This window comes from Alligator mississippiensis, chromosome 12 (assembly GCF_030867095.1).
Source record: "Alligator mississippiensis isolate rAllMis1 chromosome 12, rAllMis1, whole genome shotgun sequence".
Lineage (NCBI taxonomy): Eukaryota > Metazoa > Chordata > Crocodylia > Alligatoridae > Alligator > Alligator mississippiensis.
Window position 1 is genome coordinate 45507900 of NC_081835.1, and position 1029738 is coordinate 46537637.

The 1029738-nt window shown below is 45.2% G+C and overlaps 6 protein-coding genes, 2 long non-coding RNA genes and 1 other non-coding gene across 25 annotated transcripts; 4 read left to right on the top strand and 5 right to left on the bottom strand.

Annotated features, from left to right (window-relative positions):
• Window positions 1-5279: 5279 nt before the first annotated feature.
• Window positions 5280-669828, top strand: DOCK3 (dedicator of cytokinesis 3). 8 transcript variants are annotated; one of them, XM_059715389.1, is made up of 55 exons: window positions 5280-5702; window positions 64439-64522; window positions 101844-101884; window positions 146427-146482; window positions 191240-191336; window positions 295041-295189; window positions 347560-347644; window positions 357729-357770; window positions 361272-361426; window positions 437131-437212; window positions 445047-445107; window positions 447989-448136; window positions 485306-485394; window positions 497961-498086; window positions 518716-518840; window positions 527874-528036; window positions 528459-528565; window positions 535589-535760; window positions 539577-539674; window positions 541696-541779; window positions 542150-542250; window positions 542948-543029; window positions 550540-550710; window positions 559159-559351; window positions 573707-573834; window positions 575185-575331; window positions 576321-576419; window positions 577407-577501; window positions 578966-579041; window positions 579637-579737; window positions 579917-579975; window positions 584951-585099; window positions 591661-591746; window positions 593815-593841; window positions 593951-594046; window positions 597291-597351; window positions 598020-598113; window positions 600356-600504; window positions 604216-604302; window positions 605771-605875; window positions 619566-619707; window positions 622311-622477; window positions 622937-623023; window positions 623529-623708; window positions 626058-626141; window positions 629020-629136; window positions 632897-633018; window positions 634432-634567; window positions 635163-635310; window positions 637385-637537; window positions 644031-644149; window positions 645915-646002; window positions 661676-661798; window positions 662395-662477; window positions 665076-669828. In XM_059715389.1, exons 1-55 carry the CDS (start codon window positions 5324-5326, stop codon window positions 665580-665582), a joined length of 6705 nt encoding a protein of 2234 aa, XP_059571372.1. In that variant the 5' UTR covers window positions 5280-5323; the 3' UTR covers window positions 665583-669828. The 8 variants fall into 8 exon arrangements, with proteins under 8 accessions (XP_059571372.1, XP_059571373.1, XP_059571375.1 ...); XM_059715390.1 differs by having other exon boundaries at window positions 644049-644149; XM_059715392.1 differs by having other exon boundaries at window positions 635229-635310.
• LOC132244459 (uncharacterized) lies at window positions 486452-565227 on the bottom strand. The gene is made up of 2 exons (XR_009455872.1): window positions 565022-565227; window positions 486452-487773 (listed from the first exon to the last, which is right to left on the bottom strand). It is a non-coding gene; the product is annotated as an uncharacterized LOC132244459 (long non-coding RNA).
• On the bottom strand, window positions 665659-673669 carry LOC132244458 (uncharacterized). The gene is made up of 4 exons (XR_009455871.1): window positions 673389-673669; window positions 669817-669911; window positions 667673-667757; window positions 665659-666788 (listed from the first exon to the last, which is right to left on the bottom strand). It is a non-coding gene; the product is annotated as an uncharacterized LOC132244458 (long non-coding RNA).
• A 293-nt stretch (window positions 673670-673962) lies between these two features.
• Window positions 673963-682134, top strand: MANF (mesencephalic astrocyte derived neurotrophic factor). Its single transcript, XM_006275143.4, has 4 exons — window positions 673963-674097; window positions 676561-676688; window positions 677495-677636; window positions 681696-682134. The coding sequence occupies exons 1-4, from the start codon at window positions 674010-674012 to the stop codon at window positions 681878-681880; spliced, it is 543 nt and encodes a 180-aa protein (XP_006275205.1). The 5' UTR covers window positions 673963-674009; the 3' UTR covers window positions 681881-682134.
• A 693-nt stretch (window positions 682135-682827) lies between these two features.
• On the top strand, window positions 682828-685915 carry RBM15B (RNA binding motif protein 15B). The gene has a single exon (XM_059715398.1). It carries the CDS (start codon window positions 682902-682904, stop codon window positions 685653-685655), a length of 2754 nt encoding a protein of 917 aa, XP_059571381.1. The 5' UTR covers window positions 682828-682901; the 3' UTR covers window positions 685656-685915.
• A 5336-nt stretch (window positions 685916-691251) lies between these two features.
• DCAF1 (DDB1 and CUL4 associated factor 1) lies at window positions 691252-794903 on the bottom strand. 2 transcript variants are annotated; one of them, XM_019475704.2, is made up of 24 exons: window positions 794734-794903; window positions 787160-787271; window positions 779610-779686; window positions 776916-776989; window positions 775766-775891; window positions 767740-767877; window positions 766288-766791; window positions 764678-764779; window positions 762412-762570; window positions 748280-748459; window positions 747394-747603; window positions 746506-746675; window positions 744047-744171; window positions 740605-741865; window positions 739329-739527; window positions 737799-737881; window positions 736393-736477; window positions 730539-730772; window positions 727024-727117; window positions 722787-722891; window positions 721355-721428; window positions 719937-720041; window positions 699078-699333; window positions 691252-692218 (listed from the first exon to the last, which is right to left on the bottom strand). In XM_019475704.2, exons 2-24 carry the CDS (start codon window positions 787267-787269, stop codon window positions 692160-692162), a joined length of 4530 nt encoding a protein of 1509 aa, XP_019331249.1. In that variant the 5' UTR covers window positions 787270-787271; window positions 794734-794903; the 3' UTR covers window positions 691252-692159. The 2 variants fall into 2 exon arrangements, with proteins under 2 accessions (XP_019331249.1, XP_059571380.1); XM_059715397.1 differs by having other exon boundaries at window positions 775778-775891; window positions 794734-794902.
• On the bottom strand, window positions 785701-785890 carry LOC132244567 (U2 spliceosomal RNA). Its single transcript, XR_009456141.1, has one exon. It is a non-coding gene; the product is annotated as a U2 spliceosomal RNA (small nuclear RNA).
• A 70179-nt stretch (window positions 794904-865082) lies between the features above and the next one.
• On the top strand, window positions 865083-965469 carry RAD54L2 (RAD54 like 2). Of its 4 annotated transcripts, XM_059715404.1 has the most exons (24): window positions 865083-865234; window positions 891781-891965; window positions 895409-895485; window positions 898578-898787; window positions 939922-940120; window positions 941551-941690; window positions 942624-942755; window positions 943513-943745; window positions 944495-944677; window positions 944930-945063; window positions 945632-945828; window positions 947303-947645; window positions 949123-949300; window positions 950101-950346; window positions 952636-952754; window positions 953115-953230; window positions 954536-954635; window positions 954996-955201; window positions 957177-957352; window positions 958607-958803; window positions 961842-962038; window positions 962659-962748; window positions 963946-964038; window positions 964301-965469. In XM_059715404.1, the coding sequence occupies exons 4-24, from the start codon at window positions 898634-898636 to the stop codon at window positions 965287-965289; spliced, it is 4422 nt and encodes a 1473-aa protein (XP_059571387.1). In that variant the 5' UTR covers window positions 865083-865234; window positions 891781-891965; window positions 895409-895485; window positions 898578-898633; the 3' UTR covers window positions 965290-965469. The 4 variants fall into 4 exon arrangements, with proteins under 4 accessions (XP_059571387.1, XP_059571386.1, XP_059571385.1 ...); XM_059715403.1 differs by lacking the exon at window positions 895409-895485; XM_059715402.1 differs by lacking the exons at window positions 891781-891965; window positions 895409-895485.
• A 4465-nt stretch (window positions 965470-969934) lies between these two features.
• LOC102570282 (semaphorin-3D) lies at window positions 969935-1018286 on the bottom strand. 6 transcript variants are annotated; one of them, XM_019475806.2, is made up of 19 exons: window positions 1018137-1018281; window positions 1006614-1006742; window positions 997678-997902; window positions 986864-987024; window positions 985316-985378; window positions 984738-984857; window positions 983965-984067; window positions 982812-982940; window positions 980429-980574; window positions 979565-979679; window positions 979230-979299; window positions 978389-978536; window positions 978049-978271; window positions 974627-974715; window positions 973833-973874; window positions 973348-973505; window positions 972819-972883; window positions 972352-972485; window positions 969935-972078 (listed from the first exon to the last, which is right to left on the bottom strand). In XM_019475806.2, exons 2-19 carry the CDS (start codon window positions 1006615-1006617, stop codon window positions 971644-971646), a joined length of 2430 nt encoding a protein of 809 aa, XP_019331351.1. In that variant the 5' UTR covers window positions 1006618-1006742; window positions 1018137-1018281; the 3' UTR covers window positions 969935-971643. The 6 variants fall into 6 exon arrangements, with proteins under 6 accessions (XP_019331351.1, XP_019331353.1, XP_014455589.3 ...); XM_019475808.2 differs by lacking the exon at window positions 1006614-1006742 and adding an exon at window positions 1017812-1017884; XM_014600103.3 differs by lacking the exon at window positions 1006614-1006742 and having other exon boundaries at window positions 978389-978533; window positions 1018188-1018286.
• Between the last annotated feature and the right edge of the window lie 11452 nt (window positions 1018287-1029738).

The window sequence follows — 1029738 nt, forward strand, 5'->3', positions numbered from 1 at the left end:
TAATATTACAATATTCTGTTAATCATTTTTAAAGAAAGAAGGGTTTGAAGAAAAATGCATTTCACAACTATTGAATCATAGAGAAATAGGGCTGGAAGAGACCTACGGAGGTCATCTAGTCCAGCCCCTTGCCTGAGGCAGGATCATCCCTATCCAAACCATCCTATACAATCCATACTCTAAACTCTACGTAAGACTACCATAAACCCTGACACAACATGGACCTATCTCCCTAACCTGCCAGAGGTAAAGCAGGGGAACCATAGCAGCAGATGTCCTGCTTCTATGAAATATTGTCAATATATGCTCAAGAGATTCCAAGTAGATGCCCCCTGCTACTGAGGAAGGCAAAAACCCCAACAGTCCATACAAATTTGACCATGGGGTAAAATTCCTTCCTGGCGACCCTGAGCAGAGGGGTATGACCTGCTAGCCAGGAGCTTCCACCTTTGGTCCTAGTGGGAGCACTGACCTACCCCAAAGTCTGGACTCTTGGCTGTAGCCAACACCCTCTGCTTCTGAGGAAGGCTTAAAAACTCTGTGACACAAGTAGCGGAAAGTGGGAGCAGCGGCAACCAGCAAAGCCCAGAGCATGGGAAATAACCAGAGTAGAACACAGGCATAACTATACCTACACATCATCCCCAACCAGTGGCTGCCCAAACTCTTCTTGAACACCTCCAGTGATGGAGAGTCCACAACTTCCCTATGCGGTCTATTCCACTGCATCACTGTCCTAATAGTTAAGAAGTTTTTCTGAATATCCAATCTAAACTTACTTTACTGCAACTTCAAGACATTGGCCTACATTCTCCTCTCTGCTGCAAGAAAGAAAAGATGTTTTTCTTTTTTATAGCAGCCCTTCATGTATTCGAAGACTGCTATCATGTTCTCTTAAACACCTTTTTTGCAAGATGAACATCCCTAGCTCCTTTAGCCTCTCCTCACATGACCTGCTGTCCAAGCCTTTTATTATATTTGTTGCCCGTCACTGCACCCTAACTTCTTACAGCTTACAGCACTCCAAATGAGGCCTAACCAGTGCTGAGTAGAGAGGCACTAGCACCTCCTGTGTCTTGCATCTAATCCTTCCCTTGGTGCATCGCAAAACCACATTCATCTTTTTTGCAGCTGCTCACACTGCAGATTTCATGGATTTCATAGACATTAGGGCCAGAAGGGACCTCGGAAGATCATCAAGTCCAGCCCCCTGCCCCAGGGGCAGGAAGTCAGCTGGGGTCATAGGATCCCAGCAAGATAAGCATCCAATTTTCTCTTGAAGGTGTTCAAAGTAGGTGCTTGAACCCCTTCCAATGGCAGGCTATTCCAGGCCTTGGGGACTCACTCAGACAGTAAAGAAATTCTTCCTTATGTCCAGCCTGAAATGGTCATAGAGGAGTTTATAACTGTTCGACCTTCTTGTCCCTTGGGGCTCTGGTGAACAAACGTTCCCCCAGATCCTGGTGGACACCCCTTATAAACTTATAGGTGGCCACCAGATCGCCCCTGAGCCTGCGCTTTTCCAGGCTGAAGAGTCCCATAGCTCTCAGGCTGTCGTCGTAAGGTCTGTTTTCTTCACCTCTGATCATGTGCGTGGCTCTTCTCTGGACTTTCTCAAGCTTCTCCACATCCTTTTTGAATTGTGGAGCCCAAAACTGGACTCAGTACTCCAGCTCCGGCCTCACCAAGGCCAAGTACAATGGGAGAATGACATCTTGGGATTTGCTTGAGAAGCATCTATGGATGCAAGCCAGCGTTTTCCTCACTTTACTAGCCGCAGCATCACATTGAAAGCTCATGTTCATCTTGTGGTCAATCATGACCCCCAAGTCCCTTTCATCCATAGTGCTAGCCAGCGTAGCACTGCCGAGCCTATAAGGATGCTGCAGGTTTTTCCTTCTAAGGTGGAGAACCTTGCATTTTTCGGTGTTAAACACCATCAGGTTCTCGTCCGCCCATTTGCTGAGCCTGTCCAGGTCAGCCTGGATTGCCCTCCTGTCCTCAGGTGTGGATGCTTTACCCCAAAGTTTGGTATCATCGGCGAACTTGGCCAGTCCACTTCTGACTCCAATGTCCACATCATTAATGAAGATGTTGAACAGTATAGGCCCAAGGACAGAGTCTTGAGGGACCCCAGTGGTCACAGGGCACCATGACGATTGACTTCCATCAACCACTGCCCTCTGGGTCTGACCGCGGAGCCAGTTCGCCAGCCAGTGGATCGTGGTGGACCCAAGGCTGCAGTTGGCCAGTTTTGCCAAGAGATGATCATGAGATACCAGATCAAAGGCTTTTTTAAAGTTAAGATATACGACATCCATCTCATCTCCCTTGTCCAGGTGATAGGTCACCTGGTCATAAAAGGAAATAAGATTGGTCAAGCAAGACCTATCCGCAACAAACCCGTGCTGGCTGTCCCTCAGGATGTTGCCATCGGCCAGTCTGTTAAGAATGGCCTCTTTGACAATCTTTTCTAAGACCTTCCCTGGGATAGAGGTCAGGCTGATGGGCCTGTAGTTTGCTGGATCCACTTTCCTCCCTTTCTTGAAGATAGGCTCCACATTGGCCAGATGTGTTCTGAGTCTGTAGTCTACCAAGACTTCAAAGTCCTTTTCCATAGTGCTGCCATCCAGCCATGTTACTTATTTTATGTGTGTGTTTTGGATTACTCTCCTGAGGTGTAGTACCTTGCATTTGCCCACATTAAACTTACTTTAATTATCACAGAATCATAAAAAATAGGGTTGGAAGGGACCTCAGGAGGTCATCTAGTCCAGCCCCTGCTCAAAGTAGGACCATCCCTAACTATATAATCCCAGACAAGGTTTTGTGTAGCTGGGTCTTAAAAACCTCCAAGGATGGAGATTCTTCCACCTCACTGGGTAGCCTGTTCCAGTGCTTTACTACCCTCCAAGTGAGAATTTTTTTCCTAATATTTAACCTTAACTTCCCTTGTTGCAACTTGAGACTAATTGAACTTTCTCACAGTAATTTATCCATTAGTGTAAACATGCTTATATTTATTTTCCAGTCTCAGAAAATTACTTGGAAATTTTCATAAAGCTAGTACCCAAGTTAAATGTCTTAGAAGTTCCATTATGAAAAGTCTCAAGGTCGCAAGATGTAAACACTATCTCAACTGATAAAGCAACTATTCATATATGAGGCACATATAAAGAGAACAAACAACATTATTTATTTTCATGTGACCTGAAATATATATTTACATCATAATTAAAATATGTAAATTTAACTTCTGTAACTCCTCTAACATGCTGATGCTTTAAGAGGACATGGACCATAAATATTCCTGTGTTGCCTACTGTGTCACATAAGTATTCTGTAATATACAACCATAAATTTATGGGAACCCATATTTTTTAGTTTGAATCCTATTGTCAGGATGGATGAATTCTGCAAGGACTACTATGAAGCTTTTAGACAATAAAGGCTTTGTCTTCATCTCTACATCCAACATTCTCTTCACTGTTGGGTAGCTTGATGCTATATTGTATATCTGCTTTATATATGCAATCACCTGGAGCTCCAAATAATTTGGCATACTTTAAGAAGAAATCAGAATGTGAATTATTATAGGCGGTGTGGTACATTTCAGAGAATCATAGAAAACTGGGGCTGCAAAGGACCTCAGGAGGTCTTCTAGTACGGCTCCCTACTCTTGGCAGGCTCATTCCTGACTAAACCATCTCAGTCAAGTATCTGTTTAATCTGCTCTTAAAAACATCCAAGGATGGAGTTTTCACAACCTCTCTGGGTAACCTGTTTCAATGCTTAACCACTCTCATAGTAAGAAAATTATTTCTAATATCAAACCTAAATTTCCCTTTCTGTACTTTAAGATCCATGTTTCTTCTCCTGTCCCCTGTGGTCACAGCAACTATGTAGGTTATCTTCATTCTCCATATAACCATCCTTCAGGTATTTGAAGATTTATCAAAACTCCTCTCAGTCTTCTCTTTTCTGAACTAAATAATTCCATTTTTTCAGCTTTTCCTCAGAAGTCATATTTCCCAGATCTCTTATCATTTTGGTTGCTTTGAATTGGATTTTTTTTAATTGGTCCATATCTTTCTTTAAATGTGGGACCCAAAAGTGGACACATTATTCCAAGTGAGGCCTCACTAGTGCCAAATAGAATGGAAGAATCAATTTGTTTGACTTGCAAGTGACATTCCGGTTAATACAGCCCGGTATGCTGTTGGTTTTTTGCAGCAAAGGCACAATGTTGGCTCATATTCAGCTTATGGTCTACTATGACCCCTAGGTCCTTTTCAACAGAAATGCAGCCTAGCCAGTCATTCCCCAGCCTGTATTTGTGTATGTGATTATTCCATCCTAAGTGCAGAACTTTGTACTTGTTCATATTGAATTTGATTTATTTTGGATCATTTTTCTGTTTTTCAAGGCCATGCTAAGCCCCACCCTCCAACGTGCCTGTTTATCTACCTACCTACTATGAAACTATGAATTGTATTACATGAACACAAGATCTAGCTTGATTTAATACTTAACTTTCTTAGGTGAGGTTCACAGAAATAAATGTAAACACTTTCTCCCCAGTCATAAAAGGGATCAGATTTGAATTTAATAATTATTTTTGGTTGTAAGCAAAAACAAATAACCCCCCAATACACATTTAATCTATACACAGATGTAACAACCACGTTTTGCCCCCTGAGCAGCAGCAGAGCTGTGCTGGCAGCTGGCCTGAAGAACGCTACCAACCCATCCATCCCCACAGATTTTTTCTAGAAATAGGACAAGGAAGTGTGTAGGTGGGAGTGGGCAAAGGGGGATATTATTACACCAGGGTTCCTGGGCTTGTGCTTTTCCCTCCCAGGAGCCCCAATCCTGGGAGGTGTTTAATCTTGAGGTTTCAAGGAAAACCAAGGCTACGGCCCTGAACCTCGTGTGGAAGCTCCTGCCTCACCTCAAAGGCTCTTAAACCAGATTGCCAGTGGGATGAATAAAGAAGTGAGGATCCGAAGGTACCGTGTGATGTCTATAAGTCACCACCCCGCGGTGGGGGGGCAGGGGCTGATCCCCAAGGGCTGCCAGCCGCGACAGGCGGCCTGTGCCAGCCACGTGCTCTTCGTGGGGGGTTTGACGGACGCGACGGACAGGTCGGCCGAGGCCCATGACGGGGCGCCTGCGCAGTGGCCGCGCGCGGCTCGCCGTCGCCACGGCGACAGGCTCCAGGCTCCTCCCCCGGGCCCCGCCCCGCTGCCTCGCGCCCGCCTCCCCCCGCAGGGCTCGTGCGGTACGGGCCGCGGGCGCGCGGGAAGGCGGGGAGCGTTGGCGCATGCGCAGGAGGCGGCGGTGGGGGCGGCGGCAGCGCGAGTCCTTCGGCGGCGGTGGCAGGAGGCGGCAGGCGCCGCGGAGCTCCCCAGGCCGTTGGTGGCGGGAGGGCGGGGAGGCGAGAGCTGCCCGATGCGCAGCGTTGAGGCACCGGGGGAGCCCCGCGCCGAGCACCCTGCCGCCCCCGCACCGGCCCCGGCCCGCGGGGCGGCCCTGCCCCTGCCCCTGCCCCGGGGGTGGCGCGGAGCAGCGGCCCCGCCGCCCGCAGGAGAAGCCGCCCCCGCTCCATGAGCGGCGCTCGCCCGCGCCGCTCGGCGACGGGGGGACGGCGGCCAGCGGCGGCAGCATGTGGAGCCCGACCGAGGAGGAGAAATACGGCGTGGGTAGGTCGGATCCCCCGGTGTCCCGCGGCGACCCCAGCTGCGGCGGCGGGAGTGGGAGTGGGAGTGGGGCGGGGGCGGCGCGGGATGGCAGCGGCCGTGTCGCTCGCGGGGGGCGGCGGGAGCGAGTGCGGCAGCGCCCCCGCCCAGCGGCAGGTGCGGGCCGAGCGGCCGGTGCCTCCGCGCGGGGGCAGCGCGGCCTGCGGGCGCCACCTCCCCCTGGGGCCGCGGGCCGGGGCGGGCGGGCGGGCGGCGGCGGCCGGTGCCAGCCCCTCGCTGACAGGGTCGGGAAAGCCCGAGTGTGCGTGTGCGCTTCCTGCGCCCTCGTGCGGAGGGGTCGGGGGGGCGTCCGGGCCCCACGGACAGGGCCAGACTGCTGGAATAATCAGAAAACGAGTCTCTTCGGCCTTAATCTACTTATCCGCACGGTTCCCTCTTCTCCGGCTCGTTTAATCGGCGGTTTAGGATGATCTTGTTTATGTGGATGAGTTGGGAGAGAGAGGGAGCCGCTGCTGCTGCTGGGCCGTCAGGGGGCGCCGGCGACGCACCTGGTGCGAGTCCCGGGCTCCTTCCAGGAAAGGAGACGAGACGCAGCGTAGATGCGCGGTAGAGCCTGGTGCTGGCCCCGGCCGTGGGCATGGTTTTGACACCTGGATGGGAGGGTGGCACAGCTTGTTCTGCTAGCCCAGAGGAGCGAGTGCTGTGCCTTACTTTCCTCTAGCTCAGACTGACTGGGCTGCAGATTGGTAAAGAGAAGGAGGGGGGGAGCAGGTCTTTAGTCGTGTTCAGGGTTGTCATGTTTATACACACATATTACACACGTTCCCATTTTGTGCAAAGCTTACAATGTAGAATAATGTCAGTGAATCTTTTTTTGGGGGAGCACACGGGTCAAAGGCTGTTTTTAGTGGTGAGACTAGATAGCGCAGTTATGTATAATGTACTAAGGAATTATAAGGTGACTATCTCCTTAATGTCAAATTTTGTAGTAAAACATCAATGATGCTGCAGATAAAAGTAGATTGTATATAATTTCTTGTAGTACTGACTATTTATTAGGTTGTTTGACCAAAACCTTACTTACTAATTCTATACAGTAAATGATACCAAACTCCCTAGCACTTTTCTGGTAACAGATATTTCACTTCAGCATACATTTTGCATATGCCAAACACTTGGTGTATTTTTTTTAAGAAACAGTTGTTGATTTGATATCGTCAAATTGAAAGTTGATATTTCTAGGACATGGGGCGGGGGGGGACCTCCCCCCACCTCCCCAACCCTTTTTGACATAGTATGTTGGCAACTGATGGATGCTTAGTTAAATAATTGCCATTTGACCATTTTAAAATAGTCTTTGTGGAATGTAGAAGGACCACTGATGAAATACAACCATGTATTTTCGGGTCATTTGTGACCTTCTGCAATCAATCTATATATATTCTGCATTTATATAGTTGGTTAAGTAAGTTTTTAATTGATTTTATGTATAAAAGGGCAAAGAATTAGTTGTATAAGAAATGCAGTTATGTAAGATGCTTATTTATTCCTAGAGATGCATGGGTTAAATGCAAAAATGTGTGGCTATATATTGGTAAGGCTGCACATTGGAAAAAAACACAATCTTGGAAATGCTGAATTTGGATGTCTATAGGCTATAAGCATTATGTTTAACAGTAGTGTTGTGAAGTACGTGCTTCAGGCACCAGAAGAGCCTAAATCAGTCATCTTGTAATATTACGTGGGATTTGTGTTCTCTTTTTACTCTAAGTGATTTTTCTGATGTTTCTGACATGAAATTTATAAATGTTTTCTATTTATTAAAAAACCCCCAACAACTCATTACTCAGTTCATTTTATTTTATTCAACAAGAACTATAAATTGTGTGGCTCTAGCTAGCACCATGTGAAAGATTTTAGTTTTCTTTCATTGCCTTAACTTTGCTTCAGAATGACAGCAAACACAGGAAAATCACATCTGTAGACCTATTCAATTCTATAACATGGTGGTGATAAAACTAAAAGCTTTTGCCCAGATGGGAAAGTAAATGTTGAGGTACTTGTACATTGTCCTTGCATTCTAGTAAGGAAACATCCCTTTTTAAATTGGACTACCAACATGAAGCTTGATAGGTTTTAATTCTTGGCCCCTTTTGATTTCTTATAACATCACACAGATGTTTCTAAATGAAGTGTATGTGTTCTGCTTTAAGCAAAATATATTACATTGCTTTTTAATTAAACCCGAGGCTGGGAGAATGAAGATGAAATCACTATTTGGACTGTGAAAACAGGGAACATAATGAAACTCCTATAGTTATAGGTGTATTCCTGTAGTAATGGTATTTTCTGTAACCTAGTTACATTCCCCTCCTCATCCCCATCCCTCTAATGTTAGTCTCTCACTTCGGTAATTTGTATTTCCCTACTGGCTTTGTTATCTTTTTGGATTCACAATCCTAAACGTTACTAATAAAATTCAGTCTGCTTCCTTGTTGAGACCTTGTCCCCCCAGTAAGCAACCAGTCCTTGACTTAAAGGGTTTTGATGCTCATTGGCTCAGCTTTTTCCTTGCTCTTGTTTAACTTCAGCTTTCTTGCTATCTGACATACGTACTTGTCCATCTACAAGTTGAGAATATGCAGTTTGCATCTGGGGTTATATACTTATCTCACTATTAGTGGGAATTGGGTTGTTCTGTGAGAGATGTGTCATTCCTTCTTTTACTGGTGTTTGCTCCTATCTTTGGTAAAGGCATGACCTCACTAAATTCAGGTGTCAGGTCCAACTTAAAACAGTAAAGGTTTGCTAATAGGTTGTACTCTACATTTCTACATACTGGATAAGCATGTGATTTGCTTAAATGGGTAACACAATATCCTTTCCAATCTGTTGCCTGTCCCTTACATTGTAACACACTGGGTTATTTGCATTTCAGCTTAATACCTAGTATCTGTCTATTGTGCAACTTAATTGTACTCTGGTTAACTGGATTGTAACTGTAACTGTCTATTTTGTAATTAATTGTACTCTGTTGAACTGTGCCAGAAACAGGGCAGTTGCAGCAGATGTCAAAAGGTTGCTATTTAAAGCCTGGCAAATGACAGGAGCTAGCGAGTTTCCCTGCTGCTCTTTCCCATAATGTTCAAGGTATCTTATAGCAGCCCTGATAATCACTGTTTGAAGCCTTGAGAATGAGGGGAACTAGGCAGTTTCTGGGCTGCCACAGCACTGACAGTGCTGTAAACAATGTTCCTTAAGGATATTGGGCTCTTGGTACTGTAGTATTAGCTGCCCTGCTACCCATTAGCTCCTCCTAATATCCAGGCTTCTAATAGCAGCTCAAAATTGAATACTGGAAACAAGGAATGCTAGTCAGTTTCATAGCTTCTGGTCAGGGTGGATTTGAGTTAAATCAAATAGATTTAAATCATGATTTAAATTACGATTTAAAGCACTGATCAGGAAGCCTCTATTTAATCATTGCTTTCTACAAAAAGTGCGTTCTTGTTGTTTGATATCCTTGATTCATTTCACTTCTTGGAACTTTGCACTTTCATAGAGAGGTAAGGGCTTGACCATGTGTATACAAACTTGCAGAGAGACAAGAGGCTGATGGGTAGGTAGTCAGGTCTGTTATCTCTCATCTCCATATAGTGCTGTTAACAAGCATGTTATCTCTGGGGAAACAAATCCACAGCTTGAGAACTGAAAGTAAGCATCGCAGAGATGCTTAATGGGATCTTTTAGACTGAGCATTGAGTCCCATTGGGTAGAGTGGTTTTCTGTAATCTTTGCTAATCTATAGAGAAGCTTCTGGGAACCCTGTAAGATTGGGCTCCTAACATGGCCAGTTGTGACCTATTTATAAAACTTTTAAAATCTTACATGAATATATTGTCTCAAATAGTATATATTATTTTTAATTATTATATTATTATAATAATGTATTATTATTATATATAGTATATAATTAGAAGTTATAACCCTATTCCACGATTGATGATATTTTTGAGCTTTAATGCATCTTAAGTTAGAACTATCTTTATATAGGTTTATTTTTTTAATAAGTGTCTTTAAACATCAACATTATGATTAAATAAAAAACTGATTTAAAAAAAATCCATTTTAATTTTTTTATTTTTTAATGTTATTTTTATCCATCCTGCTTCTGGTACTACCACTCTGATATTGGTGTGTACTTAATAAGCATTCATTTTTCCATTAAGTTTGAGTTATTGGTAAGTTTGGGTTAGCCTTTTTCAGGACCAGGGCCATTCACTTAAATAGAGTACATGATATAGCTATACTGCTACTATAGATGCAACTTCTGCAGGCCCAGAGTGTTCTGTCATCCACCCCTCTCCCTCCAGGTACAATTTATATTGCTTCCGTGAATGAAATAAATTCTGGCATCAGAGGCACTTTTCTGCTGGTATAAATTGCATCTACACTAGACTTTTACTGGTGTAAATGTATTTAAAACCAACCATTCTTCTGAATACGATAGAAACTGTATTGGTCCACTGCCCAGGCCTTTCAAATGCTCAAAGGAGAATGGATGTTTCAAATTCTCTGCTACCTCAAAGGTTGCTCTTTGTAAGAGGCTGTACATTTCATGCACTTATTGGTTTAGCTACCTTGACCCAAAGTTGATAACTTTACTGGAAAAAAATGAATGTTGATTTGATAACTTTACTGGAAAAAAATGAAGTTTAGAAGTCTTCTCTGAACAGGACTTCTCCCAACCTGTGGGTCTAGAATTTCCTTTGGTCTTTCTCTGCCCTTTTTACCTTTATTTCCAGAGGTAGAGATCTAAGACTAGAAGGTGTGGGTAAGTCTTTTTGCTGACCTGGACATCAGTGCTCCTCTGACAGTCTTGAAGTCTCTATTTTAAAAATGCCCTTCTAGTCATAAAATAAAGAAATCCTCAAAGTTCAGGTATGAACTTTACTATATCACTCATCTCATGGAAAACATACTTTATAGTATTATATTGAATAGATATCAAATGATATTCCTTCATGTAGTCAAAAGGGAATTCCTCTTATATTAAAAGAAGAATTTCAGGAAATTTCCCTCTCTCCACACTGGCTGTCTGTATGGATTCTAACTTGCTCCATTTGTGAACTTCCAAATTCTAAGTCTTTTCCCAAGTAGACTTTCAAATTTTAAAAGACAAGACTTTCAAACTGCTTAAAGATAAGCAGTTCTTTTGGGTGGTATTACCTCCATGGGCATCTTAGTATTCAAACAGGAGTTCAGTTCCTTTATGGATAACACTTCTATCTGGAATGTGTTTTACAATGCAAGAGTGACTGCTTGGGGTGTTCCATGCAGAAATCCACCCCACGTTTTCTGGTTCTAATAGTGCCAGACATTTTATGCAGGGAAGATTGACATGATCATTTGATTTTTATCTGGTTAAGTAAGACTAATGACTAAAGCAGAGCTATATACACTTATTACACATGATTACATTTAAAGTTTGGATCAAAATCCCAAGTTCGCATCCAAAAAACTAGTTCCTATTTCTGTTATCATTAGAGTACTGGTGCAAAGCTTAAATTCTCAAGCAAATCCTCCTTGCCGGTAGTGCTGCCACTGGCAAGGATATTTGAGAACTTGTGGTGCTTGGGCAAAGTACCTGAAGATTGGAAGAGGGCCAATGTGGTGCCTATTTTCAAGAAAGGAAGGAAAGAAGATTCAGGAAACTACAGGCCAATCAGTTTGACCTCAATCCTTGGAAAGATCTTAGAAAAAGTATCAAAGAAACAATTCTTGACAGGCTAACAGAAGGCAACATTCTGAGGGATAGCCAGCATGAGTTTGCTGCAGGTAGGTCTTGCCTGACCAACCGCATTTCCTTCTATGGCCAGGTAATGCATCACCTGGACAAAGGGGAAAGAGGTTGATATCATATATTTGGACTTTGAAAAAGCCTTTGACCTGGTGTCCCATGATGTCCTCATGGAAAAATTGGGTAACTATGGCCTCAACTACCCTACAGTGCAATGGTTGGGGAACTGGCTCCGAGGTTGGACCCAGAGAGTGGTAGCTGATAGAACTGAATCTACATGGCATTGGTGACCAGTGGTATCCCCCAAGGCTCCGTTCTCAGACCTGTACTCTTTAACGTCTTTATAAACAATTTGGACTCTGGTTAGCAAACTGGCTAAATTTGCTGATGACACCAAACTTCAGGGAAGTGTCCATACTTGAGGATAGGCTGGTGATCCAGGTGGACCTTGATAGATTTACAAGGTGGGCAGATGTAAACCTGATGGCATTCAATATGGTGAAATGCAAGGTGATGCACCTCAGGGGGGCGGGGAGGAGGAAACCTGCATCACACTTATAGGCTCAGTTATGATACACTCATAGATTTATAGATTGTAGAGTTGGAAGGGATCAAAATGGATCGTCATGTCTAACCTCCTGCCCCTGGCAGGAAAGAGGACCGAGGTCAGATGACCCCAGCCAGGTGACTATCTAGTGTCCTCTTGAAGACCTCCAAGCTAGGTGATAGCACCAGCTCTCTTGGAAGCCCATTCCAGATCCTGGCCACCCTTACTGTGAAAAATTTCTTCCTAATATCTAACCTAAATCCATTCTCAACTAGTTTACACCCGTTATTCCTAGTCACTCCCTGGGGCACCTTAGTAAACAGTGCTTCCCCTATTCCCTGTTGACCTCCCCTAATAAATTTATAGGCGGCCACAAGATCTCCCCTCAGCCGTCTTTTGTGAAGGCTGAAGAGATTCAGCTCTCTCAACCTCCCCCCGTAGGGTCTATCACGAAGGCCACTAATCATGCAAGTGGCCCTCCTCTGGACTCTCTTGAGATTCCCCGTGTTGCTCTTGAAGTGCGGCGCCCAAAACGGGACACAGTACTCCCAACTGTGGCCTGACCAGTGCCGCATAGAGGGGGAGCATCACCTCCTTTGTTCTATTAGTCATGCACCTGCTAATGCACAACAAGGTGCGATTGGCCTTGTTGATGGCCTCGTTACACTGCCGGCTCATGTTCATCTTGGAGTCAGTTATGACTCCCAAGATCCCTCTCTGCCTTTGAGCTGCTGAGAAGGACACTCCCTAACCTATAGGTGTGCTGGGGGTTCCTCCTTCCCAGGTAGGAATACCTTACATTTCTCTTTATTAAATTGCATCCTATTTCTCTCTGCCCATTGATCCAACCTATCCAGGTCAGCCTGAATCTGCTCCCTGCCCTCCGGTGTACTAATTTTGCCCCATAACTTGGTATCATCAGTGAACTTGGAGAGGGTGCTCTTTACGCTCTCGTCCAAATCACTGATGAAGATATTGAATAATATCGGTCCGAGGACTGAACCCTGCGGGACCCCACTGCCCACCTCCCTCCAGGCTGAGAAGGAACCATCCACCACCGCTCTCTGGCTGCGGTCCCTAAGCCAGTTGGCCACCCACCTGACCATGTAGGTGTCCACTCCACAGTCTGCTAGCTTCCCAATGAGGATAGGGTGCAAAACTGTGTCAAAGGCCTTCCTAAAGTCCAGGAAGATGACATCAGCCTCGGCTCCCGTATCCAGGCAGTGTGTGACCTGGTTATAGAAGGCTACAAGGTTTGTCAGGCAGGATCTACCTTTGACAAACCCGTGCTTGAATGGTTTCCATGAAATCCATGAAACCGCCACTCGCTAGCACCATGGCCAAAAGAGACTTGGGGGTCATGACTGATCACAAGGTGAACGTGAACCACCAATGTGATACCGCAGCTGGCAAAGCAGACAAAACTCTGACTTGCATCTACTGATGCTTCTCGACCAAGACCCAGGATGTCATCCTCCTGCTGTACTCAGCCTTGGTGAGGCCGCATCTGGAGTACTGCATTCAGTTCTTGGTTCCACAACTCAGAAAGGATGTGGAGAAGTTTGAAAGAGTCCAGAGGAGAGCCACGCGTATGATCAGAAAACGAGAGAAACAGGCCTTAGGAAAAGAGGCTGAGAGGCATGGGACTCTTCAGCCTGGAGAAGTGCAGGCTCATGGGAGTCTTGGTGGCAGCCTATAAGTACATAAGGGGTGTGCTTCAGGATCTGGGGGAACGCCTGTTCACTAGAGCACCCGAAGGAATAACAAGGTCCAGTGGTCACAAACTCCTGCAAGACTGTTTTTGGCTGGACATAAGGAAAAACTTCTTTACTGTCCAAACCCTCAAAGCCTTAAATAGACTTCCCTAGAGTTGGTGCAAGCACCTACTCTGGACACTTTTAAGAAACAGTTGGATGCTTACCTTGCTGGGATCCTTTAACCCTAGCTGACTTCCTGTCCCTTGGGCAGGGGGCTGGACCCAATGATTTTATGAGGTCCCTTCTGGTCCTAATGTCTATGAAATCTATGAAAAGGATGTTGTGGAAGCCTCTATAGCAATCAAACAGGCTGTTTTCTTTTTGACCAGTTTCGCAATCAGTATTCTAAGACTTAAAATGTAAACCCAAAGGAACTGTCTTGCTATTCTATAGCATTAGTAATTTTGAGCTCTCCAATGAAAAAGGGATGTATCAATACTATTTATATTTAGGGACCTACTTAATTGGCCGTTTCATGGATTTCATGGAAACCGTTCAATACACAAAATTAACAACAACAACAAACTTAATAAAAATAAAATGATGACTCCTCATTGGGAGACGGTGGTCTCTGCTGCCAGGAGAAGGTGGCGCTGGCTGGTGGGGGTGGCATGAAGGCCAGCAGACAAGATGGCAGCTGCCTCCTTGTTCCTCCTCCTCTCCCCCAAGCCTCTCCACCAATCAGTGCCAAGGGGTGGGGCTGCACAAAGGCCAGCCAGCTATCAAGATGGCAGGCACTGTCTTGTCTCTTCTCCCTCCTGGGGCCTCTTCACCAATCAGTGCCAAGGCATGGGGCCTCCCTGCCGATCAGTGTCGAGGGGTGGGGCTGCCATGAAATGGCCATGGAATTAGAACTTTATGCCATGATCAACCTGCAAAAATTGGTAAGTAGCCCTGCAATTTAGGTAGACCCCTATTTATAATGAACACTTTTTATGACTAATTAAATTTAAAGAGTTTCAACGGTATTTTAGGATTATTTCAAATGGTGCAAACAGTATTTTAGGATTATGTTTAAAACCATTAAAATCTTATTCCATTCTGAGGTTCAGAGACATTAACAATCAAATTACCTTTACCTTTAAAAGTGATTTTTTTTTTTTTGTCTCTCTTGAACATGCTCAGTCTAATTAGCTTGGAGAGGCAAACATATTTTGGATAACTTAATAGCTTATATATTCTAACTGACTTGTGGCCAATATTTCTTCCTTTTTCTGTTCCCATCAAAAATACCCGTAAGCCCATTTCACAGCATAAAGCTACCTTAGATTTATTCATCAATAGCTAACATAATTCAACCCACATTAGTCAGATGGGTATAAAAAGCTTCTTTCATAAGGGAAGCTGTTCTGCTATGGTACTGATGGCTTTGTCTCTCTTGCAGCTGTTACCACTGCTATTGAATACTTGGTTACCAGCTAAATCTATCAAATGGTATCCAGGCAAATAATTTGAAGCTACTTCTGTTCCAGTCAGATTCCAAACTGCATCCAGGATCCTTTGCATATCTTAATCCTAGCTACCTAATCTGGATCTGTTAATATTCAGTAGGTCTAAATCCAGACAACTCATATGCTTCCAGGTCTGTCTTTGATGGGTTTTAACTGTTTCTTAGCTTCTCCTATCATGTGAATGGGCATCTGTCAGGAGAGGAAGCACTGGTCTTGAAGATCTGTAGTTCTGAGGCTACAGTGGTTGGACAGAGGTGGCATAAGGTGACTCAGCATAACTTCTCTGAAGTGATTTCATAAATTGCCATCTCTTTAAAACAAAACATTTTTCTGAACTAAGCAAATGTTGTTTATTTTTGTTTTTAGTTCAGGTAACTAACTCAACAAATATGTCACTGTATAAATGAAGGTCAGCAAATTTCATTTAGCAGCCCCCAAAATATAAATCTGGCAAAATGGGTTATGTCATTTTGTGGAGTATTATCACAGGATATTCTGATCATGATCTTGGTGAAATGCTGAACAGTAAAAATTGTCCATTTCATAAAACCTGAATTTAAAAACCCAACATTTTAAAAATCAAAACAGAGTCCTGTTGTTAAATTATAAACATAATCAAACCTTCACTTTTACATTTCACTTTAATTTTGGTTAGCAAATGAACAAAGGTGTTTTTGACATGACTCCTTTTTTCCACTGATGAGGAAAAAACAAAATAGCTGCTAAACTGACCCTTTTAGAAATAAGGTGTGGAAAAGAGAGGTTTAATCTTAATGCAAAAATGGGGTATTTAAATCTTTATGAGTCTAGACAAATTGAGTAGTCATCACAACAGAAAGATTTGTCTTGGCATTAAGAAAACCTGATGACCTGAATTCATCTTGGATTTGTTTTTGGTATGCAACTGGGACCCTTGTTGAATGGGCTGATAATGTTCAGAACAGTTAATTCCAGCAGATTTAGGACTGGGGATTGGGGAGAGTACTCAGAGGAGTAATTTAAAACCCTTTAGGCTTCAAGAAAATACTTTGGAAACAAAGATGGTTGCCCCTAAGTATGCCACAATAGGTGAACATCCTTTTCCAGAAAGCCCTTCCAAAATTCGTACTTTTGAAATTTCCCATTCAGCTTTATAGATGATTCATATTTGTGGATGGATGTTGTATGAAAAGCATGGATTCTAGTCTGGTTTTGTATTGACAGGTAGTTCCATGAAGAATTCATGGTGCTCCAATAAATTGACATTGCCATAGAATTTAGACAGAAGGTTCAGGGAGGTTTTATAGGCAACAGCCTTTGTCAGATGCTAGATTTGTCATATTTAAAGAGATGCTAGCATATGATGAAGTAGGTTTTTGCCTACAAAAGCTCATGCCTCTCTATTGGGTGCTACTGTGCCCTATTTTCTGACTGATTTCAGACTAACATGTCTAACAGCCTATCTTCTCATGGAATTTAGAGTTTGTTGTTATTTAATTTAGGGGTATTTGCTGCAAGGTAGTCTCCGTGCCTTCCTAGTATGGTTCATTTTGGAAGGATATAAGAAAAAGCCATTAGGGCTCTTACAGCTGTGAATTTTCTTGTAAGAGGTAGACAGCTATTTAAAGAAAAGCAGGCCCATGCGCATGCACTTCCTCACTCTCTCATCCTTGATCTTTTGTGTCCTGTGTGTTCCTTTCTCCTTTAGCCTGACCCTGCTTAAAATGAGCCATGAATTGCTCAAGGATGTGCGGCTTAAAAGAGGTGTCAGTGTGTGTTTACAGAGGGCATGAATAGGGCGGTTTTGCCTTTCTTTTCAGCTGATTCTAAAATGTCTTTGTCAGTGTTGTGGGCTGAGTGTATGCAGTTTAGAATATTGTATGCTCCAGAGTGGATGTGCAGCCTACTTGAAGGGAATCTGCTTCATAGGTTGAATATGTGAATACTTAGATTTTTCAAGAACTGAAAATCTGTCTGCCTTACAACATGATTTTCTTTTTGCCAGCTTCATTGGCTTTAACCTTTGACTTGATAGCAAGAACAAAAATAATTTTCAAGATACAAAGAGAGTAAACATTAGATTATTTTATCTGCAGCTTCTCTTTGTGTAGGGGTTTGGACTTCCATAATTCAGTCAGGGAGGGAGAAAGTGATAGAGGAGAGCCAACAAGAAGTCAGGTGAATCTTCACAGTACAGAGGAGATGGCAGCATGGTCCAGTTATTGCATTAGCCACCTGGCCAGGGACTTCAGAATTTCTGAAGCTCTGCATGTAGATTCTTACTATGAAATAAATACATTTTCTTGTCTGAATTGTTATTTTTTGTTTGACTACTTTTTTTTTTTATATTTGCTCTTCTCTGTATGTGAATCAATTTGCGTGAGAAGAACTGTGTTGGCAAAGTTGCCCTCCATTTTATCAGTTTGTCATCTTGAAAAATAAGTGTCTAGGGTTTTTGAGAGAACCACTAGTTTTGTCATTAAATGATGCTGCTTAATTTGGATTTATAAGTAAAACAGGAGTTGCCATGAATTTCAGATAATTGAAAACTCTCCAAAAAAGAAAAAACCGATTTGTCAAATGGCTTGATCTATTCTGTCAATGAAGTGGTAGTTCAGGGCATGCACGTGGACCTCCTGTGATCTATGACAATGCTTGGGGTTAAGAATATGCTTTCATCTGCCACCACAAATAGGTGGTAATCTTAGCCTATATTGAGGCCTTCCTTTTCTTGCTAGAACTTATCTGTAGTTCTTGACCTATAGTATGCTTGCTTTCATGTTAGACTCCACCTGACCTACAAGGTATTTATGTGCTATTTTATTTGGGATTTTAGTTTTGGGCCATTACAGACTTCTGATATTTTATGTTTAAAAGAATTTCCTTTATCTTTCCTATGGGAGGATTCATTTTTATTAGTTAATGCCTTCAGTATGGAATACAGAATTCTCAGGCAAGAACAGAATTTTCATATTTAGTTATTCACTTCACTGCTGGAAAATAGGAAGTTTCAAAAGACATAATCGGGAGGGGCAATATAAATAGGGCCTTGTTTTCTAGCTTGACTGAGAGCCCTCTAAATTCTGTCTTCCACACTTTAACGCTAAAGTGTGAGCAGCCTAAAGTTGAAATGCTAATTGAAATCTACACCTGGCAAAGATGGAGAAAATTCTCTCTCTCACCTGATATTCTTAAAAGGAAGGCTCAGGTTAGGCTGTTGTAATGACTTCCAACTACGGAGGAGAAGAAAGCTGAGGGTGGAATAGGTTCTGAGACCTGGTCCTAGAACAAGTCAGAAGATAACCAGATGTATGAGCTTGAGAGATCTTTCTAAGAATAAAGAGGCTGCTAGAAAACAACAAGAGGTGACAGCAAAAAATAGAACTACTGAGTCTGTCAGAATGACATACTGGGTGGTATGGCTGTTCAATGAAACAACCTTTTGGAAAGTTCTTTTTTGTGGCTGGTGAGTGCTTCATACATACCAGTAATGATGTCCAAATGTTCTTCATGTGTGAGAAAAATGGACCTACACCCTGCTTTATTGTACACTTTTATCTGCATGTTTCTGTTATTCCATTATTTGCACTTTTATCTGCATGTTTTTCTATAGCTAATATTTGCTATCTTGTCAATTTCATTTCTTTGTTATTCATATATCTTTTTTATCATATAAGCCAAAAAGAAAGAAAGCCAAGAATCCGTTAAAAGAATAGTTCAAAGATTGAGCAGTGCATGGAAAGTGATTTTTGCTGGCAACAAAAAACTGAGTAAGATTTCAAATTATGAAACGTTTTGTAATCTGGAAAATGATTACATATGGCTTTTTATTATTTTATATCAGGCACATTTTACTTTTTCTGAAGAATACGGTTCCTATTATTAACAGCCATATTGAACATATTGAACCATTCATTCAGCATCATATTTCAGAGAAAGAAAACTGATTTGTTACATGTGGGGTTTTCTTATTCATTATGCATGTACACATGGTCAAGTGCAAGGGCATAACTGAGCATAAAATGTGACTGCCTAGCAATTGCTATAATTTTCAATTGCTTTGCAAGCCAGTCTTTAAGAGCTGAAAAACAAGTGTGGAACAACTTGTAGTGCAGTGGAAGTTGCAAGTGCTATGTAAAATACAGAATTAAACCAGATATTATTGTTATTTCTCTTGTGAGATCAGTATTTTGATTTCTGTCTCGTGTTTAATTGTGATATGTAGGATTTCTCATTTCTTTCTTATTACAGAAAAAAATAGCAGGGTAGCTAGTCTCCTAAATGAATGATATCTTTCAGTAATTTTTGAAGTAGATATTCTTCTCCTTTCACTTAAAGATTTACATATGAAGCTATCCAGTATAGATAAATGAATGATATGTAGGAGGACGTTATATCTTACAGTTTGTGTTTTGGCTTGCATGGTTTTTAAGGATGTATTTTGGAAGCAGGTTTCAAAGCAGGGAGTGAAAAGTCGTCGTGTCCCCCCCCCCCGTCTATTTCCCTTTAAGATGCATTTTTTATAACTTTTTTTAAGTAAGGGAGGAAGGGGAAATAAGTGGGGTGCATGTGGACAATGTAATCTTTAAAATGGGGATGATGCTATTGTCAAGTATTTACAGATCTACTCATGAAAATTGTTGTGATGGTGGTGATTGTTATTTTATTTTCATTATTATGATTAAAGAAAAACATTATAGTTAGAACTTCAACTATTGTAGGAGGCACAGATATTGTAGGAAAGCCAGAAAGCTTCTTATCCTTTTATAGTTTCATCAACTTTACCTGGTATGTGGCTGAAAAGTTTATCTGATGGTTGTCTCATTTACTGGATGATTGTTTTGGATGATTTAATATCTCTAGACTTGCTGGCTGTATAGAAGATGCTTGCATGGAGATATCTAATTAGATTTTCAAAACTCTTCCCTCTGGTGGAGAAGCTACAAGCCTGTTTGTGGTGCAGCATGGCTAGAAGCAACCAGCCATTGCAGAAGCCAGGATTTCTTTATATTTACTTTTAGAGAGGGTTGCCTGACTAGTTCCTTTTCTTTGGGATGATCTCTCAGTAACTTCTTGATAAGGCTATATTAGACTCCTATGCTGCACATTTCAGTAAGTCTAGACTTGGAAAACTTGCTGATCTACAATAATAGAAAAACAACAAGTTAGCAGTCTTAAGTATTTTGAGAGATTTGTTGGTCATGGGTAAATAAATAGATATTGTCTCGGACATTCTACAAAAAATCTGACTTGTGGTGGGGGAGTGGGCAGGGTTTTGTTTACATTGTTTTCTTAAAATTAAAGTTATAAGAATATATGATGAACAGAGAGGTAGTTAGCCATGTTAGCTGGAAGTCAGGCAGAAGGCAGAGCAGAATGGCACTTTATAGACTATATCAGAGGGCATAAGCTTTTGTAAGCAGCAGCTTATTTTGTCATCTGTTTTGGTTTTCATTTTCTGTCTGCCTTCCAAGGACAACATTACAAATACCAGTGAAACAAAACCTGTGCAGCACAGCAGATGGCTTATAACTAAGTGCGTGTATCATTGGTTGCATGCAAATTTCTGACAAGCAGAGACAAGGGAGGTGTTCTTCCCCATTAACATAATTTTACTTCTTATTTTTAAGTCTTTTTAAAAAGGTCTTTGTATAAGAATTTAAAAATTGGAGGAAGTTGGAATCAAAATCCGTGTATGCGTATGGGTTTTTTTTTCTTTGTAGGCTATCTTGGAAAACTTTTATGACTATGAATATTAAACACAGAAACAAGAGTGATCAATACAAATATAAAATGGGTGACACCTGGCTGGGTGGCAGTACGCTGGAAATGGACTTCAGAGTCTTGGTAGGTTATAGATTCAATACAAGTCTGCAGTGTGATGCAGTCTCACAAAAGGCAAATGAGGTGTTGGAATGCATCGGTGCAGCAAGACATGGGAGGTGATACTGCCTCTCTACTTGACACTGGTTAGGCCTCATCTGGAGTACTGTGTGTAGTTCTGGGCTCCACATTTTGAAAAGAACATGGAGAAGTTAGGATCCAGAGCAGGGGTGGACAATTATTTCAGCTGAAGGGCCACTTAATGAGTTTTAGTGAGCTGTCAAGGGCCATACATGCACACATTTTTAGGATAGTGTTTCCCAGCCTATGGGTCATGACCCAAAAGCGGGTTGCGAGAATATTTGAAAGGGTCATGGACAGACTTTAAATATTGATCAACAAGCTTTAAAAATGGGTTCGCCTTTAAAGTAGAAAAAATGGGAAACAGTGGCTTTTCCCTTGCAGGCTGGCAGAGTTCCAGCCTGCAAGGGGCTGCTTGGGGCCCCCATGCCCCACAAAACCACCTCTTGCCCCACACACTGGGGAGCTGGGGCCTGGGGGTGGGGGACACTGGGTCAAGTGTGAGGAGGAAAATAATTTTTGTCCTGATAGTTGGCTTTTTTGGTAGCATATATAGAAGCGATTGCATAATAGCTCAAAATAAAGTCTTTGTCTTCTATATATTGTATGTAGGGGGTGCTTGTGCGCCAAGTCCCAGCAGCCAGCCAGGGTGAAGGAAGGGAGAGAGGATACAGGTGGTATATGCAGCAGAGCTTGTCCTGGCAGTGCAGTTGCAGGTGTGGTCCACCTCTTCCTCCCTCATCCAGCTCGTGGCTGCCCCTGCAGTGCTGTGCATTGGGCCAAGCCCTACCTGTTCCCACCCAGGGTGGCCTGTGCCACGTTTCTGTCCATTCCCTCTGGCCCCAGTCAGTGTGCCAGCCACATTCCACTGACTTGGCCACCTGGGCAGACTTGGCTACTGACTTGGCTATGCTTGGCTGCAACTTCTCCCTCCACCTTCCCCCTGCGTGGAGATGCACACTAGGGGCAGGAGGAGGAGGAGCTGCTGGAGGCAGGGAGAGCCAAGAAGCTCCTGGGTAACTGCAGCTGCACTGGGAGCAGCCCCACTGAGAAGCTGTGCATGCTGGTGGGGCTAGGGCTGGCTAGCACGGGTTGGAGCATGATGTGGGGTGCCCCATGTGGGAGTGGGTGGGGCTTGGCCCCATGTGGAACAGTGCGGAGACAGCCGCAGGCAAGATCGAATCAATTGGTGGGTGTAAGGCTATGCACAAGATCCAATCAGTTGGCAGGCCATATCTGGCCCGTGGCCACTATTTTGCCCACCTGGTTTAGAGGTTAGCAATGAAGAGGATAAAGGACTTGGAAAGCAAGTCTTATGAGGAGAGGTTGAAGAAACTATGCATGGTCAGCTTGCAGAAAAGGTGCTTAAGAGGGGACGTGATAGCAGTCTTCAAATACTTGAAGGGCTGCTGGAAAGAAGAGGGAAAATGTGTTTTGTTTTTTTTTTCTCCTGCTGCACAGAGGAGAATGTGGACCAGTGGCTTGAAGTTGCAGTAAAGTAAGTTTGGATTGGATATTTGGAAAAGCTTCTTCACTGTTAGAAAGGTGAGGCAGTGGAATAGACTGCCTAGGGAAGTTGTGGACTTTCCATCACTGGAGGTGTTCAAGCGGAGGTTGGGCAGCCACTGGTTGGGGATGATGTAGGCATCGTTATGCCTGTGTTCTACTCTGGTTATTTCCCATGCTCTGGGCTTTGCTGGTTGCCTCTGCTCCCACTTTCCGCTACTTGTGTCACAGAGTTTTTAAGCCTTCCTCAGAAGCAGAGGGTGTTGTCTACAGCCAAAGCTGGGGACGTTGTCTGGGGTATGTTGGTGCTTCTGCTTTGACCAAAATTGAAGGTTCCTGGCTGGGGGGGTCTTGCCTCTCTGCTTAGAGTCAGATCGATCACCATATTTGGATCCCTGAAGGAATTTTACCTTGTGGTGAGATTGCTGTGAACTGTGGGGGTTTTGGTTTCCTCTGTAGCCTGGGGTGTGGCCCTCTGTTTGGGATCTCTTGAGCATATATTGATGTTTCATAGAAGCAGAGATTTTCTGCCATGGTTCCCCTGCTTCACCTGTGACAGGTTGGGGTGTTAAGGTCTGTGTTGTGTTAGGGTTGACAGTAGTCTGTCTTAGAGTTTAGAGTATAGATCATATAGGATGGTTTGGATAGGGATGATCCTGCATCAGGCCTATTGGACTAGATGACTTCTGTAGGTCTCTTCTAGCCCTGCTTCTCTATGATTCTCTGAACACTAGCCAGATTTATACCTTTTAAGTGCATTTATTTAGCATGGAATTGAACTGGCTCTATTAATGTTGAAGTGTGTGTGTGTGTGTGTGTATGTGTATGTATATTTGTGTATGTATTTATATATCAAGCATATATGAAACTTTGCATGCATTTGTGCCTACTGAATTTTAAAATCTGGCCTCTTAAGTGCAGATTTTAAATATTAGCTCATACTTTATTTTTTTTCCAAATATTTTAGATACCAGTTAGTAACTTGTGGCTTCCATTTTTTTGCCTTTTCAGTGGTACAGGAAAAAGGTAAACCTGGTAACTCAGTGATTGTGGCAACAGTGCCCTCCAGCTTGCCAAAGTGCTCCGGTCGGTCTGTTGCTTAAACTGGAGACAGTGTTGTCACAACCCAAAGCTGTGGTTTTTTGTGTGTGTGCGCTTCGGCACCGCTAAATTATTTTCCCGCCGATTGTAGCTTTCTTTGCACGATAGAGTTCTCTGCTGCGAGAGAGAACTCTGGTGCAATGGGGGATTTCCCACCAAATTACAGCTTCTTTGCAGGGTGCATTTCTTTTGCATACTAGTGATGCACGTTGCAAAGGAGTTCCCGCCATTTGTATTTGGATTCGCGCCACATTATTGGCTACTTCCAAATGTAGGCACACGTGACGGCTAGCTATTGGCTTGCTAGCCGTACAAAAGGCTTGGGTAGCTTCTGCCCAAGTCAGAGGAGGGAGGAAGAGAGAGAGTCTGTGTGAAGATCTCCAAGCGCTGTGGACCCAATGCGCCTCCCCTAAGCAGGCAATAGAACCGAACCTACGGAGCTTTTGCTTCTAGCCTCTCCCCGTCGCCGATCGCAATCCCAGACGTATCCCTTTCCTGTAAACTTCGAACCCGCGGAGCCTAAGCAACTCCGGGGAACCCTTCGAACCCAACCGAACTGGACCCGCGGAGCCTAAACAACTCTGTGGGAGCAATCGAATTTGTCGTGGTCCTCTAGCGAGGATCTAAGCGGAAGCTGTGCCTGGAAACCTGTCCAGCCTACACCACTACCATCTTTGGGTGTAAGTAAACAATCTTTTCAATCAACCACTACGCGTTTGTGACTAACTCTAGCTTGCCGCTGGCTCTCTCCAACCCCGTGTGCCCGGGCTGCTGGCCACAGCCCGCGTGCGCGAAAGACAGGTCGCGGATCGCCACTCCCGACCTGCGCGCGGCAGCGGGAGTGGGGCCCGGCCCGCACAAGTGTAATTGCAAGAGAGCTCTCATCTCAGGGGTGGTTCTGTCATGCAGCTGTGATAATTATTCTGTCATCAACACTGTATGCAGATGGCCTGACTTGAGCAGCATTGTGCTTGATGGTGTTATTTCAGGACGGTTACTCTAGTGTAGTGCTTTTTAAAACTTGATAGTTTTGCGACTTACTCTTTCATCAGTGATTCCTATTTCTTTTTTTTTACCTTTTATATGGGGGAAAAATAGCAACTTACACTTTTTTTCCCTTCCTTTTCCAGTAGTGTCTAGAAGGGGCAAGAATATTGCGGATACTTTCTACTATCATTGGATTAAATGTGGAGGCCTTCTATTACACCTGGATTTTGAAGCCTCCACATTCACTAGCTTGAGCAGCAGTAGCAAATGTTAGAACCAGTAAGTCATAATCATTTCTTCTGATCACTCGCTCCTTGCTCAAACACACTGAATACAGGATAGACAGAACTGCTTAGTAGTGGATACCACACTGGACTGAGTTTCATGAAGAGACTGGTATATTTGGCTCTGCCACTGACCTGTGAGGTGCACTGCTTTAGTTTACCCAACAGTAAAAAAGCCTTGATAATGTTCTCTTACATCTGCTGGAATAGGACACAGTATAAAAGCCAAAAATATCTTGATTAATCTGAAAAGGATTTTGAAGTATTGATAAGAAGCCTGGTAAAATTGTGCACGTTTGGAATGGGAGGGGGGTTCTTTAGCCATAATCTTTTCAGTGTCTCCTTTGTCCCTTGTTCCCTTTTTTCTGGATTCACATGCTTAATGTGTGAGAGAGGAAAGGAGCAGTTCCTATTGTGTTCAGCATACTATTATGAGAAATTAAATATGATTTCAAATATATTACCATGAAGTGAAATGTATTACTGTTGAAGTGCTACTGGAGCATATGAAGTATTATGGAGTACTACTGGAAAACAAGCATTTTCATAAAAGCTTTTGAGGGTTTTTTGTGCTGGTATGGTTTTTAAAGAGTAAGGTAACAATGGATTTGAAGTTTGCTTACATTCATTCTCAGATATTCTTTAGAAGTGAAGAATAAAAAGCTAGGTTAAATTTGTATGGCCTACCTTTTTATAATGGAGTTTTTAAGAAATATAAAATAATTTGCAGTATAGATCTGTTTTAATGAAAAACTTCAAGGCAATTTTAGAAGTGTTTGAGAGTTATTTTGTGCAATTGAGACAATTTTTGATAGCCTGTTTAATAAGTATATTGAAGTGTTTATATAATTTGACTAATTGGCTACTGATTAAATACCTGCAAATTTTTGTAATTATATAGATTTCTTAACTCCGGGAAAATTAAATGTTTTATGGGTGACTACTTGAAGTTTATGAAAGTAGTATACATTTACATAAGTGGGTAATGGGAAAAAGTTTTCCTTTAAGGAGGAAAAAGAACAACTTTGTACCATGCCGAACAGCTACATGAATAATTAGTACCATGTGTTTAAACATTTGTCACTTGAGTTATGGTTAAGTTGCATTCCAAATAGATCTGTTGTTTTCTTTTTTTAAGAAAGAGAATAGTAGTACGAAAGTTTGAAGGTATCTCCATAATTCAGAAAAAGTACACAGCAGTTTTGTATGTTTATAGGTCACGAAACCAAAATTTATAGCATTAGTCTATCATACTATCTAATCTTAATTTTAAATGAGTTGTTTGCTTGGGTTTGGTCAAACCTAATTCTTTTTATCAAAGTGGACATTCTTTTAATTTTTTAGAAAGTAAAAATGATTCTAATATAGCTTTAAAAAAAAAAATTGTATATTTTGGTTACTAGAGGTGCACCAGTATATCGGTGCCATATCAGATCAGCACTGATAAAAGGAAAATTAACATTAGCAGCTATTTTTGGCTGGTGTAGTTGATAATGCCACCGATAAATATAATTTGCCTTCTGGCCAGGGCCCCTGGACTTCGTGTGCATGTGCGCAGCTACATGCATGCATGTGGCCAGGAATGCAGTCAGGCATTGTGGAGAGCAGTGCCTGGCAGGTTAGTTTGTGGAGAGGAAGGGACATGGGGAAGGCAGATCGAGGCCCCCGTGGTGAGGGAGGGAGTGGGGCTGGGGGCGTTGCCCAGTCAGGATGGTGAATGGAACCCAGGGCACGGAGCAGGATGGAGCCGTGGGTGGCTCCCCATTGTTGCGTGCACTCCCCGGGGGTGGCATGGGGGTGCATATGTTCCCCCAGATTTGTGCATGGGGTGGATATGGGCTGCCTGCTGTGGGCTTGGGGCTGTCTGATCTGCTGCCTTTCCCTTGGGTGTCCCATGCTGGCCACGCATCCCCTGCCTGCCTGGTAGCAGTGGGAGTGATGAGCTGTGCCTCCTGCTGCCAGGCATGCAGGGGATGTGAGGCTGACACGGGGCCCCTGGGGTAAAGTCAGCAGAACAGTGAGCCCTGAACCTATCGTAGGCAGCCTGTATCTGCTCTCACTCCACTTGGCTCTGCTCCAGCTAAAAGTGTCCCGACATTTAAAAATGGTGACGGCAGCGCTTTAGTTCAAGTACCCCGCCACCGTTTTTAAGTGCCAGGACACTGATCCCCTGGATGAGCTGCCTGTGGCTCCATCCCACTCCCACTCCCTGCCCCAGCCCCAGGTCCCATTCACTGCCCTAGCTGGGCAGTGCCCCCTGCCCCTGCCTCACACCCTCCCTCACTGTGGGGGCCTCAATCTGCCCTCCCCAGACCTTTTCCCTCCCCCATGCCTCTTCCCCTTCACTGACTTACCTGCAGGATGCTGCTTTCCATGCTGCTTGGCTGCATTCCTGTAAATCGGCTATTGGATCGAGAAAGAGAGCATTCAGAAGCAAGAAAAGTGGCCTTTAAGGTGGTCAGTGAATTAAGAGCATATAAAATAAAATTTTTTAGAGACCTATAAATACAACAATGCATTATTGATCACTACATACCAAGGAATGAAAACCACGTGCTTTCAAATTTTTTGAGTAAGGTTGTGTTTTTGTTGGGTTTTTTTGGGGGGTGGGGGGAGGGGGTTGGCTGTTTTTTTGCTTTTTTGTTTTTTTTTAATACCTCTATTTTGAAAAAGTCTTCAAAATTCACAAGCCCAGTCATCTGAGACAGCCTTTCTATGCTACTCTGGATGAAATGCAATTAAGACCTGTGTCAATCAGTGGTTTTGATATCTTGAAGTCTCTGGATCTTAAGTTGTTCTCAATATTAATAGCATTGGGATGAATGGGGACAACTACTTGGATGATTAGAAATGCTGGAAATCATAATCTCTCAGAATCATTTAATCATAGAGTGTTTTCAAGAGCATATATTGCAGTATTCTTGGAGTCTATCATTAGTAGCGCATACCCTTTATAATTTTCTTGGAATTTTGGTAACCAGTGGAGGAGGAACATATTTTCTGTTTGAGTACCGTGATGGAGGCACTTGAAAGACTTATTAATACTGTAGCTTCTTCTAGTCCAAAATCCATTTGTGACCATAACATTTATAACTACTCTCTACATGGATTTTTGTTGTTGTTGATTTTTCTTTGTTTTTCTTTGGTGACTTCTGTTTTAATCATGATGCCTCTGCAGTCACAATTCCATTGGATGTTCTATTTCCTCTGAATTCTTAATTTTTAAACTTCAAAGCTGTTAATAACAATCAGCATAACACACATCAGTTATTTGCTTGTTTCAGCTGTTCTGTTTTTTGTTACCAGGATGAGACTAGTCTTAATGAAAGTGGCCAAAATCTTTCAATTTAGAAGCTTTGTAGAAACATGACCCCTGTGGCCGGGCACTGTTGGTGCCTGCCACTTCAAGGGCTGAGCCAAGCAGCCAGCAGGTGCTTGATTGCAGTGGCCATTTTAGATCTCTGGCTGCCTATATAAATAGAGCAGTTTGCTGCTGGCAGGGCAGGCAGTAATATTGCCTGGCTGCAAAGCTGAATGCTTTATTTGGAGGTAAGGGCAGAAGCTTAAGGGGATGGTTTGGAGGCTTCTGGTCCTGGGCAAGACCTTAAATTGCACCCTGCTGCGAGTAGGTGGCCTGGTGGGGCTCCCAGTGGTGTCTGACAGATACCACCTGTCCTTCATGAGAGACCATTGTTACTTGGGGGACTGTAGAAAAGGAGTGGGCCACAATGGGCTATGGACTGGATCCAGCCCATGGAGCTGAGATGCTTTGGTGGTGGGAGGTTTTGCCTGCACTAGTGTTGGGTGATGAGTAGTTGTGCCTGTGCTGTCCATTTTCCCTTGCCTCCTTAACTGTAACATGAGGTCAGCTTCTCACTGACCAGCACAAGTATGGGCAAGGCCCTCTGTCACTGAAATATCACCAACGCCCTTGGCCCATGTCAGAGAGTAGTCAGAATGTTCCAGCCCATGACTCAGAAAGGTGGTTGGCTATTTGTGGAGAGGAAAAAGTACCTTGTTTATCTGATAGTATATACTAGTTGCAATAGACTGCTTTCATATCTGGCAGCCTAAAGATGCTGTATTCACATACCTTATCACATCCGAGTCAAATAATCACCAAGGGGACTGTGGGATCAAACAAAGTTGTGGAATTTTATGACATCTTAAAGAATTCCTTACTAGTACAGATACAAAAAATATAGCCAGTATTCACTCTTGTATTTAGTTTTCAAGGGCATGAGGAAAATCTGTAAATCCACCTTTGATTCCAATTAGTTGTTAAACTTTATGGATGATTTGAGCTTTGATGCCGGTTATATTGGGAGAATCTGTTTGTGGAAATCTTGAGGGTAATGTAACCAAACTGGACACAGAGTATTATGAGGAGCTCAGGAGCGAGACTTAAGCTTAATAAAAATGTGCAAAAGCCAGAAATGGGTTCAGATGGTGCTGCTTTGAGTTCTTTATAACTGAGGAGGTTAGACATACAGGAGACTAGGAGAGAGATTTCTTGGATTACAAGGCTGAAAGGTTCTTGTGTTTCCCTATTAAGTAGGGGTGCATCGGTAGAGATTTTCTTGGCCGATACTGATGGTCGATTGTTAATAATCAGCCATATTGGCTGATACCGATCCAATAGCCAATTTACAGGAATGCAGCCTGGTTGCTTGGAGAGCAGCGCCCTGCCAGTAAGTTTTGGAGGGGAGTGGGGGGGGAGGATGGGGAAGGGGCAGAGGAGGCAGATCAAGGCCCCCATGGTGAGGGAGGGACTGGGGCAGGGGCAGGCACTGCCCAGCCACAGGGTGGTGAATGGGACCCCGGGAGCGGGATGGAGCTGCAGGTGACTCATCAAAGGAGCATGGGGTGGGGGTGGGAGGGAGGGCGGCTCCCTGCTGTTGTGCCACCCCTGCAGGAGGTATGGGGGGCATGTGCCTGCCTGGATTTGTGCAGAGGGTGAGGGTGGCTTCCCCACTGCAGGCTGGGGGTCAGGGGCTACACCAGCTTTTTCCCAGTGTGGGGGCTGGGCTGAGGCTGTGCTTCAGGTAGGCAGGGGTGGAGTGGGCTGTGGTAACGCTGGGAGGATTGGCTACAGAGAATTTTGGGGTGGCTATCCTGTAGCCACCCCTCCCAGCACCGTCACTGCCCGCCTTGACCACCACTTGCTTCGAACCCAGCCCTGGCCCAGCCCACCCACCAGCGCAGCCCCTGGTCCCCAGCCTGCAGTGGACAGCTTGCCCTTGCCACGTGCGTAAATCTGTGGAGCACATGCCTGCCATGCCTCCCATGGGGTTGTGCGCAGTGGTGGAGAGCTGCCCTCCCTCCCCAGTCCTTGTGCCCCCTGGATGATTTGCCTGCAGCTCTGTCCTGCTCCTGGGGTTTCATTCACTGCCCTGGCTGGGCAGTGCCTGTCCCTGCTCCACTTGCTTCCTCACCGTGGGGGTCTCTGTCTGCCCTCCATCTTCCTCCCCCCGCCCTTCCCCCCCTCTGCCTCTTCCCCCTGACAGACATACCAGCAGGAGGCTCCTCTCCAGACTGCCCAGTTGCATTCTTGGCCACATGCATGTTGTGGCTACATGCACGCACACAGCGCTTATTGGTGACATTATTGGCTACACAGGCCAAAAAAAAGTTAATTTTCCTTTTCTTGGTGCCAATCCAATATACAACTGATATATCAGTGCAACTTGACTATTAAGATCAAGACTTGGGATAAAACATCTTGGGTAATTGAAGAACATGTCACTTTTTAAAAAATGGGACTTCTGTACCCTTTTTACCTCTGGCTTTTCCATGAAAATTTTGTCTGCTCTGCATACAACCTTCATTGGGCACCAAAATGCTTAGCTATGGCTGTCTGCATCTCTGGTTTGTAAATAGTAGTCAATCATCTCCATAATTCATCTCTTGAGTATTCTTGGAAGTATAGTAAAATATAAGCTTTGATTGGATATAGGGTGTCAACAAATGATAAGTCTACTTGCTTCCTTAAAATCTTGTGCGTCTTATTTTAACTTTTGAAACTAATAGTACCTCAGTAAAATCTTCACCCCTATGTTTAAAGCACTCCGGGAAGGTAGATGATGCAAGTTTGAGCCCTCTTGGTTTGGGGAGGGCATTAAACCTAAATTCCATCCTGGGTGAGTGCTCTGAATTTCATTCCATTTTAATGTTAGGATAAGCACCTCTACCACTTTCTCCATTGCTGTAGGCACTTTTTAAAAGAAAAGTCACCCAGTCTTCCTTATGCAAGGGATAATATAATTTTGATACCTTAATCCAGGAGTGAGTTTTGTGCTGTGAAGTCTCCATGGGCACCTACTGTAGGATTGCAGGTGTGTACATAAGCTTTGGAGAGAGGCAGGGTTTCAGACATACACCTATATTTCATAGTTTCATAGTAGCTAGGGTCAGGAGGGACCTGAACAGATCATCTAGCCAGACCCCCTGCCACAGGCAGGAGTGAATGCTGGGTTCACAAGACCCCAGACAGGTGATCATCCAACCTTCTCTTGAATTTGTCCAAGGTAGGGGTGAGGACCACTTCTCTGGGAAGTTGGTTCCAGATTTTGGCCACCCTAACTGTAAAATACTGCTTTCTGATCTCTAACCTAAACCTATTCTCCATCAGCTTATTACCATTGTTCCTTGTCACCCCAGGTGGTGCTGGGGAGAAAAGGGCTCTACCTATTTGCTGTTGATCCCCCCTGATGAGCTTGTAGGCAGCCACCAGGTCCCCCCTCAGTCTCCTCTCGCTGAGGCTGAACAGGTTCAGGTCCCTCAGTCTCTCCTTGTAGGGCCTGTCCTGCTGCCCTCTCACCAAGCAGGTGGCCCTCCTCTGAACCCTCTCCAGGCTGGCCACATCCCTTTTGAAGTGTGGCGCCCAGTACTGGACGTAGTGCTCCAACTGCGGTCTGACCAAAGTCACATAGAGGGGGAGTATCACCTCTCTGGACCAGCTTGAGATGCACCTTTGGATGCGTGACAAGGTATGGCTGGCCTTGCTGACTGCAGTCTGGCATTGGCAGCTCGTATTCATCTTGGAGTCAATAATGACTCCAAGATCCCTTTCTGCCTCTGTGCTTTCAAGAGGGGAACTCCCCAGCCTGTATGTATGCTGTGGATTCTTTCTCCCAAGGTGTAGCACCCTGCATTTGTCTACATTGAACCCCATCCTGTTCTCGTCTGCCCACTTTTATAGTCTGTCTAAATCTAGTTGCAGCCTCTCTGTCCCTTCAAGTGTGTCCACCTCGCCCCACATCTTAGTGTATCAGCAAACTTGGACAGCATGTTTTCCACCCCCTCGTCCAAGTCGCTGATGCAGATGTTAAACAGTGCGGGCCCGAGGACCAAGCCCTGGGGTACCCCACTGCTCACATCTTGCCAGGTTGAGTACAACCCATACACCACTAACTACTCTCTGGGTGCGCCTCGTCAACCAATTTTTTACCCATCCAACTGTGTAGACATCAATGCCACGGTCGCTTAATTTATTGATGAGGATGGGGTGAGAGTGTGTCAAAGGCCTTCTTAAAGTTTAGAAAGACTATGTCCATGGGGACACCATCATCCAAGGATTTAGTTACTTTGATCTTTCCTATTAATTTAACTTGCTGGCTGTTATGAATTCCATTCCTATGTGCCCAGCCTCTGCTGGTCTGGCCCCTCTGTGTTGTATGGGGAACTTTTAGGAAATGTCTGTACCACAGTGTAGCATACTGTACTTGGAACATTCTTAAGCATGACTTTCTTTTTGATTTGGAATGTACTTATCAGTGGAGCTGCTCTGCAGTGTCTCTGCAGCCTTTCTCAAGACTGCAAGAGCAGCCGCAGGAGATGACTCTGGAGTAACCTCACTGGCTTACTTTAAAGTTTGGAGTATGTGCAAAGGAGGGGGTGTGCCCAGGGATGTTCCAGCTGATATGCATCATTACTTTTCTGTAGACATGCCCACAGGTGCCTTAGGCTGGGCAGGGGATTCCTTTCCTTGTGTGCAACACCATAAATATAACTGGCAATACCAATGTGCTAATTCTTATGTCAATTTTATACTTGGTACCTTGGGAAATTTTCAGGGTATTGTCTGTTTTGCTTTTATAAAATACTAATTTTGATGTCCATGTTTAAAAAATATCCTACTTCATAACCTTGAACTCCAGTACTGTCGAAATTTCATTGAAAATAAATCTATAAATCTTAATTGGAAGAAGAATAGAAAACTTATTTGTGTTTCCTTGAAATTTCCCTTTTGAATAATAAAGTCTATAGACCTAGCTCACCTTGAAGACAAATTAATTATTCAGACTATAGTTAGAATTTGAGAAGCAAGTATTTGGGCTTGTTGCCACTGGGAACCATGTTCCATGTTCTGTGATAAGAGAAATGACTGTGGCGTTTTTTTCCTTCAAGGTGTTGTTAGTGCCATTGGCAACCTGTGTAATTATCAGTACTGCAAAAGTTCTCAACTGGAGGGAAATTCAGAGAGTAGAGTGTTCCCAATTGCCAGTGACTAACATGTCTGCATCTGACCTTAAGCTACTAGTTGGCTGAAGTTTCTCCTTTTTACCTTCAATAAAAGAGAATTTTCAAGTTAATGCAAGTATTTACATATTTTGGAGCACAATTGTATTGCAAAAGGTGGCTGTTGAATCATTAACTATTTAGAACCTTGACTATTTCCAGTGTCTCTTTAGAGGGCTGTAACAAATCCATCTGTGGGGGACTCCCCAGAGTCCCAAGGTTTTTCCCACTGTGTTGCCCATTGTCCAGTGGTTGCTCTGGAATAACTTCTTAGCTCAGCAAGCCTCAGCTCCAATATTTCTATACCAGGCCCTACACCAGTAAAGGGGGATCTTTTCTCCAGGTAACCACCCTGTTTTTGGGTTGAGAAGAAGTTATAGGTCCCCCTTTCTGTGGAAAGAATAGCCTGGAATTTCACTCACCCAGAAATCACTTTTCTCACAGGAAATCAGAAATGAGACAAAAAGCAAAGGATTTATTACACAGAAGGAAAGAATTACACTAGCAAAACTAACAATAGGTTTGGAGACTGAAAAACAAAACAGGTATAGGTTCTTATTCTCTCATCTGGCTGTAGATCAACCCTCCTGAGAGACCTGCCAGTGTTTTGAGAGATCAGCCTTCCTGCTTGATTCTGCCAGTCCTGGCAGCTAGGGTCATTAAAACCCCCCAAAGCCTGAGGTTCAAAGATAGGTATATCCTAGCTAGACCCTAAAAACCACCAAGGCCAACCCCTTCCCTCCCTGCTCCCATCAGCATTATTGTAATGCTGATAAGTCACCAGCATCCTCCAGAAGTTTCTGGACTTCTTGGCTACCTGGCATACCTGTGGCCTGATGGGCCATTACTCTCAGATGCCTTTGCTACAGAGGAGTTGATTTCCCCATTACAGGTAGGCAGTGTCTTGGGACCCAGTTCCTTCTGTTGGGTGTTGCAGGGTGGTATTGTCTTTAAGCATTTATGCCTTGGTCCCCTGGTTGAACTGGATCCAACAAAGACAGCATAACATTATCTATACAGTGATAACAGTAACATAAATAAATACAACATAAAATTGGCTTTCCAGCTGTACCATGCATGCCCTATCAGTACAATAAAACATAGGAACAAATGTTCAAAACACCCCACAAACCCCCAAAACCTAATTAGGGTTGCGACAAGGGCAATTCAGACTACTTTTTTGAAAGAGAAGCATCTCTTCTCCATCCCACCATCCTAGCTATCTCAAGATCTCAGAAAGTATGGGTCAAGGGTTTTATTTGCAAGACTTAGCAAAATCTTCTCTAGCTCAGTCTTCTTCAGGAGTAGTAATTATTTGTTTTCTGGTACACTGGAAAAACAGTTGCTCCAAAATACTGAGAGATTTCTTTAAAGGTGAAGGTGTTTAGCAGCTTCCCAGGTTGTATAGTAAGAGCCGATGAAATATCTTGTCAAGTGTGGTTTATTGGTCTCATGTAGGAAAATATTATGCTTTGGGGGAGGGGGAACAGATGAGATCTTATTTTGGGCTAATGCTTGTAGATGACACTACAGGTCCCTTTGTCTACCTATAATACTTACAGGTATATACAGATATGGCTCATTTTGGAATTTTTTTCTTACTAGTTAGAATAGTGTTTATTTTTCTAGGCATATTAACATTTAGAATTATAATGCTGACTTCATATTCAGTTCTTGGGACAGCAAGAAAAACGGCTAGTGTTCAGGGAAATACTGGTTTGCATTTTTAAGGATCTTGCATTCCCTGTAGAGCAAAGCTAGCACATTAATGATGACTGAATCTTGTGGACAAAAATATCTCTTGGTCAAATGAAACAATGACAGAAGAGAGAACATCATAATTTAATCTTCCCGTTTCTTTGTAAATATTTTTAAACATCCTGCAGGCCCAGAAGGAAAGGCTGCTTCCCTTTCTCTCTCCTTGTTTTCCTCTCCTGCTCCAAGGAGGACGTGCCTCTTCCATACCTTCCTAGACTGCCCCTAGTTGCTGCTGCTCTTTGGCACACTGGGCTTAAACTTCTCTGAGACAGCAATTTTTTTTTTTTATCCCATACCAAGAGGCTGAAGGAAGTGTGTGTAGTGTGACCAGGCCCTAGAGGTGGCTGTTACACCCCCTGGTGGCCAAGCAACTCTTGCCCATTTTGTCTCTTCAAGGTATTCCTCTCTGGCCATGCCTTGATGTATTTTATAATATTTAAGGAGGCTGCTCCAGGCCCTCCTAGTCCTACCCATGCCTTATTTCATATATTTCATAGACATTAGGGCTGGAAGGGACCTCAGAAGGTCATTGAGTCCAGCCCTCTACCCCAGGGGCAGGAAGGCAGCAGGGATCATAGGATCCCAGCAAAATAAACATCCAGATGTCTTTTCAAGGCGTTCAGAGTAGGTGCTTGAACCACCTCCGGCAGCAATCGATTCCAAACCTTGGGGGCTTGGACCGTAAAGAAATTTTTCCTTATGTCCAGCCTGAAACGGTCATGGAGGAGTTTGTGACTGTTCGACCTTGTCATCCCTTGGGGCGCTCTGGTGAACAGACGTTCCCCCAGATGCTGGTAAGCACCCCTGATGAACTTGTATGTGGCTACCAGATCACCCCTGAGCCTGCACTTTTCCAGGCTGAAGAGTCCCGTGGCTCTCAGTCTCTCTTCATAAGGTCTGCTTTCCTGACCTCTGATCATACACGTGGCTCTCCTCTGCACCCTCTCAAGCTTCTCCACATCCTTTTTGAATTGTGGAGCCCAAAACTGGATGCAGTACTCCAGTTGCAGCTTCACCAAGGCCAAGTACAATGGGAGGATGGCATTCTGGGATTTACTTGAGAAGCATCTGTGGATGTAAGCAAGCACTTTGCTTGCTTTACTAGCCGCACTATTGCTTTACTCGCTGCGATTAGGCACAAGCTGCCTTGGATGATAATTATGGCCTGCTTCCTCCCCTATAGCAATGCCCATGTCTCACAGGTGTTACTCTCAAGTCAAATGCCAGCATACATAGGTTTCTGTCCTCTTGGCCTCAGCTCCTGGTTCCTCAGGCTGCAGACTTCTAGCTCCGACCCGCTTGCTCTGGCCCAACTTCTGAGCCTCAGCCTGTTCTCTGCCGTGTCTTTCTCACTTGAGGTGTGCATGCTCTGGCCCCCTCGGCTCTAGCCTGCCCACTGTCTCATGCTCTCTCTGGATGCAGGCCGTCTTGGATCTAGCTTGCTCCCTGTTTCTTGCTCTCTCAGGGCGCATGCTCTGGCCTTCTCAGTTTTTGCCTGCCCCCTGCCTCACTCATGTTCTCCCTTGCCCCTTTGCAGGGCTTGGAACCCTGAGTGTCCCAGACACCCTGGTACATGGCCTCCAGGCCTTCCCTACAGCCATAATCTGGTCCTCGAGGGTTTACATTTTAAACATAAGACAAATGTAAGCAACTGCTTTCAAACTGAAAAGTCTCCAGCACTCTTGGGTCAGTGTCAACCTGCAAGCCATACTTCCTTTTGAACTCTCTCCTCCCAGCTCTCATGGTGGCTTGGGTGCCTGCCAGTATCTCTTGCAGCTCATCTTTCCAAAAAGCTCCTTCCCATCTGACCTGCAGGGCCAGACTGCCCTCCTTGCTCTGGGCACCAGTCTTGTACATCTCTGAACACTGCCCCTTTTGGTCAGGTGGTGGCTCCTCAGCCACCCAGAGGGGTTTTCCCCTTTGCTTAATGGCAAGCATGTCCTCTGCTGTAGCCATGCACAGCAAGCTTAGCCCACTGCACTCTCCAGGCTCTCCAAGCTTAGCCTGCTCCCAGTCAGTGTGATCTACCTGGCCAGTTTCCTTCTAGGTCGCACCAAGATGGTGACCTTGAAAAGTCACAAGAACTAGCTCCAATGAGGCCGTACAACTCCTCCATTTCCTGGTCTGGGTGCATGTCCCAGTTCAATTTTGAACACTTCACCTTGCAGCAAGATGTGGACCAGTTCATTGCACTGGGCCATTGAGGGGACACTCTGCAAGGTGGAAGACAGATGGCTCCTTCTGAATGTGCGATTCTGTGAAGGGGGTTTAGGATGTGGGAGGTTCCGTTCCTGAGGATATGGATGTTTTGTTACTGACTCCGGGCCTGGGAGAGGGGACACGTGTTTGTGTTTTCACCTTTTGTTTTTAAGTTTATTATAATAAAGGTTAAACAATCAAAAAAGGTAGTCTTCTTCCTCTTTCTCTGTTTTAAGGCCTAAGTTATCTTAACATCTATCTTAATTATAAGGATGGTTACTTCATGCACTGACCCATTCAACAGCTGCCATTCTTGGCTGTCACTTTTTGATTCTCATAGTTAATTTTCCCTCTTGATCTAAAATCATGTTGGAGAGTTCCTTCTGCCTTCTACTTCTTTTATCCTTCTTCCTGTTCTCATTAGCAAAAAAAAGGGTGACCAACTATAGGAACAGTAACAAACAACCCTCTTCTATCCAGTAGCTCCTCTGTCTTGCCAGCCTACTGGAGGTTAGTTTTGTTGTTGTTTTGTTTTTTAAGAGTATATAGGTACCTTAAAAGCTTAAAAATCTGGCTCTAGGTATTATAATCTACTGAGTTTCTGGTTGACAATTATGTAGTCACTAAAGTTTAAAAATTAAATGTCTGTGACCCTCTCCACCCACCCCCTCTAAAAATCTTTACTTCCCAAGTGCTACTCAGACCTGAAGAATATAGTTATGTCCGTGATTCTCAACCAGGGTGTGAATCATGATTTACAAGGTAATGGTCACCTAGTTGAAATCTCTAGGTTTCTGTTACAAACATTAGGGTCTTCCTAAGTTCATTGCAATAGAAAATCTGCTCTATTTTTTGTATAGTCCAAAAAAAATGAGTGAAAACTAAAGAAATAAGCATCCCTGAGTTATGTGGTAGAGTTAACAATTTACTTTAGCTGTTACAATTTACTTTAGCTGTTAACTAGCATATTATCTGTGAAAGTTCTTTGGTGTGACAGCATCTTAGGGGTAACCATTACAATTTTTCCTCAGTTTCAGATTGACTGCTTTGACCTGTTTTTTTTAATGCTTGTTTTTGAGAAGTTTTAGCAGTTTTACAGTTCTTTACAAGATATGTATTAAAATGTAAAAAATTGCCTGTAGTTTTAAAGAAAATGTAATGACACAGCCAATTTTTTTTGGATATGGTATTACTATGTCTCAATAGGTTTGTGAGGATTTCCAAACCATTCCAAGAAAAATGTATTGACTCTAAGAAACCACAGCAAGTCTGTTGTTGTTACTAATGTTACATTGGTAAATGTAATGGTATTTTTATGAGATGAATGCTATAATGCACTGATAAATGATAACCAGGTACCTCCCCTGTTCTTTTTCACTGTAAAGATTATTCACATTACAGAAGGAATACATTTTGATCTCACTGAAAAAATGTATAGATCAAGTGAAACTTTTTTTTTTTATTCAGTTGGCGTTAGTTGATGTGAGAGAATTTTATATTGCAATTGATATATCACGAAATGTTTGGTTGTTTTCCTAAATATCAGATTTAGTGCACTTTGCATTTGAGCATATCAGTTTATTTCAAATTTCCAGTTTGCCATGCAAGGATAAATAATGAATGTCAAAACCTTTCGTAACAAAAATTTACCAGTGTAATCTCTGGAACTAAATGACATAATCAAATAGATTGATTTTTTTTTTTTTTTTCAAATAGTAGTAGCCTGAAGAGACTACTTAAATTGATTTAAGAATCCAATCAATAAAATTGTGTAAACTGTTAAGTTTAAGGCATATACCCAGAAAATATATTGGCCATTAGCAAAATTTGTGTTCTTTTTAAAAAAACAAAAACAAAAAACCCCAAAAACTAAAAGAAAAGTTGTAGGCTATTAAAAAGTTTACTACTGTCTTTCTGTTTAAGTGGTATGGTACATAGATTCAGTACTTCTTCATATACTATATAAAACAGCTGTTGGAAGCTATATAATTATCTATACATTCTCTCATTTTTTAAGATACAATTAAAAAAAAAACAAAACTGGAAGTGATGGTATTGAATTTCTTTGGCTTGGTCCAGTGGATTTGATCTTCTCAATTTTGAGAATTCTTTTCAGATGTGCAGCAGCACGTAGACTAAGGAGCGTTTATCCACTGACACACACCACCAATTTTGTTAGTAATTTCCTTGTAAATAACTTTTTTAACTTTACATAAAAAATATTTATAACATAATGAAGCTATGATCTTCATTAAGGCCCCTGGCAAATGTTTCAAATATATAATAGGCTCTGAGGAATTTTATCCTGGATTCCAAAAATTGTATGTTCTGCTATGTTAGACATTCAAGATTCAGTATGGCAGGACATGACGTTTTTGGGATCTGGTTTTAAATTACTTGGATCCCATTATGTGCCCAGAGCTTTAAAGCTTTGCTGAGCAGCCCAGGATTGAGAAACTAGTCCCTAATGCTGGGCTGCATGGCAGCTTTAAACTTGCTGGTACATGAGCCCAGAATTGCCACTCTGGGCTTCCTGCACACTCAAACCTTTTAAAGCCATTCTGGGTAGCTTGGCATCTGGTCCCTGATGCCAGGTTGATTTAATAGACTTCATAGACATTAGTGCTGGAAGGGACCTAGGAAGATCATTGAGTCCAGCCCCTTGCCCCAGGGGCAAGAATTCAGCAGAGATCGTAGGATCCCAGCAAGATAAATATCCAGATGTCTCTTGAAAGCATTCAAAGTATGTGCTTGAACCACCTCTGGCAGCAGGCTATTCCAAACCTTGGGGGCTTGGACAGTAAAGAAGTTCTTCCTTATGTCCAGCCTGAAACGGTCATGGAGGAGTTCGTGACCATTCGACCTTGTCATCCCTTGGGGTGCTCTGGTGAACAGATGTTCCCCCAGATCCTGATGAGCACCCCTGATAAACTTATAGGTGGCTACCAGATCACCCCGGAGCCTGCACTTTTCCAGGCTGAAGAGTCCCATGGCTCTCAGCCTCTCGTCATAAGGTCTTGTTTTCCTGACCTTTCATCATGTGCATGGCTCTCCTCTGCACTCTCAAGTTTCTCCACATCCTTTTTGAATTGTGGAGCCCAAAACTGGATGCAGTACTCCAGCTGCGGCCTCACCAAGGCCGAGTACAAGAGGAAAATGATGTCCTGGGATTTGCTTGAAAAGCATCTATGGATATAAGCCAACATTTTGCTCACTTTACTAGCTGCAGCATCACATTGAAGGCTCATGTTCATCTTGTGGTTAATCATGACCCCCAATTCCCTTTTGCCCATAGTGCTAGGCAGCCTAGCAGTGCTGACCCTATAAGGATGCTGCAGGTTTTTCTTCCCAAGGTGGAGAACCTTGCATTTTTCGGTGTTAAACACCATCAGGTTCTTGTCCGCCCATTTCCTGAGCCTGTCAAGGTCAGCCTGGATCACTCTCCTGTCCTCAGGTGTGGAAGCTTTACCCCAGAGTTTGGTGTCATCAGCGAACTTGGCCAGTCCGCTTCTGATACCAATGTCCACACCATTAATGAAGATGTTGAGTAGTGTTGGCTCATGGACAGAGCCTTGAGGGACCCCACTGGTCACAGCACACCACGACAATTTGTCTTCTGTCAACCACTGGGTCCTACCACGGAGCTATTCCCCAGCCAGTGGATCATGGTGGACCCAAGGCCGCAGTTAGCCAGTTTTGCTAAGATGTGATCATGGGATACCAGACGGAAGGCTTTTTTAAAAGCGAGATGTACGACATCCATCTCCTTTCCCTTGTCCAGGTGATAGGTCACCTGGTCATAAAAGGAAGCAAGTTTGGTCAAGCAAGACCTATCCACAACAAACCCATGCCGGCTGTCCCTCAGGATGTTACCATCGGCCAGTCTGTTAAGAATGGCCTCTTTTTGATAATCTTTTCTAAGACCTTCCCCGGGATAGAGGTCAGGCTGATGGGCCTGTAGTTTGCTGGATCCACTTTCCTCCCTTTCTTGAAGATAGGTGCCACATTGGCCTTCTTCCAGTCTTCCGGCATTTCACCAGAGCGCCAGGAGTTCTCAAAGATCCATGCCAGGGGCTGCGCTATGATGCTAGCCAACTCCTTGAGTACCCTGGGGTGTAAACTATCAGGGCCGACTGACTGGAAGGTATCCAGCCTCTCAAGGTGTTCCTTCATGAGGTCAGCATTGATGGAGGGTAAGGAATCTCCCTCACCTGGGCCTCCCTGTCCCATAATGGGCAGGAGCATCCCATGGGACTGGTGAAAGACTGGCGCAGAGTACCCATTTAGCAAGTTGGCTTTTTCCTGGGCATCAGTTGTCAGTTGTCCCATCTGGTTTAGCAGGGGTCCAATGTTGCCCTTGCTTTTCCTCCGGCTCGCCACGTATCTATAAAAGGACTTTTTATTGTCCTTGATACTTGTAGCTAGTTGGAGTTCCATTGCAGCCTTGGCTTTTCTGGTTTGCTCCCTGCAGTTCCAGACTAGTGCAGAATATTCCTCCTTGGAGGTGCATATGCACTTTCTCAGTTAGCCAGCTCATAGAGAACTGCTCCCTGATTCCAGGTTCCTCATGTACACCTTTAGACTTGCTGGTGCCTTGGGAGCCTAGTATTGGAAACTGACTCCCTGGTGCTGGATTTCCCATGCATCAGGAAATTTAAATGGGCTTGTGGGCAACCCAGCACCAGGGAAGAGCTCCAGAGCATGGTCCCTGGGCACACATTTGAAATAAAGCACAATGCAAACCACCCACTAAGATATTCTACATTAAATGTTTTATCGCATGTAGAACATCTTTGTGGTGGCTGTTTTGCCACTTCTGTTGCATCATAAATGGATTGCATATACAGCATTTTATGATTTATTGCGTGATTCATGTAACATTTGCTAAGAGTCTAAGGTGGCATGCTATAAGGTCTTGATCAAACATTACTTTTTCTATTGACATTGGTTAAGCTGTGAATCAAGTGTAGTATCACTGTTTTTATGCTTTCCTGAATTCTGATTCTCTTTCAGAATCTTTATGTGCATAAAATGAGGTAAAAAATTAAATCTCTGTCTCATAAGATGAAATTCAAGCTTCTATTTATGAATGTCCTGGATTAGTAGGATTTATGGTTAATGTGCCAGCTTGTGAAGTAAAAACTTTACCACAGAAATCTTTTCTGTTTTCCTTGTGAGCAACATGTAGTGATTCCTGTTCTTCTTTAATGCCTCTTTCCCTGCCTAAAATACCTGACCCCTGTGAAGGGAGAGAGAGGGATGAAGAACCCTGGTGCTGCTCCCTCAGACTGCAAGAAGGAAAAGAGAGTTCTTCTGTAGCTGCTTGATAGGTTTGGAAAAGGGGACATAACAAAAGAGTAAAAATGAGATGTGCAGAATGGTAGCTTTTGTGGTTGGGTAGGTCTTGGGGCTAGGGAGATAATTATATGGGGTCATAATTGATGGAAGAATGGGAGATAAACTGATTTGATTTGGCATTAGAACTGGCACAGGTTGAGAGAGCAAAAATGATTTGCAGACTCAAAAAGGTAGAACTGACTGCTGGGCAATATTGCTATTCAGACAACATAAGTGATTACCTTTCTTTTCATATACAGTACCTATTTTATTTTTTGCTGAAATATTTTCATAGTGGCGGCATGATTCAGTAGGAAGAGGCTGTGTTGCTAGGCAGCAGTAGTGTGAGCACTCCACAGATGCCATGTGGAGGGAGAAAGCTGCCTAGTAATAATCAATTGGTGGCACTGTTTCCTGGCTGAGCTATGTATTGAGAAACAGGGAAAGGGAAGCATCTTTGGCTTGTGCAACTGCTGCCTAGCAACTGGCAGTGCTCCCTGGCCAGTCTGGAAATATTGAGCGTTATTTTAATTCTGGTGTAATTTTAATTATCTACTAAAACTGAAGAATAGAAGAAAAATATCAGGTCTACAATTTGCATCTCCTCCAAAAAGGCTTTGCGTAAAAGTCCAAGGGGAGTATTTTTAATATCCTGAGCATTCAAGCAGTGCTCATGAACACTATTAAAACATATTATTTATTTAATCCCTGTTCTTACTTTGTAATGTTAGATTTTGTTATCATGTTTTAAAATGTTTTCATTACAATAGTGACTACAGGCTTCAATAGCCATGTATCACTGAGCTCAATGGGATCCAAGAATACTTTAAAAGAAATTTTCTTTGCCCTGAAAAGGATTGTGTGTGGGTTTTTGGGGTGTTTTTTTTTTGGGGGGGGGGGGGTTGTATTCTGATGGATCCATAGATTTTTACATTGGACTGTACTGTTAATAATGGAATATATATGAAATGTAAAGGTATGCTTACCTGTTGAGCTAACATAAATTAATCTACAAAACTTAATAATTTACTTTCTTCCCCCCCATAGTGTATTTCACTGTGGTTATATGCCTTTGCATAATTCTATTTGTGATATTGAAAACCTTTCCATGTTTGAAATAGGGTCATCAGTTAGTCTCACTTACAGCTCAAATATTGGCCATAAAGCTGACTGTGCAAACTATTTCAGTATTAGTTTTTCACTAGACAGCTTGTAGATTGTTGTATGGTTGAGCCTGTTTTCTAGCTGTAAGGTTTCCCATTCCCATCTGTACTATTGTTATAAGAACATGGGAATTGAAGGGGTACGGATATCTGCCACTACAGGCCACCATGTCCTACAATTAAAGATCTCTTTCTACTCTCTGGTGTTTACTCTGATATATTTATGGATAGCAATATCCCTGTAGTCTTCATTTTTCTAGGTTAAATAAGCCATGCTCCTTTAGTCTCCATCTGCTTGTATGATTAGATCTCTGTTCCCCATAGCATTCTAGTAGCACTGGTCTGCCTCTGTTCCAGTTACCAAGTTTCTTTCTTGGAACCAGAATTTTGCATTGTATTATAATGGCATTAGTAGTCTGTCTCTAGATTCATAGATGTAGATGTTAGGGTCGGAACGGACCTCAATAGATCATTGAGTCTAACCCCCTGCGTAGGCAGGAAAGAGTGCTGGGTCTAGATGACCCCAGCTAGATGCCTATCTAACCTCCTCTTGAAGACCCCCAGGGTAGGGGAGAGCACCACTTCCCTTGAAGCCCCTTCCAGACTTTGGCCACGCTAACTGTGAAGAAGTTCTTCCTAATGTCCAGTCTAAATCTGCTCTCTGCTAGCTTGTGGCCATTATTTCTTGTAACCCCCAGGGGCACCTTGGTGAGTAAAACCTCACCAATTCCCTTCTGGTCCCCCATGATGAACTTATAGGCAGCCACAAGGTTGCCTCTCAACCTTCTCTTGCGGAGGCTGAAGAGGTCCAGGTGCCCCAGTCTCTCCTCATAGGGCTTGGCCTGCAAGCCCTTAACCATACGAGTGGCCCTTCTCTGGACCCTCTCCAGGTTATCCACATCCCTCTTGAAGTGCGGTGCCCAGAATTGCATGCAGTACTCCAACTGCGGTCTGACCAGCGCCAGATAGAGGGGAATTATCGCCTCCTTGTTTCTGTTAGTCATGCATTTGCTGATGCACAATAAAGTGCCATTAGCTTTTCTGATGCCTTCGTCACACTGCCGACTCATGTTCATCTTGGAGTCGACTAGGACTCCAAGATCCCTTTCCACTTCCGTGCCACCAAGCAGGTCATTTCCTAGGCAGTAGGTATGCTGGACATTTTTCCTCCCTAGGTGCAGCACTTTGCATTTCTCCTTGTTGAACTACATTCTGTTGTTTTCTGCCCATATGTCCAACCTGTCCAGGTCTGCTTGTAGTTGTTCCCTGCCCTCCGGTGCGTCCATTTCTCCCCACAGTTTTGTGTCATCTGCAAACTTGGACAGAGTACACTTCACTCCCTCGTTCAAGTCGCTGATGAAGACATTGAAGACTATCGGTCCAAGGACCGAGCCCTGCGGGACCCCATTGCCCACACCCTTCCAGGTCAATACCAACCCATCCACTATGACTCTCTGGGTATGACCCTCTAGCCAATTCACCACCTACTGGACTGTATAGTCATCCAAGTCACAGCCTCTTACCTTATTCACCAGTATGGTGTGGGATACCGTATCGAAGGCCTTCCTGAAGTCTAAGTAAACGACGTCAACCCCTACTCCTGCGTCCAGGTGTTTTGTAACCTGGTCGTAAAAAGAGACTAGATTAGTCGGGCATGACCTACCTGCTACGAACCCGTGCTGGTTTCCCCTCAGCATTATTTTTCCTGCCGGTCTCTTGCAAATGCGAGCCTTGATAATTTTTTCAAAGACTTTGCCAAGAATGGAGGTGAGAGTGACTGGCCTATAGTTGCCCGGGTCCTTCTTCCTCCCCTTCTTGAAAATAGGGACCACATTGGCCCTTTTCCAGTCCTCCGGGACCTGGCCCGTGCGCCATGAGTGTTCAGATATTCCCGCCAGTGGCTGTGCAATGACATCAGCCAGTGCCTTCAGTACCCTTGGATGGAGCTCATCTGGGCCTGCTGACTTAAATGCATCTGCACCATCTCAGGGTCTACGCTTGGTAGTCTGGCGCCTTGCTGCTGCCTCTCTACAATCCCAGTGAGAGACTTGTCTTGCCCCTCGCTTAGGAACACTGAGGCAAAGAACTCATTGAGGAGTTCAGCCTTGTCTCCCCTGTCCATCACCAATTGCTTATACCCATTTAGTAGAGGTCCTATTCCACCCTGGGCCTTCCTTTTACTCCCTATATATCTAAAAAACAATTTTTTGTTATCCTTTACTTGGGATGCCATCCTCAGCTCCATGGTAGCTTTGGCCCGTCTAACTGCCTCCCTACAAGTGCAAGCAGAGGAGGTATACTCCTCTTTAGTAATCTCTCCCCATTTCCACTTTTTATATGCCCCCCTTTTTGCCCCTAGGCTGCTCTGGATTTCTCTGGTCAGTCAAGGAAGCCTCTTGGCCCCTTTCCCCCTTTTTCCCCACATCGGGATAGTCTCCCTCTGTGCCCGAAGGATCATTTCCTTAAGACACAGCCACCCTTCCTGGGCTCCCATCTCTTCAAAACTCTTACTCTTCAGTGCGTCCTTGACTAAACACCCGAGTTCATTGAAATCAGCTTTCCTAAAGTCTAGTACTTTCACCCTACTAGTTACCTTACCCACTTGACGTCTTATGGAAAATTGACGTCTTACGGAAAATCCTCTACTGGAAATCCATTTTCTCATTCATCCTAGAAATACATTGGCAGATCATAAGTGTACTACAGTTGACTAGTATATCTTGTTCTTTCTCTTCCTTTGTTGTTTCCAACTCCTGAGCTCCCACCTTACAGCAGAAATGCCTGTTGTTAGTTCCTCAGTGCATAACTTTGCATTTTGTACTATTGAATTTTGTTCCATCTTTTAGTACTTCAGTTCTCAAGGTCATCCAGTTATTTCTGCATGATATGTTGATTTCATCAGTGCACTTGTCATTTTTTTGCCAAGGCCATTACTGAAAATTTTTAAAGGAGACTGTTCCTTGAGAAACACAACCAGTAACCTTCGTCCAGCCTAAACCTATTCTTTCAACCCCATCTGTTGATGTCTTCTCTTGAGGTGTGCGCCTTACCCACCTTCAGTTTCTCTGCTTCTCATCTTCTCCAGTTTAACTAATACATGCCTGTATGGTACTATACCAGATGCTTTACTGAAGTTCCTTTCTGTAGCCTTGTTACTATTAGCCATCCTATCTTTGCCCCAGTGAACAACATTATTCTCATTTAATATTTTGCCTCAGTTTTTGTTTAAGTTTTTGGGCCATTGCTACATTGTACTTAAACAGTACCCCGTTCTCAGTGGATAGTGGCCCAACTTATTTCCTGCTTGTCTGTTGTTGTTTATGTGACCGAACAAATTTTTTCCTTTTTTTTACTACATTTACCCAAATCCCAAGTGACTGAATGTAAGAGACAGCAAACCAATTTTAGATTCTGTGCATGAAAAATGTATATTTCTGTTAATCAGCATCTTACAAGCCAGCATGCTCTGTTAACCGGCATGCCGGCTTGTAAGATAAAATGAAACCAGAAGTGTCCACTGTGGCGCATTTGGTTTTTCTGAGCCCCTATGGCCCGTGGGCAAAGAAACCTGCACTGCTGAGCCCCCATGGCCTGGGGGCATAATAGGCTGTGTGGGGCCCGCCTCCCTGTCCCATGGGTCTGCAGGCCTTGCGGGAAGGGCAGCGATGCAATGGGAAGGGCAGTGGGACGCCCCAGATGCAGCGGGAGAAGTGGCAGCTTGGGCCGCTCAATTAACTGGCATATTTTGTTATCCGGCATCCCCCATTCCCGGGGGATGCTGGATAACAGAATTTTTACTGTATTTGTTATAATTTTCCATGGATAGAATCTAATTATTACAGCATCATCTTAAATTAATCCCTCCCACTACTGCAGTAGGGAAAGCATTGGTGGGGGGCTGGTGGCAGAAAGGCCAGATGGCAGGGGAGTTAAGTGGTCTGATCCCTGCCCCCCTGTCCTGTGCCTGCACTCATTGATGTACCATGTTGTCATCTTCCACCCCCCAGTCACTTGTCCTGTGTCTGGATCTGTGGGCTCCTGCTCTCTCCCTGTTGCATCTGCCCCCTGCAGCCTCTGCCCTGCCACCACTTACCCTTTGGCTCCTATAGGGCTCCTTCCTTGCTCCAGCTTGGTGCATAGAGCAGGTGGTTACTGTGGCCCCAGTCTGGCCATGCAGCAGTGGGGACAGTGGCAGAAGCCCTGGCCTGGGCCCAGAGCTGCTGCCCCTGGAACAGCCATAGCTGGAGCTGGAGGGTAAATGGCAGTGTAGGGATGGGTGGACAGTGAGGGGAAAGCTGAAGTAGTGTTGGAGGAACAGGCAGCAGAGGGTGTGGGCTGTGGCTCTGACTCCAACTTCAAGCCTGATCTTTGGTTGGGTCTGGAGTTAGAGCCACAGAAGCCATCTTGTACTCAAATGCAGGACAAGGGACTTTTCCCCTCATGGTAAATAGCAGGGGTTTGAATTTGAATCTTGGATTTGAATAAATACAGTATTATTCTTTACAAAGTCTAGCTCAACTCAAGTTTGGGCAGTTCTCTATCTCAGAGAATTAGCACTTCTGCTGATCAGTCCTTTTCTGGTTTTTTTTGTAGGCTCTCTGCTTATTCCTAATTTTTTTTTGTGTTGTAGTTATTCATTCAGCTGTCCCTGGAGCCCTTCCCTTTTAAGCTTTATTTCCTCTTGCTTAGAATTCAAGTTATAAATAGACTTTTGCCCCATTGAAGTAAAGAAATTCTACACTACCTCTATATTCAAGTCCTTGAGCTTTTCACGCCAGTCCACTTTACTTTATTACTTTCCTTTGTTTCTCACAGTTTGTCAACAGTTTATGAGCAGCTAATCTGTAATAGCCTCATTTACCAAAACCAAGTCTCAGTTAGTATCACCTCTGATTGGTTTGACTTTGAAGAAATAATTTCAAATGTCTCCCCCCCCCTCCCCGCCCCCCATGCCTGAAGACAAACGTTTGTCATATTGGGAAATAATTGCCCCACCATGGCATAGTTTATTTTTGTGTACTGCTATATTTTTGGGAAGTGAGTCTCCCATAATGACCCAGGGTCCTGGGTATATTGTTCCTCTAGCTCTAGTAAGGGTAAGAATCAGTTCTTGCCCCAAATTTGTTCCAAAAGAGTTTGACTTTCATATTAATTAATTTGCTTACCACCTCCCCCCTCCCCTGCACTATACTACTATCTACTATGAGGAAAAAACAAATGTTCTTTTTGAGATATTAGGAGAGCAGTATGTCTTTACCAGTAGAAAACAAAATAATTTTGCAGGTCATCAAGAAATTAAATGGCTTTTGGTAAATGGATCCAAGGGAAAGATTGTTCCATCTCATAGACTTTCCCAGTGGCTAGCAAACTGTGTCAAACAGCCAATATTATCAGTAAGTAGACTCTTCCAGTTTATTTTTGGGTGTCATACTAAGAAGGCGTAGGCATCCTGAGAGTTAATATATGTAGAACAGCTACATGGAGGGCCATTTACACTTTATATCTATTATTCCTTATAGACAATTTCAGTATTTTTATTCATACGAACTTCTTTCCATTTCCCAAAGCGCCAGCTCATAGTTAGCCAAATGGTGGGATCAAAGTACATCGATATTTCAAGACAAAAGAAGTGTTACTTACCTTGGAGTAACCAGCAGTTCTTAAATATTCTTAACAAGTAGGTCCCATGACCTATCTAACTGCCTACCTTCCTTCTCTGTATCTTTGAGTAGCTCATAACCATCTGAATTCTTAGTGGTGAAGGAAAAGAGAAGGGGGTTATTGTTGCTTTACATATGTTTTCAAATTGCAGTTGCTGCAAAATAATGATCCCTTGTTTTCAAGGATTTGGATGGATCATGGTGTATGAAGTGCAACAAATCTAGTTTGTGTTTTGATGTTTGATAGGGGTGAGCAATAGAATCTAACACATGACCAACTTTGCATTATATTTTAAATTTTCTTTTATTTGGCAGTTAATTTAAGATCAATGATAATGGGTTGTGTAGTTACTATGCATTAAAGATAGTCATTTTGAATGGTACAGCTTGCTGTCATTTTCCACACTAGTGCACTGTTCAGCATTTAGTCAGAAATGTAGCTCAAAGGCCACACTCTGTCATACAGCTGGGGGTGAGTTAAGGACTAAAGCTTGAAAAGAAAAAAAAATCTAAAATGAAAAGGTGGTAATATGCTTGACCTGTTTACCAATATCGGGGTAAAATTTTGTCCTGTTTAGCTCAATTTGTTTTCATTTGTATTTTCATTCTGAAACTGCCATGTTCCCTTTTACTTATGCTCTTCAAAGATGATCATTACTTTGGGTTGTTCAAATCATTAGGACCAATCTTAACAAGATTAATGTAATGTCCATCACTGGTAAAAGGCTAGACACCCCTATCCCCATATATAAATGGCTTTTTTTGTGTGCAGTTTGCTTATTCACTTATCAAAGAAAGAAATGGTTAACAGTAGAGCATGGAAATAAATAAAGGGGAGGATGAAGGATACATTTCCTGTTTCCCATTTTCTTCAAGAATTCAAATCAAGGCCATTTAAAGTACCATAACTGACAGATTTTCCTGCTCCCATTTGAGTCATCAGTAGCTTTCTCCAGTTGCCCAAAAGCAATTTGCTGAGCCTGGCAGAAGTGCAACACCTTTTTTGTTTGTGAACAGAAACAAGCCAAACCACAGCTCAGAAAAATACCCTAATAAAATACTTCACCAAAAAATACCCTAATAAAATACTTCACAATCCTCAAACTACAGCCCACAAATTAAAGCCTTGTTTTAACAAAACAAGGAGTCACTGATATGAAACAGTTCTGCTCTTCACTTTTTTTTTCCAGGCACATTAACGAATTCCTTTGAGACACCCAATCATTCACTTTACAACTGAAGGCTACTTGGGATCCAGATAGCTAAGAAAGTCATTGTTATGTCTGTCTATATAAAAAATTATCTAATCTGTCTACCTCATGGGCAGACAATGCATACATGTGTACAGTATTCTAATATTATAAAAGCCTAAGTCTGTTTGTCCCTAACGCTTTATTCACACTCTGATTGGCTGACGGAAATAGCCAATCAGAGTGCTCCAAGCATGGGCAGAGGGTGTGGGAGCCAAGGCCAGCAGCGCCTAGTGGCAGGGTTATTTACCTTAGCTCCAAATATCTCCCACAACTTTATGCACAGTATAGTTCATTCTCTGTTTTCACATCCCTCATTATGTCTTCCAGTCCCAGGCACTTTTATCTCATAACCCAAATTTTCCCACTGCTGTCCTCACCATACTATGTGTAGGCCCCAACCTTGTCTCCTCAAGCATGGTCCTAACTCCCCACCAACCCTGTCTTTCAGCAAGTTTTGCCACACCCATGCACCAGCTTTCCTGTAGCCTCTTCTCCAGCATGGGTATGAGCTCTGGGTCACTGTCCTTCCAGAGAACTTTGCAGGTGTTATGCCAGGAACGGTTCTTCTGGGCCTTCTAGGGGCCCTCCAGTACTCAACCTGCAATGACCATTTCCTATCCATGGGTATCCCGGGTATGAAGAAATCCCCCTCTCTCTGCCCTTCACTTTGAATCAAACCAGGTGACCGCTGTGGCAGAAGGCCACCTCTGTCTCTCCCCAATAACTCTGCTGTCTGACAATTTGGTTAATATGGGCCCTGCAGAGGGCAGATATCCCATCTTTTTAGGTAACCTGAGTTGGATACATTCCTGAGGGAGGGGGGAAACTTGCTCCCTCTGCCTGCATGACTAGCATTACATGCCTGGGTGAAGGGCTTACACTCCCTATTGCTCTAAGCAATGCTGACCTGACTGGGAGGGAGCTAGAGACCCTGCCAGTCTACCTGGCAACCGGTGATGCATTTCATATTGGATAGCTGGCAGCCAGCAGGTGCTAGCCTCCATTGGACCAGGTAAATGAGGTCATAAGGTCTATATAAGTTAAGGACTGCCCAGGAGGAAGGGCAGTAGCCAGGATGAAAACAGAGAAAGAAGAGCTGGGCCATCTGAAACTTGCTCTCTCTTGAAACTCATGATCAGTGAACTGCCTGCCTCCAGAGGGAATCTCCACCTGTTTCTGGATGATACTCATGAGTAAGCTATCTGAGATCTAACTAGATATATAGCTTGCAGTAACTCAGATGCATGATCAAAGGCTACCCAGCCACCCTGCTTGCTCTATGGGATTTCTATGATATTGCTCTACCCTGTACCCTATTCCAAACCTACTCCTTGTACCCAATAAAGTTCTCCTTTGGACCTAGCTTGGGAGACTTATTGGGAGATGGGCTAGGTTATGCCTTGGGGTCCCCTTGGTTTGGCTGACTAAGGGAAACCACTATTTGTGCTTCAGACTAAGGAAAGCACCCTAGGTTCTTGAAGTGGGTCAAGTACCCTTGAAGTCTACTCGGCCTGTGTTTCCCAGGGAGCACAGTGCTAGGATCAGGCTAGACCCTGGTGGTGGCATTACTTCCAGGCTAGTGGGTGTGCTCCAGGAAGGGGGTTGGCCAGATGTGAGGTGCCCCCAGGGAGGCATTTGGAGCCTGGAAGGTGATCGGGCACAGTGAGGTGGGTGACTCAGCGTAGGAGCACCCACTACTGGCCTGCCACAATCCCTGTATCCAGTGGTGATGCGTAGGGGATGCACATGCACTCCCTGAGAGCACCGGTGCACCCCCTGACGGCTAGTGTTCCTTGCTTAGGTGATGGGCGGGGGGGCAGGTGGGAGTGCTGGTGCCCCACCCGAGAGTGCTGGCCCAGGAGTGGGGGTGCCAGGAGACACCCCATCGTGTTCCCCCCACCCCTGCTCGCTGACTGGCCACTGATTCAGGAAGCACCAGTTGCCCATGCCTGTATTTCGTGGCTTTCTTGGTACTGGCTGGTCAATCAGATGACCTGGCCAGATAAAATTCCTATGGAGGGAGGGGAACCCTCTCTTTCTCCAGTGGACATTTTGGAAAGCAACAAGCAACGTACCTCCAAGCTCCTGCTTGAATGATTCTCTGCAAGTAAAAACCTGGGAACTAGCCACAAGTCTAGAAATAAGTATAGGCAGTCACGTCTTAAAAGAATCATTGCATCCAATATCTGCAAAGGCTCAACTGACTTTTGTTTGCTCAAAGTGTATTCTGACTTGCTTGTTCTATGCCCCCCTCTCCATCAGTAAAGGTATTGGGTTAAAGTGTGCTTTGTTGTGATTACTGGGGAGAGCCGTGAGGCAGGCCTTTTGCTCCCTTTGCTCAGCCAGTGAAGTTGAGCTTGGCTTTTTATTTTCCTCTGGTACCTGATGCTATCTTTGGATGGTTTGGGCTGAAAGAAGCACCATGAAATATTACTGTTGGCAAAGTACCCCCAAGGTTTGCAGGGTCTGCATGCCCTGGGCTTTGCAGAGCCCTACCAGAGACCAGTGCCCATGTGGTGGCAGTGTTATCCCAGACTTGTGGGTGTTCTCCAGGAAGGGGGCTGGCTGGCTGTAGGCTCATCAGGGGAGACTCCCGAAGCGTGGTTTTGGGCCTGGCACAGTGAGGTGGGTGGCTCTGTGTAGTAGCGCTCCCTACTGTGCCACCACATTGGGAGCATGACTTTTTGAAGGCCACTGCTTCCTTCCTTCTTTGAGCACCTAGCACACCCCACCCTAGTTGCCAAAACAGTTTTTTCAAGGATGCAGCACACAATAGTTCAGCATTTGTACTCCTTAGTAAAGAAAGCTTTTTTGCTTTAGAAAAATAAATTGTTAGTGAGCTAACTTGAACTTTAAACAGAGGTATATGATGTGTATAGAACTTGAGACTCAGCTTGTGCAACCTGGTACTTGTTAGGCAAGTTTCTGGGCTTCTGCCACCCATACCTAAGGAAAAGTTTTTCACTTGGCTTTGCAGATGTGCAGTATGGAGGCCAAAATGATTGTCTGGGCTGGGTACTGCTTGATTATATTCAGAGACACCTTCAGTGCCTTCTGCTGTGCCTGGAGGTGCTCAGAGTCACACTTTGCAGTCATTGGCAGCTGTACAGCTTGTAGTTGAAAAGCTGCTTCCTGATATTCAGAAGTCCTGTGTAGGGCTTTATGAACTATGGGAGGAGTGGATAGGTTGAGTCCCTGATTTAGCAGGACAGGAATGGTCAGACTTTTCACCTCTGTTCTGGGAATTCTATGGGCAGATGCTTCTGACAAGCTCATCCTGGACAGCAGGCTTTAGTTCTTCAGGATTTGGTGTTGTGGACCTTGCTCAACCTCCCGATACTAATGTGTGTTGATTGGTCCTGGTGGTCTCCTGCATCACAAATGAGAAGTATCTTTTGCAGCTACTACACTTCTACCATGGTACATTTGACACATGGTGGCAGTGTGTACGTCCCATCTGTGTGTGTCATGGAATTCAGGAACCCCATACAGGTAAATTTGGCCATGACCTCATGTGGGTTGGAAAGTCAGAGGAATCATGGTGCCATCACCTTTTGGATGGTGCAGTGGACTTCACAGGCAGTTGATCCAACCAGGGATTTGTCCCCTCTAAGATGTTTGGTGATTTGTCTGGATGCTGTTGGGGTTGCCATCTTTCAAATGGCAATTGCCAACCATTTGTTCATGTTTGTAAGCACCTTCGCTTTGGTGGTTTGCCTCTGGAGGGATGAGACTGGCTCTGAGAGAGGTGACTTTACTTAAGGTGAAGTTCTGCTGACGCTGCTTATTATCCAGGGTCCTCAGGGCTATTTGCTTGCATCAGTTGCTGGCTGTGCGCCAACTCAGAAGTGGCAATAGTCTACATGTGGTCCGGAAGAAGACAGTCTTCCATGCTGTTGTTTATTTTCTCCTTGTTTATTTTTGCTCTTTAACTTACAGACTATGGAAGATAGCATGGTGAGGCACCTTTCTGTTGCCAGGTAATTGGGATCTTGAGCTGCCAAACTGCAACACAGCAGCTAGCAGAGGCACTTGACAATAGTGCAGTGCATGACCAGGAAGGTGATCACTGAGCCATGAGATGGAGACCAGAGTTGGTACTTGGCAGTGCTGATGAGTCAGAGACTAGGGTGAGGGGACAATAAGGGTGTCTTTACACATGCTCCAGGGTGAAGGGGGAGGTGCTTTAATTGGAGCCATTAAAAATGTCTAGGGGACGCCTTAACTAAAGCTTGTTCAATTAGCTTTAGTTAAAGTGCCCCTGCCACCATTTTTGAAGCGGGGGGATGCTGAATGCATGTGCTGTGGAGGATTCTGGAGTATATGAAGATGCAACATCCAGCAGACTCCATGTGTTGGAGCAGAATTGTAGCACGTGTATGGGTGCTCTAAATGTCCATTTTCTGCTCCTCATAGGATTGCAATGCACTTGAAACTGACCCAACTTTTCTGTAGTCAAACTAGATTGCCCTGCAATTGCATGAAGCACAGACAAGAGGTCAGGGAGTAGAATGTTGTTAACTTTTTAAACAGGTGTCGAAATGCTTGAGGGGTATATAAGATACCCAAAAAAATCAAAAGGCAGAAAAAATAACTTAGTGTAATAGACTTCAACAGTTTAATTGCTTAGTTGACCCAAAAAGAAAATAAATGAAAATGAGAAGTTATGTGATTATGGTGTAAATATTTTTTCTGCAAGTATACATCTTCACGTGCAAATCTGTTATGCTCATTTTTCCTGTACACCATCAGGAGAAAAACAACAGCTGTGTACTGGCAATCCTTAATTTATACTGGTATGATTAGATATGTAACTTTTCTAAAATGATTAATTCTGAGACCTTGTCTTGTTATGTAACTATTTAGCTGAGTACTCTTGTTTTATTATTTTTATTGTTCTGACTAAACAGAAGTTGTACAGAAACTCTTCAAGTGGTTTTGTAGCTATGTTTCTAACTTTGGTTACAAACTAAATTTGAATCCAAGAAGAAAAAGCTGATGGATGATTGTGCATGTTTGTTTGCTTTTTTTAAGGGAAGAGAAACAGTCACTAAAGCTGTGAATTAAGTTCATGTCCTTTTAATGATAAAATAATAGCTAAGTTTTGTTTTTTAGTGAGTACAATTGAGTAATATTTGGAACCAGTGAAATACTATACATGGTTCATGTAGTTCAGAATTTGGTCATTCATGGGCCCCCTCTGTGCATGCCAGAAACCAGACTCCACATGTGCCCAGCCTGGTTTCTGGCTCTCACTCTGACCTGGGGTATGGGCCCATGGAGAGCATGCTGCCCATCCCACCTCAGAAGTTGGGGCATGGCAAAGTGTGCTGTCAGCACATGGGTTTGCTGCTTTTCCTTGGGGCTGACTGGGACTCTGTTGCCTGTGGAGCATGCTGGTGGTTGTTGCCCCAGTAAGTGCGGGCCTTGGCCCCGAGTCCCTGCTACAATAGTATTTTACACATACAGCCTGAACCTTTTCCCTCCAAAACTGGGCTGTGTATTTTAAGTGGATAAAGCTGTTTTCTCTGCTGGAAAAGAGGCACTCCTGGAAGTGTCATGAATGCCATGCATTTGTCAGGATGGCTGCTATTTGTGTGTGACTCAGAAAGATAAGGATCAGAGTCCCTTGTTAACCCTCTCACAGCCATAACTATTGGCTGAGCACTGGAATTCATGCCTGAAGCAGCAAATGAGATGCTGGTAATATCTTGATGAGACTTGTGGTGTAGAAACAACACTTTATTTACAGGAACTTTGTTAAAAAAACTACTTGCAGTAATGAACTAACACTGTTGCTACTGTCCTTGAAAGGGGCCTAATGTGTGACATAGAATGTCCAGGAAATGCAGAATCCCAGGAGGCAGTCTGCTATAGCAGGTATTTCTTGCTGCCTTATCTGACTGTGCCTTGCGATGTCACACCTCCTGGACACTCTTATGATCCCAGGAGGACTTGATCCGTGTCAAGCAATCAACCATGATTCTGGAAAATCCTTTTTCCTATGTTCTGCCTTCCAGAAACAAAGTGTATCTTTTATTTGGGAATGTGTTGTATGTGAGAAAATATTAATTTCTCTTTATTTAACTTTTTAGATGTAGTAATGTCTTTGGAAGGAAATGTAAAATATATAAGATCTAACACCATTTTAAAAAAGCTTCTACTGTGTTTATTCTGTGCAGTAAAACACAGTGCAGAGCAGGGTTGAGATCCAAATTAGTTTGAAGTAGGCTTACTTGGGCACTGTCCTGTTTTACATAGGCATCTTCCCTCTGAGTACTCTAGAATTCAAGGTGACAGAAGCCTGATATGCAGCCTTGAGTTCAGATGCCTAAGCTCCAAGAAAGGAGCAATACGGCAAAGTGCCAAATTCTTGGGCATTGACATGTCTAAGTTGAGACTCCAACAAAAAACTATTTGGATCTGGCTCCTACAAAATTTTTCCATCAGCCCAGTATCCAGCGTACTTCTATACCATCTTGGTTTGCTTGTCTTTGCAACACCACTATGTTATGCTTCATACATGGATTTGGGAGAGCAAGTAGTGTAGGTCTGGTTATATCAGATTTGTTACTTGAGTTCCATTTAGTGATCATTTTGGTTGCCTCTTTAGGGAATCCGTATCAGGCCAACTTGGTCCATAACATTTTAATTTAAACCTCTGGCTTAATATATTGCATCTAGAATTAGCATTTCTTAACTGACCTTGTTGTTCTCACTGTTTTGTAATGCCATAAAATTTTCTGGAATTTTCAATAAAAAGTTAACTTCAAAACTTTGATATAGATTCCATGGAGATTACTGAGGTAGGTAAGATGTCCAAGGCTAATATGGGCAGCTGTTCAAATTGTGCAAACCCATTTGCCATCTCCTATTGAACTCAATATTAAAGGCACCACTTAAGGAGTTTTAAGCCTGCCAGTTAGTACAGACACAATGTGTGCTGAACTTCTTGCAAGTCCTTATGCCTTGTTAAAGAGCAGTTATCTTATCATTCAGGTTGCTGGCAGACGCAATTAATGGTTGAGAGGCTAATTAGTTTCACTGAAATGAGCCCACTATAAGTGAACTTGCTGAACTTGCCTTGGATGCTATTGTGACAATTCACAAAGTCAGAAAACTTCCTATAGTGTTAGGAAATAGATTCCCTTAGCTGGAAGATGCTATGTAAATATTAAGTATAATTATTTATTCTAAAAGTACCAGGGGGAGGCTCAAGATAGGATTGCAATCTATAATTGCGTATCAGAAATCTGTCTCTCAAAGGACTTTTCTTATCCCTATCATTTGGGTTTATTTCCCTAAGTCAGGGGTGTCAAACATACAGCCTGTGGGCCAGATCTGGCCCATAGGCCCCCATTGTGTGGCCCCTAGTGCTGGCTTTGGGTCTAAATTGATCTGGACCACCACTGCAGGCAAGGTCTGAGCCGCAAGCCGCGTGAGACATCTGTTCCAGCCACTCTGGGATCTGCTTTGTCCAGGGCATCTGTCCCAGCAACTTGACACACATTGCACATGGTGCCTGCTCCAACTGGTCTGAAACCAATACTGTACATGGTACCCACAGGTTCCATATGCCATATGGATAAGGACTAGCTGGAGTAGGCACTTTGTGCAGCATAATCAGCATGGACCAGCTTCCAGGGCTGCAATATGTGACGCAGCTCCTGGAACAGGCACTGTGTGCAGCACAGTCTGGCAGGGATGGGTGTTGCGTATAGTGTGATTCCTGCTGTGGCTGGGTGGACCGTGCCACCTGTGGTGCCCATTCTGGTTGCTCTGGGTTGTGGGTCACATATGGTGCCTGCCCTGGCTTGCAGTGGAGATCCTAGAGTGGCCAGAGCTGTTGTTGTGGACGCTGAATCCATCATGAAGGGTTGAGGGAAAGGAACGTGGACCAGCTCAGTTTTGTCACTCCTGTCCTAAGTTATTGGTCTCTTCCTGAGCCTGATAATGGAACAGGATAAATTTCTGTGGAGTGAAGAAATTTTACAAATGTTATTTTCTTTAAATCAGTTCATGTTTAAGATGCAGAAGCTGTTGAAATGATCATATCCAGGAACAGCTGATCTTGTAGCTCTAATCTAAACTTGAATAATCTAATCTAGTAATGACAGCAAACTCCTTCTTTATTGCTTGCTTTTATCTGTTTCTTAAGAGGGAATACCAGTCAGAGACAAATTAAGGAAAAACATTTGCTTTTCCTTGAGAATGATTGACTTGGCACGATTTAAACTATTGCATAAGTTGGTAAGAGAATTTAACTAATATAACAGTGATGAGAGTGGGCTGGCTAACTTGGTTAACAGTAGTTTTTAAAAGTGAATTTAGTGTCTTTGATAGAGGTGGACCGATATATCAGTCCATATTGGATCGACACTGATAAAAGGAAAATTGACATTACTGGCAATCAGCCTTTTTGGCCAATGTAGCTGATTTAATGTTACCGATTAAATGCAGCATGCATGCACACAGCCGCAGCATGCATGCAGTCAGGAATGCAGCCTGGAAGTTTGGAGAGCAGCGTTTGGCTAGTAAGTCTGTGGGGGAGGGAAGGGCATCGGGGGGGGCAGATTGAGGCCCCCACAGTGAGGGAGGGAAGGGCATCGGGGGGGGCAGATCAAGGCCCCCACAGTGAGGGAGGGACAGGGGCAGGAACAGGCACTGCCCAGCTGGGGTAGGATGGGCATAGGATGGAGCTGCAAGTGGTTCATCTGGGGGGCAGAGAGGGGGGTGGCTCTCACCACTGTGCACACCCCCAGAGAGGTATGGGGGGCATGTGCCCTCCCCGGTTTGTTTGCAGGGTAAGGGTGGGCTGCCCATTGCAGGCTTTGGCCCAGGGGCTGCTCTGGCCTCTTCCTGGCTGGCGGCTGGGCTGGGGCTGCACTCAGGGTGGGTGGTGGTGGTACTGGGAAAGGGACTAAGGGAGGAGCTATGACTAATTTATGGGTAACTGTAGCCCACTGCATAGCCGCCCCTCCCAGTGTCACCGCCACCCGCTCCACCTCGTGCCCGCCTACACCAAGCTCAGCCCTGGCCCAGTCCTGAGAGGAAGAGGCTGGCATGGCCCCTGGTCCTGAGCTTGCAGCAGACAGCCCACCTGTGCACAAATCTGGGGGTCACATGCACCCCCATGCCTCCCCTGGGGGTGTGCACAGCAGTGGGGAGCTGCTTCCCTCCCCACTCCCCCTTACCCACCAGGATGAGCTGCCTGCATCTCTGCCCCAGGCCCTACCCCAACAGGGCAGCATCTGCCCCTGCCCCAGCCTCCTCCTTCCCTCCCTCACTGTGAAGGCTTCCATCTGCCCCTGCCATGTCCTTCCTTTCCTCACATGCCCCTCACCCCTTACTGGCTGGCTGCTGCTCTCCAAGGTGCTGGACTGCATGTCAGCTATTGGATTGATATTGGCCAATATGCCTGGTTAATAATTGGCCATCGGTATTGGCCAAAAAAATCTTTATCGTTTCGCTCCTTTTGAAGATGGTTTGTTGCTGAAGTCATATGTATAGATGTCTTATATGTAGCATGTTTTACATATTTTCTTCTCAGTGTTAATTGACTACAATAATATAAGGTGAATGAAGCTAATTTCTCTGCCTGAAAAATCAGGATATGGAAGAAGAGTTGACTTTTTTTTTTATTATTATTTAGCAATACATAGTAAGGTTAAGCCCTCGTCCTGAATAAGGCTATTGGGTGCCAACATAACGAGTGTAAATGATATTTACTATTTAACTATAGACTCTTTGATGCTGTACGAAACAGAGAAGAAAGATTTATTTGGCATATTTTACTGGCCCAGTTGAATAGTTGGGAGAGATGTTAGACAAGCTTTCTAGCACAAAGTGCCTTAGGTCTGGGAATGAAGCGGGAGCAACCTAAACTAAATACCAGATAAAACAATGGCTATTTCATTCTCTGTGTTTTTGAAAACGGCCACTTAAAGAGGGTGTAAACAATGGAGCTGAGAAAAATTATCAAGCTTCAAATGAAGGGATGTGCAGTTTTTGGCTCATAACAGCCTTTAAAATGAAAGCACAGTTGGATCTGATGTGGCATCCCAACAATTGTGCTTCCTGCCATGCCACATGTGCATGGCAGGAGGCACGATTGTGCAATCCTGCATCAGATCCCATTGCACTATATTGCTGGTGCAACACCTGAACTGGCAAGTAGAAGGCTTGCCTCTCCCCCTGCCTGAAAGCCCTGATAAGCTGCCTGGGCTGTCTTGGCAGGTTGAATGCAACTTGGTTTTTGTTGATTACCTGGGAGTTTGCTTCTTTTGAACTTAATGAAGTTTGGTTGTTTGAAAGCTAGGCGTGTCAAGGCTGGGGATATTTCCATAAAGATCTGGTCCTTTTCAAGTATAAAAATACAGTGTTTTAGCTGAAGAAAGGAACAAAACTATTCAGATAGAGAATGCAATTAAATTTATCAAAGGGCTTCCCTTAGAGCAGCGTTTCCCAGCCAGTGTGCCGTGACACACTGGTGTGCTGTCAGGCACGTCTAGGTGTGCTGCAGCATTTTGGGCTGGAGCCATGCCCCCTGCGTGCTGCTGCTGTGGACACAGACAGATGAGAAGCATGGCTCCAGCCAGGTAGGGGGCGTGGTTCTATTCCAAAATGCCATCCACCTGACCATATGCCACTCCCCTCTCCCCTCCTCCCCCCACTTCCGGTGTGCCGTGGTGCTTTTTTATTTAGGTAAGTGTGCCATGGGGTAAAAAAGGTTGGGAAATACTGCCTTAGAGAATGATGTATGTGACTTTAAGCTTAACTGTTGCTGACTTCATAAAAAGTGTGAAGGGTGAAATAAACTCATCTGTTACAGCCCTTTTAAACATTTTAAAACTACTAGAGTGATGAAGAATCCTTAAGAGGCCTGGTTGCATCTGGAGAAGGATTGTTTTGGTGCAGGAACTTGAAGACAGTAGAAAGTCTGCTTTCCCATGAATCCTTGTAAGCCTGGTTGTAAAGATTATGTTGGAGGTGCAGGTGGGAGAGGAGTGTAATGGGATAGAGCTACAGTACTGTAGGGTTTTGGGGTAATGCTGTGATCTGTAGGACAGTACTAGGAAGCTAATGGAACATAGGCCCGAAGTAATGTGAGAATTACACTTTTTTTTAAATACAGCATTTTGAAAAAACAAAACAAAACACACAAGGTGTCTGGATTGAGAGACATTTTATGTAACAACTCTAGAGGAAAAATACAGAAGTTATCCAGATTATAGCTCATATAGTACATCTGTTGTTATTCCAATCCCTTTAGAATGCACATGCTGAAAATTCAGTTGTAAGTTATAGTATAATACTTTGGAAAAGAGGTGGTGTGTGTGTGTGTGTGCGCGTGCCTAAAAAGAGAACAGCATGCAATACCAATGGCTACAAGTACAATATCAAATTTAGGAATAGAGATGCAGCACTGTATTAAAAATGTAAAAAGAGAACCCAATACCAAGAGTTACAAGTGACAAGTGTTTCTATTTGGGTAACTAAGGGTGTTTATAGATGTGCTGTGGGGGGAGGGGTGCTTAATTAGTGCAGCTGTAAGAGCCACGCTAATTAAAAGCGCCTGGAGTGTCATGTGTATCAGCGTCTCCACTCTGAAAAATGGCGGCGGGGCACTTTGAACTAAAGCTCCCCACCACCATTTGTCAGTGCAAGGGTGCTGATGCATGTGACGCTGGAGTCTGTTGGAGTGTGGTAATCACCATGCTAAAGCAGGCTCAATTAATTGAGTCTGCTGTGATGTACTGGTATTGTAGCACATCAGAGCAGTCTCCCTACACGTGTATGGGAGGTTTGGATAGGAGATTTTAGCTGTATAGGAGGTTTGCCTGGGAGTTTGGATAACAAAGAAGTACTGTAATTTCAGAATGTTTTAACTGGTAAAGTTTGTGATCTGGTTTTTAGATTATAGAAATAACTTCAACAGGAACTTGGGCTGACTCGTGTGAAACCCTGTGTTCTGAACACTTGACCCCTAAAACCACTATATATTTTGTCTACAAAGATCCTTGTGTACCAGGAACATGTAAAAAGTGACTCAGTCAGATGGGAGTATCACGCCCACAGTCTTGAACTTTTATATTAAAGGAAAATCTTCCTTTTAAATTAAAAATAAATAAATAAATGCCCGGACAGGATAAATTATTTCAATCCAAGAACATTGTCCACCAAGGAGTCATCATTTTATCTCATCGTTTTCCATTGTAACTTTTCACAAACGATATGTGTGTGTTTCTAAAGTGCAGATAAGGTATGTTCTTCAAGTATTGAGATCATGTTAAAGTTGATTCTGCAGCAGCTTTCTGTATGATCCATTTTTATAAACAAAACTGTGTCCATAATGACTCTATTTAGACTATGGATGAATATCAGATTCATAAGAATGATCTTTTTTTTTAAATTTGTATGTATAATTTGGTGTTTCCTTTGATATTAATCTTCCTACTATTTTTATCATTATTTATGTCATTATTTCATTATTGTAATTTTAGCAAGTTTTAAGGGTATTTTTAATGCGAGATTTGTACATTTTTGTAAAATGTTCTTAGAGTTGAGGAAAATTATAAATTAAACGCATCATTTAGATCTTCAACTCTAAGCAGTAGATGATGAGAAGGAACTTTCTGACCATGAAGGTGTTCAAACATTGGAACAGGCTATGTAGAGAAGTTGTGGACTCTCCATTCCTAGACATTTTCAAGAGCAAGTTAGACAGATCTGGGATGGTTTACTCAGGGACAGTCCTGTCTTGACTAGGAGGCTGGAATAAATGACCTCCTGAAATCCCTTCCAGTCGTACTTTCATAAGATTAGTCCCGTGATGCTGTCTTATGAATAAGGGAGGTTCTACAAGGTTTCAGAGTAGGAGAGAGTGTGTCCACTTGAGGAAGTACTGGGGCAAGCACCTTTCCAAATTATTAAAGCTGTTACCTTTTCAGTATTTCTAAACAAAACACATATAGTGCTTCATGTGTAACTATGAATTTGTGTGTGTGTGTGTATTTATATTTACATATGCAAGCAGTTTAGGCTTTCTACAGAGAATTAAGTCCACAGACTATGCTAGAGGAGAAATTGTAATTTTGGAGAACAGTTATGTCTATAATCTACCTTCTTTTTATGTTCATTAATGCCCAAGAATAAACAATTCCGGATCTATATTGAATCAGTTCTGTTTCTTCCATTTGACGTGTTGAAAAGAAGTAGGGGTTGTGAAATGAAGTGAATCCTAGTGTACAGCTTGAGTTCATCCAGGGTCAGTGATTAAAAGGATTAAAGGTCTTTAATTTAGAGATGTTTTTCTCTAAGTACTGATCGTTTTAAATGCAATAATGGTGTTCGTTCTGCCCTCTTACCAGAACCTTACAAATCTAAAGTTAGAAGAATTTCATAGAGAGTAATTCTGTGAACAGACATGTAACAGCTATTTTAATGTAAATAACAAGGCTAATATACAAGTCTTTGTCCCCTCCCCTCCAAGAATACAACATGTAACCTTTGTGTATGTTCTCCTTTTTCTAGTGATATGCAGTTTCCGTGCGTCTGTGCCACAGGGCTTAGTCCTGGAACTAGGAGAAACTGTCCAGATCCTGGAAAAATGTGAAGGTTAGTACACTGAATCATAGCATGGGCAGGAGTGCCCAAAGATGAATCTCATTTGCAGCAGAAATATTAAAATATTTTACAGTAGCAGATTTTTATAATTCATTTTAGAACCATGATCCATCAAATCATCAAAATACTTGGATAAAATCTGATCTGACCCAGTTTCTATAGGAAAGACTGGAGCATTATTGGCAGTAATCCAGTCTCATAGCGGGGGGTCAGTGTGTGTGTGAACCATCTGTCCAGAAAAACATTTGAACCCTAAATTTGGGCATCGTATTGCAACCATCTAGCCATGAATTTTCATCATGTAGATTTTTACAACAAATGTCTAATCATATTTGTAGGCTTTTAATCCCCATGCAGTTAAATTGAGCTTACCAATATTGTTTGTTTTCTGTAAATGTTAAAACTCTTATTAATATTCGTTCCGTACTTTAAAGTACATTTTCAGTATATCGGAACAATAATTGCTGTTGCTGTTACCTCTCACTATCTGTGTGTGTGTATGCGTATGTATGTATATGTATATGTGTATATGAAGTTTAACTGAGATCTAATGCTGCCAGCCAAAACTATAATAGAAGCAGGATTTGCACCCTACTATACAGAATAAGCTAATACTTATTCTGTGTATTGTATTTGTAATACCCTTCAGGAGTACTATTTACAATATAAAATGAGAGCACATGTTTCACTAAAGCTCCTAAAATGGAATTACGGATTTGTAATCCAAAATGTCTAGAAAATATTAATCCAGAGTTCCAGTTTCATTGTATTAGATCGGAATTGAAGATCCATATTTCGTAAAATCTTTTGTTTTGTTTCTGTACTTGCTATTATTACTGTTTTGGTCCCTCTGTTCTGAGCATTATTATTGTTACAAATACCTGCTTCTGCATTCTGCTACTGGCCAATTGTTTTTCGTCTTATGCACACAAAAACTCACATTGGGTATGAAGAGACATATATATATAACATGCTCTAAATTCTCTCTCTTTCTGAAGCACTTCTAATTTTTAGCACTTCAGTAGCATACAGATGTACAACTGCCTCAGGTATAGAACCACTGTGAAGTATTTCTGAGTTAAATGACCTTCCTTGGATGAAACAGGATTTTAAAACACTTTGCACGTTATGCCTGTCCATGCTAGGCTCCCTGGACACCCAGGGATGCTTGTAGTCAGCTCCTTACAGGTTTGGCAGTCGAGCTGCTCCCTGCAGCTGGTTTACATGCACACCAGAGCATGGGGAGTTGGATTGGGAAGCCCCCAATTCTCAGCCCACAGCATGAAGCATTGTAGAGCAGGGAACTCCCAGATTGTGTGGCCCATTGGCCGTACATGTGCTGGAGAGTTCAGTGCTGTGGACTGAGGAAATCTCTGATCCTTTGCCTGCTGGCTGTATGCAGGTCAGAGCACAGGAAGCTGTTGATTGCGGAACCCCCCACTCCCCAGATTTCTGCACCATGGATCTGTCATTCCAGCAATGGGGCCTGGCACTAGGGGACAGGAGAGTGACTGGACAGGGACAAACCTGTGCACATCTCTGTGTGCCAAGTGTGAGCATCTCCTCGTACCTCAATTTGTGTTACCCTTCAGAGGATCTTGTGGCAGCCCAGTTGAGAATCACTACCCTAACCTAACCCTCCATTAACTTTCTGTTGAATGGAGCTTTGTAATTCAAAGCTATGATGCGATCACTACAGGGACAATATTACATCTGACGGCTTGGATATTATCTGGCTAAGCACTACTGACACAAACTTTCTGATGGATTAAAAAAGAATCCTCATCTGAGTCAGGAGACCACTTAAAAAGAAGAACTCCTTCTGTTTCCATTTGAAGTACTCCAACATAGTCTTGACCCAGGACACACGCATGCAAACAAGTTATCAGATGATAAATAAGGGTAGGGATTTGCAATGCATCTGCTGCTCTGGTAGCACTTTTAATTGAAGAAAAAAATAGATGTTCCAGGGCTAGGTGTTCCTTTGTTTGCCTTGGATCCTAAAAGCTATGGAATTAGCATGTGTACACATTGCCCTTCCAGTTGGGGTTTGGTAAGTGGCTGCATGTGTAATCTTCCTTGTACTGTAGAAGGGAACTTTTCAGTGCACCCAACTTGCTCAAGAGAGTTTCACTGATCTTTTCATGGTGGCTGGTTGCCATTTTGGGGGTACCACTGAGGTCAAGGGGAGAAGGAATTTAAAAAACAAACTCACAAAAACAACAACAACAAAACTAGTCTGATTAATCAGGCTGGAGCGTGTGTGAGTTTGGTTCTGAGAGGACAGGGTTAAGGAGACTCTAAAATGGACTGTCTTACTGAAAACATTGACTGATCAGGGCTATGTGAGCTCTGGTACCTCCTGGTAGAGAGACAGAGAGAGAGAGAGGGGCATGCATCCTGCTCTTAGTGCATGCAACACAACCACATTGAATCCGTCCAGAGGAGGTGGATTTAATCTTCAGAGAACTGGACTCTCCTAATATGAGGAGTATCTAGAATGGTGAAGCTAGTTAGCAGCTTATTCTCTACCAAGCAGGGATATACAGGCAGTCCTCAGACTTAGGACACAATTGGTTCCTGAGAACCGCGTCCTACAGCATTTCGACTGAACTCAGAACCAATTTTCCCATAGGAAACAATGTTATAAATGGGGGATTGGTTCCTGAACCAAGGCCTGATACCCTATTTTCACTCAAAATAACCCAGAATTTTGTACAGTACTCAATTGATTTATATAAAATAAATAAATGTAGCTCTATTACTTGTCTATATGTATTTATTGATGTATTTATATTGTAAATAGCAATCATTTATTTGGAAGGACTTCTTTGAGGTGACTTTGCTGGACTTCTTGAAGGGTTCTAGGTTGGACTTTTTGAAGAGTTCTTGGCTGGAGTCTTCTCAGAAGTCTTGTCTGCTTTCTTAAAGAAAATGTGCAAGGAAGTTTGGACAGATGTTTCTTTTGCTTGTACATTTCTCTGTAGCAGCTGTACATGCTGGATATGTCCCTATTCACTGATGCACTGCGTTCAGTGTTGGGGTCATGTTCCTCAAACAGGGACATGGCAGCTTCCAAATGTTGAAATGCCTCAGCCAACACTTTTGTTGTCAAGACTTTACGAGGAGGAATTTCTTCAACACTGGGTACAACTTCTTCCTCTGCCACTTTTTGGTGTTCCAATTCAGTGAGGTCCTCATTGGTTTATTCTGCCAGCAACTCATCAACATCTTCTGGTGCAATGTCTAAGTTGAGTTCTTTGCCCATTTCAACAACATTTTTGCTCACCTCTTCAACAGTGTCTTTAAAGCCTTGGAAGTCAGTCACAAACTTAGGACACAATTTTCTCCAAACACCATACCCCTCCCCCACTCCCTCCCTCACCACGGGGACTTTGATCTGCCCACCTCCCCCACCCCTTCCCCCCCTTCTCGACTGACCTACTGGGCGGGGGATTGGGGGTTATGCAGTAGATCCTGGATTGCCTTTTACTTCAAAAAGTGATGTTCACCTTAAAAAGATTGGAGACCACTGTCCTATACCGAGTAAACCACCCATTGGTGTTTGGCCAGCTTGGAGTAGCTGACAGCATTATTGTGGGAGGGACTTTCATAGTGCATCTCATGCCCTGGACTACCTGGCATTTCTGTTGCTCCCACTGGGACCTGCTACTATTAACCATTCTGTAGAATGGATCCATATGTGGACTTTTAACCTAAAGGCCACATTGGCCAGTACCATGAGTTTGTGTTTGAGATTAAATGAAAGCATTGCCACTAGGGTCTGATGGCTGCTGCCCTGAAAATGTGTTGGCCGTAGATGAGCATAGTGCATCTGGGTTGATGTGGAAGTATATTCAAACCATGGCACAGTGTTTCTGGGCCAGGGAAGTCTGTGGCTGCAACTTCATCAGCCACAAGGGCCACTTCTCGGTTACAATGTGGGAAGTTGTGAACCATTGCAGCTGTTTTGGGCATGTTAAGGCCAGCTGGTTGGGTTGGATGCATGACACCAGGTCCTTTAGGAGCTCTATTCTCCCAGGACTGTTGGAGAAAAGAAGCGGCGATCACTAGCATACCCAATACCAAGGCTGAGGGAATGACTAGACTCCCGGTGCTCACTGAGGACCATGTCTTTTAGCCACTGGCCACCTGAATACCCATAAAGAGCTGTTTAGCTGTTTGCTCAGTTGCTGCAGAATGGCCATTTAAGTGTGCTTTTGGGTGTTTCAAGGCATGCTGCAGGCCCTGAGGATGTGTCTGAATACCAGTGACAGGAGTGCAATATCTGTCTGTATCCTGTGCACCATCCAAACTTCTGCCAATTGAAGTGGAATAGCTGATGGTGCATGTGCTGGCAGACCACTTTGCCAAACTCCAAAATGAAGATCATAGGAAAAAAGTGGTAGAAGGGACCTCATGACATCTAGTCCAGTCCCTTACTCAAGGCAGATCTTCCCTGACTAAATTATCCCAGCCAAATGTTTATCTAATCTGCTCTCAAAAACTTCCAAGGATGGAGATTCCACAATTTCTGTAGGTGGCCTGTTCCAATGCTTGACCACCCTCATAGTCAGAAAACTCCTAATCTCCAACCTAAAGTTCCTTTGCTGCAGATTGAGGCCATTGCTCCTAGTCCTGTTCCCTGCTGTCATTAAGAACTCCATCTCCAGCATTCTATAATCCCTCTACAGGTATTTCAAGACAGTTATCAAATTTCCCTTATTTTTCCCTTCTCAGGACTGAATAGCCCTAGTTCTTTAAGCCTTTCTTCATTAGTCTTGTCTCCAAGACCCCTCACTATTTTTGTTGCTCTTTCCACTCTGTCCACATTTTTCTTGAAAACTGGACTCCAGGTCAGCATGGTGGTGCCTAGAGAGGTCTCCTCTTGCATGTGGTTAAACAGTGTCAACCAATTTGAGCTCTGGGGTAGTCATTTCCAATGCTAGAAGGGGTTACTGTAGAAAGGCAGTGATCATACAGTGGGGAGTCAGTGGGCATGGTACATGTGATGACTGGCATGGATGGCAGAGAATGCTTGTGCCAACCTGATTTTGTTGCAAGGGATGGGGTAGTGCTGCATGTGAACATGAATACTGATATGTGTTGCTGTGAAAGAGCCCATGTTTACAAACTGTTTGGGTAGAAGGGCTGGGGGATTTTTGATGGCTTAGAGGGCCAGGTAATTGCATCTTACCAAAACATCACTAGATGCTGATGCCCAGAGAACATGGTTACTGACTGCTGGGCCTAGGGCTGATAGCAAATTTGAAAGCATCCTGTGTCCACACAAACTATGCTTATTGCACAGTGCGTTTTGAGTTGTTCGTGGGGAAACTTGCTGCTGTCAGGGACAGCCTGGGAGTTCTCAGCCTGACTTACTTCTTGAGTCATCCCAATCGTAATCTGTGAGGACTGCATGTCCTTGACCAGGGTGGTGTCAGAGTTCTCATTTGTCCTGGGTGATGCAGGTTGTGCCCATGAAATTCCAGCATACCATCCAACATCATTCACTGCTGAACATGGGATAGTTCCTTGTAGAAGCTGTGTGTAACCCTGTGTGCACTCAAAACATTGTTAGCATCTTGTGCCTTCAAGACCTGCATTTGGAGTGATATTAGGCCCAGTCATAGTCATGTCGGTAGGCTGCCATTTCTGTGGTAATCTATTTGAAGACCACTTAGCTTTGATTGCTTGAATGGAGTGTCCACATGGTTCTCCACCTCACTCCAAATGGCAATGAAATCTGCTACATATATTGCCTGTTCAATTGGCACATAATACTGGGCGTGGACTGAGGGGGGACCATAGTTATAGGAAAATGGATGAATGAAGGTTGGTGAATGTAGGGATGGATGGACAGATTGACATTGGCTCAGTAGATGATGGATGGGTCAGAAGATGTCCCTGGTAGGTGGATGCATCTAGTTTTTTCAGGTGGACCATCAGAAGTGGATGTCTGAATAATCACACACGCGACATCTGTTCATAGTGTGAAGGTTCAGCACTTTTGAGTCAGATAAGGGGAAAAAATATATACTTGGTTTTTCCAGGTTCTGCTTTATCTTGACAGAATTAATCTTTAAACTCTTACCATCTGTAGCTTGTTTTAAGGAATTAATTACATCACTGAAGTTTGAAGCAGCATTAGAGAAGCTTACTCAGTTTGAGGTTGATTAAACAGGATAGGAGAAATCTGAAGACAGGCACACTGAGGGGTAAGCATATCTTATATACAAGGTCATTGTGAATAAACACAGAAAAATCAACACTGCAGTTTTAAAATAAAAGTAACAGAAGGGCAGTATAAATAAAATGTAGTATTACCCACATTTGTACCAAAGAAATTGGTAATTGGCTAAAGATAGTCAGGACAGGTAGTAATTGAAGACTCTTGTCTTGCTTCCCCCCAACCTCTACTTTGGACACTCATTTTATACCTTCTGTCTCCAGTTAGTATGCATGTTTATCATGTCCACACACAACTGAACTCCTAAAATTAAAGTCCCCATTTTCATATTGGTTTGTACTTAATTATGCTTTGATCTTAAATTATCTTGCATATTGTTATATCTATGCTATTGATCTAACCATTTCAGGTCCTGAAATCTTTCTTAAAATATCCCAGACTCTCTTACTGTTCATGCTTCCATTATGTGCTTGGTTTTTTTAAGCACATTTTCTTGAAATTATGTATAAAAAAGTGTTGCTTTGGTTATGTACACGTACCAAGCCTATTCAGGCCCAGGGCCTATTCAGGTAATGACTGAGAGATGTGAATGTGTTGAATGTGCACATGAGAATCTAAGGTTACTTTTTGTTGAATCTACTATTGGCAATGAATACATAGATTTATTTTATGTTTACAGTATATTTTGTACTTGCCAGCCAGTGCTAAGTCACACTTACAGCTGGAATAATTTATTTCTGAATGCTCTTGCACAAATACAATAACCAGTGATGAGGATGGGATGCAACGAGAGGGGCATGCATTAAATCACTGTAAAGAATTGCTTTAACTGTGAGTACTTGAAATCTGTTGGAACCCAAACTGGCAACCAGCCATTATTGGAACACTTAGAGTTTATGGTAGCACCCTGGAAGACTGACCAATATATACAGAGTGCCTAGAGCAGTTTTTTGAAGTAAATTAGATTCCCCCATGGAAACATGTAGCTGCATTACTGAGTTTGATGGGAGGAAAAACATAAGGGTTACTGACTCCTCTGCCAAAAGGGGTAAAATTGGTGCCAGTAGAGTATAATTATAGGTGGCACATCTTAAATTTCTATGTCACTGAAAAAGGGGAAGCTGGTCTGTGAGACTGAGTCATTAAGAGAGATTTCACTGGACTGGAATTCTGTAAAGATATTGCAGGCACTTCAAAGGTCCCCGCAGGAACAGTTAAACACTAGTTAGAAGATGTATTGAATGAGGCCTCAAGAGTGTTCAGGGAAGGCACAGGAAACTTAAAACATATCAAAGCTGGGATAGTAATAGAGGAAAATGCATAGGCCAAGCTTTCTCACAGTCTACATGCCAAGGTAAATGCTAAATTAGGCCACCTGGTAAGAGAAGGCATGTATTCAAAAGATGCAGCACTGATATAATGGTGAGGATTTATTGTGGGCCACTGAGTCAAGAAGAGGTAGCTGAGGCATCCTTCAAGGAGGTGACAAAATTATCCAAAAGCTGTGTGATGGTGCTGATAGGAGACTTCTATTTTCTGGACATCTGGAAGAAATTAACATGATATGATAAAATTCCAGATCCTGAGTCAGGGAAAGCATAAGGTCAGCAAAACTAGGATGCTAGATTTCAAAAAGGTAGTTTTCAAGGAATTAATAGTCATGATGCCATAGGGAAATAAATTGAAGGAGATTAAGTTGCTCAAGACGGCTGGAAGCTTATAAAGGCCACAGTATTGGAAGCCCAACAAGAAACTCTATTGATGACATGATAGAAGTAGAAGAAGAATGGCAAGAGAGCAATGTGGCTGGATAAGGACTTTTTAGGATGCCTCAAATGCAAAAGGATTCATAGATTTCATAGATGTTAGGGCTGGAAGGGACCTCGAAAATCATCAGGTCCAGCCCCCTGCCCCAGGGGCAGGAAGTCAGGTAGGGTCAAAGGATCCCAGCAAGATAAGCATCCAAATGTTTCTTGAATGAGTCCAGAGTAGGTGCTTGTACCACTTCTGGAGGGAGTCTATTCCACGTCTTGGGGGCTCGAACAGTAAAGACGTTTTTTCTTATGTCCAGCTTAAAATGGTCTTGGAGTAGTTTATGACGGTTGGCCCTTGTTTTTCCTTGGGGCACTCTGGTGAACAGATGTTCGCCCAGATCCTGATGTACATCCCTTATGTACTTATAAGCAGCCACCAGGTCACCCCTGAGCCTGAGCTTTTCCAGGCTGAAAAGAACCTTGGCGCTCAGGCTCTCTTCATCAGGCCTGTTCTCTTGCCCTCTGATCATGCATGTGGTTCTCCTCTGGACTCTCTCAAGCTTCTCAACTTCCTTCTTGAATTGTGGAGCCCAGAATTGGATGCAGTACTCCTGCTGCGGCCTCACCAAGGCTGAGTACAGCGGGAGGATGACATCCTGAGATTTACTTGCGAAGCATCGGTAGATGCAAGCCAGAGTTTTGTCCGCTTTGCTGGCTGCGGTATCACATTGGTGGCTCATGTTCATCTTGTGGTCAATCATGACCCCCAAGTCTCTTTCAGCAGTGGTACTAGGAAGCGTAGCACTGCTGAGGCTATAAGCATGCTGCGGGTTTTTTTCCCCCGAGGTGGAGTACCTTACATTTATCAACATTGATCATCATCAGGTTTGTATCTGTCCAGTTACTAAGTTTATCCAAGTCAGCCTGGATCATCATTAGCCTGTCCTCAGGTGTGGATGCTATGCCCCAAAGTTTAGTGTCATCAGCGAATTTAGCCAGTGTGCTTCTGACACCAATATCCACATTGTTGATAAAGATGTTGAAGAGTCCCAGTCCAAGGACAGAACCTTGGGGGACGCCACTGGTCACAGAGTGCTATAATGATTTGCTACCATTGACCACTACTCTCTGGGTCTGACCTCAGAGCCAATTTTCCAGCCATCAGACTGTGGTGTAGCCGAGGCCACAGTTGGCCAATTTTTCCATGAGGAGGTCATGGGGCACCAGATCAAAAATTTTTTTAAAGTCTAGATATATAACATCAATCTCTTCTCCCTTGTCCAGGTGATATGTCACCTGATCATAGAAGGAGTTGAGTTTGGTCGGGCAAGATGTACCTGTGCTGGCTATCCCTCAGGATGTTGCCCTCAGCCAGTTTATCTAGAAGGGTCTCCTTCATAATTTTCTCTAGAATTTTACCGGGGATTGAGGTCAAGCTGATTGGCCTGTAATTTCCGGGATCTACGTTCTGCCCTTTCTTGAAGATGGGTACCACATTGGCCTTCTTCTGGTCTTCAGGTACTTCACCTAAGCGCCACGAGTTTTCAAATATTTTTGCCAATGGTCGAGGTATGACACCTGCCAGCTCCTTGAGTACTTGGGTGTAATCTGTCAGGACCAGCTGACTTGAAGGTGTCTCGCTTCTCAAGGTGATCCTTTACTAGATAAACACCGATGCTGGGTATAAATACACACTTACCTTGGCCATCCCATGTCTTGCTGGGCAGGGCGGTCCCATTGGACTGATGAAAGACCGACGTGAAGTGCACATTAAGCAGATTGGCCTTCTCCTGGGCGTTGGTTATCAGCTGTCCTGTTTGGTTCAGCAGGTGTCTAATGTTACCCTTTCTTCTTTTCCGACTCCCTACATATCTGAAAAAGGACTTTTTGTTATCCTTGATATATGAAGCCAGATAGAGCTCGGTTGCAGCCTTGGCTTTCCTGATCCGCTCCCTGCAGGTACAGACCAGTGCTGAGTACTCCTCTTTGGTGGTACTTTAATCCTTCTGTCCTTTTATAAGTCTCTCTTTTTTGAGGCGTAGGAGAGCCTCAAGTATACAGGGGTTTAGGTTGTAGCTGTGTTAGTCTACGGACATAGACAGACACAGTTCTTTGGGTAAATCTGATATCTTTTATTTGACCAACTATAGTTGGAAAAGGAAAGTATAGACACAGTGGAAAAATGGGCAGGTCATCAAGGAAGCTTAGAAGGAAATAGCAGGCAACAAGGACAAAAATCAGGAAGGCAATAATAATTAAAAACAAACAAACAAAAAACCAAACCAAGCTACACCTCATGAGCAAAGGCACTGAATGAAATTGCCAAGGCCTCTAAGACTTCCTCTGCTATGATGTTCATGAAGTTGTGGGAGCTGTTCAGGGTACCAGAGGAGTGGAAAAGGACCAAAGTAGTGCCTCTCTTTTTTTGCCTTCTCCTGTTTTAAAAAAACAAACAAACAACAACCCCCCAGGCACTGGCAATGTGTAGGGGGTGCATGCGTGTGCATGTGCCCCCCCTGAGCATGGCAGTGCACTCCCTATGAAAAGGCGCTGCCGACACCTGCGGGTGGTCTCCACCCCCCGCCACCTACACCACCAGCGGTGTTGGCGGGCAATCGGTGATCGCCACTGTCCGCTGCTGCCGGCGGCTTCTGTGGGTGGTCACCACCCCTCACTGCTGACAGCACTGGCAGCGTCTGCGGGAACTCCCTGCTTAATGCCACCACACTCCTGCCGCTGTGCTCCTGGTGCCGTCAGCACCTCTGTGCCCTCCCAGCCACCAGGGGCACATGTCACTCATGCCCCCAGGGAGGTACAGACTGGTTAGTCTCACCTCAAAACATGGGAAGTTGCTAGAGCATACCCTAAGGAAGTCCATTTGCAAGCATCTCAGGGAGGAAGGGCTCACCCCAATAATCCAGCAGGGATTTTTTAAAAACAAATCATGTCAAACAGACTTAATCTCCTTCTCTGACAAAGTAACTGCTTGGTTGGCTAAAGAGAATTCTGTTGATATAGTGTATCTGGACTTCAGCAAGGCTTTTGACATGGTCCTACATGTCCTTCTCATAAAAAGTTGGTGAAATGTAGGGTGGACAAAGCTACTGAAAGGTGGATAGATAACTGGCTCAATAGATGTATACATGTCAGGCTAGTGAGAGGTTTTGAGTAGTGTTCCCCAGGGACTGTTCTTAGCCCAGTTCAGTTCAATGTATTTATGATGATTTGGATGCTGTCATAGAAAGTTTCTTGAGCAAGTTTGCAGATGACACAAAACTAGGAAGGACTGTGAACATGGAGGACAGGAGCACAATTCAGAAGGATCCTGACAGAATGAAAAGCTGTGCTTGAGTTAACAGGATTAATTTGAATGCTGACAAATGCAAGGTTCTACACCTTAGGAAGAGTAATAAAAAATACAAATACAAAATGGGTGACACCTGGCTGGGTGGCAGTACCACGAAAGGGGATCTGGGAGTCTTGGTAGACCACGGACTCGATATGAGTCTCAGTGTGATGCAGTTGCGCAAAAGGTGAATGAGGTCTTGAGATGCATCAGTTAGAAGTATTAGGTGCAAGACACAGGAGATGAATAGTGCCTTTCTACTCTGTGCTGGTTAGGTCTTGCCTAGAATATTGTATGCATTTTTGGGGTCCACATTTTAGAGGGGATGTGGAGAAGTTAGAGAGGGTCCAGAGGCAGGTTACAAAAATGATAAAAGGCTTGGAAGGCAAGTCATGTAAGGAGAGGTTGAAGGAACTAGGCATGTTCAGCTGGTGGAAAATGCACTTAAGACATGACATGGTAGCAGTCTTAAAATACTTGAAGGGTTGCCATAAAGTAGAAGGAAAACACCTGTTCTTTCCTGTTTCAGAGAGCAGGACATGCACCAATGGCCTGAAGCTTCAGCAAAGTAAGTTTAGAGTGGACATCAGAAAAAATTTCTTCGCTGTTAGAGCAGTGAGTAGGGATGTATTTAAATCATGGAACTCAGGGCCAAATTTCATGGGCTCACTGCAACCCTACACTCCAATTTCACAGGGAGATCCTGGCTGGGACTCTCATTGCCCCCTGGGTCAGCCTGGCCCCGCTCCCCACCTAACCCTGGCCTGCATGGGGGGAAAAATAAGCCTCCCTGGCCCTATGCAGTGATGGGCCACCACCACCCCACTTTCCTCTGGCTGGGCCAGGCCATGTTTGCCCCCTCCCCCTGGCTCTGACTCTATTCCACCCATTCTGATCCAGCCCCACATAGGCATGGGGATGGGCTGCCACTGCCCCCAGCCCCTGCCCCAGGTCAGCTCCCCTTGGCCCAGCCCCATTCCCCCCACCAGAGTCCAGCCATGCTGCCCCCTTGCCCTGCCTCTGCTCTCCCAGGCCCAGCCTCACTCCCCCCATCCTGTCCCTGTTTCCACTAGGGCTGTGTGAAGCTTCAGGTGCTGATTTGATTTGGAGGGGATTCAGCCCGGTTTGGCGGCTGAATATCTAAATCCGAATAGAATCAGGAGACCAATAAAAAGGTCCAAATCGATTCACAGCAGCTGGTGAGTGTGGGGCTTTAAAAAACATTTTTTTTAAGAGCCAGGATGCTGGGGCCAGGTGGGACAGCCCATGGAGGGGGGTGGGGAGTGGGTAGGGGATGAGGGCTCATGGCAGAGCAGGCCAGGGGGGATTGCTGCCCCCTTGCCACCTGTCAATGAGTGCTGGGCTGTTTTTGTTTTGTTTTGTTTTAAGAGTCAGGGTGCTGGGGCCAGGCGGGGCAGCCATTGACAGGGCTAGGAGAGTGGGTCGGGGATGGGGCCTGTTGGATTCGGAGATTCCACCGATTTGGCAGCCAAATCGATTCAGGGCTGTGATTTTTCGAATCACTGTCTCCTGAATCGGCCGAATCTGAAGGGAATACTAGCCACTTTGTATAGGCCTAGTCTCTACCCTTCATAGCACCCACATATCTTGGGATGGCTCCAGCTGGCCAGGCTCTGTGGCTATAAATCGGAAAAAAACAGGGCTGGGTCTGTCTGTCTGTCTGTCTGTCTGGGCTAAGAGGGTGCATGGGGGCAGCCCTCTCATCCAATCAGCAGCCAGGGCTGAGGACAGCAGCCATCTTGGTTGCTGTGCACAGGTGGGGGAGGAAAACCTTTTATTACATGGAGCCCTGCTTTTTTGTGGGGCTCCTTTTTTGCGGGTTTCTTTGATTTTCATGGAAAATGCCTGAATTTTGCTTTTTCTTCAAAAATTGCAAAATCATGATTTTGGTGCATCCCTAACAGTGTACCAACAATGTTAGGGATCCCTAACAATGTTTGGTACATTCCTAACAATAGGCATATACCTATGCTTAGGTCATTCCATGTTCTTCTGTAGCTATTTCCCATGCTTCTGGGTTTTGCTGGTTGTCATGTGGGGATTTTGACAAGGGTGCACCAGTGCTACTGCTGGGACTTAAACCTGGAGGTTCCTGAATAGAGGGTCTTGCCTTTCTGCTCAGAGTCCGTTAGATTGCCATATTTGGGGTCAGGAAGGAATTTTTTCTTATGGTCAGATTAGTACGGACTGCAAGGGGTTTTGCCTTCCTCTGTAGTGGGGGTTGTGGCCCTTTTCTTGGGATCTCTTGAGTGTTAGAACTTTTACAGCAGCGCGACGTTAATTGATATAGTCTCCCTGCCCCTGCTTTACTTGTGGCAGGTTAGGATGTTACGTCTTATGGATTTGTCAGGGTTGACTGTATAGTTTTATTAATAGGTTAGACAATGAATTTGTGTAGGATGGTTTGGATCAAGATGATTCTGCCTCAGGCAGAGGGTTGAACACGATGAACTCCTGAGGTCCTTTTCAGCCCTACTTCACTATGGGTCTTGTGAAGAGTACCCTGAGTGAGGGGGACACACCTATAGTACAAATTGTTTTTAAAAATGTGGTAAAGATATGTGGAGCTTATGGCAAGGTTGTAGAGCTCATCCAGCCCTGTAGTTTGGATGAGTGTACCTGAGCCAGTCTGTGGGCAGGATCAGGACTAGCCTCTTGCAGAACAGCCTGATACTACTCTTCTTCAGATTTGTCGCTGCAGTAACTTATTTCTGAATGCCCTTGGACAAACGCAACAAACACCATATCTCTGAGACTCATGGGACTTATGGCTTCCCCATTTATCTTACTGCATCCTAAATTCTGCTCTTTATGCAACACCACCTGTCTTTGCAGCTCTATCCAATTCATTTGAAAAGTTGACCTCTCTTGTTAAAGAGTGTCTCAGTGAATCATCCAGCATATCTATCATCCGCTAGCTGGTGAATCTCCCGTTCTGAATCTCAAGGTATGCATCCACCAGAGTACAGATTGTATCCTTGGCTTGCTTCAAAACATGCCAACATTAGAAATCTGTCCCAGTAGGACTGGGGAGCAACTCACTAACTTTTATTATGCATTATGCCCTTGATATGGTGAGTAACTCTGTCAAATTTGGAAGAGCAGTATTTTAATAGCTGGTGCACACCTTTATTCTCAACGGCCACACTGGATATTGTTTGCTAGTCATCTACAGTAATGTCCACATTTCATACTCATAGCAAAAAATAGAATAGATACTTACTCTGTAGTAAGTGTAATTTTTATGTGGTGTTTTACTCTGTGAATCTCATGATCTGTTCTCCATCCAAGCTTTTCAAAGCCCTCAGGAATCTAGGCTTTGAAAAGTGTAGGAAAGGAGTGTCATGGTTGTTCCTCATAGTCTTTTACAGGAATATGAGGCAGCACATGGTTTATGGGCATCCCCAATGGACATTGCTGTTCAAAACTCTGGGATCAATTGGATGAGGTGTGTGTGCATTTACATTGGGATTCATGCTGACTGAAACACATCTAATGAGTGAGTAACTGTGCTTTAAGAAACTGAATATAGTAATTGCAATAGTTATACAGTGTTTCCTCCGGCTTTAAAAGAATCCATACATGCACGTGTTTGACACTGATGTGATAATCCTCATATAATTGTATGGTTTACATTTATTGTAAAGTGAGCAGATTTGTGTACACTCTGTTCATGAACCTCTCTCTTCTGGGACTGTTATTAATATTCAGAATAGTGTAAGCAGCTTTCAAATAGCTAGACTTTTAATTAATTTTTTTTCCAGAATTGCATTAACAGGAGGTTAAGACAAGCATATGGCCTTTCCCCTGAAGTCTTTGGAAAATGCTTTACCTTCATTCTGAGACCTAGTTCTGCTCTTTGGAGATGACCTACTGCATTCATAGATGTTAGGGTCGGAAGGGACCTCAATAGATCATCGAGTCCGACCCCCTGCATAGGCAGGAAAGAGTGCTGGGTCTAGATGACCCCAGCTAGATGGTTATCTAACCTCCTCTTGAAGACCCCCAGGGTAGGGGAGAGCACCACCTCCCTTGGGAGCCTGTTCCAGACCTTGGCCACTCGAACTGTGAAGAAGTTCTTCCTAATGTCCAATCTAAATCTGCTCTCTGCTAGCTTGTGGCCATTGTTTCTTATAACCCCCAGGGGCGCCTTGGTGAATAAATACTCACCAATTCCCTTCTGTGCCCCCGTGATGAACTTATAGGCAGCCACAAGGTCGCCTCTCAACCTTCTCTTGCGGAGGCTGAAAAGGTCCAGTTTCTCTAGTCTCTTGTCGTAGGGCTTGGTCTGCAGGCCCTTAACCATATGAGTGGCCCTTCTCTGGACCCTCTCCAGGTTATCCGCATCCCTCTTGAATTGTGGCGCCCAGGATTGGCATCTGTAGTTGTTGCTGCCTGGTGGCAGTGGCACCGCATGCTGCAGTGGTGGCAGTCCCAAGGTCAGCCTGCGTGTAACTCAGCAAGTAGCCAGACTGAGGCAGAAGAGAAAAAAGAGCAAGGAGGAGATGCTGGCAGACCTGGTTGTGTTGTCTGAGGGGAGAGAATTGACTGCAGAGGAATAATGTATCCAGATGGAGTTTGATCAGAGCTGCCTAGCTGACCTGGTCTGGAGGGGGGACATGCTAGGCCAGGCCTGCTGAGGCCAGCAGTGAAGTTGTTGTTATGGTGGGAGCAGACTATTAAAATACTCATGGAGAGCTGCTGTGTGGAGAGGGAAACTCAATAGTCTCCCACAGCCATCTCCAGCCAGCAGACAGACCATCCACACTGTTCCATTTGGTCCTCCATACCCAAGTCTACCTACTGTAGTCCCAAGTTGCCTCCCCTTGGGCTGTGTTTCATGCCCCATATAATTGTTACCCTGAAGTTGATGTCTTCACTTTGCTATCCTGGCTATTCTGTGAGGAGACCTTGATCCTTTTTCCATAAATACAATCTCAGCCCCTGCTCCCCTCTAGTTGCCCCAAACCTGTCTTTCATGCTTTCATACTTGCTGCCTTCTCTGCACAGCCTCATAGCAGATTCTTCAGTATGGGAGGAAGCTCTAGGTCACAGTCCTCCCAGGAGAATCTGGGATGCTGGGGCAGGAAAAACTCCCTTCAGCTTTGGAAGGGCATGACCTGTACTCATCTAGGTAAAAAAGCACAATGTGGGGCTCCATTCCTTTAATCCTTCTGCATAACTTGCCAGGATGATGTCCTGCTACTTAATCCCCAAAGACCCTTCCTTTCTATGGGGATCTGGTGAGTCTGGCTTTGCATGGCAAGTCTGTTCATTTGCAGTTTTCAAGGTTTGACCCTCTTCCTTGCGCCTACTCCATACTCCTGCCTTGATACTAATTACTTCCTTACTTTCAGTAATGTAGCACTCAGCAGTTAGTTGTTTATAGTGTATAATAAAGACATTTTTTTCAAACAAACAAGTTGTCTGTTAACATACTTGTACTCTGCACAAAGGTGCCTTTCTTACATCCTATCGCCTTATGATTCTGGAAGTAGTTTACCGGGGCCTCAGTCATGAGAATGCTGTGATACTTGTGATGCTCAAGTGCCCTAAGAAGCCTCTGGGGGAAATTGTGGCTGAAAGGAATGTTGGATCCCTGTTAAAAAGCCCCCTAACTGTGTACCACACAATTGGAGGCAGTTTAGCTCGGAGAAGGCTGTATATATGCTGCTTATGTGCTACAAGTGAAAAATGCTTCAAATACAAGCAAAATTTGGAATGTTTTGTATCTTTCCACAGATTCTATTTCTGAGTTTATTTCTAATCATTGTTTGGTCTTAGTCACCATCACTCACCAGCCTCTTGCTGTTGTGCCTTTTCATTCAGCCTTTTTGTGACTTCTGTTTTGTTGGGATATATGACCTTTTGTCTGCTGTCATTTGTGCCTGTCATTTTTTTCTATGGTTATGGTTGTTGCTCCCCATCATAAGGGAGAGAATTAGGAAGGCCAAAGCACAATTTGAGATGCAGTTGGCAAGGTATGTAAAAGGCAATAATCCATAGGTATGTCAACAGTAAGAGGAAGACCAGATATTCCATATGTCCCTTACAGAATGTGGAAGGCAGCCTGGTCACAGATGATACAGAGAAGGCTGAACTATTTATTGCCTTTTTTTACTCCAGTTTTTTCACAAATAGGGGCAGCTACTGGATGATGAGGGCAGTTGACAGCAGAGATAGAGAAGGGAACAAACAGCCTGTACTGTAATGGCAGAACAGGTTAGGGCTTATTAAGAGAAGCTAGATGCTTTCAGGTCAACGGGACTGAATGGGATTCATTTGAGGGTACTGAAGGAGTTGGCTGAGGTAATTTCAGAGCCATTGGCTAGCCTTTTTGAATACTCATGGAGGTCAAGTGAGGTCCCAGATGACTGGAAAATGGCAAATACAGTGTCCATCTGAAGAAAGGGAAGAAGGATCCAGGGAGCTACAGACCTGGCAGCCTGACCTTGTTGGCACTGGATTTATGACCCAGATACCTTGTTCCAAGCAGACCCAAACCCTCAGACCGACCATGACCTTTCCATTCAATAATAGGCTAATTTTTTACTGATACACAGTGATAGCAGATAAGAATACTGCAAACAATTCTATATATATCAGTCCTAGTCCTGTCATCAGAGTCAGGGTACATCTGGCCAGTACACGAGCTTCACTCTGAGGTTCTCTCTTGAATGTCAGATGTCAGCAGCCTGGAGGTTGGAGGCTGAGCCCTCCCTCCTCCCCCCTGCCCATGAGGTGGGTGAGATGGGCTGGTGGTGTGCCCTCTGTCCATGGTGGCCTTGGGTTCCCCTCTCAGGATTTCAGAGCAGCAAAGGGCCCCTTTCTTTTATATTCTTTTCCTCTTGATGACTCTTCATTTCTGGCCATTGCTGATTGGTCTCTGTGTGGATGTCATGCTGTCCATGTTCTGTCCTGTCAGCATACTTCTTTGTTTCACAACCCCATCACATGCACACATCCTAATTTGGGCTTTACCAGTATCCTCCTAATTTGGTCTGTTCCCCCAAAACTGGAAATCCAAAAGGCTCTGCACTTGAGCACTGTGACCTGGTGCCACCTTATCCAATGTTATAGAACAGTGTGGAACATGGCTTCAATTTCCCAGCCTCTGTGCCTGTTTGCTGCTTGGCTGTATCAGACACAGCAGGCCTTGAAGAAACTTTGTCAGAGACAGACTTTTTAGATGAGTTAACACTTGCTATTACCTTGGACCATTGTTTTAATGCACATCTACTTTACCTATAAGCCAGTTCCTAAAAGCTAACCTCTAAATACCATTTTCTAGCCATCAGTACCTGGAAAGATACTTCACTGTGAAGTATCTAGAGGAGATCAAGGTATCAGAAGCAGTCAACATAGAGTCACCCAAGAGCAAGTCATGCCTGACCAATCTGATTTCCTTCTATGATGAAGTAACAGGCTCTGTGGATGAGGGGAGAACAGCGGAAGTGATGCATCTTGATTTTTAGCAAGGCTTTTGACACTCTCTCCCATGACAGTCTCATCAACAAGCTAATGAAATACAGACTAGACAAAAGTACTGCAAGGTGGACATGTAACTTGTCTGGATCATCATATTCCATGAGTAGTGCTCAATGTCCTAGTTGCTAGGAGGTATCAAATGAGGTTCCCTAGGGGTCTGTCTGGGGTCCAGTATTATTCAACATCTTCATTAATGATTTTGATGATGGGATTGAGTTCACGCTTAAAATTGCTGATGACACCAAGTCGGGTGGAATTGCAGATACTCCAGAGGGTAGGGCTAGGATCCATAATGACCTGGATAGACTGGAGAAATTATCTGTAATCAGTGAGATGAGATTCTTCGAGGACAAGTACACAAAATCCTACACTTGGGATGGAATAACTGCATGTACGAATACAGACTGGAGAATGATTGGCTTGGCTGCAGTCCTGTAGGGAAGGACCTGGAGGTTAACAGGGTGTGGACCATAAGCTGAATGTGAGCCAGCAGTGTGCTGCTGTTGCAAGAAAAAAAAAAAGCTAACAGTATCCTGGGTTGTAATAAATGGAGTGTCACCTGCAAATCAAGAGAACTGCTGCTTCTACTCTATTCAGCACTGGTAAGGTGTCGGCTAGAGTACTGTGTCTACTTTTTGGCTCTGCACTTCAAGAAAGATGTGAACAGTTTGGAAAGAGTCCAGCTGAGCTGAGACTTGTGAGGAAATGGTGAGAGCACTAGGATTATTTAGTCTGGAGAAGGGAAGACTGAGGGGGGATTTGATAAGTCTTCAAATACATGAAGTGTGATTTATAGAGAGGATGGAGATGTTTTGTTTTGTTTTTTCTGTGGCTTTAGGGGACAGGACTGGGAGCCGCGGCCTCAAGTTGCATCATGGAAAATTTAGGATGGAGCTTAGGAGGAACTTTTTAACTATGAGGGTAGTTAAGTATTGGAACAAGCTACCTGTAGAAGCTGTGGAATCTTCATTCTTAGAAAGTTTCAAAAGCAGGTTAGACAGTAAGGGTGTGTGAAACGGGCCCTATTCAATTTGGAGTCGGCCTGAATCTGGGACAGTGATTCGATCCGTTGATTCAGATTACTGTCCCTGATTTGATTCAGCTGGATCTGAATCTGACAATTCAATGCTGATTCAGCGAATCAGCGATTCGGACAGAGGCACGGCTTTAAAAGTTTTTTCTACATACCTTGAGGTAGCAGCGGGCCTTGTGATCACTGTGATGCTGGGTCGGATAGAGCGTCCCACCGCAGTGCAGGGGGCTCTCCAGCGGGCTCGGCAAGAAACCCAGAAGTGGACCCAAAGTGCTTACGCTTTTCTGGGTCTGCTGGGGAGCTTGCTGGGGGCCCCCCTGTACCCCTCTGCTCGGTGATCAGCCACAGGTGGGACCCCAGGTGCCCCCCAAACCCAGGAGGCACCAGTTGCCGAGCCGGCAGGACATTGGGGGGGGGGGGCAGCATGCTTCCCGGAGGACCAGGAAGTTCTTCTGGCCCACTTCTGGGTCTGCTGCTGAGTGTGCTGGGGAGTCCCCCACACTTCTGTGGGATGCTGCATCTACCCCAGCACTGCAGCGTTCAGAGACCCTGCTACCTGGAGGTATGTAGAAAAAAACATTTAAAGCTTTATCTACATCTGAATCACCAAATCTCTCTGAATCTATTCAAAGGGTTCCAAATTGATTCGGAGAGATTAAAGGGTCCTCTGATTTGATTCAGAGATTCAGCCACTGAATTGGGTCAAATCTCTACCATATCGATTCAGGGACTGAAGCTCTGCACGGCCCTATTAGACAGACACTTGGTTGGGCCAGTTTAGTCAAGGATGATCCTGCTTTGAGCAGGGGCCTGGATTAGTTTGATGTATGTGGTCCCTTTCAGCCCTACATTCCTGTGATCCTATGATCATTTCTCACTTTTCTCTACCCATGCCTCTCTCACCACTCAAACTCCTGTTCTTGATCCTCTTTTCTTCATCTGTACTGGGGTGGGAGGAGCAAACCTACAGCTGGAAAGCTTCATGCAACTTTTAAAAGCAGCGTCTGAAGAGTAGTAGAGGGGAAAATAATCTTTTCATTTATCTTTCGGCTACTTTTGATTTCTTTCTGTTCTTGCCAATGTAGTGCCCCCTTTAAGGAAAATAAAGAGGACCCAGGGAACTGTAGACTGATTACCCTGACCTCAATACCTGGCCAGTTACTAGAACAAATTATAAGATGTTAGGTTGTAATCAGTGGGAGGAGGAAAGGCTGATCATGAGTAGCTAGCATGGATTTGTGAAGAACAAAGTATACCAAACAAATTTGATATCTTTCAAGGATAAAAAAGGTGTGAAGAAGTTGGAGGGTCCAAAGGTGGGCAACAAAAATAATAAAGGGTTTGGAAGGCAAGTTGTACAAGGGAAAGTTGAGAGAAATATGCATATTTAACTTACAGAAAAGACAACAAGGGAGGGATATGATAGGAGAGACATTTTCTAAGATTTTCCATGTATTCCAGTAAGCCATAGATACCACTTGGCCATTCTCTCTGGAATCCTTGGAATTGCTTTCTATGTGTTGTCTTTCTTAAAATAAGTAAAGAAAGGTTACTTGAATAGTCCGTTAACATTTTTCAGATAAAAATGTACCGTTCAGAGAAACTCTACTGCAGTATTTTCCAGACTGGGGCACGTATCCCTGATGGGAAAGCATGAAAAATTCCTAGGAGTGTGTGTATGCCCACTGTACTTCAGCTGTCATTGCTGCTTCCCTTGCTTTCAGTTTTGCTCAGTATCAATTGATGGTGGGATGGGACTTGGTGGTAATTGACAGAAAGAGAAGTGGTGATTGCTGAAGTTCAGGGGATAAGGGAGTGTCTGACTTTCCTATGGTAGAGTGTAACCCAAGAGGTTTGGGAGACATTACTCTAATACTTTCTGATCTCTGTTGTACAGCCTCTGTTTAATTTTTTTTTATTTAAAAAGCCTCTGTTGGTAGCATCTGTAAATAATATAAAATATGTGGTGGGAATGTATTCTAAAATATGTTCTTAAAAAATAGCAGATAAATAGTAATAGAGTGTCGCAAAGAAGCAACTTAGGTTTGTTCTTTTGGGCTACTTTGAACTGCTTTGTTACTTTTCTTAATACTGGTACTTCTGTGATTTGTCATTTTAATTTTGTCTACATTAAAGGTTTGCAAAATTTTCCATTTTTTGCTAGTACCAGTTCAGATTCACTTGGACCATCAGTCTTGGGAGCCATAGTTCAGGTTGGGTATGGCTGGCATTTTAAATACTGTGTCATCCTAGATGACAAATTTGTTTTAAAATGCTAGTGGCACAAGGCAGCCAGTGACAATATTCCTGGTTTTTAAATGAGATTGAGTGGAAAACTGCTAGAGCCCCTTGCCTGTTCTTTACTTCACCTTGCTTCCTTTTCGGGTATTTTGGAGGAATATAGAGAGAGTAATGTCAATGCTTTTCTTTAGCCAACCAAGTATCAAGTTTCAAGTAATTGTGTAAAGATGTGTTGACTATGCCTACACTGTGCAATGTGGTGCTGTGCAGATCTGAACTAACCAAGGCACTGCCTTGTTAGCACAGTGCTCCATATGGGCTAATTTACTAGCAGCCCACTAAGTTATTCTTAGTGGAGTGCTGCACTAGAGCAGCAATACTTCTGGTACCCAAGCTAGCTGGTTTATAGGTAACATGGGTATCTTATATGGTTCTGCATTGTGAAGAATAGGTGCATCCTTTTACTCATCTTTTGCTTTCTTTACTTATGGATCCATGTAAGGGTTAGGCAGAATAATGCCGTAAATCACTGGCTTTGCTATACTCCAGTGGAGTGTTTAGGAGCTCTTCCATTTATTTCTGTGAGCTCTGGGTTTGTCCTTTTGTAAAGTATATTCCGTGCTTTCTGGAAATGTAAAATAGTCAGAGAAGTAATCAGGATCAGTTAAATTAAAAACACATATGTAAAACTCATGCATTGACTGTTCATGTCTTTGAGTTTAACATGTCTGTCACACTCTGTCAATTTTATGTATCCTGCCTCATTATAATTCCACAGGGGGGTGGCTTTTTCATAGCATTATATGCATACTATCCAATTGCCTGTCAAGAATGATGGGGGGGCAGAGTGGGGAGGGAGCTGGGATGCAGTTCTAACACCTAATGCTCCAGGCTGCTGTTGTTCTGCCTCTTGCAGGGATTGGGGTGGGGGAGCCAAGGCCAGTGCACTTCCCTCATGCTTGGAGCCCTCTGATTGCCTGTTTCCGTCAGCCAGTCAGAGTGCAAATAAAGCGTTATGGACAGACAGGCAGACAGACTTAGGCTTTTATAATATTAGAATGATGATGATATGGTTCTAGTCATGCTTTTTAAGGACTCATTTTTTCCAGGTCATTTATGTTCAGATGCAACTGTGTCATTTGGCCATTATTGTGTTACAGGTGGTTTTTGGGTCAGCCTGTGTGCATGTCACACGCTGAGCACAAGCAAGACGCCCCCCCCCCCCCCCAAATGTCTCCCTGGCTCGGTGATTGGCCGTAGGAGGATCCCGGGTCCCGTTCCCCCCCCCCCCCCCCCCCCCACTCAGGAGGCACCCAGTCACTGAGCTGGGAGGCAGGGGGAATCCCCCAAGTGTTCTGTGGCAGACCCAGAAGTGGATCAGAAGTGCTTCTGGTCCACTTCTGGGTCTGCTGCTGAGTACACTGGAGATGACCCCCCCCCCCCCCCCCGGTGCTCCCATGGGACGCTTCACCCTCCCCACCATCTCAGCCTTCCTGAGTGGACTGGTACTTTGAGGTATGTAGAAAAAACATATATAAAGCTGTGTCTCTGTCCGAATTATTGATGAAGGCTTCCAGTTTGATTAGGAGAGATTAATGGGTCTTCTGATCCGGTTCGGATTTGGAGATTCAGCTACTGAATTGGGCTGAATCTCCTCTGAATCAAATCAGTGACTGAAGCTTTGCACAGCCCTAGTAGTCATGCCTGTTCTAGGAGTGCTTCTTGACCTTATTTTGCCAGTCTGTTTTGCTTCAATTGTTCACGGACAGCTGCACTAAAATTGTTCAGTTTGATTTCAGTTGGCTTACTATTTTTATTTGTTTTTGGTTCATTTAAAAAAATCTTATTCTTGGTGTTCTTGTTTAATTGCATTGGATTTCCATCTTATATTGACTTTTTGAAACACAGAACTTGCTTTACCTATTGTGATTTTTATATCAAATATACAGTTCCCAGTATCACAAATGATGCTGCCTAGATTAGTACATTTATTAACAGTTTTCAAGTCTTCACCTTTTAATGTAGATAAAGTTATCAGTTGTTAAATTATTTTTTACATCTTACCTTTTAATGTATTATTAAACCGATCTTGGCAGAACCTGCAAGACAAACTTTCTTGCATATTTTCACTTGAGTTGAGACAAATACCATTTGTAAAACTTAAGGTCTTCAAACTCTTCATCTATACTTACAATGCTCCCTTTTCCACTGACAGGTTGTTATTTATAACTTAATTGGTAACATTTGCAAGCAAGGTAGGGGACAAGATACAGCGTTGCCTGATGCAAATGTAACATTCAACCATAACTCCTGAATTTCCCTTACTGCACGTTATTCTTTCTGAATTAGATGTCATAATTTGAATGACCTATTCAGGACTCCATTGTTTTTGTATTGTCTGCTGTGTAAGTTGTCAGGTGACTTCTGCAAATCCAAATAGTTCAGGCATGCTGACAGCTATCCTGCATGATTTTGCTGTCGAGTATTATGCAGGATGACAACCTGCGTGCATTCTTTCCTTGCCTATTTATGCCATGTGTGCTCTCAAATGCTTGCATGCTTGCTCTCTTTCTGACCATTTTGTTTGACTTAGGACATGGGCTGCATTTAAGATTATAGATGTGAGGTTTGTTTTGTTATGTTTTGCTTTGTTTTTTAATATCTTTTGGGTATACTTGGTTCTCCAACTGAGTTAAGATGATTCTGATTTTGAACCAACAAAATAAAATCAAGTCTAAGACTATAAAAACAAATGGCATTACCTTTACTCTCACAATTAGTATTTTTTTCAGGAAATAATTTCTTCTATTGTACTAATTGAGTGCACTAGCAGTAACAGATAAATATTTTTTTACTCTTTTGTTTAAGCAATCATTCATGTATCAGCAAAGAAGGACACCTGTCTTTAAAGAAGTTAGATTAAAAAGCCTAATAGATTAGGCTTTTTAATCTTTTTCATACAACTGATTATAAATAATTTTATTTAAATTTGTGCTGGGAAGTTAACAATAGAATGAGAAATACATGAAAAACTTATAAATTAATTATTTATAAATGAAATATTACTAGTACATTGTCGATTCAGGTATAAAATCTTTTTCTTTAACTGTTATTAATACAGTAATGAAGGTAGAGATGGAAAGAGCTACCATTTTGAACATAAGGAATATCCCAGAGCAATTAACAGCAATAATTAATAAGTAACAAAGAAAGGAAACACTTGGAAAATCAGCTTAATTAAATACATTCCAGGTTTTTAAGGGCATTAATTGATATACTCCTTGAATCACAGGCAGTTATTTTGAAAAAACCTAAAACCTCTGAACAGGTTCCTTAGAGGGACATAATAATGGCTTACAAAATATTAAGTGGCGAAGAAAAATTAAACAGTGATGTTTTTATCTTTCTCAATACAAGAATTAGGGGTCATAAAATGGAACTAGTAGGTAGTTAGTTTAAAACTAACAAAAGGAAATGTTTTCACATAGCTTGTAATTGAAGTGTGGAACTTGTTGCCACAGGATGTGGAAGCTGACAGTTTAACCAGATTCTGCAAGGGGTCGGACACATTCTTGGAGGAAAGATGAATCAGTAGCTGTTGAACATGGGAGTTAGGGATACAGCCTCTGAATCGGAACCTCCTAGACTTCAAACGCTGGAGGCTGGATGAAGGAGAGGAACAGGGGAAAAACCCTGGTCCTGCCCTGTTCACTCTTCCCTTCAGGATCCCCTCTCTGCCACTATGTGATATGGGAGGCTGGGTGAGGTGAACCTATGGCAGGGGCATGCAATTATTTTGGGCAGAGGGCCGCTTAGGCTTTGGAGGGCTGCATTGGTAGCCCCGCCCCTTGACAGGTGACCCACTTCCTGGTCACCATCTTGGGACCAATGTCTTGGGACCAATGTCCCAGGGCCAGCACTGGTGGGGCCCAAAGCGGGGTGCAGGCTGACAGGGGTCTGTGGAGCTGGGCTGGGCTGCACCAGCAGGGAGAGTGGGGAGCTGGCCTAGCTCCATAGAGCCCCTGCCAGCTGGGATCCTATACCCCTGCCGCCCTGCCCTGGGCCCTGCTGGTGCTGGCCCCGGGGCACTGGTGTGGGCCCTGTGCTCCTGCTGGCTCCCCGCCCACTCTCACCCAGTGTCCCCCCAGCCCTGTGGTACACACGGGGGGCAGCGCACAGCCCTGACCCCCTGCTTGCCAGCAGGGAAGGATCTGGTGCTGAGTGCAGGGAAAAGTGGTCCCTCACCCACCCCATGGCTGGTGCTCCCAGCTGCAAGCACTCACAGCCCATGTGGGCTATCTGGAGCAGGCACAGGCAGCCCCAGGTGGGCTGCAAGTAGCTGCAGCACAGGGCACCGGCCACAGTGAGCGAGGGGCCACTCTTACCTGCACTCACCACCAGCTTGTAACCTGGCCCCGCTGTCAGCCTGGCAGTGGGGCCTGGTTACAAGGTGGTGCTGAGCGCGGGCGGGGAAGCAGCCCCTCGCCCACACCTTGCCGGTGCCCCATGCTGCAGCCGCTCGCAGCCTCCGTGGTGCTGCCTGTGCCTGCTCCGGATAGCCCCGCACAGGCTACAAGTGCCTGCAGCAGGGAGCGCGGGCCACAGGGCGGGCAATGGGCCGCTTTTCTCCGCACAGGGAAGGAGCCCAGGGAAAAGTGGCCCCTCCCCTGCCCCATGGCCTGCGCTCCTTGCTGCAGTCACTTGAAGTCCGCACAGGCAGCCCCACGCAGGCTGCAAGCAGCTGCAGCATGGGGCCACAGGGCGGGGAAGGGGCCGCTCTCCCCCCCCCCCCCATGCTCCTTCCCTGCCCGACCCCCCCACCCCTTCCCCCCCCTTACCTGCAGTTCTGATGCGGGGCATCTGGAGGTTGAAATGATGAAAATTGTGCTCTCATAAGGACTGGTCATATCTATTTTAATTAGATACTGGCTTCAGTTCTTTAGGTTGAGAACCTGTTTTGATACAGTAGTCTGTCCAGCAGTCTGTACTGTGCATGGAGGAGTTTATTTGGACATCACTGATGTCTCCCTGGTGCATGATGATTTAATTGATATGGGGTACATTCTTCAATGTATTTAAAATGCATCTTTCTTCCTTGGTGTTCAGAACACGGCATGAGGATGCCAGCACATAGAATAATGTGCAAGTAACTATTTATACTGGCACTACCTATTTTGTACAGGCCTAAAACATAAAGCTAAGCATTACCATCCTTTACCTGCCTGTTGAAGTCCCAACAAAAAATTGTCAAAATTGGGGCTCTTCAGATGAGCTTTATTTAAAGCATTCCTGCTGCCATTTTTCAGTATGGGAATGCTGATGCATGTGACACTGGAGTCTGCTCTCATGCATTGTAATTACAGCATGTCAGAGCAGCCTCTCTGCTCACGTATAGATGCCCACTCCTGTTGGAGTGTCTGAGCTTCCTTTCCCCTCCCTCCTCCAGCTTCACCTTCCTGTTCCCCTGGTCCTGGGGATGGGGCAGAGCTGTTTGCCAGGGCCCAGGCATCCCATGCTGACCCAGGTAGGGGGTGGCCTTTGCAGGATGAGGCCCCCAGACAGTCAGAATTGGACAGCCCTAGTTTAGCCTGTCATTTGAAGCAGTTGTCTGGTATGCGGCTGCCACAGTCAAAACTCTAGCTATTAGGAGCCATACAAATGAATTAGATGTTGGATTGTAGGCTGCTGTTTAGGGACCTTGTCAAATAGTTGCATGGCCAACAAGATAGAGATATGAATGTAAGTTGCTGGTATTCCCTATTAGGGGTGTGTGAAACGGGCCCTATTCGATTTGGATTCAGATTTGGCCTTAATCAGGGACAGTGATTTGATTCATTGATTTGGATCACTGTCCTCGATTCAATTCAGCTGAATCCAAATCTGAAGATTCAATGCTGATTCAGAGAATCACCGATTCGGACATAGACGCAGCTTTAAATGTTTTTTCTACATACCTTGAGGTACCAGGCATGGCTCATGAACACTGTGATGCTGGGGAGGATGGAGAATCCCACAGGAGCATGGTGGGGGTGGGGGCCTGCATGCTCAGTGGTGAAACCGGACGTGGACTGGAAGTAGTCCCGGTCCACTTCTGGGTCCACCAGGGAGCATGCAAGGGGCCCCCCTTGGCTCGGTGATCATAGAATCACAGAAGTCGGGTTGGAAGGGACCTTGTAGATCTTCAAGTCCGACCCCCTGCCTGGGCAGGAGGAAAACTGGGCTCAAATGACCCCAGCCAGGTAGGCATTGAGCCACTTCTTAAAGACCCCCAGGGTAGGAGCCAGCACCACTTCCCTTGGAAGTTGGTTCCAGATCCTAGCCGCCCTAACTGTGAAGTAGTTCCTACAGATGTCTAATCTAAACCTACTCTCCAACAACTCGTGGCCATTATTCCTTGTTATCCTAGGGGGCGCTGGGGGAAACAAGGTCTCCCCCAAACCCTTCTGGTCCCCCCCTAGTGAGTTTATAGATGGTCACAAGGTTCCCCCTCAGCCTTCTCTTGTGAAGGCTGAACAGGTTCAGGTCCTGTAGCCTCTCATTGTAGGGTCTGCTCTGCTGTCCCCGGATCATGAGGGTGGCCCTCCTCTGGACCCTCTCAATGTTGTCCACATCCCTCTTGAAGTGGGGTGCCCAGAACTGGACACAGTACTCCAGCTGTGGCCTGACCAGTGTTGCGTAGAGGGGGAGGATCACCTCCTTGGCCCTACTCGAGATGCACCTGTGGATGCACGATAGGGTCTGGTTAGCCCTGCTGACCGTGACCTCGCATTGTCGGCCCATGTTCATCTTGGAGTCAGTGATGACTCCAAGATCCCTTTCTTCCTCCGTGCTCTCAAGAAGGGAGTTTCCCATCTTATAAGTGTGCTGCTGGTTACTACTGCCCAAGTGCAGCACCCTGCACTTGTCCATATTGAAACGCATCCTGTTTTTGTTAGCCCACCCTTGCAACCTATCCAGGTCTTTCTGCAGTCTTTCCCTCCCTACTAGCATGCCCACCTCACCCCAAATTTTGGTATCATCAGCAAATATGAACAGGTTGCTTTTCACCCCATTGTCCAAATCGCTGATAAAGAAATTGAACAGTGCGGGCCCAAGGACCGAGCCCTGGGGGACTCCACTGCCCACTTCCCCCCCAGGTCGAGTATGACCCATCCACCACCACCCTCTGAGTATGACCCTTCAGCCAATTAGCAATCCATCTGACTCTGTAGGCATCGATGCCACAGTCGCCTAGTTATTTAATGAGGATGGGGTGGTCGACAGTGTCAAAGGCCTTGCTGAAATCCAGAAAGACTACATCCACGGGGACACCTGCATCCAATGCTTTTGTGACCTGATTGTAACAGGGAATCAGGTTGGTCTGACATGACCTGCCCCTAATGAAACCGTGCTGGTTTCCCTTGAGCATCATCCCCAATGCCGGCCCATCACAGATGTGCTCCTTGATGATCTTCTCAAAGAGTTTCCCCAGGATTGAGGTAAGACTGATGGGCCTATAGTTGCCCGGGTCCTCCCTTCTTTAAAGATGGGGGGACCACATTGGCCATCTTCCAATCGTCTGGCACCTGGCCCGAGCACCACGAGTGTTCGTAAAGTCGTGCCAAGGGCCTTGCAATAACCCCTGCTAGCTCCCTCAACACCCTGGGATGGAGAGCATCTGGACCTGCTGACTTGAACACATCCAGCCCCTCCAGCAGCACTCTAACTCGGTCTTCCTCAACCTTAGGTCTTGAGGCATTCCCCTCGAGTCCTTCTTGTAACATAGTGGGGGAGTCCTGGTCCCTGCACGAGAAAACGGAGGTGAAGAATTTGTTAAAGAGGTCTGCCTTCTCCTCTGGCGTAACCACCAGACTACCCAGCGCATCTTGCAGGGGCCCCACATTTCCCGCAGTGGGAAAGCTGCAGTGGGAGCCCAGGTACCTCCCCCAGACCCAGGAGGCACCAGTTGCAGGGGGGGAGGGGCGCAGGGGCCCCCAGCACGCTCCCCAGTAGCCCCAGAAGTGTTTCTGGTCCACTTCCGGGTCTGCTGCTGAGTGTGCTGGGGACCCTCCCTCCCCCCCACCCCACGCTTCTGTGAGACACTCTATCTGTCCCAGCATTGCACCATCCACAAGCTGCCTGGTACCTTAAGGTATTTGAAAAAACATTTAAAGCTGTGTCTATGTCCAAATTACCAAATCTTTCTGAATCTCTCCAGATAGATTGAGAGGGTTCTGATTTGATTTGGAGAGATTAAAAGGTCTCCTGATTCTATTCAGATTTGGAGATTTGGCTGCTGAATTGGACCGCATCTCTGCTGAATCGAATCAGCGACTGAAGCTTCTCACAGCAATACAAAAGGTTAAGGTATAGAAATGTATAATTGAGGCGCTTGTAATTTTATGTTTCTCTACAGGGAATACATGAAATAACCATAGAGTTATGATTGATTCATATTAGAGCTAGAGGTCATAAGTGATTTTTAAGCATACCTTAGAATTTTTCATATTTGTTTTCTGCACAGAGTCATTGCCTTTCAATATTTCCAATGAGACTGAAGACGAGCCACCCTCAGGAAAATGATCAACCCCTTTACATTATTAAGAAGGAGAAATATCAGGGGAATGGAAGCATTGGTTGTCTTTGTTAAGAGTAGCTCTTTGCTTTCGTCACATTAGAACAAGAAAGCAGTGACCCTTATAAGACCATTCTTCATGAGTTTCTCTGCAGGTTTAAACTGAAAGAAAATTCTAATTACCAGAAAGTGGGTTGGGCTTGGGAATGGGGATTCTATTGATGCTCAAACATTTATTTAAAAAACTACTATTTTACACATTCTGCTTAAGCGTTACCACCCGCCCTCTTTTTTGTGTTACTGTACAATTATTGAGCTGAGATAATTTTGGAATAAGGTGAGACAAAACAAAAAATTGACACTGTCCATGTCAAGACAGGGCTTGAGAGTTACGAGCTGGGTACTGTGTACTGTGTCTACTCTGCCCATTTATTTGGCCTGGGTCTAGGTGGAGTGGGAGCAAATGGATGGAGTTCTGGGTTGCAGTCCTGGGCTTATTCTGTCTCACATCGATGACCCAGTTGAAGTCTCCTGTTATCACCATTGGCTGGGTACTGGGCATTGCCACAATCACATTTTCCAGGAAGGTGCACCTCCTTGTTTCCTTATTGGCCAGTAACTAAACATTTAGGAAGTCAGATTTCCCTCCCTCTGTTTCAAAGGTGGTTTGTAATAGCATGCCCGCAATAATCTCTGTGCTGTATGGGGTCTCACTTTATCTCCTTTCAGCAGAATAGCCAATCCCACTGGTCTTTTGTCATTTGATCCCAACCATATGAAGTGACCGTGTGGTCAGCATTTTTCAAATAAAGCATAGTTTTTGGAACTGGCCAAGCCACATTCCTTGAGGCAGATAATATCTCTTGTAGCTGCTGCAGGCATAGCTGTATCTTGTCCCATTTCACTTTCTTTAGCAGGCTTCTCACATTTACTAAAGCTATTAAGATTCCCACAATAAAAGCAGTGGGAATGGTGGTGGGGGTGGTGCAGATATAGCCTTCCCTTTTTAATTTCTTTGGCTTTTTAGCCTCTTTGCTTGGACTTAGGGTCAGGTTTTTCCCCAGCTTGCTGGAGTCCCTCTGGGATTTGAATTTGTTTTTCTAGGCAGTGTGGGGTGATGCCAGGGTCCTCTTGCATACTGTCAGTACCCAGTTGTCTGGTCCATTTCTGAGGTTTTTCATGGTTCCCTCTGTTCTGCCTCTATCTCTTTTTCTGAGCTAGAGTTTTCTTCATTGTTTGCATATTAGTCCAAAGCCAAAGGCTCATGATTTATCATCAAGCTCATTAGGCTAGGCCCCAGCAGAGTCAACAGCATTTCAAGCCATTGGTGATCCCATAGCTCAGCACTGCTCAGTATGTGTGTGTACTCCAGATACCTTCCCCTCCCCTTCCCACCTCCCCCACAAAGGTTCCATGTGTCTATTAGCCCCTAACTCATGACTGGAACCAGGCGTCATTATCATGTGTCCTGGGATCTTCCAGAAATTTATATGCAGATGAGGCATAAGGCAACCTGGTCTAGCTTTACTTAATGGGGCACAGGGCCGCACTGATCATATGTGCCAGGATGAGAGGGGATGATAGAGGGATTCTTGGCAAACTGTTTGGGCTCCTTCTCATGATGTTTGCCAGGCATTTAAGGCAGGTGAAGAAACAGGAATCATTGGAAATGGGGAAGAAAGGTGCAGCTTGCCTGTGGGAGTGAAGCAAAAGTAAAAATATATGCAGTGTGGTGGTTCACCATGACTTAGGAGAAAAAGTGCTGAGGGGGACTGCATTCAATGGGCCCTTAGATGGTTTGCACTAACCATTCCTTGTGATAGATTTCTATCAGCATGTTTGCCCCATACGAGCTATATGTTTTATAGTCATGCTCAGTGTTGGCTTTATTTAATCAGCTTCATAGTTGCGTTGAGCGTGTTGAGGGAGCTAGCAGGGGGTTATTGCAGGGCCCTTGGCACGGCTTTACGAGCGCTCATGGTGCTCGGGCCAGGTGCCAGATGATTGGAAGATAGCCAATGTGGCCCCCATCTTTAAGAAAGGGAGGAGGGAGGACCCGGGCAACTATAGGCCCATCAGTCTTACCTCAATCTTGGGGAAACTCTTTGAGAAGATCATCAAGGAGCACATCTGTGATGGGCCGGCATCAGGGGTAATGCTGACGGGCAACCAGCACAGTTTCATTAGGGGCAGGTCATGTCAGACCAACCTGATTGCCTTTTATGATCAGGTCACAAAAGCATTGGATGCAAGTGTCGCTGTGGATGTAGTCTTTCTGGACTTCAGCAAGGCCTTTGACACTGTCTCTCACCCCATCCTCGTTAAAAAAACTAGGTGACTGTGGCATCGATGCCTACACAGTCAGATGGATTGCTAATTGGCTGAAGGGTTGTACTCAGAGGGTGGTGGTGGATGGGTCATACTCGACCTGGGGGGAAGTGGGCAGCGGAGTCCCCCGGGGCTTGGTCCTTGGGCCCGCGCTGTTGAATTTCTTCATCAGCGATTTGGACAACGGGGTGAAAAGCAACCTGTTCAAATTTGCTGATGATACCAAAATTTGGGGTGAGGTGGGCACACTAGCAGGGAGGGAAAGACTGCAGAAAGACCTGGATAGGTTGCAAGGGTGGGCTAACAAAAACAGGATGCGTTTCAATATGGACAAGTGCAGGGTGCTGCACTTGGGCAGTAGTAACCGGCAACACACTTATAAGATGGGAAACTCCCTTCTTGAGAGCATGGAGGCAGAAAGGGATCTTGGAGTTATCATTGACTCCAAAATGAACATGAGCTGACAATGCGAGGTCGCGGTCAGCAGGGCTAACCGGGGTGCATCCACAGGTGCATCGCAAAGTCCGTGGCCCAGCTATATGAGCATTTGTGGTCATCTGGCCAGGTGCCGGGGGATTGGAAACTGGCTAATGTGGTCCCTATTTTCAAGAAGGGGAGGAAGGAGGACCCAAGTAATTATAGGCCTGTAAGCCTCACCTCAGTGACCAGGTAGATCTTGGAGAGAATCATCAAGGAGCAGATGTGTGGGGGGCCTGCAGGGGAGGTCATGCTCAGGGGAAACCAGCATGGGTTCACCAAAGGTAGATCCTGCCTGACCAACCTGATTGCCTTTTATGACCAAGTAACTAAATACTTGGATGATGGTGTCACCATGGACATAGTATTTCTAGACTTTAAGAAGGCCTTTGACACTGTCTCTCACCCCATCCTCATCAATAAATTAAGTGACTGTGGCATTGATGCCTGAACAGTTGGATGGGAAAAAAAATTGGCTGATGGTGTGCACCCAGAGAGTAGTGGTGGATGGGTTGTACTCAGCCTGGCGAGATGCGAGCAGTGGGGTTCCCCAGGGCTCGGTCCTCGGGCCCTCACTGTTTAACATCTTCATCAGCGACTTGGACAAGGGGGTGGAAAGCATGCTGTCCAAGTTTGCTGATGACACTAAGATGTGGGGCAAGGTGGACATACTTGAAGGGAGAGAGAGGCTGCAACTAGATTTAGACAGGCTACAAAAGTGGGCAGACAAGAATAGGATGGGGTTCAATGTAGACAAATGCAGGGTGCTGCACCTTGGGAGAAGGAATCCACAGCACACATACAGGATAGGGAGTTCCCCTCTTGAAAGTACAGAGGCAGAAAGGGATCTCAGGACCTGGTGGCTGCTTACAAACCATTAGGGGAGATCAACAGCAAATAGGTAGAGCTCTTTTCTCCCCAGCACCACCTGGGGTGATGAGGAACAATGGTCATAAGCTGATGGAGAACAGGTTTAGGTTGGAGATCAGAAGGCAATATTTTACAGTTAGGGTGGCCAAAATCTGGAACCAACTTCCCAGGGAAGTGGTCCTTGCCCTTCCCTTGGGCAAATTCAAGAGGAGGTTGGACGATCACCTGTCTGGGGTCTTGTGAACCCAGCATTCATTCCTGCCTGTGGCAGGGGTTCAGGCTAGATGATCTGTTTAGGTCCCTCGTGACCCTAGCTACTATGAAACTATGAAACTAAGTAGGGCCAAGGAGGTAATCCTCCCCCTCTACGCGACACTGGTCAGGCCACAGCTGGAGTACTGTGTCCAGTTCTGGGCACCCCACTTCAAGAGGGATGTGGACAACATTGAGAGGGTCCAGAGGAGGGCCACCCACATGATCCAGGGACAGCAGGGCAGACCCTACAATGAGAGGCTATGGGACCGGAACCTGTTCAGCCTTCATAAGAGAAGGCTGGGGGGGGACCTTGTGGCCGTCTGTAAACTTACTAGGGGGGACCAGAAGGGTTTGGGGGAGACCTTGTTTCCCCCAGTGCCCCCCGGGATAACAAGAAATAATGGCCACAAGTTGTTGGAGGGTAGGTTTAGATTAGACATCCGTAGGAACTACTTCACAGTCAGGGCGGCAAGGATCTGGAACCAACTTCCAAGGGAAGTGGTGCTGGCTCCTACCCTGGGGGTCTTTAAGAAGTGGCTCAATGCCTACATGGCTGGGGTCACTTGAGCCCAGTTTCTCTCCTGCCCAGGCAGGGGGTCGGACTTGAAGATCTACAAGGTCCCTTCCAACCATACTTCTATGATTCTACGATAGTTGGTTTCCATTACAGATCACGTGCTGCATTTAGCAGTTCAAAGATAGACAGTGTATTTAGTGAGGTTTCCTTGTATGCAAATATAAGAAAAGGAGACTTTTTTTCCCCCGTGGTAACTGGGGAGAGGGGGAGGTACAGAGGAACCTCATCTTGTATTAGAGTAAGTACAGTATTATTTAACTTAAGGGTTAAAAAAAAGAGTAATTATCCTGAAATCAAGCACAGGAAAATCAGAATTAAGAGTAGATATAAAAGAAATCCTAACCTAAGTTATGGAGTGTGTTGTTGAAGCATAACATGGCTCCAGGGTGGATTGATTTAAATCAAGTTGATATAAATCATGATTTAAATCAGCAAGCCACACAAGCCCTTCTTTAAAAAAAAAAAAAGAAAAGAAAAAAAAGAAAGGTGTATGTATAGTCATTGGTAGATGCAACAATTAAACTGTTGGTTTACAACTAAATGCATTTTTTACAGTAGATTTAGTACATATATTTCTCAGCTACATAAACTATCTATATACACAAACTGTGTGTGTGTGTGTGCGCGCGCATATAAATAAATAAAAGTTATATAAAATGTATGTGTATGTATGTTTGTGTAGCTAGGAAATATATGTACTAAATCTGCTGTAAAAATGTATTTAGTTGTATACCAACATTTTTAATCGGGGTGTGTGTGTGTGTAAAATCTTAACATATTTGGAGTGTTAGCATACTAAATGTATGATTTCTATAAAAGTGTGAAAGATATATTTCTTATTCACTAGATGATAGAACTTTCTGCTATGATTTTTCCTTTTCCTGCAGTAGCTTGAGCCCAGCATTTGTCCTTTGTGTTGTGCACACTGATTCTCAGTTGCACATGCTGTCAGTTTTGGTTTTTCCTATGTCAGTTTTGGATGCATGCTTGGATTACATAGTGAAATTAATTTTATCTGTAAAAGGCAAGAGAAATCAGGCTCTTGGTGAAGCATATGTAATTTGTGAGGAATGTAATCCAGTCCTTTGTCTTGTACTCCAAGCTATTATTAGAATACTGACTGGAGCTAGCTAGTTCCTCTTGCAACCCTTTAGATATTGTAGCAGGAGACAGGGCTAGGTAGTCCACACTTGCATCCCCAGCCAGGCTTGCTCCCCCCACTCCCTTGTCTGCCAGCTCTCACTGATCCAGCTAGGGAGACAGAGGCGGGGCCAACCCGCCTTTCTGGAGCAGACAGCATGGCCCAGTCCAGCCCAGGGCTCGAAAGCATGCTGGGATGCTGGGGAACTGTGATTTAACTGGAGCCAGGAAGGGGTCTGGGACAGAAGTTTCATAAACTGGTTTGACCCAAATCAGTTAAGTCTGATGCTACATTCAACCAGGCTTATCTTAGACCAATTTAAGCCATTTTGAAACTGGTTTATGTGCACTGACTGAACTTTTGTTCTGTTGTAGGTTTAAACCAGTTTCTGTTCACTTAAACTGGTGTATGTGTAACTTCTGTCCCTAGCCCTGGACACCTGCACGCATAATCCCAGTCTTTTAGTACAGGGGCCCTTGTTTACTCCTCTTATCTAAGTTATTATATCTTTCGGCATTCGTGTTACTATTTGTGGCTTAGCTTGACATAAATACTTTAAATTGCCATGCACCCATACCAGAGAAAATATAATGGGACATTGTTTACACCATGTAAATCCTTTCTACATGTTTGCTTTCTAGACTGTATGTAGTATCTACAGAATGTAGAAATGTCGAAATGTATTTGAATGTATTCTCTTTGATTTTTATTATTTTTTTTTTTGTAAACCTAAAAACTTAGGAAAGTCTTGTATGTGCGCTCACCACAGCTGTCAATAATTGCAAGTATTTTAAAGTGTCTTAGAATGCTAAACTATTTTTATCGCTAATAGGAATAAGCATGAGTATCACATTCTTAATGACCTATTGGTACTGCAGAATAAACATCTTGCAAGAGTTTAGAATCTGTACAAGCTGAATAGGCTATTTCAGAGATGACCTCATCATTTATATACTGTTGCTAGTTACAGTCAAATTATTTTGGTATATAGAAAGGAAATGCCACAATTAAATACACTATATTTTGTTCCGTTTCAGGCTGGTACAGAGGTGTTTCTATTAAGAAGCCCAATGTAAAGGTAAGTGTGAGCCCCATTTTCTATTTTTAAAGATTATTTCAGGGCGATGGTGCTGTACATCCCTGAAAACCCACATTTTTCTTCTCAGTTAAAGTTCTATGTTTTAAAATCTGTTTTAGCATAGGAGGGGGTTGGATTGAATTCCCTGAATTGATAACCATTGTTCTAGTCATCCAACAGTGCAGAGGCCCTCTCCACATTTATGCATGTGGGCTGCATCCGTTTGAATTTTTTTGTCCCACAAAAAAGCCAAAAAAGATCATTATGCCCTTCTTGATTCTGTATTTTTAAGGAAATAAATTGAAAGGAATTCACTTATAAGATATCTGTGTACATATCTATATCTGTGTACCTATTTATATCTATCTTATTTTGATAAAGTGTATTTAAAAAAATATATTTTTAAATGCATCTAAGGGAAAGCAGGGTATTGTATGGTTCTGTATTCAGTGGATTTGTATTTGATTTTGATTTTGATTTAGATTTGATTACTTTTGGTCAATCCCAGTATTTTACTAGGAGGGCTTTGTTTGCTATCAAGTGAATTTTATGTGCATATATATTTAAGGATGTGTGTGTATATATACACAGAGATAAGCTATTCTTTTATGGTTTTAATACATTTTCAAGGTAACTTTAAAATGTATTGAGTAGTAGTCCTTTAAAAGAAATAAAACCTGCATAACGTTAACTCTACTTCGGTTTTAATAAAAAATCTGTACATTTTTAGTATCTCTTCTTATTTGTACATTTTATTGGTAAATCTTCTGTTAGAATTTGTATTCACAATTCTTACACAAGAGCCATTCAAACCTACCACGGTTTCCTAGGTAACCAGCACAGGACTCCAGAAAAAGGCTTCATAAACCAAAAGAAATCCAAGCAGCATTTTTTCCTTTCCCATATTTCTGTATGATTAAAAGGGTACCTGTTGCTAGATTTACTGCCTGTATGGATTACTTCTTTCTGGGTTAGCCATGTAAGATTGTGTGCGCGTGCGTGTGCATGTGCAGGGAGAGAGGGAGAGACCAACTGGTATTTTATTTTAATGGTTTTTTGTATGGGTAATTTATACCTGTATTTAGATGTCATTTGCTACAACAAGGGGAAGGGGGGAATCCTGTTGTGTCCGTATTGAATAAGATCCTTAGATTTTGTTGAAAAATTCTAGGATCGTCTTGCTTTGTATAATGGACCTAAAATCTGTCAGAGGGGTCAGCTGGGGGCCCATTAAAATTTGGGTCAAGTTACAAGCCTCTGAAAATTACAGTTCATTCATGATTGTGAGAGGCTTGTTAAAGGCTATCAGGATTACTGTCTGCATTGAGCATTCTCTATCTGGATATGTTTTATGTCTGCCAATCAGTTTGTACATGTACCATCCCCACAGAGCAGCTTCAGTACGCTCTATCCAAAGACTGCAGGGGCTGTACTTGCTATTCCTGACTCTGTGCACGAGAGAAGAAGGGGAAGGAAACACTGTGGCATCAGAAATAAGTTTAGCAAGATACTGCTTTTTGCTCTCACTGAGTCTCTGCTGGTATCCAAGCAGAGCAGTGTGAAATGTAGAGAAAAAGAAGAATTAGAGATTTATATGTAGAAAGTTGAGGAGCAGGGAGAGATTCAGAAACAAGATGTGGGAAGGGTGGGAGAGAGGAGTAGAAGGAATGATGGGATAAAATTGGAGTTGAAGATGGAGGTGGGAAGATGCACAGACTGGAACAGGGACTATGCCCAGAAGAAGGATGGTGCTAACTTAATGAGTTTCTTGTTTTCTCTTAATTTGTTCATTTGTTTTGTGGTTTCATGCATTATATTGCACAGTGTACAAACCCTTCATTGAGAGAGAATTATTGATTTTTCTCATAAGGTATTCTGTTCTGTTCACCATTGCAGTATCTGAGTGCTTTGTAAACAAATTAATTTATTTTCATAACACTTGTAAGGGTAGGGCTGATATCTCTATTATATTAAAGAGGAATTGAAGCATAGAGAGATTAAGGAAAAAAGATCTATTTAATTGTGGGTGCTGTCATGTTGGGTCATGGGCAGTCAGGTCTGGGGACACTTGGGGATTGAGGTGTTGACCAGGGTCAGGAAGAACAAGAAGAATTCAGGGACAAACTGGGTCATGAAGTCAGGAGGTGAGTCTGAGAACGATGTCTAGCAACAAGTAGAGTCAAGAAGCTGGGAGATCTGGCAGAGAGCAGTCAGAGAGCAAACCAGGTTAAGAAGCTGGGAGATAAAGGAGAGAGTGGAGTTGGAGAGCAATACAGAGGGAACAGCAAAGTGGTCCAGGATGAGGTTAAGTCCTGTTGTCCAGATACTTCCTGTTCTGGATCAGTTGTTTATATGAGGAAAGTGGAGGGTCAGCTGGCCCTGTTTGACTACTCCAGTGACAGGGAGTTAGGCCCTACTGAAGGCTTCAGGCCAGCCCTGCCCACCCTGGTTGACTAGCTACAGCGTAGCAAGTTGAGAAGAGTGGCAGTGCTGATAGGCTGAGGTGCTGTACTTTGAAACTTTGCACATGATAGATGCTTTCTTTGAGACAACCAGAAGTTGATTTTCTAAGTACTTAGCATTATCTAGCACATAAATGCCTGACTTGCTTTGAACTTAAATAGAGATTACTTTATTAAGCTGTGAACAGATGTTGATTTTGTCAAGTAGAAAATATTTTAATGCAGGACTGCCAAGTCAACAAAAGTGTTATGCCAAGTGGTTAGAGCTAGGAGGTGTTACCAGCACCTGTAGTCAGGAGGAAGCCAAAGACCAGCTGGGGTTCATATGCTGAGCCAGAGGGGTTACCAGAAGTAGATGTCAGGACATGAGCCAAGATCAGAATTGGGGTTCTGAAGTTCAAGGACTGGGTATACAGGTAGGAATATGGGAGCAGGTACCAGGGAAGTTGCATGGGCTAGAGATACTTGCAGTCCGAAACCAGTTTGTTGTGCAGCAGCGGGGCCAGGTGCTGCAAGGGCTTCATAAAAGCAGTCCTAGGGCCAATCAGCAGGCTGAGGTTCAGCTTGAGTGTCGCTGACCTAGCTGTCTGGCTGCAGTGCAAAGGCCTTACAAGGACAAAGCACAAGCATATAGGCATCCTTGCCACTTGTCACATGACAGATCCTCCAAACTCTTTGCACAAGAAGACTTGCTAACAGTTTGTCCCACATTATCATGACAGACATCTGTACAATTTTCCAGTAATATTGTCATAGGACTAGTGGACCAGCAGTCCTCCACGCATCCCACAATGCACCAATTTAGTCCCAATTCTGGTCCCTCTGGAACTTTGTCCAACCACTCTGACACTGATTGCAGAACTCTACTGCCTAGAGGTGTTAGGCTGTAGGTGGCTGCCCTCAGGTATTTACTGCCCTGTATGGTGATTTGCCAGCTGTTGTGATCACCACACTCCCAAAACCAGCAGGGGAACACCAACTACTGGGAACCTCCAGGACCCATCAGACTCATCCACGACTTACAAATATAAGTTCCTCCCCCGGTTGGAATCTCTAGAACCCTTCAGATGCATCCAGGACTACTGTACCCCCACACACTAATCCACCCTTCTTCCACTATAGTCCCCCAGTAAGTGCTGCAGCAGCTGAACCAAGGATGGGGTGGTTGCTGTCATCATCTAGGGTGCAAACAAGAATCAGTGGGTCTGTGATCAAGCCATTGAAACAAGATGGTCTGTCAGCAGATTGCCAAGAAAATGGCAGCCTGGAGTCATGACCATGACTGGACCCAGTGGCACTTGAAGTGTAAGGTACTGAGGTAGCAATTCACAGAGACGTGGGATAGCAACCACATCACATGCACACAGGGTTCTATGCACCCACTGTGCAATAATTCTTTCTTGTATCTTCATGGTGAACAACATGGTTGGGTCTAAAAATATTGTGGGACCTGGCAGCCCACACTGCCATCCAGGAGCCAAGGACTCCAAAGCAACTGCAGGTGAGGACACACATCCCCCACAGGCCAGCACAGCAATCTGGGCAATGAGCCAGATTGGAGACTTCCAGTCAGTTCTTCTGTGACTGGCCAGCTGCCAAAGACATGCAAATTTTGAAGTGGACCCAGGCTTGGACAGCAAGGACCTGGAGCTCCCTGATATTACTACCACCCAGTGTTCCTCAGCCGTGTCCCAACTTGGACCCATGTCAAGACAGATCCGGGGGATGGTAAGTGGCAGGTTCTTGTTGTGGATGGTTTAGGGGCACTTAGTTTGGAGAATTGCAGTTTGGGATGGTGCTGGAACTGCTTGGGAAAATACCTCACTATGGCCCACTTCCCTGTCTTCCACTTGTGGGTGTGAGTTGTTAAAAGGCCCCAAGGCAGGGAAAGGAGATGTTTAGTGAAATTAGCATTGGTTTTGGAAGGTGAATCTTTAACCATCACTGTGTGGTCTTTAACCATCCTTTGTTGTGGGTCTCCATTGCAGGACAGATTGTGGCACAGCATGTCCCACAACAAATGGGCATCTATTTATAGCGTTAGTGACTGCCTGTGGAAAGGGAGTAGCCTATCACACAGGAGTTCTGGGGGAGAGGCAGGAATCGCATCTAGTTTTTCAGGGCGGTGATCAACTATCTTAGCCAGTAGAGTCTTTCTTCTCCTACAGTCCCCTGCATTAATCACGGCACATCTTTTAAATGCTGCAACAAATAGGACTGGAAACTTTGTCAATAACTTAGTTTTCTGTACAACCCAGGCTAATTGTCAGAGGAAAAAAATATCCTTTACACTGAATAAAGCAGGGTGCCTGTAGAAAAAATATTACTGGTATGTGATAATATAATTAAATTTATCATCTCGATTTGTGTACACAGGGAGCTGAATTAAGATTGTGCAAGTAACTTTAGTTCTGGCAACCCCTAATTTTGAAGTGCTAGAAATTTTGTTTTAATGTAGGGTGTGTGTATGTGTAATATCCTAGGTCTTTAGAAACTATATAATGAAGAAAACGGAAATTTGTTCATGTGGTATCACTAACATTCACATAGGTCACTAGCAGGGTAGAAACAATTTACCTACCACACAGACCCACATCGCCCTTATGCAAAAAGAATAACTAACTAAAAGAAGTTTTGGATTTCATGCTCTGTTTATGCCAGCTCTAGAGAGGAGCCAGGACAATTTGACAGTATGTTCCACAGGTATTTGCTGACAGTTGGGGAGAGTTGGGAATCTTCAGTGTTATTCCACCCTCTGCAGGGGAAGTATGCTTTAGACTAGAGGACACTATCCATTGCCTGTAAATGTTACCCTGCCATTATCCTTGTTTCTATCTCATCTGTTTCCTTTCTGTTTTTCTTCTCTAATAAGTCCCTGTCTCCACACCTCAAGCATCTTATCCCATTCTTTGTCTCCTTACTCAGCTAGTTCCAGTTTCTACCTTCTGCCTATTTGTCTTACCCTGCCCCACTAGCTCCCAGTTCCAGTCTTCATGCCTGGGCTACTTGTCTAGTGTCACACTGTGGAAAATGAGCAAATTAGTATGTTAACATTGATTTGGGTCTTTACTGCACATCAGCTAGTCTGCAGAAACTATCCACATTCCTAATGTTACCCTCATCCAAGATAGATTTGATTTAAATCACTGGTCAGGAAGCCTAGATTTAATTATTGTTTTCTATAAAAAGTGCATTCTTGTTGCTTGATATAACTTTAATAAATATTATTCACAACTCAGAGATAGATGGAGGTTTCATTTTTAGAAGGTAAACACTATACATTTTAAAGTAGTGATTTATTTTGATATTTTTTCTGATTAATTTTTCAGCGACATCAGAAAACTGAATTATGATTTGGTTATTTTATTTACCAAAACTAATTGAAGCAGATGGTTGTGAAGTCACTGGGGGGTGAACTATCTCCAATTCACTAAATTAATCATGGATATTTTGGGGATATTTTTGTCGCGTATTAGGAGGACAGCAACAACTGTCACAAAACACGACATTTAAATTGTTTTATTTATCTAAAACAACAAGCTTATGTATTTTGGATATTTTTCTTCAACAACAAGCAGCACGTATGATTATTTTAATAAAATAAGCTTCTGTATTTTTTTGAATTACTAACTATTTTAGTTACAAATGTGAAATGTGTTTTTAACAAAAGTAGATTATTTCAGCCAGGTCAGCGTGAGAAACTTAAAATACAAGGTCATGCAGAAAACTCAGTCTTCAACTTCCTCTTCCTGTTATTCATAGACTGGAAAAGAAAGACAAGCTTTCCTACTCTTTCAGTTCCCAAGCGATTTCTTAATTTAGAACGAATGCGTCCAAAGGAAGAAGGCAGACAAGGTTCCTTGGGTGAATCTGGTATTTTTATTAGATCAACCCAAAGGAAGAAAATATTCTTTCTACACCTGCTAGAGAAAACTGAATTATCACTTCAGTAGTCTCTGGATCCAGGTGCTTAAGTGACTTCCACAGGTCACTAGTGTAGCTTTCTTTAAAACTCATCAGCAAACATATATTTCTTGAATGGTTCACCCTTAGCTCTGAAACTTATTATAGTTGGTATTATTCAGGGATGATTGCTGGATGCCCGTGTCATAGCCAACTCCTCTTCTTTCACTGTTAAGGATTGACTCTGGTACTGAGTATTGAGAATATTGGCAAGAAAATGAGCTGGAGATAGTACTTGATCCATTTGTTTTTTTAATGCCTGTAATTTAACTCTGTCATTGCGTATTTCTCTTTTCAAGGTCTCACTCTGTTTCTTCCAAATTTCAACAGCATCAGCAATAAAACAGTGATGTCCCTGCAGTTTGTACAAGGGTTTGGAAATAGGCTTCGGGATAGTCAGCATACATTCTACGTTTTTCTTAGGCCCAACATTGAGAACTTTGGCTCTTATAGTTCTGTCTATTTTGTCGTGATTTTGTTTACAAATTGTCATCAGATTGGGTCAGTTCTCAATATATCACTCAAAACAGTCCGCTATTGAGTTCCGTCACATGTCTTGTGGGAGAGTTAAGTTTGGTTCCTCCTGGTTTCTTCAGAGCAGCTGCTACAAAGTGGTTGTTACAGAATATTTTGCAATTTCAACAACATTAGCCTTCATTTCTGGAGCACTGAAGTCTTTGGCTAAGAGGTGCAAAGCACTGCAGCCATATGTCATTGGTTTGGGGCTTTCTTCACTTTTCTTCTAGATTTCTTCTCATCTTTGATATATGTGCAGCATTGTCTGAGACAAAGCTGTTTACTAGACATTTGAATTTTTTTTACAGTTTGTTAAAGGTTTTACTGCTACGTCTTGCATGTATTCTACTGTGTGTGCATTTGCTGATGTATCAATTGTTTCTGTAAGGTAGATAGTGCCGCCTTCTCTTGTCACATGAGCACATATTACTGGATCATTGTGGACATTGCTCTACCCATCAAGAGTTATGTTAAAATTTTTCCTCTGTAGACTTTTTGCACACTGTTCAACTTCTTTCTCATATGCTTTATCCAGCAATTTGCCGGATATATCTGCTGTCTGGTGGACTGTCTCCTTGTTGAAATGACTGAACTGTGTCAGTAAAATGTGTTGTCAACCATACAGGAAGGAGAGTTTGTTGCATAAACAAACTGAGCAACTTTTTCATCAATTACCAAGAACCATATGCTGGTTCTTATTACCAACTTAATTATGGTTGTTTCTGGATGACGGATTTTTTTTTCTTTTAGCTACAGGTGTTATGCTGTGTGATATACGTTTGACTGGAACACTAGTATCATTTGCAGATAACTCTGTAGACAGTGGTTATGATGTTGAAGATGGATAGTCAGAATCCTTATGTGACGAATGGAGTACTGCTCATTTAGTATTACTCATTGCACTCAGTACTACTTTAGAAGTGAAACTGTAAAAGGAAGACCTGCCTATTTCAGCCATTATTTTATATCATAACTGCTTAAAAAATATGATGGTTGCATTAAGTACCAACTATATTTTTGCTCAAACGTTTTTATGAGAATTCAAGTACTTCAGAAGTCCACCCAAAAGATATGGACAGGGAAGACAGGTAGTCCTTAAGAAAGAAGTATGAAATAAGAAAGTTTACTAACCTGGAGATTCTGCATGTTCAGACATGTTCCATTCATCATCTTCAAAGCAGCTTCCTCCTGAGAAGGAGCACTTCTTATGCTGATGTTTCATTTGGGCAACAAGGGCTTTCATTTCTTTGCACTGTTTGCATTTTGCATGTATGCCTCTTACCCACAGGTAGAGGAACTTCATTCAGATATTCCCAAACCGGGTCTCTTTCATGGCCTGGCAAGCCTGCTTCCGTGATAGGTTTTCCCTTCTACCATACCATTCCCTCACTAGATCTCAAATCAGTGGAGAAGCTATACTCAGAAACTTATCCCTCAAGACTTCTGGAATATTCTGCTCAAAATGTTTATTTTTTGTTTCTACTGTCCCTCCCTCCTTGCATTTATCTTTAGACTCCTCAGTATTGTCCAGATCTACTGCACCCCCAACAATCCTCTATTCATTTAACTTCTTGAAACTTTGCACTTTTAGAGGGAGGCAAAGGCTTGACTGTGTGTACACAAACTTGCAGAGAGACAAGAGGGCAGATGGGTAGGTAATCAGGTCTGTTATCTTTCATCTCCATATAGTGCTGTTAACAAGGATGTTATCTCTGGAGAGACAAATCCACAGTTTGAGAACTGAAACTAAGCATCACAGAGATGCTTAATGGGATCTTCTAGACTGAGCACTGAGTCCCATTGGGTAGAGTGGTTTTCTTTAATCTTTACTAATCTATAGAGGAGCCCCTGGGAACCCCATAAGATTTGGTCCCTAATATAGTCCATGGCCTGTTGTGACCTATTTATAAAACTTTTCTAAAAAGGTTACATGAATATATTGTCTCAAATAGTATATAATTAGAAGTTTTATAATCCTTATTTTATGAAGATATTATTGAGCTTTAACATATCTTAAATTAAAACTATATATAGGTGTGTATTTTTTTAAAAAGCATCTAAAAAATCTGATTTAAATTTTAAAAATTCTGATTTTTTTTTTCCTGTGGGTTTTTAAAATTTATTTAATTTTTTTTTTAATCGTGGTTTTTATTTACCTTGCCCTCATCAGATCAGTTAATCAAGCACAACTTGCCTTTGGGGAATCCAGCTGGCTCTTCCTGATCAACTTGTTCTTCTTTAGGTACTTCACAATAGATTAATTGAGGGCCTGCTCCATGATCTTTTCAGGTATCGAGGTCATGTCAACTGGTCTCTAGTTCCCTGGATCCTCCTCCTTCCCTTTCTTAAAGATGGGCACTATATTTGCTCTTTTCCAGTCCAGGACCTCACCCAACTGGGCTATATCCATCTTGAGCCAAGGAATTGAGCACTGGAAGGCCCTCAGTGCTAGGTGCTATGTAGGAGCTGGTGCCAGTGTGTCCCATAATGGTCCCTGAACCTTTTGTGGAGAAAAGCAAGAGTCATTGGCACTATTATCATGAGCCAACACTGTTAAGAATTGTTGAGTTGTCTCTGTTTTTTCTATCACAACACAGCAATTTGGGAAGGTCAGAGTATCTTCCTCCCAACTCTTAGATCTCTATGGAGATCCTTATCTCCCTCTGTCTCAGAGGTACCCCACTGTATTTTTGTACATTTGCTTTCTCATTTTTCCTTCTTTTTTGTCATCTCCACATTTTTTTCCTCCCAATTCTTTTCTCCCTTTCTCTGCCAGTCTCCTTAGCTTCAGCTTTATCAGCTTTTTCAGTGCTCTTCCATCTTTTCTCTTCGTTAGTTTGTCTTTTTTATGCCACTGCTTTTATCTTCCTGTTGTCTCACCAGTTTTTTTCCCGTTTCTTTCTGTCCCATTCCTCTTTGTCTATTAGTTGTTTACTGCTGGTCTTCTCTTACTTACACATGCACACCTGCATTCCCTTAATTTCACAGGGGCTCTTAGCTGAAGAGGTAGAATTACGTTTTCACCCCAGATATCAGAGTTTCCCTTTTATTTTTTTACCACACGTGCTGCTGGAGGAGAAATACCACTTGGCTTCTGGAGAGGTTTTGTAGATCTTAGTGAAACACCTTTAAAGTAGGGAAACTTTTGAAAAGAAGGACATACGCAGAATACAGAGCAATACACAGTACTAGAAGATATAATTTATCACTCTGAGCCTTTTGGGTAGGGTAGGATATAAATATAATTTTAAAAAATGGTGTGCAAACTTTGCATAAAAATGCATTACTCAAAAAGTAGGTGATCATTTCATTGAAGACATTATCATAACAAATGTGCATTGTTTCTTATCACTTCAATACTTAGTTGTTCAGTCTTAATATTCAGATAGTCCTCAATAGGATGCTTACTTTAGAGTTAAGCATGCCTGAGTCTGTTCCGCAAACCACTTTTGCTGTTCCCTAGACATTAGGCTAACTTCCTCATCCTGGAGAAAAATGTAGTATCGAAAGCATTTTTTACAGTGTAAAGGAGCCATTCTAGTAACCAGGAATCTGCAGAGGTGTATTGGAGTTCTTACCTTCCTTTTCTCCTTGGAACTTCTATGCGGAGGCAAGAAAGGATGTTGGCTCAGAGCCAGCTAGTTAACTTTAAAATTCTTATGCCATAGTGAATCTCTAATTAGCTAGTTAAATTACTTTGTTGCCTGTTTGTTTTGATGAAGTGGTACAAAAGCTGTGAAACAATTGGCAGTATTTGACCAAATATCTCAAAAGTTAGTAGTGCCCAGAAGACAGTGTAGAATTCTGCCATTTTAAGAGCATGGTTAGCAGCATATATTGAACTAGAAGCATTTTTCCCCTGAAAAAACGTTCTGTTTTTCCCCCCATAAGTGCAAAATTTTTACTTTGATCCTAGGCTGTTTGCTGTTATGTCTAGCAAACTTTATAAATGAATGAATTATCTCATGACAACATAAAGCTACATTAGCTCTTCTCATATTATCTTTGCCAGTCCCTTTGATAACAAAAATTCAAATGTCTGAGCAACAGGAAAGTCTGATTATTCAGTTGACTTGTCCTTGGCACATGCTTTTTTAAAAGATGTTTCTGAATTTGGGACATTTTCTGCATTGCTATTTATGAATTAGTAGGAAAGGAATATATAGGTTTGAATAGCAGGGGGAGGGAAGAAGATGTTTCAGTAACTAAATAAAAATGAAAAAAAGTTTAAGAATTTTTGTCTAGTTTAGATGTTGCAGCTGGCAATATTATTGTATGGTAAATGACAGTGCAGTACTTCCTTAATTACAGATTACAGTAAAATGCATAGTGCAGACCTGTCTCATCGTAGATTATTTTTATTAAAAAAACCCAAAAACCTACCAAATAGAAGATGCTTAAGGTGGTAGGCTTTACCAGAACAGCTATTCCTAACTCCAGTTCATCTTTCTGTGTCTGGGGTAGTGGAATGTTGACAGAGCAGCTGAAGGCATAGGCTCCTACAGACATTCAGTTTCTCCTGGGAGAGTTGCTGCTTTCCCAGGAGAAACCATGAGTATACAGATGCTCAGGATTTTTCTCCATGAGCAAAAATGGCTGCTCCAGGAGAAAAACAAGTTGGGATCAATGAGGGTTGAATCACTCCCAGAAGAGTTTCTTTTGAGAGAATAAATGTCTGTATACTTTACCCTCCTAAGGGAATCCATAGCACAGTCTTCCAGCATCCCAAGATGCATTCTGCCTCTCCCCAGAGATGGGGAGTTGCTCCAGCTGGACTCTACTACTTCAGTGAAACCAGAAAAAGAAGATGGTCCCTTCAGAATCCTGCATTGTATTGCAGGGAGACACGGGCTGACTGAGCAGATCTGGGTCAGCCAGTCAGGGCTGCCTTGTGCGCTGCTACCATCTGTCACCAGGGAGGCTGAGGGAGCCTGCAGAGCATGCTGAGATGGGTGCACAGGGACCCCCTGCCTGTGCAGCATCAACACTGCAAGCTCTCTGTTCTTCAGGGGCTCAGCATTCAAATGTTTATCCAGACATCTCTGTGTAATTTTTTCTACCAGGAGAACAAACCCAGGAGAACTCTCCCAGGTCATTTGAACTTGTGTATTCAGCCTTAGTATGGGGCAGGGAGGACTTCAGTAGAGTATTCATTTATTGCAATGCAGCATGGGTTCTGGTGGAGAAGCTGTACGAGATAGAACCAAAGTGTGTCAGAACTAAAGCTATCAACAAACTAGGAGAACAGAGCACAGGAAAGGAATTGGTGATATTCTTAAATGGTGGCCAAATTTGAGTTTTTTGGCCTTTTTTCCTTGTAACTCATTGATCTAAAGGACAGTCAGATTTGCATTTCTAGGAGGAAATGTGTTGATTATTGTTAGGTGGGAACATTTTTTCCTGTCTCGCAAAATTCATGTGGTCTGTATCAGGGAAAAATAGCATATTTATTCAAATTCAAGACCAGGTGTTATCCCTGCATTTAACCTGAGGGGGATAAAGGTCCCTTGTTTTGGATTTGAGTGCAAGGTGGCTAGGGACAGGCAGGTGGTGTGGCTCTGGCTCCAGCCCTGACCCAGGGTCAGAGCTATAGCTGTAGGTGCTGGTGTTGCCTGCTCTTCCACCAACTTTCTTGAGATCTCCTGTAGCCCTGAGCCCCCTATCCCTCACATTTGCCCACATCCCACACCCTCTGCCCCCCACCTGCCCCTTCCACCACTTACCCTTGTTCCATCTATGGCAGGCTCTGGGTCTGCTCTCACCTTGGCATGGAGCATGTTTGCTCTGGTCTCATAGCAGTGGTGGTGGTGTGGTGGCTCTGGTTCCAGGGCCCAGCCCAAGCTGCTGCTGCTGTCACAGCTTTGAGGCAGGTGAGGAATAGAGCAAACACATGTTCCGTGCCCCAGGGTGGGAGAAGGCAGGAGCCTGCCAGAGCAAGTATAAGTGATAGAAAGGAGGTGGGGGACAGTGGTGGTAGAGGAGGGGAAATGGTGGTGGTGGTGGTGAAGAAGCTATGGGGGAGGGCACTGGGATGGGGGAGCTGAGTTTGCAGTGGGGAAGGCATGGAGGGGGTCAAGGTGGCAGGGGGGACAGGCAATGGGCAGGGCAAGGGACAGAAGTCAAGCTGTTTGACCCTTCCCACTGCCTGTTTCACCTGTTGCCTCCCTACCACCTGCCCCCTCTTTCCTGCCCCCCTTCTGCTGCTTTTCCCACTGCATTGGTGGTGGGGTGAATTTAAGACAACCCGCCAACGATTAGATTTTGTACATGGAAGATTAGAACAAATTTGTAAATTTTCCAAGTATAGAATCTAATTATTGGAGGGTTGTTTTAATTTCAGGGTTGTCTTGGATTCAGGTAAATGCAGTTATATGAAGTTTTCATGAGAAATGTGGGGATATCCAATTCACCCCAGTGTAGCTGATGTCTTATTGGTTAGGATATTCAGCAGAGACGTGAGACCCAGGTTTATGTTCCTGTACCTGATGCCCTTAAGAACTCAACTAATCTATTCTGATCACCAGGCTATTGACTGTGAACTGGATTTGAAAGTTTCTATCTACTCTTTTGAAGCTGTTTAGCATTATGTATATATAATATTCAGTTATGATATGAAATTGTATCTATGTAGCAATGAAATGTTAACACTTTTACCTAGTAGACTCGCTTCAGCAGAAAAGATGGGGAGTGCCACCTCGGAATAGTCAATTTGGTTGGTGGTCAGGGCTTTCACTTTGGTTTTGAAAGACTGAGGTTCTTTCACCTTTGCTTCTACACCAGTAGACTGAGCTAATTGCTGTGCCAGTTAGTGTTTTGGGGTATGTTTCTCTGGCTTCTGACTAGACCCTCAGTCTTAGACTTGAGGAACCTTTCTGGATAAACATTTTGTTAAGGCTGATACATTTCATAGAAAAGTTTCAATTTTCACATGTGACATTTTCTGAGAAAAAAGAAAGGGAACTGATCAGGAATTTTTCAGCCTAAGACACTGAGGGTGCCAGTTTCTAGTGCATCTTTGTATAGCTTGTTTTTGTAATACTTGATAAAGGGTATTTTGACTCTGGGAAAACACTGATGTAATGCTGGCTTTGATAGGGCATTTTTCTGTGATATGTAGAGATGGATTATTGTCTTTTCTACTGCAGTGCTAGAGTGTTGTTCAAATGCTTGCTTTTTGTGTATGCCAAGTGGGCAGAGCAGTATGTCAACATTTTTGCCTCCTGTGGAATAAATATGCAGCATGTTTTCTCCTGGGGAGGTGGTCACCCACAGTAGTTTGCATGGTGCGATGATTAACAATTACAGTACAGTAGCTTAAGTGACAATCGAAGCCTTCGCAGAATTCTTATACACTAAAGAAAAAGTAAACGGTAGAATTCCATAGGCTGAAGTATTTCTGTTCACTAGGAGCTGCTTGTATCCTTCCATTACAAACCTCCATCTTCTTGCACATGTTAGCATTACAATATAAATCCCTTTTCCTCTTTGTTCTTTTAAACAAAGTCCTGTAATATTCTCCTGGCAGGGATTCTGTGTGCCTCCACAGCTTCATATCAAAATCCCCACCCCCCTTTACCCTATCCATGCTAGAGGCTTTGTATACTCCTGCCTTTGCCATGGCCTCCATGTGCACTCCCACACCATGGTCCTGCCTTCTCTCTTGTGATGTGGTTCTTTATATGCCCTGTACCAGAGTGTGTCCCCACCCCATATTAAGGGCTATGTGTGTACCCCATTATCTCATACCAGGAGTTCTGTGTCCCCATTTCTTCCTTTCCATGTACCAGGGCACTTAATTCTTTTCTCCTTTTTCCCCATGCCAGAGGCTCTTTTTGCTCCTTATACCAATGTCCCCTGTTCTCCTATTCTGACTTTCCCTTCCATGCTAGAGGCTTTGTGGCTATGTCAACTACTACAGCTCTTAAAAGGAAGTTGAAAACCATGGCTTTAGAAAGTGGTCTTCTCATGAGACGCTTCTCTAGTTTGTGTTCCATGAACCAGGGTTCCACTGATGTAAAAGAGAAGGTGCTTTTGCCATTTTCTCTTAGAGCCCCACACTTACGGAATTTTCCCCATATTTGGTCCAGAACAGCAGAAATTTGTTAACTTTTTAACGCTGGCAAGCATTATACTTAAACCATGATTAATCCATTAATTACATCTTTGGTAAGCTGCCCACACGTTCATGCAATTGTTGGCACGATAAAACAAGGGGTAAGCCACAAAGTTATTACACAAAAATGTATAATAACTTTGTGGCTGATTCCCATCATGCTTGAAACTGAACATGTGGCTGGAATTAGCTGATGGGACCTACCAGCCTCAGGGCCACATCAGAGCCCTTGACTCTGAAGTGGTCCCAAGGTTGGGAGTGCTGAACAGCTCACTGCTGCTCTTAGCCTCAGGGGTTCATTGGAATGACCCTAGGGTGCAGCATGCCTCTGAGACTGGGAGTGGCAGTTAGCTGATTGGGACTCCCAGCCTTGGAGGCACATTGGAGCCCTTAACTGATGTGTGCCCATGGCTGGGACTGCTGATCAGCTTCCTGCCGCTTCAAGCTGGACACACCAGTCACATGGCTTGCTACTTGCTGGTGCAAGGGGAACTCAGGATCATGATCCCAGGATCCCCAGCACCAGTTAAAGGACGTGATTGGGAGCTGTTCCCTAATCCTACAGTCATGCATCCTCCCATGCACAAGTAGTGTGGCAGGAGGCACAATTGTTGGGATTGGGGATCAGATCCCACTGGACCTTTTAATTGAATGTCTGCTGGGGTCTTTCAGAACATCCATCCTTTTTTTTTTCTCTGGCCTACAGAGAGCTTATGAGTAAGGTAAGGTTTAAGGATCCTGGAGGTATCACAGAAGGAATTTAGTGTGTGTGTGCATTCAGGATCCTTACTGTATATCTATCACTAAAAAGCTAAGCAAAAGGAGTAAAATATAAAAGCAAGACAAAAACAGTAGTTTGTTTTTTTTTTGAGAGAGAATATGCTGAAATAGCCTTTCCATTGAAAGCCTACTTTAGGTTGTTTTGCATATATTTTGACATCTTTTATTGCCATATCTTCCTGAGAATTGTACAAGTAGTAAAACTAAATCCAAAAATATTCTTATAGTACATTTTTTCAAACTAAAATTCAGACCAAAATTTTACACTTGTCTCTGCTATCTGCAATCATACCGTGTGCTTTAAGCTGCAATACAGCATGATTGACCTTCATCTCTGTTCTGTGGCCTAGAACATCAAATTTCTAATCAGAGACCAGTGTTTTTACAACATAGTACATAATTCAAATGGAAACAGGAACAGCAATCAGACTCTATTATACAAAGGAGAATAAAAATGATCAGGAGCTGCCATAGTAAATATTAACTTGTTTTGGACAAAAAAATACTTGCTGTTGTTTACATTTAAATTTGAAATTATGTATTCAGTCATCAGTACTTTTACTTAATGGAGTGAGCAATTCTATAACATACATATTTGAAATATTTTGAAGTGGATAAAAGTCTGATAAAAATAGATTCAGAATTTAAAATGCTTTTCTTTTTAAATATATATTTAAAGTCTAAATTTGAAATTATAATAAATATAAAGAACTAAGCATGTTATATATTTACATAATTTAAATAAGGAAAAATGCCAAAATTATGATGAGTAGAATTCTAGGAATGAACTTGAAACTTATAACTTATTGTTACCCTTATTATTTATATTTGCACGTGTAACCCAGGATCTCCCAAGGGTGTGCCTGTCCTCAGTTGGAAGGGATAGATGAGGCAGGTGACAGTGCTGTGGGAGGAACACCTGTGATTTGAGCTCAGGTCCTTCTTTCCTCTATAGAGTCAGTTCCATGCCAATGCTCTTAACTAAATACAGTTTATTAGATTATTATATACATACTGTCCATATCCACTATATACAGGTAAATATCTCGGTAGGTATCACCCAACAAATAAAGGAAAACTTCTGGTAAGTATTTCCAGTGATATCATTCAACAACACTAAGGGTATACAGGTAAGTATTTACAATATGGTAAACCAGGAGCCACCTCCTGGGACTGCTTGTCCTTATGGGCACCCCACCTTGAGGATGGCCTTCTCAACCCTGTACCTTACAGAGGTCTGGCGCAACTGGTGAGTCCTCAGGATGCCCGTGCAAGGTGGAGGGGCAGATACCAAGATGGATGAACCAGGTAAGTTAGGGTCAACAGGTAGTTTACAGTGAACCCAGAGGAACCATTGGCAGAGTACAACCTGGTTAACAAAAAAACAAAACAAAAAAAAAACGGGAGGAGGACGGGGGACAGTTTGAGCAGGTAGCACACTAATGAGGAACCAACTATACAAAAACTAAACCAATTCTATCACAAATTGGACAACATATCCACAATCATGATAACAGTTTTACAAAATATACGGCGCAGCTTTATACGATATGAGGCGTGCCTACCCCTAGATTCCAGTTAACAAGGGGTACCTCCCTTCCTACAGGTCTAACTGGGAGGGGCTTCCTTCGGGGGTGGGGGGGGAGCCTTATTTCCAGAATGCCTCCCCTGCGGGGCCAGATTCTGCTAGCAACTCAGTCCTCTCCGAGGAGTCAGCGACTGGGCCTCAGGGTCCTCTGCTCAGTTAGAAGCCCCCAGTGCTGTCTGCCTCATGCTGAGACCCCTCTCCTGGCCCTGGACCTTTGGGCACAGAGGGTTCTTCTAGCTCTCGGAAGTGGGTGGTAGGGAGGGGGGAATCCAGCCACTGATTGGGGGTTTAAACCCCTCCCCAATCATTCTCAGCCTGCCAGGGCCTTGCCCCCCTCCCCCCCCCCAAGCATAGCTTCCCTGCAGCTGAGGGCTCACTGTAGTGCCCCCCAGCTTCTAGCCTGCAGCACTGCAGGTGTGTGCCTGCATTTCCAGAAACAAAAGGGGGACTGTCTATATACTTGCAAATCAGTTCAGTCTGTGCAGGTTAGATTGACCTGCAAAGATTGAATCAAGGCAGGCTCAAGCTTTTTGAATGTCTGTACCTTCTGTCTGTACTAGCTGCTGACTAGGGCTGTGCAAAGCTTTGGGTGCTGATTTTGATTCAGAGGAGATTTGGCCTGATTTGGTGGCTGAGTCTTCACATCCTAATAGAATCAAGGGACCAATAAAAAGGTCTGAATTGATTCGAAGCTCTCCAAAAATTTGGAAAAGATTTGGATAGTTTTGATTTGGGCAGTCCCTACCTGCTGCAGCAGGGAGCTGGAGCCAGACTCCAGGCCAATAAGTAGGAGGCTGCAGGAAGCAGGAAGGGACCAAGGGGACCCCAGCCCCCCCATTGCTGCCCTGCCTGTCCCAGCTCCCGGTGCTTTAAGAAAAGAAAAAAAGCCCCCACTCACCGGGTGCTACCGAGTGGGGGGTGATCCTCACTGCCCCATGCTGCATGGGGGGGGCTCTTCCATGAGCCCCCTGCTCCCCCAGCCCCCACCATGGCTGCCATGTCCGCCCTAGCTCCGGTCCTTTAAGAAAAAAAAAAACAAAAAACCCTGAACCCCCCTCCCCCCTTCGGCCCCACTGCTCCTGTAGCAGCCTCGGGGTTTGTGGAAGAGCCCCTGACTCAGTGGGGGGCAATGGGGATCGCCTCCTGCCAGACAGGAACTGGTGAGCCTGAGATTTGTTTCTTTTTTTTAAAGGGCTGGAGCTGGGGTGGGTGGGGCAGTCATGGGGGGGATGGGGGAAGGGGGAGGTCAGGGGGCTTGTGCAGAGCCCCCATGCAGTGTGGGGCAGTGGGGGGCAGCAGGGATCACCCCCCATACCGCCCCCCCTCCCCACCCAGCAGCACCCGGTGAGTTGGGGCTTTATTTTTCACAGTGCCAGGAGCTGGAGCAGGCGGGGCAGGTATTGCCGGGCTGGGAGAGCAGGCAGGGGATGGGCCTGTGCGATTTGGAGATGGAGCAGCAGCCAAATCTCCGAATCAGATTCAGCTGAATTGATTCAGGACAATGATTTGAATCACTGAATCAAATCACTGTCCCCCAAATTGACCGAATCTAAAGCGAATACTAGCCGCTTCGCACAGGCCTACTGCTGACCTTCCTGCTCTCTAGCCCTGAACCGTTCCTGATTCTGTGACTACAGACCCTCCCTTCTCTGGCTTCTGCTTCCTGTCCTAGCTCCTGGGAACAGGATAGGCAGGGCAACAGAAGGGAGGAGGTTTCTACCTGTATGGCAGGGGGAAATCTTGCTTGCCTACATCACAGAAGATAGGCTGATTTGCCCATTCTGTGCCTGTAGTCAGGACAAAGGCTGCTGTACTCTTGCTGCCTATGCCGGTGGGGTGTGGGGGGAGAGGGGAGGGGAGCTAGGCTGCTCAGGCTACTGACGCAGGGTGGATGTAGCTGGGAGGCATGTATTGCTCCGAGGGCTGCGGTGAGAGCTGGATTGTTCCTGCTGCCTGCACGGCAGGGGAAAATCTGAATTGCCTCCATAGCAAGAGAGGCTGGTTTGCCTGTGTTGTGGCCAAAAGGGAGGATGCATGTCCCCTGTAGCAGGGTAGAGCCAAGTTGCTTGCACTGCCCACTCAGCCAAGGGGAGAGATTCTGGGGAGGCAGGGGGCACCTGTGTGAACTGTGGCCTTGGAGTCTGTGGCCTGCAAAATGTGCAGCCCCCTGCTATCCAGGAGTTGAACAACCCTATTCTACACTTTTGCTGGCTTCCTTGCAAGGAAGTTTTTAAATTGCTTTTGAGCTTACAGAAAGTGCAATAATTTTTTCCTGTTGAAAGTGATTTTTTGCTCTCTGGGTGTGGAATATGATATGGAGAAACAAGCCATAGATTAAGAACATCCGAGAGTTTGCATGTCTTGTTCATGGTAAAAGGATAGCGGGTCCCAGGCTGACCCCAGTGTGGAAAAGGAGCTTTGGTGTCTGAAAGCTCGGGAACAGCTGGTTTTAAGAAACATTAAGATTTTTCTCCTTTAACCAATTTTCTCCTATAAATTGGAGCCAAATTTAACCAGTTTTCTCCTATAAATTGAAATTTTATTTAAAAATTTTAACTAGTGGTAGTTACTAAGCAGAACTACTGACATGTAAGCTTATTGGCATGTAACAGGGAAATAAATCTACAGGTCTATGAAGCAACTGGTAGATGTCTTTCCAAAAAGGAAATGGCAGTTTTGAGGCTGCTACTGGAATTAACAAGGGGTTTTTTGGTTTTTGTTTTTTTTGTTTGTTTGTTTTGTTTTTGGAGCATTCTTTTATTTCACCTTTTACAGATTAACATGAGTAATTTTAAAACATCAAATGAACTCTTCCAACTATTACTTCTTCACTGAGAATCTTAAACACTTTGCTTTGTAGTCAACTTTTTATCTTGCAGAGATATCTGTTGAAAAATGTGTTGCTGCTTTATTGTTCAGAATGCTTCCTTTTACCTCTTTGAGAGAAGAGATCGTTTTTCTTTTATGATATACCTGTTTTTTACACTTCGCTTGCATACTTAAGCTGAAGATTCTGTTTTACTGTAAAGATCAAGAAAGAACAGTAACGTTAATTAAAATCACAGAAAGTAAATGATGTGTAGGAGTTGGGCCATGTATAATAACAGATTTTATGTGTACAAGCTAAGCAAGTCTGAGAGAGCCCAGAGTATTTAAACATTTTTAAGTCTCCCACTTCCATCTGTCACAAATGTAATGGAGAAATATTTAATGGTAATATCAGGTTTTCTTTATGCACCTGTTTAAGAAAAATGAAGAGCAATATTTCCTGAAGTAATTTAATTACAGTATTTACTCAAAATCAAGGTGAGAACACCCCCCTCTTCCCCCCCCCCCCCCCCTTATTGGACATGGTTGGAAGAAAGCCCCTTGTCATGGACTAGAGTACAAGGCAGAATGGGGGCAGGCAGCTTCTGTCTTTCTAATTGACAGAGAAAGAATTTACCATCCTACTCAGTGAATTGGATCAGTTGGATCCTGATCTTATTCTTGGTTCCTTTCGTACTGCTTTATCCATGCAAGGAGCCAGAAGTCAATATAAAAGGGCAACAAGACATTCCTTCAGTGTGAGGGAATCTCGAGGAAGCTAGAGCCTCAGAATATAATTTACAGTGGCATCTTCTGGAGCACACAGGGGACATGAAGAGTTGTGGCTGGAGTGTGAGAGCTCTGGTGATCTCTGGACAATGTAAAGACTCTTACAGAGCAGCCCTGCTGTCATTAATGCTTAGAGGAAATTGTCCAGAAAATGCCTGTCAGTCAAGGGCATTGTGGTAAGGGTAGCTTTATTGTGATTTAAGGATGCAGTATTCATAAGATCAGCCATTTTTCAATCAGATGACATTATATTGATCTCAGATTAGTCATGGTGAAAGCAACAGGAGCAGAATATTAGCTAGAAGGGTGTGTGATCTTCAGGGAACTAAGCTTTCTGTTTCCCACAGAAAAAAGGGCAAAAAAACATGGGTTTCCCCTTTTAACAGAGAAAGTGGATTTTTCATTTTAATGGAGATACCAGTGGATTTTCCACTTTTGTAAAGAGCTCTCTGCAGGCTGGCTGAGTTCCAGGGAGGTGTGCAGGAAGCCCCACATGGAGGGCTGTCCTAACCCAATAGCATGTGGGCTGGGAGCTGTGCACCATCTGGCTGGGTGGGAAGCCGCACATGGAGGCATGGAGTTGTGCACGGTTGGGCTGCTGCTTGCCTCCATGTGTGGCTTCCCTGTGGAGTGCTGGAAGCCCCATATGGAGGCACGGAGCCAGCCTGACCCGATGATGCGCGGCTCCTGCCTGCAGTGCTGTGATCTGCATGTGCTGGCATGGAACCAGCCTGGTCTGGTTTGAAGGTATGCACCAGCAGGCCCGGCCAGCTCCATGCCAGCACATGCAGGCCCTGTGACTCAGCCAGAGGCACGCACCACCAGTGGCTCTGCCTACTGTGGCCATGAGTGTCTCAAAGGCCTAGTGCTGCTGAGCTGCTGGCAGTGGGGGCTGTGTACTCACAAACCCCACACCAACCCACAAACCCTACATCCCTCACACCCCTTCACAATATCCCCCACACACATCCATAAACCCCACATCCCCCATAAACCCCACATACTCCCATACCCACACCACCGTCCACCCACAAACCCCATATCCCCCACACTTTCACAAATCCCCCCACACACCCCTGACACACATGCCAGCTATACAAAGTACCTGTATATATTTCTAAAGAAGGTTCAAATAGTGTTATATTTAGTTTAATTTGTTTTAAAAAAATTAAAATAAAATGAAATAAATTAATTTAGCATAATTTTGAATTTTTCTGAGCAGAATTTCATATTTTTATATGTATAATTCCTTGGGTGTACAGAGTGGTCTCAGCAAGAGCTCTGATTTTCCATGCTGAAAACCCCCAAATCCAGTGCCAAAATATGTAAGTATTTGGCCTTTCACTTTAATCACTGATTTTGGGGTTTTAATCAGAGACTTTGTGGGGGAGCTGGGGTTATCAGAGAATTTGGGGGGAGGGGGGGTATCAGAGAAAACCAGGGTCCCTGATGATCTTTTAAATTTTAGCTTTAAAAGAAACTTACCTGACTAGAGCTCTGAAACATCAGTGTCAGCTGAGAGAATGGTCAAACCATTCGTTCCAATGAGTAGAGTGGTAGTTGGCCTCTGTGGTGTCCCCTCCCATTGTCTCTCTTCTTTCTGCCGGTCCTTTCATAGCATCCAACAAAGTTCATGCACGCTTCTTTGAACCAGTTAGTTTTAAAGGGTGTAGAAACACGCAACAGTTGAACTAGTCATAAATGTCAGTGATTTGGGAACTGGTTCACAGTTGTGTGAAGTGTTGTGGCTCTGCCACCAGGGAGTGAGTAGGGGGAAGTCCTTGTACCTATGCTTTGGGGTGTTCAGGGGGTAGGTGACCTGTGTCTGCAGGTGTTGTTACATTTCTACTTTCTATTCTCTCCTAAACATGAGTTCAGTAAACTTCAATAGCTTGCAAATAACCAAAGTCTGGTGTATGTTTGCCCAACTTGGGCAGGGGTGGGGGGGCAGGGGAGTGGGGGGGGAGAGGAGTGCTTGAACCTATACTTTTTGGTTCCCAGGGGCTAGAGGGCCATGGGGATAGGCTGCAGTCAAGCTGAGTAGGGAGCAAGGATGCAGCTGGTTGTTAGCAAAATAACCTTTATGGGACAAGCAGTGCACGGGAGCACATCAATAATAAAAAAAAAGGCCTAAAAAGGGAAAATGGGGGGGCAGTAGTGTTCTGGCTGCTGTTGACTGTAGCTTGTGCAGGCATAGCTGTGCTAACTTTAAACTAGCTAGCCCTGGTAATGCTAGCAGTATAGCCAGTTTACCACAGAGTTGAATCCAGACTAGCTATGCCCAGGATAAAAATTATGTTGAAATGAAATTGTGTTTTCATTCAAAGCATTAAATGTGATTTTTTCCTAATAGTTTGTCTCAGAGCTTGTTAACCTTATCTAATATCCCAAAATACATGAGTAGCAGGATTTTTTTTTCAAGCAGATTGGGTTAAAAAGATAAGACTTCAAGTCTCTCCAGTTTGAGAAGTTCTACCTGCTCAAAAGAGTATGCCTCTTCAGTTTAAAGTGCAGAATATGTGAGACTGAATCTTCTACAATGACAGTTCCATTTACTTGCAGCTACTTGAGGCCTCCTTTATTGATTTACTTGTTCGTTTATAGACTGTAGATTAGGCGCAAAGGTTAGCAGAATCTGGATTCTTCTGGATGCTCAGATTCACTGTTACTTCCCTGGGGAACTTGTACGCAGACCCGAGTTGTCTCTCCTTTTCATCTCTGACTAGTGGTTTCCTCTACAGCTAAAAAGAAGAGTCAACCGTATCTGAATTAATGAGGAATACAGAAAAGATATTTGAGATATCAGTAAAAACCCTTGCAAAGCCTGGTCAAGTAGGCCATATAATAATGAGGAGGATAGAAAGTGTACCTAGCCCTTCTCAGTGATAAAACTGCAGGAAAAATTACAACCCTGTCCTGGGTTATTTACTTGTGGACATGGAAGAAACCAGCTGGGATACCATGTGATGAGGTGCTACATTGGCAGTCCCTAAATGGACCACTGGACAACAGTGCAGAAACAATGGCTAAAGAAGAGGTAGAGTTTTTCTACTTCAGTCCCTAAATACCAGTGAGGCTCTTACAGTGGGAGGTCAGCTAACTGTGAATTCCTGGTTTACATGGTTATATCTGGGTAGCCTAGCTAGAGAATATTACACCAAATATGATTTGTCCTGAACTGAATTGGGACCTCATGGAACCAGTGCTGACTGCTTTATGGCCTCTGACAGACCACTGATACCGAGTTATTACACCCAAAATAATTAGCTTCCGTTACAAGGCAGCTTGCTTAATGTACTACATGTTCCAATATTTCAAGCAAATTTTGATTCAATTTGGAGAAGCTTCTGTCTTCCCAAATAGATATATAATGTGGTTGCTGAAAAGTGCTAGGGAAAACATGCTTTTTCTGCAGAAGAGTTATTTTTCTAAACTTTTTTTGCAGCACAGCATTTTCTGACTGTCAACAGCACTGATAAGACACACTTGTCCTCTGAACAATAGTGGTGTCCCATTCAGGTGTGCTGAGGTTAGCCTTCTTTTTAATCTTCAGAATTAATTTGGAAAGATTTGTAATTAACAGTGCCACAGGATTGGTAGGTTTCTACTGGTTCAGCAGCTTCCTGGTTGCTGCTGAACAGTCAGCAGTGCTGCTGTCAGTGCTTCCTGCTGTTTCTTCATGAATGGTTGTTATTGCTGCAGCATATTGTCTGTTGTTGGGATCTTCATTTAATTAATTTTCTTCATATTGTTTCCTTTGTGCAGAAAAGATTTGCTCTACTACACTTGCTACCATGTGTAGCATATCCCTATTGTCTAAACAGCAGGAGATGATTTTTTTCCAACTTCTGTGCCAGGAAAAAAAAAAGGGGGAGTGGGCTGCTTTTTGTTCTGGTTTGGTTTTTTTGGGTTTTTTGAAACAGGTAAAGAGATGTAAAGTATCTTTGTTAAAGCATATGGATTAATAGGTTGCTTTTCAGAAATAAAATTCCAACACAAAATAGGCAAACAGAAACGCATCTTCAGGAAGTGGGGAGATGTGGACACGCCGGAGGGCAGGGAACACCTGCAGGCAGACCTGGATAGGTTGGACAAGTGGGCAGAAAACAACAGGATGCAGTTCAACAAGGAGAAATGCAAAGTGCTGCACCTAGGGAAGAAAAATGTCCAGCACACCTACAGCCTAGGGAATGACCTGCTGGGTGGCACAGAGGTGGAAAGGGATCTTGGAGTCCTAGTGGACTCCAAGATGAACATGAGCCAGCAGTGTGACGAAGCCATCAGAAAAGCCAATGGCACTTTATCGTGCATCAGCAGATGCATGACGAATAGGTCCAGGGAGGTGATACTTCCCCTCTATCGGGCGCTGGTCAGACCGCAGTTGGAGTACTGCATGCAATTCTGGGCGCCGCACTTCAAGAAGGATGCGGATAACCTGGAGAGGGTCCAGAGAAGGGCAACTCGTATGGTCAAGGGCCTGCAGACCAAGCCCTACGAGGAGAGACTAGAGAAACTGGACCTTTTCAGCCTCCGCAAGAGAAGGTTGAGAGGCGACCTTGTGGCTGCCTATAAGTTCATCACGGGGGCACAGAAGGGAATTGGTGAGTATTTATTCACCAAGGCGCCCCCGGGGGTTACAAGAAACAGTGGCCACAAGCTAGCAGAGAGCAGATTTAGATTGGACATTAGGAAGAACTTCTTCACAGTTCGAGTGGCCAAGGTCTGGAACGGGCTCCCAAGGGAGGTGGTGCTCTCCCCTACCCTGGGGGTCTTCAAGAGGAGGTTAGACGAGTATCTAGCTGGGGTCATCTAGACCCAGCACTCTTTCCTGCTTATGCAGGGGATCGGACTTGATGATCTATTAAGGTCCCTTCCAACCCTAACATCTATGAAGTGGAGTAGTTTTCTTCCCACAGCAATTGCCCCTTTCTAGGCGACTGATCTATTTATATCTGCATTCAAAAACAAGGAGCAGTGGTCTTGCTTTCTGTCTTTGAGCTATTCTGGGTCCTATATTCCCCAGCTCCAATTGAATATTGCTTCCCATTGTAGGAAAACTAGACATGCATAGTATCCAACAGGGTACCTACCAGCCATCTCTCCCTCATGTGCTATATCTCCTTTAATCCTCAGCTTCCCTAGAACCTACAAAGTTGTCTCACTGGATATAACCTCATACTTAGGCAAGATTCATTACTGTCTCTGGGAGGGCCAGAATCATATCTCTCTTCTTGGAGCCATCCTCGAATCCTTCTCTTACTCTTTAGTGATGGAGGCCTTCTCAGACAAGTTGAGGGGTAAGTTGTGCTGGCTCCTTCCATGAGTTTATAGTGCTTTGCACAAGTATTTACTTAGGCATGCTTGCTAGATATGCCTTCTGCCATGAACTTATGCAAGCAAAGGGAGTTGCAAACTTTTTTTTGTGCCCCTATCAACATTACAAATCTGCTCTAGCAACTCAGCAGCAATGGCAAGAATGCAGGAGTTGCCCTATTGGAAGGGATCAGTGATCCCTCTGACCCTTATTTTTTTCACATGCAACACATCTTGAAATATGATGCATACTAGGCCTGTGCAAAGCGGCTAGTATTTGCTTTGGATTCGCATTTGGCTGATTTCAAGAGGCAGCGATTCGATTTGGTGATTCAAATCACTTTCCTGATTTGATTCAGCCAAATCTGATTTGGAGATTCGGCTCCTTCTGAATCTCCAAATCAGCCAGGCCAGGCCCACCCCCTGCCCACTCTCCCAGCCCAGCAATGGCTGCTCCGCCTGCCCCAGCTCTCGGTGCTTTAAAAAAAGCCCCAACTCACTGGGTGCTGCTGGGTGGGGGGGTGATACCCTGCTGCCCCGCACTGCCCCAAGCTGTGTGGGGGGCTCTGCACAAGCCCTCCAACCCCCCTGCTCCTTCAGTCCCCCTGCATGGCTGCCCTGTCTGCCATAGCTCCTGCCTTTTAAGACCCCCCCCCCCCCCCCCGAGAAAAACCCCTGGACTCACCGTTCCTGCCAGGTGAGGGGGGCAATCCCCGATGCTCCCCTGCCGCATGGGGGGGCTCTGCACTAGGCCCCCAAAGCCCTGAGGCCACCACAGGAGTTGTGAGTCCCCAGGGCTTTTTTCTCTTTTTTGGGCTTTTTTCTTAAAGGGCTGGAGCTGGGGTGGGCGGGGCAGCCATGGGGGGGGGGCTGGGGGAGTGAGGGGGGTCAGGGGCTCATGGTAGAGACCCTTTTGAAGTGTGGGGCAGCAGGGATCACCCCCCCCCAACCTGGCAGCACCTGGTGAGTGGGGCTTTTTTTTAAAGTACCGGGAGCTGGGGTGGGTGGAGGAGCAGGTGGGGGATAGGGTCTGGCAGGGGTCCCCCAATGGTTCCCTCCCCCACCCCCTACTTACCAGCTCTGAGTCTGGCTGCAGCTCACTGTTGCATGCACCAGGGACTGCCCAAATCATTCAGGCTCTCCGAGTCTTTTCCGAAAATTCGGAGACCTTTGAATCGATTCGAACTTTTTAATTCGTCCTGATTCAATTCAGATTTAGAGATTCGGCCACTGAATCGAGCCAAATCTCCTCTGAATCGAATCACTACCTGAAGCTTTGCTCAGCCCTAATACATACCTTGTCTTTGAAAGGCAGAATGAAGGAAGAAAAGATCTTTCCTTGTAATAAGTAACTGAGTAATTGTTCTTTGCCCTGTGGAGTACTACAGATTTTATTTTTGGTTTCACTGGTAAACTGGAAAATTTACTCTTACGTATTTCTTGCATATTATGTACAGTCTAATTTCCAGCACTAGTTTTTGTATATGAGGAAATATGGTAATCATGCAGTAGGCAGCTTCCCAGAGGGAAAATTTTCCAGCAGCTATAGACTGTCTAATAAAATGAGGGCAATAGATAGATAGAATTATGTCTCTGAAACCTCTGTATTTATATCTGTTGTTCTGAGGCATGTGATGTTCAGATGAGCTTTTGCTTGCAGTCACTCTCGGTGTTCAAGCTGCTTGGGCCTGTGTGCTTCGAGAGGCCATTGCCCTCAAGTGGCCTCCCAGAGCCTGGGTATAATGCAGAAAGAAGACTTAAATTCATGTTCAGCAGCAAAAAGCTCAGAGACGTTTATTGTCACTTGAACTGTATGTTACCTGGTCTGCCTAGCAGTCAGCTCAATCAGTAAAACTGCCCAGGACAAGGTAGCAACTTTGTGTGTTAATTACACATCCACATGTCACTACAAAGAAACAAGTCTTCCAGCACCTCTATGTTAAATACCCAAGGGTGTTGTCAGACCTGCAGTTCTCCGCTCTAACTCATGGCCCTTCACAAAGCACCACAAGTTAAAGTAACCACCCCTCCACCTCCCGACCCAAAAGATGTTCACTGTTCGGCGGGGAGGCGCGGATTGAATTCCATTTTGGAGCTCATCCAGGAGGGAGCTGCCTGTCTGCAGCCTCTTTTCCCTTGAACCAAAGCATGGTACCCTGGGAAGCTTCTTTCTGGGGCACAGTGGAGCCCAAACCTCCATGTTATACTTCCTTGTAGAACAAGAAAGCTGTTTAAAAGAATAACTATGAGGATTCTATCCCTGTTCTACAAGAGATTCCTATCCGTTTATTTCCAAGGAAAAAGATGAAGGGGATCAAGATGTATAATAAGTCACAAAGACATTGAGATTGTTCTAGCCACCTCTTTCTCCATCCAAAAAAACAGTAAAGGGAGAAGACCACCTTCCTAACCCCACTTAATTTTCTGATGGGTCTGATTAAGGGGATTCTTCTTGGAAGTGTTTTAGGATGTAAATGAAAACTGTTTTCCCTTCGAGAACCTAAATCATTACAGTACAGCCAGGGAAGCATTTCTCAGCTTTTCTCCTCTTTTTACCTTCACAAGGCAGCAGGATAGGTATTATTTGGCCCTGGATTCCCCTGCCTACCTTGTTTGAGTTCACTAAGGCAAATCAAAGCAGACAAGACTAGGCCTTAGATGTGTGCTGCTTCCTTCATATCTCTATACGCTCATTCCAATAGGAATTCTCCCTGCATAATGGAGGAAGGGTGGAACTCCTAACTAGTATTAAAGATGTAAATAGTACAGTATTAAAAAGCTGTCTCATACAGGATAGACTCTTTGAGGTAAGAGTGTAACTACCTGATCTGCCATTGCCCAGGGCCAACTAAAACAATGTATTTTCTTGGATACACCATCACCTACAAATAAGATATGCATCTTGTTTATGAAAGGCAGAATGAAAAAAAATCCTTGAAAATATAAATAAGTACAGGCAGTCCTCAGACTTATGACACAATTGGTTCCTGAAAACCAGGTCTGAAGTTGAAACATTGTAACTCGGAACCAATTTTCTCATAAGAAACAATGTTATAAATGGGGGGGATTGGTTCCTGAACCAAGGCCCGATATCCTATTTTCACCAAAAAATACCCCAGAATTTTGTACTTGATCAATTATAGATGAGTGATATTGATACATTATAATCTGCCTGGCAACTGACTCCCCAGCCCAGCCCCTGTCTTCTTTACTTTTCATTCCGTCCAGGAAGAGCACGCAGCAACTGCTGAAACTTCCTTAGCCTGATGAAGGGTTTTTGAACCCAAAAGCTTGCTGAATAACTATTCTCCAACTATTTGGGTTGGTCTAATAAAAGGTATCAAATTCACCCAAGGAACCTTGTCTGCATAGATTAATGTATTTATATTGTAGGTAGCAATCATATTGATTTGGAAGGACTTCTTTGAGGTGATTTTTACTGGACTTTTTGAAGGGCTCTTGGTTGGACTTCTTGAAGGGTTCTTGGCTGGAGTCTTCTCAGGAGTCTTGGCTGCAGGTTTTTCTGGAGTCTTGTCTGCTTTCTTAAAAGAGAGTGTCCAAGGAAGTTTGGACAGATGTTCTCCAGGAGTTGAGCGATGCATCTAACTAAGTTGCTGGCGAGGCATCGCATCGGATCAAGCATTGTAAAGTCGAACTGACATCATAAAGTTGAAACAGGGTGTCAATTTATAAGTGTTGTAAGTGTGAAACGTTGTAAGTCGAGGACTTCCTGTACGGCATATTCCTAGGGAAAACACAGGCAGCTGCATTTGAGGCATGGGGGGAACATTGTGACTGCTCTGTTAACACCCTGTGGCCCTGCTTACACATAAATTAAAGCAGGATAGAAACCAGCTATAGGGTGCTTGGAAATGTAAAAAAACAAACGAACTGGTGTTTCACTTTAAACTCGGCGCGTTCCCATGCTGAGCCCTCCACATACCTAGGAGAGGTAGCATGTTTCTTCAGCTCAGCTTACTTGATGTCTGTAAAGATTGGATGCTTTAGTGGGGCTTTTTTGGTGCTTTTATCTGATAGCTCATTGAATCAGCTTTAGCTGAAAGCACTAACAAACCCCACTGAAGCACCTGATCTTTACAGATGCTGCAGAACCAGACTGAAGTTATGTGGTGCTTCTTCCGGTAAAGTGCGTCTTTCTGGTTTGATTTTGTTTTGTTTTTCAACATCTGCAAGCAATCATAGAGTTGTTACATATTTTCAAATACTAACTTTATAGCTGGCTGGCTTTTTTATAACTGGACTGTCATTTTTATCATGTGGTAATTACTTTGCACATGAGGCTAGTCTGTGTTTATTGTGTAATTAACCAGTTACTTGCATAATATTTATAATGTGTAACCCCAATTTCCAGCAGCTGGCTTTCGGGGAAAAAAGGCACATGTTATATGTGAGAAAATATGGCCTCTCACTTTGCGTTCTCTAGGAAAAATGTAATAGTAGCATAGGGATTTTCTGCCATACCTTTAAGACTGAGAAAGTACTGGGTCAAAGTTCCCAGCTGCTGCTACAGGTTGCAGTATCCTAATAATTGGGCCATCATTCTAGCTGCTGCTATGGGTGTCTATACCTAGTGTGTCTACATTATTGTGCCAAGTTTCTATGGAAGATTGCAGTGCCTCACCAGCACCTCCTTCTCTTCCTGTTGACTGGTAATTATGGAATGATGTTGCCCAGAAATGGAAGAACTTTAAGATTCTAAGGAGCCTTGTAGCCTAACGTATTTCTTTCTATGCAGTCCTTCAAAGTTTTTCTTCTTCCAAGTCATAAAGTCAGAAGCTTCACTACTCAACATTCATTGTGCTGTCATTACCAAAAATAAATGTCCCATTTTCCTGGTATTCAAGGACTCATCACTTAACTGGAAAAGTTTTAGGTTTTTTTAATGTAAAGTGACCTTAATATAGAGACCCTTCACAAGTAAGCAGTTCTAATCAAGCTAATCCTCAGGCTTCCCTCAATGAAAGCTGTTAGGAGACACCAAACCAAAAAGAATGGACAAAAAAATAGGGTGTTACATGTTAAAATAGTTCCCAATGGTCCTCATGCTTTTTACAAACAGTGCTAAGATGGGTGGACAGTACTGTCCCTCTCAGTATGTTGAAATCAGAAAGCTCTGGAGCCCTTCTTAATCTCAAGGATTACAACTGTTTGTTGAAGAAATAAATATTTTTTATTGTGGACAATTAAAAATCCTGCGTTAGCTGCCATTGATATGGGACTCCATAAAAGCAGTAGATTTGTAGCATACCTAAATCTGTATCCCAAATCTATAATCCTACATACGTTTTCTTGGGTTTGCATCAAAATCTAAACAATCTGAGTTTAACTGAACAGTCTTGACCAGAGCCTCTTCATACTTCCTGTTTCCATGAAAAAAATCTACTAACTCAGCATATTCAAGAGCCTAAATACAATCTACTGTCTTGTCAGGAACAAAGATTTCACTTCCACCTGTGTTTCTCAGACATCTTCAAGAGGGACTCAGGCTAGATTTGGCCATTTAGACACTCAAAGGTGAAATTGTTGCTTTGCCTAGCATCATTAGTGCAATAGAAGTAATAAATTTCTCCTAACATAGCTGGCCATTGCTTCCTTGCCAGCAGCAACTCTTTTGCATTTTCTAGAAGTACACAGAATTTTTAAGATCTTATTTACTTCTTAGTGTCATTACATGGCTTCATTTATACCATACATTAAGCTATTTCATTATCTTCCAGCAATTAGAGTGCTTTTTCATTACCAATGGTAATGGTGTCAGATTGCTGGAAGAAATTTTTTTCTGAAACTTAGTGCTGCATCTTCCATAAAGATAAAAATGATACTCAGTCTTCATACTGAAGAGTAACTCCAGGCTTCATAGAGCCGAGGAAATTTCCCTTCCATTCATGTTTTGAATCGGTTCTTATGTTCTTGCCAGTCTGCTAAATTCGACTTAGCTTTTGGTCCCATACACAGTTATGTCCATCAGGCAACCATTAACTAGGCACTGTTTCATAGGGGAACAGATCTCCTGTATAGGTATCCCCATTGTGGGATGTGAGATTCTCTGGTCCAGCTTTCCAGGATAGAAAATTGATGCTGTAACCCATTAAGAATCTCACCAGTAGCTTAAGCATTCCTCTTCCCAGTCTTCCAATCTCTACTTTACATTAATTCTTCAGAGAGTTTGCCACTTAAAGCAAGGGAACTGGGAACCAAAATTTTGCAGTGGAACTTCTTGACCCAGCTCACTTCACTTAAAAAAGCTTCTACTGTGTGTGTAGCAGGAGCCCTGCTGCCCTTTCTCTTTTGCCTCATTCATCCCTTGCAAAGGACCCTTACCGCCTTTCTTTCTCTTCATAATAGGGGAGAAAAGTATTCAAAACTTTAACAAGTTTTGGGTTTAAGTTTTTTCTTCTGAAGGTACCAGGATCCCTCTTACCTCTGACTACTCCCCTCCCCTTAATTTTTTTGACTGATATATAGCTAGTAAAGGAGCTGCCGTACTTTCGAAGGTCCCAGGCAGCCTCAGACCTGTCAGTTGATCATTTGCTTAACTATAGTCCCTTACTCTACTGGAGTGACAGAAGAGATGTCCCAAGACTGCAGCCTGCCTATTGCTGTAGAATGGACCTTTTTGAATGTAGAGCTTCACAATAGCTTCCCATTGCTTTACTCCTCTGCAGTATAAGGATTATGTCATGCATTGTCCAGCTTAAGTTGAACACTAACATATAAACATTAAAAAGTTTAGAATACTGTCAAAATGGAATTTGTAGGTACATAGCTTAATACAGAAGTAAACAGACATGTACTGATCATCAACATTATATTTGAGCCAGGTACCTGCCATTTTTTATACTGGATTGATTATTTTAGTTATGATGATTAATAATTTAGACGTTGATACGAGGCCTGTACAAAAATACATATTCTGTTGCAGGGTGGATTGTTTGAAATCAAGTTGTTTTAAGCCACTGGTTTAAATGAGCAAGCCAAAATCATTGATTTAAATAACTGATTTATATCAATTATCCCATTGTATATTTTGTTTTTTTTAAAAAAAAGATATATTTTCATTGGCTGATATAACAAAACATATCAATTTACAACTAAATACATGTTTTATAATAAATTTGGTACATTTGTTTCCTAGGTGTATGCATGCACATGCATGCACGCACACACACACCCTCTTAACATATTTGGATTGTTAGAAATCCTAGATTTAGCATGCTAGAAAATGTCTGTCTGTCTGTCTGTCTGTCTGTCTGTCTGTCTGTCTGTCTGTCTGTCTGTCTGTCTGTCTGTCTGTCTGTCTGTCTGTCTTATTTACTAGATCAGTGGTGCTTGACCTTTTCCCTTGTGAGCCAGATGTGCAGTGCTTGATCTGAACTGACTGCGGGCTGGATAGTGGTTCTTATCCTGTGCCTGGGGCACAGGATGAGAGTGGGGTAGGGGCAACCTGGCCTGAACGCAGCCTCACAGGGGAGGAAGGGGCTTCACTCAGCCCTGGGGAAGGAGGGATGTAACCTGACGGGGGGGGGGTTGAAGGAGACATGGCTCAGTCCCATTGGGGGGGGGGGGCATGGCTTGGCCTCAGCCAGGCCCAATAGGGGAGGAAGGGGACTTGTACCAGCCTCATGGAGGGGAAGGGGGCATGGCCTATGGAGGGAAAAGGGGGTGTGGCCTGGCCCTGCTGGGAAAATGGGAGCATGGCCTGGCCACAGCTGGGCCCTTTGGGGAAAAAGGGGGTGTGGCCCAGCTTTGTTTGGTGGTGGGGAGGGAAAGAGGGTACAGCCTGGCTCCTACTGGTCACATGGGGCTTGAGACTTGGGAATTTGGAAGGGGGGAGGGTGATTGAAATAATTGCCACTGCTCCGCTGCTGTAGGATTGCCAACCCTCCCAGATTCGCCAGGAGTCTCCCAGAATCAGCGTCGATCTCCCGGCGACTCTTGAAAGCAATCTGGGAGCTTGTGCTGCATTATCGGGGGGAGGGGGTGTGCAGGGCCACTGTCTTTTGAAATACCTTCAGACTCTCCCAGAATAGCTTCAGTCAGAGTTGGCAACCCTACCTTGCTGCCAAATTTTCTAACCTGTGGATATCTTTGCCTGCATTCTGTGTATTTGCTTACACTGAGCAATAAAACTCATTTCAGAAGAGCAGGGTTAATATTAAAAATGTACAATTGACAAATACTCCTACAAACTAGCACATCCAATATATTTTGAAGACAGCATTTTGAAATTCCTAAGTAATCTATCCAAAATAACTAACATTATTGTCATAAATTTATCATTTACTAGCATTGAAATATGTGGCAGGCAATCCGTAAGAATGGTTCAAAAATATTAAGTGTACTTAACCAGTTGTTCCAGATAGCTCAGACATGTCTGCATCACCATCTTAAAAGTTCATTGCCTTCTGAGAAGTAGTTTTCATACTGCTGCTTCATTCAGGCTACCAGGCCTTGCATCTCTTTGTTGCACTGTTTAAATCTTTCTTCCAGATTTTTTAAAACTATCCCTAAATAGTGCCTTTTTTTGTGAACTACAATCATGTCAATGCTTTCCTTCAGTTTCCAGGTGCTGAAATCAAAACTATTCTACGCCCCACAGAATATTGTTCCTCTCTCTAAATTGTCTTGAGCCCAGTGTTGGTCTTTCTTCTCAAAACATCACAGTATAGCAGGGGTCAGCAACCCCTGGTGCATGTGCCAGTGTGTGGCAAACATAGACATTTTGCTTGGTGCCTTGGGCTGCAGGGTAGGGAAAGGGCCAGGGCTGCACTGACACAACAAGGATTTAGGCTCATTGTAGCTTTCCCGCTATTCGCCCAGAAGCACGTGTGCATCCGCTGCCAGCAATGAGCTGAGCCGGGGCTCTGCAGACCTTGATGGAGCTGCTTGTAGCTTTCCTACCACCTGCTGTGAACAGCCTGGTCTCCATGGTGGGTGGCAGGGGCCTGCCAAGAGCCTGGGCTAGCTGTGGCAGGCAGCTGCGAGGCTGCAAGCTGCTGCACTGAGGTCTGCGGAGCCTCAGCCCAGTGTGTTACTGGTGGTGGGTACATGTGCACTTCCAGACAGCTGGCAGAGAAGGGGCTGTGGCTGTGCTGCTACAGCAAGGATGGGGCTTCTTGCAGCCCCTGTTTTGTCTGCCCCTGGAATGACAATCTTACAAGTTGAGGCTGGGGTGCTTTTGGCATTCCAGCCAAAAACATTGCCAACTCCTGCCGTATAACATTATTCTTCAGCAAGCTATTATTGTTTCTTGTCATGCTTGCTTCTATTACTTATTGTTCCCTTTTAATAATTTAATATGTTTTAATTTATTAAATCAATAGACACATATCAGACCACACTGAGGGAGAATGGAGTTATTCTGTACTACAGTTTTTCATATACTACTAGCTGAAACCCACAAAACATTTGCAATTAAATTTTTATTGCGAAAGTATTTCTTTCAATACAGGATTTTTAGTTATCCTTTGACCAAATACTTTAATGGAATCAAAACTTCTCACCCTCAAAAAGGCTACACAAAACTGTCCATCTGTAAACACAAGCTTAGGAATATAAATACATACTTTGTCAAAAGTCTGACCTTGTGACTTGTTTATAGTCTTAGAATAAGAGGGCCCTTGTACGCATGAGGAAATTGCCCCTTTTAGTGGTTTAATTTTCCTTTTTAATGATTTAATTATGTAACAGTGTACACATTCGGTGGTATGTTATATTTAAATTTTGTAACTGTACATGCTTGGCAATGTATTTTGGCTTAAATGACTTTTTTTTAGATAGCAAACTGAAACACATCCCATGTATTTTAGTTTGCTATGTAACAAATTACAGCAATATTCCTCGTGCACAATGGCCCTATCCAGAGAAAGTGGTGGGGCGGGTGCACAGGGTGCTGGAAGCCCAGTCATGCTCTGGGAAGCTCAGGCTTGGCAGAGCTTCCAGGGCCCTGTGCACCATCTCTGCTACCTTCTCCAGCTGTTGGCATACCCAGCTGCCTTCCTGTTGTCTTCGCAGAGCAGCCAGCCCATTCCCGGGCGGTCCCAGGTGGCGGGAAGGTGGTGGGGACAGTGCACAGGGCTCTGGAAGCTCTCCAAGCCCGAGCTTCCCTGAGCACACCTGGGCTTCCAGCGCCCCGTGCACCATTGGATCTGGCAGGTGCTGCCTGCAAGCTGGGGCTGCACCTGCGCAGCTAGCATCCTGCTTGGATGGCCCTAGGGGGTACCACCATCACAGAGGGAAGCACTGCCCCCCCTCCCTTCACCTCAGAAGCTGTGCAACCTAGCGGCAGCTCATACAGCCAGGCCCTGCCAGGGGTGCAGAGGGGGCCTGATCCTTTTTTTTTTGTCTCCCAGAGTCTGCCTGCAGCTAGGGAGCAAGCTGCTGATGGGCTGTACAGTCCCTAAGCTGTGGGGGACCCTGGTATTTCCCTCTAGCAGCGGCACCCAGGCAGCACCTACCTGCTGGCACCCTACCCGGGTGGTCCTGGAGAGCACCACTGCTGCAGAGGGAAGCACCAGGGCACCCTGCAGCTCAGGGCCTGCCTGCAGCTCACCCCGCAGCCACAAGAGGCAGGCAGGCCCTGGGGGAAAAAAAGAATTGGGCCCCTCGCCACTTTTTTTTTTCCCCTGCTGCAGAGCCTGCCCACTCTGCAGTGGGGTGCCCTGGTGCTTCATTTTAATTCTGACTTTCCTGCATATCTGTCTGAAATGCCTCAGGGTCTATAATAATAGTACTCTTATTCTGTCTGTCCAGAGCACTCTGATTGGTTGTTTCAGTAAGCATTGTGACTGGCTGCCAAGATGACCAATTGGATTGCTCTGGACAGACAGAGTAAGCCTATTATTATTATAATTATAGATATTTTAACTTTAAACAGTTACTGTGTAAACATAACCTTCCCCTCCTTCATCTGTCAGTCAGGTTTTATTTCCATGCAATTACTTAAGCATGAACATATATCTCAGAAGATGGTAATGTAGCTAAATTTTATCCAAATTTTGTGAAGCATTTTGTTTTCCTACAATGATGTAAAGTTAAGCTGCTTCAAGTGACCATCTGATAGGACAAAGAGAATAGTTTTATCTAACAAACCAATATATACTGAAAAATAAGTAGCACCTGGAGAAGTCTTTGAATGAAAAACACTTGAAACATTAAGCAGAGGCAAATTCGGTGACAGCTCTAAACTGGATGTAATTGCGTTAGCACCAGTATAATTCATAGCCTGGCTATTCCTTTTTAACAGCGACAGCTCATGTGAACACAGTAATAGCACTGTCTTTTTAACTAGTTGGTAAATTAGTAGTAACAATTAAATCTAGGACAATAAGTGAGATTCCTTGTAAAGCTTATTAGAACACTTCAGGAATCTTCCGTGTAGTTCCCAATTGACTGCACCTCTACTGATGGTGGGTAATTGCATCCCTGTAGAAATCAACATAATTATTTAATATTTTAAGGGATGCTGTTAAATGTAAAACAATGTAATATTTTTACCAGTTGATATTAAATTTTGTTCATAAAGTAATTATAATAGCTGTTTCTTGACAATAATGTGGCTTGTCATTTAATAGAAAAGTATGTAAGCATTAATTTTAATATCAGATTTTGGCCTAAGGGAGCATATTTTTAGCTTTATTTATACAGTGTGGGAAATATCTAAGACATCATACACACTTCTTGCACTTTAATCAACGTTGTCATATAGCAGTGGCTCCCAACCTTTTTTTGCTATGACCCTAAATTTGGTTCACGACACCCACTCCTGCCACCGACTCATTCATGCCCAGTGGTGTCAGCAGAGCCTGGGCCGGGCCTGGATCGTGGGGAGCAGGAGCAGCAGCAGCAAGAGCTGCATGGACTGTGTGCCAGGAGAGCCCCACAGGCGGAAGGGGCGGACCCCCCACAACCCCGATTTGGTTGTGCCCCAAGGTTGGGAACCACTGTCATATAGAATAGCCTGCATATATTACTCAACTACTTTTTGTAAGTTGGCTTTTTCATATTTTGTTATAGCCACTTCTATAAAATATAGTTGTTATAGGTATCAATCTTAAGTGAAATGGCGTTTATTAAGCATTTAGATGATTGAGGGTTTGTGTGGAAAGTAAATCTCTTCATAAATATTTATTCCCAGCTGTTCTGCATAGAGGTTATAGTAAAAGGAAACCAGATGTCCCTTAGGCCAGGGGTCGGCAGACTTCTGCCTGTGTGGGCCAGAGCTTATGATCTAGTTGTTTCTGCATGCTGTAAGTTTCTACCTCTGCATCCCCTTGGAGCAGTCGGCTGCCAGAACAGCCAGCCACTCTGTTGCAAACGTAAACTCAAATGCTGTGGAGCAGCAGACAGCATGGCACAGCTCTGTGAAACCAATTCCCCATGCTAGATTGGAGCTCTAGGCCAGATTGGACTCCCTGCCTTTCGTAGAAAATGTGGTCATTGGTATCTACCAGAAAAACAGTATTTGATTGGTCACACTTTGATACTACTTCAGGGATGCTGGAACATAAGGCTGTGGGACAATTTTATAAAGCTTGAAATGGGATTTGACTGAGCTCGTTTTTGGAGCATCTTTCTTTCATTCCTTCAAAAGACAGACTCTAGAATCTCTGATTTTTGATCCCTGACGTGCCATGGCACTTGGAAAGCACTGGCACTCTGCAATAAAGATGATCTAATTTGTCTTTTCATACAGTCTTTTGGCAACCTTCTTGTGAAAAGGATCTTTATGAAATTAAATGATTATTAATTCAGTAGAGTGCTTGCTAAAGGATTTCCTTAAAATATTAAGAGAAAGCGAATAAACTCTACTGGGTTTTTTCAAGCCTTTATATGACAGCCACTGTTTCAGAGTTTTTTTTATTTTATGGATGATGGCAGAGGGGTTAGATACTAGATGTTCCCTTTGGAGCCCCTTTTGTCAGAATTGCTTTACTAGTCCTTGCAAGGCACTGCTGACATTCTACCCGGAAAATGAGTTTATAATTTCTGTGATGCACTTAGTCTGTGCTAATTGGGAATCTCTGGTTCCTAAGTAATCTTGTTGGCAGATCAGAGCACACAGCATTGTTTGTGCTTTTTTTTCAGGTGGCAGAAGGTCACAGAAAGAGCAGACTGTCTTGAGCTCCACAGAATGTTATTTCAACTAATAAGGTCATTGGCCAGAGAATATAGAGAGCTCAGACTGTAGTAAATTTAGTCTGAGTTAAGAATAGATGGTGTAAGAAGAGAAAAGAGATCAGAATTTGACAGTCAGTTCTGTTTGTTCATCATGCTGTGGTCCGTGGATCCATTTCAGTGTGCTTTTAGTCTGTTTGAGCTGGAAGGCAGAACCAGACCTGTTATTGGAAGCAGGAGAATGGTTTGTCCCTGAACTTCTCTCCAGGTGCTTTTCTAATCTCCATAACAGCAGGCCGATTTTAACCATACCTCCCTGCTGTTGAACTTTTCTAAATTTCATTTTTAATTTTTAACTAAAATTTTAGCTCGGTTATTTGGCTAACTCCCAGCTGTTAACATGGGGAAAATGAAGCCATGTCTTGGAATCGCGTATGAGGCAACAGGGGGTGGGGAGGGGAGCAGGCAGCTTCTGCCTGCCCATCTACTGCCTCTGCACCCCCTGCCTTTCCCCTCCGCAGCCCTCATCCTTCTCCCCCCACTCCCTACACTGTTTCTGACCCATGTCTCTTCCTCCTCCCACCCTGCCACTTAGTCTTATTCTGACGGTTTTCATCCCCATTGCAGCCTAGGGCTTAGAGCACAGCCCCAGCCTGGCCCCATAGCAGCAGTACCAGGTCCACCCCACTGCTATGGATCCAGGCTGGGGCCCTGCTCTGTGCTCTAGCTTGGAGTGGGGACAGAGCCTGCCAGAGTGGGGGGCAGAGGCTGTGGGGGGAGATGGAAGGAAGGGGGTTGGGAGCCTGAGGCATTGTGGGGAGAGATGACCAGGAGCAGGGAGGGGCAGGGGCCTGATGCTGCAGGGGAACAGGTAGAAGGCAAAGGCTGTGGGGAGAAGAGGAGGTGTCAGGCATGAACCGGGGCAACAGAGGGCTGGACGGTCAGCCAAAGGCAAGCTTCTCTAGTGCTTCCCTCCTACCCCCACTGCCTGTTCCCCTATACTGCTTTCCCTATTGCATGGTGGTGGGGACAAAGTTCCTTCCATAATTAGATTCTATACCTGGAAATTATAACAAAATTATAAATTTCCATGTATAGAATCTACTTATGGGGACTGTCTTAAATGCATGGTGTCTTGTATGTGCATAAATATGGTACACTGATCAGTTCCATTTTTGGCAGAAGTCTTTTCAGTGCCTTAGTGCGCTTGTACACGAGCACGGAGGCTGCTCCAACATGCTGTAATTACAGCGTGTCATCTGGAGGATGACAGTTACTGCACTCCAGCAACCTCCTGCATCCTGTGTATCGGCATCCCTGCACTTGAAAATTACCGTGGGGGCACTTGAATTAAAGCCCATTTAACAAGCTTTAGTTCAAGTGCCCCCACTGCCATTTTGAAGCGTGGGGATGCTGATGCATGAGACACTGTGGCACTTTAATTCAAGTGTCTCTCGGAGCTGCTGTAATTAAAGCACCACCCCCCTTTCCCCCTACCCCAGAGCATGCGTAAAAGTGCCCTTAGTATATAGGTGAAGATGAAGTCTACCTAAGATCTTCTCCTGGGCATATACAGCTTTATGAAAGATCCTGAGTCCCATTCTGGAGATATACTGGAAAAGATTGGTTGTCCTAATTCTTTGAAGAAAGGCATTTTTCAGATAAGCATAGGTACAGTTTTCTAGTTTTGGTGACCTGTCCTTTGTAAAGTTAAGGGCCTCAAACTAAATGGAGTTCTAAAGTAATGCAGAAGAGTTATTCTCTTTGAGCCATCAGAGCATGTTGTTAATATCTGGGCTGTTCGGCTGGTGGCCTGTGGGCTGCATCTGCCCCCTCAGGGATTAACCTGTCCCTGGGTTCCTGGTCCAGGTGTGGCTTCTCCCACTGCTCCAGCTGTTGCCAGAATCTCCCAGCTCCCTTTCCCTCTTCCAGGTCCTGCTTTCTGTTGGTCCCCTAGGAATAGGGCAACACAGTCCACAGGGCTGAGGGAGCCTATGGCTGGGCAATTCAGGGAGACCTGGTGCAGGGGTGTTAGCACAATGTGACTGAGGGAGGTGTGCCCGCTGTGTTGCATGGCAGGTCCTTGGCCACTCACAAGTTCACTAACCCTGCAATATATTACTGAGTAGATTGTCAATTGCCAGTGATTTTAAAAAGCTGACTATTGTGGGCCCAAGAGCTCTTGTTTGCTGCCCTGGAATCTTTCAGGCAAGGAGACAGATGTAAGAAGATAGATCACATTTCTTACTGCCACAGAGATTGACAAGGGCGTGGAGCAGGACGAAATCTGTATCTGTTGGCAATCTGATTTTAGATTAGTTGCAAACAGGAGTAAACCCTTTATGAGGTATGAATGAAAGGGATAATTAACTGAACAATTATTTTCCAACTTTCAAACTGTTATACCCTGGACTTTTTACCAGTTGGGTATCAGTCATTCTGTTTGCTACATTGTATACTTTCTAGTCACTGCCTATTCACTGCAGCAAGTTCTTGATTGTCTGCAATTTCATGTCCAAATGTCACCCACTTGATTGTCATGTAGTCTAGAACTCACTCCTTGAGATGGTTTCTCATGTTTGAAGTTGAAGCTAATTGGTAGGTCATACCTTGGAATGAAAAGGAATTTATATTGCAGTTGATCCACTTGTTTTTTCTACATTAATAAAATGGACTTCAGTGGTGAATGTTGAAAAGGAGTGCACTGAAAGGGTACGTCCACACATGCAAGCATGTGTGCTTGCAGCAGCTCAAGTGAAGCGGTGCAAATTTGAGCCAGGGTTTTTTGCCTCAGCACGTGTGCCCAGATGCACACTTTAGTGTAGGGCAAATTATAGGGTTTGCAGGAGGGGAGTAGGAAGTGGGGTGGGGGGATGTGGGGCTCTGTGGGTAGGTGTGGGTGGATTGTGGCAGGACTGGGGAGATCTTCAGCAGGGCCCAGCCCCTGTGCACAACTCACGGATTCCATCCCCCACAGGGCTACAGGCCCCCCAACAGGGGCCACATGGCCCCCTCAGGGGCTACCACCTCTTCCCGCAGGCCCACATGCCCCACCCTGCTTGTTCCCCAGCCCCCCAGATTGCTGCCTTGCCTGGCTGTATCCCTCACCAGCTCCTGCAGGTCTCCCGATGGCTGCCACACCCAGCTCCACTCACTCCCCCAGACCCCCAATGACTGCCCTGCCTGCCTGGTGGGGCAGCCGTTGGGGGAGTGGACTGGGGCTGGTTGGGGCAATGATCTGGGGAGCTTGGGGAGCGTGCGGGGCCGGTGGGGGTCCCCCCCATGGTCCCCTCCCCCATCCTCCAGTCCCCGCCCCACCCCTACTTACAAGCATGGAGCCTGGGTCCAGCTCCTTGCAGCTGGCATGCTACCTGCCCTTCATGGGTAGGAAGCGTGCTTCAGCACCAGGGTGAGGACCAGCCAAAGAGACACTCATGGCTGGCTACCAGAGTATCTCTGTGAAGGACTGAGCCTCTGGTTGCCTCAGGGCATAGTCCGGGACTCTGCCCTGCCTCACTTCTCTCCTCCCCCCCCTCCCCCCCCGGGCCATTTTTTGGGGGGGAGGGCTTGACCCCAGGAGATCCAGGGTTCGAATTTTGCCCCCATTTTTTCATTCCTACATGTGCCTCTTGCTGCGTCTCAAAGGGCTTTGAGACACTCAAAGAAGCATGTGCACACTTGTGTGGATGCACCCAAGATGTATATCCATTTTATGCTTGCATTTTGTACTCAAACGAATTTCAAGAGCAAATCTGAGTATTTGCAGCTCATTGATTCATACTCACTTTTAAAATATGGCTATATGTCTCTGTCATGCCATCACTGTTCACCTGCAGTAAATTAATTTAACAAAGAAACTAGAGGGGTTGGTGAAGTTCATAATCTTTCCAGGTAGTGTACTCAAATTCAGAGTTGTGAAGAAATAGAATGGTAATTACAGTAAAGTTGCAGGGTTTTTTTGTCAGCAGACATAAGAGACTAAATAGAGCGTAACGTAGATTCTTTAAAAGCTTTTTAAAACTCCTTGAAGAGATGTACAGAGCAAAACAAAATGTCACTGACAAGGATATCTCAGTGATATGGAATATATTTCGTGCACAAGCAGTTATGAAGTAGCACTTATTTTTCCCACTTTTCTGCTGACCTACACTAGCAAACTGGGACATGAAGCACTATGAAGTTGGAGAGAAAGATGGTATAAGACAGTCATTGTAGCCCCATATTGCAAATATTTCAGATGGAAAATGTCTTTAATATGAATGGGATGCTCCCTTGAATGAATGTACACATTACATTACTTAAGTGTTTTTGTAATCAGTGCTATTATGTTTTGTGTGAGATGCCAGATTGAGCTGCCATATCCAGATAAAGTGATATAAAGTAGGTTTCCTGTTATCAGACTTCTTACCCTGGCAGCAATATTCTGTACCATTTGTAATCTAGAAATTAATTAGGAAAGTGGACCATTTGCTTTAGAATGTATTGAAAGGGTCAGGAAGGTGATGTAAGGAGGAAAATGATACATTTCAGGGGAGGGTTAGGATGGAAGAAAAGCAAGAAATTTACAATATAGCATTTTCATTCTAATGTTTATAATTCATCTATCAGAGGGACCATAATGGATGTGATAATACTCCTCACAGTTATTTGTATCTGTAATGTAAGTTGTCTTTAAATGATCTGAGCAAACTTCTGCAGAGGGAAGAGTATATGAAAGCATTTTTGGAGTCCAGTATTCTATTTCAAAATTAATTACTCTTAAAATGAGTGTTGCTTTTAAAGTTATAGAGCTCTCCAGTGACTTTCTATGTTATTTTATACCCAAAATACCATCCTCATGACACTTTATTTCAGGAGTAAATTTAAGGTAACTATTTACTCAGTATACTTTCCTGTTCTAAGCTGTATTGAAGTCATCTGATGGTACTATAACTTGAATATTAATTTTAATGAAAATAGCTTTTTATTATTTCAATAAAATAATTGATAGTTGTAAATTTGCCATTATCAAATATTTGCTAATTTTTTTAGAGTCGAAACCCCTAAAGCTATAAATGTATTTTTCTTTTGCAGGGGATCTTTCCTGCCAATTATATTCACCTGAAAAAAGCAATAGTCAGCAACAGAGGGTGAGTATTTTTCTTGATTATTAAGAAACTGTAGTATTTGTATAAAGGAGAACACAGTCCAAGAAACAATTCAGTTGGATTCTTTAAAGTAACAGTATTTACATGTTTTCCTCTTTAATCATTTTTGTGTATGCTGCACTTTTTAAAACTTGAAAATCAAATGTTGCTTTATAGAGGTTGTCCACCATTTATAAAATCTTATGAATTTTTTTCTTTTTAGTATTGCAAAAACAAATATCTGTTTACTCTTCTGGCTGTACACTGTGAGAGTAACTCCATGAATAATAATAATATAATTAGTAATGGACTTTTTAAAGAAACCATTCCCTCCACTGTTTCTTATTTATTCATTTTTTTAAGCATGAATGGGTGAAGTTTTATAAATTGCAATACACCTAGCGGGGTGGGGGAGATAACCCAGAAAAATAGCAAGCACCTCAAATATTCTTATGATGACTTTCAATGACTTTCAGTGGGCTGGGGAGTGGGGGACCCTAAAGGTAAAATTTTCAAAACACTGAAGAAGATTATGACTTGAAATCACATTTTCAAAAGTGACTTAGGCAAGCTTTTTTGAAAAAATTGTGGGGGGGTATGTTTACGTTGAAATTGGAAAATCTCATTAAAACATAGCTAAGCATACTTGTTTTTAGTAGTGAAGATGTAGTGACACAGATTTCAATAAAAGTTTTAGCTGCTTACTTTTGAGTATGGGTGTGTGCTCTGGTTGCTGGCCTGAACTTTTGTGTGTCACTTTGCATTCACTGCTGTTATTATCTGTTCTTGTCCAAAAAAGTCTCCCCATGTAGCATTCATGTCTCCAAATTGCATTACTTGCTCTAAAGCAGGTGTCAAACTCATCTGAGCCCATGGGGATGATCCATCGGCCAGATCAGGCCCATGGCCTGGCTGAGGAGGGCACCATGTATGAGGTGCATATTGGGCCCTGTGTGCAGAACTTGTTTGGCAGGGTGTGGGTCAACTCAGACCCATGGGCAGCACCTGGGCTGGAAGACAGGGTTCTGTGGGCCAGATCTGGTGTGCAGTGCTTAACTTTCATACCCAAACTTTCATGCTCTAAAGCAGTGATTCTCAACTAGGGTGCCATTAGATTTTCTTAATGGTGCCATAGGATGCTGCAAAATAATTGTGCTATTAGGCATACAAGCACCTAAACATGATTCACCAGATAAACCCAAAGATGTCAAATACCATGTTTACTTGCATACCCCACACACATTTCCAAAATTGGGGGGTGTATCTTAAGCAGGGAAGCTGATTTTTCTTTGGAGTATAGAAACAGGAAGAGGCTGTACTTCAATAGCTGCCAAAAATGGCTACCACTTCTTTCTGGCAAAGCTGGCAGCAGGGGCAGCTTTCAGTGTTAACCCTTGCATGGCTATTAGCTAACCAGAGTAGGTTCTCAGTAGTAGCAGATTAGCTGACTCGGCAAGTGAGCTGCTGCATGCCATCTGTAGTACACTGATGAGGCTTGTGGTGTGGAAATATCACTTTATTATTTACAGGAACTTGTACAACGAACTAATTACAGTAAAGAAGTAACAAGTCTTGCTACTGCTCTTGCAGTGGTCTGGAGCCTCACCTTGTTGCTGTCCTAGTATGGGAGGAATCTCGTGCTGCCTCACCCTTACTGACTCCTGGGATGCTAATCTTCCTGGATACTCTGTTTCCAGGAGGATTTACTTTATGGCCCCTGACAGATGTTACACTTAATAGATGAGTAACTGGTTAATCATGTCTTAAGTAGTGACCTGGCTCCATGTTCAATCAAGTAATGGCAAGATAAAACGAGGAATAAGTCTCAAAGTTATTATACAAAATAATAACTTTATGGTTACTTCATATCATGCCTTTAATTGAATATGTGGCCAGTGCTCCCAGCCTTCAGAACATGCTGGAGCTCTTCAAGACTACTGTGTGCTCCAGGGGCTGAGAGCACTTGTCAGCTGATGGGCTCCCAGCCAGGGAATGCATGGTGCACTCCCCCATCTGGGAGCCCCAATCACATGGGGCATGGCAGGAAGCACAATTTTGGGGACTGTGCATCAGATCCCATTGTGCTTTTAATTTAACGTCTGTCAGAGGCCTGTCACACAGTTGGCTATGACTATGGAAAAATATTTTTTGTACATTCTGCCTTGCAAAAACAAGGTGCGCGCGCGCGCGTGTGTGTGTGTGTGTGTCTTATTTGGGAGGGTATGGTATGCAATAAAATATGGTAAGCCTCCATGGTGTCAGAAACATTTTGATCTGTTGTGTTGTTATGACTTCTTTGCAACGGAAGAATTGCTCTTATTTTTCCATAGTCAGAAAATAAGTAAAGGCAAAGAGTTGGCATTTTCGAGGGGTGTTTTGAGTCTCAACAAGAGGTACCCTAAAAATGTTGAGAATCGCTGTTCTAAAGGCATGTATGTCTATGCAGTAAATTTACAAGACTAGGCAAAGATATGCTGCAGCAGTGGTTTTCAAACTGCCTAAAGTCATATCATGTTTATATCACTTCTTCTGCCATGGAACCCCTAGCCCTGTCTCCCAGGCTGTGAGAGTTGATATGGAGCCAGGCAACCCAGCATAGCAGTGGCAGCCACCATTACCCCAGTCTCTTTATGGAACCCCTGATGACCTATTGCATAACCCCAGGGTTTTGTGGAACAAAGTTTGAAAACCACTGTGCTGAAAAATTTGCACAGACTGCTTCCTAAATCAGAAATGTCTGTGCTGGCACTGCGCTTTGGGAAGGCCAGTTAAGAGTGCTGAGCATCTGTGCTAATTAGCCTGTTCACATGCTAATTATCCTCCTGTTATGCTTTATGAATGTAGCTATGCTCTCTCTGGTTAGGAGGCAGCTAATGTGGAGTGGTGTGAAGTGCTTGAGAGAGCTGCTGCTTGGCTTAGTAAATTTACTGTGTAGGCATGGCTTAAATGGCTTTGAGGATGTGCCGATTCTGATGTCTAATCATTAATGCTTAAGCACAGGATTTGAAGTCAGCAAGTGATGTTTAGGAGCTTATCTCCAAAAAAATAAGTCATCTGCTTCACACGGTCAAACCAAACAAATAGAAGGCCCTGATGTTCTACAGCTCCTTTTCTCCAATATTTAGTTAATGTTAACATGTGCCAAGAGACAGTAAGTGAACTAGTAAGTTGTAAAGTGGCTTGCAACTTAACGTGTCAAAGGCATTGAAACATTAAAGACTGAAAAAACTGTGGTGTTAGGAAAAGAACTGAAACTATTCTTGTTACATGTCCCAAAGGAATATCAACATCCAAGGGGAACAGTGAAGTCAATAATCAAACCTGATGTATGTGGACCCAAAACTCCTTGCCTAAAGGAGTTCCTGGCGATTATAACTAAACTACACAGTTAATAATACTGCAGTTAATCATTTCGGAAAGAACTGCTCTAGCACTCTGAAGAACTCTTGCAGATGACAACAAAATAGCAGTACAGAAACACTGTCCAAAACATAGACAGTAAGAACTTAAGTGCCATACTGGGTAAGAACAGTGGTCCATCTAGCCCAGTATCCTGTCTTCAGCAGTAGCAGAAGTGGATACTATACCAGGGGAACATTAAACCAGGTATCTCTAGTGATCTACCCCATTTATTATCCTCCCTGGCATCTACCATCATTGGTTTAGTGATGCCAGAGGAAACATCTCCAGCCATTCTGTTCAACAGTTATTATTAGATCTATCCATTAATCTATCTATTCCCTTTTTGAACTTGACTGTGTTGATTGTCTCTACTACCTCCTGTGGCAATGAATTCTACAGATTAACTGTGCATTGCAGAAAGAAGTACTTTGTACTAGTACTAAAGTTCTAGTAATCTGGGATTTGATGAATAATAGAGGTGCACCTACATATCAGTCACATATAGGATTGGCACAGATAAAAGGAAAATTAACAATATCAACAATAGGCTTTTTGGTTAGTGTAGCCAATAATGTTACCAATAAATGCCGCGTGCATGTGCGTAGCCACAGCATGTACATGGCCAGGAATGCAGCTTGGCATGTTGAAGAGCAGCATCCAGCTGGTAAATTGGAGGGGGGGGGGGGGGCATTTGGTGGGGAGCAGATTGAGGCCCCCAGAGTGAGGGAGGGAGTGGTGCAGGGGCCAGGGGCAGGTGTTACCCAGCCAGGGCAGTGAATGCGACCCCACCAGGAACAAGGTGGAGCCTTGGGCAGCTTGTTCGGGGGGGGGGGCAGTTCCCCGCTGCCGTGCACACCCCTGGGACAGGCATGTGCCACCCCAGATTTGTGCATGGGGTGAGGACTGACTTCTCACCCTGGAGTCGGGGCCAGGGGCTGTGGTGGCCTCTTTCTGGTGGGGGGCTGGGACAGGCAGCAGTGGTGCTGGGAGCTGGGGCTGTGAGTTGGCTATGGGGAATTCTGGGGTGGCTATAGCCCACTCTGTAGCCACCCTTCCCAGTGCTGCCCCTACCCACCCTGAACGTAGTCTCAGCCCAGTTCTCCTCCCCCCCGCCCCCACGCCCCTGGAAGTGGCTGGCACAGCCTCTGGCACCAAGCCTGCAGCAGACAGCCCACCCTTGTCCCGCACACAAATCCGGGTGGCTACATGCCCCCCTGTGTGTCCCCCCAGGGGTTCATGCAGCAGCAGGGAGCCACCCCCTTCCCACACCCTGGACAAGTCACCCCCGGCTCCACCCCACTCCTGGCAGGATTGCATTCACCACCCTGGCTGGACACTGCCTGCCCCTGTCCTACTCCCTTCCTCACCATGGGGACCTCGATCTGCCCCTCCCATGCCCCCTCCCCCCCCACAGGCTTGTCGGGAGGAGGCTGCTCTCCAAGGTGCTGGGCTGTATATCAGCTGTCCACCACTATTGGATCCGTATGGACCAATATGGCTGGTTAATAATTGGCCATTGGTATTGGCCAAAAAAGTCTTTATTGGTGCACCCCTAATGAATAACAGTTTCTTGTTCACACCCTTCATGATTTTTCTTAGATTTTTGTCATATCCCTCCTCAGTCTTCTCCTTTCCAATTTGAAGACTCCTTTCTAGCCTCTCTTGGCATGGCAGCTGTTTCATGATCATTTTGGTTGCCCTTTTTGATACCTTTCCAATTCTAGCATGTCCTTCTTGTGATGTGAAGATCAGAACTGTACACACTATTTAATATGGGGGTGCACCAAAGGTTTCTGTAATGGCACAATAATGTTTTCTGTTTTGTTTTCAATTCCATTCTTAAAGATGGCCAGGATTTTGTTGGTCTTTTTGGTTGCTGCTGTGCATTGCGCTGGCTTTCTTAAAGAGCTGTCTACAGTGATTCTAGTGTCTCTTTCTGGAGTCATAAGAGCTAGTTCAGAACCCAGTATTGTGTACATATAATTGGAAGTTATTTTTCCATATGTGCACTCCTTGAACTTGTTGACATTGAAGTTCATCTGCCAGTTTTTTTGCCCACTCACTTAGCTTGGTGACATCTTTCTGCAGCTCCTCTCCATCCTTTTGGGATTTGACTAATCAGAATAATTTGGTATAGTCTGCAAACTATGAGATTTTACCGTGCACCCCCATTTCCAAATCATTGATGAAAATGTTGAATGAATTTGAGCCAACAGAGATCCCTGCAGGACCACACTTTTGACTTCCTTCCATCCTGAAAATTGACTGTTTAACCCTACCTTTTGCTTCCTATCTTTTAACCAGCTCTCTATCCATGAAAGAACCTTTCCTCCAGTCCTGTGGCAACACAATTTTTTAAAAGCCTTTGGTGAAGGACTTTATTGAAAGGAAAGCTTTTTGTGAAAGTCAAATATATTATGTCAACTAGATCCCTCTTGTCCATATGCCTGTCCATATACCTTCAAAGAACTCCAGCAGATTGGTGAGGCAGGATTTCCCTTTAGAAAAACCATGCTGACTCTTCCGCAGCAGATCATATTTGTCCACATGACTGTTGATTTTGTTGTTTGCTATAGATTCTACCACTTTGCCAAGGGTGGCAGGTGGAATTCATTGGCTTTTAGTTCCCAGAATCAGCTCTGGAGCCCTTTTTAAAGGTGGGTTATGTTGGCAACCTGCCAGTCCTCTAGCATAGAGGCCATTCGTTACAATAGGTTACATAATATTGCCAACAGTTCTGCAATTTCACTTTTGAGTTCCTTCATAACTCTTAGGTGAATGCCATCCAGGCTTGGGGACTTACTAATATTTAATGTTTCCATCTTTTCTATAACTTCTTCTCTTGTCACTTCTGTATGGTCCAATTCTACAGACCCATCTGCTAGGAAGGATTGATTTGGCGTGGGAATTTCCTTAGTATCCTTTGCAATAAAAACACAATGCAAAGAATTCAATCAGCTTCTCTGCTATGGTGTTATCATTCCTGAGTACACCTTTTACACCTTGGTCCTCTAATGGTCCCCCTGATTCTCTTGGTAGCTTCCTGCTTCTGATTTTAAAAGGTTTTTTTATTATTAAGTTTAGCATCTTTTGCTAGATGCTTCTCACATTATTTGGACTGCCTTATTTTGCTTTTACATTTGATCTGCCAGTGTTTGTGAGCTTTCCTATTTTTCTCATTTGCCCTTGAATGTCATTCTTAACTCTGCAAGTAAATCATGCAAGAGTTTCATTGAACATCCGGTATCCTTTTTGATTTGTGATGTACACTTTTCCTCTGCCTCTCAGATGGTATTTTAAACAGCTTCTAAGCTGCCTGCAATCTTGTTTTCATGTCCTCCCTCCCACTAGAATGTTGAATGTGATGGTTACAATCACGATACAGGGTTGTTGGCTCACCAACAGATATTTCTTGAGCCATGTCCCATGCGTTACTCAGGACTAGGTCTAGAATTTTCTTTTCTTGTGGAGAAAACTGAAGACATCTGTTTGCAGCCTCAGTGATTTAAGATGGCTTACATAGGTATGATGCTGCCTTGAGCAAGGTGGGGGGAAGGGAGAATTAGACTTGATGACCTCATGAAGACCTTTTCTACCCTCATATTTTGTGATTCTAAGAGTTGAGCTCTGAGTCTTATTCTGGTGAGCTAATACTGAAGACCAAGTTGACAGAGTTGACTCCTTCAGCATAGAAGAAATGGACTGCCTATGGAACTACACCAACAGCCACAGGTGTTGGCATTGCCTTAGTCAAACACCACTTCATCTGCTGGACCAGTCACAGTGCCAATGCATATTGTGCGATTGACTAGCTGGGCAGTGAATATTGTATTAGTCAAAACCTTTCATGGTACTTGCGGATTTATCTGTAAATCTGTCAGAAGTGGTTGGTTTATTAGAGCGCTTGATTTAATCTCCAGCCAACATCTGTTTTGTCTCAATTTGATGGGCACCAACCTATCTATTTGCCAGGGACCCCAGACAGAACTGTTTCATTCAGAGGGTAAGTCTACACCTCTTTTTTTCTTCTCCCCAGAGCACTGCTTTTTTACCTTCTCAGCAGCTCCTTAAGTCATTACCAAAGTCCTAGCAATGATGGCTGCTTATCTCTATAAATTAGAAATTCAGATAATTCCTTGTCGGGATGATTGACTGGTTCATGGAAAATATGTAAGGCAAATAACCAATTTGGTTAACTTGATCGTCTGTCATCCCCCGCTAGGGCTAAAGGCCCATAAGTAAATACTCGCCTTGAAACACATTCAGGCCATGGAGTTCATCAGAACAATGTTAGATTTTTGGTTATGCAAAAATCTAGAACCCTTGGTTTACAGATGATACCTTTTTATTAGACCAACTGAGAAGTCATTATTTTTTTTGAGATTTCTGGTTAGTAATTTATCATGCTCAGTAAGATCTTTCCCAGCTGACATAGATGCTCAGTGCCAGTAGGACCACATCAACAAGTCCATTCACAAGCTCTGAGCCAGAAGACCATGTACCGAAGGCACCTTTGGTTCCCCTGACCTCAATATTGATTTTGAAAACCTTGGAGCTCATCAGTTATGGACACATAACAAAAGAAAGGACATGCCTCACCCTTAGGGGCCATGTGGTAGCACACGCTTATGTTACATGGAATGTCAGTTTTTACCAGTATATCTGCCCAGCAGATATGAGCCCTTCAAAAGTCCTATCCATATCAAACTGGTGAACAGAATAATGTACAGTATACCATGGAGTCCTCTTCTTTGTGCCTCTTTCCGCCCAGATCTGGGTGATGGATTCCCTTACTTACGTTGATCCTCCGGGGTCCCTTCCAGCCCAAAGGTCTATGAAATCTCAGTCATCTCAGGATTCAAGGATTGCAGGCATTTCAGGAAGTCATACTATATATAAGCCTCTTGGAGTTCAGTGCTGTATGATTAGAATGCAAGGTATTCCTAACCTTGGTTTAGGGTCTCCTAGAAGGGTTTTTACCTTTCACGTGCTGATAGACAGTCTCACTGTGAAGTTTTGTTATTCTGGCAGAAGATGACACATCTTTGGACCTTGGTGTATACTACATCATGTTACGTTAGTAGCTAACCCTGTCACAGTCTACAAAAAAATCCCTGTTAAGTGGATCTGCTAGGATTTGTCAGACTCTCTCAAATAATCCAGGTTCTCTGATTGAATGATTTGGTGACTTGTCTGGTCAACTGGCACCTTCTTTAAAACTTAGTTTCCTTGAAGCAAAGTGTAATTCTTCATTATAATTGCCAGCTTTAGAGCTGGTTGGATGAATTCCATAAAGGACAGGTGAACATTTAAGGTTCAAAATGTCTTTCTTTCTCCCTTTGAGTGCTTCTCTATATGCACAATCCACTCTTGGCATGCTTGTGCTTCAGGCTTAGAGAGGTTTAGCTATAATAGTACTTATGTAGCACACATGTGCCCCACTTTTTCTCATACTCGCTATGGAGGGTGTAAAGCTCCTCAGTTTCCCTCTCCTACCTCTGGTTCTGGATGGACCTTCATATGCTCAGCTTTCAGCTTTACTGCCTCTTTCAAAACCCTTTTATGTTAGTGTGGTAGTTTATAGATGTTAATATTTTGTTCTAGTTTTTTTGTTTTTAAACTATTTTCTGCATGCCTGTAGCCAAGCAGAAAAAGTGTGAGTTGAAATGTGCCAAGCATCTTTTTCCAGAATTAGTAAAGCTTCATTTTTTGCCTAATTTGAAAAGACTTCAGTCTCAAGGTTTCAACATGCTTTCTTCTAGGTCTTTTACCCTGTAGTCTTCCTCTTTTGATGATGAACATGAAAAATGTCTCAAGTACCTAGAATAATATCCCTGGGAAATATGCCTTATATTTTCCCATCACTTTCTGGGCTAAGAAAGACCGTGAAATGAGGCTCCAGGTTCTTGTGCTTGGAAAATTGATACAAACCATCTTGGATTATGGAATCCTAGTGGGTGCAAATACCCAAAAGGCACAAGCTCTCTAGCAAGAAACCCCTTGTCACTGGCACCTGACAACTCATCTTCTGGTGATCCCCAAGTTTAAAGTGAGCCTAAAGATTTTCACCCCTCATTTCTCATCCTTTTCTTGCCCTTCAAGGGCAAAGATTGGAAGAGCCTCAGTGCTGATAAGTCAGCACCTAGGTGTGGATCCAGAGGGGGTGCTTCCACAGGTACTGACTCAAGCTTGTTTAGGGATACCTTCACAGAGCACTGCTTAAGAACCATCTCCAGCACTGGGTCTGTTGCTACTAGCATTTGGTCTACTCTGTTCAGTTTCTTCCTTTGGATCTAAGGGGGACTATGGCTAAAATTGTTCAGATAAGTACTTGCCAAGTTTATTTCCTCCACCTTTGTATCCTACAGGAGTGCAGGACTCCCTCAGGGAGAGATACTGAATGTTGGATATTGTTTTGTGTCTGCCCTTACTGGATCTGATGGCACTAGAGCAGACTTTCCTGGTCATTGGAAAGTAGGGCTGGAAGAAACCTCACAAAGTCATCTAGTCCAGCCCCGGGCTCAAGGCAGGATCATCCCTGACTAAACCATCGCAGACAAATGTCTGTCCGACCTGCTCTTGAAAGCTTCCAAAAGTGGAGTGTCCACAGGTTCCCTAGGTAACCTATTCCAATGTTTGACCATCCTCATAGTCAGAAAGTTCCTCTTACTCTCAAAGCTAAATTTCCTCAGCTGCAGCTTGAGTTAATTGCCCTACTCCTGTCCCCTTTTCACCACAGAGAAAAGCCTATCTCCATTCTCTCTATAATCACCCTTCAGATATTTGAAGGCTGTTATCAAATTCTCTCCTCTCCCCCCCCACCCCCGACTTTCTTGATGTTACTTCTCAGGCCCATAATGATGTCTGTTGCTGTCTGCTGGACTCTTTCCAAGCTATCCATATCCTTCTTGAAGCGTGGCACCCAAAATGGACACCGTCTCCAGGTGAAGCCTCATCAGTGCTGAATAGAGCAAAATAATCACTTCCCTTGATTTGCAAGAGACAGCCACTCTCCTGTGGTGACCCCAACCTACTGTCTTCCCTGTCTTCCCGATTTTGTCTCTGAAGGTTCTTGCTATATTCTGGTAAGCTTCCTTGGTGACCTGCCCATTTTTTTTAATGCCTGTATGCTTTCCTTTTGCATTTGAGGCATCCTAGAAGGTGCTTGTGCAGCCCTATTGATCTCTTACTATTTTTCTTGTACTTTCATCACGTTGGAACAGTTTCTTTTTCGGCTTCTAATACTGTGCCCTTTAGAAGCTCCCAGCCCTCTTTCATGCCTTTTATTATTCAGTCTGTCTTCCCATGGCACCATGCCTGTTAACTCCTTGAGTTGATTGAAATCTGCTGTTTTGAAATCGAGCATCCTAGTTCTGTTGACCTCATGCTTTCCCTGTCTTAGTCTCTTTCTCCATCTTTCATATAGCATCAGATTTCAACTTACAAATCTATGAGCCACTGTCTGGTTTTATTGCTCAATGTGCAGATTCCACCTGCCCCATATGGGCACTTGTAAAGAGCTTTCAATTCAAGTACTATGCTGTTTGTTGGACACTGCATTTACAGAGGGGGCTTTCCAAGATTTTCAACTTGTGAATTGTTGTTTTGAAGTGTCCATATGCAGATCTCAGTCTGTTCAGCTTGACCCACACTTCTCTGTCAAGGTTGTGCCTAGTGGAGGACTCATTTGGTGTTGGTATAAAATGCTATAGGTATTGGTCTCCTCCAATAGTCAGCCCACTGTGTTGCTGTCCATAGGTTTGGTTTAACATTTCTAGTCTCTTCCAAGAGCTGATGGGCTGCATGTATAAATGGTTTATGACTTTTAAGCCTCTTAAGCCTCCATCTATTCAGGTCTTCAGTTAACAGTTGAACAGTTAAATACAGTGTCAAGCTTTTTAGTGTGACAACTTCTGGACCATACAGGAGCCCAGTATTCTACTGGGGCATATACCATTGTGAGTGTGGTGGTTCTGAGCATTTTGAAGTTGGCACCCCATGTTGTCATGGTTTAAACATCTTTAGGCAGCTACACGTGCAGAGACTTTTTTGCTGACCTTCTGAATATGACGTTTATAGGTGAGGGAATGTTTTAATACGACTCCTAGTTTGGTTGGGAGATGCTCATGGGAAAGGATGTGGTTGTCTACTCTTGATATTCAGCATGCTTTTGGCTCAACCGATGATACTGATTTATTGATGTTCAACTTCAAGCACCACTTATGGAGACAGTCAGCAATGAGTTCCATATCAGTACTCAGCATCTTTTTCCACTTCTGTCATGTCAGTTCCTTGAGCTTCTGTGGCATCATTATCGACATACATATATCGCTTAGAAGTATGTAGGAGGTCTGAATGATATACATTGAAAAGTATTAGTGCTAGCACTGACCCTTGGGGGACTCCATTCTTCAGAGTTTGTACTCTGCTTTTTTTCTCTTTAGCAAGTAGTGAGTTTGAGTGATCTGCTGGAGATCATGTTTATGATTAAAGCTCACGGCTTGCAGTCAAGTATCATAGGATGCAGTTTGTATTTGAGGCCTTGGTGCCATACATATATCATAGACGCCTGTAAGGTTGATAAAGATTGTGCGTGTTTTCTGCTTATTTCAAATCCGTTTTTTATGTCAGATGCAAGTAATGTATCTTGGTCAGTGGTACGCCACTTTTTCTGAAAGCTAGCTTGTTCTTTTGTGAGGTGGGGATCAATGATGTTCTCTAGTCTATTTAGGATTATATGCTCCATGAGTTTCCATGTAACACGGAGTAGTGAGATGGGTTGATAGCTTTTTGGATCCTCTGGTGGTTTATTGCATTTCAGGATAATGGCGATCTCAGCTTTTCTCCAGATTTTTGGAAATCTGTTATTTTCTAGACATTTATGTGAATTTCTGAAGCCATCTTTTCATTGCAATTCTGAGCTTGGTAACTAACTCTGGGAATTGCTTATGTGGTCCAGCAGCCTTGCCAGTCTTGATCGCTTTAATAGCTATATTGAACTCATTATCAGAGATGGGAGCAGTTAAATTAAGGTTGACATTAGATGATTTAAGTTGTTTGAGAGTCTGGTGTCTAATCATTTCTGTATTTTGCTTGCTTAGGTTACTGTACTTGTTGTTGCATAGTATTTTCGTAATAGAGTTTGCTGACATGGAGGAATGCCATTTTTTGATGCCTTTGCTTGTAAAGCAGTTAATGATGCACCATGCTTGTCTGCTCAAGTGGGTTATATCCAATCCTTCTATGGTAGTGAGCCATCTCTCCTTGTTCATATGGCTCAAAGTGGTAGCCAGCTGTTCTGTCATTCTTTTTACAGTTGCAGGGTCCTTGCATTGTTTGATAATGTTAAAGAGCTATTCACACTGCTCATCCCATAATAACTTCTATACCCTCTAGGTCTGGGCAAAATATGGCCTGTGAGCTGGATTTGTCCTGTGGAGGGACTTTATCCAGCCTACAGTGGGTCCCTTGGTCCAAACTGGCCCAGGCACCATTCAGCCCATGGCATATCCTGCTGCCCCTGGGCGTACAGTGGGTTTGGGGCGGCTCCATGGCTGGTGATGGCTCTTTCCAGCTGCTACTGCTTCTGGCCCCAGCCCCATGGAGATTGGGCCTGCCCTGTGCCTGCTCTGGACTGCTTGCTCACACTGGGCCGCAGCGTCAGTGGTGGCTGGGCAGAAGCTGCTGCTGAGCACAGTGGAAAAGCAGCTGCCCTCACCTTGTCACTTCTGGCCCTTCTTGCTGCAGCTGCCTGGAGCCCAGGCCCAGGCTGCTCTGTGGCTCCTCTCTGCTGCAGTCACCAATGCTGCCTCCAGGCCACTCAGCGGGGCTGTGGTGGCAATAGAGAGGAGCTGCAGGCAGCCTGGTTGTGGACTCCAGGTGGCTGCAGCAATAAGGTCCTAGCTGATCCGGAGCTGGTCCACTACCAGCCAGGGTGAGTCCACAGCTGGTTTGGGTGAGGGCAGGGCTCAGGCTATGTGCTCAGTTGCTGCTGGGCACTGGTGGTGTGGGAGGGAGATAGTGACTGGCCCACAGCAGCTCCCCAAAACTGCCTATGTAGCCTGCAGGCCCAAATAATTGCCCACCCCTGCTCTAGGTACACAGAGTTTGGCTATTTCAATTAGACAGTTTGTAAATGTACTGTAGCCTTGATTAGTGTTGGTTTCTGATGAATCCTCTAATTGGTTTGCGCTCTCATTGGTCAGCCTTCAGTATTTTTCATAGATTCATAGATGTTAGGGCTGGAAGGAACCTCAATAGATCATCAAGTCCGACCCCCTGCATAGGCAGGAAAGAGTGCTCGATTCAGGTGACCCCAGCCAGATACCTAACTTCCTCTTGAAGACCCCCAGGGTAGGGGAGAGCACTACCTCCCTTGGGAGCCCGTTCCAGACCTTGGCCACTCTAACTGTGAAGAAGTTCTTCCTAATGTCCAGTCTAAATCTGCTCTCTGCTAGCTTATGGCCATTATTTCTTGTGACCCCCAGGGGCACCTTGGTAAGTAGAGCCTCACCAATTCCCTTCTGCACCCCCATGATGAATTTATAGGCAGCCACGAGGTCGCCTGTCAACCTTCTCTTGTGGAGGCTGAAGAGGTCCAGGTGCCCTACTCTCTCTCCTCGTAGGGCTTGGCCTGCAAGCCCTTAACCATACAAGTGGCCCTTGTCTGGACCCTCTCCAAGTTATCCACATCCCTCTTGAAGCGTGGAGCCCAAAAATTTCTGCCAATCTGCCTTCCAAAAGTTCTATCTTGGAGTTGGTCTGGGTGGTATGGGCTGAAAAATCATATTGTCAAGGTTGATGAGTGAGGGTCTGTGCTGAGATGCTGGAGACTTGTCAGGTACTTTTCTTATTGGTATTTTATTTGAGTAACCATTCCACCAGGAAAGATCTTGCTTTGTCTAAATGTTCCAGCATCCAGACTGTGGCTCCTTTGGGTCATATATGAGGGTTATATCTTTCAGACTTGCCCAGAGACAAAGATTGTCCCTGTTGCTACTCTTAACAGAGTACCTCCAGTCTTAATGTTGACAATGGAAGTCACCTACATATAAGGTTGTCTGGCTATAAATAGGCAGGGATGTGATTGACATCTCCGCAGACAGTGGCTTGTATACATTGATGATGATTAGGCCATTTAACTTGGACAGCACTCCATTCTTTTGCATTGTGGGGGTGCATCCACACATGCCTGGACATGCACTTTGGTGTGGAGCAAGTTGTGCCGCTTGGGGCAAAATGTCCCTGCCCAGCTCTTCTCATATCTGCAGCCAGGGGAGGCTAGAGTCTGGTGCCAGCACTTGTGCTGGACCCAGCAGTATAAAAATGTGCTATGGCAAGCAGCTCAGGCCTACTTGCTCTCAGGAGCTTCTGGGGTCCGGCCAATTGGTATCTGGGGATATTAGCCCTTGTGCCAGCTGGACTGCTGAAACAGCCTTAACAGAGAGTTCCTTGCACCCTCTACCCACTGTAGCAGTCTGGCAATGGGGGCTGCTGCCTGGGTATGACCTGTTTCCACCTGCAACAGTATGTGGCCCCAAGGCTGCATGCCTGTCAGACCCAGATGGGGACTGCTCAGCCACAGCAGAGGCATCTGCACCTCTGGGCCAGCTGCCAAAGGGGTGTGGCTACACAGTTGGCCTTTGTGCAGCACTACTGCCATGTGTGCCACTGCCCTGCCATCTGGGAAGCTGTCTCCCAGGAGATGTTCTTAGTGTGGTGGCCTGCTTTGAATTGTCAAACCATGTCCTCCTGGCCCCAAGTGGCCAGGAGGTCAGCCATCTCCAGCTGAGACCTGGGTGCCAGCCCTGAGCAGGCTCCTCTGCCTGGGTCCTGCCACTTGCCTCACTAGCAGGAATTCTGGCGTTCCCTATTTAAAAACTGCAGTATCTCTAATAAAAAAAAAATCCCAAATTCACTTGAAAATACCCCAACATCCATCCATCCATGATATTCCACAATTAAAACAAAAGACCGCTATATATTTATATGGAGCAAGGGAAATCAGTTGGGCAATGTTTTATTGATATATTCAGAGATGTAGGTTTTCCAGAAAATTTAGAATTGGAAAATTTTCCAGTGCCCTAAATAGAGCGTGATCTGATTTAATATATTTACTAAATATAAGTTAAATAAACAAAACTAAACAAGTACCCCCATATTAATTTTATGTCCCAATAGCCACAAGTATTTAAACTGAAATATTTGATTAGGACAAAAATTAAATACAGCATACTTAATGTGATTTAAATGTTATATTCAAACAAATTCAGAGCTTTAAGTGGAAAGAAATTATTTTTATTGGAATATTTGTAAAAATGTAAAGACAATACACAATAGCATGTACTTCCCTGACATTGTTTGTTTAAATTTAAGAAAGAAAACGAAGGCACCGAAAACTGTTGACACACTAATTTTAGCACACCCAAAGATCTGTGCATCATATGCCGTGGTTGTCCACTCATTTACTTCAATAAAGTTTAACTCTCTTCCACTGAGATCATTGTGGCACCTCCAGTTTCAGTGTTACTATCTGTAGAATCACTTGCATGACTTATTAGTTCCATTTCAGAGTCAGATTGAGGCAAATCTGATTCAGAACTGCTTGAACCATGTTCTCTTTCACTAAAGGATGGTTTTACCAATGACTCTATGGGCAACTTATCACACTGCATCTTCTTCACTAATTGTGCTTCTGACTGATTTTCCAGAAGCAAGAGATTTTGAGAAATAGAAACAAGCTTAGCAATGTGTTCGTTTGTTAGTCTATTCCTCTTTTTTGCCTTGATCGAGCTGAAAGCCTTCCAGTTCCATTCACAACATCCCCTTTGGCCAGTACCAGGTCCAGTTCTGTTCACAAGAAGCTGCTGTTGGTGGAATGCTTAGGATCCTTAGAGCAATCCCCTGCAGCCACAGCTCCTGCCAGCAGGTCTTATCCTGTATGGCAGCTGGGCATGCAGGGTGTGTGCTGGGGGGGTGTGGAGTTTGCCTAACATGATGTGGGATGACCAGGGTGAGGGTGAATATATGGCATAGATCTTGTGAGGGAGCACCTTGAGAGACTGGGCGCCCACAAATAAGCTGGTCCAGATAGATTGTAGTAAAACTATTGGTTTAGTTTTTCTTTTGACTCCCCACACATCTGAAGAACTCTTGATTGTCCTTGAATCGTATAGCCAGTTTGAGTATGGTTGCAGCCTTGGCTTTTCTAGTTCACTCCCTACAAGTGCGGACCAGTGTAGAATACTCTGCCTTAGTGGTACTTCCTGTCTTCCATCCTTTATAAGCCTCTCTTTTTAGACGTAGGAGGTCCATGAGTTCCCTGTTGAGCCAAGGGGGTTGCTGAGCCCTTTTTCCACCTTTCATACGGGTTGGGATGGATTTCCCTTGTGCTTCTAGGATCACTTCCTTAAGGAGAAACCACTCATCATGAACTCCCCTCCCTCCCTGTCAAATCTCTCAAGGCCTTGACAACAAGCCTTCTGAGCTTATGAAAGTCAGCTTTCCTAAAGTTGAAGACTACTGCATTGCTGACTGACTTGCCAGCTTTGTGATGGATAGTGAAAGTGATCAACTCGTGGTTACTGTCACCTAGCTTGCCTTCGATTTTTAGGTCACTGACTAGATCATCCCCTTTGGCCAGTACCAGGTCCAGCAGTACCTGACCTCTTGTTGGCCCATAAATTTCTTGAGACAGGTAGAACTCATCCGCACATGTGAGGAAGCTTTGAGACTGTCTGGATTTGGCTGAATGCTCTTCCCATGAGATGTCTGGGTGTTTGAAGTCTCCCATGACAACCATGCACCAAAAGCATGCAGCCTTAGTCAGTTCCTTGGTGAATTCTCAGTCAAGTTCTTGTTCCTGATTTGGAGATCTATAGTAGAATCCTACCATTGTATCCTCTTCAAATGAAAATACATACAATGCATACATACAATGTTTGGGGCCACCCACAACCCCTTCTTCCTCCTGTTCCCCCACTATGGGGCCAGGCCACATCCCTTTCACCCCCACCTGGCCATGCGCACCGTACCCATGTGTGGCTGGTTTAGGGCTGGGCCACACCCCTTTGTCTGCTCATCCCCCCGCAGCCAGGTCATACTCCCTTTCTCCCACTGGGTTGGACCACACCTCCTCCCCCATAGGGTTGGGTCGGGGCTGGACCTAGCCTCTTTCTCCCATGTGGCTGGATTGGGGCCAGGCTTCCCTTTCTAGCTGCCCCCCTCCCCCCCCCCACACACAACCAGATAGGGTGCTGTGCCTGCCCCAGTTGCTGCATTGGGCCCATCAGTTGGATCCTGCCTATCTACCCCACTAGACAAAAACAGCTGAGCACTACTGTGGTAGGTAATGATTGCCATATTCCTTTTATTTCATTGTGTGCTTTGTGCATGTCCACTGGGGATATAAAATGACATTTTATATTGGAAACAGCTTTAACATTACAAAGCAGAAATGTCTTGTTGCTCATTCAAGTACAGGTAACTGCCCTTCCAGTAATGTATAACATCATTTGGGACTACTGTAGTGGATATTATCAGTGCATACTATGTAGGTCTCCTGTTAGCCTTTCTAAACACGCAGTTTCTTTGCTACTGGGTCATGTGGATCTGAGATGCATCCTTCAAGATGAAAGTTCCATGAAAGTAGGATAAATGTATTTATTTAACTGTCCACTGCACCTCATTCATCCCTTCCAGCTCTCACTCCTTTCCCTACGCTCAAAAAGCCTTGTCTACCAGAGGTACAAACAGAATTGTTCACCTGGCCCATGTAGCTCAAAGCCCTACTTGAGAGTGAAAGATCTTTCTCAGGTCTAAGAAAAGGGCAGGACTTGGAGAGAGAGAAACTGAAAACTTGCAGAGAAGAGCCTTTCTATGACTAGGGAGCTGATAAACAATGTTTTGCAGGTTCATATATTGTAAGGGGCTGGAAGGGAAGTCCAATGGCTGGGGAATTGGCTTCAGGGCCACACGATCATTGGGTCCAGCCCTGCTGCACTAGGCAGGAAAGACAACTGGGGTCAGGTGACACCAGCGAGGTGACTGTCCAGTCTCCTCTGGGAGATTTCCTGGGTAGGTGATTGCACCACCTCGGGAGGAAGTTTATTCCACCATCTGGACACCCTCACTATGAAGAAGTTTTTCCTAGTGTTAAGCCTGAAACGGTCTTCCAGGAGTTTGTGACCATTACTCCTGGTTTTCCCCAAGGGTGCCTTGGTGAATAGTTGTTTGCTGAGCCCTGATGTAGCGGTAAGCTGCTACCAAGTCCCCTCTCAACCTTCTCTTTTTTAGGCTGAAGAGACCAAAGTCCTTCAGCCTTTCCTTGTATGGCTTGCCATGCAAGTCTCTTATCATACAGGTGGCTCTTCTCTGAACTCTCTCAAGCTTTTCCACATCCTTGTTGAAGTGCAGCGTCCAAAACTGGATGCAGTACTCCAGCTGCAGTCTCACCAATGTTCAGTAAAGCGGAAGAATCACTTCCTTGGTTTGGTTGAAGCATGCCAGAGTATTGTTTGCCCTACTGACTACAGTGTTGCACTGATGGGCATATTCATAAGTCTGTTATCCCTAGGTCCCTTTCAGTTGCGGTGCTAGTCAGTTTGATGCCACTGAGCCTGTAAGTATGTTGGGGATTGTTCATCCCCAGATGGAGCATTTAACACTTCTCAATGTTGAACTTCATCTGGTTCCGATCTGCCCAACTTGCCAGCCTGTCTAGGTCTGCCTGTATCTGTAGCCTATCTTCAGGTGTGCTCCCCCATAGTTTGGTGTCGTTCACAAACTTGGCAATTAAGCTCTTTACCCTAACATCTAAATCATTGATAAAGATGTTGAAAATTGTTGGACCAAGCATGGAACCCTGAGGGACACCGCTGGCCACTTCTCACCAGGACTACACGACTCTCTGGGTCCTACCCTGCAGCCCACTTCCTGCCCACCTAACTGTCAAACAGTTAAGCCCACAATCCTCCAGTTTTCCCGTGAGAACATCATGGGATACCAGATCAAAGGCCTTTTGACCCATACCTGTAGGAAATGAACCAGGAAAGCCAAGGCTGCAACTGAACTCCACCTGACTACATGTATCAAGGACAATAAAAAGTCATTTTTTAGATACGTGAGGAGTTGGAAGAAAAGCAAAAGTAACATTGGACCCCTGCTAAACCAAATGGGACAACTGACAACCAACACCCAGGAAAAAGCTAACCTGCTTAATTGGTACTTTGCATTGTTTTTCATCAACCCAAAGGGAGTGCCCTGCCTAGCAAGACACGGGACGGCCAGGGTGAGGGTGAACTTATACCCAGCATCAGTGTAGACCTTGTAAAGGAACACCTTGAGAAGCTGGACACCTTCAAGTCAGTGGGTCCTAAAAGATTGCACCCCAAAGTACTTAAGGAACTGGCAGGAGTCATAGCTTAGCCACTGGCAAAGATTTTAGAAAACTCCTGGCGCTCAGGTGAAGTACCTGAAGGTTGGAAGAAGTCCAGTGTGATGCCTGTCTTCAAGAAAGGGAGGAAAGTAGATCCAGGGAACTACAGGCCAATCAGCTTGACCTCAATCCCTGGAAGGATTCTAGAAAAAATCATCAGAGACCATTCTTGACAAGCTGGCTGATGGCAACATCCTGAGGGACAGCCAGCACAGGTTTGTTGACCAGGTGACATATCACCTGGACAAGGGAGAAGAAATTGATATCATATATCTGGACTTCAAAAAAGCCTTTGATCTGGTGTCCCACAATCTCCTCTTGGAAAAAATTGGCCAACTGTGGCCTTGGCTACATCACAGTCCAGTGGCTGGGGAATTGGCTCTGGGGCCGGACTCAGAGAGCGGTGGTCGATGGTAGTGAATCATCAGGGTGCTCCGTGACCAGTGGTGTCCCCCAAGGCTCTGTCCTTGAACCTGTTCTCATTAATGTCTTTATCAATGATGTGGATGCTGGTGTCAGAAGCAGACTGGCCAAGTTTGCCAATGATACCAAACTTTGGGGTAGAGCATCCACACCTGAGGATAGGCTGGTGATCCAGGTTGACTTGGATAGGCTGAAAAAGTGGGAAGATACAAACCTGATGACATTCAATACCAACAAATGTAAGGTACTCTACCTTGGGGCAAAAAAACCCTGCTGCATGCCTATAGGCTTGGCAGTGCAACGCTCGCTAGCACCATGGCCAAAAGAGACTTGGGAGTCATGATTGACCACAAGACAAACATAAGCCTTCAATGTGATGTTGCAGCTGGTAATAAAAACCAAACTCTGGCTTGCATCCATAGATGCTTCTCAAGCAAATCTCAGGATATCATCTTCTGCTGTACTCAGCCTTGGTGAGGCCACAGCTAGAGTACTGCATCCAGTTCTGGGCTTCACAATTCAAGAATGATGAGATAATCCAGAGGAGAGCCACACACATGATCAGAGGACAGGAGAATAGGCCTTATGAAGAGAGGCTAAGAGCCATGGGACTCTTCAGCCAGGAAAAGCGCAGGCTCAGGGGTGACCTGGTGGCAGCCTTTAAGTACATCAGGGGTGTGCATCAGGATCTGGGGAAACGCCTGTTCAACAGAGCGCCCCAAGGGATGACAAAGTCCAACGATCACAAACTTCTCTAAGAGTTTTAGACTGGACATAAGGAAAAAATTCTTTACTGTCTGAGGCCTCAAGCCCTGGAGTAGGCTCCCTCCAGAGGTGGTACAACCACCTACTCTGGGCTCCTTTAAGAAGTGTTTGGATGCTTGCTGGGATCCTTTGACCCTAGCTGATTTCCTGCCCTTGGGGCACAGGGCTGGACTCTGTGATCTCCCGAGGTCCCTTCCAGCCCTAATGTCTATGAAATTTTGGAAGTCTAGGTATACAATGTTGGTGGCAAGTTACCTGGTTGTAGGAGGAGATGAGATTGGTAAGACAAGATACTGGGAACTGGAAAAAGACTGGGAGATCCATAGACAACTGATGGAGACTGGACAAATAGTTCTGCTAGAAGGCATGCTGCATCAAGACTGCCTCTCCCACCTTTGGTACAGCATCACAGTCTCATGTGATTACAGTCCCTATAGATTCTGAAGAACTTTTCACACTAGGAATAATATTCTGATAAAAGAAGCCTTCATCACAATGCATTCTTGCAGGGCATTAAAAATAACAGCTTCTGGAAACTGACCTTTGTTCCCTCCAGTGGGATGCCAAATGTGGGATTGCCGCTCTGGCATTCCAGCCTTCAGTTCTCAAAGGTGACTAATTCAGCAATAAACAGCAATAAATGGGTGTGTGATTTAAAGCTGAATATGATTTTTAATTAATAATTTCAGACAGTACTGTCTTCATCGCTTTAAGTTCATGTTCTTTTCCCTTGTCTGGATTCTCATATTTTATGCTAATATTTATATTTTTTGAAGAATTTTTCATATTTTGTGTGTTTACATTGGCACTTGTGTAAAAACACACAATAATTTTATTTACCTTATTTATAATTTTACACGCACATGCATGTGTGTATATGTAAAAACATTTATTAATAACAATTCTGGAAAACTATAGTTCCCACACCTAAAGATACAGTCTTCATACTCCTAGATCAATACATTTTTTAAAAGTAGGCACACACACAAAAAAGATGAGAGTATAGCTGTATGCTGTTGAGAGAGAGCATAGTTCCCAAACCTAAAAAGAACCATTAGATGCCCCAGACACAAGTAAAACAAATGGCATACAGGAAATGAATACTTCAGATATTTCATGAAATAATCCTTGAAGCTCACAAAAGAATCTGTGAAAAATGTAAGTAAAATGAAAAACCATCTCCACTGGAATTTTAGTTTAAAATTTAGAACAAGAGTAACTTCTGTTCTCAGAGTTGGAACACAGGACATCTCTTAGCATATGACTGATGAAAGTCATTTTGAAGAAGGCAGCTGCATGTACCTTGCATTTAATATACTTTGGGGAAAAAATGAACAGCACTAGAGAAGTTTCTGTCCCATGGGGAGCAGGAACCTAGGCTAGAACCCAGTGCAGGGGTGGGCAACCCCCTCACCGGGCCAACTGTATCACCAGTGCTCCCCACACTCATGTGGCACAGGAGGAAAGCCCCAGGTGCTGGAGCTTGCTGCCTTCTTCACCCCAGCTGACTGCAGCACTTGTGGCTTTTCTCCTGTGCAGAGAGTGCCGATGAATCAAACAGCCCAGTTGGGGGGCTGCACTCCTTGCTGAGATGTGCAGTGCTGGCCAGAACCAAGCACGAGCACCCCTACCTGCTGCTGCTGTTCCTACTCCCTGCCAGGGCTGTGCACCATGGGTGGAGGGGAGGAGGCCCCACCTCACACCCACATGCTGCCATGCCCAACACCATGCTGCCACTGTCCCCTGGCTGCGGGCTCCACAATTCTGCATGCCCCAGCTCCACGCTCCCATTTCTGCCCAGCTGTAGCCCCGCCCCCGCTGCTTCCCTGCCTGCTGCCCGGAGTGACCACGGGGAAGCCTGCAGCAGGGCAGCAGCCCTGCCCAGAAGCCACCCATGAGTGTGGGAGTGAGGCCACTGATCTAAGGCCATCAAGTTGAATGAAACATAGTTAACTTTCTACAAAGCAGATAGTGCTGGAAATGTGTTAGCTGAGAGATCAGCATCTTAGGGCATTTACAGTGGAATCACATCTTATGTGGGGGTTAGGTTTTGAAGTCAGTGCGTAAGGTGAAAATCGCGTAAGGTGAAAATCGGCGACTATTCATGAGGTGGGGGGGCGGGGCTTGAGTTTGCACACGGCGCCGTGCTTAGTGCTGTGCGGCAGCAACGCAGTGTGGGGTGGTGGTGGGGATGGCTGCGTGCCGCCCAGCCACCACCATGCTGCGGCCCAGCGGCTGGCCACACAGCTCCAGGCACAGCTCCACAGCAACAGCGGGAGGTTTTGGAGGCAGGGGCCATTACCGCCATAATGGGCCTCCAGGTAAGTGGCAGCGCTGAGTGCAAACCCAAGCCCCGCCCCCCTCCCATCCCGCGTATAGTTGAATTTGCGCAAGTAAAATTTGCATAAGATGTGACACGCCTGTATACACCTACCTTTTTGTCTCAGAACGCACCAAAATTAATAGAGTCTGCTTCACACGAGCTAATGCACACTGCGTTGCTTTGTGTGCAGTTGTATAAGTGGTGAAATGTGCTTCACTGTGGAGAAAATGGTGGCGGTGCATTTTTTAATTAAAACACCTCTGACCAGTTTTAGTTCAAAAGCACGCTGCCGCCATTTTCTCAGTGCTGATGCGCATTTTGCCACTTATACTACTGCATGCATTGCAGCACCGGGTGCTTTTAAAAGTGCTGGACACTGCGGCACAAGCATGTGTACAAATGCCCTTGGAGACTCTGACGTTTTTCTTTTGAGTGTTTTTTCCCTCTTATTTTTGATGCCTGGGTAAGACAGAAAAGCTCTTGTGACTTACTTGAATGAGCAAAGATTCAGAGGCAGGAGTTGAAGCAGTTTTCTCCAGAAGAACTTCCTTCCTGTTCTGATGAAGAACACTGTAAAAGATCCCTTCATGTTCTTGTTTGTTTGAACAGTTAGTCAGATTCATTGAGATCTTTCTCAAGTAATTAGCCTTCTTGCAGATAACATCCAATTCCTAGATGCAGTCAAATGACCTGTTTGCATACAGTATCCGAATTATCTGGCTATTATAAGCCTCATTGAATTCCACCTAGCTAACTTAAAAGTTAACTACCATCTGCTCTGAGATCCAACAAAATGAAAAACATAGTATCATAGAAAAATAGGGCTGGAATGGACCTCTGTAGGTCATTTAGTCCAACCCCCTGCCTGAGGCAGGATCATCCCTATCTGAACCATATTCTACAAATCCTTAGTAAAACTACACAATCACCCCTTACACAAAACTCAAGACACAATACCCTAACCTACCACAGGTAAAGCAAGGGGACCATAGCAGCCAATGCCCTACCATTTTAAATGTTGTTAATGTATGTTCAAGGGATCCCAGAAAGGGCCATGCCTCCCCCTGCAGAGGAAGGTTACTTGCTGAAAAGAAAATGTTATTTAGAAACAAAACGTTGTCTTAACTGTTAATAATTATACTAGATATTTTTTACAAGTGAATTTCCCAAATATGAAAAGAACTATAAGCAACACTGATTTTGAGGGAAAATATTAAATGAAACAAAATGAATGATCATTGAGAGTCTCTTAAGACTTTACTAGATGGCCAAAACCAGAGTTTCACATTTATAAAAGTAGACTTTTTTGGTTAAAATCATGGAAGTTAACAAGAGGTTAAAGCGATAGTATAATAAATAAATAAAACAGAGAAAGGAGAAATTCACAAAAATGACCATAAAGTAAAAGTTATGAGATGCAGGCAATTGATAAGGGAAGCTAAAGATATTAATGAAAATCTACAGCTATTAGGGTTAAGGACACTAAGAAGGAACTTTGTAAAATGTGCCTGGAACAAATCCTATAAAATATATAGCCTATGTCTAGGTAGGGATAATAACATTGTTGATAAGAGAGGAATTCAGTGACTATTTCTATTTTGCATTTGAAAAGAAGGAACATAACATTAGTATCTGATGGCTGTTTCTACAGAAAAGTTGCAGAGATTAGAAAATAGCTTTGAGGGAGGTCTAGAAGATAGCTAAATGTTGTGTCAATTATTTAAATAAGCCAAATTGTATGACATAGATGTCAAGCTACCCGATCTTTAGTTATCCATCTCAATATAGGATGTAACCAAAAAAAGTTAATGGTTGATATCATAGTTAATGGTAACCCACTTTGTTGGCTCTGGATTTAGGACCCAGAGACCTTGTTCCGGGGGGTGGGGCAGGGGCGATGATGACAACCCCTCTTCAAATTGACCCCAACCTTTCTATTTGATAATAGGCAAATTTATTGATACACAGTGATAACAGAAAAGAAACAATACCAACAATCAGACAGTTCTATATATCTACCAAATCCTAGGGCTGTCATCAGAGTTAATACTAATCATAGAATAAGAGTTCCCAGTGCAATGTAATGAGAAAAAGACTAGATTTAATTCTTGAATGTATGAGCAAGGACATATCAAGTAAGAAGTAGGTAGATGATGCTATCTTATATTATGACGGCTAGTACAAAGTTGATAATGAAATGATTGCATTGTGTACCATGGAAAGAAGAGTGTTTATCACACACAAACGTTTTTCAGTAAAAGTAATGTAGTGATGAATCTGCTAAGCAAATGCAACTGAAGGAGAGGGAGTAGAGCTACATTTTCCAGGTCTTGGCAGAAGCTGAAACATGATGATAATTGTTTCACCTTTATTAACCATATTAACAAAACTTCCCTGATTTCCCCCCCCCCCCCACCTCCCAAGCTGAGAACTTAGTACAAGACTGAAGTACTTTGTCCATGGAGGTAGCTAGGTGGTGAAACCCAAGTAAGAAACAAACTAAAGTCTTCCTCCTCAGAGATTTATCCCCATTTCAGAAAGAACCTTGTCAAGCAGTGTTCTGGTAATATCATTACTGCTTCCTTGCACTTTTTCAGTACATTTTGGATTGTCTTAATAGGTGGCTGGCTCCCATCGTTCTCAGTGATACAAGTGCTTCTTTGTCTAATATAATTGAGGACTACACGCTGCTGTGTTATGTCAGTGAGATTTATTTCTTGTTTTGCAGGTGTACAAGACAGCAACTTTGTCTCATACATTTATAAGGCATTACCTGTTCGATTTCCCCCCACCCCCCAAGAGTGGTGCTTCCTTTTTGTCTCAAAGTCCTTCAGGTGCCACATAAGCTAAACAGCGCCATAAATACTTCTTTTCATGGCACCGTTTGGTTCAGTGAATTACTGTCCTTTGTGTTCCCTCTGAAACGATGGAAGAAGAAATATGCATGACAAACAGATTTTACCTCAGACAAAATCATGACAAATTAAATGCATTCTTCCATCCTGCATATTATCCTTCTCTCAAGAAATGTGCCACTTCTTGAAAATTGTATGAGGTTTGGCTTGCTATCTGCAAACTATATGATTATACAGATAAGATATTGTGCATTAAGCATTTATTACAAAAATTCAAAGTTTGTACTACAAAATAATTGCATAATTGCAAGGAAATAAAGTAATCAGTCAGGTTTTTGCTTTGTATTCTTACATGCACTGATAGCAAAAATAGAAAATAATTCTGCAAAATGGGGCAGTTAATTTTCTGTCTCTGAGCCAAAAAAGGGTGAAGAGTATCAAATGTTTCCTTTGCATCCACTGGCGTGACAGTTGTTATGGACAGCATATATGAGTACCTTTTAAGTTGACTAATTATAAGGAGGCAAAGAGTGTTGTGGGTGGTATCTTTTATTGGACCTGCTGCATGGTTCAGATGGATTTGGACACTGCATTCTTCTTCAGGAGCACATTCTGTTCACATTTAGTATGTGTGTACATTTGGAAATGACTAATTATGCTTCAGTGTGTGACAAATTAGCCAAAGCATTTTGTGTACAAATCAGTGGGACTCTGATAGGGATTTAGTGCACTGACTAATAAGACTTGATTTTACTGTTTAGCAGTTTAAATTTTCTATTCATATGAGTTCCAGTTGTGAGTAATAAACATTCCTTAAGTCAGACTCTAGGTCTCGGGACAAAAATTGCACATGAACTGGTATAAGTGATTGGAAACCAGTTCAAATCTGTAACAACAGAAGTTCAGTGCACATAAACTGCTTTCAAAATGGCCAAAACCAGTTTAATATATACCTGGATGGATGTTGTTGCAGACTTAACTGATTTTAGTTAAATTGGTTTATTGAATTTCTCTCCCAGATCCCCTCCAGATTCAAGTTAACTGACAGTCCCCCAGCATCCCAGGATGCTTTACACCTCCCCTGCAAACTCTCCCTTACAGGGTGGGCAGACTAGCCTTGGGCCAAGCTATCTTCTCCAGCCAAGCAGAAAGGCATGCTCTAGTGCGCCCCCCCCCCCCCCCCCCCCCCCCCCCCCCCCAGCTTCTGGCCTAGGCCACTGCTTGCATGTGGCTGCATTTCTGAAATCAAAAGTGAAGGTTCACTTGTTTATCAGTTCAATCTATGCAGCTTAGATTAATCTGCGAAGATAGAATCAACTCAGCCTCAGGCTTTTTGACTGTCTATACTTAGTCTAGTTGTCCCAAGCTGGGTACTCAGAAAATAGGGAATATGCAGGGGTGATCCAAGCAGGGACAGATTAATGCATGGGGCCTGGGCCAGTGGCTCCTGCCAATCAGGGGTCCCCTGGGCACCAGGGGTAGTACAGCCCAAGCTGGCATCCTGGCCACAGGCATCCAGGGCAGGCAGCACATGTCTTCTCTCCTCCGGCCAAGCCAGGGCCAGGGGCAGGTGTGGAGCTCCATGCAGGCATGCAGCCGCACCCCAGGGTTGCCCCACTCCCTACAATCTGTGGGTGGCCACCAGCACCAGTGCTGCTGGGACAGGATGAGATGGCCCTGTTCCACTCCAGCCAGGCCAGCAGAGGGTTAGGCGGGCAGCCGGGGGTGGAGCTCGTGCTCCACCCCAAAGTTGGCCCTGGCACCAGCCTGTCCCATGGCACTGGAGGACCATAGCTCTGGCTGCACAACACCCGTTGGGCTAAAGAGCCAGGACTGCCTTCACTTCAGCTGTGCTCACACCACCTGGCTCATCCTGGACACACCGAGGAGGCCTGGCGGGCCCGGCCACAGCCCCCTGGCAGGTGCAGAGGGAACCTGCCCTTGCCTGGCAGGGGGCCTCCAACTGTCTGTTTGCCCAGAGCCCCAGTAAATCTTAATCTACCACTGGATCCAAGTGGCATAGGAGGAGCTTCACTCATCCCCCTCCAGCCTATTCTGCAACTAGAGAGTAGATTTTCACGATACAGCAAAACATAGGAACTCTGTGGAAGAGTCAGGAGTAGAATCTAGCTCCTCTTTGGAGACCGGCAGTTTCCTTAACCAAAAGATCATTTGTTTTCTTCCTGAGGTTTCCTAGCTCATTCCTTCCACATGGGTATAAGGCAGCAGTTTGTTAGGCAACAACCACATTTATCCTGGACCACTTATTCTGTCTGTCTTATGCACTAAATTAGTTGACAATCTTCTGAGAAATGTAGTGTACATTTAATGAATTGAATTTATGAAATGTATAACTTCATATATGCAGTAACTGAAGTCTGTGGTTGAGATTAGCATGTATTAACTCTAAGAAATGTTAGGTTATGTTAAAATTAGCATGCACTGTAAGCAGTTGTATGTTAAAGGTTGTGAATTAATACCATCTCTAATGTGCACTGTTCAGACCTGTTGGAGGGCTGGCCAGCAGGGTGTATCTAGGGCAGGGGTGGGCAATTATTTTTGGTGGAGGGCTGCTTACCAAGTTTTTGGCAAGCTGTTGAGGGCTGCATGGGTAGTCCTACCTCTTGGGAGGTGCTCCACCCGCCCTGGTTGCTGTCTTGGGACCGGAAGTTCCACCCCTAACCTCTGCCACTGAAAGTTTCTCCCTTTGCTTCTGGAAGTACTTGTTTGGGGAAGAGAGTTTGCCATCTTACAACAGGAAAAAAATAGCCAAATTATATACTAAAAATTAAACCCATAATAATATATTTTAATTTAATTTAAAAAAATATTTTTGTCCTGATTTGATAATTCTGTAGGGAACTAACAGAGGCTGCATGCTTTCAGTGCATGGTTGTCATGGGTAGTTTCAGCCACACTGACATCTCATGGGAGAAGCATTCAGCCAAATCTGATCAGTCATGTAGCTTCCTCACCTGCATTGGCAAGCTCTATCTGACTCAAGAAGTCCATGGGCCGACAAGAGGTGAGGCACTGCTAGATATGGTTCTGATCAAAGGGGATGATCTAGTGAGTGACCTGAGGATTGAAGGGAAGCTTGGTAACACTGATCATGAGTTGATCACCTTCCTCATCCATTGTAAAGCTGGCAAGTCAGTCGGCAATGCAGAAATCCTTGACTTCAGGAAAGCTGACTTTCACAGGCTCAGAAGGTTGGTTGTTGAGGCCCTGAAAGATTGTGATCTGACAGGGAAGAGAGTCCAAGATGAGTGGTTACTCCTTAAGGACATGATCCTAAAAGCGCAAGGGAAATCTGTTTGGGTCCACAGGAAGGGTACTAAAAAGGCTGGGAAACCCTCTTGGCTAAATAGGGAACTCATGGACCTCCCTAATCTTGAGAGAAGCCTACAAGGATTGGAAGATGGGAAATACCTCCAAGGAGGATTATATATCACTGGCCCGCACCTATAGGGAGTGGACCAGAAAAGCCAAGGCTGAAACCAAACTCAAGTTGGCTGCAGGAATCAAGGACAATAAAAAGTCCTTCTTCAGGTACATAGGAAGTTGAAAGAAAAATAAGGGCAATATTGGACAGCAGCTGAATCAAATGGGGCAGCTGACAACCGACACCCAAGAAAAAGCTGTTCTCCTCAATGATTACTTTGTGTCGTTTGTCACCAGCCCAAGGGGATCATCGTGCCTGACAGGACTCAGGATTAGGAGGGTACGGGTAACCATATGCCTACATTTGGTGAAGACCTTGTGAGGGAACATCTTGAGAGGCTGGACATCCATAAGTCAGTGGGCCTTGATGAAATGCACCGAAGAGTGCTAAAGGAGTTGGCTGACATCTTAGCTCAGCCATTGGCAAGGATATTTGAGAACTTGTGGTGCTCAGGAGAGGTTCCCGAAGACTGGAAGAGCACCAATGTGGTGCCTATCTTCAAGAAAGGGAGGAAGGAAGATCCAGGGAACTACAGGCCAATCAGTTTGACATCAATCTCTGGGAAGATCTTGGAGGAAATTATCAAAGAATCCATCAAGAACAGGTTGACAGAAGGCGCCATTCTGGAGACAGCCAACACGGCTTCATTATAGGTAAGCCTGACCAACCTCATCTCTTTCTATGACTAGGTGATGTGTCACCTGGATAAGAAGGAGAGGTTGATATCATTTACTTGGATTTCAAGAAAGCCTTTGACTTGGTCACCCAAGATGTCCTCATAGCAAAATTTGGGAACTGCGGCCTTGACAACCTCACAGTCCGATGGCTGGGGAACTAGCTTCATGGTTGGACCCAGAGAGTGATAGTCGATGGAACCAAGTCAACATGGCGCATGGTGACCAGTGGGTGTCTCCCAGGGTTCAGGACTTGGACCAGTACTCTTTAACATATTCATTAACAATCTGGATTCCTGCGTCAGAAACAGTCTGGCAAAGTTTGCGGATGACACTGAACTACGGGGAAGCGTAGTTACACTGGAGGATAGGCTGAGGATTCAGGCCAACGTGGACAGGCTCTCGAGGTGGGTGGACATAAACCTGATGACCTTCAATATAGAAAAATGCAAGGTGCTCCACCTCGGGAGAAAGAGCCCACACCATACCTGTAGGCTCGGCAGTGCCTCACTCACTAGCACTAAGCCTGGAAGAGACTTGGGGGTTGTATTTGACTACAAGATGAAAATGAGCCACCAGTGTGATGCCACAGCCAGCATTCTATCTCAAACAAGACCCAAGATGTCATTCTTCTGCTTTACTTGGCCTTGGTGAGGCCACAACTGGAGTATTGTGCCCAATTCTGAGCTCCACACTTTTTAAAAAGGGTGTGGAGAAGCTTGAGAGACTCCAGAGGAGAGCCGTGTTCATGATCAGAGGTCAGGAGAGCTGGCCTTATGAGGAGAGCCTGAGAGGCATGGGATTCTTCAGCTTGGAAAAGCATAGGCTCAGAGGGGACTTGGTGGCAGCCTATATCAGGTTGTGCATGAGGATCTGGGAGAACCCTAAGGGAGCCCCGGTGAACAGACGAAGACACAAGGTCCAATGGCCACAAACTGCTGGAAGATCATTTTAGACTGGACATAAGGAAAAACTTCTTTACCAGCCAAGTCTCCAGAGTCCGCAATAGACTCCCCCCCCCCCCCCAAAGTTGTCCAAGCACCTACTCTGGACATATTCAAGTTGCGTTTGGATGCTTATCTTGCTGGGGTCATCTGATCCCAACTGACTTCCTGCCCCTTGGGCAGGGGGCTGGACCCAATGAGCTCATGAGGTGTCTCTTCCAGCCCTAATGTCTATGAAATCTATATTTTCACAATCTAGCATTCTGAGCACATGGCTCTGGCAGAATATTGTAGGTGTATATCTACTCTGATTCCCATCGTGGTCTTCAGTATGATGTTTAACTTCTATTACTTATTTTCCATAGCAGTGAAATGTCTATATGTCGCAGGGCACCTCGGTACCCCTGCTCCTAGAGAGGAGAAACAGCCAGGGAGCGAGTGAGCGAGCCCTGGCCTGACAACGAGCCCAGCTGAGGGTTGCCTGGGTAACGAGCCCAGCTGCGGGTTGCCGGTGCAACTAAGGGGAGCCAGCTGCCTGTAGGGGGCAGGGCCTGGCCTTTATGAAGCCCAGGGCTGAGGCCAGGCTGGCAGTTCTCTACCAGCAGCCAGAGAGGCAGGAGCTCCCTCAGCCGAGATATGGGAAGGAGCCTGAGTTGCAAGTACAGCTCATGATAGCCCTGGAGGCTCGAGCTATGATACTGAGTTATGGCCATGCGGCTTGTGGTTATGTTACAGCCTAGGGGCTTGTGGTTTTGCGTTGTGTTTGTGTTATTACACCTGGAGGCTTGGGTGAGGCTGTAGGGGTTGGAGGAGGCCTCAATCACAGGGACCCCAGAGAGTGTGGGGTGCCCTAGCGCCAAGAGGGCACATTATTTTCATAGCAGCAGGGAAGGCGCAGCTCGCATGCCAGTGCGTGAGCAACTGGCGGCGAGGAGCGCGGCCAGTGGGTCACGGGCGCAACCCGTAGGTTGCGGACGGGGACCTAGACCCCGGATTGCGTGTGGGGGAACATAGACCCCGGCCCCAGGAAAGGGGCGGTATTATTGAGTAGCCCAGAGTGGGCACGGCGAGCCCCAAAGAGGGGGAGCGCCATTGTACGTTATTGAGTAGCCCAGCGTGGGCACGGCGAGCCCCAAAGAGGGGGAGCGCCATTGTACATTATTGAGTAGCCCAGTGTGGGCACGGCGAGCCCCAAAGAGGGGGAGCGCCATTGTACGTTATTGAGTAGCCCAGTGTGGGCACGGCGAGCCCCAAAGAGGGGGGAGTGCCATACTGAGGAGCCCTAGAGAGAGGGGCAATTACTGAGAAGCCCGAGACGTGCATAGCGAGCCCGGCCGCAGGCTAGTGCGGTAACAACCCTCAGACTGAGGCAGGGCGCTGCGGTTGCCCCGAGAAGACAGGGAGTAGCAGCGCGGTGAGCCAGGGTCAGAGAGGGTGCCCGTGCGGTTGGCTCATAGGACCGGAGGCCCGCTAGAGAGTCCCTGAGCGGAACCACACCGGCAGGGGAGGCCCAGAGTGGGCTGGACGAGAGTCCCAGCCAGAAGCTGGGCATGAGAGAGGGAGCCCAGAGTGGGCCCCATTAGAGAGGAGGCCCGGGAAGCGAGCGTACAGACCGGACAACGTCTGTTACATCTGCGAGGCTTGGGGCGTGGTATTAGGGGCAGGTAGGAGCCACGCATAGCCCACAAGGCTAGGGTGTCCGGGGAACACCCACCATATCGGGAGACCCCCAGGGGGGTCTGGAAGAACCGCGGGGACAGAGTTCCCGAGTAGCCGTGCCCAGGGAAAAAACACAAGGCAGCCTCCCAACATTATATTTACCATCAAAGACGTGGCGGGCGAGAATTAGAGGGTGTCTTGGGCCGGCCTGACACGGAGCGAGGGACCTCAAGGAGATCGCGGCCCTCCGCGAGGACCCCGCCGTGACAGTATATTACATAATATACTATTTATTTATTATGCAAAGAGATTATATAATTTGTAGGATGCAGAGTTTGCATGCAAATATATAATATGTTTATTTGTAAAAACTAATTTCTCATTACTTTTGCGTTATTTAGGGAAACAATTTATAGTAGATGGAGAACGGAGGGATTCCATCTTGATTCATTATTCTTTTGGTATTTTTTTGTTGGTTCCATGTCCAGTAAAGTTAAGCTTCACTTCAGTGGGGGCCAACCTTTATGCCGCAAGCTCAGAACTGCTCACTTCCAGTGCCACTGATTTTTCCACCCGTTTCCCTCCCCATTCAATCTTCCATCTGCTTCATTTCCCTATCTGCCACATGCTACACACAGAGGCTGGCCATGCCACTTGTGCCATGTGTGCCATGGGTTAGCCACCCCTGCTTTGTATAATGATCTGGATCAGGGAGGAAGCCTACTCTCACACTACCCATTTAAGTCAGTATTTCTCCTAAAGAGAAATTTGTCCGTTTCTTATTGGTAAGCTTAAAAATGTTTGTCCCCTGAGCTATCATTCAAGCTTAATTCACTACTAGTGCTAAGCCAACTGGTTACTGTATCCAATCCATGCATTTTAGTGGCATATGTACTTCACCAGTGCCAAGACATGTAGCATCTTTCATGCAAAACTTTCGTCTCACAGCCCTGTTGTTATAAATTCTTTCATAAAATCACAAGTCAGATTAATTAAATTTAACCCCTTTAAATAATGTGAATTTGGGAAAGAAACTTTTTGTTGGTTTTTATAATATCAATGAATAATGCCTTTTTTAATAACGCTTGTAACACAAGTTTATTTACAGAGTTTTGGAAATTGTTCTATTTATTTTGGATTTTTGTGTGTGTAGTAAATGCTGTTGTTGAAGCATGTGGCTGAAATAGGCAAATAAGTTATTTAATGGTGCTGGCAGAGACGTGCCATTTTCAATGTGAAGATCCTGAAATGCTTATTGTGCCAGGTTTGCTTTCTCTCTGGTGAGGAGCTGTTCTCTAAGCAGAAAAGAATGTTGTCTGGATGCTTTAAAACTGGCACTCATGCTACACAATGCTTTGAGTTGCATTCTGGGGATGTGAATCCTCTTTTGTTATTTACTTATTATCAACTGTGAAATTGATTTATCCATTAACATAATGGTTCTTCTGTGCCTGCTGTCAAACCTCATTTATCAGAAACCAGTCACAGTGTTTTGGACCTAGATCCACAGGAAAAAAACTTTTTTTGTTTGTTTGTTTTTAATTTTAGATGATCTTTACTGTTGCTTATTCAATATTGTATGTATCCTGGACATATTTTAAAATATGAGTTTTTAAATGATGCTGACTTCCACCATTGGCAAAACCAAAAGTAACAAGAAGTTTGACAAGCCAGCAGTAGCCTGGGAAATCTATGTCAAATGTTCCCCTGTGGGAACATAGTTCAAAGCACATACAGGCTGCATGACAGTTTACTTGACAGGGTACTTGGTGCTACTCTGCCCCTGTCGTCATCAGTGGCAGGAGTTGTGAAGGAGTGTTTTCAGTGTTTCAGGAAGCACCACAGATAAATGCTAGACATAAGGCAGGGGCTTCTATGACAGGTTCTGAAGGGAGATATATTCAGTCCTATTTCCTGGAAGGAGATCATTGAAAATTAGTGTTTGTTAAAGAGTAGGGAAATGAGGGAAAACATAAGCACCCTCCTATGTACATAATCAAAGCAAGGATTTTTCTTGGAAGAACATTGTTTCATTGATGATGGTCAATTCCCACCTTATAGTTTTTAACTATATAGTTTTTAACTGAGGGCCTTGTTACACGTTAATTTTAGGCAGCTCCTATAGCTCTCAGCCCCTGGATTGTCCACACATTAACACCTGAAAATAGTTTACCCAACTCATGTTCCATTAATGTGTGGCCACTCCCCACAGACAAGCCACCCAAGTTGCAGTCCTCCAGCATCCCAGGATGCAGTGTCCCCTTCCCCACCCTCCTGCTCTGTGTGGACAAACTTTCTACCCCCTGAGCTCTGCTGCCCAAAGGGCAGTTCTGGCCCGAAGCCAGATAATTTTAGATTATCTTTACTGTTGCTTATTCAATATTGAATGTATCCTGGGCATATTTTCCCTCTCCTGTCCCTGGGGGTGTGACCTTACCTCCAGGCGTTCAGCCCCACGCAAACAGTCTGCAGAGCACATGCCAGCTAGCCAGACTGCAGGGCATGGACAGGTCCAAGAGTGAGGTCAGGAGGGGGTTGGGGGCGAGGAACCAGGAAGGGAGCAAGGAAGCTTCCTGGGACTGGGGCAGTAGCTCCCCCAGAAGTGCCTTTCATCACCATTGCCACCCCCTGGCTACCCCAGGAGGCATGACCAGCACCCTCTACATCCCAATCCCAAATTGCCATTTATTAAAACATGAGACCATCTGTAATTTAGTTCCTCTTTATTTCTTTTTATTTTTTTTACTAAATTTTCATTTTATCCTTCAGTGGCTGACTTCCTTCATTTCACCACCCCTTCCCTACCTCCAGTTTCCTTTCCACCTCCCATTTCATTACCCACCCCCATCCTGCCTCTGGGCTTCATGTTCCCCTCCCCTTCCCTCCCACACAACCTATGTCTCTCACCCCCTCAAACCCATGTCTTTCCCTCCCCCCTCCCCCAACTAGAGCAAGGATAGAAGCCTGTCCTGGCTTACCAGCCCCATAGTGGCAACTTACAGCTGTAGCTCCTAGTCAGACCCCTGCTTGCCAGTCCTCTAGTGGCAAGTCACAGCTGTGCAGGTGTGGGACAGTCAGCTTGCATTAACACCAATCAACCTTTGGCAGCTCGAAGTGCAATGTGTATCAAGGCCCTGAGTGTGAGTTCTTGCTTATACAAGTGTTGAGGACAAATAACAGCTGTAGCAATGTATAGATTTTCTAATTTTAAGGAGAATAAAGCAAATTTTCTCCTTTTAGAGGAAAAAAAACCACAGAAGCCTGCAAGGGGAAACCTGCTGTTTGGCAGAATTCCAGACTGCAAGGAGCTGGGGGGAGTGAGAGGAGGGCGATCAGACAGGGGATGCCACATGCATGTGCATGCGCATGCATGCATGTGACAGCTAGGCAGCATGGAGAGCATCTCCCACAGCTTCCCACAGGTGAGTCTGGGGTGGGCGTTGAATTGAAGCCCCCATAATCAAGGAGATAGGGAGTTGAGGGAGGGAGAGGAGGCTTATTACTGCTGACGGGAGCCCAGCACCACCATGATGAGGTGACCTGTGCCCACCCAGCAAGAGCAGGGGTCACAGTTCCACACCACCATCCTCACTGCTGCCGGGCGGGCAGTGGATGCCTTGCCATGGGTCTCCCGGCAGCAGCACTGACCCTCCCCACCCCGCTCTGCTGTCCTGTGCTGGGTCCTGCCTACTGGGCCACAGAGGCCCCTAGGTGGAGTGGGGGTGTGCAGCAGGGTGGGAAGCAGGGCCATCCCTGGAGGGGCGAGTCGGGGCAGCTGTCTCGGGTCCCGCGCTTTGAGGGGCCCTGCAGAGCCAGCCGCTTGCTATACCCCCCCCCCTTCTTTGGGATCAGAGCGTGGGCGGGGCCTCTGGCAGGAAGCCCCAAGTCACAGTGGCCAGCCTGCATCTGCCCCTTCCCCACAAACTCTGCTCCAGTGGTGCTGCCCATGCACAAGGGAGAGCCAGGCTCCATGCTCTGCTCCGCTGTAACAGCTGCTATCTCCCATGGGCAGCAGCCAGGGCTCAGGCACTGCTACGGGGGACACAGGACTGCGGCCCTGGGTCTCTTGCCCCATAGCCCTGGTAGCTGCGGACCCCTCCAGCAGGGCCGGGGGCCCGGTGGGTTGTGGGTGTGGAGTGAGGGGCAATGACATGGGCAGGGCATTGGCATATCAGTGCTGCTCAGCACCACAAAGCAATGGAGAGGGGGGAGAGCCTTAGCTGGACCTGCATCCTGGTGAGCAAAGGGAGCAGGGGGAGTTCTGATTCTCCATGATAAAAACTGCCAAATCAAACATCAAAATTTACAGGTATTTAGGGTATTTAGAATTTATTTTATTATAGTGATTGAGGCTCTGATAGGCTTCCAAATTGCTTTAAAATAGTAAATATATCAATAAAACATTATGTTCAACTGATACCCATGTATATAGTGTATATTTTATTTTAATTGTGGATTTTGGGGGTTTTAATCAGGAAATCTGCTATTTTTAAACAGAGAAAACCAGGATCCCCGATATTGAAATTTAATTTTAGGATAGCTTGGTTTAGATTTGAGCCACAACAGAAGCTATTACTTTACACAGTTAAAAAGAAGTGGTGCATGTCAGTAACTTGTTGGATTTAATTTTTCCAGCATGAGTTTTCACAAGATTGAAATTTCTTGCCATTTTGTCTTTGTATCTTGTTTAAATCACGTGAACATTTTCAATAATTTCCTAGGTATGAAGGATGTTGAAAAACATTTGAAATACTTGACTAAACATTTACATTTTCATCATGTTTGCAATAATGTTCTGATTAGTTGAATGTATATTTATAATTATTTAAGTTTTATATTTTTCCATGTTGCTGTTTTGTCTTGTGTTTGTAAGTCATACAAGGTATGATGATGGAAAAGTTAACCTGTGTTGCATATGTTCTGCATGCCATTCAGCAACGGCAGTTGCCACCTTACTTACAGCCCACACCAAATAAGATGGCACCTGATCTGTCAGTCAGGGCTGTTGAAGATCTAATTTGTAGTTACATTTCTATTTTTATTTACCTTCTGATTCATTAAAATAGTAAATCTTTATGCCTTGTTACTTTAATCTGTTTTGTTTTTAGCCTCTTCTTTATGGCCTTCTGTCCAGAAAAAAATTATATCTAGTGATGGAGAATGAGTATGGATTATGGAGAAAGGATAAAGAAATCCTTTATTTATTTATTTATTTATTTATTTATTTATTGAACTCTGAATTAGAACATCTGGCTAAATAGGAAACAATGTAGCAGGAAAATGTCACATATAAACCTCCACTTCTTCCAGTTTTATCATTTCAGAGACTCTGGGGCTGAGGCAGGGGGCTAGGAGCAAGTGGGCATGCAGGAGCTAGTGTCAGTGTTGAGGGGCCCAGAGCAGGCGGCTCCCCTCCGTCCCTGCTGGTGCAGCCCAGCCTGGCTCCATAGAGCCCTGCTGGCCGTGCCCCGCGCTCCTGCTGCTCACCTCTGGGCTGTTGCTGGCTCCCGCACACTCACTCGCTCCTAGTCTCCTGGTACAGGTGGGGACCAGCGTGTGCACCCCTGACCCAATGCACCCCCTGCTCACCGGCTTGGGCAAAAGGATTGGGCCCTGGGTTGTGTGGCCAGGTGCCCACATCCCTGGCAGCCTGGTCTGGGGACAGGCAGTAGCAGAGACTTGCATTGGGCTCATGGCTGTGTTTGTGCTGCAGTGGCTCCTGCCACCGCCAGGAGGCCAGGGGCCACTGGGGAAGGGCCTGTCCAGCCCAGGGTGCAGCACAGAGGGGCGCCCAGGGACACTAGGGGCAGCACGAGCCGGCAGGGACATGGCATGGGGCGCGGGAAGCCTGGGGAAGTGGGGGGATGTTGCCTTTTTCCCCTCTCACTTGTCCTCCTGGTGCCTGTACCTTCTACCATCTGCCCCCCCCTTCCCCCCTGGCCACAATGCCTGCACTCTGTCACCTCCCCCTGCTGCCTGCCTCCCCCACCTGTGCCCCCGCACAATGCCTGTGCTCCCTGTCATCTCTCACTAACATCTGTCACCCCACCTGCAGTGCCTCTGCCCCCTGCCACCTCAAACCCCTCACCCTCGGTACTTGCTATCTAACGTGCCTCTGACTCCATGCCATCCCAGGGTATGGAGGACAGGGTAGCATCAACCCCATGGCCACATAGCAGTGGTTGCAGCAGTGGCAGCTCCAGATGCTGGAGATGCTACCATCGCTGCTCCTACTGCATGACAGGGCTGGGACTACCCTGTGCTCCATGCCCCAGGTCAGAATGGACCTGGAGCTGTATCAACTGGTAAGTGGTGGTGGGGAGGGAAGGAGAGGAAAGGCTATGGTGAGCAGAGGGCTGGGATGGGGGTGGGGGCAGAGGTGGTGGGAGGTAGAAAAGGGGAATGGGTGCAAGTGGGGAGAGGAGACTACAGCAATTGCCTGCCCACCCTTCACATTGTGCTTGAATACAAGTTGAGTGGCTTCTCCCCCTGCCATGCTGAAAGAAAAAACTTCATCTTGGATGTAAGTAAATATGGTAGTTTGATTTACTTGACCAAGGTTTCACAGTTCCGGCTTTCTGCTGTGAAGCCTCTGGGTCCATTTTGTAGCTCCTTTCAATCTGCAGTTCCTTCTGTTCAACAGAACTGTGATACAGTTGTACTTGCTGTCAGGTTTTTTCTGCTCATTTTCTTAACAGCTGTCCATATCCAGGTTACAGCTCACTAGTTAGAGCAGGGGTGGCCAAACTGCATCACAAGTACCACAGGTGGCTTAGGCAGCCTCTGCATGTGGCATGCAACAGAGTGGGGAGGGGACAGGCAGAACAGCAGCAGATAGGGCAGGATGGAAAAAGCAGAGCAGGGGATCAGGTAGCGAGCACAGAGTAGGGAGTCAAAAGATGAGGCAGAAGGAGGGGGTTGAAGTAGCACTTTGGCAGAGTGCAGAGCTAATTTGGGCATGCCTAAAAAAGCTGGCGCCCACTGGGTTAGTGAACCCTTTATATCAGTGATTCTCAACCAGTGTTAGCACTGTTGTGTGTGCAAACATGATTCACAAGATAAACCCAGAGATTTCAAACAGGAATCCATCGTGTTAAAAACATTCTGACCTGTTGTGGTTTCTTTGAGTTCTTTGCAACAGAAAAACAGCTCTATTATTTTTCTCCAGTCAAAAAACAAATGAAAGGTAAAAGCTGGCACTATCCCAGGGGTGCCCTGGGTCCGTTGAGGGATGTCTTGAGTCTAAAAGGGTTGAGAACCACTGCTCCAAATAAAGAGATTACGATACAAGAACAATACAGTAACAAAAGTGCAAATAGCGTAGTTACAGCAGTATTAAACATTTCCATTTAGTAACAGGATACCAAGATTTAAAGGTAAAGTGGAATTCTTTTAAGAGTTCCAAATCAGTGAGAGATTATGAGTTCATTTACATCACTGATTTAAATGGGGAGTATGAATTAAATTAAGAATTCAGGATGGGAATTTTTTATGTTCTAGTTTTCAAGTCCCTGAATATTTGGAGGCATGCATTGGCTCCATTTTCTAATATTAGCATCAGTTAATGAGGCACAATTATAAAACTCCTGGGTAAATGTATTAAAATTAACACAGGTGATAGGAAATCATGTGATGGAAGTTTCTTGAGAGGCTTTTTTAATTTTAACCAAACAAGATGGTTTATTAAAAATTGACATTTTGTCTCTTATTTGGAACTAGTTTGATTATGCAGGAAGGGAAAAGATGAGGGCAGAAAGAATATTCTTTTGTGCACAGTTGGAAAGGGAGAGAAGAGGCAGGGCAGATAGCTTAACAGGTATGAGGAGTAGGTGAATTCATGGCTTTGTCCCTGGCAAAGCTAGTTTGGTTACAGATAAGTGAACGAGCTGCACTGTCCAAGAGGATGGAACAGAGTATGCGCCCACCTGTTACTTGAAGCATTGAGAAACCGACTTTCTTGAAGCGCCTCTTGAGTCAGTGGACTAGTTGTCTACTCAGATAAAATACCTCATCTACTCAGATAAATGCCACAATCTAGTACTTGCTTGCTGTTTTAGAGACATTGATGGCCTGTCACACATTCTTTATTTTTAAAGTTGCTGGACTAGTGAAAGATTGAGATATGATTTATTTTTACAATATCTGGCACTTGTTCCTGTACTGTCATTCCACTTAAAATGTAAGTCAAGAAACTGACAGTTCAGATAATATAAGAGGCAGATTATTGCAGTACATCGTGTAGCTTTTTTTATATACAGTATTTCAGTACAGTATTCTCAAGAGGGGGTGAAAGAATGCTATGTCTCCTTCTGTGGGTGTGAAGAAACTGGGCACTGTGGAAATAATGTGATTCTTTTGCTTAGCGTGTAGATAAAAACGAGCCCCTACATGGTTTTTGTAACCAGTATACAAAAGAACCTTGGACCTGGGGAAACTTCAGAGCAACCTGATTCATGGGAAACGTATCTGTTGGTCAGAGCAAAGGGGAGAGAATCAGCCAGGTGGGAGAAACACCTGACGTCTTTGGAACTTAACAGTTCCAGCCAATTTTTTGGCTGTTGGACAGGCCTAGAATGCAGCATAAGGAATATTAGTACACCATAATCAGAAAGAGTCTAAGATTGTTATGTAATTATCATTCTAATAACAGTCAAACTCATGTAATTAGGAAATACTCTGTGTTCTCTCAGGTTCCTGTGGGATTTAGTAGAGTTACTAATTGATATGCTTCGTGGGTATGATATATGGTAGTGATGGTATGTGACTGTGTGTTGCTATTAGAACACTGTATTTAAACCCCCTACTAATGTTTAACATTTAAAAGATTTAGGTTGAGATACTAATCTGCCCCTAAGACTTCCAGGTGACATTTCAAGCTACAAAGTAACTAAGTCATTAACAGAGATCCTATTACAAATTCCTCAGCAGCCACAAAACCACTAATGATGTTTAGATTCCTTATATGACACAATGTTGGCTTGGAAAGATCCCAAAAGAGCTAGAATAGCTTTGCCCTACTGAATATACTCAGAAGTGCTCCAGAACAGTCACCTGGACCTCTTTCTCCGCCTAAGCTTTGTGCTACAGCTCAGGTCCATGCAGAAACACATACATTCTATCTAAGTCTCTGATTACATAGATGGAGAAAAAACATGCTGAGCACTTGCCTTAAAGGGAGAGATTCCGTGGCTCATTTTATCCCTTGATTATTTGGTGCAAAAGGCATCAAACGCATTGGGAGCAGCACCCTGGAGTTCCTTTCTATCTAGTCTCCCCCTTCCATGAATTCTTTCCAACCCCATGGTCCTTGTATTCTTTTCCACACGTTAGCCCAGCTTCAATAGGTGAGATAGAGGGTATGCTTAGTCATGGCTAGCATCCTGGCAAGTGGGAAATGTGAGTTGTGCTTCCCTTCTGGCTGAGTGGGGTCTAGAGCTTAGGTCTTTCACTTCCTTGGCAAGTACTTTAATCCCTAGGCCAGTGGTTGGTAACGTTTTCTGGCAGTGAGCAGCAATGGGCTGTAGTGACCCAGTGTGGGTCCAGGGCAGGCTGGACCCAGCCACTGCCACTGTTGTTCCCTGGCCCCCACTTGGGCAAAGCCCTCCAGCTCTGTGGGCTGGATCCAGTGGCTTTGGGGATTGGATCCAGTTCATGGGTCATAGGTTGCTGACCCCTGCCCAAAGCTATTGGGTAAGAGGTGAGCATGTGGTCCCTCTTCTTGACTTGACTTTACACACTGAAGTCAAGCTAAGAATGGACTTGGTGCCCGTGTTCCTCGCAGAATAGAAAAGTTCCAGGATTGGCACGTGCACACATCACCCTTGCAGTCAGGGTACTGTGAGACCCTCTCGGTTGTGCCCTAATGCAGGCATCATGATGGCAGTGGTCAGGTAAAGCCGCCCCTGTGTGGACCTGTAACATGCACCTTCATTAATGAGAGCTGGCTTAGGCTGCAGCTCTTCCTGGTTATGCCGGGTACCTGTTTCCTGGAAGTGCTATTCGGGGTCAAACTGGGAAGGGCTTATCCTCCTGCCTGTTTTAGGCTGATCAGAGCCCTAATGCAGGAGATGTGTATAGATATGCCACAGCCCTTCCCAGTCTGGCTGTGCAGCAGGTACTCAGGGCAGTTTTACTTGGGGGCAGCAAAACCTGGGTTGAGAAGCACTGAGGTAAGTTGAGCATAGTTCTCAACTGAGGGTGCCACCACATTCAGAAAAGTTGACAGGTGTTCGGACTCAGAAAAACATTGAGAACCAGTGGTTTAGTGAGTGGCTGAATGCACTGCTATTTTTCTGCCATTGAGTCAACAGTGCAATCCTGGGACAACTGTTCAGACATGTTTTGCATTGTCTGGGGACAAAATGTTAACACTTGCTAAAAGGTTTATGGGATAACATTTGCCCTGGGACAACAAATATGGGTGTCTGAACAATTGAGCTCTTGGGATAAAATGGTTTCTTATTGCATTTCCCTAGGTCTGTTTGTAGTCTTCGTGCTGTTCCCTATCAAATCAACGCACTGATTCAAATAGATGTCTCCCTTGAGCTGAATCCAAGCAGGGCATCTCTCCTTTGAATGAACTTCCAGTGCGATAGAAATGTACAAGACTGTCCATTGAGAGATGGGGAGAGCTGTGTTTCTTACTGAGTGGAATAAAATTGCCCTCTGGAGTTGCATAAAGCTTCCCATTATCAGAAAGGGAGAGCTATATGTCTCCCTAGGGTAGAATGGAATCGGCTTCTGGGAATATGTACTTAGTTGCCCACTGAGAGAATGGAGACGCTATCCAGCTCCCTCAGTGGAATAGGAATGCACTTCAGAAAGTGAGATGTGTTCTTTTTGGACTAGTATTAGTAAAGTTATATTAGAGCAGGGGTGGGCAAAATAAGGCCTGTGGGCTGTATCTGGCCCACCAATAGATTCAATCTGGCCTGCTGGTGGATGGCCACTACCTCATTGGATCTGGCCTATGGACAGCCAGTAGCTCCAGCTACTGCATGGTGCCAGGCACATGGGACTGCTTCTGCCCAGCAGCATCAGCCCTTGACGCGGCGGCATCAGCTGTGAGCCCAGGTGGGTCTCCTGCCACAGCGGATGGGTAGGCAGCAGCACCAGCTCTGATTGCGGCCGGCAGGTTCAAGTGCTTTGAAGAAGAATCTGCTGGTGGCATCCACAGCTGATGCTGATCCACTCCCAACATAGTGAAAGCTCCCTCCCAGGGCTCTGCTTCCGGACCCTGTTGGCAGCGTCAGCTGCAGACCTAGTCAGGAGTTTCTGCTGCAGCGGGTGGGGACACCACCAGCAGGTTCCACATCAGGAAGCTGTTTGCTGCACCCACAGCTGACACTGCTACCCAGTGCGGTAGAAATCCCCTTCTGGGCCCACAGCTGAGCTTTGGGGCTCCTAGCAAACTACAGCTCCATCTGGGTTCTGGAGGGAGAGAGGGGGTTTGGGTCTGGGTGAGGGAGGGGCAGGAAGAGAGGAGAGAGAGAGAAAGAGAGAGATGGATATGGCCCACAACAGGTCTCACTAAGGGGTCATCCAGCTGAAATAATTGCCCACCTGTCTTAGAAGAATAAGATACGTGCATCAGCATTTCTCAGTATCAGTATATTTGATTATCAAAACCTTCTTGTGCACTTCAAAGGTTAGTTTAGAATTTGCCAGGAAGGTGGTCTGACCAATTTTGGGGGAACATATTGTAATCATTGCTTTTGTCTCTATATACTTATTACTTGGATTCTGGTTTTTAGACTTCATGAATTATAATTTGGCCATTTCTATTTTTCTCACATTCTGGATACATTCACAACAATATTTTTCTCTGTTTTACAGGCAGTATGAAACTGTAGTTCCTCTTGAAGACTCTGTTGTGACTGAAGTCACAGCAACACTCCAAGAATGGGCTGTCCTCTGGAAACAGCTTTATGTAGTAAGTACACTAAGAAAAACAAGATTGGTTTTTATTCCATACTATCGAGCAAGTGATAGCAAATGATTTTCTTTCTTGACCTGAACTTTCTCCTAATTTGCTCTGGGCGCCATTGATATCACAGTTAACGTTGTTAAGAATTTAGTGTTTCCATATAATTTTGAAAGTGATCATCTCTTGCAAGAGTTGAAACAATTGGAGGAACATGGTAGATAAATATAAATTTCTCCTGGAATTTGAACAAAGTGATATATGTAGCCTTGTAGTTCTTGCTGTGGCAAAGAGCTCATCCTTAGAAAGGAAATCATCTTTTTCTTTTTCAAATTAGGAGAAATGTAGTATTATACTTCTTCAGATGTGCAAGAAAAAATTAATAAATCTGCATAACATTTGTATGTTAGGCTAGGAAGGGAATATTAACCCTGTTCTACAAACCAAAGCATGCATAAATTGAATTATGGTTAACTTAATCAAGGGCATACACTGAATCAATGCTAGAGCTACAGCTAGTATTTGTATGCACCTGGCTTTCAGACCTGTATCTATCCTGCAAAGCCAAATTGCTGCTCATTGGGCGCATCTACACAAGACGCTATGTCAGCGTAGGATCGGAGATTACTCGTGCCACTGGGACTTGGCAGTAACAGTGGTTACTGTGCAGTCATTTAGTTTTTGCTAAAAAATGAAATGACTGCATAGTAACAACTGCGCAGTCAGGCGTACATGTAGACATGCCCATTTATTCCTAGCATCTTAAAATATCTGTCTAAGAGACCAAATGGAAACATTAGAGTGCAGTCAGGTCTGTCTGTGAGTAAGACTATCACAAAGTTCTGATTAACAAAAACTGTAACTTAATACATTAATAAATTAATGTAATTATTATTCACTTTCTGTAGTGATTTGATACCTGGTTGCTGATTCAATTTAGTGAGAAAATCATGACCGATGGTCACAAGTAAGAAGCCAACAGTTACAACACAGTTATTTTAGTGATATCAGTTATTCTATGTGCATCAGATGCTTGTATACAAGAACTGATTTCAGATTATTACTTTTATAATTGTTACCACTATACATAAGAGAAATGCAAAGCAGAATAAAAGGTCTCTCTCAATTTCCCTAAATATCATTTATCTCTCTCCTGCTCTTTTATAGATAATACTTTTATTTTTGGTTAACTTTGTAATTCTACTCTGAATTAATCTTGAATTTCTGGAAAAGTTGAATGCCTCTGTTTAAATGGTTCATAATGTGTACAAGATCTCTATTTTAACATTTCTTTGGGTGGAAAGAAAACTCGTGTTTTCTTGAGTCCATTCCAGGTGGAAACATTTCAAGTACTACATTGAAAATTTTCTTTCTTTCATTACTGTTGTTGCTATTGTAAGAAGTATCAATGCATATGGCAGTTTAAGAGAACTGTCTTGCAAACAGGCCAACAAGTCATTTTAAGTGTTGTGTTTGTGGAACATATCTTAATGTGCTATTTGCTTGTTATAGCAATAACATACCCCATTCCAAAACTTATTTTTCAAATTTTCGTCTTAAAGTTCTATAAACCTGGTCTGTGAGCCTCGCAGAGTCTTTAGTGCACTAACATGCTTTCCTACATAAAGGCCCCCCTCCTGTGTCAATTTGAACTCATAGCTTCTAACTACAGCCCCATTAACTTGCCAGGGAGCCCATCTGTCTTGCCACCTTGCTGACAACAGGAGAATTTTAACAGCTTGAAGGACACTTAGGAAAGCTACAGAAGCAGTTAGCAAATTCTGCTTCAAATAATTTGGAGTCAGCAGGGACATTTTGTATCTGCTTTCTTAAAAATTTAACTATTCTTTTCTTTTCCTGAGCTCTGTCCCCACTTATGAACTTTATCGGTTGTAGCTGTGCAATCTTAAAATGAAATCTCAGTAGATAAGTAAAAGGATGATCCAATTTTCAAATATGTTATTTTAATGGATTTTTAACTTTCTCATACGTATCGGTTGCCTTTCCTTTCTGAGTTACCCTGTGTTTAAGTAAAATGCTTTCAGTTCATCTAGACATATGAAAAGAATAAATGTATCAGGTATCTAGGTTGTAGCCATATTGGTCTAGAGGAAAAGGCAATCAGGACCCATGGTAGAGATGATAACTTTTATTAGACCAACAAGATTTTTGCAAAAAAAAATTTCTTTAATTGCAAGCTTTTGGGCACAAACCTTTCATCAGGCATTAGAGAAAAGGTTGTAAAAGTTCTCCTGGGTAGAAATGAAAGTTCTTTTCTCCTGTGTAGAAAGTTCTCCTGGGTAGAAAAAATAAATTTATTCATTAGAAAGATGACCAACCAAAATATTTAATTTGTTAAATAGATTTTGCTTTGTACCAAATAAAATTGTATTATAGAGACCTTGAATCCTCTTTGAAGAAAACCTGGTATAGGGTTAGGCCAGTGAAGAATGTGTTTTTCTGCATTATACTCTGTTCAGGCCCCCATGTTTCTCCATCCACCCCCCATATAAATATCACTATTTAGACTCAGAAGTTTCTTCATGCATTTTGAGGATTGCAGTTGCATAAAATTAACCTTTAGCTCTAGTTCTTGGGGAGGATTGTCAAGACGTGAATGCTAATGTACTTTATCGTTGCTGGAAGAAACTAGATAAACCCTATCTGAAATGTAAACAAATAAGACTAAGCCAAAATCTATTCTGATTGGCTCAGTGAAAGAGAACAGAAATGCAGCCCTTTATTCCTTCTTCCTTTAGTAGGCTACTGGCTTTAGAGATCTTGCTGTTGAAAGCTGAAACAAACAAACAAAAAGTTGATGCATTTTCCAGTTCAGCTGTGCCCTTTAATCCATAAGGCATGATCCTTAGGGGTGTTGTAAACAAGATGTCACATTAGCTAGGTTCATTTTCAGTATGTTTTTGCTTGCTAAGGGATGCATCTACACAAGATGTTTACTGCTCATTAGACTAATTAGCTGTGCAGTAAATGTCTTGGCATTTACATGTGTGCACCTATTAGGCTGGAGTAAACTAATTTACTCCGCAGCAGGATAGTACAGGTACTCCTCACTTAACGACCTACCTATTTAACGACCGCGCGGACTTATGACCAGCTCTCTGAGCAGTCGGTACTCCGAGCAGGAGGTCGTTAAGTGAGGAGTACCTGTACTTGTAAATACTTGATAGTACAAGTACTGTCCTTCTGCAGAATAAAACGTGGGTGCTGCTGCAGAGTAGACGCTGCCCCAGGCAGCCCTCTGCAACATTTTGAGCTGTGGGGAGCAGCCCTGTGCTGGGCTGGCAGACTGACCCCCAGGACCCCTAACAGCTGGGGCTGCTCTGACCTGACTCAACATGCTGCGGTCCTGGGCACACATTCAAACACCAGTAAGCTCCAGAGTTTATTGCTTAACATTAATTGCATGTGTAGATGTGCCCAAGGAGACCAAACTTCCTGCATCATATACAGAGGCTTATTTGGGACTGAAATATATTGTACTATAGGTTTTTTGTATTTTAGGACTGTCTCCAGTACTGTTCTAATAGACAAAATGATCTGACTTGGAATCCCCTCAGTGCCTAAGTCAGCATCACACAATGCCTGCTCTTTAGCTAGTTTGACTTCAAACGTTGCTGTGATATGTCAAACAGAAAGCTTACACAGTTCAGAGGAAATATCTAGCCATATGAAATGGCAAGACACAACATGGGAAGTGACCTCTGTGCCATAACTTTTTGCAAATAGGACTTCTCTTGTCCATGGAAACTGGGAACCATCAAAACATTAGTGTTCATATTACCATAGTCATATTTTTGTTTTCTTGCAATAATGTGGAATTAAATTAATTTCATTGTTGTAATATTTTAAAGAAAAATGCATAATGTATTAAAAAACAAAACTAAAAATAGAACGTAATATTGGTACAATTAAATACCAATTAAATAGAATGTAATATCAGTACAATTAAATACAATTAAAAACCAAGAAGAAATCTACATTGTAATGCTGACAGCCCAACCCCTCAGCAGAACATTTCAGGTCTGTGTCTAAATAGATAGTCTGTTTTAGGCAATGAAGTACCATGTAAGGCTTATAGTCAGCAGCTTTAGTAAAAGTAACTTTTCTTGAATCATTGCATAAAATATATACAGTTTTACTAAACACATTATAGCTGCCTTAAGTTTTGTACACATGTACATACACTCTACCCTAATAAAGCTCTTAAATTTCTTGAGAGGACTGTACCCATATCATCTGCAAGATGCTTCCTTTTGAATCAACATCTCTCCTGTAATGTGTAAATGAGAGGCGAGCAGTTGTTTTATATGTCAAGAAAAGATTACTAGGTGCAGAAAAATATATTAGCTAATTACGTATTATAAGGTATTTGCACACAGTTGAGATTAAATTATCATTTCAATACCACAAACTTTTGTTAATAAATGAGAAATGTTACATGCTTACCCCTCTGGTAAATAAGACTACTTAATTTAAGTGTGAGAGGGCTCACATTATGTTTCCTTATCAATTTAAACATGTAAGAGTTGAAGTCTGCTGGAAGTCAAGTGATTGTGTTTAGAACACCTTCACTAATGTATTTATTTTGAGCACAGAAATGGTAACTACTTGCGTAAGTCTCCAGCTGGGGTGGGCGCTATGTGCGGTGAGTGTTCTACACTGGCTGGGGTGGGCTCTGCAGGCAGCGCAGGTGCAGTGCTGGCTAGAGCAGGCGCCGTATAGGTCAACTGTAGATCCAGAGGCAGCACCAGGGGCCAGATAATGGGGCTCTGTGGGCTGGGTCTGTCCTACAGCAATATCTTTGACACCCCAGCATAAATGGTGCTTGTTGCTTCTAAGTTCTAAATGTTCATCTTTTTCACGAGGAATGAAAACTCTTCTCGGTTGCTGGCTCACATAGCACTGTAGATTTCTGAGAAGGGGTTTTACATTCCCGCATTCTAGTACAAAGACCAGACAGAGCTCTACCAAGTCTAATTGCTAAATAAGTCAGTCAACTAAGTGTTATTGTCACTGTGTGGTGTTGTGCAAATATTCATAGGCAAATTTTCAGCATTTCGATACCACAGTAATAGGAGCATTATGAATAACTTTGATCAGTGATTTTCAGCCAGAGTGCTGCCATATCACAGGGTGCCTTCATATCCTTTGAGGGGTGTCATCCAGAAAGAGGGGAGAAATGAAATAAGTGTAGGTTCCAGCTGGGGGATAAATGCTGGCTTTTTCTTTCCAGCTGCTCCTCCTCCCCAACTCACTGTAGTGTGAGCTCTTTCCTACCGGGGGCTCATCCTCCTTTCTGGCCCCTCTTCAAGCAAGTAAGTGTTATAATAAATAAATAGTTTTTAAAGGGGAGTGATGTTCAGTTCACAAAAATATGGATGGGGGGTGCCTTCAGTCTAAAAAGGTAGAGCGAACCACTGCCTTAGATGGAAAGATCTCATCTGAATCTAGTCATTCACCTTCACTATCCTTTCAAAGGAAATAATCTTAAAATAAACTGAAGTAAAATCCTGCTGTCATTGGTTGGAGACTCCCTTCTGCAGGGGATGGAGGGAGCCATCTGCTGACCTGACCTGTGGTCTTGGGAGGCCTGCTGCTTGCCTGGAGCTTTAGTCCCTCTGTGACATCTCAGATCAATGAGGCTTATCCAGCCCTCTGACTACTACCCCATGCTGCTCATCCATGTGGGCACCAGTGATACTGCCATGGAAGACCCTGAGTGTATCAAAAGTGACTACACAGCTCTGGGTACAAGGGGGAGCAGGTCTGGGGCTTAGGTTGTATTCTCATTGATCCTCTGGTCAAGGGAAAGGGCCCAGGCAGGAGCCAGGTGCATCCTGCAAATCAACACCTGGCTGCACAGGTGGTGTCACAAGCAGGGCTTTGGCTTCTTTGACCATGGGATGTTGTTCCAAGAAGGACTGCTGGGAAGAGATGCAATCCATTTGACGAAGAGAGGAAAGAGCATCTTCACAGACGAGCTTGCTAACCTACTGAGGAGGGCTTTAAACTAGGTTCACTGGGGGATGGAGACTAAAGCCCTGAGGTAAGTGGGGAAGCAGGACACCTGGAGGAAGAGCAAGCAGGAGAGGGCAACAGGGTGGTGCTCTCATATTTCCTGAGAGCAATTGACTAGTTATCTCAGGTGCCTGTACATGAATGCACCGAGCCTGGGAAACAAGCAGGAAGAATTGGAAGTCCTTGCAGTCACAAAACTATTATTTGATTGGAATAACAGAGACTTGGTGGGAGCTTGCATGACTGGAACATTGTCATGGATGGGTACAAACCATTCAGGAAGGCCAGGCAGGGGAGAAGAGGAGGAGGAGTTGCACTTTATGTAGAAGAACCATATGATTGTTCAAAGCTCCAGTTTGGAACTGGACATAGGCCTGTTGAGAGTCTCTGGATTAGGGTCAGAGAGGAAAGCAACAAGACTGATGTCCTGGTGGGTGTGTGCTATAGACCACCAGACCCAGAGAAAGTGGTGGATGAGGCTTTCTTCAAACAATTAGTGGAAGTTTCCCAGTCACAGGCCCTGGTTCTCATGGGGGATTTTAATCACTGCTGGGAGGGCAATACAGCAGCGCGCAGGCAATCCAGAAAGTTTTTGGAGAGTATTGGGGGCAACTTCCTGGTGCAAGTGCTGGAGTGGCCAACTACGGCCCATGCTCTTCTTGACCTGCTGCTTACAAACAGGGAAGAATTGGTGGGGAATGTAATAGTGGATGGCAACTTGGGCAGCAGGGATCACAAGATGATTGAGTTCAGGATCCTGAGGAAGGAAGGAAGGAAGGAAGGAAGGAGAGCAGCAGAGTAAGGACCCTGGACTTCAGAAAAGCAGACTTCAGCTCGCTCAGGGAACTCATGGGTAGCATCCCCTGGGAAGCCAGTTTGAGGGGGAGAGGAGTTCAGGAGAGCTGGCTGTACTTTAAGAAGTCTTACTGAGAGTGCAGGAACAAACCATCCTGATGTGCAGTAAGACTAGCAAGTATGGCAGAAGACCAGCTTAGCTTAGCAGGGAGCTCTTCAGTAGATTAAATCACAAAAACAAAGCTTATAAGAAGTGGAAATTTGGACAAATAATTAGGGAAGAATATAAGAGCATTGCTCGGGCATGTAGGAATGCAGTCAGGAAGGCCAAAGCACAATTGCACAAAGCACAATTGGAGTTGCAGCTAGTAAGGGATGTGAAGAGTAACAAGAAGGGTTTCTACAAGTATATTGGTAGCAAGAGGAAGATCATGGAAAATGTGGGCCCATTACTGAATGAGGGAGGAAACCTAGTGACAGAGGATGCAGAAAAGGCTCAAGTTCTCAATGGCTTTTTTGCCTCCATCTTCACAGATAAGGACAGCTCCCAGATTGTGGGAGCTGGGCAGCACAGTTTGGAGAGGAGGTAAGCAGGCCTCAGTGGTGAAAGAACAAGTTACGGACTGCGTAGAAAAGATGGACGTGCACAAGTCCATGGGCCAGATGGGAATGCATTCAAGGGTGCCGAGGGAGTTGCCTGATGTGATTGCAGAGCCCTTGGCCATCATCTTTGAAAATTCTTGGTGATCAGTAGAGGTCCTGGACAATTGGAAATAGTGCCCATCTTTAAAAAAGGGAAAAAAGGAAGATCCAGGGAAAGAGACCAGTCAGCCTCACCTCAGGCCCTGGAAAAAATCATGGAGCAGATTGTTGAGGAATCCATTTTTAGCACTTGGAGGAGAAAAGGGCAATTAAGAACAGTCAACATGGATTCAGCAAGGACAAGTCATGCCTGACCAACCTGAACACCTTCTATGACAAGGTGCCTGGCTCTGGATGTGGGGAGACCAATGGATGTGGTGCACCTTGATTTTAGCAAGGCTTTTGATATGGTCTCCCACAACATTGTCACAGGCAAGCTAAGGAAGTATGGGCTTGATGAATGACTTTAAATGAATAGAAAACTGGCTGGAGCATCAGGCTCAGAGTAGTAATCAATGGCTTGAGGTCTAGTTGGCAGCTGGTATCAAGTGGAATGACAGACCAGTCAGCCTCACCTCAGTCCCTGGAAAAATCATGGAGCAGATCATCAAGGAATTCATTTCTAAGCACTTGAAGGAGAAGGCAGTGAATAAGAACAGTCATCATGGATTCACAAAGGACGAGTCATGCCTGACCATTCTGATAGAATTCTATGATGAAGTGGCTGGCTTTGTGGATGAGGGGAGACTGGTTTTTGATAGGTTCTCCCACAATATTGTCACAGGCAAACTAAAGAAGTATGGGCTGGGTGAATGGGTTGGATGAAAGGACTCAGGAGAACAAGGAGCAATGGTCTCAAGTTGCAGCTAGCGAAGTTTAGGTCAGATATTAGGAACAATTTGCTCACTAGGAGGGTAGTAAAACACTGGAGCAGGTTACCTAGAGAGGTATTAGAAACTCCATCCTTGGAGATTTTCAAAACTCAGCTAGACAAAACTTTGGCTGGGATTATCTAGTTGGGGCTGGTCCTGCTTCGTTCAGGAGGTTGGACTAAATGACTTCCTGAAGTCCCTTCCAACCCTAACTGTCTATGATTCTGTGATAAGATCCCTGCCTGCTCTGATACAGATAAACCCTTTATAAGAAGATCCAATGTGTTGTAGTTGTATTTCAGTTTACTAGACCTTTAAAGGTGTCTAGGTTCAAGTTTATTACATAGAATCATAGCAGTAGAAGGAACCATCTTATTCAGTCCCCTTACAGAGGGACAGGGTTTACTGTAACTAAACCATTCCTGATAGATGTCTATTTAGTCCCTTCTTAAAAACGCCCAATTAAGTAGATTCTACAATCTCTCTAGACAGCTTTTTCCAATATTTAACTCAGTGGCAACTGAGAGCGCTGGTGCACCCCCTGACCCGCCATGCTTGCTGCTTAGGTGACGGGCAGGCAGGAGCGGCAGTGCCCCCCCTACAAGTGCCAGCTGGGGAGTGGTAGCGCCCTTCTGGAAGTGGCTGCAGCAATTGGCTGTGGGGGAGTCCCCCCTCCCCCAGTCAGCCAGTTCAGCTGGCTGCAGTCAGCTGGATCAGCCATGGGGGGGAGATTCCTTTCCCTCCCTTCCCCTCCCCCCCCCCCCCCCCCCCGGTCAGTGAGATGGGCTATGGGAGGAAACCCCTTCCCAGTCACTGACTGGTTGCTGGAGGGGGGAGGGGGGGCATGTGCCCCCCTTAACTAAAGCAGCACCAGTTGCACGTGATTTAACTGATCTGACATTTAAGAAATGTTTCCTGCAGTTTCACCTGAATATGTCTTCCTGTTGTTTCAACCCATTGTTCCATGCCCTATCCTCAGTTAGCAAGGAGGAACAATCATTCACTATCTTCTTTATGGCACTCTTTCAAATAATTGAAAACTATTATCCATAACCTCCTCTTCTTCGCACAAAATATACCCAATTCTCTGAGTCTTTTTCTCCTACAGCTTACTTTCTAGCCTTGTCATCATCTTTGTTGCATGCCCTTGGATCCTCTCCACTTTCTCTACATCCTTGTTAAAATACTGTGCCCAGAACTGGACTTATGGTCGAGTTCAGGGGTCGTCAGCCTATGGTCTGCAGGCTGGATGTGGCCTGCAGAGCCATTGTGTCTGGCCCACAGATGTGGGGCTTTGGAAGCATTCAGTGGCAGGGGCTTCTCTTATGCGCTGGTGGTGAGGAGTGGCAGCAGTCACAGCTTTCCTTATGCTGCAGTAGGGAAAAGTGCTGGAAGTGGGGGCTTCCCCCAGACTGTGGTGGGGAGAGGCAGTGGTGGTGGATGGGTGCTAACACCTATTTGTCTCTGACCAGAGCTGGGTCATTCTGTCCTGCAGTTGCTGTACTTGAGGCCTAATGAGTACCATGCAGACTGATACTGTCATTTCATGCATCTTGGATATGATGCTGTTAATGCAGTGTAACAAGATATTTGCTTTTTTTGCAGCAGTATCACATTGCTGACTCATGTTTAGTTTGTGATACACTGTAGTTTCCAGATCCCTCTTGGCATGCTTCTGCCCAGCTACCTATTGCCTGTTTTATTGTGGTGCATTTTTCTTTCCTACATGAAGTACTATACACTTATATTTGTTGAAATTCTTGTTATTGTTCAAAGCCCATTTCGCCAATTTATTGATATAATTTTGGATTTTAATTCTACTTTCTTAGTGTTTATTGTCCCAACCAGTTTTTGGCCATCTGCAAATGATGATCATACTCTGTACTTCTTTATCCAAATCATTATTAAAAATGTTGAGTAGTGCTGGACCCAGAACCAATCCCTGAGAGACTCTACTTCATACCTCCCACCAGTTGGAAATTGATCCATTAATTACTGCTTAGTATCTGTGATCTTTCAGACAGTTCTTTTTCCATCAAAGGGGAGTCCATATTTCTTCAGCCCACTTAGAAGAATGTTTTATAACTAGGGACCTACCAAATTCACGGTGAGTAGGGTGTGCAGTAGCTCCTTTAATCTTGCAGGTTCTCCTGTGAACCTCCGTGGATTGGTGGAGGGGCCCCACTGCTCACTCCTGATCAGCAAGGAGGCAAAAACTGCAGTTTTAAATATGGCATCATTTTTGCTGCTCAGCTGAGGGGCCCTGGCAGCCACGCTGTCTGTTGATGACTGGCCAGGAGGCAAGAACAGCACCATATATAAAACTGCGGTTTTCACTTCCCTGCTGATCAGGAATAAGCGGGGCAGGGCGGCACCTACAAAATAAAAGGAGCTGAATAAACACAGACCACCCGGTTTTAAATACGGTGCTGTTTTTGTCTCCTGGCTGGTCATCAACAGATAGCATGGTTGCCAGGGCCCCTTGGCCAATCAGTGGCAAGTGGCTAAAATGACTCCATATTTAAAACTGCAGTTTTTGCCTCCCTGCCAATCAGGAGTGAGTGGCGAGCAGTGGAGCACCTCTGCCAATCAGTGGTGAGGGGGAAACCTTCAAGATTAAGGAGCTGCTGTGCACCCCACTCCCAGTGTGAATTTGCCAGGTTCCTACATAGCATTTTGACAAAAGACTTACTGAAGTAAAGATACATTTGCCTGGTGGAAAATAATAGAATATTCTCTGACATCCTTTTTTCTTATCTTGAACTCCATCCATTCTCCCTTTTTATCCACATTGACTTAGCTAACCATCTGTTCACAATTTTTCATATTTGCGAAGACAGAAGGAAGTAGGCATTGAATAGCTTTGGGCTTCTTTGTATCTTCCATTAATAACTCGCCTTCATCATTTAGCAGCAGACTGCAACTTCCTTTATTTTTCTCTTACTCCTCATATACTTACAGATTCCCTTCTTCATTTTTATGATACCTTGTCAGCTACAACTCACGTTGGACCTTTGTGTTCCATGTTCATATACATCCTTAATGATTGCTCCCATATTCCATATCTTTTTACTTACCTCTTGTGACTTTCAGGTTGTTTAAAAGCACCTTTTCCTGATGTGATGATCTCTTACAATTTATCTCGTCTTTCCCATACCTCGAGGTGGATTGCAGTTGCCACTGATATGTCCTTCAAGAATAGCCAGTCATCTTCCACTCCTTTTTCTTTGAATTTATCTATCTCTGGAACCTTGCCTCCTTTTCACAGAAATTTTTAAAATCTGAAATCCATTGTCATAATTTGGTGTTCAGTAGTGTTACTTTGTTAGGATTGTGAACTCATAAATTTATAATCACATCTAAGTTGTCAAAAACCTTTGATTCCTTTTTCTAAAACAGAACAAATTCTGTTTGTGAGCTGTTATTGAGTAGTTAATAGTTACCACATTTGTCTTCACCATCACCGCTTCACTAAGATTTTACTCTTTTTCTAGAAGAATTAATTATGTTTTGCTTTAGTCTGTATAGTTTCCTATATCATGCTCCCCCCTTAGTATCTGAGAAGCTTCCAATAGCATGTTAGGCAATATGGCTGACGCTGGTCCGTTATTATATTTTGTTTGGTTTTACTTTGTTTTTATGTACAGCTCTTTTTGTAAGGTACCTTTCTAGATATGAATCATGGTATCTAGAAAGCTGACATTCATGTACAAGTATTCCAGAGAGAATTTGTTGGGAAAGTTGTAGTTATTGAAGTTGTGCTAGAAATCAAAAGCAATTTAGTGTGTTCTGGTCAGATGATGAAAATGTCATCTCTATGTAATAGGTTTAATACAGGTTTGGTGGTACAGCATAGTTCTTGTAGTAATTTGGATCAGCTGTATTGCTTTCTTTCCTGGCATGGGATTGTAGTGTATTAAGCTAGTGACATTCTTGGTTGCAAGAATGGCCTTCTCAGGGAGATGATTAATATTCCATATTTTGTTAAGAAATCTGTTGCATCTTGTAGAAAACTTTTTCTGTGTTATTACCAAACAAATCTTGCTTTCTACAGTATGAGTCATTGTGGTTCCTAATATAGGGTGTTTATGAACCACTAGCACGTAAGTGTAGCTTCCTGAAGAAAATATTGATTCACTCTGAGATCCTTCATAATAGATTTGATTCTTGAACAAGGAAAATTCCAGGAATCAGACCTTCTGCTGCAAAGGATGCCTGACTCTAGAATTGTTATCAAATGCCTTCCAGCTGCAATGGATCAGGTATTTGCTCTACTCCACTTCTACTGACTTCCTGAATCCAGGTTAATTAATAAGAGATGGCTACAATCATAACTTTTAAAGTGACCAACATGGTTCTGATTGACCTACTTACTATAGATATCCACTCAGCTCATGCTCCATTTCCCAGAACTCTTCCCCCTCCTTTCACCTGCCAGTTCAATCTCAGAGGTTCCCTTTCTTCTTCCATCCTTACCCAGTTTGGTGTTCTCTGGTTAAGTAATATAGACAGAGGCTGTTGCATGCAAGTTCAAAAAATTCTGAGTCAAGAGCAGGGAAAAAAATCTATCAAAAGGTTTCACTTACTCATATAAGTGGAAGAAGTTCTTGATGTGGACAGCCCAGCATGATGTGCCTCTAGTGCATGCCTTGATATTTACATTTTGTTGCATCTTAAACAGACTGATCTTTTATTCAACTTAACAACATCTACCTAGTGACATTCTTAGCATGCCATCCACCTGTACTATTGGACTTAAAATTTTCTTACACATTGGTATTAACATTTGCCAAGGGGCAGTCACACTTAACCACTGATTAGAGGATATACTACTACCTGGGAATTCAGTGTTGTTCCTCCTAAAGCTCACAGTATTTCTGTTCAAGCCTTTCTCAGACTATTCCTTATGCCACCTCGTGGTGGCTCTCACTTCAGGCTCTTATGGATGATATTCACAATATGACATCATCCAGGGACAAAGTGGTTCTTAGACCTCACTTTATTCACTGATGATAATGATGATTGTCATCATCATTATCATCAGTGAATAAAGTGAGGTCTAAGATCATCACTACCACCACCTTATTTATTCACAGTTAAGGTGGTATCAGATTTTCACCTAAACCAGTCAGTCAGTGTACCTGCTCTTTTCTGAAACCGTAGTTGGCATCTAGGGAAAAGTATTAACAGATGCTAGAGGCTAGCTGCAAAACTGCAATGTTTGGCACCTTCATAGCTGTGTTCACCCTATATTTGCCCACTGTGCATGCTGAGAAGGCTACACTATGGCCATAGAGGCACCCAAGCAGAACAGAATAATCTGGGCACATGCATAATCTGAAATTCGAGTCACATTCATGAAGAAGAAAAAAAAAACGTGTGACTGGTTGGGCAGAGGGGGGCACTACAACTACCTGCATTCTCTCCCTGTTTTTCAGAATCCTCAGCAATCCAGGCCTCAAATATGCGAAGAAACCAAAGGAGAGCAGTGGCCCTTACATGCAGGGGTCCTGGTTTTCCCTGTTTAAAAAAAATGACAAATTCTCTGATAAAAAAATTGCAAACTCTCTGATCAAATCCCCCAAATCCATGATTAAAATGAAACGTTCTCCACAGCCCTGCTTATGTCCCTCACTCCCCACCACAACCTCCCCAGCCCTGCTGGTGCACCTCGCCCCTCACCCACAGCTCCTGCTCCCCCAGTAAAATGAGAAATCTGCATTTGCCTTCGGTAAAAGGTAAAATCCATGTTCTTTTCCGGGTTTCCATGGGAAACGGAAAACCTGGATCCCTGTTTATATGTGGCCTCAGATAGTGCTATAAGGGATTTAATCTTACAGGCATGAGAGTCATGTACCATACAGTAAGATTCGTATTAACTCAAAGAACTAGTTACTGTAGGGAAGTAACCATTATTTTTATGGGTAAGAACTGTCCCCATCAAGAGTTTCTTGGTGAAGCATCTTGTTTTACTTTTAAAGATATGCCAGTTCAGGACCAAATTTTAACTGGTGTCAGATATTTCTTTAAAACTAAGTCTAACTATTTCTCTAGGTTCTTACATTAAAGTCTGTCACTAAATCCCCTTCATTCTCTTACTTCTGTCTTGTAATAAAAATTGTACAGGGTGAATATGATGTACGTCAGGGGATTTCAACCTTTTTAGTCTAAGTACCCCCAGTGACTGGATGCCGGTGGCGGGGGGGAGTATTAGCACATGGCTGAATGCTGAGCAGGGGTGGTGCACAGCCAGACATGGAGCAGGGAGGTGGGGATGGAGTGCCACCGCCTCCCAGCAGCAGGGCCAGGGCAGGGCAGGGAAGCTCATCAGGCTGGTGTGTAGTGGTGGTGGCCACTGTTTGCGAGCTTCCCCACCCTGAAGAGGGGCACTGTTGCCCTCACCCCACCCTGGCCCTGCTCCTGGGAGGCAATGGCGCTCCATCCCCACCCACCCACGTGTACCCCTTAGGATCAGTCCAAGTACCCCCAGGGGTACGCATACCCCCGGTTTACAACCCCTGCTGTACATGATTGCAATTTTCCAGGGAAGAAAAAAAATTTCCATTAATTCTCCTTAATATAAATTTGTTTGCCAAAATGTTATTTTCTTACTTTATTTGTGGTATAAGAAAGCAGTTTTATTTAAATTCCAAAAACAAGTGAATAAATGTCTCACTCCCTTATCCTCTTTCCCTGAATATATATTTACACCCATGTTTTTTCAGAGACAAGGTAGGAGATTTTTGTTGGAGTCTCCATGTTTCAAACTATTGGTGTACATCTGTGTAATGCAATGTCACATGGTCTGGCTATAGTATTCTTTCTCCTTTACAGGTTAGATTGTAATTCTTCCTTTATTTTAGTAATGTCTTATTTTCATGCTTGCAGGTGAAATTGGAGAAAGAATGAGTGGTATTCAGTTTTAATTCCATGATTTTGTTACCTGCTAGTTGGTAAAAACAAAGCTGATCAGTTGCAAGCTTTGGCATATTTACTATGGAGGTAGCAAAACAGAAGAATAGATGCCTCTACCAACCAGCATGTGGAAATTAAAATGTTTGCTGAGAAAGGGAACCTAGCATTCCTTTAGGATTTACAGATCATCACGGCTGAGATATTCGGGATAAGGATCACATACTGCAAGCTGCCATAACCTTAATATCTCTTGATGTGACCTAAATTTGAGGTAGTGCCCCCTAAGGATGGGAGAGATCTCAGTGTTACAGCTTTTCATTTTCCAGCATTATGGATATTATACCTCAGTCTCAAAAGGAAGTTGATGGGGTGTTGTTTAGTGTTTTTTGCTTTATCTGACAGCATCGACATTACCTCTAAAATGGTAGGCTTAAAGAAACATAGAAGCACAAAGAACGCTTCTTTTATACATTTAGGACATTTCAAATAATTTGTTATTGTAATTTATGTTTCAATAGATGTTGTTTCCTACACATTATGAAAATTAGTGTTATTGTTAATTGTATACTGTATTTTCTTGTATATAACATGTCCCAGAATATAATATGCATCTGGTGTTTGAAAGGCAGAATGTGGAAAAAAGATTTTTCCAGTCACAGCTGCAGCAACAGTGCTTCCTCCTGGGCCAGGAGGCAGATGGATTCCTGCTCCTGCTACAAGATCCAATATAGTATTGTCTCCTTACAGATTCATGTGAGAACAGCAATGATGAATTCCAGTACCTGATCTTTGTCATGCTCAGGAATTTGTTGATAGAATGCTGCTCCCTTTTTTATTTACACTGTATTTTTATACTCTGAAAGGTAAGCACCCGGGCAGGGATCATCATATTGTGGAAATAAACATGTGGCTGAGATGATAGTGTCAATGTGAAAGCTTTAGTTTTTTTGAGAATGAGTGCATGTTCTAGGATGGAGGACTCTTGTCAAGAGAGAGGATCTGTCTGACCAGAAAGGGAAAGAGCATTTTTGGGCATCCTCTGGCCAACCTACTTAGCGGGGCTTTAAACTAGGAGGATGGTGAACAAAACCCTTCAGCAACAGAACAAACAATCCAGAAGCGAGAGCTCATCCTTGCTTTATCTGTGATGTGTTATGTTCTTATGCCTTGTGGTTGTGTATCATGGATGACTGTATAGTTTTACTAAAAGGTTAGACAAGGATTTGTAGAGGATGGTTTGGATAGGCATGATCCTGGGTCAGGCAGAAGTTTGGACTGGATGACCTTCATAGGTTCCTTTCAGCACTGTTTTTCTATGATTCAATTATGGGTGAGGGAGGAGGTTGGAGGAGGAAGTGGGCCCTCCCACATTTTAGCCTAAAAGTCTAGTAGTTCGGCCACTGACTGGTGATAGGGCAGAAACTTTCCTACTACTTTCTGTTTTGTCTAATAAATAATAAATTCAAACTGCAGTGGGTCAGCTTCAAGAAAAGGGGTAACCTGCCTTCCCTGGAGTCTAGTGGTGAGAGCAGTATGCTGGGAAGCAGACAATGAACATTTTTAACCCTCTCTGGATGAGAGAGGCTTAAAACAGTGTTTCTCAACATTTTTTGTATCAGGACCCATTTGTAAATATAGAAGGGCCAGTCCCTACCCAGTAAATAGTTTAAGTAGAAAACACACAAGTATTTTGCCACACTACAAGTTAAAGCAGCTCAACAGTCTTAATTTTAAAGACAGAAATCAACATCAACAGGAAAACATTAACAGCAGTATCAACATGTGGCCTTCCATTACTCCCAAGTGACATTCATCATTGTGCAGTTTGCACAGTGCAAATTGCCAGTGCCCCTCACTCCTGACTTGCAGCCCCCAGCCTTGTCAGTGCCCCTCAGTCCTAACTCACAGCCCCCCACCCCTCAGCCCTGCTGGTGCTTCTCACTCCTGACCTGCTGCCCCAAGGCTCCAGCCCCCCCCCCCAGTGTGTGGGGTAGGGGGTGGGAGTGTGGGGCGAGAGGGATATGCTCACAGTGGGCATGGGGCTGCAGCCTGGCCAGATCAGTATGGGGAGGAGATACCTCTGTGACCCAGTGAACGAGACCTGAAGCAGGGTGTCAAGACTTGTTGCTGCTGCTGCCGCCATTGCCGTGATCCCTGCACCAGCTGTGCCACCAGCAATGCAAGGAATAATGGATAAGGGGGGGGTCGCACTGCTTTCACCTCCTCCCACTGCTTGTGTGCCGGGCCATGGCTCTACCCTGCTACCGTAGCATGGCTACTACTGCTCTCCTTGGGCCGCGTGCACTGCCTGCCACCCCACTTCCCCTCCAGGGTAGAGCCATAGCCTGATGAGGGCAGTGCGTCCCCCTTCCCCCATCTGTTACTCCTTATGCTGCTGGTGGTAAGGCTGGTGTAGGGGTCCTGATGGTGACAGCAGCAGCAAGTCTTGACACCCCACTCCAGGTCCCACCTGATGAGCCACAGAGGTGGCTCCTGCCTGTGCTGCTCTAGCCAGCCTGCAGCACCATGCCCACTGTGGGCACACAAATATGGGGGGGGCACATACCCCTCCCTGATATGACACCTGGTATGCCGCACAGATTCACCTGTGAGGAGCTGCTTTCTATGTTGTCTGGCTGCTACATGCATGTGTGTGTGTACACAGTACATATGCATGTGGTGCCCCCTGCTTGATGATAGCCCTCCTCCCACTCCCTCCGTTTTCAGGCAGCCCCTTGCAGGCCGGACTCTGCCTGCCTGCAAGGGGAAACCCTTGGCTCCTCATGTTTTAAAGGAGAAATCGGGGACTTTTCATGTTTTTCCATGATTGTTCACAACCCTTTCATATATTCTTGCAACCCACTTTTGGGTTGTGATCTATGGGTTGAGAAACACTGTAGAACCTAGACCTCCTGCTCCCTTGGCATGTACTCTAACTACTAGGCTATTGGACTAAAATAAGGCCTTTTCCTCCTCCATTTTGCTTCTGGCAGGTCAAAATGCAGGGCAGAATAGAATCTGAGACTACATAATGCTAAAACCTGCAGTTATATGCCTGTATACGTTCCCTTTAGGTGTCTAAAATGAAATAGGATTTTCTTTGCTCTCATGAAACTACTGTATCGCATGCCTTTCAGATTAATTTGCACAATGTACCTGCTTTTTTTTGTAGAGCATGTTAAAATTCAGGAGAAAACTCTTACTTGTCCTATCTCAGCACATAGGAAGGTGTGTAGGGGTACAATGCCAAAGATACTCATGATCCTCTTGCTTCATAAGGACTCAATATCTTGAGGATGGGAAAGGAATAAAAATGTAACTACTAGTAATGTAAAGATTAGCAACTGAAGGAGTTTGTAACTACCTTGCAGAGATAAGAAGGAAGAAATACAAACTAAAGAAAAACTTGGGAATAATAGGGATAGTAAGCCCTAAATGGTTTTTATTATAGTGGATTGAGTAGGTATGACCACCGTATACATCATATCCAGACCAGTGTATGCCCTCCATTACGAGATGTAAAAATATTGCAAGTAGCAAAATTAATTTTTTTCTCTTCAGTTTATAATAGTGCATTGAAACATAATAGAAACTTTCTAATTTTTCTCGTTTCCTAATAAAACATCTCAGTATTTTCCACAAGCATTAATTAATTAGACCCTATAAGTCCCTTGTGATTTAATTGTAAGAGCTAAAGAAATCACTATATCTTACAGGCATAGTAGCTTGGTTCAGAAGGAAACTGCTGTTCACTAAATCACTAATATCATTTGAAGTTATGTGGAAGTACTCTTGTGAGTGACTTTTATCTAACAACTGCACTGGCCCAACCCTATTTTGTTGTGAGATCCAGTGGATTTGCAGAAGTGCCTATGTGCCATCAGTAGCTGCACATATAGTGACATATGATCTAAATATTTTTAAACATTTATCAAATCTGAATTTTGGATCTGAATTACAGGCATAATATTTTGAACACCTTTCAAAATTCTACCTACCCTCTTCCCACCTTCCTCCCTTTTTACATCCTGAAGTGTACGTCTACATAACAGCCATGTGCAGATGCTCTTGTAGTATATATACAAGAGTTTACGTTCTTTCATCCTCCAATTCACTGATAAGGACATTGCTGCAAGGAAAATCTTTAGGGAAATGCCAGGCTATGTGGAAGAGCTATGTAGCAGTTTGGGGTTAGCTTCTTCAAACAACGTTTGTTTTTTCCCAGAACAAACTCGCTTCCTGCAGGGATCAACACAACAGTAAAGGTTATCTCACCCTCTGTGTTTTGTTCCCAGAGAGTGCCTGGGCTCTGTGCTGTGGCTGCTAGCCCTGCACTTTTTGCTCTCTCTCAGTTTCACTCCAACAAACTCAGGGTCTCTCAGCTCTGGTCCTTGGTGCAAACCCCAGGACAGTCAACAATGGCGTGGTGCTCGGGGCTCATCTGGAAGCTGACCCACCTGCTCTCTCCTTTTCAGCTACTCTTCTCCCTCTCTTGGAACCCTGGGAGCCTTTTAACTCCCACAGGGCCAGCCAGTTATCTTTATCAACTGTATCCAGTCCTTTGAGGCAGGTTTGTAAGCACACTCTGCCTGCCTGCAGCTAGCTGCACCCTCCCCCCTTAGGTGTGCAGCCTGCTGCAAGGATCCTGGAACATGATACTGCTCCAAGTGAAGACAATGGAAGGACTCAACTTTTCTTCATGAGGGATGGATTAAGGAGAGTAGCCAGGAGCTTTGATTTGAATTTAATTCATAAGCATGTATTTTCTTTCAAGCCCTTCTCTCCTATGGTAGGGAATGGGGCAAAATACTGAACTTCATTTTTTCAGAGAGGATTTTTCCCTCATGACCCTGTGTACTGCTGTCTTTTGAAGTTATAGTCACAGAATAAAGGAAGTAAAGAATAAAGCTGTCTACTCATCAGTGAACTACTTCTTCAGCTCTTGCAGAGTGCAGTCCATTGGGAAAACACTGCCCAATAGCCTAGTCACAGCTTGTTCAGCAGATGCTGCATTTAATTTCCAGAAAGTGTATATCTTCCTTTCACACCCATTTTTTCTGTGTATTGAGTGTGAAAGATGATTTGAACATGATGAACCTTTTAACACTACATGTGTTAAGGTTCTATATAATTTATGATTTGTTCAGCCAAAAATGGTGAGGTTAAGAACAGGGAAATGTACCATATAGTCAGACATTTTTAAATGGTCTGATTCATGAACAGTGTCTTCTCCCCATACAATATTACCTACAGCACTTCAGATTTTTTGTTTTTTAATTTATGTTTGTATACAGTCATAATCTTTATACTTCATACATTTGTCTTCCTTAAAAGCTTGTGTCCAACTCTATTTGGTTGGAAATTTGATTTACTTTAATGTATTACTTGGCTGTCTTCAGCAGTTAGCATGAACTTTGGTTTTCTACTTTCGGGACAGAATACATTCAGAAATGCATGTACTCATACATAAACCACATTATCAGTAATTTATTAGGACATTGCCATAAAGTCTAGATACACATCTTCACTACAGTTTCAGTTATAAACCCTGAAGTTTTAAGTACTCAACCATGAATGGGTCCATAAACATTTATATGGCTCACATAGGAATAGCTTTCCTTTTGTTCAGAACTTTTAAGGAGTTGAATGCAGTCAGTCTGTACTGTTATCTCATAGTTTTTCGGGCTTTCTAAGATTTCAGTTAGTCATTGACTTCGTTTAATTGCTGAAAGTTTTGGGAAAGTAAAATAAAACCAGTGAGCAAAAGTAAACCAGTTAAATTACTATAATCTTAAAAATTAGAACGCTACAGTATTAACTGGCTGGGCAAGAACCAAGTTTACCTTTAAAAATCAAAGACCTCTGAGGAGCTCAGTAGAATTAAATGAACTCATGCTAAGCTGCACAAGGTTCCTAAGCTATTTGACTAGCAGTAAAAACATGGGGTGTGTTCACACATGCAGGGGTGTGCGCGTGCAGTGGCACAAATAGCAGTGGCACAAATTTGTGCCATTGATTTGTGCCTCAGCACATGTGCCTGAACGTGCGCTTTGCTGCAAAACAAATTGTACCAGTTTTGGCAAACTGCCTTTTCCTAGTTCTTTCCATCTTTTCAGCTAGGGGGAGCTGAGGACAGCAATGGAGGCCCCAGCAGTATAAAAAGGTGCCCTTGCAAGCAGCTTGGGGCTACATACCCTCAGGAGCTTCTCAGCCCCAGCCAGTTGGTGTCTGGTGACACTAGCCTCCTGTGCCAGCTAGACTGCCACAGCAGTTTTGACATAGTGTCCCCTGTACCTACTGTAGCAGTCTGGCAGTGGGGACTGGCATCTGGCTGACACCCATCCTCTTGGACCTGTGACCCCATGACTACATATCTGCTGGACCTAGATGGGGACTACACAGCAACTTTGGCTGTGGTATGGGGACTCCAGCAGGCCCACCTGAACCTCAGCCAGCTGTCAGCGGGCCATGGCTGCACAGCAGCCCACTGCCAGGCCAGATAGAGGCCCAGAGCTTCGCCCCAAGGATCCAGGACCTGCTCACTGGGGACATCATCCTCCCACCAGTGACAGAAGCAGATGCTGCATACCTGCTCCTCCCCTGGCTGATGCACCCCTTCCCAGGGCCCCTGGATGGTCGACAGCAGTGCTACAATGAGGCCCTTGCCTACTGCTGATATACTGTCCAGCAGGTGTTTGGCCAGATGAAGGGACACTGACAGAGCCTCACCATCTGCCTGGAGGCAGTGCTGCAGCACATATCTTGCATCATCACCATGGCATGTGTCCTGTGTAATGTGTGAGAGTCCCAAGGAGAGGTCTTTGAGCTCAAGCGGATGAAGGAGGCTTGCTGTATGCCTCCAGCAACAGTTGCAGCAGAGCCGGCCAACCAGGATGTGTCACAGGCAAGGACCACCCCCTCCAACAGCAGCACATGGTAGCCAGAGTGCATGAGGCCATCACCACCCACCTGCAGGCCCACCCCCGTGATTAAGGCACTGGCCTTCTCACCATCTGCTCCAGGCCTCCCACCCAGGGGCCTCCCCCCCTGCCCACTGCCATGATGGCAACAACATAAGCAGTGTGGCTGGAGTGAAAACAAGCAACTTTATTCTCCCTCCCTCTCCCCAAAACTTCCCCAATGCCAGCAATGCAACATTGCCACAGTACTCCACATGCAACCCTCCACCACCATTCAACTAGGCCCCCCATGCACAATCCCATTCAAAACCAGAAATATACTAAAACAATATATATGAGCACCACAGGGGAAGACAAAGGGTCCTTAGGGGTGGGGAAAAAACCAGGAGAGGAGGCAGAGGGAGGAGGGAATCAGGATTGAGTGGAGGGATGGTTGAGGGTTGGTGGTCCCTCGGTTCTGAGCCTGGCCTCAACCCTGTGTGCAACCACCTGGTATGTAGGGGCTATGCTAACATAGCCAGGCCCCTGGCTGCTCTGGGGTGGAGAGTGGGCACTCCTCAGTGGCAGCCACTGCAGGTAGGCCCTGGACTGGGAAGGGGAGAGGCAGGAGCAGAATTCCTTGATAGCCATGGTGGGCCTGTGGGGCCTCCTGAGGTGCCAGCTGAGCCAGCAGCCAGCCAAAATGCTTCTAGCTGGGCCCTGCCCCTGGTGGTGGGGGTACAGGCTGGCCAGGGGGTTGGGCCTGTTATGGGGCTGGTGCAGGCTAAGACACAGTCCAAGAGTGGTGACCAGGAGCTTCTGCAAGATCCTATGCTCCTCCTGAATGGCAGTGTCAGTAGAGGCCAGGAGTTGCCACAGCTCCTCATAGCTGCCCTGGGCCTGCTGCTGCTCCTCCTTGATCACTGCCGTCAGCTGCTGCCTGGCCTGTGCCACTACCTGGGTAAGGGCCTGGTCATAGCGGAAGTAGAGAAGCTCAGCCCAGACCTGCTGGTGGAAGGCCTGGGCCTCCCAGAGGCCTGACTGCTCTGCCCAGAGCAGGTCCTTCTGGATGCTGTCCCACTGTGCATGTAGCTCCTAGTGCAGGTGGTGCATCCAGATGGCCTCTGGAGTTCATGAAAGTGGGCAAGTGGTTCCTGGGCACTGGGCAGCTGCCTCTCCCCTGGCAGATGGGTTGGCTGTAAAGAGAGCAAACGGAGGCCATCTTCGGCTACAGCAACATGGCATAGGGTGAGAACAGGCCTCGGCCAGAGTTCCCAGGGAGTAGCCTCATTCTTGGACACAGAGCCAGGCAGATGGCCCCCAAGCCACAGCAAAGTGGGGCCAGCACCCCGACATGGACCAACAGCCATCCTGGGGTCTGCCTGTCTCTTCCCACTGTGTCCAGGTGGCCTGCTGCCCAAATGGGGTTCCCCTCTCTTGGCTGTGGCCTCCTTGGGGCCCCACCTGCAGGGATCCTCCTGGGGACAAGCATCACAGCCAGCTCAGCCTGTGGCACCCAGTTTCTTCTCCTACCAGGCTAGATGTGGCATTCCACTCCAGAGAGAGACTTAGGGAGTGGCGCGAGATGCACGGGTGAAAGCCTCTCGCGCCCCCACACCCCAAAGCCCCCCCGCTGACCCCTAGCAGCAGCCGGAGGTAAGCAGGGCCCATGGTGGGAGGGGACTAGCCCAGCTCAGCTGCAGGAGGCAGCTGATTAGAAACTGGGGAGGATCTCGCCCCGCCCCTGCCCCTACTTGGCCCAGCCCCCCAGGGGGACAGTAGAGGAGGGGAGGGGGTACTCACCAATCCCTCTCCAGGCAGGTAGGGCCCCCCTTGACCAGAAGTAGACAGGTCCCGGAGGCGGGCCCACTGCGCATCCCCATTGTTTAAAAGGGCCCGCCAAAGGAAAAAAGCCCCAGAGGGGCTTTAGGGAGCAGTGCGAGATGCATAGGTGAAAGCCTGTTGCACCCACGCACCCCAAAACTCCTCAGCGACCCCCAACTGCTGAGCCCTCCCGCTGACCCCCAGCAGCAGCCAGAGGTAAGGCGTGCTTGCCTTCCCGGCACGTGAGTTAGCACGGAGTTCGCACAGAAGGGAGAGCGGGAGGGCCCGCAGCCCTGCCTGTGATCCCCCACAGGGAAGCCAGCCCCAGCTGTAGGCAGCCCACCAGCGGCATGACACGGATGGGCACACGCCGCACCCCGAGGGTCCCCGAGGGGTCTGCGGCCCCTCCTCTGGCACCTCAGAGATGGCCACACAGACGGAGCCCATGGTTCCAGGCTCCATGCAGACAGAGCCTCTGGCTCTTGGCTGCGGGGGCTGCCTGTCGCTTTTTCAGGATCTGGGGCCTGGGAGCATGACTACCTCCCCTTGTGAGGTCTGCTCCCTACTGGGGTCTCTGGCATGCCAGGTGGAGGTGCTCCAGGCCACAGTCCAGCGACTGCGTGCCATCAGGGACAGTGAGTAGGAGATAGACTCCTACTGCCAGGCCCTTCTCTCCCAGGAGACGGAGGGTAGACCACGGTCTCCCTCCGGGACAAGGGAGGACCCAGGGACTTCCCATTCTGTCCAGCCATGGGGTTGGACAAAGATGGTCAAGGGCCTCAAGGCCCGCCGCATCAAGGTCTCTGCCCCGCTGGAGCTTTGCAACAGGTATGAACCTCTCACAGCCCCAGCAGAGCCTGCTGAGTTGCCAGTTCCCACAGACAACACAGGCTCAACTGTAGCTACCGCCCCCGCTCTCCCTAAGACAAAAAGCAAAGTGTTTGTCGTGGGAGACTCCATCTTGAGGGGGACAGAGGGGGCAATCTGCCGCCCCAACCCCTCGGCCCGGGAAGTTTGCTGCTTCCCAGGAGCCCGTATCCAAGACATTGTGGAGAAGATCCCTAAACTCCTCCAGTCCACTAACCACTACCTTATGCTCCTCATCCATGTGGGCACCAATGACACGGCTCGGAACCCTCCCAGCTGGGTCATGAAGCACTACAGGGATTTGGGAGTGGGGCTTAAGGGGTTGGGGGCTCAGGTGGTGTTTTCCTTGATCTGTTTCAGTTTCAGGCTACAGGCTGAGGAGGGAGAGGAGGATCCAGGTAGTGAACCAAAGGCTGCGGCACTGGTATCATTGGGAAGGCTTCGGCTTCCATGACCACAGTCGGCTCTTTGGTGAGAGAGGCAGCGAGCTGCTGGGAAGGGACGGCCTCCGCCTATCTCCGCTGGGGAGGAGGCTCTTCTCAGCCAGACTGGCTGACGTGCTCCACTGGGCTTTAAACTAAGCCTGCTGGGGGAACTACTGCCACTGCTTGCAAAGCCAGCAGGCAAAGGCACTTAAAGGAGCCCACCCCTGCCCCAGCCCTAGAGCAAGCTGCAGGCAAGGCAAGGACCCCCAAGGGGACAGTTGCATGCCTGTACACCAATGCCAGGAGCTTGAGAAATAAACAGGAGGAACTTGTCCTCCTGCTCAACACAAATAATTATGATGTCATAGGGATAACGGAGACCTGATGGGTCTCCACCCATGACTGGACCACGGGTATAGATGGCTATACCCTGTACAGGAGGGATCGAGTGGACAAAAGTGTCGGAGGTGTAGCTCTCTCTGTCAAGGAGAGCTACGCATCCCTACTAGCTGACGTCGGCACCCAGGGTAGATGACAAGAGACCCTCTGGGTTAAAATCCATGGGGAACAAGGCACAAGAGATACAATGGTGGGAGTCTACTATAGACCTCCCTCCCAGAATCAAGAGATTCTCTGGCGAACTACTGGTCAGTTGGCTGAGGCTGCACGCTCCCGGTCCACGGTTTGTCATGGGGGACTTCAACTACCCAGACATCTTGCGGGAAGAGCGCTCAGCCAAATCCAAATGGTCACAAAGCTTCCTTACGTACGTGGATGAACTCTGTCTGACTCATGAAGTCTACGGGCCAACAAGAGGCAAAGCGCTGCTTGACCTGGCACTGGCAACCGGGGATAACCTAATCAGCAACCTAACTATCGAAGGGAAGCTGTGTGACAGCGACCAGGAGCTGATCACCTTCACCCTCCGCTGAAAAGCTGTCAAGTAAGTGAGCAGTACAGAGGTCCTCAACTTCAGGTGGGTTGAATTTGACAAGCTCAGGAGACTTGTCAGTGAAGCCCTAAGGGACCATGACCCCAAAGGGAGTGGAGTCCAGGAAGAGTGGTTGCTCCTCAAGGGAGCGATCCTAGATGCACAAGCTAAGGCTATTCCATCTCGGCAGAAAGGCAGCAAGAGGGCACAGCAGCCCCCTTGGCTCTCCAGGGAATTAGTGGTCCTCCTGTGTCTAAAAAAACAGACCTACAAAGGATGGAGGATGGGATACACCTCCAAGGAGGACTACTCTGCACTGGTCTGGACCTGCAGAGAGCAAACCAGGAAAGCCAAGGCTGCCAGGGAACTCCAAGTAGCTACAAGTATCAAGGACAATAAAAAGTCCTTTTTTAGATATGTGGGGAACTGGCGGAAAAGCAAGGGCAACATTGGACCCCTGCTAAACCAAAAGGGAGAACTGACAACTGAAGCCCAGGAAAAAGCCAACTTGCTAAATGGGTTCTTTGCGTCACTCTTTCACAAGTCCCATGGGATGCCCCTGCACATTACAGGACAGGGACGCATAAGTGAGGGTTGTTCCTTGCCTTCCATCAATACTGACCTTGTGAAAGTACAACTTGAGAGGCTTCAAGTCAGCCGGCCCTGACAATTTACACCCCAGAATACTCGAGGAGCTGGCTAGCATCATAGCTCAGCCCCTGGCATGGATCTTCGAGAACTCCTGGTGCTCTGGTGAAGTGCCCGATGATTGGAAGAAGGCCAGTGTGCCTATCTTCAAGAAAGAGAGGAAAGTGGATCCGGCAAACTACAGGCCCATCAGCCTGACTTCTGTCCTGGGGAAGGTCTTAGAAGAGTTTATTAAAGAGGCCATTCTTAATGGACTGGCCAATGGCAACACCCTGAGGGACAGCCAGCACGGGTTTGTTGCAGGTAGGTCGTGCTTGACCAATGTCATTTCCTTTTACAACCAGGTGACCTATCACCTGGACAAGGGGAAGGGGTTGATGTCATATATCTCAGCTTTAAAAAAGCCTTTGATCTGGTATCCTATGATCACCTTTTGGCAAAACTGGCCAACTGCAGCCTCGGGTCCACTATGATCCGCTGGCTGGGGAATTGGCTCCGTGGTCGGACCCAGAGGGTGGTGGTTGACGGAAGTCAATCGTCATGGTGCCCTGTGACCAGTGGGGTCCCTCAAGGCTCTGTCCTTGGACCTGTTTTGTTCAACCTGTTCATTAATGATGTTCATAGATGTTAGGGTCGGAAGGGACCTCAATAGATCATCGAGTCCGACCCCCTACATAGCAGGGGACATTGTGGGCATTGGTATCAGGGGACATGTGGACATTGGTATCAGAAGCAGACTGGCCAAGTTCGTCGATGGTACCAAACTTCGGGGTAAAGCATCCACACCTGAGGACAGGGGGGAATCCAGGTTTACTTTGACAGGCTCAGTAAATGGGCAGATGAGAACCTGATGGTGTTTAACACCGAAAAATGCAAGGTTCTCCACCTTAGGAGGAAAAACCTGCTGCATGTCTATAGGCTCGGCAGTGCTACGCTGACTAGCACTCTGGATGAGAGGGACTTGGGGGTTAGGACTGACCACAAGATGAACATAAGCCTGCAATGTGATGCTGAAGCCAGTAAAGCGAGCAAAACACTGGCTTGCATCCATAGATGCTTCTCAAGCAAATACCAGGACGTCATTCTCCCATTGTACTCTGCTTTGGTGAGGCCGCAGCTGGAGTACTGCGTCCAGTTTTGGGCTCCACAATTCAAAAAGGATGTGGAGAAGCTTGCGAGAGTCCAGAGAAGAGCCACGTGCATGATCAGAGGTCAGGAAAACAGACCTTATGACGAGAGGCTGAGAGCTATGGGACTCTTCAGCCTAGAAAAGCGCAGGCTCAGGGGCTACCTGATGGCCACCTATAAGTTTTAAGGGGTGTTCACCAGGACCTGGGGGAACGTTTGTTCACCAGAGCACCCCAACTGATTACAAGGTCGAACGGTTATAAACTTCTGCAAGACTGTTTCAGGCTGGACATAAAGAAGAACTTCTTTACTGTCCGAGCCCCCAAGGTCTGGAATGGCCTACCGCCGGAGGTGGTTCAAGCACCTACTTTGAACGCCTTCAAGAGAAACCTGGATGTTTTTCTTGCTGGGATCCTATGACCCCAGCTGACTCGATGAACTTCCGAGGTCCCTTCCAGCCCTAATGTCTATGAAATCTATGACCCCCAGGCCCTCAGCTACTGGCTCTAGCAGGTGCAGAGCTGCAGCCCTTCATGGGGACATGACCCTGGCAATGCCACCACCACCTCCCCCCTGCCCTCATGGCCAGGACCAGCTCCATCCAACTGGGAGTTCTGGCAACAGCTGGGAGGCTGTCCTGCTCCTGCTCAGAAGGCGACCCTTGCATGGCAGAGGAGTGGGGATGGGGAGAGGAAGGAGGGAGGTGGTAGAGTCAGGCTTGAGGCACATTCAGGGCACAAGGAGGAACAGCCCAGGGGAGAGGGGGGTGAGGGGCAGGGGGTGATAGGCTCCCAGTTCTCCACTCCCTGTGCGGGACTTACCAGGTCTCAGTGACAGGCAGTCCCCTTGACTAGGAGATTGTAATTCCTGGGCCCCAGGTTGAGTTGGGGTGGCAGGGTGGGGAGCTGGAGCCAGACCTGATCTCAGATGGAGTATCCGCCGACCTGTGCAACACCTCTGCCCTTTCCTTTGGCTCCTCCCCGCTCCCACTGCTATCACACAGAAGCCGCTCCGGCTTTTCCTTGATCCTGGCTGTGACAGCAGATCTTGCCTGCCATGTGCATCCCTCTTCACTTGCTCATGGCATGGCTGGGCACCAGTGGTGCTGCTGGCATGGAGGAATGCTTTGCCTCTGGGGACTCTGGCTGGGTCACCAGGCTGGCTGCCACAGGCTCTGCTCCTTCCTTGGTGGTGAAGGAGTAGTAGGGGTGCTCTGACTGTAGGGCCAAGGATGTGGGCCAGCTCTTCATAATGGAGCATATCACCCCACCCCTGAACACAGGTTGGCATCATGCATGGCATGAAACTGCCAGCACAATGCATTGACCTCAGTATGGCACTGTTGCCACATCTTGCTGTGCTCCTGCTCAACCATCTGGGCAGCAATCGCCCAGTAAATATGCTCATTGCACTGTCCCTGGGCAAACTGCTGCAGCATGGCCTCCCAGCCCCAAATGGCCAGGTGGTCAGTCATCTCCATGGGTCTCCAGCTGAGTCCCTGGTGCTGGCCCTAGGCAGACTCCTGTGTCTGGGTACTCCCACCTGCCTCACTGTGGCTGGCCAGAGTCCCCACAGCAGACTCTGGGGCCTCCTGCTGCTCTGTGCTTCCTGTAGTTGAGGCCCAGGTGACTCAGCCTCTGGAGCAGTGGCATAGCTGTTCCACATGCCTGCCTGTATGGCAGCCCAGCTGGCTCTGGGTGCCTCTGTGGGTCCAGGACAGATTCTGGGTGATAGGTAGGCTCAGCAGCAGGCAGCTGCAAGGCCTGCCATGCCTTTGCTTGCTCCAGCATGCCATACAGTGCGCTGGACCAGCAGGGGCATAAATGGAGCATAGTGATGCTCTGGCTAGTAGCCAGAGCATCTCCCTAGAGGACCAAGCCTCCATTTGCTCTGGCGCATGCTGCTTTAGGGTGCTTTGACCCATTGTTTTTGCACCACTGTTTTTTGCTATCAGGAAATCCCAGTAGCAAATTTTGGTAATGCACTGCAAATTTTCAGGACAGTGCATGTTTAAATGTTCATCATGTGCAGTTTGTGGTGCCACGAAAAGGTTTACAGCACCGCAGACCACATATACCTGTATGTAGGGATGTGGCCATGAAGTGAAAAAGGCAGCAGATAAACCAAGGACAATGGGGACCTAGTTTGATTGCATTGTATTAGAAGTTAAAGGTGTTACTTTGTCTTGGTTAGCTCTAAAAGTTTTTAATTTTAGAAGCAAACTGGCTTTCCAGCTCAGTGTGAAGTACTGAAGCAGTTAATGGTTCTGTAAGTGCAGAACTTTACAGAGTTCACTAGTGAAGACCTCTCAGCAGAAGAATTAAGCAGGCAGAAGCCTGGTTCTGCAGACAATCTAATGCATGTCACATAACAACTGAAGGCATGTCTCATGATATAAAACTTGATGCAGGGTAGCACTTGATCCTGTTCCCAAAATGTCAGCTGTGGGATTTACTATGTATTTCATTAGGAACAGGTTCTAGTTTTATATTTGTTTTTAACTTTCAAGGCTTCTTTAAAAAACAAAAACTCTAGAAAATTCCCTAATTAAAAAAGAAAACTGTGAATTTATAAATAAAGTTGATCTCATGAATACAGAATCTTCCTACATATGTTATAATAATGTAAATAAATTAAAACAAGGTAATGAACAGTTAAGATATAAAAAAACAAACCCGCTATTCGGGCAACCAGACTGGGCTGTGTGTGGAGTTGGGCCCAGAGAGGAGGATTTGGAGAGAATTATCTGTGAGCTGAGGCAGGGTCAAGGAGACGGTAATGGACTGTCCTATTGAAAACATTGACTGATCAGGGTTGTGTGAGCTTGCGGGTAGAGAGGGAAGTGTGTGCCCTGTTCTGAGTGTCATTTCGGAGGAAGAAGCTACATGCGCATGTTGGAGCCATCCAGACTCTCTAGAGAAGATGAATTTAATGTTCTGTGAATCAGAATCATAATATGAGGAGCATCCAGAATGGGGCAGCTGGTTAGCAGCTTACTCATTACCAAGGAGTGATATAATGTATATGTGTATATATTTGTTTTTCAACATTTTTTGTAAGGTTTTTATTTGCATTTTGTTGTTCATTTGTTATTGCATTTGTTATAATTGTACATTGGATACATTTGGATTTTTATTGTTTATTATCATTCACTGAGGAAAATTTAAGATATTCCACATTAGGTGCTGCTGGGCTTTTATATATACAGGTGCACAGCAGGTGTTGTGTTTCCACGGTTCATTAGTGATGCAAACGAGCTAAATCACCTGAACTTTCACTTAAAATAAAGCAGGGTTAAAAATGGTGGTTTTACTACACTTGTATCACTACAGAATAATGCAGACATAGCAACAATATGTATTGGTATCTTTTGATATCAATATGATTGCTATATATATGTGTATCCTTGGTGATACATGAGAGAGAGATGCCCCTCATAGATTCATAGATGTTAGGGTCGGAAGGGACCTCAATAGATTATCGAGTCCGACCCCCTGCATAGGCAGGAAACAGTGCTGGGTCTAGATGACCCCAGCTAGATGCTTATCCAACCTCCTCTTGAAGACCCCCAGAGTAGGGGAGAGCACCACCTCCCTTGGGAGCCCATTCCAGACCTTGGCCACTCTAACTGTGAAGAAGTTCTTCCTAAAGTCCAGTCTAAATCTGCTCTCTGCTAGCTTGTGGCCATTATTTCTTGTAACCCCCGGGGGCGCCTTGGTGAATAAAACCTCACCAATTCCCTTCTGTGCCCCTGTGATGAACTTATAAGCAGCCACAAGGTCGCCTCTCAACCTTCTCTTGCAGAGGCTGAAGAGGTCCAGGTGCCCCAGTCTCTCCTCATAGGGCTTGGCCTGCAAGCCCTTAACTATACAAGTGGCCCTTCTCTGGACCCTCTCCAGGTTATCCACATCTCTCTTGAAGTGTGGTACCCAGAATTGCACGCAGTACTCCAACTGAGGTCTGACCAGTGCCCGATAGAGGGGAAGTATCACCTCCTTGGATCTGTTTGTCATGCATCTGCTGATGCACAATAAAGTGCCATTGGCTTTTCTGATGACTTTTTGTCACACTGCCGACTCATGTTCATCTTGGAGTCCACTAGGACTCCAAGATCCCTTTCCACTTCCATGCCACCCAGCAGGTCATTTCCTAGGCAGTAGGTATGCTGGACATTTTTCCTCCCTAGGTGCAGCACTTTGCATTTCTCCTTGTTGAATTGCATTCTGTTGTTTTCTGCCCATTTGTCCAACCTGTCCGGGTCTGCTTGTAGTTGTTCCCTGCCCTCCGGCGTGCCCACTTCTCCCCATGTTTTTGTGTCATCCACAAACTTGGACAGAGTACACTTCACTGCCTCGTCCAAGTCGTTGATGAAGACATTGAAGAGTATTGGTCCTAGGACCGAGCCCTGTGGGACCCCACTGCCCACACCCTTCCAAGTCGATACCGACCCATCCACTACGACTCTCTGGGTGCGACCCTCTATCCAATTCGCCACCTACTGGACTGTGTAGTCATCCAAGTCACAGCCTCTTAACTTGTTCACCAGTATGGGGTGGGATACCGTATTGAAGGCCTTCCTGAAGTCTAAGTATATGACGTCAACCCCTACTCCTGCGTCCAGACGTTTTGTAACCTGGTCATAAAAAGAGACTAGATTAGTCAGGCATGATCTACCTGCTACGAACCCGTGCTGGTTTCCCCTCTGCATAATTTTTCCTGCCGGTCTCTCGCAAATGTGAGCCTTGATAATTTTTTCAAAGACTTTGCCAAGGATGGAGGTGAGACTGACTGGCCTATAGTTGCCCGGGTCCTCCTTCCTCCCCTTCTTGAAAATGGGGACCACATTGGCCCTTTTCCAGTCCTCCAGGACCTGGCCCGTGCGCCACGAGTGTTCAAATATTCCCGCCAGTGGCTGTGCAGTGACGTCAGCCAGTGCCTTCAGTACCCTCGGATGGAGCTCATCTGGGCCTGCCGACTTAAACGCATCCATTTCCTCCAGGTGACTCTGCACCATCTCAGGGTCTACACATGGTAGTCTGGCGCCTTGCTGCTGCCTCTCTACAATCCCAGTGAGAGACTTGTCTTGCCCCTCGCTTAGGAACACTGAGGCAAAGAACTCATTGAGGAGTTCAGCCTTGTCCCCCCTGTCCGTCACCAATTGCTTCTGCCCATTTAGTAGGGGTCCTATTCCACCCTGGGCCTTCCTTTTACTCCCTGTATATCCTTTTACTCCCTATATATAGTCCCTCTTTCTCTTATCTAATAATGTGTCCTGAAATATTACAGGCCAGACCTCCAAAATGAACCTGGTTTACAGGTTTGTTTTTTACTTTACTAATTCCACAGCTTCTTTTTATTTGGTAAGTGCCTGATGTAAAGTGAGCTTCTCTAAATCTGACTACACGTTTCCATCAGGAGAGAATCCCTAACCAATGCAGACATTTTCTCCTGTGATTTTAAGTTTTTTTTTTCAAAATGTCATTGAATTTCTGAAGTTTAAACCCTTTCTGTTCCTTGAGGAGCCATAGATTCATCAGATATGTTTGAGAAAAACCTACTTGATGTTGTTGGTTTTTCTCTACCAGCAACTATCCCAAACTACATGATAATTTTGGATTTCACATGGATTTGCATGTTATCCTCCAGTTCATTATTTCTGTGCTCCAGTAACTGACAGTAAGGTCACAACTGGCCCCCAAATGGATCTCGCTATGGCTAATTGTTTTGAAATATCCTTTCTTCTATATTACCCACACTTTTTAGATAAGTATTTTGATATTTTCCCTCCTATTAACACTTCAAATTGCTTAGTATTTCTACTGCTAAAACCATTATTGAAGGCTTGATGAACTTCATATAAATTTGCATTGATTTGTCTCAAAGTATCCAAAATCATAAAACCCCAAGATGACCTTGTTGGATATGGTATCAGAATGGTTGCATGATGCCTTCCGGTGTCGTCTTTGGCATTCATTGACTCTGCTAACTGTAATCAGAGACTAATTTTGCTGAAGTCCTATTTTGAGATGTGCGTTTAGCAAAATATATATGTATGCCTCAGGTCTTTACAGAGAATTTCTTATGTAAATACCAAACACTTAAAAAGAAAAACATTATTTCCTAAAAGATGCCTGATAGTTAGGCTGTCAGTGTGGGACTAGGGAGACAGATTTATTAGCTATTAGCTAGGGCTTATTGAAAAATTTCAGTCAACTTTGATTTTTTTTTCTTTTTTATTAAATATGAGGGGTTTTTTGGGGGGGGAGGTTGTTTTTACAGAAAATGTCTACTTTCTGCAAAATTGTGTTGCTTAAAACAAGATATGAGAACTGAGATATTTTGGTTGATTGGGGTGCACTACTACTATGCCTCTTGCAAGCTGTAATTGTGATGCCTCATGAGTCTGTTCTCTGGGCTCTGCTCTTTGCCAGGGTTCATCTCATGATGCATCATGACCAGTGACTTGATCACAGTCCAGTGACTGTGCCTGGAAAACAGAAACTGGAAACACACATCTCTCAGCTCAGTTTTATCAGTATTTCATTTGAGTTCACATTTTTTACCAGATCTGCTTCTAAGTCCAAGACATAGAAGTAGATCTGGTAAAAAAAAAAAAAAAAATTATTTTAGAGATTTACTTTTACAATATAGAAGGATTGGTCTTTTATTCACAACCTAAAATGTGGCCTGATGGTTGAAGGACTTTATTGGGAAACTCTTTCCAGAGGTGCCTACATCCTGGATCTTTTGTTCATGGCACAGGTGGCCCTAACCACTAGTTTATTGGCCTAGAACTTGAGAAAGTTGCCTCCTCCCCTCATGGGTTTTTTGCCAAGCTACATATTTGGGATTTACCTAGCTTTACACATCTACCAAAACCCTGTACCTATCTGGCCAGAGTGCAGCCCTACTGAACACGTTCAGTTGGTGCAGGAGCACTTCCAGGCCCAGAACTGGATCACAAATGGTGTGTAAGTGCCGAAAACAGTTACACAGCTACATAACTGCCATTTAGGTTTATAAGATGAAATATGATTCTTCTCATAGTATCTAGTTAAAAAAAAAAAGTAACAAAAATGCATATAACATTGCAGGTCTTAAAAGACTCGGCAGATATCTAATAAAAAGATCATGGAAGAGTCAGTGCAATGAGAGCAATGGGGCTAAACTGATTTGTAATTGCACATTTAGGTTTTATATATTTCTGCATTTTTGTTGCCTTAAATCCTGCTTCTCATTCAGTGTTATGAAATACAGACACTTGTGATTTTTCCGTAACATTTCATAGGGTTAGCATAATTCTACTCAATCCAGTCCACACCTCACCTGGAGTACTGTGTCCACTTTTGGGTGTTGCAGTTAAGAAAGATGTTGACCAACTGGGGAAGTGTCCAGTGAACAGCAACAAAAATTATTAGAGGTCTAGGGAACTTAGATTATGAGGAAAGGTTGGAAGAATTGAAATTATTTCGTATGAAAAAGAAAAGACTGAAAGGTGGTTTGGTAACAGTTTTCATATCCTGGAAGGATGGTTATAAAAAGGATAGTGATAGACTGTTCTCTGTGGCTGCAGAGGACAGGACAAGAAGTAATAGTCCTAAATTACAACAAGAGAAATTCAGATTGGCTATTAAGAACTTTTCCACTATGAGGGTGGTTAAACAATGGAATAAATTGCCATCAGAGGTTATGGAGTTTCTGTCCTTGGACATTTTTAAGAATGTGTGAGATGCATCTGGGATTGTTTAGTCAGGGATGTTCCCTCCCTGAGCAGGGGGTTGGATTAGAATAGTGGTTCTCCGCCTCCTTAGCCTCAAGGTACCCCTTGGAAAATGCCAGCTCTTAGCTTTCACTCATTTCATGACTGGAAAAATAAGAGAGACAGGCCTTTCTTGCAAAAAACTCAGACTACAAGAGGTCGGAATGTTTTTGATGTTTTGGATTCCTATTTGAAATCTCTGGGTCTGACTTGTGAATCACATTTAGGTGCTTGCATACCTAGTATTCTGCAACACCCTTAAAAGAAACTCGCAGCACCCCAGGGTGACACAGCATTCTGGTGGAGAATTGCTGGATTAAACGGATTCCTCAGGTCTCTTCCAGCCTACATTTCTATCCCTATATAATTTTTATGATGATTAACTAAGAGATGTGTACAGTTATTTAAATGAATCCAAGAAAAGGTTTTTTCCCCTAACCACTAGTTACCTTCAGCTCTAGCTCCAACCCTGATCCAGCCAGGTCAGGAGCTGCCGTTGCTACTTCTACCTGGCCACATTGAGCTAAGGCAGCTGCTGACTACCCCAGAGCTGCCACAAATGGCAAGCTGTGGGAGGGAGCACGAGCTGGAAGAGACGGGTAGCTTGAGGGCAGGTACAGGGCTGGGGGGGGAGGGGCGCGAGTGGCACGGGGCAGGCACAGGCACGGGGGGCAGGCAGGGAAGGCAAGAGGTGGTGATCATGCCCCTGCCCCCCGTCACTACTTTCCCCACCAGAGCAGTGAGGGAGTCGAATTTAAGACATCCCTCCAGTAATTAGATTCTGTAGTTATTTTATTTGTCTGAATCCGAGACAATTTTGAATTTAATACGAATTTCTAAATTTGTAACAGTTTTTTATTTATGGTATGTAATTTTTGGAAGGTCAGCTTAAATTTGTCCCCTCCACTGCTACAGTGAAGCAAGCAGTGGCAGGGCAGCAGGTGGTGGAGGGGCAGGCAGCAGGGGGGGAACCCCTTCCCTTTGCACCTTAGCCCCCACCACTTGCACACTTTGCCCCATCTGTGCCTGCTTCTGCTGTCCCCCATGCCCTGTGGTGTGCAGCCTCCCTACAGTGGTTATACTAGTGGCAGCTCTAGCCCCCGGATGCCAGAGCTGCAGCCACCATTGTTTGTGGATGGGCCAGAGCTACTGTTGGAGCTTCAACTGATGGGAAGTGTTAGAAGGGTAGATTTTTTTGGGGGGGGGGGGACAGGACGGGACAGGTGCCTCCTGTGGCTCCTACTCTAGCTCCAACCTGGGCTTGGGGCTGGAGTCAGAGCTGTAACAGCCACCTGCTCTCCCACCTCCTTTCTTGTAATCAAATCAAACACAAGGATTTGAATGGGGTGGGAGGAAACCTCCTGCATATTGAAAACGTTACCATCAGTATTAGCTATCTTTCTAAAAGATGTGTAATAGCTCAAACAAGTTATGGGCTTATTGCAGCAGTCACTGAATGAGACTCTGTGACTGTCATGCAGGTGGGCAGGTTAGACCCTTTTTGTCTAGAAATCTGTGAATCTAAGGTTCTGCCTCATAATGACATTTATGTTGTAATTCAAAACAGTAGTAGTAAGAAATCTGGACATAGTACAGTGATATTTTGATACTATTTCTGTCAGGCAATGAAATTATGCTTGAAAGCTGAATTGGTCTCTAGATTTCTTTTGTTAGGTAAATCACTCCTTAGACTTTTAAGAAACATATTACACAATACAGTTTCTCCTGCTTCCTTTCCCACTAGGATAAATAATAGTTACTTAAGCATATATTTCCTATAGCATGCACAGTCTTTGCACATGGGCTGCTTTTTCTGCATAAGTCATTCTGTCATGATAACACTTTGGCACTTCATTGTACAAATATCATACAAGGAAATGGTAAATTATATGACAGAAAAACAATACAAGGATTTACATAAAATTACATTTCATGAAGCTAATCTGGGGATTAAATCTTTCTAACAAGAATACACTTACAGAAAGATTTTAAAGTCATTCCAGTAGAGATCTTCATCAGCTCTGACTTACTAAGAGAAATTACATTGTCAAAAACATCAGTGCTTGGTTACAGTAGTTGAAGTACTGTAATGTAGGAATGGTGTGCTGGTTCTTGCCTGCCTTTAAAAAAAGAGTTCTCACTTTTTATTGTCTTTTCTGTTGCTCACCATGTGAGGATAATTCTCTATAAATAATTTTCTTGTGGGGCTGATTATCAGACACCCTAATTCCATGACGAGACCATCTTAGTTGTGCCTTCATAATCAGAGTATTTATATTTGTCACACTTGCTCAACAGTGTCCTTCAGTACTTAGGTTTCTATCTTGCCATCATATTTTTATTAGCGGATTTGTCCACTTGAATGGAAGTACTTGAATTTCTTGACATTATGTCTATTTTATCTGTGATTTATGAGCACAAGTAAGGTGATCAGAACTACTACCCTTAGTAAACTTTCAGTTTTATTTGCAAAACATTTGCTTCTCTTATCCCATAGATAGTCACATTTTTTGAAGCCCACACTAGCTTTAGTACTGCTTTTGGAAATTTCATCATCAAAATGAACTTTGTGTGAGAGAATGTTATCCAAGTTGGAGAATTAATTTATGGGTTGGATTGCATGCTCTCCATTGATGTTACCAGGATCAGGCTGGTATGTAACATTTATCTTCTTAAGGTTTACAGTCATTCCAGAATAAGAACATGGAGCTGTAAAGCATGTCTTCTTAGTAATGGGCAACCAAGGTGCAGTCATCAGCAAAGAAGTTTGTGGACAAGTTGGTCAAGCAGCCTTGTTTTCACTTTCTTCTGTCTGGCATTAAACAGCTTTCATCAGTACTGAATCGACTCTGAAATACCTAAATCAAGATTTTGGAAAGCAGCTAGGATCACAGCAGCATACAAGGCACTGCATAGTATGCTTTTATTCAAACTAGAAATGGATTGGAAATAGTTCCATCCTCTATCATTCTTGCCATTATACATCATGAAAGTATCTAACATTTAAAATTAATTTATTAGTCCAATCTTCTATATATAAATCTTCTCTACTGTTGGAGTCAACTGCCTTGGTAAGATCAACAAAAGCAAAGGTCAGTTTCTGCTCTCTGTAACTCTCTTATATGCTGTCTGTTGTTCCTCTCCCTTCTCTGAAACTATATTGAAGGTCAAGCAAAAATTTCTCAGCTATTTGGTGAGTAAAGTCATCAATCACGAGTCTCACAAGAAACTTGACAGCATCCACTAGCAGTGAGATTTCCTGGGGTTTGCCACATATGAAATAATTGCACTTCCTTTTAGCTGTATTAGTCTGAAGTCAGGCAGAAGGCAGGGCAGGGTGGCACCTTAAGCTGCCTATACACGTGCTCGGAGGTGGTGGGAGGGGACATTTTAATCTGAGCGGTTCCCACACAACCACTCTAGTTAAAATGGCTCCTTCATTTCAAAATGGCCATGACAGGTGCTTTAACTAATGTTTGTTCAGCGAGGTTTAAAGTGCCCCTGTGGCCATTTTGAAATGTGAGGGGGCTTAATACATGTGTTGGTGAGGTGACGCTAAAGTCTTCTGATTAGAACGTGGAATAGACTCGATTAATCGAGTCTCCTCCAATGCAGTCTAATTAGAACACAAATGAGCACATTTATAGGCAGCCTTAGAGACCAGCTGGTTCAGAGACATAAGATTTGTAGGTGGCAGGAAAAGATTTTTGTATTTTTGGTAGATCAGTCCTTATGCCATGTTAACTGAAAGAGGTCCATGAGATGTTGGAGTAGTCTTTGCCAGCTACTTAGATGTCAGCCAAAATGGGGTCAGAGCCAAATTCTCTGCCATTTGAGAGCAACATGATCTCTTTCTCAGTCCATGAGCCAGTAGGTTTGTTAGCAAGAGTTTCACTGCCGATGTGCAAAGGGAGTTGGTTGATATTCGGTTCCTTGTTGAACAGGTGTTTAAAGGGGTCAATCCAACTTTCCTGAATCTGGTCCTTTTCTATCAGGAGGGTTGTTTCATCTCAATTTACACCAGGAGTGGAACCAGCCTGGTGAGGCCCATCCAGTACTTTGAAAGCATCAAAAAACTATGTTGTGCCATTTTAGTTTAAGTGTGGTTGAAACTCTTCTCCCCACCACCCATCATGCACTGCTCTCAGTTCAGCCTCTAGAGTGTCATTAATGTTTTTCATGAAATTATCTCTTTCATAGATTCATAGATGTTAGGGTCGGAAGGGACTTCAATAGATCATCGAGTCCGACCCCCTGCATAAGCAGGAAAGAGTGCTGGGTCTAGATGACCCCAGCTAGATAGTCATCTAACCTCCTCTTGAAGACCCCCAGGGTAGGGGAGAGCACCACCTCCCTTGGGAGCCCGTTCCAGACCTTGGCCACTCGAACTGTGAAGAAGTTCTTCCTAATGTCCAATCTAAATCTGCTCTCTGCTAGCTTGTGGCCATTGTTTCTTGTAACCCCCGGGGGCGCCTTGGTAAATAAATACTCACCAATTCCCTTCTGTGCCCCCGTGATGAACTTATAGGCAGCCACAAGGTCGCCTCTCAACCTTCTCTTGCGGAGGCTGAAAAGGTCCAGTTTCTCTAGTCTCTCCTCGTAGGGCTTGGTCTGCAGGCCCTTGACCATACGAGTTGCCCTTCTCTGGACCCTCTCCAGGTTATCCGCATCCTTCTTGAAGTGTGGCGCCCAGAATTGCACGCAGTACTCGAACTGCGGTCTGACCAACGCCCTATAGAGGGGAAGTATCACCTCCCTGGACCTATTTGTCATGCATCTGCTGATGCACGATAAAGTGCCATTGGCTTTTCTGATGGCTTCGTTACACTGCCGGCTCATGTTCATCTTGGAGTCCACTAGGACTCCAAGATCCCTTTCCACCTCTGTGCCACCCAGCAGGTCATTCCCTAGGCTGTAGGTGTGCTGGACATTTTTCCTCCCTAGGTGCAGCACTTTGCATTTCTCCTTGTTGAACTACATCCTGTTGTTTTCTGCCCACTTGTCTAACCTGTCCAGGTCTGCCTGCAGCTGTTCCTTGCCCTCCGGCGTGTCCACTTCTCCCCATAGCTTTGTGTCATCTGCAGACTTGGACAGAGTACATTTCACTCCCTCGTCCAAGTCGCTGATGAAGACATTAAAGAGTATCGGTCCAAGGACCGAGCCCTGCGGGACCCCAGTGCCCACACCCTTCCAGGTCGAGACCGACCCATCTACCACGACTCTTTGGGTGCGACCCTCTAGCCAATTCGCCACCAACCGAACTGTGCAGTCATCCACATCACAGCCTCTTAACTTGTTCACCAGTATGGGGTGGGATACCGTATCGAAGGCCTTCCTGAAGTCTAAGTATACGACATCCACCCCTCCTCCTGTGTCCAGGCGTTTCGTAACCTGGTCATAGAAAGAGACTAGGTTGGTCAGGCACGATCTGCCTGCCACAAACCTGTGCTGGTTTCCCCTCAGCATAATTTGCCCTGCCGGGCTCTCACAAATGTGAGCCTTGATAATTTTTTCAAAGACTTTACCAAGGATGGAGGTGAGACTGACCGGCCTATAGTTGCCCGGGTCCTCCTTCCTCCCCTTCTTGAAAATGGGGACCACGTTAGCCCTTTTCCAGTCCTCTGGGACTTGGCCCGTGCGCCACGAGCGTTCGAATATTCCTGCCAGTGGCTCTGCAATGATGTCGGCCAGTGCCTTCAGCACCCTCGGATGGAGCCCATCTGGGCCTGCCGATTTAAAGGCATCCAGTTCTTCCAAATGACTCTGCACCACCTCAGGATCTACGCATGGAAGTCTGGCGCCTTGCTGCTGCCTCTCTACAACCCCAGTGAGAGACTTGTCATGCCCCTCACTTAGGAACACTGAGGCAAAGAACTCGTTGAGGAGTTCAGCCTTGTCCCCCCTGTCTGTCACCAATTGTTTCTGCCCATTTAGCAGGGGTCCTATTCCTCCCTGGGCCTTCCTTTTACTCCCAATATATCTAAAAAACAATTTCTTGTTGTCTTTTACTTGGGTTGCCATCCTCAGCTCCATGGTAGCTTTGGCCCGCCTAACTGCCTCCCTACAGGCATGCGCAGAGGCGGTGTATTCATCTTTAGTGATCTCACCCTGTTTCCACTTTTTATGTGCTCCCCTTTTGGCCCTTAGGCTGCCCTGGATTTCTCTGGTCAGCCAGGGAAGCCTTCTGGCCCCTTTCCCTTTTTTGCCTCGCTCGGGGATCGTCTTGCTTTGTGCCCGAAGGATCGTTTCCTTTAGGCACAGCCACCCTTCTTGGGCTCCCATCCCATCAAAACTCCTACTCTGCAGTGCTTCCTTGACTAATCGCCTGAGTGCATTGAGATCAGCTTTCCTAAAGTCTAGCACTTTCACCCTACTAGTTACCTTACCCACTCGCCGTCTTATGTTGAACTCTATTATAAGGTGATCACTGTCTCCCAAATGGCTACCGATCTGGAGGTCCCCTATCATGTCATCTCCTGTTGCCAATACCAGATCCAGTATGGCATTCCCCCTAGTGGGACCATGCACCTCCTGTGTCAGGTGGCGGTCCTGTATACAGGTTAGAAACCTGCGTGAGCGATGGGACCTTGCTGTCTGCGTCTCCCAGCAGATGTCCGGGTAGTTTAGGTCCCCCATGACTACCGCCTCTTTAGGTTTTATGGTCTCCGAGAGTTGCCTCAGGAGCCCCGCATCTATTTCTTCCCCTTGGTGTGGGGGTCTGTAGCAGACCCCTACCACCAAATCCCTTTCTCCTTGCCCCCCATGTAGTCTAACCCACAATCCTTCTACTTCCTCAACCTCAGATTCTGTCTTGATGAGGGTTGATGTATATTGCTCACTGACATAAAGTGCAACCCCCCCCCCCTTTCTTCCCCGACCTGTCCTTTCTATACAATCTATAGCCCTCAATATGTTCCACCCAGTCATGGGATGAATCCCACCAGGTCTCTGTTAGCCCCACTAAGTCATAGGTGTTTAGTGCAAGCAGGAGTGCTAATTCATCCTGCTTGTTCCCCATGCTCCTAGCATTAGTATATAGGCACTTGAGCCCTGCGACTGGTGCCTTTGCTGCCCCCCCACTCCGAGTCCCAAGGGGTCCATTGTTTCTTACCTTCTTGTTTCTTACCTGTTCTGTAGTGCTGGTCTCCCCATGGCTTTCAGGTTCCCAATGTTCTCCTTCTTCAGGCTGGGCTGTCCTTGTGGGTGCCACATGGTTTGGTGGTCCACAGCTTCCCCTGCCCTCGTACTCCCCTCCCCCCGACGAGCCTAGTTTAAAGCCCGCCGGAGGAGATCCGCCAACCTAGTAGAAAACACGCTTACCTTTGGGGGACAGGTGAAGCCCATCCCAGCTGAACATGTCCCTCGTCGTGATGTGCGGGTCATTGTCCAGGAAGCCGAAGCCTGCCTCGAGACACCACTGCCGAAGCCGCCAGTTGGTCTCTCTGATGCAGTTCTCCTGCCGTCTTCCTTGTCCGGTCACTGGTAGGATGGAAGAGAAAACCACCTGGGCACCGAACTCCTTCAGCACGCCACCCAGAGCACAGTAGTCCGCCATCAGGTGATCGGGGGTTCTCCTGGCCACATCATTAGTACCCACATGGACTAGGACCATGGGGTAATAATGGGTGGGCTTGATCCTGGCCTGGATTACCTCCATCACACCCCGAATCTTTGCTCCAGGGAGGCAGCGTACCTCTCGTGCCGAGGGGTCCTGGCGACAGATGGGTCCTTCCGTACCTCTCAGGATGGAGTCGCCTATGATGAGCACTCGTCGCCTTCTCCTCTGGGTCCTCGTGGATCTCTTGTTCTGTTTGGAGTGTGAAGAACGTGGTGTTTCTTCTTGTCCGAGGGTTTCCTCCTCCCCTTCCATCTCCTGCAGGGTCGGCAGGGCCTCGTACCTGTTCACCAGTCGGACTGGAGAAGCTGGTACCGGTTCGCTGCGAGCTGCTCCGGTCCTGGCTGTTACCGTCTGCCACTCTGCTGTGGAGGGCATTCCCCGGGGTGCTTCTTCCTTTGGTGCCTGGGCCTGCAGGGAAAGGAAATAACTATCAATTTCATCCTCCGCCTCCCTGATCCCCCTCAGCCTGCTAACCTCCTCCCGGAGCTCCCTCACCTGCGCCTCCAGAGCCCTAAGACGGGCACCTGCCGGACAGGTGTGGGGGCCCCCAATCTCTGCCCCCCCCCTGCCCTGCTGGGGATCCCCCACAGGCCAGGAGGTAGGGGGACATCAGCTCCCCCATGGGCTCGGTCTGGGTGGAGGCCTCAGACCTGCCCCGGGTAGCCTTGCCCCCCTGGGCAGAGGCCCTAGCAGCACTCCTCGTAGACACCATTCTATAAGCTGCTGTTTGTAGACCTGTGCGGTGTCTACGCCCTACCCCTACAGGAGTCCCACTCTTGGCCCTCCTGGCCCGCCCTCCGGTGCGAACGCCTGCGCAAACGCCGGCGTGCTCTTACAAAGCGCGCCTGTTTGCGCGCTCTGTTCGCACCGCGCGGCTCGGGAGCACGGCTCCCTGCCGGCTCAGCTATATGGGACCCGGGGGGCTTCCCCTCCGGATCCGGCTCAGCTGTGCTGGGTCCCTCTGCCCCACTTACCTTTGGGGGATCAGCTGCTGCTGCCCCCGCTGCCGATTCCTCTGTTGTTGCTGCTGCCGCCGCCGCCTCCGGTCAGTTGGTTGGTAAAAGGGCACACGTGCGTGCGGGACACACGTGTGCTGCCTCCTCTCCTTCCCGCTGGTGGTTCCCGAGTGCTGGGAACTACGTCACCCTGCGGCTTTACAGCCCGCGGTTTGAATTACCCGCCCCGCTCCAACGGCCAATCAGGCGCCCCGGTCTACCCGGAAGTGCCTGCTGGCAGCTCCGCCCCTACGCTCCCCCGCTGGGGGGATCCGCTGCCACAGGAGCCTGCTCCCCCAAGGGTTAGCCCCGGGGGTGCCCCCTGGCCTAGGGGGACAGTCCCCTTCCTAGCCCTCCCTGTTTGCGCGCTCTGTTTGCGCTGCGCGGCTCGGGAGCGCGGCTCCCTACCGGCTCAGCTATATGGGACCCGGGGGGCTTCCCCTCCGGATCCGGCTCAGCTGTGCCGGGTCCCTCTGCCCCACTTACTTTCGGGGGATCAGCTGCTGCTGCCCCCGCTGCCGATTCCTCTGTTGCTGCTGCCGCCTCCGCCTCCAGTCAGTTGGTTGGTAAAAGGGCACACGTGCGTGCGGGACACACGTGTGCTGCCTCCTCTCCTTCCCGCTGCTGGTTCCCGAGTATCTTCAGTTCTGTCATTGAGCCAGTCTTAATATTTCTGGATTATCAAGCCATGGTGTTCAGAGCAGCTATGTAGACAGAATCCTTGAAGCATGTCCAGTCAGCTTCATGGTCTCCAGATGCTGTACTAACAATATTCAGATGGCTTTCTACCTTTTTGTATTTCTTGTTTTCCAGTATCCACCTTGAATCTATATCCTCCTTGAATCAGTTGATATATTTTGCTTATTTAGAATAATTTTGCAGGTGGCTTAACCTGGATGTTGAACATTAGGGGTATGAGATGGTGGACTGTCTGTCACTCAGCTGTGCTCCTGAGCTTGTTGATCCAAACATTCAAATATAATAAAGGGCTTAGTCTGTCTGTCTGTCTGTCTGTCTGTCTGTAACACTCTTGGCCAACTCCGCATGTGCCACCGAGAAGGTGGGCAGTGATTGGCTGCGTGGGCCCAAGTTTGAGCTGCTGCCGGGGAAGTTTGTGGCAGTAGAGAACATGCCCTGGCTGCCCGAGCAGCAGGGCTTCCCCATGCCTCCCTACCTGAGGGTCAAGGGGGAGGGGCATGGTGACAATGTTTGCCCCGGACTATCCTCACTGCCCCCCAGAACAGCTGGCAGGGAGGGGGAGGTGAAGAGGGAGTCATGGTGGCATCTGTTGTTGGGGTCAGGCAGTGGGGAGGGAGGGGAGTGGGAAGGGGGCCCCGACAACAACTGGCAAGGAGGGGGAGGCAGTGGGGAGGGAAGGGGGCTGTGCAGACTTGGGCAGGGGGAGGCAAAGGTCGGGGGGGGTCATGGTGGCGGCTGTTTTTGGGGCCAAGTGGCAGGGAATGAAGGAAGGGAGGGGAGGTCCTGGTGGTGGTGATGTGTTTCCTTCTCCCCCCCCCCTCCCTGCTGCCCAGCCCCAACAACAGCCTGCAGGAAGGGCAGTGGGGGAAGCCCCACTGTGAGGCAGAGGCAGGCGGGGGGAGGGAGCCCCCGCGCTGGAAGCTGGAGGAGGAGGCAGCAGTGGTAGAGGGAGTCTTTACATGGTCAGCCCCAAAGGGTGAACAGGGGACGAGGGGGGGCCATGTAAACACTCCCTGAAATCTGTCATTCTTGACAGGCAATTAGCTAGTAGTAACATAAAAATAAAAAAAAAATGATGGAAGGGACCTATGTCAATTTGATTATTTTTCCTCTTCTGTACCAGAAAAACATATATCACTTCAATATCTTTTTGAAATTCAGATCCAGTGCCTTTTATCAAAAAAACATAACCACCAGGTCAGCATGCCAGTGACTGGGTTTTTAACCTATGTTCTGTCATGGCACAGACTGGAGGAGCCCACTGGAGAGGCAGTGGAACCCACTGATTTTGTACTGGCTGCTTGGTCAAATATGACTGCTAAACAATAAATCAGTTAATTCACAAAGCCTGACTGTCTAAGTCAAAATTCATGTAATTTTAAAGGTTCTATCATGCAAATCAATATTTTTACTATTAGGATGCTCAGCAAAATGTTTTTTAATGCCAACACATAAGAGACAAAGAACAACAGTTTTCACACAGCGTACTCAAGTAAGAAAAGAAACTGTTCACTGCTGTTTTAAGGGTGATTATGGAGTCATTTAGCCCATTAGGCTGGCAATCTAGTTTATTAACACTAATGGATCTAATAGTGAAACTAGCATTGCCCTCTCAACAGTATACTTTGGAATGTTCTTTTTAAAATAAAGTGCAGAGCCATGTGATTTAATTATATTTGTAATACACTTTTGATTGTCCTAGCAGTTTCTTGCTTGTTAATCTATCTCTACCTGTCCTTTTATCATATTTTATTCATCTTTATTTTAGTACCTTATTATTATTTATATTTATTATGGTGCAAAAATTAGAACCTTTAAAGAATAGGGAAAAAAAATTCTTTCATTATTTTTATAATACTAGTACCTTCCAGTCCATTTTATTTCTCTTTATTTTTTAATAGAGATGTATAGTATATTCATTCTCATTTCTAATCCCAATTTGTACTGGTCTAACTAAATATTTTTGTAAAGTTTCATCACCTTCCATATCAGGAACATTGTAAAATCTGTACTTAGTCTGTGTTTCGTAGTGCCACAAAAATTATTACAAGTCAAACTGTCATCTTGCTATCTTACTGTTATTAATCTGGTTTAGTATGTCATCTCCATTATAAATGAATCTAAGAGTCAGATTTTCAAAGACATTTGGATGCTTAAAGATGTAGATATGCGCCTGTCAGGTTTTCAGAAGCGCCGAAGTATGGTAGGGCCTAATATCTTTTGAAATGAGGGAATATTAAGGCTTCTAAACTATTTAGGCAATTCTGAAAATCTCTGGAAGTGCTCAACCCCGTAGTTAAATGCCCAAATATCTGGAAATTTGCTCCTACGTGTTTTACATATCTATATTAAAATTAACATAAGAAGATATGTATTTTCCTTTTTTTCTCTTTAGTCAATTCCTACAAAATACAGAATTGAAGAAAATTTAGTTAGGTTTTTTTTTTTTTGAGAAGGGAGTGGCTTTTGTTTGTGGAACAATCTGAAGAAGAACAGAATGCACATATCTGATTCTTTGTTTTGCTTGGAACCCTCGAGGTAGACTCTAGTGCGGTCTTGGTGAAAGAGGAGACCATATTTACCTGAATCCAAGTTGATTTTGAATTTAAGGTGACCCCTAGTACTTACATTATTTACACGGAAAACTATAAATTTGTTATAATTTTCCATGTAAAGAACCTAATTATTGGAGGGTCATGTTAAATTGTCCCCCCACAGCTGTAGTGGGGAAAGCAGTGGTAGGGGATGAGGGTCCAGACCCCCACCCCTTGCTCTTATGACCTTGCATTCCCTGCCTACCCCCCCCATGCCTGTGCCTGCCCGCTTGCAGTCTGCTTCCCGTGCTGCTTGCTTGTCCCCCTTGCCCCTCCCACTTCCTGATCCCCCCCAACCGCTGGTCCTTGCTGCTGCCTGCACCCCTTTGCCTGTAGCTGCCTGCCCTCCCTGCCCCCCTCACCACTTACCTTCTGCTGTAGCTCTGCTCCAGCTCTGGGGTAGTGAGTCAACTCTGGGGCAGTCTCCTTCCCACTCCATCATCCCTAACCTTGTCTCTCCCATGCGCCTCTGCTGTGTGCCCCCTCCACCACTGCACAAGTTAAGCCTGGGGTTTAGAACTGAGCCCTTCATATTTGGAAAAAATCCTCATCTTGGATTTTGCCAAATATGATAGTATGCTAATTTTAATAGAAAATATTTGCAGCTGAAATACTAAGACATTTTCTCCTACTTTATATTCTGGTGTGTTATAGTCTGATGTAAAAAAAATTTAAGCAGGTGCTTAACTCAATGGTATGTAGGACAGTATTTATCTTGTAAAGTTAAGTTTAAAATGTCATGAATAATGACATTGTCTTGATTTGGGACCAAAGAGTGCATACGGCTTATGATATACTGCCTACTGGTACTTTCCTGTTTTTTAACATGTTCTTTATTTTCCATCATACCACATACTCCAAAATAAAACACACACTTTGTTTTTGGAAGGCAGTGTACAAAAAAACGGTTTTTCAGAGTCTTGGCTGGCTATGACACAGAGTGAGTCCTCCTGGAAACAAGTGAGTCATCCCAGCAGGAACTCCCGATATGCCAGGACAGCAACAAGGTTAGGCTGCCACTTTACTGTAAATAGATGTTTCTATAAGTTCTGTAAATAACAAAATGTTTCCAAACCACAAGCCTCATAAGGATACTACGGACAGCATGTAGCAGCTCACTGACCTTCAGCCAGCTCAGTGGCTCTTCAGCCAAAAGCTACTGCCTCAACAGCAGCTGTGAGAGGGTTAATACTGGACTCTATTCCTGCTGTTTGCAGCCCTAGAGCGAAGTGGCAGCTATCTTGGTGGCCGTGAGTCATAGAGGCTAAGTACAGATGGTCAGAAATCTCAAGGTTGAATCGATTCAGTCTGAGAAGGTTAGTCTGAGGTGCATAGATTGAACCAATAAGCAAGTAAACAGATGTTCACTTTTGATTCCAGAAATGCAGCCATATGCCTGCAGTGGCACAGGCCAGAAGCCAGGGGGTGCCAGAGCATGTCTCTCTGCTGGGCTGGAGCAGACAGCTTGGGCCAAGGCTAACCTGCCCACCCTGCAAGGAGGGGTTTGCAGGGGAGGTGCAAAGCATCCTGGGATGCTGGGGGACTATGAGTGAACTGGAATCTGGAGCGGATCTGGGATAAAAGTTCAATAAATTGATTTACCCTAAATCAGTAAGTCTCTGACACTACATCCATCCAGGTTTATCTTTAACTGGTTTTGCCCATTTTGAAAGCAGTTTATGTGCACTGAACTTGTTTGTTACAGATTTGAAACGGTTTCCAATCATTTATATCAGTTTATGTGCAATTTGTGTCCCTAGCCAGTGTCTTCTTGCTCTGTTCCACTCTGCTTCTGTTCCAGTGAAGAAAAAATCAGCTTCACTGCTTAAGATATGCCGCCCAATTTTGAATGGCTGATTTTGGAAAGGAAAGGTGCATGTGGTATGTAAGTAAATGTGGTGTATATACAGACATCCGTGTGTGTGGTGCGGGATGTATATAGTATAAAACACACACACACAAGCATGTGCATATTATATATAAACACACCCACATGCATACATACACTCGTGTATGCAATGTGTGTATAAACTGCATCACCTCATTCAGTGCTTTTTGTATGCAGAGGAATATATAAGCAAATAATTGCTTCCGTATGAATGTGTGAGTATGTACACCTTTCATTCCCATATTTTTTCCTGATTTATTTGCTGACTGGCAAAATTTTGCATTTTTATACTGAAGTTGTTTGGGAAATGGAGTAGAATGTTACCTCCTTTTTAAAGTATGTATTAGTGTGGCTTGCACTGTTGGTGCATAGTTGTGTCATGCATGCTGGATTGAGTTGTTTTTATATATTCTTGTACTGCCTCATTCTCCTGATATAAGTGGGAGATACTGTGATCTTACAATAGCTTCCTCTTGTGTCCCATGGAGGAAGTTGGGTGAGTGTCTAGCATACTTGTTCTTGGCTTTAATTAAGCCTTCTAGGCTAAGTGCAGGCAGTCAGGATGCTTGAGGCTGAATCGATTCAATCGTCACAGGTTAGTCTAAGCCATGTAGATTGAACTGGTAAGCAAGTGAACAGACATTCACTTTTGATTCCAGAAATGGAGCCATGTGCCTGCAGTGGCTCAAGCCAAAAGCTGAGGGTGCTAGAGCACACCACCCTACTTGGCTGGAGCAGACAACTTGGGCCAAGGCTAGCCTGCCTGCCCTGCAAAACAGGGTGGTTTTGAAAAATTACTCATTTGTGTCATTTTGGAACTCAAGCTTTCTGGAACTCTGTGGTTGGCTGTTTCAGTAGATAAAGCATAGCTAACCTTTTATTTCAGTGATTTGGGATTGAAGTTCCTATTCTAGGTGAAATGGCTCTAAAGCCAGTAATTTTGGTTCAATTGCAGGAGGAACAACATTCTAAATTTGAAAAGCTCTGCTAGTAATGTGGTATGTTTGGTTTTATCACCAAGATAAATCATGTGGGTTAATTTCTTCCTGCCTAGAAAAGGATAATTCATGTTCTTGGGTTCTGCTCATTTTAATTTCACTAGCTTAAATGGTCATCATAAAACTTGAGTAAAAGTTGTTATTACTGTCTGTTAATCTATATTTAAATAGTTATGTTCTGTTAATTTCTCTTTCACCCTAATTATAATAAACCTCAGGTGTCAAGATCTTCTAAAGCAGGAAAAGTAGGAGTTATAATTATAGCTTATCATAGCATTTCATTTTATATTATTGGTTAAGGAAAATCTTTTAAAGACTTCTTTGTGTTAAAACTCATGGACTACAATTGGCATTGCTTACAACTGAAGCTGTAAGAAATGGTTAGCCTCACAACAGTTAAAAATTATAAATAGTACTTTCATGTTTGCTGGTTTCTCTTTTGGTTCTGATTATGTAAAAATCATGAAGAAAATGAGAAAAAATATTCTCTCAAAATCCGATAAAGCATTTTTTTAATGTGCAAAAAATCCTTGGGGCCAATATGTTGTACCCATATGAACAAACCGTCTTGAATTACACAGTTAGTGTAATTATGTGACTTGTGTATTTTAATTTCTCTCAAAGAGGGCTGCTGCTTTCATTAAGTCAGTTTCACTCTTATAAAAGGAGCAATTTTTGTTGGAAGCTATCCATGAACAGCACATCTACAAAATTTGAAGCTGAGTATAATTGACCTTGCTTTGCTGTTTCTACTTATTTGTTATTTTTGTAGGAGAAATAAGTAGATAATAAATTTGAGCTCTTTTATTGTGTGTGTCAGCCATTTTGAAGGTACTCATAGAACATTTGGATGACAAATAATGGCATTGTGCCCAGGTCCTTTAATTACCGGAAACAGTTACTAATATTTGGTCTGAAAATGCTGTGTTTCTGTAGAGGCTGTTTTTATGAGCTTGTTTTTTTTAATCTGTTATGTATTAGGAATCCTTTTGTATATTGTAAGAGCTGTTCTGTAACATAAAAATGCAGGTACTTAAATAGTTTATGTATAAATATACCCTTTCCTAATATGATAAACTCATTTTCTTACGTTCAGAAAGTGAGCTGCAGGGAGCATTCACCTAACCACTGGAAATACAGAACTACTAGGGACATTTAGCTTTAAGCATATATGCCCTGGTTAAGTGCCTTGGTGTTTTTTTTGCAGTTTTGCCCCTAATGCTGTTTGTTACATCCTGAATGGTAGTATTGCCTCCAGACTAATAGACATGTGAATAAAACACTTCATTTTTGGATTCTGTGCAACACTTCAAGAGTGAAACAGGAACAGGTAGGAAGTGCAGCTGGTTATTCTGTAGAACTCAACAATAACTGTGGGTTTCACTCTTAATTATACGTAAGAGGTTGACAGCAGATACCTGACCTGAAGGAAGTTTTTTCCCTCTGAACAATGAGGTATTTTGGGTTAAATTTCAACATTTGATATGCATCTGTGTGAAGCTGTGTTAAGAAGAAAATTCATTATCCTTTCTGTAATTCCAGAACTTGCCATCTGCTGTATCCGATCTGAAGTTTTTGACCATTATTATCATATAGGTGACCAGGTTGATTTATGCTGATTAGTTGAAATGTATGGATAATTCATTAACTTCATATTTCTAGTCAGATAATATAAAAAATGCTTTTTCAAAATAAAAGCAAAAACTGTTCTTGGTACTTTGCTAAAATTGGCAAGTAGATGTAGTTAATTCTGTATACAAAATAACCTTTCAACGTTGAGGTCTCTTATGCTGTACAGAAAGGAAAGTCCTGCTAATCACTGAAAGGAAGTCCTGTCTGCATACAATAGTGATGTTAATGAAATGAGCAGAGAAAAAAGTACGTTACTTTTAGGTCCATAGATCAAAGGCCAGTTGATTAGCTGAGCAGGCCCATATTGGATTCTGTCTCTGTACTACTACATAGCAATATTAATTCAGAATATCAATATCAGGTGTTTTCTAGTCAATTACAATATCCAGATCTCTCTAATTCTTTACCTGGTTGCTGAACTCCAGAGGTAAAAGCTTCATTCTGGCCTGGGAGACTGGGCTCTAGGACATATTAGAACTATCATCCCATTCACCTTCTCAGTTTCTCACATAGGAAGACCTATTAAGAACTTCAGTCCAAACTCTGGAAAGATTATGACTACCTACCTGAATGAAGGCAGCTAAGCAGGAAAGGGGAATTTTTCTGAACCTGTGAATTGCTCTTCTCTAAGGAGTCTAATACTCTGTAAATTGGTTGCTTCTCTTCCTTTGCTGATTTAGATAGCTCCATCAACTGTTTGATAAGGTTTAAGTGCATTTTTCTCCTAAGGCAGAGACCCTTCATTAAGACAACTGAACTCAGATCTTGAAGCATAACTCAACATAAAAACCAAGTACAAAAAGATTCCTAAGAAAAATATATTCTTGGAACCTGTCACAGAATTATCAGATGGTCAGGTTAGGAAAGCATTGGTGAAACATTTGTGAAACAACTCTACAGGCTTTCACTCTTGAGACAAACTGTCATCCTCTCTGCCCAGGAAGAGGCTACTTTATGAATAGAGGGCACTCTGCAGTCTATAAGGCCTAGCAGTCTCATCACAGTATTTTTCTTTAATATATTTAGAAATTATCAGATCAAATGTAGAAACCCCTTTCTTGGGGTCAGAATATAGTTTTTTACTTCATAAAATTTCAGGGCTCTAGCAACAGTTAGGGAATGGCAAAACCTTTTCTTATTTAAGACTGAATGACAGCAAAAGGAGGAGAAAGGTTGAGTTCTGGATTTCTGTGATATTCAAAATAAATCTGGGGATAAAGTCCTTCTCATAGGATGCAATTATACATTTTTACAGTGAACTTTTCAAGCTGTTAAAACTGAATCTTGTATGTTGTACTGTCATATGGAGATCTACTGCTGTTTCTGGTTATATCTTGCAGTTATGAAATTTTACCGTATATAATCCCTTCTAAGGAAATAATGCTTCTGATTTCATGCTGTACTATAAATTTGGTGCCATGTAAATTAAATTGCATTACAAATCAAAGATGCGTCAGACCTTATTTTGAGCATTTTGTTCTTATGAACAGCCTTAAACACAGCCATAGAAATTCATTAACTTGACTATATACTGCCTAAAAAAAATTCAAAATACTGAACTATTTGGTGGTTATTAACTGGCGTGTGAATGGTGGTGTGCCAATATTTATATGCAAATTACAGTTTACAATTTAAGGGTTTTCCTTTTGATAGGAAAATGTATAAGTCAGTGGTGGCCATACTTTTTGGCAAGAGTGCCACAAGTTTAAGTACAAAGTATGAGAGAGTATGTTTCTAATAACCTGCCATGCAGTGGATCCCATTGCCACTGGGGCCTGGCAACACAGATTTTGGCAGCACCTACACTCGGAGCTCCTATGGAGGCCAAACCTTTGAGCCAGCACTGAACTCTCTCCTTCTCTCTTCCCCCTTCCCCTAATCCCTGTTTTCACCCTGAGTGCCACTCTGATTCCCACCCCAGGTTCCCCCTTTAACTCAGCACATGGGACTTCTGTGCTTGACTCACTGGCTGTGTCCAGTTGTGGCACCTGTAGGGTGGATTGCTTACCACTGGTATAAATCTCTTTTCTCCAGTTGTTTCTGTTTTCAAAGTGATAATTAAAGGACTGTACGTAGCTGAGTAAGCAATTATACAGTAAAATGAGCATGCAGTTCTACAGATGAATGATGTCTGGACCAGGATGTGATCAGTTCACCAAGCAGAAAATCCAGCAGAAGTAGTGTCCGTTGAGTAGGAGTAGATTGAACTTGAGAGGCCTGGATTCTGTGTCTGACTATACATCTCTTTCCTCTGTCATGTTTTGTCTGTATATTCTACATTTAGATGATAAACTTCCCAAATCAGGGATTATGGTATCTCTATTGTGTAGAATATCTAGCATTATGTGGTTCCAGTCTTAGTTAGGATCTCTTGCTCCTCCTATCATTCTGAATAATAATAATAATAATAATGTAATAGTAAAGGTAATAAAGTAGTAATAGTAGCAGTAGTAATAAAGGCATAGGAAATATATGTATTTAAAAGTACCAGACAGACATGCAGGTAGCACTTCTGTTGACAGATCTTAAGGTTATGTTTGTGTAGTACTCCGGCCTGTGGCCACATACAGGTTGTTTCTATCTGGAGAATCACTGCTCTCCTGGTAGAAATTGCTACCTTTTGCAAACAGCTCTCTCTGCAGGTTAACAGCATTCCAGCCTGCAAGAGCTGCTTTCAAATGTTCAGGAAACCCTAAGCCCTGTCCAGAGTGGGTTGGGACAGGGCCTGAGAATCTGAGTCAGCCAGAGTTGGCTCAGACTCACTGCCTTCTGTAGCCTTTGGAGTGAATATGGCTTTTGGTGCCTTGGGGTCAGGGGGTTGCTGGGAGCCCCCTTCAGCAGGGCTGGGCTGGCATGATGCTGTGGGTCAGGAATGAGGGGCACCAGGAGGACTGGGGGTCCCTGTGGGTTGACTGAGGGTCATGCTGCTGTGGGGCCAGGGTCTACAGTGAAAGCCAGCAGGATGGGGGTTGCGGGTAACTGCCAGGGCTGGGGAGGGGGGAGGTCCTGTGAGGAGACTCAGCACAGCTGGTGGGGGGCAGGGCAGGGGTGTGTGGGTGGGTGCTAGAAGAATGGGGAGGGGTCCACAGGCTGCTCTCAGGCTGGCATGGGGGCACCTGGGCAGCATCCCCGTGCTGGGACTCAGCCCTGCCATGCCCTGCCAGGGTTAAGGATGGGCAGGCAGGGTTTCTTACTTTTGTGGAGGAGGCAGAGGCAGTGGTAATGGTGCTGCAAGTCCAGCTGTAGTACCTGGTGATCCTGCTGTCCCACACAGTGGGCCAGGGTAGGTGTAGGCAATTTCATCCCCGGCTATGCTGCCTTATCCCACCATAGCTCAGGCTGGAGCTGGGGGCACTGCCCAGCCAAGGCAGCGCTGGCTTGGTGCAGGAGGTCACCCCTGCCTGCTGGGGTGGGTGCCTTTGAGGCAGGGTTGGGGGCGGGGGCTAGGGGTGGTGGCAACGGCTCCCAGCAGTGACAGTGCAGGGCTTGCAATATGGAGGAGTACGTGCCATCCCCCCCCTCCCCCCCCTCATTCCCCACTGAATAGTCACCAGTGGCTGTGTCCAGACTGCCCCTATGCTATGGGGGGCCTCTGATAGTGCAGAGCCAGTTTGGGCTCACCAGAGCTTGGCCTCTGGTGGCCCAGACCAGCCTTGCCCCATTGTGGGGGGACCCCTCATGGTACAGGAGTGATCCACGCATGCCAGACCTTGGTGCATGACCCCAATAGTGTGGGGTTGTTCTGGGCCCTCAAGGGTTAAGCTCCTGCAAGTCCAGACCATCCCTGCATCATCAGGGCAGGAGCCAAGCTCCAGAAAGCCCCACATACACCGCACCTTCCCCACCCCCGCCCCCTGGCCCACACATCCAAGCTATGCCCCATACACTGGGGGCTTGAAGACTGGGGGCTCCCTTTGGCAGGGCTGGAGGGGCAGGGAGCTGTGGATCAGGAATGAGGGCCACCCTTGCCTTGCTGCCGCCTCCTGCACTCCCACCCAAGCTGAGGCGGAGCCCTGCTCTGGGGTGCCATGATGCCCTGTCCCCCCCACTTTGGTACCCTGGGTAGTTGCCCTCACTGCCCACCCTTAAGGCCAGCTCTACTTGCAGATCATGCTGGCAGGGCTGGTGGTGACAGGGCATTGGGGTGTGGGTCACACTGGTAGTTTGGGGGGAGGGGGTGGCAGGGCCCTGACATATCAGGGCTGCTCAACACCACAAAGCAGCAGGGGGGACAGCTGCAGCTGGACCTGCATCCTGGTGAGCTATGAGGGCAAGGAGAACTCTGATTTTCCATGATAAATAATCAAAATCAAATGCTAAAATATATAGGTATTTAAAATTCATTTTACTATAATGATTGAGGCACTGGTAGGCTTCCAAATTCCTTCAGAATTGTAAACGTGTCAATAAAATATTGTGTTCAGCTGATCTATCGATCTGTCGTGGTGTTTCATTTTAATTGCAGAAAACCCTGGATTATTGGGTTTTTAAATCAGCGTTTCAGGGTTTTATCAGAGAATTGGGATTTTTAAATGAAGAAAACCAGGATCCCTGAATTCATGGTTCCATCTTAAGACAGTTGGGGTGCTTGTGATGTTGACTTGTACTTGGTCTTTGTTGAAAGTATCTCCATTCTCATTATTTAATAGTGTCCAAGTGTGTGAACATACAAATGATATCCCACAGTTACCTTTCAATTGTTCATTGTTCTACTTCCTCTCTTAAAACAACAGAAATGGTCCCATCTTTATTATAAGTAGCCTTCTTTTTTAAATTCTTGTGTACTACCATGACACACATTATGGGATGCAGTGTTGGATATGACATAATTCCCAACCTTATAGGTTATTAAAAAGAAGTGACTGCTGCCTGCAGAGAAGCAGAAGATTCCTTCAGACTCAGCAATGATGGATAAAGGTCTCTCTGAGTGGAAAGAGAAGTTCTCTAGCACCTATAACATTTGGTTCTGCTTACATTAGCAGAAAGTGCTTCACAAGATGACAAGACAACAAGACTGGCAGTGACTCTGTGACAGATATGTTTTGCAGTGTTGCCAGCTTTTGAGGTTTTAGTATAAGATTGAGATGTTTGGTGTCTTCCTCAAGTCCAGGATCATGGTAGTTTGTAAATATGCGAAAACCTGTGGTTTTTGTTTAGTTAAGGAAAAATAGTAAACCTTCATAACTTGCAGAGATGAACTTGAAAACATGAACCATAAAGATTCAACTCAGAAGAGGAATAAAAAGAATAGTTTTGTTAGTACTTGTGATGTTTGAATACTTGGGATTTGCCATACTGGGCTCACTGCTCTGCCTGGCTGCTCGTGCCTTTCTCAGAATGCGATAGGACATCCAGTCCGGCCACCTGCTTCAGAAGTTCCAACTCTGTCCAGTTTTCAAGTTTTTTTTGAAGTCCTTGTCTCAGTAATGCCAACTCCTTGAGCTTGGGTGTTAAAACAAACCATATATTGTTACAGGGGTGTAGGTTGTAGCCATGTTGGTCTAAGGACATAGGCAGACAAGGTTCTTTGGGTGAATCTGATCTTTTATAGTTGGAAAACAATTACTAAGCGAGCTTTCGGGTTCAAAAACCCTTCATCAGGCTAAGGAAGTTTCAGCAGTTGGGGTGTGCTCTTCCTGGTTGGAATGAAAAGTCTAATAAAAGATACCAGATTTACCCAAAGAACCTTGTCAACCATATATTGTGACATTTTGATACCAAATATTGTGACATTTTGATAAAATTGGCAGAGCTAACAGCATGTTCTGTTCTGCCTTCCAAATTCTGGTAGCTGATGATGATGATGATGATGAGACTATCCTGTACTTCTCAGTTCCACAGTGGCAGCAGCTCCTGGCCCCTTCACCTCTACCCCACACAGCTGTGGACATAGGAAGTAGTTCCATTTCAAAGGACCAAGTCCTCATGAACTAATAATCGAAGTTAAGTACAGATAGCCAAAAAGCCTGAGGCTGAATTGATTCAATCTTTGCCGGCTTTGTAAACTGCTTAGATTGAACCAATAAGAAAGTGAACTGACATTCATTCGCTTTTCAAAAGTGAAAGCCAGGAAGACCCCTGCAGTGACCCATACCAGGTGACAGGAGGTGCTAGAACACGCATCCCAGCCTGCCTGCCAGTGCAGAGACCCGGGAGGTGCGTGATTTCCCCAGCCATGCCCCACTCTTTAGCCTCCAGAGGGAGTGTGGGGGACCCCCCCATGCTGGACCCCCAGCTGCGGTCTCCCCAGTGCTGGGGAACAGGGGGGAAGGGGAAAAGCTGCCAGTGAGGTGTTTCTCCCTCTGTCCCTGTGCCCTGTCCCTGGTCCCCCTAAGCGCAACCCCTCCTCAGTTCAGGTCAGCTGAGGAGTGGGCCTGGGGGGAAACCCTCTCCTCTACACTGCACCAGACCCCCAGCCAGGGTCTCCCCCATGCAAGGGGAAGGGGGGAAGCCCCCACAGGAGGGCACCTCTTCCCTTCTCTCCCCATGCCCAAGGCCAGTCCCCCTTGCTACACCTCGTCCTCAGTCTGGGCTGGCTGAGCAGGAGGTGTGGGGGAAAACTCTCCCCTCTTCCTGGCACTGGACCCCCAGCTGGGGTCTCCCCAGTGTGGGGGGGGGGAGCTTTTCTCCTTTCCCACCCCCACAACCGGAGGTGGGAGCTGGGCTGATCACCTGGCCATGCCCCTGTCTTGGCTAGCGAGCTGGCTGAGAACAGAGGGGGGGGGAATGCCCCCTCCCCCCAGCTCTGGACCCCCAGCTGGGCTGTGCCAGGTGCTGAGAGTACCAGTCCTCAGTGAGGGCCGTTTTTCCCCCCACTCCCTCCTCAGCTGACCTGCTGGCCAAGCAGCGGGAATGGCCGGAAGATGGCTCAGCTCCCAGCTGAGGGAGTCCTCCTCAGCTGGCCCACTGGCCGGGGAAGGAGCATGGCTGGGTGACTGGCCCGGCTCCCAGCTCAGGTGGGGACTGTGGGCTTCCCTGCAGCCAGGAGCCAAGCCAAAAACCTGGTGATATTTCCTCCCTGGCCGGCAGGCCAGCCAAGAAGGGAATGGGAAGGAAAAATGGCAGCCTTCTCCCCCTCCCACTCCCATTCCACACCCCTTCTGCCATCCAAGGAGCAGCGGAGTGAGCATGGCCCCTGGCACTGCTGCTTTGCTGGAGCCAGCCTGGGGCATCAGAGCATTGCGGCTGCCTGGCACCTCCTGGGCAGAGCTGCAGCCTGCTTCCTCATCCCTGCCTGGGAGCCGGGCCCCATCGCCCCTGCCCTGAGATGCCTTCAGGCATCGCTCAAATCCTCCCCGCGTCTTCTATGCTTGGTCCACCCAGTGTGTGGCCGTCATGGTCGGAGCTAGTGCCAGCCGCCCATCAGCCCTGCCTGGCACAGCCTCTGTGGCTTTCAGCTTGTTCTGCGTACCAGGCTGTGGCACAAGACAGCAGCACTACTGACACAGGAGGAGGGAGGGGACTTGCATTGCTGGCTGCAGCTCCACCACCCCAGACTGTCCTGCAGTGCAGGGCTCCCCAGTGAGTGCGTCCTGCAGCCTGGTGGGTCCTGGCACGGCCAGGGGAGAGCACTCTGCTTCTCTGACCATGGCATTCTCCGGGGGAGGCCGGCCTGGCGAGGAGTTCATCAGGGACCTCTGCTGCCTGAGCGCCAGCCCTCCCATGGGCTCCAAGCCTACCCAGGGATGCACCACTGTGGGGAGGGGTGGAACCCACAGTGGGGGCTTTATTCTTCTCACCCAAGCTGGGAGCTGGGGCGATTTGTTGGCCACACCCTCCCCCCGGCCTGTGGACCAGGTGGGAGTGGGGTTAGATAAATGCCCACTTTGTGCCCAGTGCAGGGGGCAAGCCAGCTGGGAGCTGGGTCAGTTCCCCAGTTGAGAAGGGGGTGAGGTGGGGGAATCCGCCCTGCTGCTGGGGATGGAAGAGTCCTTGCTGACAGCTGTGGATGGGGCCAGCCCTGCCTCACTGGAAAAGAGAGCACAGCCCAGGACTGTGCAGCACCTTGGGATGCTGGAGGACTGTGAGTTAAGTTGAATTGGCAGGGGGTCTGGGACAGATGTTCTATAAACCTCCTGTTGAGTGTCTCTGGGTTAGGGTCAGAGGGGAGAGCTCAGAGTAGTAATCAATGGCTTGAGGTCTAGTTGGCAGCCGGTATCAAGTGGAGTTCCCCCAGGGTTTGGTCCTGAGGCTGATTTTGTTCAATGCCTTCATTGACCACCTGGAAGATGATATCGAGTCCACCCTCAGCAAGTTTACAGATGACACCAAACTGTTGGGAGTAGCAGATATGCTGGAGAGTAGGGCTATGATTCAGAGTGACCTAGACAAATCAGAGGATTGGGCCAAAAGGAATCTCATGAGATTCAACAAGGACAAGTGCAAAGTCCTGGACTTAGGATGGAACTACCCCATGCACTGGTACAGGCTGGGTACTGACTGGCTGGGCAGCAGCTCTGCAGTAAAGGACCTAGGGGTTACAGTGGACAGTAAGCTGAATATGAGTCAGCAGTGTGCCCTTGTTGCCAAGAAGGGTAGTGGCATACTGAGCTGCATTGGTAGATGTGTTGCCAGCAGGTCAAGGGAAGTGATTATTCCCCTCTATTCAGCGCTGGTGAGGCCACTTCTGGAGTACTGTGTTCAGTTTTGGGTACCCACTATAAAAAAGATGTGAACAAATTGGAGAGTCCATCCCAGGGCAACAAAAATGGTGGGGTGGCTGGGGGATGTGACTTACAAGGAAAGGTTGGGAGGACTGGGCTTATTTAGTTTAGAGAAGAGGAGACTGAGAGGAGACTTAATAGTAGTGTTCAGCTATCTGAAGGGGGGTTCAAAAAAGGATGGAGCTAGGCTATTCTTAGTGGTGACAGATGACAGAACAAGGAACAATAGTCTCAAGTTGCAGCAAGGGAAGTTTAGGTTAGGTATTAGAAAGAATTTTCTCACTAGGAGGGTAGTAAAACACTGGAACAGGTTACCCAGAGAGGTGGTAGAATCTCCATCCTTGGGGGTTTTCAAAACCTGGCTTGACAAAACTTTGGTTGGGATGATCTAGTTGGGGCTGGTCTTGCTTTGAGTAGCGGGTTGGATTAGATGACTCCTGAGGTCCCTTCCAACCCTAACTTTCTGTGATTCCATGAAACTGGCTTGACCCAAATCAGTTAAGTCTGATACTGCATTCAGCCAGGCTTACCTTAAACCAGTTTGGGCCATTTTTAAACTGGTTTATGTGCATTGAACTTATTTCTGTTACAGGTTTAAACCGGTTCCTGATCACTTAAATCAGTTTGTGTAATTTCTTTTCTTAGCCCAGTAAGTGGGGACCTGCCTAAATCACAGCGAGACAAAGGGTTTTTCACAGCCCGCTTGCAGCGGGCAGACCCAATTTCATGAACTTTTTGAGGCAGCCCTGCCCTTTGGTGCTGATTGGTGGAAAGACCCCAGCGGGGAGGAGGGATGAAGGGTCAGTCATCATCTTGATTGCTGATTGCCCTTAGTGTGGCCCCACCCCTTGGCACTGATTGGCAGAGAGGCCTCAGCAGAGGGAGGAGAGACAAGGGGGAAGCCGCCATCTTATCCAAAGCCCTTCGTGCTTCCCTGCCAACCAGCACCTTCCCCTCCCAGCAGCAAGGACCACTGGCTTCCACTGAAGAGCCAGCATTCTGTTTTTATTAAGTTTGTTTGGGTTGATTTTGCAAATTAAGTAGGTCCCTATCAATAGGAGGAGAAGAGTGTGCGTGCCAGAGTGACTGGGATGCCTGGCTATGAATGATTCGGGGAAGCATATAGTAAAACTGGAGTGGTGCTGTGGCTCTGACCAAATTGGATAGCGGACTGGGGAAGTGTACTGAAACATCGAAGAGGAGAGGCTGTGGAGACCAGAGTGGACAAGGGCTAAAGGGCAGTGATTGCCCTGGACAGTTTTAGACATTGGCTTGCAGGGCAGCCCTAAACGGATTCGCTTTTTAGGGCCCTCTCATGGCTGCCAACCTGTTGCTGAATGAGGGCTGAGAGGACCTGCATAAATTGGTGGGGACTGCAGTTTAATGCCATGCTATTTTATTAAAAATAAGAGATTGAAGTTCATACTTCATTAGAAGAAGTAACAGCAACGTTATCCTCTTTCCATAATGTCGTAATAAAGTTTTAACAAAGCAGGAGCAAACAGAATTGAAGGGGATAATTATTTCAGCATAAAATTTAGAGGGAATTTAATTCCTTATTCGTCTTGTTAAATGCTGTAAGATTAGAGGCAATAATGACCTTTTCTCCTTTTGCAGCTTGATCATGTTTAGTTCCAAATCCTTTGCATAATAAAAGCATTAAATTTATTTTCATTTTGGAAACATAAGAACAAACAGAAATTTATTTTAAAAGAATTTATTTATTTTTTCCCTCAGTTCAAAAAAAATTGTCATATGCAAGTTTTTTGCTATTCAATCAAAGAGAAATCTTTGGTTTTGATTTCTTACCATCTGCTCCCCCTCCAAGTTTCTTGTTTTATCATATTAAGTAAACACTGAAAGCACAGAATATGTAGGGATGAAAATGAATACAGTCTACTCTTCTGCCACTACTGGTACATGGTAATAATTTCGTATAAAGTCTGCCCGTTAGCTTTCTTGACAACATCTTATGTTTCAGAGGCCCTTATTTTTATTTAAAGTCGGTAGTGAAAGGTTCTGCTGCTTGCTACTAACCCTAAATGGTCTCTGTTCAAAATTAGCACCTCAGCTAGCATGGAACAGTGCCTGGGCTGACTGAAAAAGTTGGACAAGAGTTAGTCATGGTAAGTCGCTCTAGCAGACTGTAACCTGTGGTTTGAGATTGCTACTAATGTAGGAAAACTCTTTCCCCTGGACCACAAACACTGTGTGCCCCAAGGGGCTGAGGGGGCATGGCGAGCTCCCACAGGCAGCAGGAGCACTGTCAGTGGTGGGAGCATGGCAGTGGCAAGCAGTGAGCTCCCGCAGACAGTCGCGGTGCTGTTGTTGACAGCGGGGGGATGGCAAGCACCGATCATTGGTCAGCAACCACCCACAGACACTGTTGTCAGCAGCCAGCGGTGATTGAGGACCAACCTCAGATGCCACCAGCAGTGTCAGTGGCTGGGGGGGAGCATGGCAAGTGGTGACTGCCCGCAGGTGCTGTCAGCATTATCGGCAGCACCTTTTTGCAGAGGAGTTCCTCGCCAAGGTCAAGGGGTGCACGTGCACCTGTGGGCACCCGCTACGCATTGCCAATGCCCTGGACACATGAATTTTATGTTTATAATGTATAGTTCCATTGTGTCAGAAGAGTATAGTTGTAAATGACATTTATTCTAGAGTTTCAGGGTGTCTTTTAGGTAGTATGGGGCCATACAACTTGGTTCCTTGCAGAAAAAACTAAGATCTTGAGTCTGACTTGATGAGATATGGAGAACAAGTATCAGAGCAGGAAATTAATCTAACAGCCTTGTTGCAGGGTAATTTTGGATGGCTCCTGGAGCCTTTAACTCCTGAGTGTCTTCCCATTAACACCTGAAACTGGTTTTAACCACTCCTCATACACCTCAAAGTTATGCTTGATCCCTGCTACCCAGCTCGTGTTGTATTAAGGCATGGGCGGGCAATTATTTTGGCTGGAGGGCCACTTAGTGAGTTTTGGTGAGCTGACAAGGGCTTGTGGCCCCACCCCTAGAAAAGCACTCTGCCCCCTGGTTGCCATCTTGGGACCAGATGTCCTGCTGCCTAACTCCTGACCTTTGCCACCAGAAGTCCCTCCCTTTGCCCCCGGAAGTGCTCCTTTTGAGAAGAGGGTTTGCCATCTTGGAACCAGAAAAAGCCCCAATTTATATACTAAAAATCAAGTATCCGCAATAATGTATTAAAATTTTATTTTAAAAATATTTTTGTCCTGTTTTGTGTGTGTTTGCATTGTGTGTATAGAGGTGATTGCATAATAGCTCAAAATGAAGTCTTACTTTTGTATATCAGGGGAGTGTAGAGCGTACGGGTAGGTGTGGGTAGTGGGGGGTTTGTGGGGGGATGTGGGTGCCTGGCATGGGGGAAAAGCATCCCCTCTCCCTTGGTGCTGCTGGGCAGTTCTTGCTGCAGCCAGCCAGAGCCTGCGCTGCACCAGGCTGTCCTGTATCTCCGCCACTGTCACCACTGCCTCTGGGCTGCCCAGATGGACAATGGTGACAGTGTAGAGCAGCCATAGGAAAGCCTAGGTAGCAGTGACAGCAGTGGAGATGCAGGGCAGCCTATCGTGGCACGGACTCTGGGTGGCTGCAGCAAGAACTGCCTGGCAGCGGCGAGAAGGAGGGACCATTTTCCCCCACACTGAGCAACAGTTTCTGCCTGACAGCTGCTACTGCTTCTCAGCCTGGACAGGCAAGTCTGGAGCAGGTGTGGGCTGCACCAGGGCAGGGCTGTGCATGTGGGTCCCTGCTGGTACCATGGGGATGGGGCCAGCAGCTGGAGTCACCGCTGGCAGGACTGTGTAGAAAGTCAGTCCATGGAGCCACCCCAGCCCCGCTGCATGTGCAACGGGTGGCAGGACACACCACAGCTAAACGGCGCCTGGACCGGGTGGTGCCTGGGCCAGGCAGAACCAAAGGACCTGCCACAGGCCAGACAAAGCCCCCCTGTGGGCCAGATCCAGCCCGTGGGCTGTATTTTGCCCACCCTTGCATTAAGGTGTAGCCACTATAGGCTACACGTTAGTGTAAACACCACGCCTGCCCCCCCCCCCCCCCCCCACTCCCCTGCTGGCCTGGATCAGGCCTGCTGCCCCTCCTCCACCCTCCTCAGCTCCCCAGATCCCTGCTTACTGCTCCCCCCTGCCCTGTTCCCCCGCTTTGTTGTGGCTGCCCATGCCGTCTCTCCTGGAAGAGAGGGCAGGTATGGGAAGGGTTAAACTGCCTGCCCAGGCCCCTCTCCACTGCTGCTTTCTGAGCCAGAAGAGCAGTGGAGGCAAGGCAGGAAAATTAACTCTTCCCTGCCTGCTCCCCTTGGACAGACAGTGCAAGCAGCCACAACTAAGTAATGCCCAAGAGACAGGGGGAGGCAAGAGGCAGGGATGGGAGCCTGGGGATGGGGAAGGGGGGGACCAGAGCAGGCCCAGGGGGAAGCGAGGAAGACCAGAATGGGAGGAGGTTGAAGGGGATTCTTACCTTTCAGTCCTCCAGCCCTCTGCTGGCCTGAAGTGCAACTGCTCCGGACTCGAGCTAGCACTAACATCCATCAAGATCTGTACAGCTCAAAGTAAGGTGTGAAAGGCCCTGATTTGCTCAGGGTAGCCAGTGTTAAAGGGTAAACAATGCAGCATCCTCTGGTGCCTGGTTCTACTGAATAATGCAAGCAGTATGCACTATAGTGTAATCTTTCACTTCTAGGGAAACATGGAGGAAAAGGGCATGTACAAGCAGGTCCTAACAGGCAGAGAGCCCATCCCCTCTCTTCTAGCCACATGGGGTTTAAACCTGCATCTCCTTCTAAGCATAGTGCTCTGATCACAGGGTCACAGGTTAGAGATTACCCAGAAGCCCCTCCATACTGCCCCTTACAGCTCTTAGAGGAAGATTTGTGGAGCCATGAGGAAGAGAACAAGCCAGAGGATGTCTCAGTGGGATAAATGCTGCCCTAGATGGGAAGGGATGCTGGCTCCTAGGATGAGCCCTTGCTCCCAATAGGGCAGAAACTTGCCCACAGCACTGATCTCGATCCATTTTATCCAGGAAATATTAAAGGCAAGGCACAGCAGGTTCAAGGGGAGGGCTGGAGTGGTTCTGAGATAATATCTAGTCTGTATCCTAGTGGTTAGAACACTTTACTAGGGAGCATGAAATGCAGATTCAAACCTACTTGGAGAGGCCGGAGGGAATAGAACCTGGGTCTCCAATTTCCTGGGCAAATGTCCTAAACGCTATGTTCTTGGGCTAAAAGATGAGAGACTTCTCCTTTTCTTCCAGCATACAACCCACGCATCATGCATGTCTGCCTAGCTGAAATTTTGGGACTTACCTGGTCCTACATCTGTGCCACAGTGAATAGATGGGACTGTATGCTTGCTTGGCAATTGTGCATCCCTACTGACCATGTATAAATGCAAACTATGCCTAAGTGCCCAAAACAGTAGCTATGCAGCTGTATATGTGCCATATAGGTGTATAATGGGAATAGGATTCTGCCCTAAATGCTTATGAGCTAGAGCAGTGGTTCCCAAAATCTGAGAGATTGTGCACCACCAATTTAAAATAATACAACCTTAAGTACCACCAGCAAATTTTTGTCATATAAAATAATTAAAATAAATCTGTTAACACGTACCACTGACAGGTGGTCTGCGTACCACTGGTGGTATGTGTACCGCAGATTGGGAACCACTGAGATAGAGTTTTAACATAATCAGGTACCTTAGGTCAGAAAGGTACCAAGTAGAATTTTCAGAAGTGTCAATGCCCTAACTTTTCTGAAATCAATGAAAGTTATACACCAAGATGCTTTTGAAAATCCCATTAGTTGCCTATCTCCATCCTTAAGTCCTTAAATATTTCAAAATATCTGGCCCTATGTCTTCATGAAGAAGGAGGAGTTCAGCTCTTGTACTGCTTGGAGTAAAATTTGCAAGTGTCAGTTTGTCCAGTTTTGTACCATTGATTTAATAGGGAATCTTACCATTAACATTAGTAGAAGCAGAATTGATACATTTATGCAATTTCCATGAGAAAATTACATGGTTTACTTTTTCTGGTTGTTCAGACTAGCTGGACAACTGACATCCCCTAAGGTTCTTATCGAGAACATAGACAATGTAACATTTTGTAATTGGAAATATGTGCATATTTTCTTGTAACAATTTTGAAGAGGAAAAGTTGCTTATATAATAATGCAAGCTTTGTGTTCCATGCCTTTATATTAATAGTTTTTCTCTGATATTTTGATTTAAAAAACATGGAAAATTGGGTTAAAAGCTTTATTTCTGTTGTGAAAATGCCTTTGAAAACTGAACAAGCTTAGGTAATTTATTTTTTCTCATAGCATGAAGAAAGCCTTGTGGCCAAAATGTTGCTTCAAATTAACATAGTTTGCTTTTCAAAATACTTTTAATGTTTATCTTTTATGAGGTTCTTCTTTTACTTTTTGCGGCCTATGTGTTGATGTGCAGTTTTATCATTGTACTACTGTCCATACCGATGTTAGCTTTCAAAATTAATTGTCAATTTTAATAATATGAATATACTTCAGGAATCTTACAACCATAATTGCTAGGTACTGGATTCAGTGGTCTGGTACTTTGTAACCAACACAAGATGTGCAGTTAATAGCTAAAGAGAAGAAAAAAGATGTTTTGTTTCAGTAGCTAAAAATGTTTTGATAAATCTGGTCAGTTATGTTTTAATTTTGAAAAAAAAGGTTTCCAATGAGATTTGGAATGGAAGTGTTATTCAGGTGTTTGATATGGACCATGGAAAGTATGAAGAAAGAATAGAAGATAATCCTTTATTTTTCATGTAAGGAAAGACAGAAACTTGGCATGAAACCCTCGTAATTTAATTTCTCTTTTTAATAATATGAAAGAAACTCGGAGAACTTCAGACTAAGTTGACTTGTTGTTAATTACAGAGTATTGTGATAAAAGTTTCGAGTATTAGTCATTTGCCCTACTGTTCTTTGTAGACAGATAATAATGAAGGGGAAAGAATAATCTTTTCAAGGAATTATCTGCTTTTATAAAACCACATAGATTTCCCCCTCTGCTCTCTTTCTGTGCAGTTTCCTTGGATTTTGTTATTGGAATAATGTCCCCTGGATCTGATACGAATAAAATTTAGAGCAGTCCTGAGTCGCATCATAGCAATGTTTTTTCGTTTTGCAGCAGATGACCTAAATTATTCATCTTACTAGTAAATGACTTTAAGATGGACTAACATGTAAGTTTATTTTTAGAACAGATCAAATAATTAAGGTTTTCCTGTATCGTTGCTGGAGAGTTTTATACCGAGAAGACTATATAGCAGGGGCCAGTATGTGGCACATGAAGGCATTTTGCTTGGCATGCATGCCTCGAGGCAGACAGTGGGGAAGGGCCCAGGGCTGCAATGCCCCAGCAAGGATTGGGCGCCTCATGGCTCCCCTGCTGTCCACCCCTGGCATGCCAACATGTTACAAGTTGAGGGTATGGGTCTTTTTGCCCCTCTGCCCAAAAACATTGCCAACCCCTGGCATATAGGATTAATTTCTATTAAACTAAAACATTTCTAGAAAACCTTTAGTAAGTTTTGGTAGTGAGGAGATTAACAGGAGCCTACACGTTTATAATAGAATTTTAAGTATGTCTGTATATAATAATCTTTAATACCTACTCTTCCTAGGATTTCAAGACATTACATCACAATGATCATCAATATGAGGATCCTGGTTTTTTTCCTTGCAACTCAAGTCACAGGAGTCCACTGTAATTGCTCTAAGAGGTGGTTGTTCAGTAGCATGGGGTGCTCCCACAGGACCTAAGGATGTAAAATTTGCAACTTAAAAGTCCAAGGAGTGATTTAGTCATATAGGGCATCTTTACACATGCCCTATATATGGCACATGGTGGGGGGGAGAGCGCTTTAATTAGAGGGGCTCTTGGGAGCTGCTCTAATTAAAGCACACACAATATCATATGTATTCAGTGTCCTGCACTTCAAGCTGGCAATGGGGCACTTAAACTAAAGTTCATTCGATGAGCTTTAGCTAAAGCACCCCATCACACCCCATTTTGAAACATAGGGACACTAAATTCACATGACATGGAGGCTGCTGGAGCTCCAGCAGACTCATTTAATCGAGTCCACTCTGGCGCATGCTAATTAGCACACATCGGAGCAGACGTCTGGCATGTGTATAGGTGCTCATATGCACTAACGTGTAAAACTAATTAATAGCCAAATCTTTCTTAGTCTTCTAGAAACTACTCCTTTCTGCTTTACTGTTTTTGTTTTAATAATGTTCTGTCATGCTTTATATCTGTTTAATATTTCCTTGTGCATCTTACTGTAGTATTTACAACTTACTCAGGCCATTGTTACAACACATTTTCCACTGGTTAACAAAGTCTGTGAGGGATTTACTAGCAGCAGTACGAAATAATCCTTTTCTTTTTCTGTCTCTTGCCATTAACCTGCTTAGTGCAAAATTTACATATTGAAGTGCCCCCTTTTATGTATGAAGACAGCAGTGAACAAATAAAATCAGATATATAGGACAATAAATTGAGAGTTTCCACTTAAAAGATTTCAATTCTCTTCCTATAGTAATAAATAAAAATGCAACTTTATTTGTAAGTTGAGAACGTGAACATATAAAATGGCATTCTTTTTTGGCTGAGAATTAAAATCCAAATCTTTATATCTTAAAATCATTAAAGATCTCTCTTAAGAAATGGGATTTCAGTGCTGGGCTCATATACAAATCTAATATAGGTTTTTAACTCTTGTAGTTTCTAATTTGAAAGTGGTCTTCCTTTCTTTCTTTAAATCTGATTAGAGGTGCTTTGCACTCTTAAGAGTTGCTGTATTTTTCCAAGAGCTGGCAATATTTTATTATTGGGTAAAAGTTGTTCCATTCCCCCTCTCTTTAGGTAATCTATTAATATATAAGACTCTGGCCACTGATTTCAATGGAAGTTGATATATATAAAGTCGCATTTTTTCAGGCATTGTAAGATGGAGAGCATAAAATCAATTTAGGCAATATATAAAAGAGTGGATGGAAAAGATACATGGATGACATTATTTTTATCTTTTACTTGTTAACCCATTTTATATTTCTCTTGAATCATTAGCCTTTCATTTACCATCCATTTTAAATCCACTTGTATATATTTTCTATCATTGTTACTGCCATTTTTCTTTGCTCATTGTTCCAAAACACTTCCTGCTCAGCTCATTGATAGCTGAGCTCTGAAGAATTAATTTGCTATCCATTTCAGGATGTTTTATGGATTTGCAAAATTCCTTTGAACAGCTTCCTTATTTTTATGATGTTGGGGAAAGCGCATTTTTGTGGAAACCCGTCTCGAGCTTTTTCATCTCCAGGAGTAGTAATTTATACAATGAAATGTCTTTTTAAAAAGGAAATCACCTTTAATTTGGCTACTCTCAAAAATGTATTCCTATTTACCAGTCTGTCTTCTTCTTTAAGTTCTGTGATGAAAGGTTATCAGTGGTGACTTTTAGGAGTTTGTCTTGTTATATAGCTGCTATTATCTGAGCATGTGCTTTGAAATTATGGACTCTTTGCAACCTGCTCTTCAAGAGTTGAGTCAGAATATCTTTGGAACACTTAGTTCCTTGGCCCACCTAATTAGATCTATCTGATCTTTTTATCTATATCTTTGCACCACATTCTTCAGGGTCCTTCATAACTTTGGTCTTTCCCATTTATACCCGTTTATATTGTCTTCTCTCAGTCATCTGTGTTTCACCAGCAATACCCAGTTGAATCACCTATTTGTCTGTTTCTTGCACAATTAGACTTATCTTTTTTTCCATTCCTCCCCTTAACTCAGGAAGAGTATTCTCCCTGAAATGATCTGTAAAATCTCTGACCTTTATTACTGTGAATCCTTCCTAAAGACCTGCTTCTACTGGAATGTATAAGAAATTAGCCAGAAAATAACAGGTAGATAGGGGAATTGAGGTCAAAGGTCCTTCCACATCTAATGGCCCATAGGTCTACTGTAGTTAAGGCATACCAGTTTCTATAGCCAATTGTACTCAAGGGTGTGGCATCTGCTACCATGCTACAACATACAGGGATAGCTCAGAGTTGCTATTATTTATTTAAATTGTGGAACATGGTATATTTTGATTATTTATTTTGTTATTCTCTACCTTCCTTTGCATGATGCTTATAAATTCTTGGGATAGAGACAGTATTTTCATCCCCCTGTTGATAAGCTCTAAAACACTGGATAAGATCTAAGAAAGTAGAGCTGGAAGGGACTTCACAGGGTCATCTAGTCAAGGCAGGGTCATTCCTGACTAAACCATCTCATCAAGTGTCTCTCCACTTGCTCTTAAATTTCAAAGGATGGAGAGTTTACAATTTTTCTAGCTAGTCTGTTCCAGTATTTGACCACCCTTATATTCAGTTCCTTCTCATTTCCCATCTAAACTTTCCCTGCTGAAGTTTGGATCATTGTTTCTAGTTCTGTCTCCTATGACCACAGAGAAAAGCCCATATCCATTCTGTCTGGAATTGCTCTTTAGGTATTTGAAGACTTTTATCAAATCCCCACTCAGTCTTCTCTTCTCCAGACTAAATAACCCCAGCTCTTTCAGACTTCCCTAAGTCTTGCTTCCCGGGACCCTAGTTATTTCTTTTGCTCTGAGATGAACTCCTTCTAATTTGTCCACATCCTTCTTGAAGCATGAGGCCCAAAACTGGACACAGTACACCAGGCAAGGCCTCTCCAGTACTGCACAAAGTGGAAGAATCACCTCTTTTGAGAGGAAGTGACAATCCTGTTATTAGATCCCAGTATGCTGTTTGCTTTTTTTGCAACAAGATCGCATTGTTGGGCAATATTCAGCTTATAGTGTACTGTAACCCCAAGGAACTTCTCTGGAGTACTGTAGTGTAATGAGTCATCCCCTGGTCTGTATTTATGCATGCATTTATTCCATCCCAAGTTCAGGACTTTGTACTTGTCCTTGATGAATCTTACCTGATTGGTTGTGATCCATTTTTCCAGTCTATCCAGGTGATTCTGGATCCTAGCCATACCTTCCAGAGTGTTTGTTACTCCACCCAACTTGCCTTCACCTGCAGATTTGCTAAACATGCACTGAATCCCATTATCCAAATCATTAATGAACATATTGACCAATACTGGACCCAGGACAGACCCCTGAGGAAGCCCACTAGATACCTCCTCCTAACCAGACATTGAGCCTTTAATGATTACTTGTTGAGCATATGTATCCACTTGATGGTACTTTCATCTAGTCTGTATATCTGTAGCTTGTTAATGAGATTGTCATCTGAGACAGTGTCAAAAGCCTTGCTAAAGTCAAGGTCTGCCATCCACAGAGCCTGTCACCTGATCATAGAAGGAAATCAGACTGGTCAGGTATAATTTGCTCTTGGTCAGTCCTGGCTGACCGTTCTTGATCACCTTGTTCTTCTTTAGGTGCTTCATAATAAATTCCTTGATGACCTGATCCATGATGTTTCCAGGTATCAAGGTCAGGCTAACTGTTCTGTACTTACCCAGATCCTTCTTTATCACTTTTTTTAAAGATGAATACTATATTTGCTCTTTTTGATCATCTTGGATTCCTCGCATGCTCTGTGAGTTCTCAAAGAGGATAATAGGACTGTGTGAAGCTTCAGTCGCTGATTCGATTCGGCGGAGATTCGGCCTTATTCAGCAGCTGAATCTCCAAATCTGAATCGAATTGGGAGACCCTTTGATCTCTCCAAATTGAATCGGAATCCTCTGAATCAATTTGGAGAGATTTAGAAAGATATGATGATTCATAGACACAGCTTTATCTGTTTTTTCTACATACCTCTAGGTACCAGATGGCTCATGAATGCTGAGATGGTGGGGTGTATAAAGCATCCCACAGGAGTATGGGGGGGGGGTTCCCTATAGCACTTGGCAGTGGATCTGGAAGTGGACCAGAAGCACTTCTGGGTCCATTGCAGAGCACGCAGGCTTGGCAACTGGTGCCTCCTGGCTCTGGGGGAGCACTCAGGGTCCCCCTGTGGCTGATTCCCAAGCTGGGGGAGCATGTGGGGGGACCCCCTGCACTATTGTGGGATGCTCCATCTGCCCCACCATTTCAGAAACCACGTCTGGTACCTTGAGGTATATAGAAAAAACATTTAAAGCTGTGTCTATGGCCGAATCTCTGATTCCCTGAATTGAATCGGGACAGTGATCCAAATCAACTAATCGAATCACTGTACCCCAAATCGGGCCAAATCCAAATCGAATATGGCCCACTTTGCACACCCCTAGAGGATAGCAAATAGTTCTGAAATTACATCATCCAGTTCCTTTAGTACCCTCAGATGCATCCCATCTGACCCTGACAACTTGAAAGCAACTAGCTTCTCAAAGTAATCCATAACCTGTTCTTCTACTACTTTAGGCTGTTGATCTCCTTCCATATCTTTGCTAAAAATTGCACTTGCCATCTGGTTGCTACCCTGATTTCTAAAGAATTAAGTAAAATAAGAAATACTTCAGCTTTCTCTGTATCATCTGTAACTAGATTGCCTCCTGTATTTCATAAGGGATATACGGTTTCTCTGGTCTTCCTCTTACATATGACCTTCCTACAGAGTCCCTTTTTATTGCTTCCTGTGTCCCTTCCCAGCTGGACCTCAGATCATGCCTTGGCCTTCCTAATTTTCTCCTTGCATGCCTGTGTGATACTTTTGGTCTCTTTTCTAGTATTCTGACCAAGTTTCCATTTTTTTTGTAGGATTCCTTTTTGAGTTTCAACTCATTGAAATGATTACTGTCTATCCAGATTGCTCTCCTGTTGTATTTTCTACATCCTGGGGAATTGTGCACCCACACACAAAAGGCATGACTGTGCATAATTGCATACTTTTGCATAATTTAACCATGGTGGTCTTTGTGTCTCCACCTCCATGAGGTGGAGGTATAGAGCTACATGCCTGGACAGCTGGGTAAATGGGGATGGGAGCTCCTGCCTGAAGAAGGGGGGATGGGCAAGGGGTGTGTGGACGGGGTTGGGGATTGTGGTAGGGTATGGGCCATGTGCCTTCAGGCTGGGCTAGCCAGCTCAGTGCCTCAATGTGAGGCTTGCAGCACTCTAGCAGGATGCTGCATGTGGAGGCACGGAGCACCCCCAGCCCAATGGGGCATGGCTCCTGCCTGCAATACTGCAAGCCCCACATGCTGGCACAGAGCCAGCTCAGTCTGGTTTGAAGGTGCATGCTGGCAACCTGGGCTGACTTCATGCTAGGATGTGCAGGCCCTGGGATTCAGGCATGAGGTGTGCACTGCCGGGGACTCTGTCTGCTGTGGCCGTAAGCACCCTGAGGGCCCACTGCCAGCTGGCGGGGGCTGTGCATCATGGGGGGGGGGGGGGGGGAGGATGTGTGGTGCTGGGTCCACCCCCACCTACAATCCCCACACACACACAGCCCATTAACAAACCCCACACCTACACACATCCACAAACCCCTACATATTGCCTTACCCACCCCCCCACAAACCCCATACATGCATACCCCCCTCCCCACACATTCACAAATCCTACCCACACCCCAGACCCACCCCCTAGCCATACAAAGTACCTGCATATATTCCTAAAGAAGGTTCAAATAATGTTATATTTAGTTTTTTTGCAGTTTGGGGGGGGGGTTGTTTTTTACAAATTAGAGTAATTAATTTTGCATAATTTTGAATTTTTCTGTGCATAGTTTCATAGTTTCATGGTAGCTAGGGTCAGAAGGGACCTGAACAGATCATCTAGCCTGACCCCCTGCTACAGGCAGGAATGAATGCTGGGTTCACAAGACCCCAGACAGGTGATCATCCAACCTCCTCTTGAATTTGCCCAAAGTAGGGGCGAGGACCACTTCCCTGGGAAGTTGGTTCCAGATTTTGGCCACCCTAACTGTAAAATATTGCCTTCTGATCTCTAACCTAAACCTATTCTCCATCAGCTTATTATCATTGTTCCTTGTCACCCCAGGTGGTGCTGGGGAGAAAAGGGCTCTGCCTGTTTGCTGTTGATCTCCCCTGATGAGCTTGTAGGCAGCCACCAGGTCCCCCTTCAGTCTCCTCTTGCTGAGGCTAAACAGGTTCAGGTCCTTCAGTCTCTCCTCGTAGGGCCTGTGCTGCTGCCCTCTCACCAAGCGGGTAGCCCTCCTCTGAACCCTCTCCAGGCTGGCCACATCCCTTTTGAAGTGCAGCGCCTAGTACTGGACGTGGTACTCCAACTGCGTTCTGACCAAAGTCGCATAGAGGGGGAGTATCAGCTCTCTGGACCAGCTTCAGATGCACCTTCAGATGCATGACAAGGTATGACTGGCCTTGCTGGCTGCAGTCTGGCATTGGCAGCTCATGTTCATCTTGGAGTCAGTAATGACTCCAAGATCCCTTTCTGCCTCTGTGCTTTCAAGAAGGGAACTCCCCAGCCTGTATGTATGCTGTGGATTCCTTCTCCCAAGGTGCAGGACCCTGCATTTGTCTACGTTGAACCCCATCCTGTTCTCGTCTGCCCACTTTTATAGTCTGTCTAAATCTAGTTGCAGCCTCTCTCTCCCTTCAAGTGTGTCCACCTCGCCCCACATCTTAGTGTCATCAGCAAATTTGGATGGTGTGCTTTCCAACCCCTCGTCCAAGTCGCTGATGAAGATGATAAACAGTTCAGGCCTAAGGACTGAGCCCTGGGGTACCCCACTACTCACATCTCGCCAGGTTGAGTACAACCCACCCATCGCTACTTTCTGGGTGCGCCCCATCAGCCAATTTTTTACCCGTCCAACTGTGCAGGCATCAATGCCGCAGTCACTTAATTTATTGATGAGGATGAGGTGAGAGACAGTGTCAAAGGCCTTCTTAAAGTCTAGAAAGACTACGTCCACAGCAACACCATCATCCAAGGATTTAGTTACTTGGTCATAAAAGGCAATCAGGTTGGTCTGGCATAATTCCCCTTGAGTGTAACTTTCCATTCTTCTGTCACACTGGGATAGCTTGCTCCTGCACCCTTAGAAGGTCCTTTTTAAAGTACAGCTAGTTCTTCTGGACTCCTGTTTCCCTCAGACTTGTCCCAGGAGATTCTGTCACCAGTTTCCTGAGTTTGTTAAAATCTGCTTTTCCAAAGTCTAGTGTCCTTATTCTGCTGCTTACCTTCCTTCCTCTTTTTAGGATCTTGAACTCTATCATTTCATGGTTACTGTCACCCACATTACCTTCCACCTTCACAGTCTCAACCAATTCCTCTCTGTCTTCTGCATCAAAACATTATCCCCAACACACTCAAAAATTTGCTGGACTGCTTGTGCACTGCTGTGTTTCCCTCACAGCAGATATCTCAATAATTAAAGTCCCCCAGGAGAATCAGGTCCTGTAATTTGGAAGCTTCCATCAACTGTTTAAAGAAGGCCTTATCATCCACCTCCTCCTCCTGGATTGGTGGCCTGTAGCAAATAGATCTAGGCCTAGGGTTCAACTTCTCCTACTTCAAGGGACAAGCGTATTACAGAAAAAATGGTATTCCTAGGTGTCTTATGGTAAGAGTGTGAAACTTAAGAATAAGGTTTTATTTAAATTATACCTTGAAAATTGTCAAATTGCATGATAATAATTTGCTCATGTCTATTTTAATTGGATTATTTTGTTTCTCTGTATTAAAATACATTCTTGTAATACTTTCCTTGTACTGTGAACAAGCTGAGATTAATCCTCTCTTGAGGGGAAGAAGCCGTGTAGGAATGTCACTACTTTTGAATGAGTACAATAATCTCACCCAGAACTATATATAATGCTTTAAATATCTGTTAGACTGCTTCAGATGTTTGGTCACAACTGAGAGTTAAATAAATTTGAGGCTAAAAATAAGACACAACACTTTATATCCCAGTTAGTTTCATTAAGTAAGGATTTCTTAAAGTGCTTAAAATGAGGAACATAAAGGCATGAGTATTTTGTTCCCTGTAATACACCTTGTGTTTATGTAATAATTTTTTAGGCTTTAATGTGTAAAATGAGGGACTGACTTAAAACCAAGTTTAAGTACCTGAAAATTTTGTAACCAAGGACAGAATCTACTCACATACTCTTATGATAATAGTAATAGGAAAATCGTACTTTACTTCCACATGGAAAAAATAGTATATCCCTCGGAAGTGTGAGAGTTGAATTTTGCAAAACTAAATTATAGAAATGCAAATGAGATTTTTTTTTTTTCTTTTCAATACGTTATGATACTACAAATGACTGTAGCTAGATACAGACGTTCAAAAAGCCCAAGCCTGAGTTTCATATATTTCATAGACGTTCGGGGCTGGAAGGGACCTCGTGAGATCATTGAGTCCTGCCATAGGTAGGAAGTCTGCTGGGGTCAAATGATCCCAGGAAGATAAGCATCAAAGCGTTTTTTGAATGAGTCCAGAGTAAGGGCTTGTATCACCTCTGCGGGGAGTCTGTTCCAGACCCTGGACACTCGGACTGTAAAGAAATTCTTCCTTATGTCAAGTCTAAATCGGCCTTCCAGAAGTTTGTGGCCATTAGACCTTGTTATCCCTTGTGGAGCCCTGGTGAACAGCTGTTCTCCCAGATCTGGGTGCACCCCGCTTATGTACTTACAGGCTTCCACCAAGTCCCCCCTGAGCCTTCTCCAGGCTGAAGAGTCCCATGTCCTTCAGCCATTCCTCATAAGGCTTGCTCTCGTGGCCTTTGATCTTGCAGGTGGCTCTCCTTTGGACTCTGTCAAGCTTATCCATGTCCCTCCTGAAGTGAGGGGCCCAAACCTGGCTGCAGTGCTCCAGCTGCAGCCTCACTAAGGCCAAGTAAAGCGAGAGAATGATGTCCCTGGTTTTGTTTGAGGTGCATTGGTGGATGCATGCCAGAATTTGGTTTGCTTTGCCAGCTACAGCATTGCATTGGTGGCTCATGTGGTCAATCAAGACCCACAAGTGTCTTTTGGTTGTGGTGCTAGTGAGCGTAACACTGCCAAGCCTATAAGTATGATGCTGGCTTTTCCTCCCAGGGTGGAGTACTCTACACTTCTCTACATTGAGTGCCATCAGGTTTTGGTCTGCCCACCTTGCAAGCCTGTCCAGATTGGCCTATATCTCCAGCATGTCCTCCAGTGTGACTGCCTCCCCCTGTAGTTTAATGTTGTCTGCGAACTTTGCCAGTCTGCATCTGATGCCCAAATCCAGATCATTAATGAAGATGTTGAAGAGTACTGGCCTGAGTACTGAGCCCTGAGGGACACCACTGGTTGCCTTACACCATGTTGATTTGTTGCTGTCAACTATTACTCTTCGGGTCTGACCTTGGAGCCAGTTCCTCAGCCATTGGACCATGAGATGGTCAAAGTTGTAGTTCCCCAGCTAAACCATAAGGACATCATGGGAGACCAAGTCAAAGGCTTTCTTGAAATCCAGATATATGACATCAACCTCATCTCCCTTGTCTAGGCAGTGCGTCACCTGGTCATAGGAGATGTGGTTGGTCAGGCAAGACCTTCCTGCAATTAAGTCATATTTGGCTGGCACTCAGAAAGTTGCCTTCCCTTAGCCTGTTGCTGATGGAACCTTTGATGATTTTCTCCAGGATCTTTCTAGGGATCGATGTCAGACTGATTGGCCTGTAATTCCCTGGATCATCCTTCCTTCCTTTCTCGAAGGTTGGGACTACGTTTGTTCTTTTCCAGTCTTCCAGTACATCTCCTAAGCGCCACAAGTTCTCAAATACCTTCGCCATAGGGTGTGCTATGGTGTCTGTTAGCTCCTTCAGGACTCTCAGGTGCATGCTGTCCAGGCCCGTGGATTTATGGATGTTGAGCCTCTCGAGGTGTTCCCTCACTTGATCTACATCAATTGTGGGCCCATCTCCCGCACCCTGGTGACCTGCTTGGGCAGGTGGAAGACCAATGCAAAGTAATTATTGAGGAGATTGGCCTTTTCCGGAGCATCAGACATCAGCTGCCCCATCTGATTTAGCAGGGGTCCAGTGTTGCCTTTGTTCTTTCTCTGATTTCCCACATATCTGAAGGACTTTTTGTTGTCCTTGATTCCTGTGGCTAGCCTGAGTTCGGTTTCTACCTTGGCTCTTCTGGTCCATTCTCTATGGGTGTGGGCTAGTGTTTTGTAGCCCTCCTTGGTGATGATTCCCATTTTCCATCTGAGGCAGGCTTCTCTTTTTAGTTTCAGGAGGTCCAAAAGTTCTGTATTGAGCCACGGGGTTTCTCAGCCCACTGACTGCCTTTCCTGCAAGATGGAATGGACTTTCCTTGTGCTTCAAGGATTACGTCCTTAAGGAATTGATCCAATCTTTGCAGGTTACTCTAGCCTGCATAGATTGAACTGATTTGCAAGTGAGTAGACATTCACTTTTGATTCCAGAAATGCAGCCACATGCCTGCAGTGGCTCAGGCTAGATGCCAGGAGGCACTAGAGCAAGTCCTTGGCTGGAGGGAAACTGAGCTGGGGGGAACATGGCCAGGCCCAGGCAGACCTGAGTATGGTTGGGGAGAGGTTTAAACCCCCACCCTGGCCTGCATGGTTCCCAGGCGGTGGGGTGTGCCTGGATCAGAGCAGGGGAAACAGCCCCTGCCAGGGGTCCCCCCCCAGTCCCCGCTCGCTCGCTCGCTCACTGCTGCAGGAGCAGGAGTGTGGCTAGACCCCAGTAGCCTGAGGGGAAAGGGGGGTTTCATCCCCCCATTGCAACCAGGGGTGGGGAGCAGTACAGGCACCAGTAGGCTCCACTTGTGCACCTGGAGTCATGGTGGCCAGACGCTGGTAGCCTGAGGGGAAGGGGCGTGGGGGGAGTGGCATGGGCGCTGACATGGCACTGACTCCATCCCATGCTGAAGATCCCTTCAGGCAGGACCTGCACCGCAGTGCCTGCGCTGAGTCCCTCAGAGGAGCGCTGAGCAGCGCCTGGTGCTGAGGCGGGTCTGGCCATGGGGAGGGGGCAGGGGGTTGTGATCTGGCTGCAGGCGGGGAGGGGGGTGGGAGGGAGCCAGGGCTAATCATGGAGCATGATTCACCTCTTCCTCCTGCTGTGGCAGTGTGACCTGGGCTGGGATGGCTCTAGGGGGCGGGAATCAGTGACCACCACCTCCCACCTCAAACCCTGTGCAGGGGCTGTGGTTTGGAGGTGGACTGCAGCTGGAGCATGACTCCTTGCCCCCCCACTTCCTGGCAGTGATGCAGCAAAGCATCGCGGGAGGTGGAAGTGAGGCACGTGTCACGTGCCACTTGCTTGCAGCAGCACCAGACACTTGGGGTTGGCTGCTGTGGGCCAGTCACTACCCATGTCCCTGGGATGTGGGGCCGGGTCGGACTGTGCTGTGGCAGTCTATTGCCTCTCTCTGCCACTGCCCACGCCCCTGATCCGTGGCAGCTGGTCCTGAGGGCCTGGTGCTGCCACGAATAGGCAATGTGAGACAGGTACCTCACCTCCACCCACTGCAATGGTTTGTTCAACCATGACCACTGGGAGAGGGAGGAAGGCAGGGAGCCATGTTCCAGCTGTAGTCCACCTGCAAACCACAGCCTCTGTGCAGGGCTGGAGGCAGGAGGTGGCAGGCACTGACCCCCACCCCCTTGGCCACCCCAGCCCTGGCCACACTGCTGCAGTGGGAGGCAGTGGTGAGTCAGGCTCTGTGATTAGCCCCAGCTCTCCCCCACCACCCCTTCATGCCTGCAGCCAGGTCACATCCCCCCTCCTCCATCCCCTCCCTGCAGCCGGACCTGCCTCAGCATCAGGCACCAGTCACTGCTTCTCCAAGAGATATGGCCCAGACACTGCAGTGTGGGCCCTGCCTGAGGGGATCTTCAGCATGGGAGGGAGCCAGCGCCATGTTGGTGCCCACACCGCTGCTGCCTAGAATGGGGGGATTAACCACCCCTTCCCCGCAGACTACTAGTGTCTGGCCACCATGGCCCCAGGTGCATAAGTGGAGCCTATCAGTGCCCATGCCAGCCCCTCCCCCTGCAGTGGGCAGATTAGTCCCCTCCTTCCCCTCAGGTTACCAGAGTCTGGCCACGTTCCCGCTCCTGCTTCTGGAGGAGGGGGGCTGGACACCTGGCAAGGGCTGCTGGCTCCCTGCCAGATGTACCTGGCTGCACTCCCGAGCAGGGTTTCAAACTCCCACCCCCTTTTCAGCCAGCCAGAGCAGTGATAGTGCTAGGGAAGACGGGGTGGGGCCAGTCCTGCTTGGCTGGAACAGACAGCCCAGCCTAGTCCAGGACTGCAGTGCATGCTGGGATTCTGGGGAACTCTGATTTAACTTAAACCAGGAAGGAATCTGGGACAGAAGTTCCATAAACCGGTTTGACCTCAATCAGTTAAGTCTGATGCTACTTACAGCCAGGTTTATCTCAAACTGGTTTCAGCCGTTTTGAAACTGGTTTATATGCACTGAACTTCTGTTCTGTTACAAGCTTAAACCTGTGTCTTATCACTTAAACTGGTTTATGTGTAATTTCTGTCCCTAGCCCATAAGTGCATCACTTTTCTCAATATGTCAGATTCCCACATATCTTCATGTCATGCAGTATCTGCTTATCTAGTAACAATGAGTGGAGACTCCTAATAATACTGTAAAGCCAGTAGAAGTATGGAAAAGTGAGATGGATATTATTGTGTTTCATACATCAATACAGTTGTCAGCCAAGTTCTAACTGTATCATTTTTATTTAGAATACTGAAGTAGGAAGTAGAAATTGCCGTTTGTGGGTTTTAGAATCCAGGGTGAGTTTAGAGAGTTGGCAGTTAGAAAAATAATCTTTTCATTTGTGATCTTTGCAGATTAAATATAGATTCACTGAGGAGAAATACAGAATCACAATGTTACTTTGTGAGTGTAATTGCGCTTATGACAATTTTAGTAATCTGTTATTTCTGTGAATTGTAAACAGTATTAGATGATGCCACATAAACCTTGGAAGTTTTTTCTGTATCTGGACAATAACACATGGCAAGTTCTAGAGGATAATGGGTTTCTGCTGCTTGTGATGATATCCATCAGCTGATGATATTGGGTTTGACCAGATTCTTTTGTCCTTAGCCATCTTGTATTTTTATTATTATAAAAATGTTAATGTATTTTCTTACTAGGATATTTTGGTGCAAGAGAGATTTATAGAATTTGTTTATAAAATTGCACTGCAGATCTCTGCAGATGAATTGACAGGAATCTTGTTGCCTGGCAGCCCATGACAGTGATGGAGCAGACCAGAGAGAGAGATAATGAGCAACATGACAGACAAGTATAAAGCACAGTGAATGGTTACAAATGGTATCGGCTTGATTTGCAGAGGGCTTGTTAGCATGTTTGATTTAGCTAGTGGCAAGATAATAAAAGAAATGCATTAGATCTTCATTATGGGCTTTTCTCTGACTATTGACAAGAATTCCTCAGCTTAATTAGCTAATGAACTTTGATAGTTTGTCAGAAAAGCTGGTGCTTGGGATCATATTGCTAATTTAAACAATTTTCTTTTCAAATAGGAGAAGTACTCAGATATTGATAGCAGAATGGTGACCTTTGGAGAGTTTTCTTCATAGAAATGTGAAGAAAAAAAAGGCAGAGGAAATTACCTGAAATGTACTACCCTCTGCTTAATGGAATTCAGCAGTCCATAGGTTCTTAGTTTATTTTTAAAAAGCCTTCTCCCTTGACTATTTTCTTTTACTGCCCACAAGCCCCGAATTTCTTAACTATCTCTTGCTTCACTTTCCTTCACATGTCTCCTTTATGCTATTCACAGCTCCCCTAAGGTAGGGGGTTAACTATGCACCTTCACCACATGGGCCATAATATTCTCAGTTCCCTAACCATTGATGTCTGCATCCTTTGCTGACAGCACCTGAAAAGCAGTCTGCTAAAGTGCAAGGTAATTGGAAGATGCAGCTGAAATAGGCAGGATGTCAAGGTCACTAAGTGGTAAAAGAGGCCCTTAGGTTCTGTTAGTGCTATGATCAGGACCCCGTGTGTTTAATAAGTGTATACAACAGAATTTGAAGCATGCTTTACTCCTGCAGCAGAATTGTTCTCCAGAATTTCCTTTGCTTGAAAAAAATGCTTTTGGCATTTATGACTGCAAACGTCACCTTGAAAATGTAGCTTAAATGTCACTAATACTGCATGTGTGTACAAGTAACCTAAAATAATAGCTGGGAAGTGTCTCCTTTCTCTTCATGGATTTATTCTGATCTTTGAACATGAATTTCAGTTTAAGTATTCTTAACTCTTATTTCACTCCTAATCATTTTATCAGGAACATACAGCCAATTTGTTTATCTGTCAGTCCCAAACAGTTTACATGTTGCAAAAATCTTGATTCTGTTCTCTCTCCAGCTCTTTCTTCCCTTAGCTAGTCATTCACAAGCTTCCAAAGAATGTACTTTGTTCTTTGGGAGGTTGGTTTTCAGGAAAGAATATACTCTGTTGTTGCCATGTCCCCCTTGAACACTCAATTATTATGGCTAGTAGGGAACAAAGTCATGGCCCTGCTGTGCTCCTTTTGGCATGGAATGTTGCTAGAAATGGTGAACAACTGTTCACCAAAGCGCCCCAGGGGAAAACCAGGAGCAATGGTCGTGAACTCCTAGAAGGTTTTAGACTGGATTTAAGGAAAAACTTCTTCTGGTTCATGTGACCGGACTCTGGAATGGACTCCCAGTGGGGGTGGTGTAGGCACCTACCCTGGAGATCTTCAAAAGGAGACTAGATGCACACTTTGCTGGGGTTATTTGACCCCAGCAGTCTATCCTGCCCAGAGCAGGGGTGCTGGACCCAATGATCTCATGAGGTCCCTTCTATCCCTAAACTTCTGTGAATCTGTGTAAATGCTATGGTCATGCAGTCCTAGTTGTCATATGAGTGCAGAGTGCCCTGCAATTCACCCTTAGCCATACCATGTACCATGCCACTGCCTTTGCTCCATGTCTGCTTGGTCAACCAAGGCAGGAGGCCATTACCCATGCTCCTGCTATACTTTGCCTCCTGAGGGTCAGCTTTGACAGCAATCTGCCTGCTTTGTTGCCCTGGTCAGAGTGCCAGGGTCCTCCCTGTAAAGGGCAGGTAGGTGTCCTTAAGAGGCCTGACTTACATGTGTGCCAGTGTCCTTGGGTAGCTCCCAACTGCAGATCTTGGTATGCTAAAGGAGCTGACCATGAGGGTGCATGTTTCTGAGAGTATAGCAGTAGGTGGGGGTGAGCGGGGATCATTTCCTTCTTGGAGATGTTCCTTTCTGCAGCTGCTAAGAGAAAGTCCAGGCCTGTGCAGACTGCCAAATGGCAACACAGGAGTGCACAGGGAGAGCACTGCCCTCCCATTACCTGTATGAGGGCAGATGCATTGCCCTCCACAGATGACTAGGTAGTTTCCTGTGCTTATAATGGAGAAGTTAGAGCAGGTTTGTACCTTAGAGATTAACTGTTTCAGAGAGCCTAACTATTTCATAGGGTGTTGCCTACAAAAGCTCAAGCCTCTATGAAACAGCTATTCTCTAAGGTGCCACCGTGCCATACCTTCTGCCTGATTTCAGACTAGCACGGTTAGCCACCTGTCTACTTAAAAGTGCGAGCTCTTACACATCCCTGCAGTAAAAATAAAATTGTTCTCACTTGCTGGTTGTCTGTCTGAGATTTATCCAAATCTTATACTTTGTGCCCAGGTGGGGTAAAAAATGTGGTCCTCCATGTCTACTATCCTTACTCTGCCCGCTTATACAGAGTTCTCTGTTACCTGCCTAATTATTTATCAATGTGTAATATCACTGCTTTGCTCCTTCTAATCTTTCTTTTTTTCCTTTGGCTGCATATATAAAAGAAACATATATCATCTTATGGAAAAGAAGGAATGAGTAGTCTTGGAGTCATAGGCATGGTGACAGCAGTGCCTCAATATGTATGTTTAACATACAGTTTCTTGTATTGACAGAATCATTGCTGCCTTTCCTTCTTCTGTTCTGTCACCAGGGAGCAATGCAGAGCCTTAACAGATGCTGTGCACTATATAAAAACAGAACTTTCTCCAGGGCATTCATCTGCCATGGAATTAATTTCATTTCTTATCTATTCTGGGAATGAGATGTAAAATTAGCACCTTTTTTGGTTTTGCCAGGATATCATTTGTAGGCTACAAACTATAAAATTCATTTTTCATTATGTAAAATAAAAGACTACAGTTGTACCTTGTTTTGCATATCACATTTCTCACTTTTGTGCTTTTAGATCTTCATAATACTCTCTATACATTGATTCTGTCACAAAAAGAAAGGTTGTGGTATCTGTATGTTTTTAAAATACGAACCTGTCAACAAAAACGACATCTTATTCTTCCAGGTGTAACAAGTACTTCTATTTATCTTCTGCCAATTCAGAGTTCAACAAAACCAGATTTAGGCCCTTTTACTTTACTTTTTATTGTGCATAGTTCAATAACAGTTTCTAACCCAGGACTTTGTAGTAGGCTTCGGCCTTTCAGAGAGGACTTAGAACTATTTTTGACAATGGATAATATGTATTTTTTCACTATCTCAGCAAACCCTTTTAATACTGGCAGACATCCTTGCTTACTGGAAATACTCCATTTTTCCAACAAATCAGACTTGTATTTAGTTTCAGAAAATGTCATTAATTCCAAATTAAGGTATATTGCCTGTGGGATCTTGTTTCCTGACTAACAAATTAGTCCTGATGCCAGAAAACTTGGCTGACCAGACTTCCTTGGCTGACCAGAGAAATCCAGAGCAGCCTAAGGGCAAAAAGGGGGGCATATAAGCAGTGGAAACAGGGAGAGATTACTAAAGAGGAGTATACCTCCTCAGCTCGCAGTTGTAGGGAGGCAGTTAGAAAGGCCAAAGCTACCATGGAGCTGAGGATGGCATTCTAAGTTAAGGTTAACAAAAATTTGTTTTTCAGATGTATAGGGAGTGAAAGGAAGGCCTGGGGCAGTATAGGACCACTACTGAATGGGCAAAAGCAATTGGTGACAGACGGGGGGACAAGGCTGAACTCCTCAATGAGTTCTTTGCCTCAGTGTTCCTAAGTGAGGGGCAAGACAAGTCTCACAATGGGATTGTAGAGCGGCAACAGCAGGGCGCCAGACTACCAAGCGTTGACCCTGAGATGGTGCAGAGTCACTTGGAAGGACTGGATGAGTTTTAAGTCGGCAGGCCCGAATGAGCTCCATCCGAGGGTACTGAAGACACTGGCTGATGTCATTGCACAGCCACTGGCGAGTATATTGGAGCACTCGTGGTGCACAGGTCAAGTCCCAGAGGACTGGAAAAGGGCCAATGTGGTCCCTATTTTCAGGAAGGGGAGGAAGGAGGACCCGGGCAACTATAGGCTAGTCAGTCTCATCTCCATCCTTGACAAAGTCTTTGAAAAGATTATTACGGCTCATATATGTGAGAGCCCGGCAGGCAAAATTATGCTGAGGGGAAACCAGCACGGGTTCATAGCACGTAGATCATGCCTGACTAATCTAGTCTCTTTTTATGACCAGGTTACAAAACACCTGGAGACAGCGGTAGGGGTAGACATTGTTTACTTAAACTTCAGGAAGGCCTTCAATACGGTATCCCACCCCATACTGGTGAACAAAGTAAGAGTCTGTGACTTGGATGATTACACAGTCCAGTAGGTGGCAAATTGGCTAGAGGGTCGTACCCAGAGAGTGGTGGGGGATGGGTCTGTATTGACCTGGAAGGACGTGGGCAGTGGGGTCCTGCAGGGACCGATACTCTTCAATGTCTTCATCAGTGACTTGGACAAGGGAATGAAGTGCACTCTGTCTAGGTTTGTGGATGATACAAAACAGTGGGGAGAAGTGGACAGACCAGAGGGCAGGGAACAACTACAAGCAGACCTGGACAGGTTGGATAAATAGGCAGAAAACAGTAGAATGCAGTTTAACAAGGAGAAATGCAAAGTGCTGCACCTAGGGAGGAAAAATGTCCAGCACACCTACTGCCTAGGAAACAACCTGCTCAGTAGCACGGAAGCAGAAAGGGGTCTCGGAGTCCTAGTGGACTGCAAGATGAACATGAGTCGTCAGTGTGACGAAGTCATCAGCAAAGCTAACTGCACTTTATTGTGCATCAGCAGATGCATGACAAACAGAACCAAGGAGGTGATACTTCCTCTCTATTGGGCACTGGTCAGACCACAGTTGGAATACTGCGTCCAGTTTTGGGCGCCGCACTTCAAGAGGGATGTGGATAACCTGGAGAGGGTCCAGAGAAGGGCCACTCGTATGGTTAAGGGCTTGCAGGCCAAGCCCTACGAAGAGAGACTAGGGCACCTGGACCTCTTCAGCCTCCACAAGAGAAGGTTGAGAGGCGACCTTGTGGCTGCCTATAAATTCATCATGGGGGCGCAGAAGGGAATTGGTGAGGCTCTGCTCACCAAGGCGCCCCTGGGGGTTACAAGAAATAATGGCCATAAGCTAGCAGAGAGCAGATTTAGACTGGACATTAGGAAGAACTTCTTCACAGTTAGAGTGACCAAAATCTGGAATGGGCTCCCAAGGGAGGTGGTGCTCTCCCCTACCCTGGGGGTCTTTAAGAAAAGGCTGGATAGGCTTCTAGCTGGGGTGATCTGAACCCAACACTCTTTCCTGCCTATGCAGGGGGTCGGATTTGATGATCTATTGAGGTCCCTTCCGGCCCTAACATTTATGAATCTATAAAACAAGGAAATCAGGACTTTCAGTTTGTGTTGTCTTCTGCAGGCTCCATTTGTTGGTCTTCATTCTATAAAACATGTGTAAGTGTTACTTTTGTATTAATAAGTCTGTTCACTTAATCCTTCTTGTGGTAGATGTTCCCCGATTAGTCACAGAGGCTGCTTGCAGACGTTAAAAAAAACAACAAAACTGCTCTACCAGAAGAATCAATGTTTACTTCAACCCGGCTCTGCAGTGTCTGTAAAGATCGGGCACTTCAGTGGGTCTTTTTGGTGTTTTTTTTAGCTAGAACTGATTCAATCAACTATTAGATAAAAGCACCAAAAAAGCCTCACTAAAGTGCCTGATCTTTGCAGATGCTGCAGAACCAGGTTGAAGTGATGTGTTGCCTCTTCTGGGCATTTGCAAGGCATGGCATGGGAACACACTGAGTATAAATTAAAGCGCTGTTTTTTTGGTGTTTTTTTAATGCCTGCAAGCACCCAGAGATGTAACTCCCTTCCACTAGGGAGCTCACATGAAATAGATTGTCTCAAACACGTTGATAGAGCCTTTCTGCAAAGCAGCATTCAACTGTCTTAAACATGAGGCTTTCTTTTCTAAGATTTTAATTTCCTCTCTCGTTACTACACATCTTTCAGTTCTGCAGGAAATGAGGCAGACAACAACACCCTGTTTTAACTACACAATACTGATTTGTTTTCAGATCATGGTTCTTTCTGTGCATTGAATGAAAGACAGATCCAATGGAAAGAGTAGCATGTGAGCATGTACTCTAGAATTGTATTATATATGCACAAATGAGCCAAAATAAAGTTGCACTGGCAAAAGTAATTTTGACATTAACTTAACTTTTTGAGTGCTTGATTTAGCTGTTTTAGTGTACTTTTAATTTTTTTGTGTAATTTAATGTTAATGTTCAGGTACTGCCTAGAGATGCAATAACATGGGGTGCCTATTTGGATAAGTGTTGTACAAATTATTTTGTAAGAGTATTTCTAATGTTACTTGAGCCCTAACTTTCTTAAATAAGAATACATCCATCAATTGTGACTGAGACTGCCGATGAGGTCTGTCTCATCATCTTAGTTGGCTCTAAACAGAACCTCATAATATAATATAATATAACTTATATTAATTATTGTTATACTATTATCAATATATCATTTATACAATATCTTAATTATTATATTAACATTAACACAGTGTATAATGTTATTTGTTTTGGGATTGAAAATAAAAATATATATTACCAAAATGAACAACCATCTAATTATTATCTAAATAATAATAGAACAGCTACAGCAGACCTTTCCTAGCCCACACATCTTTAAACTAATGAGCTTGGCTACTGAAAAAGTGTAGCTAGAATAACATGGAAGTCAATTTGGTCTGCAAAATTCATGAAGGAACCTGAGCAAATGCTTAGGTGGACTCTGAAGCTTGATGGTGTTATAGCTACAGGTCCCATTTAGACGTGCAGGTAAAGGGGTGATAGGATCTGATACATGGTCCATACCACATGTGCATGACAGGAAGTGTGATTGAGAGATCATGAATTAAATTTCATCACATCTTGTTATGTAGAAACTCCCATGGCTGGAGCTCTCTCAGCTGAAGGGTCCCCCAGCTGCAGGGAGACATCAAGTGTCTGTGACTGTGGGCCAGCAGCAGCTGGGAGCTCCCAGGCCCCTGGGTGGATGTGTGCACCCCAGCTGGGAGCTTTGGTCAGCTAACAGGGCTCCCAGCCAAAGGGGCCCTTGGTCACATGTTCAATTAAAGGTATGATAGCAAGCAGCTATAAAGTTATTATGCATTTTGTGGAATAACTTTGTAGCTTATTCCTCTTTTTATCACATCATTAATTGATTGAATGTGTGGCCACATGGTCACTTAAGATATGATTAACTGGTTAATCATGCCTTAAATGTAATTATATGGGGTCTCCAGTGCCAGTAGTACATGGTATAGCTTAAAGCTAGTTTGGGTAAGTATCTATGGCTATGAGTAGGTGTCTCATTTGAGGAGGTTCTGATTGATCTGAATCAGAACCCAGGACAAAAGCAGTAGGGCAAAAATCAGGCAACTGATTTATTGTGATTCTGATTAGTCTGAGATTTGACTCTCATCAAAACAGGTGAGAGAGTTATTTACATGTGAGGCTTAAATGACAATTAACTCAAATTACCTGTGATTGTGTGGAAGCAAGGTGTTAATTTGGATACTTCCCAAGTAAGGGTGTGTCCATCTGTAAGGTTTAGGGCAGCAGTTCCCAAACTCTGACAGATTGTGCACTACCAATTTAAAATGATAAAACCTTAAGTACCACCAGCACATTTTTGTCTTGTAAAGTAATTATAATAAACCTGTTAACATGTACCACTGACAGGTTGTCTGCGTACCACTGGTGGTATGTGTACCACAGATTGGAAACTACTGGTTTAGGGTTTGCTGCAGTACAAGATGCTCAAATCCAAATCAAATAGGCTGTCTGTTTTTAGCCTAGGTAGGCAGGGAGTACACAGCTGGACAGGCTCCTCTCTGAAATGACTGGCTAACTTGAGTGAGTGACCATTAACTTACAGGTGTATGCACCATTGTTCTAGACACCAAGTGTTATCGCATTGTATCTCACATACTTCCTAGGTACTTAAAGTGGGGCAGTGGGTTGCTTGGACCTGAAGGATCCTGGAACAAATGGCTTTCTCCCAGAAGAAATACTTTATCTGTTTACAGACTATGAGCTGTAGTCGTACGTTTGTCCTCAGTGTAAAAATACCATGTTTTAAAATGTACCTGTTTTTTAATTATCTAAGTATAATTTAAATTTTAATTTAAGCTTTGAGTGTTCAGTCTCTAGTCACTTCTCAATGAAGCTATGCACATAGACATAATATTTATTAGCACTTAAAGTCACATAAAAGTGTTGTAGAAAGTGAGTGGGCAGATGAGGCACAGCACTATCATGCTACAAATTGGTCTGCACCATGTCAAAAATTACTCTAGCGAAAACAGAAATAACTCAAATGCTACAGGTTACATTTGTCCTTCCCACTTGTGTGTAATAGGAACTTGTCAGCCTGCAAGCGAAGCATCCCATGGTGCTTTGCTTCTCACCCACCCTCCCTAACCCTCTGATGATCACTCCCAATTCTGTTTCCCTGCATGTGGCCTAATCTTTTAAAAGCTAGATGTGAAGGCACATTGAAACCATTGTTTCCTGGATCACCAGCCCAGAAATGTGGCTTTTTGGGAGTGGCACAAACACATTTGAGAACCCAGTAACCACTATTCATCCAGCACTGGCACAGAACGTTTGGGTCCATAAAATAGTCCATCAGCTGGAGGCAAACAGGGATTCTGGACTTCCTTTCCCATCTGGGCCCTGAGAACAGTCCCTAAGAAGGAGCCCTCAAAACCAAAGTCATTTACAAATGGGTTGCAGCACAGATGACGCCTTGTGAGCACAATAAAAACTGTCACCAATATCCATCTAAGACAACAGGCCTGATGGCATGGTACAAGAGGGCTTGTGATGTCAACCATGTTGCATGTGCCTGATGAACAAAATGTGCTTTCTATGAGGAACTCTCAAGGATCTTCATGGGGACAACTTTTGAATCCCGCTTTGCATCTTGGTTGGGCCAGGGTTGTACAAAGGCAGTGATGATTCACACTAGGAAACCATAAAGGGACGATAACCCAAGCCCTGGACCAGACCCAGGAGGATTCTGGGGAGCCCCTCAGGATGTACTGGGAGATGTTCCAGCTGTTAATGTAGAGCAGCTTGGGTGGCATTGATGTAGGGGAGGACCAGTCGACCACCCTGCCATCATCCCTCCAAACCATCTTGCCCTCATCTTCCCAGGGCCCTGTTACCTGGAGAGAATATCTGCATGGCTAAACACCAGTCCCACTGGTAAGTAGCTGTGCAACCAGACTGGCAGCATTAACAGAACCTACCTGGGCTTCTCTCCCCCAGTGGCCTCAGGTGCCTGAGGACTCTAAATGCCAGGGCCAGGGCATGCAGGCTTGGCAGCGCTGAAAAAGTGCATTTTCAGAGTACTCAATGCAAAAGGCTGGCCCCATGGCATTTGCGGGGCTTCTGTATTTGTAGCATAGAGGGGAGGGGGCCCAATACCAGCCTGTGGGACATCCAAGGAACTTGCAGAGGGGACTGCCTTTTTTGGGGGCCATTAGGAGAGACAAATACAAACAGGAAAGTTATTGTGGCCTGTGGTTTGGGGGCTTGACTGTGAGTTTCATACACAGATCAAGAAGATTTGCAGCTTTCCAATTCATGTGCCATGGGCTTGGGGTTGGAAGACCCCTTGAAACCACTTAAGAAATTTTTCCTAGGCCAGCATTTCTCAACCCATGGGTCACAACTAGGGTGGCCATCATAGGGAACAGTCCAGTTGTCCTCTGTCTTCTATTGATATGAAACCAGATGCCTTTATGTCCTCTATTTTTCTCTTCAAAAAATAGAGGACATAAAGGCATCTGGTTTTATATCAACAGAGGGCAGAGTAGCAGAAAACTGGAATGTCCTCTATGATGGCCACCCTAGTCAAAACCCAAAAGTGGGTTGCAAAAATATATGAAAGTGTCGCAAACAAACCTTAAAAATGGATTCTCCTTTAAAGGAGAAAATGTTGGGACCCATGGCTTTTCCCTTACAGGCTGTCAGAGTTCCAACTTGCAAGGGGCGGCTTGAGACGCCCCCAGACTCCACACACTGGGGGGCTGGGACCTGGCGGAAGGGGGACTGGGTCAGGACTAGCCATCAATGTTTACAAATGGGTCCTGGTACAAAAAAGGTTGAGAACCACTGCTCTAAGCTATTAAGACCATTGGTTTGGGGTTTCAGTCTCAGCTGGCACATTATTCATTTAATGACAGTTTAAATTATCACTTGATAGTGTTTCTTTATGAAGCAGTTAACAAGGCCCTCTCCCCTTTCCAGGAGGCAATTGAGACATAGGCCAGCATTCCCTATCCATAACTCACCCACAATTATCATGTATCCTAACATGGATCTGAAGGACTTCAGGCGGTTCCCCATGACTTTTTGCTATTGGCTGCCAGTCCTTTCTCCCCCACTGGCCAAAGGTGCTAGAATCCTGTTAGCGCCAGGGCACTCAAGGTTGCCTCTCTGGCTGTGGGAAAACACCTTCTCCTTCCTCTCCTTCTCCCTGTGTAGACTAGACTTTCCTGCCCCCAAGATTCACTGTCTTTCATCACCTGTTTCTCCCACCCCGATTTTATATTACTCCATGCCAGCCCTGGGAAAAGAGATTCTCTTCCTTCATTTCCAGCCACTAGTGGGCCCTAGGGAATTTGTAAGTTTTTCAGGGAAGGAAGCGTGGAATAAAAAGATCTTTTAGGCAAAGTAGTGTTTGTATTTGCACAGGTGGAAAAGTTCAAACAATGAATGTAGATTTTAAGTGGAGAAAGCATTTAAGTACAATTCTGTGTTTGCTTGCAATTCAAATTGCATCTTCCCCTCTCCTGACTTTGTCCTCATGTCTTATTTATCCCTGTGGCAGAAAGCAGACTTAACGCTCTTAAAAAATGCAAACTGTAGGAGAAATTTCACAAAGTTGCATGCCTGAAACGGTGTCTGCATAAAACTGTGGTCCACATGTCATCCCTCCCCATTGCTCATTAATGGCACGTGTGATAGGGTCTTGGATTAGGGCAATTGATGATATGTGAAAAGCAAACACACAGTCTGTCTACCCAGTTATCCATCCTTTGAAGCTACATTTTTAATTAGTCCGGAGAAAGTTCATTGGCTGTAGGTCCATAATGATGGCATGCAAGCAGGAGGAGGAAGGCTCGTGGTACATCACTGACTGTAAAAATCATGTAGCAGCACAGAATTCTGCATCAACTTGGAGATCTTATAAAGGATGGTGTGCATGAGACCTCCACATGGTGGTCAGTGGGCATATCTACACAAGATGCTGACTGTGCAATAGCCAAATAATACTGCGCAGTAGAGCATCACAGCACAGACAGTTCTAATAAACTACTGAATAGTAGCATCACTTAAAACAAGTTTGCCAGTGCTACTGTGCAGTAACTCCAGTTACTGGGCATTTATTTAGTATGTGAGTGTACAAGTACTAAGTAAATGCGCAGTAACCACTGTACAGTAGCTTCTCATGTAGACACACCCAGTGAGCAGTAGGACATCTTGGGTTCAGCAGGGATGTGGGAGAGACTTCCCCTGGGCATAAATGAGCTGGTTGTTTCAGGAAGAAATGCATAGAGTGCCTTGTTAATCCCCAATCTCTGAGTGCAAGATAGTAACATTTCTTCAGAAAGTCCTCATGCAACCTTCATTGTTTCATAGTTGGTAGGGTCAGAAGAGACCTGAGCAGATCATCAAATCCGACCTCCTGCCATGGCAGGAAAAAGTACTGGGGTCAGACGACCCCAGCAAGGTGTTCGTCTAACCTCCCCTTAAAGACCCCCAGGGTAGGAGCCAGCACCACTTCGCTTGGGAGTTGGTTCCAGATCCTAGCCACCCTGACTGTGAAGTAGTGCCTCCTGATGTCTAGTCTGAATCTACTCTCTGCCAGCTTGTGACCATTATTTCTAGTCACTCCTGGTAGCGCTCGGGGGAACAGGGACTCCCCCAATGCCTGCTGGTCCCCTCTGACTAGTTTGTAAATGGCCACTAGATCCCCCCTCAGCCTTCTCTTGTGGAGGCTGAACAGGTTCAGGTCCCTTAGCCTCACCTCGTAAGGCCTGCCCTGCTGACCATGCGGGTGGCCCTCCTCTGGACCCTCTCCATGTTGTCCACATCCCTCCTGAAGTGCGGTGCCCAGAACTGGACGCAGTACTCCAACTGCAGCCTGACCAGTGCATAGAGGGGGAGGATCACCTCCTTGGACCTGCTTGAGATGCATCTGTGGATGCATGACAAGGTGTGGTTGGCCTTCCTGACCATGTCCCAGCCCATGTTCATTTTGGCATCAATAATGACTCCAAGATCCTTTTCTGCCTCTGCACTGACGAGAAGGGAGTTCCCCAGCTTGTAGTTATGCTGCTGGTTCTTCCTCCCCAGGTGCAGCACCTTGCACTTGTCAGTGTTGAAACCCATCCTGTTCTCATCCGCCCACCCCTGTAACCTGTCTAGGTCTGATTGCAGCCTATTCCTCCCTTCTAGCATGCCCACATCCCCCCACATCTTAGTGACGTCAGCAAATTTGAACAGGGTGCTTTTTACCCCCTCGCCCAAGTCACTGATGAAGATGTTGAACAGCATGGGTCCGAGGACCGAGCCCTGGGGGACCCCACTGCCCACATCCTTCCCTCCAGCCAGTTAGCGACCCATTTGACTGTGTAGGTGTCGACGCCGCAGTCCCCTAGTTTTTTAATGAGTATGGGGTGAGAGACAGTGTCAAAGGCCTTCCTACAGTACAGAAAGTCTATGTCCACTGCTACCCCTGCATCTAAGGATTTTGTGACCTGGTCATAGAAGGCCACCAGGTTGGTCTGACAGGACCTGCCTCTAATCCCCTGTTGGTTGCCCCTAAGCATAACCTCCCCTGCTGGCCCCTCATGGACATGCGCCAGGATAATTCTCTCCAAAAGCTTACCCAGGATCGAGGTAAGACTAACTGGCCTATAGTTTCCTGGGTCCTTCTTCCTCCCTTTTTTGAAAATGGGAACCACACTGGCCCTTTTCCAGTCATCTGGCACCACGCCAGAGCACCATGAGTGCTCATAAAGCCGTGTCAGGGGTCCCGCAATGACCTCTGCTAATTCCCTCAGCACTCTGGGGTGGAGATCGTCAGGACCAGCTGATTTAAATATGTCCAGTCCCTCCACCTTGTTCTGATGTCAAAAGGCAATGCCCTTTTCTCCAAAATGCATTTTCCCCATTAGTCACCTTGCCCTTCCTTTTGGCCGGGTGGTTAGGCAACACTGTCTCCGCAGCGGTACAAGAGTATAGTCTGAAGGACGTCCCACCACTGTAGCATGCTACTCTTGTCACCTTGCTGATGACACATATAGGAGGGCAACATACTTGAAAATAGCGGGAGTCTGCAAAATTGAGGAAATTTTGGGGAGCATTGGCTTTTGGGTCCCCTGCCATCTCCCACCCCAAATATTTGGAACAAGTCTTATGGCATCCCAAAGCAGGGACAACCTCTTAAGGTTAACCTGTTACCTTGGGGTCACCAAGGGATACCCTGAATGTCTGGGTGTGACAGAGGAACCCAGTTCCCTATTCTTGATCTTCAAAGAATGTGTACCTACCATCTTGGGAGCCTAGAACAAATATAAAAAGGCTCCCAAAATGGATAGCAAAAACTTATTTGGGAGTGCATAATTCAAGTCACACAAGTTGAACAAGGATTTCTTTTGTATATCTTTACAGGATCAACACCTGCAGTTACTGCTACTCCCACTGCAGCTACTATTTGTGAGGTCTCAAGGTCACAGCCTAAGACTGAAGCTCTGCTAGGTCCCAGGCTGAGGTCTAGGAAAAAGAAGAACAAGGAAAAGATGCTTGTAGACCTGGCTGCATTGCTGGGGAGGAGAATGGTGGCTGCAGAGAACTGACATACATATACAGAGTATCATCAAGACTTCTGACATAGTCAAGTGTGAGAGATCCCTTGCCAGGCGTGAGCAATTTTCCAGAAATGCAAGCCATCGTGGAGTCTGTGGACACAACAAGGCAGATTATGGGAATGCTGCAATCTGATGCCTGCAGTTCTGGTGGAAAGGGAACTCTCCCTGAGCTGCACTACAGCAGAGAGACGGAGAGAGTAACTGAGGTAGTCAGGTCCTAGTGCCCACTGTTGCACTTAAAAACGGGTTGAGGAATTGACACAACACTCAGTTGATTAATGGCAGAAAGGCTTGCTTTAATAACTACCAACAAGCTACAAAACTAAATGACCGAAAAAGACATTTTCCCAATATAAAATGAGCTGTTACAGAAAGTCCTAGTACATATTTAGCTGCAGTAGTGTTTTCCCACCAATACAGGCAGGGAAGCTAGTCCAGTCTTGCAGCCTTTACTCATGGGCTGGGTACAGTATGGCTTCTTGATCTTTCCTAGACTGCACACCTTGCTAGTAGTTCTGTCTTGCTTTATACTGTTTAATTATATAGCTTCAAAGCATGTTTCCTTGATGGCTACCCAGTTAAAGTCCAAACAAAACAGGGAGGGAAAGAGTGACCATCATGTTACAATTGTTAAATCGCCTGGCTCCTGTTTTTGGATTTGTCTAGGCGTGAAGACTTGCGTTTCTTGTAACCTTTGACTAGCTCGGCAATTAAATGTGTTGGGGCTTGAGTGGTCAAACAGGATACCTAGAGGCACTGGCTACCAGACCTGTCTTTGGGTATTTGTTTATCAGTGGGGAAAATTTGCAGTAGCTTGTACCAGTGATGGTCTATTTACAAAACTCCAGACATATATTGAATAATTGAGACATTTGTAACACCTTAGACATTGGATGCCTGTTTTGAGAAATGGGAGGATGCCATGTACAGGACATTTTTCCTGTATTCAATGCATCTTTATAGGTTTTCCTTGAAATGTATGTTTAGTCTTTTGTCTTCTTTGGTTGCTAGTTCAATTTAAATATATATGTAGTTTCCTTGCTGCCTTTAGTTATACTGACTCAGTCTTTTCTCTTACTTTCTTAGCTTGGAGATACACCTGTGATGACTGTCAGGTCTCTGCCAACAGTTTTAACCATCACTTTTATTTTTTAGGGTTGAGGCTGTTATCATGCTTATGGCACGGGTCTGGTATTGAGTACCACAAGCTCCAGTCTCTTTTACACCTAATGCATTGCAAGCCATTAATGGAGTTTGATTTTCTTTGTGGCAGGCTTGTTACCACAACCCAGTCTTGCCCCAGTCACTGTCTCGCATTTTTGTGCAGGGACGTTGTCCAAGCTTTCACAGCATTCATAGCCAGCACCCACCTTCCTCAGACTTGAGCTGGGTCATTCTGACGCCCATGCTGGAAAAGGCTGCTGACCCCTGCTCCAGATCTACCTTGTTGCTTAGATCTGAGCTGGGTCTGGAGTGAAGAGTGGCATCCACTCCTACCACTGTGGTCTGGTTCTGACCCAGCATGGCACTTCTTATGTTCTTATGACTGGGCAAGAAAGGCCGGGGGGTAAGGGATGACATGGAATATCGCTTAGATGCTAGCTGAAGGTGTGGGCACATGTACAGAAGGGGGAACATTTCAGAAAGGGAGCTGCTATGTTCTCATTGCTATGTGTGAATAAGCCAAGAACAGTTCAGATTATGTACTGCAAAACCACTCCAACTTTAACCCTGGATGAAGCACTTGATGATGAGAATGGTTTTGCCATTTTTAATTGCCTCAGTTCATTCACACACAACAATTAGAAAATAATAGTTGCTGCCCTTTTGAAGCATTCACCTTTTGAAATGGCTTCAAATATACCATATTTACTTGAATCCAAGACAAGCATTTTTTCCCCATTCAGCATGGGGGTTTGAGTACAAGACAGGGGGTGGGAAGGCAGCTGGGAGCAACTGCAGCAGCTGCCTGCCCCCCAGTCTGCCTGCCCTCCTCCCCACCTTACTGTCAGGTCAGGTGCAGCTCAGCCGCTGGATCCATTCACTCCAGGGGCCCAGAACACTTGGAAACTGTCTCCTACCCAGCCAGTGAGCAGTGGTGCAGCTCTAGCCCTGACATGCTCCTGCATGGCCAGGCAGGAGCCACATTTCCATGTGCTCCATACTCCTGGAAGGAATGGAGCAGGAGCTATGTCTTACAGTAAGGCGGGGGGAGGGGAGGGGCAGAGGCTATGGGGAGTTGGGGCAGAAAGCAGACAAAGACTGAGGGGACCAAGCACAGGAATGCTGGTGACAGGGGGTGCAGGCACCATGGTGGAGGCCATCAGATTTGCCTGCCCCCTTGCTGCTGCTTCACCACTGTAACAGTTGGGAGATGAATTTTAGATGACCCTCCAATAATTATAGTCTATACCTGGGAAATTATAACATTTATAATTTTTCCATATGGAAACTCTAATTACAGGAGGGGTGATCTTAAATTCAAAGTGATCTTAAATTCAGGTAAATATGGTATATGTGTCCATACCCTGAGAAACTTGTGTTTTCCTGTCTCTAAAAGTTTTCCATCAGCATTCCCATAATCTGCTTTGATGTGCCCTCAAACCCCATGGCATATTGATGATTGTGACCCTTGACACTGTGAATCTAAGGACCAGTTCTTTGTGGAGTGGATCTAGAATACTCATGATTCCAAACCAGTTCACTCAGCCAGAAAGTACAGCCGGCAACAATGATGAAGTGATAGAAATGATGATGCCATATGGACCCACAATTGATTGGAAATGTTTGGGCTGTTTTCTTGATTGTACTTGATAAGAGAACCTGCTATATTTTTTTTTAATCTTGTTTATTTTCACATTAAGTGGTAAGCCTATGAAGAAGGGGGCTTCATTAATCTTAGGGGGAAGAATTCATAGTTTATGACATTTTTGTTCAGTATTAGCATGCCTCGTATATTGTTAGCCAAAATCTGTATTTGTTGGCTTCAAAATAATTTGATATAGTTTAATAAAATTTCTGCATACCCATGAATTTTTCTTTTTTTAAGTACCTTAACAACAACTAGTGCTATGGAAAAATACGTTTTTTAAACTAATAAATATTACCAGCAGTCAGGCCAACTGTTTTACCAGTTTCAAAGAATACCTTTTAAAATGTGACACAGAGAAGGTCTAGCATAGTCTCTGATCCCTCATTTTATGCTAAGGTATAATGCCCCTCATGATATTTATTATTAGAAATCTGGAAGCAATGATGATGGTACATGTTGCTTGAAGTGCATCTCTCTTTTTCTTTTTCCTTTCCCTGGCATTCTGTCTACATTGGGGCTTAGTGATGATCAGACACTGTTTAACAATTCAACCTTCCCTAGAGCCAAGTTCCATTCTCTCTGTCTCCTAAGAGGTCCATTGTTACCTGAGAAAGGGAGGCAGTTGACTGACTCTCTGCCCCATTGAGTTTTGTGCTTTTTGTGATGTCAGTGGACCCCCTTGCTCCCCACAGGTTGAAGAGAGTGAGTAATGCATTCTTTTCCTACTTGCCCCAAATTCACTACATTTTTACAGATCAGTGTGCAGTTATACACTCCCCACTCTCTCCTAGTTACATCTTTCTTTTGTTTCCTCCAAGAAGGTACTTCACAAGTTTCTTGGACTTTTCCCATTCCCTGACAGGCCGCTAAAGTTGGCAGTATTTTTCACCAACCGTAGAGTCTCATTTCCCAGTGGAGTTTGGTTTCAGAGCACTTTTCTGCTGTGCTTCAGGTCAGGGAGCAGCTTCCATGGCTCACCTGGTCAGGCTTCAGAAATTAATATAGGAGATGATTAGGAACAGTCGTCATGGATTCACCAAGGGCAAGTCATGCCTGACCAACCTGATTCCCTTCTATGACAAGATGACGGATTCTGTGGATGCAGGGTGAAAAATGGATGTGATATACCTTGACTTTAATAAGGCTTTTGATACAGTCTCCCACAACATTCTTGCAAGCAAGCTAAGGAGGTGTGGGTTGGATAAATGGACAGTAAGCTAGATAGAAAACTGGCTCAATAGTTGGGCTCAGAGAGTACTAATCAATGGCTCAATGGCCATGTCTACACGTGCTATTGATTTGCATTAGGCTTACTGAGCAGTAAGTCTTCCCCAGAAGGATGTCTACATGTGCTCCCTGTTGGGAGCAAATTTTCTCCCAACAGGAGCAGCCTGGTACAGGGATGCTCCTGCCCTGCTCTGCCTGCCTGCAAAAGCCAGACGTAGCTCAGGCTCCACTGGGTGCTAGCTTCGGGGCTGGCAAGAGGCATGGGGCTGGTCCCAATGTGCTTAGAGCCAGGAGAGCTCTGCTGGTTGCAGTGGCAGCTATCTCCTGGCCCTGTGCACATTGGGAGGGGACCTGATGTGCCCCAAGCCAGAAGACAGCTGCTCCTGCAGTGGGCAGAGCTGTCCTGGCCCCATGTCCATCGAGATACACAGCTACCAGCGAGCCCCCTGCTAGGTAGTGTGGTTTGCTGGGGAGCTGTCCTACTTCTGGGGCAGCTGCTAGTGAGCCTTCTGCCAGGAGGGGTACATGGGGCTTGCCAGCAGCTGCCTTGCTTAGGTTCCCATCCCGCCCACCTCCCGGAACACCTCTACAACATGGAGTTGGCTCCTCTGGGGATCAAGCAGGGGTGCCGCCTATCTCCCAAGCAGCCAGCTCCAAGCTGCACAGGACTGCTTCAGAGGGCAGGTGGGGGCTGGATTCCTAGTCCCCACCATTTCCCCTTGAGCAGCCCTGCACTGGGAGCAGTAGTAGATATGCTAGAGAATAGGCATAGAATTTAAAAAGATCTAGACAAATTGGAAGATTGGACCAAAAGAAATCTCATGAGGTTCAATAAGGAGAAGTGCAGAGTCCTGCATGGAACATCCCAGATACAGGCTGGGGACTGCTTGGCTAAGCAGCAGCTTTGCAGAAAAGGATCTGGGGGTTGCAGTGGACAGTAAGCTGAATATGAGCCAACAGTGTACCCTTATTGCGAAGAAGGCTAACAGCATACTGGTCTTCATTAGTAGGAGCATTACTAGCAGATTGAGGGATGTGATTATTTCCCTCAATTTGGCACTGGTGAGGCCACATCTGGAGTACTATGTCCAGTTTTTGATCCCTAACAGAAAAGATGTGGACAAATTGGAGAGAGTCCAGCAGAAAGCAGTGAAAATAGGGGGCTGGTGCACATGACATATGAGGCAGGTTGGGAGATCTGGGCATATTTAGTCTGAAGAAGACTGAGGGGGGATTTAATAGCAGCCTTCAACTATCTGAAGGGTGGTTCCACAGAGGATGGAGAGGAGCCGCAGGGCAGCCCAGGCGTGGGCTCTGGGAGGCTGCAGCAAGAAGGGCCTAGCAGTGGTGAGGGGTGGGGCACTTTTCCCCTGGGTCCAGCAGCAGCTTTTGCCCAGCTGCTGCCGCTGCTCAGCATAGCCGGGAAATCTGGAGCAGGTGCAGCACAGGCTGGGTCAGGGCTGTGTGTGTGGCTTCTGGCTAATCCACAGCTGCTCTGCTCCACCAGGCAGAGTTTAGAGTGGGTGTAGGGTGGTCTGGGATCGGGGCTGTGCATGCAGGTCCCCACCAGCATCACAGGGCTGTGCACTATTGATGGTAGCAGACAGGCTCCAGTCTGTTGCTTGGGAGGGGAGGTGCTGACCAGTTCGTGGCAGTTCCTTAGAACTGCTTATGTAGCCCATGGGCCCAAATAATTGCCCACCACTGGGCCAGACTGTTCTTAGTGATGACAGAACAAGGAGCAATGGTCTCGCATTGCAGCAAGGGAAGCTTAGGTTGGATATTAGGAAAAAACTTTCTCACTAGAAGGGTAGTAAAGCACTGAAACAGGTTACCTAGAGAGGTTGTAGCAGCTCCATCCTTGGAGGTTTTTAAGACCTGGCTAGACAAAGCTTGGTCTGGAATGATCTAGTTAGCATGGTTCTGCTTTGAACAGGGGGTTGGGCTAGATGAGCTCCTGAGGTCCTTTCCAACCCTAATTTTCTATAATTCTCTGACTACACATCAAAAGCAGTACAGGCAACCCCTGCTTAGCGCTTTTAATTGGTTCCTGAAAAACTGAGCATTAAGCAAAACCAAGCGTTAAGCGAAACCAAGTTTCACTTTTCACTTTCTAAAGCCACCAAAATCAGAGCTGCCAGGATTAGTGTCAGTTCCAGTGCCAGCTGTATGATGCCTGTGAGCGTTATAACAACACTTGCTAAGTGGAATTGGGTATCAATGTAAAATGAGCACTATAGTGAAATAGCACTAAGTGAAACAGCGTTAAGCGTGGGTTGCCTGTATCCTGTGGCATCTCTAGTATTAGGATCCCAGCATATTTTTGGTGTTTATACTGGATCAGGCCACAGGCATCTTGGCTTGGTTCTTCACAAGGACCTTGACCCACATCTTCTAGTTTACCAGCACCTGCTATGGATATTCACACAGGATTTGACTAGGGTGAGAGTAGTGCCAGGGTCCTGCCATCTCATAAATGCCTGTGAGTCGATTTTCATTGGCTTTGAACGTATTTTACCCTCAGGCATACAGTAGGACACAGACCCAAATGGATGTGGTGTGAATTTAGTCATGTGTATATTGTACCTCTACTCTGGGACTATTGTCCATTAGTTAGTCTGCTGAACTGGAGGGGCAGCATTCCAGCCCATCTGTCCTGGTTTGCAGAAAGTTATTTTGCTATGATATTGTTCCAGTTCCCTGATGCATTATCACTGGTCAGCTTGGTGCCCCAGCTCCTAAGAGCTGTAACACCTTAAATCAGGGGTTAGCAACCTATAGCCTGTGGGCTGGATCCAACCTGTAGAAGCCATTAGATCTGGCCCATGAAGCTGGGGCTTCACTGGTGTTTGCAGCCAGGCAGGAATCTTCCCTGTGCTGTGCCATAGCCAGGTGGCAGTGAGAAGCGGGGCAACAACCAGGTCCTAGCACCAGCTTGCCTTTGACCTGGGTTGGGCTTTTGGAGCCTGCCAGTGGAGAATGTTGCTGACTGCTGCCTTAGGAATTTGGAGTCTCTCCTAGGGCTTGATTTGGTGCTGCCATCCTCCTGTCTTGGGTTTCTGTGTCCCCAGTTGTGATCTAGGCTTGGGCTAGTCTGCCTTGTTTTTGGTGATAATATGCCTTTCCAGTAAAAACAAATAGAGCCTGTGTTAGTTTTTCTGGGGGACAGAGGAGGGAAAGTATGTGTACTTAAAACAGAAGTTATTTTAGATCTACATTACACTTTGAAATAAAGAAAATTGCAAAAATGTGGAACTAGAAAAACTGTGAAAAAGTGAATGGGGAACTTGGAGTTTGTGTTTAATGTTTCCTGGAAGCCCTGTGACATTGATACATATTGCTAGAGCAGCAAAATTCCTTTCTGAGTTTCCTTTTCTCTAGGGAAATTTGTTAAAATTTTGTTATTTAACTGTTTAATCTCTCTCTCTCTCTTTCTCTCCCTCCCCCTACCCCCCATCTTCCCCTTCCCAACTTCCTCTACCACCAAATGTACCTTTACAGAAGCATAAAGTAGATCTTTTCTACAAACTGCGCCATGTGATGAATGAGCTCATTGACCTGCGTAGACAGTTACTGTCAGGTCACTTGACACAGGATCAGGTGCGAGAGGTCAAGAGACATCTCACAGTGCGGCTGGATTGGGGGAATGAGTAAGTACAGCTACCATTTAGGTACCATCTGGTTTAATTAATTTGAAATTAGTTATCTGTAATAAATGAGAGGCAAGTGTTTATGTGGGTGATACCTTTTATGGGTAAGTAAGACAGTGAAAAAGCTAGAGCCTGAATCGATTCAATCTTTGCAGGTTTCTCTAAACTGCATAGATTGAACCAATAATAAAATGAACTGATGTTCGCTTTTGAAACCAGAAAGGCAACAAGACCCCTGCAGTGGCCCATACCAGGATTATGGGGCACTAGCACATGCCTCCCAGCCTGCTGGCTGCTGCCAAAGGCACCCAAATGCAGCCAAGCAGGGCTCATCCTTGATTGGCTGCCCATCACACATCCCCCAACCTTTGCTGTCCCAGCCAGAGGGGAGCAGTCCCTCCAGCCCTGGCCTGGCTAGATCGTGAGCCTCAGTGGAGCTTCCCCACCCCCTGCAGGGTCCTGGAGCCCTGCCCCTGGTACAGAGAAGTTATTCCTTCCTTCCCACCTCTCAGTATGGTCCCACAGGGCTTGGCCCTGTCCCAGAGGCAGGAGGGACAACCATCCCTCTAGCCCAGGGCTGGCTGGATTCCCAAGGCTCAGTGGGGGTTCCCTGTTCCTGGCAGGGTCCCCCAATCCCTGCCCCTGGTGTCAGAGGGGGGATTCCTCCCTTCCCCTCCACTGCCCAGCCCCTTGGGGGCAAGTACAGCTAGTGAGAGGGTGGGGCTAAGGCAGGGATTTTCAACCGTTTTTAATAAATGTAGCCCCGGCAGCCACAAGGAGTGGGGGAGGGGAGGGGGTATGTGGTTGGTCGCAGAGAGGTGGTAGCATGGGACAGCAGGTGGTGGCAGTGGCCATGTGTGAGCTTCTCCCCACCCAGCTGTGTGGCTTGCAGAGGGGTGTCACTGCCCTTGTCCCTCCTTCCCTCCGGCCCTGCTCCTGGGAGGTGGCAGCGCGGGGTGGTGGGTAGCGGCACTCCATCCCCACGTGCCCACGTGTACCCCCTGGGGCCTTCCCAAGTACCCCGGGGGTATGCGTACCCCCGGTTGAGAACCCTTGGGCTAATGGATCTGAGCCCTGCCCTTGCCCATTCTGTTGCCCCTCAATGCCAAGCCACAGCCACCCCCAGCCCTGCTGCTGCCTCTCATTCCTGACCCACTGAACCCAGTCCTGCCAGTGCCCCTCACTCCCAAACCACAGTGCCCTGCCCCCTGGGCCATGATTGTGCCCCTCGCTCCTGACCCACAGCCCCCTAGTGCTGCCAGTGCCCTACACTCCCAACCCACAGCTCCCCCCCCCAGCCCAGTCAGTTCCCACCCTGCACTCCTGATCCACAACCCCCTGTCCCCACAGCCCTGCCAGAGGGGCCAGAGCTGTCCCCATCCTGACCAGGCAGGAGTTTGGTGGCTCCGTCTCATGCAGGCGGTGGCATGTCTGGCCCCAGTACAAGCTGGAGGGAGGAAAAGGGGAGGTTTGTGGTACCCCCCCACCCTGTGATGGGGCTGCCGCATCGCGCCAGTTCAAGGTGACATCTTCTGGACAAAGGGGTGAATTACAAAAAAGCAGCACCACCGTCTGGTGGACAAAGAGGCTCATTACACGTCTTTGAGTGCCTTTGTGTTTTGCATGTAACAAATCCATGGATGCAACGCTTTAATTTGGGGTGAGCCAAACTAAATTACATCCAGGCAGTTTTACTTTGACATGCTGAAAAGACTTTTAAAACAGTGGGAAATCCCGCTCATGCAAACAGACATGCAGTTGCAGCACCTGAAAGGGCAAATCTCGTGGTGTGTACATAGGCCTTAGGCTGTGGAGGGTGAAAAGTCCAGCAGAAGGGACTTTCCTCTTCCTGTGCCTTGTAGACCCCAGCTGGGGGTTCAGTGCCCCCCCCCCAAGCCACTCAGGGGCAGAGGTAGCTGAAGGGTTGATTTAAGGCAGAGGCAGGCAAAGTCCAGTCCATGGGCTGGATCTAGCCCACAGTAGACTTAATTTCCCAGCAGCCCCTGCCCATGCTGTCACTGCCACAAGATCCCTGCCTAGCCCCAGAGCAGCTCCCCGCCATGCTGCATGCCCTGCCAGCGCTGCTGGGGCCGGTTTCCATGGAAACTCCAGCCCCACACTATCACAGCGCAGCTGCTGTTGGTGTCTCCATGGAAATCGTCCCCAACCACTGCTGGCTGGACCCACCATTTTGCCCACTGCTGGTCTAAAAGGATTACAGCCTGACTTGAGGGTCTGTAGAGTTGAGGGTAGGAGGTGATAAGCCCCGCGGAGGGTGCTTTCCCTCTCCTTGTGCTGTGCAGACTTGGGCTAGGGGGGCCTGGGGTCTGTTCCCCTGTCCCCTATACCACCAGGCTGACAGGCACAGGCTAGGAAGCAGAGGCTTTACTGCCTCAGCAATGTGAAAGTAGGGGGACAAGGCCAGTCCTGCTCCACTGGAGCAGACAGCACAGCCTAGGACTGCAAAGCATCCAGGGATGCTGGGGGACTCTGAGTTAACTTGAATCAGGAGGGGATCTGGGACAGAAGTTCCATAAACTGATTTGACAGTTGTCTGATGCTACATCCAGGTTTATCTTAAACTGGTTTCAGCCATTTTGAAAGCAGTTTATGTGCACTGAACTGCTGTTCTGTTACAGTTTTAAACTGGTTTCTGATCACTTCAACTGGTTTATGCACAACTTCTGTCCCCAACTACATGGTCAGGCAAGACTTGGACAAACTTTCAAATGCAGTGCATTTGCAAACTGTTGACATATCTGCCTGTAGGTAACTGAAATACCAAATACCGCTTTTTATGAGTTTTATGTGTACCATTTCTGCAATAAATGGATATGATTAAAAATGTTAAAAAGACCAGCTATCTGCTTACTAATCAGTACTTACTGCAGAAGCATGTATCTTAATGCATTCTAGGTCAGATTTGTTTAATTTGTAACAGCAGAGGGGATAGTAAATCTGAGGGAATTTATGCATTGCAGTGTATCTGCATTACTATTAAAACTTTGTCAGTTTGCCAAAAATTGGTAATAATCAGTGTAACAGATGTACATCTTTGTTTTGGGGTGACAGCGTACAAAAAATCAGAACTGACACTGTCTGATCCAATGATTAACACTGTGGATCTGTGGGGCGATAGTAGTCATCTTTAATTTGGTTTTAGGTTTGGTAATCCATATAATTCTCTGTGGATGCTTTCCCAGATTTATACCTCTATGCTCATTCCCACTGCGAAGAGTCTTCCCACACGAGTCTTCTTTCTGATGGAGCTAAAGGGGATTACAGTAGTTTATATTTGTGTCTGGAATTGTAGCCAATGACCTTAAACAAAAACTTGCGTTGTCCAGAATCAGTTCTTGGAAAGCAAGACATTCCAAACTTGCTTAGTTCTATGAAAGCACAATAGAGATTTATTCAGGGCACGCAGCTGACCTTTTCAAAAGAAATATCACCCTATAACAACTTTTCTTTAAGCAGGAGGAAGGATTAGTTATAATTAAAGTACAGGAAAAAATTCTGTGCAAGTCACCAAAGAGAAGAAAAGTCAAATTATCCTTTGTAACTTACCCTAGTCACATCCACCTTTCACCTGTGTTAGGATGCCCACTGAGAGAAGAACTTGAATGCATTGATGAGAACTCATCTGGCCATCCTGTTAAATTCAGTTACTCCCTTCTTAGTTGAAAAAAGCTCCAAAGGACGTAGACTGATGGAATTATATTAAGTGACTGCTTTGCAATGCAGCATATGGAGACTTCACATTTAAACTCCCACCAGTATAAATGGAACCCAACAAACCATGCTGGAACTTCATATATATGGATATTTTTGCTAAACAAGGCTGCAGACAGTGAACAAGGGAAAGTGACAGAAGGAGTACTGAGAAAAAAGCCATTAAGACTGAAAGGGAGCTTGGCATTGAAGGGAATCAGCCTCTTCAGTATGTTAGTTCATACTGAAAAATATCCGTTAAATAGGAAAAAAAAGAAATAAGCTTAAAGCTAAAGATAAAACCCACTATCTGACCACTGTATAGGAACTCTGGCATCGCTAGTCAAAGTAGAAACACTTACAAAAAGAAAAATATCTGCTAGGAATATTAGTAATACAATGGAGAATTCTCTGTATGGTATTCAGAGAAAAGAACAATAACTATGCTGCCCTGGAGAAGCGAACAAGTTGAGATTGGAGAGTAACATTCCAGAAGAGAAAAGAATGTCAGTAGTAGAAGTGAATAAAAGTAGGCATATATATAGTTTATCTAATGGCATGAGAAGTTTTAGAGCAAAGATAAATGAGCTAAAAATGTCTGAGATAGGACATGTCTGCTATGTGGCTGAACATCAGCATTTGTAATAGCTGGCTGCTAGAATGCTTGGCCATAGACCATACAGAAAAGACAGATCAGTTCACAGAAGGGAGAGAATAGCACTATCTCTAAAAAAAATCTGTAGAATTAAATGTTATGATGTTTCTGAATAGCGCAGACTATGCAGCAGAATCCATATGAATTTAAATCCCAGGTCACAAGAATCCAAACACAGTAATAGGATTTTGCAACCAGTTTCTGGGTAAAGAAAAGGATATTGAGCACATAATACTTAGAGCCATCAGAACGGCAAACAAAACAGTAATAATGATTTTTTTCAATTACCCACACTGGAACTCAAGTTTAAAGAAGCAGGTTTTTTTAACCTTAAACATTTGCTCCTAGGAACAGCTAGTTTTATGTTACACAGGAAGAGAAGTCATTCTCAACTTAGTCATAAGAAACAAAGAGAAATTATTTAAAAATAACTATAATGATGTAATAATAGTCATTATGTTCTGTGTACTACTGTCTCTTAGGCAAGAGCTACAGGGGACTCAGGAAACAATGCAGACAGCCCAGATTTCCTGTTTCCTAAATAATGGGGGTCTGGGAGCCACATCAACAGCTTATCCTTCAGTCTACCCTGGGAACAGAACAGGGTCAACTATCTTTTGGAAATGACAAGCCAAATTAGCACATTTTGCTCCAAATGGGGGCCATCAGTTGTGACCTGTCTGCCACCACTTTCCCCCCAGCTAAATGCTGCCGGTTCCCCTTGCCACCAAATTGCTGCCCATGTCCCAGGTTTCTAGGATGGATAGAATCACTTGATGGATCATATCCAGTCTATGGGCTGTAGATTACTAACCCCTAGAACAGACTGTTTAGAAATGGTTTCACCAAGTTTTCTTCCCCTTGAAGTTTTACTATGGAAGGCATGATTACACTCAGAACTATCATTGTATTAATTATCTTGAATCAAAAGCATTTTTTCTTTTTTATATGCTGAGGGCATAGACAGACTTCTATTGCTAAACAGCTTTAAAGCACTATAAATGATGCAGTGTTTTAGTGTTACAAAATGTATAAATGTATAAAAAATGACCCTGATTGAAACAGGTTCAACTTGGAAGCACATCTCAGGGACAGGCAGGCTAGGATGCTTCAGAGTGCGGCTAAGCACTTAAAAAAAAAAAAAAAAAAAAAAAGAATTTTGACATGTTTTGTATTTGTCTGTCTATACCCTGAAGTCCTATTTTGTTAAAAGAGTAACATTCACACATCACCATGAAATAGATAAATGCCTTACAATACTTTCAAGGCCAGCTTATCAACTTTTAATATTAGCAAGAGCAATTTGGCATCAGCGTGCTTTTCTGAAATGTCTTTTTTGCTCATTTAAAAGTTTTCTGTGGATGGGAAATCTATGTTTATTAATGCTGTACTTGGCAACATATAAGTGCATACATAAATGCATACATTTTAAGGAGATCCTTAGTTTTCTAAGGCAGTTCAGACTGATGGAAGGCTCTCCATGGTCAAATAATTTGCAAGAAACTAATGTTTTCAAGATATGTTATGTATGATTATCAGTTTATAATGTATGATGGTAACAAAGATTTTCTGACTTTTCTTGGTATTTGTATTATATCAGATCTCAAGCCAATAGAAGCTTGAAGTTCACAGTCCCAGACACTTCCAGGGTATTGGTTATTTTGTCTTCTGTATGTATTAAGTGGTACACTTTTTTTCCTTTTATAATTATGCACTGTAAGAGGATCTGGTAGCAATGTTCCGTGGTCTTCCAAAACCAGTTATGAAAGGATATGCTGTAAGTATCCTTTCTGGGAGAATTCTTGGTTGAGGAGGTATTCACTTGTACAAGAGTTTTCTGTCTTGCAGCTTGCCAGGAATACTGCACACTCTCTGTTAGTTTTCTACACTGACTGTATTCCATGAAGCACTACTACTTTATAGTATAATCTATGAACAATATTAGAGCAAAGTATAGTGCATCTCACTAGGGGTGCACCAATACAGATTTTGGGGGCTGATATGGATAGCTGATTTTTAAGGAGGCATATTGTCTGATACCGATCTGATTTCTGATACCATCCCAGCAGCTCAAAATGCTGCATGCAGCTGGTAAGTCTGGTGTGGTGGGGGTGGGAGGGAAGGGGCATGGGGGGGCAGATCAAGACCCCCACTCTGAGGGAGGAGTGGGTTGGGGCTGGGGCAAATGCTGCCCAGCCGGAGAGGGGAGGGCAGTAGATGGGGCCATGGCTCATCCGAGGGGTGGATGGGATGGTTCCTGCTGCTGTGTGCCACTTGTCCGGGAGCTGCTGGTCCAGCAACTCATCCAGCACTAGCCCATTCGCCCGGCAGCTCCTGCCACTGCTCCCACCACTCATCTGGGAAGGCATTGGGGGGGGTGTACCCCCAGATCTGCATGGGGTGGACTCTTCCTGGCAGAGTGGGGCTGCATGCAGGACTGGTGGCAGCGCTGAGAGGGGGCTACGGGGGGAGGCTGCAGCCACCCCAAAATTCACCTTAACCCCCCCCCACCCCCTCCCAGCCATTAGCCCCCCGCAGCCTACTACCGCCACTTGTCCTGCACTGCCCTGCCCCTCCAGGAAGAGGCTGGCCTGCCCCACCCCTCCCCGCCATGCCCCACTCCGTGCAGATCCAGAGGCACACCCCCTGCCCTCCCGGATGAGCGGTGGGAGCAGCAACAGGTGAGTGCTGGATGGGTCGCCAGACAAGTGATCTGGACGAATTGTGGCTCTGTCCCTCGCCTGCTCACCCTGCCCCAACTGGGCAGCGCTTGGCTCAGCCTCTGCCCGTGCCCCAGCCCCACTCTTCCCTCACCACAGGGGCCTTGATTTGGCCTCCCACTCGCCCCTTCACTCCCCCCTCCCCTTCCACCACACCAGACTTACTGGCTGCATGCCCCTCTGCAAGCTGCCCAGCAATGGTCCTCACTGCTTATGTGCTGTGCTGTGGCTGCGCATATGCATGGGCCATTTATCTACCAAATTGTCAGCCATATCAGGCCAATTTCTGATGCCGTCAGTTTTCTTCTTTATCGGTGCCGATCTGATATGGGACTGATGTATTGGTGCACCTCTATATTTCACTACTATTGCTGTAACTTTTTGCACTGTTTGCAGCCATTCTTGTAATCTGATAATTAATTTGCGCTGTCACCTCAATTTTCTGCAGTGACAGATTGCTGTCTAGACCATTCCAGTTGCTCAAAAGAGCACAAATTAACATCTTCAAACATCTAGACTACCACTTTCCATAAAATTGTCCTTAGATGTCTTTGATAAGCTTGGAGTCTCCTTTTTTAATGTCAAAGATGGTCAGTCAATTTGATATTTTTTTAATGTTAATTTTTTAAATTTTTGACAGCTAAAGCCTGTTGTACAATTTCTCTCTTCTACATGCCTTGCTGAGTTTTATATATGAAATAAGCAGTACATGCATTTTTGAAAACTTATTGTCACTATGAAAAGCTATGTATAAAAATGTTGACCTTAAGAAATAATTAGTGGTGCACGGATATATTGGTCTGATATCGGATCAGGACCAATATAAAGAAAACTGGCTGTATCGAATATAAGCTTGATGGGGCTGATAATTTGGCCGATAAATTCCCATGCTGCAAGCGGTTGCAGCACAGCACTCAGGCAGCAAGGAGCACATCCAGCAGGCTGGAAAGCTGCTTCCAGCGGGTAAGTCCAGTGTGGTGGAAGGGGGAGGGGGAAGGGAAGGGGTTGGGGGGGTGCAGATCAGCCCCCACCTCCCCCCCCACAGTGAGGCAGGGGGCAGGGGCAGGAGCTGCCCAGCCAGGGTGGGGTGGGGCGCTCATCAGGGGGGGCAGCTCCCACCGTTGCTTGCATGCTAGGAGGGCACAGGGGAGTGGGGGGCGGTGTCCCTGGATCTGTGCGGAGCAGGGCAGGCTGCAGCTGGGGCTGTGTGGGGCTGTTTTTGATGGGGGCTGGGCTCAGAGTGAGCGCTGGTGGCACTGGGAGGATGATGCATCCACTCCAAATTTCAGCACCACTCCACTCCCTGTGCTGCCACCACCAGCCACCCAGCACAGCTTGTGCTTTTCCTGGCACGTGGGTGGAGGCAGGGCATTGAGGCAGGGCTGTGCCTGGAGGCAGCAGCACTAGGAGCAGAGCTCCAGTGAAATGTGGGGTGGATGCAGCATCCTTTCGGCACCTGCTCCAAGCCCAACCCAGCCCTCACTGAGAAGAGCCCAGCTGCAGGCCACCCTGCCCTGTGCAGATCCAGTGGGCACCTCCCCCCCACCCCGCCCCAGCCCCCATGTCCTCCTGGGGTGTGAGCAATGGAGGGAGCTGCCTCCCTCCCCACCCCACCCGCCATGTCTTCAGCCCTCCCCACTCCCTTCCCTGCCTTGGCAGTGCCTGCTTCTGCCCCCTCCCTTACTGCGGGGTGCATTGATCTGCCCCCCATGCCCCTTCCTCCCTCCCTCCCTCCCTGTCCACCACACCGGACTTACCAGCAGGAGGCAACTGTATTGGAAATTGGATTGTATTGGCCGATATGCCTGCTTAAAAATCAGCTATTGGTATCGGCCCCAAAAATCTGTATTAGTGTGCCCCTAGAAATGATATTTTTGTGGGACTAACAGAAGACAAGCACACAAACAAAAACAGAACTAAATTAATCAGTATTATGGATGCCCTATGCCAAGATAGGCAACTTTTTCCAACTGCAGGCCAAAATTACCTACCCTCAGTCGGAGGGCAGTTGGTGGGCATTAGGACCCAGCTGCTGCCACGTCTTGTCTCTGCAGCATCATGGGGAGAATACCTGCAGCCAAAACTAATTGTTCTGTTGGCTGGATATGGTCCATGGGTTGCTGACCCTTGCCAATTCTTTAAGGCATGTAGACATGCCCATTAATTGGTCCAGAGTTTTATTTACCTATTCCTTTTTTGGCTGTTAGCTAAACAGTAGTCTCAGAACTCAGTATTAGTTCCTGAGGATTATATGTCACTGTGGGAGTTGAGTAGCTGAATTACTAGTTAATGTAAAGGCTGCAGAATCATCTTTAATTCATTAATTACTGGTCCTTCATTTACGGTTGTATCTTTTCTTTGTTCCCAGAATTAATTGTAGGTCCTGGATAGTGTGTGTGGCGTGGCAGGAGGCACAATTATGTGGCTCATGCATTAGATCCCATTGTGCCTTTACCTGCACATGTAGAGGGGGCCTCCATTCAAGCAAGAATATCATGATCTAGAATTTGGCTTCCAAAATGAATGTGGCTGACATCACAAAAAAGCCACCTAGATATCAGGGTAAAACAGGGCCATTTAATGTGGACAAGTTGTAAAAGAAAACTGAAACTCATTCAGAAAGAACAGTTGTATTCAGTTGGGTGAGTTAAGCCATGAATTCCAAAAGATGCAGATTTTACTGAACCTCACCGCTACAAAAACTTCTCTCTATAATGTAGTATAGCAACAACCTCTGTGGATTTACCATGCAAGGAATATTCACTTTCCAAGCATTTTGCCAGGTCTGTGGCCTTTTACAGCCATCAGGATATAAATAGGTAGATAAGATTTACTCCTTGAAATGAATCATTCTGGCATTCTGTTGGCATTAATAACAGTGTTTTTAGAAGATAAATTAATAACCAGGTAGTTAGCTTCTGAAGACGATGCTTTATCATCTGTAAGAGAGAGCTGCAAATTGAATTTGAGTGTAGATTTAGCTATATGGAGCTGAAATCTGGCTTCTGGTTATGTAGAAAATGCTTGAATCACTCAAAAAGCTGGCTGCTTACTTTGCTTCCCAAGACTTATTCAACTAAATTCCATTGGAAATTTTATCTCTCTGAATACAGCATCATCTGTATAAGATAACTGCTGCAACATCGGTGTGTTGCAAACATTTTCTAAAGGCTTGTCTATATACAGAGGCTATTTTGCACTGAGCTGTTGTGCAATAACTGTTGCAGAGTAAATTGTTTGAGCTAGACATAGTCATATGTCCAAGTGCTTGCTACTCCAGTCCAAATATTGCTTCCATATGGCAGGAAGAGAGCATTGAACTACAGATCTAGGATGACCAGAAGTGGTTGAAGAATTCAAGGATGACAAAAAGTCACTCTTCTGGAAATCCTTACAGAGCGCACACTGGAGCTACAGTGGCAGCTTAACCAATATGAGAGTTCCCCTAACTGTTCAGAAGCACAAGGCTGTTCCTTCTGGAAGTTCACACTCCTTGTACATTTTGGTCAGTAGGTAACCAACTGGCAGGGCTGACTGCCAGGGCTGTTGTGATGGACTGGTATTAAAATGTATTGTTGGTACAGCTTACAAGGCTTGCCAGGGCTCAGGGGATTACTGATGGCTTTGCAAAAATGAAGTTCCCAGACTGTAATGGAGCAGTTGATCACATTCTCATTCTTTGCCTACTAGGCCATGCATCTGCATTTACAAATTAGAAAGCTTTGATACTTTTCTCCTTGACTGCAAGGCTGGAGTACCATTATAGCAGATTCGTTAAAATTAAAGCGAGATGATCCGGAATGGATAGTGATTCTAGGATCCTTAGGAAATCATATATTTTTTATTAATGAAAAAGATTTTCCTCATATGACCACTATTGCCATTCAGGATAGCGACATTCCCTTGGTCATTCTGGCAGATCTAGCTTATACTTTATTTCCCTGGTGACTGAAGCCTTTTTCACTGGAGATGTGGATCATAGAAAGGCACTGTTTAAACGCTGTCTAAGCGTTTGGAGAATGACAGTGAATTGTACCTTTGGGAGACTGATGGAAAGATGTCATTTGTCTAATGACAAGGCTAATTGACTAAGCAATACTTGCTAGTATTGTAATTGCAGTCTCTCTTTTGTATATCTGTGAAAGCATCAATGGTTGGCAGGCAGAGGTGCTGAGATTTTCAGAATGCTGTGACTACCCAGCAAGGCATCCTTTCCAATTGCCTGAGCACATTTTTACTCTGAGGAAATGTGCATGTGTACCCATGCACAATTTTTTACTTGTATTTTATTCAAATGGTTATGATATTTTATGTTTTTATTAATTTTTAAATATTTTTATCAGTCACATTTCAACAAAAGCAGTCTTTTTTAAAAGTGTAAATGAAAAGTAGATGTATATACGTCTGTAAAAAGTGAAAAAAATTGAATAACATTCAAAATAGAAACTTAAAAATTAGCAATGCAACAGTGTAAGCTTATACAATGTAAGTGCACATCTTTTTTAGAAGTGCTAATACAAACACAAGGACCCTACAGTTTACTACCAGGCACAACTATAGGCTTTTTGCCTGCCCACTCTCCTGGTAAGTTGTGGACTGGATTGCTGTGGCCAAAAGCAATTTCTTTGTGTTTGAGGATTTGCAGGTGGGTTTCTTGCTGCCTTGAGCCAGTGATCCACATGATGTCTAGAAAATGGCATTTAGAGGTTTGCTTTTGGGAACTGGATATGCATTAGAGCAATGGTCCAGGGCAACAATAAGGATTGATTTCTAAAAGCCTGTTTATGATAGTCTCCTTCAAAGCCCAATGTGACTGACACCGACAAGCAGCAAGCAGACACACAGGCTGGGAAATTGAAGACATGTACCACACTGTCCCATGACAGAGTTAAGAGACCCTGCAGCATTAGCACCAAGTCACAGTGTCCAAGTGCAGAGCCCTTGGGATTTCTGGTTTTGGTAGAGGTGACCAAATTAGGAGGACACCGGAAAGAAGCAAATTAGAATGTATGCATATGATGGGTTTGTGAAACAAGGGAATATGCTGACAGGACAGAATGTGGACAGTATGGTGACCACAGAAAGGCCAATCTTCTATGCCCAGAGAAGAAGAGTCATCCAAAGAGAGAGAGAATACAAAAGGAGGGATTTCAGAGCAGCAGAGGGTCCCCAAGAGAAGAATCCAAGGCCACCATGGACAGAAAGCACACCACCAGCCCATCTCATCCACCCCACTGAGGTGGGTGGGCTTTAACCTCCAACCTCCAGGCTGCTGACATCTGACTTTCAAGAGAGAACCTCAGAGTGAAGCTTACACGCTGGTCAGACATACCTTGACTCTGTGAATCCTGGGACTGGTTGGTATAGAATTGTTTGCAGTATTCTTATCTACTATCACTGTGTATCAGTAAAATTCACTTATTATTGAATGGAGAGGTCATGGTTGGTCTGAGGGTTTAGGTCTGACCAGAAGAAGGTATCTGGAGTATAGATCCAGTGCCAGAACATGGAAAGAAGTTCTTCAGGTGGCTATGCTCTGAACTGTTTCCAGTATGCACAGTCCTTCAGGGCAGTAGTATGGGAATTGCTTAAGGCTGTTGAGCTGTGCTGCAGGGGCTTTGATGCAGTATGTTTTCAAGCAATATGGTTAGTTTGTGCATGATCTCTTGAAGTTGACTCGGAGTGTCCCTGCCTTTTTCCATAGTCTCATGGGTCATGTTAAGGCTATGTCTGGTTAGCTCCCTGTCTTCCTCCTCCTTAAGCCTCTTTTCTCCCATTCACATTTGTGGGAGATGATAAGGCTCCCATCTTTGGCAGTTGCACTAGTTCAGGTGCAAGGGCATGACAGCTGAGGAAGTTAACAAAAACTGTTGTTGTTGTTTGTTTAGTTTCCATGGCAGTAAATAATATATATTTTACCTCAACTTTGAAATGCTATCCTTATAGCTCCTTCCTGGTCGTCTGAAGATTGGAGATAAGTCATTATCCTACTTTCCCAGTGCCTTGAAATCCTGATGCAGTGTGCCCTTTTTTTACACTATGGGCCAGATTCTATTCCTTTTAGGTGCCTAAATGGACTTAGATGCTTAAATGTGATCCAGCTCCACCCTGCTTGAGTTCTTGAAAACAGTTAATGAAAAAAGTTGATGGGTCCTCCTCTGCATTACCCTTTTGTGGCTTAGTTTGTTGGGGATAAAATGATGTTTAGCAGATGTTATAGTGGATTTTCAGTGACTTAAAAGAGCATGGAATCAAATTGCACATAGGTACCTAAGTTCAATTAGACAACAAATTAATGGACTAGAATCTGGTCCTTAGTGTGCTTGAATGGTTCCTGAGTAGAATGTTGAAGGATTTTTGTTTTGTAGGTTCTGATTGTTTGTGGCTGCTTTGCAGATCACAGCACTGTATTACTGGACAGAGCTTTTGTTGGATATTAGGGATAGGTTGAGGGTTCCAAGAAGTTTGCAGGTTGCAGGTCAGTTCTTGAATATGTCTTGTTGCAGGCATTCATTATTCTGGAACATATTTAACTGATCCGTTGACCAGAAAGCTAAGAACATGCTTGTTTCAGAAGGTTTAAGGTAGGCTGCTGATGTGCAAAATCATTCCCCTAAGTTGCTGTAGGTCTGGAAGGGCAGATTTACTTATGCCAGACAGCTTTGCCTTGCAATGTTGAAGCCCAGTTGAAGCCCAAATATAATACTTCCTCTGCCTTGAATTCTATTTTATATCTGCTTCAGACTCTTATAAAGTCTGTCAGAAAATAGTTTTGTTGTAATTGTCCACTGTTTCTGGAATAGGTGTTGGCAGTATTCTCTGCATTTTGCTTTACTGAGACTTTATTGATCTCTGTGCATTTTCATGATATGCAAGTTTTATGGTGTGAAATGTGCCCCAGAAAGTTTACTGTTTAAATGTTATGCATTGTGCCAAGTACACTCCTATGAAATATATGTGATACAATGTTGTGGAATATATCTTGTACAGTGTTAATATACTTTCATAGCATTTTGGTATGCTATGAAAACTGCATCCTCTAGCGGGGCGGGTGAGGCAAAATAATTTGAATAATGCTTAGTTTCCACACTATTTAGACTCATCTCATGAGGTAGGCTGCGGCTTATGCACCTCTGAGTGAGTAAGTTTATAGGGTGCCACCCTGCTCTGCCTTCTGCCTGACTTCAGACTAATGTCATTTACATTATGTTTTTTTTTAAATCTGCTATGCTAAATAAGGGAGGTGGGCAGCATAGGGTTGCCATTTGAGCGTGAGGGGGATGGCAAGTGCGCAGTCCTGATCAACTAGAAGGGAAATACATTAGGAAAAAGAAAGTGGGTGCTTTTAAGGAAGGGTGCTGACCTGGCATTACTGGGTGGACCAGTTGTGACACCTTTCCTTTAGCAATTGCTTTGTAAGCATTCTTATTTCTATGGTTCCTTATTCCTAAGGAAGCAATGGCTTCCTGAACTGTCACAGTAGTCCAGTGGTACTTACTCTAGGAAAATACAACTACAAATAATGGCCCTCTCCTGGATGCCTGCTTGATTAAATGGGGAAGCAACATCTGATCAACATGATCTTAGGGTAGTAGAGAGCATAAGAGTAAACAGACTGGTCTGTCTTGGTGTTATGCAAAACAGTGTGGTATGAGAGTTCGAAGACCATCAAGCTAGTGTGAAATAAAGATGTGTTTACCCAGACATTATGTACATAAACTTAATTCACATTGAACTTTCAAACAGAATTATAGAATATTCATTGCCTGAATACTAGTTCCCTGAGGGCTAATTTACAGCAAGTTAACTTTGAAAAAGGACATAATTTTAAATAGTTAAAATCAGGTGGGAAGAAGCTTCCATTTCTATTCAATGGGTTCCCCAAAACCTGGACTAACAATGTCATGGGAAGACTTATGGCAAGACTGACCAACTTCTAAACAGGCAGAAGCTGCACGCCCCACAGGCTGCACTGGCATGGCCCACAGACCCCCAGTGCACTGCATCTGGTATGCAGGCGCTCTTCCCCTTGCTACACCAGGCATGCTGGCATGTCTCTTCTGTCACAACCCAAAGTTGTGATTTTTGTTTGTGAGTGCTTCGGCACTGCTAAATTGTTCCCGCTAAATTGCAGCTTCTTTGCACGGTGGAGTTTTCTGCTGCAGAGGAGAACCCCAGTGCAAAAGAATTCCCGCCACCAGTAGCTTTCTTTGCAGGGTGCATTTCTTTGTTGCAGCACAGAAATGCACGTTGCAAGGAGTTCCCGCCATTCATATTCAAATTTGTGCCCCACCATTGGCTAGTTCTAAATTATTCCTACGTGGCAGCTAGTGATTGGCTTGCTAGCCGTATAAAAAGCTTGAGTGGTTTCCGCCCAAGTTGGAGGACTCCACGAACACCAGGAGGAGGGATCTTCACGCGGTGTGAAGATCTCTAAGCGCTGTGGAGCCTATCGGACTCAGCGCATTTCAAGCAGGCAACAGAGGTCTGATCAACCTCTAGCTTCTCCCCGTCGCCGTTTGCAATCCTTGACGTATCCCTTTCCCTGCGCGCAAAAGGATCCACGGAGCCTCAACCACTCCATGGGAGAGACCCGAGCTTGTCGTAGTCCTCAAATGAGGATTTAATCGGAGCTGTGCCTGGAAAACTGTCCAGCCTACACCGCGACCATCTTTGGTGTAAGTAAACAATCCTGAATCAACCACTAAGCGTCAGTGACTAATTCTAGCTCGCCACCTGTTTTCTCTGACCCAGCGTGCCCGGGCTGCTGGCCACAGCCTGTGTGCACAAAAAGGCCCCGGATCGCTCCCAGCCCACGTATCTTCCACCACTGTACTGAGCACACATGCCCGAGCCCCACCTTCAACTCCCTGGCTGCAGGTTCCTTTGCTGCACTGTGTCAATGCCCCATGTTGTGGGCTACCCTGACATTGCAGGCTGTGCTGCATTGCTCCGTGGCACAGCCAGGGTGACACAGGAATCAGAAGTCGGAAGGAGGGGAAGCCTGGAGCAATAGGGGAGTGGTGGCCTGGTGGAAGCCCAGGGGCCAAAGCTAACCTACAACCTACCAGTTGGACAACCCTGACTTACGGTAACACAGTGTATTGAGAATACAGTAATAACATTGAACTTCCGATATTTGTTTATTTAAAAAATATGGTATTACTGAAAAAATAAAAGGCTAAATTTCCAAGCAATAATTCAGAAATAGAATTTACAAGGATTTCATCATAATATTCACTAATATATTGCATTTTAGAATTGCATCTATGTGGTAATTTCCTGGCTTTAAACAAGGAGGTTTATAAAAGCACTGTGTGTGGCGTTATGATAGAAAATTAGAGTTGGAAGGGAGCTCAGGAGGTCATTGAGTCCAACGCCCTTTTCAAAGCAGGACCATCCCCAAATAAATCATTCCAGCCATGACTTTGTCAGGCTGGACCTTAAAAACCTCCAAGGGTAAAGATACCACCACCTGTCTAGGTAACCTGTTCCAGTGCTTCACCACCCTCCTAGTGTGAGAGAGTTTTTCCTAATATCCAACCTAAACCTCCCTTGCTGCAACTTGAGACCATTGCTCCTTGTTGTCATCTGCCACCACTGAGAACACTTTAGTTCCATCCTCTTTGGAACCACCCTTCAAGTAGTTGAAGGCTGCTATTAAATCCCCTCTCATCTCTTCTCCAAACTAAATAAACCCAGTTCCCTCATCCTCTCCTCAGAAGTCATGTGCCCCAACCCCCTAACTATTTTCTTTGCCCTCTGCTGAACTGTCTTCATTTTCATATATGTTAGGGTCGGAAGGGACCTCAATAGATCATCGAGTCCGACCCCCTGCATAAGCAGGAAAGAGTGCTGGGTCTAGATGACCCCAGCTAGATAGTCATCTAACCTCCTCTTGAAGACCCCCAGGGTAGGGGAGAGCACCACCTCCCTTGGGAGCCCGTTCCAGACCTTGGCCACTCGAACTGTGAAGAAGTTCTTCCTAATGTCCAATCTAAATCTGCTCTCTGCTAGCTTGTGACCATTATTTCTTGTAACCCCCGGGGGCGCCTTGGTGAATAAATAGTCACCAATTTCCTTCTGTGCCCCTGTGATGAACTTAAAGGCAGCCACAAGGTCGCCTCTCAACCTTCTCTTGCGGAGGCTGAAAAGGTCCAGGTTCTCTAGTCTCTCCTCGTAGGGCTTGGTCTGCAGGCCCTTAACCATACAAGTGGCCCTTCTCTGGACCCTCTCCAGGTTATCCGCATCCTTCTTGAAGTGTGGCGCCCAGAATTGCACGCAGTACTCCAGTGTGGTCTGACCAGTGCCCGATAGAGGGGAAGTATCACCTCCTTGGACCTATTCATCATGCATCTGCTGATGCACGATAAAGTGCCATTGGCTTTTTTGATGGCTTTGTCACACTGCCGACTCATGTTCATCTTGGAGTCCACTAGGACTCCAAGATCCCTTTCCACTTCCGTGCCACCCAGCAGGTCATTTCCTAGGCTGTAGGTGTGCTGGACATTTTTCCTCCCTAGGTGCAGCACTTTGCATTTCTCCTTGTTGAACTGCATCCTGTTGTTTTCTGCCCACTTGTCTAACCTGTCCAGGTCTGCTTGCAGCTGTTCCCTGCCCTCCGGCGTGTCCACTTCTCCCCATAGCTTTGTGTCATCTGCAAACTTGGACAGAGTACATTTCACTCCCTCGTCCAAGTCACTGATGAAGACATTAAAGAGTATCGGTCCAAGGACCGAGCCCTGTGGGACCCCACTGCCCACACCCTTCCAGGTTGAAACTGACCCATCTACCACAACTCTCTGGGTGCGACCCTCCAGCCAATTCGCCACCCACTGGACTGTGTAGTCATCCAAGTCACAGTCTCTTAACTTGTTCACCAGTATGGGGTGGGATACCGTATCGAAGGCCTTCCTGAAGTCTAAGTATACGACATCCACCCCTCCTCCTGTGTCCAGGCGTTTCGTAACCTGGTCATAAAAAGAGACTAGATTGGTCAGGCACGATCTGCCTGCCACGAACCCGTGCTGGTTTCCCCTCAGCATAATTTGTCCTGCCGGGCTCTCACAAATTTTGTCCACATTGTTTCTGTAGTGGGGGGGCAAAACTGGACACAGTACTACAGGTGTGGCCTCACCAATGCGGAATAGAACAGAATAATCACTTCCCTCAATCTGCTGGGAACACTCCTACTACTGCAGCCCAGTATGCTGTTAGTCTTCTTGGTAACAAGGGCATACTGTTGACTCGTGTCCAGCTTATTGTCCATTGAAACCCCAAGGTCCTTTTCTGCAGAGCTGCTGCTTAGCCAGTTAGTCCCAAGCTTGTAGCAGTGCATGGGATTCTTCTGTCCTAAGTGCAGAACTTTGCACTTGTCTGTGTTGAACCTCATGAGATTTCTTTTGGCCCAGTCCTTCAATTTGTGGAGGTCACTGAATCCTAGCCCTACCCTCCAGAGTATCTGTTACACCCCCCAGCTTGGTGTCATCCATGAACTTGCTGAGGGTGTAATCCATCCCATCTTCTGGATCGTCAGTGAAGATATTGAACAAACCCAACCTCAAGACCGACCTCTGGGGCCTTCCACTTGATTCTGGCTACCAACTAGACCTTGAGCCATTGATCAGTACCCATTGAGCACAATGATCCAGTCAGCTTTCTATCCACCTTACAGTCCATTCATCTAACCAATCCTTCCTTTCTTGCTTTCAAGAATGCTGTTGGAGACCATATCAAAAGCCTTCCTAAAGTCAAGGTATATCATGTCCACTGCTTTCCCCACATCCACAGAGCCAGTCATCTCATCATAGAAGGCAATTAGGTTGGTCAGGGATGACTTGCCCTTGGTGAATCCATGATGACTGTTCCTGCTGACTTTCTTCTTCTCCACATGTATAGAAATGGATTCCTTGAGGACCTGCTCCATGATTTTTCTGGGGACTGAGGTAAGGCTGCCTGGTCTGTAGCTTCCTGAATCCTCCTCCTTCTCTTTCTTAAAGATAGGCATTATATTTGCTCTTTTCCAATTGTCCAGGATGTCCTTCAATCACCACAAGTTTTCAAAGATAGTGGCCAGTGGCTCTGCAGTTACGTCGGCCAAATCCGTCTGTACCCTTGGATGCATTGCACCTGGGCCCATGGACTTTTATACATCCAGCTTTTCTTAATAGTGCTGCTCAGCCTCTTCTGAACCTGTGCTGCCTGGTGCCATAGTCTGGGAGCTGACCTTACCTTGAAGACCAAGGTTAGAAAGGCATTGAGTACATTGGCCTTTTCCTCATCATCTGCCTCTAGGTTGCTTCCCTCGTTTAGTAAGGGACCTACACTTTCCCTGACCTTCCTCTTGTTGCTAACATACTTGTAGAAACCTTTCTTATTACCCTTCACATCCCTTGCTGGGTGCAACTCCAATCGCACTTTGGCCTTCCTGATTTCATTCTTTTATGCCCAAGCAATATTCTTATATTTCTCCCTAGTATGTGTCCAAGCATCCACTTCTTGTAAGCTTCCTTTCTGTGTTTAAGCTCACTGAAGAGTTCCCTGCTAAGCCAAGATGGTCACCTGCCATATTTACTATTTTTCCTGCTTATCAGGATAGTTTGTTCCTGCATCTTCAGTAAGGTTTCTTTAAAATACAACTAGCTCTCCTGGACTCCTTTTCCCCTAATATTGGCCTTCCAGAGGATCCTGCCCATCAATTCCCTGAGGGAGTCAAAGTCTGCTTTTTTGAAGTCCCAGGTCTGTACTCTGCTGCTCTCCTTTCTTCCTTTTGTCAGGATCCTGAACTCCATCCCTGATCCAGAACTGGTCCCTGCTGCCCACTTCTACATCCCCCACCAATTTTCCCTTGTTTGTGAGCAGCAGGTCAAGAAGAGCATAACCCAGAGCTGGTCTCTCCAATGCTTGCACTAGGAAGTTGTCACCAACGCTCTCCAGAAACTTCCTAGATTGCCTCTGCACTGCTGTATTGCCCTCCTAGCAGATGTCATGGTGATTGAAGTCCCCCATGAGAAAGAGGGCCTGTGATCTGGAAACTTCTGCTAGTTGTCTGAAGAAAGACTCATCTACCTCATCCTTCTGGTCTGGTGGTCTATAGCAGACACCTGCCAAGACATTATGATACCTTATATCACATATACAAATTGAGCCAAATTTGAGGCAAGTCTAAGTGGATCTAATGCACTGTAACTTGTTACATCCAAACTCAGTTCCATTAACTTAAATTCCATTGGATTCTGTTAGACTGAAAAGTAGTCCCTTAGACTAAAACAGACTCACTGATGTAGGCCATATTTGCTCAAATATAAGATGACTCCCCAATAATTAGATTCTGTATATGGAAAATTTATACATTTGTTATAATTTTCAAGGTACAGAATCTAAGTATTGGACATTTGCCTTGAATTTCTCTGCCTCCCACTGCCACAGCAGGAAATATAAACGGTGGGGAGAGGAGGGTTCAGGTAATCTCCTTGCCCTCTGCCCCACCAACTTCTTCCCCCTGAAACCCCTGCCACCCTTCCTTACTGTCAAACTTTGCTCACCTTGAACACATGGATGTGAGGGGCAAATTTGAAAACACTGATTTGAAATAAACATACCTGTAGTAGTTTGCATATAGGCAAGTTACTACAGGTGGCCTTAGACTTAGTTCATCCAGAATTGATGCATTTTACCTTTTTTGAACTTACTGCAAGTTTCAGCGCACATACTCCATAAACACGCTTAAGCAGCACTTGTGTACCAACTTATATATAGTACCTAGCGGCAGGGCTACATTGCTAGCCAGTATGTCCACAAGTGGCGGATAGTGGAATGACATTCAGGAAAGGTTAGATGCAAAATAAGCAGGGTTAACTCTAATGATAAGCAGTTGCGGCCCAAACAGCAGCAGCGCAACCAGGATGTGGTGGGTACAGCAGATGGCAGTGTTTTCCCTCCTGAAAAGCCACATATATCCTCTGATGGTGCTGTGATATGGTGAGTACAGATCAACATTATAATAAGCCTGTCTAGCCCCGAGCCATGGGTCTAGAAGTCCCCAACAGTGGAGCAGGCAAAAGAAAATGTTAGAATCTCAATGGCTGCAAAGACAGACGAAGGCTGCCCTGGAGTGAGCTCTCCAATTGTCTTGGCCTCCGTGCCATTAGATCAAGGTCCTGTTCTGTTAAGAACCATGTGGAAAATGATGTGTAGCAGCTTCTCCATGATAAAAGAAATCACACACAATCATCCTGTATGAAAATGGCTTTAGCACAATTTTCAAGCCCTTTGGCAACCAGCTAATGATGACGAGCAGGATTGTGATTGTCTGGAAGCTCTTAATCGTGAACTGGCATGAAGGCAGCAGTTACAAGAAGGTTGTCTAGCACTTGAATTGGCAGGAGTGTGATTCGGCAGCTGAAACTGTGACTTAACAGCCCTTTTTAAGATCCACTCTGCTCACCCCACATGGGGATGGGGCTAGAAAAGATGCCTTAAGTATAGTCTGCCTACCCACCCTTTTCCTGACTGGATAACCACAACCAGTGGGATCACCTTCACTGTGGTCGAAATCAGCAAAAACACAGAATCATTTTCAGGACCTGGAACATCAGGACCCTCATGGGCAATCCTAATAGTGAATGCCTAGAGCACCACGCTACAGTTGTGGCTCAAGAACTCAGGTGATACAATATTGATGTCACCGTACTGAGTGAGACCTGGTGAGCAGGAGATGGGCAGCTCAAAAAAAAGGAGGCAGCTATATCCTCTTCTGGAAGAGTAAACAGAAAGGAGAACACTGACTTAATGGAGTTGGTTTTGCAATTAAGAACAAACCCATAAACCAAATCAACGAATTCCCTATCAGACTTAGAGTGCCTCATGACTCTCCATTTTAAAATGGCAGGAAGCCAATACGCCATTGTCATCAGTGCATATGCCCTGACTCTTGACACCACAGATGAAAGCAAGGAGGAATTCTATGCCAACCTTGACCAAGTCCTCTCTGCTGTTCTGGAGGGAGAGAGACTTATTCTGCTCAGTGATTTCAATGCCAGGGTCAGAAGGGATTTGAATCTCTGGAATGGAACCATTGGGAAGGAAGGAGTGGGAAAGATCAACTCCAGCAGCATCCTCCTCTTGACCAAATGTTCAGAATGTGGACTTACCATCACCAATACCCTGTTCCGCTAGTAAAATAGGTAAAAGATATCATGGTAACACCTGCAATCTAAGCATTGGCACTTGATTGACTACATCATCATTTGTGCCTGGGATCACAAAGATGTCTGCATCACTTGAGCTATGCTAAGAGCTGATGATTGCTGGACCAATCGCTCACTCATCTACTCAGTTACGTCACTCAAACTAGTTCCTAAATGCTGGCTACAGCAGAAGCGATGCCGATAGAAGGTCAGTGTCAAAGGACTTAAGCATCCACTGAAGCAAGACCTCTTGCACCAGCACATCAACAAAAAACTGGTGAATTTCAATCAACAACAATGGGAGAATGTCAGCAGCGCTTGGGGTGCCTTCAAGTTCACTGTCATCAGCACCTGCGAAGAGACACTTGGATTCACTAGGAAACGTTTAGGCTGGTTTGATGAGACTGACCGGGAGACCCAAGAGTTGATTGACCATAAGTGCAAGGTCTTTTGTACAAGGCACAACATCAACTCCAAGCAAAAGAAATTACAGAGCGATCACCTTGCTGTCCACCACAGGAAGGATCATTGTAAGAACTCTTCTAAACCTTGTTCTTCCACTTGCTGAAGAGCTCCTCCCAGAATCTCAGTGTGGGCTTAGGGCATTAAGAGACATAACCAACATGTTCTTCACTGCTCACCAGCTGCTGGCAAAATGCTGGAAACAACATAAATCCTTCTACATTTGCCTTTGACCTCAAGCCTTTGACTCTGTCAACCAAGCAGCATGTTGGAGGATCCTTCTGAGGTATGGATGCCCACTGAAATTCATCACCATTCTTCGCCTGCTCCATCCATGACTGTGTGCAAGTGGTGGTTCTCAATAGCAGATCTATCACGGATCCCTTTGAGAGTAAGATGGGAGTTAAGCAATGCTGCATCACTGCTCCAACACACTTCTTTATATTCCTTACTGCAAAGCTACATCTGACCACCAACAGGCTTTCAGTCAGAGTGGCACTAAACTACTGAAAGGATGGTAAATGGTTTAATCTCAGCCAACTCTGAGACAAAACCAAGTCTACCCCGATCTCAGTCATCAAGCTCCAGTACACTGATTGTACAGTAGTACAGGTCAGTTGCATCTTACGCGGGGGTTAAAGCAAAAATCGCGTAAGGAGAAAATCGGTGACTATACATGGGGTGGGAGCGGGGGCAGGGCTTGAGTTTCCACGCGGTGCCGTGCTTAGAGCTGTGTGGCCGGCGGCAGTGGCGCATGGTGGTGGTGGGGATGGCTGCGTGCTGCCTGGCCACCACCACGCTGCCACTACCGCCCAGCAGCTGGCCACACAGCTCCGGGCACAGATCCATGGTGACAGTAGGAGGTTTTGGAGGCAGTGGCCATCACCACCATGATGGGCCTCCAGGTAAGTGGCAGCACCACGTGCAAGCTCAAGCCCCGCCCCCCCTCCCACCCTGCGTATAGTTAAATTTGCTCAAGTTAAATGCGCGTATGATGCGACTGACCTGTATGTGCTCTCAGAAGCAGACCTTCAGGCAATAATCAATGTCTTTATTGAGCCATACAAGAAAATGGGACTGATACTTAACATTCAGAAGACTAAGGTCCTCCACCAACAAGCTGTTAATGAACAATCCCCAGCTCTGTTAATTCAGATAGATGGCGAAACTCTGAATAATGTTGAGTATTTCCCATACCTCAGAAGCCACCTCTTGCAGGATGCTAACATCGACAAGGAAATCCATCGTCACCTCAAATGTGCAAATGCAGCCTTCGGATGCGTGAGGAAACAGGTGTTCAGAGATCATGACATCAGATTAAAAACCAAGCTCATGGTTTATCAAGCAGTCTTGATCCCTACCTTACTGCATGGAGACATGGGCAATGTGCAGAAGACCTCAAGTTGCTGGAGAAATACCATCAGTGCTGTCTGTGGAAGATCCTTTTAATCCAGTGGGAAGCCAAAAGTACCAACATTAGCATCCTCTCACAAACAAACACCACAAGCATCAAGGCAATGATCATCGGACACCAACTTTGCTGGGCTGGCCACATCATCTGGATGTCTGGCAAATTTTTATTCTCCCAGCTCAGTCAAGGCATATACTCAAGAGGAGGGCAGAGAAAGGTGTCCTCAAAGCCAACTTGAAAAAAATCACTGTTGACATCAACTCATGAGAGGCAATCGCACAGGACCACCCTGAATGAAGGAAGAGTTTATTGCAAGGATCTTACTACTTGAAACTTCATGACATCAACCAGGGGATGGAAAAGTGGGAGCAGCAGAAACAGCATGTCACGGACCAAATCAGGAATCAAGAGCCATCCACTCCCCAAGGAAACACATGCCCAAGTTGCAGCAGAACCTTTCAATCCCAGATTGGCCTTGTCAACTGTCTTCAGACCCACAGATAAAGCAATCATGGAAGACAGTCATCCTTGACTGCAAGTAGGGGTGCACCGATAGAGATTTTTGGGGCTGATACTGATAGCTGATATTTAAGGAGGCATATTGGCCAATACCAATCCAATTTCCGATACAGCTGCCTCCAGCTGGTAAATTCAGTGTGGTGGAAGAGGAGGGTGTGGGGGGGGGTGCAGGTCAGTGCTCCCTATGGTGAGGGAGGCGGCAGAGGCAGGAGCTGCCCAGGCAGGGGAGGGGCAACTCCTGCCGCATTTTGCATCCTGGGAGAGCATGGGGGGGTGGGAAGGTGTATGCTCCCTGGATTTATGCAGGGTGGGGCGGGCTGCAGTCAGAGCTGCACGGGGCTCTTCTCAGTGGGGCCTGGGCTTGGAGCAGGTGCCGGTGGTGCTGGGAGGATGCTGCATCCATCCCAAAGTTTGCCGCCGCTCCACTCCCAGTGTAGCCCCAGCTCAATGCTCCACCTCCACCCACACACCAGGAAGAGCCAGGGCTGCACTGGGTGGCTGGTGACGGCGGTGCTGGGAGTGAAGTGGTGGTGAAATTTGGGGTAGATGCAGCATCCTTCCAGTGCCACCAGCACCCGGTCCAAGCCCAGCCCCCTCCAAAAAGAGCCCTGCACAGCCCCAGCTGCAGCCCACCTCATGCAGATCCAGGAGGCACATGTCGTGTGCCCCTCCCCCCCTCCCCCGGTGCCCTCCTGGGGTGCAAGCAGCAGTGGGAGCCACCTCCCCACTCCCCATGAGCTGCGGCTCCACCCCCTCCCCCCACCTGGGCAGCACCTGCCCCCTCCCTCACCACGGAGGGCATTGATCTGCCACCCCCATGCCCCTTCCCTCCCCCCTTTCCTTCCACCACACTAGACTTAACAGCTGGAGGCAGCTCTCCATGCTGCCGGATGTGCTCCTCGCTGCCTGAGTGCAGCACAGGCATTTATTGGCCAAATTATTGGCCCCATCGGGCTGATATTCAGTACAGCCAGTTTTTTTATATTGGTACCGATCTGATATCGGACCGATGTATCAGTGCACCTCTAACTAGAAGGGATTGCTCATAATATAGTACAAACTATGCATGATATTAGTCCAAAGCGGAATAAAGAGGAAGTTGAAAAGTATTCACTGTAGTGGCTCACAATGACTTGATAGAGAGTCAGTCCCGAGGGGAACTAAGTGAAATGAGCACTACCATATATCTTATCCATATGGGCTGCACTAACTTATCCTTGAGGTAGGTTCCTGTGAGTATGTTTGCTCTATGTGGGGCCTTGTGTTTTTCAGTCATGCTCAGTGTTGGCTGCATTTAATCAGTTTCCTAGATGGTTTCCATTACTGAGCATGTGCTGCTTTTAGTAGCAACGTAATGATACACAGTGTATTTAATGAGGTTTCCTTGTACGTGAATGTAAGATGAAGGGGTTATCTTTACATGCTAATTGGGGAAAAAACATCAACTTGTGTCTGAGTAAATACAGTAATTTATATTTTCTTAAATATCATCTCTGGATTTACCCAACTGACTGAATCTAAAGCAGTTCAAGTTGGTATAACTGACCTAGAAAGTGCCGGAAGAGGTGTGTAGTTAGAAAAGCAACTAACAGACGATTAATAAAAGGGTGTAAATTAAAATTACTTCTTTGACCCCATGAAACAAACATGCTCTAAAAGAGTACAAAACTCCTATATGGGGACAAATTTACATGATCATCATTTTTCTTGCTTAGCATCTATTTATATTGTGATAACGCATAGTGCTGTGTTGGAGTCTGTACAAAGATTTCAGAGAAGAAAAAGGTATGTTAGTAAAGACTGCCTTAGATTTTCTTCTCAGTAGGGCTGGATGACAGTGATGATGATATTTGCACCTGTGGGACAACCAGGAATGATGGTCCATTGTGGTATGATCTGTACAAACGCAGAATATTAAATGGTGTCTTCTTCAAAAAGTTTACAGTCTAAAGAGACTGTCAAGTGCCTATATACTAATGCTAGGAGCATGGGAAACAAGCAGGATGAACTAGCACTCCTGCTTGCACAAAACACCTACGACTTAGTAGGGCTAACGGAAACCTGGTGGGATTCGTCCCACGACTGGGCAGTACATATTGAGGGTTATAGATTGTACAGAAAGGACAGGGTGGGGAAAAAAGGGGGAGGGGTTGCGCTCTGTGTCAATGAGCAATATACGTCAATCCTCATCAAGACGGAATCCAAGGATGAGGAAGTAGAAGGATTGTGGGTTAGGCTACATGGAGGGCAAGGAGAAAGGGATTTGGTGGTAGGGGTCTGCTACAGACCCCCACATCAAGGGGAAGAAATAGATGCGGGGCTCCTGAGGCAGCTCTCAGAGGCCATAAAAGCTAAAGAGGCGGTAGTCATGGGGGACCTAAACTACCCAGACATCTGCTGGGAGACACAGACGGCAAAGTCCCACCGCTCACGCAGGATTCTAACCTGTGTACAGGACCTCCACCTGACACAGGAGGTACACGGTCCCACTAGGGGGAATGCCATACTGGATCTGGTATTGGCAACGGAGGATGACATGGTAGGGGACCTACAGATCGGTAGCCATCTGGGGGACAGTGATCACCTAATAATAGAATTCACCATAAGACGTCGAGTGGGTAAGATAACTAGTAGGGTGAAAGTACTAGACTTTAGGAAAGCTGATTTAAATGAACTCAGGCGATTAGTCAAGGAAGCACTGCAGAGTAGGAGTTTTGAAATGATGGGAGCCCAGGAAGGGTGGCTGTGCCTTAAGGAAATGATCCTTTGGGCACAAAGTGAGACGATCACCGTGCGGGGTAAAAGAGGGAAAGGGGCCAGGAGGCTTCCCTGGCTGACCGCAGAAATCCAGGGCAGCCTAAGGGCCAAAAGGGGAGCACACAAAAAGTGGAAACAAGGAGAGATCACCAAAGACGAATATACCTCCTCTGCTCGTGCTTGTAGGGAGGCAGTTAGACAGGCCAAAGCTACCATGGAGCTGAGGATGGCATCCCAAGTAAAAGACAACAAGAAATTGTTTTTTAGATATATAGAGAGTAAAAGGAAGGCCCAGGGAGGAATAGGACCCCTGCTAAATGGGCAGAAACAATTGGTGACAGACAGGGGGGACAAGGCTGAACTCAACGAGTTCTTTGCCTCAGTGTTCCTAAGTGAGGGGCATGACAAGTCTCCCACTGGGGTTGTAGAGAGGCAGCAGCAAGGCACCAGACTGCCATGCGTAGACACTGAGATGGTGCAGAGTCACTTGGAAGAACTGGATGCCTTTAAGTCGGCAGGCCCGGGTGAGCTCCATCCGAGGGTGCTGAAGGCACTGGCCGACATCATTGCAGAGCCACTGGCGGGAATATTCGAACGCTCGTGGCGCACGGGCCAAGTCCCGGAGGACTGGAAAAGGGACAATGTGGTCCCCATTTTCAAGAAGGGGAGGAAGGAGGACCCGGGCAACTATAGGCCAGGCAGTCTCACCTCCATCCTTGGCAAAGTCTTTGAAAAAATTATCAAGGCTCACATATGCAAGAGTCCGGCAGGACAAATTATGCTGAGGGGAAACCAGCACGGGTTTGTGGCAGGCAGATCGTGCCTGACCAGTCTAGTCTCTTTTTATGACCAGGTTACAAAATGCCTGGACACAGGAGGAGGGGTGGATGTCGTATACTTAGACTTCAGGAAGGCCTTCAATACGGTATCCCACCCCATACTGGTGAACAAGTTAAGAGGCTGTGACGTGGATGACAACACAGTCCGGTGGGTGGCGAATTGGCTGGAGGGTCGCACCCAGAGAGTCATGGTGGATGGGTCGGCTTCGACCTGGAAGGGTGTGGGCAGTGGGGTCCCGCAGGGCTCGGTCCTTGGACCGATACTCTTTAATGTCTTCATCAGCGACTTGGACGAGGGAGTGAAATGTACTCTGTCCAGGTTTGCAGATGACACAAAGCTATGGGGAGAAGTGGACACGCCAGAGGGCAGGGAACAGCTGCAAGCAGACCTGGACAGGTTGGACAAGTGGGCAGAAAACAACAGAATGCAGTTCAACAAGGAGAAATGCAAAGTGCTGCACCTAGGGAGGAAAAATGTCCAGCACACCTACAGCCTAGGAAATGACCTGCTGGGTGGCACGGAAGTGGAAAGGGATCTTGGAGTCCTAGTGGACTCCAAGATGAACATGAGCCGGCAGTGTGACGAAGCCATCAGAAAAGCCAATGGCACTTTATCGTGCATCAGCAGATACATGACGAATAGGTCCAGGGAGGTGATACTTCCCCTCTATCAGGCGCTGGTCAGACTGTAGTTGGGATACTGCATGCAATTCTGGGCGGCACAATTCAAGAGGGATGCGGATAACCTGGAGAGGGTCCAGAGAAGGGCCACTCGTATGGTTAAGGGCCTACAGACCAAGCCCTACGAGGAGAGACTAGAGAACCTGGACCTTTTCAGCCTCCGCAAGAGAAGGTTGAGAGGCGACCTTGTGGCTGCCTATAAGTTCATCACAGGGGCACAGAAGGGAATTGGTGAGGATTTATTCACCAAGGCGCCCCCAGGGGTTACAAGAAATAATGGCCACAAGCTAGCAGAGAGCAGATTTAGATTGGACATTAGGAAGGAACTTCTTCACAGTTCGAGTGGCCAAGGTCTGGAACGGGCTCCCAAGGGAGGTGGTGCTCTCCCCTACCCTGGGGGTCTTCAAGAGGAGGTTAGATAACCATCTAGCTGGGGTCATGTAGACCCAGCACTCCTTCCTGCCTAGGCAGGGGGTTGGACTCGATGATCTGTTGAGGTCCCTTCGACCCTAACATCTATGAATCTATGAGACAAGATAGACACCAGGCATAAGGAAACAAGCAGAGTGAACAGTGCAATGGCAGCATAACTCATGCTGGTTCCAGGATTTTGGGGCAGGCTACTTTGGAGGGTATAACTAAATGGCAAGAAAAAAAGAAGGCAGAAGGTCAAGGTAGGGGAGAACAGTATGAGGTAGAGGTGCAGAATGAAACTGAGGCACAGATATAGTAAAGGTGGAAGAGAAGTCTGGTCACAACTGGGGAAGTTCCCCTCTTTGGCAGCTTTTGCAGGTGTTGCTTCTGGCTGGAGATTGTCCCTGACTCCGATCTCTAGTGTTTCCCAAAACCACTTTGTGGGGGAGGGGAGGAACAGGACATACCACCTGTGTCATAGCACTCCCAGATTTGTCTGTGTGTGGGGAGAGTCTCCTCTGCACAGTTCTGGGTCCACTGTGTTTTGAAAAGATGATTGGCTCCAGCTGCATCCTGTTTTTACATCTCCTCCTTCCAAGTCCCTGCTTTGGTCATCTCTGCATCTATTCGGAGCAGCTAGAGTTATAATCTTCTATCTGTCCTTGAAATGTCATTGAATTTCTTTTTTTCATGCAAGTAGGTTGCTTACTAAATGTGTCAGTAAAGGGGAAATGCCACATGCTAGAAACCATTCAATCAGCATGAGTAATAGGGATCCAGTGTGGTGACTGATGCCAGTGTTACTGAACAGAGAAGTGTTCAGATTAAGGATGTCAAACATATGGTCTGTGGTTCAGATACACCCTTCATGTTTTTTATGTCCTACATGACATATACAGATTCTTAAAAATGATAGCCTTCAGGCACAGACAGAAGTGCAGCCCCCCACTGTAACTCAGAGTGCTGTGCAGGAGGTGTTCTGAGCTGCAATGATCCCTGGACCAAACAGAAGTTCGCTGTTGGTTCCAGGGGGGAGGGGACTCTAGCTGCTGGCTGCCAGCCTGCTGCTGATTTCCCCTAGCAATGGCCCCTCCTCCCTCCCAGCCCATGCTGTTTTCAGAATGGGAGAGGGAAAGGTAGGGCTACCATATGCTTGGGTTTTCCCAGACATGTCCTTTTTTTGGGTCTTCCCATCTCTGTCTGGGCAGGTTTTTTTTTATATATAAGAAAATGTCTGGGATTTTGCTCTGCCTCTGCTTTGCCAGCAGTTCCTGGCTTGTCCCAGCAAGGAGCTGCTTAGGGCTGGGGGCAGTGGGGGAAGGTGATTGGAGGCTGGGGTATCACATGATCTGCATGTAGGCCCAGCAGTTGCAAGTAAGAGAGAGAGAGAGTGTGAGTTGGTACTGGGGCTACAGCAGGGAAGAGAGGTGGGGGAAGGGGATGGGAGGGGTTCTTTGGGAGCAGCAAGGTTGGGGGGGCAGGGGTCTGCAGATCGGGAGTGAGGGGCACTGGCAGGGCTGGGAGGGCAGGGGGCTACAGGTTGGGAGCCAAGGGGGTATCAGCATGGTCTAGGGGGCAGGGTACTGTGGGTCAGGAGTGAGGGGCAGTATCAGGGCTGGGAGTGAGGGGCAGGGGCAGGGCAAAGGCATATCACTGTTGTCCCCCCCCCCCGCCCCCCAATCATATCCCCTTCCCCCCCATTTTTCCCTCTCCCCCCCACAGTTGTCCTCTTTTTTAAAACTGGAAATATGGTAACCCTAGGAAAGGGAGCAGCAGGAGCTTGTTCTAGGGGTTCCCCAGCTGATGCTGGGGGGGGGGGGGGGCTCCAATCCAGCTGCCCACCTTTCAGAGGGAGCTGACTGAACTCCCTCTGCTCCCTTTCCCCCCTTCCATTCTGAAAACAGCTACAGGGTGGGAGGCAGCACAGACACAAGTTATTGAAGACACTGTGTTTTGAAACGTTGTCATCAGACCCCTCATGCAATGAGGGTTCAGATTTATGTGGGATCAGGCCCTTTTAAAGCACTTTGCAGCCATGCACTTCTGTTTGGTCGTGGCCATAGAGTGCTTTCAGGGACCAAATCGGGCAAAAAATTGTCACTTCTGTCTGCACCCTTCATTTTTTTTTTTTTTAAAGCATGTTCCTAGTCCTCACAGCTGTGAAGAAAATTTTGCAATATGCAGCAATTATAAATGGACACAGTTGTCTAACTGATTCCACAGAAAGTCTGAGAAATGGGAGCTGTCCCACTCCCCTTGGAGTGTTGGCTCTGAAGCTCAACTGTAACACTTCAATTTAAATATTAAGTATTTTACTATTGCTTGTTCTAGCAGATGGTATGGGGGAAAATGGTGGGAGTGAAGCCATTGGGGAGGTGGGACTTGACAATTTCTGTAGGGAAGTAAAGGCTAAGTGGAGAAAGGAGATTCACAAAGCCAGGTGGAAGAGGGAAAAATAAATACAGAAAGGAGATGGAAGATAGAAGGCAGAAGTAGTAGTGACTGAAAGAGAAACAGATTTTCACAATCATTGATGTTGATTGTGACTATAAGGGACTGTATAAATTTAAGTTTAGATATCAAATAAAAGTTTATTTTTTGTTAAATGTCTTCTGTGAATGCAGAGGAGAAGTCAGCCCACCCACCTGTTGATTTCAGTAGGTAGAGAGTATCACTTTACAGAAAGAACACTTTTGCTTTTCCTTCATGAAGATGGCTGAGCTGAGTGAAGGACTTTTTTGGATTACCATGTCATATAGCATGCCTTTTTTTCTAGATTACTAGTTTGTATTCTTATTGTGATTCTTCAGGACTGATTACAATTTTTTTCTAATCTAATTTTAATTTTGTATATCTAATCATTTGAAAATTTGTTATAATATTGAAAATACCTAATACTTTTAAATAGTGGCAAAGGCTTTTGCGCTTAGGTGCCAAGCATTAGAAAGAAGTCAAAGGTATTGTTCATCATCTTATTTTCAATAAATTAGTGTTAAAATAGGAGAGCGGCTCAGCATGGAAGAGTTCTTTCCTCCTTTGTTTAGAACTCAAAGTAAAATTTAGGGTGTTTATTGAATACCATGATTAAACAGATTTTTCTTATATAAGGACCCATTTCACAAGAAGAAGCCTTTTGCAGCTGAGAAACTACACAACAAGGAAAGGCATCTGCTGTACGGAGCTTCTAAGCACCATGGGAGCTATGTGCTTCTGCTCCAATGAACAAAAATAATTGCAGTCATCATTTTTTTTAATGTTTGGGTGCACAGTTAAAACTATTTCAGTAAAATCAAAGATTATTGAATAGTTTTGTAATCAGTTAACATGGCAGCATAATTCCCAGTTTGTTGCAAAATTCTGTGTAGTTCTTTCAGTTGAAGAGAGCAGTGCAAGGAAAGTTTATCTGTTGCTTCTTGCTGCAGTCCGGAAGAACTCTTAAGTTTAATTGAGGAAGCAGTCTGGCTATAAGCGTGCAGAAAGAGATAATAAACAGCTTCAGAGAAGAAGATAGAAATAACATTCATTGAGAAAATCAGGTGGTCTTCATTCCTTCATTGTTAGAATTAGCGATTTCTTTAGGTAGGAGACTATGCAGCTACATTTCTGAGAACCAATCACTCTCCTCATTGCATTGAGAAGAGGAACTTCCTTTCTCATACTGCATTATAAGAGTGTAAATCCTGATACACAGAAGCAGAGCAGTAAAGAAGACACCAATAAAATGGGACTTGAGATGGGATTGCAGGAATTAACCAAATTGCTCTGCTATCTTGCATTAATTGGCAGCCAAAGGTTGTCTTTTCCTTATAAGGTGCATTAAAATCATATTAAAACCCCTGCAAAATCTCCAATTATAGCTGTAAATTGCTTGAATATCTACCCTAGAAGAAACAGAAATAGACAAGAAATGCAATTGAACATGAATTGCATACAGAAAATTATATTTAATGTTTTACAACATGGTCTGAGTAAAATTAAACCTAGCTTTGAAATTCATTACCTCTCTCTTTTCTTCATTTAACACAGCTCTCCAGCGGGTGGCCTGCAGGCTGCATTCCTGCAGGGGTTAAGTTGGTGGTGCCTGCAGGGTTAACTTGCAGAGCCTGGGCTTCTTTCTGCCTGCCTGTGACTCCCTGTAATCACTCCTGCTGCAACAAGAGCCAGACTCTCTGGGCTCTCCCTCCCTCCTCCAGTTAGTGTTCTGTGCCTACCCCAAAAAGTCTTGCACCCAAGGGTGCGGGTGAGGATGAAGCCAAGGCCATGCAGTGTAGCATTTTGGGGGGGATAGGGAGGATCTAGGTGGGCACACAGTTCAACTGTGTGGGGGTGGGGAACAACATGGGTTTTGCAGCTGTTGGGTTGCCATGTGCTGTGTAGCAGGTGTGTGCTATAGGATGGGGGCAGGAGGTGGGTACCCAGTGCAATGTGATTGGATCCATGGGGTTGCAGGAACCTGTGAACCCCACTGGTGCATCTTGTGGGACATGCAATCCCCAGTGATTTAGAAGTTGTACAGCCCTGACTTGGATGAAGATTATTTAACTCATGGACAGATGCACTTACTCATTGCTGAAATGAGCAATATTGCGCAGGTAACAGAGAGTAATGTGATCTGATCTAAGCATAGAATTGGGATCTAAGAATTCCCAAGTTTAATGCAGGCACCAGTGTTAACTTAATCTTGGGTCTTGGGGGAATCACTTCCTCTTTGCCTCTATATCTTTATCAACAAGGGAGATGATGATGATAAATATTTACCTAGTAGCATTGTGAGAATTTGTTTAATGCTTGTAAAGTACATTGAAGGTAAGTAGTAAGCAGTAAGATAGGAAAGCTGGTATTTTGGAGAGGCAAACTAGGCCATGTCTCTGCATTCTTGAGCATATTCTTACTTCAGAAAAGCCTACATAAGCAACACTGAGAGTATACTGTATCTATACTGCGGTAGATATGCAGGGACAAGAGAACAAATATGAAGTGAGGATGCTACAAATACAGACATCAGGAACCTCTTTAACTGAAGGCATGTCTTCACTGCTGCAACAAGCCTGCTACTAGGATCCAGTCTAGTTACTTTAAAAGCGGCTCAGATAATTGTATGCCATACCTCAGTGACTTCAGCAGTGGTTTTCAGCCTTTTTATAGACTCCAGGCTCCCTCTCTATGACTTTTTTTAATTTAGCAGGACCCCATATGAGAAACTAATTTATGTGTTACAGTTCTTATCTCCTCCTACGTCATGACTCCCTGAAAAGGGGATGTTGCAGATCTCTGTTTTAGACAAGAAAATATTGTATTTACTCAATTCCAAGATGAGGTTTTCCCCCCTTCCATCATAGGGAAAGCAAGGCATAATTTTAGAATCAAGTGTCACACCACTTCAGCAGGGCGCTCTGAGCAGTGGCTGTGCAGGGAGCCCAGCTGGGGCAGGGATAGCATGAGCAGCATGCAGATTCTTGCTTCTAGCTCTGCTTCCTACCTGGTTCCTCTTCCTTCCCCTCTCTCACTCGCAGGTTGTCAGGCAGGGGAAAGGAGGAACCAGGCTTCTACTGTGTTTTTCAGCCAGACGGGTTTTCCTGCACAGTGGCTCCTGACAGCTCCTGGCTAGAGGGGTCCAACTCTCAGCTGCGGCTGGCATGAGGGAGCCCCAGAACTGTTCCTGCCTCATGCTGCAGGAACCAGCTGTGCCAAGAGACTGGCTCAGCAGGTGCAGGTTCCTTCTTCCCTGCCCTGCTCCCTTCACCCCTCCTGTCTCCCCTGCTGGCCAGGAGCAGACTTGAGCCACGTGATCCCTGCCAGCAGGGGAAATAGGGGAGGAGAGCAGGGCAGGGAAGGAAGAACCTGCATTTGTCAAGCCAAGCTCCTGGCACAGCTGTTTCCTGCAGAGTGGCTTTGGAGCTCCACCTGTGCCCAGATCAGCAGGGAAAGCAGCACAGGGGTAAGGCAAGTGGTGGGGAGGTATTCACCAAGGGACAAGGGGCTTTTCTCCCATCCCTGCTTCCTGCCCTCTTATCTTCCCCCTCCACGCACTTTCCCTCCACCTGCCCCCTTGTCTCTGTTTGCTCCATTGCCTGGCCCCTGCTGTTGTTTTCCTGCTGCAGCAGTGAGGGGGGGACAAATTTAAGATGATCCCCCTGTACCAGGGAGGCAGAGGGCTCCTGTTACTTTAAGAGGATGCAGCAGGCCAGGCTGGCTGTGTGGGGCTGCAGTGGCAGGAGCTCAGGCTGGCCCTTAATTAAAAGAGGAAACTCCTGTGTGGCTAGGGAGCTGCCTGACAGGGAGAGGGGCAGGGCTTCAAGGCATATAAACCTGGGCCCTTTGCCAGAGCCGGCAGTCTGGCCCTGCAGGCAGCAGAGAGAGGAGCTCCTAAGCCGGATGACTGTAGGAAGGGAATAGAGCTAAGGGGGACTTATAGCCTGTAAGGAGTTATTGACCCAGTGTGTGGAGAGTTTTTTTTGTTACATAGCCAATGGGCTGGTATTTATGTTCTGATTAAGGTCCAGAGGCTACACAGGCAGGGCCGGCCCATCCTGTCCTGCAGAGCCTGCGGCTGCAGGGGGCCCTGCACCCAAGGGGCCCCTGTAGTCGTGAACAGTGCCGCTCCATGTTCCCACCGCCAGCTTCACATTGGGCCGCTCGCCACCCTGCCCACCCCCACCACCAGTTTCTTCCGCCACTCTCCCCCTTCCTCCCCTCCCCCCCGCTGCTAGCTTCTTCATGTCAGGGGGGCCCAAAACTATATCTCATAGGGGGCCCAAAAAAATTGTGGGCCGGCCCTGTACACAGAGGAGCCTAGGAGGTGCTCCAGATTTTCCAGCCAAGAGGGCTAGGGTCTGAGCCCCAAACAGAGTAAGAAGGGCCAAAGGCCAGACAAGGCTAAGACTCAGAAACCAGCCCAGAGGAAGTGGGCCTAGGCTGGCAGGCTGGAACACTGCCAGCCTGCAAAGGGAAACCTGCCATTTCCTGTGGTTTTCTCTTTTAAAGGGGGAAATCTGTGTTTGTATCCTTAACATTAAAAAATCCTCATTTTTCTCCTTAAAATGAGAAAATCTGCTTTTTACTGTTTTTCCATGGCGAATGGAAAACTCAGATGCCTGTTGATGACTTGGTTTCTAATTTGATTTTGGAGGGAAGCTTTCCTTCCAAGTCTTGATAGACTTGAGTTGTATGCTAGGATCCAGTTCCCACATTGTCATTGTTCTTAGTACTACATAGAACAATGTACCAGTCCTTCATTTTTACCAGTTCTTCATTTGTAGTTTTTGCAGCTGTGCTTCTGGATATGACACATTCATCAGCTACAGACCACTGAAGCTGATAGTATTCACAATTGTGACTGCAGGTACATTTCTTCCCATATGGGCATGGTTGCTTCTTGTGTTCTGCAACAGTTGGTTTCTTCCCAAGAAAATTGTCCAGACTTGGGCCATGACAGTCAAGAGGACCATCAGGAGAGCATGAATTCTGTGTCATCTTGTATTGCAAGCACACACTTAACTAGATTCAGTTTCTCACAAGCTGTCAGACCCAAAATTGGTGTCACCTCCTTAGGTACCACAATGAATGGGAGTTTGTACACCTTTCTTTTATATTGGATGCGTCTCCCTTTCATTGGTATAGTTGTTCCTGAATAGTCAGTTATTTTGATGTTTGTTGGGCTCATTTTTGGTCTCAATTTTAATTTTCTGTGTTCATGATCTGGTAAAATATTCACCTGAGCTCCAGTGTCCAACTTAAATGACTCCACTGCTCCTTGCACTTCCACTGTCAAAATCCAGTCCCTCTCTTTTGTTTTGCTTCATTCCATCATATCAATATCAAACTCTTCTGGTATGCTCTCAACCATATGCACTTAAGGATTTGTGTTTGAGATTCACAATGCTTGGCAAAGTGGTTCCTCTTGTACACCGGAGCTTTCCAAATGTAGTACATTTGAAGCCCTGTTGCCTTCCACCTTACTATATGATCAACTTTAAATTCTTTCTTTAGTAGTGTGCTCCTTGCCACAGAAAATCTCACTCTGTAAGGTGGGTTCTTATCACTGGAAAATTCCACCCTGTGATGTGGGTTTTTATGGACACATTTTTTCATGCCTAATGCACAAATAATTCCTTTTGGTGTAAGAATCAGCTTTTACTGCCTGGGTCTTCAGTTTCTGCTGCCCTGCAAAATTTAGGTAATCTTTTCTAAGGACAAGTCTGCCTCACACAGTAGCCTTTCTTGTAATGCAGGGTCTGCAATGCCACAAATAATTTGATCTCTAACCAGAGATTCTGTCAGGTTACCAAAAGCACAGTTCTTATTCAGTCTCTTTTGTTCAATGATCAAGATTTTCTCTTGTTGTTTGTTTGCACATTAAAAAAATGTGTCTTTGAAGGATCTCATTTTTTTTTTGTGTGTTACAAATCTCAAATCTGGACAGTATTACACTTAACCACATGTTTTGGCCTTCTGCAAAGGTGGTGGTATAAACAGCCAGGGCTTCCTCCCCCACAGTATGCAAAAAGATTAAGAATTTGACTTTTACCATTTCTCTTTTCTGCTTTTGTGGCTGTTAGGTACTGCTCAAACCTTTGATTGTAAGCCATCCTGGTCTCTACTATATTGCTCAGCAACAGAAAGGCAGGTGGTGGTTGCAACACTCCCCTGACTGTCCTTTTATTAAACCAGGGTTGTATAACTGGTGGGCCATAAGGGGTTAAGTTACAGCCCCTCAGGTCCTGCCCAGACTGTTCCCCCTATGGCTCTGGCTGCAATAAGCCCTGGAGTCTCTGGATTCCCCCTCCCCTCTTCTGGGTGCCGTTTCCTGCCTCCCAGGGACAGATTGTCTGACAGCTTATTTTCCTACTCTTTCTGAAAGTGACTCCTTTTCTCTTCTGCATCGCTCTTCTGCTACTGTACTTGCTGCAGTTCCTCCATGCTATTTTAAAAGTTTTCCCTAACCTAAATATTGACAGTCATCATTTCCCCTCTGATTCTTCTGTTGCTTTCGCTTCCTTTTTTCCATTCTTTCTCTTTCCCTCCCTCGTTTACCTTGCTTACCTACTGAGTGGGAGCATTGGCAATCGTCTCCCTTTTTCACTCTCATAGTTTCTGGATGGCTTTGGATTGTGGTTGGGTAAATCAGTCAAATATATTTTCAAATATTGTGGATTAATATTTGTATTAGGAAACTTTCAGCAGTACACTACCAGTATTTTGTCCTGTCACACTTATATGACTGAATATATGTCCATCACAAATATCAAACAAAAGTACTATGAAAAAAATATTCACTAAACTGGTTTACCGAGCACTGCTGATATTTACATGAGATTACAGATTCAGTCAATTGGCACAGTCATTCTTTACAGGGCATGGTGTATATGCCTGTGAATTCTTTGGCTGCTGAGTCCAATGCACAAGTGACAGCACCGCCCACAGGTAGGGCACACCCATGTACTAGGAATGCTCTGGATGTGAGCAGCAGATTCTTTTCTCCTCTGATGCTGGTCATCACAAAACTTGATCCAATCTGCCTCATAGTGCCTCACTCCAACTGCAAGCTGACTCCGCCAACCAGATTGACATTCTGCATTCCTTTCCCAATCACCCACAGAGATTCCACAGGACCCTAAGTCATCTTAGCAAGCATCCCAAAATCTGTGCAGCAGTCTGCTTCTCTTTCCAGACCCTTTGTAAGCTTCAGAGTACAGCACATTCTTTGGGATCCTGTGATCTCGCATATGCTTGACATGACCAACCCACCTGAGTCTTTTTATACTAATCAATGTCCCCATGAATGACATACCAGCACAATTTAACACGGCCACATTTGTCACCCTGTCTTGCCAACTTATTTGAAGAATTTTACGCAAGCATCTGATATGAAAGCTGTTTAGTCTTTTGATATCTTAGGCATAAGTTGTCCATGTTTCTGAGCCATATAGAAGAATGGATAAAACATGTCTCATAAATACGGATTTTCACTTTGGTTGACGGTTTGTTATTGCTTCAGGCTCTGTCTTTCAAAGACCAAAGTTCCTGGCTGCTTTGCTGATTCTACTGGTGAGCTCAGCATCAAGATCTACATTGCTGATAACAGTACAAGGTAGAAAAATTGGTTAGTAGCAACCAGATGAGTACCATGTAGGGTGATATCTGGAACTGGTTCTGAAGAGCCTTGGTGCATGATAACAGTCTTCTTCAAGCTTATTGCTAGCCCAAAGATTTTGCATGCATCAGAGAACTTGGTAATGAGATGTAGGGCATCAACACTCTGAGCCCCAAGAACGGCATCATCTGCAAACAACAGGTCCCTTGTAATGATCTCCTTCACTTTCGTCTTAGCTTTGAACCTTGCAATGTTAAACAGTTCTCCATCATGTCTAGTGCAGAGGTAGACACCCTCTTGAACATCATGGAATACATGTTGAAGCAGGAATAAGAAGTAAATGTTAAGCAGTATGGGAGCCAGTACACACCCCTGCTTCACCCCAGTGTTGATGTTGAATGAGTCACTCTTGGTTTTCATACATTACAGTTGCCTTCATGCTATTGCATAAGGATTTCACAAAGTTTAGCATGTCGCAGGGCACCTTGGTGCTCTGCTCCTAGAGAGGAGAAACTGCCAGGGAGAGAGAGACAGAGCCCTGGCATGTTATAACGAGCCCAGCTGAGGGTTGCCAGGGTAACAAGCGCAGCTGCGGGTTGCCGGAGCGACTAAGGGGAGCCAGCTGCCTGTAGGGGGCAGGGCCTGGCCCTTATAAAGCCCAGGGCTGAGGCCAGGCTGGCAGTTCCCTGCTAGCAGCCGGAGAGGCAGGAGCTCCCTCGGCCGAGAGATGGGTAGAAGCCCGATGGCCAGTACAGCTCATGAGAGCTCCGAAGGTTGGAGTAATGGTGCTGAGTTATAGCCAGGCGGCTTACTTTGTAGTGGCTAGGTGCCATAGGTTTTAGTTGTAGCCAGGAGGCTTGCAGTATGTGTTGTGGTTGTTTATTACACCGGAGGCTTGGGTGAGGCTGTAGGGGTTGGAGGAGGCCTCATAGGGACCGCAGAGAGTGTGGGGTGCCCTAGCGCCAAGAGGGCGCAGTGTCCTCATACGGGAACCCCAGTGGTATGGGGGCCCCAGCGCCTGAGTGAAGGTGGAGTACTTTAAGGGGGAACCCCAGTGGTATGGGGACCCCGGTGCCAGTGAAGGCGCAGCACCGGTGAAGGCGTAGCTAGCACACCAGTGAAGGCGCAACTGACAGTGAGGAGCGCAACCAGTGGGTTGCGGGCGGGGAACAAAGACCCCGGGTTGTGTGCGGGGTACATAGACCCCAGCCCCAGAGCGGGGCAGCATTGAGAAGCCCAAGGTGGGCATGGTGAGCCCCAAAGAGGGGGAGCGCCACATTGGACTATTGAGAAGCCCTAGCGTGGGCACGGCGAGCCCTGAAGAGGGGGAGCGCCATATTAGGAAGCCCAGGACGGGCGCAGCAGACGCCAGCAAGGGCATCACTTGCGGGGTGCATAGACCCCAGCCCCAAGGAGGGTCGATTACTGAGGAGCCCGAGGGGGGGGGTTGTAGACCTGGGTGAAGGCTAGCACTGCAGAAAAACCCAGGACAAGGGCAAGGTGCTGCGGTTGTCCCCGGCAAAAGGGGATAGCAGCGCGGTGAGCCCGTACCAGAGAGGGTAATAGTGCGGTGGGCCCAAAAGATCGGTGGCTCAACAGGAAGTCCCAGAGTGGACGAGAATCCCAGTGAGGGACATTGTGTTAGAGAGAGCCCAGGAAGGGGCACTAGTATAGACACATACGGGGAAGGCCCAAGAGTGGGCTAGATTATAGAAGAAGGGCCCGGGAAGCGGGCGTGCAGACACACCAACGTCTATTACATCTGCGAGGCTTGGGGTGTGGTATTAGGGGTGGTAGGAGCCACGCGCAGCCCATAAGGCTAGGGTGCCTGGGGAGCACCCGTCATATCGGGAGACCACAGGAGTCCAGGAACACACGGGGACAGAGGTCCCGAGTAGCCGTGCCCAGGGAGTCGTAGGCAGCCTCCCAACTATATACAAACATCAAAGACATGGTGGGCGAGAATAAGAGGGTGCCTTGGGCCGGCCTTGACACGGAGCGAGGGACCTCAGGGAGATCATGGCCCTCCTGTCGGACCCCGCCGTGACATAGCAGTATAGGTGGACAACAAAGTTTCTTCAGAACAGTGCAAAGCCCTGATCAACTAACCATGTCTAAGGCTTTTACTAAATCCATGTACAATGGAATATGTTTCTCTCTGCACTTTTTTTGCAGTTGTCTTACAGAGACTATATTTATGGTGGACCTTTCTGAGCAAAAGCTACACTACCTCTCAGGATAGATTCTCTTAGCGAATAGCGAATATTTGATGTCTAGGTAAAATAATACAGCTTAAGATTTTTCCTGTGATGCTGAGAAGAGGTATGCCTCTGTAGTTATTACAGTCAATTCCATCTCCTTTGTTTTTATAGAGTTGAATGAAATGAGTGTCCATGAAATCTTGTGGAACAGTTTCTTCCTTCCAACAGAGTAGCAGTACCTCGTGCAATTTTTGCAGCAAGTCTTTGTTTGTGAACTTTTAAATTCCAGCAGGTAAACAGTCAGATCCTGGAGCTTTGTTATTACAAATCTTTTTGAAGCATTGTTTAAGTTCTTTTAGTGGAAGTTTGGCATCCAGCAGTCATAACTTCAGACCCAGGCAATTTGTCTAGCACACGTTGGTCTACTGCAGACTCCCTTGAGTATATAATTTCATACTGCTCAATCTGCCTCTCCAGTTAGTTCCCCTTATCAGTTATGATATAGAATCATAAAAAAATTAGGATTGGAAGGGAACTCAGGAGGTTATCTAGTCCAGTCCCCCTGCTCAAAGCAGGATCACTGACAACTAAATCATTCCAGCTAGGGCTTTGTTGAGCTGGTCCTAAAAAACCTCCAAGGATGGAGTTTGCACCACCTCTCTGGGTAACCTCTTGCAGTTTTTCACCAACCTCTTAGTGAGAGAGATTTTCCTAATATCCAATATAAATCTCTCTTGCTGCAACTCGAGACCATTACTTCTTGTTCTGTAATCTGTCACTTCTGAGAACAGTCTAGCTCCATCCTCTTTGAAACCATCTGTCAGGTAGTTGAAGGAATGCTATCAAATCCCCCCTCAGTCGTCTGCAGACTAAATAAGCCCAGTTCCCTCAGCATCTCCTCAGAAGTCATGTGCACCAGCCCCCTAACTATTTTCTTTGCCCTCCACTGGACTCTCTCCAACTTGTCCACATCCTTTCTGTAGTGGGGGCAGCCCCAGACTGGACACAATACGCCAGATGTGGCCTCACTAGTGCAAAATAAAATAATTACTTCCCTCAGTCAGCTGGGAACGCTTCTACTAATTCAGCCCTGTATGTCATTAGCCTTCTTGGCAACAAGGGCACACTGTTGGCTTATATCCAACTTATTATCCACTATAACCCCAAGGTCCTTTTCTGCAGAGCTGCTGCTTAGCCAGTTGGTCCCAAGCCTGTAAGAGTGCATGGGATTCTTCTGTCCTAAGTGCAGAACTTTGCAACTGTTGAACCTCATGAGATTTCTTTTGGCCCAATCCTCCAATTTGTGGAGGTCACTCTGAATCCTAGCCCTACCCTCTACTGTATCTGCTACACCCTCCAGCTTGGTGTCATCTGTGGACTTGCTGAGGATGCAACCCATCCCATCTTCCAGATCATTAATGAAAATATTGAACAAAAATGGCCCCAGGACTGACCTCTGGGGCACTCTACTTGATACCAACTGCCAACTAGACCTTGAGCCATTGATCACTACCCATTGATCCCAATGATCCAGTCAGTTTTCTATCCACCTGTGGCAGGCCACAAGGGGGTACTTCTGTGCTGAGCAACCCACCTCATTGCACCCGACCACCTTCCAGGTCCCGAGTGCCTCCCAGGGGATACCTCACATCTGGCCAACCCCCTTCCTGGAGTACACCCACAAGCCTGGGGTTAATGCTGCCACCACTCACGAGTCTTGGTCTGTTAGTGGCTCTGTGTCTTGTGAGGTACACAGGCTTTATAGACCTGAAGGGTACTTGACCCACTGCAAGAACTTGGGGTGCTTCCTTTAGTCTGAAGCACAAATCGTGGTCTCCTTTAGCTGGACCAGGGGCACCCCAAGGCATAATTTAGACCCTTCCCAATAAGTCTCCCACGCTAGGTACAGAGGAGAACTTTATTGATTACAAGGAGTAGGTTTGGAATAGGGTAAAGGGTAGAACAATATCAAAGAATAACCCTTAGAGCAAACACTGGCATGGTAGCCTTTGATCACACATCTGAGTTACTGTAAGCTATATATCTAGTTAGATTTCAAGTAGCTTACTCACAAGTATCATCCAGAGACTGTTACAGCTTTCCTCTGAAGGCAGGCAGTTCATAGTGTGCCCCTGTATTTCAGGAGAGAGAAAGAGAGAGAGCTGGTGAGGTTCAGCTACTCTGTGTCTTCATCATGGCTGCCGCCTCTCCTCCTGGGTGGTCTTTAACTTATATATTCTTTATGACCTCATTTATCTGATCCATTAAAAGCCAGCAATTGTTGGCTGCCAGCCAACCAATATGAAACGCATCTTTGGTTGCCGGGTAGACTGGCAGGGTCTCTAGCCCCCCTCCCAGTCCTGATGTCATTGGTTTGAACAATAGGGAGTTTAAGTTCCTACCCAGGTGTGCAAGGCCAGTCATGTAGGCAAAGGGAGCGGGTTTCCCCCTCCCTTTGGAATGTATACAGCTCAAGTTACACCTCAGGGTTACATGAAGCAGATGTGGGCAGGGGTGCCCGTCCTCTGCAGTGACCATAGTAACCAAATTGTCAAAAACCCTCTTTTATTATACCTGTCCAAATCAGGCTTCCAACTCCATAACCTGTTCTTTTTAAAGTTTTACAACTTTTTTTATAGGTCACTTCATAGCTTAATTCCTAGTTAATTGAATGATCACTTTATTGTCTGTGTCTGGTAGATCTACTTTTCTTTACACAGACTATTAAATATCATAAAGTTGGGTAGTATCATCTTATGGTTAGTCCTTTCTCCTTGTGCTTTACATAAATAGAATTATTTAGTATTGTGTATGAACTTGGAGTCCTTGTTTGTTAAAAATTTCTTCTTATATTAGTCATGCGTGAAGTCTTCTATAGTATACAAAATAAACAGTTCTGCCTTCTCCCCTCTTCAAGCCTTCACCTGAAAACAAACATAATAAAAAGAGAAAATATGAATTCCATGCTGTCTTCCTTTCCAGATTCATAAACCCTGCCACCACTTCCATGCTGTGGTTCAGTCTACTATATCTCCCTCCCTTGTATCTCACTGAAAGCCATCTAAAAGAGTTCTACATGGTAGTCTGTCCTGCCAATAGCAACGGTGGTACAGGTACATTGTTTGATGTTTTTTGGCCCTGAGATGAATGGTCAGGTAAGAAGTGGGTTCTCTTTGTTGGTTGCAGGGTAGTTAGTTGAAAACAGCTTAACTGAAAGAAACAAGCTACCATGTTGTAGCTTTCTTTTCATATGAATGATCCAAGCTTGCAAATAGGCAGTTACCACAGAGCATCTGAATTGCTGCTGCAAATCCCCATCATTGTTTACAAACAGTAGTCTGTGTGTCCATGCCATTAGAAATTAGACAGTAAAGGTCATTAAGCATTGAAACAACCAATTGGTTAACATGGGATGCCTTTATAGAAGATATTGTTTAGTCAATCACAAGCTGTTGTGCTTAATACAGCTGTAACAGCAAGAAATTCTGTTATGTGGGAGATCTGACTAGATGATCTGATGGCTATTCCCGGTGTTACGATTCTAAGACTCTATTAAGATTTGGAGAACTGATACGATTCATAAAACTATTGCTAAGAAATTGGGTAGCTCTTTTGAAAAAAAAATATTGAGGGCTACAGAAACAGCCTTTAAAATTTCCCTTAACCAAAAGTCCAGCTAGGTGGTTCATTTTAGTTTCCATGCTGGTTTATTTCAGCATATGTATGAGTCAAGTTATATAAGGAAAAGGGCTAGAGATTTAAACGTGTTTCTAAAGAGAACCAAGGTCCCCTTTAGCTCTTTCAGAAACAGGCTCTGTGAAAGAGTCTTGAGTTCCTGCCAGCTCAATACTGACTTTGTCCAGTGTGATGTCTCTTAAGAGAAGTGGTCTATAGACTCAGGATGTTTTCCTAAGAAGATTTATGTCTAGAGTGGCGTCAGAGGTTAATCAGATTATGGGCAAAGGGTGACAAACATAAGAATTAAAAAAAAAAAAAGAAAGCTTCTTTAGAGGGTCTACTCAGTAAAAACACCATGTCATATAGTTCTACTCTGGACTGGGGAGCTTGTGCAAAAAAATCCCTCTATTAATAATACTGGTTCAGGGCTACCAATGTTAGAAACAGCTAGTATAGTAGTAGTAGTAGTATAGATGGGCCATTGTTTGTCTCTGGTAAGTCAAGTGTTCTGTCATCAGTTCTTTGCAGAACAGGTCTCATTGACAAAAAGTTAACATTTTATGTAAAATGTCATTACTTTACACTCCAAGTCTGAGTTTAAACAACAAGACACCTTCATTTGTTGAGAGTAGGTACTGTGCAGGATTAACTTAGTATTAGAGCATGAGAATCTTCTGGACTGGAAATCCATGGTGTTAGGGGTTTAACTAAATTTAGACTATCAGATACATTTCAGAGGTCATGGTTTAAATGCCATTATGACTGTTGTATTGAATGGTTTTAGTTAGAGGATAGCATCTTTACATCTGCATAACGTATCCAAGCACTATTCGAATTGGCATCTCTAGTGAATGTTGAAATAATGGAACAATTTTAAACTGATCAGCTTTGGCAGTCTTTCCTGTGATGCTATAATGGTACCCTGTAACCCCATGTAAAGGATAATACTGTATATTCACTGGTTTTGGTAATACTATTAATATAGCATCTGTTAATTTTTTATCACCTGACATCCATATGTTTGGAAGGGATTTCTTCATTGAAGGCTTTAATATATGCATATATGTGTGGTTGTTTCATGGGGATTCAGATTCTCTATCATATATAAAGTGCTAATCATCATAGTTTCTCAGTTTTGGTATCTATGCCTGTTATACTTAAAATATAAATACTTCTGTCCCTAGTTTTCCAAGATATCTGGATCTGTAGTGGCACCTGGGCTAGGGACAGACATTACACATTAAGTGATCAGAAACTGGTTTAAACCTGTAACAGAACAGATGTTCAGTGCACATAAGCTGGCTGAAACTGGTTTCAGATAAACCTGGTTGAATCAGGTTTATCTGAAATCAATATCAGTATCAATATCATACTTAATTGGTTTTGGTCAAACCAGTTTACACAATGTCTGTCCCACACCCTCTTCTGGTTTAAGTTAAATCAGAGTTCCCCAGAATCCCAGATGCTTTGCTGGGCAGGGCTCTGCTGTCTGCTCCAGCCCAGCAGGGCTGGCCCCTCCCCTCTGCTCCCTGGCTGCAGCTCCAGCAGAGACTGCAGATACAGGGCATCTGCCTGGCTTCCCCCTGCTCACCCTGCCCCCTACTCTCTGCCTAAACAGGGATTCCCCCTCCCCTCTGCCTAACACAGACACCTCTCAGGATTAGCTAGCATGCCACATGCTGGCTACAGTCTGTACTGTGGGAAACGGAACAAAGGTAGACAGGACAGTGTCCGCTTAGGGGTTTTTGGAGTTAATCAACAGGTACCTGGTAATGTCCCTCCCTTCCTTCCTTGAAAAAAGTTGTTTAAGAAGAGCTTGAACTAATGAGAGATCCTTTTGTTTTTCTGATGGGCTGATAAATGCTATGTAACTCTTTACTGTGTAATTAAATGCTGTGTAAATTCCTGCTGGCTCCCTGACCAGCAAGTTGGGGGGAACCCCTCCCTAATCAGAGTGTCCTGCTGGGGCCTGGCCACACCCCCCTCAGCTCCTCACTGTGGAAGGGAAGGAGGGCTGCTGTAGAGCCCCCCCAGCTTCTAGCTTGAGCCACTGCAGGCATGTGCCTGCATTTTTTCAGTCCAGAGGGAATGTCTGTACAGTTACAAACTGATTCAGCCTAGGCAGCTCAGACTAACTTGCAAAGATTTAATCAGTTCAGGCTTAGGCTTTTTGAATGTCTGTCCCTACCCCTAGATTTACAATTGCCTAAGTTAGGGATTTCAGAGATACAGCCCATGGACTTCTATTATATGACTAGCAAGGCTGCCTATGGATCTTGGATTGGCCCTGCGTGCTACATGTGGTATACAAAGCTGGTCTGGTGCATACTGAATGTAGTGCACAGGGCTGGGGCCAACATATGCTGCATGCGAGCATGAGGCCTCTCTGGGGCACAAGTTCATTTGGTATATGGGACCAGTCTAGGGAATATGCTGGACCTGGCATGTGGGGACTGGTCTGTGGTCTGATCTGGCTCTTATCCAGCCCGCAGGACTGGATGACTGATACCCCTGGCCTAAGTGTTTCCATTTTAATTCCCATTTCCCAGTTGCTAATGAGGTTCAGTATTTTTCACCTTTTGGCTGAAATTTCAGAGGCTTGATCTTAGCACAAGGATTAATTATACTTAGTAAGTTTAATAAAAAATAGGCTAGCCACTTCTGAAAATTTAAGTAGTGAGGAAGAAGCACACATTTTCAATTGTAAAGAATAAGTAAACTGTGCCACCTTTGGATTGTAAAATTGACATTTATCAGGGAAATAGTATTTAGGAAGTAAAACTGACCTTCTCTGTGTCCTAGAGAAATTCTGAGTATTTTGCAGTTCTGAGTGTTTGAAAACTAGAGCTTGTCCATCTTTAGTAACTTAATGGATCAGGCCCTTCAGAGATGTAAACAGAGTCAAGATACTTATGAAAGATCCAAACTGTATCACTGGAACTTAGATGGGGCCTAGGCACCTAAGTGGTCAAAATGGACATGCTTAAGTGCCAAAACAGAGGTGGTTAGAGATCTCTGAGATCCAAATTGTACATGCTGAGTGAGCATAGGTGCTTAGAGTGATTTTTGGCCATTACGGTATTGTCAGATTGAGTTGCCTGGGCAGCTAAAACCCATTTAAATCCCTTTTAGGCACCTCCAAAGTCCTCATAAAAAGTGTGATGAGCCCTTCCACACTCAGTGGAAATGAGTTTCCAGACATAATGGAAACCTGTGAACTCTCTAAGGGACGAATTAAGAATTATGCTGCATCATGCTGTTTTGTTTGTACAGTGGATGAAGCACAGTTGCTTGCCAGTTACTTTTTGTTGCATACTGTGCTTTAAATTCACTGCGCAGGAACTGCTGGCTGAATTCTGCTTATCGTACGATATAGCTATTGTATACTCCCTGAAAGACCTTCCTCTTTAAATATTTAATTTGACATTGATGGCAATCTTATGTGCAAGTTGCACAACTTTTCCATTGTAATTGCACAGCTAATTTCAGTGTTGTTGTCCTGGTATTAATGAATCTGATTGCCTGGGTAGAGAGTGAAACAAGTTCTTCTATTCTTTTTCCTTTAAAACTATTAGAAGAAATCAAATACAAAAGCTGTGTTCATACAGTTCCATAGCACTCAGAATTTGTGATATGCCAAATGTGTATGCTACCATAGTTCTCACTGATGCGCATGTATCACAATACACAAAATACAGAGGTTTCAAGGCAGAGCAAGGTGGTGCTTTAGGCCCCTGGTGGACATTGCTGTTAAGATGCAATTAATCGGTTAATTGCATCATAAATAGTAACCCAGCCACACATTCAGGCAATTAATGGTGTGGCAAAACAAGAAACCAGTCCCAAAAATACTACTCAAGTGTAATATTTTTGTGGCTGGTTTCCATCCTGCCTTAAATTGAATGTGTGGCAGGGTAGCCCTGCCATGTAGCCTGATGCCGGATATACAGTGGGGCTCAGTTGACAACTCCCCCATGTTGGCAGGCTGGCAGCCATGTGATGCAGCCCTGCATGGGGCTACACCCTGCTGTTTTCAGGGTACCAAGTTGAGGGGGACTTACCATCTTGGTCAGGGTGCCAGGTAGCAGAAAGCTGTGGGGTTCCACACAACCCAGCATGGTGATTGTCTTGCCCCACAGCTCTGATGTGGACTGAGGACCAAGGCATGTTCTGATTGCATACACATTTGGCATTTCACAAGGCATACAAATGTTCTATATTATATGTGGAACATTGTAATGGCTTGTTTCCCATCTTATGGTGCCTTAAATTGAGTGCATATGTAGCATTCTTCCTATTTATGCCCCAATTACAACATTAATTACAGCATAAATGTAATATGTAGAGGGGCCTTAGTCTGAAGTCAGGCTGGGCAGGGTGCCACCTTAGAGATTGTCTGGTTCAGAGAGGCATACACTTTAATAAGCACCCAAAGATTTAGGCCAGTGATACCTAACCTTTTTGCCCCTTGGGCCAGATGAGCAGTGCCTGGTCCATCTGAGGCCAGATTTGGCACATGGTGCCGGCCCAGCCAGGGCCCAGTGCAGCTGTGTGTAGCCAGCCTGTTCCTGTACAGCTGCATCTGGCGTTGACACCCCATGGCTGCATCCATCCCCACCTCTGCCCAGAACTGTCTTCTACACTTAGGGGAGCCTTTGGCAGCTAGCTAGCTGCTTTACAGTCCCTGAGCCCTATGCTGAATGGATGTGAAAAGCAAATTTTCTTTTGAGTTGAAAATGTTTAGCATAAACTAACTTATTTTGAGGGAGTAGGGTTTTGAACAAATAATTTCCGGAATACATCTTCTTATATTTTTTACCTGTTTAGTTATCTTTAAAAAAGAAAGAAATTAAGAAGCTAAAACCAAAACCCAAACCGTAAATATTTACAGAGTGTTAACATTGGGAATATAGCTGGATGAGAACTTAGACTCTCCCCGCATATGTATGCCTTTTAATGCAAGATTATGCAACACTAAAACAATGTGGTATATTTGTTAGCAGATCATACTTTAAAATGGGAAGAAAAGGATTTTTTCTATTCTCTCCTTCCCACAGACTACATGACATGTTGAATAGGAGGGCCACTCACATGATCCAGGGACAGCAGGGGAGACCCTATGAGGAGAGTCTATGGGACCTTAACCTGTTCAGCCTTTGAAAGAGAAGGCTGAGGGGGGACCTGGTGGCCGTCTATAAACTTACTGGGGGGACCAGTGGGGATTGGGAGAGACTTTATTCCCCCAAGTGCCTCCCAGAGTAACAAGTAATAACGGCCATAAGTTGTTCGAGAGTAGGTTTAGACTAGACATTAGAAGGCACTAATTCACAGTCAGGGCGGCTAGGATCTGGAACCAACTTCCAAGGGAAGTGGTGATGGCTCCTACCCTGGGGGTCTTTAAGAAGAGGCTTGATGTTTACCTAGCTTGGGTCATTTGAGCCCAGTTTTCTCTCCTGCCCAGGACGGGGTCAGACTAGAAGATCTACAAGGCCCCTTCCGACCCTCATCTATGAATCTATGAATTTGGCTTTCTGTGGTTGCATTCTTTGTTCCTTCATTTAGTGAAAGAACTCACTGAACTTATTTGAGGGGCAATGGCTTCAAGATGCAGCAGAGGAAATTGAGGTTGGCAATTAGGAGGAACTTCTGACTATGGGGGTTGTCAAGCACTGGAAAAGGCTACGTAGAGAAATTGTAGTCTCCATCCTTGGAAGATTATAAAAGCAAGTTAGGAATACATTTGGCTGGGGTGGTTTATAGTCAGGGGCAATCCTTTCTAGAGCAGTGAGTTGAACCAGATTAGTTTATGCATTCCCTTCCAACCCTACTTTCCAATGATCCAATTTGGCCAGAACCTTAATTCTAAATTACTTTTTACATTAAATTTCCCATCTTTTATGAAAAATTTGCCTACATGCCGTATCACAATAAAGCTATGACATTTTTCATTTTACTTGCCTATATAGCAAGTATGCAGGGGTAAAGTGGAAGTACCTAGCATTTACTCAGAGTTTGGGGTTCTATTTTGTCCTGTGTGCATACCTGCCAGAAGAGAAAAGGAGGGTGGTCGTCCTCTATTTTAACCCTATGGCCTAGTACTGTTTTTACTCAATTATAAGATGAGGTCCGTTCCCCTCCCCTCCCCCATTTCACATGGGGAAAAAAAGCCCCTCATCTTAGCGTTGAGTACAAGAGCAATGCGGGGGAGGGAGGGGGAGGCAGCTGCTGTGGCTCTGGCTCCAGTACCTGCTCATGCTTGGGGCCATAGATGAAGCTGCTGCCTTTTCCCCTTTCCCCACTGCCTCTGCACCCCCACATCTCCCCCCCCCCCCCCGCAGCGTGCAGCCACTGCTCCCCCACCTGCCCTTTTCCTTCTTCCCCTTACCTTACTCCATGCCAGCAGGCTCCATGCATGCTGCAGGTTAGAGCACTGAGCACAGTTCTAGCTTGGCTCGTAGCAACAGCATGCAGCCCATATGGTTGCGACGAAGCTGGGGCTGGGGCCGTGTTCAGTGCTCCAGGTTAGAACAGGGAGGGAGCCCGCCATGTGGAGCAAGGGTGAGGGGTGGTGGGAGGGGGGAGCAGAAGTTGGAGGGGTAGGGCAGAGGCTGTGGGTAGGGGCAGGAGGGAGAGCAGAGGCAGATGGGGAAGGGAGGTCCCAAAGCTGCAGCGGGGACAGGCAGGGGGCCTGTGTGGCAAGACAAAGGCACAAGCAGGAGGCAAGCTGCTTGGCTTCCCCGCTGCCTGTCCACAGAGTGTCCAGGTCCTTAGCCAAAGTAAATTTCTATAGCTTCTGTGAATTCATTGAAGCCAGCTGGTTTAGTACATATCAGCAGCTGGCCAATATTTGTTTGTTGCTTATTTTTATTTATTTAGTGAGTTAGTTTAGAAAAATTATTCCCGTTTTCTAGTTAATGGTACCAGAGGGATGGCATACATCTTGGAGTTTCCAGTGTCTGTCTCTGAGAATGCATGTAGATAAATAAGAAACATGTTATATGCTGTACTGATAGTTGTTTTATTTGTGTCTCTCCTCCATAGGCATTTGGGCCTGGATCTAGTTCCTCGGAAGGACTTTGAGGTGGTGGATTCAGATCAGATCAGTGTCTCAGACCTTTATAAAATGGTAAGAACTTTGACTTGGAGAGTCTTTTCTTTCAGTTTACAAAAGGTTCCGTTTTCTTATTTACATTGTATGCTTGGGGGAAAATGAAACTATGAATATAATTGCATTTTTTTGACCACTGTTACTGTTAGTTTCCTCTTATTGCCATTACATAGCTGATACAAATAGAGATGGATATTCTTTTGGATTGTAAGATGCTGCTTTATCTTTATAAAGGTTCCAGAGTCACATAACGTTTTAGTTATTTTCAGTCCAAAGTAGATATGAAATGAAAAATCAGGTCAATTGTGATGTCAGGATTCTTTCTAAGAGATGTCTGTTGTGAGGACCAAACCCTATTCAACCATTTGTTGTCTAAGTTTCACTTAAATGCCTTAGTCCTCCGCCCTCCTAAAGTTGCTGAAAAACAATTAATTCAAAAGGTGGGTTGGTCCTCCTTCTGTTTACGGTTTTTTGTGACTTAGTCAAGGCTAAGTTGATGGTGTGTTACAAAGTTGGCACATTAATGTTTTTTCAGGGACTTAAGTAGGTTCAAATAGGATCGAATAGAGGCCTACGCGGACTTAGGTACCTAATAGATGGAACAGGATCTGGCCCTTAGTGTTTTACCTCTGTTTTATACTAGGTTGAGGAATTTATGCCACAACATTCTTGGTTTTTCAACCTCTGTTTTTCTAATGGACAAGAGACTTTCTCTCTGAGTTTATATTGCAACATTTGTGTTCATTTTATTCTTTCCCTTTGTTTTCTTGATTTGTTTACATTGCTGTAGTTTAAAATTTGGTATTTCCTTTTTCTCCTTTATTCACTAACACGTCGTCCAAACGAGCATGGACATGCAGTACGTGATGCCACGGACCCATCTGCAGCACCACATATCAGACATGCAGGCATTTCCCATAATGCTACCTTGCAGCATGGGGAGGGGGGTTGACTGGGAGATCCTGGGGTCGAAAAAAACTCACACCAAAAAAAAGCAAGGTGGTGCATGTGGCAGCAGTACACGCTACCCAAAACCAGAACCTGGCTGCCTAGAGCTATGCTCCAGCTGCTGTCCAGGCTCCCAGCTGCAGGAACACCACAACCGCAGCTCCCTGAGGACCCCAGAACCCCAAGTAAGGCTGCAGGGCCCAGCACAGTGCCTGGCCCCAGCCTACCCTACCCCACCCAGGAAAACCCGCCACATGCCAGAGCGTGCATGGCATAGACATTCCCCAAGGACAAGTAGCAGAGGCACAAGGTGAACTGCTGTTACTTGTCTCCAGGGAAACAAGCGTCTTTGCTGGTCTGGACGTGGTGCAAGTGTTCTCATGGTTACTGTTTTTATTACCTTGCATTTGTTTTATGTAAAATCTTATCAACTTTTCTTTTTGAAAAGGAGTGATGTTCTATACATTTGGGCAGAATGCAAAGAAAGGGTAGAGGAAAAGGAAGCATGTTGAATTGCTCTAGTAAAATATAAACTGTATATACCAAATCAATAAAAACTTTGGCCTTGTTTTCAAATACTTAGCTGGTAGAATAAAATAGGTTTTCTGCCTTGTTGCATTTGATGCTGTTCCCTATTGATGAATTCCTTTGGCGTGCAGCAAAAGAAGTATTGGAACAGTAGTTCTCAACCTTTTTACACTTGAGGTACCCCTGGATAGTCTTGAGGCATGCCTCAAAAATGTTAGCCTTTACTTTTAATTCTTTTGACTACAGAAAAATAACAGAGCAACTTTTCTATTGCAAAGAACTCAGAAAGATCACAACAGGGCAGAATGTTTTAACACTATGGATTCCTGTGTGAAAACTGGGTTTATCTTGTGAATCATGTCTACACACCGAACAGTGCTAACATTTGTGTGGCACCCTGCAGCACTTGTGGAAGGATCTCAAGACCCCTCCTAGTGCCATGGCACCTTGGTTGATAATCACTGTATTAGAAGTAGAGGAGATTCTGAATATAAAGTTCACTGAAAAAGGCAAAATCCATTAGACATGGCTAATAGATATAACATTACACTTGAGCCGTCCTTGCTATATTCATATGTCAGTGTACCAGAAACAGCAGAAAACTCTTATCTGTATCTTCAGTCAGTACTTTTTACTTATGTTGCAGATATTATAATGACAGTTCTAAAATGTATGCCAATACTTTCTGTTGCAAATAGAATTCTGTCAGATGGGGCACTACTATCGGATCTGTCACATACTAGGGTTTTGTCCACGCACGTTTTTTCGCTACTTTAAAGCTTCGTGAGCTATACAGATTTCAAAATGCTGTATTAATAGGTAATTATACAGTCTAACAGGAAGGCAGATTAACCTCTGTAGGCATTTACAAGCTAATGCATAAGAAATCCTACTTTTATAATGTAAAATTACTCGTTACGGTTAGTCTTATGGAATAGACTTTTCTCAATTTTGTCCTAAATCAGGTGATAACATACAAAAGAGTATGACTATCTCAGATCATCTTGTGTGGCCATTAGTATTGTTTTAATAGCAGCTAAAGATTGGACCTCTCATATGCCACAGAGCCAAGCTTGCTAAGAAATTCCTGCCTGCTGTGACAGCTGGTATTTAAGAGAAGGAAAAATGCATCTGCCGCTGTATAGATCTGTTGGTCATTCACCTTTTCTAGTTTGGGATTTATCTTAACCATACAGCTAGAGTAGTAGCTACAGAATAACTCCACTGGTTCAGCAGAGCCTAATAATTCCCTCTACCACCTTATCTCCAAAGAACTTCCAGGATCACAGCTCACTATTCAGGATTGTTTTGGGGTCATAACTTAGTTCATACCTCTTATTGTTTCAGATTACAGATTCAAGGAGACAGTGGTGTTGAGTGATATTCAGTTCTTAGTTAAAAGCTTATTTTCATAACCTAAAAGCCTTAAACATAATTGTGTTCAAAGGAAGACTTAGGGCCTTGTTACACATTAATTTTAGGTGGCTCCTGGAGCTCTTAACTCCTGGACTGTCCACACAGTAACACCTGAAACTAAGTTCAAGCAGGCTTTAGATGACTTAAAGTTACGCCACTCCAGGGCAGGTTTACCTCTGATCCGTGTTACCGAGCTTGTGTTCCAGTAATGCGTGGACAGTCCTCACAGATGAGCCACCCAAATTGCAGTCTTCCAGCCTCCCAGGTTGCTGTGTCCCCTCTCCCACCCTCTTGTTTTGTGTGGCACAAACTTTCCACCCCTTGCACTCTACTGCTCGGGGGGTGGTATCAGCACCAAGCCAACTCCCCCTCCCACCCCTGGGAGCATGACCTGCCCAACCCCAGGGGTGCAGCCCCATGCAGACAGCCTGCAGAGCACAAGCCATCTAGTCAGGTGGCATGGCTTGGACATTTCCAAGGGTGGGGGGGCAGGCAAGGGGCCAGAATAGGTCCCCAAGAGCTGGGGCTTCCTTCCTGGGGAAGGGGCAGTAGCTCTCCCAAAATCACCTTCCTTCACTGCTCCCACTTCTCATCCATACCAGGAAGCATGACCAGCACCCCCTATTCCCCTATCCCAAATCCCAGTTTATTAAAAGGAGACCTTCTTTAATTTACTTCCTCTTTATTTATTTTTCTTTTTATTTTATCTTTCAGTGACTGGCTTCCTTCATTTTACCGCCCTTCCCCCACCCCCATTTATTTTCCAGTTCATTACCCACCCACATCCCTTAACTCTGGTTCCCAGCTTTAATGTTCCTGCCTGCCTGCCCAAACCCATGTCTCATATACCCGATCTAGAGCAGGGATAGAAGCATGTCCTGGCTCACCAGCCCTGTAATGGCAACTCACAGCTGTAGCTCCTAATCAGGCCTCTGCTCACCAGCCCTCTAGTGGCAAGTCACAGCTGTGCAGGTGGGGGGTGGTCAGAGAAGGTTTTTAGCCTTAGGGTGTGACTGCTCCAAGCTCAAGCTAGCACTAATGCTGATCAACATTTGAGCAGTTCAAAGTGCTGTGTGTAACAAGTATGGGTGTGCAAAATGGGCCGTATTCAATTTAGATTCGGATTCGGCCTGAATTGAGGGATGGTGATTTGCTTCATTGATTCAGATCACTGTCTCGATTCGATTTGGTTAAATCTGAATCTGAAGATTTGATGCTGATTCAGAGAATCAGCGATTTGGCCATAGTCATAGCTTAAAATGTTTTTTCTACATACCTCGAGGTACCAGGCACAGCTCGTGAACACTGCGATGGTGGGGTGGATGGAGCATCGCACAGGAGCACGGAGAGGCCCCCCGCACCCCTGGTGGCAGACCTGGAAGTGGACCAGAATTACTTCTGGTACACTTCTGGGTCTGCCACTGAGTGCACGCCCCCCCCCCCCCCGCACCTCCTTGGCTCGGCAGTGGCCATGGGGGGACCCCAGGGCCCCCAGATCCGGGAGGCACCAGTCGCAGTGGGGGGGGGGGGGTACCCTGTGCGCTCTGCAGTAGACCCGGAAGTGGACCGGAACTGCTCCTGGTCCACTTCTGGGTCCACCGCCGAGTGCGCTGGCAACCACCCCATGCTTCTGTGGGATACTCTATCCGTCCTAGCATCTCAACATTCATGAGCCATGCCTGGTACCTTGAGGTATGTAGAAAAAACATTTAAAGCTGTGTCTATGTCTGAATCGTCCCTGCAGCTTTTGCACAGTACACCATTATTTTAATCTTTTTTTTTTTCTCAGAATCACTTTGCCTTCAGCCTTGTACAGGCTGTTCCTTCAGGTTATTTATCGGACAGTTAAACAGTAGTGACTTCAGCATGAAAAAAATTAATCTTAAATTGTGGAAATTTTTCTTTCCTTTAAGAAAAAAATTTTTTTTTTTTCATATGAAGATATATGTGCTCTAAAAGTGATATAAGCTAAATGGTACTTGTTTTTATTTATATTGTTTTTAAAATCCTGGAAACGTTTTCAGATCCTTCCATATGGCTGGAGTTGCCATTGGATTTAATTTATATCAGTCAGTAGAACAGGCCCAGCAGCATATAAATAACAGTATGACACTGCTATTTAGCAAAAATGGGAGCAAGAAACAAATGCATATGACAGATCTCTGCAGATATTTGCAGATTTCAAAAAGGTTTCAGTCTAGCTTCTGAATATTTGTTTAGCATTTTTTTCCAAGTTGATTGCTTTTTGTGAATCACTGAGATACCTGCAGGATGAATACCTGAGATGTGCAGAAAACAGTGCCACTCACTGTATTTCAGCCAGGTTTCAGCTGTTTGCCTTTTAATTGAATTATCTTTTTAAAAAAGATTATTAATATACCAGAATTTAAAATACACTGCTTTTGAAGAGATGTCAGGGATTTACATTTCAAGCTCATTAACTCTAATTTCCACTCGCATTGATTTTGTTTAAACAAAATAATAAAACTCATAGGAGTTTATCATGTTAGATAAAGAGAAATTCTGATTGATATGATGCAACTTTACTGCTTGTATTTCAATAAATTACTGTGTATGGAATAAGGGAAGCTAAATCAATTTAGAAATAGGATTGCAGAGAACATAGATGTTGTTTTGAAGATAGCAAAGAACATGGAGGGAACAAAGAAATTTCACCATGACTGCCTTATTCAGAATTGGAGATCTTTATTATTTTTTTTAGTGTAAAAATATAATAGAAATTAAAAAGGCTTCTACTAAGTTTCTGCTTTTCTTTCCCTAGCCAGGTTTGTAGAATTCTTAATCACATTACAGAAAATTTCCTTTAGTAGCAATATGACTTTAAAGGTCCATATTTTGACTGGGGATAGAAACATTATAACAGAGCATTTGGTATATTTCTAATACTCTGAGTTTGGCTCAGATGGCTATTATGATTGTACTATTATGACCTTCTTATGATATATCTGTATGCCCTATATAAATTATTATTACTACTAATAATAACTTCCACATCTAATATCTCTTCTACTAAAGAAACTGATAAAACTCTTAATCTGAACAATTTTTGCCATGGAGTAGATTGGATTTAGTCCCCTATGTGAAACATTTGACTTTGCTTGCAAGCAGAGGTGGCTTAGAACACTACTGACGGGAACTTTTTTTAGATTCTCTGAGGGAACCAAAGAAACTCCTCTTTGCCTCTCTCTTAGCCACTACATCAAAATCTGTTTTAGCAGTAAGACTGGCATTGGGCTATCCTGCACGGAATATCTTTATATCTTTTCCTGTTTTTGTTTTGGGGTTGGTTTTTTCTGCTTTTTTGTTTTCAGGGGGGGGTAGGGGTTGCAGGTGAGGAAGGGAACAGCATGGGGTGTTTGACCATTTACTATAAGAATATAAGTGGGGATATTATTTATCCAAAGCCAAATATGAATTTGGTGGTTGGGTTTTTTTGTTGATGCCGTAGCCAAATACCAAACTTTCAACAGATATAGGACTGGAACCCATAGAAGATACCTGAGTTATTTGTACAACTGCTATTAAAAATCTCAAATGATGAAGATGCCACAACCTTTCTTAGTAATCTGTTCTGCAACTTAACTGTCCTTAGCATGAGAAGAATTTTCCTAAGGTCTAACCCAAATGCTTCTTGTTGTATTTGGAACGTATTACTTTTTATTCTGTTCCTAGTAGGCCATTTGTAGCATCCTCCTTTGCAGTAATTGTTGCTGACTTCTTTCAGTCAGCTTTAAGAGAGAGGCTAGAGAGGCACCTTGACAATGTATAACTTGGCACTTTGCTGGGAAGCAAGACAGACAGGTTCAAGCCCCTCGGCTAGAACAAGGGAGTGTTCTCAGTCATTAGGCATGCACTGATAAAGATTTTCTTGGCTGATACCGATGACCAATTATTAACCAGCCATATCAGCTGATACCAATCTGATAGCTGATTTACAGGAATGCAGCCTAGCAGCTTGGAAAGCAGCATCCAGCTAGTAAGTCTGTCGGGGGGCAGATCAAGGCCCCCCAGGTGAGGGAGGGAGTGGAGCAGGGGCAGGCATTGCCCAGCCACAGCGGTGAATGCAACCCTGCCAGGAGTGGGACGGAACCATGGACAGCTTTTCTGGGGAGCGCAGAGGGGGTGGGAGGGAGGCAGCTCCTTGCTTCTGAACACACCCCCAAGGGAGGCATGAGGGGCATGTGCCATCCCCAGATTTGTGCACAGAGTGGAGGGTGGGCTCAGAGCTAGGGGCTGCACTGGCCTCTTCCCAGTGGGGTGGCTGGGCCAGGGCTGAGCTAGGGGTGGAAAGGGGTGGGACAGGCAGCAGCAGCACTTGGAGAAGAGGCTTTGGGTAATTTTGGGGTGGCTATAACTAACCCCATAGATCCCCTCCCAGTTACACTGCCACTTGCCCCACCCCTACCCACCCTGAGCGCAGCTCTGACCCAGCCCCCCTCCAGGAAGAGGCTCTCAGGCTCTGGCCCTGAGCCCACAGGAGGCAGCCTGCCTCCACCCTGCACACAAATCGGGGGGGGGGGGGGGACATGCCCCCCATGCCTCCCCTGGGGGTGTGCACAGTAGTGGGGAGCCGCGCCCCAGATGAACTGCCCTTGGTTCCATCCCGCTCCCAGCAGGGTCACATTCACCACCCTGGCTCAGCAGTGCCTGTCCCTGCCTCTGCTCGTGTCTCTCTCCCTCCCTCACTGTGGGGGGACTTGATCTCCTCCTCCTCCCCCACATGCCTTCCTTCCCCACCATGCCCTTTCCCCCAACAGACTTACCAGCAGGAGGCTGCTCTCCAAGCTGTCAGGCTGCATTCCTGACCACGTTCATGCTGCGGTTGCACATAAGTACACGGCATTTATCAGTGACATTATTAGTACACTGGGCAAAAAAAGCTGATTGCTAGTTGTAACCGGGGGCTTAAGCCAAGCCCCTGTTACTATGGGTGAAACTAAGGGTGAAACCAGAACACAGGTGAACAGGGGAATGAAGGCATACACACTGGGGGATAAATAAGGAGATAATGATCACAGCTAGACATAAAAGGAGAGGTGAAGCACCAGACATTGCCCTCGGGTCATTGGAAGGAAGAAGAGGAAGAAGACATGGTTTTTGGAGAGGTTACCTGGAATTAGAAGGACACCGCAAACAGAAACGCGAAGAGACGACCCCGGTCTGGTAAGGTGTGAAGGGAACCCCTACCTCAGGGTTGAGCTGCTGGATTTCAGCCAGCAAGACCTCAGGGAGGTAGGAAATGTGATCTCTGGTCACACCCAGCGCCGTCCCAGGGGTTGGAAATAGAAGCAGCGTAGAACTGCTGTGATCGGAGTGGGGAAGGAGCAGTGAAGGAGCTCCACCAAGGACTAAAGAGGCCAGCAATCAGCCAGACAAACCTCCCCCGGGTTGGGGAGAGAAGAGTGAGGTGCACGAACCCCAAGAACCAAGCTCCAGAGGCAACCAGCACAACTGGAGGGAACCCCAATGCGAACAGCTGAGCAGCTGGGAGGCTGCAGTCTCTCCAAGCTGGGATCCAGCTGCTTTGCACTAATGAGTTAATTAGCGCGAGCAAACAGTTTGCAACTTTGTTAAATAAAATGAGCACTTATAAAGCATCCCATTGGGTGGTCTGGCATCCTTTACACTCACCTCAAGGTTTAACATAAGATTTATTTCCGTCTTCTTAATTGTGGCAGGCAAGTTTTTGAGGAAGGTAGAGGCACTCCCACACTGATAATGCTAATTTTCCTGTTATCCATGCCAATCCTATATGGGACCAATATACCAGCACACCTCTAGTTCTCATCTAGCTGTGGTTTTCTGTCTTTCTAAAATATCAAGACTTACCTGGCCATGTGCATGTAGCTGTGTGACCATATGTTGCTGAATACCTGCCCAGCCAGAGTACAACACCACTGAGCATGTTTAGTGGATACGTGCAGGTTTGTATGTCTAGAGCTGAACTGTGCATCAGTGTCTACATTCTGTATACATCATTTAGGCACATAAATAAAATAAGGGGCACAGACAGAAGTGACAATTTTTGCCTCATCTGGCCACAGAAAATGGTCTATAGTTGTGACCAAACACAAGTACACAGCTGCAGACAGCTTCAAAAATGGCTGATCAGGTGAAAATCTGACTGCTCGTTGTATGAGGGGTCAGATGAAGACATTTCAAAACAAAGTGTCTTCTGTAACTTGTATCTGCCTGCCTGCCTGCCTGCCTGCCAGCCTTGAGCTGCTTTCAGAATGGAAGTGGGGGAAAGGGAGCAGAGGGGATTCAGTCTGGGGGGTTTTCAGCCCTTGCTGGAGGGTGGGACAGGTGTATTGGAGCCCCCCTGATATGGGGAGGGGCTCTAGTTCACCCACTCCACCTTCCAGAGCTGGCTGAGGAACCCTTAGAATGACCTCCCATTCCCCTCCTCCCCTTTTGAAAACTTTGCAGCCTAGCAGGGAGCAGGGGCTGTTGCTAGGGGAAACCAGCTGCAGCCAGTGGCTAGATTCCCCTTTCCCCTGGAACCAACAATGAACTTCTCTTTGTTCCAGGAGATGTTTGTAACTCCAGACACTTCCTGCAAAGCATTCTCAGTTACAGCAGGGAGCTGCACTTCTGTCTGCACCCAAGATTTAGTCCTCCTATTTTACTTTCCCAAGAGATGTCTTATATAGTTAAAGTTCTATATTAATATGAAGTCCTGTATTTGTATGATTCTGTTAACTGAGAAAAAAGTTTCCTAAACCAGAATTTCTTGGCTTGTAGGTCTCTAGTAGACCTCCACCATAAAGTCACTTTTGTTCTTCTCTCTCTCTATTTTTACCAAAGACTTTCAGCAGTATTATTTCATACAGTGTTCCAGACCTCAGAGCAAACATTCATCCTTGACATACAAAGCAACATGTCTTTGCTTTCCCTGTCCATCCTTTCTAAACATTGTATATCATTCCGATATTATTCTGATATATGAAAATACACTGAAGAAGCCTGTTGTGATCTCAAAAGGGTCATCAATGGCACACTTAGGACAAAAAAAGCAGCAACATATTGGAGGAATAATTTCTGGAAAAGAAAACAAGGAGGAGTATTTTAAGTTTTAAAATTAATATTTAAAGACAGTGTTCTAACTCAGTATAAGATGAGTGTGCAAATGTTTCCTGTATAATAAACAACTGTTAATTTGGGTTTTTTTCTTTTTTTTCCTCTGCAGCATTTATCGAGCAGGCACAGTGTCCAGCAGAGCACATCACAGGTAAAATGGTTGCAAAACTTCATTATGTTTTGGTTTTTTTAAGTCTGTGACAGAGTATCTGACTGTAAAGAAATAATACAATTACACATTGATTGAAATGTATATAAAGTGATTCATGCAAGGATGTTAAAGCTTTGCTTACTCCTCCTCAGGTTCCCTCTCCTACATTTGTGCTTCTTCTTCCTCAGCTCCAGCTGCTGCTCTTCCCAGGACTTCTGCCCTGATAATACCCAGGAGCAGGATCTACTAATCTAGAGGCCCTGACAGCCATACAGCTCCCCAATCTAATTTACAGACAAGGTTCTTTGGGTGAATCTGATATCTTTTATTAGACCAACTTAAATAGTTGGAAAACAATTATTAAGCAAGCTTTCAGGTTAAAAAACTCTTGGTCAGGCTAAGGAAGTTTCAGCAGTTGGTGCGTGCTCTTTCTGGATGGAATGAAAAGCAAAGAAGCCAGGGGCTGGGCTGGTATGCATAAAAGACAGGTAGTCAGTGAAAATGTAGATTAAGGAGTCAATGGGTGAGTGACAGGCTGGGGGGGGTGGGGGGGGAGAGAAGGGGGATGAAAGTGGAGAGATACCTGGGGAGTCAGATGTCAGGCAGGTTATAATGTGTCATAAATCCAATGTCTATATTTAGTCCATGCTTTTTAGTATCCAAGAGGTTGATCCTTAGCCTGACAAAGGGTTTTTGAACCCAAAAGCTTGCTTAATAATTGTTTTCCAACTGTTTAAGTTGGTCTAATAAAAGATATCAGATTCACCCAAAGAACCTTGTCTGCCTATGTCCTTAGACCAACACGGCTACAACCTACACCCCAATCTAATTTACAACACTTCACAGAAAACATTGCGAGTTAGACTGGCCCTACTGACTCAACAGACATTTGTTGTTGGGTCAGAAAGGTGTGCGATCCAGCTCCCCTTTGGAGCTGATCAGGGGAGAGAGGCAGAGAGTCTGCAGCATCTGTCCCTTAGCTCTGCACCCTCTCCAAACTCCAATGCTCTTAAGATTGGGGGGAGTGAGTTCAGTTCGGGGTTTCCCCAGCTGTGCCAAAGTGGGGCAGGGGGTGAATTGGAGCCCCTTACCATCCAGTGCTGGCTGGGCAACCCCCAGACCAAAATCACTCCCCTCCCTTCCCCCCTTCCCATTGTGAAGACAACATGTGGAGCAGAGCTCAGCTGTGTCAGCCAAGCCTTGCTCCCAACTGCACTGACAGAGATTAATGAAGGGGCTTTGCTTTAGAGCAGCTTCACCTGAACCTTTATATAATGTCACCTGATCAGGCATTTTTAAAGTGCTGTGCAGCTGTGCACTTCTGTCAGTGCATGTCTATAGAAGTTTTCAGTGGATGATTGCATGGCAAACTGTTACGTCTGTCAGCACCATAGGTCTTCTCCCTGCTTGCTTCCTCATCCCCCTGAAGACTTCCTTTTAATTAGCCTTTCATCAGTCTCCTGGTTCCCTCTTAGTCACATACGTCTGCACTTAGTCCTTCTGGATACCTACACATTTCCCCAAATTCCCAGGACCACAATGGCTTGTAACAGACATAGTGAATTAGGCATGTTCTCTGTTATACCCTGATTTATTGTAGCTTCCAGAAAGTATTTCCTTTTAGATAGTGACTTTTAAAGTAGGGTGGATCTAGTAGCTAAAATATTAATATTTTTCTTATAAGGAAATGCATTCCCAAAACCTTTGAAACAGAATCTCTTCACAGAGAGACCAATTCATTGTTGTCTTGTCACTTGTATATTTAATCCTGTTCAAAATATTTTTGTTTGATAGATTTCTATGTTCCCCTCCCCAAAAAGGCTCATGGTCGCTTACCCTTTACACATTACATTTATTGTGCAATTAACAAGGTAATTGTGCAGTAAATTTAAACTGGCTATATGTGCAAATTAACTGTAGTGCCTTAAAAAGGTCTAACCAGATATAAAGTTATTGTTCAAAAATGTGTAGCTGGTGTAGCTCTATAGATGGTTTCTCTCCAGCTTTAATTTGCCCGTATAGGCAGTCTATGGCTGGGAGACAGTAACTGCTATGATCTCCCAGCCATTGTGATCTCCTGGCCATGGGATGCTCCATGCACCCCCATGGCTGGGAGACTTATTGCTGGTGTAGGGGGAGCCTGATCTTGGGCTCCCTCTGAATCAGCAAGAAGCAGGCACCCATGGCTGGAAGCTCCCTTTGCTGAGGGAGCTTTTGGTCCCAGCTGTGCCACACTGGCACTTGGGACCCAGAGTTCTGCAACAGCGCCCTACATGTGCAGCCAAGACCAAGAGCCCTATCAGTTGCAGGGCTCTTGTTCCGAGTTGAACCACACGGGCAGCCAGGACCAAGTCCAGTCAGCTTTGGACCTCTCAGCCCATGCAGACGTGGGGTGCTGCTACAAACCTTGGGTCCCGGCAGCCTGTGTGGCACAGCTGGGACTGAGATCCCTGCCACCAAAGAGGGCTTCTAGCCATGGGAGCCTGCTTCTTGCCGAGGATTGGCTCCCGCTACACCAGCAATAAAGCACAATTGGATTTAATGAACGATCCCATAATTGTGCCTTCTGCCATACATGTGTGGTATGGCAGGAGATGCGATTGTCCGGATCATGCATTCGATCCAATCACACCTTTACCAGCACATGTTGGGGGAGCCTAACAGTAAAAACTAAAACTAATAAAATAAAACACAATAATAAAATACTTCCCTAAAGAGTACCCAAGCTTAAACCCACCTGCTAAAAGATGGCCAGGCTTGGGCACTTTTGGGTCTCAAGGGGAAGGGAGTTCCAGATTTAAAAACAATATCAGATCAGAATTGAGGTATTGTACACACATTTGTCATTCATTTCATACTGATATCAGTTGGTCACAGTGTATTTAATCTCAATGTATGGGTTACTTGGGGTTTATCTTGTTTTGTTATTCAAACATCAATAGTAAAAGGTAAGTCTTAGCTTAAGCTATAGTCTACTCCTCAGGTCAGCTGTTTCTAGAGTTTCCTTAGATAGGCTGCTCTTTTCTCGATTTCAAGAACTTTCCAAACTGCAAAACCAGTTTGACATCTCTTCTTTGCAGGGTGGTAAAGATTCTTCAACTGCTAGAAAAAGTCAGCATTTCGGCAGGTTTCTAATACTTGCTAAGAATGCGAGTTGACAACAAGAATTCTAACATCACCGTTTTATACCCTTTATTAGTAACTGTATTATCTAGCATGACTGAAAACTAGGATTGATTTGGGCTTTTTGATGGGTAGGGATATAAATTTCATCTTGGTAACTTTACACATCTAGTTAATTATCTGTTTCCAAAATTACCTAAATGAAAAACAGGTAGAAAAATCAGAACACTCATCTTTCATATGTCTTTTTTCATAGGATTTAATTTGAGACTAAACTTCTGTATCATGGCGAAGGAAGAACTATATATCTCTGCTGTTGGAGTTACAGTCCTCTTATTTATGAATAAAATAAAACTTATTTCTGTTGTTTAAATTCAGGTGGATACAATTCGCCAGCGTCATGGGGAAGCTTGCCGTATGCCAATACCTCATCATTTCTTCCTTAGTCTAAAGAGCTTCACCTATAATACGATTGGAGAGGACACAGATGTCTTCTTTTCTTTGTATGATGTTCGAGAGGGGAAGCAAATCAGGTAGGGGAATGTCAACTAATTTATATTCTTTTCAGCACATGTAGACAAATACTTAATTCAGTGTAAACAAAGGGCGCTTATAGACATGCTCTGGGATTCAGGGAGAGGGTGGGGGATGGGCACTTTAATTAGTGAGCTGTGCTAATCAAAAGTGCCTGAGCATCATGTGTATCAGCATCCCTGTGCTGACAAATGGCAGCAGGGCGCTATGAAGTAAAGCTCATTTGACAAGATTTAGTTCAAAGCGCCCTGCTGCCATTTTTCAGTGCAGGGATACTGATACACATGATGCTGGAGGCTGCTGGAGCGCATTCATTTCTGCACTCCAGCAGACTCGTTTAATTGAGTCTGCTCTGACGTGCTGGATTTACAGCATGTCGAAACAGCCTCCCTGCATGTGTGTAAGTGCCCAAGGGTTGGAGAAAAATCTCTGAACCGTCCTTTTAACGTGGATGAGAAGAGATTGTCAGTTTTGTGATATATATACTAGAGTATCAAAATATGGTATTTTTTGTGTAAAGTTTAGTGGAAGTGAAGGACTTAGTTTGAATAACAAGCTTAAGGAGGGATGTAACGGGGGGGCCTGCTCGGGGTCCGTCTACTGGTGTAGATGTCCACTGCCACCCGCTCAAAGGAAACCTCTATCAAAGGCATCGGAATTAAAGGAGCTTTTGGAGGATGCCTTGGGTTCACTTTTTGGCACACGGGACATGAAGTGCAATACCTCGCCACTTCCCGCAACAGTCCTGGCCAAAAAAATCTTGCCCAAATGCGGGCTTCTGTTTTGTCCCTGCCCAAATGTCCACCCATAGGGAGCTCATGAGCCACCTTCAGTAGAGCCCGTTGATATTGCCGAGGTACCAGCAACTGTACGACCTCCCCTCCTTCAGGCTTCCCTTGCTCAATTCGGTACAGGAGGTCATTTCTTACCTCGAACCTCGGTGTTGTCTTCATCAGCTCTGGTCATAATACCTTGCCGTTTCGTTGAGCCAGGTGTTCCTGCAAAGCATACCAAAAATCTGCCTCCCGACTCTGCTCCAACTGGAAATGTTCTTCCTCCCACAAACGTGCGGCATCCACCTCTTGTTCGGCCTCTTCGGCAGGAGGCTGTTCGGTTTCACCTGCGAATCCCTCAGCCCTCATATCTTCTTCCCATCTAGCCTCAGGCTTTCTAATCTCCCAGGGCCTCCAACAGCAACTTTTTCTCATCTCAGTCTCCTCCTTTCACCTCACACTGGCTATCTCTGTCAATAACTCTGGCCAGTCACAGCCCAGTACTACTGGGTAGGGTAAGCGCTCAGTGACCCCAACTAGCTTCTGGCAGGTCCTATCACCTACTTGCAGGATGACCCCCACTCTATCGACTTTGATGGAATCCCTGCACCAGCATTGCACAATTACGTAGTCCACTACTTCCCTCTCTCTTGCCGGTAACACATCACTCCGCACCGTGGTCTTCAATGAGCCTGAGTCCAGCATAGCCCATACCTTTTTTCCCTCCATTGTCACTTCCAGCATCAATGTGGGTGGTTCGTCTTCCACCTCAGAGTCACCTCTCGCCCCATTGCCACACATCCCTACCTGGGTCATTGATCGCAGGTGGATGCTACTGGTCATTTTGACTAACAGTGCCTATTGTCTTGCGGCTTGATTCTGTAGGCCTTGTATTATTTGGCATAGCCGCTCCAAGACTTGCTGCTGTGGCTCTGGGTCCAGGGCTAGCGTGCCCTCATTTTCCTGGTTTCTTTATTGACCCAAGGGTTCTTTCCCTCATATGGGTGAACCAACATCCTATGATGCATACTGCCGTATGAAAAGTTCCCGGCCAATACACCATTGTAATGGGGGGGGCCTGCTCCGGGTCAGTCTACTGGTGGCCCCGCCCACCTGTTATGGGCCAACCACCTGCCTTCTCGCCTGCCATGCCTTGTTGTTAATTAAGTGGGAGGCTGCCCATTATATGCCCCAATGCCAGGGGGCACTATCTGCAGCTCCATTCCTCCACTATACCACAGCCCAAGCCTCGCAGATGGTATTTGTTAATTCTCTTTATGTTGGGGTCTTGGCCACTGTGGGCCTACCCCTTCTCTCTCTAGCTAGGCCTGTCAGTCAAAAAACCCCACTAATCAGGGTTTGACTCATAGGCTCTAGCTCTCAAAAAAAAAAACTCACTCAGGTTCCTGCGCCCTCTGTGGTGCTAGGGTCAGCTCAACCCCGAATACTGCACCCTCTCTGGTGCTGGGGTCAGCTTACCCACAAATAATGCACCCTCTCTGGCGTTAGGGTCAACTCAACCCTGAATATTGCACCCTCTCTGGTGCTGGGGTCCCCACACTGCAGTGGGCCCCCACTGAGGCCTCCTTCTTTCCCAAATAGCCTCACCCAAACCACCGGTTTTAACATTCAACACAAAACATAGACTTCTAAAGGACATATAATGGAAAAATAATAATACAGAAACAAGAGAGGCAACAAGCCTGCTTACTTTAGATGATCGTGAGGATGGCTCACAGCATGGCGTAGTCTGCCAACAGAGACTGTGGCCGCGGCATCATGGTCATTGCGAGTCCCCCTCCCTGCTGCCCCTCTGACCTTGTCCACTTGCCATTTGTAAGATCCTGGCCTTCCTCTTCCTGTCACCTGACCACATGGCAGGGCTTGAGCCTTAAACTGTACTTGACCGGCTGTCCATGACTGGAAGGTTCTGGATTTAAAGGGACCACCCTGGCTCCTAGTAACAGGGCTAGGGTTCCCTGTTACAAGGGATTGTTCAAATTTCCAACTAAGCGTGTACACCTAAGGCTGAACCTTAAACAGATAAGCCAATGTAATCCAAACCTTTCACTGAGTGAAATCTGCTACTGAATAATGAATGAATAATGTTGGTTTGTCCTACATTATGAAAGCTTTGTAAAGAGCACAGATATCAGTATCAGTTTAGTTGTTTGGCGATGACTCTTAAATCCTCCTTTGTGGTATAAGAAGGATCATGAAGGATACTGGAGAAGCGTTTGAATTAAAAAAATCCTGTTTTCCTCATTTTCTGTGTGTCATTATAAATGGATAGATACAAGTATCCGTCCTTCCCTCCAGTTTGACTACCATGCAGTACTATATGGTTGACAGAGCCAGTACATGGCTCAGTGTGGTATAAAATAAGTCATATTTTCCCTTATCAAATGTATTTTTTCACAGTACCATGTTGTTAAGAAAGTTACCATATCTCTGTGGTAGAGTCAGTATAAGCATATTGTTGTCATCAAATTTGTTATCAAGAAGCTGAGGAATTGTGTACATATCTGGTTCCACTATGAGTCCTTGAGTCTTAACTCTTACTATGTCATCTTCTTCCTGCACAAAAAAAAAAAAACAAGTGATGAGGCAGGTAAGGGAGAAAATTCATGTATTAGTGTAGTGACTCAGATAAGTTTTATAATTAAACAGACTTGTCTGCTTCCAATTCACTATCTTCAAGAGCATTTTGAAGAATGTAAAGATATTCAGACTCAGGTTTTTGAATCCCACTACTTATAATGGAACAAGTTAATTGAGTACACGTTTCCCTCACTTTATGCGGGTTTTGTGTGTGCGAATTCGCTCTTATGCGATGACCTTTTTTATACCAAAGATGTGTTATATGCAAGGTAAATTCACTCTTATGCGATCGGTGTGGTAGAAGCCTGCAGTCAGCTATTTGTGCGGTGCATTGTGGGAGTGATGTACACCAAGCTATTGTCTCCTGTGTGGATGTGTGCTTCTCACTTGATGTCTGTGACACGTGTTTCTGTAGTTGCCATCCCCATTATGGTAACATTCACCACCACCCTATGCTTGTGTGTACTGTCTGCTGTTTGTGAGTACCAAAATTGTCATGTAAAAGTGGTAGAAATGGGTCTGGGGCTCAGTACAGTTGAGGTCTTGGAACATATCCCTATTTGTTACAATGTAAAGTGGGTTCCCTTTATGTGAGTTTGAGTTATGCGCCGTTTTCCAGTAATGCATGTGCAGCATAAAGCAAGGGAAATCTGTATGGTGAGAGGGCTCAAAATGTAGTCTTTCATAGGAGGATGAACAAAAAAAAGCAGTCAGCCAAAAATTAGAGCATAAGAATGGCAAATCTAAATACTAAAAAAACCTATATTCAATTCATATAACAGTGAGGTATTAGAAATTGCTTAGTTCAAGAGAAGCAGTTGGATGAAGCAAATGAGCAGCTACATATAAGCTCTGCAAACCTCAGAATAAATTTAAAAGGAGAAAAGCTGTCACAAGGTCCAATTCAACAGAGCACTGAAGTGTGTGTTTAAGTCCCTGTCATGTTAATGCAGCTTCATTTTAAGTGCTTTTTTGGATAGGGATAACAGTACAAAAAAGGAATGACAATGACTTGGAATTTTACTTTGGCTCCTTTTCCTTGAATCAAAAATGGTTTGATTGCTGGTGTAGATGAGACTAATAATTTTCAGTATGGTTACAAAGCCCCTGCCTGAGACTTTGTATTGATCTGAATTAAATTTTGTTCTGAGAACAATTTTATCCCACCTTCACTAGCAAAGAAACAGTGTTTTGCAATAGTTGTAGAATAGGCCTGGTTACAGTATTGTCAGCAATCAGCTGTGTGCTGCCGCTGCTGTGTCCCAGATCGTCTGTTATACTGCTGGGTTACAGGCAGGCTTCTCTGGGAGTTGATGCTGGAATAATGAGAGTGGTGCTGACAGGGATACAGCTGGGGGTGGGCTGGGGGTGCAGGGTGGGGCCAGGGGCATCAGGGCTTGGGAGTGAGTAGAGGGTCCTCTACTGGGGGCTGGGAAGCACAGTGTAAAAATCATTGCTTCAGTTAAGCAGGGTTGCTAACCAAAGAAAATATTTGTTACTGCAAACTTTTTACTGACAACCAAACTTTTTTTTACTATGGTTGGTGTTAAAACCCTAAATTTGAACCCAGTCCTTCTAACTAGGGCATGGCTGCAGGGCAGGGCCTGGCAGAAGAGTTACATTTGCATTTTGTAAAACAGTAATATCAGTAATAAACATGTCAGTAAAAGAAGTTAGGCTGTCAGTAAAAAGCTTGCAGATAGTCATTAATTTTGGGGGGGTGGTTTTCAACTGTGAGCATAGGGCTTTGGGTTGTACATTTATAAAAATGCAGTCAGTTGGAAATCTGGTTGCTCTCGAAAGTTGAGCTAACAGTGGTTCCAGATACTATCCTTGCCTTTGAAACTCCCTGCCAATTATTAGGGCTTTACGATCAAATTCCCTCATTTTTATACATCATTGTTTCCTCTGCTGCCCTGTAAAAGGCCTACGTATACATTAGAAGAAACTGCCGGTATATGAAATATAGTAAAATTAACTCTATACAATGTAAAAACACAAACAAAATAACTAATAAATAAGCAAACAAACTCTTTTGGCTAAAACTGTTATAAACTAAGCCAGGAGCTGAAAATGTTCCCCATCTTGTCTCATGACTTGGGGAGCCACGAGTGCAGCTGAGGGCAATTATTTGTGCCCATAGGCCACATAGGAAGTTCTGGGGAGCTGCTGTGGGCTGGTCAGCACCATCCCCCCCAGGCCGCAGCAGCCTGAAGCCCACGTGCCCTGTGGCTCCTCCCTGCCACTGCCAACAGTGCACAGCTGCAGCCCTGACCCCAGCCCACCTCATATTTCTAGGCAGCCCAGGCAGTGGTGGCGGCGGTGGTTTCTTCTGGCTCACACCACCACTGGTCCCTGCCCCATGGTACTGGCAGGGACCTGCGCTCACAGCCCCACCCCCAGCCCACCCCGCTCCTGCTCTGGACTCAGCCCGGCAGAACGGACCAGCTCCAGACCAGCCAGAATCCACACACACAGCACCAGCCTGACCTGCCCTGTGCCTGCTCCGGACTCTCCTCATATTTCTAGGAAGCTTGAGCAGTGGCTGGGCAGAAGCTGCTGCTGGGCCCAGGGGGAAACTGCCCCCACCTTGCTGCTGCTGGGCCCTTCCTGCTGCAGCCACCCGGAGCCCATACCCAGGCTGTGCTGCCACTCCTCTCTACTGCCACTGCCACCACCTCCAGGCTGCCCAGTGGGGCAGCAGTGACAGTGCAGAGGAGCTGTACAGCAGTCTGGGCATGGGCTCTGGGTGGCTGCAACAAGAAGGGCCTGGCAGCAGCGAGGGGGAGGGGCCACTTTTACCCCGGGCCAAGCAGCAGCTTCTGTCCAGCTGCTGCTGCCGCTGCTCAGCATGGCTGGGCGAGTCCGAGGCAGGCCTGTGCACACAGGTTCTGGCTGGTCCAGAGCTGGTCTGGTCTGCCAGGCTGAGTCCGGAGCAGATGCAGGGCAGGCCAGGGTCAGGGGTGTGCGCATGGGTCCCTGCCAGTACCATGGGGCTGGGCCAGCAGTGGCAGCAGCTGGAAAGAGCTGCCACTGCCTGGGCTGCCTAGAAAGGCAGTCCAACTGTGGAGCTGCCCCAGCCCCACTATATGCTCAGGGGGCGGCAGGATGCACCACAGGCCAGATGGTGTCTGGGCCAGGCGGAACCAAGGGACTTTCCGTGAGCCAGACAGAGTCCCTCCTCAGACCAGATCTGACGTGTGAGCCACATTTTGCTCACTCTTGTGCAGGTCCCCAGCTCAACCATGTGTAATGTGTCCAGTTCAGTCCTGGAATTGAATATATTGCAATTTCTTGCATACAACATCCCCCCCAAATAAAACATGGACCTTTTTTTTGAAAGGCAGAATATAGAGAATTTTTTTTTTCCAGAATCATAACTAGCTGTAAGCTGCTCTTGGGAACAGAAGGTTTATGAAATGTGGTGTCCCAGGAAACAGTCCGGGTAAGGCAGCTTGCACATCCTGGTGTAAGCTGTCCCACCCAGACTGGCTCTTGGAATGCCACATTTCCTAGACACACACTGTTTCCAGGAGGTCTTACTCTGTCACACAATGTTAGGCCACAGACCTTTGCAAAGACAGTAGCAACACTTAGTTCCATACTGTAAGTAGTTCTTTACATAAGTTCCTGTAAATAAAGTGTTATCTCCATATCACAAGCCCAATCAAGATAGTACCAGCAGCTCACTTGCTAGCACCAGTGCTTATCCAATGACTACAGCTGTGAGAAGACTAACATGGGACTCTCTGCCCCTTCAGCTTGCTGAGCCAGACGCAAGTGGCATCCATTTTGGCAGCTGCATGCCTTAAAGCATCTCCAAGCTTGCTTCTTTTCCAGCGAAGAAAACAGCTTCCTTGATTAGTACACACATACTAGTTTTGGGAGGCTGGTTTTGAGGAAAAGGGGTGCTGTATGCAAGAAAATACAGTAGTTTTTGTTGTCAGCAGTGGGAACTGTACTTGCTTTTTGAGGTCTGGATTTAATTTGAGATATATTGATGACATCCAAAGAAATTTGCTCAAGCAAACTGTTAAAATATAGGATTCTTAGCATCACATTGCCTTCACACTTTTTTTTTCTTAGAAACAAACATTCTGGAAGCATGGGAAATATTGACTTTCAGTTTTATATTTGGATTGAAAGGGGAAAGAACTGGTTTTATTCTTAACCTATTTGGAAACCTTGCAAAAGGCACGGTAAAGGACAAGAGCTCAGAAGCATATCCATACATAGTGACCAGAAGTGGCTCTGTACAAGGAAAGAAAATACACAAAAATGGCAACGTTCTGCACATCTCTTTAAGTAACTGGTGCTATTTCACTGGAAGAAATATTGTGGGTAAGGATTTTAGGTTATTCTCTACATTTTCCCATATTCTTATTTCATCCTTTACTTTGATCAAAACCATGACACCTTAAAAATTAAAATGCTTGTGTGTGCGCTAGGTTTTGAGCTAATAGGAAAGAAATGACTGAATGCTCCTTGAAGTCCAAACATATCTCTTAGAAGGGCAAAACTTTAACAAACATGAAGGGCTTGTCTATAATGGAGAAAGTGTATCATATTAGAAAATGTGTTTTAATTTTCTTGATGTTAAATGTGATCTTGTCTGTATTGGTTTTATATGGACTAGGATTTATGATGTGACTAGCGAATTGCCCATCAAGAATGATGGATGAATGGCAACTTTTTCGATGGCGATTTTCTTGATGGCTTTGTGCATCTAATTGTCTTCTCACAGTGGCATTTTCTTGGCACTCATTTGCATGACTTTCTTGATTACATTCTGTATTTAATTGCCTTCTCACAGCAGCCTCCTCTTGCGATTCATTTACACAGCGTTCTTGATGGCATGGGAGCCTGGCTCCCGCTTTTCCTCAGCTGGCCCCTCTCTCTGCCGTGCCAGGCTCCCAGCACCCTTAAAAAGCGTTACAGACAGACAAGCGGACCAAGCCCTTTAAATATACAGAATGATAGCGTGTTTTTTTAAGTCCAATGTGGAGAAGACACGTTACCTTTAACCTATGTTTAGAAGGCTGCACTATTAACATACATGCTTTGGGGCAGGATGGACTTACTCAGGAACATGCATAACCCTGTGTAGATCCTGAAACTTTAGTTGGAGAAAAACCAGGACAAGCAAGAGTATAACACAGGAAGAGGAGGGCTCTACTACCTTTTAGCCCAATACCTAGTGTTTAGGTAAATGTAGGTTACAGAAAAGCCATTAGCAGTAGGGACCTCCAGTTTATTTCTAGCCATTACAGGCATATACAATTATGATTTTACTCTATCACAGATGGAAATAAAATATAAACTGTATATAAGTTTCAAAATTTGCAGTCATGCTGCTATGTTAGTGCCATTTAGCTATGTAAAGATAAAATAGGATTTAGTCCTAGGTTGTCTCTAAAGACGCTAACTCATGTTAAAATTAGAGCTGCCTAATCAACACCAGAATTTTGATACAGGCTAGCTAACACCATTTTTCCACCTAGTGGAGCTGTAATGTAAGAGCAAAACTGTGTTTAACATCTTATAAGTTAAATATATGGTAAGTAGTTCACATCTCTCATACAGGCAAATCCTTAACCTTCCTTTCCAGCCATCTCCCTTGCCACAAAGACCAGGACACAGGGCAGTGGATTGCAGCAGAGCAGATTCATATATATTCCTAGGAAAAACATCCTCACTGTAGAAAAGTGGAACAAGTTACCTAGAGAAGTTGTAAAATATCCTTCACTGGAGGTTTTCAGTAAGAGGCTAGATAGGCAATTATCTAGGTTGATTAAGAAACAGCAAATCCTGCATCTGTGTAAGAAGCTTGTACCAGGTGCCCCTTGAAGTCCCTCCCTACTTTCTGTTTCTGATGGTTAAGCCTGGTACTGCTGTATAAAGGTACTGTTTCAAGAGACTATAAATAGGAGGATGGTCCCTACACACTAGAGAGCCAGTTCTCTGGATGGTTCCTGCACAACAGAGATTTGGACACAGTTACTGGATTTGCAGTAATATGGATGCACTAGCCAGTGCTCCATAGGCAAGATGAACTTCTGGTGCAGCCTACTGCAGAGCTGATTCCCACGTAATAACCACAGAGTGGCTCTGCTGTGTGAAATAGCCAGTATAAGGGAAGAATTTCTTCCCCTCATTCCAGCAGACCTCCTCAGCCCATGGTTATGCTACTTGGATTTCGTAGTGGATCAGACTATAAGTAATTACTGCTGTCTGTTTTATCAGACCATTGTCTGCATATTCCAAAAGATGATGCTGTATTGAGATCACATTTGGAAGGTTATTTAGGCAAACATAAGGGCCAAAACCTTCTCTCTGCCCTCCCCCAAAAAATGAGTAGGCAAAACTTGAGTAAGAATCCCACTTGCCAGTGAAGTGTTCTGTCTACAACCTCTAGAGATGGTTTGATACAGTGGATATGGCATTGGATTATAAGGAAGGATTATAAGGGTTTTAATCATGGCATTGCAATTGTCATCTGTCTTATATTCTTGGACAAGTCACTGCACAACTCTGTGCTTCTTTGATAAAATGAAAATAATTATTTTTATCCCACTTGCCAGATGAGTGGTGGGCCACTGCACAGATACCCTGCCCCCCTATCCCCGCCTGATCCTGTGCATGTTCTGGTACCTGCACCACATGCAGTACCCATTCCCAACTGATCTGGATCCAAACCTCATGCAGCAACCCCCTCCCCCACTGCCAGTCTGGGACTGTGCCACATGTGGCACCTGCTCCAAGTAGTCTGCGACCTGCACTGCAAGCACAGACTGGCTGGAGCAGGCAGTGTGAATCCTGGATTGGGTGCCACATGCAGCCCAGTCCTGAACCAGTGGGTGGGGATGTGCAGCGTGGATTCAAAACCAGCAGGGGTGGGAACCACATGCAGTATGCACAGGGCCAGTCTGGTGGTGTGTGGGTCAATTCAGACCCAGGGGCAGCACCAGGGGCCAGGTGACTGGGCTCCACTGTCCATATTTAAACACCTCTGTTATAGATAAAAGATTTATCTAAAACATATAGGTAATGGTAATACTAATAGTGACTGGATATATCAAAATCTGATTCAGACCTTTTTATACCCTTAGTATTTTTTTTGTTTTGATTTTTGTTTCTCTTCATATATTTTAATAGGGAGTTCTAGAAGTTGAGTTCTGCCTGAAATTTGTCTGTGGTTGGTCCACATTTTATTGTTGATATCTTTTAGAGCATAAAGTCTAATGCTAAAAAATAGTGAAAATGCCATTCCTGAGTAAACTTGGTGTAAACAGTAAGGCTGTGGGGAGGATGGAAGGGTTAAATTAGATTTTGGGTCATTTTTACCTGTTGTGAATGAAAATTCATGACCCAGACACTTAATTCTGAGTGATGGGACTCAGCACACAGAAAATCTTTTCTGTCAGGAGCTATACTTTTCTGTCAGATTTTATCATACTCAGGAGAAGTTACATTGGGATTTATGCATAGGTTTGGCTGAATAAGCTGTTCTCTTTCAGCAATTACAGTTCCACCAACAGTTTTCAACCTCTACCCCCTTCCTTCCAGCCCAATTTTAATATTAAAAAAATAAGGAACTTTGTTGGAAGAAGCTAGGATTTCTGTACACCTAGGGCTCGATTCTGTTTTCCTTTGTGTGCCTGCATGGCAGTTTTCCAGCTGCATGCATGGCATTTTTGTAGGTTGTGATTTTATTACCCTTGTCCTGTGGACACCTGAACATGTACATGGAGACTGATCATGTGTGCTAGGATGTGCATTGGCTTGGCATGTATGCCACTATGTATGTATGCCCATTTTGGATACATACATTCGTTTAAGTCACAAAAATGTGCCTGGACAAAAAAAATTCATGAACTATAAATGTAAAACTAAGATGTAAACTCTAAGTTTGGATTTACTTAAGGTAGATATCTGGGTTGTTTATTCTTAGTTACAGAAACAACTTACCTTGAAGGCTCTCTTACATGCCATACACCATTCAAAGAAGTGGGGGTGGCAAACTGCCCTGTCAACTGGTTTGCAAACTGCCCTGTTTGCTTTCCCCTTTTTTTGCAACCTGCTGTGGTTGCTCAAGTGGTCATCTTTTATGCTCTTCTCAGTCTGGGCTAGACCATTTCCTTTTTGAGCACTCCTCTTTCATAATTATGTCCTTGGATCTTTTTCAGCATCCTTAGACCTAACAACTCCCAATTTATGTCCAAGGAGATAGGAGTAGACAATGATATAAATATAAATATATATAATATAAGTTTGTGAAAAAGACTGGGCACTGAGTAGACTTGGATTCTACAGAAGCCTGTGTATAATAAAAAGTAAAAGTTGAAGAGCTTGTAAGGTTTATAAGAAAAGGACTCCTTCTGGCAAAATTCAAGGTGCAACAAACAGGGCACTGCAGATAGGTCTAGGGAAATAGTTTCCTAACACAGCATATTTTTCAATTTAATTTTATTCTGAAAATCCAACAAATTCCATAAAACTGCTGAATGAAGAGATTCAAATGACATGGTAATTCCTGCACAACTTCAGTTCTGCCTCTCTATACATACACTCTGTTTACAGGATAGAGAAAACAACCATTTTTTAAAAATTATATTAAAAATCAAGATTTTGGGCTTGCACATTTAAATCAGTGATTTCAGCAATTCTGCCCTGTTTAAAATAGCTATGAATTATATAATCAATCTCTTAAATTTCATACATTTTATAGCCAAGGGGGGAATCATTATCATCTGGTCTAATCTCCTATAAAGCATAAGCCAGAGACTTTCATCCAGTGATTACTACAGCTAACCTCTTAACTCAGTGGTTCTTAACATTCTTAGACTCCAGGCACCTCCTGTTAGATTCAAGGCACCTGTCATTAGACTCAAGAATCCCCTTGGAAAATGCCAGCTTTTAGCTTTTACTTGTTTTTTTACTACTGATAAATGCAAGGTACTGCACCTAGGGAGGAAGAACCAGCAGCATAGCTACAGGCTGTGGAACTCCCTTCTAGTCAGCACAGAGGCAGAAAAGGATCTTGGTGCATTATTGATTCCAAAATGAACATGGGCCGCCAGTGTGGGGACACAGTCAGGAAGGCTAACCGCACCTTGTCAAGCATCCACAGATGCATCACGAGTAGGTCCAGGGAGGTTATCCTCCCCTTCTATCTGACACTGGTCAGGCCACAGTTGGAGTACTGCTTCCAGTTCTGGGTGCCGCGCTTCAGGGGAGATGTGGACAGCGTGGAGAGGGTCCAGAGGAGGGCCACTCGCATGATCAGGGGGCAGCAAGGCAGGCCCTGTAAGCGGAGGCTACAAGACCGGAACCGGTTCAGCCTCCACAAGAGACGGTTGAGGGGGGATCTGGTGGCCATCTACAAACTGGCCAAAGGGGACCAGCAGGCATTGGGAGAGTCCCTGTTCCCCCAAGCACTACCGGGAGTAACAAGGAATAATAGCCATAAGTTGACTGAGAGTAAATTCAAACTAGATATCAGGAGGTGCTACTTCACAATCAGGGCAGATTTGGAACCAACTTCCAAGGGAAGTGGTGCTCGGTCCTACTCTAGGGGTCTTCAAAAGGAGGCTGGATAATCACCTGGCTGTGGTCGTTTGACCCCAGCTTTCTTTCTTTCCTGTGCATGGCAGGGGGTCAGACTTGATGATCTGCTCAGGTCCCTCCCAACCCTACCAACTATGAAACTATGAATGGAGCAACTGTTGCAGAAAACTCAGAAGGACCACAAAGGGTTGGAATGTCTGGCCTCGTCCACATGAGCATGGACTTTTGGTTCCCCGGGGACAACTAGCAGTGGGACACCTTGTGCTGTCATTGGTTGTCTTGTACCACGTGCCCTCTGGCATGAGGCAGCTTACCTTGGGAGGGCTAGGGGAGGCTGTGGCCAGCATTGGGCTCCCTCAGCAACCTTACCTGGGGTCCTGGGGGGCCTCCTGGGGCTGCAGCAGTGGAAATCCTGCCACTCAGAGCCTGGCTGGCAGCCGGAGCATGGCTCCAGCTGGCCAGGCTCTGGTTTTGAGTGGTGCATGCTGCCCCTGTGCGTGCTGCTCCACTTTTTTTTTCCCTGGCTTTTTTTTAGCCCAGGATATCCAAGGGTCAAAAAACACCCCTACACTGTTCCCTTGCAACATGGAGAATAGCTGAACCTGCGGTATATGGCGCCACAGACATGCTTTCAGTGTCACATGTGGTGGGCCAGTAGGGGGCGCTCCTGCGTTGAGCCGCCCACCCCTCCCTGCGCCCAACCACCTTCCAGGCTCCGAGTACCCTCCCTGGGGTGCCTCACCTCCGGCCGACCCCTTCCCTGGAGCACACCCGCTAGCCTGGGGTTCCCGCTGCCACCATCCAAGGCTCTGGACTCAATTCTGACTCTGCGCACCTTGGAAAACACAGGCCTGATCGTCCAATGGGCACTAGACCCAATACAGGCACTTGGGGCACTCCCCCCAAGTCAGGGGCTTATTAGGAAAGTCTCCCTTAGTCCACAGACCTAAGGGCCCTCCTAGGCATAATTTAGAGCCACCCTTCAGTAAGTCTCCCACACCGGTCACAAAGGAGAACTTTATTGATTACAGAGGGTAGAGCGAAAACAGGGTAAAAGGTAGAGCAATAACATAGAAATATCAGAGGAATCCCATAGAGCATACCAGTATGGCTGAAGTAGCCCTTTTGATCTCGCATCTGAGTTACTGTAAGCTAAATATCTAGTTGGATCTTGAGTAGCTTACTCAAACGCATCATCCAGAGGTGGTTGGAGTTTTCCTCTGAAGGCAGGTCGCTCTTTGAGCATGCGGTGATGAGGAGAGAGCCAGTTTCAGATTCACCTGGCTGACCGCATGGCTAATGGCTGCCTTCTTCCTGGACTGGGCCTTTAAATAACCTCTCTGACCTCAGCCGCCTGGTCCAATTGAAGCTGCCAGTGCTGGCCACTAGCCAACCAATTTAAAAAGCATCACGGGTCACCTGGGCCGGTGAGCAGGGCTTTTCCCTCCCCCTCCCCAGGTGACCAGAGAATCCGCCTCCGAGGCACCGGGCTTTTGTCATGTAGGCAGGGAGGGATCAATTCAACACCAGCCTCTCGCGCTGGCAGAGAGATTTCTGGAGAGGGACACAGATGGTGGCATTTCTGCCACATCACGTACCACATGTCCATGCTCACCTGGACCAGCCTCTGGGTTTATCTTGTCAATCATGTTTCCACACCTAAGAGTACTAACACTGTGTGGCACACTGCAGTACCCCTGAGGATCTCAAGGCACCATGACACCTTAGTGGAAAAGCACTGCCTTAACATTTGATAAAATTTGACAACATATCCAATAGAAATATATTTGGTCTTTATATTAAAAATTTTCATTAATGGAGAAGTCCCTGTGTTCTTTGGTATGATTAATTACCTTAGTGTTAAATATTTGCACTTTATTTCTGGAGTGTAGTTGTCTTCCTTCACCTTCCATTCCTCATACCTTGTTTATAACTTTTCTGCTACATTAAAAAGTTGCATGCTATCACAAATCTTGCCCTTATATAAGTTGCTATAGACTGTCACCTCTTTACCTTCTCTTGAATAAATTAGAGTCTATTTCCTAAATCTCTCATTAATGAGCATGTTAGCTGGCCTTGACTCATTCTTCTAGTTCTTTTCTGAACCCTTTAATATTTTAGCATCGTTTTTTAAATGAGGACACTAGGACTGGACATCATATTCTAGTAATGGAGTCATGCTAATAATTGCATACTATTCCTGAAATTATACTTTATTATGCTTATATGACTACATAAAAAGAATCTAAAAGTTTGAAAGTAAAAAAAAAAAATAGAAAATTCCAGAACTAAGATTGCTATTTCACACTTTTTTCAGAATAATCCTGCCTCATTCAGTGCCTAGAAAATATGGTTTTCACTATTCAGTATTTAATTTTGTCTTCTTCATTCAGTATGTGGCCTCCTACCTTATTCATTTGAACCATGCACTGAAATTCTCATGTTTTCTTTTGTAGCACTCAGCATCCTAGTATCTTAGTGAGTCACATACATTAATGAATTTATCTTTATAACACCTCTGTAAGGTGAAATGATGTTATTTTCTCTGTTTATAAATAAGGAATTCATAGAGAGATAAAGAGAGTTAAAGGCTAAGTTGGTAGAGGAAATAATAGAGAGAGAAAGGCTAAAATTGCCAAGAGTTCATTAATTTAAGATAGCCATTAGAGATTCCTCATTTTGAAGTTAATCTTAATTCTGGTATTTCCCAATTTCTATGCGCTTGAATTTCTAACTTTAAATCTTAAAGTTCTTTAAATTTTTTTTAATGTAATTCTCCAAATTTTAAAAATACTGAAGTGAAAACTACAAATTCCATTGTATAAAATCATTTTAATGCCTTTCTGGGACCCTTAAATGTAAAGTACTGTACAGTTGTCTACTGTAAATGATCAACTCAAAGCAGGGTAGAAAGCTAAGATCAAACTCTGAAGAATCAGCCAGGGTTGGGAACAGGTAAAAACATATGATCTGCACAATAAAGATAAATTACCTGCTAGTAATTAGTCCTTATGAATATCCCTGTCCTTTCTTTTCCCCCCCTCAGATGCATACAACTTAAGACTCCATCTTGTGACAAAACTGAAGAGGTAGACACTCACCATGTCTTTTATGCCTTAGAAATGGGCCAGTGCAGGGCTTTGCTGCATTCTTTGTGCACTGGTAAGGCAAAAAATCTCTGAGCTGAAGTGCTGTGGTTCATAGGCACCCTCAATGAGGATGTGCATATGAAAGAGAAAAGAAATGGTTAACTTCTGAGAAGAGTGAAGGAAAGCAAATGTGTTGTGACCCTAGCTTGCTCATGATTCCCAGTTAAAAGGGCAGACTCAGGTATCTTGTCCATTAAATTTATTCCAGGCAAGACTCTTAACCTGTAAATGCATGGAAAATGTCTTCTGATAATAGAGGATAACCACGTTAAGGTGCATGTGATGTTCATACTAATGGCCAGTTTCTTTTTCACTATAATGAAATGAAACTATTTCAGGTTGTCAGAATGTGAGGATGCTGCATAATTACTGACCCACAACTATATGGCTATCTATTTATGCAAATTCCTGCGCTTTGGCTAAAGTTGTCTGATTTGCATAATGACTGTTTGATCATAACATTATGGAGCAGAAAACTGCATGGACTGATTTGTCTTTGCTTCAGTTCTCAGAATTTCATATCCCTATCTCCATGAATCACAGCCAGTTAAGTTTCTACTCACTCGCTCACTCCATACATCCTTTGCTTAAACCCTTGCTTTACTTTGCATCTCAGAATGGCCTGCCCTCTCAAATAAATAATTTTATTGTTAAGTTGTTATTATTTTAAGAATCATCTCTCCACCTCCATTTTAATGAGGAATATTGGATGGAAAGTGCAGAGCCTGTGCCTTCATTCAGCACTTAGAATAACTTTCACTGGAAAAATACTTATTCTGACGAGAAGGCGGGGAAGGGAAATGCATCATTTTAGATGACTCATGAAAGTTAATTAGTGGGAGGTGAAGCATTGGGTTGAAAGGGAGGAAAGTGGAGAAAGGTGACAATAATAAGAGACAAGAAGGAATAGGGAAGGAGGAAGAGAGGAAGTGTAGTAATAACAACATCTTTTTACCATGTTGTACCATCTACACTTTTCCCAGAGCCTGACGAAGGGACTTTGATCCCGAAAGCTTGCAGAAAAGGACAATTTTCTTGCCGTTTTCCAGTTGGTCTAATAAAAGGTATAATTTTAGAACCAAAAGTTCTAGTTTTTTGTATGTAATAACAACATGCATTCACATAGACTAGAAAGGCACATGGATAGGTACTTGTGTGTCTGTATCTGTGTTATATATACATAAATTACAAATGGACACATTAATATAAATAACTGATTTGTAGTCTCACTTTTGCAGTAGGTCACACTGGGCTCATCATGGTTCCAAAAGTCTAAGAAATGCAAATCCCTCTTACTGCCTTTCATCATTTGAAAGTTTCCTGAGGGCATCATAATAAAAATGTATTTTGAAGAGGGATTTGAATTATAAAAGGTTGCTACCTTTGTGGGTAGTACAGGTCTGTATGGAAAATAGTGCAAAAGTGTCTTGTGGGAAAAACAGATAAAGGAATGCTAAACAGCAGAATAGTTGGGAAGGGAGGATATGATAATATACAAGCATAAATAAGTTAGAAGGGTTTAAATCAGTGATTCTCAAATAGGATGCTATGAGATCTTCTGAGGGGTGCCACAATGCCCAGCCCTTGTGAGAAGAACCAAACACTGGCTCTTCCAGATGTCAGGCACCCTGCACCTGCTTTAGTGCCCTGGCAGCACTCCTCGCAGCCCCTCCCATGAGCTCCAGGACCATGGAAATGAGCTGTGCTGAAAAGCACAGCTCCCTTTGCTGACCACCCCCATGTTCCAAGCAGTGTGCTATGCCATGGATATGCAGATGCAAAACTGTGCTTTTTCATCTCAGCTCCTTCCCCCAGCCCTCCCGTGTTCCCATGGTGGGAGGGGCTGCAGGGAATGGTGGCCCTGGGCACTGGCATTCAAGTCCCCAGAGGAGCATCTACAGCATCAGGGGCCACATTCATTCCCTAAGGTACAGACTGGGGATGGGGAAGGGCCAGACCATGGAAAGAGTGGGGCACAGAAAGGTCCTGCCCCTGCCATTCTCACCTGGCACCAGCTTCTGCACCAGTGGCCACTGCTACCCCCTTCTGCCTCCTGCAAGGACAGCTGCTTCCTTCAGGGGTCTAATGATCCACCCTTAGGCTCCCCAGTTTGCCTTGCCTTGCCCAGTCTGCCTTGCCCCCCCCCCCCCCCCCAACCATGCTCTCAGGTGTGTCCTGCCCAACCTGCCACCTTCTGAAGCTCTTTTAAAGGTGCCACAGGGTGTGAGATGGGTAGCAGTGTAAGAAAAAAAATCATCTTTAAATGGGGTGCCTCTGAATTCAGAGAAGTTATTGAGGGGTGTCTTGAGTCTTAAAAAAAAAAAGTTGAGAACCACCAGCCTAATTTGTGAAAAGGTAAACTTGATTTGGTTATAGTAGAGAAAAAGGAGCTTATAGGTTCAAGGATGGGAGATGACATAGTCAGAAAGAAGGCAAAAGTTCATTTTGACAGCAATGTTTTGAATTTGTAAATGGGCATGAGGGGGATACAGTAAGTTTCAGGAAAGTCAGAGAGAGAATTTGAACAGTTGCAACAAAAGATGATGAGGGTTTTGGTTGATGGGTTTAATAATATGAAAACTAACAGTTATAGAGAAAAAATATAGATTTGGAAAAAGCTGTACATGGGTGCTAAAAAGTGTTTTTAGCATATATTGTCAGAGTTAATAAATCAGAGCCTAGGCAAAGAGAACAAAATCATTTTGACCATTTAGCAGGTCTGCTGCTACTGAGAGCTATTCAGATTTTGAAAGTGGCAGTCTTCTTCAGCTCTTGCCTTTTCACCGTTTATTGCTGTAATACAATAAGTTTATTCTTGGATTTATCCTGCCTTGCATTGCTTAAGTATATTCTATTATATTAAGTATATTCTATTAAATTGCATTCATGACTTTAAGTGAGTTGTAGTAATAATGTAGACTGAATTTTTTTTTTGTAACGTACAGTCCATGGCCCTGAGAACACATCTATTCAGTCAAAGCACTTTTTCTCCCAATAAAAGGTAAAGAATGAATAAATTAAAACATAAAATTTTAAGTCTTGGAAACTAATAGAGGCTGCTAACATTTGTATATTGGTTCATTGACATTATAAACATAGTTACTTTCTACCTCGGGCATAGTCCTTTAGCTTGGTAGTGTATGCTCACACTATGTCACTTTTGCTTGAATATGCATATTAAAGAAACTAGAAGAATTCATTGAGAAACCCATTTGAACCATCTCATTCTGGTATAGTGTCTCCAAACATCCATTATTTTTAATAGTTTCAACATCCATAATGATGAATGCTGCCACAATTCTGTCAGTGACTGTTTTTACGTTACAGCCTTTCACACCTGGTGTTTAGAGTTGTGTTTCTCAACCAGGGTTTCACAGTTCCCTGGGGTGGTACTTGACTCCTCCAGGGGCACTGCAGCATGGGCACGGCTGCCACCACCACAGACCAGCTAGGTAGAAATGCCCTGTGTGCTAGGAAGGGCTGCAGCATGCATGTGCTCTCCTGCTTCATTAGGGTTGTCTGATAAGCCTAAAGCTGGCTTGTGCCTCAGGCGTTCCTAGTCCAGCCTGTTCCCACCTCCTCATCACCCTCCTCCCAAAACAGAGGCACATTGGACAGTATCCCTGCACCTCTATCGAGGAGATGCCGTGCAGGGTCAAACTGAGAAGGGCTGTAGCGTGACCCAGCTCTCCTACATGCTTTAGGCTTATCAGAGAACACAGATGAGGTAAGAGAGTACATGTGTGCTGCAGCCCTTCCTGGTCTGGTTGTGCAACAGGTGCATGGAGCACTTTTAGTTGATGGTGATGGTGGCAACATCCAGTTGAGAACCAAGGCAGCACCAACAGTGGTTCTCAACCGAAGTTGTCTCCAAATTTAAAAAAAAATGGGGAGGGGTGCTGTGACTTTAAAAACGTTGAGAATTTAACAATTTTTTTGCCTCCATTTTCCGGAGCAGGGACCGGATCAGCCCGTCTGCCGGGACCCCCTCAGGCCCCGGGAGAGGCGCACCCAGGCCCAGGGTCAGTGAGGTTCTAGTCAGGAAACTTCTGGAGGGACTGGACGTATTTAAATCAGCTGGTCCTGCCGACCTCCACCCCAGTGTGCTGAGGGAATTAGCAGAGGTCATTGCGGGACCCCTGACACGGCTTTACAAGCACTGGTGTGGTGCCAGAGGACTGGAAAAGGGCCAATGTGGTTCCCATTTTCAAAAAAAGGGAGGAAGGAGGACTCAGGAAACTACAGGCCAGTCAGTCTTACCTCAATCCTGGGTAAGCTTTTTGACAGAATTATCCTGGTGCATGTCCACAAGGGGCCAGCAGGGGAGGTTATGCTTAGAGGCAACCAACATGGGTTCATTAGAGGCAGGTCCTGTCAGACCAACCTGGTGGCCTTCTATGACCAGGTCACAAAATCCTTAGACTCAGGGGTAGCAATGGACATAGCCTTTCTGGACTTCATGAAGGCCTTTGACACTGTCTCTCACCCCATTCTCATTAAAAAACTTGGGGACTGTGGCATTGACACCTACACAGTCAAATGGGTCACTAACTGGCTGGAGGGCCGCACCCAGAGAGTGGTGGTGGACGGGTCATTTTTGACCTGGAGGGATGTGGGCAGTGGGGTCCCCCAGGGCAGAGTCCTCAGACCCGCACTGTTCAACATCTTCATCAGTGACTTGGACGAGGGGGTAAAAATCACCCTGTTCAAATTTGCTCATGACACTAAGATGTGGGGGGATGTGGGCACACTAGAAGGGAGGAATAGGCTGTAATCAGACCTAGACAGGTTACTGGGGTGGGTGGATAACAGGACAGGTTTCAACACTGACAAGTACAAGGTGCTGCACCTGGGGAGGAAGAACCAGCAGCAGACCTACAGGCTGGGGAACTCCCTTTCTTGTCAGTGCAGAGGCAGAAAAGGATCTTGGAGTCATTATTGATGCCAAAATGAACATGGGCCGACAGTGTGGGGACGCGGTCAGGAAGGCCAACCGCACCTTGTCATGCACCCACAGATGCATCTCAAGCAGGTCCAGGGAGGTTATCCTCCCCCTCTGTGCGGCACTGGTCAGGCCGCAGTTGGAGTACTGCGTCCAGTTCTGGGCGCCGCACTTCAGGAGGGATGTGGACAACTTGGAGCGGGTCCAGAGGAAGGCCATCCGCATGATCAGGGGTCAGCATGGCAGGCCCTACAAGGAGAGGCTAAGGGGACCTGAACCTGTTCAGCCTCCACAAGAAAAAGCTGAGGGGGGGTCTAGTGGCCATTTACAAACTAGTCAGGGGGGACCAGCAGGCATTGGGGGAGTCCCTGTTCCCCGAGCACTACCAGGAGGAGTGACTAGAAATAACAGTCACAAGCTGGCAGAGGGTAGATTCAGACTAGACATCAGGAGGCGCTTCTTCACAGTCAGGGCAACTAGGATCTGGACCCAACTTCCAAGAGAAGTGGTGCTGGCTCCTACCCTGGGGGTCTTTAAGAGGAGGTTAGACGAACACCTTGCCGGGGTTGTTTGACCCCAGTACTTTTTCCTACCGTGGCAGGGGGTCGGACTTGATGATCTGCTCAGGTCCCTTCCGACCCTACCAACTATGAAACTATGAGAACTACAGGTTTAGAAAGAGAAAAAGGCTAATTAAGCCATGTGGGACAGTTCCGGTTTATGAAACGTTGGATTTGTAAGACCCACAAGACATCTTATTGACAACAAGAGTTTGATCTGACACACTATCCTTGACTCAGATACCACAGTTTGAATTCAGAACATTGCTTCTGTTTAAAGTAATCTTGTTATATCTGACCAGTGTGTGCATTTATTTGTATGTCTGATAATAGCTGTTTGCTCCATGAGCAAACTTGAATTCCTACTGGCTTGAATCTTAAACAACCAAACTGCTAAGAAATGTGAGGAAGAACAATGCTACTTAAACAGTCCTCTGCATCCTTGAAGGTCCTGATAATCTGGACCTGATTTTTTGACTAGTCGGACTTCCAAGTATTACCATATTTACTTGAACACAAGACAATATTTTTTCGCCCTGTTGGCATAGGGATAAAGCCCTTTGTCTTATAATCACACACAATGAAATCTCACTAAATACATTATCTGTCATTAAACTGCTGCCAAAAGCAGCATGTGCTCAGCAATGGAAACCAACTATGAAGCTGATTAAATGCAGCCTACACTGAGCATAACTGTAAAACACTGTGCATGTTGGACAAACATGATGCTGGGAACCATTTTTTTGTTTGTATTAAACTCAATATTTTATTTTAAAAACACAAAACCTCTTATATACATATTTACAGATATCAAACCTTATATCATTTATATCATCCAACAAAGCTTCATGACGTATTAACTCCTCCTCATCTCTTAACAGTTTACAGCAACAACATTATCTCGTCCCACAACTATCCCCTTCCTACCCTTCCCTCTCTCACCCCGCTATCTCAGGCACTCCTCAAGTGAATATATATTTCCATTCATCTTTCCTCCATATCTCCTCCCTCTCACTCTCATCTTTCTCCTCCTCATCCATGCAAAGGCGTGTAATATTTGAGCTCAGACAGAGATAGGTGTAAACATTCCTTCATAGTAAAATCCATTCCCTTCATGATCAGCAAGTTCCTCACTTTCCACAGTGTTGCTTTAATATAGATCACCCATGCCCATATCTTCCCTTCTTCCAGTCCTTTTTTAACCAACGCATACATCTGTGTCTCAAAATTTATCTTATCATTCACTTCTGAAATTTGTAAAAATCTCTGTGCCCTCCTCCACACCTCCCGTGCAAAGCTGCATTCCCAAAATACATGTACCGCCGATTCATCGCCCCGCACTTCTCCCATGGGCATTTTGCTGTTCTTCCCAAACCCTACCCATATTGAACCTCTCTTACTGTTAAAACCCTCCTCACCATTCTCCACATCAGGTCTGCATGTTCCTCTTTTATATCATTACCCATCTCCACGCTCGCCTTGGTGGTTGCTCCGACAAATCACTCGTCCCAATTACTTTGTCTTTCCCTCTGATTTCCTTCAAAATCTTTCCCTTCTCTTCCAAACCTTGTATCCCTATCCCTTCCAAACCTCATACTTTAATAACATTTTCTTCCCTCTGGTAATATATTGGCAATGTCCAAGCCCACTGCCCCTTCCACCCTGGTCCCATATAGGCCTAACCTCTGCAGCAATTTCCCCGCCCAAAATCTGCAAAAATTTCCTACCTTCCCGCTTCCTCATGATGCTTCCCTTATCACCATTCTAACATAGTGTGTGTAGATAAACATCTCTATGTCCAGTAATTCCCACCCTCCATGTTCTTGTCCCTTATAAATTCCTTCCTGACAATCTGTTCTGTTTTAAAACCCCAGAAGAACATACAAATCAATCTCTGGATTTTCCTGCTTTGAATCCATGACAGGTGATCTACTACAACCACAGACTACACAATGGTAGCAATACCTGTTTCACCAGCTTCACTCTTCCTGCATATGACAAACCTCTTGTACTCCAAAACCCTAAAATTTTCCTAACCCGTGACCCTATCTCTTCCCATGCTTTTGTACTTTTCCCTTCTATATCCACAACCACCCCTAAGATTTTTATCTGATTCTTAACCACCCTCATGCCAGACCTCCCTAGATCTCCCCAATTTCCAATCCCCAACACCTTGCTCTTAGCCTTGTTTACTTTTGCCCCTGAAATTTCCCCATTGTCCTCCATGTTACAGTCTCATTAGAGAGAAACGTGAATCTCGCACCATCACATTAATGTTGTCCATATACAGTGAGCATTTCACTCCCCCCACCCTCACCCCCCGCCCAAGGAGGTTTAATTCCACTGATTATTTTGTGCCCCCTTATCCCCTGCACCAGAGGTTCCATGGCGCATATAAAGTTCACCCCTTTTTGGATCTGAAAGGCTCGACTCAAGTGTCCCTTCACCAGGACCTGACTCTGTGCTGTGCCATACAACAGTTCCACCCAGCCTACCAACTTTTCCAGGAATCCCATTTTCATCAGCACCTCAAACAAAAACTCGTGCATTACCCTGTCATAGTGTCTGCCTATGTCTTTAGACCAACACGGCTACAACCTACACATCCTTACCCTGTCATACGCTTTTCCGAGATTGAAATTTGCTAGCGCTGTATTCCATTTTCATTCCTTCACGTATGCCAGCACATCTCTCAACATCCAGTGTGCTTGTGCATTTCTTTTCCCTTCCACTGCACACGTTTGGTCCTCTTGTATGACCTGATCCAGAGCACTTCTCATTCATATTGCTATAACTTTCACCAGAATTTTATAATCTGTTCAATAATGTGATTGACCTCCAGTTCCTGAGGCATTCTCAATCTCCCTTCTTATACAGTAGCATCACTAGTCCATCTGCAAAACTCTCCCCAATCTTCCTTTCTTCCATTATCTCCCTGAAGATTTGTACCAAATCCTTTCCCACCAGCAGCCAGAATTTCACATAAAATTCAGCTGAGAGCCCATCCTTTCCTGGTGACTTATTTCCTTTAAAAGTTCTCAAATATTTTTCTACCTCTGTTATCCTTATTTACCCCACAACTCATCCTTCCTTTCATCCTCCACTTTCTCCTTGATGTCCACCAAAAAACCCCTTTTCCGCTTACTATCAGTTTTCTGCTTTCTGTACACATCTTCATAGAACACTTCTGCCACAGTGTTCAGTACCTCCTTCTGGCCTTCCACACAGTCTCTGTTCTCCTTTTTCACGCTTTCCAGCTCTCCCTTTGCTTTCCTGACTCTTGCAGCAGAATATAAGTTCCATTCTTCCCCTTCTGCTACCGAAGGTGCTTTTGCTAGGAATATTTTTTCAGCAGCTGTCTCTTTAAAATGTTCCTCCACCTCCAACTTTGCCTCTTCCAGTTTATCCTTCACCTCTCTCCCCCTTCCTGCTTCCACAATCAATTTCTGCACTCTGTCCTGGCTCCTCTTTAGCTCCCTCATCTTGTCCCTTGCCCTTCTCTTCTCAATTTTCATGAAAAATATATTTGTTCTTCTCTTAATCATATACCACCATTCCCACCTACTTTTATAACAATTTTTTATGGTTCTCCATTCCTCATACTCCTCTGTAAACTCCTTACACACTTTTTTGTCATGAAGCAGCCTCACGTTCAATTTCCAGAGGCCTTTCCCTGTCCCATTCCATCCCCCCATTCTCATCTCCACCCATAGCACTCGATAGTCACTAAAACCCACATCCTGTATCTCTTTCTTGTGCACCACCATTCCTTCTGAGACTAAAACAAAATCGATCCTCAAAATTTTCCTTCCTCCTGGCTCCATTCTCATATGTACTTTCTGTCCCGCCCACACATCCTTGAACCCTTCTTGCTTGATCATTTTCTTTAACATCTTGGAGGAACTAATTCCCTGTCCCTAAAACTTGCATTCGTTTCAAGAAAAGGTAACATTCATCAATTCTGGATAAACTGAGTGCATGGGTGCTACATGCAAATTGCTAGACATGTTTAATTTCAAGGTTATTGATTTTGAATTTGCACCTCATTTCTGTGTGCTCAGGGAGAGCAGAGTCTGACTGTGACAGTAAGGAAAGGGGGGAAGGACTACCAGGGGAAAATGAAAGGGCTACCTGACCCCCCCCCCTCCCCCCCCATACACACACATTTATTTTCCCTGCTGTAGCAGTGGGAAGGAGACAAATTCAAGGCAAATCTCCAGTAATTAGAGTCTATACCTATAAAATTATAACAAATTTATAAATTTTCCTTATATCGAATCTAAATATTGCAGGGTCTTATAATCAAGGCCATCTTCTATTTGAATAAATATAGTAATACGCAAATATTTACTTTGAGTACCACAGAAAGGGATTCATTACTGGCATAGTACCATATTTACTCAATTCCAGACCAAGGCTTTTTCCCCCATTCATCATGGGGAGTACAAAGCCTTGTCTTAGAATCAAGTATCAGACTGCTCCAGCTGAAAGATATGGGGGTGGGGCTGTGCAGGGAGCCTGGCTAGCCAGAGACAACATCAGTAGTGCTCCCTGTCCTGCTCCCCCTCCTACCCCATGTCAGGGAACCAAGCAGGGAAAAAGGAGTCTGCATTGCTGCTATGGCTCCCAGCCAAGCCAGGCTCCATGCAGCTCTCAGCTGGAGTACTCCCACTCCTAATTAATTCAAGCACAGGAAGGGGGAAGAATCCTCAGAGCTGTTCCTAATCTAGTCCTGCCCCATGCTGCAAGGAGCAGCTATTGCAGTGGGTAGGTTCCTCCTTCCAGCCTGTTCCCAGCCAGCAGGGGAGAAGATGGGGGAGGGAGGGGATGTGGATAGGGAAGGAACAACCTCTCTGCTGCCAAGTTGGACTCCCTGCACAGCTGCTCCCCAAAGCTTACGGCAAGAGTGGGTCAGGAGGGACTCTGGGGCTCCCCTTGTGCCCAGATCAGCCAGGCATAACTTGGGAGAATGCAGTGGAGGGTGGGGTAAGTAGCGGGGGGGCAGACATCAAGAGGGCAAGGGGCAGGGATCAGGCATTTGTGTGACGATCCTCCCACTTCATGCCACTTTATTTTCCCACTTCTGGAGGTAGTGCTGGTGATGGCATTCTGGGCCTCTTCAGGTGGTTCCTCTAGGTCACTCAAGCTCACAACTGTAGAAGAGAGTTGGGATTACCACAGCCTTGTATAGCAGGAGCTTTGAGTCCTGACGTCATGATCATTGAACACATGATGATTCTGTCTTTCAAAGGCAGAGCTGGTACATTGGATCTTATGCTGGATTTCCTTAATGTTGGCCTTCTTTGAGAGATGACCACTGAGGTATGCAAAGTGTTCAGCGTTCTCCAGCTGTCAATCAAAGAGGATTTTGCCAGGGAGGTTTATTGGCCCAGAGTAGGCTGGTGAAGCGCCTTTGTTTTTATGATGTTAAGGTTCAATCCCAGACACTGGTATGCTTGAGATAAGCAGTTATGGACCATTTGTAGGTCCACCTCAGTTTATGCAACAACAGAACAATCATTGGCATACTGAAATTCTACAGGTGAGGCCAAAGTAAGTTTGGTTTTGTCATGGAGGCAGGAGAGATTGAAAAGGTTCTCATCCATCCTGTACTTCATGCCGATGCTGATGCCATGTGGCAGACAGTCATGGATGAGCATCTTGATGACCACAAGGAAGATGGAAAACAGAATTGGTGCAGTCATGCAGCCCTGTTTGATACCAGTTTGAATGGCAAAGGGCCCCATAGCAGAGCCACTCTATAGGAAGTAGGCAGTCATCTGGTCATGAAGGAGTCTTAGGATAGTGATAAATTTCCCATGGCAGCCCAACTTCAGTAAGATCTTCTATAGAGCCTCACAGTTAACAGAGGCGAAGGCTTTGGTCAAATTGATAAAGGCCATATACAGTTCCTGGTATTCTTGTAATTTTTCCTGGATCTGCTGGGCTGCAAAAATCAAGTCCACGGTACCTCTCAGTGTTCTGAAGCCTCATGGAGACTCTGGAAGAGGGAGCAATCAGTTCAGCAGAATTTGAGCAAGGATCTTCCCAGTGATGGAGAGGAGGGTGATACCTTGATAGTTTCTATAGTCAGACTTACCTCCCTTTTTTAAAATGGTGACAATATTTTCATTCACTAAGTCAGTGGGAATTTCATCACTGTTCCAGAATTTAAGAAACAGTGTGTGGAGCTTGTTGGTTGTAGTTTCCCCACCAACTTTGAAGACCTCAGCTGGTATGCCATCGGGGCCAGATGCTTTGTTGTTCTTCATCTGTCTTAATGCCTGGTGGACTATTTCAGAGGTTGGTGGGCTGGTAAGTGCTTCCCTTACTGGATGCTGCAGGATGGATTTGACAGTTTCATCCATCACCATTGATTCTCTGTTCAGGAACTTTTGGTAGTGCTCCATCCAGCAGTTTTTAATAGACTAGTCTTTGAGAAGTGTACTGCCATCTTCATATCGAAACAGAGTGAGTCAGCGAGAGCTTGGTCCATACACAGCCTTGATTGTGCTGACGAAGCTCCGCATGTCATGATTGTCAACAAATTGTTGGATTTCTTTTGCCTTCTCTTCCCACCATTTATTCATGATTTCTCAGATCTTCCTCTGGGCTTCAGCTTTAAGCCATCAAAAAGTTCTCTGCTTCTAACTGGATGTAATATGGTTTTGCCAGTCACGGGAAGCTTTTCTCTTCTGATCAAGAAGGACTTTGATCTCAGCGTTGTTTTCATCAGATCAGTCTTGATGGCGTTGGGTGATAAAGCCAACTGACTTCCTGCAAGCCTTATGGATGGTCTCTTTTAGAGCTTGCCAATCTTCTTCAGCACGAGTTATTATTTTCAATCCTAAGATTTTCTTACTGAGGTGTGTTTGGAAGGCTTTGTGGTGTCTAGGGGTCTGAAAGCATTTGATACTGTATTGTTTTCAGACTGATTTGGGTTGCTTTTGATATTTCAACACAGCCTTGATGGACATGATTTTTCTCGCTAGACAATGATCAGTCCAGCAGTCATCAGTTTCTCTCATGAAGTATGCAATATGAATGTCTTTTAGATCACATGCTCTTACAATGACAGTTGAGGAGGTGCCATTGTTTTGAGTAAGGGTGCAGCTATCTTGTTTTATACCTGTCACACTGTCTGAAGATAGTGTTTGTAATAACACCATCATGCTCTACACATTTACTGAGTAAAAGAATGCTGCTGGGATTGGCCTTGCCCACTCCTTCCTTCCCAATGGTGCCCCTCCACATGTTAAAGTCCCAGCCAGCTCTCACGTTAAAGTCTCCAAGGAGGATGATCTTGTCTTCTTTCAGGGTGGTAGTGAGGATTTCATCAAGATCAGCATAAAACTGTTCTTTCTGGCATAGTGTGTCAAAGCATATGCGCTGATGATGAGAACAAACAAATTGTTGGTCAGTTGGAGACGGAGAGTCATGAGGAGCTTGTTAATACCAGCAGGGAATTCAGTCATTTGGCTGACAGTCTGGTTCTTAATAGTGAAACCAGTGCCACATATTCACCTGTCATTTGCAGGTTTCCCTTTCCAGAAGAACGTATAGCCACCCCTCTTCTTCCTCATTTGGCCTTTGTTTGCATGTCTGGTCTCGCTGAGAGCAGTGATATCAATGTTATATCACGAGAGTTCTCAGGCAACAATAGCTGTTCTGCATTCAGGTTTTTCACTGTTTAGGTTATCTAGTAGTGTATGTACATCCCAGGATGTAATAGATATTTTTGTTTTGACCACAAACAGAGTGATACCCCTGGAAGCAGCTATCCAGTCGAGTAAGGTAAAGTGGGACAGTCTGTGTGGGTCACCTTTTCTAGCCCCTTCTGCATGTGAGGTGGGCAGAGGGGATCCTGAAAAGGACTGCTCAGTCATGTTCGTAGCTGCTGAATCACCCTTCTATCGCATATCAAGGGTGAAACAACCATCACGCAACTACCGCTGATGTATGGATCGGTGACTAGGGACTCCCAGGAAACACTTTTTCTCTGTCACCACTCCTCCATTACTCCAGAACTTTGTAGAGGTTACGGGTATTGGTATTGGTTTTTGTAGTATATATTACACCAGTGGGAAAAACCTGCCTGTGACTTGTTTTATGTGAGGATGCTGCATGTCAACAACCTCATGGAAGTTGGTGGAGAAGAAACCTGTGTCCAGTGGCAAGGGAATCCAAGACAACTGGGATTACTCCTCCACTGCAACCTTCATCTGCCATCACAGCCACTGAGAAGTATGCCTTCAGCATTGCCTGCTCTACCATTGATGTCTTCATGTTATGTTAGACTACTCTGTCTGATTCCTCACCTTTGACCTTGCCACTATGGGTGACCCTACCTGGGGTACAAGACTCCTGACTGTGTTGCTCTTAGGGTCATGCAAGCCTCTCTAACCCATTAAGGTGGTAGTCTGTGGAGAAGCATCCCCAATTATATCATCCCAGCCAAAGCTTTGTCTAGCCAGGTCTTAAAAACCTCCAAGGATGGAGATTCCACAACCTCTCTAGGTAACCTGTTCCAGTGTTTTACTACCTCCCTAGTGACAATTTTTTTCCTAATATCTAACCTAAACTTCCCTGGCTGCAACTTGAGACCATTGCTTCTTGTTCTGTCATCTGCCACCACTGAAAACAGTCTAGCTCCATCCTCTTTGGAACCCCACTTCAGATAGTTGAAGGCTGCTATTAAATCCCCTCTCAGTCTTTTCTTCTCCAGAATAAATCAAATAAATTCCCTCATCTTTTCCTTATAAGTCATTTGATGCAGCCCCCTAACTATTTTGTTGCCTTCTACTGGATGCTCTGCAATTTGTCCACATTCTTTCTATAGTGGAGGCTCCAAAACTGGACACAGTACTCCAGATGTGGCCTCACCAGTGCCAAAGAGGGGAATAATCACATCCCTCAATCTGCTGGTAGTGCTCCTACCAATGCAAGCTGGCAAGCTGTTAGCCTTCTTTGCAACAAGGACACACTACTGGCTCATATTCAGCTTATTGTCCACTATAACCCCCAGGTCCTTTGCTGCGGAGCTGCTGCCCAGCCAGTCAGCCCCCAGCCTGTAGTGGTGCATGGGATTGTTCCACCCTGAGTGCAGGACTTTGCACTTGTCCTTGTTGAACCTCATGAGATTTCTTTAGGCCTCGTCCTCCAATTTGTCTAGTTCTCTCTGAATCCTAGCCCTACCCTCCAGCATATCTACAACCCCCCCCAGCTTGGTGTCATCTGCAGACTTGCTGAGGATGTACTCTATGCTATCTTCTACGTCATTGATGAAGACATTAAACAAAACCAGCCCTAGGACCTCCACTTGATACCGGCTGCCAACTAGACATCAAGCCATTGATTACTACTCTCTCAAGCCCCATGCTCCAACCAGTTTTCTATCCACCTTACAGTCTATTCATCCAGCCCATACTTCCTTAGCTTGCCTGGGAGAATATTGCAAGAGTTCATATCAAAAGCCTTGCTCAAATCAAGGTATATCACATCCACTGGTCTCCCCGCATCTACAGAGCCCGTCACCTCATCATAGAAGGCAATCGGGTTGGTCAGGCATGACTTCCCCTTGCTGAATCCATGCTGACTGTTCCTAATCACCTCCTTCTCCTCCAAGTGTTTAGAAATGGATTCTTTGAGGATCTCCACGATCTTTCCAGGGACTGAGGTGAGATTGACCCATCTATAGTTTCCTGGATCCTCCTCCTTCCTTTTTTAAAAGATGGGCACGATATTTGCCCTTTTCCAGTTATCTGGGGCCTCTCTCGAGTGCCACAAGTTCTCATACATAATGGCAAGCAGCTCTGCAGTCACATCAGCCAATTCCCTCAGCACTTTTGGGTGCATCACGTCTAGCCCCATGGACTTGCATATGTTCAGCTTTTCTAAATAGTCCCTAACCTGTTCTTTCACCACTGTCAGCTACTCACCTTCTCTCCAAACTGTGCCGCCAGGTGCAGTAGTCTGGGAGCTGATCTTGCCTGTGAAGACTGAGGTGAAAAAGGCACCGAGTACTGTAGCAGGGAACTGGGGTTTGTCTGCTCCTTTAAGGGCAAAAGCAGCCTGTGAAGCTGCTTGCAGGTGGCAGGGGGAGCTAATGGGGACTCACCTGACCAGAAGAGGGCTCAGGTTGGAGCTACATGAGCCCAGAGCCTGCACTGGTTAGTGTGTCTCTCCTCAGCAGCCATGAAGAGAGGAGCCCTGGGCTTCAGGGCTCCTGAAGGGACCTGAATTTTACTGAACAACTCCACAGGCCTGGGAGCTGAGGTGGAGAAGGACTGGGCTTTCACAGGCAAGTGGCCTATGTTTATGTTAAGCCCCTGGAGGGTTTGAGGTGTCTGCCAGAGGGCTGAGACGCTTCTCATTTATTTAAGTTGCACTGAGAAATTAGCCTTGAGCCCTGCGGTGGCGGGCTTAAAGCCTTTTTAGAGAGCTGGGAATCCAGGCACCCTCACACTGAGAGTGGGGCCCACTAAGGGGTCCAAGAGCCCTGAGGAGGGGCTGTGTGCGGGGCCAGGGGTCTGAGAAGTCAGAGCAAGACTATGTATAGGACCAGGGAGTCCAAGGGCCAAGGGGGCTGAGCATACAAATAGTTAACATTGAAGACAGCGAACACCTGCGAGGCTTGGGTGACCCTGCCAGGAGTACACAGACTGTGTTGCTCTTAAGCTCACATAAGCCTCTCCACCCAGTTAAGGTGGCAGTCCGTGGAGAAGCATCCCCAATTATATTATCCCAGCCAAAGCATTGTCTAGCCAGGTCTTAAAAACCTCCAAGGATGGAAATTCCAGTACATCTCTAGGTAACCTGTTCCAGTGTTTTACTACCCTCATAGTGACATGGGCGTGGTGTAAGGGAGGAAATGGAGCCACGCATGAAGCCCTTAAGGCTATGGGTGCCCTGGAGGAGCATAAATATGTATGTAGTCCTTGAAGCTCCAGAGACCCTGCAGGGACACAGGCCAGCCAAGAGGAGATAATGAGCTTAAGGGTTGAATCAAGGCAGATGAGGATCCAGGAGGGACGCAGGGACACTGTAAGTAGACTAAGGTTCACTTGAAGGCCTGCGAGCAGCCTCCCTTATTTAATCTATAATAAGAAAAAGTCATGGTGGGCGAGCAATTAAGGGAGGGTTATAACAGAGACTGAGCTGGGCAAGGGTCACATGGCCACCACTGGGGCACGAACCTGCTACAAGTACATCAGCCTTTTCTGCATCATCTTTCACTAGATTGCCTCCTGCTTCTTGTTTTTCTCCTTCACAGTAGTGTGTTTTACATGGGAACATTGTTCCACAAGATAACTGCTTACATGTACATTTTCAAAAGAAAAGTAGTATATAGCTTAATACATTTCTAATGGATTGTTTTAAATAATGAAAATGTGTATTTACTACAAAAATAAGTCTGCAAAGGACACTCATGCTATCTACTTCATTCTTGTAATCCTCTTGTTATTACATCGTCAGGAAGAAAACAGGTCTTTGTAGTGACTTTCAGCTCCATTCCATATGAGGCGGTAGAGCAAATGTATGTTGTTTATAGAGTCAGAGCTAAGGAAACGTGAGAGTCACTGTACAGCACCTGAAAGCATATTGCCAACAAATTAGAGGCTCCTAACTTAAAGATAGTGCTTTAAAAGCTATAAAGAATTGGGTCACATTTCAAAGAAGAGGTCAGCATTATGAGGTAGCAGAAAACCTATAAATAGCTTATGGGAGAGTAGCAGTGCTTAAACAAGGCATCGAAAACAAAAAGGGTGAGTAAGCTGGTTATCAGATTGAAATGAAAAGAGCAAATTGTAGCCTTAAGAAAGTTAAGAAGTAAATCTCTACTTCAGTTCTTTCATTCCCTTCATGTGGATGATTTTCGATAGCACAGCAAAATATTGGATAGCTTTCATTGATTTCTATAGCTCCTACAAGTGCAGGGAAAGGTTATCGGTGTGTGACCTTTCAGAAAGGAATTCCTGCATGAATGTTTAACCCAATCAACAAATGAGTACCACACAGTTTATTTGTATATCTGTCAATGACATACTTATCCCCTCTGTTCCTGCTTAGCCTTATCCTTAGGTTTGGAAAGCCTGGCAATCTGCTGCTTTCACAGCTACCATTGCTGCCTTTACTTGGCTAAATGCCATGAACTATTGATGCATATAGAAAACTGGTTAGCTGAAGGGCCATTCTCAGGTGAGCTAACCAATAAGCATGTCCTCTAATGTATTTTCAATAGTTTCTGCAATCTGGTCAAATGCAGTTGCTTCTCCTCTAAATATGTTCACTGAACCAACAGTATCTGGTAACTGATACTATGACTTTTGACACCATGAGCAGAGATCAACTTTTGTAATGCTGTTTTTTCCCCTCTACTTTCAGTCATCCTCACTGAAAAGAGATGTAATTTCTTGTCAGAACAAAATGCAAAATTGTTATTTACATGTTTTCAATGAGAAAATATGTCCACCAGAATTATCATAAAAACTAAGCACTGAGCAATAATAGTCAAGATTTTAAAAATAAAAATTAATGATTTGGAAAAATGCCTAATCCCTAAAACATTAGGCCACATTTAGAAGCCTTTACTACAGACAGGCTCAGAAGACTTCACAGCTTCCACAGGAAGTCAACAGGACTGAATCTAACTTTTCTTTCACTAACACAGCTTGAGTTTTGGACCACTGGCAGGGATGGAGGAGGCTAGGGGATCACATTCTGCCTTTTGGAAATGAATTATTTTCCAAACAATGGATAATATTTAGGTCATGTACACAAATGTGTACCTTTCCTGATTCAAATAACAAAAAAAATGCTAACTGGAATTTCAGATGCTGAAATGTGACAGATTCATGAGAATGTAATTGGTGCTTAGCTACTTTCCTTCTGCAGTCTTTAATAAAGTTTCTAACATTTTTTGTTGTTTTTGCTTGAATCTGGTTAAGTGGGTTGACAGGTAGTTATTTTAGCTAATTTGTGTTTCTATGGAAACCCAGTGTTTGCAATAACAGTCTTACTGTAAGCTCTATAATCCTCCCCAGTGGCTTCTAGCCAATGTGGTAACTTAATAATTCATGAGCACTAAGCCTGAATTTGTTGGGAAGCAAACTGTGTTGCTTGGAGCCGTTTTTCAGAGCCAAACTAATTTCCCTCACAAATTTGGGGTTCTTTTCTCTGAGATGTCTTTATAAAATACACTCCATAAACGAATGCAAAGCACTTTTGCAGACTTGTTTTTGAAACGAAGGTTATTGGAGGTCATCTAAACAAGGCAGCTGATGACAAGAAGAGAACATGAGCGCTTGTATGAGAAGGAAGATTTGAACTACAGTCCATGCATCATATTTACTTGTAATGTGCATTATTGTTCAGACACATGATTCATAAAGTGGGAGTGCCACAGTGGAGCTGGTGCTGGTTCTGAGTGAAAGTGGGAAGGAAGGTGAGCCTCCTGTTGCTCAAGAGAGACTCCTATTGGCAATACCAAGTAACAAATATTGTTTAGAATAGTAGTGCCTTAAGGTCTATTGTAAAGGGATGGAAGCAGTTCATAAATAGCAGATGAGCTCTTCAAAAAGGCATACTAACTAGGCCTGTGCAAAGCAGCTACTATTCTCTTTGGATTCAGCCGATTCAGGGGACAGTGATTCGATTCGATGATTCGAATCACTGTCCCGATTCAATTCGTCTGAATCAGCCAGGCCAGGCCCATCCCCCACCCACTATGCCAGCCCAGCATGTTTGCCCCACTTGCCCCAGCTCCCGGCTCTTTGAAAAAAAAAATCCCCAGCTCACCGGGTGCTGCCGGATGGGGGGGGCAATCCCCACTGCCCCACACTGCATGGGGGGCTCTACATGAGCCCTCCGCAACCTTCCCTTCCTCCCCCAGCCCCTCCCATAGGTGCCGCGCCCAGGCCAGCTCCAGCCCTTTAAGAAAAAACCCCATAGGCTCACCGTTTTTGCTGGTGCGGGGTGATCCCCACTGCCCCCTGCTGCCCTGCACCACATAGAGGCTCTGCATGAGCCCCTGAGGCCACTGCAGGAGCAGCGAGTCCAGGGACTTTTCTCATTTTTTTTTTTCCTTAAAGGGCCAGAGCCCCGGCAGGTGGGGCACCCATGGAGCGGGGGGGCTGGGTGAGCAGGGGAGGAGTCAAGGGACTCATAGCAGAGCCCCTTTTGCAGCATGGGGCAGTGAGGGGCAGCAGGGATCGCCCTTGCCCGGCAGCACCCAGTGAGTAACAGGGCTTTTTTTTAAAGTACCAAGATGGGGCAGCCATGGGGGTCAGGGGGGGAGCTGGAGGAGTGGGGGGGTGTTCGGGGGGGCTGGCAGGGGTCCCCCCCCCCCCATGGTCCCCTCCCCTAGCCCTCTCTCCCTGCCCCTTGTACTTACCAGCTCGGAGTCGGCTGCAGCTCCTTGCTGCAGCCACTGGGGACTGCCCGAATCATCAAAGCTCTCCAAATCTTTTCCAAAGATTTGGAGAGCTTTGAATCAATTCAGACCTTTAAATTGGTCCCCTGATTCGATTCAGGTTTGAAGATTTGGCCACCGAATCAGGTCGAATTTCCTCTGATTTGAATCACCACCCAAAGCTTTGCACAGCCCTAATGCTAACATTCTGTATGTACTGTTTGATCTGCACAAATTTGTGCATGCGCGCACACACATGTTGAGCAAGCTGAGGGCTGGATGATTTGACCATGTTCTCCTCTTTGTATAAAGGGGAGGCGGATTATATTAGGTTATGCCAGTTACCAGCTGTGAGAAATTAGTCGATTTTGTAAGAAGAATGTGGCCAAAATAGCAAATCTAAAAGATAACTATTAATAGTGGTAAATGCGCTATCAAATTCACCTCATGACTCTGATTCAGTTTCTTGATCCTATGAAGATTCAGGAAAATAGGACAGATGACATACTCATGCTTCAACATATTTGATAACGGGAATCTTTAAATGAAAATAAACTATGGCCCTGATTCTTCAGTGGGATGTGTAGGCAGCCCCTGAACCTATGATGAGCCAAAATGACAAGTCTCATTATACCTCCAGAACTTTAACCACCTTTATCTTTGTTTACTTGGCTATTGTAAATATTTGTAGTTTATTAAGAATGTTGTCCCCTCTCACTAATTATCTCCATTAATACATATACTGTATAATAAAATCTTGTTAATTTGTCTCTCTGAGGAGATTGGTAATGATGACTAATTATCCATATATAACTAAGTTATTAGGCTTTTTCAACTTTCTGAAAAATGTATTTTGCATGCCCTATCAAAATGCAGCGAAAAATCATTTTTTAAACTTACTTTGAAGGGAAAGAATCTATTACAAAAATTAAGAGCGCAGATTGTACACACTTGTTTGTTATATGAGAACTGTCTGATTATATAGATAAATGCTTAATTTTAGAATTTCTTACTGCAATATTTGCTTGCTATATAAAAGCATTAAACGATTATGGTGGAATAAAATAATTACTGAAAGATTTTTGCTTTGCATTGGTATATGCACTCATTGCCAAAATAGAAGATAATTCTGCAAATTGGAACATCTGGTTGTCTATCTCTTGTTGAGCCAAGAAAAGCTGAAGAGTATCCAATGTTTTGCAAGCATCAGCTAGCTTCACACGTGCTATGGATGGCATAGGTCAGTACCTTTCAAGCTGACTAGGTATCAGGAGAACATTCTGTTGTGATTGCACGTATATGCATATAAATTTGAACATGGTTAATTATACTTCAGCAGATGAATTAGCCAAAGTGTTTTGTGTACAAATCAGCAGGACTGTAGTGAAAATTCAGTTTACTGAAGAATAAAGCCACAGTGATATGCTTGGGTCCTGGTTTCTCTGTTTAAAAATCACAAATTCTCTGATTTAAACTCCCCTCCCCCCAATATGTGCATTTTTACCCTGATAAAAATGAAATGCCACTTACATAAAGATATCAGTTGAACACAATGTTTTATTGATATATTTATGATTTAAAGCAATTTGGAAGCCTACCAGTGCCTCAGTTACTACAGTAAAATAAATTCTAAATACCTATGAATTTTGGCATTTGATTTTTAGGTTTTTTATCATGGAAAATGAGAGCTCCCCCTGCCCCCTTTGCTCACCAGGACATGGGTCCAGCTGTGGTTGCCCCCCGCTCCCCTGCTGACCGCTTTGTGGCACTGATCAGCCCTGATATGCCAGTGTCCTGCCCATGCCCCTCACTCCCCAGCCACAGGCCCCCTGGCCCCCAGCCCAGCCAGAGGGGGCGCCCAAGCTGTCAGGGCCAGGGTCCTGAGTCTGCAGCTCCCTGCCCCCACAGCAGTGCCTGAGCCCCAGCTGCCACCCATGGGAGTCAGCAGCTGCTGCAGTGGACTGGAGCCCAGAGCCTGGCTCCCCATCGCTGATAAGTGGCACATCTGGAGCAGAGACCATGGAGGGGAATGGATGTGGACTGCCTGCTGCCAGCTCAGGGCTCCCCATCCTGCTGCCCTCCCCCTGGGGCCTCTGTGCCCCAGCAGGCAAGACCCATCACAGCGGGGAGGGGAGGCTCAGTACTATCGCCAGGAGCCCTGCACCATGGCAAGGCACCCCGTGCCTACCCAACATGAGAAAATCCAGGTTTTATAGCGTTTTTCTGTAGTGAACAGAAGACCCAGATCCCTGGTGATGTGTTATCCCAGTGACTACTTACCTAGAGTTACTGTACTGGAAAAAACGGAAGAATATTTTCATAATTTTTTTCATTTGTTTTCCCTTATGCCAGCATGTACTAACTTGGATAGAGCTATCTGAAAAAAAAAGTCTATAGCATAATGATAAAGTCAGTTTATTACAGGCCCTCTCATAGTTGGTAGAGTCGGAAGGGACCTGAGCAGATCATCAAGTCCAACCCCCTTCCATGGCAGGAAAGAGTACTGGGGTCAAACGACCCTGGCTAGGTGTCTATCTAGCCTTCTTTTGAAGACCCACCAGGGTAGGAGCGAGCACCACTTCCCATGGAAGTTGGTTCCAGATCCTAGCCGATCTGACTGTGAAGTAATGCTTCCTGATGTCTAGCCTAATTCTACTCTCAGTCAGCTTATGGCCGTTATTCCTTGTTACTCCCGGTAGTACTCGGGGAAACAGGCACTCTCCCATAGCCTGCTGGTCCCTCTTGGCCAGTTTGTAGACAGTCACCAGATTCCCCGTCAGCCTTCTCTTGTGAAGGCTGAACAGGTTCAGGTCCTGTAGCCTCCGCTCATAGGGCCTGCCTTGCTGCCCCCTGATCATGCGAGTGGCCCTTCTCTGGACCCTCTTGATGCTGTCCACATCTCTCCTGAAGCGTGGCACCCAGAACTGAACACAGTACTCCAACTGCGGTCTGACCAGTGTCACATAGAGGGGGAGTTCACCTCCTTGGACCTGCTCGTGATGCATCTGTGGATGCTTGACAAGGTGCGGTTAGCCTTCCTGACCGTGTCCCCACATTGGCGGCCCATGTTCGTTTTGGAATCATTAATGACTCCAAGATCCTTTTCTGCCCCTGTGCTGACTAGAAGGGGCAGCCTATAGGTATGCTGCTGCTGGTTCTTCCTCTCCAGGTGCAACACCTTGCACCTGCCCGTATTGAAACCCATCCTGTTCTTATCTGCCCACCCTTGCAACCTGTCCAGATCTAGTTGCAGCCTGTCCCTCTCTTCCAGCGTGCCCTCTTCTCCCCACATCTTAGTGTCATCCGCAAATTTGAACAAAGTGCTTTTCACCCCCTCATCCAAGTCTCTGATGAAGATGTTGAACAGTGCAGGCCCCAGGACCGAGCCCTGGGGGACCCCACTGCCCACATCCCCTCCAAGCTGAAAATGACCTGTCCACCCCCACTCTCTGGGTGCGGTCCTTCAGCCAATTTGTGACCCATCTGACTGTGTAGGCATCAACAGCACAGTCACCTAATTTTTTAATGAGAATGAGGTGAGAGACAGTGTTGAAGGCCTTCCTAAAGTCCAGAAAGACTACGTCCACCATGACACCTGGGTCTAAGGACTTTGTGACCTGGTCGTAGAAAGCCACCAGGTTGGTTTGACAAGATCTGCCTCGAATGAACCCATGTTGGTTGCCCCTAAGCAAGATCTTGGTCCCTCGTAGATGTGCTCCTGGATACTTTTCTCAAAGAGCTTCCCTAGGACCGAGGTAAGACTAATGGGCCTGTAGTTTTCTGAGTCCTCTTTCCTCCCTTTTTTGAAAATGGGGACCACATTGGCCCTTTTCCAGTCCTCTGGCACCTTGCGAGAGCACCATGAGTGCTGTAAAGCTGTGCCGGGGTCCTGACCAGCAGGTCCTCTGTTCCCTCACACAGTCCCTGCCTGGGCTGGGGAACCATCTGTAGGCCTTGAGCTGGTCTTCAGTAGGGCTCAAGGCTTGCAACTCAAACAGTGGTATCAACATAAAACAAGGTACATAAAACTCTTTCTTCTCTGCCTGCAGTAATCTTCTCTTGTTCCCAGGCCGGCGGGCTTGCTCTACTTCTCCTACTTTCTTTGCTACTTTAGGAGCCCTTCTGCCACACTGCAGAGAACTCCTCTTCTTGGGCTCTCAGGGCTAGACTATGTGACCAGCTCAGGCACATGATTTATCTAGCCCCATGCTGGCCGTCTCCTGGTCAAGTGAGCCTCCAGTCAGCCCCCATGTCACCTGGAAGCTGCCTGTCAAGCAGTCTCTCTCCCTTAAAGTGGCAGGTGTATGACAGTGCCCTGCCTATACCCTTCTTCCCCCTTTCCTGGATAGAATCCTACATCTCATCACATCCTATCCCAGTGGTGCTTATGGAAGAAACTGCCAAGCCAGAGAATGCACTGATAGTTAGGGAGTTAAATACAAACAGGTATTTGGTAGTCCCACTGGGAGGAGTTCAGTAGCTACCTGAAATTAGTTGAGTTTGGCTCAAACCATTTAAAAACAGGCTGCACTGCTCTCAGACAAGAGAAAAAGAGAGAGGAGAGATGTGTAGGGTTTGTCCAAACTGTAGAAAGGGTAAGGTACTATGAAGCTACCTCTCTATTCTATTGATCTTTTTTCTAGTGTTGTGAAGGTACAAAATCAATGTAGTCAGAGGCTGAAGAACTGTATTACTTTGCCTGAACAAAAATGTTGTGAATTGGAAAAGGCAGAAAGGATTTTATTTGGTTTGATTTGGGCTTCCTGTGAACTTCTAAACCAGATACCTCAGTAATAAATACAAGATTTCAGAAAGTTCAATGTAAAGTTTATTTGGACAAGCAAGACATAATCCTTACAATCCAAGAAGAGTGATCTGGTTATATAGCTAGCATATGTGTAAAAACCAAAAGAGATGTGTCCTAGAAGGACACACTAGGAAATCTGGTTGTCGCACCAGACAGCAAAGCTAATCTGTTTAATAATTTCTTTGCCTCCATTTTTCTGAGTAGGGACCTGGTCATCCCCCCCACCCCTCCACTGGGACCCCCGTAGGCCCTGTGGGAGGCGCACCCAGGCCTAGGGTCAGTGAGGACCTAGGCAGAGAACTTCTGGAGGGACTGGACATATTTAAATCAGCTGGTCCTGACAATCTTCACCCCAGAGTGCTGAGGGAACTAGCAGAGGTTATTTCAGGACCTCTGGCACGGCTTTATAAGCACTCATGGCGCTCTGGCAATGTGCTGGAGGACTGGAAAAGGGCCAATGTGGTCCCCATTTTCAAAAAAGGGAGGAAGGAGGACCCAGGAAACTATAGGCCAGTTAGTCTTACCTCAGTCCTGGGGAAGCTTTTTGAGAAAATTGTCCTGGCGCATGTCCACGAGGGGCCAGCAGGGACACGATCCCTCACCCCATTCGACACGGCCTTTCCCCCCATTCTCATTAAAAAACTAGGAGACTGTGGTGTCGGTGCCTACACAGTCGATGGGTCACTAACTGGCTGCAGGGCCTCACCCAGAGAGTGGTGGTGGATGAGTCTTATTCGACCTGGAGGGATGTGGGAGTGGGGTTCCACAGGGCTTGGTCCTTGGGCCCGCACTGTTCAACATCTTCATCAGTGACTTGGACAAAGGGGAAAATGCACCGTGTTCAAATTTGCAGATGACGCTAAGATGTGGGGAGATGTGGGCATGCTAGAAGGGAAGTCAGACCTAGACAGGTTACAGGGTTGGGCGAATGAGAACAGGATAGGTTTCAACACTGACAAGTGCAGGGTACTGCACCTGGGGAGGAAGAACCAGCAGCATACCTACAGGCTGGGGAACTCCCTTCTCATCAGTGCAGAGGCAGAAAAGGATCTTGGAGTCATTATTGAGGCCAGTATGAACATGGGCCGACAGTGTGGGGATGCGGTCAGGAAGGCCAACCATACCTTGTCCACAGATGCATCTCAAGCAGGTCCAAGGAGGTGATCCTCCCCCTCTATGCGACACTGGTTAGGCCGCAGTTGGAGTACTTCATCCAGTTCTGGGCGCCGCACTTCAGGAGGGATGTGGACAGCATGGAGAGGGTCCAGAGGAGGGTCACCCGCATGATCAGAGGTCAGCAGGGCAGGCTTTACAAGGAGAGGCTACAGGACCTGAACCTGTTCAGCCTCCACAAGAGAAGGCGAAGGGGGGATCTGGTGGCCGTTTACAAACTAGTCAGAGGGGACCAGCAGGCATTGAGAGAGTCCCTGTTCCCCCTAGCACTCCCAGGAGTGACAAGAAATAACAGTCACGAGCTAGCAGAGAGTAGATTCAGGCTAACTATCAAGAGGCGCTACTTCACTGTCAGGGCAACTAGGATCTGGAACCAACTTCCAAGAGAAGTGGTGCTGGCTCCTACTCCAGGGAGGAGGCTGGATAAACACCTTGCTGGGGTCATTTGACCCCAGTACTCTTTCCTACCGTGGAAAGAGTGATCTGCTCAGGTCCCTTCTGACCCTACCAACTATGAAAAACTTGGCCTGGTGATAACTCCTGAAATAGAACAGGCCTGTTACTGTTTAAAAAGCTGAACTTGAAATGGACTGTTAAATTCCTATTTCATATCTTAACTCTCTTATTTAGAAATTCTAGCAGGAAAATATTGGGCATCTGTGACATCCACCCTCATACTGTGTACTCTCAAGCTGGCTGAGAGATGGTTTACTGATTTTTAATTTTTTTTCTCCTGCTTTGCAGATTTGTGTGTCAGTTGCTCTGTTGCAAAAATGTAATTGATGTACGTGATTCACTTCTGTTAATATGCATATTGTTTCTAAATTAAGTCTCATTACATTGTCATGTTGAGCTAGCTACTGAGGGCAGAATTTTGTTTCCCTTTATGTGCCTAAATGGCAGCTTTCTAGCCACATATCTTGCCTAGCATTTTTGTCTTTGCTTTTGTAGTATGAATGCATAAGCCTGTTTATATGTAGACTGAACATGTGTGGTAGGCTTTGCATTGACCAGTCATGTACTGAGTGTATGTTTGTGTCTCTCTAAGTTCCTAGCGGAACACCCTAATCCCATCCTTCGGTCTATACATTATCCAGACTACTTTCTACCATTTCTTTTGAAACTGAACGCCTTGGCCACCAAGGAGGAAAGTATGTGGGGCCAGGAGGAAGAGAGCAGACTGTCACTGTCTGTGGCTCAATGAGATGACTCCTTCTCTAGAAGTAAACAAACCATGGGTCTCAGCTTGGAGTCTTTTTCCTAATGATGCAAAAACTTCCCCACTGTACTGCGCTCTTTTATCCAATAACTATTAGATGCAAGACAGTGGGCGCGTCTACATGAGATGCTACGTCGTCATAGCAGTGTGCTACCAGGTCATAGTGTCAACGGGCACTAACCACGATGCTGCCACTACTATGCAGTAGCTCGTTGCTACTGCACAGTAGGGTGAAAAACAATCCATGCGCCACCAGGGCTGTGCAGTATCAGAGGGTACTGTGCAGTCATTTAGTACTTCCTAAAGCAATTACCAGCTGTGCAGTCACAGTGGTTCTGCTCAAAAGCTGGATGGACATGGAGAGCTCTTCTCCAGTTTCTAATGCTTGTTAGTTGTAAGTTGTGTTTCTTTGACTTGGACATACTTAAGCATCCAGAACGGGCATATATACATACCTGCACACCTGCCTGGCTAGTGCATAGCCTACTATGTGTGCTTGTAACAGAGTACTCTGTGCTCTGTTACTGTCAGGGGCCTGAGCATCTGCCAAGCAGCCCACAGCTGCCTGTAGTGGTAATCAAGCAGAGTTGCCCGATTGAGGAACAGGGCCCAGCTGGAATACATAAGGGCTGAGTTCCTGAAATGCAGAGCAGCAGTCTGCTGCTACCAGCTGAGGAGGCAATATTTGGCTGAGCTGCTGCCTAGAACATCTTGGAGGGAAGGACTGGGGCTATGGGGAAGGAAGAGGCCCTCTGGTCCTGAGCATGACCTGAAACTGCACCCTGCCGGGGAAGAGTGGCCTGGTGGAGCTACCTGTGGCAGGGTAGCTCCCCAGAAATGCCAGGCCAGTTATCTCCCCAGTGAAAGGCAGGTAGGGGCATCTGAAAACCCCAGCCCCCATATTCCTGGTGGGTGAGACCTGAGAGAAGGGGAGCCCAGGCTCACCACAAGCACTGAGGTAGGGCGCAGGTCGGTGAAGGGACCTGCGGCAGCACCCAGTCTTGCAGGAGGGCCTGGGTGCATTATGGAGCCAGGTATTAGGCTCCGGGGGGACAGGGCTTGGAGCCCTCATACCATTGTGAAGGGCTTGGAGCACAGTGAGGGGCCTTGTGCCCAGAAATATAAAGAGTGGTGGATGCCCAAGGATGGGGCTTAGAGCCAGAAGAGTGTTGTGGCCCGGGGACAGGGCTTGGAGCACGAGGACAAGGCCTGGACCCAAAGGAAGGGATTAGTAGGCTCAGGGATGGAGCTGAGACCCCAGTATATGAAGAGATGATGATGAGGCTGGGTGTTAGGCCATGATGATGAGGCTGGGTGTTTGGCCACGAAACATCTGCCAGGCATGGGACAGATCAAGGGGAGGTCAGAGCATGTACAGAGGCCCTTGTCATCAGGTCAGGTAAAGGGCAGCCTCCCACCTGATTAACGTCTAACAATCAGAACATCAAGGCATGGCAGGAGAGATGGGTGGGTGGCTAGCCCGAAAACAAGTGGGCAGGCCTATATTGAGATTGGCCCCAGGACGCCCGCTTGTTACAGTGCTCAATATATGGATCTATACTTACATGTCCTCGCTGCAGGAGTAGTAGGATTGCAATCTGTCTGTGAGTTGCAGAAATTTCACTTGGATAAAAAGCTGCCATTTAAGTGCACAAAGGGAAATAGAGTTCTGCCTGGAGTGTTCACCTCAGTTCATTCTTTTGTTTTCAGCCACCAAAATAACTTAGTTGATTGTGTGAAAACAGTACTGTGGCTCCTTGACTGTTGTAGCAGGTTAGTCTTTGTTATTGAAAAAAGTGATTAAAGTCAGGTATGGGTGTAATTTTTATCTATGCTATGTATATGAGCTTAAACCAAGAAGAGCAGCAGAAGATTTAGTCTTAATTTTTTATTATTTTTTGTTGAGCAGATTCATTCCTTGCAAGGTTCAATCAGCAAACTTTTTTTTGGTCCTGTCTTTCAATATACTTGTATCCTCGGTGAAAGAGTAGCTGCCAAATACAAAAAAACCATTTGAACGAGAAAGACAAACAGCAGTCAGTCATATAATAATTGCATGCTTGTTTGCATGAATATTATTTGAGAGAGAATGAAGCTGGAAAAAGAGACTGTATATTGCAACCGGGGACTTTTATTTCAATACAAATGCATCTTTTTTTCCCAAGATTTTGTTTGCTAAGTGCATCCATTTTTAAAGACCAAGATCACATTATTTGAAGGGAGAGAGACTGCATGGCTCAGGGAGGTTCAGGTCAGTGGTCTGTGTGGTAAATTCACTTCTTGTGGACAACAATTTACCTCACAAAACAGTCATTATCATCGTTTTTGTTTCCTAGTAGTACCACAATTAGTGTTTTTTTTCCAGCAATGGGCACATAATATGACCAGGTTTGTAGCATTGGCAAGGCATCCCACAGTGTACAGTTCCTCCAGGAGCCAACTGATCAACAGATGTTCCAGTTTCTGTTTCATCAGTTGCATGCATTTAGGTCATTAGAGTAACACCACTTCCACATGTTGTCTGACCTACTAATGTTGTTTGAAGGTCATTTATAAACTTATCCAAGTTGACCCATTCTTCTCTGTGTCTGCAAGGAAGGATTTGCTGATGTCTGTTTACATTCTGATGTCTTTATGTATGTCTCCCAGCTTCTATATGCCATGCTTCTAATTGTATAGCCATTGGTGATTTTTTTTTAAATGCAATTCCACCGCAGCAAGGAATTTTTTTCGTAATTTCAGGCAGCTAACAGCTGCCATGTGACCGTAGAGTAGATGTCTGGTGTTCTTGACCTGTTGTGATCATTCCATTTTACTTTTGACTGCTCGCCTGATGTGCAGCAGAGTGATTCTAGCAGGCACATGCAGACTGTTAACATTTATTGGATTTAGACATCCTGTAAGGCAACAACAGCTGTCATGTAGCACAGGGTTCAGAGTTTTTTCCATGAGCCAATCTTTCCACGCTGGGCATGCCTATTTAGCTACTAAATGCAAACTACGAGTGCCTTAAATCATAGTTTTGCTGGGTAAGCTGCCTGCTTTGCGTGTGTAAACTTCCTGAGTATGTTGCTCTGGGCACTAACTTTGCCTTTTGTCTTCTCCCTGTGTTACTCTAAGGTAGAGAGAAGTCCTACAATGGACATACGGTATCCTGTTCCAGATAGTGTTATATTGTTGGTCAGCCTCACAGTTCTGGACACTGAAGAGGCTCATTTGTATTTTAGCTGGGTTGGTATATAATTGGTTCCTAATGTAATAGAACTGAGAGAACTCTGATTTGAGCATAGCTTTAGTTTGGGCAAAACGTTTAGCTTGGGCAGCAATGCATAAGTTATTGGCTTAAATAAAATTTCTTGTGCCTGAGTGGACTAGTTGATCATTTGTGTAGTTGTTGATGAGTACTGGTATGAGTATGCTCCCTTGTGATGGTCTATTTATCCGTCACTGCCATTGACTGAATTTCCTACGCAGTTTTATGAAGAATCATCAGTTCTATAAGAGAGCTTGCATCAGGAACACAAGGTAGTGATCTTTCATCATGCCATATATTTTGTTGAAGAGCCTCTGGTGTATCATATGCAGCTGACTGCTCAACAAACACAGTGCCTGTTTCCAGACCCTTTTCAAAATCAACTTCAATATACTGAGTGAGGAGGTTCAGTGCTTGACCCACATATGACTTGCCCAGATGGAATCCAGCTTGCTCTGAGATTAGATGCTTTTTAATAAATAGTGGTCATTGGTTTAACATGAGCCTCCTGTAGAATTTGCAGAGATGTTATAATAGTACCACATTTACTTGATTCTAGGATGAGATATTTATCCCCATTCGTTATGCGGAAAATCAGGCTTTGCCTTAGAATCAAGTATGACTTACCGCAGTCAGAAGAGGTAGAGGGGGTGCCAAAGTAAGTGAGGAGGCAATGTAGTGAGGCATCCAGCACATGGCCACACAGCAAAGGGTGACCTGACTCATGCGGGCTAGGCATCCTCCCCTCAGCCTGTGGGGTTTCTGGCTGGCTGGTGTGAGGTTGCTCTGAGCTGCTGCTTGGCTGGCAGGTACCAGAGGGACTTGATTTGCACTGGCCAGGAATACTGCCTGCAACTGGGAATGAGCTGGCATACGCTGGCCAGAACCATCCCCACCGCATAAAGGGTTTCTGGCCAGCAGGCTCAGAGTTTCTGGCTAGCATGTGCCAAGTTGCCCTAGCATCCCCATGTCAGGCAACAGTTCGGAGTCACCTGCATAAGCCAACCAGTAATCCCACATGCTGTAGGGAGGAACACTGCATTGGCTAGGTAGCAGCTGGGTGTGACTGAGTACCTGCCAGCCAGTCACCCAGCATGCTGCAGGGAAGAACTGCCCAGATATGCAGCAGGGTGAGACCCCATAGGGGCCAGCCAACACATAGGGAGGAGGGATCCCACAGGAGCCAGCCAGGCACCCAGCATGCTGCAAGAAGGGACCTGGCCACAATGAGAAGGGACCGAGCATGCCATGAGGGCCTAGTAATGAGGCTCTGGGCAGCAGCAACAAGCGATTTAGCTCACAGCAGGGCCCCTGACAGTGGCAGCATGGAATTCAGTGCATGATGAGGCTTCCAGCAATGGCAGTACGAGACCCAGCATGAGGCGAGGGACCCACCAGCAGCAATGAGAGACCCAGTTCACGCTTGCTGATGAGGGCTCCAGCATATGATGAAGCTCCAGGCAGTGGTGACAAAGGAACTGGCATGTGGTGAGGCACCCAGCAGTTGTGAGGCAAGTGGCAACAAGGCTCCCAGCAGGGGGAAAGGGAGCAAGAGAGTGTAGATTGGAGGGGGTGGGGGGGGAGGAGGGGCAAGTAGCAAGGGGATGCAGATGTCAGGAGGGGCAGGTGGTAGAGGAGTACCCATTAGGGTACCAGGGAAAGCAGCAGATTACAGGGTCTAATCACCACTACTAAGCCAAAATTCAAAACCATACGAACCTACAGTAAATTCTGCAGGGTATCCCTATGGTGGGTCACATAGAAAGAAGAGGAAGTAACAGTACAAAGGTAAAGATACTGAAGGGAATGAGGCACAGCTATGATACAGACTTTAAAATGAAGGTAATTTATTATGCTGAAAAAGCAAATAACTGAGAGGCAGGAAGGAAGTATAATGTTACTGAAGTAAATGTGTCAGTGGAGACAATTTAAAGGAAAACTCAAGAATGCTAAGTCCACATGGAAATCATTCAGTGGTCCAAAAATGGGTCACTTGCTTGAAATTGATAAACACATTTTTAAGTACATTCAAGAAAAGGAAAACAAGGGAATGCCAATAACCCACAAAGTGCTTTGACTAAAGGCTTTAGAAATAATGAAGGAATTGAATATTCCCTAGCAAAAATTCAAGGCAAGTAGGAGATGGTATATCTGAATGATGCAACCTAGCAGCTTAGCTGTGAGACAGAGAACATCACAGAGAACAGAAATTATCATTGGACTGCAGCAAAACACTTGATGAATTCCAATAGTGCATTATTGGGCTATTTAAGACTCATGGTCACCTGCTGGGCCAGATAAGTAATGCTGACAAGACTCTGGTCTATTTTGACATACTAAGCAATGTCACCATTGGAGAGAAATACACATAATATTCCTCCCCCACCCCCCACCCCCGAGTCTGAGTAGAATTTGAACTCTGTATATATCCGGTGCCATGGATGGAACTGAAAACAATGTTTTGTCAGAAAATGAGGGAGAAGAGAGTAATGAAGTGAGGTTCCATGTGAAAGTGATCAGTCTTAAGCTGTAGGTTCTTTCTTCTCCTTTTGCTGGAGGGTTTTGTTCAGCATCCTCTGTGGAACTTAATTTGAAGCCCTCCTTACTAAGTTGGCCAGAGACCCAAAGATGCTCTTTCCAGTTCTGATCAAGTGGATCCCATCTCTTGATAGCAGTCCTCCTCCCAATCCTCCTCCTGGTATCGAAATATTGGAAGCCTTCACATTGACACCACCATCTCAGCTACTTGTATTGTTATGAGATGGTCCCTGCCTGGATCCTTGCCTTCCACAGGAAGGATTGATGAGAGTGCTACTTGTGCTGCAAGCTTCTTAATGCTTCTGCCAAGAGGCTCGTAGTTACCTCTGATCTGCTCAGTGTCATCCCTGGAAGTATCATTGATGCTTACATGGACAAGTGGGAAAGGGTAGTAGTTTGAAAGATGGATGAGGTTTGGCAGTCTCTCTGTGATGTCCTGAATTTGAACTGTAGGCAGACAACACACCTCCCAGGACGCCAAATTTGGACAACAAATTGGTGCTTCCATCCCCTACAAAATGTATCCACCAATCACCACCATTCCTGTCTTTCTTCTTGGTGCACTGGTCCTAGAGCCCTTGTCCCTGGAGCCCTACATTTCCTGCTTTCTAGACAGCTGAGTCTTGGTCTTGCCTGCAGATGTCCTCTCCTCTGCCTTTTTCTCAGCTGTTCCACTGCAGAGTGCATGAAAGCAATTGCTGACTTCAGTCTGCTTCTCTTCAGAGTAGTCTTCTCATTTTCCTTTGGCCTCTTCAATATCAACCTCTCATAACTCCTGTCCAAGCAGTGTGCCTTTTCCTTGATGCAATGCAGCGTGGATACCCATGCTTCCAATCCTTAAATCTTTTCCTCCAGGGCAGACACCAGAAGGGGGGTGCTCTTAAATCCCTTTTGTTGATGCAGGTCCTTTTCTCATAAACATTCACCAGAGCAAGAGTTTGAAGCAAAGTTTCCCACCTTTCATATGAGTATCCTAACCATCACCAACTTAATAGAGTATTTTGAAGTGGTTTTCCTTCTGTCCTTTCTTTTGGAGTTAAATTACTGTGTATACAATATCTAAATAGTAGAGCTGTCAATTAATTGCAAGCCCACAGTTCCATCCCATGACCTGCCCCTGCCTCACTCCCTCCATCACCATGGGAGCCTCGATCTGTGCCCCCTGCCCCTTCCCTCCCACACACTTACCTGCTGGGCAGTGTGTGTGTGTGTGTGTGTCTGTCTGTCTCTGGCTCTCACTCCCAAGCCACAGCACCCCCAGCCCTGCTGCTGCCCCTCACTCCTGACCCACAGTATCCCAAATCCTGCCAAGGTATGTGGGAACCCTGGGCTCCAAACCCCACACACACCCACAGCCCCCACACCTTCAGAAATCCCCCCACCCCTAAATGATACAAAGTACCTGCATAATTTTGCATAACTGAGTTTTTAGCTGTGCAATTAAAATTGTAATTAATTGCAACTAATTTTTTTAATTGCATAACTAATCGCAATAAAAAATTGTAATCATTTGAAAGCCCTACTAACTAGACATTGGGGCACAGAATGTGTGTGTGTGCATATGACACACCAGTGCCATGGTTAGGAAGCTTACTGTGGTTTCAAACTTCCAGTTAATATATTATTTAGGCTGAGTGGAACAACAGCATAATCAGGAGAGAATATCCTCAGAATATCCTTTATAAAGTTGCTATGGCACTTTCCTAAAAAGTGCAAGTTGCATACCTTCATGGAAAAATTAAATACAATTCAGATAGATCACATAAGCAGAGAGCTGCCTAGAACTAATCAATAGGAAACTCCAAGGGTAGCTAATTAAACTAATTTTCTTTATGGTTTTATTCATATTCAAACTAAGTAGCATTCTTAATTTCTTATATGTGTTATCCCAGGGGTTCATTTTTTTTTTTTTCATAAGGAGTGATTTTATATTAAATTTGGCATGCAAGATTTCTTTAGCTATGGTAATTAAGTTTGACTGCTGGGCAGTATGTTTGCTCTATCTTTATACAGTGCTTTACTGTGAGTTGGTGTTACCCTATGCAACAAATTTCTACCTTGCCTGGGTTGGTAGTAAAATGTAATGTTTGGAAGCAGCAGCGCTCTCCCCGTTTTGCCCAGGTCTTTGCAGGATGGAATTTTTAAATACAGGTTCCATGTTTCTTAAATGTATTTATCATAATGTGCCACTTATCTAAGAGATTTGTTGGCACTATAATACTAATATAATATATGATTTTGGAGTAGAAAATTAATTTGAGCTAAAATATTTATTTTGACTGACTACCTAACCATAATGTTTCATATTTTGACCAATTTCTTAAGTCTTTCAGTTAAAGGAATATACTTAAAACTTAACAAGTCTTACCATTTTTTAGTAATATTCACCCTTAAGTATTTTAATGAAGTAGTTACCCATTTTTATTTATAGCTATTAGGCCTGTGCAAAGCGCCTAGTATTCACTTTGGATTCAGCCAATTCGGGGGACAGCGATTCGATTCAGTGATTCGAATCACTGCCCCAAATTGATTTGGCCAAATCTGATTTGAAGATTCGGCTGCTGCTGAATTTCCAAATCAGCCAGGCCCATCCCCCACCTGCTCTCCCTGCCTGTCCCAGCTCCCAGCACTTTGGGGAAAAAAAAGCCCCAACACAGTGGGTGCTGCCGGGCATGGGGGCAATCTCTGCTGCCCCCCACTGCCCTATGCTGCATGGGGCGCTATGCATGAGCCCCCCCCTGCTCCCCCAGTGTGAGACCCTACAAGGCTGGGAACCAGCTTCGCTCCCGCAGTTCCGCCGTCCCCCGTCTCATGCATTGGCTGTGCCCCAGCCACCTCTGCCCGAGCTCTGCCAAGACTTTGGGCAGCGGTGTTGCTGGCGTGGTCAAGGCCTGGGGAAGCAGTGGCATAGGCGGCCCCTTGGCCTGCGTGAGAGCACCGGATACGTTACATATTTTAACACGGCTGTCAAGTATCTTCTGGGGCTGCCTTCAAATGGTGGTCGCAGTAGGCAGAAGGGGGTCCCCAGCTGTTGGGCTGGCTGGTCCAGGACATCATTTGCTGTAGTTTGTCACTAGCTGAGCACAGGTGGGGGCTTATGCCAGCTTTGCCTTCATAGATTCATAGATGTTAGGGTCGGAAGGGACCTCAATAGATCATCAAGTCCGACCCCCTGCATAAGCAGGAAAGAGTGCTGGGTCTAAATGACCCCAGCTAGATACTCGTCTAACCTCCTCTTGAAGACCCCCAGGGTAGGGGAGAGCACCACCTCCCTTGGGAGCCCGTTCCAGACCTTGGCCACTCGAACTGTGAAGAAGTTCTTCCTAATGTCCAGTCTGAATCTGCTCTCTGCTAGCTTGTGGCCATTGTTTCTTGTAACCCCCGGGGGCGCCTTGGTGAATAAATCCTCACCAATTCCCTTCTGTGCCCCCGTGATGAACTTATAGGCAGCCACAAGGTCGCCTCTCAACCTTCTCTTGCGGAGGCTGAAAAGGTCCAGTTTCTCTAGTCTCTCCTCGTAGGGCTTGGTCTGCAGGCCCTTGACCATACGAGTTGCCCTTCGCTGTACCCTCTCCAGGTTATCCGCATCCTTCTTGAAGTGTGGCGCCCAGAATTGCACGCAGTACTCCAACTGCGGTCTGACCAACGCCCTATAGAGGGGAAGTATCACCTCCCTGGACCTATTTGTCATGCATCTGCTGATGCACGATAAAGTGCCATTGGCTTTTCTGATGGCTTCGTCACACTGCCGGCTCATGTTCAACTTGGAGTCCACTAGGACTCCAAGATCCCTTTCCACCTCCGTGCCACCCAGCAGGTCATTCCCTAGGCTGTAGGTGTGCTGGACATTTTTCCTCCCTAGGTGCAGCACTTTGCATTTCTCCTTGTTGAACTGCATCCTGTTGTTTTCTGCCCACTTGTCCAGCCTATCCAGGTCTGCCTGCAGCTGTTCCCTGCCCTCCGGCGTGTCCACTTCTCCCCATAGCTTTGTGTCATCTGCAAACTTGGACAGAGTACATTTCACTCCCACGTCCAAGTCGCTGATGAAGACATTAAAGAGTATCGGTCCAAGGACCGAACCCTGCGGGACCCCACTGCCCACACCCTTCCAGGTCGAGACCGACCCATCTACCACGACTCTTTGGGTGCGACCCTCTAGCCAATTCGCCACCCACCGGACTGTGCAGTCATCCACATCACAGCCTCTTAATTTGTTCACCAGTATGGGGTGGGATACCGTATCGAAGGCCTTCCTGAAGTCCAGGTATACGACATCCACCCCTCCTCCTGTGTCCAGGCGTTTCGTAACCTGGTCATAGAAAGAGACTAGGTTGGTCAGGCACGATCTGCCCGCCACAAACCCATGCTGGTTTCCCCTCAGCATAATTTGTCCTGCCGGGCTCTCACAAATGTGAGCCTTGATAATTTTTTCAAATACTTTACCAAGGATGGAGGTGAGACTGACCGGCCTATAGTTGCCCGGGTCCTCCTTCCTCCCCTTTTTGAAAATGGGGACCACGTTAGCCCTTTTCCAGTCCTCCGGGACTTGGCCTGTGTGCCACGAGCATTCGAATATTCCCGCCAGTGGCTCTGCAATGACGTCGGCCAGTGCCTTCAGCACCCTGGGATGGAGCCCATCCGGGCCTGCCGACTTAAAGGCATCCAGTTCTTCCAAGTGACTCTGCACCACCTCAGGATCTACGCATGGAAGTCTGGCGCCTTGCTGCTGCCTCTCTACAACCCCAGTGAGAGACTTGTCGTGCCCCTCGCTTAGGAACACTGAGGCAAAGAACTCGTTGAGGAGTTCAGCCTTGTCCCCTCTATCTGTTACCAATTGCTTCTGCCCATTTAGCAGGGGTCCTATTCCTCCCTGGGCCTTCCTTTTACTCCCTATGTATCTAAAAAACAATTTCTTGTTGTCCTTTACTTGGGTTGCCATCCTCAGCTCCATGGTAGCTTTGGCCCGCCTAACTGCCTCCCTACAAGCACGAGCAGAGGAGGTATATTCATCTTTAGTGATCTCACCCTGTTTCCACTTTTTATGTGCTCCCCTTTTGGCCCTTAGGCTGCCCTGGATTTCTCTGGTCAGCCATGGAAGCCTCCTGGCCCCTTTCCCTCTTTTGCCTCGCTCGGGGATCGTCTTGCTTTGTGCCCAAAGGATCGTTTCCTTTAGGCACAGCCACCCTTCTTGGGCACCCATCCCATCAAAACTCCTACTCTGCAGTGCTTCCTTGACTAATCGCCTGAGTGCAATGAGATCAGCTTTCCTAAAGTCTAGCACTTTCACCCTACTAGTTACCTTACCCACTCGCCGTCTTATGTTGAATTCTATCATAAGGTGATCACTGTCTCCCAGATAGCTACTGATTTGGAGGTCCCCTATCATGTCATCTCCCGTTGCCAATACCAGATCCAGTATGGCATTCCCCCTAGTGGGACCATGCACCTCCTCTGTCAGGTGGAGGTCCTGTACACAAGTTAGAAACCTGCGTGAGCGATGGGACCTTGCTGTCTGCGTCTCCCAGCAGATGTCCGGGTAGTTTAGGTCCCCCATGACTACCGTCTCTTTAGCTTTTATGGTCTCCGAGAGTTGCCTCAGGAGCCCCGCATCTATTTCTTCCCCTTGGTGTGGGGGTCTGTAACAGACCCCTACCACCAAATCCCTTTCTCCTTGCCCCCCATGTAGCCTAACCCACAATCCTTCTACTTCCTCAGCCTCGGATTCTGTCTTGATGAGGGTTGATGTATATTGCTCACTGACATAAAGTGCAACCCCCCCCCCTTTCTTCCCCGACCTGTCCTTTCTGTACAATCTATAGCCCTCAATATGTACCGCCCAGTCATGGGATGAATCCCACCAGGTCTCTGTTAGCCCCACTAAGTCATAGTGAGGCTAACTTATTTCAGGCTTGTTCAACATACGGCCCATGGGTTGATAAAATATTAATATGGCTCGCCGGCTCACTGGGTGATAAAAAGTTCATGATCTGGCCCCACATTCAAAAAGGTTGGACACCCCTGGTCTATTTTAATATATTTAGGGAGGTTTTTTTAACATACTTGCTAAAACTAATGAAAAAAAATTGTGCCTTGATTTATTAAAGACACAGATCCACATGATGCCAAGTAGACAGATCCTTACATGGTTGTGTACTTCTCTCCAGGTATCAGGAATCCTTTAGTATCTCATTAATCTTGTTAACATTTCAAAGGAAAGATCATTTTTACTTTGTTATCCCTTTCAAAAATAACATATGTATCTTGGGGGTCTGTTGTATGTAAGAAAATATATTACAGAACAGAAGTCTTTTGATTGTCCACATGCACATTTTCACCCTGCCCTCCTCCTCTTCCTTGGTGGCAAAGGTAACATAAGATTGTGGTTGAGAAGGAACTGAGAAGCAGAAAGTGCACTTTATCCCCTTGGTTCAGGGGCATGAGGTAGGACAGTTAGAGCATACTCATTGGTTATTGCTAGCAAAAAAGATTCTCTGGTCAAAATTTAGGGAGTGATATACACCCACCAGTGCATAACATTTCTAACAGTGATTTTTCTGTAGGTCTGAACTAGAAAAGATTAAAGTTTAAATGTTTTTATTCTAATAGTTCTTCTTTCTGGTTTCAGGTAACATTATCTATATTTAGTATTTTCAGTCTAGCTAAATGTTTTAACTTCCTCACCATAAAGGGAAGTAGTCACTATCATTTCTGCCCAGTGCAGTTTGTCGTATTGAGAACAGTTGAAGATGATGGCCTGTTTGACTGACAGTTCTTCGCTGGACTCGCTTCTGAAGAGTGTTACTATATTTACTCAAATATAAGATGAAATTCTTCTCCCTTCCCCCCACAATCAGCATGAGGGAAAAAGCTTCTCCTCTTGCATTCACATAGAAGGAAACCTCATTAAATACAATGTCTATCATTAAACTGCTGCCAAAAGTGGTATGTGATCTGTAAATGAAGCCAACTATGGAGTTGATTAAATGCAGCCAAAACTGAGTATGACTCTAAAACACATGGCCCATATTGTACAAACATATCCATGGGAACTTTTTTTTTTTTTAAGGAAAATTTTTCGTGTTCCAAGTCAAATCAGCCAAATCGATTCCAAATCCCTGAGTCATTCAAGAACCATATGTGGCCCTACTACCGACAAACATCCTCCACCCTCACTTCACTGGGGCTTCAGATGCTTCCACATCCTTTGGCGGGCATTCTACATGAAGGCCGGACCCCAGAGGCTTGAGGTTCTGATGCCCCCCAAGTTTCACCTGCCCTTAGCCGTATGGCTGCACAAGCAAGCTAGGGAGGAGTCTCCTATTTCCATAAAGTGGGCTTAAAGTCAAGAGCCTCCCACTGGAAGAGAAAGAGGGAGCTGAGGATGGCATCCCAAGTGGTGCAATCACCAACTTGATTGCACCACCTCTGGAGGGAGCTTATTCCACATCCCAAGTTAAGGATAACAAAAAATTGTTTTTCAGATATATAGGGATTAAAAGGAAGGTCCAGGGCAGTATAGGACTACTACTGAATGGACAAAAGCAATTGTTGACAGACAGGGGGGTCAAGACTGAACTCCTCAATGAGTTCTTTGCCTCAGTGCTCCTAAACGAAGGGCAAGACAAGTCTCACAATGGGATTGTAGAGAGGCAACAGCAGGGCACCAGACTACCAAGTGTTGACCCTGAGATGGTGCAGAGTCACTTGGAAGGACTGGATGCGTTTAAGTCTGCAGGCCCGGATGAGCTCCATCCGAGGGTACTGAAGGCACTGGCTGCTGTCACTGCACAGCCACCGGCAAGAATATTTGAGCACTCGTGGTGCAGCCAGGTCCCAGAGGACTGGAAAAGGGCCAATGTGGTCCCTATTTTCAAGAAGGGGAGGAAGGAGGATCCAGGCAACTATAGGCCAGTCAGTCTCACCTCCATCCTTGGTAAAGTCTTTGAAAAGATTATTACGGCTCATATATGTGAGAGCCCAGCAGGAAGAATTATGCTGAGGGGAAACCAGCACGGGTTCGTAGCAGGTAGATCATGCCTGACTAGTCTAGTCTTTTTATGACCAGGTTTACAAAACACTTGGACTCAGGAGTAGGGGTAGATATCATTTACTTAGACTTCAGGAAGGCCTTTGATACGGTATGCTGCCCCATACTGGTGAACAAATTAAGAGGCTATGACTTGAATGATTACACAGTCCGGTGGGTGGCAAATTGGCTAGAGGGTCGTACCCAGAGAGTGGTGGTGGATGGGTCAGTATTGACCTGGAAGGACGTGGGCAGTGGGGTCCTGCAGGGCTTGGTACTTGGACCAGTACTCTTCAATGTCTTCATCAGTGACTTGGACAAGGGAGTGAAGTGTACTCTGTCCAAGTTTGCAGATGATACAAAGCTGTGGGGAGAAGTGGACACACTGGAGGGCAGGGAACAACTACAGGCAGACCTGGACAGGTCGGACAAATGGGCAGAAAACAACAGAATGCAATTTAACAAGGAGAAATGCAAAGTGCTGCACCTAGGGAGGAAAAATGTCCAGCATACCTACTGCCTAGGAAATGACCTGCTCAGCAGCACAGAAGCGAAAAGGGATCTCGGAGTCGTAGTAGACTCCAAGATGAACATGAGTCGTCAGTGTGACGAAAGTCATCAGCAAAGCTAACTGCACTTTATCATGCATCAGCAGATGCATGACAAACAGAACCAAGGAGGTGATACTTCCCCTCTATTGGGCACTGGTCAGACCGCAGTTGAAATACTGCATCCAGTTTTGGGCACCACACTTCAAGAGGGATGTGGATAACCTGGAGAGGGTCCAGAGAAGGGCCACTCGTATGGTTAAGGGCTTGCAGGCCAAACCCTACGAAGAGAGACTAGGGCACCTGGACCTCTTCAGCCTCTGCAAGAGAAGGTTGAGAGGCGACCTTGTGGCTGCCTATAAATTCACCATGAGAGCGCAGAAGGGAATTGATGAGGCTCTACTCACCAAGGCGCCCCTGGGGGTTACAAGAAATAATGGCCATAAGCTAGCAGAGAGCAGATTTAGACTGGACATTAGGAAGAACTTCTTCACAGTCAGAGTGGCCAAAATCTGGAATGGGCTCCCAAGAGAGGTGGTGCTCTCCCCTACTTTGGGGGTCTTCAAGAGGAGGTTAGATAGGCATCTGGTTGGGGTCATCTGAACCCAGCACTCTTTCCTGCCTATGCAGGGGGTTGGACGTGATGATCTATTGAGGTCCCTTCCCACCCTAACATCTATGAATCTATAAGTAGATGATAAAGTGCTACTTAAAAGCTTTTTATCGAGTACCTGTGCTACAACTTGCAGCAGTTTCAAAAAAGGTGAAATGCATCAATTCTGGATAAACTAAGCTTATGGGTACTATATGCAAATTGCTAGAGCTATGTTTATTTCAAGGTCAGGTATTTTTTTTCAAATTTATTCCTTACTTCCATTTACTCCAGTATCTGACAGTAAGGAGCAGGGAAGGGGTGGCAGGAGGAAGAAGCTGGAATGTAGGCAGAGGACAAAGGGGCTACCTGACCCCCCAGATTTATTTTCCCTGCTATAGTAGTGGCAGGTTGACAAATTCAGACAAACCTCCAATAATTAGATTCTATACCTGGCAAATTATATCAAATTTATAAATTTTCCATATATAGAATCTAATAATTGGGGGTAATCTTATCTTTGAGTAAATACAGTAAAATTTTATTCAAAACTCCAATTCTAGACCTCCATTTTGTGGGGGGAGCAGGATCGAGAATGTTATAAGCAAAACTAATGTGTTATGTAGCTAGTATACAAAGCAAGAAAAGAAAAACTGACGAATCCAAAGCAGACAGTTACTTCAGAAGTTCAATTTGAAAAATGGAAAATTCTGAAACAGGACTGAAATAAATAGTCAAACCCTAATAAAGTATTATACAGCTGACTGGCAAGAACCTTTGATACTAAGTGCAACTGACAATAGTTGGAGTTGCGTACCAGGGTAGGTGTACTCATTTCAGACCACTTTCTGAAGGGTGGTGTAGCAGCTTTAAATTTGGAGGGGCTAAAATTTATACTCTACTTTTTGTACATTATTGTGAGCTTATGGAACATTCAGATGTGATGTTTATTTAATATGTAACATAAGAAATTAAGTTAAAACCATATATTTTTTGAAAAATTAGGTTCTATTAAGTGAACAGAACAGAGCCTCTAGGCTTCCCTCCTGCTTGCCTTGTTCTAGACAAGAAAAAAAAACCCTCTAAGCTTCCATTTCCCATGTTTCATTTACTCTGGCCCTTTTCTTTTTTACTTTATTTTTGGTCTTTTTTCCAAGTTGCAGAAGCACACCCTGAAAAGTACACAACATGGTAAGAACTCATGAACTTCATACAAGACAAGTGATGCACATGGCACTAAAGTACTAGGCAAGTTACACTCAGGCTATGATGATACTTTAACTTTAGGCTGAGTAAATGCTTGACAAAACGATCTTACAATTCTAATAAATATATATAATTCTTTGCTATTGCATATATTTCTTCAATAAAGCAGATTACTGTGCCTGGAATTGCCTGCTAATTGATCCAGTCTAGATGATCATTTAGTAATTGTGACACTAACCAATACATTTACCCAGAGGAGATCCCTTAAGTTGCAGATATTAAGTGCTCCAGAGTGACAATAAAGAAGTGGAGGTTTTTTGTTTTGTTTTTGGCATTATGTATGGAAGTCAACCCTTGATGATGCAAATTGTGATTAAATGTGGAGTGGGATATAAAAAGGAGTAATGTTATCTGGGTTTGACTGTATGAGGAATACGCATGAGCAAGAGGCAAGAGCTAATGTGGCAAGTGATTTCTGAGGAAGGAGGAGGATTTTTTTTCTACTGCAGCAGTTATTCTTCTGAGGAAATGTTGAGAAGAAACATGTGACCCTTGTTAGTCACATTAATCAGCACACTACTGAAGTGTGCTCAGATACAGCAATAAATGAGCACAAGAGTATAATAAATGAGTATAAGAACCTGAATAGTAAAGAACAGAATAGGCCAATAATAGGGCTGATGTTGTTGAGTGGAAGCAGTCTAATGATCTAATTTATTTACAAAGCAATGATCTAATTTATTTTCCTATCTTTTATGTCTTTGTTGTAGAAAGTCAGGAGGGATAAGGATGGAACTTGGGACCCCAGCACGTGTTCATTTAATGGTGTAGTGAGATCTGATCCCCAATCCCAACAATCATGGTACATGGCAGGACATAAAGTTTTGCAAATGAGGATCAGATTCAAATCATGTCATTACTGTTTGCCCATGCTGGAGAGCCTGGGACCATACTACGTTCTCAAGCCGGCCCTGGTGTGGTCTGAGTCCAGGGCTGATAGTCAACTAATCCTTCATCCTGGCTGGACAGGCCTATGTCTCAAACCTTGAGCTGTCCAGACAGGATGACAGTTGATTGTTAAACCCCATGCCTGGGAGTTCTTACCGGGCTGCTGGCCACACATTAAATTTAAGATGCTATACCAGGGGTGGGCAAAATACAGCCCATGGGCCAAATCTGCCCCACCAACAGATTTGATCTGACCAACAGGTCGACAGGCTCCAACTTTTTGGATCTGGCCTGCAGGCAGCCGGTGGCTCTGGCTGCCATGTGGTGCTGGGCAGGTTGGTGGGCAGGACTGCTCCCACTCAAGAACATCAGCCCTTGACCCGGGAGGCAGCATCAGCTGTGGATGCAGGTTCAGCAGCCCCAATGTACAACCTGCTGCCAGTAAGGTCAGGAGTCCCAATGCAGAAACTTACTACAGTGTCCACAGCTGATGCCACCACCCATCCAATGCAACAGAAGCTCTGGCCTGGAGCCCTGATCCAGAACCTGCCAGGAACATCAGCTGTGGACCCAAGCAGGAGCTTCTGCCATACCAGGTGGGCAGCAGTATCAACTGTGACACCACTGGCAGGTTCTGCATCAAGGCTGTGGAACCTGCTGACTGCACCCACAGCTGATAGTGCCTCCCTCCTACTGTGGCAGAAGTCTCCATCTGGGTCCACAACTGAGCTTTGGGGCACCTGGTGAAAACAGCCAGAGAGAAAGAAAGAAAAAGAGAAGGAGAAAAGAAGAGAGAGAGCCAAAAGAAAAGAGAAAGAGAGAGAAGAGGAGGGAGACAGAGAAGAGAGGAAAAGAGGACAGAGACAAGAGAAGAAAAGAGAGAGACAAGATGGAGAGAAATGGATGTGGCCCTCAACAGGTCCCCAAAACTCATTAAGTGGCCCTCCAGCTGAAATAATTGCCCACCCCTGTGCTAAACAGACCAGCCATAAAAATGTTCTACATTATATGTGGAATACTTTTATGGCTCATTTCCTATTTTATGGCCCTTTAGATTAGGTGCACATATAGCACCCTGCCCATTTTTGCTGTGATTAATATGTTAATTGTGGCATAAATGTAATGTGTAGAGGGAAATCTAATGTGAAGAGGAGGCCTTAGTCACTTTCTTGTCTAGAACAAGGCAAGCAGGAAAAGCTGCAGGATTAACCAGGAGCATTACATTAAGTTTAGTTGTTAGAGGCCTTCCCCTTAGATCTTGTTGCTCCCAGATGAACCTGCTTTAATCACAATTTCTATCTTCTCTGTAACTAATGGCTTAGTGTTGGCTCCCACTGAGATAAGTGGTTCAATGGACAAAGTGAAAGCAGGCATCCTGCCCATGGCAGCCTGGGCTCTGCCTGATATCTGTTCAAGGGATTGGCATATCTGGTAAAATACAAGGTTCACAAACTGATGGGCATTTTATTTCTCAGGCTTTTTTCTGAAGTTGTATCATGCTGTTTGTTTCATTCTGTTTTTTAAATTGCTTAAAGTAGCAAGTCAGTCAGTCAAATTTAGGAACATGAACTCAGCTATTAAAGATGAAAAGTGAGCCATTATTCTTTCTTCTCAGGTTTTTTCTTTTTTAGAGTTTTTCTTATAATTATATTTTACCTGTATACCCCTCTAGTTACTCACAGAGCTGCCAAAGCATAAATTTCCATTTACTATGAGTGGAATAGACAGATGTAGTTAACCATGTTAGTCTGAAGTCAAAGGGAAGACAGGGCAGAGTGGCACCTTAGGGGGCATCCAGACGTGCATGGATGTTTGGTTCCCCAGGGACAACTAGCAGTGGCACACCTTGTGCTGCAGCTACTTGTCCCTGGGGAGCGCCCATGCCATGCATGCTTTGGCATATAGCAAGTTGCACCTGGTGAGGTAGGGGAGGCTGGGGCCAGCACTGTGCTGGCCCCAGAAGCCTTACCTGGGGTCCTGGAGGCCTCCCAAGGCCATATCTGTGGTGATTCTGCCATGTGGAGCCTGGCTGGCAGCTGCAGCACAGCTCTGAGTGACCCAACTATGGTTTTCAGCTGCATGCTGCTCCGTTTTTTGTTTTTTTTTCCGTGGGTTTTTTTCAACCCCTGGATAGGAACACAACTCTTGCATTGTGGAGAACACTGGACTGTGAGGTATGTGGTGATGCAAACATGTTTGCAGTGCCACATATACACTAACTTGTTCGGAGAGGCATACGCTTTCATGGGTGACAGTCTATGAGTGGACTAGAAAAATAAAGGGTAAGTTTGAATAAAAGCACTTACCTCATAATGTTGTGAAAATTTATTTTTAAATATTTTCAGAGCTTTAGATAAATAGATGCATATAGAATGCACAACAGACATAAAAATGGCAGATTCATGCCTCTGAGAATTTTCACTCCAAAATCTTACAACTGGAACTGGGTAGAAAACCCCGTTTAAAATCAATTCCACACTAGTACAGGGATTTGTCTCTGCAGATCCAGTTGCACAATAAAGGCCTTTATTACTTGTATTACAGTGGGGCATGACAATAAAAGATGAGGGAGGGAAGGGTGGGATAGCTGAAGAGATGTATTAAAAAGTGGAATGCCTAATGGTGAGGACTCATCTTACTAGTGCCCTTCCATATATGTCAGGGGTGGGCAAAATGCGGCCCGGGGGCTGGATGCAGCCTGCCAAGCCATTCTATCTGGCCCGCAGGGCCCCTAAAACATTTAGAAAATTAATATTAATCTGCCCTGGGCTGCCTGTCATGTGGCCCTCGATGGCTTGCCAAAATTCAGTAAGCGGCCCTCTGCCCAAAATAATTGCCCGCCCTGATATGTAGTTTAGAGTGAAAAAAGGCATTTTAGAATTCCTGAGTAATGTCGAGAGTCAAGACCAGATTGGAAAGTTGTTTTATTAAGATTCCTGTTGCAGTAATTTGGAACAAAATCTGGATTCAACTCATAGACTGTATTTTTCAGTTGCAAAACTATGAATTTAAGTATTGTTTTCTTATTTGAATATGAAGTCTGTCATTAGATGAACTCAGTAACCTGCTAGCTATTTCCATATAATATATAGCTGATAAATCAGTAAGCAACATTAAAGAAGTTTTTTCTAAGTAAAGAGTTTTTTTTCTAAGATGCCCTCTTCAGGCTGATGCTTTTTCATAACGTAATGTAGAAGATTTGATTAGAGGTGCACCAATACATCGGTCTGATATCATATCGGCACTGATATAAAGAAAATTGATTGTATTGGAAATCAGGCTGGTAAGTCTGTTGTGGTGGAAGGGGAGGGAGGAGGAAAGGGGTGGGAGGGCAGATCAGTGCCCCTCGCTGTGAGGGAGGGAGTGGGGCAGGGGCTGGGGCACACTGCTCAGCCAGGGCAGAGCATGAGACAGAGCTACGTCTCATCCAGGGGGCACGGGACAGGGGAGTGACTCCTGCCACTGCACGCACCCTGGGAGGCCATGGAGGGGCATGTGCCCCCAGATCTGTATGGTGGGGGCTGCAGCTATGGGCTGGGGTCGGGGCTGCGCCGGGCTCTTCCCAGCATGTGGGAGCTGTGTTCGGAGTGGGCAACAGAGGCACTGGGAGGGGGTTGTGGGGGGGCTACAGCGAATTTTGGGGTGGCTGCAGTCCCCCCCCATAACCCTGCTCCCAGCTCCCAGCGCTGCCACTGCTCACCCCAAGGACCTCCCCCACATAAGATGAGTTTAAATTCTATATTTATTTTGAAAATTGCTATCTGACCATTTAAAACAGATTTTTACTGTGCACTGTTCTTCTGCTGGTATGTCAAAATGTAGAAGAAAATAAATACATCTTTAACTTGGACAGTAGTGATTATGCACTGCATCCACCAATATAATATTGAATTTAAACTCATCTTATGTATATATAATTTCCTATAAATCTGAGCTTCATATTTACATATAAAATATACCACAGACTTTATTTCAGTGAATTTTCTTAATTTTGAAGGGCTTTTTTTTTAATCAAAGGCAATTATCTGAAGTTTTACAGACAGGAAGAGACAGAGCTAGCTACAGACACATGTCTTTCCCTCCCTATCCCTGTGAGGATGATGATAAAACCTAGGGTAGTGTTACTTACTGAATTAAGTTCTCTCCATACTATGAATTCTGCTTTAAGAGATCTTATAGAGACATCTGCCAAGAAGGATACTGTAAGTAAGATTTTTCAGAGAAGAGTCTACAGGGTTCAGCATTCAGAACAAAATTGTGAGAGTCCCTTGTTTACTTTGCACGTTGATTAAGGAACCAGCTCTCCCCTATGGGAGGGACTAGTCAGGGTCTAGGTTTTATATGTAATTTGGGTAGCCCAGTTAAGCACAATTTTTAAGGTAGGTGAAATGCTGGTATAGTCAAGGAGAACGGTATGAATTTAATACCATAAAACCCTACTTGAACTATGGTAGCTTGATATTTCCTGAACTGTGGTTACTTGATACTCCCCTAAATATAATATTGCATCCACCAATATATTAATATAATGTCTATTAATTGATGTTTCATTCTTGCAATGCTTAATTTGAAAGCAATTCATTTCTGAAAGTCTACTTTTCTGTTGGAAGAAAAAAAAGAAACCTATGGCCCAATTACTTATTTACAACAGTTGAACTGCCAAGTAAGACTTACACAGGAACATGTAGCCAAAATAAATTGTGATCTTCCTAACTGATCAATAATTTTGGTACAAAAAATGATTAACCAGTCAATAACTGGTTGATGGCACTTCTCTAGGAAAAAAATCCAGAACAAATTATTTTAAAGGTACAGATTTCACTTGTGTTCTGCTTACTATTTTTTATTTCATAATAAAGCAAAATTTCCAAAGACAATTTTGAAGAAAACGAGCAGATTCTCAATAAAAAATATTTTTTTATTTTAAAAATACTTACTTGTAGATTTGAGTCCTTAACTCTGTTTATTTGTCTGTCCTTAGACAATGAGCTTCCCAAAGCAAAGACTATCTTTTTCAGCAGCTGCAAAGTATGTGAAAAACCACAGGCACTAACAAAAAAATAATCTCAATAATTCCAGCTCCAGAAAACAAATAGGAAACCAAACTCCAAATAGGACAACTGGACATTCTGTGTAGTTTTGGTCTTGTATTACAAGCTTGAAGCCCAACTAACTTGAGTCAAAGAAATGTAAACATTCCATATATCATCTTAGTTTTTTGCTGCAACCTTTTTAACATCTTTCCTAAAACGGAAGACTTGATATAAGTCAAAAGATACAAGTCAAGCCAATACATTTCTTTAAATTAATTGGCATTCTACTGGTAATCCCAAGAAATGGGTTCAAGATTCCCCACTAAAAAGCCAGGATAGACAAGGTTTCCATTCAAATTGTAACTCAAAATATTTCAGGGCTTCTACAACCTGTGTAAGTGACACAAACCACAAGGGTTACTTGTCATGCCCCTGGTCTGACACAGGGAGGAGGCAGGGAGTCTCCTCCCTGTGCAGCCATTGAGGGGAGGGAGAGAGCAAGCTCCCTGAACAAGTGATTGAGACAGTGATCTGGACTGAGGGGTGGGGGTGGGGATTGGCTGGGTCCCCACCAAGGGAGAGGGTCCTTGATGTCCACTGGCATGGGCTCTGGGGACAGAGAAGCCCCCAGACCACTCCCAACCATGCCAGCCAGGGGCTTCTAGATCCCTGGCCAACTTATAATGCAGGTGACAGTTCCCCCTGCTGCTTGGCCTCCATCACTGTGTGGAGGCACGGAGCCCACATGCAGAGGAGCTGCACGTCCGTTAGGTTTTGATTACACTGTAAATTCAAGCACGTTGTATAAAGCACTTAATGTTAAAGTGTGATCGGTAACTTCAGTAAGCGCCCAAGATGGAGGTCAAACAGGTAAAACACAACATTTCTCTCTGCTAGATGTTTCCATGATGCCAGCAAATAGACTTTATAAACAGGAGGAGCAGATTAGTTTACAAAAAGAAACATAGTTTCATGATCACTTTTCAGATAAGAAGCATGCTTTATGAGAGAGGCTAACATTTTTTTCCTGTTTCTTTTCTTAAAGAACATGACTTTTCCTGACTTGCAGCAACTGTGTAGAGGAGACTTTTCCCATGCTATGAAAACACTTTTCAGAAAAACTTAGTCATCTGTGTGCTGACTTTGATCTCAAGAAACCCATTTATTTTAATTCTTGAAGGCAGCATCTTTTTTTCATTTTTCTTATTACAATTCAATTCACATCTCAAAAATGTTTCATAACGGACAGCCAGGTTCTATAAAGGAAACTTGCATTCTAAAATAAAAGAACAATAAATCCAAGCAGACCCAGAATTAACCTTCAGCATTGCTGCAGGTAGTTGTCCTGATCCTTGCATACATGACACTTATGTTTGTATAAGAAATTATGGTGGTACTTTTATTCCCCATGAAAACTAAACTATGAATGCTTCCAATACCAAAGAGAATGAAACTTTTTTTTAAAAAGTACTTTTCAATAGAAAATTTCCAGTGTTTTCTACTGATCCATAGAATATTACTAGTCCTCAAGTATTAATTATGCCTCAGCTTGAGGAACAGGCATGTAAACCATGAATAGCAACTGTCTCCATTCTTATTTCTACCAGCAAACCCAGTATGTGAGACCCTGGTGGCAAACAGACCACTCAGATCAGGAATACAGTGGCATAAATTCCTTTCAACATGTACTCTGTTAGGACCTTGAGGCAGACTGGTACAACCCACTAAGACAGGGGAACAGGGAATGGAACATACCAGGAAGCCTCTGTGGCTGCGTCCAGACTTGCATGGACATCTGGTTCCAAGGGGACAACTAGCAGCAGCACACCTTGTGCGGCTGCTAGGTGTTCCTGGGGAATGCCTGGTATGGTACACAGCAAGTTACTTTGGGTGGGGTAAGGGAGGCTGGGGCCAGCACTGGGCCTTACCTGGAATCCTGGAGACCTCCCGGGGCTGCAGCAGTGGTGCTCCTGCAGCAGCAGTGATCCTGCTGTGTGGAGCCTGGCAAGCAGCAGAATGTGGCTCCGGCTGGCCAGGCTCTGGCTTTGGGCAGCACACACTGCTACCACATGCACCACTCCACTGTATTTTTCCATGGATTTTTTTTGACCCCTGGATATCCAGGGTAAAAAAAACCCGATCCTCTGTGCTGCTCCCTTACAGCATGAAGAACAACTGAATGTGCAGTATGTGATGCTGCAGGCATGTCTGTAGTGCCACATACCGCATGGCCGCGCTTGTTTGGACACAGCGTGTCAGTTTGGCTAAGTACAGACAGTTAAAAAGGCTGAGGTTGAATCAATTCAGTCTTTATAGGTAAGTCTAAGCTGCATAAATTAAATTGAAACAGAAGTGAACAGGCATTTACCTTTTGATTCAGGAAATGCAGCCACATGCCTGCAGTGGCTCAAGCCAGACACTGGGGGGTGCTAGAACACAGCTCTCTGCCTGTGTGCGCACTTCCTTTTCCTGCTGCTCCGAGGTCTCTGGGGTTTGTAGTCCAAAATCAGAGCAGCAGGACTCTGCACAATTACTCATCACTTCCTCTTCCTGCTTCCAGGTGCCTCTGGGATTTGTAGTCCACAATCGCAGCCAACAATGATTTTGAATGGGGGAGGAGGTGTTTAATATCCCCCCCCTCCGGCCCCAGACCACAGCCAGGGTTTTGCCTAGAGGGGGCAGCCCCCCTCCGGCAGACTTGGCTGCATCCCCAGCCATGCTTGCATCCTCCACCCCTTGTCAGCCAGCCCTCATTGTTCCTGCTAGGGAACAGAGGGGTGGGGCCAGCCCTGCTCTTTGGAGCAGACAGCCCAGCCTAGCCCAGGGCTAGAAAGCATGCTGGAATGCTGGGGAACTGTGATTTAACTTGAACCAGGAAGGGGTCTGGGACAGAAGTTTCAAAAACCAGTTTGACCCAGATCAGTTAAGTCTGATACTACATTCAACCAGGTTTATCTTAAACTAGTTTCAGAGATTTTGAAACTGTTTTATGTGCACTGAACTTCTGTTCTGTTACAGGTTTAAACCAGTTTCTGATGACTTAAATTGGTTTACATGTAACTTCTGTCCTTAGCCTTTGTGTGTAAGCCCTGTATGTAGCTTAAACTGTGCCTCCCCTCTGCCCCACAAGGAGAAAATGCTCCTATACTGCAGCTGCAGATTCAAAGGATAAATCAAATCTAGGGGTGCACCAACAGAGAATGTGGGGGCCAATTCCGATAGCTGATTTTTTAGGAGGCATATCGGCTGATACCAATTTGATTTCCAATAGAGCTGCATGTAGCTGGTAAGTCTATTGTGGTGGAAGGGGAGGGGGGAGGAAAGGGGCATGGGGGGAGACAGAATCAAGGCCCCTGTAGGGAGTGGGGCAGGAGCTGCCCAGCTGGGGCAGGGCAGGGCATGGGATGGAGCCACTGGTCATCCAGAGGGGGACGGTGTGGGGGGGGGGGCAGCTCCTGCAGCTACACGCACCCCAGGAGGGCACTGGGGGGGGGGGGGGGGTGCCCTGGATCTGTAGGGAGGGGCAGGGAGTTGCACTGGACTCTTCCCAGCATGTGGGGGATGCGCTCCGGACTGCAGGACCATACTCAGTACTGTGCTCCTAGCACATGGGACCTGCTCTTGGGGCAGGTGGTGGCAGTACTGGGAGTGGGGTTATGTGGTGGGGCTGCCCCCCTGTATCCTCCTCCCAGTGCCACCACCACCTGCCCCAAGCACAGCGCTGGCCCCAGCCCACAGCTGCAGCCCCCTCTGCCTCCCCCCCTCAGATCCAGGGCTCATTCCCCGCCATGCCCACGAGATGACTGAGTTCAGGATACTAAGGAAAGGAAGGATGGAGAGCAGCAGACTAAGGACCCTGGACTTCAGAAAAGCAGACTTCAACTTGCTCGGGGAACTTATGGGCAGGTTCCCCTGGGAAGCCAGTCTGAGGGAGGGCAGAGTCCAGGAGAGCTGGCTGTACTTTAAAGAAGTCTCACTGAGAGTGCAAGAACAAAAAATCCTGCTGTTCAGGAAGACTAGGAAGTATGGCAGAAGACCAGATTGGCTTAGGAGGGAGCTCTTCAATAAACTAAGTCACAAAAAGGAAGCTTATAAGAAATGGAAACCCAAATAAGTAGGGAGGAGTATAAGAGCATTGTTCGGGCATGCAGGGATGAAGTAAGGAAGGCCAAAGTGCAATTGGAGTTGCAGCTAACAAGGGATATGAAGAGTAACAAGAATGACTGCAAATATGTCACTAGCAAGAAGAGGATCAGGGTAAGTGTGGGTCCCTTACTGAATGCGGGAGACAACCTTGTGACACAGGATGCAAAAAGACTCAGTGCCTTCTTTGCCTCAGTTTTCACAGACAGGGTCAGCTCCCAGACTACTGTACCAGGAAACACAGTTTGGGGAGGAGGTTACCAGTCAACAATGGCAAAAGACCAGTTTAGAGACTATTTAGAAAAGCTGTATGTATAGAGGTCCATGGGGCTGGATGGGATGCACTTAAGGGTGCTGAGGGAGTTGGCTGATGAGATTGCAGAGACTTTCGCAACCATTTTGAACACTTATGGTGATCAGGAGAGGTTCCAGATGATTGGAAAAAGGCAAACATAGTGCCCATATTTAAGAAAGGGAAAAAGGAGGATCCACGGAACTACAGACCAGTCGGCCTCACTTCATTCCCTGGAAAAATCATAGAGCAGGTCCTCAAGGGATCCATTTCTAAGCACTTGGAGGAAAAGTAGGTAATTAGGACAGTCAGCATGGATTCACCAAGGGCAGGTCATGCCTGACCAATCTGATTGCCTTGTCTGATGAGGTGACTGGCTCTTGGATGCAGGGAGACTGGTGGATGTAGTGTATCTTGATTGTAGTAAGGCTTTTGAGCTTCCAAGCAAGCTAAGGAAGTAAAGACTGGATGAATGGACTGTAAGGTGGATAGAAAACTGGCTGGAGCATTGGGCTCAGAGAGTAGTAATCAATGGCTCAATATCTAGTTGGCAGCTGGTATCAAGTGGAGTGCCCCAGGGGTCAGTCATGAGGCTGGTTTTGTTCAATGCCTTCATTGACGACCTGGAAGATGGCATAGAGTGCACCCTTAGCAAGTTTGCAGATGACACCAAGCTTGGGGGAGTAATAGGGTAGGGTAGGGCTCAGATTTAGAGTGACCTAGACAAACTGGAGGATTGGGCCAAAAGAAATCTCATGAGGTTCAACAAGGAATAATCCCATGCACAATATAGGCTGGGGGCTGACTGACTGGGCAGTAGCTTTGAAGAAAAGGAGCTGGGGGTTACAGTGGACAATACACTGAATATAAGCCAGTAGTGTGCCCTTGTTGCAAAGAAGGCTAACATCATACTGGGCTGTATCGGTAGTGGTGTTGCCAGTGGGTCAAGGGAAGTGATTATTCCCCTCTATTCAACACTGGTAAAGCCATATCTGGAGTACTGTGCTCTCATCTACAGAAAGGATATGCTGGATGCCCTCTAGCAGAGGGCAACAAAAATGGTGAGCAGGCTGGGGGACATGACTTACGAGGAAAGACTGAGGGAACTGGGTGTATTTAGTCTAGAGAACAGGAGACTGAAAGGGGATTTAATAACAGCGTTCAACTACCTGAAGTGGGGTTTGAAAGTGGATGGAGCTAGACTGTTCTTAGTGGTGGTAAATGACAGAACAAGGAGCAGCAGTTTAGGTGAGATATTAGGAAGAATTTTCTTACTAGGAGGGTAGTAAAACATTGAAACAGGTTAACCAGAAAGGTGGTGAAATCTCCATCCTCGGCGGTTTTTAAGACCTGGCTAGACAAAGCTTCAGCTGTGATGAGCTAGTTGGGAATGGTCCTGTCTTGAGCAGGAGGTTGGACTAGATGACCTCCTGAGATCCCTTCTAACCCTAATTTTATGTGATTCTATTGTTCTATGATTGGTGCATCTGTCTTCCCACTAGATTTGAAGGATCTTCCACAGGCAGCATTAACAGTACTTATCCAGTGACTTGTGGTGTCTCCTGTATGTTGTCCACATCTCAGCTCCTTTCAGGAATGTGGGGATCACAACTGCTTGATAAACCATAAGCTTTGTTTTGGATCTGATGTGATCTTCAAGCACGTGTTTCCTCAGGCATCCAAAGGCTGCACTTGCACATTTGAAGCAATGTTGGATTTTTTGTTGATGTCAGCCTTTTGGAAGAGAGGGCATCTGAGGTGAAGGAAATACTCAACACTCTCCAGAATCTCACTGTAAATCTGAATTACCAGAGCGGGAGACTGTTCATTAGGAGCTGGTTGATGGAGGACATTAGCCTTCTGAATGTTAAGTGTCATCCCCTTCTTCTTGTATGCCTCAGTAAAAATGTTGACAATTGCCTGAAGATCTGCTTCTGAGTGAACACTCACTATAGTATCATCAGCATACTGGCACTTAATGATAGAGGTCAGGGCAGCCTTGGCTTTGGCTCAGAGTCAACTGAGATTAAACAGTTTACTATCCATTTGGTAGTTTAGCTCTACTCCAACTGGAAGGTTGCTGGTAGTCAGATTTAGCATCACAGTAAGAAATATTGAGAAGAGTGTTGGAACAATGACACACCTCTGCTTATTTGCTTAACTCCTGTCTTAACCTCAAAAGGATCTGTGATAGATCCATTACTGAGAACCACTGCTTGCATACCATCATGGAGCAAGCAAAGAATGGTGATGAATTTCAGTAGGTGTCCATACTTCAGAAAGATCCTCCACAGAGCTTCTTGGTTGACAGTCACAGTCTTTTATGAGGTTAAAGAAGGCCATATACCGAGGTTTATGTTGTTCCTGGCACTTTTCCTGCAGCTGGTGAGCAGTGAAGATAATGTCAGTTGTACCTTTAGATGCCCTAAGCCCACACTGATATTCTGGGTGGAGGTTTTCAGCAAATGGAAGGAAATGGTTCAGGAGTGTTCTTGCAATTACCTTTCCTGTAGTGGACAGCAAGGGGATCCCTCTAATTTCCACAGTCACACACATCTCTCTGCTTGGAGATTGTCATGGTCATGGCATACTTGAGGTCATCTATGATTTCCTCATCATTCCAGATCCTTAAGATGATGGCACAGAGCTGTGATGTGAGCTCCTCTTCCCCCTGTTTGAAAATATCAGCAGGGATTCCATCAGTTCCAGATGCCGTGTCATTCTTCATCTGCTAGATTGCATTCCTCACCTCATCAAGGATTGGAGAGATTCCAAGATAGTCTGACTGGCTGTTGCAGAATGGAGTTGAGAGCACTCTTGTCAACAACAGAATCTTGATTGAGAATGTTTTCAGAATGCTCCTTCCAATATGCACTGATGGCTCCCCTTTCCTTGATCAGGTCTCCTCCATCCTCAAGGGGACTGGGACCCTGAGTGCTTGGCCCATAGATGGCTTTGGTTGCACTGAAAAAAACATGCATATCATGGATGTCAGAACGATGTTGAATCTTCTTCACCTTGTCTTCCCACCACCTGTTCTTCATATTGTGGGTCCTCCTTTAGACCTTTGCTTTGGTTTGTTGATGATTCAGTTTCTTTTTCTTGGTGTTGATGTTTTCCTGCCAAGAACAAAAGACTTTGCCCTTGCAACTGATCAGCTCTTGAATCCCGATCATTCTCATCAAACCAATCTTGATGTTTCTTGATAATGAATCCAGGTGTCTCTTTGCAGGTGATGATGACAGTGAACTTGAAGGCAGCCCAAGCACTGCTGACATTCTCTCATTGTTGATTAGAATTCACCAGTTTTTCATTGAGGCACTGGTAGAAGAGGTCTCACTAGATTGAGTCCTTGAGTCCTTCGACACTGATCTTTTTTTGGCATTGCTTCTGCTTCAGCCATCATTTGTGAGCCAGTTTGAGTGGCATAACCAAGCAGATGAGTCAGTGATCAGTCCAGTAGTCATTAGCTCCTAGTGTAGCTTGGATGATGTGTACATCTTTGCAATCCCGGGCATGAACAATTATGTATGCTTAGATCGTGGGTGTTGCCTGTTTTTCTGGAGGAATAGGGTGTTGGTGATAGTGAGTCCACATTCTGCGCATTTGGTCAAGAGGAGGATGCCATTGGAGTCGACCTTCCTTGCTCCTTTCTTGCTGATGGTTCTGTTTCAGAGGTGAGAGTCTCTTCTGATTCTGGCACTGAAATTGCCAAACAGAAGAATTCCATCTCCCTCCAGAACATCACAATAGACTTGGTCAAGGTTGGTGTAGAATTCTCCTTGGTTTCATCCATGGCCTCAAAAGTCAGGGCATACATGCTGATAACAGTGCCTTATTGACTCCCTGCCAGTTTAAGACAGAGAGTCATGAGGTGCTCATTAATTCCTATAGGGAACTCATTGAGTTGATTTATGAGTTCATTCTTTTGGCAAAACAAAGTCCATGAAGTTGGTGTTCTCTTTCCTGTTTACCCTTCCAGAAGAGGGTATAGCCACCGCAGTGTTCTTTGAGCTGCCCATTTCCCACTTACTGGGTCTCGCTCAGCGTAGCAGTATCAGTATTGTGTCATCTGAATTCTTGAGCCATGCTTGTGACGTGGCACTATGGGCGTTCAGTGTTAGGATTGTCCATGAAGGTCTATGTTCCAGGTCCCAAAATTCATTGTGTGGCTTTCAGTCACAGTAAAGCTGATCCCACTGGACATGGTTATCCAGTCAGGAAAAAAATTAGGCAGACTGTGTTTAGAACACCTTTTCTAGTGCCCTCCCCATGTTGGGTGACCAGAGTGGACTCTGAAGAGGGCTGTTCAGTTGCAGCTATCACTGTCAAATCTCACTCCTGCTTCATCCAAGTGCTAGATGATGTTCTTGTAATTGCCACCTTCATGCCAGTTCATGACTAGGGGCGTGTGTAGATTGATCCTATGACCCCAGCTGACTTCCTGCCCTTTGGGCAGGGGGCTGGACTCGATGATCTTCCGAGGTCCCTTCCAGCCCTAATGTCTATGAAATCTATGAAACAAGGGCCCTAAATTGAAGCAGTGGGTTTTAAAAAATACCGCGTCAATTTAGGGCTGATTAAAGCCCATGTCATGCACACAGCCCGCTGACTTACCTACCTCTCTGGCGGGGAGGGGAGGTGAGCTGCTGGTGGGTGGAGCAGTCCCTGGGCTGCCGGGGGGTGGGGATTTCCTACAGTGGCTGAAATTAATGCGTGATATGCCATCGAGGTGTGCAAACATCAACATCATTAAAGCGGTGTAAAAGCATTTAGTCCACTTTAAAATGTCATGCACACATGCCTCTCATTTCATTTACACACAGTTTAGGTGCTTCAAGCAATCACAGTCCTGCTGCTGCTGTCAGTAGCTGGTCACCAAAGGACTTGGAAAATGTGCTGAAAAAATCTGTTTTTATGGAAGACACTTGTGCATGATTTCATTTATCATGGAGAAGCTGCTGCACATCAGTTTCCATATGGTTCTTGATAAACTAACAGGATCTTGATCTTATGGCAAGGAGGCCAAGACAATTGAAAATCTTGTTTCGCTGCAGCCTTCATTCACCTTTGCAGCTGTTGAAATTAACATCTGCCTTCTCTGCTGTTGGGGACTTGTAGACCCGTGGCTGGGCTGGACAGGCTCATTGTAATGGCAACTTATTGTCACTCACCATGTCACAGCACTGTCAGAGGATATGATAGACTTGGCTTTTCAGGAGCGAAGGCATTGCCATCTGCTGTCCCCACCACATCCTGGTGGTGCTGCCACTTCCTGGTCTGTGACTCCTTATTCATCAGTTATACCCCTGCTTGTTTTGCAGGTAACCTTCTGCGAAGGTCATTCCACTATCCACCACCTGTGGATGCTCTGGGTAGCAGTACAGCTCTGCCCCCAGACTAACATAACTATATATACATAGTACAACTGTGTTTCCCAACCGGTATGCCATGGCACACAGGTGTGCCATCAGACATGAACAGGTGTGCCACGGAATTTTGGAAAAGTCACACGAATAAATGAATAACTGGCAGCATTGCTTGCATTCTAGTCTTTGAAGAGCCCTGCCACAGTGCTTTTCAGGCCCCATTGTGACACTTGTTCAAGTCCTGCATTTTCACAAAGCTTCATGTATTTGATAAATATCTTTAATATGAGCCTGATATTTTAGCATAATCATCTCACCATAAAGCTGTATTACCCCTGTGGCTTTTCATGGAAAGGTACTTCCTGTAAAACAAAACCTTTGACAATAATTACACATAGCTGCTCAGTGCAATGTGTTAATTGATGAGTTCTTGTGCTTTTAGAAGGCCAAAAATGACAATGCATAATACATCACATATTTTTCAAGGTATTTTTCTGCTATTTTATGTTTAAGGTTGTTGAAACATGTTTTTCTTTGTATCCTCTGTGTTTCAGTGAAAGGTTTATGGTGAGATTAAACAAGAATGGAGGCCCCAGGAATCCGGAGAAGATAGATCGGATGTGTTCCCTTTTCACAGTATGTACAAACTTTCATTCTCTTTCCCTGTCTTACTGTGGACAAAGCCCTCTCTTGCAGATTGTATGATTGTGGGCACATACCTGCTAAAAACAAACAATTTTTGAGGAAAAATGAAAGATTACTATATTTCTGCTTCTTTTTAATGCACTACAAAGACGGATAGAAATAATCTTATACATTGATTTTTTTGAGAATATAGGGACACTAGGTTCTTGTTTATAGCTCTGATTTTTCAAATGCTGTCATTGCATTCATTATACACTATATACAGAAATAGTTTTTTGACTCTGTCCATTTGGACTCCACTCTGAGGGTGCATCCAGATGAGCAACCTGGTACAGGACAGATGAATGCTGGAGTCCTCAGAACAACGCCTTTAGTCTCTCAAGAATCCTTTTAGTCTTCTAAGCCCCCTGTAACAGCTACGTTTTACTTTACAGCACTTCATTTAGTGCTGTCCTGCATTGCTGATACTCTTACAATAGCGACTGCAATAATTGAATGATACGCTTACAAGTTTTGATATTCTACATTTTTCTGCTTCTGATAGAACTCTGTTAATGAGTTTACCTTAGAAGCAGCCAAGAACCTGTGGCCAGAGATCCGAAAATAAATATGAATTGCCACAAGAGGTGTTTGAAAAATGTAATACCTATTCAGTACTAAATCTGTTGGTAGTTTATGCAGTGTAAAAGCCAAGCAATATAAGAGCACCCCAGAAAACTAGGATGCAAAGAAATTAAATTTATTTGGAAGAAGGACCTATTATCTCTATAATTTCAGTTGTATATTTCAAATTATTGGGCCTTTTTTGGAAAAGATGATTTCTTTATCCCAGTGTGATCTTCCCTTTGATATTATAACCAGCATCTTTAAGAACATGACTTATTTTTGAGTGGGCAGCCATGACTGCTTAGAGGTAGCAAAGGCAAATTAAGTCATTTTATTGTAATATCAGAGACTACTAATATGTGTGGGTTACCAAGGGTATTATCTCTTCTTGTGGAAAAGAGCTAAGGAAAGAAGTGTCTTCTCTAATTCAGTGAGAAACCACAGGAGTTGTAACTTTTGGAGTATAGAAGACAAGGTTTCTACTCCTGACATTTCCTTGTCCTGGAGGAAAAAAATATGACATTGTCCTGTGCAAGACCTGAGAAGACTGAACTTGCTAAGTGAAGCAGCATTAAGTGGGGGTTGCCTGTAGTCCATGCATTATTTACTCAGTAATGTAGCAAGACTTCCCCCTAGCAAAAAAATTCAACCCCAAACCTGACAGCATGTTTAAGGCTAAGTCCCAGTGCCCTTTGGCTATGACTCCCAAACTCCTGGGGCCTTATTCTTTTTCTTAAATATTTTTAAATCACTGAAGAAGGAATAGTGTATGCCCCTGCTGTAAACCTACCTTAGCCCCACGTTTTTGCTAATATTTTGACAGATACCTCTTGAGAAAGGGCCTACTCTAAAAACTCACTTGAGAAAGTCAAAGTATAAAGTATAAAAGTACTTCCATATGTAGACTAATACAGTATTTGCTCAGTGTGTCATCTGATATTAATGGTCAGTCAAAGTTTGCGTTGATATTATATAAAACCTAAATACAAGGCATGTTAAACTTTAACTGACAATTTAGACTAAATAGCCAGACATGTCATGGAGAATCCAAAGGTTTGTTAGGAAACCCTACATGTTCTGAAAATCATATTACTACTGTATGGAAAGACTGAGTATAATTGTGTGTCCGTGACCTACTTCTGAGTTTCTGTGCTTGTTAAGGATCTCACTATATACCTTCTTTAACAGACACTAACAAAGCAAAGAAAGTATTTAAGAGGTGACACTTTTGACAAGTGAAGATGTGGAAGCCTGCCTTTTAAATATTATTTTACTAGTTACCTAATATTCTTAAATTTTAAGATGAAAGACATTATTAAATTAGATTAAATTTGTATTCTGTTTCCTAAATGTTAGGCAGTACCTCAGACCAAGAACAAGAACCCCTTATAGTGGGGTTGGGGCATAATTTTGAATTCCAGTATGAGATCAAGTTGGCAGGATAAGTATCCTAGGAACTGGGAGGGGGGGAAGAAACTGATTGGCTGAAGGTGAGCTAATGATAGCCCAAAGATTAAAATCCCTTCTTAGCGCTGAGTTTCAGTTTTTTTAAGACGTGGCTAAATCCTGCCATATGTTGCACTGGTTATAGCAGGTAATGAAAGGGAATCTAAGAAGCTTCTTCCTTGATTTGCAGGAGTGGAGTAGGATTTACAAAAGAAAACAATTAAAATGTTTCTATGTTTTACAGTTCTCAACAGCTGTAAGGAGGCATGGACTTAGCTAGCAAGCATAGTCAGACCCTGGCATGTGAGGCTGCTTGCAGTAGGTAAAAAATGAGACTATTCCTTTTCAAAGGTATGACAAGATGATGGTTCTAATATAGGAAGTGCAGTTGTAAGTGACAGGTTACCAGCTCTATACCTAGCCTTTTGGCAACTACACACATTTTGCCCTTCTTTTAATGATGCTGTGTGAGTGCCTAAGAATCTGTGTGTACACCAAGCATGTTTAGAAAGCTATGCACTGTCCAAACAGGTATGCAGCTAAGCATACACGCCCATTATTAATGTGTAAAATTTTAGCTGAAAATATTCTAACTAACTGTGTTGTGGGGAGGAGATAATAGCTACTGAGGGTAGAATTTGATTTACCTGTGTGCATGTAAATGGCCATTTTCTACCTGCATCCCTGTGTGGTCAGTGCACACCCTACTTTACATGCCCAGTATAAATATTCATGTTTATGCATCCACACTGCAGAGGTAATAGAATTGTGCAGTGTTCGTAAGTACCAGTAAGTCCACTTACATGGCTGGAAAACTGCCATTTAGGTGCACAAGGGATGTTAGAATACTGCCCAAGCTGTCTACATAAATCTCACGTTTTCAGGGTTTGCTTTCTCTAGTTGGTTGGGATAGAAAGCTGCCATGCAAGATTAGGATATATATTTTGTTTTCCAATAAAGATTGTTTTTAATTTATTAAATTAACCTTTTGCCATTTTACAATCAATTTCCACAGTTGCAGAATTTTTCCCTCTTTCTCTTGACTGGACATTGATTGGTTTTTGTGCACAGAAGTGCTATGTGTTATTCTTATAAAAACAATGAGCATATTCATTCATAAATTTTCTACTAAAGAAATGGAGTTTTTGTTTTTCATATTTTGTAAAATGTGGTAGTTGAAAAACCATATTGTTACAGAAAAATCTAACTGCCTTACCACTTACATACTCAAAAAGGTTGGTTGTTGCCACCATCATTAGGATTGAGGTTATCGGTTAATTAAAGGAAAAGAAGATTCACGGCTATTTTATTAAAATTATAGTAAGGATCAGGCACTGTCTCTGGGCTGGCAGCTTCTCAGCTGACCCTCATACAGCAATCTATGCTAAATCTTGTGGTTTGTGGAAGAGACAAACTGATTAATATGGATATTATAGATCGCATAACTTTTTGTGACAGTAAAAGTTAACCATTTTCCATGACTGAAATTTCCCCATAGACCTTTTTTCTGAGTACTGTAGTCATCTTAATTTTTCACCTGTCTGCTGTCCTTCATCCCTAGCATAGCAGAAGATAACTTCTTTTTTACACGGATTGTGAAGGATTTGGAGATTCTATCAGATAAAATACTAAATAACAAGATATTTATTTTAGGAGTATAGAAAGAGAAACAACAGCTGCTTCTAAATGGCTTTGTACATTATGAAGTGTCATAATGCTACCTCAATGAGTCTCTGTACAATATGTGGAACCTGCCTCTCAAATCATCCTTGCCTAGAGTGCAATAACATAGTTAAACAGTATCCCAAAGTGGTGTTAAGCAATGGTGCTTATGTGAGAAGAAATGCTTCGGGCCTCTCATAGTACAGAATTCTTTTTTGCATCTTGAGGGCTGATCCTGAGGGTATCTTATTCACTGTTGGTTTCTGTACACATTTCACAGGAATGAGGACAATGGTTTAATCTCATTTGGAATAACTGCTATGCTAAAGAACAATATACTACTATTTTGTTTTGGTTTTTGTTTTAAAACAAATGTTAAGCATAGGTGATATCCCTTTAGCTCAAGACACCAAATTTTAGTTGAAATACATTAAGGAAATAGAGGGTTGATGGTTTTAAATTTCCAGCTTCATTATTCTGGTTACAGTGCTACCGTGCTCTGGGATCATTAATGTCATTAAAATTTTCTTCAAGCTTTGTGCACATACTGAGAATAAGGCCCCTGCCACACGTTACATATATTATACAATTAACTGGTCCAACCCGCAATAAATTTAGACTGGCCACACATGCTAAGTAATTATCATGCCATGAAAATGTTCACCCAGCTATAAAAAGAGCCAATCAGCTACAGAGTTAGTGTTTGAAAATGGGTAATAACTTTATAGCCGATTTCTATCCAGCTGTAATTTGAACATGTGGCAGGGCCCTAAATTACATTAATTGTACAATTTAATCTTGGACCAGGTTTTTAATGGTCACAGAGTCTATTCATGTAGTCCACTTTAAACATACTGTTTTAAATTGTGAATGTCAGACTGTATACAAAGTCAAGTTTCAGTCTTTTACACCGTTGCAATGTCACTGATTTTTTGCGTTCATGAACACAGAATTTGAATTGCATATTCTGTTTCCTACAACTGGCTTCTTAATCATCCTGTGTTTCCTCAAGGATAAGCCAGGGGGAAAAGTATACCAATTATTCATATGAAAACATCATTAGAACAGGGTTATTTGAAACAAGCAAAAATAGTAAATTTTTTTTAAAGTTAAGTATGTAAAATCCAACATGCATGTATGAAGTGATGCAGTTAAAGAACAGTCAGTAACAAATCTTTCCATGTCTCCTTGTTTTTCAAAAAGATTTGTCAAAATAGTGAAACATTTTTGAAAAACTGAATTCAACAGAGATGAATGTTGACACTTCTGCTCAGCTACTCAGTGCCATTTTAAAGGGTCACTTTCCCTTTTGTACTTTCCTTTTGCCTGTCTGGGCTTCAACTAGAGGCTGCATCCAGATAAGCACAGCCGTGCGGTATGTGGCAATGCAGACACATCTATGGTGCCACATACTGCACGTCAAGCTGTTCTCCATGCTGTAAGGGAGCAGCATAGGGGGTTTTTTGACCCCTGGATATCCAAGGGTCAAAAAAAAAAAAGCAGCAGACCAGCACACATGGGGGCAACCTGCACCACTCAGAACCAGAGCCTGGCTGACTGGAGCCACACTCTGGCTGCCGTCCAGGCTCCAAGCGGCAGGATTGCCACTGCTGCAGCCCCAGGAGGCCCCCAGGGCCCCAGGTAAGGCTTCTGGAGCCAGCCCAGTGCTGGCCACAGCCTCCCCTACACCACCCAGGGTAACCTGCCATGCACCAGAAGGCGCATGGCACAGTCATTCTCTGGGGAGAACTAGCAGCAGAACAAGGTGTCCCGCTGCTAATTGTCCCCGGAGAACCAAGTGTCTGCACTCATGTGGACATGGCCAGAGAGATTTTAAAAGCTTTCCCCTGTCATGCTGCTCTGGAGGTAAAAAGTAGCCAAGTTGAATATACATACAGGGTGTCTCACAAAAATTATGCACATCTCAGTTGTCAGGAAGATGGAGAATTATTGATTGCCAGAGATGCTTCTTGTTTCCTTAGAAAGCAAGAGCATAACTTGCAATGTAAATTCTTGTGTATGTTCCAAAAGTCCATCATTGACTCCTTATAGTTACAAACAATAAATCAGCAAACCCATACAGAGATGAGAGTTGGCTGTGGTTTTATCAGTATGTCTGTACTCCTGAAACTGAAGTAAATATTCATTTTTGAGACACTTTGCATACATTATTCACTTAAGATAGAACTGAATTTTACATATTTGATTATGGAAAATGAACACAGATAATCAGAAGGTCTAAGTATCTGGGGGAGGGGGTCACTATTATTTTTTTTTACCTGAAACTTGAGACTTTATTCACTGCACTCACAGAGCTAAGCAGAGAACAGGCTCTCCAGCCTGTTCCCCACTCAGCTCTGCAATCATGGAGCTGAGTGGGGGGAAAAGCTTTCCAGCCCCCACCAGCAGGGAGCTCCCAGTGCCAGCTCCGCAGTCAGAGATCCTTATCTCCCAATGGGAAATCTGCAGTTGGAGATCCTCTGCGGTCACACAGCTAGTGTTGGGAGATAAGGATCTCCCAGTGCTGGCCCTGTGGTCACAGAGCTGGCACTGGGAGTTAAGGATCTTCCAGCCCCCAGCTCTCCAATCACAATAGCGATCTCGGAGCAGGGGGCTTGCAGCTCCCTGCTGCCGGGGTAGGGGGACATAGTCTCCACCTGGGCTGTCATGGTGGAGCCTGCCTTGGCAGCAGGCAACTCCCAGGGGCAGGGAGCAATCTTCCACTCCCTGGTGGCCAATCAGGCATCCACACAAGCGCTACTGCGCAATAACTATTGCAGGTAAATTTGCTACTTGCATTTGCAGGTAGCAAATTTACTCACGATTAGGAAGGTTTACTGTGCAGTAAACGTGTACACCTGTAGACACATGCTTCCTGTGCAGTAAACTGTGCTACTGCTCAGTAAAGCATCTCGTGTAGATGCACCCAGTATCTAGAAAAGTGCTAGATACATGTCTCCTGGCCTTCCATCCAGTGAAATGAGGGAGTGAAGTTTTAGGTTGCAAGCTCATTTAGACTGTAAGCTCTTTAGGACATGGTGTGCATGCGGAGGTGTAGTGGGGACAGGTGCAAGGCATGGGGCAGTGCTAGCTGCCTCAGTACCAACGGCAGTGGTGCCATCAGGAGCACCTATTTCTGTGTGCTCCCCACACAAACAAAAGTAGTGCCCGTGGCTAGTGTTCTGGTTGCCCTCCCCTCAGTTACACTACTGAGTCTGCACAGAGCTGTGCATTTTTTTTATATGGTAGAGTGCTGTAGATCTTTGATTTAATCTCCTATAGCACTTCCTTACCCAAAACAAAGGGTATGAGCAGCTGTCAGACTTGAAACCCTGCAAAAGCCCTTGTAGCACTACAAAATGTGAGCATGCCAGTATGCATCTGTAGCACTACAGCATGACCCAAGCGCTACAGAAAAGTATCTGTTTGAAACCAGAACTAGTGCTTCGTTTTGTAGAGCCACTTGTAATGTTTAATTACTTGTAGTCCTGCAGAAGTCATGGTGCTCTGCGCTCCATTTTTCACCCACCCCGCAACTTTCAAGGAGAGAGGAAGAGAGAGCAGTAGAAGCCTTGATACTCGGAAGAGTGGGTAGATTGCTGCCACAGGAACAGTGGGGAAAGCCCCTCTACTGCAGTGGCAGTAGAAAGAGCTCCCACAGCTTTCACAGGAATATAGAGAGAGCTGCTGATTACTGATAACTTTCTGGAGAGGACAGGCTGACTGATTGGGCTTGCTCACAGTCTTCCTTGGAGGAACCAAAGCAGCAGCTCCATATTGCTTCCTGACTGGAAAGCTAGCTTTCCAGCCAGGGGGCTGGAACACCTATATGCCCCCATGGCACTGTATTTTGGTAGCACTACCAAGTGCCACAGCAAATGAATGGTTGTCCATAGTGAGAGCCTCTCTCTTTCCTAATATGTAAATGAAAATTATAATAGCCTTCTACCTATTTGTAGCATATTTAAAGATGAAAAGTATTGGTATGTATTACTGATCATTGCTTGTGGATTTTGGTTTGGGTGTGGGAGGAGTTTTACAAACTCACTTTGTTTTTAAAGTGTGTTATGTTACTTTTTTTTTAACGTCTACGTCTTTCCCAATCTGTTAGGATCTCAGCAGCAAGGACATGAAGAGAGACTTGTACATAGTTGCCCATGTAGTTCGAATAGGTACAGTATGCTTTATTAAGTACATTTTTAAATATTACCTCAAAATGAATTTAAAATTGTTGGTTTTTAAACATTGCTTGGACTGAATTAACAATATGATGAGTTTAACCAGTTTAGAAGCTTAGGTATGGACCCTGACTTTTGGTTGAGACAAATTCAAATACAGTAATGGAAATGGATATTAATACAACTTAATAATTATTAGCCAGAGATTTTTCTTGATCTTGAGCAGGAGAATTGGGTAATACTCTGTTTGAAATAAAAGATATTAGGGTTCTCATGCAGCCTTTTTAACTTTGAATAAAAGACAGGGTATGGAAATAAAGTCAGTTTGCTGAAGAAGATGTCAGTGTACCTGGTCATGTACAAATTTCTAAATAATTTACTGGATAAATGGAAACGCCTCTTTTTCCACTGCTTACCCAAAAACAGGCAATTTACTGCTGCTTTTCAACGTACAGGCTACATACAAACATTCAGGGAGGTTAGGAGGATGTTAGATAACATTAAAAATGGCCACCTGATTAAGTTAGTTCCCTCTGGTGTGGACTTTACACTAGTTAGGTCAAGCTAAGGGTGAGCTGTACCTTCCAGGTATACCTAACTGAGACTGGGTTGGCCATTTTTAGACCGATCTAACTGTCCTCTTTCTCTACAGTTCTCAACACAGTCCCAGGGCTGGAAAAGCTCAGGTACCAGCCCCACCTCCAGGGCTGCACTTTTTCTACTTTCCCCCTGTCACCAGGCTATTTTTGGCATCCAGGCTCCTCCACCCCCATCCCCAAAAAGTAAGCCTGTGCAAAGCCGCTAGTATTTGCTTCGGATTCAGACGATTTGGGGGACAGTGATTCGATTTGGTGATTCGAATCACTGTCCCGAATCTGTTTGGCCGAATCTGATCCTGAGTCTCCGAATCAGCCAGGCCCATCCCCTGCAGCCCAGCAATGGATGCCCCGCCCACCCCAGCTCCCACACTTGGAAAAAACAGGGGGGGAGCAGGCAGGGGCTGGGGGCTGGCAGCGGTCCCCCCATAGTCCCTTTGCCCCCACCCCTAGTACTTACCAACTCAGAGTTGGCTGCAGCTCCCTGCTGCAGCCACTGGGGACTGCCTGAATCAAAGCTCTCCGAATGTTTTCTGAAGATTTGGAGAGCTTTGAATAGATTTGGACCTTTTAATTGGTTCCCTGATTCAATTCTGATTCGGATATTCAGCCACTGAATCGGGCCAAATCTCCTCCGAATCAAATCACCACCCAAAGCTTCACACAGCCCTACCAAACAGACACTGCCTGCCCCTGCAGATCAGCCAGCACTTCCCACACATGAAGCCCACCATACCCCCCCATCCTGCAAGCTGATTCTGGAGCCAATTTTACCAGCATTCACCAGCGTCAGGAGCCAAGGAAATAAGTCAGGGTGGGGGGAGGGGCAGGCAGAACGGTGGAGGTTGGTTTATCCAGTGGAGATTGTTTGTCTGGGGATGTGGGGGTTGGGAGGCTAAACAGAGCCCCAAGTCCTGGGGAGAGAGAGAGCTCCCCCATGGACTCTGTGAGCCCCCTCTGTTCCCACCCAACCCTCCCAGACCCACCAACCCCCCATGGACTCTGCCTGCCATCCTGATCCACCCATGGACACTGCTTGCTCCCCTGCAGACCCTGCTTGCTCCCCCCCCATTCCTCCTTGCAGACCTCACCTGCTCTCCTGACCCTCTCCCCCATGGACCCTACTTGCCCCCCATGCAAGCCCATCCCCTAGCCTTTCCCATCCCAACTTACCTTGGATCAGGAGGCCATTTTAACCCAATCTAACCTCCCCAAATGGCTGTGCACACTCACAGTATTAAAAAAGAAATAAATTTCATAGCAGGGATGCATTTAACCAGCATCAAGAAGTTAGGAGATAGTTCATTATAAGTTTTGATCTTTTATTTAAGAAGTTGCTCAAGTAGTATTTCTTGTATTTATGCAGAATATAATATTTTATTGCAGGGTTTTTTTCAGATTTTTTTTAAACTCAACTCTCACTGGGACAATCAGTTAATCAGAATAATAGGCTTTCTACTGAGTTCTTTCAGATGCAAGAATTTTATGTAATAGTGGGCAGCACAACACTTTTCATGTTTCCAAGTTTTGAGTTGTTCAGTCACTTTGAGGCCTAACCACCATTTCTGAAACATGGATGAATAGTGCTTGTTGGAGTATATGTGCAGTTAAATTGTGTTTGACACAGCTTTTAGTGACACTGGGTATCAGCAACAGATATTTTTCTTAATGCTCATACAATCTAAATGAAGCCATAGATTTGTTATGTTTTTCTGTGCGTAATAATAAAAATCCTTAAATTCGCAAGAGCATTTTAAGTATCAATTCTTCATTATCTGAATCCAGTGCCATACACTTGTATAAAAATGTTCCATCTAAATTAGGCTTATAAATATTGCTACAAGGTATGCTTTAGTTAATCCTCAAATTATTAAACTTCTTTTAAAAATTACAGGAAGAAATACTGTGGCTTGGGTTATGTAAGAAATCAGACCAGATCATAATAGTGTATTCTGCACTTGAAAACTGTTAGATCATTAAAAAAATGACACAAATAATTGAAAAGTATTCAGTTGAAGTAGTTTCCTTTTTCAAAATGTTCCCTCATGTGTTAGAAAGAAAACTGACAACCATTGGCACCATAATGCATTTAATATACATTCTTTTATATGAAATGATATATAATATTATATGAAAGGAGGGAGTTGGCAATATATGGAAACATGTTCACAATGGTTTGTATTTTATAAATGTATACATAGACACATACACAAAGACAACAGAAAGATAGTAGAAGGAATGGCTAAACTTGACTTTCTAACCACTGTTATCTGTTTAAGGTCGCATGCTGCTAAATGATTCAAAAAAGGGTCCCCCACATCTCCATTACCGTCGGCCCTATGGCTGTGCAGTATTGAGCATCATGGATGTACTTCAGTCCATCTCTGAACTGAAAGAAGAAAAGGATTTTGTTCTGAAAGTTTACACGTGAGTAATTCCAGAAGGGGAAAGAAATTATGTATGTGCATTGTGTATTCTATAGTTTATTACTATATAACTGCATTGGAACCACGTGTCAGAAACCAAACAGTGAGCTCTGAATTCCATGGGAAAGATTGGTAGGTTTTTTATGAATCCCTTTCTTTATCAGGTTTCTACAGCCTTCCTTCTTGTGTAAAAAGTAGTAATGTAACAACGTTTTCAGGAATGTATAAAATGTGCGCCTTCTATATTGATGAGCTCTCTGACCTTCTAAACCAGGGGTCAGCCACCTGTGGCCTGCAGGCTGAATCTAGCCCATGGCACTTGACCTGTAGACATGGAGTTCAAGGACGTTTGGCAGCAGTTTCTCTCCCTGTGCTTCAGTGTGGAAAAGCAGTAGTGGTGGCAGCTGAGTCCTAGCACTTTCCCTTCCTCCACCTCTTACCCAACCTGGGTCAGTCTAGCCCTCAGCCTTAAAAAGTTTCCAACCTCTGTTCTAAACAATTTGATTTGACTTGCTAATACTAATGCACAGGTCTTTCAAGAGTAACCACTGTAGCCTACTTTGGGATGCTTCTTTTCAAAAGGAAGCTGTTTTGAAAGGGGAAGGGAAATGGGGGGTTAGTTCAGGGAATGTTCCACCTGCTTTTGCTTTTTCCTGTGGCTTCCAGACAGCTGGTAAATATGTAGGAACTAAACTCAAATTACATATAGGTCCCTTTTTAAAGATATGATGATTCAGCCAGGTTGCATGGTGGGGGATTCTTTCAGAGTACCCATTTGAATACACATCACTGAGGAGAATCCATACACCACTACTTTTTCTGTTGTTCTACTTTTTCATAGTGTTCACAGTACTACAAAGCTTAATTTTTAAAAGGGTTTAAAATAGGTAATGTAGTATTCTCCAGCTGTGGGGTGGGATCCCTGGAAGAAATAGCAACCTAGATTTCATGAAGAGGGGACAAAAGAAAGAGCCATGAATGTGGGTAAAACTCCATGACCCTGTAGATTTACCTTGATTTCCTACAAGAAAGGTTCTGTGGGTAAAGCATTTGGCATCACCTTGATAAAACACCTTCCCTCCCTGCATCTGTAACTGTTTTCTAGTTCACATGACCATAGGAACAGTTCCTACATACAGGACTACTGTTCCAGGAAATGCTTCATAAATTTAAACTTTGTGTATGTTCTCATGAAAAACATAGCTTCATGAGCACATGCCAAGGCTTACAGTCACTGATGGACACCCACATTTCTAGCAAAGGGAGGGGTAGCTGGGCTAGCAACCAAGGAAAGGCCAGAAAAATACAAGAAAGCAAACATGTTAAAAATAGAAAGCTAAATAGAGGTGGGAAAGTATCAAAGGGATGAAAGAAGACTGAAAACAAAAAAGGTAGATTTAGAAAGAAGCTGGATAAAAAAAAAATGAAGAGATACAGACAAGGCACAAAAGTTTGAGGATGTGTGGATCCACATACCTGTCTACTGCATATAAATAAAATGAAAAGACTGAGAAGCACTGGTATAAAGAATGAACTATTGATTGTTATTCATAATACAAAGAAGACTTTTCCTCACAGCTGCACAAAAAGCAAAATGTGCTTTTGGGATGTGTCAGTAGAAGCACAGGAGAAGATTGTGCCTTTCTACTTAGCACTGGTTAGGCCTTATCTAGAGTTATGTGCAGTTTTGGGCTCCACATTTTAAAGTGAACATGGAGAAGTGGCAGATTGAGGTGTTGTGTCTTGTGGCTTTGTGAGAGTTGACTGTGTAAAATGATGATGAAATCCCAGATGACCCCAGGGATGCCATGATTGTGACAATCTTCAAGAAAGGAGATAGGTCCTACTGTAGAAATTACAGAGGGATCGCCTTGCTGTCCACCATAGAAAAGATCATTGTGAGAACCCTCTTGAACAGTCTTCTTCCACTTCATAGATTTCATAGACATTAGGGCTGGAAGGGACCTTGGAAGATCGAGTCCAGCCCCTCACCCAAAGGCAGGAAGTCAGCTGGGGTCATAGGATCCCAGCAAGATGAGCATCCAATTTTTTCTTGAAAGTGTTCAATGTAGGTGCTTGAACCACCTCCAGTGGCAGGCTATTCCAGACCTTGGGGGCTAAGACAATAAAGAAATTCTTCCTTATGTCCAGCCTGAAACGGTCTTGCAGTAGTTTATAACTGTTCAACCTTGTCATCCCTTGGGGCACTCTGGTGAAAAAACGTTCCCCCAGATCCTGGTGGTCACCCCAGATAAAACTTATAGGTGGCCATCAGATCACCCCTGAGCCTGTGCTTTTCCAAGCTAAAGAGCCCCATAGTTTTCAGCCTGTCATCGTAAGGTCTGTTTTCCTGACCTCTGATCATGCACATGGCTCTTCTCTGGACTCTCTCAAGCTTCTCCACATCCTTTTTTGAATTGTGGGGCCCAAAACTGGACGCAGTACTCCAGCTGTGGCCTCACCAAAGCCAAGTACAAGGGGAGAATGACGTCCCGGGATTTGCTTGAGAAGCATCTATGGATGCAAGCCATCATTTTGGTCGCTTTACTAGCCGCAGCATTGCATTGCTGAAGAGCTCCACCCAGAATCTCAGTGTGGGTTGAGGTCATCAAGAGACGCAACCAATATGATCTTCACTGCTCGCCAGCTTCAGGAAAAATGCCAGGAACAACATAAACCTCTCTACATGGACTTCTTTGACCTCATGAAAACCTTTGACACTGTCAACCAAGAAGCTCTGTGGAGGATCCTGCTGAGATATGGTTGCCCACTGAAATTCATCACCATTCTTCACCCGCTCTACGACAGTATGCAAGTAGTGGTTCTCAGTAACGGTTCTATCCCAGATCCCTTTAAAGGTAAGACAGGAGTTCAGACAATGCTGCATCATTCCTCCAACACTCTTCTTGATATTTCTTTCCACAGTGCTACAGCTGACCACCAACGGGCTTCCAGTTGGAGTGCAGCTAAACTATCAAATGGATGGTAAGCTGTTTCATCTCAGCTGACTCCAAGCTAAAACCAAGACCACCCAACTTCAGTCATTAACCTGCAGTATCATAGATGCTGTAAGCTGTGGATGATCCTGTGCGTTTACTTGGAAACCGATCTTCAAGCAATCGTTGACCTCTGTACCAAGGCATACAAGAAAATGGGACTGATGCTTAACATTCAGATGACTAAGGTGCTCCATCAAGAAGCTCTTAATAAGCAGTCCCCAGCTCTGGTAATTCAGATTCATGGTGAGACTTTTGGAGAACACTGAGTATTTCCTGTACCTCAGAAGCCCTCTCTTGCAAAAGGCTGACATCGATGAAAAAATCCAACATTGCCTCAAGTGTGCAACTGCAGTCTTCAGACTCCTGGGGAAATGGGTGTTTGAAGATCATGACATCAAATCTGAAATCAAGCTCATGGTTTATCAAGCAATTCTGATCCCTACCTTACTGTATAGAGATGAGACATGGACAACATACAGGAGACACCTCAAATCTCTGGTGAAGTACCATCAGCACTGCCTGCAAAAGATTGTTTGAATTCAGTGGGAAGACAGACACTCCAATGTTAGTTCCCTCTTACAAGCAAACACCATGAGCATCAAGGCAATGATCATCTGACATCAACTTCACTGGGCTGGCCACATCATCCAGAGGTCTGAATCTAGAATCCCAAAGCAAGTTTTATTCTCCCAGCTCAGTCAAGGTGCACTCTCAAGAGGAGGGCAGAGAAAGCAATTCAAGGACATCCTCAAGGCCAACTTAGAAAAATGCAACACTGACATCAACTCATGAGACACTATTGTCCAGGACCGCCCCAAATGAAGGAAGTGTCTGCTGCAGGGATCTCCGTACTTTGAAACCTTATGATAACAACAGGAGATGGAAAGCTGGAGCAGCATGTTGCGGACCAAACCAAAAATCCAGAGCCACCCACCCCACATGGAAACACATGCCCAAGTTACAGTAGAACCAGTCAATCCTGGATTGATCTTGTCAGCCATCTTCAGACGCACAGATAAAGCAGTCATGGAAGACAATCATCCTTGACTGTGAGGGATTGCCAATGAGACAAAGGATTTTTATAGGATGGTTTGAATACAGATGTTCCTGCCTCAGACAGGGGGTTGAACTAGATGACTTCCAGAGGTCCCTTCCAGGTCTTTTTTCTATGATTTATGATATAACAGCATGAAAAGGTCAATAAAGTTTCTGTAGTTCAATCAAGTTCATGGATTTATGTTCCATTTTCAACTGAATATGAACGCGTAGCTTACTTTTAATTTTAGCATCAGTGGCATCAACTGCCTTTGCTCAAACTGAATCTGCCAGATTTTTCAAGCTGCATTGAAATTGTCTGTTTGGCTTCCATTCACAACTGCTTACAGAGGCTGGCTGCTTTATTGGATCAGTATTGCTTTCTGACGGTTAATTAAATAGAGAACATTGGCAGTTATTCCCTCTGTGTGCTGGCTTTGTTCATAGACTGTCACTGTGCACAGGAGGTCCATGAGCAGTCTATCTTCATCTTTGAAGGATGCTAATCATGCTAGTGAATTAATACCCCCAAACACCTTATCCAAGGCTTTTTTCTTCCTCAGCATTCCTACTGATATTGCCTCCAGTTCAGATTCTCTTTTATAGTGGTATCTGATTGACAGACCTTTTGAAAACATCCTGGCAGGTTTAATTACCTTAAAAGCAACAGTGAGCTGCTCTTTAGCCTCTGATAGACTGTTTTGCAACAGCAAGGATTCGTATTTAGGTCTTGCTTCCACACATTTACAGTCTGAAATATTTATAATTTAAAAATCTCAGATGTTCAAGGTTGAAGCTGCTTTGTTGTTTAGGGACATTAATAGAGATTAAAATATATGTTTAGTTTGGGGTTTATAGCTTTAAGTTTTGTTTATTTTCAAAATGATTTGTCTGCAGTTCTAGATGTCTTTAGTTGATTTGTGTGGGATTTAAATATACATGTATTAGTCTATATTGTCTATACAACACGCTAACTGTTGTAGAAGGGCCATGTTGAAACAAGCTGTAGGAAGAAGGATGGATGCTATGCAGGGTAAGCTATTTGGGTGTCACAGTAAGTAAGGCTTTTGTGGTTCTCATCCTTTTTAGATGTGAGGCATCCCTTGATAGACTCGAGGTACCCCTTGGAAATTGCCACCTCTTTGTTTTAATGCTATTTTGTTTTTTACTACAGAAAACAGAAGTTTTTTTGTTGCAAAGAACTCAGAAAGACCACAACCAGTCAGAATGTTCTTAGCAATATGGATTTTTATTTTAAAACTCTGGGTTCAGCTTGTGAATCATATTTACACACCTAGAAGTGCTAACATTGTATAGCACCCTGTGGCACCCTTGAAAGGACCATAAGGCACTCTGATTGAGAAATGCTGGTTTAAGAGCTGATGCTCCTGCAGCATCTGCTAAAAAAGCATTTGCAATCTTAACATTTATTCTGTGTAATTGGGCCTCTGAATCTATTAAGTACATGCACATCAGTTCTCAGTGTCATGATTACCTTAAATAGCAAAATATTAAATAATGTGCAATAGCTCATAGTACATTCCATATTAATAGATTCAGTTATTCCTGCCCTTTTCAGTCAGTTGTCCATGCTTTTCAAATACATGCTGTTTAGATCCAGTTTTATGGGCTCAAGACAAAAGGCAGTATGGCTGCACTACTAACAAACAGCCACATTCTTAAAAGGTATTATACTTGTAATTCAGGTAGGCACCTAAATATCTTGGAAATCTGGCCCTGTGTATTTATGATGGCATGAGGTAGCCTTAAGAGCCACAATATAATTTTAAACCTTTTGCTAGGCTGTGTCAGGAAATTGTCTACCTATTTAAAAGTTGTGAATTCTAAAAGGAATCAGATTTGAAGACAAAAAAAGCCAATTCTTTTTCTTCATTTGGCAGAGATACCACCACAGGCTGAAGTATCCTCTCTCTTAAAAAGTATTGAGGTTTAGAATATAAACTATCACGTACAGAATGACACACTATTTGAAATAATCTTTAAAAGTGACACCAATTGATGGTCTGTGAGTTTTGTTTTTGGTTTTATTTTTAAACCACCATATAATACTTAAGGGAAAACAAGTACAGAAGTTAAAGATGAGATACAGTAACATTCAGTATGGTACTTTTTTCTAGGCCAATTCAGGGTTTCTTCCATCATTTAATTTATGCCTTTTAATGTAACATATCTGAGTTGTTATATGCATCATAATATCCAATGCTTTCATTCCTCCGGTGATATATATATATTGTTTCTTTTGCATCTAAATTTTACATAATCTGTAACACATTTATATTCTTTCCATAGTAACTCAAAAAGAAATACTACATTTCAACTGCTGGAGCAAAATGCTTGAAGTTGTATACCATTGCCTTGCCAGTCCTCATGTTGCCACAGTGCAGGTTATGTTGGATAGCACATCATATATGAATCAAATGCATGCTCTTGTTGCAAAAAAAAAAAAAAAGGCCACTAGCATGTTGCATTGAATTTGTAGCCGTGTTCCCTTCAAGAAAGATGTAGATCAACTGGAACGAGTCCAGAAGAGAGCAACAAAAATTATTATAGGTCTAGGAAACATTATTTACAAGGAAAGGTTGGAAGAACTGGGATTATTTAATCTGAAGAAGAGAAGATTGAGGGGGTATTTGATAAAGTCTTCACATCCCTGAAGGGTGATTACAAGGAGATTTCATAGACGTTAGGGCTGGAAGGGATCTCGCAAGATGATCAGGTCCAGCCCCCTGCCCAAGGGGCAGAAAGTCAGCTGGGATCAAATGATCCCAGCAAGATAGACATCCAAGTGTTTCTTAGAAATGTTGAAAGTAGGTGCTTGCACCACTTCTGGGGGGAGTCTGTTCCAGGCTCTGGGGTCTCGGAAAGTAAAGAAATTTTTTCTTACATCCCACCTAAAACGGTCTTCCAGGAGTTTGTGACCATTGGACCTGGTCTTCCTTTGGGGTGCCCTGGTGAACAGATGTTCTCCCAGTTCCTGGTGCACACCCCTTATGTACTTATAGGCTGCTACTAAGTCCCCCCTGAGCCTTTGCTTCTCCAGGATGAAGAGTCCCATGTCCTTCAGCCTTTCCTCATAAGGCCTGTTCTCTTGTCCTTTCATCATGTGCATAGATCTCCTCTGGACTCTCTCAAGCTTCTCCACATCCTTTCTAAAGTGCAGAGCCCAGAACTGGATGCAGTACTCCAGCTGCGGCCTCACCAAGGCCACGTAAAGCAGGAGGATGACTTCCTGGGTCTTGCCTGTGATGCATCAGTAGATGCAAGCCAGGGTTTTGTTTGCTTTGCTGGCTGCAGCATTGCGTTGGTATGGATGAGGATAGATTATTCTTTGAGCTCCACTAGGCATTCAGGTAAAGGCATGATAGGATTTGACATGTGATTCACACAGTCATGCCTCCTGCCATGCCACACATGCATGGCAGAAGGCATGATAGTGGGATCCAGCATCAGATCCAATCATACCTTATTGCCAGTGCAGGAGGAGTCCAGGATCACAATAGAAGGCAATCAGGTTGTTCTGGCATGACTTGCACATGTTGAATCCATGTTGACTGTTGCTTATCACCTTCTCCTCCAATGGTGCAGACAGAAATGACAATTTTCACCCAATCTGGCCGCAGAAAGTAGTTTATAGCTGTGACCAAACAAGTGCACAGCTGCAGACAGCTTAAAAACTGGTCAGTTGGCTGAAAATCTGAACCCTCATTGCATGAGAGGTCAGATGAAGACTTTCAAAACAGAGTATCTTCTGTAACTTCTGTTTGCGCTTCCTCCCAGCCCACAGCTGTTTTCAGAATGGAAGGGGGGAAAGGAAGTGGAGGGAGTTTGGTCTGGGGGGGTTTCAGCCTCTGTTGGAGGGCGGGGTGGGTGTACTGGAGCCCTCCTGAGGTGGGGGGGCTCTAATTCACCAACCTCACCCTGCAGCTCTGGCTGGGGAACCCCTAAAATGAGCTCTCTCTCTTCCCTTTTCCCCCTCCCATTCTGAAAACTGCAGCATTGCAGGGAGGAGGGGCTGTTGCTAGGGGAAACCAGTTGCAGGCTCCCAGCCAGAAGCTAGATTCCCCTCCCCCTGGAACCAACAGTGAACCTGTGTTTGTTAGGTGGGGAGGAGGGGGGCATTGTAACTCAGAGCACTTCCTGCAAAGCGTTCTCCATTATAGTGGGGAGCTGCACATCTGTCTGCACCCCAAGTGCTTAGAAATGGATTCCTTAAGGGGCCTGGTCCATGATTTTTCTAGGGATTGAGGTAAAGCTGATTGGTCTGTAGTTACCCAGATCCTCTTCCTTCCTTTTCTTAAAGATGGGCACTATATTTGCCCTTTTCCAATTGACCAGGACCTCTCCCAATCACCACAAGTTTTCAAAGATAATGGTCAGTGGCTCTGCAAGCACATCAACCAGCTCCTTCGGCACCTTTGAGTGCATCGTATCCGGCCCCGCGGACTTGTACACATCCAGCCTTTCCACATCATCTGTCACTAAATTGCCCTCATTCAATAAAAGACCCACACTTGTTTTGATCTTCCTCTTGTTGCTGACATACTTGTAAAAAACCCTTCTTGTTACCCTTCATGTTCCGTGCTAGCTACAACTCCAGTTGCACTGTGGCCTTCTTGCTTTCATCCCTGAATACCTGAGCAGTAATCTTATACTCCTCCCTAGTTGTTTGTGCAGGGTTCTGCCTCTTGTAAACTTCCTCTTTGTTTTAGCTAACTGAACAGTTCCCTGCTAAGCCAAGCTGGTCTTCTGCCATACTTGTTAGTCTTCTTATGCATTGGGATGGTTTGTTCCTGTGCCCTCAGTAAAGCTTGTTTAAAGTATGACCAGCTCTCCTGGACTCCTTTCCCCCTCAGACTGGCCTCCCAGGAGATTCTGATCATCAGTTCCCTGAGAGAGTCAAAGTCTGCTTTTCTGAAGTCCAGGGTCCTTACTCTTCTGCTGTCCTTCCTTCCTTTCTTCAAATTCCTAATCTCAGTCATCCCGTGGTTGCTGCTACCCAAGTTGCCATCCACTGCTACATTCCTGACCAGTTCTTCCCTGTTTGTGAGCAGCAGATCAAGAAGCGCATAGCCCCTAGTCAGCCTTTCCAACATTTGCAGCAGGCATTTGTCCCCAAAACTCTTCAGAAACTTCCTCGATTGTCTGCACACTGCTTTATTGCTTCCCCAGCAGATATCAGGATGATTGAAGTCCCCCATGCGAACTAGGGCCTGTGATATGGAGACCTGTGCTAGCTGTATGAAGAAAGTCTCATCCACTTCATCCTCCTGGTCTGGTGGTCTGTAGCAGATACCCACCACAACATCACCTTTGTTGCTTTTCCCTCTGACCCTAACCCAGAGACTCTTAACAGGCCTATCTCCAGTTTCGTACTGGAGTTCTGAGCAATCATACAGCTCTTTTACGTAAAGCGCAACTCCTCCTCCTCTGCTTGTCCTTCCTGAACACTTAATATCCATCCATGACGGTACTGCAGTCATGCAAGCTCCCACCAAGTCTCTGGTATTCCAGTCACATGATAGTTCTGTGACTGCAAGGACTCGCAACTCTTCCTGCTTGTTTCTCAGGCTAGGGGCAGACATTACACATAAAACAATTTAAGTGATCAGAAATTGGTTTAAATCTGTAACAGAACAGACATTCAATGCACATAAATGAGTTTAAAATGGCTGAAACCAGTTTGAGATAAACCTGGTTGAATGTAGTTTCAGATTTAACTAATTTGGCTCAAACCAGTTTATGCAATGTCTGTCCCAGACCGCTTGCTGGTTTAAGATAAACCAGACACCCCCAGCATCCCGGCATGCTGTCTGGGCAGGGCAAGGCTCTCTGCTCCAGCCGCAGGGCTGACCCTACCCCTCTGTTCTGTAGCTGGAGCAGGGACCAGCCCTAGCAGAGACACTGGCCAGCATGGCCCTGTTAAAGCAAAGTGGGCAGGGAAGGGGTTAATTCTTCCCTCCTTTCCCCCCCTGCAACTGGGGCCAGCCTGTCTGCCAGGGAGCAGAGGGAGGAGGCTGGAGTGGTGTACCCTGGAGCTGACAGACCCCGGCTATAGGGAAGGGAGGCAGGGAGGAATTAACCATTCTCCCTGCCCCCTTCACCTTAACGGGGTCGTGCTGGGTAGGTTGTCTTGCAGAGTTGGCAGGGGAGCTCTGTGGCGGGCCAGTAGGGGGTGCTCCTGTGCTGAGCCACCCACCTCACTGCACCCAACCACCTTCCAGGCTCAGAGTGCCTCCCTGGGGGTGCCTCACGTCTGGCTGACCCCCTTCCTGGAGCACACCCGCTAGCCTGGGGGTAACACTGCCACCACCCAGAGTCTGGAATGCTCGTGGACCTGCGCCCTCTGAGAAACACAGGCCTAGTAGTCCTTGAGGGTACTTGACCCACTGCAAGAACTTGGGGTACTACCCTCAGTTTAAAGCACAAATAGTGGTCTTCCTTAGTCACCCAAACCAAGGGGACCCCAAGGCATAATCTAGACCCTCTCCCAATAAGTCTCCCATGCTAGGTGCAAAGGAGAACTTTATGGGTTACAAGGAGTAGGTTTGGAATAGGGTACAGGGTAGAGCAATATCAGAGAAATCCCGTAGAGCAAAGTGGCATAGTAGCCTTTGATCATGTATCTGAATTACTGCATTACTGAATTATATATATATATAGATCTCTGGTAGCCTACACACAAATATCATCCAAAGGCAGGTGGAGATTCCCTCTAGAGGCAGGCAGTTCATTGATAATGAGTTTCAAGAGAGAGAGCGAGTTTCAGATGGTCCAGCTTCTCTCTGTGAGTTGTCATCATGGCTATGATCCCTCCTCCTGGGCAGTGCTTGATTTAGATAGATCTTATGACCTCATTTACCTGATCCAAAGAAGGCCAGCAACTGTTGGCTGCCAGCCAACCAATTTGAAATGCATCACTGGTTGCCGGGTAGACTGGCAGGGTCTTTAGCTCCTTCCCAGTTGTGATGGCATTGCTTAGAACAATAGAGAGCTTAAGCCCCCCACCCAGGTATGTGATGCCAGTCACATAGGTAGAGGGAATGGGTTCCCCCCCTCCCTCAGGAATGTATCCAGCTCAGGTTACAACTCAGGGTCAGAGGTGTCTGCCCTCTGCGGTGACCATGGCAATCAAATTGTCAGATAGCAGAGTTCTGGGGAGAGACAAAGATGGTATTCTGCCACAGGTTCTGTCCCGGGGCTGGGCAGCCCTGTGTGCCCAGATTGCTCCCCACTGTCAGGGAGCCGCTGAGGTGGGCTTGCTGGGGCCTGGCCATGCCCCCACTCCTCAGCTCAACTTCCCTGTGGAAAGGAGGGTGCTCTAGCACCCCCAGGCTTCTGGCTTGAGCACTGCAGGCATGTGCTGAATGTCTATCCACTTGCCAACTGGTTCACTCTGCAGGTTAGACTAACCGGCAAACACTGAATGAATTCAGGCTTAGGCTTTTTGACTGTCTTTCCCTAGCCCCAGGCTCCATGCATTTGTGTACAGACACCTGAGGTACTAGCTGATTAGCCTACTTTCTCAGGAAAAATGAGAAGGCCTCCTCTGTTGCCCCCTCCTGCTTGTGCTTCTTCAAGGTCACCCAATTCCCCACTTACTTCAAGGCTTTTGTCTCCATCCCCCAGTGAACCGAGTTTAAAACCCTCCTCCTAGGTTAGCAAGCCTGTCTGTGAAAATTCTCTTCCCTCTTTCTCAGGTGGATCCTGTCTTTTCCTAGCAATCCGTCTTCTTGGAACAACATTCTGTGGTTAAAGAAGCCAAAGCCCTGCTGGCAACGCCATCTGCGCAGCCATGCATTGATCTGCAGGATGCATCCGCTCCTGCCTGGGCACTTCTCCTTGACTGGAATGATCAAGGAGAACACCACCTGAACCCCTGTCCCTTTTAACCTTGCAACCAGAGCATTGTAGAGCACTTTTGATCTGCTCAGGGTCTCCCCTAGCAATATCATTGTTGCCCATATAGAGAAATAATGTGGGGTAGTAATCAGAGGGCTTGATGAGTCTTGGTAACCTCTCCATGACATCTCAGATCCAGGCTCTGGGCAAGCAACAGAACTCCCGAGACAACAGGTCAGATCGGCAGATGGATGCCTCCATCCCCTGCAGAAAAGAGTCTCCAACCACCACCAGGTGTCACTTCCTCTTGTTGGCAGTGGTCTCAGTCCTCCCAACCTTGGGGGGATGCCTGGCCTGGCCTGGCCTGACCTCGCTTCTTCCACCAATGGAATATGCTCTTCCTCCTCTGTTGCTAGGGCTCTGTGTCTGTTCTCCCAGCAAACCACTGCAGGTGGGGATGAAGATTTCTGCTTGCTGCCAGAGGTCACAAGCTTCCAGCTTCCACCTTTCTGGGAGTCCATATCTTCCTTCTCTAGCACTGTCTTTGGCAGTCCTTCAGGTCTCCTCCAACATAGAATCGATGAACTCCTCATGGTGAAGGATGCTTCAGAGCCTTGCCACCTCCTCCTGTAGCTCTCTTGCCTGTTCCCTGAGGGGCATCACCGAGAGGCACCATTCACATCGCAAGCAGTCTCCCACCTAGCTGGCACTGGAAGGAACCTGCAAGCCTCAGTCTCCATGGTTCCAAACCAGGAGCTGGGTGGAAGCTTCAATAGTGAATGGTGCTGCCTCAACAGACACCACACAAGTGCAAGCAAAGGAAGAGCTGGCAGTAACAATGGCTCTGGCATTGTGATGCCCTCCAGCTATCTCTCTGGGTCTCTTAAATCTGCCTCCTCTCTTTCTGCCACTCTTTCCAAGCAGACCTTCCTTAGCAAACTCCCCTGTAAGCTGCCCTGTTTACTGCTCCTTGGTCCTGTAAGGTTCCCTTTTCCGTGCTAACCTGCTTGCTCTCATCAAGCTTACAGTGAAGAAGGTGATAGGGAGTTTCTGGGTAAACTCTCTGGAGAACTCCCCAATTGCTCTGGACTCTAGTTAAACAAGGGGCTTAAGTATTGGTCTAACTACTAAATATACATAGGTTATATACTCTTATTTTAGGAAAGAGCTTACTTTAGAGGCTCCTCTTCAGAGTGGGGGGTGACAAACTGACTTGCAAAATTCCCTGTTTGCAGTCCCTGTTTGCTTACTTCCTGGTCATTTGTGAAGTCTCCTTTTATACCCTGCTGGGCTTGGACTGGCTCCACCCCCTTGTTAGGGCATTTGTCAGAGGCAGGCAGCAATCACCCAGCTAGAAGCTCTCCCAGCTGCTCAGAGCACACACCCAAAGACAGCCCACCAAACAAACACTCAGCAAGCTAAACACACAGACAGCCCTGACTCATTTACCTTCCCAGAGCAGGATCTGGGGCCTGGATTCTCTTCCTCTTCCCCATCCTCTTCTTGCTCCCAGTGAACTGTTTGCAAACTTCCCTGTTTGCTGCTCCTGTTTACTCAGGAATCGTTTTATACCCTCCTGGGCCTAGATTGGCTCTGCCCCTTTGTTAGGGCTTTTGTCAGACAGGCAGCAGTCACCCAGCTAGCAGCACTCCACTGGTTTACTGGTGATCAGATCAGCTCTAAACATTTTTTCTACCCGATACAAATCAAATTCTACACATTGTCCAATGCCATTTCACTTTTGGAACCCCTTTAGGGACCCCTCATCTGAGAGATTTATTAAAAGAGACTTGGATTCTCTCCCCTACTTAAATGCTTTAGAACCTCTACTTCCCAGAAAAGTGGCAAATATTTTTTATTGTAAATATTTCTTTGTTCCTCAGAAGAAAGGTTGATGGAAACCCATAATGGACGTCAGCAAGTTCAGTACCTTTATTCTCCATCTGAGATTCTGAATGATGGCTTTATCCTCAATAATCCCCTTGCTGTATGAGGGATATTACTTAGCAAAGAGGCATAGAGACCAGGTCATACGAGGAGAGGCTGAAAGACTTAGGACTGTTCAGCCTGGAGAAGAGATGACTCAGAGGGGACTTGGTGGCAGCCTATAAGTAGATCAGGGCCTGGGGGTGAGGGGCATCTGTTAATCAGCTGCGCCCGCCCCCACCTCTGCAGAGAGGACAAGAAATAATGGGCACAGGCTGATTGAGGATGGGTTCAGGCTAAACATGAGAAAAAACTTCTTTACAAGTCAAGTGCCAAAGGTTTGGAACAGGCTGCCCCCAGAGGCCATCCACCTTGGCAATCTTCAAAAAGCATCTTGATGCCCATCTTGCTGGGGTCATCTGATCCCAGCAGTCTTTCCTGCCCAAGTGCAAGGGTGCTGGACCCAATGATCTATAAGGTCCCTTCCAGCCCCTAACAACTATGAAACTGTCATGAAACACCTGTTTTGCATTAACATTTATCTGATGCACAAGTGATTTCTCCAATATGTTACTGGCACAAATTGCTATCAATACAGGATGTTATGATGGCAGTAGTGGTGGCCCAACTATGTCTTTGCATATAGAAGTATTTCTATAGCTAGGTGATTGACTAGCAAAAGTAGAGCCTTCAAACAGTCTTCACAGTCAGTTCAATACACTTCCATGCTTTCAGCTTCTTGAAAAATGAAGGAAACTCCATTTAATGCCAACCTGGTCTAGAGAATCTGAGTGCATCTGGATTCTTTAGGAACATACCTTTAAAGAGTTTTTAAACCATATCTATTCTAATCTATCTCCAGTTGTGTTCAAATATATATATACACACACAGTGTATATAGATACATACATACTAGGCCTGTGCGAAGCAGCTAGTATTCACTTCAGATTTGGCCAGTTCAGGGGATGGTGATTCGATTCAGTGATTCGAAACACTGTCCCAATTCGATTTAGCCAAATCTGATTTGGAGATTCTGCTGCTGCTCCGAATCAGCCAGGCCAGGCCCATTCCCTGCCTGCTCTCCCAGCCCTGCAATGGCTGCCCAGCAAGAAACTCAGCACTTGTTAAAAAAAAAAAAAGCCCTGGCTCAGTAGGTACTGCCAGGCACAATCCCCCTGAAGCCCCAAGGCTGCTGCAGGACCAGTGAGTCCTGGCCTTTCCTTGTTTGTTTGTTTGTTTGTTTTGCCTTAAAGGGCCGGAGCTGGCCCGGGCGGGGCACCTGTGTGGGGGCTTGTACGGAGCCCCCCATGCAGTGGGGGGCAGCAAGTAACCCCCACCTCTCTGCCTGGCAACATCTTTTTTTAAAGTGCTGAGCTGGGGCAGGTGCAGCAGCCATGGGGGGGCTGGGGGAGCAGTTGGGGAGCATGGGGGGTAAGGAGGGCTGGCAAGGGTACCCCCATGGTCTCGTCCCCCAGCCCCCCCACTCCTCTCCCACCCCTAGTATTTACCAGCTCAGAGTTGGCTGCAGCTCTCTGCTGCAGGCACCAGGGACTGCCCAAATCATCAAAGCTCTCCAAATCTTTTCCAAAACTTTGAATCGATTCGGACCTTTTAATTGGTCCCCTGATTCGATTCGGATTCAGAGATTCGGTCGCCAATTTGGGCCGAATCTCCTCCGAATTGGATCACCACCCGAAGCTTTGAACAGCCGTAATACATACTCACGTGTGTGTGTATGCATGCGCACACGTGCACACACTGCTCCCACTAGACCAGCTCTCTTTTATATGCTTTTTCCTCAACAGAATACAAACTCAAGTAATTCTGTGTCTGGGCCAGACATCCAGAAAAGTACCTGTAATGTTGAATTCTTCATAAAGAGAGAGAGGCCCAGTGGGTTTTTGGGAATTTATTTTAGTGGCATAAATGTGAAAGGTCTATTACCAACCCTCTGAATTATCCATTGTTATTTTTTTATTGTGTTAAGGGTAGGAACAGATGTTGCATTTGTCCCTGGATAAGTTGTGTCTGTGTTTGTCTGGGAATAAAAATATCCCAAGGCTGATGTATACACACACCACTCTTCTGATCACAATTTAATGAGCAGACTAAAGTGCTGCTTTTCTGCCAGTGATTCAATTATACAATCCTGGGATAACTGTACAGACATACTTTACAATATTTGGAGGTACATTTTACTACCTCTTATCCAGGGAATTTTTTTTAGGATTTATCCTGGGACCGCAGATTGATGTTTTTATGATTGTACGATAAGATGTACAGAATACTGTGAAGTCTGTTTGCATCCTAAAGGAGTTTTAGTGCAGCCAATTTACTAAACTTACAAAATAATGTCCATTTTGTTTCCTGCCATTTGATTGGGTTAGTATTATAGTGTTTATAGTACAATATCAGAGAGTGCAAGTGTTGGTGTTCTTCTGAAAAATCATTTTCTTTAATGGTGAAAGGCCTAAGAATCCTAACTAGCAGCCTAATGAAAAATATGCCATATTGTTCTGATAATAGATTATAAATTTATATTACAAATATTATATAAGTCAACCTCATGTGTTCAGGTTCAGTTTTAAGAAAAACAGTTTTTCCCCTGAAGACAAGTCAATAACAGCAGATAAAGTCCTTGAATTGCTATTGCTCTTACAAAATCACACAGGAGAATCAAATAATCAAGAAAAGGATCCAGAGTTAAATGCATTAAAAATACTAAAATTGAAAGAAGCATCCTCTGTACCAAAGATAATTTTGCCCAAGGCTCACCATATTGTTGTCAACCTAAAATTCCATGTCAGTACATGTCCAGGCAAATGTTTTTAGTTTTTACTAAAACAAAGACTGGCTGCCATAATTGAAAGGTCATATTTGAATTGCAGTTTTGAGTCCTAACTTCACATGATATACAGAGCTAAAACCCTGGATCCAAACAGCCCTTGCTTTAGGGGTTCACAATCTAAATTTACCATTTTTTATTTTTTTTTTTTTAGGTTTTCCATATGGTTTCCTAGCAGCTCACTTTGTGGGCTGTTTCCTAGCTCTGTGGTTCCAGTGATGATATGCCCTAAAACTGGGCACCCTAGATTTTTTAACATCCTGCCTCAGCTTATCTTGGGGCTCTTAAGACATCTAAGTATCTACCCTGCCTGCTTTCCACTCTCCTGGAGAAGAGTGGGAAGGTTCCTAGAAACTGCAGGCAGTAGTAATCTGGATATCCCAGCCATTGCAGCATTTACCTACACAAACTGATCTTGTTGTGTAAGGTCACCTACTCCGGCACGATGGTGGCAGAACAGGTCACCCTGGCTAGGAACAGACATTACACATAAACCAGTTTAAGTGATCAGAAACTTGGTTAAACCTGTAACAGAATAGATATTCATTGCACGCAAACCAGTGTGAAAATGGCTGAAACTGGTTTGAGACTAACCTGCAAAGATTGAATCAATTCACGCTCAGGCTTTTTAAATGTCTGTCCCTAGTCCGTATGCTGCACACTTGAGGGCAGTGACCTCACAATAGCTGGCCCTTAAGGGTATTATATTGGGTGTTCTGCTGCCCTTAAAAGTGTCATGTGGGTCATCTGCTCCATTGTCACCATGCAGCATAGATGATCCTGCCCAGCACCCATCATGGCCACACCTGGCTGGCTTTTAAGGTGCCATATAAGTCCATTTGCTCTGTACATTAATAACATATTGTTCTGATTACAGGGCAACTCCACATGTAAGTTAACTGTGTTTTTTATTATTTTTTGAGGGAAGAAAAGTGTGTTATAATCAAAACAATGTGGTAATGACAAGGGAAGTGTAGATGATCTAATCTGGGAGTGGCTAACCTGAAGCATGTGTGCCATAGCTGGTACAGGTAGCCTCTGTGTGTGGCATATGGCAGACTGGGGTGGAAATAGGTAACACAGTAACAGATCGGGGGGGAGCATAAAGCAGAGCACCAGAGCAGGGAGAGAGCACAGGACAGGGAACAGAAAACAAAGCATCCGATCAGGCAGGGAGCAGAAAGATCAACCAACTGGACAGGAAAGGGGGATTGGAGTGGTACTCAGGGGAGATGTAGCACACCTACCAAAAAGATTGGCCCCCACTGATCTAATCTATGTAAACCATAGCTATGAATATATTGCTGTGGCCGTGTGCCCTAGTAGGGACATTCCTGAGGGCACTCCACTCCTCTGCAACCACTTTGAAAATACCATATTTAGTAAATATCCAAGACAAGCCTTCCCCCCCACCATTCCCTTCAGCACCTCCCCACTCCTGACCACTACTGCTTACCCTGGCTTTTGACTCCAGCTCCAGCCTCATTCCAGCCCATGGCATGGAATACATGCTGACTTAGCCCCCACTATCTTGGCAGCAGTGGTTGCAATGTTGGTGGCAGCCTTGGCCCTGACCCTGGCCCTTAGACAAGCAGCAAGGGGCAAGCCAGGCTACTTGATTCTCCTGCTGCTTGCCCTGCTGTTGCCCCCTGTTGCTGCTTGCCCTGTCACAGTGGTGCAGGGGATAAATTTAAAATGACCATCCAACAGTTAGATCCTATACATGGAAAATTGTAACAATTTTCCAAATTTTCCATGTGTAGAATCTAATTATTGGGGAATCATCTTGGATTCAAGTATATGGATATGGTATGCTGGTAAAGACACTCCAGGGTGTCTTCCCTACTCCCTGTATTTGCTCTTGAGATCCGGCTCTGCCATGCTTTTGAGAGCAATACTGAGGAGAAACCCAAAGAAGCTTCACCAATATATTTCTGAGTTTGGACTATATAGGGAGTAGGGCATGCTCAGAAATGTCTCTTCCAGGACATGCTACACCATGATGTACACATAGTCCACGTCATGTAATTCTGTTTATAGGTACATCATGTTCCATTTTAAAATTAGTCCGTTTTCTTGTCCCCGCTCTTCCTATTGGGAAGCTGTTCCAGAACCTCACTGGTCTGGTGATAAGGAACATTCTTCTAATTTCAGTTCTGAAATAATTCATATCTAATTTATAGCCATATGTTCTTGCTCTGACAAATAGCTTTTTTCTATTATCTCTTTGGTGTATTTACAGAAAGCCAATCATATCCCCTACCTTTTGTTAGGCTAAGTATCCAGTCTTGTTCTCCTGTATTTCTATAAGTCAAGCTCTTATACTCACTTTGAGACCTTTGAATTGTTACTAAAGGAAATAACAGTCCAACATGAGCTTTTAAAGAAACCCCCTTTTATGGGGAAATGGGAGTTGCAAGGAAGAGACTGAAGGGAGCCAAGAAACGAGAGGAGAGAAAGAATGAAAGATATATTAAGAAGGAAATAATTGTATTTGTTTTCCTTATTTTTGCTGAATCATGTGGTAAACATGATGAACGAAGAATAAGAATATGACTACCTACCTGACAGAAATGGAAAGCCATTGCATTTTACAGAACACAAGTAAACCTTGCTGCATCCATTCACACCCATAAACAGGAGAATAACATTCTGTAGGCTTCAAGGTTAGCCATCATAATAATGCATTTCAGTAGTCCAGTTAAGAGCAGACAGTGACATGGATGATTGTGGCCACTCCCTTTCATTAAAGAAAAGAACTGCTTTGTAGGAGACCTGACATGGAGAGATCCCCATGAGTGCAGAATGTGGTGGTTTGGATGCAGTGGCAGCATTAATTGCACCACTCATCCTGTCCCCTAGACCCATGGGGAGCTCAGTGGGCCAGATGATGATGCCCTGCACTATGGAGTTTAGCTCAGAGACTGGTCCTGTGTCCTGGATCTCACCTACAGATTGATCCTGTGCCACTCATCTGGCCTGCAAAACAGTTCCATGTGCTGAATCTGGCTCACAGACCAACCCGTCTTGCTAGATCCAGCCTGAAGGGAAGATTTCAAAAGCTACTGTGGGAAACATTAAGTGCTCATCTGTGGCATTGTCGTGAGCTCAGTCTGACTAAATCTCTCTGGCCCTCAGGTTTTATGCACATCATTTTCTGAAATGTTTATCAGTACTAGCTTCTGCTTCACTTCACCTGTAACTAACAGAAAGCAGATGGCCACAGCCAAAGGGCCCCTGACTTAGGTAGGTTCCCAGGAACTGAAAGTGGGACTCACAGGAATGCCACTCTTTTGTGCTACCTAACTTATCTTGTACACCAGCCAAAACTTGCACATAATAACCAAAATGCACCTTGAGAAATCTCTACTCTTCTCAAGTGTATGGTTATGTCTGTACTATAATCCAAAAGTGTAATTGCAGTCCATGTAGTTTTTCCTGAGCTAGCTTTAACTCAGCAAGCTTGAGTACAAATGTCAATTTAGCTGTGGCAGCAGAGCCCCGGTGGGCTCTAAGCAGGATTATGCAGCTAAGGCTGTAAACAGATGACTTATTTGAGGTTGTAAACAGAAGATTCATTTGAGATTGTCCCAAATTTTGATGCTGATCCAGCACATGCAGCCCGGGAAGGCAGGCTCCGCCCGAGAAAAGTGGCGAGCCTACCTTTTTTTACCCCCTGGAGCCTGCCTACCTGCTTGAGCTGTGTGGAGCCCAGTGCTTCCCTCTGCAGCCATGGTGCCCCCCGGGACTGCCCAAGCCAGGTGCTTGCTGCTGCCCGGGGGGGCGGGGGGGCGGCCGCTACCACGGAGGGAAGCACCAGCCCCCCGCAGCCCAGGGACTGCTCCGCCCACTGGCAACTTGCCCTCTCCTCCCTGCCAGAGAGGCAGGTAAGTCAGAGGTGGGTGTGCTCATCACAGGGGTTTAATCAGCCCTAAATTTGAAGTAGTGTTTTTTAAAACCCACCATTTCAATTTAGGGCCCCCGTTTCATCTACACACCCTAGGAAATTAAGGCAGATAAGCTTGGCTGGTAGTGTATCTCAATAAGTAAGGAATAACCAGGAACCTCCTGCCTGGATGAGTCAAAACTAATGTTCCTCTTTGAAGGAAGAACCTTATTTCTCTAATATCATGCCCACTTCACAGGGAAAATGAACTCATTCATTGGCAGTGAGGTAAAACTTAGTCCTCCCATCATTAATTGGTTCCACTATAGACTGCTCTACAATTTCCCACCTTTTGTCTTCTTTTCTTAGATAAAAAGCCAGTTCCACAGATTTTGTTCAAGGTGCTTCATAGAAAAGGTGAAATAATTTTTAAGCCGCTTTATTATGTTAAAGTTTATGTTTTTATTACAATAGCAAGATACAATGGTATTAAGAGCCAGAAGTATATCACTCAGCTCTATGAAAAATGTCATTAAAAGAATCTTCAGAAAAAGGTGATTTGTATATTAGAAAAGAACTTCCTGCCAACTCCATTCAATTCCAAATACATAGACAAAATAGAGACTTCAGTGATTATGTTAAAGTAGCAAGCATTCTGTAGCCTGTGTGTACCAGTCTTGTTTCAAGCTGTTTTTGCTATACTGACTCTCTACAGGAACCTGAGAGAGAACAGTTGACAAGAAGTGAATTTGCCCCACTGCACTGCCTCATTTTATTCTTTTTACATTTTCTTCTGTCTTGCTAGAATTCTAAGATGTATTTTGTAAAAATAAAATTATCTGGTGAAGCTTTTTCATTTAATTTATCAAACAGAGGATTTTCTTCTTATTTTAACTGTTGCATGGTAAGTATGATTCCTTTCCTGTTCTGCTGTATATCAGACTCAAGAGAGTACACTGGCACCACTTTTTTCAGTCAGTGAACACAGAAGACTGCACAGAACCTTTACTACTACAAAAGGTCTAGATCCTTGTGATCTCAGTTGTTCTGTCTCCTGAAATGGACTCATCCTCAGCATCAGGGCTAAGTACAGACAGTCAAAAAGCCTGAGGCTGAATCGATTCAATCTTCGCAGGTTAGTTTAAATTGCATAGATTAAATGGATAAGCAAGTGAACACACATTCACTTTTTGATTCCAGAAGTGCAGCCACATGCCTGCAGTGGCCCAGGCCAGAAGCCAGGGAGCACTAGAGCATACTTCTCTGCTCTGTTGGAGTAGACAACTTGAGTCAAGGCTAGCTCTCCCACTTGGCAAGATGGGGTTTGCAAGGGAAGTGCAAAGCATCCTAGGATGCTGGGGGACTGTGAGTCAACTTGAATCTGGAGAGGATCAGCGACAGAAGTTCAATAAACTAATTTAACCTAAATCATTTAAGTCTGATACTACATCCATCCAGGTTTACCTTAACCTGGTTCAGGCCGTTTTGAAAGCGGTTTGTGTGCACTGAAGTTGTTATAGATTTGAACTGGTTTCTGATTGCTTGTGCTGGTTTATGTGTAATTTCTGTTTCTAGCCTAGAAGATATCTAGGTTCTTATCTAGGTCATGCTACTATTTCTGTATTTGCTGATCTCTCTGTTCTACTGCAAGCTGGACACAGCATTATTTCTCATACATCTGGTATCTGTATCTGGAAGATACTAGAGCCTTGTCTTTTCACTTGAGAAGACAGAATCCAGCACATACACCAGGGGTAGGCACATGTGCCAGAGTGTGACACACAAAGACATTTTGCTTGGCATGCATGCTTTGGGGAAGGGGCCAGAGCTGCACTGCCACAACAAGGATCTGGCCTCTTGAAGCTCCCCCACCATCCGCGCCTGGCATGCCAACATCTTACAAATTGAGGTTGTGGGGTTTGTTGGCACTCTGGCCAAAAACATTGCCAGCCCCTCACATACACAGTCACTAGTCATCAAAACAATCTACAGTATTTCTGTAGCTCAGAGATACCTCACTGCTCTAGTTTCTAGCAGACCTCAGCAAAATTTTACCTGAGCACTTTTTATTGTAGCTATTTGCTTCATGTGTTTAAATCTCTCTTGAAAGACTGAAAGTTAACTGTCTTTCTTGTGCTGTTTTTTTTCTGTCATTAAAGATTTTATTGTGTTTCTAAGGCTATGTTTATAAAGTGATTGGGTCTGTTGTGTGTCTCAGCATTATTGCTGATGTTGGTGTAGCTCTAGGAGTCATGTATCAATTACTATCTCATAAAAATCTCACATGTTTTGTATGATTTTTAATTGGCAATTTTGTGTTCTTTTGCTTACCTATTAAGATGGCATTTGAAGTACTAGCTTGAGGCAGCTGGTATAATGCATTCCAGGAACTGTGCAAACTTCCACATGCAACTCTGTCAATGTATATTAATTCTAGCCAGCAAATCCTTCTTCTGTCCCTGTCTAGGACCCAGTTGACCTTGACACTCCTACTTACAGAACTAGTCAGGATTTGAATAAATAGTTGCTCTTGTAAGATAAAACAGTAATGCACCAGTCACTTTTGTCACACAAGTCATTTTACTTCCTCTGCAAAGGATATTTTACGGTTTTTTGTTTGTAATTTCTCTGGGATGCAGTAATAGATTTTTAGATCCACAAAGAAGCCACTTTAAATCTGCCAAGTTTAACCTTGTTGTTCCCATTTTAGGTCTCTGCAATCAATAGCATCATATAAATTGTGGTTAGGATTTTCAAAATGACTTTAGAGAACATGCTCTTTCTAGTTTCAATTGAATTTAATCTCATAAATCACTTATGGGCCTGTGAAAAACCTTCCCTGCCATTTAAATCAATTAGCTGCCACTACTTCCCTGCTGCCAAATTTTTGCACCTGGGGAGACAGCCCCATGGGTTGCATAGCATGGGTCTATGGGCTAGTGGCTGAGCACTCCTGCCCTAATCAAATATCTTGTTTTTGAAATTGGCTAACAGAAGGTATTTCAGAGAGAAATTAATGTCCTTGCTGTAGAATTATTAAATAACCTCCCTATGCATGCTTCTTAACCCTTTCAGTCAGTGGTTGGAAGCATGAGTCTTTAGATCCCTGATGTTTTACATTTTATTCCACTTAAGTAACTTGAAGCATGTCATTATTGGGGGTTTTTTGCTCTCACGCTACACTTTTTAAACATATCATTTTTGTTCTATGGAGTCTGAACTGCTGTAGGCTGGAAGATAGAATCAGGAATAAAAAGTATAGTATCTGTGATGCTGTACCCAGCAATCCAATTTTTTCCATTTTGATTTTTCTCAGAAATTTGAACAAGATCATTTTTGTAGTGGTATTTTGGTGATCATTATACTCCACTTAAAGGATCGAGTATGCAGTTGTTTTGTAGAGCAAAAATATGAAGCATCTTCAATATTAAAATACTTCAGAATATCTCATGCTTAGTTATAGCATATCATTGTAAACAGAAACATAGCTTGTGATAGATATTGTGCAATGAGTAAATCAGTGGTCCTTTTACACAGTATGTGGAAAAATAATAGAGCATTAGTAGATTTTTTTGTTTAAATCAAGATTTTTAGTTAAACTTCCATGATTTTCCTAACCTTCTTTTTCATCTTTGTTTCTGAAGGTACAGAACAGATATGCCAAGAGACATAAGGGTTTTCTTAATTTGCAAATGCACTGTTTCTCACCCCTACTCCCATTGTTAGGGGAATACTATATATAGCAAAATAGTATATAAAATGTATCTGCATTTCCATTGAGAAGAAAAACTATAGTATTAAATCTTAGAGCTTGTCTACATGCAAAGCTATACTTCAGTTTTATCTAAGGAACAATTTTAAAGTGATTTAGTTAACATCAGTCCAAAAATCTGTGTGGAAACCTTTATTTTAATTTAGCTTGATTTGGTAAGGAGCAATTTTAACGAAAGTGAAATAAACCTAAATTAAACTGAAATACAAGTGTCCATGCCGGCTCTTCTGTGAATGTAAATACATCAGTTTTAGAAAATGAATCTAAATTTGCTTGTGGACAAGATTTTTAAAAAAGTCTCAGCTCCTGCCCAAATGGCAGTTTTCCAGTTGTGTAACTGGCATTTTTTACACTTATAACGTGCGGTTCTGTTCCCTGTTCATGCATTATGGACATATGGGCATCCACATGGCTAATGAGCATACTCATTAAGGCTATGGCTGGCCAGGAGTGCATGTGCCCACATAACCACCTACAATGGGCATGCATCAGTCACAAAATTATGTGGGGAAAAAACCTATGTGTAACAAAGGCGCCTACTTGTGGCCAGTCACCATACTGGCCCACCTCTTTGTCTAGGGCAGTTTTCCCTGTCTCACCTGCCACAGCTTGTTGGGATACCTGTTGTAGTAAGTAGTAGGCTGCCCATTTAATACCTCATGGCAAGGGGTTTACACACAACTCTGACCTTCCTTACTGTGCCCCATGCCTAGCAGATGGCATCATATGTTGATTATAGCACCAGTTCAGGGGCAGGCTAAACTCTGCCCCTCATTGAGCCCCTAGCATTTTCTCTTGCTCGCTGCCGCCTCTCACAGGGCCTCATTCACTCTGCTCCTCACTAGGCCACTCTCAGATCTGCCCTACTTCATGACTACGCGACCTTCAGGCTTTGCTACTCACTCTCCAGCCAATCCACACACAGCCCTTCAGACACCACCGTGCACCCTGCTCTATGGGGCCACCAGCCTAATGCCTCACACTGGGTTGAACTCAGCCACTAGCTCCTTTCCAAGCCACATACTTCTGCCCCCCTTGCTGGAGTCTCCCCCTGGGCTCAGGTGCCTCTCTCTAGGTGTGCCTGGCCCCACTACCTTCAGGGTCTTACGTCCCCCTGGGCTCAGGTGCCTCTCCCTAGGCATGCCTGGCCCCAGTGTCTGCTCTATAACCCACTGGGTAGTGGGGGCTGGGATTATAAGGTGCCCCTATTGCCTTTCTCTGGGGAGGCAACTGGCCTGGGATTTCTGGAGAGTTACCCTGCCACAGGCAGCCCCACCAGGCCATGCTTCCCCAGCAGGGTGCAGTTTTCAGTCATACCCAGGACCAGGAGCCTCCTGCCATCCCCATAGCTCCTGTCCTTGCCTCTAAGGTGTTCCTGAGCCGCCAGCCGAGCGGTGTCTATCTGACTGCCAGCAGTAGACTGAGAGCCTGGATCTAAAATGGAAGCTGCTTAGCTCCCTCCTCCAATCCCAGGGCTCTCCTGCGGTCATGTGACCGCCTCATTACCCAGGCACACACCTGCTGGCTGCCCTGATGTCTGCTCTATCCCTTAAAGTGACAGGCACCCAAAGGTGCTCTATGACTAGTGGGTTATAGACAAGGACACCACCACAGCAAGGCAGTCATCCTTTGCTTAGCCTCAGTAGTTGAGTGGCAGAGGCACAACAGTGTATCTTTTGCTCCTGGTTTGGCTGGAGGTTGCAACTTTAGCCTGTCACAATGTACGGTTTCCATAACTTGAATCTGTTAACATATGTCAAGGCAAGCATCTTCACAGGGAGAAGATGGGAAATCTCAGTGAGTTTGAAAATTTAGCAGACGCTGGAGCAGGTATAAGACATTTAAACAGGGATTTTTACTGATGTGCTTGAGAGATCATTCATACAAAAATCAATTTATCTTACCACTCTCACAGAGCTTGTCTTGTTATTGAAGATTTATGTCTGAGTAAGATTTTTCCTCTCACAATCCAGCTTTTTCTGTTTCTTAATTCTGCAGTCATGTTATAATCTTGCAAAGAGGATAGAGTGGCACAGCTTACAGTTATAAGCTCATTATATAAAAGCATGAAAAGGTTTACTTTTATTAATAATTCTTTTTTAATAATGTATCTATTCAACTTTTAAATTATATGTGTACTGCATTTCTTATTTCACTTCTTCTCATGTCCTATATTTTTATATTTCAAGTGGAAATTTTATCTTTGTTTCCTATTTCACCTCATGGTTTTTGGTTTTATTTTCCATCTCCCTTAAGCTGATCTCAGTTTTTTTCTCTTATTCCTTCTCTCAAGTTTCTTTTCTGTCCCCTGTTCTACAACCCTGTTTCTCTCTTTTCTTCTCATATGACAGAGAACTTTTCAACTATAAAATCCCTTTCTCTCTCTACAAGCATACTGTGTGAATGCTTTTCTCTTTCAAAATTCCTTTGTTACTATTTGCTCAACTGGGTAGACTCTTCATTGTACCTCTGCCACACTGTGTTTGACATCCAAGTCTGATGTAGTTTATCAAACATTCAAAAGTGCAAATTCACCATGGAACCAACCAACCTAAATGGAAATATGGGTTGCTGGGGAGGAATTCCTTATTTAAATAGAAACATCTTTGATTACAAGTGAGATATCCAAGAGGAATGGTGGAAAACTTATTAATGGTAGATGTACTAAAATTCTGATTTTCAATCTTAGAGGGTTAAAATTAGGCATCTAGAACCAGCTCTTTAGATGTCCAGGAAGACATGGCAACTTAAAAAGACAAAGGCCTTATCTACACATTACACTTAAGGTGTGATTAAGCAGTTAATCACACCTTAAGTGGTCACTAGGCCACACATTCAGTAAACTAATGGTGTGATAAAAAGAAGAATAAGCTACACTGTTATTCCATAAAACATGTGTAATAACTTTTTAGCTGTTTCCTATCATGCCATTAATTAAGCATGTGGCCAGGGGCCCCTGTGACTGGTAGCCCTGTCAACTGATCAGACCTCCTAGCTAGCGGGATCCAGGTAGACCCCCAAGCCTGGGAGCTCCCAGCTGAAAGGGTTCTCAGTTGATGTGATCTCCTAGCCATGGGAGTACTCCATGCACACATGGAGGCCATAGTTGAGGCAATGTCCCAACTGTGAAGGTGGACCATGCACCCCCGCAGCCCTGAGACCACAGCTGAGGTGGTACCTAGTCACAGGGGTGCACCATGCAGCCATCACATCAGCTGTAGTGTTGCAGCCACAGGGATGCATGAGTTATTCGTTCAGCTGGGATACTTTGTCAGCTGTGGTCTCCCTGCTGCCCACAGCTGGGAGCCTGGATCAGCTGAGGTAGCTCCTAGAGTGGGATCTTGCTTCTTGCCAGTGCAGGGGGAGCGTGGAATTGGGCTCTCCCTGCACCAGGAATAAGGTATGATGGGATCTGATTCGGAATCCTATAGTCATACCTCCTGACAAGCACGTGGCAGGGCAGGTGGTGCAATTATGTGGATTGCGCATTAGATCCCATAGCGCCTTTACCTGCATGTGCAGAGGGGCCCAAAGATGACTTTAAGTTGGGCTGGGCATTTATTTGGGCTGGAGGACCACTTAAGTTTTGGTGAGCTTTTGAGGGTTGCATGCACACACCTACATATATATATATATATATATATATATATATATATATATATATATATATATATAAAAAACACACGCACACACATGCAAATACATGCATATGCAGACACATGCATGAGCTCCCCAAAGCTCCTGCACCCCCTCCCCTACCCCTGGTCTCTGACACAGCTGGGCTGGGCCAGTGCTGTGATGTGTTCCTGTGTTGTGCTGGGCCAGTGCTGTGCTGGACTGGGCCACTGCTTTGACCCACGTAAGTACAGCTGGCACAGCTCCTGCCGGATCCGGCCATATGCCAGGGACTCAGGCTTGGGCAGGAGCCACACTATGGTCAGGCAGGAACTGTGCCAGGGTCAGGCAGGAGCCAGCCGCTCCAGCTATGCCTACACGGTGCAGCCTGCAGTGGTGCATGGAAACACAGCATGGCACTTTGTTAGTGGTGCCCATGCCTGTTTCAGACCCCGGCTCAGCCTGGGGTGGCCCAGATAACCCACAGATCCTGGCCCTCTTCCCCCTTCACTCCCTCCCCTTCCATCAGCGAGACCCATACCTGAGCTTGAGCTCTCACTGGGGGCCAGGCTTTTTGGTCTGTGAATGGCTGCAGGATCAGAGCTGCGTGCAGACAGTCCCGCCGAGCAAAAGCCCAGCCAGGAGCTCAGCACCTCCCTGCCTGGGACCACACACTGGGAACTGCGGGGCAAGGCAGACAAGGCCACCTGGCTGCTGGAGCTGCTGCTACAGCTGGCTACAGCACAGGAAAGGGAGATGGGTGAGAGGCGCCAAAAGCCAGGGCAGCCATGGGCCAGATACAGATCTCCAGAGGAGTAGCTGTGACCCAAATAGAATCATTTGGCAGAACACTGGCCTGCAGGCCATATTTTGCCCACCCCTGCTTTACGTTATCTTTGTATTTCCTTAATTTGAAATCAGCTATTTCCCAAGCTGGTCTGGCATTACTGGGTAAAAAAAGGACGTTGGATTTTTTCCAGGGGAAGGTCTTTCATCTTGGGATCCTACAGATATGCAACCTCTTTGATCCACTTTAAATACCTGAGAAATGTCCAAAATAATAGTTTTTCTTGAATCAACTGTGGCTAATTCAAAATAATTGCCATTCAAGCTACATGTGTAAATCACATGGAAACTGATGGATGGAAGAGGCCTCAGGAGGTCATCTTAGTCCAAGCTCTGCTCACAACAGCACCATCCACAACTAGATCATCCCAGCCAAGGCTTTATCTAGCCAGGTCTGAAAAACTTCCAAGGATGGAGATTCTACAGCTTCTCTAGATAACCTATTCTAGTGCTTTACTACCCTCCTAGTGCGAAAGTCCCTCCTAATATCTAACCTGTACTTCCATTTCTCCAACTTCAGGCCATTGATCCTTGTTCTGTCATTTGCCACTACTGAGAACAGTCTAGCTCTATCCTCTGTGGAACCACTCTGCAGGTAGTTGAAGGCTTATATTAAATCCCCTCTCAGTCTTCTCTTCTCCAAACTAAATGAGCCCAGTTCCCTCAGCCTCTCCTCAGAAGTCATGTGCCCTGCCCCCTAACCATTTTCATTGCCTTCTGCTGGACTCTTTCCAACTTGTCCACATCCTTCCTGTAGTGGGGGGGCCCAAAACTAGACATACTACTCCAGATGTGGCCTCACCAGTGCTGAAATAGAGGAGAAGAATCACCTCCCTTAATCTGCTGCCAACTCTTCTACTAATGCAGGCCAGTATGCTGTTAGCCTTCTTGGCAACAAAGACACACTGGCTCACATTCAGCTTACTGTCCACTGTAACTCCCAGGTCCTTTTCTGCACAGCTGCTGCTTAGTCGGTTGGTCCCCAGCTTGTACCAGTGTATAGGATTGTTCCATACTAAGCGCAGGACTTTGCATTTGTCCAAATTGAACTTCATGAGATTTCTTTTAATCCATTCATCCAATTTGTCTAGAGCTCTCTGAATCCACCCCAGGTTGGTGTCATCTGCAAACTTGCTGAAGGTGCATCTTATCCCATCTTCCAGGTCATTGATGAAATTATTGGACAAAACCAGCCCTCGGACCAACCCCTGAGACGAGGGCAATGTGTAGGGGGTGCATGCTGCTGGTGGTGCCTGTGGGTGGTTGCTGACCCCTGGTCGGCACTCGCCACCCTCCGCCACCGACAGCACCGGCAGAGTCTGTGGGAGCTCCACACTTGCTGCCACTGTGCCCCCCCCAGCCGCTGGGGGCATGCGCCGTTCATGCCCTGGAACATGCCACAAGTCAAGGTATATCATGTCCATTTCTTTCCCCATATCCACAGAGCCAGTCATCTCATCATAGAAGACAGCCAAGTTGATCACACATGACTTGCCCTTGGCAAATCCATGATGACTGTTCTTAATCACTTTCTTCTCCTTCAAGTGCTTAGAAATGGATTCATTGAGGATGTGCTCCATGATTTTTCCAGGGACTGAGATGAAGCAGACCAGTCTGTAGTTCCCTGGATCCTCCCTTTTCCTTTTCTTAAATATGGGAACTATATTTGCCCTTTTCCAATCATCTGGGACCTCTCCCAGTCACCATGAGTTTTCAAAGTTGGTGGCCAGCAGCTCTGCAATCACATTGGCCAACTCCCTCAGCACCTTTGGTGTGGGAGGCAACCTAGCAACAGAGGATGCAGAAAAGGCTAGGTTGCCACCCCAATTTAGCAAAGGACCCACACTTTCCCTGATCCTCCTCTTGTTGTTAACATGCTTGTAGAAATCCTTCTTGTTACCCTTCACGTCCCTTGCTAGCTGCAATTCCAATTGCACTTTGGCCTTCCTGATTTCATCCCTTTGTGCCCAAGCAGTATTTTTGTACTCCTCCCTAGTTGTTTGTCCCACGCCTGGTTTGATGCGAGTCAAAGCCTGGGACAACCTAAAGTCTGTTTTTATGAAGTGAGAATAAGATGAGACTTTGCTTTAGTTTGCTTCTGTTGCCCTAATCCCTAGGGGGCTGATATAGTAATTTACAGTTTATCCAGGCATAAGAATACCCCAGCCATATCCCCAGTGACAATCAGAGGGAGGAGGGATGATGCAGGATGTGCTACACTGATTCTGTACCACCACTAAAAGCTTTGCTAGCATGGAAGTTGTAAGAAAATAGAATAACATTGCAGAATAGGATAAATTAACTGATTACTGTCTATAAAATTACCAGCAGACAGCAAATAAAGAGTAGAGATAAGCAGGTATTATTTAGACACGTTAAGTTTATGGAGACAGTATTGCAAGGATTGAAAATAAGGATAAGAATCTCTCGGAAAAAAGCATAATACAGGATGCAGTAAATGCAAATAACTTGCTGGTGATTGTGTGCTGTGTGTTAAAATCATCTGTATAATGTCTGCCTGCTTCAGTAAAAGGAAACAAAATTTTGGTAAATAGATGAAGAGGCACAACTTTAAGATGATAGCCATATTCCTGTATTAAATAAACAATAAATTCAAAATATTGTCTGAGAGCCTATTCACTCACAGGGAACATCTTATTGAGAATAGAGGGGTGCAAAAAATCAAATTAATTGAATTTTTATGATAGAAATTATAAAGGGAGATCAGCTAGATTTGACATCGATATTTTAGGAGAAAGTACCTCAAAAATAAGTACAAGATCTTGATTTTAAAGGAATGGATTGATGCAACTGAACTGAGATAAATACTGTTTCAAAACAAGAGATCAGTGAATGAAATTAAGGAGCATAAGCAATTTTGGCAAGATCTTTTTTCACACAGAATGACTGACACATGGAAAAAGATGACAAATTCACAAAAACCAATCCAAGGGGAAACTGAACACACTTATATAAATCTATATGATGCAGTATTATAATATTATTCAATTTATCAAGTTAAAAAGATAAGAGAATTTGAGGTTGATTTGAAGTTCCAAAGTTTACCAGCACAAACAGGTATTTTTGTTCAAATAAAAGAAAAAAAATACTGAACTTTCCTTTGGAAACACATGTTTGCTAGAAATAGACAGCCAGAATGAGGCGGATCTGCTTCACTGGGTAAAACGCACATCGCCGTTTGTCCTGCTCTTGCTGGTGTGGGACAAGGAGCAATGTAATCTCCCCACTTTTGCCACTTAACTATACCTGTGCTCCGGGTCTGGCTGAGCAGAGAAGCACTTTTTCCCCGCTCGGCCAGACCAGAGCACAGGTTTGGCTGAACAGGGGGAAAGTGCCACACAAGTAATGGATGTCTACCATAATAAAGCAGCAGAGTCTGTTACCGCCTTTTGTTGTGCCACTGATTTTTCCTTTCATGTAGCACAACAAAGGATATCCACATTTCTGTGCTCAGAAAAGGTTTCTTGCTCATCATGCAGCAGGCAAGGAAGGTTTTAAATCAGTGTAGATAAATTGAACAGTTCTATATGTCATATGAAATCTGGTGACAAACTGAATTTACAAATACAGGGTCACATACCACCATGAGAAGCATATATGTGTACAGCAGGTAACAAAGCTAACCTAGGCAGAGAGGTAAAAAGGTCAAAGAATATATTATTTCTTTCTTCTTCAAAAAAATGTAATGCTAGCAAAAGAGACCAAATGAGCTCTATAAATCAAATTCCTCTAACCTCACAAGTGTGGACTGTAATGCATATTCCCTGCACTTCCTGTAGCCTTGTTTCTGCTGAAGTCCTCCTTAGGTGTGAAAGAGTTCCTTCTCTTTGCCTATTAGAATCAGGTCAGACAGTCAACATACATGTTAGCTGTGTTATGGGGAAGGATAATGACTTACATGCAACCTTGCCTCAATCTAGATCTTTCTAAATGTAGCTGAAAACAGTAATCTAGAGACCAAATGGGTCCACCCCCCATTACTAAATACTTGACATGCAATTCTCCATGGACCTGAGTCTGGGAAATTTTAAATTTTACTCTAAAAAGTCTGCCTTTTTTCTTTCTCCCTTTTATATGGCATGCTTGTTATATAACAAGCTATTCCTTGTTGGTTACATAGCTTTATCAAATATAAAATTCAGTATTTTCTTAGGGGCTGTCAGTTTGTTTGCTAGAGCAGAGCTTGTGGTATCTCATTATACTTGACATGGCATAGGTTTGTAATGTGGAAGTTGTAGAAAATGACCTTACAGTTTCCAGATAGCCTGTCACTCTTCATGTCATATGGTATTCCATTTCCATGAATATAACAGCTAAAAAATCCTTGATGTTTTTGTCTATTTTGACAGTAGCTAATTTTACTCCAGTTTAATTTTGCCAACATCATATATCCTTTAAAAACAAAGTAGCAGTAATTAACATGCTTCGAACAAAAAAAAGGCATTTGCAAGGAATGCCTCAGGGTAATTGTTTTTATCTTCCTAAAGTTTTGTATCTCTCCAGTAGTTGAAAGCTACAGTCTGTAAAGGTGACCAAATGAGGAAAGCTAGTAGAGCAAAAGTTTATCATTTTATCATAGCCAACACTTCATCAAGACAATGAGGAATCATTGTTGCTGTTAAGGAAGAAAGTGGCTTTATGTGCATCCTAACAGAATTTGCAGTGGTATTCTATTCAAAATTATCTCACAATTGGTTTACACACAGTTTTTGTACCAGTATTGAAGTAGTTTTACTAAAAGGGTTACACCAATACAGTCTCTAATTTGTATGAAGGTGCTTTATTCCAATATGTCATGTTCCTTTTCTCATGTGGGAGTTACCTTTGTTTTTGTGTACACCTTTAGGGCCTTGTTACACGTTACAGTTGAGACTTGTTAAAATGCTAGTCTCCAAGCCTTCAAGCAGTAAAGCATGTGTTAAGTGCCATCATAATGTAGCAAAGTTAAGACTTTTCTGGTAAGGTGTACCTTCAGATCATATTACCTAATACATGTTGATGTCCGACTACTCGGTGACATAATTCTATCAGGACACTCTAGTGCAGTGGGGGGGGGCTGGGGTGGACAAACGGCTGTTTGTCAGTCCCAGCCCCACAGCACACTGCAGTACACTGCAGTTTTCAGTGGCTCTGGTACTTAGGATATGTTTTATTTAGATCAGTGTTGCTCAAAAGTTGGGCCCCACAAGCTAGAAGAGGGGTGTGGGGCTGGTCTGTTAGGCCTCAACTGCCCCCTGTGCACCAGGGTCAGGACTCATGCAACCCCCACGTGGTGGAATTGGGTTCTGCACTGCCTTCACCCAGCCCTGCGTACTGAGATCGGGCCCTGTGCCATCCTAAAATGGACTCCATTGAACTTGGATATTTTACTGTTAACTCATTGTTTAATGGAAGTTTTGTTGGGTGGCTTAATTTTTGAGAAATAACAAGGGTCACTAGTGAAGTAAAATAAACATCAAAACATGCAGTGTGCAAGGTTGCAAAAGTCCCTGCTCCACACTCTATCAAGTCATTAGAAAGTCTCTTATTTATAAGGTCAGTTATATCTTCTCTCCCTGTGAAGATAAGGGTATGTACAAGCCTTACATTTAGAAAGACCTAACCCTGAGTCAGACTGACCAGGGTTAGGTTGGTCCAAATACCCACTCATGAAGGCATTTGCAGGGTTTAAATCAGCCAAAAAATGGCACACACGATCTAATTTAGTTCTCTTAGTTTAAGCCACCTACACTTAGACCAGCCACTCTGTAGTCATCATAAAGATGGCATCCATAAATTACTCTTCTTATGCTTGCTTCATTAGGTTATAAAAAAGACATAACAATGTATCTGGTACCAGAACTTGTACATCTCTGTAATACTCACTGATGAGTCAAGAAATTACAAGTGTCAGGCCTTTGAGGGACTGTAAACTTTGTCAGAACCTTCCATTGCCCATTTACTGATGAGATCTTCACAAAGTAGATGGCATTAAAGTTAGACAGTATACTCCCTGGACTCTGATTAGTTAAAAGAGAGCATGCACTTTTTTCAGCAGCATAGTTGCTTCTTTTAAGAATTGTATATATTTTAAATTGGCTATTGTGTTTGCTTTTCTTGCTCATTAACCGTATTACGATGGTAGAAGCAAAGTACTGAGAGCGACTGCCTCACTGAGTTGGATTTAATCACATCCTTTTCTTTTCCTCAGTCACCTCTGTAGTAACCTTAATTAAAACAGAGTTGCAGCAATACCAGTTATCTTAACCCACCAGTCCCATTATCATCCAAGAGTAAAGGATATAATACACACATATACACAAAATAAAACTCTGAAGCCATCTGGCAACTGAAGACAATTTTGCTACAGTGAGACATGCTAAAACATTTTCTTTCTGCTTTGCATAAAAATTTGTGAAATCCATTAAAACGGGTTGTCAGCCATGGTTATGTGTACCCCCAGGGGTACTTGGGAAGGCCCTATGGGGTACATGCGGGCAGGTGGGGACAGAGCACTGCCACCCGCAACCGCACACTGGTATAGCAAAGGAGCAGGGCTGGGGGGAAGGGGTGCAAGGGCAGTGGCGTCCCTCTTCAGGCTGCACAGGCACCACCCGGGTGGCTGGACGCAGAGGGGAGGGAGGTAAAGAAGCTCAGACGTAGAAGCTGCCACCACCACCCCACGCTGCCGCTGCTCTGCAACCAGCTGCATGCTGCCCCCCTTCTCGCGCTCCTTGTCGTGTTGCTAGGGGTACACTTATTGAAAAAGGTTGAAAACCCCTGCACTAAAGCATAATTCTGTACTGGGTAGGTCTGCCTGGGCACAGGGTCTGGGGAAAAATTTTAAGGGGAGGAAACATCTCAAGTACCAGGGAACTTATATAAAATGTTATTAAATAATATGCAACTCATAAACAACTTGTTATTATTACGCATAAGAATTTTATTTTAGTGAAAGACCAAGCCATTATATTGCAGTTATAGTCAACAAATAGGTACAGGGCTTTAATATCTGCACTGGACAGAACATAACAAAACAAATATAAAGGATAAAGGAGAGGGATAGAAAAGTAAACAGAAATAATGAACTTGATTTTATAGTGAATTGCATCAGTTTTAAATATTTTTTTACTTGAGTGATTGAAATAGAATCCATACATAATATAGTAAAGAATCCACCCTACCTTTATTACAAACACATTTTGTTAATTGTTCTAATTATTCATTATTAACCTTAATTTTTATGTTAATATGCTATAATTTGAGGGAACAAAAATTGAAGAGGAGGTCAGGAATGGAGGAGAGGATTGAAAAACAAAATTTAAAGTCTGTAAAAACAGTCTGTGAAATAAGAGGGACAGAAAGTTCTACTCATATATATCCTGAGGATGCGTGCAATATTAAAATATGTGAAATGGCTACTACAGTGGTCAAGATGTATATTAGACAGTATTTCAGAACTACCCCTGTTCATAGTCATTGCTTTTACTACTAACTAGGTAAGAAATTAATCTGTATGGTTTGTACTATTTATGATCAATACAGCTGGCTACCTTGGATGAATGTTGTTAAGAACCTTAATTTGCAGAATAAATTTCAGTGCATCACCTAGACTGAAATCAACAGTTAATCTTTGATTTTTATCTGGTCTTTCAGGCTGAGGAGTTAGTCATAGTGCTAATTACATCACTCAAATGGTTCTTTGACTTCTAAGTAGTAAGACTGCATGTGTATGTGAACTTAAATGAATAAATGATAGCAAGGAACCTCTCTCCTAGCAATAACATAAAATATGCACTTAACGTTCTGTAAGTTTTTATGGTAATTTGTTGTCATAATTTCTTGGACTATTATTATATTTCAAAAAATTGTGCAATGTAATTAAACATAAGTCTTGCTGCAAATAATTAAACTACTCAAGTTTCTCTTTTATTGCACCTTTCAATTATCTGGTTTTATATTTTGGGATGTAACTTGATTTGTTACCACATTTGAAAGGATAACATATAGCCACAGTTAATATTAGGTTTAAATTGATCTTTTTTCAAAATTGAGTTAAAAATGTATAAATTCCACCCCACCCCACCCCCCCCCCGTCCCACATCATAGTGTGTGAGATGAAACTTTTCCCAAAACAATTCTTTCAATGACAAAAGTCACCACAGGCTCAGAAGCGCCCAGGATGCAGAGATTAATATTTGGAGACATGTCTTGTTTCCCTTCTGGCTCAATGTTGCAGTTCTGGCTGTTAAAAAGGGAGTTGTAAGGGATTTCTCTTGGGCAGCAGACCACACAACTTTTATTTCTTTTTGTCACTGCAGTCTTTCTTATTGTCAGATGACTCATAAAAGAACGGGTAATTTTAACTAGCTCCCTTTTCTTTTAGGTGCAACAATGAAAATGAATGGTACCAGATCCATGAAAACATTATCCGCAAGTCCAGCACCAAATACACAGCACCCAGCTCCAACTATGGTAATTATTTTTATTTCTTTATTACTTGATTTCTTTATTTTGCTACAATAAAACTGTTAAAGAGTACTTGAACTAAACTAAGAATTTTATGTGACATGTTCCACATGATCTCCCGTTACACCTAGCCAAGTGCTCACTTTATTATTTGTGATGGATTTGGTACTTTTTCAGGTAAAACTTTTTTGGGCTAGATCCTATTTTCCTTAATTGGTATGTATGGAGCCAGGTAACTGCAGTTTTGTGTAATTAGACCCCTGACACATTATACTTAAGACTCAATTAACAGGTTAATTGTGCCTTAAATAGTAACCACCCACACATGCAACTCAGTTGAAGGAGTGATGGTGATACAGTAAACAAGCCACAAAGTTATTCCACATATACTAGTTCATTTGTATCATGCCTTAAATTGAACATGGGGCTGGGACCTGTCAAGACCCCATGTGCCACCAAGCTAATGACATACCTGGTTTCATAGCGGGGCATCAGATTATGGCAGGCCGAGGCTGGGCTCCCATTTACTGGGAGCTGTATAAACCAGGTATGTATGTAAGGTCTGGTAAGTACCAAAATTATAGTTTCGGAAAAACCACAGTTAGCAGGTGTTAGATGCTGGGAGATGTGGGTGGGTGAGGATTGCCATATTTAGCTCAGGACTGTCCAACTTCAGTGGCCTCTGGGCTGCACAACACACAACCCATATACTATAGGGCAGGCCTCCAGGATCCCCCACACTTCCCCTGGCCTCCCCATCTTGAAATCCATTTTCTGTTCCTTGCTGTTTGGACAGAGTCAGTGCACAGTAGGGGTGTGTGAAACAGGTCATATTTGATTCAGATTCGGCCCAAATCAGGGACAGTGATTCAATTAGTTGATTCAGATAACTGTACCGATTCGATAGAGCCAACTCCAAATCTGAAGATTCAATGCTGATTCGGTGAATCAGCGATTCGGCCATAAACACAGCTTTATATGTTTTTTCTACGTACCTTTGTTGAGCCCCAGCTCAAATCTGGGATCGTGCCCAGTATGCAAAGGCCAATAAAGATACCAGGGGTGAAAGTATAAAGAAGGTTTATTGCTAGCAATAAAAGGTGCGAGCGGAATAATTTCACATAACAAGCACACCAGATCACTACCACTAAGCATCTTTTATACAGGAGTTTTCAAGTTCTCACCAGCGTATTTGTTTGCTGATTGGTTGTAAGGAGTGACGCAAGAAGTTCTTTACTGAGCATGTCTCTATACCTGTGTTTTAGCTATGTATCTCATTTATATACATGTATGTTTCATTAGCATACTTTTTCCCCACCTAGGGGCATGATTTTTAGTATTTTAACGAGCCCTTTTAACCCAGTACCCTGTTTTTTCCTTTTTGTTTTCAAGCCCGCTTTATCTCAGACTGTCTCCTCCTTATCATTGCAGATGGGCATTCGTCACATAACATTCTGTTTGCTTTGTCTTGGGTAGTGTTTTCTAGGTCACTCCTTACATTCCCCCCTATGGAGCATTTTTAATTATTATTATGATTGCTCCGTTCAATTTGGCTTAACAAAAATCTAGTATCATCAGCTTTCTTTGTTTGTAAAATCATTTGATTTACCTTGGTTCAATTTTAAGGCAATTACCAGTACAATTAACCATTAGGAAACATTCAGAAGCATTAGCTGTTGCCTGAACCCGTAAGGAGAACATGTTTCTGCTTTTCTCTTTTACAATAGTCCCCCACTTATATATATATCCTGATATGTACTTTCCTTCTCTACATCTTCCAGCATAGTATAATTTTGTAAAATTTTCAAAGGGGTTGGTACTGCGATTAAGCTTGAGGTAAAAACCAGGTGAGCATTGATCCCTCCCGCTAAGCAGAAGTCCGTTCTATTTAAAATTTCCCGGGCCAGATAAATCCAGACATTTTCCTGAGGGTGAAATTTTTGTTGTAAAAGGTTTTCCCCTCCTATGAGAAGGAGTGGACAGATCAGGGCGCCCCACAATAAAACCTTGAACAATTTCATGATAAGGCCTGTAAAACTTGATCAAAGATTGACAAATTATTTAAAGTTCCTTTCTTTTGAATAGGAATTTTAAGTCTCTTATTGGCTCCACCTTCCACTGTTCTCTGTCTCCAGTCCCGGAGTCTGCAGGGGTTCCTTCTTGTTCTGGTCCAGCCACCGGCTTTAGGCGACTGGAATGTATCCAAGTCTTGATTCCTTCGAGCTTTGCTGCTGTCGGGGTCATCAAAAGTACCCTATATGGGCCCTTCCATCTGGCTCGAAGTGGTTCCTCATTCCAGTCTTTCACAAGGGCGTAACTCCCAGGTAATAGTTGATTTTCCGGGGCAGGAGACTGTTCCTGTGTCTGCAGCACATCCTGTACCTGCTGATGGATGGAATACAAAACAGAAACCAAGGACCATACGTATTCTCTAATCATTCCCTCTCCTAAAACATGTAACTGTTGTTCAGTACCCATGGGCAGACTCAGAGGGTAAGGCTTACCATACATTATCTCAAATGGGCGTAATCCCAATTTAGAATGTGGTGCAACCCTTACTCGTAACAGGGCCAAGGGTAGGGCCTCTGGCCATTTGAGTCGAGCTTCTTGGCAAATCTTTGCAAGGTGTCTTTTTAAGGTCTGATTCATATGTTCCACCTTTCCACTGGACTGGGGTCTCCAAGGGGTGTGTAAATGCCAGCTGATTCCCAGGAACTCAGAAACCTTCTGAGTAATTTGTGCAATGAAATGTGGGCCATTGTCTGACCCTGTTCCTTTTGGAAGTCCGAAGCGAGGTATGATTTCTTGTAGGAGTGCCTTGACCACCTCTCAGGCTTGGGCAGTCTGACATGGGAAGCACTCAACCCAATTAGAGAAAGTGTCCACAAAGACAAGGAGATATCTCATCCCTTGTTGCCAAGGCAACTCGGTAAAATCCACCTGCCATTCTTCTCCTGGCCCATTGCCTATTCTCTGATGTCCTGAAGTTTCTTTTTTCCCTCCTTTGGGTTATTTCTCTGGCAGACCTCACATGTCTCTGCTACCTTCTTGGCAGCCTCTCTTAATCCCACTCCAGTTACATAGTGACTGATCCATCTTACCAGGGCCGTGGGTCCGTAGTGGGTGCCATGATGAGCGCTCTTTACTAGCACATGAACCCAGGCAGCTGGGATGATAATGGGGCCATCCTTTGCTACTAACCACCCGTGCTCCCCCTTCTTTGCTTGAAACTCTTTTATCAATTGTTTGTCTCTTTCCCCATACTGTGGTGTCACAGGCTGGTATAGGTCTGGGAGGAGAGGTAACAGATTACTTACTTCGGGCAGCAAGTCTGTCTGAGGTCTTTTAGCTGCTCTCTTTGTTGTAGCGTCAGCAAATCGATTACCTTTTGTGGAGGGGTCGTTCCCTTTCTGATGTGCTTTACAATGCATTACCGCTACCTCCTTTGGTTCCCAGACTGCCTTGAGGAGAGCTTTTTTTGCTTGCTATACTTAATGCTTGCTCCTTTAGGATCAAGTAGACCCCGCTCTTTCCACAGCGCTCCGTGAGCATGTAAAACAAGGAAAATATATTTAGAATCAGTATAAATATTGACAGTTTTGTTGGCCGCCAATTGCAAAGCCCGAGTCATAGCAATGAGTTCAGCCTTTTGAGCTGAAACAGATGGGCTTAAATGTCCTGCTTCTGTCACATTCTGTGTAGTCACGATAACGTATCCGGATTTTCGAATTCCAGTTCAGCATTTTCAAGGGGTCGATGTCTCAGTTAAACAGCTTCCAATGTTTGCAGGCAATCATGTACAAGATCTGGTGTGTCAGCCATAGGTGGCAACAGTGTTGCTGGATTTACAGTGTGAGAAATGGCTAATTTTATTTCAGGCTTATCTAGGAGGATGGCCTGATATCAAGCCATTCGTCCCGGGGTTAACCAGTTCCCTCCTTTCTGCTCCAGGACTGTAAGCACTGCGTGAGGCACATATACAGTCATTTCACGGCCTAGGGTTAACTTTTCAGCTTCTTGTATTAGCAGACAGGTGGCAGCAACAGCCCGGAGACAAGCAGGCCATCCAGATGACACAAAGTCTAATTTTTTAGAAAGATATGCCACTGGTCATTGCCAGCTACCCAATTTCTGTGTTAATACTCCCACGGCTACCCCCACTTCGGTAATGCACAAAAAGGGAAAAAGGCTTACTCATGTCCGGTAGTCCTAAGGCAGGTGCTTCAATGAGAGCCTGCTTTAACTGGCAGAATGCTTGCTCATACTCTTCAGTCCTTTCCTGGCTTCCATCCGCATTGGATATTGTTTCACACATGGAGGCTGGGCCCCTGGCAAAAGTTGAATCTTTACAGGGTCAGCATTTTTAGCCTTCCCGGGTCGGTGACCTGCCCATACCCATGGAACAACAGCATCAAGCAGGGTTTGAGGAATATCCGGTGTACTTTCCTCTCGGAGAAGGCCGAGAAGGCAAGCCTGCAGGTGCCACCCCTTTTCAGGAGGCACAGTCAGGAACATATGCCCATCCTGAAATGACAACGTAGCTTGCAGTTTACAGAGGAGGTCTCTCCCTAAAAGGGGAATGGAGCAGTCTGGCATATACAAGAATTGATGGGTGACTTCGGCCTGCCCAAGATTACATGTCATTGGCTGTAGGAAGGGTCGTGTTACTGCCTTCCCTGTGACCCCTACCACCGGCACAGTCTTTTTACTTAAAGGTTTCAGTTTTTGAGTTAAGACAGAATGGGCAGCACCTGTATCGACGAGAAATTCTACCAATTCATCTCTGTCCCCTAGTTGCATTTTAACCAGAGGCTTGTCAGGGGACACCAGGATCTGGGTTATCTTTCCCTCCCGGGCCTCTGGTCCCCTTCAATCTGAATCCCTTCCAAAAGCAAACAGTCCACTGCTCTCCTCTTTTTTCTTTTCACCTTCACCTACTTTCCGATAGGGGCATTCCCGCTTCCAGTGTCCCTTTTGTTTGCAATAGGCACACTGATCTTTCTCTAATGGACCCCGCCTCTGAGGCTGTCTCTGGGATCCCTCATTTCTGGGTTTTCCCATGATTGCAGCTGCCACTAGGGCTGCCTGCATTTTCATCTTTCTCTCCTCTTTCTTGTCCTGTTGCTTTTCCTGAACACTTTCTCGGTTAGTAAATACTTGGTAAGCAATGTCTACTAGTTGAGAAATAAGCATACCTGTTGCTCCGTCTGTCTTCTGCAATTTCTTTCTAATGTCTGGTGCACTCTGACCTATGAAGATCATATTTACCATGCGAGCGTTTGATGCATCCTCCGGGTCCTCGCGAGTGTATTGTCTGAAAGTGGTGTAAATTCTTTCCAAGAAAGCACTCGGGGTCTCATTCGTCTCCTGTCGAATCTCATACACCTTACTGAGATTCTGAGGTTTTTTCACAGCATCTCTCAATCCTCGGAGGATATATTCTCGATAGGCATGGATGGAGGTCATATCTTGGTCTGGTTTCCAATCTGGCTCCTGGGTGGGGACATGATCGTCCCTATTTCCTTGCAGGTGCCCTGCGGTAATTTCCTTTTCCACGTACTCACGGGCTTTGTTTACTACCATTCTCCTTTCCTCTGGTGTCAACAGGACATCTAAAAGAGACTGAACATCTGCCCAGATTGTTTTATGGGTTTTGAAAATCGTTTCAAACAGGTTTCGTACCTTTTCAGGATTCTCTCTCAAGCTGGGGGTATCGTTCCGCCAGTTATACAAATCTGAGGTAGTGAAAGGAAAGTGCACAAAGGTTCGACGGTAGGTTGGCTCACCGTCATCTTCGAGAGGCCTGGGTACCACTTGTTCTGTTAGAGGAAATACCCCATTTCCCTTCCCACAGCCAGGATCAGATTCCCTGCGATGTTTTTCCTTAACCCCGGAGTCTGCTCCTAACTGTACTGTCCACCCACCTCCCGGGGTTATATCAGGAGAAGTCGGGGATTCTGGAGATTGCCAAGCACCTGACGGCCATGGTTCATGCTGTTTCAGATCCCTGGGTCGGGGAGTGTTCTCAACCTTTGCCTCGGGGGGGAGAAGCAGGAAGAGCAGATGCCAACGAGGAATCAGACGAATGAGGAGGAGGAGGGGGAAGAGGAGGAGGATAAGGTGGAAGCAGCAAAGGGAGGGGAGCCTTCGGCTCCGGACATTCCAGGACAGGATTTGCAGTTGGTCGAGCCACTGCCATCTCACAGATCCCAACCCCCTCCCCCAATCCACATTCCTCCAAAACCTTTCTATCTCTACAGAAACGCTTGCGCATACATCAATTCCTCCCATTTACCATTCTGCCGGCACAACAAAATCAATTGTAAGATTGTATTATAATTAACACTTCCCTCCAGAGGCCAGTGTTCTTGATCATCTAGCTTATAGCGTGGCCACGCAGTTTCACAGAAGAATTTAGCTTTCTTCTTTGTCATAGGATCCCCACCGAACTCTGCCCAATGTCCCAATACACAAGAGAGGGGGGTACATTTAATAGTACCCATCTCAGGGCTGCCTTCCCGGTTCTGACCGTCCAACTTACCTGGGATCCAGGGATCTGTTCTTAGTCCTCATCCTCACAGGGGAAAAATCACTGATCTTGGACTCGGGCCAGACAGAATACTTACAGAGATAATCCCAGGCAGGCGTACTGACGGTAGGCCTTATGCCCTTTCTACCCTCTCACCCAGGTGCCTGTTACTGGTACTTTCACTCTATGGCGTTGCACCGTTAGGCTACTGCCGCCTCAGCAATCCAGCTCCCCCTGAAGCAAAAGTCTCACCGGGAAAAGAGATCCCGGGGCGCACCTGACATTCGTTCCGGAGGAGTAATCAGCTGGTCGTCAGTTAGTCCGGGCAAAGCTTATCTAAGGCAGTCCCATCTGGGTCGCCAAAAACTGTTGAGCCCCAGCTCAAGTCTGGGATCGTGCGCGGTATGCAAAGGCCAATAAAGATACCAGGGGTGACAGTATAAAGAAGGTTTATTGCTAGCAATAAAAGGTGCGAGCGGAATAATTTCACGTAACAAGCACACCAGATCACTACCACTAAGCATCTTTTATACAGGAGTTTTCAAGTTCTCACCAGCGTATTTGTTTGCTGATTGGTTGTAAGGAGTGACGCAAGAAGTTCTTTACTGAGCATGTCTCTATACCTGTGTTTTAGCTATGTATCTCATTTACATACATGTATGTTTCATTAGCATACTTTTTCCCCACCTAGGGGCGTGATTTTTAGTATTTTAAGGAGCCCTTTTAACCCAGTTCCCTGTTTTTTCCTTTTTGTTTCAAAGCCCCCTTTATCTCAGACTGTCTCCTCCTTATCATTGCAGATGGGCATTCGTCACATAACATTCTGTTTGCTTTGTCTTGGGTAGTGTTTTCTAGGTCACTCCGTACACCTTGAGGTATCAGGCAGCTCATGAATGCTGTGATGAAGGGAGCGGATGAGCATCCCACAGGAGCGCGGGGGTATAATTCTGGTCCACTTCCAGATCCGCTGGCTTGCTGATTAGCTGCAGGTGAACCCCAGGTGCCTCCCCAGACCCAGAAGGCACCAGCCGCCAAACCAGGGGGCAGGCCCCCGCATGCTCCCCAGCAGACCCAGAAGGGGACCAGAAGAGCTTCTGGTCCCCTTCTGGGTCTGCTGCCGAGTGCACTGGGGAGCCCCCTGCGCTCCTGTCGGATGCTCCATCCGTCCCAGCATCTCAGCATTCACGAGCCGCCTGGTACCTTGAGGTATGTAGAAAAAACATTTAAAGCTGTGTCTATGTCCGAATCATCAAATCTTTCCAAATCTCTCCAAATCGATTTGGAGGGTTCCAATTCAATTCGGAGAGATTAAAGTGTCTCCTGATTCAATCAGATTCAGAGATTTGGCTGCTGAATTGGGCTGAATCTCCTCCAAATTGAATCAGAAACTGAAGCTTTACACAGTCCTCTGGTATCCCTCCCCTATTCCCTATGGGGGCCCGGGGGGTGGGGGGCCTCTCCTGGGCTTTCATCAATCCTGCTACTATATGGGAGAGGTGACTGCACAGGTCTGCAGGCTGTGTATTGGTCCCTCACAGGCTGCCAGTTAGACAGGCTTGTTTTAGCTGAATAGCCAATGATTAAGACACATGTCTAGAGAACCAGAGTTCCAGGTTTTAAACTTCCTCTTACCCAGAAGTAGTTTGAACCTGCATCTGTTACTCCCCAGCAGAGTGTTCTAACAGAAAGGCTACATGTTATGTATTATCCAAACTGTTCTCTAGCCATCCCTTAGAAGCTGAGCCCTGGGCAGTCAAGAGAGGGAGTCATAAAGAGCCAGGAGGAAGAGAACAGGCCAGAGGGTATGGAGCTCAGTGAAATGAATGTTGCTCTGAAGTGGCATAAGTGCCAAAAACTGAAGGTACATAGCTGCACACACGCCATTAAGTCATGTAAAATGAAATAACATTTAGGCCACTGTGTTCAGTTTATAAGTAGAAGTATATCTCCTTTTAAGTCACACTGGGCACATCAAAGCATGCACATTTACTGAAAAGTAATTTAGGTTACTGCGCAGTAACTGAAAATTACTATGCAGGATGGGCATGCATCTACACATGCACGCTTGTACTGTGCAGTTACTATGGCAACTTACGCTGACTTGGGCGTAAATCTGATACCTGCATTATGCAGGTATCAGATTTACACCCAATTAGTTACTGCACATTAATACACGTGTAGACACCTTACTGCACAGTAACACTGTGTGTGTAGACTCATTTGGGATTAACTTTAGTCCCAAGTCAGTCCAAACACAGCGTTACTGCACTTTAACAGCTGCATGCCTAAAAACCACATACTGCGCAGTAACTTACTGAGTTACTGAGCAGTAAATGCACATGTCGACATGCCCACTGACTGTTTACCATGAATCTTCTCCTGCTTATGCCGTGTCTGTAATAATAAATGATCCCAGAAATTACATTTTCTTCTTAGTAATGTCTGTACGTTTCTGCATTCCACAGGGCTGTGCTGCAGAGGCTGCTAATGGCCTGTTCTAGTAATACCTTTCTGTGTGATTCTTCATTCATATCTGACTTTTACTGGGCATTTTTATATGCTTATGAAAACCAGTAGCTAAGAAAAAGCCAGTAGCAATATTTTTAACTATCTGCATTAGCAAAACTATTCTATATGTCCATTGATAGCAATATGTTTCTGGTTAAGTGGTCCTATGCAGGCTCAGCAAGATATAGAGGATTTGCAAAGTAGTAAACAAAAAAAATCTCTCTTGATTATCCTGGATCATAAAGCTTTCCTCCGTCACCCAGGGAGAATACCACTTCCATGAAACTTCCAGCAGTAACACACACCTAAGATATGCTGATGTGAAGACACCATAAATCTCTGTCTAGAAGGGAAGTAGAAATATAAATAAATAAATATTAAATTTGCTTAAGATACTTACCTGAGTGGTCCAGAGAAATACCAGTGCATTCACACCTACAAATTAACTATCATGAAAGCTAGCTCTGATAATTTCAGTTCAGATTGCTTCATAAATAGCTGGGTGGAATTGTTGTCTTGACAGAGTTCTTGTCATATTCAGAGTTCAATTTTATTATTCAATTAAACATAAATTTAAACTGTGGGGGAGAGTGAGCCCCTTCCCAGTGAGGGGCTGTGTTGCAGGTTTGGGCTGCATGCAGCAGCTCTGAGGTCTGGGGGCAGAGCCCTGCAAGCCCCTGCAGTGCCACCACACTCCAGAGCCTCTCTGCCAGCCCCGCAGCACAGCCTCGCCATGAAGCCGTGACAGGCTCCTGCCCCTAGGTCACTCATCTCTCACCGCTTCAGCTGATGGGTGGGGGTGGGGACAGGGCCAGCCCCTGCTGCTTATTCTGTGCCAGGGCAAGATACTGAGGAGACTTATGTAGCCCCTACATTGTTCTTCCCCGAGCTTCATATGCAGCCTGGCCAGGCAGACCCAATGGCCAGTGGTTGATTAAGCCCCTTCCTGCCAAGAAGGGCTTGCTCCAAGCACAGAGGAGCTGCTCGCACTGCAGCCGGGTCTGCCCAGCCTGCTCTACCTGGACCGGCCGCTCCTGCCCTGTGTTTGGAGGCAGCTCCCTGCCTTATTCAGCCACTGTCTCCGAGGACAGGGCAGCAGCGGCCAGGCTGGGCTAGGCAGACCTGGCTGGGCAGACCCTGCTGCGGTGGAGCAGTCTCTCTCTGTGCTCGCTCTCCCTCAGTGTGACAGGGGCTGCCACCCCCATTAAGGGCTCTGTCCCTCCTGCTGCAGCAGTGGGGAGAGGGCACAGCCAGGCAGGGCCCCTGGTGGGGGCAGGGACGGGGGTTATTTCTCTGGCCTCTGGGAGAGGGGACAACATGGGGCCTATTCTGGGCAAGGAGCCACACAGCTGCCAGTGGGGTAGCGGGGAAACGAACTCTACTCCTTGTCCCCCTCTGTCTCAGGGGTCATGGTTCCCCACTGCTGCAGCAGTGAGGTGGGGAGTACAGGGATACCCAGCTTGGGTCCCTGCCAGTGGCACAGGGAGGGGGAATTAAACCCCTCTCTGGCCAGACCCCTACCCCTGCTGGTCCCTGCTGGGGCTGCAGAGCAGAGGGGTGGGGTCAGCCTGGCTGGGCTGGAGCAGATAGCCCTGCCCCTCCCAGCCCAGAAAGCATGCCAGGATGCTGGGGGTATTTGATTTACTCAAACCAGAAAAGTGTCTGGGACAGACATTGCATAAACCAGTTTGAGCCAAATCCGTTAAGTCTGATACTCCATTCAACCACATTTATCTCAAACCGGTTTCAGCCATGTTCAAACTGGTTCATGTACACTGAATGTCTGTTCTGTTACAGGTTTAAACCAGTTTCTCATCACTTAAACCAGTTTATGTGTAATGTGTGTCCCTTGCATTATAGAATAGATAACTAAGAGGGGATATGAAAGAGGTCTATAAAATCATAAATGGTGTGAAGAAAGTAACTAGGTATTTGTTGTCTTTCACAATACTAGTACTGTGAGACATGCAATTAAATTATTAGGTAGCAGTTCTAAAGCATATGAAAGGAAGTTCTTTTTCACACAGCGTGTAACTGGCTTGTGGAACTCATTGCCACTAGATGTTGTAGAGGCTGATAATCAAATCAGACTCAAAAAGGAATTGGACAGATTCATGCTTCAGTAGCAAAAGTTCGGGTGAGTCAAGGGGTATGAGCCCTTGGTACTAGCTAAGGGGGGCACCTCACACTCCTCTCCCTTGCAAACATACCACACACCTTCACTGCAGGAAGGAGGGCAGATTAGCAGGGGCAGCATGCAGTACAGAAGCAGTGGCTAGAGGTTTGCTGCTGTTTGTGGGGGTGAGATCACCTCCTTTTTCTGTCACTGCAGTTTGATGTTTCAGTGATCACTTGACACACGTGTTGGTGGCAAAAAAGGAGGTGATAACCCCCACCTGCAGCCCTGAGCCTCCAGCTGCTGCCCACACTCCATGCACTGACACCACGCAAGGCACGCAGTACTGACCAATTACGCCTCTGTCATGCAGGAGAAGTTAATCAGTGGGCTGCAGCTTCCAAATCAGGACCTTCTAGGCCTCTGAATGCTGGAAGCCATAAGGGAAAAAGGGCAGGAACAGAACAGTCAAGGTAAACGCTGTATAAATACTCTTTCCCTTAGCCTTCGCTTTCTTCCATTGTGAGGTGAAGGGTACCGAACTAGACGAATCTGTAGTCTGAACCAGAGTGGCATTTCTTACGTTCTTGAGATATAAATAGAAAAACAATTAGAGGAATAACTATGTAGACAGGTGAGCTGAAATTAATAATATAATTGATCCCGGTCCACTTATTCAGTGTTGGAAAATACAGAGAGGCATCTAAAAACAGGAAATTACTGACCCATCTTACTTCTTGGTCCAGAGCTTGCAGTCTGACCAGTTACTTATGCTGGGACAGTCCTAAGTACTAAAGGGAATGTTGTTATAGATCAGCAGTCTCACATCAGGTAATTAGAGACAAATTTAGAAAATGAACTTTATTATTGTTTTATGGTGTTAGGTTAGATTAAAGACACTTTGGGGAAATCCCACAGTATTCCTCAATACAGTAATTAAGATAAAAACTTGCATTATTACTGACCAGTGTATTGTAGCCTGCTATATACCAGGTAAGAAATACTGTCTTCTAACTGGTTTACTATCATGCTATAACATATCTTCCAAGTTTAGTTTTGTAATCCAAATTCACAGTCATTTACATTACACTCCTAGCTGTTTCTTTTAGATATATGAAACCTAGGGTGAAAATGTCTTATATCTGGAAAAAAAATATATGAGAGGCAAGGATTTCAGTGGGTGTTATCTTTTATTGGATCAACTGCATGGTTGGGATAGACTTAGACAAGCTTCTGACTTGAAGAAAGATGTATTGCATTTGAAAGCTTGTCTAAGTCTGTCACCCACAGAAATCCTTGCCTCTCCCATATACTTGTAATAAATGAACTTAATGTAAGAAATTATTTTCCATACATGCCTTCTGTGGACTGAATTTCGGCTCTTGGGTCTGGAAAAATAAATTATCTTTTTTTTTGTAGGACTTATCATTTCTCTACAGCTCCTTCGTGGGGACATGGAGCAGATTCGAAGGGAAAACCCCATGATCTTTAACAGAGGCATAGCTATTACCAGAAAACTGGGTTTTCCTGATGTCATAATGCCAGGTAAGCAAAGCACCTCTATCTGTAAAATGGAGATACTGCTGTTCACACTTTTCCCTTAACAATCATAATTGGGATGGTAACTTCACTCATGGAAGGACAATAATATAAGAGTTGCCTTATTTCCAACCTGGAAATTCTAGATTGCATTAAAGCACATCTGTTGCTAATCAGAAGTATTTTTATTGAACCAATATAAAATAATAAGAGAATGTGTTAAATTGGCATATGTAACATGTTTAACTCCTTTTTCCCATAATCAAGGGAAAGAGTACAGTTTCTACTTTGTCAGGCTGATTTACACATTTCATGTGACCCTTCAGCATTGCTTTACAGCATACAGGCTGAAAATCTGATCTAGCTGACTTAATTCCCTAGGTAGCTCAGTATACCAAATCCCTACAACAGTTGTTTGTGGCCAGAGCTCTGCTACATTTTGGCTGTCCACACTTGGAGCAGCCAGTCAGGGTCAGTGACAAAAATTAAAGACCCCAAACTGTTCTGAGTTCATTTGGAGGCCAAGCAATGATTTTGTTAGTACTGTACTAGGATTGGTGGACAAAAGGCTGACATTGCACAGCCTAATTTATATAGTGTAGTGAGAAACTGGTGTAGTAACTGTCAAACATAGACAATACTTGAAATGTCACCTCTTCTGTATATTAAATTCAGGTTCAAATGGAACTTTTTAAAAACTGGGAAATTTTGCTCAAGTATGTTGGGGGCAAATGTGGAAAATAATCTGTTTTCCTTCAATACTGAGTGCTGGTGCAACTAACTCTGAGAAATGTTGTAAAAACCATTGTGAGAAGCACAGATTAGGTAAGAAGTGTTTTTAGAAAATAAACTGAGTGATATGATTGGAAGGTTAGAATTGCATACATTTTATTAATAATACTCCTGAAAATACCAAGTTTTTTTGCATTGAGCAGATATATAGCAGCTTCACACTTTTAAGGTAAAGCAAACTAAAGAGAACAGATACAAAATTGCATCTTAGAATGCATTTAATGCTTGAGTATAAGAAAATTTCAGTTGATCACACCCATTTTTTTTTTAATTCAATGCTTAAATCCATATGTAGACACTGATTTAAGTGAACTGACTCTACTTCAAGAGCTACTTATATATGCCCCTTCTCCACACACACACATGCACACATTTTTTATATGTGGAGCTGTACTTCAGTTTCTTCAGATCCTTGAAGGGTATTGGCTCAAAGAATATCTTTGTAATGTTTCTTTCATTAATTTTGCTCCATCTAGTTTCCAGTTCTGTGTGCTGGCGCAAGTACTGTGTTGCCATATTACCTTGGCCTTCCTTACCTCTCTTCTTTCTGGCAGTTTGCTTGCCTGAGGATGTAGACAGAGCAGTCTTCATGCAATGGCTGTTTATAATCTAAGGCTCAGGTATTCTTTAAATAGGACTAACCAATCCACAAATCTTCTAGACTTTTTATAGTATATAGGGATAAGTCTAGAGGTCAATCCAAGGTCAATTAAAAAGATGTCAACATAGATTAAGTTATGGGTACAATATTATGACCTTGCTGGTATCCAACAATCCAGAGGCACTGGGCCCATTTAATGATTTAAAGCAAGTTCCACAGCATGCCTTTGCAATATTTCTGTCACTGAAATATGCCAGACTACTACTTGAAGCTACATATATATCTAGATAATCTTTATTCAGTAGTACTCTCTTGACTCAACCTTTAGATCAGATGCCTAACTCAAAAGACCCCATCCTGCAATCAGTTTTCAACTACATAATATTCCACAAAGATCTCTCTTGTAGGCATCTTTACTTGAAGGAAAAAAAACAGTTATGTAGTATAGTATTTGTGATTCTTTGAGACAGTTATTTTTATGGATTCTAGCTTGTGTGTCATGGATGTATGCCTCCCTAGTGTGTGGATCCAAGCTCCATGCTGCCCTGGTAACATACCCCCTGCCCACCCTGCAGCAGCAAGGGGCACAACCCTATGCTGCTACCCCCAGTGCTGCTGGGTGGGAAGGGGGTGCCTCGTCAGGGCAACACAGGGCTTGCAGCCTGCAAGGAACTTCCCTGCCCGGCCATGCTCTGCCCTGCCACGCTATATCCTACCCACTGTGCTGCAGAGGCCCCAGGGGGTGGGCAGCAGGGTGGGAAGCTCAAGCCCTCAATGGGCAACCTGCACCCACACCCTCCCTGCACACAGATCTGGGGAAGGGAACATGGGTCTCCCCTACCGCCTGGGAGTGCTCATAGTGGCAGGGAGCCAACCCCCCCCCGATGAGCCACCCACAGCCCTGTCCTGCTCCCTGCCAGGGCCCTGCAGCCATGCATTTCAGCCCCTGGCCCCAAGCTCCACCCGCTGCCCGTCTGAGCAGCAGCCCCAGCCCAACTCCCTCCCTCCCTATGGGGGCCTCAATCCCCCATCTCCCCCTGCCAGATACACCTGCGAAAGATGCTTTCCAGGCTGCCTGGCAGCCACGTGCATATACATGCACATGGTGCCCTTGCCTGACCGCCCTCTTCCCGCTCCCCCCAGCCCCTTGCAGGCTAGAACTCTGCCCACCTGCAGAGAGCTCTTTGTAAATGTGGAAAATCCATGTGTTTATCCATTCATAGAATCATAAAACCAGAAGAAACCTACAAGATCATCAAGTCCGGTCCCTTGCCATGGTCAGGAAGTTATTGGGCTCAGTCAAGCTAGACAAAGTGCCTGTACAGCCTCATCTTGAACACCTCCAAGGAGGGTGACTGCACCACCTCTGCTGGGAATGTGCTCCATTTTCTGGGGACCCTTACAGAGAAGAAGTTTTTTCTTATGTCTAGCCTGAATTTACCCTCTATTCATTTATGCCCATTGGTCCTCGTCCTTCCTTGAGGTGCCTTTCTGAAGAGTTGCTCCCCTAGTTGTTGATGCTCACCCTGACATACTTATAGGTGGCCATCAAGTCACCTCTCAGCCTTCTCTTACTCAGACTGAACAGGCCCAGGTCCCAGAGTCTTTCCTCATAGAACTTATCCTCCATGCCCTTAACCATACGGGTGGCCCTTCTTTGTACCCTCTCAAGCTTATCCACATCCTTCTTGAAGTGCGGTGCCCAGAACTGGCTCATATTCAGCTTATTGTCCACTGTCTCCAGGTCCTTTTCTGCAGAGCTGCTGCCCGGACAATCAACCTTCAGCCTGTACTGGGCATAGGATTGTTCCATCCTAAGTGCAGGACTTTGCACTTGTCCTTGTTGCACCTCATGAGATTTCTTTTGGCCCAATCCTCCAATTTATCTAGGTACCTCTGAATCCTAGCCCTACCCTCCAGTGTATCTACTACCCCCTGCCAGCTTGGTATCATCTGCAAACTTGCTGAGGGTGCACTCTATGCCATCTTCCAGGTCACTGATGAAGTTATTGAACAAAACCAGCCCCAGGACCAACTCCGGGGGCACTCCACTTGATACTAGCTGCCAGCTTGACATTGAGCCATTGATTACTACTCTCAAGCCCAATGCTCCAGCCAGTTTTCTGTCCACCTTACAGTCCATTCATCCAGCCTGTACTTCCTTAGCTTGCCAGGAGAATGTTGTGGGAAACAGTATCAAAAGCTTTGCTAGATCCACCCGTCTCCCCACATCTATAGAGCCAGTCATCTCATTCTACAAGGCAATCAGGTTGGTCAGGCATAATTTGCCCTTGGTGAATCCATGCTGACTGTTCCTAATCATCTTTTTCTCCACATGGTAAACCACTACATTGCATATATTTTTACTTCCTCTTCACCCCTGCAGCTTAGCTGCACTTTTCTTTCCCATTTCCAATTATTCCTGTTTCTTCACCAATCTTAAATGTCTGGCAAACATCACCAAACAGTTCACCCAGAATCCGTCCTCCCTTCAGCCTGTTGCATACAATTAGTGTGGCCCTACACTCAATGAGGTGAAGCTGGACCAGGTTGCAGCATATACATTTTTGGAGGATCCCAGGACTTATGACAAGAACATCCAATTCCAAACATGAGTGGGGTCTAATTAGCACATGGATCCTTTGTGGGTGGTATAGTGAGTAGACACACATACTGAGCAGTGCTCACCTGGGGGGTCACCATGGCTTAAAATGCTGTTGACTGTTGGGACCCAGCCCAATGAACCATATGGTAAATCATGAGCAACAGTTTCAAGAAAGATAAAATGCATCAATTCTGAGTGAGTTAAATCTGTGGGCACCATGTGAATTTTACTATAGCTATATTTATTTCAAGGCCAGTATTTTTTAATTTGTTCCTCACTTCCATGTGCTTAGTGAGATTAGGGTCCAACAGTAAGGAAGGGGGGAAGGGAAGGAAGGGGGAAGAAATTTGGGGGAGGCAAAGTGCAAGGGGGCTTCATGACCCCCCAGATTTATTTTTCCTGTTGTAGCAGTGGGAAGGGGACAAATTCAAGACAAACCTCCAATTATTTGATTCTATACCTGGAAAGTTATAACAGATTTATAATTTTTCCATTTATTGAATCTAATTTTTGGGGTGTTACCATATAATCAAAGTTGTCTTATTTTCAAGTAAATACAGTAGGTGCCTAACGCTAGGTAAACATATTTGAAAAATTTAGCTCAGGTATTTTAGAGGTGGAGAAATGTCCCTAATAACTAATGGAGCAGTGGCAGTCTCTGTCAAATCTACAGATTTTTCATTCTCAGACAAAGGCTAAATATTAAAGAAAACTTGCTCACAATTGTATTGGAGTAGGAAGAAAGAGGCAAGCATAAATGGTGGACAGTGCAAACAACTCAATTATCTTGACAGCTCTCCAGCATGGAAATTTAAGTGCGTTAAAATAAAAGGAAATTGTGGTGATCTAGCAGGTTAGTGTTCTTTCCCTTCTTCTGTGGAGATGTGTTCATTCATATTCCATTATAAATTAAAATATTTTACCTAATTTAGTCCATAGCAGGTATCTGTCCACCTCTTTCAACCACCAGACTATTGACACACTTGTAGCCTCAGTTTACAAGAATTCCAGCATTAACATAATTGAAATAGAACAAATGCAGTTTAAATTAATTTATCATAATTCTGAGAATGAAGACTGTACATCTATTTATGATGTACCTACTTTCACCCATTGTTATCCCTGCCAAATTTAAACATTTTTTCCTAAAAAAAAAATAAAAAATCTTTGTATTATTGTTGATTTAGAAACAATTAATTGATAAAGAAATAAAAACTTTTTAGGTAGTTTTGGCAATTCTTATGTTTCCAGTTTCTCAACGTTCTTGTTCAGACTGCTTCCTCCTCGTTTTACTTCAGAGCTGTCTTTCTCCCTTTAAAGTTGAGTTGCTAAATCCTATTTCAGCTTCACACCACACATCTAAGTAACACTTATGTAACCATGAAAGTACAGTTTTTGGCTCTCCTCCTGGACCACACATCTTTGCCATGTGGATGCCCAGTGGGTCAGCTTCAGGAGAAGGGTTAAAGAGTACTTTGGGCATTACCTAGCCGGTGACCTGGTGTTTAGAGCACTCTACCCTGAAACCTCTCCAAGTGAGGTGATCCTAAAACCTTGGTGTTCTGCTCCCTGAACAAGTGTCCTAGCCTATTGGGTTAAAAGGTGAAAGGGCCTTCCTCCTCCATATTACTTCCAGTATTACATGCATACCTAGGCAACCCTATTCTGTCATAGGTAGAAGTAGAAAGCAAACTGTGCATAAATGATAAAAAATGCACTTACATGGCTACAGAAGTCCATCTTAGGCACATAAAAGTGAAATAACATTTAACCCAGGATTTCTCATCCTTAAAACAACTACCTGTTAGCTCAGAAGTTGAGTGCTGAATTGCCCTTTGAATTTGGGTAAAGATTTTCAAAACAAAGCCAAAAGAGGATGATTTGCTGAGTAACCATAGAGGATGTCACTCAGTATTGTTCATATTCACTAATTAGCTTGTTAAGCCAAAAACTATCAGAAGAGACCAGATAACTTCAGCATATTCAAACTCAGTTTTTAACATTCTTTTCTCTTCCTTTTTATGAGCAGTTCCTTACAGCTGCAGACATTCAACCATTAAAATTATGTGGCAACCAGTTTTTAAACAGTTCCCTGATTCCAACCTCACTTTTTTAATGACAGTGCAGTGGATCTTAGAGTAAGCCCTTCACCTACCCCCCTCCCCTCATCCCATAGACCTGACCTATCATGACAGATATACAGAAGTCGTTAAGAAACAGAAGGAAATAGAGCCAGTCTCTATGTGCTTATGTACTGCATACTTGCAGACTATTGATAAAACCACTTTGTTTAACTATGCCTGTTTCAGTTTTTAAACTTAAAAATTCTAAGCTTTACATTGTGTTGTGAACTAAGAAGACAATCGTGTTCTTCTGTGTCCTTGTGGATCAGAAGGGGTTCAGTCAAACCAGCCTTACAGGTTTTTCATTCTAAATTGCTATTAGATTTAAGAACATCCATTTAATCCTGACAATAATTTTACCTTTCCCCAGAGATAAAAGCAATGAGGCATGTGCTGCTTGCCTTTTGGATTGCAACTTTATTTGTATACAGAACTTGCTGATCAGAAATCTATTGCATAGGCATGGCGTTTGTCAGTTTCCCAAAGGACATCCCTTCCCTCCCCCATGTGCTGATAAGTATTCTGTCTTTTACTTTGAACCTCTGATGAAAAGTGCATGCTTCATCTTTTACTTGTGAGTGATGTTTCTTTCTCTTTTTTCTCTCTCTTGTCTTAATTTTCCTGGTACCTCTCTCTTTACTTTCCCTTCATACTCTCCCTTTCTTTCTGATGCAGAGATGAAGATAGTTGGGTGTAAGTTTCTGCTTTTCTGTGTAATGTCTGCTTATTGCTTGCTTTTCCCATCTTTCTTCATGTTTTTCATGGAATGTTGGGGATTGGTAAAAGTAACGAACCGTAAAAAACATTGTAGGGAACCTTTGGTAGCGGAGAGGCATATACAGTATATAGTGCATTATTAGTCCCTCTTTGCACTAAAGTATTCCAGACAGATTTGCTTGCTATAGCATTATGAATCAGTGTCACAGCTGAGAAGTGCTTGGATATCAGTCCTTTGAGGCCAGGTACAGACATTACACTTTTACAAGTGTAAGTGATTGGAAACTGGTCTGTACATATCACAGAACAGAAGTTCGGCACACAAAACTGGTCTATACCCATAACAGAACAGAAGTTTGGTGCACTCAGACTGGTTTAAAAATGGCAGAACCCAGTTGAAGATTTGCCTCCCCCCACGCCCCCTTCCCAAAGGGTGAATGTGTGTTCTGTACACAACTGACCTAAACTACGCCACTCAAAGAAAACTGTGTCACTTAGATTGATTCCGCCTTGGGCTTTTTAAATGTCTGTACCTAGCCTGAATGTCCACTAAGTCACGGCAAGGGAAACATAAATAATGAGATAAAGCAAAGCTTGTCAGCTTCTCATGGAACACTTATGGTAGGAATGTTAGCAAGTCTAAAAATGGGGAATTATGTACAATGAATGTTTCAGAGAAAATGGAGGCTAATTATTGTCAATAATCAATGACAAGAGAATAAGAAAGAGGTCTAAGATGGGGCACAGAAAATTTAGGCAAAATATTGAGAAAAATCTTTATAATTATAAAAATGGAATGAGCTATGAAGGGAACTTCTGTAATTACTAAAACAGAAAATATTCCAGATAAAATAAATAAAATTTGTCTGTCCAATACAGTAGAGTAATGAAACATATTCATGCAAAGGTGTATGCTGGGCCATCCACTAATGTGTCTTACTCCCTCTAAAGATTGCATGATTCTACCAGTAGGAAAAAGAAATCTTGCTAAAGCAGAGAGATTAGAGGCAAAATTTCTTCTAGTGAATTTAGGTGCAAAACCATGACAATGTGAATATAAATATTTTTGTCTGTTCGCTGCTGAATTTATCAGTGTAAAAATATTTTATTAATTCATTTGAATCCACAGAGGTCCACCAGTGTTTTCTCAGATAGTAGGTTAGTGTGATATTATCTCTCTCTCTTATCACTCCCTTCGGAGGAGGGAAAAATACAATCTGACCATTTTCTTCCCCAAAAGATCATGAAGAGTTAAACTCATGTAGTTTTCTCATTTAGACGAATGTATTTAATTTAACTTTTTTTTTATTATCCCACTATTGGTACTGTGATATAAGTATAATAATTATAATAATAATAAATAAAATATTATGTTTCCCTTACTTATTATAATGTTTTTTCCATTAACTTTTAATATAATCACTTGCTCATTTCAAGGAAAGAGGTAGGGTCTATGTCTTGTTTACAAGATGACAAATTACATTACAAATACTTTAATGCCTCTTTCAGTGCTAGAGCAGTTTAAAAAAGGCTTTGATATTTATATGAATCAATAGACGCTTAATATGTTTTCAGTGGTTATTAAGAGCACAAGAAAAGTTAAAAACCATAAAGTATATGATATTGCAAAGGAGAAACTTTTACTTCAGTTTCCCATGGAGTAGAGTTAATTATGATTATTAAAAGAAAAAATCAATGAAAAACATACATGATTTAAGATCATGCTGCTGAACTGTGGACTTACTCAAAGAAGAAGGTACCATACAAAGTGAAGATGACAAAATCAATCTATCTGAGATCACACTCTAGTTATGAGCCTTTTCAGATCAATACAGTGTAATATCTTGGAAAAGTACTGCAGAAGCTAAGGTTTTGTATGACAGATAATAGTGGGGCTGTCCAACAAAGATATGCTTGGTAAGCAAGTTTCAGATTTAACACAGGCATTTCAGGCATCAGGAGAGCTTGACCATCATTACTGCAAAGAACTGGAATCAGTTTATATCAGTGGTGCTCAACCTCTTTGCTGCATGAGCCAAATGTGCAGTGCTCAGTCCCTCCATGGGCCAGACCCAGGCATGGGACTTGATCTGTGCACAGGGCTGCTGGGGCAAGGCCCAATCTGGCTGTGTGTAAGGGGTGCGGGATAGCCTGACTGATCTGGCTGCATGAGGGGAAGGGGGCATGGCCCAGCCCCATTCTGGCCATGCAGTGGGAAAAGGGGCATGGCCCAGCCCTGACCTGGCTGTGTTGGGCTTGGGAAATTGGCAGAGGAGGAGGGGTGGCAGTATTAATTATGACCCCCCCCCCCCACCACCACCAAATTTCGTGACCTGTGGGGAGCCCTTTGGGCTGGATGCCATGGCTCTATGGGCCAGATTTGACCATGGCTTAGGGGTTGAGCACCCCTGATTTAGATAATGCACATGGTACATGCTTTTTGTAATATTAATCCTACAGTGTACATTCATACGTTTGCTGTACCTGGTCTAGATTTAGACCGCTTACTTTAAGCCACCTAAGTCTAGACTAGGAGCGCCAGGAGCAATGTGGGCATCTTGAGATAAGTAATTCATGGTGTTGGGTGGGATAGCAGTCTAGAAAGACTGGTGGGTCTGCAGGGGCATTAGTGGATCCAGGGGGGGTGTTGCCTGGTCTGAGGGTGAGGGGGAAGGCTGGGAAGCTAAAATTAGCCCAGTCAGGGTGGAGTGTAGGAACAGCACAGCCCCAGGACTGTGCTGTGAAGATGTGCAGGCGTTTGCTAGATCAGATTAACTGCTTCATAGATTGGGCTAATGCTTTCTAGATCTAAGTTAGTTTACCTCCTGAGGTGAACTAACTTAGGGCACTCCATTTTTTTATGTTTATTTTTTTGGCAAATTAAACCTTACAATCATCTGCACGAGTGGGCATTTAGATCAACCTACCCTAGGCTAGGTCAATCTAAATGTAACATGTGTACATACCCTTAAATGTTATAGTTTAAACTTATTAAAATTTATTAGTATGGTGGACTAAGTCCCTTAAAATTTTAGGAACTTAGGGATCAGAGCATCAGCTGATTTAAATTCAGTAATGCCATCAAAGGGAGCTGTTTTGTTTCAGATCCAGGAACTGTTTTGTTTTAGCTCTACTTTGATTGCCCTGTACTTTTAAACCCTCAAGGTATAACAGGCATTCTTTTAGAGAGTAAAGGTTCTGTACTACAAAATATTGATACTTCCCAGGTGCTGAACCTCCTCGACTTCAGATGGAGCTGAGAGTGCTCCATACATCACAGGCTAGGGTCCTGCACAGGGCCATTTCAAGAGTTTGACAGAATCAGACCTGAATTTTACATGCATATAGTCCCTGCTTCTTCTTTTTTTATAGCTCCTGAGAGAGTGGATTTTTATTTTTTTAAAAGATCCTACAAACACTGCCTGGATAAGCAGTGTTTATTACTTGACTGTTTCTAAATTACTTTGCAGAGTGGACACATCTAAGGTACACATATCAGTTAGACTGACCTACTGTTTTTCCCCAAATGTGCACTGAAGTTTTAAACCTATTTCACAAGGCTTCAAAATTTGAGAAAGCTGCCTACTTAGTAAACATATGGATGAGTCAGGATTTTAGGATTTTATTTGCATCTCTGTCTCAAATTTTCTTTATGACCTTGAAAAAGTCATGCAACTTCTCTTTACCTCAGTTTTACCATTTGTAAAAAGGGAAAATGGCCATTCGTTTCCTTAAGGGCCCAGGGATAGTTAAAGTGGGTTTAAATTATTTAATTAAAAGTGGTACAGAAGTGCAGATGACTTTGTGAGCAAAACATCTTGGTCAGTTACTTATGTAGATAGCAAACAAATCTCTTCAATTAAAATTTCCTATTTACTTTTTATACATGGCAGCTCATAAGCTAACACTAAACTGGAATGGTTTGCATTTGAAGATATCTTCAACTTCAAGCCTTTAAAACAAAAAAATGAATACCAGCAATTTTCAATAGTCCTGCAATGCATTTCTCAATTTCTGGGACTTAGACAAGCCAGCATACATGTATATAATAACAGTTGGCCTTTAATTGCATAGTTGTTGTCAATTATCCTTAAAGTGGTTTTAAATTACAATATAAAAGGTTCATTTTCACACATACAGTTGTCAAAGCTAGGTAGATTTACTGCTTGGTTGGTGTTTGTTTTCTGGACTAGAGGCTTCATAAATAGAGAAATAATTCAAGTGGAAGAGGAAAGAGAGACACTGGATATGCCTTTTTGATAAAATATAGAGTATAATTTGGGTTTATATAAGATTCTTCATGCTCAAAGCATTTCACAGAGAAATAAATGGCAGTAAGTGGCTAAGTGAATACTGCAAACATTAAATGCACAGTCATGACTAATCTAGTTTTGGAAGGGTTTGGGAGCTTTTTTGAGAAAAGAAACATTAGCAAAAATGCCAGTGCTCCTTTTTTGAAAATTGTTATTAGATTTTTTCATTACAACATTGACTACTAACCAGAGTGAAAACACTTCAATTGAAACTGTTGTATGAAGGCAACTACAATGTTTTAACAGGCAACTACTTAGTTGCAATTAATCTGATTTTCTAAGATGCAGTGTTCATGTGAAACAGTCTTTGTAAGTTTCCATACTGTGCTGTTCTCTGAAAACCATGAGTTGAGAAATGCATGAGTTATAGTTGCTTCAGGAAAACATTACTGTTTGTACAGTAGTTTGCAACACAGAAGGAATAGGTTGATTTGTCAGACAAGTCCTTAATATTTATTTATGTGTTTATTATAGAGAGGGTTTTTGTTTTGGGGGTTGTTTCTTTTTTTACAAAGGAGGAGGAATTTCTGAATTAAAGAATAAGAGTTCTATCAAACAGGCCCCTTTGTTTGAAAACCAATGGTCAGTCTGCATGAAAGTTGACTTAAATCATTTCCTGATGTCATTGGCCAAAATTTTGTTTAGTCACATGCAAATTACACTATCATATCTGTATACACATTTGTTGTAGGATATCATCTTTGGCTTTCTAAGTGTAATGAATGAACATGGATATAGGCATTTAAGAAGTTAATTTGAGACTGAAGACTTGGCATGATTTTTACACAACTCTTAGGCCCCTGGCAGACATGCAGGTGAGGGTGTGATATGATCTGATGCAGGATCCCCACAATAATGCTTGCTGCCATGCTAGGTGGCAGCAATGTGGGGCCAGGTTGGCAGGGGCTCTGGAGCCAGGTTGGCTTCCCCCTCTCCCTGCTGGCGCAGCCCAGCCCTGCACTCCTGCCGCCCTGCTCTGGGCCCCACCGGCACTGACTCTGGGACACCAGCATGGGCCCCACACTCCCACCCAGCTGTTACTGTACTCCATGCACCCACTCACTGCCACTGCCCCCCACCTGCCACAGCCATTTGCCCACCGCTGCCACTGCTCCCCCCCGCCAATCACTGTAGCACCACGTGGTTCCCAGCTGCAGCACCGGACCACAGGACGTAGCAGGAGCCAGCCTGGTCCCTGCAATACTTAGCTAGCTCCGTGCAGTGCCAGCCACGGCAGTCCAGCTCCTGCTGCATCCAGCAGTCTCAGCTGTGCAGCTGGGACTTGGTGCCGGAGCAGCAAGCAGCAGGGTGGCGGCGGAAGCAGCATAAGGGCAGTGGTGACAGATGGGGGAAAAGTGGCTGCAAGCGGAAGCACGGGACCGCGCCAGTGCCCCTGGGGCTTGGAGGAGTGCTGCAGGGGGATCTGCCTGCTGTGGGGGGGCTGTGGGCAAATCCTCCCCCTCTACACATGCCACTGCCCTCCCCAGCCACCCTCCCCCCCACAATCACAGGCCCCCACACACCCCATACCCACCCACACGCCATATCCACACACACCCACCCACATGCTTCCCTACCCCACATACACACATATCCCATGCCTATCTATCCCCACACACACACCCACACTCCCACCCATACCCCTCTACAATATACAAGAGAAAGTCTTAATTTTAAACTATTGTGCAATTACCTTTATGTACAGTACACAAACACATGTAAATCAGGGCAAAAATATTTTTTTGAAATTAAATTAATGAATGTTGTAGTAAATGTTTGATTTTTTTTTTTTTAGTATATAATTTGGTATATTTCTGGTTCCGAGATGGCAAACACTTGCTGAAAGGAGTACTTTGGGAGAGGGGGGGCAAGGAAAGGGAGTTCCAGTGGCAAAGGTAAGAGGTTAGGGGTGAGACTTCCAGTCCCAAGGTGGTGACCAGGAGGCGGGGCACCTTTCAAGGGGTGGGGTTACCCTCGCAGCCCTCAACAGCTTGCCAAAACTTGGTAAGTGTCTCTCCACACAAAATAATTGCCCGTCCCTGCATTAATTGCATTAACATGTGACCAGGTAACAACTTAAGACATGATTCTGGTTAATCACATCATAAATGTAACATGCTTAGTGCTCCTGTGTTTAAAGGCCTTCTGTTTATAGCTACCATTTCAGAAAAATGTGATCCCCAAATCTGAGTGGGCCCAGAAATGACCAACTAATATATTATTACAACCTACTATTTTTCTGATAACATAATTCTTTTCACCATTAAGCTGAAAAGCTTCATCTTGGGTACATCTACATGAGACACCTTACTATGCAGTAGAGCTAATTACTGCATAGCAAGCATCATTCTGTACGTGTGCTGACCCTTACTGCACAGTAATTTGCTGTACTCAGCAGTTAATTTGCTTCCTTCAAATGCAAGTAGCAAATTAACTGCTGAGTAATTACTGAGCAGTATGACACATGTGGAAAGCCAACTGGGAGCAAATTTGCTCCCAGTCAGATGGGCAGCAGGGGGTGGGAGATTGCTTCCTGCCCCCGGGAGCTGCCTGCTGTTGGGGCAGGCTCTGCCACCAGAAACTGGGCAGGAACAATGTCCCCCTGCCGTGGCAGCAGGGGACTGGGAGATTGTTCCCAGCCCCTACTCTGTGATTATGGAGCTGGGAATGATCATGGAGCAGGGGCTGGGAGCTCCCTGCATGGGAAGAGTTCCTTGGCCAGCCTGCAGCTGGCTGGGAGCTACCCCAGACTGGGACAGTTCCTGGCCAGCCTTAGGCTGCACAGGGAAATCTGCACATGCAGCCTGGAGGTAGCTGGAAACTGTCCCATTTTGGGCAGTTCCCAGCCAGCTCCAGGCTGCACATGCAGACTTCTCCATAAAGCCTGGGGCTGGCCAGGAACTGTCCTGGTCAAGGGCAGGTCTCAGCCCCACAGATTTTTCCCAGCCCTGTGTCCCAAACAGGCAATTCAGGCACAGGGTTTGGAAAGAGCTGTGGGAGAGGGGCAGGTCCCAGTCCTTTGCCCCAGTCCTCCAGTGGAGCAGCTAGCAGTGAACCCTTGGCTGGCCGGGGAATCCCTGTCCAGCTGGGGGCTCACTGCTAGCTGCCCCACTAGTGGATTGGGGCAAGGGGCTGGGACCTGCCCCTCCCCTACAGCTTTCCAAGCCCTGTGCTTCCAATCAGGGAGCCAGGGCCAGGAACTCCGTTGCCAGGGCAGGGGAACATCATCCCTGCCCAGCCTCTGCCCCTGGAGCCAGCCCTGGCAGCAGGCAACTTCCAGGGCAGGGAACAATCTCTCAGCCCCTGCCACCCCTGGGCTAGCACCCCCTGAGCTTGGTGGTGCACCCTCTGCAAAAAAAGTGCCACCAACGCTGCCAGTGACCCCTGTGGGCAGTCGCTGCTCACCACAACCCTCCTCACCACCAACACCACTGGCAGCATCTGCAGGCAGTCCCCAATCTCTACCGGCCACTGCTGACACTGCAGACACCAGCGGCACCTGCAGGTGGTCACCAACTGCCGGTTGGCACTGGCCACCTTCCCCCCCCAAAGACATGAAAATGGTTAATGCATTTCTAATCAGTCTCATTGCTCAAAATGCAGACTGTGATACCCATATCCCCTCTATGGACGCATCCACAGATGCAGGCATGTGCATTTGCAGCAGCTCAAATAGAAGCCCCCCCTGCCCTCCCCCCTTCGCCTTGTGGCTGACACTGCCGTAGCTGCCTATGGAAGCTCCCTGATCGCTGCCGCCATGCCCCCGCCGTCAACAATGCCATGGGCAGTCGCCATGCTTCCCCAGCTTCCAGGGGCATGCAGCATTTGTGCCCGCACATGTAGATGCCTGCCCAGGGTGGGTTTACTCTACAGTAATTTAGAGTAAATGAACCCTGCAGCATTTGCACATATAAATGCATCCTTTGCGTCCTAACCTCCAGATTTTGGAATAACTCCATCCCTTACAATAGTTTCCCAGTAGAACAAACTTAGCCTTTAACCTTCCTGAAGTTGATATGTTTAGTCTCATATCCTTACTTTGAATAAAAAACTTGTTTTCAGAAAGGTCCTGTTTTCTTCTGCAAGGACATTAGAGACCATAAGGCATTTTTATAAAAGTAGTTAGGCTTGTGTGCTTAACTAAAATGCCCTCTCCCCTCATTCTTGTGCATGATGTCAATCAAATGTTCTTTTAGCTATTTTTTTCCTCTGAAATATATGCCTATTTTATTGGTGAAGTAATTTTCCTTGAGAAAAGGAAACTGATGTTAAATTTTATATAAATATCAATGGTTACTAAATTAGCTTAGGAACCAATTTGGAACTCTGGACTGCCAGAGTTAGCATTCAGATCCACAACCAGGAGGCCCTGAAATATGAATTAAAACCAGTAAAATTAATTTCCAATACATGTTACAGTTTATAGCTATAAATGATTTCCTCTCACTGTATGAACTGTTCTTAAGAAGGTGTATGTGTTTTTCACTAAGGCCAACTCTTGCCTACTTCTCTCTTTCACACCGAGAGACTTTTCTATCTTTCTAATAGCCCTGTAGAGCATGTCCACACAAGCCTGCACATGCCTTTTACAACATCTCAAACCCCCTTTGAGACGATGCAAGACACATGCCAGGAACAAAAAAGCTTTCCCTGCACTGCATATTTGCAGCACGGGGGCAAAATTTGATACCTGGAGATACAGGTATTAAAAAATACCCCTGGGGAAAAAAGCAGAGGCAACCAGAGGCTCAAGTCCTCCACAGAGATGCTCTGGTAGCCATCCAGAGTGTCTCCATGGCTGTCCTTGCCCCAGTGCTGAAGCATACTGCCTGCCCGTGCAGGGCAAGCAGCGATGCAGGCTGCAGGGACAGGTGTAGAAGGTGGGGAGGGTTGGAGGAGCGGGGAGGGGACCATGGCAGGGGGCCTGCCCAGCCCCAGCTCCCCAATCACTCCCCCACCCAGCCCCAGCTCCCTGATCACTCCCCTGCTCGGCCCCAGCAGTGGCCAGGTGGGGGCTGGAACCATGCGGGGAGTGAGTGGGGGCTGGGGCCCGGTAAGGGAGCGAACGGGGGGCTGAGGGAATGTGCAGGGAGCTGGGGAAGCAAGTGGGGAGCCATCCCCACAAAACCCTCATCTACATACCTGGCCCTGTGGGTCAGGAATGAGGGGACTGGGGTGGGGGGCAGGCTGTGGGTTGAGTGTAGGGGAAAGGTAGGGCACTGGCATATCAGTGCTACTCAGCACTGCACAACCTGGTGAGCAAAGTGGGTAGGGGCAGCTCTGATTTTTCTATGACAAAAAAGCCAAAAGTAAATGCCAAACTGTATAGCTATTTAGAATTTATTTTGTTACGATGATAGAGGCACTGATAGGATTTCAAGTTGCTTTAAAATTATAAATATCTAGATAAAACATTGCCCAACAGATTTGATATCTCTAGATAGATAGATAGATAGATAGATAGATAGATAGATAGTGGTCTTTTGTTTTAATTGTGTATGAACATGGATTTGGGGGATTTTAAAGAGTGGCTTTGGGGTTTTTTTCCAGGGATTTTGCAGTTTTAAATAGGTAACACTAGAATTCCTGCTAGTGAGGCAAGTGGCAGGACCCAGACAGAAGAGCCTGCTCAGAGCTGGCACCCAGGACCTAGCTGGAGGCAACTGACCTCTTGGGGCCAGGAGGACATGCTTTGACAGTTCAAAACAGGCCACCTCAGTGAGAACATCTGGGCGATAGCTACCCAGATGGCCAGGTGGTGGCACACATGGCAGTAGTGCTGCACAAAGACCAACTGTGCAGCCACAGCCCACTAGCAGCTGGCCCAGAGGTGCAGATGCCTCTAATGGCCATGCAGCCCCCATCTGAGTCTGGCAGGCATGCAGTCTTGGCCCACATGCTGTCGCAGGTGGCAGCAGATCACAGCCAGGCAGCAGTCCCCACTGGCAGACTGCTGCAGTGGGTAAAGGGTGCAGGGAACTCTCAGGGCTGCTTCAGCAGTCCAGCTGGCACAAGGGCTAGTGTCCCCAGGTACCAAATGGCCAGGCCTCAGAAGTTCCTGAGAGCAAGTAGACCTGAGCTACTTGCTAGAGCAGCTTTTTGTACTGCTGAGGCCAGCACAGGTGCTGGCCCCAGCCTCTAGCTCCCCCTGGCTGCAGATCCAGAAGGAGCCAGGGTTATTTTGCCCCAAGTGGCACAATCTACCCCACACCAGAATGCATGTCTGGGCACGTGCACTGTGGCAAAAAGCCCTGGCTTGAATTTGTGCCGCTTCTATTTGAGCTGCTGCAAGCGCACATGCCTGCATGTGTGGATGCGTCCATAGAGGGGATATGGGTATCATGGTCTGCTTTTTGACCAATAAGACTGATTAGAAATGCATTAACCATTTTCATGTCTTTGTTGGTTCCCAGGTGTTAAATTTGACCACTGGCCCTAGTGAAGAAAGCTAGATAAAATGCTTGAGAGACTAGCCAAACCTGTTTGTTATCTGCTTCCGTGTGGCATTTTTTTTCCCCTGTAATGAGCCTTAGCATTTTCAGTTCCCTACTGTGAGTTGTTTTAAGCTGCAGACTGTGTGGGCCTACATATTGGGACTGGGAGTAATGGAGTGAAGGGGAAGCTGTACATTCTGCATCCATCCACGTATGCTATTAGCATGGAACAATAAACTCCAACTCATATTGTGCTAGAGTATATTGCTCATGGGTGCCGTGTTTACACATGCACCTGGGACCACAATACATTGAGCTTGGTTACAGCAGTCCTGGCTAGCAGGGGACCTCGGGGGTCAGCCTGCCAACCCAGGGCTGCTTCAACCCAGCTCAACGTGCTATAGAGGGGCTGGCTGGGGCATGAAGGTGCTCTAGCGCGGGGCTAGCTGACAGGCAGCCCCGACACTGAAGCACCCTTGTGCCCTAGCCACCTGGGTCAGGATCTACACATGCATTGCTGTGCATTGACAAACACCGCCACAGGATAGTACTTGGATTTAAGTACTAACCTACAGCAGCATTTATTAATTTACTGTGACCTAATAGGGCCATACATGTAGACACAGAGACTTTACTGCAAAGCTAATTTGGCAGCTCTTCAGTAAACATCTCGTGTACATGTGCCCACAGTCTCACTCATAAGCAGCTCCCAAAAGAAGACTTGGAGAAGTGTAGTGGTGCACCAATAAAGATTTTTTGGGCCAAAACGTATGGCTGATTATTAATGAGCCATATTGGCCAGTACTGGTCCGATTACCAATATGCAGCCTGGCAGCTTGGAGAGCAGCATCTGGCTGGTAAATGGAGGAGAAAGAGCCATGGTGGGGCAGGTCAAGGCCCCAGGGGAGAGGAGGGGTCTGGGGCAGAGGCAGGTGCTGTCCAGCCAGGGCAGGACACAGGACAGATCCTCGGCTTGTCCACGGAGTGGGGAGGGGGCGGCTCCTGCCACTGCATGCACCTTCAGGGGAACCATGGTGGGCATGTGCGCCCCCCGATATGTGCGCAGGGTGAGGGTGGGCTGCTGCTGCAGGCTGGGGCTGGGAGCTGTGCCAGGCTCTTCCCAGTGTCGGGGTCTGGGCTGGGGCTGCACTTGGGGTGGGTGGCGGCAGCAGCACTGGGGTAGAGAGGGGTATGGGGGGGAAGCTACAGCCACTTCAGAATTTGCTGTAGTCCCCCTGTAGCAACCACTCCCAGGGCTGCCGCTGTTGCCTGCCCGAAGTGCAGCCTCTGCCCAACTCCCCACTCCTGCCAGGAAAAGCCTGGCACTGCCCCCAGAGGCAGCCCACCTTCTCCCCACATGCAGATCCGGGGGGCATACACCCCAATGCCTACCCCAGAGGTGCGCGTAAGGGCAGGCTATGCCCCCCCTTCCCCGTGCCCCCTGGACAAGCCTCTTGCTGCTCTGTCGTGTGCCCCACCCTGCCCCAGCCCCACTCCCTCCCTCACTGCAGGGTCCTCAATCTGCCCTCCCCACCTTCTTTCTGAGCAGACTTACCAGCTGGATGCTGCTCTCCAAGCTGCCAGGCTGGCCGTGTGCATGCTGTGACTGTGCAATACAATATGGACCAATGTATCAGTGCACCTCTAGACAAATGTAGCTCTCTATCTAATCTTCAGTGCCAAGGAATTATACTATTCAGCAGGACAACTGAGGGAATGAAGACATGACCAGAAGTTTATGTTTTTTGGTCTATTGGTAGATTTGGGAAAGGACACAAGGAACAATTCAGCTTGGATGCCAATTGCAAGAAAGATTTCTGATAGATTTCTGGTATTTCTGATAGATGTAGAAAGATTTCTTTCATTGCCTGAAAACAAATGCTGCTTCTCTCACCGTGCTTCCAATTAATAAATAGATTTAAATGCATCAACTATTCCACCTACTGGAGTGGAAAAATCAGATTTTCAAACAGACTCTGCTTTGCTGGATAACCGTTCCATTGCGTCATTATTTAGTTCTTCAGGCTACTTCACACAGGATTTGCCTTGAAAGGGTTTAATTTTTGTTTGTTCTTTTAATCTTACACATATTTCAGGAAGAGTTAGTTTGGACTGAGCTTTAGACGGTATATAGGAAACAAAAACAAAAGAAGAAATCATACTGTTAGCCATCAGTGACAGTTCCATAAAAAACCCAAACAACCTAAAGGACAAATGGGTGCTCTCTATTCTTCTTTTGTTACAGAATATGCATGATTTAGTCTTGATTGCATTAGAATTTAAAGCTGAGTTTCCCAGACCAGTAGTAAAGAGTGGAAAAGTGGGCTGTCAAGTTCAAGGCAACAAAGGGCTGACAAATTGTTAACCCTAATGCACCATGATCTGTATTTCTAGATATAATCATGTGATCTGAAAGCAATTGAAAACAAGGTGGTGAAAAATTAGCAGGCCCTCCCATTGCCCTCTGTCTTGGACTTCTGCTTGGAGCTTACAAACCATCCAGGAATGCAGCAGGAAGGAATTTATTAATTCATTCCCACTCCAGTTGTGATTTGAATTACAAACAAGTGTCTCCAAAACACAGGCAGCTTCTGCTTTTGTCACAGTGATAATAAAAATTGGTTACTTGAAAAGTGTTACTTGGACTTAATTTTCTACTAATAGCTACAAAAATACTAATTTATTTTTAAGCATACCAGAAACAGTAAATCAGGTGTTATTGACTGCTTGTTAAGTTTTAGCCTAATCTCTCCAGGTCAGTTAAGTCAGCAAAGGGATATGGGGTTATTTTCCACTTCTCTCCCTCCACCCCCACCTCCACATAATAATGCAATTATTGATTCTGAATTCAGATTTAATAAAAACATTACTAACAATCTTTTGATTTAATGCATTGACATTAAAATGTTCTTCTTTATTAACAATTAACTTGCTGCTTGAGATGAGTTGGGCTTTGGCCAGAGTTTTGAAGAACAAAGCCAGTTGCCTCCATAGAGGCACTACATTTTCCATGTTATATTTAACCATGTGAATCTTCGCTTTTACTTTAGGTGATATACGCAATGACTTGTACCTGACACTAGAGAGGGGGGATTTTGAGAGAGGTGGAAAGAGTGTGCAGAAGAACATTGAAGTGACCATGTATGTTCTTTATGCAGATGGAGAGATCCTGAAGGTAAACAAAAACATGTTGCCTTGCTGTGTTATAGCACCCCACATTCACATTCTCTTGCTTTACCATCCTTGATGGGTCTTGGAAGCTTTTGAAAAAATAATTTCTTTCAGATTTTAGCCCTTTTAATTTCTTTATTGCTATGATGTGGTTAATAAAATAGGCAACTACCAGAACTAAATTAACTTGGAGTAATTAATTTTAGCTAGAAAATAATATTCAACCATTAAATATGCAGACAGACTAAGCATTAAGAAACATTATGTGAAAATTTATTTTGGCAGAACTTTTAACTCAGAATGCCACATCAATAGCAGAAACATGTAGGGCAGGATCTGATTTCACTTTATGCGCCTAAGTGTAGCTTCCGGTTTTGATATCTATGCAGAATTTTTATTTGTGCCTTATTTACTCACATGCCACACACACTTTTGCCCCTTCCTCCTCCTTCTTCCCACCCCAGTCAGCCTTCCAAGATTGGGGTTCTTGTCTTTTCTTTGCTGAAGTAGAAGCATGCACACAGTGCTTCAGTGGCTGCCAAGATAGTTGTCATTTGTCTCTGGCCCAGGAAACTGCAAACCCTCTCTCAGCTAATGTAGCTATTGGTTGAATACTGTAGCTTGTGCTTAAAGCAGCAGTTGAGCTGCTGCATGCAGTCTATAGTGTCTTGAGAGAGTGTGTGCTGTGGAAACAATATTTTATTTACAGGAACTTTTATAAAGAGCTGTTTACAGTTAAGAAGTAACAGTCTTGCTAACACCCTTGCAAGGGGCCTAGCATTGTTGTTGTCCTGACACAGCTGGAAGCTCCTGCTGTTTCTGTCCCAGACTGTCTTCTGGGAAGTCACACTTCCTGGATGCTGTGTTTCCAGGAGAATTTACTCTGTCACAGTCAGCCATGACTCTGGAAAAATCTTTTTTGTTCTACATTCTGCCTTCCAAAAACAAGGTGCGTGCCTTATTGGGGTCATGGCCTACACGAGATAATACCATATTTCAACGTGGGGTTGTAGACCCTACCATGTTTTAGCCTAATAGTGTAGCACTGAGGGCATTTGTCCTCAGTGTGGGAGACCCTGGTTCTAGAGTCCCACATCCAGAGATTATTTGAACCAGCATCTCCTGCTCGCTAGCAAAGTGCTATAATCACCAGGCCACAGCACAGGTAAGGTATTATGATTTTGATTGGGGCTAATATTCTGCCCTCTCACATCTGCTAGTCATGGATTTTATTTCAGTGTGCATACACCACTGTATGCTCTGGCCAGAGCACAGTCCTGTTGAATAAGTTCAGTGGGTGAGTGTACTCTTGCACATACAGAACTGAATTACACACTGGGCATAAGTACCAGAAACTGCAGTTACACAGCTGTGTATGTGTAATTAGGCACATAACAGGATTTAGCCTTTAAAATAGCTGTATTCAAACAAATAACTAGAGGGTATAATAATAACTATCTCTGAGATGACTGAATTAAGGTAAATTAAGAATGACAAATTGTAGCAACGTTAGTGTTCTTTAAGAAAAAGGGTTCAGAGAAGTACCACAAGAATGATTCTTGGATTGGACAATATACCTTCCAAGAAGAGATGTCAGTGACACAATCTATTTAACATAACACAAAAAAAGGCAAAACAGCGACTTGATCATAGTCAATAAATAATGGTGTAAGAAGGCGATTTCTTATAATAGGCAGAGATCTACAATATGATTCAGTTGCTGAAAGCTTAGAAAATTCAAACTGGAAATTTTTAACAGACTGAATAATTAACTGTTAGAATTACTGACTCGGGATTCCAAATCACTTGAAATCTTTAAAAGAAATTTAGATATTATAAAAGATATCTCCTAAATGAATTCTAAATTATTGAGTTTGATGCAGGGATTACTGTTTAAAATTCCAAGACAGGAAGAAAACAATCACAGTGGTCCTTCCCTCTTAAAAAAATACCAAAAAAAAGTAAATCCTCAAACTTTTTGCAAACAGAATTAAATAGAATAGGCCTCATTTTCAAAGGCCCTGCCGGAACCTATGAGTTTACTGGTTGCTGGTAGTGATTTTGTAAAAACTTATTGAAAAATTTAGTATTCATTTTGTTCTTTCTTTAGGAGTCTTTATGCTTTTACAAAAAATAAATGATAAAAAAATCAGTCAGTGTGGAAAAGACTTAATGAGTGTTTTGACTAAACATCCAGCAGAAATGGAGAAATATCTATACTAAAATTATTTAAGAAAAACTGCTGAAAATATAGGGTTACAAGAAAAAACTGTTTGTTCCCCTTTTTTTGTCTCCAAGAAAATAAACCACTTTCTGGGTTGCGGCTTTTTTTCTGTTATCGTTATTTGAACTTGTTTATTATTTTTGTGTGGCCTGCCTTTATATAAAGTATCAAAAGATGGTTTATTATAAAAGGGCCATTTCATTTTTAAATCAAGTATAGATACTATAGCAATGTACATTAACTAGTAATAATTCCCTTTTACCTTTTGCTTCCTTCACTACAATGAAAAAGCCTTTGTGTCCTGTTTCTCAGAACAGACTAGACAGTGAAGTATATAAGTATCAGAATCACTGCCACTCCACATTTTTAAGTCAAAGGAGGAAAAACAAGTTGGTATACCCATTGTTTGTAATTTGATTAGAAATTAAATGGATCTCTTGTAAGAAAGTGATTTGTGCTTATGGCTTCTCCAGGGAGGGTGTAAATTTCTTCTGTTTAATTGGATTTGAGATCCCTTTAAAATTAATTAATACATTTTTAAATCAGTTACTTAGTTTAAATGACCGGCAGAACACTTCACATCTAAAGGCTGTAACTGAGACTGGGGGCTCATTGCATAAAGGACTGTATAGATGTGTGTAAAAGTAAGAGACATTTCTTGCCCTAGAAAGCTGTCCTTCCAAGAAGATGAATACAAAGGATATATCCTCAAAATGGAGATACTTCAAGCTAGATATAAACTGAAATATTTATGTCATATTCAAAACTGGTGCAAATCTATGTAGCTCTGTTGAAAGAAAGGTATTTTGATTTACACCAAAAGGAGGTCTGGTTGAGAATTTATAATGGTTCTTAACTTCCATAGTATTATAATTGTTCGGATAGCTGCCCAAAAATGAATTTATTCATAATAATTGATAATTTCTAAGTAGGAAATACCCAGGGACCTGAACAAGGAGATCTGACATACCTCATAAAATATAGCAAGTACTGATCTTAGGGCAATTACCATTAATAGAAGAAAGTGGGACTCTGCTTCCCTTTAATCTGAACGTTTTGTCACTGCTAAATATACAGTTGTATAGTTTATATTACTTCAGAACAGAAACAAGATATATATTAAAATATCAGGCTGAACCAAAGAGGTCAACTTTAAAAAAATGCCAAATGCCAATATATAGAAATAAACATGAACACGTAGAAGAAACATGCTACTGCTTAGAATTCAGTTTAGAGACTAATCCTGTCTCATCTTTTTGTTCACTGCAGTGGTGTCTGCCTGACGGAAAAAATTTGCCAATTCATCTGCCAGAGTAAAAGCAAATAAGACTAGCCATCTGGGATCACTTTTAACTTAGTGGGGTAACTTATCATTGCACATTAATACCCTTGTCCTTGTTGAAGACAGTTGACCATCTTAAATATACACTGCTGTTATAAATTCAGAAAAGCCTTGAAAAATAGAAAGGTTTGGTTCTTCAAACGTTCGGTTTCCAGTTTCTCTCATATTCACCAGAATACAGATTTTTGCTGTAAAGTTTGAGCAAATAAAGTCTGTATTCAACATCTTCCTCCTAATTTAGCTGCAGATCTCTGATAGTGATGAGCTTCATCAGTTTTAATAGTCTCATCTCTGCAATGGATTTTAATATGTCTAGGCATCCATTTGCCAAAAACTTCTGCAAGTTTATTACCTTAGCTCTTTTAAGTATGCTATTAAATGAATAGCTGTTCACCTTCTGTACTCAGAATCATTCTGGTTTGTTTGGTATTTTTTTCTCCAAACCATTCACAATTTTTTTGTCAAGCCGTTTTACCTTTCATTGTATACATCTGTCCTAGCGAATCTACAATCTGGCCACTTAGAACAGCATGCTGTTAATCATGTGTGTGTGACATCTCTGCCATTTCCCATCAGGAGAGAAGCTGATATCACTCAAGGACAAAATAAAATGCTGAAGGAAAAAAAAATGCTGCTGAAAAGCAGTTCTCAGTAAAGGGTATGGATAAATGGACATTTTAGCTGTTTCAAGAATGCAGATGGGGAGACTGCTGAGATGCATCCTCTGTTAGTCTCTGTTATGTCTGCAGAATCTTATAGTGACATGAGTTAATTAAATAATCTTAATTTTGACCCTAAATGAAGCAGAGTTAAAGTCAGGGTGGTTTTGCTACACTTATATCAATACAGAATCATGCAGATGTAACAGTTGCATAGTAACAGTTTATATCAGTAGTCTTTGATATTGTTACATATGTCTGTACCCTAAGAAGATTTCAGCTTCAGTAATACAAGATAATATTGAAAGAGGCATCGAAAAAGAATAGATTCATATTTTAAAGATTAATTATAAAGGAACTCTGGAATAATTCTTGCTACACTGTTAGAAGGCGAGCCACTAATACAGTCATTGGAAATAAATGGATGGAGGGGCAGTGTCGGGGGGGAGAGCTTCTGCTTCCCTGGGAGCAAGGCCCCTGGCTAGGAAGCAGGGCCTCTCACCTTTTGGCTAGTGACAGAAGTTACACATAAACTGGTTTAAGTGGTCAGAAACTGATTTAAACCTGTAACAAAACATAAGTTCAGTGCACATAAACCAATTTCAAAATGGCTAAAACTGGTTTAAGATAACCTGGTTGAATGTACTTAACTGATTTGGGTCAAACCAGTTTATGAAACTTCTATCCCAGATCCCTTCCTGGTTCAAATTAAGTCACAGTCCCCCAGCACCCAGTATGCGTTCCAGTCCTGGGCTGGTAGTCAGGGCTGAGAGGGAGGCAGGGGCTGCCCCCTCTCAGGCAAACCCCAGCTGGGGTCTGGGGCCAGGGAGGAGGGTTAAATACCCCTTCCCCTGCTCAAACTTACTGCTGGCTGCGACAGTGGACTACAAATCCCAGAGGCACCTGGAAGCAACCCCTGCTTGTACCTGGAAACAGGAAGAGTCCTTCTGTTGTGATTGTGGACAGCAAATCCCAGAGACCTCAGGAGCACCAGGAAGAGGAAGCAAACACAGAGCCCATGCAGGCTACATGCCAGAGAGCTGTGCTGCACTAGTGCCTCCTAGCTGCTGGCCTAAGCCACTGCGGGCATGTGGTTGCATTTCTTGAATCAAAAGTAAATGTGTGTCCGGTTGTTTCTCCGTTTAATCTCTGCATTTTAAACTAATCTACAAAGACTGAATTGATTCAGCCTCGGGTTTTTGACTGTCTGTATTTAGCCTTTAAGCCAGCAGCTACCCTACTAAGCCCCACATCCTTTGGCTTCCTCTCTTCCTCCTCACCCCACAAATCTCCAACATGCCTTCCTCGCATGGCTTCCCAGGAGGGCAGCTTCTAAAAGAGCACCAGAGAAGGCTGTGGATAATAGTTAACCTCTTACTGGTTAGAGCACTGTTCTAGGGAGTCAGAAAGACCCAGGTTCAAACCATATGTGGGTGAGGAGGGCCCAGAACCTCAGTGCTCTGACCTTCCAGATGAGTGTCTAGCCACTGGGCAATTGGGGTAGAAAAGATTGGCAGTCTCTCCTATCATTTTGTTGCCCGTGCATATGCACAGTCTGCACACATACACAGTTGTTCATATGCTCAGGGCTATGTGGTCAGGAATATAATTCCAGCCTGATCATAAATGGCATTTTTGGCATTCAGATTACCATGCACATGTCCATATCTGGACACTTTGATGACCAGGAAAAAATAGAATGAAATTCTCTCTTCTAAGCTCCCTTTTCTCTTCCAGGCTCCCGATCATCAAACTAAGGGTTGCTGCAGAAATGTTTACCTGCCAGGTGCAGAAATTAGACTCTTTAGGGAATTATTTCCCACTCTAATAAGCAAGCTAGCCACACAGACCATATTCCTGCATATAGCCGCATACACACATATCGTAACATGTTTCCTTTTGGTAGCAATTAAGAAACTGTCTGAGATGACAGTTTTAATGCTCATTCCCCACTTGGCAACAATAGACCAACCCTAGAGAGATATTTGTGGTGGAAATACAGGCATTCTTTCTATCATCTTTTCTTGCAACACTGAGTGAGCTTTAAAAAGTGTGGCACCATTGTCTTATATAAATGAGTTAGTCATCAAAAATGTCATCGGAGAGGCATTTCAGACATTATATTTTTCAGCACCACCAACTCCACCCACCTGGCCACTATTCCAGCAGTTAAAATGCTTATACCTGCTATACGCTGTTACAGGTAGCTTTCAGGTAGAGCAGAGGTAGGCATGTTTGGTCAGGCACCCTGAGCCGACCGCTTTTACTTTTGCTGCTGGCTTTAACTAAGGACTCACTGTTCAGGTCCCTTGCCTCAGCTTCAGCCGAGTTAATCTGTAGCACCCCAAGGCCATCCTGGGTTTTTAAGAAATGCAGAACAAACAGACAAAGCTCAACAAATAAACTGCCACTTAGCTTTTCCAAGTCTTTGGCCTGCTAGGCTTTCCCAGGCTTCACTCCCCACCCTCCCAACCCCGTCACCTCTTATCTTTCAGAGGCTTTGAAGACAGCTCCTTGCAAACAAAACAGACAAATAAAAAACAGAAGAGAAGTTTTGCTCATGGCTTCTTCCAGCAGCTGCTTGAACTAGACTGCCCACAGGCTCAGGGCAGCCCTGAGGCTGCCTTCAGCATCTGACATGGCTAGCTCTTCTTCATTCCCCACACCTCTGTTAGCTCCGTTGCTAGGGAGGCTTACTGAATTCCCCGACTTGAATTCTCAGCCTCTAGTGAGTCTGGGGTGGGCATGGGGAATGTTTCCAGGATGTGGAACCATTCAGGATCCTCCACACCCCTAGTAACAGGGCTGTACTTCAAATTGAGTTACACATACTCAATTTGAAGTAAGTCTAGGACTCTGCAATAAAAACCTACCTGGGGAGAATGATTTTGTTTTGAAAGCTGAGCCTCCAGTGAATTTTTCTCTATCATTTTCAGGTTTGATTCTTCCCTTTTTGTCTCAAAAATAAGAGAATTCACTGGTAGAAAGCTTGGGTGTAATTATTGGAGATGTGCTTTGACACTTATCGTCATGTGCATACTAATAAGGGCACAATAAAATCAAGATTCTCATTCAGGAGAGATTTTAGAGATACTTTAGAGGAATCTCTATAGCACGTCCTCTTATGGCAATGTTCCCTGTGGGTTACTGAGAAATGTTTTCTTATTGGAGGCTATGTTCCACTTATTGCATTGTGTGGTTCTTGACTTCTGTTTCTAAATGGAGGAGCTTCCTGCCACAAATCAGTTTCTCTTGGGGAAGATATGCTTGAAGATTCTTTAAGCTGTTTCTTTTCTAACTGGTTTTAAGATCATAGGATTGTAGAAAAGTAAGGCTGGAAGGGACCTCACGAGGTCAACTAGTCCAGCCCCCTGCTCAAGGCAGGATCATCCCTAACTAAACCATCTCACATAAGTGTTTATCTAACCTGCTTTTGAAAGTTTCCAAGCATGAGGAGTCCACAGCTTCTCTAGTTAGCCTGTTTCAATGCCTGATCACTCTCCTAGTCAGAAATTTCCTCTGAATCTCCATCCTAAATTTCCCCTGCTTCAACTTGAGACCATTGCTTCTAGTCCTATCCCCATAGTCCTTTCAGGTTTTCCTCACAAGTCTTGCTCCCAGGCCCCTAATCATTTTTGTTGCCCTATGCTGGACTCCTGCCAAACTGTCGACATCCTCTTGAAGTGTGGGGCCCAAAACTGGACAAAGTTATCCAGGTTATCTCACTAGTGCTTAACATAGTGGAAGAATTACTTCCCTTGGTTTGCAAGTGGCAGTCCTGTTAATAAATCCAGGATACTGTTGGCTTGTTTTGCAACAAAAGCACACTATTGAATCATATTCAGCTTATGGTCCACCATAACTCCCAGGTCCTTCTCTGCAGTACTTCAATCAAGCCATTTGCTTCAGTCATATTTTCCAGCCTACTTTTTGAGTGTCCAACCTAATATATGAATTTGTCCAAAGCCATACCTTCAATTTATTTGCAGTGCAATGCAAACCTTGTAGTGCTTCTATTTTGGGAACCTTAGGACCTTTCCTTCAATATTTCTGCCAACCCTTGCCTTCTGTTATGAAAGTTTCCATTATTCTTTTAAATACAATTGAGTCACATTTTTTCCTCCACATTTGAGAAATTATTGATCTGTTGAGACACTTAGGCATTTTAGTTTACAGAAGCAGGAATTCAGTCATCTCTGGTTCCTTTAGGTGATAATTATTCATCTGGGGTTCTTCATTTGTTACTAATCAAAGAACTGAAGAGACATTTTCTAAGGATACTAAGACACTGTAACGACAATGATTCAAAGAATTTTTTAAAAATTGAGAGTTAGGGCAGGAGTTCTCTGTAGGGAGCTATGACACAAATATGGGGACCTTTTATTTCCTGAAAACCTAATAAAAAGTGACTATTCATCTTCTCTGGCCCATTGCTTTACTTATAGACTTTTTATTAAATATATCCTTTCCCTACTTGATGCAAAAGTTGAAACTAAGTAACAACTGAATTAAAAAAGAAACCAAGCAAATCCTATTTGAATGAAGCCATTGGTACACCTTGCACACAGTGGCATATCTGTTTCAAAGTCTAGTCTAAAAACTGCCTTAAAAAAAACTTCTGATTGCTTTGTATCCAGGATTATCCTTCCATCTTTGCCTTGTATTTGCAGAAGTGTATGAATTATACAAAGGGAAAAAACCACTAGATTTCAGTATCCTCAGCATGAAGCTCAACTGTGTAATTAAATGACTCGTATATAGTAGCATGATGTCTTTTATTCTTAACTTATATTCTTGCATATTTTATTCTAGGAATGTATCAGCCTGGGTTCAGGAGAGCCAAGCAGGAGTGCATACCATTCTTTTGTCCTCTACCATAATAACAGCCCTCGGTGGGGGGAGATCATCAAATTGCCCATCCCCATTGACAGGTTTCGTGGGTCTCACCTCCGCTTTGAGTTCAGGCATTGCTCCAGTAAGTGCAACATAAGCCCGTGTCTGAAGCAAATATAAAAATGCTGACTTCTTTCCATTAATATAAGGTTAGATTATATTGTTGCTCAAGAAAAAAGGTAGATTCTTAAAGTACAATAAAAAAGTCCATGTTAGGGTTCCTATCGAGTGTTAGTAGAGATCAGAAGAATATTAAGAAGCTTACTTTTTTTTCAGCTTGTGCAACTACAGTTTTCTCTGGTTAGCTCTGCTCTTGATTAGTCCTTGTCTGATTTTTATATTTATATGTAAGATTACTAGCATAAAGTGAAACCTACAACAATATACCTATTATGAATCCTGAAGTCAGCTCTGTGTCTTGTTTGTTAAGAGGTAGAGAGAGAGAGAGAATATATATTTGCAGTACATATATAAATGTTTCTCTATTTCTGTCTTCTTTTGCAGCAAAAGACAAAGGGGAAAAGAAGCTCTTTGGCTTTGCATTCACTCCACTGATGAGAGATGATGGCACCACCTTGTCAGATGATATCCATGAGCTTTATGTTTATAAGGTACAGTCACTCACGGCTCTTTAAACACTGCACTACAATACTGTCCCGTACCCATTCCTACTTCAGTGTAGATATGTATGTGTAAAGATCATTATATTTTCCTTTAAAACAGGGATGGGCAAAATATGGCCCACAGGGCCCCTAAAAAAATTTGGAAAATTAATATTTCTCTGCCCTTGGTTCCTGTCAAAAATTATAGGAACCAAGGGCAATAGGACCCAGGGGAAGCCCAGCAGGCTCCAACAACAGTGGGGCCCACCCAGCCCCGCCCCGCAGCTGGAAGCCCCTTCTGGGGTTTCTGGGCTGGGAGCATGTGGTTGCCCTGGTGGTGCAGGAAGCTCAGGTAAGTGGTGGGGGACCCCAGGCAAGGAAGGAGCACGGGGTGGAGAGAGTGGTCCCTCCCTACCCATGCCCAGTGCCCCACACTGCAGCTGCTTGCAGCCCACATGGGGCTGCCTGTGCCTGCTCCAGACAGCCCCATGTGGGCTGCGAACGCCTGCAGCGTGGGGCACTAGGCATGGGGTGGGGGAGGGCTGCTTCTCCACCGTGCTCAGCTTTTCCCTGGGCTCCTTCCCTGTACAGAGAAAAGCAGCTCCTCGCCCACCCCATGCCTGGCACCCTGCACTGCAGGTGCTCGCAGCCCACGGGGGGCTGTACAGAGAAGGTACAGGCAGCCCCAGGCAGACTGCGAGCGGCTGCAGCGTGGGGCAGCGGGCATGGGACAGGGAGGGGCTGCTTTCTCTCCCCCCACCCCACACTTACCACAACCTTGTAACCCAGCCCTACTGCCAGGCTGGCAGTGGGGCGGGTTACAAGCTGGTGGTGAGCACAGGGAAAAGTGGCCCCTGCCTGGGGCTGCCTGTGCCTGCCCCGGACAGCCCCGCACGGGCTGCGAGTGCCTGCAACGTGCTCTACTTTTCCCCACTCTCAGCACCAGCTTCTTCTCTGCTGGCGAGCAGGGGGTCAGGGCTGTGCGCAGCCCTTCACCTGTACCGCGGGGCTGGGGGGCACTGGGAGAGAGTGGGCGGGGAGCCAGTGGGACTCAGAACAGGGTGGCAGGAGCACAGAGTTACAGCTGGCAGGGGCTCTATAGAGCTGGGCCAGCTCTCCACTCCCTGCTGGTGCAGCCCAGCCCAGCTCCATGGACCCCTGCCAGCCTGCGCCCCGCTTTGGGCCCCACCAGTGCTGGCCCTGGGACATTGGTCCTGAGACATTGGGATGTTGGTCCCAAGATGGTGACCCGGGGATGGGGCACCTGTCAAGGGGTGGGGCTATCCATGCGGCCCTCAACAGCCTGCCAAAACTGGGTAAGCGGCCCTCCGCTCAAAAGAATTGCCCGCCCCTGCTTTAGAAGAACATAAGGAAAGTGATAGCATGCTTAGTTTCTTTCTACTAGACCCGCAATTATAGGATTTAATATAGACAATCAAATTTTTCCCCTCCAATAATGATTAATTGTTTTTGTTATGCTCCTCTAGTTTAAATTCATAACCAGGCTGTCTGTATTGACAGACTGTAGACCCTGGCAGATGTTAATTTAACTGTGTAATGGGAACTGAGAAATTTTATGCTGGATTGCAAAAATCGGTGTCCTGCTGTGCCAGATATTCAAGATCTGAAATGGCAGAATGCACGATTTTGAGCATCTGGGATAAACTTCCTCAACTCCTCTTGCATGCCTGGACCTTTAAAACCATGCTGTGCAGCCCAGTATTGAGCCTTGTCCCCACCGCTGGGCTGCCTGGTACAAATAGAAATGTGCCAATACATAGTGGAACCAATAGGTTCCTCTGTGCTGGCAAACTTATAAATGTACCATGTTGCCCAACATAAGACTGAACAGTGTGATTTTAAATGTTTTCCACATCAAGAAAGCTGATGGGCTCCTACATACATTGAGCTGCACAGTGTGGCTTGAATCATCCCCGGGAAAGGGGAGCCAGTGCGCTCCTCCCACATGGAGACATTTAAAGCTGTGTTGTGCAATCTAGCATTGGCTGCACAATGTGCCTTTAAACACCCCCATACACAGGGACCTGGTGGGCTTCCCTGTAACAGCAAGTTGAAAGCTGTTCTCCTCAGCAAAATATTGGGCTGCAAGGTGCAACTTTACCATGCCACACATTCAAATGTGAACATCCTTGTGGCTGGTTTCCATTTTTTTTTTGCTTGATAAATTGGCTGAGGATGTGGCATGTTACAATTTATCATTCAATTAACGTATTAAGCTTTGATAAATGTAATGTCTGTCAGAGAATTACGATATTATTGTGAGTATTTATGCTATGAAATCCTGCTGGCATGGACTATACTTTAGCAATGCAGAGCAGCCCATTATAACTCAGCAGTGCTCTTTAGTCTTACTTGGTTTCTAGGTCTTTCCTTCACTGTGGGCATGTCTACACAGATTGTACATCGCTGTAGCAACATGCTATGGTGACATAGTGTCAGTGGGCAAAACCTATGATGCTGCTGCTGTGTTGCTATAGCGACGCGCTCCCTTGCTATAGCACATTGCTACAGGCACAACAGCTAAAAATAGCCATGCACTGCCAGCATGGCGCAGCAACAACTGTTACTGTGCTATCATTTAGTACTTCTTAATGGTAGTACTAAATGATGGCGCAGTAACAACAGTGCTGTAGGGGCACATGTAGACATGCCCAGTATGAATGAGACTTTTAAAACACACTACATATGCCTGTAAATCCTGGAAGTTTTGTAGGGTTTTGTAGATAGGTAGGAGACCATGTTTTCTAAAACTGAGGCAATTTAAATATGCAGATGGCAAGTACAGCTTTCTGTTAATGGATTTTCCATGTAGTCAGATCAGTGCAATCAGAGAATCAGAGAAAATGAGGGTTGGAAGGGACCTCAAGAGGTCATGGAGTCCAACCCCCTGCTCAAAGTAGGATCATCCCTAATTAGATCATCCCAGCCAAGGCTTTGTCCAGCTGGGTCTTAAAAACCTCCAAGGATGGAGATTCCACAACCTCTCTGTGTACCCTGTTCCAGTGCTTTACTACCCTCCTAGTGAGAGTTTTTCCTAATATCTAACCTAAACTCCACTTGCTGCAACCTGAGAACAACTGCTCCTTGTTCTGTCATCTGCCACCACTGAGAACAGTCTAGATCCATCCTCTTTATAACTACCCTTTAGGTAGTTGAAGGCTGCTATGTCATGTGCCCCAGCCCCCTAACCAGGTTGGTCAGGCATGACTTGCCCTTGGTCAATCCATGCTGACTGTTCATAATCACCTTCTCCTCCAAGTGCTTAGAAATGGATTACTTGACAACCAACTCCATGATTTTTCCAGGGCCTGAGGTGAGGCTGACTGGTCTGTAGTTCCCCAAATCCTCTGTCTTCCTTTTCTTAAAGATGGGCACTATATTTGCCTTTTTCCAATAGTCTGAGACCTCTCCCGATCACCAGGAGTTTTCAAAGATGATGGCCAGAAGCTCTACAATCAAATCAGCCAACTCCCTCAGCACCTTTGAATGCATCACATCCATCCTAAATAGTCCCTAATTCATTCTTTTGCCACTGTTGGCTGCTCACTTTCTCCCCAAACTGTGCTGCCAGGTGCAGTAGTCTGGGAGCTGACCTTTCCTTTGAAGACTGAGGTAAAAAAGGCATTGAGTACTTCAGTCTTTTCCACATCATCTGTCACTAGGTTGCCTTACCCATCCAATAAGGGACCCATACTTACCCTGCTTGTTACCCTTCAAGTCCCTTGCTAGCTGTTACTCCAGTTGCTTTTTGGCCTTCCTGATTTCATCCCTTCATGCCTGAGCAATACTCTTATACTCCTCCCTAATTGTTTGTCCAAGGGAACACTTCTTGTAATCTTCCTTTTTGTATTTTAGCTAACTGAAGAGGTCCCTGCTAAGCCAAGCTGGTTTTCTGCCATACTTGCTAATGTTCCTACGCATTGGGATGGTTTGCTCCTGCACCCTCAGCAAGACTTCTTTGAAGTACAACCAGCTCTTCTGGACTTCTTTCCCCCTCAGACATCATGACCTCCTAAGGGATCCTCACATCAGTTCCCTGATTGAGTCAGAGTCTGTGGGAGTGTCAACATGTCACCGTATGGTGACATTGCTACAGCACAGTGCTTTAGTACTTCCTTTGGGAGTATTAAAGCATGGCACAGTATGGGCAGGTACTGCACCATGCACACAGTGCCTGCTTAGAGTTCATGGCTACGTCACTGTAGCAGTGCACTATACCAGGGGAGGGTGCCACAACAGTGACATAGCTGCCTATCACATGTAGATCCACATGATTACTATGTCAGTATAGCATGCTGTACAGTGATGTAGCACATTGCACCCTGCTTTTCTGAAGTCCGGTTTGGTAGAGGAGAGCTGGGTAGGGATTGAGTCCAGAGAGCTGGGTATAGATTGAGTCCAGAGTTCTTCCTTCCTTCCTGAACTCAATTATCCCATGGTTGTTTCTGCCCAAGTTGTGATCCACTTGTACATTCCCCTCCAATTCTTCCCTGTTTGTGAGCAGCAGGCCAAGAAGAGTATGGCCCCTAGTTGTCCTCTTCAACACTTGCACCAGGAAGTTGTCCCCAACACTCTCCAAACACTTCATGAATTGCTTGTGCACTGCTGTATTGTCCTCTAAGCAGATGTCAGGGTGATTGAAGTTCCCCATGAGAACCAGGGCCTGTGATCTGCAAACTTGTACTAGCTGTTTGAAGAAAGCGTCATCCACCTCATCCTCCTGGTCTGGTGGTCTGAAGTAAACCCCCATAACACTTGCTGCTCTCCCCTCTGACCATAAACTAGAAATTTTCAACAGCCATGTTTCCAGTTTTATACTGGAGCTCTGAGGAATCATACAGCTTTTTTAATTTAAAGAACATCACTGTCTCCTTTGCCTGTCCTTCCTGAACAGTTTATACTCATCCATGACAGTACTGCAGTCATGCTAGCTTTCCTACCTAGTCTCTGTTATTCCAATCACATCATAGTTCTGTGACTGTGTGAGGACTTCCAGTTTTTCCTGCTTGTTTCCCAGGCTCCATGCATTTGTGTACAGGCACCTGAGGTAACTAGTTGATCACTCTATTTTCTCAGGAAAAATTAGAAGACCTCCCCTGTTGGCCCCTGCTGCTTGTGCTTCCTCCTGGTCACCTGCTTGCCCACTTACCTCATGGCTTTAGTCTCCATCCCTCAGCAAACTGAGTTTAGAGCCTTCCTCACTAGGTTAGAGAGCCTGTCTGCGAAGATGCTCTTTCCTCTCTTTGTCAGGTGTAATCTTCTCTTCCTAGCAGTCCTTCTTGTTCAAACAACATCCCCTGGTCAAAGAAGCCAAAGCCCTGCTGGTGACACCAACTGTGCAGCCATGCATTGATCTGCAGGATACATCTGCTCCTGCCTGGGCCCTTCTCCTTGACTGGAACAATCAAGGAGAACATCATCTGAGCCCCTGTCCCCTTCACCCTTGCACCCAGAGCCTTATAGTCGCTTTTGATCTGGTCAGTATCCCCCCCTGGAAGTATCATTGGTGCCCCCATGGATGAGCAGCATGTGGTAGTAGTCAGAAGGCTGAATGAGTCTTGGCATTCCTTCCATGACATCTTGGATTTGGGCTCCAGGCAAGCAGACAACCTCCCAAAACAACCGGTCAGAACAGGAGATGGATACCTCCATCCCCAATAGAAGGGAGTCTCCAACTACCACCACCCATCACTTCCTCTTGGTGTCAGTAGTCTCGATCCTCCCAACCTTTGGGGTGCTTTGCTTGGCCTCTTCCACCAATGGAACGTGCTGCCTCTCCTCTGTTGCTAGGGCTCCATATCTATTTTCCAGGCAAACCGCTGCAGGTGGGGATGAAGGTTTCTGCCTACTGCCAGAGGTCACAAGCTTCCAGCTTCCACTTTCTGGGAGTTCATGTCCTCTTCCTTCTCTAGCGCTGCCTCTGGCAGTCCTTCCTCCACAGTCCTAGAGGTCTCCTCCAGGCTTGAATTGATTAAGTCCTCATGGCAGGGGATCTTTTGGAGCCTTGCCACCTCCTTTTGTAGCTCTCTTGCCTGCCACCAGGAAGCATCGCTCACACTGCAGCCACTCCCCAACCTGGCTGTCACTGGAAGGAATCTGCAAGTCTCAATCATCAAAGTGCCAAACCAGAAGCTGGGTGGATGGCTCAGTGGTGAGTTGTCCTGTCTAAACAGACACTTCACAGGTGCAAGCCAAGGAAAAGGTGACATTGGCAGTGACTCTGGCATTGTAGTGTCCTCCAGCCATCTCTTTGGGTCTAAGTCTGCCTCCTCTTTCTTTCTGCTACTCTCTCCAACAGACCTTCCGAAGCAAACTCCCCTGTAAGCTGGTCTGTTTGCTATCTTTGGTCCTAAAGGATTATGTTTTCCCTGCTAACCTGGTTCCTCTCACCAACTTACAAGTGAAGGATGGGGCAGCCTCCTTGGAATTCAGAGTCTCTAGTGAACTCCCCCTTGCTCTGGACTCTAATTAAACAAGGGGCTTACATATTGGTCTCACTTCTGAGTTTTAGCTACTACACTAAATATATGTAGGTTAGTTACTCTTAATTAAAAAAGAGCTTACTTTAAAGGCTCCCCTTCAAAGGTACAGTGATGTGTCAATCCAGGGCTCTCCAACCTGGACACAGCCAGGGTCTGCGCAAAGTGCTGGCAAGCAGCCCCTGGGCCACACAACACATGGCCACATGCTGCAGGGGCAGCCTCCTTGGAATTCATCCCCACCAACAGCACTCAACCTCTCCAACGCCCCAGCAGTGTGTGGCCTCCCATTCCCTCCCATATTAGCTGTACTGACAGCACATGGCCCTTCATGGGCCCCTTCATCACACAGCAATGGGAAAGGTTGCTGCAGGGGCCTGCAGGTTGCATGCTAACTGTGCCTTGTGAGCCATATACAGCCCACAGACCACCAGTTGGACTGCCCTGTTTTAGTTAGTTCCTGTTAAGATATGGATGTGAGAAATTAAGTGAACGAACTAGTAAAATTCAGTTTCCTTTTTTATTTCTGCAGTGTGATGAGAACAGTACATTTAACAACCATGCACTATATCTGGGATTGCCCTGCTGCAAAGAGGACTACAATGGTTGCCCTAACATCCCTTCCAGCCTCATTTTCCAACGCAGCACCAAAGAGACTTTTTCAATCTCTACCCAGCTCTCCTCTACCAAACTTACCCAGAATGGTAAGTAACTGTTCCTTCAGAACAGCACACAAAAGCATCTTTTAATGTGGTCTTTTTCTATGATTTAATACTAGCTGTAGTTAGCTTAACTAAGCTCCATGTACAGAAGTTAGCTTAATTAAGTCCCATGCACAGAATGAACAATGACTGTTTTTTTTGAAGAAATTAGTTCATCAATTTGCAAAGCACACGAAGATATAGTGTATATATTCTTATAAATGCAAGCACAAAGGCTAGTATGAAACAATGTTATTCTGATTAAACTTGAGAGATAAAGAAATATAAAGCTAGCACTTGCTCAGTTCTGAATTAAGCTTTGCTGTGCTTTGTACTGAGCACTCTGTGATCAAAGCTTGTTGTTACTTGCAAGCCCTCTGAGGCACAAGAAGACAAAAGTGTATAGCTCATAATGCAGTATCAAGGGACTACCGGGCTAAATACCACCTTTACTTCTTCCTTCTTTTTAGTTCTTTGCTATAAGTGTGGGATATGTTTTAGGGATTTACATCTTAGATTTTCACTTTGTCATGAGAATTGATACATAGAACACAAGTAGTCATCGCTTGAGTCTCTAACACATCATGGGCGTAGTAGTTGACCTACTTTACTTTTCTATAAATTCTAGCTGACTCTGACTATATTTAACAACCCACACACGTGACTTGTCATTGGAAGGATTCTTAAACTGTTAGTATTTTAGAGGTTTTCGGCTAAATCCTATTTTACTTTACATGAAGTTACACATAACCCTTATACCACACTAAGGAGACTTAAAATGTGAGCGTCTGCACGTTAAACATGCTCGTTAACTTATGCTAAGAGACCTCTGAGTGTCTCTAAGTTACAGGACTTCAGGCAAGGGTTAATTCTGGGCTGTGCTACCTAGCTCATGTTCCTCACTTCACTCTGAGCCACAGAGATAAAAAGTGCAATTTGAAGTCCTCCAGCATCCCAAGATGCACTGCTTCCTGCCCCACCCAGGGCAGGGATAGAGCCCAAATATCCTCTCCCCTAGTCACATGCCTGCTTATCAGCCCTCTAGTAGCAAGTAAAAGCTCTACAGGCAAGAAATGCTATTAACTCTTAATGTATGAATGCTTACAGCATGTTGTAAATTAATTACTGCTTACCACTCCACAGATTTAATATGGTCTAAGTGTAACATGTAGCTTCAAAATAAATAGCATGTACATAGCTGTGTAACTCTTAATTTTCAGTATTTATGCACACTTTGGGATTCTGTTTTTCCACGTGGAAAAATAGCATCTTTAGGTGAGCATACCTCTCAGAAGTAAAACAGAGCAGGTGGATCCTCCAGACTTTCAGACTAATGGTTAGGGATCTTTCCCTTCACCTAAATGGGACTTGAAACTGCATTTTCTCTAACCACCATCCCATGCCCAGAGCCTTCTCCAGCCTCTCTCTTGAAGCTGGCTTTGCATTTAATATTCATTGGATGAAATGACTAAATACCACCATTAACTTACTGTGCCACTAGGCTACACCCCAGGAGTTTTCTCCTTATAGGTCAACATCCAACCACCAAGCAAGAAAACTCCAGGGCTAGAACCTAGATGCCTTTCCCTATTAGGGAAACAGCTATCCCATTGAGCCACACACCCTCTGGCTTGTTCTCTTCCTCCTGGCCCCAACATACCTCCCTCTATTGACTACCCAGTAGGCCAGCTTCAGAAAGAGTGTTGGGGTTACTCTGAGTAGTACCTAGCTAATAAACGTATTATTACAGTAAATTTTAGAGGAAGCAAGAGATGCCAGTTCAAACCATCTTTGGGTCAAGGAGCATAGAACCCAGGTCTTCTGCTCCATGAATATGTGCTCTACCCACTACAGTGTTGGGCTGAAAGATAGGAGAACTGTCCTAATCTTGCTCCTCCCACATCTAAAACCTACTAGTTTTGATCTTCGGCCTACTAACATTTTGACAGTTGTCCCACCTTAACACATGTATCTGGGTGATTCTGTTGCCTTACACTTCAGCCTGCCTAGAGTGCTACCCTGCCGAGTATGCTTAGTACACTAGTACAAGAAATGCTAGATTGCAAACTGAACAAGCACCCAAAACTGCAGTTATGTAGCTACATGCATGTAAAGTGAAATAGGAGTTACTTCTTTGTGTAAGTGTTCAACCAAGCTCAGTCTTTATTATAGTGGCTGAAAAGCAGGAGTGAGGTCTCAGACAAAATGTGCATTGGAAACAGTAATCTTTGGTATTTCATGTAATGGCTGATCTGTTGCCCTCTACCAGTAGTGTATCTGATAGGGCTGTGTGAAGCTTTGGGTGGTGATTCGATTCGGTGGAGATTCAGCCCGATTCAGTGGCCAAATCTCCAAATCCGAATCGAATCAGGGGACCAATTTAAAGGTCTGAATCGATTCAAAACTCTCCGAATCTTCAGCAAAGATTCACAGAGCTTTCATGATTCGGACAGTCCCTGGTGGCTGCAGCAGGGAGCTGCAGCCACCCTGAGCTGGTAAATACTAGGGGCAGGGGAGGGGACCATGGGGGGACCCCTGTCAGCCCTTCCGCCCCCCACTCCCCCAGCCCCCCATGGCTGCCGCTGCTCGCCCCAGCTCCCAGTACTTTAAAGAAAAGCCCCATGCTCACTGGGTGGTGCCAGGTGTGGGGCGATCCCCGCTGCCCCACCCTGCATGGGGGGCTCTGCACAAGCCCCCTCGACCCTCCCTCAGCCCCCCCACGGCTGCCCTGCCTGCTGGGGCTCTAGCCCTTTAAGAAAAAAAAAAAAGCTGAGAAAAGCCCCGGGACTTACCGCTCCTGCAGCAATCTCAGGGCTTCGGGGGCTCCTGCAGAGCCCCCGCAGGGCAGCGGGGATCACCCCCCGCCAGCAGGAGCGGCACGTCCCCGGGTTTCTTCAGGTATGTTTTTTTTTTTTCTCTTAAAGGGCCGGAGCTGGCCTGGGCAGGGCACCCATGATGGGGCTGGAGGAGTGGGGGAGGGTTTCAGGGACTTGTGCAAAGCCCCCCCCCCATGCAGCGGGGGGCAGCAGGGATCGCCCCCCACCCAGCAGCACCTGCTGAGCCAGGGCTTTTTTTCCCCCAAGTGCTGGGAGCTGGGGCCCATGGGCAGCCATTGCTAGGCTGGGAGAGGAGCAGGGGATGGGCCTGGCCTAGCTGATTTGGAGATTCGGCTGCTGCCAGATCTCCAACTCAGATTCGGCCAAATCGAATCAAGACAGTGATTCAAATCACCAGTTGAATCACTGTCCCCCAAATCAGCTGAATCTGAAGTGAATACTAGCCACTTTGCACAGGCCTAGTATCTAAGGCAGGGGTGGGCAAAATGCAGCCGGCGGGTCAGATGTGGCCTGCCAGGCCATCCTATCCAGCCCACGGGGCCCCTAAAAAGTTTAGAAAATTAATATTTATCTGCCCCTGGCTGCCTGTCATGTAGCCCTTGATTGCTTGCCAAAACTCGGTAAGTGGGCCTCTGCCCGAAATAATTGGCCCCCCCGATCTAAGGCGGAGCAACTGGAGCAGCTGTCCCAGGTGCTGACTTGGGGAGAGGGGGCACATAAAATATCAATCATCCACCACCACAGCTGCACAATCATGCCGGGGGCACTGTGGCAGCCAGAAATTGCTGCTGCTCCCATGCGTTCTGCTGCCCCAGGTGCCCTGTTGCTTTGTTGCATCTCTGCCTTATAAAATTGTCATGTGGAATCTAAACTTTCACAACCCAGGCATATTAATGTACTGCCCCTACCTGATGGTCTCCCTTGCTTTTGTCCTTAACAGTATATTAGAATGCATGTTTTTTTCTCTTGTGCCTTTTTGTAGTGGACTTGCTTGCTCTTCTGAAATGGAAAGCTTACCCAGACCGTGTAATGGATATCCTAGGAAGACTGAGGCATGTCAGTGGTGAGGAAATTGTTAAGGTATGATGTCTACAAATGGTCACTATTATTGATGGAAAAATATATTTCTGTAGCACAATGATCTTTGAAAGAGAAAACTGTGAAAATACCTTCCTATTCTGTCTCTTTTCTGTCAGTTTTCAAAGCAAAACTATTATATTCTTGGTATTTTTTTAACTGGTTCAGTTTTAGTATCTTTGTTCCCAATATGAAATTGCTCTCTCTTACTTCCTTTGTACCTTCCATAACATCTCCTCAGGCTGTAAGATTAAAGATAGTCTGAACATTTTTTACTGAAATGTATTTTCATCAAAAGCTGAAATGTTTCATTGAGATGGATCTGTTTTGACAAAATTTTCACCAGGAAAGTTTCCAAAGTCCAGAATGATCTCTTTTGTCATTAACAGCAAAGCAAAGAGACCTGAATTGTAAAATCTGATCCATCTGATCTAATAGCAGAGTTGCAACAGTTCTGCTTCACAAAAATGTTCACAAGCTGGAAAAAAGACAGAGGGGGATGGGAATGGGGTGATGTGCATAGCACTGATTTAGAAACCATGAAAGCTGTTGTAAAATAGAATTATCATCCTTTGGCCAGCCCTGCTCGCTAGGTTCACACCTACCCTTCTTTCAACTCCATTTTTGTGACCTATAACAAATGAAACCACATTTAATCCCTTAACAGGTTCACCAGCTGCTATTCCCACTTTCGCACTTTAAATCCTAGTATTCCCATAGAGGTATCGCATGAGATTTGACATTCTACTGTGCTAGTTTCCAATGACCCCATTATCTGTCATGTTCTAGGTCCAAGATACTTCAGAATACATTTGCAGTTGTGATCCTGGAGAAGGATTTATATATACCAGGAAAGAAGGCATTGGTTGGCTCTTCACATAATTTCAGGCATGCTGAGAGCCCTCTCTTCCACTTGTTTTCTAGAAGTTAACATTAGAGTGATGTGGGGGTGGGATTTCTCTGGAATAGTAAATCTAGAAAATCCCCTGTCCACTTTGCTTGTCCTCATTTGAGTAATGCTGTGCATTGAATATTGACTCATGTGGCTAACTTTTTATGAAAAAAAACAGAACCACTCCTCCAGGGGCATATTTGAATTCTGAAAAAAAATGTATAATTTTGTAAATCATCTGCAGGACAGTGCAAAAAGTGTCTGATTTTATATAGGAAATCATAAAAATATACAAGCTAGCCTATTTCAGTTGAACTTGTATCTGACTTCCTCTTGCAATGTGCTTCTATTTGGCATTGGGATATGAAGAGCAGAATATAGTAGATTCAGATCAGCAATAACAGTTGCATCATTTCAGACGCTTCATCCTATTGTGTTCTCTTTCCTGTGTTCCACATTAGAGAATTCAGGTAGAATAGATTAAAAAAAACTGACCTAGTATCAGCTCTCAGCTTCACCTCTAGTACTGCCCATTCATAATCATCTTTCTTTCGGATCCTACTTATTGGAACGGAAGGCACTGAGGGATCAGCACACAGCAGCCTGCAGTGTTCTGAACAAAAGAAGTTGCTGGCATTGTGTAGTTAGAATGCAGCACAGATACTTAGTACAAAAGACATGTGAATCTCTATTATCAAAACTATTTACTAATAAACAGGATTTGGAACACTTTTTTATTTTATTTTGTAACCAATGTATGTGCTTTCATATCAGATGTGGAATGACATCTCACATAATCATATGATATGAGAGCCAGAAAAGGCAAGTGATTCTGCCACTGTTTGGCAGCACTGTTTATCTGCCCAGAGACAATGAAAAGGAAACAGTATTATTTCAGAAGCTATTTGCAGTATATTTAATTTGCATACAAGTCTATGTTTTTACAACTGGCCTTTGTTAAAGCAGGAAATCTTGGCAATAAATAATTTCTCCAAATGCAAATTTTAAGTGGTCTGCTACTGCACAATGGCATAAAAACATATAAAGATATTTGACAACCTACAAAAACAGATGGTGCTTCTGAATGTTGTCAGAAATTTTAGATTTAAACTGTTTCTTCATGCCTTTTCAGTTCCTGCAAGACATTCTAGACACACTATTCGTGGTTTTGGATGACAATACAGAAAAGTATGGACTATTGGTCTTCCAATCTTTGGTAAGTAACCAGTTGGACTAGTGTTTTTCTTTTCCTTGTATTCCATGCCCTTGTTACCAAATTATTATCACTTCTATCTTATTTCCTTAAAATGTATGCATATGTAGCTGGGCATTGCTGCTGTGTACTATTTTATATCATTATTGGGTGATAAAGTAGAATAACCATAGACAAAAAATGAGGAGAGAAGTATTGCTTGTGGCAGTGGGTTGTAGGGGGCCAAATGATAAGTAAAGAGGAACTTGTCCATTCTCTGTGTGTATAAAAATACATCATAAATTCTGTTTCTCAACCACATAGCATGCTCACTGAATCTTTAGAGATATGTGCAGTTTGATCTACTCTGGGTTCTCTTCTCTACCTCACATAGGTGTTCATCATAAATCTGTTGCGTGACAGCAAATATTTCCATTTCCGACCTGTGATGGACACTTATATTCAGAAGCACTTTGCAGGTGCACTGGCTTACAAGTAGGTTTTGTTTTGTCATCACTTCATAGAGTAACATTCTCAGATTTCTCAGTACTGTGGGCACTGGGGTCATAAAATTTATGCAAGCAGATTACCTGCGGTTTTCAAAAGCAAAATTTCTGCACAAAATTTTTGTAGCCTGGCTTCACAGAGAAAAGCCAGTTAATGTTGTTTGTTGCCAGCACCAACCAAGGTTTGGATTTTATGGACAGTAGTTAGTGGTATTCTGAAGTCATTTGTACTTGAGGAAATTCAGTTAAGGTATTTCTCTGTGTTTTTACATAGGTTGGTTTATTCCACTTTCAGTTTTTAAAAATAATCCTCTGCAACAGATTTTAGTAAGACCCTTAACTAGAAGAGAGAAATAAATATATTTTATTTCTGAAAATTGCTGACTTTATTTGAAAATATCTCCATTATAAATCCCTTTGATTCTCTCTATTTAGATATTTAGTTATGATTTAGTTATGAAGGAAAATGTTTTCTGGTATTAGAAATGTAAGTACATATATATTTTACTATAAAGTTAGCAGTCAGAATGAATATACCTGCTGATTAGAAGTGAGTGGAACAAACATATTATATTACTTACTATTTAAAAAGCATCTGGCAGCTCTTTTTACAAAACTAGAAAGTTTCTAGCTTGATCAATTCTAAATAGAGGCTTGATGTTTCTGTCATTGTATCTCTTACTCAGAGAATTGATCCGTTGTTTGAAGTGGTACATGGACCGGTCGGCTGAACTTGTGAGACAAGACCATATCCAGGAAGCAATGAGAGTATGTATTTTATATAAATACCTATATTTTAATCTGTCTGTGGTACTACAGAGCTAAGGTTGCTATAAGATGTACAAAGTCCAGTAAATATTCATTTAAGTCGAATAAATTTCAACCTTTTGTCCAAACTCTCTTTTTAGGGTAAAATTCATCCTTCTGCAGAGGGACAGCACAAAAACTAGGCTTCACTTAACTTCTATGAAACACTATTTTGAGCATTTAAGTGGGATTTTTATGGGGGAATTTGTCTTGTACTGCCCAACAGTTAATGTTACAGATTTTATATTGGGTAAAGCTCCGGACTTGGAAGATCTGGTTTATATTGCTATATGTGGCACAACACAATGTATCACCTTGGTTGAAGCCCTGGAATATTTAAGAAAGGAGTAATGGGGCCTTTGAGTAGACAGATATTATAACAGATGCAATTCCACATGACACATGATCTTGAGGAAAACACAGCTACCCATCAGTTTGCATGAAACCAGGGAACACTGTTTGCACTACCTCATTTCCACAGAGAACAAATAACATGCCACCTTTCTACTATGATTACACAGATAGCCAAAACTCAGGACACCAAGATTAGAATCCCAAACTTATAGAAAGTTAATTACCAAGTAGGCACTGAATTCCCCTTTGTCGCTCAGCATTATCAGACCTTGCCTCTAGAACAAAGCAGGCTTTGATACCTTTCGGTGGGCTTCCACTTCTCTAAGGGCCTGTAAGTATTAAAGGGCACAGTGAGCCTAACTGATTTGCAAGAAACCATGATTTGCTTTGTGTCCAGCTTTCCTGTCATTACAGCCCTGTGTTTGCACCTTCAGCTAGCACATCAATAAAATGCAGGAGTCAATCCTAGGCAGCAATTCCAGCAAAAGTTCTCTCTGACAAAAAAACAAGATTTTTTAAAAGACCCTCTTATTGATCTTTTCATAGATGATTATTAAAGTCTCATGGTCCTTTTTATTTAATTGTGTTGCCAAACTGGACACACTCTCAAGTCCTCTGTTCTGATGAGATAGTTGCATGGCTTTCTGGACCAAAAGTGAATGGTTGAGATCGGGAGTGTCAACAATATTGCCCACAGGTCAAATCTGGCCCATGGGGCTTCCCAGAAGGCTGAAAATTTGGTAGTGGGGTGAGCAGCAGCAGTGTTAATTAACACTGCTACTGCCCATCCAGCTGTCAATTTACAGCCCCATGGACCAGATCCAGAGCACAAAGTCATATCATCTGGCCCATAGGACCAGAAACGTGGCAGTGTGATGAGCAGCAGCTGCCACAACTTGGGGAACGACAGCAACTAACACTCCCACCACCAAATTTCCAGTCCTTCAGGCCAGATGATGCAAATCTATACTACAAATCCGGCCTCCATGCCAGCCCTGGATGAGTTTGACGCCACTTACGTAGATAAAAAGCCCAGTTCTGATTCTCTGTACTTGGGAGTTCGCAGCAGATTTGCAATGCAAAACTACCCATGGACAAAAGTCCCCATAGTAATCTGGTACACAGGCTATTAAGGGTGTGCAAAACGGGCCCTATTCAATTCGGATTCAGATTTGGCCCAAATCGGGGGACAGTGATCCAATTTGTTGATTTGGATCACTGTCCCCATTCAATTTGTCCGAATCTGAACCTGAAGATTCGATGCTGATTCAGAGAATCAGCAATTTGACCATAGACACAGCTCTGAGTGTTTTTTCTACATACCTCAAGGTACCAGGCGCAGCTCGTGAACGCTGCGATGCTGAGGCAGATGAAGCGTCCCACAGGAGTGCAGAGGGGGGACCTCACCTGTTCAGCGGTGGACCAGAATTACTTCCAGACTGCTTCTGGGTCTGCTGCCAAGCACGTGGGGCTCCTTCCCCCCTATACTCCCTCAGCTCGGCAGTCGGCTGCAGGGGGACCCCCCAGGTGCCACCCCAGACCCAGGAGGCACCAGTTGCCAAGGTGGGGGGGAGGGTCTCATGACAAAGTGAAAATCTAAGATGTACCCCATTCAGGGGTAAATAATTGCAATTTAGCTTCCATTTACCACGAAGCAGGAGTAGACACACAAAACAGATAAAATAGATAAGCCTTACAGACAGGATTTTCCCACCACCACCTTTTGGCATCTAAATCTAATAAATCAATAAATTGTCATAATTGTTTCTGTTTATACCGGGGATGTAAAAATCATCTGGCCCCATGGGCCAAATAAGTGTCCCTGAGCTGATCTGTAAGCTGGATCAGGAGTTACCACGAAGCATGCTCTACTTGTGGTATACCACCCCAGACTGATTCCTTGCGCTGTGTACAGCTTTGGGTCTATCCCTGTGTCATAGGCGGTGCAGAGCCGATGCATGCTGCATGTGGCGAGCAGCGCACAGGAATAGACCAGCCGTGTGTGTTGGATGCAGCATGGGGCCAGCACGGGGCACATGCTCCATGAAGCACCCTGCTGACTGGCCCTGTGCACTGGCTCTGGGCCTGGCAGAATACCACATGGAACATGCACCCCATACCAGCCCTCTGTGTTACATACAGCACACATGGCTAGTTCAGTGCCATTTGCCACTTTCTGCAAGCACTGGTCCCAGGGCTTGTGGCCCCTGGGTCTGGCACAGGGTGCACTGCCTACAGTGTGTAGGCTCGACCAGCATGGGGCATGCTGCTCGCAGTATGGAGGCTGGACTCAGCGCTGCACACAGCAAAGGGGGTCCAGGCACAGTGTGCATATGTCACCCCAGACTGACCCTGGTCTTGCCTGCAGCATGTGCAGTGTGGGGTCCAACCCATGTACCACATGCTGTGTGCAGAGCTGGAGCAATGACCCATGGACCCAATCAAACAGCTCCATGGGCTGGATTCAGCCCTCAGGCCATATGTTCGACACCTCTGGTCTATACTAATATGATTTTTGGAGCATGAAGCTACACCCAGACTATGAGGTTGTCAGCAAACAATACCTGTGCTATCTACCCAGTCATGCCATGGTGGTGCCATGTGCCTTGGGATACTAAGGGCATAGCTATACTGTCTTCTTATCATGCTCAGGACCACCACCAAGAATCAAGTCCCATCCACTTATTCCTCATCTGCCTGTGTCCAAGCCTGACAGTCAGGCAGTGTAGCTGGCTGAAAGGAGACTGGAGCTTCAGTATACTCCATTCGCACTCTCAGGCTCTCTGTCTCAGGTGCAAACTCAGGAACCCTCTAAGCCATCTACACTTCCTAATTGCTGGGGTTGGCTGTCATTTAGCAAGCGAGTATAGGTGGGGATTGATTCTCAGCAGCAGCCCTGGGCTCAGCAAAGAGGTGGTACAGATGTGCCCTAGATGGAAGAGAAGGGGCCTTCTAAAGTGAAATGGCCCTGACATAAAATACTTTTAATTACTGTTTGCCTTGTACTCCATGTAATTGAAAGGGAAAGCATTGTGTTGTCATATGGGATACAGGGCCTCATTGACCTATTTTCTCAGTCAGCTGTTGGCCCTGTGGTTACATTTACTGATTGTGCTGAGCTGGCAGGCTTATTAAAGCTGCAGCAGGACAGTACTTTTTTCTTGTACTGACATTTAGCTCCTACGAAATACAACATATTTTAATCTAGACTGGAGTGTTTATTCAAAATATTTTAAAAATTCACTTTTTCAACAAAAATGTTTTATTTTTTGTTGCAGACAAAAAAAATCCACTGTAATTATGTTTATAGAGATGCTAAGTTCTGTGGTTCCAAGCAGGTTGTTTTCTCTTTACCCCATCCTAATAAGGGCAGTACGAAATTACCTATATAAAGAGAACTAAGGAAGAACCTTTAATTCCTCCTGCAACTGCTAGAGGTGTTTCCAAATGGAGGTTGATTGGTGGTAGTACAATTGGTGATAGTAGCAAAGTTACTTCTAAAGAGCCTTGCTTCCTATTTCTGTCACTTTACACATGCACATACTTCTGTTACACCCAAAGTGAAGAGCAGATTTTTTTTCCATGTAGGACTTTTGCTGTTACACTGTTAATGTTCTAATAGGCATATTTTCACATGGGAAAAACAAGCATGTTCTCACTCCAAATTAATTCATTCACTGGAGGTAAAAACCTGCTGAAGACAAGGAGAGCGTAGATGCCACAGAGGTTACCTCTTATGAAGGCAAGCCTTTTGAACTCAAGGCTAATGTACAGTACAATATTCGGCCACTAGAACTCTAATTCTGCACGCAAAATTTAAGTGTGTCTATATGCTTCACTATGGCAATATACCCCCTTTCCTCTGGCAGATTTACATCACTTCTCCCAAGCAAAAGAAAATTTCTGTTGCTGTCCTTCAGAAGATGTGTGCAGACACTCCTGTGCCTTTTGCCAACTTTACTGGTCCCTATAGCAACTGATGGCTTCATAAGGTCCATTTTGGTTTGGTTGGAATAGCTTCTACAATGAAGCCACATTGAGTTGCAAGAAGTGCAAAGTTTGTACGTGTTCTGGCAGTTTGGTGGTGGCAGCTGCTGCCTGCACCAAAATTTCTCCTGGTGGAAGATAAGGATAGAATTCTGTTGCCCTTCATGGGTATACCATATTTACCCAAACCCAAAATGGCTTTGAATTTAAGGTGACCTCCCCAGTAATTAGATTCTATATATAGAAAATTTATAAATTTGTTATAATATTCCATGTATAGAATCTTATTACCAGGGAGTCATCTTAAATTTGTCCCTCTCACTGCTACTGCAGGAACCAGTGCAGCCTCTGCCCCAATGCCAGAGCCTCTCCCCCCTGCCTGTTCCCCACAGTCATTGCCCCCTCCTCCCCCCAGCCTCTGCTCCCTTTGCTGTCCCTCCCCCACCCTCTGCCCCCTTTCCTGTCCCTCTCCACAGCCTCTGTCCCCTTTCCCTGCTTTATTCTCAGATACAGCTCCAGCTCCATTCCCTTCCAGGCATGGAGCACATGGAAGCACAACCCCCGCCCAGCCACACAACATCATCCCAGGGCTGGAGCTGCCACCCCTGCTGATTGGTGAGGCAGAGCCCAGAGTTTCCATGTGTTCTGTATTGAGGAGGGGATGGAACCAGAGCCACACCTGATGGTAAGGGGGAGAAGAGTGAGCAGAGGTTATGCAGGGCAGGCAGGGGTTGGGTAGGCAGCTGCTACAGCTCTAACAGGCCCCAACCCAGGCTCAGGGCTGGAGTCAGAGCTACAGCAGCCACCTGCCTCTCCCCCCTTTGCCTTGTACTTGAATCCGAAACGGGGGGCTTTTCCCCTCCATGTTGAATGGGGGAACAAAACCCTTATCTTGGATTCAAGTAAACATAGTAAAAGGTAGCTTGTAAGCCACATAGGGCACTGACAGATATGCAGCTCCCCATTCTAACTCATGGTGCTTTACAGGAAGTGCCATGAGTTAGTGCGCCCCTCCCCCCCCCCCAACGGAACAGACATTTGCTGTTTGTTCAGGAGGGGGGTGGAAATCGAGGCTCACTTTGGAGCTCATGCAACAGAGAGGCTGCCTGTCTGAAGCCTCTCTCCCCTACCACCCACCCTCCCAGCTCCAGTACTGTCTGCAGGATGGGAGAGGGGAGAAGGGAAAGGAGGGAGCTCTGGGCTGGGGTTTGCCCAGCCTGAGCTGGACAGGGAGGGACAGGGTTGGGGTGGGGCTGTGAGGTGTGGGGGGCTCCAATCCATACCCCACTCCAGCTCAGGCTGGGCAAACCCTAGCATGGAGCTCCCTTCCCTCCCTTCTCCCCACTCCCATCCTGCAAACAACACCAGGGGTGGGATGGGGCTGGGCTGCATCAGCCCAGCCCTGATCACATGCTTGGACTAATAGAAGTTAATGAAGGTGCTCCAGTTTGGAGCACCTTCATCTGAACTCTCATTAGAGGAGATTTAAGTTGTTGCATGATTGGGCTTTTTTAAAGCACACTGCAGCCATGTACTTCTCAAGGCATGGCTGTAGAGCACTTTCATGGGGCCGATTGCATGACAAATGTCACTTCTGTCAGTGCCCATAGGTGGCCCTTTGAGCATTTATACACAATTCGTTACTCTTGTCCATGCAGTATGGATGTGTAAACGTTCATGCATATACCAAGCATATACAGTAGGCCTGCACTTATTGGGCAGGTACTCAGATACGCATGCTCACTGGGGACATCTAAGTTAAGAAAATGTAGCCAGAGAAAAACCTATGATGTCACAGGAGGAGGAGGGACCTCCCATGGTTTAACTGCAACAGCTGAGTGGTTAGGGCAGTCACCTCACTCCAGTCCTTTTTCCAGTGTTCATTTGAAGATGGCCCAAGAAAAGAAGAGATGTGGAGCCAGGAGGAAAAGAGGGGGTGTGGCACAATGAAGTGGGTGCTGTTTTGAAAAGTTTCTAGCCTAGAGCCCAGCTTCATATTAGTTTGGAAATTTCCCCATTGCACTGCCCTCCATCGATTTTATCTGGTGATTATTAAATGTACCTGCCTGGCCAGTATGTAGCCTACTGTGCATGCTCAATATACATGTGCACACTTGTAGAACTAACAGAATTGCAAACTATGTACAAGTGCTAGAAAGGCCATGTTGTGCTGGAAAACTGCCATCTAGGTGGACAAAATGAAATGGAATTCTGCCTTAGGCACAGAGAAGGCCTTGGTCTTTAGCTGTACTTGCTAACTTGCATGAAAACTACAAGCTTTACCATCAGTTACTTAATGTAAGAACAGACCTGTTATTTCCTAGTGAGATATAACCATACAAGCATTAGGAGGAGCATTGTCAGCAGATTGAGGGAAGTTATTATTCCCCTCTATTAATCACTGGTGAAGCCACATCTGGAGGACTGTGTCCAGTTTTGAGCCCCCTGCTACAGAAAGGATGTGGACAAGTTGGAGAGAGTCCAGTAGAGGGTAATGAAAATAGGGGGCTGGGGAACAGGGCTTACAAGGAGAAGCTGAGAGAGGGTCTGGGTGTATTTAGCCTAGGAAAGGGAAGACTGGAAGGGATTTAGTAACATCTTTCAAGTGCCTCAGGGGTGGTTACAAAGAGTATGGATCTAAACTGTTCTCAGTGGTGAAAGATGACAGAACAAGGACCAATGGTTTCAAGTTGCAGCAAGAGAAGTTTAGGTTAGATACTAGGAAAAACATTCTCACTAGGAGGGTAGTAAAACACTGGAACAGGTTACACAGAGAGGTTGTAGAATCTGCATCCTTGGAGTTTCTTAAGACCCAGCTGGACAAGGTCTTGTCTGGGATGATGTTGTTGGGGATAGTCCTGGTTTGAGCAGAGAGTTGGATTAGATGGCCTCCTGAGAACCCTTCCAACCCTAATTTTTTATGATCCTATGAAGACTATGGGTGGGAAGGGGACTCTTAGCTTCAAGTAGATTTTATTAAGCTGAGTTTTAACTTATAGAATCTGCTTGTCTTTCCTTTTCTGTGGAGATGATAAATTCATTTATTGTGTATCTAGACTTTTTCCTGGCTCTCTTTAAAGCTCCCTTATCTCTCTCTTTGTTACCCTCATTCCTTTTGCTGCTCCTTAAGGCCTTGGAATATCTTTTCAAGTTCATTGTCCAATCTCGGATCCTTTACTCCAGAGCAACTTGTGGAATGGAAGAGGAGCAGTTCCGCTCCAGCATTCAGGAGCTTTTCCAGTCCATCAGATTTGTCCTCAGCTTGGACAGTAGGAGCTCCGAGACGCTAATCTTCACACAGGTTAGCTTTCTTCTGCACTTATGTTTAACTGCCAGTAAAAAGAGGAAGCTATTTTGTGCCAAGCAGCACATACCTGAAATGATTAGGAGCCAGTAGCGTAGCATGTGCACTCTGTCAGGCTGATTATACTGAAAGGAGTGGCATAGCCGCACAGTAATTTTAGACTGTAGAATTGCACGTATGGACAAATGCAGAACACTTGGGCAGTTTTACATTCAAGAAGGGACACAAATATATTGTCGTGTTATGTGGTTAGAGGAAACATTCTGCATTCCTTTTATTTTTTAAGTCAAGCATCTGAATCATAAGCATAAAGGGTGTTATGGCTTATGGGTCCTCAGCACCCACTAAATTTTTTTTGGTAGGTGCTCAAGCCTTGGAGCACCCACGGAATCAGCACCTATGAGCAAGAGTCTCTCTACTATGATATATCCACACTATGAAAAAGTTTGAGAAACACAGCCGTAGCTCTGGGTTTAATCACCCTGTAGTGGGCTCAACATGAGTGTGAACCAGGATATCACAAACCAGTGTGAGACTACCTACAGGAAAATGATCATCAGGGAAAATTGTAGCTAGGAAAACCATTCTTTTGTTTTCAGCTTTGGCTTTCATAGATACCCAAAGCAACCTGGAATAAGGAGGGAATTGTTCTCTTTGTTACCATGCTGGCATTTATATGTTTGTGAAAACTGTCCTATTTAATATTTGAAAAGTTTACTTTTTGTTTCCCACCTGCCACTGTGTTGCCCTTGATCCCAATTGCCCCATAGGCCCCTCAGCCTGGAGGACAGGTGAGCGGAGCTGGGACAGGTGCCCCACAAAAATGTGGTGGTACTACAAGGCCGTCATTTAATTCTGTAAGTAATGATCCCCTACTTTGCACAGCTCTTTCATCCTGGATGTACCCGTGACTCTCTTTCCTAACCCAATCCATCTTTTCCTGCATATAAACTTGGTAATTAGTGTTTGATTGTTCAGTTTTTGAAGCTAAGGAATAAAATATGGCCTGTTCTAGTATCAAATTTAACAAGCAGGATTTCAGAGCCTTGAAAATGCAGTATAAGAGGTGGTCAAGACCTGTGTGAGTCACCTTGATCATTAAAAGTGATGAGAGAAAATGGATCACCGTTGCAAGAGACTAGATATGGATTTTACTCATCCTTCAGCATAAGGGATGTTTTCATATATATTAATAGACAAGAAAACCAGTGACGATATAGAAGATACTTTAGATAAAATATGAAAGTGACAAGATACTGGGTCTTACTCATCTTGTTTTCCTCTTTTCCTCTTCAAATCCCACCAAAGTGATTGTGGCGAATGGTAGTTTATTCTTAGCTCAAACCTGTTGTTATGGTGCTTTTAGGTTCTTTTAGTGCATGTATCACTGAAGATGATATCACTGTGCGATGGCAACCTAGGGTATGGACCCAGGCTTGGATCCTTTTAAAAGGGGAACATTTCAGAAGGGCAACAGATGGTACTTTATAATTGTTGTGTGAATGAGGTAAGAATGATTCAAATGAAGCGAACCTCTCCTTTAACCCTGGAAGAAGGAGTGTTAGAGTTGGAGTGGGTTGGCTGCTTTTCTTTATACTCCTTGAGTGTGGACAGATGCAACTCTTAGAACATTCTAGATATACTTTAAACTGTGAGGCCATGTCCAGACGAGCACAGCCATGCACTATGTGGTGCTTCAGACGTGTCTGGCACCACATACTGCACATTCAGCTGTTCTCCATGCTGAAAAGGAGCACAGGGGAGTGGGTGGGGGGAGTTGACCCCTGGATATTTAGGGGTCAAAAAAACCCACGCCAAAAAATAGAGGAGCAGCGCACAGAAGGGCAGCATGTGCAGCTGATAACTGGAGCCTGGCTGGCTGGAGCCACACTCTGGCTCCCAACCATGCTCTGAGCAGCAGGATCACTTCTGTTACAGTCCCAGGAGGCCCCCAGCACCCCAGGTAAGGCTTCTAGGGCCTACCCCACCCAGTGTAACCTGCCATGTGCCAGAGGGTGCGTAGCACAGGTGTTCCTCAGAGATAACTAGCGATGGCCCAAGGGGTCCCGCTGCTTTTTGTCCCCAAGGAACCAAACATCCATCCTCATGTGGATGTAGCCTGAAAGTCTAGATGTACATACCACTTTACCCAATTTAAATTTCATGTAATGTTTCTAAAGTACATGGGAATATCAAGTACTGTTTTGAGCCAGTGTTCCTTGAACTGGTTCAATGTTATTTGCAAACACAGAGCACTCTGTACCAAGTGTCTGGTCAGTTTTTCCAGATATCCCAAACCGTACTGCTCCTTACCACCCCCAAACTGATACAGGGCAATGGGGCTGCTCTGGGATGCAACCAGGACTCTACTTTTCAAAGAGCTTTTGCCGACAGAGACCACAGTCTGCAGGGATGGGGAAGCAGAAAACCTCTGTATCAATTTCACTTCCCTGCTAGGTCCTAAGTTTATTTGGGGTGTGAGAGGATAGCCAGGATCTAGGGACTGAGCCCCCCATGACACACACATATTTAGTCACCCCCTGTCTGGATACCATCACACAGAGTTGGGTAGCGTGCAAGCAAGTACAGGCATGGGCTGTGCAAGTGAGGGCATGCAGGGAAACAAAGGCATGGAGCGTGGTTTGGGTGGAGAGCAGTGGTGGCAGCTCAGATACGGGTGACAAGAAACACCTGGCAACCCCTCCCCAACTTCAGATTGGACCTAGGATCTTAGGATCTGTAACAAGGAGATGAAAGTGGCAAGGTGGCTTTCCAGGGCAGGGGTTGGAAAAGCCAAGGAGTTCTTGAGAGGACCCAGAACATCCAGCCTCATGGGTACCATGAGCCAGGGATCTCACAGCCCCCCAGAACCTGGCAACCTTTCCACTCCAACCCCTGCCCCAGTATGGGTCTTCCTCCACCTCTAGGGGAATCCTGAGGAAACCCTAGGCACTGACCCCTAGGAGGCTTGATGGTCTGGGTACTCTACCACCCCCTGTTTTGGCATAAAATCTGTAAAAAAGTAGTTCTACATAGAACCCTTAGCAGTATATGTGTGGACATTTCAGTTCAAGGACAATTATGAATGGGTTCCCAATCAGTGATATTTTTGGAACAGTTCAAATGTTATCTCTGTCTGCACCCCTTGTCTCACCCAGGATGTTAGAGATTTTCCTTCCCAAGCCATGAGAGTAAAATTGATTTTGCCATCCTTCCTTCCTTCCAGGTTTCTTAAATCACTACAAATATCCTCCCACTTATTAGAAGGTTTATAGGCAGATTCAGGAAAACTGTTGCAAGAATATTCTGAACTATTGTCGTGACATTTCTGCTTGTTTTCCTAGTCACAGTTCTTGCCAGGTTGTTCTACACTAGTGGGTCCAACCTTTTAAGCAGACATGCCACAATTCAGCCCTTCACCTTCCCTGAGTGCCCTTCAAACCCCTTTCTCATGCTTGATCTGCTGCTCTGCTTTGTGCTTCCTGCCCTGTATGCCAGTATACTGCTTGTCCTGTCCCTGGTCTGCAGTGTGCAACACACGGCGGCCATCTCACACATGCAACGCACAGGTTGACTCCCCCTGGTTTACACAATCATGAAATTATCATAGAGAAAACTAAAATTAATGCTAAGATCTGCAAACATTATAATAGCCCTCAAATATTTCAAAGCCATGAGATTATTGTTAGTTTATCTTATTTATTCAATATTTATACGTTGCAACACTCAGCTGATGACATGGTAAACTCTTTGGATTGCTATGTAATCTAAATTGATTACAAAGACAATAAGTTTCTTGGTGTCATAATAGGTAGAGAAATGGAGTGAGGAGCAAAATTATTTGTAGAATAATGATGCAGACTGTACAGACCATCTAATGTTTGAAAGGGATTTTGGGTTATTTTTTAAATTGCATTTATTATTTTTAAAGAGAGATTAATGAGGGGATATTGTTTGATTGTGGAAAACAGTGGTTTGAAGAGTGATTCGGAATTGAAATGAGAAACAAGGATTTCTTAGGATGATATTGTGATTGGACCAATTATGTAGTTGGGATAGAGTTAGTTAGCTGGGGTCCTCAAGAGTAGGGGAACTCAGTGCCCAAGATAAGTGGTCGTTCCTTAAGGAGACGATACTCAGAGCCCAAGGGGTGACAATCCCAACAAAAAGCAAGGGCGGCAAGAGTGCCCAAAAGCCCCCCTGGCTTACCAAGGGCATTCGTGAATGCCTGATTGCCAAAAAGGAGGCATATACCCGGTGGAAGTGAGGGGCTATCACCAAAGAGGAGTGTACCTCCACCGCTCAGGTCTGTAGGGGGGCTGTTAGAAAAGCTAAGGCAGACACGGAGCTAGGGCTAGCATCAAGGATCAAAGATAATAAAAAGTCCTTTTTTAAATTTATAGGGAGAATGAAGAAGGCACCAGGTAATGTGGGGCCCCTGCAGGATATGCTTGGCAATCTGGTGGTTGCACCAGAGTGGAAAGCAGACCTCCTTAACAAATTCTTCGCCTCCATTTTCTTGTTCAGGGACCGGGACTCCCTGACCTGGATTCCAGACGGACTCGGGAGAAACGCTGCCAGGCCTAAGGTTGGGGAGGACCGGGTTAGAGAGCTTCTGGAGCGGCTGGACGTGTTCAAATCAGCAGGGTGTAGAGGGAATTGGCAGGGGTTATTGCGGGGCCCCTGGCATGGCTTTATGAGCGCTCGTGGTGCTCTGGCCAGGTGCCAGATGACTGGAAGAAAGCCAACATGGTCCCCATCTTCAAAAAAGGGAAAAGGGAGGACCCGGGCAACTATAGGCCCATTAGTCTTACTTCAGTCCTAGGGAAACTCTTTGAGAAGATCATCAAGGAGCACATCTGTGATGGGCCAGCAGCAGGGATGATGCTCAAGGGCAACCAGTATGGTTTCATTAGGGGCAGGTCCTGTCAGACCAACCTGATTGCCTTCTACGATCAGGTCACAAAAGCATTGGACACAGGTGTCGCGGTGGATGTAGTCTTTCTAGACTTCAGCAAGGCCTTTGACACTGTCTCCCACCCCATTCTCATCAAAAAACTAGGTGACTGTGGCATTGATGCCTACACAGTCAGATGGATTGCAAATTGGCTGAAGGGTCGTACTTAGAGGGTAGTGGTGGACGGGTCTTTTTCGACCTGGAGGGAAGTGGGCAGTGGAGTCCCCCGGGGCTCGGTTCTTGGGCCCGCACTGTTCAATTTCTTTATTAGTGACTTGAACAACAGGGTAAAAAGCCTGTTTAAATTTGCTGATGATACCAAGATTTGGGGTGAGGTGGGCACGCTAGTAGGGAAGGACAGATTACAGCAGGACCTGGACAGGTTACAATGGTGGGCTAATGAAAATAGGATGGATTTCAATACTGACAAGTGCAGGGTGCTGCACTTGGGCAGTAGGAACCAGCAGCATACCTATAAGCTGGGAAACTCCCTTATCGAGAGCACGGTGGCAGAAAGAGATCTTGGAGTCATTACTGACTCCAAGATGAACATGGGCCGACAATGCGAGGCCACGGTCAGTAGGGCTAACCTTACCTTGTGCATCCACAGATGCATCTGAAGCAGGGCCAAGGATGTGCTCCTCCCACTCTATGTGACACTGGTCAGGCTGCAGCTGGAGTACTGTGTTCAGTTATGGGCACCGCACTTCAGGAGGGATGTGGACAGCATTGAGAGGGTCCAGAGGACGGCCACCCGCATGATCTGGGGACAGCAGGATAGACCCTACAAAAAGAGGCTACGGGACCTTAACCTGTTCAGCTTTCGCAAGAGAAGGCTGAGGGGGGACCTGGTGGCCGTCTATAAACTCACAAGGGGAGACCAGCAGGGTTTGGGAGAGACCCTGTTCCCCCTAGTGCCCTCTGAGGTAACAAGGAATAATGGCCACAAATTGTTCGAGAGTAGGTTTAGACTAGACATCCGAAGGCACTACTTCACAGTCAGGGCAGCTAGGATCTGGAACCAACTGCCAAGGGGAGTGGTGATGTCTCCTACCCTGGGGGTCTTTAAGAGGAGGCTTGACGTCTACCTGGCTGGGGTCATTTGAGCCCAGTTTTCTCTCCTGCCCAGGGTAGGGGGTCGGACTTGATCTACAAGGTCCCTTCCAACCCTACTTCTGTGAAATGCAAGACATTCTTTATCAGGTCTCTACTGTCTTGGATCCCTCCTGTGTTGCTCGTGTGCTGCCTGTGAGTTGGTTCCTGTTATGATAGCTGAGTCCACTGTTTTCTTCTTCTTTTGGATGGCTGTCATCAGGTATTTTTGGTAATACATTTGAGTCTGCTGCATAGTAGTCAGGTATGTCCCCAGGTTGCCTCTTAGTTTAGTAGCATAAGTGAGTATCTCCTGTTTAATTTGATCTCTTTTGGTGTAGGTTAGGTGAAGAATATGGTTTCTCAATTTTCCTAAGTTCTCCTGCATAGTTGTATTGCTTATATAGAATTGTGCCTGTTAGCTGGAGGGCTGCAGATTATGAGTTCCCTTGGAATGATTTTGTGTTTCTTGCCCAGGCTTAAGAAGGTGTGTCACCATGTGTTTGGCTCTTTTTTTCTTTAGATTGTGACATTTCCATTGTAAACGGCAAATTTGAATATGTTCCATGTTATGATAGTGTAAGCATAATGTTGTAGTTGTGATGGTCCAGAAATTATGCGAGAGGCAAGGATTTCTTAGGGTGATAACTTTTATTGGACCAACTATGTAGCTGGGCCAGAATTAAACAAGCTTTTGAATGCAAGACATTCTTCATCAGGTGATTTCAGATGTCTTGCATTTGAATGCTTGTCTAACGCTATCCCAACTACATAGTTGGTCCAATAAGAAATCCTTGTCTTTTGCATAATTTCTGGACCATCATGGCTACAACATCACTGTTACACTACCATAACATGGAAAATGGTGAAAAAGAAGGTAATTGTGTGTTGTAAAGTATCCTACTCAAAGGGCGCGTCTACATGTGCAAATGCTCTGGCTCCCCTGGGTGCTAGCCAAGAGGCTGGCAGGGAGCACCAGGACAGGAGACCGCTGTCTCCTGGTGGAAACTAGGACATTGTTCCCTGCCCCCGGGAGCTGCCTGCTGCTGGAGCAGGCTCCACCGCTGGACCCTGGGCAGGGAAAATGTCCCCCTGCCAGCTCTAATCTCGAGTAAAGCATCTTGTGTAGACATGCCCAAAGTGTAGGAATTAGCATGAGGGAGGTCACAGAGGTGCTTGAGAAGAGAGAAAAAAGAGTATGTGGGGTAGAGAGGGAAAAAGAACTAGCAAAATGGAGGAAACTGTTGGACAATTAGGCTTGAGATGCAGATAGGAAGCTTTATAAACCTGGCCAGTGAGTTTGAAATTGTTGTAGAAAAGGCTGTGGAGCCAGTAAGGGAATTCGTCAAAACAGTGAGTATGGACTTTGGTGATGATAATTGCCATTTGGATGGGAATGAGAAGGTGGCTGGGAAGTCAAACAGATTTAATTATTTCAGGTAAGAGGTTATCAAAATATGCAAAAGAAATTTGACTGTAGGGATGTGTTGCAAAGGAAGAAGAAACGGAAGGATTTTAAAACATCTTGAATATTAGGGGTAAGCAGAATGAGTTCAGGATGATACCAAATTTGTAGGACTTGAGAACTCAAAGCGTTATGGAGTTATGTACTCTCACAGATATAAATAGGAAGGAATGACTTGAGTGAAATGAAGATTAACTTTTGTTATACTGAGATGTTCCTCCTTTCCATAGTTACCTTCAGGGATAACTCCAAGCTATTGAAGATATCCCCTTGCAACACAAGTCATTTATACTGTATTTTTTTTTGCATGATATGGTGCTTATTTCTCATGGAAATTCACTTAGCCTCACTGTTGTAGAAGCACAGTAATATCACACAATAGTGTTGTTGTTAAGGGTCTGTCAGTATCTTCTTTACAAACGAGACTTTTGGAGGAGCTGTTTACTAAAGTATTTCTGTGCAAAAATGTGAGATACAGGTTCTCAGTTCAAGTATCTTTTCGTAACATATAAACGGTAAAAATCAACAAAAAAGATTTGGACTATTTTAGGATTTTCTTGTTTTGTTCTCCTACACCTAAAAAGCTATTATATTTTTAATACCATTTTATACATTCTAGTGTAAATTGTGATTAGCATCCTTGTGAGGTTTTTGATTTCTTAAATCCAAATGTAGTCAACCTGTTATGTATTAGTATTGCAGGGATGTCAAAACAGAACCAGATCTTGCATACTAGCTGCTCTTTGCTTCCTGTGAACAGCAGGGTGATACAGATTGGAGTATCAGCCACAACTCAGACTTTAAAAACTCTTTCAGACCCTTAACTCTGTTTTACCACTGTTTGTTTGTATTTCACAAACTTTGTTTCTGATGTACTATCCTTGCTTTAGAAGTACAGACCTCAAAACATTTCTTCATTTTTTTTTTTCAGGCTGCTCTGTTGAATTCATTCCCTGCGATCTTTGATGAGCTGCTGCAGATGTTCACAGTGCAGGAAGTAGCAGAGTTTGTGAGAGGAACTCTAGGCAGCATGCCCAGTACAGTGCACATTGGGCAATCAATGGATGTTGTTAAGCTGCAATCTATAGCACGCACTGTGGACAGCCGCCTGTTTTCTTTCTCAGGTAGGAAAGTAGCATCTGTTTATACCACTTGCAGCTGAATGCACCAGATGACTGACTGATTGAGAATAGCAGTGTATTACATTACTTGCATTGCTTTGCTGAGGACATTTCAATACTGAATACAAATAAACACAGAGATTTGTGTGAATTATACTGTAATCAAGTTGATTTATATATATACATTTGTTATGTTTATATTGTTCTGTGTCCATAGAGCTTTTCACATACTAGAGATTGAGGTATACATCAGGCTACCAGGAATAAATGAGGTGAGGTTTAGGATGCAGTGGAATATCTAATCTAGCATAACAGTGATAAAAGCATGTTTATTATGTGTCTAATCCAATCACTGCCATTTTCATTGCTCACAAATACACACTGCATTGTATTTTTGGTACTGTTAGATATAAAAACAGTATTGAACAAGACACAGATATTAAGACAACCCCTGCCCCAGCAAGCTTACAGTGTGGAAACAGATACTGAAAACAAGTAACTGGAGATAGGCCTGTTGAAAGTCTCTGGGTTGAGGTCAGAGGGGAGAGCAACAAGGGAGATGTTGTGGTGGGTGTGTGCTATAGGCTACCAAACCACGAGGAAGTGGTGGATGAGGCTTTCTTCAAACAGCTAGTGGAAGTTTCCCAATCACAAGCCCTGGTTCTCATGGAGGACTTCAGTCACCCTGACATCTGCTAGTAGAGCAATACAGCAGTGCACAGATAATCCAGGAAGTTTTTTGGAGAGTATTGGGTACAACTTCCTGGTGCAAGTGCTGGAGCGGCCAACTAGGGGCCGTGCTCTTGACCTGCTGCTCACAAACAGAAGAATTGGTGGGGAATGTAGTAGTGGATGGCAACTTGGGCAGCAGTGACCATGAGGTGATTGAGTTCAGGATCCTGAGGAAAGGAAGGATGAAGAGCAGCAGAGTAGGGACCCCAGACTTCAGAAAGCAGACTTTGACTCAGAGAACTCATGGACCAGATCCCCTAGGAAGCCCATCTGAGGAGGAGAGGAGTCCAGAACAGCTGGCCAGTACTTTAAATAAGTCTTACTGAGAGTGCAGGAAAAAAAAATCTTGAGTACAGGAAGACGAGCAAGTATGGCAGAAAACCAGCTTGGCTTAGCAGGGAACTTTTCAATAAACTAAGTCACAAAAAGGAAACTTATAAGAAGTAGAAATTTGGACAAATAAATAGGGAGGAATATAAGAGTATAAGAGCATTGCTCTGGCATGCAGGAATGCAGTCAGGAAGGCCAAAGCACAACTGGAGTTGCAGCTAGCAAGGGATGTGAAGAGTAACAAGAAGGGTTTCTACAAGTATATCAGTAGCAAGAGGAGAATCAAGGAAAGTGTGGGTCCCTTACCGAATGGGAGAGACAACCTTGTGACAGAGGATGCAGAAAAGGCTGAAGTGCTCAATGCCTTCTTTGCCTCCATCTTCACAGTCAAGGGCAGCTCCCAGACTACTGCACCTGGCACCACAGTTTAGAGAGGAGGTGAGCAGCCCTCAGTGGCAAAAGAGCAAGCTGAGGACTATTTAGAAAAGCTGGACATGTACAAGTCAATGGGACTGGACAGGATGCACCTGAGGGTGCTGTGGGGGATGGCTGATGAGATTACAGAGCCACTGACCATCATCTTTGAAAATTCATGGTGATCAGGAGAGGTCCCAGATGATTGGAAAAGGGCAAATGTAGTGTCCATATTTAAGAAAAGGAAAAAGGAGGATCCAGGGAACTACAGACCTGTCAGCCTCACCTCAGTCCCTGGAAAAATCATGGAGCAGGTCCTCAAGGAATCCATATCTAAGCAGTTGGAGGAGAAGGAGGAGGAGGTGATTAGGAATAGTCAGCATGGATTCACCAAGGGCAAGTCATGCCTAACCAACCTGATTGCCTTCTATAATGAGGTGACTGGCTCCGTGGATGCAGGGAGACCAGTGGATGTGATACACCTTGATTTTAGCAAGGCTTTTGATACAGGCAAACTGAGGAAGTATGGGCTGGATGAATGAACTGTAAAGTGGATAGGAAACTGGCTGGAGCGTTGGGCTCAGAGAGTATTAATCAATGGCTCAGTGTCTAGTTGGCAGCCAGTATTAGGTGGAGTGCCAAAGGGGTCAGTCTTCCGGCCAGTTTTGTTCTGTGTCTTCATCGACGACCTGGAAGATAGCATAGTGTGCATCCTCAGCAAGTTTACAGATGACACCAAAGTTGGGGGAGTAGTAGATATGCTGAAGGGTAGGGCTCAGATTCAGAGTGACCTAGACAAACTGGAGGACTGGGCCAAAAGAAATCTCATGAGGTTCAACAAGGAATAATCCCATGCACCAGTACAGGCTGGGGACTGACTGGCTGGGCAGCAGCTTTGCAGAAAAGGACCTGGGGGTTACAGTGAACAATAAGCTGACTATGAGCCAACAGTGTGCCCTTGTTGCAAAGAAGGCTAATGACATAGTGGACTGCATTGGTAGGAGTGTTGCCAGCAAGTTAAGGGAAGTGATAAATCCCCTCTATTCAGCACTGGTGAGGCCACATCTGGAGTACTGTGTTCAGTTTTGCCCCCTCCCCTCCCCCCCCCCCCCCCGAAAGGATGTGGACAACAAATTTAACAATTTATTTGCCTCCATTTTTCTGAGCAGGGACTGGGTCACCCCCCCCCCCCCCCATGGGACCCCTGTAGGTCCCAGGGGAGGCACACCCAGGCCTAAAAATGGTCAGTGAGGACTTAGTCAAGGACCTTCTGGAGGGACTGGACGTATTTAAATCAGCTGGTCCTGATGACCTCCACCCCAGAGTGCTGAGGGAATTAGCAGAGCTCATTGTGGGGCCCCTGGCATGGCTTTACGAACACTCGTGGTGTCAGAGGACTGGAAAAGGGCCAATGTGGTTCGCATTTTCAAAAAAGGGAGGAAGGAAGACCCAGGAAACTATAGGCCAGTCAGTCTTACCTCGGTCCTGGGTAAGCTTTTTGAGGGAGTTATCCTGGCGCATGTCCGCGAGGGGCCAGCAGTGGAGATTATGCTTAGGGGCAACCAACATGGGTTCATTAGAGACAGGTCCTGTCAGACCAACCTGGTAGCCTTCTATGACTAGGTCACAAAATCCTTAGTTGCAGGGGTAGCAGTGGACATAGTCTTTCTGGACTTCAGGAAGGCCTTTGACACACTTTCTCACCCCATTCTCATTAAAAAACCAGGGGACTGTGGCATCGACACCTACACAGTGAAATGGGTCACTAGTTAGCTGGAGGGCTGCACCCAGAGAGTGGTGGTGGACGGGTCTTATTCAACCTGGAGGGATGTGGGCAGTGGGATCCCCCAGGGCTCAGTCCTTGGACCCGCACTGTTCAACATCTTCATCAGTGACTTAGACGAGGGGGTAAAAATCACCCTGTTCAAATTTGCTGACGTCACTAAGATGTGGGGGGATGTGGGCAAGCTGGAAGGGAGGAATAGGCTGCAATCAGACCTAGACAGGTTACAGGGGTGGGCGGATGAGAACAGGATGGGTTTCAATACTGACAAGTGCAAGGTGCTGCACCTGGGGAGGAAGAACCAGCAGCAGACCTACGGGCTGGGGAACTCCCTTCTTGTCAGTGCAGAGGCAGAAGAGGATCTTGGAGTCATTATTGATGCCAAAATGAACATGGGCCGGCAGTGTGAGGACATGGTCAGGAAGGCCAACCACACCTTGTCATGCATCCACAGATGCATCTCGAGCAGGTCCAAGGAGGTGATCCTCCCCCTCTATGGGGCACTGGTCAGGCCACAGTTGGAGTAGTGCGTCCAGTTCTAGGCACCACACTTCAGGAGGGATGTGGACAGCATTGAGAGGGTTCAGAGGAGGGCCACCCGCATGATCAGGGGCCAGCAGGGCAGGCCTTATGAGGAGAGGCTGAGGGACCTGAACCTGTTCAGCCTCCACAAGAGAAGGCTGAGGGGGGATCTAGTGGCCATTTACAAACTAGTCAGGGGGGACCAGCAGGCACTGGGGAGTCCCTGTTCCCCCGAGCACTACCAGGAGTGACAAGAAATAACGGTCACAACCTGGCAGAGGGTAGATACAGGCGAGACATCAGGAGGCGCTACTTCGCTGTCAGGGCAACTAGGATCTGGAACCAACTTTCAAGAGAAGTGATGCTGGCTCCTACCCTGGGGGTCTTTAAGAGGAGGCCGGATGAACACCTCACTGGGGTCGTTTGACCTCAGTACTCTTTCCTGCCATGGCCGGGGGTTGGACTTGATGATCTGCTCAGGTCCCTTCCGACCCTACAAACTATGAAACTATGAAATTGGAGAGTCCAGTAGAGGGCAACAAAATGGGGAGGGAGCTGGGGGACATGTCTTATGAGGAAAGACTGAGGGAACTAGGCTTATTTAGTCCAGAGAAGAGACTGAGAGGGGACTTAATAGCAGCCTTCAGCTACCTGAAGGGGGCTTCCAAAGAGGATGAAGCTAGACTGTTCTCAGTGGTGGGAGATGACAGAACAAGGAGCAATGGTCTCAAGTTGCAGCAAGGGAAGTTTAGGTTAGATATTAGGAAAAAAATTCTCACTAGAAGGGTAGTAAAACACTGGAACAGGTTACACAGAGAGGTTGTGGAATCTGCATCCTTGGAGGTTTTTAAAAACTGACTAGACAAAGCTTTGACTGGGATGACCTAGTTGGGAAGGTCCTGCTTTGAGCAGGACGTTGGACTAGATGACCTCCTGAGGTCCCTTCTAACCCCAATTTTATGAGATTCCATGACGAAGCATACAGCAAAATTATCATTTAAAAATATCCTTGGTCTGAACATTTTAATTTTCCCCTTTGTGTGGGTCATAAAAAAAAGTGGGTCCTACAGGAGAAATTGGAAGAGAAGAATGTGGGAGTCTGAAGGACTAGGGTTGTGAGGTCATTTCAGGATCAAGAGTACATGGAAGAAGATATGAAGACAGGAGTAAAACCAGAAATGAAATATCCTTGGGTGTGTCTTCACTGCAACAGTTAGCTCAAGTTAGCGCTCTTAAATTCCTCCACTTGTGTTCGCATAGCTAGTCAGACTGACCACAATTCAAAATGCCACTCAGCTACACTGAGTGATGGGATTAGTAGCACAGAGGAACTGGATTATTAACAGGTAATCAATTCTTGTAACTCAGGATGATGCATTACTAGTTTATTAGGAGTTCTTGAGCTTCATTCCACCCCTAGGAACTAGCTAGTTTGAGTGCAAAGAACCACTTAATATGATCCAGAGATTTTTGTTTGTGGACAAGAATTAAATTAGGGTGACATTCAAATTATATATACTGTATTTACTCAAATATAAACTGAGGTTTGTCTCCCTCAATCAAAATGGTGGGAAAAGCTCCTTATTTTACATTTGCATACAAAGAAACCTCTTAAATACATTCTTTATCATTAAACTGCTGCCAAAAGCAGCACATGCTCAGTAATGGAAACCAACTATGAAGTTGATTACATGCAGCCAACACTGACGTCGACTATAAAACACATGGCCCATTTTGGGCAAACATACTTGTCACTGCCGTGCACCACAGCGGGGGGGAGGGGGTGGGGGTGTCTGGGGCCTTAGAAGGCAGTCAGGCGGGTACTTGTGACGCTTGGAGTGGAATTAATTAGGCAGACGCTTATCGGTTGCAAAGCAAGATTATTTACTCACGCTGTCAAGGTGGTGAAAGACGGAGGTCAGAGGTACTTGGTTAGTTACAGCTTAGGGTTCGTAGGTCGGTCTGCATAAGTATTCGGAAATGGTCGGGCCGGCAGTCGTTTGATTTATGTCTGAGATTGGGTCAAGACGGGGGAACTGACAAGTGATCAAATTGTCAGTTACTCTGACACGTACGTTCAGAGGTCTCCAAGGTGTGTGCGGAGGTCCCCCTTCTTCTTCTTCCTCTTTGCGGAAGTGTATGTGGGTTTTATTTGTATAATAGCCAATTGCTTTTCGCCACATCATAAATTTAATTAGAACCGCCAATTATATAGCGGTTTTCGCTAGGGTGTTATTTCACAGGGCTACTCCCTGTTTTCTCTGACCAGTTATAATGATTTATGTAAAGCAAAGAAGGCAAAAGTTTTCTCTCTGTTAGTGGTGCAGCTATAAATTTCTTTTTCGCTGACACGCAGAGCAAAGAAGGCTGTTATTATCACTTTCTAAGTTAACCCTTAGTTAACCTAGTGAAAAATAAAACTGCTTTAACTGGTATCTCTTGCTTGTGGCATGGGCACTTACTTAATTGGGTTGTGACAATACTGATGGGAACCTTTTTTTTCACGTGAACTTTAAAAAAATGGGTACTTGTTCTCCCAGGTAGGAATGAGCACAAGGCCTGGAGGTACTGCAGTTTCAGGCCTATACTTGGAAAGGCTGGTGCAAACTCCAGCACCCTCCCCTAGTGCCAAAAATGCTAATGGGAACTTTTTTTTAAATACAGATTCTATTAAAGACACACTTATTATTCTACGCTTACAAAGCTTCCTTCTTTTTACCAGAATTTAATATAATAAAAAAATTACATATCCAAAAACATCCAACCACATATATCAAACCCTTAAACAACATACATCAATTTTCCACAAAAGAATCCCTTACAGAACTCTCTTTCTTCGTACAGCAATCCATGAAAAACTATTACCTCAGTAACCACCTAAAACTCTCTGCCTCTCCCAACAGTCCTCTTTGTTACCTTAGTTAAACAAGTGGATCCAGTCCTTTTTCCTCCACTTCTCTGCCTCTTCTTCTCTGATCTCTTCCTTGTCCTGATCAATGTAGTATTTCAGTTCATGCAGCCCCAGGTTCAGGTACTCTCTTTCAGTGAAAGCCAACCCCTTAACAACTGGAGGTTTCATACTTTCCATAAAGTAGTTTTAAAACATGCCTTAAAGTCCTTAATAACATGCAATAAAGTCCTTAATAATGTTTCCTCCAGTCCCTTTGGTGTGAGTCCATATAATAACATCTCCCACACCAACAGATTTATTTTTGTGATGCTCAGAAAGTGGCGGATCCTTTCCCACACTCCCTTTGCATAGGTACACTCCCAAAACATGTCCCACTGTTTCTTCTTCCCTGCACCTCTCCCTTGAGCATCTGGATGAGCTTATCAACCCCTAACCTCTATGAATCAAGCCTTTTCTATGTTGTATGTCTCTCACTGGCAAGATATTTTTTACAACCATCTATGCTAGGTCAGCATGTTCCCCTCTTGGTTGTTTATCCACCACCACCCCCCACACCTTCTTCACTTGTCCTTCTGTGAAGTTTCCTGCCAGCACCATCTTGTCTCTCTCCTTAACTACTTTAATCAATTTCTTATGATCCTTCAAGACCTCCAGCCCTACCTTCCCTATTTTATCCATCTGCATGAAACCTTCCACCCTGACGTAATGACTTGGCAGTTGCCATGCTCATGGACTTTACAAAGAGGTCTGATATACTCCCCATTTCCTCAAAATTGCAGCTGCATGAAATTGAGTGCTACACACAGCTTTCCCCCCCTCCATTACCACATTACATGCTATGCTTAAATACTTTGCGTAGATGAACAATCCTAAATCAGGCAGCCCCCATCCCCCCCCATCTCTCTTGCTTTGTTCAGTTCACATCTAGCCAACCTTTCTCTTTTGGCATTCCAGAAGAGCACACACATTTCTCACTGTATTTTGGTTATCTGCCACCACGTTAGTGTGAATATGGTTCCTGTATATAGAATATTCAGCAGTAGCACAGCCTTAAACACCACCACTGTTCCTGAAATGGACAGCACCCTTCCAGACCATAACTAAAGTATTTGCTGTATCCTTGCATTTACCTTTTCCCATGCTGTATTACCTTTCTCCTCAGTGTCCATTAGGATCTCTAGTACTCTGATTTCATTATCTCTTATTAGAAGGCCCAACTTCTCCAAATCCCTCCAGTTCCCAGCTCCCATTATGGTGCTTTTCGATCTATCTAGTTTAGTTCCCATCACTTCTCCATAGTCTCAAGTATGCTTTAGGACCCTTTCCATCGGAAGTCTGTAACTACTACATTTATATCGTTCATGTCTGTGGGGAAGAGCTATACTGGTACCCTGCAGGTCCACAGGTAGCAGATAGTGGAATGACCTTCAGGGAAGGTTAGCTGTGAAATAAGCAGGGGTAACTCTGGCAAATAAGTAGTCACAGATCAAGAAGTGGCAGCACAACCAGGGTGTGGTGAGGACAGCAAGTAGCAATGGTTTCCCTCTAAAAAAAGTCACACACATCCTTTGATGGTACTATGACATGGTGAGTACAGGTCACCGCTATAGTAAGCCTGCTCAGTCCTGAGTCATGGGTCTGCAAGTCCTCAACAGTGGAGCAGGCAGAAGAAGAAATTAGAATCTTAACAGCTGTGAAGGTGGATGTAGGCTACAGAGATCCCCAGTTGTCTTTGTCTTCTTGCCATTGGATCAAGGTCCCGTTCTGTCAAGAGCTGTGTGGAAGCTGATGTGCAGCAGCTTCTCCATGATAAAGGAAGTCATGCACAAGCATCTTCCATGAAAACAGCTTTTCCAGCACATTCCTCAAGCCCTTTGGTGATCAGCTAATGGTGATAGGAGCAGGAGATCTTGAAGCTCCTAGTCATGAACTGGCATGGAGGTAGCAGTTACAAGAAGGTCATCTAAGACTTGAATGAGACGTGGAGTGCTATTCAACAGCTGTAACTGTGACTGAGCAGCCATCTTCAGGATCCACTCTGCTCACCCCACATGAGGAGGGGGCTAGAAAAGGTACCCTAAACATAGTCTGTCTTATACAGTGTGCTGTATTTCTTCCTGATTGGATAACTGTGTACAGTGGGATCACCTTTACTGTGATCAAAAATACCAACGAAGACACACCATCATTTTCAGGACCTGGAACATCAAGACACTCATGGAAAACCCTAATAGTGAACACCCAGAGTGCTACGGGGCAGTTGTGGCCCAAGAACTCAGGTGATACAATATCAGTATAGCCGCCCTGAGCAAGGCCCAGCAAGTAGGAGATCAGCAACTCAAAGAACATGGAAGTGGCTGTATCTTTTTCTGGAATGGTAAACAGGAAGGAGAACACCAACTTCACGGAGTTGTTTTTGCCATTAACACCCATGATCTAAGCATTGTCACCTGATTGACTATGTCATCATGCATGCCCAGGATTGCAAAGATGTCCGCATCCCCTGAGCTATGCTAGGAGCTGATGATTGCTGGATTGATCACTGATTCATCTGCTCAGTTTTGTCACTCAGACTAGTTCCCAAACAACAGCTACAGCAGAAGCAAGGCTGACAAGATCAGCACTGAAGGACTGAAGGACACAATCAAGTGAGACCTCTTCCACCAGTGCCTCAATGAAAAACTAGTGAATTCCAACCAACAACAATGGGAGAATATCAGCAGCATGTGGGGTGCCCTCAAGGCCACCGTCATCAGCCTCTGTAAAGAGACGCTTGGATTTTCTACTGGGAAACATCAACACTGGTTTGATGAGAACAACAGGAAGATCCAAGAGTTGATCTATCTCAAGCGCAAGGCCTTTTGTGCTTGGCTCCAGACTCCCAAAGCAACTTTTATTCTCCCAGCTCAGCCAAGGCATATGCTCAAGAAGAGAGCAGAGAAAGTGCTTCAGGTACATCCTCAAAATCAACCTTAAAAATTGCAACAAAAGTACCTCTTCCTGTTTTCCCACCATGCCACTCCTGGTAGGCCATCCTGCTATCATGCTCCCACCGTCCTCTGCTTCTCTCCAAATTTGCTTTCTGCTGCTCTGTCTCCCACTTTCCTCTGCTCCTATCTTCCTTCTAGCAACATCACTCTCATTATTATTGCCTCCGCCTTTGCTTCTGCTGTTACTTTCTTTCTTCCTCCCTCTGCTGTTGCTCCCATTGTCAACTTCTTTCTTCCCCACCTTCAGCCACTCTCCATCTGTCTCCAGATCTTCATTTCTGCTCTTCAACTCTTTTATTGTTTTGAGCTTTGGCTCTCCCTTCTCCATTTCTTACATCCCAATGCTCTGTTAATCCCTTTCTCTATTTTTAAGACACAGATCAGGCTTTCAATACTGATGAGAATTTACCTTTTTTTTTTTTTCTTTTTTTTTTTTTGGAAAAAATATATTTCTCTCTCTCTCTCTCTCTCTCTAGATATAGATATATATATATATATATATAGTGTGTGTGTGTGTGTGTATATATAGTTATATATAGTTATATATATATATATATCACCTAGCAAAAACTTTTCTTCATACACCTTAAACCACATTTAAAGCCCGCACACCCATTACAATGAACGCACCTGTGGATCCATGCTCCTGCATACTCATCCTTTCCCTAACCCAATTGCACTGTCTCTTAGTGTTAGCCCTGATTTTGGGGTTTAAATTCTCAGTTCATTCACTGTCATTGTCTCTGTCACTGTTGCTTCTGCTGCTGCTGCTGCCGCCATCATCATCATCGCTGTCTCCAGGTCCAGTTGTCTCATCCTTTTTGCTATCCCTGTCCACTCCCGCACTAGGGGGGGACTTTAAAGAGCCTGTGCTAAGTGTCCCTTTTCCAGGTGGAGTTGGCTGCATCTTCTTTGTCCTCTCCCACTGATTTCCAGTAGTAGGACTGGAGTTCACTCAGAAATATTTTAACACCATGTGTTTCCTCAAGGTTCATGTGTCTGTACATCAGCAGGTTCCTGATGGGGAACCTATCACAAGGATAGGTCAGGACAGCCCAGCTAAATAAGATACGTGGTGGTGCCATTTGCACTCATTCCCCCTCAGCACCTAGTCTTTTTAATGGCATGGTGAGCCACAACACTGAATACATTTCAACTTCCTCTTCAGTCCCACAACTGAACTTTGCTCATTTGAAATTTGGAACTTGACTATTGGGTTTTACCCAATAGTATTCGGAACTGATTTGGCCTTTGAAACGATTTTTTTTTTTTTAAGTTTGTACTATATAGGTACAAAAGTGCTCCTTAAAAGTGTGTCTATGGAGTGCCTGTGCTAAAACTTGCAGCAGTTTCAAAGCAAGGTAAAATGCATCAGTTCTAGATGAGTTAAGTCTATGGATGCCCATACAATTTTGCCTACATACAAATTACTACAGGCATTTTTATTTCTAGGTCACTGTTTTCAAATTTGCCTCTCACTTCCATGTGCTCAGGGAGAACAGGGTCTGACAGTAAGGAAGGGTATAAGGGGCTTCAGGGGGAAGAAGTTGCGGGGGCAGAGGGCAAGGGAGCCACCTGACCCTCCAGCTTTATTTTCCGTGCTGTAGCTGTGGGAAGGGGTCAAATTCAAGGCAAAGCCTCCAATAATTAGATTATATACCTGGAAAATTATAACAAATTTATAAATTTTCCATATATAGAATCTAATTATTGAGGGGGTCATTTTATATTCGGCTTCATCTTATAAATATGGTACCTTGAGCTAATACTGCAGTGAAGAGAAGCTCCCAGATGCTATCATGCTTACCAAAATACAGAGGGAAAAGGGGAAACAAAATAACTGGAGAAATCCAAAACATAGATCAGGGCTAAGTTCTTCAGATCCTTAAAAGATGAAAAAGGAGATTAAACTCCATAGTAAATGGCAAGAGGAAGTGAGCAGAGTACCTGAAAGAAGGGAGCAGTGTGGGCTGACCAGAAATCAATGTATTTTATTTCTTTAAATGATTTTATCCAAAGGATGAATGTATTTGTCCTTACAGGTCTGACCTGTGGAAGGGACAGGACCTAGACCAGGGGTGGACAGAATATGGCCCATGGGCTGGATCCAGCCCACCAGGCCATTCTATCTGGCCCGAAGAGCCCCTAAAAGAATTAGAAAATATTTATCTGCTCCTGGCTGTCTGTCAAATATTTATCTGCTCCTGCTGGCAGCAGGAGGCAGGAGCCTAGCCCTGCCCAACCCCAGCCATTTCCCTGCTTCCTACCCCCACCCTGCTCCAGCACCATGTGGCTCCCAGCTGCATGGCCAAACCAGGGAGCACTGGGCCCCGCCGGTACAGGGGGGTGTGCACATGTGCAGGCAGGGGTCGTGTGTGTGTGTGTGTGTGCGCGCGCGCGCGCAGGTAGGGGCAGAGTGTGTGTTTGTAAGGTGAGACCCACACAAACACCACACTATACACATGCACCCACACACCCCTCACACTGCCATACACGCAGACCCCATGCCCCCTCACATACCCTAGCCACCCTGCCCCACCACACAGTCCTCCACAAACCCACACCCACCCACACCCCCCCACAAACCTGTACCCACCCCACCCCCACAATATACAAGCATGAGACTTCATTTTAAGACATTGTGCAATCACCTCTATGTATGCTACGCAAACACACATAAACCAGGGCAAAAATATATTTTAAAATCAAACTAATGAATGTTTTCGACGTTCGCTTTTTAGAATATCATTTGGTATTTTTGTGGTTCCGAGATGACAAAACCCCTTGCTGAAAGGAGTACTTCTGGGGGCAATGGGAAAGACTTCTGGTGGCAAAGGTCAGGGGGTAGGGGCAGGACTTCTTGTCCCAAGATGGCGACCAGGGGGCAGGGCACCTGTCAAGGGGCAGGGCTACCCGGGCAGCCCTCAACAGCTTGCCAAAACTTGGTAAGCGGCCCTCTGCCCGAAATAATTGCCCACCCCTGACCTAGAAGCTGGTGAAGGCATGACCACTGGCAAGATTTACTGGACAGAAAAGATGGGGAAGGGGTAGATGATAGGCCATTTAAAACTCACTGAAGACAAGAATCCTGATCTGGCTAGAAACACTTGCTGCTTTAATGAACTGGATAGTCCTTGCGGTGATGAACTCACAGATTAGACTATTCCCTAATAATTAAATAAAGCTGAATGTTAAACAACTGCATTAATTGGGACCAGCCCTTGTGCAATTAGGAAATCATGGAGTTGATCAGTAAGTGTATAATGTAGCGGTGGCATCTGCATGCTCTTGTGGTGATACAAGTGTAGCAAAAGTGTTGAAACTTTAACCCTGTTTCGTTCAAGGCTAATTTACAGCCCTGCTATATTAGCTTGCAGAGGCAATGGTTACAGTATAACAGCTAAAGCAGGGGTGGGCAAAATATGGGCCAGCTTATTGTATCTGGCCCAAGGGCAGGTGGCCACCAACTCATGGGATCTGGCTCTTGGGTGGCCAGCGGCTCCAGCTGCCATGCATTTCTGGGCAGGCAGACAGAACGGCTTCCACTACACGATGGGCAGGTGGGACTGCTTCTGCCCAGCGCTGACATGGTGACATCAGCTGTGGACCTGGGCAGATGCCTCAGTCCCCACCTGCTGGGTGCATCCACAGCTGATGCTGGTGCCCACCTAGGGTTGCTTCCACCGCATGAGGCAGGTGGTGGTGTAAACTGTGGACTGGGTTGGCAAGTTCCAGGTGGTGATTGGGATTGGGGCATGCTATAGCACCAGGCAGGGGGAGAGAGAGAGGATTGGGACATGCTACAGCTCTGGGGAGGGAGGAGGAGAGAGATGGCAGGGATGGAATCAGGGCATGCTGTAGCTCTGGGAAGGGAGGGAAAGGGTGGGGAGAGAAAATTGGGGCATGCTACAGCCCTGGGAAGGGATGGAGGGAGGGGGAGAGAGATGTGGTCCTAGAGAGGACACCAAAACTGATTAAGTGACCCTCTAGCCAAAATAATTGCCCACCCCTAAGCTAAAGCGTGCTGCCTAGACCAGTGCTACCTACCCTTCTGAAGTGATTCAAAGTTTCCTCTGTCCATAGCCAGACACTGAATTTTTAGGTACTTTGTTAACATACAATGGAATTTAGAGAAAGGTCTCCCCCTACCCCCTTCCCTTCCCCCCACTGCCCAAGATCTCACAAATAGCCAGTAATTTTTTCTCCAAAAGTAGCAAGAACTCTTTATACAACTTTAAGAGAAGAAAACAATACAGAATCTTGTGGTTGATTAGATATGCAGTTGATTGAAGTGTGGCTGTCACATTTGAGCTATAAAGCAGCATGGAGTAAATAATATGCTACACATCAGGGAGGTGCTACCACAGTGCCTATTGTCTGCAAACTAGTTCACAACAGTTAACAGTGGGAATGCTATTTAAAGGAAATTTTTAAATTAGATGTACCATTAATTCATTGTATTGAATCCTAGAAATGTTTTGCACTAAACCTCTTTTCCCTGGCAATCACAGATTTTAATCAGGCATACTGTTTGGAAAGGGCCCATTCAGCATATCAGCATCTTGTAATAATGTTAATTCCTGATTCACATTTCTGGATAGCAAGCAGGCTGCCAACACAAGTGGCTGAAATGCAAATATCTCAGAAAAATTCTGAGTCCAGTTTCCTTCTTTTAGAGTCCCGGCGCATCCTACTGCCTGTGGTTCTTCATCACATTCACCTTCACTTGAGACAGCAGAAGGAACTACTCATCTGCTCTGGGATCCTTAGTAGTATCTTCTCCATTATCAAGACCAGTTCCTTGGTAATCTGCTGCTTTCCTTCTCCATTCATTCACTAAGACTATATCTATACTATGGAGGTTGGTTGTTGTCCCCCTAATTACAGTGGTTGCATGAAGGTGGTCAGGATTCTCCCTTCTGCCCCCCCAACCCAAGCCCCTCCCTCAGTGTTGATACAGCACTGTCAGCTGTAGGCATTTTTCACAACCGGTTATATCAGCTCCACCACATGACAAAAACTCTGCCAGCAGGACCTGTTTTCTGCTGGCAGCGTTGTATCCCCCACCAGGAGTTTTCCTTTCTGAGTTATGTCACCTACAAGGTGAAATCTTTTACATCTCTACGTGTCCTCTCTCTGCCAGCAGAACTTTATAGCATAGATGAGGGCTGCTTCTCAAGGGCAGACTTGGAGTATATTACTCATTAAATATATTTTTCAAGGAATGTTTTTATCCTAGAATGCTGCTAATTTTATTATCAGCAGGTGAACACATCAAGTGAATGAGTGCTGTTGTGTTCATGACTCGCAGCTTTCTGATTACAGCATGTTCTTAGTGTTAAAAAACGTATACATTTACCAGGTGCAACACTATTTAATTTTCATCACCCTAGCTTGGAACTCAGTTGTCTCTGGTGCTCAAAAGCTTTTCTGAGCTCTAGCACTTACAGTTCCAGCGGAGACAGTAACTAGCACTTTATGGTGCATGTTAAGAGAATGCTCTAAAATTATCAAATCAATAAAATCGCATTTATTTTCAGAAAATATTGCTGAGTTAAACATTCAGCTTTGATTTTCGTATACTCTGATCTTCAGTGCCAGCTTAATCACTTAAAGAAACCCTCACATAAAAAGGGTGGTGAAGGGCACCAACTCAGTCCAAAGGATTAAGGTGTTAAAAATAAATCACATCAGCATTTCCAACTATGAAAGATATTGGAAGAAAGATATTGTGGAAAAAAAGATGTTGTAATGGTAGAATAAAATAATGTTGCCATGGAATTAGGGGTTTACTATAGCACCTTGCTATGGAATTAGGGTTAACTGCAGTAGAGCTTGGTCCCTGTAGTGACATAGAGAAAACACACAGACCTCACAATAAATTGTGGATTTATATCCATTGATGTGATCCAGTATTCTTATATTAGGGAGGGAGAAGGTGAAGACAGACACTGAAGCTCTGGCTGTCATCTATGTCAATTCTATGTGTCACTCTCTGAGCCTCTGTCTCAGGGTTTTCCAGTTCTTCCCAGCTTTTTTAACTTGAGTCCTGTCATGCAAGCTGTTCCTGGAGTGGCTGACATTGCACATACGGCTTGCCATTTCTATTCTGTCCTCAGCTGCTGACTCTCTGTTTACTTACTGCTTGCTGTAGGAGGGAGATGTCGTGGAGGAGGTTGAGATGATGGTGGAGAGCCTCCTGGATGTACTTTTACAGACTCTGCTTACTATCATGAGTAAATCGCAGTCTCAGGAGGCGGTAAGAGGGCAACGCTGCCCGCAGTGCACAGCAGAAATCACTGTTAGTAACTAACAATCAGGTTCTATTTCCTGCTTCTCTAACCTTCCTTGTCCCCCAGTTCTTCACCACCACTACACCTCATTATCATTTCAAATGCATGAATGCTCAGAGCTTCTTTTCTTTTCCTTTCCTATCATGAATCCATTTCTTCCATTGTGGAAAAAATCAGTTACAGTGCAAGTCAAGCTGCTTCCACCTGCCTTTGATTCCTCAGCCTGAATGACCAGTACCCATGGCCTTCAGCACAAATCTAGAGTGAGGCTCAAACTCACGCCTTTGGAACTATAAATAACAATTCTTGAGTCCTAGTGCATTTTGATATCTGATATGGTAGGTAGCTGGCTTAGGATATACATGTCCTGCAGTTTGCATATGTTTTTGCAACTCACATAGATTTAAAATAGCTGCCTTTGGGTACTGTGGCCACAACAGTATATTTCTCAGTGCAGGCTAGCTGCTCAAGTATTTACCCAGGGTCTCAAATGTATAAATACTGTGAGTAAATGGATCTCATGCTATTGTGGCTAACCTGTTGCCAACAAGCCTTAGTTTGCAAGTTGAACACTGGCTTGGATGTGCTACATGAGCTTTAGTAACACCTTTAGATAGTTGTGTGGAGACATAGCCTTAGTAAGAAGAGTACATACTAGGAGAGAGACAGCCTTTGATTTTCAGCCTTGACTCGCTAAATGGGTTTGTTTAAACGAGAATATTTTTAATAAGTCCTATTAAAAACAGAACACAAATGAATCTCTGAGAGGTTTTTCCAATCTGTTAACAGAAAATAAAGATCAGTTACCATACATTATTTTTAATCGCTGCATGCACTAGGTTTTCCTTCATAGGCATTGAGGCCATTTCAGACCCCTCCCTTTATCCCTTACCCCAGGTTGACTTAATGATTTTTTATTTATATATATATATATATATTCAACATTGTATATCTGGACTAAATAATTTTTCATTTAATTCTTTCAATTCATTGGCAGGGGGAGTATGTGTCCTGTCTCTTGTCTTTGCTTCGTCAAATGTCAGACACTCATTTCCAGCATTTACTGGACAACTTCCAAAGCAAGGATGAATTAAAGGTAGGACAGAGCATAGTGTTTGTAGGATCAGCTAACAAATATTTTCCTCAGAAATCAGATAGCTGAGAAATGCAGAACATTATTCAGTTCCTTCTTCAATCCATTCCAGACATTGTACATACATAGGAGCTTACTTAATAAAAACTTTAATGTTGTTCTTTTGTCACAAGGCTGATCTCGAATACTACGCAGACAAAAGTCACTAGCAGACTGTTTCAGCCTGTTGGAGTAGTGACCATGGTAATCCATTGTGGCATGCTGCCCAAATTCATCAATGGTAACTATTAGTGACCCAGAGATGATCAGTGAGGTGTATATGCCCTCACTGGGGGTTTCTCTACCAGCAACAATTTGGAGTTGTCCACTTCAGTGATAGAAGCCTACGTATTACCTTGTTTTGGTATGAATGAATCATGTCTTATAAGTGGCAAACTAATTTAGGGAACAAGATAAAATGTGATGGAAGTAACAGCCATTTTGTCACTTCCCTTTGTCACCAAATGAAGATGGAGCTGTATTCAAATTTTTTAGGGGACCTTGTGATTTCTCAGCAATACAGGAAATAGTATCAGACTGACAGCATAGTAGAAAGGTACTAAAATAGTTGAACGTACAAAGTGAAATGCAATAAAAAGTCTCTCTGTAGAAATTTTTAACTTCCAGTTATTCTGTTTACTAAAAAATCCCTTTCTTTGGAGAAGCTGGATGGCTCAGCGGTATAATCTTGTATCAATAGGATGCCATATCATGTCTGTTTGTAACTCAAGGGTCAGCTCTCTGAGATGAGCAGTCTGACATCTTTCATGGGCACTGCATTCTTTCTTTTTAGAAATGCAAACACATGCACATACACACACACAGATGTATGGCCAAGACATGCAGAGATCAGGTAACAAAGGCATAATTAACTAAACTGTCATGGCTGTGGCAAGGAGTTACATTTGTCTGCATCTACTACTGCTGATTTGTCTTTTACTTCTGTGTTAGGAGTTTCTTCTGAAGATTTTCTGTGTGTTTCGGAACCTGATGAAAATGAGCGTTTTTCCTCGGGACTGGATGGTGATGAGGTTACTCACCAGCAAGTGAGTGAGGACAGGTTTATGGCATTGACATTTTGTAAGAGGACCTAAAGGACTCTCTAAATAGGGCTTCATGGTCTCATGAAGACAATGTGCTCTTGTAGGCAGAGGCATAGAACTTACGTAAGACTCCAGAGAAGTAATCCTGATTCTGAAAAGAAATTTGAATTCTCAGGATCAAACTGGGACTTCCTTCCAGTGAATGAGCATTTGCATGTACATTTTTTTATATACACATGTACCGTAGAGTTAACACTACGAAGCCCTGTTTGTTCACAGAAAGTGCAAGTAGCCTTGTCATTTGTGCACACGAGTCATAGTGATGGTAAAATGATGTTTTCAAAGTGGGTTGCATGAGGGACCTCTGAGCATTTGTCCCTTCGTAAAACTTTTTTGCATTGGTACAACTTAGTTAATACTTGACTACAAGTTTTGTGAGGATGAATGTTGGTAGATTGCTTAGACGGTAGAAAACCTTCTTATAGTGACAAGTAAAACAGGTATCATATCCCAGTGGAATAACCAGCCGAGTTGGTGCCTAGGGCAAACACTGTAAGGCGGAGAGGTGAGGACGTGGTTCTGAGAGAAAGTGGGGATGGTTCTGAGAGCAGGGGGAAGGCAGGGAGCACAGGTTCTCAGAGCAGGACAGGGACAGGAAGCAAAGTCCACACCCCAGCAGCATTGCTATGCTGGGACTCCAAAACAGCCCCACCAGAGCTGCTGCCACCGTGTGTGCTCTGCCTGCCCTGGCTCTCTTGCTCTTAAGCTCTGTTTTGGAGTCCCTAGCCCAGCGGAGCTGCTGGGGTACAGATTCCATGCCCATACAGGAAAAGAGCTGGTGACCTAGGACACCGTAAATAACCTGTTCACTACTAACGTTACTTCTCTGTGAATTTTTTTAGGTTATTATGAAATGCACTTATCAAGGGTGCTGAAATATCACATGAATGAGATGCAGAAGTTTAGTCTATTTGTTTCTAAAGCAAATAGGACTTTTTAAAATTGCAGCATGTTGTTACACAATTTAATCTCATATAATTAAGGATACTCACACACACAGAAAAAAGTATAAAGTTTCCCAGTGGATCCACAATTGACAGAATGCCCCAAAATTGCACAGATAAAATGTTTAACAAATATGGAATAGATCATTTTACAGCAAGGGACAGAAAAACCTAATGGTTTATGCTTCCCTAAAAAAAAAAAAATCATCTTTTTGATTAAAATGTTGTACATAAATGAAAGCCAATAAGAGTATTAATTGTAGTACTGGATTTCCATTTCAATATCTATAATATTGGCAAAAACATACTAATAAATACCATCTTTAAGAATGTATGTGTATATATGTGTGTGTGCATGTATGTATGCATGTATATGGAAAAGAGTGGCTAAATGCAGGCTGTATTATAACAAAACCAGTACGTACAGTAGATTTTGAATTTATCTTTTCTTTCAAATTTTCAGTATCATAGTTACAACAGTTCAGTACCTGTCTGCTGCACTGCACAAGAACTTCACAGAAACAGACTTTGATTTTAAGGTAAAGATTGGGTTGTAGACAATGTTATGACATCCATTAAAACCAGCAGCAGCCCAAGCACATCAGCAATTCTACGTTAACTGATTGTATACACCATCAATATTTAAGTGTCTGCTGAGAAAACAGTCCAGCCACCATGAAGAGGCAGCTTTATTAAATTAAGTGGTTTGGACTGCTTATGTTGGTTATTCCCTACATATTTCAATCTAATGTCATTCACAGTACAGTGTATGTTTTAGTTCATGGTTAAAAAAGTGTTCATTAAAAATATTTAAGATTACACTGAGAGCACCAATTTTTCCCCCTTTTGAGCAAAAACAAAGTTGAACATATAAAGAGGTGAAAGGCCAGTGCTTTAAGCTGCTAGCTGATTTCCACTAGTATTGTATGAATCCAGGTTTCATTTCATTTATTTATTTTATTTAGTTTCATTTAGTTTATATCTATCTTATATACATACCAAATAAGTTATCTAATTCCATCTATAAAACAAATACACGGCATGTATATCTGTGTTCATAGACATGTCCATACACTGATTTAAAACTAGTTCTGCCTTTAATTGTCATGTTTTAATTTTCTTCCTATTTTCTAGGTGTGGAACTCCTATTTTAGTCTGGCAGTTTTGTTCATAAATCAGCCAAGCCTCCAGCTGGAAACTGCCACTCCAGCCAAGAGAAAGAAGATTCTGGACAAGTAAGCACTTGGTCTCCTAACCTCTTATTGTTTCCATCACAAATTCCCATAAATTAGTGGGGCAGTTGCTTTATAAAATCATGAATGGAGGTCACAGGAAAACTTAGTTTAAATGTGAATTCAGTTATGTTAACATTATTGCCACAGTTAAAGAGTAGCATCTGTCTCTTCTCTTTCAGATATGGTGATATGCGAGTGATGATGGCATATGAGCTTTTCAGCATGTGGCAGAACTTGGGTATATCTCTCTACTATTCCTGTTCTATCTATCACACCAAAGTTGTCTAAGATTTGCATTAAAAATTCTCATTTTAGTGCTATAAAAACACAGACCTCAGTCTTAGTCTTTTAGTTAGTTCCTCTAGGAATTTTAAACCAAAGAAAAATTGCTCTTTCTGCACAGCTTCAGAGTGCTTGTTTTTCTCTTTTGAAATATCACATGTCTACGAATTTAAATGCCCTCCTCTCAAATATTAGTGACATATCTCAAGAACGTTTTTCCCCAATATTGTACTGAATCAGGATTAGAAAATTCTGCAACTCTGCTGCAATCCAGTCTAGCACTGAGCTTCATAGTTTCATAGTAGTTAGGGGTCAGAAGGGACCTGAATAGATCATCTAGTTTAACCCCCGCCACTGATTGGAGCACACGCTGGGACACACGACCCCAGACAGGTGTTCATCCAAACTCTTTTTTAATTTACCCAAGGTAGGAGCAAGGACCACTTCCCTAGGAAGTTGGTTCCAGATCCTAGCTACCCTGACAGTGAAATAGTGCCTCCTAATCTCTAACCTGAACCTATTCTCCAGCAGCTTCTGGCCATTGTTCCTCGTCACCCCAGGTGCTGCTGGGGGGAATAGGACCCTTCCTATTTGCTGCTGATCTCCCCTAATGAGTTTGTAGGCAGCCACCAAATCCTCCCTCAGCCTCCGCTTGCTGAAGCTGAACAGGTTCAGGTTCCTCAGCCTCTCCTCATAGGGCCTGCCCTGTTGCCCTCCAACCAAGCGGGTGGCCCTCCTCTGAACCCTCTCAAGGCAGGTCTCATCCTTCTTAAAGTGCGGTTGCCCAGAACTGGACACACTACTCCAATTGAGGCCAAACCAATGTCGTTTAGAGGAAGAGTATCACCTCTTTGGACCGACTTGAGATGAATCTTTGGATGCACGACAAGGTGCGGTTGGCTTTGCTGGCTGCGGTCTGACATTGACGGCTCATGTTCATCTTGGAATCAATGATGACTCCAAGATCCCTTTCTGCCTCTGTGCTCACAAGGGGGGAGCTCCCCAGCTTGTATGTATGCTGTGGATTCCTTCTCCTCAGGTGCAGCACCCTGCATTTATCTACATTGAAGCTCATCCTATTACCATCCGCCCACTTCTGTAGTCTGTCTAAGTCTAATTGCAGCCTCTCTCTGCCTTCGAGCGTGCCTACCTCTCCCCACATCTTGGTGTCATCGTCAAACTTGAACAATGTGTTTTCCACCCCCTCGTCCAAGTTGCTGATGAAGATGTTGAACAGTGTAGGCCCCAGGACCGAGCCCTGGGGGACCCCACTGTTCACGCCCCACCAGGTCGAGTACAACCCATCCACCACCACTCTCTGGGTGAGCCCCATCAGCCAATTTTTGACCCATCCAACTGTGTAGGCATCAGTGCCACAGTCGCTCAGTTTATTAATGAGAATGGGGTGAGAAACAGTGTCAAAGGCCTTAAAGTCCAGAAAGGCTACGTCCACGGCGACACTATCATCCAGGGATTTAGTTACCTGGTCATAAAAGGCCATCAGGTTGGTCTGGCAGGACCTGCCTTTGATGAACCCATGTTGATTTCCCCTGGGCATGATCTCCCCTGCTGGCCCCTCACAGATGTGCTCCTTGATAATTTTTTCAAGAATTTTCCCCAAGACTTATGTGAGGCTTATGGGCCTATAGTTTCCTGGGTCCTCCTTTCTCCCTTTCTTATAGATGGGGACCACATTAGCTAGTTTCCAATCTCCAGGCACCTGGCCCATGGACCACAATCACTCATACAGCCAGGCCAAGGGCACAGCAATGACCCCCGCCAGCTCCCTCAGCACCCATGAGTGGAGGGTATCAGGGCCCACAGATTTAAAAACATCCAGCCCTGCCAGAAGATCCCTAACTACTTCTGCGCAGACCCAAGGCCTGGCAGTGCTGTCCTCAAGATTGCCCCCATCTGTGGTGGGAGAGCTGTCTTGTTCCCTGTCCAAGAAAACAGAGGCAAAGAACTTGTTAAAGATTTTGGTTTTCTCATCTGGCATAGCCACAAGATTACCATTTGAGTCTAACAGGGGCCCTACATTACCTGCTGTCTGCTTCTTACTCCCAGTGTATTTGAAGAAGGACTTTTTGTTGTCCTTAATCCTGGTCACTAGCCTGAGCTCCACCCCCACCTTGGCCTTCCTAATGGCCCTCCTACACTCACGGGCCAAGGAGGAGTATTTCTCCTTGGTGATGGCATGAATGTGGGCAACAGATAGTCTCTTCAGCAAAGGTATTTACTTGGGCAAAGGCCAGCCAGCCAGAGGTTCTCTGCCCCCTCCAAAAGGGTTAAGCGGTCCCTCCATTCTACAGCCCTGAGCACCCCCAAAGATCTGTTCACTTCAGCTCCCCAAAGCTCTTCCTCTTGTCTCAGTCCACAGACTCCTAGAAGCTATCAGGCTACTTATTTTTCCAGCCTGCTCTTCCTTTTGTCATCTGTATTCCCCTGGGTGTTGACCATCTTACCTTTGCTGATATATAGTCAAGGCCATTCCAAACTTCTTAAGGTTCATCTGGTCCCCTCTACACTTAGCCCACCCTGGCACTTAACCTCTTGTTTTCTGTGTACCAGCCAAGGAGGTAAACTGAGTCACATAATATTATAATAACAATGTGAACATAGTTAACACAGAAATATCACAAATCATATTGTTAATCACGCATGCCTATTTATGGGTACTTTATTTACATATCTAATAAGAATAGTAACAAATTGCATGTTACTGAAATTGAAAAAAATCTAAAACTTGCCCACATTAATGCACAGTTATTACACCAATTATAGCATACTTAGGCATTTGGCTTGCTGCTACGCAACATTTTGATTAAGAAACTAGTACAGTATAAATCCATACAGTACAAATTAAACGGATTAAAATTGGCTAATGGAAAGGACAAAAATATAATTGTGAATGGAAAAGTATCATCAAGCAATGGTGTTTCTAGTGAAGTGCTGAAGGGTTCTTTTTCTTTTCTGTTCAACATTTTTAGCAGTGACATAGAAGGAAACTTAAAAAAATTAGGGGAGTGGGAAACGAATGAAAAGTTCAGCATACTGATACAGAGCAGTCTGGATAATCTGGTAGGCTGGACACAAGCAAGCAACATGGGTTAAATGGCCAAATGTAAGTCACAAATACAGAACCAAAAATGTAAGCTATTACTTGCAGGATGGGGTATTTTTTACCCTGAAAAATAATGACTCTGAAAGGGATTTGGGGATTACAAAGGATGTCAGCTAAGCATGAACTCAAAGTGCAAAAGTGTGACTAAAAGAACTAAGTCATACCAAGATCAAATGGCTGAAAGTTGAAGCCATACACATTTAGACTAAAATAGAGCAGACATTGTTAACTGTGAGGATAATTAACTACCACTGAAACAACTAAGCAAGGGTTGTAGTTGAGTCTCTTATCATTGATTTTTTTTTTTAAATCCAATTGAGATGTTCTAACTCAAACAGGAATTCATTCAAGGGAGTCCAGCAGCCTATGCCAGTAGTTTTCAACCTTTCTGCATTTGCGGACTCCTAAAAATTTTCAAACGGAGGTGCGGACCCCTTTGGAAATTGTAAGTGTTGGTACTCGCTTTTGACTGATCATAGTCATCTTTCGTGAACTGCTTAGACAGTCTGCAGACCCTCAGAGGGCCATAGACTACAGGTTGAAAATCACTGGCCTATGCTATGCAAGAGGTCAGACTAGATCTGGGATCAGCAATCCTTGTAGCTCTGTCTTGCAGCTTGGGTGCTCTGGGAGGGGAGCAGGGGCAGAGATATGTGGTCCCTGGCAGAGAACTAGGTCACAAATTCTGGCTCACAGCAGCAAAATGTTGCCAATCCCTAGACTAGATGTTTACAAACAACTTTTAGCAGTCTATTGCAGATTTCATCGTAGGGAGGATAAGGATCTCTAAAGCTAAAAACAGACACTGGATTTCTTCTGGAACAAAGCCATTTATCCTGAAGTCCTACAGATTCAGAAGGCCAACCCTTTTGTCCTCCGTTAAGTACCTATGAAATATCCAAATTAATACTTCATTTGCAGCAGGACAGTCGGGATAGTTGTGGTGGTGACAATTTAGTTAATTGTCATTCAAGATGCTTGCGTAAATGACTATTCAACACCCTTTTAATGAGAGTCAAATCAGCCCCAGATTAGTGTGTTTTTAACATTAAAGAGGTAAAGCATCTGAATGATATAGTTGGGAAGGCCCTGCTTTGAGCAGGGAGTTGGACTAGATGACCTCCTGAGGTCCCTTTTAACTTAAATTTTTTATGATCCTGTGTGCATATCTACATGTTGCCGTATGGTGATGTTGCTATGCCGCCATGCTTTAGTACTTCCTTTTGGAAGTAATACCATGGTGCATAGTTAGATTTTGCCACTACATTGCTATAGTGGCATACTATAACTGTGGAGTGCGCCACCACGGCGACATAGCTGGTGACCACATGTAGACCCCACGTGATCACTACATCGCTGTAGTACACATCTCTATGTCACTGTAGGGCAATGTGTAGATGCGCTCTATGTGTTCTATTAAATACTGTTAGTGTCATATCCCCATAAAAAATATTCTTAGCTGCTAGCACTTCTGAAATTGCAATGGGATCTTGCAGTCCTCTCTGGCATACTGTACACATGTATTTTTAACAAGCATGTGTATTTTTGACAAGACACACAAAATAGATTTTGAATACATTTCTCTGTAAATGAAAATGTTCTGTAACTTCTGCTGAAGGATTTATAAATTAATAAAAAAGATGACCATGCAGGCTGTGGCCTTGATCCTTTTGGGGAAAGGATGTGTTTGATGCTTTAAGGCATAATGCAGGGACAGGTTATATGTATAGAGTCTCACTTTTTTCACAGGAAGGAGTGATACAGGAACAAGGCTTTTACTAAATGTAGATTGTTTTGTGTTGCCCAGGGGAACATAAAATTCATTTTATTCCTGGAATGATTGGACCCTTTCTTGGTGTCACGCTGGTCCCACAGCCAGAAGTCCGTAACATCATGATCCCCATCTTTCATGACATGATGGACTGGGAGCAAAGGAAAAATGGAAACTTCAAACAGGTAAAATGACTTCCCTGTTTTTTTCAATATCCTTTGTTGTTTTGCTCTTCCATAAGGCTGGGCTGGAAGCACAAAATTCTTTTTTGATTTGTTGTTTCTAAGTGTGAGGAGGCTGTTGTCATGGAGACTTTTCTGCTATTGTAATTAAAAAGTAACATAATTTAGAAAACTGCAACCAGAATCCCCAAATTATACAAACATTTCAGTATTGCATCTGCCAAGCGATAATTTCTGCCATGAATGTGGAGAATAGTGACCTCTTCCGGTCAGGTGAACCCCCCTGCACCACCTGCAAGCAGCCTCTCATGCTCCCTTAAAGGACCAGGCACACCCCAGTGCCCTGCTACATTGTTACGTTAGTGCCTAGGAGCTCTAGTCATAGATCCCCTTTTGCTAGGCACTGTATAAACAGAAGACAGAAACATTGTCCTAGATGCAAAGAGTTTACAATTTATGCATACAAATTCTCCCTTCTGTGTGCTCCTCTAGCTTCTGAACTGTTTCCTTATCAAAGATAGTCTCAGCATGGTCTTTTGCTGTTTAACTGTCACTCATGGATGCACTGTAGACTCAAATGTGCAAAAAACTCCTTGGGCTATTTATGGAACTCTCTGCCACAAAATGTCATTGATGTATATATTGTAACTTACTAATGCTAGAGAAACATTAAACATTTCATAAGAGTCAAAATTAATAGAAAATAGAATAATCAAGGTCTATAACTCATGATTCAAAACATAAGGAGCTGGAACCAAAGCAACACTTGCTCTTATGATATAATATTACACACAGCTGGGCAGGCATATTGTGGGCTTTTACATTCCACTGAAGGATCAAGTGTCAGCCGCTATCCAAGACAAGATATTGTAGAAGAATTGTTGATCTCTTTCAGTGTGACGGTATTCTGTATGACTAAAGCTCTTCAAATTCTGCTTTAATTTAAAGTGCTTCTAATTTAGAATGTGTTAGTACACCATAAATGTGCAGTCCCTCCCAGCTAAAAAAGTCTTAAAATGTGTCAGAGCATATTCTGTATCCCAAAAATCACTCCCAAAGCTGTCCCCTACTCCAGACCCAGACAACAGAAAAGGACAGCATGGTGGGTTGGTAAGGCTGACTCAGACAAGGAAAGAGGTCCAAGGTCTGTCAGCAATATGACTAGGTTAGCAGGGGAAGATTTTGATATGTGATCAGGGTCTAGGTCTAGACAAAATGAGATGAGGAGGCAAGAGAAACTGTCTGAGACACAAAGGTGTCTCCCTGAGGGGGTTGTTCAGGTGACTGGAGGGTGGAGGGGAGTTGGTATTCTCATGTGTTGGGATGTTGTTTGGGGAAACCCTGTCTGTGGGTTGGTTGTTAATTGTAAACAAGTCTTTTGGATAAGATAGGATGTAAATCTGATCAATAAATAAATACATAAATAATAGGGCTGTGCGAAGCTTCAGTTTCTGATTTGATTCAGCAGCCGAATCTCCAAATCTGAATCAAATCAGGAGACCCTTTAATCTCTCCGAATAGAATCAAAACCCTCCGAACTGATTCGGAGAGATTTAGAAAGATTCGACGATTTGGACATAGTCACAGCTTTAAATTTTTTTTCTACATACCTCTAGGTAGCACATGGCTCATGAATGCTGCGATGCTGGGGCGCATGGAATGTCCCACAGAAGTGCAGGGAGCTGCCCAGCAGCAGAACCTGAAGTGGACCGGAAGCACTTCCAGTTCACTTCTGGGTCTGCCGAGCCCCCCCACCCCCTCCCCCTGGCTCAGCAACTGGTGCCTCCTAGGTCTTGGGGAGCACCCAGGGTCCCCCTGCAGCTGATAGCCAAGCCGGCAGGCTGCGGGGGGTGCCCCCTACGTGCTTGGTGGCGGACCTGGAAGTGGACTGGAAGTACTTCCAGACCATTTCCAGGTTCGCTGCCGAGCACGCAAGATACCTTGAAGTATGTAGAAAAAGTATTTAAAGCTGCGTCTATGTCCGAATCACTGATTCTCTTAATCAGCATCAAATCTTCAGATTCATCCGAATTGAATCAGGGACAGTGATCTGAATCAACCAATTGAATCACTGTCCCTGATTCGGGCTGAATGCAAATCCAAATCGAATACAGCCTGTTTTGCACACCCCTAATAAATAACCCTGGCCCAGGGAGCAGGGAAACATCTTGGCTTGTTTTACATCTGCCCTTCAACAGACTAGGAGGTACAGTGCCTGCCTGTGCAGGCAGTCCTTCCAGGCAGCTGTTCCCTGATGGGTAAGTTGGGCTGATGATAGCCAGGTGGGATGATGGTGAGCTGATCAGTTGGTCTTCCCTGACATCATTGCCATCCAAGTGGTGCTGTTTTGAATGCTGGGATAGTTCCTACTTGGGGGATCCAAACAGGTGAAGCAGTCCCCCCACCCCCACCAGCATAGACACCAACTTTTATTTTTGCCAGGGAGGACCTAAGATGATGGACATGTGCCCCCAGCCCCCCAGTGTGTGGGGAATGGGGTGTGTGTGTGAGGAAAGGAGGTTGTGGGCACAGGTGACACATGGGGGGGTGGGAGGGGGCACAGGTGTTGTGGCAAGGGTGTTGGGAGGGTACATGCCCCCTGATATTCTGCACCCACAGCAGGGCATCGGGTGCAGGACTGCAGGCAGGCCAGACCAGCTCCAGGCAGGTGCTGCCTCTGCAGCCCAGCAGGCAGGACCTGATATGAAAGGAAGCACCATGCTGCCATGGATGCCAAGGTGAGGCACACCTGCCCACTCAGCAGCAGCAGAGGCACAATTCTGCACCACTGCCATACCTCACCTAAGCAGCCGTGGGAAGGTGGCACTTCCTCCCTCTCTGGGCTCCATCAACTAGGCTGGGGAGGCAGCTCCTGCCCAGAGTTGGTCCATCCCAGCTGTGGCCCTACACCTGTGCCCCACTGTGGGTGCAGAAATCTCAGGGGGCATGTCTCTCCCCACACCACATCACCCTGGCCCCCTGCCTCTCTGCCACATTGCCTGTGCCCTCCCCCCCCCCAAATGCATCACTTGTGCCCCCCGACACATTGCCTGTGTCTTCTCCCCTTTTACCCCATAGAGGTACCTGGAGGGAGCTACAGGAGCTATTCTCCACCGCTGCTTCGCTGCCTTGGCCTTGGGCTGATGCAGATCACAGATGTGCCCACAAGCTGCTCTCTCTTCGATGGTTTATTCATACATGGCCTGATTTTCATGGTCTTCCTAAGGATGCTCTCCTTCCTCCCAGATGGAAAGGAGATCCAGGACCTCCCCTTACTTCCAGTTGGTGGAGTGTTTTACAGATGCAGACATTCTGTGGTACAAGTCATTTGAATGGAGGGTGAATAGGTGCTCAAGTGTGTTTGAAGCACTCACAAGGAGCCAGTTTTCCAGGGTAGCAGTGCAGAAAATGCTGGCAGCCTTCATGCCTAGCTTGGTTGAGGTCACACTCATGGCAGGCTGTGGCCTGAGGGCACCAGAGTTGGGAATGAGTCACAGGGGAGTCATCCCAGGATAGTTAAAGAAATAGGAAGCAAAGCAAAGCATCTTGATACATTCGTATGCCAATTATCTCCCTGTCCTGCTCTGGTGAGGAGAACAAACATCACGTCAAGTGCTTCACCAGGAAGTGCTTCAGGGTTATTCCTGTTCCATTCAGGGTCATTTTTTATATGGCTCAGGCTGATTTGCACTGTAGCGTAGTGTGTGTTGTCTGACCCTTCATTTTTATAACTTTTTAAGGCACTTGAAGCACCAGAAATGTTATGTCTGTTGTGACAGGTACCCACTCTGGGCCGACCTTAATGTGGCCCACACACCTGTTCCCGGGGCAACCGCCCACCTACTCGCCTGCCATGCCTTGTTCTTAATTGATTAATCAGTGTTGATTAGCAGGAGGCTGCTAGGGACGCTATCTGCGGCTCCGTTTCCTCCCCTACACCGTGGTCCACACCTCACCGACGGAATAGCTGTTGTTTCAGCTCTATCACTATCTGGCACCTCCTGTTCTCTCTCGGGCCTTTCTTCCTTTGATGCACACTCCCTCTGGTGCTATGGCTCTCTCTGGCCCTATCTCGCTCTGTGCCCTCTTCTCTGGGGCCTTATCTACAATGCTGCCCCCTCCTGGGTGCTCTCCGTGCCCACACTTGGGCTCCTCTATAATGCTGCCCCCTATCTGGGGCTCACAGTGCCCAACTTAGGCTTCCCAATAATGCTGTCCCCTATCTGGGGGCTGGGGTCTATGTACCCCATACGCTGCGCCCCTGCTGGCGCTGGGGTCCCCACACTACTGTGGGCCCCCTATGAGGCCTCCTCCAACCCCTAATAGCCTCACCCAAACCACCGGTCTAACCAACAACAAAAAACAAGCCCCTGGACTGTAAATAAATTGAAGCCGCCTGGCTAAAACAACATTGCTCAAGCATCTTAGAGCTGCCATATGCTGTACCTGCAGTCAGGCTTCTTCCTGCACCCTGGCTTAGGGAGCTCCTGCCTCTCTGGCTGCTGGTAGGGAACTGCCTTTGGCCCCCGCCCCTAGGGTTTATAAGGGCCAGGCCCTGCCCCTTCTGGTCACCTGACCTTCCCTGGTTGCCCCAGCAACCCACAGCTGGGCTCCTTAGTCACTGCTAGGGCTCCCTCCCTAGCAGTTTCCCCTCTTCGGGAGCAGGGCACCTCCGTGCTCTGTGACACTGTCCATGTCCTGAATGTATTCTTCTTTATGTGGGCAGTTATCTAGTATACAGTAAAACCTGCCCAAGTATTAGATTCCTCTTTGAAATTTGAAATTATTATGGAATGGAGTACAGCAGATAAACAAGGTTTTCAGAAATCAGTTGTTCTTAGACAGAAAATTCAGTCCAAGAGATGATTCTTTTTGTTTTTGCTTTTGTTTATCTTTTGCATACTAAATTGGTTGCTAGGGGACTTTTTAAAGGGGGGAAAAAACCTGCTTTCAAGCAGCTTTTATGTTTTTATTTTGTAATGTAAGGTAACTTTTTTGCCAAGGTCACTTTTTCAGATATTGAATAACAATGCAACGTGATTCATTTACCAAATCAGGTTTCCACTTAAGGTCTTGGTAAGAAGATTCTCATTTTCATTTGTGTAATCACTGGCTGGTTTACTTTTGCTTCTCATTTGCTTCAGTTTCATTTTGGCCTCTGAAAGAGACAAAAAAAGAAAATTACTCTTTGCTTGTCATTAAATACACACAAGCCATTCTCCTACACAGCATTTTTTACTTTTAAAATGCCGTTTTTACTAGGTTTAAAAACATCTCATTTAAAAAAAAAAAAACCCCTTGGGTTACAGGAAACAGTTGGTTAATATTAGCTAAAAATAATCATTGTATCCCAAATCATCAAATAAGAATATACATAACAGGGTTTTTTTCAGGATAAATATTATTATGTTAAAGCAAACAAGAATGAATACATAATAATGATTTATGTAAGAAAACCAAAATATAATCAACATGCTTACCAAAAGTTAAAGGAAAACACATAATTTAATCAAAAAGAGTCTTAGTAACATTTGCCAGTTTGTTTGCTAGATCAGGGGTGTCAGACATAAGGCCCATGAGCCAGATCCGGCCCATGGAGCCGCTTTATCCAGCCTGCCAGACCATCAGTGTGGATGAGCAGAATAGCCTACCACAAAATGTTGATCAGTGACAGGAGGGTGAGCAAGACCTGATACGCCCCAGTCACTCTCCAGTCACTTTGCCAGTTGCCACTGCCACAGTCCTAGCTCTCCAGTCACCAGCCCCACCTTTATGTCTTGTGCTGGAGATGGACCTGGAGCCAGAGCTGTCACCACCACATGCTCTGATCCAGAGCCAGAACTACTGCCATTGCATGTTCCAGTTCAGACCCAGAGCTGCTGCCACTGTGTGCTCCAGTCCAGAGTGGTGGCAGCTTCCTCATGCCCTGGTTCAGAGTGGCCCATAAGGAGCCCCATGGTCCAGATCCAGCCCAGGGCAGAACGAGAGTTTGAAACCCTTGGGCTAGTATTACTTCAGGGTAATGCTAAGGTGATTGAATCATTGAGAACTGATTACCCCCAGTACTGAGATCCATTACAGCATATAGACAGTGATGATGCTATAGATTAGTTTCTCCACATGGCTTTTCTGTTGCTGGAAAATAGAATAAGATGAGACTCCAGCTGATGCATTCCTTCATAGGAAATGTGCATGTGGGCAGTAGTAAAAAAAACAAGAAACTAGACAATAAAGACTTCTGTAAAAAAAAAAACAACACTATCTTTTCAGGCAAGTCCATGCTCAGGAAATGGATAAGTGAACTTGGTATTCCCCTTCTTTCACTGACACAAATGAAGCAGCTGGCACTCAATCTGAGCCATGGTTTAAGATGTTTAAACAAGATGTGTTTTATTTCAGGCCTTTTTATATCAAGGCAGAAAGCATCCATCTATAAAAGGAGGAAACCTACAGAGCATGAGAAATGAACCATAATGTATAATTCCTCTAGCCTTCTTGATGTTTGGAATTTACCTTTTCTACAAACACAGCTGATTTCTAACTAGTCACTTCTCCCTGATCCAGGTGGAAGCTGAGTTGATTGATAAGTTGGACAGCTTGGTATCAGAAGGAAAAGGAGATGAGAACTACAGGGAGCTGTTCAGCCTGCTGTAAGAAATGCCAATCTCTGTTCACCCTGTATGTTACAAGATTGCTTTGGCAAGACTATGTGAAAGTTTAAAAGAACTGGTGTGTTCTGAAATAGCAGCCATGGAGGTGACTTTCCTATGATGACAGTAAAACAAAGGGCCGCTAATCAGAGAGAGGATTTTGAAAAGGCTTACCACAATTTTTAACACACATGAAAATATAGGAAAAGCTAGTGTGTTGTTTTTTGTGTCTTTCCCTGTCTGAAATCTAGTGCTATCCTGGATAGTCAGCTGGTTAAACAGCCCACCTGTGGTCTCCACCCTTCTGATATGCAGATAGACACAGTAAAGGAGCTAGTGCTCAACCTTGTGTGACATCAGTAGGTAAAATAAGAGTATTCAGACTGTTCAGAGAACCAGATAAACCATCAAGCAGTTCAAGACAGTTTTGGGACATGTAACATCACCCTCCATTTTTTCCCTTTCCTTATCCCTGTATTTGAATGTCATGCATTAAGTTAACCCCAAATAGCTGAAAACTGCTTCCTTCATAACCTACCAGTATATTTTTCCAGTCCCTTCCAGCTGGATATTAATGCAAAGATAAACCAAGATCTGGTCTCCTGCATTGTTACTTCTGGATTTCTGAACAGTCTCTAAATCAGATTTCAGATGTCCTCACTAGATGCTGTTCTAGGTGTGAGGGAACTTATTTTGAATCACTCTGTGCTGTCTCTTGAGTTACCGGTAGATCCTGTTAATTGCTCCAGTGACTCTAGTAACAGAATACTAGCCAAATTTGCAGCAAAATCTCAAACTGGTCCCCATTTGCACATAGTTTGAAGTACGTGAACATCTATCTCTGTACACTGCTGGTTCACCAACACCCACATGTGTACATTATAGAATTCACATCTCTCCATCATTCATACATGCAGATAAATCTTTAATCTGCCCACCCATGAGTTTGTACTTAGAAAATATGCACAAATATTTTAACATGCCCTAGTGGAAGCCACTGAAAAATTGGCACCATGCAACTAAAAATAACAATTGTAGTTTGAAAGGAAGTCATGAAATGTCATTACTCCTTGAGGTCTGGGAAGAACAATGCTCCATTTTCCTTTGCTGCAGTTGATGACATCTCATACCTAATGCAGTTTACAGTCTGAAAGAAATACTGCTGATTGAATTATGTTAGTGGGTAGTGATTATGTGCATTGCAAGGAAAGACATAACTCTGAACTCAGATCTCGAAAACCCTTTAGTTCACCTTTGAAACCACATTCCATTCTCTACAAGACTCAGCAAAAGTTCAAGAAGCAAATCCCTGGAAAAGTCAACGCTGATGCAGTAGTTTATCACTTATTTCCCCACAGAGTTAATACTCTGTCAAATAATTAGTTCCACATAAGACTCTTGAGTCTCAACTGAGATCCATTCTTTACTCTGCTGCTGCAGTGTGCAGGTGAAAGAAAGTAGATATGTCCCTCCAGTTGGAAGTTCTTCCAATAAAGAAGTGTTCATTTACAGTGTACCAGCATTGGAGTTGGTGGCAGCCCTCTCCTCTGCTATCAAATGGCTAGTGAGCCGATCTGAAGGGATTAAGCTACAGAGATTAGCCTTTATCTCTTATTTTTTAAAGAATTCTTCGACTAAGATTCTGATGCTATACTTCAACATTATACCTTAAGCTGTAGTTAATTTTACAAGGCCTGCTTCAGACCACCATACAGACATGCTACCCCCACTTCTTACTTCGCAGAGCAGTAACAGGATGTTTTTACTTATTCATTTTTAAATTAAACAAATTGTGATGCCAGATGTTGATGAGATTGCTCATTAGGGACCAGCATTTATTAGAGTGTTATTGAAATTAAATGTATTACATGAAGTTAGATTCTTTCCAAAGTGTAGCTTTCCATTTCTGTAAGCAGCATTTTGGTATGCTTACAAAAGCTTGGGACACAACTCTTGCCATATACCATGTTCTCTTCCCAGTGTCTGAAGTGGGGATGTGAGGGGATAATTTACCTTTTGCTGCTAGTTTCATAATATCCTTGTCTTTGCCTCATGCTGCATGGAACAGAACACAGCTTTTTGGGCCCTATCCCAGGTAAGACTGTGATTGTGTGAGTTTTCTGTAAGGGAGAGAAAATTGCCCTAGGTGTCTTCAGGCTCCATATCATTTCTATGGAAGTCTCATGTGTTCTCTTTCCAAACAGCCTGCTGGAGAAGATTGAACAAGAAACATGGCGGGAGACTGGCATCTCCTTTGTTACATCAGTCACGCGCCTCATGGAGCGTCTTCTTGACTATAGGTAACTGATAACAACAGTACCATGCTCTGACTAAATGTAGCCTAATATTCTGCAAGAAGAAATCACTACAGAATTAGTAATGTGCCAAATGTTTTTATATTATTCTTTTATTCTTTTTTAAACTTCCAATTCTGTGTGGTATGGAGTAATATGAAGGCAAGCATTATGCTCTTGTTTTCAGGTCCTGAACAAAGATAGTGAATATAGGCTTTGGGTCATAAATTGAGAGTACTGTGTTCTTGCTTATTTTATGTTCAATCCTGATAAAAGCTAGCAATGAATATAAAGGCATGTGTTCAATTCAGATTGTGACAGTGTGGCTGAAACACCCTGCCATGAGAACCAAAAGGAGAAAACAAGGGAGACAAACTTACCAAGGGATGCCGGGAAAACCGTGGTGAGCCAGGGCAGGAAAGACGCTGCGCCCTGACCAATTAAAGAAACCAGCTGGGGCCACAGCAGATCAAAGGCTGCCGCAGCAAACCCAGCTGCCGGGGTTCGAGCCCAGGATAGGGAAAGCAGAGTGGCCAACGAAAAGAGAAAAAACAATGCTGAAAAGTAGAAGAGAAGATAGCTGGGTCAGGCAGGCAGCGAATGGAGGCTGCCATGGCAGACCCAGCTGGACAGAAAGGAAATTTAAAGGGATGTCAAGGGAGCATTTGGGGTTGGGAGGAGAGAGATGGAGATGAAGCAAGAAGAAAGAAGATGGGAGAGATTGCAGAGAGAGAACTGACCCCGGGGCTTAGAGGAAAGTTCCAGTCCCCCAACTTACCTAGTGAGAGCCAGCGAAGAGTCTGCTCGGATGGTGAGAGCCAGCGTAGAAGTGGAGGAAACTGCTCTGTCAGTGAGTCCAGTTCCAGGGGGTTGAAGGTAACCACTCGGGGAACCTGGAGGAGAATGAAGACACAATTGAGATTGCACCCCAGGAGGGGGTGAGTCCATCCCAACCCTGAAGGTAAGGGTGGAATTAGAATTAAGAAGTAGCTGTCTTGGGACCCATGCAGGGAAGAACGGGGTAGGCAGCCAAACTAAGAGGAGGACTCCAGTGAAGGGGTCCATAAGACTAAGACCGGCTCATCAACATCAGAGGCAAGTAACAACACACCCAGAACATCTGGTATGATTAGGGCAGAGTATGGGGATGGTGGAGCCCTACGAAGACAAGTCGACTTCTTGAGCCTATAACCAACCCTTTTGTCTCCCAAGAGTATTTTGACACTTCTCTCTCAAACATCAAAGATGTGGCAGGAGATTTTCCGAAGGACGAAACACTACCATCTCAGCAGGGAGACGACTTGGTTCCAGGCTGCATGCCATTGACCTCCTACGCAGATGTTTCAATTTCTGTGGTTGGCAATGAAATTGAAAGACTGTAGAACTTACTGCAAATTGATTAATTCACTCGACTCTTGAAAAGAATGCCCCATGCTGAACTTAGGAACATTCTTAAATGATTTGCTTAATCGAGGCCTGTCTTTGCTGTGTCCTGTATGCCTAGTTCCTAGCATGTAAGGTAGATATTCCATCAAGCTGAAAAAAAATCTAACACAGCACTTACTAATCTTAGTTTCACTTATTCAAAAAATTCTAACATTTTGATTGTAAAGAAACCCTTAAAACTGCAAATTGAATATAAACAGAAGCAAAGTTGTTTTTCTGCATCTGCAGGTAACTTGGAACTATAATGAACTGTCCAGTTCATCTCAGCAGGCTATTACTGCTGGAGCCAAAGGACAGTAGTTTATGTAATAGTTGGTTATATCACTACTGATCACTTCAACAGAATACCTGTGTAATGTGCTTATTCCATGGTCCCAAATTCTTTCCTATGCTCTCTCATGTGCCAGAAACTGCAATTGTTTCCTACAAATCTGTAAAAATCTGCAGCTTCCTCTGGTGGTGATAGTTGCTGAAGCAGTTAAACAGCAAAACAAGAATTGAATATGCATTCAAAAGGGAAAATATAGGGAGTTGAATTTACTATCAAAAAGGTCAACCCATGATCTACTGCACTTACGTAGTGTCTGTTTTTGTTGAATGCAGTAACAGACATCAAATGTTTAATTTCAGTGAAGCTGCAGCAGAGCTCCCAGTTTATCACACCAACATGCAGTTGAAGGATGGGCCAACACCAGAATATACAGGGCTATGGCTAGAGTTTCTTCAGCATGGCATTTGTCAGCAGCCCAAATGAATCTAAGCCAGAGGTGTAACTGGCCTGAACCATGCCCTGAGAAGTGCCCCCTTCTTATTGCTCCATATCTAGAGGGAGACAGGGCCCCCACACCCTGCTCTGTTCTGGTGCACCCCCCATTAGGCAGTGTCTGGGACTTGTCCCCCATTTGCCCATCCATTCTTACTCTACTGATCTAAGCAACGGTACTCTTGTAAGTCGCACACAGCATGTCTAAAAGTAGAATGGAGGATTTTGCTAAATGCTTCTGACAGCTCAAGTTGTCTAGCCACCAGTTAGCTGACACGGTGGGCCCCAACAAACTGTTGTGTCACTGGCTTTAAAAGTTTTTGTCTCTTCTTTGCAAATTCATATAAGTTTTTCATGTTAAGCTTAGTTAGTTCTAAAACTTTTAACTTTCACTATGCCAAGCTGTAAATCATTTCCAAAATCTGCCAAAAATGCAGAGGCTATTTCAGTATTGAAATCTGGATAAATGATGGATTCAGAGTTTTTCACGCCTCCAGTAGGTCTTTAGTGAAAGTGATTATAGGTTACAGTGATTTGATGCTTGTTCAGGTTCCTCTTTAAAATGAGAACAGCAATCCAGTCCAGTTCCTAGTTGCACAAGCAGCGCCATAATCAAAACTGGCCATCTCCACAGAAAACAAAGCTTGAAAGGACCCTGAAGAATGACTGTCCATTTCCCCCCCATCTCCTCTTTGTGTAGGTCCTTCCAGATTAGGATTGAAGCATGTTGTAGTAGCACTGGTACTACCCATACTGTACTACGTGTATGGACAAATAGAAATCTCAGTCTCTAGGGCTGTCAATTCCATGCCTTTTGAAAGCAAGAAATTAACTTCATAAATAAAATTAATTTGAGGGCTAGTAACTTAATTAGACCTAGAATATATTAACAGTTTTCCAAGAGGTGCTTTTTGATATACATGTCATCATTAACTGTTGTTTTGGCATCAAGGAGGGAATTGTGATGATAAAACAGCTTCATCTTTAGTTCAAAGGTACCCTTTAACAATCTGATTGTCTTAACTGTGTTCTACTTTTAAGGGACTGCATGAAAGGAGATGAAACAGAGAACAAGAAGATTGGCTGCACCGTTAACCTGATGGTAAGAGTACTTTATTTTTCTCTTTTTCTTGATCTCTACCTCATGGTTCCATGCATAGTTTTGAGTCTGAAGTGGAAAAGGTTAGAGAAGTTGCTATGCAGAGTTAATAGGATGTCAGCATCCCAGAACTGAAAATGTAGAAGTCTTTTTCGTTGTGAATTTACAGTAGTGTGTAGTTAAGTGATTCCACAGAGACAGGAGGTGAGAGAGCACAGCATATTGAGCAAACTGGCTCTTAGCAAAGGATATTTTTACAAGCAGAGACATTCATTTTCCCTTCATTCTGTGCTGGACATGCATTCCTCACTCATACCTCCTTATCTCTGTGTGTAGAGCTGGCTGAAGTTATATACCAAGGATGGCAAGGGAAAGAATAACAAACACACATTTAAGGGTTTTCACTTCCTTCAACACATGCTTCCTTGCTCTCATATTTGTAGGGAGAATGTAAGCCCAGTTCTTCTCTCCTTTATACTGATGCCAAATTCCATGTACTCCCACTGATGTTAGTGAAATTACTTCTTGTTGTCACAAGATTAAATGAAGATTTGGAGCTATTCTCTCATATCAATGCGTTCTTTCTATAAGATACACATAACTTCTGGAACTAGGAGGTGAAGTGTCTTAGGGTTATCTTTTTGAATGCTAAGTTTCATGTTTTTTTACAGAACTTTTACAAATCTGAAATTAACAAAGAAGAGATGTATATCCGCTACATTCACAAGCTGTGTGACATGCACCTACAAGCTGAGAACTACACAGGTAAATAAGTTTGCTCTATGCAGGATTTATTATTGGAATCCAGGCCAGAGGAGTGGAGTCTCCCAGCATTTGTTTGTAATATCCATTGAATACTTTTCTAGGAAATATTTTGAAGATTACCTACTGCAGTTGGCAGAGTAACAAGCTTTGCAGGAAAATGGCATGAGCACACAGAAGCACACTTGTGTTCCATAACCCACTTCATAATGGTTTACATTAACCTTCTCTGAAATGAGAACTGATCCAGAAAGCATAGTTTTTTGTTGTTTTTTTTTTTAAAGGCGAGGTTTAAAATAATTAGATGTCCAACTAAGTTATCTTGGTAGTTCTAAAGCATCCATCCCTCAAGGGTAAATTTGTAGGATCTAATTCATAATTGCTCAGATTCTGTGTTTCTACATGCCTTGAATCACAGGCCTCAGTATTAGCATTTACACATGCCAGTACTTGACTGTGAGTATACAAGGGCACAGTAAACAGGAGGCTGGGATCCAAACCAAATGAACATCTGTCTCTCAGTGCACAGTGACTGTGTGCCAAAAGAACATAGCTTTTCATTGTTTGGTTTTTCAGCATTTTGCCTAACAGTTCTCGCACTTTCCTGAAAGATGAATAAAATGAAAGGATAGATCCTGATATCTTCTAGAACTATTTCCCCCTCTTCTCTTTAGATAAAGCACATTTAAAGCTGTTTTAACAGGCTTTGAGGGGTTTTCTTAAAAAGGAAGAGTGCCCATGTAATGGATGGCAAGCAGTGCCTTTCACATGGAGCTGCAGCCTTTGGACAGTTCCTGTTTGCTGGAAGAGCCCAACTAGTAAACTGCTCAGGAGAGAGAGCAGTGCTGATGTCTGCAGCCACATTTTCATGCCCCCTTCTCTCAAAATTGCCTCAGGTAGCTTCAGCCTCATCTGTATATGGATTCCATTTATAAGTATTTTAAGGGAACTTTAGTTTTTCCTAAAGATTCCATAATTAAGATTACTTATGCATCTCTTCTTCTGTGTGTGCATATTGTTATACCATTTTAATTATATAACATTTTCTCTCCAGCTAAAATGATATATCAGTGCAATTTTTACATACCCTTAGAAGCATATTTAGTATCTTCTGCTGTTCTCCATTTCTTTGCATAGGCCAGACAGAGTCCACAAAGCTACTTATAAAAACTATACAATAAAAGTTGGAAGAAAATAACTATGTGCTGCAGTGAAATAATAAGTTATAAAAGCATCTGAGTAGACTTCTGATTCATACCCCAGAATTTAAGTACTACCTCATCTAGTTACAAAAATAAATCTTTTATTTTAACAAATGCCTTTATAATACAATGTATAATTGCAGGAAGACTCTCCAGAGCATGAATTCTAATGTTTTAATTCACTCTGTTGCCTAGAGGTCATGCAGCTTTTGGTTTCATGTAATGCAGTAGGTGTGTATTAATTCCCCATCATTCAAGCCCTATTGTTTCATATCACTAATCAACTTGCTCTGATGGCTTCTAAGAAAGAGTCTGGTCTGTAACTAATGCAAGCAAGTGAAGAAGGTGATCTCCAAACAATAACTCAAGGAGGAAGAATGCTGAAGGGACTTTGTGGATGATGCCCCTGTTCTAATGTTCAGGACTGATAGAAGCCACAAGCATTGTTAATCATGTAACCTATCCAGGAGGCTTGTATAAGAGCTGGAGAAAAGTTAAGGGCACACAAGGAAATGAATTATTAAATCAGCAGAAGCCTGATATATTGGTATGTTTATACCTCAGTAGTAAGATACAGATCTATTTCAGACTTGCATATATCTTCATAACTTGGTGATCTAGGAGTCAGAAAAATACTGGAGATGTGATAACATGAACAGCAGTAAAGAATCTCTTCCCTTCAGTCATCAAATGATCAGAGAAATGTAATGAATAGCAAAATTAGACAGCAGTTGCAAAAAACCATCCATACTCCCAGCTTAGCTGACAGGAGAGAATCCATCACCTTTTTCCCCTGTGTACCCAAGACACGTTATCCCTGTTACACGGAAGCATTTAATTGTTGATCCACTAACCAAGTGGCTTCCATCTCTCTGATTTGGCAGAGATGAGTGCCTGGTTTTCCTCCACTGTATTCATTACTAAGTTATTCTATATATACATTTTTCATCATAGTTTGCTTAACACATCAAGTGCAAATCAAACCTATCAGTTGTATTTATTTGCAGTAATTTACTCAGTGTTTCTTAATGATCTTCCAACAGAAGCTGCATTTACATTGCTTCTGTACTGTGAGCTGCTTCAGTGGGAAGACAGACCTCTGCGAGAGTTCCTGCACTACCCATCTCAGTCAGAGTGGCAGCGTAAGGAAGGGCTGTGCCGGAAGATTATCCATTACTTCAACAAAGGGAAGGTATGCCAGTAACCACTCTTTTCCAGCAGTTTCCTTCCCCATCCCTGACTTACTGATGACCTGTTTGCCAGTCACTTCTGTCGAGTAGTATGGGTATTAAAGGATTTTATATGACCAGTTTTCTTTCAGCATTGTAACCTAGGCAGAAGGGAAAGAGTAGTTGAACAAAGGGATGAAGGAGGCTATGCATAAAACTCACAAGTAGTTTAGGAAGCCTGCAGGAAAGAGGCCAACAGATTTTTGTGTCTTCAAAACATCTCCTGAATCAGCTGGAGTGATTGAGAACTTTCTGAAGGCCGGTTCCTCTACATCTAAAAATGCCTTTAATTTTGTAAAAGACTCTAAAAATTGCTATTTACATGTTATGATTCATTTAAAGATTTGGCTGGTTCTGGGCTGCAAGATTTAATGTGAATGTCAGTGGAATATAAGAGATTCGAGGGCACACATCTACTCCCATGCCCTCGTGGACTGGTGGCATGCAGCAGCGTGCAGTGGAGGGAGCCCCACTGTGCAAGTCCCACAGCTCCCTACCCCAGCTGGGCAGCTTGTCCCATCCCCAATCCCTCCCTTGCTGTGGGGGCGTTGATCTGAGCCCCCCTCCACATCTCTTCCCTCCCTACTGCGCCCACTACAACACACTTACCACCTGGAGGCAGCTCTGTCCAACATCCTTGAGGACTTATGCCTGTGTAATCTATGGCTGAATCTCCAAATCAGCGCCGAATCTTCGGATCTGAATTGGCCGAATCGAATCGGGCCAATGATTCGAATCAAATCACTGTTCCTCCAAATCGGCCTAATCTGAATCCGAATCAAACACTTGCCACTTCACACAGGCCTAATTCCTAGGTCTTAGAACCTTATAGAAAGACTGATGGAATTCTCTGAGTTTTTAAGGTTTTGTTCTTTAACCAGTAAGAACAGTGACAATAAACACAGATACAGTAATCCCATGCAGAGCATGGGGTTAACATTGCAGTTTGTTCCTTCCTGGTCACAGTTGATGCAGGACCTGTGCTTTGGCAAAGACATATACCCTAGATCTCTTAAAAAGGGAAAAGCCGTCTTCTGCTTGTTTGGGGAAGGGGCGTGCCATGTTGACAAAGAATGTGTTAATTTAACAAGGATGTGCTTAATGTTCAGAATCTTCTTGGCATTTAGTAATATTGATTAATTCCCCCTCTGTACAGCTTTACCTATTTTCAGGATTTAATAGACTATATCTCAAATATGCATCAAATGATTAACTTCGCTCATATCTGAAGCTACCTAATTAAGCAACAAGAGTTCTAAGAACATATAAAGAAGTTTAAAATGATGTCAAAATGGGATATTTCATATCAGGTTAAAGATCAATATGCTAGATGTACTGTAAATTGTATGAGACAACATATCAACATTACTGCTGGTTCTTTTATTATTACTATGCTCCTAGTTTTCTTCCATGTGGATATATTCAGGCTTGTCTATGGATATATGTCTTCTTTATCTTAAACAGCAAGGGCAAAATTCTGCTTTGCCTGCTTATGTATCCAAGTCCCAGCCATATTTTATTCTGCTTATGCATATGTTGTTCAAGATTTCACCCTGCATATAGTGCGTAAATTCTATGTAAAGCTGAAAAGCAGCAGGAAGAGGAGAGTAGAGGAGTGCCTTCCCACAATTTAGGCCATTAGCCAGGTTACAGGCCCCCAACACCCTGAAGGGATATGAAATTCCATTTCTATAGTCCTGTTTGGAGAATCAGCTTTGTTATGCTGTTAAAAAATCCACAGTTGTTAAGCATAGGAGAGCAGAAAATGCAGGAGAAACATAAAGGAAACTGATAAAGAGAGCCATAATATCCTGCATCAAGTAGTGTAGAGATTCTTTTTTTAATGAAAGTGAATGAAAATCTTATCTGCACTCATTACTATTAATTTTCTAGTTACTATACAATCTTAGGATCAGATTCTGATGTTCATGTTTATACTGATATTGCTCTCAGTATAGTATTCTCCTGTATACAGTTGAAATATCTATCTATTGCTGTCATTAGTCCAGTAGCACAACAGACCCCAAGCAAGATTGGGGCCCTATTGTACTAGGCTGTGTGCGTAAACATAGTAAGAAACAACCTTCTCCCAAAAGACTTATGGCATAAATACACAAGAAAGACTATCAGCATACAAAGCTTTTATCCTCCTGGCTTTTCCCAACAGTTTAAAAAATAAGAAAGCAGTCTTCTCTCTCTTTCTTCCCCTTTCTTAATACATACCAGTGGGAGTGAGAATTTGAAGTCAGTAAAATTTGTGTCTAAGAGAAAGCTTGTATATTATGTAAACATCTTAGTTAAGGAAATTTAAATGAAAGAAATGTATTTTGAATTAAACTCTGAATGTACTAAGGTCAGGAATCATTCATCTTTTTTGGAAATAAGTTCAGTAATATCACTGTAATTCCTGTGAAAATTCTCCCTACATTCAAGACTCATTCCCATTGGTTGACAAGTTCAGTGCTTCACTGGAAAGTAGCAGTCATGGTGTTACACAATTTACCAATTGCTTGAAATGACAAGCAAGACTTTATGAGGGGGATAGTGCAAGATGCCGTGTTTATTGATTAGAATATTCAAAAAGAGTGCTCATTCATTCACACACACTTGCTCTTCAGATGTTGTAGTTACCAAAGTCCGTTGCTCAGCACTACACTAGGTGGCCAGCCTAAGAGTACAAGATGAGGAGCGGGGCCTCATGCAGACATGTGTCTGTGCCCCAGTGAAGTATGTGGTGTTACCCAACCTCCTGCTGCTAAGTCTCTCCTCTTTATAGGGGGTATCAAATTGGTATTGAGTGATCAGTTCTACCTTTCTTGACTTGGTGCCTTCTTTGTTAGAACCCCAGTAATTTTCCACTCCGGCAAACAGATGAGTTTACTCGGCAACATTCTGAGTGTTGTCCTTCAGAGCATCTGGCATATCTCAGAGCCTCCTGGTTATCTCTTTTCTTCTTGCTGTGTCTGTTACAAGCTGTATCTTCAGCCTATCCTTGGAATTCTTTCGTCTTTTGGTAACCTGTTTGTCTGCACATCGTTCTTTCAATATTTTCCATTCGCTTCACACTCATTCATCTGTACATGCAAACTATAGTCTTACAAAGCAATTGTTATTCATCATTTATACTCTATAATAACTATCTCAAATTGCTACAATGGGAGGTCATGATAAGGACGGGAGGAGTCAGATAGTTGCAGGATTGAGTTATATTCTTTATTCCATGGGATTTTTTTCAAGAGAGCAGAGTAGCTATGTAGAGGTTTTCTTGCATATCTGGTAAGTATTGTGTCTCTCTTTGGCTAGATATACTTGATCCTGCTTCAGCAATATTATGAAGTCCTTCCCAGCCCTATATGTGTATGATTCCATAATTCCAATTACCCAGTCTGATTAATTTTTTATCAAGAAAAGTGATATAAAACCCCTGACTACATAGGTTTCTATTAGCACCAAGTTGATAATGTACATCACAAAGTTTCTGTCTCTAATTTGAATATCTTGAGTAGATGTCCATATGAATCCTAAGTCAAGATCCCATGGCACTGCATTTTAGGTTTCTTTGCTCTTTGGTTTAATCTCTAATGAATACTAATGTATTTTCCTTTTCTTAAATATTAAGTGCTTTAGTTGGGGATGAGAATTCTACTATTTCTGAGTCTGGTTTACTTTTGCAGAGCTGGGAGTTTGGAATCCCCTTGTGCAGAGAGCTAGCCATTCAGTATGAAAATCTTTATGATTATCAGAGCCTCAGCTGGATTCGGGTAAGTGAAATCAGCCCCTTTCCCTCTAAGCTCTTTATCCTTTCCCTAGTCAATACTGCTGCATTGTCAAAGGATTCTGAATTTAAAATCCCCAAGATACTACTTTTCTCCCAACTAACCATACTCCTTTCTGAGAGTAGAGACAGACATAGCAGTTGTGCTGGCATCAAAGGGTACATGACCTCTGATGCATGTTCCCAACTGAGTCAATTTTTTTCCAGTTTTTTTTTTTTTGGGGGGGGGGGGGGGGTTGTTGTTTTTTTTTTTGAGACCTAATGGTTAATGCCCTTTTTTAGAAAGGTTAATATACCATATATCCTCACATATACCTATACCTTTCCTCCCAGAACCAGCTAGGGAAAATTGGGATGCACATTATGTGCGAGAAAAAGGGCTCCCCACACATTGAAAAATTTCATGGTGGAGCAGATGTGTAGAGCTCTGGCAGCATTAATCATCACAGCTCTGGGTTTGACCCAGGACATGGCCCTGGACCCAGCGTGCTAGGTCCAACCCCAGACACTGGCTCTGGAGCCACATGCCAGGTTAGACCCACCATGCAGCTCTAGAGCCAACATGCAGCCCTGGACACGGCGCCTGGTCTCAGGCAGCTCTAGAGCCTGACCAGACCCTGGTGTGCAGCCTCCCAGCCCCAGCACATGAGCTCTGGAGACCCCAGACCTAAGGTTCTTACCTGTACTCCAAGGTAACATTTTTTTTCTTCTTGAAGTCTTCCAAAATAGGATGTGTTATATTCTGAAGTATGTTATATGCAAGAAAATACGGTATTCAGGAACCAAAACCAGCATCTTAACTTAGAGTTCTGTGGCTTGGCCAAAGCTGCCTTGTGCACAATGGTCCTGAAAGCCCACTGTTGACGTACATGTCAGCTTTATTGTCATAGTACTGACAGGTGGGAAATAGAAGAGGAGGCTGTAAAGCTCTCTTTCCTTCCTCCAAACCACTTTTCATCCCTGTTATACTTCTGCATGTCCAAAATTTCAAATGGTCTAGTCCAACTCCACTTCAGTCTTTTCTTGACCTAAGTTACCTGCTGCAGACAGTGGAGGTGATATGATATTTTGGCCAGAAGGTGCTGCAGAAGCTACACTTTTTGGAGAGAATCTGGTTAGATCAGGGAAATGGGAGTCAAGAGACCTAGGTTCAAACCTCAAGGTTAACAGTAATTAACTGCAGTTATGTATTCAGATTGTACAAGTAAATTTTCTTTCATTGGGGAAAAATAGGATTCTCTCTGTTTTTGTCTCCCAAAATGCAAAATGGGCATGATTAAAATTAAATATTTCACTAAGATTTTGTTTAATTATTCAAATACTATAAAGTGCTTTGCAATCCTTTCATGAAAAGTACTATATTAATGCAAAATATTAAAAAGAGATGCTATTGTGGTTTAAGATCCTGCAAGTGTAGCAAGAAATCTCATATTGCTCACCTTTTCTATCCACAGAAAATGGAAGCTACGTATTTTGATAACATCATGGAACAGCAGCGCTTGGAACCTGAATTTTTCAGAGTTGGTTTTTATGGTCGGAAATTCCCCTTCTTCCTGCGAGTAAGCTGGTTTAATACAAAGTGCAACATAGCAACCTGGTTTTGTGGGGGAGAGGAATGTTGTGGCATCAGTTCTTCTGATGAATGTTAAAAATAAGACTTGCTTGAAAAAGAACAACACTGATTAATCCAACTGGGAGGCATTTTGTGTCATTTCCACTGGGTTTTCTGCTGCCCTAGGGCTGTGTACTTTAATATTTCATGTTGTTTGTAACTCTCAGGAATAGTCAAGGATAGCTGCATCAGCACCTAATGTTTGGGACACTTGAAGCTGGTTTGTGGTTTGCACGCAAAGAGACTAAAAATAAACAGGCACGGAAAATTTTTAAACCCAGATGGGAAGGTGACCATATTACATGCTGAGTGCTGTGAGGTGTGCAGTTTGGCATGTCAGTTTTGTACCTACAGCAAAGAAACAGATAGCTTGTTATATCTGCTTCTGTAAAGCCAACTTGCAGGGTAAATTCAAGAAGTTGGACCATTGGGAATAGTTCTTGGTGAAAACAGATTTTCAAGTTCATAGAGTTACAAACCCATATCGGAAGCCTGATATATGCAAATGTGTGCCTTTGAAAACCTGTTAGATTCAGCTTAACTTCTTCACTAATCACAGCACACGGTTGCAGCTACTCAGCCCTGTGTACTTACAGACTTCCACCACTTCATATCACATCAAACTTACAAAAGCGTTGAATAGGATACAGAGCCTAGTACTGGGCTGATGGACTTTCGTTTACCTGTACATTAGAATTTTCAGAGATATTCAATCACAGGTATAATAATTCACTAATATTGCTTCTTTTCTACTTGAAAAGGCATTGAGCCTGATTGTTTGCTGGTGTACATAGGTCATTTGAGTTTAATGTTGATTTTTAAGAAACAGGTTTAACTCCTTATTCTAATAGAGAAACAACCCTAAAAGTGGGGTGGAGCTCTGTAGGCTTGTCCGTACTGATTGTATTACTGGTTCAGATGTGTGGAATTTGTGTGAAAAGTTTTGAGTAGATACAGCCCTATCCAACTGTGTTGACAAGCTAGCTTGTGACAAGCATTCAGGTTCTCTTAAAGGGAAAGTATAGTAAGAGATGGCAAGAAGCATAGGAGAAGAGGAGGGCAAAATCTTATTACAGTAAGAGTGCAGAGTTCCTTTGGTTAGTAATATACACATTTTGTAGGTTTCACATTTTTAAGGTGCAGATACTTTGGGAGAAGTTTGTACAAGAATTGAAATTGTGGTTTATAGGTTTTTTATAAGAAATGTATTTTATGGAGAGATTGAAGGCGAGAAGGCAGGTATGAATTGGTCAGAAACAAAGGCATGAACTGCTGAAAAGTGGCATAGAACAAGAGAGAGAGATGAGATATGAGGAGGGAAACAAAATGGTTGCCAGGCATGCATTTTGAATGAGAAAAAGGAGCTTAAAGGAGGCAGAAAAATGGGAGTTGTAAATTTAAGCTAAACTGTGCAAGATCTTTATTGAGTTTGAATTTGTTGTGGAAGATGAGTAGGAGTGGGTGAAAAAATCAGAAGAGATTACAAATGTTACACTACTGAAACAAAAAGATGATCAATAATGACGAGCATTTAACGGGTGTCATGTAGAAAATCTTACATGACAAACATGATTACTCAGACTCAAGGACCATATAGAAAAACCTAGCAACATTCAAAAAGATAGCAACAAAATGCAAAATTGCCAACCCTTTTATGGAGATCTTCAGAGAAAATTACCTCAGTGTCCCATTTTACAACTGGCAAGGAATATTTCAGGAAATGAACAATAACCTAGTCAGCATAGCAGAGACAGCATGCCTAGGATATAAAGCTCCATAAGATAACACCACCTGTCCTTCAATCATGGACCTGTAGCTTGTGGTTGGATAGTATGTATGTATAACAGTATTCCTGATTTTTAATTGCACAACAATTATTCTTGGTTACATTCTATAATTCAGCGTGGGTATTGCTGCTGGTGACATTAATGGCAAACAGAGTGTACATAATTATAATCTCCATTAATTCTGTAATTATATTCCATAGCAGTGTTTCTGATAGCTGATTAATAGTGTACCAATCTCAATAAAACTCACCCTCCCTCTTTCTTTCCCTAATGACCCATACTGTGTAGACATTTCAGAGACTGAGCCCATTAGCTATTGCATGTGCATAGATAATACAATAATGTGCTTGTTGGAAGCTAATCTAAAAAAGAATAAGATTTTTATGGATTTCAAATAAGACATATTCAGAAATTCTCAGTGATCAAATGGTACCCAGTTCTTGTCTCTGTTCTCCGTGACTGCAAATGTTTAAAGCAGGAAATTACCTTGCTCCCTTCCAAATCTTCCAATTTCATGGCCGTGAATTCGGCATCTATTTCTAGCTTGGCTATTTACAGCTAGCTAATTAAAACCCTATGGGTGTGTCCAAATGAGCATGCACATGCAGTTTTCAGTGCCCGCCTCAAATCTGTTTGAGGTACAGCAAACCACACATAGTGCACCATGCTGCTAATCAGATCCCAGTGAAAAAAACTAACTGCCACTAAAAGCAGTGTGGCACATGTAGCAGCAGTGCCTGCTGCCAGAAACAGAGCCTGGCCAGCTAGAGCCATTTTCTGGCAACCGCCCATGCTCCAAGCGGCTGGCTTCGCACTGCTGGTGCCCCAGGAGACCCCCCAGGACCCCAGGTAAGGCTTCTGGGGCCCCTACCCCACCCAGATGAATTTGTCATGCATTGGAGACCACATGCAGGGGTGTACCCTGGGACAAAAAGGAGCAGCATGTATTTGTCCTGTGGAAAACACGTACCACTGCATGTGCACGCTCATCTAAATGCACCCTATCTGGCTTCTGTATTACACAAGTTCATGTAAGGCCTGACAAACCACATTTTGAGAGTATTCATTGGCTTTTGCAGGGAACCATCTTTATTAAATGTACCTCTGGTGTTTTCAGGGCATTATTTTTTTAATCACAATAATTTGATATATAGGTATAGAATATCCTGGACTGATGCAAAAACTGTTACATGTCATTAGGAGACTCATCTTTAGGATATGGATCCACTTCAAAGTTAATAATAGTTAGGAATATTGAGCATTACACAGAAAAACAGTCCTGACCATCAGGTAATACTCTTTCCAGTTTACCAGTTGGAGTAACGGATATGTGGCATATGACATGTCACAGTTAGATATTTATATTTTGGTATTTTTGCCAATACAATAGACAAGAAGGTAAGTAATAAGTTTTGCCAGTTTTGGTCCAAAGTCAACAACCTGTGCTGAAAGTCAACAATCTTTATTTGTATTCTTGTGCTTACAGCATAGTGCTAGATCTGTCATAAACACTTGAAAAAGCCTATTATTTTCATTGTGTTGGAGTGATGTTGTAGCTGTGATGGTCCAGGAATTATGCAAGAGGCAAGAGTTTTTGTGGGTAACATCTTTTATTGAGCCAACTGCATGGTTGGGATAAAGTTGGACAAGGTTTTAAATGCAATGCATCCTTATTAAGGTCATCAGATGACCTGATGAGTAATGGCTAGCATTTGAAAGCTTGTCTAACTTTATCCCAGACACATAGTTGGTCCAATAAAAGATATGACCCACAAAAATCCTTGCTGCTTGTATTATTTTCATTGGTAATTTTTATACTTTTTAAAGCTCAGCCACTTTAAATAAAACATTTACATTTGCCATAGTAGGACAAAAACACATATTTAATGTATTAGCAGTTTGTTTTTGTGTATCTTGTATATTTTGTTATGCCAAGTATGAGACATAAGGCCCAGACACACCACACATTTACTTTTGTGTTGAAAAGGAGTGGACATTTGACATATAGGATACAAAGATATTGCGTAGTAGAGTGTTCCAGTGTAGAGTTATCCCAGGAAAAACATCATTAAAATATATCACTGTAAGGTAAACTGATTAGGAGTCTTGCATCCATAGTTATCTTGAGATGGCTGTTTGTTCACTGCAAGCCTTCATCTCCACCTGGTGGTAAAATACCATAAAAGTGTCTATGCAGCACCTAGTCTGAGATAGCTATCTGTCTGCTTTGAATCCCAGTATAATTTACATTGGTATATGAAACTATTGTGAATTACTTGAGTGTTAATGTACCACATGTCCAGGCTCATATTTTAGCTCCATTTATTCTGCGACTGGAGGAAAAAGCACCTGTACATCAGCCTCACCTCAAGGAGAGGTCAGAGAAAGGCATTAAAAACATGTCTTTTGCCATTGCAACCAACGTACTAGTGAAACAGTGCTGTTTTTCTGTCAGACCTTAGTGGCCTTTCATCACCTTTCGCCCTTTTCATATCGTTCAGACGGGTAATCACTGCTAACACCCTTAGGAGTTTTGTCTCTCAGTGAAGGTTAGATATGTTAACATACCTCCTCTACTTGGAATAGAGGTAAAATTTCTTTAAAGGAGATTCTTCAAAATGACGACCCCGGAATAATGCATTTATTATCAAGGTTACCTTGGTCCAAAGCTAATGGGCAGCTCCATTGTATTTCTCTGCACAGGTAGATGGATCCTTCTTAAGAAGAAGAATCTAACAGCCAGACCTCCCATAAACATAGTCCACACCTCAGAGTGACAGTTCTTTGCCTAGCTTTTACACAGTGGGGTACGATTCAGTTCTGCTGCAGTCACAGAGCTATGATAGGCTGATCAGAGGATGGGAGATAGAAATGTTGTTTGGAGAGGAGAAGGAAAATTTTTAAAAATCTTACTATCTCTCTTTCTGTCAACGTAGCAATCTTCACCGTGAAACTTCAACAACAAAACTCACAGCATCGCCCCTAGTCCTGCTGGTAGCAATAGTCAAGCGTTCTGGTCAGGCGTGGTCCTTCTCCACCCTTCAAAAAAAAGGTAGATACTCAAGGACAAGTTTTCAGTCTTACAGAGGGCTCTCTCCACTTTTAGGCTCAGTGACAATCAGTAGTCCCTGTGATAGGCAGTTAGATACGCTTTCATGAATAACAATTAGCTTATCTCAAAATGTATTTCAGCCAGCAATAATTCAGCATATCACTCCAAAGAAGCAGGTTACTGGATACCAAATTTATAACAGGAGATGTCATGTAGGTCATACAAAATCAGGGAAAAAATGGATATTTGCTAGTTTGTCACAAAATGTATCTACAGAGCTGCCTTCGTTGCCAGCTGCCCTTACTAACAAAGACAAGATTGGTATGTCTCTGTTAATAGCTACTGAATAGCTGGGACCAGCTCTTAGGCAGAGACGCAGGGGCATAAGCCCATCACACCCCTGAGAACGGAAGACCCCGGTGGACCCCCAGCACAGAGCTGGGAGGTAAGTGCGGCCCATGGTAGGAGGGCACGAGTTAGGAGCAGGGGCAACTGAGAGGAGCTGAGGGAAGTCACCCCTCCTTCCCCGCCCCCCCCCCCCCAGCTCCCACTTAGCCCAGCCCCCTAGGGAGCTGCATGACTGGAGACTTGCTTACAAGCTGTGAGATTTAAACTTTAATGGTCCCAGCTGAAGAAATAAAACTTCAGTTGGGACCAGCTCTCAGGAAGAGACGCGCAGGTGCTGTATGCAAACATGCCCGGCACACAAGTTAGCATGGGAGTTCATGCAGGAGGGCAAGCAAGAGGGGCACGAGGCTCTAGGCAGTGAGCCTGAAGAGAAGGGTTGGCACAGCAGTAGCCCAGGCTACTACTACCTGTGTAATGGTGGTGATGCGCTGCACCCCAAAGATCTCCTCTGTGTCTGGGACCTCCCCACTTCTGGTACCACTGAGCCCTCCACCCAGACAGAACCCATGGTTCCAGCCTCCACTCAAATGGGACCCCTGGCTCTTGGCTGTGGGGGCTGCCTGGAAAGACTGCAGGTTCCTGGGGTCAGGAGAAATGACACCTCCCCTTGTTTGGTTTACTCAGTGTTGGAGTCTCTGGAGTGCCAGATAGGGGAGCTCCAGGCTGTGGTGCAGAGGCTGCGTGCCATCAGGGATGGCAAAGAGAGATCGACTCTTACTGCCAGACTCTTCGCCTGAAGAATGAAGAGGGAAGCGCAAGGATGGCTGGCATGACAAAGGTGGACAAGAGGAGCTCCTGTGAAGTCCAGCTAGGGGACTCTTCGATGAAGGTTGTATCCGGCCCCAAGGCATGCTGCACCAGGGTCACCACCCCCCTGGAACTTCACAACAGATACAAACTCCTTGCAGCACCAGTAAAGCCAGCTGAGCCGCCAACTCCAGCACTCGAGGAAGAAAGGCAACTTGCAACCACCCCAAGGAAGAAACGCAGAGTGATCGTCATGGACAAAGATCCCCTCCGCATCTGGTACCACTGAGGCCTCCACCCAGACAGAACCCATGGTTCCAGCCTCCACTCAAATGGGGCCCCTGGCTCTTGGCTGTGGGGGTCAGAAGGAGTGATCTGCTGCCCCGGCCCCTTAGCCCATGAGGTCTGCTGCCTCCCAGGAGCCCATATGTGGGATGTAGCTGAAAGGATCCCAAAACTTGTTTGGCTCTCAGACCACTACCCCATGCTCCTCATCCATGTGGGCACAAATGACACAGCTCGAGCAATTCCAGCTGGGTTATGAGTGACTACAGGGCTCTTGGGGTAGGGCTCAAAGGGTTGGGGGCACAGGTAGTTTTTTCCTCAATCCTCCCAGTTATGGGTCACGGGCACAGGAGAGAGAGACGAATTGATGAAGTCAACAGAAGACTGCGGCACTGGTGCCATCGCGAAGGCTTTGATTTTTTCAACCGTAGTCCACACTTCAGAGCTGGAGGCATTGGTCTATTGGGAAGGGATGGCTTCCACCTCACTCCAATGGGGAAGAAGCTCTACTCGGCCAGAATGGCTGACCTACTTGACAGGGCTTTAAACTAAGCTTGCCGGGGGGTGAGCAGACAGCCACCAGTGCAAGCCCACCAAGTGTCAACCACAGAATCAGTAGGTCATGCAGCATAAGGGAATTCACCCCTACCCCATCCCAGGGACAGGACTCTTCATAGATTTTTAGGGTCAGAAGGGACCTGGTAGATCATCAGGTCTGACCCCCTGCTCCAGGCAGGAAAGAGTGCTGGGGTTAAGTAACCCCAGCTAGATGCCTGTCTAATCTCTTCTTGAACACCTCCAAGGTAGGGGAAAGCACCACCTCCCTTGGAAGCCCATTTCATATTTTGGCAACCCTTACCATAAAGAATTTCTTCCTTATGTCCAATCTAAATCTGTTCTCCTTCAGTTTGTGGCCGTTATTTCTGGTAACCTTAAGGGGCACCCTGGTAAACAGAATGTCCCCTATTCCCTGCTGACCCCCTGTGATGAGTTTGTAGGCAGCCAGGAGTGCTGGAAAGCCTAGGGTCTCAAATGGCAGGATTACTTGCTTGTGCACAAATGCCAAGAGCCTAGGGAAGAAACAGGAGGAACTGGCCCTCATCTACTATATGATCTCATAGGAATAACAGAGACCTGGTGGGACTCCACCTATGACTGGATCACAGGTATAGATGGCTATACCTTGTACAGGAGGGATCATATTGCTTAGAAAGGGCGGGTTGGAGCTCTGTATGTGAAGGAGCAGTACACTTCCCTACACGTGGAGTTTGGCACCCAAGATGGGTGACTTGAGACCCTTTGGGTTAGATTACAGGGTGAATGTGGTCAAGGGGATATAATGGTAAGAATTTACTACAGACTTCCTAATCATGAGGAAGATCTTGACCATGCATTCGCTAGAGAACTGGTAGAGGCTTCACGTTCTCAGTGCATGGTTGTCATGGGTGACTTCAACTACCCTGACATCTCATGGGAGAAACACTCTGCTAAATCTGATCGGTCATGTAGCTTTCTCACCTGCATTGACAAACTCTGCTAATCTCAAGAAATCTAAGGGCCATTAAGTGGTAAGGCACTCCTGGATCTGGTACTGGCCAAAGGAGATAATTTAGTGAGTGATCTGAGAAGCAAAGGGAAGCTGGGAGACAGTGACCACAAGTTGACCTCTTTCCATCACAAAACTGGCAAATCAGTCAGCAATGCAGAAATCCTTGATTTTAGGAAGGTTTACTTTCAGAAGCTCAGGAGGCTGGTTGCTGAGGCCTTGAGAAACTATGATCTGAAAGAGAGGGAAATCTACAATGAGTGATCATTCCTTAAGGACACGATCCTTGAAGCACAAGGGAAATCCATCCCAGCCCATAGAAAAGGTAGCAAAAGGGCTGGGTGATCCCCATGGCTAAATAGGGGACTCATGGACCTCTTATAGCTGAACAAAAGAAGCCTATAAGGGATGGAAGACAGGTAACATCACCAAGGAGGAGTATTCAGCACTGGCACACACCTGTAGGGAGCAAACTAGGAAAGGCAAGACTGAAACCAAACTCATACTGGCTACAGGATTCAAGGACAACAAGAAGTCCTTCTTCAGATACACAGGTAGTCAGAAGAGAAACAAGGACAACATTGGACCCTTGCTAAACCAAATGGGACATCTGACAACTGACACCCAGGAAAAAGCTAATCTCCTTAATGATTACTTTGCGTCAGTCTTCCACCATCCCAAGGGGATCACCCTGCCAAACTAGATGCAGGATTGCCAGGGTATGGGTGAACACACACCCAGTATTGGCAAAGATTTCATGAGGGAACACCTTGAGATGCTGGATATCCACAGATCAGCTGGTCCACATGGAATGCACCCAGAAGTGCTAAAGGAACTAGCTGACACCATAGCATGGCCAATGACGAGGACATTTGAGAACTTGTGGTGCTCAGTAAAGGTTCCTGAACATTGGAAAAGGGCCAATGTGTTGCCTATCTTCAAGAAAGTGGGGAAGGAAGATCCAGGGAACTACAGGCCAGTCAGTTTGACCTCAGTCCCTGGTAAGATATTAGAAAAAATCATCAAAGAAATCATTAAAAAAGCTAACGGAATGCAATATTCTGAAAGATAACCAACATGACTTTGTCGTGGGTAGGTCTTGCCTGACCAACTTCATTTCCTTCTATGACCAGGTGATGCATCACCTGGACAAAGGAGAAGAGGTTTATTTGGACTTGAAAAAAGTCTTTGACTTGGTCTCCCATGAAGTCCTCATGGTTAAACTGGGGAACTGTAGCCTAAACAACCTTAAGATCTGACGGCTTGGGAACTGGCTTTGTGGCTGGACCCAGAGAGTGATAGTCAATGGAACTGTATCAACATGGCACATGGTGACCAGCGGCGTCCCCCAGGGCTCCATACTTGGACCGGTACTCTTTAATTTATTTATAAGCGATCTGGATTCAGGTATCAAAAGCGGACTGGCTAAATTCACTGACGACACCACATTATGAGGAAGTGTGGTCACACTAGAGGATAGGCTGGCGATTCAGGCTGACCTGGACAGGCTCACAAGATGGGCAGATCAGCACATGATGGCATTCAACACAGAGAAATGCAAGGTGCTCCACCTCAGGATGGGTAGAAATCCACATCATACTTATAGGCTTGCCAGTGCTACACTCAGTAGCACTGTGACCAAAAGAGATGTGGGGATTATGATTGACCTTAAGATGAGCATGAACCACCACATGAGTGTGATGCCACAGCCAGCAAAGCAAACAAAACCCTGGTTGGTTTCTCTGATGCATCTCAAGCAAAACCCAGGAAGTCATTCTCCCACTTTACTTGGCCTTGGTGAGGCCACAGCTGGAATCCGGTTCAGGGCTCCGCACTTTAGAAAGGATGTGGAGAAGCTTGAGAGAGTCTAGAGGAGAGCCGTGCTCATGATTAGAGGACAAGAAAACAGGCCTTATGAGGAAAGGCTGAGAGACATAGGACTCTTCAGCCTGGAGAAGCAAAGGCTCAGGGGGGCTTGGTGGCAGCCTATAAGTATATAAGGGGTGTGCATCAGAAATTGGAAGAACATCTGTTCACCAGGGCACACCATGGTCTAACGGTAACAAACTCCAGAAAGACCATTTTAGGCTGGACATAAGAAAAATCTTCTTTACTGTCCAAGTCCCCAGAGCCTGGAATAGACTCCCCCCCCAGAAGTGGTGCAAGCACCTACTCTGGACACTTTTAAGAAACACTTGGATGCTTATCTTGCTGGGATCACTTGACACCAGCTGACTTCCTGCCTCTTGGGCAGGGGGCTGGACCCAATGATCTTGCGAGGTCCCTTCCAGCCCTAATGTCTATGAAATCTATGAATATCCAAGCCAAAGAGGGTCTTACTGTGCTAACACAGGATGTATGTGGCAGTCAGAGGTAGAATCCATCTTTCCTAGGTCCCATTTCAGGGCTTCAGACAGAAGGGAATATGTTTTAATCCTAATGGTTAAATATTGGTAATTATAAGCAACTGAAAATATGGTGTTTTAAAGAAACTAGTTAAATTAGCAGTTGGTTCAAAAGTGAGATCACCCACAAACTGTAGCATTTTGTGATTGTTTGTATGTTGGGAATACAAGGGAATTTTTGGACATGAAAAGCTGGTTAGTTCTTTTGGTTACTATGTTTATGTATGTGTCAAGGCTTACCTGTGCTGGAATTTTCTTTGCTTTTTCAGGTGTTTCAGATAAGTCACCTTAATTCCAATCAAAGTCTTGGTTTATGGAAATATAATTAAAGCACTAAACTATAATCTTCATAGGACTCAGATCTTAAGAAGCCAGATTCCCATTTTACATTATTCAGAGGTTACAAGACGGGTCATAAATGATCCAAATGCTCGGTGGTCATGTAGATTCATAACTTTATTGGAGACATCTGACTGCAGGATTTCTATGACCTTTAAGCTCATTCAAAAAAGAGGGATGGCATTTTCTAAGCTAAAGAGAAAATTTGCTAAGCTGCCACTTAGAATTCAATCTAACTTTCCCAGACACTACTAGTGAGTGAATGGCAATGCTTCTTCATATACAGAAATTCCAGCCTAGATACCATCATTTATTATAGTAAAAACTGCTTTTTGTGTTTTTGTTAACAGGTTGTCATGGCCCCTTTCTGTACACAATTGTTGAATTGTTCCACAAACATCTTTTGTTCCAGGCCAAAATCCCCATTCTGTTAATTACCTTTTAGACAAAAGAATTTCCCAATCGAAAATGACCCTCCTTTTGGTTCTTTGACAAATTCTGAGAGATCATTGTGTGTATACAGTTCTACTTAGATCAGGGGTGGGTAAAATGCAGCCTGTGGGCTGAATGTGGCTCGCCAAGCCATTCTATCCCGCCTGCAGGGCCCCTAATAAATTTAGAAAATTAGTATTAACCTGCCCTGAGTTGCCTGTCATGCAGCCCTTGATGGCTTGCCAAAACTCAGTAAGCGGCCCTCTGCCCAAAATAACTGCCCACCCCTGACTTAGATATAATTTAATAAATATAGTCCAGTGTTATTCACCTAAATAACAAATCAGATAAACTGTCAGGGGTGAGTAGACACAACTTACTAGCTCTGAATCAGAGAAGTTTCTTGCTGAAATATAACGTAAAGGAAAGAAACAAGGACTAGGTACATACATTACACAGAAACTGGTATAAGTGTTTGGAAACCAGTCTAAATGTGTAACAAAACAGAAGCTCAGTGCACACAGACTAGTTGGGGGCATGTGCCCAGCAGCCTGTTAGGGGTGATCAGCTGCTTGGCTGCATTTGGCTGCCCTCAGCAGTCTCCAGCAGGCTGGGAGACCAGGGCAGGCATCTGTGTGCCCTCCCCACTAAAGGGCGAACATGTGTTCTGTTCAGTCCTGATCCAATCTACGTAGTTTAAAGAAACCTCTGAAGGTTTAATCGATTCCACCTCAGGCTTTTTGAATGTCTGTACCTAGCCAAAAGATCCTCCTGTCTTGTCCAGTCTATGTTAAATGCAGATTTCACCCCTAGCCCACTCTGCATTTTCTCTTGTGCAGAAAGCCAATATGGTACAAAAATATTTTCTGTAATACTGATTGACTTCAGATTCAACTAATCTTATTGCCCAGCTGGTTTTAGAAACAGAGCTTTATGATATCTACATTTTTTTCTTATGACAAGGAAGGAGATATTAAATTAGTTCACAGAGGTTTAACAGATCTGAAGATATTGCCAGCCTTTACGTAACAGTCTGGAAATTCTACAACTGGACAGTCCTAACTTATCATATCTCAGATTGATTATATAGAGATTAAAGGAATTGCTTTATCTTAACAGGCCCTCAAAGTCTTGTTCTGTTTAGCAAAACATTTTCCTAACTTAACATACAGTAATGGAGCACTTTTCTAACAGTAACCCGTATGTTAATACCACACTTAAGAGTTAGACTCATTGCCAGGTTTTTCCCCTCAAAGTCACAACCCAGTATTCATTCTGAGAGACATCATGCTGTGTCCCCATGCTTGTACATTGATGTGTATGGGTAAAGTGGACTTTGGCTGCAGTGGTACCAGTGAAGTGCTGCTGCATAGTGTAGCAGAATTCAGCAAGTCTGCTTCTAAACAAGTACCTGAATTTAATAGTGTAAAATGGGGATTTGGGGCAGAAATTAAATTCCCTTCCATGCAGAAACAGCTGAAGAGCCACTCTCCAATGGGTAATTCCTTTATGATTCCCAGTGCATGCATCTGAGTGCACAGATCCATTATTCAGGCTGTGGGATGAGAACAAGATTTTAGATAGTTTGGCAGTTTGTATTAGCAAGGTCAGACTGCTTCTTATTTGAAAAGCATAATTTGGAAGAGTCACTCCGAACTTGGTGGAAATCTCAGTAGCTTATTTGTAGAATTTACGGTTGTCTTAAAAATCCTTTTACTCAAATATGCTATAGGAGTGGGATTTAAGTATCTCCTTGACCCTGGGCATATCCTTCTACTTTAATTTGAAAAAAATACAGTGTAATTGAATGAAGTTATTTATGCTTTAGTTCGTCGGCAGTGCTCTGTTGCTTTATACCTGCACATAAAATACAAGTAGCTTTTCTGAAGTATGGGTTAAAAGAATAGTGACAGCACATTGCCTCAGGAATTGTTTCCTGACTGGAATTTTTCTGTATATCTGAGTCAAAATAAAAATGAGGACATACTTTTAGTGTGCATGTAGTAGGAAGATTGGACCAGATCCTGATCTCTTCAAGTCAAGTCAAGAATATGTCATTTACTTTATGGGAACAGAATTACGGAATAGAATTAAGAACATTATATTTATTTTTAAATGCCATAAAAATCTCAATTTTGCTTGCAAAAAACGTATCCTAAATGCTGGATAATGGCTGTTTCTCTTACTTTGTCAATTTGGATAAAAGAATTTAAATCGTACTTTGACCTGTTTTAATTGCTTTATATCTTAATGGGAAAAACAAGGAAACTAGAATATTAGCAAAGCATGCCTTACTTCTCGTAATTACTCTTAATAATTGCTATTGCTCTAAGTGCCATCAGTAAGTAAATCTTGAAGAATAGGTTGTTGATTCCTGTGCTTGATCCCATTAATATTAAAGATAGATGTTAAAAGTATGAATAAAAGTAATAATGAATAGCTAATTACATCATTTTAAAGATGTTTTCAGAGTTTTGTTATTTCTGTTTATTTTTTATTTTTATTTTCAGTATAATAAAATCAAAGATAAAATAAATTCTGTTACGATCTATTAAGGAGGAATATTCCAGTGAAATAGAATAAGGCAAAGAGATCAGTTTAGGGGAAAGTGGCTTTCATGCCTATCTTTGTTACAGAATAAAGAGTATGTATGTCGAGGCCATGACTACGAAAGGCTGGAGGCCTTCCAACAGAGGATGCTGAGTGAATTCCCACAAGCTATTGCGATGCAGCACCCAAACCATCCAGATGACTCCATCTTGCAGTGTGATGCTCAGTGTATCCTTTAATGAACAGACAGTCTCATGTTAATAAAATTGTTGTAGGACATAAAGGGTGAGGGGCTGTTTTTTAGAGCTTCATTTTTTCATATCTGTGTCTAGTAATAGACATTATGATTACATTAATCTCTTTATTTAGTGAACATCCAGTTGGACATAATAGCCCTGTTTTGCTCAGAGAATACTGTAAGTCAAAGCTGATGTATATTTGCAAAACTGTATAGGAAAATTTACACAGCATCAGGTGCTGTCCATATTTTGCTCTAACCTGTACTGATAGCACTCTTCTAAAGGATATAACATTTCACCAAACATCCACCCAGATACCTTCTGCAATTCTCTAAAAGAGAGCTTTGCATTTAGATTCATGTCTGGTCTCAACATATTTCCTATTTTGTTTGTCACTTCAGCCACTTTTCACACTGCACATTCTCTCACATTCCAACAGCGTGCCTTTATCACACAGAATATCAGACTTGAATCTGCTTCTTCCCCTTGATACTGATCTGCATTGGGACTTTAAATGCTGAAAATAAAAGTATGAAGCTGCGCAGCATATCAGGACTGACTCGCATAGCATTTATATGGGATTGTGGACATTTTTACCCTGACAGCAGGAAAAGATTGCTGGTTGGCTCTTCTTTCAGGGATGCTGAACAATATTTTTTGAATAAGGCTATTTGTCAGTGGGCAGATCTACACATGCATTAAGGCCCTTTTTCTAATGCGCATTAAATTTAGTACCTCCAATGTGAGGTACTAAAATGTGCATTAAGTTGCCTTAATGCACAGTAATGAATGTGCAGGTTTTTTAAATGATGCTTAACGTGCAGTAGCTTATCTTTCTGTGCACTAGCATAATAGCGCGGTTTTTCACATGATGCTTTAATGCGCAGTAAAATAGGCTGCAGCACATTAGAGCACACATATAGATACACTCAGAGAAGTCAATTTACCACCAGCAGCTTCATCAGTATTTCCCACTCCCATTGCAGTCTTTCATCCCTCATCAATCCTACACCTTTTTAATGCGACTTTTGGCTTGATACAAAAGTTGATCCAACTTAACTAAATAGGCTTCTAAACTGAGTTATTTTAATCAGTACAGGTTTAGGTGCAGAGAAGGCCTAACTGATTAAAATTATTTTCAAAGGTATTGAGGTGCTGAAAGCCCTTGGCACACATTCATTTCATGTTGCCATGGGATCTGATCCCCAATCACAACAATCATCTGATCCCCAATTCCAACAATCATGCCTCCTGCCATGCCATATATGCATGGCAGAAGGCATGATGGTTGGACTCAGGGATTAGGTGCCATTGTGCCATTACTACTTGCTAGGGCAGAGGAAGCTCAAGATCATAACCTGGGCTCCCCCTGCACCAGCAAGTTGAAGGAGGAATATCAGCACATCCAGCCAGGGCCAGCAGTCAACTGATTGTCATCTCCAGCCCCTGGGACCACACTGGGGACTTGAACCATCTCTGGAGTAGTCTGGGGCTGGAGCTGACAATCAACTGATTGTTAGCCCCAGCTGGGATAGTCCCAGGTTTGGTTTGAGACCAGGGCTGTCCAACCAGGCCGAGAATCATCAAAACCCAATACCCAGCAGCTCTGGCACTAGTTTTAAGTCCCCAGTGGGGACGCCTGAGGAAGCTGCTTCAGCACACTCTTTAAAACTCCCTGGGCACCAGAAGCTAGAGACCAGTGAACATCTGCCTGCTGTCTGATCTGGGGAGTTTTAAAAAGAACAGCTACAGCCCAGGGATCCATGGTGCAGGGCACAGGCAGCTGGGGAGATGGGAACTCCTGGCTCCCTGGTAGCCCATCCCCCCACCATGAATATTTCATATCTTTGTGGTGCATTTGCTATATTATTATGCCATAAATTGGCTTTAACACAGAGGTGGGGGCAGAATGCAGCCCACGGGCCAGATGCGGCTTGCCAGGCCATTCTATCTGGCCTGCGGGGCCCCTAAAAAATTTAGAAAATTAATATTTCTCTGCCCCTGGCTGTCTGTCATCCAGCCCTCAATGGCTTACCAAAACTCAGTAAGCAGCCCTCCGCCCAAAATAATTGTCTGCCCTTGCTTTAACACGTGGCAAGGTTACTGTTTATGGCATGATTAAAATTTAGATCATGCCTTAATTGTAACATATGTCAGGGCCAGGGATCCTGATGGATGAGAAGTGAGATTTACAAAAATGTCTAAGCAGGCAGATACATAACTCTATCCAAATCAATGGGAATTAGGTGTCTTATCTGCCTTGGCACTTCTGTACATCTCACTAGGCACCTAGCTACGTGTTCAGGTACCAAAATATGATTGATACATCTGGCTTTAGGATCCTTAGACTCTAGAGGGTCCTGTGGTGCTGGTGGTGCTAGTACCATGTTGTTTTTACCTTAAAGCAGCCATGAGTAGAGAGAAGTACTGCAGTAGGAGAGCATGGATTTCATACCCATTGCAGTTCTTATGACAATTTCTGACATCCCTAAGAGAGGTGAAACAGAATTGTGCCTCCTTTCACTTGGGAAGACAACTCACTGATTTTCTTTTTGGTGCCATTGTGTGTTTCTTTGACTCACCCATTTGCAGATTTGCAGATTTATGCAGTGACTCCCATCCCAGAAAGTATAGATGTGCTGCAAATGGACCGAGTCCCTGACCGCATAAAGAGCTTTTATCGTGTTAATAATATCAGGAAATTCCGCTATGATAGGCCTTTTCACAAAGGCCCAAAGGACAAGGAGAATGAATTTAAGGTGGGTGGAGTTAGTCATGGTAATTAAGTGTTAATTTCTCCAGGGCAGTAACATTCTTACTAATTCTATATTGACGCAGCACCTCACACGATCCTAATTCCATGGCTCAAGGTATGAAGCAACGAGACTCGCTTTGCTTATTGACATATAATTACTCAGAGAGTTAGCTTGGCTCCCAGCTTATTGATAGGAGAGCTGTGGGGCTGAGCTTTAGTGACTAATAGGGAAATATAACACACTTCTATAAAGCATACTGAGAGTTGATAGTGGGGGTGAAGGAGGAGAGGGGGATATTGCAACCTTCAGTTTCATGCTACAGTCCTTTTTTTAAAACACAATACCTGCTCAGGAGATTGATACATTCTCAGTTGAAGCCAGGTGGGGTTAACTGCAGAGGACAGTGGTAAGCCTGAGATTTTGATTCACCATGTTCTTCATCTTCTGTATTATTTTTCTCAGAGCTTGTGGATTGAACGTACCACTCTGACCCTGACACACAGTTTACCTGGGATCTCTCGGTGGTTTGAAGTGGAGAGGAGAGAGCTGGTAACATTCATTATATTTCTAACTGGAATTTGAATGGCTAATTTCTTCAAGACCTAGGATAAGCAACCTAAAGACTCTTGGTTGGGGTCTTGCAGTTGAAAAAAAATTCACATTTCATCAGCAGATGTTGAGTTTATTCCTTTCTCATAGTTTCTCTAGCTGAAACAGTTGCTAAACATAGCCAGAGAAGTAACGTAAAGGGGATGGAACAGTCAGGTGAAGTAGGTGCCAATACAGGGGGATGATGAATCCTGGTGCCATCTCCCATCAGTCATTTGAAGATGCGATAGATATTATAGTTGCTAACTAAGCTGAGTGTGTGGTCAGAGGAACTGCCCAATGCTGCCCAACAGTGAAATGTTTGTGAAAAGCTGGCTATGTAGCTAGCTAGTTTGTGAATCCCCCAAAATCCCAAGAGTGCTTATCAAATAATAGTGGGGATTAATTTCATAGTAAGAAGGACTATAATAGCACTAAAGTGCTCATGACATTTATTACTTTGTAGGTTGAAGTAAGCCCTTTGGAAAATGCCATTCAAGTGGTTGAGAACAAAAATCAGGAGTTGAGGACATTGATCAGCCAGTATCAGCACAAACAAATGCATGGGAACATTAACCTGCTCAGCATGTGCCTGAATGGAGTGATTGATGCTGCTGTGAATGGCGGCATAGCACGGTACCAGGAGGTAAGTCAGGATGGTTCCTCTGAACTTAGTATCAACCTCTTAAAAACAATTTCTCGCTAGAATTTCTCCTACTGTACAGAAGAGAACGTGACTAAGAAACATGTCAGATAGAAAAAATATACATATATACTCAAATTTCATCACCTGATCCCATGTTGCATAGTGAAGCTTCACATTTTGTTGTTTTACTGCAGCTTTGGGAAGTACTATATTTACTCAAAGATAAGACAACTCCCTGACAGTTGATTCTGTTTATGGAAAATTTATAAATTTGATATAATTTTCCAGGTATAGAATCTTATTATTGAAGTTTACCTTCTTCCCACTGGTACAGCAGAGAAAATAAATCTGGGGGATCAGGTAGTCCCCTTGGCCACTGCCCCCCAACTTCTTCCCTACCTCCTTACTGTCAGACCCTCCTCTACCTGGGCACATGGAAGTAAGAGCAAATTTGAAAACACTGACCTTGAAATAAACATAGCAGTAGTCATTTGCATATAGTACAAAAAGGTAAAATGTATCAATTGTGGATGGACAAAGTCTATGGGTACAAAGACTTAGTTCATCAACAGTTGATGCATTTTACCTTTTTTTTTAAAACTGCTGCAGATTTTAGCCAGGTACTTCATAAACACACTCTTAAATAGAACCATTGGTACCTACTTATCTATAGTGCAAACTATTTTTTTGTCTTTTCAAGGCTAAATCTGTTCCAAATTCAATTGAGTAAAGCCCAATAGTCAAGTTCCAAAATTTAACTGAACAGAAGTCAGTTGTCAAGTCTGTGTGGCTCTACCACCAGGCAAGTATCCTCCCTCCCAAATCCAAGCAGGTGTCCTATGTGCAAGCCCCAGGCCTGAAGGCCTTTGTATTCAGATGTCCTCTGCCTCATTTGATCTCTTGGCTAAGGGCAAGTGAAAGTAGGGGGCATCTGAATTCCAAGGCCTCCAAGCTTGAGGCTTGCACATAAGATGCCTGCCATGGATTTGGGAGTATGTGAAGCCCCAGGCTGAAGTGTCTGGGAGTTAGGATACTTACTGATGGTAGTGCCACACAAATTTGAATGATTGAGCTCTGCTCAGATGATAGAATTTGGACCTGATTTGGCCTGATACATGACATTTAAAAAAAAAAAAAAAGAAATCAGAATTTTTGGCACTAGGGGAGGGTGTCGGAGCTTGCTTCAGCCTCTCCAAGTGCTGGCCTTGTATTGCAGTACCTCTAGGCCCACTGCTCATTCTCTCCTGGGGGAACAACTGCCTGCTTTTTTAAGAGCCACACAAAAAAAAGGCTCCCATCAGCATGTTTGTTCAGTATGGGCCACATGTTTTATAGTCATGTTCAGTGTTGGCTGCATTTAATCAGCTGCATAGTTGGTTTTCATTAGACAGTGTATTTGATAAGGTTTCCTTGTATGTGAATGTAAGACGAGGGGCTTGTCTTGTATTCTTTTTAAATATGGTTTAAATGCCTTCTGAAGGGAAGTTGCTGACTGATGCTTCTGAAAAATTGTCTTTTCTTGACAACTTCCAATGTAGCCTTAGCCCTACAGGCAGTAGCATAACTTGGGGGTAGGTGACTGGGGCATCAGCCCTGGGTGCCAGTTCAGAAGGGACACCATTATGGAGCCCCTGGGGAGCCTGCACCACTACTGCTGCCTGTGTGCTTGTGTCTGGGCAGCAACAGCAGCAGCAGCCCTTGTCACTTCCAAAGTCTGTGCAAGGAAGTAAACATTCCCCTTGCCAAGCCCCAGGTGCCAACATTCAAATTTTACACCTCTGCCTACAGGAAACTGATATGCTGTTTCCTTGGTCTGGAGTTATTTAAAGATGTACATTGGGAAAAGGAGATTTAGGGACACTTACCACATGATGATGATGATGGGCCATATATCTAGGTCATGTATGCCCTGCAGAGAAGCACAGAAAATGCTCATCATCCTTTACATTATTTACTACTTCAGTCACTTGTTTCCTACAGCTCCTCGACATAATTGAGTGAAACCTATATAAAATTCCAGTAATGGGCTGAGCAGAGGCATAGTGGTATTACTCTGCACTGTCTTTTGGGGAGATTTAATTGGCTCCTTGATCCATTTGGGGTTGAGAGGGCATACTGTATAATATTTAACTGTGGCCTCTTTGACTAATTGAGCAGGAGAATTATCTGGAGAGTTAAAACCATACTAATATAGTCCCAGAACGCTAAAAGAAATCAATAAAATGAAATTTCTACTGCTTGCCTAATATAAATGCATCCCCTAGGATTTTTGTCCCTTTTCTGCTCCCTCTGTGACATACAAGCATAATGAAATGTTTCCTAATAAGCAGATTTTTCTTTCTCCCACAGGCCTTTTTCGATAAAGATTATATCACCAAGCACCCTGGAGATGCAGAGAAAATCACACAGCTCAAGGAGCTCATGCAGGAACAGGTACTGCTGTGCTTTCAGAGAGGGAGGAATAATACTGTGGTAGTACTTGGATTTCTTAGCAATCAGTATAAATAATCTAGATCTAAATATTGCATTCAGAAGCACAGAAATGAAGTCTAAGAGGTGGATAGTGCATTTAAAACAAAGGGAAAGGAGATGGCAAAGGTGTTAATACATTGTCCTTTAATTTTTCTAGACCTGAGTTGAAGCCTAATTAAGATCACAAAGTAATGTAATGAGTTTAGCTGTCTTAATTTATTATCTAGAGGATTTCTTTCTACATTACAAATCTACCATTCATTTTGACATTGTGAGCAGTCTTTCCTCAGTAGTCTCAGTATAATCAAAGCCTGGGCCAAGGTAGGTTTACAGAGCCATATAGCAAAAGCTTATAGAGTGCCAATTTGTATTAATAACCATGCCTGTATCCAGTGTTCTTGCAGTCTTACTTCCCCAAACATAATGATCTCGCCATATTGAGCTAGTTTGGTTGTAATTCCATGCTCTGGAGGGGATGAAAATATGAAAGTTACATCACTGTTAAATGAAATATGCCATCTTAAAAATGTGCCCAAGCCCAAACAGGGGACTATGACAGACATATCATGGCCACATCTAGATGAGCGCAGCCATGCAGTATGTGGCACTGCAAATGCATTTGTGGCACCACATACCACACATTCAGCTGTTCTTCACACTGCAAGGGACAGCACAGGGGCAGTGACCCCTGAATATCCAGAGGTAAAAAAAAACTGCACAAAAAAAAAGCAGGGTGGTGTATGCGGGGGCAGTGCACACTGCTCAAAACTGGAGCCTGACCAGCTGGAGCCATACTCTAGCTGCCGACCAGGCTCTGAGTGAAAGGTTCGTTGATGCTGCGGTCCCAGGAGGCCCCCAGGACTCCAGGAAAGGTTGCTGGGGCCAGCCCAGTTTCCTCTACCCCACCCAGGGTAACTTGCTGTGTGCCAAAGGGTACATGGCACAGGCATTCCCTGGGGACAACTAGCAGTGATACAAGGTGTCCTGCTGCTTGTCCCCAGGGAAACAAATGTCCACGCTCATGTGGACATGGCCCATGTGTCTTCATTATTGGCAAAAAGTCCTTTAATTTCTGTATCTCTGATTTCTTATCTGTAGAATAAGGATAATCATATACTTTAGGGTTACCATACGTCCAGATTTTCCCAGACATATCCTCTTTTTGAGTCCTCCAATCTCCATCTGGGTGGTTTTTTGAAATTTGAACAAATGTCTCGGTTTTTGCTTTGCTCTGCTGGTAGGAGCAGGGGAAGGGCGATTGGAGGCAGGGAGCACCACGTGCAACTGCGCACTCATACACACGTGTACAGTATACAGCCAGGCAGCGGGGTGGAAGCAGCATCTGCATTCAGGAAAGTCTGGGGGATGGAGGCCCAGGGCCTGGGGACTGTCTGGCAGGCAGGGTGGGGGGGGCGGGGCAGGGGTGTGTGGAGGGAATAGATGTGTGAGTGGGGCCTGGGCTGGGGCTGCAGCAGGGCAGGAGGGGCAGGGGGAGGTGCCTGCCCCACCATTGGGGAAGTGGCAGAGGGGCCCTTTGAAGGCAATGAGGAACTCTGTGGCCAGGCTGGCAACACAGGGGCCAGTGCGCATGCTCGCGAGGGTGGGGTGGCCAGGACACTCTGCCTGGGAAGAGGAAGGGAAGCATGGCCAGGCCTCCTGGCACAGTTTGGGAGCCCCAGCCCAGGGTGAGGGATGCCACAGGCCTCCCTTCCTCTTCCCTCCAGCCCACACCGGGGCTGGACTCGTTCCACTGCCGCCCTCATGAATTGGATTCACCGCACTGTGACTTGGTTGAGACAGGGGCAGCTGGGGCCCCCTCCAGCAGGGCTGGAATGAACAGGTGGGCTGCAGATCAGGAGTGAGGGGTGCTGTCAGGCATGGGGGGGTTGTGGCTTGGGAGTGAGGGCACAGGAGGGGTGGGGGGCTTGTGGGTTGGGACTGCAGGGCACTGGCATGACTGTGGGGGCTGCAGGTCAGGAGTGAAGAACATTGGCAGGACCGTTTGGGACTGAGGGTCACTAGCATAGCTTGGAGGAGCTAGGCACTGTGGGTTGGGAGTGAGGGGCAGCAGTAGGGACAGGGGGCTGTAAGTTGGGAATGAAGTGTCCCCCTGACAGGTGTCCTTTTTTTTAGAACTGGAAATGTGGTAACCCTACCTATCCCAGTATTCAAAGCGGGGGGTTGGAAGATCAATTAACTATTGTTTGTCCAGTGTTTGGATAATGAAAGTACTAAATACTACTACTATTACTAGTGCTGCTACTACTACTACTACTTCTGTGGACTTTCATCTGAGCATCCATATAATCAATTACTGGTATTATATCAATATAATACCAGCCAGTTACTGGTATTATATTTATGTCCTTTATAAATGAATAATGAGCAACACAAAGAGGACAGTTGTGAATATACAAACAGGTTCTTCACCACTCAGATTCATGGTAGGAAATCCTTCTGAAAATGTTCATTAACAACTTTGATTCCTTGTCTGACACTAGATGGGGGAAGGATTTTCTTATGTCTGTGGGAAGGCTTAACAGGTTTTCCCTCGAGAATGAATAAACTTGGTCATTTTTACTGTTATTTCTTGCAAGTGTAAATCTAACTTGTCATATCATAAATGTGTTTCTCTCACACTTTAAAATGCTTGTTAAAGTAACAAATGCTTGTCAGATATCTTCAGTATGGTAATTTCAGCAGTCTTGCAAATGAACAATGGAATGTTTTACAAAGCTGCTTTGTTCAGTGACTCAGTTAGAGGACATAATCATGATAGTGTCTCCTGGACTGAATGTAGATTTTTTTGCATCATGATGTTATGATTTCTTTTTACTAGGTTCATGTCCTAGGAGTGGGTCTGGCAGTACATGAGAAGTTTGTACACCCCGAGATGCGTCCCCTGCATAAAAAATTAATTGACCAGTTCCAGATGATGCGATCTAGTCTGTATCATGTAAGCTGAAACCCATCCTTTCTAAAAAGTTTGAGAAATCTAGAGCCATGATCAGAACTTGTTCAGTTGCAATAAAGTGCACACAAGAACTGAGCAAACCCAACATAGATTAAACATATAGGACAAACTCATACAACAACTGCTTTGGTTTCTTAGGCAAAGTTTGTGAACTGAGTATTTAATTCATACTGTGCTATTTTTAGTTTTTAAGGGTCCCTTTCACATAATGTGCATCAATGCTGAACTGGCAAAAGACCTGAAAAGCTAAATTCCAGGGCACTGTGTTATCATGCAGTACTGTGCAGTAGAGGAAGAAAGATGACTAAAGAGTACTAGATACCCATCCCACACAACACAGTTCCTGTAATTTCAGAGCAGAATGGCTCAGGGCCCACCAAATATATATGCTGCTGTGCAATTCCTTCGTTCTGGAGTCATGTGTATGCAGTTATATTGCATGTTCTTCAGCACATGTGTCAGCCAGATGAGTGACTGGACAGACGTATGTCTGTCCAGTCATACTACTAGGAGTCATACTACTAGGAGAGGCAATGTATAGGCCAACATGCTTGTTGGATGTGCCTCCTCATCTTCTTTAGAATGCTAAGAAGTCCTGTCTTGATGTCTGTGTCCCCACTCTTATCAGAGCAGAAGATCGGTCTCGTTGTCAGAATAACTATGCCTACCTTAAGCTTTTTATCCTGAAATGTCCCACTATCAGTTCAGCTCCAGCAGTTCCACAATAGAAAGAGAACAAAGGTAGACAAGTGGCTGATGTTTTTAGCACCACATCAAATAAATCTTTTCAGAGCAAATATCCAGCAGCCACCCCTTCATACATGAGCATCACATTTTATATGTGCCTTTATAGTATTACAAAGAAAGAACAAACAGGACCTTCCATTTAAAATGTGCTTTAGGAAAATTCTCTGTGTAGTTCCCAGTGTTGAAATAGTGAGGTCTATTTAGTGCATTGTTTAAGCAAGTGTTCAGGATTTGATTTGCCTTTAATTTTGTTGGGGGATTTAAAAACAGCTTGCCTTTTGGAACTGCCACTGAAGTCATTACTTTGTTAGTGTGTTTGCCACTCAGCTGTCCACGGCAAGGGGAGAGAGATGTCCTTTTCATGTAATTACAACTTGTTAAAATTGGCTAATGCTGGGAAGCCATGGGTATTTAAGGTGATAGACTAAAACTTAGCTTTGGTAGCACATAGTAAATAGGTTTATGAAACTAATGTGTTGTGACGTTAGAGTTTCATGATCAGCACTTCTTTTTGGATCACTGTCAATTAATTCAAAAGCTTAATCAGACGTTAATTATATAAAAAAGCAAACTAAGCTAAGTCTTAGTGACTAATGTCTCCAGATCTGGCTGCAACTATAGAACCAAACAGAAAGCATTAGGAAGCTTAACATTTTTTAAGAGCAATGCAACTTTCTTTTCTTTTCTTTTTCAGGAAATCTGATCAGTTATTACTCAAGTGTTGTTCTTGTTTTGGCCAGTTTATCTGCTTATATCTCTGAATCCTCTACAGTCAGAGGCACATCACTGAAAAGTCACCACTTTTTGGGGTGGGGAAGGGAGAGAACTACAGCATCCATAGAACAATCATTAGCTTTATTCCAACTGTTGACTATCCAGTTAATGTTTACTTCATATCAGCGTGATGCCAGGACATATTTTTCCACTTCTTAGATTAAATACTGTATTTTCTGCATGCCACATGCTCCCCAAATAAAACAAGTACTTTGTTTTGGGGAAGGCAGAATGAAGAAAAACGGATTTTCCAACTCACTCACCCTCCCTTTTCTACTCAGACAAAAGCTAATTTTAACCCTTTCACAGCTGAATTGTCAGCAGCTCTTGAATATTCATCCAAAAGCCAAAATTGTAGCTGTTGCGGAAGACTCAACTCTATCGCCATATCTAGGATTTTGAAAAGAGTTAAAAGCAGTCTGCAGGGCTGTGAAATAGGAGGTGAGAGACCAGGAGTAGCTAATAGCAAAATTTGAACAGAGAATAGGATTTCTGTGAGTGACATCTTTTATTGGACCAACTGCATACGTAAGATAAACTTAGACTAGGTTTTAGATGCAGTGCATTCTTCTTCAGATCAAAGGATAGCTTAATTAGTGGAACATCAAGACTATTAGAGGATCATTAACACCTGCAAAGTGAAGATCAATTAACAGGAGGTAGATAATAATGAGCCATGAAGCCAGTTGACTCCCCCAGCAATGCCTGAACAGAAATGCCACTGCTGCCACTGGCCAATTGGTTTTAAACTTGGTGTGGAGCAAGAATCAAAGCACTACTCCTCCCACCTTCAGATCTGCCTCTGCTGAACTCTGCCTCTCCATACAGCTACTGAAGGAAAGCAAAAGAAAAAAGGCAGCAGCCATCTTACAGCATGTCCATGCTTCTGTTCTGGGCAAAAAATTACCTTCCTCACTTAAGAAATGCAACCCAATATTGGAAAGCTAATATTGGGGGGGAGGTGTGTGTAGCATGTGAGTAAATATGGTATATAGGTACTTCAGCAGACATCTTAGAGTAGTCATTGACTCCACTCTCACTACGAGCCATATCTACCTGTTCCTTTGTGCTCTTTTATGCTATAATACTCTAGGTCAGCCACTTGAGATGCTTGTGTCCAGTAGGTCTGAGGAAATGGCAGAACACTCATCCATTTAGAGAGTACTCAAAAGAGCTCTTGACTTGCTTGCAGACATTTTCAAAAATAAAGACAAGAGTACCTTTGAAAGAATTAAGAAGAGTGTCTTAAATTATGCACATCAGTGCACAGTAATGTTTTACATTATATGCCACAAAGTAATTCTACATTTTCTGAAAGTTAGCTTCCAACTTGAAGTTTTTGTCTTCTATTCTTACAAGTTATTACTGTGTAAGGATAACCTCTAAAATACTGAAATACTTATGGCTCAGGGCTGCCTTTCTCTTTAATATGGAGATATCCATGTAAACTGCAGTAGACCTGTGCAAAGCGGCTAGTATTCACTTCGGATTCGGGGGACAGTGATTCAGCTCGGTGATTTGAATCACTGTCCCAATTCAATTCGGCTGAATCTCTGAACCAGCCAGGCCCATCGCCCCCCCAGCCCGGCAATGGCTGCCCCGGCTCCTGGCTCTTTGGAAAAAAAAATCCCCGAATCTCCTCCGAATTGAATCACCACCCGAAGCTTTACACAGCTCTAGACTGCAACTCCTGGCATCTTTGTACAGGTGATATGGCTAAAATGCATGCTGGAATATGTATTCTTGTCAATTTGTATCACCAAAAAGTAAAAGCACCTCCAGTGTGGTCCATTCTATGCCTAAACTTCCAGCAAGTTTCCAAGGTGGTGCTTGGAAGCTGTCATTAGGAATAAGCTAATGAGGGTCGGAGTGATGATGCTGAAGTCTCTTAAGATAATTACAGAAACATTACAGCTATGTGGAGATCACAAACACAGACTATACCAAAAATCTTCTGACAACGAAAGGGAAAACTCATTCTACTGTTCCCATGATCCATCCTAAATTTAGCTAAAATTTCTGAAGGCATTAAAGACAGACAAGGTTCCTTGGGTGAATTTGATATCTTTTATTAGACCAACCCAAATGGTTGGAGAATAGTTATTAAGCAAGCTTTCGGGTTCAAAAACCCTTCGTCAGGCTAAGGAAGCTGCAGCAGTTGGCGTGTGCTCTTCCTGGATGGAATGAAAAGTCATTAAATGATTTTGTGTTTTCTATGTAGGAGTTGCCTGGTTTGGATAAACTGAGTCCAGCCTGTTCTGGTACCAGTACCCCACGCAGCAATGTTCTGGTGTCACATGGCCCTATGAGCCCAGAGAGCATGAAGCTGGTACATCGACACAGGTACCCTTTTTTTCTGCTGTAATGTCTGGGATGTCTACACAGTTTAAGATAGTTTTAACTGTCCTAGTCTGCATTGACCTGGATTCTGAAAACTCCAGAGAACTGAAGCAGAGAGACACATAGATCCAAAAGAGCCTAATCTCATTGATGACCAGTAGTATTTTGGAGGCAACAAAGTTGACTTTGCAGGAAAGTATCCCTCATGTTTGTCTGTAATAACCAATACCAGATTTTTTTCCTTCTTTGGAAAAAAATCCACAAAGCTGCTCCACTGCAGTATTTATACATACGGATAGTATACATCCATAACTGCCAGTTAGATTCTTCTCAGATCCCCAGATTTATGACTTAAGACTCCTGAATTTTTAATGCTTTGTTGTGCAAATAGAGAATGGGTAACCTACGTGGTTATGTAAGACACACACTAGGCCCACCATAAAAACAAAGTCTTGTTGCCCATTTTTAGTAAATCATTAGGGGACAAAAATAGTGGTAGAATCAACATAAAGAACTGAAGTGCTATTTAGCTGCAGTAGATGGAGCACAAACACAAGAATGTTACAGAAGTTCTAAAAATCTCAACTGCTATTCTTTGTTCCTTTCAAGGAGTGAGTCCATATAGATGACTTGAAAGTTTTGTTCAGCATACTGTATCAGAGACTTGCTCTCTTGTGCATGAATTCAAGATGGTATTATTAAGTTGTGATAAAATTCTGCAGGTCTGCCACTCTTTCAAAGTGATGGCGCCATGTAATTGATAAGTAGTTGCTCTTAAAAGTCATCAACTTGTAAAAGACTTCCCAGCCCTGAAGTAAATTGGAAAGGTTTTATTGTGTATATTATATTTGTGTGTGTCAGAGGGAGACAGAAATGTAACAAAATAATATTACATCAGACGGGAGCAAAGTGCAGCCTGCAAGCCATTTGGACCGTGTCATTCTACAACCAACTTTTGTGTGGAAAGTATCAACAGCGCAGGGATTGCTCCATCTTAATAGCTACTGCCTGGATCTCAAAGAAACGTTCCGGACTTGTCACCACAGTCGTACCTCGGCATTAAAGATTAGGGTGGCTTCAGTCTGCTCTGTTTTAAAGAAACCAGGTGCAGCAATCAAATGCCTAGTAAGATGCAAACTTGCCCCTAGATTGGTGACGTTTGAACATTTATATTGTGTCAGGCTAACTAAAATGTCATAGTATTGGTTTCTTGCTGTTGTTGCTAGGGCAATGTAGGCAGGTGTGAAGATTTGTGTAAACATATCTGGGAGTGATTTTCAAAGGGCTACTAACTTCTGAAGCTCCCACTGAAGTCGATGGGAACAGCAGGTAACCAGGAATCATTAATTAAAGATAAACTTCAGAAAAGTAATGTTGCCTAACCTTTGCACCTTTTTGTGTCTGTTTTTGTTTTAGTCCGTTGAATTTGCTGGGTTCAGTCCGACACTCGTCATCCTCTCTTTCTTCCCATACATCCAGTGAAACAGGAAACCTGGTTATTCTCACAGACAGTTCTGTGGGGGAGGCTGCTGAAGATATGTATCACATGCAGGTACAGCTGCAGAACAGCATTGCGGAGCTGTTGCTCAGACTGGAATTTAACATGGATTGTAGGCTGTATTTAGAGCATGGTTCATTTACATGTATAGTAGGTACACGTAGATCTGTTCTGTCTTAGATTTACCCACAGCTATGGATTGCGTAGACAGAGCAATATTCCTGTAGAGTCTGAGCTCATGCATAGATTAGTATCGTCTAAACTTTGATAGAGGTGCCATAGAAAAAGATGACAAACTGACTCTGTACCAAGATGAATGTGATTAACATTTCTGTAGGTGTACCTTGAAGGTAGCTAGTATTGCTTAAGAACAGGAAAAGGTGTGTTTAGTAGTGAACAGGCAAATTATTTTTGCCCAATTTAACATACTGTGTCCCTGTCTTATTCAGTAATTACTCTCTCAATCCATGCCAGCAGATAGATGCTAAAATAGGTCCCACAGCCCAATAATTATTATTAGTGTATTTAACTGTAACTGTTTCCTAGACAAAGGTCACATGGCCTACATGTCGGCTGACCTGAGACAGGTGAATATCTAATGCACCGGTACACTCCGTTCTCTCTTTGCTGATTTCTTTGCCTTCTGCAGCTTGTTTACCCTAACTCCAGGTACCAAGGCTCAGTCACCAACGTCTCTGTTTTATCCTCGTCCCAGGCCAGCCCTTCCACCTCAAGCCTGAGCTCTACTCACTCGGCACCATCCCAGATGATTAACTCTGCTCCTCCCAGTGCACGAGGTAAGAATGAAGGGACTTTGAGCCAAAAGTTAGCAGGGACACAAAGTGGCACTGACTGTTTTCCTAGCAGCTAAATTATGCAAAATATTGAGATGCTTTTTTGTATTGATATATTCTGTAATTTCATGAATGCTCTTTTGGAGTTAAGGATTGTTTCTTCAACAGTGACTTCCTCTGACATTTTGTTTAGCCCCAAAATGCTGCCAGTCATCTTTTCAGCAAGCCTTGGTGGAATATATTTCTGGTACATGCTAGCTCTTGCCCACTGAACAGTGTAATGGTCTATAATACATTTGCAAATAATTGAGCCAACCACTTGCATCACAGACATTGTATGAAAATCTAGGATGCCACATTACCCTGTTGTAAATAATCTTCTGAAGAGCATGAATAATTCTTTGTTACAGCACTTGAAAGAAGTGGAAGATCAGAACAATCATTCTTGTGTCTTTAAAGAAATTAAAGTATGGTATTGAAGTTGTGAGGATGGTTAACATGTACATATACAAATGAAGGTGGAAAGGGCTTGGGAAAAGGTATAACAGAATTAAAGAGGGACTTCACTCTAGGTGGAGAAAGGGGAAAAGAAGAAATTGGTTGACACCTACTGCCTTATATTCCATTTGGTGTAGAAGTAGCTGAGCTTGGTCCAGTAAATCTTCTTTTTCCCAAGTATCAGACATACAACAGTGCCACTCTGTGGCTGCTTTCAGAGCCCTGCATCTAAGCAACCTTCACTTGGGTTGCTCCTTTCCCTTTCCTTGGGAATTCATGTGTAGGTCCACCTTCCTGTACAGAGCATCCACAAGCTTTTGCAGCAAACCTGCAGGATGCAAACTGTAGAGGATATTGCTCAGATCTTGCCCCTCTACCCCACATAATGCAACTACACTATTTCCTTATGGTCAGAAGACTTTGCAGGCAGGAGCAGTTAGGATTTGCTTCATATCAACTAGAATAAGAGCTTCCTGTTTGTCAATCCAGCCTGTTTTTCTATTTCCTCTTGCAATCATAATTAACAGTCAGTTGCCATGTCATGGACGCAGCTGCATGATTTAATCGAAGGGGGTCAGGTGGAACTGGAAAGTGAGGAGTAGGATCTTCTTTTCAATACAGGCAGGTCTATTAATTTTCAAGAACTGAAAGAAAAATAATGACAACCCAGATAAAGTAATAGAATTAAGGTGACATAGCAGAGAAAGGAAAAGGGAAAGGTTTGATGGTACTGTGGATTCAGGAAGATTTGCTTCAGCTAGGTCTAGCAGCGTGTAACATCTGAATCTTTTGGGATGGCAGATTTGGGTTTGCAGCAGTTTAAGTGATTTTCTGCTTTAGAAATCCAGTTGTCACAGCTGCAGGCCTTGCCACTCTTTTTGAACTGTCTGACTTCCTAGCATTACCAACTCCTCCTTACCAACTCCTACCCCTCAGCTGTGGCTTCTGCTGTTGCCTGGAAACCAACGTGATGAACAATATAAAAAGATGTCTGGTTGATGCATAAGTCAATAGCACCTCCAAAGGAGAAAAAGGAGATAACTCTAATGACTGCTAATTAGGGAACAGCAAGAGAAATCATAATTTAAAAACTGTGCTGCTTGAAAAGATATTTCATTTACTTTATTACTCTTATTTAAATATTCTGATGCTTTTAAGACAAAGCAGTTCGTCTCTGCAGTTCTGTCCATTTTCAGGTAGGCAAAAAGTAGGATTTACTTCTGCAGTCAGACTTGCTTATTATGAAATTGTGTTTGTAATAAGATAGAACAAAAGTCCCAGATCTTTTCCAAGCTTCACAGTGTGCAAATTATTAATTTGGTTATTGTGAAACCTCCATTTAAAATGCAGGTGTTCATCAACAAATAAGAAAATTTCACATTTATAGTTTTACTGTGTTAACATGACTTGGGGGCTTTTGGGTGGTTTTACTGGTTTGGTGATTTTTTTTTTGGTTTTTAATTGGGTGACTTTGATGCTTGTGAAAATGAGAAACCGATGGCTCTGGCTAGAGCAAGTTCACAGCTCTGTCAGTGCACCTCTACCCTTTTTATATTTATTTATATTCTTTTTAATTTAGTGCTGGTGAAAGGTGCTGGATTGACACCACTGGAGGCTGAAGCCCTCTATTTATCCACAGAACAGATACAGCATGGGCGGCAGCAGTGCAAGCTTCCCCACACTGCCCCCACCAATGTGCCTCATCTCTGTCCTGGAGGGACCACCTCTAGAGGTGAGAGGATAGTTCAGTCTCCATGACCCATCCAGTCCTTGGCCTTTCTGCTGAGACTACTAACACAGTTACCAATTGTGGCACTACACATAAACACTCATCAGTCAGGAATTATGCTAAGGTGTCCAACTCGCTTCACATGGACCTTTTAGCATGTATCAGACTTGGTAACTATTTTGCCACCTCTAGCCAGAGGTTGAACATTGGTTATTTCTAGTTCGTTTATTTATCAGGTGTTAATAGCTTTCACCTGTGGGTTTGCACCTTAACTTGGAGGTCAAAGATTATCCCTTTACCCAAATCTTTGCACCATCTTATCTGTTTAGCTGCACCTCCTCCTGCAGCACCCTGAACAGAAAGGATCTTTGTGACCTGGATTAACTTCTAGAGTTTGTTCAGCTTGTGTCATTCCAAATTTGTGGGATTTTGTGCTGTAAAAAGTTTGGGACATAACAGGAGCAGACACAAGTTTCCACTAGAGCAGGGGTGAGCAATTATTTTGGGTGGAGTTGCCGCTTACCCAGTTTTGGGAGACTGTCAAGGGCCGCATGAGTAACCCTGCCCCTTGACAGATGCCCCGCCCCAGTGTCTTGGGACCAATGTCCCAGAGCCAGCACCAGTGGGGCCCAAAGCAGGGCACAGGTTGGCAGGGGTCTGTGGAGCTAGGCTGGGCTGCACCAGCAGGGAGAGTGGGGAGCTGGCCTGGCTCCAGAGAGCCCCTTCCAACTGGGACACTATGCTCCTGCCATCCTGCTCTGGGCCCCGCTGGCACTGGCCCTGGGACACCAGTGTGGACCCCGTGTTCCTGCTGGCTCCTGCACCTGGCTCCCAGTGCCCCCCAACCCTGCGGTACAGGCAGGGGGCAGCATGCAGCCCCAACCCCCTGCTTGCCGGCAGGGAAGATGCTGGTGCTGAGCGCAGGGAAAAGTGGCCCCTTGCCCATCCCATGGCTGGCGCTCCCTGCTGCAGGTGCTCACAGCTCACACGGGGCTGTCTGGAGCAGGCACAGGCAGTCACACGTGGGCTGCAAGCAGCTACAGCGCAGGGCGCTGGCCATGGAGCAAGCAAAGGGCTGCTTTTCCCTGCACTCACCACCAGCTTGTAACCCAGCCCCTCTGCCAACCTGGGCTCCATGCCAGCTCTGGGCTTGTCCATCGGTGGCAGCAGCTGTGGCCCCCCCGCTTGCCGCACTGGACAGTGTTGGCTACTGCTGCCCGCCCGGAGCTCGCGCACTGGGCAGCCCAGAGGTGACAGTGGCAAACACTGCCAGGCGCAGCAAGTGTGGGGGCCGCAGCTGCTGTTGCCACGCTCAGCCCTGATGGGCGAGCCCGGAGCCAGTGCAGGGCCCAGGCTGGCAGTGGGGCTGGGTTACAACGTAGTGCTGAGTGCAGGGGTGGAAAAGTGGCCCCTCACCCACCCCATGTCCGGCGCCCCCTGCTGCAGCCGCTCGCAGCCTGCCAGGTTGTCCAGTGCAGGCACAGGCAGCCCCACGTAGGCTGCAAGTGGCTGCAGCACGGGACACGGGCCACGGGGCAGGCAAGGGGCCACTCCTCCTCCCCCCCTCCCCCCCCGCGCTCAGCTTTTCCTTGGGCCACTGTTCCCTGGGCTCCTTCCCTGCCCAGGGTCCTCCCCTGCCCTTCCCCCCCACCCCTTACCTGAGGTTCTGGCACTGCCAGGGCAGCTATGTGGTCCCAGACCAGAAGCCCCGGCTGGGGTTTCCAGTTGGGGGGGCAGGGCCAGGCAGGCCCTGCTGTTGTCTGAGCCCGCCGGGCTTCCCCTGGGTCCTACTGCCCTTACTTCCTGTCATGTTTTACAGGAACCAAGGGCAGATAAATGTGAATTTTCTAAATTTTTTAGGGGCCCCGTGGGCTGGATAGAACGGTCTTGTGGGCCGGATCCAGCCTGCAGGCCATATTTTGCCCACTCCTGCACTAGAGGGACACTGAGCAGATATTCCAGCCTGCCTTGCTGCAGGGATTCCTCTGGTGCAGTTGATTCCTGAGAACAAGGCAGAGAAAAGCACTCATGTCTGCCTGGCTGACACCACCCACAGCTAGACTCGGCTTGTAGGGAAAGCTAGGTTCAGGTGGCTAGCAATCTCATGGAGGAAACTGTGGCACAGGGAGCTAAAGGACTTGTAGAGGGAGAAACTGAGGCTTGAGGGGCCAGATATTAGTGGCAGGGCCTCACCCCACTCTTTCCCTAGGTACCCCAAGTCAAATCCTAGCCTGTGTGCACAATTTGGGAAGAGCCAGTGGGCCAGCTGACAGCTCAAGTCATCATGGTTGGGATGATTCAGAGTTAATTCTTGCCTCCAAAGCAGTACATTGAAAATCCATGCATCTCTCCAACCCCGACCCTGCCCAGTTGTTCCCAGCCAGCAAGCTGCTCCCCCCTGAGCACTGCCTGCACCACATTTTTTTCTTTGGAAAGTTTCTGGGGATGCCTTTCTCCCAGGTTTTTTTACATTAAGTAGAGTAGGAAAACAGAGGAGGGTCAGGGTGGAAGGGATCAGTGCATTCTGGGATGCTGAAGGACTGTGATATCGCTAGGGAGCAGACACACTTTTGATGTTCCTGTTAAAAATACTGCTCTCATGAAATCTCGACTGAAAGGGCACAACTCTTGTGACTTTTCACTAGCACTTGTGACATCACAAATTATTTGAACATGTGTCTGTTCACTCTTTGGGACATCACAGATGGATTTGGAATGGCACAAACTGAACAGGGGCCAAGGCCATAAGAGACCACTGATGTAACTTTTGCTTGTAGAATCTTTTTAAACTTTGAATTCTCCCCATCAGTAGCGATGGTGGGATGGATCTGCCAATTCCTAAATGTGGCCCATTCATTAAAGAAAAAAAGTTATTTGTAGGTTAGCAATAAGTCAACTAAATTAAGCAGCAGGAAAATATATCATCGGTTACTTAGCATTTCATTGGGGGGAAGAAAATCAAGAAAATTCTGATATTATAAAAGCCTAAATCTGTCTGTCTATCTGTCCATAACACTTTATTTGCACTCTGATGGACTGATGGAAACAGCCAATCAGGCATGGGGGAACGCCACCATGATTCAGGCATGGGGGAACGCCACCATGATTCCAAAGCCGCGCCAAGGACCAGACAGAGGGTGGCGGAGCTGAGGTCAGCAGCTCTGGCCTCAGCTTCCCCACCCCGCTCCCTGCAAGAGGCAGAACAGTAGCAGCATGGGGCATCCATCCCAGCTCCCACCCCCCGGTCATTCTTGACAGGCAATTGGCTAGTACATTAACAATGACAGATCAAACATTACACAAAAGACATTACAGTGAATTTTTAATGTCCGAAAACTAGAGCCAGGATTTGGGGAGTTAAATACTATTAAGACTATAATCAAGATACAGTAAAAGCTCCCGTATTTTGCATGATTGACAGGAAAAGACTTTATAAATGACTCCATTTTGCAGATTAATGACTATGCTCCTCTCTCTGGCCAACTTTACACGTGCTCTGGGGTGGGGAGGTGGGGAATTTAATTTGAGTGGCTCTAAGTATGGTGACAAGCTTTAATTAAAGCACCCCCACTGCCATTTTGAGGCACTGGGATGCTGAATGCACATGATGCTGAGGCTTCTGGAGTGTGCTAATTATAAGATTAATCAAATCTGCTCCAACGTGTGCTAATAGGCACATGTTAGAGCAGGCATCGGGCACATGTGTAGGTGTCCTCTGGTTTTGGCTCACCTAATCAACCCCTAACCTAGCCTCTGGTGCAGCACTGCTTACCAGTTGGAAAGCAGCATGCCTGAAGTCACCAGTCACCTCCTAGCAAAACAGCAGCACTGTATCATAGGCAGAGTCAATGGGAGTTTCTGTATTTGCAGTCACTCCCTTTTAAATCACTTAGATGGAGCATCGTTCTATTGTAACAGGGAATTCTGTAAGAAGATACTGGATGTTTAAAAAGGAGTATTTTTATACCTGTGTATGGAGCATACAATACTGTCTGAAAGCAACTCATATTGAGCCCCATCTTTGGGACCTATGAAATCATTCTTAAAATGTCCTCAAGACAACTCTTTCCTCAGGCCTAGAAATCATGTCTGTTTCTTACTCAACATTTCCCTAAGAGCCTACATACTTGGCACTAAAGTAAATAAAAATTCTCTTAAGAACTAAAAGTTCATGTTTTGGCTTAGAAGCAAATTATTTCCTAACACCAACAAAAATGAAAAATAAAGATGGACTTAACAGTTCACAGAGTCCCTATAAGTAACTGAAGATGACTTCCATAAAGCCAGTAGTTTCATTGTCAATCTGTTATCTTGTTAAAAATGTTGCACTGTAATGAAAAGTCCTCCCCGGTCTTTGCACAATTTTTTTTTTTAGTTATTGTGTGTTCAGAGTTACAAACCAAAAATTGTAGTAGACCCATTTTACACACCATAGGGTCTTGTAGGGCTATGGCATTGCAGGACAATTAGAATGACAGCTCTGTGGTAAGTCTTGTAGCTCTTAAACATGCAGGTTTGTTTTTAAATTCTTACTTGCCACTCCAAAAAATCTTCAGAGACTGTGTTCCACAACAGACCTGATTATTAATAGGGCTTCAAACTCACCAAATTTTTTTCCAGCCATAATTCGGAGCCCCAGTACCTGATTTTGCCTGCAAATTGAATGCTTAGAAGGATATGCATAACCACAATTATTTATTATCCCAAATTGAGGAAACAGACAGGGGCTGGTTTTCCTAATTTTACAATGCACCATAAGCAGCTTGTGTGGAATTTTGCAGATCATGTAATACAAAATCTTGTGCAAATCATGATTTCTTCTAAACTGACTGCCGCTGTATGCTGTGGTTTGCTCCTAGGACCAGAAAAAATGAGGATTATATGATAAATAGCAGGGGGAAAACTTGCAATGTGGTTTGTGCTGTAATGCAGTTCTTGGCACCCCTCAGCCTTTTTATATTTGTCATGCAGAAATAGGACTATCTGTGATGTGTATGTGAGTAAAAGAGACTCAGCATAAAGTGTTAGCGCTGTGTTTTCACAGATAATGTTGTGTATAAAGTATACAAATGTTGTCCAAACATATTTATGTTTCATGTCTGTGGCGAAAATGTGAGCAGGACTAGGTTGCAAATGTTTTGCAGTTATTCATGCAGTGGGGTATAGATTTATCTGGTCTCTACACCCCCTGATGAAGTTGTTGCAACTGTAGGACCTTATCCTGCATTTTGCTGGACACATTGTTCCCTCCACAATGTGCTGAATATCAGTCCAAAAAAGGTGCATGTTCTGCTTTTCTTTGTGTAAAAGCTGCATTAACCAGAAACTATGCCTTTGCTCATATGTGGGAGTGCTGTTCAGGTAATGTGTGTGTGGTTGTGGAAAGTTTGCAAAAGGTGGCATGTCTTCCCTAAAAGCAGGCATGGCTGTGCAATGCGCTGTGTGCTGCTATCCGTTAAGTGCGTGTTTGTGGCACCAAAAAATAACCAGTGTAAATTAAAGCTCACTTTGACAGCTTCAAAATACCAGTTTCTGCATAGCATTATGCATCCAGCAGGGGTGCGTATATCTATAGTACCGATCACCCACTAATGTGAATCTTTCTTGTAAAAAGTCCATTGTCAGCTGTTACACATCAGCAAGCCCATTGGTGTGGGATACTCTCCTTGCAGAGCTTGATGTCTAATGCCAACTATACATATATGCTGGTAAAACAAATGCTGTACTCCAGTATATACCTAACAGGAAGCTGGCAGACTGCCTTATAACTCAGCATCTTGTAGCAACTATCCAGATAGTAAGAGCTATAGGTCCACATTAACAAATACCTTCATACTATATTCCATATGTTGTATACCCTATTGCCATATTTGCAATAGCAGCATACTGACTGCTAGTTGTATATCACCTGAAAGCATACTGATTAACAAAGTGCCACCAAAATTCATGGAAAATTCCCTTTTTATCTGATTGATTCTAACTAAGCCATAGGAGTCCAACCACAAGAATTGCAATCCTTGCTCTGTGTGAGGTTTGAGATGGATTTCTGCACAACTGTGTAGTGTTCCTGGCTCTCTTCCCTTATGGGCTCATCTAGAAATAAAATGCATAATTTTATAGCATCTATATATCTTTTGGGGTAATGGACTATTGAGAACATTAAATCACAAGCACTGATAGTTCCACACAGACAGATGCACATTTATGTTAAGGGGAAAAGGCTTGCAGTGACCCATTAGTGACTTGCTGGGTTGTACATCCTAAACCTAACAATGTATCCATATCCTATTTGTAAAATCAGCTGATTATTATTGGATTCTTGTGCTATGCACCCAACAAACAGTCGACTGCTAAGTGGGCTCAGCACAATGTCTTCCTGGAATCCTGTAAGTTGATCATTCAAATTGTTGACAAAAATGAGGACTAGATCACTGGGTCACGCTGACACCTGTCTGTGGTTTGTCATGTGTACGTGATTCTTCTCACTTGTTTACAGGCTCTCCCTCTCTACCAGATAAGTACCGCCACACTCGGGAGCTGATGATGCTGCTGCCAACTCACCGGGACCGACCAAGCAGTGCCATGTATCCTGCAGCAATCATGGAAAATGGACAGGTATCAGACTCATTATTCTTGCCAAATACAATCAGTGTGGCATTTGTAAATAGCATACAGATTTGTTGTTGTCATTTGTTAGTCATTCCACTTTGTCCCTCTTTACCTTCTACTGCATGCACAGATGGCTTATTGTAGGGGTTTTCAACCTTTTCACATCACTGTACCCCCCCCTCCCCCCCCCGGGTGGCCGGACGTGGAGCAATGTACTTTTGGCCGCCGAACAGGAGAGGTGGGTGGTGAGCAGCCACTGCATGCAAGCTTCCCCCGCATCTGGCCAGGCGGGTGGCAGCAGCATGGGATGCACCTCCCTCACCTGCACATACCCCTTAGGGCCATCTTAAGCACCCCCAGGGGTACATGTACCCCTGGTTGACAACCCCTGGCTTATTGTATTTACCTGAATCCAAGGCAACTTTGAATTGAAGACAACCCCCCCAATAAAATGTATACATTTGTTATAATTTTCCATGTATAGAATCTAATTTTGCAAGACCATCTTAAATTCTGCCTCCCTACCACTGCAGTGGGGTAAGGGACAACAGAGGGGCAGGGGACAGGCAGTAAAGGCCTGACAGGCAGCAATGGCAGGGAGTAGAGGTGGGAGTGGAGCAGAGATTGTGAGAGACAAGTTGAAGGGGTGAACAGTGGTTGTCTCTCCAACCCTGAATCTGGGCTCTGGGTTGGAGTCAGAGTTGTAGCTGCAGCCACAGTGCCTGTTTTCCCCCTTCACACCTTCCAAACTTATATTGGAACCCAAGATGAGGGGTATTTTCCCCCCATGCTGAATGGAGGAAAAAACCTCATCTTGTATTCAAGTAAATACAGTATTTCTAAGCTTGCATAGAGATTTCCATGCTAATGCCTCTTTATTTCAGAATCATAATTTTTTGGTACTAGGATGATGATGAGGATGTTGATTTCCATGCACGTTACAGTTGTGGGCCCTCATTGTGGGGATGAGCTTTCTTGTACCCAACCTGCCCCACAGACACTGATCTTGTCACAGGCTGTCACGTGACCTTACTTCTTTGTTCATTTGTTTAGAGTTCTAAAATTGTGTCCATCTTATGCTCTAGGTGCTCTGTACTAACATGATAAAATACAATTACAAGTGGTAAATTATAGATGAGTCTGAATGCTCCAAAAATATTTCACATTGTGATTCCAAACACACAACTCTTCAAAGCAAAAGGAGACTTAAACTACATTCAGGTATACTGCAATTTTTGATGGAAATCATCCAGAAAGGCCTAAGACTATAGTCTTGCAGCAGGATTTGAAGGTCAAAAGAACTATGAAGTTGAAACTATGAAGGTGGAAGCAAATTCTGTAGCTGAAAATGTCTCCCTTATACCAGCCCAACCATTCCTCATTAAACTTAGGGGTGAAGTACTTCATAGTATTAGCTGACCTTGGCTTCTGTGGAATCACCACAGAGTCACGGAGGATAGCAAATGGTTCCTCAAGTAACAAGACCTAGCCCTTACGAGGCTTTCAGGGTTGAAATTTCCTGGTGCGCAAATACAATGCAACTGAAATGGTTTCCAGCAATACAGTGTCTCTTAAAAGTTTCCAATTTGCCCTTTGCCTACTGGCATCCATGTGGAAACTCATCAGAGACTTCCAAATGCCATCTGAATGCCTTTTTTATTGCAGTCCCTTCCTTTAGTTAAAGCAAAATGGACAAAAACGGTCACAGAGTTCTACATTGACAGATATGTAATTGTTTCCACTTTTCTGTGCTGTCTCCTTTCTCCTTTAGCCTCCAAATTTCCAGCGCGCCTTGATCCAGCAAGTGATCGGACCATGCAAACCATGCAGTGATCCCAATCTATCTGTGGCTGAGAAAGGTATTTTTTTCCTAGATGTATGCTTGATTCCTGTGGTAATTTTCTCCCTGTCATACTAACACATTAATGGGTTTTCCCCTCTGTTGACAAGAGCGCATTCTCTCGCGTTCTTATGATGACAGCTTTGCTAAACTGAAAGCTTCTGCCAATATAAAGGCATCTCAGCTAATACTTACGTATGCAGAGATAACAAGAACCTCTACTAAAAAAGCTTTTTACCTTTTATTTTTATTAATACTAACGGAACTCTGCAATCCTTACTCAGAAAACTCCCATTTAGTTCATTGGGAACGTTGCCTAAATAAAGGCTACAGGATTTAGACCAGCAATAATAACAACAATACTTATCCTGTACATAGAGCTTTTATTCTTCTAAATGTTTTCAAAATACTAATATATCCATATATCCATCCTGAGAGGTACTTTTTGAGATTTGATCAGTACTATCAGAGATGGACACTGTTCCATCAAATGGTTTGGGTTCTTTAAAGGTACGGGACATGAAGCCTTGCTGGCAAAAAAGACAAATGATGTGGCTTTATGATGTTTACAGAGAACTCCTCCCAAAGCTGAGGGAAGCATGGAAGAAAACATGAGGATGCTTTTTTTGAAAGTTTACCTAGTGGTTTGTGCTGACTGCAGTCATGAGTCAACCAGAGGCAGGAATCAACTTGTCAATAATAATAGAAGATGGCTAAGGCTGGAAATAGATGTGAAGGGTTATGAATATGAAGATACGTGGCTGTGTGCTTGATGTAACAGAAAAGGGGGAGCCAGTGGAGGGATAAAAATAGGAGGGATGCTATGGTCAGCAGGTGCTCTCTGCAGTTGCATTCTGAATGACCGTGAGTGGAGCAAAATCCCATTTGCTGAGGGCACAAAAAGAGAGGTTGTCATAATCAAGACATGAAATTGAGAGCTTGTATTAGTATTAGTTGTGTGGATTTATAGAAGGGGCCTATCTAAGAGAGCATTGTCTATCCTACATAACACAGGCCGTAGGACTTTTGTGAATTAATGCCTGCTTCAATAGCTGTGATTTAACTAGAGTAGGGCTGGCCACGTCTGACCCACAAAGGTTAGCATGCTGCCTGTGGGCTCTCACCTGGCAAGGATTGAACTACAACTAGCCTGTGATTGTGCTAGAGCCATGGTCTCTGGGACAGGACAGCATAGCTGGAGAGGCCTGCTGAGTCTACTGCCCACACAGTGGTTTTCATAGACATTAGGGCTGGAAGGGACCTCGGAAGATCATCGAGTCCAGCCCCCCGCCCAAAGGGCAGGAAGTCAGCTGGGGTCATAGGATCCCAGCAAGATAAGCATCCAGTTTGCTCTTGAAGGTGTTCAATGAAGGCGCTTGAACAACCTCCGGTGGCAGGCTGTTCCAGACCTTGGGGGCTCGGACAGTAAAGAAATTCTTCCTTATGTCCAGCCTGAAACGATCTTGTAGTAGTTTGTGACCATTCGACCTCGTCATCCCTTGGGGCGCTCTGGTGAACAAACGTTCCCCCAGATACTGGTGGTCACCCCTGATAAACTTGTAGGTGGCCATCAGATCACCCCTGAGCCTGCGCTTTTCCAGGCTAAAGAGCCCCAGGGCTCTCAGCCTGTCATCGTAGGGTCTGCTTCCCTGACCTCTGATCATGCGCGTGGCTCTTCTCTGGACTCTCTCAAGCTTCTCCACACCCTTTTTGAATTGTGGAGCCCAAAATTGGACGCAGTACTCCAGCTGTGGCCTCACTAAGGCCGAGTACAGGGGGAGAATGACGTCCCGGGATTTGCTTGAGAAGCATCTATGGATGCAAGCCAGCGTTTTGGTCGCTTTACTAGCTGCAGCATCGCATTGCAGGCTCATGTTCATCTTGTGGTCAATGATGACCCCCAAGTCTCTTTCTTCCATAGTGCTAGCCAACATAGCACTGCTGAGCCTATAAGGATGCTGTGGGTTTTTTTTCCCAAGGTGGAGAACCTTGCATTTATCAGCGTTGAACACCATCAGATTCTCGTCCGCCCACTTGCTGAGCCTGTCCAGGTCAGCCTGGATCATCCGCCTGTCTTCTGGTGCGGATGCTTTGCCCCAAAGTTTGGTGTCATCTGCGAACTTGGCCAGTCCGCTTCTGACTCCAGTGTCCACATCATTAATGAAGATGTTGAACAGTATGGGTCCAAGGACAGAGCCCTGGGGGACCCCACTGGTCACAGGACACCACAATGAGTGACTTCCATCAATTACTACCCTCTGGGTCCGACCACGGAGCCAATTTTCCAGCCAGTGGATCGTGGAGGACCCAAGGCAATAATTGGCCAGTTTCTCCAAGAGACGATCATGGGACACCAGATCGAAGGCTTTTTTGAAGTCAAGATATATGACATCAATCTCATCTCCCTTGTCCAGGTGATAGGTCACCTGGTCGTAGAAGGAAATGAGATTGGTCAAGCAAGACCTACCCGCAACAAACCCGTGCTGGCTATCCCTTAAGTTGTTGGCGTCGGCCAGTCCATTAAGGATGGCCTCCTTAATAAACTTTTCTAAGATCTTCCCTGGGATAGAAGTCAGGCTGATGGGCCTATAGTTAGCCGGATCCACTTTCCTCCCTTTCTTGAAGATAGGCACCACATTGGCCTTCTTCCAGTCTTCGGGCAGTACACCAGAGCGCCAAGAGTTTTCAAAGATCCGCGCTAGAGGCTGGGCTATGATGCTCGCCAGCTCCTTGAGTACCCTGGGGTGAAGATTGTCAGGGCCGGCTGACTTGAAGGTATCCAGCTTCTCAAGATGTTCCTTCACGAAGTCAGCATTAATGGAGGGCAGGGGATCACCCTCACCCGGACTTCCCGGCCCTGTAGCGGGCATGGGCGTCCCATGGGGCTGATGAAAGACTGACGCAAAGTACCTATTTAATAGGTTGGCTTTTTCCTGGGCGTCAGTTGTCAGTTGCCCCATCTGGTTCAGCAGGGGTCCAACGTTGCCCCTGCTTTTCCTCCGGCTCCCCACATATCTGAAAAAGGACTTCTATTGTCCTTGATGCTCAAAGCTAGTTGGAGTTCAGTTGCAGCCTTGGCTTTCCTGGTCTGCTCCCTACAGGACCGGACCAGTGCAGAACAATCCTCCTTGGAGGTGACTCCCATCCTCCATCCTTTGTAGGCCTTTCGTTTTAGCCTCAGGAGGTCTGCTAGGTCCCTGGAGAGCCAGGGGGGCTGCTGTGCCCTCTTGCTGCCTTTCCTCCGAGATGGAATAGACTTAGTTTGTACATTGAGGATCGCTCCCTTGAGGAGCAACCATTCTTCTTGAACTCCCCTCTCCCTGTGGTCTCCCTGTGGTGAGGGGAGCTCACACCGTTCATGCAGCAGTCACAGCAAGGGGGAGCTCATGCTGCCCATGTGGCAGCACATGGAGGAGGAGGCTTGTGCCCCTACATGGCAGGGGTTCTTAGGGGTTTGCATGGCCTGCATCCCATGCGGTGTGTGCCCTGGGGCTTGCAACCAGTGGCACACAGTCTCCGGCTGCTCAGAAGTTTGACGCCCCTGAAGCAGAGGTGTCTTCTAGAAGAAGCATAAGAACATAAGAAGCGCCATACTGGCTTAGACCAGTGGTCCATCTAGTCCAGTATCCTGTCTCCAACAGTGGCAGTAATAGATGCTGTGAAGGGGGAATATATGAGTAGAGCACGTCTATAGTGATCCATCCCGTGTCATATCTCCCTGGTGTCAAGCACCATTAGTTTATGGGTGTCAGAGGATACATCCCTGACTGTTGTGATAAATACGTATTAATGTACCTATCCTTGATTAATTTGTCTAGTCCCTTTTTTAACCTAACAACACTGACTGCCTCTAAAATCTCCTGTGTTGAGGAGTTTCACAAGTTAAGTATGTGTCACCTAAAAAGTACTTCCTCTTGTTTGTTTTAAACCTGTCTCCTGTTAATTTCAGACAGTGCCCTGGGTCCAGTATTCTGGACTTGGTGAATAACAGTTCCCCATTTACTTTATCCACAGACAGCATAATTTTACAGACCTCTCTTACATCATCCCCTCAGCTTTCTCCTTTTGAAACTGAACATTCCTAGCTTTTTTAATCTCTCCTGGTACAGTAGCTACTGATCAATTTTGTTGCCCTTTTCTGTACCTTTTCTAATTCCACTACATCCTTTTTGAGATGAGAAGACCAAAACTGCACACAGTATTCAACATGTGGACAGACTGTGGATTTATATAGTGGCCTGGTGATGTTTTCCATTTGGCTTCCAATTCCCCTTAACATTTATTCTTTTGGTCACTGCTGTGCATTGAACTGATGTTTTTAGCAAACTATTTACAGTGACTCCAAGGTTTCTTTCCTGAGTCATAACAGCTAATTCAAAGTCCAGCATTTCATCCATATAACTGAGGTTATTTTTCCCAATGTGCATTACCCTCCTGGTCCACGCAGTCAGCCTCCAGTGACCCCCCCGCCCCCACCCATCAGTGGGATTGGCCACCAGAGGCCCCCCCGCCTGGTCACTGACTGGTGTCGGGGGAGCATGTGCCCCCCGACTCAAGAGGCACCTGTCACTCATGTTTCCAGTGATACAGAATCTACCACATGCCTCAATAAATTGTTCCAGTAACTAATTACAACTACAAGTAAAAAAAAAAAGTGCTCTACTTCTCATCTCAATTTGCTGAGGATCAGCTTCCTTCCAAACATTGGCTTTTGTTATTCTACTTCCTCCTAAACTAAAAGCCCCGTTACCAAATTTCTGTTCCTTCCTAGGTACTTAAGACTGTGAGCCAGGGACCTTGCAACTTTCTGTTTGTTAAACTAAATACATGGAGCTCATGGAATCTTTCAGTATAAGGCATCTTTTTCCAGTTCTTTATTCATTTTAATGTCTCTTCTCCAAACCTTCATTTTTTCAACATCCTTCTTGAATTGTAAACATCAGAACTGGTGTTTTCCAGTATTCCAATAGCAGCCCCACCACTGTCAAATCGTCACTCTCAACAATCCCTCATGGTCGAGGATGACCATTCCCACTGGTCAAGTAAAGATGAGTTCCTTGATGACTAAGAAGGCCAATTCTAGAGCCACAGACTCTCTGGCAGACACTGCAGGTGGTGATTAAAGGGAGGACCAGACCACAGATTTCTGTCTTGTTTCCTTTCCATTCATTTCTGTCATTTTTCTGGCTCCAGGACGAGACAGTTTTCCTCAAAGTAAGATGCCACTTCTCTCACAAAGCATTGCCATGTAACCTGCCCTAGGCTAGTTTTTCCCAATTTCTAATGTCAGTTCACCTTGAGGATGTCCTTGAAGCATTTCCTCTGGCCCCTGCATGTCCTTTGTCCTTGGCCAAGTTGGGAGTATAGCAGTTGTTTTGGTAAACATATATCAGAGATGTGCACACAATGTCCTATCCAGCACAGCTGATGTTGAATAATCAATGCTTCAATACTGTTGGTGTTAGTGTCGATGAGGACACTGGCATTTCTGCAATGAGCCTCCCACTTTATGCCAAGGATCTTTGGGAGGTAGCACTGGTGAAGGCATTCTAGCCTTTTCAGGTGGTCTCTGTTGGTCACCCAAGCTTCACAGCCATAGAGAAGAGTTGAGATTACCACAGCCTTTTATAATAGGAGTTTTGTTCAAGTGCTGATGTCATGATCATTGAACACATGATGATACAGTCTTCCAAAGGCACAGCTGGCACATTGGATCCTATACTGGATCTCCTCATCAATGCTGGCTGCCTTTGAGAGATGGCTGCTGAGGTGTGCAAAGTGTCAAGTTCTCCGGCTCCTGTCTGTCAATTAGGATATTTGCCAGGGGACTTGACTGGGCTGGAGCAGGCTCATGAAGCACCTTTGTTTTTCCCCAGCACTGGTATGCTTGAGAAAAGCAGATAAGGGCTATTTGTAGGTCCTCCTCAGTATGTGCAACAATCATCAGCATAAAGAAGTTCCACAATTAAGACTGATGTAACTTTGGTTTTGGCATGGAGGCAGTACAGATATAAAGATTCCTGCCCATGCTGTACTCAATACCAATGCCGTGTGGCAGACCATCATCGATGACCATCTTGATGACCGCAAGAAAGATGGAAAACAGAATTGGTACAGTCACGCAGCCCTGCTTGATACCAGTTCAAATGGCAAAGGACTCCACAGCAGAGCCATTATATAGAATGGAGGCAGTTATTTGCAAAGCTTGCAAAGAACAATTTTCCAACTATTTAGTTGGTCTAATAAAAGATATCACATCTACCCAAAGAACCTTGAGAACAACACCAGGAACTGTATATGACCTTTATCAATTTGACCAAAGACCTTCAACTCCGTTAACTGGAAGGCTCTGTGAAAGATCTTATCAAGGTTTGGCTGCCCAGGGAAATTTATCACCTTTGTAGGCTCATCTACGAAAGATTCCCTTTGAGGATTTGAACTGAGAGATTGGAGAGAGAGTGGTTGCCTTTTGAGAAGTGTGCTCCCATAGATATTTGTGTATTTTTGTCTTTGATAGATTTTTGGTGTGTGTTCATTCTGGTACACAATTGTTGTTTGGTTTCTCCTTCATATTTTCCATCAAGGCATTTATTAGGGTTACCATATTTCCAGGATCAAAAAAGAGAACACATGGTGGGGGGGGCTGTGATATGCCTATGCCCACCTCTGCCCCTCACTCCCAAGCCCCTGCCCCCCCAGCCATACCAGTGCCCCTCACTTCCAACCCAGAGCCCCCTGCCCCCCAGCACTGTTGTGCCCCTAACTCCTCACCTGCAGCTCTGCCGCCCCTAGTGCTGCCAGTGCTGCTGACTTGCAACCCACAGCCCCCTGCCCCCCCAGGCTTGCTGCTCACACAGCTTGCAGACATGCTCACACATGCACTCTAGCCTGGGAGCAGCTTGCTGGGGCCTGTGCACAGAGCATGTGACCCCTGACAACCCACCCTTTCCCACTGCTCTCAGCCCCAAGCATCCAATGTACTCATGCCCAGGAAAAGTGGAGGCAAAGCAAAAACCTGGACATTTGCTTGCATTTTAAAAACCCACCTGGACACGAGGACAGGGGTCCAAAAAAGAGGACATGTCTGGGAAAACCTGGGCATATGGTAACCCTAAAGAGCCACTGAATTTATGGCACATTATAATCCACCTGCCATCTGATAACCCCAGGTAACCTGTCTGCATTTTCCCAGCTACATTCTCTCACGGGTTCAACATTCCTCCTCACCTCCCCACCTGTCTCACACCTATTGTCTCCCATTCTCTCTGATCCTCACTGCCACCCATTTGCATTTTCACAGACCTGCATTTTGCATATTGGCTTCTATTCTACCCAGAAGAGCACACAAAACACCAGCAGACTTCCCTATGCCTAAAGAAGAGTGTTTGTGCCTGAAAGCTTGCAAAGAACATTTTTTTCAACTATTTAGTTGGTCTAATAAAAGATATCACATCTACTCAAAGAACCTTGTCTGCCTACGTGCTTAGATCAACACAGCTACAACTAACAATCCTAAAGCATGATGTTGTTCTCAGCATTTTTCCTGGATCTTCCAGGCCACAGAAATCATGTCCATGGTGCCTCTTGATGGCATGTAGACACACTGAGACTTGGAAAGGATTTCCTTGGCAAGAGGGAGCGGTCAATTCAGCAGAATTTGAGCAAGGATCTTCCCAGTAGTGGAGAGGAGGAAAATACTTCAATAGTTTCCACAGTCAGCAGCCCTGACTGTAGTGTCAAATACCAAAGTTGTAAGCTTTCTACTCTCATGGTATATTTTCCTATCTGTATATCTAAAGATCTTTTTAGACTTTTTAATCACAGCATTTCACTAGGTGTGTATATTCATTTGCTTATGCACCAAGACCCCCCAGTCCTATTCAAATTCACTTTTGCAGAATAGTCATCCATTCTGTAAGTATGAACTTCATTCTTTGTTCCTAGTTCTGTGGCCTTATATTTGCCCATAGTAAAACATGTATTGTTTGCCTGAGAGATATTATGCAGATTTAGACTTCACTTGGTTGTGAGGACCTAAAAAGAAGTTCAAGTCAAAACCAGTGTCCAGGTTGCAGGCCATAGTAAAAGGTATTATGATAGTGTTATACCCAGTGATTGAGGTAGGAGAGCTTTTGGAGGAAGTTGAGAGCTTTGTCTTAACCATTCTGAGCTTGAGCTGGTAGATGGACATCTGTAAGAACATGTCAAAGAGATTGCCCAGGATCTTAGTTTAGATGAAAAATAGATCTGGAGCAAAGAGATAATAAAATAATCAGTAAAAGGTAGGAGAAATGTTATAATCATCTTTGGAAGCAGGGACAGAGATAATGTTCTGAGAACCCTTGTTCTTGATCCAAGTTGTGATTAGATAAATGCAATGGCAGGAATTGTGCAACCTTTGAACCCTCATACTGTCTATAAGTCAGAATACTATTATCTGATTCTTTTTTTTGCTAATGTTGGTGCTCTTTGAACTTGTCCAAGCTCTTCTCTTTCACAGTCAGAAGCCCACTACACTAATTCTTGTTGATAGCTGAGTGATAGCAACTGCCAAAGGCAAAAACTAGTCAAATGTCGCTATCTTGTTGCTGAATTTGACCATAAAATGCACACTGGTCCAGCAGATTGGTTTGGCCACTACAGGGCAATAGGAGCTTTCAGGATACCTCTCCCACTGAAGCAGTGCTGGATTACATGTTTATTCCCACAAGCAGAAGCAAGGTTCCAACCCATCCGACACTAGGCTTATGTACCAGTACTTCTAGGTACAGAAAGGGAATAAGGGCCAGATGATGTAATAGGTTAGTTTGCTAGATTTCCATGCTGTTTTTCAGATCCCTGCTATCTGTTACTCTCTCTAAGATTCCCAAAATACCTCCAGGAAAGGAAAGGAAATGCAATGATATATAGTTCTTATGCACATTTATACACAGGATGACCATGAGCCACCAGTGCGATGCTGTAGTCAACAGAGCTAATAGTATACTGGGATGCATTAGCCAATGCGTTGCGAGCAGGAATAAGGAAGTGATCTTCCTCCCTACTCCACACTGGTAAGACCCCAGCTGGAGTACTGTGTCCAGTTCTAGGCGCTGCACTTCAAAAAAAGATGTGGAAAGTCTTGAAAGGTTCCAGAGAAGGGCCACAAGAAAGATTAAGGGCCTGGAGGACAAACGTTATGAGGAAAGACTAAGGGATCTGGGACAGTTCAGTCTGGGGAAGAGAAGACAGAGTGGAGACTTGGTGGCTGTCTGTAACTATGTAAGGGGTGAATATCGGGAGCTGAGAGAAAAACTGTTCACTAGGACGCCCCAGGGGAGGACAAGGAGCAATGGCTATAAACTGTTAAAGGATGGTTTCAGGTTGGATGTAAGAAAGAACTTCGTTACAGTAAGGGTGACCAGAATACTTCCCAAGGAGGTGGTGCAGTCCCCAGTGCTAGAAGTCTTCAAGAGGAGACTGGACAGACACCTTGCTGGAATAATTTGATTTCAGCAGTACTCCTGCCCAAAGCAGTGCGGGTTGGACTTGATGATCTTTCACAGTCCCTTCCAGCCCTTAATTTCTATGATTCTACAATACATATGCTGTGGGGTGGAGGGGGAGTAGGGTGCGGCACTTTAATTAAAGTGGCTTTGAGAGCCGTTCTAATTAAAACGCCCGCAGCATCACATATATTCAGCATCCTGCACTTCAAAATGGCTGCAGGGGTGCTTTAACTGAAGCTCTTTCAACAAGCTTTAGTTAAAGTGCCCCTACCACCATTCTGAAATGCGGGGATGCTGAATACATGTGATGCAGAGGCTGCTGGAGCATGCTAATTAGCACGTTTCAGCAGACTCAATTAATCGAGTGCACGCATTGGAACAGTGGTCCATCGTGTGTACGGTTGCCATATGTGTTATCTTCATACTGGAAATCAAAAGGCAACATTATTGCTATTTGTGACATTGGTGGCACATTTTGTGTTACCAAATTATTGCACTGTCATGGTTGGCAACATCCTGGATTATATAGCAACACAATGATAAAAATGCCTATGCTCAGTCTATGTTTGTACTCGCATAGTGGTTTGCATTGGTTGAGCTGCATACCATTTTTACTCGTATACCACACATGCCTTTCCCCCCAAAAAAACAACCCTATACAACTGGGGTGCAGGTCTTAAGCAGGGAAGTTGATTTTTCTTTGAGATGTTGTGCTCTAATGGGTGCCAAAATGGCTGCTGTTTCTCTCCAGCCCAGCAAGCAGATGGGGCAGAGTCCAGTGTTAACCCTCTGACAGCCACTAAGGAACTTGTGCCTGAAGCAGCAGTTCAGCTGGGTCAGGGCAAGTAAACTGCTACATGCACTTTGTAGTACCTTGACGAGGCTTGTGGTGTGGGAACAGCACTTTATTATTTACAGGAACTTAAATAAAAAAATATTTACAGTAAAAAAGTAACAGTCTTGCTACTGCCCCTGCAAGGGTCTGGAGCCTAGTCTTCTTCCTGTCTTGCCAAACGAGGAAGTTTCTGCTGCCTTACCCAGATTGCCTGCTGGGATGCCACATCTGGACACTTTGTTTCCAGAAGAATTTGGCTTGTTTTACACAGTTGGCCATGACTCCAGAAAAAATCATTTTTTCTTCCAGAAACAAGGACCCTGTCTTATTTTAAGGGCATATGTGGTATTTGAGAAAGTTTGATGATTGCTACAGTGCTTTCACCTGTTAAATATCCTGACTCAGTGTGTTAATCTGAACCCAGCTCACTAAGACCTGTAGAAGTGACAGGGCTACAACTTATAATTCCTGCCTCACTTTATTCTTCTGTCTTCAAATATGAATATGACGCATGGCTCTAATCTGTGACAGGCATTGAGGCACAGCTCATAAGGCAAAACACTGTTTTCCCAAAAGAGTCCATCAGCAGGAGGCACCAAGAGGGGAGCCCATTACCCTCCAGTGCACCACTGTGAAATTCCCTAGTTCAGGAGCACCACATCAAAACCCAGTTACCTCCTGTCCAAACATTTTCAGCACTGGAAGATGGATTTTTAAGGAGCTTCTATGGTCATGTGTTGGACATAAGATACAACAGTATCCGTTCTGATTATCTCCAAGGCTGTTTGGAAATCCCCTTCAACTTATCCCTCAGACCCAAGGGATGGGACCATGATTGATACCTACCAAGTTGTGGACTATGTGCCTTTAATGGACATAGGGCAGGATGGTGGCTGGGGAAAGCTTCTGGTAGAAGCTGGTGCTAAGGCTGGTTCAAACAATGCAAAGAGCTTCATTTCAATGCAAAGGTGGTAAGTGGTAAAGAACCAGTGTGCAAGTTCTTCCTCAATTTTCCTTCCTGGATACTGGTGTCACACAGAAACATGACATGGTTGGTATGCCCCTACACCACAACTGTTACCTTCAGGGCATTTGCAGCTGGTGTAAATCAGAGCAATTTTGGGGCCATTTTAACTTCATGCAGTGAGATCTGTTCTGTACTCATGTAGCAGCAGGATTAGGTGAGTGCAGACATAATCCTGAAGCCATCTTTATTCAAAGGCCCTTGACCTTCAACCTCTATCCCACCTCATCTGAGGATTTTTACTCAGTCTCTTCTCCCTGCTCCCATTCTACCTCTTGCATTGGAGAGGTCCCTTTACAAAGTGATATTTATTTTTATCCCTCTCTTGTTTGTTCCTTACCCTTTGAAGGCTCCAAATTCATAATTATATTTGAATTTATAATTACTTTTTTTTTTTTGCTTGGGGAGTCTTTGCTTCTTGCTGTATGAACTAACTGAAGTGCCAGAACATAGAACTGCACAGGGGTCTCCTAGGCCAGCAAGTCCAATCCTTTGTATTCACAGGCAATCATTTTCCCAAAGTTTCTAAAAATCATCCATTTCAAACGTCCCCCAAAACAACATCTACAAGGCACAAACTAGAAACACCAGAAACACCTTAAAACATGCCATAAATAAAACAGGAGATGAGGGCTCTTCTAATGTCCAGCCACCGTAGTGACAAAGTAGTATGCTCAATGGATTCTAGGAAGAGGACCACAGTCTGCAGAGCAGAGGAAGAAGAAAAAAATAAAAACCCAATTCTGCCAGTTTTACTAGGGAAACAAATATTTCCTGACATTCAGTTTGGTGATGGAATTGGCCCTGAGTAGAAGAACAAGATCCCCTAGCCAGGAAACTGTCAGCTGTCTAAGAACTGGCAGGAACATCACTATACCGCAGTCAAAATCCCCAATGACAGCTGTGGCCAATTTACAATCTAACTGTAATCATAATGTGTGTGATTATGAAGACCACACAGTCTTTATTAGTATAGCTTTTGGCTTAAAAAGTTCTCTGTCTCCAACATTCACTCTGCAAAAGTACGGTATTTATAAAAAGTGATATTTGTTTAACTAAGCTAAACAAGTCCAATTCCTTTCATCTTATTCAATAAAATAAAGTTTCCATCCCTGTAACCGTCCCTGTTCCCATTTAAGTTAATATTTCTTTCAACATGGTGACCAGAACTATAAACAGTATTCTAAATGGAGTCCTACCAATACCTTATGTACAGTGAGTAGTACTTCCCAATCGCTACTGAATAAAACCTTGCCTAAAATACACTAAAAATTGTATTAACCTTTTTCACTACTTCATCACACTGGCTGTTCATGATCAACCAGTACACCCAGAACTGTCTTCCTCAGTTGTCTTCAGCCTGTCAGCACCATCTCATAGCCAAAGTCTTTGTTGTTGTTCCATAAGTGTGTGACTTCGTATTGCCTACTATTATAGTCCATACCATTCCTTGTGCTTCTCTCCACAAGAGTATATCAGTTTGCCTGTATAATCCACTTGTTTTTCCTTATCAGCATTAGATGCTAATGATTTGGAACAAAACTCCATACACTGTTAAAAAAAAACAAAAAACCCACCTTGTACAGACATTAGGGAAATACATAATTCTTGTCGTTGTCTGAAGAAAACATTCACAGGCGGTGACTCCTGGAAGTAATGGGCATTTCTTGCCCTCCCTCACATGCAAAATGTTGTCTATGTACCATATTCTCTTGCATACAATACCCCCCCCAATATAATATACAACTTTTTTGAAAGGCAAAATGAAGAAAAAAAGATTTTTCCAGTTATGTCTGCATAGAGCAGGGACAGAGCCTAATCTTCAGGTGACTCTCTTTCCTGATTAACAAAAAAGCTGAAACACTAGCTACTGCAGAAAACTTGACTCCACGGGTGGATCTGTGATTTTTTTTTTAAGAGCTAAGTAGTCACCAGGGCTGAAATAGCCCTGAAATAGGAGGAGAGAGACCAGGAGCAACTAGCAGATTACAAAATTGTCCTAAGAAATGTAGCTTGATTAATAGAATGTCAAGACCATTAAAAGGGGAGGGGATGGTTAACAACTGTAAAAAGCAAATGAGCCATTAAGTCAGTTGACTCCCTTAGTGCCTGAACAGTAATGCCACAACTGCTACACACTGGGCATGTCTACATGTGTGTTTTAATGCACAGTAGCCTATTTTACTGCACATTAAAGCAGCGCATAAAGAACGCTGCAAATATGCTAATGCACAGTAAAATAGGCTACTGCGCATTATCAACTAAAAGTATACCAAGATTTTCTCACATTGGAGGTACTAAATTTAATGTGTGTTAGGAAAAGTGTGTTAATGCATGAGTAGACATGCCCACTGTGGAGTAGGAGTCAAAGCAGGGTGCTTCTATCTTGGTCAGAAAATCGGTTTCCCTGCTCGGCCTCCCCAGTTTTGGGGGGCTGATTTTTGGAGAAAAGTTTTGTGTTGTATGTGACAAAATACTGGTATATTTTTGCTTTCTCTTCTCCCCCTTCTTTCCTTCGTGCCCATTAACCTGAGTTAACTTTCAGGGCTATAAGCTATTGTGGACTAGATGAGCATCTCTGCTTTTTCTTTTCCTATGGAGGCCTTTAGTCATGACAGTCCTCATCCAGTTGTGTCCCAAAAACAAAGACAGAGAAATAAGTATAGGGCTCAATTAGAGAAAAAAAAAATCCCACAACTAAGGAACTATTATCAAATGCAAGGAAATATCTATTGTATTATAGTCCTTGTTGCAATTCACACTTACTGCTTATAATTAGTCGTAGTCAGAGTGAATCACCAGGTCTTTCTAACCTGATGTCTTATTCAGATACCTATTGTTAGAACCTATGGGTGCCTGTACCCGAGTGCAGAGCCTGCTCTGACACGTAATTACAGCATGTCGGAGATTAATCAAGTCTGCTGGAGCATAGTAATTACCTCCTTCCTCTCATGTATCAGCATCCCTGCACTTCAAAATGGCAGCAGAGGCACTTGAACTACAGCTAATTGAATGAGCTTCTGTTCAAGCACCCCCGACATTTTCAAGTGCAGGGCTGATACACAAGAAGCTGCAGTGCTTTAATTAGAGCGGCTCTGAGAGCCGCCCCCCCCCTCCCCCTCCCCCCGCACATGTAAAAGTTTCTTTCATTGAAGGCCTATAAGGAAAGTTTGATATTTTAAACCCAAAATTAGATTCAGTGTCACCTAACATTATACCACTAGAGAATATATTTCAGCTGGTAAAATCAGAGGAGATGAGGAAAAGAATGGTGGTTTTAGAAAAGTGGAGCAATGCATCAAAGCACTTACAGGTGTCTTTAATCACAGAAACTTCCTCTGCTCAGATAATTATGCCAGAGGGTCTCATCTCCACACTTTACTTCTACTTTCCATATCTAAAGGTAATAAACTTTTTAATTTCATTTTCGCTTCTATTAGATTCACTGAAACATTTTGACTTTCCCTTCAGATATCCTTTTTTTTCTTTTTTTTTAGGATAACCCAAAGAAGCTACGTATTTTTATCCATAAATAAAATCACTCTTTTGGCCCAGTGATTGGTATATTTGTATTTTCTCATGATCAAGAAAGTCATGCATTATGGAAGAACAGAGATTGTATTCTATTTTAATAATGTTAAGTATATAAATCACACTTTGAAAGTCATGCAGGTGATGAAGAAAAGCTCTTGCTTTTGGTCTCAATTTATTGCTTCAGGTTTCTCTGACTGAGGTCTTGAAATCTAAATACCATATTCATCAAGTGATTACAGAAACAGGAAAGTGTTCTTGCCTTTTATTAAAGGAAGGCAAGTTTTTTCCAGTTGTGATTCTGAACCAGGATGATCTGATTCTGTAGTAAAGCTTTTTGAAAACAGATAGGCATACCTAATAATTAACTCTTTGCCTGAGCAAATTATGCCATTAAAATCAATGGGTTTTTTTGTTCTATGTTTAGATGTGATGTTTGTTCACCCTGTCATTGTGATATTGTCACAGACTTTGCTGTGTTTAGTAATGTTTCTGACACTTAATCTTTGTTACTTTTTATTTCTCCCATTCCTTACCCATAACTTAAGAAAATCAGCTTTCTATAGACTAAAAGATCCCTTCCCTGTCTCTTAATCCTGCCATTCACCCAGTCCCTGGAGTCTGTCCTTTCCTGGCAGCCAAAGACTGCACAATTTCTCCTGTGCACGCTGCTTTTAAATCCACCCTGTGCTCAAGTGCTACATGCAGACCAAAATAACATCAGCTTAGAAATGGAGAAAAGCTGGACCCTTCTGCTTCCCAAAGAAACCTATAATGTAATGTTACCCGAGTTAAATCTGTTTCCATCCTTCAGCTGTGCCAGCAGCGCCCAGTAGCTGGAGCCTAGACAGCGGAACCAGAGAGGCCCTGCCATTCCTGTCTGCCCACGTTGGGAGCATCTTGGCCCCACCAGTACCTCCCCGAAGCCTACCCCATGGTAAGGAAATGCCCAGTAGGTCCACTGGATAATTCCTGCAGTCATGCACAGATACATCTAGGACACACGGACGCTTCTGTGAAAAGGAGAAAAAGGAGAGAGGCCTTTCCTGGTCTGCTTGCCTGACTGTTAGATAAGTCTTAACATTTCATCAGCTGCAGTAATAAGGACTTGGTGTGTTTGGGGACTTGAATTAAGTTTGTGAGTGGTGTAAACTAACCTGGGTTTTTGCCAATGACTATTTTCAACAGTAGCTTAAGGCTAAAGAGCTATTAATTGAGTTTCCAGATGTTTGATGTTTACGAGCCTGTTGTCTTGCCATGAGATCCTTGGTAACAATGGTGGGTGGAATTTTGTTACTGCTACCAAACTCTTCATTTGCACTTTGCAATAATGTGACAGATACACTCCAGGTTACCCATTAAAAAGATTGTTTTTCAGGATATGTGGTAAGCTCTGGACTGGAGTTGAGCATTCAGTATTTGGACCTGGTTGGTGTTACAGAGGCTACAAGAACAGGAAATGCATAATGCCTTGAGGCTACAAGCTCTCAGATATGACTCTTTGTTAATATTTTATTTCTTGTCTTGTTTCAGGACACTACTCACTGCACTTTGATGCCTTCCATCATCAGCTCAGTGACGCCCCCCCAGCATTGCCAGCAAGAACACTGCGCAAGGTAAAATGATCTCTTGAGAATGCAGGGCTTTAGTAACACTAGAATCCCCATCTCTTTTATGACTTTCCTTGCTAATTCTAGCATCCATCCTTCTCTCATATTGCCTGAGCAGCAAGAAGCCCATCATCCTGCTACGTCTTAAAAGCAAAAGCTCAGGCTGAAGACTAATGCTATACTTACTATCTGCACCCAGATCTCCATTAAAGTGACAGTTTACTATTGTTAGAATAATGAAATGGCCCCAAGATGTATTCCATTTTGGCCACAGAAGATTCACCAGCCTAGTGGGGTAACTTGCTTTTTTTATTTTGTATAAAAGCTGTAGATCCAAGGAGGCAAACCATTAACTGTTCATTTCTCATCACAAATGAGACTCATTTCTCTCACCTAAGAATTTTGAGAGTAGGTGAGGGAAGACCAGCAGCATTTCCACCATTATGATGTAGCAGAGCCTTTTAATTCAGATGGACACAGGAGACAGGGACTAAAATGTTCAGTATTCAGGTCTCTTTAGAATGGTTTTCAATACAGATCATCAGGTAGTGAGAAGGCATATAGTATTTCCCTCCTTAAGCAATCTTTTCCAACCTCTGCCTCAAGAAGGAAAGGTTAGTTCTTCTTTCCTGGTACTCAGAAATAAAAAATCCAGAGGGTTTTTTTACCTCAGTTGCCACTAAATAACTGAAATGAAAGCATGATATAATGCATCTGACACTTTGAAAGATATCTCTGCAATCAGTCTTTTGATCACTACAATTCCTAGCATAAGTTAGCCACAGAGGTTACGTCTACATGTGCTCATTTACTTTGCAGTAACTGAAATTACTGCGCAGTATGGGCACATGTCTATACATGCACCTGCACTGCACAGTAAATACGGTGATTTACACCAACTTCAGCATAAATTTGATACCTATACCATGCAGGTATCAAATTTACGCCTTAGTTACTGTGCAGTAATACACGTGTAAACTGTAGTCCCAACTCAGTCCACACACAGTGTTAATGCGCTTTAATGCCCACACAGGTAAACACTGGCCTATTCCTGCTTACTGTGCAGTTATTTACTGTGCAATAAATTTAAATCGGTGTAAATGTACATGTAGACATGCCGGAAGGGTGTTGTTTATTTGAAACCAAATGATAGCAGTGTTAATTAAAAAGTTATTTATGGCTAATGTCTTTTGGGTCAAATTTTCAAATCTACAGGCAGGTGCAACAACATAAATGTGCTGGTAAATATGGTAGGTGGTCCAGGATGCATAGGTAAGCTGTACAAAGATCCTTCCTAAAACTTCTTACTGCCCTCAACATAACAGTACGTTGAAATTCATAAGATTTGGAGAGTGCTTTGGAAATTGCACCCCCTCCATTCTTTCTCCTCAGGTGGGGCTGAAAGTGCATCAGCAGTGGTGAAACGGAGCATAGAGGAACAGAACAGGAGTGAAATTGACAAAATCCTCGACTTGTTACCATGACTGAGCTTCACAGGACTTTCACTTTTGGTTCCTCTTTGAGGAACCAGGCAGCAGAGCAACATTCAGGGAAGGGAGGTATTAAGAAACTGCAAAGAAGAAATCCAAGGAGAGTAGAGAAGTATAAGGAAGGAGAAGCAAAGAAGAATAGATCAGCACAAGTCATAAAGTGGAAGCAGACATCATTTCTCATTTGTGCAGCCTTAAAAATGTTTAAGGTGGCACAGATGCAGCTGTGCCCTGACACATGGCACAACTGAATCGCTACATTCTGCAATATCTGTTTCTAACCATAATAGGGACAGGGCTGCATACATTCAATACCCACCACATTCACATGGACTTCACCTGCAGGCAGCCTGAATAATAAGAGTGGATGCTGGGGAGAGGATTAGGACACAGAGAATAAAGAAAAGATAGAAAAAGAGAGCTGGGAAAAGGGGGAGAAGATAAGAAAAAGGATGAAAAGAGAGAGCACTGAAAAAAATAAAAATTAGGGTATGAGGATGTGTATGGTAAGTACTACAGGAGCAGGGAGGAGACAATGGGCGCATCTACACGTGCTATTAATGCAGTACAGTAAAATACTGTGCAGTAAGCCACCTCCATCTACATGTGCACCTTGTTGGAAGCAAATCTGTTCCCAACAAGAGCCGTGCAGTACAGGGCTGATCTTGACCTCCTCTGTCCCCCTGCAGTAGCCAGGGAGAGCTCCAGACTCCCTTGGGGTGCTATCCCAGGGGCTGGCAGGGGCACAGGGGCTGGTCTCAATATGCAGAAGGCCAGGAGAGCTCTGCCAGCTGCAGCAGCAGCTGTCTCTTGGCCCCATGCACATCAGGAAGGGTCCTGATGTGCACAGGGCTGAGACAGCTGCCACTGCAGCCACCGGAGCTCTCCCATCTTGTGTGCATCAGGCCACAGCTGCCAATGAGAGGTGTCCAGTGGAGCTCCCCTGCCTAGCAGGGGGCTCACTAGGAGCTGTCCTGCTTCTGGTCCTTCTTGCCTTAAGCAGAAAAAGATATGAACAGTATCTAATGGGCTGTAAACCATGAAACCTGCACCAGTGAGGTGCAGAATTGCCACATCACCAATTTTTAACCTCTGTATGTCTTTTTTTAAACAGTCTCCTCTTCATCCAATCCCTGCATCACCCACAAGTCCCCAGTCTGGCCTGGATGGAAGTAACTCCACTCTGTCAGGCAGTGCCAGCAGTGGTGTCTTCTCCTTAAGTGAGAGTAACTTTGGACATTCATCTGAGCCCCCTCCTCGTACAGACACCATGGATTCTGTCCCTAGCCAGGCCTGGAATACCGATGAAGACTTGGAGACACCCTACCTCCCTGTCAGGTACAGTCTCTCTGAGCCTGATGTCCTGGAGTCTCTCAAATCTCAGCCATGTCGAAGCCACTCTGCTCCATCTGGAGTCATTCCTCAGGACACCCTGGACCCTCCAGCTCTACCCCCTAAACCATATCACTCCCGGCTCCCAAATTTGGAAAATGAGGAGGGAATGATAATGGAAGAAGAAGACAAACATCGACCACTGCATCGCAAGGTGTCCCAACCAGTCGGTGGTGGAAAGGAGGAGCAGGCCAGAGTAGCATGGGAGCATGGCGTCAGTGAGCAGTAGGCAGGACTCCCAAGAAGAAGTTTGTGTGGTCATTCCAGGTCTGACAAGCAAGAAATCAGATATAAAGCATCAGAACTCAGAGGAGAGAACAGCAAACCAGTTCTTTATTTTCTACTGCTATGAGTTAATGTCTGGAGCCCATACAGAGGTTGGGCCAGCATGTGAGGTTGCTGCTTTCCTTTTTATTGCTTTTTTATACTTTTCGGTTTTGTTATTTTTTTATTTAATTTTTGTGCAGTGGGCGCTTTATTCCTCCTGCAGTTTATCAGACCACATAAAGTGGCACATAAGCTGCTAGCCATAGAGACTTGCAGAAGCCGAAAAGAAATAGAATATTGGATGGGGGATGTGGCAAGTTGTTTTTTTAAAAATGCTTTCCTCCCGGTTTTGAGACGCACACAAGTAGAAGCAGTTGCACTAGGGACATGTATCTTTGCTGTATAGAAGTGAAAGCTCTTTGCTGAATTCAGGGATTCCATGAACTGTCAGGCTGGAAGGTGCATGGTCTGCCAGCAGGGGAAACGTGGCTGTGCTAAGAAGAAATTGGCTCATCAAGGTGTTTTGAGCATACACAACTGTGCAGTGGTCTCCCTGCATTGGCTAACATGTGCTGAAGTAATTAACCACTGCTGACAGACTTCCATACTGACCTGTGAGGTATCATTTCAAACAAACTCTGCCTCTCTTGGTTTTTCATGTATTATTAATATTATTATTATTTCCTTAATTTCATTTTTACCAGTTAAACCAACCTGCTTTTCCATTGGAATCTGTATCCACTTGATGCTATAGGTTCAGAGAGGGTTATGTAGCCCTGGGGGCTGCAACCCAATTCTAGGCCTTTCTCATGCCTGGCTCTGGGCAGGTTGTTGTCACCAGCACTTTTATTCCAGTTAAGTAACCAGCTGAGTGGCTTATGCCACAACTGGTTGATGACTCAGCCAGTAAGAAGAGAAGGCTTAAATACATCATGCCAATCTTTGCCTCAGGGCTGAATATCTGCACAGTTCATACCAACATCCTAATCCAGGAGCTGAGGTTCATTAACTGTGTTTGTTATTGTAATATCTATGCCCCTCTGGTACAGCTCTATGCTGCTAGTGCACAAGGCCTCCATCTCTCTCTCTGCAGATAGGACATCCAGTGAGATGCTAGAAATATCCAATGTTTAGTGAGCACTCCGGAGTCAGGGATTTTAAAGGTGACCTGTAAAAAGAGGAAAAATGTATGTTCCTTTTTTGGCTTCTTTATGACATATATAGAAGACTTGACAAGCTTTTCTTTCTTTTTTAAATTATACAAGGGTTTCTCCCACTAGTTTGTTTTTATATTACACTATAAAGTCTTGACTTCCCTTTTATGCTGGCAGACTACATGAAGGATTGGAGAATTATGACTGCACACAACCTTGCCCTTTTACATATGAACTGCGAATCCTCTCACTTTTGCTTGCAAGTCCTTCAAGGAATATTCTTCAAGAAGGAAATACAATTCCAACTATCCAATATTCCTAAGATAAACAAGCCAAAAGCCCCCACATCCCAGCCTTCTTTGTAATCTTCTAGTAATTTCTTGTATTTGTATATTGCTTTTCATCTCCAGATCTCAATGCACATTCCAGAGGAGGGTAAGTATCAGTGCCCCTCTTTTTTATGGTTGGAGAAACAGAAGCACAGAGAAACTTAGGAACTTGCCCAATATTGCATCAGTTAGTGTCTCCCATTTCTGTGCCCTATCTGCATTGCCTCCCATACATCATAAATATTAGAAAGGAACAAAAAAAAAAGAGAAAAAGCTCCCCCTGCTTTGCAGGTCACCTTTAGCTCTACTTCTAAGTTAGGTGACTGGGCACAGTATGCCACTTCTGAGCTCTCCCAAGGATAGTAGATCTGTATTAAGCCGGATTTAACTGACTGTTAAATGGAGAGGCTTTTGAGATGCTTTCTTTCTTCTCTCTCAAGCTCTATCCCCTGAAAAAGAAATATAGTTCTGTTTGCATTTCTTTGGTCTGCCTGGATAGAAAAACCAGTTTATCCTGCATCCTTTAATTTGCACTAGAGCAGGACCTTTGGAATTGCTGTATCCCTTACCATTAAAATGTAGGTGTTGAAATTTGGCTCAGGATTGGCATTTCATCTCTAGCTGGAAGGACAGCTTACCACTTTCAAGGCTGGCCTGCAAAGAAGTGGAAAATGATGAATGCCTTTATAAAGGTCACATTTGTGGGAGGCCTATCTCTTTGGCTGGGTAAATCAGGGTCAGCCTTTTGAAATTAGATGGGTTATTCTTGTAGACTGGAAAATCTGACCCTGGATTTTTTTTAGGAATTGTTATCAAAGCAAGACATGTGTTTCCCTTTTTTTGTAGAAGAGGTGAACAGTGTTGTACTGAGGGATGTATTGGAGTTAATAGTGGAGTGAATTTATTTCATTTAATATTTAACCTGCCTAACTAGAGCTCTGAAGGATTTCCTAAAGCATAACACCCTAGCCTGACTGGAGGACTTCATCTATCATGGAGAAACCCAGCTTAGATGTCAGATTTTTTAAGTTTTTTACACATGTAAGAATCATAGAACAATAGGGATGAAGGGAGCTCAGGAGATAATTTAGCCCAACCCCCTGATCAAGGTAGGATCATCCCTATCTAAAATATCCCAAACAAATGTATAGAATCATACCATGGTTGAAAGCTAGGTAAGATGATCCATTAGATCAGCAGAGGACAACCATTTTAGGCTTCAGGCCGGAGTAACCAGTTTGAGTTGGAGAGAAGGACAGGTGTTAGGACCCAGCCACTGCCACTGTTTTTTCTATGATGGCATGAGGGAAGTGCCCACAGTCAGTGGTTCCCTCTGTGGAAGTAGGGGAAAGCTACTGCTACTGAAGCCCCTGCCACTGAATACCACTGAAGCCTCTTGTCTGTGGGCTGAATCAAATGGCTCCAAGGGTTGTAAGTTGCCAACCCCTACATTAGATCATGGAAATGGGTATCAGGTAATTCTACAGAAGGTCCATAGTGCACGAATAGGGAGGGGGCAAATTCAGTTAATAAACATATACTTGAGCCTCCTTGGGATTTTTCTGAACCATGGTCAAATTTCAACAAAATGCTTTATGTATCCTTTAAATGCTCAGTTTAAAAGAGCAGGAGAGGAGGTAAGTTTCAAGCATGATTAAGACCTTGAAAATATGAAACTACTCTGGGGAAGAATATCATTGTCCAGTATTAGCAAGAAAGTTGAGGACCCAGTTCAGCCCTTGGGAACAGACTCCAGGTGCTGAATTAAGGCTGGATTTGAGGCTGTGAATTGCCCCCCAGGATACTGTGCTTTCTGTAACCCAGCATTGTAAACAGATGTTTACAAGGGGCATGGTGATTCCATTCTCATTCACCAAGTATGAAATGAAAAATACTTCTTTTGGGTTCTTGAGCAACAGACCAGCATGTGGATTCAAGAGAGGATGGGTGGAGTCTTGCAGGAATTTATGAATCCATCCAACACTGGTTGGGACTACTGCCCCATCTGAAGGAAAAGGGAATGGGCAGAGGCAGTGGTGGAGGGGGAGCAATCAGAATCGTATTGAAGACTCCACTACCTTTGTTCTTTGGTTGGGAAGGATGTTTTGTTTACATTGCCACATGCAAGACCATAGGGATTTTGATTTTTATTTTTTAGGTTCTTTTCCCCTATGTGGGTGGGCAAAGGGACCTTGCATATCCTCCTGTTAGAGGATCAGCCAAATTAGGAAGGCTAGAGAGAGCAGGAGCCTTTGGGAAAAAAATCGTGTGATATTTAACTTTTCCTTCCATCATGCTTCTTTGTAAATATCCTATTTGAATGCTGTGTATTTGTACAGGAAATTGAGCAAAAAATGTATAGATCGTGATGTCTGACTGGTTCTCTGCCTTGTAAATGTGTTTTTAACCTCTGGCATTCTGTGCTTATTTAAAAAAAGGCAAAAACGTCTAACCACTTCTCTTTTGTGTATTCATGTTTAAAAAAAAGGTCAAAATACTTAACTATAATGGAAATCAAATTTAAAAGTAAAAAAAAAAATTTGTACAAGTGTCCTAAAGGTATTTCATTGTATATATTGTGATAGCATGTTTCTGGAACCAACAAATAAGTGATGTGAATTTTAGATGTAAATATTTGCTGTTTGTTTTGGGGTTTTTTCCTTTCCCTTCCCCATTCACTCGACTGCTGTGATGTGGAATTAAAGATTAATACCTGATATTAAAATGTTGGGTGGATGTATAGTCATTGTGGTCCTGCTGAGAGGCTTGACCAGCTGCTCCTCCTGGTGTTCACAGGATCTCTCTCTGCTAGAAAAAAACAGATGGTGCACATTTCAGTCCTGTTATCTTGGCCCAACTTCACTCTCCAGATGATATTACATAAATGTTTTAGTGCATGCCAAGGAAACCAGCAATATCTCGGCATTTTGAAGAAAAGGAACTACTGAATGCATAGAGGCATCTGGAAGACCTTGAGTGCATTATGAATCAAGAGGGAACTGTTTCCAAAGCTGTGCTCAGACTGGCTGATAGTTGTCTGAACTGTTTGGAATGTCTTTTTATTTTAACACTTAAATTGGTTAGAGCAGAGGTGTCAGATACACAATACAGCGCACAAGCCAAATTCAGCGGCCAAAATATCTTCAAGCACCTGATGCAACTGGATTGTGTGTTATACAAACTAAGTAAAATTCACATGTAGTTTTGAGGAAAAGCTTCTGAATGTGCAGTGAGTGTTACTGATGTTGTGCTGTCTGCCCAAATGTCTGGACAGTCTGGAACATTAATCTCATTGTCTCCCATTAATCTCATGGAGTGCCAGCTTTAAAAGCCAGCCTGTGATATACTTTAATTGTCAACATTCATTGCTGAACAAGTTAATGAGAAAACAAGTAAGTAGGAGGAAGGAAAGGAAACAAAAGGCAGAAATACTGGTGGTGGATGGGGAAAGTGTATTTTTTCACTAAGGATGCTGACTATGGCAGTAAAACACTGGACAGGTAATACATGACAGTAATTAAAAGTTCAGTTACTAAATAAAGGTCACCTGGGCCTTTGTGGGGCTGGTTGAGCCTTTAAGGTCACTGCTGTTTTTGGCTGCACTGGAGGTGTCTTGGTTTTAGGCTGTCTCTCAAAGGATATGGAAAGCAGCATGTGACCCCAGGTTTTTTTGTATGCTTTAAGTGGGGAATAAATATTTTATTTCAAATAGCATTTGGTAGCAGGCGGTGATTTTGGGCATAGATCCAACTACTTTATTTGAATTAAGAGATTTACTATTCTGCAGTTTTGTGTGTTAATTACTACACTGTGCACTCTTCCTAGGATCTAGAATAAAATAGTTCTTCCCACTAATAACACCAGGACTATTATTCTCATTCTGCAAAGACACAAACCAAGGCACAGCAAGGTGAAATATTTCTCTGACTGTTAGATATCAAAGGTGGAACAGGAAAAAATCTGGGAATCCAAACTTGCAGACTGACAGAGAATAAAAAATAGTGATTTAAGCAATGATTTAACAATAATCAATACTAGTTATTTAAATGCTGCAGTAAAACTGAAACAATTAATTGAGCTGAATAAAGTAACGACTGTCTGCTGAGGGTTTCAAGAAAGACTGATTATGCCCATGCTGATCAGCCCCCATTATTATAAAAATAATAATATACATCAAGAAATGTACAGGAAATGCACAGAATATACAGGAAAAGGGGCCTTTGTACTTAAGGGGTGCGAAGTCATGTGATGGTCTAAATAAAGTTTCACCATGCATCCAAAACTTGGTAATGCTAATATAACTGCACACTATACCTATCTTAACATTTAGGTAACAAATCACATGGGAGCACATCTACAAGCAGCCACATGAAATCACATGAACTACTCTTGTATCTGCGCTCCTTTCTCATCTTACTGTGCTTTGTAATTTTTGAGCACAACACTAAGATGTCTCCCAAGTTCCCTTGCACTGTGTGCAGCGGAGCTCTTCAAGGGACTGGTGTGCAGACTACTTGTCTCTCATTCAGAGCATGTCTCTACAGGCAGTAAAGAGAGGACGGGGGAGGATAAAGGATGGGAAACAGGACCAGGGATTTAATTGTAGGATTGCTGCTGGCAGAGTCCTGAGGCCCGTACTCCCAGGTCAGTTCCAAACATACCACAGAAAAGGGTGGGCTAGAAGGTGACTAGAGCTGGTATTGATTTCAAACCTGGACATTCAGCAGAGCTTCTAGGGCCACAATGGCCAAACTGTAGCTCGAGAGCTGCATGCAACTTGCTGGCACTGTACTTGTGGCTCTCGTCCTGGCCCTCTTGGACGGCCAGCTCAGGCGCCAGGCTGCCAGGGTGGGGGCTGCAGCGGCATCGCTTACCCAGGGGTGTGCTCCCCACAGGGAAAGCCAGAGCGGCCCAACACTCAGCATCTCCCTCCCCAACCTCTGCTCTCTCACTAAATCGCTCAGCACCCCCGCTCCCCCGCCCTCTTTCACTGGGTCACTCAGCACCCTCGCTGCCCCGCCACCCCCCAGCTCTTGAACTTCATGTGGAGGATCGAATGTGGCTCCCAGGGTGACCTGTGCTAGGGTCTGGCTGGACTGCTGCCGGGGCTGAACTTAAGGGCTTAGCATAAAAGCTTGCAGGTATGGACTTGTGGACTCTTGAGATCAACCCCCCCAGTACACCGCTTAATTAATACTCTTGTTTCTGCATCCATGTGAGATGGTGATCCTCAGTACCCTCCCTGTTGATCACATTGCCTAATCCTGCAAGGAGCTGAGCATCTCCTGTCAGTTTAAGATGGCTGCTGAACACTTTGCTTGCACTGTGTGGGGCTCGGAGAAGAGCTGAAATGCCAATATGAATATTTGTTCTTTACCTTCCAGGTGCCTTGCACAGCCAAAATAAGGGCCTCAATTGTAACCAGCTCCTGGCACGGGTGAGGGAAGACAGAAACCATTAGGACCAACAGTAAAGCACCTCTGAAGAGAGAGGAAACCGCATTCCTGTTGCCTTCAGAAGCCGCTTTACAAAGAGGGAGGCACGTTCCCCTATCCGAGGAGCAAAAGCTGAAAAGCAGCATTGGAGAGTAATGCCTCCCTCCTCTCGCTGTGGCCTGCAGCTCGTCTGTCCCCTAGCAGTGGGCCAGGCCCACGGAAACCTGGGAGACCTCCGGGGAGACACGGCGCTGGGCTGCGCGTCACGCCTGCTCGGGGGTAGATATAACATGCTTTGCTACAGGAGGGAGCGGGCCTGGTCGCGCCCTGCCTCTCATATGGGAAATGTCACTGGCATCCACTGGTGGGGGGCGTTGTTTTCCACTCGCTCCCGTCGCAAACCTGCCACCGCGGGGCACGTGCTGGGGTCCGGACCCGCCGGCTGCCATCCACACACGGGCCGAACCCCTTGGAGGGCAGCTACTGAGCACAGGAGTGGGGGTAGGGTGACCACGCTTTCAAAAGCGGAAGGCGGGACACGCTGCCACAGCTGGAGGAGAGCCGCGGCGCGGAGCAGGGCACCGGTGCCGGCTGCCCGCGGTGGGCTCGGGGCTCCCCGCCCTGCCGCCTTTTCCTCGGGCGCCTGCGCCAGCCGGGCGCCCCCTGCCCACCTGGCAGGAGCCGGGGGCACAATCCATGTGGCCGCAGCCCCTGCTGCTGCCAGGCGGGCCTGGGCACGGGCACCTCGGCACCAGCGCGGGGCTCCGGGGCAGGGCAGCAAGGGGGGAGCCCCGAGCCTGCCCCTGCCCTGCCCTGCCCTGCCCACGCATCTGGACTACGAGACACGCACCTCGCGCCCCCCGGACGCTGCCGGGGAAACCGGCCGCTTCCCGCCCCTGCGGATGCTGCAAACCCGCGACAACTGCTGTCACGCAGCCCGGCACCGGGACTCGCATTGCGGGACGGTGTCGCCTAGTTAGGGACGGGTGGTCGCCCTGCGGGGCCCGGCCTCTGCATCCCACCGCCCTGGGCCCTGAGGCGCGGGCGGGTCCGCAGTTGTGGCCCAGGTCGCGCTGGGCCCTGCCAGGCCGCCCCAGGGCAGTCAAGCTTGCCCCAAACAAAAATGGCGGCCACCCACGGCTTCACTGCCTGGTTTTGCCCCACACAAACAGGGCGGCGCGGGAGGAGGGGGCGGAGAAGGTAATTTCTCCGCCGCCAGCAGGTTACGTTTCCTGTCTCCATTCAGAGGTTTCTGTCCAATCAGCGGCCGCCAACTCTCCCGTCTCGGTATCCCACTGACCAGTGAGAGAAGGCGGCGTGTTGGACGAGGAGGGAACCAGCCAATGGGAGCCCGCAGCGTGTGGGAAGCGTCAGGTGCAGCCAATGGGGCCGCGGCGGGGCGGGGCGGTTGTCGGGGCGCCGGGCGTAGGGGCCAGTGCGCGCGGGCTGGCGACGGGGCCGGTGCGGCAGGATGCGGGCGGACACCGGGCTCTGGGCGGCGCTGGCGCTCGTGCTGCTCCCGGCCGCGGGCCGCGCTCTGCGCGACGGCGAGTGCGAGGGTGAGTGCGGCGGCGAGACCCCCATCCCCGAGGGCCCGTGTCCGGGCTGCGCCTGGTGCGGGGCGAGGAGCTGGGAAGGCCCCGGGCGCCGTGGCCCCGCGGCCCCGCGAGGGGCGGGGAGCTGCCTTCGGTGGCTGAGACGTGGAGGCGGTTTCCGGGGCAGCTCGAGCAAAGCCAACCCCCTGGAGAGGCACGAAGGGGGCTCGGGGGCCGCTGGCCCCAGCCCAGGAGCCAGGGCTGCGGGCGGGAGGCTTTGCCCGCACCAGGGGCACTTGCAGCCCAGGTCGGGTCGTTGCACCTGCCTGCTGCACAGGTGGCCAGCCCTGACCGAAACGATACTGCGGTAAATAACCTCATAAAAAACCCAGTTAAGTGCCACAGGGCTGGCGACATTGTTCTGATTTGGGGAATAAACACATCAGCCTGGAGCTGGGTGCAGCTCGGAGTTGAACTGTCCCTGGAGCAGCCTGTGTTGTGCGAGGGCCTCTCCGCCAGCTGAATGCCACTAGGTAGGGAAATGCCAAGTATGGATGTGGGGTTTGGGTACCTGAGTCGGGGGCTGCTTACCTGGAGGCACCCGTCTCCAGAGCCTGGAGTCCTCTGCTGAGCAGGAACGCGTCTGTCCAGGCACAGCTCAAAGAACTGAGCAAAACCCACCACTTTTTTCTCTGTGAACGTGACAGGGAGAGGGGGTGCTGCCGTCTCGCTAGGTAATAGCCTAGTGCTGGAGCGCTCATCTAGGAAGTCAGAGATCTGGTCCACACGCATCATCCTGAAGAGGCCCCTAACCACGAGGCTGCATATTGGGTGCCGCTCTGTTTTCCGCCATGTTTCTTTAGCCCTAGAAGTTGCTGGGATTGGAACTGGGGACAAGGCTCGCAGGATTGTTTTGGTGCCCTCATCCCTAACCCACAGTCCTGTAGTGGTGTAGCAAGTTCCCTGGGCAGTTTGGATGTGAGCGTCCAACTGATACTCTTAACTTTTAAAGTCTTTATGGGCTGGAGTCAAAAGAGAATGTGGGTGCCTGTGCTGTGTTAAAGTTGGGCTCACTCTTGCTGTCAGCCCTTGAGTCTTACATTCATTGCTGCTGCACAGTAGCACAGCTTCCGGTGGGATTGGGAAGGTTTCACTGCCCACCATCACCTCCCAGCTGCTGCTTAGGCAGCTCCTAGGAATGAGACAGGCTTGAGCCCCTTAGGCTGAGGAGAGTTTTGAGCTGTCCATTTCCAGAGCAAGTGCTGTGACCACTAGGCTGTTTAATAAAAGATAGGTAAAACTAACATGCATGGCTTGGTTTTAAAAATAAAGCAGCCGTGACTATACTTTTTGAAGGTCTGATCCCTGCTGATGTGGAGGTGTGTTCAGAGCACATTGATGGGCCAGGACTCTCAAGGGAATCTAGTATTTGAATCCTAATTAGATTTAGGCAAGAGAAAAATGCCTACCTATTCATAGTGGAACAGAAGCAGCACTAAAGTTGCCTGAAAATCTCTTGGACTGAAACAGGAAGCTACTTTATGAATTCAGGTGACATCAGGCTTGGCTTGTGGGTGAAGGGTGTGTATGTGTTTTGTTTCGTTGAATCACTGGTTCGCACTTGGGTAGACTTTAGGCATGTACTTCTTTTTGATCACCCTCTCTGAAGGGTGGTTTGTCCTGCGGTCAGCAATTCCCTTGGATCCCTCAGAACTTGGGTTCAGTTATTATGCTGTCAGTTCCTGTATCACTTGAATGATTTGAAAATCTCCCTTCTACAAGCTGGATCACAGACCAAAAGAAAATACCATAGTGCAGTGTGTTTCTCTGTGGGGATAGGTGGGGGAAGTAAATATATCCAAAGGACTAACAGTCTGTTGGGTCCCCATATTTGGAGTGCAGCCTTAAATGTAGTTTCACAAGGTTCATGTAGTTTTGTAGGAGTCCATCTGTCTGTCCCCCCCCCACCCCCACTCAAAAGTTGGACAGTCCTGGTCTAGAGCAGTGATTTTTTTTCAACCAGGGTGCTGCAACACTTTGTAAGGGTAATAGTATTTCATAGGTTTTATCTCTAGTTATTGACTTATATTGGGGGGGCAAAAAGCTGTGTTTTTGTTTGCTTGTTTGTTTTGTTTTTTTCCCCTTTTAATGAAGTTGACCTATACAGGTTTGACTTATAGAACACTGTAGCATAAGAACATATCAGTGATGTGTTAGCTAGGAGGCTGTTGTACATCTCTAAGCTGCTGAAGCATTACAAATCTAAGAGCACTTCAGAAGAAGGCAGAGTTTGAAGTGTTTTATATATGTATGTCAAACCAAAGTTTTACTATGGCACATGGATGGTTTCAGCAGTTGTTCTTGGTTATTGATGCAGTCTGTGCAAAGTTCATTCACAAAACCCTCTTCTTAGTTGCTTTCTCCCAAATGCTATTTGCCGATTTGAATACATGGTGCTAATCTCTGTCTGTCTTTCTTTCCATCTAGTGTGCGTTACATTCCTGGGGAGGTTCTATCAGGGCTTAAACAACCTTAATGTTGAGTTCACACCAGCCAGCGTGGAAAAGGAACTCTTAAAAGCCTGTAAAGAGGCAAAAGGCAAAGAGAATCGATTTGTAAGTAATGTTGATTCTTCACAAACTCTTTGAGACAATAAATCTGTCCCCTGTGGGAGGCGAATGGAAATGACTAGCTGAATGTCACTGAACATATATGTAGGTACAGTGTAGTTACCCTCAAGCTGTTCTTCCTAACTTTGAGCACAATCTGTAATCTGGTTTGTAAAGGGAAGAAGGTAGTGCAATAAGGACTGTAATCTCTATTAGCTTTCTGGTTGGTTTGATCATATTTCTATTTGTAATTGAAGTGCAAGGAAAAGATTATGTAACTTTTTCTATAGTACCTTTTATGCAGGAGATGTTGCAATTGGGTTACTGTTGAACTACTAAAGCCTACTAGATGGTCAACTGAAATAAGACAGTTAACTCAGAGAAGAGGTAATTGAGAACAGGCCAAACTATTCCCAGAACAGTGACCTGAGGAGACTTTGGAGTAGAGACGTAATGCAACTTTTCCAGGTGTGCTGGAGGAAATATTCCAAATTTGTCCTTGAACAGAGAAGATTCTGCACTCAATTGAGATGAAACATTACTTGGAAGAACTAGGATAACCTGTCTCAAGATCATTGAGCAGTGTAATGGAAAATAAGTTTGCTCATTACCCTAAGACTAGAGGAGTAAGAGGCTTGCATACCCTCAGATTTGACAGTACATCCATGAGAAATCTCATGGACTTATTCTGTAATAAGAAATCCCAAACAAAACCTTGCAGAGAAGAAAGGGACCAAGAAAAACAGTCAAATCCAAAAAATTCATTTGCGTGCTAATCTCTAACACCATTTTTTTTCCTTTCTTCTCTCTAGTGTTATTACATTGGAGCCACTAGTGATGCAGCCACAAAAATCATTAATGAGGTGTCAAAACCCCTTAGTCATCACATTCCTGTGGAAAAAGTCTGTGAGAAACTGAAGAAAAAAGACAGCCAGATCTGCGAGCTAAAATATGGTGAGTTCAGGTAGATTTTAATTCTCTGGTTCAGAGGTTGGCAACCTTTTAGCAGTCCCCCTGCCCAAATCCTTCCCTCATCCACCCTTACCCCTAGCTGAAGATACTTAGTCCCTTTGCAGAAAGAAACAGCTCAGGCAAGAGACCAACAGGAAGGGCTGTCGCCCCAGGCAAGATTGAACCTTTCCTGGGCTGGTTCAAGCCTGTGGATGGATCTAGGATTTTGAAAAGAGACGATATGGGGCATCATCAAATATAACACAACTCCAGTTAAACTAGAAGCTTTATTAATATGATAGGTACCTAGCACTATATTATGACCTTAAGATCAAACCAAAAATCAATATAACCATTGGAATGTGCGATAATTTGCTAGATATGTATATAAAATTAAGTCACAACAAACTAGGCAAAAAATAGTCAAAAGTTATTATGTCGTAAGTCCTGTAGTCATTACAGTTAAGTATACATCTCTTACTCAGATTTGTAAATTAAAATCGAGCCTTCTTAAGCATCTTGACAGTGCCTGCAATACTTCACTGTCAGTCACGTCTATGCCTGCTTTAATGTTACTACACCTGAGTTAAGGATTTTTATCTAGAGCTAAAAACAGTCTGCAGGGCTGTGAAATGGAAGAGGCGTATTACCAGGAATGGCTAGCAGATAGCAAAATTGCAGAAAGGGTAGTTTGAATAGTGGAATATCAAGACCATTAGACAGGGAGTTGTTGACAACTGTAGAGTTGGGAGAGATTTTCCTTAAAAAAAAAATAAATAAATAAATAATTCATGCCCCAAGTCAAATCAACCCAATCAATTCCAAATCTGTGAGTCATTCAAGAACCATATGTGGCCCTACTACTGGCAAACATCTTCCACCCCAGCCTGGGGCTTCAGATGTTTCCAAAACCTTTGGCGGGCGTCCTATGTGCAGGCCCAAGCCCAGAGACGTGGGGTTCAGATGCCACTGAGTCTTGCTTGCTCCCAGCCATATGGCTGCAGGAGCAAGCTAGGGAGGAGTCTCCCATTTCCATGAAGCTGATGTATAGCCAAGATCTTGCCACTGGAAGTTAAAGTGGGAGGCTAACTATGCATTACCCTAGTCAGGGTACTACTGCCTGCCAAGAAAGTGGTTTTCACCTACCAGCAGGAAAACCACCTTAGTGGTCATGGTATTTCCCCTGTAGAGTGGAGAAAGATTAGCAGGAATCCTGAGCCAGGAAGTCAGTTGACTTCATCAGCACTACCTGAATAGAAAGGCACCCAGTGCCCCTCCCAGGTAGTTGGTTCTAAAGTTTGGGTGGAGCAGGAATCAAATGGGAGTGCAAGTGCACTCCTCCCCTGTGCCCTTCCCTCTTGATCTGCCCCTGCTTGGGCCATAGCTTGCAGACCCTGTGTCTAGTTAACTGATCAGTGATCGTGCTTCTCTGCAGCATAGATCATCATTGATTAGCAGTGTAGCATGCATTGGCTTCTTTCCATGGTGCATATTCTCATGTAAACTAGCTTTGAATCGGCATCCTTTGAAAGCTAATGGAATTGATCTACTTGCTCTTGTGTTTCATAGATTTCATAGACATTAGGGCTGGAAGGGACCTCGGAAGATCGAGTCCAGCCCCCCGCCCAAAGGGCAGGACGTCAGCTGGGGTCATAGGATCCCAGCAAGATAAGCATCCAGTTTGCTCTTGAAGGTGTTCAATGAAGGCGCTTGAACAACCTCCGGCGGCAGGCTGTTCCAGACCTTGGGGGCTCGGACAGTAAAGAAATTCCTTATGTCCAGCCTGAAACGATCTTGTAGTAGTTTGTGACCATTCGTCCTCGTCATCCCTTGGGGCGCTCTGGTGAACAAACGTTCCCCTAGATCCTGGTGATCACCCCGATAAACTTGTAGGTGGCCATCAGATCACCCCTGAGCCTGCGCTTTTCCAGGCTAAAAAGCCCCAGGGCTCTCAGCCTGTCATCGTAGGGTCTGCTTCCCTGACCTCTGATCATGCGCGTGGCTCTTCTCTGGACTCTCTCAAGCTTCTCCACATCCTTTTTGAATTGTGGAGCCCAAAACTGGACGCAGTACTCCAGCTGCGGCCTCACTAAGGCCGAGTACAGGGGGAGAATGACGTCCCGGGATTTGCTTGAGAAGCATCTATGGATGCAAGCCAGCGTTTTGGTCACTTTACTAGCTGCAGCATCGCATTGCAGGCTCATGTTCATCTTGTGGTCAATGATGACCCCCAAGTCTCTTTCTTCCATAGTGCTAACCAGCATAGCACTGCCGAGCCTATAAGGATGCTGTGGGTTTTTTTTCCCCAAGGTGGAGAACCTTGCATTTGTCGGCGTTGAACACCATCAGATTCTCATCCGCCCACTTGCTGAGCCTGTCCAGGTCAGCCTGGATCACCCACCTGTCTTCTGGCGTGGATGCTTTGCCCCAAAGTTTGGTGTCATCGGCGAACTTGGCCAGTCCGCTTCTGACTCCAGTGTCCACATCATTAATGAAGATGTTGAACAGTATGGGTCCAAGGACAGAGCCCTGGGGGACCCCAGTGGTCACAGGACACCACGAGGTCTGCCATCAGGATTGCTGGCAGAACTTGGTTTTCTGTTTGTGCTCTCACCAATGTTTGTTCTGTTGCCTCAGCCCATCATGCTGACATTTCTGATTGCAATTGGAAATGGGCTGCTATGGCAGAAACTAACCCAGTTCTCAATTTCTGCATGTATTGTTTATTATTACAGTTATTCCAAAGCCTTAGTCTATAGTTGGAATCATTAGTTCATAAACTAGTATTGGGCAAGGGGTTTTTGAAGGAGCAGCATGTGTCATTGTGGACTATATTGATTTGTATTAAGTAGGCCTGAGGCTATTGGTGGCAAGGCTCCTCATTGCCAAGGTGCATCAGAAGAGCTTAGAAGATACTAATTTTATTTTAAGCAATTCTTGTTCAGTGGAAGACTGACTTTAATTTTTACCCCACTGAAACTGCTTGCATTGGTCAAAGATGCTCAAACATTGTGATTCTTCTTTTTACATTTGAACCACTTAAGTTTCCATGACTACCATCTCCAATTTTGCTGATTACTCCCTTCAGGTTACCTTTTTATCTTGGGGGACAAGCCAGGAGAAAAGATAACATCTACTCTTATCCTCGCATCTATTTCTGATTTTTTTTCAAATCAACCTCTTCCTCTTGTTCTTTCTCCTCCAGTGTGCTAGTGCTTTGTAAGCTTTATGGTATGCTTTGCGTATCTTTAGTCTTAAGACTGTATCTTCCCCAGAGAAGGCAGGGGACAATTCTGTTATCTTTACTGTCATAAAGTTTACTGCTCTGAAGTTAGCCTGGGTTTAAGAATTCAAAGGTGTCACTAAACCACACCCCTTTCTGTAGCACAAAAGCCCTTGTCCTTTCCCTCCTTCCCTATTGCCAGAACTCATTCCATGCCCTTTGTAGCTTATGTGGACTCCTCTAACTCTTCTCTGGTCTTACTTTTTTTAATCTGTCCAGTTTTTAACACCTGAAGTGTGCTTCCTCTCATTACTTTGCCCATCTTGTTCTTTCCCCTCCATAATCTTAACTGATTCCGTTTTTTTGTACCTACCATTCAGCTTTCTTATCACCTGTATCTCTGCTTTTCTGTCAGCACTTCACCTTCAATTTTTTTGTCCTGCCCTCTTATATTATGTCTGTTCACAATTGTTATAGTTCCTCTGTCCAACAGCTGTGTGCGTGTCCTGGTTATTTGAGCTCTTGAGCACAGTTCCTATTTGCATTTTCTCCCTTCCTGCCCTGCCTCATTCTTATTAAATTGCAACATAATGCCCCTGATAGCTTTCTTTTAAGCCTCATTCTGCCTTCCCTTTTATATTCTTTTTCATTATAATGTAGATTGGGGCAGAAACTTTCAAAGCACAAGTCCTTCCTTAGCAAAAGATATAAGGAAGGGTAGGCAGCTACTGAAGGGACCAAGCCCGTAGTCTTTTCTGATAGAGAAGTTGTCGCAACCCCTTCTAAGCTGTATTTTTTTTTCTTTACTTTGAGTTACTGATGTTCCTTTCTTTCTGTAGACAAACAGATTGACCTGAGCACTGTGGACCTGAAGAAACTGAGAGTGAAAGAGCTGAAGAAGATCCTAGATGACTGGGGTGAAACATGCAAGGGCTGCGCAGAGAAATCAGACTATATACGTAAAATCAATGAACTAATGCCTAAATATGCACCAAAGGCAGCCAGTTCACGGACGGATCTCTGACCACTGTGGCAGTCTCCATCCTGCTAGAACCTCACACAGATTACATTAACCTCTCTATTTTGTTTCTTAAGCCTTTTTTGTAACTTATTTAAGTGGGCTCCCAACAGTGTCAGACTTGGAAGTGTGGAGCCATGTGTGAAATGCTGGTTTCACAGCCCCCATTTTGTCTCTAGTTTGTATTTCTCTCGCCTCTGGTTTGCTTTATGGCATCACACTATGTATGGGATTTTTTTATTAAAGTAAAAAGAAATCTACTCTTTCTGGGCCTTGTGAGAGGGTTGAGCTTAGTTCTGTGGAGGTCCCTGCATCTCTTGTCTCCAAACTGCACAGTCAGCCGTGCAAGCCGCTTCCTCTGGTTGCTGTCCTGGGCAGAGGTCGTGCTGCAGTTGTTTCCTTGCGCGACTCCTGGCCCTCCTCGTCTCTGCCGCTCCCCCTGTCCAGCTCTCCTGCTGCAGCTGCCTCGTGCCACTGTCCTGAGGCCTTTGCCAGGAGGTGCCTGAGGCAGCATGGGGCAAGTGGCCCGAACTTCGCAGCTGTGTCCTTTAAAACACTGGCCTGTGGCTGGAAGGGCCCTGATCCGTGGTCTCGCGGGCCGCCTTCCCCAGCGCTCAGGTGACAGCTGCTCGGTCTCGCTCCCCTCGCCGCTGCCCCGCACGTGAGGCCGGAGCGACCCGCGTTGCACGTGTGGCGGCAGCAGGGCCCTGTCCCGGGGGGCGGCGGCGGCTGCGCTACTTGCTCAACCAAGGCGCGACCGCGCGGCTTAGGGGAGGGGGCGGGGCCAGGGCTCCCAACCCCGCCGCCCTACTGGCTGCGCCGCGTCACGTGGCGTGGCCCAGGCGCGTCTCCCTTGTCACGTGGGCCGGGCGGCGGGAGCCGGCGCGCGCCTAACGTCACCTTGCGGCGGGCGCGGGGTGATGACGTGAGGCCCGCGCGGCGCGGCGGCTGGAGCCGCCTTCGTTCCCTTTTGTCCAAGATGGCGGCGGCCGCCGGAGGCGTCTCCTGAGCCGCGGGCCCCGGCGCCATGAAGCGCGGCAGCGAGCGGGACTCGAGCCCGGCGGGGCCGGGGGGGCGCGCTGCCGCCGCCGCCGCCGCCAAGAGGCCCCGGGAGCGGGAGCGGGAGAGCAGCAGCCGGCGGGGCCCGCACCGCAGCTCGGGCGCCTCCCGCAGCAGCCGGGACAAGCCCACGCCCGGCGGCGGCGCCTCGGCCTCCGCTTCCGCTTCGGCCTCGGCCTCGGCCTCGGGCTCCGGCTCGCGCAGCCACCGCGGCGATGAGCGGGCCGGGGGAGGCGACTCCAACCACCGGCCGGCGGGCGGCGGCTCGGCCTCCAGCGCCCGCGCCAGCACCCAGGCCGCCCCCTCCTCCTCCTCGTCCTCCTCGTCCCGTGCGCTCGGGGTGCCCAAGGCCAAGGCGCTGCCCGGGGCCGTGGTGGCGCCGTCGCTGCTGCTGGCCGGGCCCCCGCCGGGGGCGGCGCCGTCGCTGCTGCTGGCCCCGCTGGGCGGCTCCTCGGCCGGGCTGGCGGGGGAGCCGCCCGGCGCCTGCGAGTACAAGACGCTGCTGGTGAGCGGGCTGAGCGCGGCGCTGCCCGATCAGCTGCTGGAGGATGGGCTCTTCCGCCTCTTCCAGCGCTTCTCTGGCGGGGGCGCCGGTGACATCAGTGTCAAGCTGTCCCACACGCCCGAGCTCGGCCGCGTCGCCTACGTCAACTTCCGGCACCCAGGAGATGCCCGCGATGCCCGCCGCCATGCCCGGGCCCGCCAGCTCCTGCTGTATGACCGCCCCCTCAAGGTGGAGCCGGTGTACCTGCGCGGCGGCCGCCGGAGCCGCACGCCGCCGCCCGCACCCTCGCCAGAGCCCCTCAGCTACCTGCCGCCCATCCATGGCACTTACCAGTACAAGCAGCGCTCGCTTTCGCCTGTTGCTAGCCCCTTGTTGAGGGAGCCGAGACCACGGCATGCCCACGCGGCTGCCGCCGCCTTCGCACTGGAGGCAGCTGCTATTGGGCTTTCCCGGGAGCGGGAGCGGGCACTGGACTATTATGGGCTGTATGATGAGCGTGGCCGGCCCTACAGTTACCCCATCGTGGCTGAGGAAGACCTGATGCCTGAGGACGACCAGAGAGCAACCCGGAACCTGTTTATTGGCAACTTAGACCACAACGTCTCGGAGGTGGAGCTGAGACGCGCTTTTGAAAAATACGGCATTATTGAAGAAGTGGTGATCAAGCGCCCAGCCCGGGGCCAAGGTGGAGCCTACGCTTTCCTCAAGTTCCAAAATTTGGACATGGCGCATCGGGCTAAGGTGGCCATGTCTGGCCGGGTCGTTGGCAGAAACCCCATCAAAATTGGTTATGGGAAAGCCAACCCTACTACGCGGCTCTGGGTGGGGGGTCTTGGTCCAAGCACGTCCCTGGCTGCCCTAGCTAGGGAGTTTGACCGCTTTGGTAGCATCAGGACTATCGACTACGTGAAGGGGGATAGCTTTGCTTACATTCAGTATGAAAGCTTGGATGCTGCTCAGGCTGCCTGCGCGCAAATGAGGGGCTTCCCTTTGGGAGGACCAGAGAGGAGGCTTAGAGTGGATTTTGCCAAAGCTGAAGAGACAAGATACCCCCAGCAGTACCAGCCTGCACCACTCCCAGTGCACTATGAGCTGCTAGCTGATGGGTATAGCAGGCACAGAAGCCTAGAGCAAGACTTAAGGGTGCGAGATAGGACTCCTCCACATCTCCTGTACTCAGACAGAGACAGGAGTTTTGCAGAAGCAGATTGGGCCAGTCCTGCCAAAAATGCTGAACGCAGAAATAACCTGGAAAGCTACAGCAGGTCAGTGCGCAGTCGAAGTGGAGAACGATGGGGCAGCGACAGCGACCGCAACGTGCCCAAGCCGTGGGATGAGCGGCGGAAACGCCGAAGTCTTTCAAGTGACCGTGGAAGGACTACTCATTCGCCTTATGAGGACAGAGGCAGGACAAAGGCCACGAGTGGGCCAGCTTCAGATCGCAGCCCAGAGAGGGCTCGCAAAGAGAATCACACTACGGAGTCTGGAACGGAGAAAGAGCAGAGAAACTCCCTTCAGAACAATCAGCACGTGGCTGAGGAGAAACCCCATCGTGAAACTTCCGATCCTCCCCAGTCGAAAAAGAGGGACAGCGAACGCAATCATCGAACTGGCGAATCGGAATCAAAAAGTCACGAGGAGCCAAAATCTGAGACCAAAAAATTAAAGAATTTATCGGAATATGCTCAGACACTGCAGCTAGCTTGGAATGGGCTGCTTGTACTAAAGAACAGCTGCTTCCCCACGTCTATGCACATCCTGGAGGGAGACCTAGGTGTCATCAGTGGGCTCCTTAAAGACCATTCAACTGGTGGGAAGTTAACACAGCTCAAAATCGCTCAGAGACTTCGGCTTGACCAGCCCAAACTGGATGAAGTAACTCGCCGCATTAAACAAGGCAGCCCCAACGGCTATGCTGTGCTTCTGGCTACCCAAGCCACCCAAGGAGGGGCTGGGGCTGAGGGGACCCTCCCTGTTGTGGAGCCTGGCTTGCAGCGTCGGCTTCTCAGGAATCTGGTCTCCTACTTGAAACAGAAGCAGGCTGCTGGGGTGATCAGCCTGCCTGTGGGAGGGGCGAAGGGCAGAGACAGCACAGGCATGCTTTATGCTTTCCCTCCTTGTGAATTCTCTCAGCAGTACCTACAGTCAGCACTAAGGACATTGGGAAAGTTAGAAGAAGAACATATGGTGATAGTTATAGTCAAAGACACTGCCTAACCCACACTGTCTTTTCAGATTCCATGTTTTCTTTGTGTGTCACACAGCCCTGTTGTTTTTAAGGCCGATCATTTTGGTGGAGGGCCAAGAAACCTCAACCAAAATTGTAAGATCTTTAGTTTCTAATTAATTTTAATCCCATTTAAATAGAGCCCATTTTATTTGTTTTTAATAACGTGGCACTGTCTTCTGTGTTCTGTATTTTTATTTTTTAACTGTATGAAATGTCAGTAAAGCCTTGTTCACTGATGGATTTTTAATCTTGTGCGGCATCCTGGTTTTTGTGGCCCAGCAATTGCTGTTCCCCTCTCCCACCAAGAACTAAGAGGTGATAGCTCCAGCTCCTTAGTTTCTCAGACCTATCCCCAGTGATGTTTATAAGAGACTGAAAGGGTGACTTTTTTTCCCTATCCTGTTTGCCTTTAAAATTTTACTTTTTAAGTCTTGAGACATTCCTGTTAATTCTCCAGTAGTGGACTGAGGTTTCTGAAGCAGAGAAGTATGAATGAGGTAAATCCAGATCAGGAGTAGGATAAGGGTGATTTTTTTTTTATCCATAGTTTCTTTTGGGGTTTTTCATTTAATGTCTGTTTAACATTGGGGAGAGATACTTAGATGGGGAGTTGAAGCTTTAAGGTCTGAGAGCATCTGAGATACTAAAAGTTGTTCAGCGAAATAAGTGAAGATGAAAGTTTGACATTCCTGGCATTTTTAAGATGGGGAAAAATCAAGTGGGAGAAAAGAAAAGGGGCTTCCCTATTGGGAGAGGGAAGCCTCTTAGGTCTCTTGTATATGTAGCAGAGAAATAAAGGACACAAGCTCTATTTTTTGTTTCATTGGAAGTGCCCTTTTGAATGGTTGATTTTTATCTGAACATCTTTATTGACAGGTGAACTGGAAAGTTTTTGCTTTAGTTAAAAACTTTTATTTGCAGGAGAAATACCCCCTGGTCTTCTTACAACATACTTGTATGTTAATGCAGTTAGACTTCCTAAGAGCCTAGGAAGCCCTACTGCTGTAAGAGCAATGGACAAGGAAAGGAAACTGGCAGGTAGGGAGAAATGATTTCTTCATGCCTTGTTCTGTGGTATGGTGTGAGGTGGTTCATTGGGAGAGAATCTAGGGTATTTGCAGCTTGTTTTCTCAGTAGCCTAAAGAGGGGGGAGTAACTCTTTCAAACTATATTTAAAAATAGGTTTCTGTGTTGTTCTGTTTTGTTTTTTTAATAATGACTGTTGACTTGGGAGTCTTGGAGAAGGGGGATTAGAAACACTAATTTTGCAGTTTGTCTTTAAATTCTCTTTATTCTTCTGTTGTAAGAAAGTAAAGCAGAAGTTCTGGAAGAAATAGTCTCCTTTGCACCAGTTTTGCACCATGGTGATGCATGATTGATTGTTTATTTTAATAAAGGAAGGTATCATCAATTTTCTTCTTTTAAATATTTAATATTTCTCAGCAGGGTAATTTAGTCCAAGCAGAGCTTCACGCTAATACCGGTATACTGCAGCTGCTGCTCAAGCTAGCTTGTGTAGAGGTAGATTCAGTACCTCTGAATTGTGTGTTGTGGCCATGCTGTTAGTTACACTACAGATAAAGCTGTAGAGTAGATGGGCTACCTGTGGCTTCAGCAGTTATAGGAACACAATGGCTTTTATCTGCGATTGTGTCTTCTGATGCCTCAGAAGTAAACCATTGTAGCCTTTAAGTATTGTTTTCAAACAAGTGCTGTTTAATATCACTTAGGGCCAGAGGTAATAGCTTTCATTGAAGAATACCCTTTGCATTAAAGGCATGCGCTATTGAGGGAGGTTCATAGGTACCAACCATCTTCGTGTCTTTTCCTGGCATTAAATTCTAGCAGGAAGGGCCGCTGCTTTGGTTGCTTATGAAAGTGTGGCAGCCACTGCGCATTAACTGATCTGGGAAGCAGTGAGGCTTGAGAAGTGGGTGACAGAGGCAGCGGATACCTTAAATCTTTGAGTTCTTTGAAGGGCCAAAGAAATAGTAATTATTTTTTTATTTTAGACTCCTCATGCATTAGACTTGTGGAAAGGTGCTTTGTGAACAGGCTTTTGTTCTTGGTAAGTGGTGGTCTGCTGGCTGTTTGATGTGTACTTATGAGCCAAGTCTCTCATTCATAGGGTCAGGAATATGTTGGTATCCTGGCATTGTAAATGTTCAGACATCTCACAAAATTTAAAAAATATAGTTACTGTTTAAAAAAAAAAAAGCTGTTATCTATCTGGCATTACATGTATGCAAAGTGAGTGCTGAATTACACAAGGACAAGGTCCATGTTCTGAGGACCTTGTACTCCAGCTAGACACCATGAGCTAGATCCTAGCCAGTCTGTACCTCCACTTGTGTGTTGCATTGCTTAAAATACAGACAGGCACCTTGCCTTGGGAGGGTGATCCAAATTGCCACTTGCTTAGTGACCAGGGTGTCCTAGGTGTCCTCTAAGGGCGAGGCAGTCCTGTGGGTGAGTAGAGTCCTGCATTCTGGTTCATTTCCATGACTGGCTCCCAGTGATGACACCTAAGCAGTTCCACGGCTGCTGACAGGGGTATCCCATTTAGTTGCCTACAAGGTCAGTTCAAATCTGACCCTATGTAGCCAAGGTGTGTAGTGGGGCAGGGGGCAGGGAGTTGCAAGGAAAATAAAAGACTAGTGCACAGGTGTTTTCCCAGTGCTGTTGGTGCCATGAGTGTGTAACTGCTCATTGTTCTGTCTGGGTGTGCAGTGAACTCTTTCTTAAGGGCAGAAGTCCAGGGTAAGCCAGGTCATGGAGCTGGGAGGGTTAGTGCCAGGTAAGTCTCTGCCCCTTTCCCACAGCTGATAAAAGGGGCTATCTCATGCTGCAGATGGAGCACAAGTTCATGCTGGGCTGTAGATGGGTGGTTCTCTGGGGCTGTGGCAGTTGAAAATGTTGCAGAAGGCAAAATGCTGCCACTAGCTGGCTGTTGTGATGGGAAAAAAGGGCCGGTAAAGGAAAAATATTGGTGGCAAACTCTTTGGGTAAGGACTTTACTTCCCCAGTACAGAGGAGGCTGTCAACTACAGCATCTTGAATTCTGTCATGCAAAGCTGTTTAAGTTGGTGGTAGGAGCTATGGTATAGCCAAAGTTATCAGCATTGGCTTCACAGCTGTTTTAGTAACCTTTCTGAACAAGCTTTACCATTAGAAGTGGTCTGCTCTGCCCAGAACCTTTCTGCCAACAGTTTTGGCTCAGCAGGGGCTGTTAGAATTTGTGTTTAAGCTGTGCATCCATTAGAGAACTGAGCTGGCAGGAGAGACCAGCTGTGAGTGCTTATTACTCAGGGTTGTGCATTTTAGAGATGCTGCTGTTTGGTTCTGCTACACTCCATAGGCAGGGTACTAAACTAGGTGTTGAAGTGTAACTTTGAGCTGTATCTTTCTTCCCCCCTCCGTAGGGGGTCCATGGTAGCAGGTATGTGGTGACAGTCAACGCACTGGGATGGTATCCTGCATGGATGAGCTTGGAGCCTTCAACACATCAGTTCTGTGCGGACGTGGGTCATGCTGTTCCTTGCTAAGGCTGGATTGTCTGCTCCTTTATCAGTGGTGTCTAGCTTGTATTCCTCTGGGTGACTATAATGAGGAAAATTTGTATTTTTTTTTTTTAAATTAAAAGGCTGCACTAAGCCACCTGCTATGGAGTGTAAAGTGAAGAGCAGCATGGTTGGGCTAAGGAGGCAGCAAAGACACCCTCACAGGCAGCATCCTCACAGGGGAGCATTTCCACGTGCTGTTTCACACATTCATTGTAGCTCCCATTCCTGCACCACAGGGCAGGGATGGAGAGAGGAGTTCTGCTTTACTGCCTGGCTAGAGGAGCATCTAGAAATGGAAGGCTCATTCCTACAACCATGCTGGCCAGCTAGCCCCAGAAATGATACAGAAGGGAATGCTGGGAACTGCAATAACCAGAAGTGCTCTCTACTTCAGTGCAGGTTTGAGCAGCACATGCCAAGCACCCGTTTCTCTTCCTCATCTGCTATAACATCTCTGGGCTGAGAAGGCTCTCGTTTCAAGGTCACAGCTTAATTTTGGGTGTGGCTGTATCAGAACAGGGCACAGATTCTGCCCTAATGGTGTTAGGTGGTAGCTGCTTTGAAGTATTTGGTACCCCAGCATATTTCCTTTAGACCCCATGATACTTAAGGTATGAGCCAAGTGGACAGAGCTCATTTATACCTGATTTAAGGGGAGTTTTGTGTTAGGGCAATTTCATCTTAAATTGTAGATGTTGCTTCTGTGTCAAATTCACTGCCAGCTGGCCAAGACTAGAAGAGCAGAGAGAAGGCAGCTGGTCAGAATGAATCAAGTGCTAACCTCTATGTTGCCAAAACCTTGCATAGCATCTTCCACTGTTAAAAGCTGAGTTCAGACTACCTAGATCAAGGGCCTGTCTGTTTCAGTTTGAAGAGTCAAACATGAGAGGTTTTGTAGCTGCCAGATAAGTGTAAAATGTTGCTTTCTTGTACCCACTCCCCTCCAGCTGCTGAGCCTCATGAAGACAAACAGGCACAGTCTGCATCTTCAATGTGTCAGCATCCATTAGAGATTTCATTTATTATTAAAAAGGAAAAAAGCTCTTACCAGCTCTCTCCTGAATGTGTTTATCCACAGTTACAATGGGGAAGAGAAGCCCTCTCCTCTAATGAAATTGCAAGGAAAGAAAAACATGTATTGTCCTTTGCACAGACCTTCCAATGGGCATCCTAGGGCCTGGCAGGCTGGAAGCCCAGGCAGATCCCGTGCCAGCCTGATACTGAAGGCAAATTCTGAGACTGCTAAAAGTAACTGTTAATCAAAGGTGGAAAGTTTTATTAGGAACTCCTGGGTGCAGAATGTGTTCTTAAGCCCAGGCAATAACTTAGCTGGCCTGTTTTGTCTTGGCTGACCCTCAAGTCACAGAAGCAGGTTTTTTTTCTAAAATCACAGTAACCTGAAAAAGTTTTAGACATTGTGTAGTGAAGTCAAAGAGGAAATGAATGCTGATTTTTACGGTGGGGACACTGGCCTTTATGATATGCCAACAAGAGCACCAACCTAATTTACCTCTTCTGTCAACAAGCCACAAGACAGCAGAAACCCTTCCAACATGTGATCTTTACCATTTGTGCTGCAAAGGAAGGGATCAAGTAATTCCCTGTCCGAGCCAGGCTGTGCAGAGCCCCAGTGTTCACAAAGGTCAATGTGGTTAACTGTGTTGGAACTGTTCAGGGAGATCTTAAACAATCTGGCATGATAACATGTTTTCAAATACTAAGGTGAAAGGGGTGGGGTTTGAAATTCCTTTCTGTAGAGTGACCAGGGCTCTACTGCAATTAACTGAACATGTTTTAATCGAAGAGTCTGTATAACTGTAGCCTGGCTTACTCAACTTGCTGCTCAAGGTGGAATCCAACTACCTCACCCTTCCTTGTGGCAACTCAGCTATTAGCTACAAATCCCTACTTGTCTCCCACACCAAGCTGCTTCTCAGGCAACACCACTCTCCTGCAGGTGCAGAGAGGACTATTTCTTCATGGGTGGGAAGGCAACACATGGCAACCGCTCACAGCCATAAACAGAGATGGGATTTGGATTTTATTTTTTTTTTTAATAAATACACTTTACATTAAAGAAAAAGGCCTTCGATTTGCAGTTTCCACACAGAGGGCAAAAGGGAGAAAAAAAGATTAAAAAACTTGAATCACAAAGGAAGGGCTCAAGCTTCTTCCCAGAGTCCCTTCTCTCTTACCAGGCTTTCAGCCTCCTGCGAGAGCTCCTAGCACAGCAGAACCCTCTGCTTCAAACAGCCTTTATGTTCAGTTGCCAACCATCCCCTGGGCTTTTTCCTTCTGGGATAAAGGCTACCGAAACACACAGGCAGCAGACAGGGGAAACGCCTGTTTTGTTTTGTTTTTTTTCTAAAAAAAAAAAATCATTTAAAATAAAAATATTCTCACTCAGCAGTTTTAGAAACCATGATCCTCTCACTTAATTTAATAGTTGAGTAAAAATGCCTCTTTGTTAATTTTAAACAATTTTTCTCCCGGCACCTACCCCATGGTAACAAGGTACTACATTAATACAAAGCTCATACCTTCTTTACTAGAACGCCTGCCTTTTTTTTTTCCTTTTTTTCTGATTTTATATAAAACTATTTCTGTTCTTTAGGAAAGAACTTTATACAAAGAAAATATATTGTGAAATATCTTCAGACGTTTCCTTGCAGAGTCATCTCAGCCTAAAATTAAAAATAAAAAAAAGGCAGAGAGAAAGAGGCCTAACCCCGGTCTCTTTATTGGAGAGCTGTGGCCATAAGCAAGAGACTAGCTCTGACTCAAACCAACACAGCAAATGGGCTGGAGTTCCCAGGGCGTCCCCAGGAGGAAAAGGTAGCAATGCTCAGAAATTGCTTCAGATTTGGTCTTCCATCTTCTGGGAAGGGAGTTTCTCCTGCCGCCAAGGCCCTGCATGATGGTCTCTCCTCACTCATTCAGAGATAAGATTATGTCGTCTTCCAAGTCAGAGTTATCTGAACTGTCAGCTGGAAAGGGGGACAAAGAGATTATCTGTTTGGTGTACAGCAGAGAATGCAGCTGTCACATCTATTAAGTAAAACAACTTATTCAGTTATGAAAGATCACCACCACCTGCTTGGGACCACAACCAATTAATCCCGTATTACCAGCAGCTACTGCCTGTAAACGGTGCTCTAAATGCATCAAGAACCATAAGCCTGTAAACCCTCCTCCTTCCTCATCTCATTAAAGCACTGGTTCTAGGGATTGGTTTGGTTTTACTTTGGGAGATTTACATTAGCTGGCAGACTCCATTGCTAGGCTCCACCAGCAGCAGATTACTCACACGAGTTGTTTGCACAATTTACTGGGAACATACAAAGGCTCCAGCTCTTGCTGCCATCAGGATGGGACAGATCTGGCCTTGCAACACAGGATTATTACAAAATAGGCACCTGTCGCACATGTTCCTACACTCAACTGTGGTCTACCCGAGTCCATTACAAAAGGAACCAAAGGTCCCTCCCTTGACCGTACACATACAAAAGACCCCACGTGAAAGCAGCACAAGCAGAGTGCACAAACTCTGGAAGAGTGTTACATTCTCTGCAAAAGTTCCCACCTAATTCCTTATGTGGCAGCCTAAACAGACAGGACCTCCCGCAGCTAAATTCTTATCAATCTTCCCCTCCCCATGCCGTACGCTAATGGGACCTCTTCCCCAGGAAAACGGCAATGATAGCAGTGTTGCTAACACTTCCCTCCCAGGATGCACAAAGTGCTTTTCACTAAATACAAAGGCAGAGCACTCAAGCTACCTGCACAGACTCTTTAAAATGTAGGATTTTGCTGGATTTTGTTCTGTGATCCTGAACAGAAGCATGCCAACTATTTAGTCTCTACACACCTACTTTTTCGTTTTAAGCAGTGAAGTCTGGCTTCCATCAGTGTTGTTGGGTACTTGAGAAAGTAGCAGGAACGCGAGCCGAGTTCTGCCTCACCAGAAGTGGTGCAAGACACAGACATCCTTGTGACAGACACACTTAGGTCTGCTGGATAGTGCAGGGAGCCAGACTCCTAGGATTTTCCTCTCAGCCTGCTGCCATGTCAGTTTTGCTAGTTCCCTACACTGCCTCAAAGGTTAAACAAAGCCTCCTAGAAAGTCTGTTCTCTTTTACTCCTTTTTTTAAAGAAACATCAGAATGCAGCAGCAAGGGCACCTGCCCCACCTCCTTTCTGTGAGTCCCTTTAACGCGAGTCAGAGAAATGGGGCAAAAAAAGTTAGTTGAAGAAATCAAAAAGGTGGCACGGAACGAAGAGGTTGCTTCCTCTGCAGGTCCAGGCCCAGGCCCCCGGAGGAGCACCAGCCGCCCATTCCTCAGCACCTTCTCTTGAAACTAAGTCAGCCCAGCTGCACATCCCACAGGGTCAGGGCCTGGGCAAGGACCTGCAGCTGCTGGGCTGAGAAGGCACGAGGACTTCAAAATGGCACTTGGAGTACAGCCCTTCTCCAAATGCTCAGCTGCCCCTTCAGCCAGGCTTGGGTCTTGCCTCAACTGACAGAAAGCAGTTCTCTTAAAAGTAGCATCCCAGTGCCATGGCAGCCAGCATGGCCCCTGAGCCCTGGCAAACAGCAGGTACACTTATGCAATGAGGGAATGGGTGAAGGACGGGGAGTGCGAACACACGGAGAGGAAGAGAAGCAAAGTAATGAGCTGGGAGCAGGGAAAGGGAGAAATAATGGAAATGGGGTGGGAAGGGGTGGAAGAGAGCTGCACTGAGCATGCCTCTCCCCCACCCCATAGGGAAAAGGTGCTTCTTGGCTCTTCAGCCCAGTCTCCTCACGCCCCAAGGCATTCTCCGTTCGGAGCCATCACCAATACCAGCAGCCCAACAGAACAGGCCCCTCTGGTGTGTTTCTAGGAGCCTGTTCTTGTCAAATCTGGGGTTGCAATACCTCCAGACCGGCCCCAGAGCCACCGCGGGGACCTATCACCACTACCACGTGGGACAGCACAACCAAGTCCTTCAGTACAAACACCAGACATCCTTCCAGTACAAAGCTAAACTCTGCAAACAAAGGTTCTTGTGAGCTGCCAGGCAATCACTCGTACCCCAGCTTGGCTGTGGTTGTTTTAGATGCAAAATAACAGCTCACAGCTCCACATGCAAGACCCAGGGCACTCTGCTCTAAGCTGCCACTCGCGAGCAAGAAGTTCTTTTCAAATCAGAAACTTTGCATCCAGGTGCCCGAGGTGAGCCTGAGGGGCAAGCTGAGGAGAAGTCAAGCGGTTTCTCCCATCGTGCTTCCTGAGAGCACTAGCAGGAGGACGCCCTAATGGCCAGACTGCGAAAGGAGATTCTGCAATCTCCACAGTGAAGGCAGCACCTGAGGTCTGGGCAGGTCATGCTCTTTCATGCAGGCCCCTGACTGAAAGGGGGAAGGCAGGGAGGGAAGCAGGGATGAGAGCAACTTCTGCACACTGTTTTACAGATCGCTCCCAAAAAGGCAACAGAAGTAACCCTCCTTTCAAGCACAAGCTTGAAGCCATTCACATCCCCCGATTTCTGGTGTTCTTTCAATTACAGCATCCCCCCCTGCACATGAGCACCCCAAGTATGCCAGCTTCCTGGAGGTCTATCCAGGAACACCAGCAGAGGCTCAGGGACTGAAGCACGAGTGCTATAATTTAGACCCCCCCCTCAGGAGGGTGCTGTCCAACCACTGCTCTAGGTCAGGGGTGTCAAAGTACAGGCCACAGGACAGATTCAGCCCACAGAGCCTCCCTATCTGGGTTACCAAAGGTGCCAGAAGTTAGGCCCTTTGGCCCTGCTGGGCATGGCCATCGGTGATGAACCTGGCTTGCTGCTACTGGACCCTGCACTCCTACTACCCCCACTAGACCCTGTGCCCTGGCCACCACTGGACTCTGCATCGCCCCATGCCATCACCACTGTGTTGGCCACTGCAGGAGCCCTCACACCCTGGGTTGGACCAGATCCACAAGGATCACCCTATGCCGCTGCCATGTTGGTCACTGTGGCAGCCCTTGCACACCAAATATGCATCTAGCCTGGGGCCCCACATGAGTTTGACACCCCTTCTCTCAGTGGACAACTATAGGAGGAGTTAAAGGCTCACTGCTAAAGCACAGAGTTTCCAATTACATTGCAGCCCCTGAGAAGAGAAAGATAACTATTTTCTTTGGCTGATAAGTTGGGAAGCAAACAGGACATGGACCACACTATCCTCACAAAGCTGAGTCCATTACAGATGAGCCAAATGTTCCCCCTTGACTGTACATGCACAAAAGACCCCAATACAAACAGCACAACTAGAGTATATAAATTCTGGAAGAGCAAGTTACGTGTCCAGCAACAGACCCCAGAGATGCCACAAGGGGAAGCTAACAACCACCAAGTGAGCTGCATCCACCCAGGTGTACGCATCACATGCATCACAAGAAGTTGAAGGAGGGCGCTGACTGGTCAGCAGCTCTCCATGTTAGTCTGAAGAACAGAGCAACGCTCATCTCAGAATTAAGCAGTAGACCCTGAAGGACCTGTAGCAAGCCACCCCCTGCCTTCAATACTCACGTGGTTTTTGTGAATGCTGGGAGCAAGGAAGATGCGCTGAAGTTTACTCACTAACAAAACCTCCCTATTATACTACACTCTGGCTAGTCTCTAAAGAGGAACTGTACTGCTTCTATTCAGCTGTCCTTAGGAGCACAGTGCTCACCACAGCTATGCCTATAATAGGCCAAAATGTATCCATACACTCCGGAAGGTGCTGCATCTTACCATGACTTTATAGCTTGTACTGCATCATTACTAGAAAGGATTAATGGAGGCACAACCCGCTGCCATGACTGGTCACTGCAAAAGCAGAGACCAGCAGGGGAGCCACAGCACAGCCTTCCAGAGAAGAGCTGGGCACTGCTGCCCCTACTCACTACGCAGGGGTCCAGGCCTTCTCATCCTCCTCGTTCCCATGACACAGGCAGCTACTTTATGGCACTTTTGGACACTTCCTATCTCCTTTGTTCCTTCTCTACTTCCAACACCCCTATCCTCTCAAAGGAACAAGTGGGCAACAGATAATTTTGGAGGGTTGAAAGGTGTTTGGAAGGGGCACACACATTAGTGTGAACCAGTCTTAAGTAGCGCCACCTTCTACTTCTCCCCAGTGTGACCCCACCATGCAAGTCACTCCCCTCACTGCTGTGTGTACACAGGCTGCAGCATCACTGCAGGGCTAATGACCTCACACCACAGGGAGGTCTACCTTAGGTCTACCCTGCTGTCTAATGCACGTGAGCCTGAGGTTTGCCATGTACTAGTCACGCTCTGGATTCTCTGGTTTCTACTGCCAGGCCATGCATCTAAATGCATAATCCTCTTTAGCTACCATGGCCTGAAAATTAGAAGCTCCTTCCCAATCTCTACAACCAGGCATACAAGCAAGCTACTGTCCCTCAGCGTAAAGTTGTAGTCATATTCCTGGCTGTCAGATGGTCACATCCTCTCCTGCAGCTGCCTCCCCATCTCCTAATGTGACTCAGTCAATCACAGATTGGCATTTACACCACATAGTTAACTGCAGCACTAATCAGAACTAAGTGTCAATGTATTTGTTAGTACACTAGTTTGTTTTTCAGAGGGGGGGGGGTGTCAATCTCTTGTGCTCTATTCAAAGGTTATTCATTTTAACCCCTTCTTGTGTAAGGCCAGCCATCTCCTTCCCATCAGTGTCTCTGCTTATTTGTCCTATTCTCTATCCATATCCCAACTGCCTACTCAAAACTAGCACCCCCTCACTTATCACTGATTCTACGTAGTGCCAAAATGCAGATAACCAGGGTCTTGTTTGCCCTTCCATTCCCTGGGGTGCTCCCCACACTACTGCCAAGGGCTTGTGGCCTTGTATCCCATCAAAGAAAGCAGAACCAAAGTACTGACAGTCACAGCTTTGCATTTACTGGGACTCAAGGCAGAGGAAAGGAGCCTCGGAGAATTCTCTCTCCTTCCACAGGAAAGAGAACAAAAGGGCAAAATGCAGCCCTATTCTTCCCAGTCTCCCAACCATCAGAAGGGCTGGGAAAGTAGAGCAGCTGAGGAGGACCAAGCTCCATCCCTCTCCCCCTCTGGCACAGCTAAACCCTATATGGAAGATTGTTTTAGTTGCATTTTGGTGCCCTGCTGTAATTCATTTGTCCCATTCTCTCAAAAAAACTGCCACAAAGGAATATCTAGTAAAGTCCAATAGGCAGATAAGGTCTTTGGGTGAATTTGATATCTTTTATTAGACCAACCCAAATCGTTGGAGAACAGCTATTAAGCAAGCTTTTGGGTTCAAAAACCCTTCATCAGGCTAAGGAAGTTTCAGCAGTTGGTGTGTGCTCTTCCTAGATGGAAGTAAAGTCCAATGCATTTTTAATTAGAGCTATGCAAATATCCTGTTTAGACTAAATACCTACCACCTTTAAGAGAACAGCAGACTGACTGATTTATATAAAAGAAAATCTCTGGAGACCCAAGGAGCAGTGCCCCCAAATTCATGAGTCTGATCAGAGGATCAGGGCTGCACTACAATGAAACAGAAGAAGAGCATGGATGAGTGTAGCAGGACACTTGCAGCTTAGTGTGGGACGCTACACCGGCTCGGTAACTGAGAACTACCACTCTACCACCCTAAACCCCACAGCTGGTCACCAGAGGAGTTTCCATTTCAGTTCCCATCTAGCCCCATTACTGCCATGTCAGAACACCTCACAAGTGTCAACTGTTTCTCTTCAGCACCCTTGTTAGGTAGGGAGCAGCTATTATTCCATTTTACAGAAGAGAAATTCTGGGCCCAGAGACGCCAAGCAATTTGGCCAATATCACTCAGAAAATATTTGGCAGAACAGGGAACAGAACTCAGATTCTTAAGTCCCAGTCCAATGCCACATAAGATTAACTTATCTCAATTCTTAAGTTTTTTCAAAAAATCACATGCCAAAGAGCTCGAAAGGCTTTTCTGAATAACATTTCTGAGTCTCCAGACCAGGAAGGACCAGAAAGAAGAATTACACCCTTGTATCAAGAGCTTAGTTAGTATTAGAACAGTCAGTGGTAACATGGAAGCAAGCTTACAAATGCTATACAGGAAACCCTCGCTATTCACAGCTTTGGCATTTGCAGTTTCGAATATTCGCAGTGCCGCGCCAACCCACGCGCTCTCCCTGCTGGCAGCGTGATGACATTGTTACAGTGCCGATGGCGTCTGCAGGAGCTCTGCACTTGCTGCTGCTGGGCTCCCACCATGTTCCCACAGCTGCCAGCGCACCCATGCTCCCCCAGCCACCAGAGGCACGCGCCGTTCATGGCGTATTTGAGGATTTCGCCATTCGCAGGGATCTCTGGAACGTATGCCCCGCGAATGGTGAGGGTCTCCTGTACTGGTTTGTGCTCTAAGCAGAAAGACACCTGATAAAACGAAGAAGTTCAAACCAGCAAGGGAGAGATTTCTCCTTTCTGTAAGTGCTTAAGGCAGACAGGAGAGAGTGGAAGTTTCACATCAGCTTGCCTCCCTTGGAGGTGTGAGCATTCAAACAAGGAGCTGCACAAACATACTTGTAAGTCCTCCTCACAAGTGCATGCAGGACTCAACTGAAGTGGAGAATTTCCTTCCAGATCCAACAAAGGTACTCCCTTAGACGGAGGCCGGTGTTTATTAGTGAAGTACTCAGCAGCCAAACCAAAATGAGCATGGACACTTGGACTTTTCATGCCAGGGTGAAGGGAGAACATTCAACTGTCTCTCTAGGGAAGACGCATATTTTAGCTGACTAGTGGAAAAATGGACCTCACCTCTGGCCAGCAGCCTGGGTGTATACTTACTGTCTCCAAGAATCAGCTCAACTTCCTCATCTGCATCAGAGTCTTCATCTTCACCTTCATCCCCCTCTTCCAACAGGTTGGCAAGCTCCTCATCGTCAGAGGGAGAGAAATCATTTTCTCCATCCTCCCCAGCATTCTCATTGTTCTCATCTTCCTCCAGTTCAGCCTCCAGCAGCTGGTCAGTGTCTAATTCATCAAGGTCATCTGTATCATCGTCATCTTCATCGTCATCCTCTTCCTCTTGCTCTTCCTCCTCCTGAAGAGAGAACAAATGAGCTCATTAAGTATAGACAAAAGTGTATCAATGAAAAAGGAACACAAACTAACAAGGGAAATATAATACCACAATTTATCCCTTCACAAATTAAAGGCCATTCAAAATTACTTGCAAGTGTCACACCTCGACACCTAAACCAGGACAGATGCTACACTGACAATCCTGGGAACTGTGTCTTTCTTATCCTTAAGACAGTTATAGCCCAAAGAAATAATGATGCAAGCCCACTCCCAATTACTACCTTGTCACAACGTCTCACACTGACCTGGTGAGAGCTATGCACTTAGTCTCCCAAAAATTCTTACATAGCTTGCTGGGTTTTTAGCAACCAGACTGAAACAACTAATCTCACGTCAAATAAGTCAGATAATAACTGGTACCGCTCACTTCTGACATGAATAAGATTTGGAGTTCAGGGCAAGACTCTATCATGCCCCCACTACTAAACCTGGATCCAGACATGATTCTGAAATCCTGAAAGAAGCTCAGTAATCTCAGTACTGACATTTCCAGCATGCATCCAAGTCTTCTTTTCTATCAATTGTAAAGCATGAATGGTGTAACAAAGGGAAACACACTTGTGGAAACTTGGATTTAATGGTGCAACTGAATTTCTTATTCTGTAAATTAAATCAATACCAGGCAGATACCACTTACACTCCTTTGCTCTCGTGAAGTGAAATATTTTCATTTAGTTTCAGAGGTGCTTTTTCAGCCATCTGAACAAAAGTGGGAAGGGGTACACGGGATACACTTTGCAAAACTGAAGCAGTTGAGAAATAACGTCACTGAGAGGCCTGACTAGATGCTCTACTTTCTGCCTTTCACACTAAGGAGATTTATGATTACTGCATTTACAGAAGTATTGAGAAGAGAAGCCCTGTCTTTATTCCACACCCATGACACATTTTTTGCCTGTACCAAAACTGAAACAAATAAAAGTTGTAAGTAAACGTTCTTCAAAAGCACAGGCCTCCTGAGCTTTGGGGGTACCTAACTCACTGCCCAAAGGCAGTAATTAAGGAGTAGCAGCAACCACTGATACTCAACCGACAGAGTGAGTTTAACTGTTTACCTTTCTGGAGGACATCCACATTTACTGAGGGCATTTACATTTTTTAAAACCAGGTAAATGACTTTAAATATTAAAAATCAATTTTCTATTAAACATTTTTCTTTTTTGTAATTTTTTTGTAAATGGTAACATATTAGTGTCTAAATTCATAACCAATCAACATCATTTAAATAAAATCTGGTCCCAAAAAGCCATCCTCAAATATTAGAGTTAAAGATGCCTGCCTTTTCTATCTTAAGCAGAACCACTGGGGAACCATCTCTGACTCACAAGGTAAAATGAAACTTAATAAAATGCCAGCATTATAGGAATCGCAGGAAAGTAGGGCTGCAAAGGACCTCATGAGGCCTTCTGATCCAGCCCAAAGCTCAAAGAAGGATCTTCTCCAGACTAAACAGCCCTTGTTCTTTCAGGCCTTCCTCATATATCATACAATTATTCCATCTCAAGTGCACGACTGTGCGCTTATCCTTGCTGAATTTCATCTGATTGATTTCAAACCATATCTCCAATTTATCCAGATCATTCTGGATCCTCACCCTACCCTCCAGGACATGTCATGCCATCCAGCTTGTTATCATCTACTAGTTTGCGACTTGATCCCATCATCCAAATTATTAAATGAACAATACCAGACCCAGGAGGTACCCACTAAATACCTATTCCCAACCAGACAGTTCTTGATGCTTACTCACTGAGCATGATGATCCAACCAGTAGTATATCCACATTACAGTACTTTCATTTAGTCTGTATTTGCTTAGCTTATTAATGATAATGTTGCAAGACACATGTCAAAAGCTTTGAGAAAAAAATAGATTTATCACATCTACTGCTCTCCGCCATCCACAAAAATTGTCACTTTATCATAGAAAAAAAATCAAGTTGGTCAGGCATGACTTGCCATTGCTGAATCCATGCTGGCTGTTTCTAATCACCTTGTTCTCCTCCAGGTGCTTAAAAAAATAAGATTCCTTGATGACTTTGCTCTTTCCAGGTACAGAGGACAGACTGATGGGTCTGCAATTCCCCAGATAACCCTTCTTCTTTTTCTTGAAGATGAGCACTATTATTTGGCTTTTTCCAATCATCTGCGACCTCATCCAACCATCACGAGTCTGCAAAGATGATAGCCAATGGCTCAGAAATTACCTCAGCCAATTCCTTCAGTTCTCTAGGATTTATTCCATCCAGCCCTGGTGACTTGAAAGCATTTAACTTCCCTAAGTACTCCCTAACCTGGTCTGTCACTACTGTAGGTTGTTTGCTTCCTTTCCTATCTTTGCTGCCTCTTCCTCTTACTTCTAACATGTTCATAGAATTCCTTTTTATTGCCTTATGTCCTCAAATCATGCCTTAGACTTCGTGATACTCTCCCTATATGTTTGTGTAATTCATATACTCTTCCCTAGTAAAATGACCACATTCCCACTTTTTGTAGGATTCCTCCTTGATTTTCAGCTCATTGAAGAGATCGCTGTTTAGCTGGGCCAGTCTCCTGGTGCACTTCTCATTCTTCTGTCTCACTGAAATGGTTTGCTACTGTGCCCTTAAGAGGGTCTCCCTTGAAGTACAGTCAGTTCTCTAAGACTCCTTTGCCCCTCAGACTTGCCCCCCCACAGGATCCTGACCACCAGTTCCTTGAGTTTGCTAAAATCTACTTTTCAAAAGTCCAGTGTCTTTATTCTGAAGCTCTTTTTCTTCCCTTAGAACAGGGATGGCCAGCCTCCAGCTCCAGAGCCACATGCGGCTCTTCAGAAGTTAATATGCATCTCCTTGAATCTTTGCACAAGCACATGGTGACCAGCTTCCAGGTATTTTAACTACCTGGAAGCTCCAAATGGAAGCTGGTCACCATGTGCTTATGCAAAGATTCAAGGAGATGCATATTAACTTCTGAAGAGCCACACACGGCTCCGGAGCCGCAGGCTGGTCACCCCTACCTTAGAATCTTGAATTCTTATCATTTTGCAGTCACTGACCCCTAAGTTACTTTCTGTCTTCACATTCTCAACCAATTCCTCCATTTGTGAGTAGTTATTAAAGAAGACCTTCCCCCTAGTTTAGCCTCTCCAGCATTTGTACCCAAAGTAATTCCTAACACGTTCCTGTATTGCTATACTGCTTATGCACTGATATGTTTCCGTCCCAGCAGATGGCATGGCAATTAAAGTCTTCCATGAGAACTAGTCCTGTGATCTGGAAATGTACATTGGTTGTTTAAAGAAGGCCTCAACCATGTTCTCCTCCTAGATTGGTGGCCTTATAACCGCTGTCCCCTTTTACTTTCACCCAGAGGCTTTCAATAGGCCTATGTTCCACTTCATGCTGCAGCTCAGAACATATGTGCATCTCCTTGATATACAAGGAAACGCCACCTTTTTTCTCCGTGGCCTGTCCTTCCTCAACAAGCTATATCCATTCTTGACAGTACTCCAGTCATGTGAGCAACCCTACCACATCTGTTATCTTAATTACAATATAATTTCACAATTATACTAAAACTTCCAACTCTTCCTGCTTATTCCTCATGCTTCTCACATTAGTGTATAAACATTTTCAGGTAGCTAATGGATGGTCCCCATTTCTCCCTGAAAACACTGCTGAGGTTTCCACTACTGTGTCCTTTTACTTGTTCCTTTTTATTTAGGTTCTCTGGCTCTTTACTTACCTTTGAGATTTTGTCTCCATCCCTCAGTGAACCTACTTTAAAGCTATCCAAACTAGGTTAGCAAGCATGTACTTGAAGATGCTCTTCCCCCTCTTTGTCAGATGGACCCCATCTCCTCCTAACCGTCCCTCTTGGAACATCACCCCATGATCAAAGAAGCCTAAATCTTTCTGGCAACACCATCTACAGGATATATGTACTGCTACCTAGGTCTTTATCCTTGACCAAAAAGGTAAATGAGAGCACTGTCTGGGCCCCTTCAACCTTGCACCCAGAGCCATGTAGTCACTTTTGATTTGCTCAAAGCACACATGGATGAGTAGCATAGGGAGGTAGTCTCAGGATCAGATGAGCCTCAGCAACTTTGCCACAGCATCTCGGGTACAGGCTCCTGGCAGGCAGCAGACTTCCCAAGCCAACAGGTCAGGCCAACCAATGAATGTCTCCATCCCCTGTAAGAGGGGTGGCCACCACCACCTATCACTTCCTCTTGGTGGCAGTGGTTTTAATACTCCCATGGCTTCTGTGAAGTAGGTTCCTCATCATCCGATTTCAGGGTTTTGTACCCCTTTGTCCACCTGGACAGACACAGGTTCAAAAGAGGAGTGTTGTCTGCTGCCAGAGGTGGAAAGCTGCTAGCTTCCACCTTCTTGAGTATCTGGGTCTTATGAGCCTAGCCATTTCGTCCCGCAACCTCCTTACCTAGCTGCTAAGAGAATTCACCAGAAAGCACCTCTAACACCACAGGAACTCCCCCACCTGGCTGTTCTTGGCAAGGATCGTAGGATCCTCAGAAAACAGAGCTGGAAGGAACTTCATGAAGTCATCTAGTCCAAAGTCCCTTCAAAGCTAGACCAGGACATGGGTGGAAGCCATGTACACCTCCCCTGTACAGAGCCCACATAGGTACAGGGAGAGGAAAAGCTGGCAGTGGCAGTAGCTTTGGCATTGTAATATCTTCCAGCCATCTCTGACACTCCTACTAGCTCCTCCTGCTGCTGCTACCTCCTGGAAAATTCTCTCTTCTTCCTTTGTCTGGTTTCACTCAGCAACTTACAGCAAAAGGAAGGGTAAAAATAAAAAGTGGCTGGAGCAAACTTTCCCAAGCAACCCCTCTCATGTTTGCTGGTCCTGGTGTCACTGGGAGTTCTGGCGAGCTAGACTTTCAGTCTAGGCAAGCCTTGCTTCTTCATTCACACTGGTATCAGGTGTTGAGCCTATCTCCTTAATGTCCCCCTGCAAAACAGCAACCAAACAATCTGTACCACCCAGGAGGAACCAGGCAGACCGTCCACTCAGAAGAAGTCATAAACCCAAGTCTTCCTGCTCTTCCCCCCAGCAGAAGTCCCCACTCAAACTCCCCTGTCTACTGGCCTGTTCATTGGTTCTGGTGTAACTAGCTCCTGGAAGAATCTACTTTTCAGCCATTACAATGGAGCAAACATTGATATTTTCCGTTTACCCAAACAGAAGTCTTTTTAGTTTCTTTTGAGCAGAAAAACCTTTTGCCATAATTTTTCTTGATTTAGTTTAGCTAGTAGGTGTAGAGACAGTATCATCTTCATTTGTACTAATTCATTAAAAGTTGAGAAACTGATTGGGAGTTGAAAAAGCAGGAGTGCTCATTTTCATCTGCTAATCTATGGGAAAAAAAATCAGATTGAGCTCATCTTTTTCAATAAATTCTAAAAACTAAGGACGTGAGGCCAGATTTTTAAAGCATCTGGATACCTGAAACCAAAAAACATAACCTATGGGATTTTTCAAAAACACCTAAATAGATTAGTTGCCTAATTCTAAATATTTCAATAAAGGTTTCAATGCGTTTCAATATGGGAAAGACACACTCATGGACCCAGAGGGATAGCTTTCCATCTCCAGCTCTCTCTGTGCAAAAATGAAGTATATTTCCTACCTATGGGGACTTTTTACCATCTTGTACCATCTACACTTTTCCCAAAGCCTGATGTTGGGCCTTTGAGCCCAAAAGCTTGCAGAAAAGGACAATTTTCTTGCAATTTCCCAGTTGGTCTAATAAAAAGGCATAGTTTTGGAACCAAGAGTTCTAGTTTTCTGTATGTCAATATGAGTTGGGCATCTAATTTATTTTTGTACTTGCAAGATCTTCAAAATTATTTATCTGCATCTCGAGGCACCTAAAGATACTTAAAAATCTAGCTCACAGTGACCAAAAAGTAGGTCAAATTGCAAACTTGTCCTCTATTTCCTTTGTTTACCAAATCATTTTTAAATGTGAAACACCAACTTCAATAATTTTGTTCCCTATGTCACTTCATTTAATAATAAAAAAAAAATAATAAATTGCTGGGTTTGTACATTTTTTTCCTTGAGCAGCTTGACACATATCACAAGCAAATAAGTGCCCTTTGCCAGTTTCTAATATAATAATTAAGGGACTGCATTAACATATGCATACTTGAATAATGGGTATAGATACAGGATGTTCTCCTGGTTGGGAAACATACTAAATTTAGTGGAGAGGTTATACTTGGCTGAAAGTCAGCAGGTTTTAATGACTGTGTTAATTAATACAAAATGATATTTCATTACAGAAGTAAATAATACCACAATTGACAAACAATATTGAAACAGATTAAGGAAAATGAGGAGTACATCCTTAAACCAAGAGGTCTAAAAAGAGAACGGCTACAATCCAGAACCCAGATATATAAAGCTTCTAGGTTAGCCAGCCCATAGGAAAGAGCCAGCTAAAAGCAACACCAATCTATGAAGCCCTTGATGGTAAGCTAGAAAAGGAAGCATTTTGAGAGTCAAGCCATGGAGAATTAGGTTTCTGAGAGGGGAGAGCTCATGATTACAGATTAACACATAGGACAGACAGTTGGAAAATAAATGAATCAAGGAAGAACAGCCCAAGCTGATCTCTACTGCCCTGCTAAACCATCTATGGAGAGACCTACATGGCAGTGATCTCAATAAACGGGGAACCCATACAACATTTTGGAGATCCAAAGGAGCAGTTTGGATTCCACCCAGAAAGAAATTAAGCCAGAACAACTATGAAGAATTGATGCAACATGCTACTCCAACTAAGTAACTGGCAGCTGAATTGACTATTAATTTGATTAGTCCTCAAAACACAGGTCCTTCTAGCACACATTGTAGCAATCCAATCTTGAAGCAAATTTCATGGCTGCCTATAAGTGAGGTCCATGTGCGGAGGGAAAAGTGATGCCTTCGAGCCAACCCAACCACAAGGAGCTGGGCTGAGCCCAAGAACAAACAAGGATTTAGTGGCACATACTTTGTTGACCTTCTTGACATTACACAAGCAAATACTGCTCAATGGGGCAGGATCCACCCTGCCAGCATTACCTCCAAAGTATCTGGCCTAGCCCTCACCCTGTCAACTGTAAATCCCAGTCCATATTCTCATGAGATCTCTTCCTTTCCACAGAAAAGTCAAAGTTTTGCATCATCCATATGTAAACCAGAAACCCCCACTGACACACGCCAAGTCTGACAGTCTTCCCCTATTCAGGAGCCACTATAAAAAATCTTGTACAGTACTGTAAGAAAGAACATTATGGGCAAAGAGGATCAGTAGTCACCCAGCACCACCAGTTGAGTTCAGGAAGTAGAGCCAGCAAAGCCAGATTCTATCTCACTCCACTAAGGCCCTCAAGCTCACCAGCCAAACCTACTGATCAATGAGATGAAAAAGCTGAAAGATCTAGAACAGCGTGGGCCAAACTTTTTTGGTAGACAGGCCATAAATTAGCCCTGCACCTCCCCCCCACTGAAGAGCCACTCTGATCCTCTTCCCTTGTTTGATCTATTGCTTGCTTTCTACTTCCTTTCCTGTGCTCCTTGCCTGATTTGCTGTTTTGCTTCCTGCCCTATCTGCTACCATACTGCTTATCCCTTCTAGATCTGCCACAGGAAGCCACCTATACCACTTGTAGGACCCATGCTACAGGTTGGCCACCTCGATCTAGACGATTCAGAATGAATACATGCGTTACTTGGAAATGTTCTCAACGTTCTGAAGTTCTTGTTTTAAACCCAGACTGTTACTGGGATATAACCAGGTCTGCAGCTAAGGAAGGAAAAAAGATTCAACACTCCTATGAAGCTGAATGGGCAACCCAGTACAAAGATGCAAAAGGCCTGTATTTCTAACTGCGGTTAAGCACATTACTACCCATTTTAGGACAGTTAGGTACAAGCTCAGGTCCACAGATCACCATGTAGGTGCCTTAATATGGTATTTAAGTGCCAACATACAAATTTGAGGGCTTATTTAAAAAATTGGACATTAAGAGTGAGAATTTTAAAAGCATCTATATGGGTTAGAAATATAAATCTCACTGCCTTCCAATGGTATGTGTGCTTCTAAGGAGCTTAGGGTGGGATTTTCAGAAGCTCCTAAGTAACTTGACCAAGAACACATCTCTTGTCCTATAAATCTAAAATAAATGCAACGCATCAATAACAAAGGAAAGAACAGAACTCCTGAACCTAGTTCCCAATCATTTTAAAGCCAGTACTCACTGCTGTCTCCCTGAAGATACTGCAGCATATTAATACACGAAAAGGTATCTATTTATGCATGTTGAACACTTTTGTAGCATTTTAATAAACATGACCTCAGCATCCTTGGGGTACATGCAGGGGTGCCATTGCAAAATTTACTGCAGTCTCTTGAAAAAAATTGGAAAACCATCTATTCTTCATGTTCAAAAGAGGAAATGGATTGACTAATCCATGGGCCTCGTCATTTATACACAAAGATGGTTGCCTGCCCTCATTTCTTAGCAGACATCTGATAGCAGAATGCTGTCTTAAAAGTACTTCAAGATTAAAAAAAATATTTGCAGTGCACTCTACTAGCTTTAGGTGGTCAAGGAACAAACTAAAATTATATTTAGATAGGATGGCAAATAGAGAGACTAAATTTTCAAAAGGTTTGTACCAGGAGTGGGCAAAATATGGCCTGCAGGCTGCATCTGGCCCACAGAGGGGCTTTGTCTCGCCCGCAGCAGGTCCCTCATTCTCACCTGGCCAAGGCGCTGCCTGGCTATGGCGCATCCTGCTGCCCTCTGGGTGCACAGTGGGGCTGGGGCTGCTCCACAGTTGGACTGCCTTTCTAGGCAGCCTGGGTGGCAGCAGCTCCTTCCAGCTGCTGCCGGCACTGCTGCCAGGCCCACGGTAGCTGTGGGTACCAGCGCATGCAGTCCACACCGGTTCTGGGCATGCTCACCCAGGCTGAGCAGCGGCAGCATGGGACAGAAACTACTGCTCAGAGTGGGGCAAAAGCGCCCCTCCCTGTCCCCTGCCACCACTTCCAGGTATGGCCACTTGGAGCCTGCACTGGGCTGCCCTGCACCTATGCTGCATCACCACCACCTCTAGGCCACCCACCCCCAGGGCAGCGGTGGCAGTGCAAAGCAGATGCAGGGCGGCCCCGCACAGGCTCCAGGTGACTACACCACGAAACGCTGGCAGCTGGAAGGGAAGAGGCTGATTTTACCCTGCGCTGAGCAGCAGTTTCTCTCCTGTGCCACCACTGCTACTCTGGACTCACTCATCTGGACTGAGCAGCAGCAGCTGTGTCAGGAAGAAACTTGTTGCTTGGCATGGAGGGAAAGTGGCCCCTGTCCCACGCTGCCGCCGGCCAGTTTTTGGTGCAGCCACCTGGAGCCCGTGCCACACCACGTTTCCCTGCAGCTCCATCACTGCCACCACTGAGCTGCCCTGCTTGGCAGCAGTGACTGTGGAGCAGCCGCAGGGCAGCCCAGAGGTGGTGGTGATGGAGCCGCAGGGCAGCCCAGTGTGGCACGGGCTTCGGGTGGCTGCACCAAAAAGTGCCTGGTGGCAGAGGGGGAAGGGGCACTTTCCCACCACCACGAGCAGCAGTTTCTGCCCAGCTGCTACTACTGCTGCTCAGCCCAGATAGGTGAGCCCGGAGCCGGCGTAGGGCATGCGGGGTCAGGGATGCATGTGCTACTATCCGCTGCTACTGCAGGGCTGGAGGCAGCAGCGGCAGCAGCCAGAAGGAGCCACCCCAACCCTGCTACATGCTTAGAGATGGCAGGACACACCATGACCAAGCGGTGCAGAGCAGGAGCAGGCCACACTGTTGGCAGCGGTGGGGGAAGCACCACAGGGTATACGGGCTCTGAGCTGTTGCAGGGTGGGGGCAGGAGCAGGGGCTGACTGGCTCAGGGGGGTGTGGGCAGGGGCTCCTATGCACACCCCACATACCCTCAACCCCCCCATAAGCCCCACAGCCACGTTCTCCCCCCCCAAATTACACAGCCCACCACCACTGCATCCACCCACACCCTCCACCACACACCTCTAGGGGGAGCCCCGTTCACTGCTACACACACACACACACACACACACTAAACATGCACCCACACCCTCCCTACCACACCCCCCAGAACTCCCCCCACAAACTCCAGCCACATCCCACACATCCCCACAAACCCTCCACAGCCACCCACACACACACCAACACTTTCCTCCACACCCCATATTCTCTCTCTCTCTCGTACACACACAGCTCCCCACACCCCCCACAATATACATGAGGAAGACTTCATTTTGAGCTATTATGCAATAGCTGAGCTTTTAGAGGAGACTTATGTTGTAACAATGCCTATCACTTTCACTGGAAAACTTTTTGGGTAAGTAAAGGTTACGTATATTGGTCATTAACTGAACTAGAACCAAAATGCTTTATTTACATGGGCTTTAGAGATATCTGATCTTTTTATATGAATATTATGGTCCTAGAGAATAAATTAGGTCTGATTATTAAAAATGCTCAGAGACGATTAGTCTGTAGTTCTGTTTAAGTAAATGTATCTTTCTTTCCCTTTTGCCATGGTTTCTCGCTTTCTTAGACTTAAGGTTTGGTGTTGCTGGTAATTTTGTGGCTAGCTGAAATCTGAGTATCTTCTCTGGAGGCTATCCAGGAGTGTTGGATAGTACCTGGAAAACTCCTTGAATAAGTTTTTATGCTAAAAGACCGATCTGCTTGATAAATTTTACTGATGTAGCAATATAAAGTATCCCTGTGAACACTTCTTCAAACTTTATACTTCATACCTGTATGTAATGTACATATATTTTTGTATATACCCACTTTACTAGCTTGCTGTCTCCCAAAATCAGATTTTTGAGACATTTTGCCTTGATCCTTCATCATGTCATTCACCCTTTTCAATACCACATGTTAAATCTGCAGCTACATTTTGTTTCTTAGGAAGGAACAAGCTTAAGCCAACCCAAAGCTATTTGGTTAAACTGCTGCATATCTCTCTATGGACAGTTATTTAAGTCTGTATAGACCAGGGGCGGGCAATTATTTTGGCTAGGGGGCCACTTAATGGGTTTTGGTGAGCTATCAAGGGCTACAAGGGTAGCCCCACCTCTGGTTGCCATTTTGGGGGCAGAAGTTCTGTCCTTAACCTCTGCCCTTTGCCACTGGAAGTCCCTCTCCTTGACCCTGGAAGTACTCCTTTTGAGAAGTGTTTGCCATCTTGGAACTGGAAAAAAAATTATATACAGGTTTCCTTTGCTTTATGCTGTATATGTGTTCCTGAAAAATGGTGCATGACTCATATTCTCAGAAAGGGAACCCGCTTTACAATGTAACAAATAGGGTTACGTTCCAAGACCTCAACTGTACTGACCCCCAGACCCATTTCTACCAATTTTACAAAACAATCATGGATGCCAGTCTGCATACATGAAACCTCCCAGTGTTATCTGAAAATTATGGGACATATTTTGCCCTACTTGCTATATAGGAGGACAGTTTATCTTGCCCACAATAGATCTTTAGGAATTCCTGAATATGCCAGGCAAGGATAGAGGATACTACTAAACAAACACACCCCTCCTGACCACAGGGTAACTACTTTGTGAAAGAGATTAACTCACTCAAAGCATATCATACCATGAGGGGAGTCCTGGAAAAAGCTTTCTGTGGAACACCACAAGCAACAAAAGGTGTTTTATACTCTCTGGAGCAAACTGTGTCCATAAATCCACCTTCTCTTCTCCACCTTCTGGTTGTAAGATTGGGTACCAACGTAGAGTGATCAAAGAAACTGATACTCAAAAAATTCTTTTCAGATGGCCTATTTTTACATACTGTCTTTTTATCTTAACCTCTACTACCTCAAAGGTGCTGGAGATAAGAGAAACTTCATATTCTAATCCACATGTCAGAATTTAATCTTTTGTGGCTTATAAATAATACTTCTCCCCTAAAATGGTGGACTGTAAAGTGAATATCGCCTCCTTCCCAGATCTCTCATCTCCCTCTAATTGAACTTTAGATATAAAGCAGCATCAAAACAAGTCAAAATTCCCATCTTTTACACACTAGAATACTTTACTAAGTAGTAGGTCAGGCTTCCACCACCAACACATCACTCTCATAGTTTACATCAGTGGTGGCTAACCTGTTTGGCAAGCCTACCACAAATTAAGCCCCAGACTCTCCCTAAGGGGTACAGACAGAAGTGACAATTTTCGTCCAATCTGACCACAGAAAGTGGTCTATAGCCATGACCAAACACAAGTGCACAGCTGTACAGTTTCAAAAATGGGTGAAAATCTGAACCCTCACCGCATGAGGGGTCAGATGAAGAAGTTTCAAAACACAGCGTCTTGTAATTTCTGTCATGCTGTCTTCCAGCCTCCAGTTGTTTCCAGAATAGGAGGGGGGAAGGGAGTGGAGCGAATTTGGACTGGAGGGGTTCAGCCCCTGCTGGAGGGTGGAGCAGCTGTTCTGGAATCCTCCATTGTTCCTCCTCCTCCTCCAAGGTGCGGGGGCTCCAATTCGCGCACCCCACCCTCCAGCACTGGCTAAGGAATCCCTAGAACAAGCTCCTTCTGCTCCTTTTCCCTGTTCTCATTCTGAAACATGGACAGGCTGGGAGCGAGGAGGCGACATTGCTAGGGGAAGCCAGCTGCAGACAACAGCTATGCTCCCCACCCTCCTGGAACCAAGTCAACTTTTGTTTTTTCCACTGGATCACTGTAACTCAGAAAGCTTCCTGCAAAGTGTTCTCAGTTACAGCAGGCAGCTGCACTTCTGTCAGCACCCTAAGTGCTGCTCTGATCCCTGCCTCCCCAGAGATGTACTCGATAAGAGTTTGCACCCTAAAGCACCATAATATAGACAGACGGGCTCAAGCCTCTAGCTAGGAAGAGCAGAGCGGTAGCAGGACATTGCTCCAAAGAGGTGTAGTCACTGCCAAAAGCCAAGTTAACCCTTCCTTGGCCCCACAACCACAGCAATTTTATATAGTGAGCAAGGATCCAATGCTCTGAATTCAGTCATGGCTGCAGGGCCAGGGAAGGGTTAACTTGCCATTATCAGCAACACCTAAAAACTTCCTCTTGCAGCAGTGTCCTGCTCCCATTCTGCTCTACACAGCCATAGAGCCTCATTCTGCTCAATCCCTCCTGCCTCCATCTTGGTACCTCCCTTTACTGAGTGCCAGGGGTTCGTGTGCCATACAAAGCAGCTGCCATTGCCACTTGTGGCACACGTGCCATGGGTTGACCACCCCTTGTCTACATTCTTGGATACGCTTTGTATCAAAATCTCAAGTGCTTTTCTCAGCTCCTAGAGCTGCTGAAGACTTAAAGGATCAGCAGTACATCAGATTGTTTTACTGGTACTAGAAACCACATTTCTTCCACCCGTGCTAATTTCTAGGTTCTGGAACCATTTTCATAATGGTCGGATGTCCAGAACCCAAGGGAGATTCCTCATGTAATTATGTAATTTCTCCGGTTTATACTTAGATTATGTTTCTGAAACCACAAGATCACGCAGGCCTTTTCTTATCCCAATGCTAGATTCTGAATTCTCAGCTGACCTCATTTTGAGTTTCATAGTTCATGCACCAGTGTATTTGTTCTGCAAGTGCAGCAATACTATAATGTGCCACCTATTTGGTCCCAAGTTTTGTCCATTTCTCCATTCTCTGCTCTGAGATTATCTAAAATTTAAGTGAACCACATTTTGGGAATTACTTTCCAAAATTGCTTACTTCAAACTATGAGTACCCCTCCTTAGCCTAAAAATTAAGTCCTATGAGGTTAGAAAGTATGTTAGTGGAACCTTTCCAGCATCCTCAACTTTTTTTTCCCATATTTAACTAATGTATGACTCTTCCTATTTCACTGCAGGAAGTCTAGTCACATTCATATTTGAAATGCTTTGTTTTACTAATCCAATTTCAGAGATTTTTGTTCATTTTAGGTGGGAGGGTATTATGGCTGCTTTTTACAAAGATCCTTTCTACTACTCTTACTTTGGTGAATTTATCCATTTTTGTATGCAATCATCCTTTTGCTATTTCCTCTTTCCAAAACTTCCAAACACAGAAAAAGCAAGCTCACCTTGGACAAAGTGAATCTTTCCAGTGATGCAAATCCTTGCAAAGGACTATATTTTTCATGCTTATTCAAAGCATTGAATAAAGTATGATTTATTCTGCTTTACAGAGAAGCCAGATTTTAACTTCAGACAATTGCTCTTTATTGCCAGAAGATTTGTGCTGCTCAAACATCTCCAAACCCTTCAGCAACCATCTCTCAGGAAAGGCAACAACTGAAAACAGGTGTTAAGAGTTTTTACCCAATTACTTCATTCAACCTACTGATCCCCTCCTGTGTGTGGGGCAGCAGCAAATGTTTGGCAATAGTTTTTCTAGGATTAATTTCACTTTGGGTATCATCCTATTCTTTAGCTGCATAAAAAATAAGCCCTTCCCTGTTTTCTTGGCAAACAAATTTGAATTCTTCTCTCATCTTCTCTCTTTTTCAAGCCAGGTATCAGTCTTCCACAACACACAGTTGAAAAGGCAAAAACATGATGCATATTAGATCCTATGCTTCTTCTATGCAATGGTTGTCTGTGATTGCAGAGGACTGGACTCATTATCTCAGGTAAATCCCTTCCAGTTCTATGTACTTTGTGTGTAAAACGAGATCACTCAGCTGAAGATACACAACTCTGGCAAAGTGCATTAGTACATATAATGAGTAAGAATTCTTACCATAGGCTTCTAGGCAGGTGGAGAAGACAAGGACAGACGTAACACAGCACACACAGCATACAATATATCACAGAAGCCAAAACAGAGCGAAGAGATAAAAGACAGTTACTCTCTTATTCTACATGAGCAACCTTAGCCAGTCTAACAATAACCATGCATCTACAGTAAATAGAAAGGTAACCATGACACTTATTTCAGAAGTCAGCAGAATGAGACACTGGAAAAATTAGTCCAGTTTCAGGGACTGGCAGGTTATACTAGGACTCAGGACCTAAAAATCCATGCCCTCTATTTTACTTGCGACTTGTGTTTGGTGTCACATGTTTTAACTAAGTGCCAAGGGTTGTGCATGGTGTCTTTTTAAATACTAAGACTAAACACTAAACAGACTAAAAACTTTGTGAATAGTCAATTTAAGGAACCAATGCTTTCCGCTTAGCTGTCAGTAGATAGCAAAGTTTCTTCATTAAAGAGGAAACATTTGCTGTGTCTTTGTTTATACTTTATTACAAGGTAAAACAGTACCATATCCAAATTATATGATTTTGAACTACTGGAAAACTTAGCACAGAAAAAGCCAAATTGGGTATCAGTCCTAGTCATCCCGAACCTTAAGATTCATAAGAAATTCATTAACATTTGTTACTGTCAAGATTTACTTTTTCTAGGCAGCTGCTGAAGTTGACAGAAGATAGTAGGCAGGAATAGGGGATGGAGTAGGAGTCTTGAGAACCCATCCCATCCTGCTCCATCTCCATGCTGCAAGGGCTCACTCTGGCTAGCACTCCTGCTCTGGGCTTTTTCTCCTACACACCCCATAGCTGGCACCTGTCATTGCCATCACACGTTGAGCGGAAAAGGGAAAAAGGACTCGGGGATAAAAGCAGCAGCCAAGATGAGGGAAGGCAGAAACTTCCTAAAACAGAACCTAGAGTTGCTTCAGTGCTGAAAAGAGTGAAGATTGGGAGCAAGAGGCTTTTCCTCTTCCCACAGTTCCATAAGTTGCATTTGTAATTGGGTCTCAGAAGATAGGCATGTCCCACTGCCTTCCCCCACCCTACATGCTTTGAAGGACATTCCCAATGGGCTAACACCACAATCAGAAAGGTAGTAAGTGGATTGTGTGAGGTTTGTAAAACACCATTACTGATGCCATTCACTACTTTATGAAGCATCATTTATGTTCCTGTAATGTAAACATTCTTATCTTTTGATTAAAAATGGAAACATATTATCCATTCCAGTTTTTCTGCCACATATTCTTACTATTCTAAAATATTTGCATTTGGTAGCCAATTTGTGATGAATTTAAAAATGTCCTGTGACAGTAAATCTCCTCTCTCCCCAAATCTGCAAACACTATCCTCACTAAGGAAGTGTCTGAATCATGATTTGGCAGCTTTTATAATCTTAATACTGTTAACAAATTGGTTACCAGATGCCTATTAGATTCACAGATTGCCACTGTTGGAGAGCTCACAAGGGCAATGAAGGACTGAGTGCTAGATGCCACTGTACTTCCATGATCTACTAAATATGCCTCTCCCCCTATATTCTCACTTGCACATCATTAAAGTGGATCCATCCCTCTAGTAGCTGCATCCCAAAGTTAACAGTGGCATCTAAAAACACTTCCTGTTTGGCAATACAGTGACTTCGCACCATGGACAGAGGCATGGTCCCTTGTTTCTATACAAGGTACTGGGCAAAATTTTTAACTGTAGCTGTAGCAGCTTTTACTTTCTCACAATTACTCTGGCAGTTGCAGGAAGATCCTTTGGTTAAGTAGAGGCATCAGTCTTTGAGTTTGTGACTGAGGAGTCACAATGTCCTTTAATGCCCACTCACTTTTTAGTGGGGAAAAACGGTTTTACTCTAGAATTAGACCTGGGCATTTAAGAAATCTCAAAGATTTATAGCTATCTCCTGCCTGCATTTGCAACAGGCACCAAAGGGCTGCTATCATCTGAAACTATAGCACAGATCACTCTGGGACACTGCCCACATACACAAAGAAATTCTGTTGTGCAAAGATGTGACAAAAGTAAGCATGCTCCTACCACTATCCTCTTAATCTATTCTGCAGTTGCCCATTCATAGGCCAATCTGGCACAATAAACACAGACCTTAAATCAAAGCCATCCCATTGCGAGACTCAGTGGCTGAAGCCTGGTTAAAACTAGTTCCACTGAAGCCTGTATTCATGGTAGAGTACTATCAATTCATTACTTATTGTAGTAACTCCCAGGAAACAGTTATCAATTACAATAGCCAAGAGATTCAGCTTTGGTTTTACTTAAACTGGCTTGATAATGCTGGAGTATTAGCTTCAGTTAGGAAAAGGATTTCCAAGGGTATGAAGAAAGAAATATGAAAAGTACCATGATAGCTGGTCAGAATCTATCAGCTGCAACTATGTTAATCCAAAATGTTTTATAAACAAAAGTACTCAAAGGTTTACAGTAGTGGCACTAGAAACAAGACAACTATGCCATCTCGGCTGCAAGGACTAACAAGAGTTTGAAAGCAGTCCAGCTGTTTTTTTCCAAAATGAGAGGAAGGATCAGAGACAAGTCTTTGCAACTAAGCAATGCTACCATGGGTAGCTCCTTAATAATGATTCCCGAGAATCCACACTATTCAGGAAATCCTAGAACAGAAGCATTATTGATTGACATGAGGGCTGCAATAAACTCCATCACCAAAGCAGCATCAGGGTACGTGTTCCTCCAGCACTTCATCTGGATTGCCTGCCACAAGCACAATTTTCAGAATGAGCAGGACATGCAACAACTTCTATTGCACTGACAGCGACAACTGACCAAAGCAAACTTGCTTCCATTATGAGTACAGTAAAACCTGGATTATTTATATCAGGGTAGTTCATTACCAACTTAATTCGTAGCAGGTTTCCAAATGAAGAATAAGCCACACAGCTGTTTGCTGCAGTTTTCATTTCAAAGAGCACAACACCTCCATTCAGCTGGCCAACAACAGCTGTCTCATGCAGCTGTATCTCTCTGCTTGGTTTGCAAACCTTCAATTTTGCAAAGGGATAAAGAACCTAACCCTATGCTGTATCCAGTTCTACTGAATATCTTCCTATTGATAGGACAGACATCTTTTTGGCAGACCATTTAACAAAGGAGATGCAATCAAAAGCCCTGGAAATGCCTAGTCCTGCTGCTGAATAGAGAACAGGAACACTGTGAAACATCCAAACCTCAAAATGACCTAGTATCAGAACATCGTTTAGAATACCATGTGAAAGAGTGCAAGAACATTTGTCCAATAAATCCTGGTCATTCCAGATAAATATCCTCCAACACTTTTTGCCTTCAATATTCAAGGTAAAAACTGAAAAGTAATCTATCCCCTCTGAATACCAGTGAGACCACTATACAAGGAGAAATCTGGAGGTACTTTTCTAATTTGCCAGCACTTAGGCAGTTTGACTGTCAGTGCAACCAAACTGGGCCAGAGGTCTAAACCTGAAAAAATAAATTCAAGATGTATAGCAATACAAATACTTAGGTGCTTGCTTCATACTGATCCAAAGCCAAAAACAGGGAAGTTGTTGGGTTGCTTTGGGAAGCAAGGACTGAGCCCCTCTGTGCTGCTTATAGCTTAACCCAAAACATTTCTATGCAAGAAATATTTGTGGGTCTGTAAAAGATCAAGCTACATACTGAACCAAAATAGGGGATCAGATGAGAAGAGGACATGCAGGTCAAACATTTCTGTTTTCAATATTGCTAAGCGTCCAGTAACTGAAATTTGGGCTCATTTTAAGCAGTTTGCATTCGAACTAATGTTCCCTACTGCCCAAAGTTTGATGTTGGCCACCCTAGAAGCCACTGAATACGATACTTTTATAAATACAAGGAATGAAGACAGTCAACAGTGGTAAATGTGCATGCCAAGCAAATGCTCTTAAATCTGGTAATCAATGGCAAACAAAAAAGTAGCTTTATTTTACTGCTACTAAAGCTTTTGTGAAAGCTCTTCAATAACTTAAACTGTGCCTAAGGCTATCTCCACTTGCATTACAGGAAGTCTCAACAACCAGAGCTAATCGAGAATAGAAGCTTTCATCTTTGCTTTGTAGCTAATCTTATAGCCTGGAACAAGAACTGTGTTAAAACAAGAAACCCTATTATACAAAGGGAAGTACATTTAAGGGCATCACACACACCGGTCACTACTAAAAATTCAATATTTACCAACAATTACCCCATGATAATACAGGAAAATAGTGTAGTATCTGAGATATGCATAAGAAATCTGAAATTGCCTACTAATTGCTGACTTTTAAGATGGAAATAACTTCATGTGGAAAGTTCAGTTTTTTCTACATGATTATTTTGTGGATTTGTAAAGCCTACTGTTAAGTTCATGGTAAAGGTGAACACATTAAAAAAATTGGGAGATTACAGACAAACTCAGGGAGGCATGGAACACACAAAAAAGATTTTCTTTAAAAACATATAAGTATTTGAGATCAGAGGTTGGCAGACTATGGGGAAGTAATGGTTTGGAAAGGACATTAATTGGCATTTCCCCTACTAGCATGCAGCTCTGCTATTCTCTGCCAGTAAGATGCCCACCAGATCTATTCAGTCTAGTGCTGTAGCTCAAACTGTGGCAAAAGTTTTTTTGTCCAGTAAAGATAAAAGGCCCACCACAATTCTAACAGACTAAGATGATACGTTTTCAGAGATGGGAAAGAAAAAAAACACTTTACAACCCAATTTGTTTGGGCAATATTGAAATATTGTTGATTACAATGAACCAGTCACTTCCATATTACTGTTAAATGTTCCTCTGAAGAGCTGTCAGACAGCTTTATTATAGCAACATTGTATTAAAGAGCTGGAAAAAATAACCAAAGCTTAAGCTTTCCATATAGTCTGAAGAAATGAAACTCCTCATTCCTTTCCTTCACAAAAAGAGAGAGGGAGAGAAAGTCAACTGTTTCCAGCAGAAATATTAATACATAGTTTATCATCACAGAGCTGAAAATAATCCATTCCACATTTGAGGGGGATTCCCCCTGCCCAAACCATAAGGAACTTGGTATTCTATGATGCCCGGCACCACAGGTTGGAATACCGGTCTTCTGAAATCTGACTTCAGAATGTGCAGTCATGCTTCCTACTTCATCTTGAGTAACAATAATCATCCTTGGCCCCTTTACAAGGCTGTCAAAAACACTGAATCCACTATTTAAATGCATGGTTTAAAAGCTGGCTACCAAGCACATATCGATACAAACCTATTAACATTTCTTTAACTTTTCTACTGTGCAAGAAGCAGTGTGTAATTCACAATATGATATTGTGGTCCACATCCAATATAGGGAAAGACTAAACATCATGACTAACAAAGATTTGTGTACAATTTAAAGTAAAGACAAAACCCATTCATTGTGGCTCAGAAAAAGTATTCTATAGAAACATTTTTAACATGCAACAGCAACTCTTTCCAGCATACCAACTACAAGTAGAGACATATCTACACCTAGAGTATGAGTTCATAGTGTCCTAGCTACTTCTCAAAAACTCCTTCTGTGGACAGTCTTGTGTACACCTTCAAAGAGTGAGCTACCTGACATTTACTGCATATTAAGATTGTCCATGAGGGAAGTTAAATGCAGAGTAAATTTACATACTTGCTTTCTCCACACACATTTTTCTGTGTAGACAAGTCTTTTGATTACAACTGTACTGCCAAAACCAAGACATCTTTATAGTTCTCACCTGGTCTTCCTCTTCATCCTCTTCATCTTCTGCCAGACGCTGCCTGCCCACCTCATACAGCCTGCAAACTGTATCCATGTTCATGGCATCCATGCTCCCTTGGTTCTGAAGAAGAAACCCCCATCCCCAACAACATATCATTTAGCACCTAGTATAAGTTATGCCAAAAACAGTAAGGTGTTTTCCCCATCCTTTATTTTCTATTAGTGTACATAATATAACCAAGAATAAGGTTCTTCTGTTTTACAAGAATAACCACAGAAGCAGCAGAAAGGATCTGCTTTGAGGTTCTAGGTGTTATGTCACTTGCAAAGCAGCTGCATTCCTACCACAGGAGCACACACACCTCATAAAACTTCTTTTGGACCATTCAGGCCCTTGCCCAGCTTTGACTCCCCTTTCCCAAACTGCATGCCAACTCCCCCATAAATGTCTCTCTCTACTGTAAGGCTATTTTCCTAAAGGGAAAAAAAGATTTAAAAAAGCTGAAAGGCAGCAGCAATTTCAGAAAGATGCAAAGGCCTGAAATCTGCCAACTAATATTACCTTAAAAACAAAGCAGTCAGTCCCAAGTGGGTTTTAAACTCGCTGCTTTTACAATCCAAGGACTGATGCATTAGTACTCTACACTGGGGCAATGGTGTTATTGTGCCCTGTCAGCTAGCCTTGCTGAAAGGCAAGAATAAAACAATAATTCACAAGCTAAGAGCATGGTGTTGCTCTACATAAAGCAAGATGTGAGAGCCTTATCAATATTGAAAACTATTCCAAGCGTTGGTTGCTGAGAAAGGAAGGATTGTTTTAATGTTCCCTAAGTAAAGAAATCCATCCAATCAGCGCAAGCTTGTTACTCTTCTAGGGCTTCTTGCATAACACAGGCCAAAAAACTTAACTCTGTACGTCCCACAAACCTCAACTTCTGGAAGACTGTTAATCAGAAAAAAAATATGTAGAACAGGGAAGGTAAGGGGGAGCCCAAGTAAAAGCTCAGAGAGTACCAGGAGTGCACCTGCCAGACTCTGTATTTTGCGTCAAGTTTCAACACGAGACCAAGAAACATGAAACAAAAATGCATCCTGCTCTGGCTTTAAAGAGGATGCTTCCCTCTGTAATATATTTCTTTTAAAGCAAGACAGTGTTTGAGGGATAGCAGTGAAAGGACTCTAAGATATGAATGAGCTAGTGACACAGAGGCAACATGGCATTTACTCATGACAAGATGGATTACATGTATAACCAACTGGTCACAACTACCCTATCCACATAAGAACACCACTATGTAAGACATCAACAACTAACAGCAGAAACTTTGGAATCTCCAACCCCAAAGTCTTAAAAATACCCCAAGAAGCATTATACTTGGACTGCAATCATAGACAGGTATTTAATGTTCCCGCTACTTATCTCAATGTCTTTACCTCTATGACAGCCAGATAGCAATCCTTGCTGTCTGTGCACAAGTCAAAGATATTCCGTTTCACATCAATGGTGGCTAGAACACAAATCAGAAAATAAGCTTAAAAGTTAAGTCCAGGTATTTCAATGCTTTACTGTATGAACAGGTCTAAGGATATGAATATAACTGGGTAAGAATCAAGAAAACTGGAGTTTAGTATACACAGGTACAGGCAGTCCTCGACTTACAACGTTTCAAGTTACAATGTTTCTAAAGTGACACCCTGTTTAAACTTTCTGACATCAGTTTTGACTTTACAACGCTTGATGCGTCACCCATCTCCTGTCTGTCCAAACTTCCTTGGACATTTTCTTTAAGAAAGCAGTCAAGACTCCAGAAAAACCTGCAGCCAAGACTCCTGAGAAGACACCAGTCAAGAACCCTTCAAAAAGTCCAACCAGGAGTCCTTCAAAAAGTCCAGCCAAGTCACCTCAAAGAAGTCCTTCCAAATAAAGTATGATTGCTATTTACAAAAGAAATATGTTAATGTAGCTGTATTATTCATCTATAATTGATTGAGTAGAAAATTCTGGGTTATTTATGGTGAAAATAGAGTATCGGGTCTTGGTTCAGAAACCAATCCCCCATTTATAATATTGTTTCCTATGGGAAAATCGGTTCCGAGTTGCAATGTTTCAACTTAAGCTGCGGTTCTCAGGAACCAATTGTGTCATAAATCTGGGGACTGCCTGTAATTTCAACCAGTAACGGAGAATATTTCTAAACTGCTCATGGTGAGCTGTTCAAAGAAGTACAGCCTGAATTCTCACGTTGGATTCCATTGTGCATCTCTCTCTGCACATATGGCTATGGACTTCTCTGAGCAGACCAGAGACCACATGGCCCTTTCAGTTTTCATAAGGTGATGTTGAAGGAAGACCAAGGTGGGACCAGGCCTTCTCCCTAAGCAAATGGAAACCAGTGGCCATGTTTACTCACTCCTGATAAATAACTAAGTTTAGCTACAGGAGTTTTGTGGGCTGGAGGCCAAACGGACAGCAGCTTGCGCTATGAACAGGGACCAATACTAATGGGAAAGGGGAGTTCAAACGGAAAAAATGGCCCTTTCATATAACTGAACCACTGAGGTTCTGGCCATATTACAGACTTGCTCTCAGATTCAGATCTGAGTTGAATAGAAGAAAAGACAACAACAATAGAAGAAAACCAGAGGTGGCAATTACAGCCCACAAAAGTGAACGCAAAGAATCACATACTGAAGCAGAAATTTTAGCTCAAGCTACTTCAGGGCTGAGGACAACGTGCATACTTGGACTAAGGTAGACAATGGCAGAATGTGTTTTAATTCATTTTTTTAAACAAAGAAGGATCTAGTGCAAAAGTGCACCCAGGTTACAAACCAAACCCTTTGCTGGTGCACTTTTCACTCTTACCTATAGGCTTGTAATCAGTTGCATTGAATGTCCTGAAGGATGACCCAAAGGGGCTTCTCATCCTCTCCTCCAGTAGGTCATCTTCATCATCTGCCTGCAACATAGCTGACCAAGGGAAAGATTATTCAGCAAGGTACCTCTTATTTACAACGTTGCTTCTTCTCACATTAGGATCCTGTTGGACCTGCATAGCATTGCGGTATAATTTTCTGTACTTTGCTTTTTTAATAGATTAGCAAGACCCATTTATCCATTATATTACTGTTCTACAGCTGAATTTTGCAAGAATATAAATGCTCAGTACGCAAGTAAGGATCTACTGAATTCACAGTGGAAATGGGCTATGTGGCAGCTCCTTTAATCTTACAGGTTCCCTCATGCACCCCCCACCCTTATTGCTTATTGACTGAGGAGCCCAGATGGCCCTCTTGCTTGTTGCTGACAGGCCAGGAGGCAAAAACAGCACCATATTAAAACCACAGTTTTTGCCTCCCTGCCAATCAGAAACAATCAGTAGGGAAGTTGGGAGGGGTAGAGGGGGAGGTACGCACATGGGGGAACCTGCAAAATTAAAGGAGCCACTGTGCAGCCCACCTCTGCCACAAGTTCAGTAGCTCCCTATACATAAAGGAAGCACACTCCTTCCCAAAGCACTGCATACCACAACTTGTAATTACAACCCCTTTTTTTTCCAGTAGCTTAAATTTTTACCTCATATAAATGAGTCATGGAATCACTGAAGTTTGAGAAAAATACTTAAAATGCAGTTTTAATGTAGCAATAAAAGCAGTCACACAACTACATCAATTTTATGAAATTATGCTAAAATCCCTGACTGTGCTTAGGAAACCAGAGAAAGAATAGCTGCTAAATTGCATTCATTTTAAAAAAACTACTTAAGGAACAGAAGAAAATTTTCAAATTACAAATGGGAGATTGGGCCCAAATCTCATGGATTTTCAAAGGAAATTGGGCACCAACATGTTCCTTGGCAGACAATATTCTCTGGGTAGGTGTGATATCTTTTATTAGACTAACTAAATAGTTGGTAACATTGTTCTCTGCAAGCTTTTTGGTGCACAAACACCCCTCTTCAGGCATAAGGAGAGCCTGTACATACTCCTTTGGCCTTCAAAAAGCTCTCCTTATAAATTGTGCATTGAGGATTTGATGCCAGAATCCTGGGTTCTTTCCTAAGCACGGGGAAGGAAAACATCTAATGGTCACTCAGATTATGACTAGGAGTTTAGGACTCTTGGATTCTAATCACAACTCTACCAAGAACTAATAATTTGGGCAAATTATAATCTCTCTGTAAAATGGGATTCAGCTTGGAGAAGTGCTTTGAGACCCATGAATAAAAACTATTACTGAAATGACAAATTATATTATTTAAATTTACCCAAGAGAACTACAGCTATTACTGCTGTACTGCTGAAGCTCAGCAAGAGCAGAAGCTCAGGTGTCCCCTGACAAAAGGGAAGTTATTGGCTAGTTGCTGAAGTTCTGAGCGTAGATATGGATATATACATGCACTTAGATCTGAGTTCAAATGCTCTAGAAAAGAATGACCATGAGGCAAGGCACATATGTCATGGAACTAAATATTTGGTACAAGAACAAATAAGGAGTCATGGCCCTGACTGCACTATACTTAGTCACAAAACTTAGCAATAGACATAGATGGGGGTATGAAGGCATGGAGGCACAGTCTAAGAGATAAATGATGGGGACTGAAGCTGTGGATTTGTATTTAAGTATCATCACATATAAGTTGCCCAATACCCTGCATTATAAAACAGTCTCTTGAGTTGCTTATAATTTGCCAAACTTCAATTATTTGGCCTGAAATTTTCCATTCTGGATATCTGCCCGAGTCTGATTCTCTCTCTCCCTCTGGGTGACTCTACATGTGTGCTTTGTTGCAGCATTGACTAATTAGCTCCACAGTAAAGCATCACCATCTACACATACACCAGTATAAAGGCACAGTAAATTAAATCAACTCTGTTGTAAGATAGTACTGTTGGGGACAGTACTATCTTAGGGTGGAGTACTTAAGTGCTGAAATATGTGTGTAGATGGCGACAGGCTGGCTGGAGCATGAGGGTGCTAAAGTGTGGGGGCTGTCTGCTGCCTAGCCCCACACTTTAGCACCCTGGTGCCCCAGCCAGCCCCTGCACCACCCAATGCCACCACCTGGAGCCTGGGGCAGACTCCCCAGATCCCTTGCTGACCCAGGCCTGCTCAGCCCCAGCTCAAAATGCAGCAGTCTTGGGCACATGTCTACATGTATGCCCAGGAGCAGCTGGCTCTGGTACAAACTGCATCAGAGTTTATCACATTACCTAAATGGCATGTGTGTATGTACTCTCTATATAAAAAAAATGCAGCCAAAACAGCTCAACTGTATCCATATATGAGGTCAGAGGATAATGTTTCACCCAACTTAAAAACTGAGGCAATCATTTCTTTGAAAAGCTGGAGCACCCCAATGCAGGGAAGCAGGGACTTGAAATTTAGCAAAGAAGCCATCCTTGTGGTACAAATATACCTTTTTCCATCCCTGTTAAAATTGGTACAAATTTGGCTATGTTATCTCTCTGAAAATTTCAGTTTGTACATGCCCAGGAGAGACTTGCCCGAGTTCAACAGCTAAAATCTCTGGAGCTTCCAGTCTCATTGAACATGTTTCTAGCACTGATCAGACTGCATGTATGCCATCCTCAGGTAGATTGAGCATACTCCACCCAAGGGCTACAGCAGCTTAGAAAGGACTTCCCTTGGCCCCACCAGCTGCTTTGGGCCATAGTGAGACCAGGCACCTGAACAAAGGGCAAGGCTCCTGTCTTTCCTGGTGTGCTCAGTGCACAGGACGAGATCCAGGGATAAGGCAAGTAAAGACTCAGGTCAGATAGATCCTTCCCTCATTTACTGCAGAAGTTGAAAGATGTGTAATAATGATGGGGACTGCTGGAGAGAAAGGAGGGTCTCTGAATTAATGCTGCTTGTGAGTACTAGCTTCTATACCTGCCACTTTCACATAGATCAAATGTTATGCTCGCAAAGTCACTTCAACCAAATTGTTTATACATGCTTTATTATCTGCATTCCTGATCCAAGATTGAATTTACAGGAAGGCTGAGTACCCCCCACTGCAAAGAATGTCAATGGAAGCTGGGCCTGAACATGAAACATGTTATGTAACAGGCCTGTGCGAGTAGGCAGCTATTGGATCTGGCTTTGGATCCGGGCACTTTGGATGCCAGGGATCCGATCCAGAGCTCTGGACCAGGTTCCCGCTTCGATCCGGCTGAAGCAACTCTGAAGTTTCAGAGCTGCCTCAGAGATCTGGCCATAGGTATAATGGGGATATATATAATATACAATAATGGGGACAGATATAATCTGGTATAATGGGGAATCAATGAAATATCTATAACTTTGTTGGTTTTTGTCTGATTTGGATGAAGCTTGCAGGGGTGGTAGCCTCTGCTGAGAGCATGAAGCCTGCCAAGTTTCAAGAGGATCAGTGCAGGGGTTTGGATTGAACTGCATCCCAAATTCTTGAAAGAAAAATTCATGTCACGTCTATGTGTTACAACACAGGGGGGTGAAAACTGCGGGGTGGAGTCCCCTGGCGAGGCCACAAAGCCTGCCAAGTTTCAAGAAGATCGATGCAGGGGTTTGTGGGGAACTGCACCTCAAGCTGCGGACAAGCAAAACTCGTGACGTGCATGACACTGTGCGCGTTAAGGTGCAGCAGGGTGAAAGCTGCAGGGATGGTGGCCCCTGCTGAGGCCACGAAGACTGCCAGCTGTTGAGGGGATAGGTGCAGGGCTTCTGGAGCGCTGAACCTCTAGCCGCTGACAGACAAAACTCATGACATGGATGTCTGTCTTGTGGGGAACTACTGCAGGCCTGGCTGCTCTAAACCACAGGCATGGTAAGTTGGTATAGATTTTCTCAACTCCAAGGCCCTCCAAGGCTGCTAAAATGCAGGATTTAGAGTCTGTACCTCCCTTAAAAATGACGAGAGCAAAATGCAGCAGACTTCCTATATGCAAGTTAGATGTGGGCTGTCAGGCATCTAGAGGTTCCTTGGGCTGGGAAATATTTGGATTGGTCTACTTCACCAACACACAGGAAAGAGGAGCCCTATAGTCAGCTTCCACTGCCAAAACCAAAGAGGTCAAGGAAAACCAAAGACAACACAATACAAATAGGGAAATCTTACCTCCATACATAACTGTGCCAGTGTAGTTGAAAACCACACGACACTGATCTAGTGCTGGTACCGTATGTAGCAAATGGAAAGTTCGAAGGTCCCACTGGAGAAAGAGAGATTAAGGAACAATACACAACTACAAATTCCCATTTTCATTTCAACTCACTGGTGAGCAGCAAGTTAACTGCACCAAATTAATGAAACTTCACTGCTGTCCTCCAGATACAGCAGTTCCAGGGCCCTTCTCCTAGCCCTGCAAGCCCATCAGAAGTTTCTCATTAGAAACGCTGCACCAAGTCCTCAGCTGTCAACATGGTAGTTATGATGCAGATCTTAGTAGGTGAAGGGAGGAAGAGAGGTGGTACCACAAATGAGATGACAGAAGTGAAAGAACAAACATCTAACTCTCAATTGAAAGGACAGAGTACAATGTACATCAACTTCACACCTCAACCTCCACCCCCTTGCTATTTCCCCTCTGGTCCCCTGCCACAGCTTCCTAGTCTTAACTCCCTCCCTCCCCTGCAATATTAACAGAATCAGCAATGTGTGTATACACACACACACACACACACACACACACACACACACTGAGAGACGCACAGAGAGGTATATATAGACACACACATTTGCTGTTCTGTCATTTCATCCTTATGCTTCTGCAGAACTCTTAAGTGTATGCTCTCCAGCACTTGTAATTTGTTTCTTTTTTCAAATATATTGGTTTTTCAGTACTTTCACAAGTTAGTCTCTGACAATAGTTTTTCTCTTACATGCACTTCAAGTAAATATGAGGTAGATATAGAGGGAAGCAAGGAGGAGGATTGAAAAGCTACATATCATCAACGGAGGACCACTGTCTGTCTGCAGAAGGGAAGGGAGTCCAGACCGACTGACCGACCATCTACTGCCTTGTAAAACTGGAAAGCTGCAAATGAAGCATATATTAATTGAAAGGGGAAGATGCTGGTATGACTTCAAGGGCTAGGGACAGACATTCAAAAAGCCTGACCCTGAACTGATTCAATCTTTGCAGGTTAGTCTAACCTGGCTAAGCTGAACTGCTTTGAAACTGGACAGATATTCTCTCTGGACTGAAGAAATTCAGAAACATGCCTGCAGTGGCTCAAACTAGAAGCCAGGATGTGCTAGGGTGGCCTTCCCTTCCCTTCTGCAGGGAGCTGAGCTGAGGGGGGCATGGCCAGGCCCCAGCAGGACTCTCTGATTAAGGAGGTCTAACTGCACAGTCACAGGCTTTTCCCTGCTGGCTGCTCAAGGGGCAGGAGTGTTACCAGCCCCCAGCCTCGGGCTAGCACTCTGAGGCAAGTGGGGGTGTGCAGTGCATGCATCTGTTGATGATACGGAGCTTTTCAATCTCCTTCCCTGCTTCATCATACTGTCTGCAGCAAACTAACAGGCAAGCAAGCAAGCCAGTGGGGGGGGGGGAAGAGGGGGGGGAAGCCAGCAGACCCTGCTGTGCCTGCGAGTCTGTGCCGAGCTCCAGCCAGGGAGCAGAGGCGAGGGGCCAGCCCTGCTGTGGAGCAGAGAGCTCCACCCAGCCCAGAGAGCATGCTGAGGGACTCTGATTTAACTTAAACCAGCAAAGGGTCTGGGACAGACATTGCATAAACCAGTTTGAGCCAAATCAGTTAAGTCTGACACTACATTCAACCATGTTCATCTCAAACCAGTTTCAGCCATTATCAAACTGGTTAACATGCACCAAACATCTGTTCTGTTACTGGTTTCTGATCACTTAAACTGGCTTGTATGTAATATCTATCCCTAGCCAAGGAGATATAGATCTCAAATCCATACTTTAGTAATTTACTTGGAACAATAACTAAATATAGAATACTTATGTGAATGATATGACAGCAAACACCAGCCTGCCTTCTTTAAAGGAAGATGTCTCTAACCTACCAACAATTTGAGCAAACAGGACACAAAGGAGATGCAGTTGACATAGTATGATTTTAGTAAAAAGGCCTTTGAAAAAGCCTAGTTTTGAGGTAATAGGCAAAACTGTACCATGGATCTGAACTGATGAAGATGACATTAAAGCAGAAACGGTCAATTTACAGTAAGTCCAAATGTTTGCAGGGTTCCATACTACAGCTATGTAGCTGATACATAGGTTAAAGACTTGTAAAAAAGAGGGCAGGGAATAGAGGGTAACATTTGGGAGAGAGAAAATTATTTAGGGTTCATCAGAAATTACAGAAGATCAAAAGAATATTAGGTGGTTCTGACAAAGCTAAATAAATAAGGAGCAACAAAGCAGATGAAATTCAGTATTCATAAGTACAGGATAAAATATATTAGGACACATCATTTGTATTATTCTCCTACACTGCTTGGTTCTAAATTGACTATAGCCATTCAAGAAGAAATACTGCATGTCACTATGGCAGCTGAAAAGAAAAATTCCTGGTATAAGTGCACAGTAGAGGTTTAGGCAGACAAGGTTCCTTGGGTGAATTTGATATCTTTTATTAGACCAACCCAATGTTGGAGAATAGTTATTAAGCAAGCTTTCGGGTTCAAAAACCCTTCATCAGGCTAAGGAAGCTTCAGCAGTTGGTGTGTGCTCTTCCTGGTAGAGGTTTATGCACTTTCCTGGGTCAACACTGATCACCATATTTCAAAAGGGCCATCAGGAAAAAAGGATCAGGTACAGGCAATGAAAGCACTAGAAGCCTGAAATAACTTGTGCAGGGTGATGCGGTCTCAAAGATGAGAGGACATGACAGAGATAGAGAGAATGAGTGAATGTTGCAAAATGATAGATCAGGCTCTCCTATATACCTTCCTATCACCCACAAGACATCCAACTAAACTAGAAAACAAGTTAAAAGGTGATGAAAGGAATAATTATATGTCACATAAGAAGTAACAGGCACAACTCACTGCCAAAACATATAACTGAAACCAGGAGCTTAACAGGGTTCCAAAAAGGTTAGACTTCTATATGGGTAATGAGAGCATCCAGAGCTGATTTAGGTAGTACTTTTATAAGAGATCTAAAACTCTGTATTAAGTACAGCAGTGCCCAATCTTCTCATTACCATGAACTTATACTACAAAAGAAATACATTTCATGAAGATGCTTCCACCTAATGATAGAGATTCTGTTTGGAGATGTATACAAAAGCCATCTCTGAGACTACTGTCTCAAGAAGTTCATGCTTTATGGCATAAGTCAGTCAACAAAGGAGATGCAGGAAATTCCACTTATGAACAGGCCTATTTAAACTACAAACCGATAACTTGCCATAGGAGTTTTCTTGCATCTCCTTTGAAGCATCTCAGAACAGAGATAAGGGACTGGTTCCTACTGATTCCCTATTCTGACAATTCTTTGCTCCTAACTTATGAATTAAAATTGCTGTTATTATAAAAGCTTATAAAATCTATTTCTGTTTACCATGACACAGCAGGACACTACACAGGTTGCTGCAATCAGACCACATGGCTATCAGTCCATGGTATTTATATAGTAAGTTTCAACTGAGGTAGGATACAATCTCTGTGTTGACTATGACTTCCAGCCCATTGGGATGGAAAACACCACTGATGGTCATGTTGAATTTGTCAAATTTATGGATGGCTTGTGCAGAACGGACATCCCAGAGGACACCATCATTTAGAACAAGGTCATCTGTGGGGTTAAAGGTGGCACAGTTCTTCTTGTAGTTGTTGGCCAGATCTGGGTTAAACAGAGTCAACAGCTTGTTGCCAGTCTGAATATCATAGATCTTTTAGATTAAAAAGAAAGAGAAAGGTTAGTCACAATTTGTAATCCATCAGTCAGTGCCCAAGAATACCATAGACCACCCTGAGTTTCTCATCCCTCTCACATAAGAACTAGCCACTGTGAAACCTTTCTTCCCTAGCATGACATCTTTGGACTGCAAGCTCTTCAGGGCAGGAACCATGCCTTACCATGTGCCTAGACAGTGGTTAAATTGCTGTGGTCCCTCCAATACATTTAACAAGCTTGAGCCTAGTTCCAGAGAACTAATCCAGATGTGAACAATGGGCTAGAACAGGGGCCGGCAATTATTTTGGTCAGAAGGCTGCTTACTGAGTTTTGGCAAGCTGTCAAGGGCCGCATGAGTAGCATCACCCCTTGACAGGTGCCCCTCCCTGGTCGTCATCTTGTCACCAGAAGTTCCGCCCCCCTAGCCCCTGACCTTTGCCACCAGAAGTCCCTCCCCTTACCCCCAGAAGTACTCCTTTAAGCAAGGGGTTTTGCCATCTTGGAACCAGAAAAATACCAAATTATATTCTAAAAAGCAAACATCTACAACATTCATTAATTTAATTTCAAAAAATATTTTTGTCCTGATTTACATGGGTTGGTGTAGTATATATAGAGGTGATCATATAATAGCTTAAAATGAAGTCTTACTCTTGTATATTGTAAGGGGATGGGTATAGGTTTGTGGGGGGTTGTGGGTGTGTGGATACATGGGATGTGGGGGGGGGATATGGGGATGTGTGGGGGGAGGGTGGCTGGAGTGTGTGAGGGGGTCTGCATATATGGCAGTGCGAGGGGGTGTGTGGGTGCCTGAGCATGGTGGGGTGTGCATATGGGGCTCGCCCTATGAACGCACACATGGCCCTGTGCTCCCGGTCCAGCGATGCAGCTGGAAGCCATGTGGTGCTGGAGCAGGGCAGGAGCAGGAAGCAGGTAAATTCATAGATGTTAGGATCGGAAGGGACCTCAATAGATCATCGAGTCCGACCCCCTGCATAGGCAGGAAAGAGTGCTGGGTCTAGATGACCCCAGCTAGATGCCCGTCTAACCTCCTCTTGAAGACCCCCAGGGTAGGAGAGAGCACCACCTCCCTTGGGAGCCCGTTCCAGACCTTGGCTACTCTAACTGTGAAGAAGTTCTTCCTAATGTCCAGTCTAAATCTGCTCTCTGCTAGCTTGTGGCCATTATTTCTTGTAACCCCCAGGGGCGCCTTGGTGAATAAAACCTCACCAATTCCCTTCTGTGCCCCCGTGATGAACTTATAGGCAGCCACAAGGTCGCCTCTCAACCTTCTCTTGCGGAGGCTGAAAAGATCCAGTTTCTCTAGTCTCTCCTCATAGGGCTTGGCCTGCAAGCCCTTAACCATACGAGTGACCCTTCTCTGGACCCTCTCCAGGTTATCCGCATCCCTCTTGAAGCGCGGTGCCCAGAATTGCACGCAGTATTCCAACTGCGGTCTGACCAGCGCCCGATAGAGGGGAAGTATCACCTCTTTGGACCTATTTGTCATGCATCTGCTGATGCATGATAAAGTGCCATTAGCTTTTCTGATGGCTTCGTCACACTGCCGACTAATTTTCATCTTGGAATCCACTAGGACTCCGAGATCCCTTTCCACTTCCGTGCCACCCAGCAGGTCATTCCCTAGGCTGTAGGTGTGCTGGGCATTTTTCCTCCCTAGGTGCAGCACTTTACATTTCTCCTTGAAATTAAATTGCATTCTGTTGTTTTCTGCCCACTTTTCCAACCTATCCAGGTCTGCTTGCAGCTGTTCCCTGACCTCCGGCTTGTCCACTTCTCCCCACAGTTTTGTGTCACCCGCAAACTTGGACAGAGTACACTTCACTCCCCTGTCCAAGTCGCTGATGAAGACATTAAAGAGTATCGGTCCAAGGACCGAGCCCTGCGGGACCCCACTGCTCACACCCTTCCAGGTCGAAACTGACCCATCCACCACGACTCTCTGGGTGTGACCCTGTAGCCAATTCGCCACCCACCGGACTGTGTAGTCATCCAAGTCACAGCCTCTTAACTTGTTCACCAGTATGGGGATGGGGCAGTGGTGGGCCCTGCCTCCTGCTGTGGGCTCCCCCTGGGTCCTACTACTCCTGGCTCCTGTCATCTTTGACAGGCAGCCAGGAACAAATTAATATTAATTGACTAAATTCTTTAGGGGCCCCGCAGGCCGGATAGAATGGCTTGGTGGCCCAGATTTGGCCCACAGGCCATATTTTGCCCACCCCTGGGCTAGAAGGATCAGTAAAATGTAGCACCTAACCATAGTGTTACCTAAATAAACAGACTCAGGGTGTCTTTTTGAACTATGCAAACCATTTCCTAGAGGAGGACCTGCATAGCCAGGTATAGAGACTGAAAGACAACCCCCTGTCACCCTCTGCCCCACTTTTTTTTCCCCCCACCAAGAACTTTGAGCATCTGTGACTTTTCTTAAATGCATCCGATTCAAAGCTTTGCTTGGAACCTAGCTTCCCTTTGGCCCTAACACTGATGACTGTTTTCAAACATTTTGTTGATCAACAAATGACTGCAAAATAAATACAGATCTGATTTCCCAGTAGTCCTGACCAGCTGGGCAGAGAAACTTGATTTGTATAAATGCAAACGCATATGAAAACCAACAAGATTGGTAAGGAAAATTATGAATAATTTGAATCAATTTATGATGCACAACAATATTTTTTTTACAACTGTCTTCAGACGAGATAGCCCCTGTAATGAATTTGAATTAGCATTAACACCATGAGAGGAGAGAGAAAACTCATTTCCAAAACCTTCAGATTAGCAATTTTCATGGCCTGACATGGGCAAAATGCTGCCACAGTATTATGTGAAATGGATAAAATTTAAACCAAATCAAGCCAAGCTCATTCTGTAAACTACTTTAGGAAAACCTACATTAGCTTATTCCTGTAAGTGGTAATGGGGTGCCCCATACAATAGATGGTTTTCTCTCTTGCTTTTAAAAGCACGAAATACATTAATCAGTGCTTTCAAGGAATCCCTATAATACCTGTTAGTGCATCATAGATTCATAGATGTTAGGGTCGGAAGGGACCTCAATAGATCATCAAGTCCGACCCCCTGCATAAGCAGGAAAGAGTGCTGGGTCTAGACGACCCCAGCTAGATGCTCATCTAACCTCCTCTTGAAGACCCCCAGGGTAGGGGAGAGCACCACCTCCCTTGGGAGCCCGTTCCAGACCCTGGCCATTCGAACTGTGAAGAAGTTCTTCCTAATGTCCAATCTAAATCTGCTCTCTGCTAGCTTGTGGCCATTATTTCTTGTAACCCCCGGGGGCGTCTTGGTGAATAAAACCTCACCAATTCCCTTCTGTGCCCCCGTGATGAACTTATAGGCAGCCACAAGGTCGCCTCTCAACCTTCTCTTGAGGAGGCTGAAAAGATCCAGTTTCTCTAGTCTCTCCTCGTAGGGCTTGGTCTGTAGGCCCTTAACCATACGAGTGGCCCTTCTCTGGACCCTCTCCAGGTTATCTGCATCCTTCTTGAAGTGTGGCGCCCAGAATTGCATGCAGTACTCCAACTGCGGTCTGACCAGTGCCCGATAGAGGGGAAGTATCACCTCCTTGGACCTATTTGTCATGCATCTGCTGATGCATGATAAAGTGCCATTGGCTTTTTTGATGGCTTCGTCACACTGCCGACTCATGTTCATCTTGGAGTCCACTAGGACTCCAAGATCCCTTTCCACTTCTGTGCCACCCAGCAGGTCATTCCCTAGGCTGTAGGTGTGCTGGACATTTTTCTTCCCTAGGCGCAGTACTTTGCATTTCTCCTTGTTGAACTGCATTCTGTTGTTTTCTGCCCACTTGTCCAACCTGTCCAGATCTGCTTGCAGCTGTTCCCTGCCCTCCGGCGTGTCCACATCTCCCCATAGCTTTGTGTCATCTGCAAACTTGGACAGAGTACATTTCACTCCCTCGTCCAAGTCGCTGATGAAGACATTAAAGAGTATTGGTCCAAGGACCGAACGCTGCGGGACCCCACTGCCCACACCTTTCCAGGTCGAAACCGACCCATCCACCACGACTCTCTGGGTGCGACCCTCTAGCCAATTCGCCACCCACCGGACTGTGTAGTCATCCAAGTCACAGCCTCTTAACTTGTTCACCAGTATGGGGTGGGATACCGTATTGAAGGCCTTCCTGAAGTCTAAGTATACGACATCCACCCCTCCTCCTGTGTCCAGGCGTTTCGTAACCTGGTCATAAAAAGAGACTAGATTGGTCAGGCACGATCTGCCTGCCACGAACCCGTGCTGGTTTCCCCTCAGCATAATTTGTCCTGCCGGGCTCTCACAAATGTGAGCCTTGATAATTTTTTCAAAGACTTTGCCAAGGATGGAGGTGAGACTGACTGGCCTATAGTTGCCCAGGTCCTCCTTCCTCCCCTTTTTTAAAATGGGGACCACGTTGGCCCTTTTCCAGTCCTCCGGGACTTGGCCCGTGCGCCACAAGCTTTCAAATATTCCCGCCAGTGGCTCTGCAATGATGTCGGCCAGTGCCTTCAGCACCCGCGGATGGAGCTCATCCGGGCCTGCCGACTTAAAGGCATCCAGTTCTTCCAAATGACTCTGCACCATCTCAGGGTCTACGCATGGCAGTCTGGTGCCTTGCTGCTGCCTCTCTACAACCCCAGTGAGAGACTTGTCATGCCCCTCACTTACGAACACCGAGGCAAAGAACTCGTTGAGGAGTTCAGCCTTGTCCCCCCTGTCTGTCACCAATTGTTTCTGCCCATTTAGCAGGGGTCCTATTCCTCCCTGGGCCTTCCTTCTACTCCCTATATATCTAAAAAACAATTTCTTGTTGTCTTTTACTTGGGTTGCCATCCTCAGCTCCATGGTAGCTTTGGCCCGTCTAACTGCCTCCCTACAAGCACGAGCAGAGGAGGTATATTCATCTTTGGTGATCTCTCCCTGTTTCCACTTTTTATGTGCTCCCCTTTTGTCCCTTAGGCTGCCCTGGATTTTTCTGGTCAGCCAGGGAAGCCTCCTGGCCCCTTTCCCTCTTTTGCCTCGCTCAGGGATCATCTTGCTTTGTGCCCGAAGGATCATTTCCTTAAGGCACAGCCACCCTTCTTGGGCTTCCATCTTTTCAAATCTCCTACTCTGCAGTGTGTCCTTGACTAATCGCCTGAGTTCATTGAAATCAGCTTTCCTAAAGTCTAGCACTTTCACCCTACTACTTACTTTACCCACTCGACATCTTATGGTGAATTCTGTCAGTTACAGACACCATCACAGTATCTGTCAGTTACCACAGTGAGGCCAATCTTTTTGCCAGGTGTGCCACAAATTAGCCCCATACTCTCCCTTTCCCTTACATGATCTGCTACTCAGCTTTCTGCTCCCTGCCCTGTGCTCCCCACCTGATCTGGTGCTCTACTTTCTGCTTCCTGCCCTCTCTGCCACTGTGCTGCCTGCCCTCAACAATCTGCTTCATGTCACATACACAGGCTGCTCATGCCACTTTTGGCACCCATGCTTCAGGATGGCCACCCTTCAGGTTCTATATGTCGTAAGCAGAGACATAACCTGGTGTCAGTTCCAGAAGATCCACTTTCACTGATACTTACATGGGCAATGTCCCCTTTTGTACCAATGACCCTATCCTGAGAGTGCTTGCTGAACTCCACATAATGGTCATCTGGGAAGGAATGCCTGTAAAAAACAATCAGTGAGCAGCTAAGTAAACTGCAGATTCAAACAGTCTATCTTAACACACAATGCAGAAATACTTCTCGTAGAGCATAACATTGTTAAACATAGCCGATAATAATCAGAAGAGCGCTCTCAGCTCTGCTGGCTAGGGAGGCTCAGTACTAAAATACTTCAGGTAGCTGCATATTTGCCAGAAGAGCATCTACTATATATGCATAGATAAGCTACAAGACAATTGTTTTGATCACAGATTTGCTGTATTACAAACCACTTCACAACATTTATTCCAGTTGCTTATAAAGATGCAGGCTTAACACTATATTTGCTGGAATAAGTAGCTACTAGGGACATGGAAAATTCACACATTTTTGGAGCATCCAAGTATGCAATGGTCAAACATCTGAGAAACAAAGCATTATTTCTTTTCTTTTCTTAAAAGGGAGAACAGTCAATATTGAAACTAATTTAATGCAACTTTATTTGTGGTATCCAACTACTCTGCAAAATTCACCACACAAATCACTGTTTATTTTTTTCATAACCACCCTGAAAGTGTTGAAATACATTTACCAATCAAGGAAAAAAGGACACCCTACTATGATATCAGGCACGCTCATGATTTTACTCATCTATCTCCAAGCAAATTTGACCCCCTAGGCAAGAAGAATTTTGTAAAACTGTCTTCTGCCTATGAAGTGATAAAAAACATTATCTGAACACAGTCATGTTACACTGTTCAGATACTAACAGCTTGAATGCTCTGGTAACAGCTGTGTTGTGCAGTACTGTTTTATAAAAAAAATTAGTACATTTTTCCCTTTGGAGTTCTTTCAAGGAATTGATTAACTTAAAACTATTCTTAATTTGTAGGATCATTTTAACCTGGTCAACACTGTGAGATCCATCTTCTGTAGCACCCAAAGGCTGCTTAAGCTTTCTTTTCTTCTATTCTTAAAAGCTGCAGCAGTGTCCAAAAGCTTGTTGTCAAGCTGCCCAGAGGCCTGTCAGTCTGGCCTCTGAGCACAACCGCTCTCTTAAGAAGCCAAACTGTGCGCAACTAAATGCAGCATTATGCTCTAAATATTTTCACTTAAAACAAAAAAACAAACTTGTTCATCGCTATGAGGATACAGCGTGATGGGTTTTCCCAACTGCCCAAAGTACCCAATTTTTGCTGGACTGGTTTCTTACTCGATAGATGCTCTTTCTTGCTAAGTATCTGAATACTTTTTTGTAGTTTCTTACTCTAGGGGTTTTTGGGTACATTTTAAAATGTTCCTGTAAGTATGGCACACTCCAGAGTGGCAGAGAGAGTACTTACTTCATATCAAAGACGGATTTCATCCCCCACAGTGCAGAGAGAGGTTGGCTCCATGTAGCAGATGTCAGCAATAAAGATCCATCCTGTATTATCAAGGATGAAAAGAAAGCAAAGCAAGACAAAACGACATTACAGTGCTATGCTAACACACATGAAATTACTTGCATATTCAATATGGGGTTAGGAGCTGTAACAAGATCCTTCCACATGGCACTTTTTCCTCAGGGCCACAACCCAGGTGGTAAATTAGTTCTGTAAATTCTACAATACCTGGCATTTCTCTTATACATACATCAACTTTAAGACCTTTCCTTCCCCCTTTATGCTTACCAGGTAAGACCTTTCCTTCCCCTTTATGCGCGCACATATAATCGCACATAGGCAGAGGGCTCCTTTATCTCTTTCCCACTATTTTAGGGGCAGAAAAATTCCTGGAAACTTCGAAGAGGAGAGTCATAAGCGGAGGGAGAAAATATTATTTGGGGGGGGCTGAGAGCTTGTGCGCACGTAGCACCCCTCCTCCCAGGAGGCAAGTCTGTGGAGGGGAAGGGGTGGGGGGAGGCAAGAGGGAGGCAGATTGAGGCCCCCCATAATGAAGGAAGGAGTGGGGCAGGGGCTGAAGTGAATGGGGCCCTGGGGCCAGGGCGGGTCGTGGGACTATCGGAGCCTTGGGCGGCTCCTCCAGGGACAAGAGGAGGTTCCTGCCGCTGCATGCACCCTGGGGGAAGCACAGGGAGGCATGTGCCCCCCAGATTTGTGCGTGGGGTGGAGGCGGTCTGCTCCTACATCATGGGCTCTGCACCCCGCTGCCATTGCCTTGGGAGCCATGTGATGCCATGTGCCTGCCGCCCCCAGGCTGTGACATCCTCCGCCTGCCCGGTGGCAGGATGCACATAGCACCGTACAGCTCCCGCAGCAGCAGCAAAAGCAGTGGGACACAGAGCCCCAACCTGCAGCAGCAGCCCACCTCTGCCCCACACACAAATCTGGGGGGCACATGCCCCCCCCTCCCCCATGACTCCCCTGGGGTGTACACAGCGGCCCCCAGACAAGCCATCTAGGCTCCAGTAGCTCCATGACCCGCCCCGGGGCCCCATTCACCCCAGCCCCTGCCCCTACCCGCTCCACTCCCTCCCCCTCACTGTGGAGGCCTCTATCTGTTCCCAACTTTCCCCTGCACAGACTGAAACTTGCCTGCCATGCTGGGTAGTGATCCACACACCGGGCTGTGAGTGTCTGAGTCTGTGCTTGCAGCCCCCCACCTCTGCTGCAGCCACTCAGATCCCACGCCACCCTGCGACCCCATCCTCTCCCCTGCATTTGTGGGGGTTAAGCCCCATTAGCCCCAGCCTCCCACTGCCTGTGAGGAGGAGGGTAACATTAGTTCCACTGGGATTCTGCTAGCACTTTGGTGAATTATGCTGTACATCAGCCAATAAATATGCTTTGGTCATATTCCAAATAGGACAGAAACACAAATCTAAGCTATGTGAATCCATTAAGACACAGACTAGGCCTTTAACTCCTTACCCTGGATGGTTCAAGGTGCGTGATGGCAGAGTTATGGCAATTGTAGCTAGCCTCTTCTTGACCACTGAATACATTGTAGAGTTTCAACTGTCCTGTGCAAGTACCCAGCATTAGGAATCGTTCCCGTGCAGAAAACGCACAACAGGTGAAGCCACTTTCATCCTCATTTGCTTCCCGGAACACAGAAATTGGACGGAATCTGGGGAGGGAAAGGTTATATGGGTGACCAAAAACGAAGAGAAGGAAAGCCAAACAGAACAAGGATGGAGGATATCAAAGCCTAGATTCGAAATTTTATGTAGCTACAAGTCAGCTTTTTTTGTTTGTTTGTTTTTAGGGGAATAGAATTATTGGAGAGAACAGACAATACAGTGATTTGTAGTATGTCCACGTGTCCTGCAAGATGAAATATTTTTATGATAATATCCTACCAGGTTGCAAGATCTGGATTCAATATCCTTTAAGATGGGTGGAAAAAAAACCTGTATTACAGTCAATTGGAAAAAAAAAAAAATATGGACAGCTAGTAAGGCTGGCGATAGTTTTGAAAAATGCAAAGCAAGGAAACAAGGCACACTGGTCAAGCACTTCCTTGGAACCATACGTTTTCAAAGGTGGCACTGGTTTTACTATCAAAATCCAGAGCATCAATACACAGGGGGGGTCAGATCTGATGATCTGTTTAGGTCCCTTCCAACCCTAAGCACTATGATACAATCTTTACTATATAACCTGTCATAAGCTTCTCTAGTTTATTCCCCCATCTGAAGATGTCACAGGCCTCCAAGTAAAAAATACAATATTTATGGGTGCCTGTGGGAAAAATGAAATGGGGAATAGACTAAAAATAAATAAATAAATAAAAATCCTCTATTCTTAGCAAAGAGGCCTGAGTCTAAAAGATACATTAAGGCCTGCCATAGCTCAATCACCTGCCTCAACTGTTTCACCCATAAAATAGGAACATCACCACAACTACAAAGCAGAGAGAGGAGTAGGATGCCACATCATTTAAAATACAGACAACATTCTGAAAGCAGAAGGTGCTATATTAAGTGTTGAGTATTAGCAGTAAGAACAATTAAAAGTCAGATGAAAACCCAATGTCTACTAAAACTGTTCTTTCAAACTTCTCCCAGCTGCCACTCAAAAGTCAAAATGTTTTGATCACGTCAAAGAATTTGGACTGTGGAACCTGAATCCACTTACACAGCAGGAAAGACTTTTTGGAACAGAGAGCACTCCAGCAGTAATCAAAAACATTTTTCTTTCTTACCTGCTGAATATAAGATGTCTATCAAAACAGCCACCATCCACCCCTCCGTACTTCGGAAAGGCTGCCCTGCGGGTCAGCCGTGAGGTAAAGTTAGTTGGCGCCTGGCGCCTCTGTTTTGGCTCAGGACACTGGTGGGGTGTAAAGAGAGAGAAAGGGGGGCAGGTGGCAACAGGGTTCTTGCAGCGGGCATGCTGCTCCCTAAGGTACTCTGTGATTATACTGTCCAGCGTGGGTGGGGAAGGGAGGTGTCTGTCCAGCTGCTTTTTGATAGCTGGGCTCTGGCTGTAGGCGCCGTGGTCCGATTTCTGTCGCAGCACTCTTATTTTCCTGCCATTGCAGGGAGACGGCCTCTCCCTGACAAAGCTAATCCTGCCAATCAAAGGGGAGTTGCTGGCATAAGAAGGGCCTGGAAGGGCAAGTGGACCCTGGGAAGCAGATGGCCTTGACGGAGCATGGACAGAGGTGGCAGTAGAACCTACAGTAGTATGGCTACTCAGCCGGGCTGAGATGCCATTAGCTATACGAGGGGTACGAGGCAGAGCCACAGGAGAGGCAGTTGCTGCAACTGGGGTAAAAGCAGAGGAGTGAGACGCTGCTGTCATGGGTAGATCCGCCTCTTTGGTAAGGACAGAAGCAGTTTCTCCCAGCCCCTTAGAGATGAGATGGTTCCGAATCAGAAGGAGCAGCTCCTTCTCAGGAAACGTGATCCTTGACTGGGCCACCACATCTGCTTTCTGTAACCGAGCCAGAGAGACATCTGTGCCAATCAACAATGGTTTCCCCGAAACGCGCTCTATCAGCTCAGCAGCATATTTGCAGAACTTGACATGTTCACTGCGCTTGTCCTGGAGCACAGGCTCTTTCATCAGTTGCTGGATCTGACAGCTGCTAAAGAGGGGTAGCTTGCTGATGATTTGCCGGACGGTACTGCTGCGCGACAGCCCCACCAAGGCCTTACATGCTAATGCTCGAATCTGGTCTGCATCCGTAATTGGCATTTTTATGGACAGCAATGACAGCAGCACTTTGATGCCATTGTTGGACTGCACCACATTCCACATCTTGGCCAGTGTGTGCTCACTGCTCTTGGGGGCATGGGGGAGCTTCCGCCGGGGGGTCCCCGAGATGAATTTGCCAATACTGGAGATACGATTATCTGGGCCACATACACAATTGATGATGATCTGAAGAGCTGATTTCTGAATCTCTGCATCATGGATGAAGAATTCACCCTCAGCAACTCCCAGGATGATGCTAATACCTAATAAGAGAAATGTTTCATTAACACTTTAGCCTATTCAAGCATCAGATTGTTCATCAGATGCAGAATCTCCTGCAAATCAGGAAGGGAGATACAGTTCACCTTCTTATTCTAAGATCCTTTGCAGTCAACTCATTCCCTCTGACCAACACAGTAATGTCCACCTCTCCAATCATATCATTTTCCTTCACCAGTACCATCCACTGTGGATTGGTCCATGGAACAGTATTACTTAGTAACAGGTTAAGCAATCTCTCAGTGAAAGTGACCATATATGATCCAGGTTTGCAGTCTTGTGAGGCACCTGCCATTAAAGCAACTGCCATATGCAGACTGACGGAGGCGCGTCTCAAGGGTGGACACTACAAAAAGCACTCTCCTCAAACAGGATCCAAGTGGAAGATGAGGGGAATATTTTAATGAGTGGACAGCACACTCCACAATGTCCTTAATGACTCAAAGAAAAATTCTGGAATTAGCTCCAGTCAAAAGCTCTCATACTTTTTAATTGCTCTTCAACTCCAACCATCATCTGAGAAAAGGAATGCAGAATATTGTAACAAGCGTTCATCCCGCAACACCCCCCAATAGCCACATAGCCCCTGCTTTGCCCTCACTCCTCAAGCTTGCCCCTTCATCTTTCCTGCCATGTCTTTTTGTTCTTAGATATTTGGATCCCTGATCCTGTGTTGGTATTCTGGAGTCTCTACCTCACCATATGGGCTTATGAGGTGGCTCCAACCCCCCCTTACACCATGCCCATACCTCACAGATGTTATCAATCATATTGATCATCAGTCCTCTTGAGCCATGGCCTCAGTCCCTACAACTGGGCTTCCCTGCCCAGGCACTTTGCCTAGCTCAGCTACTCCACAGTGTAGCTTCCAGGCTTGGCTTCTCTACCCAGGCACTTCACCTCTTACAGCTACTCCCAAGTACAGCATGTCAGCCTGCACTCCCCACCCAGGCACTTTGCCTGTGGCCTACTCCCAGGCACTACATCCTCCCTCTCAGGCTCCTATTTTCATTCTGGCTGGCCTTCAGTCCCCTGGCCCTGATCTCTGGGCTCCCTTACCCTGTCTACATCCATTTCTGGGTTATGGGCCCTCTGACCCCCTAGCAGTGGTCCCTGACCTTTGGTTATCCCTTAACCTGGCCCTGCTTCTTCTAAGCTAGTTGAGACCATGAGCTCCTTGCCTTATCTATGCCCCTCCCTGTGCTATGGGTCCTCTGATCCCCTTGGTCTCTGGCACTGGTCCCTGACCTTTGGCTTCCCTTGACTCTGGCCCCATTCTTACGCTAAATGAGACCATGGGCATGCTGACCTGACAGGCTCTGGTCTTACTCCCAGCCTTCTCCTTAGTCCCTTACTCAGACCTCCTGAGCAATTTACCCCAGCTCATGTTTTCTAGCATGACCTGGAGCCCTGCTGTTCTGGAGCTCCTCTCTCTGTGGCTCTCAGGGCTAGACTCCCTGACCAGCCCAGGCCCTGGGCTTATATGCTTCAAGCCCAGCCCCCTTCTAGTCAGGTGACTCTCTAATTGGCCCCCTGCCACACCTGCAGTCTGCTTCTCAGGCCTCTTCCCCTCTTAAAGTGACAGGCATGCTAAACACCTTGTCACAATATCAACAGAAAGTGTCTACACACAAACAAAATTCCCCTCCTGACTACCGCAAGCACCCTTCCATGACATGCCAGGATCCATCTAATTTAGATCCAATAACCAGTCATGGCCCACTCATTTGCAAGCTGACAGTCCGTGGCTTGAGACAAAGGGAATGAATGAAAAGGCACATACAGTAACTGTTCATTTTAAGTTAAAATAATTATTTCCCTCCCATCAACTCCAATGCTATATTCCTATGAAAACTTTAAGATTCTGGGAAGTTGAGGAAACCGTACTATCCCACTGTGCAAAAGGATTAACACTGGCAATGTACTCAGCACCTTCAGAACATAGAAGAGACAAAGACCATGCCTTCAACAAGTTTAGAACCCAAGTACCATGGCATTCATTACACAGTACATTAACTACAGCCTCCTGTCATTTCTCTGGCAGTTATTAATACAACTGTAGCCTTACATTTCATTCCGGGAATAGTGCATCTAGGTGAATCTTATCTCAGCTATCGGTATATTGGTAAGTACATAATAAGTCCTCAAGTCCACGCTCAACTTACCCACAGTAGAAACTGTAGATCCTGCTTCATCCAGCACATCCACAGGCTCTGCCAATTGCAACTGGATTTTAGGAACCACAGTAAGAATGGCCAGTACATCTAAAGCATAGCGCACTGTGTCATTCCTGAAAGAGGACCATACCAAAAATTATTAAAAATGCAAGCATACAGAGCATCTGTGATGTCTGATGTTTAGGCAAACTGTACCAAAAATATTTCTCAATTCACACCGATGCTGCTAAATAGGTGGAAACAAATTCCTGATGGTACCTCTTGATTTTATGTCTGAATTTCCAACATCTTTATCTTTCCCTCTCAGAGAAAGAATTGTATGCATTGTTAACACGGCCTAGGTCTCCTACTTTCTGCCCACAAGCTTTTTCCTTCCCAGTAGCTACAAAAGTTTCACAGCTTTCCATGCACAAAAACAAATAGAAGAGAGTTTTTCAAGATTCAGCCCATGAAATCATCATGACCCAATTCTACCCAAAGGTCTAAACAATAGATAAAATAAGTAATTTCCTCACCACCACTTTTTAAAGAAAGGGTGATGGCAGAGACTTGAAAGTAAAGGAAGAATAATGGAAACAGAGATCCAGTCTTGAATACTGTTCAATGAGCTAACAGGAGCTAGGAATACCATGGAGACTGGGCAACAACATAAACCCTGTCAGTTATTTTAGGAGTTGCCTTGGCAGTGTTGACTGGAGTAGATTCCATTTTCCATCAAGAAAGTTCTGCCAAAATTGTCACAAAAATTTCTCTTGCTCTCCTTTAACTGCTATCTATCCCAGTGAATATTAAACAAGTCCCTGCCTCTGGCTGAGTTAGAACACGGCCTTGAATCTGGGTTTCTCATGTCACACATGTAGCCACTGAACTATTGGCTACTGTAGCATTGGTGGCATCTCTTACAGACCATTAATTCCATCCTAGTCCCAAAATACCTTCCTAACAAAAAGTGCCTCAGAATGTGTTTCTACATGTGATTACAGTCTTAATAAATCAATCAAAGTCTTGCAATGGAAATAAAAAAAGTGTTTTAATAAGAAAGATCCAACCAGCTCTGAAGAAAACCATTTTGGTGTGGTTTTCCCTAAAGCCTAAGGAAATTATTTAGCACTAACCAAAAAGAGGATGAATTCAAAGGCAGGAATCTTTCATTAACACATTTTTTTCCAAGTTGGTGGTAGAATTTTAACTGAGTTCCCATCATTCCCCTGGTGCAGTGCCCCCCTAAATCAGATGCTGCAAAGTACCTTTAGGACTGGGGTGAGGAGAGAGAGACCTCAGCTACTTATTAGAAGATAACTTTGCTCTGTCAGCATAATGACTGCCTAAACAGCAGACGGAACTTAAGAGGGATACCTCCAAATTTAGTTTCTGAACTTCTAAAGCCTGAGTGTGTCAAGCAGTGGTGCTCAGCCTCTGGCCAGCAGGCCAGATCCAGCATGCAGAACCATGTCATCTAATCCATGGGACTCCACACAGGTCCAGAAATTTGATGGTGGGGGAGCACTAGCAATTAATACTACCACCAGTCCTTACTGACAAATTTCTAAGCCTTGCAGATAGATGACATAGTGCTGTGCACTAGATTGGGTCAGCATGTGGGAGGCAGGCCTGATCCAGCACACATGGGGCTGGAGCCACAGCACCAAACTTGATCTAGCATGCGAGATGGACCAATCCCATGCACTGGATCCAGCCCACAAACCAAGCTCACAGCACTCATCCAGCCCACAGCCTAAAAAGGTTGGGCACCATTGGACTAAAGAATTTCTTCCGGGGGACTGGAGTCAGCCTGAACAGAACAAAAACAAAACAGGCAGTTCCAAAATTTCTCTATTACAACCGCTTTTTCAACAGCCACATACTTGTACCCATTTAATGCCTTATATTAATGTAATGCATCTCAAAGCATATGACAAAATACAGCAAAGCAATATGAGTAGCACCCTGAGCTAGCTAAGTCTACTTCATGAGGGGGAAGACTCACCCCTTTGCAGGGATACAAGAGTATACTTTGATTTTATCCCTCTGCCTCTGCATTGACAGGTTACGTCTTTTAGTTCCCAGTGGTATGGTTACTACTTTCTGCTTTTACCAAAACAAAGAATGGTAAGCAAGTCTGTACTGGATGGAGTGAATGGATAAGAGCTGTAATCAGAAATCTGCTCAACTCCTAATTTGCCAGAGCATTTTGGCTGTCAATAGCCCTTTGGACATTCAGATAACAATATTTTCAGTTTGGTTTCACCACCAACAGTGCATCTTCCCACACATGCTAACTTTGTGACATCTCCTGTCCTCCATACGCTGTCCTTAGATTGTCTGAAGTGTGTTTAATATTAAAATGGAAAACTTTACATTTTAAAAAGTATCTGATATCCTGGCTAGAGCATCTCAACCTAAAGTTGCAGAAGCGTAACAGTACTACGTATTATCTGGCATCTCACCTGGCATAATATGTCTTCCAATTGCAGGCTATGGAGATAAGCTGAAGCATGAGTTGCACACAAGACAGTTTAAGAAAGACTTCTGCTGGCTCCCAGTAAAGTTGTGCTGGACCATATTCTATCAGAAACTCCATCATCTCTACAATCTGCTCATGAGTGTAGGAACATGCCTGTGGATAGAAGGGGCAGGAAGTTTAAGAGAGGTATCACAAGAGTTACACACTTAAAGATCAGGCTTAATACTCTTGCGCAGGGGCTGGAAGGTGTTGGCTGCTACCAATCCCCTGCACTCATTCCCCCCATCCTTCCCTCCATTGAGCCTGGCCCTGGTACAGCTGTGCTCCAGCTAGGAGCTGCACTTGCATGGTAGCCTGGGAGCAGGGGGCTGGGAGGAGCAGCAGTGGTGTGCATACAGCTCCCAGCTACATGGCTCTGGTGGAGGAACTTAGCCAGGCTTCTTAGCCCATTTCTAGAGACTAGATTACTCCATGATGATGCAAAGACAACTGGTCTGAAATCAAATAGCTGAATCCTATTAGCAGACCCCAAATGTCTCTGGTATTGTTACAAACTTTCCTGTAACTACAAAGTTGAAAAGTCTGTGAAGAAAGTAGATAAATATGGTAAAATTCTGCTGTAGATACTTTTAGCTTGATTTTTTAATGTTAGTAACAAAGGAAGAAATAGCACCTCCCAATTACACATGAACCAAATGTGCCAATGAACTTTGCTAAAACTATTTTCAGTTGCAATATCACATCACAAGGAAGCAACCAACCAGTTTCATATCCTGTATGGACTCCACTGGCTTTAAGAGACCACTTGATTCCCACTTCTGAGATTTATTTTGAAAACACAACAAAAACAGCATCACAAAAGCCTGCTCACCTTGTATGGTGGTTGCGGATGGACCAAGATGCCACCTTCAGTGCGCTGGAGTGACTGCTTCACCTGTTCCAGTTTGATGGCAAGGTGAGCCTCAAAGTACCTGCGCAGGGCCATGCAGGTGTGCTTCCCAGTCTGTCGGCTGGCAAAGATTTCATCATCACTCAGCAGGGCCCCCTGGTCTTCTAGGTTTAAGATCTCTAGAGTGCTGATCTACAAAAAAGTCAAGAAATGGGAGACACCTTTTTTCACTGGGTTCATAATTCACAGGAACTAAGACTCCAGCAGCTTCTAACAATATTTGTACAGATAAACCTTAGTAAATGGAGATAAACTCACTACTGAACGTAATAGAAACTATGACAGCTGAAACTGGATAACTGGGTCTCTCTTAGGTATTAAATAGAATTATATTTTGCAAATACAGAGGTCTGATAGAGTAAGCAGCACATATTTTCTGGGAAGAGGAGTTCCCTCTCACCTCCATTACTCATAAAAGCAAATACAAATATAAAAGTCAAATCAGTGCAACTCTGAAAAAAAGTATTTCTACTGCAGTCATCTTGTCATTCAAGATCACTGTGGTAGAATACACATGTTAAGTGAAAGGCTTGAGAAGTGAATCAAAGTTACAGGCAACACCCACTGCCCAACTACACAGCATTTAATTTAGGGTACTTTGTCTCTAGACTTAAGGAAAGAAAGTAAAAGGACCTTCAAATATGTGAAGGAGTTAAAAAAGGCAGGGGGGAGGTTTGTAAAATCTACCCTCTCTCCACTCTAAGTGGAGGGAGAAGGCAAGAAAAGGAACACTTCCCAGCTAAACAGAGGAGCTTCAGAACTAGACATTAAAATCATTATTCAGGATATAGGTGACTGCAAGCCTTACCAAGTTAACCAGGCGACGAAGGCCATCATGCCTGTCAAAGAGCTCCAGGACAGCACGGAAGGAGAAGCAAATAGAGAAGAACATGGTAGCATGACAGCAACCCGATGCATGGGAGCACTCCATCAACCACAGGGTGTAGTTCACCACGTCTGACAGCACATTATGGGGATGCATGCACACCTACAAAGCAAAAGGACAATCCTGATATTAGGCAGCCAGAACACAGATCCATCAGCTTACTGGCTATGTAAAAATGAAGTCAATAACAACACAGTTGCTTTTGTCCTGAATAGCAGCGATATAAACCCTGAATTCAGAAAGCAGCTCAACTTCAGAAAGTAAAATGGTAGCAGGAGCTTCCACAAATAAGTAGGGGTGCACCGGTAGAGATTTTTTGGGCCAATACCGATGGCCGATTATTAACCAGCCGTATTGGCCAATACCGATCCAATTGCTGATATGCAGCCCAGAAGCTGGAAGAGCAGCGTCCAGCTGTCAAGTCTGTTGTGGGGAAGGGACAGATTAAGGCCCCCATGGTGAGAGAGAGTGGGGCTGGGGTGGGAGCTGGGCCTGGACTATGCTCAGGGCAGGTGGGAGTGGGGCAGGCAGCAGCAGCACTGGGAGGGGGCACTATGGGGTGGGCTACAGCCACCCCAAAATTTGCCATATCCCCTCCCTCCCAGTGCCACTGCCACCTGCCCCAAGCACAGCCTGGGCCCAGCCCCTCTGCCAGGAAGAGCTCGGCACAGCCTCCAGCCCCAAGCGCACAACAGGTAGCCCGCTCTTGCCCCACGCACAGATCCCCATGCCCTCCATGCCTCCTCTGGGGTGCACAGCAGTTGGAGGGAGGGGGCAGAGGACTCCCACAAGCCACAGCTGTCCTGCATCCTGTCCCACCCCAGCTGTGCAGCGCCTGTCCCTGACCCACTCCCTCTCTCACCACAGAGGCCTCAAACTGCACCCCCCCACCCATGCCCCTTCTCTTCCCCTGCCCCTTCCTCCCAACAGACTTAACAGCCGGATGCTGCTCTCCCAAGCTGCTGAGCTGTGTTCCTGGCTGCGTGTATGCTGTGGCTGTGCACATGCACACAGCATTTATCGGTGACATTATCAGCCACATCAGCCAAAAAAGCCAATTGCCAATAATGTCAATTTTCCTTTCATCAGTGCTGGTACGATATGGACCAATGCATCAGTGCACCTCTATGGTTCAAAAGTAGGCGCGATGCAGGGGGGAAGCTTTTGCCCCATTTAATCTACAGTGGCTGACTGCACAATGGTCCCACTTCTTCAAATGAGAAATGGAGTTTTAATAAATCGCTTCACTAACTCACAAGCCATTATACTACATCTATCCTGGGCCCTAGGAACTCTATCTGGGCTAGAGTCAGGGATGATTTGTTTTTCTTCCCCTTTTCTACATTTTTATCAAACTCTTCCCTTTGCTCCCTACCAAATACCTGGAGGAACTAACAGGTTCAAGAGAGATCTCCTATGCTAGACACTGATTATCCAAGTATTCTGGCATCTCCCACCACCACTGGGTAACCAAATGGGTTACTTGTAGTAGCAAGACTTACTCATTAATTTATTTTGAAGTTAATCATTCATCAAACTGGAAAAAGAACGGTTACTTACCCTATAGTAACCATGGTTCTCTGACATGCTACAGTCAGCATGAATCCTATTATATGCATGTCCTGGGTGTGAGCTTGGAACGTCTTTTGAATAGTTGAATCCATTTGGATCCTGCACATGCCCTAAACACCTCATGCTTCATACAAGGATACACCAGGTTGGGCTAGCCTCCCTCTCAAAAGTAGGCCCACAATAGTTGAGTACTCAAGGTGGGGATGGAAGACAGGTCATGAAATTCCATATTGACACCTTGCAAGGTAGCTGTTCCTCCTTCTAATATGTGCCATTATATGTTAATGCCAAACAGCAATCCCTTCAAGAATGAGGAGTGGCAGCTGAATCTGTTGGATAGGCCCTGGAACAATGCTTTCCTAAATTCAGTCTCAGCTCTTGCAGCCAAATCTGGTGATTTATGCTTTACAAACACAAGCAGACATACCATATTTTCTTGCATACTACACCCACCCCCCAAATAAGACACACACCTTGTTTTAAGAAAGCAGAATAAAGAGAAAGATTTTTAAGGAGTTAAGGCTGTATATACTTCAGCATCAGCAAAACTAGTTTTAACCCTGTCTCACACACTGCCAAATTGCCTTAGCCCTCAAAAGTAAATTCCACTCTTCCCTCCTTGAGGCTGGCAGGGACAGAGACTCCCTCATTCCAATACACAAAATCAGATTCCTCACTTATGACATAAACCCCAATTTCAGAGGGCTGATTTGGGGAGGGAAAGGGTACATGTGGTATGCAAGTAAATACAGTAAAATGTAACCTACATCTTCCTTGACACAATTCAAGCCAGAGAGCAGCCTTTCAGATTTGAGTTACTGTAAATGTTTCAGAGACTGACAAAAGATGTTGCTCAATATCTGGTTGTTACGGCCAGTGGGATTCAAACCCACAGTGGCAAAGCCAGCAGGCTGGGATGAAGTCCATGGTGCCACCAGGAAGCAAGTCAGACACCAGTCCTAACCCAACTTGGCCCTTCCCATGAGGAAGGGACAGGTGACCAGGAAGAATCTATGTCAACTGTGAGCCTCTGACAGGGGGACTATAAAACCCATCCTACTTCCCATGGGACTAGTCCCAGAAACAACACTCCTGTGTGTGCTTCTCTGGCTTTAGCCTTGTTCCTACATTGCTCTGCCTGATCCCAGCCACGCCATAGTGCCTGCTCCTGCTGTGTTTGGACCTCCCGCCTCTGATCTACCATCCACTCTGACCACGATACTGCCCTTGGCCTGACAACTCTGACTGTAACAGATACCTGGTATGATCCCAACCTGCCTACAGTAACTTAGTAAGTGACCATCCACAACCCTGACACTGTTGAGTGAGCCTTAATGGACAGTGAGGAAGGACAATTATACAGTGAGTCTCTGCAGTGTAAGGGCTTGGCCTTTAGAATGGTCCTAGGGCTGCAAAGCAGTATGGGAACAAATGGGAAAGGAGTCAAGTTTGTCAAGGCACTAGCATAGAGCACAGAATACATCTACAGTATCTGCAGGGATTTTCCCCTCCCCATGCACAGAATGCAACTTCAAGAAGAATACAAACAGACTGGCTTAAATGAAACTCAGACATCATCTGGGGATGAACATATGAGATTTTGATATTAGCTTGTCCTTATGTAACAAGATATACGGAACATCTGGTACAAATGCTTACCACATTCTCACTCTTCTGGATGAAGTGATGCCTACCAGGACATTCAGAAGGGTTCACATGTAGTCAAGTCAGGCTACTTAAGTGGAAAATAAGCCTGCACCCTTTGAGAAGTCTCAGTACTGTTGGATGCAAGAAGATGGAAAACCAAAGGGCAAAACACTAATACTCATAACCTGATGAGCCTTGAAGGAACACAGAAACCAGGTTTCAAATGAAATATGTAGTCCAGGATCTTCAGCAATAAGGCTGACTCAGGCACAAGGCCATGTCAACGTACCTATACAGATATGAACTTCTTCTATTTGGAAAGGTTTTCTTCTTTGTACCATAGATCCTGAATGCACTATAAGTAGATCCTTTCTACAGCACTCAATCAATCAACATCCAAGCTGCAAACTGCAGCAACTCCTCATCTAGGGGGAACATTTGTCTCTGGTTCCTCAATATTAATTCTGGGTTAAACAGGAAGCAATAAGGATTGCACAGAAGAACAAAACAGACCCATAAATCAGGGCTCCCTCAGTTATTTGAGAACCATGAAAACAAACATAGTATTGTTTGTCTTGGCTCTGAGACTAGTTAGAAATGTTAGCAAAGCATAAAGAACTTCCTTGATTACACTGTAGAAATAAGATGGCCAAGTAAAGATTCCACACGCATACCTCCTTTGGAGCAGAAACTGAGGCATTTAGCATTATTCCTGTTGGCAAAATCTATCACCAAATTCTCAAGAAAGGTAGGTGATGCAAAGAATGGGAACTTTCTGAAGTGACCTCTTTGGGTTGGTGATGGATTGACTGCATTCTAATGGAGCCTGCCAAGTCAGTCCTGGTGGGTACAAAGCTAGTGAGGAACTTCTGTAAAAAGCACTTGGTTTCACTGCACATGGAGGTAGATTGCTGGCCCCATGCTGGTTTATCCTGTACAATATCCATACTACCAAATGCCACTGGACTGGAATGAGGAAGAAAAAAAACCCTACACCTATACCCAGAGCTATCCCTGGGGGAAGGAAGCAAATCAAGACAACCAATTTGCTAGCCTAGATATCTATAGCTTTATTCTCCAGGTACCACATGACCTTAATGAGATGCTGGTTCATGTGGTCATTCCATATCGTCTGTGACCACCACACCAGGAAGTGCCAAGTTTTAAAAGAGGGCTCCTATCCACAAGTTGCAAGGACATAGTCATGAGGTCAGCGCCTCAAAGGTGAGGCAAAATTAACACATACATTTGCTGAGTTCTTATTTTGTAAGCAAATAGTAAAACCTCAGGCAAAGTTTGTCATGTAGCATCATATATGTACAGAGGCTGCTTAAAGCAAGACGTATTGCAATTACATGTACAATCATCTTGCTCACTAGGGACTAAATGTAAAGGAATCTTTAAATATGCCAAGCCATTACTACATCTATGGGCCCTAGGAACTCTATTGTCTGGGCTGGAGTCAGGGATGATTTCATAATGAAGAGGGTCAGTGCATATTTTAGGTTTATCAGGGTTCCCTAGCATAATCCTCCTTTGATCAGCCAGTGAATTATGTAAAGAAAAAGGGTATTCCTTAGATCTCCCACTACAATGGTGAAGCAGATGATAAAGACTACGACTACTGTGGAGAGTCCAAAGGGTAGAATTTTTTATGGGAAGCAATTTGATACAACTGTGAATGAGGTACTTCCTGTAGGTCTAATAGCTGTCAAGGCAACGAGCCTCAAAAATGGAATGCAGGCAAGCATTCCTCTCCTAAATCTAAGGTGCCACATATATTTGTTGAGCTTCCTCAGGTCTAAGGTAGAAGAAAGACTCTTCTTTCTATAGAATAAGAGATGCCAGAAATAGATGCCCTTGACCCTGTAGTCTCATGAAATTTCTGTAACTCATAAGAGGAGCAAGGAAGCCAACTTCTTTTGTAAAGCTTTTGTGAGAAGAGTTTTTGAAAAAAACCAGAAAAGATACTATAAATGGGAGTAAAGAAAAGAAATGGACACTCTTGCCCTTAGCTACCCTTTCTAACATTAATTTGTCAGATGGGACATCTTGGCAGACTTGGGGGACAAGGCAGCTCCTGAAGACCAATTGCTCCATGCTGATTTTGGTGTAGCTCCTGACAACTATATTAAACCTGCTGCCTCTGGGATGCAAACTAAAGGCGAGCCAGGCCGATGCTTACTGCAAGTGGTACAGGGGACCAATCCAGGGTGCACATTACATGGACCAGTTCTGTGTGCTGCCTCCAGGCTGGCCCAGATTGGGTCCCATATGCCAGAGCCAGCATGCAGGACCTGTCTGGCATGGGCACCCAATGTAGCATGGGGCTGGTGAGCGTGGAAAGGCTGATCCAGGGTGTGTACAGTATGTGGTGCCTCTACTAGACTAGCCCTTTGTGCTGGTTCCAATGTGTGGGACTGGTCTGTGGGTCTGATCTAGCAAGCAGACTGGCCCTGCACACGGGCTGGATGGGGCTGACACCCATATTCTAGTTTACACATTCTTAAGAATCTTAGTATGGTCATAGAATCCTTCAGGGAATGCAGCACTTCAATGCTTCTGGCACTAAGCAAATCCATTCGCTCTAACAGTAAATCTTCAATGATCTAGACCTCACTAGGAATGACAGGTACCTGAAACTGAAAAGTCTGGTACATGACAGTGGTTGTAACAGATATGTTCATTGCTGCGTATAGGGCCGTTCTAGACACCATCTGGATTTGTCTGGCTGTGAAACTCATCTTCTCGGGGTGGGAGTTTGGATAGTAGTTGGATGTCACTTCTCCACATGAAAACATTGCATTCTGCAATCATTAATTCTTCAGAGATGGAAGTGTAAGTCTTCCTGCCAAAAGATCCAACCTCTCTGGATCCTTTACCCTATATATTCTTTTCACTGACCTCACTTCCCCTGAACTGCTGAGAAGACCACTTGTCCAGCTGCTGAATGAGAACAACACTGCTCAAAGCCTTTGAGAGAGACTTGTTACCACTTTTCTGTTCTCTTAGATATGGGAGAAAGGAAAGCTAGGGTGTACCAGAATGCATACTGGATCTACAAGGCATTTATTTATCACCTGGGTAATTCTGTTTGATGTCAAGCAGTGCAATTAAATCAGAAAGCTTCCAGTATTTTCTTGAATTATAGCCATCTGGATATCCAGGAGTTCAGATCCATAAGACAAGAGAGCTCTTAGAAGAGAGTTTGAAATAGCCTTTGGCCATTGCTGGGGCCAGAGCTATCATTTTGCTGTAAAAACAGGGATTTCTTGAGAGGCAAATGAAGTTGAAGCATTTGTTCTCTTGCCCCCTCTCACTTAAGGGAAGATGCCTTGTCCAGTGATGCTACAGGTAACCACAACAGTTCTTGTAGTATAGAAGTGAGATAACTTGCTAGTCCACAACCAGTAAAATGTGGATCCCAAAAGCACATTTGAGGCCAGCATGGTGCAATGTATGTGCTGGATTGACAATGGCTAACCACTTAAGCCCTGTGGCAGTTCAAGGTATAGAATTTCCTGGAATGTCGCCAAATGCTATTCACAGTTGTCCAAAGAAAACTTCCTACTACAGTTTTAGGAGGAGGAGTGGCCCCATGACAGAAATGAAACATCACATGCTGCAACTCTGTCACATGACAGACCACTATCCCATGCTCCTTATTCATGTGGGCACCAATGACACGGCTCGGAGCACTCCCAGCCAGGTCATGAGGCGCTACAGGGATTTGGGAGCGGGGCTTAAGGGTCTGGGGGCACAGGTGGTGTTCTCGTCGATCCTCCCAGTCTCAGGCTATGGGCTGAGAAGGGACAGGAGGATCTATGTGGTCAACCAAAGACTGCGGCGCTGGTGTCGTCAGGAAGGCTTTGGCTTTCATGACCACAGCCCGCTCTTTGGCGAGAGAGGCAGCGAGCTGCTGGGAAGAGATGGCCTCCACCTCTCTCCCCTAGGGAGGAGGCTCTTCTCAGCCAGACTGGCTGACCTGCTCCACCAGGCTTTAAACTAAGCCCGCTGAGGGACGGGGGGACTACTGCCACTGCTGGCCCGCTGAACAATCCTTGCAAAGCCAGCGGATCACGGCACTCAAGGGAGCCCACCCCAGCCCCAGCCCTGGTAAAATCTGTGGGCAGGGAAGGAGCCCCCCAGGGGGCGCTTGCCTGCCTGTACACAAATGCCAGGAGCTTGGGGAATAAGCAGGAGGAGCTCATCCTCCTGCTCAGTGCAAACAATTACGATGTCATAGGGATCACGGAGACCTGGTGGGACTCCACCCATGACTGGACCGCGGGGATAGATGGCTATACCCTGTACAGGAGGGATCGTGTAGAGAAAAGGGGCGGGGGTGTAGCTCTCTATGTTAAGGAAAGCTACACATCCCTGCAAGCCGATATTGGCGACCAGGGTGGACGGCTGGAGACCCTCTGGGTTAAAATCCGTGGGGAACACGGCACAGGGGACACAATGGTGGGAGTCTATTACAGACCTCCCACCCAAAGTCCTGAGCTTGACCAGGAGTTTGCCCAGGAACTGGCTGAGGCAGCTTGCTCCAGGACCATGGTTGTCATGGGTGACTTCAATTACCCAGACATCTCGTGGGAGGATCGCTCAGCAAAATCTGAGCGGTCGCAGAGCTTCCTCTCGTGCGTGGATGACCTCTACCTGACTCAAGAAGTCTATGGGCCAACGAGAGGCAAAGCGCTGCTCGACCTGGTGCTGGCTACTGGGGAGGACCTAGTCAGCGACCTAGTGATCAATGGGAAGCTGGGTGACAGCGACCACGAGCTGATCACCTTCACCATCCGCCGAAAAGCTGGCAAGTCAGTCAGCAACACGGAAGTCCTTGACTTCAGGAAAGCCGACTTTGACAAGCTCAGGAGGCTTGTCAGTGAAGCCCTAAGGGACCATGACCACAGGGAGAGGGGAGTTCAAGAAGAGTGGTTGCTCCTCAAGGGAGCGATCCTCAATGCACAAACTAAGTCTATTCCATCTCGGAGGAAAGGCAGCAAGAGGGCACAGCAGCCCCCCTGGCTCTCCAGGGACCTAGCAGACCTCCGGAGGCTAAAAAGAAAGGCCTACAAAGGATGGAGGATGGGAGTCACCTCCAAGGAGGATTATTCTGCACTGGTCCGGTCCTGTAGGGAGCAGACCAGGAAAGCCAAGGCTGCAACTGAACTCCAGCTAGCTTTGAGCATCAAGGACAATAAAAAGTCCTTTTTCAGATATGTGGGGAGCCGGAGGAAAAGCAGGGGCAACGTTGGACCCCTGCTGAACCAGATGGGGCAACTGACAACTGACGCCCAGGAAAAAGCCAACCTATTAAATAGGTACTTTGCGTCAGTCTTTCATCAGCCCCATGGGACGCCCATGCCCGCTACAGGGCCGGGAAGTCCGGGTGAGGGTGATCCCTTGCCCTCCATTAATGCTGACTTCGTGAAGGAACATCTTGAGAAGCTGGATACCTTCAAGTCAGCCGGCCCTGACAATCTTCACCCCAGGGTACTCAAGGAGCTGGCGAGCATCATAGCCCAGCCTCTAGCGCGGATCTTTGAAAACTCTTGGCGCTCTGGTGTAGTGCCCGAAGACTGGAAGAAGGCCAACGTGGTGCCTATCTTCAAGAAAGGGAGGAAAGTGGATCCGGCTAACTATAGGCCCATCAGCCTGACTTCTATCCCGGGGAAGATCTTAGGAAAGTTTATTAAGGAGGCCATCCTTAATGGACTGGCCGACGCCAACATCTTAAGGGATAGCCAGCACGGGTTTGTTGCGGGTAGGTCTTGCTTGACCAATCTCATTTCCTTCTATGACCAGGTGACCTATCACCTGGACAAGGGAGATGAGATTGATGTCATATATCTTGACTTCAAAAAAGCCTTCGATCTGGTGTCCCATGATCGTCTCTTGGAGAAACTGGCCAATTGTCGCCTTGGGTCCCCCACGATCCACTGGCTGGAAAATTGGCTCCGGGGTCGGACCCAGAGGGTAGTAATTGATGGAAGTCACTCATTGTGGTGTCCTGTGACCAGTGGAGTACCCCAGGGCTCTGTCCTTGGACCCATACTGTTTAACGTCTTCATTAATGATGTGGACACTGGAGTCAAAAGCAGACTGGCCAAGTTTGCTGATGACACCAAACTTTGGGGCAAAGCATCCACACCAGAAGACAGGCGGATGATCCAGGCTGACCTGGACAGGCTCAGCAAGTGGGCGGATGAGAATCTGATGGTGTTCAATGCCGATAAGTGCAAGGTTCTCCACCTTGGGAAAAAAAACCCGCAGCATCCTTATAGGCTCGGCAGTGCTATGTTGGTTAGCACTATGGAAGAAAGAGACTTGGGGGTCATCATTGACCACAAGATGAACATGAGCCTGCAATGCGATGCTGCGGCTAGTAAAGCGACCAAAACGCTGGCTTGCATCCATAGATGCTTCTATCCCGGGACGTCATTCTCCCCCTGTACTCGGCCTTAGTGAGGCCGCAGCTGGAGTACTGCGTCCAGTTTTGGGCTCCACAATTCAAAAAGGATGTGGAGAAGCTTGAGAGAGTCCAGAGAAGAGCCACGCGCATGATCAGAGGTCAGGGAAGCAGACCCTACGATGACAGGCTGAGAGCCCTGGGGCTCTTTAGCCTGGAAAAGCGCAGGCTCAAGGGTGATCTGATGGCCACCTACAAGTTTATCAGGGGTGACCACCAGTATCTGGGGGAACGTTTGTTCACCAGAGCACCCCAAGGGATGACGAGGACGAATGGTCACAAACTACTACAAGATCGTTTCAGGCTGGACATAAGGAAGAATTTCTTTACCTTCCAAGCCCCCAAGGTCTGGAACAGCCTGCCACCGGAGGTTGTTCAAGCGCCTTTATTGAACACTTTCAAGATGAAACTGGATGCTTATCTTGCTGGGATCCTATGACCCCAGCTGACGTCCTGCCCTTTGGGCGGGGGGCTGGACTCGATGATCTTCCGAGGTCCCTTCCGGCCCTAATGTCTATGAAATCTATGAACTCCTACTATGTTAATAGTAGACATGTCCATGACTGCATGCTAAGAAAAAGGTAATCAAGAGTCTTGAACAGTTAATGTTAGCACTATAAGATGACCAGGGATACTATTTTTTTATGTTTAAAAATCCCAAATTGTCTGATTAAAAGAAAATCCCAAATTTTCTAATTTAAAAACCAAAAATCCACGTTTTTCCATGACTGAAATGTAATGCCACTATATAAATACAGGTATCAGTTGAACAAAATGTTTTATTGATATATTTACAATTTTAAAATAATTTGGAAGCCTACCAGTGCCTCAAAATTGTAATAAAATAAATTCTAAATATCTATATATTGTGGCATTTGATTTTGGTTCTTTTATCATGGAAAAATCAGAGCTACCCCTGCTCCCTTTGCTCACCAGAACACGGGTCCAACTGCAGCTGTCTATCATCTTTCCCACTGCTTTGTGGTGCTAAGCAGCCTTGTTATGCTGGTGTTCTGCCCCTGCCTATACCATTGCCCCTCACTGCCAACCCACAGTCCTCTGGACCTGCTGGTGCCCCTCACTCCTGACCCCCAACCCCAGGGTATGGGGAAGAGAGTGGTATGTGGGGAAGGGGGTGTGTGGGCACAGGCAATGTATGGGGAGAGATGGGGGGCACAGGCCATCCCAGATTTCTACTCCCACAATGGGGCATGGGGCTGCAGCCAAGGCAGACCAGCTGCAGGCAGGAGCCGCCTCCACAGCCCAGTGGGTGGGACCTGGCACAGGAGGAAGTGCCGCACCACCATGGCTGTGAAGCTGAGGTGCCCCCTACAGCCACCTGGCAGTAGCAGAGAGCACAACTCTGCACTGCTGACATGCCTCACCTTGGGGGCCATGGTGGCACTCCCTCCCACACCAGGTTCCACCTGTTGGGCCATGGAGGCAGCTTCTGCCCAGAGCTAGTTCCAGCCTAGCTGCAGCCCTACTCCCCATTGTGGGCACAGAAGTCTAGGGGGGAACACAACATGCCACCCCCCCCCCCCAACGCATCGCTTGTGTCCCCTGCCCCTCTGTCAGGTCACCTGTGCCTTGCCCCTGCCCCCACAGGCTTACCCAGAGCTAAGGGAGCTGCTCTTCACTGCTGCCTCCAGCCCCAAGCAGCCCTTTGCAAGCTGGAACTCTGTCAGCCTGAAAGGGGAAACCTGCCACTTCCTGGGTTTTTCTCCTTTAAAGGACAGAATCTGCTATTTTCTCCTTTAAAGGAGAAAGTCCATGTTTTTCCATGGCAAACAGAAAGCCTAGATCCCTGAAGATGAGCCAGCCTCAGTGCCAGTTCCAGAGATGCCCTTTGGATTAACATCAGTACCACTCAGGTGGTAAGCTCAGGAGGCTGGTTGCCAAGGGCCTCAGAAAATATGATCTGGTAGAGAGTGGAGTCCATGATGAGTGGTCATTCCTTAAGGATGCGATCCTTGAAGCACAAGGGGAAATCCTTGCTGCGATCACTTGACCCCAACTGACTTCCTGCCCCTTGGGCAGGGAGCTGGACCCGATGATCTTGCGAGGTCTCTTCCAGCCCTAATGTCTATGAAATCTATGAAATCACTATTAAGGTCTTTAATTTTCCTATTCCCCAGCATCTTGTTGCTATTTCTAAAGCATGACAACTTGATTGGTCCCTTCCCAGTTTTAGAATTCTTTCCCCTGGATTAGGATGTTATGTGCTTTTGGAGCAACATCTTTGCATACAGAACTTCATGTCTGAGGCTGAAAGATTCATAAACCTCTGCCTAACGAAGAAAATAGGCTCTTTAACAAAAATGAGATATTAAGCTTAAAGGCCAAGGCAGGTGACAGCCAGAGCCGGTAAGAGAGAACTGAGGGAGGGTTGCAGCTACCCTGTTCTTTGTGTCCCCCCCAGGACACGAGGAAAGATGGGATGCACAGATCTACCTTTTGGACCCAACTGTTCAAAAGGTTTTGGGCTCACATCCATGACAATGCATCTATAGTGGGATTCACAGGTATACTCTTAAAAACCACCACAGATCTGTATGCTACTTGCCCGATGAAGTTAGGTGTCTAACAAAACTAAGTACAGTGGGTGCCAGACATTGTGGAATATAACACCAGAAGTACACTTGTGTTGTGTGTTAACTCCTGGTTTAGCTGCCACCATCCTTAATTGAAAGAAGTCATAAAAATAAAGTGGCATGACCAGAAAGCACACACCCAGTCATTCTGAAAGCATGACAACTGCAGCATACCACAATAACTTGCCTAAAATGAACAAAAGATGATAGCCACTAAGAAAGAATTTAAGGATCACTAACAATCAGGCAGGAGGAAGTACTGGGAAACTTCTGGTTTTCATATCTCTGTAAAAATATCACACAGGAAACTGTAATCTTAGTTTCACAGTTGGTAGGGTCAGAAGGGACCTAAGCAGATCATCAAGTCTGAGCCCCTGCCATGGGTAGAAAAGAATGCTGGGGTCAAATGACCCTGGCTAAGTAATTATCTAGCCTCTTTTTGAAGACCCCCAGGGTAGGTGTGAGTACCACTTCCCTTGGAAGTTGGTTCCAGATCCTAGCCGTCCTGACTCTGAAGTAGTGCCTCCTGATATCTAGCCTGAATCTACTCTCAGTCAACTTATGGTCGTTATTCCTTGTTACTCCCAGTAGGGCTCAGAGGAACAGGTACTCTCCCATAGCCTGCTGGTCCCCCTTGGCCAGTTTGTAGACAATCACCAGATCCCTTCTCAGCCTTCTCTTGTAGAGGCTGAACACGTTCAGGTCCTGCAGCCTCCGCTCATAAGGCCTGCCTTGCTGCACCCTGATCATGTGAGTGGCCCTCCTCTGGACCCTCTCGATGCTGGCCTCATCCCTCCTGAAGTGCGGCACCCAGAACTGGACACAGTACTCCAGCTGTGGCCTGACCAGTGTTGCATAGAGGGGGAGGATCACTTCCTTGGACCTGCTCGTGATGCATCTGTGGATGCATGACAAGGGGCAGTTAGCCTTCCTGACCGCGTCCCCACATTTGCAGCCCATGTTCACTTCGGAATCAATGACTCCAAGATCCTTTTCTGCCTCTGTGCTGACTAGAAGGGAGTTCCCCAGCCTGTAGGTATGCTGCTGGTTCTTCCTCCCCAGGTGCAATACCCTGCACTTGTCAGTATTGAAGCCCATCCTGTTCTCATCCACCCATCCCTGTAACCTGTCCAGATCTAGTTGCAGCCTGTCCCTCTCCTCCAGTGTGCCCACTTCTCCCCACGTCTTAGTGTCCTTCCTTAACTACCCTGTTTAAAATGCCACAGATTGGAAAAATAAAAAGGGAGTGCTATGATAGTCTAGTCTGACCTCTTAAATAATACAAACCATGATGTTTGTCCGTACCTTTACTAGCCCTCTGCTACAGGTTTAGTGTGCATTGGGAGGTATTAGCGACTCTGCTACTGGACTGTACAATCAGAGCAGCTATCCGTGCCTGGTTCTCACATGGAAAAACCACCCCTGAAAAGGAATGGTCATCAGCTGCGGACGAGGCGATAGTGAATTTGACCATTTTTTTTTTATCTGCATTTTTGTAAACAGGACAGTGTTTCAAAGCCCTGAAAAGGGAATTTACTTCCAAAATTATTTCTAAATCCCCAGCTACATTTCCCCTAAACACAAATACCCTCCAAAGTATCAATGTACAGATCCCATCACCTTACTTTGCTGCGCAGGCTATTTGCTTCAAACACCAGTTTGCTTTTCAATTTCACCTTTGTACTACTTATTCATCGTTTGAACCTCCAGGAGACAGAATTCAATGCTCTACCAATCACTTCAACCCTATTAAGAGAAACTCTTACCCTCTCCATGGCATCCTGATTGTAGGACAAATAGTATAAGCACATTGAGACCCCTGTGGCTGCCATGGAAGGACGAGGAATCTCTAGCAGCTTCTGCACTCCTCCATGAGCAACAAATTCTGTTGCAAACTTGTTGTGAAGCAGCAATGATGCCAAATGCTAAGAAGAGAGAGAGAGAGAGGGTTACTGCAAAATTTATTCATTCACTGCCACTTATGAAAGAACCTGCCCTGCTTGTTATGCAGGGAAGTAGCAAAAAAAATGATGTCTCCTTCCTTCAGTTCCCCCTGGCACACCTTGGACAAAGTATAGGATTTAACCTATTCACTGTACATGCTTTTGTATCAATTATATCAGCAGATCCAACTGTCAAAACTCTCATGCATTTATAAACTGCATACATTTCAGAATCCTGCACTGACACTGCTGAAGCTTTTGCTAAGGCAGGGGTTTTCAACCGGGGTATGCATACCCATGGGAGTACTGGGATGGCCTCTGGGGGTACTCAGCACCAGGTGCTGCCACCCTCCCCACCCCCCCAATAGGTCCCCCCACCGCTCATCTGGTCGCTGGGGAACTCATGCCTTCTTGACTGGCCGCCAGGGGTACACTGACCCAAAAAGGTTAAAAACCCCTGTGCTAAGGTATCCTTTGCTGAGGCCCTTCAAGTTACAAGCAATAAAGCAATCCAGCAATGCCAGCCCAGCACAGCAGGGATGGAGGGAAGGGCTGGAGCTAAGGTGGATGGAGGAAGCAGAAAAGCCCTCTTCGCAAGGAGTCCCTTCTTCAGGCAGCAGAAAGGTTTGCTGTCATGACACAATGTCCAAAAACTAAATTTTTCATTAAGATAACACTTTTTCCATATGGTGATACCATGCCTCACTTCGGAAGCCTATGTTTCTCTATTCCAGGGGTGGGCTATTGTTTTGGGTGGAGGGCTGCTTAATGAGGTTTGGTGAGCCGTCAAGGGTTGCATGGGAAGCCCTGCCCCTTGACAGGTGCCCCACCCCTGGTTGCCATCTTGGGACCAGAAGTCCCTCCCCTTACCCCCTGGTTGCCATCTCAGGACCAGAAGTCCCTTCCCTTGGGACCAGAAGTCCCTCCCCATATCTTTGCCACCAGAAGTCCCTCCCCTTGCCCTGTACCAAAAACACTCCTTTTGAGAGCGGGGTTGCCATCTTAGAACCAGAAAAAAAAAATCAAATCATACACTAAAAATCAAATACCTACTATAACATTTTAATTTTATCAAGAAAAATGTGTGTCATGATTTGTGTTTGCATACTGTATATAGAGGTGATTGCATAATAACAAGAATAAATTCTTAAGTCTTGTGCATTGTGCAGGGGGGTGTGGAGGTTATCAGGGCAATGTGTGGGTGTGTGGCATTTGTGGGGCATGAGAGAGGGTGGGGGGTATGCCCCCCCACACCCCCCTATGGCACAGCAGCAACAGCAAGTGGGGGGCACTTGGGGTGCTCATGCCTGGCAGTGCACAGCTCCAGCCAGTGCTGCACATAGGGGCAAGGGGCACAGCCCCATCACTTCCAGTGGAGTCCAGGGACCTGCTCAGCATGGGACAAGGAAAGCAGCTGGCTCTAGCACAGCTGGCTTGCCTCCGGTGCTACACAAATGCAGAGGCTGTGCATGAGTGGTGGGGAGCGCCCACAATAGAGGCAGCCTGGCTGGGCTGCACCCCTCATCCATGTTCAGTGCTGGCTGGAGCCATGCACTGCCCAGCAGTGTTTGTGCCAGGCACGAGTGCCCTGAGCACCCCTGCCTTTGATGCTGCTGTTGCCACCGCTGCCTGCCGGGGCTGCGCACCATGGGGGGGGGGGGGGGGGGGTCCCAACACCCCCTCACCCTCACACTCTGCCCACCCGAGCTCTATGTTGCCACTGCCCCCCGGGCACAGGCTCCACACTGCCACCAGCCCCATGCTCAAGCTTTGTTCAATATTACATAGCAAGTTAGCAGTAGAGCCAGGAATAGAAACAGTACTTGACATTCATTCCCACCAACAGCCTCAGTCTCCATTTATTCTGAGCAGTTTTTTCCACAATCACTGCTTTTTTTGTCCTTTCACCTCAGGTCAAGAAAGTATCCAATTCAATTTCCAGTCCCAGACTAGCCAACAGGAAACATGAGCCCTCTTTACTGAAGAACATGAGGGTTCGCCTCAACAGTCTGTGGCACGCACTAGCAAACAGGCAGCCCGATATTACCAGAAATTAACAAGCAACTACTTCACATTGAAGATAATTTACCTTGAGGGCTTCAAAAGTGAGCAGTACATCATTGGTTCGTTTCAGGTCAATGTAGTACATCATTAGCTCTCTTGATCCAAGTTGCATGAAGATGGGCAGCAGCTGAGAACGAAGAGTTGAGAAACTTGCTCAATGGTTGACAGAATTTCAGAGGCCTTTTTGGTTTTTACTTTCCCCAACCCCAATTTTCCCTTATTAGAAGATACCTGTTATGAGAGGTCAGAGGTAACCAGCTCCATCCATAGGAAGCAATAAAGGTTAACAGACCTCTTGTAATACATCTGCTGATTGCAGCAAGTTGCGTGACAGCTGCCACACGGAAATCTTAAGACAGTCCTTCAAGTGCAGCTATGGCATGTCCACACAGGGAACACCCTGGCGATAGGTTCCATTTTCCATCTGTGCAAAGACAACTACCCAACGACTGAACAGAAAAAACAGGAGAGCAGGGCAAGAAAACCAAAAACCCTATGTATAATTCTGTGTGCAATAGTTTTAACACCATTAATTCACATGTTATATATGCTTGCTGACAGATTAAATGATCCATTCAGCCATGCAGCAATATTAATGGATTACAGTGTGACAGTTCCTCTGATTCTCTCAGAAGCAAGGTGCACATGCGCACACATGTAGGCTGTACCATAAAGAATACAGCAACACAGAATCACTCTCTCAGATCAAAGTTAAACCCTTCAGGGGAAGTTTGTTATGGAAAGATACAGCCTGTTTACAGACCAATGCTAAACGGGTGCCCTGCTTATCCAATAAGGATGCTCCTGTTTTGTCCAGCTACGTAACAACATCAAAAAAGTCCCTTTTCCAGCTTTGAAAAGAATCTGTAACATGAATGAAGCTAACTCCAACTAACTAGGATAACTGCAGAGGTCACGCAAAGATTACACTTTAACACTTTGCACTATTCCTTAGATCAGCATTTCTCAACCCATGGTTCACGACTCAAAAGTGGGTCACAAGAATATATGAAAGGGTCACAAACAAACTTTAAAAATGGATCAACAAAATTAAAAAACGGAGTCTCTTTTAAAGGAGAAAAACGTGGGAAACCATGGCTTTTCCCTTGCAGACTGGCAGAGTTCTAGCCTGCAAGGGGCTGCTTGGGGCTCCCCATGCCCCCTATACCCACACTGTGTGGCTAGGGACTGCAGGTGGGGGGCAGTGGGTCGGGAGTGAGGGGCACTGGGTCAAGACTGGCCATTGATGTTTACCAATGGGTCCTGGTGCAAAAAAGTTGAGAACCACTGCCTTAGATAATCTCGAAAGCCAGGGTGTTAAGACCTGTTTTACGAAAAGGAAAGCTTTATCTCTCTCAAGTTAAGTGATTTGCCTTAAGGGACGCAACAAATTACTCAGATTTCAGAACTTAAACACGATCCAGGAGTCTGCTACCCACTGCAAAATGCAAGACTGCATTGCTTTCTGGTCTCATCATCATTTTTATTCAGATTTCCCACAATTTCAGGGAGAAATCCATCTCATAAAGGATTCAGGGATCCATATTGGTACCATGACACTCGGATCATTTCCAAATACAACAATTTCAATAGAAGACCTTAAGCATATTCTGTTTCTCCTCCCCATCTGCTCACCTCTTGGTACTCTCCCAGTGGCGTCAGGTATTGAAGAATTAGTCTCTGCTCTATGGCAGGAGTCAAAGGGTAAAGTGTATAGTTAGTGCCAATCACCCATGGAGACATCTCTGACCAGCTGCTGTTGGACAGTTCCACAAACATCCGCTCTGGTTCTGAAGCAGAGAAACCCAGCTTTTGCTTGGCCTTTCGAAAGCTGTCTTTTTCATGCTGTTTCCCTGATTTGCTTTTCCTCAGTCCCCCATCCTCAAGCTTTGTAGCAGAGTTCACTCGACTACTGGTCTTGTGGCTTGAATCAAGATGAAAAGAGATCTCCATATCCCCAGCAACTTCCTCCTGTTCCCCATCTACTGCCATCTCTCCATAGTCCATGTCCACAGCCTCTTCATCCAGTGGCAACAGAGGGTCAGAAGGCAATTTCCGAGGACTGGGACGTTTGTTTTCCTGCTTCGTAGTCATTTCATTAACTTGCAGCTCTCGAAGCCGACGAAGCACCAAAGCCACCTATTAAGCAAAGAGGCAAACATGAGCATGCCCAGTCTTCAGGCAGCTACAAAATAGCACATGCAGCCGGTTCCTATGACTGGACAATATTAAAAATACCCACCAGATTTTTAAGTCTTTTCACATTTACCATACAAACCCCTTACAATAAGGCATCATGAATGTTATGGTAATCATTCAGGCTCAAACACTGGCCTACCTCCAAAATTTAAACCTCAGGATGCCAAAGCCTTTCTATTGGAAGGCTAACAAATGAGAGTGAATATTATTCATCCCAAGTGGACCTAAAATTATCTTGCTTATTTGTTGATAGCTGAGATAAAAAAACAACTAAGAGTATGCGTATACAAAACAAATTAGTTTATATTAAAGTGTTTTATTATTGACCTTCATTTCAAAGTCTCTGTCCCATATGTGAGCTTTTGCATATAATAGTTATGAATTGAGTGGAAATTTAAAATGCACTTAAAGATAGGAGCACAAATCACATAAAAATTTAATTTGTATTCTTTGTGTCCTTCAGCACTTTTGAAAACACGACCCACAAAATATCACGTAAGAAAGTAAACCATCAATAAATATACACTTGGGAAGAGAGAGTATGTAGCACAGGCTATTCACTCTTGCAAGTTTTGCAATTAGAGCAACTAAACCAACAAAATAGCTGATGAATGTCAGCAATGGCAGGCAAACAAGAGAAGATTCTTCATTTTAAACTAGGGGTGGGCAATTATTTCAGGCAGAGGGCCACTTACTGAGTTTTGGCAAGCCATCGAGCACTGAATGACAAGCAGTCAGGGGCAGATAAATATTAATTTTCTAAATTTTTTAGGGGTCCCATGGGCCAGATAGAATGGCCTGGCAGGCTGCATCTGGCCCGCAGGCCACATTTTGCCCGCCCCTGCTCAAAATCTTTCAGAAAAGTTAAGTGTTTCATGAAGACATTACCAATTGCGAGTTCTCATCCCTGTAGTTGGCAGCAATATCTTGGTTTTCCATAGCACCTCCTAGCAGCCCAGTTGCATATGTCCGCAATGGCTGATCAGCTTCTCGTGCCCACTTAAAGAGATTTTCAACTATACCTTCCTAGAGCAAAGACAGCAAAAAGCAATTTAGATAGATGCTTGAATTTCCTTCTTGTCTGCTCTGCTCCACTTCCCAAAGCCAGTCCTCTCTACCCCACCTAAATAAATCATCCTTTTCTGTTGATTAAGATCATTTGGGAGATTAAGTTATTAAACCAAATTGCAAATTTTAACTATTCAAGTTATATACTAACAATATTCAGGCATCAAAGATTTTAGAGGAGGATTTATATGCATGAAGAATCTAACAAAGCATTCTTTTGGCTTAAGGTCTAGAAAGTGCCAAAACTGCAGGGTGGATAAAAATCAACATTTTTTTTTTTAAATGGATTTTGTTTTAATTTTTTTTTTTGTTGAAATGCTTTTTAAAAAAGCCCTATATAAAAATAGTTTTGATTTAAGATAGGTTAGAGCTCAAAGATTATCATCATGGGAATAAGGATTAAAATGTCTAATTATATACTATTTGAGACAATATATTCATACAACTTACTTATAAAACTAAAGAAGGTCACAACAGCCCATGCACTATATTAGGAACCCAATCTTACAGGGTTCCCAGGGGCTCCTCTATAGATTAGTAAAGATTAAAGAAAACCACTCTACCCAATGGGACTCAGTGCTCAGTCTAGAAGATCCCATTAAGCATCTCTGTGATGCTTAGTTTGTTCTCAAACTGTGGATTTGTCTCTCAAGAGAGAACATCCTTGTTAACAGCACTATATGGGAGGCGAGAGATAACAGACCTGATTACCTACCCATTAGCCCTCTTGTCTCTCTGCAAGTTTGTGTACACACAATCAAGCCCTTACCACTTCCTAAAATTGCAAAGTTTCAAGAAGTTAAATGAATAGAGGATTGTTGGGGGCACAGTAGATCTGGGCAAGGAGAAGGAATCCGGAGAAAAATGCAGGGGGAAAGGAGCAGTAGAAACAAAAGAGAAACATTTTGAGCAGAATATTTCAAAAGACTTGAGGGATAAGTTTCTGAGTATAGCCTCTCCATTGATTTGAGATCTAGTGAGGGAATGATATGGTAGAAAGAAAACCTATCATGGCAGCAGGCTTGCCAGGCTGTAAAAGAGACCCAGTTTAGGATTATTTTAAATAACAAGAACGCACTTTTTATAGAAAACAATGATTAAATAGAGGTTTCTTTAAATCTATTTGATTTAAATCAAACCCACCCTGCAAAACTCTATGGGCTTACATAGACTATTCAATCAAACTTTCTTCTCAGTCACGCTGGCAAAAGGCCAAATCATTCCAACTCACTTCAGGAGGTGATAATTTGGATTTGCAGTGATGTAATGAAGCAGAATTGGACCAATTGTGCTTAACTTCAGTTAGAAGTTTCATTAATCACTATGGCAGGGGTGGGCAATAATTTTGACCAGAGGGCCACTTAACTTTTGGTTAGCTGTCAAGGGCTACAAAGGTAGCCCTGCCCTTGACAGGAGCTCTGCTACACGGTCATCACCTTGGGACCAGAAGTCCCACCCCTAACCCCTGGCCTTTGCCACTGGAAGTCCCCATTGCCCCTCCCCCCTTCTTTTGGAAGGGGGGTTTGCCAACTTGCAACCAAAAAAACCCCAACAACAAATTATATTTTTGTCCTGATTTACATGCGTTTCCATAGTGTATATAGAGGTGATTGCATAATAGCTCAAAATAAAGTCTTAATCTTGCATGTTGGGGGGGGGGGTGCAGTTGGGGGTGGGATTTGTGGGGGAGAGTATGAGGTTTGTGGGGGAGGAGGAGGAGTGTGTGGGTGGGTGTGGGCCCCTCCCATGACACAGCACTGCTGCCAGCAGCAATAGTAGCAGCAGCAAGCCCTCAGGGCACTGCAGGTCCACAGCAGGCAGAGCCCCCACTGCGGCATGCCACTCTGCCTGAATCCTGGGAGCTGCGCATGGTGGCACAGAGCCGGTCCAGCCCACTGGTGCATGCCTTCGAACCACACCAGGTTGGCTCCATGCCAGCATGTGGGGCTCCAAGCACTACAGGCAGGAGGCAGGCAACATTGGGCTGGGCCGGCTCCATGCCTCCACGTGGGGCTTCCAGCACTCCAGCAGGGAGCCGCACATTGAGGCATGGAGCCAGCCCAGCCCAAAGGTGCATGAACCAGGAGCCACGGGGAGTTGTGTGCCATCGGGCCAGGCAGGCTCTGTGCCACCACGTGCAGCTCCCCGCTGGAGTGCTGAAAGCCCCACATGGAGGCACATCCCAGCCAGGCCTAAAGGCACATGACTCCTGCCTGCAGTGCCAAAAGCCCCACGTGCTGCAATGTAGCAAGCTTGGTCTGGCTCGAAGGTGCACGCCAGCAGGCCAGGCAGGCTCAATGCCACCACAGGCAGCTCCTGAGATTCACCTGGAGCCACATGCTGCCAGGGGGTTCTGCCTGCAGCAGGCCAGAAGCACTGAGTGCCCACTACCTGCTGTTGCCACTGGTGACAGGGGCTGTGCACCATGGCAGGAAGCCCACCTCCCACTTACAAACCTCACCCCCACCCATCCCCAACCCTACTCTGCAGGCAAAATCTGCCCTCCCCACTCACCAGCTATCCAGTTGCACACCATCATGCTCAGTGCCTCTACATGGGGCTTCCCAGACGGAGTGCTGGAAGCTCCATGGACATGGAAGCACAAAGTCGTTGTCCCCCCCGCCCCAACAGCGTGCAACCCCTGAAAGCCTGCCTCCCACTGGCTTTCAAAGGGGCAGCCACAGGCTCGTAATAATTTTTTTTTCTGGGCGCCACATTTCAGGAGGGATGTGGATTGCATTGAGAGGGTCCAGAGGAGGGCCACTCCCATGATCAGGGGGCAGCAGGGTAGGCCCTATGAGGAGAGGATACGGGAGCGGAACCTATTCAGCCTCCACAAAAGAAGGCTGAGAAGGGATCTGGTGGCCAGCTATAAACTAGCCAAGGGGGATCAGCAGACAATGGTAGAGTCCCTGTTCCCCCAAACACTACTGGAAGTAACAAGGAATAACAGCCCTAAGTTGACTGAGAGTAGGTTCAGACTAGACATCAGGAAGCACTACTTCACAGTCAGGGCAGCTAGGAGCTGGAACCAACTTCCAAGGGAAGTGGTGCTCACCCCTACCCTGGGGGGTCTTCAAAAGGAGGCTAGACAGCCACCTAGCCACAGTTGCTTGACCCCAGCATCCTTTCCTACTCATGGCAGGGAGTCGGACTTAATTATCTGCTTAGGTCCCTTCCGATCCTACCAACTATGAAACTATAATTGTTTTTTGGCGAGGCCCTGCAGGTTGCGTAGAATGGCCTGGTGGGCTGAATGTGGCCCACGGACCATATTTTGCCTGTTCCTGCACTATGGCCAGACTGTGGACACCCTTAACAAAAAATCCTCCAGAAGTCAACAGAAAAATTTATGCTAGCAACTACTCCCCACTGAAAATAAGGAATTCCCAATCTGATTCTAAGCCCAGAATTATTTGGGGCAACAAAAAACACATGGAAGTATACCAACCATTACAGAGAATTTTTTTTTTTAAAAACGAGTATAAACTTAGTTGCTTTTGAACAATGTATTGAACATCCACATTTAGCTGCCAAATTAGAAAAAACATCAGTTACAAGGTAAAAGATCAAAGTACAAGGTCCTGCTTTTCTATTTAAACAACTGCTATCACTGACCGCCCACAAGAATAAAAAATGTTTGTCTAGCATGGTGCCAGTCTAGGGGTAATATCCATTACAAATGTACTAAGAGAAAGAAATACAACCCAAAACAATAAAATAATGATAATTAGCCACCTGTTTCAGAGAAAGGAGGGCCACCAGTTTGCCTCAAAGATTTAAAAAGGAGTATAAATTTTTAAAATGTCATCTAGTTTTTACTTAGCAAATTTTATAGAACACAATTGGTTTTAGCCCTCTCATTTTTCTACTTTAAATGCTTTTAACCTATTTTTAAATGATTCCAGACATGATTAGGAACCTACTCAATTCACGGCCAGACAAGGGAACTTTTGCAGCTTGGTTATGGCACAAAAAGCCGATTTCATAGGCATTTCCTGGTGGCCCTGCCCCTTGTTGCTGATTGATGGTGGAGGGGGGGGAAGGGCAAGGGGGCAGCCACCATCTCGGCTGCTGACTGCCCTTCATGCAGCCCTGCCCCTCGCTACTGAATGGCGGAGAGGCCCTGGGGTGGGGTGGGATAAGGGAGCAGCCACCATCTTGGCTGCTCAGGCTGCCCTTTGTGCTTCCACCAGCCAGTGCCTTCCCATCCTGAATAGGCTGCAACATAGTGAGGATCACTGGCTGCACTAGGGAGCCAACATTTTATTTTTAAGTTTGTTTGGTTAAGTGATTTTATGGACAATTGCTGATTTTGTGGTTTCCATGAAATCCACGAAATGGCAAATTAAGTAGGTCCCGAATTTGATGGATCTTAAAACACCACTTTGACCACTAGAGGGCTAGGTTACTCCAGAAATAATCAGAATCCTGTTAGATAATGGAATAAACCAATCCACATAGAAGGTGTAGACAAATGTAACATCTGAAATGTTAGAAACACTTCAGAAAGGAACCATTTTAGCCAGGAGACTTACGTACAGACTATAGTGTTGTTTACACATGGGAAATTTCCTTTAAGAGAACTAATAAAAATGTGTTTCTCATTATGTAGGCAAATTGCATGGGCATGTTAAGTATAGACTAACAAACAAAAATCAGTAAATTCTTTACCACATCAACAGTTAAAATGCCAGTACTGACTCCTGTAGTAGTAACATGCCTGCAAACGATAAAATCCCCTAAAATTAAAATTGTATGTTTGCTATGGTCTGCTGCTCAAGAACTTATGTGCATCTTTTATCAGGCAATGTGGCCAGAAGTTTCAACTCTGAATAACAATGGAACATCTGGAAAGACCAATACTGCTGAAACATCCATTTTGTAGAAACTTTCAAAAACAGTGATGTTGTCCACAACATGCAAGAGCTGAGACAAAAAACTGGCAATTCACCTTTCCATGTTCTTTCAGTTTGAGAACTACATAATGCCAATTGTACACATTTTCTGTAGAGAAGACAAACTTTAGCCTTGAGAAATTTCCATTCCTTTTTAAGTAGTACTGATAATATATTTACTATATTGTCACATTGTAAGTAGAGATGCACCAATACATTGATCTGATATTAGATCGGTACAGATATAAAGAAAATTCGCTGCATCGGAAAATCAGTCCGATGGGGCCAATAATTTGGCCGATAAATGCCCGTGCACACACACAGCCACATCGTAGCACTGAGGCAACAAGAAGCAGAGCCCAGCAGTGTGCAAAGCTGGCTCCAGCTAGTAAGTCTGTTGTGGTAGAAGGGGAGGGAAGGGGTATGGGGGGTGGAGATCAACACCTACAACGAAGGAGGGGGCAGGGGCAGGCACTGCCCAGCTGAGGCAGGGCTCAGGACAGAGCCACAGCTCATCAGAGGGCTGGGGGAGGGAAGCTCCCACCGTCGCTTGCACCCCAGGATGGCACAGGGTGGGAGTGTGCCCCCCAATCTGCACAGCGCATGCTGCAGCTACACTGGGCTCTTCTCTCTGGGGCATGGGCTCAGGACAGCAGTTATGAAGGGGACTGCAGTCACCCCAGATTTCGCCGTAGCTCCCTCCCAGTGCCACCACCGCTGCACGTTCATTGCAGCCCCAAATCTTCCTGGCTCAATCCCCACTTTCCCTCATGCACTGGGATGAGCTGGGGCTGTGCCAGGCATGCGGCGGCGCTGGGAGCAGGCCTACAGCAAAATTTGGAGTGTCTGCAGCCCCCTCTATTGTCCCCACCCCAAACCCAGGCCCCGGTGAGAAGAGCCCAGTGCAGCTCCAGCTTCAGACCGCCTGCCCCACCCCTCCGAGATCCAGGGGGCATATGCTTCCCCCACCCCAAAGCAAATGCCCTCCCAGGTGCATGCAGCAGCGGGAGCCACCCCCCCACAAGCCGCGGGTCTGTCCCACCCTACTCCGGCTGGGCAGCGCCTACCCCTGCCCCCTCCCTCACCACACCGCTTCCCTCCCCTCTCTCCTTCCACCACAACAGACTTCCCAGCTGGAGAAAGCTCTCCACACTGTACCAGAAATCGGACTGGTATCTGCCAATATGCCTCCTTAAAAATCAGATATCAGTATCAGCCCCAAAAATCTCTATCAGTGCACCCCTAATTGTAAGTCAACATTTTTCCTTAAAAAGATCCATTAAACAAAAAAACCCACACTGTATTCAAATGCAGGTTCAGCCAATAAGTGAAACTATCAGTTATTGTTGTACAGAGCAGATGACTCTGTGGTACCCTTCAAGGCCAAACACTGACCCTTAAGGATGCCATGCAGAGTTATCTGCTCCATCATGATGGCACTGAGGTAGCTATATCAGACTGGATGGAGAGTGACCACAGTCGCACAACTACCCTAGGGATCTCCCTGGTATGCTCCTCTATCTTGAAGCTAAGGGCTCAAAAGCCTCAAGAGCCCTGTGTCAAGTTGAGGCTTCAAGATATCTGGCTAACTTCAGGGAGCAGAGACCTTTGAAGGTATCCCCAGCTCTTGGACATTTCATGCAGACTCAGGAAACAGCCTCCAGACTGAGCTGGCAGGGAACCATGAAGAGATGGACACATTTCAACAGTGCGTAAGTTTTCCATTTTAGGCTTTAATTTTTTAAAGCAAAGAACTGTATATGCATTATTTGGAGAAAACTGGTGATCCTGAACATTTCAAGTACTAAACTAAAGAAGTCAGATGGTATAATGTAAAAGACAACAATGCATTTTATTCTTCTAAAAGTTTAAGCAAGGTACATTCAGCTGATTTGTGTTTTGATAAAGGTCAAATGTGAGCTGATACCTGTACTTAACAATAGTATAAATACGTTTGTAAATAAATTTATCTTGATCTGTATGAACATGGAATTTTAGGCTGAAGACAGTATGGTGAGACTCGGTCAAAGCTATGATTGGCACAGAGGAGGCTATTTTAGTATTTTTAGGGCACCTAACCCCTCAAGTCTTTTCTTGGAATTTGATTCTCCTGTGCAACTTTTTAAGGGTGACAGCAGTTCAAGGGACTTCAGTTGTAGTTTTTAATTTATGCTTAGGGAAAAAGTTGTTTTTCCTAAAATTCAAGTTATATGCAGGGTTAATACAATACGAGTTTTATGAAGAACAAAAATGGAGCTTGACATCTGAGCAGAGAGTATGTACAAATTTGTGCAAAATGAGGTAGCCATAACTTCTCAAACGAACCATAAAATGCTGAGGTCAGTTTTTCATTTTTGTTTTATTTTTCCACCCCAGAGGGCTGTACCTCAAGAACCCCTTGTTGAAACCACCTCAAATGGAATCATGAACAGTACCACAGATCCTCAGGAGGCACTGCAATTTTCAAAACGATTCAAGTAAAAATGTGAATTCTTGACCATCTGAAAAAAATGCCCACTATGCAGAAGGTTGATCACTACCTAAATATAGCAGTGTTACTGCCCCATTAATCTCAGTTTTCAAAACTTAAAATTTTTATGAACACTGCGGATCCCTGTTCAGATCTACAAAAAACATATATCCAAAACATCAGGGCTGAAAAGCTTCCCCAAGGCGGACTTTTTTTGGTTCTTGATCCTCTGTTACAGGGGTAGGCAAGTCAGTTTTCATCATACCTAAAACAGCTGGGTTTCAGATAAGTAATACTAAAAAAAATGATTAATATTACATTAAATTATTTATTAAATTATTAATAAAACTGAATAGAGTAGTACTGCAGAAATGAGAGACTTATCTTCTGTTTATATAGACTTGTCCAAAACAAGAATGGGAGGTGTTAGAATACAACCAAGTGTTAGAACATAACCAAGCATATAATTTCAACTTACTACATACAATACCTTTTCCTGAAATACGACAGCAGTTTCCAGTCCTGGCATGATGTCCAGAAGGAGACGACAAGCAGCAGTGTTTAATGGGGGCTCCCTGCTTGTCATGACGTAAGCGTTCACGAGCTTGGGGAAAATGATCAAGAACAAAATTAGCCTGAAATTTAATTCTGCCTCAAAACTATACAAGTTAGCAAAATCCATATGGATTTTTACAAGATCATAGAGCACAGAACTAAAAGAAAAGATACCAGTAGTCATGTCAGCAAGTAAACTCTTGGTCTACACCTTACAGAGCACAGCCAACTGTCTGGTGACCTTCCCCCCTAATGCATCAGAACAGATGTGGAAGCAAAACATTTCATTGTCAGAAAAATAAACCCCTCTAAATACCTCCACTGACAGAATGCCCATCTTTAACAAACTTTTACTGATCCAGTTAGTTAATTAGTAGGAACTTGCAGAGACAGAAAACAATTGGAAATTTATTTTAAAAATTAAATAGAAAAAAAACCAAACAAACTTAGTTAATTGTATTCTTCTTTGGCCGCCATTTAGTCTAGGGCAAGGACATTCAAGCAGTTGGTAGGGTCTGCGTATTAATATATTTTTATATGGGGCCTAATACAATACAACCCAATCATGACTGATAAGCAACATTTAATATTAGAAAGTGCAGCAGTGCAGGAAAATAGCCAGCAACTTCTGGCTCTCACCCACTGCTCAGTTCTTATAACTCACCCAGCTCCTAAAGACAGTCCAATATTTAAAAGCATCCACAAGCACAGGCTACAGTTATAATTATTGCATGGCATGGCTTTAAACTGGTATTAAAGACTGTTCCCACTGTTTGCCTGGCTAATTATCACCAGACATAACCCCATTTTTTATTAATAAGTTTTTGGGGAACTATACTGGTTTGCAATGACAAGTCCCCCCTCCTGACATTTCAACAATGACAGGCAAGCCATATTTAACCCAATTTTAAAACTGATGTTTAAAAGAAATGTTCTTTATGTTGGCATAACAATAGCATAGACTGAAGCTAAGAAGCAAACCATAACTCTGTGTAGACAACAAGAAGGAGGTCATTAAACCATTAAAAGAAACAGTTAAGTATCATCAATTACAGTTTTCAGGATAAACCCACCGCATTCATGAAGTCATCGTTTTTGAAAAGTATTCTCAGCAAGTGACCCAGCATACACTCCGGATCTGCTCGACCTGATAAACAAAGGAGTTCAGCCAATCATTCAAGTGTCCTGTATTTAAGTTAACGAAGTATTACAATGACAGGATATATTCATTTCCCAAACTCTTATGGACTTATCAGGGATCGGGGTTTTCTATTTGCTGCAGAAAAACATGGGTTCTCTTTTAAAAGGCAAAAACCCAGAAAATGGTGGGTTTCCCCTTGCAGGCTGGCAGAATTCCAGCTTGCAAGACGCAGGGGGCGCCATATGCACGTATGCATGCACACGGTAGCGAGGCAGTGTAGTGGAGAGCAGTTCCCACAGTTCCCTCCAGGTAAGTCTATGAGGGTGGGCAGGGCACAGGCGACATGTGGGAAGGTAGGGTGGAGGAGCGCAGATAATGGCAGGAAGCTCCCCAGATTTCTGTGCCCGCAAGTGGCTGCAACTGGGCTGAAACAGCTCCGGGCAGGAACTGCCTCAGCTACTTAGTGGGCAGGACCCAGCATGGGAAGTAGTGCCGTGCCGCCGTGGCTGCCAAGGTGAGGTGCTCCTGCCTGCCCAGCAGCAGCAGGGGGCACAACTGCATGCTGCAGCCACTGTCACACCTCACCTTGGCAGCCATGGCGGCACAACGCTTCTTCCCCGACTGGGTTCGACCTGCTGGGTTGTGGAGGCAGCTGATGCCCTGAGTTGGTCTGGCCCAGCTACAGCCCTGCACCCCATTGTGGGCACAGAAATCTGAGGGGGCACATGGCCACTCCCCCCCCCGCCCCTGATCACCTGTAACCCCAACACGTTACCTGTGTTCACATAACCCCTGCCCCACACACCCACCCCCTTCCTCACACTGGGGCTAGGACTAGGGGGCGAGAGGGGAACTGGCAGGGCCAGGCACCTGTGGGTTGGAAGTGCAGAGAAACCAGCAGGTCCAGGAGGACGTGGGTCAGGAGTGAGGGGCACTGGCAGAGCTAAGGGGGCTGCAGGTTGGGAGTGAGGGGCACTGGCAGGACTGGGGTAGCTATGGCTTGGGAGCGAGGGGCGAAGGCATGGGCCGCGCACCAGCATATCAGGACCACTCAGTGCCACAAAGCAGAGGCGGGGACAGCTGCAGCTGGACCCACATCCTAGTGAGCAAAGGGGGCAGGGGGAACTCTGATTTTCCATGATAAAGGAACAAAATTAAACACCAAAATATACAGGTATTTAAAATGTATTTTATTATAATGATTGAGGCACTAGTAGGCTTCCAAATTACTTTAAAATTGTAAACATATCAATAAAACATTGTGTTCAACTGATACCTATATGTATAGTGGCATTTCATTTTAATCAATCACGGAAAAAACAGGGATTTGGGGTTTTTTTTTTTAAATCAGAGAAGAGCAGGATCTCTGCTTATCATTTAATCAGGAAAAAGCTTTAGGTCCAAAAACGAAGCGTAAAGATCTTGCTATATGATACCAAAACTGTTGTGGGATTCCCCAGGTAACAGGATCAGTCTCAAACAAAAGAGTTATGGGAGAAATCATCTACATTTATACATGTAGTATAAATGTCAGCAACCCCCGGCTCACGAGCCGAGCACGGCACACGAGGCCATTTTGCTCAGCATGCCATGGGCAGCCCCAGCTCTGGGTAGCTGCTGGAGCCTGGGCTGTTCCCAGGCAGGGCTTGCAGCATCCCAGGTTCCTGCTGGGAGCAGCCCAGGCTCTGTGGCTGGCAGCAGCTACCCAGAGCTGGAGCCAGCTGCAGCCAGGACGCTCCAAACAGGGCAGCAGGGCAGCACAGCCCGGCCTGAGGTACCATGCAGTCACTGCCAGCATGGAGCTGATGCCGGAGCTGTGGAGTCCAGCACAGCCGCCTGCAGCCTGCCTGCTGCCGCTGCCCAGAGCCCGGGCTGGCTACAAACAGTTGCTCTGGGCTCCAGAGCCCAGTCACCAGCTCCATGCCAGGAACGGGGAAGAGAACCAGGGTTGTGCTGCCTCAGGCCCCTCCCCCACTGCCCACTCCAAAGCACAGGTGCATGTGCCAGTACAGAGCTGATGCCGGGCTCTGAAGCCTGGCACAGCTGTTTGTAGCCTCCCGGCTGCAGCCAGCCCCAGCTCAAGGGTAGCTGCTGCCAGCCAGGAGCCCAGGCTGGGGGGCACAGGGCAGCAGGGCTGGGGGGCACAGGGCACACAAAAGGGCATCCTGCCATGTACCCCCTGCCTTCATTTTGTTTCTCTGGCATGCCAGCACTCCGGCACCTTCCAAGGTAGGCACTGTGGGGGTTGGTTTTCAGCACTCCGACCAAAAATCCTTGCCTACCCCTGCACTAAAGGATCAGCAAGATCTGTAGACTGCAATTTCCAACTTCTTTTACCAACCGGAGACCAAGGCAGACATCTACGTTGCCCACCACAATCTCTGAAGAAGCCCTTCAAAATTCTACTTAGAAGCTCAAACTCTTATAGACAAGTCAGAAATGCTGGATCACAAACTTTAAGACAAGATTATCACAAACAACAATGATGCCAAGACTCAATTAGCAGTGGAAGGACTGAAGCTTTTTTTTTTTTTTTTTTTTTTTTTTTTTTTATGTGAATGACCAGTTATCTTTTGAAACACAGCAGAGTACAAGCAATCTGGAAAACATGTTCACTAAGCCTCACCCGGATGTCTGTCATCAAACGGGTCTGGATCCCCCTTGCGGTATTCTTCAGTCTCCTTCTCAATCAACTCAGACATTCTAAAGGAATGAAAATAAAATTGACATGTGCCACATGCATGTTAACTCCTGCCCCAACAGACAACTCAATAAAAAAAAAAACCTACTGTCAAAATAAAACAAACTATCAATTCTCATTCAAATCACATTCTGTGACATCAGAAGATTTCAGGTTAGATAATCTTAAGAGCAAGACAAGACACTTGCCCCTTCCTCTCTGAAAATAATGACCATGTATCAAGTGTTTAGATAATAGGATTGCACATCAGAATGATTTAGCCTAACTGCTGCAATTTAGCAAAGGGAAGCAATGGACGGAAAGCACATTTTCCTTATCTAAAAGAAGCAGTGTATGTCACTGAACCCCTTTAATTCTATGCATAAGATAAGGGTGGGAAGAGAAAACCCATCCACTCAGCAACCTCATGATACCTCAGAATACAAATTCTTTCAGATACATACTGCAGACAGGCCAGTTACTTCTGCAGATCTCAAGCTGAGAAAAACCCACTCCCATGCTTCAAAGCAGTTGGACTAAAAAAAAGCTGCATCAGGAAATCCTCTCCAAGTAGTACCCTGTAGAGCATTTCTGATCACTTTTTGCCTATTTAACACAGGGACGAACCACTACATCTTTAGGTTTTTTATATTAGGTTATTTTAATTGGAAGAGTGATGGGGGGAAGGGAAGAAAGGATTTCTCGCATAGCTATAAGGAGGAAAGAAAAGATAAGTATTACATGGGGCTGCCCAGTCCTGCTGTGAGCAATTTAGCCATGCTCTGTCCCTGCCTAATTGTTGAGCCATTTAAGGTAAGAATTGGAGTATTTGGACTATTTGGGGGGGAAGGGGGGGGCACGCAGAGGAGAAGGCTAGCTTGAGCAAACTACCCATTCACATCAGATTATAAAATTAACTACAAAAACTGGACAGCTGTAAGGGTTGCTGTTTTACTGTTCATTCCCCTCAGCTGACAAGTGATCCTAAAGCTATAGGAGAAATCCCAAAATTAACAATCAGTCAGCTAAACAGGTGTAAGAAATCCTGGAGAAATACACAAACTTGTCTTTTTCTAGGAATTTCTCTAGAATACTACAGAATTCTATCGTTGTTTTTTCAGTGTATATCAGAGGCTACCAGGGAAGACCTGTAAAAAGTGAAGGTGTTTGTTGGATTTCCCTTGCCACAAACTGCACTGATTTACTTATATGGCAAAGATGACAATATTTGGGCATACTTTACAAAAGTGTTATGCCTTAAGAGTAACGAGCAAGGAACCTTATTGTGTCACTGACAGATTTCACAAGATTGTGCTTCTGTAGGGTTTTGGTATTTCCTGTGAATCAGCCTGAATCTGAAAAGATGCAAACTGCATGTCCCTCTAAAACGCTGCACAATTTACACTCTGGAGGACTGTTGACAAGTTGCATCCTGAAGAACCTCTTTCTAATGGATGCCTTATTGCCAGCTTCCATTTTTTCTCTTGGGAATTAATAGCTGAAGGGTGTATGCACAAGGGCCAACAGGAAGGCAAAACAGAAGTGATCCAAGGAGCCATAACCCAGACTACTTAGGTCTTTCTAGGTGGTAAGCAGAACCTTCAACATCAAACAAAACCTGACAAACAGGGACTCAGAAGTGTCCTCATCAGTCTTGCTTAGGTGAACAGACAAATTACATGTCAGTCAAAACTGGAGTGCTCCCAGAGCAGAAACTATGAATATGGGTATGGATTATTGATGATGCTTTTGAGAGGACCAGGTGCAATCACTTAGCCAGTGAAAAATAAAAAGCAATAACTCTTAAAACTGAAATGCAAAGAAGAAAGTTTTTTTCCTTCTTGACTCTTTAAAATGCTAAAAGGTGGCCTGAAAAAAAAAGTTTTTTGCCTAATCCACAACCATACTCCAAAAAATAAGATATTTTAAGAGGAAAAATGAACCTAAGCACTTAGTTCTCTCTCCACTTTGTTTAGAGGACATTTTTAAAGAATCAAATTTAATTTATTTTTAGATTAGTGGCACTGTCAGCCTTTAACTCAAGGGGTGAAAATGATGAATCCTAAGAAGTTCCCCTTGCCAAACACTTAGCTTAACAGGTGACAGAAAAAGGCCAGACAAATAATTTCCTCTTAATTGCCCAGCTTCCTTGACTTACTTGGTATTTTTCCAGGCATTCAGACTCTTATAGTATAGACTAAACAGACATTCTTTATGTAAAGGTAAAGCCGCCCCCTTCTCCCCTTTGTTTTCTCTATAATGCATCCTTGTGCTTTCCTTGGTACTGCACTACATACATTTAAAAAGGCACTGGGACAGAACATCATCTGTACCCAATCTAAAAGTATCCCACCTGTAGTAGGGTGTGGTAAGAGAACCTTCACCTAGGGAACGAGATGTGTGCAAGTAAAAGCAGTCCTGAAGCTGCCAGTTGACAACATTGGTTCCACAGAGGTCTTTCCAGTGGCCCAAGATCATTGTAGGATTATGGAGTTCAGCTATATACAACTACTTCACCAACGCATGCCCCAATTCAGCAAATAAGAGCAATCAGTCAAGGGAGTAGTGTAGAACCACTGGCCATGCCAAGATACCTATAAGTAAGGGAGCTGAGGAAATGGCCCAATGTATGTACAGGATCGGTACATAAGCTATACTTGGACTTTGAACAGATGTTGGTACAGCAGCATTTCAAGTCGCAGCTTCTCACCTGTTGGTATCCTTGATATTTGTGGCTGGGGGACATTGGCCTCTAAGCAGCTTTTTAGCTGTGCTTGTATTCTAGAATATCAGAAGATGCATGGGCCCAGAGCACTAGCTTATTGGAAGCTTTATATGTAGCCCATCAGATATTGTGATCATGCCAATTTACTGTCATTTAGTTCTACTACTATTCAATTGGCATTAACTTTGGTATACCCTAATTCATCACTACGTTCTCTGGATCTCAGCCCTCCACCAACCAGAAAGTTTTTCTCTACTTCAACTCGCAAAGAGGAAGGAAGATAAAAGATATTGCTCACTAACAAACACAACCACAACTTCCTGTTTTAAGGTCCAGAACAATATGCAAGAGCATCACTCTGTCTTAAAATATTACTGAGCACAATCAGTATCGCTCATGAAGACTCCCTTAAACCTAGACTTATGTCAGTCTAAGGCACTTCTTCTCAAAACAGACTACATCAAACTACACTTCAGAAGACTGGGACTTTTACTGCTACCTGAAGCAATATTAATTCAGCAATCACTAGGTCCAGTGCACCCTCTTACCAAATGCCTTAAAATGAGGCCTGTCACCTGCACTAAAGCTAAAAAGGCTTGGCATTCAAAGACTAATTGAGGTAACCTTGTCAAGAGCACCAAATGTTCATGGATTGGGTCAAGTCTGTTAGGCCATCAAAGTTGCCTCAAAGGGAGTTAATACAGGCTGTCTACAGTCTGGAAGTGCTCTTTGAGGTACATTCCAGTTGTCTTTTTAAGTGACAGATGTGTTGACTCAACATCACGATCATCAGAACCAAATACTTCAAAAATATTACAAACGTAACTGGTAGGTAGTATCGATGCTTCTGCCCCATTATCCATGCAAGCACAATCAGTGTACCATGCAGAATCCTAGAAGTAAGGACTGAGGGAATGCTCCTGAAGTTAACAGCTTACTTTGACACAGATTATGCAGGGCTCAAGGATAAAGGACAGTTCCAGAGCAGAGGAGTGGTAAGAAAGCAAAACTGTTCTGGAAGATGGAACTTTCCCTGGTGTTTCAAGCTGCTTACTAGAACAGCTGGATGACTAAATATTCTCTGACAAGACCTTCTATGGCAAAGACAAATGCTATCTAACCTACTGTTGCCAATTTCTACAATTTTATCAGATGTTTCTGGATATTTAAAACACCAGCTTTTGAAAGCAAGTGATCACAGCTTTCATTTTAAATGAGGAGTAGCTTTCTAGCTCTTTAGGGCTACAGGGAAAAACCTTGAAAACTTGACATGAGCTTATCCTGAAGTCTCAGAAATTAGAAGATAAACTTAAAATACAACTAGAATGTACTGCCTTAAATATCTTGCAATTTGGGAAGCCAAACTGATATTTTAGGTGGTTGGGGATGACAACAGTACTATCTAGAAGCTGTCTTCTATGTTTTTGCACTATTTTTGATGAACATCACTGAGAAGACACTTCACATCTCTTTCCTCTGGCCCTGGAAACTATCTTACATTGGATAAGCAGAGCTACTACCACCAGTTCTTCCTTCTACTCTCCACATCCCAGCTTCCTCACAATGGACAGCTGGCTGGTCAAGCCCAGGGAAAGAGCATTTTCTCAAACAACGCATGACCACCTTCTTTCAAAGGAACTATCAATTCCCTGTTCATTAAAGGATCCCATCATAAAAAACTGCACTTTATTAAACTTTGTTTTGGACTTGACCAGCAAGCCTCATTAAACCTCCTCTCTATTCCCCAAAATTTATCTTGTGACAATGCTTTTCATCATTTCATATAATCTGAGCACAATTACAATAAAAAGGTTTTACAACAGCAACCATATGGAATAAGCTTCTTTTAATTAACCACTTTAAACAAGGCTTTATTACCATATTAACTCAAATAGAAGATGACCCTGATTATAAGATGACTCCAATAATTAGATTCTATATATGGAAAATTTATAAATATGTTATAATTTTCCAGAACTTGTGGTAGAGGTGATCTCTTTTATTAGACCAACTAGATTTTTGAAAAATCAATCGATCAATCTAGTTGTCCTAGTAAAAGGTATCACCTCTACCACAAGTTCTGATTCCTTTTGCCTCTAGACCAATATGGCTACAACCTGGATACCTTATAATTTTTCAGGTACAGAATCTTATCATTGAAGACTTGCCTTCTATTTGTCCCCCTACCACTGCTATAGCAGGGAAAATAAATCTGTCAGGTCAGCTAGCTCCTTTGCTGTCTGCTTCCCCCTGGCAGCTTCTTAACCCTCTCTTTATTGTCAGATCCTGCACATAAAAGTGAGGCACAAATTTTAAAACAATTACCTTGAAATTAAACATGGCTGTAGCAATTTGCCTGAAATACCCCTGCACTTAGCTCATCCAGAGTTGATGCATGTTACTTTTTTTTTTTTTTGGAACTGCTGCAAGTTTTAGCACAGGAACTCCATAAACACACTTTTCAGCAGCACTTGGGAACCTATGAATATGTAGTAAAAACTTTTACTTTTTAAATAACATTTTGTTTCCAGGGCCAAATCAACTCTGAATTAAGTTCCAAATTTTGAATAAGCAGAGCTCAATCGTTCAAGTCTGTGTGGTGCTACCACCAGCAAGTATCCTACCTCCCAGTCACATCAGTCTGGGGCTTTAGACAATCCCAAATCCATGGCAGGCATTCTACGTACAAGTCTCAAGCCCAGAGGTCTTGGAGTTCAGATGCCCCCTAGTCTCACTCGCCCCTAGCCAACAGGCTGAAGAAGCAAGCTAGAGAGAAAGCCCAAAAGCAATCCACCATCACCATGAATTGTGCAGCTGAGATCCTCCCACTGGCAGGTTACAGTAGATTCTCTCAGGGGTGCCCACCTACAGTGCAATGGACAGGTCTCTACCCTCAATTACAAGAAGTCATTAAAGGCTAAGAAGAAGGGGATCTCCCCTGCCAGGTACATAAAGCCACATGGGCAGAAAGCATCATCATGGCATCTCTCCTGCCAGATAAGTATAGTACAAATTTTTTCCCCCCCTGCATCTCAGGCCAAAGTTGCCAAATCAGTTCTGGAGTTTATTGACTAAGCAGAGCTCAGTCATTAAGCCCAAGTGGTAATACCACCAGCAAGTATCCTCCCTCCCAGACTTCAAGCCTAGGGCTTCAGATACTGCCATATTCATGGCAGGCATCTGATGTGCAGGCCCCAAGCCCAAAGGCCTTGGAGTTTGCATGTCCCCAGATCTGACCTGCACTCAGCCAAAAGGCCAAAGGAGCAAGCTAGGGAGAAATCCCCCATCTCCATAAAAATCAAGCATGTAGCCAAGATTTACCTACTAGGAGGCTATAGTAAACTCTTATAGGAGGGCCTGCCCTTAGTACATTGGACAAGTTTCCACCCTTAACTACACAATGACATTTAAAGTGATCTTGGCTTGGTGACCAGTGATCACAGTATCTCCCCTGCCAGAACAGGTACTACAATGGATCTGAGCTAAAAGGCCAAGAAGCAATATGATACAAACTATGCATGATATTAGTCCAAAAACAAAGGCTCACAATTTACCACATAGTTAATAGGGCTGTGCCCCACCAAAATCAACAGCTTTCAAGCCATGATGACCCCACAGCTCATCACTGCTAAGTATGTATGTGTACTCCAGATACCCCCACAAAGGATCCATGTGCTAATTAACCCCCCAGTCATGACTGGAACCAGGTGTTCTTATCACAAATCCTGGGATCCTTCAAAAATTTTGGTGTAGAAGAGGCACAGAGCAACCTGGTCTGGCTTCACCTCATGGAGGGTGGGGCAATGCTAAGGATATGCAACAGGCTGAGAGAGGGAGGCAATAGAGGGATTCTGGGTGAACTGCTTGGGGTCCAATTTCTTGATGTTTGCTAGGCATTTAAGGCTGGTAAAGAAACAAAACTATGGAACTGGGAAAAGGCACATCTCAGCTATAAAAGTGAAGAGGCAAGTCAAAATGTATGCAATGCCGTGGCTCACCATGACTTGGAAAAGAATCAGTGGTGAGGGGGATTACATTTAATGGGCTCAATACATCTTATTCTGATGGGCTGCCCTAACCTATTCTTTTGGTTAAGATTGGGGGGGGGGGCTTCAGGGCTAGCTCTGGTCATCCTGGTGCTGGCTCAGTATTACAGTCCCTCCAGGCCCAGTGTCAGTTCCTTCCTAGGGGAATAGCTTCCTGGGTTGTTTGTTTTTTTGTTAAGGGCCACACAAAAAGGTTCCTATCAGTATGTTTACCTAATGTGGCCCATGTGTTTTACAGCCATGCTCATTTGGCTGCATTTAATCAACTTCATAGTTGATTTCTATAGCTGAGCACATGCTGCTTTTGGCAGCAGTTTAATGATAAACAATGTATTTAGTAACATTTTTTGTATGCAACTATAAGAGAAGTGGCTTCCCTTCCCCCCCCCATACCAACTGGGGGGAACCTTGTTTTGTATTTGAGCAAATACAGTAGTTTCAGACAAAAATATAATTATTCTCCCTTGTTCAAGTCCCTCCCTCTTCTATTATTTAAGTATTAAACTATTTTGAAGGCAGTTTGTATAGGATCTTTATAAAACAGGCTACACTTAATTTTAAATTGTGGAGAATTGCACATTGCCTAATTTTTAGGCCAAGACTAGTATGAACAACTAATAGCTAAATCAATTATTTTAATAAACTTTTATATAAACCATCACACGCCAAAAGCTGCTCTTACATCTGAGATGTTTGGATCTCTGGGTTTATTTGCTGGGGCTTACCTGGTGAGGTTAGGGACCATGTCTTGCCCACTGCCATGTTCTTTCTCCCATTGCTCCAGCAAAGCAGTAAGCTCAGCCTTGGAGTCCACATGACCAGATCCTGAAGTCATGGCTTAGCATAAGGACAGTGGAGGGGAAGGAAAAAAAAGAAACATTGATTACTAAATTGTCCGACTCAACTAATAATCAGGAATTTAAATCCATTTGGTAACACAAGTAAAGAGTCACTGATGAAGAAGAGTGGGGGCCAAGCCATCAAGTTCTGAAAAAATTAAGTAGGGTCTAGTTTTTATCTTTCAGGTATACACACAAATGAAAATCTACTTTGCACAATCAAATACAGACCGATACATGCAAAACTCTGGTGACAACAGAAGTACACGTCTAGCTACAAATCTATTAAAAGCAAGCTTTCCGCTGGTCAACATACAAGGACAGATCTCATCCCCTTACTGTTGCTCAGAAGCCTACCCAAAAAACAGAAAGCAGCAAGATTCTAATCAGTATCATTCCTACTATTCAGCCCCCTCTGCTGTAGTGGAAGCAAAAAGAATCACTTGTTGCGATGAGGAAAAATTCAAAGTTGTAGCAGAGAGGGGTGTTTGACAGACACTCACAGTGAAAGAAGAACCCAGAGAAGCAGATAAGGAGAGGGATGCCTCTGCCACTCTTTCCCTTCAAACCTTCCAAAAACAGTCAGGTGGGTCTGGTGAGAAAGGGAAGAGATGTAGGAAAGTACTTTCTCGTCTCTAACAGCTTCATGAGAGAGAATGCAAAGCAATAACTTCAAGCTTATCAGACATCTACTGCCAGTTAGCAGCTAATCCAGAAGATCTACACCCCTGCCCAGCCTCCAAACAAGTTCCATGTACAATGTTGAGCTTGTTTTAAAACATGTTGCTGTCTCCAGACCTTGCTTCTCAACCTGGTGGCTCAGATCAATAGTAGTCCCTGTTCTTATCAACTGTCAGTCTTATGTACTGGCAACTACCTAATGGGCATCAAATCTTTCAAGTCTAGTAAAAGCATACTAGGAACTCTGATGGTTCTGAACTCTGGTTATAGTTCAGCCAGTATGCTGCTCTGCTCTTTTTTCCCTTACTTTTCAACTTGGCAAAGCTGGGCTGCTGATAAGGCTGACTACAGTCTGATGTGGCCTGGCTACAGGGCACTAAGCAGATCCGGAGAGACTGTACTGTACCTAGAACCAATCTACAGTGATGATTATAAATCAAGTGCGGTTTTGGAGAATAATAGCAAAGAAAGGGGACTGCAAAAGATATTCCTTCTTCTCCAAAAATAAAGCAAGATTTCTACCATTTAAATAGTGGTGATAATCTGGCACGTAATAGGTAGGGACTTACCAAATTCATGATTTTGTGATTTTTGTGGAAACCACAAATTTGGTAGGTTCCTCATGAAAAACCCCAGTCCCCGTGAAAAAGCGCAGGGACCACAAAAAAAGCGGGAAGACTAGGTGGGGGGAATAAAAAGGGAGTTGCAAACAGAGATGGGAAGCCCAGGTGTCCCAAAGCACACAGAGGGGAAGGGAAGCAGGGGCAGGGGGGATTTCACAGTGCAGCATGGTGCATCCCCCCTGCCCCCCCCCAATGCTTCTGATTGGCTGAAGGGCCCTGGAAATCCCACCTCTCCCCAGAAATTGACAAATAGCCATCTATCAATCTTGGGGGGGGGGGGGGGGGAGGGGGAAGTCCCGCCCTTCCCTGGAAATTGACAGGTGGCCACCTGTCAATCTCCAGGGAGGGGCAGGACTTTCAGTACCCATCAGCCACAGGTATGGGGGACCCCACCATGCTTTACCATGAAAACAGTGCCCAATGCCGTGCTGGGACAACAAAATCTGGAGGCAGCCTCTGGGAATTAGGTAGGTCCCTAGTAATAGGTGTCAATGTATACCTGCTTTCTAATTAAGCCAGAATCAACTTTGCAAAACAGTTTAAAATGCAGACACACTAAAAAACAGATACAAAAAGTCTTATCCCTCTTCCTGATGTATATATTTTGCAGGAATTCAACTGAAGGGAGTAATATATAGAACATAGCTTAATATGCATTACAAATTATACATTTATATGCTGATGCTATGGCCAAGTATCAGCATCTTAAATAGAACATTGCACACCACAAACCATCTCAGAACTATTCTTGTGAAAAGAGAGTGAATGAAGAACTTTTTATTACTTATGATTCATGTCCCGTAGGCCCTCTTGAGCTTAATGTATTTGGACTGGTTAGATAAGGCAACAAACAAAAGCACACCATTTGCACATGAAAATGGTGGGAATCTCAGGAACACCAAAGACCCAAAGAAAGTAGATCTATAAGCCCACAACTATAAGACCCCCAATCTAAAGAGCATCACTGTAAAAAGTATTGAACAATATTAGCATGCACTAATCCATGTCCTAAGCAACCATAAAGGACACAACACAAATGTGGAAGAGACCAAATGACCCACTTAAGCTTTCTTAGTTATTCCACTTAGCTTTTATTCAATCCAAAACTACACTGGGAGGCTTGTGTAATTCTGGATGCATTACACTGATGCAAATGTGCAAAATACTTCTGAGGAAAAAGCTACCTGAATCCAGATATCTGAAGTCTCTCTTTCTCCTTTTAATGTACAGCAGTTATTGTCTGCATTCTGAAGAGACTGCTGATCCAAAGCCATGGAAGTTTTTTTTAATAAAAAAGTAGAGGTGCACCAATACATTGGTCTGATATCAGATAAAATTGTCTGTATCGGAAATCAGCCTGATGTGGTCACTAAATGGCCCATGCCTGCACACAGCCACAGAGCAGCATGTAGGAGGCGAGGAGCACCACCCAGCAGCTTGAAGAGCTGCATGCAGCTGGCAAGTCTGGTGTGGTGGAAGGGGCAGGGGAAGAGAGAAGGGAAGGGGAAAAAGGGAGGGGGCAGATCAAGGCCTCCATGGTGAGGGAGGAGTGGGGCTGGGGCAGGGGCTGGAGCTACCCAGCCGGGGTGGGGTGCAGGACAGAGCCGTGGTTCATCCAGGGGAGGAGGGGAGTGACTCTTGCCACTGTACGTTGTTCGTTTAGTAGCCACTGGTCCAGTGCTTGCCCATTTGTCCAGCGGCTCCTGCCGCTGCTCCTGCCGCTCCATGAGGGCATGGCGGGGACAAGTGCCCCCAGATCTGCACGGAGTGGACTGGTGCCAGGGCTGTGCCAAGCTCTTCCCAGCTGGGCAGGGATGCACTGGGAGGGGGGTTGTGGGGGCTATGATGAATTGTGGGGTAGCTACAGGCCCCCCCCACCCATAGTCCCCTCCCAGTGCCGCCACCGCCTGCCCCAAGCACAGGCCTGCCCCACTGGAAAAAGCCCGACCAGCCCCACGCAGATCCAGGGGCACATGCCCTACCATGCTCTCCCAGACGAGCCCCAGGAGCTGGTGGGCAAACGCCAGACAAGCCACCGGACCAGCAGCTCCCAGACAAGCAGCATGCAGCAGCAGGATCTGCCCCCCTCCCCCCCCATGAACTGCAGCTCTGTCCTGAGCCCCGCCCTAGCTGGGCAGCGCTTAACCCAGCCCCTGCCCTGCTCCTCCCTCAACGTGGGGGCCTTGATCTGCCCCCTACCGCCCCTTCCCTCCCCCCTCCCTTTCCACCACAACAGACTTACCAGCTGCATCCAGCTCTTCAAGCTGCCAGACTGGTATCAGAAATTGGATTAGTACTGGCCAAGATGCCTCCTTAAAAACTGGCTATCCGTATCAGCCCCAAAAATCTGTATCGATGCACCCCTAAAAAAAAACATCTTGGTGCACATAAGACATATATTAACCACAAGATGAGATAAACACCATCTCTTTTCCTTTTGAAGGATTTGGGACTGTAACCCTACAGAAAAGCAAGCTCTTTAGAAAAGGAAGACATTGCTGTAACGGAAAATCCAACCAAATAATGATTCCCACTTTAGGGAATCACCTTCTACAATACTCTTCCTGGTCTTGGCAGGTGTCTAGTAAACATGGATTCCTACTTGGTTGTTCCCTTGATCGCCCACTGAACTCATTAGCTACTTGCAAATGAACTTTCAAGCTTTCATATATCATTTGAACATTTTATAGTCAGCCCTATTACTTCTACAGAAGAGCTAGCTTTTTGCTAATATGATTAAGTGCATCCAACCTTTTCGGCCATCATCAATCCAATTCTATATTCCAGGATTCTGAAAAATGCATGATTTGACCCCCCACAAGGCCTTTTCACTTCGCCCGGTCATTGATTCCCCATACTCTAAAGAAGAGTTTACATTTCATTTTGGACCCCTTGTCTGTCCGTCTGTCAGCCAGTCATTCTAGCCAGAGCAGCTGAAGGGTTGCTCTGGTGATACTGGCAACAAATCAAAAAAGCTTTAGTCAGGAAGCAGTAAGTACATGATTTTCACATTACCCATGCATACATGCACCACTGCCCTATAACCTGAGTGCCATGTAGCAAAAACCTGAGAATCTCAACTTTCCCTAAAAAGTTAGATCATTACCTAGTTCAGAGCACAGTCAGATCTCAATAGTAGATGTAGATATAATCTAGTATTTTCATAGACTCATCATTTTCCTTTAATATTATTCCATCTGCATATAGGCATGCACAAAAGGGGAAAATAAAACCTTTATCAAAAACATCACATGGCCAGGGGAGGGAGGATTTCGGTTTTCCCTTCCTCAATTCTGTGTACTACCTTTTCAAATTTATTTTATTGTAACTACATGCTAAATGCCATCAGTAAAGAGACCAAGGTGTATAACACAAACTTGTATTTCTCATGCATTAACCACAATTTTCCCAGCACATGCATTTTTATGACAAGTGCATAGCATTTGCAGATGCAATGATCAAATCAATTCCTGCCAGATTTACATTCCCCTCACTCAAGAACTTCATCAAAGGGCTCAAGAGAAAAAACAAGAGCGCAGACTGAATAAAATGTGATCAGAAGTGCCCCTAAGCTGCAGTAGAGGATGTTTATTAGAGCAGCCCTAATTCTCATTGTTTCCTTTGTACAGGCACTTGACAAATTTCAACCCCTAAACTGCTTTTCAGGAACTAAGAATAGGATGTAGCATTTTAATCACTGATTTAAAAATCAAGTTGAAATTCTGTAAAAATGATGTTGAAGTTGCAGCCTCAAATTATAATTTGTAATTAAGTAAATGATAACGTTACATTTCTTTAATACCATTACTATTTGGGAATCACATTTTTCAAACTTGCCATTAGCAAAATGCAAAATACTGAAAGCCAGGCCTCGATTCTGCAAGCACTTATGCAGGCAATTTTATTTGTCTCTGTCATCTCAAATAAAATGACTTCAGTTTTAACAATAAAAATCAACTGAGACTTAAGAAGACAAGCTCCCATGATACATTAATATACAAGCCAAAAGACTGAAAAAGGTCTCTCACAAAAAAAGGCCCAAGTCCTCAAAGGTGTTTAGGCAACACGGATAATCCTACTGATTTCAACAAGAAATAGGCACTCAAATCCTTTCGTGCCTGTGGCACAGAGTGACTCTGGGACACAGCTTCCAACTGCAAAGCCTAAATAGTATAATCTAGCTGAAATGTTTCAGCTTCAACTTTATGAAACTGCAACATATTGGAAGGGAATGCTAGCTGCAAAAACAGCACAAGCTGTTTGCTTATCAATTTTGTGGCACTCTCCTGGTAAGGATTACAACAAGGCTCTAAACTGTTTCAGGAGATATAACCATTTTACATGAAAATCTTTTAAAATAAGGTACCTACAGTATTAGAATTTCAGATAATAAATATGAAACTCAAGCTCAAAAGCTGCACTGCAAAATTTAAAATGAAAAGGAAACAATTAGCAACATATAAATAACAAGAAATCATATTGTTTAAGAAAAAATAAGTAATGATTTTAATCAACCTTGTGGCAGAACGTCAGACATAAATTCTAATGAAGATTAACAGAGTTATGAAATTTGTCCATCAGCATAATGGACAAGGTCAAGCCACATTATAGCAACCACACTCTAACCCAGTCCAGATAAAACAAGAAATATAATACTGCTCTCAACAATGATTTAAGTTTTCTAAAAGAACCACTGTAGACAAAGTCTAAGGTAGCGTGAAATCTAACTGCAATGGTAGAAATTTTTTATTTTTTTTTAAACAGCAAGTGCTGCATAAACAAATGAAGCTCTGGCTGCCTGAGTGTGCAAAGAGCCTGCAACAACTATCCCACTCTTAAAAAGGGTGGTAAAGTTGCAACCTAAGAATGATTATGCAAATGCCAACACTGATTAACAACTGTACTGTTGAACACAGTCTATAAGCAAAGAAGAGATCTGCATGGTCAATCACGAATGAAATCACATCTTAGTGTTAGAAGAAGCAGGACTTTCAAGATGATGGCCTATTTTTTCAGCTTGTCACTTCAGTCATCAAGAAGCAAATACGACTTGCCTGCAGGCCCTACAAACAGTAAAAATAATGATCTAAAAAACCAGCACTGTTCTACTTGTCCGTCAAAATGTAGTATTCACTCACTCACCAACTTGAGTCAAATTTTGGAAGTCCAGCTCAAAAGATTAAATAATTTAGTTCTCTACATTTAAGCTTCTATGAAATGTACCTCAGAGGGGCTGTCAACCAACTGTAACAAAAAAATAATTAAAACAAGGAACAAATATGTTGGTGTCAAGAGAAAAATCACTCCATTCTCAGTCCACTGGTTTTCAAGGGGTGACAACAATCCCCAATCAAACAAGTAGGAGAAAAGCAAGACAAAGAATGGGTCTATGCCTGAGCCCTGTAACACTGTAACTACACTTGTGTAATCAAAGACATCCTGCGCTCCCACAAACGCACTTTCCTGAGCATGTCTGACTCCTAATCAGGGAAGAGGTTCACTAGCCCAGAGGCACCTGTCATGCCTATAAGAGGGACTGTACCAGTTTAATTCTTGCAATTAATAAGTGTATGAAAACAGTCTCCAAAAGGAAAGCAGCTCCAACAGTAGAGCCACTCACTACCAAAACTACACTGCATGGAAGGAGGAGGCGGCAGGCCCGAGGTCTCACCCCGGCCCCTCGGGGCGAGGGGGGAGAGGGGGGGGGCATATGGAGGCAGCGGCGAGGCAATGGCAGGGCAGGGCTGGGCAGAGCAGCCCACCCGGCACATGGCAGCAAGGATAGGTGAGGAACAAGGGGTCCTTCGAGCAAGAGGGCTGAGCTGGGCGGCAAGTCACCACCCCCCCACGTGGGCAGGAAGCGCCACGCTCGGGGCAGGGGGCGGGCGCGCGGACGGACGGGGAAGGGAGGCCCGGAGGTAGCGAGGAGCCGGGAGTGACCCCGGCGGCACAAGGTGGAGGGAGCTGCAGGGGGGACCGGGCGCCCCTCCCCCGCCCCGCGGTAACGGCCCCGCGCCGGGCCCGAGGCAGGACCCGACAGGACAGGACAGGGCCGGGCCGGCCGACGCAGTGGCAAGGCCAGGGCCGAGCGGCCTGTGGGGCCGGGGCCGCAGCCGGTGCCGTCAGCCACCCCGCGGGGTCCGCGCCCAGCCCTACCTGCCCAGCGCCCGCTGGTCCCCGCCGCTGCGCTGCGCTGCGCTGCGCTGCGCTGCCCGTTCGGCCCCGCACAGCCCGCGACAGCGATGGCGGCTCACACTTTGCACGTCACGGCGCGCGCAGGGGCCGGCGCCCGCGCAGCCTCCAGGGAAACACAGTTCGAGAGCCGGCGGCACAGTGCGCATGCGCGGCTCTCTCAGTGCCGGGAGGCTGGGTCTGGTCTGCGTCAGGCTCGGGGGCGGGGCCGGTTCCTGACCCCGCGGATCAAGTGATGGTGCTCACTCCCGCTCATGAGGCGCTGTTTGCAGAAGCTGCCGAGTTAAATCATCTCGGTCCTGCCCCGGTGCGGGGGCGCAAAGGGCTGCTCATGCCAAGCAAGGTCTTGTTACTGCGATTCTGGGGCGGCTCCTGGAGCTCTCAACGCCTGGCTTGTCTCCACATTAACTCCTGAAACTGGCGCCAAGCACTAAGGGTGTGAAGGTATTTTCGGCTTGTGTTACACTAGAGCACCTGCACCTTACACCCCGCGCTCACACCGCTCGACAGATGTGCGGATCACAGCACAACATGTGACACGGCCCTCGCATGACATTGCACTTGATGGGATTCATGTTCATAAACCTTAAGGTACAAGTTTAGGTTGGGAATATATTGCCATATTCATATTCTTCCCTCAATCTACTGTTTGCTCCATTAGAGTTACCCCACAGACGAGCAGGATTACTAGAAATAATGCCTTCACACACTGGACTACTTTCTTGAGACGGGCCCAATCAATTACCACTTGCAGAGTCGGGCTACCACAGGAACGTTAAATAAAAATATTATATTCTCTGTTAAAAAGGGATGGTCATAGTGCAGAGTATTCAAGACACTTTAGAATACATGTGCGCACACATGCATATATATACACAATATATATATATATATATATATATATATATTGCCTGCAACGGGGAACTCCTGCCCTTGTTACTGGGAGGGCTTGAATACATTTTAAAAAAGGGCAGGAATCAGGTAGCTAATGAGGCAGGCAATTAACTGCACCTGGCACTGGGAAAGGATGAACAAAAGGGTCAGTCAGGTGACTGGAAGGGGCCTGGGCTGAGAAATATAAACCCAGTCTCTGAATAGGCATTGGTTAATCTGGTCTTGTAGTTGGCAGCTGGTGGAGGTGGGTTGATTAGTGTCCGCCTAGTTCCCAGAGATCTGCAGGGAAGAGGCTAAGGGGAACTAGCACCCTGCAGGGAAGTATTAGCCCAGAATAGAGAGGTTTTTTTTGTTTCACAGCTGTTGGGCTGATGTTTATGTTTTGGCTAGATCTTTTGGAGAACTGGCTGTGGCTGTAAAGAGAAGAAGCCACAAATAGGAGTGCTTTAGTGCTTCCCCCTGCAATGAGCCCCAGAGTTCAGGCCCTGAGATTGAGGTAAGGGTTGAAACTCAGAGACTGAGGCCTTGAACAGCAGTCCCAGGCAGAGGGTGTAGTTGTAGAGCAAAGGGGAGCTGAGGCTGTGATGGCCAAGGCCCTGCCAAGTGCCTCAACCTATGTGGGTGTCCCCTTTAAGGGGAAGTACCAAGAGAAGGCAGAAGGTCCCAGCTATTGCTGGTTGGTATGGACATATCAGTCCATCCCATGATGTGACTACCTGCCACAATTTCAGTGTTGTTGGGGAGAGATCCCTAGGGTCAGTAAATGATGGGAGGCAAAGCAAGGTTGGGAAGGCGCCAGCAAGCAGGGTGGACCCACGTGGGTGCTATGTTACCACATACAAAAATTTATGTGGTGACATGAATATTCCTTCCAACCTATAAATACCCCTATGGCGATGGATGGTACTACAGCTTGCTATGTTCTTCATGTCTCCAAAATAAATTACCTAAGCTATGGGGTTTTTGTACCCTGCTGCCCCTCTCAAATGAATGAATTTATAGTCTGTAATGAATTCATCATACAGTTTAGACTACCTTACAGAATCCATCTACTTGCTCATTTTAAACACCTTCCTACTGAAGTCAGAGGAAGGGAGGATGCCCAATCCATTAGACTAGTAGGGATATTGTATGAGTACAAAATGACAACTTTTGATACCAGCTTTAACTCATGCAGTTTGTTTTTAAGTATCACATTACTTGATTCAATAAACTTATTTCCTTTTCCATTCTTGAGTGTTACACTGAAAGCTGTTTAATTTGGCCATTGACTTGCCTACTTTTGACCATTAGACAGCAGCTTGCTTTGGAAACAAGACTATTTCTCCTAATCCTGTAGGAAACTAAGCACAACACCAAAGCAAGTCACATTGAACCAACAGAGTCAAATCATAGGAAGACTAAATCATCCCAGCTGTTTTTGTTCGTCCATTACTACTTCAGCATGGCTGCTTCTATCACAAGGAAAGAAGCGTGGTCTTGTGCCTTTTATGGAGCAAGGGACCAAGTCAAGAGTTTGATTCTGTTTCAGCTTTCCCACTGACACTTGTGACTATTAGCAGGTGCCTTCAATTTATATCATCCCTCTTTCACATGTAAGGTGTAACTAACACCTCTTCAGGGTGTTAGTAATAAGTAATGAGCCATGTCGTCTGGCTCGTTAGTAGTGTGTACTCCTGGAAGTGCCGAGTTACCATTCAGACAAGGTTCTTTGGGTAAATCCGATATCTCTTATTAGACCAACTAAAATAGTTGGGGAAAAAAATTTTTTTGGTCATTATCCAGGCTGTTGGAAGTTTCTTAAAAATGGGGGAGCTGAAAGTAAGTACTCAAACAGTGGCTGTGGCTGTGATAGTAACAGGAATGGAAAGCAAAGTGTTGTAATGAACTGATAGGGGCAACACCACATGGAATGCTCAGGTAGCTGAAATTTTCCATCATAAATGAGGAATGTTAAAGAGGCTTAATGAGAGTGACCAAAAAAAAGTGGAAAGGAAAGAAATATTTGGTGTAATTTTTGTAATAAAAAGATGCTAAAGGTCAACTTGTACAAGATGATGGTAAGACCAAGAATGAAATACAAGGCAGAACCCTGGATCATGAGAAGAAAGAAAGAGAAAATTTGACAAGGAGAGAAATAGGTTGCGATCAACCCTGGGAGTACTTCCAGCAATGACACCTTCCGTGTATCCTCCACTTCTAATAAAGATGGTTACAGAAGCTAGATCATACCATCAGACCTTCTCAAGAAGGTATGACAAAAAAAGTTACTGGGCAAAATGATCTCCAACAAGGGTTGGCAACCTATTCCCAATGGGCCAGATGCAAGTTATGAAAAGACTTGATCCAGCCTGCAACAGCATGCTCCAGCCAGTGCAGCAGAGAGGGCATTCCCCAGGTACTGCTGCCTATCTCATTCTGTATTTCCTCTGCAGTATTTGCAAGTCACTGCAAATCTTTGCACCCTTCAATAGGGGCTGGGTTCAAACAGTGGCCCATAACAGTGGAAGGTTCTCGACCCCTTATCTACAGGATGATGCCAACTATTGTTACGTGGGAAGTTATGTTGTTTACCCAAAAGGTGGGAACCAGTCATGAAGGACTTCCTGTATCCATATTTGAATGTGGGTCCAGTGAAGTCTTACTTTAACAGGACACTTGGGGTTCTCACTCAGGGCTAGATGGTATGGGGCCACTTTTACCAACTGACGTATTCCCAAATAAGAGTAGTTTTTCTGCATACCTGTATGGGAATTGAATGTGGGCTTGAATTCCTAAGGGGCCTTGGGTCCAACAGGATTAAGTACCTTCTCATGTGTCTGGCACCAGGCAGAGTCACCAATGCCTAGGCCCTTTGGCTTGCACAGTTAGTTCAAAGACATGGTTTAGGGTGCTTTTAGAATTCATATTTCAGCAGTAGCTTAACTAAGGTAAGCGGGGAAAAGGGTAAACAGGGCACCAGATGCCAATGGAGGGGCTGGAGGGGAGGGGAAGTACAAAAATAGCAGTCAGCACTGCCTGAGCTGGTACTACCATTGATGGTGGCAACCTAGCCACTGTCCAGCTACACCTTTATTTTAGGTAGAGGTTGCATTGCACTTCAGAGATTCAGTTATGGTACAGGACTTTGCTATCTGAAATGAAGATACTGTTGTTCTCTTTCTGTACTTCACATTCTCTTGCAGAGATACACAGAGAAAAAGGATTGATGGAGTCTAAAACAGGTAGAAAGCAACCCTAAACCCCTCTGGATTAAGCTGAAACTATTAGGATTTCATGCATCCTGAAGACCAGGGGGTGAAGAAAACTGAAAAACAGCTGTCTCTGGCTTTTCTTCCTCTAGTTTTGCCACACACTAGGGCAAGCACCAGTTAATATTAATCATCAACCTCATGGTGAACTTTTTGCTTCAACATCATCCACTTTGACAGCAACATTTTTAGCCAGAGGCTCAGCCCAATATTAGCCCATCCAGTTTTTTCAATCCAATGCTTGTATTAGTTCTTCCAACCCTGTTTATTCAAGCATTAGCCGTCTTTGGTACATGCCCATTTTGGGATGGGTCATCTCCTTGATAATCAGTGATACCACATCCAATGTATTTGAGTCTCTGAAGACTGCTGGATTCTTCAACAAGACTTGACGCCAGTTGTTGCTAGAAGGTAGTGCTGCTGCCTGTACCTTCTATTGCAGGGGTGGGCAAAATACAGCCTGTGAGCTGGACTTGGCCCACCAGGCCATTCTATCCGGCCTGCGGGGCCCCTAAAAAATTTAGAAAAATTAACATTTATTTGCCCCTGGCTCCTGTCAAAGATGACAGGATCCAGGGGAAGCCCCAGCAGGTTCCTGGAACAGCAGGGCCAGCCCGGCCCCACGCCCCTTCTCCTCCCAGCCAGAAGCCCCTAGGTAGCAGCCCCCATCCCCATGAGGGTGTCCTGGTGCCAGCGTTGGTGGGGCCCAGAGCAGGGCGGCAGGAGTTCAGGGTCCCAGTCAGCAGGGGCTCAATGGAGCTGCATCAGCTCCCACCTCTCCCTGGTGGTGCAGGCCAGCCCAGCTCTATAGACCCCTGGCAGCCCATGCCCCATGCTCCTCTGCCCCGCTCTGGGCCCCACCAGCACTAGCCCCAGGACACTGGTGCAGGCCCGGTGCTCCTGCTCCCTTCCACTTTCCTGCCTGGCCACCACACACACACATACTTTTAAAATCAAATTAAAATATATTATGGGTGTTTGATTTTTAGTATGTAATTTATTCCCCCCAAGATGGAAAACCCTCTTCACCAAAGGAGTACTTCTAGGGGCAAAGGTCAGAGGTTAGGTGGTGGGGTCCCAAGATGGCAACCAGGGGGTGAGGCACCTGTCAAGGGGCGAGGCTACCCATGCAGCCCTCAGCTGCTTGCCAAAATTCGATAAGCAGCCCTCCACCTGAATATACTGCCCGTCCCTGTTCTATTGGATCTACAGTTTCTGCTGCAGTGCAGTGCGTTGTATCAGTGCTTATTATTGGACAGTTTCCCATCATTAGCCCATGGCAGCTTGCATCTGTTCTTGCCTTTCCTGGGCTTCAGCTTGTAGCGCATAGGCTCCTGCCCAGGCAATATCTCAGCTCTTGAAGATGTTCCCCTGAAGTTGAAAGAAGAGCTTTTTCCATCCAGCTTAGAGAGACCTACCTGGAACAGCTCTTGACATCAGTAGCACAATACCTTCAAGAGGTGAACTGACTGTATCCAGGTTCAGTTATTAAGAGTTTCTTTTCATGTCAGCTCAAATTAAGATGGTAACAAAGTTCCAAAGCCAGTCTACCCTTTGATGTAGATCCACTTACTGACAGGACCTCTTCCACTATCCTGAGTATTTCAAAGTAATTAGAAACAGCCCTAGCAGTTTCAGCTCAAAGCCTCTTTCTCCCAAAGTCTCAAGGAGACTGCATCTTCCTCAGCCACTTCATTTTTGAGGGGATAGCCTTAGTAACCACTGTAATCAACTCCAGTTGAAGCACTTCTTGCTTCCCAGTGTCCAAATTAACCCCTTCCTTATTCTTCGGTGTATGTTGAGTAGGCTGTCAGTTACAGTTTCCAAGCATGGAAGCCTCAGTCACAGCAAAAATGCAAGAAAAACCATTACAATCACGTGAGACTGGTCATATTTGGTACAAAAGTAATGCAGATCTATTTGAATATGTTCTGTAATGGAGAATGTGTCCAACCCACAGTACATGCACCACAGGCAGCTGCTGTATATGACATGTGACTCCACCTCAACCCCAGAGTGGGGCTAGATGCTGCTGCAAGAGGACATCAGGTGTCCCTGCCAAGTCATATTAACCCTTTCCTGTCCCTGCAGGCCCTGGCCTCTGGATCCTCATTTGCCATTAAAAAAAAAAAACCTGCAGTGGTTGCAGGGCTAGGGAAGGGTGAACCTAAATCCTGACAGTGACACCTCCTCTTGCAGCAGCCCTGCCCCTGCTCTGCTCAGCAGAGGCTTGGATTTACCCCTATTCCATTTTGGCAAACCAGGACACTAACTATGCCTCTAGGGGTATGGGGGTCAGAGTGACATTCAAGGAGGCGATGGGGCTTCATTTGTGGCCATAAAGGCTGGCCACCACTGCTCAGTGATACCAGTTCAACACAAATACACCTTGCTAAGCCCTTACTATGCAGAGTCAAATGTGACACAGAAATGAAAAAAAAGTCCATGCAAACCAGATTTAAGAGAGACAGCCAATAGTGTGTTCAAGGGATCTGTCTGAAGTATTGTTAGAATATCCCAACATACATCATGATATTTTATTGGAATAATCAGGTCAGAGGCTTATAGCAAAACCATAAAAACCTCATTATCAGCAGCTAAGAAATTTGAGTCAAAGACAATTAACTTCAAATGTACAGAATAAATTAAAAAGAATGTTAAAAAGAATCCAAAAAGATACCAAGTATTTTTTTGCCAAAGATACCCCAAATACAACTAACAGTGCAAACATAAGTACCTTGTTCCCCCAGTCACAGGCACTGACAAATATGAAGAACCCCACATGCAGCTTCCAGGTAGGCTATTGCAAAACCGTCTGTTTTAAGAACAACAAAAAGAGGTCACATGATCAAAAAGCTACTCATACAAATTCTTGATGAATATCCAGTAAGTGGTAGAATTAAGCTTTTAATCTTTCAGGAAATTTGGGGTAATTTATCTTAACTACCAACCTCATCTGATGTGTTCTATTAATTTCTTTCATTAGCTTGTGGGTGTCACTTGTTTATATCGTACTACTATTTGAAACTGGTTTTCTGTAAAAAGGTCAGATGTAACAGTAGCTACCACATCCATGAATACTGACAGCTGCCGCACAACTTGTGGTAATTCCGATTCATAAAGGTACTGGCACTTATAATAGAACTCTATTGTGGCATACAACACTTGTGTTGATTACCTGTTGGCATTTGCAGGCATGATACCATTTCAGGAGCTGAGTGATGAAAACAAAGGTCTGATTCTATCTTGTAAGGATGCTTGCAGCCTAAGAGACTTAATTCTATAAGGACTTCTGTGCCACAGCGACTGACCAAATTGGCTTCTCAAGTGGGAAGTATTTGAAGTTGCACCTGGGAAATTAGGAGGATTTCTTATCATTCTCCAGTAGAGGTCACTCTGCCTCCACACTGGTCTGGCAAATAGTGTTGTCCTATGGCAGAAAAAACAATATGCAATGATCTCTCTGTGCACCTCAGTGTCAAGTGGATATTTTATAGTATGTACATGAGTTACAAAGCTCTCAGAGATTCGATCCCAATCCTGGTGCTATCACCACCCCATTCTCCAATATCAGTGAACAGGCACTGTGGAGTCCTATTGCTCGAGGTTGGTTGGCAGTGCCATAACAGTCCATATCTGTTAGTAATGGTATGATGAAGTACTCTTTACCTGCCCTTTAGATTCTGCATTCGTGCTGTACAGTGGATATCAGTACTCGGTTTCTACACACTCTTCTTAGAGATGTTGCTTGATGCACTAGATTCTGGCTACTTAAAGCCTAAAATGCCAGTAGCTAGGCTGCTGTCAAAATGCCTGCACTGCCTTATGCATTCAAGACTGGCCAGAGACCTCAGTGGAAAGTTAAGAAAGAGAGGGAAAAAAAGCCTGAGAACAGTAGTAACATGGGGACAGCTGCCATGGTACCATAATTCTGCTCTTCCCATGGCAGACATGCATGGTCTCTTTCCTGGTCTGTACAAATCGCTCATGATCTTTTTTAGACCAATTATGGGGCAAAATTACTATGTATCATGTGGCAGGTGTGTGACCACACAACTGATGGGAGAGCAGAGAACACTTTATGGTACACAAAGAACATTACATTTACACCATCCCCATTATAAACAACCCTTTCATGTGAGGTAAGAAGAACAAACAATTGCTATGTCTGTTAGAATGACAGCACCAAATGATAGCAGAAGCAGGAACAGCTATAACAAGACAAGCACTGGACAAAAACAGAGCAAGAAATACATAGACAAGAGTGGAGCCTTCATCATCCAAAAGACTTAGCAAGCACTGGAAGAGTAATCAAGGCCCCAGCATCCTTGTACAAGTTGCATCTAATCCTCCTCTGTGCTAATTCACTTAAATAGTCAGGTGGGTCGTTGGCAGCAGCAAGAGGCAAAGGAAGGGAAGATGGACTGATTCATGCACTGACCTTAAAAGGCTGAGCACAGAAGAGAGCAGATGTGTGTCATGACCCAATGATTGTGTGCGCGCTTCGGCACTGCAGAATTATTTCCTGCCACATGGAGCTTTCTTTGCACGGTGCAATTCTCGGCTGCAGAGAGAAAACCCCGATGCAAAGGAGTTCCCGCCACCCGTATGCAAATTCGTACCCCACTATTGGCTGTTTCTAAATTATTCCTATGTGGCAGCTAGCAATTGGCTCGCTAGCCGTATAAAAGGTTAGAGCAGTTTCCGCCCAAGTTGTAGAGGACTCCACAACCATCTTGTGGGGACTCTGAGCACGCGGCAGAGTAATAGAAACTGTGTGTGCGTCTCAGAGGAGTTCGGCGGCCTGATCAACCACCAACCTCTTCCCGTCTCGTTCGTTAAATTCTTAAGACGTATCTACGGTTTTGCGCACTCGTCAAGGGTATCCAGAGCTCTGTCGTGTTTGTTTTTGCGGAGCCTAGCAAACTCCGCTCGTGTGTCTTCGGTGGAGCCTAGCAAACTCCACTTGTGTTTGTCTGTAACTGCAACTCAAGAAAGTTTTTCCTGCCTGCACCGCAACCACCTACAGTGTAAGTAAAACAATCTTTAATTAACTGCTACGAGTCCGTGCCCAATTCTAGTCCGTCGTGCAAAAGTACCCGCCCTACCGTTGCGGGCTCCCGGCCACAGCCTGCCATGCACCCCCAAAAGCCTCGGACTGCTCCTGGCCTGCACATGGCGATGAGGATGGGATCCGGGGAAGGCATGATGGAATTAGAATTAGTTAAGAACTGCCCTTGGCGCAGTGGAAAACGCCAAGTAGAAAACATCATGGAACTGAAGGTGCATATCGCTTACCACCAGGCGGGCGGAATGGGTGAAAGGTTTATCAGCGGACATCTTTCGCTGAAGGGAGAAGAGGGAGCTTCCGAAGACGGAGCCCCAAGAGAGAGGGAAGTGTATCTTCACCCCGCAGCATTCGGGTGTATAATGAATAATGAGCGGGTCCTGTTTAGGCCCCTCGAGACTGTGTCCCTCGCCAGAGTCAACCCGGCAGGCGCAGTGGACCCGACCCTCACCCAGGAGTGTGCCTGTTGCTCGCGATGTGCTCGGAAGAGTGAAGAACCGGTGCCGATCGACCGGTTCACCCCCTTTATGGTGGCGTCTAGATTGAGGGGTTGCAAGTGTCTATCTGAGCTCCGCGAAGATCTGGAGACGGAGGAACGCACTGCAGATGAGAGGGTAGCCCCAAGGTACGACAAGGGGAAAACGTTGGTTGCAACTTTCTGTACTGTAACTGATCTAATGCAGCAAAATGCAAGTTTAAGAGCCCAGCTGCGTATGGCCATTCAAGCGGTCAAAGAGACGGCTGCGAAAGAAAATCTTGAGACACCACTCCAAGATGGCGCCGAGCAAGAGGGAGACTGCGTGGAAGAACCGGAAGAGAAGGGTGGAGCTTCGGAGGAACACACAAGAGTTCAGCTGGCGACCCTGCCCACTGACGCAGCGTCGTTTCCAGCGACCCCGCCCACCGACGCAGCGTCGCTTCTGGCGACCACGCCTTCTTGCCGACGGAAGGGAGAATCGAGCGGAGGAGTGCATCCGCCCCTCCTGCCTGAAACAATGACAGCATCGACTCCCGCAGTAACAGCTCGTCCTGTAGCCACGATCAACCCAGTGACTGATGCACAGGGTGCAGTTTGCACTGCCACCTGTCGCACTCATGTTTGGGCGGAGCTACAAAAGCTTTACGGAGAATCTGGGATGGAATCCGACGAGGCTCTAGTCTCATGGCTAGGACTTATGTCCATGGAGTTTGAGTAATCTTCTTCGTCAGTTGTCACGACTGCGTATCCTAATGGAGCCCAGAATATCCAGTGATTGGGAACATCGACACCCAACCGAGGCTCAAGGCGCAAGACATTGCAATTCCGATCTCCCACTGTTGCCACAGAGAACACCAGAGGAGCGATTCATGTTTGGATTTCTCCTACAGCGTTCTGGACTCAATAAGCGGCAACTTCGGATTTTAGGGGACGCAGGCCAATAGCAACTGGCGTATGAGTTAGGTTTTCATTATTTAGAAGAACTGGATGACGAATCCTCAACGCTTTCATCTTGTTGAGTGTACAAGAGAGGGTTGTCCAGAGTAGAGTTGTGTTCAAACACCTGTATTATATGTTTGGGGAGTGATAGTGAGTTTAATTGACCACCTTGTCATGCGGTTCCATGTGAATTTTGTAATATAGGTGAAATAACTGTTTTAAGAGAATTCTTTTCACAGATCCGGAATTCAGAGTGCGTGGTGGAGAGAAGCCCCAAGAAGGACAACATCATCGAAGAAGTGAGGGCTTGACGCACCACTTTGCCATGACGCCCACTGAAGCCCTGATAGTTCAATTCTTTATTATGAAAATAATTGTGTGTGTCTGTATTTGTGCCGGCTATTATTTGATTCGATCCCTGGAGGGCGAACTTATTATGTTGTTTGACTTTGTGTTTACCCGTTTAGTTCAACAACCCGTTGTAAGAGCTACTGGCGACCCGAGTGACGAGCATGTAGTATAATTCAGCTGTGCCTTCAGCAAGGGGAGATGTCATGACCCAATGATTGTGTACGCGCTTCAGCACTGCAGAATTATTTCCTGCCACATGGAGCTTTCTTTGCAGGGTGCAGTTCTCAGCTGCAGAGAGAAAACCCCGGTGCAAAGGAGTTCCCGCCACCCGTATGCAAATTCGTACCCCACTATTGGCTGTTTCTAAATTATTCCTACGTGGCAGCTAGCAATTGGCTCGCTAGCCGTATAAAAGGTTAGAGCAGTTTCCGCCCAAGTTGTAGAGGACTCCACAACCATCTTGTGGGGACTCTGAGCACGCGGCAGAGTAATAGAAACTTTGTGTGCGTCTCAGAGGAGTTTGGCAGCCTGATCAACCACCAACCTCTTCCTGTCTCGTTCGTTAAATTCTTAAGACGTATCTACGGTTTTGCGCGCTCGTCAAGGGTATCCAGAGCTCTGTCGTGTTTGTTTTTGCGAAGCTTAGCAAACTCCACTCATGTGTCTTCGGTGGAGCCTAGCAAACTCCACTTGTGTTTGTCTGTAACTGCAACTCAAGAAAGTTTTTCCTGCCTGCACCACGACCACCTACGGTGTAAGTAAAACAATCTTTAATTAACCGCTACGAGTCCGTGCCTTATTCTAGTCTGTCGTGCAAAAGTACCCGCCCTACCGTTGCGGGCTCCCGGCCACAGCCCGCCACGCGCCCCCGAAAGCCTCAGACCGCTCCCGGCCCGCACAACATGGAAGTTGCTTCAGAGGAAGCCAGTGCCTATACATTGAGAATGATACTGCACTATCATGGGAAGCACTGGTGACCAGAGATCAGTTTGGTGTCCCCCCCTTCCTCCAGAGGATTGCAAACAGGTCCTTTATCCTGCTACTTTTTACAGGCCAATTAGCTCTATTGTTAGGTTCTCAGCCAGTTCAATTACCAACAAACAAGCTTCAAGTCTCCACCACCATGAACAGTGCAAATCTAAATCCTGTCCTCTCCAGGCATTAAAAAAGCCACTCACTCCACTCCACTCCCCCAAAGAACAGCAGCCTGACTGCTCACAACTTGCTTCCCCTCTGTTTTCTCTGTTTCCCTCTGAGGTTTTAAAGTTTCCAGTGGGACACTCCTTTATTAGTGAGAATGCCCCATGGTTGAACACCCTTAACATGGCTGGCTCTCCCTCCTTAAGGGGATAGGCCATCCAGTTACATATGTCTCCATACAAGAGTGGAGTCCAAGACCCACTCTTCTAGATTTAGCCCCATTTGTGGGTGCAGATCCTGGATGATGGCAGATCAAGAGGAGTAAGGTACCTGGTGTTGCAACCAACACATCAGTTTGAGGTTGGCTTCTCACATTGCATTCAACCACATTAAAGGGACACAATCAGTAACCAAGGTAAAGGGGGCCCCAAGATTCACTTAGGATGGAATCAATCCATTCCCTAAAGCATACCCCCAGTAGTTGGTTTCTGCACAGCTGAGTTAGCATTTTGCTGGATTTGCTGTAAGGCCTACAGCTTGAAACAGTTATACTATTGCCCTGACCTGCTGAAGATGTTCCTCCCAGCTACTTGTGAACAGAATTACATTACTGATGCATGTTGCAGCAAGCTCTTGATGTGGCTGCTGTACCTTGTCCATTAGCTGCCGGAAGGTAGTGGGGGCACCATGGAGCCCAAAGGGGAGAGTTCGGAACCAATATAGCCCCCAAGGTGTTGTGAAGGCTGTTAGCTTCCCGGATTCTGCCCTTTGCCAAATCCAAAGTTGTTATACATTTAGCCTTCTCCAGCTGCTGTAGCAGTTTATTGACCCAGGGCATTGGGTATGCATCAAACTTCGAGACTGTGTTTAGTTTATGGTAATTGATACAAAACCAGATTGTCTCATCCAGTTTGGGAACCATTACTATTCAACTACTCCATATCTATATTATTCATCTGTTTCTTATCTCTCAATTTTCTATAATTGCTCTGGTAGGCTGGAGAACACTTTTTGGACAGGGTACCCTTGTTTCAAGGCAATACAAAGACTGATAATGGTGGCTGTCCTAGGTTTGGGCATGAACACCTTCTCCAGTAGTGCCCTTGCCTACATGTGCTAAGCTGCAAAGAGGTTCTTCTCCAGGGTGAGCTTAGCAATTGGGAGTTGAACTGGTTCCCACATATTTCCTATATGTCCTGGTAAACAGCAAGTCAAGGGATTAAGTGTTTCTCAGGCCCTTCATGGTTTCAGTAGATCTATGTGGTATATCTGGGATCCACATCACCGCCCCACCAGCCATACTTTATAATCTACCTCCCCAAGTCATCTTAAAACCTCAAAGAGGCCCTGCTATTTTGCTAAGTTTGCTTTCCAACAAGGACCTGGACCTCAGCTCAGTGTACCCAGTCATGGCCTTCCATTGTAGCATTGTTCTTGGGTCTCTTACACACTTCAGAGATTCTCTTGGGCAAATGATCCACAAGATCCAATTGTTCCTGTAGCTGGAGAATACACTGTAGTGTCTCGCATTATGGATCTCTCAGGCCCTGTGTTTGCTAGGCTTCCTGGAAGAGGTCTAATATACCCAGGAGTTGTTTCCAATAGAGGAATTCAAAAGGAGAAAGCCATATGGATGATTGTGGAGCCTCCCAGATCCCAAACAATGAATAGGGTAGAAGCACATCCCATTTCTTAGCCATAGAGAATCCTTCCCTTTCAGATTCAGGCCCTTTGGTCCATCAGGATATTTTCTACACTTCAGTTCAACCTCCAGAAAGTTTTTTTGAGACAAACCACCTCTCACCCAATGTCTACAAACCCATTCTCCGTGTCTCACAAGTAATATCTGGCAAAACCACTCCGAAGTTATTAACTTAACTATCCATAACTGAGCAGGACTCCTGTTTAAACCAGCAAGTACAAAGATCCTCAAAGCATTGAACAACCACTTGGGGCCAGGAGTCTGAGAAACTGCTCTTCCCTAACCTAGTTCCTGCATGTCTGCCCTGTGAGACCCAGACAGTAAGTTGGCAGCCTTAAGGGTTTCATAATCCTACACAGCCATAGCTCCCAGTGTCTAGTATGCTGCCTGAGCTTCCCCTGACTGGGAAGAGTCCAGCTTAGTGGCCTACTGACCCCAGAGGTATTAGTACATTGCAGCCACCTGTTCAGAAGTTTCTAAAACGGCATCAGGATTGTCACCTTGGACCATCTTAATGAAGGGTCCCCCCTTACCCCACAAGTCCGGGCTTGGGTAGTGGCACCAACTTGTGTGCTGGACTTCCCTTGTTCTAGTGGCCAAAGCATGAATTGCTGCTGCTTCTCCTGTAACATCTGTTGAAATTGCTCCTGCTGTAGTTGAACTTGTTGGAACACTTGCTGGTGCTGCTGCAGGGCTCTGGCCCTTTAAGAAAAGAGAGCAAAAAGCCCCAGGACTCACCATTCCTGGTGCAGCCTCGGAGCTTTGGGGGCTTATGCACAGCCCCCACATGGCAGGGGGCAGCAGGGATTACCCCCCCCACTGGCAGGAGCAGCCAGTCCCGGGGTTTCTTCGGGGTTTTTTTTCCTTAAAGAGCCAGATCTGGCCCATGTGGGGCACCGTGGGGGAAATTGGAGGCTTGTGAAGAGCCCCGCCCCATGCAGCATGGGGCAGCGGGGGGGGGGCAGCAGGGATTGCTCGCTGCCTAGCAGGTGCTGCTGAGCCAGGGTTTCCCCCCCAAGTGCTGGAAGCTGGGGCAGGTGGGGCGGCCATTGCTGGGCTGGGAGAGGGGCAGGGGATAAGCCAGGCCAGGCCAGGCCCATTCGGAGACTGGCTGCTGCCGAACCTCTGAATCAGATTCGGACGAATCGAATCAGGGCAGTGAATCAAATTACTGTCCCCCAAATCAGCTGAATCTGAATCTGATGTGAATACTACCCACTTCACACAGGTCTATTGGTTATACTAACTTCTCTAGACAAACAAGGGATGTGTGAAACTTGACATGAGACAGGCAATAGACCTAGGGCATTGCAAAGGCTTCTAGGAGTTCAGCAAATCAGACATAGAGCTTATCAGACCAGCTAGCCCCAAACAGAAGTTTGGCTGACAATTTAGTCCACTCTAGAGAGAGTAGCCAGATCTATGTCTAGGAACACAGGACAATGTAACTCACTAGCTCAAACAGTAATAAACAGGCAGCTAATGTGCAACCTGTTTTGTTCCAAATGCCATGATGCCAAAAACCTTGCTCAAATGCCCAGTCTAATGCCACCTGTCTATCCTCTGCCTAGCTGAGCATTTGACAGCGTGTCTGAACTTACAGGTCAGACTAAATAGGAAAGTCAAAGTAAAACTATTTAATTATTCTGCTTTAAAAGCAAACAGTCTATATACTCTGCTCCTTTTGGGCAGCAGTGGGAGATCTGGGGCAATTGAGTGGGAGGACAGTAATGAAGGATTCGAGTGAATGCACTTCCTTAAACTAAAGCTGAGCCATTGTAATTTTCTCATGTCCCTTTTCGCTAGAGAAGATCCTGAACAAAAATAATGCCTCTAAACCAGGGGTGGGCAAAATGCAGCCCGGGGGCTGGATGTGGCCTGCCAGGCCATTCTATTTGGCCCACAGGGCCCCTAAAAAATTTAGAAAAAAAAAAATATTTATCTGCCCCTGGCTGCCTATTATGCAGCCCTCAATGGCTTGCCAAAACTCAGTAAGCAGCCCTCCACCCAAAATAATTGCCTGCCTCTGTTCTAAACCAGTGCAGGCCAAACTTTTTGGTGTGCATGCCACAAACTAGCTTTGCACCCTCCCCAAGTGCTACTCCACATCCTTTCCCTTACCTGATCTGTTGCTCAGCTTTCTGCTAACTGCCCTGTTCTCCCTGGCCAAGCTGCTGCTCTACTTCCTGCTCTCTGCCATTATGCTGCCTGTTCTCTCCCCAGTATGCCATATGCCACGCATAAAGGCACATTTATGGCACTTGTGCTGAAGGTTGGCCACCCTGATCTAAACTTTAGGTATGGGTTTAGATTATATTTTACAGCTCAAACTCTCATACCCTAATGGCATAGTATTCATAGATGATGTTAAGATTCTAGGACATCTGAAAAATTCTGGATACGTTATCTACATTTCAGACCACCCTATTTGCGGTCACCATCTCCTCCACTGCTTCTCTTCTTTCCATGTACCACTCTAGTCATACATAACAAATCTTTTAGTCATTAAAAAATAATTAATTGTATGGGCTGAAAACTATCTTCTTGTCCATAACAGCAGGCTAGAGAAATAGCCTATTCCTCAGACCTCTTGGGTCCTGGGCAAAGCAGGACAGATAATTATATTCCTTTTTCTCCCTTCTGCCTTTTTCTCCTTTGTGCATTTGTGTAAAAAGAGAATAATCAATTTCATTAATGATAACAGCCAAGATAATGCTTCTACTAGAAGAAATAATGAAGGCCATTTGGACATAGAGCAGAACAATATAGACTCTTTCCTTGGCTGGCCCTACCTCTCCAAAACAACTTCACCCAGTGTTAGGCAGGTTGTAGTCCTTTAATGCATGAATACAGTGGGTCAGGACTGTCCAACTGGTGGCCCCGAAGGAGTTAGCATTCAGCCCATGGGCTTCTTGGCCAACATAGCCTCCCCATCATTGCTTCTGCCACAGCAACTGACTTGTTTGGGTTCCCCTACTCTCCTGTTTCTTCTTCCTGCTCCCACTCTTCGGGGTTGATGCTGCAGGACGGGATGCCCAAGCTGTATGGGTAGACCCAGGGTTCCTATGCTGCACACACTGCAGGGGAGGTACCCAAGCTACTCACACTCCATTCAAGAAAGGCAGGCACCAGGCTACTTGCACTGCAAGTGTGCACATGGCTGGAAGGGGAGGAGGAGTTCTATGCATGTAGTAGAAGGGAACTAGGATGATCACATACATAAAGCCTGTGCTGTAGGGGTGGGCTGCCAGCATTGTATGCACAGTGGGAGAGGTGTGCTAGGCTGCCCAAATGACAGGGAAGAACCAAGGCAGGGAGCTGCATGTGCAGCAAGTGGCCTCAGTCTGTGATCCACGCATCATAAAGCCTGAGACTGCGGCCTATGCAGCACGTAGCCCTTGGTTGCCCAGATTTTGGAGAGCCCTGAATTAAGTCTTCAGGTTGCAGGAGACCATCACTGCCCTACGTAACAGAGATCAGTTGACTGACTTCTGTTCATTCCTGAAATGTAGTTCACAGTACCTTAGTAATGGTTCTCAAATCAGCCTTTTTACAGCCATCTACAAATCTTCCAAGAAACAAGTCCAGATTTTGCTTGATGAAACCATATACAGCACTGTAATCAAGTAAAAAGTCTATAGGAAGCTATCCAGAGAGCAAAGGCAGAAGTACTACTTGATGCATACTGGAAATCCTTGCTGGTAAGAGCAAGTTCCCACCATCATACCACAAGTATCTATAAATAGTTAAATCAAGAGGCCAATACAGCATAGCTCAAAAAAAAAAAAAATAAAAAATGAAACAACAACAAAAAACACCCAGGAAGCTAAGCTGTAAAAGGGTGTTGTTGTTTTTTTTTGTTTTTTTCCCCATTGATGACTAAACCTATCAGCAGCCAGGTGGCCTAAAGCCTATCCAGTTATTAACTGTCCCTGGATGCTAACCCAACTACATCACCTAAAGCAGTTTCTTCCTGACATGCTGAAAATGTTTTCTTGGATTCAAAGATATGGGGAATGGCCCAACATCAGGCCCTGTTAATTGACTATTGTGCAGAGAATAAATCAAGTGCTTAATTCAGATGTTCAGCCAGCAAGCTTATAGTGGCAGCCAAAAACTGACTGATTGAGAAGAAGATGCTAACCCAACCCAATTATTGAGCAAAAATAATGCAACCTTCCAGGAAAAGGAAAAAAACAAGAAAAAGCCCAAGCTAATGAAATGTCAAAGCTACAAGGCAGTAATCAAGTAGAGCAGGTACTCAGTTAAGTAAATATAGATGGAGATTTATATAAGAGGATAGAGGCATGAAGAAGTTTATCTGGCCAGATAACAGCCAGGTTGGGAAGTAGCTGTTAACTACTGGTTAAATGCCAGCTCAGATTGTTACATTCTCCCTCCTTATATTATCTCAGCAGTTTCAAAATATATATGACATTTTTCTTCTTTCTCCCAAGTCACTGTATAGCATTACTATTGCATGCTATTAAATAATTGCTGTGTTTTGCTCTAGAGGTGACTACATATCAACAGAAGATGCAATATCCAGCCATAAGCAGCAGTCAAAAACAAACAAACAAAAAAAAACAACCACCTCAAGGCCATTTGAGGCTACTGAAATGCAAAGAAACATTTTGCATTTAAACATGTTATTGATTATAAAATGTACAAGAGAGATCATGAAGAAACAGCAAGGTAGTAAGTAAATAGAGATGGGCATAATACCAAAGCAATAACAGGTTCAAACTCATGAATTAATTCTGTTTCTGTTACTGCAACTGAATTAAGGGCTCATTCAGATAGCACACCTGTCCCAAAGTCTCCTGCCAATTTTTCGTTTGAGAATTGTTTTCATGATTTTTATGACTATTTCTTCTCTGCTCCATTACAATATGAAAAACCCATAAAAAACACAAGGGAAACTGATTATGCAGGGGGAATAGTAAGACTATACACAAAATGCACTCAGATGCCTAAAGTAAAGAAACTGGGAACAAAACAACTTCCTTCTAATTTTTCTGTCATTGTTACAAGTAATCCAAAAAAAAACCAAAAACCAAACAAAAAACAAAAACAACTATAGCAGTTACAAGAAAAATGAAAAAACTTGGGTAGAGTGGTTTTAAGTTAGCTGTTCTCTTAAGATGAGGGAATTCTTATTGCTTTGTTGTCAAAAGACACTAGTCATGCTTCAGGAACAATGCTGGTTTTGTAGCTGCCCTTCCAGAAAGTGTTTGTTCCCCTTGATTTCCATGCATGGGAGTTAAATGGGTCAATTGTCTGCCTGTGGCAGCTTTGACCCAAGTGACAACAACAAACGCAGGCCAAAGCAATTGTAGGTATTATAAAGGCACAAACTAATTTGTGACTAGTTCCAGAGATACTTTACCTTGGTATTGTTTAATGTTATATGGTAACATACCGTACCTGGAAATAAAATTGAAACATGAACAGGGGGAGGCCTTGATAAGAAATAAATAATATTTTTTCAACAATAGGTTCTCAAAATATTGATTATTTTTACAATCAATTTTCCATACAGTGCTTTTCATCTTTAGACCACAAAACACTTTGTAATACCAAGTCTTATAATACTGCAGTCAGGTGGTATACTTGTGAAATAATGAACAAAATAGAACAGTACAAATAATACAAACAGTAAGAAATATATAAGAATCACTTTGCTCCCTATTGAACTTTAGCCACATTTAGAAAGAAATATTGAAGCTTTTTAGCAGCATATAGGGCTATTTGAAAATGCTCACTGTCATGGGACGGGGTCCTTAAGGATGGCTATAATCTCCCAAGGTCCCTTGACTGTGCCAGTTTGGCCCTATAGCCCTCCATGTCTTTGATAGAAATATAAGGTTAGGGAGGCTGCCTTTGAGTCCTCTTGGACACGATTTGTTGGACTCTCTGAACCCCATGGGTTTCTAGACCCCTTGTGGGTCCCATTTCACTATGAGCATTTCAGGGGGAGGGGGAGGGGGAGGAGCAGGCACCCTAGCCTTATAAGGCTATATGCGTGGCACTGGGGTCTATGCACTTCAAGTGCTGCACCCTCTCTAGCACCAGGGTCCCCACGCTGTAGTAGGCCCCCAATGAGGCCTCCTCCTTCCCCAAATAGCCTCACTCAAACCACGGGTGTTATGCAATAACAAACAAAACACAAGCCCCTAGACTATAACATAATACAGAAGACAAGGATGTGCTCTGCCCCTTTAAAAACATCAAACTTCATCCCCAGCACTAAATATGTAGTGAGCAAGGGTACCTGCAGAGCTCACAGGGCCCCCTTAGCCCTAGGTGCAGCATATTAGGCAGTGCTGCATTACTGGGTATTTCCTCCCTAAAGGCTCTTTCCCCTCTGGCTGCCAGCAGGGACCTAAATTGCCAAGTCCCAGCCCTAGGGTTTATACGGGCCTAGGGTCCTGCCTCTTCGGCCAGCTAGCCAGTTGCAGGTGCGGCCAATTCCCTCATTAGCCAGTTGTCATGGCAACCTGCACCTGGGCTCTTTGTGTTCCCTCCCCAGGCAATCTCTGCTCAAATAGAAGCAGGCACCTTAGTGCCCTGCGACACTCACCATTTTCTAAACTCTGTTAACTGATTCACATCACACAGTTTGAATCAAATTTCAGTTCAAATGAAGGGTTAATAGACAATCAGCCCCTTAATAGACCCAATTCGCCACCTCTGTGTGTGGGCTTAGAAATTTAGCACTTCCAGTTGGAAGTAATTAGGAGGTGATAATAAGCCTGTTTCAGCACTGCTACATTGTTCCAAACCTACTGACCGTTATCTGACCTGACCTGACCTGACCTGACCTGACCTGACCTGAGTGTTGATGACCATCTCAGCCAAGGTGTTGGGGGTGGAGGTAAGAGGGTTTGCCCCTTTCACAGCCAGTGTGCTTGGGTAGGGCTGGGAGCTGACACTGATACTTGTTGGCACATTTGACTTTGTAAAAGTGTTATTTTGTGCCTGATAGCCTCTGTTGTGTTGCAAACCTCTCCCTTTAATGCCCTCTAACATAACATTGTCCTGGTTCAGCATCATTCAGTAGGGAGAACAAAACACCCCTAAAATCACTTCTTCAGTACATAGGCTTTTTATAAAGGTCTGTCATCCAAGCAGCAGACATTCTTTATCCTGCTTACCTCATGAAACATAAGAGGACCTCAGCACAAGATGGTAACAGTGCCAGGCCAAAATCCCAGTGGCTGCTGCTGACTTCATAATGTGCTAACTGGGCTTATGAGGTCACAAATGCTGGCATCAAATGAGTTCTGTTAGTCGGTGGCTTAGGATACCTTGTGTTCCAGGGCAGTGTGGCTCGCTCTGAAATCTCTTTTTTTACTATTTCTGCTGTTCCTGCCATCAGGCACGTGATACCGGTAGGTTTTTTTTCCCAGTGTGTGCTTGATAATTATATGTCAGGAGGAAAACAAATGGAGTCATCTAGAATGTATTTTCTGGTACTTTGTAAAACCGAATAAAAGGGCATTGACCAACTGTCTAGAAATTTAATCTGATGCTTAGGGTGCATTAATGAGAAAGAGCCTACTTTTCCAAGCACAACTGCATCACCTTTTTCGATGTACATGCAAAGGTAATTTTCCAAAGGTCTTGCTCTTCAGAGAATCTTCACATCTAGGTCACATTTAGGCAAATTTCAGCCCTGGTTAAAGTAAGTAAAGTAATATATATTCATATATTTATTGTAATAAAGAATGTTGTGAAGTAAATAATAGACATTCCTATTAAGAAGCTTCAAACAGCATTGTGAGATGATAAAGAGAGAGGATCTGGTCCATCCAACTTGGAAAAGTATATTTCCTCTGATTGTGGAAGGGGTGTTGGGGTTTCAGGTCTGATATTTTAATTATTAATTATAATAAGCAAGCAAACAAAAAGCTATGCACTTTGATTTATGCCAAATGCATTTAACATATTTTCTCCTCTCTAACAGCATAATCTTTTAGAGTGTGTGTCATCTTCATAGCATTAGGGTATTAGGGAATATCATCTTTCTTTTAGGTGCATGGGCGACTGGTTGCTTCTGAGTCTTGGGGGTTACCAAATTGCCAAGGGGGGGGGGGGTTCCCCCAGCATCTGATTGCTGAGTCAGTGGTGAAACTGGAAGTGCACTTCCGGTTTCACAGCTGGTGCTTCCAGGGGGTGCACAGCTAATCTCAGGGGGTGCATGCGCACCTCCGTGCATCCCCTACGTGTCGCCAATGTTTAGATGTATTTACATGCTTTATTACAGTGTTCAGATGTGGCATTTTGAGCTTTTCCCAAAATTCAGCACTGATAAAGTTATAACTCAATAGACTACAAAGTAGTTTGTCTGGGCCAGACTACTGCCCATGGTCTGAATCTATTTAACGTTATACATTTGTTAATAGGTATAACACACAACCAGTTATTTATAAATAAAACGTTTATATTATTTATCTGTTCACAAAAAGAACAGGCATGTGAGATGGGTGATTTTAGAGACTCACCATTCAGTGAAGGGGCTTTATATTTCTTTGGTCAATCCCAAGACAAAGATGTATATGATCAATAAAACCTATATTATCACCAGTGAGAATACTCTGACATCAAAAGTGCTTTTGGTGCCCCTGTAGAAGGCCCATCATAGCAGTAACTGCACTGCATTCAGTAACGGTATCTCTACATTATTGACTGCCTCCATTCTCCAGTTGGACATTTCCAAAGCCTCCAACAACATCTAGTTCTCCTCACAGATTCTATCAGGATTCAGTGAAGGCATCTTGTTACACAGGAAACAACAGTTACTCTTTCGCTCAGAGCACCACCTACTTGGGCTAAGGAGTTTAAATAGGTAGGGCTTTTGAATAGAGTCATTAGCATTATAACAGCCATGGTCTTTACATTTCAATTCCTACACACCTAGGGTTCCTGTAACTGCCCCTCTTATAAAAACTTGGGGTGTCTGATAACCCCAGAAACCCATGATCCACCCAAGGCTGCAGATAATAGTGCTTAGAGGAACATTAACTAGATCTGACATGAAGTTTCACCCCAACAAATACCTCCAACCCAGCAAAGGCCAGCAAAGGGAAGAAAGGTTGATGTGAGATGCCCACGCTCTTTTTGAATAAGTCCTATTAGCACAGGGGCAGGCAAAATGTGGCCCGTGGGCCAGATGTGGCCTGCCAGGCCATTCTATCTGGCCTGCGGGGCCCCTAAAATATTTAGAAAATTAATATGTATCTGCCCCTGGCTGCCTGTCATGCAGCCCTTCATGGCTTGCCGAAACTCAGTAAGCGGCCCTCTGCCAGAAATAATTGCCCACCCCTACATTAGCACATCAAGAGCTATGCCAGATATCAAGGCACCAGATCCAATAAGTAAAACTGCAGTCACAAATGTCCGAAATCTCCCTAACACCTGTTTTTTGATGACACGCACTCAGTGGGGAAAAAAGCAGGTGCTGAGCAGAACACTGGAATGTCTGAATCCTGAATTAAGGGTCGGTGAATAGGGAGATTAGCATTAACAGCCTTGCTCTTTACATTTCACTTCCTACGCATCCCAGGCTCCTGTAACTGCCCCTCCTGTAAAAATTTGAGGTATCTGATGACCCCAGAACCCCATGATCCCCCCAGGGCTGCAGATAATAGCACTGAGCAAAACAATGACTAGACCCGCCACAAAGTTTCACCCTAATGCTCTTTTTGAATATGTCTCATTAGCACCGTGCCTCTTGTAAAAACTTGGGGTTTAGGTTTTCTGGGGATAACCCCTGAAATCCATCAAGCACTTATCGGAAAAAAGGCAGGCATTGAGCAGAAGACTGAATGAACGAACCCTGATTTTTCCTCCCCTTCAGACCAAATAAACCCCTAGGAGCACAGCTGAGTAATTGATAGGTCAGACAGTGCTGCCAGGGGGGGAGGGGGTGTGTGCTTGAAGGGCCAGCAGCAATTCCTTTCAAGCTGCATCGCAAGCTGTCAGGCAAAGAATTTTGGATGTGTGCGGCAATGAACCATTAAGAGCTATCCTTCTGAACAGTGAGGGATCTGGGGGATAATATGGGGCAGGCTATGGATTTCAAAGGTGTTCTGTTAGGAAAGGTCACATGAGCAATTTGTGTGAGTGCCAGTACTGAGACATGGTTCACACTTGCATAGGTATGCATATGTGGAAAGTCAGACATGCACAAAAAGGTTCCATTCACATGTCTATGTAACTGCTCTCATCCAGGGGCAGAAAGCATCTCACAACTCTTGTTAGAGCATAGAGACCCCTATCTCAGTGACTCATTTTGGCCCTGAAAATATACTCAATGACAGCGCCAAAGAACAAGCCATGTCTGCTGGACAGCAGCCAGATACGTGTCAAAGCCATGGCCCCAACTGGACCAGGGAAGAACTGGCAGGTTTGATTGATATTTGAAGGGACCAAAAGGTTCTGATGCAGCTGGAAAATGGATGAAATAAGCCAGTCTATGTGTCCATTGCCAAGGAAATGAAGGATTGTGGTCAAAATCGGGACTGGGCACAGTGCTGCAGCAAGATGAAGGCCCTGAAATGTGCTTTCCATTGGCCCAAGGACCATAATTCTCATTTGGGGGCAGGATGCACAGTAGCCCCATTCTATGAGCAATTGTCCCATGTTCTTGGGAAGGATGCAGGTGACATTTGCAGGAGGGGTATACTGCACTGGTCTGCACCTGCAGGGAGTGAACTAGAAAAGCCAAAACTGCAACTGAACTCCATCTGGCTACATGAATCAAGGACAATAACAAGTCCTTCTTCAGATATGTGGGGAGTTGAAAGAAAAAAAAGGGCAACATTGGACCCCTGCTAAATCAGCTGGGGCAGCTGACTACCAACACCCAGGAAAAAGCCAATCTGCTTAATGATTACTTTGCATCAGTTTTTCACCAGCCCAAAGGGACCACCCTGCCAAACATGATGCAGGATGAGCGGGGTGAAGATGAATATATGCCCACCATTGGCATGGATCTTGTGAGGGAGTATCTTGAGAGGGTGGACCCCTATAAATCAGCTGGTCTGGATAAGTTGCACCCAAGAGTGCTAAGGGAGCTGGCAGACATCATAGCGCAGCCACTGGTGAGGGTATTTGAGAACCTGTGGCACTTGGGCAAAGTACCTGAAGATTGGAAAAGGGCCAATGTGGTGCCCATCTTCAAGAAAGGGGGGAAAGAAGGTCCAGGAAACTACAGGCCAATCAGTTTGACTTCAATCCCTGGGAAGATTTTGGAAAAAATTATCAAAAAACCCTATTGTTGATAGGCTAAAAGAAGGCAACATTCTGAGGGATAGCCAGCAGGGGTTTGTTGCAGGTAGGTCTTGCTTGACCAATCTTATCATTTGCACAAGAGGAAAGAGGTTGATGTCATATATTTGGACTTCAAAAAAGCCTTTGACCTGGTGTCCCATGATATCCTCATGGAAAAACTGGGCGACTGCGGCCTCGACTACTCCACAGTCCAATGGCTGGAGAACTGGCTTTGAGGTCGGACCCAGGGAGTGGTAGTTGACGGAACCAAATGAACATAGCACTTGGTGACTAGTGGTGTCCCCCAAGGCTCTGTTCTTGGATTTCTACTCTTTAATGTCTTCATAAACAATCTGGACACTGGTGGCAGAAGTGGAGTGGCCAAGTTTGCTGACAGCACTAAACTTTGGGGAAGAGTCTCCATACTTGAGGATAGGCTGGTGACCCAGGCTGACCTCAATAGGCTTGCAAGGTGGGCAGATGAAAACCTTATGGCATTCAATACAGAGAAATGCAAGGTGCTGCACCTCGGGAATAAAAACCTGTATCACACTTATAGGTTCGGCGATGCTACGCTTGCTAGCACCATGACCAAAAGAGATTTGGGGGTCATGATTGACCACAAGATGAATATAAGCCACCAATGTGATACCACAGCTGGCAAAGCGAGAAACGCTCTGGCTTGCATCTACTGATGCATCTTGAGCAAGACCCAGGATGTCATCCTCCTGCTGTACTTGGCCTTGGTGAGGCCGCAGCTGGAGTACTACATCCAATTCTGGGCTCCACAATTTAGGAAGGACGTGGAGAAGCTTGAAAGAGTCCAGAGGAGAGTCATGCACATGATCGGAGGGCAAGAGAACAGGCCTTATGAAGAGAGGTTTCAAGTTATGGGACTCTTCAGCCTGGAAAAGCGCAGACTCAGGGGTGACTTGGTGGCAGCCTATGACTACGTAAGGGGTGTGCATCAGGATCTGGGGGAACACCTGTTCATCAGAGCACCCCAGGGAATGACAAGGTCCAACGGTCACAAATTCCTGCAAAACGGTTTTAGGCTGGACAGAAGGAAAATCTTTTTATTGTCCGAGCCCCCAAGGCCTGGAACAAACTCCCCCTAGAGGTGGTGCAAACACCTACTCTGGACACTTTCAAGAAACATTTGGATGTTTATCTTGCTGAGATCCTTTGACCCTAGCTGACTTCCTGCCCCTTGGGCAGGGGGCTGGACCCAATGACCTTACGAGGTCCCTTCCAGCCCTAATGTCTATGAAATCTATTAAATCCTTCAGCACAATGGGGTTGCAGGATGCCACAGTATCACCTAGCCTGCAAGAGTCCACAGACTATCCTGCCATTGCACAGCTTTCAGGTAGCCAGTTGGAGATTGGGGGTGTCACAAAGCACCGAGGTGCCCTGCTCCCACAGAGGGGAAAACTGCTAGGGAAGAAGCCCTAGCAGGGAATGAGGAGCCCAGCTGTGGGTTGCCAGGGCAACCAGAGAAGGTCAGCTGACCCTAAGGGGCAGGGCCTGGCTCTTATAAAGCCCAGGAGCTGAGGCCAGAAGCAGGTCTCTGCCAGCAGCCAGAGAGGCAGGAGCTCCCTAAGCCATGATGCAAGGAGAAGCCTAACTGCAGGTACAGGCTGAGCTGAGCTGAGCTGGGCTGAGCTGGGCTGAGCTGAGCTGAGCTGAGCTGAGCTGAGCGATGTTGTTACAGCCAGGCGGCTTATGTTTGAGTTATAGCCAGGAGGCTCAAGTTTGTGTTGCTGTTTGTTAGACCGGTGGTTTGGGAGACGCTATTAGGGGTTGGAGTAGGCCTTATAGGGGACTCACAGCGGAGTGTGAGGACCCCAGCGCCAGTGGGCACAGCACATGGGGTGTATAGACCCCAGCCCCGGAGAGGGGCATTTGAGAGCCCCAGAAAGGGGGCAACATTATGGGAAAGCCCAAGTTGGGCATGGCGAGCCCAGAGAGGGGGCTGCATTATTGAGAAGCCCAAGGGTGGGCACGGAGAGCCCCAGAAAGGTGGCAACATTATTGGGAAGCCCAAGCTGGGCACCGTGAGCCCAGACGGGGGCAGCAATTATTGGGAAGCCCCAGGTGGGCACTGGGAGCCCCAGAAAGGGGGCTGCATCATTGGGAGGCCCAAGTTGGGCACCAGAAAGTCCCAGGAGGGGGCAGTGTTGTAGATAAAGCCCCAGAGAAGAGGGCACAGAGTGAGGTAGGGCCGGAGAGAGCCCTAGTACCAGAGGGAGCGTGCACTAAAGGAAGGAAGGCCCAGGCAGAACAGTAAGGGACCGAATAGCGAGAGAACTGAGATAACAGCGATTTCCATCGGTGAGGTGTGGACTGCAGTGTAGGGGAGGAAATGGAGCCGCAGACAGCTCCCCCTAGTGGCGGGGCAGAATAAGGGCAGCCTCCCACTAATTAATTAACAACAAGGCATGGCAGGCGAGTAGGCAGGCGGTTGCCCCAGAGACAGGTGTGTGGGCCACATTAAGGGTCGTCCAGAGTGACCACCTGTCACAGGGGTCAGTGCTTGCAGCAGCAGGACAGGGGAGAACCAAAATAAAGTTGTCTTGGCCATGACCCCACTCTCTCCAATGCTTTTCCTGCATAACCCAGAGGAGGAGGACACATCAGATTTCATGATGGTACTGACCCTGGATTTGTGCAATACGCCAAAAATTCCAGAAACCCAGAGATCAATGTTGGTACCAGCCATGAATGCATGCCCCTGGTGGCTGGGGGGGGATACTGCATCATTGGTGGCGGCAGGAGTGTGTCGGCAGTAAGTGTGGAGCCCCTGCAGATGCCACTGGCGCTGTTGGCAGCGGGGGGAGGGAATGGCGAGCACCGACCAGGGGTTGTCAACAACCTGCAGGTGCTGCCAGCAGCAGTTGCAGCAGCCAGCAATTATCACTGACCACCCGCAGATGCCGCCGGTAGCGTTGGCAGCAGGGCAGGGAAGTGGTGAGCCATGACCACCTGCAGACACCGCTGATAGTGTCGGTGGTGCCTTTTCGTAGGGGGTGCACTGCCAGGTGTGCTGGGCACTCTCTAAAAATTGCTTGGGCAGGGGGAGTTGTTAAGTTGTTTAGCAGCAGGAATTTGTGCTGCTGAGAAATGTGTTGCCAATGGTATCAGAGACTCCAAAGGATCCATGCCCTGGGACTTGCAAGTTACAGGGAAAGGTCATTTGATCAGTTTGGGCAACTAGGGCTTACATGGATCTAGCCCCGCTTTTGCACCAGGGCCAAGCGCAGTGAGGAAAGAGGGAGGACACTAATTTTGTAAGTGGCAAATATAGCCACTGCCTGCAGTTGTGCAATGTTTAATGGGGGTGTGCTCGGCACTCTATAAAAGCTGCTTGGGCAGGGGGAGGTGTTAAGTCGTTTAGCAGCAGGAATTTGTGCTGCTGAGAAATGTACAGTGAACTCCTTAGTAGACTGCAGAGCTACCTGGGTTCCTGCATAATCATCATAATCATGATTGCCAATAGTCCATCTGCTACAGTGAGTGGGGATGAAATCTTTGACCATGGACACCGTTTTTTTTCCCCCCATTCCTGTTTCCAGCTACTGCATCTGCTGGAATTTTGGGACATGCGCCTGAAGCACAGACACCAGCTCAGACCAGAGCTGAGTGAATGTATGAACACCACTGCAGGCAGTGATGGTCAAGAGAAAACATGATGGGGACTTTGGTGGCAGCCTTTGAATCACTAGTAGGCCCATGAATGAATGACAAGATGAACTTGGGCAGGTGTATAAAAAGATTGAAGAGTGAGAGGCAGCAGCGCAAAAGTACATCATGGCCAGCACAAGGGAATTCCTTGACCTGGCCAATAAATCCTGTCTGAATATAACCCAGAGCCAGCATATGGAGAGCAAGTTTAGACAGGAGGTCCTTAGATACATAATCCCAACCCCCCATTCATGAGCTGCCCCTCCACCCCTGGGACCACCAATACAACATCCACTGTGTGCCCATATCTGTGAGCTGACCTTCATAGAGACCCCTATCTGTAATCAGCCTCCCATAGTGACAACCTCAGTGGCAGCCACTGTGCCTTCGAGTGAGAGCCACCCCTACTTTAGCAGGACAAGGAGAGTGCCACAATGCTTTAGGAATGGAGGGAAGCATGAGACAGAGTGGGCATGGGGTGTGGCAGGGGGAGAAGGTTCAATGACAAGTGATGGGCACAGGTGGAATAATTGACAGGCCAGTTGGGCCTGAGCCCAGGAGCCATTACCAATCAGGGACACCTGAGATCCTCATCATCAGGGAAGTGAATACCATGGTTTCAAACTTTGCATTATTTTTGTCTCCTGGCAGGAAGACAAAAATGACACCAAGTTTAAAACTGCAGCCTGGTGGGGTCCACCCAGCCTTTCCTGCCAGCAGCAGGAGAAGAAGGGGCCCCTCCCCTCTGCAACCCAGCTCCCATGGGAGGAAGGGGCCTCCAATTTCGTGTTTGCCCAGAACCCCAATATACCTGAATCTGCCTCTGGTGATGGGTTTTTAGTTGTTCATGCTGTGCTGATGTTTTTGTAGCAAACTGGGGAGTGGGCATTGTGTTCCTGAAATGTCCACTTATTTTGCTTCTGCTTCGGGTAATGACAGCAAAATAAATGCTTTAGTGAAATTAAAATGAATTTTCATCCATGTCTGTCTGCTGACATGGGAAGGGTTGTAGAAGTGTGGGTTGTGGGGGAGGTAAGCCAAGCCAAAGAAAAACAGGCTTGTTTCAGACACATTGCACTAATAAAAGAGGACATGCCCACCTCTGTACTGGGGTGGGGGTGGGGTGTTTGCCCAGAATGTGGGTACCACAGGGTACAGCAATGAGCAGTAATTAGGGCTGCTGCACCATGCACATAACATTTCTTCTGAGTGCATGCAACTTTCCATTGTTCCCTGGCCACCCCACCCAAGAAGGGAGCTTGGGGGTGAGGGCCTTCAAGGCCTGGGCTTTTATTATTGTGACCAGAGAAAGACACAGCGGCCAAACTAAGGGCTGGTGGTGATGGGCTTGCCCAGAATTTTGTTAATGCAGGGAGTGCTAATTGACTCATAGATTCATTGATTTTTAGGGTTGGAAGGGACCTCAGTAGATCATCAAGTCCGACCCCCTGCCCTGGGCAGGAAAGAGTGCTGGGGTCAGATGACCCCAGCCAGGTGCTTGTCCAGTCTCCTCTTAAAGACCCCCAAGGTAGAGGAGAGCACCACCTCCCTTGGGACCCCATTCCAGATTCTGGTTACCCTTACCGTGAAGTTCTTCCTGATGTCCAACCTAAATCTGCTGTCTGTCAGTTTGTGGCCATTGTTTCTAGTCACCCCAAGGGGTGCCCTGGTAAACAGAGTATCTCCTATTCCTTGCTTCCCCCCCAAATACATTTGTAGATGGCCACAAGATCGCCTCTCAGCCTCCTCCTGACTAACCTTGTTTTCTGCCTGAATCCATTCCCTGCTCACCCGTGTGTTTACTTTGCCCCATAATTTGGTGTCATCTGCAAATTTGGACAAAGGGTTCTCCACACCCTCATCCAAGTCACTGATGAAGATATTGAACAGGACTGATCCAAGAACTGAACCTTGGGGGACCCCACTGCCCACATCTTTCCAGGTCGATACCGACCTGTCTACCACCACTGTCTGGGTGCATCCCATAAGCCAATTTGCCACCTACTGTGTAATCATCTACGTCGCAGCTGCATAGGTTAGAATGGGATGAGACACCATATCAAAGACCTTTTTAAAATCCAAGTAGATGACATCTACCTCAACTCCTTCATCTAAGCATTTTGGGACTTTGGTCATAAAAAGAAACAAGGTTAGTCAGGCAGGATCTACCTGCTATGAATCCATGCTGCTGGCCCTTCAGCATTATTTTTCCTGCTGGACTCCCACAAATGTGTTCTTTAATTTTTTCAAAGGTTTTTCCAAGGCTAGAAGTGAGACTAATCAGCTTATAGTTACCCGGATCCTCCTTCCTCCCATTCTTGAAAATAGGGACCACAATGGCCCTTTCCCAGTCATCTGGGACCTGCCCTGAGCACCACAAGTGCTCAAACAGTCTTGCCAGTTGTTTTCTTATGACAATGGCTTATTCCCTCAGCACCCTTGGATGAAGATCATCCGGCCCTCCTGACTTAAACATGTCCAGCCCCTCCAAATGTCCCTTCACCAGGTCAACACTAACTCTTGGTGGGCTGGTATCCCTCTTGTGCCTATCTATAATCCAACTGGGAGATATACCTTTATCCATGCTCAGGAATACAGATGCGAAAAACTAATTGAAGAGCTCAGCTTTGTCGCTCCTATCTGTCACCAATTGCTCTAGACTGTCCTGTAGGGGTCCTATGTTGGCATGCACCTTCTTTTTGCTCCCTATATACCTGAAGGAGGACTTTTTGTTGTCTTTAATTTTTTACACCAGCCTGAGTTCCATTGCTGCTTTGACCTTTCTAACTGATTCCATGCAAGTGCGAGCTAAGTAGGTATACCTCCTTGGTGGGTACCCCCTTCTTCCACAGTCTGTATGCCTCTTTTTTTCACCCCTAGGCTTTCCTGGATGTCCCTGTTCAGCCAAGAGGGTTTCTTGGCCCCTCTGCCCCCCTTTATGTACAATGGGATTGTTCCCTTCTGTGCCCAAAGGATTATTCCCTTGAGGAATGACCACCCTTCCTGGACTCCCATCTCACGAATGCACTTGTCCTTCAGTGCCTCTCTTACTAATCTCCTGAGCTCATTGAAATTAGCCTTTCTGCCCTACTGGTTGTCTTTCCCACCTTTCACCAGATAGTGAATTCCAACAATTGGTGGTCACTATCCCCTAGGTTACCTTGTATCTTCAGATCTCCACCAGGCCATCCCCTGTAGCAAACATCAAGTCCAGTAAGATGTTTCCCCTAGTGGGACCATATACTTTCTGCATTACGTGAAGGTCCTCTATGCAGGTTAAGAACCTATGTGAATGGGCAGATCTAGCTGATTGCTCCTCCCAGCAGATGTCAGAGTATTTTAGTTTACCCATGACAACCATGTTCCTTGAGTGTGCTGCCTCTGAGAGCTGCCTTGAATTACAGGTCTAGCTCATCCTCCTGGTGTGGCGGTCTATAATAGACCCCCACTACCAAGTCCCTTTCCCCCCGACCCCTTGTATTCTGACCCACAGTACCTCAATTTACCCCTCTTCTGATCCTATCTTGATTATGGAAGACGTGTATTGCTTCTTAACATAGAGGGTAACACCCCCCCACCCCCAATTCCCCACTCTATCTCATCTGTAAAGCCTATAGCCCTCAATGCCTACTGCCTAATCATGGGTAGGGTCCCACCAGGTTTCAGTTAAACCAACCAGGTTGAAGTCTTTGTTTGCAAGTAGGTGTGTGCGTTCTTCCTGTTTGTTCCCCGTGCTCCTAGCATTAGTATAGAGACACTTAAGCCCCCTGATAGGTGCCCTTAGTACCCCCCTGTCCTAATGCCTATTGGGTCCCTTAGTACTTACGTGAACTGTTCCCGAGCATGGCTTGTGGTTTGTTGTTCCTAGGTTCTTTCTGTCTTCTGCATCCCCATACCCCAATGAACCTAGTTTAAAGCCCTGCATAGAAGATCAGCCAACCTGTAAGAGGACAGACTCTTACCTTTCGAAGAGAGATGAAGACTATTACTGCCCAGCATGGCCCTTCCATGGAAGTGTGGATCATGGTCGAGGAAGCCAAAACCCACACGATGGCACCACTCCGGAGTTGCAAATTGACCTCCATAATTCAGCAGCTGTCATGATGCTGGCCATGACCGCTGACCAGGAGGAACAATAAGAAGACCACCTGTGCCCCTAATTCCTAAGCCTGACCCCCAGAGCCTTGTAGTCACTCATGATTCAGCCCAGACTACTCCTGGCCACATCATTTTAACCCACATGGATGAGGAGCATGGGATCGTAGTTGGAGGGCTGGATGTGGTCAGGAATCCTGGCAGTGACATCCCAAATCCAGGCTCCGGACAGGTGGCATACCTCCGTACCATGAGATCTGTGCAACAGGTGACTCCCTCCATTCCTCACAGGAGGAAGTCACCCACCACGACGACTCGGCGTTTCTTCCTCCAGCTGTCCCTCAGTCTGCATAGAGGTGGTTGTGGATGTGGCTTCCTCTGCTTCACTCTTCTCCAGTGATGCCAGGGCCTCATACCTGTTCCCCAGCTGTACTGGGGAAGTTGCCTCAGCAGCGCAATGTCTGGTTCTGGAGGTGACCATCTTCCATACATATGTATTGGGTCCCCCCTGAGTTGTCTCCCCACTAGGCATGCAGTCCTGCAGAGAATGAAAGTACCCATCAATCTCATCCTCAGCAGCCCTGATCCCCTGCAGCCTGTTAACCTCTGCCTGGAGTTCCCTCACTTGCCTCTTCATGGTCTCTGTCCCTGTGCATTCATGGTTTTCTGGTACCTCCGTTAGTGGCTGGAGGTATCAGTAACAGGCCACCTCACGCAGCGAGGTGCCCTGCCACTGTGCGCTGGTGACATCCCTGCGGAAGGCAGCCCGCAGCATCTTTCCTTGACCCAGCTCTGTGATGACATCCCATTGTGCCCCTGCTCAACCATTCTCCCTGCAACATCAAGGTAGATTGGCGCACAGGCTGCAGATGAACTGGTGCACAATCTCAGGGTTCCCCAACACCTGCAGGGGAGGAGTGGGGCCGGGCCCAATGCAGGGGAGAACCAGGCCCAACGGTGGGGAGAAGCTGAGCCGCTGCAGTGAGTGGGCGGGGAGGAGCAGCAGGCCCGGGCTGACCCAGTGGCAGTGGGAAGATGGGAGGAGCAGGCTCAGGGCTGCTGTGGGGGAGGGGTGTTGGGGAGGAGTGGGCCCAGGCCCAACAGGGGGATGAGGCTCGCTTCTCCCCTCCCCCCACAGCTGGTGTGCTGGGCTGGGCCCACGGTGTCGTCCCCCCCCCCCAGCTTTTCTCCCAGTTCAGCCCCACTGTCACCACTGATGCTACGGCGTGCCCACTCCACACCCCCCCCCCCCAAACGTTGGGCCTGCTCGTGTACAGGAGGAGCAGGACTGACGCAGGGGAGGAGTGGGCCTGGGCCCGAGAGGGGGAGGAGGCCTGCCCCTTCTCTCCCCCAGCTGCAGCTGCTGCCACTGCTGCGTCAGGCTGGGCCTCCTGTTCCCCACCCCAGCTGCGGCAGACCGGCTTTTCCCCCACTCAGGCCCACTCTCCTCACCACATTGGGCCCAGGCCCACTCCCCTCCCCTGCATTACTTGCAGGGGCAGGGTGGGTGCTGGCCTCGCCCCTCCTTCCATCCAATCTGTTGCTGCCGCCTTCAGGAAACATGGCAGGGGGACAGACAGGGAGACAGATTTAGGCTTTTATAAGGTTGGGCAGCAGGCCTGGACCCCAAGCCATAGGAGGGAAGGGGGAGAGGGCCTGGATGGGATGGGGGGGGCAGGGCTCTGTCCGTCCCCCCTGTCATTCTTGATGGGCAATAAATGCAAGCAAAGTTCTAAAATGCCCCCTTCAAAGTCTTCTCTCTCTCCAAAATGTTTTTCTTTCTTCGCTGCACTCCAAGCCCCAGCAGAGCAGGGGTGTCCCTCTTTCGCAGTATGCATTGTATGGTTCCTTACAGTTGCTGGTGGACAAAGTCTGGGGATTTTTGCTGGGCATGCAAGAGCTAGGGTCTGTGACTGTTCCAAGTTTTGGCACCACCTGTCTGCACCAGTGGCAACTTTTGTTATCCCATGGGCATGCTTGTTCTGGACTCGTTTTAGCCCTGCTAGGTCCTTTAGCCCTGTGTTTGCCATGGCACTGTAGCAGGCTGCCCAGTAACCCACGTTACAACACTGCTTCCAGCAGGACATGATCTGAAATGCTGAGCAGTTGAGACATAGCCAGTAAGGAAATTAATGTTGACAGAACTCACCCAGTATTCATAAAACGGGTGCACTTAAGGCTCATGATTGGCTTCACAGAACTCTGCTAGCTGGGTTTATGTAAAACCGACAAGCAAATTAATGGCACTAGGGGGACATTTACACCTCTGCCAGGCAAAAAGGGATGTTTTAGAGGTGCAGGGTGCAGGGGCACAGGGGTTTATCAGAGCTGTTCCCATAAGAAACCACCAGGGTGAACCAGGAAAAGTGCCCACCCTTCTAGAACTGCAGGTTGGCTTCGGTGGTGGGGGGAGGCTGCACACTAAAAAAAAAAATAATGTTATGATGCCTCCAGGCTAGTGTCCACCATCTTGAGACCACTTACTGCTTTTAATGGTAAATAAAACCGTGCACGGCAGCCCATATAAAGCGGGCTGTCACAGGGAGAGACAAAAGGGAGGACCCAAATGGGCAAGGGGGGAGCCCTGGAAGCAGGAGTCTGGGAAAGAACAGGGACAAAAAAAGGAAAAGGGAACACTCACCTGCAGCGAGACCCGTGGCGAAGCGGGAACACCGACCAGGAGGAGCCCACGCTAATCATCAGCCACGCCTTCATACAGCTGCGGCTGGCCGGTGGCTGGTGACGTCAGCGGCGATCACCGGTTGGCGGAAATAAAGCAGGCAGCCAGCAAAGAGACCGAAGGACAGACGCAATAACACAGAAACCCTAGCCGGAGAGGCCTTCATTAAGCTCTGAGTGGAGTGAGCGGGGCCGGAAGCGGTGTTCCCCAGCAGAGGAGGATCCGACGCCTCGCACGGTGAGCCAGGAGCTGCTGGCTGCGGCGAAGATGACACTACACTAGGAGTGGGACCTCCTGTGCGAAGAACAGAAGAACAGGAAGGAAGAGCCTGGAGGGACCCTAATTCCAGCAGCCACTGTGGAGGAGGAGGAGGGGCCACCCCACTACCCAGCATCTGACCAGGTGGGACGGTAGAGGGCCTCAGGGGGCCCAAAGGTATAGGAGCCAAGGCGGCGAGGGACAGGAAGCCCGGGGAAAGCCATGGGGTCCCACAACCACGTGGGGAGCCTAGGATAGCCCCATAAAAGTCAGGAGGAGCAGGCTTTGTCTGATTAGGCCTTAGGGGCTGGATGTGAGTACCAAGGGGTACCGAGGGGTGTGTCAAGAATGCTCTTTTCTTTTGGGGTTTTGTTGTGATATGGTTTGTGTTTCCCACTTCTGGAGGGGTTGAGTATCAGGGCATAGGGGGAGACCTGATGGTGGTGTCAGCCTCAGGATCGGGGTTAACATTAAGGAAAGTCAGCGTGCACGAAAACCGGGGAGACACTAGGGGCCCGTCGCTCGGGAGTTTGGCCACAGAAACAACAGTGACCTGCCAGGCTGGGTATAAGGGCGAGGTAGAGGGGAGGTGGAGCCTTGCAGAAGCCCGCAAAGGAGACAGTGCGCCCTTGGGGGAATCTGAGTGGTCCTGACCCCACCACTGTATTAAGATTCAAAGTCATGGCAGGAAAGATGGGGAGGACCACGTCGGGATCAAACATCTATTCGATGGGCCACCTGATATAACAAGGCGGACACCATCCTCTGTCCAGACAAGGGCTGCCTGGGACAAGATGTTCGAGGCACAACGGGCACGCAGGCAATCGGTTATTAATTCTGTGCAATAACCCCGAACTCTAAACTAGGGGAACAGAATAAACTTTTCACTTGCACAGGTCATTTTTATTCCATTGAGTGGTTCCGTGACACCACTCACAACATTAACCCCAAGTTAGGTGTCCATCATTCAATAGCATGCTTCACTGTATAGTATTTCTATAATAGCACTGAGGGGGTCAGAGTACACCATGCACCACATTATCCCTAATAATGGAGAAGGGAGCACATACAACCCACACTTATCGATCATCAGATGAGCCTGGGATCACCCTGATCTGCAACCTCCCAGCACACCCTGGGGCCTTTTGGACACCCACCACACCAAGTAAAATGCAAGATGACAATGACAGACTGGTTTCTTTGAATTCTTTATTTAATAAAATAATAATAGGAGGGCATCAGAAGATTGATTCATGTCAGGTTCTGCAGATATACCTGGTGTCCTAAAACATTCATTACACACAAATACCTGCAAAATGTAACAACACGTGGTGGATAAGGGGGCTCACTACACATCATTCAGTGACTTGCCATGTACACATGACAGATTAATGCAGGGGCTGGCAAAATATGTCCTGCAAGCTGGATCCAGCTTGACAGGCCATTCTATCTGGCCCACAGGGCCCTTAAAAAATTTAGAAAATATTTATCTGCTCCTGGCTGCCTCTCAAAGATGATAGGAGCCAGGGGCAATAGGACCCAGGGGGAGCCAACAGCAGGATGCAGCAGCCCAGCCCTACCCCATACCCAGCTATTTCCCTGCTTTCCTGCCCTGGCATGGGGCCATGCTGGTATGTGTGTAGGGAGGGACTGTGTGTGTGTGTGTGTGTGTGTGTAGGTAAGGACTGTGTGGGTGTTTAGGGAGGGACTCTGTGTGTGTGTGTGTGTTCATAGGGTGAGTCCCACAGGCACACCCCACCATACACATGCACCCACACTCCCCCTTGCACTGCCATATACACAGACCCCCACACCCCAGTCACCCTTCCCCAACACAACCCTCCACAAAACCCGTACCCACTCATGCTCCACATACACACCCACATGCTTCCTCACCCCACGCCCACACTCCCCACAAACCTATACCCACCCCCCGCACACACTCCCACACCCTCCCCCACACTCCACATACCCACACACCCACAGTCCTCCACAAACATATACCCACCCCCCGCAATATACAAGAGTAAGACTTAATTTTAAGCTATTATACACAATCACCTCTATGTACACTACACAAGCATGTGTGTTGCTCTGTGGGGTCAGGCCAACTCTCAGGATCTCAATATTGCACTGTTAGACAGGAGGGTGTGACACAATTGCACATATACAAACACACAAATCAATTGGATGCACACACACACACACATACACACACACTACCAACTCAGGCACATACACATTCAAACTAGTCTAGGCACATGCATACCTATCACCAATTCAATCACATACACTATACATTCCCAAAAGTTAGACAAAAATCAATTGTCCATATCTGCACACTCAGTACACATACACATATCACTAATTCATATATCACACACACAATGACATACACACACACACACCAGTTCACACACATACAACCCACCTACACATAAGTAAGTTCCTCACTTGGATGGCACGGTATGTATGTGTGTACTTGGGGTGCCTAGGATACTTGGGGGAAGGTTAAGGTGAGAGAGAGAGTTAAAGTGTAGGGAGTGAAAGTTGCCAGAACTGAGATTAGAACTGGTGGACTATAGAGAAGCTGATTGAGGAACTAAGGCGTGGGGTTACTTAAGGTAGATTGGGGCTGGAAACTGAGGCAGACAACTGAGATATTTTTTGGGGGGGGGAGGCAGATAAGTGCTGGCAAGGAGGAGACAGCCAGGAAAGAGAGAGAGAGGCAGAAACCTGAGAGCTTGGGGCTGGAAACAGGCTGACAGCTTAGAGACTGGGGGGGCAGATAAGTGGTGGCAAGGAGGAAACAGACAAAAACCCAACTCGGGGTTTCAAAATAACAGGTTTATTAAACAGACAGCACACTACACAGCCCCATGAAGTTATTGGTTCCCACACACACACACACACACACACACACACACACACACACACACACACACAAGCACTCACAATGGCAGCAGGAGAAAGAGACTCAGTGGAAGGGTTGGAGTCCAGGTGGGGAAGAGAAGCAAAGTCCAAGTCCTTGGTTGAAGAGGGGGTAGGGGGTGATAGCTACCTATCTAGGCTGGAAAGGGGTCCTTGTCCAGTAGGTATTGTCCAGAGGGGGGTTGCTGGCAGGGCCTCTGGGTGGATAGGTGGTATGGCATGGTGCTGGTCCAGATGGAGAGGGCATCCCAAAGAGTCAGTTTTCACTTCCTCTTTTATGGGACAGACTACCTCTGATCTCCTATGGGGAGGGTCTGTCCAGGCAAGGTCAGTCCTGTTCCAGAGAGTTCCAGGTGTTCTTACTGAGCATGTGCAGCCTTGACAATGGTGGGTTGCCTCATCTTTTGTTTCTTGAATGCTGAGGGTGGTTCCAAGGGCTGGGTCGTTGGTCCAGGTATTGGTGTTGATGGTTCAATCATTCAGAGGGAGCTATTTTTACACCTACTGCCATTGTCTCTCAAGCACCCTCATTCATCCCCATTCATCCAGGAACCAAGTTACATAGGAGGGGTAGGTGTGAGTCATGGGTTACACAACCAGGCCTGGAGACAGGATGGAGACTTGACAAACAAAATGGAAACTTGACACGACTTATGCTAACTTACATATGTAGGCCTAAATCATATAGGACCAGTAAAACAGTAATATAGAACAATAAAAATCAATCTAAACATAATAATTATACAATATAAAGAAGGAGAAAAAACAAAACAAATACAACTTGCTACCAAAATAAAATGCTGAAGCTTATCCTGTCTTAGCTCACTTATATTTATCTATAGGAAATAGAGAGGGAAAGGAAAAAGTCAGAAATGGTTGGGGAAGGGAAATGCATTTTTAAAGAAAAAAAAAAAGAAAAACTGGGGGTTTTGCTACACATGTAAACCATGACATAAATATTTTCTGAAATCAAATTAATTAATGTTTTAGATGTTCACTTTTTAGAATGTAATTTGGTACTTTTTTCGTTCCAAGATGGCAGAACCCCTTGCTTAAAGGAGTACTTCCAGGGGCATGGGGAGGGACTTCTGGTGGCAAAGGTCAGAGGTTAGGGGTGGGGCTTCTAGTCACAAGATGGTGACCAGAGGGTGGGGCACCTGTTAAGGGGCGGGGCTACCCATGCGGCCCTCAACAGCTTGCCAAAATTCAGTAAGTAGCCCTCTGCTCGAAATTATTGCCCTCCCCTTGATTCATGGCTGCACTGTTCCAAGTTGCATTGTTGCAAACTAAACTACATTGGGATGGAGATTAGTTTGAAACAATGCAAACTCATTTAAATCACCAAAAACTCACATACGTGTAAAGTGTGACATCATTAAGCCATTCAAAGGGAAATTTTCATCACGTGCACATCGTCTGGGTGTAATGTATACAAGAGCCCAATATCAGTAGACAGAGAATTTCACTCTTAGGCTTGTATTTGGATGACTGCTTCCCATATCAACCTCTACCAGGATCAGTCTGCTGATCCAGATCCACATCTCGCTATTGTCTCAGCAAACAAAAACACTGCAATCTCTGCCTGACAACCACACCATTTCATCTTGGCATCCAATCTTCTTCTGCCATCTAGAGTTAACTTACATCACTTCCCTCTGTGCCACACGAAACCCCCCAAAACTAACATGGGTTAGAGACGCACTGAGTGACCCTATAGGAAATCAGATCCTGCAGGTACTATTGCAAAGAAACGGGCCCCGTATGAATTTAAGAAAAGAAAACCTTTCAAAAAACAATACAAGAGTGTTATATAGTATTTGTCTGGTAGTAGCTCAAAGTGATCCCAGCTGTGTCAAAATAAACCAGATAATTGCAACAAAAAACAAACAGGCCAGGAGCCTACAGCTTCAGATCAACTAATTCTTCCCCTGCCCCCAACCCTAAAACACACACACACACACACACACACACACACACACACACACACCTGGAAATGATTAGCAAATCTTTCCCAGGTGCCTTTCATTAGCTTCACTCCTATAAAGAAGACAAACTTTTCAAACTGGGAAACAAATGAAGAGCTGATATTTTAAATTTAAGCATATGGTGAGGGTCATAACAGCTTTACACTTGATGATGTGCTAAAGATACTGTGTTAGCTTCCCCTCACAGTTTCCTCTTCAAAGAGTTTTTGTTATTGTTGCTATTATATGTCAGTCTCTTTACATTCCTGTGTACCTTAGCCTACATCAGTAGTTTTGATAAAGTGCAGCCAGAGGAATAATGTTTGCTGATTTGAACCTCTGCTGCTTTCCAGGGGAGAGAGGTGTGTTGACAAATAGGTCTTCTCAGCAGACTTGCCTATCATTTAGCTTTGTGTACAACCCAGTTATTCAGCCTGCAACATCAGTTCTGTACATAGATATAGTAGGGTGGCTGCCACTTGGGTTTGGAAATGCAGCAATGAAAATTATTGTTATTTGTTGCCCTTCTGGTATCCTCTGTGTAAAGTGATTGGGGGACCTTAGTCAATTTTCTCTTAGAAGTAGCAATATTGTGGAAAACATTAAGACATGTAACACTCATCTGCCTCTTTGTTTTAATGCCTGGATTACAACACCAGGAACTGAACAGCCAGAGAAAATTAAGTATACTCAGAAATGGTTTGTTTTTCGTGTATTTGGGCAACCTAGAACTTGTGTTACGGAACTGCTCTAGTTCTTGATTTCTTCCTGGTTATTGCTCTGGCAGCCTGGCAAGTGAGCCTTTTCTGCTTAGGATGGCATTAGCCCTGAGGGGAGTTGTTTCCAGAGCTAATTTGACAAAACTTGAAAGAGACCCAGTCCTTATCTTTTTTTTGACAGCCCAGCTTGCCATTCCAGCAGAAGAGAGAGTAGGATTCAAGTTCGTAGTTGCTTCATTTTATTAATACATTTCTAGAAGGCCCCATGTGTGGAGAAATTGGCCATACTGAGTTCAATCAGAGGTGGGATCAGTGGCCATGCCAGTGGTCAAAGCCTGCCGTTCTATGTGGGTTCTGTCTTGCCCAGCCCTTCAGGGAGCTACTGTCAACCCTGATATTGGTCTTTATTTGCAAGGTAATTGTGGCAGATGTTTGTAGCTATGCGTGGGTTTGTTTGGTTAAATTTTGTTCCCATGTTATCTGACTTCTTGTCCTGTATGGTTTCAGTTCATCTCTCCCTTTCTTCTTTTCCTCTCCCTGGTTCTGTCTTGTCTTTCCTGATTTCCCTTAATAATTTGCATAATTCTTGTTGCTATGCAGCGTTTCCAAGCTTAGCCATCTGTAACGATCCTACATGATGGGTGCTTGCTGCTTGGTGGCAGAGTGGATGCCTTGCTTCTTAATTTGCTTTCTCTTTTTCATAGAAGCATTGTGGGGTGGAGGAGGCTCAGAAAGAAAACACAAATATTTCCTTGAAAAACGATTCCTGGTTAACTTAATTTCACTTCAGTAAATTAAATCACTGCAAAATGGACCATAATATGATTGGGGCTAGTGTGTGGGAAGCAAAGCAATATACAGCACATTAAAATGTAGAGCCAAAGTCCCTCATCTTGTTCATTATCACCAGTGTGACTGTATGAAAGCAAAGTCAAAAGAGAGAGGAGAATGGGAAGCAACAGGCAGGAGAAAATGAATGAGGGAGAGACTCATGCTCTTGGAGGTTTCAAACATACATAAATGCAATAACCATTCTTTGGAGGTGGGGTAAGGAGAGGGAGAGGGGAAGAGAGTTGGGGGAGAGGTGTTAATCCTGAGTCTGCCAGCCTACCTTCCACAACAGAGGGGCAGTAGACACTATGGGGAAGAGGAGAGCCCTCCTGGCCAAGAGGCTGATACCTTCTAGTGCAGAACTTCCCTGCACTGAAGACACTGAGCAGCAGTCTGCTAGCCCGCGTATGGCACACAGCACAGGGGAAACTTAACAGGAACCTTATATCTAAAGAGTGTAAGTGATGCATTGCAGGGGTGTATCATGAAGATTTGGTACCCAGAGCAGCTGTGGCAGCAAGTGATGTAATGGAGTATCATTTCAGGAGGTACTTGTTCCAACTTATGGTTTGGTAGCCAGAACATGACATCTAGTGGAGAGAGTGTCTGAAACTCAACACTGGGGGAACGGGGTCATTTTCAACAATAGGGTCTTTGATTTGAATGGTCTTTTTAACAAAAAAAATCAGGAAAAGGAGGCTGGAATCACCATCCCCTAAACCAAATAGTCAGAGAAAGCTACCATCTTGCTATTTGACTGGAAGGGGTCAGAGGCTAGCTTAAAGGACAGCTCTCTGAACAGAGAGAACCATTTCATCACTAGAAACAGAAGACCCAGGTGAAGGGTGTGAAAGCAGGAAGGACTCGACTTATCTTAAGAATGGACTAAATATAGATATTGGATTTATGACACATTATTACCTGCCTCACATCTGACTCCCCAGGTATCTCTCCACTTTCATCCCCCTTCTCTCTCTGTCTCACCCCCCTCCTCAGCCTGTCTCTCACCCATTGACTCCTCAATCTACATTTTCACTGACTACCTGTCTTGTATGCATACCAGCTCAGCCGCTGGCTTCTTTACTTCTCATTCCATCCAGGAAGAGCACACACCAACTGCTGAAACTTCTTTAGCTTGATGAAGGGTTTTTGAACCTGAAAGCTTGCTTAATAATTATTTTCCAACTGTTTGGGTTGGTCTAATAAAAGATATCAGATTCACCCAAGGAACCTTGTCTGCTTAAGAATGGTGAATTTTGTGTTCATAGATTCATAGATTCATAGATGTTAGGGTCGGAAGGGACCTCAATAGATCATCAAGTCCGACCCCCTGCATAAGCAGGAAAGAGTGTTGGGTCTAGATGACCCCAGCTAGATGCCTATCTAACCTCCTCTTGAAGACCCCCAGGGTAGGGGAGAGCACCACCTCCCTTGGGAGCCCGTTCCAGACCTTGGCCACTCGAACTGTGAAGTTCTTCCTTGTGTTGGTCAGCTCTCTTGAATTAACTGAGTCACAGGATTTCTGGGCTGGCAGGAAGAGTTCTCATGTTGATATGATTTATATCAGGACTGAATGCATGGGCGGAGCTCTACAATGAGAGCCTGGAGGGCTTAGATTTGAACACATACTAGGGGTGGATCCAGAGGGGTATGGTGGCACGGTTGCACCCTTTTTTAGATCTCACAGAGGAAGTAGAAGCCAGGGGCTTCTTTGAAAAGTCCCTGAAGCCGGTAAGAATCCCTCCCTTTGTTCCCCTCTCCTCCCATTCCCTCCCCTTCCCCCCTCATCCATGATTGCTGCTATCCCTGTTTGGGCGGGGGGAGCTGCAGAATTGCTCCTGCCCTACTCTAGCTCAGCTACATGGGTAGCTGGGGATAGCTTGGAAAAGTTATGTGCAGATTAAAATAACGTTTTTTTTCCCTTTTGAATTGCATGGTTTGCATTCTCTTGAGGTTGACAACACTGCTGACCAAACCCATGGTATCACTGGAGTGGTGACAACACAGATGTGGATGATGTTTGGAGGTTTGTTTCCTGTTGAGCTAAAACTTGCTTGAGCTTTTTAAGAGTAAAGTGTGTTTTTACAAAATTCCTTTGCTAATTGTCACAGGGCACTTAGGTGCCCTGCTCCTAAAGAGGGGAAACTGCCAGGGAAAGAGCCCTAGCAGGGAATAAGGAGCCCAGCTGTGGGTTGCCAGGGCAACCAGGAGGTCAGCTGACTGAAAGGGGCAGGGCCTGGCTCCTATATAAATCACAGGCTGGAGGCCAGAGGGAGTTCCCTGCCAGCAGCCCAAGTGGAGGGAGCTCTCTGCTGCAGAAGAGGGGAGAAGCCTGCTGAAAGAGCAGCACATAATATGGCTGAGGGATGAAGAACCCCGGTAGGCAAAGTGTTGTTATAGCCAGGCGGCTTCCGTTTAAGTTATAGCCAGGAGGCTCGAGTTTGTGTTGCTGTTTGTTACACTGGTGGTTTGGGTGAGGCTATTAGGGGTTGGAGGAGGCCTCATAGGGGACCCACAGCAGTGTGGGAACCCCAACGCCAGTAAGGGCACTGTGTACAGGGTTCATAGACCCCAGCCCAAGAGAAGGGCAGTTGAGAAGCCCTGGTGCGGGCATGGCAAGCCCCAGAGAAGGGGATAGCTTGCTGGTGAGCCCCGAGAGAGGGTGGCATTATAGGAGAGCCCTGAGAGAGGGCGGTTTGACTGAGAAGGCCCAGCGCGGCCACAGAGAGCCCTAGGAGTGGGCAGTATTATGGAGAAGGCCTAGTGTGGCTGCGGAGAGCTCCAGGAGAGGGGCGGCATTCCAGAGAAGGCCTGAAGAGGGGGCACGGAGAGCCCCAGAAGAGGGGGCGGCAGTACTGAGAAAGCCCTGGAGAGGAGGGCAGCATTACCGAAAAGGGGCAGCATTGTGGAGAAGGCCCTGGAGAGGAGGGCAGCGTTATTGAGAAGGCCCTGGAGAGAGGGCGGCGCTGCAGAGGAGCCCTGAGATAGGGCAGTGCTACAGAGAGGGCCCGAGAGAGGGCAAGTGTAGACCTGACAGACCAACGTCTATTCCACCTGTAAGGTTTGGGGCGTGGTATAAGGAGTGGTTGGAGCTGCGCATAGCCCATAAGGCTAGGGTGCCCGGGAAGCACCCATCGTAGAGTGAGACCCATGAACAGTCCGGGAGTTCACGGGGCCAGAAGTAACCGTGGCCAAGGAGATGTGAGGGAGCCTCCCTAATACATTGGAACATCAAAGACATGGCAGGCAAGAGTTAGAGGGTGCCCTTGGGCCTACTTGGCACAGAGGAAGGGGGCCTTAAGGAGATCACGGCCCTCCGGTAGGACCCCACCCGTGACACTAATATTCATTGGGCCAGAGAGGAAAATGACTTTATAGTCTGGTGCTTACAGCACTTGCCTACTAGGATATATTCTAATTCCTGCTTCAGTGACTACTTAAGTAATACACACTAAGTGGAACAGCATCAAAGGGAGATATGGAAAGCAGCCGCCCCAGAAAATGCTACAGTCTGCTTGTTAGGCCCATCTGCTTGCAGCTGGGTGATGTGGATTGAAATCCCTCAGGCAGAGATGAAAATTGAACCCTGGTCTCCCACATCCTGCATGAATGCTCAAATTAATGTGTTATCAGGTAAGAGGCTGCCACCAGCTGCTGCTGTTTTATGATGCTTCTAACCTTTGTTTCTTGGGCTTTCATTAAAGTGCTTGACAATGAAATGTTTCAACATTTCTTGAAAGATGTTATTACTTTCCCTTTAGCTATCTGCAGACCTGTTTGTGAGTTGTACGAGTGCGTGCGCACGCACAGTAGGTTTTTTTCCTAATAAATAAATGTTGTGCCCCAAATTCCACCCAGGTATATCCGTGGTTGCTTTTTGAACTACCCCTGTCTTGCTTGGATCCAGTAGAAGGAGCAGTGAGAAGGGAAGCTAAAGAGCTGCCAGTGCCTAGACCAGTAGTGCTCTATGTTTTGGCCTCATGGGCCAAAAGAATGGTGCAAGGCCAGACTGCAGGCCAGATCCAGACCCTGTCTACCAGGAGCAGGTACCAGGGCCCCCCAACACCCCCACCTACTGGGATTGGGCCTCAGGGTCCTGCGTTGGCCCTGCATGCCATAATTGGGCTTTGGGATCCTGCATTGCCTTTGCCTAGCCCTGCACACTGAGATTTGTCCCTGTGCCACTATGCACATCTGATCTAGTGTGCAGGGCCATGGCTTGCAGGGCACCCCATAGACCCAGGAGGAGGCATGCATGCCAAATGAGACCATGCCAGAAGCCAGATTTTGCCTGCAGGCAGGGGTTAAGCACCCCTGATTTAGATGCATGATCAACAAGTTGCCAAAGTGGCTTTTGGCAGGCAGGAATTTAAACATGCAAGTGATTGCCTGAGATCCCTTGCAACCCAGCCATGAAGCCAACTGTGTGATAAAGGAATGCATGGTCGGGTACAGACTGCTTGCATGACTGTCACATAAGTTGTCTGACAGTTCTGCTGAGGCTAGGTAAACTAGGCCCAACAACAATTCTTCCATCTCATGCAGAATCCTGGGTTCAGCATGACAGACAACTTATGCACTAGGGGTGGCTGTCTTATAGGGACAGACATTCAAAAAGTTGGAGCCTGAATTGATTCAATATTTGCACTTTACTCTGTATGTATGGCAACCATCAATCCTCCCGGATCATGGTGTATGCATGAGGGCCACCCAGACCTTCAATGCACTTGCCTGGGCAGGAATTTTTGGAGGAGTGAAGGCTGCATTTTACTCTAACCTGCATAGACTGAACTGATTTGCAAGTGGACAGACATCCACTTTTGACTCCAGAAGTTAAGGCACATGCCTGCAGTGACTCAGGCCAGGAGGGAAACTAAGCTGAGGGAAGTGGCGTAGCTAGCCCTGGGCAAGCCTGGGTGTGATTGGGGAGAGGTTTAAACCTCCACCCTGGCCTGCATGGACACCTGCCCAGGTATGCCTGGAGGGGAAGGGAAGAAGCAACCCCTGTCAGGGGTCCCTAGCCCCCCCCACTTACTCACTGGCTGGTGGCAGGAGCAGGGGTGGAGCCAGACCCTGGTAGCCTGAAGAAAAGCGGGTTTAATCCTCCCATTGTGCAGGGGGGCAGGGGTTGTGCATAGGCACCAACAGTCTCCGTTAGTGCACCCAGGGCTGTGCACTAGGGGCTGTGGCAGTCAGATACCAGTAGCCTAAGGAGAAGGGGGGTTTAATCACCCCATTGTAGGCAGCAGCAGCGGGGGCACTGACACGTGCCCTGGGCCAAGTTCCTTCAAGGAGCAGCCAGCCAGCTGTGGGGAAGGGGCCAGGGGGAGGGGGGTGGATATGCAACCTGGCTGTGGGGAGGTGGGGAGCCTGACTCACTACTGCTTCCAGCTGCGGTAGGGGGTGGGGATCAATTCCCACCACCTTCCACCTCCAGCTCCAAGCGCTGCGGTTTGCAGGCAGGCTGAAGTGCAGCTCCCCACACCCTGCCTCTCCTGGCGGCAGCAGGGTGCCAACTATGGCAGCAAGCAGAGGTGAGGCATCTGTCACCTGCTGCCTGTTCGCAGTGGCACCAGGCACTTCGGGCAGGCTGCTATGGGCCAGTCGCAGCCTGGGCCTCCATGCCATGGGGCCATGCTGTGGTGATCCATTGCTTCCCCCCACTGCTACCCACACCCATGGCCTGCAGCAGCCCACCCCAAGCACCCAGAGCTGCTGCAAGCAGGCAGCGGGTGACAGGTGCCTGACTTCCACCTAGCTCCTGGCTTTGGATCTCAACCAAGCTGTGCCCACCACAGGGGGTGGGAAGCCCACAGTGGCAGCTGTTTTCCCTCCCATTCCTTCCTCAGCTGGCCTGCCAGCTGAGCAGGGGGTGCGGCTGGGTGATCAGCTTGGCTCCTGGTTCAGGCAGGGGTGTAAAGCCAACCGCAGGCTTCCCTGCATCCAGGAGTGGGGCCAATCACCTAGCCATGCCCCCTGCTCAGCTGGCAGGCTGGCTAAGGAGAGAGTCAGGGAGGAAATGGCCCCTGCTGTGGGCTTCCCACCTCCTGTGCCAGGCACAGCCTGGCTGAGTTCCAAAGCCTGGGGCGGGGGGGCTAGCTCAGCAGGGGGCATGACCAGGTGATTGGTCCCACTCCTGAATGCAGGGAAGTCTGCAGTGGGAGTTTTACTCGCCTGCCTGAGCTGGGCCAGTCACCCGGCCATGTCCCCTGCTTGGCCAGCAGGCCACATGAGAAGGGAGTAGGGAAGGAAATGCCCCTGCCCCCGCCCAGCTTTGGACACCAGCATGGCTGTGTCCGGCAAAAGGGATGGGAAACCCACAGTGGGGGCCATTTTCCCCCTACCCCCATCTCAGTTGGCCCACCAGCAGGGGAGGGGGCATGGCCAGATGATGAGCACCCTGGCTTCTGGCTCAGGTGGGGACTGTGGGTTCCCTGCAGCCAGGAGCCGAGCGAATCACCCTGTGACATGTTCTCCCCAGCTGGTAGGCTGGCTGAGAAGGGAGTGAGGAGGAAAAATGGTAGCCTCTTTCCCCTCCCTCTCCCATCCCCATTGCAAACCCCTGCTGAGTCCCAGGAGCGGCAGAGTGATCAGGGTCCCTGGCACCACTGCTTCGCTGCAGCTGGCTTGTGGGCGGGGTGGGGTGGGGGGGTGAAAGCTTCAGGGCTGCTTGGCACCTCCTGGGCAGAGCTGCAACCTGGCACCTTTCCTCCCCTCTTTCATGGCTGGAGCCAGCCCCCACTGACCATCAGCCCTGCCTGGCACAGCCTCTGTGGCTACCTGCTCTGCCTGTCAGGCTGTGGCAGAGCTGCAGTGCAGCTTACACTGGTCAACGGAGGGGACTCATGTCCCAGGCAGCAGCTCCCCTGCCCCAGACTGTTCTGCAGCATGGGGCTCCCCGGTGAGTGCAGCCTGCAGCCCAACAGGTCCTGTGTGGCAGCTGAGGAGGGAGTGGGGAGGGAAAAATGCCCACCCCATGCCCAGCAGAGGGGAGAAGCTGGCAGTGGGGGCTTTACTCCTTTTCCCCAGTTGGGAGCCGAGTCACTTCCCGGGCAGAGGAGAAGGTGAGACAGGAGAATCCACTCTGCTCATGGCTGCTGGGGATGGAAAAGTCCCTGCTGACAGCTGCGGGGGGGGGGCAGCCCAGGTCTGTCAGAGCAGAGACTAGGGCTCTGTGAGGCTTTGGATCCGGAGAAACTTTGGGGTTGAAGCAGCACGTCCGGGCGAAGTGCTGCCTCATTCGTCTTCCTAAAGCAGTTCGGAGCCGCCTCAGAGATCCGGCCATAGGGTATAATGGGGAAACAATAAAATATAACTTTGTTGTTTTTCATCCATTTTGGATGAAATTTTCAGGGTGGTAGACTCTGCAGAGAGGATGAAGCCTGCCAAGTTTCACGAAGATCGGTGCAGGGGCTTGGGGGGAACGGCACCCCAAATTCTTGAAGCAAAACTCATGTGACGTCTAGGCGTTACAACATAGCGGGGTGAAAACTGCAGTGGTGGTAGTTCTTACTGAGGCCACAAAGCCTGCCAAGTTTTAAGAAGATCGGTGCGGGGGTTTGGGGGGAACTGCCCCTCAAACTGCGGACAAGCAGAACTGGTGCCACAGGTGTTGTGGGACTGACTGTGTCTGGCGTGAGGCAGGGAGGGGAGACACTGCTGCAGGCCTGGCTGCTGAGCTGCTGTGTTCCCAGTTACTAATCAATCGTGATTCACTCAGGGACCAGGGACTCGGGGACCAGCTCAATCCACAGGACCCATCTACTAGGTAACTTAATGAGCATCAATTAGCATCTACAAAACCAGGCTAAGGGGAGGAAAGAATCAATACAGAGAATCAACTGCCCCAAGACAGACACAGTCTTGGCATGAGTTTTGCCTGTCAGCAGCTGGGGGTGCAGGGCCCCAGAGCCCCCCTGCACCCATCTCCTCCACAACTGGCAGGCATTGCGGCCACAGCAGGGGCCACCATCCCTGCAGCTGTCACCGCTGCGCCTTACGCACGCACGCACGCACACACACAGAGTCACCCATGGCATGAGTTTTGCTTGCCTGCAGCTTGAGGGACAGTTCCCCCCAAACCCCTGCACTGATCTCCTTGAAACTTGGCAGGCTTTATGCTCTCAGCAGAGGCTACCATCCCTGCAAGTCTCATCCACACTGAACAATAAACAACAGAGTTATAGATATTTCATTGATTCCTCATCATAACCTATGGCCAGGTCTCCTAGGCGGCTCCGAAGCTTTGGAGCCGCTTCGGCCGGATTGAGGCGGAAACCTGGTCCGGAGCTCTGGATTGGATCTTGGCCATCCAAAGCAGCTGGATCCGAACGTTCACTAATGAGATTATTATGGCAGAAATTGCCAAATGTGCTGTTACAAACTATTGTGCAATTTTTTTTTCCTATCTTATGAACAAAATTTTAGTCTTGAAAGAAAATACAACATGATGATGATTTTTTTTCAAGCTAGTGAGAGAGAGAAGAAAGCAGCACTAAATCTGTACAATATATTTTACATCACTAACCTCTCCAATGGGAAACTGACAGACAAGATCCTGGAATCTATTATAACTTGGGGAGGAGATAAAGCTATTTATTAGTTAAGAGTATGAGAGAAAGGAGAGGTGGAGTATAAATATCAATTCCTCAAATACTAGAAACTTAGGTAGCAAAAAATTCTTGTGCTGTAAAATGTTAACCAATGCTAGGAAGATACTTAAAAAAATAAACATTCATCTCCCTAGCAATAATCACAAAAGAAGATGGTGAGTTTAGATTTTACGTTGAAACTGAGAAGCTGAACAAGAACATTAGAAGCACTTTCTCATGTTCCAGCCAGGAATGAAATGTTTGCTGAGATAGCAGGAACTAAATTCTGAAACAACTTAGATTCATAAGCATGGTTTAGACAGGTTCCCATGGACACAGACAGCTTCAAGATTTGCTTTTTTAATACAATAGTAGGACTGATAATGCTGCCTGAGATTATCTATTGGAATATGTCCAGCATCAGAAATATTTCACCAAGCAATGTACTGATGCTGGAATGTCTTACAAGAGTGAAAATGCATATTGACTGCATAATAGCTTAGGGCAGCATCTCTACTGAATGTCAGGAATGACTGTGGAAAGTACTGAGGGAAAACCCACACATAGGCTTTAAAACAACCAAAACTTAGTTTCAGTTTCAAACAACTAAAATAATCTACTTAGGGGAGAAACTGATCAAAATTAATAATGTCAGATGTTGCTAACCTTCATGTGATGGTGAATATGTGGTGGGATTGTTAGGAATGTGGATTTATGGCAGAGGGTTCACGTCCAATTTGGAAGCTTGAGTAAATTCCCCGTGAACATTTTTTTTCATGGTGTGTAAAGATGTCAGAGTGTGAAAAATTCAAGATTTTGAAGCATATACTCATATTTGCATTGATGCAGCAATACTTTCCCATTGCAAAGGCTCCCCAAAGATAGTCCAGAAAGAGGGCTGGAGGGTTAGTGTTACAGGGACATGGGGATGAATGTTGTCTTTTAATGCATATTGGAAAAGCTAAGATACCAACAGAGAATGTTAAAGTGCAAATCAGAAAGATATGTTAAGGCTTGTATATAACTACCAAATTCCATGTTTCCCTGCAGTTATAATGTAAAAGGTGAAAGAGTCCATAAGCAGACAAGGTTCCTTGGGTGAATTTGATATCTTTTATTAGACCAACCCAAATGGTTGGAGAATAGTTATTAAGGAAGCTTTCGGGTTCAAAAACCCTTTGTCAGGCTAAGGAAGCTTCAGCAGTTGGTGTGTGCTCTTCCTGGATGGAACCATAAAGCACTGATTGCAATACATAAAAGACATTGGCTAAGGACTGACATTACACACAAACCAGTTTAAGCAATCAGAAACTGGTTTAAACCTGTAACAGAACAGACATACAATAAACTTAAACTAGTTTTAAAATGGCTGAAGCTGGTTTGAGATAAACCTGGTTGAATGTAGTATCAGACTTAACTGATTTGGCTCAAACTGGTTCATGTAATGTCTGTCCCAGACCCCTTGCTGGATTAAGATAAACCAGACACCCCCAGCATCCCGGCATGCTCTCTGGGCTGGAGGGGCTCGCTGCTTCAGCCCAGCCAGGCTGGCCCTGTCCCTCTGCTCCCCAGCCTGAGCAGGGACAGGCAGGGGCGGGGGTCTGGCTCCCCCTCCCTGTGCCATCAGCAGGGACCTGAGCAAGGTCTGCCGGTTGTTCCCCACTCCTGCAGCACCGGGTACCATGGCCCCTGAGGCAGAGGGGGCAGGGAGGAGAGTTAGTTTCCCCTGTACTCCCACTGGCAGCCGGGTCTGCTGGCTGTCGCTGCAGCACTCGCTCCCTGCCTGGAATAGGCCCCTGGCTGTCCCCTCCCTGGAGGCCTGAGAGAGGAGGAATAATCCCTGTCTCTGCCCACTTCCCTAGGGTCCTTGCTTGGCCATGCCCTGGCAGTGCTACTATGCTCCACAGCAGCTCTTCCAGCCCCACAGCGCGGCCCCCTGCTGAGAAGATGCTCATGCTCTGGGAAGTCATGATGGGCTGCTGCCCACCACCTCACTTGCCACTTGCTGCTCCAGCTGTTGTGCGAGGACGGGGCCTGTGCCCTGCCAGCTGGTTCTGTGCTGGGGCAAGTCCCCTCCAGGCAAGAGGGAGTTTATTCTGCTGCTGGCTCCAAGCACTTGCAGCTCTGGAGGGGTTAACTTGCAGCCCTTGGGCTCCCAGCCAGTGGCTACTCCCCTCCATTATTCCCTCCACCCTGAGCTTCACCTGCAGCCGGGTCAGGCAGACCCTGCTGCCGTGTCAGCGGTTGAATAAGTCCCCTCCTGCTGGGAGGGGGATTGCCCCAAGCACAGAGAGGCACCGCAGCAGGGTCTGCCCACCTGGCTGCAGCCACCGCTTGGCCTGTGCTCAGGGCCAGTGCATGAATAAATCCCTTCCTGCCTGGAGGAGGGTTTGCCTCGACACATAGGGGCAGTAGCAGCCAGGCCAGGCTGGGCAGACCCTGCTGCGGTGCGAGCAGCGTCTCTCTGCCTGGGGCAAGCCCCCTCCCAGCAGGAGGGGGCTTATTAAGCTGCTGGCACTACAGGAGGGTCTGCACAGCTCAGCCCCCACTACTCTCTGCTTGGGGCCAGCTCCCTTGCAGCAGGAAGAGGCTTATTCAGCTGCTGTCCCCAAGCAGAGAATAGTGGCAGCAGCCAGACTAGGCAGATCCTGCTGCGGTGCCAGGGGCCAGTGGCTGAATAAGCCCCATCCTGCTGGGAAGGAGTTGGCCCTGAGCAGAGAGACACTGCTCGCACCGCAGCGGGGTCTGCCCAGCGTGGCTGCTGTCACTCCCTGCTCAGGGCCAGCCACTGGCCCTGAGCACAGAGTGGTGGTGGCCAGGCAGACCATGACATGGTGCCAGCATTGCCTCAGTTCAGAGCAAATGTTTGTCCTGTTACAAACAGGTTCTGCCTAGGCAGGTTAGACTAACCTGCAAAGGTTGAATCAATTCAGGCTCTGACTTTCTGAATGTTTGTCCCTAGCCTTAGAGTAAAGCCACCAAGGATATAGGACTTACTTCTGAAGATAAAATAGCATGACTTAGCTGCAGAATTCCCACCAGCATGTTACCTAGTGATTACAGATGTGCTGTCAAAAAGGATGTTCTTCCTGATGTCACACAATCAGATCATCTGGAACCAGTAGTGGTGGTATGTGTGAACAGCCTGAAACCTCATGTGCCATATCATCAGGAATATAAGCTGAGAAAGACAGCAATAGATGGAACACTACATTCTATAAAAATAGATGATGAAATCAACCCTTCCTCCTATGATATTCCCACTATAAAATAATTTGCAGTGATTTAAAATATGTTTATGAAAAATGCAAAATATGGCTCCCACAGTGATAACAAGAAAAATGCCATGGAAATTATGCAAAAGGCAAAAAGAAAAGGTAGGCAAGTCCTAGAAGATTAACAGTAGCTCCTATTTTGAATCTGTAGGAATGGAGACCTAGAACCAGGCTTTTGGCCTACAGATAAGACAACCAGCATGAAAGGCATAAATGTGATCTTGGGTAATTCAGATTTCAAAATGGTGGTGTCTGTTTGGAATGCTGCAATAAAATCTTTCATTGCTGACTATTTCAGTTTATTTTAGAGTCTTCCTACGCTATCTTCATCACCATAGTAGCAAGTATTAGTATAAATTAAAACTAAAGTACAGTTGTCAACTGAACAAAATAAGGCATTCTCATAGTCACAGCTGAGTCTTCCTAGTAGATGGTCAACAGTTTGTTTATAACTGAACCCAACCTGGCCTACACGTCTGCATCTGGGCAAAATCCTATCATTCATGTAATCTGGTGCAGCTCTAAGGATGTGACCCCAAGAAAATGCTTTTCTCTAATACCTCTCCTTAAGTGAGTGACTTCATAGTCCAACTGCCCTGGGCCCCAAAGTTAGTTCTGTGAGCTCTCAAGCCTTTCTAGACACTTAGATTCATAGAAAATTAGGATTGAAAGGGACTTCAGGAGGTCATTTAGTCCAGTTGTTCTCAACCTTTTTGGTACCAGGATCCATTTTTAAACATCACTGGCCAGTCCCAACCCAGTGCCCTTCACTCTCGACCTGCTGCCCCCCAGCCTCAGCCCCACAGTGTGTGGGGCAGGGGGTGGGTATGTGGGGCAGGAGTGGTCCCAAGCACTCCCTTGCAGGCTGGAACTCTGCCAGCCTGCAAGGGAAAAGCCACTATTTCCCACATTTTTCTTCTTTAAAGGAGAATCCATTTTTCAAGTTGGTTAATCTACCTTTAAAGTTTGTTTATGACCCTTTCATATGTTCTTGTGACCTACATTTGGGTTGTGACCCATGGGTTGAGAAACACTGATCTAGTCCAACCCCCTGCTCAAAGCAGGGCCATCCCCAACTAGATCATCCCAGCCAAGGCTTTGTCTAGCTGGGTCTTAAAAAAACCCCAAGGATGGAGATTCCACAATGTCTCTGGGTAACCTGTTCCAGTGCTTTACTACCCTACTAGTGAGAAAGTTCTTCCTAATATCTAATTAAAACTTCTCTTGATGCAATTTGGGGCCACTGCTCCTTGTTCTGTCATCTGCCACCACTGAGAACAGTCTATCCTCTTTGTAACCATCCTTCAGGTAGTTGAAAGGTACTATTAAATCCTCCCAGTCTTCTCTTCTCTAGACTAAATAAGCCCAGTTCCCTCAGCCTCTTCTCATAAATCATGTGCCCCAACCCCATAACCATTTTCATTGCCTTCCACTGGACTTTCTCCAACTTGTCCACATCCTTTCTGTAGTAGGGGACCCAAAACTGGACACAATACTTCAGATATGGCCTCACCAGTTCAGAATAGAGAGAAATAATCACTTCTTTTGATCTGCTGGCAACACTCCTACTAATGTTAGCCTTCTTGGGAGCACACTGTTGACTCATATCCAGCTTATTGTCCATTGTAACCCCCAAGTCCATTTCTGCAAACCTGCTGTTTAGCCAGTTAGTCCCAAGCCTGTAGCAATGCATGGGATTCTTCCAGGCTAAGTGCAGGACTTTGCAGCTGTCTTCATTGAACCTCGTGAGATTTCTTTTGGTCCAATCCTCCAATTTGTCAAGGTCTCTCTGAATCCTAGCCCTACTCTCCAGTCAGAGATGATCCTAGCAGGGTGCGGGGCCTGGGGCAAATCAGCCTGTGTGGGGCCCTGATGCGAGGAAGCTACGGATGGTGGCAGTGGGAGGGTGGGGGAAGACAGGGTGGTAGCAAGCAGCCAGATGCAAAACCGGTGGCGGCGGTGGTGAGTCACCAGCACTAGGCAGGCCCTGCAGGAGGGGCTGTGGCCACTCTGCCTGGCTCTCCCCAAAGTGCGAGGCCCAGGGCAGTTGCCCCGATTTTTTCCCCCCCTAGGGACGGCCCTGCCTCCAGTGTATCTACTACTCCCCTCAACTTGGTGTCATCTGAAAATTTGCTGAGAGTGCACTCCATCCCATCTTCCAGGTGGTTGATAAAGATACTGAGCAAAACCAACCCCAGGACTGAGCCCTGGGACACTCTACTTAATACCAGCTGCCAACTAGACACTGAGCCATTGATTACTACCCTTTGAGCCAGACAACCTGGCCAGTTTCCTATTCACCTTACAGTTCATTCATCCAACCCATTCTTCCTGAGCTTGCTTGTGAGGATGTTGTGGAAGACCATATGAAAATCCTTGCTAAAGCCAAGGTATACGATTCCACTGCTCTTCCCCATCCACAGAGCCAGTCAACTTGTTATACAAGGCAATCAGGTTGGTCAGGCATGACTTGCCCTTGGTGAATCCATGCTGACTGTTCCTAATCACTTTCTTCTCCTCCAACCCTTAAGTGTTTAAAAATTAATTCCTTGAAGACCTGCTCCATGATTTTTCCAGGGACTGAAGTGAGGCTGACTGGTCTGTAGCTCCCCACATCCTCCTTCCCTTTTCTTAAAGATGGGCACTATATTTGCCCTTTTCCAATAATCCAGGACCTTTCTCAGTCAGTACAAATGCTCAAAGATAATGACCAATGGCTCTGCAATCACACTGGCCAGCTCCCTCAGCACCCTTGGGTGTATGGACATGTATACATCCAGCTTTCCTAAATAGTCCCTAACCTTTCTTTCACTGCTGAGGGAAGCTCACTGAAACTGTACTGCCCAGTGCAGTAGTCTGGGAGCTGATGTTGCCTGTGAAGACTGAGTTAAAAGAGACAGTGAGTACTTCAGCCTTTTCCTCATCATCTGTCTCTAGTTTGCCTCCCCTATGCAGTAAGGGACCCATATTTTCCTCTTGTTGCTGACATACTTGTAGAAACCCTTCTTGTTATGCTTCATATCCCTTGCTAGCTGAAACTCCAATTGTACTTTGGCCTTCCTGATTTCATCCCTGTATACTCTTATACTCCTCTCTAGTTGTTTATCCACTTCTTGTAAGCTTGTAATCAACTGATACATCACAAGCAAGACTAAGGATGTCATCCTCCTGCTCTACTCAGCATTGGTGAGGCCACAGCTGAATACTGTGTCTAGTTCTGAGTGCTGCAGTTCAAGAGGGTTGTGGAGAAGCTGGAAGTCCAAAGGAGGGCCACATGAATGATTAAAGGTCTGGAGAACAGACCATGCAAGGAGAGGCTGAGGGACATGGGACTGTTCAGCCTGGAGAAGAGAAGGTTCAGAGGCGACCTAATGGCAGCCTTTAAATATATAAGGGGTGAACATCAGAGACTAGGAGAACGCCTGTTTACCAAGGCACCCCAGGGAAAGATGAGGAATAATGGTCATAAACTGATAGAGGATCGCTTCAGATTAGACATTAGGAAAAACTTATTTACGGTTTGTGTGTCCAGAGTCCGAAACAGATTCTTCCCAGAGGTCGTACAGTCACCTTCCCTGGGGATCTTCAAAAGATGACTGGATGCACACCTCACTGGGATCATCTGACCTCAGCAGTCTTTCCTGCCTTGAGCAGGGGGGGGCTGAACCTGATGATCTCTGAGGTCCCTTCCAGTCCCTAACTTCTATGAATCTATAAGCTTCCTTTTTGTATTTTAGCTCACTGAAGAGTTCCCTATTAAGCCACGCTGGTCTTCTGCCATACTTGCTCGTCTTCCTGTGCATCAGGATGGTTTGTTCCTGTGCCCTCAGTAAGGTTTCTTTAAAGTACAACCAGTTGTCCTGGACTCCTTTCCCTCTTAGACTGGCCTCCCAGGGTTTCCTGAGTGAGTCAAAGTCTGCTTCTCTGAAGTCCTTATTCTGCTTCACGCCTTCCTTTCCTTCTTCAAGATCATGAACTCAATTATCTCATGGTCGCTGCTGCCCAAGTTACCATCCACTACTACATTTCCCACCGATTCTTCCCTTCACACATTCTTACCAAGTGCTACTTTGCCACACTTGCTCTAGTTTATAGTTTCACCCCACAGGGACCATGTAACTGTTTAAGTAAAGAACAGAGGCTTTGCAAAGGGACATCATAAACATATATACAATACTTTTTGCCCAGGAGAGCTATAGATTTATGCAAAACAGATGAATGAATGTAAATGCCTTCTTGGTGTCCTGGAAGCCCTTGGGCTTGGTCAGTAGCCTTGGGGGGAAAAAAAAGCCCCTCCAAAACTTTTTGATTTCTCACAACGGAATGGGCCCCCTGCATAGAGAGCATGATTCTTTAAAGGCAGTCTCTAACATCTTTTCTCCTTCTTCTGAGGATTTTCCATGCTTCAACCACCTTCCTCCCCAATGGTTGCTGGGCAGAGGGAGTCATTAGCAAATTTATTGTTCTACCATGACAGAACTATGTTTATGTCCTTTTCACAGTACAGATGAAGGTCCTAGTCCCCATTGAAGATTACTATCACAAGCACTATTCATAAAACTTAGAAGGAACATACTGATGTAGGTGTAGTCCCCAACACTCAATAATTTTATGGGTTTCTCACTTATTAGTGCTAATTTGTCCTTCTAGTCTGATATCGTGTTTCTAAAAGCAGCCAGCATTAGATTTTTCAGAAGGAAATGTAAAACCCCAATAAAGGACAGCAATGCAATAATTTACTCCTAGGACAAGTTTCTTCCTAACCTCACACAGAATTTAGGGGATTGTAACTTCCACTAGAAATTGGAACTGAGGATGATAATGTTATTTATTTAAATGACTAATCCTTGTTCAACATGCAGTGGGGAGTACAAACCTGTTCTGTGTTCAAAGCAGCCCTACCTACTACACATGCAGCATGTGTCAAGAGAAGGGAGGGGCTAAAAGGGAAAAGCTCAGCACCTGTGCAGCTCAGGTAGGTGCTGATTAGAAGGGAGTTAGCACTGACCTAATTTCACTCTGTGAGAAGCGTTTGAGTGGGACTAAGAACAAATTAGAGATTGCTGCCTACCATAGCCTCCTGAAGGGGAGTTAGATCTGATGTGAAACCAGCAGTATTTTACTTGCTGCTTGGGATATGCATGTTGTTACTATGTTAGATGGCAGTTGGCGAAGGGTATGCCAGCCTAATAGAAATACTTCTTCATTTTAGCTAATTGAGGACCGAGTAGAGGTCTGTTAAGGGCCCCCAGAAACAATATGTTCACATATGGTGGAAAATGCAGGTGTGGCTTGGCCCTTATAAAGGTGAGAGGCTTGAGTAACTTAGGGTTTCAATTATTCCAGTGCTTGTTGGGGTGAGCTGACTGCTTAGTAACAATGTGAATCCAGACCAAATGCTAAAAAGGATACTGGAGAACCAGCAGCAACAGACAGACAAGAAACAATAACAGCAGCAGGCAGTCTAGAGGCAGTAACAAGTGGCTCAGCAGCAACTACTACATCAGTAATTGATTCTGGAGCAACTCCAGTGGCTGGTCCAACCAGTTGTGATTCTTTTGTAACCTCCAAGGGGGGCTGGAACTTCACCTACATGGCTCATGGACAACACTGCACTTATACCAGCTGGGCCAGTGAGGCTTGCAATGACGGGCCCAGGGGATGATAATGAGGCCTTCCTAGTGACTTACACACAGGTGGTTATGATGTCCTCACCACTTTCTGAGTAGTGTACTAATATGGTGGCTTTGTATTTGACAAAAGCTGGACAGACTACATCCTGGGGGCTTGATGTGGTGGTGGCTGTCAAAATGATCAATTAAATTGAACATTATGGGTTCCCTGGATATCATAGAGAAGACCTTCCCCCGACAGTTCTGGAGACAAAAAGTATCCCTGGGGAGACCAAGACATGTGGGATCTCTGCTGGCAGTGGCTGAAGTTGGAAACATGAACTGAGATTTAAATTTTGAAACTCATTTAGGGTGGAGCAGCTTTCCCCAGTACTACTGGTAGAGGATAGAGAATGGATTCTGAAGCATGAAGCAGAGACATCAGCTGAGGTGATCAGGCTGGAAATGTCTATGGCAGCTGAGACTATGTTGGGGGATGCTTAAGGAAAGCCTACTGGAAGCAAAGTTGTTAGCTTGGACAGAAGAAAACCAGTGGGGTAGATTGGCATTCCTACTGGCCTTGAAAGACCCCAGCAGGTCTTGAGGTTTCCCAGTTGTGGCAGAGGAGCCTGGATGCCTTGGGTCAGAATGTGTTTGCAAGAACCTGACTAATTCACAGCGCCCTAAAGAGAAGACCAGGATGATCTGCTGCAAATACAGTCAGATCACTGTGTTCCACATTCGAATACATGGTCTTATACAATGATGCATACAGGCCTTAAAGCGAATGCTCATAATGTTACAGTCTATTGAACTGGGACCAGATGTCCCCAACTTCTTTATTTTGCTCTATCCCTGATAGGAGCTTGAAGTAGGAGAAGCTAATGAACTATGTGAGAGACAGGCTTGGTGTATTCTATACCTAGAATGGGAGACGTAGGAGAAACAGCACCCAAAGGAAGGCAACATTGTAGTGTACATAGTTAAACATCTGAACGCAGTTAGATTCCACAGTTGGGTGTCCAAGCCTCTGACCAAGTGGCATAGGCCCTATGGCATTAAGTGGGGGATAAGTGATTTACAAAATTAGGCAACATGTTTAAAAGAAGAGGTTACAAATATGGCATGAGAATTCTTCCAAAAATTTGGAAGACTCAAAGGGACATTGCTCTGGCCCCTTATTTCCTGAGCCACAGTTAGGGTCTCAGGTGGTTGTCTCTCAGACAACAGTGCCTTTGGAAGTACAGAGGAACCAATGCATACACCTAGGCAGAAGGCTGTAGTTGTATAGGTGTCCAGAAATCCAACCCCTCTGAGGGTTCTCCTCTTGCCAAAGCAGAAAACCCAGGTGTACCAACCCATGGCCTTTTTCTCCACTCTGTTTTAAACCTTACATGGATGGCTACACGTTGAACCTATAATGTATAGAAGAATAGTAAGTAAAGGAAAGCTTTGCTCACATCCCAGGAAAAGGTCAGAAGTGGTAAAACAGGAGCTCATGGTGGAGTTCCCTGTGGTTCAGTTGTAGAATCTTTGTCTGCCACATAGGAGACCTGTGTTCAAATTCTAGACACCTACACAACTACAGCCAGGGAGGCACCAAATGCCTGGATTTGGTCTGGCCTTTGAATTCTGGCTCAATGGCCTAAATGAGGGATGGAAGGTCTGGGCAGCCTCTACTCCTCCATACTCCTGCCTAGGCATATGCGTTGAACATCTAGGTGACCTTTCATGCATACACAGTGATATGGAAGGATCAACAGTTGCCAAACTCAAAACTAAAATCATAGCACAGCTTGCAGCAGCTGGTTTTGTTGTTGCCGTCTTTAGAGGTGATACACACAGAAAATGAACTGCAGCTAGCTGGATGGAGCATTATGCAGGTGTACTTTTCATGCCACTAATCCACAAAAATGGTTCCTTTGTCACTTGTTCTGGTTTGGGACAGTATTGTCTATTGGCCTCCATGGATCTCTGCAGCCTTTTGGTGTAATGGACTGGGTCTTCTAGCCACAAGGCCTAGTATGCCCCTGTTTACCTGGATAACCTGATCATTTATAGATGGAACTGGGAGATGCACCTAAACCAAGTGGGGACCATTTAATAAGTCCCTGGAACAAGCTGGAAATGGCAACAAATCCAGTTAATAGAAAAGTGGGAAAGCTAAGACTACCTACCTTGGAGAAGGTCAGATCCAACTACTCATTGACAAAGTTCAGACCTTAAAAAGACTAGCCCCTCCTTACCAAAAGGAAACAGGTATGAAGCTGAAACTTGTGCAGTGGTACCACAGGTTTCCATCTAACATAGTGGTCCCCCTCACAAGCCTAATCAATGACTGTGGCCTAAAGAAACTTGACTGTTCAGAACCTCATTTGGAAACCTTGCAGACACTGGAGCTGTGTCTGAACTGATAGTCAGGGCCATTCTCAAGCCTCTACCTGCTGTTGTCTCAAGCCTATACATTGCAAACACCTAAACTGAACCCCCCCCTGCCCCCAACAACAGCAATGGCAGTCCAGCCTGACCCAGACACCTCCAATGAACTTCTGGGTCATGGATGCACTTTGATATTACCTCCTCAGATGCGTATTTATCCTGAAGGCTTGTCAGATCCCCTACTGACATGTAAGTGCCATGAAAAATATCCTATCCTAAGTAACACGTTGGTACTTAGTTTTGTACCTGTGGTTGTACTTTCCAAGGGAAAGCACATCAGCATTCATTTTTTTCCTCCTCTTGCTGGGGGAGTGGGGAAACTGCTATTTGCTCATGATCCCCCAAGTACTGTATGGGAGTGAGCATGCTATGGTATATATAAACTCCGCACTGGTCAGGAAAGGGCTGCTGTAGGTTTAATCAGCCCTGACTACTGTACCTACAAAGTGCTTGGAGTGAAAGCTTAGAAGGGGAGGCCTAGCTAAACTGAGTGCTGAATGGGAGGGGGAATAGCTTTTTAGCTTTTGCTCTGAGAGGAACTTAGCTGGGGCCAGGAACAAATTAGAGACTGCTGCTTGCTAGAGCTTCCTTGAGAGAAGGTAGGCCTTATGTGCGACTACAGTATTGGATTTACTCTGGTGATGGGGCAACAGACAAATAACACGCTTCTTGTACCAGCTTTGGACTTGGTAATGATCTGTTGTGAGCCCAAGAATTATTCTCTACAGTTAGTGGAAAATGTGGGTATGAGCTAGGCCCTGCAGAGGAGAAAGCCTAATAATCGAGAACTTGAACTACTCCATGGCCTGATGGCGGTGAACTGACTGGTGGTTACATGGGCATCTGCTAAGTGTGGACCCAGAACCTGCAGCAACCCAGTAACAACTGCCCTTCTAATGCTTTCTCACAATGTTATGTGTTAGTTTCACAGATTCAGTAAATAGTAAAAAGTGTTTCTTTTAATCAGTTTTAAAACTTTAGCCTTCAGTTTTATATAGCATGCCCCTCTCTATCTTATGCAAAAGTAGAGAGAAACAGAGATTTCCACCATACTATTCAATAGTTTGTATTCTTGTCATGTTTCTTTCCTTTGAATTTAAAGTCCCAATCTCTCCTTGTATGCAAGGCTTTACAGAATGTGGCTTTTTCACTGCCTTCTACTGGAGCATATCTATTTCTAATACATTATTCTTTTAAAATGGGATGCTGAAGACTGAGCAGAATATTTCAAGTGAATGCCATACTATTGATTTATGTAATGGCATAATTTTGTTTTTAGTATTATTCCCTATCCTGTCCTCAATGCACTTTAACGAAGTTGGTGTTTTTGACTACTGCCTAAACAGAGGATTTTCTCCCCTCCCCACCCTCTTAATAATCTGTCTAGAATGACAGCCAAATTTGTTTCCTGACTGGTTAATTTAAAACACAACAGCATATGTAAAGAGTTCAAGTTTGATATGATGTGAATTACCTTGAACTTGTCTAAGCTGGAATTCATCTGCCCCCGTTTCCCATGTTGACTAGTTAATAGCTTCTTCCTATGAAATTGTAAATAAGGAAAAGGACAACCTAGTGTATCCCAAAATTGAAAAGACTGGAGTGGAGCTTGCAAGGGACAAATGTCAAAATAACTCAATGTCATTTTGTCTGAGGAATGAATTAGAATTTATGGAAAGCTGAGAACCAAAAATGATCTTTTAACATTTTTTTTGCATCAAAGGAAATGGACACAGAAAAGTAACAGAAACACGCATCCTATTCCAAATTAGGTTACAAGCTGTTCCTATAGCTGAGCAGCCAGAGCTTTAACCAGCACGTCTCTGAGATGAGACAATTTAGGAACATGTTGCTATCAAGACCTCCTGTGCAAAGCTTGCCAATAACAAACATGGCAAGCAACTCTTGCGAAAGATGGATTTAAAATCACATGCTCAAGCCTACCAAGGATCATGCTGCATGCTGCTGGAAGCAGGGGATGATCATGAAAGAGAACTCTGCCCCAGAAACCCATTAAACTTTGTAGGCCAGGAAGCAGTGGGATGGGGGGATGCTGTGGGGGAGAGGCCAGGGTGTGAAGATCTCTTACTCTCCTGCCTTTGGAAATTCCACCAAAAGGTTTTAGGCACTTTAGAGGAGTAACTTATCTTTCTCTCTGGGCTGAATTGACTTCTGTCAAATGGACACAGGGTGGAAAGAAGTCACTTTGGGTAAATGAGAGTAAAACAAGTTGGTTGAAGCACCTGGACAGAACAGGAAGAACAAGATATATACCTTTGCTGCCTTGTTGATATGACTTCTGCAACCTATTTATACAACATACTTAGATTGTAAGCTCCTTGGCACAAGGATCATATCTCACTCTGTGTGCTGCACCTAGGACAATATGGCCCTGTCTTCAGTGCGTCCTGTAGGCATTCCTATTTTATGAATATTTAATAACTAATGATGCCTCCTGGCATTTACCGTAAATTATGCATCAAGTCCTCCTTATTTATGCAGCAGTTCTGGTTTGAATTACATGGTTTAATAGGAATTATGTGACAGAGTTAACAGATTACAGAATCTTTCAGTATTCTTCAAACTGCTGCTTTTTTGTTTTTAAAGAAGGCCCACAGCAACATGAATACTTCAAATCAACACAAACTGCTGTTTGCACTATAGCAGAGGAAGAGTTTCCTTGCATCTTCCTGATATTTCCATGGTAGTTACAAGTTTAATTTCCATGAAGAGTGAATGTGCAAGTATAATAAAGAATAAAGCCAAAACCCCCTTTTCTCCTAGTTTTGCTTGTGAAGTGAAGTAGCAGTCATGAAATCTCTATTTAATAGCTTGGAAGAAATGAAGGATGGTGCTTGAAGTATGTGGTAAGTTTAACTACAAAAGTCAGCATTTTATGTTAGCACCTTGAGAGGAATTTGATTTAACTTTAATGAGCTAAGTACCTCAGCCCTGTGGCTAAAGGGAGAAGTTAGGGGCTCAGAGTTACTGTGGCTGCTGTTTGGAGATTGCTTTCTCACAGAGCAGGGTAATGGTGAGGGCAAACAGCTCCTGCAAGGCTATGGGTGTGGACATACAATAAACTTAGCATGAACAGAAAGGGGGTGGGGTTGTATTGCATTTCAGCTGTTCTGCAGTGAGGATGGGTAATGGAAGATGAATCATGGTAGCGTAGATCTCCTTTGCTGAGGATATATGCTTACCCTAGAAAAATGAGGATTAAAAAAGGTGCATTCACCAGCAGTAAGGATCAGTTGTGTCGTTACTAGAATACTAGAGAGATTTATTTATGCTGTCCTCAAACCCAGTGCATTTGTCATGCCAACAATGAGGCTTGTCAATTTATTGGTTGTTTGTTAATAGAGTCAGAGGAGGATTCCCAGCTAGCACTGCCATAGATCAAGTATTCTGAACTATTCCTTCTAAGTGTCTCTGTGGCTCTCGCCTTAATGGGATCTTTTATGCCCTGCCACTGTTGTCTAACTGGCTACTATTAAGATGTAACAAACTAAGAATGGAAAAAGGAAGAGGAATTCATCTGTGCTTTCTAAGGTGCCTGCAATAAAAGTGGAGGCAAAGCTGCTCTGTCAATGGGACATGCATTCCAGCCTTCAGGTTCTTCTTATCTGGGGCCAGTCCTCCCAGAATATTGTGTAGTACAGAAAGGTGTGCTGCTGTTTCTACAAATGTGAGGGAAAAATTTGAAAAGGGATCACATTTATTATGGAATCAAACATACATAACATCCAGTCTGAACATTTCGCATCATTTCTTTGGATTTCTTGATGTATTACTGGAAGTTTCAATCCTGCCCATTTTATTCTGTTCTTTTAAAGAGCTGACAATAGGGTAGAGAGTATTTGGAAGGACTGACTATTAACCCATGATGTTATACAACTTGCAGATAAATAATGCCCTTTGGCTCAGCAGACTGATTCCAGCTGATTAAGGTGCTTTTGTATCTGGATGTAAAACTCCAAGCACTGAAAGCTTCATAGACTGAAGTCTGGTCCCGAGGTATGATCAGTGAAAGCTGTAATGGGTCATGTATTTACAAACTACTCTGAAAATGTCCTGATACTTACAAGCTCATTCATGTGCATAAACAAATGGCTTTTTGTGTGTAAGAAATAGGTGAGTGAGTACAAAAGTGCCTATGGTTACGAATGTAGTAATTTGGGTGGAGTTAGAGGACTGGTTGAAAGCATTTCTTAATGGTTTTTTTTTATATCATTAATTGCCAGTGACTAAAACAAAGAGTTACATAGGGAAGACAATTTGTTTCTTGAAAGATTCTAGTCAGTAGCTGGAGTCTGCATTTTCTGAAGTTTTTATGGCTTAATGGACAGGAAGAGGAATTGTTCTAATGTCCTTCCCACTCCTAATCCATGTAATTGATACTGCCTTTGACACTGACTCCAAAAATAAATGGTGTGGACACTTAAAGGGATACAGTCAGCTTAAAATTCCTGTTTTCAAAGCTGATCTTCTTTCCTGCATTATTAATAGTTCTGTCCTCTGCTTTCCCTCCTTTAGGGCCCAGTGTGAGTTCTGATGACTTCAATGGAAGAACAGTAATTAACAAAGGATCATTCCTATTCCATGGATGTAGATGGAGTCCTTTGAAGGAGATTCAGTGCTTCCTGTTATATGAAGGGTGTGCAAAGATGCTAGGGACCTGCATGGAAGTTGCTTACAAATGCCTACCATATAGATTACATGCATATTGGTGCATAGTTTGAACAAGACCAGAGAATAATGGACTACCATACAAATAATTCTGGACCTCTACTCTACCCTCGGTATTGTGTAAGAGGGGCCTTACATAGAGACTCTCATCATCCTTTATGCTGGAGTAGCAACTTCAGGGTAGTTCCTAACAAATGAATACTTCTCCACATCCTTCTTTCATAGTACCTACCTTAAGTAGTTTTCTATATCATTACAGCTTGACTGTCTCACTACAGAGCTGAGCTAGCTGCACGGCATATATATGTACAGTGCCTTCTCCCTGAGAGGAAGATTATGAACTCAGAGTGGAAATGGTTGTGTTGCAGCTGTTACCACAGGCCAGCTTGAATCTAGGTCTATGGATTGTTTCCTACAGTTTTACCCAGAATGCTTGAGCAATGACCAGCAAGTCCATGCCAAGTCCTTCTTCATACTTTTGTTTCTGGCAGGTTTAGTTTAGCTATTGCTATTAACAGTGTTCAGAGGAGCCTTCTGTAAAATGTAGCTTCTGTAAGTTTGAAGGGGGAGGGAGCCCAGTAAAGGTTCCCTTGAATTTCTAAGGGATAGTGTGGCTGATGACATTACAGCCTCCAAGCTGTCAGTGTGCAGTAGTTCAAGATCTGTATGAAATTCTCTGTGCAACAGGGGTGCATTTTGTTTTTAATTTACTGCAGATCCCCAACCCTTTGGCATGGTAGCTTACAAGATTTGTCCAATTGCACATTTCTTACCTGCATTCCAAAATGAGAGAGTGAATAAATGAGTGCAGTAAGGTATATGTGTAAACATTGCAAACAGCCATAAGGGGGATATTGTGTGACTCTCAGATAGCCAGGAGAGAGAAGGTTTCCTTTTTTCTAATGTCTTAGGTTAAGACCATGCCACAGGTGAACTGCTTTGATTAGTGAGGCTAAGTTGCCCAGAAGGTGTGGGTAGGAGGTACCACTGAGTCACGCTGTTTGAATCAGTGCTTATATGAGCATGCAGTTTGGCTTCCTCATTGTTCCAAAAATCACTTTTACTGTAACATCTGCAAAGCATGGCCCCTGAAAGAGACAGCTTCTATTGGGCAGAACTTATTGAGCAGATGGCAAAGTACATTTGCATCTTATAGACAAAATTAGGGATATAGATATGGCATAATCTTTTGTGAGTTGCAGCTCACTTCATCAGATGTGTTCATGAAAGCTTATGCTATACAGATATCTCTAATGTAGTCTATAAGATACAAATCTACCTTGTCTTCTGCTTGATTTCAGACTAAGATGGCTAACTGTGTCTTGGTACTTAACATACAAATCTGCCACTATGGGAAGAATGTGGAGCAAATGCCTAAACAGTGATGCACATTTTCCCACTGTGCATGTGACAGCTTCTCCTCATTGCCTCTGTTTGAGGCTTTCCTGTCTCATTTAACTCTTATTTGTGCCACTCTATGCTTCTTTGCATCCCTCTTCCTGCTGGGTGTGTTGTCTTTCTGTAAAATGGGAGATAGCAGTGGAAATCTTAAAGCTTATAGTTTGGGTCTAACAAGATCAGTTCTGTTTAGTTTGAGTGTATTTAACAGAGAAAAAGGCAAATTCTTTCTGTAATAACTCTGATTTTCTCTTTTGAAGAGTCAGTCCCATGGGACATGCTGTTATGATGTTTACAAGGCACTCCTGCATCTGCTGTTCTGTGGTTTGAGGCGCATTTGTTCTTGAGCTGCTTTTTGTATTCTCCTTGACTCCTGCTTCCCTGGAATGCATGAGATGTTGTGTTGGACTAAGAGTTTGAGTTGGGCTGATAGGCTGCTACTTGATTTCTGGCATCAGCAGTTCGTTTTGACCATTTCCCCCTTTACTGTTGGATTGTGTGTTTAATACCAGCCACAGACTTGATACAAGAAACAAAACAGACCATCCTACCACATAATTTAAATATTTTGGTGTACACTGGGCTTACTCCTGTGCTCTTTGATCTCAGTGGGAACAAGATTGGGCCTATGGTTTTTTTGTTTTGTTTTTTGTGTGCAAACACTAGGCTATGGTAGTTGCTTATTAAATAACAGCACTGCATGGAAGATTGCTGCATTTATACTCCACATAAATGCAAAAAAGATCTGTAATGAACAGTAGTGGTTTAAGTAGATGCTATAACTTGCAGACATGAAGTAGTCCAGCCACTGCTAGTTACAAAACAATTTTCTTAGGACACCACAGTTCAGGAGAGTGATGCAGGAGCTATGCCTTAGAGAAGTGATGCTACCTACACTCTACTATTCTCCTGAACACTTTAACACATCACTGGTAATGCTAGCAACCAGCATTCTGACATTACCAGGTCCAGCCCCTAGATGGAATTAAAGTGTTGTAATTTAGCGCTTGCCTGCTTCCCATTCTGCACTTAGTGGACGTATGTCCTGAATAACACCACTGCCTTTTCCCCCCCTTTTTTTCCAGTTGTGCCTCTCAACCATTGTATCATTTTTTTTTAATACCTGATGTTTACTTGTGTGATGGGATCAAGTGCTTCTTAAAGGCTACTGCTACAGGCTGAATTGTTTCGATGGTGCGGGAAGGCCAAAAAATGAGATGGGTGTGGCAAATCAGGCCTGTGATATTCGGGCATGAAGCTGGCCAGCTTCTTTAAATGCAGATCAGCAGGAATCTGTTGTGGTAAGTGACTCGGGTGACCTGATGTGCTGTGGAGAGGTATCACCAATGATGCCTCCGGAAAATCCTCTGCATCAAGTGGGAAGATCACCACGCAAACACCAGCTCTCCTTGGTGAAGCAAGTGTTAGCCGTATTGAGTCGGTGATCTTCAAGCATCAACGCCACTGAACCGGACATTGCGTGCAGATGCTTGATTCTCGGCTCCCCAAACAAGCGCTCTGCTCCCAGCTTAGTAATGGCCTGAAATCTCACGGGGGCCTGAGGAAACGCTACGAGAACACGTTGAAGGTAGACCTTGAGAAAACGGAGGAGCTGGCGGCCAACTGACTAATGGCACAGCAAACTCAACCAAGCGGCAGCCCCTTTTGAGAGAGAGCGTCCTGGCCTCGAAGCAGAGAAGAGAGAGCGGAGGAAGGAAAAGGAGAGAAATCCCTGCCCTGTGGAAAGACCTACAACTTCTGTGCAGGGGTCTATCGCTCAAAGAGTGGACTCTCAAGCCCCAGGAGGAGCTGGGCCTCCAAGGGAGGGATTGGGGGGCACAGCACTGCTGGTCCCTGCGGGTCAGGCCCAGCGAATGCCCGGCGGTGCTCGGGCATCCCAGCCGGCGCCGGGGTCCCCCTCCGGGGCCAGCAGAGGCAGCAGGAGCTCTTCCGGCCGCTCCTCCCTGCCCCCAGGGAGGGGGAACCTTTCTCCGCCCTGCGGAACCTTTGCGGCGGAGGTGCCTGTTGCTGCCCGGGGGATCCTGCGGCGCCGCGACGGAGGGGACGGAACTGCCCGGACCCCAGCGCTGGCGGAGCGGCGCCGAGGAGCAGCGCGGCGGAGCGGGCGCAGCGCCCGGGGCCGGCGGCAGGAGCAGCGGAGCCGCCCGGCCCGGCCCGGCCCGCAGCCCCGCCGGGGAGGTGAGCGTGGGGCCGCGCGGAGGGCGCGGCGCGGCGCGGGGGCCTGGGGGAGCGGCCCCCCGCAGAGGCCGGGGCAGGTCCCGGGCTCGGCGTCCCCCGGGGCCTGTGGTGCCGGGGTGGGGGCCCGGGCCCAGCTGCTGTGCTGGGGGGCCCGGCCCGGCTGCCCCTCGCGGCGGGGAAGGGCTCGAGAGGGACGCGGGGCCCCGGAGGTGGCCGAGGGCCGGGGGGGGACGCGTGGCGAAGTTCAGGGACAGCCCGTCTGCTCGCGGGGGGCAAAGGACTCGCTCTTCCCGCTTTTCCTGCCCCTCCCGTGAGAGCCGGGGGCTTTGGGGCAGAGCACTCGCAGCCGGAAAAACAACCGCTTTCTTTTCGTGCCGCCTTCAAGCAGCCCGGGGAGCTCGGCGCCCGCCCCACGAGGCGCCCGAGGCCCGAGACTCCCGCGCAGGAAGGGCTCGCTGTTTCCAGGTGATAACGAGTGCATCCGCAGTTGCTCCATTTGGAGAACAATAAACCCTGTCTTGGAAGAGAGCGCTAAGCCCCTGCTGGGTGGCCTGCGCTGGCCTCTAGCTGGTAGAGGTCAGGGTGAGACCCAGCGTGGAAAGGCAGGTTATTCCCTGTCCGCATGTTGAGGGAAGGATGCTGAACTGGATGGGGGCCAGCCCCATGTACAGCGTTTTTTATGCCCCTAATATGCCTGTGTTGTAAACTCTCGAGTATTGGCAAGCAGGTGATGAAAATCACATTTGTCACTTTTAGTTTCCCTGTCACGTTTGTGGATGGGCTAAAAGGGCAGTTTGGGACCATTACTTTTTCATTTGATTCCTCTTCACCACTGTGGAGTCAGTTTGAGTTCACGGTTACCTTTTGTAAGTTTTTGATGCTATCGGTGTTCGCATCAGTGAAATTCTGGTGCTTTCCGTTGATTGCAGGCGCAGGCGCCTGGGTTTGTACCACACTTAGCGTCTCTCTCTCAGGACTGTTGTTTTAACCTGCTTGTTTTCAGATTCACCTAGTACAGGTTTATTTTGACTCTGGTGAGAATGGCTAGCCTTTCATTTGTTTCCCATCCCTCTTAATGGTGTATCGAGTATTAAGTAGATGTCATTATTGATTTATCTATTAACTTTCGATAGTCACTAAAAGTATCCAGGTAATATGTTCTGTTGTTAGTGCACTATCCTCTTTCTCATACTTATTTGAAAGTACCTTTTTCAGTTATAAAGCCACAAGTTGTGAATATACAGTCTGAAGTTATTACCGAACTTCATGCCATGATCTTATCAAAGTTACAACAAGATGGCCAGGGCAAGTAAGGTGAATCTTCGATTTGCCCTGCACCTTTCATTCAGTCTTTTGGTGTTAGAAAGAGCTGTAGGTTCTGATCTGTTCTGAGCCAATAATGAACCAATTCTCAACACTGTTGCAGGGGGTGCTCTGCCGCTTTAGGTGCTACCTTTCACCACTAAGCCACATTCCCAAACCGCTTTTCGAAAAGATCCCTGAGCCTTTTTTTTTCTTTGAGACTAAGTGTTTAGCCAATATGTCCTGGCCAAAGTTCATCTTGAGTAGTTGGTAACTTTTGCATCCAAAAATTCCCCTCAGATTTTCACTTGGATATAACACTTCTACTGTTTTGTTTTTTTTTTCCTGAACAAACCAGACTTAGGTTTAAATTCTCGATGTAAAGGTTGTGCTAAGTATAAAATAGTAAATATTTTCGAATAACATTGCATATGGATAGCAGTTCAATTTACTTAAGCATGCATTTCTTTCTAATAATAACAGTAATGATGGGTTAGTCTTTACAGTGCCACACTGCCCAGCCTTCTTTCTAATAATGTAATTGTATATAGTATTGATGAGATACTTATTTAAATTTGCTTTCTTCAGACACTTAACTTTTTGGGAAAACAATAGTGTGTGGAATGAAATCTCCTGTTCTCAGCCAAATTGTGAATTCTCTATGGACAATTCCTCTTGGTATTTCTAGTTATTACAGCTCAGGGGAAAAGTTACAGATGCTATCTATACTTGTGCTCAACTACCAAAAAGGGTTTGTTTATTTCTTTTAATGCCTTGATCTTTTTTATTACTTTAGTCCCCAAAGCGTATAGATACTTCAGGTATTTTTGAAGAAACCTCATTGTTCAAATGTGTGAAAAGAGTATATTCTATCCATGTGAAATATTTTATAGTCTAATATTACTACTTTGATATTCCATTGAAATAAGTATTGAGGAATTTGCTTCAATGACTGCACATTCAGATAATTGGCTCTTTTATTGTGTTTAGAAAACTTTTTCAATTATACCTGTTCTTGTGGGTTGTTTTTTTATTTTCTATTTTTTCCGTCAAATAAATTTATGGTAAGCTGTGGGGGGAAAATGAGTTTTTTATATTTGGAATATGGAATTAAGCTGCCCTGAGATTTTGCAAAGGGCAACATATAAATTGAATAAGTAAAATCAAATATTTTTTTTGTTGTTGCTTAAGCATGTACATGAACATAAATATCTAAAATGTTGGATACTAGAAACTTTGGGATCCAATATGAAGTTGCGACTGGAAACTTTTAACACACACACACACACAGTTGTAACAAGTTTCTTGTTAGGCCTGTTAAACTGTAAGAAATGTATATACATGTAACAAGTATATTATTATAACATTTATTTGTTATATATAAAGCAAATATTGTTTTATTTATTTGTATATAATAACTAAATAAAAACAACACACTTTTAGAAGCTTAGAGGGGAAGATGAATGAGTGTTCCTATTTGTGACTGGAGAAAGGGGTGGATTTAATGCACTCAGATCTCACTGGATATTTATATAGAAGAAAGTAGTTTGAACTGTAGATGGTGGTTGATTAGGGAAAATTGATTTGCTAACTAATTCAGGAAAGTGGTGGTACCTTTTTAGAATGTGGTGGTGATATTCAGTCTTCAACTGTGAATGAAAGTGGAAGCTTTTTAGTCTCTTCATTATTTAGAAGGGCTGCTGATCAACTCTGTATATGTATGATTAGTATTTGCTGACTAAACACCAATGTATCATCTTGCCTAACTCCATACATCTGAAGTTGGAGTAAATGGCAAGATACAAGAAGACTGAAGTAATTAAAACAGAGATTTTTTCTAAATTTAAAGCTTACATTTATCAAAAGTTGTTGAGCTGAAAAGGCTAGAAAAGTGCAAACAGTTTTTATTTTAAATTCTTCACGATCAAATGTGTCATTCATTGAAATGTTTTCTGTTGAAATGGAAGAGGAGAGCATTGAGTTTAATCCTTCAGATGAGAAGTACTCAGTGCTGTTGTCATAGTAGTAGAACTCTGGTAACTCAGGTCTTACTCAAGAATTGCTAGAAGAGCTTGAACATCAGCTAAAGTTAGAATCGGGCACTGCTTGGCACCCCAAAAATGTCAGTATTAAATATTTTAATGGCATGATTGCCAATTGTGCCCTTTTGTGTTAACATCACCGTGAAGAGAAACAGGCAATAAATAAAATACTTACCACAGGGAAAGTGACTGACCAGGAGAGAGAGGCAAAAACGGAAGGAGAATGATGCTTCTGGAGCAGGTGTTCTGTGAAGATACAACAACCCTGTAAGGGGAGGGGTGGGGCATGGAAGGAATGAGAGGTAGAAGAGATCACTAGGCAGAAAGCCCCGGAAGGCAGCGGTGACAAAACGAAACCCCAAGGACCGGGTTTGAGCAGGGAAAAGAGCTCAAGCAGATCTTGTTAAGCTGGAGGTCACTGGCAAAAAAAAGTCTTCCAAAGGTAATACTTGAGCTGTGAGTGGAAGGGAGCTGAGACGGCCACCGTGGTGAGGAAAGCAGCTAGCATCCAAGTTGCAGCGAAAGTGGGGGTTTGTTTGTTTTTTTTTTGTTTGGACTTTGTTTTGAGCCAGTCAGGCTCTATAGAAGCTGAGGGGTCAGGGAGCCTGGGCGAAGACTACCCACTAAAACCCTTAAAGAGGCAGTAGCATCTTGAGAATTCTTGGGAAGCGAGAATACGTCAGGAGACTGGGGAACCGAGGGGGAAAAAAAGTAAACAAAGGGTGCTATAGACGGGACTAAATTGGGATGTTATGTTGCTATTTGAACTATTAAATTAAGATTAGACCCAAATTGTACAACCCACAAGATTGGATTTAGTTGATCCCTGTCTAAGTTAATATTAAAACTTACCTGACTCGGAGTGAAGTAACAACAGCCTTTCAAACAGGGAGTTGATTAAAGATGTAAAAATAAATCTTCACAAATGAAGAAAATTGTTTAATGCAAAAAACAAGACTGAGATTTCAATTGATGACATAAGACTTGGGTGTCTTGTAGAAGAGTAGAAGTGGTAACCCAAGAAAACCCCCACATAAGTTGTCACAGTCCTACTGTGGTAGAAAACAAATAATACCTCCCGACTAATAATATCATACAGTAATCAAGACATGGCAGGTGAGAGTCTGAATATACCGCAAAGAGTCCAAGACCAAGCAATCTCAGAAAGGAGGGGCTAGAATAATACACTAGGCTAAAAGTGGAAACATCACAATCACCTTTAATGCAGCCCAAAATAAGATGTTCAGTTAAGGGATTGAAGCCCCACTTTTTGGATATACACATTACAAATTTAAGTTTGAGACAAATCCACTAATAGATTCTAGGGGTGAACAAATAGAGGAAAATATAAAGGAAAAACAGTAGGCACAGAAAGAAGTGCAGCTCTGGGGTCTAACTCGGGGTCTAACTCATGGTGCTTTACAGGAAACGCCATGAGTTAGACTGATGCTCCCAACCCAACAGACGTTAGCTGTTGGGTTAGGAGGGTGGGGAATTGAGCTCCAATTTGGAGCTGATTCAGGGAGAAAAGCTGCATCTTGACAGCTTCTTCCCCTAGCTCCACTCCCCCTCTCTTGCTCCTGTTCCGTCTCAGGATGAGTGGGGGAGAAGGCAGGGAAGGTAGGTTCATTCTATGGTTTCCCCAGCCATGCTGGAGTGGGGTTGGGTAGACTAGAGCCCTCCACTTCAGAGAGGGGTAGGGGGGCTCTCCAATCCACCTGTCCTGCCCTCCAGGGCCAGCTGGGCAACCTACAAAACAAGCTCTCTGCTCCTTTCTTCCTCTCCCATTCTGAAAACCAGTGCCAGGAACAGTATTGGGCTGTGTCATCTGAGCCCTGTTCTCGGTGTGTGCAGACACAAGTCAGTGAAGGTGCTCTGCTTTCAGGTGCCTTCATCTGAACCCTCATGTAATGAGGGTCAAAGTCTTGTGGGATCAGGCCCTTTTAAAGCCCTCTGTAGCCATGCACTTGTGTTTGGTCATGGCTGTAGAGCGCTTTCAGGGGCCTGATCAGGCAACAATTCTATCACTTCTATCTGTGCCTACTGTGATCAGCATTGTCATTAATCCAGGATAGTTGGTCAAACATGAGAGAGGAGACTTTAATGTTGGCAAACATCCAAACAGAGGCTATGTGTTCTATTTTGTTGTTGATTCTTAGTCTAAGAAGAAAACTGCTGAATAATTGTGCAGATAGCTGAAGATGTCACAGAAGAAGACAAATAAAACTATGATAAGGCCTTAGGCGGTTGCTCAGAAACAAAACTAAGAGACTCTCTTACAAACTGTTCTAATTTTTTTTTATGTGCTAGTGTTCAGTACTGTATTTAAACTCTGCTAAGGAAAAATATTGTGGTTCTAAAGCACAAGATTGACGTGAAAATATTCTTTTGTAGTGTCTCTCAAGCTCATGATTGGCCAACTGAAAACAGAATTGATAACCTGGTTTCATAATGACACAGTGGAAATTTCAGGAAGATTGTGGCCTGTTCTACCGTTAAACAGTTCTTACCTTCATAATTGTCAATAAGGGATGTGATTTTTTTTTTTTTTTTAATTTTACTTGTATACCTGTATCCTCGTATAACTGGCATAGATATAGTTATGCTCACATACGATGCTAAAAGTGGCATTATTTCAGTTTGCAAATATGATTAAGGTATACCAATAAAGACATTTTTATATTGGTATAACAACTTCTATGCTAGAGTAGATTTGCAGGTAGTGTGAAAGCAACAGAAATTTAAGTGTAAAGAAGTCCTAAATCTCTAGTAGAGGTGATATCGTTTATTAGGCCAACTAGGTATTTGCAAAAAAATTGCAAGCTTTCAGGCGCACACACCCTTTTTCAGGCATAGGAGAATGCAAGGATTGTAAAATTTCTCCTAGGTAGGAATGAAGCTTTCAATTTTTGTCTTATGTCTGAAGAAGGGTGTGTGCGCCTGAAAGCTTGCAATTTTTTTGCAAATATCTACTTAATCTAATAAAAAATATTCCATCTACCTTGAGTTCTGATTCCTTTTGTCTATAGACCAACATGGGTACAACTTGTTCCCTAAATCTCTAGTTGCATTTAGATACCACACCCATATTGAAACTTGCACTAAACATGGGGAGGACTTTGATCAGGGCAGAACACACACAACACAACACTTTACCTAACAAGGGAACCTGCAGAGTTTTTGTAAAAACAACTTTTAAAACTTTTTATAAAAGCAATTGAAGGAGGTCTTGTAGTGTTTTGACATATTACAGACAAACAACACTGCTATCATATTCTTTGTGGAAAACTGGTTTGATCTAATTAGCACAGAACTCGTACTATAAATTGACAGAGTCAGTTAATAGAAACTACATAACTGTTCTTATTTGGTCAATATGATGGATTCTTAAAAACAAAGTCTTAGGCTGAAGCCAGAACAGGAAGAGGAGGCTGAAAGCTGGTAGGTACAGCATCATTCAGAAGGTCTTTCTCTCTTAGCATCTAAAATTGAAGATCATAGGAAGATCTGTATTTTTAACTCAAATATCTTTTTGTTTAGGAGATTTTTATAGTTGATCAACATGATCAATTTATGAGGAGAGTCTGAGGACACTAGGCTTATTTAGTCTGAAGAAGAGAAGACTGAGAGGAGATTTAATAGCAGCCTTCAACTACCTGAAGGGTGGTTCCAAAGAGGATGGAGCTAGACTGTTTTCAGTGGTGGCAGATGACAGAACAAGGAGCAGTGGTCTCAAGTTGCAGCAAGGGAAGTTTAGGTTAGATATCAGGAAAAAACTTTCTTGCTAGGAGGATAGTAAAGCACTGGAACAGGCTACCCAGACAGTCTGGGGAATCTCCATCCTTGGAGGTTTTTCAGACCCGGTTAGACAAAGCCTTGGGTGGGATGATCTAGTTGGGGTATGGTCCTGCTTTGAACAGGGGGTTGGACTAGACTTCCTGAAATCCCCTCCAGCCTTAATTTTCTATGATTCTATGACAAATTTTGGAAGTAATGTTACAGAAGGTTGAATTCAGAATGTTGTCAATTTTAAGATGCATGCTTCTGTCCAACATCTCTGTATCAATTGGCCATATTGCTAGTGCCTCTAGGTTAATTTAGGATGTGCTTGGAAATAGACCACATACTGAAAAAGCAAGTGAGCACAAATGTATTAATATTTTAAGAGGGGTGTAGTTTGTAGCCATGTTGGTCAAAGGACATAGGCAGACAAGGTTCTTTGGGTAAATCTGATGCCTTTTATTAGACCAACTAAACAGTTGGAAAAATTCTTCTTGGCAAGCTTTATGGTTTAAATACCCTTCGTTGGGCTGAGGAAGGATATGCAGTTGGTGTGTGCGCTTCCTGGATGGAATGAATAGTAAAGAAGCCGGAGGCTGGTATGTGTGTAAATTGAGGAGTCAGTGAATGAGAGACAGGCTGGGGAGAGGGAGGGATATGAATGTAGCTGGTAAATACTGGAGAGGTACCTGAGGAGTCTGATGTTAGACAGGTTGTAATGTGTCATACTCTCATAAGGAACCGTGTCTTGATATTTTAAGACTTGCTTTCACTTTCCAGAGGCTCCTTGAGAATTGGACCAGTCCAGCTTGTTACTATCACAGAATTCTGGGCCTATCTATGAAAAGGTAGCACAAGGGAGCCCTGGTGGAACAGGCTGTTAACAACTATTGAATCAAACCAGAAGTGGGATGCGTAACTTGTTGAGTACCTGTTAGTATTGTGAAGAAAGAAAATCATAATGTTATAGGCCAGGGGCTTCCGTTTGGGAGTTGTATGTTGGAAGTGTCATGCAGCCAGTAGTAAAAATATTGTTAGAATTTCTAAAATATCATAGTACTTAAGGTCAGAAGGAACCTAAACAGATCATTATTAACAGATAATATATATTATAATTAGAGCTACAAAATGTATAAGCTATATTAGATAAAAGGTATTTCACTTTTTCATGGTAACTGTATTTTGGACCTCCATTTTGGCAGTTTTTAATTCGTCTTTATCTCTGGGCTGGAAGTTGGTTGCCTAGGGACCAGTGATTATCACCCGATTGCATTTAATATGGGCAGACAGAGAGTAGTTGTAATCAGTATTATATATACTTGGTGCTTGAAAAGGACTAATTTCCAAATGCTCAGGAAAATTATGAACAAAATCAACTGGAAGGAAAAATATAGACCAAAAGTTTTGAAAGTAAAATAAGGGTTCTTTAAGAAGAGTGTATTAGTTGTCTTAAAGCTAAAATTCCATAATCAAGAGAGATAATAACGTTGGCTAAAAGTCCACCCTGATTCAGTAGTGAAGTGAAAGCAGTAGTTAGGAGAAAAAAATGCTAACAAAGGGGGCAAATGGGGTGAGGGGAATAGCAATTGTTATTCTGAAGTACAGAAACTTGATAAGGGAAGCTAAAGACCCCTGTTTCCCTAGCTGCTAGAGCTTAAGACAAGAAAAAGGATATATTTTAAGTACTTGAGGAACAACAGACAATATTGTAATGGTGTAGTTCCACTACAAAGTGTGAATGATAATATTGTTAATAGAAATGCAGAAAATTTTTAAAGTTTGAATAAGTATTTCTGGTCTGTTGGGAAAGAAGCAAAATGGTGTGCACTTGTTGTGTGAAGATACTGAAGTACTTTCTAGTTCCTTAATAACAAAGCAGGATGCTAAACAATATCTACTTAAAAATATACATTTTTTATATTAGCTAGCTTATTCTGGATTTAGTTGAAAAAGTGTATGAATATAAATCTAGTCAAAAAATGAAATCGGGCTTGTTTGACATTAACATTTTTATAAAGGAAAATATGCAGACATAATCAACTTTGTCTTTTGCATAGTATTTGTGTAAATACTTTTTAATTAAAAGCTTAGGGCAACAAAGTATCATTAAAGTACAGTATATTAAATGGATTTAGAATTTGCTAACTGACAGTTTTCACCAAACGTAGTTTCAAGTTGGGAATACTCATTGAGTGAAGATTTTTCCAGGGTCTGGTGCTAGGTCCAGTGTTTAATGTTTTAATCAGTGATCTAGAAATAAATATAAAATCACTGCTGGTAAAATACAAGGATAATACAAAGATTGGTTAAATGCTTTTACAAGGAAAGAGAGCAAGAATGTAGTCATACAGAATGATTTGGCTAGCATAGTAAACTGAGCATTTCCAAACCAAATGCCTTTTAATACAATCAGATGTAGAGACGTTCATTTAGGAGTAAAAGATTCAGGCTCCAACTCCTGAACGGGGGATGTTCCTGAAGAGCCCAAACTATAAAGGATTCAGTGATCCTTGTAAATTGGCAAAAGAATTCAAGGGCACCTATACATGTGCGAGGGGAGCTTGGAGCTGCTTTAATTAAAAAGCCCACAGCATCTCATGTATTCAGCATCCTGCATTTCAAAATGGCAGCAGGGGTGCTTTAACTAAAGCTTGTTGAAGCTTTAGTTAAAGTGTGCTTGCCGCCTTTGAAACGTGGGCTGCTGAATACACAAGACCGCAGCACGCTGGAGCGTTCTATTTAGAGTGCTCCAGCAGACTTGATTAATCACATCTGCAATGGAGCATGTGTAAAAGTGCCCTTTAGTTCTCAGGAAAATGCCGTGTCAAGAAGGGGCTCATGTGATCCTCGCATATAGGAACAGAAGAGGAGAAGTTAAGCAGGTGACTTTTACTTCTGTATACGTTATTAGTGAGACTGGAACATTTTGTCCAGTTCAGGTGTCAACATTTTAAAAACGACGCTCAAAAAATTGAGGCTGTAAAATGATTCAAGGCCTAGAAGAAATGTCTCATAATAAGCAACTTCAAGCTGAATTTGGTTTAGTTTATAAAAAAAGAATAGAAGCATCTAAGTTCTTGAGGACAGAATATTTGGGGTACTAAAAGGCTTTTTAATCTAGTGGAGAAAGACATGACAGGAACCAGAGACTGGAAGCTAAAGCCAGACATTTAAAAATGAGAAATAAGGCACTGATTTTTAATAGTGAGTGTAATTAACTAACAGAAGTGGTTGATTAACTATCAGACTAGAAATAGTGAAGTTTCCTATCCTTCTTGGATATCTTTCTGAATTTTTTATTTTTAGTTCAGTACTAGTTATTGGAGTTGTTAAAAGAATAATCATTTGAAACTTAGTGTATTGTCTTTGAAATAGAGGAGTTAATACTAGATGACCTTTTGGGTCTCAAACTCTAGTTATTACATTGGAAATTTGGTGGGTTTTTTTTTTTTTTGGTTTTTTTTTTAATCTGATATGTATCCTTTCATTGTTTTAGGAATAAGCATGTCCCTGAAGTGAGCTATGGAGTTTGGGTTTCACCAAACTTTTGTGGTTTGTGGATTTTGGCTGGGAGAGGGTTGAGATGGGAATTGCACCAGCCTTGACCGGCTTCTTTAGCAAACTGCAATGCCTACCCTTCCTCTGTTTCTTGGGAATCTGAAGGTGAGCTCTCAAAGAAGTATGCCTGCCAGTAGTGAGTGGGAGGGAAGCTTTATGATGCAAGTGTGGGCGCCCAAGTAATTAATTTCTGCAGAAATTAATCTTTTATTGGTAACATTGTTTCTAGCCCTTATGGCTGCGGAGGTAGTTTTTCTGAATGTTAATCAAATGTATAATGATGCAATGTGTTTGCATCTGTCATAGTTTTATCAAGTGGTGCCAGAGTGAAATTAAGCAAGTTTGTGGTCAAGTGCAAGGAGATAGCTAGAAGTTTGCTTCCATTGTACCCCATAAAGCTGAGGCCAGAAGGACATCTGATGATAGGGTTGGAAGCCATGCTGCTGTCCTGCCTGGGGCATCTCAGGGAACCAAACAGACTAGTGGTAGCCAAGCTTTTTGGCACTTGTGCCACAAGTCAAGTCCAAAGTATGAGACAGCACCATTCTAATAATCAGCTACTGCTGTTGTCCAGTCCTGCCTATTCCTGTTGTCACCCCAAATCGTCAAGCCAACACCAACTCCTGTACCTTCCTGAGTGCCACTCCAGTTTCCCTTCCTGAGTTCTGCCCCTGACTCCCATCACTAGCATCTTTTTAACTGGGTTCCCCAGAGTTCACTGCCCTTGCCATTTGTGCATGTGTGCTGTGGATTGGCCAACTCTGAGCTAGAGATTGCTTGGAGGTTTGAAGCCATTTTCCCCTTGTCACTGATATTATTATTTGGGGAGTTTTGTTTATTTTTATCTCCCTGTTAATCACTTAGTCACCAGAGAGGAAGCAATTAATTGAAGGGGAGGGAGAGTGTGTTTTGTTTCTTTTTTTCATATAGGATCTTATTGTGACTCCAAGTGGTCCACAATTCAGGAAGTAGGTATGCTCTTCATACGTAGATTTACAGAAGTTTAGGGCTGGAAGGGACCACCTGAGATCATCAGTCCCTCTGTGACTGTTGTTAGTTGATGTTTAGTACTATTTGAATTGGAAAAGAACAAACTTCTGGAGGGATTCTCTCCCTTGCTGTGATTCTTGCATACCGGTATGGCATTGAAGGGCTGACAGAGTTCCAGATCTGGCTGGGGGAGAGTTTCCCTGGTGAAGGATCTACAAAAGACAGTTTGCAGTACTCTGTGAAACTGGCATTTTAGTAACTGGTACACTCTACTAACCGGAATTTCCAGCCGGCTGGCTGGATGCAGGGGGGCAGAGCTAGCTTGCATGTGGCTGCTGATGCCGCCACCCATCACCCTGCACTGTTGCCGCTTCGCATGTGGCTGCTGCCACCCCTTCCCTCCCCTCCATTCTGCATCTGGCCAAAACTCTGGCACCCCTGATTTGCCACTTGTGCTGGATAACAGCTTTTACTGTATAATGTAGGCAGACTTTTGAGTTGCCTAAATTGCCTTCTGTATGGTTTGATTTGTGCATTTTGCCTTTGTTAAAAAAAGAAAATCACAAACGTGTATTTTTAAGCACAATGAAATAAAGAGGATCTGGGTGGGGAAGATTCTCCAAACATTTTATTTGTTTAGAATCCTGGGCTCCTGTGACTGTCCAGGATAATAATATTGGCTAGATTGGACACGGGACAGAAAACAAAAACAGGATGGTAGGTGGTACAGAGTAGGTCTCCCCTCTTTCCCTTCAGGGTGCTAAGCACTAGTCCAGGGGTGGGCAAAATATGGCTCACGGGCCAAATCTGGCCTGTGAGGCCATTCTATCTGGCCCGTGGGGCCCCTAAACAATTTAGAAAATTAATATTCATCTGCCCTTGGTTCCTGTCAAAAATTACAGGAACCAAGGGCAGTAGGACCCAGGGGAAGCCTGGTGGGCTCCCACAACAGCAGGGCCTACCTGGCCCTGCCCCCCCAGCCAGAAGCCCCAGCTGGGGCTTCTGGCCTGGGACCAGGTGGCTGCCCTGCGCTGGAACCTCAGGTAAGGGGAAAGTGGGTGGGGAGGGCAGGGAAGGATCCCGGGGAAAAGTGACCTGGGAAAAGCTGAGCATGGGTGGGGGAAAAGCGGCCCCTTGCCCGCCCTGAGGCTGGCGCCCTGCACTGCAGCTGCTTGCAGCCTGCATGGGGCTGCCTGTGACTGCTCCAGATAGCCCCAGGTGGACTGCCAGTGGCTGCAGCATGGGGTGCTGGGCACGGGGCAGGTGAGAGGCTGCTTTTTCTGCCCCTGCGCTCAGTGCCACCTTGTAACCTGGCCCTGCACTGGCTCCGGGCTTGCCTGTCGGGGCTGCGCATGGCGACAGCAGCTGCGGCCCCCCCTGCTTGCCACGCTGGGTAGTGTTTGCCACTGTCACCTGTGGGCTGCCCAGTGTGCGAGCTCTGGGCAGGCAGCAGCAGCCAACACTGCCTGGTGCGGCAAGCAGGGGGGCCACAGATGCTGCTGCTGACAGGCAAGCCCGGAGTCGGCTTGGGGCCCAGGCTGGCAGCGAGGCCAGGTTACAAGCTGGTGCTGAGCGCGGGGAAAAGCGGCCTCTCGCTCGCCCCATGGCCAGCACCCTGTGCTGTAGCCGCTTGCAGTCCACGTGGGCTGCCTGTGCCTGCTCCAGACAGCCCTGTGTGGGCTGAGAGCCCCTGCAGCAGGGAGCGCTGGCCATGGGGTGGGCGAGGGGCCACTTTTCCCTGCAGTCAGCACCAGCTTCTTCCCTGCCGGTGAGCAAGGGGTTGGGGCTGTGCACTACCCCTCACCTGTACCACAGGGCTGGGGGGTGAGCACTGGGAGTGAGTGGGTGGGGAACCAATGGGAGCATGGGGCCTGCACTGGTGCCCTGGGGCCAGTGCCAATGGGGCCCAGAGCAGGGTGGCAGGAGTGTGGGATCCTAGCCGGCAGGGGCTCTATTGAGCTGGCCCAGCTCTCCCTCTCCCTGCTGGTGCAGCCCAGCCCAGCTCCACAGACCCCTGCCAGCCTGTGCCCTGCTTTGGGCCCCACTGGTGCTGGCCCTAGGACATTGGTTCCAAGATGGTGACCAGGGGGAGGGGCACCTGTCAAGGGGCGGGGCTACCCATGCAGCCTTCGACAGCCTGCCAAAACTGGGTAAGCGGCCCTCCTCCCGAAATAATTGCCTGCCCCTGCACTAGTCCCTTGTCTTGGGGTTGATAACTATAGCAAATGCCTCTTCACCAAAGTAAAAATAAACGCCCTGCTTCTCTGGCCCCTTGATTAAAGAGCCCCATGGAAGGTCTCTCCCTGTTGGCTTGGTACTAGTTGGCTTGCTAGTTTCTCCAATCCTGATTCTCCTGTCTGGAGCAGATTTTTATCCCTTCCCTTCCTTGCCTTTCTGGGAGTAGGTACCAGGATCATAAAGACCTTTCTCCAGCAGCTGCAATTAAATATGTGAAGTCATATATTGTTAAGAATTTTCCCAGATTGTTATAGTAAGCCATAGGCAGTTTAAAAATATATCTGTACCCAAGTAGGTAATACTGTTGTATTTTGTCACTTATATTGTAGAGAGGAAATCCTACATAATGTGTGTAAATAAATAAATTAAAAAGACCTTGATGTTGGGGTAGGGTGGGCTGATATGCAATAAAATATTGAAGGCATCTGAAAAAAATTTTTTTTTTTCTAACAGCAGGAGAATGCTAGATACAGGTTCAGATTTTACACCTAGTCCTTACCATTCCATCCTCAAAGATATATCCTGTTTACAGATAAATGACTTTTTTTTCCTTCAAAAAGTTTTTAGGCTATGCAGATTAGCATTGAAATATATCCAAAGGGTGACGGCCCACCCCAAACCTAAAACCTTTTGCAAACGTTCTCCAGCAACTGTAACTAGGAAGCCAAAGAATAATGGCATTTTCTTTTTAAAATAAAACAGTAAGGGGTTACTTTTGAGAACTTTTGTTTTTCCTCAGTTATAAATGTTAACTGCGCTATGATCATGGGTATAATAAGAGATGTAAGCTTTGGATCAGAAGATGCATCTCACTTACTCTAAGTATAAGTGAATAAGCGTGAGCTTTCTCATTTTTAAAATGGAGCATTGTTCTTATTCCTTTGGAAAATGAGATAAAGTGGATGAAGACTGTCAACTTTTCAGTCAAGGCCAGATGTTGAACTGTTGATGTCTTAATCTGAAAACTATCTGTCTTTAAGCACTATCAATCCATGCTAATATCTGTTTCTTTAATGGGCAGGGTTAGCATCGCTTTGTTGCTTGTGAACTTCCTTTTAGTATTTATTCTGTTCCATTAATTTATTGAGAGGTAGGCATCATTTTTTTTTTATTTACATGACACGCTGCTAAAATAAGCACCAGCACAGAAGCAGAATTCATCTAGGTTTATGTAAACTGTCCAGAGACAGGTTACTTTCTTAACACACTTGTAAAACCTGGAGTGCTGCTTGTCCTCTTTGGGATTATCATATACATTTTCTGCTTCCTTCCTAGAAAAAAGGCAATACTTACCACCAGCTCTGTAAATACCTTATAGTTTCCAAGAAGCTGCAAGCCATTTATAAGATGAGACATTGTTATTTAGATTATGTGTAACATTAAGGAATACCTCTGAGCCACAGGACACATGCTTTTTGGAAATACAAAACAAGGGCTTTGATTACTTATTCTTTGCAAAACAAAATTCCTTGATGCTGGGGGTGTAGAAGGAATAGTGTGCAGCATGTTTTGTCTTAAACCAAAAGCATATTATAACCGCTGTCCTGCAAGATGCACTTCCAGTTTCCTACTTGGGGCTATGTGTACATCAAAAGCTTTACTGTGCAGTAGACTAATCTACTGTGCAGTAAAGCATCACTGTCTACAAAGGCAGGGATTTACTGCACTGTAAATTAGCATTTGTAGGTAGTAAATTTACATTGCAATAAAGCCAAATAGCATTAATGGTACATGTAGATGTGCTCAAGATTACAGAAAATTCAAGGGAGCTGGACTAAAATAAGACTTCATAGTACCAATCCATTTTAAGGAATTTAAACCCTGCTATGACTCATACTGTTAACAGGAGAAAATCATTTAAAAGTAAATCTGATGATAAAGTGATGATGACATATTGTAGAGAAGGGATTAAGGGGAAGAAGTTGGCTGGTCCCTACCCAAGCATATAGGCCCCCTCTATATGTTACCTGTATTATGCAATTACCTAGTTAATTTCCCAATTAATGTGGACTGGCTAGACATGCCAATTAACTATGGTGCCTTAAAAAGGTCCAACCAGCTATAAAGTTATTACATACTTTCCAGCAATAACTTCATAGCTGGTTTCTATCCAGCTTTAACTTGTACATGTAGCCTGTGTCCCTATGGCTAGGAGCCCTGTCAGCTGATTGGAGGTCCCAGCTGTGGGGGTTCATGTGCACCTCTGAGCCTGGGAGCTCCCAGTTGACTCTGGCTCCCAGCTGCAGGAGCACATGCCCCCACAGCTGGAAGCCTCATCAACTGATAGGACTCCCAGCTGTTGGGGGTGCACAATGTACTTGCATGACTGGGAGACCACAGCTGCTGGAGTCTCCCTGCCACAGGAGTGCCCCATGCACATGTGGCTGGAGGACCACAGCTACTGGGGTCTCTAAGCAGTGGGGTGCATGGGGTACCCCCACAACTAGGAGATTGCAACATCTGGTCTCCCAGGTGTGGGGGTGCATGGGGCTCCACAGCTGGGAGCCCCTCAACTGAAGGAGCTCCCAGCTATAGGAACTTGCTTCTTGCAGGTTCAGGGGGAGCCTGGGATTGGGTTTCCCCATATGGACAATAAAGCATGATGGCATCTGATTTGTGATCCCACAATCACCTCCTTCCATACATGTGTGGTATGGCAGGAGGTGCAATTGTGTGGATCACAATTAGATTCCATCATGTCTTTACCTGTATTTGTAGGGGGGCCCGTAAAAGACATGCCAGTATACCGTGTGAGACTGTGCTCTTTGAACTTGATCATAGTTCCATAGTTGGTAGGGTCAGAAGGGACCTGAGCGGATCAACAAGTCCGACCCTCTGCCATGGGTAGGAAAGAATGCTGGGGTCAAATGACCCCGGCTAGGTGTCTGTCTAGCCTCCTTTTGAAGACCTCCAGGATAGGAGTGAGCACCACTTCCATTGGAAGTTGGTTCCAGATCCTAGCCACCCTGACTGTGAAGTAATGCCTCCTGATATCTAGCCTGGGTCTACTCTCCATCAACTTATGGCCATTATTCCTTGTTACTCCCGGTAGTGCTCGGGCGATTAGGGACTCTCCCATTGCCTGCTGGTCCCCCTTGGTCACTTTGTAGACGGCCACCAGATCCCCTCTCAACCTTCTCTTGTGGAGGCTAAACAGGTTCAGGTCCCATAGCTTCCCCTCGTAGGGCCTGCCTTGCTGCCCCCTGAGATCAAAGTCCTGAAATTTTACCTACCCTGTGCAGACCTGTTATCCTTGCAGAAGAATTCCTTGGAGAAGGTACTTTTTGGTCCGGAAGCCATCGGTTTTGAAGATCATAAGATGTGGTAATACTTGTCTTAGCCAACAGTTATACATGCTGTTTTTCAAGGAAAACGGTGGCCTTTAGACCATGGGTGACTGGTGCCTCCTGATTCTGTGGGGGGCACCTGCAGAAGCCAGCAGCAGCAGCGGGAACAGGGCTGGTGAGCACCCGCAGAAGCTGGCGGCAGCAGGGATGGCCCTGTCGGGGGGAGCATGTGCCCCCCCTGTGCCCCTCCTACCAGTTGCCTATGCTTTAGTCCTCTGTGTTCTATACTGTGATTTGAGCCTATTTTAACATTTTCCATACCAGAATGTAAGAATATCAGGAAGCTACTCCAGAATATGCATAAGTCTGTCTGTCTTAACACCTCAACAAAAATGTGGTCTCTAGGCATTAATCTTGTTCAATAGAAGGAGTAATGATGACACTAGAAGGTGCCTGCGAGAAGATCACATATGACTTGTTTGGACTAGTGAGGTCCAGATGTTATTGATCAATTCTCGTTCCCTCTGTATACTGGGGTACATGGGCCTCAGACAGTACTGACTGCCTCTCATAGGTTTCCCATCAGAATTGTTGGTGATCTATAGTAGTGCTTCTCAACCTGTTTGTAAACATTTGTACCCATTTGTAAACATTGATGGCCAGTCCTGACCCGTTGCCCCTTGCCCCCAGGCCCCAGCCCCCCAGTGTGTGGGGCAGGGGTGTGTGTGGAGCACAGGGTGTGGGGGGCCCAGGCTGGAACTCTGCTAGCATGCAGAGGAAAACCCACAGTTTTCCACATTTTTCTCCTTTTAAAGGAGAACCCATTTTTAAAGTTTGTTCATGACCCTTTCATGTATTCTTGTGACCCACTTTTGGGTCACGACCCATGAGTTGAGAAACATTGATCTATAGCCTATAAACTAGTGTCTGACTTCTTGGTCCTGTTAAACGTTCATTTCAACTTTAAAAGTATAAAAAGAATTTGAGTTTGCTCCTTCTATCATGGAAAGGAAAAAAATAAAATGCCTCAGGATAGCATTGTATACTATTCCAAAAAAATTAATTGGCTGGCATTTGTTAGCTTTTAATACCCTGTTATTTATTTGGTCCTTTCTGTGTGTTGTAGCATGATGTTACCAAAAGGGTTCCAGGAAAATAATTATCTACCGCATTTTACAGTGTATAAGTCGGGTTTTGAAGCTCAATTTTCATGTCTTTAAAAATCAAACTCAACTGATACATCATGCCGGTGCCACTCGCAGGGGATGGGGCCATGCCAGCCTAGTGCCGAGCCTGTTCCTATCCCCTGCAAGTAGCACTGAGCCTGGTGCTGCTCGCAGAGGATGGGGATGGGGTTGGCCTTGGCTGGGCTCAGCACTTGGCTGGTGCTGCTCCATCTCCTGTGAGCAGTGCTGTTGGTGCCACACAAAGGGGATGAGGCTGCACTAGCTGAGTGCCGAACACAGCCCTATCTCTGTCCTCTGCGAGTGGTGCCAGGCTTACAGCAGATGGGGCTGCTGCAAATGGCGCTGCTGAACACTGAGCCCAGTGCCGCTCCTAGGGGATGAGGCTGCACTAGCTGAGCACTCAGCCCAGGCCCATCCCTGTCCCCTGTCAGTGGTGCTCGACTTACAGGGGATGGGGCCACACCAGCTGAGCCTGGCGCTGTCTGCTGCGACAGTACTGCCGAATGCTGAGCCTGGTGCTGCTTGTGGGGGACTGGGATGGAGCTGGGCTCATCTGGGCTTGGTGCTCAGTTGGCACGGCCTCATCCCTTGTGAGTGGCACCAGCAGTGCCACTCACAGGGGATGGGGCCGTGTCAGCTGAACTCAGCCCCATTCCCATCCGTGTTCCCTGCAGGCGGTACTGGGCCTGGCACTTGGTTGGTGCAATCCCATCCCCTGCGAGCAGCGCTGGCAACACTGCTCGCAGGGGATGGGGCCATGCCAGCCAAGCGCTGAGCCTGACTGTGACTTATACACTGTGCCTATGAAAATCCTTGCCTTTCAGATTGGAAAGCTGGGGGTCAACCTATACACTGTGTCAATCTGTATACTGTTAAATACGGTACGTAGAAAAAATGAGACCAGAATAACTATGACAGCAAACTAGAAAAGTTGCTAGAGTGCTTGTATTTTGAGTACTGTAAGCGTGTGTGTGTGTGTGTGTGTGTGAACTTGTGGTTTTTGTTGTCTCTTGGAGATTTCATTTTCCCGTTACCAATTTTTTTTCACCTTGGCCCGCTTCCTCCTTTTGGGAGTCAATTGGCCATGTTTTTCAGCTAATAGAAGATCAGAACTCCTCTCTCCTCTTGTAAACAATCAGTTTCACTACTTAGCAAGAAAAGTGCTTGTAGAATAGCGTGAGACTTGGTTTCCTTTCCTCAGGCCTCACCATGCTCCATTTTCTGGAAAAGGTAATGATTTGCAGGGATCCTGGTTTTCTCTGATTAAAAAAAAAAAAAATCTCCAATTTTCAGGTTTGTGGATTTGGGGTGACTTTTTTTTAAACCCAGAAATTAGGGATTTTTTTTTTATCAGAGAAAACCAGGATCTGTGGTAATGAGAAGTGAATTAGAATTCCAGCCTGGATTTTGAACACTATCACTTGGCAGCTGGCTGACCTAGGACCATTCTGGTTAATTGTTAAAATATACAAATTTAATTTGATTACTCTTGAGCCATTGGATAACTATTTAGTTAAGTAGCCATTTGTTGTAAGGGCTATGTGTGTGGAATGTAGTAGAAGAGAACCCCCTTCTCACTTAAGGCCTATAAAATACATAGTATAAATTCTAGTCTTGTTTTAAATTTGTCATTTTGTAGATTTCTATTCCCTCTTGTTATTTTATCCCTACTTTTTAAATTTGTAATATTGACTTTAATATTGAATATTACTGGCATTAAAGGTTTATAGGTGACAGGTTTTTATCTATATGGTAACCAAGTTTATTAAGGCTTTGCATTGTCCTTTTTATGACAATTATGACCAAATAGTCTAAATACCTGGATGATGGTTAAGGAACTTCTCATTTTGTTGGAGTAGCATATGAAGCTTTTCACTTCTGTCACTATTATGAAGCCTTTTCATGAGAGACGAATTAGGTTGCATCATTTCTGAAATCTTGAAAAATGTGAATGAAATATAAAGTGGTGTAAAATGTCATCAGTGTATCAGTCAGTGTCATCAAGTTATGGTTGCTATTCAAGTACTTGAATTCAATACAGATCAATGATGTCTAATAGTTCTTACAATTAGATGAATGTTGGGTGGACCTAGTAAAATGACTTGACAGTCCCAGTGCAGTCAGTAGTAATTCAAGGTAAAGGTAGATGAGAGAGCTGGGGACAAGAAGCCCCCTTCCTAATATGTAGAGCACTAGAAGAGGTATTTATACACATGTTCCAGGATTGGGGGAGGGGTGCTTTAATTAAAGCAGCATCAGCAAAATTGATAAATCAGGTATGCTCCGACTTGCTGGAATTACAGCGTGTCAGAGCAGCCTATCTTCTTGTGTATAGGCACTCTGGGATACTATTATTATATAATGTGTGGTCCCTTAAGCTCCACATTGTAGGAAAGCTGGCATAATTGCTGCTCATTCTTTATTGCTGAGCTGTCCAACTTCTAATTGTCTGTGGGGTGCATGCTACACAGGTCGCACTAGTGTAAGCCGTGGACCTGTGCACCATACATCATATGGACATTATGCTGCCCTGGCCTCATCCTCACCCTTTGTGGGATCCCACGCTGCACAGTGGACCCTGCAGTGCCACACCATACTGCTCCTTGGGGTAGGGGAGCTGAGGGAGACCCTGCTTGTTACTGTAGCTGGAGCAGTGAGGGGAGTGGCAGTTGCGTGGGTGCCTGGGGGTTACAGATTAAACCAGGTACAACATGTGGCCGTTAGCTGAACAGCCCAGCTTTACTGGATAAGGAGAGGAGTATGTATAGGGCAGGTCTTTTAAATACCTTTCACGATCCCTAAATGTACTCAAAAAGAAAAATGGTTACCCCATGAGGAGGCCATTGGTTGAAGTTCTCTTAACTGCCTGCACAGTTCTGTGTCCTCCATTAAAAGGAGGGGCCTCAGCATGTGCCGGGGTTGTTGAGCCATAACATGATCCTTTCTCCCATATCTTTAGAAGTTAAAATTTGGACTATGTATAGAAATTTTTATAAAACTAAAAATGAACTACTATGAAAATTATGCATAATTTTTTGGTGCAAGTATCATTTGTTTTTACTGATTAGCGTTTTTCTGCTATATATTCATGTGCTTCTCTAAACAAGAGCATAGGATCTTTCAGAAAAAAGATATGATAAGAGTAAGCAAAGAGAATCTTTCAGTAGCAAACTTGTCAAAATTGCACATTTTTCTGGATAGGAAAGTTTAGAGCTCTGGAAAAGGAACCAAGGCTCCCATAAGCGTTGCTCCTACTTTTAAGAGCAGAAACATGTTTGACTTTGAGCACAGCTGTATCATAACTTAAGATAGGAATATTAGCAAGACAGGTGTTATATTTAGTCTGTGCAGGTTTGTTTAGAATCCCTAGTATTCTCTTATTTTAGACTTTTTGAGGGAGTGAGATAGGGAGAGCCAGGAACCAACCAGCAGATACTTTCTAAATATATGTATTGGAAACCAGCTAAGGCTCATTTTATCATGGAAAGATCTACAGGAAGCAACATTTATTAATTAAGAATATTCATACACGTACTTTTTCTTGCGACATGCTGGAGATCCGCCGCTTTGGAGCAGACTTGATTAATTGAGTGCTCCGTGTGTGAGCTGAAGTGAACTGTGCTGCGCCGTGTGCACTTGTATAAGTGGCGAAATGCATGTCAGCATGCAGAAAATGGCAGCAGTGCGCTTTTAAAATAAAGCACCTCCAAGGTGTTTTAGTTCAAAAGTGTGCCGCCACCATTTTCTCAGTGCTAACGCACATTTCACCACCTATACAACTGCAAGTGTCACAGTGCCAGGCGCTGTGGCACTTGCATGTGTAAAAATGCCAGGAGTGAGTAACTGTGAGAAGCTCACAGTTAAAAAGGATTTTAATTCTTAAATGCATTTCTAACTTAGTATAGAACTTAATAAAAATAATTTTTAGACTTTGAGGAAATCTTGTATGTCTGGTTGTCTGGGGAAACAGAACCAATTTGGCTGCATCATACACTAATTGAAAGCTTACGATAGGATGGTGACAGAGAGATTTTTTTCTTCCTAGATTGGTTAGCTGATCACTCAGAAATCATGTGCGTTTCCTACCGGGAAGTCTGTTTCTTGCCTGAATGCAAGATTCCTTAGTCAAACCATAAACAGTGGCAAGTTTTTTTGTTAATTTCCTTGTTTTATTATTATTTTTAGATAGAAACAGATGGATTTTTTTTTTTCACGCCCAAAATTTCTGTGATCCAACAATTACTTTTAAGTGGGTACGAAGGAGGTGGAAAGGTGAAGCATCAAAATTTACAGCAATGTAAAATCTAGCATTTCTACATTCTGCCATCTGAAATATGGTTATTCTGTTCTTATTCCAATTTGGTTGTAATTTATGGATGCTATTAGATTGGGTCCTGTCTGCTAGAATAGTGGTTTTCAACCTGTGCTCTGCTGACCCCTGGGAGTCCACAAACTATGTCTAAGGCAGGGTCAGCAACATTTTTGGGCAGTGTGCCAAAAACACCTGCAACCTTGACTTGTAAGATGTTGACATGCCAGGAGTAGACAGCAGGGGAGCTGAGAGGGGTCTTATCCTTGTTGCAGCAACACAGCCCCAGCCTCCTCCCCGAGGCGTGGGTGCCAAGCAAAATGCCTTTGTGTGCCAGTCTCTGGCATGCATGTCTAAGGGGCCCATGAAAAATGAGTATGATCATTCAAAAGTAGAAATGCATCAATATATTGGTCACATATTGGATTGGCACTGATGCAAGGAAAATTAACATTATTGGCAATTGACTTTTTTTGGCTGGTGTAGCTAATAATGTCACCAGTAAATGCCGAGTACATGTGCACAGCTGCAGCATGCCTACAGTCAGGAATGCAGCCTGGTAGCTTGTAGAGCAGCATCTGGCCAGTAAGTCTGTAGGGGGTAAGGGACTTAGTGGAGGCAGATTGAGGTTCCTATGAAGAGGGAGGGAGTGGGACAGGGGCAGGCGCTGCTCAGCCAGGGCGGTGAATGTGACCCCGGGAGCAGAACAGAGCCACAGGCAGCTCATCCAGGGGGCACAGGGAAGGTAGGGAGGGGGGGATGGCTTGCTGCTGCTGTGTATATCCCTAGGGGAGGCATGAGCAGCATGTGTCTCCACCCACCAGATTTGTGGGCAGGGTGAGGAGCCAGAGGCTGCCCTGGCCTCTTCTCAGTGGTGGGGCTGGGCTTGGGGCAGGCGGTAGTGGCGCTGGGAGAGATGGCTATGGGGAATTTTGGAGTGGCTGTAACCTACCCTGTAGCTACCCCTCCCAGCGCCATTGCCACCCCCCCCCCCCCCAAGGGCAGCCCCGGCCCAGTTCCCCCACCAGGAAGAGGCTGGCATAGCCTCCAGCCCTGAGCCTGCAGCAGGTAGCCCGCCCTCACCCCACGCACAAATCTGGGGGGCACATACCCCCCCCATTTCCCCCCCCGGGATATGTGGAGCAGTGGGGAGCTGCCCCCCTGCCCTGCCACACCCCACCAGATGAGCCGCCTGCGGGTCTGTCCTGCTTCCAGCAGGGTTACATTCACCTCCCTAGCTGGGCAATGCCTGACCCTGCCCCACTCCCTCCCTCCCTCCCCATGGGGGTCTTGATCTGCGCTACCCCTACCCTTTCCCTCCCCCATGCTCCTTCCCCACCACAGACCCACTGCCCCAGAGCTGCTCTCCAAGCTGCTGTGTTCCATATCAGCTACTGGATCAGAATCAGCCGATATGGATGGCTAATAATCGGCCATCGGTATTAGCCAAAAAACTCCTTGTCGGTTCACTCCTAATCAAAAGTATGTGGATGCCCACACTTACAATTCAAAGGGGTCTGCATCTCCATTTGACATTTTTTAGGGGTCTGCAAATGAGAAAAAGTTGAAAACCAGTATGCTAGAATATGGTTGACTCCTCTATTAGGCTGTATTATAGAAGGTCTTGTGCCTCGGTAGAAAGCTAGTTAAAGGAAGTGACTCATTCACCACTAATAAAATCTGCCTGAGTAAGTGGCAAACAGAGGAATTTGTATGCTCTGAACACCAGACAGATCAACCAGGCTATTCAGTATTAAGAAAACATGACTTTTCCCCCCTGCCTCATGCTAAAAGTAAAACACTGTCTGTGGGCAGACTTAGTCTCTTTTTATGAGATGCTGTGCAAAGAGAAGATCAACAGGGCCAGCTAATCCCAATGTTTGCTGTCATAGATGAATTTTTGTAGCAATTCCTTGAACTGTTGTGACTGACCTTTCTATGAGACCAACTTCTGCCCTTCTAGCTCATAGGGGGTGTGCCCACTCACCCAGCTCTGCTTACATAACTGATTCTTAGCCTGTTACATACCATTGTACCACCCACTCATGGATACACAGAGATTTAACTCCCAGGAGGATTTTTCAGTTCTGTGGTCCTCTCCTGTTTGGTTAGAATCAACCCATTAATTGCTACAGATTGCATACATTTGTGTTTAAATAGAAAAAATATATATCTTTCTCATCAGCTGCTTTCAAAAGGATTTAAGTAAAACTACTAAAATCTGACCTGCACTGGAGAAGTAATTTTCTCCAATTTTACATCTTTTTAATGCAACGTAAATTTACTTTTAACTCTTAATTGTTGCAGATGGACAGTGGGAGATCTGACATGAGCTGTCCTGATACTGAGTTTTCCATGTGTTTTGAAGTCCCTGCTCTTGGTTTATTATTCCTTTTGTGGATATCTATTGTTTTTCCTGTGACTGTAGGATTAGCAGGGGCAAGCTGTAAAAATGTACAATACATTTCTCCTTATGCTGGTTTGTGCTGCTGGAATGCTATTTTGGTCCTGCTTTCTTGTAGATTGGTAGTAGGGAATGCATATTCATCACTTTTTTTTAATGGAAAATATAAACCCCAGAAACAGACATTTCAAGAGCCAGCAATATAAATGGTAATCCATTAAAGCAAATAAGGCAGTGGACCAGATTCAGTTTAGTTATGCTGGTGTCAGTGTAGAGAAACATCCAGATTTATTCCAGGTTCTCAGTAACATTACTAGGAGCTGAATTTGGCCCTATGGTTCCTTCTTCAAAGAGTGTATAGTTAAATATGGTACATAGTAAAATACTAGACTGAAGTTTATGTGCTCACAGGGCGCATCTACATGAGATGCTTACTGCAGAGTAGCTTAATAACAATGGACAGTAGCATGCTGGGCAAAACCCATGCTAATATGCCACTGTGCAGTAGTATTATGCTAATGAGCAGCAAGTGTCAGTAAAAACCCATGTGCTGGCATTGCTGCGCAGTAGTGTGAGTTACTGCACATTGATTTAGTGCTTGGTTAACCAAGTACTAAACTTAATGTGCAGTAACTGCAGTGCATTCATGAACATATAAACGTGCCCACAGTGTAGAATTGGTCCTGGTGATGATATCTGATTCATTAGTTGTACGCTGTAAATAATCATACATTGTAAATGATCCTATTTTCTGGTTTAACGTTCTTAAAATCGCATTTAAAACCAACAAAACGCTGTGTAGATCAAACATTAATTGTCAGATTTGTACTGGCTCCATTCATAAATGAAGAGAATTTCAGTATTTTTGAAGCTTCTGTAAAGGAGAATTTTTTTTCTTTAAAGTAGTTAAAAAAAAAAAATTAAATATAGAGGATAATTGTCTATTCGTAAGTTATACCATGTTGGTGTTGCTTGTAGCAGCATGTGTCTTTGTCCTTTATAAAATGGGGGACAAAAAGGGGAAGGATCCGGCTGCTGGAAGCTTCAGTGCAGCAGGTGATTGATCAGCCAGTCAGAACTACTGTCACCAGCCTGGGTTGTGTAATGATCTGTAGATGCTGCCATTGATTTGTGTTAGCTCTTTTTGTCCAGAATCACAGTGGGAGTTGGGCCTTATGTAATACTGATTGTCAGACTCTCCATTCCAGCACTCTGGCATGTTAGAGGGGAAGGATTAACTTTCCTTCTCTCCCCACCCCCTAGTCTTGCAGAGGCTCCTATTGTTTTCTTGTCTCCAGGGAAGGGCCAGTTGTAGGCTGCATAATGTACTGGTGCCTTGTTGAGTAAGATCTCATTTAGCTAAAGAGAGTGAGGGACTGGATCCTGAGTCCCTTCCAAAAGTGGCATAAGGAATTAGTTTCTAAAGCACCCTTTCTGTTCTTTCCCTAGACTCTGCTCCCCACAAATCATATGACCCAACAGCAGCGGGAGCTCTTAATGCTTATATTGCTTTGGGATGAGTCCAGATTCTTCTCATCTGTGGCCACTGGGAGTTTCTTTCCCTTCCTCAGAATAGTAGTTGGTCTATGTAAGCAGGTGCCATTCCCAACCTGCCCTCGGATGCAATTCACTAGGTAAGCCCCAGATCATCTCATTTCTGTTGGTTTTTGCTTTATGTACACAAATTTTGCAATAATACAATAAAGTTCAGTTCAGACCTTTTTTCTGCCTTTAGCTGCTCCTGTGGGTACCTACCTCTGGACTGCTCAACTTGCACCCTATATCCCTTGTAAAGAGTACTTCCCATTTTCCTTATCTGCATGGGGTGATGAGCCACCTGCCTTTGAGAGTAACTCAGCACTTAACTCTTCTCCAGAAGAAGCAACATTTTGCAGGATGGACTGTGGTGGTACACACTACCAGCCTACTTCTTTATCAAGTTTTCTTTATTGAGCGGTATACTGCTTTGATGTGGATTGTGGAGATGCCTTTTTAACATGGTGTTTACTTTTATATGTGAATCCGGTGGCAAATGTTTCTTATGTAAGGACTGTCAGTGCTGGGGATAGGAAACGTTCAGTATTTTTGTAGTGGATACCACACCCTTTTATTTGTTTATTTTGTATTTATTTATTTGATTGATATATTGCTCTTCTCAGCAAAGGCTCAGGGCAGTTTGAGACAAAATATAAAAGCAAGTGGAATATTTATGAAACAAGCTCCTGAAACAACAATATCTCAGCCTAGCCTTGTTTGCTAAATGCCTGCCAAAATTGTAAGTTCTTAATGCTGCTTCTGGAAGATGTCCAGGCTTAGGTTCTGGCCAGTGTCAAGGGGGAGTGACTGCCAGGAATGACCTGCAGCTTATTTTGCCAAGCAGTCTTGGCACATTGACGATATACTTGAAGGAGGTTGCTCTCGCCTGACTTCAAGGATCATCATAGGGCATAAGGAAGAAGGTGGTCCCTTAAGTACATGGGGCCCAGACCACACTATACTGTTGTGTACACTCCTCCTGTTTGTAATTATGCAGACCACTTCTGTCCCATTCTTCTGTAAAACACACTCCTGTAGCAGGACATCAATTAACTGGTAGAAAATCAGGGTTGTTTATATTTGCTTCTGTTGTGATTAAACAGCCGAAATAAGGAGGGTGTTGGCCATCTCTACAGACCAACAGGTATTCTGTGGACTGCCACTGATCTACAAGCCCCTACTGAAGAGCTGTTGTGTTGGGGTCATAGCGTACTGAGACAGCAAGCCGAGTCCAGTGGAGATAGGAGATTTAAGTAAAGTTAGTTAAATAATGGTATCTTTTCTTAAAAAACACTTGTCTAAATTTCCTTGATGTGTTTGAGCCAAAGAACTTGAGCTAATATATTTGCTCCTATTAACATGCAGGTTACTGCTTCATAAATATTGTTTGATAACCTGCTTGGGACTTTTTAAAGCAAATGCTTGCCCTCACAAATTGTTTTTTCAGACTTTTATGTTAAAGTGAAGACATCAATATGTTTAAATTGTTAGAATTAAACTAAGCAAAGTCATTACTATCGGCATTTTATTTTCCTTTTTATTGGATTTTAAATTCAGGAGCAAAATATTAATCTCCTTATCACTTAAATTATACAAATGATATCAATACTTTCCCCCCTTCTTGTAAATTTAACTAATGACTTCTCTTATGATCCATCTGTGTGTTTTAACACTTGTGTGCTGTGTGTTATTTATGAAGTGCCAAGACTGTGCAAGATGTGTTACAAATTTGCAAGACAAAGCTTCCTGCCACTTTCAGATACTCCCAGTGATCTGGGAAAACACAAAAGGAATCCCCTTGTCCAAAAACGTCATCCCATACCCTCTTTGCTATAATAGCCGAGCTTCTCGGCCTCTTGTGGGCTCAGATCAAGGTGAAAAAATGAAGCCAATTTCTGCAGTTGACCTCAGAATACCTGCTTTCCTCTAATTGTCTGTCCATACCAGTGTTTCTTAAACTGGGGTATGTAACAAACTTCCGGAGGAAGTAATGAGAAAGCAGGTCAAAGGAAGGGGGAAATAGAAGTGGAGGAAAAGGAAGAAGAAGGAATGAAGAACAACTTGACTGTATCTTTTAAGGTGCTGGAGAGGTTACAGTGTGGAGGTAGTTGACATAGTGTTACCTTCTTTTCCTATAATCTAGAAGGGAGAATCCTAGGGAGATACAAGAGTTAAGCAAATTTATGGTATGTGACCCATACAGTGTTTGAGAACCACTGATTTTTATGAATGTTTTTGCTCCAAAGCTCATCACACACTATTTTCTGTCTAGCCTGCAGTGGTAACTTGTAATGTTTTGGGCTCCAGGATTTCCAAGGGTTGTTGACACTGTTTATAGCCAGAGATTACAATGACAAAGCTTAATTAAGGCTTTGTTACAAAACAGGCTTTAAGAGACAAATCTGCTACCAGCCATAAACACTGGGCTTGGCTTGAAGGAGAAAATGGAGTCCTCTCCCATTGCAGTTACCTTGGGGCTGCAGGGTCAAGTTTTTCTGCTTTGCAGGTATTTGGTTAGTAGATGCACAGGTGGATGTGGAACATTCCCCTTCCCTGCCCTCTCCCTCCAATTGCTTGTTTGGTAAGGCACGGAAAGCCCCTTTGAAGCACAGATCCATGGCTTACACATTTGGGATATTTTTCACTAAACTCTTGGTACTTTGCCTATCCCCTGTGCAATGGTGTCCCACTTGCCTCTGGGGTAAACTACTCCAAGCATTTTACGGAAAATCAGGCTTTATTTCACAGTCTAGGCTGTGACCTTCCTCTATTCAATTGCATATTTAAAGAAGTGAAGTTTGGGCCTATGCGACATGTAGGTGTCTCCCACAATGAGAATTTTAGAGAGATGTCGTGCACAGCATGTGGTATTTTGAACTCTTGTTGTATTTGGGTGTTTCACTTAGTAGCCCAGCTCCTGGGGACAAGTAATTTATGTAAAAATTGCTATTTAAAAAAATGTGGCTACCCTTGGAGAGCAAACTGAAAAGCTTGAAAATAGCCATGGTTGTGTTGTTAATTCTCTGTAAATTTAAAATCACAGAAAAGCCCTTGTCGTCAAACAAAAAACAGTACTTAGTTTATTTTTATGTTGGGACTCCTGTTGTACCAGTGTGGAATAAGATGCAATCACTACCTCACAGATATCACAATCTAAAACACTTTTCCTTGAGGAAAAAAAATCCACAAAATGATTTTTATACGCCTTGGAGGACAGGCCATCATGATCTGGAGAGAGGCCGTCTTAGATGCTTAGTTGATGTTCAGCTGATTGCAGTCTTTAACTTCATTCACAGTGGTAAAACATGACAGCTCCTCTCCCATTTCTGTGTAAAAATGGAATTTTTCAGGGTTTCTTCATTGAATAGACCACCTCTGCAGCTCAATTTCTTGAAGTTTGAGCAGACTTCACACACTTTTTCTTGTAATTCTGTTGTTAGGGTGGGGGGGGACTCTGTTTACCTCATGTGGTGCTGATTATTCTCCTCCCCACTATGTATAGCTCAGGATACCACCTCTGCCTCTGTCTCTTCCATTCTAGGGCTAGGAGGATCACAAGTTGATTTAATGTGGGACAGCTGGAAAGTCCAGATGAATGGTAACTTTGATCACTTGAAGGTAATCTGTTTATCTCTTGCAAAGTGCCCTGCCTACAGTGATTAAATATGTGTGTGCGAGTGAGAGATGGGGGCAGGTTGGAATAACTCAGCCATAAAACAATAGAGGCAGATGCAATCTGGTTACATTATGTAATTCCCCTTGGTAGAAGGCCCTGAACTGGGTCAGAGCTGTGTGAGAAACAAGGGCATGCTCATGTCTGTGCAATTCCTACCTGCCTGTTGTGCAGTGTTCACATTGTGTATCTGTTTTACCAGGCAAGCTGGGAACCCTCTAGAGAAGCAGAGCTTGGGCGATCTGAAAACTCTTAAGGGAGCTGCCAGGATCTGGGAGGGGGCGGGGGGCAGGAGGCAGGAGAGACGGCTACACGACAACGTACATGGAAGAGTTTACTATTCTTACTACACTGAGGTCCTGGAAGGCTTAATTAAGCTTTTAGAAAGCATTGGTTTATAATACTTAGACTACTAAATTATCTTGTCAAGGGGTTTGTTTTTTAAATGTTCATATTTACTAATTACAAACTACCTTAATAAGCTATGCATCAAAATAAAGCTTTGACTGTATAATCTTGATGAGGTACTTTGTGTGACAGCTGATGGCTTTTAGGGTTTATGTTTTATTTATGGAAAGGCAACAAACAGAAGACCCACTCCTTTTTATTTAACCACTTTAATTTTTTTTCTAGTTATGTAACATGTTGAAACATAACAGATGACATGCAGCAAAATGCCAGTGCAGAGACAAGCATATTTTACCTCTTATTCTGAATGAGTGTATTTCATACCTAGTGACATTAGCATTTTTTCCTGCTCCTTCCCCCATTTGGGTGGGTGGGTGGGGTGTGTTTCCGGCAAGAAGCTGTACTTGGTAAAGTACCTATCTCACTTTTGATAATATGTAAATAAAACCAACCCCACTGAAATCCAAACACTCCCAGTGAGGGAGCAGCACTCATCTTCCTGTGAATTATACAGGAAATACCAGTAGCTTCACAATTACAGGTTTGAAACAACTTGCCTATTTGAATAAAAAGTGTGTTTTTTAGAACTGCATTTCAGTTGGAAGGGTATGATTTAGCAGTTTTAGAGTTGAAAATAAGCTACTGTTTTGAAATAAACATCAGAATTTAGCACTGCACTTGTCAGGAAAAACTTTTCTTATAAGCTGGCTTATGCTCTGACTTTTGCATTTGAACACTTTCCTCTTTCAGTAGTTCCTACAGTCAGTTTTACCTTATTTGTGATCTAGAACATGGTGCAAATAGCAATGAGTTGGGAGACATAAGGTCACCACTCAGTAGATTCAGTTCACCCTTGTCCATTTGAAGTCAGTTCATATTTTGGTTTTGTGCATCAGCTCCTGGACTGAGACAACTGGCTTGTTTTGGATAGCCTGCTAAATAGCTTCTTAACAGTGGGAACTTCTGCTTGCTTCTTCCAAAGGTCACAGTTGAACGTGGAACCTAGTAATGAAATCCCAGTAACCATCCTTTAAGTTATCCTCTTCCCTTGCTTTCATTTTCTTGTGTTCTCTTGCAGACATACTCACCTGCCTTGCAGACATACTCTCATTGTTCTTGTCTTGCCTAGCCCAGTTTTTCAGTGTCTGACTTCAGCTGGGAATATTCCATACATTTAGTAGTTATGATTTGTATTTTCTTTCAACCACTCTTCTTATTAAAGGGTGCTGGGGTTTGCTTAACTTCTAGAAATTGTTGGCATATAACAGAAAAGGAAAATTTCCCCTCTTAAAAAGTTTGCATAGATGTTAAGAAATTCCATGCAGTCCTGCCTGGAGTAGCTTTGCTGTTCTGTCTCATGGGAATTGAAAGGGTGCCCTGTGCTGGCAGGACATGAGGATCTGATCCCTGGTATTCAAAGTCACATGTCCTGCCATGCACATATGGCATGGCATGAGGTGCAATTCTGGTATTGGGGATCAGATCCCATTGTGCCATTAAACTGTCTGCCAGGAGCCTGCAATTCTGTTCTTAGTAGATATTTATAATGCAAACATTGACATGACCTGGACATTCTGAGAATACCAAGAAAGAAGTGTTGGGTTAAGTGATAAATTGTTAAACATTAATTGAGTCACTGGTGGTGTTTCCAGAGCAGCAAGCCTCCATGTTCATGATACTTTGCTGATAAGTTTAGTTTGTGTCTTTATTGTGAATGATTTTCTTCCTGGCCTGTTAGGAACCTCCTTTTTTGAAAAATAAGAGCTAATTTATGTTTTGTGTATTTGATTTTTTTTTTTGCAAGCACAAGTGAAAAAATTGTAGATCAGGGACACAAGCTGGAGTAACCAATCTTTAATATTTGCCCTTGAGAGTAAGATTTTTACTTCTCTGGGAATTTGGGGTCCAGGTGAATCTCAAACTTTATATGGCTAAGTATGTTTTGGGTTTATTTGTGAGAGGGAATGAAATTGGTGGGATAAGATAGGAAATGGAAGCATGATAGAGAGAATCCATGGGAAGCGGTAAAGAATACAATGGAGGAAAGGGAAAAATTAAAAAAGGAAAGAGTGTAGATGAGAGAGTGCTGTCACTATGCTCACAATCTGGGTTATGAGGAGGTTGAATAAAGCCAGCAAGGGGAAGAATGTTTAACACAAGCAGGAAAAATATGAGGTTTCTTTTTTTCCAAAATAAATAATAAGCAAAGTTGCATAACCACATATTACAGTTAAATACAAAACAATAAACAGTACGTGGGGTTTGCATTTTGATGGGTGGGTTATGTCCTAGTAATTCTGAAATCTTTCACAAGGGCCTTGTTTGCTTGCTGGCTTTGTTTGCTTAATCTTTAAATATTGACTGCATTTTTCATGCTCTGGCATGAAATGTGTGTGAAATCTGTAAATATATCAGTTGGCGCATTGTTTTCTATCACCTGATCTTTAATGATTTCGCCCATCATAATGTCTCTCTCTCAAGAATTTCCATGTCCATGATAAATAGTAGCTGTAGTTACACAAACTTGTAATGTTCTTCCTTGGCTGTTTTTTGTATCTGTAACTTTGGATGACTAAATTTTCTTGAATGTTTTTATTTTTTAAATTGTTTCCCCCTCCTACTCCTGCAGGGCTGCCTTACAAAAGAAAATGAGCAGGTAATGCACAAGGAGCACCACTGGGAACCATGTCAGACGAGTCAATCTCAGGGAGTGATCCGGACCTGGACCCGGACTTGGAGCAGGAGGATATGGAAGAGGAGGAGGAGGAAGATGAAGAGGAAGCAATGGAGGAGGAGGAAAATGATGGGGATGATGAGGAAGACTTACTCGATGAGAATGGTGAGTGAGTCGGGTTGTGAGCGCCCATATCCACTCTGCTGTGCATAATCACTGAAATGACTAATTCTGATGAGTTATTTTGTGTAACTAGTGTCCTTATGTCTTTTAGAATTTCTTCAGGGGCAAGTGGAGCGGAGTTACGTGCATATGTGTAGATTAAGTTTGGATTTCTAGCATTATGTTTTTTATCATTATCACTAGAATATTCTTCATAAATCTCACCAGTAGCGCCAAAGTTCTTACGCAGAGATCTTATTCTTAATCAAATAAGATTGTCTGGGACATAGTTGTGTATATCAGTAAAATCAATTTCTATGTTCTTTAGTAAAAGTATACTTAAGTTAGATATTTTTACATTACTCATACACCCATAAATAAAAAGCCTAATGCAGATTGCATTGGCGGGCTGGATGTTTGTGATCTGGCTGCTGCTGCAGGCTGCTAGTTCCCCTGCTTCCAATCCCTTCCCTGCTCTCTTCTCTTCCCTTCTCTTACTGGATGCCACCACAGCCCATGGTATATTCCAATGGGAAATGGGAAAATTGGCACTGGGGGCATAGCGCAGGAGGCTTTAAATCACTGCTTTAATGAGGCCTGTATAAAATGGCAGCCCTTTTCCCCCACCCCAACCAAATTGGACCTTTGTGGGCTGGATCCAGTCCATTGACCATAGATTGTCAGCCCCTAGCTCAGGGGTGGGCAATTATTTTGGGCAGAGGGCCGCTTACCGAGTTCTGGCAAGCTGTCAAGGGCCACATGGGTAGCCCTGCCCCTTGACAGGTGCCCCCCCCCCCCCCCCCCCGCCACCATCTCTTGGGACTGGATGTCCCGCCCCCTAACCTCTGACCTTTGCCACAGGAAGTCCCTCCCCTTACACCTGGAAGTGCTTCTTTGGCGAAGAGGGTTTGCCATCTTAGGGGAAAATAAAACACATTACATACTTTAACCAAACACCCATATTACTATATTTTAATTTAAAAAATAATATTTTTTTGTCCTGATTTGTGTGTTTGTGCTGTATTTGCAGAAGTGATTGCATATAGGGGTTTGTGGGGATGGGTATGGATGTGGGTATGGGAGCCATGTAGGGTAGAGTGGCTGGCTGGTGCGGGGGGCAGGAAAATGGGGAAAGCAGCAGGGAGGAAGTAGAAGCGAGCGGGAGCGTGGGGCCTGCACCAATGTCCCGGGGCCAGTACCAGCAGGGCCCAGAGCAGGGTGGTGTGTGTGTGGGGCATGGGCTGACAGGGGTCTGTGGCCTGGGCTGGGCTGCAGAGGGGAGAGCTGACCCAGCTCCATAGAACCCCTGCCAGCCAGGAGCCGGCACTCCTGCCACCATGCTCTAGGCCCCGCTGGAGCTCCTGCATGCCTGCTTACCCCCAGCCCTGCGGTACAGGCAGGGAGCAGGGCACAGCCCTGAGCCTGTGCGCCCTGCACTCGCCCATCCAAGCTGAGCAGCAGTGGCAGGGATGGTGGCCAGTGCCGGGGGGGGGGAAAAGTGCCCCCGCCGCCGGCACTCCCTCCAGTGGCAACAGAGAGCAGGCACAGGCAGCCCTGCATGGGTTCTGAGTGGCTGCAGCACAGGGCGCTTTTCCCCTGCTGCTGTTGCTAGCCTGGGCCCTGTGCCGGCTTTGGGCTTGCCCACTGGGGCTGAGCTGCGGCAGCAGCAGCTGGGCAGAAACTGCTTCTTGGCGTGGAGGAAAGCGGCTCCCTGGTCACAGCTGCTGGGCAGTGTTTCTGCGGCTGCCTGCCCGGAGCCTGTGCCGTATTGGGCACTGGTATGGCTGCTTCACTGCTGCCTCTGTGCTGCCCAGTGGCTGCCATCCCTGCCGCTGCTGCTCAGCTTGAATGGGTGAGTGTGGGGTCGGGGCTGTGTGCTGGTCCCCAACTGTACCATGGGGGCTGGCAGTGAGGAGGCACATGGGAGCCAGTGGCAGCCGGGTGGGAGTGCAGGGCTTGTGCCAGTGTCCCAGGGCCAGCGTTGGCGGGGCCCAGAGCAGGGCGGCAGGAGTGCAGGGTCCCAGCTGGCAGGGCCTCCATGAAGCTGGGTCAACTCCCATCTCTCCCTGCTGGTGCAGACCAGCCCGGCTCCACAGACCCCTGCCAGCCCACTCCCTGTGCTCCTACTGCCCCGCTCTGGGCCCTGCTCCTGTTGGCCCCAAGACACCGGCACAGGCCCCACATTCCCGCATGCTGCTCACTTCCACTCCCATCTGGCTCTGCTGCCACTTTCCCACCTGCCCACGGGCTCCTGGCTGCATGGCAAGACTGTGAGGCTCAGCAGGAGCTGGCTGTGCCCTGAGGACTGGTGCAATCTCTATGGTCCTCCCCTGCCTCACCCCCCACTTCTTACCTGAATTTCCCATGCTGGCACAGCCATGAACTGTCTCTTTACCTGTCTTTGGTCACTAGTTCCAGGAAGTTTATAATAATGTTAATTATTGGGAAATATTTACATGAATGAATTTTAATCTTCTGACCTAGTCAAAACATAGGACAAGGTGGTACCTTACAGTAGTGATTCTTAACCAAGGGTTCATGAGATCCTTTTAAGAGTGCCATGCAATATGAGCAGAGTTAGGTATGCTAATACTGATGTGTGATTTCACAAGATAAATCCAGAGGTTTCAAATAAGAATCCATAATGTCAAAAGCATTCTGTCCTGCTTTGGTCTTTATTTGTTTTTTTTTGTAGCTGTTTAGATTTTTGGTCTATTTTTTTCAAGGGGTGCTAGGAGTCTGAAGAGTCTAAAAAGGTTGAAAACCATTGACTTTACGTTGGTTCAGAAAAGCATGAACTTTCATAGGCAACAGCCTACTTCAGATGCTATGATGAAGTAGATGCTAGCATCTGACCAAGTAGGCAGTGGCCTGTGAAAGCTTATGCCTCTGAAGGAGCTGGTCTTAAGGTAGAACCCTGCCCCACCTTCTTCCTAACTTCAGTCTAACATGGCAGGCTACCTCTCCAGTGACAAGATGACTCATTTGTAACAGGAAAATGCCCAAAAAATGGCAGTGGCAGCTAGTGCAAAGTGTGTATGTTTGGGGGCAATCCTAACAGATAGATGCATTAGATAGTGGAACATTTCAAGAGGTCTCTAGTGTGGTGGTAACTTTGTCACTTCACAGCAGAGAAGCCTAGGCTGGGCAGAGCCACATACAGTAATAAGTTAGCTTGAATTGGCAGAGAAAGAGACTGGAAGATCCATGAGGTTTTTTTTCTGTCTCTAACTTCTAGCATTCTTTGGAAATATTCATATCGTGATTCTTAATTTTCAGTTCATTTAACCTAAATGATTGATATAGTCAAGCTAACAATGTATGTGTGTGAAAGTGCATATAGGATGTATACGGCATCAGATCACATAATACTGATATCTGTTACTGATGGTTGTTGGTTACCGTCTTGAATTTAGACTACCCAGAGAACGTCAAAAACATTTGTTTTTCTAACACATAAATTTTAAATTTAATAAAAGTAGTAAATGATGATGTGGACAACTTTATGTATCATTTTATTTATTACAGATGTGTCTTGTTTTTCAGCATTAATTGTATACCACAATATGTGTAAACTCCTTATATATAAAGTAGGATTTATTAACGTTACCAACCATATCAGCTTCTTTTTACTTGCTGCCATAATATCAGTATACTTTGAACATGTACAGCTGTATAGTTCCATTTATCTATATAGTGTGTCCACTCAGTCCCTTATTATATCTTCACATTTAACAGATATAGCCAAAAAACTACTGTCAGCTACTGGTGAAATAAAAATGCTGTATATTGCAGATATAAAATATTGTTTGATGGCTGCATTTCCTCAGAGCTAACGTAAAATTTGTTTGCTGATATTTGGCTTGTGTGGAGTATAGCTAATTTGAGGTGTAAAGAAGACTCTTTTATTCTGTACATCCGATATTCAGGTCTGATGCCTGGTCCTATGTTGTTCCTTAAACTGCTCTCTGGGAACCCACAGCTACTTTGTTTCCATTTCTGAGAAGCAAGATGTGCTAGGTTTACTATTCACTGTGAACCACCCTTTTCCCCCATGTTTTTCCTAACGATAATACAACTTTTAAATCTTCAAAGTGCTCCTAAGGGATTTCTTCCCCCATGGATGGACTCTGATTACCATTGCAAGCCTTAGCAGATTAAAAAAAACAAACCACAAAACAAAACCCGTATTAAATACAGCGCCCATTCAAGGCTTGCGGGTCACATACAACTGTCCCACACTACAAATTTTCATGAATTTAAATAATATTGACAGTAACGCAATGAAAAGCTAACAGATTTACCCCATTGCTTACAAATGAAGAGCATACTCTAAGTGGTGATGATGACTCATTCAAACTTCTCTCATTCTTAACATGACATGATCCCAAACTATTGATGTCTTCTAACCTCAGATCTTGCAGAAACCTGTGGTTAGTTTTTCTTTTTGGTTTAATTTAATGTATAGAATAAAAAACGCTGGCAGTTTAACTTACCTTCGTTTAATGCCTTGGTCATTTCTGTCTGTAGCTTTGAAGAATGCATTCTAAACTCTGCTCTGAGTGCCTGTAATTTGCTTTGCATCAGTTATGGATTGTATTCCATACATCAGCGGTTCCCAAACTCTGACAGACTGAGTACCATAAATTTAAAATGATACAGCCTTAAATACCACCAGCAACTTTTTCATACACATAGGTAACAGACTATGTATTAAAACAACATCAAAACCTTTAGTAATCATAAAGCGTTGTTTTATCAGTTACTGTATCCATATAAAACAGTTGTAAGTTGGAAAAAAAAGACTAAATTCAACTGTCTAGAAATGCTTTTGGGGATGTCTTTAGTGAGAAGGTATGTGGGGGTTTGGAGCCTGGGGAGGGAAGGGGTCCTTGCACACCCTGGCAGGATGCAGGGTACTGTGGGTCAGGAGTAATGGACAGCAGCAGGGCTGGGGGGGGCCGTGGTTTGAGAGTGACAGACACACAAGCAGACAGACATGCACACAGCCACACACAGTGCCCAGTAGGCAAGTCTGTGAAGGGGGAGTGTTGCGGGGAGAGGGGCAGATCAAGGCCCACACAGTAAGGGAGGAAGTGGAGCAGGGGCAGGAGCCACGGTGAATGGGACCTTGGGACCGGGGCAGATCATGAGGTTAAGCAGCGGGTGGCTCGTCCAAGGGCACTGGGGGAGTTGTGGCTCCCCACCATTGTGTGCAACTTAGGGCAGGCATGGGGGCACATGCCCCCAGGTCTGTGTGTGGGGCAGAAGTGGTGGCCTGCTGTAAACTGGGCTCTGCACCACACTGCTGCTTGCCCAGGGGCCTTGCATGATGCCATGGTTGGACCACGCACTGGCTGCACTTCATCCCCTTCCCGCCTGGTAGTGGCAGGCACATGGTGTCCCACGCGACTCTGGAGGCAGTGGTAGTGCCGTGCAGAGCACGGTGGCAGCCCACTGCTTCCCGGGGGTTTGTTCCCCTCGGGCTGGCTGGCCCTGTTCCTGCGGCAGGGTCAGCACAAAGGCAGCTTGGGCCTTTCCAGGGACACGGGGGTGCTCCCCTGACAGGGTGACCCCGGGGCAGGCATGTGGGGGTGGTATGTGCCCCCTGGATCTGTGTACGGGGAGCGGTAGGCTGAGTGGTGGGTTCTGCACCATGTAGTGCTGCCTCCAGACCTGCGCGGGATGCCATCTGCCTGCTGTCGTTGCATGGGGAGAGGTACTTAGCTAGCATGTGGTATGCACATGGTGTCCCCCACAGGTCCAGAGGCAGCAGTAGTGTGGTGCAGAGCCCAACTCCACTTGTATCCAGGGGGCACAGGCCTGCCATTTGCTGCCACCACCTGGCAGGCAGAGGCACTTGGCCACCCCAGGATGTGCCCAGTGGGGGGAGCCCCCCCACATCCCTGGAAAGGCCCAGGCTGCCTTTGTGTTGGCCCTGCTGCGGGGATGGGGTGAGCTGGCTCAAGGGGAGAAAGCCCCTGGGGAGCAGTGGGCTGCTGTGTTCTGCACCATGCAACTGCTGCCTCTAGAGCCACACAGGATGCCATGTGCCTGCTGCCACTGGCACCAGCAGCTGGCACATAGCATTACACGAGACTCCTGGGCCAGTGGCAGTGTGGTGCAGAGCCCAGTTTGCAGCAGCAGTCTGCCTCTGCCCTGTGCACAGATCCAGAGGGGTATGTGCCCCAAAAGTCTCCCCTGGGGTGTGCACAATGGTGAGGAGCCTCCCACACCTCTGGATGAGCTGCTGGGGCTCTGACTATCACACCACCTGCTCCGGAGGCCCATTCACCCCTGCCTCTGCCCCCCCTACCTCCCTCACTGTGGAGGCCTTGATCTTCCTCTCTCCCCTTCCACCCAACACAATTACCTACTGGGTGCTGCTCAACATACGGTGCTGTGGTCCTGGGTGTGTGCAGCAGGCTGCTGCTGGGCTCTTGGTGTGCTTTAGGTGGGGCTTCCCCCTGGTCCTCCACGTACTGCTTTTAGGTTGTCTGTGTACCACTGGTGGTATGTGTACCACAGTTTGGGAACCACTGCCATAGATGATGTAGAGTTTGTTCCATTGCTTCTGTAGGGTACTAGCTTCCTGGTGAGAGCATTTCTCTATTAAAAATTACAACTAAGTGTTTAGATGTTTTTACACCTGACAGAAGTGAAAGAGTGATAGACTTGATTCTACAAGCTGGCATTACATAGAACAGGGCTGTCCAACTTCAGTGTGGCTGGGTGACTATACAGAGTGCCAGTGTGTAGTAGTTCATGGGCTATGGGCGATAGCCCTGCAGCTCCCTCCTGGACCTTTCTCTGCTGTGTGGCAGGGGGCTTGTGGGCTGCTGGTTGGACAGCCGTGTAGTAGTGGACACTATACATTTCCTTCACACCATTCAACCAGTATATCTCAATTCTGCCATACAACAGCTGTTGCTGTACTTCAGGGCTCCCACTAGTTTCTTTCAGCACCAGAATCTTTACTGGTTTTGTTGTTCAGGACCTGACCAGACTCTCAAAACAAGCATCACGTTTCTGTCCTTATCTGTGACTTCCATTTCCATTCCAGTTTTGTAACTGGGACTGCTGCCCAACGCACATCTTCCCTGATCCTCCTGTTCTTTGAATGTATTATTAAGCAGCAAGAGTCATAAACTGGACGAGACAGTATGATGGCTTTTGCAGTACTGATGTTTGCCAGCTAAGGAACTGCCTTGACCCTCAAAACCTTTCATTTGTAACCTAATCAACAGTTGACTGTAGAGATTAAGAGTTTGTATGTTAACACCAGGGCTTTATTTCCAAAGCATGTTGAAATATTAAACAAATTCCTCTAGTTTTCTGTTGTGTCTAGTATTCCTTGATATCTGTGGATTATTTCTCATGGCAGTGGCTAGATTCATCTCTTATTTTCAGATGGTGCTGTTCTATTTATAAATAATGAATGGGAGTCATTCATTTTCTGCCTCTGAGACTATGGGTTCAACACATTCCAAAAACTTGCTGTTTAGGGTGAAAGGTTGATAAAAGTGAAGCATACAGCAGCAAAGCAGAGGCATTTGTGATCACAGGCATTCAGAAACTGTTCTTAAGGGCTCCTGGAGGTTATGCTTTTATTTAATTTTAGTTTGGAAACCTTTTTGTTTAATAGAGGTAGAATGAAATGCTAAACCTCTCCTGGCTATCCTTATAGCTTTGGGTCTGGCGTGAAACCTTTCTGCCTTTCTAAGCCTCCAGCAGGAACTTCTGCTTTAATCTGACTTTCCTTTGAAAGCCTGATCAAGCAAAATGGTGTAATGGTTAGGGACCTACTTAAATTGTGCTTTTGTGATTTTCACAGAAACCATGAAAAACGGTGGTTTCTGTGATCGCGTTTGCCACAAAAATGGTGTTTGCCACAATTTCCCACAGAATCACACCCCCCATCCAAAACAAAATTACTAAAAATAAAATGCTGGCTCTTCTGTGGGAGGCAGCGGTCCTCGCAGCTGCTGTTGCCTGCCCTTGTAGCCAGCCGGGCAGGAAGGCACTGGCTGGTGAAGCAGTCAAGATGGTAGCCACCCCTTGTCCCTCCTCCCCTGCCAGGGCTTCTCTGCCAATCAATGCCAAGGGGTGGGGCTGCATGAAGGGCAGCCCTCTCTGCTAATCAGCGATGAGGGGTTGGGCCTCCAGGGCCTTGGTCAATCAGCATGGAGGGCAGGGCTGCTGTGAAATGCCTGCAAAAATGGCTGTGCACGCCGTGGGTGGGCTGCAAAAAACCCTTTGTTTCTCCATGACTTAGGTAGGTCCCTAGTAATGGTTAGATCGAGGGATAGGAGGTAAAAGATTTTTGGAGTACGTTCCAGACTGAAACTGGTTTGATCTTTAATGTGCTGCTTGGTATTTCTAGACCTTGGTTTCTGAAACTAAAATCATAATACATGGCTGGTGTAGAACCTGGATCAGGGGTAGCTAACCTACCCCGTACGTCACAAGTTGCATGGATGGCTTCTGTATGTGGCACCAGGGGTGGGCTAACAAAAATAGGATGGGTTTCAATACTGACAAGTGCAGGGTACTGCACTTAGGCAGTAGGAACCAGCAGCACACTTGTAAGCTGGGAAACTCCCTTCTCAAGAGCACGGTGGCAGAAAGAGATCTTGGAGTCATTATTGACTCCAAGATGAACATGGACTGACAATGCGAGGTCACGGTCAGTAGGGCTAACCTTACCTTGTCATGCATCCACAGATGTATCTCAAGCAGGGCCAAGGAGGTGATCCTCCCCCTCTATGTGACACTGGTCAGGCCGCAGTTGGAGTACTGTGTTCAGTTCTGGGCGCCCCACTTCAGGAGGGATGTGGACAGCATCGAGAGGGTCCAAAGGAGGGCCACACCCATGATCTGGGGACAGCAGGGCAGACCGTACAAGGAGAGGCTACAGGACCTTAACCTGTTCAGCCTTCACAAGAGAAGGCTGAGTGGGGACCTGCTGGCTGTCTATAAAATTACTAGGGGGGACCAGCGGGAATTGGGAGAGACTTTTTTCCCCCGAGTGCCTCCCAGAGTAATGAGGAGTAACGGCCATAAGTTGTTAGAGAGTAAGTTTAGACTAGACATCCAAAGGCACTACTTCACAGTCAGGGCGGCGAGGATCTGGAACCAACTGCGAAGGGAAGTAGTGATGTCTCCTACCCTGGGGGTCTTTAAGAGGAGGCTTGACGTCTACCTGGCTGGGGTCATTTGAGCTCGGTTTTCTCCTGCCCAGGGTAGGGGGTCGGACTTGATGATCTACAAGGTCCCTTCCGACCCTACTTCTATGAATCTATGAATCACCTGAGCCCCAGGTGCTTAGTAAAGGGAGGCACCAGAATGGAAGCAGGGGAGCTCCAACCTCCTGGAGTGTGGGGGCAGGATGCTGCTGTGGAAAGAGGTGTCAGATGTTATTGCTAAGAGCCAAGTTTAATCCATCACTGGCTGCACTACTGCCAAATTAAGGGCTTTGGATCCTTGCTTCCTGTAGAAAACCATAGTGGTTGCAAAGCAAGGCAGGGTGAACCTGGTTATTCTTGGAGGTGACCTAACACCTCCTTTCACAGCAGCATCCTATCCCAGGCTCTAGCCACCCCTACCTCCATTCTGATGCCCCAGGATGCAAAATCTATTGGGTAGGCTTCTGGAGGTGGGGATTAGAGAGGCACTCAGAGAGGCATGTCTGCCAAAAGGTTGGCCACTACAGGTTCATGACCTGTTTAGTTAGCAGCAGGTTGCCAAATTAAGGATGAACTGCTCAGCTGGTTGCTGAGGGTTTTATTCTAAAGGTGCTGCTTCTCTAATCAGCTGGAGCTCATCAGTGATCTCATACAGCTGATTGTACAAGTGGCAGTCTTTGAAACAAAAGCCACACCAAACCTGCAACAGCTGTGTGCCCCTGGCTGGTTCATAAACTATCCCCTTCATGGAAATGAGGAAGGAACCTAACCCTGTGAAGAATTTGGGTTTCAATAAATATAGGGGTGCACCAATAGAGATTTTTGGGGCCAATATTGATAGCCAGTTTTTAAGGAGGCATATTGGCTGATACCGATCCGATTTGCTATACACAGACTGGCAACCTGAAGAGCAGTGTCTGGCTGGTAAGTTTGCTGTGGTGGAAGGGGAAGGGACATGGGAGGGCAGATCAAACCCCCTGTGGTGAGGGAGGGAGTAGGGCAGGGGCAGGCTCTGCTGGGGCAGGGTGTAGGATGGGAAAGTGGAGGGGTGTGGCTCTTGCTGCTGCATGCACTCTGGGGGGGCACGGCGTGTGCCTCCCAGATGTGCATGGTGCGAGGCAGCCTGCAGCTGCAGGCTGGGGCCAGGGCTGTGCTGGGCTCTTCCCGGTGGGGGCTGGGTCGGGCTGCGCTTGGGGCAGACCGTAGCAGCACTGGAAGGGAGATTATGGGGGGGCTGCAGCCACCCCAAAATTTGCTGTAGCCCCCCAACTCCCCTCCCAGTGCTGCTGCTGCCCACCTTGCCCTCAGCACAGCCTGGCCCAGCCCCTGTTGGGAAGAGCCTGCACCCTGCTCTGTGCAGATCTGGGGGGCACATGTGTCCCCATCCTCCCCCATGCCCTCCCATTGTGCACACAGCAGTGGGAGCTGTGCCTCCCGGATGAGCCTCGGCTCCGTCCCACACCCTGCCCTACCCTGGCTGGGCAGCGCGTGCCCCAGTCCCACTCCCTCCCTCACCGTGGGGACCTTGATCTTCCCTCTTACACACCTCTCCTCCCCACTCCTCTTCCACCAGACCAGACTTACCAGCTAGACACAGCTCTCCAAGCTGCCAGGCTGTGCTCCTTTCTGCCTGCATGCTGTGGTTGTGCACATGCACAGGCCATTTATTAGCTACATCAGGCCGATTTCTGATGCAGTCAATTTTCTTTGTATTGGTGCACCTCTAAATAAATTGATCCTGTTATGCCATCTTGCAGACAGATCTAAGGGAGAGGTGGAGTGTTGAGGATTCTCTGGGTGTTCTGTTAAATATTATTTCATTTAATCAGGGAATATTTGCATCTAAAGATAGAAAGATTCTGACTGCTGAAAAAAGTTAATGTCAGTAAAGAGGAGTATGCTTGTTATCCATCCGGTGAAAAAGTAAAGTGCTTATAGATTCATAGAGTCGGAATGGTCCTCAGTGGGCCATCTAGTCCGACCTCCTACCCCTGGTAGGCAAGAAAAAAGTCACCAACCCTGGGGTAATGTGATCCCAGCCAGATGCCTATCCAGTCTTTTCTTGAAGACCTCCAGGGATGGATGGGGCGAGCAGCACCGCCCTTGGGAGCCCATTCTAGAGTCTGGCAACCTTGACCATGAAGAACTTTTTCCTAATGTCCAGCCTAAACCTTCTCTCTAGGAGCTTATGGCCATTATTCCTTGTCGTTCCAGGGGATGCCCTGGTGAACAGATTGTCGCCTACTTCATGTTGCTCTCCCCTTATGAATTTGTACACTGCCACAAGGTCCCCTCTCAGCCTTCCCTTGGAGAGGCTGAAGAGGTTAAAGTCTTAGCTTTTCCTCATAGGGCCTTCCCTGCAGGCCTCTAATCAGGTGAGTGGCTCTTCTTTGGACCTTCTCCAGGTTGTCCACATCCTGCTTGAACTGTGGCATCCAGAACTGGACACAGTATTCCAGCTGCAGTCTGACCAGTGCTGCATAGAGAGGGAGAATCACTTCCCTGGACCTGTTTGTGAAGCACCTGTGGATATACGACAAGGTGCAATTGGCTCTGTCAACTGCTTCATCCCATTGGCAACTCATGTTTGTCCTGGAGTCAACAGTGACTCCAAGATCTTTTTTTGCCTCAGTGGAGCTGAGAAGGTCGCCCCCCAGCCTGTAGGTATGATGGTAGTTCTTCCCCGCTAGATGCAGCACCTTGGAATTGTCATCGAATTGCAGCCTGTTGCTCTCTGCCCACTTCCCCAACCTGTCTAGGTTGGCCTGGATCTGTTTCCTCCTCTACAGGGTGTTAGCTGCAACCCATAATTTTGTGCTGTCTGTGAATTTGGACAGGGTGCTTCCCACCCCCTCATCCAAATCACTGATGAAGATGTTGAACAGCACGGGTCCCAGAACTGAACCCTGAGGGACTCCTCTGCCCACATTTCCAGGTTGACACTGACCTGTCTACCACCACCTTCTGAGTGCGGCCCTTGAGCCAATTTGCTACCCAGTCTACCATGTAATCATGCTTGGCAAATCCCCTCAGTTTATTTATAAGGGTGGTAAGGAATACTTTGTCAAAGGCCTTCTTGAAGTCCAGATAGATTCACCACCTTGACTCCTGCATCTAAGCAATTGGTGGCCTTGTCATAAAAGGAAACTAGGTTAGTCAGGGAGGACCTGCCTGCTAAAAACCCATGTTGGTTACCTCTCCACATCACATTAGACAGCGGGCTCCCACAGATGTGCTCCTTGATAATTTTTTCTAGGACTTTCCCAGATATAGAGGTAAGGCTGACTGGTCTATAGTTCCCCGGGTCCTCCTTCCTCCCCTTCTTAAAGATTGGGACAATGTTACCCCTCTTCCAATCCTCTGGAACCTGACCTGAGCACCATGAGCGCTCATATATCCTTGCCAGTGGATCAGCTATGACCCCTGCTAATTCCTTCATTACCTGTGGGTGGAGTCCCTCTGGTCCCAGTGATTTGAATACATCCAGTCCCTCCAAGTGTCTTTTTACCATGTTGGCACTGACCATTGGTTGGCTGATGTTCCCTTTGTTGGTGTCCGTGATGTATGTTGAGGGTTCATCTAGATTCCCATTTAAGAAGACAGAGGTAAAAAACTCAGTGAAGAGTTCTGCCTTGTCCCTGCTGTCCGTCATTAAGCCCCCTTCCCATTCTGTATGGGTCCTATGCTACCCTGCACCCTCTTTTTGCTTCCCAACATACCTAAAGAAAGACTTTTTATTGTCCTTAATCCCTGATGCTAGCCTGAGTTCTAGTTGCCTTGGCCTTCCTGACCGACTCCCTGCAGGTGCGGGCCAAAGAAGTATACTCCTCTTTGCTAGCTACCCCCTGCTTCCACATGCCCTTAAGGTATCTTAGATGCCCCTGGTTAGCCAAAGGGGCTTCCTGGCCCCCTTGCCCCCTTTCCTCTGCCATGGGATTGGTTCACTCTGAGTCCAAAGAATGGTTTCCTTGAGGAATGTCCAACCATCCTGGACCCTCAACGTATCTAAGTTCTTAGCTCCTAGCACCCTGCTAACCAATCCTCTGAGTCTATTAAAGTGCTTGTAAACTTTGTCTACATTGTGCTGGGAAAGGCTACTTTTGACCTGTCCTTTTGGCTTCAAGGAGAGAATATGGGTGAAGTAAGTTTAGATTGGCTATCTGGAAAAACTTCTTTACTGTGAGAATAGTGAGGCAGTGGAATACACTGCCTAAGGCAGCTGTGGACTCTGTCACTGGAGGTGTTCAAGAAGAGGTTGGACATCCACTAGGCCAGTGGTTTTCAACATCTTTTTCATTTGTGGATGCCTAAAAAGTTTCAAATGGAGGTGTGGACCCCTTTAAAAATTTCAAATGGAGGTGCAGACCATTTTGAATTTTAAGTATGGGTATTTGCATACTTTTGATAGATCATAGTCATCTTTTACAGACCCCTTAGACAGTCTGCAGATCCCCAGGGGTCTGCAGACCACAGGTTGAAAATCACTGATCTAGGTGTATCTATGCCTGTTTTCTACCATGGGTATTCCATGCTTCTGGGATTTGCTGGTTGCTCCTGCTGTTTCCCCAGAGCCATTTTGTATTGGCTGTAGCTAAGGCTGGGTACTTCAACTAGATGTGCCCATTCTTCTGCTAAGAGCAAAGCTGGAGGTTCCTGGCTAGAGGGCCTTGCCCCTTGGCTCAGGGTCAGACTGATTGCCATATTTGGAGTCAGAAAGGAATTTTACCCTGTGGTCAGATTGGTATGGATTGTGGGAGTTTTTGCCTTCTCCTGTAGCAGAAGGCTGGTCTTCTACTCAGGACCTCTTGAGCACATATTGACAACATTTTATAGAAGCAGGACATTGACTGCCATGGTTCCCTTGTTTTACCTGTGGCAGGTTAGGGTGTTAGGTCTATGTACTGTCAAGGTTCAAGATAGTTTTATGTAGAGTTTAGATTATGGTTGCATGGAATAGTTTTGATAGGGTTGATCTTGCCTCAAGCAGGGGGTTGGACTAGATGACCTCTGGAGGTCCCTTTCAGCCCACCTTCTCTGACTGACATCCAGTCTCTTCTACCACTATCAGAAAGGACAGTGTTGTAGTGGGGATGGATTGTATCACAAGGAGAATGGGCAAACATTGTTTAATTTCTCTTGCACTTACATTTTCTAGAAAGCAGCAGCTTCCCACAGCATGTCCTAAGGGTGGGTTGGCAGGAAGTGGATTTCAAGGTTGCAGGAATGTTCTCCCCATCCTCCTGCTGGGCTGCATAAGACACTGCAGCTGCTCTTTAGGAAATGGTGGGTTTTTTTAAAATAAGATAATTCCATCTGGTACAGTACAGGAGCATGACAGTCTTGTTTGTTCTTCCTGTTCTTCCTCAAATCTATGAAGCAAGTCCTTAGGACAGTTCAGGTTTTGCTAGCTTGTAAGTGGAAAACATGGATCAGAAGTAGGAAGCCTGTCAGTAAAGATCTTCCTTTTCATGGCAGCTTTTGCTTATGCAGTTGCAGGGCCAGAACAAAAAGAAGGGCTTGTCTCAAGCTCTGAAAGATGCTAGAATTGATCAGGCAGGTTTATTTTGTACTTCAGTCTTTCTTTCTTCTTTGTGTGTGGATGTCATAGTGATGGATACTAGTAAATAATAAAGTTTATAAAAGCATGATCAATTCTCTGTTTGCAGAGTATATCGCATGCATGCTTCTGTGAAAGGTGAGACTGTGATTTCCCCTCTTCCCTCAGTCTTGCCCCCCTCCCCCAATTTTCCCTTTTAAAGTGTCCTGCCTTGCTTTTTTAATTTTGTCTGACTGTGGACCCAGCTTGCTTGCAAGCCTACCAGCATTACTTCTATGGCAGCCAGTGGAAGTCCGCTTGGGTGAAGCAAACCTGCTTCTCACATTGTGTGCTCCCTCTGCAGCAGTTTCGCTGTGTGCTGCGTTTTGTCACAAAACTTGAACTGCTTTGTAAAAATGTACATTTTGCTGCTCTTAAACAGCCAAGCTGGCCCTCTAAACTTTCTGTGAAAGTGAGTTTCTGTGAAGTGTTTTTCCAGATTAGTTTTGCACAGGAAGACTGGTGTATATCATAGTTTAGGCTTATAGAAGCAGTGCCAGGTGATTTACTTGCAAGTTAATATCCTGTACATTGGCATATGTTTAAACTACATCACCTGTCTGTGCTGAGAAATTGGATCACACTAGAACTTTGTGGGTCACAGTAACTAACACAATGTTAAACACTCAGCGTTTAACAGTGTTAAATTATCGGTCACTGTGAACTGGAATAGTTGTGTTTTAAGAATCCATTGGCAGGTTGTAGATAACCCAGGGCAGACAAGCCCAGAATCTGAAGTTACAACATATTAGGCCCCTGGCAGACGTTATGCTTAAAACCATGATTAACTGGTTAATCATGTCTTAAGGAGCAGCTCAGCCACACATCTTTGCAATTAATGGTGTGATTAAAACAAGGAATAAACCACAAAATTATTACACAAAATACATACAGTAACTTTGTGGCTGGTTCCCATCACACCTTAAATTGACATGTGCCAGCAATGATCACTTTGCAAGTAGCAAGCTGGGTGCCTGTTGCCGCAGTGGCAGGGATCACCAATCAGCTGATTAATGCTCCCATCCACTGGAACTCTGCAAAGGGCTCCAGTGTGCTCCCACTGCTCGGGGTACTCATCAGCTGGCCAGCGCTCCCAGCCACAAGAACAAATCAGAGACCTTCTCTATGATGTGCTCCAGTGGCTGGGAATGCTGGTCAGTTGATGGGCACTCCCAACTGTGGGAACACTTCAGAGCCCTTTGCTTCTGTGTGCTTCAGCAGCTGGGAGCATCAGCCAGCTGACAGACCAGTGCATCAGGCACCGGGCTTGCTACTTGCCAGTGTAGGGGGAGTTCAGGATCATGATTTAGGGCTCCCCCATCTACTAGCAATAGGGCAAGATCAGGATCTGATCCCTGATCCCACAGTTGCACCTCCTCCATTGCATGTGTGGCATGGCAGGAAGTGTGATTGGTGGGATCACAAATCGGATCCCATCGCACCTTTAATTGAACCACTTCTGTCAGCAGCTTTAGATGCATTTCTTAGGTTCAGTTTAGGCCTTGGAAGGTTGCTTTTTTTTTACAAAAAAGTCTCTCCAGTGGTATGATGAATAGAAGTATTTTCACAATTATGCCCAGACATGCAGTGATATATGCTAATTTCGTGAGAGCCAGAAGGTGAAAATGGCTAAAGACTAGCTTATTTTCATTGTTCATCTAGAGTGAAATGGAAAATATAAACAGCATTAATGGTGGATGTAGACTTCATAGATTGTTAGGGGCTGGAAGGGACTTCGCAAATCATTGGGTTCAGCCCCCCTGCTCAAGGGAGGAAGACAACTGGGGTTAGGCGACCCCAGCGAGGAGACTGGACAGTCACCTGTTGAAAACCACCAGGGTAGGTTACTGCACCACCTCTGGAGGGAGCTTATTCCACAGTCTGGATGCACTGACTGAAGGAGCACACTGGAGCCCTTTGCAGTGTTCCAGTGGCTGGGAGCAAGAGTGGCAAGCCATACAAGGAAAAGCTGAGGGAGCTGGGCCTCTTTAGCCTAAAGGAGAAAAGGTTGAGAGGGGACTTGATAACGTCTTACTGCTGTACGTATCAGAGGAGTGCATCAGGAGCTTGGTGAACAACTGTTCAGTAGATCACCCCAGGGAAGACCAGGACCATATAAGCAGATCTTATATTAGTGCTTTTATTTTAATAACGCTGAAGTGCTGTTAATTTAGGGAAGAAATATAATAAAAATATGCAGTTCTTATTTAGGCAAAAAAATCCATGATCTTCAGTAGGAATTTTGAACAAAATAATAGGAGTGCATGTGCTATCTGCTATTTTTAACCTGACAGTATCCATTCAATACAGTCACTCCTGTTTTTTTATTAGAGAGAAGTGTAGTAAATTCATGTAGGCGCAGGAAAGTCTCTGTACAGGATTTGGGCATCGCTGGTAACCACACAGCAGGCACCCATCTCTTTAGCTGACTTTTGATGACATTTTAAAAGTCCTCTGCGTTTTGAGGGGAACACATTGTACTTCACTCTGATATGTATGTTTGTTTCTTTCCTATTCAATCTAGAGCAGCTGATTTCAATGCTCATTTTTCTGTGACCTGGTGTGATGTGGTGTTCTGTGCAGAGAAGGAAGGGAGCAGACTAGAGTGTATGTACAGGATGCACCTGTGTAAGTCTTGGAGGAATGTGAGAAGATAATATAGGTTAAAGCAAAGAGGAGGGAGAGCCTTTTAGGCTGATTCCAGTCTTTTAACTGACCCTGTGAACTGGGTTACCTAGTGTTACCTAAGAGATCTGGAGAGGGGTGTGGCCTGAATAATGATGTGGGAAGAAAGGACAAGACCTTGCCTGCCCCCCTTCCAGGGCATTATAGACTAACAGTGCTTCAGGGCAGTTGTGGAGTCTGTCGCTGGCTGCCTTGTCTTTCTAAATTTGTAAATCCTCTCTTAGATTTTTTTTTTCTGTCCTCTATATATAAAGAAAAAAATTCTAAATGAAAATATCCTTGCCTCCTCCACTCCACATCCCCTAGAGCTTTCTGGCAACAGCTTCCCTTTAGAGAGGGTGGCACAAAGTCTGGCATAGTCAGAGTGTTATATAACCTGGAGTAATGACTTGTTTCACTTCTTTCAAAGGAGGCAGTGACGTCGGAGCTCTCCTTCCCTTGAACCCACTGATTGGGCTGTCAAGTCTCGCTGATCTAGTGAAATGATGTGGTATTATAACTAACTGGGATTTTTTTTTTCCTTTTGATCTATTGTGTATAATGGAATACAAAATGGAAATATTTCTATGCAGCTTCAGAGCAGTCCACATCCCCTGTTTTGTTTTCCTGTATGTATTTGTGGTCTTCTCAAAGGTTTTTGACCTGCCTGTAGGTGCCATGCTTTCCTAAAGCTATCCAAAACATATTGAGTAAAATTAAAGCTCGGGGGGAGGAGGGCTGCGAGAGTATTAGCCGAACAAAGGAATGCCCTCTGCCCTCACTTGTAGGAGAAATGCAGCATTTACTAATGTCTTTCTGTTTGTCTTGGAGGAATTTCAGGGTTTGTCACTTTTTGGTGACAAAAACTGTGAGATTTATTTATTATTTTTCCAGAAATAAGCCAATATTAATTTATGCCATTTTACCATGTGCTCATTTTTTGATAGTCAGCTTTGCACAGCTCAGTCAGTTTTAATAATGGTAATTCTTTGCATTTAGACAGCACCTTTTCTTCTGCAAGCTTTAAATGCATGGCAGGTACATGAGAGAAACTTCATATTAACACTGTAATGTTTATTTTACTGTGTAGTTTTTGCAGAGGAGGGGAGAACAGGTTTAGATGAAGATATTTTTTTCCCTTTAAATTAAAATGACGAGATGCCATTCATGTTTCAAAAAACTAGGTGGATAAAAATGGGTTTTTAAAATACGTTTCTTTATGAATTTGTCTAAAATAAATTTGAAATTATGATTCATATTGAGGCCTAAGTTTACTGTGATATATGAAATTAAATTAAATATAAATTTAAAAAATCAGCAGTACGTTTTTTCTTGTGCTATGGTTTCAAAGAAAGTCAAATCCTAGAAAATTGGAGGTTACAAAGTTCTGAAGTGAGACAATATTGAAAATATTGAAGTTGTGAACCATTTTGGTGTGGCCAAACCAGATTGACTGTGCCTGATTTTATCTGATCTTGGAAGCTTAAACAGTCCTTAGATGAGAGACTACCTTGGAATTGTAGGCAACATAGATACAAAACAAGGAATTCAGGTCAAATACTTCACAAATATTAGACCCTTGAAGTTGAATGAATTGCAAGACTTCATTGAACCTTATTGTTACTACACAGCTGATAGATAGGAATAAAAGGAAGAAAGTGACTTTTTTGACAGCAGTTACCTCTTCCGCTAGTGCAGAAAATATTCTCTTCATTTTGGTTTATTCAACCAAAGGGGCTGATTTAGTTCATTCAAAGTTGAAAAACTGATTAGGACTTGAAAAAAGTGGAAAATTCAATCTATGAATAAAATTGATGTATAAGAGGATGCAGTTCACAATGTCCTTCAGTATTTTACAAGTAGTAAACAGAAATAACCAGTTCAGTTTGCAAGCTACAGCAAAATATTTCCTTTGTCTTCCATAAATCATTTTAAATTGAAAACAGGTTTTGATAATTTTACTTTATTTGTATGCATTTAGCATATTTTATGGTATTTTATACAACTAATACAAATAATTTAGAAATACTGTTTTTTGTGACCTTTAATTGGATTATGGTTTCAATCCAAAGGCTGCTTGACATGAATCATGATAAACGATAAAAAAATCAAGTAAGAAATGCTGCGCTGTTTTTGCAGTGTAATAAAATGTAAATTAAGGATCTGGATAAATATATGTTAGGCTACATAATTGCTTAAATAAATGTGATGATGATGATAATATACACATACAATGTGTTATCTTGCTTGGCAAGAAGTAATACTATATTATAACAATCCCTGAGAATCGGTCTCCTTAGGAAAATTGCTAAAAAGTATAAAAGCAAAACAAGATTAAAATGGATTGTTTTAAACCAAGACCTTCAGGCTCATTTAAATAACGATATAAAGCACTTTAAATCAGTACATCCTGTCTAAATGCACATTGTTTTCCTTAGTATAGTTTAAATCATCTTTTGGCAGCTGGAAGCTTGTTATTTTGGTTGTCATAATCCTGGAAGTGCTTAAAAACATGATTTATATATAACCCCTTGTGTATCAATGTAGAAACATGCTTCTTTACTGGGTTTTTGAGTCCCATATCCCCATTCTGTACATACCATTTTAGTGCTGGGTTTCTAATAAAAGTTGGTGTTCAGTATCAATGTGAACCAGCAGGGGAAAGAACATGCACCAAAATTACATTAACAAAGATGCATTGGGAAAGCAGTTCTTTGCCTTAAGGCTCGATTTCAAAACTTTTTCAAGTCTATGGAAAGACTCTTACTGACTTCAGTGGGCTTTGGTTGAAATTCTAATTCTTTTTTTTAGGTGGATACTAATACAATGTTCAGGACATTGGTCCAGCAGCCTTATTTTACTTAAGTTTCAATTGCTGGTGAAGCAGTTTGTAGTTGGATTTTGGATTTAGAGTGATTAGCAGGATTTGCATTACCCATACAACTGTACAGTCCCTAATCTTCAAACCTCACCTCATACTGGTGATGAAGTTATGAACAGGTTAAGCAGAATTAACAGTATTTTATGTGCTAATATTAACTGTTAACCAAAATGTTATTTTACTGTCAAGACCATGAAGTTTTAAGTAACATAGGAGCAATCTACATTTGTAGACAGCCTCTACTTGTTGATGAGCAACAGCTGTACAGAGTGGAGCTGTTAGAATTGGAGTAGCATGCAAGAGAGCAGTGAGAATGGGAAGGAACAGCAAAGCTGTCATAGAGCAGAGACAGTTATAGGAAAAAAGAAAACCATTGCAGCTAGAATAAATAGTAAAGGTGGGACAAACAGGAATGTTTTCTATGCTTTTCACCTTTGCTGCACACTTTGGGCTAATCAGACCAGCAGACCGGTTTGGGGGTAGATGAGAAGCTCAGCTTGCAGAGGACAGCAAAGGACCCATCTGCTATCAGAGGAATGGTGGGAATGGGGAAGGAACTTATCCTAGCAGTCATTTATGACTCAAGGTATTTAGTTTTAATTTGCTCTTTCATTGAACAGAGTTCAGATTGCCCTTTTTGATCTTCCTTTTTTTTAATCTCCACTGTTCCCTAGTGTGCACTGTAAACTTGTCATGTGTCTATACCATATGTGGAGGCAGACTTTTAGATGCGAGTCAGATCTTTGCTTTACTGGTCAGGTATGATGAGGCTGACACTAAACTCTTGAGCAAGAAGAACAAAAGCAGTGTTTTGAAGGGCTTTTATTTTTCTTGAGAATAGCGGGTACGTGTTGATGTGTATATTGCTGGAAATACAGGAATCTAATGTGTCATTCTTCAGAACAGCTGTTGAGTGAGAAAAGTCTGTTGCTGCCTTTGCTAGTATGTATCGTAGGGTGACCATTGTCCAGTTACGGAGCTCTTTCTTGCTGCATGACTGAAACGGAGCTGTGGAATATAGCAACCAGAGTCCAGGGAAGCTTGGTTGGGGCGAGCGGGGGAATTCCTCTGTGTTGACAGACCTGGCCTCACAGGATGGCTGTTCAGTAAATGGGCTTATTTATAACAAGATTACCTGCCATGAGGAGATCACTGATAAACAGATTTCTTTTTTTTTCTGGCACATCTGCTTCTTGAACAGGCTGATAGGATATGCTGCATATTCATTTGTGGTAAACAGCAATGACAAACTCTTGGTTGTATGACATGGATGGAAAAGATCACTTACATTCCCTATGCTAAAATATTGAAGGGATGCCATCTTACACTGCCATGGAAAAGAAAAGACCTAATTTTCTTTTGTTTGAAGTTTTTTTGGTTTTTTTTAAATTCCCTGGCTGCCTATTCTCTTGATGCTGCCTCCTTATAACAAAAGTTCTCTGGAAACTGCCCTCTCATCGTCACTCAGTTTCTTGACTTTAAGTCTTGCTTCCCATTTTCATAAATAAGTTTGGTCATGTCTGTTATCACACTGGAATCCTTTATGCCAGCCCTGTTTGGTCATTATAAGTCCTACCATAGAAATCTCCTGTTTGATTTTTCTTAAATATATTTGCCTCTTGGTGCCCATGGTCACCATTACAAGTCATTCCTGGTAGACTGAATTTAAATAGTGACATGGATATAAAGCCCTTCACTTCTATTTGCAGTTCTATTTTCTTTTTTTACCAGTCTATAACTGCTTCCCAATAAAATGTATATAACCCTAATTAATACAGGTGAAGTCTAGACTTGTTTCAAAGGTGTGATATTTTCCAGAGCAGTAAGACTATTTTGAAACTGCTGACAAGTCATTGAATTCTAATGCCCTTGACAATAAGATGTCTAACAACAATAGCTGTAGTTGAAATGTAGTGTAGGTGTCATTCAGATCCATTGCACACCTCCAAACGAACCTCAGGCCTTAAAAAATGCAATATATTATACTGTTTGAGTCCTGGAACCCTGTGCAACCCCATGCCTCTTTGCAAGGGCTCTTCAATCATAGTTTACATTGGCCCTCAGTCTGTAAAGATTACTGACCCCAGTTAGCACCAGAGGCATGTGGATGAGCAGGCACTAGTACCTAGCCACTTCCACCACTTATCCACGTGGTGGTACAGGGAGCGGGGCTGGCAGATCCTGCTTGTCCCCACAGTGACACAGGGAAGCAACAGTTGCCAACGCTATCCCACCCCATGTCCCCCTGCCTGCCGCCGAAAGCTGCTCAAACGCCATGTCTATGGGCTGGATCAGATGGTCCTGTGGGCCAGATGTGGCCTTTGGGCCATAGGTTATCAAGCCCCGGTCTGTGTCATGTTTGCTGGTCCTTTGCTGGTCCTTTGCCGGTCCTCTCCTAGCGTTGCTTGCCAGTTGTTGCAAATGGAGTGTCAACTTTGTGGACAAATGTGCAGTAGGAGCTAGTTGCCTTTTTGTCAAATGAAATTCAAGTGCCACCTTATGTTCAAGTTGCATTTAATGCCATGCAGTCTGGTTTCTTCTGTCCCTTGTTCTTGATTAACAAAGTAAAAACTTTAAATTATTTCACCAGTTGTTTTTTCTTCAGCTGTGGCAAATCAAAAGAGGGGGGAGAGGGATCCTCTACTCTTCTTGTGGGTTTGTTTGTTTTTTTGATAAAGAGGCCACATGGTCAGAACACTTCAGATATGATTATATCAAAAGACTGACAGTGAATGATGGTTTCCACAGGCTCTTTCCTTTCTACTGTTTGAGTTCTACTCTGAATGTAATTGGACATGGAGACAGTCTCTAGAGTACTGTGGAAAGGCTAGTCATGCATGGACATTAGCTGTTTTAGGGTGCTAATTAAGGTTTACAAGCTCTTATTTCCTCTGCTTTACCAGTCTGCTGATGTGGCTTCTGTTAGAAGAACTTTGCCTGTGGGTTGGGAAAGAGAAGACTCGTTTTTAAGGACTTGCCTCATACAGCACTTTCATTGCAATTAGACTCTTCTGTGTAAAGCTAGGTGCAATATATCAGCATGTTACTTGGTGATCAGTATGCTCGGTGTGTTACTGTATTAAGCAAGTTACTAGTTCCTGTTTGATTGTCCAGCATCTAACATAGGTCATCTAGTCTATTCTGGGTTAGCAGACACCATGTGAGCAGATGGTAAAATGACAGATCTCAAAACTGTTCCTAAAGTGAAAGACTGTATTCCTTTTGCAACTCATTTCCCCCTTTGCCCTAGTAATCTCTGGAGTGTAGTTGATCTTGTGTCTCTCTCTCTGGCTGTTAGTTTCCTGTTGCCTGTTGGAATTCCCCCTGCATGGGGCCCCAGTTGAATTTGAATGGTTATGTAAGGATTTTTGTTTTATTCGTGGTGTTGGTCTGCCACTAGTTGAAATGGATCGCATGCTGAGTGAATGGCATCAGATCTGAACAGCTGCAACTTTGCTGCTCCAGCCCAGTGAGAGAGAAGAGTCCTCCCCCCACACGCGCGCACACACCCACCCACCCACCCACCCACCCACCATACATGCTCTTGTTTTGCCTTTTAAAATCGGCCCCTTTTTTAGGAGTGGCTGTGGTTACCACCTTGAATGAGTGCATATGCTGATCCTAAGCTAACAGAGCTTTAGTGATTGGTTCCCAGCTAACCGTCAGCTACTTTAGCTTGGGCTCTGTAGTTTGAGTCTGTGCAGGGGAGGGAGCTGGTGACAATTTTTATTTAGTCTGAACATCAGGCATATTTAACCAGTTATATAACGGTGACCCCACTCAGTCTCAGTCAAGTTCTGGAGGATGCCTGCTTGCTGATACCAGGACGCTCCAGGTTTGTGGAACAGAGCATCAAGTACTGTTTAACAAAGTTATTCTCAAGAATATTAAGTACCAGGATTGTATTTTACCTTCTTGTCCTCCCTGCATCCTCGACTGCTCTATCAGAAGGCATTTTCCCAGTTACACATTCACACAGCTGGCAAGAGCTGTCTTTAGTGTTTGCTGTGCCTCAGGCAGAGATAACAAACCACTGGGAGTGACTGATAAGTTTTTTGGCCTGAGGACCCTGAGACTAGAATAGCTAAGGGGGCTAACAGTTTTTAGCCACCTAAAACGCTTGATCACTGACGGAAATCTTACCTCAGTCAGCTGAATACGTTAAGCAGCATGTTACTCTTGGATGAGTCTCATCAGTTTCCAGGTAGGATACAGTTTTCTGTCTCTCTTCTTTCTCCTGCTTTCCTGTGACAGATCATTCCTTTTAATATTTTGATGCTACAGTGGGGCAGCTTGTGGTTTTTAGGAAACTACTAACATGGAGCATGGTACATTAGGATCAGACTGTTTTGTGAGGCTGTTGAATTGGCAGTTGTCTGACAGTGATGAAGACGTTTGAATAATCAGTCTTCTGCATTGTGCATGTAATTTTGACTCAGAACATTTGAGACTGAAGCTCTTTGCATTTGTAATAGTGAAGATTTTAAAGAAAACAGTGAAACCTGTTGTATGTGCCACAGTGGCGACTCCAGTTTTGTCATTTAATATGGCAGGAGTAGTTTTTTCAGTGAGAAAAATGGTGATTATCCTTTACAGGTGTTTTGCGTATCCTTTTTGCTTTTCCCCCTCTTTTTGGGATGCTTGTATTTTTCCCTCTATCTTTGATTGTAAGAACACACCCTAGTGAAATATTTGCTGAGAAAAGATGGTGATAACGTTATTGAAGGTACGTCTGCCTTTGTAAACCCTTGCTGGCTGGGCTGCAGTATCTCTAGGCGCTAGTCTTGACAGTGCATGCTCCGTCTAGCACCTTTACCTATTTCCTGCCATTCTGCAACTTGTGCCTACCTTAAGAACCACAATGGCTCCTCTTTTACCTCATCTCAAGTCAGGGGGATATGCCAAGGAGTATTGACAGTAGTTTGCATTGTTCTCATGGAGCCTCTCTGTAAAAGCTTTTCCCTTAGCTGTTCATGTGTGCAGAGCTCTACTCTTCATAATTAACTTGCCATTCTTGTGTTGGTGGCCCAAATGCCACAGATAGAGTTCTCCTCTTCTTAGTTGGAGAGTTTAGGTCATGAACCTTGTCATTACAAGAAGCTTATATAATAGAAGGAATGGGCTGTTCAGGCAGTCTTAAGAATTCCACCTTTAGTGTATAGGAGCCAGAGCATGTGGTCTTTGAGGTTCGCAGTAGAAGCAAAAAGTTCAGTTTACAGCAACCAGTTGAGCCACAAGGATTCTAATAAGAATCCACTGTCTTTTCCTTTATATGTCCAAGACTATAGCAACAAGTTAAGTAATCCAGATCTGGGAGGATGTGAACAAAATAGGGAAAGGAATTAAATGAGAATGACTCAAATAAACTAGGAGTGTGGGTCAACTTAGTGGCTTCTCTAACCTAGGGTAGGGAAATGAATCAAAGAACGAAGAAAGATTTGAGAAGGGAAGATCCTTTTAGTAATGAGTCATTTGCTCTGTAGCAGTTCCACTCTGATTGATGGGTTATGTGGGGGGTTGTCCTATCCCTCTATCTCCTTCTTTGGATAGGGTGATGGAGCAGGAAGATCCTCAGCACTCAGGTTCCCGCTGGGAGTTTGAACCTTCAAACATCTTTAGTCAGGCAGGAGGATGGGGAAACAACAAGATTGGAAGATGTTTCACTAAATTAAATTGGACTAGTTTTCCATCTATCAGAGGTCTTGTGTCACTGTAAACTCGCTAGAAATCCCACCATTTTATTAATTTTATTAATCATCCTTGATAGTGCTTCCTAAGATGGTAGGTGGCAATCTCAACGTGTTTTACAAACCACTAAGGATTACAGTACTCTGAAAGTTAGGGAAGCGCTGCTATCCCTATATTGTAGAGGGGAAGATGAGGTACACAGAGGTCGGGTAACTTGTACAAGGTCACACAGTGTGTCTGTGGCGGAGCTGAAACCAGACCCCATAGGCATCTCCCTGGCTCTGCTTTAAACACTTTAAGCTTCTTGCTTAAAAGGCTGTTCATCATTCAAGCTCAGCAGACATCTCCTTGGGGGTAGTCAAACCAGCATGTGCTATGTACACTGAACTTGTGTTGCCAGTTGTCAGTACTGCATTTTTAACATGTTTTTGGATGTGGAGATTGTTTTCTCAATTTTTATGATACCACCAGGTGGTGAAATTGTTTTGTTGCTGTATGCTGGCTGCACACTATTTCAACTGAGTCCATGACCATGTAAGATAAATGACTTGCTTATAAAGGGACAACCCCCCCCCCCAACCTCTTTCTTTGATGACAGCAGTCATTGCAATACATCTCTCTAGAGAGCCCTATTCAGAGATGGCACGAACTGTGGGTGCTTCGTATTCTTATGGGGCTGTATTCAGCATGTTCTTTCTGTCTTAAATCTTATGCATGAGACCAGGGGACTCCGTGTTACCTTTGACATCATGGCTTTGACTTTCATGATTCTGAACAATTTTTTATTAATTTTTTGTTGTTCTGTCTAACTGAATCAAGGCTCCCTGCTCAGAGCTTGCAGAGCAGCAGCAATATTTTGGATAAACCTGGAAACAAATAGCTGTCCAAGCAATGATGTTTTATACCAGTTTTATTAGCTGTCTAATGTGCATTGTCACTCTTCTAGCTGCTGATAATGGGAGAAGTGCCAGAGGCCCAGCAATGACATTGGTTTAGATTTTGTAATTTGTATTTTTCTCACAAGTGATACCTTTCTCACTAAAGAAGTCCTTAAGAATTCTCCCAAAATTATTTTATGAATGAAAGAGCAAATAGCAGTTAAGTTGAAGTATGTGTGTGTTATGGGTTTTTTTTTTTAACATCTGCTATTCAAGTAAGGACTTATGTTTAAGGAAGGAAGACTAATCTAATGGACTGAGCATAGGACAGGAGCCAGGGACTCTGGGATTCTCATCTTGGCTCTGATAACTGGCTGTGGATGTTAAAAAGCAACCTAATTTTGCTGCCTCAGTTTCCCCATAAGTAAAGTATGCAAGATAATATTTACCACATGCAAGATAATATTTACCACATGCCTATTGTGAGGATTGATTATGGTTTGTAAAGCTTTTTTTATCTCAAAATGTGCCAGCATTATTATTATTTCACCACTCCTGTACTACACTGTTGTTGCCCTGAGCAATGACAAAGGGCTGCTTGGACACTGAAAGATATTTTGTGAAGGAATTGTCTTTCATGCAGTTCTCTTAAATGGTGATTGAGTACTGAATGTCTCTTTCTTTTTAACAGGCCATGAATGAGGCTGTAGTGAGAACTTGGAGCAAAAATATTAGCATGAAATTTATTTTATCATAGTTGTTTCTTTTATGCCATTTTGGTGGCTTTGGAGGCATGTGGCAGCAGTAATCTTCTCTATTATTTTTCCTTACTCTGAGGATATCCTGGTATAAAGCTAATACTATGGCTCCCAACTACCTATTGTAAACCAGTGCTTATGTAATCATTGCATAATGCAAAATGCTTGCTCCTTTCTCTATGCTATTCACCTTCTCTTATCCCCTGAAAATTACACAGAACAAGAATAATTATGGTAGCGACCAGACTAATTTATCATGCACATCAGGACCTAGTATATGTCTATTTACTGGGGCTAAATTTTTTCAGTGTAGGTGTCTAAATCCATGTTTAAGCACTTAATTAAAAATGGCCTGCCTTCAGAATTTTACCAAAAAAAAAAAAGGTCCATTAAGGTACACAGGTGTGTGGTATAAACCAGTTTCATTTTGTTGCCTGACTTTTTTTGCCAGCCTAGTTTAAAAAACAAACCGAAAACCAAAAATAAACCAAACCAAAGAAAAATTTGAACCTTGGGTTATTAGGATACTAGTTAATTTGGGTAACCAGAAAGGCAGGTTTCAGTTGCTTCTTACTTGCAGTTACTGAAGTAGCAGCTTGCTGAAAATTTCCCAGCACTGGAGTCACTGCAGCTTTTCTTGATATTATTGCATTTAGTTTATGTAACTAAACTGGGGGTGGATGAGAGCGATTGACAGGACAAATGCAAGTGAATCACACATGACTTACTAGTAGATGAAGGGGTACGTGTTGTAGCTTTTTAAGGTCTACTGGCTTGTGTTTGAATTGTGAGAGAGAGAGAGAGCTTGTGGGGACAGTGCTTATATTTTTGATTTGAGGTCAGTGGTTGCAAAGGTAGATACTTCCTAGGTTTATATGACGGTGCAGGATGGTCTGGCTTCCTCCATCTGAGGATCTTGCAGCTGTCCTTATTAGTGTCATAGTATGAAAATGATAAAAGTAGAATAGAGAGCAGACTGTCTAACTCCCAGTTCTGGGCTCCAGTCATTAGACTAGATTTGTGGAGGAGGAGGTTAGCCAAGCAAAGGCATACATTTCTGAATGGACACTGGGAGAGCTGGGCACTAAGGCATGGGATTGTTATCTGCTCCCTAGACTGAGAAGGAGACTTTGTTGGTATGGATGTGGTTGTGCATTGCTGAGACTTGGCTGGAATAAATACCTGTTTTCTTCTTTTGGCTGAGGGTGTTATTTGTAAGTGTGCTTCATACAAAAGCTTATATAAGTGCTCTTTAGTGTTTATGTAACTTGGGTCTCTTCAGTGTGTGCAGCACTGAGGCCTGGCCAGAACAAGAGCTCTTGGGTATTTGGGGCCTGGTTTGTCTTGCATAATCTCAGGGTTAGAAGATATATTGTCTGTCACCAGAGATGGTCTTTTGATGTTCCAGTTTGCCTCTAAGCACTCTTGGCCTTTTTTTCTTTTCCTCTTAATTTTTTTGCTGCTGCTTTCCTGTTCCTTTTTTCTGTTCTGTTCATTCTTTTTGCTTATGAATGATTCTTTTAGGTCAGGGAAGGCGTTTTCTTCTGCAGCACACATTGTCAGTAGCCGAGATACTGAGAGACCTCTCGGAAAAAGAGAGGCAACACTGGCTTTTTAAAAATATTTTTGAGTCTCCATGCTCGAAAAATCTGGAGATTATCCTCCTTAAGCTAAAGATTTCAATTGTCTTGCTTCTGTCCTATCATTATGTCCTCAGCAGCATGCTTCAGAGCCTAGTAATGTATTATCCCCACATCTTCTGGTCAGATGGGAATGCTGCTCTTCCTTCTGACTATAGCCATAACTCCGCAGTCTGCCTAGTAAGGTGACTAATCACAGTTTAAATATCTAGATCAGTAGTTCTCAACTGTTTTAAACTCAAAATATCCCTTGGAAAATGTTAACTCTTAGTTTTCACTCTTTGACTACAGATGCATAATAAAGCAATTATTCTGTTGCATTAAACTCAGAAAGACCACACCAGGCTGGAATGGTTTTTAACACTATGAATTCCTATTTAAAACTTCAGGGTGCATCTTGCGAATCAGGTTTGCACACGTAGCAGTGCTAAACATTATATGGCACCCTGTGGCAGCCTTGAAAGAATCTCAAGGCAACTTGTTTGAGAGTCACTGATCTAGATGGATAAAAAATGTGCTACCTGAACTGAAAATGTAGCAGTTTGTTAAACCAATATGCCACGTTTTGCATTCTAGTTATAGAGACAAATACAAAAGAGGGATCTGGCATAGCTGATTCCTATATAAGTCAGCAATACTAATGAAGACGGTGAAGTTTGATATGTGCTGTGTGACAGGCCAGAGGAGGAATCAGGAGGAAAGTTCTGGGGCTTATGCAGGTAAAGTCTAGAAGATGCACTTTTTTGCCTCAGTATAGCCACGAGTATTACTCACAGGAGGGCACCACTATAGCAGCCCATGTGTGAAGCTGGAGCAAGAGCAGGTGAGAATTAGGTTATGTTCCCTCTATAATCAGTTTTCAGACTGTTTTCTTTTTGCGAGCGAGGTTACAGTAGCCAACTATGTTAAAGAAGCGTTGGCATATCCTGCTGTGTTAAGGAATCGGTGCCTGGGATTACACATTGGCAACAGACTTTTGGCCAACAGTGGGCCACATTGCAATGTGTTGAGAATTCAAGACCAACAGCTGATTGTCATAGATGACACTTAGCTATCATTTCCGTAGTAGCTTATAGCTTGGTTGTATTAAACTCAAGATGAAGCATTGCATGCTGGGATTAGTAGTCTTTCTTAGTTGCACCTTTGCAGTGAAGACTGGAGAACGTAGCAGGCTTCTGAGCTGTGTTTGGGCTGTGTTCTGAATCTCTTGTTCCATTCCGTTGGGTGAAGAGATGCTTCACTTGGTACCTTAACAAGCCCTTCCAGCGGAGTGACATTGGGCTCTGAGAATTGCATTTGCTGTCCTTTACACATGCCCTGGGGCTCTGTTGGAAATGGAAATGATGGTGACCCCAATAGAGCTAAGAATACCTGGAGAAGCAAGAAAATACACAACAGATGGAAGATTAGTGAGAAGAGGTGCTGAGAATGAAATGGAGCAGCATCACAAATGCAGATGAAAGAGGATCCTTTTGTAACAGAACTACTGTCTAGTCAGCATGGTGATCCATTCCTTGTGGGGAGGGGGACTAACCAGTTTCTCCCTAGGTCCTGCTAACTTTCAGGGGACCAGGAAAGAGTGGCTGTTGGTGTGTGCGAGTGCTGGAGTGGGTAGGTGTGTCTGTTATATAATGGTTACATAATTAATTCTTTGTTAGGCAGTTGTGGGTGGGAGGGGCTTAGAGCTGCTGAGTTGCTTGAAGGTCTGAGACTGATTATTTTAAAAAAGAACAAAGTCTTTTTGCTCTCTAATTAGCTGGCTTGGTAGCTGTGGAGATTTCCAAAGACTCTGGACTCTGGCAGAGGCAGTCTCTTTTTCCATCCCTAATGAGAGGTGGATTTTTTTTTTGTGTGTTTAGACAGAGTATGGGGGACTGATATAACTGATCTTCCCCAGTTCTGTTTTGAACAATGCATGGAAACTTTGCTTGACCCTCACTACTCTCCTCCAATAATCTCAGTCAGAACTATCTGCAGGGATTCTCACTTTTCTTGATTACTTTCTCCTCCCCTCCCCACCCCCTCCACACTTGGTTGTTCAGTGTGGTACTCTTCTCTTCCCTCTTTCCCCCCCCTCCCCCCCCCCCCCCCAAAAAAAAAAATGCCCCCAACTGCCTTGCAAGTGTTTTCCAAGTGTTTTCATAACATAGCTCCTGGTCTTGAAAGAGTGTCTGGTGGCTACTATCCTCCCTCTTCCCCTTCCCCCTCCAACTGTATGGTACCCATGTGACAATAGTTGCTTACATGGCATTAATTTTCCAAAAGCATTTAATATATTTTCAGTTTATTTCAATACTGTTTATCAGATGGATAGAAGAAGAGCCAAGGGATCCTGTGACCAGCTATTGTGAAATGCTCATGAGTGCTTCCTGCGCTCCTACAGCTTGAGAACCACTGTTCGCTGTAGTAGGCTGCAGAATTCGGGCACTGCAGGTCCATTTGCAATTCACAGCACAGCTGCAAATGCCACAGAACCACACGTGGGCAGATTCAGGATCTCAGTAAGGGGGTTGCACCCCCTCCCTCCTATCCTTGGTTGTGTGGCAGATGCACAGCGAGCTGAAGAAAAAGAGGGTGAACAGCACTGATGCTCACCTCTGGTCTCTGGAGCTGTGTGAAAGCAGAGGCTTCAGCCAGAGCCTGCACTGACCTGCTGGTGAGCTCAGAGAGCTCATGGCACATGGGGAGCTCTGGCAGGAGCTGTGCTGACATGCCAGTGACAGCTTGCTGCATAGGCACTGCACAACCAAAGGGGGCTATAAGCTGTGCCACTGCCACCCCCACCCCCGGATCCACGCATGCTGCCACAGGAAACTTCTTCAGACTTCACACTAATTTTGTGATTTGTGCTTGTTCTGACTATCCACCTATAATCTTCTACATGGTGGCAATTCAGTGCATCAAGGTTGCAAATGTTGCAGGTGCAACGGCACAATTAGTCTTTTCAGCACAGTTCCCAATGCTCTTCCCTTTTTTCTTTCTGTAACTGCTTTAGCAGCTCAGGCTGCCTGTGTTAGCTGGTGACTGGCTGGTCACATAACTTCATGCAAGGTCCCATGGCACTTTACATAATATTTGACTCTTCTTAGCTGATTCTGTCCTACACAAGACAAGGGTGAGAAAACACAAAGGGGTAGCTGACTGCTCTGCCTGATTTTACCACATCTACAACATGCCTTTTCTTAAAGCAACTAAAGAGAGCACTCAAAGATAACACAAGGTAACTATTAGGTACTGTGAGTTACGATAGTAAGGAACAAAAAGTAAAGACCAATTTCTGTGCTGGAAGGACTCTAAAATCAGAGTTTTGCCAGTAGAGAGCTTGGCATTGTGTTCCAGAGGTGTTTATGTAGCCTACTGGTTTAAGGGAAAAAGCCAGTTCATAACTTAATAGGGACTAGTTAAAAACAAAAATGTATTATGAGAAGGTTATTGTTTGCTGCTGGGTTTTTTGCACCTTCCTCTGAAGCAGCTAGTATTACTTGTGGCTGGAGACATACCAGACTGGATGGAGCACTGGTTTAATTCCGGTATAGCAGTCCCTAAATTCCAGTGGATTTGTGGTTGTCATCAAACTCAGTTGAGAGTTGCGTGCACATAATCATATTGTGTTATTTTGACTTGACACATATTCAGATACAAGCTTTACTGTTGGTTTTCTCCCTGCTGAAATTAAGAAAAGAGAAAGCAGAAAAGGTTATCCTTTAATTGATGCCTCAAGCAAGCATACTTTTCTTCATGGTGCTCTAAATTCTGGCTTTTCTGGAAAAGTAGGGTAAATGGGACGGGAGCAAGCCACTCTGCTGTGCAGAGGGGGCCAAAGGGTACCATGCTCCAGACTTTTTAATTTTGCTTTCTTCAAGGTAATCTGAGAGAAGGGAACTATGAGTTTAGTTCTACTAGATGGGAATACAAACATCTGAGAACAGGAAACACATTCTACTGACAAAATGATTCACTGAAGAAATAAAGGAGAATTGAAGAGGGTTCCTGGCCATCTTGAGTACCAGTATTCAAGAATGCCCACTGCCTGGCAGTGAGATGAGACTAACTGTTCACTGTGGCCTCTGCAAATATGAAATACTAGCCAATTGTTCGTCAAGAATGATGGTGGGGACTGGGATGGAGTGCTACCACCTAACGCCCCATGCTGCCGCTGTTCTGCCTCTTGCAGGGAGCGGGGTGGGGGAGCCGAGGCCAGCACTGCTGACCTCAGCTCCCCCCACCCCCGGTCCGGTCCTCCGTGGGACTTTGGAATCATAGTGAGAGTCCCCCAGGCTTGGAGCACTCTGATTGGCTGTTTCTGTTAGCCAGTCAGAGTGAGAATAAAGTGCTACAGACAGACAGACAGACAGACAGACAGACTTAGGCTTTTATTCTAATATTGTAAAAGCCTAAATTGGTCTGTCTGTAATGCTTTATTCATGCTGTGATTGGCTGATGGAAAGAGCTAATCAAAGTGCTCCAGGCGTGGAGGAGTGCCCCCATGATTCTGAAGCTGCGCCAAGGACCAGACAGAGGGTGGGAGAGTGGAGGCCAGCAGTGCTGTCCTCGGCTTCAACACCTCGCTCCCTGCAAGAGGCAGAACAGTGGCAGCATGGGGTGTTAGGTGGCGGCACGCCATCCCAGCCCCCTCCCCCAACCCCCTGACATTCTTGACAGGCTATTGGCTAGTAATATTAGAATAGTTTTTGTCCCTCTGTACAGCCACTGCTGCTGTACAGGACAGAATCATTTGATATTTATGTAAAACACCGTATACTTTGCTTCTTGGGAACTTGTGCAACTATTTCACAGTGCCATAACAACATCCAAGGCCTGTAACAGTCTGCTGCAGGAATGATTTTTGGATATGGCACATTTTGGGTTTGTGAAAGCTGTCTGTTGTGGATGCCATGCTCAATTTCAACTTCTACTTGTTCAACTTCAGCAGTATAATGTAGTAGTATAGAAGACCAAGCAAGCTGTCCATAAAACAGAATTAGGAGGCCTAGTTACAATATGGTTGTCTCAGCTTTCTCAAAGGATAATTTCAGGTTGTAGGGCAAAAGGGACTGGTCCAATACCCACTTACGGAACATGGACAAGGTCCAGTCTGAATTACAGACTGGAGCCATGTTGTAATCAGGTGACTGACTTGATTGTTAGTATGAACAAACCCTCAGATCTACAATAGTCTTTAGCTTAGTGACAAACAGTTGGTGACAGTTACTTTGTTCATTTAAAAAAGAACAATGCCTAGGAGGCCTGATCATGGACCAGGAGCCCATTCTGTGCAGATATGTAACAAAAATGTTGGGGAGCCTGCCCCAAACTTCTTATAATTTAGTTGAATCTGAACACGATTTATATCAATATACAACATGGTTAGCAATCATAAAAGCTAAATGTTTCATCCTAGCCTCGGCTGACATGTAGTCAGTACTATATCCAAAGGGGAGCATTTGGAGCAGCAGTGCTGGGTGCTGCAGGTGAGATGGAGGGTGGGGGGAGGGGTTGCAGAAATTAGGCTCTGCTGCTGTAAAGGATGCAAAGCTGTCCTGTTATGCCTCTGTACATAGTTGTCTTTCTGTAAACAAAATTAAGTATCAGAAACTCCCCTTCTCCCCCAGCCCAGCTTGTCCTGTGTAAACAGTTTTGCTAGTGGTGGTTTCATCAGTAAGTTGTCCCAGTGTGCATTGCCCCACATATTGCCAGTGCTGCTGTCCTTGCTGAGGGATGGGATAACTGGCCAGTTTTTCCTAGGGTGCACTGAAAGCATAAACCTAGTATGGCAGTTTTCAACATGCAAATGTGGACACATCTGTGTTGTTAAAAAAGCTGCTTGAACTATGTCAGATTAGCATGTTGAGAAGTTGGTCACATGAATGCAGTTGTATTCCAATGTAGACTGGCTTGGAGAAGTTAAGGCAAGAATTTTAATCCGTTAAATATCAAGTGGGAGCGAGCAGAGCTCGAATGTTCCCTCTTCCCTTCCATCCCAGAGATCAGAAGTGTTTCTGTCATGAGGTTAATTTTGGGTCCCTGATGCATGTTACATTTAAGATACTAGTAACAAGTTAATTGCTTCTTAAATAGTAACCTGGCCACACATGCAACTCAATTTAAGGTGTGATAATAGAGTAAATGAGCCACAAAGTTATTCCACATATAACGCATAATAATTTTATGGCTCATTTGTGTCGCACTTTAAATTGAATGGGTGGCCACCTGTGACCTGTCAGAACCCTGTATGATGCCCAGCTGGGTGACACGTCGGATGTATACAGCTCCTATTGCACAAAAAACCTGGGATCAGGCTGCAGTAGCCCAGTCCAGGGATCCTCATGTCCTGGGAGCTGTCCATAGGTCATGTGCCACTCAGCTGGGCAGTACACATGGTTTTAGAGCTCCCAGCCAGTGGGGACCCCAGGACTAGGCTGCAGCAGTCTGATCCTGGGGTCCTGTGCCCCCCAGATAGGATTTTGACAATCATCTGATTGTCAGCTGAGGCCAGGGACTGGTTTGGTTCCTGGCTCTAATTTACAATCAGCTGACTGAAACTAGAGGTGCACCTATACATCGGTTCGATATCAGATCGGCACTGATATAAAGAAAAGTGATTGTATTGGAAATTTGCCTGATGTGGCCATAATTTGGCTGATAAATGCCTGTGTGCGTGTACAGATGCAGCACAGCACGTAGGCAGTGAGGAGCGCAACCCAGCAGCTTGGACAGCTGTGTGCAGCTGGTAAGTCTGGTGTGGTGGAAGGGGAAGGAAGAGGTGTAGGGGGAAGATCAGGGCCCCTTCAGTGAGGGAGGAGTGGGGGTGGGGAAGGGGCTGGGGCAAACGCTGCCCAGCTCAGGTGGGATGGAGCCACAGCTCATCTGGGTGGCACCAGGGAGGGGAGAGGGACCGCTTGTCCAGGAGCCGTTGGTCTGGTGCTCGTCCAGTAGCTCCTGCAGCTGCTACTGCCACTCCTCCAGGAGGGCATGGGGGAGGCGTGTGCCCCCGGATCTGCGTGGGGTGGGGGCAGGGCTGTACAGGGCTCTTCCTGTCCCACCCCACACAGATCCAGGGCACATCCTTACCCTCCCAGATGAGCAGTGGGAGCTGTCGGGCAAGTGCCAGACTAGTGGCTTTTGGACCAGCGGCACACAGCGGTGGGAGCCGCCTCCTGGATAAGCCACAGCAATGTCCCACACCCGTCCCACCCCAGCTGGGCAGTGCTTGCCCCAGCCCCACCCCCACTCCTCCCTCACCTTGATCTGCCTCCCCATGCCCCTTTCCTTCCCCCGCTTCCACTACACCAGATTTACCAGCTGCATGCACATCTCTAAGCTGCTGGGCTGGTATCGGAAACTGGATTGGTATTAGCCGATATGCTCCCTTTAGAAATTGGCTATCGGTATTGGCCCCCAAAATTTCTGTTGGTGCACCCCTAATTGAAAGCCCATTTTAATTTTGCTGGTGCAGAGACCCAGGGTTTGTAATCTTGAACGCCCCCTGCACCAGCAAGTAAGGCACAATTGGGGTCTAATCCCTGATCTCAAAATCATGCCCCCGCCATGAAATGTGGCATGGCAGGAGACACGATGGTTGCGATCATGGATTAGATTCCCATTAGGACTGTGCGAAGCTTTGGGTGGCGATTCGATTCGGAGGAGATTCGACCCAATTCGGTGTCTGAATCTCCAAATCCAAGTCAAATTAGGGGACCAACTAAAAGGTCCAAATTGATTCAAAGCTCTCCGAATCTTCAGAAAAGATTCGAAGAGCTTTGATTTGGGCAGTCCCCAGTGGCTGCAGCAGGGAACTGCAGCTGACTCTGAGCTGGTAAGTACTTGGAGCGAGGAAGAGGGGCTGGGGGAGGGAGGAGGGGACCATGGTGGGGACTCCTGGCAGCCCCCATCCCCTTCCTGCCCCCCCCATGAGTGCCCCGCCTGCCCCAGGTCCAGGCCCTTTAAAGAAAAGCCCTGATGCTGACCGGGTGCTGCTGGGGGTGATCCCTGCTTCCCCCCACTGCCCCATGCTTCATTGCCGCCACCCCCCCACCCCTCCAGGCAGGAACGATGAGTCTGGGGAGGGTTTCGGGGTGTTTTGTTTTTTTTCTTAAAGGGCTGGAGCCATGGTGGGTGGGGCAGCCATAGCAGGGACTGGGGCGCTGGTGGTGGGGGGGTCAGGGCGCTTGTACAGAGTCCTCCATGGAGCGTGGAGCAGCGAGGGGCGGTGGGGATCACCCCCCCCCACTGCGCCAGCACCTGTGAGTCAGGGCTTTTTTTTCCCCGCCAAGTGCTGGGGTGGCAGGGCAGCCATTGCCAGGATGGGCTTGGCTGATTCGGAGATTCGGCAGCAGCTGAATCTCCAAATCAGATTCAGCCAAATCAATTTAGGATAGTGATTTGAATCACCAAATCGAATCGATGTCCCCTGAACTGGCTGAATCCGAATCTGGAGCGAATACTAGCTGCTTCGCACAGGCCTAATTCCCATCACGTTATAAAGTGAACCTCTGTTAGGGGGTCTTAGTTTTCAGTATAGTGCTGTCACTGTTTTGTTTCATTTTAACAGGCATGAACAAATAATGTGATAAGAATCACTGCCATGCCTTGTTCAGTCTTGCTGTTTGTATGTAGTAAACACTGAAGCCATGTCTTCACTGAAGAACATAATAAAATAAATCTCCACTAGTTCTAATGGCAGCTCATCTGTACAGGTCTTACTGCTATTAGGATCTGTAACATAGACAGAACACCAGTAGCGCATAGTGTCCAGGACACCTGTAGCGCCTAGTGATTTTTACCATAGTGTTAGTTAACCCTGTCTGAAAAACAGCTTGCTTAACATTTTAAAATGGATCTAACCCACAGGAACCTTGCCATGTTATGGCTCCTTGCTTTAATCGCACTTAGCTGAATTGGTGAAATCCATTTTTGCTAAAGTCCCTAATTTAGACCTAATTGTCTAGATGGGTATATACTATGTATACTGTCTTATATATGCACTGTGGTCCACACCATAGGACTTGTATGCATAAGGTACACACCCACATTTTAACAACCAACTCACATATGGTTAGGACTGAACAAGATTCTGGTTTGACCATTCAAATGGGCAAGGCTAAATCATGTTTTCAGATTAAAATTCTGGGTAAAGTAGACCTGTGTGGGTTTTTTCTAAACTGTGCTTGGCCCCAGGTCTTGTGCTGTTGCGTCAGCATATAGAGAAAATGTGGAAGAGTGGAAGGAAAGTGGAGAGACCAAAGTAATTGTGCAGTGAGACTGGGTGAAGCTTGGAGGAACACATTGGAAATGAATATAAAGCTACCACATTCCCCCTGTGTTTAACCCTGGATTTTACTACCAAGTCAGATTTGTCCTGATGCACCTTTTCCCGGCAGTAGGGTAGAGAAGAGCCAGTATAAAGGGTAATTACATCAGTAATTGTCAGGGGGTGGAAGGAGGTGGCTTCCTCTCCAAAATGAAGATGACTTCATGTTCTCACTCGTTTATTTTCAAGGTCCCAGGGGCTCCGGTTGAGATGGCTTTGTTTGGCTCTGGTAAATCACTGGTTTAATGACTCATCCTGTAGATTATGATCACGTGTGCCACTGTTACTGCTTCCCTTGGCCCTATTTCATCCAATCTTTTGATCAAGTTATATAACTGTGAATCAAGAGGGGAAAAAAGTTAAAGAATTGTGGGTAATGTGACTGAAATGCATCTTTAGCTCAAATGGCAGAACTCGTGTCTGGGAAGCCCAGGAAACTGGATTTTATAGCTAGCACAGATTTCTGCCTCTAAAAGTAATGCAATACTTGTTCTGTGAAGCCTTTTTGTATAAGGAGGCCTGCGTCAGTAATGCCCTGTCTGTTCTAGAAAATGAGCCCGTTTGTCCGTCTGCATTTGTAACAATACTCTGTTTGTCATGGAGTCAGCTGTACCTGCTGTTGATATCTGTCAACACTTATTTTTTTTCAGCATCGAAGGGGCCTGGCAGTACTGATATTTGTAGAAACTAGCTCATTCTCAGCTCATTTGCACATTGAGACCCATCATCGTGTTCAGAAAGTTGGTATGAACTCTGGTGTAGGGTGAGTGTAAGCACCAGTTACTCTGGGAGCTATAATGTTAGCTGCACTGAACTTGCAAAGCTGCTCCCTTGGCTCAGGGAGGAAATTAAAGCCGGGGTCCCCAAGCACTATAAGTGCGTGAAAATAGTGGTAGGACTGAAGCAATAAGCATATTTGTGTAGTAGCATCTAGTGCTGTATTCATGACCGGTTATACTGTTGCATCCTCTGTGACAGTCAGCTCCTCTTCAGAGGGTACTCCTGTTGTTTCCAAAGGTACTGGTGTCACTGAGCATATTGCTTCTCTAGATAGATTTGCCCTTGAATATATTTTTCTTCTTGGTGCCTCCCTATCCCCTGCCCTGCCCCCCCCCCCTCCTTTATCTTCCAAAGAAGATCCTTTCTTAAGTGACTTTTACTGTGATTTAATTCTGTATATTTGGGAAATAGCATGGAGCACAATTTGGGGAGCAGGCCACTTCTGGTTTTTAAGATTGAGCAGGGTTTCATAGAACACTGAGTTGAGCGTGTTGCTTTTATGAAGCTTGTTGGAATCCACCTTTTAAGAGTGAAACATTTGGACAGAAGCATGTCCCTGTTCTGTGCCACTGGTGTGAGCTTCCCTATTAACAGTGTAGTGTAGAATTAAATGTCAGAACAATATGTCACTTTTATGTAGTTTTATGCTGCTGAAACAAGTCCCTGGTGATGAGGTGTCTTGAAGATGGGAGGATATAAGAAAAAGCAAATGGTTATGGAAAGATAATACAGGTCAGTCGCATCTTATGCAGGGGTTACGTTCTAAAGTCAGCGCGTAAGGCGAAAATTGCGTATAGTCAAATCATGTATTACCGTGCCAGTGATTTGACTAGCGGTGACTGCCTCTGCCTCCAAAACCTCCTGCTGCTGCCGCGGAGCCGTGCTTAGAACTGTGCGGCCGGCAGCAGCGGCACAGCGCGGGGTGGTGGTAGGGATGGCTGCGTGCCACCCGCCACCACCACGCTGCTGCTGCTGGCCGGCAGCCGGCCACACAGCTCCGGGCACAGCTCCATGGCGGCAGCGGGAGGTTTTGGAGGCAGAGGCAGTCACTGCTGGCAGCGTGGTGGTGGTTGGGCCTCTAGGTAAGTGACAGCACCGTGTGCAGACTCAGGCCCCGCCCCCCCCACCCTGCATATAGTTGAATTCGTGCAAGTTAAATGAGTGTATGATGCGACTGACCTGTATAGTCCTGTACCTTTGTTGCTTTTTAAAAGAGCCTTTGCTTGAATGTAGGATTAAATGGGGGCTGTGTTGGAAGCTGTTATGCTGTTTGGACCAAGGACCCATGTTTGATCTCAGTTTGCAGTTTTTGAGATGGAAATCCTGTCTGTGCTCCAGTGTCAGGAGGCAGAGAAAAGAATTTGGGGCTGCATTTTTGCCGCCCTCTTTCTCCTAATCTGTCCTTAACCTGGCCACTGTGCGAATTAAAAACCGGTCGACATTTTTCTTGTCATGGTACTACAGTTTAGTTCTTCTAAGTCTTTTTTTTTTTTTTTTTTTTTTAAATAGTGCAGTTTTCTCTGTCCCAGGAAGTAAATTCTTCACTGTACAGATTTAGGACTGTATTCAGTAGCATCTGCAATTGTAAAAAGTTACTTCACAATGTTGGCCTAAAATCTACATACTACTAGTGAGCTAGAAGCAGAATAAAGATTCCAGTTGTGCTTTCAGTTCATGCCGTGGTAAACAGTTATGTAAAAACTGACTAACGCTCTGGATCATTGTTTCCAACTCACTTTCACTCTTTTTTTTTTCAGACCAGCCCCAGGAAGCTGTGTTCAGTAATGACCATATTCAACACAATGAGGATGGGGAATGGCAACGCTCTACTTCAACTACCTCATCTCAGAGCAAGCGGGCAGAGCGACTCTTACAGAACCAGCACAAGGGCCTGGCCTCTGAGGACACCAAAAAGAAGAGGGCTCAGAAACCTTCTCACATGAGGAGGAACATTAGGTGAGCAACAGTAGAACAGGAGGGTCCCAGAATCTTCATGGTGGGATGGAAATGGAGTCTATCAATTTGTATTTGTATAACTTCTAGACCTGCCACAAGTTTTCCTTGCAACCCAAGGGCTTTGCTGGCGAAATGCTGTGGTTTTAAGCAGCAAAGACCCACATTCAGTCTGCACTAGTACACTGAAGTGCAGAGTTGCTGTTGAAGTGTGAACTGTTTGAGATCCCAGAAGAGAAATGTAACCCCCCCCCTACACACACACGTTATATTTTTATGTTTCCTGCCAGAGCTGATGATATTGCAAGTTGTCTAAAATATATCCCTTCCCTGCACTTAGATCCCTGTTTTGCAGGACTGCTAGGGTCATAACTGGTAACTTAAGTTGTGCATCCATTTTCTCTTCATTTTATAACATAGTAATTTGAGACTTTTTTTAGGTCCATGCTTACAGCCTTACATCCTGTCACAGAACAGAAGAAGTTTCATGTAAATCATTAAAGATCGGACGAATCAAAATGGAATTTTACACCAGCTAATGGCTGCACAGTTGCTTGTATATTAAAAAAAAAAAAAATTGGTGGCTTCTGTCTGGTTCATAATGCGATTGGCACTAATTAACTGGAGGAACCATGATGGAATGGACTGTGGATATCAAGACACTGTAACTCATAAGAGGGCTAGAATGAACTGCCATGTGAGTGTGTTGGCACTTTGCAAGGCCAGTGCGCATGCTGTACTTGTCTCCTAGAGAGAAGACTTCAGTCTCCAGACCTCAGATCTGACATTTTTTTAAGTAACATGAAAAGGAAAAATATTTTTGAAAGTTTATTTATATAATTACCTTTTAATAGTAATAATAGGACCCCTCAGAGAAATGCTTGAAATGAGTATGTTAATTCAGAGGAGGTCATGTTTCCTGAAAAGACTGGGAGCGGACTAAAATAACTTGAAAGAACTTGTTTGTTCTTTAGCTAAGGGTTTTTTGTGTAAACTGGCCCTTTGTCTCCTAACGTATCTCCTTTTGTGCATCAGTGCTGTTTGTGGACTATAATACTCTAGAAGCACCACCAACCTTTCCTGCCTCCCCCCTTACTGAGAGAGACTTTCACACCAACTGACTACTGCTTCTAGCTGAGTCAGTCGGCATCACTCAGTTGCCTTTCCCATCCATCCAGCATTTTGTCCTTGCCATACTCCCACCTCTTCCTTACATAACAGTCCTACTTCCCTGCAGTTAAGGGAGTGAACAGCATTCCCATAAATCAGTGGTTACGTTGAGCTTTTGGCTATGACCTTTTTAGCCTCTGGAACTTAGACTTTTTAGAGTTTGGCATTCCTTTTTGGGACCAGCTGTGAAACCACCGTAGTTTTCTTAGGATAGCTTCTTCCAGTATAAGAAAGTAGTAATTTCTGTGTTTGCTCGTGTTCAGAAAACTTCTGCGGGAGGACCAGTTGGAGGCTGTGACAAAAGCAGCCCAGCAGGAGGAGCTAGAGAGAAGAAAACGGCTAGAGCAGCAGAGGAAGGACTATCCAACTAGCATCCCTACTGTACCTCTTGAGTTCCTTTCAGGTGAGCGTTGTGGGTTACAATCAGTGCAAGAGGTGCTGAACAGGAAGAGAACAGTTTTCTCCCTGACAAACCACTTTGCCTTCTCCAGATTCAAATACTAATCACGACTCTCAGAACACTGTCCAAATAGTCATATTTTGACTAGTAGTAAGATGTTGGGCAGTATAGACATGTAAAAGACTGTGATCAGGCTTCAGGATTAACACCCCATCAAGATGAGTGGGGCAGTTCAAAACTCTTGGAGTTATTTTTTTCAGGCAGCCTGCAGACAACTGTGTAGACCAGAATTGTCATTTTAAGGTCTGTTAATTGTTTTAGTGTTATTAACAAATATTTTTAAGGGTTTGTGAAATTATTATTATTTACTTTTTAAAATGAAACCTTTAATTATTGAGGATAAGATTGCAGCTCCAGGAAAAGGGGCCCATTTCCTAAGTCACAGAGGCTGGCCCCAGCCAGTTCTTTTCTTCACATGGGACACTTAGATGTGTCCCAGTCAGTGAAAATCCTTTCTGGGGTGTGGTATGCTATTATTGCAACAAAAGGTAGTTGCTAGTCCCTCAGAACTTGTGTTATATCTTCAGTATAGAGAAAAACAATAGAATTAATGAAAAGGAAATCTTTTCCATGTTGAATGACATTAAATATTCAAGAGAGAGACCTGTTTTTCTCAGGTGTTTTGGCACCTGAATGATGAATAGCATGCAATAGGGAACGTTCCACCAGTGACTGGATCATTGTTTAAGGAGAGACTGAGAATGGAAAACAAATTGCAACCCAGGAATCTTGAAACAGCAGTGGAAAGTTCATGGAAAGTTTCAGGGCTAAGCAACTGAAGCAAAATTAGAAATTAGTATTGACTTGACTGTACAGTTTTTTTCCCCCTTTCTCATTATTATTAATTGCTTATTATTGTTTGCTCTACACAAAAAGAGGAAATAGTGTTGAGAACAGCGGAGGCCACCCAGCTTCCCCCTCAGGTCCTAGCTGAGGAAGTGATCTGCTTGGATAGCAGCAGCAGTGGCAGTGAAGATGACACAAAAGGAAAAAATAGCACTAAAGATGGTAAGGCTTGCAACCAACCTGTTGCTTCTCCCACTACTATTTATATTGCTCTGCTATTCAACCCTGAGTCCCTTGTTTCATGCAGCCAGAATCCAGATGTAAATAGCTCCAAATCTTAACTCTTAAGATTTCTTTTTAATATAAGGTTGATTCTGCTAGCTTAGTCCCAGACAAACCTGTTTTAAACTTGGTTGAACAGGCAGTCTGTAAATTATTTCCTTTTTTTTTTTTTTTTTTTTAGAGAATGGCGCATTTATTTTGCTTAGTGCACATATGAAGAAGTAACTCCTGCCAGGCATAGGCTATAAACAGTATTTGAATATTCAAATATACAGCAGGAATTGCTGGGTGTAATCTCTTGTTGAAATGAGATATAATTTGACTTCCATATACAACTCCAATTTTGTATTCAAGTTGCTTTCCTTGGGAAGAGAAGGGGGGTTGTAGAGCAGCATTGTAGGTAGGTAAAGTGCATATTGGGGTTGAGAAAATTGGGAGGGAGAAGAGGAAAAACTTTAAGACAAAGTGCTTTGGAGCAGCCTAAATCCATTCTTATGCACTGCCCTGATGGGAAGAGGTGCCTATACATATCTTCTGCCACTAGAAAAAAATGGGGCCGTCGAGTAGATGAAAATGAGATTTGCAAGCATTGGGGTGATGCCATTTTCAGAATTCCAGAAAGATAGGTTGTTTCCAGTCATGGCCTACCCTTGGGAGAAGTTAACACCCTTCTCTGCCCGTTTGGTTGCTTTTACAGAAGTGATAGAATTGAGTTCAGGAGAAGACGATGCCCTCCAGATTGTGGACAGCAGTGACTCTGCCAATGAGGGGGAGGATGATGGTACTGAAGAGAGCAGTGGTGCTCATGTGAATGATGCCTTAAATCAGTCTGATGCTCTGGGGCAAGTCATTATCAACATCAACCATCCACCAAATGAAGAGGACATTTTTCTAGCTCCACAGCTTGCACGTGCAGTGAAGCCTCACCAGGTACAGGAAGCCTAGGCTCAGCACATACAATGATTTCAGTGAGACCTGTTATTTATCCTAGGAGCTGAATTCCATGCTATGAGTTTGTTGTAGTGGAGCTATAGATAGCGTATCTTCCATGATGGCTGTGGGTCAGGATTTGTGTGGTGGCCAGTGCAGACAGTTGAATGATGGAAAGAACTTAAATAAGGGTTTTGGCTATATATTTCTTTGGTTACTGTTATCTGATGAGTAGGATTATCAACTCCTCAGTCCCTTGAGCTTATGCTGATGCAATGTTAGAACATGTAGTAATAAGAATGTCCATCCTTGCTTCTAACTTCACGATTTGTAAACTGAATTTCTTCAGCTGTCAAAGGTAAAATATTTTAGAATTATTAGAATTTACATTGATGCTCTGACAGGTTTCTTGATGTGTTTTGGCATTGCTGTAATATGAAGGAAAGACCAGAGAGGTACTTTTACTTTCCTTTCATGTTTGGATGAACATTATTTTATCAAATCATCAAGAACCAAAACAGACCCTTTAGATTCTGAATTGATGTTGGAACAGTTAGAATCATTTTTTCTGAAAGCTTAATAATCTCTAACAGTTGAGCCTATCTTTAAAATAGTACAGGAAATCTGAAATGCCCCCCTGTGTGTGTGTGTGTGTGTGTACACGCACAGAGTTTATTCTTTCTGTAGGTATGTACCTATTTTGTTATTTCCTACCATCTTTTTGGCAACACTTCCATTATTCATTCTAGATTGGCGGGATCCGGTTTCTGTATGATAACCTGGTGGAATCACTGGAGAGATTTAAAACCAGCAGTGGGTTCGGGTGCATCTTAGCCCATAGCATGGGGCTGGGGAAGACCATTCAAGTGATTTCTTTCTTGGATGTACTGTTCCGGCACACAGAGGCAAAGACAGTCCTTGCTATTGTACCTGTAAGTAGCCACCAATTTGGGCTTTGCTTTTCTGGAAATGGGGTTAATTTGTCCTTCATTCCCACTTTCATTTCCTATGTCTTTAAAGATAGATTCCATGGCCCACACTTTCTTTCCAAGCCCAGTTGGATGGGATTCCCAGGTTCTGTTTCTGTGTTTGACATTCTGGCTCCTGAGTGTTTAAGTAGCTAAATTAACTGGTGTATGGTGTATTTCACTGACCCATCCATGGGTGCCCTTTATCCCCTTCAGGTGAACACTCTCCAGAACTGGCTAGCTGAATTCAACATGTGGCTCCCTGCACCTGAAACCCTTCCTGCTGATTATAATCCAGAAGAGATTCAGCCCCGTACCTTCAAAGTCCATATCCTGAATGATGAACACAAGTAAGTGCCTATTACCCTTCTGGCAGTCTTAATCTGCTTCTTGTGGAGTTGTATTATTGAGGGCACTGTAGCACTATTGCAGCATTTGTTCCTCTGTACATATGCAATATACCTTCTTAGATAAGGATTGTAGTACGTGGAAATGGTGCACCTTTTACTGGGTGCACCATTTTAATGTTAATTTCTCTCTTCCTGTTCCATATTTATACTCTCTTTCATCATGGTTCTTGGCTCACTTGTATGTTTCCTCTCTTCCAGTGTGATGAGGAAAACAAATGCCAGAGCTAGTGCTAATTATGCAGTGCCATATAGGAGGTGCTGTGTTTTGTTTATGGCGAGTACACACTTTGGAGGCTAATCATGCCATTCCTTAGGCAAATGGAGCTGCTTCATGTTAAAGGACAGACAGTCTTCATATAAAAGAATGTCACTGTGTGCATCTGCTTATTTGGTGTAGTGTTGGAAAATGTTTCAGTTGACTCTTTCCTGCCAAACTCCATCAGGCATCCCTTTTGGTGAAGCTAGCTATAGCAAAAGCACAGGTTTCATTCTATCTACTTTTTTATAGGACAACAGCTGCCCGTGCAAAAGTGGTGAATGACTGGGTAACGGAGGGTGGAGTACTGCTGATGGGGTATGAGATGTATCGTCTCCTCTCCCTGAAGAAGTCCTTTGCCACTGGCAGAAAGAAGAAAACAAAGAAACAAGCTGGCCCTGTCATTATTGACTTGGATGAGGAAGACCGACAGCAGGAGCTTCTGAAAGGTAAGAAGCCAGCCGTAACAGGAAACATTCTCCTCTCTTGTATTGGATTGGGCCAGTATGCTAACTCCTGGAGATGGTCCATAGCTGACCATCTCCATGAATGGCTGCTCTTTAAAGCTCAGAACAATTCATAGTGCATGGGCAGTGGTGTTAACAGGTTGTTACCCTCAACACAGTGGATGTCTTTGCTTAGAGTTGCTTCATGTGTGTCTTCTTTATCAAATTAGCATGAGCAATAGGGTATTGGAGAGAGAGTGCTAGTTTCACATATAGGGTAGGGCTGTGTGAAGCTTTGGTCCCCTATTCGATTTGGTGGAGATTCAGCCCGATTCAGTGGCTGAATCTCCAAATCCAAATTGAATCGGAGGACCCTTTAATCTCTCTGAATCAAATGGGAACCGTCTGAAACAATTTGGAAAGATTCAGAGATTCGGACATAGAGACAGCTTTAAATGTTTTTTCTCCATACCTCTAGGTAGCAGGGGCTCATGAATGCTGTGATGCTGGGGTGCGTAGAGTGTTCCACTGGAGCGCAGGGGGCTCCCCAGCGTGCTTGGCAGCAGACCCGGAAGTGGACCAGAAGCACTTCCGGTCCACTTCTGGATCCACTGGGGAGCATGCAGTGGGGCCCTCCCCCCCCCCAAGCCACCCATGCTCAGCGACTGGTGCCTCCTGGGTCTGGTGGGGGTACCCAGGGTCCCCCCGTGGCTGATTGCTGAGCCAGGGAGATGCAAGGGGTCCCCCAGCATGCTTCCTGGCAGATTTCCCGTCCACTTCCGGGTTTGCCGCCGAGCATGTGGAGGGCCCCCTGCACTCCTGTGAGATGCTCCATGTGTCCCAGCATCGCAGCGATCACAAGCTGCGCCTGCTACCTCAAGGTATGTAGAAAAAAACTTTTAAAGTTGTGTCTGATTCATCAGCATCGAATCTTCAGATTCGGATTCTGCCGAATTGACTTGGGGACAGTGATCTGAATCAACGAATCGAATCACTGTCCCTAATTCGGGCCAAAACCGAATCAGCTTTGAAGAGGGCCCATTTCGCACACACCTAATGTAGAGTAAACACAAAGCTGGGCTGTCTGTTGGCCTCATCCTAATATGGAAAGGATCACTTTTTCAGGACCAAAAGGATGTTTAGGTCCCATTAAGTCCTTGACTTTTCTGGTGAGACTGCAAATAAGAGAGCCAGTTAGTATCTTTTGCTGTGAATTTGTGTGTAGGATGGCTACTAGGAACTGGACTGAGATGCCCAAATCACTTCACCTCAGCTACTGAATAGATGCAAGAGATATGATGACTTCTGGTCATTGCAAGCCTGGGCTGCCTGGAGCCAGTGGCTCTGTAACCCATTTCCTAGCCCCTGAGCCATTTCCTAGCCCCTGAGCCTTCCCATGAATAAGTAGAGCTTTTTAACTCTCATTTTTAAGTTTTGTTAAGATAGCTGCTGATTATCTTTGTGCCTTTGTTCTCAGGAATTGAGAAGGCTCTGTCCCGTCCTGGACCGGATGTGGTTATCTGTGATGAGGGACACCGGATAAAGAATTGCCATGCCAGCACTTCCCAAGCCCTGAAGAACATCCGTTCCCGGCGACGGGTGGTACTGACTGGCTACCCGCTCCAGAACAACCTTATTGAGTATTGGTGCATGGTAGACTTTGTCCGGCCTGACTTCCTGGGCACCCGGCAAGAGTTCAGCAACATGTTTGAGCGTCCCATCCTGAACGGGCAGTGTATTGACAGCACTCCTCAAGATGTTCGTCTCATGAGGTACCGCAGTCATGTCCTGCATAGTCTACTGGAGGGCTTTGTGCAGAGGTGAGTTCTCATCGCATTTCCAGCAGTCTAATCTGTGCAAACAACCTGTTTGATCATACTGTGTATTCGGAGCAGCTAATATTTCTTTTTTTTCTTGGAGCCTGGGTTTTACCATGGGTGCTCTTGTTTTCCTCAAGGAGGAGTAGAGGAGGGGGGACTGAAGAATTATGCAGATATAACAGTTGCATTGAACTAGCTTGTATCCTTTGATTTAACTGCATTTGCTACCACTGTCATTACCTCTGGTTACAGGTGTAAGGTGTAAATTTTCATGCTAATGCCTTCCTGTGATATTGATAGGAGTGGCCAAGTTAGAGAATAATATCTCTAGCAGCATGGTGTTCCAAATGCATTTTGGTTTTTTAGCAGGTAATTAAAATCATAGAAAATTAGGGTTGAAAGGGACCTCAGGAGGTCATCTAGTCCAGCCTCCTGCACAAAGCAGGACCATCTCCAAATAGATCATTCTAGCCAGGGCTTTGGCATGCCAAGCCTTAAAAACCTCCCAAGGATGGAGATTCCACCAGCTGTCTAGGTAACCTGTTCCAGTGCTTCACCACCCTGCTAGTGAGAGAGTTTTTCCTAATATCCAACTTAAACCTCCCTTACTGGAACTTGAGACCATTGCTCCTTGTTCTGTCATCTGTCACCCCTGAGAACAGTCTAGCTCCATCCGCTTTGCAACCACTCTTCAGGTGCTATCAAATCCCTGCTCAGTCTTCTCTTCCGTAGACTAAATAAGCACAGTTCCTGAGCCTCTCCTTTTAAGTCATATCCCCCAGGCCCTAACCATTTTTGCTGTCCTTCGCTGGGCACTCTCCAATTTGTCTACATCCTTTCTATGGTGGCAGGCCCAAAACTGGACACAGTACTCCAGATGTGGCCTCACCGGTGCAGAATAGACGGAAATAACTTCCCTCAATCTGCCTTGATCTTCCCTCAATGCCACTTTTGTGGCATTTTCCATCCAAGGATCTGAATGGATTTTATTAGCTCCTTAATGAAAGAAATGTTACAATATCTCTGCATGGAGGTAGAAAATCTCTTCTTTCCAAATGAGGATCTGGAGCTCCAGAATGAACACATGCTTTGGGTAGAGAGGCTTAGCATGCCACTGATAGAGCCACAAATAGGTACAAGATCTCTTAATTTCTTCTGTAGAACTACAACCATAAGCCCATCCTTTCTGCTTTATCGCCATAGAAAGCAAGACCTTCATCACCCATCTTAACATTATGCATTCCACTGGAATATTGTGATGTTTTAGATCTTGGTAATGGAGCTTAACGTTCCTTCTATTCTGCTTCAGTTGCAGTGTATTACAGGTGTCCTTCATTAGAAGCACAGAGGCAGTTGAAGTTCTTCTCTGTAGTCAACTGGTGCAGGAAATTGAAATCGTACTCTGAAGGTAGCCACCGAGAAAATAGATCTGAACATTCCTTTCCTTCTGCTTAATCTGCCTTTATTGCTTCCACAGGCGAGGCCACAATGTGCTGAAGATTCAGCTTCCCTCTAAGGAGGAACATGTCATCTTAGTGCGTCTGTCAAAGATCCAACGGGCTCTTTACACAGAGTTTATGAACCGATTCCGGGATGCAGGCAACAGTGGCTGGCTGGGACTGAACCCACTTAAGGCTTTCTGTGTCTGTTGTAAGGTGGGTTTTTGGCAAGAAAAGTAAAGAATTCCTGCAGTATGTGGGGAAGAGGCTGGAGTCTATATAAACCGATTAGGAAGGAATTTGAATAGGTATTAGTATCAGTTGTAACAGTTCAAGCAAATGTGGTACATGAATTTGCTCTGCATGATGTAACGCAGTGTGCCAGTGGTAGCATTATTTGTATCTGAGACTCAGATGCAGAGTTTAATTGACTTGTTGCAATTCAGGCAAGAGGATAGATAGTTGGAGAGCCAGGGACTGCACCCAGATGATCTGAATCAGAGTTCAGTTACTTCATCACAAAATCTGCATTTCCCAGAACATCGTGTGTGTGTGTGTGTGTGTGTGTAAAGTAGTATTTTGTCATCAAGCACAAAGAGGCTTAAAAATAATAATTTAAAAAAAATGAAGACTAATTGTAATGAGATCTGTGTTTTCTGTTATCTGTTTTATATCATGACCATATCATTTTTCTTTGTGATCATTCATCAGAATCTACTCAACTTTTTGTAGCATTTTTAACATGTCCCTGCTAGCAGACTGTGAGGTACTTAAGAGTACTAAAACAGGCTCCTTGCTATCAAGTTTTATTAATCCAGTCAGTACTGCCTAATCTGTGGCACTTTACACTTTTCCTTCCAGTTCACTTTGGAGGGGAATAATTGCATTAGTGAAGTACTGGAGTATTCCTGCAGGTAAACTGTCCTTGACTAAATGCAGAAAGCTGTAAATCCGCAGGCATTCTTGGCTGGGCTTCTTCCAGTGCAGTTTTACTTTACCTTTTCTTTACATCTCAGATCTGGAACCACCCTGATGTACTGTATGAAGCACTGCAAAAGGAGAATCTGGCAAATGAGCAGGACCTGGATGTGGATGATCTTGGCACAGCCAGTACCAATTCTCGCTGCCAGCCACAGGGAATGAAAATCAAAACAGAGAGTAATGCATCACCAATTGGAGAAGCAACCAACAGCAAGTTCATCCAGAGTGTTGGTTTCAATCCTTTTCAGGAAAGAGCAAATCAGGTCGTTACGTATGAGTGGGTAAGTACCAAAACTCACAAGAGCCTTAGTTCTGAGGTTTTTCAATAAACATAGTCTGGATGCTTGTTTGCTCCAAGGGAGAGTTTTCTAGTTATTAACTGATAAGCCTGTGTGAAGCGGCTAGTATTCACTTTGGATTTGGATTCAGACAATTTGGGGGACAGTGATTCAATTTGGAGATTTGAATCACCATCTCGAATTGATTCAGCCAAATCGGCCAAATCTCCGAATCACACAGACCCTAACCCTCGCCCGCTCTCAATGGCTGCCCCACCTGCCTGCCTCTCAGCTTTTTGAAAGAAAAAAAAGCCCCCGCTCACTGGCTCTTGCCTGGCGTGGGGCTATCCCTGCTGCCTGCCACTGCCCCATGTCATGTGGGGGGGCTCTGCCACAAGCCCCCTGACCCCCACCCCCTCTCCCAGCCCCCCCACGGATGCCTTGCCCACCCCAGGTCCTGGCCCTTTAAAAAAACAAAACAAAAAAAGCCCCCACTCACCGGCTGCTGGTGGGAGGGGGTGATTCCTGCTGCCCCCCACTGTGTGTGCAGGGTTTTTTTGTGTTATTTTCTTAAACGGTCGGAGCTGGGGCCATGCAGGGCAGCCATGGGGGGGCTGGGAGAGTGGGACGGGGGTCAGGGGGCTTGTGGCAGATTGCCCCACGCTGCATGGGGGAGCAGGGATTTCCCCCCTGCCTGGCAGCAGCCGGTGAGTAGGGGCTTTTTTTAAAGGACCAGGAGCTGGGGCAGGCAGGGCAGCCATGAGGGGTGGGTCTGGGAGAGTGGGTTGGGGGGCACTCAGGATGCCTGGGGGAGCAGGCAGGGGATGGGGCCTGGCAGGGGTCCCCCCATGGTCCCTTCCCTCCTCCTCCAGCCCCCCTTCCCCCGCCCCCTACTTACCGGCATGGAGTCTGGGTCCAGCTCCCTGCTGCAGCGGGTGGGAACTGTCTGAATCACCGAAGCTCTCTAAATCAAAATTGGGCCAGATTTCCTCTGAATTGAATCAGCACCCGAAGCTTCGCACAACCCTATTAACTTCATAGTTTGTAGTCGGAAGGGACCTGAGCAGATCATGGGCAGGAAAGAATGCTGGGGTCAAACAACCCCGGCTAGGTGATTATCTAGCCTCCTTTTGAAGACCCCCAGGGTAGGAGCGAGCACCACTTCCCATGGAAGTTGGTTCCAGATCCTAGCCACCCTGACTGTGAAGTATCGCCTCCTGATATCTAGCCTGAATCTACTTTCAGCCAACTTATGGCCATTATTCCTTGTTACTGCTGGTAGTGCTCACAGGTGGGAAGTAGCAGTGTCTTTTCACTCTAGCTGAGATCTTGCATTTAATTCTGGGAATTTCTTCTTAGCCAAGATAAACCTCTGTTATGATTATATGTATTGCTGTCCACCTTGATTTGCACAAATGTGGGATGTTAGTGGGGATCATGAGGCTGTTGCACTCCCAGTCTACAGGTGGCACTCTGCTTATATCTAGTTTTCACCAGCCCTGGGTAATTCAGAATTGGTGCCTTTTCCCTCCACAGCTGAGGCCAGGACTTGGGTGAGAATCAGTAGGATGGGAGCTGGTAGACCCAATTAATCTGGATGAGACAGGCGATACTAGTGGGCTGGGTGAGAGATCTTGAGGTAGCTGATGATTCCTGTCAGTGAATTTGAGAGGTTTTGTCCCTTTCTTTGTCACCGAGATTTGCAAAGTGGAGTTTCTTGAGTTCCAGATTGGAGCAGTGGCTGAGATGATCTTCGTCTGGGCCTGACTTGGTTGCATGTAGTTTCTCTGTATGTCTGTCTCTTTTTCGACCTGGACCTGGACCATGCCAGACTACTTACTCCTCTGTCACTGTGAGACGGAGTTCTTCACAAGGCTGCCACCCTTTAGAAAGTACAGGTTGTAGAATGCAGTAGTCCCTTGGTTAACCTCTCATCCGTTTCATGAATTCTCTGGCAGCTGCACTAGTCTCCTGTTTACTTTCAGCTGTAATTCAAGGAATTGCTTTGGTCTGAAGAGCCCTGTAGGGCACTCGAGAGACCGTTTCTTTCTCTTATCTGCCACAGATGGTATGAAAGGGAAGCTAGTAGTGTCTGGATTCAAGTGGCAGGGCTACTGGCAGGTTTCTCTCAGCATTAGGGTGAGAAGAGGTAATTCCCTTCAGATCTGGACCTTGGGAGGGAGAGAGGAGATTTGACTCCATGGGTTTGTATTGGATTTACTGAATTTCATGCATCAGGCTGGAACCTCTTATGCACATTTAAAAATGCATCTAAACAGTGTTTCTCTGTAGGCCAAGGACATCCTTTGTGATTACCAGACTGGAGTCTTGGAGAACTCACCCAAGATGGTGTTACTGTTCCACTTGGTTGAGGAGAGTGTAAAGCTTGGAGACAAGATTTTGGTTTTCAGGTAAGAGTCAGCATTGATGGATGCTCCTTAATTGCTGAATGCTGGTGTAGTTAAGGAATGTCATTTTATGTGGAGATCACCCATTGGATAAGAGAAAACTGATATCTTCTGTCTAGCAGCTGCCCATTATTTTTCCCCTTTGTTTTTGCCTTTCTTTCATTGTTTTGTTAAATCCTGTTTCTCTGTGCTGATTTCTGACCCTCATCATCCCTGTAGATTTCAGTAATAAGGGGTTTTGGCCCTTACTGTGGCCAACTTGTTTGCTACAGGTAGAGTGCTAGCAAGGGGGGAACTGACATTTTAGTGTCTTGGCTTCACTGTTGAGGCCTTTTTCCTGAGCCAGAGGTCTTGGTTTTTCAGCCAGAGCCTGTCCACGTTATCTGTCATTGAGGAGTTCTTGGCAAAGAGACAGATACCCAATCCTGCAGGTTCAGATGGAGGAGTTCATAACTGGATCCGAAACATCAACTATTACAGTAAGTACAGACTGTTCCCCTCGCTTCATGTATGACATTGGTTGATTCTCTGTTGCTGGGCTAATTATCTTGATGTTGCAGCAGTTACCTCCATTTCCCCCCCCTGCTTGATTGTGGTTACCTATAAGCACGCAGATGTCATGCTTATCCATGTTCTGGTTATTTGCTTGGGCATGCATTTACAGTAGCTTTGACCAGAACTCAGTGTCAGTTCCTAGGGGCCATTGTATGTTTAACATCTGGCTATCAAGCATAGCTGTCACTCCTAAGCCCTCATCTTCATTTTTTTCTTGGCATTTACATACTTCCTAGTTCTTTCCCCCAGCCCAGAACCATCCCCCTCTAGAATAGTTTTACTACTTGTTTTGATAGTGGCAGATTCTCCCCCTTGTTTGAATCCTCTTCAGGCCTGTGTTGTCCATTTTAGTGCCTGTCCTATATAGCAGGGTGACAGGAATTTCTAAATAGCTGAATAAACAAAGTGCCCCTGACTGCTCTTGGTTAGCAAGTTGGGTGTGTAATAACCTGTTCTCATTCTTCAAGATCTGGGTACCACCAGCATGTGTCCATCATGAGTGAGTTCTACCCATGATTGCATGTTGCACCATGCTCTTGCACTCTTTTTGTCTGAATCTCTTGAAATGGGCTGGCCAGCTGGCGGTTCCTGCTCATACTTTGGCCATGATCTCTGGGCTCCTGCTCCCTCCTCCAACTTCTGCTTCCTGACCCTAGTCCTAGAGGTGGAGCTTGTGGGGCCCAGGAGCCTGGGCAGAGTGTGGCTCTCACTCACGTAGAAGGTAGACAGCCCTGCCTTGGGATATGTTATTTTTGGTCTGTGGGGGTTGGCCAGTGCATTACATTATGTTCCTGTTTTCGCAGCTCAGTGAGAGATAAGCAGGTATTTGGGGCCTTTGCACCTGGTACTCTGTAAATTGCTTTAATGATGTATTGGACTCTTGTGAATTACAGCTTCTCATTTCTTATTCAGCCATGCTCCCACCGGGGAACTTGACCTATGTCAGACTCCTGTTTGTAGCGTTTAAACACTGTAGATGAGCGCAGCCCATTGAGTGGGAAGATGTGGGTTCAAGCTGGTACAGCTAAGGTCTTTCTCTGATGCACTGGTATAAGTGTCTGAATTGACTTGACAGCCTCTGTCTTAGCTGAATCTCTACCGATTCTCCAGGATGGTGACATTTTTTACAGCGTGGATACTGTAAATATGCATGGGAGCTGTTTAGTTCTGATGTGTGCCATAAGTAAAAAGTGGCTTTTTTTAAATGTATCCCTGATTTTGTTTCTTAGGACTGGATGGCAGCACATCTGCCTCAGAAAGAGAACGATTGATTAACCAATTCAATGACCCCAGCAACAGCTCTGTTTGGCTCTTCCTTTTGTCCACTCGGTAAGTCCGCCATCTCCTAGGAGCAGTGGGGCAGGGAGGAACTGATGACTTAAGATTTTACATATTGGTAACTGTAGATTCCTACATTCCCCTGGAGGGTAGTGTTCTCACCCCTCAGTTCTTCTAGCCCCTCTTTCTTGCTCCTCCTGTGGTTTGGTGTTCGCATCTGTTTTATCAGACAGAACTCGGCTTGAATCCACAATGGGGAGCAGCCATGCATTTGGAGTTAAGGCAGGAACAGCCCCACCAAAGTCGTGGTGTTTGCCTTGTATACACAAAGGGCTCCTTAGCCATGATAGCAGCCAAGTATGAAAGTCTTTAGAACAGTGGCATGTTTTGAAATTTGGCTTTTGTTTTAAGAGCTGGGTGTTTGGGTGTCAACCTGATTGGAGCAAACAGAGTGGTGGTGTTTGATGCTTCTTGGAACCCGTGCCATGATGCTCAGGCAGTGTGTCGGGTGTACCGCTATGGGCAGAAGAAGCCTTGCCACATTTACCGACTGGTTTCTGATTACACCCTGGAAAAGAAAATCTATGACCGCCAGATCTCCAAGCAGGGGATGTCAGGTAGGTCTGAACATAAGGGCTGTATGTGTCCTTGTTTATCTGTCTCTCTACTCCTTAGCTCCCAAAAGCAATTTTTGTGGCTTTGATAATGCTGCCTTTTGCCTAATGTTGAAAAGCAAATGGTCAAAGTAGTGCTTAAAGAACAGACGCTAGAGAGATGCTTATTACTTGGGGGTTGTTCTGGTGCTATATTGTTCATATGAGTTGAGACCTCGTAAAAATTAGGGACTAGACTAAGCAGTGCTGGTTTGAGCCAGTGTATTGCAACAACTTTGTCCATCCACTCCTGAGTTGTGCCAACGGACCTTTGTTCTCTTGCCCACAGCACCCTGTGCTCTCCCAGGCTTGGTTTTGCACATCTCTCCTAGTGCACCTAAATTTTGACTGATAAATTTGTTACAATGTTCTGGCTGTATCTCAGACATTGGGTATAGCAGGGAGCTAGGAGACCTAAGTTCAGTTTCAGGGCTGCTTTGTTTTAGATTGGGCAAGTTACTGTAACACTCCATACTTTGTTTTTCCATTATGAGATAGGGGAAACACCCACTCTTGATGAAGTTTGTTGACATCCTTGAAGGGTCTTAGTGCCAAAGTACTCTAGTTTCATAGTTGGTAGGGTCGGAAGGGACCTAAGCAGATCATCTAGTCCGACCCCCTGCCATGGGGCAGGAAAGGATGTTGGGGTCATATGACCCCAGCTAGGTGGCTGTCTAGCCTCCTTTTGAAGACCCCCAGGGTAGGGGCGAGCACCACTTTCCTTGGAAGTTGGTTCCAGCTCCTAGCCGCCCTGACAGTGAAATAGTGCCTCCTGGTATCTAGCCTGAATCTACTCTCAGTCAACTTATGGCCATTGTTCCTTGTTACCCCCAGTAGTGTTTGGGTTTGTTTCAGTCCTGATTGCCCTTGGGCCAAAACTACCAGGTGACCAGTAGTTATGCGATGGGCACAAAAAGGGGCTGCAACTGACCCTGAAGGAGTCGTATTCTTCTGTGTCCTGCTCAGTCTGAAACCGTATCTAGCAGCCACAGTTCAGTACACTGACTCAGTGTAGCAGAATCTTCTAGCAGTTGTCTAAGCCTCAGAAGAAGCTGCCTTTAGATTTTATTCCCCATCCTGACATGAAATATAAAAATAAAGGCCAAGGAGGAGTTCGATGTTACGTTCTGTAAAGTGCATTCCTGGTCACTTGTTAGAACTTTGGAGTCCTTTTCTGTGGCACTGACTGTGTGGTTACTGATGTAAGGTGCTGCAGGTACTTCGCGCTAACTGAAGGTATGAACATGTGTACATTTTGGAGCCATTTCAAAAGAGGGCAGGGGGAAATAGGAGGGACTTTTGCCCCAAATAGTGTAGCTGCTGTGCTGTTTTAAGAGTTGTGTGTGGACAAGCTGGGAACAATACAAATGTAGCAAAACTTTTCCAAATTTATTTCCACCCCCCTCCAGGGTTAAAGCCGGAGTAATTTTGCTACATTTATAATGCTCCCACCTTGTCCACACGTACCTGTCAGAGCATAACAGCTGCCGTGTGCTCCTGATCAACAGCTTCCCTTGTGGAACTTTCCCTTTTTGAAACACCTCCAAATGTATGTATGTGTGTCCAAACCCTGAGATTTTCAACCTACAGATGTCTAAGGGCTGAAATACAGTAGTGATGCCTAAATCCTCCTGTTATGGTGTCTTGGGGTTCCAGGTTAGTATATACCTGGAGGTTAATGGCCCACATCGCGTTGTTGCAAAATACACGAAACAAATAATTCCATGGCCTAACTCCTCCTGAGTGTACTTGGGTTGGAGCACTCTTGAAGTGCAGTGGAATGATTTCTGTTCCTGCCCAGACACTAACAGGAAACTGGGGGAAAGACATATTAAGAGCCAGAAAACCAATAGGAAGGGAATTTGAATTTGACAAGTGTAGTCAAGAGCAGCAGCTGTCCCCTCCTTTTTCTGATTGCTCCATCTCTCCTCTTCTTCAGATCGTGTGGTAGATGATCTTAATCCAGTGCTGAACTTCACTCGGAGGGAGGTGGAGAACCTCCTGCACTTTGTCGAAGAGGAGTCAGACCCTGCCCAGCTGTCAGTCAACAAGAACAAGATCAAGGAGTCTGTCCTCCAGCTAGCCTGTCTCAAGTACCCTCACCTCATCACCAAGGTAAGAGGAAAGGTACCCAGTGCTGCTGGTACCCTCATGTGGGAGCAACATTGAGCAGAGTAACAGTCTACCTTGGGAAGAAATGGGGCTGTCTGTGCCTGGGTATTGAGACAAGAACAGTGCGAGTTATTGTCTGAGGGGACTGAGCATTTGTCTTATCCAAGTCAGTGATTAGTTTTGCTGATGGTGTTGTTCCACAAGCAATCCCAGGACCTGAGTTTCTTGTGGAAATTCCATTTAAGCTTTTGGTACAGAATCTGCAAGAAGCAGTTTTGGGGGAGCGTGGGGAGGGCTGTTTTAGTTGAGAAGGAATCAAGACCTTTTGTTCCTGTGTGTGAGGGTGTGGGGGGAACAATATCTCTAACAGAACTGTTCCCTTTATGTTCTGTTTCACTGCATGTATAGGAGATGATTCTTAATAAGCACTGTGTGTGTGCATGCATGCATTTGCATGTGTGTACATACACATTTTTTGCATGTAGATAATATGTGTGCATGTGTAACAAATAAAACAGGGAATTCAAATGCCAAGAGTGTCCTGTTCTGAGAACTATCCAGAAGCTCATTAAAGAGAATACAGTTTTCACTCTAGGAATCTCTGGAATTTCATTAGCAGTCCTTTCCTGCAGTACCTCCTTTTCATGTAATACCATCGTTTTTGAAGACCCCTTTGTCCTGAAGTCAGAGATACCTTTGGGCATGCATTTGCTTTAGTAAAAATACCACACTTGTTGGCTTTCTCCATAGCACTCTTTCAGAGCACACATGGTGCTGGCACAACCAATACTTAAGTATATTATCAGGGTTTTTATGAGAAAAAGCCCTACATACCTAGTGCATTAGTTCTGAAGTATCACCAAGGCACTGCCTTCAGGGAGGGCAGGAACAAATGTCTGGAATTTGGTTCCAAACCTTCCTGTTCCTATGTGATTATACATGGGATAACAGGTATCATAAATAGAGAGAGGTAGTTCACTGTGTTAGTCTGAAATTAGGCAGAAGGCAGGGCAGGGTAGTACATGATAGACTAACTCATTCAGAGAGGCATGAGCTTTTATTGGCTACAGTCTGCTTCTAAAGTAGGTTGTAGCTTATGAAAGCTCATGCCTTTCTCTATGAGTTAGTCTATAAGGTGCCACCCTGTCCTGCCTTTTACATATCATAAATATATGGAGGGGTTTGTCCTTATTTGGATTCAGATGCTGCCATCTTGTGGTGTACTAGTGCCAAGCTGTGTTTGTGATGTGACCACAGGAGCCTTTCCAGCATGAGTCGCTGCTGATTGACCGGAAGGAGCACAAGTTGACCAAGGCAGAGAAGAAAGCAGCCAAAAAGAGCTATGAGGAAGAGAAGCGAGCATCCGTCCCCTACACCCGTCCATCCTATGCACAGTATTACCCTGCCAGTGACCAGAGCCTGACAAGCATCCCTGCCTTCAGTCAAAGGAACTGGTGGGTGCATGTTTCTTCCCACTAATGAGGTCTTCAGTTGAGAATAAATAAATAAATAAATACAGTGGTAGAAGAACGTTAATACATTACCTCAGCCAGTCTAATGGGCTCCTAGCAAATGGGCCAAATGAGGTGGAGCTGTGCTTTCTGTCCCACCCACTGTACATCATGATCCACAAAGAAGGCAGATGAAGCAGAGAATTCAGCCCATAAGAGAAGAGGGTTCCCTTTGCAGCTTTGAGGGTCACCTGTAGCCTTCTTTCCATTAGCAATTTCAATGTCTGGGGCTTGAGAGAATAGGGACAGCGCTCTCTAGGAAGAGGCAGATGGGTGCAGGCAAGAAATACAGAGCCCAGATATAGTGAAAGAGTTGAGAGCTTGTCATTCCACCTTTGGCTTTGTAATTTCCAATTTTTTCCTTGTCATACCCCATTTCCTTGAGAGAGCTTATGTGACTACTGCTCAAATGCAGTTTACACTACTGTGAACTAAGTAATGGTTTGCGCTGCACTGTCTCACATTGCTGCCTGAAAACAGATTGGCTGTTCCCAGCAGATGGAGAAGCTGAAGTGTAGGGACTAGCTTCCAGGACAGTGACACTATCTAGAATACCAACCAGAAATCCTGATTGCTAGTTCTGATTTTTAACCCATAGGTCAAACTCTTGGGCATGCAGGACGCCACACATGCACACACATGGACTTGCAGCAGCTCAAATAAGAGGGGCACAAATTTATGCTGGGGATTTTTGCCTCAGCACACATGCCTGAATATACACTTTGGTGTGGGGCAAGTTGTGCCACTTGAGGCAAACTGACCCTGCCCAGTTCCCCCCAGATCTGCAGCCAGGGGGAGCTGGAGGCTAGCTCCAGCATGTTTCCTGGCCCCAGCAGTATAAAAAGCTGCCCTGGCAAGCAGCTCAGGGCTACTTGCTCTCAGGAGCTTCTCAGGCCCAGCCTGTTGGTATCTGGGGACAATAGCCCCCTGTGCCAGCTGAAATGCTGCAGCAGCCTTGACCTAAAGTGGACCCTGCACCCTCTACTCACTGCAGCAGTCTGGCAGCAGAGGCTGCTGCCTGGCTGTGACCTGCTGCCACCTGCAACAGCATCCACCCCTTTGGACCTCTAGCACCATGTCTGCATGCATGCCAGACCTGGGTGGGGACTGCCCGGCTGCCTGGGCTGTGGCATGGACACTGTAGCAGAGTCTCCTGCACCTCTGGGCCAGCTGCCATTGGGCTGTGGCTGCACAGTTGGCCTTTGTGCAGCACCACTATAATGTGTGCCCCTACCCTGCCATCTGGGCGGCTATTGGCTGGAAGGTGTGCTCAGTGTGATAGCCTGCTTTGAACTGTCAGTGCATGTTTTCCTGGCCCCAGATGGTCAGGAGGTCAGGCACCTCATTTGTCCTCCAGCTGGGTCCCCGGTGCCAGCCCTGGGCAGGCTCCTTTACCTGGGTTCCACCACTTGCCTCACTAGCAGGAGTCCTGGTGTTCCCTATTTAAAAATTTCAATTTCTCTGAAAAAACTATCCCAAACTCACTCTTTAAAATACCCCCAAATCTGTGTTCTTCCATGATTAAATGAAATACCACTATATATATATATATGGAGATCGATTGATCAGTTGGGCAATGTTTTATTGATATATTTACAATTTTAAAGCAATTTGGAAGCCTACCAGTGCCACTATCATCATAATAAAAATTCTAAATATCTGTACATTTTGGTGTTTGCTTTTGGTTTTTTAACATAGAAAAATCAAAGTTGCCATTGCCCCTTTCACTCACCAGGATGTAGCGCACTTGGCAGCACTGATATGCTAGTGCCCTGCCCCTGCCCTTGCCCCTCGCTGTCAACCCACAGCCCCTCCAGTCCCCTCACTCCTGACCTGCAGCCCCTGCCTGCTCCCCCTAGCTCCCTCCCGGCAGCATCTCCGTCCTAGCACCAGGACATGGGTCCAGCTGCAGCTGTCCCACCTGCTGCTTTGTGGCTCTGAGCGATGCCAGCCCTTGCTGTTCTGCTCTCTGCACCTGTGCCCAGGACCCAGCAATCCTCATGCTGTTTGTGGGAAGCCCTTGACTGGGGCTCAGACTGGACTGGTCAAGCTCCTTCCCTTCCAGGCCAGCCCCCCCTGCACAGGCTTTTCTAGGGGGGCTCTAATTCTGGCTCTGGTTGCCTCTCCTACTTAGAGCGTTCCCCCACCCTGTCCCCATCTCTGTCTTTCTCTCTCACACCCTACTGCCACCACCACTCCTCCCTCCGGTCCATCACACCCCCAAGGGGTTCCTGGGACCTGGAGCCCCCCCCAGATTGGGGCACATGTCTCAGCACCAATGTGTGCACGGCAGGGCTGCAATGTGGCAGCTGGCCCTGCAACTGTAGCTCCCGCCAGCAGGTCCCTCCCATCCCAAGTGGCCGGTTGGGTATGCAGGGTATGAGATTTGGGGGGGGAAGGGAATGGGGGGGTTGGGGGGTGGGTGTAGGGTCTGTGGGGCTGAGGTTGTAGGGGGTGTATGGGGCTGGTTAGGTGGGTGATGGGTTTATGAATGTGGTTTGGGGATGTAGGGTTTGTGGGTGAATTGGGGTGGGGGGGAGCTGCTCAGGAGGGGTGTGTCCCCTGCCCCCCACAGGGCGCACAGCCCCACCACACAGCACACTGACTGCCCCCCCTCCCCCCCAGCACACAGCTCCCCCGCAGCAGCAGTGGCTGTGGGGCTTTCAGGGCCTGCTACTGGCAGAGCCCCTTGCAGCGCAGCGCGGCTTCAGCTGCCTCAGACCTGATGCTGCCTGTGCGGCATGCTGCAGGCTGGGCCTGGTACAGCCCGGGGCCGTGTGCTTTTGGGCAGCACCGGGCCGCTCAGGCTGTCACTTGGTGGGGCCTGGCACCACTTGCAGTGGCCGTGCATCAGGCCACCCAAGGTTCTTCCTCCAAGTGCCCTGCGTGCTGTTTGGAAACAGCAGCACACATACAAGAGACTCACTTTGCCTCTTGAAGCACATAACTCAATTCATTCCTCTCCTTCCTTCTCCTGTTAGGCGACCAGCTCACAAGGGTGAAGACAAGCCAGTGGCAAGTGTCCGCCCTGTTCAGTCCACCCCCATTCCTATGATGCCTCGGCATGTTTCAATGGTAGGCTCGGGATCAACTTCTGGTTCCAACCCTGCTGTCAACTTCCCCATCAACTATCTACAGCGGGCTGGTGTCCTTGTCCAGAAGATAGTCACCACCACAGGTGAGTCAGGAAAAATCACATCGATTCTTCCAGTCAAGAACCTGACTGAGAGAGAGAATTGTGGGACATGGAGATGGGGTCCATCAGGATAGTGATGTACATAGGCCCCCATCCCTCTGACCCCTTTACATGGCCACTATGCCTTAGGCCACTCGTGGCGAGGCCTTGGAGCCTTCAACACCCCCATACCCACTAGGGATTTTCCTGTGCCTGGAGGAGTTGCACTGCATCTGTGCAAAGAGCAAAATAGGGCAGAGGACCTGTCCCAAACTGTTGATGGAATGAGACTTCGGGACCTTGCGCTGCAGAGCTCCAGCTGTACTACTGCCAGCACCCTCCCAGGTCCCTTCTTAAATGGGGCTTGTGTTGGTACAACTTGTCTTTTATTTCTCCTGAACCTTCCTCCTCCCAGGGCTGGCCCTCTCAGGCTCTCAGTCTCAAGATTTACCCTCTAGTTCCTAATCCTTCTGTGTTGCTTATAATTAAAGGTAGGGTTCCCATCTTGCAGGATGGAGCCAACTGTGAGGTGAAAAAATTTACTTCTGGGCTTTCTCCCTTTTCTGTTGTTGGGGGCCTGTTGCGTAACTTTACAACCACTGTTCTCACTTTGCCCCCACCAGATATTGTGATTCCAGGGACAAACACATCCACCGATGTGCAGGCAAGGATCAGTGCTGGTGAGAGCATCCACATAATCCGTGGGACGAAAGGTAAATCCCTCTCTTGGGGGAGAAGTAAGTGCCCTGAGAGACCAGAGTTCCTGTTCCCAGTGCTCTGCCACAGGATGCGTTTAATAAAGAGAATCTCTTCCAAAGCTTCAGGATTATGAAGGATCAGAGCTATTTAGTTTGTCAGTTTAACCATCCCACAGAGACGAAAGACACTAGGCCACTGGCACTGTAATTTCCCACCCACTCCAAAGCCCAGATCCATGTATCCAGACTGCTCCTCTTGAAGCCCTCTCCATCCTTCCCTCACAAAGAGGACAAGAGAGAATTGGAGCTGTAGGTTAGTTCCTCATTACACTGTCTCCCTCTTTCCTGTCATGTTTGGGGAATGGATAGCTTAACCTACTGACGCAACTGCAGTTAATGGAGAAGTTGACTGACAGAGCTGGAGGTGGGACAGGGCATTCTCAGTGGAGAATTCATGCACTGTGAAACCAAAGTCCTCCCAACATTGGCAATGGTATTGTTTCTTAGGAACAGTCAAGAAGCCTACTCAACAAAAACCACACGCAAGTAGTGCATGAGTGTCCTAGAAATGCACACAGATACACAGCCAGACAGTACTGACCAAGAGAGTGGAACCAAGGCTGTTGCTTTTAGGCCAGAAATAACCTGATATGTCCATACCTCTTAAGAGGAGTGGGATGAGGGGAAGGGATTTGGGTCCTGCAGTGACTGCTGATAGTTCTGCTGGGTGCAGCCTTGTAGCTGAGGGAGGCCAGGCTTCTGGTGCTTTGGTTTGAGGGATGGGAGAAGAGGCACCAAGAGAACCAGCCTGCATCTGCCTCAAGGTATTCCATTGTTTACTGGGGACCATAAGCAGCCCAGAGCTGCTGTCCTCTGTGATAAAGGAGCTTCAGCACCTGCATTTTGCAGCCCGCTTTGCTTATAAGGATTATGACCCACTGGCTGCTAGTGTGTTGCCAGCACCACCCTCTGCTGGGCAGAGTTTGGGTGCCCATATTTGTCTGCATTGGGTCCATAAATCTTTGAGGCTGGCACAACATTGTGACTATACTGTGTTGCCTAAGGATAACGCTCCCAGATGGCACTTAAAGAAATCAGACACATTTGGGGATCAAGGGCTGGTGCCTCCCTACTTCTGTTCTGCCCTTCCCTTGTGGGTGGAAGTGCGCACCCCAGGCTGGGCTCTGATTCCGGCTTCTCTTTCTGTTCCAGGGACATACATCCGGACCAGCGATGGGCGCATTTTTGCTATCCGCACCACTGGGAAGCCAAAGAGCAATGAAGACCATCGAGCAGCTGCCTCAGGTGGGAATCCAAGAGCTTTAGGCTGGATTCACTTACAAGTGCTGTCCTTTTTGGAGTTTCTATAGGGTATATATCCCTGTGCTGCCCTCCCCAAGCCTGCAGTTACAGAACACTTGCTTTCATCCCTGGCCCAGATGATCCTCTATTAATAGTCTCATAGTTACCCCATATCCAGTTGGTTACTTCCATCTCCTCTCATTGTCCAGCCCTGTGATGTTTCCCTGGGCTGTCATTCTCACCTACTCCATCTTTTTATCTCCAGGCTCCCAGGGCCCGTCTCTTGAATCCACGAGCAACGGCAGACACAGTGCCTCCTCACCTAAGCTCCCCAACACTGAGGAGCTCACTCGACCCATTTCCCCAGACAGCCCAGAGATCATCAGCGAGCTGCAGCAGTACGCAGAGGCAGCTGCTGCCCGGGAGTCTCGCCACAGCTCCCCCAGCACTAACGCAGTGCAAGGACACCCTGCCCGGACAGACAGCCTGGCCCCCTTGGCAGCCCGGGGAGCTGAGCAGCGGTCTGGGATCCATTGCTTGGCTCCCTCAGGTTCTTCAGCCCTGCCAGCTGCCAGCCAACATGTTGATGGCCACACAGCACTGGACTTGAGGGGCAACAAGCGCAAATCAACATCGCCTTCTGTCCCGGAGGAACATGCCCGTCGGCAGCAAAAAAAGCGCCAGCTGCCAACGGCGGTTCAGCCGTTGGAACACGGGTACCCAGTCTCTGGTGGGTTCACCATGCCTCCTGTCTCTCTAAACCACAACCTAACCCATCCGTTTGTCCCCCAAGCAGGAAACTCCTTGTACATGGGCACTGGCTCCTCCTACTACCAGCTGCCCAATTTTCTCTCAGATCCTCACCTGGTGTTCCCTGTGACTACTGACCCTCTGCTGACAGCTGGCACAGCCAGCTCCTCTGCTGCTACCTCAGCCACAGCCAGCGTCCCCCCATTCATGCTCAACCCCTCTGTGACGGGGATGCTGCCCAACTACTCACTTCCCTTCACGCAGTCACTCCTGCCCGAGCCCAGGATGTTTGCTCCTTTCCCTGCCCCTGTCCTGCCAGGCGGCCTTTCCAGGAGCATGGCATCTGCCTACCCTGGCTACATGTCCCCTCAATCGGGTTACCCGGCCGGGGGCCTCCTTCGGTCCCAGGTGCCTCAGTTTGAATCCCAGGAGGTCCCAGAGGTGGGATGCAGCTCCAATGATGAGGACAAAGACGACGATGTTATAGAGATCACAGGGAAATAATGGGCCCGGCTCCTGCTAGATCTTAACTCAGCCAGGAGGCAAGTGTTGCAGGACCTTTTGGAGTCAGGATTTCACCTCCAGGATATGGCAGCAGGGGTGGAGGAGGATACCAAGTGGGTGGCATTAGTAGAGATGGAGGATCTGCATTGTAGTGGGGGTGGGGAAGGGTGAGGAAATACATGGAATGGACCTACAATGGGGGGGGGGGAGTGTGAACTGGGGGAGGGAAGCAGCAATGCAAACCATAGGAGTGCCTCCCTTGCTTCCTCTCCCTTGCTATCCATCCGTCTGTCTGTCTGTCTTGTCTGAAAGGGAAACCTGATATTGCGATTCGGAGCCCCTCCTCAGGCCTGGAGACATGGGGTCAACTGCTGTCTGTGGAAGAGCTCCCTCTCACACAAACTGCCTTATCTGTGAAGTTCTCTGGCTCAAGGAGGCACAGGGTGGGGGGCGCCCCAGCAGAGGGTGGTGGTGGAGAGCAGTTTTAATGGGGGGACCAGGGTGGGGGGGAGGGAGGAGCAAGCTAGATATGTGTAAAGCGGGAGGGTCAGCGGGTGGGTGGGGGGTCCATGTAAAAAACAATTTGTTTTTCATCCTCTTAAAATTCAAAACAAACTAGTCTGACAGCTGGTGCTGGCACCTGTGGGCTGGTGACATGGCCAGGGAATGCTGACATGCGACTCTCCAGTTGTCTTTCCTCAGGAGCTGTCTCTAGGATTCCCATTGAAGCAGGTTGATCTGTGGTTTCAGGCAGGGGTGGATTCATGCGCCGAGGCTGTTTGAGGACTCCCCCATTTTCAGCACTGGTCCAGGCGAGGTGAGGGGTGTGGCACCATGTTGCAGGGGGGACAAGAAAGTGGGAATAAGAGGTCTGGTTGGACTCTCATCGCCCCCCAGCAGTGAAACAGTTTGAAAAGGGAGACAAGGGTGGACCCAGTGCCCGTTTCTGTTGACTCTGATCGGAGTGACTCCCCTCTCCACAGCCCCTGCTTTAATTTATTTCATGAAGGCAAATATTTATTGTTTGGAGTGGGGGACTTTTTTTTCTTTCTCTTTTCTATTAATTTTCATGCTCTTAAAAAAGCAAAAGTAAGAAAGTTCTGGCCTCCAGAATGCCACAGTGGAACAGCAAAGGGATAGCACCGCCCTCTTGTACCAAGTAATCACTGTGACACCATAAGGATGAAAGAGTGAAGGGATGCCCTGCCTTTGAGAGAGGGGCTGCCTCCACTGCTTTCAGGTGGGGTCAGGGAGCTCGTGGCAACAGGGAGGGACCTGAGCATCACAGTGCTCTAAAACCAGTTTGCTCAGCCCCTGGCAAGAGGAAAAACTTTGTGCCACTAGCAGGCACTTCCCCCACCACCTGACACAGAGAGTGCTACTGTCAGGCTCTGAATCCAGCTGTTCACAGCAGGAGAGTTGTCATGTAGGAGTAAAGAGGGAGGGAAGGTCCCTGGAATAAAAAGACACTGAGCTGTACTGGGAGCTTGTCTTGGGGTGGGGGATAGGGGTCTTGGTTCAAATTCTGCTCTGGGATTTGAGGTGCCATGCTTGCATGAGTTCACAACTGGAGCTGGACTGTCTGCCTTTGTCTGTGGGGAGTGTGTGTGTGGGTGGGTGGGGTAACAAGTGAGTGTATTAGCAGTCTGAAATATTAGAAGCTCAGTGCCAGCTCTGTGTGGCCATCTCCAGGAAAGGGGGGGGGAGAGTTTTCTTGTGTTTAAATATCCTTGGAATGTGGCCTAGGCCATTTGACCAATGGTAGTTATTGGTACAAATTTGTAGTAAGGAAGTCTCCATACTTGAGTCCATGACGCAGTCACTGCGGTCTGTTTAGACCAGCTGAGTTTAGGAGAGAGGTGGTGCTGCTTTATTTTGAGAAGACTGTGTTGGGGAGTGTGTCTTGTTTCACAAAAGTCTGATGTTATGGGGCTTTCACAGTGTCTCTGTATGTAATGGACATTGTCAGACACAGCCACACCATTCATAGAAGCCTTAGATCTACAGTTTAGCTATGCAAATTATTTTAATTATTTAAAAAGAACAGACATTAAAATAGTGCTTTCTTTAATATATTTTAGAACTTGGAAACTGGGAGAGGGGAGGTTCTTGAGAGAACTTCTGGGGAACTAGTCTTTGGAGGCACCATGGGAATTGAAACACACACACTCTCCCTCTCTTTTCTCTTCTCTCTCTTTCTCTCTTCTCTCCCTGGCTCCAATGACAACAGCAAAGCAAACTCAGCCCTGGTGCCCATGCAAGGTTGTCCAAAGACTTGACAATGCTGCATCTGTGAGTCATGCCCTTGTGTGGTTTGTGTGCAAAGTCCTAAGACACTGATTGTATTCCACAAGCTCCCCTAGGTGTCTGTGTCCCTGTGGAACTGGATGCTCTTTGGTGAGAACACAAAGTTTTCTAATCCTCAGGTGTCTAAACAGTGCCCATAAAAGTATTGGACTCGGATGGGAACAAAGACCTAACTGCAAGGACTTTAGTTGCTTTGTGGTCTGTACTAGGTAGCAGGGCTAGTCTGAGTGATCATGCTTATTATAACTGTTAATGGGGGTATTTTGTGCATCTATCCTGGGTAGAGCTGAGACCAAAAGTTTGTATCAGGTGGTAACTTTTTCTCCTGACTCTACTAATCATGTCTCAAGGACAGCACCAGAGGCTTCTGTAGGGCCTTCTCGCCAGCACTGAATTGGGCAGGCCTCTGGCACAAACCTGCTCTGATGGATGGAATATGCTAACGTTTCTGGTCATGGGCACACCTGGGAGAGTAATCTGATGAAGCACTGTAATCATAGGAAAGGGAGATAGCCATAGGAAATGTACACCTGTAATGTACTTCTCCAGTCACTGAGTGGCAGGCTTTGTTTCTCTTCCTCCAAGCAGGTAGGGGAAGGCCACATTTATATGAGGCTGATTCTTGCACTCAGCCAACAGGGCTGGGAAAGACTTCATGACTGCTTCATTGTGTGTTGCCTCTTTAAAGTGACCCTGGTCAAGAGGGACCTTCCTTGTCCTTGACAAACTTTTCACTTGTGTCTGACTGTTTATAGTACAGTCATTAAAGTTCTCCACCTCCATGAACTACTTATTAGAGACTGCTGTACTCACTGGGGGAGTTCTCATCTTTGTAAGTGCCTGGGCTGAGCCTCCATCCTGTTCTCCAGCCAGCACTTGAGCAGCTGGTCCCTCCATCTCTACCATGCAGCCCAACAGACATCCACACTCCCTCCTCCTGGTTTCCCTGGGTCACCCCTCCAAAGGGAGGCAGAGTTTTAAAGATCAACCCCCTTGACTGGACAACATTACAGCTGCCATCAGAGTGCTGGGCAAGAGATTCCCTGCAGAGAAGGAAGTGAGGAGCCTTTCTGTGCCCCATGTGTTCTGGTAGTGCTGAAAACATCCCCACCTCCACAATGCTAACCCCTGAAGTCTCCCAGGAAGTTGCAGAGCTGGTTATGCTGAGGGCAAAAGGAGCAGGAAACACAGCTCATCACGATTCTTCAGTGATGCTTACCGAAAAAGCTTGAAAGGTTCCTTTGCTGCTTGTAAGTCACGAGAATGTCCTGGCTCTTGAGAGCAGGCATGAGTAATGGACCTCCTGAGTCTTCAGCCATAGCACTCTCACTGTCCCTCACATGTCCCCATGGGTTTCTGCTTTCCCCCATCCTCTCCAGTGGCCCATAGTCATGCTTTGAGGCATCCTCTCTGCTTTCCTTATCTTAGTGTGGGGACTTTATTTGTATGAACTGGATTTTCCTTTCACTGCTGGACTTATGACTCCTAACCACCTAACCAAAGCGCCTGATAACTCCTATTTGGGCTGCAGGGAACAGTGAGAATAGAAACACAAGACTGCTAGAGCAGGTAGACACTAGGGAACTTTCCTGAGCCCAGCACAGGATCCTGGGGTAGCACGTTGGTTGTTTCTACTCAGTATATCAATAAGTCAAATCAGCTATTAGTGTTTCTATAGCAGCTTCCGGACTGGCAGGGATGGTACCACTACAAGACGTGAACACAGGGTTAGGGTGGGAGGTGACCTTGTACTTCAATGTGACCTAGGACTATATTGGCTCTACCTGGTCCTGGTTTATGATTGGGCTACAGAGAAGAGCTAGTTTGGTTTCTCATGCAGCTCCATGGATGTGGAGGGATGGAGCTGGGTGAATATGGCGCAACAGCTGATGGCTAATTTAGAGAAAATCATGGTCAGGTAGTGGAGACTGCACACAGAAACAGGTGAAATAAGCAACTATTCACAGTTGATGCATTTCTTGACTTGTCTGGGTAAAATCCAGTAATCCATGTTTAGGGGTAACAGGTGTGGGGTGGCGTGAGAATTTAGCCAAACTAGACACACTGGGAATGGCTCATTGAATTTGAATAGGCAAAGGAACTCACCTGCAAAGAGAGGATGGATTTAAGTGGAGGAGAATCAACAGACTGGCGGGGGCGGGCAGAAGTCCCCATTCCCCTGTGCTGAAATAATGCCACTAACAGCTGCCTGCAGCTGCACTGCTTCTTGGGTCATCCTGTAGTGTTAGCATCCAGCTTGCATTCAGGAGCTCTCTGGTAGATCCACTTGTAGAGGGGAGTGTGAGTGAATCCATTGATTTTTGGGTTTCTTTCTTTGTTTTTGTTTTTTTTTAAATACCGCCTTAGTTTGTGGCCTGTCTTTTGTGATTGGAAGGAGGCATGTCTGTAGCACGGCGGGTCGCTCGGGCGGCTGCACGCACGATCATGTGCTTCCCTCTTCTCTGTCTAGCGGGATGTGCTCGCCTGATTTCCCAGAACAGAGACTTTGAACAATTTGTTGTTTATATGATGTATTTATTTTTACTTGTGTTTCATGTCATTTTTTAAAAAAATAAATTGTAACTTGGTATAGCTGCCTATGGGATCACTTGCTTCTCCTGCTGTGAAACATTCAGAACCAGAGCAGGGATCTTGGGCTGCAGGAGGTCTGGTATGGATGTTCATGCGCACATGCACTCATCTCAGCCCCAGCTCTGGGTGCCAGGGGTGTCAGAAGAGGCTTAGTGAGCTTGATTGTGCTGGAGGGAGTGGAATAAGGGATCACTCAGTTCAGCAGAGCACCTTGGCACATGTGTTAAGAGTCAGTGACTTACTGGAACCTGCGGTGCATTGTGGAAGTGGGGCTCAAGGAACCATCACTGTGGTCAACAATAAGTTAAATCTAGTCCCTGTCAAACAGCCACTGACTGGTTGCTTTGCTCAGTTGCTTTGATTCACCTGCTAAAGTCTGACGCTCTTGACAATGTAGCGCAAGGGTATTCTTATTGCAGAGGATTTTCCCCCTGGCAGGAGCAGCCCAGGGCTGACCCTTACTTGTTACAAAGTGCATTTAGTGAGGTAGTGGCCTTGTTTTAGATAAGCTGGTTCACAAGCCCCCAGGTGGGAGCGGGGGTGAGCTGCGAAGCAGCTGCCAGCCTGAACCTGCAGGAATACCCAGTGCAGCTGGGAGAACAGTACTGGAAAGGATTTTTCCTGCAGGTTTGGAGAATGACCTCTGCCCAAGCTCGTTGCTGTGGAAGAGGCCCACAGAGGCCAGAGATGTTTGCATCTCTGAGGTCTGTGAAGACGGTGTCTGATCTGAACTGCCCCTGCTGAACTGCCCCAGCATGTCCTGTTTCCACCTGCCACTTCCACAGGGAAAATTAGTCAATGCCTGAGGCACTTTCCAAGTAGAACTGGGATTAGAGCTGCCTTGCCCTGCCCTGTGCTCCAGCCACTGTACCAGGCAGCGTCCTGCCTTGCAAGGCCCCCTCCAAGGGGCTGGACTGGGGGGCAGCCCACATTGGGACTAGGTCTGCATTTCATGCAATGTAATGGCAGCCTGCAAGTGGCTGGCAAGAAACAGGAGGGGCCGTTCTTCCTCTTCAGTATTTATTTTTAAGAAGAATCATAAGAAAAATAACGAGAAAAATGCAGGGAATAAATACTTCATGGTATGTAGATACTGTCAATCCCCTGGTCAGGTCAGTCTTGCTCAGCAGGCTTTGTAACCAGCTGCCTGCTCCAGGGCAGGGGCTGGGTCCCCTGTACTTGCTCACTGCCAGACTTGGCTGTTCCATGGGGCTGTGGGTGTCCCAGTGTTTCTGGTGTCTTCACCATCCCCACCAGGCTCAGGAAAAGAAGGGAGAAGGGCAAAGTCATGTCTGAGGTAGTCAACAGCAGGTCCTTAAGTTTTTGAGCAAGCATCTGGAGCTGGTAGTGGCAGGCAGGGTGGGCATTTAGAAAGGCCCCAGGCACACAGCCAACCAGAGAGAGAGAGGCTTTCATGCCCTCCTGAGCCCATGTGGCACAAAGATCAGAGCAGTTTCAAGCTGCTTCCTTGTGCTGAGTGGGGCCAGGATGCCGGCGCACCCTGCCTTTCTTGCCTTCCAGGGAGTGCTGCTGCCACTTCTGGTTCCAGGCCTTTTGCCGCTGCCTCTCCTGGTGCCGCAGAGCACTGCAGTATTCACTGAGGCTGGTGCCTGGTGGCCCCAGGGCCCGTGGGTACCCCTTGTAGTGGAACTGCTCTGCGATGCCAGGCATGGCACTCTGGCGGCTCCCTCCTGCCTCCATGGCCTTGCTCCACTTGGAAGGTGGGGCCTCCATCACCTCGTGCCCAATGACACGGAGGGTGTAGCGTGCAAGGGGGCGGGAGAAGGAGCGCTCCACCGCCTGGCACTCATACAGCCCTGCGTCCTCTCTCGCCAGCTGGCGGATCAGGAGCCCCTGCTCGAGGATGGAGATGCGGTCGTTCTTCCTAACCTGGAGCAAATGCAGGAGGCGGGGGGCTCTGAGCTGCAGCTTGGTGCAGGGGCTGCAGCTCAGCCAAAATGTCTGCAGGGGTTTTATGAGGCTGAGCTGGGAAGGGGGTGGGGCTGTTGTGGGCAAAGAACGGAGGCCTGCACAGCGTCTCTTCCTCAGCTGCAGAGAGGCCCAGGCACCTTCCCTGCCCCCACCCAGGGCACTGGCCAAGAGACCTGGGCACTGTCCCCTGACCCAGACAGCCTAGCCCTGAGCCATTTACTTCCCCTGTACCTCTTCCAGCACTGCTGCCCTGCTGTGCTGCATGAGCCACCGCGTGGCCGTCTGAGGAGAGTGGGCCGCGCACTCCAGGAACGTGGAGTTGTTCTCCACCCCGAACACCAGCTTTTCCTCGGCTGCAGGGAGCCCTGTGCGAGGGGGGAGCAAAGGAGGGGGCACAGGGTAGGGGGAGCCCTGCCAGGGCTGGGACCTGCTACTGCAAGACCCTCCTCTTGAGCCAGCAGCAGGCTCTGCCCCACAGATTCCTCCCCCAGCATCCCTCAACTGCCACCTGAACCACTGCTGCTCCAAGGGGCAGGAGCTGACATTGCACCAATGCCATGCTGTGCTGCCTCACTCCCAGCTGCCCCTTCTGCCCAGGGCCCTTGTGCCCACCTTCCCCCTCATCTACAGCAGGAAAGAAGAGCCCAGAGAAGGCACCACACTGGTGCTGGGTGGGTGTGACCATGGCTGACTCTCACCCTCTGTGGTGTCCTGGCACTGGCTGGCTGGATCAGCCTTCAGCACATCTTGGCACCGCGCTCGCCTGCAGGGAGGGGAATGAGACCACCCAGTTGGTCAGCTGGGTACCTGCAGCATCTCCTGGTGATGCATGGTCTGTGTACAGGAAGCTTGTTGGCAGGACTGCATGTGGGGAGCCCAAGAGTGGAGTTGAGGGGTGGGTCTGGGGGGGTGGGGGCAGAGTGGCAGTGGCAGGGCTGTGGGTATGGGGGAACCAGGGCAAGATGAAGGAACAATGGCAGGGCTGTCTGAAGCCTACGCCAGGGCTAGGCAGGGGCTGCTGCAGTGCAGAGCTGCTCACTGGGTTGGCTTGGGGAAGCTGCTGCCAGTGCCATATCTCATGCCAGCTGATAGTGCTTGTAGCTGGGAAGGGTGTCAGGGGAGCTAGGTAACTTGCCCTAGCCCTTCTCTCTCTGCCACATGCAGACATAGCTGCCATCCCTGGGTGGGCAGTGCAGGGCTGGGAGCACGATCAGGGCTGGGTCTCACCTCTTCTCAATCAGCGGGTGGGGGCTGCAAGCCTTGCCATCCCAGGTGCAGTAGGGGTCCCTGCCCAAGCAGCAGTCGGTGCAGGCCTTGCCATAGAGCTCACAGCGATGCAGGGAGAGTTGGACCAGCCCATGGGCATTGCTCACAAATAGCTCCTGCTGCTCACAGAACCAGGACAGCGGCACTTACCTGGGTGCTCCTGTCCCCAGCCCAGCTGGCCCCAGGGCTCTGGGGCAGGGTGAACCAAGAGCCAAGCCTCCCCATGGGAGAAGCAATTGGGTCACATGTGGCTGTAAATTAGTGTAGGGCACCCTCCTCTTGTCCTGCAGCTGGGTTGTGCCAGTGCCCTGGAGCAGGGATCCCATTGCCTGAGCCCAGGAGGCTGGTCCCCCAGCACACACGCCACAGACAGGAGCAACAGGGCCCTGGCCTGGTGGGGCCTGCAGGCAGGACTGGGTCTCAGAAAACAGCTTGTGAGGACTCACCCGCTTCGGCGAAAACTGCATGTCCAGGATGGGCAAGGGCACCTATGACAGAATGGACATCACTACAGTGGGAGGACACAATAGTTGTGCTCAGCCAAGGCAGCCCAGGCTGTGCTGGGTTCCCCTAACACACAAGCAGTGAGAGGGTTAAATCCAGGAGGGCTGTGGCCACCATTCCCAGCTGGGCTGTTACAAGACCCCTTTGCAGAGACCGGCAGCGTGCCCCCAGGGGGGAAGTGTGCAGGGCAGGCTGGTTTGAGCAAATAACTGGGTTGCCCCAAATCCAATCTCAGCCCTGGCCAAAGACTCTCAGCCATGCTTGGGTTGGGAAGTAGCCGTGTCACAGTCTGACTAGTGCTGCAGCTTCTGCCTCATGGTTCAGCCCATGTTTCGACCCTGCCCAGACTCAATTATTTGCTTCTGACCTCAGATGCAGGGAAAGGACCTGAGGCCTCCATTGCTGACTTGTACAATGGGCATGTACAGGTACCACTGAGAGGCACCAGAGAGCATAACAGTGAAGCTGCAGTGCCCTACAGAGGCTTGCCGGGTACCTGTGGTGACTAAGGTGAGAGCCCACTGCAGCCTGGCTGCAGGCGCTGCAGGAGAGCAGGGCTGACTGCCAGCTTCAGCCATCACCACCTGTTCCTCACGTGATGCAGACACCACCTCCCCAGCAGAGGAAGGACCCAGGCTCTCAGCCTTCTGCTGCAGGGTGCTGTCTGTGTAGGGTCTGCTCCTGGAGAAGCCAGAAGGGCCCCACAGGGCAGGGCTGGTGGAAGCATCTGAAGTACCTTAGAGATGCTGATCTCCTCCAGGCTGATCTCCTCACTGTCCTGGCCTCCCCCACTGGCGACTGCCACCTTCAGCACTTTGCCTTCATCTGTGGAAGCAACAGTGGGAGGAGGTGTCATGGGGGGGGAGGATAGGGCACCCCTGCCACAGTGAATCCCCTGCCTACTGCTTGGGAGAAGCATTGTAGTGTGGCTTGGCTTCTACAGCTGGCCCCAGACAGGAGTCCCCATAGGGCACTTAGGTGGGACAGCTGAGCCCTTGTTCCTCTTAAACCACACCATGAGGCATCTCTTGTTGGATGCTGGTTTTGGCAGGACACTTTCCTGCCTGGCTGAGGTAGTGATTTTTAGAGACATCCCCCTGTGCCCCCAGCTTACAGGCAGGGACAGACAGACAGAACCCCGATGGGCTGATCCTTGCTTTTTGTGGCTTCACCAATTTCTTCTGCATTGTGTTTCCAGCCGTTGTAGCGCTGATGGGAGCACCCACCCCTCTAGCATTGCACAGAGGCAGCCACATTGAGTAGTGCACAAAGGTTGTGCCCAGTGCAGGGATGTTCAGAAAGAGGCAGGGAGGTCTTCAGAGCAGCTCCCACCACTACACCACAGGGCACTCTTATGCATGAAACCCACCGGAGTTTCCCTAAGAAGAGGCTAAGTGGGAAATATAGCCACAATTAAAGCCCAGCCATCTGGAGCTGGGTACCAGTAGGCTCGGAGTCCTCCACATGTGATCTGAGATAGCATCTTGTTGGGGTTGTCCTGACCAGCTCCAGAGCTAAGCCAGATGCCAACCTGGCCCCACCTTAGCTGAGGAAGGCCTATCTCCATCATGGTGCTGGAGAGCTGCCCAAGGCACTCACTGGCAAAGACTTAAATGTGTAACCTCAAAGAGCAGGGGAGCTTATATGAAGTATTTTAACCAATAGGAAAATGACACAAGGCATTTTTACCAATAAGCTGGCAGTATGCAGACTTTTGGAGTCAGGTGCTTTCCCTGCTGACCTAGGGATGCAAGCCAGCCTCTTCTGTCTCCTGATAGAAGGACTATGTCTCGGCCCCCCCTGCCTCCAATCTGGGAGTCACTGGAGTGTCTAAGCCTGCCCTCGAGAAGGTTCCCCAAGCCCAAGTCAAAGCCTGCAACCTCATGGTTTAATGAGTTAGTTGCAGAGCCAAGTGCCAGTCTCTGGAGCAGTTCTGGGGAGGCCAAAAGTCTGTAGCAGGTGCATCTCTAGGAAGGGTGGGAAGTGTGGGCCATAATGCTCTCACCAGCAAGAACCTGAGCACTCTCTTTGAGCACATCTACACGCAGCACGGCTGAAATGCAGCCACCTCTGCAGCAACCTACTCCAGGAAGGCAACAACCAGCTGGAGCGCAGCACAATAGTAGAGTGAATGGAAAGTCTGCCTCAGGTATGAGGTCATGCCCCATCTCAAACCCCACATCTTCCAATATCCAAGCAGGACCCCAAACTTCAAGTTCTCACCTGAGCCACCCACTGACACAGGTTGGCTGGAACTTAGTTTCTCTCCAAGGATACGGGGCTGAGCTGACCATGCTAGGATCAGAGCCTGTTGACTCAGAGACCCTGGGGAACTGGATATCCTCCAAGACTATATGGAAAACCCTACAGTTACCCAGGAATGCTACAGCTTGCAGTCTGTGTAGTCTGTGCTGCATTCATAGGAGCAGGGGAGGTTTTATAGCAGGAGGAGGGGAAATGCAAAGGAGGACCACTGCAGAGGTCACAACCCCACCATCATCTCTGTGATGGTCACAAGTGGCCCAGAGGCCAGCATGCCAGCATGATCAAAACTGGGCCAGAGCTAGAGGCCAGCATGATCAGAACTGGGAGGTGAGCTGTTAGCTATGGGATTTCCTCGCTTTATGCCGTACATGTGTTCCTGGAAAACAATGTATAACTCGAATTTGCATAAAGGGAACCCACTTTACAATGTAATAAATAGAGATATGTTCCAAGACCTTGACTGTACTGACCCCCAAACCCATTTCTACCAGTTTTACAAGACAATTTTGGTATTCACCAAGCACAAGGCACTATCATAATGGAGATGGCAACTACAGAAACACATTGCAGACAACGAGTGAGGATCACAGATCCACACCGGAGACTGTTTTGGTGTATGTCACTCCCACAACGCACTGCACAAAGCAGCTGACTGCAGGCTTCCACCACACCAATGGCATAAGAGTGAATTTACCTTGCATATAATGAATTTTTGGTATAAAAAGGGTCATCCCATAAGAGCAAATTCACACAAACATAACCCATATAAAGCCAGGGAAACCTATACTGCAGCCATGATTTATGGAGAGCAGGTGCTACAAAGAAGAGAGTCTGGAAGCCTTTTATAGCTCTGGCTACTTGATTAAAGCAAGGGGATTATTGCATCTCCTCCCCTCACAGGGAAAACTGCCTCAAGGTCAGCATGAGAGCATGGTCTCCTATGCTGAACAAGGAGGAGAGAGCAGATTGCCCTGCAATGCTCCAGCAAGCACTTAAGTGAATCTCTGTTCAATTCAACCCAAACTGGTTGGGAGAGCTGAAGAGAGACCAGCCCTGGGGAAGGTGGCCAAGGATGTTTGGGCATTATGCAATGTGAGCTCTCACATCCATGTGAGAATACCAAGCCAGAGCCCCCTAAGTACAGCAAGACACACCAAACTCAGGCTCAGCCTGGCAAGCATGCCACAAGCTGGCCATCACAAAGCTAGCTGAAGAAGGGACTTCTTGATTACAGCCTGTCTCCAAGTCACTGGTTGTGTGTGGCTTGCTGGCAGATGCCTGGAGAGGGAACTTTTTGCATCACTAGCTCCACATCTGCTAGCTCTGTGTATCTATCCCCCCTTGCTAGTAGGCTCTGAACGATGTTCTGTGGAAGAAGGGGGGAGAGGGGGAAGGGCAGAGGTGGGGCCAGGGAGAGAGAGTGAGAGAGAGTGGTGGCTTCTAGTGGCTGCTCCTTGTAGAAGTTAATGACCCACTTGTGCTTTTGGAGCACAGTAACCCACTTGGCCAGCCTAGGATGTACCCCTGTTGTCTGCAGCACATGGATAGCTCTGTGGGGCAGTGACCTCTATGGGTACATGGGGCAGGAAGCCACCATGTCCTGATTAGGGCCAGGTACACTGGTAGACTCAAAGGGTAAGCACCCCAGAGGCTAGATGTGCCTCGCTGGAGCAGGAGGAGTGGATGCTGCCAGGGTGGTGTTAGGGATACAGGACTGCAACAATACAGCTCAGTGAGACAGGACTGCATGGAACTGAATGGCAATGTTTTCTTGACACCAACAAGGGTGCTCACCAGGCTGAGGCACACCAGCAGTATAGCATGAGATCCCCCCGAGCCCTTTGACTGGCAAGGTGTTCATAGGGCCAAGGGTGCAGGCCACGAAGCCTCTACCTGTGCCAAGGAAGAGAATGTCGTAGTGTCTGTTCTCTGTCTCCAGCCTGTGCACCAACAGCTGCCGCAGCCGATAGGGCACATTGACTTTCACTAGGATGGGCTTGTGGCGAAGCGGATAGATGGGCTCCCACATCAGCTGGTGGGTGCGCATGAAGCTGATCACATCATCGGGGAAGTCCTTAGTGGACTGGAGAAGAGGGTCATATGTTTCACTGGGGCACTGTGGGGGCAAAAGGAGCAAATGGAAGAGGGATGGAAAGCACAGAGTGGCCTGCCCCTTTCCCTCCCCCTTCTGAGACCCAGTTACCTCCCAGCTACCCCAGTGCTGCACACTTACCGTTCCTGGACGGGGGTAGGGGATCCGCCCCTTGTACTCCACCCAGCGGTAGTCAAAGCCTTCCTTGTGTGCAAAGGGCCCGTTGAAAGCAGCTCGCACAGCAGCCATGGAGTAAACACATACAGCAGAGCCACTGAAGACCCCGCTGCTGAAAAGGAGACACACAGGAATGAAAGGGCTGGAGACAGACCCTGCAGCTGCAAGAGCTGGAGCTGGCATGGCCTTGTCCACGTACAGGAGCTGCTGGTTTATATGGGTCAGTGTTCAATCAGTGCAAGCCCCTGAAGGAGCTTGCACCTCCTTTATCCTGCCCCAGCTCTGTTCCTGGCTGCCTTGTGCTAACAAAGAGCAGCCAAAGAAGGGGTCTGCATCGGTATAGCTAGACTGGCACAGCCTGAGACGCACCAGCCTGTGCACAGGAGTAGGGAGAGCTACTGCTTGCAGGGAAGCAGCCATGAATCCCTTATTCACATACTGTCACTCTGGGATCCCCTCTGCAGAGGAGCACCAGCTCATGGGGCAGAGGGAAGGCTTCCCTCCAGCTGGGATATGCTGGACTTGATCCCAGGGGTGAACATTGGCTCTGCAGTGGAGTCCTTGATTTCCTGTGGTCTTGCTGCATCCTACCATAAGGACCTGCTGTTTCTCTGTCCCTCCAGGAACTGTCAGTGGCCACCAGCCTGTCCTGCCAGCCAGTCTCCCCGCTGTTTGTGTGAGACAACCCCCTTTGCTTTTCCCTTCTCTTCCCTCCCTCTTCTCAGGCACCATTTAACTCCTAAAGCCTCCTGCAGGACAGGTGCCCCATAGGCCACTCAGGCAGAAGCTTCCTGTCTATGCTCACCTGGAGACAGTGAAGAGGCCAAAGATGAGAGGGCTCTGGGGGTTTCGGGTGTGGAGGAGGAAGACATCCTCTGCAAAGAGACCAGGTGAGAAGGCCTAAGCCCTGTAATGCTGGATCAAAGTTCTCAGGACCCAGTTCTGGGGCAAGGGTCCAGTGTGGCTGCCCCACCCTTCAAGGTGGCCCACCTCTGCCCTGAGTCCTCTGCTGAAGGAGGGGGCAGCTCCATGCAGGACAGAGCAGGTCCCCTCCTAGGTGACCCCAGCACCTCAGGCCCAGACAAGGGCACTGTGGACTTGTGGCTGAGGGAGGGAGCAGGGCAGGTGCTCTGCACTCACCTAGCTGATCAAAGTGTGTCTCAGTGCCTTGGGGCCCCGGGATGGAGCAGACCAGCCGGGCTTTGAGGAACGTGCTCCAGCGATTGATCAGACTGCGCTTCCCACCCAGGTCATTCTGCCAGGCACAAAGAGGTATTTCTCAGCAGGAGTCTCACTGAGCCAACCTGATCCTCCTTCCCTGCTTCCTCCAGCACTGTTAACCCCGCTGTGACCACAGCTGGGCTTTCTGAATAGGAGTGAGGGGCAACACATCATCACCACCCTCCAGCCACTCTGTGAAGTGGGGTGGGTCAGGCTCTTCTACTTTCTGCCTCTCCTGACAGCCCCTGGGCTCGGCTGGGACGGAACAGGGCAATGAGACAACTGATCTCTGGGGCAGCACAGTCCCCTTCCACACCTCCCTGCTAAGAGAGAAGAGGGAAGTTACCCAGGGAACCTTCTTGGATCACAGGCCTTAGCATTTATGCTACCTGAGCTGGGGAAAGCAATATCATCGACACTCAGCATCTCAACATCCTCCAGCTAGGTTCTCAGCTTGAGGACACAAGGTGTCCTCACCGCCCATGACAGACGGGGAAGCACTAGCAGAGGGAAACAAAGGGCCTTACTCAAAGTTGTGTAATCAGTGTAAACTACTGTATGTGTTTACTCCATGGCAAAGCCAGGTAAGCCCCGTCTTCTGTAACCACAGACTAGGCTGCCTTCTCTTATCAGACCCTGGTACTGAGCCAAAAGACCCCTAAGGTGAGTGAAGGAATTATGAGCAACATCACCCCCTTTTCATTATGAGACAGTGGCAGAATGAAGGGGTTGCTGTGTCTCCCAGGGGTGCCCACAGCAGCACTCTGGCCTCGCGGGAGCTACCTTGCATACCCGGGCTACCCGGGCGTGGATGCGGCGTCTCTCCCATGGGCCGGCCTCCAGGGCTATCTCACGAAGGAAGATGTACACCTTGTCATCGTGGGCATTGTAGGTGTCAGGAATGGCATAGGCCCCAATGAACACAGGCTCTGCACAAGGGGAACAGCAGGGAGAAAATGGCTTACTGTTGGCAGCCTTGGGCTCTGGGTTTATGTTCTAGCAGCACCCAGGAACTGCAGTCAGGACTGGGCCCTTTGTGAGAGGCACTGTAGGCACATGTGGGAAGCAATGGTAGCTGTTGTATAGAGCTCTCACTTCAGTAGGGTGAGACTCGAGTTTTGGCATTAGGACCATTCCTAGATTGTAAAGCCAGAGCACTCAGTCTGATCATGGAGTCTGACCCCTGCACAATGTGGGCCAAAGAATCTCACTCAATTACTCCTGTGTTAATACCATCACATCTTCAGCAAGGCTTAGCACCATGGGGCTCTGGAGGTGCATTCAGGAGCTATGAACCAGCTGCAAAGCTCAGTCTGAGAAGGCCCTGCTGGACTTGGTGCCTGGTGGCATGATTCAGTATAATGATAAGCTGATGCTGAGAAGAGCCACCTCAGAAGAAAGCAGGAGGACTGGAATTACGGTGTCTAGGGTCTGGGTTCTCCAGTAGAGTCACTGCCTCCTCGGAAATGTGCCACTGGTGGCGACGCGTAGGGGGTGCATGGGAGTGCACATGCACCCCCTGAGAGCTCTGGTGCACCCCCTGATAGCCGTGCTCACCACTTAGGTGATGGGGTGGGGGGCAGGCAGGAACACTGGTGCCCCCCTGCAAGCGTTGGCTGATCACTGTGCTCACTGCAGCCACTTTTGGGAGTAGCTGTGGCAGCTTCTGGGAATGGCTACAGTGATAGGCCGGCGCTTGGTCCCAGAAGCAGCTGCAGCCACTCTCAGAAGCAGCTCCAGTGAGTGCAGTGATTGGCTGCAATGATTGGCCATTGCGGGATCGCACAGCCCCCCCAGACGGCAGGATTACCCACGGAGGATATCTTCCAGTCAGCAGGATCGCCTGCGGGGAGATCCCCCACTCTGGTCCGCGGGACTGGTCACAGGGTGGGCACATGTCCCCCCTGACAAAGGCAGCACCAGTTGCCCATGCACTGGCTTCAGCAGGACAAGGCCCAGGCCACGGTCCAATGGTCCCAGAATCACACTCCACTGGGACTGAGGTTTGGGCCCAGTTCAATGGACTGTTCCAGTCTGTGTCTTGACAAGCTAAGGGCACCCCAGGGTGCTTAGTCCAAACATTTTGGGGTCCTTGGCAGAATCAGAATAAACTCTCCTGTATGAGTCTGATCATTGCCATTTTGGATGCCAGAGAGGGGACCTCTAGGCTGAAAGCATAAGCAGCTAGAGCTATCTTCCTGCAGCTCCAACAGATTCCCATCCTCTGCAGAGGAGGCACAGAGCAGGCCCTTTCACACCCACCGACTGGTGGGTTACAGAAGCCCAAACTGTTCCAGGGTGATGGTTTCATTGTGATCTTCCTTGCTCATTCTCCTTCATGGAACAGAGATCTGAGAAATGTCCAAACCAACCTGGGCTGAGTTATGCACCAAAACAATAGCTAACCTGTGTCTTGAGCCCAGAGGCAAGTGAAACTGCTAGACTTTGGTTTCAGACCAGAGGGTGCCTGTAGACATGCAGGATGCCTGCTCTGACATGCTGTAATTGCAGTGCATCAGAGCAGACTCGATTAATTGAGTCTGCTTGAAGTGTGCTAATTAGCATGCTCCAGCAGCCTTGAAATCTCATGTATTCAGTGTCCCTGTGCTTCAAAATGGCAGCAAGGGCATTTTAACTAAAACTTGTTGAACAAGCTTTAGTTAAATTGCCCCCACTGACATTTTGAAGTGTGGGATACTGAATAGATGAGATGCTGGGGGTGCTTTAATTAGAGTGACTCCCAAGAATTGCTTTGATTATAGCACCCACCAGAGCACGTGTAAAGATGCCCATCATGTCTTACCATGGGCCTAAATACAGCTCTGAGGGGGCAACCGAGGGCTCTTCTCCTTGCCTAGGACTTCATGAGGCCTGAAGCCTGGAAGGAGCAAGGAAGTGGGGGAAGGAGCAGGTATGGGAGGACAAAGGGGGCTATTTGAAGTACCTGAATGGGCAATTGGAGCCCACTGGTACTAGGAGGTCTGGGCCTCTCAGCAATGACAGAAAATGAGGCCCTGGGTACCAGCAGCAACACAACAAGTATGGTGCCCTGCATCCTTCCTGCTCTCACTCTTATTCCCCCAAGCACTAAGTGGAGTCACTCTGCTTGCCAGGATGCACAGGGCCCAATGCCCCCCACTAGAATGTATCTTGATACCTTCCCTACCATTTAGCCAGTGGTCTTGGTTCTGTTCTGTTCGGATGTAGTTCTGGTCAGCCCCGTGAACCCCGGTTCGGAAGAAGGCAGCACTACTACCCATAAAGTCAATGGAGGTGCCCGAGTAGAGGTCTCCATCTGCCAGGTCAGAAAGGGAAGCACAGGTTAGCAAGCAGAGCTGGAGCTGTGTCCTTACACAGACAGTCCTTCATTCCTGGACCCTTCAGAAAAGGAGTATAGAAGGATCTAGTGGTTAGTGTGGCATGTCAGAGCTTCACATGGGAGCGGTCATTTGGCCATGACAAGGGAACTGGGCTTAAATATAAACTAGTATCCAAGCAACCAAATGACATTTTATTTTTCCTGTGTAGCTGTCTCTGGGCTGAATGTTCTCTCTGGCTGCAGAGAAGGTCCAGGTGGACAGATCATCTCTCTGTCTCAGTGAATACTTTGGGTATTGAAGGTGGTAGAAAGTTACCCATACCCAGACAGACTCTCTAAATGTGTTTGCACGTTCAATGAAAGTAATTACAGACATTTAAAACCTAATAAACTTGTGGGGAGCCATGCTGTAGTGCTACCTAGCTACAGGGCGGATCAATTAAGACAACTGATTCTCTGATCCAGGAGGGGTGTGCTAGGAGAACTTCTTCCTGAAGTTTCCACCTACAAGATCTGAGTCTTTATTAGCCTATGACAGCCTCAGCTCACCACCTTTGGCTCTTATATCATTGGACAAATGAGGCTACTCATAGACCCAGAGCCATGGCAGGAGCAGAACTGAATGAGATAGGGTATAGCTGTGCTACACTGCAGCCCATGTAGACATGCCCAAACCAGAGTTAAACTAGCCAGCTTGCTACTGATTGAAGCATAGCCACAGAATCATGGGCTTCAATGCAGCCAGCACAAGCCAACCAAAGATGTTGGGTAGGTCGTCAGCAGCTGAAGCCCAGGCCACTGCTCTTGGGATCTGAGCCAGATCAGGCATGTCTGAATGAGCTGTTGTTATACCTTTGGCTTACATACAGGCATACCCTGAGATGTGAGAGGCTATTGGCAAGGACAGAGCTGACTATCCATATGAATCTATTTAATTTGTAATGCACCTATTTCTACAGGGTCTAGTATCCACCTCCAGTCTTCCACAGGTTCCGCTTACCTATAAGCAGCCCAGTAAAGGGTTCGTGGGGACTGTACGGACATTTGCCTCGCCCAGATTCCATAGAGTGGGCCACCAGCTGCATAGGTGAGGTCCCCAGTTCCTGCAGATGGTTAAAGAGAAGACTTCAGTCCAGGCAGAGGCTTGGAACAAACCAGGCTGAACTGTGCTAGGCACCTCCCCTTCGCTAGCAAGGCCTGCTCCAAACTGCTCCTGGCACATGCCTGACAGGTTGCCAGGCTACCATCACTTAATTTTTATTCAAGGATTGTGCCAGAGGCTGAATGAGGTAAACATGGTCCCTGTTTCCAGTAAGCTTGCAAGGTAGGAAAGTATCTCTGTTATGCAGTCAGACATGGAAGACAGCAGACAACAACTCAAGCTGGTCCCATTTAGCTTGTCTGGAGATAAAGGGCAGGATAGGGCTTGGGAAGCTCAGCTCCTGTTGACTTGGTAGCAGTCAGTCCCTGGAAAGGGCTACCAATATAGACAGTGTGTGTGTGTCCCTGCAGCAAAGACATTCATGCTGTGAGGTCCTTTGATCTGGTTGCAGACCTGGGCAACAGCATATGCTGGGTCCCCTCTCACTTCTCATGCTGCTCAGAAGAGGAGTGTCCCTCCCACTTTCTCTTGGTGCCTGATGATGATGACTAGCAGAGGGGGCATCCTGGGGTCCCTTTTTCTTTCAGGCGGTGCAAAGAGGGTACAGGCATGCTCTGGGGTCCCTCTCTGCCCACGCCAATGGTGAATTCCCCTTGCAGAGTCCCTCTCACCTTTTCCCTTTCTCCAAGCTGGATGAAGGTGCAGATGGGCTGATAGGAGCCTGTTCCACAGGCAAACACATGGCTTTGGTTAAATGGCTGGAGGAGGCGGATGAAGTTGGCACATTCTGTCTGTTCAGGAGGAAGGTTTTCTTAGAAAGCAGCTCTTTTCATGCTTGGGCCCTGGTACTGAGGTCCTGGGCCTCCAGCCTCCAGCCCCCTTCTTTTCTAACACCGATCATATCTCCCCCCAGCGCATGAAAATTCCCTGGAGTCATTTGTTCTTCCCCAGAAGTATGATTGATGCCTGGCTATTGTTAACCAAGAGAAGTGGTCTAACAGGCCCAGAGCAAAGCTGTATTCTTAATATCCCAATTGGCAAAGGTTAGGTTAGATCAAGGGAGCTGCACTGACAACCAGAGATCACATGGACAGGCCAGTGGGGCCCCAGGGCCTGCCCTTAGCTTGACAAACCTCCTTGTGTCAAGCAGCCCCCACCAAGGCCCATTGCATGGGTCACTGTGCTTCAAATATGGGTGGATGAGCTTACAGGGGGCTGCTGAGCCATGAAGTGCTCAGTGCTGCTTTACCTCGGCATTCTTCCCAGCAAGTCTGCAATGCTCCACCTGCTCTCTGGGGGCTGGCCAGAAAATCTGTAAGAGAAAACACCAGCCTAGACCTCAAATGCTGGAGGCTGCAAGTGGCAGAAGAACACTGGCATAGCCCCGGGTCATGCCCTCTTCACTCTTCCTTTCAGCATCCACTCTTTGCCCCCGTGTGACACAGGAGACTGGGCTTATGGCCTGATCCAGGAAATGGCGGCTCTTATATTTAATTCCAGTCCCACCTCTCCCACTTGTAATATTGCACCCATCCAGGCAGCGCAGTAGGGGCTCTCTAGGACAGCTCTAGCACCTGTCTCCCTGCAGAGGGTGCCAAAGCACTAGCAGGTGCACACAGGCTTCTGCACAGGCACACAGGCTCCCCCAATACGGTTGCACAGGTCCTGTGCCAGCCTCTTTCCTTTGGCACAAGCTCATGGGTACTACATATGGCTCAGGCTTTCCCTTGCCTCCCAGGTATCAAAGGAAGCCTCAGAGTAGATTAGGACAGTTAGTGACAGAGGCATAAGCAGGGATGACTCACTGGGCTAAGCCAAATCTGAGTCTGGTGAAGGCCAAGTTTAAATGTATTAACAGGCTTGTCTTCCAGCAAGCTCTGCACTGTGAGGCTGGGAAGCACGGGGTGATATGTGGTGTTCTCAGGGGTTTGCATCACTTGCAATGTAAATGATTTGTTGTGACATCAGATCGTTGGTTGCTGCCCATCCAGGCAGACTTCCATTCCTAGCTGTGCTGCTGGCTGGTATCCACTAACCTCCCCAACAGTGCACACTGGATGCTGTTAGCTGCAGCCCAGCGACCCATCAGTGCCACTCTGCTTGGGCAATTGAGCACCACTTGCTGAGCAGGAGCGTCTACACTGCATGATGCTTTTCCATGTCATTCTTGTCCTTAAGCTTACTTTACGTCAGGTAGCACATCGAGTTACACAGTACTAGCTTCCCTCTGGCATAACAAGTGAGACCCATTCCCACAAGTCTTCTGGGAAGGAGGAGGTTAGCCTCCCCCGGGAATTCATAGATTCATAGATTGTAAGGGGCTGGAAGGGACCTTGGAAGATCATTGGGTCCAGCACCCCTGCACCAGGCAGGAAAGACAATTGGGGTCAGGTGACCCCAGCGAGGTGACCGTCCAGTCTCCTCTTGAAGATTTCCAGGGTAGGTGACTGCACCACCTCTGGAGGGAGCTTATTCCACAGTCTGGACACCCTAGCTATGAAGAAGTTTTTCCTGATGTTGAGCCTGAAACAGTCTTCCAGGAGTTTATGGCCATTACTCCTGGTTTTCCCTAAGGGTGCCCTGGTGAGCAGTTGTTCACTGAGCCCTTGATGTACGCCCCGATATAGCGGTAAGCTGTTATCAAGTCCCCTCTCAGCCTTCTCTTTTTCAGGCTGAAGAGTCCCAGGCCCTCAGACTTTCCTTGTACGGCTTGCCATGCAAGTGTCTGATCATACGGGTGGCCCTTCTAACATACGGATATGTTATGGTCCCTTCCTGCAGCCTCCCTAGCACTGACCTTCTGAGGCGGTTTGCTTGGGCTGTCCAGATGCAGAAGGAAGACATGGTTTTTGGCTCCTACCATCAGCCATGCCCTGTCTTCATCCACCAGGAGTGACTGGAACTCTAGCCCATCTTCTGGACCCAGCAGTAGGTGGGAGCTGTTTGATCTCAGCAGGTCTGTAGGGCAGACAGAAGGCAAAGGGGAATAATATAGGAAGCATTAACCCCAACTCCATTCCACACCAGGAGAGCTCACACCCATCTGTGAATGACAAGAGTTTATTCTGTCATTCCCCCATGGCAGGTGGCTGTGACCCTGCCCTCATTCCTCTCTCCTAGTGCAGTCTCTGTTACCTCAGTCCTAGTCTGTGCTCCTTGGGCTACCCCTGTAGCCAGTATTATCCATGATCCAAGGGCTCCCTGATCCCCTGAAGATTGTAAATGATGTCCCTTCCCCTACCCTCTCTGGAATGAACCAGTGCTGCTACGGAGTGCCCCTTTATGGCAATCCAAACCTCACACCCAGCCCCTGAGGACTGTGACTATCCTGCTCTTTCCTCTCTGACAGCAGTGTCACACAGGTCAGGCAGCTGGTTGGGACTGCAAGCAGGCAGCTGCTTTTGTGGTGAGGTCTGGGTGAGGGTTTTGGAAGCTCAGTTTACTGTTACCAACCTTGAAATTCAATGGAGCAATTAGGCATGGAAGAATTTCAAGCATAACTTGCAAGTTCCAGAGACCAGGCAGTCCCAGTGCCCTGGTGGGGTGTGGGGATGGGCCCACTCCATCTTGCCAGGGGTGTTTTCCCAGATTATGGGAGTGTCTTTAAAAAGTGTTGAAGTTTCTCCTGCCCAGTGTCCTTGGTGTTAAAGACCATGTAGAAACAGCACTGCCCCCAAGCTGGAGCCTCTTGTCCAATGGCTTCTGCTTCATCTACGGGGAGAATTTTTGGTGTATTTGTGCTGCTGCAGGACCCCAGTTTCCTTAGCAGAAACTGTTCCAGCCTCCTGATCTCAAAGATTTCTAAAACCTCCCCCTCCTCTTGCCATAATGACTGTCATATAAGGGGTTTCTGCTGCCTGCCCAGTGCAGCTTGTGTGAGATGCAGAGGCCCCATGAAACAGTTCCTGGTACAGATGGGAGGGAGCCATAGAAACCCGTGGGAGAGAGGACCAGTTGGGTGACTGCCTTGCGCCTATGATCCCTGCAGCTAGTCTCCAGAGCACGTGTCCATTTACAGTACTGCTTAGTGTTCCAGCTGATGGGGCAGTCACTGCTCCCCTAGGCACACTGGTCCTGCCACCCTAGCTCCTCTCACTGTCAAGACATTTTCCCTTTCTTTCTTCTCCTTTCTCATTTCCTAACTGCTGAAAATGTACTCAGCTCTGCATGGGCTGCAGAGACAGGCAGCCTCTGCCCCAACGAGCTTACAGGGTAAGCTTCCAGCTGCTTTCATCCAGGAGCATTCCTTTGCCTCAGGCATGTCCTGGTACTTGGAGTTAGCAGGGCTCCGGCTGCCCTCTCCCTCCCCCTCTCAACTCAAGGGGATCTTAAGACTCAGAATCTGGATTAGGCCAGCTCAGAACAAGGTTTTTAGATCAAGCATTTGCTGACAGGCAAATCCCTAGATGGCAAGATTTCTTGGAGAAATCTCAGCTGCACAAAGCAGAGGAGCCTGCACAAAACCCCATGGTATGAGTACTCCTTACCTCCCACTTCTGCAGCTCCCCCCCAGCAAAACAAAGGAGTGGACTAAAAAGATTTGGAGAATGTTCCAGCAAAAGAATCCTTTTGGGGAGGGGGAGAGGGCAGGACTCTAGGGAGCAGAAAACAGGGATGATCAGCCACATCGAGGGTTCACATGGGGAGGGACTGAAGCAGATATCAGGCTCCTGCAGCTGGCCTTTTTCTGGGCAAGCAGGTGGGACATGGTGGCTTCCAGCTCCCTGGTGTCCACAGCATGCTTCTCATTTCCTATGCAGTTAGAGAAGTGGACTCATTCAAAACCCTAGGAGAATCTTTACTGACCCTGCTGGCAAACTCACCTTGGGCCTTCCCTGGCAGCCCAGCCTGCACATACAGTTTCGGAGCTGAAAATCCAGCAGGACTCCTGCCTCTCGCACTAGTCACCATAATAAAAATCCTTTCCCTGGGACTTAGCTGGCAACTGCATGTTTGATGTGTGCATCAAGATGGGAACCTAGCTCATTCTCCCATCACTACACTAGACCCCAGACTGCTGGGCTAAGAGGGGGAAGGCACAACACGTCGGTGTGACACAGGCAGCTGAGTCACAGGTCTGTTTGCAGAAAATCACTGGTCTGCTATCAGCCTCCTCATTTTTACCTGCAGGGATCTGAGGCACAGGCACCAGACTTTTATGTCCTCAGTGTTGGGGTAAAACTTGGGGGAGAAAGACTCTGTGTGTGTGATCTTCCATCTCAGCTAATCATTCTTGAAACATCACCCAAGGTGGCCTTGAAACCTGGCAGGTGGCTATGTGGATTTTAACACAGTATGTATCATGTTGAGACTGACAGAGTCCAACTCACCCCTTTGCTGAAGCAAATGGACTTTTGATCTCCATAAACACCAACAGCTGGACTGAAACCCAAATAACCAAACCTGTCACGACCCTGGAGAGTATAATCTAGGGGCAGGAGGAGTCCTACTAGATCATTTAAAACTCTTGATTGCTCCCCCCTTTACATTGGTGGATCCTCTCATGAGGGATGTGAATGAGGGAGGAAGAAGACTGGTGTACTAAGCCTGAGGTCATCCTGGGTTTAGGGGGCTGTGTGGAAAACAGGACTTGGAGAAGGAAGAAAAGACACGATAGACGAGGGAGGGGATGGAAGATGAGGCAGAGGTATGGGAAGAGCTGTGCAGGACCTTGGAATGGAGGGTGGGAAGTCAACTGAGAGGTGATAAATAAGCCAGAAATTCAGCTAGGGACCAGCAAAGTACACCAACAGGTAAGGGGCATCTGTGCAGGGGGATGTGCATGTGCATGCACGCACACATGGAACTATGACATACAAGCTGGGATGCGTGGAAACACATGTCCTCCTTTTCAAACAAACCACTGGACACAAGGGACTGTTCCTCTTTTCCTTTCACTCCTGTTTCCAGGGGAGACAGGAAGCAGGAGCCTTTCTCTCAATAGGGCAGCTGTTACAAACTGGAAATCCTATTGACGTCTGCTCATCCACACAAGTAAAGTAACAGCAGCAGCATATGGAGTGGGCAGGTGCTGGCTCACTGCATGAAAAGAGCTCTTCAGCCAAGCAGCTCCTTGGCAAGTGGCTTCCTGTCTCACCCCAGGCCAATCTGCCTAATGAGTGGGGCTGTAACTTTCTTTCCTGAGAGCCAAGGAAGTCCCCACCTCTGCCATTAGCCATTCCCTGCTGTAGATGTCCAGTGACCTTGGTGAGCAATCTGTCCCTTACCCTTCCCTGTTACAGACTTTTTTGTACTTGACAACTCTGTTCCCAACAATCTTTCCCTTAGTCTGTATTTTGCAGATACCTCCATGGATCTTGCCCCTAACCAAGGGGGAAACCTTTTAAATCTGCTTTGGGGTTTTGGACCCCAACCCCCATTAATTAAAATGGCATCAGGAGCTGAAAACTCCCCTTCCTACCAAACCCATTATCCCTGCCAGGCTGTTGATCTCAGGTGGGGGTCAGGTGGATCCTCCTCCCTGGGCTGAGCCCTGACATAGCCTCTACCCACTGACAGGGCTTGGATCTCCCTCTGGAGCCAGGGCTGCTCTTGTGACCTGCTCACCCCGAGGTAAATGTAGGCTGGTGCCACTGGGGATGCAGCTCAGAGGTGGGGGTCAAAGGTTTATCCGATACTGCCCCAACCTGCTTAATTAACTGGAGGAAAGTAATGACAGTACTTAGGGCAAATGTGGCCCTGATGTTGCTCAACCTGAAACAATTAGGAAGCTGCTATTATCACTGCTTCACCTTCTGACCTCCCTCAGGCCCTGTCCTGGGGAGAGGTCACCCCTGATTTATGGCAAGATCCTTTCCACTGTGCTGTGCTATTTGGTGCTAGATTTCAATCTGGCTCCCAGGAAGGATTAATTGCTCTGTGCTTGCAGTATTCAATCCACTGCCCCGTGATAGAGATGAGGGTCTACTCTCACAGCTTCATTCCCTTAGCTCATTCTCTCCCAACTCTTTAAGAAAGAGGTGAGTAGTATCCACCCAGTTTGCCTCCAGTTCAGCCCACTCATAAAAAGAATGATGATAGGGAATAGACCTGCTAACGAGGAGCCTAAAAGGCCTTTGAAAGAGGTTGCTGTAAGTTGCACACTGTGTGCTGGCTGGGAGAGGGAAGACCCCAGGTAACTCCAGCTTATCTAGAGGGGTCCCCCAAAGCGATTTTCTTCTATTGTCATGCCCCCACTGTTTCCCAATGTTTGTCTCTACTCTGCCTTTCCCTACCCTGTATTCATTGCCTGACATCCCAGCCCTGTTCAAGGTCAGTGTTGTTCTCCTAAAAGAGCATTCTCACTCCTTTCCACTAGACAGACCTAAGTCAGGGGTGACCTGAAAGCCTTGGGAGTGTTTGAATCTGAACCAAGCTACATTTTGCCTTTTCTCTGCAACGGTCAACAATGGCACTGCTAGGGTCACTTGTGTCGTGGTAAATGTTGGCAGAGACCCGCCAATTTGCCAAGCCAAAGAATGCCCACCAAAGGGTAATTGATTCTGATCCTTACCAGCTGGGATGCAAACCAGTGACCCAGAGGCAAAAGGCTTTCTAACAAGCTACCAAGCCCTGGAGCATCCATCTGCCTCACCTACCCTAGCTTCCAATTTCATACAGTAACAGAAGATCAGTGTTACACTCTGGCTTCACTATGTGACTTTGGTGCTGTATAACCTCAGAGTAACTCCACTGTCTACAACGGAAAGACAGGGACCAGTCCAGAATTACAGTTGTCCTTAGTGCTGTCACAGTTGAGCCAGATTTACCCAGTGGCATTTATATTTCAGAGTGCACACAGCACAGGTCAGCCTGTACAGCAATTGCATTGGTTGCTCCCAATTTACTGAAGTTCTATTATAAGCATCTACTCATCTTATCATCGGGAAAGGGATTGGTTTGCCGCTGGGCCTTATTGTTCTTGGCCTCGCTCCTTCCTGCATCATCCTTCCTCTGCTTTTCTTGCCTTTGGTTCTGTCATTTCCTTTTTGCAAGCTTGCCTGTGTCTCGCCCCACACTCCTATTGTGCCTGTCTGCCTCCCTCATGCTGTGCTGTGACGACAGTCTCCATCCCAATAGGCTGTGGCCTGGAGGGAGCCTCAGAGGTCTGGGGTGTTTAAACCTAAACTTGTCAGGCCATTGTGTCCATGAACCCCCTCTGTGTCCTCTATGAGTCACATCCCCTGCCATTGTCTGCATTTTCCCTGAGCCCTCTTGAGGCTGGGAGCTTCCTCTCTTAGCTCTGCCCGAGACTCAAGGGTTTTTGGCATGTTGGACCCATGCATGCTTTTTCTTTGAAGTATAGGAACGATCTCTGTTCCCTTCATTGAAGGAGAGGGACAGGTTATCAATGCTGGCAATCTCCCAGCAGCGACAAGCTGGGGGGTGGCTCTGCTTCCTTATTAGGGGCTGCATGTCAGATAGAACTGGCCCCTTCTGAGCCAGCCACACTGCTCCACATGCTTTCTTTTGAGTCCCTGGGTTTCAAGCCAGACTTCTGCTGTCTTACTACGAGCCCAGCAGGCATCTCCTGGCACAATAACTACTGTCCAATTTTACATAGAAACTGAATTAACCCCAGGCCTCAGTCCTAGCCCCATCCTCCAGCATGTGAGGGAATTCAGCCTGCCTGTTCCTCTTGTGCCCAGACTGCTAGCATCAGACCTGGTAAACTCAGCAGGTTTGTTCTCCAACGGGAGCCCTCCATAAAAGCCCAGATGCTGCAGGAGTTGCTGCTGTGTCAGTTCAGAAGATAGCGATAGGGTCTGCCAGGCCGTTCCTTCCAAATAAGGTTGGAACAGCTGCCCTGAGCACTTAATTGTTACAGAGCTCATCTCAGCTGCGTTGGCCTTTGCAGGGGTTTGGGGTGAGACCTACCTTCCTTGGGGAAGACAGTAAGTCTTGAGTGGCTTGGTAGAAGGCTATGACTGAAAGTCAGGCTGGCTCGGATGCTAAGGTGAGTCTGAGCTCAGACAGCACGCTCCAGCAGAGCAGAGGGATAAAGCTTGCCTTAATTCCCACTTAGCAGATATGGCTTGTGAGAAGGACATGCAGCAGAGACAGCCTCCAGCATGAGATGCACCTCACAGGAAAGGGCACGTTTCAGATGTGCAACTGAAATCCTCTGGCAGCTGAGATTTTTCCAGAGGCCCCAGCTGTTGAGTTGGCCTCTGGCTTACAAACCCATGCCACTCTGCTATGAGCAGGGATTTTAGCACAGATTTCAGCGTGAGTGTGTTATGCATGTTGTTCTTCATCCCCCCCCCCCCCCCACAAGTTGCTGTACCCTGCGCTATTAAACAGTTGGTGCATTTGATACCTGAGGAGACCACCTTTCATTGTAGGGTGTGGGATCCCTACAGATTGCCTGGAAGAGGTTTCAGGGTCTTTTGTGCAGTAGATAATACAGATCGTGGTGGTAGAATAGAATATGTGTGAGAGCTGCCATGCTCTGGTGGTGAGCACAGTCGTGTCTAAAAATGCTGAGGTTAACAACCTCCTTCATGTCACTAGTTGAAATAAAACCCAGATCAGTAGTGACCAAATAGGGTAATGCAGAATTAGAGAGGGTTCAAAAAAGGGCAGCAAGAATGATTAGGGGCCTGGAAAAGATCTCATCTCAGGAGAGATTGAAAAGGTTGGGGTTGTTTATCTTTAGAGAGCAGATGAATAAGAGGGGTCATGACAAAAGCACATAAAACAAGGAGTGGGATGGAGAAGGGAGACCAGGAGATCCGAAGCTTCTGTTCCTGTCTCATCACAGATGAGCTAGGGGAGATTAGGAGAAACTGGAAGGCGGGCAATTCAAAACCAACAACTTTCACCTACAATACAGTTGGACTTTGGAACTCATTGCCACAGGTGGACACTGAAGCCCAAAATCTTAGGATTCAAGAAGGGCCGGACATTCCTGTTGATAACAGGATATCCAGTGTTAATGATGACAAATTCTGGAAATGAGATTAATCCTCATGTTTTGGCGCTTAAGACCAACTTTACCCAGCAGAAATCAAGACACTTTTTCCCTTGAGTCATCTGGCATTGGCCCTGACTCGATGCAGAATATTGGACTATGGGTCTGGCCCAATTTGGCAACCCCTCTGTTCCCAGAAGTGACTGGTTACCATCATAGGGCCTGTTTGGTGGCTCTTCTGGGATAAATCATTCATAGATTCATAGATGTTAGGGCCAGAAGAGACATCAGTAGGTCATCGAGTCTGACCCCCTGCCCTGGGCAGGAAAGAGCTCTGGGGTCTGATGACCCCTGCCAGGTGCTTGTCCCATCTCCTCTTGAAGACCCCTAGGGTATCCTCTTGAAGACACCCATGAGACATCCAGGGTAATCATGGGCCAGTCCAGTTCCTAGTGGATGTGTGATTGAGACTGCTCTTGTAATTGGTTCTTTGGATGGCAAAGGCTAGAATGATCTAGCTAAACTATTCTTGTATCTTTACAAGCTGGAGTCTGGGGCCCTCAGGCGGTGTGCTCTGGGGGAACAGTTGCTCAGCTGCTCTGTGCTTGCCCAGTCCTAGGGGTTTACTAGAGGTATTCTCCCCAGTCACCAAGCAGGTATAGGTCACCAGCACCAGCTGCCTTTACAAAGTGAACCAGGCAGAGGCCATCTTCCTATCCCAGCCACCTGACAGATCTCTTGGGAAAGCCCTATCCCTGGGAGAAGAAGCAAAGGAAACTTCTCCTTGGAGGATACTTGGGCCTTCCTCTAACCTTCATTTCCCAATGCTGCTTATGTTCTTGTGACCTCCCCACCAGCACTAGGAGTCCTGGTGTAGATGGGCAGCTGGTGTTTCAACCCTGTCATGTCTGGGCCTGCTTTCAGATGGGTTAAGTAGCACTAGGAGGAGGATGGTCATTGCTGACTTGCCTAGAGCTGTGGTTCTCAACCTTTTTTGGACCAGGACCCAGTTGTAAATATTGGACAGTCCTGATCCAGTGCCCCTCACTCCTGAACCACTGTCCCTCGACCCCAGTCTCCCAGTGTGTGAGGCAGAGGGTGGATGTGTGGGACGGGTGAGGTGTGTGGGGTGCATGGGGGGCCCCAAGCAGCTCCTTGCAGGCTGGAACTCTGCCACCCTGCAAGGGGAAAGCCACTGTTTCCCATGTTTTTCTACTTTAAAGGAGAATCCATTTTTAAAGTTTGTTGGCAACCCTTTCATATATTTTTGCAACCCACTCTTGGGTCATGATCCATGGGTTGAGAAACGCTGGCCTAGAGCAGAGCTCCCGCTGTGACTACCAGCAGGGACGGATTATCCCTTTAGTCGGTCCTAGGCAAACAAACTCATGGGCCCTTACTTTTTTCACTCAATAATTATAATATGTAAAATAAGCAAAACTGGGCCCCTTCTTCACTTAGGGCTCTCGGCATGTGCCTAGTTTGCCTATGCGTTAATCCAGCCCAGACTACCAGTTACAATAAGGGAAAGGTTAAGGCAGACGTTGGCTCTGCGTTGGTGGCTGCTCTTCAGATCCGAGCTCCTGGGGATTTGGGGAGTGAAAAGGGAAAAGACAGGGCATTGTGAGTAGGAGTTTGAGAGGATTAAGCTGTCTGCTGCAAGCCACAGATGGGAAGAGTCTAGGAGAAAGAACAAGTCTGAAGAAAAGAAGAATGGGGGGAGGAGTCAAGAGCTAAAACCTCCCTCCTCCCCACATGGCCATTCTGGCTGATCATACCTGCTGTATGACATCTTCTAGTAAGGGAGCTTGGCCATGAGCTAGTACAAATGAGGAAACTTCTCCCCTACTCTGGAATCCCTTCCCCAGACTCAGGGCAACAGTGGCACTGTGCCATGTTAGCTGTTGTTGTCTCCTTGCTGGTGTGCTGGCCAGGCACCTGTGTAGCTTGCGGGTGCATTAAGTCCCAAGTCCACCCTCAAAATCTCTGTTGAGGGAGGACTACAAGGAGTGGCTATAGAGCTTCAATGAGTGCAGGGGGTACAGAATCCCTCCAGTGACATCCTGCCCCGATCAAAACTGTGCTGATTCTGTTGCATTCACAGTGTTCCCTTGCTCCTAATCAGCCTGCAGTAGTGAATGATGAAGCATCACCCAGCTGAGATGAAGACCAGTTAAGAGACTTCTCTGAGACTACATAGTGAGTCAGTGGCAGAACAAGGATCAGAAGCCAGTTCCCCAGCTTCCCAGTGCTCTGCCTTAACCACTAGATAGGCTTCCTCTCCTGTGGATCACAAACCAAATCTTTGTTCCCTCCTGACGGTGAAGTCTCTACACTTTCCCCTGGAACTGACAGTGCACACAGTGGCATGTCCTATACTGCTAAGTTATTGATGTTTATTGTAGCCATAGCTCAGTATCCACCAAGAATGGGGCCCACTGTGGTAGACACTGTAAATAGCAGCACACAGTCCTTGAACCACAGAGCTTATAGTATAAATCAGTGATTCTTACCCAGGGTGCTGCAGCACCCTGGGGTGCCTTGAGATCTTTTCAAGGATGTCATGGGGCGCCACACAATGTAAACACTGTGAGGTGTGCAAACATGTTTCACAAGACAAACCTGGATATTTCAAATAGCAATCTACAGTGCCAAAAACATTGTGCCCTGTTGTGATCTTTCTATGTTCCTAGCAAAAGGAAAATTGTTCTATTATTTTTCTGTAGCCAGAAGTGAATAGAGTGAATATTAAGAACTGCATTTTCTGAAGGGTGCCTCAAGTCTTAAAAGATTGAAAACCACTGGTGTGAACAGACGAGACAGACTGGGGAAGGGTAGAACACACCAGCAGGATGAAGCTGCATGTCAGTGCCATGACTGCTTTGCAGGGTAGCAAGGATGGGATCAGTACAATGGCAAGAGAAGGGGAGGGATGAGGGGACAAGGCTGGGGGCAAGGGGGCATGTGTGGACTGAAGGAAAGTCACTGTGGTGGCTGGGAGGTTGGAGTTAATGGCCTCTCAACACAGAGCAGGGGATGTCTTGTCAGAACCATAGAGTTTAGAGTTTTCTCAGCTCCTCTCTGCATTCTCACCCCTCAGCACCATATTGGGGAGGTGGAGAGGTGTCACCTTATTTTTACTTTTAGTGCCCATTGTGTGTATAGCATCCCCGCTGCAGAGTTCAGAGCCAGGTGCTGCCCAAGGTCTCCTTCAGCATGTCATACTCTCCTCTGAAGAGGTTGAAGAAAACCCAAGATGCATCACAGCAGAGGTAGAACAAGACACTGAGCTGAGTCTCAGGATGGAAGTGTGCCAGTGGCTGTCTAAGATCTCCCTTCTCCATGCAATGACTTTTCTCCCTCCAGCCCCCATCTCTAGCACCAGCAGCATTGTCTTGAGCCCTGGGCTTGTGCTCTTCTTCAAGCCCCCTGGATCTCAGATGCCAAGCTATAGTCAGGTCCTGGAGACTTTCTAGTCACATTTTCTAGGGGCAAGAAACCCCACTGAGAAGTGCTGATACTGGCCTACCCCAAACCCTGGACATTACCCATCCTGTTATTTCTGCTCTCACAAGCTACCAGCCACCTTGGATAAATGATGCTCCGTTTAGGCCACTCTAAACAGGGCATAATCCCCAGAAAAAACCTTGGCTGCCTCCAGAGCTGGCCCAGAAGACTGATGTAGGATGGTCCCTTACCTTTGTAGGAGAGACGAAGGCGAGGGGCACCTTGCTTCCAGGCACTGCTGGTCTCAGTGCTCAGCATGAGAATCAGAACCATCAGGGCAGGAGCAGAGAGGAACGGACTTCTGAGGATCAGGGCTTTCATCCTGACTCTGGCTGGGGCTCTGTTCTCCGGGGGGAAAGCAATCCCTCTTTCACGGGTGCATGTTGTGTCTGGGGAGATTCTGGTTCCACTTCCAACTGAAAACAGAAAGGGAGAAACTGCATCTTTGTGAGCCCTGCACTAAGGTTCTTGGGGTCTTACAGCTTCTGTTCTCCACTGGCTAGACTGGGGTCCCTTTACATTACTGCAGATCTAATTAAGCGATCACAATTCGGGCCTGGTCTTCATTCGGTTTCTGGTCCAACGGAATTGCAGTGGTGCAAACCACTAAGGCAGATATATCGCATCACTGTAAAAGCCATTTGCACTGGTATAGCCACATCAGTATGGGGAGATCAGTGCAAATCCCCCAGTAATACTCCAGTATCAGTGTGGAAACTCTTTTCCAACAGAAAAGGAATCCAGCTCTTTTCCCATTCACAGCACTGCACAATTCTCCTGGTGCATTCTGAATAGACCTTATATGTAGCTCCATTACACCATGCTTGCCATCTCTAGCCCTCAAATTATGTTAGAGGCCCTATGCTTTAGCCCCATTTTACAGATGGAAAGCTGGTAAGGTAAAAGGAGTGAATTGCATTCCCCAGAGTCATAGAGTAAGCCAGTGTCAGAACCAGGGCTTGTTGTTTCAAAAGCACTTAGGCTTCATGTGATACCAGAGCCCCTCTGGACCATGCACTGCACAGACACCAGGTGAGAGAGACAGACCCCATCCAGAAGAGCTCATGGGAAAAGCAGTGACAGTTATAGGATTGTGCCATCATCATTTGCACCAAACAGCTTTACCAATATAAGCATGTCCCCATCTATGTCAGCCCTTTACAGCTGTAAATGCAACTTCCTCAGTAAGCCTGAGACTATGCATGCTATGGTTGTAAGCCTGGTCAAAGAGATGCATCAGTCCCTGAGGACTGATGTGTAGATGCATTACATATAAGAGGGAATTCAAGACACAGCATTGACATATATTAATGGCAGTGTTTGCATCAGCATCATGCTTTATACTCTGGAGCCCCTTATGGGAGTGGAGCCAGAACCTGAAGATTTTCCCATAACTTCTGGAAAGGAGGATGGAGATGAACAGAAACCATTTGTCAGCTTAGCACCAACAGGACATGCCTTGCTGTGAATGACAAGTCTGAGAGTGACTCAGAACTGGTGTGGCATGAGGAAAGTACTCAGATCTCGGGCTTATGCTGATAAAAACCTTCTCAGACCTATAGGATCACATACTCTATCTAGAGCCCTGTCAGAAGTCTCTGTGCTTTTTCCTAGGTTTTGCCTCATTTCATTTTGTAGCTAAATCTTGCCCTCCCACCCAATGCCCATTATACCACAACAAGGAACTGACATTTGGGAGGGATACTATTTAAACTTTCCTTTTGTGCCTGTGTGTTTGTGATAGTATGCTTGGAGCCTCTCAGCCTTCTCTGTTCATTACAGATAAACCAAGGCTATCAGAGTTCATTAAATTTTCATTGCTTGGGACTGAAGAGCTCTCTTATCTTCACATTTCTGCATTCATATACATGCTCGTGTGTTATTCCCTCATACACACACTCCCATACACCCTGTATAGGCTGTATAGGGCAGCTAAGTGGACAATTTGCTGCAAGTATTTATCTGGTGAATGTAGCCAGTTTTCCTGTTCATAACTGTTCTGATCTCCAACTCCCAGCTCTACATGTTCAATACTTATGCTTTGTGTTTGGTCCCCTGAGTCATATGGTTTTCCCTGATTGGATGGCTGGAAATTAATATAGAGGCATTTGGTCTGATGGGGCTTTTATAACCACAGGGACAGTGTAGAAGTGAACAAGCAGCAGCAACTTGGGGACTAAGGCATTTAAAACTCTTTTGTTTCCTCCATAAGAAGGATCATTTAATTGAGCTATGGACATGAACCCAACACCGGATTTCATGCCTGACTGAGGTAGCAGGGGAGAAATTACCTAGATCTAGTGGCTGGTTGGCAGCCTTTCCATACGGTTTTCTCGTCTCACATTCACAAAGTCCTTGTGCATTGCAGTTATGGGGGCAGCCCTGCCTAGGTTCCTCTGCAGTCTAAGGGCTTGTCTTTGCTACAAAGCTAATTTTAGTTATTGCTTGAGGCCCATCCATGCATACAAACCCATAACTCAAATGTGTTAGTGCTTTTAACCAAGTTGGCAGGCTTCTTGGCAGGTAGAGTAAAGCCCGAGTTAGCAACTTCTCAGCTTCTAATATGACCAGTCTATATTGGATGCAACTTAGTGTTCCAGTGTTTTCTAACAATGCCATGTGCCCAGGAAGAACAGACAAATCCTCCAACAACACGCTGAAAAAATACTTAGATGAATCAGGTTGCAGCAGCACTCAGACCTGTAGGATGTACTTAGAAGTCTTTGCCCCTCTCATGAGTGAGGATACTATAAGCATGGGCACAACAATCCTTGTTTCACAGTGTGGCTGCTCTCAGTTGAGCTAGGTTTTCTCAAGGGGTAACTTGAGAGTTGGTAATTCACATTCAATCTGGAGCAATTGCACACTTTTGTGATCACTCAGCTCTTTTACAACACTAGACATTGCCAGGTGTGTCCTTCCCTTTGACTGCCAAGACAATATTTCATAGGAATCTGGCAGGGGTACAGATTGGATTCAAGGGTCTATATCTTGTACCACCATTCACTGTGCTACTAAGGCCATTTCCAGTCCTATTTCGGAAATGTAGGTACTTACTCTCAGCTCTCATTTCATTCTCTGCTTCAGTCCTAGACCTTGAGAGATGGGTGTCAAGAGGCTGGTTATGAACCTGCTTGCCCTGCTTTCCTGTGTACTGGGAGGATGCCTCAGCACAGTTGCGATTTTTAGCTTATCCAAAAAGATCCAGTGTCATGGCCATGAAACAAAGATAAACCACGAGCTTTTGGGATGCGCCCTCTTTTCTAGACCTTGGCTGCACCCTGAAGAAATGCTGCCAATCCAGTGGTCATCATAAGGGCACAGCTGGGGCTTGATGGAGATGTCTGCCAGCACACACTGGTTGCTGGAAGCCTTGGGAAAATGCTAGCCAGTAATTGTAGCTTGCTATAAATGGAACATGCCTGTACTGGGTTTAGTTCGGGCACAGTGCGCAGATGGGGGAGGGAACCCCATGGGATCCAAAGCCCCAAGATATTCCCGGGGGCTGCAGGGTTGTGTAAGTGGTAGACAAGCCAGAGCCCTAGCCCTGCATGTACCTCAAACATAGGCCTTCACATTGGGATGAAATAATGTGGCTGGGTGGTATGGCAGGTCACTCACACTGGCAGGGCTCACTTCTGCTGAGGAATTCAAGAGGAAAATGCTCACTGGTTTCAGTGAGAGCAGGATCATGCCTCAAAAGGAGATCCTTGTGTAACAGAGCCAGCCTAGGAGAGGGCAATGTTACCGCTGACATAAGGGGCACAAAGTGCAGGGAAGTTCTGTGCTTCTGTGCCAGCAGTGAATTTGGCCCAAGGCCAGCAAGCAAGCCATGGCTTTGGATGCCAAGGGGAAAGGGGCAAGGCACATAGGATGAAGACACATAAAATGGATCATCTGTACCTTCTGCGCTAGACCAGGCCTTAATTCAAATGCAGCCTCAAACCAATGTTGTTTTGCCTGCATCACCAGATCTCATACCTCCTTACTGGGCACAAAGCTAATGAGAGACATTTGTCTTCCCTACTGCCCTTGTCCTGTCTTCTTGTCATTGATCGCTGAGCCAGTTTGTTAAGGGAAGCTGTAACTAACCAGTGAAACTCCCTTCTGTTGGGTATATTTGAGGCAAGAGGTTTAGTGAGGTTCAAGAAAGGACTGGACAGTGAGAAGCAAAGAAAATAGCACCTCGCTGTTATACTGTCGGGGTGAAAGTCCTGTGCTCCAGAGCTTTTACCTACCTTGGAAATATCTGCCATTGATGCCAGAGACAGGAAAACAGATATCTTGGTCCATTCTGCAATGGCCAGTCCTCTATTTAAGAAACCATGATGGCAGAGCAGGGCAGAGCTGGGAGGCATGGGTAGGGGCCGGCCCAGGGCTTGAGGGGTGTGTAGCAGTTCAGGACTAAATTGGCAGGAGAGACTGCAGGACAGGTTTGAAATGCACAGGCAATGCGCAGGCTGGGAGCTTCTGTACTGGGAGCCTACATGCTTATCACCAAGAATTTGCTCCATTAAAACTGCATCATTTCAGAGGAACAGAACTTGCTTGGAAGATTATTTTCAACACAAAAGGTTTTCCCCAGGGTTTTTTTGAGGGGGCCCACATGCACTAAGCCTTAGGATCTCTCCTTGCAGCAGTGCCCCATCCATGCCAACCAGGTGTGCAGCAGTGTGGGTTTCTGCACACCTGCATGTGTCAGCTGAGAATGCGACATCTGGTGCCTCCTTTCGTCACAGCACCCTGTCCACATAGAGTCAGCTTCAGCAGAATGATCCTCACTCAGCAGTGCCTTATCCATGCCAGCTTATCTGGGTGAACTCTCCTCTCTACCTCACTGATGGATCATGGCCCCCTGCTGTAAACCTCAGAGGTGAATAACTTGTCACAGACAGAGTTTATACTGAGAGGGGGAGAGCAAGTGTTGAGTGGATGGAAACAAGTTGCAGATGGTGAATCCAAGGTTAAATTAAACACTTTCGACAGCTTTAAATAATCAACTGTCCAAAGCTACATGTATTTGCTGTCTTGGTATGAAAAGCGAACTGCTAGCAGTCAGTGAACTGCTCGAGTTTGGGGATTTCTGTGGGATTCAGAACTAGGGTCATAGTAGTGAAGGTCTTGTGCTCCTGAGTATCCTAAGAGTATCAGGGGGAGAAACATCAACTTTTGTGGTCCCTGTTGTCATGGGAGTTGGGGAAAAACATTATGGTAGTTCTTTTTATGAGGAGCTACTAAACTAACCTCTTAGGATAGAGCCAGACATAAACAGGAAAGCAACCATTCAAAGCTTTTCCCCATAACCCTGCATCAAACCCCAATACTGCGCTTCCAGTTATGGCCCCATATATCTGTGCCAAAACACACAACAGCCCCCACCCCCTGCCCTTTATTCTGATCCTGCATCCTTCCTAACTCATCTCTGCCAGTGTACCTCCCCCAGACTTGCTCCATTTACCCCGTGGCTGGCCCAACAAGGTACCTGTATCCCAAAAGCTTACATCCTACTCTGAACAGCACCAGCTTCTTGTCAATGCCACTCTGAACCAGACTGGAAACAGTGTTTAGTCTCTGCAGCCGAGTCATTCTTTGGCTCCTTTGCTCAGGCCAATAGCTGTTGTATAGACACTCATCCACTTCAGATTGGACCTAGACCAGAAATATAACTTCCATAGGTTGCCAAGTAGCTGTTAAAGGGTGGCACCTTCTGGTTATTCTTGATGTAAGGTGGATTTGAACCTTTGTCCTGAGAAGAGTATTTCCAGTCCCATTGGTCATCCAAACTACCGGAAACAGTGTATCCCTTCAAACCTTACTAGTCAAGCACTGGGCTCAGGCAGACTGTTGGTAGGAGGTTCAACAAAGTTCATTATCAGTGCATAATCCCATGGCATTGCACCTCCATAGGGACCAAGCTGTGAAGACACTTGTCCCTATTTACAAAGTGGGACACAATCACCCAGTGGAAGTGCATAAACCCTGAGTGGGGAAGGAATTCTTTAGGCTAACTAGGAGTTGCACAGAAACTAGTCAAGAAAGTCACAGGAAAATAAGATCCTGAGAGTGAAATTTATTAGTCTGTGGATCATCTCCCAAGATGGAAGGTCAGGTTGTGCTTGAGTCCTCCAATAATCCAATGTCATGAATATAACATCCATGCTCCCTACCTCATCTCCTGTCCTGGTGGAGCCCAGTATGTGTTTTGTGAGTGTCATGGTCCTTGGTTGTTTCCTTCATTAGCAGAATAGTGCCTCTGGTGCTACAGTTTGGAGCTGGATGGGCCAGGACCAGAAGTCAAAGCATAGGGCCAACAGCAGGTGGAGAGCAGCCACTGGAGATAGCTAAAAGGTTCATGTACTTAGTCAATGTGACAGCCCCTGGCTGGGAAAATGGGACCTCTTGATAGATTGGGTCTTGGCCATATCACTGTTGACTTGTCTGAGATATAAGAGCTCAGTAGCTTTAGCTTCCTCTTCCCCAAGACACCCACTGCATTGAGCTGCCACGAGGAGATCAGAGTGTGACTGGATTAGTAACAGATACTGAGATACTGCACTCTGCACTTGCATGGAGCCTACAGCTTCAGGCAGTGCCAGGTGTGCTAATGAAGTGTATTGCTCTTAGTCCTGGGCATGAGGGAAGGGGTTCTCTGTGATGGACTGAGTTGGCCGTTTCTGGAATAACGATTGAGTCCAGTCACTGCAGTGTAAAGAAACAGGGGCCCAAGCAAACATGTAGGGTCTCAGAGGGCTGCATAAAGACTCATAGGAACTGGTTTCTGTGCAAAGGAGGATTACGCACAGTCTGGCCTCACCTGATATGCTGTGTGATATGGATAGGAGTGGCAATTGTCTCACACCTGCTCAGAGCATAAGCAGGAGGAATTTCCTCCTACTGTGCAGCATGTCTGTCTTGGTTCATGCTTCTTGGTCTGAGTCTGCATTGGGGCCTGTCAAGGATGTGTGCAGGGGTGTTCTGTAGGCTACTAGTTTTATGCCTGTGCATATAACATAGTCTGGGGGTTTGTGTAAGAGCTAGGTTGAGGATGCCTGGATGTGTACATGTCTGCCTATATCATGAATATGTGTCTCTGCATGCCAGTGTCCGTGTGTGTGTACCACTGTCTGTCCCTCTACAGAAAGAGATGCATGTACACAGAGAGCTTGCTTTTTTTTCTTAAATTCCACTGAGATTTTAGTTCTTCCCCCCACCCTGTGAAAAGTGATGGATTCCCCAGCAGCTGTGGCTTTGCAAGGAGCATCAGGAAGAGGCAGCTGTTGTCTTTTTCTAAATGATATGGCAAAAAGAAACAAATTCTTCTCCCTCCCAGATCCATCTCCACCCTTCACTCATTTCCCCTGGTGCTGCCAGGCCAAGCTAGTGCTTTCCATGCAACAGCCCTCCATGTGGTACTGGGTGTGAAGATGGCTTAGATGATAGTGTTCATGGAACTTCTGGGTGTGGGCAAATGAAACAATTATACCCTTTGAAAGAGGGAACCTACTATATTTCAAGCCAATCCACTGTAACTCTTTCATTTATCCGTTGTATCCTGCAGCAAGTGGAATTCATTGAGCAGCTGTTTAATTCTGGTATATGCCACCTCAGAACCTAAATTCATGCACTGAAGGACCAGAGTGGACATGTAACACAGCTATAATGGATCAGTTGATGTATGTTCACAAGCAGCAAGTTCTCTCTCTGCCCTTTAAATGCAGTACTGAGTACTAGCCAATTGCCTGTCAAGAATGCCATCGCTCTGCCTCCAGCCCCGTGCAGCCCCGCACTGCGTGTCTGGCTGTGTGCAACCCCCTCCCCACCAACTCCTCTCCCTCCCAGCAGTTCTCAGGGCCCAGCGGCAGTGGGGTGCCACCACTGTGTCCCCCCCTTCTCACCTCCCTCCCCCCTCCTCCCCACTGCTTCCCTGTCCCTGCCGGTTTTTGTTGGGGCCCGGGGGTGGGTGAAGCTGGACCAAGGGGGCGAGGCCAGCGCTGTGCCGCCAGCACCATGTGCTGCCACCTCCAAGAAGCAGGGCGGGGGGGGGGGGGGGGAGGCCAGTGCTGCTGGCCTCGCCTCCCCCACTCCATCCCCACTGTCATGGCGGTGCTCCGCTGTCCCAGTCTGTCCCTGCTGTTGCCTCTCATGACTGATGGGGTTGGGCAGGGACAGAGCACTGCAACCCAGTGCCCCACAGTGCCACAGCTCTGCCTCCAGCCCCATGCACCCCCCTGCACCCCCCCAATCCAGCCCCATGTGCCAGAGCGGGGGGCCGAGGCCAGCGCTGGTCTGCCATCACCCTGTGCCACTGCCGCCTCCAAGGAGCAGAGCTGTGGGGGAGGAGGGGGGGGCAAAGCCAGCACTGCTGTCCTCACCCCCCATTGGTCCCCTCTGTCCCTGCTGTCATGGCAGCGCTCTGCTGTCCCAGCCTGTCCCTCTCTGCCTCCAAGGAGCAGGGCTGGGCTGGGGGCGAAGCCAGCACCACTAACCTTGCCCCCCTTCCCCCCCAGCCCCAGTTCCCACCCCGCTGTCGTGGCAGTGCTCTGCCGTGTGTACAGAGCACTCTGATTGGTTGTTTCAGTTAGCATTGTGATTGGCTGCTGAGACAACCAATCAGAGTGTGAATAAAGCATTACAGACAGACAGACTAAGGCTTTTATTATATTAGAATAATTGCTTCATCTGTCCACAGTCTTATACTCATTTAACATTTCATCCATTGCCCAAATGACAGGAAAAGGTGGGAGTGTGAGGTCCGGGCACAGCCCACTTGGTATCAGGGTATCCATCCAACGCATGTGCTGTAATGGCAGATGTGAAGTAAAGGTGGTATTTAGACTCATCTCCATTCATTTAGGACACCAAATCTGCCATTACAGAGCCCCAAAGACTACGCCAGTGGAGAGAGAGGGGTGAGGCAGGGGGGAGGCTGAATTTTTTAGTACCTGGACTGTGGAAATGTTGACAAGTGGGGCCAGGCATTTGCTGTGCAAGCTTCTGTCTCCCTTAGGTGCTACGATTACCCCCTGCCGTCTTCACCAGCAGATGGTATTCCTGATTCATACAGCCCTGCCAATGCCCTCCTGTCTTAATGTGCCAAATGAAAGATAGCAATTACAGCTCTGCCCACCCATTCAGATTTCCTTCCTGCAGAGCTGTGATGCTGAAACATGCTGCATCCCACCAGTGTGAAGGAACAGGTTCCAGTTGCTGTCAGCGTACTTTACCCCACGCCGTTGGATAGGCCACTTGGCACCATCTGCAAGGAGAGAGGCTCCATAGTTCCCAGGTACATGGTAAATATTCCCTCTTCCTCACAAGTCACTGCAGTAGAGCATGACAGCACGGACAGGTCTTGTTAGTGTCAGGAGCACTTTATAGCTTGTTTTGACACTTAGCTCTTCTGCTTTTTTGTGTGTTTTTTTTAATTCCTCACACGTTTTCACATAATAAGGTCCCAGCTCTTTCAAGACGGATTATGTTGCCAGACTCCCTTCATCTGGACCCAAGTATAGATATAGGCCTACATCCAAAACACCCATTGAACAATGCAGCTGTTCAGATTATGGCAGGAAGTCTGCAGCTGGCCCCACTTTCTCCTCCTGCCCTGTTTCAATGAGAAGCCATGATGCTGCTTCCCCCAGAACCATTCAGAATAGTCGAGGTGCCGGTAAATCCCAGCTGTCCCTGCTCTTTGGCACTGCAAGGATTTTTCCATCTCTTTCATGGGCAGGATCAGTGTGATTTGGGCTTAGCTGACAGCTCTTGTGGCAGCAGATCTTTATGGCAGAAGGGGACAGATGCACTATCTTCTCTAGGGATGTTCTGTTTCCTACAGCTCTGGAGGCATTGGGAGCACTGTGGCTGCAACTCTGCCCCTGACAAGCAACTGGAGAACCAGTTGGCCCATATGTGGCTGGGTTTGATAATACCCCCTGATGAGAGGTCTGGAGGCTGGCTTTTGTTTAATAAACTGTTAATCTCTAACTCAAGAAGCCACTGCTTGATGCTAGTGCTCTCCTCTGCTACCTTCCCTTATTGATCAAGGCCACTTTAGCATTATGTGGAATTCCTGGGTTTTCCTGATCCCTTTCATGTTAAGTTCAGGCCTGGGTGGGACACAAAAGGCTGCACTCATTCCCTGGCTGGCAGTGGGTCAAAGGCAGCAAACGACAATGCTTTCAGATCGCTGGCTGCCCACAGTATTGTTGTCCCTGGGGCTTTGCTTGCATTCTCTACCTGGGTCTGATAGCATCATTTGAGGGCAGTCTCATTCTTGCATCAGGAATGGCTAAAGCAGTTTGCTTCTACCTCTGGTCACTGCAGCAGGCCAGACTGGCCTGGGGAGGTGACATGTGCATCCTCTTTCGTCAGCAGGAATGGGCCTGACTCAAGAGCTGCAAGAATCCTTGAAGTGCTGAGGAGGCAACAGTCACTGCATGAAGGAGAGGACTCTTAACCAACAGGGCTTGGGATAGACTGCCTATCCTATGGGATTTATGCACTGCCCTACCAATAGGAGTGACTGATGGGAAGCAAACCTGATGCCTTGGATTGGATTCTCAGCCAGACCAAATAGTGAATCCCATGCTCTCTAATAGGGCTAGACTTTGGGTTGAAATCCAGGTACCACCTCACTCTTTCCAAGCAATATCAATGCCAGCCTTTCAGAAGCCACCTGGTGCTGTCTCCAGCACTGACCACCTGAAACTCTTGCTATTGAGAGCTCATCGTTTGACCTGGTGTATGAAACCACCCAGCTTCTGTGTCCTTGGTCAGCCCAGCAGGTCCTTGCTGTGGGGTAAACCAGAAAGGAAAGCCAGATAGCAGCTGCATTGTGTTCAAAGGAAGAGGGCTGGGCTTCTCCCTCAACAAAGCACAGGATCAGAAAGGCAAGACAAGTGTGTGGCATTGGGAGGCATTGTCTCAAGCTGAGCTGGCAACATGGTCTGGTTTCCTAGGTGTTCTTTAGGATCCCTACCTTGGTGAACCACTAACCCTGAAAGGCAGTAACATGGCAGCCAGTACTTGCTCCAAGTACCTGGCTACTCATGCTGGAATCAAACCACTGCCAGCACCATGAAGCATGTCCCCTAATCTAGCTGTATAGCAACACTGAGAGTCAAAGCAGAGACAGTTCAACCATTTCAGAGGACTAGAGGAGTAAGTTAAGCTTCTTCCCAGAAAAAAAAATTAAGTCAACCAACTTTTTTAGGCCAGCTCAACAGCTGGGTCCAGGAATCTGAATTTCTGCCTAGAAACAGACCTGAGTGAGAGGATATACATGTATATGTTTAGGTGGAAGCTGTTTAGACTGACCACACTTGGAGCTATTACCTACTGCATTCTGCCGCTCTAGTACATTTTGCACAGGACTTTTAATTAAGCCCTTGGGCTGCATAGTGACTGCTTCTTTACCTAACTCTTAGCAGGGAGTAAAGGGTTGAAATAAGGATATCAGAAGAGACTTTGGCTCAGTCCTTCTAGATTTTGTAAATACTGCTAAAACCTCGGGAGGCTTGGAGTTCCCAAGGTGCATAGAGGAGAAATTCCTTCCTGTAGCCTTCCTACAGTGTCTGGGACAGGACATTCTGGTAGTGTCAAGACAAGGGAATTGGTGCTGTATTATTGCCAATGTTTTCTAAGACAACTGAGTTCAAAGCCATGTGTAGTATGGCTGTACAAAACAGCACCTTTCCGCTTTGACTTCCATTTCAATGTTTCAATGGGACAGTGTTTTGTTTCGAGTTTCATTTCATTTTGAAAGCACTGTTCTATTTTGTTTTGTTGAAACTGTTTTGCTGTTTTGACACCGTTTCGACCTTTCACCCATGGGCTATAATGGGGAAGAACAAAACTGCCTATACCTTTGTAATTTCTTGCCTGATCTGACTGAAACTTGCAGGGTTGGTAGCCCCTTCTGAGGGCATGAAGCCTGCCAAGTTTCAAGGAGATAGGTGCAGGGGTTTCTGAGAAACTGTACCTAAAGTTGTTGACAAGCAAAACTCTTGTCACTTGCCGGCAGCGGCAGCCTCCTGTCATCCGGCAGGCAGATCCGGGGGTCCACACCCCCAGGAGGGCTACAGGGCTGTGTCAGACTCCTCCTGGGGGTGCGGGTGGACCCCCGATCTGTCTGCTGGATGACAGGAGGCTGCTCCTGCTGCCTGGGACCAGCAGCAGCACCAGTCTTCCTGGTGCTGGGTGCAGGTTGTGCTCAGTGCCAGTCCCAGGCAGCAGGAGCAGTCTCTAGTGACCGGGCAGGCAGATCAGGGGCCCGCACTCCCAGGAGGAGTCCAGCACAGCCCTGCAGGCCTCCCGGGGGTGCAGGTGGGCCCCCCATCTGCCTGCTAGATGACAGGAGGCTGCTGCTACCTGCTGGAATTGACGCTGGGTGCACCCTGCATCCAGCACCAGGAAAATTGGTGCTGCCACTGGCTCCAGCTGGCACCAACAGCATGCTGTCATCTGGCGTGCAGATCCAGGGGCCCGCACCTCCAGGAGGGCTGGGGGATGTGCCAGAATCCTCCGGTGGGGCGTGGCCTCCAGGTCTGTGCTGGATGACACGAGGCTGCTGCTGCCGGCTGGGACTGGCACTGAAGCCAAGTACTAATCCCGGCTTCAAAACTTGAAACATTTCGAAACTTTCAAAATGTTTTAAGTGCCCTTGTTTTGTTTCAAAGCTGTTTCAAAGGCTTTTGTTTCATTTTGATTTTGCTGTTTCAAGCTCGAAACGCATCAAAACAGCTTTGAAATGAAACACCTGGCAAAATTTTGCACAGCTTTAATGTATAGCCTTAACTCTGCCCCTGCTTGAGCCTGCATCCCATAGCCGTGCATGAATGTTGTGTCTATACCACACGCTGGGCACCTGTACATGAGTGCCGAGGCTGCTCCGACATGCTGGAATTCCAGTGTGTTGGAGCAGACTTGATTAATCGAGTCTGCTGGAGTGTGGCAACTGCCGTGGTCCAGCAGCCTCCTGCATCTTATGTATCAGCATCCCTGTGCTTAAAAATGGTGGCAGGGGCACTTGAACTAAAGCTCATCAAATGAGCTTTAGTTCAAATGCCCCCGCTGCTATTTTTAAGTGCAGGGACACTGATACAGGAGACATGGCAGCGCTTCAATTAGAGCAGCTCTCAGAGTCTCTCTAATTAAAGTCCCACCCCTGGAGCCTGTGTAAAAGTCCCTGCCCACTGTGATCAATCAGAATTTCATGACAGCAAGGACAGGCTTCAGATCCTCCTGCTCTAGAAGCCCAGCTCAATCCTGCTTCAAAGAAAGGAGTATCATGATTGGCAGCATTGAGTCTATGTCATAACATTGAGCCTTCCTTGCTCCATCCATTGGAGAGCAGTGGTGCAATAATTTAGTTCAGTATACTTCTGCTCTACCCCATAATGGTGCTGAGAAGCTTAACTTTGTAAGTGTATGTTAAGTGTTATCTGCAGATGGAGGGCACCAGAGACAGGCAAACAAAGAGCCTTTATCCTGCCCACATCACCAAGTGGACCAAATGCCTGATGTGATACAAGTCCCAGGAAATGTACATACATTCCTGAGAGTATTTTACACTGAAAGTCCCTCATATGGGATGAACCTGACACTTGTCATCTGTCTAACACATGGCCTGACATTCAATACAACAGTTCTGAGTCTCTCAGAGTTTGTTGCATTCAGGATTTTCCCCTCAGTCTCTTTAGACTTTCCAAGTTGAATCTGTAGGTTAATACAGCAAAATCAGACAGGATTAGCTACATGGAGCTGGGATGGAAAGGATGCATGTGACACATGCTTGTTACATCAGTCCCGAACGCAGACAGAATGATGGGTGCCATGGGATGAAGGCATTTAAGAGTGTCCCACATGGAGAGGAGCGGGAGTTGCTGGCTTCAGATTTTTGATTTGTGCCACACTCTGTATGTATGTGCACGTGTATGTTGTAGAGTAAGATGATTTCTCAGAGGTTGAGGATTGGAATCACAGAAAGGGCTATGGATTAAGACTTAGGTGTGTGGGGATTCCAGAGACTGGAATATTAGGGCCCTGAAGATCAGGACTGGGGTACATAGGCAGAACTGTGTGTGGCACCTGAGATACCAGTTGCTGGAATGTACTGAGTCCTAGCCATACATCATTTTCATGGGCATTCAAATCATGCATAAAAGTCCTGGCTGAGGGAAGGTGGGAGGAGGTGCTGGATGGCACCCAACATTTGGACAGAGGGACTTTCACCTCTAGGTCACTGAATCAGATCTGCACAAGGTCAGTAGAGACTAAATTAATTTGATGGCTGGCTGTTTAGTGGCCTCTGTGAAATAAGTGGGTGGTCTTGGTCAAGTTCCTACTGGGGACATTTCAACATAATAAAGGGCCTCTTTATAAGCAGTTTTAGAAGGCAGGCCAGGGGCTGAAGGCACCCTCAGTCATCCCTGGGTTTGGCGGGGTGTCTCCAGGTATCTCAGCCATGCCATTAGTGGGTTTGTACTGGGAGGGGAAAAGCTTGAAGGAATAGGGTACCTGACTCTTCAGGGCTGGCACGCCAGCTCCTATTAGTAGTACTCATTTCACTAACAACTGAATCACACGTGTATTTGAAAAGGATTTTTTCTGCTGAAACTTAAGTTTGTTGCAGTAAAGAAACACCCCCTTCTCTGCAAGCCTAGTGTCTTGGAGCTCAGCAACTCTCAGATCAAAGCCTTTTATTTGCAGGGCTTCACAGCTTTAGAGTTCTACCTAGTTCCAATGCAGAGACCTTCACAGTGCAGGGATGGTTGTGGGGCATTTGTTGGGTGCTCACTGACCCATTAGATTGATTCACTGATGCCAGCCAGTGCTACAGTATGAGGTCACTGAGTATTGTGCTTCTGAAGCTGTTTCCTTCCCTGGCCAAGACTGCCTGCCTCCCCTACCCAGTGCATGAAAGCTCTGCTGTATTTTCTTTTAATCAGAGGCAACCTCCTCCTCCCCTTCCCAGCCTTCTACACTAATTGGAATAGAACTAGTAAGTGTGGGGGGCTTTGCCAGAGAAAGTATTTTAATGAGGAACCATCAAGGGTTCCTGCACTGTTATCTGCTTCTTCTCAGAGTCTCTGTAATTACAGTTTGGCTTGTGTGGCAAGCTCTTCAGATGAATCCCCAGAGCCTCTGCATACCTCCATGCTCCTGAAGCTTCTGGGAAGAACTGGCTTTTCTGTCCTCTGCACGCCCCTCACTACCTTGCTCACTCCAGGGGGTATAATGTTTTGTTCAGATAGACAATCACTCTTCCTGTTGCCTTTGAAAGGTATCCTTGTTGAATGAATCTAGGTAACCTGCCCTGCCTGAGGGCAGAGAGGAAGACAGACTCCTTTAGTTTAGTAGAAATTGAAGAATGTATCTTGCATTTGACTTGGGCAGTTCTTATGCCTCTGGGCCTAATCTTACAGTCCCTGTCACAGAAAGCAATGGCAGCTTTTTCTGAGCAAGGAGTGTTGGAATTAGCCCAAATGTAGTCTCAGCACAGGGTATTTCCTGGGGATTAGCGAACAGCCAAGACACAGTTGTACTCCAGGCCATTCACCCCAGCTGGCCATTCATTCATTTTTCCTCAGTAGGTACCCTGCACCCAGGTTGACAATGTGATAAATGGAAAATGAGGAAACATTTGTTAGGGGTTAGGGTGATTCAACTGCTGATCTGATGATTTAGCTGTTGAGAGAAAATAAATGCAGAGCCCCAATGTGTCCTTTCTCCAGGGTCACTCCTCTGACTGCAGCTACATTTTAAGGCCAACAAGGCTCTCATGGCTACAGAAATTTAACAATATATTGGTCAAATCACCACCAACCTGAGGTGGTGTATGTTAAACAGACAGTTTTGAGTGTGGGAGACTTGTCTACACTAAGGCTTTTAACATCAGCAACACCATCTCACCTGCATTAGTGAGAACAGCGGTGTACACAAGGCCTGAATGTGTGCATGTGTGAACATAGGCAAGTGTGTGGGTACAGTACTGACTTAGTGTGGTGCCTAAGGTACTTTCCTTAAACATCAAAACCACTTAAAATCTTAAATGTATTTATTGCCATAACACCCCTGTGGCATGGCAGTGCTATTATCCCTGTTTTAATAACTGCAAATTGGGGTACAGGGGGCACATCTACATGTTCATTAATGCGTTGTAATTACAGCATTAGCAGTGGCACATGCTTTTTTGTGATGCTAATGCACAGTAGACTAGCATTAGCATGGGGTTTGCCTGCTGCGCTAATGTACAGTAGAATTAGTTTACTGTGCCTTTAGTGTCTCATGTAGACACGCCCAGGAATATCAGTACTATATGGCAATAAGGGAGCACTATACTGAAATGCAGCAAACCTTCTGTCTCCTGAATCAAAAATAGTGTAGGTGCTTAAGAAGCAGAGCTTATTGGTACTGCACTTAAACCCAGCTACATACACTTCCAATTCACCCCACAAGCCCAAGTGAGCACTTGAATCAGTTGACCCTCCTTCTTCTTCACCACAGAGCAGTTCTTTATGGGAGCTCAACACGCTGGATAAAAATCTGGCCCTTTAGGACTGAATGAGTATATGTGTCTATAGCATGTGGCAGTGCAGTGTCTGTTCACAAGTGTGCCTTCTGTGAGGAACAGTTCTGTTCTCTCTGTTATAATGGAAAGATTAAAACTGAAAGCCACTTGGTGTTCATGCTCTAAAGATCTCTGGCAAAAATAATACACTAAATTAACTGACATCATTAATCTCCCACCGGAAAAAAAGGAACTAAACCTCAGCCTAAAATTTCAGGAGAAATGCTGGGAGAAATGATGGAGATGGCCAACATAGATGTACAATAAATGGCAACCTGCCAGTGAGTTGAAGCACATTGTTTCTGTGAAACCATATCCTGGGCAGGCAGCCGATTAAACTCTGTGTGACATTAACAACAATAGTGCTCAATGACATGTAAATAAAGTTTATTGAACTGAATTGTGTTAGCCCAGTGTGCACGTGTGAGTGAGTGCGTCATGGGGGGAGTAGATAGTAGATATCTGTAGGGGTGCCTGGCCATACACAGGAGTGATTGAACATGGAAAAAGCACACGTGTCCATGTCATTCACTGGTCAGTGTAATTTAAATGTTCACCTCTGTGTCCAAGCTATAAGGATATAGATCGGTCACCTCCTGCAGTTAGTGAGACTCATGCTTTGAGCTGTGGTGGTTCCTTAGGTTAACATTTGTTGTGTGGATGAGGATGAAAGTTATCACCTCCGTAGATAGTTATGTATGGTACAATACAGCCACCCTAACCCCCTTGCTATCCAAGTACCAGTAGGTACAGATCTGTAGGACTGCAATCAAATGACAGTCTATATCTATGGGTATATTATGCTTAGGGAAACAAGGACCCAGCGGAAAGGATGCAGGAGTGAGGCACCCTGTATTCTGATCCCAGCTCTGCAACCTCAAACAGAGCATTTTACTCCTCTGTGCTTTAGTTCCCCCATCTGGAAAAAGGGATACTGGTTCTTCCTCCTTAAGTCCTATGTATCCTGCTAAAGAAGGGCATGAAATAAGAACTAGATGATGATGGTGGTGGGAGGAGTGTGTGTGTGTGGGTGCACGCATGCACATGTATAATTCAGGGGACTAGCCAGGAAAGGGACTGAAGTTAATCATGGAATGGATCAAACTGCCTTTTCCCTCTGGTTACGGATTGTGAATTGTCCCCTTTTAGAAGCTCTGTGCTGTCTTGCAACAGAGGATGGAGTGACACATCCTGAGCACATCAGTCCTGCAGTCAAGAGTGCTCCTCAGAAATGTGCATGTAAGAGGGGATGCCTGGGTTTTTCCAAAACCTCTCCTAGTCTACTCCCATAAAATTAAACTTCTTCCTGGATCCACCCTGGGGTCAAAGTTGCTATTCACTTGATCTCTGTAGAACTTTGCCTCCCTCATTTTTCAATACCAGGTCTGTGCCTGTGATCCCAGGTTTTGTAAAGGCACCAATGATTCTGGGCGTCCTCTCTCTGACAAACCCCTGCTCTAACCCTGACAGGAGTGTGAGATGGACTGAATCCAGGGGAAGAGACAGCTCTAGTGATATGGGAGCCAAGGTTTGCAATAAATCTTCAGTTTCGCTATAAACAATTCCCGAGATGGTGTCACAGGATCATAGAAGACAGAGAAGAAACTAGGAACACTTGTCTGCTTTAGCATCTGGCTTCTGTCCCTACTTTCCTTTCCATCATTAGTAAGTGAGCTCTACTGATTCCTGCTCTAGTCTTGGCTCTTATTCTTTTGGTTTGAATTCAGTGGAAGGAGCCTGATTGACAGCCTTGGAGTCTGAACTTCTCTCTTGCCTACAGAATAGGGATGACCCAGACAACAGCACCCTACCCTGCTTCCATGGACAGAGTCCACCTTGCTAGTTTGGAGAAGATTTGCAGAACAATTTTGCAGCCTTTGGGTTTCCTGCTCAATTCTCTTCCTTCAGAAACTGAACCCAATTAATTCTTCCTGCATCTCTGTGGACTTAAATGGATTCAGATCACAGATGATTTTTGTCTCAATGTCTCTAATAATGTTTCTTGCCAATGTTTCTACCTCTGTCCTATCTTCCAAATAGACTCCCCTCTTTCTTACCCTCCCTAGGGGTCTCTAAGGCTTGTGACTCACAAAGGTATTTGTATCATTGTGGCACCTGTGCTGTATTAAGACAGCAAGGAATATCTATTTAACCTGTAATCTTTTTTTTTCATTTGCACAACCACCAGTTCTTCCCAAATTCTCTCTCTCTTCTCCAGGACTGTCCCCAGGGCCTGGATCCTTTAGGATTGCCAAACTGCTGGTCACATGGTAGGCAGTTGCGCATGATACCCAGCAAGAAGCAGCCTGATTAGGCAAGTTCTAGGCTTGGGCAGGTTCTCCAACAGCATAAGAGCTGATGGTGAGTGAAGCAGAATAGTGCAAGGGTGAGAGAGGAGACTGTTTTCTTATTTAATGGATGGCCTGGATGGCCAAGTCTGACCTACAGGAAAATCCCACAAAGGACTCAGATCAATGCTCTGAAATCTATGGTTGGGGTTTTCAAGAGGCTTAAGGGAGTTAGTTAATGGGACATTGGCACCAGTGTTCCCTCTAAGGTGCATGGCATGCGCGGGCATGCAGGCACGCTCATGCCGCACTGCCAGGCGTGCCTGTGTGGCTGTGCACGCCATGCAGCTTAGAGGGAACGCTGATTGGTATCACTTTGAACATCCCAATTAATATGTCTATGTTCCTATAAGAGTTACCGTCCTTTCTGAGTTAACAGAACAGCTCTCCCTCTATGAGTACTAGGCTACAGCAAAGATATCCTAACTGAGAAAGAGCTCATGCTACTGACCTAGCCTCTGAGCCAGGCAGTGACACTGCATAGACAAATAGCTTAACTGAATGGAACCAAGGCAACAACCTATTTTTTGTGGCTTAAAAAGCCTACCTATATTCTTTCTACTTATTATCCTCCTATGGTTTCCAGTGGATACTGTATCCTTACATTAATATTCCTGGCTGTTGTGTAGTCTTGCTGTGCAATGTTAGACATATACTGTGCTCTACCCAAGAGGTGGTCTAATTTCAAGGGTGGGCCAAAGTAATGCTAGTATCTGGTTTAAGTTAACAAAGTGCTTTGGTATCCTTCCTCAGCTACACAAGCACATTATTATTCTACTGTGCCATTATCTAATCAAATCTCACAAAAGCATGATGTTGAAACATGCCTCCCATCTCCTCCCAGATGCCTTTATTATTTAGTCTCCTCAGTCATCAATAACCAAGGGCTGAGGTATTTAGAAACAGGAGTATTAGGTAAATGATTCCACTTTGCATTTCTCAAGGTCTGTTTCTTTTCTGCCTGCTACATCATCTGCCCTGAGTTTCTGGGAATTGAAGTGTTGCGGAGAGGGAGGTATGACAGCTGGTTTAAAGGAGCAGAACTTTTCTCATAGCAGTAGATTAAATCAGCCCTGCTGAGGGTTTAACTCATTCCACGGGATTAGGAGCCTTTTTTTTTTCCAAACCAGGGCTGTCAGAGTCAAATAGAAAACAAAGATTGATGTTTTTGGTATCCAGCAGAGCAGTGTGGAATCAGTGGAACAATCATCAGACTGGATGAGTTCTTTAGAGGAACTATTTCCTATAAGGTTATTTTAGATAGTTAAGACTTAGTGAGGCATGAAAATGTCAGACTAAAGAGCCCACAGAAATTACTAGCATTGAATATACCTTATCCTGGTAATACAACTTTCTAAATCCAAAGAAAGGCATTAGTAGAAAGATTGTAATAAAAAATAGGCTCACCAGAGACTTCCTCATTACATACTATGGCATATGAGTGACAGAATAATCTCTGCTCTGTTTCTTAAGGGTGACTCTGGAAAGGATAAGTCAGTCAGAAGCCTTATGCAGATTTATATTACATGTAACATACAGGTTTAGGAGTCAAATGTACACTTAAGTTACAGTGGGTAGGAGCTGATATAACTCCACTGACCTTGATGGATCTACCTAAGTAGAAATGAAAGCATAATATGATCTCACATGGGGAAAAAAAAAATCAAGATTTTCCAGCCCCACCTGTCAAGCCCATAAAATCAGCGCTTTAATAACCCTTTTTGTAACTCACCAACCCAAGGCTTTGTTGATTCTTATTGATGATTAATTAATGTCCCTTTACCAGCTTGCTGCCTGTTCACACTGCTATCCTGTTTCAAGCTCAGCCGCCTCCGGTGCATAGTCCGTGGCAAAGCAAAAGCACCTGAACTTTACAAAGAAGCTGGGGAGCAGAGGTGGAGTCAACATGGTGTGATGTCATTCAGAGACAGCCTCCATTCATAAAAACAGTGCAAGCTGTTAGCAAACCATCTGTTCTTCTTATTTATGTTTCATCCTCAGCCTTTAAACCAGTTCCAAAGGCTATATGAGATTTGCAGTGAACAGGTGACATCTAGTGGTAAATATATTTATTTATCTGGATTCAAATACCTGCTCAGCATGTACTGTGAAATAAGAAACTGGCCATTGATCATGGTTGTGAAATAAGTACTGAACTTTGCATTAAATTATATGTTATAAGAGTCAATATTACTCTGCTTTCCTGTAAAGCATTTTATTTGCGGAGCTCAAAGCACCTGATTGAGATGAATGAATCCTCTCAAGATACACCAACAGGTAGCTGCTCTATGGCTCTCTCTCTTTAATAGAGGAGGAAATTTAGATGCAAAGATGCCAAGATTCATATTTTGAAGGTAGTTTAGCACTGCTGCATTCAGTGTTGCAAGGCCTAAGTTAATTAGTGTCAGAGCAGAGCTTAGTGGTTGAGTGCCTCGGCACAGTGGAACTTTCTAGCACAAGGCACGGCGAGATTTTGTACGAGGGAATTTCTCAGCACGGTGGAGAACCCCGGCGTGGAAAGGTTCCCACCACTCATATGCAAATTCACACATTATTATTGGCCGGTTCTAAATTAGTCCCACGTGGCGACTAGCAATTGGCTCACTAGCCGTATAAAAGGTTGGAGCAGTTTCCGCCCAAGTTGGAGAACTCTGCGCCCATCTCGGAGTGGACGTGGCGGACTGATCAACCGCTGACGACTCCCCGTCGCCGACCGACCCCGACGTACCCCCGTGTCCTGCATGCTCGTATTAAAGATATCTCATCTTATCAGAGCTCCTCGGTTAAACTGTAACTGAAGTTTGAAGTTAACTTTCTTCCTACACTGTACATCTCGACAGTGTAAGTAAAGCCATCTTTGTTTGAACCAGTACGCGTTTGTGCCTAATTCTACTCCAGCGGTCGAAAGTACCCATCTGTACGTGCCAGGTTTGTGGCCACAACCCAGCCGACCCTTTCCCGGATCCCCCTCGGCCCCCACAATTAGATAGCTAAATCTGATTAAAAAAAAAAAAGACAGCCTAAATCTCATTGAAAATCAGTGGGAGTGAACTCCTAAATCACTTCTGAAAACAAAGTTTAGCAATCTAACTGATTTAGTTCTTGCAGAGGTGAGAGGACCTAAACTCCTTTAAAAATCAGGGCCTAGATCACATGAGAGCAGAGCTGGAAAAGAAATCTAGCAACATTTATCTCAGGGACTATCTGTGCTGCATTTGGTAGAATGAGCTGACTTTTCCTTCAGACACTGTATGATGTAACATGAAGCTGCAAGATGTGCACGTATGTAAGGAGTGTAGGTTTTAGCCGTGTTGGTCTAAGGACATAGGCAGACAAGTATGTAAGGAAGCACTTGGTAGAACATAAGATGCTCTTGAGGATACTGTAGAGATAGTATTAGGTGATGTTTTCAGTTTTACTTTGCTTTGCTACTTGGAACAGGACCACATCCCAGCCTTAGAGAAAAGTAGTTCTTCACATCAGTCTGAAGTCAGGCAGAAGGCAGTGCAACATGGCACCTTAGGCCATTTGTACACACCACAGAATTGGCCTTTAAAGCAGCTTAATGCCCTTTTGCACTGCTTTAATTGTGCAGCTGTTTGCATGTGTCAGTGGTGTAATGCACTTTAATGGCGGGATGTTTGCACGTGTTGGCTGCATAATGTGCATTAAATGACTTTGAGATGCAGCAAAATAAAACATCTCTGAGGTAACTTAGTTTGCCGTGGAGGGAAGCACTGGGCCCCATGCATCTCAGGGGCTGTGCAGGCAGGCTCCACCAAAGGAAAAAAAAAAAGTGGTGAGCCTAATCTTTTTTTCCCCTCTCCCTGGAGTCTGCCTGCCTGCCTGAGGGCTCAGTGCTTTCCTCTGCAGCTGCAGTGCCCTCTGGGACCGCTTGGGCTGGTGCTTGCAGGCAGGTGCCTCCTGGGGGATGCCAGTGCTGTCACAGAGGGAAGTACCAACCCCCTCCTCGCCCCACAGCTCAGCTTGCCCTCCCCTCCCTGCCACCAGAGAGGCAGGTAAGGGTTGGGCCATGGGGGTTTACTTCACCCTAAATTGAAGCAGTATTTTTAAAGACCCATCGCTTCAATTTAGGGAGAATTAAACTGAAGTAAACCCCAATGGCACGTACAAACACCCTTAGAAACTAATCAGTTCAGAGGCATAAGTTTTTGTAGGTGACAGCATAGCATCTGCTGAAATAGGCTGTTAGGCTCTAAGGTGCCACCCTGACGGGCCTTCTGCCATTCCTACCTTGTGCTGGTACTGTGGCTTTCACTCTTGCACATGTAATATTCTCGTTATTCCAGTTTCCCCAAACTACAGCCCCTGTGCTCTGCAGAGAGGGAAGAGGGCCTTCTGGAAAAGCCTGCAATCCCCAGGAACCTCACCTCTTGTGAGAAGTGGCTGGATGCTGGGCATAATTATGGAAGCTCGTGATACTGTGATCATGAGAGCAGTTAGTTTATGGAAGGTAACACTGCGCCTCATCTTCATAGATTAGAAAGGCTGTATTACAGACCCAGGGCCATGACCCCCAGGTAAGACTCTATTATTCATGTGCTGAGCTGGTGGTTGGATGGCAGGAATGAGTCAAAGAGAGGGGTATAGGGGAGGACCTAGCTGGAAAAGGAATAGACCCCATTGGAAAGGATGACAAGAGAGGGAAACTGCTCATTTGGATGTGGAAGTGATGCAGCCAGGAAGACATAACTACTGCAGCTCTTGATCCGGATGATTTATTTACTTGTTTGTTTCCTTTGGAGGGGATTTCCTAAATTCTTGCTGTTGGGCTGCCGGGGAAGGGAATGTGTGGAGCTTTGCTTACATCCTGCTCCCTTCCTGAGTGCATCTAAGGGTTCAAAAATAGATCAGACAGGTCCAAAAGGACCTGAAGATGGATTCAAGATGATTTTGAGGAGTGGGTTGGCTTGGGCATATTGAGCACTGACTTATTTTGCATGGTAAGAGGAGCACCTTGTCATTTGAGGGTGGCAGGCTGTTCGAATCAGAGCCCCTTGTGAGGCAGAGTGAAATTCTCCTGCAGACCTGCTCCTCTGAGGGATGCTGATGACATCTGGTGGCAATACCATCCACATAACCAGTGTGTTGTTTTTACTTAGAAAACACAGAGGTTCGTGGCTAGAAGATCTTGTTCCTGCTCAGGGTCATACCAATCATCATATTTGTGGTAAGGAGAGATTTTTTTCCCCTTAGCTCAGACTGGCGGGAATGGTTTGTTTTCCTTTGTAGCATGGGGCATGGCCCTCTTTCTGGGATCCTCTGGACAGGCATATATTAACCAATTATTTTTCCATCATTTTGGTGGCAGGAATTGGCAGTGTTGTCTCCCCTGCTTTTACCTTTAGCATGTTATAGGGTGTTCCAGATGTTCCTGCTTTTGTGCCTTGTGATTGTGCATAAGGATATAAAGTGGCAATTTAACTTGATAAATGACTACCTGCAAATGCAGGAGACTGGACTCAGTGGCCAAGGAGGTCCTTTCCAGTTGTGTGCTCCTACTTATAGGGTGAGGACCAGGAGTTCTGTCTAAGCTATGAAGCTAAACTCAAACCCCATACTTGACTTTCTCCATTTAATGCAATGAGCTTTTAGCTTTGTTTCTATCACTGAGATACTGATGTACCAGACTGTGAAGGACCAGACTTCATAATTCTGGCCCCATAAATGGTTACCTGGGGCATTAGAAAAGTCTATGAAAATTGCAAACACTAATCCAAACACCTAGACTCCATGCACTTCCTATCAAACTGGCACCCTTACTGTGTGACATATTCAGTAGAAGGTTTTGTGTTGCTCTGGAGTAAAAATTCAGATGAAGAAATATAAAAGCCCAATAAATGTATGAATGGGATTAAATAATGTGGTAAACTGCAATAGGAAACGAGTTGATGACCTACATTACCCCTTCCACTTCTATGTTTATGTTCCTGTTCTTCACTAAAACCTGAAAGTCTCAACAAAAAATACCAAGTATTTATCTGCATGTTTTGCAAAACTAAGATCAGAGAGACTTCAGATGAGAGACATGTCGCAGTAATAACACCAGTACCACCTGGAGCTGGACTTTAAAATGCCCAGGAAATCAGCTGCTCTAAGGGCAAAGTGTTTCATTCAGCACCCACTGATGTCAGTAGGAATTATCCGGTTGACTTCAGCGAGCGCTGATATTCTTCTACCAAAGGCTGTATTTCAGATAAATGGCTGATATGAACTGGGATCTACTGGGTAAGTGAACTTGCATAATTTCTGAGTCTGGGACAAACAGACCTCCAAAAGGGGACACAATTTGGCTATAAAGGCATGGTGGGAGAAACAATTATTCTTGATTGACAAAAACATTTGTGCAACGTATAGGTGTATGCACATTTTTATTAGGAATCCTTTTGACCTTTTATTCCCTTGGTTCCTTGGTTCACTTTATTTTCTTCATCATTCAAAAATAACCAGTGTTTAAAAATATTTAACCAGCCCTTGGATTGAGGAGTAAAGCATTGTATGCATTTAGATCTTGGTATGAAACAGGCAATGTGACTGCTTTCTAGGCCATCTTCTTGTTAGTTCTCCCACACAGAACTTGGCATGAGTATAGTCACGTCTTGAATAGGAGATCATCCAAAGGCTGGCAAAATATGATTTAAGTAGTCACAGTTGGTATTTCAAAATTGCTCCTGCAGTTTCAAATATCAACAGCACTTTTCTTACTTGCTGCCCTAAGATATTTTTAGAATCACTGTGAATTAATAAACAGCTGACACAAAGGTGGATGCATATTGCTAGTGGATCAAAATGCTACCATATATTTGTAAAATCTTTTGATCCATAGGAACAGAAAGAGCCATATATCTTCATGATGTTATTGGTACTTTTAAAAATATTGCTCTGCAGTGTTTGTGTTTAGTTCAGTTACTTTTGTTATGATGCCAGCCCTGGTATCATGGAATATGTAGTGTTGTCATGAACTGAAAATAAATAGGCAGCTTTGGACTTTGTCAGTAAGCACAGTGCTCGAGAGACAGGAGGCTGGGAGGTAGCCCTGGCTCTGCCACTGACTTTCTGTGACCCTGAATAAGTCATTTTCCACGTTGTTATCCCTGTTTCCATTCTTCTAAAATGGGAAAAATGATAGTGGTCCAGTTTGGCAAAGCATGTGATCCATGTATGAGAAGTGCAATGTAAGTTAAAATTGCCATATTTTCTCACATACAACGCACAACTTTTTCCAAAACAAAAAAAAAGGGGGTGCTGGAAATTGGTGTGCGTATAGTCATGATAGATTGATATTACCTTCCCTTTTTCTTGCACTGCTCTCAATGATTTCTGATTCAAATGCAGGAATAATCTCTTCTCACCTACAGAGCCACAAAATGCCCAGTTTTTTCTGTAACTCAGCCTGTCACTAATAGCTACAACCACCAGGGGTCAAAACCTTCCCAAACACAAGTAACCAAACTTTTGCTTGCATTGTACCATGAATGCTCCCTCAACTAACTACACCGTGTGGTTGCATAAAATATTACAACAGTATTTCAGAAATAAAATGGAAATAACCTAACAATATCAAATTGTTTGGTTTTACAGCTTATTGTAAAGAATCTTGCTTTTGCCTCTCTCAGAGACGGGACACCTAACCGGATGGACTATTGCTTTGTCCACAGATAGCAAGCCTCTTGCCAAGGTTACCATTTACAGAGATCTCTCTACTCTAGATGTTCTTTATCCACTGTATTTTCAGCACCCAGATATTCATCATTCAAAGCACTTTTACCGTGGTCATTCTTTCATTGTCGCTACAGGCTGAATGTTATATAAATGTTATGGTTACATCCACATGAGCAGGGTCATGAGTTTGTAGCAGCACAAATAGTAGTAGCACAATTTTGTGCTGATCCTTTGTGCTGCAGTGTACACCCTTGCTCATGCTGTTTGCAGCAGGACACATTGTTCTGCTGCTCCATGTGCTGGGGGGGGGGGGGGGGAATTGGTGGCTGGGGCACAGGGTGCCTCAGCATGGGGCTAGCTGAGGCACATAGAGACAAGGGAGCAGGCAGCCTAGGGGCTGTCTCAAGGCTGGCTGGGGTGCAGGATGCCTCAGCACAGGGGCTCTGCAGTGCACAGAGATGGGGGAGCAGGCAGCCTTGGGCTGCCTGCTCCTCTGCCCCATCTCCGCGTTTGTACCGACACACAGCATTCCAGTGTGCTTTGTGCCACTTTTATTCTCGGGGGGTTTTTTTGCTCCCAGAAAATCCTGGTGGCAAATTTTAACCCACTGCTGAAAATTATCAGTACAGAACGTGGCTTAATGTGCAACACGTGCAGTTTGTGGCACTGTAAAGAGGTTTTCAGTGCCACAAACTGCATGTGGCTGCATGTCTGGAGCCGGTCTATGAGTGTTAACCTGCAGCAATGCTAGATCAGTAACCTGCCTGTGTAATTTTTCTCAGAAAGGACATCATATTTTGGTCATAAAACTCATGGAATCTCTCTCTCTAGCTAAACCTTCTCTGGCCTAATGCCTTCCCCTGTCCTGAAGCATATCTCCAATGTTGAGGCTAGTGAAATCTTTGTGTTTTGGAACAGTTCAAAGGCAATTACTGTCCCCCACCAATGGATGATTGCTTACACTGCCTATTTTACTTTTAGAAGGCACATTCCCTCTTTCCACCCCAGAAAAAATGCATAAAATGCAAGTGATGGATGAATTGGGTGAAATAGAGATAGTCATTCTTAACCAGGGGGAGTAGGAGATGGAGATGGGGACAGAATGGAGAAGCAAGGGTGCTGCGCTGTGGAGAGGCCCAATGCCTGATGCAGAGCAGTGACCATGGAAAGGGAAGCACAACTGCACTACTTCAGTGGCATTGGGCATAGAGCTCATCAATGCCAGTGTGATGATTGCAGAGCTGTGAGTCTGACATGTTCAGCTGGTGTTGTATGTGCCCATGCACCACAGCTGTTGCTGCTCTGGGAATAAAGCAGGGGTATTCACAAACAAGGCTGGATCAGCCCAACGGGCAACTATGGCAGAGTTTGATAAGTGGACGGAGAATTAGGCAGAGAGCCAGCCTGACAGATGACTCTATCCTTCTGACAACCCACCTCTATTGTTTGCTCCTAATGTAAGAGAATTTAAATGACAATGGGTTGAAAGGCTGGTGAGTCATAGTCAGAACCTCACCAGGATGTTCAATACACCAGAGCAGGGACATGTGCACTCATCCAGAAGCAAATTCTGGGGCTATGCTCATGGGCAATATGTTCCAAAGCCAAACATATTCCAAATCCAGGTGGTGCTTCCCAGGCATAATGGACAGAAACCCAAGCTGGGGGATAATGGTCCCTTCTGGTCAATGGCCTATTCTGAAAAAAAACTTGCTTTTTTGTTGCTTTTTATTTAAAAAAAAAAAGCAAACAGCAACTTTAGCTGACATGCCCATAGCATGATGTGAGGTAGGAGCTGGGGAAGGGAGCAATCATAGGATCATAGGAAAATAGGGTGGACAGGGACCTCACAAAGTTGTCTAGTCCAACCCCCAGCTCAAGGCAGAATCATCCCTGACTAAACGTTTTCAGGAAAGTGTCCGTCTAGCCCAATTCACCCAATTCATCCATCAGTTGCATTTTATGCATTTTTTCTGGGGTGGAAAGAGGGAATGTGCCTTCTAAAAGTCAAATAGGCAGTGTAAGTCCGTGCTTGAATAGTCCGTGCTTGAATATCTCCTGGAAAAGAGATTCCACAACCTTTCTAGGTAGCTTGTTATAATGCTTGACCACCCTTGTAGTGAAGAAATTCTTCCTAATTTCCAACCTAAATTTCCTCTGCTGAAGTTGGAGGCCATTGGTCCTAGTTCTGTCCCCTAAATCCACAGAGAGTAGTCTATCTTCATCCACTTTGTAATCTTGGTTCAGGTATTTGAGGAAATTTATCAAATCCCACACCGCTCAGTCTTCTCTTCTCCAGAATAAATAATCCCAGTTTTTTCAGCCTTTCCTCATAAATCATGTTTCCCAGGCATCTAATCATTTAGATCAGCTGAACTCTTTCTAATTTGTCTACATCTTACTTGAAGCATGGCACCCAAAACTGGACACAGTACTCCAGGTAAGGTCTCACCACTGCCCAAAAAAGAATCACTTCCTTTGATTTGCAGTGACATTCCTGTTAATACAATCCAGTAAGATGTTGGCTTTTTATAGTCAACATACATCTTTATAGACAGTGCAATTATGACTGAAGAGGCAGCTGAAGGGCAGTAGCCCCCTTCCTCCTTTACAGCCCATCCTGTGGCCTTGTGCCTTTGTTTACTCAGTTGTTTCAGAGTCAAGAATCCACAAAGTTATTCAGAAATAGCCAAAACTTCAGCATTTGCTAGCTTACTGAGATAACATATGTGTTCATTCTCTTTCAGTAATAAATATATTCTGGGCTAAACAAACATTGGGGCTGGAGAGGAGTATGCTCAGTGTTTATAGCAAGCAATTAAAGGACTCCTGGCTTTTAGTCCTGTTTCTACCAGAGAGTCATTGTGTAGCTTCAGGCAGAACATATAACTAACATGTAACACTTGTTTCCCAGCTGTAAAATGAATTTAATACAAACTCAAAGAGGGCCCCTGAGATTTAAGCAACTCAAGTTTGTAAAATGCTTACAGATCTTTGATAAAAAGGAAGGGACATATTTTTTCCAAATAATTATAGTCACCTTTGCTTTCTGCCTTTTTCCTCCTCACACTCTTCCAGCCATGACTCTAGAGTCAATACCATGAACTGCTCCTGAAAGCAGATGAGAAGGTAGTACTGGCACAATGTGGTGCAATGGGGGTGTGTCTAGATATGCAAATAATGTGACTGACTATACTCTGCCTCATTCTGAGCTGGAGTAAACTAATCCTGATGTTACTATGTACACATGCGTTTAAGTGCAGCAATTTACTGCGCTGCTGGATACCACTTGTATCTGATGGGACTAAATTAGTTTACTGCACCCTAATTGCTGCTCATGTGTAGATGGTGATGCTTTACTGCACAGCAAATTAGTTGTAGAAGTCACATACTGACAGAGGGGGTATTAACTGGAACTCTAATAGCCCCCAAGGCCAAACCTCAAGATGACTAAGCTTATTGGGTGTACCTACAGAGTAGTTATCTTTCATTTGAAAAGAAGCTGTGGGAGCTTTGTGTTAAGAGATGTGTATGAAATTGGTGGCTGTGTTGGGGGGGAAAAAGGCAAGGTAGCTTGAGTAAGGTAGCTTTCTTTGTAAGTTGATATTCTGAAAGAAAAATGGGGATGGCTTGGTTTAATTCATTTGGGGTTTTGCTTAAACTGTGTTGAGGAGTCCATGAAGAAGCTCTGAGTTATCATTCTCCAAAAAGAAGAGTGAAAGTGGAGACAGGGGAAATAATGTGTGGTGGCAAGGGCCAGTATTGTTTGGACTTTGTTGGAAGAGTTTAAGGACACTGAAACCCTGGAAAAGGTGGAAGTAAACACGACCTGCCTGTAGGGTTGAATAACAGAACGTACGAACTGCTGCAAGACTGAGAGATCTTGCAAAGGTGAGAGCAAAAGCCTGTGAGGTCATGCCCATCTGCGAGGAATGAGCTGTAGGTGAGTCACCTGTCACCTACAATGCTCCTCCTGACTTGTTCCACCATTTAGTAGTTAAAGCTTCAGAACAGTCTCCAAGTACAGTTTCATGTATAGCATATTGTAGCCTGGCTTTCAAAGATAAGGGCCAGGCTATTTGCTGTGAGGTCGGTCAACAAGGGAAATCCAGCCTCTTCTGTTATCTGAAGGAAAATGAGCCATCATTGCTACCTGAGAAGCCAAGGCCCCTTGGGGGCATAAAAATCACTTCAGGATTGTCAGCTCAGACACAGGCCTGTAATAGATGGAGCACATACAACTTCCATTCATTTCTCGTGTTACTTTCCCCTGTCAATCAGCATCAAGTGAGTCGCTTCCAGTTATCAGCCAGGCAGTAGGGAAAGTGCTATCCAGATCTGATGAAATACAGATAGCAAACTGAAAATTGAAAGCTGATGCTTCTGCAGGATTCCATACACACCAGGAAAGTGGTGTGGTGGCATGCAGCCCTGTGGGACCCTGTATGAGCAGCAGCTATTCAATACCACCTTTTCAGACTTCTCTAAAGGAAAGCCTGGAACATTAAAGAACAGCCCTGTTCATTTCTGCAAGTCAGCCACATCTGAGGCTGCTGACAAAGCTACTGATATGACACTCAGTTTTTATTTTAACCATCCACTGCTTGAAGAAAAGAGAGTATCAGCTAAGGTTACTAATGCCATCTCCATTTCTAGCAAGGTCTGACCCCAGGCTGGAAGAGATCCATCTGATCCAAGAGACAGGAGAATCCAGGTGAACACGGAGCTCTCCAGTAAAGAGTGCAATGTGGTATCGGGCAATTCGTTAACAATAAATGACTGTTTCTTGAAGAGGTCATAATTGTTTCTTCAGGATGCTTAACATCTTGCAGTCTGAGAGAGAAGCATTAACTCTTTCCATCAATAATGTGCCCCAATGACTAGTCTAGATTTTGCTAGTTGACATTCATCTCATAGACACTTCCCTCAGCTTCCCCAGGGCTTCCAGCACCTCTATGTATGACTTCTGATGAAACCGCACTGGCTCAGTTTGTTTTCCTGGTCTAACACTACTCTCACAAAGGCTGTCAAACCAGTCTAAATACAGTAAAGAGAGTGAAAAAACCCTCACAGTGGGAAATGGCCAAATCTGTTATGGAGTGGACACAGTCTGAATTTGGCAGGCTGTTTAAATGACATAGTCCTGCTGGTCTAAACTTGATTCAGCTCAGGCTAAAATCAATCTAATAGGGCTTACCCTGGCATAACAAGGGAGTTTAGGGCATGGCTAGATGCTGTATTTGTAGGGCTCCAAGTATTTTTAAAAAATGTGAGGGTGCAGACAGCACACAATGCTGAAGCAATACTAATAACCCAAACCATATAAAAAATGACAATGGATGAAACATGAACTTGACGTGCTTCCCTTTAATCAAGCCTAGTAGATGCATCTTGCAGCGTTCCTTTCCCACCGTACTCGCACCCCTCGGCAGCCCTTCTGCAATTTACTCCCAACTCCACTGCCCAGGTGTGCTAGGATACCTGCTTGATAGTGCCCTCAATGTGACGTGATACAGTAGGCTCACCCCTGTACATTACATGATGCTTTAACTGTGAGGGGCTTATACATTTGTAAAGTACTGAAGCACTCCAAATGAGGAGTGCTTTTCTCACGATGGGATTTGAAGTACTTCACATGCGTGTCTGTCCAC

Bases quoted from the DNA above. Each gene is read 5' to 3' on its own strand.
- DOCK3 (XM_059715389.1), top strand. From the start codon at position 5,324: ATGCGCAGGAGGCGGCGGTGGGGGCGGCGGCAGCGCGAGTCCTTCGGC. The intron at 101,885-146,426 runs GTAAGTGTGAGC...TTTCTTTTGCAG, and splicing joins TTAAGAAGCCCAATGTAAAG to GGGATCTTTCCTGCCAATTA. The intron at 585,100-591,660 runs GTAAAATGACTT...TCCCTGATCCAG, and splicing joins AAAATGGAAACTTCAAACAG to GTGGAAGCTGAGTTGATTGA.
- MANF (XM_006275143.4), top strand. From the start codon at position 674,010: ATGCGGGCGGACACCGGGCTCTGGGCGGCGCTGGCGCTCGTGCTGCTC. The intron at 674,098-676,560 runs GTGAGTGCGGCG...CTTTCCATCTAG, and splicing joins GCGCGACGGCGAGTGCGAGG to TGTGCGTTACATTCCTGGGG. The intron at 676,689-677,494 runs GTAAGTAATGTT...TCTTCTCTCTAG, and splicing joins AAGGCAAAGAGAATCGATTT to TGTTATTACATTGGAGCCAC.
- RAD54L2 (XM_059715404.1), top strand. From the start codon at position 898,634: ATGTCAGACGAGTCAATCTCAGGGAGTGATCCGGACCTGGACCCGGAC. The intron at 952,755-953,114 runs GTAAGAGTCAGC...TTGGTTTTTCAG, and splicing joins GACAAGATTTTGGTTTTCAG to CCAGAGCCTGTCCACGTTAT. The intron at 962,039-962,658 runs GTGAGTCAGGAA...TGCCCCCACCAG, and splicing joins GAAGATAGTCACCACCACAG to ATATTGTGATTCCAGGGACA.
- RBM15B (XM_059715398.1), top strand. From the start codon at position 682,902: ATGAAGCGCGGCAGCGAGCGGGACTCGAGCCCGGCGGGGCCGGGGGGG.
- LOC102570282 (XM_019475805.2), bottom strand. From the start codon at position 1,018,245: ATGCACCGGAGGCGGCTGAGCTTGAAACAGGATAGCAGTGTGAACAGG. The intron at 974,716-978,048 runs GTAGAGGCTTCG...TTGCTTCCACAG, and splicing joins CATTCTCTTCCTTGGCACAG to ATGAAGGCAAAGTGCTGAAG. The intron at 972,884-973,347 runs GTGAGACCCAGC...CCCTCCCTGCAG, and splicing joins CACCCGCTGATTGAGAAGAG to GCGAGCGCGGTGCCAAGATG.
- DCAF1 (XM_019475704.2), bottom strand. From the start codon at position 787,269: ATGACTTCAGGATCTGGTCATGTGGACTCCAAGGCTGAGCTTACTGCT. The intron at 779,687-787,159 runs GTAAGCCCCAGC...TCATTCCTTTAG, and splicing joins ATGGTCCCTAACCTCACCAG to AATGTCTGAGTTGATTGAGA. The intron at 764,780-766,287 runs GTGAGCAGATGG...CTTCGTTCTCAG, and splicing joins CACTGGGAGAGTACCAAGAG to CTGCTGCCCATCTTCATGCA.